A 1,153,433-nucleotide genomic window follows, 5' to 3' on the forward strand; every position below is an offset into this window, starting at 1 on the left:
CCGAGTCACCCTCCATCTGTTGTTGAGGCACATCCTGGGTTTCATGGTATTATCAAGAAAAGTTTTGGAGCACAAATTACCTTTAAATGATTGTAAGTACTGCTGCCTAAGCCATGGTGAAGCCCACCCACTGACGCAACAATGCAAAGCAACAGCAGAGGCCGTGATAGTGGAGAACACTGCTACTCGGCATCCCAGTTTTGGTGTTTATAGTTTGTTTGATTTCAGCTTTGAGGCTTGATAGTTAAGTCCACTTTTTTGTAGATTACTTGGAGTGGCTGACTTAGAAGTTTTCGATGTCTGTGGCAATGTAGGAGGCATTGGCATGAGTCAACACAGATCGGCTGTGCTGCAATGGTCCACCCGTGTCCGTTTTGGTGTCTGACTTAAAAGGCATCCACGTTTGCCATCTGCACCTGTGCCCGTCCCATATTCTGTCACTCGCTACTGCTAGACACAGCTTCCTACACCCCCCACCACTATGCTCGCCTGTCTTGGGGAGCCAGGGCAGAACATGCAACAGTCTGCAGGGAGAAGATTCAGTCCCTAACTGGCTCCTTTTTGGTAATGGAGTTTGGACACTGGAGCCGAGCAGTGGAGTCTGGGCAGGGCACTGCATCAATATGGAACCAGGGAATAGGAAGCAGTCCATTGGAAGACCATAAGATCATTAATACATGTCATTGTAGAAGGTGAAGGCCGACTGGGCAGCTCAACGCAGAAGTCCAACCTGGGGAGGAGGTGAGTGTCTGATTATTCATTGTCTGTGCGTCTTTATCTGAAACATTGTTTAAAACTGGGACACCGTTCACTCGTGATATGGAAGCAGATTGGCAGCATTGTCAAACCTGCCTGAGAAGTAGACTCAATTAGATTTAACCTGGGAACTGGATTTAAGTTGATTTAACTACATGTATCTGGGGTTACAAGAACTCAGGCGTTTGCTACACTGTACTTTTGTATTAGCCGGATTGACTTTGATAATCAACCACTACAGAACATCTTTGCTATCTTAAAAAAAAAAACGTTTGCGACCGGAACATAGTCAGCCTGCTACTAAAATACTCATCTAAGCTGACTAAGAACTCAGCCAATGAGACTGCAACCGCAGAAGCTCGAAAGAGAAAAGCCTTGAATTATGAATGCAACTATCTAGAGGCCCCACTGGCATTCAATCGATTCGCTAACTGAAATCCAGCCAGGCGTGCCAAGCACAGTGCCATGCAATGGAAGTAAAATACTAGCACTTCTTGCGTTTGCAAAATCAAAACTTTGTTAGGTCTGCAGGTAATCAACCATTCAGTTGAACAGAATTAGAATGACCAGCGTAAAGACCACCAAAGCCACAAAAAACAAATATATTTTTGAAGAAAGATGCTCAATTTTGGCAAGATACAAGACAGGGAGTATCATAATCACAAAAAGTGATCACCCTTATAATGCAGAGTCGTGTAAAATCAAGACGAAATAATGCTCCTTAGCATAACAGATTGGCAAGCTGTTTGTCAGCCTTCAAGCCATAAAGGAAAAACTATCCAACAACTAAATATAGTTTTGCTTCCGATCAGCCTTCTTTATTAGCCACAACAAAGGACAGTAGCCCCTTTAGTGAAACTCTGTACTCTAAATAGCTAGCATCAGGCAAATATCAAACAGAGCCATATGTAAAGGTGGTCAGGATAACACACGACAGCTCATTCATAGACTAGAACATCTTAACACAAGTACCACCGAGCAGTGTAACCCTTTTCATTGAAAACATTAGCCGGGAAAATTTGCTATTTCAAGAAATCACCCCATAGAAACTGATATATCAACCTATGGATTCCTATGACCGACAACAATGTTGACCAACTAGAAACTTCCCCCTCAAGCCAAGACCTTTTCATTTTCTGTGAGGAAATGAATTAAACGGCAGAAATGATTGTTGCTGCATTATCTCAGGATTTGCCCAAGACAGAATTCCAAGTCGATCTGCTGCAGGCAATGGCATCTGCAATTAGAGATTGACAAAAAAGTAAGATCTCTTGATTAGACGCTTGCATCCAATTTCACCCTTCAGAGGTAACCACTGGGTGCGAGTTAAATAAAAGCTGGTGATTGGCTGGTGATCCAGTTGCCATGTTTTCTGGCTCCAAAAAATGTGATGTAATGTAGTCAGTTTTACAATGTCACCACCTTTTAACATTTAAAAGCCTGCAACATTTCCTTGGCCTAAACATAAGGAATCTGCCTTGTGTGTAGGTTATTGTTCGATTCTTTGATATAACTGGCTGAAATTAGGATAAGTCCACTGATGGTGGTGAAGTTTGTGGGTTGACTTCCAAGTTGGTTGATTGACCAGATAATGACAAATTACTTGATGATAATGCCACACTTTCAATTTTGGCTTTTATCTGCTCCAACACTGCAGAGATTGTATCTATTTTCCATTCAAGGAAGACTGCACAGTTGTCACTTTCATTTTTTGTCCGAGGATTCACATTGTTTGAAAGCATCTGATTTAGAAGCCGTTTTAGCATCCTTTATTAGGGGCTCTGAATGCAATGTCAGTTCTGTGGTTATACAGTTACTGCCAATGATAGTAGGCTGTGGTAAACTTAGAGTGGCTGCAGAGAAGTAATGTTTCAAGTCTTATGTCACTGTTTGCAAAACGTTAAGAAGAATTCAAGTTTGTCCAGAACTGGAGACCATACAGCGGTTTAGCAATATATATTTATATATCATTATGTGGCAACAAAGCTAGACCTTCATATTAAATAATTTCCAATTGATAACGCCATTTGTACAAGCGGGCATGAAACTCTGATAGCCCACCTCGGTACGCAAGTGTTACCAAGAATAGCGCAACAGTTTTCAATTACACTTTCTTAATGGCAACAATTACTGCAATCATCCCCAGACAATAATCATACTAGTGTGTGGGCTGTGGTTACAATTTCAGCAATTAATTACAACTCTTTTAGGGACGCTGGAGGATTTTTGAAGACCACCCAAAGAAAGCTGCATAATATATGGTTTACCAAAAGACTTAGATCATAAACAAGCATTGGCAAAGCACATAGTTCTAGTCTACGCAAGATTTATTGCCTTTGCCAATGTGTTTTAGCCATTTAAACACCAGCATGGCAACTGTTCAACATGGCTTAAAGTTAGTGGTGAAGAGGAGCGTGGCATGGAGTGTCATTGAGTGGAATGGCGAAGAGTAGAGTGTTGTAGAGTAGAATGGCACAGTGTTGGGCACTGAAGTGGCACAGTGTGGAGTTGTGTAGAGTGGCGTACAGTGGAGTGGCATAGAATTCAGCAGCATACAATGCAGCAGCACAGAATGCAGTGGTGTCAATTAGTGTTGCATAGTAGAGTGCAGTGGTGCAGACTAGAGTGGCATAGAGTGCAGTGGTGTATAGTGGTGCTGAGTAGGATAGCGCAAAGTGGTGCCGAGTAAAATGGTGTTGAATAGTGTAGAATATAGTGCTATAGAGTGCAGTGGCATAGAGCGGAGTAATGCAGAGTATAGTGGCGTAGAGTGAAGTGGCTTAGAGGGAAGTAGCGTAGACTGCATTGGCATAGAATGCAATAATGCATGCAGTGGCACAGAGTTCAGGGCGCAGAGTGCACAGTTGCAGAGTACAGGGTCATAGAGTGCAGTGTTGTAGAGTGTCAATGCAGTGACAGAGTACATTGGTGCAGAGTAACGTGCAGTGATGTAGAGTGCAGTGTTGTAGAGTGGTGGTGTAGAGCAGAGTGCAGTGGCACAGAGTTGTTTACAGCTGACTGGAGTGGTTTAGAGTGGACTTGTGTAGGGTGCATTTGAGTACAGTGTTTCAGACTACAGTGGCGTGGAGTGCAGTGGCATAGAATTCAGCTGCGTACAATGCACGTTGCAGAATGCAGTGACAAATTAGAGTGGTGCACAGCAGAGTGGCGTACGGTGCAGTGGAATAGAGTGCAGTAGTGCAGTGTCGTAAAGTGGTGCAAAGTGTACTGCCGAGAAGTGACACAGAGTGCAGTGGTGCAGAGTTGAGTGCTGCAGACTGCAGTGCGTGGAGTGCAGAGTGGCATATAGTTAAGTGGTGGAGACTGCAGTGTTGCAGAGTAGTGCCAAGGAGTTCAGTGGAGTAGAGTGGCACAAAGTACATTGGCCTAGAGAGCAATGGCAAAGTGTAGATGTTTCAGGGCAGAGTGGAGTAGAGTGGTGTAGATTGTTTCAGAGTAGAGTGAAGTGGCATAGAGAGAAGTGCCATGGAGTGGAGTGGTGCAGGGTAGAGTGAAGTAGCATAGAGTGGAGTGGTACAGGGTAGAGTGCAGTGGCATGATGGTGGAGTGGTGAAAGTAGTATTCTATTGGAATTAGCACAGCATATTAAATTAGGATGCTAAATGGCAACATTTTAATTTTTTGCTGCTGATAAAGGAAGAAGGTAAATGCACTGTTGGCTCCTCGGCTATGTTAAAGGGGCGGGCATTGGGGGTGACGAGCATGGAGGGGAGTGCACTGTGCGCTCCCCTCAGTGCGTATGAATGTTTGGCCAGCCGTCTCGGCCAGGCCAAACAAACATGCGCACTGTGCTGTCTCCAGCCCGGCACTGTGTTGCTGAGCTGCAGAGAGCAGGCCCAGGCTCCCAGTCTGCCTGAGAGCGCCCTGGCTTGGCTCTCCCGGCCAATCCTAACACTGCGTTGAGCAGCGTCAGGATCGGCCGCAGGCCAGGCTGGGGGCCTGTGCCTGCCTGCTGCTGAGACGAAAAGGATCAACGGCAAGTTTTTTAAATTAATTTGTGTATTTATTTTATTAACCCCCCCCCCTTCCCCAGGCGCCACCCTCTGTAACCCCACTGCGAGCCGTGACTGGGTAAATGGAAGTGCTTTAGTCCAGGGCCACCGGAAATATATGGCAGGAAAAGACGAAATTATGAGTCAGGGTTGACCAATTTATGTGGCAAGAAAAGTCCAGTTATGAACTTACAATGCCAAAAGCTCTAACTCAAGCAAATGTGAGACCTACTGCATTACAAATGCTTGCTTTGATTGTGGTGTAAACTGATGTTTTCTTTTGGTATTGTGTTACTGCATATGCCTGGAGCTCTAGAAAGCTGAAAACCTTCAGTAGGCACAGCGCCACTGAAATGCTCAAACCAGACAAAGAGGAGCTTCCAACAGTATATGCATTACATTTATTTTCTAAGAAAGAACTGAATGCTAATGAAATAACGGGCAGCAAGAGGAGGTTGAGGGGGACAAAACAAACAGCCGGAGGAGGGGGGGAGGAGGTGAAACATGCAATGGACAGTAGAAGGAGGGCAGGGGTGAAACAAACAGCGGGAGGAGGGGGAGGGAGAAGCAACAACAGACTGTGGGAAGAGGGACGGGGAGGGATGTAGGCAGACCACACAGTGGCATGCCAAAAGTAAAAAACTAAAAACTAAAAAAAGTTATAAAAAATTTACCGGAAGCAGCCATTGGAAGAACACTGCCCGCAAACAGGAAGCTGTGCTAGACCCACACTGTGACGATTGCAGGACGACCGGGCAGCCGGCAGCAGGCATGACGAGTGAGAAGCGCGGAAATGAGTGTCGTGAAAGTTAACCGATGTTAAGTATTAGTGAGTGATTGGGGGATGCGGGCTCTAAACCCGGTTTTAAGCTTTTTTTCTTTTTTCAGTGCATGTGCGCTGCAGGCGAACCCTTAAAATGGCTCAAGGGATGGGCATTCAAAGTAGAGAATGATCACTCTCCCTGATACAGACGCAAAATGAAATGCCACCCTATTATTAAAAACAGGCCGATGATAACAACATCATACCATGGTACCAAACAGGCTTCAAATACAACAGAGCCACAGGGATCGATGACATCATGACCTTTCAATGTTAAGTCAACATGTTACATTGGGATCATTAGAATCGTTATGCCGGTTTCACTGAGTAGAGGACCGCTTTTGACAGCAGAAATAGATTTTGGTACAAGCTGAGCTACTAGGTGCAAGAACACACATTGTTAAAGGTCAAACAGGCATTATCCTTAAATACTTGGATATTGGTTAAGCCTAAAACTAAATAAGGCCTCAAAAACAGGTGTTTGTTTTAATCACAATGTATTAAATCTTTACATTTGTTTCGTTGCTAAAGCTTTCGCTAACCCCAGAGCCTGCGCATCTAAGGTTGAAGGTGTATTAATTTCAATGCTACTGCATGTAGATGATACAGTGAACCACGATAAAACAAGTGGTCAGCAGCATACTCGTAACTGCCTTAAAAATACTGCATCATAGCCATCTGATAGTAAATTATGGAAAATCAAATGTCCTCATTCTTACTAAACGAAAACACACAAAAAGACGTTGACAACTGTACAAGGGGTAGATTGTTACGGCCCCCTCCTACAAATACCAAAGGGTCTCGTTCCAAACAGGGATATTTTGCCCGGAACAGCAACTTCCTTAATGCTCAATTTGCTGAAACAACTCGAGTGGTGCACCAGTGAATCCCCTGTCTGATGTCATCAAGGCACAGTTCATGCTGTCATTAACCTCCACCTGCGAAGTGTTCCCAGAATCTGTGATCGATTGGCTGGACGCAATCCATGGAACCTTGTTTAGGCGGTTTTTCGGCCTTCCTACTCCGTGACTTGCCCAAATTCAACTAGACTTCAACACGATCAAACCGCATCATTTACAAACATAGCACAAATTACGTTTTTGGCAAAGATATAAAATTCCAAAGCAAGGTGTGTTAAAATCGTTTTTATGGACATAAATCAGGAAGGGTTTGATAAGCAACCGAAGGCAATATCAGTCGTTTCAGTTCTGCACAAAGCTTGGGCATCTTGCTTAAATCACCAGTTTAAGATGTGTTATCATGGTTTTAATGAAATGTTTCAACGTTCTTATGTGTATACGAATGAGCTTTTGTAATGTTTTTTTTGTTACCTGTGATAAAGAAGGTCCCCTCCAGACATGCTTCAATCGCAGAAATGTGCATGGTGACTATGTGGCCCGTCACACAAGTTCTGCAGACGCTCCTGCTTTGAGGGTGCCTTTGAGAGAGACGCAGTTTGGACAGGAAGTTCAATAAAACCTTCTTTATCTAAGATTGAAATTGTTTGATGGTGCCTTCTCCTCATTCCCATGTGTAATACTGCAGAATTTACCAACGGGAAAGCTCTTGGACGCAAGAGTAAGATAAAACTGCCTCTGTTACTCCTGGCCCATAGATTATATGTAAATATCAATGCCCTTCTCCCGACCTCTCATCTCTACTCTGAACTGGGAGGCTCAAGCTCCACCCTGTTCAGTCATAGCAGGTCTGGAGACTCACCTGTGCCGCCGACATCAGAGGGAGGATGCGAGATTCACCTGTGCTACGAGCAGCCAGAGGTAGGGGTGAGTGTCAACAGTGCCTTGTGCAGCTACAGGGGGCCTAGGTGACTCACTTGAGCTGTGGTCTTCAAGGAAGGCTCACTTGGCGCTGTGGGTAGTAAAAAAAACTTGAGACTCACACTTACCAATATGTGTTGTATGCCTACTTAGGAGTTGCCTTGGAAACTCACCCCTGCCTTGGGCAGTGAGAGGGGGCTTCAGTAACACACCTGGGTCATGCACAGGTAGAGTGGACCTGGGAGACACCGTTTTACCGAAGAGAAAGGATGATCGAAGACTCGCCGGTGCAATAGATAGTCAATTCACGTGAGTCATGGGCAGTCTAAAGAAGCCTGGAAATCTCACCTCTGTCATGGGTGGTCAGAGTGTTTTGTAGACTCACCTGCATCCTGGGCAATACTAATGTGCTGTTGGTGCCTGACTTTTTTCCCTGGGCTGTCCGAGAACCCCACTTAAGTCACCGAGCCACCCTGGAGCTACAGGAGGTTTTGAGGAATTCAAATGGGCATTGGGTGGTCAGTGGCGACTTGGCAATTCCAACTTTTGTGTAAGTGACTGGGGTCAGCTAACAAGGAATCTCCATGTCAGTACAATAAATGTTTTTAAAAGACATTGATTGTTTTAATATGCACAAACAAAAGCACACAAAACTGTAAAGCATACAAGTATTACTTTGTTATAGTCCTGAGACTCTGCTGCTGCCTTCTTTTATCACATGTGGCACCATACTTAATCAAGCAGTATCTGCTGAAACAAACATCTAGGGCTCCAGCCTTGGTATGTTAACCTGACTGAAGCACTGAAAAAAACCACCACTATTGCAGAGACACTCTATGGCTTCCCCAAATGCTCAAACTACTATTACCTTTCCTTACCCAGTCCTCTACCTCCATCAGTTCTCAAAATCACTTGGAGGGAGGAGGATGTCTCCACTACTAGCACAATTGTAGATGGTCTCAAGGTCCCTCCTCTTTGGTCTTGACCCCAATGTTATCCAACAGTAGTGCATGGCCTTAATCTCCAGTCAGATGATACGGTCCTGCAGTCTGGAAGCTCTCTCTGAATCTTTGTGCTCTCAGGAGAAGTGCAACCTTGCATCTGTTGTTACCATAGCGTCTCCTCCCACCTGACCTCCAACCAGCAGCGAAACTGCACCCTCCACCTTGCCTGTCGCTGCCAAGGCCACCACAGCCTGTTGGGTGGAGAAGCCCATCCGCTCAAGCTGCTGCAATCTAGGTTGGGAAAAGGGAGTATGAGAAAAAGCAGAAAAAATCTGTGTCAAAGAACATCCATCAAACACTGGTGAAGCCACTCTGTCAATAAAACATTTAACATATTTAAACATAGGTTATGGTGAAAAAGAATGGTTTTATTTGGCTAAAACAATGAAAAAACTAACCAGATTTAACTTGATGTTATGCTGCTCGGAAATCTGAGTGCAATAATTTTTCTTTACCAGGCACCAGCCAACAGTGGCAAATAAGAAAATTTAACTAGCATTTTATATGATAGGTCTCTTTTTTTGCTGCTTATCAATGCAATACTAATGTGTTTGTAACTGCGAGACATCATAGCACTAACAGCTTACTAATGCTCACCCTAGTACGGATGAACCTGCAGTGGGGCAAACTCCTTTGTCACTTCCTGGCATCCTTTACCTTGGAAAAAGGTTCTGAGGTTCAAGCACCTCCTTCTCATAGTATTAGATGCCTACTAGCACCCCCAGACCCGGGGTCCTTCCATCTGAGCCACAGCCTTCTGGCTCCTCTGTGATCCACCCTACTAGCAGCGTTGCATGGCTGCAACTACGCATACAACCACTCAGGTAAAAGCAAACCGCCTCTTCTAAAACTTCGCCATATCTGCATACAGTCCCACTCTCCCTTAGCCTCACTGGGACCACTTACAGGAAACGAGAGGATGTCTGTGCCCTGACCTGTAAGGAGTATTCCAGTGGCCACACACCTGGCAGCACGACATCAGGATCCTTTCTCTCTCTCCTCTACCGAGGATAGGCCCTTTCTTCTTTAGATTAGGAGAACAGTTCTTCTCCAAAGTTACTGCAATCCCACCGCTCAATCACAAACTTTGATTTCATTCCAAAAAAGAAAAGTCCCTGACAAATCAATCTCTCACCACCAAGGGGTAAAACCCTATCTAGGGTAAACAAAGCCATACAGTCAAAGGAATGGGGCAAATAGGAACGTTAGGAAAAAGAGGGGTCTGATAGACTCAAGTGGGTCCTTATTTTATCTTTGCATTACCTCGTTCACGCTCATTCCAGGAAGTGAGCTCCAAAGGCCTACACTGGGGAGTTTCTACATTATTACTTAGAACATTTGTTGAATCCCAATAAATGAGAGGACTGTCCATGGTCCCACTTAAATCTGCACTGTCCATGGTCCCACTTAAATCTGCAAGCAAATGTAAAAAGAATTAAAGCCCTCGACTCTGGGTACTTTCGATTTGAAACATGAACCATTATGGACCCTTCTTATGCACTCCCTGGGTGAAGAACCAAGAGTCTGCACAGGCCCTCTTTAGTGTTAAAGAGAAGCTGGTAAATGTGATTACTGCATTTCTTACCCATGTTTTTAAGAAGGATGAAGAGGAGTTATCCAAGGGCACTATGTCGAACCCCTTATTCAGAATACAAACACATTTTTCTGCATCACACATCCGTGGGAAAAATAAGAAGACTATCAACTACGTATCCGTCCATTCCTTGAAGACCTGCAGCAGTTATTAGGATGGACATGGAGTGCGCTTCAGGGGCCACGTGGTGCTATGTCCTCACTCTATCAATCCTTCAAATAAATCAATATAAGAACCTCCCTGAGAAGTCATTTCCATGTGGTATTGTTCCTGATGGATACTCTGTGTTCTAACAACCCTGCTAATACATTTTCTCTGTGGTTATTATATCTTTGCACTATTACTCATCTTCAGAAATATCCCCAGGCGTCAAAATGGATGTGTTATGTTCTTAAACTGCTGATAGCAAAACTACATGGGTAAATTAGTTTACTTAATTTGCTGGTTCGACAATTGCTTGCCTTGTGATCGGTCTAAGGTAGGTTTATCCCTTATGGTGAAAATTCATTTTTGTAATGAGTAAAGTAAAAAGTTTTATTAAATAGTCAGCAGCAATCATTCTAACCAGGTTGTATTAGACCGGGGGCTTACACAAATTGTTTGATCCTGTGTGCAGGTCACACTACCAGAACCTAAACTGTTACCACTAGAGTTAATTAAGTTCACAGAGAGCACATGCCTGGCCAACAATCATGCAGTATGCTCAGGTCAACTTGGGTGGAGAATGCTTGCCAAATGCACCACCTGCAGCTGCTAGCAGAGATTCACTGAATAATTATGGTTCTCTTGAAAGGGACTACAGCACTGAAACCTGAGGACTACTATAGGTGCAGAATCAATACTGGAACTAAACACTTTGGAATAAAACACTACTATATAGCAATCCCCAACCATTCAGATTTAGGAACCATACTGTGAATATAGTCTTTCTGGAATGAAGGAATGCCAACTCCACCCACACCCCCAACACGTCTTTGAGCCTTGCAAGGCCAATAAAATAATGTACCAGAATCATCTACCCATACAGGTAGAGATAGAGGATACTCTACGTCTTCTGAGAGAAAGAACAACTGCTCATTTAATTCATTCAAGAAATCTGGCCTTGTGGCCCTGGTGGGACTGCTACAGAAGTAAAAATGTAACTACCTGCCTATTGCATGAAGCTACCCCTACAGCCACGGTGTCTTCTCATTGCCTCAAGCTAGCCTCCCCCACTGTGTTGCACCAAATTCCATTCATCTGGAGGAAAGCTACATTTATTTTGAATTGTATGACGGTAGAAACCGTATTAAGGACTTATTGCGGCATACACTGGCTGCAGGCTCTGTCCCTTTCCTACTTGGGCAGTATAATCGCATGGCATATAGTTTACCACCTGCGACATAAACAGTGCCCTCTTGCCCTCCTCTGTATTTGGGAACACAAGCAAGGACCAGCCGAAAGATATAGGCTGTCTTGGTAATGACTGGGCAAGCCATGGAACACTAGGGGCTACATAGCCCTTACCCCTCTGCACTGATTTTGGGTTTTATGCAATTGAGGGTGCACCTCAGGAGTGCTCGGTGGCTGAAAGGGACACAGCCTAAGCAGATTTGAGGACACCATTGAAAATGTGCCCGCGTCGCTCCCCTTTCTCCCTTGAGAGAGATGGAGGTCAGGTTTGCTATATTGACCATGGTGGTCGCTGCTTGGCCATCCTGTCCACCAAAATAACCTCCTGGAGGCAGCTACATAGAATCTGGTTATCTCAACATCATCTAGATCACAACCCAGAGTCTACGTCATCAGCAATGTTAGAGGTATAAATGACCACTGCTCACGACTTTCACTATTATCGCTCTAATCTTGTTTTGGCAATACAATCAAACCAATTTAATTAACTATACATTCACATCTATATTTAGCGGGCATGGAATTTCAGAGATCTGCAAAATGGTTTGCTTTTTTCCCAGCTACATGTACTGATAATGGATGGTGGCTCCCCAGTGATGGGTATTCCTGTCTAGTAAAGGGTTAGGTGTACACCTGCTTCCAAGAGTTATTTTGGCCTGTTTGTGAGCTTGTATTTTAACTGCCTGCAAAGGAAAAGTTATTTTTGACTAAGTGTAACCTTCTGTCTTAAACCGGTCATTATAGTAATCTACTGCTTTTAAGTCAATCCCTTATGAATTGTAAAGGGTTTAATGTAAAGTGCTCTGAATGTCCACTTGTCTGCTCTTGTCATTCTTTTGACTGCTCTATTCGCTTCTATGTGTTGTTGCTTGTGCGTCTCCTAGATCCTCTGCAATTAAGATGTCTGGGAAATGTCTACACTGGAGTTGGGATTATCAAATTCAATATCAGTATTTGCACTGAACTGGGAATCAGAATTGTTGAAATCCCTATTTGTATATACACGTCATATTTTATTGTTACTGTTATTTTATCACATCGTAATGCTGTCGTCTTGATGTTGTGAGTTGTTTTTCTGAGCTTCAGCTTCATAAGAGGGTTCACTAAAAGGTGATCACTACCAACGTCTGCTGCCCTTCTTACTCTGACATCTTGCAGTGATCATCTCCAATTGCAGCCTATCATCAAGTAGGCAATTTGGTTTCTGTCTCTGCCACTGGATGAGCACAATATTAGTTTGTGAATATCAAGAGAGGCCCCTCTTATGACCAGCTCATATGTGACATAAACTTTCGACAGTCTTTCTCTATTGTTGCTCATTGTTCCACAACCTTCCTTTCCCATGGCTCAGTCATGGTTCCTGTTCCAATTTCCCACTTTAGCGTTTAAGTCTGCCATCACAGTTTTTAGATTGTGGTTCGACACAGCTTCAAGCTCAGCTTGCATCTATTGGTAGAATATGTCCTTGACTGTTTCCTCTGCATCATTTGTTGGGGCATAGCACTGGATAATGGTAGCGTTGATGTGTGTGCCTTTTAAATGGCTGTCATGCATCTGCTATTGTCTAGCTTCTCCTCAGCTAACCATTTCTCTGTTCCCTTGCTCAGGATGATGGTTACTCCTTTGTGATAATTGTCATTGTCCCTTTCCAAGTACAATGCTCTCTCCCCTGCGGTGGTTTTCATTCTGCCAAGTGCGTTCCATCTAGTTTAGATTACCCTCAGGATGCGTAGGTTGCAGCACCTCATCTCAGATGTTACTTGAGGAAGCTTTCCCGTGCCATACATATTCTGTATGTTTCAGGATCCAATTCTGGTCTTGCACCTGGCACTCAAAAATTTCGGCATCCTGCCAATAGTTTTCTTGTGGCTTTGGCAACATTCAATCAAACATGTCCCATGCAGAGACTCTGGGAGTCCCTTGTGCCCAGAAGATTTAGTGATTAATGCTGCCATTTCCAAAATAAATGTTTTTTATGGGATTATTAGTCTTGTGCTGAAGCCCAACCTGGAGGACCAGTGGTGTGCGCATCATTTGGTCTCTACCCTTAACCTGTCTGTCTTGGACAACCCTGCCAGCAGATTAAGCTCCTGCCAGCATAACTTTCCAGGTTACTGAGACATGTAAGCCCCTTGACCACTTCAAGCCAGCCAAGTAGAAGAGGCAGCCAGCAGAGGAGAACTGTGGAAGGTCTTCAAGATCACGAAGACAGTTACTAGTAAATCACATGCAACATACAACACCCCTATCAAGGAGAAGCAGCAGGGAAAGAGCAGGAATCACACTGGGTTGAGCACTTCAAAGAGGGCTTGAACTGTCCAGTATCAACACGTGAAGCTAACATCTAAAAAACTGAGACACACTTGACCCACCACAGAGAGAGTAGAAATTGTTACTGCCATCCAATGAATGGAAATGCTCCTGGCCTAGACAACCTGAATGAAGAAATGTTCAAGGCAGACCATGAAACACCAGCCAAGATCCCCCAACCACTGTATACATCGATTTAGGAGAGAAAGAAAGTACCATATGATTGCAACCAAGACATCATCATCAAGATTGCAAAGAGGGGAGCATTAACCAACTTTAACAACTGCTATGGAATTAGCCTTGTGTCAATCCAAAGTAAAATCCTGACATAAATCATTATTCAGTGCATTTCTGGTGCTGTGGGCAAAGATTTAAGAAAAGAACAGTCTAGATTCTGCAAGGACAGAGGGTGTGTTGATTAGATCTTTACGCAACATCAGACAGCAGTGCACGGAGTGGCAGAGACAACTATACATCAACTTCATTGGCTTTGAGAAAGCCGTTGACAGTATTCACAGTAACAACCTCTGGTGTGTACTTCGAACCTATGCATACCGCAGCAGATAGTTCTCATCATCAAAAGTTTCTATGATAATTTAACTAGCAAAGTGGGAAATAGTGAGTATAGTTTTAAAACAAGACCATGTGTAAGACAGCAATGGGTGATGTCAATGTTGCTCTTTAACCTAGTTACTGACTGGGTGACAATACACAACTGATGACCAAGCAAAAAGCATTAGCTGGACCATATTCTCTACACTTGCGGATCTTGAGTATGTGGATGACTTGGCCTTGGTCTCTTACACACAGAAGCATATGCAAGAAAAGATGTCTCAACTCTACCTCTATGACGAAAAGCTACATCGCCAAACTGTCATCCTACCACACTAGTAACCTGAGTAGAATCTTGTACATTTTTTTGCTGTGAACCATCTCTAACCAGTAACTGCTCACCAGATGCCAGCAAGAGAGCGTGGACAACATCATTATGGGAAAAAGCTGGAGATGTATAGGACACACCATCAGAAAAGAGCAGGCCTCTATCACAAAAAAGCTCTCCAAAGGACCTTAAAGGGCAAACAGAAGAAAGCCATGTAAGGAACACCTGGAGGCGAACTGTGGAAACAGAAATGAAGACCCTGAACCACAGCAGGGGCACCATAAAGAAACTTGCCCATGACAGAAAGAAGTAGAGGCTCTTCATAGCTGCCCTACATAGCAGTCTGCATTGTGGGCAGTAAGTAAATAGTAAGCAAAGCGTTCTGGCACCCATTGGGTCTTGCTCATGCCTTATATACTTATACATAAAACTCCCAAAATAAAATACATTTATACATTTTTTTCCAATGTAACTTGTCACGTTTTCCAACTATAATAGCATAACGTTAACACTTGGGAGTGCCATCTTTAACTTCATTGCTATTGTCTGAAACATTTCAAGTGGAGGAGAGGCACACAATTCTTTATGATTTGAGGTGATGAACTCTATCCAACGCATCCACATAAAATAGCAAAATAACACACATCTCTTTTGCACTTGAATATGTCCAAGAATAGTAAGAAGGAAGAATGATGGAGTTGCCAAGTGTTAACTTTCAGCTGTTAATCCTGGAAGACGTTAGATATTGATTTTGTGATTTCGCACAGTGGATCACTCAAAGCCTAAGAAAATGGATTGCTTGAACCTGCTCTTTACTCATACCCCTTTGAGGCCCCTTTCCATTCTCAGCTCCCATCTTCCCACACAACCAGATGAACTTACCTTAGTGCAGAGACTGAGGACTTGGGCAGCTTCAGTTCAGGGTCTTCTAATTCGCTCTGCTGCAGAGAAGCCGCAATTCCAGCCTGCAGCATCTCCTCTTCCATTAGCGAGCGTTCCAGCACAGTCAAAGGAACATCTGCGTGCCAGACAGGAGGAACCCATGGAGGGACTTGGTGCACCGGAGTATGTAACTGTTCCCCAACCTGCAAGGGAGGCTGCTGCATCCAGTTGTAAGCTGCATCAGGCCCACTGCTGAGAGGATCCTGCACCCCACTGCTGCTTTGGAGGAATGGGGAGGTCAGACCCTGAGATGGACAGTGTGATACCTCAGGCCCAAACAACCTGTGAGTTAGGAGAGACAAATCAAGGATGGTAAGTCCAGGATAAAAGAGAGGAGGAAAAAACGCTAGAGCAGAAACAGAATACTTGCAAGAGATAGAAGATAAGAGTCTCCCCTGTTCACCTTGCCATCCCTTTCAATCCCTCTCCTCAATCTGTTCCACACATTTTCATCTCACATATTTCAATAGCCTTGACTCCTTTCCACTTCCTTCTGTTCTGACTCCTTCAGTTTTTGCACTTTGCGTTTCTTTGCCCATCCACCTCTTTCTCCTATATTTTGCATCCTTCCCTTCTTTTTGTCTCCTTCTCCATGTCCTTCCTATTCATTTTATTTCCCTTTCTGCGCCCTACCTTCTCCATTTCTCTCAAATACTTTAGCTCTTGCTCGTCCCTATTTTAGTCATTGCCCCTGTATATGACCTAGCCTATTCCATTTCATTCCACCTTCTTCATTACATCTCATTCCTATATCTACTCCCTTTCCATTTGAACGTTTCTGTCTCCATCTCTCTTGTATAACTTTTTCTTGATCTATCTCTGGCTCTCTACCATAACACCCACTTCCCTTTCTTTCTGTCATTTCCCCTACACATCTTCCCTGTGTTTCTACCTATTTTCACGTCCTCTTCATCTCTCACCTATGCCCTGCTCTTTACCTCTGTATCCCTTCTTCTTTTTATATAGCTCCTGTTTCTGCCTTTCTTTCTGTTTCGCTCCTACAAACCCCAAACAATTTTCTTCCTAGCTTCTTTCTTTAAATCTCCCCCATATCTTTCCTCCTGCTGTACATTTCTAGCCAATTCTGCTCCCTTAATACCCTATACATTTTCACTGTTCCTTTTCCTCTACCTACATCCAACCATTGTTTCTCACAAACCTGACCCATGTCCATTTGTTTCTTCCTTCTTCCTCTCTTGCCTTTGGATTTCTTCCTCTTCTGCCTTGGCACATCCTTTTCCCCTCTAGCCACCCTCCCGACACCGATATTCTTTTATCCGAACATTTCTCTCTTTGTTTTCTTCATTTTGCCTCTCAAATTCCTTTGCACACTTCTCGCTCATTCCTTCTCACAATAAATTAAGGAAAGCCTGGAAGAGATGCTAACTCTAGTTGTAGGTTTGCACTCGGTGATTTCCTCTTTGGTGTTTCGTTTGGTTCTTTACGAGGTGCTCTGAAGCTAGTCATGACATTTGTTGTCCTTTATATTATAAACTAAATTGTTCTTCTCTATATCTTAAACTCACTGCCCATACTTTTCCCTCCCTTTCTGTTTTTGTTCTCCCAATTTCGTCTTTTTCCTTGTCCCATTCACTATTTACTGTCTCCTCCACCTTAATTCAGAAAAATATATTGTGTTGAAAGGGAAAGCTGCAAACGCTGAATTATTAACTAAAACAAATAAAATGGAACATAACAAACTCAATAACTGGCAGACCTGTTAATGTAAAGCCAAGAGACAGAAAGGAAGAGGAAACAGAGTGAACCAACAGTTGGAATACTGGAACATCTCTGTGTGCTGGTCTGGATAAGGCGTGACGGGAGGTAACGCACTGTACCTGACAGATAGTATAAAGATCTGATTAAAACATAAACCAATAGAGGCTGCCAGAGCTTCAGCCTCCCAACTACAGCAAAGACGAACTCCAAGGGTTTCTGGGAGCTGTATCCAAAGATATAAAAATGTGGCTTTTCTCTAGCTCCTCCATAGTGCAGCCTTAAAATTGGCTGACTTTAACCCATTGATTTACACAATGTGCATGTGAAGGAAAGTTATTGTGTGTGCACGATAACACCAAACAAGCTTTATACATAGTAAGCACGTCTCATGTACTTGCATTAGCAGCATTCAATCTGCGGCTGAGGCCTTTCGGACAAATAAGGTAACCATTAAAACAGCCCATTTCACATTTTTTGGACTAGAATTCCCTTAAAAAGGGGCCCGGGCGCTCACTCTAGATCTTACAGGTTTGAACAGCATTTGAATTCTTGGGCTTCTACGTGAGACGGACAGCGGGTAACGCCAGCATATCTCAGCGCTCAAATGGATCCTGTTAACAGATTTCAGATTATTTTCATGTTTTAAACGTTAAATACATTTATTCTGATAATTATATTAAATTCTAATAAGCCAGTATGGAGTTTGCATTTTCACGTTTTAGATCGGATATTGATACAAGTTCATGACATGTTACCAGTTTAAGGAAATTCTCTTTTGGGATGACATGGTACTTGGTTACTTAAGCTTTTCATATTGGGTTTCTTAAGAGAGGTGAGAGAACTCGAGTAGTGGTAATTGCCTCGTGCAGAAGTCAACCATTGCACAAGGCAAAGAACATTATGTGGAACTGCAGAACATCTGCACCTTTTCTTTCTCAGTACCCCATTTTCTAGGTCTCGGTTCCACACTTTCACCATACCTGTTCTATTAGCCACCATTCATTCCCTCAGGCTTTAGTTCGACACATTTGCAAATGCAAACAATTCAAGGACAATGGTTAAATTTAATGTTGAAAGAACAGATATTTTAGTAGTCTGTGCGAGTTCGGATCCCTGCAACTCCTCATAATGGCCTGCTATTAGCTCTTGTCCTAAACTTGCTAGTGTGCTCAAAACCCAGGGCGTTACAAATGGCTCTTAGACCAAAAAGACAATTCTCTGATGGTCTGTGCTGCACTCTAAAATTGAAAAGACTGCAAAAATATGCGGCACCTACGAATTGAAAACGTAACAGGATATATGCTGGGTCCCAGCAATATACTCTCTACTTAGGCATGGCTAACTCACTACTGAACTGCTCTGACATCCTCTAAAACGATTCAGCAAGAAATGGTGGTGAGTACTCTTGAATTTATTTAGGCCAAACAGGTTATCGTACTGCGCCAGGACCCCCTTTAAGTGTAATGCACAAATCTCTGCAGGAGAAATGCCAGAAGATCTTACAAAGCTGACTTATCTGGTACTGGTGACCTAGACCTCTAACTTAATTTTATGGTCAGGCACTCATTTCTAAGAATGCAAAACTTGGGGTAGACTTTTTCTGTCCTTGCACTCATACTCGAAAGGTAAGATTAATAAATGAAGTAAACTTGGATTTGCCTTTAATTCTGACCTTTGGGTTTTCATGATCTTTGCTTTGCTCCTTCTTAGCGGTGGATGACCCAGCATGTAGTAGAGCACTCTAGTAAAGGTCTTTAACATAAAAAACAGAACCCTCAAAAGACAGAGGCCCTCATTAAAACATTGGTGGTAAATCCCGCCTACCGCCACGGCGACGGCCTCCAAAAGACCGTCGCAGTGGCTACCTACCATCCACCATATTATGACCATGGCTGGAATTCCGGCTACGGTCATGGCGGCGGACAGCAGTAAGGTGGTGCTGCTGCCAGCAGCATCGCCACGCCAGGAGAACGCCGCCGGCCATACCATGACACATGATACGGCCTGGTGGTGTTCTGCTGGCGGGTGCTGCTGCTGGCATCAGCACCGCGTCCCATCTCCTGCCGGAGGGCCCCCCTGCAAGCAGGTAAGTCAGGTTCTCCAACAGAGCAGGAGGGTGAGGGGTGTTTTGTGTGTGTGATTGTTTTTGTATGCATGCATGCGGGTGTGAGGAGTGTGTAATGCATGGGTGTGAGTGTACGTGTATGTTGTGTGGATGTGTGTGTGTGCTTTTATGTATGTTAGTGTGTGTTGAGGTGTGTGTGTGTATGAATGTATGCATGCGTGGGTGGATGTGGGTGTACGAGTGTGTATGTCTGTGCGTGTAGGTGTGGGTATGTCGGGGAGGGAGGGAGAGGGTAGGTGAGAACTCTGGGGAGGGGGAGACCCCTATCAGTGCCAGGGAAGGAATTCCCTGTCACTGATAGTGCCTACCGCCATGGTTTTCGTGGCGGTAAGATTGCCGCGAAAACCATGGCGGTAGGCGGGGTCATAATCCAGAGGGTGGGATTGTGACAGCCGCCGGGCTGAAGACCGAAGTCTCCAGCCCGGAGGCTGTTACCACCCTGGCGGACGGAGTGGTACATTGGCGGTTTGGCTTGAGCCAAACCGTGAATGTCATATTTTGGGGAAAGGTACCACACCAGCCTGCTGGCAGTACCTTTCTCCAAAATAACACTGTCCGCCAGGGTCATAATGAGGCCCAGAGTCTTACTCCACTCGTTACCATCTAACATTTCTATTGAGAAGCATTCAACATCCTTGTCACACACTTCTGCTTTGTAATCCAAGCCTTGGCCACCTGCAGACGGATTATGGTGTGCTGGTGAGCCTTTCAAAAAATGTTTTTAACTCTGCATGTCATACAACGTGCAGCAACTCACTCACAGGTCACGCCACATTAGGAATCCTCTCGATACGGTGGTTCACAATGGAAGCTCATACACATTCAGGATGGTCTGCTTATTCTATAAAGATCTTCGGATGTAAACAGCTAAAATATAAGTCTGACAAATGTGGAACAACCTTTCTTCCTTAAGGTCTCTATTCACAAAAAGTAATAAGGCATGAGCTAATCCATCTCAGGAGCAGACCAAAGGCCGGGGACACTCTTCCCCCTGACCTTTCTAGACTCCCCTCACTCATCATGTTCTGGAAAGAGCTTGTATTTCTGCTTACATTATCTAAATCCTTTTACCGCAGGCTACCACCTCTGCCTCCCACCCTCTTTAATATAATTGTGACAAAAATCTAGCTTAGTTCAGCAGTAGGTAGATTTTATTTCTCATTTCCTATTGATATCCACCCTCGTGCACTCAGGCTCCCCAGATTACTTACAGCCTAAGGGCTGACACTGACCTGCCATCATTGGTTGGTCCTTACTTACAAAGTGACTTATTTCTTACACATATCCTAATGGATTCATTCTTCCTCGGTGCACCATTACACAAATGACTTACTTCATTTAATTATTATACATATTTTTTAAATTTGTAATACACATCCCATGAATAAACCGTGTATAGATGCAGGAAGATTAAGAGACTTGAGACAGTTCAGCTATTTTAACATCAGCCAACTTTTCTGGTCTTTCCGTAAGAGCAACAAGGAGTGATCCTTGCAAGGCTGAAATAAGAAGCTGTAACAGAGCTTGGGACTCAGCACTGATTTGGCTAAATTTAATTATATGAATAGGTGGTGGCACAATTGTTAGTGCAAAGTTTCCTGAAGCAAACAGCAAAGGCATCGACAGGTGCTTTTTCATGCAAGATATTATGGTTGGCAGCCCATGAAACTACTAGTGTACCACAAAAAGAATTTAAAATCGACACTGGCTTTTATGGTTAACCAATGGACGATCTTCCTCAGGCGCAAGACTAAACACATTTCTGTAAACCAAAAAAAAGAGAATAATGACTGCATTTAGAACTCACTTTGATGCACCACTTCAGAGTTTAGAAGGCCTCCAAATAAGGCGTTATTTTTATCCAATTTTGAATTGATGACCACACTCAGCACCAGCTTCCGGAAGTCAGTGGGATGAAAGCAAATCAGTTTGTCATGTTCATGCATTTTATACTAACAGTCCTTGACCACCCACATCAATGTGGGGAATGAGACATCTGCAACTCAAACAAATCCAAGATTTTTGCAGCTGATTGAAAGAACTTTGTGCGGACAAGGACAGAGAACAGGGAATGACGATATATATTGAAAACCCAGCACCATTCCTCCCGTCTTGCCTGTATTAAACCATTGCTCCCAACGACTGGATGGTCTTGGTCAGTCTAGAATTCTAGATATCAAAGTTGTCTGTCAGACCAGCTACCTGTAGATACTGCTTGGTGTTGTCCACAGAGAATGGGCTTTAAAATCTTCTGAGTGTTGGAAGTGAAGTAGATTTCTAATATCAATATCCAATAGCAATGCAGAGTAGGCTGATGTTTTGGGAAATCAGCAGTTATCTGCTACAGAGGTGGTTTGATGAGGTCCTGATGTAAGGAAGAATAAAGTAATGCAAGGTGACTTCTGAAACTCCCTAAACTTAAGCGATAGGATTGACAGCCAGCTATAAATCTAACATAATAAACAGGCACAGGTTTCACTGATCGGCGGCTAATCGTAGCTCATCCTTTTCATCACAGGGGAAATGCCAGTGCCATGTCTAGGCAAAAAGCATCATGATAAGGGGCTTATACCTCATGTTCCTCAAGGGCCGCTAGTAGTTGGATGTAGGGTGCTTTTCTAAAGCCTGTGACAACGGAAGCCATGTGATACCTCAAAAATGATTAAGAGAAGCAGGGGACACTAATATTTTCTTTAACTGTGTCAAAACTCCTGTCTTTTTTCTATGTACAACTGGTGCCATGTCAGTGGCCAGGGAACTGTTCACTATGTTAGCGGCATGTTCTTGCTTCCTTGTTCCAAGGGCCTCCCCATCACCCAGTAGACCCTTTTACACCATGCTATATGACCACTTCTTTCTGTACTGTTTCATCAATGGCTTGCACTCTTTCGCCATACCACTGAAAATACTTTTACTAGCCCAGTGAAGGCATATTTGTTTACAGCTTATCAGCAGAGTCCTCCAAGTACCACCAGACAGGGACATGCTGGTCCCTCACTGCTGAACATCCTTGATCTTTGAGAGCCCCTGGTGGTAGGCTCCTAAAACAATGCTATATTCAGAGCTTTCCCTTGGAATAATTGCACCTAGGAAGGTGAGCGTTTCTCAGTGGTACTCTGCATAGACACTGTTTCTACTCTACCCTTCACTATGGCGTTAGATCCCTTTAAAGAAGAGGGCAGGGAGCTTTGCCATGAGCTGCTCCATATGAATAATCGCTGTACATTTTCGTGCTTATTCTATATTAGTAAACGCAAAGCCAGGACCAGAGCTATAGACTCATTTAAGCAGAGGGCCCATCTAAAGCTGTCATCGGATAGACAGAGCTCCATGGAACACACTTGCTTCATTAAGACACAGAACACTGATCTTACTCATATCCCACCAAATAGACACATCTGAAGATAGCTGAACATCCTTTCGCACTGTTCAGAAATAGTTGAAGGAAATGTCTTACGACCTCTAACGGTGGCACATGTCCGTGGGATGGACAGTGCTCTGCACTAACTTCAGTTCTCACGGCCCCTAATGCAAGTGAGGTAAACCAACCCCATACATGGCTCATTGATATTCACAAAACATCCACAATAACGAAGACGTGGGGCCTGCAGACCTATGGCCATAGATGCCACTGAACCTGCTTCACTAACGATAGTGATGCACATAGCCCTGTACCTTTTCCCCCCTGTATCCCTGCATAATTCCCTGAAAGTCTCCATTTCCCAACTTTCAGGCTCTCTACATCTCTCCCCTTTGTCTCTCTGCTTCTCTCCTTTCTTTCAACTCTTGCTTCTTTCCACTCTGTTGCCTCCCTGATTTCTCCTATTTGCCCACACTCAGCCTCTGCCTTCTCTCGATCCCTCCCTTGTACCCTCCCATACTTCCTTAAGGATCTCCACCCTCCTCGTTTCTTTACTACCTGGACCTCTCAACCCTTTTATTTGCTCTCCCCTCTATCTGTCTATTCTGCCCTGCATCTGTGATCTGCTCTATCTTCATCTTCTTTATCTCTCCATTCTCCCCTCTATCTCTCCACCTCTTCATTCACCATTTACCTCTTCTTTCTTGCCTGTTATTCAATCATGCATTTCTCCGTTACCACCTGTATTCCTCCATCATTTTTTTCATCCATTGCTCTCTCCTCCTCTTCATTATATGCCCATCCCATCTCTCCATTCTCCCCGTTATTTCTTTATTCTTTTATCTGTCTCTCTTTTCTCACCTGTATCTTTTCATTAATTATTGTCTTACCCGAGGCCGTGCTCGACTCCCCCTCACTCATTCAGTGTAAACAATTCCAGGCCCCGAGGCAGACAGGCAGACACACAAACAACAGTCCAGCCGGCCTCCTAAGTAAACTGTACCTTGTACAGGGCAGACTGCCCCCGCACTCTTTGGGCCCCGGCGCCACTGCACCGCCTGGACCACTGTTGCATGTCTCGCACCAAGCTTTTAGCTTCATCTTGTAATCAACCTCTTCTGAAATATTTTGGGGTGCAGGCCTTCAATGATTTTTCTTACCTGGAGAACAATAATGAATCCCCTGCCTCGGGACAATACCCATTCATCTCATTGCACGATTTTGTAAATGATCTGCAGGACTTTAACAAAAGGTCAAACATCCTATGTGTTCTACCACCGCAATAGTGAAAGGGGAGCCGTGCTACAGATAAAACTACGGCTGTTTGCGCTTTCAGTGCTCGACAGCATCAGGTATTCAGCAGCTTTAGTTGCAAGTCTGGTCTTTTATTGTTGCTTTTCCCTGACGCGTATTTCCGGCCTGTTCGGGGGACGTGTGTGCTTACCACCATCGGTTAACCTTTCTTTTCTGTGTAGCACCGTTTTGTGATGGGAGAATCGTGGCAAAGGTGATGACGCCTCGAAAACGGGGGCTCGTTGGTTTGTGTTTTCGATGCTTGTGGGGGAGGGCTGCTGCAGCGAGTTTTATGCGTCCCAGGAGAAGTGGCATTTTGTTTCACACTCCCATAGGCAAGGGGGCATACGTCGTGCCCCTGTGGGGTACTTCTTGCCCCTGTGAAGCCCACCAGCCATGGCTGGAGGTTGCACTGAAGACATCTATAGGAATCTGATGAGGCATTTGGATTTTTTTATAGCGATTTACCATTTCCTGAGTCTGTTTACACAAGACAATAGGTACTTGTGAGAAAGGGATGTGCCCTACTTTTATCCACACCGAGGCTTTAGCTCAAAAGAGAAGTATTCACCAAACGTAGTTATTGATCACGATTGAATAGATCTAAACTGTGGCCACGCTGTATTAAGGAGCAGTAGACGGATTACTGCAGTTTTAGCGCATGAAACGGACCAGACTGGATAAAGTTAACTTGGAGAACTATCAGGGTAGAGGTGCTATAACCGGTCATCCTGGAGGAGTACCTTTTACACGGGTTAAAATACACTTAGAGAGTAATCAAGAGTCAGCAGACTAGTCCCCTAAGGTAAGAACCCGTTGCCGTAGCTTTGTGTATATCTAGCGAATATTTACTACAGCATTTTTTTAAAGTGCATATATGTCGCCTTCGGCCCGTTATGCAGCCAAGTGTTTCCACATTTGGTTCGGATCAGTCCCCAAATAAAGCAGGACTTTATTTTAATAGTCTGATGAGCCAGAAAGTACAGTCTTGGCCTCCGTTCCTCTGCCTTGGGGGCTATAAGTGCTTAAAAGTAGGTTTAACTGCCTATTTCAAGTTTTTTACAGACACAGGGCATTTTCACACTTTCAGAAGACAGACACAAGTAGTGCCAACCCATTCAAATCTACGTCTGGCTCCCACATTCCGCTGAAAGTTATGGTTGGGTCACAGTCTCATGGAGCATTGATTGTTCACAGGAAAGAACATCTCCAGCTCCCAGCCTAGCCGCTGAAGCCTAAGAATGCCCAGGCTCTGTAGAGGAGTTAGGATGCACCTACAGACACTCTGGAGTGGGGGGGCACATTATGGGTTCTGTAAATGCAAAGCCTGGGCCTGGATCTGCCTGACGGCTACAGTCCTATTGGGGATACTATGGAGATGGTCGCAGTGCCAGTGAATGATAGATCCCCTCCACACAGGCTACAGTTTCTATGGGGATTATTGGTGTAAGCAAGCCCTACCATCGAATGCATTGTAGTTGCCACCTTCGGATAAAAGATGACAGTAAGGGGTAATACCGAGATTACTTGAAAGTAGAGTTATTGGACTACACAGGCAAAGGGAGATACTGGTGGGAAACTGCTATCTCAAAACTGCATTTAGCAAATTCAAATTAAACAAAAATTAGGTGTCTCAATATGTGGCTGCTCTGAAGTCGGAAGCTGACTCCCACAAATGACATGGAAGTGCCATCCTAACTGTGCCCTATCTCACCCAATTTGGTTGATCACCTTCAAATGGTGACAGGTCATACGTCAAAAATAATCCATCATCTGCTGCACATTCTCTCTTTTAGAAGACTCTCTTGCAGTGGCACAACCAATCAATCACCCACACCAGACACGCCCATACACACCGCAGACACCTGCCAGTGAAGGAGGCAGCAATGCGGCTCCAGTCGCTGGACAGTCTATCAGCGGAACTACTTGGTGGGCGTGCAGGGACTCTACACCCTATGCACTAATGAGATCTGGTCTCCAGACACACTCACTGGCACTCTTTTGAAAAACATCAGCATAGACATTTGTAGCTAAAATTTGTTACTAAATGATGTACCATAAAATATAATTCATAAAGTAAATTGGGATAAAACAGTATTTCCCTCTTTCTCTACCACGTATTCTTGCACTCATTGTCTCACCTCTCTCTTGCCAGTGGATCGGTGTGGGGCAGGGTCCACTCTCTCCTTAGGGACGGTACAAAGTGAAAAAAGGGGTTTCCTGCAAGTGTGTGGCAGAGGGTTTGATACTCAAGCTGTTCCAGTGTCTGCTCAGTCATCTCGAGCCAGGACAGAGCCCCAGTAGAATCTGTGATTGCTTAGGTCAAGGCAAAAGTAGGAGTGGCTACAAGATCTGGTCTAATAATGGTTACCATCAGCACACTGGTTTTTACACATACTTTTATTCCTCCTACGCCTTCTGAAGAGTCCTCAATCCCACCCACTCATCTGCAACACAACTGGATCCAACTGACCCATCTTGAGAACGCACCTTTCTCCACCTAGTGTCAGGTTAAAGCACACACTCGTCCTTAATATTCATTGCCACACCCTAATGCTCCAAACCAGAGTGCATCATTCACTTTACACCTAAACCATCTACCCCATCTGGAACCTCATACTTCAAGTATAAGTAATTACCAATGACTCTAACTTACAGCCAACACACACCCCATTTTATCCATCAAGTTTCACTCACACTCATACTCAGTGGGTCACCCATACGCTCTTGAGATCAAAACCCCTCAACCAAGGTTGCATTCAATTCTACTCTTTATCCCCAACGTACACCAGTAATCATCGCATTTCAATCACACTTTACACAATTCTCATTCTGACTGACCCCTCCAACACTCCCACGATTTTAGACTTACTTCGCACAAAACTTATCCATAACTTCACCAAATGACAGATCTCACTACACACACACATCTTACATGTCTTAGTCTCACTGTCAGTCCAAATACACCTACAATCTGTGATGCCCCACCTCAACTACGCCTCATTTTCATAATTATATGTTGAATCCTAACATTTTAACCATATTTTATACACACTGCTACATCCTAACAACATCCCATAGGAATGCCTCTTCATGTAGACTACCCATGTCATCATCCCCATTTTAACTAAGTTTGTTGTTCCCTGTGGTAAACCTACCCATATTGTTGCGCTCCATTTAGGTACATTTTCACAAGGAAGCTCACACATCAATTATTAGATGCCACCCTTACAGTTTGGAGGATGTGTGTTATGCATGAGAAAAGTGTATGTTTTGGCTTCATTGAGAAATGCATGCTGTGCCAGAGAGCAGAGTCCGGTGTGCTGAATAGATGACAGTGAAAGCTCCACTTAACACTTCTGGTGGTATACAGCAGTGCTTAAATACGTCTCACAGGAACTACACATGCAATTCTCATTAGTAAAATGGGATAGAAAGGCGCTCAGCACCAGAGAGTTTGACTATGGCCAGAGACAGTAGGTGCTGCAAATGCTGATTCTGATAAAGACGTCTAGCTGCAGATTCCTCACTGTTTCAATATTCCCCAAGGTCAGACTTCATCCAGAAACTTTCTTCGAAGTACCTCTGTGCCCCTGAGGGTGGCGCTGTGTCTCACCACACAGACCCCAGTCTGCTCCGGAAGTGACATATGGGGCCTATAAAGGTGCCACTCTCGAAAGCTGGCCTCAGTTCCTTTCGTTCTGTGCCTCTACAGCAGTGTCTGGATCTTCTTGTCTCTCAAAGACTGCTTTTTAAAATATTTTTCCTCAAATTTTCAGCAGTGTGCACGTGATGTCACCCCTTTAAAAAAAGGTTTCAAGCCCTTTACGGACTGTAGCAAACAGATGTTTCGGAGAGATCCCCATCAGGTTTGCCCGTGGTGTCTAGGGTCATGCAACATCTCTGAGACCTGCGAAGACTGTGCATCAATGAACCCTAAAGCCATCAGGGAGTGCAAGTTGAAACTTTACATCACCAAGAACAAGACAACACAGCAACAGCCCCGTGCCAAGGTGAGCTTGTCGCTCAGTCCGCTAGAACCGTAAGCCCAACCTGCCAAGTTTCTTTTGTGTACTTTTACAGGGTCACAGCCACCTGATGGGAGGTAGAATCCACCAATTCTATCTCAGCTGGCAGGAGATCACATCGGACAAGTGGATGCTACAAACTGTCCGAAGAGTTTATGCTCTACCCTTTCTTTGTTCTCTGCCGCACTGCCCTACGTCACCCCAATATTGAATAGAGGACCACCCTTCCTTGTTTTTATCATGAAGAGCAAACACTTATAGTCAAAGGAGCTATTGAGGGTATGCCTGTGCCAGAAGAAGGGTGTGGTCGTTATTTTCACAACTTTCTGGTGCCCAAGAAGTAAGGAGATCTTCAACCTATTCTAGATGGGCATCCTCGCAATGCCTTTGTCTGGGAGAAGTTCAAAATACTCACCTGGCCCAGGTCTTATCTGCTCTCAACCCTGGAGACTGGATGGTGGCATCGACCAGCAAGACGACTATTTCCATATTGCCATCCTGCCAGCCCATCGTCACTACCTGCAGTTCCTAGTGGGGAGGAGCATTTTCAGTTTGCTGTGCTCTCCTTTGGTCTCACCAGTGCCCCTAGACTGTTCACAAAAGTGACGGCGGTGGTGGCAGCACAGCTTTGGAGGTCAGGGGTCGTAGTCTTCCCCTACCTGTTGAAAGCAATCTAGCCCCAGGTAGTTGTCAACCGACTCCAGACTACGGCAAACCTCCTGTCATCTTTGGGGTTCACTATCAACGTGTTTAAGTCACACTTGACTCCCTATCAAATGCTCCCCTTCATCTGAGCCATTGTAGACACAGTTTAGTTTCACATCTTTCCCCCGGGAAAGAGAGACCAGGTCATTCACGCTTTGATTCCAATCATTCAGCTTTGGTCCTGGATTTCAGGTAGGTGGACCGAGGCTGCTGGGGCTGATGACCTCCAGCATTCTGCTGGTCAAGCATGTTGGGTGGCATGTGCAGGCTCTGCAATGGGATCTGAAGTCTCAGTGGGCAAAACATCAAGGGAACTTCTCCAACCATTTTCAGATTTCAAAGGAGACTGCAAAAGATCTGCAGTGGTGGTTGTTTAACCGCGATTAGGTCAGACGCAGACCCCTCTTCCCTTCCCCATGCAGAGCTGACAGTGGTGACCGATACATCACTTCTGGGATGGGACAGCCATCTAGATGATGTAAGATCAAAGGCTTCAGGTCCCTGGAGGACTCAGGGCTCCACATCAACCTTCTGGATCGGGGGGCTATCTGCTTGGCGCTGAAAGCCTTTCTACCACTCAAAGGGAGGCTGGTATAGGTGCTAACAGACAACACCACAGCTATGTGGCACTACAATAAATGGTGAGGGGGTCACGGACCCGGTGCCAGGGGGTCTTACGCCTCTGGAAACGACTGGACCACCAAGGAACCCTACTAGTGATGAACCATCTGACAGGATCACTGAATGCAGGTCAGATAAGTGTAGCCTTCGACACCTAGCAGATCACAAGTGGCAATTACACCCAGAGGTGGTGCAAGGTTTCTCACACAAATGGCTTGATCTGTTTACCATTGCTGAGCATATGCAATGTCAGCATTTCTGTACATTGGAGTTTCCAAGGCATCTATCAATCTGAGAGGAGCATCACCTCGAGAGAAACTCAGACTCCTGTGTGCCTTCCCATCAACAGCACGCCTGCCTTGAGTTCTCAAGAAGATCAGAACAGACTCGGTCCAAGTCATCCTAGTGGCTCTGGACTGGACACACAAAGTTTGGTATCAACAACTCCTGGGCTGAAACATATATCCTCCAATCAGGCTCTTCCTCTGAGTGGACCTGCTCTCACTGTAACAGGGCAGGGTTCTGCAGCTGGGCCTGCACAACCTCCACCTTCAAACATAGAGATTGTGCGGTAGCAGCTGAACACTTCTAACAGTTCCCCGGAGGTGGTTGATGTCATCTTGGCAGTCAGGCGTTCCTTGACCAAAACTGCATACACCTGTTGTTGGGACAAATGTGTGGTTTGGTGCGGCCCTCACCTGGATGACTGCCTCCAGGCCAAACTGTCTGATATTTTATTACTTGTTCTTTCTCTCACACTGCAAGAAGTTGCTCTGGGCACAGTTAAAGGTTATCTTTCAGCTGTCTCGGCCTGTTTAAGGTTGCCTGATCAGACCTCTTTATGTATATCGCCTATTGTGTAGCAATTTTTGAAAAAGTTACAACATGTTTCTACCTTCTCCATTTGTGATGTCCCAATGGGATCTCAATCTTGTCCTCACTTATTTAATGTGACTCCACTTGAACCAGTCCACAGCTGTCCTTTGCAGCTTCTCTCCATTGAAACTGTGCTGCTGATTGTCATTACCTCTGCATGGCATGTGAGTGAGCTTCAGGCGTTGTGTCCATCCACCACCTTCTTCCTTGATAAATTAATTACATACTAAAACCTCCTTTCTACCAAAAGCTGTGACAGTTCCACGCTTGTCAGACCATCACCCTGCTGGCATTTTATGCACTGCCTCAACCCTCTAAGAAGGAGGATATTCTACATGCAGGAAGTTGGCTCTGTATGTGCTATTTCAAAGTAAGGAATAGCATGCACAGAGTCCAAGGGTTCCCCTTAGAGGTAAGATAGTGTAAAAAAGAGATAATACTAATGCTCTATTTTGTGGTAGTGTGGTCGAGCAGTAGGCTTATCAAAGGAGTAGTGTTAAGCATTTGTTGTACATACACACAGGCAATAAATGAGGAACACACACTCAGAGACAAATCCAGCCAATAGGTTTTGTTATAGAAAAATATATTTTCTTAGTTTATTTTAAGAACCACAGGTTCAAATTCTACATGTAATATCTCATTTGAAAGGTATTGCAGGTAAGTACTTTAGGAACTTTGAATCATTACATTAGCATGTATACTTTTTACATAAAACACAAATAGCCGTTTTAAAAGTGGACACAGTGCAATTTTCACAGTTCCTGGGGGGAGGTAAAGTAATGTTAGTTTTAACAGGTAAGTAAGTCACTTACAGGTTTCAGTTTTGGGTCCAAGGTAGCCCACCGTTGGGGGTTCAGAGCAACCCCAAAGTTATCACACCAGCAGCTCAGGGCCGGTCAGGTGCAAAGGTCAAAGAGGTGCCCAAACCACATAGGCTATAATGGAGAGAAGGGGGTGCCCCGGTTCCAGTCTGCCAGCAGGTAAGTACCCGCGTCTTCGTGGGGCAGACCAGGGGGGTTTTGTAGGGCACCGGGGGGGACACGAGTCAGCACAAAAAAGTACACCCTCAGCAGCGCGGGGGCGGCCGGGTGCAGTGTGCAAACATGCGTCGGGTTTCCAATAGTTTCCTATGGGAGACCAAGGGGTCTCTTCAGCGATGCAGGCAAGGGGGGGGCTCCTCGGGGTAGCCACCACCTGGGCAAGGGAGAGGGTCTCCTGGGGGTCACTCCTGCACAGGAGTTCCGTTCCTTCAGGTGCTGGGGGCTGTGGGTGCAGGGTCTTTTCCAGCCGTCGGGAAATGGAGTTCAGGCAGTCGCGGTCAGGGGGAGCCTCAGGATTCCCTCTGCAGGCGTCGCTGTGGGGGCTCAGGGGGGACAACTTTGGTTACTCACAGTCTTGGAGTCGCCGGCGGGTCCTCCCTGAGGTGTTGGTTCTCCACCAGTCGAGTCGGGGTCACCGGGTGCAGTGTTGCAAGTCTCACGCTTCTTGCGGGGAGTTGCAGGGGTCTTTAAATCTGCTCCTTGAAACAAAGTTGCAGTTCTTTTGGAGCAGTGCCGCTGTCCTCTGGAGTTTCTTGTCTTTCATGAAGCAGGGCAGTCCTCAGAGGATTCAGAGGTTGCTGGTCCCTTGGAAAGCGTCGCTGGAGCAGGTTTCTTTGGAAGGCAGGAGACAGGCCGGTGAGTCTGGGGCCAAAGCAGTTGGTGTCTTCTGTTCTTCCTCTGCAGGGGTTTTTCAGCTCAGCAGTCCTCTTCTTCTTGTAGTTTCAGGAATCTGTTTTCCTAGGTTCAGGGAAGCCCTTAAATACTAAATTTAAGGGCGTGTTTAGGTCTGGGGGGTTAGTAGCCAATGGCTACTAGCCCTGAGGGTGAGTACACCCTCTTTGTGCCTCCTCCCAAGGGGAGGGGGGCACATCCCTAATCCTATTGGGGGAATCCTCCATCTGCAAGATGGAGGATTTCTAAAAGTTAGAGTCACTTCAGCTCAGGACACCTTAGGGGCTGTCCTGACTGGCCAGTGACTCCTCCTTGTTTTTCTCATTATTTTCTCTGGCCTTGCCGCCAAAAGTGGGGGCCGTGGCCGGAGGGGGCGGGCAACTCCACTAGCTGGAGTGTCCTGCGGTGCTGGAACAAAGGGGTGAGCCTTTGAGGCTCACCGCCAGGTGTTACAGCTCCTGCCTGGAGGAGGTGTTAGCATCTCCACCCAGTGCAGGCTTTGTTACTGGCCTCAGAGTGACAAAGGCACTCTCCCCATGGGGCCAGCAACATGTCTCTAGTGTGGCAGGCTGCTGGAACCAGTCAGCCTACACAGATAGTTGGATACAGTTTCAGGGGGCACCTCTAAGGTGCCCTCTGGGGTGTGTTTCACAATAAAATGTACACTGGCATCAGTGTGCATTTATTGTGCTGAGAAGTTTGATACCAAACTTCCCAGTTTTCAGTGTAGCTATTATGGTGCTGTGGAGTTCGTGTTTGACAGACTCCCAGACCATATACTCTTATGGCTACCCTGCACTTACAATGTCTAAGGTTTGGCTTAGACACTGTAGGGGCACAGTGCTCATGCACTGGTGCCCTCACCTATGGTATAGTGCACCCTGCCTTAGGGCTGTAAGGCCTGCTAGAGGGGTGTCTTACCTATACTGCATAGGCAGTGAGAGGCTGGCATGGCACCCTGAGGGGAGTGCCATGTCGACTTACTCATTTTGTTCTCACCAGCACACACAAGCTGGTAAGCAGTGTGTCTGTGCTGAGTGAGGGGTCTCCAGGGTGGCATAAGACATGCTGCAGCCCTTAGAGACCTTCCCTGGCATCAGGACCCTTGGTACCAGAGGTACCAGTTACAAGGGACTTACCTGGATGCCAGGGTGTGCCAATTGTGGATACAAAAGTACAGGTTAGGGAAAGAACACTGGTGCTGGGGCCTGGTTAGCAGGCCTCAGCACACTTTCAATTCAAAACATAGCATCAGCAAAGGCAAAAAGTCAGGGGGTAACCATGCCAAGGAGGCATTGCCTTACACTACATCATTCAGTTTCTACATCAATCATTCCAAAGACCACAGGGTGTACGACTAGCTCTTTGTAGGGCTCGCCAGACCAAAAAGGCAGAGCTGTGCAGAAGCATAACATTTTAAGCTGGATCATGGTCTGCATTAAGATCTGCTTTGCACTGGTGAAAAAGTTGCCACCAGAAGGCTTGTGCTCCCACTCAACTAGGGCCAAAGCTGCGACCACAGGTTGAGATGTCTAGGACAGGGAATCTGCATACATCCAAGCAGCTACATGGCATCTCTCCATACATTTACAAAGCACTATTGTCTGGACAGTTCGCCAAGAGGGGCATTTTGGCTGCTTTCAGGACTTTCTGGTTTGAGTCCCCTCATAGAAACACTTCCAAATAGATGCTGACTGCTTTGGTATCATTTTCAAAAGGTGAGGAATCTGTGACTAGAAGTCTCGATCAGAAGAACAAGTTACTTAACTCCATAACACTCTTTCTAGTACAGACTTTATCTAGCCACAGATTCATCACCGGCCCTTCCTGTTCTGTGATTGGACTTTACTCCTTAATATGATCCTACGTCTAGGAATCTGCACACTGACATACTAATTTTGCTTTTCGTGCTCCACCTTTGGAGGCGCAGATAATCTCGAAAGCAACTGATGCCAGCGTTCAAGAGTGGTGTCTTTATAGACCCCTCACATCACTTCCGGAGCACGCCGCCACCTTTTGCCGCACAGAGGTACTACGAAGACAAAAACGTTTCCAGATCCACTCTGACCTGTGATGAAAATTCAAAAGGTGAGGAATCTGGGGCTAGATAGAGTATATTCCAGAAAGAGTATTGCTGAAGGTAAGTAACTGGCTCTTTGAAGAGTGTGTGCGATGGTGTCTGTGTGTAACCTGAAAGAGGTAGTTGTCTGGAGAACATATATTAATTAGATCTGACAGGCAGCATATGCTGCTAGACAACAATGTAGCCACCTAAGGACGAGTTGCTCAGGGGGGGGGGCTCCAAGGACTTCTCTGACCCAACAAGAGCAGGTCCTTCAAGAGACATGGTACACTCTAACCATTATAGCTCCCCCATCCCCCAGAAAGTAAGTCCTGGCCAATGTCCCTGAAGAGTAGACCTGAAAAAAGTGAATAAAAAATGATCTAGCATGAAGGAGCAAGACAGTTCCTGAGGAGAAGCTCAGTTATGTGCTTATTCCTCTTCTGTGCAATCGCAGGTGGTAACTGTGCACCTGTTAAAAATACCAATACCGTCCAGAGCAGCATTTAGTGGGTGTGCATTTACTGCACCATTCAGACACCAGAATGTGATAGAGCGTTCTAATGGCGCATGCTTTCCCCAGTTCCAAAGTACACAAAAGAGGTTTTCAGCAGTTTGCTTGCACAATATGTGTTAGGTTTTACCCAACATAAATTATGCTGCTAGACTCACACGGGATAATCTACTGGTGCCAGTTATAATTCGGAATCTGTTGCAAACCAGGATTTGTACAGGAAGTTAAGTGATTCTCTAAGTAGACAGCGTGAGCCAACAGTCTAGCAACACTGTGCAGGGCATCAGGATTGGTAGCTGGTCAAATTCTCCTAGGCAGTTACCAGGACCTCTGGGTTTGACACATAGCCCTATCAGGGCTTATGTCCCCATAAAGATGGCCCTAACTTGCCAATTTATGTTTTTAGAACCAGGAATTAGCAAGGGTATTCTTTTGGGCCAACATGACCCACATGAACCCAGAAAGTTATTCAACTATTTGTCTCAGAGGTTTAAGAAGAAAACACTTACCTTTCCGACACCAGGTTAAATGATCTGGGGTCACTAGGGATGGCTGTGAGGAGGGAACATTTAAGATGGAAGTGTAAAAGTAAATTGGATCATCGTTCTGAGACAAAGGAACTACTCGTAAGATGAATATTAGGCAACAACTGAATCCTTAGTGTAGGTGCCTAGCCCAGAAAAGCGTGACAGGGCCCAACCAGCCAAAACAATTTACAAAGTTATGTTAAAAAAAGGAACTAGTCCATTTCTGGATTAAAAAATGCCTGGAGCTTAATAACAGGAGTATTTTATTTAACTGCAAGTGTTGAGTTTCATTATTCATTTTCTAAAAAGTGCAGGTAAGAAAAACAGATGTTGCTGTTGTAGAGCAGCAGAGACATCATGGGCCTAGTGATCTCATATCAGGGGTTGTGGTTTACATTAAACAAACATCACATTTACCTACACAGTCACACGTTTCAAAAAAATGCTGGTACTCCCCTTCACAGACATACATTCTATCCTGTTGTCCATTGCAAGCTTGTGTCCTAATTAGGACCCACCGATGAAAGGATACAGAAGAGACCAGTAAGCAGCCCACACATGTACAAGAGTATGGGGGGTTCATGGAACAATAAAGAAGTGAACAAAATAATTCCCGAGGGCAGTGCCAAGGCTACAACACGCCCCAGCACCCCAATTCGCCGTGTAAATGGCCTTGCCGCCAACAAGCCAATGTGGATAGTGGTGTACCCACAGACACCAACAGGTGACTGGAAAAGGAGCAGTGCAAGGACGAGGTAGAGAGCTGCTGAAGTTGTCCCAACAAGGACAGTGCGCTGCAGGTAAGGCAGAGTTCCCAAAGCACGTTCCTCTTTCCACCCAATTACAACAAAGATGAGAAGGTCGAGGAACAGGAAGGATGTGCCTGGAGGGCACACAGGATAGGTGAACATGCGGTGCACTGTGGGAGCAAATAGAAGAAGAGAATATTTGTGAAAAGCACCAGAGACGACGTCTGTATAAAATAAGATTAAACATTGCTTTGTTTGTTTCACATTACTGAAATGCATCACAGCAAAGGTGTGAATTACATTTCACACATAATATGTGCATTCACTGTTTCACTAAAGATAAGAAATATCCATTCAGTCATAATTCAGTGACACCTACAAGGTGAAATGTACAATGTTATTACTGGTTTTGCATATGGCTAGTCTCTCTGCTATTCTGGCTACAAGATGAATATCTCAAACCCCAAGGACATTCCTGCTAAGTAATATGCAAAATCTCAAACAGGCCTCAGACCCTCATTTGATGACATTCCCACGTTCATAGACATGAACCAAAAAAGCATAAAGGAATTTATAAGAGTGGTGCAAAATATCCGGAGAACGGCGTTTAATAGGCTACACAACTTAGAACTGTGCATAGTAGGTATTTCTTGAAAATTTGCTCTTTCTGCAGATGTTTTGCCTTTTCTGAACCCTATTTTTCCTGCTAATAGAGATCTAACCCCTTACCAGTGGCAAATTGCTTGTGCTCCTCCATTTAACAAGATGAAATTGGCATACACCTGACTGCCATATTTAACATACCTATAAGAGAGTAGTATACGGTACTAAAGTGTACCCAGGGCCTGTACCATAAATGTTACAAGTGGACTGCCCCACCCATTATGCCATCCACTACAGTGACAATGTAAGCACTACTGCATGCCTCACTGCAGGCCACCAGGAACCTGGTTGTGCAGGTTTTAACTACAAGTTTGACCAGGCAAAATAACCCAAATTAACAGAGCTAAAGCTTCTTTTTAAGTATTTATAAGTCACTCCTAAGTAGTCTTTATTGCAGGCAGAGTGCATGTAAGAAAGTTTCATGTTATAAGTGGCCTTACCATGATTAGCGCCTCAAAGCTATTTTCACTATAGGAAAACTGCCTGTTCCACAGGAAAACACTGGACTGCAATGTTAAATATTAATACTGTATCTAGGGTAAAGGACTAGCTAGAAACATAAATAAACAACTATTTTTAATGGTTATTAAAAATCTAAGCTGGGCGAGCCACTCAAAGCTTGACCCAGGCTCAAGCTTGCTCAATTCTAGGCTCAGTTGGAACCCAAGCCCATAATGAGCCGAGATTTCATGTGCCTTCTGCCCACCACCTTTCCTCTACCCAGGATGTGGATTATGGCCAGGGCTGCCAACTTTGGAACTGGGAAACCAGGTTTGAATCTTGGCATCACTCATAATCCTGTGGCTCTGGACAAATCACTTAATCTCCCCGTGCCTATAACAAATGAATGTCACCTTGAGTAATGTAACTGGTGCTCATGTAAAGCACTTCAACACCATCGGTCGAGTTTGCCTATAGAAAAACTGCAGACAAATACACAAAGTGATAAAAATGGACTTGGTGAGCCACTGGGATTGTGGAAGGGCCTACTACTTTTTCCTCTCAGACAAGCAGGTCCTATTTGCTAAAACGTTGGGCATCTGGAGCATGACTGCAGCTGTATTTTCGAGCACACTCAAATCCTTTCCCTTGTACATCAGGGTAATTTACATCAAAAGGTGAGACAGAACTTGCAAGAAGTACTGTTATGGTCAGGGGAGAGGCAGACGTCTGCCCAAGGATACTAAGTGTTGCAGTCAGGACAAAATTGGAAGGGTGTGGGTTCCATCACCCTCTTTCTGTCTGCATTTTCCGAGTCGCAGTAGTTGCAGCTGGTATAAACACTGTGAACTAGAGTTAGATTGTATAGCAATTGTTATACGAGTCCTCAGTCTCAAAGGATGGAGCAGTTGGAGCGAGGAACATGTCAATCTTGGAGTCATTGCTGAGCACGGTCGAACCAGATGGCAGAAAAAAACAACTTAAGGTAAATCCTGTGACTCGAAGCTTCTTCTTAAAAAAAAAAGTTGTAATGTCCAACTCCAACACTAGATGGCAGGAGCATAAACATGTACACATGATACAAACACAAAGTTCTAAATACTGTTTAGCAAACTTACGCAGATTTGAACATCCACACAATAATGGTTAGTTAAAGTGTGTGGTGTAGACCACATAGCTTATTTGCATTTGTCTGCTGGTGATATGTTACCTATGCAAGTCACTGTAGCCCTTTTCCTTCTGGTGGAATGTGACCCTCGGCACTAAATACAAAGGTGGTTCTACCTTTGCACAACAAACTTGTATACATGTGACTATCCATCTTGCTAAACCAAGTTCTGAACTGGGGTTTCCCAAGTGAGGTTTAGCAAAAGTTGTTTTGTCCTACTAATAAAATAGGTTCTGTCACAGTAAAACATTAGTATCCTCTTAACGTCTAATGTGTAGTGCTCTCCCCGTCAATGACTCTGGGTGCGGAAAGATGCTTGCCTACTCTATGGTCTGGTTCACATGAAGGAGCGAAACCAGCCTGCAAAACAAATGGGGGATTACTCCTCAAGACAACTCTAATGCAGTATCATTTAATGAAAGATTGTTCCACAGCCGAAGCCTGCAACTCTCTGACTCTTCTTTGGAAAAGTGATTGTGTTCTGAAAAAGACACTTTTTAACAAATGTATTGCTTTGCACAAGAATGGAGGAGCTCAAAAGGTGGCCCCATGTGCTGCGTAAGTGCTACATAAAGGTTCCATGCAGGGACTAGTGGTGCTCTTGGAGGCATTACTCTTTAGACCTTCCGTGAATGCTTTGATGACTGTAATTTTGAAGAATCAAGTTGCCTGTTTTGCATGTAAGCAGAGATTGCCACTAGAAAGAACTGAATTGATGTGGTTACTAACCCTGCCTTCTGAAAGAATTACAGAAAACAAATTATGTACTGCACTGAAGACTTTAGAAGCTCTGTATTCTTGTTGAAGCATTAACAGACAAATCTATTCCTGTCTGCTGAACAACACACATGAGTATGCAAGCCTTTCGCAGGATTAGCACACCTTCCACAGATGGCAAACTCTGTGACCTCCAGCACCAAATCATAAAGTTCATTTTCTTGATGTTCAGCTGTCTCAGCTGGACCGAATGTTGTGTCAGAAGACCTGTCCTAATGGGGCTTGTCATGTGGCTCAACCAACAGTTTTAGAAGTGCTGAGAACCACGGCAGGCTTCAGAATGAACCATATGATCAGAATTAGTCGTGAACGTTTGTCTGCATTTCCTCACCAAATACGGCTCTCAAAGAAGTCATCACCCCCATGTGCCAATACTGTTCCTATCATTAAGGGTTAGGTTGTCTGTGACCAAGTTTAGCACTGCTCCAAGGAATGCCTGAACTGTGTTTCCAGGTGGGACTTTTTGGCATTTACTGTAAACCATTATCTGTGTTGTACCAAAACTGGGGCGTGCGTGTGTATAAGGCATTGTTGTTGGCCTCCTTTCTTCCCCATCCATGTACCATTCCTCATGATTCTCCAGAAGGAACAGCTTCTCTGGTGGATCAGCATTGTCCTGTTACTGCATTTTAAGGGCCCAGCAAGGCTTCCTCCTGAACATAATGGCTTTTTATTCTTGAACTCCTTACATGTGAAGCGCATGGATTTTTCCGGTCTTCGGGCAAAGAGAGGATACTCATTCGGTGATGGTACGACCAGTGGAATTTAGCATTACATTTAGGGCAGAACTGGAAGGGTATGTTCTTCATAACCTTTCCTCTCCACAGCCATTCGTATACAACCTGGTTCTCCGCTAATCCCTCTCATTCTGCTCGAATTAGAAGCATCAGCAATAAATAGTTTTTTAATGCCCTTTTCAGAAGATTCACATTTTTGGTATCAAATAGCTGCTGGATGACCCCAGAGGTCGAGAAGAAATGCCCGAACGCTATCATGGAAGAAAAACAATCTGAGGTGAAGTCTTATTCCTTGTGCATTGTGAGGTTTAGGGAAGAATCACAAGACATCTCCCGACTAAAAATGTGTTTGAGCAAAACAAACATCAGCGCCCAACAATACACGGAAGTAGTGTGCATTGCACGTGATCTACAACAGCACATGCTACACATATGGAATTAGCTTAAAGAAGTTATAACAGGTTTTATCACTAAACTCAACTGTACATCAACCTCGCAAAGATGAGAATCTGAGTTGGTTTCTCTAGGTTTCAAAGTTGTAAAATGCAGATCTAGCAAAACTTTACAGAATACTTTTTTTGCATCCAATATCATCATTTCCTCTGCTTCAGAAGAGCGATATTAAACTTCCTTTAGGCTTTACTGCATTCCACCATGTCAAAGCTATTGTGAGTTTACAATCTATCTTAGACAGTTTTCACTCAACTATTTTATCGCAATGGAGAAATTCAAGATGGGCACTTTAGAGAAAATCCCAGCATCAGTTCAGACAAGAGACACTCAGTCAATACAAGGGATGCTGACTGCAATCATCAGTTTGCCTTTCTAGAATGGCCACTGGCAATTTTTTTGGTTTGTAGCAGCATGGACTTTGCTGGTACCAATCCCTATTTTTACCATTTTGTCAGGCAGATGATGCTCCACAAGAATTTGGTGGTATTGGCATCCCATATTTACTGCAAGGAGATAAAGAAATATCAATACCTATTTTACAGGATGGTCTAGGCCTCGGTCTCTGTGTTCTGTTTAGAAGAAATACGGTTACCATGAACCCTCAAGATTCCCTGGCCACCAATGTCTTTCTTGCTGCCACATAATCTTCCCTTCACCTCCCATGACCCCACCCATGGTTACTATAAATTCTAATCTTAGAATGAAACCTGGAGAGCAGATATTCAGTTTGGCCATGCGTGATTCCCAAAGCCTAGACTAGATCTACTTGTCACCATCTTGCCAGCAATTCCTTCTTTGTAATCAGTTTAAATTTAGAATTGTAACTGATCTACAATTGCTACTCCTGAGTACTCGTAATTCAAAAAAGTCTCCTTGCTGCTACTGCCAAACTAATACTTTAGACATCTGTAATCAAAGTGAGGAGTGATATACAAGAAGACTTAGAGGGGGTAAGGCTAGTGGTATGCATGAGAATTATGCTTACTGGCCTAAGGTTTCATTAAACTACTAAGCCACCATGACGTGGACCACCACTAGGTGGTCTGGTGCATCCAAAAAGGTGGCACCAAAAAAATAAAAATAAAATTGTACTAGGGGAACCAGAGTTACAGAGAAGTAACAATCTCATACTCTTGTTGGCTTTTCCTCACAAACATGTTTCTTTAACACTTGTTTAAGTTAACTTGGATTTTCTCACTATTTTTATTTTTGCTTAGTGAAAATATTTTTATTTTCTACTGTGGTTTCCTGAGTTCCCCGATATACTCCCTTTCTTTGTTTTTTACTACCTTTAAAAAAATTACTGCATCAGAATTCTTTAATAGCTATGTTTAGATTATCAAGATCTGAGTTACAAAGCAATGCCTTTGCGGTTGTTCCCAATGGATTCCTATCTCTTATTCTGCATAATAACTGGCGATCACTTACCTCATGGTTGAACATTACACTGAAATCTGTCCATCTTCCTTTCATTTTGAGAAGAGGTTTAATGTTATGTCCTCTACAGCAGTAGTATTTACATTGCATCTTACAACAATTCTTCTATTTTAAAACTGAAATAACTGTCTTCAGCCCCATTAATTTATGTTGGTTCAACATTATTACAATATTTAATGTTTATATTTTGTTGCTGTTGATTGTTTGTCTAAGGATACTTTACCACCCTTACCATCCAGCTTATTCTTAGTATCTCCTGAATGATTTATAGCCATCTACGGGTTATTTACGTTAAATGTATCACTAAGATTGTTAGTGCAAGGTTGTCAGACTGCTGCCTTAAAATAACTTGCAGATCGTTTTGTTTTATCATGCTTCTAACATGTGTGGTGCAACACGTGATGTAATATTGATGCTTATTCTATATTTGTTTCCATCCACAATTGTGACTTTATATAAAACAATCTTTGCATTTGTAAACTTGCTGCTTTGTGTACAAGTTGTGACTCTTCCCGTCACAAATAAACTGAGACAGATGAATGAAGGGCAACACTGAAAACTTACCACGACTGATTTACTAAAAGTGTTCTCTCACCTTGGAAGTGCCAGACAACCAGGTTTGGTTCCAGCCTCAGCAGGTTACGCCAGTCCATCATATGCAGGCAGCATAGCAGCAGCATCAGTACAACAGAGGCCACCGGTGGGCCATCGGGCCCACAGGCCCTTCTCAGGCCCCTTCTAAGGTGATGCATTGAAGGTCTCATACACTATGACCGTATGTGAAGACTATCGGTCTGCCTGCCTCACTAACTTTGAAAGAGTTTGTTTGAGATCATGGATATCCATGCACTGCAGATAACGTACAGTTATATGTAGCTGAATGGGGATTGGGCTAACACGAAGCGGATTTTGAAGTATGCTGCAGAACAATATCATGGTCAAACCCTGGTGTATGATGGGAGCCGAGTGAGCAGAGGGATCCAGAAAGAGCTTATCAGCAAGGCCCGAGGATCAGACTTCTGATTAGGTCAGCAGGGTGTTCAAGATACCGCAGAGATTGGAGCACCAGGGGATCGTCCTGCTCAAGAAGTAACACAGGCCTAGAATCTAGACAACAGCTTCATCCACTACTCCAGTAATAGCATGAGACCAGGGCAGCAGCAAGCTCTTCTGGGACAGGATTATTAGTGCACTGCAGATACAACAAAGCATTGAGGCTCTTAAGACCAGCCTGTAGAATCCGTCAGCCAGCTCTATGATCGGCCCATGATCTGGTCCTGCACGGCAAGGAGGTTATCTGTCTGCCACGATTTAAAGTCCTGAAGGCTCTCCTGGTCCAGCCAGAGTTCTTTCCTTCTCTTTCCTGCAAGGTAAAAGTGCACATGGGTTTATAGGGGTTCACAGAGGATATCATCAGGCAGGTGGTAAGGGTTATATGTGAAAATATAAAATACAAACATATCGACCTTCAACAACAGACTGCAAGATACTGACTTGCAAACCATAGCCAAGGCAAGCCTCAGCAGGAGAGTGTAGATTTACTATGCTACTCCATAGTTTCTTACCTTGATGATATTATGCAAGGCAATATCTTGCAGTTGATATTGTTGCATGCATGCCGCCATTTAGAAGTCAATACTGTGGTACCACAACCGTGGAATTGGAAGCAGCGAGTTATTAATAAACCATATGCTATGTGTCACTTGCTGTACTGCCTGCTCCTCTGGTGCAGTAATGTTCACTCTAAGAGCTACTGCGGGTACTGTCTGGTGCAGAGTACCTGCAGTTAACTTGAAAGGGAGAGTACTGCCACTTCTCAGCACGGCTGCAGTACTTACAGCGAGACAGCCCCGGCCTTTCTCAGAAGTAAACAGGTACTCTGAGATCACGAGTGCCTGCACTTCCATATACGATTTCATTTCAAATACTTAAGGAGGCATTTGGGTCACTGACGGGCCCCATTGGGACCCTCGCTACTTCTCTTCCAGAGACGGATCTTTCGGTCCCAGAATGCAGCACGGAATGCCACGCGCCAAGGACGGTCCTAATGATGACACTCAGACTGGGGGAGGGAGCAGAAGGATCACACAGGAAGTGGAGAGTTAACACGAGATGAGCAGCAGCACGAGACTGTGAACTGTGTGTAAACACTGCCGTGTCTCTCGAGGGACAGGAAGACACGCCGCAGTGTTCAAAGTCCTTACCAAACCTACAGCGTCATAAGAGGGTGTAAACCTCATGCTATGCTCTGGTCACTTCCCAGGCAGACACGGGTTAGAAAGTTTATCTATAAACATAGGGCTGCCTTTGAGCTAAGTGCTACAGCCAAGTCACAGTAAATAGAGAGTCTTGTCGGGAGTGCGCAAGGCAATTATCTGAGGGTATGTGTTAAATATTTCGAAGAGCTTTCGTTTTCCAGGATTAATATAAATTGCTATATGACGAATGGATTAATGAATTTCATAAACAAATATGAGACAATATGTAATGAATGAATGGTTACATTTGGAGTATTAAATGTGATAAGTGAATTAATAAATGTGACGCATACAGGTCTGAGTGTAATAAATAGATCAAAAACCTATGTACAATGCACAAATGAACAGAACTGTTTTGCGACATCCGGTTAAGGGCCCATTTACTGAGTGCAGCTCTTTAGCAAAACACACCTACAGCTGCTCTGTCATTTGCATATAAACAAACAATTTTTTATTTTTGCTTGCTATTTTTACATCTAAGCAACATACATCTATACATCCAAACAAGCAAGCTCATTTGCACAGCGGCAGAATCCTTTTTGCATACAGATGCAACTGAAAGCGATTGCAAACCACACCTTTTTATTTAAAATCAGATCAGGATCAGCTGGAAAAAAAATGCATCCATATTTTGCACGTTATTTAACAAGCATTTGTGATGGCACTAATATGGCTCCTGTATAGTGAAAATGTTTTCTCGAGCTTACCCAACACACAGAATGGTTGCAGCAGATATCCCATTAGGTACAAAGCTGAAAGTAGGAAGGCAAGTTATATTCGCCCAAGAAACGGGTACCACATAGGCAACAGCAGTTTAATGTTATTTAGTTTACTGTACGTAAACGAAAGAATATTTATAAAATATAAAATAATATAATTCCATTGGTATTGAGGGTTAGGTTTAGAGTTAGCTTTAGGGCTAGTGCAAGAGCATCATAGTCAATAAAAATGAACATGCTTTAAATTAATTTAAATGAATAGAAGAAAGGATATGTAACATTGGAAGGGTTTGGGATAGTCTTGTTATGTTACATGTATGTGTAGAACGCTCTATCACTTGCAAGGATATGCTGGTGCAGAGCAGGTGTATGGGCCTTGTCTTGAAGGCGGGTATGTCAGGGTGCTACTCAAAGACCCAAGTCTTCAGCTTCTTGCAGAACTCAAGAGGAGAGGATGAGGTTCTGATGTGTAGTGAGGGGCCGTTCCACACTTTAGGAGCAACGCATAAGAAGGCTCTACTTCCGGCTCTGTTTCTGTCTATAAGTTAAACGTGTGTGACGAGGAGTCCGGCTGAGCAGAGTTAGTCCAAGCCAGTGTTGTGTAGTGCTTTGAACGTGTGGATGATGAGCCTGATCTGAGCCCGCTTGTGTATTGTGAGCCACTGGAACTCCCTTAGGTGTTGTGACGCGAGCCCTGCCTGGAAGGTAAAGATGAGCATAGGCTGGCTTTCGTGTTCTGGATGATTTGAAGTCTTCTCGTGAGGTGATTGCCAATTTCAGTGTACAGGGAAGTTGCTTAGTCTAGCTTGCTGCTGTCGAGGGGATGGGTAACGGTTTTTCTGGTGTTGCTCGGGAGCCATTTGAAGATCTTCCTCAGATCTTCAGGGCATGGAAGCAAACAACAATGATATGAGGACTTGTGCTGACATGTCCAGGTTGTTGTTAATGATGATCCAGAGGTTCCAGGCATGGAAGGTGGAGGTTGGTGTGGGTATGTGATCGGCTGGCCACCAAGTGGAGTCCCAGAGTGTGATGTTTTTTTCCTAAACATCACTACTTCTGAATTGTCGGTGTTGAGCTTGAGACAGTTGGACTTTATCCAGGTGGCAACCTCAGTCAATGAGGAGGTGAACTTGTTCCTTATGTTGGGAGTTTTGTCCAAGAGGGACAGTATGAGTTGTGTGTCATCGCTGTTGATGCTGTGGGAGCGGATGGTGTTGGCTAGTAAATTTATATATGCGTTGAAGAGGGTAAGACTGGGAGATGAACCTTGGGGCACCCTACAGATTAGTTTATGGGCTTCTGAGGTGTAGGGTGTTAGGCTGACCATTTGAGTTCTTTCCATCAAAAAGGAGCAGATCCAGGGGAGAGAAGGTCCTTGAAAGCCGATCTTGGGCAGGCGTCTAATGAAGATGGGGTGTGATACTGTGTCAAAGGCCACCAAAAGGTCCAGAACAATGAGGGCCACAGTCTCTCCAGGATCATGCACATGTTGTCTGTTGCTGCAATGACTGCTGTTTCCATGCTGTGGTTGGATCTGAATCTGGACTGTGTGGCATCCAGGTGCTGGTGGATGACAAGGTGGTCAATGAGGCATCTGTTCATGAGTTTCTCCAAAACCCTGGATGGGTCTGTAGTTTGTAAGGTTGGTTGGGTTTGCTGAGGGTTGCTTGAGTAGGGCGGTAACTGTGGTGTCTTTTTAATCTTCAGGGAAGGTAGCAGAGTTGATAGAGATGTTAAGAATCAGAGTGAGGGCTTTGCTGATGGACTGGAGTCCCTGACTTGAAGACGTGGTGGTGGCAGGGGTATGACAGGGCTCCAGAGTGGATGGATTTTACGGTAACAGCAGTTTCATCTATGCTGATGGTGGGACACTTGGTCAGCATTTGTTGTTCATCTGTTATGAGGGAGACTTGCCACGTACCTAGGGGCTTCCTCTTAGCTAGAGTGGGGGAGCCGAAAGGGGAAGTGAAGGGTGACAGGGCAGGACAGCCAAAATGGGAAAGGATTATGTGCCTGCTAGAACGAACTGCTGCGGCACACCATAATACCCCATTCCTACCTACTTTGCCCTCGTCCATTTTATAAAAAGCCCGCTTTCCACTCACCACCTGCCACTAGCTCCTGCCTGTGTTGATGGGGCTGCAATTCGCAAGTTCCTCTGTGGGATGTTTGTAGCCCACAAAACCTAAGCTAAGGGAAAATGGATCAGAGTTGGGGGTTGCTATAGGCAGGTTGCTCCCTGGGCTGTTTGTAGCCCAGAATTTAAAACCTAACCTAAGGGGAAAAGGAACTCAATTTTATGCAGCTAGTCAACAGGTCGTTTGGGAAGCTGGTGCAAAGAAAACGGGCCAGGGAAGGTGTGTGGTGTGTATCTGTTAGAAACTGACTAGCGCACAGACTGCATCTTTACTTAATCAGAACTTAATTGCCATTGGTACCTGAATCTTTAAAGCAGATCGAGGATATTAGGCATAGTGTGTGTATTATATTGTATTGCACTCTTGAATAACTATTGGTTCGGGGAGCTGAGAACATAGGTTGTGTGCCTGAGCCATTTGAATGCAGGGTGTGTGCATCAGATCCATAGACATTAAGTATCGCTGGGCCCCAGGAGCACAGTGTGCGTTCCCAGCTACAAAGGAGCAGGTTGTGTACCCAAACCCTGGGAATGCAAAAGGGTGTCTAGGGCTAAGTCCAGGATGTCGCCTGGGCCCAGTGAGGGCATAGTGTGTGCATGGACTCTGTGTAGGGTGCATATGAACCTCATGGGGGATGGATGTTCACCTGGGTGTATGTCTCACTTGGCTCTAAATACTGAACAGGTACAACCTTCCGAGCTCCAGAATCTTTAGAATCCATTTTAAATTATTTTGGAATCTATTGCCACTTTTATATTTTCACATTTCTTTGCTGTAATCATAATGCAGGAGCAAAGATATAACTTGAGATTAAATAGTGCATTTTGGTGTTTCATCTTAACAAAGGTAGTGGTGCACTAAGTGGTCATCTTGTCAACACTACCTAGTTAACCATGACACATTAAAACATGATGTGCCTAGTATCAAGGGGATACATCATTGTACTTAATGTCAAACACGGAGCCCACTGAAAGCCTTCACATAACAACAAATAAGAGCTCATAAGAGAGTACATTATCTGTGCAAAATCAAGCAATTTGGCCAAGCATGAAAAACCCAATGGGACGCAAGACTGCTGCCTGCACATTTCCAGCTAAATACCAGTGTGCCCTGTCACATTTTATTACCGACATTGTCAGAATCATTTCTTGGGCCACAAGGTAGACAGGAACTACTGGGCCCCAACCTTGGGGTTTGTGGTAGTTTGCCACTGGTGTTAAGACAGCCACAGGGGGTGGTCAGGGTGAGAGTGAGAAGCTTAGAAGTCAACCAACAGACACAATAAAGTATTGTTCAGCCCAGTGCCTGTCTTTTCAATAAATGAAAGTACTTTAATCACACATTACTTAATAATGCCCAGAGCATTAAGGGGGGATACGAAAGAAGGATCACATTCTCTTTGTTATTCTAGATGCTACACCCTTCTGGGTGCTAATGGAGTTCCCCTGTGCCCACAATCCCTGGTGTCTAAACAGAGACTCAGCGCTGGCTTGGGTAGGCAGTCATTCAATCGCACCCAACAGTTTATTTCTCTATTTCCTCCATGCAATACTCGCATGAAAAATGCTCAATTCTTGAGGCAGGATTCTGCCCACTTCCTAGTGTCACGTTCATATTAATTTCTTATGCCCAGGTGTCATATCCTTTTGAAAGTTGGAATGGTGTTGAGTGAGGGATAAACACATGCAGCAGCACCACTACAGTAGCAGCCCCAAAGCCATTGGCGGAGAAGGAGCTGCCTCACTGGGAACTTGAAATGTTCCTGAGATCGGGGTACAGCCACCTCCTCTAGCAGCCTCCCATCTTTGTCAGTTGTGGCCTCCATATGCCGGGTGCAGGAGAGATGAGGATTTGGCAGGTGTGACTTTCCAACCAATCCTATCCTCACAGACAAATTCAGCAGTTGCTGCTGTAAGGGGATCAGGGTGCAAACCTCAGCATGGCTGTAGCACAATGGTTCTGATGTCAGAGGCACCAGTCTTTCAACCATGGCGGGCTGCCAATCTTGGTTGATGCTTCCTTTCTGTAGATGATTTGATGCAATTCAAGCAAAGAACTGTTCAGGGAGGCTCATGACCCTCTTCCACACTCAGGTGGATCCTGGCTTTCCCCCCACGTGGCAGGATTTCGCTCTATCTGGCTATTTCTCATGCTGGGAACAATCTGAACTTCTTCACATCCATGGTCCCTCCTCCTACAAGGTCGGTCACACTTCTTAACTATCTAAATAGGGATTAAGGAAGCCCGATCTCCAGCCTTCTGACTTTAGTGTCTGGGTCTTTGTTAAGAATACGCTTATCACTTCAAAGGTTCTCCATAAACCTTTTTTAGGCTCGTAGCATGTTTATACAGTCTGTTCAGGCTGCGAACTGATCGTAACTGACCACATTCAAATCTCCCCCAGAAGCTTGACACTGCCTGGAATGCTGTGACCTCAAAGTGATTGTCACCAAATTACAGCCAAGTGATCTAATGCAAACCACAACACATCTCCCTCCCTTATTATCAGAATACAACAGTTAAAAATCAATATAAAAAAATAACAAGCTTCTAATTATACAAATTACATAATGGAAATCATATGTGTACAAAAAGATAATGAAACATATTATATACATATACATACCCTCACTTTATATATAACAGTAGAAGGTTTCCTTATTTAATAAAATTCTTATATTTCATGACTTAATTAAGTCTGTAGTTTGTAACTTTACCCATTATGTAGTCCTGGTGCCAAGTAGGTTTATATCTCTCTCTTCTCTACAAAAACTCTTTACCATCATTCAAATCCATGGCTCTCTTTTAGCATAGTTTCTGAACCAACCTCATTTAGTTTTGTTAATCTAGATATACTCCAAACATCCCCAAGTCTAAAATTGCGACATTCCTTTTAAAAGAAGTTATCACAAAAGGACCCATGAATTTTGAACACCCTTTTCTTATTATATTAGGTCTTTTCACTAAAACTCTGCACAATTCTTAGCATCACTGTGAGTTTTATATTTATTTTAATGTCCCCTACTACGCAGAACAAGCTCATCATTTGGAAAGTCCACATTTTGTTCCCCACTTATTTTTACCACACAGGATTGAGTTTGAAACGTGGTTTCCTACGTTTAAGTGAAACAAATGGAGATATAGGGCCTGATTACAACTTTGGCGGAGGGTGTTAACCTGTCCCAAATGTGACGGATATACCACCCCCGTATTACGAGTCCATTATATCCTATGGAACTCGTAATACGGCGGGTGGTATATCCGTCACATTTGGGACAGATTAACACCTTCCGCCAAGGTTGTAATCAGGCCCATAGATGTTACACTATTAGGAGTGACACAGTGTGTCCACAAGGTTTCTCTCAACATTTCTTTCAGGGATGTCTTATTCAAGAGCGCACAACGTGCACAACTTTTTATTATCTTATTCATACTCTCTGCTAAAACAATGGCTTGAGGTGAATAGAGGGCTGTCTTGAAATGAGTTATTGACATTTCTTTAAGAAAATATTTAATTACCTGGGATACAAACTGACCCCATTATCAGTTATAAGAGTTTTCGGAACACCCTCCCTAGAAAATTTTTCTTTTTAAAATGTGATTACTATTTTAGTGTCTACCGTAGCCACACACTTCGTGACCACCCACTTAGACGTATAGTCTACCAGCAGCATAATATATCGTTCATCATTGGCTAGAAGATCACATGGCCCTGCTATATCTAAATCCAGCTTAGTCCATGGCTCCACTTGAACCTCAACAGGTGACAGAGGAACTCTGTCAGTTTTCTTTGTTTTGTCATTATTCACACAATGCCAACAATCCTTTACCGCCACTTCAACCTCTTAATCCATTTCTGGCCACCAGTACCATTCACACAAACAAGCCTTGGTCAAAGTTCTCCCTATATGTCCTTCATGAGCGAAGTTAATACATTTCTGTCTCAAAACATCAGAAGGCACCACCTGCTCCCCCTTTAATGTTTTTCCATCTCTAATGTTAAGTTTGTCTTTTACACAAAGAAATTCTTCCACATTAGTTGGTATATCTTTCTTGTTTTTCCAACCATTTACAATGAGTTCCTTCAATGCAGATAATTCTAAGTCATTTGAAATAACATTATTCCACTCACTTTCCTGCAGGGTTGATTCACATACCCAATCTACATCTACTTCTTCACACACATCTACACTCTGATTGATCAGCACTCTAGAGAGATAATCTGCCACTGCATTCCCTACTCCAGGTATATACTCAACTGTAACATTATAACTGGTCAATCCATCTGAACACCTCCTGATCCTAGGGGATACATTATCCATCTTCTTACATAAAAACCTATGAGTGAGTGGTCGATGATCCAATCTGACCACAAACCGTATCCCCCATAAAAAAAACTTAAAGTGGATAATTGCCCATTATACAGCTAAGACCTCTCGTTCAATAACTGAATAAAGTTCTTTAGTACCTCTTAACGAGCGAGAAGCAATAGCTATCACCTTCATGTCACCATTCACCACGTGGGCTAAAACTGCACCCAAACCCTTCAGACTGGCATCAGTCAATAAAATAGTTTTTCTGTGAGCATCAAAATGTCCCAAAGTTGGTAGTCCTCCAATGCTGCATTTAATACTGTTGAAAGACTGATCACATTCTTCAGTCCAGTTGAACTGGGCACCCTTCTTTAGCAGCAACCTCAATGGTTGAGAAACACTAGCAACATTCTGGATACATTTTGAAGGAAATTCTGCCAAACCAAGAAATGATCATACTTGGTCTTTGTTTCTGGTTTGGGGGCTAACACAATATTGCCAAATAAATTTTTGGACTCATACCTTCACCTGAGATGGTGTGCCCCAGATAAGTTACAGTGGATACTCTGAACTTCTAGTTTTCCTTTTTTTATCACCAAGCCTGCTTTCTGTAAGCACTCAAACACCTTCCACAATATTTCATCATGTTCACATTGGTTTCGTCCAAAGACCAAAATATCATCCTGGACAAACAAAACTTTGTCCAACCCTTCTAACATTTTCTTCATAACCCTCTGAAAGCATGCCGCTGCAGAAGCCAGTCTAAAAGGCATCCAGATGAATCTAAATGCTCCAAAAGGGGTTACACATTTTGTTAATGGCTTAGAATCAAGATGGAGCATAACCCGGTGGTAAGCAGAGGACAAATCCATCAGACTAAATAACCTAGCATCTTTGATTAAAGCCAGAGTTTGGGAAATATTTGGTAATGGTTGATGATCAACCCAGATGTGTTTATTTAATCCTCTCAAGTCAACACACATATGAATCTCTTTACCCCCATTCTTTGGTGCTAGAACTATGGGGGCCAACCACTCTGACCGTTCAATTTCTTCAATTTCCTGTTTGCTTTAACTTTAAAAATTCTTGTTTGAATGGTGCTAACATCATATGAGGAACTTTCCTTACTTTAGACAGACCATTCTTGAGAACTGTTCTATGTTCAAAATTCTTTAGTAACCCTAAATCATCTCCAAATACTTTAGGAAACCTACAAACTATCTCATCTGAGAATCCATCATTCGCCATCATTAACACTTTCTGTTTGGAATTGGTCACCGTGTCAATAAATAATTAAATATTATTGGGGTGCAGACCACCGCTTGTTGTCCAGTGACCCACGTGAGAATGATTAATCAAAAATGGGCATAGGCATTTACAATTTTACAATTAAGTTTTCCCTTGTACGTAAGAAGAAACGTAGTTGCAACAAAACTGCTTGCTCTTCAGTACTCACGTTCCCCAGCTTTATCCAATCACGCTGGACGTAATGTCACATGCTCCCGACATCAATCATGCTGGATGGAATGTCATGTGCTCACAACGTCATCATTTTGCTTGCAGACAGCAATGAGAGCACACCTCTCTTCCGACTCAGAGCCTTCAACCAGTCACAAAACGCGCCAAAGTTACACCCACACCTTGGGACAGCAAAAACATATACAGTGGTTCCACTCTCTCTCTTGGCGGCTCCCCTCTCACCTTGGTGTCCACAATATCACTTCAAAAGATGCTTGATATGGGTCGCGTGGGTACCGATTCATCTAGGTTAGCAACAGTTTCTCCCTCGTTGCCAGTGTGAAGAATACGCTTATCACTTCAAAGGTTCTTCATAAACCTTTATTAGGTTTGTAGCATGTTTATTCAACTTCCTGAGGCAGCAAACCAATCGTAACAGACCACATTCAAATCTCCCCCAGAAGCTTGACACTGCCTGGAATGCTGTGACTTCAAAGTGATTGTCGCCGCAATTCAGCCAAGCGATCTAGAGCAAACCACAACAGTCCCACACACCAGCCAACGGAATGCAGAAAATAGACTTCCACTCTCTGGGGAAGCTGTCTTCATATTCCGTCTTATGTCATGCTAAAGCAGGGGCATCTGAAATAGACCCCACTGATCCCAGAACTGAGAGTCACCGACACAAAAACAAAGTCCTACTAACATACACGAGCTACACACACAACATACAAATGGAACATCAGTGCAATATTCTGGGTTTCACATAACAGCAGACCTTTAAACGAGTGGGGTCACAAGACCCCACGTGCAATGACGGAGACAAAGGTCTTGTGAGATTAAAAAATCACAACAAAACACTGTACACTGCCTCCAACCCTTAATGTGATGTACCTAAGTGCATGGACAGCCGTCTAGTGCTGTCTACTATAAAGGCAACCTTTGAGCGCCCCTCCATGTCACACATCAGACCCCGGACTCCGCATTATCAAGGACAAGCCTTGGCCCCGGAGCTCTTGCTAGGTTAGCATAAATAATAGTCCAGATTTCAGCGGCATGTGCAGGTGGGCACACACGGCAGGGTAGGCTTCCCTTTTACCATTCAGGGGACAGTTAACTGTAACACCTCTATATCTCGTGTCGGAGTTGTATGCCCAACCCAGTGAATGGCCCACCTTGATGGGGATATAATTAAGGTTTTTCTAGAGTACTCACATCCTGAACCGAGCCAGTGTCAAAGTATGCCTAGGTTTCCAGACAGGGGTCAAAACACAGACATTGACTCTGAAGTCTTTTTTTAGGAGTCCTATGGTAATAGGTAGATACTGAAAAGTAACAATAGACGGTACTGCCCTTTACCATTGGTGTCTCACAGCTTAAGATACTATTTCCTTCTTGGTGAATAACAATGATAGCCTCTCTGTACACTTGACTCTCCCTTTATAGTGACAGCAAGTAATCACAATTCTACTTATTTTTAAATTTGCTTTGTCATTTATTTTATTGCTTACGGCCTCGCAAAATGGTGCAGCATAATCAGTTAATATACATTGGTTGGTAATTGTTTGTCCCACAAAACTCTATTTGAGAATATAGAAAACATAGGATTCAATGTCAGATGTATTAGGCCGCATCTTTAATTCTGCCGGGCATGCATCTTGTAGACAGCTGTACGTCTTCTACGGCCATGCTCCCTTTCAGAGCATCCTGATCCCCTGCCTTTTTATCCCACTTACAGCACTACTGAAGAAGAGAGGTGCATCTGGAAAGAGTCTGTAAGTCAGCACATACGATAGTGGCAGCAGAGGAATGCCAAGAGAGTATCCTGTGCCTGAGCTGGGGTATATGTAATACATACCCAGCAGTATCTTACAATGTGTAAGCGGAATTAAAGTTACTCTGGTGCACGGTAATATTATGGCTTGTGGAGACATCAATGTTGTTTAGGAAGGCTTGGCTTGTTCCTTGTGTGCCATCATTTCTGGTATAAACAGAGTGAGCCTCACTTGTAATGAGCACTCAAGTGCAAGCTGTCTCTGAGTCAGCGGCCTGCACAACATTGGGCCAGACATAACAACATAACGGCGTGGCTGAGAACGTAGACGCCAATGTTACCCCATGCTGTTTCCAGCAGACATTATCCCTTGTATTGTGGTGCTGCCAGGAAAACATCCTTCGGAAGTGGCTCACTGCAACCCGACTGAAGCACACGGTCCTACACAGCTTGACCTTGGCTTATGCTTGTGCCGCCCCCTGCTACCGCGGATTCTAGTCAGGCGGTTTCCTACAAACTTGGCCCACAAATGATGCACATCCACATGATGCCTGGAGGAAAGAGCACTCTACTTCCTGGGGCCTAAAGGCAGATGCCACTCTTTTCTCCCCAGCATGCCCACTTCTCTGCCTCTGCTGTTTCATTCTCGAGTGGTGGACAAAGTTTACCCTCTGCAAGTGCCCTTCTCTGGGCCTCCAGGGTACGGGCTAATTAGTTGGAGACCAACATTTAGGTTAAACCCACTGACAGAAACAACCTTTTATATGATAGGAGCTTCCACCAATACTCGTTTCAAAGGCATTTAGCTTTTCCAAAACTTGCGTATAAAATATGAAATAGGACAAGAAATGATGGTCAACAAATTTCTACAAAGAGGGTATCCTAAGGAAGTCATCCAAAAAGCAGTAGATAGAGTAGCAAGCAAAGCTAGAGCCCAGTTATTAGTGAACAAGAAAAACAAGAGCAATTCCACAAAGATGGTTTTCATTTCTAAATGTTCGTCTAGGAGTGAAAAGGTGAGGAAGTCAGCCCTGAGGCAGGAGAGCGGTAAATCCTGAGACAGTGGTTTACGCTTCAAACCGAAAGTGACTTTCAGGGCATTTTCAAAGAGGTACCACTTTTTGCTAATGATAGATATAAAGATCTACTTGAAAACAGAACCAATAACAGCACCCAATTCAACAGCAGCTCCGTGCATAAGGGTACCCTGGCATGCCTCAATTGCAGCAACTGTAACAAACATCATTAAAGGGACAGAAATCACCCATTCATCTACAGGAACCAAAATCAAATAGAAAAAAACGGTCTTGTGTGATTCCAAGAATCTGATATACATGCTGAAATGCCCTTGTGGCTTGGCCTACATGGGAAAAACTGCACGCAAAATCAGGATTACTGAACACAAATGCAACATATGTATCAAAAATGAGAAATCATATGTGGCTGTCCACTTTGTCACTCATGGTTACAATATAAGTCAGCTATGGTTATTAGTGTTGGGAATTGTTCCAATAAGAGAAGAAATTGATAACAAGAAAACTCTACAAAGGGAATAAACTGGATAAAGAGACTGAATACTCTAACTCTTTATGGACTGAATGACTGCATGGAATTTAGGTGTTTCCTGTGAACTGCTTTTCCCTTACAGTGTACATAGGGGAAACATATGACTATGCACTTGGGCTCTTTTTGTGTTGTCCATCCACTGCATTATATAGGTGTTATCAAATGATTAGAGATTTAGGTTCTCCTAGTGGCATTCATCAGCAGATGTCTTACTTGTATGATTACATTTTGTTTCCATCATTCAATTACAGTATGCTGTATTGTAGAGATACATTAACAAACACCACGGAGATCGAGGGCACATGGTTATGTAGGTTGTGGAGAAGTTAGTCACATAGAGCGAAGATACATTGGTTACTGAGGGCATATTTAGCACTTTTGTCATATTTGATAGGAGGTTAGGAGATCCGTAATTTACCCCTACTACATTCATTAAAGTGTTCCAACAGAGTGGGTTTCAGATATTCCCTCAGTTTTACCATTTCTCCCCCCCCCCCTCCAAATTATTTTCTTTCAGGTTTTGTTTTCCTTGAAATTAGATCTGCATCAAGTTTTTTTACAGCGATTATCATCTCGTACTTGGGGCATTCCAATATGGCTGCCAAGTGGTACGGTTTATTTTGCACAGTACTTTTTTGGTTAAAGTTGAGGAATTCACCACACGATTTTTCAAGGGAGCCAGATAACCGGGGTTTTCTCCTTTAGTGATAACGTTTTTTTCATTTCACAGTGTACGGTGATTATTATTTCGTTTTGTATTTAAGAGGTGGATGTCCATTGGGATTGAATGTTAGATTTATATAGTGTAAGGAAATGCCTCCTTGGCATGGTTGCCCCCTGACTTTTTGCCTTTGCTGATGCTATGTTTACAATTGAAAGTGTGCTGAGGCCTGCTAACCAGGCCCCAGCACCAGTGTTCTTTCCCTAACCTGTACTTTTGTATCCACAATTGGCAGACCCTGGCATCCAGATAAGTCCCTTGTAACTGGTACTTCTAGTACCAAGGGCCCTGATGCCAAGGAAGGTCTCTAAGGGCTGCAGCATGTCTTATGCCACCCTGGAGACCTCTCACTCAGCACAGACACACTGCTTGCCAGCTTGTGTGTGCTAGTGAGGACAAAACGAGTAAGTCGACATGGAACTCCCCTCAGGGTGCCATGCCAGCCTCTCACTGCCTATGCAGTATAGGTAAGACACCCCTCTAGCAGGCCTTACAGCCCTAAGGCAGGGTGCACTATACCATAGGTGAGGGTACCAGTGCATGAGCATGGTACCCCTACAGTGTCTAAACAAAACCTTAGACATTGTAAGTGCAGGGTAGCCATAAGAGTATATGGTCTGGGAGTTTGTCAAACACGAACTCCACAGCACCATAATGGCTACACTGAAAACTGGGAAGTTTGGTATCAAACTTCTCAGCACAATAAATGCACACTGATGCCAGTGTACATTTTATTGTAAAATACACCCCAGAGGGCACCTTAGAGGTGCCCCCTGAAACTTAACCGACTATCTGTGTAGGCTGACTAGTTTTAGCAGCCTGCCACAAACCGAGACATGTTGCTGGCCCCATGGGGAGAGTGCCTTTGTCACTCTGAGGCCAGTAACAAAGCCTGCACTGGGTGGAGATGCTAACACCTCCCCCAGGCAGGAATTGTCACACCTGGCGGTGAGCCTCAAAGGCTCACCTCCTTTGTGCCAACCCAGCAGGACACTCCAGCTAGTGGAGTTGCCCGCCCCCTCCGGCCAGGCCCCACTTTTGGCGGCAAGGCCGGAGAAAATAATGAGAAAAACAAGGAGGAGTCACTGGCCAGTCAGGACAGCCCCTAAGGTGTCCTGAGCTGAAGTGACTCTAACTTTTAGAAATCCTCCATCTTGCAGATGGAGGATTCCCCCAATAGGGTTAGGATTGTGACCCCCTCCCCTTGGGAGGAGGCACAAAGAGGGTGTACCCACCCTCAGGGCTAGTAGCCATTGGCTACTAACCCCCCAGACCTAAACACGCCCTTAAATTTAGTATTTAAGGGCTACCCTGAACCCTAGAAAATTAGATTCCTGCAACTACAAGAAGAAGGACTGCCTAGCTGAAAACCCCTGCAGAGGAAGACCCGAAGACGACTACTGCCTTGGCTCCAGAAACTCACCGGCCTGTCTCCTGCCTTCCAAAGATCCTGCTCCAGCGACGCCTTCCAAAGGGACCAGCGACCTCGACATCCTCTGAGGACTGCCCCTGCTTCGAAAAGACAAGAAACTCCCGAGGACAGCGGACCTGCTCCAAGAAAGGCTGCAACTTTGTTTCCAGCAGCCTTGAAAGAACCCTGCAAGCTCCCCGCAAGAAGCGTGAGACTTGCAACACTGCACCCGGCGACCCCGACTCGGCTGGTGGAGATCCGACACCTCAGGAGGGACCCCAGGACTACTCTGATACTGTGAGTACCAAAACCTGTCCCCCCTGAGTCCCCACAGCGCCGCCTGCAGAGGGAATCCCGAGGCTTCCCCTGACCGCGACTCTTTGAATCCAAAGTCCCGACGCCTGGGAGAGACCCGGCACCCGCAGCCCCCAGGACCTGAAGGACCGGACTTTCACTGGAGAAGTGACCCCCAGGAGTCCCTCTCCCTTGCCCAAGTGGAGGTTTCCCCGAGGAACCCCCCCCTTGCCTGCCTGCAGCGCTGAAGAGATCCCGAGATCTCTCATAGACTAACATTGCGAACCCGACGCTTGTTTCTACACTGCACCCGGCCGCCCCCGCGCTGCTGAGGGTGAAATTTCTGTGTGGGCTTGTGTCCCCCCCGGTGCCCTACAAAACCCCCCTGGTCTGCCCTCCGAAGACGCGGGTACTTACCTGCAAGCAGACCGGAACCGGGGCACCCCCTTCTCTCCATTCTAGCCTATGTGTTTTGGGCACCACTTTGAACTCTGCACCTGACCGGCCCTGAGCTGCTGGTGTGGTGACTTTGGGGTTGCTCTGAACCCCCAACGGTGGGCTACCTTGGACCAAGAACTAAACCCTGTAAGTGTCTTACTTACCTGGTAAACCTAACAAAAACTTACCTCCCCTAGGAACTGTGAAAATTGCACTAAGTGTCCACTTTTAAAACAGCTATTTGTTAATAACTTGAAAAGTATACATGCAATTTTTATGATTTAAAGTTCCTAAAGTACGTACCTGCAATACCTTTCGAATGAGATATTACATGTAGAATTTGAACCTGTGGTTCTTAAAATAAACTAAGAAAAGATATTTTTCTATACAAAAACCTATTGGCTGGATTTGTCTCTGAGTGTGTGTACCTCATTTATTGTCTATGTGTATGTACCACAAATGCTTAACACTACTCCTTGGATAAGCCTACTGCTCGACCACACTACCACAAAATAGAGCATTAGTATTATCTATTTTTACCACTATTTTACCTCTAAGGGGAACCCTTGGACTCTGTGCATGCTATTCCTTACTTTGAAATAGCACATACAGAGCCAACTTCCTACATTGGTGGATCAGTGGTGGGGTACAAGACTTTGCATTTGCTGGACTACTCAGCCAATACCTGATCACACGACAAATTCCAAAATTGTCATTAGAAATTGATTTTTGCAATTTGAAAAGTTTTCTAAATTCTTAAAAGACCTGCTAGGGCCTTGTGTTAGATCCTGTTTAGCATTTCTTTTTAGAGTTTAAAAGTTTGTAAAAGTTTGAATTAGAACCTAGAACTAGTTGTAGATTCTTAAAAAGTATTCCAACTTTTAGAAGCAAAATGTCTAGCACAGATGTGACTGTGGTGGAACTCGACACCACACCTTACCTCCATCTTAAGATGAAGGAGCTAAGGTCACTCTGTAAAATAAAGAAAATAACAATGGGCCCCAAACCTACCAAAATACAGCTCCAGGAGCTTTTGGCAGAGTTTGAAAAGGCCAACCCCTCTGAGGGTGGCAACTCAGAGGAAGAGGATAGTGACTTGGAGGAAAATTCCCCCCTACCAGTCCTATCTAGGGAGAACAGGGTCCCTCAAACCCTGACTCCAAAAATAATAGTCAGAGATGCTGGTTCCCTCACAGGAGAGACCAACACCTCTGAAATCACTGAGGATAGCCCCAGTGAAGAGGACATCCAGTTAGCCAGGATGGCCAAAGGATTGGCTTTGGAAAGACAGATCCTAGCCATAGAGAGGGAAAGACAAGAGATGGGCCTAGGACCCATCAATGGTGGCAGCAACATAAATAGGGTCAGAGATTCTCCTGACATGTTGAAAATCCCTAAAGGGATTGTAACTAAATATGAAGATGGTGATGACATCACCAAATGGTTCACAGCTTTTGAGAGGGCTTGTGTAACCAGAAAAGTGAACAGATCTCACTGGGGTGCTCTCCTTTGGGAAATGTTCACAGGAAAGTGTAGGGATAGACTCCTCACACTCTCTGGACAAGATGCAGAATCTTATGACCTCATGAAGGGTACCCTGATTGAGGGCTTTGGATTCTCCACTGAGGAGTATAGGATTAGATTCAGGGGGGCTCAAAAATCCTCGAGCCAGACCTGGGTTGACTTTGTAGACTACTCAGTGAAAACACTAGATGGTTGGATTCAAGGCAGTGGTGTAAGTAATTATGATGGGCTGTACAATTTATTTGTGAAAGAACACCTGTTAAGTAATTGTTTCAATGATAAACTGCATCAGCATCTGGTAGACCTAGGACCAATTTCTCCCCAAGAATTGGGAAAGAAGGCGGACCATTGGGTCAAGACAAGGGTGTCCAAGACTTCAACAGGGGGTGACCAAAAGAAAGGGGTCACAAAGACTCCCCAGGGGAAGGGTGATGAGACAACCAAAACTAAAAATAGTAAAGAGTCTTCTACAGGCCCCCAAAAACCTGCACAGGAGGGTGGGCCCAGAGCCTCTTCACAAAACAATGGGTACAAGGGTAAAAACTTTGATCCCAAAAAGGCCTGGTGTCATAGCTGTAAACAGCATGGACACCAAACTGGAGACAAGGCCTGTCCCAAGAAAGGTTCCACTCCAAACTCCCATCCAGGTAACACTGGTATGGCTAGTCTCCAAGTGGGATCAACAGTGTGCCCCGAGCAAATCAGGGTCCACACTGAAGCTACTCTAGTTTCTGAGGGTGGGGTGGATTTAGCCACACTAGCTGTCTGGCCGCCTAACATGCAAAAATACAGACAGCAACTCTTAATTAATGGGACTAAAATAGAGGGCCTGAGGGATACAGGTGCCAGTGTCACCATGGTGACAGAGAAACTGGTTTCCCCTGGCCAATACCTGACTGGAAAAACTTACACAGTCACCAACGCTGACAATCAGAGAAAAGTACATCCCATGGCAATGGTTACTTTAGAATGGGGAGGGGTCAATGGCCTGAAACAGGTGGTGGTCTCCTCAAATATCCCAGTGGACTGTCTGCTTGGAAATGACCTGGAGTCCTCAGCATGGGCTGAGGTAGAACTAAAAACCCATGCAGCAATGCTGGGTATCCCTGAACTGGTGTGTGTGAAAACAAGAGCACAATGCAAGGCACAGGGTGAACAAGTAGAGCTGGAGTCTGGAAGAATGGCCCAGCCTACCAAGAGAACAGGAAAGTCAGTTGGGAAACCAACTGCAACACAGCAAAAGAAAGGGAACCTCTCTTCTCAGGAAGAAGTTCTGCCCTCTGAGGGAACTGAGCCTTTGGAGCTTGAACCTTACCAGGTTGAGCTCTTGGGCCCAGGGGGACCCTCAAGGGAGGAGGTGTGTAAGGGACAAGAAACCTGTCCCTCTCTTGAAGGCCTTAGGCAGCAAGCTGCTGAAGAGTCCAAAGGCAAGAAAAATGGAACACATAGGGTCTATTGGGAAGATGGACTCCTGTACACTGAGGCCAGAGACCCCAAACCTGGTGCCACTAGGAGAGTGGTAGTGCCTCAGCTGTTCAGGAAGTTCATCCTAACATTGGCCCATGACATTCCCCTTGCTGGACATTTGGGACAAACCAAGACGTGGGAGAGGTTAGTCAACCACTTCTACTGGCCCAATATGTCCAACATGGTTAAGGAGTTTTGCCTCTCCTGCCCCACCTGTCAAGCCAGTGGTAAGACAGGTGGGCATCCAAAGGCCCCCCTCATTCCACTTCCAGTGGTGGGGGTTCCCTTTGAAAGAGTGGGTGTGGACATAGTTGGTCCACTAGAACCTCCCACAGCCTCAGGAAATATGTATATCCTGGTAGTAGTGGATCATGCTACCAGGTATCCTGAAGCTATTCCCCTTAGGTCGACTACTGCCCCTGCAGTAGCCAAGGCCCTCATTGGTATCTTTACCAGAGTGGGTTTCCCTAAGGAGGTGGTGTCTGACAGAGGTACCAACTTCATGTCAGCATACCTAAAGCACATGTGGAATGAGTGTGGGGTGACTTATAAATTCACTACACCATACCATCCACAAACTAATGGCTTAGTTGAGAGATTCAACAAGACATTAAAGGGCATGATCATGGGGCTCCCAGAAAAACTCAAAAGGAGATGGGATGTCCTCTTGCCATGTCTGCTTTTCGCTTACAGAGAGGTGCCACAGAAGGGAGTAGGATTCTCACCCTTTGAACTTCTGTTTGGTCATCCGGTAAGAGGACCACTTGCTCTTGTTAAAGAAGGCTGGGAGAGACCTCTCCATGAGCCTAAACAAGACATAGTGGACTATGTACTTGGCCTTCGCTCTAGAATGGCAGAGTACATGGAAAAGGCAACCAAAAACCTTGAGGCCAGCCAACAGCTCCAGAAGTTTTGGTATGACCAAAAGGCTGCACTGGTTGAGTTCCAACCAGGGCAGAAAGTCTGGGTTCTGGAGCCTGTGGCTCCCAGGGCACTCCAGGACAAATGGAGTGGCCCTTACCCAGTACTAGAAAGGAAGAGTCAGGTCACCTACCTGGTGGACCTGGGCACAAGCAGGAGCCCCAAGAGGGTGATCCATGTGAACCGCCTTAAGCTCTTCCATGACAGGGCTGATGTCAATCTGTTGATGGTAACAGATGAGGATCAGGAGGCAGAGAGTGAACCTCTCCCTGATCTTCTGTCATCAGACCCAAAAGATGGCACAGTAGATGGAGTGATCTACTCAGACACCCTCTCTGGCCAACAGCAAGCTGATTGTAGGAGAGTCCTACAACAGTTTCCTGAACTCTTCTCCTTAACCCCTGGTCAGACACACCTGTGTACCCATGATGTGGACACAGGGGACAGCATGCCTGTCAAGAACAAAATCTTTAGACAATCTGACCATGTTAAGGAAAGCATCAAGGTGGAAGTCCACAAGATGCTGGAATTGGGAGTAATTGAGCGCTCTGACAGCCCCTGGGCTAGCCCAGTGGTCTTAGTCCCCAAACCTCACACCAAAGATGGAAAGAAAGAGATGAGGTTTTGTGTGGACTACAGAGGGCTCAATTCTGTCACCAAGACAGATGCTCATCCAATTCCAAGAGCTGATGAGCTCATAGACAAATTAGGTGCTGCCAAATTCTTAAGTACCTTTGACTTGACAGCAGGGTACTGGCAAATAAAAATGGCACCTGGAGCAAAAGAGAAAACAGCATTCTCCACACCTGATGGGCCTTATCAGTTTACTGTTATGCCCTTTGGTTTAAAGAATGCCCCTGCCACCTTCCAAAGGTTGGTGAATCAAGTCCTTGCTGGCTTGGAGTCCTTTAGCACAGCTTATCTTGATGATATTGCTGTCTTTAGCTCCACCTGGCAGGATCACCTGGTCCACCTGAAGAAGGTTTTGAAGGCTCTGCAATCTGCAGGCCTCTCTATCAAGGCATCCAAATGCCAGATAGGGCAGGGAACTGTGGTTTACTTGGGACACCTTGTAGGTGGAGGCCAAGTTCAGCCACTCCAACCCAAGATCCAGACTATTCTGGACTGGATAGCTCCAAAAACCCAGACTCAAGTCAGGGCATTCCTTGGCTTGACTGGGTATTACAGGAGGTTTGTGAAGGGATATGGATCCATTGTGACAGCCCTCACTGAACTCACCTCCAAGAAAATGCCCAAGAAAGTGAACTGGACTGTGGAATGCCAACAGGCCTTTGACACCCTGAAACAGGCAATGTGCTCAGCACCAGTTCTCAAAGCTCCAGATTATTCTAAGCAGTTCATTGTGCAGACTGATGCCTCTGAACATGGGATAGGGGCAGTTTTGTCCCAAACAAATGATGATGGCCTTGACCAGCCTGTTGCTTTCATTAGCAGGAGGTTACTCCCCAGGGAGATGCGTTGGAGTGCCATTGAGAGGGAGGCCTTTGCTGTGGTTTGGTCCCTGAAGAAGCTGAGACCATACCTCTTTGGGACTCACTTCCTAGTTCAAACTGACCACAGACCTCTCAAATGGCTGATGCAAATGAAAGGTGAAAATCCTAAACTGTTGAGGTGGTCCATCTCCCTACAGGGAATGGACTTTATAGTGGAACACAGACCTGGGACTGCCCATGCCAATGCAGATGGCCTTTCCAGGTTCTTCCACTTAGAAAATGAAGACTCTCTTGGGAAAGGTTAGTCTCATCCTCTTTCGTTTGGGGGGGGGTTGTGTAAGGAAATGCCTCCTTAGCATGGTTGCCCCCTGACTTTTTGCCTTTGCTGATGCTATGTTTACAATTGAAAGTGTGCGGAGGCCTGCTAACCAGGCCCCAGCACCAGTGTTCTTTCCCTAACCTGTACTTTTGTATCCACAATTGGCAGACCCTGGCATCCAGATAAGTCCCTTGTAACTGGTACTTCTAGTACCAAGGGCCCTGATGCCAAGGAAGGTCTCTAAGGGCTGCAGCATGTCTTATGCCACCCTGGAGACCTCTCACTCAGCACAGACACACTGCTTGCCAGCTTGTGTGTGCTAGTGAGGACAAAACGAGTAAGTCGACATGGCACTCCCCTCAGGGTGCCATGCCAGCCTCTCACTGCCTATGCAGTATAGGTAAGACACCCCTCTAGCAGGCCTTACAGCCCTAAGGCAGGGTGCACTATACCATAGGTGAGGGTTCCAGTGCATGAGCATGGTACCCCTACAGTGTCTAAACAAAACCTTAGACATTGTAAGTGCAGGGTAGCCATAAGAGTATATGGTCTGGGAGTTTGTCAAACACGAACTCCACAGCACCATAATGGCTACACTGAAAACTGGGAAGTTTGGTATCAAACTTCTCAGCACAATAAATGCACACTGATGCCAGTGTACATTTTATTGTAAAATACACCCCAGAGGGCACCTTAGAGGTGCCCCCTGAAACTTAACCGACTATCTGTGTAGGCTGACTAGTTTTAGCAGCCTGCCACAAACCGAGACATGTTGCTGGCCCCATGGGGAGAGTGCCTTTGTCACTCTGAGGCCAGTAACAAAGCCTGCACTGGGTGGAGATGCTAACACCTCCCCCAGGCAGGAATTGTCACACCTGGCGGTGAGCCTCAAAGGCTCACCTCCTTTGTGCCAACCCAGCAGGACACTCCAGCTAGTGGAGTTGCCCGCCCCCTCCGGCCAGGCCCCACTTTTGGCGGCAAGGCCGGAGAAAATAATGAGAAAAACAAGGAGGAGTCACTGGCCAGTCAGGACAGCCCCTAAGGTGTCCTGAGCTGAAGTGACTCTAACTTTTAGAAATCCTCCATCTTGCAGATGGAGGATTCCCCCAATAGGGTTAGGATTGTGACCCCCACCCCTTGGGAGGAGGCACAAAGAGGGTGTACCCACCCTCAGGGCTAGTAGCCATTGGTTACTAACCCCCCAGACCTAAACACGCCCTTAAATTTAGTATTTAAGGGCTACCCTGAACCCTAGAAAATTAGATTCCTGCAACTACAAGAAGAAGGACTGCCTAGCTGAAAACCCCTGCAGAGGAAGACCCGAAGACGACTACTGCCTTGGCTCCAGAAACTCACCGGCCTGTCTCCTGCCTTCCAAAGATCCTGCTCCAGCGACGCCTTCCAAAGGGACCAGCGACCTCGACATCCTCTGAGGACTGCCCCTGCTTCGAAAAGACAAGAAACTCCCGAGGACAGCGGACCTGCTCCAAGAAAGGCTGCAACTTTGTTTCCAGCAGCCTTGAAAGAACCCTGCAAGCTCCCCGCAAGAAGCGTGAGACTTGCAACACTGCACCCGGCGACCCCGACTCGGCTGGTGGAGATCCGACACCTCAGGAGGGACCCCAGGACTACTCTGATACTGTGAGTACCAAAACCTGTCCCCCCTGAGCCCCCACAGCGCCGCCTGCAGAGGGAATCCCGAGGCTTCCCCTGACCGCGACTCTTTGAATCCAAAGTCCCGACGCCTGGGAGAGACCCGGCACCCGCAGCCCCCAGGACCTGAAGGACCGGACTTTCACTGGAGAAGTGACCCCCAGGAGTCCCTCTCCCTTGCCCAAGTGGAGGTTTCCCCGAGGAACCCCCCCCTTGCCTGCCTGCAGCGCTGAAGAGATCCCGAGATCTCTCATAGACTAACATTGCGAACCCGACGCTTGTTTCTACACTGCACCCGGCCGCCCCCGCGCTGCTGAGGGTGAAATTTCTGTGTGGGCTTGTGTCCCCCCCGGTGCCCTACAAAACCCCCCTGGTCTGCCCTCCGAAGACGCGGGTACTTACCTGCAAGCAGACCGGAACCGGGGCACCCCCTTCTCTCCATTCTAGCCTATGTGTTTTGGGCACCACTTTGAACTCTGCACCTGACCGGCCCTGAGCTGCTGGTGTGGTGACTTTGGGGTTGCTCTGAACCCCCAACGGTGGGCTACCTTGGACCAAGAACTAAACCCTGTAAGTGTCTTACTTACCTGGTAAACCTAACAAAAACTTACCTCCCCTAGGAACTGTGAAAATTGCACTAAGTGTCCACTTTTAAAACAGCTATTTGTCAATAACTTGAAAAGTATACATGCAATTTTTATGATTTAAAGTTCCTAAAGTACTTACCTGCAATACCTTTCGAATGAGATATTACATGTAGAATTTGAACCTGTGGTTCTTAAAATAAACTAAGAAAATATATTTTTCTATACAAAAACCTATTGGCTGGATTTGTCTATGTGTATGTACAACAAATGCTTAACACTACTCCTTGGATAAGCCTACTGCTCGACCACACTACCACAAAATAGAGCATTAGTATTATCTATTTTTACCACTATTTTACCTCTAAGGGGAACCCTTGGACTCTGTGCATGCTATTCCTTACTTTGAAATAGCACATACAGAGCCAACTTCCTACATATAGGCAGCACCAGTGCGAACACGGGAGTCTCCTTTTCATGTTCACTGCACTGTGTTTTGGATTAGAATCGTAGTCTGTTTTCGTCTCAAACTTGCTATCACTAGCACAACATACGATGATCATGACACAGTTACATTATATTCAGATCATATTTTGTTTTTTGAAATCCAGAGGATTATGCAGTACTGGTTTGATGTTTTTGAGGTTCTATGTTCATTTAAACTAAGAATATTTAACAAGATCCAATAAAGGGCTTCTTGGAGACGCCACAGGAAACCACTCATGCTGTTCCAGTACGCAACACTATGTAAGTCTTCTCCTATAATACAAAGTTTTTTTGGTAGGGACCTGCCATTTTAGGGGAAGTGCTGGCATCGGAACACCTGGAATGATGATAATTATGTGGTCATGCTTTTGTGGGTGTACGCATTGAACGGTAATGAGTCACTTATTCTTCGTGTAGAGAGAGGGGGAAGGGGGATCTGTAGCATCGCTAAGTTTAATTTGGGCACTTGCGTTTGTTTTGAAGGGGGCTTTTAATACGGTATGGATACACTTCACTAGGTGTTTTAAATTACTGCCCACGTCACATCGAGTTTTGAGACACACTGGGAAAGTTTTGATACACAATACCAGTGGGTTCAAGATAATGACGGTTTGTGACCATACACTTGATTTTGTTACTTATTTATAATTTATGTTTGGGAGACCACATGATTCACAATATGCAGTACATGTTGTATACAGTTGGCAATGCATTCAGATTGTTCAAACAGAGTTGTAATTAAAGGAGTGGATGAAGGACATTTGATTGTCTTTGCCTCTGTAAGATGATTGATCTGGTAATTTATTTGATGGTAAAATATAGGCTATGATGTTTTTACAGAAACGTTATCCCCTGATGAAGGGCTAGACGGCCCAAAATGCAACGGGATTTAGCATGGATTGCTAGATTGCATGCGACAGAGACTGAAAAATACAAATAAATAAAAGAATCAATTTATCTTTTGGAAATATGCAAGTTTTATTCTTTTATCAAAAACAAGAATTGTGATTCGCTGTTTAGGTTAGATTAGGGCTGTGATACGTTGATATGAACAGATCCTCCTGCAGGAGATCTTTGGAGTGCAGAGGGGGGACGCTGTTCCCCATGTGGGACAGAGCTACTTACTCACCCCCGGATCTGCACCAGCTGTAGACAGGCAATCAGCTACAGCCATATCACCAAAACCTACTTGATAGGCTCAAGAGACAGTAGGGTTAGATGCACCTACACTTTGATCCTCTCGTAGAATTTTTTTTGTTCTAAAATTGCTTTTCATAATATTTTTTTAAATATAGCTATTCCATAATTTACTAACTGATTTCGTTTTTCGTGACTCTGTATTTGTATTCTCTCTGGTCAGTCTGGATGTTTTTTTGTTGTTTTTGCAGCCATTTTCGTTGTTACATTTGAGGGGAAATTTTGGGTGTGTGCGGTCAAGTCAGCTGGCACATGACAAGCCTTGCTCACTATAAAAATAATGCTGATGCACGGACGTACACTTGATAGGCGTAAGAGACAGATTTGCCAGCACTTTGATTATCTTGTTGAATGTTTTTTGTTTCTAAACTGCATTTTTTTTTAAACAAATACTTAAAAAAATATAATAACTTACTTAATGATTCCTTTTTGGTGACTGTGTTTGTCTTCTCCCTGGTCCGCGGTCAGTTGCAGCGTGAGGTTTTTGTTTCTGCAGCCATTTTTTATTATTGGAATCGAGGGGACATTGTTAGTGTGTGCAACCTAGTCGGCCAGCACAATAAGCCCCACTCGACATAAAAAAATGAACGTAGATGCAGACAAGCCAATATGTGCCTGTCTGCATCCGTACGGATTATGCAGTCCCTGTAGAGAAAGCATTCAGTACTCATCAGATCAGCTACAAGCACTTGGTAAAAAAACAGTCTGCATCCAAAATCTGTCTGCATTCTATCAACCTCCTGGAGTAGAGGTAAAAACTGAAAATGTACATTTAACAATGCTGAGGAGGAACAGGGGCAATACCCTGCAAAGGTTTTCCATGTCGTGTAAGAGCAAAAACATGATTTGCTTGTGGTAAAACTAATCATTTTGCAAAGGTGTGCTGTTCTTTACTGACAAGTAAGACAACATAACGAGGGCAGAAGAAACAACCCCACAGCGAGGCACAAGTCAACTAACACCAATGGAGGGCCCCCACCAGAGGACTCAGACGAGACAATTTTGTCTCATTCAGAACCCGTTCACCTTGAAATGCAGAGGCCAAAAGGCGAATATAACCTCATGCCCACTGCACACCCCAAGAGATGTCATAACCTGCCTCATAGACACTGGTGCCACAGTATACGAAATGTCAAAGTCAGGCTTTAAAAAACGACACCCTTTCCCAGACTTCAAGCTTACAGCCACTCGAATACATGCCTATGACAACTCAAACCCAATTGATATGGCAGGTGTTTTCACTACCGCAGTAAAGGGGAGAACTTAACAGCACATTTCTTTATTTTCAAGAGGCAAAGGTACAACACTGATCAGCTGCAGTATGGCAGAAGCACTAATGCCTGTTGCTTCTGAGATGCAACAATAATCCATTGAGCTCATGCTGGAGGAGTTTGTAGGTGTTTTCCAAGACACTGGCTGTCTAACAGGGAAATAAGTCAAGCTCCACATCAAGGAAGTCAAGCTCTACATGAGACTCAACAATCCAACCTGTAGCCCTCTACCATCGCCAGATCCCATTTTGCTTCAACACAAGTGAAACAAGAGCTTGAAAAACTGGAACAAAAGAGAAAGTCAATAGTCCTACCCTGTGAGTGTCTCCCATAGAAGTGACCTGGAAGATGAAGCAACCGGGAACTGTCTGCATTTGTGTTGACATGCAGATGCCAATTAATGCAATAAAAAAAATAACGCCACTTAACACCAAGGGTGGATGACATACTAACAGAGATTAACAAAACTAAATGGCTCTCGAAGGTTAACCTAAAATCTGGGAACTACCAGATCAAGTTCAGTAAAAAGATGTGATACATCACAACATTTCCTCCACACGTTACCGCTGACTGAACTTTGGCATTTCCGGTGCAGCCAAAGTATTCCAGAACTGTATCCAAGAAAATCTAAAGGGTTTACGCAGAGTATTGAATGTCAGTGACAATATCCATGTCTTCGACAACTCCATCAACCAACACCTGTGTCACCTGAAGGCTCTCTTTGAGAAAATAAGAAAGGGCGTTTGGACTCTTCACCGACAGAAGTGCTGGTTCTTCACGAACAATATAGAATTCTTTGGTTATCGGTCTTCTGATGAAGGAGTATCCCCAGTCCCTCGAAAGATAGAGGATATCTAAAATGCATGCCTTCCAACCAGTGTACTGGAAGTGAAAAGCTTCCTTAGTATGGTCATATACTGTGGTATGTTTATACCAGGCATCAAAACATTGACAAACTGATCAGTGACCTTCTAAAGACAGACTCCCGATGAGCAAGAGAAACTGACTAAGAGAGAGCTTTCAAGGACACAAAAGCATCCCGGTCGGTCGGTAGGGATTAGCATGAAATGTTATGATGTCGCTAAACCAACAGAACAAGTATTCAGCGCCAGCACCACTGCGTTAGGAGCCATCTTAATGCACAAATCAGACAATGATGCAAGTGCTCCTGTTGCCTATGCAAACAGAGTGCTAACAGACACAGAGCAAAGGCACTCCCAGATTGAGAGGGATCATCTTTCAATGTGCACTAGTTTAAAAAAATCTTAGTGGCCCTGTTTCATGGTTCTAAGACTAAACCACCATTGTGAATAGAGAAATGGATCTTGAAAATTCAAGAGTATTTGTTATAGGTCGTGTACTGACCCAGGCCAGACGTTCCTTCAGATTATCTATCCCTCTACTAAAGGGTTGCAACAGCAGAAGAACAAGAGACTTCTGTGGAGACAGAATAATATATATGCATGGTAATCGACTACTCTCAAACTAAACCTCTCACACTGACTAAAATAAGGCAAGCCACACTGGAAGACAAATACTTTCCACATGTATGCAGAACTATTGAAGACAACAACTGGTGGCTGGTTGTGAAGGAACAAGTGATTCTGCGACATGACACCTGCAGGCTTACACATGAAATGTACAACGTCCAGAGTGAACTGTCACTAGCAGAAGATGGTCTAATTCTCAGAAAAAACTACCTTATTATAACCCTTAGGCTTGTACCTCAACTCACGCAAACTGCTGATATTACCCACCAAAGGGCTGTGAAGACGAAAATGAGACTTAATCAAAAGGTTTGTGTCAGAACCCCTTTCTGAGGATCACAGGGCAGGCAGGGGCTACTGTGCCCCATCACCTGGGTTCGGGCATTTTACTCCTGGGGTCCCACGGCCCAACCTACTATGGATTCTGAGCAACTAGGTCAAGCACCCCTTCAACACTTGACTCTCAGGGTTAGCGTGTTCTAGCAGTCCAAGGCTCCCAAAGGGGGTGGGGGTGAGGGAGCGTGGATAAAGGCTAGTGTACACAGGCTCACAACCCAGCAGCAGAAGCAAAAAAGCATTGTCCAGCCAAATACTCAAAATTTTAAAAAAAGGCAAGTATTTCATTTCCACCACCTAACCAACTCAAAAGAAAAATATGGCATTCACAAGCAATCACACAATTACCACTGAAGTCAAGGTTCTAGTGTTTCTTTGGCGATTCCCTCTCCCACAACCTCCTATGGTTAGTATTTGTGGTAATTCCCTTTTCACTATTGGTAACATACACGGTATGCCCCACTAGCAGTCAGAGTCTCAATAGTTCACTTTAATTCTAATTTTAAATTCGACAGTGTTCCAGAGCTGCAGTTCTAAATAGCAGACGGTCCCCCTGGAACCAATAGGCCTGAAATCAGTCTTATCCACACCGGCAGTGAAGCGTCTCAAGATCCTGAGCATGACACATGCTCAGGCACTCGAAGAGGATACAGGTGAGTATACTACAATCCATCCAGGCAGCTCACTCAGCGGGTGCAAAGTTTCTCACTTTCAATTGCACTCCCAAGGAGACTGGAGGTTCTCTGAGACTCCCCCAGGGGGGAAGGGTCTGATTATTCCAGTGGGAGATAGCTGTGATGACCTGTTGCGGGCCCCTCTCTGAGTGATGGTGCGCAGTGCTTCCATGGCGTTCTCACTTCTCTAGCAGGGGGTTGCAGATCAGGTTGCAGTTCTTGAAGCTACCAATGACTCCCTCTGGCATTCTAAGTCACCGTATTTTAAAGTATTTGGCGCCCGCCTAATCAATATGGTGCAATGTTCGTCATCAGCTCCTCCTGGTATACAGGTTTGTGGCCAGCTACCGCACAAGGCTACGGCCCTTACTGCACTACAGCCTTTTTTCACCTTGGGCCATCCTAGCATACAAGGTTGCTGACTTGACACTACACACTATCGGAGCAGCGCAGCATATGGCACACTTCATGGCGGCCCTCCCCTGGCATACGGGAGAGGGCAGAGGTCTCCGACTCTATCGTACACACAGGCAATAACACAATTGGTACAGCAGCTGTTTCCTTACACCTGGTAGAGGGAATCCAGCTGACAGGGCTCCCAACTGGACCTCAGTCCCTCCAACGATCTCCTCTTTATCACATAGCATTCTGGTTTTGACAAGCAGGCAGGCGTTGGTGCTCCAGGCTTCAGTGTAGGTGGTCTTGGATTCCCTGGATGATGTCTCTGCACCCAGCAAGGAGACTAGCAGGCCTTGGCTCCCAGTCCTGGTCACAGGCAGAAGTCTTACAGAGCTGCCTCTCCTCATGCAGGCCATATGACAAGATGACAATTGTTTTTATTATTTAATTTAAAGTGTGAGTCTTTGAAGTTTATGTTGGGGTCTGCTTCTTTAAAAGTGCCCATTCTGCTGACCTTTTCTTCCTCTTGAAAGCAGTCTGTAACAGGAGTGACTCAAAAGCTGACACAACCCAGGCCGTGAACGTGACTAAAGCTCACACCTGGATGTCAGCAAGAGTGATATGTGTATCAAAAGGTTAGCCTACAGCCCCAGTGCCACTTCTTTATGATTCTCTTATCAGCCCCATCTCCTTCCTAATATGTGCACACGCCCCTTCCTTGTGACCCATCACTGAATCAAAGAGCACTCTTCGAAGTGTTCAAGGAAAGCCTGACTCTCCCCTCCTCAGTATGTGCCCCACCCAGCTTACAGGAATGCAGCAATCCACAAATTTCTCTGAGGGGATTTCTCTACCTCCTTTCTATGTTTCACCACGGAGGCCTGGGTCTGCCAAAATGGATCTCTGGGTCCGCCATGAGACTTAAAATGTCCCTATGGTCCGACTGCATCTTATGTAGGCCTTGAATCCATCTTGGCTAATGGAGGTAGCTATCTTCCCTCTCAAACGAAGTTGCCATCTTTCCCCAACTTGTGCGAAATCGTTGTCATGTCTGCTATTAGATGCAGATGTCGCCTCACCTTCTCTTTCTAAGAACTCTGAAAGTGTCAGTACATTCGACTGATGACACAGATACAACCATCAACACGACATTTGTCTGGGCTATATGTCTACTTTCCACCATGTCAACGCTCATCAAGAACACATACAGACATATAATAATAGTGTAGTCAGAATTTATGTCCTCTTATCTTATATACTCAGAAGGAAATGTCTGAGAGGCATGCCTTAATGCATTATCGATGTCAGATATTTTTGAACTTATGTCAGAAATTCAAATTTCTGATAAGATTTAGTATATAAGGACTACCATTTACCACTTTTCAGGAGAGGTCCTTCACCCAGAGCTTCACCCGAGATTCTGCCACAGACGGTTACACCTGCTGCCAGCACAGTTCCGAGATGCCATATCTAGTCTGAAGCAGATAACCCGGAGTCCGAGAGGAAGATTGACTGACATCTACTGCAGCTCATTTGCCCTTTGTGGGGGAACACTGTTGTAGGAAGTTGGCTCTGTATGTGCTATTTCAAAGTAAGGAATAGCATGCACAGAGTCCAAGGGTTCCCCTTAGAGGTAAAATAGTGGTAAAAATAGATAATACCAATGCTCTATTTTGTGGTAGTGTGGTCGAGCAGTAGGCTTATCCAAGGAGTAGTGTTAAGCATTTGTGGTACATACACATAGCCAATAAATGAGGTACACACACTCAGAGACAAATCCAGCCAATAGGTTTTTGTATAGAAAAATATCTTTTCTTAGTTTATTTTAAGAACCACAGGTTCAAATTTAACATGTAATATCTCATTCGAAAGGTATTGCAGGTAAGTACTTTAGGAACTTTAAATCATAAAAATTGCATGTATACTTTTCAAGTTATTGACAAATAGCTGTTTTAAAAGTGGACACTTAGTGCAATTTTCACAGTTCCTAGGGGAGGTAAGTTTTTGTTAGGTTTACCAGGTAAGTAAGACACTTACAGGGTTCAGTTCTTGGTCCAAGGTAGCCCACCGTTGGGGGTTCAGAGCAACCCCAAAGTTACCACACCAGCAGCTCAGGGCCGGTCAGGTGCAGAGTTCAAAGTGGTGCCCAAAACACATAGGCTAGAATGGAGAGAAGGGGGTGCCCCGGTTCCGGTCTGCTTGCAGGTAAGTACCCACGTCTTCGGAGGGCAGACCAGGGGGGTTTTGTAGGGCACCGGGGGGACACAAGCCCACACAGAAATTTCACCCTCAGCAGCGCGGGGGCGGCCGGGTGCAGTGTAGAAACAGGCGTCGGGTTCGCAATGTTAGTCTATGAGAGATCTCGGGATCTCTTCAGCGCTGCAGGCAGGCAAGGGGGGGATTCCTCGGGGAAACCTCCACTTGGGCAAGGGAGAGGGACTCCTGGGGGTCACTTCTCCAGTGAAAGTCCGGTCCTTCCGGTCCTGGGGGCTGCGGGTGCAGGGTCTCTCCCAGGCGTCGGGACTTAGGATTCAAAGAGTCGCGGTCAGGGGAAGCCTCGGGATTCCCTCTGCAGGCGGCGCTGTGGGGGCTCAGGGGGGACAGGTTTTGGTACTCACAGTATCAGAGTAGTCCTGGGGTCCCTCCTGAGGTGTTGGATCTCCACCAGCCGAGTCGGGGTCGCCGGGTGCAGTGTTGCAAGTCTCACGCTTCTTGCGGGGAGCTTGCAGGGTTCTTTCAAGGCTGCTGGAAACAAAGTTGCAGCCTTTCTTGGAGCAGGTCCGCTGTCCTCGGGAGTTTCTTGTCTTTTCGAAGCCGGGGCAGTCCTCAGAGGATGTCGAGGTCGCTGGTCCCTTTGGAAGGCGTCGCTGGAGCAGGATCTTTGGAAGGCAGGAGACAGGCCGGTGAGTTTCTGGAGCCAAGGCAGTTGTCGTCTTCTGGTCTTCCTCTGCAGGGGTTTTCAGCTAGGCAGTCCTTCTTCTTGTAGTTGCAGGAATCTAATTTTCTAGGGTTCAGGGTAGCCCTTAAATACTAAATTTAAGGGCATGTTTAGGTCTGGGGGGTTAGTAGCCAATGGCTACTAGCCCTGAGGGTGGGTACACCCTCTTTGTGCCTCCTCCCAAGGGGAGGGGGTCACAATCCTAACCCTATTGGGGGAAATCTCCATCTGCAAGATGGAGGATTTCTAAAAGTTAGAGTCACTTCAGCTCAGGACACCTTAGGGGCTGTCCTGACTGGCCAGTGACTCCTCCTTGTTGCTTTCTTTGTTCCCTCCAGCCTTGCCGCCAAAAGTGGGGGCCATGGCCGGAGGGGGCGGGCAACTCCACTAAGCTGGAGTGCCCTGCTGGGCTGTGACAAAGGGGTGAGCCTTTGAGGCTCACCGCCAGGTGTTACAGCTCCTGCCTGGGGGAGGTGTTAGCATCTCCACCCAGTGCAGGCTTTGTTACTGGCCTCAGAGTGACAAAGGCACTCTCCCCATGGGGCCAGCAACATGTCTCTAGTGTGGCAGGCTGCTGGAACTAGTCAGCCTACACAGACAGTCGGTTAAGTTTCAGGGGGCACCTCTAAGGTGCCCTCTGGGGTGTATTTTGCAATAAAATGTACACTGGCATCAGTGTGCATTTATTGTGCTGAGAAGTTTGATACCAAACTTCCCAGTTTTCAGTGTAGCCATTATGGTGCTGTGGAGTTCGTGTTTGACAGACTCCCAGACCATATACTCTTATGGCTACCCTGCACTTACAATGTCTAAGGTTTTGTTTAGACACTGTAGGGGTACCATGCTCATGCACTGGTACCCTCACCTATGGTATAGTGCACCCTGCCTTAGGGCTGTAAGGCCTGCTAGAGGGGTGTCTTACCTATACTGCATAGGCAGTGAGAGGCTGGCATGGCACCCTGAGGGGAGTGCCATGTCGACTTACTCGTTTTGTCCTCACTAGCACACACAAGCTGGCAAGCAGTGTGTCTGTGCTGAGTGAGAGGTCTCCAGGGTGGCATAAGACATGCTGAAGCCCTTAGAGACCTTCCTTGGCATCAGGGCCCTTGGTACTAGAAGTACCAGTCACAAGGGACTTATCTGGATGCCAGGGTCTGCCAATTGTGGATACAAAAGTACAGGTTAGGGAAAGAACACTGGTGCTGGGGCCTGGTTAGCAGGCCTCAGCACACTTTCAATTGTAAACAAAGCATCAGCAAAGGCAAAAAGTCAGGGGGCAACCATGCCAAGGAGGCATTTCCTTACACAACCCCCCCCCCAAACGAAAGAGGATGAGACTAACCTTTCCCAAGAGAGTCTTCATTTTCTAAGTGGAAGAACCTGGAAAGGCCATCTGCATTGGCATGGGCAGTCCCAGGTCTGTGTTCCACTATAAAGTCCATTCCCTGTAGGGAGATGGACCACCTCAACAGTTTAGGATTTTCACCTTTCATTTGCATCAGCCATTTGAGAGGTCTGTGGTCAGTTTGAACTAGGAAGTGAGTCCCAAAGAGGTATGGTCTCAGCTTCTTCAGGGACCAAACCACAGCAAAGGCCTCCCTCTCAATGGCACTCCAACGCTGCTCCCTGGGGAGTAACCTCCTGCTAATGAAAGCAACAGGCTGGTCAAGGCCATCATCATTTGTTTGGGACAAAACTGCCCCTATCCCATGTTCAGAGGCATCAGTCTGCACAATGAACTGCTTAGAATAATCTGGAGCTTTTAGAACTGGTGCTGAGCACATTGCTTGTTTCAGGGTGTCAAAGGCCTGTTGGCATTCCACAGTCCAGTTCACTTTCTTGGGCATTTTCTTGGAGGTGAGTTCAGTGAGGGCTGTCACAATGGATCCATATCCCTTCACAAACCTCCTGTAATACCCAGTCAAGCCAAGGAATGCCCTGACTTGAGTCTGGGTTTTTGGAGCTACCCAGTCCAGAATAGTCTGGATCTTGGGTTGGAGTGGCTGAACTTGGCCTCCACCTACAAGGTGGCACAAGTAAACCACAGTTCCCTGCCCTATCTGGCATTTGGATGCCTTGATAGAGAGGCCTGCAGATTGCAGAGCCTTCAAAACCTTCTTCAGGTGGACCAGGTGATCCTGCCAGGTGGAGCGAAAGACAGCAATATCATCAAGATAAGCTGTGCTAAAGGACTCCAAGCCAGCAAGGACTTGATTCACCAACCTTTGGAAGGTGGCAGGGGCATTCTTTAAACCAAAGGGCATAACAGTAAACTGATAATGCCCATCAGGTGTGGAGAATGCTGTTTTCTCTTTTGCTCCAGGTGCCATTTTTATTTGCCAGTACCCTGCTGTCAAGTCAAAGGTACTTAAGAATTTGGCAGCACCTAATTTGTCTATGAGCTCATCAGCTCTTGGAATGGGATGAGCATCTGTCTTGGTGACAGAATTGAGCCCTCTGTAATCCACACAAAACCTCATCTCTTTCTTTCCATCTTTGGTGTGAGGTTTGGGGACTAAGACCACTGGGCTAGCCCAGGGGCTGTCAGAGCACTCAATTACTCCCAATTCCAGCATCTTGTGGACTTCCACCTTGATGCTTTCCTTAACATGGTCAGACTGTCTAAAGATTTTATTTTTGACAGGCATGCTGTCTCCTGTGTCCACATCATGGGTACACAGGTGTGTCTGACCAGGGGTTAAGGAGAAGAGTTCAGGAAACTGTTGTAGGACTCTCCTACAATCAGCTTGCTGTTGGCCAGAGAGGGTGTCTGAGTAGATCACTCCATCTACTGTGCCATCTTTTGGGTCTGATGACAGAAGATCAGGGAGAGGTTCACTCTCTGCCTCCTGATCCTCATCTGTTACCATCAACAGATTCACATCAGCCCTGTCATGGAAGAGCTTAAGGCGGTTCACATGGATCACCCTCTTGGGGCTCCTGCTTGTGCCCAGGTCCACCAGGTAGGTGACCTGACTCTTCCTTTCTAGCACTGGGTAAGGGCCACTCCATTTGTCCTGGAGTGCCCTGGGAGCCACTGGCTCCAGAACCCAGACTTTCTGCCCTGGTTGGAACTCAACCAGTGCAGCCTTTTGGTCATACCAAAACTTCTGGAGCTGTTGGCTGGCCTCAAGGTTTTTGGTTGCCTTTTCCATGTACTCTGCCATTCTAGAGCGAAGGCCAAGTACATAGTCCACTATGTCTTGTTTAGGCTCATGAAGAGGTCTCTCCCAGCCTTCTTTAACAAGAGCAAGTGGTCCCCTTACAGGATGACCAAACAGAAGTTCAAAGGGTGAGAATCCTACTCCCTTCTGTGGCACCTCCCTGTAAGCGAAAAGCAGACATGGCAGGAGGACATCCCATCTCCTTTTGAGTTTTTCTGGGAGCCCCATGATCATGCCCTTTAATGTCTTGTTGAATCTCTCAACTAAGCCATTAGTTTGTGGATGGTAAGGTGTAGTGAATTTATAAGTCACTCCACACTCATTCCACATATGTTTCAGGTATGCTGACATGAAGTTGGTACCTCTGTCAGACACCACCTCCTTAGGGAAACCCACTCTGGTAAAGATACCAATGAGGGCCTTGGCTACTGCAGGGGCAGTAGTCGACCTAAGGGGAATAGCTTCAGGATACCTGGTAGCATGATCCACTACTACCAGGATATACATATTTCCTGAGGCTGTGGGAGGTTCTAGTGGACCAACTATGTCCACACCCACTCTTTCAAAGGGGACCCCCACCACTGGAAGTGGAATGAGGGGGGCCTTTGGATGCCCACCTGTCTTACCACTGGCTTGACAGGTGGGGCAGGAGAGGCAAAACTCCTTAACCATGTTGGACATATTGGGCCAGTAGAAGTGGTTGACTAACCTCTCCCACGTCTTGGTTTGTCCCAAATGTCCAGCAAGGGGAATGTCATGGGCCAATGTTAGGATGAACTCTCTGAACAGCTGAGGCACTACCACTCTCCTAGTGGCACCAGGTTTGGGGTCTCTGGCCTCAGTGTACAGGAGTCCATCTTCCCAATAGACCCTATGTGTTCCATTTTTCTTGCCCTTGGACTCTTCAGCAGCTTGCTGCCTAAGGCCTTCAAGAGAGGGACAGGTTTCTTGTCCCTTACACAGCTTCTCCCTTGAGGGCCCCCCTGGGCCTAAGAGCTCAACCTGATAAGGTTCAAGCTCCAAAGGCTCAGTTCCCTCAGAGGGCAGAACTTCTTCCTGAGAAGAGAGGTTCCCTTTCTTTTGCTGTGTTGCAGTTGGTTTCCCAACTGACTTCCCTTTCCTCTTGGTAGGCTGGGCCATTCTTCCAGACTCCAGCTCTACTTGTTCACCCTGTGCCTTGCATTGTGCTCTTGTTTTCACACACACCAGTTCAGGGATACCCAGCATTGCTGCATGGGTTTTTAGCTCTACCTCAGCCCATGCTGAGGACTCCAGGTCATTTCCAAGCAGACAGTCCACTGGGATATTTGAGGAGACCACCACCTGTTTCAGGCCATTGACCCCTCCCCATTCTAAAGTAACCATTGCCATGGGATGTACTTTTCTCTGATTGTCAGCGTTGGTGACTGTGTAAGTTTTTCCAGTCAGGTATTGGCCAGGGGAAACCAGTTTCTCTGTCACCATGGTGACACTGGCACCTGTATCCCTCAGGCCCTCTATTCTAGTCCCATTAATTAAGAGTTGCTGTCTGTATTTTTGCATGTTAGGCGGCCAGACAGCTAGTGTGGCTAAATCCACCCCACCCTCAGAAACTAGAGTAGCTTCAGTGTGGACCCTGATTTGCTCTGGGCACACTGTTGATCCCACTTGGAGACTAGCCATACCAGTGTTACCTGGATGGGAGTTTGGAGTGGAACCTTTCTTGGGACAGGCCTTGTCTCCCGTTTGGTGTCCATGCTGTTTACAGCTATGACACCAGGCCTTTTTGGGATCAAAGTTTTTACCCTTGTACCCATTGTTTTGTGAAGAGGCTCTGGGCCCACCCTCCTGTGCAGGATTTTGGGGGCCTGTAGAAGACTCTTTACTATTTTTAGTTTTGGTTGTCTCATCACCCTTCCCCTGGGAGTCTTTGTGACCCCTTTCTTTTGGTCACCCCCTGTTGAAGTCTTGGACACCCTTGTCTTGACCCAATGGTCCGCCTTCTTTCCCAATTCTTGGGGAGAAATTGGTCCTAGGTCTACCAGATGCTGATGCAGTTTATCATTGAAACAATTACTCAATAGGTGTTCTTTCACAAATAAATTGTACAGCCCATCATAATTACTTACACCACTGCCTTGAATCCAACCATCTAGTGTTTTCACTGAGTAGTCTACAAAGTCAACCCAGGTCTGGCTCGAGGATTTTTGAGCCCCCCGGAATCTAAGCCTTTTCAAACTCTGCCAAAAGCTCCTGGAGCTGTATTTTGGTAGGTTTGGGGCCCATTGTTATTTTCTTTATTTTACAGAGTGACCTTAGCTCCCTCATCTTAAGATGGAGGTAAGGTGTGGTGTCGAGTTCCACCACAGTCACATCTGTGCTAGACATTTTGCTTCTAAAAGTTGGAATACTTTTTAAGAATCTACAACTGGTTCTAGAATCTAATTCAAACTTTTAACAAACTTTTAAACTCTAAAAGAAATGCTAACAGGGACTAACACAAGGCCCTAGCAGGACTTTTAAGAATTTAGAAAACTTTTCAAATTGCAAAAATCAATTTCTAATGACAATTTTGGAATTTGTCGTGTGATCAGGTATTGGCTGAGTAGTCCAGCAAATGCAAAGTCTTGTACCCCACCGCTGATCCACCAATGTAGGAAGTTGGCTCTGTATGTGCTATTTCAAAGTAAGGAATAGCATGCACAGAGTCCAAGGGTTCCCCTTAGAGGTAAAATAGTGGTAAAAATAGATAATACCAATGCTCTATTTTGTGGTAGTGTGGTCGAGCAGTAGGCTTATCCAAGGAGTAGTGTTAAGCATTTGTGGTACATACACATAGCCAATAAATGAGGTACACACACTCAGAGACAAATCCAGCCAATAGGTTTTTGTATAGAAAAATATCTTTTCTTAGTTTATTTTAAGAACCACAGGTTCAAATTTAACATGTAATATCTCATTCGAAAGGTATTGCAGGTAAGTACTTTAGGAACTTTAAATCATAAAAATTGCATGTATACTTTTCAAGTTATTGACAAATAGCTGTTTTAAAAGTGGACACTTAGTGCAATTTTCACAGTTCCTAGGGGAGGTAAGTTTTTGTTAGGTTTACCAGGTAAGTAAGACACTTACAGGGTTCAGTTCTTGGTCCAAGGTAGCCCACCGTTGGGGGTTCAGAGCAACCCCAAAGTTACCACACCAGCAGCTCAGGGCCGGTCAGGTGCAGAGTTCAAAGTGGTGCCCAAAACACATAGGCTAGAATGGAGAGAAGGGGGTGCCCCGGTTCCGGTCTGCTTGCAGGTAAGTACCCACGTCTTCGGAGGGCAGACCAGGGGGGTTTTGTAGGGCACCGGGGGGACACAAGCCCACACAGAAATTTCACCCTCAGCAGCGCGGGGGCGGCCGGGTGCAGTGTAGAAACAGGCGTCGGGTTCGCAATGTTAGTCTATGAGAGATCTCGGGATCTCTTCAGCGCTGCAGGCAGGCAAGGGGGGGATTCCTCGGGGAAACCTCCACTTGGGCAAGGGAGAGGGACTCCTGGGGGTCACTTCTCCAGTGAAAGTCCGGTCCTTCCGGTCCTGGGGGCTGCGGGTGCAGGGTCTCTCCCAGGCGTCGGGACTTAGGATTCAAAGAGTCGCGGTCAGGGGAAGCCTCGGGATTCCCTCTGCAGGCGGCGCTGTGGGGGCTCAGGGGGGACAGGTTTTGGTACTCATAGTATCAGAGTAGTCCTGGGGTCCCTCCTGAGGTGTTGGATCTCCACCAGCCGAGTCGGGGTCGCCGGGTGCAGTGTTGCAAGTCTCACGCTTCTTGCGGGGAGCTTGCAGGGTTCTTTCAAGGCTGCTGGAAACAAAGTTGCAGCCTTTCTTGGAGCAGGTCCGCTGTCCTCGGGAGTTTCTTGTCTTTTCGAAGCCGGGGCAGTCCTCAGAGGATGTCGAGGTCGCTGGTCCCTTTGGAAGGCGTCGCTGGAGCAGGATCTTTGGAAGGCAGGAGACAGGCCGGTGAGTTTCTGGAGCCAAGGCAGTTGTCGTCTTCTGGTCTTCCTCTGCAGGGGTTTTCAGCTAGGCAGTCCTTCTTCTTGTAGTTGCAGGAATCTAATTTTCTAGGGTTCAGGGTAGCCCTTAAATACTAAATTTAAGGGCGTGTTTAGGTCTGGGGGGTTAGTAGCCAATGGCTACTAGCCCTGAGGGTGGGTACACCCTCTTTGTGCCTCCTCCCAAGGGGAGGGGGTCACAATCCTAACCCTATTGGGGGAATCCTCCATCTGCAAGATGGAGGATTTCTAAAAGTTAGAGTCACTTCAGCTCAGGACACCTTAGGGGCTGTCCTGACTGGCCAGTGACTCCTCCTTGTTGCTTTCTTTGTTCCCTCCAGCCTTGCCGCCAAAAGTGGGGGCCGTGGCCGGAGAGGGCGGGCAACTCCACTAAGCTGGAGTGCCTTGCTGGGCTGTGACAAAGGGGTGAGCCTTTGAGGCTCACCGCCAGGTGTTACAGCTCCTGCCTGGGGGAGGTGTTAGCATCTCCACCCAGTGCAGGCTTTGTTACTGGCCTCAGAGTGACAAAGGCACTCTCCCCATGGGGCCAGCAACATGTCTCTAGTGTGGCAGGCTGCTGGAACTAGTCAGCCTACACAGACAGTCGGTTAAGTTTCAGGGGGCACCTCTAAGGTGCCCTCTGGGGTGTATTTTGCAATAAAATGTACACTGGCATCAGTGTGCATTTATTGTGCTGAGAAGTTTGATACCAAACTTCCCAGTTTTCAGTGTAGCCATTATGGTGCTGTGGAGTTCGTGTTTGACAGACTCCCAGACCATATACTCTTATGGCTACCCTGCACTTACAATGTCTAAGGTTTTGTTTAGACACTGTAGGGGTACCATGCTCATGCACTGGTACCCTCACCTATGGTATAGTGCACCCTGCCTTAGGGCTGTAAGGCCTGCTAGAGGGGTGTCTTACCTATACTGCATAGGCAGTGAGAGGCTGGCATGGCACCCTGAGGGGAGTGCCATGTCGACTTACTCGTTTTGTCCTCACTAGCACACACAAGCTGGCAAGCAGTGTGTCTGTGCTGAGTGAGAGGTCTCCAGGGTGGCATAAGACATGCTGCAGCCCTTAGAGACCTTCCTTGGCATCAGGGCCCTTGGTACTAGAAGTACCAGTTACAAGGGACTTATCTGGATGCCAGGGTCTGCCAATTGTGGATACAAAAGTACAGGTTAGGGAAAGAACACTGGTGCTGGGGCCTGGTTAGCAGGCCTCAGCACACTTTCAATTGTAAACATAGCATCAGCAAAGGCAAAAAGTCAGGGGGCAACCATGCCAAGGAGGCATTTCCTTACAACTGTCTTTGCGCCTCCGCTTATAAAGACAGTCTTTGCTGTCATAAGGTATGCAATATGTCTCTTCTACCTAAGAAACTCTAGACCGCAGGATGCTCTGCCTTCCATGCTCTCTTAGTATAGCGCATAAATGTAGGCATTAGAGTGTAAGGTTCCAGATTATATTTTTAATGGCATTTTAACAATGCTAGAAATGTTAATTTTATTCTCAATATTTATAAGATGCCTTCTTGCTGTTTTTTATAATATTCTGCGTAGTTGTTGTAAATGTACTGAGAAACAGATTATTCCTGTAGTAGTACATACTATTAATTTTAAAGTGTTCATTCTTCTTAGTACAGTGCATATGATATGGTGAATAAGGAAATTGGGTTTGTTACTGTTCCCACCGTGCCCCTGACAACTTTACTGGGTTGTTAGCAACCCAAAAGCAATGTTTCTATGTCAATTATACACTGAATAAGGTTTTGTGGGGCTACAGTAATCTGTTGGTCATATTTATCTATGGTACATTGAACCAAGTACATCAGTGGGTGGCAAAGCACACCTTGTAAAGTTACACCAAAGTCATAACTCATGCAACCCATATATTGCACCATGCGCAGGCACACCTACACCCATTGCATGTATACAACCTACACACACTGCAGAGCACTATATCCTTCATGTACACTAAAACTCAGACACACATACATCCAGAACATGTACTGACCATCTATGCATTGCACAGCACTGTATCCTTCATGTATTATACCACTCATAGGCAAACATACACCCAGCACATTTAGTCACCACGCATGCACTGCTCAAGACTGCATAATCCCTGTATTGTACCCTTCCCAGGCACACATACACTCAGCGCAGTACACCACTTCTACTCTGCGCAGCACTTCACAACAAACCAGTGTAGGCCAAGGGTGAGTTAGGCACACAGCAAAGAAACTTTAAAAATGAGTGAGCCTATAGGCCTCTCTTCAGTGACAAAGGTTAACAAGCATTTGCACAGTCAATAGGTCTCGCCTATTCAAGAGCTTTTGGCTTTGCTACTTCGAGTTAGCCATGTTGTACACCAGCATGGCTGCTGTTCAGCATAGCTAAAAGTTAGTACTGTAGAGAAGAGTGGCGTGGAATGTTGCAGAGTGGAATGGCGAAGGGTGTTGTAGAGTGTAGTGTATTGGAGTGACATTGCCTGGAGTTGCGTAGATTGGCGTAGAGTGGAGTCACAGAGAGTACAGTGGACTGGCGTAAAGAGCACTGGCGCAGAGTGATGCAGAGTATAGTGGCGTAGAGCGTAGCAGCATAGAATTCAGCAGTGTTGTAGGAAAGTACCATCTTTCTGGCAAAGTTACCCCCACTTTATGCCTGATGTCAGTGTGCTTGAACTGTAGTTCACTGGGATTCGGCTAACCAGGACCCCAGTGACAGTGCTCTCTCGCCTAAATTGAGTTGTTTTGTTACTTTTCCCACACAATTGGTATACTGGTGTACCCATGTAAGTCCCTAGTATATAGTACCTAGGTACCCAGGGCATGCGTACACCAGGGTACCCTATGGGCTGCAGCATGTTTTATGCCACCCATAGGAGCCCGTGCAAACTGTAGGGTACATGTCTCTAAGTATGAGGGTACCCCTGCATGAGTAGGGTACGCCTACAAATCCCAGGCCAATTCCTGGTCTCTGTAAGTGCATGGAAGCCATCTTAAGGTATGTAGTGGACAATGGTCAACACGAGTGGTCGAACTACATAATGGCTACTCCGAGCCTAGGCATGTTTGGTACCAAACATGTTGGAATCATGCAACGACACCGATTCCAGTGTTAGTTGCATGATACTATGTACTCTGGGGACTCCCTAGGAGAGCCACCAGTTCTGCCTGTACAACCTTACGGAGTCCAGCTGGCAGCCTGTGCTGCAGCTGACCCCAGACACTGTTCTGCCCTCCTGCTGATGTGCCAGGTTTAGGCCAGATGAGCAGAACAAATGATTTCCTGCAAGGTAGAGGTGTGACCACCTCACCCTGTGTATTAGGTGTCTAGGCACTGGGTGGGGTGACCTCTGAGCGCCACCAAGCTGCTTTAAAGGGCACATTTAGTGCCCTCCTTGCATAATACAGTTTGCATCAGTTCAGGAACCTCTAGTTCCCTCTCTGGCGAAACTACACAAAGGACAGGGAAGTGAGCAGTGCCCCCCCCCTCCCCCCAAAAGGAGGTGCCCAGAGCGCTGCCAGGTGGCCATTTGATTCTACCATCTTGAAAATAAGATGCACAGAGGCCCCTGGGAGCATCTGGTTCGTTTGGCCAGGCAGGTGATGTCCATGACGCCCTCTTGTAGGTAGGCCACTGCAGAGAGTGACCAACCCCCTTATAGAGTTATTTAAGGGCTCCCTCATGGGTGGGTTCTCAGATTCGTCAAGGGAGACTCTACAAGGAACTCCCTGCAAGACATCTTCTGCCCCTGGCATCTGGAACTGCTGCTGGTCTTCGTGTGGAACCGAACAAGTCTGTTTCTGGTGGGAAGGCTCCCACTGCAACATTGTTTCTGCGGTCCCTGCAAGAATTCTGCAGCATCCAAGGTTGTGCATCCGCCAGGGTCAAAAGGAGTCTGTTTGCACCAGGAAGCAAGAAGGAATCTCCCTTGGAGTGAAGTAGTCACTCACGTGCAACCGCAGGCACCTCAAGGCATCGTCGACTGGTTGGTGAGGGTCTGCTGTCTCAGGACAACTGAAGAGCCTGCTTCACAGGTAGTGAGTCTTGAATACAGTGGTGCAGAGTAGAGTGCAGTGGCCTAGAGTAGAGTGCTACAGGGTGGACTGCAGTGCAGTGCGTGGAATGGCTTATGGCGTAGAGTACAGTGGACTTGTGTAGAGTCCATTGCGTAGAGTGTTGCAGAATATAGTGATGTAGAGTGCAATAGCATACAGTGCAGCAGCATATAATTCAGTGGTGTAATGCAGTGTCATAACATGCAGTGACGTACATTAGAGTGGTGCACAATAGAGTGCAGTGGTGTAAAGTGGAGTTATGCAGAGGAGAGTGACAGAGTGGAGTAATGCAGAGTGCAGTGATGCACAGTAGAGTGGAGTAGAATGCATTTGTGTAGAGTGCAGCAGTGTTCAGTGACACTGCAATGTTACAGAGTAGAGCATGGTAGAGTGGCATATAGTGCAGAGGCATAGAGTGGCGTGGAGCACAGTGGTGTAGAATGGAGTGCAGTGGTGTAGAGTGCAGTTGTGTAGCATGCATAGCATGCATTGGAGTAGAGTGCAGTGGTTTAAAGAAGAGTGGCGTAAAGTGCAGTGACGTAGAGTAGACTTTCAGAGTAGAGTGAAGTAGAGTGGTGCAGAGTAGAGTGCAGTGGCATAGAGTGTAGTGGCATAGAGTGCAGTGGTGCAAATTAGAGTAGCAGACAGTGGATTGGCATATGGTGCAGAGGCGTTGAGTGTGAGAGTAGAGTGCACTGGGGTAAAGGGTATTGGCATAGAGTGCAATGTTGCAGGGTGGCTTAGAGTAGAGTGGCGCAGAGTGGAGTTGGGCAGAGTAGATTGGAGTGGCCTAGACTGGAGTCATGTGGAGTGCAGTCGAGAAGACTGTAGCGTTTAGAGTGCACTGGTATACAGCAGAGTGGTACACAGCAGGGTAGAGAGGCAAACAATAGAGTGGAGTGGAGCAGTGTGCGGTGATGCATAATGCAGTGACGTGAAGGGATGTAAAATGAAAGTGGAGTAGAGTGCAGTGGCGTGTAGTGGTGTAGAGTAGAGTGGCATAGAGTGGAGTATGCATTGTGTGGTAGCACATTGCCACTACAGACAACACATTTTCAATTGAAATGACCATTACATTTGCATAGACATACACTTTTACTAATAAAATTATACAGCACACAAACTATAATGTATGGAAATGGCATCAACTAGTGTAATTGTTTGTTTTGATCATATCAAAGTATTCGTTTCCAACACTCATCAAAATTAACAAAATATGTTCATCCTTTGTACTCCTAATCCCGATATATTCGGAAATACTTGCATAGTTCATTTAAATGTTGTTGTGTGCTAGAAAAAAAAAAAACTTTTCCTACCCTCAGTATATAGCCAAATTACACATAAACCCTCCAACTTTGAAGTCTGAGAAGGAAAAGCAAACATCAAGCTCCCTCGGAAGACAGAGTGACATTTGACCTCGGTCTTTGAATGCACAGCAAATGTGACAAGATGAGAACAAAATTTACAGGCCTCTTTACAGGAAGGAGTGCAAGGGGAGTAGGTTTAAAAAGGCTTTGCTCTTTGGGAGGGACAAACCCACCCTGGATAGCATTACACAAATGAAGCCAGCAAACAGAAAGCCCGAAAACATGAATTACAAACTATAAAGCCAATGGTAAACAACAGGCAGACTACTTTCCCAGGGAAGCTTTCTGAATGTCTCCAAGATGTCTTTAGCAAACCAGACAGCTGTGTTGTCTGGTAGGCTTCGACTTAAAAAGGACCTGTTCACTCCTACTGATCACTACACACTATGCTGCCATCAATGCGCTTGTACTTCTTAACTACTGGTGAAGGCAGTAGTCTTGCGCCACTATGAAGTTAGCACTTTGGCCGGCCTTGACAGTTCAACAAGACTCAATCTGTGAGACAAGCATATGTTCAAGTGCACAGGCATGATTTTTGTTTGCCTATGATAACAAAAATCATCATTATGGATCCAGACATCAGTACAGTTGGGCACTCAGAGCAGGGGTGCACACCCTTTACCAAGCAGAGGATAATTCTGTTGCAATAGTTTGGTTTCCAGATCTAGAAGCCCATGTTAAAACACTGTACCCAGTTGTCTGTCATGTCAGGCAGTGGGGTAGCCAGATTCCCCAGTGTCCATAATATCAGAAGATGCTTCCACATCACTGTGGACACTCCTATAAGGACTCTCAACAAAATGATCAGAATTGCAAAACTAGATAACAACATTGCAGAATGGGCCATTTGCCGGTTCCTTCTATTCTAAGACTTAGCATGTTAACACCAAGACATCACCAGTCATAATGCTAAGATGGCGACTTTTAAGAGAACTGATCACTACTATATTACTACGGTCAAGGAAACTATGATAAACGCTAGTCAAGGTCGTGGTCAGATCACTTGGGACACTTCTTCCAATAAAAGGGTTTTTGAAAAGATAGCACAATAATGTTGTGCAACCGCTACGGCTGGACGTTGCTCACTGATTTCTCCAACTTCCCCTCAGTGGTACTCTAAAATCGCCTGGAACAGTCAGGCTAATGTTGGAAAATCCCTCACAGGAAGAAGAAGCCGCATTGCCACCCAACCAAGTGCTGAGTCAGGCTCCAATGGTGAGACAGAGGGAGATCAATCACCGAGCTGGCGACAACCATACTTGCTGAAACCCAACAATACTGAGACCTTGGGCAACGAAGGAGTAGGTCTTACCAGATGTTAAAGTGCCCATCGCATGACGTTTACTAAGGTGACCAGATTTTTAAAGTAAAAAACCAGGACATTTCGCAAGATAGGACTACAATTTTACTTCAGCCGAGTACACAGAATGACATCACTTATTAGCATACCGTTACAGAAGAGGCACTATGAACATAAATAAAATTACATTTTTAAAGCCAGCATCATGTCTGTTAGTTAAATTGCTTTGTGAAAAGAGCTGCCTAATATCCCTGCAGGGGAAAACATAAAAATGCACCACACACTGTTTTCAGCCAACCCCCTCTAAAAACCCTTACAAGACCTATATTTACCAAAATCTGCCGGGACAGTTGGTGAAAAACCAGGACGCCTGGTCACCTTACTATTTGCCTTCGGTTTCGCCATTGTTCCTACTTTTATCTTCTTTCTTTATTTGTACAAATGTGAAGTTGTATCTAAATGTTGCGTGGGATGGCTTTTATCTTAAAAAAAAAAATATGAGAATGCCGAAAAAAGACATCACGGAGACTGCTCAGGCGGGAGGGGAAATACTGACAGACATGTACCAACGTACCAGGCCCAGACTAGGCGGCAGCTCCACTGTGCCCTCAGATCAAACTTCTAGGCTGACCAGCTGACAGCATCTGAAGTCTCAGAAGTAGTGCTGCTCATAGATAAGAACAAGCATTTGCAATGCAATAGGTCTCACATTTGCTTGAGTTAGAGCTATTGGTGCTGTAAATGCATAACTGGACTTTTCTTGCCACATAAATTGGCCAACCCTGCTGCATAATTTGGTCTTCTCTGCCACATAATTCCACTGGCCCTGTATATAACTAAAGCACTTCAATTTACTGCAGAGATCTTGCCCTGATGACTTTGAACATTTCTTAGATTGTTTTAGTACTGTTTTCTTGTAATTTATTTTTAATGGTGGTGATGTGTGAAGGACTGTTAATGACATTTTCAGAGAAATGTGTTTGTTTTATACAGCATCCATAAAAAGGTTCTTTAACACCAAAACAGGACCTCACATGTGAGAAACAGGAGGGCGTCACTGAGGTTATTTGCAGTAGTATTAGTGAGCTGCTGCTGTGTTACAAGTATTGAAAACACACACCACTATCCCTGAATATTAGATGTAAACAGATTAAAAATGTGGCTTGGATAGTTCATGAGGATACTAGGAATGTCAGACCCATTTACAACAACCAACATAGGTGGGTGAGCCTGCAATCACACTATTTTCCTTGGAGAGTTCCTGTATTACAGATGGGACCCACCTCAATAGTAATGACAGGATCGAGAAAGAATAGACCTATGAGTAATAAAGTTGATTATTAAGCAGTCAGCGCATTAAGTAGGTCATTTCTACCATCCAAGTACTTTCTAACACCACCCTTTGCGCCCTGCACCAAATCACTTTACACAGACCCTCTCTTACAGTTCAATTCATTTAAAATCATACATCCTTAGAAGCTATTACTGAAGAAACACCGGGTCCTACAGCCAATGTACCCTATTTCATATCACAAATAAAGTGCAAATGATGAAAAAAATATTTACCTTCATTCTTTTAGTAATGGGTATTTGTGGAGCATGTGTATTTTGTTGATCATTACTGATTTACTAGCAAACACGTCATGTGTTTTCATAGTTGTTTCACAATGTGCTTTCTTTATTTTAGGTCTGGATCAAACCCATTTATTTATTGTGAGCTGGGGCAAAATGTGCTTGTTCCATTCCCTGTTACATAAGCATTTCCTATTATTTTGCACCAGTGCTTTTTTGCTATTTTGCTCCATCGACCCCACTCCTTCGCAAGACTTCTGCAACCCCCTCGCCACCTTTTTCGATTGCAAGATCACGGAAATCCACAACAGCTTCAACTCTTCACCCCCCATCACGGCCACCACCAACACGTGACGCTCCCAGCCACACCGACCTCTTGCTCTCCTGGACCCACATCAACGACGAGGACACCATCAAAACCATGAGCACCATCCACTCTGGCTCTCCCTCCGACCCCTGCCCAAACCATGTCTTCAACAAAGCGAACCCCATCATCGCCCCCCAACTCCGTATGATCATCAATAGCTCCCTCGAGACCGCCACCTTCCCAGAGAGCTGGAAGCATACCGAAGTCAACGCCCTTCTGAAGAAACCCAAAGCGGACCCCGAAGACCTCAAGAATTACCAACCCATCTCCCTCCTCCCCTTCCCGGCGAAGGTCATCGAGAAGATCGTGAATGCCCAACTGTAGGAAGTTGGCTCTGTATGCACTATTTCAAAGTAAGGAATAGTATGCACAGAGTCCAAGGGTTCCCCTTAGAGGTAAGATAGTGGCAAAAAGAGATAATACTAATGCTCTATTTTGTGGTAGTGTGGTCGAGCAGTAGGCTTATCCAAGGAGTAGTGTTAAGCATTTGTTGTACATACACATAGACAATAAATGAGGTACACACACTCAGAGACAAATCCAGCCAATAGGTTTTTGTATAGAAAAATATATTTTCTTAGTTTATTTTAAGAACCACAGGTTCAAATTCTACATGTAATATCTCATTCGAAAGGTATTGCAGGTAAGTACTTTAGGAACTTCAAATCATCAAAATTGCATGTATACTTTTCAAGTTATTCACAAATAGCTGTTTTAAAAGTGGACACTTAGTGCAATTTTCACAGTTCCTGGGGGAGGTAAGTTTTTGTTAGTTTTACCAGGTAAGTAAGACACTTACAGGGCTTAGTTCTTGGTCCAAGGTAGCCCACCGTTGGGGGTTCAGAGCAACCCCAAAGTCACCACACCAGCAGCTCAGGGCCGGTCAGGTGCAGAGTTCGAAGTGGTGCCCAAAACACATAGGCTAGAATGGAGAGAAGGGGGTGCCCCGGTTCCGGTCTGTTTGCAGGTAAGTACCCGCGTCTTCGGAGGGCAGACCAGGGGGGTTTTGTAGGGCACCGGGGGGGACACAAGTCCACACAGAAATTTCACCCACAGCGGCGCGGGGGCGGCCGGGTGCAGTGTAGAAACAAGCGTCGGGTTCGCAATGTTAGTCTATGAGAGATCTCGGGATCTCTTCAGCGCTGCCGGCAGGCAAGGGGGGGGTTCCTCGGGGAAACCTCCACTTGGGCAAGGGAGAGGGACTCCTGGGGGTCACTTCTCCAGTGAAAGTCCGGTCCTTCAGGTCCTGGGGGCTGCGGGTGCAGGGTCTCTCCCAGGCGTCGGGACTTCGGATTCAAAGAGTCGCGGTCAGGGGAAGCCTCGGGATTCCCTCTGCAGGCGGCGCTGTGGGGGCTCAGGGGGGACAGGTTTTGGTACTCACAGTATCAGAGTAGTCCTGGGGTCCCTCCTGAGGTGTTGGATCTCCACCAGCCGAGTCGGGGTCGCCGGGTGCAGTGTTGCAAGTCTCACGCTTCTTGCGGGGAGCTTGCAGGGTTCTTTCAAGGCTGCTGGAAACAAAGTTGCAGCCTTTCTTGGAGCAGGTCCGCTGTCCTCGGGAGTTTCTTGTCTTTTCGAAGCAGGGGCAGTCCTCAGAGGATGTCGAGGTCGCTGGTCCCTTTGGAAGGCGTCGCTGGAGCAGGATCTTTGGAAGGCAGGAGACAGGCCGGTGAGTTTCTGGAGCCAAGGCAGTTGTCGTCTTCTGGTCTTCCGCTGCAGGGGTTTTCAGCTAGGCAGTCCTTCTTCTTGTAGTTGCAGGAATCTAATTTTCTAGGGTTCAGGGTAGCCCTTAAATACTAAATTTAAGGGCGTGTTTAGGTCTGGGGGGTTAGTAGCCAATGGCTACTAGCCCTGAGGGTGGGTACACCCTCTTTGTGCCTCCTCCCAAGGGGAGGGGGTCACATCCCTAATCCTATTGGGGGAATCCTCCATCTGCAAGATGGAGGATTTCTAAAAGTTAGAGTCACCTCAGCTCAGGACACCTTAGGGGCTGTCCTGACTGGCCAGTGACTCCTCCTTGTTTTTCTCATTATTTTCTCCGGCCTTGCCGCCAAAAGTGGGGCCTGGCCGGAGGGGGCGGGCAACTCCACAAGCTGGAGTGTCCTGCTGGGTTGGCACAAAGGAGGTGAGCCTTTGAGGCTCACCGCCAGGTGTGACAATTCCTGCCTGGGAGAGGTGTTAGCATCTCCACCCAGTGCAGGCTTTGTTACTGGCCTCAGAGTGACAAAGGCACTCTCCCCATGGGGCCAGCAACATGTCTCGGTTTGTGGCAGGCTGCTAAAACTAGTCAGCCTACACAGATAGTCGGTTAAGTTTCAGGGGGCACCTCTAAGGTGCCCTCTGTGGTGTATTTTACAATAAAATGTACACTGGCATCAGTGTGCATTTATTGTGCTGAGAAGTTTGATACCAAACTTCCCAGTTTTCAGTGTAGCCATTATGGTGCTGTGGAGTTCGTGTTTGACAGACTCCCAGACCATATACTCTTATGGCTACCCTGCACTTACAATGTCTAAGGTTTTGTTTAGACACTGTAGGGGTACCATGCTCATGCACTGGTACCCTCACCTATGGTATAGTGCACCCTGCCTTAGGGCTGTAAGGCCTGCTAGAGGGGTGTCTTACCTATACTGCATAGGCAGTGAGAGGCTGGCATGGCACCCTGAGGGGAGTGCCATGTCGACTTACTCGTTTGGTCCTCACTAGCACACACAAGCTGGCAAGCAGTGTGTCTGTGCTGAGTGAGAGGTCTCCAGGGTGGCATAAGGCATGCTGCAGCCCTTAGAGACCTTCCTTGGCATCAGGGCCCTTGGTACTAGAAGTACCAGTTACAAGGGACTTATCTGGGTGCCAGGGTCTGCCAATTGTGGATACAAAAGTACAGGTTAGGGAAAGAACACTGGTGCTGGGGCCTGGTTAGCAGGCCTCAGCACACTTTCAATTGTAAACATAGCATCAGCAAAGGCAAAAAGTCAGGGGGCAACCATGCCAAGGAGGCATTTCCTTACACCAACTGACCCGCTTCCAGGAAGACAACAACACACTGGACATTTCCCAATCAGGATTCCGTAGGAACCACAGCACCGAGACCACCCTCATCGCCGCAACTGACAACATCAGGACCATGCTCGACAAGGGCGAAACCACCGCCCTCATCCTCTTGGACCTCTTGGCTGCTTTTGACACCATCTGCCACCACACCCTCTGCACTTGCCTCTACGACACAAGGATCCGCCACAAAGCTCTTGACTGAATCACGTCCTTCCTCTCCAGCCGAACGGAGAGAGTTCGCCTTCCTGTCGGGGGCCACCAAAACCATCTGCGGCGTTCCCCAAGGATCTTCTCTCAGCCCAACTCTTTTTAACATCTACATGGCACCGCTCGCCAACATCATCCGGTCCCACAACCTCAACATCATCCCCTACGCCAACGATACCCAGCTGATCCTCTCACTCACCAAGGACCCCGCCACCACCAAAACCAACCTCCACGGCGGTCTGCACGCCATCGCCACCTGGGTGTAGAAGAGCCGCCTCAAACTTTACTCGGACAAGACGGAGATCCTCATCCTCGGCTCCAACCGCTCCGCATGGGATGACTCCAGGTGGCCAGCCACCCTAGGAACCGCACCAACACTCATCTTCCACGCACGCAATCTAGGCCTCATCCTACACTCATTACTCACCATGACCCACCAAGTCAACAACGTCTCATCTTCCTGCTTTAACACCCTCTGCATGCTTCGCAAGATCTTTAGATGGATCCCCACCGAAACAAGATGGACGGTCACCCACGCTCTCGTCAGCAGCAGACTGAACTACGGAAACACGCTCTATGCAGGAACCACAGAAGAAACTACAACGTATACAGAACGCCTCCGCACGCCTCATCCCCAACATCCATCGCCGCGACCACATCTCAGCCCACCTCAGAGACCTGCACTGGCTCCCTGTCACCAAGAGGATCACCTTCAAACTCCTCATCCACACTCACAAAGCCCTTCACAATACAGGCCCGGCTTACCTCAACGAGCGACTCACCTTCCACACTCCCACCCGCCAAACTTGCCCTCGCCGCTATCCCTCCCATCCATCGAACTACAGCCGGTGGCAGATCCTTCTCCCACCTCGCCGCCAAGATCTGGAACACCCTCCCTGCCCACCTTCGACAGACCCACCCTCCTGACCTTCAGGAAACACCTCAAGACCTGATTATTCGAGCAGTAGCAGTCCTCCCCCCCCCCCAGCACCTTGAGACCCTAGCGGGTGAGTAGCGCGCTTTACAAATGTTTCATTGATTGATTGATTAAGTGAAACCTTTATGTAATACTGACCTCGGTGTTCTGTTTGCTGTGAAACTTAGGAGTGAAATTCTTTAAACAATTAAGGACCAGGTAGGGGAAAAGAAGGAACAAGAAATGCATCATGTTTCTTTAAAATATTGGGACAGGTTGAATGAAGGGGGGCCATTGAGATCTCCAAGTACAACTTTCAGCAAATAAAATCCACCAAATCGTTGTTTTCTAAAGAAGACAACATCCAGTCAGCTCAAACTTATTCACCAGGAACTACTCTTTGATAGCACTTTGATGCCTTATGCAAGATTCTGTGGGCACCATAGAAATCCTTAAACATCTTTTTTGCTTTTGAATGCCACCCCTTTGTTATTTCTTCCGAATAGTCTTCCCTGCAGTCCACAGAAAAGCATCCAGACTTTCATCAAAAGCCAGTCTTTGACAGGCAACATATCCGTTTCCCAGGGTCACAACATGTTCTGTAAAGATCTTAAATCGTCTGTGAATGTTACTTACAACTGAGCCGCACGTTCATTGTGAAAGGCTATGTAAATCTGTCTGACGTGAGCATTTGGGACATGTTTATCATTTCGGAGAAAGTTCTTTCAGACTCCAGATGCTGATGGTTTCCTGACAGAGTTACTTTCATGAGGTGTGCGGAGTTCCCTGATAGCACTTTGAATATCAAACGACAGAAGCTTGCGGCACTGGTGCCCCAGACAAAGCTGTCATTTTCAGCAAAATAAAATATACATCTATGATAAAGCATCATGCGAGAACCGCCACCTTCCTCTGCTTTAAGCTTCTGAAGTCGAAGCACAAAAATGCACGCTCAAAGGCTGATTTCGCACCAGGGGACACGTTTTAGTGGTGGCAGATTTAATAAACTACATAAACTGAAAATACTTGAAGAAACGAGGTTGTGCTGTAACTTCACGAAGTGATGTAAAGGCCTCTTTCGATCGAGTTCATGCTAAATGCGTAGTTATGTAAAGTGCTTAGACACCACAAAAAGTTGCATGCCCAAAACACATGGAGTAGGAAGAAACAACATACGGCCATGCAGCGCAAAGCGGGGAAGCAAAAGAAAAAAATAGTGCCCCACACTAAGCTATATGGCCGATCACGCAATCATCCATGTAACAGAGTGACAAACAAGAAGCATTTTCTTACACAGGACCGGCTTTAGGGGGGTGCAGCCGCACAGGGTGCTAACCTGAATTGGGGGAACGATGGCCTCAGGGGAGCGCCGTGTTTAGAAATAACTTAAATTAAATTTGCGATTTAACATCACCTGCTGAAAAGTTCCTTGTGCGGTCAACCTTCAGGAAGCAATTAAAATGTGAAGATACTTCTTGTGATTAATGTTCCTGTTAGGGAGAGAGATGGGAGTTTTGTCTAGCGGCAGCTTTGACTAGCCATAAAGTAGCGTAGAGGGTTAATATGCCTGTTGCAAAGAACAGAACTATATTTTATATATATGGATAACTGAGTGGATTAGTAGGGCAGCCTTTACAAGCGCTTCAAAACAAAATGAATGTATGTGAAGGGGAGGCTATGGAGAGATGAGGGGCACATTGCCCGGTAGTAGTGAGGGAATCCAAGGAGGTGGTCATGCGTTGGTGGTGCCAGAAGACACTGTTGCACAGGGCACCACTAGTGCTAAAGCCGGCCCTGTTCCTACGAAATCAAGGGCAGGCAAGGAACGAATGAAAGTGATGGGCGTGGTTAAAGCCCACAGATATACAGTACAAAATGTCGAATACAGCGCTTGCGCGCTGCCTAGCTCGACCTAGAACTGCCATTAAGACAGACACTGTCCTTGCTGCCGAGCACAGCCCTCTCTATTCGTTGCACACGTCTTCCAAGGCGCAGTTAAATCCAACACTCTCCCTCGGCTGAAAAATGAAAGAGGGCCAATTGGGTCAGAAAAGGGACACATTACAATAACTATTGAAATTGAGAGTGATATTTTGAAAGCTGATAAACTACCACCACCTCCTCTCATTTATGCCTGACGGACTCTGACCTGGCACCAGCCCCTCTAACATTAAAAGATCCACGGTCAGCAGCACCTGCTCCCTGAACAAGGGCACCGGGCTGTATCCGCACACTTCCTCTTCGGCTGCCTCTGCAGCCTACACGCAGCTCCCCACCACTTCCTGTTAGTCAAACAATGCAGCTTCCCAGGGACCGTGGCAAAACTCTCTCCCCGCCAAAAAAGAGTAGGGTGGCAGCGGAGGGGATGAGAGGCCCATGCTACAATGCACTTATAATTAAGAGCTCTAGGAATTTAGTAAGAATTCTTTTACGCAATATGCTAGAAAATCCCAAATTATCGTCTTCGTTAAAGATAGTGGACTCTTGAGAAGAAAGTTCAGTTGATAGCCTATAGTCCCAACAGTGACATTTTGGGAATAAAATGCGATTTACTGCCTGCATGCAGAACAGTGGAATTATGGAAATAAAGAGTGTGTCTTCAAATAGGACGTGCAGTGTAAGCGTACCGCCCAAAGCAGCAAGGCCAGACCAGCCACCTACAACTTGCTTTGGCGTTTGACTGTCTTGGCTGAGATGCAAAAAGCCTGAAAAGTAAATTATGTGGTTGTGCGTGCCAACCGTGGTAGCAATTCGTACACACACACCGCCACGTTGGTCTGAGTGCCATGGGCTTTCCAAAGCGGGCTCCAATTGGAGGGAGGTTCATTCATCTCGCGCTGTACTCCCCTGGGTTTGATAGCATCACCTAAGTCGAGTTTCGTTTTCCAAAGGAAAAGTTAATTGTTGTTGCATTTTGTGCTGAGCCAGGGAAAATATTTTTAGACGGGGAAATAATAAAACCCAAAACGGAACTTCTAATTTTAGCAAGTAAAGTTACCATCTCAGCCCTTCGTTATTCATAACAACTGCTTGTCTCAACACCAAAGCCTCACAGATATCTTATTTAAAACGTTACTGGTACCTGGAGGTAAACAAAACCCGCAATCGAAAAACAAAACAGCTTTCTTTTTCAAGAAGAAAACTACCTTATACAGTGCCCTCTTGGGCAATGTCCCAAAATCTGAAAGATTCTTGCAGTACATCCAGCACCTTCCCTTTCTGCTTTTACAGACCTTGAAAAACATGCTCACTGCAAAATCTTCACGTGACCTCATAATGCCCTTTCTGCTTTCTACAATAGCCTCTGCTATTTTATTTCTGCCATCCCTCTCTTACTTGACCTCACTGTTCACAGCTGATGCTCAGTTTCATGATATAACTAATGTACTCTCTTAGCGAATCCCCAGTTGCCATGTACACTCATTTTGTTTATCCCACTTGTACATTGGGCTGAGTTGTGCTGTCGGTTATCTGGATTGCATTGTTCATATATTGGAAAACAGTTATTTTTGTGTGCCTGGATTTATTTACTTATCTCATGGTTTGGTAGTAATCTAAGTTAAACTTTAAGTTTTCACACAATCCCCTTATTCAGCTTTCATATCCTGAGCTCTCTATACATAATCGTTGACATACTGTACATTACTTTAACAATGTATATTCCCTTTACACTAATGTTAACCGATTTTTCTCAGTTTAGTTCTTCTGCTTCTTTTATTTTTTAACGCTTTGTATAGTGTTATAAAATTCTTTAGCTAAATGCTTCTTTTACTCATATCATTGAAAACGATTTTGTAAAGCATTTGAAAATGTTTCCATTGTATTACTCCTATTATTGCTCTGAAACCTGGAGCGACTGAGTCCTTGAACTCACAAACAGTCTGCAGATAAAAATCATTATACTGTTTCACGGTTTTTGGCTTGAACCAAAAAGTAGAGGAGTTGCCCATCATGGAAGTGTAAATGAGACATTTACTTATTGTTTTGTATAACACATACTTCACATTGAATGAATGAATGATTTATAAAACGTGCATCTCCTTCATAAAGCATCCCAACGTTGGACCTGCAAGGATATACTCACATGCCGCTCTACCAATATTACAACAGGTGGGTTTTAAGATCTTTTCTAAATGTTGATTCCTGGGAAATGGCCTAAAGTGACAGGGTGGCGCCGGTTCCATTCCAAACATTATCAGTTCTGCAACCTCCGGGAGGGCGAATTTCGCGCTATGCTGTTGGTGAAAGCCCAAATGAGTACGAGGAAGAAGATTATTGTCCTCAGAATAAGTGAATAACTGCATGTTAACAACCTTCCTCAGCATTTTACCTATGGTAGGAAGCAGGAAATAGGAGTGAAAGTTAGATAACATTGATGGATCAGCAGACTGTTTTTAAAGAGGGGAATATCTTTAACTCTTTTCCAACAAGAAGGAACTACTGCTGACTCTAGCTAGCTGTTAAAAGTTGATTGAGGATGGGGACTATAGTCCCTGTGGAGGAGGCAAAAAACGCTGGAGGGCACGGAGACTAGGTGATCCAGATGTACAATCCAGAAGGGCCTTTTGTCTTTGAGCAATGAACATAGGGCCAGACATATTCAGGAAGCAGATCAATGTAGATGGTCAATATCAAGGTTTTAAAGTGCTGTACAAAGTTTTTAACCATTTGTGAAGAAGCATATAGAGAAAGAATTTCAGGTTCCCACACAAAGGGTTTGCAATACTAATATACAAGCCCCATGAAATGACTTACAGTGCTGCACTATACACACCCACACTCTCAGGCCTTCCACCGAGCACTAGTTTCTTTGCTGCTGTCTTTGTGGCAGTCCTTTTCTGTTTGAATTTCAGAGTTCATGTCTGTTCTCTTGCAGCTTCATTCTTTTACAGAAGAAAAAAATATATCGGTTTAAGCAAATTATTTTGTACAACATCCACCTGCGCTCTGTGACAACCAGATCTCACAGGTCCAGAGGCAAAAGCCAACCCTAGCTTTGGGTTTTGTCTGCTCCGCAGTGGCATGGACCAGCCATTCATGCGCACCAACCATATGTATGGGCAAAGTTTTGGAGAGGTTGGAATAGTTACATAGAGTACAAGGAGATCAAAAGTTGTAGATGGGTATAGTGGTGAAAACAACAGTAGGATTATACTATTTTTATAGTTTGCCTTGTTGTTAGTAGTTGCATTTGTAGAAGAATGGATACATAAATAGTCTAAACAGTCTGGTGTAATAGAGTAATGTACTGAGTATACGTGCAGTAAGAGGAGAGTTATCATAAGTCATACAATGATTGGGGAAAAAAAGTGAGAGTAAGAAGGATCCGAGTGAGGAGCACCTGGATATCATCAGCATATGAGAGGGTCACCAACCCATAAGATGAAATGAGTTTTGATAAAAGGACAACATATACATTAAATAATGCAGGCTTACTGTCCTGTGGCACCCCAAAAGTTAGCTGCTTGCTGGACGACGTATGGGGAGCAACCCAGATATCTTACTCTCTCACTATGAAGACAGATTTTGGCCAACGCCAAGCAGGAACTTCGACGCCTAAGTCCGTCATGCGCTGCAACGAGATGGAATGTGAAGACGGACAAGAGGGTGTGCTGAGGCCTGCAAGGCTCTGGAGACCAGTCGGGCCTACCATGGTGGATAGAGTTTCGGGGTGTACTCATTTGATTCAGAAGTAGGTGATTCTCTAGTTGTGCTTTGTAGGCTGGGAACAAAGGGTCCTGCCGTATTTCGATGAAATGTTATCTAAAATGTTATGAATCTTAGAAGCAAGGCATGACAAATATAGAGATCCTGTGTGTTAACTAGGCTGTCTCACCTTTCGGACACTATACAACTGGCAGTTAAAAATATCAATAAGTAGTAGGACATAAAATACAGTCTAATGAACCGAATGTTATACAAAAAACAACCTGAAACTACATTTAGGGGAACAAATGTCATCGTTTTATGTACTCGTGTTTAGTTTGGCAGCCCTGGTCTGCCTCCCTTGCCAATCAAGTATTTTGTACCAACCTGTTTGGCAGGGTTGAGGGTTGGTCTTCAGGTGTATTTAGATGCAAAGATACATTAGTTCCGGGAAAGGCTTATTTTCTTGCAGGGAAGAACTGGCACAGTGCGCTGTAAAAATATATCAACAGTGCTCAGAAACCTGGTTGACTTCTGCCAAGGTTTGCTCATCTCTTTGTTTTTTTCCTTAAATCGGTGAAATAAAAATGTTTGAAAGCACTGATCTATGTATTGATGTGTAGTGAAACATTCTCATCAAAGGCAGCCTGCACTACCAGGTAATGATGTTATGCAGGGATTCACAAGTGTCCTATAAATGCACGTTTTGGATGGGGAAATGGGATCATTTTTGCCAATTTTCTTACCAGATTTGCATAAAAATAACAACCGTGTCAACAAAATCCTGGCTAGGTGGCAGCTCTCGTCCCATCTAGAATATGAACCACTCATTGTTTTGAGGATTTTTAGGTCCCCGGGCAAGACATATTGTGGGGCCTCCAGTTAGTAGAGTTTTTTTTTATTTTATTACCCATTTTCTGCTAATTGAAGCCTGTAAGATGCGGAACAAACGTTCAGAAACGGGATTCACACAAAAATAATTGAAATATGTCTTTCCAGGGGCCCAAAAATCTTAAAAAGGACACGGCCAAAAGAGACAGAATCAGATGCAGAGGTAGTTGGAGACAGAGGAAAGAGGCTGAGATATTGAAGTAGGCAATGTTAAGCTAGAGAGAAAGTTTACTTTCCCAAGGGCAATTGATTGCCCTGGGCAATTGCCCACTTTGCACATGCTTTGACACGTTCCTGGAACTACTAAAAACTTGTTGGAACCTTGAAATCGCTCCACAAGACCAGAATACGATTCTTTAAGAGTGCAGGGCAGATTACAAAGAATACATGAACCTCATCGTATGCCAAGCACGCTTGTTGTGTGTTAAAGGTAAGACGGTATGGATGGATTAACCACCCGCTGCCATCCATGTTTCTGAGAGCAATACAATTAATTCCAGTTATAAGTGTAAGCTCCAATCGATCAGTGAATATAAGTTGCGTTTATTATTTTCAAATATTATGTATTTTTACTTTTGACTTATGCCTAACAAAATCAAACAGAAATTGCAGCATGCAAATATATTTCTGGAGCATAAGTCTACTGACCGAGATGGCGGATCTCACTCATCCTCCTTAAGTCGTCAGCAATCCATTTTTTAAATAATTTGTTTAAACCTTTAAGCATACAAAACAAAATGTCATAACATATACATTGGCAGAAGGCATCTTAACTGTGGCAAGAACAAATCTGAATCAATGGGCATAAGGAAATGCCTCCTTGGCATGGTTACCCCCTGACTTTTTGCCTTTGCTGATGCTAAGTTTTGATTTGAAAGTGTGCTGAGGCCTGCTGTAGGAAGTTGTCTCTGTATGTGCTATTTCAAAGTAAGGAATAGCATGCACAGAGTCCAAGGGTTCCCCTTAGAGGTAAAATAGTGGTAAAAAGAGATAATACTAATGCTCTATTTTGTGGTAGTGTGGTCGAGCAGTAGGCTTATCCAAGGAGTAGTGTTAAGCATTTGTTGTACATACACATAGACAATAAATGAGGTACACACACTCAGAGACAAATCCAGCCAATAGGTTTTTGTATAGAAAAATATCTTTTCTTAGTTTATTTTAAGAACCACAGGTTCAAATTTAACATGTAATATCTTGTTCGAAAGGTATTGCAGGTAAGTACTTTAGGAACTTCAAATCATAAAAATTGCATGTATACTTTTCAAGTTATTGACAAATAGCTGTTTTAAAAGTGGACACAGTGCAATTTTCACAGTTCCTGGGGGAGGTAAGTTTTTGTTAGTTTTACCAGGTAAGTAGGACACTTACAGGGTTCAGTTCTTGGTCCAAGGTAGCCCACCGTTGGGGGTTCAGAGCAACCCCAAAGTCACCACACCAGCAGCTCAGGGCCGGTCAGGTGCAGAGTTCAAAGTGGTGCCCAAAACACATAGGCTAGAATGGAGAGAAGGGGGTGCCCCGGTTCCGGTCTGCTTGCAGGTAAGTACCCGCGTCTTCGGAGGGCAGACCAGAGGGGTTTTGTAGGGCACCGGGGGGGACACAAGCCCACACAGAAATCTCACCCTCAGCAGCACGGGGGCGGCCGGGTGCAGTGTAGAAACAAGCGTCGGGTTCGCAATGTTAGTCTATGAGAGATCTCGGGATCTCTTCAGCGCTGCAGGCAGGCAAGGGGGGGATTCCTCGGGGAAACCTCCACTTGGGCAAGGGAGAGGGACTCCTGGGGGTCACTTCTCCAGTGAAAGTCCGGTCCTTCAGGTCCTGGGGGCTGCGGGTGCAGGGTCTCTCCCAGGCGTCGGGACTTTGGATTCAAAGAGTCGCGGTCAGGGGAAGCCTCGGGATTCCCTCTGCAGGCGGCGCTGTGGGGGCTCAGGGGGGACAGGTTTTGGTACTCACAGTATCAGAGTAGTCCTGGGGTCCCTCCTGAGGTGTTGGATCTCCACCAGCCGAGTCGGGGTCGCCGGGTGCAGTGTTGCAAGTCTCACGCTTCTTGCGGGGAGCTTGCAGGGTTCTTTCAAGGCTGCTGGAAACAAAGTTGCAGCCTTTCTTGGAGCAGGTCCGCTGTCCTCGGGAGTTTCTTGTCTTTTCGAAGCAGGGGCAGTCCTCAGAGGATGTCGAGGTCGCTGGTCCCTTTGGAAGGCGTCGCTGGAGCAGGATCTTTGGAAGGCAGGAGACAGGCCGGTGAGTTTCTGGAGCCAAGGCAGTTGTCGTCTTCTGGTCTTCCTCTGCAGGGGTTTTCAGCTAGGCAGTCCTTCTTCTTGTAGTTGCAGGAATCTAATTTTCTAGGGTTCAGGGTAGCCCTTAAATACTAAATTTAAGGGCGTGTTTAGGTCTGGGGGGTTAGTAGCCAATGGCTACTAGCCCTGAGGGTGGGTACACCCTCTTTGTGCCTCCTCCCAAGGGGAGGGGGTCACAATCCTAACCCTATTGGGGGAATCCTCCATCTGCAAGATGGAGGATTTCTAAAAGTTAGAGTCACTTCAGCTCAGGACACCTTAGGGGCTGTCCTGACTGGCCAGTGACTCCTCCTTGTTGCTTTCTTTGTTCCCTCCAGCCTTGCCGCCAAAAGTGGGGGCCGTGGCCGGAGGGGGCGGGCAACTCCACTAAGCTGGAGTGCCCTGCTGGGCTGTGACAAAGGGGTGAGCCTTTGAGGCTCACCGCCAGGTGTCACAGCTCCTGCCTGGGGGAGGTGTTAGCATCTCCACCCAGTGCAGGCTTTGTTACTGGCCTCAGAGTGACAAAGGCACTCTCCCCATGGGGCCAGCAACATGTCTCTGGTGTGGCAGGCTGCTGGAACTAGTCAGCCTACACAGACAGTCGGTTAAGTTTCAGGGGGCACCTCTAAGGTGCCCTCTGGGGTGTATTTTACAATAAAATGTACACTGGCATCAGTGTGCATTTATTGTGCTGAGAAGTTTGATACCAAACTTCCCTGTTTTCAGTGTAGCCATTATGGTGCTGTGGAGTTCGTGTTTGACAAACTCCCAGACCATATACTCTTATGGCTACCCTGCACTTACAATGTCTAAGGTTTTGTTTAGACACTGTAGGGGTACCATGCTCATGCACTGGTACCCTCACCTATGGTATAGTGCACCCTGCCTTAGGGCTGTAAGGCCTGCTAGAGGGGTGTCTTACCTATACTGCATAGGCAGTGAGAGGCTGGCATGGCACCCTGAGGGGAGTGCCATGTCGACTTACTCGTTTTGTCCTCACTAGCACACACAAGCTGGCAAGCAGTGTGTCTGTGCTGAGTGAGAGGTCTCCAGGGTGGCATAAGACATGCTGCAGCCCTTAGAGACCTTCCTTGGCATCAGGGCCCTTGGTACTAGAAGTACCAGTTACAAGGGACTTATCTGGCTGCCAGGGTCTGCCAATTGTGGATACAAAAGTACAGGTTAGGGAAAGAACACTGGTGCTGGGGCCTGGTTAGCAGGCCTCAGCACACTTTCAATTGTAAACATAGCATCAGCAAAGGCAAAAAGTCAGGGGGCAACCATGCCAAGGAGGCATTTCCTTACACCTGCTAACCAGGCCCCAGCACCAGTGTTCTTTCCCTAACCTGTACTTTTGTTTCCACAATTGGCACACCCTGGCATCCAGGTAAGTCCCTTGTAACTGGTACCCCTGGTACCAAGGGCCCTGATGCCAGGGAAGGTCTCTAAGGGCTGCAGCATATCTTATGCCACCCTGGGGACCCCTCACTCAGCACAGACACACTGCTTGTCAGCTTGTATGTGCTAGTGGGGATAAAAAGACTAAGTCAAGATAGCACTCCCCTCAGGGTGCCATGCCAACCTCACACTGCCTACAAGTCACCCCTCTAGCAGGCCTTACAGCCCTAAGGCAGGGTGCACTATACCACAGGTGAGGGCATAAGTGCATGAGCACTATGCCCCTACAGTGTCTAAGCAAAACCTTAGACATTGTAAGTGCAGGGTAGCCATAAGAGTATATGGTCTGGGAGTCTGTCATGCATGAACTCCACAGCACCATAATGGCTACACTGAAAACTGTGAAGTTTGGTATCAAACTTCTCAGCACAATAAATGCGCACTGATGCCAGTGTACATTTTATTGTAACATACACCCCAGAGTGCACCTTAGAGGTGCCCCCTGAAACCTTAACCGACTATCCGTGTAGGCTGACTAGTTTTAGCAGCCTGCCACACACCAGACATGTTGCTGGCCACATGGGGAGAGTGCCTTTGTCACTCTGTGGCTAGTAACAAAGCATGTACTGGGTGGAGATGCTTATCACCTCCCCCTGCAGGAACTGTAACACCTGGCGGTGAGCCTCAAAGGCTCACCCCCTTTGTTACAGCACCCCTGGGCATTCCAGCTAGTGGAGTTGCCCGCCCCCTCCGGCCATGGCCCCACTTTTGGCGGCAAGGCCGGAGGAGATAATGAGAAAAACAAGGAGGAGTCACTGGCCAGTCAGGACAGCCCCTAAGGCATCCTGAGCTGAGGTGACTCTGACTTTTAGAAATCCTCCATCTTGCAGATGGAGGATTCCCCCAATAGGGATAGGAATGTGCCCCCCTCCCCTCGGGAGGAGGCACAAAGAGGGTGTAGCCACCCTCAGGGCTAGTAGCCATTGGCTACTAAACCCCCAGACCTAAACACACCCCTAAATTTAGTATTTAGGGGCTCCCCAGAACCTAGGAACTCAGATTCCTGCAACCTAAGAAGAAGAGGGCTGCTGAACTGAAAAACACTGCAGAGAAGACGGAGACATCAACTGCTTTGGCCCCAACTCTACCGGCCTGTCTCCCCACTTCTAAAGACAGTGCTCCAGCGACGCTTTCCCCAGGGACCAGCGACCTCTGAAGCCTCAGAGGACTGCCCTGCATCTAGAAGGACCAAGAACTCCAGAGGACAGCGGCTCTGTTCACCAAAGACTGCAACTTTGCAACAAAGAAGCAACTTTGAAACAACACGCGTTTCCCGCCGGAAGCGTGAGACTTGGCACTCTGCACCCAACGACCCCGGCTCGACTTGTGGAGAACAATCACTTCAGGGAGGACTCCCCGGCGACTGCGAGACCGTGAGTAGCCAGAGTTGACCCCCCTGAGCCCCCACAGCTACGCCTGCAGAGGGAATCCCGAGGCTCCCCCTGACCGCGACTGCCTGCTTCAAAGACCCGACACCTGGTAAAGGCACTGCATCCGCAGCCCCCAGGACCTGAAGGATCCGACTCCAGTGCAGGAGCGACCCCCAGGAGGCCCTCTCCCTGGCCCAGGTGGTGCCTGCCTGCATCATTGAAGAGACCCCTTGGTCTCCCATTGCTTTCTATTGAAAACCCGACGATTGTTTGCACACTGCATCCGGCCGCCCCCGTGCCGCTGATGGTGTACTTTCTGTGTGGACTTGTGTCCCCCCCGGTGCCCTACAAAACCCCCATGGTCTGCCCTCCGAAGACGCGGGTACTTACCTGCTGGCAGACTGGAACCGGGGCACCCCCTTCTCCATTGAAGCCTAGGCGTTTTGGGCACCACTTTGACCTCTGCACCTGACTGGCCCTGAGCCGCTGGTGTGGTAACTTTGGGGTTGCGCTGAACCCCCAACGGTGGGCTACCTTCGACCCAAACTTGAACCCCATAGGTGGTTTACTTACCTGCAAAAACTAACAAACTCTTACTCCCCCCAGGAACTGTTGAAAATTGCAGTGTCTAGTTTTAAAATAGCTATATGTGATTTATGTGAAAACTGTATATGCTATTTTGCGAATTCAAAGTTCCTAAAGTACCTACCTGCAATACCTTTCATTTGAAGTATTACATGTAAATCTTGAACCTGTGGTTCTTAAAATAAACTAAGAAAATATATGTTTCTATACAAAAACCTATTGGCCTGGAATTGTTTCTGAGTGTGTGTTCCTCATTTATTGCCTGTGTGTGTAAAACAAATGCTTAACACTACTCCTTTGATAAGCCTACTGCTCGACCACACTACCACAAAATAGAGCATTAGAATTATCTCTTTTTGCCACTATCTTACCTCTAAGGGGAACCCTTGGACTCTGTGCATACTATTCCTTACTTTGAAGTAGTGCATACAGAGCCAACTTCCTACATTGGTGGATCAGCGGTGGGGTACAAGACTTTGCATTTGCTGGACTACTCAGCCAGTACCTGATCACACGACTAAATTCCAAAAATTGTCATTAGAAACTGATTTTTGAAATTTTAGCTATTTTTCTAAATTTTTAAAAAGTCCTGCTAGGGCCTTGTGTTTGTCCCTGTTAGCATTTCTTTTAGAGTTTAAAAGTTTTGTAAAAGTTTGAATTAAGTTCTAGAGATAGTTTTAGATTCTTAAAAAGTATTCCAACTTTTAGAAACATAATGTCTAATGCAGAAGAGAATGTGATGGAACTCGACATCACACCTTACCTCCATCTTAGGATGAGAGAGTTAAGGTCTCTCTGCAAATTAAAAAATATTAAAGCTGGTTTAAACCCTACCAAATTACAGCTCCAGGAGCTTTTGGCAGAGTTTGCCAAAGACAACCCCGCTGAGGATGACCTCCCAGAGGGGGAAACTAGTGATGAGGAGGTGAATTCCCCCACTCCACTCCTAGTTAGGGAGAACAGGGCCCCTCAAACCCTGACTCCAACTGTGATAGTCAGAGATACTGGTTCTCTCACAGGAGAGTCCAGTAACTCTGGAATCATTGAGGACAGCCTCAATGAAGAGCACCTCCTGCTAGCCAGGATGGCCAAAAGATTGGCTTTAGAGAGACAGCTCCTAGCCATAGAAAGGGAAAGACAAGAGATGGGTTTTGGTCCCATCAATGGTGGCAGCAACATAAATAGGGTCAGAGATTCTCCTGACATGTTGAAAATCCCTAAAGGGATTGTAACTAAATATGAAGATGGTGATGACATCACCAAATGTTTCACAGCTTTTGAGAGGGCTTGTGCTACCAGAAAAGTAAACAGATCTCACTGGGGTGCCCTCCTTTGGGAAATGTTCACTGGAAAGTGTAGGGATAGACTCCTCACACTCTCTGGAAAAGATGCAGAATCCTATGACCTCATGAAGGCTACCCTGATTGAGGGCTTTGGATTCTCCACTGAGGAGTATAGAATTAGGTTCAGGGGGGCTCAAAAATCCTCGAGCCAGACCTGGGTTGATTTTGTGGACTACTCAGTGAAAACACTGGATGGCTGGATTCAAGGCAGTGGTGTAAATGATTATGATGGGCTGTACAATTTATTTGTGAAAGAACACCTATTGAGTAATTGTTCAAATGATAAACTGCACCAGCATCTGGTAGACCTAGGACCAATTTCTCCCCAAGAATTGGGAAAGAAGGCGGACCATTGGGTCAAGACTAGGGTGACCAAGACTTCCACAGGGGGTGACCAAAAGAAAGGGGTCACAAAGCCTCCCCAGGGGAAGAGTGTTGAGACATCCAAAGGGAAAAATAGTAGAGTCTTCTACAGGCCCCCAAAAACCTGCTCAGGAGGGTGGGCCCAGAGCCTCTTCACAATCCAATTTTCGGTACAAGGGTAAAAACTTTGATCCCAAAAAGGCCTGGTGTCGTAGCTGTAATCAGCCTGGACACCAAACTGGAGACAAGGCCTGTCCCAAGAAAGGTTCCACTTCAAACTCTACTCCAGCTAACACTGGAATGGTCAGTCTCCAAGTGGGATCAACAGTGTGCCCAGAGCAAATCAGGTGTCACGCTGAAGCTACATTAGTCTCTGAGGGTGGGGTGGATTTAGCCACACTGGCTGCCTGGCCCCCTAACATGCAAAAATACAGGCAGCAGCTCTTAATTAATGGGACAAGTGTAGAAGGCCTGAGGGATACAGGTGCCAGTGTCACCATGGTGACAGAGAAACTGGTTTCCCCTGGTCAATACCTGGCTGGACAAACTTATCCAGTCACCAACGCTGACAATCAGACTAAAGTACATCCTATGGCTATGATAACTTTAGAGTGGGGAGGGGTCAATGGCCTGAAACAGGTGGTGGTCTCCTCAAATATCCCTTTAGACTGTTTGCTTGGAAATGACCTGGAGTCCCCAGCATGGGCTGAGGTAGAACTGAAAACCCATGCAGCCATGCTGGGTATCCCTGAACTGGTGTGTGTCAAGACAAGGGCACAGTGCAAGGCTCAGGGTGAAGAAGTGGTGTTGAAGCCTGGAAAAAGGGCCCAAACCACCAAGAGAAAAGGAAAGAAGACTGGGGAACCAGCTTCCACACAACAAGAAAAACAGAACCTCTCTTCTCAGGAAGAAGTTCTGGCCTCTGAGGGAACTGAGCCTCTGGAGTTAGAACCTTATCAGGTTGAGCTCCTAGGCCCAGGGGGACCCTCAAGGGAGCAGTTGTATAAGGGACAAAAAATTGTCCCTCTCTTGAAGGCCTTAGACAGCAAGCTGCTGAAGAGTCCAATGGAAAGATAACAGGAACACATAGGGTCTATTGGGAAGATGGACTCCTTTACACTGAGGCAAGAGATCCCAAACCTGGTGCCACTAGGAGAGTGGTAGTGCCTCAGGAGTTTAGGAAGTTCATTCTGACCTTAGCCCAGATATTCCTCTTGCTGGGCATTTGGGACAGACCAAGACGTGGGAGAGACTAGTCAACGACTTCTATTGGCCCAACATGTCCCAGAAGGTCAAGGAGTTTTGTGTCTCCTGTGCCACCTGTCAAGCCAGTGGTAAGACAGGTGGACACCCAAAGGCCCCCCTCATTCCATTTCCAGTGGTGGGGGTCCCCTTTGAAAGAGTGGGTGTGGACATAGTGGGTCCACTTGAACCTCCCACAACCTCAGGGAACCAATACATACTAGTAGTAGTGGATCATGCTACTAGATACCCTGAAGCAATTCCCCTTATGTCGACTACTGCCCCTGCAGTAGCCAAAACACTCATTGGTATTTTTACCAGAGTGGGTTTTCCTAAGGAGGTGGTGCCTGACAGAGGTACCAACTTTATGTCAGCATACCTAAAACACATGTGGAATCAGTGTGGGGTGACTTACAAATTCACCACACCATACCATCCAAAAACCAATGGTCTTGTTGAAAGGTTTAACAAGACATTGAAAGGCATGATCATGGGGCTCCCTGAAAAACTCAAAAGGAGATGGGCTGTCCTCTTGCCATGTCTGCTTTTCGCTTACAGAGAGGTGCCTCAGAAGGGAGTAGGGTTTTGCCCCTTTGAACTTCTGTTTGGCCATCCTGTAAGGGGACCACTAGCTATTGTGAAAGAAGGCTGTGAGAGACCTCTTCATGAGCCTAAGCAAGATATAGTGGACTATGTACTAGGCCTACGTTCCAGGATGGCAGAGTACATGGAAAAGGCAAGCAAAAACCTTGAGGCCAGCCAACAGCTCCAGAGGTTTTGGTATGACCAAAAGGCTGCTATGGTTGAATTTCAACCAGGGCAGAAAGTCTGGGTTTTGGAACCTGTGGCTCCTAGGGCATTTCAGGACAGATGGAGTGGCCCTTACCCAGTGCTAGCAAAGAAGAGTCAGGTCACCTACCTGGTGGACCTAGGCACTAACAGGACCCCCAAGAGGGTGATCCATGTGAACCGCCTCAAGCTCTTCTATGACAGGGCTGATGTGAATCTGTTAATGGTAACAGATGAGGACCAGGAATCTGAGAGTGAACCTCTCCCTGATCTCCTCTCCACAAACCCTAAAGATGGCTCAGTTGATGGAGTGATCTTCTCAGACACCCTCTCTGGCCAACAGCAATCTGACTGTAGGAAGGTCCTGCAACAGTTTGCTGAGCTCTTTTCCCTAACCCCAACCCCTGGTCAGACACACCTGTGTACCCATGATGTGGACACAGGAGACAGCATGCCTGTCAAAAACAAAATATTCAGACAGTCTGACCAAGTTAAGGAAAGCACCAAGGTGGAAGTCTACAAGATGCTGGAATTGGGAGTCATTGAGCACTCTGACAGCCCCTGGGCTAGCCTAGTGGTCTTAGTCCCCAAACCTCACACCAAAGATGGAAAGAGAGAGATGAGGTTTGTGTGGACTACAGAGGAATTAATTCTGTCACCAAGACAGATGCCCATCCCATTCCAAGGGCAGATGAACTCATTGACAAATTAGGTGCTGCCAAATTCCTACGTACCTTTGACTTGACAGCAGGGTACTGGCAAATCAAAATGGCACCAGGAGCAAAAGAAAAGACAGCATTCTCCACACCTGATGGGCATTATCAGTTTACTGTTATGCCCTTTGGTTTAAAGAATGTCCCTGCCACCTTCCAAAGGTTGGTGAATCAAGTCCTTTCTGGCTTGGAGTCCTTTAGTGCAGCTTATCTCGACGATATTGCTGTCTTTAGCTCCAGCTGGCAGGATCACCTGGTCCACCTGAAGAAGGTTTTGAAGGCTCTGCAATTAGCAGGCCTCTCTATCAAGGCATCCAAATGCCAGATAGGGCAGGGAACTGTGGTTTACTTGGGACACCTTGTAGGTGGAGGCCAAGTTCAGCCACTCCAGCCTAAGATCCAGACTATTCTGGACTGGACAGCTCCAAAAACCCAGACTCAAGTCAGGGCATTCCTTGGCTTGAATGGGTACTACAGGAGGTTTGTGAAGGGATATGGATCCATAGTGACAGCCCTCACAGAACTCACCTCCAAGAAAATGCCCAAGAAGGTAAACTGGACTGTAGAATGCCAACAGGCCTTTGACACCCTGAAACAAGCAATGTGCACAGCACCAGTTCTCAAAGCTCCAGATTACTCCAAGCAGTTCATTGTGCAGACAGATGCCTCTGAACATGGGATAGGGGCAGTTTTGTCCCAAACAAATGATGATGGCCTTGACCAGCCTGTTGCTTTAATTAGCAGGAGGTTACTCCCCAGGGAGCAGCGTTGGAGTGCCATTGAGAGGGAGGCCTTTGCAGTGGTTTGGTCCCTGAAGAAGCTGAGACCATACCTCTTTGGTACTCACTTTGTAGTTCAGACTGACCACAGACCTCTCAGATGGCTGATGCAAATGAAAGGTGAAAATCCAAAACTGTTGAGGTGGTCCTTCTCCCTACAGGGAATGGACTTTATAGTGGAACACAGACCTGGGACTGCCCATGCCAATGCAGATGGCCTTTCCAGGTTCTTCCACTTCAAAAATGAAGACTCTTTTGGGAAAGGTTAGTCTCATACTCTTTCGTTTGGGGGAGGGGGGTTGTGTAAGGAAATGCCTCCTTGGCATGGTTACCCCCTGACTTTTTGCCTTTGCTGATGCTAAGTTTTGATTTGAAAGTGTGCTGAGGCCTGCTAACCAGGCCCCAGCACCAGTGTTCTTTCCCTAACCTGTACTTTTGTTTCCACAATTGGAACACCCTGGCATCCAGGTAAGTCCCTTATAACTGGTACCCCTGGTACCAAGGGCCCTGATGCCAGGGAAGGTCTCTAAGGGCTGCAGCATATCTTATGCCACCCTGGGGACCCCTCACTCAGCACAGACACACTGCTTGTCAGCTTGTGTGTGCTAGTGGGGATAAAAAGACTAAGTCGACATGGCACTCCCCTCAGGGTGCCATGCCAACCTCACACTGCCTACAGGTATAGATAAGTCACCCCTCTAGCAGGCCTTACAGCCCTAACGCAGGGTGCACTATACCATAGGTGAGGGCATAAGTGCATGAGCACTATGCCCCTACAGTTTCTAAGCAAAACCTTAGACATTGTAAGTGCAGGGTAGCCATAAGAGTATATGGTCTGGGAGTCTGTCATGCACGAACTCCACAGCACCATAATGGCTACACTGAAAACTGTGAAGTTTGGTATCAAACTTCTCAGCACAATAAATGCACACTGATGCCAGTGTACATTTTATTGGAACATGCACCCCAGAGGGCACCTTAGAGGTGCCCCCTGAAACCTTAACCGACTATCCGTGTAGGCTGACTAGTTGTAGCAGCCTGCCACACAGCAGACATGTTGCTGGCCACATGGGGAGAGTGCCTTTGTCACTCTGTGGCTAGTAACAAAGCCTGTACTGGGTGGAGATGCTTATCACCTCCCCCTGCAGGAACTGTAACACCTGGCGGTGAGCCTCAAAGGCTCACCCCCTTTGTTACAGCCCCCCAGCGCATTGCAGCTAGTGGAGTTGCCCGCCCCTCCGGCCACCGCCCCACTTTTGGTGGCAAGGCCGGAGGAGATAATGAGAAAAACAAGGAGGAGTCACTGGCCAGTCAGGACAGCCCCTAAGGCATCCTGAGCTGAGGTGACTCTTTTAGAAATCCTCCATCTTGCAGATGGAGGATTCCCCCAATAGGGATAGGAATGTGCCCCCCTCCCCTCGGAAGGAGGCACAAAGAGGGTGTAGCCACCCTCAGGGCTAGTAGCCATTGGCTACTAACCCCCCAGACCTAAACACACCCCTAAATTTAGTATTTAGGGGCTCCCCAGAACCTAGGAACTCCGATTCCTGCAACCTAAGAAGAAGAAGACTGCTGAACTGAAAAACCCTGCAGAGAAGACGGAGACACCAACTGCTTTGGCCCCAGCTCTACCAGCCTGTCTCCTCACTTCTAAACACACTGCTCCAGCGACGCTTTCCCCAGGGACCAGCGACCTCTGAAGCCTCAGAGGACTGCCCTGCATCTAGAAGGACCAAGAACTCCCGAGGACAGCGGCTCTGTTCACCAAAGACTGCAACTTTGCAACAAAGAAGCAACTTTGAAATAACACGCGTTTCCCGCCGGAAGCGTGAGACTTGGTACTCTGCACCCGACGCCCCCGGCTCGACTTGTGGAGAACAATCACTTCAGGGAGGACTCCCCGGCGACTGCGAGACCGTGAGTAGCCAGAGTTGACCCCCCTGAACCCCAAAAGCGACGCCTGCAGAGGGAATCCCGAGGCTCCCCCTGACCGCGACTGCCTGCTTCAAAGACCCGACACCTGGTAAAGGCACTGCATCCGCAGCCCCCAGGACCTGAAGGATCCGACCTCCAGTGCAGGAGCGACCCCCAGGTGGCCCTCTCCCTTGCCCAGGTGGTGGCTACCCCGAGGAGCCCCCCCCTTACCTGCCTGCATCGTTGAAGAGACCCCTTGGTCTCCCATTGCTTTCTATTGAAAACCCGACGCTTGTTTGCACACTGCACCCGGCCGCTCCCGTGCGGCTGAGGGTGTACTTTCTGAGTGGACTTGTGTCCCCCCCGGTGCCCTACAAAACCCCCCTGGTCTGCCCTCCGAAGACGCGGGTACTTACCTGCTGGCAGACTGGAACCGGGGCACCCCCTTCTCCATTGAAGCCAATGCGTTTTGGGCACCACTTTGACCTCTGCACCTGACCGGCCCTGAGCTGCTGGTGTGGTAACTTTGGGGTTGCTCTGAACCCCCAACGGTGGGCTACCTTGGACCCAAACTTGAACCCCGTAGGTGGTTTACTTACCTGCAAAAACTAACAAACTCTTACTCCCCCAGGAACTGTTGAAAATTGCACTGTCTAGTTTTAAAATAGCTATATGTCATTTATGTGAAAACTGTATATGCTATTTTGCTAATTCAAAGTTCCTAAAGGACCTACCTGCAATACCTTTCATTTGAAGTATTACATGTAAATCTTGAGCCTGTGGTTCTTAAAATAAAGTAAGAAAATATATTTTTCTATACAAAAACCTATTGGCCTGGAATTGTCTCTGAGTGTGTGCTCCTCATTTATTGCCTGTGTGTGTTCAACAAATGCTTAACACTACTCCTTTGATAAGCCTACTGCTCGACCACACTACCACAAAATAGAGCATTAGAATTATCTCTTTTTGCCACTATCTTACCTCTAAGGGGAACCCTAGGACTCTGTGCATACTATTCCTTACTTTGAAAAAGTGCATACAGAGCCAACTTCCTACAATGGGCCAACCACAGGCATGATAATGACTCAGAGAACAGTGATCACTGCCCAGGGATCTATCTGCCATTTTTAATGCTGCATTGGCTAAAGGAAAAAAATCAAACAGGAGTGCCCCTGGGAAATGTCCCACCCCTTACAACCTTCAATCTTTAATGTCTCTGTCACAAACTCCTTTGTCCGATGCCATAATAGCCCATTTATCTGTGACCAGCAGCGGCTGCTGCAAATCTCAAGAGGAGGGGCAGGAAAAGGGACAGGGGAACAGTGGAGGGGGGAGATAAAAAAATAAAAATAATAATAATAAAATAAAGAAAAGAAAAGTACCTTTCCCCGTCGCCGCAGCCACCTTCTGCCCCGTTGCTCCTCTGGTCTTCTTGTAGTGTCCCAGCATTCACCAGCACAGGCTCCCCCAGCAATCCTGGCAGTGCTTTCATGCTAAACTTAGCATGAAAGCAGCACCAGAATTGGTATGAGTGGCTTGGACTGCCGCTCAGACACAACCCTGGGGTCTGTGCAGTTTCTCCAGCCCTGGCTGTGTGCATGTGTGTTTGGCCAGCCTCAGACTTAGTCACTCCACTCTTCCACCCTCCCACCACCCATGGCCCAGCCCCGCCCTACCATGAACACGTTGCAGATTGAGGCAGCAGATGAAAGATAAAATGATCATTGTTATCTTTCATCTCCTGCCTTAACCAGGGGCGCGACGCTCCTTCACCACTGCAAAGGAGCCGCCCCATTCTGTAACATTGTGCCATAGCTGGATGGGACACATCCCCCATTCATTGTACTGTCTCTTGGCAAGCATTAGGCCAGTTGAGCATAGAATCATGCTACATTTCAGGCAACCATGCTCATTTGTAATACCCAGAATTACATTCTGGGGTGTTAGTGAGATCTGGACTCAAAGAACGCTGGTGAATTCATTTACGAGCTTCTTCAAAAACATCTGAATACCACATTGGTATCAGCACTCTATATGCAACCAATAATATAAGCGCAAGCACACTGACCTTGCCTGAGCCCCCAAGGAGAAAAGAAGGGATTTAGTTCTAGGATCAACACCAGTACCGTGTGCAGCGCAATAAGGCTGACCTAAGTACCAGTACAATTAGACACAAAATTATTTAGGCAGTCAAGTGGTAGGAAGGAACTAATGGTAGTGAGTCCTGAGGAATTGCCGTTGATCCAGTAGGGCACGTGACAGGCAAGGAACATGTCAACTTATATACACGAAGGAACATTAACAACTCTCTTGTTTGTTTTTTTTTGTTTGTTTTTAAATAATTGTTGTAGGAAGACACCAATTAAGGTTATAAGTTTAGTCCACCACAGATAACTTTACCACACAGGTCCCACCTATTCTCATATGGTGGCCAATTGGACAGTTTGCACTCACCCAGCTAATACTTGGTAAAATATTAACCTCAAAGATTTCCCTCCCCTTCGAACACATGGAAACCCAGGGTTGGAAACAAAACGCTACGATGAAGCATGCCATATAAGTGTGTGAGGTTTGTGGGACCTTTAAAATGGAGAGGGTGTATTACATCTTTATCAGTCCCCACTAAGACAATTCCCCATGTCTAAGAGGCCAAGATGATTCTCCCTCACAAACACACTCCTAAGGACATTAAAGGCTCACCAAGGTAATAGATCAGTATTCTCGACATGCCAAATAGGATGTAGAAAGCTCCTGTCCTCCAAGCTTTATTTTTCCAAACAATATGCTACCAGTCCATACTGTAAAACTGAGTTATATTGTAATAAGTGGTATGACAGATCTTCAACTGGATCAGGCACTGACAGGCCTGTATGGCCATTTCCTGCAACTGTATTACTGTAGCCCCCAAATCTGACTTCTGTGACAGCTAGGTCCTCCCTCACTTTCATCTCAATTGTTGTGGGCAATCGGGTGTATTGTTAGGGAGCATCACTATCAAGGACATCACACACTTGACCAACTCAACCCACAAGAATGCTACTTTCTAGCTGGTTAAAGAGTTAGGGATGTCTCTCCTATCAATTGCATAACAGGTGACAGAACAGTGGATTTGGAAATATTGGTACAATTCGGACTGATTGTCTAGCCCACATTATCATCTTACCTGGGTGATTGACACTACTCCTTCTCAGATCTAAGAGGTTAATATCTAAATTACAATAGGCAGTTGCAGCAGGCGGCTCCGTTTACTGAAATGAGAGAACAAGGTACTAAATTCAGAATTAACTGCAGTGAAACAAGGGAAATATGAAATGTGTAAGTTAGAAAGGCCTCACACCGTCCTGACACTCACCTTGGGTAACAGGTTAGTGAAAAATAAAAGAGCAATAATAGGGACAATAGACATCCCTGCTTCAAACCGTTTTTTTGTTGGAAATTCCGCTGATGAACCTTGATCGCCACACATCAGAACTTTGCACCAGGTCGAGGAGTGCAGTGCTATAATCAAATGCAACAAATTGGCTGGAATGCCAAGCTTGGATAGCTTCTTCCACAAGGTAGGGCGGTCAACCTTATCAAAGGCTGTGGAAAAATCTATGAAAGCAGCATAAACCAATACACCCCTAATCGTTACATATTTTTCGTTTACTAGCTGCAATGCTGCAATATTATCCAGCGTACTATGGCCTTTTCTAAAACCTGTTTGTTCCAGCAGAATGATCATACTGCTCTCTACTCAGAACTTAAGGTGTTCTAACAGGCTTTTAGTGAAAACCTTACGAACTGCATCCAGCAGGGCCATTTGGCGATAATTAGCAGGAGGGTTTCTGTCACCCTTTTTATGCAAAGGAATAATGTCACTTGTGACCCACAAAGAGAGAACTGTACCTTTCAAGTAACAGAATTCGAATACAGGCTGCAGAGACTTTGCCCAGAGAGAGGTCTCTTGCTTAATCACTGAAATTGAAACCTCACTGAGGCCCAATGCACCTGAGGATTGCATTGCCCTAATTGATAACTCAGTCTCTGCTACTGGAGGGGACCATAACTGTCAACTTCCCTTATACAATCAGGCAGAACATCTTTGACAAGGCAAGTGTTTGGAGAGAAGGTAACCTCTCAAAACACCCTCCGCTAAAGGGGTGGATGGAAGGTTATTCTAGCACCGTAACAATCTGCGATGTTTTACCAATATTTGCAAGAATCTTTCAAGCAGGCTGCTTCTTTCAAGGCAAACCATCTGTGTTCAGCGTTCTGTTTTCTTAAGCCTACCTTCAGCCGCAACCACCTTCTCTTTAATAATGATATAAAATCTACCCTTTCCTTAGAAAATGAGATAAACTTCAACTGATTTAATCTATTAATTTCCTTATTCAGGGGGAGCACTAAGGGACACACTACTTAATGACGGTGCTTAGAGAGCACCCGGTAATTGTTCTTTACATAAAATCAGAGTAAGAGTTATGGATATCCCGGTTCCAAAGAGCTAAATTCGAAGTAGCCCTCGCTAAGCATCTTTTTAAATTGTCTATTTTGGGTGGTGGCCAGTGTGTTCTACCTATGCTCTTAACAAAATTGGTACAAGAACCATCACATTTCCAAGACCCTACATGAGAAAGGCTCAATTTTAAAGAGAGAACAAGTAATCTATGATCACTGAATGAGCAGCCCCAAACTATCTGGTCCATGACGTACTGCGCTACATGATAGGAGGCAATAGTGTAATCTGTGATGGAACATCCTAGGGGGCATTTATGAGTGAATTGCACTAGCGAATCTAAATTACATCTACCATTTAGAATTCTTTAACCATTGATTCTTCAATGGTTTACAAATATAGACCTTCTTTTATCCTTTCTTACAATTGGTGGAAACAGGAAAGGCAGGAATTTCCTTCTCAGTATCACAAAATAGATTAATAAAGTGATTAAACACTTTACAGTTAAAGTCTCCAGCTAATAATACATCACATTCCCCTTCATTCTTCTCAATCATTGATATATAATTAAAAAACAAATGAAGAAGTATATTGTTATAACATTTGTCTGGAGGGATATATACATTCAACGAAAGCAAAAGACATCTTTTGCCACCTTCAACAAAATACACAACCGTTAAAACCTGAAAGAGATTAGAGGGGTCTTTAAAAAATGTATATTCCCATTTTAACTTGTTGCTGAGTAAGATAGCGATTCCCCCCTTTGCATGCCCTTTCTTTGAGGGCAGGGAATTACAACTTTAGACAATGTAACCCTCGCATAAAAAGCCAGCAGTACACCAGGTTTGCTGGTTGCAGATTGAATCAGCTTTTAAACTACAAAAGAACTTCAGCTTCTCTGAAGAGTTTGTTATTCCAGCTGCATTCCAGGAGACCATGTTTAGATTTTTGCTAGTGTCCAAGTTTTGAAACATGACCCAGCGGCCAGGTACTATTTAATGCTCCAGCCAACCAACTTCACTTCATATGCTCATCCTCTGTAGGGGAAGTAAAAGAGACAGGATCTTTTGACCCACAATGTCTTACCAGTCTCCCTCCATTCAAATTAGAAACGTTCAGCTTTTCAAACTGCTAGTGGATAGACCACGTAACAATTGTTAAGCAGTGTCAGATTTGAGTCAACATAATGCCTAATGGCTTTTGGCCTTTCATCAAAAACCGGAAATACATCAATGCCTCAACATTGCAACAAATCTGAGTTTTGTAAAATTAGTTTAACAACAATTGTGGAGTAAAACTGGACCCAAGACTTTAACACTCTGGGGCATGAGCTTAATATACAAGAGCAATATCTTTGCTTTGTATCTTCTTTAAATTTTTAATGTCTGCAAAACAGGACAATAAGAAAGAGTGATTCACGGTTAGATCAGAATCAAGTAATGCAACAAAATGTAACCATACAGTGTCCACCAGGGTGTGTGTGGAAACAGTAACCGATTCTAGGAAGTTGGCTCTGTATGCACTATTTCAAAGTAAGGAATAGTATGCACAGAGTCCAAGGGTTCCCCTTAGAGGTAAGATAGTGGCAAAAAGAGATAATACTAATGCTCTATTTTGTGGTAGTGTGGTCGAGCAGTAGGCTTATCAAAGGAGTAGTGTTAAGCATTTGTTGTACATACACACAGGCAATAAATGAGGAACACACACTCAGAGACAAATCCAGGCCAATAGGTTTTGTTATAGAAAAATATATTTTCTTAGTTTATTTTAAGAACCACAGGTTCAAATTCTACATGTAATATCTCATTTGAAAGGTATTGCAGGTAAGTACTTTAGGAACTTTGAATAATCACAGTAGCATATATACTTTTTTCATAAAACACAATAAGCTGTTTTAAAAGTGGACACAGTGCAATTTTCACAGTTCCTGGGGGAGGTAAAGTAATGTTAGTTTTTGCAGGTAAGTAAACCACCTACGAGGTTAAGATTGGGGTCCAAGGTAGCCCACCGTTGGGGGTTCAGAGCAACCCCAAAGTCACCACACCAGCAGCTCAGGGCCGGTCAGGTGCAGAGTTCAAAGTGGTGCCCAAAACGCATAGGCTTCAATGGAGAGAAGGGGGTGCCCCGGTTCCAGTCTGCCAGCAGGTAAGTACCCGCGTCTTCGGAGGGCAGACGAGGGGGGTTTTGTAGGGCACCGGGGGGGACACAAGTCCACACAGAAAGTACACCCTCAGCAGCGCGGGGCGGCCGGGTGCAGTGTGCAAACAAGCGTCGGGTTCGCAATGTAAATCAATGGGAGACCAAGGGGTCTCTTCAGCGGTGCAGGCAGGCAAGGGGGGGGCTCCTCGGGGTAGCCACCACCTGGGCAAGGGAGAGGGCCTCCTGGGGGTCACTCCTGCACTGAAGTTCCGATCCTTCAGGTGCTGGGGGCTGCGGGTGCAGGGTCTTTTCCAGCCGTCGGGATTTTAGAGTCAGGCAGTCGCGGTCAGGGGGAGCCTCGGGATTCCCTCTGCAGGCGTCGCTGTGGGGGCTCAGGGGGGACAACTTTGGTTACTCACAGTCTCGGAGTCGCCGGAGGGTCCTCCCTGAGGTGTTGTTTCTCCACCAGTCGAGTCGGGGTCGCCGGGTGCAGTGTTGCAAGTCTCACGCTTCTTGCGGGGATTGCAGGGGTCTTTAAATCTGCTCCTCTGAAACAAAGTTGCAGTCTTTTTGGAGCAGATCCGCTGTCCTCAGGAGTTTCTTGTTCCTCTTGAAGCAGGGCAGTCCTCTGAGGATTCAGAGGTCGCTGGTCCTGGAGAAAGCGTCGCTGGAGCAGGTTTCTTTAGTAGGCAGGAGGCAGGCCGGTAGGACTTGGGCCAAAGCAGTTGGTGTCTTCTTTCTTCTTCTGCAAGGGTTTTCAGCTCAGCAGTCTTCTTCTTCGGTAAGTTGCAGGAATCTAAATTCTTAGGTTCAGGGGAGCCCTTAAATACTAAATTTAAGGGCGTGTTTAGGTCTGGGGGGTTAGTAGCCAATGGCTACTAGCCCTGAGGGTGAGTACACCCTCTTTGTGCCTCCTCCCAAGGGGAGGGGGTTACATTCCTATCCCTATTGGGGGAATCCTCCTTCTACAAGATGGAGGATTTCTAAAAGTCAGAGTCACCTCAGCTCAGGACACCTTAGGGGCTGTCCTGACTGGCCAGTGACTCCTCCCTGTTTTTCTCATTATTTCTCCTGGACTTGCCGCCAAAAGTGGGGCTGTGTCCAGGGGGCGGGCATCTCCACTAGCTGGAGTGCCCTGGGGCATTGTAACACGAAGCTTGAGCCTTTGAAGCTCACTGCTAGGTGTTACAGTTCCTGCAGGGGGGAGGTGTGAAGCACCTCCACCCAGAGCAGGCTTTGTTTCTGTCCTCAGAGGGCACAAAGGGTCTTACCGCATGAGGTCAGAAACTCGTCTCTCAGCAGCAGGCTGGCACAGACCAGTCAGTCCTGCACTGAACAATTGGGTAAAATACAGGGGGCATCTCTAAGATGCTCTCTGTGTGCATTTTTTAATAAATCCAATACTGGCATCAGTGTGGGTTTATTATTCTGAGAAGTTTGATACTAAACTTCCCAGTATTCAGTGTAGCCATTATGGAGCTGTGGAGTTCGTTTTTGACAGACTCCCAGACCATATACTCTTATGGCTACCCTGCACTTACAATGTCTAAGGTTTTGCTTAGACACTGTAGGGGCATAGTGCTCATGCACTGGTGCCCTCACCTATGGTATAGTGCACCCTGCCTTAGGGCTGTAAGGCCTACTAGAGGGGTGACTTATCTATACTGCATAGGCAGTGTGAGGTTGGCATGGCACCCTGAGGGGAGTGCCATGTCGACTTACTCGTTTTGTTCTCATCAGCACACACAAGCTGGCAAGCAGTGTGTCTGTGCTGAGTGAGGGGTCCCCAGGGTGGCATAAGATATGCTGCAGCCCTTAGAGACCTTCCCTGGCATCAGGGCCCTTGGTACCAGGGGTACCAGTTACAAGGGACTTACCTGGATGCCAGGGTGTGCCAATTGTGGATTCAAAAGTACATTTTAGGTGAAAGAACACTGGTGCTGGGGCCTGGTTAGCAGGGTCCCAGCACACTTCTCAGTCAAGTCAGCATCAGTATCAGGCAAAAAGTGGGGGGTAACTGCAACAGGGAGCCATTTCTTTACACTGATGGTAAAAAATTCCCCTCTTAGCTTAGTACGATTTTAGGGTTTTTTTGAAATTGAATATGACAAAACAAAAAATGGACCAGCTCTGGGAATTTTGAGGATGCTGGATCTAAGGAGGATTGCTCAACCAAAGGAGATTGAGGCTCGCTATTTTCTTGCGCAGGAGTCAGGTCGACGGACCCCTTTGTGGTTAAAGCCCCAGGGTCACCTACTTCCTGAAACCGAAGTTTCCTTGGATTTTTCTTTGATATTCTCCATTTGTTCTTCTTCAAAGTCCGCCTTTTCCCTTCCCCTTCCTCTTAGCAGATATTCGATCAATAGAAACTGAAGGTCTTGCTGAAGATCGGTCCGAGGATCTGAAGATGGGAAAAGGTTCCACCCTGGGACCTGAGGCTTTGACCAGGCAACCACAGTCAGTGGGGCTAGGAAAGTGTGAGGAAAAGAGCGTTTTCAAGGTGCACACAGGACTTTCTGGTTTCCACGAATTCCCAATATGGGCTGCTTCCAAGAACACTTGAGGCTTGCCCGCCTTAGTTCCCTGCTCAAAGATTAGATGACAATGAGGAGCTTTCTTATACAAGTTGTTATTGGAGACCTCGAGAGTTGGACCAGTGCCTGGGGAGGAAGGTGTAAAGAGACAAGGAATTTGGGAGGAAAAGACAAAAAGACTGGTAGTTTGGCAGAAATGCTGGAGAACCACTGTGATGCAATAGAAGCAGGCTCAGCTAAATATACTGAAGCAAAATAATAATCATTCAGTCGATGCAATAACCAAAAGGATGATAAAAATAAAGATACAATTATTAGAGTTTAGGAAACTTATTACAGGAAGTAGGGATACTATTTGATATTATGGCTTTTGAGATTACTATAATTATTTGCATCATTCTGATATAAGAGGTTTATGTGCTTATTGTACATATTAAATAATCTATTATTACAAAACACCAAGGGTTGCTTGTGTTTACTACTTTCAGGGATCAAAATGAGGGTCCTTGCTTCTACAAATAAATGCTGCAGATGACAGCTTCTCTGGCAGGTTTGTCTGACTCATAACATTCCAGATAAGCCTGACTCATCATACAGAAGAGTGAGAGACATTTTTGTTTTCATTGTCTCCAAGGATGGTGCGATTAGAAAGATTTCGTTGGTGCTTAGAAAATCTTTCTGGGTGTGCCTTTGGATTTGGGGTTCATAACAGTTCTATTGTCAGCAGGGGGTTTAGGGTGGCACACGAGTAGACCCTTCCTTTAGGGGTGCACTGCTCACTAGTACAAAAAATGTTACCCTTTACTTATTACAAGGTAAGGCCTACCACCGTTAACTTTTACCTCTGTAAAGACTTCCCTAAAGGATCAGGAGAATCCTCTTGGTATTGCCGTTGACCTGACACTGACAGGCAGTCCCCTCTCAAGTTTCTTTTTGGAGAGAGGCCATCACTCCCTATTCAATTCTTGAGCGGGAAATGCTGTCTGCAGCCTCCTGCACTGGAATTATTCACCACCGTCTGACGCAATCTGCAATTCACCTCTTCGTCTGGCCAGCTTGGGTTTCTGGTGTTTATGCGGCCTGCGCACCACCAAACCTGGCATTGCCATCACATCCTCCAACACTGTTCCAGTGTAGTCCAACTGCAGATCTTCTCCCTTGGTGCCCGCTCGTGTCTGTTGACTTGCCTTCATTGCTCTACTGCCACTGCCTACTAAAATCACCCCCAGCTGCCATTTTGTTTCATGCTCAACTGTCCCACTGTGCCAGCATTTTCTCCGCCACGTCAGCTTCAGAGCCATTAGAATAGGTACTGCACAGTTGTGGAGTTCCTGGAGTGGAGATTCACAGAGGAGGTTGTCAGACTGGGTCTTCCGACTGCAGGAGCCACAGTATAGTGTTGCCATCTTGCTATCTGACACTCTGGCCCCCTCTACATTAAGGCATTTAGGGCCTGATTTAGAGTTTGGTGGATGGGTTTACTCTGTCACAAATATTACGGGTATCTCATCCTCCATGTTGCGATTCCATAATACTCCTAGGGAAATTGTAATATGGAGGACTGGATATCCGTCACATTTGTGACAGAGTAGCACGTCCGCCAAACTCTAAATCAGGCCCTTAATCACGGTGTAGTTGACACTGGTTGGCCAGAAGCTAAAACTTGAGGTTTATCCTGTGACAGAACAGGAAGGATTCTTAAGTCAGAGATCTGTTGCTCATCCTGTGCATGTCATGTATGTCAATATGTTATAAGAGCGGGGAAAAAAGGAATTACAGTCAGTTGTTGCAAGTGATGAAGAAACTTGGTTATAACAGCTTCATCCTCTTCGACCTGGAACAATACCGACTCTTACAGTAATAAGCAAATACTCACAAGATGTTGTTATCATTTGAAATGTCAGCTTCTGAGGGAGAATCAGGGATCCTCTCTACCCATCTCTGCGCCTTGTCCCGCGTGCTCAAACATGCTAACGGATACCCAGTATTATTACTCACCTCATATTACGTCTTGTAGCTTCTAGAGATAGTATGCCTTACCCACCTCGGTCATCTCATGATTATACCTGACAAAGATGTGATTCAACAGGCTTGCAGCAAGAAGGCTAGGTGGGTCTGGTAGTACCCCCTCTTGCTGCAGGACAGCTTCACAAGATCTCTAACTCTAACTGTGTCAGTCTAAATTCTTATTGTGAACGTAACTCTGATCACTAAATGACCTCTTAAGGCTGTTTTACTTCATCCTTTAAGGCCACTTTCACACCAAGCTGACCCTCTTTTTCCACATAAAGAGATCAACCGTCTCTTTGTCCTTCAGCTTGCAGGCCCTCAGCCACTGTATTTCAATGGCCTCGGCTCTACACTTGGCGACTGTCAACATCAGAAGAGAGGGACTGGGGATACCCCTAGTTAGAATCTTCACTTTGCCAATTAGAAAATCTTGGATCCTTTTATAAAAACATAAAAAAGTAGCTCAGTCTAAAAAGAAGTCATGTGCCCCAGATAAAAACAAATAATGTGTCTCTCTTTCATGTTTGAAATATAATTGCTAAAGGCTTAGGTGAAATGCACAATGGGGGCTAATGGGCCCCCATCCCTCCTCCTACCACAGCAACTATTGGCTTCCACATTGGTGTTTCCATCACTCATTGCCTATAATAACAAGAATTTTCCACTTTAGCTTTGGTGGGGCATACAAAAAGATGACTATGAAGTTGTGTTATCTCCACTGTTATTAACCCAGACATAATACACATTCCGGTTCGTCCACACTTTCAACACACAAGGTAGATGTTCTGTAGAAGAACAAGCTCCACGTCAAGCTGTTGCAGACACTGGGACACTAACTCTTTCTTAATTTTGTTGCTCAAACTGTTGAAATTCTAGAACAGGATTGTTTTGGTACCCACATCTCCCACAGAGTATTAACCTGCAATCAACATACTGCTATACTTTAAACTTTGGTGCTGTAACTTGACTATCCTTGCTTTTCTAGGTGGGGAACACTCTAAAAGTTCCAAGATGCATTCATACCACTGCTGCCAACCACCACCAGACAAAACTGAAACCATGAAAGAACCCTCCCCTGAATCAAACCTCCTTCACTATTTCAACTTCCTCCCACCCTACACTACTGTACAGTGGGCTTCAAACTGCCCACCCCCAATAAGGGATCTGTTTCCTAAACCCCCTACATAACTACACAAAACTATGTATTGCCACTATGCTTTGAAGGACCTAATTGGAAAGGCAGTGAATCTCTGTGAAGGTGCCCCCAACTCTACTCTCCTTCATTCTCTAAATAAACAAGTATCAAATCCCATTAGTCCTGTTTGAAATAAATACCATGCCCTTCCATAGCCTTATTAGCGGAAGCAGGCAGGTTGTGAAAATGGCACTATATCTAATTTACTAATTGAGTCCAGTTGTCTAGATCGAAGAGTGAAAAACATCCTCTACAGTTCTGGAACTCAAGCTTCTCCTGAAGTCGTTGGTCTTTAGGGTACCCCAGCAAGGGCTTCCGCATAACCCAAGATCTCCTGCCAATCAACCCTGGATCCACCTTCAAAGTGTTTTCTGACCAGCCCTTCAGCCAATCCCATTTATAAGTGTTCAAAGTGCCATCCCTTATTGTCGCCAGGATTCTGTCCCAGAGTGCATTCTTTGCTGCATCAAAACACTTTCTTTGCTTATGCATCACCTGAGTAAAGTCCAGGTACAGGAATATTCTCACATTCTCCTACATGACAGTGAGGTGTATCTGGCATTTTAATAGATGGCATTCCTAGCTCTTAAACGGAATAAGCCCTGGAAGGCGGGAGGACTGTGGTTTGGTAGGTGCACACCACTAAGCAGAATCCTGAAAGCTCCTTTTCAATGCATGTTGTTTTCTCAATCTCCTCCCTGCGCCCCTCACCCTTCAGACTAATATATGTGTGTCTTCCCTAACAGCCTTCAAGATCGCACATTTCTTTGCATCATCAGTAACGGCTTTAACAGTCTCTCTTAAACACTTTTTTTTTAAAAACACATCAGCCCTGACCAGACTGACATCCACAATGAGAGTGCCAGCATTATTTTTTAGGGCAGTTCTTGAGTCCCTGACCACTGTTAAAACATTAGGTAGGATGGGCTTAGGTGTCATCCCTGCTTCAAAGGGGCTTGGGTTTATCTATCTAGCCTATTGGTCTGCTAGCGACCTCTGCCCACCACCCTACCTTTGTAGAAGAGTGGTAAACGGCAGCCAACGATGCCAAAGCATCTACCTCTCCTGCTCCAGCAGACTAGAGCCCATGGTGGAAGAAAAAAGTGGTCGCACAAGGAGTTATCAGGCCCAAATTTGTAGTGGACTCAACAGTCTCCGGTACCGCTGGTCAGCCAAGCAGCCGCCCTGCTGATAGATACCTTTTATCCCCTCCTCCAGGAAGCATGTTTCAGTTTCGATCTTAAAACAACTGATGATTGGAAGGACCCAGTAGCAACGGGCCCAGGATCATCAGGAGTGTCACCGTCTGGGACACTGGTGATTGCCCTTAGGCTCTGCACAGGCTGTTGGAACTTGCAGGAGTAAATCCAACAACCACTCAGCCCCAGTGACTTGTCAGTTCCTTAAATCACTTGGTCTGACAAATATGATTGCCCCTGTCAAACCCAGCCCACGTCAGCTTCACCGGTCTCATGGACAACATGGTCTGATTTTTAGGACCCCTCTATTCTAGGAGTCAGCAACATATACTGTTGCTAGCATTCTAGGTTCCTCATCCATTCTCCAGCGAACGTCACAGAGCCTCCTGCAAAGTTGTAATTTAAGTACTTAAGGTTCCCAGTTTCATGTGTGAGCAACTTGTTCAGTCCATGATTTTTGTTGCACTTTGGAAACTTGTGGTCCCCGTCTGGTGAAGTTGAGAAACTTGAGAGCTCTGTTTTCATGTAAAGATGCATTTACCTGGACACTTCATCTGAGCTGTGAGATTTCATCTTGTTGTCTCATTTTAAAGATGATCCATTTTCTGCACAAACAGTGATGCTACCACATCCTGCTATTTTCACAAACCAGCATAAATTACTAGATTTCAATATTTTCGTTAAAAAGAGCCAGCAAATGCCTTTCTGTGCAGTGTAGTCTATGAGAAAAAACCTTCAATTTAAGGTTCTGATAAAACATGTCTAGCTAGCCCTTTGTTTTCTGAAGCACACCAGGAAAACTCTCCGTTTAAATTTTATGATGCAAAAAACAAAAGTCAATTATCAAGCGCTGAGTCTCTGCATCTGAGCCATCAACTCGGACTGCTCTGCTAGGCACTACATTCTAGAAGGCCATCACGCTACGCTGAAACATGCGCAGGTGGCCGACATTTTTCTTCGGAGACCACTTCCACCATTTGTGTGCTCCCGTTCGACAGCTCCCAGTGCCCCCTGCTGTTGCGGCCTCTGGTGCTCTTGCTACACCACTGGAATATCAGTTGCTGGGTTGGAGGAGTATCCAGGGTTTGTTTGTGAAGACATACTCAGATTTTTAGATGAGTGATGATGTTTTTTTACATATCGTTAAAAAAAATAACCAAACGTAGGCAAATAAAAACTAGTAAATTAAACTTTGCCAAATCTAGTAAGCCTCGATCTCTACAAGAAGGCCCCTCTTATTCCTTTCCTCCGTTCTACCCAAAACCCCAGTGGTCACCCTCTGGAAGCTCCCGCTTCACATCCTTAAATCCCCTTGGACAGCAAGGTCTGCTCTTTCTGAAATCAACATCTTAGCCACTAGAACACATCTACGGCTTTCTCATGCAACTCCACTCACAATGAATTAAAAGTACTGCAATGTAAAAACTACCTAACGATAATTCCTGCAGAACAGTTTCATTTCCCTGATAACAACACAAGTGCATGTTCAAAGACGCCCCTCATCTGAAAAACAAGCATTTGAATGGAAAGGCCATCAGGCCAATGCAGTCTAGCCACCCCGACCTCCCTGGTCGCATCTCATGTTTTACAAATCCTCCGTGGACTCCAGTTTTGCCCTATCTTAAAACTGCTTTCATTCCACCTGCTGTAGTGTGCCACCCAGCATAACGTAATGTAGGTAAATGCACAGTGATGACTGTGTGACAGTCACTCCAGTAATAAAAGGGATCGGCGCGGGTGGAGCTCCAGAATCCGGTACCACCATGCATTGGGTCCATGTGCGTACTCATGTTCCTCCTTGCGCTGTCCCACATTATTGACAAAAAGGTGGCAACTGAACCCCCACTGCCCACTCTATTAATCACAGGCTTTGCATGCAGTTTTAAAAATTGGGACTGGGCGTGGCAGCCAGGAGCTTCCTGTGGATAAAAAACCTTTGCGGTCGTTTCATTCCAAACCTAGTCTTCATGTCACAACCCCTCCACAACCTCATCAAGTCAACGACAGTGTGATCCTGGCAACAGGAGCACATAAGTGTTCAGCAACATCAAAGAGCCCTCCTGAAGGGCACAATAATGCACTATTTTAACACCTTTGCGAAAACAGAGGTGGTTGTTGATGCCAATCCTGTTGGACTCTGAACTTTTCTCTTCCAAGAACACAAGAAAGAACGCTGGAGTCCTATCGCATTCACCAGCAGAGCACTCACAGTGACAGAGAAAAATGACTACCAGATTATACTTGAGGCACTGGCAATCTAGTGGTAGTTTAATTACTTTCACCTTTGTCTTCAGGAGAGACTTCACAGTCATAATGGACCATAAGTCACTAGTCCCACTACTCAAACATACTTTGCAACTTCCCTACCCCGAATCAATAAGTGAGCTCTGCGGCTCCAAAGTTACAACTTTGAGGTCAAACATAGGACAAAATCTTATAATCCTGCTGACTACCTTTCAAGCACCCTGCTGAGAGCACTGCTGAAGACCACCACATGGCCAAAGAAGATTTTGTTTGGCTCATTTCACAAGCTGCATGCTTCAGAGCTATCTCTGCTGAAGAAATAGACCATGCCGTAAATGTGGACCTGTGTAAGCGATTGACAGAAGTGTCACTATTAGAAAACAAATAGAAAACATTTCTTCAGGGACACGTTGCAAGAGTCTAAGACAAATGACAAGCACTAGCTGGGCTACGGAAGGTCACCAACAAACCACCAACGGAAACAAAATCGTCATCAGGTGGGCTTCTTGGCTTGGCGGCACTGGGATGGCACATGACAACTGTCTATTGTGTTTTAGGTCGAGCAGTGGCCAGCTGAGCTGTTTCACCACAAGCCTTCTTGGGGGTGCCATGTGGCACGCTGAGCCTAGTTAATGCTTGCAATGCTGTAGTTTAGTTCAACCTCTGTCTATTAAGACTCTAGACTCTTACTTCTTAGTCTAATTTGCTCAAGGTAAGAGATTTTCCTTTTTTTTTATATTATGCAGTTGGAGTTTCCTAGGAGAGGGATCGCACAAGCTGCTAACTCCTCTACCTACATGCCTCATCCTTAGCAAGACCTTTCCAGCATTAGGTTCCTTAATCATTGTGGGCCCTGGTGAATCCCCAGATTGGAAGGTAGGTCTTAAATCATTTGACTCCTATTGAGTAAGTAACCATCCTTTTCTAATAATTGTTCTTTCCACAAATTCCCTAACGGGGAGGTCAGATATTCTCTTGTGAAGTTTACTTACTTTATCTTCTGTTTTCTAGGGTGACGTTTCTAATCCATTATGGCAAGATACTATTTACTGTTCTGTCTCAGGCTCTCGCTCCAGGCCAATTCTGAGATTATAAAAGAGTAGTGGTGTAGGAAGTTGGCTCTGTATGTGCTATTTCAAAGTAAGGAATAGCATGCACAGAGTCCAAGGGTTCCCCTTAGAGGTAAAATAGTGGTAAAAATAGATAATACTAATGCTCTATTTTGTGGTAGTGTGGTCGAGCAGTAGGCTTATCCAAGGAGTAGTGTTAAGCATTTGTTGTACATACACATAGACAATAAATGAGGTACACACACTCAGAGACAAATCCAGCCAATAGGTTTTGTTATAGGAAAAATATCTTTTCTTAGTTTATTTTAAGAACCACAGGTTCAAATTTAACATGTAATATCTTGTTTGAAAGGTATTGCAGGTACGTACATTAGGAACTTTGAATCATTTCAATTGCATGTATACTTTTCAAGTTATTCACAAATAGCTACTTTAAAAGTGGACACAGTGCAATTTTCACAGTTCCTGGGGGAGGTAAGTTTTTGTTAGTTTTACCAGGTAAGTAAGACACTTACAGGGTTCAGTTCTTGGTCCAACGTAGCCCACCGTTGGGGGTTCAGAGCAACCCCAAAGTCACCACACCAGCAGCTCAGGGCCGGTCAGGTGCAGAGTTCAAAGTGGTGCCCAAAACGCATAGGCTAGAATGGAGAGAAGGGGGTGCCCCGGTTCCGGTCTGCTTGCAGGTAAGTACCCGCGTCTTCGGAGGGCAGACCAGGGGGGTTTTGTAGGGCACCGGGGGGGACACAAGCCCACACAGAAATTTCACCCTCAGCGGCGCGGGGGCGGCCGGGTGCAGTGTTAGAACAAGCGTCGGGTTCGCAATGTAAGTCAATGAGAGATCGAGGGATCTCTTCAGCGCTGCAGGCAGGCAAGGGGGGGCTTCCTCGGGGAAACCTCCACTTGGGCAAGGGAGAGGGACTCCTGGGGGTCACTTCTGCAGTGAAAGTCCGGTCCTTCAGGTCCTGGGGGCTGCGGGTGCAGGGTCTTTTCCAGGCGTCGGGACTTAGGTTTCAGAGAGTCGCGGTCAGGGGAAGCCTCGGGATTCCCTCTGCAGGCGGCGCTGTGGGGGCTCAGGGGGGACAGGTTTTGGTACTCACAGTCGTAGAGTAGTCCGGGGGTCCTCCCTGAGGTGTTGGTTCTCCACCAGCCGAGTCGGGGTCGCCGGGTGCAGTGTTGCAAGTCTCACGCTTCTTGCGGGGAGATTGCAGGGGTCTTTAAAGCTGCTCCTTTGGATAAAGTTGCAGTCTTTTTGGAGCAGGTCCGCTGTCCTCGGGAGTTTCTTGTCGTCGTCGAAGCAGGGCAGTCCTCAGAGGATTCAGAGGTCGCTGGTCCCTTTGGAAGGCGTCGCTGGAGCAGAGTTCTTTGGAAGGCAGGAGACAGGCCGGTGAGTTTCTGGAGCCAAGGCAGTTGTTGTCTTCTGGTCTTCCTCTGCAGGGGTTTTCAGCTGGGCAGTCCTTCTTCTTGTTGTTGCAGGAATCTAATTTTCTAGGGTTCAGGGTAGCCCTTAAATACTAAATTTAAGGGCGTGTTTAGGTCTGGGGGGTTAGTAGCCAATGGCTACTAGCCCCGAGGGTGGGTACACCCTCTTTGTGCCTCCTCCCAAGGGGAGGGGGTCACAATCCTAACCCTATTGGGGGAATCCTCCATCTGCAAGATGGAGGATTTCTAAAAGTTAGAGTCACCTCAGCTCAGGACACCTTAGGGGCTGTCCTGACTGGCCAGTGACTCCTCCTTGTTATTCTCATTATTTTCTCTGGCCTTGCCGCCAAAAGTGGGGGCCGGGGGCGGGCAACTCCACTAGCTGGAGTGTCCTGCGGTGCTGTGACAAAGGGGTGAGCCTTTGAGGCTCACCGCCAGGTGTTACAGCTCCTGCCTGGGGGAGGTGTTAGCATCTCCACCCAGTGCAGGCTTTGTTACTGGCCTCAGAGTGACAAAGGCACTCTCCCCATGGGGCCAGCAACATGTCTCTAGTGTGGCAGGCTGCTGGAACTAGTCAGCCTACACAGACAGTCGGTTAAGTTTCAGGGGGCACCTCTAAGGTGCCCTCTGGGGTGTATTTTGCAATAAAATGTACACTGGCATCAGTGTGCATTTATTGTGCTGAGAAGTTTGATACCAAACTTCCCAGTTTTCAGTGTAGCCATTATGGTGCTGTGGAGTTCGTGCAAAACAGACTCCCAGACCATATACTCTTATGGCTACCCTGCACTTACAATATCTAAGGTTTTGCTTAGACACTGTAGGGGCACAGTGCTCATGCACTGGTACCCTCACCTATGGTATAGTGCACCCTGCCTTAGGGCTGTAAGGCCTGCTAGAGGGGTGTCTTACCTATACTGCATAGGCAGTGAGAGGCTGGCATGGCACCCTGAGGGGAGTGCCATGTCAACTTACTCGTTTTGTTCTCACTAGCACACACAAGCTGGCAAGCAGTGTGTCTGTGCTGAGTGAGAGGTCTCCAGGGTGGCATAAGACATGCTGCAGCCCTTAGAGACCTTCCTTGGCATCAGGGCCCTTGGTACTAGAAGTACCAGTTACAAGGGACTTATCTGGATGCCAGGGTCTGCCAATTGTGGATACAAAAGTACAGGTTAGGGAAAGAACACTGGTGCTGGGGCCTGGTTAGCAGGCCTCAGCACACTTTCAATTGTAAACATAGCATCAGCAAAGGCAAAAAGTCAGGGGGCAACCATGCCAAGGAGGCATTTCCTCACAAGTGGTTAGTCTGCTTGGTGAGTCACAACCGCACTCTCAATTCATTGCTCACTCCAGAAGGCTTCCAGTTTTCTTCCCACTTCCCCTACAAGGATTCTGGCTGCTGCTTTAGATCTGCCTGTATTCTATGTTTTGCTAATTCTTTTTTAACCGAAAACAGGGATACTCAAAGTATTGCCCAGGGACACTTGCGGCCCGCCTGATCTCTACATTCGGTCCCTGGGCTGCTGTTTACTTGACTTAGCACTGACATTCAGAATGCTGTAAAACAGGCAAGTGCATACATGTTTATTACATTAAAAGGAAAAGCAAAGAAGGTGTCCTGCGCCACTTGTAGAAGCATCTTCATTGTGCAACAGTCATATACAAACTTTCCCACAACCCAACAGCGCAAATTCAACAAAATTTGTCTGACCTCCTGGAGTATTGGCATTCCCGTCAACTACTCTCTAGCCGGGAAAAAAATGCTCTCTATCTTCAGTTCCCTATCACTCCTACATTGTACCTTTTACCTAAAATACACAAACATGGTCATCCACCTAAGGGAAGACCCATAATATCAGGCATAAATTCGGTCTGCTCAAAACTGGGGACTCTAATTGACCAGGAGCTCCAGCCCTTTATGATTAACTTACCCTCCTTCATTCGTGACACTAAAGATATTTTACAAAAATTACAAAACATTGATTGGCAACCTCATTACTTCCTTGTGACAATTGATGTTGTCAGTCTCTACACCTCGATTAAACATCACGATGGCATTGCAGCTGTAAAAAAAATGTCTCTCTACAAAATCTGTGCAGCACATGGCACGTAACTCTATGATATTAGATATGCTGAAATTTTGTCTTGACAACAACTATTTTCTCTTTGACGGTCAATACTATTTGCAACTCCAAGGGACAGCGATGGGGGCAAAATTTGCACCACCTTATGCGTGCATCCTGATGGGAGTAGTCAAAAACTCTTGGCTTTGGAATGAAAGAACCGAGCATCTCACACAACATATCATTTTTTGGGGACGTTATATCGACAACATACTGTTAATCTGGCAAGGCCAAAAAGATCTCCTCACCCAATTCTTACAGTCATTAGTACCAAATAATTGGGGAATTGACATTACATATCAAATTTCTGTTCATCAGTAGAATATCTCGACCTTCTAATCTACGTCGAAGATAACAAACTACAGACTAGGTTTTTTCGCAAAAAGACAGCTGCCAACTCAATTCTTCATGCTACCAGTTGTCATCCTGCCAGCACTATTCGGAATATTCCTCAAGGTGAATGTAGAAGTGCCAAACTCAATTGTTTCAATACCTTGGACTATGAAACTATTTCTACCCAAATGACTGAGAGACTCGCAGCCAGGGGTTATAATCTTAAATTACTTCACACCACTAAGGACAAACTGAGCAATGTAGATTGTAACAAGCTGCTCAACCAATCTCATCAGGTCAATACGAACTCTGTCATCCGGTTCATTACTGAGTTTCATAATGGTCACCATCTTATTCGTAAACATCTTTGCAAACATTGGTACTTACTACAAAACAATCCTTCAATTAACAAACATATTTCCACTTTCCCACAAATAGGTTTCAGACGGTCTCCCAACCTCAGGGATAAATTGTGCTCATCTTTCTTTCATGCTACACCACCCACCACATTTCTCCCTCCGAAACCAAAAGGCTTTTACACATGCAGCAAATGTTCTATTTGCAAATTGGGACTCTCCAAATCTAGAACACTCGTCATCAACAAGCAAGTCTGTTACATCAATGACTTTATAAACTGTGAAAGCTCCAATGTGATCTATGCAATTTGGTGCCCTTGCCATCAAACCTATATAGGCAGTACCTCTCGCTCTCTTAAAATCAGGATTCAAGAACACTACCACAATATACAGAAACTGGATATGAAGGTACCATTGGTAGAACATTTTTCTGAATGTCATCCTCATGAACACACGTTTACTTTCAGTGGTCTTCGTCGATTCACAGCATCCCCAAGAGGAGGCAACTTACTGGTACGACTGCACCAGGAGGAGAGCAGAATGATTATACATTACGACACAGTATACAAGGGACTCAACAAAGACCATGAGTGGCACTATTGGCTGATGTAAAGTGCCACTCATGCATCATTTTATTGTTTTTCTTTCTGTGATTATCAATGTTAGTCTTAATTACTTACTGTGTATTCTTAAGAATAACCTGTTTGGTACCTTCAATTATTAGTCTAATGTTCTAGACCTTAACCCTAATTTTTACCTTTAATCTTCTTGACATATGATGTGTAAGGAATTTTCCTTTGAATTGTTTTTCAAAATCCTCCTGTTTTCTATGGACCCTCCCCTGGTCTGTACTAATCACTTATTTCAACCACTGTTTTAGCAATCCCCTCAGTACTTGTCACAGCACTTCACCTTTTTGCCGCTTATATTGGTAGGGTTTTTTTTTCGTCAAGTTTTTTCGCTAAGTTTCTTTCGATAGGTGTTTTTTCGATAGGTGTTTTACGATAGATTTTTTCTCTGCATACTCTGACTATGTGCTCATAAAAAGTTTAGTGCTCTCATTCCCTTAAACTTGTCCACGCAAGTACATTAGCCTCTGGGCGTAATCTGTAGGGTTTTCAAAAAATCTCTTCTAAAAATGTATACCCACTTAACCCTATTCGGGCAGTTTCACCACCTTCAATTATCTTTTTTCCATACAGGGAGTGCAGAATTATTAGGCAAGTTGTATTTTTGAGGATTAATTTTATTATTGAACAACAACCATGTTCTCAATGAACCCAAAAAACTCATTAATATCAAAGCTGAATATTTTTGGAAGTAGTTTTTAGTTTGTTTTTAGTTTTAGCTATGTTAGGGGGATATCTGTGTGTGCAGGTGACTATTACTGTGCATAATTATTAGGCAACTTAACAAAAAAAAATATATACCCATTTCAATTATTTATTATTACCAGTGAAACCAATATAACATCTCAACATTCACAAATATACATTTCTGACATTCAAAAACAAAACAAAAACAAATCAGTGACCAATATAGCCACCTTTCTTTGCAAGGACACTCAAAAGCCTGCCATCCATGGATTCTGTCAGTGTTTTGATCTGTTCACCATCAACATTGCGTGCAGCAGCAACCACAGCCTCCCAGACACTGTTCAGAGAGGTGTACTGTTTTCCCTCCTTGTAAATCTCACATTTGATGATGGACCACAGGTTCTCAATGGGGTTCAGATCAGGTGAACAAGGAGGCCATGTCATTAGATTTCCTTCTTTTATACCCTTTCTTGCCAGCCACGCTGTGGAGTACTGGGACGCGTGTGATGGAGCATTGTCCTGCATGAAAACCATGTTTTTCTTGAAGGATGCAGACTTCTTCCTGTACCACTGCTTGAAGAAGGTGTCTTCCAGGAACTGGCAGTAGGACTGGGAGTTGAGCTTGACTCCATCCTCAACCCGAAAAGGCCCCACAAGCTCATCTTTGATGATACCAGCCCAAACCAGTACTCCACCTCCACCTTGCTGGCGTCTGAGTCGGACTGGAGCTCTCTGCCCTTTACCAATCCAGCCACGGGCCCATCCATCTGGCCCATCAAGACTCACTCTCATTTCATCAGTCCATAAAACCTTAGAAAAATCAGTCTTGAGATATTTCTTGGCCCAGTCTTGACGTTTCAGCTTGTGTGTCTTGTTCAGTGGTGGTCGTCTTTCAGCCTTTCTTACCTTGGCCATGTCTCTGAGTATTGCACACCTTGTGCTTTTGGGCACTCCAGTGATGTTGCAGCTCTAAAATATGGCCAAACTGGTGGCAAGTGGCATCGTGGCAGCTGCACGCTTGACTTTTCTCAGTTCATGGGCAGTTATTTTGCGCCTTGGTTTTTCCACACGCTTCTTGCGACCCTGTTGACTATTTTGAATGAAACGCTTGATTGTTCGATGATCACGCTTCAGAAGCTTTGCAATTTTAAGAGTGCTGCATCCCTCTGCAAGATATCTCACTATTTTTGACTTTTCTGAGCCTGTCAAGTCCTTCTTTTGACCCATTTTGCCAAAGAAAAGGAAGTTGCCTAATAATTATGCACACCTGATATAGGGTGTTGATGTCATTAGACCACACCCCTTCTCATTACAGAGATGCACATCACCTAATATGCTTAATTGGTAGTAGGCTTTCGAGCCTATACAGCTTGGAGTAAGACAACATGCATAAAGAGGATGATGTGGTCAAAATACTCATTTGCCTAATAATTCTGCACTCCCTGTATGGGCGACACCACTCTAAGATGGCGCCGCCTTTGTTTTTTGCCTATCTTGTATTTCAAGATGGCGGAGTCCTTGTTTTAGATTTAGCAGCAGCCGATGCCGTGGAAGCTTAGTCCTTTTTCAGTGTCCACACTGCATCAACGACACAGAGGTAGGACACTGATACATTGATTTAAGACGCTGCCGGGCCAGCGCATTCGCCCCCTTCATGGAAATCGCGACGGACGCGTTTATTTAAAATACCTGACCGGCTCCGATTTTTCAAGGTAAGACTGGGGCCCACTTTATGAGTAGATTTATTATGGCTCAATACACCGTACATTAACGTCCTGGTTTGATTGCCCCCTCACTAATTTTTTTCTAACATTATTATTTTGTATTGCTCATTTACTCTTGTGAGTATCTTCAAAGCAACATCCGTTTTCTGACCGAGTTAAAGTTATTCTGTTTTGTTTTCTTTCATGCTCTATTGTTTTCACAACATTGATAGTTTCGCCAATTAGCTGACTATTTCTTTTGTAACGGGGTCACCCTTATCAGGGATATTTTGATACTTTTATATTTCCTGTAATCTTACCATTATCATATACAGTTTTTTCGTCTTTCTAATCTAGTTAACATCCTCGTCATAATGTATCGCGTTCTTTGAATAACTTATGGTACTTCCACCAGTATTTATATGCCAAATGTCGATTATATAAATACCTTTTTCCTTGTAGATTACCCAATATAAATAGTGTTTACATAACGAAAAAATGTATTGAGCAAAATGAATCTTGTCGACATAATGGTATGTTGCATTTATTTCATCCTGTTATAATCTTATTTCATGCTCTCTCTTCTTCTTCTTCATTTTTCTGTAAACATATTCATGAGTGCTAATCTGAGACCGTAGGCACCAGTACCACTTTTTATGGCTCTTCAGATCACTTATATGCTATATTTCTTTCACTTTTTAGTCACAATCTCAATAACCTTTTAGACGTTAGGCACTTTTTTGGCACCAGTATCTTTCTTTTGGTCTTTGGATCACTCATTTGATGTATTTTTTTCATTTTTTTTTCTTTTCTCTCAAGTCACAATTTTATCAACTTTCTCTAGGTGTTTACACAATTTTCTGCTCTATAATTTTTTTAATTTATTAAATTCCTTGTTTTTCGTATCACTCATCACCTGAATCAACTCCTTTGGAATGTATTCTCATGTCCTGCATGGGCCCAATTACTTTCACGGATCTTTGGGTTCCCACACTCCGGTTGGCCTTTTTCTTTTCAAATTTTTTACAAACGTAACATGATTCATTTCTTTAGTTGCTTGTTTTTGTTTTTCTTCTCTTTCAGCCTTGAGAAAGCCCCGGCGTATGAGCCTGTGGGGCGAAACACGTGTTGGCTGAGTTTCAACTTTTTTCTGGGACCTACTTAGCTATATTTCAACCAGGAGCTCACCTGTTTCCCAAATAAATGATTCGCTTCAGAGCATCCAAGACTTCTTTGCAGTTTCTTCTAGTAACTTTACTGACTGTATGATAACCAGAGATTATCTAATCTTTTCAGTGGGACCTTACCTTTTTGTTCAAAAGTGTATCTCTTTTTTCGGGGGACTTGGGTCCATGTCCCCTGGTTAAGCTCCCACAGTTACGAAATAGGCATTTTACACAGGAAATTTGTGGCTTGTACCCTTTCCTCTGTGGAGCATCTTCTGTGCATATACAAATATGATACTTTTCAAAATTCAAAAAAGTATATTTCATTATCATTCATTTCTTCCTCGCCCTGACAACAATGCTATTAGTTAATCAGGAGGCAAGTTAGTTGTGCACTTCTATGTGTCCTAGGTTTTTATTATGCATGGAACAGCGATAGTTCACTAAATCAAACACAAGAGGTTTTGCACAGGGTACATCTTGAACTCATGTATTTCAAGGTGGTCTCCTCATATACGATAATGGGCAACAGAAATAAATAGGATCACACAGTTTGGTCAAGTGGAAAAGACAGGATTCATATGATCTTTCTGGAGATTAGGGGCTTAATTTAGAGGGCAGTATTGAGTGAAACCTCTAAAATAACACCACTGTTTATGTGCACAACACGCACATGCTTCGCACTCCCTACGCCCACCTTCAATTACACCTCAAAACCCTGATGGCTTCAATGCAGCCCTTGGCCACAGACCATACTTTTTGGCCCCAGGAGAACATTTGTGAGTATCCATGACATTTTATTCAGTTACCATTATGGCCTCAAAAGTGGAAACAGGAGGCTTTATTTTTTAACTAAAAGGAGTAAAGGAAGACATGTGCTTTTCAGGAGAAGGCTCTGCATCCTTTTGGTGGCTGTTTGACCTGAGGCATGACCTGGGTGGAGGTGTTCACTTCTGCAGTTTCTTATGCAGACACCTGAAGCAAAGAATCTCAGCTTAAACAGAAAAAAATATAAACTTCTCAGTTTTTAAGAAAGGGCCCTTGTAATGATCATTTGACTGAGGTAATGTGATCACTCTGCCTAAATCACACAACCAAACAGATAATTTAATGTTGAACCTTTCACAAGCTGCACATCTGGCTGGAATTTATGCCAGTGTACGAAACAGTGAAGTAACAATTGCCATCACTAGACAAGCCCAGTTGGAAATGGACGGTAGCAATAGTATTTGTATCAACAAATTCACATAAGAAGCAACTACCAGCCACTGGGATAAACTAGCTATTGAAGGACATATTGATCTCAAAGTAGAACATCAACTCATTTTACCATTTCAGATACTGTAATATGTTTGCTGAACAGCCACAGCAGAGAAAGTCTGTTCATGTTGCCTGTTATTTCAGATCTGAAACAATTAAATTGTGTCTCCCAAGCATCATTTTGGGCCAGATGTAGGTAGATTCCAATTTGCGACTTGCAAATTGCGAGTCGCATATTGGAATGTAGGATGGTGTCCCTGACACCATATGCGATTCGCAAGGGGTCGCAAAGGCCCACCTCATTAATATTCATGAGGTGGGTCGCAATTTGCGATCCCCTTGCGAGTGGCGGCATTCACAGGGATGGTGGCCTACTGCGGACAGCAGACCACCATGTCTGTGACTGCTTTTTAATAAAGCAGTTTTTTTTTTTGTAATGCAGCCCGTTTTCCTTACAGGAAAACGAGATGCATTACAAAAACGAAAAATGAAACATGTTTGTTTCATTTTTTCAGAGCAGGCAGTGGTCCATAGGACCACTGTTTGCTCTGAAAAAATGTTTGCAGTGGGGACCCCTTCCCTTTTGCGAATGGGTTACCATCCATTTCAAATGGGTGCAAACTGCGATTGGTTTGCGACCGCGTTCGCGGTCACAAAGCAATCTGGCATTCCCCTTCCTAATTGCGACTCGCAAACCCGTTTTGCGATTGGGTAACCAGGTTACCGAATCGTTAAACGGGTTTTGTGCATTGCAAGTGCATTTTGCATGACGTGGAAAATGCTTCCTACATCTGGCCCCTAATGTTTTTAAAAACTTTTTATGCATTATGAGGAATGCAGATTCATTGAAAAATCCAACAATCAGTGTAGAACAGGAAAGCCACATTTGATCTTGAAAGATGTTGAACAGTGGCTCTAGGTAAATGTTGATAAGTGTAGAGGAGAGGGAGGTACCCTGTGGGACACCGCAGGAAGGAGAGACCTCAACCTCGTTTGAGGCAAAGGGCCCTAGCCTAACCCTCTGCAACCTGTTGGTAAGAAATGACTGACACCACAAAGTGTTTGTCCATCTGTTTTTGCTACCATGGCATAGGGTTCAGAAGTGAGCCTGGTCCATTGTGTCAAAGGCCAGCAAGCAATTCACCAATAGGGATGGCAAAGCTGTGTCTACAATCCTAGCTGCATCATTTCCAAATTCATATAGAGCACTTATGCCCCATCTTAAAGAGGAACCCTAACTAAAGAGGAGCAGCAACAGAACCTTTTGAGATGCTCCTGAAGCTGCTGACCGACCTCCTACTTTAAAATGTTCCCCAGGACACTAACATTCCAAATGAGACTGAAGCTGGACACTACAGCCAGGTCAATATTAGGTTTCTAAAATATGGGCAATACTATACTACGTCCAAACAGTAAAGATATGTGGCTCTTATCAGTGAACATGTTGACTAAATAGGAGGAAAAATGTTGACTTTTAAAGTATCGATGACAGTGCAAAACTGTTAGGGGATTTCTAGGTTTAAGAGTCTTTGAGATGTTTTCAATCTCCTCTGTGAAAACAGTTGTAAGGGTAAATATAGAAAAGTTTTCAGCGAGGCAATCTGCCATCATCGAAGAGAATAATGGGAAGGAAGACCTTTTAGCAGTTGTGGCCTCCAGCCCCGGTGGTCTCCTTTTTGTCAATAAAGTGACCATTTATTTAGCCAAGGAAATCCTGGATGGGCAGAAACTGGATACATCTTGTGTATGGATTAATACAGAGGAGACTGATTTGTAGAAATTACTGGAGGAATCACTTGCCTTGTCAAATATATGTGCCCAATATTTTATTTTCAACTGAGTGATACCCTTCAGGTATTTTGAGTGCTGAAGGGTGATCAAGCTTGATGAAAAGTTGCAAAAGCATCTTTAAGTTGTGACACATCATCATGCACATCTCAAAGGCACTTGCCATTTCATGAAGAGCTGCTGGTAACTCCCCGCAGCACATATTTGTATAAGCTATCAAGTCAGCTTTACTTCATGCAAGCCTATTTCCAAAACCCCACAGGTTCCTTTAAAGCTGTAGATACCATTAGCAAATCACAGGTTCTAGTAAGCTTGCAAACTCCTGTGTCCCTGCAAGTCCAATTGGGCATTGCATGGTTGCAAAGTCAAGAGAGAGTTATCGCGGCAGTTTCTTCCAAATTTCAAGGTGGTTCTGAAGAACGGTGGCCCTAGTAGAGGGTGCAAATTTCTATTATTTGTGAAAACTAGTAACCAATCACTACAACATCCTCATTCCTGCATATGCCATCTTTTACTTGAGAATAACTTATTTCCTGCCCTGTGGCTGAAAAACTCCCAAAGATTTTTGTACTCTAGAAGTTCAACTTTGGGGAGAAAGCTCCCTATCTTTTCAGGTCTGAAGCCTTCCTCTCAACTGCTTAACTCTGTCTACTGAACAATAAAGAAAATTCTAATGCTTACCTTCCAACACAACCAGCACCCATGCTCTGCAGTTAATACTACAAGGCTCATGTTTGGCCTCACCCTGAACTGGCAGGAAAAGAGCAGCAAGTGTTTATTGTATTTACATCACTGACTAAGTTGCTTCAACCTTTCCTTTATAAGCTGTTAATTTTAATGGGTCTTTCCTGAAAGAGGCTTAATGGCAGGTTTAAATCATCTTCATTTTGTAACTAAGATCCCTCATCTATATGGTGATTTGAAGTCACCCTAGACCACCTTGGAAAGAGTTATCACAAATCCGATAATAAACAAATACTTTCTCCACAGAGATGTGTTTCTCCGTGTCGGTCCTTTAGCAGGCTTAAGCACAAAATATCAATTATGTGCAATAACCACAAGTTACATGTTTAAGAAATATGGCTGTAGATTGTACTGCAGCCTTGTCCTACTGAAGCCTGATTATGTGACATTTTCGAGGAAACAACTTCTCCTGCTTTTCAATGCTGTACATGATTTGTTGGAAAGCAGACCACTTGCCTTTTTATGATTAATTTGAAATGTTAAACACGTACATTAGATTTTGCAAGCGTTTGGTGCCGGCCTCTCAGAACGCTGTAGCCTAGCCCCATGTTCCATGTTCTGCTCTGAAAGACAGAGGGTTGTAATTTTTGAACACGGAACATGTCCCTAAGGCTTCCTCTGTAAGCCTCAATGTTAAAACGCCACAAAATTCAGAATTCAGGTGTCCAATGGAAACGAAAACTCAAAGCAGATGAAATTCCTTTCAGGGTATCACTATGGAAGCTCCAGAAATTAGAGGGAGATTTGTTTCTCAAGGATTAGAGTACAGTCGACTCAGTGGAGGAAAGGAAGTGCCCAAAGCAGTGGCTCTAGTGTTGCTCTAGTGCTTACAATATGAGTGAGCACCTTGTAATACTGAATATTTGCTCACCAAGAGGATTTGGTAAAGATTTATGAAATATTCAGGACCTTATTAAGAGTTTGGCAGGCGTCAAACTCTTTGTGTTGGAAAACCGCCACTCCGGTTTTTCACCCGCTGGCCCTATTATGAGTTTCCTGCTGGGCCAGCGGGCGGAAACAGCATTTCGCCCACTGGCCCAGTGGGAAACATGCCACAGCATTGACGTGGCTCGTAATTGAGCCAACAGCAATATTGCGGTGAGTCGGGTGCGACAGCACCTGTCACGCTTTTCACTGCCTGTGATCCAGGCAGTGAAAAGCGCAATGGGGCTGTCCATGGGGGTCCCTGCACTGCCCATGCCAAGTGCATGGGCAGTGCAGTGGCCCCCATGGAGCCCCCAGCACCCCATCTCTGCTAGCCTTGCATGGCGTTTGACTCGTAATCCCCAGGGCAGCACTGCCTGCTGCGCTGCCCTGGCGGATTAAGACCGCCGGCACCGCTAGGTTGTCGACGGGCGGCAACCTGACAGTGCCGGTGGTCCGACCACCACGGCGAGTGCGGCTGTTTCAAGACCGCCACACTCGTAATAAGGGCCTCAGACTAGACGTAGGAGTTGAAGTGATTCTGGGATTGACATATGGCTAGTTTTAAAATGCTTTGTTACTGAGCAAAAGAAGAAGGACTCGCAAGTGGGTAAAGGTGATCCCGGTGAAAAACCAGTAGGAAGAATCACATTCTTATGAATGTATTCCGAAAAACAGTTTCTTTAACTTTTTCAAAATGAAGGGCATGTTACCAAATCCAAATTGATGACTGTCTTACTTTTCAGAAATTATTTCCACAACCTGATTTTTTATTATGATCACATAGATCATCTTCCCGCCTTCTTAATTTTCTTTTGTGGACCTGCTTAATTTCTTCCCATTTGGCGGGACCAAGTCTCAAAACCCCATTCTTCTCATCTTGTTCAAACTTTGTGCACTGTATAATAAGGTGAGATTCCCCAAAACCTCGCTTAGCTCCCTGCCTCAATAAAGGACCCTCCTCTAAAACCCTTCACTCCTCCCTTACCCTCTCACCAGCTCATGTTATCCAGCTATTTCCTTCTTTTTTTGATGCTATATTTCTGGCATTTCCTACCCGCCTTCTTTCTCTCTACGTATCTCACCACATTTCTTTCCTGTCTCCTTCTCTGCTGCATCCCAAAAGGTTAAAATATTTTGTCTTTGCTCTCATTTTGTGCATCCCTTTTATGAGATTTTTTAACACAGACACAGTCTACCCTTTCTTCATCACCTTCCATTCTGCATTCTCTTTAGGATTACAACAAAAATAGAAACAAGCATTTGCAATGCAATGGGTCTAGCGTTTGCTCGACTTGGAGCTATTATCGTTTTAAATTCCTTACTGGACTTTTCTTGCCACATAATTTGAAAATGAAAAGTAAAACAGTTGACATAAGCGAGCAAATTCAAAGCGCCACGGCCGCCATGAACATGAACGTGAAGGAGACACACAAAAAGAAATAGAAGTTCGCTCACAGTCAAACGTATCGGCAAACAAGAAATTATTCATGTAACGGGGTCGGTGTCTAAGGCGGTACAAAACTGCCCGATGGAGGGACAAGCGTAAAACATTTACCAATGATAACAAAGGATTGTTGAAATGCAAGCCCACGAACGAGTGATAATGATGGGTGTGCAGTGGCCGTGTTTAAAAGCCCACAGATAGATTACAACAGGTCAAAGTGTTTGCGTTCTCTACCAAAAAAATGAGCTTAGATCTGAGAGCAAACGTGCACTTCGGGGAGACCACTGGATAATCCAATGTGTTCAAAATGCTGCTAAGCCACTGCCTCGGACAGGGAGGTAGGGGGAGGACAACAAGATGTTGCCCTCAATAACCTTATCATTAGGTAGCAAAACTGCTAGGACCCAAAGCCTGTAAACTGTGGTTGTCCGGGGAGGCTGCTGTTCAAAAGGTAGAGAGCCCAGTGGAATGGGCATATGCTGTTAATCTGCACTGGCACAAACTGTTATTGGCACCAGGGAGAATTTTGATATAATAGTAATGATGGCACACTCAGTCTCTGCCTGTTTCCGTTGTTGTTTTCAAACCTAAATGTTTTTGCGCCATAAGTGATTTACAATTTTAACTTCACAACTGTGCAAGTCTGAAGTTGTATAGCACAGCAACAGCACTCTGTGTGCTGTCTGTGAAGTGCAACTGTCATGGTGGTGCAGCCTGCGGGTGGGACTCTCACTACCCACCTTGGAGTTGGATAAGAGTGTTTTTTTTTTTTTATCTCTTCAGCAACTAAAACTTATTATTAAATACATTGTGAAGCCCATAGCTCCGGGGTCTGGTAATGGGGTAAGCCCACACTGCAGGACTACAATGGCCGTATGCCTGGCTCAGGGAGAGTAATGATACTCAGTCTCTGCCTGTTTCCCTTGTTGTTTTTAAGCCTGAAATGTGTTAGCACCATGAATGATTTACGCTTTTAACTTCACAACTGTGCTATAGTACTATGGCATATATGTTCTCTTTGCAGGAAGACATTTCACTCTTTATAAAGTCACGTGTCACCGAGAGGCGCAGTTGCTGCCTGTGGAGATTTGTGCAATGTGGATGTTTTGAGGGACAATTGCTGCCCATTTGTTGAAGAGAGAGCACACCTCTTGCAGGACCAACCCAAAAGCAGATAATTGGGTCAGATTACTCCCATGTCCAGATTTATGGTTTCCACACTTTCAGTGCATGCATTTGCTAGCAGGCAGATCATCGTTGATTGTGGTTAGCCGAAACTGGTTGGCTGTCTGCAGTGCTGGATATCATGCTATAAGGGCAAGGATGGAAATAATGTGGGAATAAGATGTGAAATATAGAAAAGGACAGAGAGAATATAGATGAGAGCCACTGACCAATTTGAGAGAATGTTGTGGTAAAGTATAGTTGAGTCATAAATGTAGTTTACCTCTAGTTTAGTTTACAAATATTTATTTTAAATTAAAAGAAAATTAAAAATGTTTATGTACATATGTTTTTCAACATTATCACTTCACCAGCTTTCTCTATGCCTCACTGGTATATTCTGATAAGGTGCTTAGCCTCTCATTCTTCTGTTCAGAGCTCCATTTCTGCTGTATTAGTACCACTACACACAAACATACCTGTATTTAAAATTAAAATTAAAATGATTTGTTCATATTTTAAATTAGGATTAATACTGGTGAGGTTTAGAGTAAGGGATGGGGTGGGGATTAGGGTAAGGGCTAGGATAAGGGATGGCATTAAGGCTAGGCATAATATTAAGGTTAGGGCTAAGGTTAGAACTAGTTGTTAGAGTAAGGGTAAGGAATAGGATTCATAGGTTAGGGTTAAGAATTAAGGTTAAATGTTAGAGTAAATGTTGAGGGTTAGAGTAAGGGATGGAGTGAGGTTTAGTATAAGGCATGGGACTAGGGTATGTCATGATATTAGGGTTAGGGTGAAAGTTGAAAGTAGGTTTAGGGATAGGGTTACTTAATGGACGGTGAAAGAGTTAAAGCTAGAGTTACAGTAATGGTAAGGAATTGGGGTAGTAGGTTAAGATTAAGGATTGAGGTTAAAAAGTATAGGAATAGTGAAGGTTACAGTAAGGGATAGAAAGGTAAGAATAGGGAATTGGACCTGGGTTAGGCATATTATGGTTGGGAAGGGATAGTTTAGGGATAGGGTCAAAGTTTAATTTAAAGGACAGAGAAGGAGTCAGAGCTCTGGAGAGAGTAAAGATAACAAATCGGTTTAGTAGGTTAGGGTGAAGATTAAGGATCAGGGTTAAAAATTAGACTGAGGGTTCCAGTAAGGATGGAGTTAGTGTGTTTCAGTGACTATGGCTGTGTGTGCTAGAGGGAGCAACTCAGTGGTCCATGCTCAAGCTGCTGAGTTTGCATTCAGAAATACAAGAACGTCCTCTGTTGTACTACATTGAGCAATTCAGTTTCCTTTCAAGGACACTGCTCAAGTCAATGGTGATCAGCGATCTAGTTAGAGGAATCTGGTCAGGATGCAGATTAATTGTTTTTCAAAATAGTTATAATCTCAAATGATTTTTAAGTTCTCCCAGGTGGGCAGGTGTAATAGTTCATCAGCACACATTTTTATGTTCCCCATGGGTGACTTCTCTCTAGGTGTCTGCATTTCAAAACTAAAGTCACAGTCAAATTTTTTTACATGATAGGGCTTCCACAGATCTGGGACACCTGGACTTTTAGGGACTAATGACAACGAAAGACAGTGACATCTCCAGAACTGTAAGGCAAGTGAAATGTGTCAACATCTATGTAATCAAGATGTCCAGGTTCAATCAACAGGTCCAGAAACCCACTCCAGGGGTGTGAAACACAAACTGCAGGAGCCTGTGGGACTGCAGTAAGCAGATATGAGTGCTACCAGTAAATGTGGTGGGTCAGAGACTCTGGAGACCCAGAAACTAAGATCAAGAAAAGTGACTCTGTAGACCCACAATCCAGGTGGATTCAGGTCTACGATCTTCTTTCTTCCACACCAACTGAACTAAAACGATCTTGTATCTCTTGTGTGGTCTCTGTGCCTTGAATAATTCTCCACCATATCAATTTGGCCTTGTGGCAATCTTCCAGTGGTCAACAACAGCTTCATTTGTCAGGCAGTCCAGCTGTTTATATCAGCAATGATCACAGCAGCATGATGTTCCAGGAATAAAGACTTGTTTCTGTTCTGAAGGAGGGCCACAGCCAATAATGGTTCAGACACTCACAATATGATTGCCCAACACTGGTATGAGAAAGGCCGCTTGTGTGTCCAGAAGATGTACAACTTACTGGGCCCAGTGATGCAGTACTGATTCCACTTTTGGGGCACTGGTGGAAAACCAGAGCCTGCCACAATGCAATCATTCTAGCACTTTTTCCTTCAGTCTTTTGTCACCCTGGACAGAGCAGAATCCAAGGCAAAACAAGAGGGGCACATGCATAACATCTTCAGGAACAAATCAGAGATGTTTTGGCGGATGATTTAATTACTTTATGGGAGCGAAAGGGTTGACAATTTAAGAAACACCTAGGTAGCAAATTAAACTACATTACTTTATTTCTATTAGCATGTTAACTAAAATTGAAAACTCTGGAGACACAGGGAGTGGCATGTTGGGTGTCAAGTCATTTAGGGCCAAATGTATCAAGAATGCATTTTGTGAATCGGAAATATCGATTTTTAAGAAATCACTATTTCTGATTCGCAAAATGCAATGTATCACATTTGCGATTTGGTAATAGAGATTTATTAAAAATCGCAAATGCTATTACCGAATCGCAAATTGCGATACAGCCCCCATTCGCATCTATGGGCCTGTCGGCCCATATTTGCGAATATTTTGCATGTCCCAAATTGCAAATTCCTAACTGGAATTCGCAATTTTGGGAAATGCAAAGTCCAGGGTGCTGGGGGCCTAAGGCCCCCTCTGCTGCACCCCAAAACATTTATTTACAACATATAAGGTCATGTGTGCTTTACATGTAAATTTTAAAAATGAATTTTAAATGCATTTTTAAAATTTGCACATGGTTACCACCAAGTTCAGCTTGGTGATAATAGTGATTCCTTAATGCCCAATTCGCATTAAGGAATTGCTTCTTACATGTGCTTTAGAAATCGCAAATAAGGATTCCTTATTTGCGATTTCTTATTTAGAGAGTCGCAATTTGCGACTTTCTAAACAGGGTCGCAATTTTAAGGAATCGCTATTTTAGCGATTCCTTAAAATTGCATTCAGAATGCCTTTGATAGATTCTGAAATAGCTTTTTGCATTCGCAAACGGGCATTCACACAGTTTGCAAATGCAAAAAGCTTTGATACATCTGGCCCTTAGTAACAAATTTGGAATTTGACATAGTTTAGAGTCAAAACAGCAGAATTTGCTGACTTTATTGGGACAGACATCGTTTTTTTTAGATTAAAAGAGTGAAAAATGAGAATCTGTGAGGGCAGGGTAGCCAGGCCTGCCCAAAGGATCTGTGCCAGCAAAAATACTTGACCTTCATTCTTGCAGTGTCAACAGAAACCTTTGTGCAATAGTAGCTTACGATACACAGCTAGCCAGATAATATATCTACACCTGCTGCAGGTCACACAACACTTGAGCCACCGATAGCAGTGCAGCCTCACTCCACGACCACATGGCAATATGATGTATCTCATTTTAAAATTCTTTCAGGAAAAAATGTGGTCTAGTAGAAACTTTGGATACCCAGAGACCTGTGTAATAATTCAGGCTACTACACTTCATCAAAATATTGTATTATACTTGGCATGTCTTTCCTTTCTCTCATGCTTCATGCTGTAAATCTCAGTGATATAAATATATGTAATATAAATATGATGAGTATAGTGTCTAGTAATGTCCCACCTACAAGCTTTTACCAAGTCAACACCTCCCCTACCATCAGATCCTGGTTTCTGTGACAGAATTACAAGGCACACGGCATTGCTCTTTTAACAGTAAGGTACATTTCATTCATCCCTTTATGCTACACTTTATTAAAAAACATATGCTTTAGTAAATGTAAGTGTAAAATATCAGAATTGTGTTTTTTCTGTTTATTCTAATAGAATTAACAAACACAATATCAACTGTACAAGGCACAGATCACCTAAATTATGTTTAAATGTATTGTTGCTGTAGTACAGGGAAATTCTCCAGAAAGTTTATAAAACCGTAACAAGATGCAATCTTGCAATCTCACCGGCACTCACCTCACCCTGCCTCTCTCATATAGAGTGCCATGAGGTGCATCATGAATCAACCCTACTGTTCTCTTTCAAGTTGATTCTACTCTCTCTCTGATATCTCCATCCTCTGATCCTGTCTCACGCTAACTTCTTCCCATCATCATAAACCTGATACATTATTCTTAACCCTTTGGCTCTCTTCCATGCACACTGCCTTCTTTTCTATACCCTTTTCTATAGTGCACAGCCACCCTTCTTTTGTTCCACGACTGTTCATTCCTCAACACCATGTATCAAGCGTGCACACCTTTCACCTCAAGTGGTTCTGAAATCTTATTTACCTGTCTTCTCTATCCTAACATAACATTAGCCAATACACCAGCTTGCATGTACCTACCTCCTAGACTAACTTGTACTTCTCCCACGGTCAGCTTGCACTAATCCATCCAGTGTGGCAGCAACTTCAACTTTGCTACCCTACCTCTCATCCCCTAAAACAGGGTTGCCTCTGTCACATCGTCTCTGTCGTACGGTAAGCCCATGCCATTTCATCCACTGCATCCATCAGGTAGATTCTACTGATGATAGTCATCAGGACTGTGCCTTTGACCAAGCAATTAGCGCATTCTACAAAACCAGCTTTATGTCATATGCTTTCAAGTAATTCTGCATCACATTAGAGTAAAGTTGTGTGCCATTATCCATTACTAAATAAGCTGAGTACCTATCTCTCCTTAAGTATCTTCTGCTGTACCTGGATGGTGTTTCTTTATGGACATTTCTCACAGATTCTACTTTCAACCATCGCGAAAATACATCCATTATGATCAGACAAACTGTTCTGACTCCCCCAAAAAATACATTAGTCTAATAAAGTCTACACAAAAATTCAGGCAAGCCACCTCTGAAGCAATGAATTTGCCCATGGGTCCACAACACTGCTTCAATCTCTTCTCGCAGTCCATGCACAAGCTACATTTTCCCACCCAATACTGTACATTTACACCTGTCCACCAGAGGTTCTCCTTCAATCATCACTTCATTAATGTCTGCATTGGTGCAATGTTTGCCAACAACTTCCTCTTAACTCCCTCCTATGGTAGCTAGATCTCCCTCTCTATTCCACCCAGACCTTATGTGCTTCACCACTTCATGCTATTCTCTGTCTGCATGTGAGGCCGTTTACCACTATTCACACAATAGCACCCCTCCTTCTGTCTCCAGGGCAGTCTATGGATTATGGATTCTATGGATCTGAATATCAGTCTTTACCACACAGACAATTACAATGCTATGCTGTTACAATGCAAAACTGCTGGTAAGTACGCACATATTCATACATATAGACATATATATGTTTTCTACCTGTTTAGATTGGGCAGCCCTGAACCCCCATTTAATATAATGTATTTTTATTTGTTTTAAAATGGAGGTGAAACCCTCCCCATGCCTCCCTGTATATAGTACACAGTGGTGGTCACCACTGCAAAGTTATATTTAGCTCAGTTTCCCTAGGAAAGTCATCTTTACAAGTAAAAGGGTCATCCCCATCATGGAATGTTTTGTGCTGATCAGTCAATCGTGCGGCAAGAAAAAGGCGGGTATATATGTTAGATTTCCCAGGTAAATTATCATAGGAAGCTTTCCTGTTATAAAAAAAGCAACATATTGGAACTACACCACATTTGGGGAAGAGTGAAAGCTTCACTTGGAAAGAGTGCTTTATGTGATTCAGTGTAATCAATTCAGACAACTTGGCATTTGAAGAGGGACTTGCTTTGGGTTAGAAGGGGTAAACTCTCATAAATGTTAGAAATAGCTAGTCCAATGTTTATTAACCTGTGGTCTGTGGACCCCTGAAGGTCCGCAAAGCCTATTCAGGGGTCTGCAAATGTTTACAAAATTAAAATCTAAAAGAGTAATAAAGTAAATATACATAAAAAGAGTAAAATGTAAAATTAAAAAGATTAAAACACTATGTCACTCTGACAAGTTTGAATTTTGAGACCAAAAATGAAGTTGGTATCCTTGGTTTCATTGGTGGTAGGAGTGCAAGTACAGTAAACAGAATCTAGCATGGACAATTGTTAGTCACAACTGAAGCACGGGTATGAGTGGAGAAAAAGAGAGCTTGCATTAAGCGCAAAAAGAATCAAAGTGATGTGCTGGAGTCTAGCATATTACTTCATCTTTTAGAAAGACAACTTCATTTTGAACATCTCTAACCTTCTCATTAAATGAAAATTTCAATTTTTGTATAGTTTTTGTCAATTAAATAAATGGTGTCATACTCTGTGTAGTTGCTAGAACTGTATTTGTTTCTATGCTTTTATGCATTGTTTTGAGGATCAAATCATAGAAATTGCTTAGACTGGAATCCCAAGCTTCCAGTAGTGATTCTCTGGTGGTCCTGAGAAGTCAAAAGGTTAAAAGCATCTGATCTAGAGGACGCAGGATGAGCACACATTGACCCGCAGACCCATGTGAGGAAGCAAGGGAGAGGGTGTAGCCCATGTGTGTGTGTGCTTGTGTATATATATATATATATATTACTAAAGACAGCGCGAATGAGTCAGCACCAAACGCGGCAGGCTGTAACAGGGTCGCGAACCCTAAATATTCAATAACAAATCACTTCTTAAAAAAGAAGAAGAAGAAGTTACAGCCACTCGTGCCACTTAAAGAAAAGAAAATTTAATGTGGCAGAATTGGGAATCTTAAGAAAGTGAGGTAGCCGAATATTATCTTCCCAAAGCATTTGTTTAAGCTAGAAATTATTGGGTAGTTTGGAATGAGTTGCGGCCTGCATCATCCAATCTATAAATGCCGCCTGGTTGTATTTCTTGAAGTCAGACAACACTAATCCCCCATCTTCCATATTCAACTGCAATGACTGGAGCTTGGTCCATGCTTTTTTTCCAGGCCACGCAAACTGGCGCAACATCTGGTCTATTTCATTAAGGTATTTTTGAGGAACTTTAATCATGACATTGGAGAAAATGAACCGAAACAGCAGGAGAATAATCATTGTCATCAGAGCTATGCATCTGATAGTTGTTAAGAGCAGGCTCTGCCATTGCTGTAGTAACCTCCAAGCTGTTAAGAGTTGCTCATAGGTAAGTTGGTATACATCTGAGAAATTGTGGTACACAAATACACCCAAATATCTAATTGACAGGGAAGTTGAAAAATGTGGCCGCATATCAAAAGGTAGCACTAGCTCAGAGCTATTAAAAAGAAGAGCTTATTTTTTGTATGATTCACTCTATACCCCCCTAAGTTGGTGAATACTTTAATTTTATCAGATGCTCTGCCGATGTTCTTCTCTTCTGCCTTCAAACACAAAATCATGTTGGCAGCAAATAACTTTGGTACACCCTGTAGATGGGTCTTAAGCTGGGGGTTCTTGATGCAGAACAGCTGCTAAGGGTTTGATGAATAAAGCAAAAAGGACTGGAGGCATAGGACAACCCTGGCATGTGCCCCAACTGACAGCGTTCCAGCCGTATTCATATTGACTATCACTTTGGCTTCAGCTTTATGATATAGGTTTTCAAACAGAGGCACCAGCTTCAAAGGAAAGTTAAGCGATGTAGAATAGCAAAAGGGACCTCCCATTGGACCAGGTCAAAGGCTTTTTCCACGTCAAGCATAATTATAGCAGCCTTAATTGTATTATTTGAAAAGTAATCTATAGCCTGCAAGAAGGAATATGCATTTGTTGAGATAGTTCTTCCTGGTACAAATCTGCATTGATCTCGATGGACCACAGCTTGTGCTAGTGGAGTTAGCCTAGATGCAATGATTTTCCCCAAAAGTTTGTAATCGCTTTTCAAGAGACTAATGGGGCAATATGAACATGGTCTATCACTTGGTTTATCGCTTTTTAAAAAGCTGATAATTACCGCCTCCGTAAAGGAGCTTGAGACCTCGCATCCATCAAGTATTTCTTCGAACAGTGTAAATAAAAACTGAGCGATTTGGGCTAAAAAAGATTTTATAAACTTCAACGGGTAGCCCATCGTTACTGCATGCTTTGCCATTGGGGGATGCTTTAATAGCAACTTTTACTTAATCTAAAGTAATGGGCACTACTGCTGAAGCTTGAAGCTCGTTCGTAACTGATGGCAGCTCGACAGCCTAAGGTACTCATTTATCTGTTCTTGGGTAGTTTGGGATGTAGAGGCTTACAAATTGGTGTCATGTTCTAGAAATATTCTCTCAATATCTTCTGGTTGATTGACTATCTTATGGTTTACTTCATAGTAGATGGACTTAATGAGTGCATTATTGTGTTTTTTTTTATTTACGGACCAAGCCAGAAGCTTCCCAGTGTATTCGCTTTCCTTGTAATATTGTTGAAAGCACGTGTCCTAATGTATAATTTCTTGGGATATATAGTGCTCCCTTAACTCTTGTTTTGCTTGCAGCAGACTAGCCCCTGAGATTTGGGAGCAGAGTGCCACATGGGCTAAGGTTGCTTGGTCTAGCTCCTGCTGTAGGGCTGCAAATTTTTCCTTTCTCTTCTTACTAATATGGGCTTTATGGGAATTGCTTTCCCTCTAATAAATGCTTTTCATGCTCACCAAACCGCAAATGTTGGGGGTGGAACCTATGTTTCTGGTGAGAAAGTCCTCAAGTGCGAGAGGCATGATTGTCAGCCAACTGGGATCTACTAAAAATGATTTATCAAGTGACCACCATGGCCGATCTGTCTGATTGGTCATTATAATTCGGTCAAGTAGGGAAACTGAGCGATCCGAAAAAGAATTGGCCATTACGTGTGAACTCCCTCCCCCCCATAAGGGAAGATATTAGGAAAAATTCGATCCTTGAGGCTGAGTTAAACCATTTAGACATACAGGTAAATTCTTGCACCTGCAGATGATCTTGACATCATGAGTCAACAAATGTTTGATCACTTATTACTTTTGCTAAAAAAACGAGCAGCTCTAAGTTTATTTTGTAATTTAGTCCTACGCGATGAGTCCCATTAAACTTCTTGTATAACGTTGAAATCCCCCAATCATAATAGAGCCTGAGAGTGCGAAGAAGAGGTTATATATTTCATATTCATCTTCGACTGGTCTGTAAAAACTGACCAAATGAAGCAATTGGTTCTCAATTTTCAGGCTGACTAAGAACCATCTAGCTTTAGAATCCCTGACAACTTGCTGAATTTCACCCCCTAAATTACGTGAAATCAAAATTGCCACACCCAGAACAGCTGCATTGGCAGAGGAAAAAAAAGTGTGGGAGATAAAGGTAGGCATTTTAGGTGCTTAGACTTGCACCCTGAGGTGGGTTTCTTGAAGCAGGGTCTCTACTGCAGAACCCTTAACCCAATGGAGTATGAATTGAAGTTTGACTTTGTTGCTCCATTAATATTACACAAAGCTTCTCTAATAAATTAGTCCTCACTCATCCACAAGCGATTTTACCCTACCTTGCTGTGTCTCCCTACTTGCCTGCTTATTACTGCTATTGTCTCTCATAACATGGGAGTATTCCGAACCTAGCTTTAACATGTGGTTCAGGTGCCATTAATGTATTCCAAGCCTGCCATTTGCATGAGACCCTACAAATCCCCATCCTTTGTACATGTATTCCACCCCCACTAACCCATTACCCAGACTGACCCATGCCTCTCTCTCCCCTTTGTTCCCCGCTGATTCTCCTTGTCCTTGGAGTCCTCCCCATTCCGTGAAGGGTGAACCCCCTTTCCTCTGTGAAACCCCTCTTTCCCTTGAAAGCCAACTTCCCCCTTCCCCCTTTCCCACCCGCAGCTGCCCTACCTATAAGGTAGTGCCTTGACATAGCACCTAGATGCTACCTGAGGCATCTGATAGCGACGTGGTTAGATTTATAGCTTCGCCAAAGATGGAGACTGAAAGTAAGAAAAAGAGTAAAAAAGCGAAGAAAATAATATGACTTATAACGTACATTTGCAATATGAAAAGACACAGATCCCGCTCTCCCAAACCTCCACTATCCCGGCTGATGAAGGTAATGTGGAAAATCACTTTCTTGTTCTACAGACTGAAAAATATGTGATCGGCCCGTATGAATAACTTCCACTTTGCACTGCTGGAGGATGCCTGTGGGGGGGGGGAGGCTAGTTTCTGGAAGGTGTTGATCATATTTTTAAATTCCTTGCAATGCCAAGCAGATGCTACCGACAAATCAGTAAAAATCTTGAGTGAATCATTTTCCGAAGTGCTATAGGTGTTATTTATGATGGCGTTAGCAAGCATGCATTACTTGATGGAAAAGTCTCCAAGGTTGACTCAAATTGTTTGTGGAGATTTGCATTTGAAGGTTGACTGGCGGGAATTCGATGCACTCGCATTAACGTCTAGTCATGTTCTGGGTCACGGCCTCTGTGTATACACACGACGAGCCTTGGATTGTGGTATTCTGGGGCCTCTGGAGCCAATTCCCTCAGTTAACATATGAATTTACAAATCTCTTGCTGAGGTGGGCTCGCTGCTGTGGGGTACAGAGGGAAGCCCTTCTAACTCCTGGCGCCCTAAGTGGTGAGGTGATTGATCGGATGAGGCGTTAGGTCCACTGCCTTTCATCCAAGAGTTATGGCCACAGTGTTTTGTGTTACACAGAGGTTTGCCCACTGTCCGACTCTTCAATAGAGAAACTCTTGACAGCCGCTTCATTGGTTGCCAAGGAGTCGCAAACCACACTCGTAGCTACACGAACCGCTTCCGCAACAACCCTAGTAAATTGCTTTGTCCATAGGGAGTGCCAAATACTTGCCTCTGGGCTGTGCTTCCTCCCCCATTTATCGGGGTTACCAGAGTTGAGTATTACTGCTGTAGGACTGAACTTATTTCTATAGGTACTGGCCTGAAGGTCTTCTGGGTGCTTGCAGCTCACCCACTTCAGGGCATGTGCCATCTATATAAATGTTCTTGCCTCCCCTCTCTCCAAGTGTGTAAAACGTCTGGGGTACTTATTTGTGGCTATGAGCCATTGCTTAGAGATAATAAAATTCCCCAAAAATTGCACAGATTCTCCCCCACACACCAGTATCTAAGTAGTAAATGCAGTTTTAGTGGAGTAAATCAAAGAATCTTGTGCCCATACAGTTCTCTAAACTACCTGCCGAAATCCAAGGGATTCACCACTAAGGAGGGCTTCATGGGCAGGTCAAGGCTGCTGGTTCGTGTTGCCAGGGGTGTGATCAATATGAATAGGAACAGTTGTGCCGAATGCTGCATGGCCAATGGGGTCTTTGTTAGACTCCTGCGCACGACCTCTGCTTTTCAGATACAGGGAAAGTATTACTTGCTTGCGAGTGCGCTTGTAAAAACAGGGATTGCCAATTCTAATACTCAGGCAGGCAGTTTGATCAGCGCCGCTGAACACCACTAATTCACTCCGCTCTTTCGCAGCCCAGCATGGCCAGTCCCAAGCATGCCTGACCTCACTATTCCAGCACTGGGGTGGAAGTCTTGATGGAAAGCACTCGCAGTGTGTCCCAATTAAAGGTTCAGCTCCAGCCTAGGAGCTCAGCGGAGCCGCCGAACGATGTATCCTCCATCTTAGACGCTGTGGCTGCTTGTCAGATGCCGGGAGTGCCTCATCCACAGAGCATGATGTGTGCTCTATGTGGCTCTCCCCCTCGTATGATAGGTGTGCCGTAAAATCCAATATGGTAGTCCATAATGTTTTGTATGACCCATGTGTCCAATGTGCAGCATTTCCAAATGTCTGCAAACTGAGCCGAGAGTCCACCCACTCTTAGATGGGAAGAAGGGAAAACACTTACCGGAGCCATTGGAGTGGAAGTTTACACGTGAACCTTCTCTTCCCTCCTAAGGCGAGGTCTTCTAGATGAGTCAAAATTGCTGTATTTGGATTGGTCTTGCCGCGGACTACGCTGAGAGCCTTAACCTCTAGAGGGGTGGGTAGAGGCCATGTGGCTGGCCAAGCACCATCTACCTTGACCGGCCCCAGAGAAAACCAGATGGTGAAAATTTCATTTTATCGAAACTTGACCCTTCTCAAGAGCCATAAAGGTTGTGACAAACTTGCCCATTTCTTTCACAAAGGTGTCTCCGAAGGGTCGCCCTTGTGCTACAGGGCCCGCTTCAGAAGAGGCAAGATTGTCCAGCTTGGGATCTTCTTTTAATAGTAGGGATCTCTGGAGCTCAGTGGACAGGGCGCAATTAGTGTTGCCCAGGAATATTATTGCACGCTGTGCCCATTCAGAGAGACAGTCAGGAAAAATAAGGGACTCAGACTGTTTTGCTTCCACCGGCATACCGAGGATCTTAGTAACAGGCCACCACATCCAGTAATTTGTACTGGCATGAACACTAGGAGTGATCTGTATCCTTAGGGTCGCTGATATACTTGCCTAAGAAGGTAGCCATCCTCACATCTATTTCAGGAGTTAAGGCTACTTTGTCCTCCAGGGAAGAGTGGGGGCATCACGCCTTGAGGCACGAGCACATCTCTTTTTGTAGCAGGTTTTTAAGCTATCCTGGAACACTGGATAACATTTTGGTCGCTGGGGCCCACTCAGAGGAAAGAGGGTGCATCAACTCATTGGGGTCCAGCATATCGGAGGTGTCCATTAGGTGGGATGGGATGCACCAGTTTTTGGGGATGGACATCACAGCCAAGAGGGGCCTGGGTCTCTGTCGAATTCCCATGAGTATCCTCTGCCTGGGATTCATCCCCGTCAACTGGAGGTGAGAATGCAATCACAGACTGGAGTGAGGCAACCCTGGTGGAACCCAGGGAGGGGTCATGGCATGTGACTCTGGGGAGTTGGAGAGCAGTGGTTGGGATAGGAACACCGTCTTGAGGTGATCAAACACATCCAAGTCCACCCCTGGGACGTGGTTGCGTTTCAACCCTACCTTTTGGGAGGGTATAAGAGGAATACCTGCAAGTGGTCTGTTAGGCTAGAAGTGGCCGACTGGCATAATGCGAATATCATTAGCTTGTGCACTATAGGCGCTATGGCTGAGGCCACCGACTAGTGGATGAACGCATCATCAACATCACAAAACTCCTACTTGATGGAGAAATAGGGAGGGTTTCCCTCTTCATCCCCACAGTTCCCAGATCAGTGCATTATTATGGTCAGGGAGGCTCAGTATATTTTATAAGACATCCAGAGGCTATGCAGTATTTTGGGTGCTGTACACAGCCACTGGAGGTCAAATACTTTCCAGAGAGGTAATCCCTGAGACAACACACCCTTGGTTAATAAAAGAAGAGCGCCGGGGTGTCCCCACAGAGCGTAAGCAGGTGATGAACCTGCCAGTAACAGTGGAGACCCCTTAGGGCATCAATTGCAATACCGCTTGGGTGTAGGAGTAGTACAGACCCCTGTTGGGACATCCATGCAATAACAGAGGCAGACTTGCCTATACAGACTCCCATGGGGCGTAATCCTTAGGGGTGCTGCTGGTTGAAGCGATTTGCAGAGGGCTTACAAGGCTCATATGGTGGCCAGACCAGAAGAAAATCTGAGTTTCGAGTCACAAATAAGGCTTTTACTGGGGTCTATATAGTCCATTGCACCAAAACACCGCCCTTTAGTGTGTGGAGGACCTCTTACAACACACAGAGGTGCTGAGGAGGCACTTGATTCTGGCTGCGGAGTAGCAAAGAGGGGGGTGTGAACACAGAGAAAAGTCTGAAATAACATGGACCCACATTTTGAAGATGCTGTAAAAGTCACCCCTGGTCTCCCCTACAGCTCCAAGTCATCTAGGGAAAGCCCATATGAAGCAGATCTCTCTCCACTTAGGGCTCCAACAGGCTATAGTGCAGTATATTCTCAACTGTCCTGGCAGACAGGATGGAGCCTTGTTTAGCCTCCGAGTCCTTGAAAAAGCATAGAAAGCCAGCCAGTTCACACATGAAGAGGCTTAAAACTACCTGGGTTCAAATCGAAAGACGAACACACCTCTGTCTTCTTTGCAAGCAGTATGCTTCTTTCTATTAATTTTTCTCATGGTCTAGAAGTGTTTGGAATCAACTTTTTGGGTGCTAACATTTTTAATCTGTGCACTAGGCAGTAATCGTTAACATCTCCTCGCCTATTAAGTGCAGAATTCACTAATGCTGTCATCACATATTCGCAGCAGGTCCTGTTTTGTCTCCCAGCAAACGATGTCAGATGTCTTTATTTATTTAAGATAACACAAGTCTCCCTCCACTGTTCAGAGCTCCTAACCATCTTTCATGTCCTGTCCGATGGAAACGAGGAACCACCACTCTGTCTGATCTGCGAACAGATATCTCTCCTCCTGGGAGCAGATGGGAATATCTGAGAGGTGTCCCCTTGTCAGATCCCCTTTCTGGAGGGCCACTGAGCATGCAAGGTTTACCGGAACCAACATGGGGGGTTGGAGCCTTTTACTCCTGATGTCCCAGGGACGAACCACTATGGATTCTGAGCAACAGGGCCAAGTACCCCTTCTGCACTTGACTCTCAGTGGTAGACCTGAACGAGCAGTCTAAAGCTCTGTTTGGGGGGGTGGAAGTGGGGAGGTGTGGGTACACATTAGTGAACACCTGGAACACGGCTCATAACTCAAATATTGCAGCAATAAATCAATGCCCAGGAATACAGTACTTTTATAACCAAAAGATGTATTTTATTTCTAACGATACTTTTTCAAAGGAAGGTTATGGCATTCACAAACAACAAATCTCCCTGTTAAGGTCGGGGCTCTAGTGTTTCATTGGAAAACCCCTGTCCAACCATTTCCTAACAATGTGATTAGGGTTATTCCTTATTCACTGTTGGCAGCATCAAGAGAATGCTTACTTGCAGGCCTCATCTCTTCCTGTACAGTACGTTTTGATGCTCCCAAAAGGGGGTGGGGTGATTCTGAGGCTCCTGATCTCGATCACGCTGAAGTGACGATGCTTTGCGCCATCCTCACTCGGTCCAGGAGGTTTGGTCAGTTACAGTTCTTGTTGCTCCTGGTGACACACAGGCCACTACTGCTCACAGTTCATGGGCTCCAGCCTGATTCACGTAGCACGATTATTCCCATAAGCCCCTTTTGGCATACCACATCATTGCCATGCAAGGCTTCGGCCCTTATCGCACGACAGTCCTTACCATGGCGACCCCTCCTTGTATACAGGGTTGCCGCAGCAGTGGTACACAAGCTTTGGCCCTACTGCACAGGCGTCCTTTTAGACAGCTAGGGCACACTGGGGGTGGTGGGGGGAGGGGGGATGGAAGGCAGGCAGCAACTCAGTCTTGCACACGGGCAATGATCTGATCGGTGCAGCAGCCATCTACTCACATCTCGCACTGGCAGTCCACTCGACAGGACTTCTCACTGGACCTCGCTCCCTCCAATGCTCTTCTTTTCCTCACAGGGCACACTAGTCTTGAGAAACAAACAGGCAGTTGTGCTACAGGCTCTGGGTTTTCCCTGCTGAGTGAGATGTTCCCTCAGTCAGCAGGGAGACTAACAGGCCTTGGCCCCCAATCTTAGTCACGGGTAGAAGTCTTGCAGAGTTTCCCCTCCTCACACAGCCCATCTGGTTGCTTGGCAGATGATAAATTTCAAACTCCTCTTCTAATAGTCCATTTCCAGACACCAAATGTGATTTAGGGTCTGCGTCTTTGAAGTTTTATGTTGGTGTTTTGATTCTTTAAAACTACCTACTTCTCCTCTCTATCTTCCTCCTGAAAGGCCATCTGCCACAGCAGGAGAGACTCTGCAGTCCCACAACACAGGCCATGGGAGTGGCTACAGATCACACCTAGATATCAGCCATAGCGATATGTGTATTAAAAGATTAATCTCAGGCTCCCAGTCCCACTCTTTATGATTCCCCTATCAGTCCTATCTCCTTCCTGAAATCTGTCCAGGCCCCTTTCTTGTGATTTCATACTGAACCAAGGAACACCCTCTGAAGTGTTCAGGGGGATCCCTGGTCTCCCTCCTCCAGTGTGTCCAACCCAGCTCACAGTAATGCAGCAATACACAAATCTGTCTGCGGATTCCTCTACCTCCTCATGTCTTCACCATGCAGGCCTGGACCCCCCCAAAATGGAAACTATGGTACTTCATATAATGCTACAGGCACACTTGCACTCAGTGTATGTACATAACACGTCACACTGACCAGCACTGTTACATCCATCTACTGTGCCACCTCAGGCACACATACACCCAGCATTCACATTCACTCTGCACGCACAGCTCAGTGCTTTACCGCTTCTGCACTGTGCCACATGCAGGCACATCTACAACCAGCGCAAACAATTCACCATGTTTGCTCAGCCAAACACTACACTCTTCATGTATTGTACTCCTTGCAGGTACACATACACCGAGTACATGCACTCACAGTGCACGCACTCCACAGCACTACATCTTTCATGTACTGCTCTCTTCTTGGTTGCACATACACCCAAATACATGCACTCATCAGGCAAGCACTGCATAGCACTGCCCTTCCCCCGCACACATACAACCAGTGAAAAGTAATAACTCCTGCACTTCACGTCTAACTGACCTAGGCCAAGGGTGAGTTAAGCACACAGCAGTAGAACATTAAAAAGTGAGTGAGCGTGTAGACCTCTCTCAAGTGACACAGGTTAAAAAGAACCTGCTCATTCCTACTGAGCACTACACAGTATGCTTCCACCACTGTGCTTGTCATGCTTAACAAGGCAGTAACCTTCGCCCACTATGAGGGTAGTGCTCTGGCCGCCCCTCCCAGCTCAACAGGACCATAATCCATGAGACAGGCCAATGTCATGGCGTACATGCATGATCTGTGTTTACCTATAATCTGGCTCTTTATATAGTATGCTAAAATGATATATTCTGCGCAACGTGTCGAAGTATTCTCTTATAAGTGGACAGGGGCTTGCTCCAGCAATCACAAGGTGCTCTTTTAGGGGGTAGTGTGGTAGAGCAGCCTTGGATTTATCAGAGAGGAACGTTAGACATTTGCTGCATGCACACAGTCAATAAATGATACACACAACTCAATAAGGAGAGCCACAGAAATTCATAACAATAACACTTATCTCTATATAATTTTAGGCACCAAGATCATCACGATCAGGTAAGTATGTTTTGAGTTATGAATTTTTACAGGTTTGAAAAATCAACAGTGCAGTTTCTGAAGTGGTAATGTTATCCTGTGGATGAAAGGCATATCCCGAATATGGGTACTTTAGAGTAACTAACAGGCCCAGTCCTCTGGAGTTAATGTAAGTACAAGGCGAGTTCCAAGACAGCACCAACAGGTCACTTCAGGAGGCACTGGGGCATCTGGATGCAGAAGTGCTTTTCAGTGTTTTGTGCCCTAATCTTATCCTTGTGGAAAAGGAACATATACTGTGTTTGGTGCTTAGCAAAGACTTATAGGGCTTTTCTTCTGGAGTTAAGGAAAGTATAGGGCAAGATTCAAGGCAGCACCAATAGGTCACTTTGGGAGGCACTGGGCCGTCCGGGTGCAGAAGTGCTTTTTAGCATTGGGTGCCCTTATGTTATCCTATGGAAAAAGGAACTAATAGTGCATTCGGTCACTTAGCAACGACTCACAGGACTGTTCTTCTGGAGTTAAGGTAAGTATAAGGTAAGGTCCAAGGCAACACCAACAAGTCACTTCGGGATGCACTGGGGCATCCGGGTGCAGAGGGGCTTTTCAGTGTAGGATGCCATATTGTTATCCTATGGCTAACAGTCCAGTTTGAAAGATGCTATAAGCAGGGACTGGGGAACCAGTCTGGCTGAACCAACAAGGGGACTCAGGTCTCACGATGCTTGGGGACGTAGGGACACCTTTGGTCCTCTCCTCCTCAGGCCGGGGGCAGAAGTGTCCTGAGGTGTTGGATTTTTGTCACAGGGTCACTGGCAATATGGGTGGGTGGTGGGAGGGCTACACAAAGAGGCTGCAAGCGGCGTTGGGAGGTCCACGGTTGGCAAACCGAAGTTGGGCTTTGTTTCTGGAGAGTCAGGGGACCACACTGGCACAGTTGACCCACTTCAACTCGGATATGGGGCACAGGTGCAGTGGTGCTTTCCGGTGTCTGGTTTTTGGCAGCCCGGAGTCCAGTTATTCTGGGATTCCATGCAGGATGCAGGAGAGCAGCTCTGCTACTCCACAGGAGTTCCTGGGTTTTGGTTGAAGACTGGCAGTCTTACCAGGCTTTAGGATTAACAGGAACTTGCAGGACAAGTGGTCTTTGGGGCAACTGTTGAGGACAGAAGGCAGGCAGGTATATGGCCAAGTCGGCTTCTGGTCCTTTGTTATTGCTTTTGCAACCCATTATGGTCCGTCTTCTTCTTTCAGGTCGGCAGGATCTGATTTTATGGTGCCAGAGGCTCCCTTAAATACTGAATTTAGAGGTTTTAGGGGAATGTAGGGTAGTAGCCATTGGGCTACTGACTCTTGGGGTCAATATGCCACCTCTATGACCACTTCCTGTGGGAGGTGGACATAACCCTGTCCTAGAGTTCTTAGTTCTGACATCACCAAAATGGCAGACATTTAAATTCCGCGTCCACATCAGGCAGCTCACCTTAGGGGTGGAACTGACCTGAAGGGTGGACACGCCTTTCTGACTTCTAATTTTCCTGCCTGTCCAGGTGCCAAACGAGCCCTGGGTCAGAGGGGACCGATCTCCTCTGAGAGAAGCCAGATTGGCATACAAATGGCGATGGGCTCTTTGAAGCTGCCTGTTTTGGAATGCAGATTTACAGGACACCCTTTTGGGAGGGGTGTGTAATACCCCTGCCAGAGCAAGCTTTGTTCCCGACCACCCAAGAGCAGAGGCTCTTACCCTTGGGGCTAAGAAACATGTCTGTGGGTTCAGGCTGGCTGAAACTAGTCGACCAGTACACCAACAGTTTGTAGTCTTTTCCGGGGGCACCTCTAAGGTGCCCTCTGGGTTCATATATTAATTAATCCATCAGTGGAATAAGTGAGGGTTTATTAATAGAAGATGTTTGATACCAAACATCCCTAGTTTCAGCGAAGCCATCATGTAGCTGGAAAACTCATATTGACCAGTTCTTAAAATGGCTTCCCTGATAAGTGTCTAAGAATCGACAGACATAGCAGGGGCATATCTGCTCTTGCAGATATGTACACATGTAATATAATGCACCCTGCCTTAGGGCTGGAAGGCTTGCTGTAAGGGGGTGACTCACATATATTGCATGTAGTATTAGTAGGTATGGCACACAGGCTGTGTGCCATGTCGTGTTTTCATTTTTAGCTGCACCAAGACATGCAACCTACAATGGCAGTCTGCATGTTCTACGTGAGGGGTCCCTGTGGGTGGCACAATACATGCTGCAGCCCTTGGGGACCCATGCCCTAGGAATCTGGGGTACCACTTACTAGGGACTTACAGGTATGCCAAAAGTATTACCAATTAGGGAACAATTGTACAGTTTTAGGGAAAGAGATCTGGCACAGGGGACCTGTTTAGCAGGAATCCAGTGCACTATCTGTCACAACTGCATCGTATAACAGGCAAAAAGTGGGGGTGACCATGTCAAAAAGATGCAATTTCCTACACCTATGACAACAAAATTCAGCATTGGAGATCCAGACAACAGTACAGTTGGGCACTCAGAGCAGGAGTACATGTCCATTACCATGCAGAGCCCTCTTCCGTCTCAACAACCCTGATTTGAGGCTTCTTCAATGTCTGATCCTACTTTGCATATCCATGTTAAAATCTAGGCTCAACTCTGGCCCTTCATTTAACGATCTGTTCTTGTCCACACCCAACTGTCACATTCTCATAACTAGTGATTACCCCTCCCCAGCATTACTGCTTTCAGTCTCATCAGGGCTTAATCACGGTCAGGGGAAATGTTCAGCATTTCGGAATGAATTACTACTGATACCTTCAGACAGAGCAAAGATTGATTTTTTAATGTTTCTTTTAAAATATAGTCATCAAAACCCCACCTTCACCAGTGAACCGCCTTTGATAAATGTTAAAAATGAACCTTGTATGATATTTTTAGTATTTGCCTGACACAATTGCGAAAAAATACTTTTAATCACAAGTAGCCCTCTTCATAGAAACATGTCATTATAACTATAAAATGAAAACAGTATTTTGTAGTTAGTGACTTTGGCGAATATATATTTTTTTAAATACTTAACATGTCACACTTTGCATACATTAAGCATCCAATCCTGTTGACTACAAGACACACTCAGGGGGTTAGAGAAGGGAGAATAACCTTGTTGTTTAGTTAATAAAAATACTGCAAATGCCTTACTTATAATAAATAAAGAATGAGACAAGACACATGATAAAAACGAATATCATACTTGATAAAAAGTCAACATCACCTATATGTTTAAATTTACAGACAAACCATTGTTTTTCAACATTAGTAGTCGCAACACTTTTAAGATATATTTTTTTAGATTATCCCTGTTTATAAAACTGAAACATTAATAAGACATATAAACATCTTCAAAAAAGGTATTCATTTTTATCTGAATCAGCAATCAGTTAGTTTATAAATGCCACGTCTAAATACTAAATAATAAACTTCTTAAACATGCCTTAAATAGAGCCTTATTAATACATTCCTACATCAACTAAGTAGTAATGTGGTCGAGAATACTGGAATATATAGCTTATCAACTGGCACATTATTATTTACAGACACAGCATTTGTTATTCAATGAATGGAAAGGTAATTCTCTTATCCATTTCTACTTTTATTTTATTTTTTTAAGCCACAAGCCAGTTACATGTCTGTGCTGCTGGTGCTTTAACGTAAAGCTTCAGCTCACTTTCTAACTGCCAGGGACAAAAGAATTTGTTGTAAAAGGATGTTTCATTCTTTTCAAAAGCTTATACAGAAGCAAGGTATGTGAGGCTAGGCGTATTAGTCATGTTATTAAAACATCTTACTTAACCCTCTCATACCTTTTAGCTTCTTAAATATATTGGCCAAAATGCTCCATAATTATTGCATACAGCTATATTATCATATTTCATTGTGCAATTTAACATGGGTAACATCTGACAAGTGCTAAACCTCTTCATAATAGGCATAAACCCAGTTTTTCTATCAGAGTAAAAAGTTGTGCAAAGAAAAATAAGGTGCTCTAAAGATAAGTCTTCCTTTTTACAAAATTGTCTGGTCACAAATGTCTCATTTTCATTACCCATAAGATCCCATCAGATATCTGTCCCATTCTCATTTTTAACATCCAGCTCCTCACTTCCTTTGACTGTATTTTTTTTTACATAACTATGGGGTAAACTATTTCCCTCTGGGTAAGTTATATGGGCATATCTGACAAAATAGAATCTTGGTGCTAACAAATATGTAAATAGGGGTTGCTGGACATAGAGTATGCAAAAATAAGCAAAATAGAATGAAACAATGTATTTAGCTGTGTGCGTAGCACCATCATCTTGGACCATATGAAATAAAACACTTAAAGTGATTTTAAATTATAAGCATTTACTTGACTTCATGCTCACCCTACCCTTGCAGAGTCCAGTGTATAAAGGAATTATTTTATTGGACAAAACAAACCAGCAGCATCTGATACCACATTGCTTATTATCCTTCCATTAGGGTCCTTTCAGGAAAAGAAAAGAAATTCTAATTCCATTACAGTATACACCTTCCAGAAGAAGGAAGTTACATTTATAACTTACACTGATATTTTGCATTTGCATTATGTTGCCAAACAAGGAACTTCTTTACCAGCCTTTTTTCAAGAATTGAAGAGGTTCCCAGATGTTGCTTGCTGAATGCTGAAAAACCTGAGTTTTTACCTTTAAGGAAATTAAGTGTTTCAGACAACCTTTGGGTGGGTTTAATCTGGTTTGTAATGATGCCAAATTAAAATATTTAGGCTTTCAGTTTTCAAATTTTATCAAGCGTCATTAAAATATAATATTCATGAAATCAAAACCAACATTTCAAGTGTCACATAAAAATGGTGTACTCTAACCTTGTAATAGTCAGGTTTTTTAGATACCATCAAGATGATGTTTCTTCCAATAAAGAACTTATCAAAAAGGTAAGGGTTTCTTTGTTGAAACATTAAAAAATAACAAAATCAAACACAGAAATAAATTATCTTAATCTCTTTAAGTATATTTATGCTTTTAGCCCCAAAGATTTGTGATACAGCCTTTGACAGACCTAAAAGAGTTTGCCAACATATCGAGACAGCTTATTTTGACCCCTTTTCATACAGGGACTTTTTTTTCTTTTGACGCGGCCTCCCAGATTTCTGTTACTGCCTATGATTCCATTTCCTTGTTCTTTAATAGAAAAGTGCTCTCTCTATAGACCCCATATAACAGCTAGATTGGTTCCTCTCAAATACTTTGGAGCATACCTATGAATCTGGGATTTGGAGGCTTTTCAGATTTTTAAAGATGAGGAAGTCATTTTTTTTTCCAAATTTGACACGTTTATGGCCTTCTAAGAAACTGTAAAAAGCAATATGTTGGACTGCTATGTAAGAAGAGTTCTCTCCCCTGATTGGTAACAGTAACACTTCTGGTGCAAAAACAGGCAACTGTGTCAAGGGCTGTAAGGCATCAAATAGAGGGGTGTGGAATTCCTATAGCTCGACACCCAGGACATATTGTTTGGGGTCAAGGACAACAGGTTTTCATGTTTATTTTGTCCTTAGGACAAGTAGGCCCAACCCCCTGCAGCACAAACCCTTTGGCCGTGTATAGGGAAGGGAGCTTTCTGCAGTTGAGTTAATATATGTGTCCATAAGTTAAGGCTGTTCGAACTTGTAGCTATGGTTCATTAATGGAAAGCCTTTATTATTAGGGTGAGCACTCTAAATAAAAGTTGTACGGTCACATTACACTACTGACAGTGGCTCCAGTAAAAGAAAAAGTGTACACATGTTTAAAAAGTTTAACAATATAAGGTTACATATATTGCTCCCAGAATACTCTCCGATTAGATGCAAATGTTTGCAGAAGCTTGTAAGCAAGATTGACAAGATTGATGATTCTTTGCTTTCAAAATAAAATGTTCAGAAAATAAAATGCAAGTAGGAAAAAAAAAAAATTCTAAATTACTGTGAAGTTTTAGGTCCTATTTCTTTGAAGCATCATTTAGTACAATGTGTTGATGCATGCTAGTATTTCCAAAAATATACATAATGGAAAATCAGTATAACCATTTGCAACAAGATTATGATAAACATGAAAATAACCAATCACACTGGCAAAACCAACCGATCCGCCATTGGTTTTTCAGTCTTTTGGTTTTATCAATGTGTGTCTTCTTTTGACATGGCGTTTGTAACACATTATTGTTGTGGGAGCTGCCAGGCCCTCACCATTGTAACAAACATTGGCAAAAGCAAAAAAATATATTTTTGGTCTCAAAAAGCACACATTGCCACAGTAGTTCCTGGCAATCAACAAAACTACAATATGATCCTTGTGGAAGAGCAGAATGCTATCACTCACAGTAAAGCCAGCAGATAGACAGAGAGTGAAATAGAATTTTAGTAAAGCAAAATGTCTTGGTTTATGCCAGACTTAACTAGGGGAACAGTTCTTGAAGAAAGTGACAAAAGTGCACCCATGATGTATGTCTTTGAATTAGTGGCTTTCAAGAATTCACAAGAATTTACGGAAGTAGATCAGGAAATCGTACTCATAGAACATATCTGTGAACTGTATTTTAGCACAAGCGAATAAAAATGCATTTCTAGATAGGCTCATGAGAAAATCTATTGATCGTTTACAAGTCCACTTTTCCTCCAACCACTTTCTTCCCAACCCTGGAAGAACTTCTACTTCTGCCCGTGTCGGGAGTCAATTTCCAACTTTCCTCAATATGGGAAAAGATTAGAGAAGAGCTGGTGAAAATCTTTAATACATGCAAGTTAGTATGTTTTCACAGACTCAACGGCATTCCAGCCCTGGAAATATTGCTTACTGCTTCCTCCAGCCCCAGCATGTAGATATGGAGAAAGGTGGCAAAAAAAGGAACTTGCTATAGTAGGGCTTGAAATTGCTAGTATTCAAGCCCTACTAAAGTATTAGTCCTGGCATAATCAGTAATGCTATTATCAGAGATCTTACATAATGAGATGGCTGCCATAATTTGTTGCTGCATTACATGGCAACAAAGGGACAAGCAGATATTTTATTACAGGACAAGTATATTTAAGAAGCCACCTATCCCATGGACAAGTAGATATTTTATTAAATCCCACACCCCTGAAATATATACAAATATTTAATTTCCTCTGAAAATAGATGGGGGAAATCAGATACTAAGCATATGTGGGAATATGACTTTAGATATGTGTGGTCAAGGGTCACCTGGGATATACTGTGATCTACAGATTTCCTCTACTTCCCGCTTGGAAAGTATCGCCTAAATATACCTCTTATTTTACAATAGATTGTTCTACACCCCTACATATTACATAAGATTCTTCATCAAGACTGATTCTGGTCTTGTGGGTTGCATAAGGGTACAGTCTTGCACACGTTATTTACCTGTTTGAAAGTTCAACAGTTTTGGATTAGAATGTGCAAATATTTACAGAGATGTGCAGTCTATCATCCCTCTCCTTATTGGACATTATTTTTCTAGAGGACATTCATGAGTTGTTACCAGATAATAAATTGATTGCTTCTCTGTTAGTAATTGCACTACAAACTATAACATCAAATTGGAAAAATACTCTCATAAATCATGGTGGAGTCTAGTGAGCTATAACTATGGACAGGACAGACACAAAATAAATGCTGCTATTAGCTTTGAAACGTGATAATATCTGGTTATCCTTGAGTAACCTTCTGAATAATTGCACATTGCATTTTTCTAACATGATCAAAATCTGTGCTGCCTCTTCTCTCTCGCTCTGCTCCTTCCACTCTCCCCTCTCTTCCTTTGGGCCTCTTTGTGCCCATTTTCCACTCTCCATTCTCTCTCTTTATGCTAATTTTCCTCTTTCCACTCCCTCTCTCTCTTTGTGCTTCTTTGTGCTTGTTTTTCCACTCTCTCTCTCTAAGCAAATTTTAAATTCTTCCCTCTCTTTGTGCCTGTTTTTCCACTCTCCACTCCCTCTCTTTGTGCCTCTTTTTGCCCGATTTTCCGGTGCCCGCTTTTCTCTTGCATTTGTTACTTTTGCGCTTTCCCGCCTCCCTCACTTCGTATCTGCATCTCCGTCACGTGCCTTCTCCCTCCTCCTGCACTCCGCCCTTCCCTAAATCCACCCTCAAACCCTTCCACGTTCCCACCCTCCATGACCTACTTAATGACAGCAGCTGTGCAACCCCACTGAGCAGGTGCCCAGGCACAAGGTCAAGCTTACCTGGACTGGTCCTCTGACCTGTCTAAGGCCCTTTTATGACCCAGCCTCGCCTCGTTCTTGAGCTTCTTCTTCTCTCTCTGCTCCTTCCTCTCGACATTCTCTACATCTCTTTGTGCCTATTTTCCACACTTCCCTCTCCCTCCATTTGCACCTCTTTGTGCCCCATTTTCCACTCTCCACTCTTCCTTTGTGCCTATTTCCATTCTCCCTTTGTGCCTCTTTGCACCCATTTTCCAATCTCCACCCTCCCTCGTTGTGCCTGATTTTTCACTCTCCATTCTCTCTCCCTACTCTGTGGCAGATTTCCACTCCCCACTCGCTTTCTTTGTGTCTGTTATTCCAGTCTCTCCTTTGCCTCTTTTTGCCTGTTCTTCTTGTGACCACTTTTTGTTTGTGTCCATTACTCGTATGCTTTCTTGCCTACCCGTGCTTTCCTGCCTCCTGCAGCTCCTTACCTGCATCTCCTTTGAGTGCATTCTACTGCGTCTTGTGCCCTTCCCTAGCCCTGTCCTCTGCCCCTGTGTTTCTCCCCCGATGACCTGCTTAAGGGCACTCTCTGTGCAGTGTGCCAAAGGCCAACTGCAACACCTGCATGTCAAAGTAACAAAGTGGATGAAACAGAACTCCCTAAAGCTCAACACAGATAAAACTGACACTCTGATCTTCAGGAACAAGAGCTCTTCATGGGACTTCTCCTTGTGGCCAACAGACCTGGAACACATGCCCACCGGCCCTGCCAAAAAAACTCAGCACCATGGTGGACGACAGACTCATGATGGCCAAACAAGTGAATAACCTCACCTCTGCCTGCTTCTTCACCCTATGTATGCGTCACAAAATATTCCAATGGCCCCCACTGACACCGGATGCGTGGTCACCAACGCCCTTGATACCAGAAGACTAGACTACTAGGCATCACAATTAAACTCATACAAAGACTACAGACCATCCAAAACGCCACCGCCAGACTCATCCTCAACATCGTATACAATGAACATATCAAGCCTCGCCTCAAAGAGCTACACTGGCTACCAATCTAGAAGTGCTGCCAATTCAAACTGCTCACCCATGCATACAAAGCCCTCCACAACATCATACCCGCCTACCTCAACCACCCCCTCAACATCCACCAACCCACTGGGCAACTGTGCTTAGCCTCATTCCACCTCGCACAAATACCCTGCATCTGCAGGAGCAAGTCAGGAGGACGCTCCTTTTCCTACATTGCCATCAAATCCTGGAATGACCTTCCACACCACATCAGGATCTCCCCATCCCTTCTCAAATTCCACAAGAAACTGAAGACCTGGTTATTTAACTAGGACCCCGATCAGCCTACTCATCTATGCCAGTGCCTGGATACCCCTCGGGTGAAAAGCGTGCTCTACAAATCCTCTTAACATCTGCAAACCTCCCTAATTTAGTGATATATGATTATATTTTAGGCCAATGTAACACCTTTCTGTCTTCCTTATATGTATTTAGGTTAGGCTTTCCCCTTCCTTTTCTTTCTTTCAATCTGTTGATCATTTATCGTTTCTAACCTCTCTTCCTTTTCACTTTTTTGTTTTATAAATTCAATTTTATTTATTTTTCAAGTTCAACTATTTTATTTCAGATTTAGTCAAGAAAATTGTAAATGTTATTGTTTATGTTAACTTCAACTCCCTGAAATGTTCACATATATATTTGTGTTATGGATTGGTTTGAAATAAGTGGCACATGTTGTAGCAAGGTGGCATTATTATGTGGTATGAATGGAGGTCTTACCCTCTAATACTAGCAAGTTACCCAGAAGTGGACCTCGGATTCACACTAGGAAACCTCAGCTCAGTCCTGGTACAGTGGCACATAGCAGTCAGGCAACTTAGAGGAACATGTGTTAAACAATACACAACACCAACATGGACTATAAGTAACTGACAACTCAAAAGAAATACGACACCAATTTATAAAAATAAAGCAGATTTTTATATTAATTTAGACACCAAAATCAAGTCAATACATTGCTGTTAACTGGAGTTATCAATTTTAAAGTATTAAATAGATCAGTACTTTGCAGAGCTGTCAAAATCTATCATTGCGGACAATGGGAGAAAACACAGTATGAAAATGGTCACTTGTGGGGTGAGTTCCGTGGAACCCACCTGAGGTTAGGGTGGTGCGGTCCCTAAACCAAGTCTCTACAGACAGTGTTTCATTACCTTGCCCAGGGAGTCTGAGTGCAGAGGTGGTCTGGCTGTCTTTGGTGCTGACGGGGTCCTCGGGCGATGTCTAAATTGCAGCACTTGACAAAAACAAAATTGGAGGTGGATTTACACTCTACCCTCGGAGAGTGGAGGCCTTTGGGGTCACAGGACCTGGATTCCACAGCTGGAACTTCGCTACCACATCGGGCGGCTCCAGGTGCAGAGGTAGCCTCTGAGCTGCCAACCACAGGAGAGTCGCACCAAAGATACTTTGCACCTTGGTCGAAGTCACCTTCTTCAGAATGCAGGATCATCGCAGTGGAGTTGTTATCGATGTCAGTCACTATTGCCAGGAGTTGCTCTGGAGTTGGTGATGTCAGGGAAAGAGTTGATTACCAGGCTGGCGACCAACAAGCCTTGGCAGTGGCAAAGTAATCCGCAGGTACTTCATTGTTTGGAGGGCAACAGGAGTGGTGTAGCGGCTCAAAACTTGGTGTGAGCCTCACTACAACTGCCAGGGTGCAGGTCACCGATTTTCTTTGGGCTCACTCAACAGACCTCCTAGCCCATCCTAAAGGTGTGGCTAGCCTCGTTAGGATGTACACCTCCTGAATACCTAATTTTTCCACCTGTCGGCTTGGACATGGCGGAAGGGGCTTTGTCCTTGCGTGGGGGGGCAAGAGATCGTGTATCAAGGGTAGTGAAAAGCCTTTGAGGCTCACCGCTTTGATTACTGTAAACACTAGCCATTCTAGAAGGGAGAAGGTGTAGGAAGTTGGCTCTGTATGTGCTATTTCAAAGTAAGGAATAGCATGCACAGAGTCCAAGGGTTCCCCTTAGAGGTAAAATAGTGGTAAAAATAGATAATACTAATGCTCTATTTTGTGGTAGTGTGGTCGAGCAGTAGGCTTATCCAAGGAGTAGTGTTAAGCATTTGTTGTACATACACATAGACAATAAATGAGGTACACACACTCAGAGACAAATCCAGCCAATAGGTTTTGTATAGAAAAATATCTTTTCTTAGTTTATTTTAAGAACCACAGGTTCAATTTCTACATGTAATATCTCATTCGAAAGGTATTGCAGGTAAGTACTTTAGGAACTTTAAATCATAAAAATTGCATGTATACTTTTCAAGTTATTGACAAATAGCTGTTTTAAAAGTGGACACTTAGTGCAATTTTCACAGTTCCTGGGGGAGGTAAGTTTTTGTTAGTTTTACCAGGTAAGTAAGACACTTACAGGGTTCAGTTCTTGGTCCAAGGTAGCCCACCGTTGGGGGTTCAGAGCAACCCCAAAGTCACCACACCAGCAGCTCAGGGCCGGTCAGGTGCAGAGTTCAAAGTGGTGCCCAAAACACATAGGCTAGAATGGAGAGAAGGGGGTGCCCCGGTTCCGGTCTGCTTGCAGGTAAGTACCCGCGTCTTCGGAGGGCAGACCAGGGGGGTTTTGTAGGGCACCGGGGGGGACACAAGCCCACACAGAAATTTCACCCTCAGCAGCGCGGGGGCGGCCGGGTGCAGTGTAGAAACAGGCGTCGGGTTCGCAATGTTAGTCTATGAGAGATCTCGGGATCTCTTCAGCGCTGCAGGCAGGCAAGGGGGGGATTCCTCGGGGAAACCTCCACTTGGGCAAGGGAGAGGGACTCCTGGGGGTCACTTCTCCAGTGAAAGTCCGGTCCTTCAGGTCCTGGGGGCTGCGGGTGCAGGGTCTCTCCCAGGCGTCGGGACTTTGGATTCAAAGAGTCGCGGTCAGGGGAAGCCTCGGGATTCCCTCTGCAGGCGGCGCTGTGGGGGCTCAGGGGGGACAGGTTTTGGTACTCACAGTATCAGAGTAGTCCTGGGGTCCCTCCTGAGGTGTTGGATCTCCACCAGCCGAGTCGGGGTCGCCGGGTGCAGTGTTGCAAGTCTCACGCTTCTTGCGGGGAGCTTGCAGGGTTCTTTCAAGGCTGCTGGAAACAAAGTTGCAGCCTTTCTTGGAGCAGGTCCGCTGTCCTCGGGAGTTTCTTGTCTTTTCGAAGCAGGGGCAGTCCTCAGAGGATGTCGAGGTCGCTGGTCCCTTTGGAAGGCGTCGCTGGAGCAGGATCTTTGGAAGGCAGGAGACAGGCCGGTGAGTTTCTGGAGCCAAGGCAGTTGTCGTCTTCTGGTCTTCCTCTGCAGGGGTTTTCAGCTAGGCAGTCCTTCTTCTTGTAGTTTGCAGGAATCTAATTTTCTAGGGTTCAGGGTAGCCCTTAAATACTAAATTTAAGGGCGTGTTTAGGTCTGGGGGGTTAGTAGCCAATGGCTAGTAGCCCTGAGGGTGGGTACACCCTCTTTGTGCCTCCTCCCAAGGGGAGGGGGTCACAATCCTAACCCTATTGGGGGAATCCTCCATCTGCAAGATGGAGGATTTCTAAAAGTTAGAGTCACTTCAGCTCAGGACACCTTAGGGGCTGTCCTGACTGGCCAGTGACTCCTCCTTGTTGCTTTCTTTGTTCCCTCCAGCCTTGCCGCCAAAAGTGGGGGCCGTGGCCGGAGGTGGCGGGCAACTCCACTAAGCTGGAGTGCCCTGCTGGGCTGTGACAAAGGGGTGAGCCTTTGAGGCTCACCGCCAGGTGTCACAGCTCCTGCCTGGGGGAGGTGTTAGCATCTCCACCCAGTGCAGGCTTTGTTACTGGCCTCAGAGTGACAAAGGCACTCTCCCCATGGGGCCAGCAACATGTCCCTGGTGTGGCAGGCTGCTGGAACTAGTCAGCCTACACAGACAGTCGGTTAAGTTTCAGGGGGCACCTCTAAGGTGCCCTCTGGGGTGTATTTTACAATAAAATGTACACTGGCATCAGTGTGCATTTATTGTGCTGAGAAGTTTGATACCAAACTTCCCAGTTTTCAGTGTAGCCATCATGGTGCTGTGGAGTTCATGTTTGACAGACTCCCAGACCATATACTCTTATGGCTACCCTGCACTTACAATGTCTAAGGTTTTGTTTAGACACTGTAGGGGTACCATGCTCATGCACTGGTACCCTCACCTATGGTATAGTGCACCCTGCCTTAGGGCTGTAAGGCCTGCTAGAGGGGTGTCTTACCTATACTGCATAGGCAGTGAGAGGCTGGCATGGCACCCTGAGGGGAGTGCCATGTCGACTTACTCATTTTGTTCTCACTAGCACACACAGGCTTGTAAGCAGTGTGTCTGTGCTGAGTGAGGGGTCTCTAGGGTGGCATAAGACATGCTGCAGCCCTTAGAGGCCTTCCTTGGCATCAGGGCCCTTGGTACTAGAAGTACCAGTTACAAGGGACCTATCTGAATGCCAGGGTGTGCCAATTGTGGATACAATGGTACATTTTAGGTGAAGGAACACTGGTGCTGGGGCCTGGTTAGCAGGGTCCCAGCACTCTTCTCAGTCAAGTCAGCATCAGTATCAGGCAAAAAGTGGGGGGTAACTGCAACAGGGAGCCATTTCTTTACACAAGCCCCCCCCAGCCCACAGGCCAGGAGACTCAGCCCAAGCTGGGAGAGTCTTCCTAGTCTGTCAGGCGAGGAAGAGTAGGAGAAATAGGCTGGTTAGTTGCAGGGCCTACTCTGCCTTACATCCTTCTGTTCAGGTCATTCCCTTTGGGGAACTGACCTACTTCCACAGTGATAGGACCTAGTCTGAATTGCCTCTTGTCTGCCTCTTCAATGTCTCCACCCATTCTTTCTATTTTGGTCTTAGAGGTATCCACCTCTGCTAACCTTATCTTGGCCAGGGTTACCCCTAGCTTACCCAGAGAGGTTACCCAGAGCTGGAGTAACCCCACCATGACCAATAGGGTCTTGGGGCCTAACTTGCTATTTGGCATGGGGTCAGACCACCATGCTAAGGATAGTGCAGCCATAAAGGCTAACACCCAGCAGAGGCCACTGACAGCTGTCAGTGCCCAGAACCACACCTTTAGCTCTTCACCTAAAAGGGAAGGGGCTAAGTTACAGGCTTCTTTGGGTTCAGGTTGCCTGTCTGCTGTATTGGAGTGGGGGGTTACCACATCTTGTAGTAAACACCCTTCTTCCACTCTTTCTTCTGTTAGCTGAGGAGCCACCCACTCAGGTTTAACAGTTGCCTGACTAGCCAGGACTTCTTGTGGGTCAGGTTGGACTTTATCAGGGCCATTTTTGGAGTTCTCCCCTACTGGAGCAGAATCTCCTTGGCTTGCTGTAACCTTGGCTAAAGGTTGTCCACCCTTCCTACTCTGTTTTCTTTTCTTCTTCTTCTGGGGCCTGCTTGCATTTACTGCAGAGGCAGGACTTCCAGAATCCTTGGGAGAGGACTGGCACTGGACCAGTTCCTCTCTTGAGCTCTGACTAACCTCTGGGTAGTCATTTCCAAGGAGACAATCAAGGGGGAGGTCGGTACTGACTACTACCCTTCTCCAGCTAAGAGTGCCACCCACTTCTATGGGCACTAAAGCCACAGGCCTCTTAGTGACCCTGTCTAGGCTAACTCTTACCCTGGCAGTCTCACCTGGGATGTACTGGTTTGAGAGCACCAGCCTGTCATGCACAATAGTGTGACTGGCACAAGTGTCTCTCAGGGCAGTGGTTGGGATTCCATTCACCAGTAGGTGGTGGAAGTGTCTACTTCCCTCTGGAATCTCCAACTCACCTGTTGGGCCCTGTTTCCAGTTGAAGGCTAGGAAGACCTCCTCATCTGAGGAGTCATCTCCCATGGCTACACTGGTTACCCCAGGAATTTTGTTCTGGGGTTTGTTTTTGGGACAAGAAGTGTCCTTGGTGTGGTGCCCAGACTGTTTACAGTTGTGGCACCATGCCTTAGTGGCATCCCAGTTCTTACCCTGGTACCCACCTTTGTTTTGGGTTGTGTCCTGGGGCCCACCCACCTGTTCTGGTTTTTGGGGGCCTACAGAGGACTCTTTTTCTTTGTTTCTAGTGTTACCCACTTTCTCCTGGGGAGTTTTTGTAACCCCTTTCTTTTGGTCACCCCCAGTGGAAGTTTTGGTTACCCTAGTCTTGACCCAGTGGTCTGCCTTCTTTCCCAATTCTTGGGGAGAAATTGGACCTAGGTCTACCAGATACTGATGCAACTTTTCATTGAAGCAGTTACTTAAAATGTGTTCTTTCATAAACAAATTATAAAGCCCAACATAGTCACACACTTCATTTCCAGTTAACCAACCATCTAGTGTTTTTACTGAGTAGTCTACAAAATCAACCCAGGTCTGGCTCGAGGATTTTTGAGCCCCCCTGAATCTAATTCTATACTCCTCAGTGGAGAACCCAAAGCCCTCAATCAGGGTACCCTTCATGAGGTCATAAGATTCTGCATCTTTTCCAGAGAGTGTGAGGAGTCTATCCCTACACTTTCCAGTGAACATTTCCCAAAGGAGAGCACCCCAGTGAGATCTGTTCACTTTTCTGGTTACACAAGCCCTCTCAAAAGCTGTGAACCATTTGGTGATGTCATCACCATCTTCATATTTTGTTACAATCCCTTTGGGGATTTTTAGGATGTCAGGAGAATCTCTGACCCTATTTAAGTTGCTGCCACCATTGATGGGACCTAGGCCCATCTCTTTTCTTTCCCTTTCTATGGCTAGGAGCTGCTTTTCCAAAGCCAATCTTTTGACCATCCTGGCTAACAGGGGGTCATCCTCACTGAGAGCATCCTCAGTGATTTCAGAAATGCTGGACCCTCCTGTGAGGGAAGCAACATTTCTGACTATCATTTTTGGGGACAGGGCTTGAGAGGCCCTGGTCTCCCTATTTAGGACTGGAAGGGGGGAATTGCCCTCCAAGTCACTGATTTCTTCCTCTGTGAAGTCATCCTCAGAGGGGTTGGCTTTTTCAAACTCTGCCAACAGCTCCTGGAGCTGAATTTTGGTAGGTCTGGAGCCAATGGTTATTTTCTTTATATTACAGAGAGACCTTAGCTCCCTCATCTTAAGATGGAGGTAAGGTGTGGTGTCGAGTTCCACCACATTCATCTCTGTATCAGACATTATTTTGCTAAAAGTTGGAAGACTTTTTAAAGAATCTAAAACTGTTTCTAGAATCTAATTTCAAACCTTTAACAAACTTTTAAACTCTAAAAGACAATGCTAAACAGGGACTTAACACACAAGGCCCTAGCAGGACTTTTAAGAATTTAGAAAAATTTCAAATTGCAAAAATGAATTTCTAATGACAATTTTGGAATTTGTCGTGTGATCAGGTACTGGCTGAGTAGTCCAGCAAATGCAAAGTCTTGTACCCCACCGCTGATCCACCAATGTAGGAAGTTGGCTCTGTATGTGCTATTTCAAAGTAAGGAATAGCATGCACAGAGTCCAAGGGTTCCCCTTAGAGGTAAAATAGTGGTAAAAATAGATAATACTAATGCTCTATTTTGTGGTAGTGTGGTCGAGCAGTAGGCTTATCCAAGGAGTAGTGTTAAGCATTTGTTGTACATACACATAGACAATAAATGAGGTACACACACTCAGAGACAAATCCAGCCAATAGGTTTTGTATAGAAAAATATCTTTTCTTAGTTTATTTTAAGAACCACAGGTTCAATTTCTACATGTAATATCTCATTCGAAAGGTATTGCAGGTAAGTACTTTAGGAACTTTAAATCATAAAAATTGCATGTATACTTTTCAAGTTATTGACAAATAGCTGTTTTAAAAGTGGACACAGTGCAATTTTCACAGTTCCTGGGGGAGGTAAGTTTTTGTTAGTTTTACCAGGTAAGTAAGACACTTACAGGGTTCAGTTCTTGGTCCAAGGTAGCCCACCGTTGGGGGTTCAGAGCAACCCCAAAGTCACCACACCAGCAGCTCAGGGCCGGTCAGGTGCAGAGTTCAAAGTGGTGCCCAAAACACATAGGCTAGAATGGAGAGAAGGGGGTGCCCCGGTTCCGGTCTGCTTGCAGGTAAGTACCCGCGTCTTCGGAGGGCAGACCAGGGGGGTTTTGTAGGGCACCGGGGGGGACACAAGCCCACACAGAAATTTCACCCTCAGCAGCGCGGGGGCGGCCGGGTGCAGTGTAGAAACAGGCGTCGGGTTCGCAATGTTAGTCTATGAGAGATCTCGGGATCTCTTCAGCGCTGCAGGCAGGCAAGGGGGGGATTCCTCGGGGAAACCTCCACTTGGGCAAGGGAGAGGGACTCCTGGGGGTCACTTCTCCAGTGAAAGTCCGGTCCTTCAGGTCCTGGGGGCTGCGGGTGCAGGGTCTCTCCCAGGCGTCGGGACTTTGGATTCAAAGAGTCGCGGTCAGGGGAAGCCTCGGGATTCCCTCTGCAGGCGGCGCTGTGGGGGCTCAGGGGGGACAGGTTTTGGTACTCACAGTATCAGAGTAGTCCTGGGGTCCCTCCTGAGGTGTTGGATCTCCACCAGCCGAGTCGGGGTCGCCGGGTGCAGTGTTGCAAGTCTCACGCTTCTTGCGGGGAGCTTGCAGGGTTCTTTCAAGGCTGCTGGAAACAAAGTTGCAGCCTTTCTTGGAGCAGGTCCGCTGTCCTCGGGAGTTTCTTGTCTTTTCGAAGCAGGGGCAGTCCTCAGAGGATGTCGAGGTCGCTGGTCCCTTTGGAAGGCGTCGCTGGAGCAGGATCTTTGGAAGGCAGGAGACAGGCCGGTGAGTTTCTGGAGCCAAGGCAGTTGTCGTCTTCTGGTCTTCCTCTGCAGGGGTTTTCAGCTAGGCAGTCCTTCTTCTTGTAGTTTGCAGGAATCTAATTTTCTAGGGTTCAGGGTAGCCCTTAAATACTAAATTTAAGGGCGTGTTTAGGTCTGGGGGGTTAGTAGCCAATGGCTAGTAGCCCTGAGGGTGGGTACACCCTCTTTGTGCCTCCTCCCAAGGGGAGGGGGTCACAATCCTAACCCTATTGGGGGAATCCTCCATCTGCAAGATGGAGGATTTCTAAAAGTTAGAGTCACTTCAGCTCAGGACACCTTAGGGGCTGTCCTGACTGGCCAGTGACTCCTCCTTGTTGCTTTCTTTGTTCCCTCCAGCCTTGCCGCCAAAAGTGGGGGCCGTGGCCGGAGGGGGCGGGCAACTCCACTAAGCTGGAGTGCCCTGCTGGGCTGTGACAAAGGGGTGAGCCTTTGAGGCTCACCGCCAGGTGTCACAGCTCCTGCCTGGGGGAGGTGTTAGCATCTCCACCCAGTGCAGGCTTTGTTACTGGCCTCAGAGTGACAAAGGCACTCTCCCCATGGGGCCAGCAACATGTCTCTGGTGTGGCAGGCTGCTGGAACTAGTCAGCCTACACAGACAGTCGGTTAAGTTTCAGGGGGCACCTCTAAGGTGCCCTCTGGGGTGTATTTTACAATAAAATGTACACTGGCATCAGTGTGCATTTATTGTGCTGAGAAGTTTGATACCAAACTTCCCAGTTTTCAGTGTAGCCATCATGGTGCTGTGGAGTTCGTGTTTGACAGACTCCCAGACCATATACTCTTATGGCTACCCTGCACTTACAATGTCTAAGGTTTTGTTTAGACACTGTAGGGGTACCATGCTCATGCACTGGTACCCTCACCTATGGTATAGTGCACCCTGCCTTAGGGCTGTAAGGCCTGCTAGAGGGGTGTCTTACCTATACTGCATAGGCAGTGAGAGGCTGGCATGGCACCCTGAGGGGAGTGCCATGTCGACTTACTCATTTTGTTCTCACTAGCACACACAGGCTTGTAAGCAGTGTGTCTGTGCTGAGTGAGGGGTCTCTAGGGTGGCATAAGACATGCTGCAGCCCTTAGAGGCCTTCCTTGGCATCAGGGCCCTTGGTACTAGAAGTACCAGTTACAAGGGACCTATCTGAATGCCAGGGTGTGCCAATTGTGGATACAATGGTACATTTTAGGTGAAGGAACACTGGTGCTGGGGCCTGGTTAGCAGGGTCCCAGCACTCTTCTCAGTCAAGTCAGCATCAGTATCAGGCAAAAAGTGGGGGGTAACTGCAACAGGGAGCCATTTCTTTACAGAAGGTGTGACCACGTTCCTGCCCAGGTCCTTTGTCTCCATCCTGGGGAAGTGCTAGCACAACCAGCAGGAGAGCAGACTCTTGTCTTTGCGGCAAACACTTATGGAAGCCCGCCAAGGCAGGACAAAGCTGGAAAACTCAGTGGACACCCTCTGAGAACGACACCTGGGTACATACTTGGTAAACCTGGGCACGAGAATAGTATTCAGGGTTAAAAAGCATTGTGATTGACACCAAACATGGGAGAATTTGGTGTGGCCATCTGGGGTTTTCCCTGGTGCCATGCCAGCCCATGTTATTCTATGGACCGCAGGTCACTTGCAGTAGCATTAAGTTCTAAATCCTTTCACAGGGCCATATATGCTTGGGCATACATGCCCACACTCATTACACAGTGCACCCTGCCTCCTGGGCTATGGGAGGCCTGCCTTAGGTGTGACTGGCCTGTGCTATGGGCAGTGAAGGGACTCTGCCTGTACCTGGTGTAGGCAGAGTCGAACTCGAGCAGGCAAGCTGCTTCTACAGGCTGACACTGCAGCTCTGCAGGCTTTGCTTTTACTCAGGTCAAGCAGGGTGGCACAATCAGTGCTGCAGCCCTGGTGACCCATTTACCATCCCTGCCCTGGGTACCACTGGTACCATTTACTAGGGCTTTACAATAGTGATAAAGTCCTTGCCAATTGGGTTTACCATCTCACAGTAATATCTAAGGGAGAGAGCACTGGCATTGGGGTCTGATTAACAGGCCTAATGGCACCTTCAGATCAAAAATGACAGAATCAGTAGTCTAAATGGGGGCAAAGAGTGGGGGGCATCTGTAAAGAGCCCAGTTTCCAACACAAGTAATACTTTAAAGGTGCATTTAAGAGGCGTTTATTTTCTTTGCTCCAATAAGGTGTATTAATTACAATGGTAAGTCAACAGTATAAACCATGGATGCTGTCAAGTCACCAATTACATCAGCAGGGAACAATCATCAAAATTCATAACTGTGTTATGTAAAAACATCTTGAATGTTTAGAAGCAAACTCAATTCAGTTAGCGAGTGCTCTAAAATATTGATTGTACAACCAAGTATTATGCAATTAGGATGTAGGGGTACTGAAGTGAGGTACATATAATGTGTTAATGTTCCTTTATTACTTAAACTCCAAATTCCAGCATTCTCCAAAACCTGCTGTCAACTAACACACCAGGGACCCTCATGCATATTGCAATTCAGAGCCTTGGAAAGGTTCACCATACTTCATACAGAAAATGATCACTTAGTGGGCTGAGACATAATATCTCTACACCTGGCTTTACCAAAGTATATTGGTAATAAAACGTGTTCAGAGCCTCAAACCAGAAATGCAGGGCCCAGCGCCCACCCCTCAGGACCTCTGTTTCGAGGTCCATTGTTTCAACTGTAGTAGCATTTTTTACAATGTGCAATGATGTAATGTTACATTAAAATTATTTTTGAAATTTGTATGTTTTAATTGATGAAATAATAGTGTTGCATTTGAAATGAGTTAATTCATTCACTTTTAAATGTAATTACTACTGCAAAGTAGGAATGAATGAATGTTTATTTTATTAGTTAATTAAAACCATAAAAAATATTCCTTCTACATGAAATTTAAAAGAACAATATTGGTGCAATAAGACATTTATATTACAATAAAAGTTATGAGGTAAAAATAGTATAATACATTCTACAGATTTGTTTTGCCCCTACTTAATTCCGAATGTTGGTATACGACTTTATTCCTGGGCTGGCTGTATACCCAGCAATGTTACCTAAGAACCTTCCATTCTTCGATGTATCTCATACGGGGTAGATGGATTTTGTTTCCATTGGCACCCTCCCTATCACTGGCTTGTTTCGGCAGATGAAATTTTGGAGGAAAAAATTTCCAAAAATTGAACCAGCCTAATATTCAATATGGTGTTTCGTGGACTGAATGCTTCAGTTAGTGCTTGTCTACAGGATCTGATCCCTAAGCCATTTAGATCTTTTTTCAGTAAAAACATCTTCTTTCAACAGCCAAACCTGCGCAAATGCAAACCACATGCACCAAGTTTTCTTCTGCCAGATGACATAGGCGGCACTCATGGGTGCCTATTCGCGGCCCCTTCTTCCATTTTGGCATGAGGTCTAGCGTTGGATCTTCACCCAGCCCGAGCCTTAGAAAGTGTTGCTTGATTTTCCGTGAGTCGGGCAGCCATAAGTGGTGATTCTTTAAAAGTTTTGTGAGTTAAGAATCAGCCAACCATGTGACCTTTTAGCCAGAACCTCCCTGTCTTCTAGGCAGCTATGTAATTTACTTGATTTATTCACTGCTTTGTTAAAAGCCGAGGTGGGAAGCGACTGGTCCCATACCTCACCTAAGTTCAAAAGACTTTTACTCTTTTCCAGATACCTTTTGTAATTGCTATTCCCTCTTTCTAAAATAATTTCCTGCCAGACTAGATTAGCTAATGACCCTTTTGGAGCACAAAGTGGTTATGCAACAGTTTTCATATGAGATGCCATTTATTTAATAAGGGTGCAGTTCGGAGTATTCTGTTTGACTCATTCCAGCTCATCTCCCCCCCGCCACCCCAAAATCTCCGTCCTGCTGCAAACCATCAGTCCTCTCATTCTCGCAAAGCATCAATTGAATCATGTCAAAGATTCAAAAATAACTATTTACTGTGTTAGGAAGTATGTATTGTTAATAAAGCTTCTATCATGTACATAAAGTATCATATTCAAGGACATCCGCTAGAAGTTATGTTGAAGGCTTGTTAATTTTATGAACCATTGCTTGAGAAATGTTTCATTTTGTACTAATCATTTCCGGAGTGCAGCTACTGAAAGAGTAGGTGGAAGATTTCTCTTACCTTAAGAAATGATTTAGTGTTAAGGATTTCAAACATTAATTTGTTCTTATTTGCCAGTGATACCCTAAACATGATCATAACATGCTGAATTTGCAGACTCTATTAATAGAATGTATGATCTGTATATAAAAACTCTTTGGCTTGAGTGGGGCCCATTTCTCATTTTTAATTTTCTATGCAAGGGTTATTTTAACAGCTGCTGCTGGGTGACTTGTTTTTCCTCCTGTGACTTATTCCATTTTGCCTTAGATTTTCTTATGGGGATGTTGTCCGTACTCCTAGGGGTTTGCTAAACTTGTTTAATTAGGGCTAAGTTTTATGATTTTGTATTTCTCTAATTGTGCCTTCTTGGCAGTTCCAGGCATTCTTCTCCATACCACATTTACTAACAATCGTGTAGTAAATCCAAGTATGCCTTATTTTTGTTCTAAGTCTCAGTTATTAATGCCTCGCTTATTTTGTTTTACTCTAATAAAATATATTTATTTCGATGAGTATGTAAGTCTCACCCCTTTATATTCATTGAAGATTCTGGAACCTAATTAATTGGATAGGAATTGGGGTGTTCAAAATATTGGGGGCCAGATTATTGTCGGGGGTCAGCTCCCACACCACTGCAAAGCTCAGTCGAGATTCACTTAAATTATTATACCACACGCCTTCATTTACAGCTATTTTTTTTTTTTTTTGATTTTCAAAACAGAAACAATAACTCCAGGAAAGCTTTGAACCAAATATACATTGAAGCAGGTCGACGCTCGAAAGAACCAATCTCACCTTGCAATGCATGCCGTCTCGTCTGGCCGACGTCATAGAGGACCCGCCTATTCAGATTCTACGTTTTACGCCGTTGCGTGTTATGAAAGTCGATCCCTAAGTTTTCCGGGCCGACCACTCTCTGCACCCCAAACGTATCCACATGTGCAGACCTCCTGACCCCCAGAAGTGCGCATCGAGTAGCAGGGACAGAGGAGCTTGCGACTCTGTTTGTTTGCCATTACCGCATCTCCCTCCGCCCTGCACGCAGTGGACTCGCCGGGTTTTGTAAAGTGTGCGCTTGCGCGGGCCGTGCGCAGTCACAGAGTGGACGTTGGCAGGACGAGCATCTGGAGAGAGGAAGATGGCGTCTACCGGTAAGTAACGGCAGGGCTCCCTTGACCTGTTTTCATGCGAACTTGCCACTGTGCTCCATTAACAGACCTCCCTATCAGGCTCCAATCCGCAGTGAGGCGCTCCAAAACCAAACATCTTTGTTCTGTTATTAAAGCTTGTGTACCTAGAGGGTGCTCTAATACCGGTTTGCTTTTTAGGCCCTAGCGGCGCATTTCTGGCATTGAGTACAGACCTATTTCCGCTGTACGAGGCATGAGGGTGAAATCCCCTTGCTGGTCGATGTTGATCCCTGGCCCAACACGTGGAAACGCAAAATGGCGGCTGGGGTGGCAGCCGTTCTGCAGGCATTTAGGGAGCACTAGTAGTTAGAAGAGTGTTGATGGGGAAGTAGTACAGAGGACCAGGGTAACAGACGGCTTTCTTCAAGCCCCTGGTAAAAGGAAAGGTTGGGGAGGTTGTAGGGGGCGCTTTTGCAACGAAACTCTCCATGCGGAATTGAACTTGTTTGGGTTCTGGGAACTAGGGAGCGCACGGGCAAGTGTGCCCCATGGGAAAGAGACATAAGAATGTCCGCCCCCCCTGTTAAAACGACCCACCAATTTGTGTTTAGTTGGCCTTATTTTCCTAACCTTAAATAACCAGTTATGCAACGTTCATCACCCTTCTTTCAATACGTGTACTATTTTGGATATTTAGTAGTTCAACAAGTCATGATTGCTATCGTGAACAGTTGTCGCTCCGCGTGAACTTTCTTGACAATATTGCAAACAAAACGGCTTATGTTGGTGCACTGACTAGATCTTTAGTAAAGCACGATTTAGAACTGTGAGCTTACCTTTGTATTATAATGTAAGCTCCGCGTAGATCGAGCAGAACCTTTAGACATTTCGTCTAACATCAGCATGTTTTTTGTTGACGACATTAAATCACCATAGTTCTGCATATTTTATTATTATTGTTAGTCACTGGCCTTTTGTGCCAGGTACAACGAGGATTTGGACTCTATCTCGGGACAGTATTTACAATACCAGGAGTGTCTAAACTGGCGCGGAACCTAATCCTGCAGTTCGTTCTGTGTATGTTTTACTTTACTTTTGGGGAAATATATTTGACGAAGTGATCGTACGGTGTTAAGATTACGAATTTGATTTTAATAACACGAGCTCTCTGCCTTACAACAGATTGCAATCCTTTTTGCACAGGTGTTCAGTTCTTGTTCGTTTCTCTTGGGACAGACTCCCCGGCAAATGCTGGAAGCTGTTGCCCTAGAGATTTTATAGTGGCGGCAACTGTTACCAGGTTAGTCGCACTGACTAACATCTCTTCATACCTCTGCATTAATTGTTTAGGAAGACCAACAATAAGATTAAATCTCGCGAGTTCCTAACTGGTTTTGTACTACTCGTCGTATGTCTTAGATCATACTTATAGCTCAAGTTTCTCTGTCCGTGACTACATGCAAACATTTCTAATTTCTTTTTTTTTTTCGTGTGGGTAATCCAGCGTTGACTTTCACAGAAAGCAAACGCAAATTCTAAACTGCTATACTGCAGACAGTTTGCGATTCGCGGAGAGAAACCATGTACTTTTTATTAACATATTTGTTGCAGTCGGTCTTAGAGCATTCTGCTTAGCGCACAAGTTCTTAAAAAGAAGTGGGGGGACTAACCAAGTTAGGCAGTATGCAAGTTAGATCATTGTGCGTGACATCGCATCACAGCCCATGGTTTCACAGGAAGTGACATCACAAGAAAATGAGATCCGAGCTTAAGACCTCACACGTTTGTTTTACAGGCCTACATTTACGCGCATTACAATATTTAACAAATTAAATTTTGCATGAGGTGTGCGTGTGAGGTTATAAGCTGTGCCTGTTTCAGCTCCATTCTATTTGAGTGTGAGACACTATATTTGTATATGTTTTATTATTTGCATGGCTGATCCATGCAGCGCTTCCCAGCACTTACAATCCTGAAGTGCATTGCTAGAAAAGTTATCTAAAGAATGATTCAAACAAACCAGGTTTCAATGAGTTTTCTAAAGGGTGCATTAGGAAGACTTTTTAAAAGGTGCATAGGTAAGTATTTAAAAATTTAGGAGGCAGGTATCTGAAAGTGACCTCCCTGTCTTGCTTTTGGATTTTAGGAACTGGCGCTCAAGTAGAGTTGGAGGACTTGAGTGACCTGGAAGGAATGTAAGACAGAATCGGATGTCGGAGCTAACAGATGCTTTAGTTAAAATGGGCTTGATACGTAGCACCTTAAATTTAATCCGACTGTTGATGGGGAAACTAATGCAGATCTTTGAAGTGGGTTGGGTTGGAGTGACGTCTAGGGATTTTTTTTTTAAAGAAGACAAGAAGTATCTGATAAGTACCCCAATACAGAATACTAGCGTAGTCCAGAAAAAAGTTGATAATAGCCTGGACCATGGTTTTCTGTGCAGAAAATGGAGGGAGCTGTTAGGGTCTTAACTTTGTGGTCCATGTTGGGGTTGTGCTCTAACCAGACACCCAGATTTTTCACTCTGGGTTAAGGCGATGGATGGGCGCCCAGAGAATCTGACATCCATGAGGTGGATCATAGTTTCAGATGGTTCCATACAACCTTCCCTTTGGCCTTTCAAACTGATATGTTTAGGAGAGTGAGACCCATCCAATCTGCAACAGCTATGAAAGTTTCTCAATTAAGAAGAATGGTGTCCCTCCTCTTGTAAGAGTGAGGTAAGCAGAGTGTCATATGTAAAATAAAACCAAATGGTCCAATAATGTCTGCTAGTGGACGTATGTAAATGTTAACCAGCGTGGGGCTCAAGGAGTAAGCCCGAAGGACCACCTGAGCCAGAGATGTGTTGAATGAGAAGTTTCATAGATCATGGTTGAAGCGATTATGAAGAAAGGTAGCAAGCCACATTAAAGCCTCATTACAAACTCCACAGTCAAATAATCTGGGTAGTAGGTATTTTGGAACAGTGTATCAAAAGCTGTGCTCGGATCAAACAGTGTGATCCCAATTGAGCCCCCTTCATCGTGGGTCAGTTGTAGGTCATCAATAACTAAGAAAAGGGCAGCTTCTTTGCTGTGATGGCAAAAGCCCAGTTGTGGTTAATGGAGTAACCAGTGTATTTTGGAATAACTGGAGAGTTGTCTAAGGTTTTGCCACAGTTTTAGCTGGCAGAGGAAGCGGTGAGCTGGGACAATTTTCTGCCCTAGAGCAGCGTTAAGGTGGATTTTTAACTACTACATACTTCCATGATTGTGTAACTATGACTGAGGAATTGAGAGAGATTCAAAAGGTAAAATGAGATGGGATATGTAATGGAGAGAATTTGCTGATTTGTGGCAGCAGACTCCAACGGAGAGCTAGATTCGATTGAATTATGATTTTTAAAGCCTTCGAGTCAAATAAGACTAAGGAGCAGCATGAGTGCAAGACGTTTAGTGGCTTAAAATTACTGAGGTCCATAGCATTCTAGGTCTTTGCATAAAAAGTAGCATAGATGTAATTAATTTTTTGGGGAAAGGGACTGCAAGTTCTTGACATGTATTAACAAGCATTTGCAATGCAACGGGTCTCGCGTTTGCTCATGTTAGAGCTGATCGCGTTGTAAACTCCTAACCCGACTTTTCATCTATCGGCAAAAGTGCTTTTATGTACGTAACCCGAAAAAGTGAAATTAACTGTGTAAAGCGCTCGACTTGTGCCAAGCGAAATCGCGCTAGGAAAATAGAGAAAAAGTAGTCCACGATCCGACAGAAAACAGCGAGCCTCACGTGTTTTCTGTACTTGGTCGCTGCCCTCGAGGAGGGCTAACCACTGGAAAAGGCATGACGTGTGCATGCCTTCCACTAATGAAATCAAGTGGATTTTACTAGGCAAGCCCACGAACCAATGAAACACCGTGACGTCGACAGGGCTCCGAGCCCTTTTCTACTAACTAAAGCGTCTCGCTGTGATGCGCATGCAACGCAGGCTCGACCCTAATAAAGTGGAGAACAGAAAGGGCCTTCTTGGAAGGGTCCATAAGGGATTTAACAATGGAATCAACTACGCACTCAATTCTCAACGAGTAAGTCTGGTTGGCTTATGATAAGCCTTACTGGCTAAATTTTTTTTTTTTTTTTTTACAGCTTTTCTTCTGAGCTAGGAGATGGGTTTTAAACCATGATGCTGAAGGTTTGAGTCTGGTATTAGGTGAAGACGCTAGTTTGATGATTTTATCCAGTGTAAACATGGTCATGTAATGACAGCAACATCATCCTTGGTTACGGTCAGAGGGAGCCTAAGCTTAACTGCAGCTAGAGATTCATATGACACGCAGATGAGTTAGTACCAGTATCTGGTCACAGTAGGCAGCCCAAGTCCCAGCAAAATAAAGTGGTTTAGTGTTGTGATCAGACCACAGCAGTGACATTGGCAACTCTATCACAAAAGTAGAATCTTCTACGAACACAGGGTCAAGGATATGGTAAGTTATGCGAGTAGGTGAATTTGCAAATTTAAGTACACGAAGTGCAGTAGTCCCTAGAAAAGCGTTTGCAAATTGAAGAAAAAAGAAACAAATTAAATGTTCGAGGGTGTAAGTGCAAAGGCTAGCAGATTCACTTTCCGGGACCTTCAACTCAGAAATTGAGCATGTACGGGGTGTCTTGATAACGATTGACAGACCTCGGCCCCCTTTTGTCAGTGCAGTCTTCCCTGTTAATGGGAGAGCTTTAACTATGTTGGGCATCACAGCTTTGCCAAGCCACATTTCCATGAGATACCACTTCGGGGGATCTAGGATAAGATATCAGGTTTATGTGTAGCTATAGGCCTCAAAATAATGCTAAGCAGACAAGCATTGTATGTACCTGGAGACGTGTGACCAATTTCTGAAGGAAGCTCCAGCTTCAAGAAGAAATTGCAGTGCTTACAAATGCTGTCCTGTTAAGCAGCAATGGGGAATTCCTATTGCCAGATGCCCAGCACGTATTGTTTGGGGTCAAGGGCAACAAGTTTTCATCTTTATTTTGTCCTTGGGACAAGTAAGTCCAACCCCCTGCAGCACAACCTGTCTCTGCCAGTTTACAGAGAAGGGAACGGTCTGCAGTTGAGGTAATGAGTCTCCACTTGTTAATGCTATTCAAACTTGTATTTATGGTCCATTAATGAAAAGCCTTTATTATTAACGCGTGCGCTGTAAATAAACGTTTTACGGTCACACTGCACTACTGACAGTGGTCCCAGTAAAAATTTTTAAAAAGTGCACACCGAGAGTAGAATGTTTCTGTTTGTAAGCTTCACTAGCTTCTACTATGAATGTGGCATCCCCTCGTCTGTTAAGCCATGTGCTACTAGGTGTCGTGTTAATGCTTGTCTAGCATTCTCGGGGATCTCTATGGCGTTAGCCATATTGTAAATGGGTAAGAGATGGAACACCAAATGGGGAGCCAAGTCGTTTTTTATGAGTTGGACCTCAAACAACCTACAGCCTAATTAGGTCCTCTCTGTTCATCTGAGGAGGATCTTCCCAAGACCACGGACGTCTCCGTATAATGGTACTTAAGGTACCTGTATTATGTGAGAGACTCATAGGCTATCCGTAAATTAGTGCCTAAAAACCATCGTCAGTGGCGCTGTGTTGTAGTTTGACTCTTGCTCTAAGCAAGACTACTGGTTTAAGGATGACAGTACTTATGTTTGTAGGCGACTATTTCACTCCTACAGCAAGTCACAACTGTCGTCCCAAACTTCCAGACTCACAAGCAGCACCTCACCAAGAACCCAAACAGTAAAAGGTGATTTGTGGCAGCCTACGCGCATGGACTCAAGTGTGACATCTCAGGGAGTGTTGCAGTTAAACGGAGATTACCCCTTTCTCACATGAACATGTCTCAATCAAACACAGGCAATTAAGAAGATGCACTTAGGTTTTATTTAACAAAAGTGCAATCTACGATAAGTTGCATGGGCTGCAATGTTTAGGATAATGTAAGAAACGGAATGGTAAAGACGAGTCATTAATACAAAGACCCCCACCATCTTGCAGTGACATGAGTTGTAAAATATGCCCTAATACCCTAATGTCATGTACCTGATCTCTAACCTTAAAGAGAGCTAGGTGTGTTAAACCTAATTTGCCAATGCCATGTCCATGAGAAGAGTACTCCCCCCCCCCCCTCCCCCTCCAACCCTCATTACCTTGGAATGAGGTCTCTAGCTCAGACTCCGTAGGGATACGAAGACTGGGTCAGCGTCAAGGCGACGTGTGGCATCGATAGTAGCGATGGCATCTGGTCAGAATCCCTCTGTCTGTCTAAGTGAGATGTGTTTATACAGAACTGCCCGGACCCCTGACATAGGTCTGTTCACAACGAGACATGCTTGGTACGGTAACTTATATAAACAATTCCCTTGAAGGTGTGAAGAGGGAAAGTACATAATGTGAACACCTACACTTTGGTTATCTTTGTTGCTTGATATTGACGCCTTAGCGTGGTGGCACTGATAACATGAAACTAAAACATAGGCCTAACTAAAAACAAGGCAGATATCTTAAAAGATATAATGAAATAAATGTGCTAAAACAGAGGAAGCTAAGTAGGGTAAAAGTCACTAGGTGATGGGGGCACAGGTCTGCAAGCCAAAGGCTAAGCTAACTCCTGTTTCCCATTAAAACAAACTAGGATTCACTAAATATGCGTCCAATCTGGAGTGGAGTCTGTGCCCAATTTAGGATATGGGTGAGTAAATTCATGCAGGGTAGAAGAATTGGTAGAGGTAAGGGCCATATACCCACGGTCTAAGTCATGAAGGAATGTGTTGTGCTGAGAGGTGCTGATAATGTTGAAGACCAGAATGAGGTTGAGTGGCTTGTGCCTGTGCAGCCTGCACCACTATTAAGAAATGTGTATCCAGTGATGGATGCAATAACAAAGTGTTTTTATTTGGGAAAGTGGTCGGTGATTAAAATACTTAATTGAAGACCAAGCTGGTATTCCAGAGATGGTGTGAAATTATTTTAGTGTTATACATGTATGGATTGTGTTTTTGTAGTGGAAGGTTAGTTAAATGATCATGAGATGACATTATGGGAAGGAACTTGGTTTGAGGCTTTTGTGAGGAATATACAGTGGTGGTTCACAGATGAGATGTGCTTTGGATGAGAAGGTCTACTGGAAAGATTTTGAATGTCAGACCCTTGATGAGAGGTGAAGAAGGTGCTGTCATGTTGATAGAGGGTTAGGGCAGTAACATAACGGACGTGCGTATTCTTATGAGCTACTCTAGCCGACCACGGGCCAAATCCTTTTATTGGCTCGAGCATGAGGGGAAGGAAGTCAGCTGTGTAAGAACTGGCACAATTTATCACTTGGGATAATTTTCTGCGCTGAGAGGGTGCCACTTGATATCCATGATTTTATTGTAGTGTTGTCCTCTGATTTTAAATTGTAAGGGGTACTCATCTGATGGCATGTCTCCGTACCTGCCATCATTTGTGTGTGTGTTTTTTTTTTTTTTTTTTCCTTCTTTTTAGGGGGAGCTCAACTCTTGACATTTCTCCTTTGCCCTGTTAGTGATTTGATTCTTTCTCTTCTAATTTTTGAGTACTGCGCTTACGCTCTAAGCTAACTGCTACAGGACTGCGTTCCAAAGTAATCCACTGGTTCAGGAACACTTGAATCATCTGCTTATAAAAACGTGGAATTGCATTTAATTATAGGACTATTTAACTCTACCTACTTTAACAGCTAATGTGTAACATAATCATCTTCACTTTTTTTCTTACATTTAGACTACAGTACCTACAGTCAAGCTGGAGCCCCGCAGGGGTGAGTCTTTTTTTATATGAAATATTTTGATTAAATACTTAATAACTTATGAAGTGTATGCCACAGCATGCAAAACCTATTTAAAATCCATGTTGACTGCATTTTCTCTTAACAAATGTGAGCTAATTGTGCATTTATTTGGAGCTATTACTCTACAGTATGTTCACTATGTCCATATTCAAAACCTGAACAGAGATATTTCAGACAGATCTAGTAAAACAATAGGATGTGTACTGTAAATGAGCAATTAAATTGTGAATGCTGTTGTGTGGTGGTTTTTTTTTTTTTTTTAATACAAGTGTCTGGATGCATAAACATGACTCTGAAATGCCCTCCACCCCAGACTGCAGGCCTGGTTACTTAAATACTCTACTTGACCTAACTCTAATATTCTTGACCCATAAACTGTTCATTATCACATATGATGGCAGCTTTAAATATGTTAGTGCAGAATGTCACCTGCACAAAACTGTTGTTTAATAGACTAAATGTTTGTTCCATATATAATACAAATCTAACCGCCTATAGCAGGCCCACAAAAATCATATAAATGTTACTAGACCTGCAGGTCGAGTTACTTGAACAGTCTACTTGATCTAACTATAATGTATTTGCCCCGGAAACGGGTCTCAAACTGTGTGATTCTAGGTAAATATTGTAATTTACAGAGTCCTTTTTCTTCATTCTCACATACGAGTTCACCTTTAACTATGTGAGTTCAGCATTTCTGCTGTGAGGGGGGCAAAAAAATATTTTGTTTGATTGAATACACTAAACGTTTGCTCCATGTATAATAAATCTAGCCCACATATAGAGTACACATGATCCATGACTTGCCTCTTAGTTTAATAATAGTTTTATCATCAGGGCAGGAGTGTTTCTCGGTTTGTTTAAACACTCCTTTTTAATAAATGTATGACTAAAGCATGATGTGGTAGCGCACTGTCATTTACAAATAGTAGATTTCCAAGAAATGTTTAAAAAAATTCTCACTAATTTGCAGCTTTACTGATAAAACTATATAGTGTATTAACCATAATCTGTGAAAATTGAGTTTCAGAAAACCCATTTGTACATCACCAAGTAAAGTTCTTTTTTTTTTTTTTTTATTTTTTTATAGTTTTTTTTTCATTCTTGTAAAAAAAAAAAAATGTTCATCACACAGAAATACATAATGGTCTTTCACAGCCACTGAAATATATTTTGAAATGTTTGTAAGGTTAACCTGGTTATCTAAGTGCCGTCTTGTCTATTGTTTGGGAACATACCTGTGTCAGGGGCCCTACAAGATAGTTATAAATACATCTCGCGCAGACAGGGTTATCAGTGGGATTCCTACCGGATGCTATCTATGCTACAGGTCGCTGTGATGTAGACCCAGCCTTCTGTGTCCCCCACAGAGACTGATCTAGAGACCTCATTCCAAGGTAACAAGGGTTCAGGGCTCTTCTCATGGACAAGGTACTGGCAGATTAGGTTTAACACACCTAGCTCTCTTTAGGCTAGAAATTAGGTTAATGATACTAGGGTATTATTGTCTATTTCACATCTTATGTAATTGCAAGATGGTTGGGTGTCTTCATATTCATGACTCTCATTTTTACATTTCTGCTAATCATTGCAGCCCATGCAATTTACACTAGATTGCAGTCTTTTTAATAAAACCTATTGAAAACTTTACTGCATTTCCTTCATTGCCTGTATGTGACTGAGACTTTTGCTCATGTGAGAAAAAGGTAATCTCCGTTCAACCACGACTCACCTGAGATGTCGCATTCTTGAGTCAATGCGTAAAGACTGCCAGAAATCACCTTTTACTATTTGGGTTTTTGGTGAGGTGTTGCTTGTGAGCCGGGAGGGTTGGGCCGACAGTTGTGACGTGTTGTAAGATTGGCCTACATACAAAAGTGCTGCCTTGCCTAGAGCAAGAGTCCAATGACAACAAGTTCACCTTAAAAAAAAAAATAAAAAAAAAAAAAAAAATCCTGAAACTCTGCAGTCACAAGAAAAGTAATTGCATTGCAAGAAGACAAACTGACTTTTGACCTCTGTCTCCGAACACAGAGCAAATTGAAAAAAATAAGATTTAAAGGCATCTTAATTGGTAATTCAGTTTGACTGCCCAGAACACCTATTCTTTGTCACGTTGCTAGAAGGGGTGATAAGGTTCTAAAAATAGCTCAACCTGCTAAAATATGACTAGCCATAGCGTGTGGCCGAGTAGGTTTTTCGAGCACTGTTAGTTTTGCATAGTTACCTTAGCCGTTTTTATGGGCATGTTATTTTAGCCATAGGTCTGCAGTCTGCACCCTTTAGTTTAGTTGCAATCCATTTTAATTTTCTGAGCAGAAGCTTTCTTTTGCGGCTATGTTTTATTTTCCTTTATCTTGTATACTTTTAGGCCAGAAACTGATTTTAATCTTTGTACTGACATTCTCATTCTGTGATCTGCTCCGCCAATATGTTGCTGTCCAATCTCTGCTGCATGATTCCAGTGGCCCTGCTCTTAGTTCATTAACAGCATTGCTATTGGGGCAGGGGAAGAATGTTTCTCTAATCATGGTTCAGTACTAGCACTTTTAATGAATATGTAACGAAAGCATGAAGTGTTAGTATACTGTCATTTCCGATCAGCACATTTTACATTGAAATAGCCAAAAACTTTCCAAGTGACATGCAGTTTTACTGATGGAACTACATAGTGTACAAACAGTAATGTTTAGAAATAGCTTCTGCAAATATTTGTCATTTGGTCAGGACCAAGTGTTCTAATTCGTTTTGCTCCTTTTTAAATCTTTGCGTAACACTTCTGAATTACAAAAGTGCGTTTGTAATTCCTGATATTTTGAAATATTTGTGCTATTTATTTAGAAGCTGTAGGAAGTTGGCTCTGTATGTGCTATTTCAAAGTAAGGAATAGCATGCACAGAGTCCAAGGGTTCCCCTTAGAGGTAAAATAGTGGTAAAAATAGAGAATACCAATGCTCTATTTTGTGGTAGTGTGGTCGAGCAGTAGGCTTATCCAAGGAGTAGTGTTAAGCATTTGTTGTACATACACATAGACAATAAATGAGGTACACACACTCAGAGACAAATCCAGCCAATAGGTTTTTGTATAGAAAAATATCTTTTCTTAGTTTATTTTAAGAACCACAGGTTCAAATTCTACATGTAATATCTCATTCGAAAGGTATTGCAGGTAAGTACTTTAGGAACTTCAAATCATCAAAATTGCATGTATACTTTTCAAGTTATTCACAAATAGCTGTTTTAAAAGTGGACACTTAGTGCAATTTTCACAGTTCCTAGGGGAGGTAAGTATTTGTTAGGTTAACCAGGTAAGTAAGACACTTACAGGGCTTAGTTCTTGGTCCAAGGTAGCCCACCGTTGGGGGTTCAGAGCAACCCCAAAGTCACCACACCAGCAGCTCAGGGCCGGTCAGGTGCAGAGTTCAAAGTGGTGCCCAAAACACATAGGCTAGAATGGAGAGAAGGGGGTGCCCCGGTTCCGGTCTGCTTGCAGGTAAGTACCCGCGTCTTCGGAGGGCAGACCAGGGGGGTTTTGTAGGGCACCGGGGGGGACACAAGTCCACACAGAAATTTCACCCTCAGCAGCGCGGGGGCGGCCGGGTGCAGTGTAGGAACAGGCGTCGGGTTCGCAATGTTAGTCTATGAGAGATCTCGGGATCTCTTCAGCGCTGCAGGCAGGCAAGGGGGGGATTCCTCGGGGAAACCTCTACTTGGGTAAGGGAGAGGGACTCCTGGGGGTCACTTCTCCAGTGAAAGTCCGGTCCTTCAGGTCCTGGGGGCTGCGGGTGCAGGGTCTCTCCCAGGCGTCGGGACTTTAGGTTCAAAGAGTCGCGGTCAGGGGAAGCCTCGGGATTCCCTCTGCAGGCGGTGCTGTGGGGGCTCAGGGGGGACAGGTTTTTGTACTCACAGTCTTAGAGTAGTCCTGGGGTCCCTCCTGAGGTGTTGGATCGCCACCAGCCGAGTCGGGGTCGCCGGGTGCAGTGTTGCAAGTCTCACGCTTCTTGCGGGGAGCTTGCAGGGTTCTTTAAAGCTGCTGGAAACAAAGTTGCAGCTTTTCTTGGAGCAGGTCCGCTGTCCTCGGGAGTTTCTGGTCTTTTCGAAGCAGGGGCAGTCCTCAGAGGATGTCGAGGTCGCTGGTCCCTTTGGAAGGCGTCGCTGGAGCAGGATCTTTGGAAGGCAGGAGACAGGCCGGTGAGTTTCTGGAGCCAAGGCAGTTGTCGTCTTCTGGTCTTCCTCTGCAGGGGTTTTCAGCTAGGCAGTCCTTCTTCTTGTAGTTGCAGGAATCTAATTTTCTAGGGTTCAGGGTAGCCCTTAAATACTAAATTTAAGGGCGTGTTTAGGTCTGGGGGGTTAGTAGCCAATGGCTACTAGCCCTGAGGGTGGGTACACCCTCTTTGTGCCTCCTCCCAAGGGGAGGGGGTCACAATCCTAACCCTATTGGGGGAATCCTCCATCTGCAAGATGGAGGATTTCTAAAAGTCAGAGTCACCTCAGCTCAGGACACCTTAGGGGCTGTCCTGACTGGCCAGTGACTCCTCCTTGTAGCTTTCTTTGTTCCCTCCAGCCTTGCCGCCAAAAGTGGGGGCCGTGGCCGGAGGGGGCGGGCAACTCCACTAAGCTGGAGTGCCCTGCTGGGCTGTGACAAAGGGGTGAGCCTTTGAGGCTCACCGCCAGGTGTCACAGCTCCTGCCTGGGGGAGGTGTTAGCATCTCCACCCAGTGCAGGCTTTGTTACTGGCCTCAGAGTGACAAAGGCACTCTCCCCATGGGGCCAGCAACATGTCTCTGGTGTGGCAGGCTGCTGGAACTAGTCAGCCTACACAGACAGTCGGTTAAGTTTCAGGGGGCACCTCTAAGGTGCCCTCTGGGGTGTGTTTTGCAATAAAATGTACACTGGCATCAGTGTGCATTTATTGTGCTGAGAAGTTTGATACCAAACTTCCCAGTTTTCAGTGTAGCCATTATGGTGCTGTGGAGTTCGTGTTTGACAGACTCCCAGACCATATACTCTTATGGCTACCCTGCACTTACAATGTCTAAGGTTTTGTTTAGACACTGTAGGGGTACCATGCTCATGCACTGGTACCCTCACCTATGGTATAGTGCACCCTGCCTTAGGGCTGTAAGGCCTGCTAGAGGGGTGTCTTACCTATACTGCATAGGCAGTGAGAGGCTGGCATGGCACCCTGAGGGGAGTGCCATGTCGACTTACTCATTTTGTTCTCACTAGCACACACAGGCTTGTAAGCAGTGTGTCTGTGCTGAGTGAGGGGTCTCTAGGGTGGCATAAGACATGCTGCAGCCCTTAGAGACCTTCCTTGGCATCAGGGCCCTTGGTACTAGAAGTACCAGTTACAAGGGACTTATCTGAATGCCAGGGTGTGCCAATTGTGGATACAATGGTACATTTTAGGTGAAGGAACACTGGTGCTGGGGCCTGGTTAGCAGGGTCCCAGCACTCTTCTTAGTCAAGTCAGTATCAGGCAAAAAGTGGGGGGTAACTGCAACAGGGAGCCATTTCTTTACAGAAGCTATTTAAATGTTATGAAAAAAACTGACATCCTACAGCCCTTCGTTTCACAAGACAGCTCAGTTTGCAAAATCCTCTAACTGGTCAGAGACAAAAGTATACAGTTATTCAGAATAAGATAAGCAGCACTTAGTAGAAAGACAACTGTCATTTGACCTCTGTCCTTGAACAAACAGCAAATGTGTCAAGATAAAACTAGATTTAAAGGCATAGTTATTGCTCATTCATTTTCTGAATGAACAGAACACATGTTCCTTTCCAGCTCAAGTACACTCGCAGAAGAGACCAGTAGGTCTAAAAATATCTCAACCTGATAAAATGTCATTTGAGTTAGCAAGTGGGCAATGACTATGGAAAAGGTAAATTATTGTGGTTATTCTGTGTCTGCTGCACAAGTTACTTGCTGCTTGACTAATCGAAGGCCATGTCAACTCAATTTACTGTGAATGTAGCAGTAAAGTTGCATTGCCTCATTTTCTTTTCTGTAAGATACCAGGATTACCACTGTTGTCCTATGGTACGGCAACAGTGGGTGCCTTTGATGTCATTGCTTGCCACCGCTTGTCCCAATGACACCAGCAAAACTTCCTCAAATCCTTAGACTGTCAGAACACCTTTAATTTTATCAAAGACGTCTTAGAGAATCATTGGGATTGTTCTTTAAGCATATGACCTCTACTACGTAGGTGCAAAGATCACTCATGGCTTTCCTCATAATACTTTACTTAATTCCTTTGTTAATGTGTTCATGTGGATTAGAAATGGGGTGTGTGTAGATTAAGCGTCTCTAGAAAAATTGATGTGACCCATTCTTGATTTGGAGTTCTCAGCCCTCCAGCCTCTGATCCAGATGTCCTCTAGCTGGCTGCCTCTCACACTGCGAGTAAAGCCAGGAGCTACCTCCACTGCACTCGCCACACTGACAACGCTACAGAGGCCTGCTTCTGAGCCCTAGGCACCCGCACCTCCAGGTATTTCTACTGCGAGTGGGGCCCTCTCCTTTAGCATCCCAGGGTTCCCTGCCACTGACTCTGTGGGGCCCCCACTGGCCCAGCTCTGTCTCTGAATCTCACTGCTGCAGCCCAGATGTCCCAGGCTATTGTGAGACTGTGCTACCGGCTGCAAACTTGGAGCTGTGGCCACCAACCTCACTGGTTGCTCCTTGGCCCGTGCAGCCATTCCTTGAGCGAGCCTATGGATGTCCTGGTCTCCACTACCAGCTTCTGGGCCCCTCTGGCCTCAAGCTCCTGCAGAAGAAGTCTCTCCGCAGAGCGACCGTACATAGCTCTGGTTTACACGACCAGCTCCTCCAATATTTTTGATCTTGGCCCTTGTGTGTGTGTGTGTGTGTGTATATATTTTATGTTGCTGAGTCCAGCAGCTCCCACAACAAAGTTTATAGGACCAAACAAACATTGACAAACCTAAGAAGCTGGCAGCCAATACAGGAATTGTTGGCTTTGCCAGTGCTTGTTTGGCTTTGTTTGCTGAACCATAACTAACTTAACTATGTATATGTAGACCCAGTTAAAACTGGGTTGTAGCTTAAAGAGTGCAAAAGCTGAAATTCACCAGTAGTTACGTTACCAACCCAGGGAGCACAGTCCATAGCTTGCAGTGTCTGCTTTGTTCTTTTGACACTTGCGTGGCTTTAAAAAAAAAAAAAAAATTAAATACACTATTCTTAATTTGGTGATTTGAATACAAGTACGTTGGTACTATTAACTGGTGATTTTCTGTGGTTTGCATGTTTGAGCCTGAACCGTAACTCTGTGTTTAACTGGCTTTTTCACTGAATTTCATTTTTGCATAGCCGCACTTAGCTTTGGCCTGGCTGAAGTCTGGGGCTTGACGCCGAACCCAACCCAGACAGTAAATACCTGTCTCGGTTGTGTGCAGCTGGTGTTGGCTGCAATTTTCCACAATCCTGCAGTTGATGGGATTGGCTCCTAGAGCTTGGTCTGATCATTCAGGGGTACTGCAAACCCAAGGACCGACTGTCTGTCCTGTGTCACCTTTTGAGAGCTTTGCAGTCCCGGAGCTGTAAATCTATGATAGTAGATAATAGGTTGTGAAGCTTGCCCTCAATTCCCACTATCTATTTGGGAATATCAGATCCCGGCTCCTAAAATAGCCGCTGGGGTCCATGGAATGTATCTCAATACTATAGCCCTTGACTGCCATTTTAGGTGTCTAAGATCTTTAGATTTTTCTTTTCAATTTATTTTGTGTGGGGAGGGTGTCCTTTGAGACATACACTCCCCTTTCTCCGGCATAAGAAGATGTACCATTTCACCCTGAAATGACTGCCCCAAGAGAAATTTGGAGAGAATCATTACCCATCCAATCATATTACTTTGTTTTTTGAGTTTCTGGATTTCCAGAGGATCTGCAAATCCCGAACTGAATAGATCGACCAAATGACCCTTTAAATTATGCTGTCCAACTTTTGCTATGCTCCCATATCTCGGGATACTGAACATATTTAAAACAAAAGCATGGTTTGTGTATGCAGTTTGACTTTCTGGACACGTTTGGTCTAAATCTTTTCAGTGATTTGGGCTGTACGCATCAGTGCATACCTATGGGAGCTAGAATAGGCAATATATATACATACACAAAATCATAAAAATAACACTGATGTTCTAGTTGGGGAAAAGAATTTAAACAAAAAAAAACCATAGAAATTCCTAAAACACAAAGGTAACAGTGATGTTAGTCTGGTTCAGATTTTTCATGTACAAAACCTTATCAATTCAGCTTTTATAGTCCTTTCAAGTCATGATAACCCACGCCCTTTCATGCACATTTTTTTTTCATCCATACTTTTACTGCAAATGTTACTGATCTTCTCATATAAGATGTCATGAGTGATGTAATATCTGGGATAATCAGCGGAAGGGCCCTAACCTGGCATTGTGCTGGCCCCACCCAAGCTTGCTGTTCCTGCCCCGCCCCACTTGCCATCCATTGACTAAGTCCATGCCCCTGCTCCCTTATTACAGCCTTATGTGGCTGTTGTTCTGCCATTGCTCTTCCTGCCTTCTCTGAACAGTTAGCTTGATGCCCTATCCACCTCTTCGCTACCCTCTGTCTGAGTCCATGCATGTAGGAAGTTGGCTCTGTATGCACTATTTCAAAGTAAGGAATAGTATGCACAGAGTCCAAGGGTTCCCCTTAGAGGTAAGATAGTGGCAAAAAGAGATAATTCTAATGCTCCATTTTGTGGTAGTGTGGTCGAGCAGTAGTCTTATCAGAGGAGTAGTGTTAAGCATTTGTTGTACATACACAGGCAATAAATGAGGAATACACACTCAGACACTTCCAGGCCAATAGGTTTTTGTATAGAAAATTATCTTTTCTTAGTTTATTTTAAGAACCACAGGTTCAAGATTTACAAGTAATACTTCAAATGAAAGGTATTTCGCGTAGGAACTTTGAATTAGCAAAATAGCATATACAGATTTCACACAAATGGCAAATAGCTATTTTAAAACTAGACACTGCAATTCTCAACAGTTCCTGGGGGAGGTAAGTGTTTGTTAGATTTGCAGGTAAGTAAACCACCTACAGGGTTCAAGTTTGGGTCCAAGATAGCCCACCGTTGGGGGTTCAGAGCAACCCCAAAGTTACCACACCAGCAGCTCGGGGCCGGTCAGGTGCAGAGGTCAAAGTGGTGCCCAAAACACATAGGCTTCAATGGAGAAGGGGGTGCCCGGTTTCAGTCTGCCAGCAGGTAAGTACCCGTGTCTTCGGAGGGCAGACCAGGGGGGTTTTGTAGGGCACCGGGGGGGGGACACAAGTTAGCACAGAAAGTACACCCTCAGCAGCACAGGGGCGGCCGGGTGCAGTGTGAAAACAAGCGTCTGGTTTGCAATAGAAATCAATGGGAGACCAAGGGGTCTCTTCAGCGATGCGCGGGGGCTCCTCGGGGTAGCCACCACCTGGGCAAGGGAGAGGGCCACCTGGGGGTTGCTCCTGCACTGGAGGTCGGATCCTTCAGGTCCTGGGGGCTGCGGGTGCAGAGTCTTAACCAGGCGTTGTGTCTTGGAAGCAGGCAGTCGCGGTCAGGGGGAGCCTCGGGATTCCCTCTGCAGGCGTAGCTGTGGGGGCTCAGGGAGGTCAACTCTGGCTACTCACGGTCTCGTAGTCGCCGGGGAGTCCTCCCTGTGGTGTTTGCACTCTGCACCCGATGCCCCCGGCACGACTTGTGGAGAACAAAGTCTCACGCTTCCGGCGGGAAACATGTGTTGTTTCAAAGTTGCTCCTTTGTTGCAAAGTTGCAGTCTTTGGTGAACAGAGCCGCTGTCCTCAGGAGTTCTTGGTCCTTCTAGATGCAGGGTAGTCCTCTGAGGTTGCTGGACCCTGGGAACGCGTCGCTGGAGCAGTGTCTTTAGAAGGGGGGAGACAGGCCGGTAGAGCTGAGGCCAAAGCAGTTGGTGTCTCCGTCTTCTCTGCAGGTTTTTCAGTTCAGCAGTCCTCTTCTTCTTAGGTTGCAGGAATCTGAGTTCCTAGGTTCTGGGGAGCCCCTAAATACTCGATTTAGGGGTGTTTTTAGGTCTGGGGGGTTAGTAGCCAATGGCTACTAGCCCTGAGGGTGGCTACTCCCTCTTTGTGCCTCCTCCCTGAGGGGAGGGGGGCACATCCCTATCCCTATTGGGGGAATCCTCCATCTCCAAGATGGAGGATTTCTAAAAGTCAGTCACCTCGGCCCAGGACACCTTAGGGGCTGTCCTGACTGGCCAGTGACTCCTCCTTGTTTTTCTCATTATCTCCTCCGGCCTTGCCGCCAAAAGTGGGGCTGTGCCCGGAGGGGGTGGGCAACTCCACTAGCTGGAGTGCCCTGGGGTGCTGTAACAAAGGGAGTGAGCCTTTGAGGCTCACCGCCAGGTGTTATAGTTCCTGCAGGGGGGGGTGAGAGGCACCTCCACCCAGTACAGGCTTTGTTACTAGCCACATAGTGACAAAGGCACTCTCCCCATGTGGCCAGTAACATGTCTGGTGTGTGGCAGGCTGCTAAAACTAGTCAGCCCACACTGGTAGTCGGGTATGGTTTCAGGGGGCATCTCTAAGATGCCCTCTGGGGTGTATTTTACAATAAAATGTACACTGGCATCAGTGTACTGTGCTCATGCCCTCACCTATGGTATAGTGCACCCTTCCTTAGGGCTGTAAGGCCTGCTAGAGGGGTGACTTATCTATACTGCATAGGCAGTGTGAGGTTGGCATGGCACCCTGAGGGGAGTGCCATGTCGACTTACTCGTTTTATCCCCACTAGCACACACAAGCTGGCAAGCAGTGTGTCTGTGCTGAGTGAGGGGTTCCCAGGGTGGCATAAGTCATGCTGCAGCCCTTAGACCTTCCCTGGCATCAGGGCCCTTGGTACCAGTTACAAGAGACTTATCTGGATGCCAGGGTGTGCCAATTGTGGAAACGAAAGTACAGGTTAGGGAAAGAACTCTGGTGCTGGGGCCTGATTAGTAGGCCTCAGCACACTTTCAAAACATGCTTTTGCATCAGCAAAGGCAAAAAGTCAGGGGGTAACCATGCCAAGGAGGCATTTCCTTACAATGCACCAGCCCCCTCTCTCCTGCCCTGCATGGTCCGATGTGCTGCCACTGCCCTCCTTTTAGCATGATGCCCCTGCCCACTCATCCTGCCCTCTGTTGCCCTATTCTGTGCCCTACCATTGCCCCCACCCCCTGCTTGGCCTCTGAGATTAGCTTGCTGTCCTGACCCTCTTTCTCACTGCCCTCGGATGTCTGTGTGCATTCCCTTGCTCTCTCCTTTTAGCCCACCATGTTCCATGGACCTTCCACTCCCCCTCCTATCTACTCTTGAGTGGTCTGAGCGGCCACTACCCCTCCTGCTAGCCTAGAATGGTCAGATGGCTGCCGCCTGTCCCTGCTACCTCCACTCTGCTTGTCTTTAGAGTTCCACCCACCCCCCCCCCCCCCCCCCCCCAGCCCCTCGCTCCTGTCTTACATGCTCCATTTTGTTGCCACTTCATTCTGCCCTTCTCGCTCTGTTCTGCAACTGCTGGCTATTGCTGTTTACTTTGAGAATTTCTAGGTCTTTTGGAAATGAAGGTAAAAAGCAGTGTAAGGTAGAATCAGAAAGGCATGCTGTCCCCCTAGATCTTCAAAAAAAAAAGTGTGTAGATATATATTAGTGTGTTTTTATATAACTGTATATTGTTTTTAACTAATTGTGATGCTCTCGTGAGACTCACACAGGATCTTGAATAGTGAAGGGGTAGATGCGTTCTGTGTACACCATTAGTAGGAATGCATATTGTGAATTTTTTTTATTATATTTTTGAGTAAGCATGTAAGAGATAAGTACTGTTGAGTAGATGGATTATTTTTATTTTAATAGAAATTACGATCTTGCGAGACTTGCGGGATCATGAGGAGTGGATGTTCTTTGAATGCACTGTAGTATGCACTTTTGCTACTGTAGGAAGGAGTATTACTAGAGATGGTGTTAGAGTGTACTATTTACACCTATCAGCTTTGTAATGGTTGAAAGTAGATTACACTACTATGCACACCCCTTTATTAGGGAGGACAGTGTATGGAAGAGCATATTATGCACACCTGCCATCCAAGAGAGGTCTCAGTGGAGAGGCCGGTCTTCACACACCCTACTGCGCACAACAGTCACCTGGAACAGAGGTATGACTGAATAGGTCAGTCTATGTACTTAGCCTAATACGCACTCCTGTCATCTGAGATTTATTTTAAGAACAAAAAATGGAAACTATACAAAACAATATATAGATGAAACAAGAGGGTTGTGCTGAAAAGGCCTGATCTAGTTATCCGTTTAGAGGCTCTTGTGTGAGAAATAATAAATATTAAAAAAGATTAGAGAATTGGAAAAAAACACTGCCAAACCACACAATGAAAACATTATCTTAGATGTGATTGTTTCATTGTATTATAACAAATATATATTAGAGAATGGCTTCATACATTACACTAATACATATAAACAAACAGTATAAAGTGTAACAAACAAGGCAATGGCTCCAGACAAATCCAAAATAGACCATATACAAATCAATATTTGTACTCAGTCGTCCAGAGAGGCGTCTATTACGTTTGGAGCACACACAAATGTTTGTGCTGATTGGTAATTTTGGATGGATGTTGTTGTCTTTGGGGGCAGACTAATTGACAAAGACGGAGATTCCTTTTACGCCATTCTGGAAACACTTATGATTGGCCACCCTTTGGTTGCCAGGTCCTTTTGATCCAGCATACCCCAGAAATAACTTGTGAATGCAAGCACCAATGTTCTAAATGGTGTGTTGGTGTTTATGGTGGACTTGGACAAGATTTGTTCCTTGATGAAGCAGACTTTGTATCAGGTGACTAGCAATAATAATTTTGTGTGTGCTCCAATATTGACATGTACTGATGACCCAGCATATAAGTTGGAACGCTTTTGGGGTATTTCTCGTGAGTTTTCCTGATTGCAAACAGTGTGGTCTAGAATTACCTCTGTCCGTAGAGTAAACACTGTTAACAGCACGCAGTTCTATACTGATATCAATTTCATTTCTAATGTAGGTTTGATCTGTGTCAAGGGTTTGATGGGTAAAGGCTGTCTGTAATAGGACATTCGTATTGGAATTTGCATTCACTATTTTGCCTTTCTAAAGTTTTGTATACAGATTGAATATAATGCTCAGTGAGTTAATCCGTGGTTGATTCACATTATGAACTATCCTATGTGGAAAGCCATAGTAATGCATATTGCAGTATGCAGGAAAACAAAGCTTGAATGGTCTGATCACTCTGATAACTTTTTTTTTTTTTTGTGTGTGTGTGTGTTCAAAACGTTAACGTCATTAAGAAATTTCTTTTAACCTTTGTTGTGGTGTGTGTGTGTGTGTGTGTATGTGTGTGTGTAGGAAGTTGGCTCTGTATGTGCTATTTCAAAGTAAGGAATAGCATGCACAGAGTCCAAGGGTTCCCCTTAGAGGTAAAATAGTGGTAAAAATAGATAATACTAATGCTCTATTTTGTGGTAGTGTGGTCGAGCAGTAGGCTTATCCAAGGAGTAGTGTTAAGCATTTGTTGTACATACACATAGACAATAAATGAGGTACACACACTCAGAGACAAATCCAGCCAATAGGTTTTTGTATAGAAAAATATCTTTTCTTAGTTTATTTTAAGAACCACAGGTTCAAATTCTACATGTAATATCTCATTTGAAAGGTATTGCAGGTAAGTACTTTAGGAACTTTAAATCATAAAAATTGCATGTATACTTTTCAAGTTATTGACAAATAGCTATTTTAAAAGTGGACACTTAGTGCAATTTTCACAGTTCCTAGGGGAGGTAAGTTTTGGTTAGTTTTACCAGGTAAGTAAGACACTTACAGGGTTCAGTTCTTGGTCCAAGGTAGCCCACCGTTGGGGGTTCAGAGCAACCCCAAAGTCACCACACCAGCAGCTCAGGGCCGGTCAGGTGCAGAGTTCAAAGTGGTGCCCAAAACACATAGGCTAGAATGGAGAGAAGGGGGTGCCCCGGTTCCGGTCTGCTTGCAGGTAAGTACCCGCGTCTTCGGAGGGCAGACCAGGGGGGTTTTGTAGGGCACCGGGGGGGACACAAGTCCACACAGAAATTTCACCCTCAGCAGCGCGGGGGCGGCCGGGTGCAGTGTAGGAACAGGCGTCGGGTTCGCAATGTTAGTCTATGAGAGATCTCGGGATCTCTTCAGCGCTGCAGGCAGGCAAGGGGGGGATTCCTCGGGGAAACCTCTACTTGGGTAAGGGAGAGGGACTCCTGGGGGTCACTTCTCCAGTGAAAGTCCGGTCCTTCAGGTCCTGGGGGCTGCGGGTGCAGGGTCTCTCCCAGGCGTCGGGACTTTAGGTTCAAAGAGTCGCGGTCAGGGGAAGCCTCGGGATTCCCTCTGCAGGCGGTGCTGTGGGGGCTCAGGGGGGACAGGTTTTTGTACTCACAGTCTTAGAGTAGTCCTGGGGTCCCTCCTGAGGTGTTGGATCGCCACCAGCCGAGTCGGGGTCGCCGGGTGCAGTGTTGCAAGTCTCACGCTTCTTGCGGGGAGCTTGCAGGGTTCTTTAAAGCTGCTGGAAACAAAGTTGCAGCTTTTCTTGGAGCAGGTCCGCTGTCCTCGGGAGTTTCTTGTCTTTTCGAAGCAGGGGCAGTCCTCAGAGGATGTCGAGGTCGCTGGTCCCTTTGGAAGGCGTCGCTGGAGCAGGATCTTTGGAAGGCAGGAGACAGGCCGGTGAGTTTCTGGAGCCAAGGCAGTTGTCGTCTTCTGGTCTTCCTCTGCAGGGGTTTTCAGCTAGGCAGTCCTTCTTCTTGTAGTTGCAGGAATCTAATTTTCTAGGGTTCAGGGTAGCCCTTAAATACTAAATTTAAGGGCGTGTTTAGGTCTGGGGGGTTAGTAGCCAATGGCTACTAGCCCTGAGGGTGGGTACACCCTCTTTGTGCCTCCTCCCAAGGGGAGGGGGTCACAATCCTAACCCTATTGGGGGAATCCTCCATCTGCAAGATGGAGGATTTCTAAAAGTCAGAGTCACCTCAGCTCAGGACACCTTAGGGGCTGTCCTGACTGGCCAGTGACTCCTCCTTGTAGCTTTCTTTGTTCCCTCCAGCCTTGCCGCCAAAAGTGGGGGCCGTGGCCGGAGGGGGCGGGCAACTCCACTAAGCTGGAGTGCCCTGCTGGGCTGTGACAAAGGGGTGAGCCTTTGAGGCTCACCGCCAGGTGTCACAGCTCCTGCCTGGGGGAGGTGTTAGCATCTCCACCCAGTGCAGGCTTTGTTACTGGCCTCAGAGTGACAAAGGCACTCTCCCCATGGGGCCAGCAACATGTCTCTGGTGTGGCAGGCTGCTGGAACTAGTCAGCCTACACAGACAGTCGGTTAAGTTTCAGGGGGCACCTCTAAGGTGCCCTCTGGGGTGTGTTTTGCAATAAAATGTACACTGGCATCAGTGTGCATTTATTGTGCTGAGAAGTTTGATACCAAACTTCCCAGTTTTCAGTGTAGCCATTATGGTGCTGTGGAGTTCGTGTTTGACAGACTCCCAGACCATATACTCTTATGGCTACCCTGCACTTACAATGTCTAAGGTTTTGTTTAGACACTGTAGGGGTACCATGCTCATGCACTGGTACCCTCACCTATGGTATAGTGCACCCTGCCTTAGGGCTGTAAGGCCTGCTAGAGGGGTGTCTTACCTATACTGCATAGGCAGTGAGAGGCTGGCATGGCACCCTGAGGGGAGTGCCATGTCGACTTACTCATTTTGTTCTCACTAGCACACACAGGCTTGTAAGCAGTGTGTCTGTGCTGAGTGAGGGGTCTCTAGGGTGGCATAAGACATGCTGCAGCCCTTAGAGACCTTCCTTGGCATCAGGGCCCTTGGTACTAGAAGTACCAGTTACAAGGGACTTATCTGAATGCCAGGGTGTGCCAATTGTGGATACAATGGTACATTTTAGGTGAAGGAACACTGGTGCTGGGGCCTGGTTAGCAGGGTCCCAGCACTCTTCTTAGTCAAGTCAGCATCAGTATCAGGCAAAAAGTGGGGGGTAACTGCAACAGGGAGCCATTTCTTTACAGAAGCTATTTAAATGTTATGAAAAAAACTGACATCCTACAGCCCTTCGTTTCACAAGACAGCTCAGTTTGCAAAATCCTCTAACTGGTCAGAGACAAAAGTATACAGTTATTCAGAATAAGATAAGCAGCACTTAGTAGAAAGACAACTGTCATTTGACCTCTGTCCTTGAACAAACAGCAAATGTGTCAAGATAAAACTAGATTTAAAGGCATAGTTATTGCTCATTCATTTTCTGAATGAACAGAACACATGTTCCTTTCCAGCTCAAGTACACTCGCAGAAGAGACCAGTAGGTCTAAAAATATCTCAACCTGATAAAATGTCATTTGAGTTAGCAAGTGGGCAATGACTATGGAAAAGGTAAATTATTGTGGTTATTCTGTGTCTGCTGCACAAGTTACTTGCTGCTTGACTAATCGAAGGCCATGTCAACTCAATTTACTGTGAATGTAGCAGTAAAGTTGCATTGCCTCATTTTCTTTTCTGTAAGATACCAGGATTACCACTGTTGTCCTATGGTACGGCAACAGTGGGTGCCTTTGATGTCATTGCTTGCCACCGCTTGTCCCAATGACACCAGCAAAACTTCCTCAAATCCTTAGACTGTCAGAACACCTTTAATTTTATCAAAGACGTCTTAGAGAATCATTGGGATTGTTCTTTAAGCATATGACCTCTACTACGTAGGTGCAAAGATCACTCATGGCTTTCCTCATAATACTTTACTTAATTCCTTTGTTAATGTGTTCATGTGGATTAGAAATGGGGTGTGTGTAGATTAAGCGTCTCTAGAAAAATTGATGTGACCCATTCTTGATTTGGAGTTCTCAGCCCTCCAGCCTCTGATCCAGATGTCCTCTAGCTGGCTGCCTCTCACACTGCGAGTAAAGCCAGGAGCTACCTCCACTGCACTCGCCACACTGACAACGCTACAGAGGCCTGCTTCTGAGCCCTAGGCACCCGCACCTCCAGGTATTTCTACTGCGAGTGGGGCCCTCTCCTTTAGCATCCCAGGGTTCCCTGCCACTGACTCTGTGGGGCCCCCACTGGCCCAGCTCTGTCTCTGAATCTCACTGCTGCAGCCCAGATGTCCCAGGCTATTGTGAGACTGTGCTACCGGCTGCAAACTTGGAGCTGTGGCCACCAACCTCACTGGTTGCTCCTTGGCCCGTGCAGCCATTCCTTGAGCGAGCCTATGGATGTCCTGGTCTCCACTACCAGCTTCTGGGCCCCTCTGGCCTCAAGCTCCTGCAGAAGAAGTCTCTCCGCAGAGCGACCGTACATAGCTCTGGTTTACACGACCAGCTCCTCCAATATTTTTGATCTTGGCCCTTGTGTGTGTGTGTGTGTGTGTATATATTTTATGTTGCTGAGTCCAGCAGCTCCCACAACAAAGTTTATAGGACCAAACAAACATTGACAAACCTAAGAAGCTGGCAGCCAATACAGGAATTGTTGGCTTTGCCAGTGCTTGTTTGGCTTTGTTTGCTGAACCATAACTAACTTAACTATGTATATGTAGACCCAGTTAAAACTGGGTTGTAGCTTAAAGAGTGCAAAAGCTGAAATTCACCAGTAGTTACGTTACCAACCCAGGGAGCACAGTCCATAGCTTGCAGTGTCTGCTTTGTTCTTTTGACACTTGCGTGGCTTTAAAAAAAAAAAAAAAATTAAATACACTATTCTTAATTTGGTGATTTGAATACAAGTACGTTGGTACTATTAACTGGTGATTTTCTGTGGTTTGCATGTTTGAGCCTGAACCGTAACTCTGTGTTTTAACTGGCTTTTTCACTGAATTTCATTTTTGCATAGCCGCACTTAGCTTTGGCCTGGCTGAAGTCTGGGGCTTGACGCCGAACCCAACCCAGACAGTAAATACCTGTCTCGGTTGTGTGCAGCTGGTGTTGGCTGCAATTTTCCACAATCCTGCAGTTGATGGGATTGGCTCCTAGAGCTTGGTCTGATCATTCAGGGGTACTGCAAACCCAAGGACCGACTGTCTGTCCTGTGTCACCTTTTGAGAGCTTTGCAGTCCCGGAGCTGTAAATCTATGATAGTAGATAATAGGTTGTGAAGCTTGCCCTCAATTCCCACTATCTATTTGGGAATATCAGATCCCGGCTCCTAAAATAGCCGCTGGGGTCCATGGAATGTATCTCAATACTATAGCCCTTGACTGCCATTTTAGGTGTCTAAGATCTTTAGATTTTTCTTTTCAATTTATTTTGTGTGGGGAGGGTGTCCTTTGAGACATACACTCCCCTTTCTCCGGCATAAGAAGATGTACCATTTCACCCTGAAATGACTGCCCCAAGAGAAATTTGGAGAGAATCATTACCCATCCAATCATATTACTTTGTTTTTTGAGTTTCTGGATTTCCAGAGGATCTGCAAATCCCGAACTGAATAGATCGACCAAATGACCCTTTAAATTATGCTGTCCAACTTTTGCTATGCTCCCATATCTCGGGATACTGAACATATTTAAAACAAAAGCATGGTTTGTGTATGCAGTTTGACTTTCTGGACACGTTTGGTCTAAATCTTTTCAGTGATTTGGGCTGTACGCATCAGTGCATACCTATGGGAGCTAGAATAGGCAATATATATACATACACAAAATCATAAAAATAACACTGATGTTCTAGTTGGGGAAAAGAATTTAAACAAAAAAAAACCATAGAAATTCCTAAAACACAAAGGTAACAGTGATGTTAGTCTGGTTCAGATTTTTCATGTACAAAACCTTATCAATTCAGCTTTTATAGTCCTTTCAAGTCATGATAACCCACGCCCTTTCATGCACATTTTTTTTTCATCCATACTTTTACTGCAAATGTTACTGATCTTCTCATATAAGATGTCATGAGTGATGTAATATCTGGGATAATCAGCGGAAGGGCCCTAACCTGGCATTGTGCTGGCCCCACCCAAGCTTGCTGTTCCTGCCCCGCCCCACTTGCCATCCATTGACTAAGTCCATGCCCCTGCTCCCTTATTACAGCCTTATGTGGCTGTTGTTCTGCCATTGCTCTTCCTGCCTTCTCTGAACAGTTAGCTTGATGCCCTATCCACCTCTTCGCTACCCTCTGTCTGAGTCCATGCATGTAGGAAGTTGGCTCTGTATGCACTATTTCAAAGTAAGGAATAGTATGCACAGAGTCCAAGGGTTCCCCTTAGAGGTAAGATAGTGGCAAAAAGAGATAATTCTAATGCTCCATTTTGTGGTAGTGTGGTCGAGCAGTAGTCTTATCAGAGGAGTAGTGTTAAGCATTTGTTGTACATACACAGGCAATAAATGAGGAATACACACTCAGACACTTCCAGGCCAATAGGTTTTTGTATAGAAAATTATCTTTTCTTAGTTTATTTTAAGAACCACAGGTTCAAGATTTACAAGTAATACTTCAAATGAAAGGTATTTCGCGTAGGAACTTTGAATTAGCAAAATAGCATATACAGATTTCACACAAATGGCAAATAGCTATTTTAAAACTAGACACTGCAATTCTCAACAGTTCCTGGGGGAGGTAAGTGTTTGTTAGATTTGCAGGTAAGTAAACCACCTACAGGGTTCAAGTTTGGGTCCAAGATAGCCCACCGTTGGGGGTTCAGAGCAACCCCAAAGTTACCACACCAGCAGCTCGGGGCCGGTCAGGTGCAGAGGTCAAAGTGGTGCCCAAAACACATAGGCTTCAATGGAGAAGGGGGTGCCCGGTTTCAGTCTGCCAGCAGGTAAGTACCCGTGTCTTCGGAGGGCAGACCAGGGGGGTTTTGTAGGGCACCGGGGGGGGGACACAAGTTAGCACAGAAAGTACACCCTCAGCAGCACAGGGGCGGCCGGGTGCAGTGTGAAAACAAGCGTCTGGTTTGCAATAGAAATCAATGGGAGACCAAGGGGTCTCTTCAGCGATGCGCGGGGGCTCCTCGGGGTAGCCACCACCTGGGCAAGGGAGAGGGCCACCTGGGGGTTGCTCCTGCACTGGAGGTCGGATCCTTCAGGTCCTGGGGGCTGCGGGTGCAGAGTCTTAACCAGGCGTTGTGTCTTGGAAGCAGGCAGTCGCGGTCAGGGGGAGCCTCGGGATTCCCTCTGCAGGCGTAGCTGTGGGGGCTCAGGGAGGTCAACTCTGGCTACTCACGGTCTCGTAGTCGCCGGGGAGTCCTCCCTGTGGTGTTTGCACTCTGCACCCGATGCCCCCGGCTCGACTTGTGGAGAACAAAGTCTCACGCTTCCGGCGGGAAACATGTGTTGTTTCAAAGTTGCTCCTTTGTTGCAAAGTTGCAGTCTTTGGTGAACAGAGCCGCTGTCCTCAGGAGTTCTTGGTCCTTCTAGATGCAGGGTAGTCCTCTGAGGTTGCTGGACCCTGGGAACGCGTCGCTGGAGCAGTGTCTTTAGAAGGGGGGAGACAGGCCGGTAGAGCTGAGGCCAAAGCAGTTGGTGTCTCCGTCTTCTCTGCAGGTTTTTCAGTTCAGCAGTCCTCTTCTTCTTAGGTTGCAGGAATCTGAGTTCCTAGGTTCTGGGGAGCCCCTAAATACTCGATTTAGGGGTGTTTTTAGGTCTGGGGGGTTAGTAGCCAATGGCTACTAGCCCTGAGGGTGGCTACTCCCTCTTTGTGCCTCCTCCCTGAGGGGAGGGGGGCACATCCCTATCCCTATTGGGGGAATCCTCCATCTCCAAGATGGAGGATTTCTAAAAGTCAGTCACCTCGGCCCAGGACACCTTAGGGGCTGTCCTGACTGGCCAGTGACTCCTCCTTGTTTTTCTCATTATCTCCTCCGGCCTTGCCGCCAAAAGTGGGGCTGTGCCCGGAGGGGGTGGGCAACTCCACTAGCTGGAGTGCCCTGGGGTGCTGTAACAAAGGGAGTGAGCCTTTGAGGCTCACCGCCAGGTGTTATAGTTCCTGCAGGGGGGGGGTGAGAGGCACCTCCACCCAGTACAGGCTTTGTTACTAGCCACATAGTGACAAAGGCACTCTCCCCATGTGGCCAGTAACATGTCTGGTGTGTGGCAGGCTGCTAAAACTAGTCAGCCCACACTGGTAGTCGGGTATGGTTTCAGGGGGCATCTCTAAGATGCCCTCTGGGGTGTATTTTACAATAAAATGTACACTGGCATCAGTGTACTGTGCTCATGCCCTCACCTATGGTATAGTGCACCCTTCCTTAGGGCTGTAAGGCCTGCTAGAGGGGTGACTTATCTATACTGCATAGGCAGTGTGAGGTTGGCATGGCACCCTGAGGGGAGTGCCATGTCGACTTACTCGTTTTATCCCCACTAGCACACACAAGCTGGCAAGCAGTGTGTCTGTGCTGAGTGAGGGGTTCCCAGGGTGGCATAAGTCATGCTGCAGCCCTTAGACCTTCCCTGGCATCAGGGCCCTTGGTACCAGTTACAAGAGACTTATCTGGATGCCAGGGTGTGCCAATTGTGGAAACGAAAGTACAGGTTAGGGAAAGAACTCTGGTGCTGGGGCCTGATTAGTAGGCCTCAGCACACTTTCAAAACATGCCTTTGCATCAGCAAAGGCAAAAAGTCAGGGGGTAACCATGCCAAGGAGGCATTTCCTTACAATGCACCAGCCCCCTCTCTCCTGCCCTGCATGGTCCGATGTGCTGCCACTGCCCTCCTTTTAGCATGATGCCCCTGCCCACTCATCCTGCCCTCTGTTGCCCTATTCTGTGCCCTACCATTGCCCCCACCCCCTGCTTGGCCTCTGAGATTAGCTTGCTGTCCTGACCCTCTTTCTCACTGCCCTCGGATGTCTGTGTGCATTCCCTTGCTCTCTCCTTTTAGCCCACCATGTTCCATGGACCTTCCACTCCCCCTCCTATCTACTCTTGAGTGGTCTGAGCGGCCACTACCCCTCCTGCTAGCCTAGAATGGTCAGATGGCTGCCGCCTGTCCCTGCTACCTCCACTCTGCTTGTCTTTAGAGTTCCACCCACCCCCCCCCCCCCCCCCCAGCCCCTCGCTCCTGTCTTACATGCTCCATTTTGTTGCCACTTCATTCTGCCCTTCTCGCTCTGTTCTGCAACTGCTGGCTATTGCTGTTTACTTTGAGAATTTCTAGGTCTTTTGGAAATGAAGGTAAAAAGCAGTGTAAGGTAGAATCAGAAAGGCATGCTGTCCCCCTAGATCTTCAAAAAAAAAAGTGTGTAGATATATATTAGTGTGTTTTTATATAACTGTATATTGTTTTTAACTAATTGTGATGCTCTCGTGAGACTCACACAGGATCTTGAATAGTGAAGGGGTAGATGCGTTCTGTGTACACCATTAGTAGGAATGCATATTGTGAATTTTTTTTATTATATTTTTGAGTAAGCATGTAAGAGATAAGTACTGTTGAGTAGATGGATTATTTTTATTTTAATAGAAATTACGATCTTGCGAGACTTGCGGGATCATGAGGAGTGGATGTTCTTTGAATGCACTGTAGTATGCACTTTTGCTACTGTAGGAAGGAGTATTACTAGAGATGGTGTTAGAGTGTACTATTTACACCTATCAGCTTTGTAATGGTTGAAAGTAGATTACACTACTATGCACACCCCTTTATTAGGGAGGACAGTGTATGGAAGAGCATATTATGCACACCTGCCATCCAAGAGAGGTCTCAGTGGAGAGGCCGGTCTTCACACACCCTACTGCGCACAACAGTCACCTGGAACAGAGGTATGACTGAATAGGTCAGTCTATGTACTTAGCCTAATACGCACTCCTGTCATCTGAGATTTATTTTAAGAACAAAAAATGGAAACTATACAAAACAATATATAGATGAAACAAGAGGGTTGTGCTGAAAAGGCCTGATCTAGTTATCCGTTTAGAGGCTCTTGTGTGAGAAATAATAAATATTAAAAAAGATTAGAGAATTGGAAAAAAACACTGCCAAACCACACAATGAAAACATTATCTTAGATGTGATTGTTTCATTGTATTATAACAAATATATATTAGAGAATGGCTTCATACATTACACTAATACATATAAACAAACAGTATAAAGTGTAACAAACAAGGCAATGGCTCCAGACAAATCCAAAATAGACCATATACAAATCAATATTTGTACTCAGTCGTCCAGAGAGGCGTCTATTACGTTTGGAGCACACACAAATGTTTGTGCTGATTGGTAATTTTGGATGGATGTTGTTGTCTTTGGGGGCAGACTAATTGACAAAGACGGAGATTCCTTTTACGCCATTCTGGAAACACTTATGATTGGCCACCCTTTGGTTGCCAGGTCCTTTTGATCCAGCATACCCCAGAAATAACTTGTGAATGCAAGCACCAATGTTCTAAATGGTGTGTTGGTGTTTATGGTGGACTTGGACAAGATTTGTTCCTTGATGAAGCAGACTTTGTATCAGGTGACTAGCAATAATAATTTTGTGTGTGCTCCAATATTGACATGTACTGATGACCCAGCATATAAGTTGGAACGCTTTTGGGGTATTTCTCGTGAGTTTTCCTGATTGCAAACAGTGTGGTCTAGAATTACCTCTGTCCGTAGAGTAAACACTGTTAACAGCACGCAGTTCTATACTGATATCAATTTCATTTCTAATGTAGGTTTGATCTGTGTCAAGGGTTTGATGGGTAAAGGCTGTCTGTAATAGGACATTCGTATTGGAATTTGCATTCACTATTTTGCCTTTCTAAAGTTTTGTATACAGATTGAATATAATGCTCAGTGAGTTAATCCGTGGTTGATTCACATTATGAACTATCCTATGTGGAAAGCCATAGTAATGCATATTGCAGTATGCAGGAAAACAAAGCTTGAATGGTCTGATCACTCTGATAACTTTTTTTTTTTTTTGTGTGTGTGTGTGTTCAAAACGTTAACGTCATTAAGAAATTTCTTTTAACCTTTGTTGTGGTGTGTGTGTGTGTGTGTGTATGTGTGTGTGTAGGAAGTTGGCTCTGTATGTGCTATTTCAAAGTAAGGAATAGCATGCACAGAGTCCAAGGGTTCCCCTTAGAGGTAAAATAGTGGTAAAAATAGATAATACTAATGCTCTATTTTGTGGTAGTGTGGTCGAGCAGTAGGCTTATCCAAGGAGTAGTGTTAAGCATTTGTTGTACATACACATAGACAATAAATGAGGTACACACACTCAGAGACAAATCCAGCCAATAGGTTTTTGTATAGAAAAATATCTTTTCTTAGTTTATTTTAAGAACCACAGGTTCAAATTCTACATGTAATATCTCATTTGAAAGGTATTGCAGGTAAGTACTTTAGGAACTTTAAATCATAAAAATTGCATGTATACTTTTCAAGTTATTGACAAATAGCTATTTTAAAAGTGGACACTTAGTGCAATTTTCACAGTTCCTAGGGGAGGTAAGTTTTGGTTAGTTTTACCAGGTAAGTAAGACACTTACAGGGTTCAGTTCTTGGTCCAAGGTAGCCCACCGTTGGGGGTTCAGAGCAACCCCAAAGTCACCACACCAGCAGCTCAGGGCCGGTCAGGTGCAGAGTTCAAAGTGGTGCCCAAAACACATAGGCTAGAATGGAGAGAAGGGGGTGCCCCGGTTCCGGTCTGCTTGCAGGTAAGTACCCGCGTCTTCGGAGGGCAGACCAGGGGGGTTTTGTAGGGCACCGGGGGGGACACAAGTCCACACAGAAATTTCACCCTCAGCAGCGCGGGGGCGGCCGGGTGCAGTGTAGAAACAGGCGTCGGGTTCGCAATGGAAGTCAATGGGAGATCTAGGGATCTCTTCAGCGCTGCAGGCAGGCAAGGGGGGGGTTCCTCGGGGAAACCTCCACTTGGTCAAGGGAGAGGGACTCCTGGGGGTCACTCCTCCAGTGAAAGTCCGGTCCTTCAGGTCCTGGGGGCTGCGAGTGCAGGGTCTCTCCCAGGTGTCGGGACTTAGGATTCAAAGAGTCGCGGTCAGGGGAAGCCTCGGGATTCCCTCTGCAGGCGGTGCTGTGGGGGCTCAGGGGGGACAGGTTTTTGTACTCGGTCTTAGAGTAGTCCTGGGGTCCCTCCTGAGGTGTTGGATCGCCACCAGCCGAGTCGGGGTCGCCGGGTGCAGTGTTGCAAGTCTCACGCTTCTTGCGGGGAGCTTGCAGGGTTCTTTAAAGCTGCTGGAAACAAAGTTGCAGCTTTTCTTGGAGCAGGTCCGCTGTCCTCGGGAGTTTCTTGTCTTTTCGAAGCAGGGGCAGTCCTCCGAGGATGTCGAGGTCGCTGGTCCCTTTGGAAGGCGTCGCTGGAGCAGGATCTTTGGAAGGCAGGAGACAGGCCGGTGAGTTTCTGGAGCCAAGGCAGTTGTCGTCTTCTGGTCTTACTCTGCAGGGGTTTTTCAGCTAGGCAGTCCTTCTTCTTGTAGTTGCAGGAATCTAATTTTCTAGGGTTCAGGGTAGCCCTTAAATACTAAATTTAAGGGCGTGTTTAGGTCTGGGGGGTTAGTAGCCAATGGCTACTAGCCCTGAGGGTGGGTACACCCTCTTTGTGCCTCCTCCCAAGGGGAGGGGGTCACAATCCTAACCCTATTGGGGGAATCCTCCATCTGCAAGATGGAGGATTTCTAAAAGTCAGTCACCTCAGCTCAGGACACCTTAGGGGCTGTCCTGACTGGCCAGTGACTCCTCCTTGTAGCTTTCTTTGTTCCCTCCAGCCTTGCCGCCAAAAGTGGGGGCCGTGGCCGGAGGGGGCGGGCAACTCCACTAAGCTGGAGTGCCCTGCTGGGCTGTGACAAAGGGGTGAGCCTTTGAGGCTCACCGCCAGGTGTCACAGCTCCTGCCTGGGGGAGGTGTTAGCATCTCCACCCAGTGCAGGCTTTGTTACTGGCCTCAGAGTGACAAAGGCACTCTCCCCATGGGGCCAGCAACATGTCTCTGGTGTGGCAGGCTGCTGGAACTAGTCAGCCTACACAGACAGTCGGTTAAGTTTCAGGGGGCACCTCTAAGGTGCCCTCTGGGGTGTGTTTTGCAATAAAATGTACACTGGCATCAGTGTGCATTTATTGTGCTGAGAAGTTTGATACCAAACTTCCCAGTTTTCAGTGTAGCCATTATGGTGCTGTGGAGTTCGTGTTTGACAGACTCCCAGACCATATACTCTTATGGCTACCCTGCACTTACAATGTCTAAGGTTTTGTTTAGACACTGTAGGGGTACCATGCTCATGCACTGGTACCCTCACCTATGGTATAGTGCACCCTGCCTTAGGGCTGTAAGGCCTGCTAGAGGGGTGTCTTACCTATACTGCATAGGCAGTGAGAGGCTGGCATGGCACCCTGAGGGGAGTGCCATGTCGACTTACTCATTTTGTTCTCACTAGCACACACAGGCTTGTAAGCAGTGTGTCTGTGCTGAGTGAGGGGTCTCTAGGGTGGCATAAGACATGCTGCAGCCCTTAGAGACCTTCCTTGGCATCAGGGCCCTTGGTACTAGAAGTACCAGTTACAAGGGACTTATCTGAATGCCAGGGTGTGCCAATTGTGGATACAATGGTACATTTTAGGTGAAGGAACACTGGTGCTGGGGCCTGGTTAGCAGGGTCCCAGCACTCTTCTTAGTCAAGTCAGCATCAGTATCAGGCAAAAAGTGGGGGGTAACTGCAACAGGGAGCCATTTCTTTACAGAAGCTATTTAAATGTTATGAAAAAAACTGACATCCTACAGCCCTTCGTTTCACAAGACAGCTCAGTTTGCAAAATCCTCTAACTGGTCAGAGACAAAAGTATACAGTTATTCAGAATAAGATAAGCAGCACTTAGTAGAAAGACAACTGTCATTTGACCTCTGTCCTTGAACAAACAGCAAATGTGTCAAGATAAAACTAGATTTAAAGGCATAGTTATTGCTCATTCATTTTCTGAATGAACAGAACACATGTTCCTTTCCAGCTCAAGTACACTCGCAGAAGAGACCAGTAGGTCTAAAAATATCTCAACCTGATAAAATGTCATTTGAGTTAGCAAGTGGGCAATGACTATGGAAAAGGTAAATTATTGTGGTTATTCTGTGTCTGCTGCACAAGTTACTTGCTGCTTGACTAATCGAAGGCCATGTCAACTCAATTTACTGTGAATGTAGCAGTAAAGTTGCATTGCCTCATTTTCTTTTCTGTAAGATACCAGGATTACCACTGTTGTCCTATGGTACGGCAACAGTGGGTGCCTTTGATGTCATTGCTTGCCACCGCTTGTCCCAATGACACCAGCAAAACTTCCTCAAATCCTTAGACTGTCAGAACACCTTTAATTTTATCAAAGACGTCTTAGAGAATCATTGGGATTGTTCTTTAAGCATATGACCTCTACTACGTAGGTGCAAAGATCACTCATGGCTTTCCTCATAATACTTTACTTAATTCCTTTGTTAATGTGTTCATGTGGATTAGAAATGGGGTGTGTGTAGATTAAGCGTCTCTAGAAAAATTGATGTGACCCATTCTTGATTTGGAGTTCTCAGCCCTCCAGCCTCTGATCCAGATGTCCTCTAGCTGGCTGCCTCTCACACTGCGAGTAAAGCCAGGAGCTACCTCCACTGCACTCGCCACACTGACAACGCTACAGAGGCCTGCTTCTGAGCCCTAGGCACCCGCACCTCCAGGTATTTCTACTGCGAGTGGGGCCCTCTCCTTTAGCATCCCAGGGTTCCCTGCCACTGACTCTGTGGGGCCCCCACTGGCCCAGCTCTGTCTCTGAATCTCACTGCTGCAGCCCAGATGTCCCAGGCTATTGTGAGACTGTGCTACCGGCTGCAAACTTGGAGCTGTGGCCACCAACCTCACTGGTTGCTCCTTGGCCCGTGCAGCCATTCCTTGAGCGAGCCTATGGATGTCCTGGTCTCCACTACCAGCTTCTGGGCCCCTCTGGCCTCAAGCTCCTGCAGAAGAAGTCTCTCCGCAGAGCGACCGTACATAGCTCTGGTTTACACGACCAGCTCCTCCAATATTTTTGATCTTGGCCCTTGTGTGTGTGTGTGTGTGTGTATATATTTTATGTTGCTGAGTCCAGCAGCTCCCACAACAAAGTTTATAGGACCAAACAAACATTGACAAACCTAAGAAGCTGGCAGCCAATACAGGAATTGTTGGCTTTGCCAGTGCTTGTTTGGCTTTGTTTGCTGAACCATAACTAACTTAACTATGTATATGTAGACCCAGTTAAAACTGGGTTGTAGCTTAAAGAGTGCAAAAGCTGAAATTCACCAGTAGTTACGTTACCAACCCAGGGAGCACAGTCCATAGCTTGCAGTGTCTGCTTTGTTCTTTTGACACTTGCGTGGCTTTAAAAAAAAAAAAAAAATTAAATACACTATTCTTAATTTGGTGATTTGAATACAAGTACGTTGGTACTATTAACTGGTGATTTTCTGTGGTTTGCATGTTTGAGCCTGAACCGTAACTCTGTGTTTTAACTGGCTTTTTCACTGAATTTCATTTTTGCATAGCCGCACTTAGCTTTGGCCTGGCTGAAGTCTGGGGCTTGACGCCGAACCCAACCCAGACAGTAAATACCTGTCTCGGTTGTGTGCAGCTGGTGTTGGCTGCAATTTTCCACAATCCTGCAGTTGATGGGATTGGCTCCTAGAGCTTGGTCTGATCATTCAGGGGTACTGCAAACCCAAGGACCGACTGTCTGTCCTGTGTCACCTTTTGAGAGCTTTGCAGTCCCGGAGCTGTAAATCTATGATAGTAGATAATAGGTTGTGAAGCTTGCCCTCAATTCCCACTATCTATTTGGGAATATCAGATCCCGGCTCCTAAAATAGCCGCTGGGGTCCATGGAATGTATCTCAATACTATAGCCCTTGACTGCCATTTTAGGTGTCTAAGATCTTTAGATTTTTCTTTTCAATTTATTTTGTGTGGGGAGGGTGTCCTTTGAGACATACACTCCCCTTTCTCCGGCATAAGAAGATGTACCATTTCACCCTGAAATGACTGCCCCAAGAGAAATTTGGAGAGAATCATTACCCATCCAATCATATTACTTTGTTTTTTGAGTTTCTGGATTTCCAGAGGATCTGCAAATCCCGAACTGAATAGATCGACCAAATGACCCTTTAAATTATGCTGTCCAACTTTTGCTATGCTCCCATATCTCGGGATACTGAACATATTTAAAACAAAAGCATGGTTTGTGTATGCAGTTTGACTTTCTGGACACGTTTGGTCTAAATCTTTTCAGTGATTTGGGCTGTACGCATCAGTGCATACCTATGGGAGCTAGAATAGGCAATATATATACATACACAAAATCATAAAAATAACACTGATGTTCTAGTTGGGGAAAAGAATTTAAACAAAAAAAAACCATAGAAATTCCTAAAACACAAAGGTAACAGTGATGTTAGTCTGGTTCAGATTTTTCATGTACAAAACCTTATCAATTCAGCTTTTATAGTCCTTTCAAGTCATGATAACCCACGCCCTTTCATGCACATTTTTTTTTCATCCATACTTTTACTGCAAATGTTACTGATCTTCTCATATAAGATGTCATGAGTGATGTAATATCTGGGATAATCAGCGGAAGGGCCCTAACCTGGCATTGTGCTGGCCCCACCCAAGCTTGCTGTTCCTGCCCCGCCCCACTTGCCATCCATTGACTAAGTCCATGCCCCTGCTCCCTTATTACAGCCTTATGTGGCTGTTGTTCTGCCATTGCTCTTCCTGCCTTCTCTGAACAGTTAGCTTGATGCCCTATCCACCTCTTCGCTACCCTCTGTCTGAGTCCATGCATGTAGGAAGTTGGCTCTGTATGCACTATTTCAAAGTAAGGAATAGTATGCACAGAGTCCAAGGGTTCCCCTTAGAGGTAAGATAGTGGCAAAAAGAGATAATTCTAATGCTCCATTTTGTGGTAGTGTGGTCGAGCAGTAGTCTTATCAGAGGAGTAGTGTTAAGCATTTGTTGTACATACACAGGCAATAAATGAGGAATACACACTCAGACACTTCCAGGCCAATAGGTTTTTGTATAGAAAATTATCTTTTCTTAGTTTATTTTAAGAACCACAGGTTCAAGATTTACAAGTAATACTTCAAATGAAAGGTATTTCGCGTAGGAACTTTGAATTAGCAAAATAGCATATACAGATTTCACACAAATGGCAAATAGCTATTTTAAAACTAGACACTGCAATTCTCAACAGTTCCTGGGGGAGGTAAGTGTTTGTTAGATTTGCAGGTAAGTAAACCACCTACAGGGTTCAAGTTTGGGTCCAAGATAGCCCACCGTTGGGGGTTCAGAGCAACCCCAAAGTTACCACACCAGCAGCTCGGGGCCGGTCAGGTGCAGAGGTCAAAGTGGTGCCCAAAACACATAGGCTTCAATGGAGAAGGGGGTGCCCGGTTTCAGTCTGCCAGCAGGTAAGTACCCGTGTCTTCGGAGGGCAGACCAGGGGGGTTTTGTAGGGCACCGGGGGGGGGACACAAGTTAGCACAGAAAGTACACCCTCAGCAGCACAGGGGCGGCCGGGTGCAGTGTGAAAACAAGCGTCTGGTTTGCAATAGAAATCAATGGGAGACCAAGGGGTCTCTTCAGCGATGCGCGGGGGCTCCTCGGGGTAGCCACCACCTGGGCAAGGGAGAGGGCCACCTGGGGGTTGCTCCTGCACTGGAGGTCGGATCCTTCAGGTCCTGGGGGCTGCGGGTGCAGAGTCTTAACCAGGCGTTGTGTCTTGGAAGCAGGCAGTCGCGGTCAGGGGGAGCCTCGGGATTCCCTCTGCAGGCGTAGCTGTGGGGGCTCAGGGAGGTCAACTCTGGCTACTCACGGTCTCGTAGTCGCCGGGGAGTCCTCCCTGTGGTGTTTGCACTCTGCACCCGATGCCCCCGGCTCGACTTGTGGAGAACAAAGTCTCACGCTTCCGGCGGGAAACATGTGTTGTTTCAAAGTTGCTCCTTTGTTGCAAAGTTGCAGTCTTTGGTGAACAGAGCCGCTGTCCTCAGGAGTTCTTGGTCCTTCTAGATGCAGGGTAGTCCTCTGAGGTTGCTGGACCCTGGGAACGCGTCGCTGGAGCAGTGTCTTTAGAAGGGGGGAGACAGGCCGGTAGAGCTGAGGCCAAAGCAGTTGGTGTCTCCGTCTTCTCTGCAGGTTTTTCAGTTCAGCAGTCCTCTTCTTCTTAGGTTGCAGGAATCTGAGTTCCTAGGTTCTGGGGAGCCCCTAAATACTCGATTTAGGGGTGTTTTTAGGTCTGGGGGGTTAGTAGCCAATGGCTACTAGCCCTGAGGGTGGCTACTCCCTCTTTGTGCCTCCTCCCTGAGGGGAGGGGGGCACATCCCTATCCCTATTGGGGGAATCCTCCATCTCCAAGATGGAGGATTTCTAAAAGTCAGTCACCTCGGCCCAGGACACCTTAGGGGCTGTCCTGACTGGCCAGTGACTCCTCCTTGTTTTTCTCATTATCTCCTCCGGCCTTGCCGCCAAAAGTGGGGCTGTGCCCGGAGGGGGTGGGCAACTCCACTAGCTGGAGTGCCCTGGGGTGCTGTAACAAAGGGAGTGAGCCTTTGAGGCTCACCGCCAGGTGTTATAGTTCCTGCAGGGGGGGGTGAGAGGCACCTCCACCCAGTACAGGCTTTGTTACTAGCCACATAGTGACAAAGGCACTCTCCCCATGTGGCCAGTAACATGTCTGGTGTGTGGCAGGCTGCTAAAACTAGTCAGCCCACACTGGTAGTCGGGTATGGTTTCAGGGGGCATCTCTAAGATGCCCTCTGGGGTGTATTTTACAATAAAATGTACACTGGCATCAGTGTACTGTGCTCATGCCCTCACCTATGGTATAGTGCACCCTTCCTTAGGGCTGTAAGGCCTGCTAGAGGGGTGACTTATCTATACTGCATAGGCAGTGTGAGGTTGGCATGGCACCCTGAGGGGAGTGCCATGTCGACTTACTCGTTTTATCCCCACTAGCACACACAAGCTGGCAAGCAGTGTGTCTGTGCTGAGTGAGGGGTTCCCAGGGTGGCATAAGTCATGCTGCAGCCCTTAGACCTTCCCTGGCATCAGGGCCCTTGGTACCAGTTACAAGAGACTTATCTGGATGCCAGGGTGTGCCAATTGTGGAAACGAAAGTACAGGTTAGGGAAAGAACTCTGGTGCTGGGGCCTGATTAGTAGGCCTCAGCACACTTTCAAAACATGCCTTTGCATCAGCAAAGGCAAAAAGTCAGGGGGTAACCATGCCAAGGAGGCATTTCCTTACAATGCACCAGCCCCCTCTCTCCTGCCCTGCATGGTCCGATGTGCTGCCACTGCCCTCCTTTTAGCATGATGCCCCTGCCCACTCATCCTGCCCTCTGTTGCCCTATTCTGTGCCCTACCATTGCCCCCACCCCCTGCTTGGCCTCTGAGATTAGCTTGCTGTCCTGACCCTCTTTCTCACTGCCCTCGGATGTCTGTGTGCATTCCCTTGCTCTCTCCTTTTAGCCCACCATGTTCCATGGACCTTCCACTCCCCCTCCTATCTACTCTTGAGTGGTCTGAGCGGCCACTACCCCTCCTGCTAGCCTAGAATGGTCAGATGGCTGCCGCCTGTCCCTGCTACCTCCACTCTGCTTGTCTTTAGAGTTCCACCCACCCCCCCCCCCCCCCCCCCAGCCCCTCGCTCCTGTCTTACATGCTCCATTTTGTTGCCACTTCATTCTGCCCTTCTCGCTCTGTTCTGCAACTGCTGGCTATTGCTGTTTACTTTGAGAATTTCTAGGTCTTTTGGAAATGAAGGTAAAAAGCAGTGTAAGGTAGAATCAGAAAGGCATGCTGTCCCCCTAGATCTTCAAAAAAAAAGTGTGTAGATATATATTAGTGTGTTTTTATATAACTGTATATTGTTTTTAACTAATTGTGATGCTCTCGTGAGACTCACACAGGATCTTGAATAGTGAAGGGGTAGATGCGTTCTGTGTACACCATTAGTAGGAATGCATATTGTGAATTTTTTTTATTATATTTTTGAGTAAGCATGTAAGAGATAAGTACTGTTGAGTAGATGGATTATTTTTATTTTAATAGAAATTACGATCTTGCGAGACTTGCGGGATCATGAGGAGTGGATGTTCTTTGAATGCACTGTAGTATGCACTTTTGCTACTGTAGGAAGGAGTATTACTAGAGATGGTGTTAGAGTGTACTATTTACACCTATCAGCTTTGTAATGGTTGAAAGTAGATTACACTACTATGCACACCCCTTTATTAGGGAGGACAGTGTATGGAAGAGCATATTATGCACACCTGCCATCCAAGAGAGGTCTCAGTGGAGAGGCCGGTCTTCACACACCCTACTGCGCACAACAGTCACCTGGAACAGAGGTATGACTGAATAGGTCAGTCTATGTACTTAGCCTAATACGCACTCCTGTCATCTGAGATTTATTTTAAGAACAAAAAATGGAAACTATACAAAACAATATATAGATGAAACAAGAGGGTTGTGCTGAAAAGGCCTGATCTAGTTATCCGTTTAGAGGCTCTTGTGTGAGAAATAATAAATATTAAAAAAGATTAGAGAATTGGAAAAAAACACTGCCAAACCACACAATGAAAACATTATCTTAGATGTGATTGTTTCATTGTATTATAACAAATATATATTAGAGAATGGCTTCATACATTACACTAATACATATAAACAAACAGTATAAAGTGTAACAAACAAGGCAATGGCTCCAGACAAATCCAAAATAGACCATATACAAATCAATATTTGTACTCAGTCGTCCAGAGAGGCGTCTATTACGTTTGGAGCACACACAAATGTTTGTGCTGATTGGTAATTTTGGATGGATGTTGTTGTCTTTGGGGGCAGACTAATTGACAAAGACGGAGATTCCTTTTACGCCATTCTGGAAACACTTATGATTGGCCACCCTTTGGTTGCCAGGTCCTTTTGATCCAGCATACCCCAGAAATAACTTGTGAATGCAAGCACCAATGTTCTAAATGGTGTGTTGGTGTTTATGGTGGACTTGGACAAGATTTGTTCCTTGATGAAGCAGACTTTGTATCAGGTGACTAGCAATAATAATTTTGTGTGTGCTCCAATATTGACATGTACTGATGACCCAGCATATAAGTTGGAACGCTTTTGGGGTATTTCTCGTGAGTTTTCCTGATTGCAAACAGTGTGGTCTAGAATTACCTCTGTCCGTAGAGTAAACACTGTTAACAGCACGCAGTTCTATACTGATATCAATTTCATTTCTAATGTAGGTTTGATCTGTGTCAAGGGTTTGATGGGTAAAGGCTGTCTGTAATAGGACATTCGTATTGGAATTTGCATTCACTATTTTGCCTTTCTAAAGTTTTGTATACAGATTGAATATAATGCTCAGTGAGTTAATCCGTGGTTGATTCACATTATGAACTATCCTATGTGGAAAGCCATAGTAATGCATATTGCAGTATGCAGGAAAACAAAGCTTGAATGGTCTGATCACTCTGATAACTTTTTTTTTTTTTTGTGTGTGTGTGTGTTCAAAACGTTAACGTCATTAAGAAATTTCTTTTAACCTTTGTTGTGGTGTGTGTGTGTGTGTGTGTATGTGTGTGTGTAGGAAGTTGGCTCTGTATGTGCTATTTCAAAGTAAGGAATAGCATGCACAGAGTCCAAGGGTTCCCCTTAGAGGTAAAATAGTGGTAAAAATAGATAATACTAATGCTCTATTTTGTGGTAGTGTGGTCGAGCAGTAGGCTTATCCAAGGAGTAGTGTTAAGCATTTGTTGTACATACACATAGACAATAAATGAGGTACACACACTCAGAGACAAATCCAGCCAATAGGTTTTTGTATAGAAAAATATCTTTTCTTAGTTTATTTTAAGAACCACAGGTTCAAATTCTACATGTAATATCTCATTTGAAAGGTATTGCAGGTAAGTACTTTAGGAACTTTAAATCATAAAAATTGCATGTATACTTTTCAAGTTATTGACAAATAGCTATTTTAAAAGTGGACACTTAGTGCAATTTTCACAGTTCCTAGGGGAGGTAAGTTTTGGTTAGTTTTACCAGGTAAGTAAGACACTTACAGGGTTCAGTTCTTGGTCCAAGGTAGCCCACCGTTGGGGGTTCAGAGCAACCCCAAAGTCACCACACCAGCAGCTCAGGGCCGGTCAGGTGCAGAGTTCAAAGTGGTGCCCAAAACACATAGGCTAGAATGGAGAGAAGGGGGTGCCCCGGTTCCGGTCTGCTTGCAGGTAAGTACCCGCGTCTTCGGAGGGCAGACCAGGGGGGTTTTGTAGGGCACCGGGGGGGACACAAGTCCACACAGAAATTTCACCCTCAGCAGCGCGGGGGCGGCCGGGTGCAGTGTAGAAACAGGCGTCGGGTTCGCAATGGAAGTCAATGGGAGATCTAGGGATCTCTTCAGCGCTGCAGGCAGGCAAGGGGGGGGTTCCTCGGGGAAACCTCCACTTGGTCAAGGGAGAGGGACTCCTGGGGGTCACTCCTCCAGTGAAAGTCCGGTCCTTCAGGTCCTGGGGGCTGCGAGTGCAGGGTCTCTCCCAGGTGTCGGGACTTAGGATTCAAAGAGTCGCGGTCAGGGGAAGCCTCGGGATTCCCTCTGCAGGCGGCGCTGTGGGGGCTCAGGGGGGACAGGTTTTTGTACTCGGTCTTAGAGTAGTCCTGGGGTCCCTCCTGAGGTGTTGGATCGCCACCAGCCGAGTCGGGGTCGCCGGGTGCAGTGTTGCAAGTCTCACGCTTCTTGCGGGGAGCTTGCAGGGTTCTTTAAAGCTGCTGGAAACAAAGTTGCAGCTTTTCTTGGAGCAGGTCCGCTGTCCTCGGGAGTTTCTTGTCTTTTCGAAGCAGGGGCAGTCCTCCGAGGATGTCGAGGTCGCTGGTCCCTTTGGAAGGCGTCGCTGGAGCAGGATCTTTGGAAGGCAGGAGACAGGCCGGTGAGTTTCTGGAGCCAAGGCAGTTGTCGTCTTCTGGTCTTACTCTGCAGGGGTTTTTCAGCTAGGCAGTCCTTCTTCTTGTAGTTGCAGGAATCTAATTTTCTAGGGTTCAGGGTAGCCCTTAAATACTAAATTTAAGGGCGTGTTTAGGTCTGGGGGGTTAGTAGCCAATGGCTACTAGCCCTGAGGGTGGGTACACCCTCTTTGTGCCTCCTCCCAAGGGGAGGGGGTCACAATCCTAACCCTATTGGGGGAATCCTCCATCTGCAAGATGGAGGATTTCTAAAAGTCAGTCACCTCGGCTTAGGACACCATAGGGGCTGTCCTGACTGGCCAGTGACTCCTCCTTGTTGCTTTCTTTGTTCCCTCCAGCCTTGCCGCCAAAAGTGGGGGCCGTGGCCGGAGGGGGCGGGCAACTCCACTAAGCTGGAGTGCCCTGCTGGGCTGTGACAAAGGGGTGAGCCTTTGAGGCTCACCGCCAGGTGTCACAGCTCCTGTCTGGGGGAGGTGTTAGCATCTCCACCCAGTGCAGGCTTTGTTACTGGCCTCAGAGTGACAAAGGCACTCTCCCCATGGGGCCAGCAACATGTCTCTGGTGTGGCAGGCTGCTGGAACTAGTCAGCCTACACAGACAGTCGGTTAAGTTTCAGGGGGCACCTCTAAGGTGCCCTCTGTGGTGTATTTTACAATAAAATGTACACTGGCATCAGTGTGCATTTATTGTGCTGAGAAGTTTGATACCAAACTTCCCAGTTTTCAGTGTAGCCATTATGGTGCTGTGGAGTTCGTGTTTGACAGACTCCCAGACCATATACTCTTATGGCTACCCTGCACTTACAATGTCTAAGGTTTTGTTTAGACACTGTAGGGGTACCATGCTCATGCACTGGTACCCTCACCTATGGTATAGTGCACCCTGCCTTAGGGCTGTAAGGCCTGCTAGAGGGGTGTCTTACCTATACTGCATAGGCAGTGAGAGGCTGGCATGGCACCCTGAGGGGAGTGCCATGTCGACTTACTCATTTTGTTCTCACTAGCACACACAGGCTTGTAAGCAGTGTGTCTGTGCTGAGTGAGAGGTCTCCAGGGTGGCATAAGACATGCTGCAGCCCTTAGAGACCTTCCTTGGCATCAGGGCCCTTGGTACTAGAAGTACCAGTTACAAGGGACTTATCTGGATGCCAGGGTCTGCCAATTGTGGATACAAAAGTACAGGTTAGGGAAAGAACACTGGTGCTGGGGCCTGGTTAGCAGGCCTCAGCACACTTTCAATTGTAAACATAGCATCAGCAAAGGCAAAAAGTCAGGGGGCAACCATGCCAAGGAGGCATTTCCTTACAGTGTGTGTATATGTATATATATATATATATATGTATATGTTCGGTGGCATGTGTAGCTGCAGATGCACATGCTGTGCACATCCCGCCATCTGGTGTTGGGCTCAGAGTGTTGCAAGTTGTTTTTCTTCGAAGAAGTCTTTTCGAGTCACGAGATCGAGGGACTCCTCCCATTTCGGCTCCATTGCGCATGGGCGTGGACTCCATCTTAGATTTTTTTTTTCCTGCCATCGGGTTCGGGCGTGTTCCTTTTCGCTCCGTGTTTCGGGTCGGAAAGTTAGTTAGAATCTCGGAAAAATCGTCGGTATTGTTTGCGTTCGGTATTGGGTTAGTTATAACAGATCGACACCGACTTTTGAAGAGCTCCGGTGGCCCTTCGGGGTTTTTTCGATTTCCCCCCCCCCCCCCCCCCATCGGGGCCTGGTCGGCCCGGCCACGTGTCTCTTCAAGGCTGATGGAACGGACCCCATTCCGCTTCTGCCCAAAATGCCATAACCAGTATCCATATACAGATCAGCATCTGGTCTGTAACTTGTGTCTGTCACCAGAGCACAAGGAGGATACCTGTGAAGCCTGTCGAGCGTTTCGGTCGAGGAAGACATTAAGAGACCGAAGAGCAAGAAGACTGCAGATGGCGTCGGCGCCGACAGGACAAGGGCGTTTCCAGGAGGAAGAAGAAAGCTTTTCCATCCATGACTCGGACGAGCTCGATCCCTAAAACGCCAAAAACCGTGAGTAAGACGTCGAAACATAAAACTCACGAGAAGACAACAAAAGCCCAGGGGACACCACCGCCAACAGGCCATGGCTTAACCCGAAAAACAGGTGACCGATAATCGGCACCGAAAAAGGGCACGCTGGTGGCGAAGTCATCCGACTCGGGTCGAGATACCGCCACACAGCAATCTCGGGCTCGAGATAGTGGCTCCGAGCAGGTTCGGCACCGAGACAGCGGCACCGAAATGAGTCGGCACCGAGAGACCACGACGCCGAAAACAAAAAAGGTTTCGTCGGAACCAAAAAAAGTAGCCGAAAAGGTTTCGATACAGAAACATCCGGCTTCGGAACCGAAATCAAGTTCCTACACAGAGGAACAAGGACGGTCCTCACAAATGAAAAAACATACATTTGGACAGGAATTAAAGGCAATGGAGCCGGACTACACCCAAAGGCTGCTCCACATCCAAAAAGAAACGGGAAAGATCAGCACTCTCCCTCCTAGTAGGATGAAACGCAAACTTGCCTTCCAGGAGAAAGACAAGCAGCCACAGGCAAAGGTGGCTAAACAAGTAACCCCGCCACCATCTCCACAATGCTCTCCGCAACCATCACCAGTAGCCACTCCACCTATGATGCAATCCCCGACCCACACAGGGATGAGTCAAGATGACCCTGACGCATGGGACCTTTATGATGCACCAGTGTCAGATAATAGTCCTGACTGTTATCCAGCTAGACCGTCGCCACCAGAAGATAGTACAGCCTACGCACAAGTGGTGTCGAGGGCAGCGGCATTTCATAATGTCAGCCTACATGCAGAGCCAATTGAAGACGACTTCCTATTTAATACACTGTCGTCCACACACAGCCAGTACCAGAGTCTTCCCATGCTACCTGGGATGCTCAAACACTCCAAACAAGTGTTTCAGGAGCCTGTAAAAGGAAGGACCATTACTCCAAGAGTGGAGAAAAAATATAAACCGCCACCAACAGACCCCGTGTACATCACACAGCAGCTAACACCGGACTCAGTTGTGGTAGGGGCAGCTCGCAAAAGAGCAAACTCACATACTTCAGGAGATGCACCACCTCCAGATAAGGAAAGTCGCAAATTCGACGCAGCAGGCAAAAGGGTGGCGGCACAGGCAGCAAACCAGTGGCGTATTGCAAATTCACAGGCTTTGTTGGCCAGATATGATAGGGCTCATTGGGACGAAATGCAACATTTAATAGAACATTTGCCCAATGAGTTCCACAAAAGAGCACAGCACCACAAAAGAGCACAGCAAGTATCTCCAACAATCGGATACGGTCAGCTATGGATGCTGCAGACACAGCTGCTAGAACTGTCAACACAGCAGTGACAATAAGGAGACATGCATGGCTGCGTACATCAGGATTTAAACCAGAAATATAGCAAGCTGTGCTCAATATGCCATTTAACGGACAGTAGTTGTTTGGGCCGGAGGTGGACACTGCTATCGAAAAACTTAAGAAGGACACTGACACGGCCAAAGCCATGGACGCACTCTACTCCCCACAGAGCAGAGGCACATTTCGAAAAACACAGTTTCGAGGGGAGTTTCGAGGTCAAAGCACAGAACCCACAACCTCACAAACAAGGCCCACTTATCAGAGCCAATATCTGCGTGGAAGTTTTTGGGGACAATCTAGAGGGGGACAGTTCCAAAAAAAATAGAGGAAAGTTCCAAAGTCCCAAAACTCCTCAAAATAAGCAGTGACTTACAAGTCACACATCCCCAACACATAACACCTGTGGGGGGGAGACTAAGCAAGTTTTACAAACATTGGGAGGAAATAACAACAGATACTTTGGTCCTGGCAATTATCCAGCATGGTTATTGCATAGAATTTCTCAAATTCCCTCCAAATGTCCCACCGAACACACACAATATGTCAAAACATAGATCTCCTAGGACTAGAAGTTCAAGCGTTGCTACAAAAAGAAGCAATAGAATTAGTACCAAACCAACAGATAGGAACAGGAGTTTACTCTCCGTACTTTCTCATACCCAAAAAAGACAAGAGTCTGAGACCTATATTAGATCTCAGAACATTAAATACCTACATCAAATAAGATCACTTTCACATGGTGACATTACAAGACGTAATCCCACTGCTCAAACAACAAGACTACATGACAACACTAGACCTAAAGGATGCATATTTCCATATACCGATACATCCTTCACACAGAAATTACTTAAGGTTTGTATTCCAGGGGGTACACTACCAATTCAAGGTGTTGCCGTTCGGAATAACAACTGCGCCAAGAGTTTTTACAAAATGCCTAGCAGTCGTATCTGCACATATCAGAAGGCAGCAAATACATGTGTTCCCGTACCTAGACGATTGGTTAATCAAAACAAACATGCTAGAACGGTGTTCACAACACACAAAGTATGTCAAAGAAACCCTCCACAAACTAGGTTTCTCAATCAACTACACAGTCACACCTTCTGCTGTGTCAAACACAGCAATACTTAGGGGCGACAATCAACACAGCAAAAGGGATTGCCACGCCAAGCCCACAAACGGTTCAGGCATTTCACAATGTAATACAGGCCATGTATCCAAATCAAAAAATACAAGTCAAAAAAGTAATGAAACTCCTAGGCATGATGTCTTCATGCATAGCCATTGTCCCAAACGCAAGGTTGCACATGCGGCCCTTACAACAGTGCCTAGCATCACAGTGGTCACAGGCACAGGGTCAAATTCAAGATCTGGTGTTGGTAGACCGCCAAACATACACCTCGCTTCAATGGTGGAACAGTATAAATTTAAACCAGGGGCGGCCTTTCCAAGACCCAGTGCCACAATACGTAATAACAGATGCCCCCATGATAGGGTGGGGAGCACACCTCAATCAGTACAGCATCCAAGGACAATGGGAAACTCACGAAAAACACTTTCACATAAATCACTTAGAACTATTGGCAGTATTTCTAGCACAGAAAATATGGCATTGGGCGATTCACAACCACATTTGCCTAATAGCACAATTTATTCCAGGAATTCAGAACCAGCTAGCGGACAATCTTTCCCGGGATCCCCAACAGATCCACGAATGGGAGATTCACCCCCAAATACTGAATACTTACTTCCAAAGTTGGGGAACGCCACAAATGGATCTATTTGCAACAAAGGAAAACGCAAAATGCCAAAACTTTGCATCCAGGTACCCACAAGATCAGTCTCAGGGCAATGCGTTATGATTGAGTTGGTCAGGGATATTTGCTTACGCTTTTCCCCCCTCTCCCACTCCTTCCATATCTAGTAAACAAGCTGAGTCAAAACAAACTCAAACTCGTAGCACCAACATGGGCAAGGCAACCTTGGTACACAACACTACTAGACCTCAGTAGTGCCTCATGTCAAGCTACCAAACATACCAGATCTGTTAACGCAACACAAACAACAGATCAGGCACCCAAATCCAGCATCGCTCAATCTGGCTCCTGAAGTCCTAGAGTTCGGACATTTAGACCTTACACAGGAATGTATGGAGGTCATAAAACAAGCTAGGAAACCTACCACTAGACATTGCTATGCAAATAAGTGGAAAAGATTTGTATATTACTGCCACAACAATCAAATTCAACCCTTACACGCATCTGCCAAAGACATCGTAGGATACTTACTGTAAGGAAATGCCTCCTTGGCATGGTTGCCCCCTGACTTTTTGCCTTTGCTGATGCTATGTTTACAATTGAAAGTGTGCTGAGGCCTGCTAACCAGGCCCCAGCACCAGTGTTCTTTCCCTAACCTGTACTTTTGTATCCACAATTGGCAGACCCTGGCATCCAGATAAGTCCCTTGTAACTGGTACTTCTAGTACCAAGGGCCCTGATGCCAAGGAAGGTCTCTAAGGGCTGCAGCATGTCTTATGCCACCCTGGAGACCTCTCACTCTGCACAGACACACTGCTTGCCAGCTTGTGTGTGCTAGTGAGGACAAAACGAGTAAGTCGACATGGCACTCCCCTCAGGGTGCCATGCCAGCCTCTCACTGCCTATGCAGTATAGGTAAGACACCCCTCTAGCAGGCCTTACAGCCCTAAGGCAGGGTGCACTATACCATAGGTGAGGGTACCAGTGCATGAGCATGGTACCCCTACAGTGTCTAAACAAAACCTTAGACATTGTAAGTGCAGGGTAGCCATAAGAGTATATGGTCTGGGAGTATGTCAAACACGAACTCCACAGCACCATAATGGCTACACTGAAAACTGGGAAGTTTGGTATCAAACTTCTCAGCACAATAAATGCACACTGATGCCAGTGTACATTTTATTGTAAAATACACCACAGAGGGCACCTTAGAGGTGCCCCCTGAAACTTAACCGACTATCTGTGTAGGCTGACTAGTTTTAGCAGCCTGCCACAAACCGAGACATGTTGCTGGCCCCATGGGGAGAGTGCCTTTGTCACTCTGAGGCCAGTAACAAAGCCTGCACTGGGTGGAGATGCTAACACCTCTCCCAGGCAGGAATTGTCACACCTGGCGGTGAGCCTCAAAGGCTCACCTCCTTTGTGCCAACCCAGCAGGACACTCCAGCTAGTGGAGTTGCCCGCCCCCTCCGGCCAGGCCCCACTTTTGGCGGCAAGGCCGGAGAAAATAATGAGAATAACAAGGAGGAGTCACTGGCCAGTCAGGACAGCCCCTAAGGTGTCCTGAGCTGAGGTGACTCTAACTTTTAGAAATCCTCCATCTTGCAGATGGAGGATTCCCCCAATAGGGTTAGGATTGTGACCCCCTCCCCTTGGGAGGAGGCACAAAGAGGGTGTACCCACCCTCAGGGCTAGTAGCCATTGGCTACTAACCCCCCAGACCTAAACACGCCCTTAAATTTAGTATTTAAGGGCTACCCTGAACCCTAGAAAATTAGATTCCTGCAACTACAAGAAGAAGGACTGCCTAGCTGAAAACCCCTGCAGCGGAAGACCAGAAGACGACAACTGCCTTGGCTCCAGAAACTCACCGGCCTGTCTCCTGCCTTCCAAAGATCCTGCTCCAGCGACGCCTTCCAAAGGGACCAGCGACCTCGACATCCTCCGAGGACTGCCCCTGCTTCGAAAAGACAAGAAACTCCCGAGGACAGCGGACCTGCTCCAAAGAAAAGCTGCAACTTTGTTTCCAGCAGCTTTAAAGAACCCTGCAAGCTCCCCGCAAGAAGCGTGAGACTTGCCACACTGCACCCGGCGACCCCGACTCGGCTGGTGGCGATCCAACACCTCAGGAGGGACCCCAGGACTACTCTGATACTGTGAGTACCAAAACCTGTCCCCCCTGAGCCCCCACAGCGCCGCCTGCAGAGGGAATCCCGAGGCTTCCCCTGACCGCGACTCTTTGAACCTAAAGTCCCGACGCCTGGGAGAGACCCTGCACCCGCAGCCCCCAGGACCTGAAGGACCGGACTTTCACTGGAGGAGTGACCCCCAGGAGTCCCTCTCCCTCGCCCAAGTGGAGGTTTCCCCGAGGAATCCCCCCCTTGCCTGCCTGCAGCGCTGAAGAGATCCCTAGATCTCCCATTGACTTCCATTACAAACCCGACGCTTGTTTCTACACTGCACCCGGCCGCCCCCGCGCTGCTGAGGGTGAAATTTCTGTGTCAACTTGTGTCCCCCCCGGTGCCCTACAAAACCCCTCTGGTCTGCCCTCCGAAGACGCGGGTACTTACCTGCAAGCAGATCGGAACCGGGGCACCCCCTTCTCTCCATTCTAGCCTATGTGTTTTGGGCACCACTTTGAACTCTGCACCTGACCGGCCCTGAGCTGCTGGTGTGGTGACTTTGGGGTTGCTCTGAACCCCCAACGGTGGGCTACCTTGGACCAAGAACTGAACCCTGTAAGTGTCCTACTTACCTGGTAAAACTAACAAAAACTTACCTCCCCCAGGAACTGTGAAAATTGCACTAAGTGTCCACTTTTGAAACAGCTATTTGACAATAACTTGAAAAGTATACATGCAATTTTGATGATTTGAAGTTCCTAAAGTACTTACCTGCAATACCTTTCGAACAAGATATTACATGTTAAATTTGAACCTGTGGTTCTTAAAATAAACTAAGAAAAGATATTTTTCTATACAAAAACCTATTGGCTGGATTTGTCTCTGAGTGTGTGTACCTCATTTATTGTCTATGTGTATGTACAACAAATGCTTAACACTACTCCTTGGATAAGCCTACTGCTCGACCACACTACCACAAAATAGAGCATTAGTATTATCTATTTTTACCACTATTTTACCTCTAAGGGGAACCCTTGGACTCTGTGCATGCTATTCCTTACTTTGAAATAGCACATACAGAGCCAACTTCCTACACTTACTACATTTGCAAAAATCAAAGCTAGCTTTCTCTTCCATTAAAATACATCTTACAGCAATTTCAGCTTACCTGCAAATTACGCACTCAACTTCTCTATTTAGAATACCAGTCATAAAAGCATTTATGGAAGGTCTAAAGAGAATTATACCACCAAGAACACCACCAGTTCCTTCATGGAACCTTAACATTGTCTTAACACGACTCATGGGTCCACCTTTTGAGCCCATGCACTCTTGTGAAATGCAATACTTAACATGGAAAGTTGCATTTTTAATTGCCATCACATCTTTAAGAAGAGTAAGTGAGATTCAAGCATTTACCATACAAGAACCATTTTTTCAGATACACAAGCATAAAGTAGTTCTACGTACAAATCCTAAATTTTTACCAAAAGTCATATCACCGTTCCACTTAAATCAAACTGTAGAATTACCAGTGTTCTTCCCACAGCCAGACTCTGTAGCGGAAAGAGCACTACATACATTGGACATCAAAAGAGCGTTCATGTACTACATTGACAGAACAAAACTAATTTGCAAAACAATTATTTATTGCTTTCCAAAGACCTCATACAGGAAATCCAATTTCTAAGCAAGGCATTGCTAGATGGATAGTTAAGTGCATTCAAACCTGTTATCTTAAAGCTAAAAGAGAACTGCCTATTACACCAAGGGCACACTCAACTAGAAAGAAAGGTGCTACCATGGCCTTTCTAGGAAATATTCCAATGACCGAAATATGTAAGGCAGCTAAATGGTCTACGCCGCATACTTTTACCAAACACTACTGTGTAGACGTGCTAACACAGCAAGCCACAGTAGGCCAAGCAGTACTACGAACATTGTTTCAGACAACTTCAACTCCTACAGGCTGAACCACCGCTTTTGGGGAGATAACTGCTTACTAGTCTATGCACAGCATGTGTATCTGCAGCTACACATGCCACCGAACGGAAAATGTCACTTACCCAGTGTACATCTGTTCGTGGCATTAGTCGCTGCAGATTCACATGCGCCCACCCGCCTCCCCGGGAGCCTGTAGCCGTTGAGAAGTTGATCTTGAACATCTGTATATTTGTAAATATATGTTTGATGGCATGTGTAGCTGCAGATACACATGCTGTGCACAGTCCGCCGTCTGGTGTTGGGCTCGGAGTGTTACAAGTTTTTTCTTTGAAGAAGTCTTTTCGAGTCACGAGACCGAGGGACTCCTCCCCTTTCGGTTCCATTGCGCATGGGCGTCGACTCCATCTTAGATAGTTTTTTTTTCCGCCATCGGGTTCGGACGTGTTCCTTTTCGCTCTGTGTTTCGGGTCGGAAAGTTAGTTAGAATCTCTGAAAAAATCGTCGGTATTGTTTCGTTCGGTATCGGGTTAGTTAGCACAAATCGACACCGAATCTTGAAGAGCTCCGGTGGCCCTTCGGGGTAATTTCGATCCCCCGTCGGGGCCTGGTCGGCCCGACCGCGTGCGACTTCAAGACTGATGGAAGGGACCCCGTTCCGCTTCTGTCCTAAATGCCATAGCAAATATCCGTATACGGATCAGCATCTGGTCTGTAACTTGTGCCTGTCCCCGGAGCACAAGGAGGATACGTGTGAAGCCTGTCGAGCGTTTCGGTCGAGGAAGACGCTCAGAGACCGAAGAGCCAGAAGATTGTAAATGGCGTCCACGCCGACAGGACAACATCGGTTCGAGGACGAAGAGGAAGCGTTCTCCATCCCCGGGTCGGATTCGGGGGAATCCGACGCCGAAGACATAACAACCGTGAGTAAAACGTCGAAAATTAGGACTCACGAAAAAGTCCACCAAAGCCCAGGGGACGCCACTGCCAACAGGCCATGGCTTAACCCAAAAACTAGGTGACCGAGCCAAGGCACCGAAAAAGGGCATGCTGGTGGCGAAGTCATCCGACTCCGGTCGTGATACCGCCACACAGCAACCTCGGAGTCGAGACACCGGCTCCGAGACAATTCGGCGCAGAGACAGCGGCACCGAAGATGTTCGGCACTGAGATACCTCGCCGAAATCAAAGAAATCTTCTTCGGAGCCTAAAAAGCCTACCGAAACGGTTTCGGTACCGAAAAAAGCCTCTGAACCGAAAATTAGTTCCTATACAGAGGAACAAGGACTAAACACCCAATTGCATAGATTTGGTGAAGAGCTTCAAACTGTAGAAACTGACTACACTCAAAGGAGGCTTCACATCCAGGAAGACACAGGGAAGATAACCACTCTTCCCCCAATCAAGATGGAAAGGAAACTTGTTTTCCAACAAGGGGACAAGCAACCACAAGCAAAGGTGGTAAAGAAAGTAATACCACCACCTTCTCCACCACAATCAACACATGCATCACCGGCGCAAACTCCACCACTAACGCACTCACCAGCTCATACCACAATGAGCCAGGATGATCCCGATGCATGGGACCTCTACGACGCCCCAGTGTCTGACAATAGTCCAGACTCATATCCAACTAAACCGTCACCACCTGAGGACAGTACATCATATGCACAGGTGGTCGCAAGGGCAGCCGAATTCCACAATGTCTCACTACACTCGGAACCTATTGAGGATGACTTTCTCTTTAACACCCTGTCCTCCACCCATAGCCAGTATCAAAGCCTTCCCATGCTCCCAGGAATGCTAAGGCACTCAAAACAAATATTTCAGGAGCCAGTTAAAGGCAGAGCCATAACTCCAAGGGTGGAGAAAAAATATAAGGCACCTCCCACAGACCCAGTATTTATTACAACACAACTAACACCGGACTCAGTAGTTGTGGGGGCAGCTCGTAAAAGAGCCAACTCTCATACATCAGGCGACTCACCACCTCCAGACAAGGAGAGCCGCAAATTTGATGCAGCGGGAAAAAGAGTTGCAGCACAAGCAGCAAATCAGTGGCGTATCGCCAACTCGCAAGCACTCTTGGCAAGATACGACAGGGCTCATTGGGATGAAATGCAACATCTCATCGAACACCTTCCCAAGGAGTTCCAAACGAGCGCAAAAAGTGGTGGAAGAGGGACAAAGTATCTTGAACAATCAGATACGGTCTTCCATGGATGCAGCCGATACAGCTGCAAGGACAATAAACACTGCAGTCACAATACGGAGGCACGCTTGGCTGCGCACTTCTGGGTTCAAACCTGAAATCCAACCGGCTGTGCTCAATATGCCGTTTAATGAACAGCAATTGTTTGGGCCGGAGGTAGACACTGCCATTGAAAAACTAAAAAAGGACACCGATACAGCCAAAGCCATGGGCGCACTATACTCCCCGCAGAGCAGAGGCACATTTCGGAAGACACCTTTTAGGGGAGGGTTTCGGGGTCAACCCACAGAAACCAACACTTCACAGACAAGACCACCTACCTACCAGGGTCAATATCAAAGGAGAGGTTTTCGGGGACAATATAGAGGAGGCCAATTCCCAAGAAGTCGGGGAAAATTTCAAGGTCCCAAAACCCCTCAAAATAAACAGTGACTCACAAGTCACACAACCCCATCACACAACACCAGTGGGGGGAAGACTAAGCCAATTCTACGAATCTTGGGAAGAAATAACAACAAGAATTAGCAATTATCCAACATGGCTATTGCATAGAATTTCACAAATTCCCTCCAAACGTCCCACCGAAAACACACTATGTCAAAACAGCATATAGATCTTCTAGGACTAGAAGTTCAAGCATTACTACAAAAGGACGCAATATAATTAGTACCAAGCCCACAGAAAAACACAGGAGTTTACTCACTGTATTTTCTAATACCAAAGAAGGACAAAACTCTGAGACCAATACTAGATCTCAGAACACTATTGACCTACATCAAATCAGACCACTTTCACATGGTCACATTACAAGACGTAATCCCACTGCTCAAACAGCAAGACTACATGACAACATTAGACCTAAAGGATGCGTATTTCCAATTCAAAGTGTTGCCATTCGGAATAACAACTGCGCCAAGAGTCTTTACAAAATGCCTGGCAGTAGTAGCTGCACATATCAGAAGGCAGCAGATACACGTGTTCCCTTACTTAGACGACTGATTAATCAAGACCAACACGCTACAAGGTGTTCACGTCAGACAAAGTATGTCATACAGACCCTTCACAAGCTGGGTTTCTCCATCAACTATGCAAAGGCACACCTTTTGCCGTGTCAAACACAGCAATACTTAGGAGCGACGATCAACACAACAGAAGGGATAGCCACTCCAAGTCCACAAAGAGTTCAAACATTTCACAAGGTGATACAGGCCATGTATCCAACACAAAAGATACAAGCAAAAATGGTATTAAAACTCCTAGGCATGATGTCTTCATGCATAGCCATTGTCCCAAACGTAAGATTGCACATGCAGCCCTTACAACAATGCCTAGCATCACAATGGTCACAGGCACAGGGTCAACTTCTAGATCTGGTGTTGATAGACCGCCAAACATACATCTCGCTTCTATGGTGGAACAGTACAAATTTAAACAAAGGGTGGCCTTTCCAAGACCCAGTGCCACAATACGTCATAACAACTGATGCTTCCATGACAGGGTGGGGAGCACACCTCAATCAACACAGCATCCAAGGACAATGGGACATACATCAAAGGAAGTTTCACATAAATCACTTAGAACTGTTAGCAGTATTTCTAGCGTTGAAAGCATTTCAACCCATGATAACCCACAAATACATTGTTGTCATGTTGTCTGTTTTGACAAGAATGTATTATTTAAACAAACGGGGGGACACACTCGACACAGTTGTGTCTCCTAACACAAAAAATATGGCATTGGGCAATCCACAACCACATTCGCCTAATAGCACAATTTATTCCAGGGATCCAGAACCAGCTAGCAGACAATCTCTCTCTCGGGATCACCAACAAGTCCACGAATGGGAAATTCACCCCCAAATACTGAACACTTACTTTCAAATTTGGGGAACACCTCAAATAGATCTATTTGCAACAAAAGAAAACGCAAAATGGCAAAACTTCGCGTCCAGGTTCCCACACCATCAATCCCAAGGCAATGCTCTATGGATGAATTGGTCAGGGATATTTGCGTACGCTTTTCCCCCTCTCCCTCTCCTTCCATATCTAGTAAACAGATTGAGTCAAAACAAACTCAAACTCATACTAATAGCACCAACATGGGCAAGACAACCTTGGTATACAACACTACTAGACCTGTCAGTAGTACCTCATGTCAAGCTACCTGTAGAAAGTTGGCTCTATGTGCTATTTCAAAGTAAGGAATAGCATGCACAGAGTCCAAGGGTTCCCCTTAGAGGTAAAATAGTGGTAAAAAGAGAATACTAATGCTCTATTTTGTGGTAGTGTGGTCGAGCAGTAGGCTTATCCAAGGAGTAGTGTTAAGCATTTGTTGTACATACACATAGACAATAAATGAGGTACACACACTCGGAGACAAATGCAGCCAATAGGTTTTGTTATAGAAAAATATCTTTTCTTAGTTTATTTTAAGAACCACAGGTTCAAATTTAACATGTAATATCTTGTTTGAAAGGTATTGCAGGTAAGTACTTTAGGAACTTTAAATCATAAAAATTGCATGTATACTTTTCAAGTTATTGACAAATAGCTGTTTTAAAAGTGGACACTTAGTGCACTGGGGGAGGTAAGTTTTTGTTAGTTTTACCAGGTAAGTAAGACACTTACAGGGTTCAGTTCTTGGTCCAAGGTAGCCCACCGTTGGGGGTTCAGAGCAACCCCAAAGTCACCACACCAGCAGCTCAGGGCCGGTCAGGTGCAGAGTTCAAAGTGGTGCCCAAAACGCATAGGCTAGAATGGAGAGAAGGGGGTGCCCCGGTTCCGGTCTGCTTGCAGGTAGGTACCCGCGTCTTCGGAGGGCAGACCAGGGGGGTTTTGTAGGGCACCGGGGGGGACACAAGCCCACACAGAAATTTCACCCTCAGCAGCGCGGGGGCGGCCGGGTGCAGTGTAGAAACAAGCGTCGGGTTTGCAATGTTAGTCTATGAGAGATCAACGGATCTCTTCAGCGCTGCAGGCAGGCAAGGGGGGGCTTCCTCGGGGAAACCTCCACTTGGGCAAGGGAGAGGGACTCCTGGGGGTCACTTCTCCAGTGAAAGTCCGGTCCTGGGGGCTGCGGGTGCAGGGTCTTTTCCAGGCGTCGGGACTTAGGTTTCAGAGAGTCGCGGTCAGGGGAAGCCTCGGGATTCCCTCTGCAGGCGGCGCTGTGGGGGCTCAGGGGGGACAGGTTTTGGTACTCCCAGTCGGAGAGTAGTCCGGGGGTCCTCCCTGAGGTGTTGGTTCTCCACCAGCCGAGTCGGGGTCGCCGGGTGCAGTGTTGCAAGTCTCACGCTTCTTGCGGGGAGTTGCAGGGTTCTTTAAAGCTGCTTCTTGAAACAAAGTTGCAGTCTTTTTGGAGCAGGTCCGCTGTCCTCGGGAGTTTCTTGTCGTCGTCGAAGCAGGGCAGTCCTCAGAGGATTCAGAGGTCGCTGGTCCCTTTGGAAGGCGTCGCTGGAGCAGAGTTCTTTGGAAGGCAGGAGACAGGCCGGTGAGTTTCTGGAGCCAAGGCAGTTGTTGTCTTCTGGTCTTCCTCTGCAGGGGTTTTCAGCTAGGCAGTCCTTCTTCTTGTAGTTGCAGGAATCTAATTTTCTAGGGTTCAGGGTAGCCCTTAAATACTAAATTTAAGGGCGTGTTTAGGTCTGGGGGGTTAGTAGCCAATGGCTACTAGCCCTGAGGGTGGGTACACCCTCTTTGTGCCTCCTCCCAAGGGGAGGGGGTCACAATCCTAACCCTATTGGGGGAATCCTCCATCTGCAAGATGGAGGATTTCTAAAAGTTAGTCACTTCAGCTCAGGACACCTTAGGGGCTGTCCTGACTGGCCAGTGACTCCTCCTTGTTGCTTTCTTTGTTCCCTCCAGCCTTGCTGCCAAAAGTGGGGGCCGTGGCCGGAGGGGGCGGGCAACTCCACTAAGCTGGAGTGCCCTGCTGGGCTGTGACAAAGGGGTGAGCCTTTGAGGCTCACCGCCAGGTGTTACAGCTCCTGCCTGGGGGAGGTGTTAGCATCTCCACCCAGTGCAGGCTTTGTTACTGGCCTCAGAGTGACAAAGGCACTCTCCCCATGGGGCCAGCAACATGTCTCTAGTGTGGCAGGCTGCTGGAACTAGTCAGCCTACACAGACAGTCGGTTAAGTTTCAGGGGGCACCTCTAAGGTGCCCTCTGGGGTGTATTGTGCAATAAAATGTACACTGGCATCAGTGTGCATTTATTGTGCTGAGAAGTTTGATACCAAACTTCCCAGTTTTCAGTGTAGCCATTATGGTGCTGTGGAGTTCGTGTTTGACAAACTCCCAGACCATATACTCTTATGGCTACCCTGCACTTACAATGTCTAAGGTTTTGTTTAGACACTGTAGGGGTACCATGCTCATGCACTGGTACCCTCACCTATGGTATAGTGCACCCTGCCTTAGGGCTGTAAGGCCTGCTAGAGGGGTGACTGACCTATACTTGCATAGGCAGTGAGAGGCTGGCATGGCACCCTGAGGGGAGTGCCATGTCGACTTACTCGTTTTGTTCTCACTAGCACACACAAGCTGGCAAGCAGTGTGTCTGTGCTGAGTGAGAGGTCTCCAGGGTGGCATAAGACATGCTGCAGCCCTTAGAGACCTTCCTTGGCATCAGGGCCCTTGGTACTAGAAGTACCAGTTACAAGGGACTTATCTGGATGCCAGGGTCTGCCAATTGTGGATACAAAAGTACAGGTTAGGGAAAGAACACTGGTGCTGGGGCCTGGTTAGCAGGCCTCCGCACACTTTCAATTCTAAACATAGCATCAGCAAAGGCAAAAAGTCAGGGGGCAACCATGCCAAGGAGGCATTTCCTTACACTACCCAACAGACCAGATCTGTTAACACAACACAAACAACAGATCAGGCATCCAAACCCAGCGTCGCTGAATCTAGCAATTTGGCTCCTGAAATCCTGGAATTTGGACACTTAGACCTCACACAAGAGTGTATGGAGGTCATAAAACAAGCTAGAAAACCTTCCACTAGACACTGCTATGCAAATAAATGGAAAAGATTTGTTTGTTACTGCCATAATAATCAAATTCAACCATTGCACACATCTCCAAAAGATGTAGTAGGATATTTACTACATTTGCAAAAATCAAATCTAGCTTTCTCTTCCATAAAGATACATCTCAGCGCAATATCTGCTTACCTGCAGACTACTCATTCAACTTCCCTATTTAGAATACCTGTCATTATGGAACCTCAACATTGTCTTAACAAGGCTCATGGGTCCACCTTTCGAACCCATGCATTCTTGTGAAATGCAATACTTAACGTGGAATGTTGCATTTCTCATTGCCATCACATCTCTAAGAAGAGTGAGTGAGATTCAGGCATTTACCATACAAGAACCATTTATTCAAATACACAAGAATAAGGTAGTTCTAAGAACAAATCCAAAATTCTTACCAAAGGTTATCTCACCGTTCCACTTAAATCAAACAGTAGAATTACCAGTGTTCTTCCCACAGCCAGATTCGGTAGCTGAAAGAGCACTACATACATTAGACATCAAGAGAGCACTAATGTACTACATTGACAGAAGAAAACAAATTAGGAAGACAAAACAACTATTTATTGCCTTTCAAAAACCTCATACAGGAAATCCAATTTCAAAACAAGGCATTGCTAGGTGGATAGTTAAGTGTATTCAAACCTGCTATCTTAAAGCAAAAAGAGAGCTGCCTATTACACCAAAGGCACACTCAACCAGAAAGAAAGGAGCTACCATGGCCTTTCTAGGGAATATTCCAATGAACGAAATATGTAAGGCAGCAACCTGGTCTACGCCTCATACATTTACCAAGCACTACTGTGTAGATGTGTTAACTGCCCAACAAGCCACAGTAGGTCAGGCTGTACTAAGAACATTATTTCAAACTACTTCAACTCCTACAGGCTGAACCATTGCTTTTGGGGAGATAACTGCTTACTAGTCTATGCACAGCATGTGTATCTGCAGCTACACATGCCATCGAACGGAAAATGTCACTTACCCAGTGTACATCTGTTCGTGGCATGAGTCGCTGCAGATTCACATGCGCCCACCCGCCTCCCCGGGAGCCTGTAGCCGTTTAGAAGTAGATCTTAAACAATTGTACATTTGTAAATATGTTACTTTAACCTTTATTATGTACATACGTATTCATTCCATTGCATGGGCGCACTATTACTAATATACACAACTCCTACCTCACCCTCTGCGGGGAAAACAATCTAAGATGGAGTCGACGCCCATGCGCAATGGAACCGAAATGGGAGGAGTCCCTCGGTCTCGTGACTCAAAGACTTCTTCGAAGAAAAACAACTTGTAACACTCCGAGCCCAACACTAGATGGCGGGATATGCATAGCATGTGAATCTGCAGCGTCTCATGCCACGAACAGATGTACACTGGGTAAGTGACATTTTCCATATATATATATATATATATATATATATATATATATATATATATATATATACACACACATACACAAGCAGTAGATGGTCACTCACTTAGCTGATCTTAATGCAGACTGAAAGAAAAAAAAAACGCCTTGCCTCTATCTAATCCGCATGGTGAGCGATATTTGTCTGCTACAGGGTACCACTAGCAAAACACAGTTCCACATAAATATGGATGTCCTGAACTTGAAACAGAAGCAACAACCTGTTGCTTACGAGATTCCACGATAAATAGTCTCTAGTTCAGATTAGTCAGTTAAAGTGGCCGCACAACTATTTGAAGGTTGTGCCTGATAACTTTTGCAAGATGTGGTTTTTCACCTTTTGCTTGCTATAATCTCCAATATTATAAACTCACCCTTTTGATGTACAGTTAAGAACTGGAACCTAAAAACAAATATGCTTGTGTGTAACTTAAACCGAGTAGACCGCATGATTAAGCTTTCATGTGAATATTTTGATGGTTATGGTTACTGTGTCACTTGGACTCTAATGCCAAGTAGGCTGCATCTTTTTAGGGTCTGAGATTTTTACTCCTTAAGTACCTGTTTAACGCTCATACTTGATAATGACATATTCTGTGCTATTATGCAGCATATTTTAGGTCGAGCGCGCAAGCACTTTGACTTTTAGGTATTGTGGGCTTTTAACCACACCCTTCACTTTCATTCGTTCCTGGGCTTGCCTGTCAAAAATCACTTATTGTCACGCTTTGTAGACAGCCCCTGTTGCATGATTGCCGATCTACTTCAGTGTAGGGAGCGTGTGGTTTTTTTTTTTTTTTTTTTTTTCCCTTTTCTTTTCCCTTCGTGCTGCATGGCGCTCACAGCGCGAACCTGATGGTGGTATTGAACGCTGGTCACATTGTTCATAGTTACCTAATCGTAGTCCTCTCTTGCAGCTACTTAAAATACTTGAGATTGGTAAATGTTTTTCGTAAAACAAATCTTCAAAGCGAAAGCGGCTGTCCCAGCACAGCGGGAGAGCCGATACTGCAATATTCACTGCACTCAGGAAACGTGCCCCATAATGCTTTGTGAGGCATTATTTTAACAAAACATTTTTGCTCATAACTCAGCCTGCGGTGGTCCTAAGACAATTGGACCACCACTAGTAAGTTCACCACAACACACTTTCTGTCTACGTCCTCTGTGGGTCCCCACACTAGGTTGTTAGAGACCCCAAAAGAACCCCTCTCACCATTCAGTGTCTTAAGCTTTCTCATGGCTAGAACTTTTGTTTTACAGATGGGAATAGCTTGCGTTTTAATTGCCTTGTTTGTAATATCATTGCTATAGGCCTCCTACCCCTGAAAATGCATAATGCACTACGCCCTCTAGGGGGCTGAATGTATGGTTACTGCATTATTTATTGCAATTTTCTTTGTTATGCCCTATAGTGGCTAACTATATAGTTAAATGACCATGTTTCTTACAAATGATATTTTTATTGCCATATCCTCTATAGCAGTCCTAGGACCACAATGTGCTCTTTCTGTCTAAATCGTTGCTGGGTCCCCACACTGTAATGGGGACTCCAAATAATAACCCCTACCACCATTCATTCCTTTTAAGCCCTTATATGGCTCCAGTTTTACAACTGGGAGAAGTTATGTTTTATCGGCCTGGTATGTAATATTATTGTAATAGGCCTGCTAGCCTTGAGAATGTGCAATGTACTACCCTCTGTAGAGGGTACACATATAGTTACATTGCATTACTTTCTCCCACTCTTCAATGTGGTTATGCTCTCTAAGGGCTGACTGTATGGTCATATGTTTCTTCCGTATGCTATTTTTATTGTGGTAGCCTCTCTGAGCTGTTCTGAGCATTGCAGTCAACATAATATAAGACTCACATCACGAAAACATGCTCCATAATGCTTTGCAGGGCATTGCTATTACAAAACTTTTTTGCTTATAACCCAGCTTGTGGTGCTTCTAGGACAATGGGACCACCACCAAAATTCACTTGTGGTCTACATCATCTCAGTCTCCACACTAGGTTAGCGGGGACCCCAAAATAATAACCCCACCCACCATTCAGTGTCTTTTAAGCTTTCTCATGGCTAGAAATTTTGTTTTACAGTCAGAAGTTTTTGTATTAAAGGCCTTGTTTGTAATATTTCAGAAGGCCCGCTAGCCCTAAAACGCTCTGTAGGGCCTAAGTATATGGTTACATTGCATTACTTTCTCCTGTATGTTTTCATGGGGTTATCCCCGCTTGGGGCTAACCACATGGTTACATGACCATGTTTCTTACACACATTTTTTGTTATGGTGCCCTCTAGGGGCTGTTTTGAGCACTACAGTCTAATGACAAAAGTTTATTTCTGATAAAGGTTTGCATAATTGTATATTAATAATCTCTCCTTATTACAATTATGACCTTGACTCGGGCCAATTTAACATCCTTATTACACTGACTATTCAAATACTCTTTATGTTTGGGTGATCCTTCAGTTTTTCTCCTCTGTAGCTATCTTGTGTCTTTTTCTGGGTAATTGTGTTAGCCAGCAACTCTGATGGCCGGGCGTTGAAAGTGGTTTCCTATTGGAATTAGTATGGCAAATTTAAATTAGGATGCTAAATAGCAACATGGTTGACCAGTTTATGTGGCAACAAAAGTCCAGTTCCGAATTTTAAAATGCCAATAGCACTAACTAAAAATTAGAGTCCTGTTCCATTGCACATGCTTGTCTCAGTATGCAGCAGTGCTCACAGAGCTGTCTATCTCAAAGAACACTGGGTAAACCAGACATGGATAGTCCTATTTAGAATATTCTGGAATTTGTTTGTCCCCTTAAGGTGTTCAGTACTTATCTGTATCTTGGACCCATCTATTCATAAGGAAGGGGTTCATGATTGACTCAGGATACCATATGGTATCCATCCACTCCAATTTGCACAAAAGTCTTAATGATCTGTCAGTTGCTGTTAGCTTCCATTTGTGCATACTTCCCTACGAGAATGTCTATTGATCCATATGTGTGGAATAAGTTTGTGGTGGTGTCAGGTTTTCGCATTTAGTTTTTCAGATGATGCCTCTATTAAGAAGCTGTAGACGTTAATCTTTAAATGCTGTGGAAGCTTATTGTGATTTATTCTATGCCGAGCCTCTTCTGTTCATTTTCAAGTGCTTCAGATGTGTTATGCTAGGCTTTTTTACATAATTGTCAGTATGACTGAACTTCTGTAATGCTCTCTTTCAGTTACAGTGCGTATGCTGTTCCGCCAACCCAACCCTATGCACAGGCCACCCAGGTGAGTGAGTGGCATCTTCTTAAGTGCCTTTGCTAAGCACACTTTCAAATTGTCCTCTATCTGTGTTTACATTTCCTCGGTCACCTTCTTCAGTTTGCAACAAACAGTAACTGAGCATTATGTGGGATTTTAGGGCTAGATAGATCAAGCGATGTAATAAGGTGAGTTTAACAACCGATAAATGTATCTGGATTTGTCTCCTAAATTTGCACACTAATGAAATTTGTGGCCCTGCCTTTATTTTTGTTTATTAATTCTCGCCTTCACCTGTAGAAGTATATTGCCTTTAGGTTTATTTGTTAATATTTGGAATACTGAGTGACCAGAATTGTATCTATAAATGCTTTTAATAGCTAGAAGTAATGCTTGCCTCGGGTCCCACTTACAACCCCAGCCAGTACATAAATTCCTTGATATTGTTCTGCTTAAAGTTAATTTGTGATATACTTGCTTAAAAGTAGCAGTTGTTGAGCCAACCCTTTTGGCACTTTTAAAAATCATAATATGACTTTCCAACGTGTGCTCTTTTGCACAACGACAATACCCTACTTTATCTGTGTGGGGAAAGTGGCCCTTTTTGACATGGTCTCCCCCAAGTTTTGCATGGTATTCAATACATTTTTGATAAAGTGCACTGGGTTTCTGCTATCCAGGTCCCCAGTGCCAGATCTCTTTCCCTAATCTGTACGATTGTTCCCCAATTGGCAATACCTTTGGCACACCTGTAAGTCCATAGTAAGTGGAAATCCAGGTTCCTAGGGCATAGGTATCAAAGATGGCCCCCAAGGGATGTGGCATGTATTGACCCGCCCTCAGGGACCCCTCACCTAGTTTATGCAGACTGCCGTTGCAGGCTACATGTCTTGGTGCAGCTAAAAGTGAATACACAACATGGTGCACAGCATGTGTACCATGTCCTCTAACACTGCATGCAATACAAGTAACCCCTACAGCAGGTCTTCCAGCCCTACGCATGGTGCATTGTATTGCATATCATTAAAGGTGTGCCCTTCAAAACCTACCAACTACTGGTGTGCTGGGCAACTGATCTTTACCAGCCTGCTACCAACAGATATGTTTCTGACCCCCAAGGGAGACAGCCTTGGTGGTTAGGAACTAAGCCTGCTCTGGCAGAGGTGTTACCCCTACCAACAGGACAGCCTGCAAATCTGCATTCCAAGGAAGGGGGGCTTAAAAATCTCTTCCTGCTGGCCCCCTCTACCTCGGCTGCTTCTGGTGACAGAAACCTGATGCCTCAGGACACCTCTGCACCCAGCTGCCCTGGCCCCAGGAGAAGAGGACCAAAGGTGTCCCCACATCACAAGATTTTGAACCCCCTTTGTTGGTTCATCTGGACTGGTCCCTGTTTCTTCCTGTAGCACCTTTCTAACTGGATCGATTTCTGTTGACTTCAGCGGGTCACCCGATGCTGAACTACACCACTGCAACCAGCAGCCCCTGTGCCGCCCCAGGTGGCCTGTTGGTGTGGTCTAGGATCCTGCCCTATATTCACCTTAAGTTTGGAAGATTGGCCCTCTAAGTCGCTGTTGATTACCTGTTTGCCATATGTTTTTCCTCTATGTTGACATGGCAACTTCAGAAAATTGCAGACTTTTCAAAAGTGTAATTTTTATTAAACGTATTTACCTGATCGTATTGATTCTGGTGTCTAAACTTTATATAAAGATACCTGTTATTTTTGAGTCATGCATCATTTGACTGTTTGCCTACTGCTAATGTCGTAAACACGTCTCTGAAAAAAGCCTGCGGTTGCTCGACCACACTACCCTTCCTAGAAGAGCACCTTGGGATTGCTAAAGCAAGCACCTGCCTACTCATAAGGGATCCCTTGGACTCTTTGCATTGTATACCACATTTTGGTATATATAATATAAAAGATCCAGCTTCCTGGTCTCTTTACGTACAAGTTGCTGATTCGAAGTGAGGAAACTGTAATGTGATTGCTTTATGGTGGTCAAAACAGTCTTCAGGATAACACAATCCCCTGCCACGTTGTATGAACAACCTAAGTGAATGCTTATAACTGCTTCCCTCTCCCAGCAGCTATTGGACAGGATGTTTGTGAATGATGCCCAGTGTATTTCTTTTCAAATCTGTACACAGACCTAAACTGACCCATTTTGCTTATTTTGAATACCTTATGTGCCTTTCAGACATGCAGTTTGGTTGTAACTGATGTTTTCTCAAAACTTTACCAGAGCACAAGTCGGCTTCAGTTCCCTGTCCAGAAAACATGTTTTCATTGAAATAGAATTGTTGGCAGCTGTTTAAGTTTGGAATGCATGCATTTAACTATGTTTAGTTTTAAATGTTCAATATGTTCTTGTATCGCCCTTAGCAACAAGCTTATGGACAGCCAGCCTATGGAGCATATGGGCAGCCCACTGATGGAGGTTATGCACAGGCTCAGAATGCTACTGCCAGCTATGGACAGACTGCTGCTTATGCGGCTGCTTATAGCCAACCTCCAACTGGTAAGGAAAAGTGTGTGAGCTAAGATGCTTGTGAAGGACCAGAATATGGTATTTATTAAGATGTGACTGTTTACACAGTGCAGCTCTCAGTAGTCTAGTTTCTCCTGAGGGGGGATCTCCATTGATAGCCATAAACACTGAATAGTCCAGCTGACATGCAAGGACCCCGGAGCTGGGTTTATCTGTCTAATCTCTGATGGAAGGTCTGCTCTAGATGATTGTGCTAATACTTGCTGTTCTCATGAATTTGCATGTTATCCTGCCCATATGCAGATGCACTTTAGCTTTCCAGTAGCCTGCTTAAAAAAAAATGTGTTCCACATTATGGCGCTTAATAAAAGGCTGGCTGTCGGTATTATGAGTGCATGTGATATCTGGTCCAGCCTTTGGCCTTCTGAACTTGCATGTGTTTGTGCTCTTAGTTTTCTCAAGTAAGCCAGGGAGCATCATAAGTTTGTCAGTTTTTGCACTTGCGTGGAACCTCAAAGAGAGTAATGTTATCACAAAAAAGATTAACAAGTGTGCCGCCAGGTTTAGCAGTCTACGGTTACTGTCTGACTCTGCACAATACATTCAAGGTTACATCTAACTGGTTGAAGACGTTTTTTTTTTTTTTTTTTTTTTTTTTTAAAGCCATTTTCTTAGCAGTTTTGTAAGATTCAACATGCTGACGTTTTACATCCAGATTACAAGAGCTGGGGTCTCTCAGAATTCATCTTTATCTGGTTTAAAGCCTTCCTCTGTGCCTTTTCTCCATCACCTCCATCTATTTCTAAAAGCAGATCACCACTCCAAAAAGTTTGATTTTGAGAGTTTCCCCTAGATGTTGATTAACAACTTGTGTTTTCCCGATATGACCCGAAAGCGCTTGTACCTGTATTGCAGTGAGGCTGATATTTAAGTTTGGTCAATGTTTTTTGACATTTCTATCCTTCTGCCAACGATATGAACATTCTTGGAAGCAACATTGGTCAGATTGACGTGGATCTGTTTAAGTTTTGTATTTACCATGATACTGTCACACTTTTTTTTCCCCTTTTGGTAAAATTTTACCTGTTTTCAGATTCTCAGCTAGGTACAATTATATGCAATACATGTAATCAAAGATTTTTTGGAAGAAATTAAAGTTTATCCTCAGTGAGGCACCCATCTACATCTTGGGAGCTAATTGTTGTTCACTAGATCAGTGCTTCAGTTTGAACTTGTGTATAAATCCACTCTCGAACGAAAAATACTACTAATCTAAATCTCCACCAGTCTGTTTTTAAAAGTCTTCAATTACAGTAATTGTTTTAGTTTAACAACTTGTTTCCAGATGGTTAGTGTCCTGCATATTGTTGAAGTGTCCAAGCAAAAGTCATTGCTAACTAAACCTAAAGTCCAGTGAGCCAAAGGAATGGTATCAGTTGTAAGTCAGATAAATGGCTTAAAGATGTACTGGAATTCAACTGCCAAGAGCTAAACTTAAGGCTGCTAGGCTGATCTAGCGAACTATTCGTTTTAATAGTTTATGCCGATAGTCATTTCTCCTTTGCTTTAGTGGATTAAGAAAAAAAAATAATTGCATTTAGAATCACCTCTAAGGATTTGCAGTACTTGTACAGATTTGTAATGTAAAAAAAGTCAAAAACGGCTGGAAAACTAGATGGGCATAGCTTCCATTTGAAAGTTTTACTAAACAGAGTTGCACTTTTTGCGTAACTGCTGCATTGAAGCACATTGAATGATCGGCTGTAATACTGGTAATTGATAATACTTAAGAGAGCCACAAATCCATTTCTCCATCGAGAGCGCTTATTTTATAAAGAGCAGTGAATCCCCCCCCCATCATTTGTGAAATTGCAGATATCAATATTTTGAGAAGGACTATTTAAAGAATTAAAATATTAATGTTGCCTATCTAAATATATTTCCTTTTTTTGGTATTAAACAGTCCAAGCTAAAAGCTTACAGTTTAATACCAAGGGAGGAAGTCTTCCAATGTGTTCCTATTGTAAAGAGAAAATTAAGACATTAGGAGATGAGGCATATATGGGCTGTAGGTGCTTTAAATGATAGGCTGCTGGGTATCCTAGAATGTAGTTACTTGACTGGTTCTCCACCCCCCCCCCGTGTCTAGAGCGAGGATCACAAATCCCCCTCACCCCCCCCCCCTTCCTGTGTTCAGAATTGTTGAGTAAAGCAAAATTCATTGTCTGTTTTATCGCCATATTGCTGTTTCATGTGGAAGCAAGGCTAAGATTTTTTTTTTTTTTTTTTTGCGAGAAAACATCTAAAAAATCCCCCAAAAATAAAAAATGCAAATCCACACAATTTGGAGGTTTTCTTCCTTTGGATTGGTGAATGAAACTGGTGTGGAGGATACCCCCTTTACATATCGCTTAAGTACCTGGAGTTCTTGAACAATGAGGAAAACTGAGGAAACTTAGCTGATGCATGTGGGAGGCTCTTCAAAATGGAGAGAGCGAAAAGACATCAAATAGGTTGTTGACTGACTCCAAGAAGCCCTTGTGTAAAACCCCAGAAGTATAGTGGTATGGAGCGAAGACTCTTTCCAAAGAACCTCACATGTAGAAGGCTAAAGACTGATAATTATAAACTGTCAGAACCAGCCTTGTCTCCGAAAGATAATCAAGACCATCGGGTGGCGATGCCTTCTCAGGGAAAGGAGGATTTGACGTTAAGGAAGGCTTCAGTGCTGATCAGAAAGCCCCTAGCGTTGAAAGGTAGAAGCATCTGAAGGCTGGCATGGAGGTTCTTATGAGACAAAAGCACTTTGAGGACCCCTTGAACTCTCAAATTACTCTTAACCTCAGATGGAGAAGGCACCTGAATAGGGCAAACCAAACTTAATCCATTGTTACTACACTGTCAGGGAGAAGGAGTAAGAGGGATTCCAGTATGAGAAGTGTAGGAAGTTGGCTCTGTATGTGCTATTTCAAAGTAAGGAATAGCATGCACAGAGTCCAAGGGTTCCCCTTAGAGGTAAAATAGTGGTCAAAATAGATAATACTAATGCTCTATCTTGTGGTAGTGTGGTCGAGCAGTAGGCTTATCCAAGGAGTAGTGTTAAGCATTTGTTGTACATACACATAGACAATAAATGAGGTACACACACTCAGAGACAAATCCAGCCAATAGGTTTTGTTATAGAAAAATATCTTTTCTTAGTTTATTTTAAGAACCACAGGTTCAAATTCTACATGTAATATCTCATTCGAAAGGTATTGCAGGTAAGTACTTTAGGAACTTTAAATCATAAAAATTGCATGTATACTTTTCAAGTTATTGACAAATGGCTGTTTTAAAAGTGGACACTTAGTGCAATTTTCACAGTTCCTGGGGGAGGTAAGTTTTTGTTAGTTTTACCAGGTAAGTAAGACACTTACAGGGTTCAGTTCTTGGTCCAAGGTAGCCCACCGTTGGGGGTTCAGAGCAACCCCAAAGTCACCACACCAGCAGCTCAGGGCCGGTCAGGTGCAGAGTTCAAAGTGGTGCCCAAAACACATAGGCTAGAATGGAGAGAAGGGGGTGCCCCGGTTCCGGTCTGCTTGCAGGTAAGTACCCGCGTCTTCGGAGGGCAGACCAGGGGGGTTTTGTAGGGCACCGGGGGGGACACAAGCCCACACAGAAATTTCACCCTCAGCAGCGCGGGGGCGGCCGGGTGCAGTGTAGAAACAAGCGTCGGGTTCGCAATGTTAGTCTATGAGAGATCTCGGGATCTCTTCAGCGCTGCAGGCAGGCAAGGGGGGGGTTCCTCGGGGAAACCTCCACTTGGGCAAGGGAGAGGGACTCCTGGGGGTCACTCCTCCAGTGAAAGTCCGGTCCTTCAGGTCCTGGGGGCTGCGGGTGCAGGGTCTCTCCCAGGCGTCGGGACTTAGGATTCAAAGAGTCGCGGTCAGGGGAAGCCTCGGGATTCCCTCTGCAGGCGGCGCTGTGGGGGCTCAGGGGGGACAGGTTTTGGTACTCACAGTATCAGAGTAGTCCTGGGGTCCCTCCTGAGGTGTTGGATCTCCACCAGCCGAGTCGGGGTCGCCGGGTGCAGTGTTGCAAGTCTCACGCTTCTTGCGGGGAGCTTGCAGGGTTCTTTCAAGGCTGCTAGAAACAAAGTTGCAGCCTTTCTTGGAGCAGGTCCGCTGTCCTCGGGAGTTTCTTGTCTTTTCGAAGCAGGCGCAGTCCTCAGAGGATGTCGAGGTCGCTGGTCCCTTTGGAAGGCGTCGCTGGAGCAGGATCTTTGGAAGGCAGGAGACAGGCCGGTGAGGTTCTGGAGCCAAGGCAGTTGTCGTCTTCTGGTCTTCCTCTGCAGGGGTTTTTCAGCTAGGCAGTCCTTCTTCTTGTAGTTGCAGGAATCTAGTTTTCTAGGGTTCAGGGTAGCCCTTAAATACTAAATTTAAGGGCGTGTTTAGGTCTGGGGGGTTAGTAGCCAATGGCTACTAGCCCTGAGGGTGGGTACACCCTCTTTGTGCCTCCTCCCAAGGGGAGGGGGTCACAATCCTAACCCTATTGGGGGAATCCTCCATCTGCAAGATGGAGGATTTCTAACAGTAAGAGTCACTTCAGCTCAGGACACCTTAGGGGCTGTCCTGACTGGCCAGTGACTCCTCCTTGTTGCTTTCTTTGTTCCCTCCAGCCTTGCCGCCAAAAGTGGGGGCCGTGGCCGGAGGGGGCGGGCAACTCCACTAAGCTGGAGTTCCCTGCTGGGCTGTGACAAAGGGGTGAGCCTTTGAGGCTCACCGCCAGGTGTTACAGCTCCTGCCTGGGGGAGGTGTTAGCATCTCCACCCAGTGCAGGCTTTGTTACTGGCCTCAGAGTGACAAAGGCACTCTCCCCATGGGGCCAGCAACATGTCTCTAGTGTGGCAGGCTGCTGGAACCAGTCAGCCTACACAGATAGTTGGTTAAGTTTCAGGGGGCACCTCTAAGGTGCCCTCTGTGGTGTATTTTACAATAAAATGTACACTGGCATCAGTGTGCATTTATTGTGCTGAGAAGTTTGATACCAAACTTCCCAGTTTTCAGTGTAGCCATTATGGTGCTGTGGAGTTCGTGTAAAACTGACTCCCAGACCATATACTCTTATGGCTACCCTGCACTTACAATGTCTAAGGTTTTGCTTAGACACTGTAGGGGCACAGTGCTCATGCACTGGTACCCTCACCTATGGTATAGTGCACCTTGCCTTAGGGCTGTAAGGCCTGCTAGAGGGGTGTCTTATCTATACTGCATAGGCAGTGAGAGGCTGGCATGGCACCCTGAGGGGAGTGCCATGTCGACTTACTCATTTTGTTCTCACTAGCACACACAGGCTTGTAAGCAGTGTGGCTGTGCTGAGTGAGGGGTCTCTAGGGTGGCATAATGCATGCTGCAGCCCTTAGAGACCTTCCCTGGCATCAGGGCCCTTGGTACCAGAGGTACCAGTTACAAGGGACTTATCTGGATGCCAGGGTGTGCCAATTGTGGGATCAATGGTACATTTTAGGTGAAAGAACACTGGTGCTGGGGCCTGGTTAGCAGGGTCCCAGCACACTTCTCAGTCAAGTCAGCATCAGTATCAGGCAAAAAGTGGGGGGTAACTGCAACAGGGAGCCATTTCTTTACAAGAAGGAATAGGATATGTTGGAGCAGGAGCCTTTCCATTATGTTCGGGCAGTGGCAAGACCTTGACTAAGATTCCCCAAGAAAGGGGCCGACAAATACTTGTCTAATCCATGGCCCTCTAAGTGTCGCATTATACAGCGCCCTGGTGAAAAGGATAGTGGATACTTATGGGGCCCACTTATAGGAGCAGCAGACTACTCCCCCAAGAGAAAAGTATGTTTTTCCATATATTGCCCAGTATACTGACCAGTGATGAGACTCCTTCAGAAAACCAGCCGCTGCCGCCAAAGCGGCCACTCCCAGGGAGGGGAAAAAAGGTGCAGACATCCTGACCAGGCCTACATCAAGGGCGTTGTCATTACTGACTTACTCCCAGACACCATGTTGCTGAAGGGGACTAACTCCCTGCCCGCAAGACCGAGAGTAATAAAAAAATGGTGGGGAATTAAGATAGAGGTCAGCAGACATTCAGTGGTGCATCACCAACCCGAACGTGCTGCTCAATGGGTGGGAACACCAACAGTGGAAGTAGATGGAGGATTTCATGTAGGACCTCTTGGAGGAATGTATTTAAAAAAAGACAGTTGTCAACAAGGGCAAAACTATTGCTAACGTATGCCTCGGTCAGCACTGGATGCAGCTGACATGTCCAACAGACACCTGTGGTCAGATATCACTTCAAGAAGACCAGCTTGACTAAGGGTTTCTGCCTTAAAGGAAAGCATCCAGGCTGCAGTAATCACCATATTCACAGGGGAGCCTGTGGACGATTCTTTGCAGAGAATGAAAAAGGACAGTGACAAAGTAAACTCTCTGAGGCACCCTGCAGTTCATCGTTTAGTTCAGACGCATAATTATGCTGCAGGAAAAATGAACCCAGGAGGTGGAAGCTCGCACCATACCATATCCCTTGGGGTCACCTTCACTCCAGAGGCCATTAGAGTCCATCACCACAGAGGCAGTACCCCAGTGGAATCAGCACCAGGAAACAGGTGACTTTCTAATGGAGACCCCCAGTACAAAAACACCAGTGTAGGTATGTGGGCAGGTAATTGACAGTGCTACACTCCTGAAGGAATCCTTCACTTTCGACAAGTGGATCATAAACATAATCCAGCTTGGGTGTTGAACTCCACTGTTTCGGACCAATTTCTTCTTTACCCCAATGATCAACCTCAGACAGTGGGGAAACTGAGGGGCATAATGTAATCTTGTATACCCTTAATACCCAATGCTAGACTGCTACAGATGAAATAATCTGGTATTTCGGAGGATCTAGTGGTCAGAGATAGGGTACATAAGAAAATACAAAAGTGTAACTCCAATATCATCAGCGTTGGGCAGCTCCCTTATATGCATCCATCTTCTTGTCACCTTTACAAAGGACACTTGAGAAATGTATTAATTTTTTTGGAACTCAAGGCAGTCTGCCAAGACCTGAAACCCTTCCAAACACATGTCCTACAGAGGATAGAATTGACAACTGTATCTAACAATAACTGCATGTTTTCCTTAATAATTAGGAAAAAAAAAAAAACAGGAGACATGATTACACATACTGGCACAGGACATATGGAAATGGGGCCATTCAGAGAAACCAGAATCTACAAGTATACCATTTGCAGCCAGGCCCACACTGATCAGCAGCATGGCTTCTGAAGAGAGATTTTGCTCACCAAAGTCTGCCTTAAAGGGCTATTGAGTTTCTCAGAGGCGAAAACACAACAAAGAAGTGCTATACCACCAAACAAAACAGGTACTCTGTACTGATGTCCCAGCAAATAACCTGGGAAGAGCTGGAATCGGGACATTACCATTGTGCAGTACCTCACTTGCCTCCTGGATATGGGACTCTCCCACACGTCACAGTACACCCGCCAGCTACAATGGCATACACCAGTGTCATCAGGGATAGATATTTTCTTCCAGAGGGAGCTGAGAGGATAGCGCCACCAAGGCCAACCCCCACACCAATGTGGAACTGGCTCCTTATCTGATTTCAACCAGGCACTATAGAAGCCTTTGTTGAAAAGTGCCTGCTCTGGTGACCAGGCTGCTACTCCAATACAATACTTTTCAACTGTCACATTAACGTTGATGTTTGAGTGCCTTTTTGATAATTTGTGGGCCTTGAGCACAGAACATGATTTGCAGTTGTTGGGCTCTGTGTTTTCCATGCTTCCTCCGGGGTTCTAGAACATTCTGAGAAAAGTACCTTTAGCATAATGATTATATTTCATGGTTTTCTGAAACTCCTACCATTATGTGTTTAACGTTTTCCTATAGGTTTACCTACCTTGTTGGAAAGTGACTTGACAAACTTTTGATGTCTCAAATGAACTTAAAGCATGTTCCCAGATTTTAAGGGGCAAGCTTTCTTTAGATTTCTCTAAGCCATGCTTTGAGAATAAGGCAGCCCTCTGGATTTACGTTCGGAGACTCTCACTCAAGTGGTAAATATCTATCTAGTCTTCAAACTTTGTAATGCGCACACCACCCTCATGGAACATCTGAACCTCCCAAAATGACTTTTTGTCCTTTAGCGACAGCTCTCTATTCAAACATATACATAAACATTTGTATCACTTTTGAAAATGCAAATACATGATTGTGTATGTGCTATGGAGCATCCCGGTCTCAACAAGGTGTAAATGTAACGCAGAGTGGTATTTTATCAGAAATTGGAGGAAGGACTTTAGGGCGTATCTTAAGCCCTACGGCATACACTTGACACCTCCCAACCGTGAGAGGTGACAAAAGATTTGACTAATGACTCATTAAAGCTATTTGTTCCTCAAAAAAACACAGCACTCTTTCAGTGTGATGCTGCTTTTCTCGGTTCATGGTGCCCCCCGAGATTAGTTCAACCCACCCACCCCCCAAGTTTGAAGGCCTCTGGTTTAGTTGCTCTCTAATTAGGGCAGTCGTGAAGAGAAGACTCGTTTGTCTACATGTAGCGCTGGATTTAAATAGGGCACGTTCTGACTGTCTTCAAGTTCCGGTTGCTTTCTTGACAAACTTATTGCAAATGTTTCGTGTATAAAAAATTCGTTTGTGGGGGCTAAACTTTTGTGTAAATTGTTTATTTACCAGTTTTGAAGAGCAGCTTTGCAGGGCAAACCCTCTGCTTCAAAAACTCTTAACGAATTGGCCATATTGGGTCTTCCCTTGATTCGATACTTGGAGGCAATAAGGTTTGTTTAACTTTATTTGGTGTGGTTTTTTTTTCTTCTTTTTTTTCTTTTCTTCTACCCTGCAGCATTAGTAGTCTTTGCATAGAAGGACTATCCAGTCGTTAGCTTATTAGATTTTTCAGCCTGGCAAAAAGGGCGCAACTCTCCTTTTTCTTATGTTATTAATTAACTGTTTATACATGGCACCCAAAGAACTGTTGCATGGACATCTTGTTTCAAGTTGGCTGCCGTTGTCTTTTAAATGTGCATGCCTTTTTGACTTAAACACATTTTTCTGCTTCCAACTCTGAAATGAATGCTGTTTTACCTTTATGCAGCTATACATACTTTTGGTATTCTCCTGGCTTTGTACAACCTCCGTTTTTCTGTCATCATGGTTACAATGCCTGTAGGAAGTTGGCTCTGTATGTGCTATTTCAAAGTAAGGAATAGCATGCACAGAGTCCAAGGGTTCCCCTTAGAGGTAAAATAGTGGTAAAAATAGATAATACTAATGCTCTATTTTGTGGTAGTGTGGTCGAGCAGTAGGCTTATCCAAGGAGTAGTGTTAAGCATTTGTTGTACATACACATAGACAATAAATGAGGTACACACACTCAGAGACAAATCCAGCCAATAGGTTTTTATATAGAAAAATATCTTTTCTTAGTTTATTTTAAGAACCACAGGTTCAAAGTCTACATGTAATAGCTCATTCGAAAGGTATTGCAGGTAAGTACTTTAGGAACTTCAAATCATCAAAATTGCATGTATACTTTTCAAGTTATTGACAAATAGCTGTTTCAAAAGTGGACACTTAGTGCAATTTTCACAGTTCCTGGGGGAGGTAAGTTTTTGTTAGTTTTACCAGGTAAGTAGGACACTTACAGGGTTCAGTTCTTGGTCCAAGGTAGCCCACCGTTGGGGGTTCAGAGCAACCCCAAAGTCACCACACCAGCAGCTCAGGGCCGGTCAGGTGCAGAGTTCAAAGTGGTGCCCAAAACACATAGGCTAGAATGGAGAGAAGGGGGTGCCCCGGTTCCGGTCTGCTTGCAGGTAAGTACCCGCGTCTTCGGAGGGCAGACCAGAGGGGTTTTGTAGGGCACCGGGGGGGACACAAGTCCACACAGAAATTTCACCCTCAGCAGCGCGGGGGCGGCCGGGGGCAGTGTAGAAACAAGCGTCGGGTTTTCAATGTTAGTCTATGAGAGATCTCGGGATCTCTTCAGCGCTGCAGGCAGGCAAGGGGGGGATTCCTCGGGGAAACCTCCACTTGGGCAAGGGAGAGGGACTCCTGGGGGTCACTTCTCCAGTGAAAGTCCGGTCCTTCAGGTCCTGGGGGCTGCGGGTGCAGGGTCTCTCCCAGGCGTCGGGACTTTAGGTTCAAAGAGTCGCGGTCAGGGGAAGCCTCGGGATTCCCTCTGCAGGCGGCGCTGTGGGGGCTCAGGGGGGACAGGTTTTGGTACTCACAGTATCAGAGTAGTCCTGGGGTCCCTCCTGAGGTGTTGGATCGCCACCAGCCGAGTCGGGGTCGCCGGGTGCAGTGTTGCAAGTCTCACGCTTCTTGCGGGGAGCTTGCAGGGTTCTTTAAAGCTGCTGGAAACAAAGTTGCAGCTTTTCTTGGAGCAGGTCCGCTGTCCTCGGGAGTTTCTTGTCTTTTCGAAGCAGGGGCAGTCCTCAGAGGATGTCGAGGTCGCTGGTCCCTTTGGAAGGCGTCGCTGGAGCAGGATCTTTGGAAGGCAGGAGACAGGCCGGTGAGTTTCTGGAGCCAAGGCAGTTGTCGTCTTCTGGTCTTCCTCTGCAGGGGTTTTCAGCTAGGCAGTCCTTCTTCTTGTAGTTGCAGGAATCTGATTTTCTAGGGTTCAGGGTAGCCCTTAAATACGAAATTTAAGGGCGTGTTTAGGTCTGGGGGGTTAGTAGCCAATGGCTACTAGCCCTGAGGGTGGGTACACCCTCTTTGTGCCTCCTCCCAAGGGGAGGGGGTCACAATCCTAACCCTATTGGGGGAATCCTCCATCTGCAAGATGGAGGATTTCTAAAAGTCAGAGTCACCTCAGCTCAGGACACCTTAGGGGCTGTCCTGACTGACCAGTGACTCCTCCTTGTTGCTTTCTTTGTTCCCTCCAGCCTTGCCGCCAAAAGTGGGGGCCGTGGCCGGAGGGGGCGGGCAACTCCACTAAGCTGGAGTGTCCTGCTGGGCTGTGACAAAGGGGTGAGCCTTTGAGGCTCACCGCCAGGTGTTACAGCTCCTGCCTGGGGGAGGTGTTAGCATCTCCACCCAGTGCAGGCTTTGTTACTGGCCTCAGAGTGACAAAGGCACTCTCCCCATGGGGCCAGCAACATGTCTCTGGTGTGGCAGGCTGCTGGAACTAGTCAGCCTACACAGACAGTCGGTTAAGTTTCAGGGGGCACCTCTAAGGTGCCCTCTGTGGTGTATTTTACAATAAAATGTACACTGGCATCAGTGTGCATTTATTGTGCTGAGAAGTTTGACACCAAACTTCCCAGTTTTCAGTGTAGCCATTATGGTGCTGTGGAGTTCGTGTTTGACAAACTCCCAGACCATATACTCTTATGGCTACCCTGCACTTACAATGTCTAAGGTTTTGTTTAGACACTGTAGGGGTACCATGCTCATGCACTGGTACCCTCACCTATGGTATAGTGCACCCTGCCTTAGGGCTGTAAGGCCTGCTAGAGGGGTGTCTTATCTATACTGCATAGGCAGTGAGAGGCTGGCATGGCACCCTGAGGGGAGTGCCATGTCGACTTACTCATTTTGTTCTCACTAGCACACACAGGCTTGTAAGCAGTGTGGCTGTGCTGAGTGAGGGGTCTCTAGGGTGGCATAATGCATGCTGCAGCCCTTAGAGACCTTCCCTGGCATCAGGGCCCTTGGTACCAGAGGTACCAGTTACAAGGGACTTATCTGGATGCCAGGGTGTGCCAATTGTGGGATCAATGGTACATTTTAGGTGAAAGAACACTGGTGCTGGGGCCTGGTTAGCAGGGTCCCAGCACACTTCTCAGTCAAGTCAGCATCAGTATCAGGCAAAAAGTGGGGGGTAACTGCAACAGGGAGCCATTTCTTTACACAAGCCCCCCCCAGCCCACAGGCCAGGAGACTCAGCCAACGCTGGAAGAGTCTTCCTAGTCTGTCAGGCGAGGAAGAGTAGAGGAAATGGCTGGTTTGTTGCAGGGCCTACTCTGCCTTACATCCTCCTGTTCAGGTCATTCCCTCTGGGGAACTGACCCACTTCCACAGTGATAGGACCTAGTCTGAACTGCCTCTTGTCTGTGCTTTGTATGTCTTTACCCATTCTCTTTATTTTGAGGTCAGAGGTATCCACCTCTGCTAATCTTATCTTAGCCAGGGTCACCCCTAGCTTACCCAAAGAGGTTACCCAGAGCTGGAGTAACCCCACCATGACCAACAGGGTCAGGGGGCCTAACTTGTTATTTGGCATGGGGTCAGACCACCATGCCAAGGATAGTGCAGCCATAAAGGCTAACACCCAGCAGAGGCCACTGACAGCTGTCAGTGCCCAGAACCACACCTTTAGCTCTTCACCTACAAGGGAAGGGGCTAAGTTACAGGCTTCTTTGGGTTCAGGGTGCCTGTCTGCTGTATTAGAGTGGGGGGTTACCACATCTTGTAGTAAACACCCTTCTTCCACTCTTTCTTCTGTTAGCTGAGGGGCCACCCACTCAGGCTTAACAGTTGCCTGACTAGCCAGGACTTCTTGTGGGTCAGGTTGGACTTTATCAGAGCCATTTTTGGAGTTCCCCCCTACTGGAGCAGAATCTCCTTGGCTTGCTGGAACCTTGGCTAAAGGTTGTCCACCTTTCCTACTCTGTTTCCTTTTCTTTTTCTTCTGGGGCCTACTTGCATTTACTGCAGAGGCAGGCACTCCAGAATCCTTGGGAGAGGACTGGCCCTGGACCAGTTCTTCTCTTAGGCTCTGACTAACCTCTGGGTAGTCATTTCCAAGGAGACAATCAAGGGGGAGGTCTGTACTGACTACCACCCTTCTCCAGCTAAAAGTTCCACCCACTTCTATGGGCACAAGAGCCACAGGCCTATTAGTGACCCTGTCTGGGCTAACTCTTACTCTGGCCATCTCACCTGGGATGTACTGGTTTGAGAGCACCAGCCTGTCATGCACAATAGTGTGACTGGCACAAGTGTCTCTCAGGGCAGTGGTTGGGATTCCATTCACCAGTAGGTGGTGGAAGTGTCTACTTCCCTCTGGAATCTCCAACTCACCTGTTGGGCCCTGTTTCCAGTTGAAGGCTATGAAGACCTCCTCATCTGAGGAGTCATCTCCCATGGCTACACTGGTTACCCCTGGAATTTTGTTCTGGGGTTTGTTTTTGGGACAAGAAGTGTCCTTGGTGTGGTGCCCAGACTGTTTACAGTTGTGGCACCATGCCTTAGTGGCATCCCAGTTCTTACCCTGGTACCCACCTTTGTTTTGGGTTGTGTCTTGGGGCCCACCCACCTGTTCTGGTTTTTGGGGGCCTACAGAGGACTCTTTTTCTTTGTTTCTAGTGTCACCCACTTTTTCCTGGGGAGTTTGTGTAACCCCTTTCTTTTGGTCACCCCCAGTGGAAGTTTTGGTTACCCTAGTCTTGACCCAGTGGTCTGCCTTCTTTCCCAATTCTTGGGGAGAAATTGGACCTAGGTCTACCAGATACTGATGCAACTTTTCATTGAAGCAGTTACTTAAAATGTGTTCTTTCATAAACAAATTATAAAGCCCAACATAGTCACACACTTCATTTCCAGTTAACCAACCATCTAGTGTTTTTACTGAGTAGTCTACAAAATCAACCCAGGTCTGGCTCGAGGATTTTTGAGCCCCCCTGAATCTAATTCTATACTCCTCAGTGGAGAATCCAAAGCCCTCAATCAGGGTACCCTTCATGAGGTCATAAGATTCTGCATCTTTTCCAGAGAGTGTGAGGAGTCTATCCCTACACTTTCCAGTGAACATTTCCCAAAGGAGAGCACCCCAGTGAGATCTGTTTACTTTTCTGGTTACACAAGCCCTCTCAAAAGCTGTGAACCATTTGGTGATGTCATCACCATCTTCATATTTTGTTACAATCCCTTTGGGGATTTTTAGGATGTCAGGAGAATCTCTGACCCTATTTAAGTTGCTGCCACCATCGATGGGACCTAGGCCCATCTCTTGTCTTTCCCTCTCTATGGCTAGGATCTGTCTTTCCAAAGCCAATCTTTTGGCCATCCTGGCTAACTGGATGTCCTCTTCACTGGGGCTATCCTCAGTGATTTCAGAGGTGTTGGTCTCTCCTGTGAGGGAACCAGCATCTCTGACTATTATTTTTGGAGTCAGGGTTTGAGGGACCCTGTTCTCCTTAGATAGGACTGGTAGGGGGGAATTGTCCTCCAAGTCACTATCCTCTTCCTCTGAGTTGCCACCCTCAGAGGGGTTGGCCTTTTCAAACTCTGCCAAAAGCTCCTGGAGCTGTATTTTGGTAGGTTTGGGGCCCATTGTTATTTTCTTTATTTTACAGAGTGACCTTAGCTCCCTCATCTTAAGATGGAGGTAAGGTGTGGTGTCGAGTTCCACCACAGTCACATCTGTGCTAGACATTTTGCTTCTAAAAGTTGGAATACTTTTTAAGAATCTACAACTGGTTCTAGAATCTAATTCAAACTTTTACAAACTTTTAAACTCTAAAAGAAATGCTAAACAGGGACTTAACACACAAGGCCCTAGCAGGACTTTTAAGAATTTAGAAAACTTTTCAAATTGCAAAAATCAATTTCTAATGACAATTTTGGAATTTGTCGTGTGATCAGGTATTGGCTGAGTAGTCCAGCAAATGCAAAGTCTTGTACCCCACCGCTGATCCACCAATGTAGGAAGTTGGCTCTGTATGTGCTATTTCAAAGTAAGGAATAGCATGCACAGAGTCCAAGGGTTCCCCTTAGAGGTAAAATAGTGGTAAAAATAGATAATACTAATGCTCTATTTTGTGGTAGTGTGGTCGAGCAGTAGGCTTATCCAAGGAGTAGTGTTAAGCATTTGTTGTACATACACATAGACAATAAATGAGGTACACACACTCAGAGACAAATCCAGCCAATAGGTTTTTATATAGAAAAATATATTTTCTTAGTTTATTTTAAGAACCACAGGTTCAAAGTCTACATGTAATAGCTCATTCGAAAGGTATTGCAGGTAAGTACTTTAGGAACTTCAAATCATCAAAATTGCATGTATACTTTTCAAGTTATTGACAAATAGCTGTTTCAAAAGTGGACACTTAGTGCAATTTTCACAGTTCCTGGGGGAGGTAAGTTTTTGTTAGTTTTACCAGGTAAGTAGGACACTTACAGGGTTCAGTTCTTGGTCCAAGGTAGCCCACCGTTGGGGGTTCAGAGCAACCCCAAAGTCACCACACCAGCAGCTCAGGGCCGGTCAGGTGCAGAGTTCAAAGTGGTGCCCAAAACACATAGGCTAGAATGGAGAGAAGGGGGTGCCCCGGTTCCGGTCTGCTTGCAGGTAAGTACCCGCGTCTTCGGAGGGCAGACCAGAGGGGTTTTGTAGGGCACCGGGGGGGACACAAGTCCACACAGAAATTTCACCCTCAGCAGCGCGGGGGCGGCCGGGGGCAGTGTAGAAACAAGCGTCGGGTTTTCAATGTTAGTCTATGAGAGATCTCGGGATCTCTTCAGCGCTGCAGGCAGGCAAGGGGGGGATTCCTCGGGGAAACCTCCACTTGGGCAAGGGAGAGGGACTCCTGGGGGTCACTTCTCCAGTGAAAGTCCGGTCCTTCAGGTCCTGGGGGCTGCGGGTGCAGGGTCTCTCCCAGGCGTCGGGACTTTAGGTTCAAAGAGTCGCGGTCAGGGGAAGCCTCGGGATTCCCTCTGCAGGCGGCGCTGTGGGGGCTCAGGGGGGACAGGTTTTGGTACTCACAGTATCAGAGTAGTCCTGGGGTCCCTCCTGAGGTGTTGGATCGCCACCAGCCGAGTCGGGGTCGCCGGGTGCAGTGTTGCAAGTCTCACGCTTCTTGCGGGGAGCTTGCAGGGTTCTTTAAAGCTGCTGGAAACAAAGTTGCAGCTTTTCTTGGAGCAGGTCCGCTGTCCTCGGGAGTTTCTTGTCTTTTCGAAGCAGGGGCAGTCCTCAGAGGATGTCGAGGTCGCTGGTCCCTTTGGAAGGCGTCGCTGGAGCAGGATCTTTGGAAGGCAGGAGACAGGCCGGTGAGTTTCTGGAGCCAAGGCAGTTGTCGTCTTCTGGTCTTCCTCTGCAGGGGTTTTCAGCTAGGCAGTCCTTCTTCTTGTAGTTGCAGGAATCTGATTTTCTAGGGTTCAGGGTAGCCCTTAAATACGAAATTTAAGGGCGTGTTTAGGTCTGGGGGGTTAGTAGCCAATGGCTACTAGCCCTGAGGGTGGGTACACCCTCTTTGTGCCTCCTCCCAAGGGGAGGGGGTCACAATCCTAACCCTATTGGGGGAATCCTCCATCTGCAAGATGGAGGATTTCTAAAAGTCAGAGTCACCTCAGCTCAGGACACCTTAGGGGCTGTCCTGACTGACCAGTGACTCCTCCTTGTTGCTTTCTTTGTTCCCTCCAGCCTTGCCGCCAAAAGTGGGGGCCGTGGCCGGAGGGGGCGGGCAACTCCACTAAGCTGGAGTGTCCTGCTGGGCTGTGACAAAGGGGTGAGCCTTTGAGGCTCACCGCCAGGTGTTACAGCTCCTGCCTGGGGGAGGTGTTAGCATCTCCACCCAGTGCAGGCTTTGTTACTGGCCTCAGAGTGACAAAGGCACTCTCCCCATGGGGCCAGCAACATGTCTCTGGTGTGGCAGGCTGCTGGAACTAGTCAGCCTACACAGACAGTCGGTTAAGTTTCAGGGGGCACCTCTAAGGTGCCCTCTGTGGTGTATTTTACAATAAAATGTACACTGGCATCAGTGTGCATTTATTGTGCTGAGAAGTTTGACACCAAACTTCCCAGTTTTCAGTGTAGCCATTATGGTGCTGTGGAGTTCGTGTTTGACAAACTCCCAGACCATATACTCTTATGGCTACCCTGCACTTACAATGTCTAAGGTTTTGTTTAGACACTGTAGGGGTACCATGCTCATGCACTGGTACCCTCACCTATGGTATAGTGCACCCTGCCTTAGGGCTGTAAGGCCTGCTAGAGGGGTGTCTTATCTATACTGCATAGGCAGTGAGAGGCTGGCATGGCACCCTGAGGGGAGTGCCATGTCGACTTACTCATTTTGTTCTCACTAGCACACACAGGCTTGTAAGCAGTGTGGCTGTGCTGAGTGAGGGGTCTCTAGGGTGGCATAATGCATGCTGCAGCCCTTAGAGACCTTCCCTGGCATCAGGGCCCTTGGTACCAGAGGTACCAGTTACAAGGGACTTATCTGGATGCCAGGGTGTGCCAATTGTGGGATCAATGGTACATTTTAGGTGAAAGAACACTGGTGCTGGGGCCTGGTTAGCAGGGTCCCAGCACACTTCTCAGTCAAGTCAGCATCAGTATCAGGCAAAAAGTGGGGGGTAACTGCAACAGGGAGCCATTTCTTTACAATGCCATTCTAAGATTTGCCTTTCAACTAACATCCCATTTGAGTATCTGTAGGTGAGGCCCATGCATTTTCGTTGGTGAGAGCTGCACGTCTTGAATCCTTATTGTTAATGCTCATTTAGGTGATACTGCAGTCAAATGGTAGCCATGCTGCAGAATAAAATGTTAAGCCAGTATCTCCCTTTAGTGCTACTTAATTGTTTCACAGAACAAGTTCTCTCAACAATAATATTTCTGTTGCTTTTGGTTTTCCAGCCTTCACACCACAGGCATAATACTGTGGTATTAAAAGAAGGGCTGATGGATGTGCTTACCTTGACATAATTAGCATTCACTTCAGTTTAGGTAGAAGGCTTCTTAGGTGTGGTGGAACCTCTGCTACTCACATCTATAAAGACCAGTTTGAATTTAAATCTCGTTACAACAATGACCAGCATGTGTACCTTTGCTACTGGGAAACTTTCACGGCGAATGGTAGAGCCCAGGGCGCAGGTCCCTAGTGACTAAGCTTGTTTGTGAATATTTAGTATTTACTGGCCCACAACTGCAGTTCAGTTGGGTCCTAAAATGGTTTTAGAACACTTGTGAACTTGAGCAGGCTCTTAACTGGACACTGACACGGAGCCACACATTGAGTTTGCTTCTCCATCTTCGGGGAGCAACATTTACCTACTGTGGTCTGACAGTACTTAAGCTGTCTCCCTAGTTCCTACTTCACTCTATTTAGCTGCTTACACCCTTCACCTTCTTGCAGGAAAGTAGGTCTCCAAAACACAAGTGATTGAAGCTCTCCTGAATACCCCCAGGGTTAAACAAGCCAAGCCCCATAGACTAACATGAGGAATCTACTTCTTGATATCTAATTGCTATAGCAACATATGTGGTTGTATACATAGCCACAGAAAGTGCTAACAGATTTTAGTTTCATTGGTTTATTTTATCGTGGTATGTTTACCAGCATGTTGAGTCAGTGCCTTTTCTTCCTTTAAAATAATGCACTAACAATATTAATGTTATATTATTTAATGGGTTGCTGTCTGAGTTTATAAAATACAGCGCCTATAGTTTTTTATTTCTTGCTGTGAAGTGCTCAATAGAATGACCCTGGTTATCTAATTGGAGTGCATCAGTATCATGCTTCTCTGACACCAGTGGTAACCCGTAGGTGATATTGTTCAATAACTACAGATTGCCCCAAAATTAACAGCTTCCCACACCTCCAGGTTAGATGGCCGATGTATTCTTCTTTCAGCTCTGCTTGATTAACGCATTCAGAAAGGTCATTAGCACGGATGTTTGACTGCCTTGGCCAAGCAGAATGATTAACCCCTTCTGTGCCCAGGACGTAATGGTTACGTCCTGAGGCACAGTGCTGCTGTGCCCAGGACGTAACCATTACGTCCTGTGCACAGAGCCCAGAGGGAGCGCTCTCCCCCCCCCCCCCCCCCTCCCCCCCCCCCCCCCCCCTCTGTTAGTCACAGGGTCTCCCCCATCGCGCTGGAAGCAGAGCTTCCAGCGCGATTGAAAAATAAATGCTTTTGCATTTCTTTTTCAATCCCATGGGGGAGGCCCCGAGAGGCTTCAAAGGGAAGGAAATGTATTTCCTTCCCTTTGAAGTCTCTCACAGGTTTCAAAAGCCGGATTGCTTGCAATCCGGCTTTTGAAACCCCACTAGACACCAGGGATTTGTTTTTCTTTTCTTGAAATTGGCAAAAGGGAGCGACCCCTTGGGCAAGGGTCGCTCCCAGGGGGGCATTTTTTTTAGGAAGGCCTTTTCTGCCCCCCCTGGGGGCAGATTGGCCTATTAGGCCGATCTGCCCCCAGGGGGGGCAGAAACCTCTAGGCACCAGGGACCTTTATTTTTTTTTTTTTTGTGATGAATTCTTTTTTTTTTAGGTGGGGAGCGATCCCTTAGGCAAGGGTCGCTCCCCTACGGGGCAATATATATTTAGGCCATTTCTGCCCCCCTTGGGGGCAGATTGGCCTATTTTGATAAGGCCAATCTGCCCCCAAGGGGGGCAGAAACCATTAGACACCAGGGAGTTTGTTTTTGCGCGCGAATGTCACGCAACAAAGCGACCCCTTTGGCAAGGGTCGCTCCCAGGGGGGGCAATTTTTTGGGAAGGCCTTTTCTGCCCCCCCTGGGGGCAGATCGGCCTATTAGGCCGATCTGCTCCCAGGGGGGGGAAGAAACCTCTAGGCGCCAGGGCAATTTTTTTTTTTTTTTTTTTTTTTTTTTTGTTCGTTTTTCTTTTTTTAGAGATGGGGAGCGACCCATCAGGCAAGGGTCGCTCCCCTGGGGGGCAAATTGTATTTAGACCATTTCTGGCCCCCTGGGGGCAGATTGGCCGATTTTAGGTCAATCTGCCCCCAAGGGGGCAGAAACCACTAGGCACCGGGGATTTGTTTTTTGGCGCCAATGTCACGCAGGGGGAGCGACCCCGTAGGCAAGGGTCGCTCCCGGTGGGGGTTGGGGGGGGGGGGGGTTGGGGGGGGCAAATTTATTTTAGGCCATTTCTGCCCCCCCCGGGGGACAGATCGGCCTATTATTAGGCCGAACTGCCCCCGGGGGGGTGGCAGAACACTCTAGGCGCCAGGGCAATTTTTTTTTTTTGTGTTTTTTTTTTTTGTTTCTTTTTTTTTAGAGATGGGGAGCGACCCATCAGGCAAGGGTCGCTCCCCTGGGGGGGGCAAATTGTATTTAGACCATTTCTGCCCCCCTGGGGGCAGATTGGCCAATTTTAGGTCAATCTGCCCCCAAGGGGGCAGAAACCACTAGGCACCGGGGATTTGTTTTTTGGCGCCAATGTCACGCAGGGGGAGCGACCCCGTAGGCAAGGGTCGCTCCCGGGGGGGGTGGGTGTTGGGGGGGCAAATTTATTTTAGGCCATTTCTGCCCCCCCGGGGGGCAGATCGGCCTATTAGGCCGATCTGCCCCCGGGGGGGTGGGGCAGAAACCTCTAGGCGCCAGGGGAATTTTTCTTTTTTTTCTTTGTTTTTTTTATTTTTTTAGAGATGGGGAGCGACCCATCAGGCAAAAGTCGCTCCCCTGGGGGACAAATTGTATTTAGGCCATTTCTGCCCCCCTTGGGGGCAGATTGGCTGAGTTTAGGTCAACCTGCCCCTAAGGGGGCAGAAACCACTAGGCACTGGGGATTTGTTTTTTGGTGCCAATGTCACGCAGGGGGAGCGACCCCGTAGGCAAGGGTCGCTCCCGGCGGGGGAGGGTGGGGGTTGGGGGGGGGGGGGGCAAATTTATTTTAGGGCATTTCTGCCCCCCCCCCCCCTGGGGCCGGCTGAGCTACAGGCCAAACACCACAGGTAGGCACCTTGCAAAAAACACCTCTGTTTTCTGTGAAAAAATATATGTTGTGTCCACGTTGTGTTTTGGGCCATTTCCTTTTGTGGGCGCTAGGCCTACCCACAGAAGTGATGTACCATTTTTATCGAGAGACTTAGGGGAACGCTGGGTGGAAGGAAATTTGTGGCTCCTCTCAGATTCCAGAACTTTCTGTCACCGAAATGAGAGGAAAAAGTGTTTTTTGGGCCAAATTTTGATGTTTGCAAAGGATTCTGGGTAACACAACCTGGTCAGAGCACCGCAAGTCACCCCATCTTGGATTCCCCTGGGTTTCTAGTTTTCAAAAATGCACTGGTTTGCTAGGTTTCCTCAGGTGTCGGCTGAGCTACAGGCCAAAATCCACAGGTAGGCACTGCTTTTTATAAAAAAATGTGATGTGTCCACGTTGTGTTTTGGGCCCTTTCCTTTCGTGGGCGCTAGTCCTACCCACACAAGTGAGGTATCATTTTTATCGGGAGACTTGGGGGAACGCTGGGTAGAAGGAAATTTGTGGCTCCTCTCAGATTCCAGAACTTTCTGCCACAGAAATGTGAGTAACATGTGTATTTTTAGCCAAATTTTGAGGTTTGCAAAGGATTCTGGGTAACAGAACCTGGTCCGAGCCCCGCAAGTCACCCCTCCTTGGATTCCCCTAGGTCTCTAGTTTTCAGAAATGCACAGGTTTGGTAGGTTTTCCTAGGTGCCGGCTGAGCTAGAGGCCAAAATCTACAGGTAGGCACTTCGCAAAAAACACCTCTGTTTTTTTCCAAAATTTAGGATGTGTCCACGTTGCGCTTTGGGGTGTTTCCTGTCGCCGGCGCTAGGCCTACCCACGCAAGTGAGGTATCATTTTTATCGGGAGACTTGGGGGAATGCTGGGTAGAAGGAAATTTGTGGCTCCTCTCAGATTCCAGAACTTTCTGCCACAGAAATGTGAGTAACGTGTATTTTTAGCCAAATTTTGAGGTTTGCAAAGGATTCTGGGTAACAGAACCTGGTCCGAGCCCCGCAAGTCACCCCTCCTTGGATTCCCCTAGGTCTCTAGTTTTCAGAAATGCACAGGTTTGGTAGGTTTCCCTAGGTGGCGGCTGAGCTAGAGGCCAAAATCTACAGGTAGTCACTTTGCTAAAAACAGCTCTGTTTTCTGTGATATGTCCACGTTGTGTTTTGGGGCATATCCTGTCGCGGGTGCTAGGCCTACCCACACAAGTGAGGTATCATTTTTATCGGGAGACGTGGGGGAACGCTGGGTGGAAGGAAATTTGTGGCTCCTCTCAGATTCCAGAACTTTCTGCCACAGAAATGTGAGGAACATGTGTTTTTTTTAGCCAAATTTTGAGGTTTGCAAAGGATTCTGGGTAACAGAACCTGGTCCGAGCCACACAAGTCACCCCTCCTTGGATTCCCCTAGGTCTCTAGTTTTCAGAAATGCACAGGTTTGGTAGGTTTCCCTAGGTGGCGGCTGAGCTAGAGGCCAAAATCTACAGGTAGTCACTTTGCTAAAAACAGCTCTGTTTTCTGTGATGTGTCCACGTTGTGTTTTGGGGCATATCCTGTCGCGGGTGCTAGGCCTACCCACACAAGTGAGGTACCATTTTTATCGGGAGACTTGGGGGAACATAGATTAGCAAAACAAGTACTATTGCCCCTTGTCTTTCTCTACATTTTTTCCTTCCAAATATAGGAGTGTGTGTAAAAAAGACATCTATTTGAGAAATTCCCTGTAATTCACGTGCTACTATGGTCACCCCGGAATTCAGAGATGTGCAAATAACCACTGCTCCTCAACACCTTATCTTGTGCCCTTTTTGGAAATGCAAAGGTTTTCTTGATAGCAATTTTTTACTCCTTATATTTCAGCAAATGAATTGCTGTATACCCGGTATAGAATGAAAACGCACTGCAGGGTGCAGCTCATTTATTGGCTCTGGGTTCCTCGGGTTCTTGATGAACCTACCTCTAGAATCCCTAGGATGTTGGAAAAAAAGGACGCAAATTTGGCTTGGTTAGCTTATGTGGACAAAAAGTTATGAGGGCCTAAGCGCGAACTGCCCCAAATAGGCAAAAAAAGGCCCGGCACAGGAGGGGGAAAAGGCCTGGCAGCGAAGGGGTTAAGAATACAGGCTAAATCTGTGTTTAAATTGACATATGTTGACTTGACATTTTCTGTTTTTACAGATAAATGTAGACTTAAAAACATCTGTCCTTGCTCAAGATATTTTTTTTATTATTCTCGGGGGGTGGGGTGGAAAGGGACTTGAAAGGGAGAGTTTTCAAATGAAGCTTCAACTGCAAGAATAAATGTGAGGGCTTTCATGTTTGAGTCAATGTTTCATACATGTAGCATCAAAATCCATCAAGCGTTAGAGTATGGATGTACTTGTATAGGTTCAATATATGCAGAAATTAACTGCTTACTGCGTCCCTTTTTTTCATCACTTCTCAAAATGCAGATGAAAACAAAAATGTGCCAAAAATAAATAAGGATAAAGATGGATATGTTAACAAATAACAAAACTAGGAGGCCTACGAGTAACTAGTATCTGCGAGTGTGCCTTTTTCTTTTTTCTTTTAATTTTTTAAAATTTAAATTAACAAAAAAGTGGCATAGCTTGTCAAGTATTTTCTTTTTTTATAACAGGTTACACAGCTCCAGTGGCTCCTCAGGCATACAGCCAGCCTGTCCAGGGATACAGTGCTACTGCCTATGATCCCAGTACAGCAGCCACCACCACAGCACCAGCCACCTATGCAGCCCAGACTGCCTATGCTACCCAGCCTGCTTATCCTCCCTATGGACAGCCGCCTGCCACCACTGCACCAATCAGGTAATTCCTGGTCTCCGTATGAGCCCTGCTTTCCTGCACTGCAATCCAAATTCTCCTTGGTTACCTTATGGTGCGTAGTACTTGTGATTCATCTTCCTGCTCTAACAAGTATGAAGTTCTCTGGAGACTGTTTGAGACCTTTTGATATTATGCAATTCAGCTTTATTTCTTGCACTTAAAACATAATCCATCTGCTACAAATGTTTCAGATTTCTAGCTCCGATCGATCAACCTGAAAAGCACCATGTGGTGCCTTGCAGCAGTAGACTAATCGCTGATTTCTGTATGAGGTGTTAAAATGGTACCAAAGTGATACGTTTGTCCATGCTTAATATGACAATAGGGAAATATAATTGCCACAATTTTACTTTTCTTGTTGTATAATTTAGTCAACAATACTACATTATTACAGCAGCCCTGCTTTTATCACTGTTGTGCATTTAAAATTAACAAAACAGCCCACACGGGAAAGTAACCTTTTTATGGCGTGTACAGCTGTAGAAACCCATATGGTGCATATTACTGCCATCTAGTGTTGGCCTCGGACGTGTGCAACTTGTTTTCTGCAAACACGTCTGTGAGGTATGGTGACGGCTCCACCTGTTGCTCGTAATGGGCTTGGGCATCGGCTCTAATGTTAGATTTTTTTTTTTTAATTATTATTTTTTTCCCCCCCGCCGTCAGGTTTGGACATGCATCCTTTTGAGCTCCGGGTTGCTGCCCTTCGCTGTTCAGCACTGGTACTTTACGGTTATTCCACCCAAATCTGTTATGAATCAATGCTTTGCAGCATTGTCTTATCACTCTACTTGGCAATTCAAGTTCCTACTTCCCCTGCCTTTTGTGGTAGCCACTGCTCTCCGGGTATGTACAAAATGTTAGCGATGGTCGCTGTCCATCTTTGAAGGATCTCCTCTCATGTCATCCCTTTGGATGACTGGCTCATCAAGAGCGCAACCCAACAAATGTCTCCCTCAGTGACCCATCAACCTGCTGCATGATCTGGGTTTCTCAATCAACACATGCATAATCTCACCTCCAGACCTTCCAAATCCATCCCTTTTTGGGAGCAGTTTTCGACTCGCTGAAAGAGCACCCAAGTCTTTCTTCATTCATGTGCAGCACAAGATGGTCCTTATTTGCACAGGCATGCCTGCCTTGTGCTATGTACAGAAACACTGCAGAAGTCATTCACCATAGTTCTCTGCGTTGTCTCTGAGCATTTGGCTTTCCGTGATCCATCACAAAGTCCATTGTCTAGCAGAATACCTGCCAGGAGTGGACAACAACTTTGCAGATGTGCTCAGCACTCGAAGTCCATTAGTGGGAACGCCACCTACAAGCTCTCGTCCTATACGTCTGGCGGTGGGTTTCCCTGATGTAGAAATCTTTGCCACTGCCAGAAATTGAAAATACCCAGGCCTCACCTCCAGGTATCCACAGTCCCATAGTCAAAGTACTATGAATGATTTTAGTCAGTGATATTTGCATGTATTTTTCTGCCTCTTCCACTTCTGTTCATGGGTCAGAGGCTTCAGAAAACATCCTCATTTCAGTGTCACCCATTTGGACCAGACAGTCCTAGGTCACCACACTTATCAACCAGACCCTGGTGCCTCACAAGAAGCTGCCCAACAGGCAGACCTTGCGCAGAGCCAGGGCGCACACGGCACCCAAACCAGAAGTTTAATCTTGTGATCTTGCTTCTGAGATCTTGGAATCTGGCTACTTCAGCTTACCTCAAATGTATGATAATCCTCAAGGAGGCATATGCAGGCCTACAAGAAGATCCTTCAACGCAGCTAAATGGAAGTAGTTTGTGCACTATTTCACTCCCAGACACATCATCCAGCTCACGGCAGTGGTCCAAGGTATATTGTCTTACTGATTCACCTGCAAAAAGCAGGCCAAGCTTCTACCTCAAACTCTTAATTTGGCTGCTGCCTACCTTCAGAACGGGGAACACACCGAATGCTTTAGCGCTACAGTGATTAAGGCATTCATGGAGGGACTAAAGAGTAATTCCACCCAGAGTGTCACTCGCCCCCACGTAGAACCTCATTGTTTTTGCCAGCCTTATGGGCCCTCCTTTTGAACCACTTTACTCATGCCTTTTGATAGCATCTCCTGGAAGGAAGCTTTTCTAGTGACCACCACCTCCCTCTGGCATGTAAGCGAACTTAAGGCTCTGGCTCTTCAAGAACCGTTCTACCAAATTCATGCAGCTAAATTAGTCCTTAGGACAAACCAAGAATGTCTCCCCAAGTTAGTCTCTTATTTCCACCTCTGCCAAACCATAGAACCCCCAGTGTTTTTTCCACATCCTGAGTTGATGGCACAGAGGAATCCCACACACTAGATGTGAAGAGCCTTCATGTATTACATTGACAGAGCAAAACGTTTGAGCAAGAAACAACCACTGCTTTCTCCAAGCCAAAAAGCATACTGTGCTCTTCCCAAAGGAGGCACCACACAGCTGGTAAAATTTATCCAGATATGTTATGCTAAAGCCAAACTATCTCATCTTTCCCTATGCTCCCAGATCTCACTCCATAAGACAGAAGCCTCTATGGCAAAGGTCTTCAAACTGGGGGAGGTGTGATTTCCCCCCCCCCCCCCCCCCCCAACCTTTCAATTGATACATATTTTTTTTGGGGGGGGGGCAGGCTCTGTCCTAAAGAAGCATTAAACTGTTGGGGGGGGGGGGGGAGAACAGCGGTAAAAAGAGGGGGATGTATGTTGGGAGCTGGCTTAAAGAAAAAAGTTTGAAGACCCCTGCTCTATAGGTTTCTATGGTAACATCCTGATGTCTGGTCTCTGCAAAGCAGCTACCTCATCCACGCCACGTTCCTGAAGTACTGCTGTGTGGATATCTTAGCACACCAACAAGCTAGCTTTGTCCAAGTCGTAGTCCCAACTTTTACAGTCCTCTTCAACGCCCTTTGCCTAGCCACCGATTAGAGGAGGACCGCTTTACAATCTACAGCTATGCATTCCACTGACAGAATAGGTTACTTACCCTGTAAGCATGTGTTAGGGCATTTTGTAGGAAAGAGCCACTTGGCATGGTCCCCCCCCCCCCCCCCCCCCCTCAACACATACACATTTTGCCTAGTGTTGATGTAAACTTTGAAAGTGTGCTGGGACCCTGCTAACCATGCCCCAGCACCGGTGTTCTTTCCCTAAAACTGTACCTTTGTTCCCACAATTGGCACAGTGAAGTCCCTGTGGCCATGGAAGGTCTCTAAGGCCTGCAGCATGTATTATGCCACCCTGGGGGACCCCTCACTCAGCACATGCACACTGCCTTGCAGCTTGTGTGTGCTGGTAGGGAGAAAAAGGCAAAGGTAAGTCACCCCTCTAGCAGGCCTTACAGCCCTAAGGCAGGGTGCACTGTACCACAGGTGAGGGCATAGCTGCATGAGTAATATGCCCCTACAGTGTCCAATTCCATTATTGGACATTGTAAGTGCAATGTAGTCCTTTTGAGTATATGGTCTGGGGGGGGTGTAGGAAGTTGGCTCTGTATGCACTATTTCAAAGTAAGGAATAGTATGCACAGAGTCCACGGGTTCCCCTTAGAGGTAAGATAGTGGCAAAAAGAGATAATACTAATGCTCTATTTTGTGGTAGCGTGGTCGAGCAGTAGGCTTATCAAAGGAGTAGTGTTAAGCATTTGTTGTACATACACACAGGCAATAAATGAGGAACACACACTCCGAGACAAATCCAGCCAATAGGTTTTGTTATAGAAAAATATATTTTCTTAGTTTATTTTAAGAACCACAGGTTCAAATTCTACATGTAATATCTCATTTGAAAGGTATTGCAGGTAAGTACTTTAGGAACTTTGAATCATTACATTAGCATGTATACTTTTTACATAAAACACAATAAGCTGTTTTAAAAGTGGACACAGTGCAATTTTCACAGTTCCTGGGGGAGGTAAAGTATTGTTAGGTTTCACAGGTAAGTAAGTCACTTACAGGTTTCAGTTTTTGGTCCAAGGTAGCCCACCGTTGGGGGTTCAGAGCAACCCCAAAGTCACCACACCAGCAGCTCAGGGCCGGTCAGGTGCAGAGGTCAAAGAGGTTCCCAAAACACATAGGCTTCAATGGAGAGAAGGGGGTGCCCCAGTTCCAGTCTGCCAGCAGGTAAGTACCCGCGTCTTCGGAGGGCAGACCAGGGGGGTTTTGTAGGGCACCGGGGGGGACACCAGTCAGCACAAAAAGTACACCCTCAGCAGCGCGGGGGCGGCCGGGTGCAGTGTGCAAACACGCGTCGGGTTTTCAATGGTTTCCAATGAGAGACCAAGGGATCTCTTCAGCAGTGCAGGCAGGCAAGGGGGGGGCTCCTCGGGATAGCCACCACCTGGGCAAGGGAGAGGGCCTCCTGGGGGTCACTCCTGCACAGGAGTTCCGTTCCTTTAGGTACTGCGGTTGCAGGGTCTTTTCCAGCCGTCGGGAAATGGAGTTCAGGCAGTCGCGGTCAGGGGGAGCCTCTGGATTCCCTCTGCAGGCGTCGCTGTGGGGGTTCAGGGGGGACAACTTTGGTTACTCACGGACTCTGAGTCGCCGGAGGGTCCTCCCTGAGGTGTTGGTTCTCCACCAGTCGAGTCGGGGTCGCCGGGTGAAGTGCTGCAAGTCTCACGCTTCTTGCGGGGAGTTGCAGGGGTCTTTAAATCTGCTCCTTTGAAACAAAGTTGCAGGCTTTTGGAGCAGGGCCGCTGTCCTCGGGAGTTTCTTGTCTTTCTTGAAGCAGGGCAGTTCTCTGAGGATTCAGAGGTCGCTGGTCCTTGGGAAAGCGTAGCTGGAGCAGGTTTCTTTGGAACGCAGGAGACAGGCCGGTAGGTATGGGGCCAAAGCAGTTGGTGTCTTCTTTTCTTCCTCTGCAGGGGTCTTTCAGCTCAGCAGTCCTCTTCTTGTAAGTTGCAGGAATCTAAATTCTTAGGTTCAGGGGAGCCCTTGAGTACTAAATTTAAGGGCGTGTTTAGGTCTGGGGGGGTTAGTAGCCAATGGCTACTAGCCCTGAGGGTGGGTACACCCTCTTTGTGCCTCCTCCGAAGGGGAGGGGGTCACATCCCTAATCCTATTGGGGGAATCCTCCATCTGCAAGATGGAGGATTGCTAAAAGTTGGAGTCACTTCAGCTCAGGACACCTTAGGGGCTGTCCTGACTGGCCAGTGACTCCTCCTTGTTGTTCTCATTATTTTCTCCGGCCTTGCCGCCAAAAGTGGGGGCCGTGGCCGGAGGGGGCGGGCAACTCCACTAGCTGCAGTGTCCTGCGGTGCTGGCACAAAGGGGTGAGCCTTTGAGGCTCACCGCCAGGTGTGACAGCTCCTGCCTGGGGGAGGTGTTAGCATCTCCACCCAGTGCAGGCTTTGTTACTGGCCTCAGAGTGACAAAGGCACTCTCCCCATGGGGCCAGCAACATGTCTCGGTTGTGGCAGGCTGCTGGAACCAGTCAGCCTACACAGATAGTCGGTTAAGGTTTCAGGGGGCACCTCTAAGGTGCCCTCGGGGGTGTATTTTACAATAAAATGTACACTGGCATCAGTGTGCATTTATTGTGCTGAGAAGTTTGATACCAAACTTCCCAGTTTTCAGTGTAGCCATTATGGTGCTGTGGAGTTCGTGCATGACAGACTCCCAGACCATATACTCTTATGGCTACCCTGCACTTACAATGTCTAAGGTATTGCTTAGACACTGTAGGGGCACAGTGCTCATGCACTGGTGCCCTCACCTATGGTATAGTGCACCCTGCCTCAGGGCTGTAAGGCCTGCTAGAGGGGTGACTTATCTATACCTGCATAGGCAGTGAGAGGCTGGCATGGCACCCTGAGGGGAGTGCCATGTCGACTTACTCGTTTGGTTCTCACCAGCACACACAAGCTGGCAAGCAGTGTGTCTGTGCTGAGTGAGGGGTCTCCAGGGTGGCATAAGACATGCTGCAGCCCTTAGAGACCTTCCTTGGCATCAGGGCCCTTGGTACCAGGGGTACCATTTACAAGGGACTTATCTGGATGCCAGGGTGTGCCAATTGTGGATACAAAAGTACAGGTTAGGGAAAGAACACTGGTGCTGGGGCCTGGTTAGCAGGCCTCCGCACACTTTCAATTCAAAACATAGCATCAGCAAAGGCAAAAAGTCAGGGTGTAACCATGCCAAGGAGGCATTTCCTTACAGGGGGAGTTTGTCATTAAACTCCACAGCACCAGAATGGCTTCACTGAATACTGGGAAGTTTGATATTAAACGCCTCAGCACAATAAACCCACACTGATACCAGTGTGGGATTTATTTATAAAATGCACACAGAGGGCATTTTAGAGATGCCCCATGTATGTTAGTCCAACTTCTAGTGTAGGACTGACCGGTTTGTGCCAGCCTGCCTCTTTCAGATGAGTATCTGACCACATGGGGCGAGTGCCTTTGTGCACTCTGAACTGAAACAAAGCCTGTCCTGGGTGCTTCACACTCCCCAACCTCCACTGCAGGAACTGTAACACCTGGCGGTGAGCCTCAAAGGCTCAAGCCTCTGATTACAGTGCCCCCCGGGGCACTCCAGCTAGGAGAGATACCCCCCCCCCAACCAAACCCCTACTTTTTGGCGGCAAGTGTGGCGGGAAAACAGGGAGGCGGGACCACTGGCCCTCATTAAAGGAGAAGACACACTAGACTGCTGGAAGTGAAGGGTAACTCTCCTACAGGACCCGTGTCGTCCCTGTGACTGGCTCCACCGTGTTGTGGCCCATACAACTTAAGAGCAGTATCCGCACTAGCCACTTGAACTGCTCAGCTGATTATGATTTATTGCATCTTTTCAAAAATGTACTTACCTTTTGAAAAATCTTGTTTTACCTCAATTGGATTTGGTGTCTATTTTTAGATCAAAATACACTGTTCTATACAAAATAGTGAAGTATTTTATAATGTTCCTTACTTAACTATTTTGGTGTTTCTCAGTGATTTACACTTCCTTTACTAAGCCTGACTGCTGCATGCCACAGCTACCCAGAACTGAGAAATGTTTTAAGTAACCAACTGGACCTGATGAAGATTTGCAACATTACATGATGAGGGTTCACTGACAATACCACCTAACAATACACTTTTCTTCAAACCGTCATAATCAGAAACCATTAGGGAATTGCAAGATTTGCAAGTAATTGAATAAAACATGTTTTGACGTATACACCTTGTTCTAAGGAATTTTGTGAGCTTCAGTAACCAACCTCTGGCCCACATGAATTTAATAATTCTGCTTTCTTGGGACCTTAAACACTGACTAATTTCCAGCCAGTGATATGTTTCTACATATTTTGGTGACTTGACCTGTGCTTTGCTCTAGCAAGTTGTCTGAATTGTCAAAGCCTATATGTAACTTTCATTGTGCTGTCAATCTCGCTGTCTGGTTTTGGGTGCTAAAATAAAATTAAGTGTGGGCAAAGTGTGTCTAGAACAGGTATCTTCACCCTTTTCTGTAATAAGAGCTACTTGCATTCAGTGAGAATTATCGCAAGTTATCATACATTCGTGGCTGCCATATGTAGGAGGCTGGCCCAGTGTGTGGTGGACAGCAATGGTGTTTCACCTTATACTGGGTCCATGCAACCCTTATTATTTAGTGTTAGTGTCTAGATATCCAGGGCTCCCTAATGGTAGCTGTGATGAGCAGCCAAGACTTACCCAGGAAGAGTGTGAAGCGCTTGCAATACCACAATAGTTACACAGTAACTTATCACACAGGAACTGCGTAGTGTTGCAAAAATAAAGGTACTTTATTACAGGAACACCAAACTGCATTACTATAGTTAAACCCGCTTCTGGAAGTAAGTACACACAGTATACACAGGTAAGTACTGGAAAATTGCATAAAATAGCAAGTGTCCTATAGGGGCCAAACCATATACTAAAAAAGTGGAATGCAAGAATGGGTCCCTCACCAGAGGGTATGGAGTAGTTAACCAAGGGCTGGGAGATAAAGGAGCCCCAAGCGTTTTATATATCTAGAAGACCACCAGTGACCAGGAGAAGTAAGTTACCTGGCCATCCCATAGGCTAACAAGGGGACTCATAAATGGAATATTGCAAAAGCAGGACCAGGCTGGTGTAACCCAACGGTGGATTTCGGATGAAGACCTGCCAAAGTTGGGGACAAAGTCCAGTCCACGCAAAATTGTCCAGGTAAAGCATGAGGCAATGCTCACCCTTCCGTGGGTGAAGATCCAGGTTGACATTGATAAATGAAGTCCAGCTGTGGGGCTCAGGAGCTGCAGAGGAGTCCCTGAAGTCACCTAGGAGCCGTTGGTCGCTGGATTGCAGACGGGTCATGGTCAGGAGGAATGCCGACAAGCACAAGCAAATGCAACCAGAGCTGTTGGAGATTTGCAGTGCTGAAGAGGACCAGAATGGTCCTGGGGACTCGACCCTTGGAGGGGAGTCTGGGTGGACTCTTGGAAGACAAGAGACCAGCGGAAGCAGTCAGAACCCCACAAGCAACCGACTGTGGGCAGTGAGGCCCAGTCAGCACACCTGAAGACGAGTCCCACGTCACTGGAGCAGCAAAGAGGAGACTGTCTTTGCCGAGGTACTGGTGGGACCTGGGGATACTTGGAGCCTGAAGAAACCTCAGAGCAGGAGTGTAGGAAGTTGGCTCTGTATGTGCTATTTCAAAGTAAGGAATAGCATGCACAGAGTCCAAGGGTTCCCCTTAGAGGTAAAATAGTGGTAAAAATAGATAATACTAATGCTCTATTTTGTGGTAGAGTGGTCGAGCAGTAGGCTTATCCAAGGAGTAGTGTTAAGCATTTGTTGTACATACACATAGACAATAAATGAGGTACACACACTCGGAGACAAATCCAGCCAATAGGTTTTGTTATAGAAAAATATCTTTTCTTAGTTTATTTTAAGAACCACAGGTTCAAATTTAACATGTAATATCTTGTTTGAAAGGTATTGCAGGTAAGTACATTAGGAACTTTGAATCATTTCAATTGCATGTATACTTTTCAAGTTATTGACAAATAGCTACTTTAAAAGTGGACACTTAGTGCAATTTTCACAGTTCCTGGGGGAGGTAAGTTTTTGTTAGTTTTACCAGGTAAGTAAGACACTTACAGGGTTCAGTTCTTGGTCCAAGGTAGCCCACCGTTGGGGGTTCAGAGCAACCCCAAAGTTACCACACCAGCAGCTCAGGGCCGGTCAGGTGCAGAGTTCAAAGTGGTGCCCAAAACGCATAGGCTAGAATGGAGAGAAGGGGGTGCCCCGGTTCCGGTCTGCTTGCAGGTAAGTGCCCGCGTCTTCGGAGGGCAGACCAGGGGGGTTTTGTAGGGCACCGGGGGGGACACAAGCCCACACAGAAATTTCACCCTCAGCAGCGCGGGGGCGGCCGGGTGCAGTGTAGAAACAAGCGTCGGGTTTGCAATGTTAGCCTATGAGAGATCAAGGGATCTCTTCAGCGCTGCAGGCAGGCAAGGGAGGGCTTCCTCGGGGAAACCTCCACTTGGGCAAGGGAGAGGGACTCCTGGGGGTCACTTCTGCAGTGAAAGTCCGGTCCTTCAGGTCCTGGGGACTGCGGGTGCAGGGTCTTTTCCAGGCGTCGGGACTTAGGTTTCAGAGAGTCGCGGTCAGGGGAAGCCTCGGGATTCCCTCTGCAGGCGGCGCTGTGGGGGCTCAGGGGGGACAGGTTTTGGTACTCAGTCGTAGAGTAGTCCGGGGGTCCTCCCTGAGGTGTTGGTTCTCCACCAGCCGAGTCGGGGTCGCCGGGTGCAGTGTTGCAAGTCTCACGCTTCTTGCGGGGAGCTTGCAGGGTTCTTTAAAGCTGCTCCTTTGGATAAAGTTGCAGTCTTTTTGGAGCAGGTCCGCTGTCCTCGGGAGTTTCTTGTCGTCGTCGAAGCAGGGCAGTCCTCAGAGGATGCAGAGGTCGCTGGTCCCTTTGGAAGGCGTCGCTGGAGCAGAGTTCTTTGGAAGGCAGGAGACAGGCCGGTGAGTTTCTGGAGCCAAGGCAGTTGTTGTCTTCTGGTCTTCCTCTGCAGGGGTTTTCAGCTAGGCAGTCCTTCTTCTTGTTGTTGCAGGAATCTAATTTTCTAGGGTTCAGGGTAGCCCTTAAATACTAAATTTAAGGGCGTGTTTAGGTCTGGGGGGTTAGTAGCCAATGGCTACTAGCCCTGAGGGTGGGTACACCCTCTTTGTGCCTCCTCCCAAGGGGAGGGGGTCACAATCCTAACCCTATTGGGGGAATCCTCCATCTGCAAGATGGAGGATTTCTAAAAGTTAGTCACCTCAGCTCAGGACACCTTAGGGGCTGTCCTGACTGGCCAGTGACTCCTCCTTGTTGCTTTCTTTGTTCCCTCCGGCCTTGCCGCCAAAAGTGGGGGCCGTGGCCGGAGGGGGCGGGCAACTCCACTAAGCTGGAGTGCCCTGCTGGGCTGTGACAAAGGGGTGAGCCTTTGAGGCTCACCGCCAGGTGTGTCAGCTCCTGCCTGGGGGAGGTGTTAGCATCTCCACCCAGTGCAGGCTTTGTTACTGGCCTCAGAGTGACAAAGGCACTCTCCCCATGGGGCCAGCAACATGTCTCTAGTGTGGCAGGCTGCTGGAACTAGTCAGCCTACACAGACAGTCGGTTAAGTTTCAGGGGGCACCTCTAAGGTGCCCTCTGGGGTGTATTTTGCAATAAAATGTACACTGGCATCAGTGTGCATTTATTGTGCTGAGAAGTTTGATACCAAACTTCCCAGTTTTCAGTGTAGCCATTATGGTGCTGTGGAGTTCGTGTTTGACAAACTCCCAGACCATATACTCTTATGGCTACCCTGCACTTACAATGTCTAAGGTTTTGTTTAGACACTGTAGGGGTACCATGCTCATGCACTGGTACTCTCACCTATGGTATAGTGCACCCTGCCTTAGGGCTGTAAGGCCTGCTAGAGGGGTGTCTTACCTATTCTGCATAGGCAGTGAGAGGCTGGCATGGCACCCTGAGGGGAGTGCCATGTCGACTTACTCGTTTTGTCCTCACTAGCACACACAAGCTGGCAAGCAGTGTGTCTGTGCTGAGTGAGAGGTCTCCAGGGTGGCACAAGACATGCTGCAGCCCTTAGAGACCTTCCTTGGCATCAGGGCCCTTGGTACTAGAAGTACCAGTTACAAGGGACTTATCTGGATGCCAGGGTCTGCCAATTGTGGATACAAAAGTACAGGTTAGGGAAAGAACACTGGTGCTGGGGCCTGGTTAGCAGGCCTCAGCACACTTTCAATTGTAAACATAGCATCAGCAAAGGCAAAAAGTCAGGGGGCAACCATGCCAAGGAGGCATTTCCTTACAAGGAGTCAACGAGCCTTGGTTGCTGCAACAGTCACTATGCACAGAGGTTCTGTCTTGGAGGAAGAAGCAAGGACTCACTGTCTCCCAAGTTGGTCAGAAGGCAGAGAGGACCCCTTAGAAACACCACCTGTATTGGAGAATCTTCGCAGGTCCAGAAGACAGTAGATCCCAGCAGCCGCACGTCGTTGCCTTAGGTGCCTGCAGATGCAGGGGAGTAACTCCTTAACTCTAAGGGAAATTCCTTCTTGCTTCCTTGGTGCAGCCGAAGTCTTGAAGACCCCAGTGGATGCACAACTGTGGAAATGTTGGAATTTGCTGACAGGAGTTGCAGAAAAAATTGATGCATGGAGAAGTTGTCTTGGGTGTTGCAGGCTTGTTTGGTTCTGGTGGAGTCTTGCACGATGAATTTGGGGACCCACCCGCAAGGGAGTTACTATAGAGCCCAAAAAGGGTCTTGGTCACACTCTGAGGTGAACACCTATCAGAGGGGGACATGGATGTCCGCTCCCTAACCTGACCAGTCAGATGCTCCCAGGGGCCTCTGCACATCTTGTTTTCAAGATAGTAGAATCAAATAGCAACCTGGAGGAAGTCTGGGCACCACCCCTGGGGTGGTGATGGACAGGAAAGTGGGCACTTCCTTTTCCTTTGTGCAGTTTCATGCCAGAGTGGGACCTGGGGAAGAGGGGTCCCTGGACTGGTGAAAACAAGATCATTCCAGGAGGGCACCAAATGTGCCCTTCAAAGCAGTCTGGTGGCGTGGAGAGGCTAGCCCTCCCCAGTCCAGTAATGCCTATTTCCAAGGGAGAGTAGGTTGCACCCCCTTTCCCACAGCAAATCCTTTGTTCTGCCTTCCCCTGTTAGAGCTGGTCAAGCAGCAGAGAGGCAGAATCCCGTCTGAGGGGCTGCAGCATGGGCTGCACAATCACTAGGGTCCTGGTTAGCAGGATCCTAGTGAAAACAAACTAAGCACACTGACGTCTGGCACAAAAAGTAGGAGTAACCATGCCAGAAAGGGGACTTCCCTACACCATATACAAGAATACTAGCAGTGATCATCTACGTTCATTAGGCATAGTTGCCAGCCGAAATGTAAAAAATGTGATGTCTATGTGGAATGCTTTGTACCAACCTAATAATAAAGTCTTTCCAGTGTGGCATGATTTTTTTAAAAACATTTTTAGCTGTAGATATATTTTGGAAATTCATCAATTTTTCTTCAAACATCATCTTACGAGTTAAGAAAATCCACACTTGCGTCACAAATATAATTTTTTAAATGTTGGTATACATATATTATTACAGCCAAGCAAAACTTGTAATTTAATAGGCTGGCTGCCCCTAAATCTACTTATGGGCAGCTAGGAGCTACCAGTATCTCTCAAGCTTTGTCTAGAATCTTGGCCTGTGATTTTTCTATTGTGCGACTTTTGAAAAGGTAATGAACTTATGTGTTTTTGTAATGTTTTTTATTTTTACTCTTCTCTCCATTACAATCATCATGGTAGAGTAAGGGGAAAAGATTGAAGGGGAGTGAAGTTGGTTATGAAGCACAGGGTGCCGAGTAAGAAATCTGACTGTAAGATTGACATCTTGTATTCTGTTTTCCACATTTAATTGGCTTCTTTTCTGAAGGACCTGACCACTCGCCCTTCACCACGCAGACCCTGACCAGAACCCCATGAGTCGCAACATCTTAAGACCCCATAAAAATACCAAGTTCACTGTCGAACAGGCCTCACCGCACTTGCAGGCATCACAGTGTGGTCAAAGACTGCACTAGAAGGCTCATCATAGAGCAGTAATAACAAGGGCAAGGCTATTTTGTTTGAGATGGCCTTCTAACATTGTTGTAAGGAAATGCCTCCTTGGCATGGTTACCCCCTGACTTTTTGCCTTTGCTGATGCTAAGTTTTGATTTGAAAGTGTGCTGAGGCCTGCTAACCAGGCCCCGGCACCAGTGTTCTTTCCCTAACCTGTACTTTTTCCACAATTGGCACACCCTGGCATCCAGGTAAGTCCCTTGTAACTGGTACCCCTGGTACCAAGGGCCCTGATGCCAGGGAAGGTCTCTAAGGGATGCAGCATGTCTTATGCCACCCTGGGGACCCCTCACTCAGCACAGACACACTGCTTGGCAGCTTGTGTGTGCGCTAGTGAGGACAAAACGACTAAGTCGACATGGCACTCCCCTCAGGGTGCCATGCCAACCTCCCACTGCCTACGCAGTATAGATAAGTCACCCCTCTAGCAGGCCTTACAGCCCTAAGGCAGGGTGCACTATACCATAGGTGAGGGCATATGTGCATAAGCATTATGCCCCTACAGTGTCTAAGCAAAACCTTAGACATTGTAAGTGCAGGGTAGCCATAAGAGAATATGGTCTGGGAGTCTGTCATGCACAAACTCCACAGCACCATAATGGCTACACTGAAAACTGGGAAGTTTGGTATCAAACTTCACAGCACAATAAATGCACACTGATGCCAGTGTACATTTTATTGTAACATACACCCCAGAGGGCACCTTAGAGGTGCCCCCTGAAACCTTAACCGACTATCCGTGTAGGGTGACTAGTTCTAGCAGCCTGCCACACACCAGACATGTTGCTGGCCACATGGGGAGAGTGCCTTTGTCACTCTGTGGCTAGTAACAAAGCCTGCACTGGGTGGAGGTGCTTCACACCTCCCCCTGCAGGAACTGTAACACCTGGCGGTGAGCCTCAAAGGCTCACCCCCTTTGTTACAGCATCCCAGGGCACTCCAGCTAGTGGAGTTGCCCACCCCCTCCGGCCACGGCCCCACTTTTGGCGGCAAGGCCGGAGGAGATAATGAGAATAACAAGGAGGAGTCACTGGCCAGTCATGACAGCCCCTAAGGCAGTGGTCTCCAAACTTCTTAATGCCGCGCCCCTCCAGTTGAAAAATAAAAATTTATGGGCCCCCCTCAGAATTTTTCACAAATATTTTATAAGGATGGCAATGTTTAAATATGTCCAGACCCATTTAAACATTGCAGTTAGGTGCTGTTATCTTATTAAAAATGCAATAACATGCTTTTGTTTAAAACAAAGGCCTGTTATCAGTAGAATGCTTCTTTTGGCCAGAGTTTGGCGCCCCCCCTGGGAGCACTTGAGGCCCCCCTAGGGGGGCCCGCCCCACAGTTTGAAGACCTCTGCCCTAAGGTGTCCTGAGCTGAGGTGACTCTACCTTTTAGAAATCCTCCATCTTGCAGATGGAGGATTCCCCCAATAGGATTAGGGACGTGCCCCCCCCTCCCCTCAGGGAGGAGGCACAAAGAGGGTGTAGCCACCCTCAGGGCTAGTAGCCATTGGCTACTAACCCCCCAGACCTAAACACACCCCTAAGTTGAGTATTTAGGGGCTCCCAGAACACAGCAAGATAGCTTCCTGCAAACTAAGAAGAAAAGGACTGCTAAGCTGAAAAACCCTGCATAGACGACGGAGACACCAACTGCTTTGGCCCCAGCTCTACCGGCCTGTCTCCCCCGTTCTAAAGACACTGCTCCAGCGACGCTCTCCCCAGGGACCAGCGACCTCTGAATCCTCAGAGGACTGCCCTGCTCTAGAAGGACCAAGAACTCACGAGGACAGCGGCCCTGTTCACCAAAGACTGCAACTTTGAAACCACTTGCGTTTCCCGCCGGAAGCGTGAGACTTGCTACTCTGCACCCGACGCCCCCGGCTCGACTTGTGGAGAACAAACACTTCAGGGAGGACTCCCCGGCGACTGCGAGACCGTGAGTAGCCAGAGTAGCTCCCCCCCTCCTCCCTGCGACGCCTGCAAAGGGAATCCCGAGGCTCCCCCTGACCGCGACTGCCTGCTCCTCAGATCCCAACGCCTGGTAAAGACTCTGCACCCGCAGCCCCCAGGACCTGAAGGATCCGAACTCCAGTGCAGGAGTGACCCCCAGGTGGTGGCTACCCCGAGGAGCCCCCCCCCCCTTGCCTGCCTGCATCGCTGAAGAGACCCCTTGGTCTCCCATTGCTTTCTATTACAAACCTGACGCTTGTTTGCACACTGCACCCGGCCGCCCCCGTGCCGCTGAGGGTGTACTTTCTGTGTGGACTTGTGTCCCCCCCTGGTGCCCTACAAAACCCCCCTGGTCTGCCCTCCGAAGACGGGGGTACTTACCTGCTGGCAGACTGGAACCGGGGCACCCCCTTCTCCATTGAAGCCTATGCGTTTTGGGCACCACTTTGACCTCTGCACCTGACCGGCCCTGAGCTGCTGGTGTGGTAACTTTGGGGTTGCTCTGAACTCCCAACGGTGGGCTACCTTGGACCCAAACTTGAACCCCGTAGGTGGTTTACTTACCTGCAAAAACTAACAAAATTACTCCCCCCAGGAACTGTTGAAAATCGCACGGTCTAGTTTTAAAATAGCTATATGTGATTTATGTGAAAACTGTATATGCTATTTTGCTAATTCAAAGTTCCTAAAGTACCTACCTGCAATACCTTTCATTTAAAGTATTACATGTAAAATTTGAACCTGTGTTTCTTAAAATAAACTTAAGAAAATATATTTTTCTATACAAAAACCTATTGGCCTGGAATGGTCTCTGAGTGTGTGTTCCTCATTTATTGCCTGTGTGTATTTACAACAAATGCTTAACACTACTCCTTTGATAAGCCTACTGCTCGACCACACTACCACAAAATAGAGCATTAGTATTATCTCTTTTTGCCACTATCTTACCTCTAAGGGGAACCCTTGGACTCTGTGCATACTATTCCTTACTTTGAAATAGTGCACACAGAACCAACTTCCTACAATTGTTCTTCCAGTCTGACTTATTTCACTGCATCATTAATAGATAAATGCAAACGCTGCCTCTGGGAATTGGAGTCCGCACAGGTATATGAAAGCACATTGACTGAGATACGAGACGTGCAGAACTGAATGAAAATTTGTGTCCTGGTCTAGCATACCACACAGCTAAAGCTAATGGTTTCAACATAATACTGATATACCAGTTGGAGTCTGAGCTTCAGAACTGCGCAAGGGCACACCACCTTCCCACCACACAAAGATGGCAGGAACTGTAGCCGACTTTGGTTATGCGGAACCATTGTAAGACCAGAACAACCACCACAACAACCACCTAGCTATGCATTTCAAGACCAGTGAGACCACCCATGCATGTATGAGCTGGATGGTTTTGAACAGATCACCCCAATTATATGTCGAGGCAAACCATACGCCTCACTCCTTGTAGGAACTTTTTTCCAGGCACTTTTCGGGCCCCTTTCCCTCAGACACTCTTCCCAACTAAACACACAAGCTACATAGAGACAGGCCTTATGGCAAACTCTTCTGTACACAAGCTCTGAACCAAATTGCTGATGAACGTACGGTATAAAATGAACGTCTAATGATGTTCACGTTGGTGTTGGAACACCTTGGAATTGCTTTGACAAAGTTTAGTATAGAAGACGGCTTTTTGCCATTCATAATGTTGATTGTAGGAAGTTGGCTCTGTATGTGCTATTTCAAAGTAAGGAATAGCATGCACAGAGTCCAAGGGTTCCCCTTAGAGGTAAAATAGTGGTAAAAATAGATAATACTAATGCTCTATCTTGTGGTAGTGTGGTCGAGCAGTAGGCTTATCCAAGGAGTAGTGTTAAGCATTTGTTGTACATACACATAGACAATAAATGAGGTACACACACTCAGAGACAAATCCAGCCAATAGGTTTTGTTATAGAAAAATATCTTTTCTTAGTTTATTTTAAGAACCACAGGTTCAAATTCTACATGTAATATCTCATTCGAAAGGTATTGCAGGTAAGTACTTTAGGAACTTTAAATCATGAAAAGTATACATGCAATTTTTAAGTTATTGACAAATAGCTGTTTTAAAAGTGGACACTTAGTGCAATTTTCACAGTTCCTGGGGGAGGTAAGTTTTTGTTAGTTTTACCAGGTAAGTAAGACACTTACAGGGTTCAGTTCTTGGTCCAAGGTAGCCCACCGTTGGGGGTTCAGAGCAACCCCAAAGTCACCACACCAGCAGCTCAGGGCCGGTCAGGTGCAGAGTTCAAAGTGGTGCCCAAAACACATAGGCTAGAATGGAGAGAAGGGGGTGCCCCGGTTCCGGTCTGCTTGCAGGTAAGTACCCGCGTCTTCGGAGGGCAGACCAGGGGGGTTTTGTAGGGCACCGGGGGGGACACAAGCCCACACAGAAATTTCACCCTCAGCAGCGCGGGGGCGGCCGGGTGCAGTGTAGAAACAAGCGTCGGGTTCGCAATGTTAGTCTATGAGAGATCTCGGGATCTCTTCAGCGCTGCAGGCAGGCAAGGGGGGGGTTCCTCGGGGAAACCTCCACTTGGGCAAGGGAGAGGGACTCCTGGGGGTCACTCCTCCAGTGAAAGTCCGGTCCTTCAGGTCCTGGGGGCTGCGGGTGCAGGGTCTCTCCCAGGCGTCGGGACTTAGGATTCAAAGAGTCGCGGTCAGGGGAAGCCTCGGGATTCCCTCTGCAGGCGGCGCTGTGGGGGCTCAGGGGGGACAGGTTTTGGTACTCACAGTATCAGAGTAGTCCTGGGGTCCCTCCTGAGGTGTTGGATCTCCACCAGCCGAGTCGGGGTCGCCGGGTGCAGTGTTGCAAGTCTCACGCTTCTTGCGGGGAGCTTGCAGGGTTCTTTCAAGGCTGCTAGAAACAAAGTTGCAGCCTTTCTTGGAGCAGGTCCGCTGTCCTCGGGAGTTTCTTGTCTTTTCGAAGCAGGGGCAGTCCTCAGAGGATGTCGAGGTCGCTGGTCCCTTTGGAAGGCGTCGCTGGAGCAGGATCTTTGGAAGGCAGGAGACAGGCCGGTGAGTTTCTGGAGCCAAGGCAGTTGTCGTCTTCTGGTCTTCCTCTGCAGGGGTTTTTCAGCTAGGCAGTCCTTGTAGTTGCAGGAATCTAGTTTTCTAGGGTTCAGGGTAGCCCTTAAATACTAAATTTAAGGGCGTGTTTAGGTCTGGGGGGTTAGTAGCCAATGGCTACTAGCCCTGAGGGTGGGTACACCCTCTTTGTGCCTCCTCCCAAGGGGAGGGGGTCACAATCCTAACCCTATTGGGGGAATCCTCCATCTGCAAGATGGAGGATTTCTAAAAGTAAGAGTCACTTCAGCTCAGGACACCTTAGGGGCTGTCCTGACTGGCCAGTGACTCCTCCTTGTTGCTTTCTTTGTTCCCTCCAGCCTTGCCGCCAAAAGTGGGGGCCGTGGCCGGAGGGGGCGGGCAACTCCACTAAGCTGGAGTGCCCTGCTGGGCTGTGACAAAGGGGTGAGCCTTTGAGGCTCACCGCCAGGTGTTACAGCTCCTGCCTGGGGGAGGTGTTAGCATCTCCACCCAGTGCAGGCTTTGTTACTGGCCTCAGAGTGACAAAGGCACTCTCCCCATGGGGCCAGCAACATGTCTCTAGTGTGGCAGGCTGCTGGAACCAGTCAGCCTACACAGATAGTTGGTTAAGTTTCAGGGGGCTCCTCTAAGGTGCCCTCTGTGGTGTATTTTACAATAAAATGTACACTGGCATCAGTGTGCATTTATTGTGCTGAGAAGTTTGATACCAAACTTCCCAGTTTTCAGTGTAGCCATTATGGTGCTGTGGAGTTCGTTTTTGACAGACTCCCAGACCATATACTCTTATGGCTACCCTGCACTTACAACGTCTAAGGTTTTGCTTAGACACTGTAGGGGCACAGTGCTCATGCACTGGTACCCTCACCTATGGTATAGTGCACCCTGCCTTAGGGCTGTAAGGCCTGCTAGAGGGGTGTCTTATCTATACTGCATAGGCAGTGAGAGGCTGGCATGGCACCCTGAGGGGAGTGCCATGTCGACTTACTCATTTTGTTCTCACTAGCACACACAGGCTTGTAAGCAGTGTGGCTGTGCTGAGTGAGGGGTCTCTAGGGTGGCATAATGCATGCTGCAGCCCTTAGAGACCTTCCCTGGCATCAGGGCCCTTGGTACCAGAGGTACCAGTTACAAGGGACTTATCTGGATGCCAGGGTGTGCCAATTGTGGGATCAATGGTACATTTTAGGTGAAAGAACACTGGTGCTGGGGCCTGGTTAGCAGGGTCCCAGCACACTTCTCAGTCAAGTCAGCATCAGTATCAGGCAAAAAGTGGGGGGTAACTGCAACAGGGAGCCATTTCTTTACATTGATATATTGGCTTCCTATCAAGATTTTCTAAGTGGCATGTTCCTGCTTATTTGCTTCAAATGGGTTGTCCTTGGGTCTTAAAATAATGCTCAGTAGGCAATAAAGCCTTATGCAGCTTGTAAAAGGAGTGTCTTTGAGTATAAAAGCGACTCATGGTCTGTAAAACATGTTTTGTTTTGCTCTCTCTAGAAATAGTTTTTAAAATTTGTATTTTTCTTTCAGGCCTCCTGATGTAAGCAAACCAATAGAGACAAATCCGCCCCAGTTGAGTACCACTGGCTACAACCAATCTAATATGGGATATGGTCAGAGCGGCTATAGTTATCCACAAATGCCTAGCAGTTATCCAACACAGCCAACAGCTGCTCCGCCTTCGTATCCACCAACCAGGTATTAATTATGTGGTGTGCAGGAAACAAGGGGTGGGTGTAAATGTTTGTCCAGTTCCGTATTGGAAGCCATGATGCTGTTTGAGTTCTTATTCTAAATTCAGGCTTAACCAAGTGTAGACTTAAAAGAACCAAGTCTTAATGTAAGTAAGACCATTTCAAATTGCAAAATATTTGTATGTTTTCCAATGGTTGTCAGTCCATAGGATTACCAGTGTTTGTCCTCTCCCCAACCATCTAGGTCCATGCTGTGCTCATTGGGTGGCACATGCATGTGTAAGGTTAGGAAACCTTATATTTTCCCTACCCCTTATTACGTTTTCCATCTCGGGGAATTTTGGTGCCCCCCCTGTTTATTTTAATCTTTCTAAAAGTAACCAGTCATTTGTGAGCAATTTACAGGGCTTGCCTTTTAAGTAAAATCCTTGTGCTGACCTTTTTACTGTTGAAATGTGTGTTTGTTCAGATAAACTAAGTGCAGAACCATGGCTGTTGCTCGTATATCAGTAACTACACTTTGCTTGAAGCATATGCATGCTTCAGTCTTCTAAATTACGCGTGCAAGTCTAAGCATAAATCGGTCCTGAGATTGTAAAAAATAGTTCAGGCAAGTGTGACTCAATTTGTCTTTCCAAGATTCCCTCGTGCACACCCCGTCCTTCACCCTGGCCCTCTAGGCAAAGAGAAGGCCAAGGGTAGCGAGAAAAGGGGTAGAGCCATACCGCATGGCAGGCTGAAAGAGGACCATGAGAGAGTACAGCATGGCAGTAAGTTCTCAGGGTCGCAGGAACAAAAACGGCTGCCTCTTGCGGTGCCTATAGGCCCTACCCCATTTCATGCCACTGCACTCCAGTAAGTTGCCCATCCCTTGCACCCTTCACTACTCTCCAGTGCTTTTTTTTTTTTTTCAGGTGTCCCCCGCTGAGCCCATTGCGAAACGGTCGGCCCCAAAGCTTCAAAACCACTATGCAAAAGAAGAAAACCATGCAACTGCACTTGACCACGCTAGGTCAAGAACAAGGTCATGGCCAGCTGCCAAAAGGGTGTCGCGACGCTGTTCTCTGGAGTTTCTTGGTCTTTTGGAAGCAGGGCAGTCCTCTGAGGATTCAGAGGTTGCTGGTCCCGGGGAAAGCGTCGCTGGAGCAGTTTTCTTCTGAAGGAGGGAGACAGGCCGGTAGGGCTGGGGCCAAAGCAGTTGGTGTCTTCTTCTCTGCAGGGTTTTTCAGCTCAGCAGTCCTCTTCTTCTTTAAATTGCAGGAATCTAAATTCTTAGGTTCAGGGGAGCCCTTAAATACTAAATTTAAGGGCGTGTTTAGGTCTGGGGGTTTAGTAGCCAATGGCTACCAGCCCTGAGGGTGGATACACCCTCTTTGTGCCTCCTCCCAAGGGGAGGGGGGGGTCACATTCCTATCCCTATTGGGGGAATCCTCCATCTGCTTAGGGGCTGTCCTGACTGGCCAGTGACTCCTTCTTGTTTTTCTCATTAATTCCTCCGGCCTTGCCGCCAAAAGTGGCTACCCTGCACTTACAATGTCTAAGGTTTTGCTTAGACACTGTAGGGGCACAGTGCTCATGCACTGGTGCCCTCACCTATGGTATAGTGCACCCTGCCTTAGGGCTGTAAGGCCTGCTAGAGGGGTGACTTATCTATACTGCATAGGCAGTGGGAGGTTGGCATGGCACCCTGAGGGGAGTGCCATGTCGACTTAGTCGTTTTGTCCTCACCAGCACACACTCAGCACAGACACACTGCTTGCCAGCTTGTGAGGGGTCCCCAGGGTGGCATAAGATATGCTGCAGCCCTTAGAGACCTTCCCTGGCATCAGGGCCCTTGGTACCAGTTACAAGGGACTTACCTGGATGACATGGTGTGCCAATTGTGTAAAACAAAAGTACAGGTTAGGGAAAGAACACTGGTGCTGGGGCCTGGTTAGCAGGCCTCCGCACACTTTCAAATCAAAACATAGCATCAGCAAATTCAAAAAGTCAGGGGGTAACCATGCCAAGGAGGCATTTCCTTACACCCCCCCCCCCCCCCCCCCCCCCCCCCCAAACGAAAGAGGATGAGTGTAGGAAGTTGGCTCTGTATGTGCTATTTCAAAGTAAGGAATAGCATGCACAGAGTCCAAGGGTTCCCCTTAGAGGTAAAATAGTGGTAAAAAGAGATAATACTAATGCTCTATTTTGTGGTAGTGTGGTCGAGCAGTAGGCTTATCCAAGGAGTAGTGTTAAGCATTTGTTGCACATACACAAGACAATAAATGAGGTACACACACTCAGAGACAAATCCAGCCAATAGGTTTTTGTATAGAAAAATATCTTTTCTTAGTTTATTTTAAGAACCACAGGTTCAAATTTTACATGTAATATCTCATTTGAAAGGTATTGCAGGTAAGTACTTTAGGAACTTCAAATCATCAAAATTGCATGTATACTTTTCAAGTTATTCACAAATAGCTGTTTTAAAAGTGGACACTTAGTGCAATTTTCAGTTCCTAGGGGAGGTAAGTATTTGTTAGGTTAACCAGGTAAGTAAGACACTTACAGGGCTTAGTTCTTGGTCCAAGGTAGCCCACCGTTGGGGGTTCAGAGCAACCCCAAAGTCACCACACCAGTAGCTCAGGGCCGGTCAGGTGCAGAGTTCAAAGTGGTGCCCAAAACGCATAGGCTAGAATGGAGAGAAGGGGGTGCCCCGGTTCCGGTCTGCTTGCAGGTAAGTACCCGCGTCTTCGGAGGGCAGACCAGGGGAGTTTTGTAGGGCACCGGGGGGGACACAAGTCCACACAGAAATTTCACCCTCAGCAGCGCGGGGGCGGCCGGGTGCAGTGTAGAAACAGGCGTCGGGGTCGCAATGTTAGTCTATGAGAGATCTCGGGATCTCTTCAGCGCTGCAGGCAGGCAAGGGGGGGATTCCTCGGGGAAACCTCCACTTGGGCAAGGGAGAGGGACTCCTGGGGGTCACTTCTCCAGGGAAAGTCCGGTCCTTCAGGTCCTGGGGGCTGCGGGTGCAGGGTCTCTCCCAGGCGTCGGGACTTTGGATTCAAAGAGTCGCGGTCAGGGGAAGCCTCGGGATTCCCTCTGCAGGCGGCGCTGTGGGGGCTCAGGGGGGACAGGTTTTGGTACTCAGTCGTAGAGTAGTCCGGGGGTCCTCCCTGAGGTGTTGGTTCTCCACCAGCCGAGTCGGGGTCGCCGGGTGCAGTGTTGCAAGTCTCACGCTTCTTGCGGGGAGCTTGCAGGGTTCTTTAAAGCTGCTGGAAACAAAGTTGCAGCTTTTCTTGGAGCAGGTCCGCTGTCCTCGGGAGTTTCTTGTCTTTTCGAAGCAGGAGCAGTCCTCAGAGGGTGTCGAGGTCGCTGGTCCCTTTGGAAGGCGTCGCTGGAGCAGGATCTTTGGAAGGCAGGAGACAGGCCGGTGAGTTTCTGGAGCCAAGGCAGTTGTCGTCTTCTGGTCTTCCGCTGCAGGGGTTTTCAGCTGGGCAGTCCTTCTTCTTGTAGTTGCAGGAATCTAATTTTCTAGGGTTCAGGGTAGCCCTTAAATACTAAATTTAAGGGCGTGTTTAGGTCTGGGGGGTTAGTAGCCAATGGCTACTAGCCCTGAGGGTGGGTACACCCTCTTTGTGCCTCCTCCCAAGGGGAGGGGGTCACAATCCTACCCCTATTGGGGGAATCCTCCATCTGCAAGATGGAGGATTTCTAAAAGTTAGAGTCACTTCAGCTCAGGACACCTTAGGGGCTGTCCTGACTGGCCAGTGACTCCTCCTTGTTTTTCTCATTATTTTCTCCGGCCTTGCCGCCAAAAGTGGGGCCTGGCCGGAGGGGGCGGGCAACTCCACTAGCTGGAGTGTCCTGCTGGGTTGGCACAAAGGAGGTGAGCCTTTGAGGCTCACCGCCAGGTGTGACAATTCCTGCCTGGGGGAGGTGTTAGCATCTCCACCCAGTGCAGGCTTTGTTACTGGCCTCAGAGTGACAAAGGCACTCTCCCCATGGGGCCAGCAACATGTCTCGGTTTGTGGCAGGCTGCTAAAACTAGTCAGCCTACACAGATAGTCGGTTAAGTTTCAGGGGGCACCTCTAAGGTGCCCTCTGTGGTGTATTTTACAATAAAATGTACACTGGCATCAGTGTGCATTTATTGTGCTGAGAAGTTTGATACCTGTAGGAAGTTGGCTCTGTATGTGCTATTTCAAAGTAAGGAATAGCATGCACAGAGTCCAAGGGTTCCCCTTAGAGGTAAAATAGTGGTAAAAATAGATAATACTAATGCTCTATTTTGTGGTAGTGTGGTCGAGCAGTAGGCTTATCCAAGGAGTAGTGTTAAGCATTTGTTGTACATACACATAGACAATAAATGAGGTACACACACTCAGAGACAAATCCAGCCAATAGGTTTTTATATAGAAAAATATCTTTTCTTAGTTTATTTTAAGAACCACAGGTTCAAATTTAACATGTAATATCTTGTTCGAAAGGTATTGCAGGTAAGTACTTTAGGAACTTCAAATCATCAAAATTGCATGTATACTTTTCAAGTTATTGTCAAATAGCTGTTTCAAAAGTGGACACTTAGTGCAATTTTCACAGTTCCTGGGGGAGGTAAGTTTTTGTTAGTTTTACCAGGTAAGTAGGACACTTACAGGGTTCAGTTCTTGGTCCAAGGTAGCCCACCGTTGGGGGTTCAGAGCAACCCCAAAGTCACCACACCAGCAGCTCAGGGCCGGTCAGGTGCAGAGTTCAAAGTGGTGCCCAAAACACATAGGCTAGAATGGAGAGAAGGGGGTGCCCCGGTTCCGATCTGCTTGCAGGTAAGTACCCGCGTCTTCGGAGGGCAGACCAGAGGGGTTTTGTAGGGCACCGGGGGGGACACAAGTTGACACAGAAATTTCACCCTCAGCAGCGCGGGGGCGGCCGGGTGCAGTGTAGAAACAAGCGTCGGGTTTGTAATGGAAGTCAATGGGAGATCTAGGGATCTCTTCAGCGCTGCAGGCAGGCAAGGGGGGGATTCCTCGGGGAAACCTCCACTTGGGCGAGGGAGAGGGACTCCTGGGGGTCACTCCTCCAGTGAAAGTCCGGTCCTTCAGGTCCTGGGGGCTGCGGGTGCAGGGTCTCTCCCAGGCGTCGGGACTTTAGGTTCAAAGAGTCGCGGTCAGGGGAAGCCTCGGGATTCCCTCTGCAGGCGGCGCTGTGGGGGCTCAGGGGGGACAGGTTTTGGTACTCACAGTATCAGAGTAGTCCTGGGGTCCCTCCTGAGGTGTTGGATCGCCACCAGCCGAGTCGGGGTCGCCGGGTGCAGTGTGGCAAGTCTCACGCTTCTTGCGGGGAGCTTGCAGGGTTCTTTAAAGCTGCTGGAAACAAAGTTGCAGCTTTTCTTTGGAGCAGGTCCGCTGTCCTCGGGAGTTTCTTGTCTTTTCGAAGCAGGGGCAGTCCTCAGAGGATGTCGAGGTCGCTGGTCCCTTTGGAAGGCGTCGCTGGAGCAGGATCTTTGGAAGGCAGGAGACAGGCCGGTGAGTTTCTGGAGCCAAGGCAGTTGTCGTCTTCTGGTCTTCCGCTGCAGGGGTTTTCAGCTAGGCAGTCCTTCTTCTTGTAGTTGCAGGAATCTAATTTTCTAGGGTTCAGGGTAGCCCTTAAATACTAAATTTAAGGGCGTGTTTAGGTCTGGGGGGGTTAGTAGCCAATGGCTACTAGCCCTGAGGGTGGGTACACCCTCTTTGTGCCTCCTCCCAAGGGGAGGGGGTCACAATCCTAACCCTATTGGGGGAATCCTCCATCTGCAAGATGGAGGATTTCTAAAAGTTAGTCACCTCAGCTCAGGACACCTTAGGGGCTGTCCTGACTGGCCAGTGACTCCTCCTTGTTATTCTCATTATTTTCTCCGGCCTTGCCGCCAAAAGTGGGGCCTGGCCGGAGGGGGCGGGCAACTCCACTAGCTGGAGTGTCCTGCTGGGTTGGCACAAAGGAGGTGAGCCTTTGAGGCTCACCGCCAGGTGTGACAATTCCTGCCTGGGAGAGGTGTTAGCATCTCCACCCAGTGCAGGCTTTGTTACTGGCCTCAGAGCGACAAAGGCACTCTCCCCATGGGGCCAGCAACATGTCTCGGTTTGTGGCAGGCTGCTAAAACTAGTCAGCCTACACAGATAGTCGGTTAAGTTTCAGGGGGCACCTCTAAGGTGCCCTCTGTGGTGTATTTTACAATAAAATGTACACTGGCATCAGTGTGCATTTATTGTGCTGAGAAGTTTGATACCAAACTTCCCAGTTTTCAGTGTAGCCATTATGGTGCTGTGGAGTTCGTGTTTGACATACTCCCAGACCATATACTCTTATGGCTACCCTGCACTTACAATGTCTAAGGTTTTATTTAGACACTGTAGGGGTACCATGCTCATGCACTGGTACCCTCACTTATGGTATAGTGCACCCTGCCTTAGGGCTGTAAGGCCTGCTAGAGGGGTGTCTTACCTATACTGCATAGGCAGTGAGAGGCTGGCATGGCACCCTGAGGGGAGTGCCATGTCGACTTACTCGTTTTGTCCTCACTAGCACACACAAGCTGGCAAGCAGTGTGTCTGTGCAGAGTGAGAGGTCTCCAGGGTGGCATAAGACATGCTGCAGCCCTTGGAGACCTTCCTTGGCATCAGGGCCCTTGGTACTAGAAGTACCAGTTACAAGGGACTTATCTGGATGCCAGGGTCTGCCAATTGTGGATACAAAAGTACAGGTTAGGGAAAGAACACTGGTGCTGGGGCCTGGTTAGCAGGCCTCAGCACACTTTCAATTGTAAACATAGCATCAGCAAAGGCAAAAAGTCAGGGGGCAACCATGCCAAGGAGGCATTTCCTTACACAACCCCCCCCCAAACGAAAGAGGATGAGACTAACCTTTCCCAAGAGAGTCTTCATTTTCTAAGTGGAAGAACCTGGAAAGGCCATCTGCATTGGCATGGGCAGTCCCAGGTCTGTGTTCCACTATAAAGTCCATTCCCTGTAGGGAGATGGACCACCTCAACAGTTTAGGATTTTCACCTTTCATTTGCATCAGCCATTTGAGAGGTCTGTGGTCAGTTTGAACTAGGAAGTGAGTCCCAAAGAGGTATGGTCTCAGCTTCTTCAGGGACCAAACCACAGCAAAGGCCTCCCTCTCAATGGCACTCCAACGCTGCTCCCTGGGGAGTAACCTCCTGCTAATGAAAGCAACAGGTTGGTCAAGGCCATCATCATTGGTTTGGGACAAAACTGCCCCTATCCCATGTTCAGAGGCATCAGTCTGCACAATGAACTGCTTAGAATAATCTGGAGCTTTGAGAACTGGTGCTGAGCACATTGCCTGTTTCAGGGTGTCAAAGGCCTGTTGGCATTCCACAGTCCAGTTTACTTTCTTGGGCATTTTCTTGGAGGTGAGTTCAGTGAGGGCTGTCACAATGGATCCATATCCCTTCACAAACCTCCTGTAATACCCAGTCAAGCCAAGGAATGCCCTGACTTGAGTCTGGGTTTTTGGAGCTACCCAGTCCAGAATAGTCTGGATCTTGGGTTGGAGTGGCTGAACTTGGCCTCCACCTACAAGGTGTCCCAAGTAAACCACAGTTCCCTGCCCTATCTGGCATTTGGATGCCTTGATAGAGAGGCCTGCAGATTGCAGAGCCTTCAAAACCTTCCTCAGGTGGACCAGGTGATCCTGCCAGGTGGAGCTAAAGACAGCAATATCATCAAGATAAGCTGTGCTAAAGGACTCCAAGCCAGCAAGGACTTGATTCACCAACCTTTGGAAGGTGGCAGGGGCATTCTTTAAACCAAAGGGCATAACAGTAAACTGATAATGCCCATCAGGTGTGGAGAATGCTGTCTTTTCTTTTGCTCCAGGTGCCATTTTTATTTGCCAGTACCCTGCTGTCAAGTCAAAGGTACTTAGAAATTTGGCAGCACCTAATTTATCAATGAGCTCATCAGCTCTTGGAATTGGATGAGCATCTGTCTTGGTGACAGAATTGAGCCCTCTGTAGTCCACACAAAACCTCATCTCTTTCTTTCCATCTGTGGTGTGAGGTTTGGGGACTAAGACCACTGGGCTAGCCCAGGGGCTGTCAGAGCGCTCAATGACTCCCAATTCCAGCATCTTGTGGACTTCCACCTTGATGCTTTCCTTAACATGGTCAGACTGTCTAAAGATTTTGTTCTTGACAGGCATGCTGTCTCCTGTGTCCACCTCATGGGTACACAGGTGTGTCTGACCAGGGGTTAAGGAGAAGAGTTCAGGAAACTGTTGTAGGACTCTCCTACAATCAGCTTGCTGTTGGCCAGAGAGGGTGTCTGAGTAGATCACTCCATCTACTGTACCATCTTTTGGGTCTGATGACAGAAGATCAGGGAGAGGTTCACTCTCTGCCTCCTGATCCTCATCTGTTACCATCAACAGATTGACATCAGCCCTGTCGTGGAAGAGCTTAAGGCGGTTTACATGGATCACCCTCTTGGGGCTCCTGCTTGTGCCCAGGTCCACCAAGTAGGTGACCTGACTCTTCCTCTCTAGTACTGGGTAAGGGCCACTCCATTTGTCCTGGAGTGCCCTGGGAGCCACAGGCTCCAGAACCCAGACTTTCTGCCCTGGTTGGAACTCAACCAGTGCAGCCTTTTGGTCATACCAAAACTTCTGGAGCTGTTGGCTGGCCTCAAGGTTTTTGGTTGCCTTTTCCATGTACTCTGCCATTCTAGAGCGAAGGCCAAGTACATAGTCCACTATGTCCTGTTTAGGCTCATGGAGAGGTCTCTCCCAGCCTTCTTTAACAAGGGCAAGTGGTCCCCTTACAGGATGACCAAACAGAAGTTCAAAGGGTGAGAACCCTACTCCCTTCTGTGGTACCTCCCTGTAAGCGAAAAGCAGACATGGCAGGAGGACATCCCATCTCCTTTTGAGTTTTTCTGGGAGCCCCATGATCATGCCTTTTAATGTCTTGTTGAATCTCTCAACCAAGCCATTAGTTTGTGGATGGTATGGTGTAGTGAATTTATAAGTCACTCCACACTCATTCCACATGTGCTTTAGGTATGCTGACATGAAGTTGGTACCTCTGTCAGACACCACCTCCTTAGGGAAACCCACTCTGGTAAAGATACCAATGAGGGCCTTGGCTACTGCAGGGGCAGTAGTCGACCTAAGGGGAATAGCTTCAGGATACCTGGTAGCATGATCCACTACCACCAGGATATACATATTTCCTGAGGCTGTGGGAGGTTCCAGTGGACCAACTATGTCCACACCCACTCTTTCAAAGGGCACCCCCACCACTGGAAGTGGAATGAGGGGGGCCTTTGGATGCCCACCTGTCTTACCACTGGCTTGACAGGTGGGGCAGGAGAGGCAAAACTCCTTAACCATGTTGGACATATTGGGCCAGTAGAAGTGGTTGACTAACCTCTCCCACGTCTTGGTTTGTCCCAAATGTCCAGCAAGGGGAATGTCATGGGCCAATGTTAGGATGAACTCTCTGAACAGCTGAGGCACTACCACTCTCCTAGTGGCACCAGGTTTGGGGTCTCTGGCCTCAGTGTACAGGAGCCCATCTTCCCAATAGACCCTATGTGTTCCATTTTTCTTGCCTTTGGACTCTTCAGCAGCTTGCTGCCTAAGGCCTTCAAGAGAGGGACAGGTTTCTTGTCCCTTACACAGCTCTTCCCTTGAGGGTCCCCCTGGGCCTAAGAGCTCAACCTGGTAAGGTTCAAGCTCCAAAGGCTCAGTTCCCTCAGAGGGCAGAACATCTTCCTGAGAAGAGAGGTTCCCTTTCTTTTGCTGTGTTGCAGTTGGTTTCCCAACTGACTTTCCTTTCCTCTTGGTAGGCTGGGTCATTCTTCCAGACTCCAGCTCTACTTGTTCACCCTGTGCCTTGCATTGTGCTCTTGTTTTCACACACACCAGTTCAGGGATACCCAGCATTGCTGCATGGGTTTTTAGTTCTACCTCAGCCCATGCTGAGGACTCCAGGTCATTTCCAAGCAGACAGTCCACTGGGATATTTGAGGAGACCACCACCTGTTTCAGGCCATTGACCCCTCCCCATTCTAAAGTAACCATTGCCATGGGATGTACTTTTCTCTGATTGTCAGCGTTGGTGACTGTGTAAGTTTTTCCAGTCAGGTATTGGCCAGGGGAAACCAGTTTCTCTGTCACCATGGTGACACTGGCACCTGTATCCCTCAGGCCCTCTATTCTAGTCCCATTAATTAAGAGTTGCTGTCTGTATTTTTGCATGTTAGGCGGCCAGACAGCTAGTGTGGCTAAATCCACCCCACCCTCAGAAACTAGAGTAGCTTCAGTGTGGACCCTGATTTGCTCTGGGCACACTGTTGATCCCACTTGGAGACTAGCCATACCAGTGTTACCTGGATGGGAGTTTGGAGTGGAACCTTTCTTGGGACAGGCCTTGTCTCCAGTTTGGTGTCCATGCTGTTTACAGCTATGACACCAGGCCTTTTTGGGATCAAAGTTTTTACCCTTGTACCCATTGTTTTGTGAAGAGGCTCTGGGCCCACCCTCCTGTGCAGGTTTTTGGGGGCCTGTAGAAGACTCTTTACTATTTTTAGTTTTGGTTGTCTCATCACCCTTCTGCTGGGGAGTCTTTGTGACCCCTTTCTTTTGGTCACCCCCTGTTGAAGTCTTGGACACCCTTGTCTTGACCCAATGGTCCGCCTTCTTTCCCAATTCTTGGGGAGAAATTGGTCCTAGGTCTACCAGATGCTGATGCAGTTTATCATTGAAACAATTACTTAACAGGTGTTCTTTCACAAATAAATTGTACAGCCCATCATAATTACTTACACCACTGCCTTGAATCCAACCATCTAGTGTTTTCACTGAGTAGTCAACAAAGTCAACCCAGGTCTGGCTCGAGGATTTTTGAGCCCCCCTGAACCTAATCCTGTACTCCTCAGTGGAGAATCCAAAGCCCTCAATCAGGGTACCCTTCATGAGGTCATAAGATTCTGCATCTTGTCCAGAGAGTGTGAGGAGTCTATCCCTACACTTTCCTGTGAACATTTCCCAAAGGAGAGCACCCCAGTGAGATCTGTTCACTTTTCTGGTTACACAAGCCCTCTCAAAAGCTGTGAACCATTTGGTGATGTCATCACCATCTTCATATTTAGTTACAATCCCTTTGGGGATTTTCAACATGTCAGGAGAATCTCTGACCCTATTTATGTTGCTGCCACCATTGATGGGTCCTAGGCCCATCTCTTGTCTTTCCCTCTCTATGGCTAGGATCTGTCTTTCCAAAGCCAATCTTTTGGCCATCCTGGCTAACTGGATGTCCTCTTCACTGGGGCTATCCTCAGTGATTTCAGAGGTGTTGGTCTCTCCTGTGAGGGAACCAGCATCTCTGACTATTATTTTAGGAGTCAGGGTTTGAGGGACCCTGTTCTCCCTAGATAGGACTGGTAGGGGGGAATTGTCCTCCAAGTCACTATCCTCTTCCTCTGAGTTGCCACCCTCAGAGGGGTTGGCCTTTTCAAACTCTGCCAAAAGCTCCTGGAGCTGTATTTTGGTAGGTTTGGGGCCCATTGTTATTTTCTTTAGTTTACAGAGTGACCTTAGCTCTCTCATCTGTAGATGGAGGTAAGGTGTGGTGTCGAGTTCCACCACATTCACATCTGTGCTAGACATTTTGCTTCTAAAAGTTGGGATACTTTTTAAGAATCTACAACTAGTTCTAGGTTCTAATTCAAACTTTTACAAACTTTTAAACTCTAAAAGAAATGCTAAACAGGATCTAACACAAGGCCCTAGCAGGTCTTTTAAGAATTTAGAAAACTTTTCAAATTGCAAAAATCAATTTCTAATGACAATTTTGGAATTTGTCGTGTGATCAGGTATTGGCTGAGTAGTCCAGCAAATGCAAAGTCTTGTACCCCACCGCTGATCCACCAATGTAGGAAGTTGGCTCTGTATGTGCTATTTCAAAGTAAGGAATAGCATGCACAGAGTCCAAGGGTTCCCCTTAGAGGTAAAATAGTGGTAAAAATAGATAATACTAATGCTCTATTTTGTGGTAGTGTGGTCGAGCAGTAGGCTTATCCAAGGAGTAGTGTTAAGCATTTGTTGTACATACACATAGACAATAAATGAGGTACACACACTCAGAGACAAATCCAGCCAATAGGTTTTTATATAGAAAAATATCTTTTCTTAGTTTATTTTAAGAACCACAGGTTCAAATTTAACATGTAATATCTTGTTCGAAAGGTATTGCAGGTAAGTACTTTAGGAACTTCAAATCATCAAAATTGCATGTATACTTTTCAAGTTATTGTCAAATAGCTGTTTCAAAAGTGGACACTTAGTGCAATTTTCACAGTTCCTGGGGGAGGTAAGTTTTTGTTAGTTTTACCAGGTAAGTAGGACACTTACAGGGTTCAGTTCTTGGTCCAAGGTAGCCCACCGTTGGGGGTTCAGAGCAACCCCAAAGTCACCACACCAGCAGCTCAGGGCCGGTCAGGTGCAGAGTTCAAAGTGGTGCCCAAAACACATAGGCTAGAATGGAGAGAAGGGGGTGCCCCGGTTCCGATCTGCTTGCAGGTAAGTACCCGCGTCTTCGGAGGGCAGACCAGAGGGGTTTTGTAGGGCACCGGGGGGGACACAAGTTGACACAGAAATTTCACCCTCAGCAGCGCGGGGGCGGCCGGGTGCAGTGTAGAAACAAGCGTCTGGTTTGTAATGGAAGTCAATGGGAGATCTAGGGATCTCTTCAGCGCTGCAGGCAGGCAAGGGGGGGATTCCTCGGGGAAACCTCCACTTGGGAGAGGGACTCCTGGGGGTCACTCCTCCAGTGAAAGTCCGGTCCTTCAGGTCCTGGGGGCTGCGGGTGCAGGGTCTCTCCCAGGCGTCGGGACTTTAGGTTCAAAGAGTCGCGGTCAGGGGAAGCCTCGGGATTCCCTCTGCAGGCGGCGCTGTGGGGGCTCAGGGGGGACAGGTTTTGGTACTCACAGTATCAGAGTAGTCCTGGGGTCCCTCCTGAGGTGTTGGATCGCCACCAGCCGAGTCGGGGTCGCCGGGTGCAGTGTGGCAAGTCTCACGCTTCTTGCGGGGAGCTTGCAGGGTTCTTTAAAGCTGCTGGAAACAAAGTTGCAGCTTTTCTTTGGAGCAGGTCCGCTGTCCTCGGGAGTTTCTTGTCTTTTCGAAGCAGGGGCAGTCCTCAGAGGATGTCGAGGTCGCTGGTCCCTTTGGAAGGCGTCGCTGGAGCAGGATCTTTGGAAGGCAGGAGACAGGCCGGTGAGTTTCTGGAGCCAAGGCAGTTGTCGTCTTCTGGTCTTCCGCTGCAGGGGTTTTCAGCTAGGCAGTCCTTCTTCTTGTAGTTGCAGGAATCTAATTTTCTAGGGTTCAGGGTAGCCCTTAAATACTAAATTTAAGGGCGTGTTTAGGTCTGGGGGGTTAGTAGCCAATGGCTACTAGCCCTGAGGGTGGGTACACCCTCTTTGTGCCTCCTCCCAAGGGGAGGGGGTCACAATCCTAACCCTATTGGGGGAATCCTCCATCTGCAAGATGGAGGATTTCTAAAAGTTAGAGTCACCTCAGCTCAGGACACCTTAGGGGCTGTCCTGACTGGCCAGTGACTCCTCCTTGTTATTCTCATTATTTTCTCCGGCCTTGCCGCCAAAAGTGGGGCCTGGCCGGAGGGGGCGGGCAACTCCACTAGCTGGAGTGTCCTGCTGGGTTGGCACAAAGGAGGTGAGCCTTTGAGGCTCACCGCCAGGTGTGACAATTCCTGCCTGGGAGAGGTGTTAGCATCTCCACCCAGTGCAGGCTTTGTTACTGGCCTCAGAGCGACAAAGGCACTCTCCCCATGGGGCCAGCAACATGTCTCGGTTTGTGGCAGGCTGCTAAAACTAGTCAGCCTACACAGATAGTCGGTTAAGTTTCAGGGGGCACCTCTAAGGTGCCCTCTGTGGTGTATTTTACAATAAAATGTACACTGGCATCAGTGTGCATTTATTGTGCTGAGAAGTTTGATACCAAACTTCCCAGTTTTCAGTGTAGCCATTATGGTGCTGTGGAGTTCGTGTTTGACATACTCCCAGACCATATACTCTTATGGCTACCCTGCACTTACAATGTCTAAGGTTTTATTTAGACACTGTAGGGGTACCATGCTCATGCACTGGTACCCTCACTTATGGTATAGTGCACCCTGCCTTAGGGCTGTAAGGCCTGCTAGAGGGGTGTCTTACCTATACTGCATAGGCAGTGAGAGGCTGGCATGGCACCCTGAGGGGAGTGCCATGTCGACTTACTCGTTTTGTCCTCACTAGCACACACAAGCTGGCAAGCAGTGTGTCTGTGCAGAGTGAGAGGTCTCCAGGGTGGCATAAGACATGCTGCAGCCCTTAGAGACCTTCCTTGGCATCAGGGCCCTTGGTACTAGAAGTACCAGTTACAAGGGACTTATCTGGATGCCAGGGTCTGCCAATTGTGGATACAAAAGTACAGGTTAGGGAAAGAACACTGGTGCTGGGGCCTGGTTAGCAGGCCTCAGCACACTTTCAATTGTAAACATAGCATCAGCAAAGGCAAAAAGTCAGGGGGCAACCATGCCAAGGAGGCATTTCCTTACAATACCAAACTTCCCAGTTTTCAGTGTAGCCATTATGGTGCTGTGGAGTTCGTGTTTGACAGACTCCCAGACCATATACTCTTATGGCTACCCTGCACTTACAATGTCTAAGGTTTTGCTTAGACACTGTAGGGGCACAGTGCTCATGCACTGGTATCCTCACCTATGGTATAGTGCACCCTGCCTTAGGGCTGTAAGGCCTGCTAGAGGGGTGTCTTACCTATACTGCATAGGCAGTGAGAGGCTGGCATGGCACCCTGAGGGGAGTGCCATGTCGACTTACTCATTTTGTTCTCACCAGCACACACAGGCTTGTAAGCAGTGTGTCTGTGCTGAGTGAGGGGTCTCTATGGTGGCATAATACATGCTACAGCCCTTAGAGACCTTCCCTGGCATCAGGGCCCTTGGTACCAGAGGTACCAGTTACAAGGGACTTATCTGGATGCCAGGGTGTGCCAATTGTGGAAACAATGGTACATTTTAGGTGAAAGAACACTGGTGCTGGGGCCTGGTTAGCAGGGTCCCAGCACACTTCTCAGTCAAGTCAGCATCAGTATCAGGCAAAAAGTGGGGGGTAACTGCAACAGGGAGCCATTTCTTTACAATGAGACTAACCTTGCCCAAGAGAGTCTTCATTTTCTAAGTGGAAGAACCTGGAAAGGCCATCTGCATTGGCATGGACAGTCCCAGGTCTGTGTTCCACTATAAAGTCCATTCCCTGTAGGGAGAAGGACCACCTCAACAGTTTTGGATTTTCACCTTTCATTTGCATCAGCCATCTGAGAGGTCTGTGGTCAGTCTGAACTACAAAGTGAGTACCAAAGAGGTATGGTCTCAGCTTCTTCAGGGACCAAACCACAGCAAAGGCCTCCCTCTCAATGGCACTCCAACACTGCTCCCTGGGGAGTAACCTCCTGCTAATGAAAGCAACAGGCTGGTCAAGGCCATCATCATTTGTTTGGGACAAAACTGCCCCTATCCCATGTTCAGAGGCATCTGTCTGCACAATGAACTGCTTGGAGTAATTTGGAGCTTTTAGAACTGGTGCTGTGCACATTGCTTGTTTCAGGGTGTCAAAGGCCTGTTGGCATTCTACAGTCCAGTTTATCTTCTTGGGCATTTTCTTGGAGGTGAGTTCTGTGAGGGCTGTCACTATGGATCCATATCCCTTCACAAACCTCCTATAGTACCCAGTCAAGCCAAGGAATGCCCTGACTTGAGTCTGGGTTTTTGGAGCTGCCCAGTCCAGAATAGTCTGGATCTTAGGCTGGAGTGGCTGAACTTGGCCTCCACCTACAAGGTGTCCCAAGTAAACCACAGTTCCCTGCCCGATCTGGCATTTGGATGCCTTGATAGAGAGGCCTGCTGATTGCAGAGCCTTCAAAACCTTCTTCAGGTAGACCAGGTGATCCTGCCAGCTGGAGCTAAAGACAGTAATATCATCAAGATAAGCTGCACTAAAGGACTCCAAACCAGCAAGGACTTGATTCACCAACCTTTGGAAGGTGGCAGGGGCATTCTTTAAACCAAAGGGCATAACAGTAAACTGATAATGCCCATCAGGTGTGGAGAATGCTGTCTTTTCTTTTGCTCCAGGTGCCATTTTGATTTGCCAGTACCCTGCTGTCAAGTCAAAGGTACTTAAGAATTTGGCAGCACCTAATTTGTCTATCAGTTCATCAGCTCTAGGAATGGGATGGGCATCTGTCTTGGTGACAGAATTAAGTCCTCTGTAGTCCACACAAAACCTCATCTCTCTCTTTCCATCTTTGGTGTGAGGTTTGGGGACTAAGACCACTGGGCTAGCCCAGGGTCTGACAGAGTGCTCAATTACTCCCAATTCCAGCATCTTGTGGACTTCCACCTTGATGCTTTTCTTAACTTGGTCAGACTGTCTGAATTTTGTTTTTGACAGGCATGCTGTCTCCTGTGTCCACATCATGGGTACACGGGTGTGTCTGACCAGGGGTTAGGGAAAAGAGCTCAGCAAACTGTTGCAGGACCTTCCTACAATCAGATTGCTGTTGGTCAGAGAGGGTGTCTGAATAGATCACTCCATCAACTGAGCCATCCTTAGGGTTTGATGAGAGAAGATCAGGGAGAGGTTCACTCTCAGCTTCCTGATCCTCATCTGTTACCATCAACAGATTCACATCAGCCCTTTAATGGAAGAGCTTAAGGCGGTTCACATGGATCACCCTCTTGGGGCTCCTGCTAGTGCCCAGGTCCACCAGGTAGGTGACCTGACTCTTCTTCTCTAGCACTGGGTAAGGGCCACTCCATCTGTCCTGGAGTGCCCTGGGAGCCACAGGCTAGAGAACCCAGACTTTCTGCCCTGGTTGAAATTCAACCAGTGCAGCCTTTTGGTCATACCAAAACTTCTGGAGCTGTTGGCTGGCCTCAAGGTTTTTACTTGCCTTTTCCATGTACTCTGCCATCCTTGAGCGAAGACCAAGTACATAGTCCACTATGTCTTGTTTAGGCTCATGAAGAGGTCTCTCCCAGCCTTCTTTCACAAGAGCTAGTGGTCCCCTTACAGGGTGCCTAACAGAAGTTCAAAGGGTGAGAACCCTACTCCCTTCTGAGGCACCTCTCTGTAAGCGAAAAGCAGACATGTCAAGAGGACATCCCATCTCCTTTTGAGTTTTTCTGGGAGCCCCATGATCATGCTCTTTAATGTCTTGTTGAATCTCTCAACAAGGCCGTTAGTTTGTGGATGATAGGGTGTGGTGAATTTATAAGTCACTCCACACTCATTCCACATGTGTTTCAGGTATGCTGACATGAAGTTGGTACCTCTGTCAGACACCACCTCCTTAGGGAAGCCCACTCTGGTAAAGATACCAATGAGGGCCTTGGCTACTGCAGGGGCAGTAGTCGACCTAAGGGGAATAGCTTCAGGATACCTAGTAGCATGATCCACTACTACTAGTATGTACATATTTCCTGAGGCTGTGGGAGGTTCAAGTGGACCCACTATGTCCACACCCACTCTTTCAAAGGGGACCCCCACCACTGGAAGTGGAATGAGGGGGGCCTTTGGATGTCCACCTGTCTTACCACTGGCTTGACAGGTGGTACAGGAGACATAAAACTCCTTAACTTTCTGGGACATATTGGGCCAGTAGAAGTGGTTGACTAGTCTCTCCCACGTCTTGGTTTGTCCCAAATGCCCAGCAAGGGGAATATCATGGGCTAAGGTCAGTATGAACTCTCTGAACGCCTGAGGCACTACCACTCTCCTAGTGGCACCAGGTTTGGGGTCTCTTGCCTCAGTGTACAGGAGCCCATCTTCCCAATAGACCCTATGTGTTCCTGTTTTCTTTCCATTGGACTCTTCAGCAGCTTGCTGCCTAAGGCCTTCGAGAGGGACAGGTTTCTTGCCCCTTCCACAACTGCTCCCTTGAGGGTCCCCCTGGGCCTAAGAGCTCAACCTGATAAGGTTGTATCTCCATAGGCTCAGTTCCCTCAGAGGGCAGAACTTCTTCCTGAGAAGAGAGGTTCTCTTTTTGTTGTTGTGTTGCAGCTGGTTTCTCAGCTGGCTTTCCTTTTCTCTTGGTAGGCTGGGCCCTTTTTCCAGACTCCAGCTCTACTTTTTCACCCTGAGCCTTGCACTGCGCCCTTGTCTTGACACACACCAGTTCAGGGATACCCAGAATGGCTGCATGGGTTTTCAGTTCTACCTCAGCCCATGCTGAGGACTCCAGGTCATTTCCAAGCAAACAGTCTACTGGGATATTTGAGGAGACCACCACCTGTTTCAGGCCGTTGACCCCTCCCCACTCTAAAGTTACCATAGCCATGGGATGTACTTTAGTCTGATTGTCAGCGTTGGTGACTGGATAAGTTTGTCCAGCCAGGGTATTGACCAGGGGAAACCAGTTTCTCTGTCACCATGGTGACACTGGCACCTGTATCCCTCAGGCCTTCTACACTTGTCCCATTAATTAAGAGCTGCTGCCTGTATTTTTGCATATTAGGAGGCCAGGCAGCCAGTGTGGCTAAATCCACCCCACCCTCAGAGACTAATGTAGCTTCAGTGTGACAACTGATTTGCTCTGGGCACACTGTTGATCCAACTTGGAGACTAGCTGTAGGAAGTTGGCTCTGTATGTGCTATTTCAAAGTGAGGAATAGCATGCACAGAGTCCAAGGGTTCCCCTTAGAGGTAAAATAGTGGTAAAAAGAGATAATACTAATGCTCTATTTTGTGGTAGTGTGGTCGAGCAGTAGGCTTATCCAAGGAGTAGTGTTAAGCATTTGTTGTACATACACATAGACAATAAATGAGGTACACACACTCTGAGACAAATCCAGCCAATAGGTTTTGTTATAGAAAAATATCTTTTCTTAGTTTATTTTAAGAACCACAGGTTGAAATTTAACATGTAATATCTTGTTTGAAAGGTATTGCAGGTAAGTACATTAGGAACTTTGAATCATTTCAATTGCATGTATACTTTTCAAGTTATTGACAAATAGCTACTTTAAAAGTGGACACTTAGTGCAATTTTCACAGTTCCTGGGGGAGGTAAGTTTTTGTTAGTTTTACCAGGTAAGTAAGACACTTACAGGGTTCAGTTCTTGGTCCAAGGTAGCCCACCGTTGGGGGTTCAGAGCAACCCCAAAGTCACCACACCAGCAGCTCAGGGCCGGTCAGGTGCAGAGTTCAAAGTGGTGCCCAAAACGCATAGGCTAGAATGGAGAGAAGGGGGTGCCCCGGTTCCGGTCTGCTTGCAGGTAAGTACCCGCGTCTTCGGAGGGCAGACCAGGGGGGTTTTGTAGGGCACCGGGGGGGACACAAGCCCACACAGAAATTTCACCCTCAGCAGCGCGGGGGCGGCCGGGTGCAGTGTAGAAACAAGCGTCGGGTTTGCAATGTTAGTCTATGAGAGATCAACGGATCTCTTCAGCGCTGCAGGCAGGCAAGGGGGGGCTTCCTCGGGGAAACCTCCACTTGGGCAAGGGAGAAGGACTCCTGGGGGTCACTTCTCCAGTGAAAGTCCGGTCCTTCAGGTCCTGGGGGCTGCGGGTGCAGGGTCTTTTCCAGGCGTCGGGACTTAGGTTTCAGAGAGTCGCGGTCAGGGGAAGCCTCGGGATTCCCTCTGCAGGCGGCGCTGTGGGGGCTCAGGGGGGACAGGTTTTGGTACTCACAGTTGGAGAGTAGTCCGGGGGTCCTCCCTGAGGTGTTGGTTCTCCACCAGCCGAGTCGGGGTCGCCGGGTGCAGTGTTGCAAGTCTCACGCTTCTTGCGGGGAGTTGCAGGGTTCTTTAAAGCTGTTTCTTGAAACAAAGTTGCAGTCTTTTTGGAGCAGGTCCGCTGTCCTCGGGAGTTTCTTGTCTTTTTCGAAGCAGGGCAGTCCTCAGAGGATTCAGAGGTCGCTGGTCCCTTGGAAGGCGTCGCTGGAGCAGAGTTCTTTGGAAGGCAGGAGACAGGCCGGTGAGTTTCTGGAGCCAAGGCAGTTGTCGTCTTCTGGTCTTCCTCTGCAGGGGTTTTCAGCTAGGCAGTCCTTCTTCTTGTAGTTTGCAGGAATCTAATTTTCTAGGGTTCAGGGTAGCCCTTAAATACTAAATTTAAGGGCGTGTTTAGGTCTGGGGGGTTAGTAGCCAATGGCTACTAGCCCTGAGGGTGGGTACACCCTCTTTGTGCCTCCTCCCAAGGGGAGGGGGTCACAATCCTAACCCTATTGGGGGAATCCTCCATCTGCAAGATGGAGGATTTCTAAAAGTTAGTCACCTCAGCTCAGGACACCTTAGGGGCTGTCCTGACTGGCCAGTGACTCTTCCTTGTTGCTTTCTTTGTTCCCTCCAGCCTTGCCGCCAAAAGTGGGGGCCGTGGCCGGAGGGGGCGGGCAACTCCACTAAGCTGGAGTGCCCTGCTGGGCTGTGACAAAGGGGTGAGCCTTTGAGGCTCACCGCCAGGTGTTACAGCTCCTGCCTGGGGGAGGTGTTAGCATCTCCACCCAGTGCAGGCTTTGTTACTGGCCTCAGAGTGACAAAGGCACTCTCCCCATGGGGCCAGCAACATGTCTCTAGTGTGGCAGGCTGCTGGAACTAGTCAGCCTACACAGACAGTCGGTTAAGTTTCAGGGGGCACCTCTAAGGTGCCCTCTGTGGTGTATTTTACAATAAAATGTACTCTGGCATCAGTGTGCATTTATTGTGCTGAGAAGTTTGATACCAAACTTCCCAGTTTTCAGTGTAGCCATTATGGTGCTGTGGAGTTCGTGTTTGACAAACTCCCAGACCATATACTCTTATGGCTACCCTGCACTTACAATGTCTAAGGTTTTGTTTAAACACTGTAGGGGTACCATGCTCATGCACTGGTACCCTCACCTATGGTATAGTGCACCCTGCCTTAGGGCTGTAAGGCCTGCTAGAGGGGTGTCTTACCTATACTGCATAGGCAGTGAGAGGCTGGCATGGCACCCTGAGGGGAGTGCCATGTCGACTTACTCGTTTTGTCCTCACTAGCACACACAAGCTGGCAAGCAGTGTGTCTGTGCTGAGTGAGAGGTCTCCAGGGTGGCATAAGACATGCTGCAGCCCTTAGAGACCTTCCTTGGCATCAGGGCCCTTGGTACTAGAAGTACCAGTTACAAGGGACTTATCTGGATGCCAGGGTCTGCCAATTGTGGATACAAAAGTACAGGTTAGGGAAAGAACACTGGTGCTGGGGCCTGGTTAGCAGGCCTCAGCACACTTTCAATTGTAAACATAGCATCAGCAAAGGCAAAAAGTCAGGGGGCAACCATGCCAAGGAGGCATTTCCTTACACTAGCCATTCCAGTGTTAGCTGGAGTGGAGTTAGAAGTGGTAGTTTTCTTGGGACAGGCCTTGTCTCCAGTTTGGTGTCCAGGCTGATTACAGCTACGGCACCAGGCCTTTTTGGGATCAAAGTTTTTACCCTTGTACCCAAAATTGGTTTGTGAAGAGGCTCTGGGCCCACCCTCCTGTGCAGGTTTTTGGGGGCCTGAAGAAGACTCTTTAATATTTTTGTTTTTGGATGTCTCAACACTCTTCCCCTGGGGAGGCTTTGTGACCCCTTTCTTTTGGTCACCGCCTGTGGAAGTCTTGGTCACCCTAGTCTTGACCCAATGGTCCGCCTTCTTTCCCAATTCTTGGGGAGAAATTGGTCCTAGGTCTACCAGATGCTGATGCAGTTTATCATTTGAACAATTACTTAATAGGTGTTCTTTCACAAATAAATTGTACAGCCCATCATAATCATTTACACCACTGCCTTGAATCCAACCATCCAGTGTTTTCACTGAGTAGTCTACAAAATCAACCCAGGTCTGGCTCGAGCATTTTTGAGCCCCCCTGAATCTAATCCTATACTCCTCAGTGGAGAATCCAAAGCCCTCAATCAGGGTACCCTTCATGAGGTCATAAGATTCTACATCTTTTCCAGAGAGTGTGAGGAGTCTATCCCTACACTTTCCAGTGAACATTTCCGAAAGGAGAGCACCCCAGTGAGATTTGTTCACTTTTCTGGTTACACAAGCCCTCTCAAAAGCTGTGAACCATTTGGTGATGTCATCACCATCTTCATATTTAGTTACAATCCCTTTAGGGATTTTCAACATGTCAGGAGAATCTCTGACCCTAGTTATGTTGCTGCCACCATTGATGGGTCCTAGGCCCATCTCTTGTCTTTCCCTCTCTATGGCTAGGATCTGTCTTTCCAAAGCCAATCTTTTGGCCATCCTGGCTAGCTGGATGTCCTCTTCACTGGAGTTATCCTCAGTGATTTCAGAGAGGTTGGTCCCTCCTGTGAGGGAAGCATCATCTCTGGCTACTATATTTGGAGACAGGGCTGGAGTAGCCCTGTTCTCCCTAGTTAGTGACTTGGAGGAAAATTCCCACCTACCAGTCCTATCTTCATCCTCTGTGTTGCCATCCTCAGAGGGGTTGGCCTTTTGAAACTCTGCCAAAAGCTCCTGGAGCTGTAGTTTGGAAGGTCTGGGGCCCATTGTTGTTTTCTTTATTTTGCAGAGTGACCTTAGCTCCCTCATCTTAAGATGGAGGTAAGGTGTGAGGTCGAGTCCCTCCACATTCATCTCTGCACTAGACATTATTTTTCTAAAAGTTGGAATACTTTTTAAGAATCTAAAACTAGTTCTAGGTTCTAATTCAAATTTTCACAAAACTGTTAAACTCTAAAAGGAATGCTAAACGGGGACTAACACAAGGCCCTAGCAGGACTTTTAAGAATTTAGAGAAATAGTTCAAATTGCAAAAATCAATTTTTAATGACAATTTTTGGAATTTGTTGTGTGATCAGGTATTGGCTGAGTAGTCCAGCAAATGCAAAGTCTTGTACCCCACCGCTGATCCACCAATGTAGGAAGTTGGCTCTGTATGCACTATTTCAAAGTAAGGAATAGTATGCACAGAGTCCAAGGGTTCCCCTTAGAGGTAAGATAGTGGCAAAAAGAGATAATACTAATGCTCTATTTTGTGGTAGTGTGGTCGAGCAGTAGGCTTATCAAAGGAGTAGTGTTATGCATTTGTTGTACATACACACAGGCAATAGATGAGGAACACACACATACAGAGCCAACTTCCTACAGGTAGCATACCCAAGCCACTTGTTTGCTTTGAAGGGCACATTGGTGCTCTCCTTGCATAAACTGGTTAGCACCAGTCCAGGGTCCCTGCACTGGGGCAAAACTGCACTAAGGAAAGGGGTGGGACCACTCCCCTGTCCATCACCACCCAGTGGAGTGGTGCCCAAAGCTGCTCCAGTTGGGCACTCTATTCTGCCATCTTGAAACTAAGGTGTGTAGAGGCCCCTGGGAGCATCTGAGTGGCCAGGTCAGGCAGGTAACCTCTGAGACCACTCCTGATAGGTGGTCACTGTGCAAGGTGACCAAACCCTTTTTAGGGGCGTTTTTGGACACCCTTCCTGTTGTGTCCCCAGATTCGATTTGCAAGACTCCACCAGGACTCCTATGCTTTGTTTACTCCTGCAGCTGGGCAGTTCAGGAACCAACAGGACTGCAACCCCTGAGATGACCTCATCTTAGCAACTTGTCTTGCTGGTTATCTTCAGCCTTACAACTCTTATTTTTGCTTCTTCTTGCATTTGCCAAGGCTTGTTGGTGGTTCTCCTAAACTACTGACCATTTCTAACCCGATGACTGACGTGTGACACCAGTGGCACCGCTCCCAGGACACTTCTTCAGCTCCTGGGGTCCACAGCTGGTGGTCTTCCCCTGTCGACCTGGATCTTCATCCACTGAAGGGTGGTTAGTGGCTCTTGTTCCGACTGGGCAGTGCATCTGGACTGAATTCCGTCCCCTTTTTTTGCAGGTCCTCTTCTTCCAGAATCCACCTTTTGGTTTCCTCTGGTCTTTTTCTCGCACAATCCATTTTCGAAGTCCTCTTTTTCGTCCTTTGAGACTAGGTACTTACCTCTGCTCTCCTGGTGGCTGGGGATCACTTACCTACTCACCTCTTGGGGTCCCTAGTTCTCCTAGCTTCTCTCTGGCTGCTTCATATCGGAGGTTGGGGGACTTCACTTCTCATTCCACTATTTCCGTGTATGGTTTGGTCCTCTCCTAGGGCCCTAGTTATTTTTCACTAATTCTTACCAGTGCTTGTTGTTTCTTGTGACAATTCCTACTTTGTGTGTGTGTATATATAGATGTGTATGTAATATAGTGTGCACTTACCTGCATTTGGGGGACTGCCTGCAAGTAATCTACAGGGAGTGCAGAATTATTAGGCAAGTTGTATTTTTGAGGAATAATTTTATTATTGAACAACAACCATGTTCTCAATGAACCCAAAAAACTCATTAATATCAAAGCTGAATATTTTTGGAAGTAGTTTTTAGTTTGTTTTTAGTTTTAGCTATGTTAGGGGGATATCTGTGTGTGCAGGTGACTATCACTGTGCATAATTATTAGGCAACTTAACAAAAAAAAATATATACCCATTTCAATTATTTATTATTACCAGTGAAACCAATATAACATCTCAACATTCACAAATATATATTTCTGACATTCAAAAACAAAATGTAAGGAAATAAAAACAAATCGGTGACCAATATAGCCACCTTTCTTTGCAAGGACACTCAAAAGCCTGCCATCCATGGATTCTGTCAGTGTTTTGATCTGTTCACCATCGACATTGCGTGCAGCAGCAACCACAGCCTCCCAGACACTGTTCAGAGAGGTGTACTGTTTTCCCTCCTTGTAAATCTCACATTTGATGATGGACCACAGGTTCTCAATGGGGTTCAGATCAGGTGAACAAGGAGGCCATGTCATTAGATTTCCTTCTTTTATACCCTTTCTTGCCAGCCACGCTGTGGAGTACTTGGACGCGTGTGATGGAGCATTGTCCTGCATGAAAATCATGTTTTTCTTGAAGGATGCAGACTTCTTCCTGTACCACTGCTTGAAGAAGGTGTCTTCCAGGAACTGGCAGTAGGACTGGGAGTTGAGCTTGACTCCATCCTCAACCCGAAAAGGCCCCACAAGCTCATCTTTGATGATACCAGCCCAAACCAGTACTCCACCTCCACCTTGCTGGCGTCTGAGTCGGACTGGAGCTCTCTGCCCTTTACCAATCCAGCCACGGGCCCATCCATCTGGCCCATCAAGACTCACTCTCATTTCATCAGTCCATAAAACCTTAGAAAAATCAGTCTTGAGATATTTCTTGGCCCAGTCTTGACGTTTCAGCTTGTGTGTCTTGTTCAGTGGTGGTCGTCTTTCAGCCTTTCTTACCTTGGCCATGTCTCTGAGTATTGCACACCTTGTGCTTTTGGGCACTCCAGTGATGTTGCAGCTCTGAAATATGGCCAAACTGGTGGCAAGTGGCATCGTGGCAGCTGCACGCTTGACTTTTCTCAGTTCATGGGCAGTTATTTTGCGCCTTGGTTTTTCCACACGCTTCTTGCGACCCTGTTGACTATTTTGAATGAAACGCTTGATTGTTCGATGATCACGCTTCAGAAGCTTTGCAATTTTAAGAGTGCTGCATCCCTCTGCAAGATATCTCACTATTTTTTACTTTTCTGAGCCTGTCAAGTCCTTCTTTTGACCCATTTTGCCAAAGGAAAGGAAGTTGCCTAATAATTATGCACACCTGATATAGGGTGTTGATGTCATTAGACCACACCCCTTCTCATTACAGAGATGCACATCACCTAATATGCTTAATTGGTAGTAGGCTTTCGAGCCTATACAGCTTGGAGTAAGACAACATGCATAAAAAGGATGATGTGGTCAAAATACTCATTTGCCTAATAATTCTGCACTCCCTGTAGTATGGTGTTAATATAGTAAAGTACCTTTGTAACACTGCGGTTAGCAGGATCCCAGCACAGTTTCAATCATAACTAGCACCAACAAAAGGCAAAAAGTTAGGGGGTAACCATGCCAAGGGAGGCCTTTCCCTACATCCACCAACAAAACCGATCCTATTTTTGAGAAAAGAAACCACATATATGGGATCATCCCAGGCTGCCAGCGTAACAGGCGACAGCCTTGCACAAAGTCTACCCTCTCCCTCCAATATTGAAATGGCTATATGGCAGAGGGTCCAGGTGACTGCCCCCCTAAACATGGCCTACCCGCACTTTAATGGGTTCCGCCAACAAACTAATGCCTCATTGACTCCAGAAAACAGTAACTCTCTCCATTAAAGAGGAAAAAACAATGTTCTCTCTAATAACATTAAAGAAAGTCAAAACTGCCTGAGAAGGTGACGCCTTTGTAATAAACAAAGAGCCTGATGCTGTAATTCCTCAGTCTAAATTGAGGAACCCTAACACTGCAGGAGAGCCCTTTGCACAACAAGGAGACCACCAGATTCAGAGTTGTAAATGACCTCTGTAAGCACCTTGGCCCAGCAAGATCTGTATCTACAGTTGGGGAGCCTGGACTTTGCTGTTAAGTGTTTTTTTTTTTTTTTTTTTTTGTCTTATTTTTTTTAAAGATAAGAAAAATCTTTCACCTAATGAATTGTATATAATTTGTTGGTATCTCCTGTACTTTTATGGTTGAAAAAATACCAAATAAAGTAGATGATAAAAGATCAAGTAAGTATCCTAGCCCTAAGACCCTTAAGTACCCAGAATACACTTCAGGAGGTCCAAAGACATTTTAAACAGGGGAAACATTTTGAAACTATTAGAAAGCCATACACTTCTGGCTCATCTCGCAAGTACAGATAGTGCCAGTAGCGTTCTTTCCACTGAGAGGGAATCAATCAAATGAACCATCCCCAATATTGTCCATGTCAGAGCGAGCTACTCATAAATGGCTCATATATGGATCAAAAAGGATCATTTAAAAAAACTTTTTTCAGCAACATCTAAAATGAATGAAAAAAAGCAGACCTAAAGGTGGGCCTGACCATTTATATTGTCTCGTAGTTGGATGTTGTCACAGAAGAAACTTAACTTTCACAAACCATGGATCTTGGTTGTTTTTGTTTACGATTAGGTGAATGATCAAAAGGTGCCCTTAATTCTAATAAACTTTTAATATATTCTCCTTCACACGCACTTCAAATAGGACATCCTACCCAAGCTGGATTCAATAATGATACCAAAACTAAGCCAAACGCACGGTGAGGCTCTTGTAATCTTAATCGGTGATTGTTCAACCTAAATTTACTGGTACACTGCCAGGGAGACAAGACCATACTGTTGCAGGATGAGCTCTGGTGCATCCCACCATCAAGTAATACCCCCACCGCCAAGAGACGGACTGCTTCGGGGAAAAGAATCTGAACTTATGGCATCAAGCCGGCCTCAGATTGCTGAATGGAAGAACACGAGAAAGCCAGCTGCCGGCACAGACACTCTGCCCCAGATTCATGCTCGATCATAGACTACACCTTTATCAGCCCTCTGCTTGGGGGGGTGGGAGGGTGGTGTGGGGGGTGTGGAGGGGGCGGGGGAGAGGGTTCGATATGGAGAGGATACATCCTTTGTTGGATCGGGGAAAAACACAGGGCTGGACCATTTGGCGAGGCCCATGAGCCATTTCTGTGACTGGTGAGGAACTAGTTAGAACAGCATCTTACATATTTTATGCTTTTCCGGGGGCTCAAACAACGCTTCAGTGAATCATGCGATCATGAGAACTCTGAAAAATCAGTTCTTCAGTGACTTTATGCTTTCCCAGGCACCGAACGAACCCTTTAGAGAATTCCTGTGGCTCCCCGGGCCATTTGCATACCCGCTGTCCATATAACGGATACAAGGTTAGACTTGCGAGGAGACTGTTAAAATAGCACTTTACACAACCACCTTATGCACCCAACTGGTCCAGCTACGTTTTTAGCAAGGTGTAGGTCAGCACATGTACGCCTGACCTGCAGCCCTTGACATTAAAATTAAAATACACATGTTTTAACATGCATGCTTTTTTTACGCTCGCATTTGTAATTGGAGGATATTCTAAGGGTTTCAATTAATCATTCAAATACAGATGTAATGCATAGTCCTTACCTTTTTAAATTAAATACATTTGCAATGCACATTAGCTTGAGAGCTATCTTCATTTCACACAGGACATCTGATCTATCATTATAATTGATAGAAATGCTTAAACACCATGAACAGTCTAGATGTTTTAATTTCTGATATGAGTCATCTGGTTAACCCGTAGGCTTTGCCCTTGGTTTGAAACGAAGTCCGTAAATTTTTTCTATACAGCGCAATATATTTTTATCTGCAGTTTACCAAGGATTCCCTTGGTTGTTCCTCAAGAGTCTGCTGTAAAAATCTATTTGTAGCATAAATCTGGTGCCCGCTTCACTATCTGGTGAGAGGGTCAAGAATTCTTAAAGACCTTTTAAAAAAATAAATGTTTTATTGTTCTGGGGCAGCAACCTAGGATTGTGTGCAATTTTTAGACCTGAGATGACTTCTTAATAGCTGCAAGACCTTTTTGCTTTCATTATTCATAGTGGGCATTGTCAGCCCCCTTCAGTCATTGGTGTATCAAATCAGTTCGGGTTTTGCTTGCTGGATTGTTACTCCTTTGGCTTGATCTCAGAAAGGATTATTTCTTGCTCATTCATTCTATTTGCGGCCTTTGCTGTACACAATGATATCTTCTATTGGAATCCATGAGTAGCTGTTGCATGTGAAGTATTCAACCTCTACACTGTTATTCAGTTCTTTCTTGTACATGAGTTACACTGCAATACCACCTACTGCACCAGATACCTTTTTGATTTTATCCTCGGCACCCACACACTATCCCCCCTGCCCCCCCCCCCCCAACACACACACACACACACACACACACACACACACACACACACACACACGTGACCTATGTCCAGTACACACAAAATGACATTCCCACACTCGCTAGGTCCAGTAAAATGAGGCTGGAGTTCGTGGGGCACCTGTGCTAGTGCAGGTGTGCCCTCACTCACAGGTAGCTGCACCCAGCCCTCTGGGCTGAGGACCTAACTATAGGGGTGACTTAGTTACCTGGTGGTGTGACTTGTAGTGAAAACGGGTGTGTGCACCCAACTCACGCAGGCTGCAATGGCAGGCCTGCAGAACCCTTTGCTTGGGCTCCCTATGGGTGCCAGAATAACTTCTACAGCCCATAGGGATCCCCTGGAACCCTAATGCCCTGGGTACCTAGGTAACCATAGGATCCCTGTGAACACAGTCAAACACACTGACAAACAGGCCAAAAGTGGGGGGGTAACCAAGCTAGAAACTGGCTACTTGACTACATATACAAAAAAAATAAGAAACTTTAGTGCCTCCACTAATATTGCAGTGTTACCTCCATCATCCCAGTGTTACCGCCATCATCCCAAGCAGGCATGTGCAAGGCTATTAGACCTGGCTTTTATGTCTCATCCAGTGGAAACATATGGTCTTGCTCAGCTGCAAGTCTGTTAGCCTCAGAACAGTATAAGATGTCCCTCGAAGGAGTTTGTCTTGAAGTTCCCATTTTCATTCATGGACATGTGCCATATGGCTTCCTAGTTGCACGCAGCATAGAAAAGGACCCCGGTACAGCCATCTTGAAATACTCCACAGGCTGCCTAAATACAAAATTGATGCTGATGGAAAATTTGTTGTTTTGGGGGTAGATACATAGGGTGAATTGCAAATTCCAGGACCCTTCACTCTCAATATGATCTGCATCAGTGAGAGGAAATTGGACAATTTTACTGTAACGTTTCCCAGGGCTGTACAAAAAAAGAAAGCAAAGGACCAAATTAAGAGGAAGTTAAACCGGACACAAACCTTGGGTGTCTTACATGTTTCAGCTTCAACCTACAGGTAAGTTAACGCTAGCATTTTACTACAGTGCCATACTGAGTTTTGAATTTCTAGGCTCCCACTTGAAGTGAAACTCATTTGTTTGATGTTTGACATCTCTGTAGTGCAGGAAGGTGAAATGTTTATGGGGGCAGAATAGCAGTCAGTCAGTCAGTTAGTTATGGTTGTCCTCTAGCAACAGCAAGAAGTGTTTGGGTTCTGTAGGCAGCATATAATTCCAGCTCTACAGTTGGGTCCTATACTGCAAACCAATACTCCCAGCAGCCCTTTGAGGGGCTATTAGTCTGGGGCAATAGTCCACAGGATTTCTAAGGCAGGGGTACTAAAGAGGATACCCCAAGAGCTGCAGCACAGCTTGTGGCACTCTTAAGGGATCCAGCACCAAGCTCATACAGGTTAACACTGCAGGTTGCATGACCAGGTGCTCCAAAAAGTCAAAACACAACATGACATACGTGTGCCACGTCCCCCAACATTGCCTGTGGTACTTGCACAACAGGACTTACAGCACTTAGGCAGGGTGCATTCCATTACAGATGAGGGCATCTGCAACAGCAGGCAAGGCCGTACTATATCTTTGTCTATTCTTAGACATAGTAAGTGAACAGAGAAGCCACTTTAAATACATGTGCTGAACACTGTCAGTACGTTTTCTCCAGCTACATGATTGCTTCACTGAAAATAGGGATGTTTGGTATCCAACATCTTGTAATAATAAACTTTTATTGATTCCAGTGATGGATTTATTAATACATGTACCCAGAGGGCACCTTAGAGGTATGCCTAGGTGCCCGAGGATCTCAAGGGTTGAGCCCCTGTGGGTTCCCCCAGACTGGCCACCCAGTCCCTTCTTGCAGCCTTTTTGACCAGACTAATCTACATTGAAGTGAATGGGACACCTAACTCAGTAGCACATCTCTGCACCTGGACACGCCAGAGCCCTAATCACCCCATACCTATGTTCCTCACCCCCCCCCTCACTCCACCCCCCCTCTCCTTGGAGGTGAATTGTTGATGTGATCTTTGACCTTGACCCGTACTCTCCTCAAGACCAGAAGAACAGTTCTGTAGGTCGTTGCTAACTGCCCGACTACAGTATGTTTCTTTTCCCATAGGATAACATTGTCACCTGATTCTGAAAAGCATCTTTGCACCTGGATGCCCCCAGTGCCTCCCAAAGTGACCTGTTGGTGCTGCCTTAGACCTTGCCCCATACTTAGCTTAACTCCAGAAGATGGTTCCTGTAAGTCACTGCTGAATACCCGTATGTAGTAGTTTTTTCCCCCCATAGGATAACATTACTGCTTTGAAAATTGAACTGTGAACGTTTGAAAACTGTAAAAATCCGTAACTCAAAGTACTCCACAGATTCTGAAGATCTTGTTGTCAAAATTTATATAAAAGTATGTTATTTTTATAAACTGGTGTTGGATTTTTTTAGTGTCTCGGTTGTTGCCTTTGTGTGTGCAGTACATGCTTACCACTACCCGCTGAAATGCCTAACTGCTCGCCCACACTACCACAAAAGAGAGCATTTGGGGTGTCATTTGTGCCTCTGTAATTCCTGTGAGATGTGCTTGGACTCTTCAGTACACCTCGATTTGGTCCACTATATAAAGAGCCGGCTTCCTACAGAGCAGCTCCCCATCCAACCCCCCAAATAGAGTGCATGATGAGCGAGCCTGACTACTACACCCCCCCCGTCCCCCCCCCCCCCCCCCCATTCTACAACACATTTTTAGGTTGAGCTTAGCAGCGACGTGTTGGTATGTATCTGGGCTTTTAACACCCACCTCACGCCCATCACTATCACTTGTTCATGGGCTTGCCCTTCAAAAATCCTTTTAATGACATTGGTAAAGGGTTTACCTTTGTCCCTCCTTGGGCAGTTTAGTTACCCCCTTGGCTATACCCTTGTACCATGTTGCATGGCTAATTGCACTTTTGCCGATAAGTTTGACTGAGAACAAACTTCTTTTTTCTTTTGTGTCTTTAGTTATCGCTGATGCTCATGGCAGCTGTGGCGCTGTGAATCGGCTCGCTTATGTGAAACTTCTTTACTTTTGATTTTCAAGTTTATGTGGCAAGAAAAGTCCGGTTAGGAGTTTATAACACTAGTTGCTTTAACTCTCGCAAACTGAGACCGATTGCATTGCAAATGCTTGCTCATTGTATTTTCAATTGTATTAGTTTTTAAAGCATAGTAAATGATGGCCTTAAATTGCACCAGGATATGGCAATATTTTTTGGAGCTCTTAAAGGATTCCTTTACCGTCACCCTCTGACAGTGCCTGTTGTCTCTCCATAGCCCCCTCTCTCATGTATTTTTTGTTTTATAACGCCTCTTACCAGGGCAAGGTGTTGGAGCACTTCACAACATCCCCCCACCCCCCCCCCCACCCCCCCCCCCCCGACACACACACACACAATGGTTTCAGCAGCATGTGGAAACCTGCAGTGCGTTTAAAACTGCTGCATTGCTACAAAACCTCATCACGGTACAGTTAGCTCAGTGATACTGATTTGGAGGGATGACATTCTGATCAAAGGCAAGGGTGCCCTCTCCCCAACTGTCCAAGATTTTCCAATTTGATTTGGCTGTTGGAGTTACAGCCTCAAATACAGTTGGTGGTAGAACATCTCCCAGACGTGGAAAATCATAATGGCGACATCTGCAGAATGCATCAGGAAACTTGAAAATAGTAGTCCTTCTCCCATTCATGAAGTGGTACTTCTAATTTTTTTGCATCCTCCAATAGAGGACCTGTTCACCGACTCATAAGAACACAATGCCAACGTGCCTACCCCAAAAGCCCCAGCAACTAGTGAGATGGCAACCTTAAGCAGTGGGTGTGGAAAAGCACAGAAGGACATCCTGGAGTGCAGGGGAAAAGGGTACCTCTGCAGGAGGAGCAACACACACACACACACATGCACACTCATTCATCAACACCCTGAAAGTTTGCATGGGCTCACCTACCACATCTCTATAGTGGTTTAAAGTCTACCTCACAAACTGACAGCAACTTGTTTAGAGAAGAACTATTGGATCTTTGACTCTCGCCTTCACCTGTAGAGTTTCCCGATGGACTCCATGTCACCCATAATGTTCAGCATTTTATACAGAACACTTGAACCATCCTTGCAAATGGCAACATCTAGATCCATTTGTATGCAGGCAACACCCGACAATAACAGACTCCAAGCCTGCCTCAATTTTCAAACCTAGATATCAACAAACTTATTGATGCTAGCCCCACGAAGGCTGAATTCTTCCTCAGTAATGGCTCTCCAGCTTAAATTTAATGGACATCATACTCTAACTTTTAAAACAAGCCAAATCCCTCACTTTCCAATCCATCCCCTCACTCGAGCATATTGCCAAGAAAACCAAAACATCCTGATTTAAACTCTTGCTTCTGAAAAAAATAGAATTTTTTTTCTTGCTTGCTGTAGGAAGTTGTCTCTGTGCACACTATTTCTTACTTTGAAATCGTATATACAGAGTCCAAGGGTTCCCCTTAGAGGTAAGTGTAAAGAAATGGCTCCCTGTTGCAGTTACCCCCCACTTTTTGCCTGATACTGATGCTGACTTGACTGAGAAGTGTGCTGGGACCCTGCTAACCAGGCCCCAGCACCAGTGTTCTTTCACCTAAAATGTAGGTTCGATGGCATCTGTCGCTGTAGATACACATGGTATGCATGAGCTCGCCATCTGGTGTTGGGTCGGAGTGTTACAAGTTGTTTTTCTTCGAAGAAGTGTTTTCGAGTCACGGGACCGAGTGACTCCACCTTCTGTGCTCATTGCGCATGGGCGTCGACTCCATCTTCGATTGTTTTCTTTCCGCCATCGGGTTCGGACGTGTTCATGTCGCTCCGAGTTTCGGAACGGAAAGATAGCTGAAGACGGAAGATTTTCGACGGTATCGTTGCGATCCGGTTAGAGATAGACACATACGACGACGCGTTGAACATCGAAGCGCTTCGGTGCCCTTCGGGGTAGATTTCGGCACCCCGTCGGGGCCTAGTCGGCCCGACCGCGTGGAGGACAACGCCGATGGATCGGACCCCGTTTCGATTCTGCCCCGAATGCCACAACAAATATCCTTATACGGACCTGCACTCGGTCTGTAATCTGTGCCTGTCACCCGAGCACAGTGAAGAATCCTGCGAGGCCTGTCGGGCGTTCCGGTCCCGAAAAACTCTGCGCGACCGTCGAGCGAGAAGACTGCAGATGGCGTCCACGCCAAAAGAGCGTCGACAGTTCGAGACAGAAGAAGAACAGGAGGAATCCTTTTCCATCCAGGATTCAGACTCCGACGAGCTACACTCTACAAGAACTGTGAGTAAGACGTCGAGATCAAACCTTAAAAAAGGAAAGAAGGCCCAGGGGACGCCACTGCCAACCGGCCATGGCTCCACCCAAATTCTCGGTGACCAACAATCGGCACCGAAAAAGGCCCATTCAGTGTCGAGATCGTCCGACTTCGGTCGAGACACCGGCACGCAGCCTCCTCGGGACCGAGAGAGTGCTAAACAGAAGCATCGACACCGAGAGTTCGGTGTCGACACCGATCGACGCCGAGACAGTGGCGCCGAAGACCATAGAGGCCAAGAATTTTCGGCACAGAAAAAGAGGAAGGTTACCTCGGAGCCGAAAAAACAATCGACAGGGCTTTCGGAGCCGAAAAAAGCGACACCAGACCCTGTTTCCGGCTCCTATACCGAAGAGCATTCTATGTCTTCTCAAATGAAGAAACATAGATTTGAACAAGAACTGCAATCCACTGACGTGGATCACACGCAAAAGCGTATCTTTATTCAGCAGGGGACTGGGAAGATCAGTACCCTTCCACCTGTCAAACGAAAGAGAACGCTTCAGTTTACTCCTCAGCAACAAACAACACAAAAGGTAACACCTCCTCCCTCGCCTCCACCTGTAACTCCGGCTTCGCCAACTTACACCCCATCACATTCGCCAGCTCACACCGCCATGAGCCACGACGACCAAGATCAGGATGCGTGGGACTTGTACGACGCACCAGTGTCTGATAACAGCCCAGACACATACCCAACTAGGCCATCACCACCGGAAGACAGCACAGCCTACTCACAAGTGGTGGCTAGAGCAGCTCTATTCCATAATGTGGAACTACACTCGGAACAAGTAGAGGATGATTTTTTATTTAACACCCTCTCCTCAACCCACAGCTCCTACCAAAGCCTGCCGATGCTCCCAGGCATGCTACGCCATGCAAAGGACATTTTCAAGGAGCCAGTTAAAAGTAGGGCAGTGACGCCTAGGGTGGACAAAAAGTATAAGGCGCCTCCTACGGACCCTGTCTTCATCACCTCTCAGCTGCCACCAGACTCTGTGGTGGTAGGGGCTGCCAGAAAACGGGCAAACTCACACACTTCTGGGGATGCACCTCCCCCAGATAAAGAAAGTAGGAAGTTCGATGCAGCCGGGAAGAGGGTTGCTGTCCAAGCAGCAAACCAGTGGCGCATCGCAAATTCACAAGCGCTGCTAGCGCGATACGACAGAGCCCACTGGGATGAGATGCAGCATCTCATTGAACATCTCCCAAAAGATCTGCAAAAAAGAGCAAAACAGGTTGTTGAGGAGGGTCAAAACATTTCCAACAATCAAATACGCTCCTCCATGGATGCAGCAGACACGGCCGCAAGAACCATTAATACGTCGGTTACCATCCGTAGGCACGCATGGCTCAGAACGTCTGGATTCAAGCCAGAAATTCAGCAGGCAGTGCTTAACATGCCAGTAAACGAGAAACTTCTGTTCGGTCCGGAGGTCGACACAGCTATAGAAAAGCTCAAAAAGGACACTGACACTGCCAAGGCCATGGGCGCACTCTACTCCCCGCAGAGCAGAGGATCTTATAACACCTTCCGCAAAACACCTTTTAGAGGAGGGTTTCGGGGTCAGGCCACACAAGCTAGCACCTCACAGTCCGCACCGCCCACCTACCAGGGACAATACAGGGGAGGTTTTCGGGGCCAGTATAGAGGGGGGCAATTTCCTAGGAATAGAGGAAGATTTCAAAGCCCCAAAACCACTACCAACAAGCAGTGACTCACACGTCACTCACCCCTCCCACACAACACCAGTGGGGGGGAGGATACATCAATATTACGAAGCATGGGACAAAATAACTACAGATACATGGGTCCTAGCAATTATCCAACATGGTTATTGCATAGAATTCATGCAATTCCCTCCAGACATACCACCAAAATCACAAAATTTATCAAAATACCATTCACAACTTCTAGAGATAGAAGTTCAAGCACTACTGCAAAAAAATGCAATAGAATTAGTACCAAGCACACAAATAAACACAGGAGTTTATTCACTGTACTTCTTGATACCAAAAAAGGACGAAACACTGAGACCAATTCTAGACCTCAGGGTAGTAAACACATTCATCAAATCAGACCACTTTCACATGGTCACACTACAAGAAGTGTTACCATTGCTCAGAAAACACGACTACATGACAACCCTAGACCTCAAGGACGCATATTTCCATATACCAATCCATCAATCACACAGGAAATATCTAAGGTTTGTATTCAAAGGAATACATTACCAATTCAAAGTATTGCCTTTTGGTTTAACAACCGCTCCAAGAGTATTCACAAAGTGCCTAGCAGTAGTCGCTGCACACATCAGAAGGCAGCAAATACATGTGTTCCCGTATCTAGACGACTGGCTAATCAAAACCAGTTCGCTCACACAATGCTCAAACCACACAAATCAAGTCATACAAACCCTCTACAATTTAGGGTTCACCGTCAACTTTGCAAAATCAAACATTCTGCCAAGCAAAGTACAGCAATATCTAGGAGCCATAATAGACACGACAAAAGGAGTAGCAACGCCAACTCCACAAAGGATCCACAATTTCAACAGGGTCATTCAACACATGTCTCCAAACCAAACAATACAAGCAAGAACAATACTACAGCTCCTAGGCATGATGTCCTCATGCATAGCCATTGTCCCAAACGCAAGACTGCACATGAGGCCCTTACAACAGTGCCTAGCCTCACAGTGGTCTCAAGCACAGGGTCACCTTCTAGATCTGGTGTTGCTAGACCGCCAAACTTACCTATTGCTTCTATGGTGGAACAGTATAAATTTAAACATAGGGCGGCCTTTCCAAGACCCAGTGCCACAGTACGTAATAACAACAGATGCTTCCATGACAGGGTGGGGAGCACATCTCAATCAACACAACATAAGAGGACAATGGAACATACATCAAACAAAACTGCATATAAATCATCTAGAATTATTAGCAGTTTTTCAAGCACTAAAAGCTTTCCAACCAATCATAACCCACAAATACATCCTTGTCAAAACAGACAACATGACAACGATGTATTATCTAAACAAACAAGGAGGAACACATTCAACGCAGTTAAGCTTGTTAGCTCAAAAAATATGGAAGTGGGCAATCCACCATCAAATTGGTCTAATAGCACAGTTTATTCCGGGGATCCAGAATCAGCTGGCAGACAATCTCTCTCGAGATCACCAGCAAGTCCACGAATGGGAAATCCACCCACAAATTCTGAACACCTACTTCACACTCTGGGGAACACCACAAATAGACTTATTTGCAACAAAAGAGAACGCAAAATGCCAAAACTTCGCGTCCAGATACCCACACAAGCAATCCCAAGGCAATGCCCTATGGATGAACTGGTCAGGAATATTTGCTTACGCTTTTCCTCCTCTCCCTCTCCTTCCTTACCTAGTAAACAAATTGAGTCAAAACAAACTCAAACTCATTTTAATAGCACCAACGTGGGCAAGACAACCCTGGTACACAACACTGCTAGATCTGTCTGTAGTACCACACATCAAACTGCCCAACAAACCAGATCTGTTAACGCAACACAACCAACAGATCAGACACCCGGACCCAGCATCGCTGAATCTAGCAATCTGGCTCCTGAAATCCTAGAATTCGGACACTTACAACTTAGCCAAGAGTGTATGGAAGTCATAAAGCAGGCCAGAAGGCCATCCACTAGACACTGCTACGCAAGTAAGTGGAAAAGATTTGTTTGGTACTGCCATCATAATCAGATACAACCACTAGAGGCAACTCCAAAACATATAGTAAATTACTTGCTCCATTTACAAAAAGCAAAGCTAGCCTTCTCTTCTATTAAAATACACCTTGCAGCAATATCTGCATACCTGCAAACTACATATTCAACTTCCTTGTATAGGATACCAGTTATCAAAGCATTCATAGAAGGGCTTAAAAGAATTATACCACCAAGAACACCACCTGTTCCTTCATGGAACCTAAACGTGGTTCTAACAAGACTCATGGGCCCACCCTTCGAACCCATGCACTCTTGCGGAATACAATTCCTCACCTGGAAAGTTGCCTTTCTCATCGCCATTACATCTCTAAGAAGAGTAAGTGAAATTCAAGCGTTCACAACACAAGAGCCTTTTATACAAATACATAAAAATAAGGTCGTCCTACGACCTAATCCAAAATTTTTACCAAAAGTTATTTCTCCATTCCATCTAAATCAAACGGTAGAATTACCAGTATTCTTCCCACAGCCAGATTCTGTGGCTGAAAGAGCACTACATACATTAGATGTCAAAAGAGCATTAATGTACTACATTGACAGAACGAAGAACATCAGAAAAACTAAACAGCTATTTATTGCATTCCAAAAACCTCATGCAGGTAACCCAATATCAAAACAAGGTATAGCCAGATGGATAGTTAAATGCATCCAAATCTGCTACCTTAAAGCAAAAAGACAACTGCCCATTACTCCCAGGGCACATTCAACAAGGAAAAAAGGTGCTTCAATGGCCTTTTTAGGAAACATCCCAATGCAAGAAATATGTAAGGCAGCCACTTGGTCTACGCCTCACACATTCACCAAACACTACTGTATAGATGTGCTATCCGCACAACAAGCTACAGTAGGTCAAGCTGTATTAAGAACTCTATTTCAGACAACTTCTACTCCTACAGGCTAAACCACCGCTTATGGGGAACTAACTGCTTACTAGTCTATGCATACCATGTGTATCTACAGCGACAGATGCCATCGAACTGAAAATGTCACTTACCCAGTGTACATCTGTTCGTGGCATCAGTCGCTGAGATTCACATGGACCCACCCACCTCCCCGGAAGCCTGTAGCAGTTCAGAAGTTACCTTCAATTTTGTACATTTGTATATATATTACTTAATCCTTTAATAGGTACATACTTACATTTTTCATTGCGCGGGCACTATTACTATAGTACAACTCCTACCTCACCCTCTGCGGGGAAAACAATCGAAGATGGAGTCGACGCCCATGCGCAATGAGCACAGAAGGTGGAGTCACTCGGTCCCGTGACTCGAAAACACTTCTTCGAAGAAAAACAACTTGTAACACTCCGACCCAACACCAGATGGCGAGCTCATGCATACCATGTGAATCTCAGCGACTGATGCCACGAACAGATGTACACTGGGTAAGTGACATTTTCATTTTGATTCCACAATTGGCACACCCTGGCATCCAGGTAAGTTTCTTGTAACTGGTACCCCTGGTACCAAGGGCCCTGATGCCAGGGAAGGTCTCTAAGGGCTGCAGCATATCTTATGCCACCCTGGGGACCCCTCACTCAGCACAGACACACTGCTTGCCAGCTTGTGTGTGCTGATGAGAACAAAACGAGTAAGTCGACATGGCACTCTCCTCAGGGTGCCATGCCAACCTCACACTGCCTATGCAGTATAGATAAGTCACCCCTGTAGTAGGCCTTACAGCCCTAAGGCAGGGTGCACTATACCACAGGTGAGCTCATATGTGCATGAGCACTATGCCCCTACAGTGTCTAAGCAAAACCTTAGACATTGTAAGTGCAGGGTAGCCATAAGAGTATATGGGCTGGGAGTCTGTCAAAAACGAACTCCACAGCTCCATAATGGCTACACTGAATACTGGGAAGTTTGGTATCAAACTTCTCAGAATAATAAACCCACACTGATGCCAGTGTTGGATTTATTAAAAAATGCACACAGAGGGCATCTTAGAGATACCCCCTGTATTTTACCCAATTGTTCAGTGCAGGACTGACTGGTCTGTGCCAGCCTGCTGCTGAGAGACGAGTGTCTGACCTCATGCGGTGAGAGCCTTTGTGCTCTCTGAGGACAGAAACAAAGCCTGCTCTGGGTGGAGGTGCTTCACACCTCCCCCCTGCAGGAACTGTAACACCTAGCAGTGAGCTTCAAAGGCTCAAGCTTCGTGTTACAATGCCCCAGGGCACTCCAGCTAGTGGAGATGCCCGCCCCCTGGACACAGCCCCCACTGGCCAGTCAGGACAGCCCCTAAGGTGTCCTGAGCTGAGGTGACTCTGACTTTTAGAAATCCTCCATCTTGTAGAAGGAGAATTCCCCCAATAGGGATAGGAATGTGATCCCCTCCCCTTGGGAGGAGGCACAAAGAGGGTGTACCCACCCACAGGGCTAGTAGCCATTGGCTACTAACCCCCCAGACCTAAACACGCCCTTAAATTTAGTATTTAAGGGCTCCCCTGAACCTAAGAATTTTGATTCCTGCAACTTACCTGAAGAAGACTGCTGAGCTGAAAAACCCCTGCAGAGGAAGAACAGAAGACACCAACTGCTTTGGCCCCAGTCCTACCGGCCTGTCTCCTGCCTTCCAAAAGAAACCTGCTCCAGCGACGCTTTCCAAGGGACCAGCGACCTCTGAATCCTCTGAGGACTGCCCTGCTTCAAGAAAGACCAGAAACTCCCGAGGACTGCGGCACTGCTCCACAAGAACTGCAACTTTGTTTCAAGGAGCAGACTTAAAGACCCCTGCAACTCCCCGCAAGAAGCGTGAGACTTGCAACACTGCACCCAGCGACCCCGATCGACTGGTGGAGAAACAACGCTTCAGGGAGGACCCTCCGGCGACTCTACGACTGTGAGTAACCAAAGTTGTCCCCCCTGAGCCCCCACAGCGACGCCTGCAGAGGGAATCCCGAGGCTCCCCCTGACCGCGACTGCCTGAACTCCATTCCCCGACGGCTGGAAAAGACTCTGCACCCACAGCCCCCAGCACCGAAAGAAACGGAACTCCTGTGCAGGAGTGACCCCCAGGAGGCCCTCTCCCTTGCCCAGGTGGTGGCTACCCCGAGGAGCCCCCCCCCCCTTGCCTGCCTACAACGCTGAAGAGATCCCTTGATCTCTCATTGAAAACCATTACAAACCCGACGCGTGTTTGCACTCTGCACCCGGCCGCCCCCGCGCTGCTGAGGGTGTACTTTTTGGGCTGACCTGTGTCCCCCGGGGCCCTACAAAACCCCCCTGGTCTGCCCTCCGAAGATGCGGGTACTTACCTGCTGGCAGACTGGAACCGGGGCACCCCCTTCTCTCCATTGAAGCCTGTGTGTTTTGGGCACCTCTTTGACCTTCGCTCCTGACCGGCCCTGAGCTGCTGGTGTGATAACTTTGGGGTTGCTCTGAACCCCCAACGGTGGGCTACCTTGGACCCAAACCTGAGACTTGTAAGTGATTTACTTACCTGATAAAACTAACAAAAACGTACCTCCCCCAGGAACTGTGAAAATTGCACTAAGTGTCCACTTTTAAAACAGCTTATTGTGTTTTATGTCAAAAGTATACATGCTAATGAAATGATTCAAAGTTCCTAAAGTACTTACCTGCAATACCTTTCAAATGAGATATTACATGTAGAATTTGAACCTGTGGTTCTTAAAATAAACTAAGAAAATATATTTTTCTATAACAAAACCTATTGGCTGGATTTGTCTCTGAGTGTGTGTTCCTCATTTATTGCCTGTGTGTATGTACAACAAATGCTTAACACTACTCCTTGGATAAGCCTACTGCTCGACCACACTACCACAAATTAGAGCATTAGTATTCTCTTTTGCCACTATCTTACCTCTAAGGGGAACCCTTGGACTCTGTGCATGCTATTCCTTACTCTGAAATAGCACATACAGAGCCAACTTCCTACAGTAAGATAGTGGCAAATGTAGATAATTCTAATGCTCTATTTTGTGGTACTGTGATCGACACAAGTAGGTACACAAAATACACCCTCAGCGGCACAGGAGCGGCCGGGTGCAGTGTGCAAAGCAGGCGTCTGGTATCAGGTAGGAAACAATGGAGGGACCTGGGGGTCACTCTAACGGTGCAGGCAGGCACAGTGGGGGGTGGGCTTCTTGGGACAGCCACCACCTGGGCTAGGCGGAGGGTCGCCTGGGGGTCACTCCTGCGTTGAAGTTCGGTTCCTTCAGGTTCTGGGGGCTGCGGGTGCAGTGTTTGTTCCAGATGTAGGGTCCTTTGTTACAGGCAGTCGCGGTCAGGGGGAGCCTCTGGATTCTCTCTGCAGGCACGGCTGGAAACGTGAAGTCCTTGGAAGTTGCATCTTTGTTGCAAAGAAGTAGCTGGTTTTGAACAGGGCCTCTGTTCACAGGAGTTTCTTGGTCCTGTAGTCCAGGGCAGTCCTCTGAGGCTTCAGAGGTCGCTGGTCCCTGTCGGATGCATCGCTGGAGCAGGTTTTCGAAGTTGGAGACAGGCCGGTAGGGCTGGGGGGCCAAAGCAGTTGTCGTCTTCCTCCTTCTCTGCAGGCTTGTAGGTCAGCAGTCCTCCTTGTTTCTTCAGGTTGCAGGAATCTGATTTCCTGGGATCTGGGGAGCCCCTAAATGCAGAATTTAGGGGTGTGTTTAGGTCTGGGAGGGCAGTAGCCAATGGCTACTGTCCTTGAGGGTGGCTACACCCTCTTTGTGCCTCCTCCCTGTGGGGAGGGGGGGGGCACATCCCTAATCCTATTGGGGGAATCCTCCAAACTCAAGATGGAGGATTTCTCAAGGCAGGGGTCACCTCAGCTCAGGACACCTTAGGGGCTGTCCTGACTGGTGGGTGGTGACTCCTTGTTTTTCTCATTCTCTCCTCCAGCCTTGCTGCCAAAAGTGGGGGCAGTGGCCGGAGGGCGGGCATCTCCACTAGCTGGGATGCCCTGGGGTGCTGTACCACAAGGGGTGAGCCTTTGAGGCTCACCGCCAGGTGTTACAGTTCCTGCAGGGGGAGGTGAGAAGCAGCTCCACCCATTTCAGGCTTTGTTCCTGACCACAGTGTGACAAAGGTACTCTCCCCGTGTGGCCAGCAACATGTCTGGTGTGTGGCAGGCTGGCAGAAACTAGTCCGCCTACACTGAAAGTTGGGTATGTTTTCAGGGGGCATCTCTAAGATGCACTCTGGGTGTATTTTACAATAAATTGCACACAACATCAGTGTGCATTTACTGTGCTGAGAAGTTTGATACCAAACTTCCCAGTTTTCAGTGGAGCCGTTATGGAACTGTGGAGTTCGTGTTTGACAAACTCCCAGACCATATACTCTTATGGCTACCCTGCACTTACAATGTCTAAGGTTTTGCTTAGACACTGTAGGGGCATAGTGCTCATGCACATATGCCCTCACCTGTGGTATAGGGCACCCTGCCTTAGGGCTGTAAGGCCTGCTAGAGGGGTGACTTACCTATGCCACAAGCAGTGTGAGGTTGGCATGGCACCCTGAGGGGGAGTGCCATGTCGACTTAGTCATTTTCTCCCCACCAGCACACACAAGCTGTGAAGCAGTGTCTGTGCTGAGTGAGGGGTCCCTAGGGTGGCATAAGACATGCTGCAGCCCTTAGAGACCTTCCCTGGCATCAGATCCCTTGGTACAAGGGACTTACCTGAGTGCCAGAGTTGTGCCAATTGTGGAGACAAAGGTACGGTTTAGGGAAAGAACACTGATGCTGGGGCCTGGTTAGCAGGGCCCCAGTACACTGGTGTTGCATTTTTTGAGTGTCAAATCATAACTTAGCATCAGCAAAGGCAAAAAAAGTTAGGGGGTAACCATGCCAAGGAGGCATTTCCGTACACTTGCTTTAAAATGCAGTTCAAGCCAGAGTCCTCTCCCACCTAGAATGAGGCAATACACTGCCCAACTGCATCCTCAAGACCACACTTGCCCCCCAAAAAATACATGATTTATGTAGCTGCACAGCTCATGCAAGGGCTGAAGAAATAAAGCTGCATAACCCTGGAAGCACCCCCTAGTTTTTCAATTGATCCTGCTGGTTTTTCAGCGGAGTGCCCAGTGGCCTGCTAACCAGATCTCCGTGCCAGTGTCCTGACCCTAAAGTGCATCTTGAATTGACTGTTCCCAACTGGAAATGGCTACCTTACCTGTAAGGCCTTAGTAAATGGTACCCAGGGCGTTTTAGCTACCCCATGGCTTCTAGCTCTGATTGTGCCACCCTGGAGGTATCCCAAGTAAAACAAGCCCTGCTGTTATCCACTGCAGACTGGTACAGCAGTCATGCACTGCTAGTCTGACTTTGTCATTGAAAGTGATAGCAAAGCCACCACTTCAATGGCCATGTGTGCAAGTCACTCCTATGGCAGTCTTGCCAAGCCCTAAAGGCAGGATGTAACATATAACACAGGTAGGACATGTACTTCTCATGTCCTGACAGTAAAACACGCAAATTGCCGTTTTTACTGTGGAAAGATTTGGGCGCCCAGTTGGTGAATGCAAACCTCGGAAGTATACTAACTCCTGAATGGTGCGACCAAAGTAGGCAAACCAAACAACCTGTTAAATTAAGCGCGACTTGTAACTCAAGTGGAAATTAATGTAACTTGTTACAGTGTTCAGCTTCATTAATGCTGCAACTTTGCCATCATAACACCTGTGCCTTCCCAGGCAGACATGGAGCCAGCTTCTTGAGACAGTTTTCTGATCTCTTGGAGAGACGTGTCGGCAACTCTTGAAGGAGAACAATGAGGTATTGCGTGCCTTGGAGGTGTCTCCTCCGTCCTGCAAAAAAGCCAATTGGGTTCTGGTACCATTGCGCCGTGCAGCTCAGAGGACCAGGTCCGGATGCACAGTTGCACCAGAGTTCACTAAATCTAAGGAGTGCTGTCCGAGAGTGGCTAGGACCCTCCGAAGAAGAGTTAGTGACCTAGGAAGGAGTGGTCTGTGAGTGATAGCGGGCCCTTGGTATTCCAGTGGTGACCTCAAACTTGCAACCAGGACCCCCTCATCTTCGTGGACTGAATTCCTCTAGGAAGACCCCTGTCTACCGCATCACATCCTTAGGCTATCTTCACCATTGTTCATCCCTAGCATCAGGACCACTCCACAGGAATCCATTGCATTGCGGATGAAGTACCTTGGGCTGCTGCTCCTGTGAAAGTAACTGTTCTGGAGGACCTTGTTGGTCACCCTGACTAGCTTCCTGCTGGAGGTTGTTGCCCCCAAGTATTTTAACCGACTGCATTGACAATTTTCAAAGCTTTTTTTGAAAATGTTTGGGTGCACTTCATTGTCTTCGCCAAGACTTGTTCGCTGTTGAGTGAAGTTGCTTTGATTTATTTTTGCATCTAAGATCTTTAATTCTGGAATCTTCGGGGGTATCTTTTTCGTTCTAGTTCTAAAAGCCTAGAAAAATACAATATCTTCTGATGAATTAGTGTCTGATCTTGTCTTGTTGATTTCTTGGTGCTGTTTAAATGCTTAACACTTGTTCCTCTGTGTAAGCCTTGCTACCCAGGGTTGATCTGAGGGTTTTACCGACAAAACCTAAAAGGGTTGGTAAGTGTATTACACGGTGAGTTTGCACAGCCACACAAAATATTGCACCCCATTTTCTTACCCTAACGCCAATATACCATGGCTCCCCCTGCACACACAAACCATTTACAAGTTCAGCTGTCTTCTCTGGTCCTTCTGTCTTGCTTCCTGGCTTCTCCTGGAGGTAGATGACTTCAAGATTCCCTGTAAGCCAGATACCATCCATGTGTTTAAGAGTTGCCCTGGGTTAACTTGCTACACAATTTCCCCTCAGTAAAATTAGATTAAAGTAGTAAAACCGCAGAGTGCCGATCATGTGCTTCATTTTTCCTTTACAAATTGTGAATAATTCCTTCTGAAGCAGACTAAGTTCAACTTGAAAGATATAAAATCTTCCCAAATGATGTTAATATTTTTATTTCACATTTTGATTGCATGCCTATGGCTGCTAAGGCAGCAGTGAGGTTTGGTGTTTGTTTGGTTTTTTTTGTTGTTGTTTTTTTTTTTGGGCATATTCTTGCAATTGAAAATTAAAACAGCAAATGCACCCGCTTCTAGGGCCAGACCTGATTGGTTTGTCAATTATTGTTGGTTTGATTATCCTTTATTCATGTGATTTCATTTATGTGTTTAGGAGAATGTTGGGCATTGACTGCCTCTTTTCAGCAGTCAGCACTGTGCTTCTTTCAAAGCACTTGACTTAAAGCTCTCATTATGGTTCTCTTAATGGTTACAAACAATTGTTTTCACTGTTGTATGTCACACTTTTCATTTGGTCTCTATTTTGTTCTTCACATAGTTACCCCACAAGTCAACCTCCAAGCTATGATCAGAGTGGATACTCTCAGCAGAACACTTACGGACAGCAACCACCAAGCACCTATGGGCAGCAGCAGCAGCAACCACCACCAAGCTATGGCCAGCAGAGTGGATATTCACAACCTCCGCCCAGCAGTTATCCTCCACAGACTGGATCATACAGTCAGCCTCCAAACCAGCATAGTCAATACAGTCAACATAGTCAGCATAGCCAATATAGTCAGCATAATCAACATAGCCAGCAAAGCCAACATGGCCCACATGGGCAGCACAGTCAGCATGTTCACCATGGTCAACATAGCCAGCACAGCCAACAAAGCAGTGGTTATGGACAGCAGAATGACTATGGACCACCAAGTCAAATGAGAGGTATTTTATTTTAACAGATTTGTTGGTTTCCTGTTGTCAGCGGTATTGTTGTTGTTCAATTTTCTTGTCAGCATTCGCATTTCATTACCAGAATTTCCTTCCTATTAAAACAAGCCAAATGTTAAATTGGTTGTAGCTCAAAATGTTTGAATGTTAACAGTGTTTTCATAATTTTGCAGTGTAAAATGTTCGAATCCACCGAACGTGTGATCACTCATCATTGTTCACCTTAATCAGAGCTCCCGGTTACTTATAGCTCTCTTAAAGTGGAACAAGCCAGCAAGGTGAACTTAACTCTGAATCATGATTCATGTTGGACTATGGCTCCTTTTTAGGTCTAGCATAAGCATTCGACCTTGTTTATTCTTTTAGTATACTTCTTATGGCTTAAAGCGACTTCATTTTTTTTGGTTGCAGTATCCTTTAAAAATTCTTGTTCACTAGTGGTCAGTCCTGCCTTTTTTCTGATTCAGAGCAGTTACAAACTACTCGATTATTCCACTTTGGTTTCTTTATCTGTTGCTGTGACGGACAATTTTTGTTATTTCTTTAGTGCTCTCCTTTCACTGTTGGTATTTTAGGCTGGTAACTGCCTGCGTTTTATTGCAGTATTCCATTCCTCCCCTCACCTTCCCCATGTCTGCGGACATTTGTTTTGGCTTCATTCCAGTACTGTTCTTATTTACCTTTGGCTCCTAAAGTAAGTTTCTTTTAATAAAGAAATACCCGGTCCTTTAGCTCACTGTTCATGAAAGCCACAATCTGCCCTTTCTGGTAGAATGTAGCTAAACCTAGAAGCAATGATGTGAAACTTGCTCAGCATCGCATCTTGAGTCTCTCTCAAGGGCCCCTCCCTGCCAGCACTCACGACATTGCTTATCTCCTTTTTATGGGGCATAAATCTTCTCAGGCCGCTGTATGTGTTGAAATGTGAGGCAAGAATGCTTGCAAGACTTTTCATTCTATTAAAATAAAAAGAAAATACTTGTTTGACGTGTGTAGCTGTAGATACACATGCTGTGCATAAGCTCGCCATCTAGTGTTGGGTTCGGAGTAGTACAACCTGTTTAGCAGTCTAAATCTGGATATTTTTTTCCTGTCTTTCTATCGTCAGTATTGTTTCCGAATGTGTATTCCTTAATATTCAACTTTCGGTTCCGTTTTCTACACACTGAATCACATTTTTTAGACCTTATGGGCCCTCCTTTGGACTACCGCTTCCATGTGGTATTGAACAGTGCAGCCCTGATGGGACATAATCCATTTTGGTTGTGCTGTCGATGCCATTCTAAGTTTCCATACACCGATCAACACCAGGTGTGTGATTTGTTTTTCATCAGACCACAACTTTCGACGTGCGAAGCGTGCCGTTCTTTTTGGTCGAAGAAGACACTTTGAGACCAAATGTCTCGTGGCTGTAAATGGCATCTCAACACAGATGATACACTGGATATCTTCCGAGACAAGCTCACACAAGAAAATGTGGAACAAGAGGGGGTCTTCTCTGTTCAAGATTCGGACTCTAATGTGCAGTCGGACATTGAGTCAACCAGCACAAACTAAGTAAAAAGCACCCTTTCCCATCGGATAAGACAAGAGGTCCCCGGTCAGCCACTAAATTCCAGCCATGGTCGGAGCCAAGAAACTTATTTGGATGCCCATCATACCAGTTCGGCTCCAAAAAAAGCCAAAGACAAATCTTCGGCATCAACCTCCTGTAGCTCCATTTCAGCACCGACAAAACAAAAATTGTACATTGTTTTGGTACAGACTGCTTTGACACTGAAAAAGAAACGCCAAACAACTACAATTTAGGCACCAAAAATATTCCATCCAAAAGAATCTTCGAAACCCCAAAAAACAACTCAGTGACTCTGGACTGTCTAACATCCACCTACACCACAGGTGTGGAACCAATTTTGGAAGTTATGGACGCTAGACAGCGCCAACTTCATAAAAGAACAGGGCAGATTATAACTACCTCTAAAGAGGGAAATTAACTTTTGAATAAAGTCTTGATTCCTCTACACCTCCAAAGAAGACTGCCAAAATATTTCTTCTCATACTTCTACATCTCTACCTTTACCTACTTCTCCACAACGTACTCTTTCAACATCTCCCACTCGCGTAGGGTTCACACTACCTAGTGGGTCGCAGGATATAGGGGATGCATTAGAAGAGCAAGACCCATGGAATGAGTACGATCAGGATTGCATTACACCAAATGATTTGGATCTTTACCCTGCTAAACGCTCACCTACTGAGGATTCTACATCATACCAACAAGTGATAGCAAGGGCAGCAGCATATCACAATGTAAATATGTACACTGACCCGATAGAGGAGGATTTCTTATTCGCCACCCTTGGTGCAACACATAAAGCCAATTTCATCTACTGCTACCAGGAATTATCAAACACCTAGAAGAAAATAAATATTTAAAGAGCCAGTTAGAGCAAGAATTATCACTCTGAGTTGATTAAAAAGTACAAAGCTGATGCTCTATATATAAAAGCACAAATTCCTCCAGACTCAATTGTGGCATCTACTGCAAGAAAAAGAGCTAATAGCCAGTCAACAGAAGACACAACTCCTGACCAAGAAAGTAAAAAATTAGATGCTGCAGGGAAAAGAGTAACTGCTCAAGCAGCCAATCATTTGCAAATCTCTAATGCTCAAGCTTTGCAGTGAGGAGAGCTAGCAGAAGTAGAGGGTCAGCCTGGAATCCCCTCCAAAGGTCGAGCCCTCTGGACCTTGTTGGTCCTGTAGAACTCTGCACATCCTCTTCTGCCTGGATTTGCACTTGCCAAGGCTTGTTGGTGCCCCCATGCCCCCCGATACCCCCCCCCGACCACTGATCCATCTGTGACCTGGCTACCGATGTGGGACAGCTTCTGCTCGACTTCAGGGACTCCTCTGCAGCTCCTGGCCTCCACAGCTGACCTTCATTTTCCACCATTGACTCTGGTCTTCTCCCACAGAAGGGTGGGCAGTGGCTCCTGCCCCACCTGGACTCTCCTGCGTGGGCTGGAGTCTCTCCTTCTCTTGCAGGTTTTCTTTATCTGGAATTCAGTTTGGTTCCATTGGACTGGTCCTGTTCCTGCAAATGTCCTTTTCCAAGTCTCCTTGTTAGTCAGTGGGAAGACCAGGTAACTTATCTCTGCTCCCCTGGTCACTGGGAGTCATGTAGATACTCGCCTTTTGGGGGTTCCAAGCTCTTCCAGCTCCCTACTAACCACTGCACATCCTTGAGTGGGGTACCTAACTTTGCGTTCCACTATTTTAGTACTTGGTTTGACCTCACAATAGGGCCCTAACTATTTTCTGTTATTTCTTACCAATGCTTGTTATTTTTCTATGCTAATTCCTAGTACTTACCGGGTGGATATGTAGTGTATTTAGTTCTAGTTGTTGGTCTGCCTATAAGTAATCTAGTTCAGTGTTACTGTAATAAAGTACCTTTTAGTTTTTTTGCAACACTGTATGGTTGCTTTCATGGGAGATAAGTTGCTGTTTCACTACTGTGGTATTGCAAGTGCTTTACACTCCTCAATAGGTCTTGGCTGCTCACCACACCTATCACTGGAGAGCCCTGGCTTCCTAGACACCGGTCACTATCTAAAAAGGATTGCCTGGGTCTGGTATAAGGTGCAAACACCATAGGTGTCCACCATATACCAGGCAAAGCCTTCTTACAAAACGTATGCACCGAAAGACCACCTTAAGGTCTGTTGCTTCTGTCTCATAAAGAACCATCGTTTGGTGGGCTGTGCAGAATTCCAACCAGAGACTGAGGGTAAGACTGACGGAGGTGGGAGCACTGCACCATAACATCCCAGGTTAGATGAGAATTCTTATAGCTCTAGGTTTTTTGAGAGAGGAAGAAGACCAATGTGAGGGCACAGAAGTGGCCCAGGGAGAAGACTCCGACCTCTCAGTCAAGCGACACCTATCAAAGAAACATTGTTGATTTTGAGATGAAGTGCAGGATTAACACAAGTGGGCTCTGCAGCCAAGCCAAAAATGGCACTCTGGGCATACCAAATGGGCAACAATAGCTTCAGTGCCAAAAGGGTACTACTGGAAGCTAACCTGCAGAACCACCCTTGATCTCAAAGGAAGATGGAGTGTGAGTGGGGCAAAACTCCCTCAGAAGGATGAGTTGAGGCTAAAAGGAGTGCAACGGCAGGCATCGGATAGAAAGCTTTCAACGACTGAGTAAAAAGCACCAGGGGTGAGGTTCGAAATAGGAGGCCTTGTATGCAAAAGGAGTTTGACTCTGACCGGATTAAAGATTCCTTTGAAACTTTAACTCGACAACCAACAACTAGAGAACGTTGTTGCAGAACTGGAACATCCACTTACAGCATCACCACAGGAGGAACTCAAAGGGTAGCTCTACCATTTTGAGGAAAAGAAGAAGTTTGTCAAACATGACCCATCACAAGCAGGAGATTTGATGGAAGATGGGCAAGTCGTATGCTGACTCAGTAGAAGAGGGGGATAGACTTTTATCTATAGAAATCTAACTTCCTTGGTGACCTTACTGCATACAGTGTAGTTATAAAGGAGGATGAACAACTACTTTCTCCCAGAGACATTACTGCCTGGCCAGAAGAGGAACCAATGTTATCCAGCGACCTTGACAAGAGGTACGGAGGACTTTAGAGATCCTGTGACTGCATAGACTATTTCACCAAGGGTGAAAAACAAATGTAGGGTTCCCTCAGCGACCCAGATTACATTAGACTCGATATCCCACCTATAGCAACAGCTTGGAAGAGCCTACACCTCAACAGGTCCACCACCGAACAAAAAGCAGCATTGCGTGCAGGAAAATGGAGAGATAGGTTGCAGCACAGTGGCTCATAGCCAAATCTAATATGTGGGTGTAGGAAACTGGCTATTTGTATAGTGGACCAAAATGAGGAACATTGTTCAAATAACCCAGGCAAACCACAGATATATCACAGGCACAAATGGCATCCCAAATGCTCTTTTGTGGTAGTATGGTCGAACAGTTAGGCATATCAAAGGGTAGTGCTAAGCATATCAGCAACGTGCTAATACAGCAAGTGAGACACACTAAAAGAAATCCAACCCCGATTTATAAAAATGAACACATACTTGTATATCATTTTAGATGACAAGATCGCCGGAGTCAGGTTAGTACTTTTCAAATTATGTATTTTTAGAATTTGCAACAGTTTCCACTGCATTTTTCAGATGTTATCTTAGAGAAAGAACCAGCACTGTATACAGGTATAGTACAGTGACTTATTGAACTAATCTCCTGGGCATGGGATAGTTAGGGGGCAAAGTCCAAGGCCACACCAGCAGGTCACTTCGGGTGGCATTGGGTCGGGCAGGTGCAGTTCAGCATCTGGTGCTATGGTAAGTCTGTGGAGATCGGTCTGGTCACAAAGTTGCCGCAGGGGTGCACTGAGAGTCCTGTCTGGGTAAACAACCAAGGGGATTCAAGTCTTGCGATGCTTGGGTACATAGGGACACCAGTGGCCCAGTGCAGGGGTGATTTGTACCACCTGGTTTACCATCACTGGTGGCCAACACAGGGGGGGGGGGGGGTGGGGGCGTGGCTCATAGAAACACGCTACAGGCGTGGACTGGGGGGCCCAATCAGGCCGAACCAACCAGTGGTGTTCGGGTCTCATGAGCCTGGGGTTTGGGGGGTGTAGGGACAACAGTGGTCCTGAACTCCCTGTTCCAAGGTGTCTGGCTGCAGAGATGGTTTGGGTTGTTGGAATTACTGTCACCGGTGGAGGAGAGCTCACAGAAACGGGCTCCAGTGTGGATTAGGGGGCGAGTCTGGTCGAACGAACAGGTGGGCTCGGGTCTCAAAAGCCTGGGGAATGTAGGGACCCCAGTGGTCCTCTTCTCCTCGGTCCGGGTGCAGAGGTGAAGTGGACAGTCTGATCTCAGTCACCAAAGGCAGTTGAGGTAAAGTGGGGGTGTAGGAAGTTGGCTCTGTATGTGCTATTTCAAAGTAAGGAATAGCATGCACAGAGTCCAAGGGTTCCCCTTAGAGGTAAAATAGTGGTAAAAATAGATAATACTAATGCTCTATTTTGTGGTAGAGTGGTCGAGCAGTAGGCTTATCCAAGGAGTAGTGTTAAGCATTTGTTGTACATACACATAGACAATAAATGAGGTACACACACTCGGAGACAAATCCAGCCAATAGGTTTTGTTATAGAAAAATATATTTTCTTAGTTTATTTTAAGAACCACAGGTTCAAATTTAACATGTAATATCTTGTTTGAAAGGTATTGCAGGTAAGTACATTAGGAACTTTGAATCATTTCAATTGCATGTATACTTTTCAAGTTATTCACAAATAGCTATTTCAAAAGTGGACACTTAGTGCAATTTTCACAGTTCCTGGGGGAGGTAAGTTTTTGTTAGTTTTACCAGGTAAGTAAGGCACTTACAGGGTTCAGTTCTGGGTCCAAGGTAGCCCACCGTTGGGGGTTCAGAGCAACCCCAAAGTCACCACACCAGCAGCTCAGGGCCGGTCAGGTGCAGAGTTCAAAGTGGTGCCCAAAACGCATAGGCTAGAATGGAGAGAAGGGGGTGCCCCGGTTCCGGTCTGCTTGCAGGTAAGTACCCGCGTCTTCGGAGGGCAGACCAGGGGGGTTTTGTAGGGCACCGGGGGGGACACAAGCCCACACAGAAATTTCACCCTCAGCAGCGCGGGGGCGGCCGGGTGCAGTGTAGAAACAAGCGTCGGGTTTGCAATGTTAGTCTATGAGAGATCAACGGATCTCTTCAGCGCTGCAGGCAGGCAAGGGGGGGCTTCCTCGGGGAAACCTCCACTTGGGCAAGGGAGAGGGACTCCTGGGGGTCACTTCTCCAGTGAAAGTCCGGTCCTTCAGGTCCTGGGGGCTGCGGGTGCAGGGTCTTTTCCAGGCGCCGGGACTTAGGTTTCAGAGAGTCACGGTCAGGGGAAGCCTCGGGATTCCCTCTGCAGGCGGCGCTGTGGGGGCTCAGGGGGGGCAGGTTTTGGTACTCACAGTCGTAGAGTAGTCCGGGGGTCCTCCCTGAGGTGTTGGTTCTCCACCAGCCGAGTCGGGGTCGCCGGGTGCAGTGTTGCAAGTCTCACGCTTCTTGCGGGGAGATTGCAGGGTCTTTAAAGCTGCTCCTTGAAACAAAGTTGCAGTCTTTTTGGAGCAGGTCCGCTGTCCTCAGGAGTTTCTTGTCTGTTTCGAAGCAGGGCAGTCCTCAGAGGATTCAGAGGTCGCTGGTCCCTTGGAAGGCGTCGCTGGAGCAGAGTTCTTTGGAAGGCAGGAGACAGGCCGGTGAGTTTCTGGAGCCAAGGCAGTTGTCGTCTTCTGGTCTTCCTCTGCAGGGGTTTTCAGCTAGGCAGTCCTTCTTCTTGTAGTTTGCAGGAATCTAATTTTCTAGGGTTCAGGGTAGCCCTTAAATACTAAATTTAAGGGCGTGTTTAGGTCTGGAGGGTTAGTAGCCAATGGCTACTAGCCATGAGGGTGGGTACACCCTCTTTGTGCCTCCTCCCAAGGGGAGGGGGTCACAATCCTAACCCTATTGGGGGAATCCTCCATCTGCAAGATGGAGGATTTCTAAAAGTTAGTCACCTCAGCTCAGGACACCTTAGGGGCTGTCCTGACTGGCCAGTGACTCCTCCTTGTTGCTTTCTTTGTTCCCTCCAGCCTTGCCGCCAAAAGTGGGGGCCGTGGCCGGAGGGGGCGGGCAACTCCACTAAGCTGGAGTGCCCTGCTGGGCTGTGACAAAGGGGTGAGCCTTTGAGGCTCACCGCCAGGTGTCACAGTTCCTGCCTGGGGGAGGTGTTAGCATCTCCACCCAGTGCAGGCTTTGTTACTGGCCTCAGAGTGACAAAGGCACTCTCCCCATGGGGCCAGCAACATGTCTCTAGTGTGGCAGGCTGCTGGAACTAGTCAGCCTACACAGACAGTTGGTTAAGTTTCAGGGGGCACCTCTAAGGTGCCCTCTGGGGTGTATTTTGCAATAAAATGTACACTGGCATCAGTGTGCATTTATTGTGCTGAGAAGTTTGATACCAAACTTCCCAGTTTTCAGTGTAGCCATTATGGTGCTGTGGAGTTCGTGTTTGACAAACTCCCAGACCATATACTCTTATGGCTACCCTGCACTTACAATGTCTAAGGTTTTGTTTAGACACTGTAGGGGTACCATGCTCATGCACTGGTACCCTCACCTATGGTATAGTGCACCCTGCCTTAGGGCTGTAAGGCCTGCTAGAGGGGTGTCTTACCTATACTGCATAGGCAGTGAGAGGCTGGCATGGCACCCTGAGGGGAGTGCCATGTCGACTTACTCGTTTTGTCCTCACTAGCACACACAAGCTGGCAAGCAGTGTGTCTGTGCTGAGTGAGAGGTCTCCAGGGTGGCATAAGACATGCTGCAGCCCTTAGAGACCTTCCTTGGCATCAGGGCCCTTGGTACTAGAAGTACCAGTTACAAGGGACTTATCTGGATGCCAGGGTCTGCCAATTGTGGATACAAAAGTACAGGTTAGGGAAAGAACACTGGTGCTGGGGCCTGGTTAGCAGGCCTCAGCACACTTTCAATTGCAAACATAGCATCAGCAAAGGCAAAAAGTCCGGGGGCAACCATGCCAAGGAGGCATTTCCTTACACCAGGTAAGTAAGACACTTACAGGGTTCAGTTCTTGGTCCAAGGGAGCCCACCGTTGGGGGTTCAGAGCAACCCCAAAGTTACCACACCAGCAGCTCAGGGCCGGTCAGGTGCAGAGTTCAAAGTGGTGCCCAAAACGCATAGGCTAGAATGGAGAGAAGGGGGTGCCCCGGTTCCGGTCTGCTTGCAGGTAAGTACCCGCGTCTTCGGAGGGCAGACCAGGGGGGTTTTGTCGGGCACCGGGGGGGACACAAGCCCACACAGAAATTTCACCCTCAGCAGCGCGGGGGCGGCCGGGTGCAGTGTAGAAACAAGCGTCGGGTTTGCAATGTTAGTCTATGAGAGATCAACGGATCTCTTCAGCGCTGCAGGCAGGCAAGGGGGGGCTTCCTCGGGGAAACCTCCACTTGGGCAAGGGAGAGGGACTCCTGGGGGTCACTTCTCCAGTGAAAGTCCGGTCCTTCAGGTCCTGGGGGCTGCGGGTGCAGGGTCTTTTCCAGGCGTCGGGACTTAGGTTTCAGAGAGTCGCGGTCAGGGGAAGCCTCGGGATTCCCTCTGCAGGCGGCGCTGTGGGGGCTCAGGGGGGACAGGTTTTGGTACTCACAGTCGTAGAGTAGTCCGGGGGTCCTCCCTGAGGTGTTGGTTCTCCACCAGCCGAGTCGGGGTCGCCGGGTGCAGTGTTGCAAGTCTCACGCTTCTTGCGGGGAGTTGCAGGGTTCTTTAAAGCTGCTTCTTGAAACAAAGTTGCAGTCTTTTTGGAGCAGGTCCGCTGTCCTCGGGAGTTTCTTGTCGAAGCAGGGCAGTCCTCAGAGGATTCAGAGGTCGCTGGTCCCTTTGGAAGGCGTCGCTGGAGCAGAGTTCTTTGGAAGGCAGGAGACAGGCCGGTGAGTTTCTGGAGCCAAAGGCAGTTGTTGTCTTCTGGTCTTCCTCTGCAGGGGTTTTCAGCTGGGCAGTCCTTCTTGTTGTTGTTGCAGGAATCTAATTTTCTAGGGTTCAGGGTAGCCCTTAAATACTAAATTTAAGGGCGTGTTTAGGTCTGGGGGGTTAGTAGCCAATGGCTACTAGCCCTGAGGGTGGGTACACCCTCTTTGTGCCTCCTCCCAAGGGGAGGGGGTCACAATCCTAACCCTATTGGGGGAATCCTCCATCTGCAAGATGGAGGATTTCTAGAAGTTAGTCACCTCAGCTCAGGACACCTTAGGGGCTGTCCTGACTGGCCAGTGACTCCTCCTTGTTATTCTCATTATTTTCTCCGGCCTTGCCGCCAAAAGTGGGGGCCGGGGCCGGAGGGGGCGGGCAACTCCACTAGCTGGAGTGTCCTGCGGTGCTGTGACAAAGGGGTGAGCCTTTGAGGCTCACCGCCAGGTGTTACAGCTCCTGCCTGGGGGAGGTGTTAGCATCTCCACCCAGTGCAGGCTTTGTTACTGGCCTCAGAGTGACAAAGGCACTCTCCCCATGGGGCCAGCAACATGTCTCGGTTTGTGGCAGGCTGCTAAAACTAGTCAGCCTACACAGATAGTCGGTTAAGTTTCAGGGGGCGCCTCTAAGGTGCCCTCTGGGGTGTATTTTACAATAAAATGTACACTGGCATCAGTGTGCATTTATTGTGCTGAGAAGTTTGATACCAAACTTCCCAGTTTTCAGTGTAGCCATTATGGTGCTGTGGAGTTCGTGTTTGACAGACTCCCAGACCATATACTCTTATGGCTACCCTGCACTTACAATGTCTAAGGTTTTGTTTAGACACTGTAGGGGTACCAGGCTCATGCACTGGTACCCTCACCTATGGTATAGTGCACCCTGCCTTAGGGCTGTAAGGCCTGCTAGAGGGGTGTCTTACCTATACTGCATAGGCAGTGAGAGGCTGGCATGGCACCCTGAGGGGAGTGCCATGTCGACTTACTCGTCTTGTCCTCACTAGCACACACAAGCTGGCAAGCAGTGTGTCTGTGCTGAGTGAGAGGTCTCCAGGGTGGCATAAGACATGCTGCAGCCCTTAGAGACCTTCCTTGGCATCAGGGCCCTTGGTACTAGAGGTACCAGTTACAAGGGACTTATCTGGATGCCAGGGTCTGCCAATTGTGGATACAAAAGTACCGGTTAGGGAAAGAACACTGGTGCTGGGGTCTGGTTAGCAGGCCTCAGCACACTTTCAATTGTAAACATAGCATCAGCAAAGGCAAAAAGTCAGGGGGCAACCATGCCAAGGAGGCATTTCCTTACACAACCCCCCCCCCAAACGAAAGAGGATGAGACTAACCTTTCCCAAGAGAGTCTTCATTTTCTAAGTGGAAGAACCTGGAAAGGCCATCTGCATTGGCATGGGCAGTCCCAGGTCTGTGTTCCACTATAAAGTCCATTCCCTGTAGGGAGATGGACCACCTCAACAGTTTAGGATTTTCACCTTTCATTTGCATCAGCCATTTGAGAGGTCTGTGGTCAGTTTGAACTAGGAAGTGAGTCCCAAAGAGGTATGGTCTCAGCTTCTTCAGGGACCAAACCACAGCAAAGGCCTCCCTCTCAATGGCACTCCAACGCTGCTCCCTGGGGAGTAAACTCCTGCTAATGAAAGCAACAGGCTGGTCAAGGCCATCATCATTTGTTTGGGACAAAACTGCCCCTATCCCATGTTCAGAGGCATCAGTCTGCACAATGAACTGCTTAGAATAATCTGGAGCTTTTAGAACTGGTGCTGAGCACATTGCTTGTTTCAGGGTGTCAAAGGCCTGTTGGCATTCCACAGTCCAGTTCACTTTCTTGGGCATTTTCTTGGAGGTGAGTTCAGTGAGGGCTGTCACAATGGATCCATATCCCTTCACAAACCTCCTGTAATACCCAGTCAAGCCAAGGAATGCCCTGACTTGAGTCTGGGTTTTTGGAGCTACCCAGTCCAGAATAGTCTGGATCTTGGGTTGGAGTGGCTGAACTTGGCCTCCACCTACAAGGTGGCCCAAGTAAACCACAGTTCCCTGCCCTATCTGGCATTTGGATGCCTTGATAGAGAGGCCTGCAGATTGCAGAGCCTTCAAAACCTTCTTCAGGTGGACCAGGTGATCCTGCCAGGTGGAGCTAAAGACAGCAATATCATCAAGATAAGCTGTGCTAAAGGACTCCAAGCCAGCAAGGACTTGATTCACCAACCTTTGGAAGGTGGCAGGGGCATTCTTTAAACCAAAGGGCATAACAGTAAACTGATAATGCCCATCAGGTGTGGAGAATGCTGTTTTCTCTTTTGCTCCAGGTGCCATTTTTATTTGCCAGTACCCTGCTGTCAAGTCAAAGGTACTTAAGAATTTGGCAGCACCTAATTTATCTATGAGCTCATCAGCTCTTGGAATTGGATGAGCATCTGTCTTGGTGACAGAATTGAGCCCTCTGTAGTCCACACAAAACCTCATCTCTTTCTTTCCATCTTTGGTGTGAGGTTTGGGGACTAAGACCACTGGGCTAGCCCAGGGGCTGTCAGAGCGCTCAATTACTCCCAATTCCAGCATCTTGTGGACTTCCACCTTGATGCTTTCCTTAACATGGTCAGACTGTCTAAAGATTTTGTTCTTGACAGGCATGCTGTCTCCTGTGTCCACATCATGGGTACACAGGTGTGTCTGACCAGGGTTTAAGGAGAAGAGTTCAGGAAACTGTTGTAGGACTCTCCTACAATCAGCTTGCTGTTGGCCAGAGAGGGTGTCTGAGTAGATCACTCCATCTACTGTGCCATCTTTTGGGTCTGATGACAGAAGATCAGGGAGAGGTTCACTCTCTGCCTCCTGATCCTCATCTGTTACCATCAACAGATTGACATCAGCCCTGTCATGGAAGAGCTTAAGGCGGTTCACATGGATCACCCTCTTGGGGCTCCTGCTTGTGCCCAGGTCCACCAAGTAGGTGACCTGACTCTTCCTTTCTAGTACTGGGTAAGGGCCACTCCATTTGTCCTGGAGTGCCCTGGGAGCCACAGGCTCCAGAACCCAGACTTTCTGCCCTGGTTGGAACTCAACCAGTGCAGCCTTTTGGTCATACCAAAACTTCTGGAGCTGTTGGCTGGCCTCAAGGTTTTTGGTTGCCTTTTCCATGTACTCTGCCATTCTAGAGCGAAGGCCAAGTACATAGTCCACTATGTCCTGTTTAGGCTCATGGAGAGGTCTCTCCCAGCCCTCTTTCACAAGAGCAAGTGGTCCTCTTACAGGATGACCAAACAGAAGTTCAAAGGGTGAGAATCCTACTCCCTTCTGTGGCACCTCTCTGTAAGCGAAAAGCAGACATGGCAAGAGGACATCCCATCTCCTTTTGAGTTTTTCTGGGAGCCCCATGATCATGCCCTTTAATGTCTTGTTGAATCTCTCAACTAAGCCATTAGTTTGTGGTTGGTATGGTGTAGTGAATTTATAAGTCACCCCACACTCATTCCACATGTGCTTTAGGTATGCTGACATGAAGTTGGTACCTCTGTCAGACACCACCTCCTTAGGGAAACCCACTCTGGTAAAGATACCAATGAGGGCCTTGGCTACTGCAGGGGCAGTAGTCGACCTAAGGGGAATAGCTTCAGGATACCTGGTAGCATGATCCACTACTACCAGGATATACATATTTCCTGAGGCTGTGGGAGGTTCCAGTGGACCAACTATGTCCACACCCACTCTTTCAAAGGGAACCCCCACCACTGGAAGTGGAATGAGGGGGGCCTTTGGATGCCCACCTGTCTTACCACTGGCTTGACAGGTGGGGCAGGAGAGGCAAAACTCCTTAACCATGTTGGACATATTGGGCCAGTAGAAGTGGTTGACTAACCTCTCCCACGTCTTGGTTTGTCCCAAATGTCCAGCAAGGGGAATGTCATGGGCCAATGTTAGGATGAACTTCCTGAACAGCTGAGGCACTACCACTCTCCTAGTGGCACCAGGTTTGGGGTCTCTGGCCTCAGTGTACAGGAGTCCATCTTCCCAATAGACCCTATGCGTTCCATTTTTCTTGCCTTTGGACTCTTCAGCAGCTTGCTGCCTAAGGCCTTCAAGAGAGGGACAGGTTTCTTGTCCCTTACACAGCTCCTCCCTTGAGGGTCCCCCTGGGCCTAAGAGCTCAACCTGATAAGGTTCAAGCTCCAAAGGCTCAGTTCCCTCAGAGGGCAGAACTTCTTCCTGAGAAGAGAGGTTCCCTTTCTTTTGCTGTGTTGCAGTTGGTTTCCCAACTGACTTTCCTGTTCTCTTGGTAGGCTGGGCCATTCTTCCAGACTCCAGCTCTACTTGTTCACCCTGTGCCTTGCACTGTGCTCTTGTTTTCACACACACCAGTTCAGGGATACCCAGCATTGCTGCATGGGTTTTTAGTTCTACCTCAGCCCATGCTGAGGACTCCAGGTCATTTCCAAGCAGACAGTCCACTGGGATATTTGAGGAGACCACCACCTGTTTCAGGCCATTGACCCCTCCCCATTCTAAAGTAACCATTGCCATGGGATGTACTTTTCTCTGATTGTCAGCGTTGGTGACTGTGTAAGTTTTTCCAGTCAGGTATTGGCCAGGGGAAACCAGTTTCTCTGTCACCATGGTGACACTGGCACCTGTATCCCTCAGGCCCTCTATTCTAGTCCCATTAATTAAGAGTTGCTGTCTGTATTTTTGCATGTTAGGCGGCCAGACAGCTAGTGTGGCTAAATCCACCCCACCCTCAGAAACTAGAGTAGCTTCAGTGTGGACCCTGATTTGCTCTGGGCACACTGTTGATCCCACTTGGAGACTAGCCATACCAGTGTTACCTGGATGGGAGTTTGGAGTGGAACCTTTCTTGGGACAGGCCTTGTCTCCAGTTTGGTGTCCATGCTGTTTACAGCTATGACACCAGGCCTTTTTGGGATCAAAGTTTTTACCCTTGTACCCATTGTTTTGTGAAGAGGCTCTGGGCCCACCCTCCTGTGCAGGTTTTTGGGGGCCTGTAGAAGACTCTTTACTATTTTTAGTTTTGGTTGTCTCATCACCCTTCCCCTGGGGAGTCTTTGTGACCCCTTTCTTTTGGTCACCCCCTGTTGAAGTCTTGGACACCCTTGTCTTGACCCAATGGTCCGCCTTCTTTCCCAATTCTTGGGGAGAAATTGGTCCTAGGTCTACCAGATGCTGATGCAGTTTATCATTGAAACAATTACTTAACAGGTGTTCTTTCACAAATAAATTGTACAGCCCATCATAATTACTTACACCACTGCCTTGAATCCAACCATCTAGTGTTTTCACTGAGTAGTCAACAAAGTCAACCCAGGTCTGGCTCGAGGATTTTTGAGCCCCCCTGAACCTAATCCTGTACTCCTCAGTGGAGAATCCAAAGCCCTCAATCAGGGTACCCTTCATGAGGTCATAAGATTCTGCATCTTGTCCAGAGAGTGTGAGGAGTCTATCCCTACACTTTCCAGTGAACATTTCCCAAAGGAGAGCACCCCAGTGAGATCTGTTCACTTTTCTGGTTACACAAGCCCTCTCAAAAGCTGTGAACCACTTGGTGATGTCATCACCATCTTCAAATTTTGTCACAATCCCTTTGGGGATTTTTAACATGTCAGGAGAATCTCTGACCCTATTTATATTGCTGCCACCATTGATGGGTCCTAGGCCCATCTCTTGTCTTTCCCTTTCTATGGCTAGGAGCTGTCTCTCTAAAGCCAATCTTTTGGCCATCCTGGCTAACAGGAGGTCATCTTCACTGAGAGCATCCTCAGTGATTTCAGAAATGTGGGACCCTCCTGTGAGGGACTCACTATTTCTGACTAACACAGTTGGAGACAGGACTTGAGGGGTCCTGTTCTCCCTATTTAGGACTGGAGGAGGGACATTGGCCTCCAAGTCACTAATTTCTTCCTCTGTGAGGTCATCATCAGAGGGGTTGGCTTTTTCAAACTCTGCCAACAGCTCCTGGAGCTGAATTTTGGTAGGTCTGGAGCCAATGGTTATTTTTTTGATATTACAGAGAGACCTTAGCTCCCTCATCTTAAGATGGAGGTAAGGTGTGGTGTCGAGTTCCACCACATTCATCTCTGTATCAGACATTATTTTGCTAAAAGTTGGAAGACTTTTTAGAGAATCTAAAACTGTTTCTAGAATCTAATTTCAAACTTTTAACAAACTTTTAAACTCTAAAAGACAATGCTAAACAGGGACTTAACACACAAGGCCCTAGCAGGACTTTTAAGAATTTAGAAAAATTTCAAATTGCAAAAATGAATTTCTAATGACAATTTTGGAATTTGTCGTGTGATCAGGTATTGGCTGAGTAGTCCAGCAAATGCAAAGTCTTGTACCCCACCGCTGATCCACCAATGTAGGAAGTTGGCTCTGTATGTGCTATTTCAAAGTAAGGAATAGCATGCACAGAATCCAAGGGTTCCCCTTAGAGGTAAAATAGTGGTAAAAATAGATAATACTAATGCTCTAGTTCGATGGCATCTGTCGCTGTAGATACACATGGTATGCATGAGCTCGCCATCTGGTGTTGGGTCGGAGTGTTACAAGTTGTTTTTCTTCGAAGAAGTGTTTTCGAGTCACGGGACCGAGTGACTCCACCTTCTGTGCTCATTGCGCATGGGCGTCGACTCCATCTTCGATTGTTTTCTTTCCGCCATCGGGTTCGGACGTGTTCCTGTCGCTCCGAGTTTCGGAACGGAAAGTTAGCTGAAGACGGAAGATTTTCGACGGTATCGTTGCGATCCGGTTAGAGATAGACACATACGACGACGCGTTCAACATCGAAGCGCCTCGGTGCCCTTCGGGGTAGATTTCGGCACCCCGTCGGGGCCTAGTCGGCCCGACCGCGTGGAGGACAACGCCGATGGATCGGACCCCGTTTCGATTCTGCCCCGAATGCCACAACAAATATCCTTATACGGACCTACACTCGGTCTGTAATCTGTGCCTGTCACCCGAGCACAGCGAAGAATCCTGTGAGGCCTGTCGGGCGTTCCGGTCCCGAAAAACTCTGCGCGACCGTCGAGCGAGAAGACTCCAGATGGCGTCCACGCCAAAAGAGCGTCCACAGTTCGAGACAGAAGAGGAACAGGACGAATCCTTTTCCATCCAGGATTCAGACTCCGACGAGCTACACTCTACAAGAACTGTGAGTAAGACGTCGAGATCAAACCTTAAAAAAGGAAAGAAGGCCCAGGGGACGCCACTGCCAACCGGCCATGGCTCCACCCAAATTCTCGGTGACCAACAATCGGCACCGAAAAAGGCCCATTCAGTGTCGAGATCGTCCGACTTCGGTCGAGACACCGGCACGCAGCCTCCTCGGGACCGAGAGAGTGCTAAACAGAAGCACCGACACCGAGAATTCAGTGTCGACACCGATCGACGCCGAGACAGTGGCGCCGAAGACCATAGAGGCCAAGAATTTTCGGCACAGAAAAAGAGGAAGGTTACCTCGGAGCCGAAAAAACAATCAACAGGGCTTTCGGAGCCGAAAAAAGCGACATCAGACCCTGTTTCTGGCTCCTATACCGAAGAGCATTCTATGTCTTCTCAAATGAAGAAACATAGATTTGAACAAGAACTGCAATCCACTGACGTGGATCACACGCAAAAGCGTATCTTTATTCAGCAGGGGACTGGGAAGATCAGTACCCTCCCACCTGTCAAACGAAAGAGAACGCTTCAGTTTACTCCTCAGCAACAAACAACACAAAAGGTAACACCTCCTCCCTCGCCTCCACCTGTAACTCCGGCTTCGCCAACTTACACCCCGTCACATTCGCCAGCTCACACCGCCATGAGCCACGACGACCAAGATCAGGATGCGTGGGACTTGTATGACGCACCAGTGTCTGATAACAGCCCAGACACATACCCAACTAGGCCATCACCACCGGAAGACAGCACAGCCTACTCGCAGGTGGTGGCTAGAGCAGCTCTATTCCATAATGTGGAACTACACTCGGAACAAGTAGAGGATGATTTTTTATTTAACACCCTCTCCTCAACCCACAGCTCCTACCAAAGCCTGCCGATGCTCCCAGGCATGCTACGCCATGCAAAGGACATTTTCAAGGAGCCAGTTAAAAGTAGGGCAGTGACGCCTAGGGTGGACAAAAAGTATAAGGCGCCTCCTACGGACCCTGTCTTCATCACCTCTCAGCTGCCACCAGACTCTGTGGTGGTAGGGGCTGCCAGAAAACGGGCAAACTCACACACTTCTGGGGATGCACCTCCCCCAGATAAAGAAAGTAGGAAGTTCGATGCAGCCGGGAAGAGGGTTGCTGTCCAAGCAGCAAACCAGTGGCGCATCGCAAATTCACAAGCGCTGCTAGCGCGATACGACAGAGCCCACTGGGATGAGATGCAGCATCTCATTGAACATCTCCCAAAAGATCTGCAAAAAAGAGCAAAACAGGTTGTTGAGGAGGGTCAAAACATTTCCAACAATCAAATACGCTCCTCCATGGATGCAGCAGACACGGCCGCAAGAACCATTAATACGTCGGTTACCATCCGTAGGCACGCATGGCTCAGAACGTCTGGATTCAAGCCAGAAATCCAGCAAGCAGTGCTTAACATGCCAGTAAACGAGAAACTTCTGTTCGGTCCGGAGGTCGACACAGCTATAGAAAAGCTCAAGAAGGACACTGACACTGCCAAGGCCATGGGCGCACTCTACTCCCCGCAGAGCAGAGGATCTTATAACACCTTCCGCAAAACACCTTTTAGAGGAGGGTTTCGGGGTCAGGCCACACAAGCTAGCACCTCACAGGCCGCACCGCCCACCTACCAGGGACAGTACAGGGGAGGTTTTCGGGGCCAGTATAGAGGGGGACAATTCCCTAGGAATAGGGGAAGATTTCAAAGCCCCAAAACCACTACCAACAAGCAGTGACTCACATGTCACACACCCCTCCCACACAACACCAGTGGGGGGGAGGATACGTCAATATTACGAAGCATGGGACAAAATAACTACAGACACATGGGTCCTCGCAATTATCCAGCATGGTTATTGCATAGAATTCCTGCAATTCCCTCCAGACATACCACCAAAATCACAAAATTTAACAAAATACCATTCACAGCTTCTAGAGATAGAAGTTCAAGCACTACTGCAAAAAAATGCAATAGAATTAGTACCAAGCACACAAATAAACACAGGAGTTTATTCACTGTACTTCTTGATACCAAAAAAGGACGAAACACTGAGACCAATTCTAGACCTCAGAGTAGTAAACACATTCATCAAATCAGACCACTTTCACATGGTCACACTACAAGAAGTGTTACCATTGCTCAAAAAACACGACTACATGACAACCCTAGACCTCAAGGACGCATATTTCCATATACCAATACATCAATCACACAGGAAATATCTAAGGTTTGTATTCAAAGGAATACATTACCAATTCAAAGTATTGCCTTTTGGTTTAACAACCGCTCCAAGAGTATTCACAAAATGCCTAGCAGTAGTCGCTGCACACATCAGAAGGCAGCAAATACATGTGTTCCCGTATCTAGACGACTGGCTAATCAAAACCAGTTCGCTCACACAATGCTCAAACCACACAAATCAAGTCATACAAACCCTCTACAAACTAGGGTTCACCGTCAACTTTGCAAAATCAAACATTCTGCCAAGCAAAGTACAGCAATATCTAGGAGCCATAATAGACACGACAAAAGGAGTAGCAACGCCAACTCCACAAAGGATCCACAATTTCAACAGGGTCATTCAACACATGTCTCCAAACCAAACAATACAAGCAAGAACAATACTACAGCTCCTAGGCATGATGTCCTCATGCATAGCCATTGTCCCAAACGCAAGACTGCACATGAGGCCCTTACAACAGTGCCTAGCCTCACAGTGGTCTCAAGCACAGGGTCACCTTCTAGATCTGGTGTTGCTAGACCGCCAAACTTACCTCTCGCTTCTATGGTGGAACAGTATAAATTTAAACATAGGGCGGCCTTTCCAAGACCCAGTGCCAGAGTACGTAATAACAACAGATGCTTCCATGACAGGGTGGGGAGCACATCTCAATCAACACAACATAAGAGGACAATGGAACATACATCAAACAAAACTGCATATAAATCATCTAGAATTATTAGCAGTTTTTCAAGCACTAAAAGCTTTCCAACCAATCATAACCCACAAATACATCCTTGTCAAAACAGACAACATGACAACGATGTATTATCTAAACAAACAAGGAGGAACACATTCAACGCAGTTAAGCTTGTTAGCTCAAAAAATATGGAAGTGGGCAATCCACCATCAAATTGGTCTAATAGCACAGTTTATTCCGGGGATCCAGAATCAGCTGGCAGACAATCTCTCTCGAGATCACCAGCAGGTCCACGAATGGGAAATCCACCCACAAATTCTGAACACCTACTTCACACTCTGGGGAACACCACAAATAGACTTATTTGCAACAAAAGAGAACGCAAAATGCCAAAACTTCGCGTCCAGATACCCACACAAGCAATCCCAAGGCAATGCCCTATGGATGAACTGGTCAGGAATATTTGCTTACGCTTTTCCTCCTCTCCCTCTCCTTCCTTACCTAGTAAACAAATTGAGTCAAAACAAACTCAAACTCATTTTAATAGCACCAACGTGGGCAAGACAACCCTGGTACACAACACTGCTAGATCTGTCTGTAGTACCACACATCAAACTGCCCAACAAACCAGATCTGTTAACGCAACACAACCAACAGATCAGACACCCGGACCCAGCATCGCTGAATCTAGCAATCTGGCTCCTGAAATCCTAGAATTCGGACACTTACAACTTAGCCAAGAGTGTATGGAAGTCATAAAGCAGGCCAGAAGGCCATCCACTAGACACTGCTACGCAAGTAAGTGGAAAAGATTTGTTTGGTACTGCCATCATAATCAGATACAACCACTAGAGGCAACTCCAAAACATAGTAAATTACTTGCTCCATTTACAAAAAGCAAAGCTAGCCTTCTCTTCTATTAAAATACACCTTGCAGCAATATCTGCATACCTGCAAACTACATATTCAACTTCCTTGTATAGGATACCAGTTATCAAAGCATTCATAGAAGGGCTTAAAAGAATTATACCACCAAGAACACCACCTGTTCCTTCATGGAACCTAAACGTGGTTCTAACAAGACTCATGGGCCCACCTTTCGAACCCATGCACTCTTGCGGAATACAATTCCTCACCTGGAAAGTTGCCTTTCTCATCGCCATTACATCTCTAAGAAGAGTAAGTGAAATTCAAGCGTTCACAACACAAGAACCTTTTATACAAATACATAAAAATAAGGTCGTCCTACGACCTAATCCAAAATTTTTACCAAAAGTTATTTCTCCATTCCATCTAAATCAAACGGTAGAACTACCAGTATTCTTCCCACAGCCAGATTCTGTGGCTGAAAGAGCACTACATACATTAGATGTCAAAAGAGCATTAATGTACTACATTGACAGAACGAAGAACATCAGAAAAACTAAACAGCTATTTATTGCATTCCAAAAACCTCATGCAGGTAACCCAATATCAAAACAAGGTATAGCCAGATGGATAGTTAAATGCATCCAAATCTGCTACCTTAAAGCAAAAAGACAACTGCCCATTACTCCCAGGGCACATTCAACAAGGAAAAAAGGTGCTTCAATGGCCTTTTTAGGAAACATCCCAATGCAAGAAATTTGTAAGGCAGCCACTTGGTCTACGCCTCACACATTCACCAAACACTACTGTATAGATGTGCTATCCGCACAACAAGCTACAGTAGGTCAAGCTGTATTAAGAACTCTATTTCAGACAACTTCTACTCCTACAGGCTAAACCACCGCTTATGGGGAACTAACTGCTTACTAGTCTATGCATACCATGTGTATCTACAGCGACAGATGCCATCGAACTGAAAATGTCACTTACCCAGTGTACATCTGTTCGTGGCATCAGTCGCTGAGATTCACATGGACCCACCCACCTCCCCGGAAGCCTGTAGCAGTTCAGAAGTTACCTTCAATTTTGTACATTTGTATATATATTACTTAATCCTTTAATAGGTACATACTTACATTTTTCATTGCGCGGGCACTATTACTATAGTACAACTCCTACCTCACCCTCTGCGGGGAAAACAATCGAAGATGGAGTCGACGCCCATGCGCAATGAGCACAGAAGGTGGAGTCACTCGGTCCCGTGACTCGAAAACACTTCTTCGAAGAAAAACAACTTGTAACACTCCGACCCAACACCAGATGGCGAGCTCATGCATACCATGTGAATCTCAGCGACTGATGCCACGAACAGATGTACACTGGGTAAGTGACATTTTCATTTTGTGGTAGTGTGGTCGAGCAGTAGGCTTATCCAAGGAGTAGTGTTAAGCATTTGTTGTACATACACATAGACAATAAATGAGGTACACACACTCTGAGACAAATCCAGCCAATAGGTTTTTGTATAGAAAAATATCTTTTCTTAGTTTATTTTAAGAACCACAGGTTCAAATTCTACATGTAATATCTCATTCGAAAGGTATTGCAGGTAAGTACTTTAGGAACTTCAAATCATCAAAATTGCATGTATACTTTTCAAGTTATTCACAAATAGCTGTTTTAAAAGTGGACACAGTGCAATTTTCACAGTTCCTAGGGGAGGTAAGTATTTGTTAGGTTAACCAGGTAAGTAAGACACTTACAGGGCTTAGTTCTTGGTCCAAGGTAGCCCACTGTTGGGGGTTCAGAGCAACCCCAAAGTCACCACACCAGCAGCTCAGGGCCGGTCAGGTGCAGAGTTCAAAGTGGTGCCCAAAACGCATAGGCTAGAATGGAGAGAAGGGGGTGCCCCGGTTCCGGTCTGCTTGCAGGTAAGTACCCGCGTCTTCGGAGGGCAGACCAGGGGGGTTTTTTTAGGGCACCGGGGGGGACACAAGCCCACACAGAAATTTCACCCTCAGCGGCGCGGGGGCGGCCGGGTGCAGTGTAGAACCAAGCGTCGGGTTCGCAATGTTAGTCTATGAGAGATCTCGGGATCTCTTCAGCGCTGCAGGCAGGCAAGGGGGGGGTTCCTCGGGGAAACCTCCACTTGGGCAAGGGAGAGGGACTCCTGGGGGTCACTTCTCCAGTGAAAGTCCGGTCCTTCAGGTCCTGGGGGCTGCGGGTGCAGGGTCTCTCCCAGGCGTCGGGACTTAGGATTCAAAGAGTCGCGGTCAGGGGAAGCCTCGGGATTCCCTCTGCAGGCGGCGCTGTGGGGGCTCAGGGGGGACAGGTTTTTGTACTCACAGTCTTAGAGTAGTCCTGGGGTCCCTCCTGAGGTGTTGGATCGCCACCAGCCGAGTCGGGGTCGCCGGGTGCAGTGTTGCAAGTCTCACGCTTCTTGCGGGGAGCTTGCAGGGTTCTTTAAAGCTGCTGGAAACAAAGTTGCAGCTTTTCTTGGAGCAGGTCCGCTGTCCTCGGGAGTTTCTTGTCTTTTCGAAGCAGGGGCAGTCCTCCGTGGATGTCGAGGTCGCTGGTCCCTTTGGAAGGCGTCGCTGGAGCAGGATCTTTGGAAGGCAGGAGACAGGCCGGTGAGTTATTCTGGAGCCAAGGCAGTTGTCGTCTTCTGGTCTTCCGCTGCAGGGGTTTTCAGCTGGGCAGTCCTTCTTCTTGTAGTTGCAGGAATCTAATTTTTCTAGGGTTCACGGTAGCCCTTAAATACTAAATTTAAGGGCGTGTTTAGGTCTGGGGGGTTAGTAGCCAATGGCTACTAGCCCTGAGGGTGGGTACACCCTCTTTGTGCCTCCTCCCAAGGGGAGGGGGTCACAATCCTAACCCTATTGGGGGAATCCTCCATCTGCAAGATGGAAAATTTCTAAAAGTTAGAGTCACTTCAGCTCAGGACACCTTAGGGGCTGTCCTGACTGGCCAGTGACTCCTCCTTGTTTTTCTCATTATTTTCTCCGGCCTTGCCGCCAAAAGTGGGGCCTGGCCGGAGGGGGCGGGCAACTCCACTAGCTGGAGTGTCCTGCTGGGTTGGCACAAAGGAGGTGAGCCTTTGAGGCTCACCGCCAGGTGTGACAATTCCTGCCTGGGGGAGGTGTTAGCATCTCCACCCAGTGCAGGCTTTGTTACTGGCCTCAGAGTGACAAAGGCACTCTCCCCATGGGGCCAGCAACATGTCTCGGTTTGTGGCAGGCTGCTAAAACTAATCAGCCTACACAGATAGTCGGTTAAGTTTCAGGGGGCGCCTCTAAGGTGCCCTCTGGGGTGTATTTTACAATAAAATGTACACTGGCATCAGTGTGCATTTATTGTGCTGAGAAGTTTGATACCAAACTTCCCAGTTTTCAGTGTAGCCATTATGGTGCTGTGGAGTTCGTGTTTGACAGACTCCCAGACCATATACTCTTATGGCTACCCTGCACTTACAAGGTCTAAGGTTTTGTTTAGACACTGTAGGGGTACCAGGCTCATGCACTGGTACCCTCACCTATGGTATAGTGCACCCTGCCTTAGGGCTGTAAGGCCTGCTAGAGGGGTGTCTTACCTATACTGCATAGGCAGTGAGAGGCTGGCATGGCACCCTGAGGGGAGTGCCATGTCGACTTACTCGTCTTGTCCTCACTAGCACACACAAGCTGGCAAGCAGTGTGTCTGTGCTGAGTGAGAGGTCTCCAGGGTGGCATAAGACATGCTGCAGCCCTTAGAGACCTTCCTTGGCATCAGGGCCCTTGGTACTAGAGGTACCAGTTACAAGGGACTTATCTGGATGCCAGGGTCTGCCAATTGTGGATACAAAAGTACAGGTTAGGGAAAGAACACTGGTGCTGGGGCCTGGTTAGCAGGCCTCAGCACACTTTCAATTGTAAACATAGCATCAGCAAAGGCAAAAAGTCAGGGGGCAACCATGCCAAGGAGGCATTTCCTTACAAAAAGTATACATGCAATTGAAATGATTCAAAGTTCCTAATGTACTTACCTGCAATACCTTTCAAACAAGATATTACATGTTAAATTTGAACCTGTGGTTCTTAAAATAAACTAAGAAAAGATATTTTTCTATACAAAACCTATTGCCTGGATTTGTCTCTGAGTGTGTGTACCTCATTTATTGTCTGTGTATGTACAACAAATGCTTAACACTACTCCTTGGATAAGCCTACTGCTCGACCACACTACCACAAAATAGAGCATTAGTATTATCTATTTTTACCACTATTTTACCTCTAAGGGGAACCCTTGGACTCTGTGCATGCTATTCCTTACTTTGAAATAGCACATACAGAGCCAACTTCCTACACCTGGTTAGCAGGCCTCAGCACACTTTCAATTGTAAACATAGCATCAGCAAAGGCAAAAAGTCAGGGGGCAACCATGCCAAGGAGGCATTTCCTTACACATATAAATGTAAAAACACTAAATTCTGAGGCCATGTCGTTTTAAAGCCATTTTGGGCCTCTATATTTCATTTCCAGCCGCTCTAGGCCCCTTCAGCTCACTGTTAGAGCTATTTTCCCATTTGTGATTTCCCTCCCTTCCCCCCCCCTGTTTGGAGTGAATCTAATGTAAAAATTTCAATAACTCTGGTGATTCTGGAGAGATAGAACGTAGTTTTTTCTACTGGAAGCTTGGACTTGTTATAAGATAGCACAGAGTTAATGTGCCTGCTGCAAGATTCATCACAGAGTGCATATAATGTGAAAATGTCAAAATAACTCTGGCAATTAATATTCTTTGTGGAGAGAGAAGGTACTTTTGTGTAGTGGAAGCTTGGGCTCATCATAAGGTAGCTCGCAGGGTTAATATGCCTGCTGCAAAGAATGTGTACCAAGGAGGTCAGAGTGCATACAATATAAAAATATCAAAATAACCGGCGATTAATGTTTTTGGAGAGAGAATGTAGTTTTATCTAGTGGAAGGTTGGACTCATTATAAGGTAGCACCGAGGGTATAATATTCCTGCTGCACAAATTTCAAAAGTATTTAAGGAGTTCAGTAAAGCTGTAATATTGCGCTAAAAAAAAAAAACTCCTGGCAGCCCAAAAAACAAACTTCTTCAAAGCAGAAAATGGTTATAAAGCTCAATGCAGTAAAACGTCTGCTTCATATAAATGTTAAAGCACCAAATACTGAGGCAGCATAATTGTAAAGCCACCTTGGGCCTCTGTAGTCCATGTCCAGTCACTCCTGGCCCCTTCAGCTCACTGTTACAGCTATGTTTTTTTTCCATTTGTGACACTTTTTCGTTTTTCTTTTCTCAAAGTGAATCCCTAATGGAAAGAAGTTTGCTTTTGCACAAAGAAAAACATCAAATGGCTTTCCCAAGCGCATTTAACTTTTATTTAGTTAGTGCTTTCATGTTTGTTTAAACAAGAATGTAGCTGTTATCCTTAGTTCTGTTTTACTAATCTGTGAAAAAAATATTATAATAAAGTGAACAGACGAAATAGGAGCACAGCCTACTGTATATAATGTAAAATCTAAAATAAAAATGTGATTACTAACACAATCTAAAGCATATTACTGTTCTAAAAGCAACTAAAAAGTCAAAAGCGCTCGGGGAAAATTAAAATATACCTTTTTTAAAAGGTTAAAACAGTAAACAATCAGAGCAATCAAACAGCCTATAATATAAAATGCCTTCCACCAGATTACTCATATAAACCAAGCGATAATAATGACGTTCTAGTCGGAGTACGGTATATATTAAGCCGCACAATATCCATCAAAAACCAAGCAAAAAAGTCAGTCGCTCCCAAAAAAAATAATCCCGTTTTTGATTTAAATAAAGATCGCGTTCGGAGAAATGCCTCATTCCTCAAGCCAAAAATAAAGAAAACACAGCTTAAAAACAGAAGCAACAAATAAAAAAAAAAGATCAACAAAGTGTTGTTCTTGTAGTTAGATCAGAACCCAAATAAAATTTTAAAAAAACACCTTTCACCACATTCTTTTCAAAGAGAACTACATCTGTTATCTCAAAATAGAGGGCAAAGGCAGTTCAAAAGAAGACTATCACTATCGTAGCTCAAAACCAACCACAAAAAAAGAAAGGCTGACCAAGTGAAATAAATAATGTGAAGAGTAAGGACACATGTAACAGGCAGTCGTCATGGGAGGGCACAAAAATGCAAAAGGAGGCAGTAGGAAGCATTTGCACCAATGTCATCCAAGCATTTAGCAAAGACAGTCTAACAAGCCTGTAGGATGTTGGCTCTGTATGTGCTATTTCAAAGTAAGGAATAGCATGCACAGAGTCCAAGGGTTCCCCTTAGAGGTAAAATAGTGGTAAAAAGAGATAATACTAATGCTCTATTTTGTGGTAGTGTGGTCGAGCAGTAGGCTTATCCAAGGAGTAGTGTTAAGCATTTGTTGTACATACACATAGACAATAAATGAGGTACACACACTCAGACAAATCCAGCCAATAGGTTTTGTTATAGAAAAATATATTTTCTTAGTTTATTTTTAGAACCACAGGTTCAAATTTAACATGTAATATCTTGTTTGAAAGGTATTGCAGGTAAGTACATTAGGAACTTTGAATCATTTCAATTGCATGTATACTTTTCAAGTTATTCACAAATAGCTACTTTAAAAGTGGACACAGTGCAATTTTCACAGTTCCTGGGGGAGGTAAGTTTTAGTTAGTTTTACCAGGTAAGTAAGACACTTACAGGGTTCAGTTCTTGGTCCAAGGTAGCCCACCGTTGGGGGTTCAGAGCAACCCCAAAGTTACCACACCAGCAGCTCAGGGCCGGTCAGGTGCAGAGTTCAAAGTGGTGCCCAAAACGCATAGGCTTCAATGGAGAGAAGGGGGTGCCCCGGTTCCGGTCTGTTTGCAGGTAAGTACCCGCGACTTCGGAGGGCAGACCAGGGGGGTTTTGTAGGGCACCGGGGGGGACACAAGCCCACACAGAAATTTCACCCTCAGCGGCGCGTGGGCGGCCGGGTGCAGTGTTAGAACAAGTGTCGGGTTCGCAATGGAAGTCAATGAGAGATCAAGGGCTCTCTTCAGCGCTGCAGGCAGGCAAGGGGGGGGCTTCCTCGGGGAAACCTCCACTTGGGCAAGGGAGAGGGACTCCTGGGGGTCACTTCTGCAGTGAAAGTCCGGTCCTTCAGGTCCTGGGGGCTGCGGGTGCAGGGTCTTTTCCAGGCGTCGGGACTTAGGTTTCAGAGAGTCGCGGTCAGGGGAAGCCTCGGGATTCCCTCTGCAGGCGGCGCTGTGGGGGCTCAGGGGGGACAGGTTTTGGTACTCACAGTCGTAGAGTAGTCCGGGGGTCCTCCCTGAGGTGTTGGCTCTCCACCAGCCGAGTCGGGGTCACCGGGTGCAGTGTTGCAAGTCTCACGCTTCTTGCGGGGAGATTGCAGGGTTCTTTAAAGCTGCTCCTTTGGATAAAGTTGCAGTCTTTTTGGAGCAGGTCCGCTGTCCTCGGGAGTTTCTTGTCGTCGTCGAAGCAGGGCAGTCCTCAGAGGATTCAGAGGTCGCTGGTCCCTTTGGAAGGCGTCGCTGGAGCAGAGTTCTTTGGAAGGCAGGAGAGAGGCCGGTGAGTTTCTGGAGCCAAGGCAGTTGTTGTCTTCTGGTCTTCCTCTGCAGGGGTTTTCAGCTAGGCAGTCCTTCTTGTTGTTGCAGGAATCTAATTTTCTAGGGTTCAGGGTAGCCCTTAAATACTAAATTTAAGGGCGTGTTTAGGTCTGGGGGGTTAGTAGCCAATGGCTACTAGCCCTGAGGGTGGGTACACCCTCTTTGTGCCTCCTCCCAAGGGGAGGGGGTCACAATCCTAACCCTATTGGGGGAATCCTCCATCTACAAGATGGAGGATTTCTAAAAGTTAGTCACCTCAGCTCAGGACACCTTAGGGGCTGTCCTGACTGGCCAGTGACTCCTCCTTGTTATTCTCATTATTTTCTCCGGCCTTGCCGCCAAAAGTGGGGGCCGGGGCCGGAGGGGGCGGGCAACTCCACTAGCTGGAGTGTCCTGCGGTGCTGTGACAAAGGGGTGAGCCTTTGAGGCTCACCGCCAGGTGTTACAGCTCCTGCCTGGGGGAGGTGTTAGCATCTCCACCCAGTGCAGGCTTTGTTACTGGCCTCAGAGTGACAAAGGCACTCTCCCCATGGGGCCAGCAACATGTCTCTAGTGTGGCAGGCTGCTGGAACTAGTCAGCCTACACATACAGTCGGTTAAGTTTCAGGGGGCACCTCTAAGGTGCCCTCTGGGGTGTATTTTGCAATAAAATGTACACTGGCATCAGGGTGCATTTATTGTGCTGAGAAGTTTGATACCAAACTTCCCAGTTTTCAGTGTAGCCATTATGGTGCTGTGGAGTTCGTGCAAAACAGACTCCCAGACCATATACTCTTATGGCTACCCTGCACTTACAATGTCTAAGGTTTTGCTTAGACACTGTAGGGGCACAGTGCTCATGCACTGGTACCCTCACCTATGGTATAGTGCACCCTGCCTTAGGGCTGTAAGGCCTGCTAGAGGGGTGTCTTACCTATACTGCATAGGCAGTGAGAGGCTGGCATGGCACCCTGAGGGGAGTGCCATGTCGACTTACTCATTTTGTTCTCACCAGCACACACAAGCTGGTAAGCAGTGTGTCTGTGCTGGGTGAGGGGTCTCTAGGGTGGCATAATACATGCTGCAGCCCTTAGAGACCTTCCCTGGCATCAGGGCCCTTGGTACTAGAAGTACCAGTTACAAGGGACTTATCTGGATGCCAGGGTCTGCCAATTGTGGATACAAAAGTACAGGTTAGGGAAAGAACACTGGTGCTGGGGCCTGGTTAGCAGGCCTCAGCACACTTTCAATTGTAAACATAGCATCAGCAAAGGCAAAAAGTCAGGGGGTAACCATGCCAAGGAGGCATTTCCTTACAAAGCCTATTACAAATATGGCTGGTACTTAAAGCCCATATTCTAAAAACAATACTTCTCAAAGAGACAGTGCGGCTGCTGCCTAGACGAGACCTAAAAAGAGGAGACTACAGAAACCGCTCCAGACCCAACCACTAGATTGTGAAATAATGCCCATCATGTGACTCAAGAACATTCTCCAAGCTGCAAAACTGCTCAACGAGAACTTTGTTTGGCCAACATTCCTCCATACACCCAGCCCTTCTCCCATACATGCTTGTCAGCTTCCAGATTGTTATTCCTGTTCTAGAGCGCATTCTCCTATTTCCGATGATCTATATAGGGGTAGTCCAAAAACAGTCTTCTAGCTTTCCAAGTCAAAAAGTCAAAACTAAAAACATCACTGAGATGAATTTCCCCACCCCCTTTAAGAAGATGCATGGTCTTCCATCGTGGAAACTTTTGTCTACAAGCAGAATGTAGGAAGTTGGCTCTGTATGTGCTATTTCACAGTAAGGAATAGCATGCACAGAGTCCAAGGGTTCCCCTTAGAGGTAAGATAGTGGCAAAAAGAGATAATACTAATGCTCTATTTTGTGGTAGTGTGGTCGAGCAGTAGGCTTATCCAAGGAGTAGTGTTAAGCATTTGTTGTACATACACATAGACAATAAATGAGGTACACACACTCAGAGACAAATCCAGCCAATAGGTTTTGTTATAGAAAAATATCTTTTCTTAGTTTATTTTAAGAACCACAGGTTCAAATTCTACATGTAATATCTCATTCGAAAGGTATTGCAGGTAAGTACTTTAGGAACTTCAAATCATCAAAATTGCATGTATACTTTTCAAGTTATTCACAAATAGCTGTTTTAAAAGTGGACACTTAGTGCAATTTTCACAGTTCCTAGGGGAGGTAAGTATTTGTTAGGTTAACCAGGTAAGTAAGACACTTACAGGGCTCAGTTCTTGGTCCAAGGTAGCCCACCGTTGGGGGTTCAGAGCAACCCCAAAGTCACCACACCAGCAGCTCAGGGCCGGTCAGGTGCAGAGTTCAAAGTGGTGCCCAAAACACATAGGCTAGAATGGAGAGAAGGGGGTGCCCCGGTTCCGGTCTGCTTGCAGGTAAGTACCCGCGTCTTCGGAGGGCAGACCAGGGGGGTTTTGTAGGGCACCGGGGGGGACACAAGCCCACACAGAAATTTCACCCTCAGCGGCGCGGGGGCGGCCGGGTGCAGTGTAGAAACAAGCGTCGGGTTCGCAATGTTAGTCTATGAGAGATCTCGGGATCTCTTCAGCGCTGCAGGCAGGCAAGGGGGGGATTCCTCGGGGAAACCTCCACTTGGGCAAGGGAGAGGGACTCCTGGGGGTCACTTCTCCAGTGAAAGTCCGGTCCTTCAGGTCCTGGGGGCTGCGGGTGCAGGGTCTCTCCCAGGCGTCGGGACTTTAGGTTCAAAGAGTCGCGGTCAGGGGAAGCCTCGGGATTCCCTCTGCAGGCGGCGCTGTGGGGGCTCAGGGGGGACAGGTTTTGGTACTCGCAGTATCAGAGTAGTCCTGGGGTCCCTCCTGAGGTGTTGGATCGCCACCAGCCGAGTCGGGGTCGCCGGGTGCAGTGTTGCAAGTCTCACGCTTCTTGCGGGGAGCTTGCAGGGTTCTTTAAAGCTGCTGGAAACAAAGTTGCAGCTTTTCTTGGAGCAGGTCCGCTGTCCTTGGGAGTTTCTTGTCTTTTCGAAGCAGGGGCAGTCCTCAGAGGATGTCGAGGTCGCTGGTCCCTTTGGAAGGCGTCGCTGGAGCAGGATCTTTGGAAGGCAGGAGACAGGCCGGTGAGTTTCTGGAGCCAAGGCAGTTGTCGTCTTCTGGTCTTCCGCTGCAGGGGTTTTCAGCTGGGCAGTCCTTCTTCTTGTAGTTGCAGGAATCTAATTTTCTAGGGTTCAGGGTAGCCCTTAAATACTAAATTTAAGGGCGTGTTTAGGTCTGGGGGGTTAGTAGCCAATGGCTACTAGCCCTGAGGGTGGGTACACCCTCTTTGTGCCTCCTCCCAAGGGGAGGGGGTCACAATCCTAACCCTATTGGGGGAATCCTCCATCTGCAAGATGGAGGATTTCTAAAAGTTAGTCACCTCAGCTCAGGACACCTTAGGGGCTGTCCTGACTGGCCAGTGACTCCTCCTTGTTGCTTTCTTTGTTCCCTCCAGCCTTGCCGCCAAAAGTGGGGGCCGTGGCCGGAGGGGGCGGGCAACTCCACTAAGCTGGAGTGCCCTGCTGGGCTGTGACAAAGGGGTGAGCCTTTGAGGCTCACTGCCAGGTGTTACAGCTCCTGCCTGGGGGAGGTGTTAGCATCTCCACCCAGTGCAGGCTTTGTTACTGGCCTCAGAGTGACAAAGGCACTCTCCCCATGGGGCCAGCAACATGTCTCTGGTGTGGCAGGCTGCTGGAACTAGTCAGCCTACACAGACAGTCGGTTAAGTTTCAGGGGGCACCTCTAAGGTGCCCTCTGTGGTGTATTTTACAATAAAATGTACACTGGCATCAGTGTGCATTTATTGTGCTGAGAAGTTTGATACCAAACTTCCCAGTTTTCAGTGTAGCCATTATGGTGCTGTGGAGTTCGTGTTTGACAGACTCCCAGACCATATACTCTTATGGCTACCCTGCACTTACAATGTCTAAGGTTTTGTTTAGACACTGTAGGGGTACCATGCTCATGCACTGGTACCCTCACCTATGGTATAGTGCACCCTGCCTTAGGGCTGTAAGGCCTGCTAGAGGGGTGGCTTACCTATACTGCATAGGCAGTGAGAGGCTGGCATGGCACCCTGAGGGGAGTGCCATGTCGACTTACTCGTTTTGTCCTCACTAGCACACACAAGCTGGCAAGCAGTGTGTCTGTGCTGAGTGAGAGGTCTCCAGGGTGGCATAAGACATGCTGCAGCCCTTAGAGACCTTCCTTGGCATCAGGGCCCTTGGTACTAGAAGTACCAGTTACAAGGGACTTATCTGGATGCCAGGGTCTGCTAATTGTGGATACAAAAGTACAGGTTAGGGAAAGAACACTGGTGCTGGGGCCTGGTTAGCAGGCCTCAGCACACTTTCAATTGTAAACATAGCATCAGCAAAGGCAAAAAAGTCAGGGGGCAACCATGCCAAGGAGGCATTTCCTTACACAGAATTTCTGTATGATGTGCTCTGTAGTGGAGCAAAAAGCTACACAACTAGGTGTTAACGCCATTGGAGAGGATATACTACCCTGAAATGTTCATATTTATCTTGAGGTGTAGACCCACATACAAGTGTAGGCAGAGAAGGCAACCTATTAGGACTATGATTTGGTGGATTTCTATTCTCCTTGTATACTGGGCCCAGATCTGAGAAGCCTGTGGCGCTCCTAAACCTGACCCTTGTGCAACCAGGGCAATATCTGTGTTGCACACCTACTGTCGCTCCTGCACACATGAGGGTGCGTTAGCACCAATTCTTCTCTTCTGTATTATCTACCCCTCTATCATTGGCTCTAGTGGGCCCAGGGTTTGGTGTGGAGATCACTGGATGCAAAAGGCTGCTATGTTTCCAGAACCATTTAACATGTCCTCGTAGCCTGTACAGTTTCTGAAATTGTACTGGTTGAAGTTACTATCTGTATCTGACATTAAAGGGGCAAGTCCCATGTAGGACAGGTGCCCCTGGTCTTGTGGGTTCTCTGCCGCCTGACATATCTGTGCTCAGTAGATTCAGAACAGTAGGTCCACTGTTTTCTCTCATTAACTTTCAAACAGTACTTAAAGAACAAGTTACTTCTAACCCTTACAGGGTTAGAATTGTGCAGTCTCTAGGACCAGTTCACAACAGCCAGTTCAGTTTTACCTGGCCCGTGGCATCCAGATGCGGAGTTGTCCTGGCTGCCCATGATGCTGAATGGGATTTGTGCCTTTGCTAATTTTACCGCTTACACAACAGTGCTGGGAAAGGGATTCAAAAACTCAGCTGGGGCTGGATTGCAGATGTCAGCAGGCTGCACAGTGTCCCTAGCAGTTGCAGCATCTAGTGTGGGGGCATTGGTTACCAGACTGGCACCTAACAAGCCTTGACAGTGGTAAAGGTGCAGAAAAGATTCAGGCAGCTAGCTTCTGCAGCTAATCAGCCCCTCAGGTGATAACATCCGGTGGGGTAGATCACATGTTGCTACCCAGAACTTGCACAGACTGGGCTGCTCACTCTAGAGGTGTGGTCACCCTGCTTTGGGGTGTGCACTGTCTGCATACCCAATTTCCTACCTGACCACAAGCAAATGTGCCCAGGGACAGGGCTGTATACTTCACTGGGTAACTTCACAGATGGTTATCAGGTGCGGGGAAGCTTCTGAGGCTCCCTACCTTGAAGTGTCCATTCACTAACCCAGCTGGGGCGAGAGGTGTGACCTCCTTCCTGCCTCAGCCTTGTTCCTGACTCCTGCTAGTGTTCGCACTACCTGGTAGGAGGTCAGAATCCTGTCTTGGCAGCAGCAGGCATGGGGGAAAAAGGGCGGGCTGACTGGCAAGAGCACAAAGAGTTGGGCCAACAGGTGAGCAACCTCGTTGGAGCCACCTGGGTGCATGCCAGCTGTCTCTCGACACAATGTGCTTACTCTTCCCTCAGCACTTTAGACACCAAACTAAACATATCTAGGCGTTACCATCAAGGAGCTAGCAACCTGCCTACTGGGCTGAAGTCCCATGTTATCCTATAGAACGACCTATACTTGTATTGTACTTTAATGGAAAATACACTATAGAGACATATAAGCTTGTGCCTACATGCTGCACCTTAAATATGATGCACCCAGCCTCTTGGGCTGCAGAGGCCTTCCTTTAGGGTGTCTGACCTATGTAGGGCAGTGCATGGGACTGTGCTACTCATGGCATGGGCAGTCGAAGTTGAGCAGTTTGCACAGCTCTGGCAGTCTGCAATGGCAGACAGGCCATCAGCAATTTGTGTGGATCGCCTAGGGTGGCACAAACTTGTTCTGTAGGCCCCTTTACCACCTATGCCCTGGGTGCCATTTACTAGGGGCTTACAAGGGGGTAAAGTTCTTGCCAATCTGGGAATTACCAAGTCGACAAATCCTTTTTGGGAGAGAGCACTGGGGCCTGGTTAGCAGGCTTCCAGTGCACTAACTGGGACATACACATCGGCATTTTGTAAAAAGTGGGGGGTGACGGTACATAAATTCGGACTTTCCTACAAATGTGTAGTCAAACTTTTACACATTGGCATTGCTGTGAAAACCTTCAATAGGAGGACCGTCCCGACTCAAGTAGACCTTATCTCCTGCCTAGAGTTCTGAAGATCAGGAGCAACTGGGCCCTAGCCATCCTAGGCCTCTGGATTGGACCAGGAGAATGTGGTATCCAGAACCCTTGGGCTTGAGCATCTGTCCCCCTAGTCAGATCATGACATTGGGAGGATCATCTGTTGCAGCAGCATGGCAAGGTTCTGAATCTGTGCAAATTACACTTCATGTGTGGAAAAATAAACAGCTGCAGTTGACCACAGAAAGAGACCAGCAAGAAAATGGCCTCCATGTCCAGAGGTGGTGCTTATATTCGGCGCTGCGGATTCACTTCTTGGGCATTACAAAGCCAGTGCTGAGCCAAATAGCATCACCTACCAGTGCTCAGGACTGCTGTTATGAAAAGTTTCCGGATCCAGTGTGATGTTGTTGGACTATTCTAAAAGTGAGGCATTAGCCTTTACATAAAGCCTTCACCAGAAGGAACATGACTAAAGGTAAGTAATTCTTCAAGGTGGTAAAGGAGTTTCTGGGAAGGGGTATATTTGGGCAGGCATGTTCAGCATAGGTAAAACCAGCTTTCCTGGAGCAGAAAAGCACCATCTTGTTCCCTGAGGAATGCTAAGATTAAACATGAATGCTTCATATATTGAAGTACATATCACACTCCACATGACAGCAGAAGCAAGGGGAATGAATTAATTTTTCAAAGAAAAGGAGAGCAGTAGTAAGGCAATTTAAGCAAAAGTGCTGACTACAAGACCCTTGTTCATGGATTATGATTTTGCTGCTTCACTGCCAGTCACAACTTATCCTAAATTTAGAGAATACATGTAGGGCTACACTTTGGAGGTCCTCCACTTATCTGAACAGTTTGACTAAAGTAAAAGTAAAAAGGTGATGCACTTTCACGCAACCATTTTGATGGTCTTACTCATTGAGGGGAAAACAAATCTCATAAGTCATTTAGGTAAGTGTATTCTGGCAAGTCACTCTTTGGCAGAATGTGAAGAGGATAAGCAGACCATAGACAGCATGTGGGTTCAGAATGCCTTCTTCCTCCTGCTCATGAGACATTTTGTAAAAAGTAAAGACATTCTATGGAAAAATCCCTTCAGTGTTGGAAAACAAAGGGCAGGTTTCAAATGAATAAAACTAATTCTGAGGAGGAAACGAACAATTGAAGTGTTCTTTGATTTCACTGCCAGTATAGGGTAAAAAGGCATGTTGAGAGATGCACTGCTCACTTAAGAGAAGTGCATGGTTTTAGTCTTGTTCACTTTTGACCAACATTCCTCTCTTCCTTCATGTTCTTCTCAATGTAGGGTTTTCAGTGTCTGTTTCCTTGTTTACAGCACATCTTATCCTTGATGCTACAGTGCTACACTATGTAATGCCTAAATCTGGTTAGTAAAAAACAAAACAACAAAAAACAGAAATCTGACACTTTTTGTTGTTTGAAACTACATCCATTTTGAAAAATGGCAACTACTGTAAGGAAATGCCTCCTTGGCATGGTTGCCCCCTGACTTTTTGCCTTTGCTGATGCTATGTTTACAATTGAAAGTGTGCTGAGGCCTGCTAACCAGGCCCCAGCACCAGTGTTCTTTCCCTAACCTGTACTTTTGTATCCACAATTGGCAGACCCTGGCATCCAGATAAGTCCCTTGTAACTGGTACTTCTGGTACCAAGGGCCCTGATGCCAAGGAAGGTCTCTAAGGGCTGCAGCATGTCTTATGCCACCCTGGAGACCTCTCACTTAGCACAGACACACTGCTTGCCAGCTTGTGTGTGCTAGTGAGGACAAAACGAGTAAGTCGACATGGCACTCCCCTCAGGGTGCCATGCCAGCCTCTCACTGCCTATGCAGTATAGGTAAGACACCCCTCTAGCAGGCCTTACAGCCCTAAGGCAGGGTGCACTATACCATAGGTGAGGGTACCAGTGCATGAGCATGGTACCCCTACAGTGTCTAAACAAAACCTTAGACATTGTAAGTGCAGGGTAGCCATAAGAGTATATGGTCTGGGAGTGTGTCAAACACGAACTCCACAGCACCATAATGGCTACACTGAAAACTGGGAAGTTTGGTATCAAACTTCTCAGCACAATAAATGCACACTGATGCCAGTGTACATTTTATTGCAAAATACACCCCAGAGGGCACCTTAGAGGTGCCCCCTGAAACTTAACCGACTGTCTGTGTAGGCTGACTAGTTCCAGCAGCCTGCCACACCAGAGACATGTTGCTGGCCCCATGAGGAGAGTGCCTTTGTCACTCTGAGGCCAGTAACAAAGCCTGCACTGGGTGGAGATGCTAACACCTCCCCCAGGCAGGAGCTGTAACACCTGGCGGTGAGCCTCAAAGGCTCACCCCTTTGTCACAGCCCAGCAGGGCACTCCAGCTTAGTGGAGTTGCCCGCCCCCTCCGGCCACGGCCCCCACTTTTGGCGGCAAGGCTGGAGGGAACAAAGAAAGCAACAAGGAGGAGTCACTGGCCAGTCAGGACAGCCCCTAAGGTGTCCTGAGCTGAGGTGACTCTGACTTTTAGAAATCCTCCATCTTGCAGATGGAGGATTCCCCCAATAGGGTTAGGATTGTGACCCCCTCCCCTTGGGAGGAGGCACAAAGAGGGTGTACCCACCCTCAGGGCTAGTAGCCATTGGCTACTAACCCCCCAGACCTAAACACGCCCTTAAATTTAGTATTTAAGGGCTACCCTGAACCCTAGAAAATTAGATTCCTGCAACTACAAGAAGGACTGCCTAGCTGAAAACCCCTGCAGAGGAAGACCAGAAGACGACAACTGCCTTGGCTCCAGAAACTCACCGGCCTGTCTCCTGCCTTCCAAAGATCCTGCTCCAGCGACGCCTTCCAAAGGGACCAGCGACCTCGACATCCTCTGAGGACTGCCCCTGCTTCGAAAAGACAAGAAACTCCCGAGGACAGCGGACCTGCTCCAAGAAAGGCTGCAACTTTGTTTCCAGCAGCCTTGAAAGAACCCTGCAAGCTCCCCGCAAGAAGCGTGAGACTTGCAACACTGCACCCGGCGACCCCGACTCGGCTGGTGGAGATCCAACACCTCAGGAGGGACCCCAGGACTACTCTGATACTGTGAGTACCAAAACCTGTCCCCCCTGAGCCCCCACAGCGCCGCCTGCAGAGGGAATCCCGAGGCTTCCCCTGACCGCGACTCTTTGAATCCTAAGTCCCGACGCCTGGGAGAGACCCTGCACCCGCAGCCCCCAGGACCTGAAGGACCGGACTTTCACTGGAGAAGTGACCCCCAGGAGTCCCTCTCCCTTGCCCAAGTGGAGGTTTCCCCGAGGAACCCCCCCCTTGCCTGCCTGCAGCGCTGAAGAGATCCCGAGATCTCTCATAGACTAACATTGCGAACCCGACGCTTGTTTCTACACTGCACCCGGCCGCCCCCGCGCTGCTGAGGGTGAAATTTCTGTGTGGGCTTGTGTCCCCCCCCGGTGCCCTACAAAACCCCCCTGGTCTGCCCTCCGAAGACGCGGGTACTTACCTGCTGGCAGACTGGAACCGGGGCACCCCCTTCTCCATTGAAGCCTATGCGTTTTGGGCACCACTTTGAACTCTGCACCTGACCGGCCCTGAGCTGCTGGTGTGGTGACTTTGGGGTTGCTCTGAACCCCCAACAGTGGGCTACCTTGGACCAAGAACTGAACCCTGTAAGTGTCTGTCTTACCTGGTTAACCTAACAAATACTTACCTCTCCTAGGAACTGTGAAAATTGCACTAAGTGTCCACTTTTAAAACAGCTATTTGTCAATAACTTGAAAAGTATACATGCAATTTTTATGATTTAAAGTTCCTAAAGTACTTACCTGCAATACCTTTCGAATGAGATATTACATGTAGAATTTGAACCTGTGGTCCTTAAAATAAACTAAGAAAATATATTTTTCTATAACAAAACCTATTGGCTGGATTTGTCTCTGAGTGTGTGTACCTCATTTATTGTCTATGTGTATGTACAACAAATGCTTAACACTACTCCTTGGATAAGCCTACTGCTCGACCACACTTCCACAAAATAGAGCATTAGTATTATCTCTTTTTACCACTATTTTACCTCTAAGGGGAACCCTTGGACTCTGTGCATGCTATTCCTTACTTTGAAATAGCACATACAGAGCCAACTTCCTACAACTACTACCTTCAATTTAAGACATTTTTTTTAAAGATTTTATTTTGTAAAGTGCTCTGGGTCTTATCACAAGTGCATTTATTTCTTCAATGAACATGCCTACGATGCAGAACTAGCATTAAGAGACATTTCTTCTGTGCTTGAAACGTAGCATGTTTGATATGCCTTGAATTAACTCTTATGTGTGTTTTAACCGAACTCTGTTTTACTCTAGGTGGGTATCGACAAGACCATTCCAGCAACATGAGTTCTTATGGGCAGGACCATGATCGCTATTCGGGACCTGGAGAGAGCAGAGGTATGGGGATGTCTGAAAATCGAAGCCGTGGTCGCAGCCTATTTGATCGTGGAGGCATGGGCCGAGGTGGCAGAGGCCGTGGTGGACGAGATGGACGAGATGGTGGCCGAGATGGTAGAGATGGCGGCAGAGACCGAGATGGTAGAGACGGTGGCAGAGATGGAGGAAGGAGAGATGAAGGAAGGAGAGATGAAGGAAGAAGAGATGAAGGCAGGGATGGTGGTGGTGGCAGGGATGGTGGTAGCAGAGGCGGTCGTGATGGAGGCAGAGAAAGTGGTATCAGGGGCGGCATGCGGTAAGAAGCCTTTTTTTCAGATACACGATTCATAATTAACAGAAAAGATTTTTTAAATGGGAGGAAGCGATCTGCAAAATTGCGTATGTTACAAATATTCTTGGCGTTTCACATTGGCCTTTGATTGGAAAAAGATGGGCTTAGCATCCTATGGAGTATTTATTCAAATCCGTTTTGCAGGTCGCTTCCGATTTCAGGCGAGTGTCTCTGGTTTGTGATGTTGGATGGAGCATGCACACTAAGTTAACGACTCACCCTCTTCCCCCCTGCTTATTTCACATGTTCATGTCTTGATTCCTATGTGCATAATTTTCCCCTTTGAGAAATGGATTTCTTGTCTCCTGTGATTAAAAAGAAGGTTCCTTTGGTGGCGCAGAATTCCAAAAAGCCACACCTGCAATGAACATTTTTGTGTAAAAGCTGTTGCTGTAGCCCTAATAATGACTGTAGATGGTGAGTGCAGAATAGACCACAGCTTGCTAAGGTGGACTCTTGTCTAACATTTCTTGTTTTTTCAGGTACTGCTCTGTGTTCAGATGTATTTTTAGTATTTTTGGTTTTGCCATCCATACATATGGCCAGTGTTCATTTACGAAATCTATTTTAAAGAGCTGACCTCTGACCGCACATCTATCACTTTCAGGTATAATCACTGTAGAAATGGTTCTAAAAGTATATTCTTGTGTGGGGTGCATGTTCCATCCTATATGTTATGCTATGCAGAGTAATGCCTCTGTTTGTCTCCAAATTGTCATGCTGTACTTGTTCAGTGAGTGGGTGTCCTTAGGGGTTGATGAATCTGGCAAAATTAAAGCTGCAGTGGGAATACTCTGCGTAGCATCTGTCCAAAGTACCTTGCCGTGAAACATGCAGTTTTCAAGCTGCATTCTTATTCAAACAAGCTAGTAAACACTGTTTCAATAATCTTGCAATCTGCAGAGTCACACCTCTGATTACTTAGACTTGATATTGAAGTTTGAGACTCTGAAGCCATCACCACAGACCTAAAAATGTGTGCTTTTGCACTTTTTTTTTTTTTTTTAATCCCCCATGTCCCACATATATTGAGTCATAAGCCCCTCTTGTCAGTTGGCCGAATTATGAGCTAAAATTACTAAGTTTCTCAATCTACTGTGGTGATGATTTTCAGTGTCTGCAGGTGGTAAGTAGCACAGTTCATGAAAAAAATGTGCCCATTGTTCATTAATGGTTTCTGATATTTTTTTATTGGTTTTCTTCAATGTGGCAATCCTTTTTTAACATGCTTTGTCGCATTTATATGCTACAGGTTACAAAGTGAGAGCGTTGTATACACCTCAGTACATAAAAAGTGGTCATACTCAGTACTCAGCCGGCAGCATAATGAAAAGTGGGAGTAGACACGGTGTCCATATGGAGAGGAAAATATACATAGTGTCACTTACTAAAACTAAAGAAAAGAACAAAATGGCGTTCCTTTATGTAAACATTTTGTAACATTGGTGAACTTGTTTTGGTGACTTAAGTCATACAGAAAAGGTGCATTTGAGAATTGTGTACTATTAAAGGTGTAAATATTTTGTAATTGACTGCCTATGATAAATGTAAAAAACATTGGTGGGTGGGATAGCTGCATTTCACAGCTTGGTAACTGTAGCCTGCCCATGTCTCAATCCTCCAGGTGTTAATGGTGCAATACTTCGGGAGAAGGGGGATGCCTTTTCTTTTTCCTGTCCCCACTGCCCGCTGTTTTTTTCTTCTTTTTTTTTTTTTCCCCTCTTGATATTGATATATTTACTGACTTGGCTTTTGCTACCTTCTCTGCTTAAAATTGTCGTTCCTCATATCTAGTAAATGTTTGATTAGTTGCATGACCAACTGCTTTCAAGTATGTAAATGTGGTTTTCTTAACTTATTAATCGCCTTTCAACTACATACCATCAAGATAACATGCTCTTTAGCTTTTGCCTATAGAAAATGCACAATAGTGCTTCCAAATCTGTCTTCTAGCTGTTCTTCGTGGCCATTAAAGCCATTGGTCTCTTAAGGGTGCAGCAAAGTTGGCTCAGTTAATGGTTTTTTTTCACCTTATTATATCGCTGTTATGCAGCGAGTGGGCTCTAGCTTTCTAATTGTGGGATAAATTGGGTTGTCTTTGAAAGATTTTGTTACAGGAATCTCATTATGCCTAGATATAGACTGTAGGACCCGCAAGTATTGCACTTTTAATGCCACTGTATGGGTAAATCTAGAATGTCTTAAATGACCATATCAGAAAGTTGTGTGTACATGTGTGTAAAGAAGAACTTTTGGCAAGCCGCCGCCCCAGAAGACTCATAATGACGAGCTGAAAGAGATGCAATGTTTGGAGATGTATAAAGCCACTGCCGTGTCCCATGAGCCCCCCAAAGGCTCAGAGCGGCCTCTGGCTCTGTAAAGGGAAAGGCCTTCATTTCTTCACGTTTATCCCCCCAGCAGCGCTGGAGAGCGAGTTGGCTTCAATAAGCCTGGTGGTAAGTTTTTGAGTATTACCATGGTTAGTTTAAAGTCACTGAAAACAACTTGTTTTTATTCTCAAATGTTTTGAATGCCAGGTACACGAGTACACATTGTAGTGGGTCATGCCGGCATTGCATATGGGTATGAGGTTTAAACTCTGGTTTATACAGATAAGAAAGGGAAACAATGGATGGATTACTACTGTAATTTGTGGGGTCAGTCTATGGATTTGGTTACAACTTAAACAACCCAGTGTAACTTCCTGGAATGAGTTTAAAGACGGCCACCTCTTTATGTGCAACTCCCTGTGTAACTTCCAAAGAGTATAATTATGGGAATTGGTACCTATTGAATCCCCAGTGTAACCTCTTGAAGAGTTTTAAGATGGGCAACAGTACATGTTCTTTCTGAAATATTTCTGAAGAAATAATGTTGGTATTGGTTCCCAAACTTGTAATCCCTCACCCAGAGTCAATAAAATTAATTTTAAAGGTAGATCCCACACCCCACTGCTGCTGTTTTCACAGCTCAGATCTGTCTGTAGCCCAAAAAACACCAGCTACTGGCTGTTATTCATGAAAAAAAATGTGTGGGGATTGGGAACTTGTGGCTTTTATTCACTTTGGTTCTCTAATTTTCCCGGCTAACAGGATTAATGGATGAAGGGGCAGACCTTGATCTTGGTAAGATTTTTTCCCTTTTTTAAAATTTTTTATTTCTCATACTGGTACTTGTTTTGTGTAATGTTAAGCAGTCGGTACATATCTGGCGTGCACTGGTTCCTCTATCCACAAACCTTGCTTCTGTTTCTTTGGTTACTAAAGCACTTTTTTTGCATTGACATCTATACAAGCTGGTAGGGTGTATTGTAATGTTGATGAGGTACTTTATTGCACCAGCCTTGCCCCTCATGCATACTCCTAAGAAAGTTATTACTGTTGCAAATTGGAGAAATTGGGTCCTTTTTAAGTACGTTCTCAGCCTTGAATTGAGTAAGTCGAAACTCCTGCTGTTTCTCCTCCCCAACCACCCAAGGATTTTTTTCAGTTTATTTTTTTCTTTAACAATATAGACTGACTTAAGGTGTTTTGCTCTCCCACCCACGACTTCAGTATTTCTGTAACACTTAAAAGCAAAAACCTTGACTTTGCAAGTTTGTGATGGAGATGGGGTGTAAAGAAATGGCTCCCTGTTGCAGTTACCCCCCACTTTTTGCCTGATACTGATGCTGACTTGACTGAGAAGTGTGCTGGGACCCTGCTAACCAGGCCCCAGCACCAGTGTTCCTTCACCTAAAATGTACCATTGTATCCACAATTGGCACACCCTGGCATTCAGATAAGTCCCTTGTAACTGGTACTTCTAGTACCAAGGGCCCTGATGCCAAGGAAGGTCTCTAAGGGCTGCAGCATGTCTTGTGCCACCCTGGAGACCTCTCACTCAGCACAGACACACTGCTTGCCAGCTTGTGTGTGCTAGTGAGGACAAAACGAGTAAGTCGACATGGCACTCCCCTCAGGGTGCCATGCCAGCCTCTCACTGCCTATGCAGTATAGGTAAGACACCCCTCTAGCAGGCCTTACAGCCCTAAGGCAGGGTGCACTATACCATAGGTGAGGGTACCAGTGCATGAGCATGGTACCCCTACAGTGTCTAAATAAAACCTTAGACATTGTAAGTGCAGGGTAGCCATAAGAGTATATGGTCTGGGAGTCTGTCAAACACGAACTCCACAGCACCATAAAGGCTACACTGAAAACTGGGAAGTTTGGTATCAAACTTCTCAGCACAATAAATGCACACTGATGCCAGTGTACATTTTATTGTAAAATACCCCACAGAGGGCACCTTAGAGGTGCCCCCTGAAACGTAACCGACTATCTGTGTAGGCTGACTAGTTTTAGCAGCCTGCCACACCAGAGACATGTTGCTGGCCCCATGGGGAGAGTGCCTTTGTCACTCTGAGGCCAGTAACAAAGCCTGCACTGGGTGGAGATGCTAACACCTCCCCCAGGCAGGAGCTGTAACACCTGGCGGTGAGCCTCAAAGGCTCACCCCTTTGTCACAGCACCGCAGGACACTCCAGCTAGTGGAGTTGCCCGCCCCCTCCGGCCAGGCCCCACTTTTGGCGGCAAGGCCGGAGAAAATAATGAGAAAAACAAGGAGGAGTCCCTGACCAGTCAGGACAGCCCCTAAGGTGTCCTGAGCTGAAGTGACTCTAACTTTTAGAAATCCTCCATCTTGCAGATGGAGGATTCCCCCAATAGGGTTAGGATTGTGACCCCCTCCCCTTGGGAGGAGGCACAAAGAGGGTGTACCCACCCTCAGGGCTAGTAGCCATTGGCTACTAACCCCCCAGACCTAAACACGCCCTTAAATTTAGTATTTAAGGGCTACCCTGAACCCTAGAAAATTAGATTCCTGCAACTACAAGAAGAAGGACTGCCTAGCTGAAACCCCTGCAGCGGAAGACCAGAAGACGACAACTGCCTTGGCTCCAGAAACTCACCGGCCTGTCTCCTGCCTTCCAAAGATCCTGCTCCAGCGACGCCTTCCAAAGGGACCAGCGACCTCGACATCCTCTGAGGACTGCCCCTGCTTCGAAAAGACAAGAAACTCCCGAGGACAGCGGACCTGCTCCAAGAAAAGCTGCAACTTTGTTTCCAGCAGCTCCAAAGAACCCTGCAAGCTCCCCGCAAGAAGCGTGAGACTTGCAACACTGCACCCGGCGACCCCGACTCGGCTGGTGGCGATCCAACACCTCAGGAGGGACCCCAGGACTACTCTGATACTGTGAGTACCAAAACCTGTCCCCCCTGAGCCCCCACAGCGCCGCCTGCAGAGGGAATCCCGAGGCTTCCCCTGACCGCGACTCTTTGAACCTAAAGTCCCGACGCCTGGGAGAGACCCTGCACCCGCAGCCCCCAGGACCTGAAGGACCGGACTTTCACTGGAGAAGTGACCCCCAGGAGTCCCTCTCCCTTGCCCAAGTGGAGGTTTCCCCGAGGAATCCCCCCCTTGCCTGCCTGCAGCGCTGAAGAGATCCCGAGATCTCTCATAGACTAACATTGAAAACCCGACGCCTGTTTCCACACTGCACCCGGCCGCCCCCGCGCTGCTGAGGGTGAAATTTCTGTGTGGGCTTGTGTCCCCCCCGGTGCCCTACAAAACCCCCCTGGTCTGCCCTCCGAAGACGCGGGTACTTACCTGCAAGCAGACCGGAACCGGGGCACCCCCTTCTCTCCATTCTAGCCTATGTGTTTTGGGCACCACTTTGAACTCTGCACCTGACCGGCCCTGAGCTGCTGGTGTGGTGACTTTGGGGTTGCTCTGAACCCCCAACGGTGGGCTACCTTGGACCAAGAACTGAACCCTGTAAGTGTCTTACTTACCTGGTAAAACTAACAAATACTTACCTCCCCTAGGAACTGTGAAAATTGCACTAAGTGTCCACTTTTAAAACAGCTATTTGTGAATAACTGGAAAAGTATACATGCAATTTTGATGATTTGAAGTTCCTAAAGTACTTACCTGCAATACCTTTCGAATGAGCTATTACATGTAGAATTTGAACCTGTGGTTCTTAAAATAAACTAAGAAAAGATATTTTTCTATATAAAAACCTATTGGCTGGATTTGTCTCTGAGTGTGTGTACCTCATTTATTGTCTATGTGTATGTACAACAAATGCTTAACACTACTCCTTGGATAAGCCTACTGCTCGACCACACTACCACAAAATAGAGCATTAGTATTATCTCTTTTTACCACTATTTTACCTCTAAGGGGAACCCTTGGACTCTGTGCATGCTATTCCTTACTTTGAAATAGCACATACAGAGCCAACTTCCTACATTGGTGGATCAGCGGTGGGGTACAAGACTTTGCATTTGCTGGACTACTCAGCCAATACCTGATCACACGACAAATTCCAAAATTGTCATTAGAAATTGATTTTTGCAATTTGAAAAGTTTTCTAAATTCTTAAAAGTCCTGCTAGGGCCTTGTGTGTTAAGTCCCTGTTTAGCATTTCTTTTAGAGTTTAAAAGTTTGTAAAAGTTTGAATTAGATTCTAGAACCAGTTGTAGATTCTTAAAAAGTATTCCAACTTTTAGAAGCAAAATGTCTAGCACAGATGTGACTGTGGTGGAACTCGACACCACACCTTACCTCCATCTTAAGATGAGGGAGCTAAGGTCACTCTGTAAAATAAAGAAAATAACAATGGGCCCCAAACCTACCAAAATACAGCTCCAGGAGCTTTTGGCAGAGTTTGAAAAGGCCAACCCCTCTGAGGATGGCAACTCAGAGGATGAAGATAGTGACTTGGAGGGAAATTCCCCCCCTCCAGTCCTACTTAGGGAGAGCAGGGCTTCTCAAGCCCTGACTCCACAAATAATAGTCAGAGATGCTGGTTCCCTCACAGGAGGGACCAACAACTCTGAAATCACTGAGGATAACTCCAGTGAAGAGGACATCCAGTTAGCCAGGATGGCCAAAAGATTGGCTTTGGAAAGACAGATCCTAGCCATAGAGAGGGAAAGACAAGAGATGGGCCTAGGACCCATCAATGGTGGCAGCAACTTAAATAGGGTCAGAGATTCTCCTGACATCCTAAAAATCCCCAAAGGGATTGTAACAAAATATGAAGATGGTGATGACATCACCAAATGGTTCACAGCTTTTGAGAGGGCTTGTGTAACCAGAAAAGTAAACAGATCTCACTGGGGTGCTCTCCTTTGGGAAATGTTCACTGGAAAGTGTAGGGATAGACTCCTCACACTCTCTGGAAAAGATGCAGAATCTTATGACCTCATGAAGGGTACCCTGATTGAGGGCTTTGGATTCTCCACTGAGGAGTATAGAATTAGATTCAGGGGGGCTCAAAAATCCTCGAGCCAGACCTGGGTTGATTTTGTAGACTACTCAGTCAAAACACTGGATGGTTGGTTAACTGGAAATGAAGTGTGTAACTATGTTGGGCTTTATAATTTGTTTATGAAAGAACACATTTTAAGTAACTGCTTCAATGAAAAGTTGCATCAGTATCTGGTAGACCTAGGTCCAATTTCTCCCCAAGAATTGGGAAAGAAGGCAGACCACTGGGTCAAGACTAGGGTAACCAAAACTTCCACTGGGGGTGACCAAAAGAAAGGGGTTACAAAAACTCCCCAGGAGAAAGTGGGTGACACTAGAAACAAAGAAAAAGAGTCCTCTGTAGGCCCCCAAAAACCAGAACAGGTGGGTGGGCCCCAAGACACAACCCAAAACAAAGGTGGGTACCAGGGTAAGAACTGGGATGCCACTAAGGCATGGTGCCACAACTGTAAACAGTCTGGGCACCACACCAAGGACGCTTCTTGTCCCAAAAACAAACCCCAGAACAAGATTCCAGGGGTAACCAGTGTAGCCATGGGAGATGACTCCTCAGATGAGGAGGTCTTCATAGCCTTCAACTGGAAACAGGGCCCAACAGGTGAGTTGGAGATTCCAGAGGGAAGTAGACACTTCCACCACCTACTGGTGAATGGAATCCCAACCACTGCCCTGAGAGACACTTGTGCCAGTCACACTATTGTGCATGACAGGCTGGTGCTCTCAAACCAGTACATCCCAGGTGAGACTGCCAGGGTAAGAGTTAGCCTAGACAGGGTCACTAAGAGACCTGTGGCTTTAGTGCCCATAGAAGTGGGTGGCACTCTTAGCTGGAGAAGGGTAGTAGTCAGTACAGACCTCCCCCTTGATTGTCTCCTTGGAAATGACTACCCAGAGGTTAGTCAGAGCCCAAGAGAGGAACTGGTCCAGTGCCAGTCCTCTCCCAAGGATTCTGGAAGTCCTGCCTCTGCAGTAAATGCAAGCAGACCCCAGAAGAAGAAGAAAAGAAAACAGAGTAGGAAGGGTGGACAACCTTTAGCCAAGGTTACAGCAAGCCAAGGAGATTCTGCTCCAGTAGGGGAGAACTCCAAAAATGGCCCTGATAAAGTCCAACCTGACCCACAAGAAGTCCTGGCTAGTCAGGCAACTGTTAAACCTGAGTGGGTGGCTCCTCAGCTAACAGAAGAAAGAGTGGAAGAAGGGTGTTTACTACAAGATGTGGTAACCCCCCACTCTAATACAGCAGACAGGCAACCTGAACCCAAAGAAGCCTGTAACTTAGCCCCTTCCCTTTTAGGTGAAGAGCTAAAGGTGTGGTTCTGGGCACTGACAGCTGTCAGTGGCCTCTGCTGGGTGTTAGCCTTTATGGCTGCACTATCCTTGGCATGGTGGTCTGACCCCATGCCAAATAACAAGTTAGGCCCCCTGACCCTGTTGGTCATGGTGGGGTTACTCCAGCTCTGGGTAACCTCTTTGGGTAAGCTAGGGGTGACCCTGGCTAAGATAAGATTAGCAGAGGTGGATACCTCTGACCTCAAAATAGAGAGAATGGGTGAAGACATAAAAAGCACAGACAAGAGGCAGTTCAGACTAGGTCCTATCACTGTGGAAGTGGGTCAGTTCCCCAGAGGGAATGACCTGAACAGGAGGATGTAAGGCAGAGTAGGCCCTGCAACAAACCAGCCGTTTCCTCTACTCTTCCTCGCCTGACAGACTAGGAAGACTCTTCCAGCGTTGGCTGAGTCTCCTGGCCTGTGGGCTGGGGGGGGCTTGTGTAAAGAAATGGCTCCCTGTTGCAGTTACCCCCCACTTTTTGCCTGATACTGATGCTGACTTGACTGAGAAGTGTGCTGGGACCCTGCTAACCAGGCCCCAGCACCAGTGTTCCTTCACCTAAAATGTACCATTGTATCCACAATTGGCACACCCTGGCATTCAGATAAGTCCCTTGTAACTGGTACTTCTAGTACCAAGGGCCCTGATGCCAAGGAAGGTCTCTAAGGGCTGCAGCATGTCTTGTGCCACCCTGGAGACCTCTCACTCAGCACAGACACACTGCTTGCCAGCTTGTGTGTGCTAGTGAGGACAAAACGAGTAAGTCGACATGGCACTCCCCTCAGGGTGCCATGCCAGCCTCTCACTGCCTATGCAGTATAGGTAAGACACCCCTCTAGCAGGCCTTACAGCCCTAAGGCAGGGTGCACTATACCATAGGTGAGGGTACCAGTGCATGAGCATGGTACCCCTACAGTGTCTAAATAAAACCTTAGACATTGTAAGTGCAGGGTAGCCATAAGAGTATATGGTCTGGGAGTCTGTCAAACACGAACTCCACAGCACCATAAAGGCTACACTGAAAACTGGGAAGTTTGGTATCAAACTTCTCAGCACAATAAATGCACACTGATGCCAGTGTACATTTTATTGTAAAATACCCCACAGAGGGCACCTTAGAGGTGCCCCCTGAAACGTAACCGACTATCTGTGTAGGCTGACTAGTTTTAGCAGCCTGCCACACCAGAGACATGTTGCTGGCCCCATGGGGAGAGTGCCTTTGTCACTCTGAGGCCAGTAACAAAGCCTGCACTGGGTGGAGATGCTAACACCTCCCCCAGGCAGGAGCTGTAACACCTGGCGGTGAGCCTCAAAGGCTCACCCCTTTGTCACAGCACCGCAGGACACTCCAGCTAGTGGAGTTGCCCGCCCCCTCCGGCCAGGCCCCACTTTTGGCGGCAAGGCCGGAGAAAATAATGAGAAAAACAAGGAGGAGTCCCTGACCAGTCAGGACAGCCCCTAAGGTGTCCTGAGCTGAAGTGACTCTAACTTTTAGAAATCCTCCATCTTGCAGATGGAGGATTCCCCCAATAGGGTTAGGATTGTGACCCCCTCCCCTTGGGAGGAGGCACAAAGAGGGTGTACCCACCCTCAGGGCTAGTAGCCATTGGCTACTAACCCCCCAGACCTAAACACGCCCTTAAATTTAGTATTTAAGGGCTACCCTGAACCCTAGAAAATTAGATTCCTGCAACTACAAGAAGAAGGACTGCCTAGCTGAAACCCCTGCAGCGGAAGACCAGAAGACGACAACTGCCTTGGCTCCAGAAACTCACCGGCCTGTCTCCTGCCTTCCAAAGATCCTGCTCCAGCGACGCCTTCCAAAGGGACCAGCGACCTCGACATCCTCTGAGGACTGCCCCTGCTTCGAAAAGACAAGAAACTCCCGAGGACAGCGGACCTGCTCCAAGAAAAGCTGCAACTTTGTTTCCAGCAGCTCCAAAGAACCCTGCAAGCTCCCCGCAAGAAGCGTGAGACTTGCAACACTGCACCCGGCGACCCCGACTCGGCTGGTGGCGATCCAACACCTCAGGAGGGACCCCAGGACTACTCTGATACTGTGAGTACCAAAACCTGTCCCCCCTGAGCCCCCACAGCGCCGCCTGCAGAGGGAATCCCGAGGCTTCCCCTGACCGCGACTCTTTGAACCTAAAGTCCCGACGCCTGGGAGAGACCCTGCACCCGCAGCCCCCAGGACCTGAAGGACCGGACTTTCACTGGAGAAGTGACCCCCAGGAGTCCCTCTCCCTTGCCCAAGTGGAGGTTTCCCCGAGGAATCCCCCCCTTGCCTGCCTGCAGCGCTGAAGAGATCCCGAGATCTCTCATAGACTAACATTGAAAACCCGACGCCTGTTTCCACACTGCACCCGGCCGCCCCCGCGCTGCTGAGGGTGAAATTTCTGTGTGGGCTTGTGTCCCCCCCGGTGCCCTACAAAACCCCCCTGGTCTGCCCTCCGAAGACGCGGGTACTTACCTGCAAGCAGACCGGAACCGGGGCACCCCCTTCTCTCCATTCTAGCCTATGTGTTTTGGGCACCACTTTGAACTCTGCACCTGACCGGCCCTGAGCTGCTGGTGTGGTGACTTTGGGGTTGCTCTGAACCCCCAACGGTGGGCTACCTTGGACCAAGAACTGAACCCTGTAAGTGTCTTACTTACCTGGTAAAACTAACAAATACTTACCTCCCCTAGGAACTGTGAAAATTGCACTAAGTGTCCACTTTTAAAACAGCTATTTGTGAATAACTGGAAAAGTATACATGCAATTTTGATGATTTGAAGTTCCTAAAGTACTTACCTGCAATACCTTTCGAATGAGCTATTACATGTAGAATTTGAACCTGTGGTTCTTAAAATAAACTAAGAAAAGATATTTTTCTATATAAAAACCTATTGGCTGGATTTGTCTCTGAGTGTGTGTACCTCATTTATTGTCTATGTGTATGTACAACAAATGCTTAACACTACTCCTTGGATAAGCCTACTGCTCGACCACACTACCACAAAATAGAGCATTAGTATTATCTCTTTTTACCACTATTTTACCTCTAAGGGGAACCCTTGGACTCTGTGCATGCTATTCCTTACTTTGAAATAGCACATACAGAGCCAACTTCCTACATGGGGGCTCTAACCTGATCTTCCTTCATTAAGGAGAGGTTGACTTTTTCCCCTTTAAGGACGAGTGTTTAATGCCATCTGACAAAGTTTCTTGATGTTAACACTGCCTAACTGAATTTACTTTTTTTTTTACTAAGGTGTTTATGAGCATGGTTCTTTTAAAAAAAAGAAAATTGAGTCTTGGGAGCTTCATTTAATCAGGAGTGACTTTCAGAACTTGCGGTAGAAACAGTTTTTATGCTGAGAACTCACTGGCATAAAACATTGGTGCAGGACATTCTAACTCCAGTTCACAAATGGAGCGCTATGATATTGCACAACATGACTGCAAAGGCTATCTATGCTTTAAAGTAGCATTTAAGTGATTGACCATTTAAGTAAGCACTAGGACAGCCATACATGTTGTTTTTTTAAAAGGAGGGAGTACCCTTTATGCCTCAATTTCAACATTGTATTGGTCTGTTTGAGTCCCCTTTGAGAAATGTCCTTTTCCACCTCTGCCAGTTAGGTGGTCTGATCTTGTGAACACTGTGATATTACATAGAGAAAGATGCACTTCTCCAGATTTATTTAGCCTGTTCAAACTGTAAAAGACCCGGTGATCAGAAAATCTCCATAGAGGTTTCTGCCCGTTCAGCACTAGGTCTAGACAGCCCAACTGGCCTAGAGAAGACAAAGCACCAGCTGCATTGCAGAGCTGCAAAGATCTCCTTTCCTTAAAGTGAACCAGTGGACTTACACGATCCCAGCCCTCCTTGTACCATTAAGATTTGCGTTGCGAAATAGTCGTTTGAGTGATACTAGATTCTTCATTGAAGTCATAAAGAATAATTCTGTGCTGCCTGTGGCGCGGACCTCACAGCACCTTCAAAATATCTTAACATAGATTTTGTAAAATGTCTTTAAAGTGTTCATCACTGGACTCATTTTTTTCATAGTCGCAGTGTAGACCATCAGTGATGTATTTTCCTTGAAATGCTGTAGTAGTGTAGTACAAATAGTGGAAAAAAGGGCCTTTTTAAATATCTACAATACCATCGAAAGTCTGTTCTTGACAGAACGCATGAGAGGGAAAAATAGCCTGATAGGCTAACATCTCCCCCCCCCCCCCCCTCTGCCCCCCCCATTACCATATCTGAGATTTTATCTGCGCTTTTGCAAGCATTTTTACTTGACATTTATCTGTTTTGTCAAGTAAAACCATTGTAGCTTGTTTTTCCTCTTTGCTGGAGAGAATTATTATTTTTTTTTTTTTTTTTTAGATAAAATGCTAGCTCTAGTCACAAAGTGCTCTTTATGTGGCAGGAAAAGTCTTCAGATACCCATTAAGTGTGTGTGGTACGTTTATCCCCTCAAAACACCACTAAGGGCTGTGATATTTGTGGGAAAAAGTTGAAAAGAATGCTCTGAGACAGAGAAGGCATCATGCTGCTGGGCTGGATGGACGACATGAGGGCAGAACAGGAGAGAAAGAAATGGGAAATGGAGAGATCTTTGTCATATCGGTCTCCTCAGAAGAAGGAAAAGACCGTTTCAAACTCCCACAAAAGGAGATCGGATTCCAAAAGGTCCCCCGCTCGACACACTCACCGTTTAAAGGCTTGTGTAAAGAAATGGCTCCCTGTTGCAGTTACCCCCCACTTTTTGCCTGATACTGATGCTGTCTTGACTGAGAAGTGTGCTGGGACCCTGCTAACCAGGCCCCAGCACCAGTGTTCTTTCACCTAAAATGTACCATTGATTCCACAATTGGCACACCCTGGCACCCAGATAAGTCCCTTGTAACTGGTACCTCTGGTACCAAGGGCCCTGATGCCAGGGAAGGTCTCTAAGGGCTGCAGCATGTATTATGCCACCCTAGAGACCCCTCACCCAGCACAGACACACTGCTTACCAGCTTGTGTGTGCTAGTGAGAACAAAATGAGTAAGTCGACATGGCACACCCCTCAGGGTGCCATGCCAGCCTCTCACTGCCTATGCAGTATAGGTAAGACACCCCTCTAGCAGGCCTTACAGCCCTAAGGCAGGGTGCACTATACCATAGGTGAGGGTACCAGTGCATGAGCACTGTGCCCCTACAGTGTCTAAGCAAAACCTTAGACATTGTAAGTGCAGGGTAGCCATAAGAGTATATGGTCTGGGAGTCTGTTTTGCACGAACTCCACAGCACCATAATGGCTACACTGAAAACTGGGAAGTTTGGTATCAAACTTCTCAGCACAATAAATGCACACTGATGCCAGTGTACATTTTATTGTAAAATACACCACAGAGGGCACCTTAGAGGTGCCCCCTGAAACTTAACCGACTATCTGTGTAGGCTGACTGGTTCCAGCAGCCTGCCACACTAGAGACATGTTGCTGGCCCCATGGGGAGAGTGCCTTTGTCACTCTGAGGCCAGTAACAAAGCCTGCACTGGGTGGAGATGCTAACACCTCCCCCAGGCAGGAGCTGTAACACCTGGCGGTGAGCCTCAAAGGCTCACCCCTTTGTCACAGCCCAGCAGGGCACTCCAGCTTAATGGAGTTGCCCGCCCCCTCCGGCCACGGCCCCCACTTTTGGCGGCAAGGCTGGAGGGAACAAAGAAAGTAACAAGGAGGAGTCACTGGCCAGTCAGGACAGCCCCTAAGGTGTCCTGAGCTGAGGTGACTAACTTTTAGAAATCCTCCATCTTGCAGATGGAGGATTCCCCCAATAGGGTTAGGATTGTGACCCCCTCCCCTTGGGAGGAGGCACAAAGAGGGTGTACCCACCCTCAGGGCTAGTAGCCATTGGCTACTAACCCCCCAGACCTAAACACGCCCTTAAATTTAGTATTTAAGGGCTACCCTGAACCCTAGAAAATTAGATTCCTGCAACAACAAGAAGGACTGCCTAGCTGAAAACCCCTGCAGAGGAAGACCAGAAGACAACAACTGCCTTGGCTCCAGAAACTCACCGGCCTGTCTCCTGCCTTCCAAAGAACTCTGCTCCAGCGACGCCTTCCAAAGGGACCAGCGACCTCTGAATCCTCTGAGGACTGCCCTGGTTCGACGACAAGAAACTCCAGAGGACAGCGGACCTGCTCCAAAAAGACTGCAACTTTATCCAAAGGAGCAGCTTTAAAGAACCCTGCAATCTCCCCGCAAGAAGCGTGAGACTTGCACCACTGCACCCGGCGACCCCGACTCGGTTGGTGGAGAACCAACACCTCAGGGAGGACCCCCGAACTACTCTACGACTGAGTACCAAAACCTGTCCCCCCTGAGCCCCCACAGCGCCGCCTGCAGAGGGAATCCCGAGGCTTCCCCTGACCGCAACTCTCTGAAACCTAAGTCCCGACGCCTGGAAAAGACCCTGCAGGACCTGAAGGACCGGACTTTCACTGCAGAAGTGACCCCCAGGAGTCCCTCTCCCTTGCCCAAGTGGAGGTTTCCCCGAGGAAGCCCCCCCTTGCCTGCCTGCAGCGCTGAAGAGATCCCTTGATCTCTCATTGACTTCCATTGCGAACCCGACGCTTGTTCTAACACTGCACCCGGCCGCCCCTGTGCCGCTGAGGGTGAAATTTCTGTGTGGGCTTGTGTCCCCCCCGGTGCCCTACAAAACCCCCCTGGTCTGCCCTCCGAAGACGCGGGTACTTACCTGCTGGCAGACTGGAACCGGGGCACCCCCTTCTCTCCATTGAAGCCTATGCGTTTTGGGCACCACTTTGAACTCTGCAACTGACCGGCCCTGAGCTGCTGGTGTGGTAACTTTGGGGTTGCTCTGAACCCCCAACGGTGGGCTACCTTGGACCAAGAACTGAACCCTGTAAGTGTCTTACTTACCTGGTAAAACTAACAAAAACTTACCTCTCCCAGGAACTGTGAAAATTGCACTAAGTGTCCACTTTTAAAATAGCTATTTGTGAATAACTTGAAAAGTATACATGCAATTGAAATGATTCAAAGTTCCTAATGTACTTACCTGCAATACCTTTCAAACAAGATATTACATGTTAAATTTGAACCTGTGGTTCTTAAAATAAACTAAGAAAAGATATTTTTCTATAACAAAACCTATTGGCTGGATTTGTCTCGGAGTGTGTGTACCTCATTTATTGTCTATGTGTATGTACAACAAATGCTTAACACTACTCCTTGGATAAGCCTACTGCTCGACCACACTACCACAAAATAGAGCATTAGTATTATCTATTTTTACCACTATTTTACCTCTAAGGGGAACCCTTGGACTCTGTGCATGCTATTCCTTACTTTGAAATAGCACATACAGAGCCAACTTCCTACAGCTTGGCACAATCCTGTTTGCCTTCCAGACACAGCTAAGAGTTGACGGGACAGCAACAGTCACCGTTTGACGCCACGCAATGCCAAGAACCTCCATGCCGCCACTGTCACACCCTCGATGGCACTACAGTAGGTGTTCTAAATCTCACCATTAAACGTCAGTCAGAACACTCCACATCTATGCCTGATACCTGTTTGATGTCGAAGACGTATGCCACCTATTTTCATCTAAAAGACATCGTATGACTTCTATGACACCTTTATCGATGTCAAGAGATTTTCATATGGAAATTTCTTCCTCAACTCACTGGTCAGGCTCGTCGAAACTTTAAGACCTTCCATCACCTGAACAAGACTTAAGCCTACCACCAGTACGTCCCTTAATACCACCTGATAACCCTCTGCAGGTTTATTTACAACCACTAAATCTGTCCACAGTGAGGCCATGTACCAGAGCAACCTCTCTGTCCCCAATTGAAAAATGGAAGGCTCCATCACCAGTAAACATGGCATCTCCAAAATCGGTATCACCTAGGACAAGGACGTCATCCTCAAGGTTCAGGTCACCGGATTCTACTACCACCTCATATACCCCTACTTCTCTAGCACAGTCTCCATCTAGAGTTTCACCCGTGGATGACATTTTAACATTCCAAGATGCTCTAACCTCTGAATTAAATATGCAGATGAACACCTCTCCAGCCATCTGTGTCGGTCATATTGGAGACGCTACAATCCAGGGCTTCTACTAGACTTCTACTAATGCTGGCAACTCCAAGGCTACTTAAAAAAAAAAAAAAAATAGACCTTTGCAACAGGATACAGACTTCTCAAATCGGATCGAAAATCGGGTTCAGCTATTGTGACCGCAGTAAGGAGGAGGCATGCATCTGCTCAGAAACAGCCCCACCGGACCAACGAGCAAAAGGATGGATGCAATTGGGAAGAAAGTGTGTGGCACAGCTGCCACTCACCTACGCAGTGCTAATTCTGCAGCCTTATTAGGCAGAAACCATTGAGAAACTTGGGAAGGTATGAAATCATTCATGGACGATCTACCCACCAACAGTCAACAAGATCATCTAGAGATGATTAAAGAGGGCTCTCTAATATCCAATCCATCCATTAGCGCTGCGGTCGCTTCAGTAGAATTATCCGTCACAGCGCACTCATGGAATTTTGCTTAGACGCACATCTTGGCTAAGACTATCATCATTGAAACCTGATGGACAATTAAAAATTGCTAACTTACTGTTCTCTGGATCCTCCATATTTAATAAACACAGAGGAGGAAATGCTCTGCTTGAAGACTGAGGGAGAAGGCTGTTGGTGTAGAGGAACAAAAAGATTTATAAGAAACTTAAATCAGATACAAGTGTGCCTACTATCAAAGTTTCAAACCCCTAGATGGCCTTTCCAATACCAGCAACAAGGGCAAACTCCAAGATCATTCCAAAACGGGTACTAGACCGCCTCCACTGTTACCCACTCCTGTGGTGTGGGGAGTTGTGCAATTTTGCCCAGAAAAGTAGAGAAAGGTAACAGACAAATGGGTACTAAGCATCGTGCAGCATGTCTATGCTCTTTGCTTTATAAATACCCCACCAGTCCCTTCACAGCAAGTCACTACAACCCAATTGGACATACTCAAACATGACGCACCTCTTTTATTGCAGAAGGCAATAGAGTTCCTCAACATTCAATGAATTTAGAGGTATACTCAAGATATTTTCTAGTTCAAAAGACCCAATCAATTTCAGCCTATACTAGATGTCAAATTGCTCAACAAATTTATAACAAAGGAAAATTTCAGAATGGTCTCTCCATAAAATATTCCCTTATAAACGGAATAACGCTTAACTTTGTGCAGTAGACTTTCAAGACTCATTTTCACATTCCAATACTCCCATATCTCTGACAATTCCTATGGTTTGTAGTAGGTTCTCATTCTAAGCACACAATACTTCCTTTTGGCCTAAAGTCTGCTCCTCAAACCTTTTCCAAATGCAAGGCAGTAGTAGCTGCACAACTAAGTGTTTTTGTACATAATCCATACCTGGACAACTGGCTGATAAGGGCAGACTGTACACAAAGCAAGCATACGCCACAACACAATCTCTCCCGGCATCACTCAGTCTGCAAGTCAATACAGAGAAGTCCGAATCAACCCCAGTGTCTTACTATTCTGGGAGCAACGTTAGACCCTCAGTAAGAAAGTGTTTCTTTCGGAAGAGAGTGGGTTATCTATACAAACAGTGTGCACATCTAATTCAGACCAAACCATTTGTAAGACAATTAACGTGTCTGCTGGGGTCAATCGCATCATGCACTTCCATAGTCCCAAACTCAGGCCTGCATATGAGACCCCTCCAAACGTGCCTGGAAAATCAGTGGTCGCCAGAACCAGGTCTCGGGGAAGGTCGGATTATTCCGATTACCAATGCTCATCAGTCTCAAATAGTGGACCAACTTGTGCAATCTCCTAGCAGGCATTCCCGTCCAGAAACCAATACCAAGTCAAGTGGTTGTCACAGATGCCTCCTTGAGGGGCTGGGGCGCTCATATGAAACTTCTGACGATTCAAGGGCTCTGGTCTATAAAAGAGTATTGTATCAATTTGTTGTAACTAAAAGCTGTTCATCAGCTCTCAAAGCCATCCTTCGAACTTTCGAATCAAGGTTTTCTGATCCAGACAGCACCACTACAGTGTTTATATAAACAAACAAGCTGGAACAAGGTCAAGACAACTTTCCCTTCAAGCTCCAAGAATGTGACGCTGGGCTGTGGCAAGAGGACTTTCCATCACAGCCTTTTACATATCAGGAGTATAAAAGTTAGAAGCAGATTTTCTCAGCCATCACCACGATGGAAATTACATACGAGTCCTCAACAAGGAGGTGGTAGAAAACATCTTAAAAGACTGGGATTCACCAACAGACTTGCTTGCCACTGCTCAAAACAAAAAATATCGATACTAAGCATCCAGGGCTATGCAACCAAAGTCTGAGCAGTGCAGTGTTGATAAACTGGTCATCTCCAGTTGTGTATGCTTTTCCACCAATTCATCTGAGTCCGAAAGTAATCCAAAACTAATCACATCTTAAATAACAATTATTCTGATAGCTCCTCATTAGCTGAGACAGTGGTGGCACACAGATCTTCAGTTATCCATAGCTAATGTCTATCACTCAGACCAGATCTCCTCACATAACACCAGGGTAAGATTCTATATCCAATGATCCAATCATTGATTTTGGCAGCATGGCTCCTGAGATCACCCAGTACGGACATCTGAATCTCCCTTCAGATTGCATAAACATTTTAAAAGAAGCCAAACGCTCATCCACAAGAGCATGCTATAGGTTTAAATGGCCACGCTTCTGCTTTTGTGTCGAGATAGAAACTATAAGTTCGGTGGCATGTGTAGCTGCAGATACACATGCTGTGCATAGTCCGCCGTCTGGTGTTGGGTCGGAGTGTTACAAGTTGTTTTTCTTCGAAGAAGTCTTTTCGAGTCCCGAGACCGAGGGACTCCTCCTACTTTGGTTCCATTGCGCATGGGCGTCGACTCCATGTTAGATTGTTTTTTTTTTTCCGCCATCAGGTTCGGACATGTTCCTTTTCGCTCCGTGTTTCGGGTCGGAAAGTTAGTCAGAATCAACGGAAAATTCGTCGGTATTGTTTCGTTCGGTATCGGGTTAGATTGGAATCAACACCGAATCTTGAAGAGCTCCGGTAGCCCTTCGGGGTAATTTCGATCCCCCGTCGGGGCCTGGTCGGCCCGACCGCGTGCAACATAGAGACTGATGGAACGGACCCCGTTCCGATTCTGTCCTAAATGCCACAGTAAATATCCCTATACAGACCAACATTTGGTCTGTAACTTGTGCCTGTCACCCGAGCACAAAGAAGAAACGTGTGAGGCCTGTCGAGCGTTTCGGTCGAGAAAAACGCTCCGAGACCGAAGAGCCAGAAGGTTGCAGATGGCGTCCACGCCGACAGGACAACAACGGTTCGAGGAAGAGGGAGAAGAAGAAACATTCTCCATCCACGAATCCGATTCCGAAGAATTCGACGTCGAAGAAACCGTGAGTAAGACGTCGAAACAAGCATCACACAGAAAAACAGACAAAGCCCAGGGGACGCCACTGCCGACAGGACATCGCTCAACCCATAAAGTAGGTGACCCCCCATCGGCACCGAAAAAGGGCGAGCTGGTGCCGAGATCGTCCAACTCAGGTCGAGACACAGGCACGCAGCAATCTCGGGACCGAGATACTGCCGCAGAAAAGGGTCGGCACCGAAGTTGCTCGGCACAGGGATAGCGGCACCGAAGATGGTCGACGCCAAGAAGGTACGACACAGAAAAAGAGGAAAATCTCTTCGGAGCCGAAAACAACAAAAGACACAGTTTCGGTGCCAAAACGCACAGCAACCGAACCGAAAGCCAGTTCCTACTCAGAGGAACAATCACTGTCCTCCCAACTTCAAAAACACAGGTTTGAGGAGGAATTACAAACCGCTGTAAATCACACGCAAAAGCGGATCTTTATACAAAGTGGTACAGGGAAGATCAGCACCCTTCCCCCCCTATGTCAGAAGAAAAAGGAAACTAGATGTTCGATGGCATCTGTCGCTGTAGATACGCATGTTTTGCATAGCTCGCCATCTGGTGTTGGGCCGGAGTGTTACAAGTTGTTTTTCTTCGAAGAAGTCTTTCGAGTCACGGGACCGAGTGACTCCTCCTTTTGTCTCCATTGCGCATGGGCGTCGACTCCATCTTCGATTGTTTTTTTTCCGCCATCGGGTTCGGACGTGTTCCTGTCGCTCCGAGTTTCGGAACGGAAAGATAGCTAATTTCGGAAGATTTTCGTCGGTATTGTTGCGTTCGGGATCGGCGTAGTTAGATTCAACACCGCGTCGAAAGATCGAAGAGCTCCGGTGCCCTTCGGGGTAGTTTGTCGATCCCCCGTCAGGGCCTGGTCGGCCCGACCGCGTGCAGAAGAACGCCGATGGAACGGACCCCGTTCCGCTTCTGTCCCAAATGCCACAATAAATACCCCTATACAGACCAACACTTGGTCTGTAACCTGTGCCTGTCACCTGAGCACAGTGAAGACACCTGCGAGGCCTGTCGTGCGTTCCGGTCCCGAAAAACACTCCGAGACCGTCGAGCCAGAAGACTTCAGATGGCGTCCGCGCCGACAGCCCACCGAGAGTTCGAGGAACAAGAAGAGGAAGGAACCTTTTCGATCCACGAATCGGACTCCGAAGGATTCGACGATACACAAACCGTGAGTAAGACGTCGAAAACCACTCGGAAGAAGATTTACAAGGCCCAGGGGACGCCACTGCCACCAGGCCATGGCTCGACCCATAAATTCGGTGACCGACCGTCGGCACCGAAAAAGGCCCAAACAGTGCCGAGATTGTCCGACTCCGGTCGAGACACCGGCACGCAGCCTTCTCGGGACCGAGAAAGTGCTGGAGACAAGCATCGACACCGAGATACCGGTGTAGACACGGCTCGACGCCGAGACAGCGGCACCGACGAAGATCGACGCCGAGAGGTTTCGACCCCGAAAAAGAAAAAAGTCACCTCTGAGCCGAAAAAAGATGCAGACAGGGTTTCGGTGCCAAAACAAACTGCAACCGACCCAGTTTCAGGCTCTTATACAGAAGAGCAATCGCTAACCTCCCAAATGCGAAAGCATAGGTTTGAGGAACAGCTACAATCAACTGATGTAGACCATACGCAAAAGCGTATTTTCATACAGGAGGGGACAGGAAAAATAAGCACCCTTCCCCCTATTAGAAGAAAGAGAAGATTGGAGTTCCAAACTGAACAAACAACACAAACAAAGGTGGCGAAAAAGGTTACTCCACCACCCTCTCCTCCACCTGTAACTAACGTCTCGCCAGCACAAACTCCATCACATTCCCCAGCTCACACCACCATGAGCCAGGGTGACCAAGATCAGGACGCATGGGACTTATACGACGCCCCAGTGTCAGATAACAGCCCAGAGGCATACCCTACGAAGCCATCTCCACCAGAGGACAGCACTGCGTATTCTCAAGTGGTGGCTAGAGCAGCACAATTTCACAATGTAAGCCTCCACTCAGAACAGGTCGAGGATGACTTTTTATTCAACACCCTCTCCTCCACCCACAGCTCCTACCAAAGCCTGCCTATGCTCCCTGGTATGCTCCGGCACGCAAAAGAAATCTTTAAGGAGCCGGTCAAAAGTAGGGCAATCACACCAAGAGTGGAAAAAAAGTATAAGGCGCCTCCTACAGACCCGGTTTTCATCACTACACAGCTGCCACCAGACTCTGTCGTTGTAGGAGCAGCTAGGAAAACGGCCAACTCCCACACATCTGGAGATGCACCACCCCCAGATAAAGAAAGCCGCAAGTTCGATGCAGCTGGTAAGAGTCGCAGCACAAGCTGCAAACCAGTGGCGCATCGCTAACTCTCAGGCACTACTTGCGCGCTATGACAGAGCCCATTGGGATGAGATGCAACATCTCATTGAACATCTGCCCAAGGACCTACAAAAGAGGGCAAAACAAGTGGTTGAGGAGGGACAGAACATTTCAAACAACCAAATAAGCTCCTCCATGGACGCTGCAGATACGTCTGCACGGACAATTAATACATCTGTAACTATCAGAAGGCATGCATGGCTACGAACGTCTGGATTTAAACCAGAGATTCAGCAAGCAGTTCTCAATATGCCTTTTAACGAAAAAGAACTGTTCGGTCCAGAAGTGGACACAGCGATTGAGAAACTCAAAAAGGACACGGACACTGCTAAAGCCATGGGCGCACTCTACTCCCCGCAGAGCAGAGGGAATTACAGCACATTCTGTAAAACACCCTTTAGAGGGGGGTTTCGGGGTCAGGGCACACAAGCCAGCACCTCACAGGCAACACCGTCCAGTTACCAGGGACAGTACAGAGGAGGTTTTCGGGGACAATATAGAGGAGGGCAATTCCCTAGGAATAGGGGAAAATTTCAAAGCCCCAAAACCCCTACTACTAAGCAGTGACTCACATGTCACTCACCCCCTCCACACAACACCAGTGGGGGGAAGAATAGGTCATTATTACAAAGCATGGGAGGAAATCACTACAGACACTTGGGTTCTAGCAATTATCCAACATGGTTATTGCATAGAATTTCTACAATTCCCTCCAAACATACCACCAAAAGCACAAAATTTGACAAAACATCATTCCAATCTCCTGGAGATAGAAGTGCAGGCACTATTGCAGAAGAATGCAATCGAATTAGTACCAAACACACAAATAAACACAGGAGTTTACTCACTGTACTTTCTGATACCAAAGAAGGACAAAACGCTGAGACCAATCCTAGACCTCAGAATAGTAAACACATTCATCAAATCAGACCACTTTCACATGGTCACACTAAAAGAAGTGTTACCATTGCTAAAACTACACGACTACATGACAACTTTAGACCTCAAAGACGCGTATTTCCATATACCAATACACCCATCGCACAGGAAATACCTAAGGTTTGTATTCAAAGGAATACATTACCAATTCAAGGTATTGCCTTTCGGATTAACAACTGCACCAAGAGTCTTTACCAAATGTCTAGCAGTAGTCGCTGCACACATCAGAAGGCAGCAAATACATGTGTTCCCATATCTAGACGACTGGCTAATCAAGGCCCATTCGTTAATAGAGTGCTCAAACCACACAAATCAGATCATACAAACCCTCTTCAAACTAGGGTTCACCGTCAACTTCACGAAATCCAACATTCTGCCGTGCAAGGTACAACAATACCTAGGAGCCATAATAGACTCAACAAAAGGAGTAGCCACTCAAAGTCCCCAAAGAATTCAAAATTTCAACATCATACAACGCATGTATCCAACACAAAAGATACAAGCAAAGATGATATTACAACTCCTAGGCATGATGTCTTCATGCATAGCCATTGTCCCAAACGCAAGACTGCACATGAGGCCCTTACAACAGTGCCTAGCATCACAGTGGTCACAAGCACAGGGTCATCTTCTAGATCTGGTGTTAATAGACCGCCAAACTTACCTCTCGCTTCTATGGTGGAACAACATAAATTTAAACAAAGGGCGGCCTTTCCAAGACCCAGTGCCACAATACGTAATAACAGATGCTTCCATGACAGGGTGGGGAGCACACCTCGATCAACACAGCATACAAGGACAATGGAACGTACATCAAACAAAACTGCATATAAATCACCTAGAACTGCTAGCAGTTTTTCAAGCACTAAAAGCTTTCCAACCAATAATAGTTCACAAATACATTCTCGTCAAAACAGACAACATGACAACAATGTATTATCTAAACAAACAAGAGGGGACACACTCCACGCAGTTAAGCCTGCTAGCACAAAAAAATTGGCGTTGGGCAATTCACAACCAAATTCGCCTAATAGCACAATTTATATCAGGGATTCAGAATCAACTCGCAGACAATCTCTCTCGATCACCAACAGGTCCACGAATGGGAAATTCACCCCCAAATTCTGAACACCTATTTCAAACTCTGGGGAACACCTCAAATAGACTTGTTTGCGACGAAGGAGAACGCAAAATGCCAAAACTTCGCATCCAGATACCCACACAAGCAGTCCCAAGGCAATGCCCTATGGATGAACTGGTCAGGGATATTTGCTTACGCTTTTCCTCCTCTCCCTCTCCTTCCTTATCTGGTAAACAAACTCAGTCAAAACAAACTCAAACTCATATTAATAGCACCAACTTGGGCAAGGCAACCCTGGTACACAACGCTGCTAGACCTATCAGTAGTACCCCACATCAAATTGCCCAACAGGCCAGATCTATTGACACAGCACAACCAAAAGATCAGACACCCAGATCCAGCATCGCTGAATCTAGCAATTTGGCTCCTGAAATCCTAGAATTCGGGCACTTACAACTTACCCAAGAATGTATGGAAGTCATAAAGCAAGCCAGAAGGCCATCCACCAGGCACTGCTATGCAAGTAAATGGAAGAGGTTTGTTTGCTACTGCCATATTGATCAAATCCAACCATTACACACGACTCCAAAACATGTAGTGGGTTACTTGCTTCACTTACAAAAATCTAACCTGGCTTTCTCTTCCATTAAAATACACCTTGCAGCAATATCTGCATACCTGCAGACTACCTATTCAACTTCCCTATATAGGATACCAGTCATTAAAGCCTTCATGGAGGGCCTTAAGAGAATTATACCACCAAGAACACCACCTGTTCCTTCATGGAACCCAAATGTTGTCCTAACTAGACTTATGGGTACACCTTTTGAACCCATGCACTCCTGCGAAATACAGTTCCTAACCTGGAAGGTTGCATTTCTCATCGCCATTACTTCCCTAAGAAGAGTAAGCGAGATTCAGGCGTTTACAATACAAGAACCTTTTATACAACTACACAAGAATAAGGTAGTCCTAAGGACTAATCCTAAATTTTTACCAAAGGTTATTTCACCGTTCCATCTAAATCAAACAGTGGAACTTCCAGTGTTCTTTCCACAGCCAGATACCGTAGCGGAGAGGGCACTACATACATTAGATGTCAAAAGAGCATTAATGTATTACATTGACAGAACAAAGAACATCAGAAAGACTAAACAACTATTTATTGCATTTCAAAAACCTCATGCAGGAAACCCAATATCAAAACAAGGTATAGCCAGATGGATAGTTAAATGCATCCAAATCTGCTACCTTAAAGCTAAACGACAGCTGCCCATTACACCAAGGGCACACTCAACCAGAAAGAAAGGTGCTACCATGGCCTTTCTAGGAAACATCCCAATGCAAGAAATATGTAAGGCAGCCACATGGTCTACGCCTCACACATTCACCAAGCACTACTGTGTAGACATGTTATCCGCACAACAAGCCACAGTAGGTCAAGCCGTATTAAGAACATTGTTTCAGACTACTTCCACTCCTACAGGCTGAGCCACCGCTTTTGGGGAGATAACTGCTTACTAGTCTATGCAAAACATGCGTATCTACAGCGACAGATGCCATCAAACTGAAAATGTCACTTACCCAGTGTACATCTGTTCGTGGCATCAGTCGCTGTAGATTCGCATGTGCCCACCCGCCTCCCCGGGAGCCTGTAGCAGTTCGGAAGTTACCTTCAACTATTTGTATATATATCATTTCAACCTTAAATAAGTACATACTTAGTCACTCCATTGCATGGGCACTATTACTACAATTCAACTCCTACCTCACCCTCTGCGGGGGAAAAACAATCGAAGATGGAGTCGATGCGCAATGGAGACAAAAGGAGAAGTCACTCGGTCCCGTGACTCGAAAGACTTCTTCGAAGAAAAACAACTTGTAACACTCCGGCCCAACACCAGATGGCGAGCTATGCAAAACATGCGAATCTACAGCGACTGATGCCACGAACAGATGTACACTGGGTAAGTGACATTTTCATTCCACCAACAAGAAAAAACACCACAAGCAAAAGTGGTGAAGAAGGTAACTCCACCGGCAACTCCTATATCACTGGCACAGACTCCGTCACAATCACCAGCTCATACCACCATGAGCCAAGATGACCAGGACGCATGGGATCTCTGACGCCCCAGTATCGGACAATAGCCCTGAGTCGTACCCCACTAAGCCCTCACCACCTGAGGACAGTACAGCGTATGCTCAGGTGGTAGCTAGGGCAGCAGAGTTTCATAACGTTTCGCTACGTTCAGAGCCTATCGAGGATGACTTCCTTTTTAACACCCTGTCCTCCACCCATAGCAATTATCAAAGCCTTCCTATGCTCCCTGGAATGCTAAGGCACGCTAAACAAATCTTTAAGGAGCCAGTTAAAAGCAGAGCAATAACCCCAAGGGTGGAGAAGAAATACAAGGCACCACCCACAGACCCTGCTTTTATTACATCACAACTGACACCAGATTCAGTTGTCGTAGGAGCAGCTCGTAAAAGAGCCAACTCGCACACATCAGGCGACGCACCACCTCCAGACAAGGAGAGCCGAAAGTTTGATGCAGCCGGGAAAAGGGTTGCAGTACAAGCTGCAAATCAGTGGCGCATCGCCAACTCGCAGGCACTCCTAGCGCGATATGACAGAGCCCATTGGGACGAGATGCAGCATCTCATCGAGCACCTCCCCAAAGAATTCCAAAAACGGGCAAAACAAGTGGTTGAAGAGGGACAAAACATATCCTACAACCAAATCCGTTCTTCTATGGATGCAGCAGATACAGCTGCAAGAACTATAAATACTGCTGTAACGATAAGGAGACACGCATCACTGCGCACATCCGGCTTCAAACCTGAGATACAACAGGCAGTGCTCAATATGCCGTTCAATTAACAATTTTTTGGACCAGAAGTGGACACTGCAATTGAAAAATTAAAGAAAGACACTGACACAGCTAAAGCCATGGGCGCACTCTATTCCCAGCAGGGCAGAGGCACATTTGGCACATTTCGCAAAACTACTTTCAGAGGAGGGTTTCGAGGTCAAGCCACACAAGCCAGCACCTCACAAACAACACCGTCTACCTACCAGGGACAGTATCAAAGGGGAGGCTTTCGGGGCCAATACAGAGGGGGCCAATTCCCAAGAAACCGGGGAAAATTTCAAGGGCCCAAAACCCCTCAAAACAAGCAGTGACTCACAAGTCACTCAACCCCTTCACACAACACCAGTGGGGGGAAGACTAAGACCGTTCTACAAATCTTGGGAGGAGATAACAACAGACACTTGGGTCTTAGCAATTATCCAACATGGTTATTGTATAGAATTTCTCCAACTCCCTCCAAACGTCCCACCGAAAAAACACAAGATGTCCAAACAGCATATAGACCTTCTAGGACTAGAAGTTCAAGCATTACTGCAAAAAGACGCAATAGAATTAGTACCAAAAACACAAAAGAACACAGGAGTTTACTCACTGTACTTTCTAATACCGAAAAAGGACAAAAGTCTGAGACCAATATTGGATCTCAGAACACTAAACACCTACAACAAATCAGACCACTTTCACATGGTCACGTTACAAGACGTAATACCACTACTGAAACAGCAAGACTACATGACCACGTTAGATCTAAAAGACGCGTATTTCCATATAACGATACATCCCTCGCACAGGAAATACCTAAGGTTTGTATTCGAAGGAATACATTACCAATTCAAAGTGTTGCTGTTCGGAATAACGACAGCACCAAGAGTCTTTACAAAATGTCTAGCAGTAGTAGCTGCACATATCGGGAGGCAGCAAATACACGTGTTCCCGTACCTAGACGATTGGTTAATCAAAACCAACTCGCTAACAAAGTGTTTACACCACACAGATTATGTTATACAAACCCTTTTCAAACTGGGTTTCTCCATCAACTATGCAAAGTCACACCTTTTGCCGTGTCAAACACAGCAATACTTAGGAGCGACAATCAACACAACAAAAGGGATAGCCACTCCAAGTCCACAAAGGGTTCAAAATTTTCACAAGGTGATACAAGCTATGTATCCAACACAAAAGATACACGCAAAGATGGTCTTAAAACTCCTAGGCATGATGTCCTCATGCATAGCCATTGTCCCAAACGCAAGATTGCACATGCGGCCCTTACAACAGTGCCTAGCATCACAATGGTCACATGCACAGGGTCACCTTCTAGATCTGGTGTTGATAGACCGCCAAACATACATCTCGCTTCTATGGTGGAACAGTACAAATTTAAACAAAGGGCGGCCTTTCCAAGACCCAGTGCCACAATACGTGATAACAACAGATGCTTCCATGACAGGGTGGGGAGCACACCTCAATCAACACAGCATCCAAGGCCAATGGGACGTACATCAAAGAAAGTTTCATATAAATCACCTAGAATTGTTAGCAGTATTTCTAGCGTTGAAAGCATTCCAACCAATGATAACCCACAAATACATTGTCGTCATGTTGTCTGTTTTGACAAGAATGTATTATTTAAACAAACAGGGGGGAACCTCGACACAGTTGTCTCCTCACACAAAAAATATGGCATTGGGCAATTCACAACCACATTCGCCTAATAGCACAGTTTATTCCAGGGATCCAGAACCAGCTAGCAGACAATCTCTCTCGGGATCACCGACAGGTCCACGAATGGGAAATTCACCCCCAAATCCTGAACACTTACTTCCAAATTTGGGGAACACCTCAAATAGATCTATTTGCAACAAAAGAAAACGCAAAATGCCAAATCTTCGCATCCAGGTACCCACACCGGCAATCTCAAGGCAATGCTCTATGGATGAATTGGTCAGGGATATTTGCGTACGCTTTTCCCCCTCCCCCTCCCCCTCTCCCTCTCCTTCCATATCTAGTAAACAGATTGAGTCAAAACAAACTCAAACTCATACTAATAGCACCAACATGGGCAAGACAACCTTGGTATACCACACTACTAGACCTGTCAGTAGTACCTCATGTCAAACTACCCAACAAGCCAGATCTGTTAACACAACACAAACAACAGATCAGGCATCCAAACCCAGCATCGCTGAATCTAGCAATTTGGCTCCTGAAATCCTAGAATTTGGACACTTTAACCTCACACAAGAATGTATGGAGGTCATAAAACAAGCTAGAAGGCCATCCACTAGACACTGCTATGCAAGTAAATGGAAAAGATGTGTTTGTTACTGCCATAATAATCAAGTCCAACCATTGCATGCATCTCCAAAAGATGTAGTAGGATATTTACTACATCTACAAAAATCAAATCTAGCTTTCAATTCCATAAAAATACATCTTGCAGCAATATCTGCTTACCTGCAGATTACTCATTCAACTTCCCTATTTAGAATACCGGTCATTAAAGCGTTTATGGAGGGCCTAAAGAGAATAATACCACCAAGGACACCACCTGTTCCTTCATGGAACCTCAACATTGTCTTGACAAGGCTCATGGGTCCACCTTTCGAACCCATGCATTCTTGTGAAATGCAATACTTAACGTGGAAAGTTGCATTTCTCATTGCCATTACATCTCTAAGAAGAGTAAGTGAAATTCAGGCATTTACTATACAAGAACCATTTATTCAAATACACAAAAATAAGGTAGTTCTAAGAACCAACCCAAAATTCTTACCAAAGGTCATCTCACCGTTCCACTTAAATCAAACAGTAGAATTGCCAGTGTTCTTTCCACAGCCAGACTCAATAGCTGAAAGAGCACTACATACATTAGACATCAAAAGAGCACTAATGTACTATATTGACAGAACAAAACTAATTAGGAAAACAAAACAACTATGTATTGCATTTCAAAAACCTCATACAGGAAATCCAATATCAAAACAAGGTATAGCTAGATGGATAGTTAGGTGCGTCCAAACCTGCTATCTTAAAGCAAAGAGACAGCTGCCTATTACACCAAAGGCACACTCAACCAGAAAGAAAGGTGCTACCATGGCCTTTCTAGGAAATATTCCAATGAACGAAATATGTAAGGCAGCAACATGGTCTACGCCTCACACATTTACTAAGCACTACTGTGTAGAAGTGTTATCTGCACAACAAGCCACAGTAGGTCAAGCTGTACTAAGAACTTTATTTCAAACTACTTCCACTCCTACAGGCTGAACCACCGCTTTTGGGGAGATAACTGCTTACTGATCTATGCACAGCATGTGTATCTGCAGCTACACATGCCACTGAAAGGAAAATGTCACTTACCCAGTGTACATCTGTTCGTGGCATTAGTCGCTGCAGATTCACATGCGCCCACCCGCCTCCCCGGGAGCCTGTAGCAGTTTCGAAGTAATCTTCAACACTTGTACATTTGTAAATATATTACTTTAACCTTCATTTTGTACATACTTAGTCATTCCATTGCATGGGCACTATTACTAACATACACAACTCCTACCTCACCCTCTGCGGGGAAAACAATCTAATATGGAGTCGACGCCCATGCGCAATGGAACCAAAGTAGGAGGAGTCACTCGGTCTCGTGACTCAAAAACTTATTCGAACAAAAACAACTTGTAACACTCCGACCCAACACCAGACGGCGAACTATGCACAGCATGTGAATCTGCAGCGACTAATGCCACAAACAGATGTACACTGGGTAAGTGACATTTTCCTTCCATTACAGTGCAGGAGAATATTATCTTACCATATCTATTGCATCTAGCCAAATCAGGCCTTCGATTCTCCTCAATTAAAGTTCATCTAGCAGCTCTCATTGCCTATAGAAAGTCCAACACCACAAGCTTTAATCAAGATTCTGGAGTCAAAGATTTCCTAGAAGGACTCTCAAATAGTCTGTTTTATCCTCTTAGACATGAGTTTGTTTTTGAAGTATTAGGTCCCAAGTCATTCACTTGCAGACTCATAGTATATGATTACTGACAGCCGCTTCAGGAGGTTCTCTATTGGTTTGCCATTCTATTCTAAGTTTGTCAGTGAAGTTCCTACGATGCAGAAGGAAAAGTTACATACCTGTAACTCAGGAGCCAGTGGCATAAGCTTTGGATTCGGCCCAATCGCCTCAGGATGAACAGAGGTTTCCTGCCTTCCCGACCCAGAGCAGATCCAGCAGCGTTCCTTAATGCTATGTTTAACATTTCCAATAGAGCTGTGGCCCCTGCTGGTGCACCGGCTGGTCCCACGGGTCCACTAGCTTTCTCTGTGTTCGGTGCTGTACAAACAGGCCCCGTTTGTACCCTTCAATCCAGATGAAGGCGTCTCCCCAAATGTTGCCAATAGCACCGATGGAGTTGATACTGGTGCGAGATGGATCCCGATCGGGACACAGTGTATCTCCACCATCTCCTCCGCCAGAGCGTCCATCAGCTAATTCTGTCAATGCCACGGTTGGAGGCCAGACTGAGGTCAAGGAGGAGGGCCTTGAGGCTCTTGGAGGAGCAGGAGTATTGGCAACAGCTGTTGGAGGAACGAGTGATTCCGGAGCCTATGGTTGAATTTCAGGGTCTGAGCTCTGCAAGTGGCCTAGATACATCCCTTGAGTGGGATATTTTACCCCTGGTGAATTCAGAGGAGGCAGCATCTTATCACAGTGTTATAAGAAAGGCTGCTGAATTCTTGGAACTTACTTTACCAGCATCGGAGGTGAAGACTAACTTCTTGACTGAGTTGTTGCATCCTTCCTCTACGTCTGCGGATCCCCTACTCCCTTTTAATGATGCCCTTACTGAGCCCATTTTAGACATTTGGAGGAAACCTGTCAACTCCAGCGGTTTCAGGACTGTGACTAGGTACAGAGTTGCCCCTGGGGATCCAGTTTTTGTCTCAGCATCCAACACCTGAGAGCTTGGTAGTGCAAGCAACTTGTTCTGCCCGATCTGCACCTGGTTCGTTCCCTGCTACTCCATCTGATACAGAGTCTACGCGGATGGAGCAAACAGGAAAGAAGGGTTTCTCCTCGTGCAGTATGGCCTTGAAGTCAGTAAATGCTACCTGTGTGTTGGGGAGGTATATTCATGCCCTGATGGACACTGCAAGAGCTGTGGTGCCAAGCGTGCCTCCAGATGTGCAGGGGCAGTTTGGATAACCTGCTTGGCTGCCGCTTGAGTATCCAGCTCATCAGTCGGGTTTGGATACGGCTGATTCAGTTGCCAGGGCAATGGGCACTTCTGTGGCGACCAGGAGGCATGCGTGGCTTCGTTCTTCTGGCTTTTCCACGGATGTCCAGACAACTTTGTTGGACCATCGTTTGATGGCGAAGTTGTTTGGATCCAAAGCCGACTCTGCTTTGGAGCATTTTAAAGACAGCAGGGCTACTGCAAGGTCCTTGGGTTTCTAGGCTTAAGCGTCCACACCATTTAGGTCTTTTCGGAGGTTTAGGGGGTGTGGCAGTGGGTCCTCTTCTCAGTGGAAGGCCACAGTCCAGCATGCAGCAGACTGCCAACCCTCTCTATAGCTGTTATAGAGGGCGGGGGAGGTTTAGAACACAAGAAGCCACTCAGCAGCCTCCCGTCTCATCATCTTCCTTTGGGGCAGCCCAACAAGGAAAGCAGCTCTAGTTTTCTCTCCATCTTGAATCGTACTTTTCCCATAGGGGGAAGGCTATTTCATTTTCTCCACGAGTGGAAGTAAGTCACATCAGACTCTTGGGTGTTGAACATTGTGGGGAAAGGTTATGCCCTTCCTTTTCTGGAGTTTCTCCTCCCATCCCTCCTTGTCATTCGTTTTCCATGGAAGATCATCTCCTGTTGCTTCAGCAGGAGGTGCAAGTCCTTTTGTTAAAGGATGCAGTGGAGTTTGTTCCAGAGTAGGAAAGGGGTCAGGGATGCTATTCGAGATATTTCCTGATTCCCAAGAAGGATGGTCGATTGAGGCCTGTCCCGGACCTGAGGATTTTAAATTGGTTCCTCAAACAGGAGAAAGTCAAAATGCTGACTCTAGCACCGGTACCTCTGGCATTGAACAAGGAAGACTGGATGGTGTCTGTTGACTTGCTGGATGCTTATGTTTCATATCCCCAATCTGAAGTTGGGGAGTAGGGTCTTATTTTCTCTGCAGAGAGGCTCTGCGGCTCTGGTCCTGGGTGCAGGACCATCGGATTTGTATAATTGCAAACCATCTGGCTGGGGTACTCAACGTATGTGCGGACAGACTGTCGGCATTTCTCGGCCGATCACGAGTGGCGGTTCCATCCAGACCTGGTTCTTCACATCTTCCGGATGTGTGGCTTTCCACAGATAGACCTGTTTGCCACTCAGAAGATCGCACACCCCGTCGTTCTGCAGCTCCAGTATCCAGTGCAGGGAGAGTTGTGGGACGCGTTTCAGATGTCTTGCTGTGACCAGTTGCTTTACTCGTCCTCATCCTCACCCCCTCCCCTCCCGCACAATACCCTTGATTCCTCTGGTTTTATTTTTATTATATATTTTTATTTTATTAGCCCCGGTATGGCCAAGAAGGGTGTGGCACACAGACCTTCTCCAACTCACTGTGCCCTCTGCTCCGTCCCTCACAGGGCAGACCTTCAGTCACAGGTTCTACACCCCCTTATCCCCTATAGTTATTGGATTCCTGAAAGGTTTGATTAACAAGCTTCTTCCCAAGTGCCTCCGTGGGATTTGATTTTGATTCTGACTTTGACGGGTTCACCGTTTGAGCCTATGCATTCTTGCCCGTTGAGGCTTTTAGTTTTAAAGACCGTTTTCTTAACGGCTATCACGTCAGCTAGGTGTGTGAGTGAGCTTCAGGCTCTTAGTTTGTGTTTTACAACCTTTTATGCTGACACGGTGGTGCTGAGAACCAGGGCGGCTTTCTTTCTTTAAGTGGTCACTCCCTTTCATATGGGTCAGTCTATAACACACTGCATTCTGACCCAACTGAGGAAGATTTTATCTTTGATACACTGACCACCACCCATAAAGAAAGTCAATTTCTGCCCGTGCTACAAGGTATGCTCAGACATGCCACAGACATTTTCAAAGTGCCTGTTGGGTCCAGAATTGTTACTCCAAGGGTTGACGAGAAATAAAGGCGCCCCTACAAAACCCTATATGTATTCGGTCACAAATCCCCTGATTCTATTGTCAGCACTGTACTGGCTTTCTAGATATCTATACAAGCAGCTGAATTGATCCCCTTTGCATTGGTACAAGAAGGTTAACCTGGAAATACATTTTGGTTGTACCATACTGTAATGTAATTCATATGGTTGACCACACAGTTGCCTATCTAGCACGGTTTCCAGGGTTATGGGAAATCATAAGGTGGTGTAGCCTTCTTGTAGGAAGTTGGCTCTGTATGCACGATTTCAAAGTAAGGAATAGTATGCACAGAGTCCAAGGGTTCCCCTTAGAGGTAAGATAGTGGCAAAAAGAGATAATACTAATGCTCTATTTTGTGGTAGTGTGGTCGAGCAGTAGGCTTATCAAAGGAGTAGTGTTAAGCATTTGTTGTACATACACACAGGCAATAAATGAGGAACACACACTCAGACAAATCCATGCCAATAGGTTTTTGTATAGAAAAATCTTTTCTTAGTTTATTTTAAGAACCACAGGTTCAAGATTTACATGTAATACTTCAAATGAAAGGTATTGCAGGTAGGTACTTTAGGCACTTTGAATTAGCAAAATAGCATATACAGTTTTCACATAAATCACATATAGCTATTTTAAAACTAGACAGTGCAATTTTCAACAGTTCCTAGGGGGAGTAAGAGTTTGTTAGTTTTTGCAGGTAAGTAAACCACCTACGGGGTTAAAGTTTGGGTCCAAGGTAGCCCACCGTTGGGGGTTCAGAGCAACCCCAAAGTTACCACACCAGCAGCTCAGGGCCGGTCAGGTGCAGAGGTTAAAGTGGTGCCCAAAACGCATAGGCTTCAATGGAGAAGGGGGTGCCCTGGTTCCAGTCTGCCAGCAGGTAAGTACCCGCGTCTTCGGAGGGCAGACCAGGGGGGTTTTGTAGGGCACCGGGGGGGGGGGGGACAAGTCCACACAGAGTACACCCTCAGCAGCACGGGGGCGGCCGGGTGCAGTGTGCAAACACGCGTCTGGTTTGTAATTGAAATCAATGGGAGACCAAGGGGTCTCTTCAGCGATGCAGGCAAGGTGGGGGGGGGGGGGCTCCTCATGGTAGCCACCACCTGGGCAAGGGAGAGGGCCTCCTGGAGGTCACTCCTGCACTGGAGTTTGGATCTTTCAGGTCCTGGGGGCTGCAGGTGCAAAGTCTTTACCAGGCGTCGGGATCTGAGGAGCAGGCAGTCGCGGTCAGGGGGAGCCTCGGGATTCCCTCTGCAGGCGTCGCTGTGGGGGCTCGGGGGGGGGGGGCAACTCTGGCTACTCACGGTCTCGCAGTCGCCGGGGAGTCCTCCCTGAAGTGTTTGTTCTCCACAAGTCGAGTCGGGTGCAGAGTAGCAAGTCTCACGCTTCCGGCGGGAAACGCAGGTTGTTTTAAAGTTGCTCCTTTGTTTCAAAGTTGCAGTCTTTGGTGAACAGGGCCGCTGTCCTCGGGAGTTCTTGGTCCTTCTAGAGCAGGGCAGTCCTCTGAGGATTCAGAGGTCGCACGTCCCTGGGGAAAGCGTCGCTGGAGCAGTGTCTTTAGAAGCGGGGGAGACAGGCCGGTAGAGCTGGGGCCAAAGCAGTTGGTGTCGCCGTCTTCTCTGCAGGGTTTTTCAGCTTAGCAGTCCTCTTCTTATTAGGTTGCAGGAATCTGAGTTCCTAGGTTCTGGGGAGCCCCTAAATACTCGATTTAGGGGTGTGTTTAGATCTCTGGGGTTAGTAGCCAATGGCTACTAGCCCTGAGGGTGGCTACACCCTCTTTGTGCCTCCTCCCTGAGGGGAGGGGGGCACATCCCTAATCCTATTGGGGGAATCCTCCATCTGCAAGATGGAGGATTTCTAAAAGTCAGTGTTACCTCAGCTCAGGACACCTTAGGAGCTGTCCTGACTGGCCAGTGACTCCTCCTTGTTTTTCTCATTATCTCTCCTGGACTTGCCGCCAAAAGTGGGGGCTGTGTCCAGGGGGCGGGCATCTCCACTAGCTGGAGTGCCCTGGGGCATTATAACACGAAGCCTGAACCTTTGAGGCTCACTGCTAGGTGTTACAGTTCCTGCAGGGGGGAGGTGTGAAGCACCTCCACCCAGAGCTGGCTTTTGTTTCTGTCCTCCGAGAGCACAAAGGCCCTCACCACTTGGGGTCAGAAACTCGTCTCAGCAGCAGGCTGGCACAGACCAGTCAGTCCTGCACTGAACAATTGGGTAAAATACAGGGGGCATCTCTAAGATGCCCTCTGTGTGCATTTTGTAATAAATCCAACACTGGCATCAGTGTGGGTTTATTATTCTGAGAAGTTTGATACTAAACTTCCCAGTATTCAGTGTAGCCATTATGGAGCTGTGAAGTTCGTGTTTGACAGACTCCCAGACCATATACTCTTATGGCTACCCTGCACTTACAATGTCTAAGGTTTTGTTTAGACACTGTAGGGGCATAGTGCTCTTGCACCTATGCCCTCACCTGTGGTATAGTGTACCCTGCCTTAGGGCTGTAAGGCCTGCTAGAGGGGTGACTTACCTATGCCACAGGCAGTGTGAGGTTGACATGGCACCCTGAGGGGAGTGCCATTTCGACTTACTCGTTTTGTCCTTACTAGCACACACAAGCTGGCAAGCAGTGTCTGTGCTGAGTGAGGGGTCCCCAGGGTGGCATAAGATATGCTGCAGCCCTTAGAGACCTTCCCTGGCATCAGGGCCCTTGGTACCAGGGGTACCAGTTACAAGGGACTTACCTGGGTGCCAGGGTTGTGCCAATTGTGGAGACAATGGTACATTTTAGGTGAAAGAACACTGGTGCTGGTGCCTGGTTAGCAGGGTCCCAGCACACTTCTCAGTCAAGTCAGCATCAGTATCAGGCAAAAAGTGGGGGGTAACTGTAACAGGGAGCCATTTCTTTACACTTCTCCATTCATCAAAGCTATACGCTTCCCCTTGTTTGCCAGTTTTTATACTTCGTGGCGGCGAGGCCGGTGGAGGTGTAAGGAATTATTGCTTTAAAGGCCAGTTGTATCATGGAGATTGTGAACTGTTGTAAAAATGTGGCATCTTTTTGACTCTGGAAAGTGGTAGCTGTAAAAATAAAATAAAAAATGGAAATAATCAAAAGCCCATAATTGTCTTTGTAAATGATTATTCTGCACAAAATTTACATTTTATCTTAGGACCCCCTGCAGAGGCTGATGAATCACAGAACATTACCATCTATGTGCAGGGGTTGCCTGACAATGTGACTGTAGAGGAAATGGCAGAGTTCTTCAAACATTCGGGACCAGTCAAGGTAAGGGCATGATTGTAGCCTCAGATTCAGTCTTTCTTGGTGGTGCATGCTAAGAATCACTGATATTCACTTTCTATGTCCTATTTACGTTTGTTTTTTAGAGCTTTTCTTCCACAATGTTAATTTCCCCTACTTTTGCTATTTCTCTGTTTCTTTAAGTTTATCAAGTCTTATCCAATATTTCCGCTGGGGTCAGACTGGGACAGAAATAGGCCCGGGCACCAAAATGAGTGTAGCCCCCCCCCCCCCCCCCCCCCACCATTAGTGAATCCGATATCTTTAAAAAAAAAAAAAAAAAAGTGCCTCATGTTTCCAAATTGAGGGAGTTTAAAGAAAAGATAAGCTGTATAAATGATTTGCAAGGTATGAAAGAGTGCATGGATTTGAGCTTGCTGGTGACCTTGTTTGCTTTAATAGCCAGGGACCTGGCAGTAAAAACCTCCCCAGCAGACTGTAAAACAGGCCTCATTTCTGACCAGTCGCACTGGCCCTTCAGGCACTGTCTGATTGCCCTTTAAGCCAGTCTGACCCTAATTCTCACTACTAATAGTCGTTGGGTTTCTGCAGAGAGGTCAGTTGTGCATGCCATATGCTTGTGTTGCCTACAGCATGATCTTAAGATTCCTTTGTGTTGACACAACTAATTCTTTATAAAGTTTTTTTAAATATTCGACTTTCTTTACGTTTTGGATCCTTGTGTATTTTAGGGGTTTTATGCTGCATCCCCTGCAGTTTTCCTATTTGTATTTCTTTTTTTGAGATGATCCAAATTCTCATGATGTGCGCAAACCTTGCTTCATCATCTCTCTAGGGAATTGAGTTTGTTTTTTCGATCACTGCCATTTGGGTGTATGCTGCATAAAGAAACAGTATGTTCGGTGGCATGTGTAGCTGCAGATTCACATGCTGTGCATAGTCCGCCGTCTGGTGTTGGGTCGGAGTGTTACAAGTTGTTTTTCTTCGAAGAAGTCTTTTCGAGTCACGAGACCGAGGGACTCCTCCTACTTTGGTTCCATTGCGCATGGGCGTCGACTCCATGTTAGATTGTTTTTTTTCCGCCATCGGGTTCGGACGTGTTCCTTTTCGCTCCGTGTTTCGGGTTGGAAAGTTAGAATCAACGGAAAATTCGTCGGTATTGTTTCGTTCGGTATCGGGTTAGATTGGAATCGACACCGAATCTTGAAGAGCTCCGGTAGCCCTTCGGGGTAATTTCGATCCCCCGTCGGGGCATGGTCGGCCCGACCGCGTGCAACATCGAGACTGATGGAACGGACCCTGTAGGAAGTTGGCTCTGTATGTGCTATTTCAAAGTAAGGAATAGCATGCACAGAGTCCAAGGGTTCCCCTTAGAGGTAAAATAGTGGTAAAAATAGATAATACTAATGCTCTATTTTGTGGTAGTGTGGTCGAGCAGTAGGCTTATCCAAGGAGTAGTGTTAAGCATTTGTTGTACATACACATAGACAATAAATGAGGTACACACACTCAGAGACAAATCCAGCCAATAGGTTTTGTTATAGAAAAATATCTTTTCTTAGTTTATTTTAAGAACCACAGGTTCAATTTTAACATGTAATATCTTGTTTGAACGGTATTGCAGGTAAGTACATTAGAAACTTTGAATCATTTCAATTGCATGTATACTTTTCAAGTTATTCACAAATAGCTACTTTAAAAGTGGACACTTAGTGCAATTTTCACAGTTCCTGGGGGAGGTAAGTTTTTGTTAGTTTTACCAGGTAAGTAAGACACTTACAGGATTCAGTTCTTGGTCCACGGTAGCCCACCGTTGGGGGTTCAGAGCAACCCCAAAATTACCACACCAGCAGCTCAGGGCCGGTCAGGTGCAGAGTTCGAAGTGGTGCCCAAAACGCATAGGCTAGAATGGAGAGAAGGGGGTGCCCCGGTTCCGGTCTGCTTGCAGGTAAGTACCCGCGTCTTCGGAGGGCAGACCAGGGGGGTTTTGTAGGGCACCGGGGGGGACACGAGTCCACACAGAAATTTCACCCTCAGCGGCCGGGTGCAGTGTTAGAACAAGCGTCGGGTTCGCAATGGAAGTCAATGAGAGATCAAGGGATCTCTTCAGCGCTGCAGGCAGGCAAGGGGGGGCTTCCTCGGGGAAACCTCCACTTGGGCAAGGGAGAGGGACTCCTGGGGGTCACTTCTGCAGTGAAAGTCCGGTCCTTCAGGTCCTGGGGGCTGCGGGTGCAGGGTCTTTTCCAGGCGTCGGGACTTAGGTTTCAGAGAGTCGCGGTCAGGGGAAGCCTCGGGATTCCCTCTGCAGGCGGCGCTGTGGGGGCTCAGGGGGGACAGGTTTTGGTACTCACAGTCGTAGAGTAGTCCGGGGGTCCTCCCTGAGGTGTTGGTTCTCCACCAGCCGAGTCGGGGGTCGCCGGGTGCAGTGTTGCAAGTCTCACGCTTCTTGCGGGGAGATTGCAGGGTTCTTTAAAGCTGCTCCTTTGGATAAAGTTGCAGTCTTTTTGGAGCAGGTCCGCTGTCCTCGGGAGTTTCTTGTCGTCGTCGAAGCAGGGCAGTCCTCAGAGGATTCAGAGGTTGCTGGTCCCTTTGGAAGGCGTCGCTGGAGCAGAGTTCTTTGGAAGGCAGGAGACAGGCCGGTGAGTTTCTGGAGCCAAGGCAGTTGTTGTCTTCTGGTCTTCCTCTGCAGGGGTTTTCAGCTAGGCAGTCCTTCTTGTTGCAGGAATCTAATTTTCTAGGGTTCAGGGTAGCCCTTAAATACTAAATTTAAGGGCGTGTTTAGGTCTGGGGGGTTAGTAGCCAATGGCTACTAGCCCTGAGGGTGGGTACACCCTCTTTGTGCCTCCTCCCAAGGGGAGGGGGTCACAATCCTAACCCTATTGGGGGGAATCCTCCATCTGCAAGATGGAGGATTTCTAAAAGTCAGAGTCACCTCAGCTCAGGACACCTTAGGGGCTGTCCTGACTGGCCAGTGACTCCTCCTTGTTGCTTTCTTTGTTCCCTCCAGCCTTGCCGCCAAAAGTGGGGGCCGTGGCCGGAGGGGGCGGGCAACTCCACTAAGCTGGAGTGCCCTGCTGGGCTGTGACAAAGGGGTGAGCCTTTGAGGCTCACCGCCAGGTGTTACAGCTCCTGCCTGGGGGAGGTGTTAGCATCTCCACCCAGTGCAGGCTTTGTTACTGGCCTCAGAGTGACAAAGGCACTCTCCCCATGGGGCCAGCAACATGTCTCTAGTGTGGCAGGCTGCTGGAACTAGTCAGCCTACACAGACAGTCGGTTAAGTTTCAGGGGGCACCTCTAAGGTGCCCTCTGGGGTGTATTTTGCAATAAAATGTACACTGGCATCAGTGTGCATTTATTGTGCTGAGAAGTTTGATACCAAACTTCCCAGTTTTCAGTGTAGCCATTATGGTGCTGTGGAGTTCGTGTTTGACACACTCCCAGACCATATACTCTTATGGCTACCCTGCACTTACAATGTCTAAGGTTTTGTTTAGACACTGTAGGGGTACAGTGCTCATGCACTGGTACCCTCACCTATGGTATAGTGCACCCTGCCTTGGGGCTGTAAGGCCTGCTAGAGGGGTGTCTTACCTATACTGCATAGGCAGTGAGAGGCTGGCATGGCACCCTGAGGGGAGTGCCATGTCGACTTACTCATTTTGTTCTCACTAGCACACACAGGCTTGTAAGCAGTGTGTCTGTGCTGAGTGAGGGGTCCCTAGGGTGGCATAATACATGCTGCAGCCCTTAGAGACTTTCCCTGGCATCGGGGCCCTTGGTACCAGGGGTACCAGTTACAAGGGACTTATCTGGATGCCAGGGTGTGCCAATTGTGGGATCAATGGTACATTTTAGGTGAAAGAACACTGGTGCTGGGGCCTGGTTAGCAGGGTCCCAGCACACTTCTCAGTCAAGTCAGCATCAGTATCAGGCAAAAAGTGGGGGGTAACTGCAACAGGGAGCCATTTCTTTACAGACCCTGTTCCGATTCTGTCCTAAATGCCACAGTAAATATCCCTATACAGACCAACATTTGGTCTGTAACTTGTGCCTGTCACCCGAGCACAAAGAAGAAACGTGAGAGGCCTGTCGAGCGTTTCGGTCGAGAAAAACGCTCCCGAGACCGAAGAGCCAGAAGGTTGCAGATGGCGTCCACGCCGACAGGACAACAACGGTTCAAGGAAGAGGGAGAAGAAGAAACATTCTCCATCCACGAATCCGATTCCGAAGAATTCCGTGAGTAAGACGTCGAAACAAGCATCACACAGAAAAACAGACAAAGCCCAGGGGACGCCAAAGCCGACAGGCCATGGCTCAACCCATAAAGTAGGTGACGCCCATCGGCACCGAAAAAGGGCGAGCTGGTGCCGAGATCGTCCGACTCGGGTCGAGACACAGGCACGCAGCAATCTCGGGACCGAGATACTGCCGCAGAAAAGGGTCGACACCGAGACAGCGGCACCGAAGTTGCTCGGCACAGGGATAGCGGCACCGAAGATGGTCGACCCCAAGAAGGTACGACACCGAAAAAGAGGAAAATCTCTTCGGAGCCGAAAACAACAAAAGACAGTTTCAGTGCCAAAACGCCCAGCAACCGAACCGAAAGCCAGTTCCTACTCAGAGGAACAATCACTGTCCTCCCAACTTCAAAAACACAGGTTTGAGGAGGAATTACAAACAACAGCTGTAGATCACACGCAAAAGCGGATCTTTATACAAAGTGGTACAGGGAAGATCAGCACCCTTCCCCCAATCAGAAGAAAAAGGAAACTAGATTTCCACCAACAAGAAAAAACACCACAAGCAAAAGTGGTGAAGAAGGTAACTCCACCACCCTCTCCACCACCGGCAACTCCTATATCACCGACACAGACTCCGTCACAATCACCAGCTCATACCACCATGAGCCAAGATGACCAGGACGCATGGGATCTCTGACGCCCCAGTATCGGACAATAGCCCTGAGTCGTACCCCACTAAGCCCTCACCACCTGAGGACAGTACAGCGCATGCTCAGGTGGTAGCTATGGCAGCAGAGTTTCATAACGTATCGCTACATTCAGAGCCTATCGAGGATGACTTCCTTTTTAACACCCTGTCCTCCACCCATCGCAATTATCAAAGCCTTCCTTTGCTCCCTGGAATGCTAAGGCACGCTAAACAAATCTTTAAGGAGCCAGTTAAAAGCAGAGCAATAACCCCAAGGGTGGAGAAGAAATACAAGGCACCACCCACAGACCCTGCTTTTATTACATCACAACTGACACCATATTCAGTTGTCGTAGGAGCAGCTCGTAAAAGAGCCAACTCGCACACATCAGGTGACGCACCACCTCCAGACAAGGAGAGCCGAAAGTTTGATGCAGCCGGGAAAAGGGTTGCAGTACAAGCTGCAAATCAGTGGCGCATCGCCAACTCGCAGGCACTCCTAGCGCGATATGACAGAGCCCATTGGGACGAGATGCAGCATCTCATCGAGCACCTCCCCAAAGAATTCCAAAAACGGGCAAAACAAGTGGTTGAAGAGGGACAAAACATATCCTACAACCAAATCCGTTCTTCTATGGATGCAGCAGATACAGCTGCAAGAACTATAAATACTGCTGTAACGATAAGGAGGCACGCATGGCTGCGCACATCCGGCTTCAAACCTGAGATACAACAGGCAGTGCTCAATATGCCGTTCAATGAACAACAATTGTTTGGACCAGAAGTGGACACTGCAATTGAAAAATTAAAGAAAGACACTGACACAGCTAAAGCCATGGCCGCACTCTATTCCCCGCAGGGCAGAGGCACATTTGGCACATTTCGCAAAACTACTTTCAGAGGAGGGTTTCGAGGTCAAGCCACACAAGCCAGCACCTCACAAACAACACCGTCTACCTACCAGGGACAGTATCAAAGGGGAGGCTTTCGGGGCCAATACAGAGGGGGCCAATTCCCAAGAAACCGGGGAAAATTTCAAGGGCCCAAAACCCCTCAAAACAAGCAGTGACTCACAAGTCACTCAACCCCTTCACACAACACCAGTGGGGGGAAGACTAAGCCAGTTCTACAAATCTTGGGAGGAGATAACAACAGACACTTGGGTCTTAGCAATTATCCAACATGGTTATTGCATAGAATTTCTCCAACTCCCTCCAAACGTCCCACCGAAAAAACACAAGATGTCCAAACAGCATATAGACCTTCTAGGACTAGAAGTTCAAGCATTACTGCAAAAAGACGCAATAGAATTAGTACCAAAAACACAAAAGAACACAGGAGTTTACTCACTGTACTTTCTAATACCGAAAAAGGACAAAAGTCTGAGACCAATATTGGATCTCAGAACACTAAACACCTACATCAAATCAGACCACTTTCACATGGTCACGTTACAAGACGTAATACCACTACTGAAACAGCAAGACTACATGACAACGTTAGATCTAAAAGACGCGTATTTCCATATAACGATTGTAGGAAGTTGGCTCTGTATGTGCTATTTCAAAGTAAGGAATAGCATGTACAGAGTCCAAGGGTTCCCCTTAGAGGTAAAATAGTGGTAAAAATAGATAATACTAATGCTCTATTTTGTGGTAGTGTGGTCGAGCAGTAGGCTTATCCAAGGAGTAGTGTTAAGCATTTGTTGTACATACACATAGACAATAAATGAGGTACACACACTCAGAGACAAATCCAGCCAATAGGTTTTTATATAGAAAAATATCTTTTCTTAGTTTATTTTAAGAACCACAGGTTCAAATTTAACATGTAATATCTTGTTCGAAAGGTATTGCAGGTAAGTACTTTAGGAACTTCAAATCATCAAAATTGCATGTATACTTTTCAAGTTATTGACAAATAGCTGTTTTAAAAGTGGACACTTAGTGCAATTTTCACAGTTCCTAGGGGAGGTAAGTATTTGTTAGGTTAACCAGGTAAGTAAGACACTTACAGGGCTTAGTTCTTGGTCCAAGGTAGCCCACCGTTGGGGGTTCAGAGCAACCCCAAAGTCACCACACCAGCAGCTCAGGGCCGGTCAGGTGCAGAGTTCAAATTGGTGCCCAAAACACATAGGCTAGAATGGAGAGAAGGGGGTGCCCCGGTTCCGGTCCGCTTGCAGGTAAGTACCCGCGTCTTCGGAGGGCAGACCAGGGGGGTTTTGTAGGGCACCGGGGGGGGACACAAGTCCACACAGAAATTTCACCCTCAGCAGCGCGGGGGCGGCCGGGTGCAGTGTAGAAACAAGCGTCGGGTTTTCAATGTTAGTCTATGAGAGATCTCGGGATCTCTTCAGCGCTGCAGGCAGGCAAGGGGGGGATTCCTCGGGGAAACCTCCACTTGGGCAAGGGAGAGGGACTCCTGGGGGTCACTTCTCCAGTGAAAGTCCGGTCCTTCAGGTCCTGGGGGCTGCGGGTGCAGGGTCTCTCCCAGGCGTCGGGACTTTAGGTTCAAAGAGTCGCGGTCAGGGGAAGCCTCGGGATTCCCTCTGCAGGCGGCGCTGTGGGGGCTCAGGGGGGACAGGTTTTGGTACTCACAGTATCAGAGTAGTCCTGGGGTCCCTCCTGAGGTGTTGGATCGCCACCAGCCGAGTCGGGGTCGCCGGGTGCAGTGTTGCAAGTCTCACGCTTCTTGCGGGGAGCTTGCAGGGTTCTTTAAAGCTGCTGGAAACAAAGTTGCAGCTTTTCTTGGAGCAGGTCCGCTGTCCTCGGGAGTTTCTTGTCTTTTCGAAGCAGGGGCAGTCCTCAGAGGATGTCGAGGTCGCTGGTCCCTTTGGAAGGCGTCGCTGGAGCAGGATCTTTGGAAGGCAGGAGACAGGCCGGTGAATTTCTGGAGCCAAGGCAGTTGTCGTCTTCTGGTCTTCCTCTGCAGGGGTTTTCAGCTAGGCAGTCCTTCTTCTTGTAGTTGCAGGAATCTAATTTTCTAGGGTTCAGGGTAGCCCTTAAATACTAAATTTAAGGGTGTGTTTAGGTCTGGGGGGTTAGTAGCCAATGGCTACTAGCCCTGAGGGTGGGTACACCCTCTTTGTGCCTCCTCCCAAGGGGAGGGGGTCACAATCCTAACCCTATTGGGGGAATCCTCCATCTGCAAGATGGAGGATTTCTAAAAGTTAGAGTCACCTCAGCTCAGGACACCTTAGGGGCTGTCCTGACTGGCCAGTGACTCCTCCTTGTTATTCTCATTATTTTCTCCGGCCTTGCCGCCAAAAGTGGGGCCTGGCCGGAGGGGGCGGGCAACTCCACTAGCTGGAGTGTCCTGCTGGGTTGGCACAAAGGAGGTGAGCCTTTGAGGCTCACCGCCAGGTGTGACAATTCCTGCCTGGGGGAGGTGTTAGCATCTCCACCCAGTGCAGGCTTTGTTACTGGCCTCAGAGTGACAAAGGCACTCTCCCCATGGGGCCAGCAACATGTCTCGGTTTGTGGCAGGCTGCTAAAACTAGTCAGCCTACACAGATAGTCGGTTAAGTTTCAGGGGGCACCTCTAAGGTGCCCTCTGTGGTGTATTTTACAATAAAATGTACACTGGCATCAGTGTGCATTTATTGTGCTGAGAAGTTTGATACCAAACTTCCCAGTTTTCAGTGTAGCCATTATGGTGCTGTGGAGTTCGTGTTTGACAAACTCCCAGACAATATACTCTTATGGCTACCCTGCACTTACAATGTCTAAGGTTTTGTTTAGACACTGTAGGGGTACCATGCTCATGCACTGGTACCCTCACCCATGGTATAGTGCACCCTGCCTTAGGGCTGTAAGGCCTGCTAGAGGGGTGTCTTACCTATACTGCATAGGCAGTGAGAGGCTGGCATGGCACCCTGAGGGGAGTGCCATGTCGACTTACTCGTTTTGTTCTCACTAGCACACACAAGCTGGCAAGCAGTGTGTCTGTGCTGAGTGAGAGGTCTCCAGGGTGGCATAAGACATGCTGCAGCCCTTAGAGACCTTCCTTGGCATCAGGGCCCTTGGTACTAGAAGTACCAGTTACAAGGGACTTATCTGGATGCCAGGGTCTGCCAATTGTGGATACAAAAGTACAGGTTAGGGAAAGAACACTGGTGCTGGGGCCTGGTTAGCAGGCCTCAGCACACTTTCAATTGTAAACATAGCATCAGCAAAGGCAAAAAGTCAGGGGGCAACCATGCCAAGGAGGCATTTCCTTACAACGATACATCCCTCGCACAGGAAATACCTAAGGTTCGTATTCGAAGGAATACATTACCAATTCAAAGTGTTGCCGTTCAGAATAACGACCGCACCAAGAGTCTTTACAAAATGTCTAGCAGTAGTAGCTGCACATATCAGGAGGCAGCAAATACACGTGTTCCCGTACCTAAACGATTGGTTAATCAAAACCAACTCGCTAACAAAGTGTTTACACCACACAGATTATGTTATACAAACCCTTTTCAAACTGGGTTTCTCCATCAACTATGCAAAGTCACACCTTTTGCCGTGTCAAACACAGCAATACTTAGGAGCGACAATCAACACAACAAAAGGGATAGCCACTCCAAGTCCACAAAGGGTTCAAAATTTTCACAAGGTGATACAAGCTATGTATCCAACACAAAAGATACACGCAAAGATGGTCTTAAAACTCCTAGGCATGATGTCCTCATGCATAGCCATTGTCCCAAACGCAAGATTGCACATGCGGCCCTTACAACAGTGCCTAGCATCACAATGGTCACATGCACAGGGTCACCTTCTAGGTCTGGTGTTGATTGACCGCCAAACATACATCTCGCTTCTATGGTGGAACAGTACAAATTTAAACAAAGGGCGGACTTTCCAAAACCCAGTGCCACAATACGTGATAACAGATGCTTCCATGACAGGGTGGGGAGCACACCACAATCAACACAGCATCCAAGGCCAATGGGACGTACATCAAAGAAAGTTTCATATAAATCACCTAGAATTGTTAGCAGTATTTCTAGCGTTGAAAGCATTCCAACCAATGATAACCCACAAATACATTCTTGTCAAAACAGACAACATGACGACAATGTATTATTTAAACAAACGGGGGAACACACTCGACACAGTTGTCTCCTCACACAAAAAATATGGCATTGGGCAATTCACAACCACATTCGCCTAATAGCACAGTTTATTCCAGGGATCCAGAACCAGCTAGCAGACAATCTCTCTTAGGATCACCAACAGGGCCACGAATGGGAAATTCACCCCCAAATCCTGAACACTTACTTCCAAATTTGGGGAACACCTCAAATAGATCTATTTGCAACAAAAGAAAACGCAAAATGCCAAAACTTCGCATCCAGGTACCCACACCGGCAATCTCAAGGCAATGCTCTATGGATGAATTGGTCAGGGATATTTGCGTACGCTTTTCCCCCTCTCCTTCCATATCTAGTAAACAGATTGAGTCAAAACAAACTCAAACTCATACTAATAGCACCAACATGGGCAAGACAACCTTGGTATACCACACTACTAGACCTGTCAGTAGTACCTCATGTCAAACTACCCAACAGGCCAGATCTGTTAACACAACACAAACAACAGATCAGGCATCCAAACCCAGCATCGCTGAATCTAGCAATTTGGCTCCTGAAATCCTAGAATTTGGACACTTGAACCTCACACAAGAATGTATGGAGGTCATAAAACAAGCTAGAAGGCCATCCACTAGACACTGCTATGCAAGTAAATGGAAAAGATTTGTTTGTTCTCAATCCGTCACAGTCAAATTAGTCATACCCCAAGACACTCAATCTTGCGGTATGGCTCCTAAGGTCATAGAACTGAGTTATTTTAATCTCCCCTTAGAATGTATGGAAATTCTTAAGGTGGCACGTAAACCTTCAACTAGACCTTTTTATGCTGCAAAATGGAAGCGTTGTGTTTACTATTGTCAACCTAAACACATTGAGCCACTACAAGCCTCAGTTCAAGACATGATTTGTTACCTGCTACATTTACAAAAGGCAAATTTAGCATACTCCTCCATTAGACCTCATTCGGCAGTTATAGCTGCTTACTTTCAGAACAGACAGACATAGCTCTTTATTCAGGATTCCAGTTATTAAATCCTTCATGGAAGGTCCCAAGAGTCATTCCACCAAGGGTTTCTGCAGTCCCATCATGGAACGTAAATGTTGCTCTCAATAGACTCATGGGTCCACTTCTTGAGCCTATGCATTCTTGTTCTTTGCAGTTTCTTTTGTGGAAGGTAGCCTCCTTGGTAGCCCTCTAATCTTTTAAGATGTGTAAGTGAAATACAGGCTCTAACTTTAGAACATCCATTCTTCCAATTACATAAAGATAAAGTAGTTCTTAGGACAAATCCTAAATTTCTTCCAAAGTAGTTTCACCATTTCATATTAATCAGTCAAATGAGTTTACCTGCTTTTGTCCCACAACCAGACTCAGTTGCAGAGAGCTCTTCACACACTGGACGTTACAAAGAGCTCTTATGTATTCTATTGACAGAACTAAACAGTTTAGGAAACCCAAACAGCTTTTTGTAGCATTCTCCATGCCTCATAAAGGCAATCCCATTTCAAACAAGCATTTGCAGTGCAACGGGTCTCACATTTCTCTTGAGTTACTGCTATTAGCAGTTGTAAACTCCCAACTGGACTTTTCTTGCCACATTAAATGGAAAAAAAATAGCGTGATCGCGCTGCTACAGTTCACTTGTAGTGAAACCTATCAGCAAAAGTGCAGTTAACTATGTAACAGGATCGATGTCATGCAAAGTGCTCGACTTCTGCCAAGGGAGATCGCGCTGCGAAAAAAGATAAAAAGTAGTCCACAAACCGGACGGAAAACAGCGAGCCTCGTAGGTTTTCAATATTTGCTCGCTGCGCTCCAGAAGGGCTAACCACCGGAAAAGGCATGACTTATGCATGACTTCCACTAATGAAAGCAAGCAGATTTTAAAAGGCAAGCCCACGAACCAATGGAAGACACTGACGTGACATGGACTGGGCTCCGAGCCCTTTTCTAACTAATAAAGTGTCTGTGCTAGCATGCGCATCGTAAAAAAAGGTGCTTCTATAACTTTTTAGGTAACATCCCAATAGCTGATATTTGTAAAGCTGCAACTTGGTCTACACCACATACATTTACTAAACACTATTGTGTGGATGCTTTAGCACAGCAACAAGCTAATGGTCAAGCTGTGCTTAGGACACTTTTTCAAGCCATGCCAAGTCCTACAGGATAGCCACCGCTTACTTGAAGGGGGCTGTTTTACAGTCTGTGCACGGTGTGTGTATCTACAGCCACACATGCCATCGAATGGAAAATGGTACTTACCCAGTAGACATCTTTTCGTGGCATGTAGTGCTGTAGATTCGCATGCGCTCTCCCTCCTCCCCGAAAGCATCTAGTCGTTCTAGTGGCATTCTTATATAAATTTTGCATATATGTAAATACACTGCATAGTCGGCTTTCTTAACAAAACAGTATGTGTGTGTATGTATATATGTTCGATGGCATGTGTAGCTGCAGATACACATGCTGTGCATTATCCTGCCATCTAGTGTTGGGCTCTGAGTGTTACAAGTTGTTGTTCTTCGAAGAAGTCTTTTCGAGTCACAAGACCTAGGGACTCCCCCCTTTCGACTCCATTGCGCATGGGCATTGACTCCATCTTAGATTGTTTTCTTTCCGCCATCGGGTTCGGACGTGTTCCTCTTCGCTCCGTATTTCGAATCGGGAAAGTTAGCTAATTATCTAAAATTCAACGGTATTGTTCGCGCTCGGTACCGGTTTAGTGTTAGAATATCGACACCGATAGAAGAAGCGCTCCGGCGGCCCTTCAGGGCTTCCGCTCTTCATCAGGGCCTGGTCGGCCCGACCGCGTCCATCGACGAAACTAATGGACCGGACCGCCTTCCGCTTCTGCCCGAATTGCCACGCGAAGTATCCTTGTACAGAGCAACACTTGGTCTGTAACCTGTGTCTATCACCGGAACACAGGGCGGATACCTTCGAGGCCTGGCGGGCATTTCGATAGAAAAAGACCCTACGCGATTGAAGAGGCAGAAGACTGCAAATGGCGTCGACACCGACAGAACAGATCAACGTCGAGGAGGAGGAAAGAATCTCCATACAAGGGACTGACTCGGAAGACTCCGAAAGTGAGCTACCGACGACAACTCAGAAAACTGTAAAACTGCCCCGTCCAAGACTCACTCCAAGATCGTAAAGGCCAAGGGGATGCCACCGCCAACAGGCCGTGGCTTTACCCATCGAAAACACGGTGACCAACCATTGGCACCGAAAAAGGCCACACAACAGCCAAAGACATCCGACTCCGGTCGAGATACCGGCTCCGAACCATCTCGGCACCGAGAGTTCGACACACCCAAGGTGAAAAAGGCTACCTCGGAGCCGAAAAAGACTGCTCCGAAACCTTCGGTATCGAAAAAGGCAGCCTCGGAGCCGAAAATAGGCTCCTACACAGAAGAGCACGGACTTTCCAGCCAAATGAAAGAGCATAGATATGAGAAGGAATTAAGTATGGGAGAACCAGACCATACTCAAAGGAGGCTGCACATCCAGAAAGACTGGTAAAATACAAACTCTTCCTCCAATTAAAATAAAAAGAAAGCTAGCATTTCAGGAGTCGGAAATGCAGGCAAAGGTGGCAAGAGACAAAACACCACCACCAAGGTTTTCGCCACAGCCTTCTCCACTGCATTCACCACAGCTGTCCCCGGTAACAACACCCCCAATGCAGTCACCAGCACACACGGGGATCACACAGGATGACCCGGATGCATGGGACTTATATGATGCACCGGTGTAAGGAAATGCCTCCTTGTCATGGTTACCCCCTGACTTTTTTGCCTTTGCTGATGCTATGTTTACAATTGAAAGTGTGCTGAGGCCTGCTAACCAGGCCCCAGCACCAGTGTGCTTTCCCTAACCTGTACTTTTGTATCCACAATTGGCAGACCCTGGCATCCAGATAAGTCCCTTGTAACTGGTACTTCTAGTACCAAGGGCCCTGATGCCAAGGAAGGTCTCTAAGGGCTGCAGCATGTCTTATGCCACCCTGGAGACCTCTCACTCCGCACAGCCACACTGCTTGCCAGCTTGTGTGTGCTAGTGAGGACAAAACGAGTAAGTCGACATGGCACTCCCCTCAGGGTGCCATGCCAGCCTCTCACTGCCTATGCAGTATAGGTAAGACACCCCTCTAGCAGGCCTTACAGCCCTAAGGCAGGGTGCACTATACCATAGGTGAGGGTACCAGTGCATGAGCATGGTACCCCTACAGTGTCTAAACAAAACCTTAGACATTGTAAGTGCAGGGTAGCCATAAGAGTATATGGTCTGGGAGTCTGTCAAACACGAACTCCACAGCACCATAATGGCTACACTGAAAACTGGGAAGTTTGGTATCAAACTTCTCAGCACAATAAATGCACACTGATGCCAGTGTACATTTTATTGTAAAATACACCCCAGAGGGCACCTTAGAGGTGCCCCCTGAAACTTAACCGACTGTCTGTGTAGGCTGACTAGTTCCAGCAGCCTGCCACACCAGAGACATGTTGCTGGCCCCATGGGGAGAGTGCCTTTGTCACTCTGACGCCAGTAACAAAGCCTGCACTGGGTGGAGATGCTAACACCTCCCCCAGGCAGGAGCTGTGACACCTGGCGGTGAGCCTCAAAGGCTCACCCCTTTGTCACAGCCCAGCAGGGCACTCCAGCTTAGTGGAGTTGCCCGCCCCCTCCGGCCACGGCCCCCACTTTTGGCGGCAAGGCTGGAGGGAACAAAGAAAGCAACAAGGAGGAGTCACTGGCCAGTCAGGACAGCCCCTAAGGTGTCCTGAGCTGAGGTGACTCTAACTTTTAGAAATCCTCCATCTTGCAGATGGAGGATTCCCCCAATAGGGTTAGGATTGTGACCCCCTCCCCTTGGGAGGAGGCACAAAGAGGGTGTACCCACCCTCAGGGCTAGTAGCCATTGGCTACTAACCCCCCAGACCTAAACACGCCCTTAAATTTAGTATTTAAGGGCTACCCTGAACCCTAGAAAATTAGATTCCTGCAACTACAAGAAGGACTGCCTAGCTGAAAAACCCCTGCAGAGGAAGACCAGAAGACGACAACTGCCTTGGCTCCAGAAACTCACCGGCCTGTCTCCTGCCTTCCAAAGATCCTGCTCCAGCGACGCCTTCCAAAGGGACCAGCGACCTCGACATCCTCTGAGGACTGCCCCTGCTTCGAAAAGACAAGAAACTCCCGAGGACAGCGGACCTGCTCCAAGAAAAGCTGCAACTTTGTTTCCAGCAGCTTTAAAGAACCCTGCAAGCTCCCCGCAAGAAGCGTGAGACTTGCAACACTGCACCCGGCGACCCCGACTCGGCTGGTGGCGATCCAACACCTCAGGAGGGACCCCAGGACTACTCTAAGACTGTGAGTACAAAAACCTGTCCCCCCTGAGCCCCCACAGCGCCGCCTGCAGAGGGAATCCCGAGGCTTCCCCTGACCGCGACTCTTTGAATCCTAAGTCCCGACACCTGGGAGAGACCCTGCACCCGCAGCCCCCAGGACCTGAAGGACCGGACTTTCACTGGAGGAGTGACCCCCAGGAGTCCCTCTCCCTTGACCAAGTGGAGGTTTCCCCGAGGAACCCCCCCCTTGCCTGCCTGCAGCGCTGAAGAGATCCCTAGATCTCCCATTGACTTCCATTACAAACCCGACGCTGGTTTCTACACTGCACCCGGCCGCCCCCGCGCTGCTGAGGGTGAAATTTCTGTGTGGGCTTGTGTCCCCCCCGGTGCCCTACAAAACCCCCCTGGTCTGCCCTCCGAAGACCCGGGTACTTACCTGCAAGCAGACCGGAACCGGGGCACCCCCTTCTCTCCATTCTAGCCTATGTGTTTTGGGCACCACTTTGAACTCTGCACCTGACCGGCCCTGAGCTGCTGGTGTGGTGACTTTGGGGTTGCTCTGAACCCCCAACGGTGGGCTACCTTGGACCAAGAACTAAGCCCTGTAAGTGTCTTACTTACCTGGTTAATCTAACAAATACTTACCTCCCCTAGGAACTGTGAAAATTGCACTAAGTGTCCACTTTTAAAACAGCTATTTGTGAATAACTTGAAAAGTATACATGCAATTTTGATGATTTGAAGTTCCTAAAGTACTTACCTGCAATACCTTTCGAATGAGATATTACATGTAGAATTTGAACCTGTGGTTCTTAAAATAAACTAAGAAAATATATTTTTCTATAACAAAACCTATTGGCTGGATTTGTCTCTGAGTGTGTGTACCTCATTTATTGTCTATGTGTATGTACAACAAATGCTTAACACTACTCCTTGGATAAGCCTACTGCTCGACCACACTACCACAAAATAGAGCATTAGTATTATCTATTTTTACCACTATCTTACCTCTAAGGGGAACCCTTGGACTCTGTGCATGCTATTCCTTACTTTGAAATAGCACATACAGAGCCAACTTCCTACATTGGTGGCAGCGGTGGGATACAAGACTTTGCATTTGCTGGACTACTCAGCCAATACCTGATCACACGACAAATTCCAAAATTGTCATTAGAAATTCATTTTTGCAATTTGAAATTTTTCTAAATTCTTAAAAGTCCTGCTAGGGCCTTGTGTGTTAAGTCCCTGTTTAGCATTGTCTTTTAGAGTTTAAAAGTTTGTTAAAAGTTTGAAATTAGATTCTAGAAACAGTTTTAGATTCTTTAAAAAGTCTTCCAACTTTTAGCAAAATAATGTCTGATACAGAGATGAATGTGGTGGAACTCGACACCACACCTTACCTCCATCTTAAGATGAGGGAGCTAAGGTCTCTCTGTAATATCAAAAAAATAACCATTGGCTCCAGACCTACCAAAATTCAGCTCCAGGAGCTGTTGGCAGAGTTTGAAAAAGCCAACCCCTCTGATGATGACCTCACAGAGGAAGAAATTAGTGACTTGGAGGCCAATGTCCCTCCTCCAGTCCTAAATAGGGAGAACAGGACCCCTCAAGTCCTGTCTCCAACTGTGTTAGTCAGAAATAGTGAGTCCCTCACAGGAGGGTCCCACATTTCTGAAATCACTGAGGATGCTCTCAGTGAAGATGACCTCCTGTTAGCCAGGATGGCCAAAAGATTGGCTTTAGAGAGACAGCTCCTAGCCATAGAAAGGGAAAGACAAGAGATGGGCCTAGGACCCATCAATGGTGGCAGCAATATAAATAGGGTCAGAGATTCTCCTGACATGTTAAAAATCCCCAAAGGGATTGTGACAAAATTTGAAGATGGTGATGACATCACCAAGTGGTTCACAGCTTTTGAGAGGGCTCTTGTAACCAGAAAAGTGAACAGATCTCACTGGGGTGCTCTCCTTTGGGAAATGTTCACTGGAAAGTGTAGGGATAGACTCCTCACACTCTCTGGAAAAGATGCAGAATCTTATGACCTCATGAAGGGTACCCTGATTGAGGGCTTTGGATTCTCCACTGAGGAGTACAGGATTAGGTTCAGGGGGGCTCAAAAATCCTCGAGCCAGACCTGGGTTGACTTTGTTGACTAATCAGTGAAAACACTAGATGGTTGGATTCAAGGCAGTGGTGTAAGTAATTATGATGGGCTGTACAATTTATTTGTAAAAGAACACCTATTGAGTAATTGTTTCAATGATAAACTGCATCAGCATCTGGTAGACCTAGGACCAATTTCTCCCCAAGAATTGGGAAAGAAGGCGGACCATTGGGTCAAGACAAGGGTGTCCAAGACTTCAACAGGGGGTGACCAAAAGAAAGGGGTCACAAAGACTCCCCAGGGGAAGGGTGATGAGACAACCAAAACTAAAAATAGTAAAGAGTCTTCTACAGGCCCCCAAAAACCTGCACAGGAGGGTGGGCCCAGAGCCTCTTAGAGGTGCCCCCTGAAACTTAACCGACTGTCTGTGTAGGCTGACTAGTTCCAGCAGCCTGCCACACTAGAGACATGTTGCTGGCCCCATGGGGAGAGTGCCTTTGTCACTCTGAGGCCAGTAACAAAGCCTGCACTGGGTGGAGATGCTAACACCTCCCCCAGGCAGGAGCTGTGACACCTGGCGGTGAGCCTCAAAGGCTCACCCCTTTGTCACAGCCCAGCAGGCACTCCAGCTTAGTGGAGTTGCCCGCCCCCTCCGGCCACGGCCCCCACTTTTGGCGGCAAGGCTAGAGGGAACAAAGAAAGCAACAAGGAGGAGTCACTGGCCAGTCAGGACAGCCCCTAAGGTGTCCTGAGCTGAGGTGACTCTAACTTTTAGAAATCCTCCATCTTGCAGATGGAGGATTCCCCCAATAGGGTTAGGATTGTGACCCCCTCCCCTTGGGAGGAGGCACAAAGAGGGTGTACCCACCCTCAGGGCTAGTAGCCATTGGCTACTAACCCCCCAGACCTAAACACGCCCTTAAATTTAGTATTTAAGGGCTACCCTGAACCCTAGAAAATCAGATTCCTGCAAACTACAAGAAGGACTGCCTAGCTGAAAACCCCTGCAGAGGAAGACCAGAAGACGACAACTGCCTTGGCTCCAGAAACTCACCGGCCTGTCTCCTGCCTTCCAAAGAACTCTGCTCCAGCGACGCCTTCCAAGGGACCAGCGACCTCTGAATCCTCTGAGGACTGCCCTGCTTCGAAAAGACAAGAAACTCCCGAGGACAGCGGACCTGCTCCAAAAAGACTGCAACTTTGTTTCAAGAAGCAGCTTTAAAGAACCCTGCAACTCCCCGCAAGAAGCGTGAGACTTGCAACACTGCACCCGGCGACCCCGACTCGGCTGGTGGAGAACCAACACCTCAGGGAGGACCCCCGGACTACTCTACGACTGTGAGTACCAAAACCTGTCCCCCCCCCCCTGAGCCCCCACAGCGCCGCCTGCAGAGGGAATCCCGAGGCTTCCCCTGACCGCGACTCTCTGAAACCTAAGTCCCGACGCCTGGAAAAGACCCTGCACCCGCAGCCCCCAGGACCTGAAGGACCGGACTTTCACTGGAGGAGTGACCCCCAGGAGTCCCTCTCCCTTGCCCAAGTGGAGGTTTCCCCGAGGAATCCCGCCCTTGCCTGCCTGCAGCGCTGAAGAGATCCGTTGATCTCTCATAGACTAACATTGCAAACCCGACGCTTGTTTCTACACTGCACCCGGCCGCCCCCGCGCTGCTGAGGGTGAAATTTCTGTGTGGGCTTGTCCCCCCCGGTGCCCTACAAAACCCCCCTGGTCTGCCCTCCAAAGACGCGGGTACTTACCTGCAAGCAGACCGGAACCGGGGCACCCCCTTCTCTCCATTCTAGCCTATGCGTTTTGGGCACCACTTTGAACTCTGCACCTGACCGGCCCTGAGCTGCTGGTGTGGTGACTTTGGGGTTGCTCTGAACCCCCAACGGTGGGCTACCTTGGACCAAGAACTGAACCCTGTAAGTGTCTTACTTACCTGGTAAAACTAACAAAAACTTACCTCCCCCAGGAACTGTGAAAATTGCACTAAGTGTCCACTTTTGAAATAGCTATTTGTGAATAACTTGAAAAGTATACATGCAATTGAAATGATTCAAAGTTCCTAATGTACTTACCTGCAATACCTTTCAAACAAGATATTACATGTTAAATTTGAACCTGTGGTTCTTAAAATAAACTAAGAAAATATATTTTTCTATAACAAAACCTATTGGCTGGATTTGTCTCCGAGTGTGTGTACCTCATTTATTGTCTGTGTATGTACAACAAATGCTTAACACTACTCCTTGGATAAGCCTACTGCTCGACCACACTACCACAAAATAGAGCATTAGTATTATCTCTTTTTACCACTATTTTACCTCTAAGGGGAACCCTTGGACTCTGTGCATGCTATTCCTCACTTTGAAATAGCACATACAGAGCCAACTTCCTACAGGTACCAGTTACAAGGGACTTACCTGGGTGCCAGGGTTGTGCCAATTGTGGAGACAATGGTACATTTTAGGTGAAAGAACACTGGTGCTGGGGCCTGGTTAGCAGGGTCCCGGCACACTTCTCAGTCAAGTCAGCATCAGTATCAGGCAAAAAGTGGGGGGTTAATTGCAACAGGGAGCCATTTCCTTACACACGGCAATTGAGAAACTAAAGAAGGACACAGACACGGCCAAAGCCATGGGCGCGCTCTACTCCCCACAAAGCAGAGGCACTTTTTAGAAGGCCACAGTTTAGAGGGGGGTTTCGTACCCAAACCCCAGAGCCTTCCACCTCACAAGCGAGACCCACCTATCAGGGGCAGTACCAAAGAGGAGGGTTTCGGGGCTCATACAGGGGTAGTCAATTCCCAAGAGCAAGGGGAAAATTCCAAAGCCCTAAAACAACTCCAACCAAACAGTGACTTCAATGTCACAAACCCCCAACACTTAACACCAGTGGGGGGGGAGACTTACTGCATTCTACAAAAACTGGACGAACATAACTACGGACGCATGGGTCCTAGCCATCATCCAACATGGTTATTGCATAAAATTCATAAATTTTCCACCAGATGTGCCCCCAAGAGCACACAATATGTCCAAACAACACTTAGACCTGTTACAGCTAGAAGTCCAAGCATTGTTACAAAAACAAGCAATAGAGCTAGTACCCAACCATCAAAAAGGAACAGGTGTCTACTCCCTATATTTCCTAATTCCAAAGAAAGACAAAACATTGAGACCCATATTAGACCTCAGAACGCTGAATCTGTACATCAAATCAGATCACTTCCACATGGTAACACTTCAAGACGTGATTCCCTTGCTCAAAAAACAGGACTACATGTCAACGTTAGATCTCAAGGATGCATATTTCCACATACCCATACATCCTTCTCACAGGAAATACTTAAGGTTTGTAATCCAGAGCGTGCATTACCAATTCAAGGGGTTAGCGTTGGGGATAACAACAGCCCCAAGGGTATTCACAAAATGCCTTGCAGTAGTAGCCGCTCATATAAGAAGACAGCACATGCATGTATTCCCATACTTAGACGATTGGTTAATAAAAACCAGCACTCAACAGTGTCTTCTTCACACGCAATACGTTATAGAAACTCTACACAAACTAGGGTTTTCTATAAATTACCAAAAATCACATCTACAACAATACTTGGGAGCAACACTCAACACACAAGGCGATTGCCACTCCAAGTCCGCAAAGGGGGTACAAGCTTTTCAAAATATAGCATTAAATATGCAGCCAAACCAACACTACCAGGTTAAGTTTGTAATGAAACTTCTAGGCATGATGTCTTCATGCATAGCCATTGTCCCAAACTCAAGACTACACATGCGGCCCTTACAACAGTGCCTAGCAAAACAATGGACACAAGCACAGGGTCAACTCCAAGATCTAGTCTTAGACCGCCAGACACACTTCTCACTTCAATGGTGGAACCCTATAAATTTAAACCAAGGGCGGCCATTCCAAGACCCAGTGCCTCAATACGTGATCACAACAGATGCTTCCATGGTGGGGTGGGGAGCACACCTCAACCAGCACAGTATACAGGGACAATGGGACATTCAACAAAAACAACTGCACATAAATCAGTTAGAACTGTTGGCAGTGTTTCTAGCATTGAAAGCATTTCAACCACTCATAGCCCACAAACACATTCTTGTCAAAACAGACAACATGACAACAATGTATTACCTCAACAAACAAGGAGGGACACACTCGTCACAACTGTCTCGTAGCACAAAAAATTTGGCATTGGGCGATTCACATTTGCCTAATAGCGCAATACATCCCAGGTGTTCAAAACCAATTAGCCGACAATCTCAGTCGAGATCACCAACAAACACACGAATTGGAAATTCATCCCCAGATCCTACAAAATTACTTTCTACGCTGGGGAACACCAAAAATAGACCTAGTCGCAACAAAAAAGAACACAAAATGGCAAAACTTCGCGTCCAGGTACCCACACCATCAGTCCAAAGGCAATGCATTATGGATCAGTTGGTCAGGGATATTTGCTTACGCTTTTCCCCCTCTCCCACTCATTCCTTATCTGGTGAACAAACTAAGTCAAAACAGACTCAAACTAATACTCATTGCACCAACATGGGCTCGCCAACCGTGGTACACAACACTGCTGGACCTATCAGTAGTACCTCACGTCAAATTACCAAACAGGCCAGATCTGTTAACTCAACAAACAACAGATCAGACACCCGAATCCAGGATCACTCAATCAAGCAATATGGCTCCTGAAGTCTTAGAATTTGGGCATTTAGACCTTACACAAGAATGTATGGAGGTCATTAAACAAGCTAGGAAACCTACTACAAGACGTTGTTATGCAAACAAATGGAAAAGATTTGTTTACTACTGCCACAATAATCAAATTCAACCACTACATGCTTCCGCAAAGGACATTGTAAGTTACTTATTACACTTACAAAAGTCTAAACTAGCATTCTCTTCTATTAAAATACATCTCACAGCAATATCTGCCTATCTGCAGATTACACATTCAACATCGCTTTTTAGAATCCCAGTCATCAAAGCATTTATGGAGGGATTAAAAAGAATCATACCCCCGAAAACACCACCAGTACCTTCATGGAACCTTAATATTGTATTAACACGACTCATGGGACCACCATTTGAACCCATGCACTCTTGTGAAATGCAATACTTAACTTGGAAAGTAGCCTTCCTAATAGCTATCACGTCTTAGAAGAGTAAGTGAAATACAGCATTTACTATACAAGAACCCTTTATACAAATACATAAACATAGTGTTTCTCCGTACAAATCCCAAATTCTTACCAAAAGTTATATCACCATTCCACCTAAACCGTGGAACTCCCAGTTTTTTTTTTTCCACAACCAGACTCAGTAGCCGAAAGAGCCTTACATACGTTAGACATAAAAAAAGCACTAATGTATTACATTGACAGAACAAAACAGTTTCACAAAACAATTGTTTGTAGCCTTCCAAAAACCTCATGCAGGGAATCCTATATCCAAGCAAGGCATTGCTCGATGGATAGTAAAATGTATTCAAACCTGCTATATCAAAGCAAAAAGAGATCTACCTATTACACCAAAGGTGCATTCCACTAGGAAAAAAGGCGCCACAATGGCTTTTCTAGGGAATATACCTATGACAGAAATTTGTAAGGCAGCCACATGGTCTACGCCTCATACATTCACAAAACATTACTGTGTAGATGTGTTAGCAACACAACAAGCCACAGTAGGACAGGCTGTATTACGAACATTATTTCAGACAACTTCAACTCCTACAGGCTAAGCCACCGCTTTTTGGGGAGATTACTGATTACTAGTCTATGCACAGCATGTGTATCTGCAGCTACACATGCCATTGAACGGAAAATGTCACTTACCCAGTGTACATCTGTTCATGGCATGAGACGCTGCAGATTCACATGCGCCCTCCCACCTCCCCGGGAGCCTGTAGCCGTTATAAGTTGAATGAAAATTGTAAATTTGTAAATAAATACTATTTTAATACACATTATGTACATACATACTCCATTGCATGGGCACATTTACTATATTCACAACTCCTACCTCACCCTCTGCGGGGAAAACAATCTAAGATGGAGTCGACACCCATGCGCAATGGAGCCAAAAGGGAGGAGTCCCTCGCTCTCGTGACTCAGGCTTCCTCGAAGAAAAACAACTTGTAACACTCCGAGCCCAACAGTAGATGGCAGGATAATGCACAGCATGTGAATCTGCAGCGTCTCATGCCACGAACAGATGTACACTGGGTAAGTGACATTTTCCATATATGTATGTATGTGTGTGTGTGTATATATATATATATATTTTTTTTCCGATGGCATGTGTAGCTGCAGATACACATGCTGTGCATACTTCTGCCATCTAGTGTTGGGCTCGGAGTGTTACAAGTTGTTTTTCTTCGAAGAAGTGTTTTCGAATCACGGGATCGAGTGACAACTCCTCTTCGGCTCCATTGCGCATGGGCATCGACTCCATGTTAGATTGGTTTCTTTCTGCCATTGGGTTCGGACGTGTTTCCTTTCGCTCAGATAGTTTGATTCGGAAAACCTTAAACACTTAATTTCTCATCTGTATTGTTTCGATCACGTTACACCTTCTATTGACACTCAGTACTGTCGGAGCAAACATCTCTACTTGCCCTTCACGGAGCGCACCCCCAACTGTGGCCTGGTCAGGCCGACTGCGTGGAAGCCTCCTGCATCGGACTCCATTCCGATTCTGTCCTCTGTGCCGCGCTAAATTCCCTTATACAAACCAACACCTCGTCTGTAATCGTTGCCTTTCCCCGGACCATCGGGAAGAAAATTGTGAGGCCTGCAGATTGTTTCCGGTTAAAAAGACACTTCAGGACAGAAGAGCACGAAGGCTCGAGATGGCGTCAAAGTTCCAAACATCTCGACTTCTAAGAGGAAGAAATCATGCAGACCGCACTCTCTGTTCGAGGATCCGACTCCGACCAGGATTCCGAGGAGGACAGACCGGTCACGGCAGGACAGCACGTGAGTGCGCCTGCCCCTGTACCATCTAAGCCGAAACATAAGGCCTTGGGGACGCCACTGCCGGAAGGCCATGGCTTGCCCTGAAAGAAGACACCCTGTGACCAAACCACCAGTTCGGCACCGAAAAAGGCCACTCCTCCAAAGCCATCTGAGTTGAGCCAAAGCTCTGTCTCCAACTCGAGCAAACCGTGCTCTTCAGAGTCCAAATTTTGAAAATCTTTTTTCGGAGCCAAGACCATCCACAACGCCATCTTTTTCGATACTGAAAAAGCCAGCTTCGGAGCCGAAAAGAGCTGTTTATACTAAGCATGGACTTTCAAAAACACTTATAGAAAGCCATAAAACTACTTAGGAGGACTTCCAAATACAGCCAATAATGGAAGTAATGGATGAAAGGCAAGCCAGGATTCATATCCATAAAGAAACTGGCAGAATTTTAACAGCACCTCCTCTAAACCCTAAGAGGAAATTAGCCTTTCAGGAGGAATTGGACACTACACAGCCTCCGGCTAACGTGCCAAAAACAAAGGAAAGACCTCCACCTCCTAATTTTTCTCCTCCTCACTCTCCACACTTGCATATCTCTCCTCCTACCAGTCGTACACCAGTGCAGTCACCATCACATTCATTTGACTCGCAGCAAGACAATGTGGACCCATGGGATCTTTATGACCCAGACCCTATTCCCAACAATAACCCTGATTGCTATCCCTCTAAGCCTTCCCCACCCGAGGATAGTACAGGCTACAATCAAGTGTTAGCTAGGGCGGCAGCATACCATAGTGACACCATGCACACTGAACCATTGGAGAACGATTTCTTGTTTTAATACACTCTCCTCCACGCATGCAACATACCAGTCGCTCCCTATGCTCCCCGGCATGCTAAAGCATGCTGATCAAATATTTAGCGAGCCTGTAAAAGCAAGAATAAGTACTCCTAGAGTAGAAAAGAAATACAAGCCACCTCCTTCTGATCCTGTCTATATTACTCCGCAACTCCCTCCAGACTCAGTAGTGGTAAGCGCTGCCAGGAATAGGGCAAACTCAGTCGTCAGGTGATGCACCTCCACCAGACAAAGAGAGTAGGAAGTTCGATGCTGCAGGGAAGAGGGTGGCATCTCAGGCAGCCAACCAATGTAGAATAGCCAACTCGCAGGCATTGTTGGCTAGATATGACAGGGCCCATTGGAACGAGATGAAAGGTATAATTCAGCATCTCCCCAAGGAACAGCAAAAGAGGGCACAGCAGATGGTGGAGAAAGGGCAAGCCATCACTAACCATCAGATTAGGTCTACGCTAGACTCAGCAGATACAGCGGCCAGAAGCATCAACACTGCTGTAACAATCAGGTGGCATGCATGGCTTAGGTCCTCAGAATTCAAACCCGAAATCCAACAGGCAGTGTTGAATATGCCATTCAACAAAAAACAGCTTTTCGGCCCAGAGGTCGACACTGCAATAGAAAAGATGCGTAAGGATTCAGACACCGCAAAAGCAATGGGTGCACTATACACCACACAATACAGGGGATCTTTTCGCAAACCCCAGTTTAGAGGTGGATTTAGGGCTCAAACTGCGGAGGCATCCACATCACAGCCAAAGCTGGGCTACCAACCTCAATACCAACAAGGTGGTTTTAAGAGCACATATAGAGGCCAGTACCCCAGAGGGAAATATCAAACACCTAAACAAGCCTCACAACAAAGTAAACAGTGACTTGTTCCATTCCCTTCCAATCCTCCCCTGTGGGAGGAAGATTGCAAAAGTTCCACATCAATTGGCTAAACATTACCACAGACAACTGGGTATTATCAATTATCCGCAATGGCTATTGCCTAGAATTGATACAAACTCCACCAAACATTCCACAAAACCACACAAACTATCCGCAGAGCATATCACTCTGTTACAGGAAGAAGTCAAATCTCTATTACTCAAACAAGCAATAGAACCCATGCCACAAATCAAGTAGGGACAGGAGTTTACTCACTGTATTTCCTCATTTCCAAAAACGATGGCACCTTAAGGCCAATATTTAGATCTCAGGACCCTCAATCTTTACATCCTGTCAGAACACATTCACATGGTAACTCTCCAGGATGTTATCCCACTACTTCAAAAACACGATTTCATGGCAACATTAGACCTCAAAGATGCGTATTTTCATATACCCATCCATCCGGAGCACAGAAAATATCTCAGGTTTGTTATTCAAGGAAAGCACTGTCAGTTCAAGGTGTTACCCTTTTGGAATAACAGCTCCAGGGGTATTCACAAAATGCCTAGCTGTAGTCGCAGCCTACCTAAGAAGACACCATACACACATCTTTCCAAATCTAGACAATTGGCTGATAAAATCAAAAAGTCATACGCAGTGTCAAAACGATGCACATTACGTAATACAAACCCTGCACACGCTAGGGTTCTCAATAAATTACCAAAAGTCTCAACTACAGCCTGCGCAAATACAACCGTATTTAGGGGCAATACTAAATACTCAAAGCGCTTGCATGTCCAAATATGCAGAGAATACAAGCATTCCAAAATATAATAGCACAGATACAGACAGGTCAACAGTACACTGTCAAATTTGTCATGAAAATGTTAGGAATGATGGCATCCTGTATTGCGATTGTTCCACATGCAAGACTAAACATGCGGCCCTTGCAACAGTGCCTTGCACAACAATGGTCACAAGCACAGGGTCAACTTCAAGATCTAGTATTGATAGACCGCCAAACATACATGTCCCTTCAATGGTGGAATTCCACAAATCTAAACAAAGGGCGTCCATTTTAAGACCCTGTGCCTCAGACCATAATTACAACAGATTCATCAAGGATTGGCCAGGGAGCTCACCTCAACAATCACAACATCCAAGGACAGTGGTATGCCCAACGCAAACAGCTACACATAAATCACTTGGAGTTGTTGGCTGTCTTTCTAGCACTCAAAGCTTTTCAGCCTCCTCTCATTCACAAGAATGTCCTGATCAAAACAGACAACATGACCACCATGTATTACCTAAACAAACAGGGAGGGACACATTCGTCTCAACTCTCCCTCCTAACTCAAAAAATTTGGAAATGGGCAATACACAACCAAATTCACCTGGTAGCACAATACATTCCAGGGATACACAACCAATCGGCAGATGTTCACAGCAGAAATCATCAACAAACACACGAGTGGGAGATTCACCCTCAAGTACTTCAAAAATACTTTCAGCAATGGGAACACCAGACATAGATCTGTTCGCCACCAGCGAAAATGCAAAATGCCAAAACTTTGCATCCAGATACCCACATGCCTTATCCCAGGGCAATGCTCTATGGATCAATTGGTCAGGGATATTTGCTTACACTTCCCCCCCCTCTCCCACTCATTCCATTTCTAGTCAACAACGTCAAAACACACTCGATATGATACTCATAGCACCAACGTGGACACGTCCACCGTGGTACACAACACTTTTAGACCTGTCAGTCTAGACGTTAGATGGCGGATTTATTCAAAGCATGTGATTCTACAGCACTACATGCCACAAACGGATGTCTACTTGATAAGTAATATTTTCCTTGTCTCACACATTATGGGATTTTTCTCCTCGTCTAGGGACTGAAAGCTTGCTGACGTATCACAAGGATTAAATGTCACCCTAGACCTTGGACTCTCAGTCTGTGGCAATTTGGTTTCTTAAATCTCGGAGGTTGGGCACTTGCAGTTACTTCAAGAATGCATCAATATTTTAAAACGCTTGCTCTAAAATGTAAAAGGTTTGCTTCTTGCTGTGCTTTATTCACCATCAACCAGTGGCGGTCTCCCGAAGTGACCTTGTGAAATACTTAATATACAGTCAAATGGTTTAGCTTACATTTCCAGTACAGCACATTTTGTATTTGTAAACTGTACAGCTATCCATGTTCAAAATCCCGGTGATTAAGGTTTTTGTAGAATGTTAAAAGGAGGATCCCACCAAGGACCATCCTACCTTTTTCTTGCTACTTTAATATTGTCTCAGCAAGATTAATGGGCCATCCTTCAGAGCCTTAACATAAAAAAATATGAAGGGAAATATAAACAGTCTGTTTACCACGTGTGCTCTCTTTAAGAGCCATACATTCAGTTTCTTAGAGATGGTTGGTTCTGACAGCATTCAAAGTGTGTTTACACAAGGTGATTTTACCTTTTCGGTTCTGTGGTAGAGGTACGTACTCTTTCCTAAACCTCTGGATCATTAGGTGTAAATAGGATTGTAGTACATTATATTAATATACCCAGATCGTTCAGAAGCCTCTGACTATTTATGAGCATGTTTAGGAAACATTTTTAAGTCTGGGTTGTAAGTGACTTGGAAATATGTTATGCATGTGCCAACTGCACATTGAGTGGTAAGCAAACTCGTACCAGACTTAAAAAGAGTGCTGCTATGACTTTCCTGGGAAACATAACACTACCCAACACGAACAGTCATCTCTGTTGTATCCAGGACGTGCTCTTCACACAAAGGCCACAACCAGCCAGGCAGCTGGAAATGATTGGCCAGGTGGTCTTTAGAACCTTATTTCATACATTGCATCATGCACACGCTAGCCACTGCTGGTATCTGTGTACTGCTTTACAGTCTGTGCAGAACATGACAAGTATCTACAGCAGCACATGCTCTGAATGGAAAACATTATCCTGTAAGCAAGTGGTTGTAGCGTGTAGTTCTGTAGATTCACATGCATCCCCACCCACAGCTCTGTAACCATGTGGCTCTGATCATAGTTCTTTTCCTTTAATAACTAGTTTTGTTTAGAAATACCCATGTGCACCGTACTGCCTCCAGTCGACTCTCCATATTGTCACTTGTCTAACATGGAGTTGGTGCCCAGGTAACATTGCCAACTAAGGAGAAGTCAAAATATACCTTATGACTCGAAACACTTATTCGAAGAAAAACAACCTGCAAATGTCTGAGCCCAACACTAGATGGCAGAGTATGCAGAATACGTGATTCTACAGTACTACACACTATGAACAGATGGTTACAGGGCAAACATTTTCCTTTCAGTTCAAGGAAAGATGTGCAAAACATATAAATGAAGTCTGTAAATGCTACAGATCAGGCCTTGGGTAACATGAATGATTTGCAAAGCCACTAAAAGTGTGTTCAGCCATTAATTGGACCACATAGACATGCTTGGTCTCCCGTAGCTGGTGATCATTAATATTAAAGCACAGGTTGGTTTAGAGTAGGCCACGGACCACTTCCGATATGTGGACATTCAGATCACAAGCAATGGACACCAGGCACAGGAAATAAATGAAACATCTCTGCTCACATGCTAAACGTGACGTGGAGCAAATTTGGTGGTAGAGGGACATTAGTTAAAATGATTATCCTCCCACCTCTGGTGTATGTGCCAGGATTTTCCCCCAAAGTTTCAGCTGTTCCCTTTCACTTCCACAATCTGCAATAGCGCGATTCCTATACGATGGACTATATCAGATTGCCTTTAAAAAATGTGTGATCACCATACAACTGTGATTTTTAGCATTGATTGAATATTTCCTGACCACTAGGTCCCATGTGTCAGTGCTGAATTCAGTGTATAGAACGATATGGCCTCTATTTTACTCTATCTGCTCTGAAGGGTTGATCTAGCCCCGCCACCTTAACATTGTTGAGCTGGCTTTCAGTGCTTAATTGGATTAAATGTGGTAATATACTGACTGCAGAAATGCTGTTGTCGAAACTGGCATAAGTATTCTAAAGGAGTTTGGGGCTTTTGCTCCTGGGATCATAGGTATCCTAAACTTGGGGATGTCTGTACATGTGAGCACATTAGAGCATTTCTACATATATCGTAGAAGCCTATAACCTGTATAGCTCATAGTTCTATCGCTATGTACAATCACATCATGGCCTTGACACATACTGGAAGGACCTAACTGCCTTACTGGAATATAACCCAATTGAGGTACAAATTACAATGTTAGCCCTGGAGGGGAAAGACATCTTGAAAATATAACTTGCTGTAGTAATACACCAGTCCCGTGGAACGCTGTGAGATGGATGGGCACAAGGTTTAGGCCCATTCAGTGACTGGGTGGAGGGTGACGATGGGCCCTCGAGTGCTGGCTGTTTCCATGCAGCTGAGGCTTATTAACTGAAATATCACCATTGTGTTTTACAGCCCGACTACACAAAGCAAAGTGAAAGGATTAGAACTCCATTATCTTAGTTTGGTGGTGGTGGGTGGGTGGTATTGAGGATGTTAGGGGTGGAGGTGGATTTGGGGGCTATCGATGTCCTTCCAGAACTTTGGTGGCACTGGGGCTAATTAGCGAAATGAACATTCCACAACATTGGCGATCTGACAAAGCTCCTACACTACAAAAATGGACTCACTCATGATACAATGTTCCACAACTTCTTAGTATCTATACAGGGTTGCCCCCAGAAATGCCAAAAAATAGGGTTATATGGTGGAATTAGTCCAAAGAATGGACTGGTGTGAAGGCTTTGCTGGTAACTGGCATTGAAAACTTGCCTATGGAATTGTGGCTTAATACTGGGTTGTGTATTAATGCTGTCTGCTGGTTTCAAATGTGAAAACTAATACGTGATTAAAAAAAAAAAAGTGGATTTGAACCTGACGTGCACATCAGTTAAGTCATCTGTAGGTCTTTTTTTTTTTTTTTTTTTTTGTACAAGATCCTAATTTCTCCTTTTATTAGCACATGCTTAAACAGCAGTGCTAGTTAAAAGCAGATGATGGCACTTCCAGGGCATTCGAATCCTTTGCTCATGACAAAATGGCTGTTTTTTTTTTTTTATGTCTAGAATTTTGCAAAGTGGATGTTTTCCAAAGGTCCATGATTGGCTTTTGTGATCTTTCTACGTACAGAAGGTAAAGCAGATTCTTACTTACGTATGGTGTTTCTTTGGAAACTTTTTTGCTTAAACCACCGGATATAGTTTTGCGGGTTTGGCATTACAGTTGTTTTGATTCTGTTTATGAATGTTGGTAGGAACGTTCCATGCCAGAAAAGAAAGCTGCTTCTCTTCAACAGTGGATCACCAGCAATTAATACTATCTTTTTTAGAGTTTTTTTTTTTTCCCTAGAATTTTAATAGTTTAATAGAATTTTCAGTTTTTTGATAAAGTGGAAGGTAGGCTTTACGTTATAGGTATATACCTTTTCCCTGCCTTCTAGGTATTTTTTGCCACCAGGGACCCCCTACTCCAGTGCATAAATGTCATTAAAAGGGCAAATGCTATCGATCAATTGTTTTCCAAGCTGTAGGTCACTGCCTTCTGGTGGGTCGTGAGTCGATTTTTGATGGATCGCAAAAAGTCTAAGCAATAAATAAAAATGCCTTTAAAATCTGTATTTATCTTGTTTCGTTTTGATGCATTTCAAAGACAAGTTTAATTTCAGGCTGTGTCTTCTGACAAATTGCCGATTTGTTTTTACTATGGGAATTGATGTATACACACTCTTCACCTAAGTCAGAGAATGAAAATTAAATTATGGGACAATCTTGCTGAGTGAAAGGAAATGCTGTAGGATGTTTTTGCAACACAGCAAAATGTAAATAAATTTGCACGTTCAGCAGTTAGGAAAGCAAAACTGAAGCACGCTTTTTGTTGACATTTTGAAGTGTGATGGGAACAAGGATTTTAATAGAATCAAGACACTTGTTGGTTGTACTAAAGATTGCGGGGGGTCATTACGACCCTGGCGGTCGGTGTAATAGTGGCAGTAGTACGCCAGCAGGCTAGCTGTACATACAGACACTATTAGGACATTGGCAGTTTGGCCAAACCGCCAATTTAACACACTGACCGCGGCTTCTGTACTGCCACGAAAACCATGGCGGTAGGCACTATCAGTGCCAGGGAATTCCTTCCCTGGCACTGATAGGGGGTCTCAATCAGTCACACACACAACACCCCCCACCCTCCTCCCCTGTTGGAGAACCCGACTTACCTGCTTGCAGGGGGTCCTCCGGCAGGAGACGGGACACAGCGCTGCTGCCAGTAGCAGCATCCGCCAGCAGAACACCGCCAGGCCGTATCATGAGACATGATACGGTCGGCGGCGTTCTAGTGGCGTGGTGCTGCTGCTGGCAACCGCGCCCCCTGTCCGCCGCCATAACAGCTGGAATTCTGCCAGCCTTCTGGCAGAATATCGGCTACGGTCCTATTTTGGTGAACGGTTGATAGCCATGGCGACGGTATGTTGGCAGCCGTCACCGTGGCGCTAGGCGGCATTTGCTGTCAATGTTATGAGGGCCTCGGTGTGCAATGTAGTTTTATCATAAAAATGCATGCAAATTTGGTGTCCATTTTAAATGCAAAATGTTTGGTTTGTAAATTAGTGCATTACCACACAGTGCTTTAGTTACATTAAGAAGTGGCCCGCCTCATGTCCAGTTAAGCTAGATGAGTTGCGAAAGTTTGTCATTATTAAAAATAAAATAAAAAAAATAATTATATATATATATATATATGTATGTATTAATGTTCGATGGCGTGTAGCTGCAGATACACATGCTGTGCATTAGTCCACCATCTAGTGTTGGGCTCTGAGTGTTACAAGTTGTTTTTCTTCGAAGAAGTCTTTTTGAGTCACAGGATCGAGTGACTCCTCTTTGGTTCCATTGCGCATGGGCATCGACTCCATTGTTTTTCTTTCCGCTGTCTGGTTTGGCCGTGTTTCCTTTCGCTTCGAGATTTCGATTCGGAAAACTTTAGAAAACTCACTTTTCGTCTGTATTGTATCGATTGAGTTCATAATCTGCTATTGACACAGCACTACCGTCAAACAACTTTTTTCTCCTTCGTGGCGTGCGCGCCCAACTCTGGCCTATTCGGGCCGACCGCGTGGAAGCCTCATGGACTGGACTCCATTCAGATTCTGTCCTCTGTGCCACGCGAAGTACCCGTATACAGACCAGTATCTGGTTTGCAATCTCTGCCTTTCCCCAGACCATCGGGAAGAATACTGTGAGGCCTGTTGATCCTTCTGATCGAAAAAGACTCTTAGAGACAGAAGGGCAAGAAGGCTCGAAATGGCGGGGAACATCTCGACGTTGAAGAGGGAGAGTTGATGCAGACTGCAGTCTCTGTTCCAGATTCAGAGTCCGAGCAGGAATCCGACAAAGACAGACCAGTCACAGCAGGACAACATGTGATTAAGTCTGCCCCTGCACCCTCACAAAAGAAAAAACACAAGGCCTTGGGTACATCACTGCCGGAAGGCCATGGCTCGGCCCGAAAAAAGACTGTCGGTGACCAATTTTCCAGTTCGGCACCGAAAAAGGCCACTCCTCCGAAAACATCGGAGACAACAAAGAGCTCAATTTCAGACTCTACTAAACACCACTTTTCGGAGTCGAAAATTAGAAAGCCAGTTTCGGAGCCGAAACCTTCGTCCTCCATCTTTTTCGATTCCGAAAAAGCATGCTTCGGAGCCGAAAAGGCCAACTTACAGAGGAGCGTGGACTTTTCAAAGAGACTTAAAGAAAGCCACAAAACCTCTAAAGAGGAGTTAGAGGTACAGCCAATTCTAGAAGTTATGGCTGAAAGGCAATCCAGGATCCACAGCCATAAGGAAACAGGGAGAATTCTGACAGCACTGCCTTTAAAAACAGAGGAAGCTAGCTTTTCAGGAGGAATTGGACACTATGCAGACTCCAGCTAAAGTGCCAAAGCAGAAGAAGAAACCACCACCTCCTCAATCTTCTCCTCCTCATTATCCACCTCATTCTCCCCACCTACCTACCTCTCCTCCTACCAGCCCTACATCAGTGCAGTCACCCACTCATTCTTATGATTCACAACAGGACAATGTGGATCTATGGGATCTTTATGACCCAGATCCCATTCCAAGTAACGATCCAGACAGCTGTCCCTCTAAACCATCACCACCTGAGGATAGTACTGTCTATAACCAAGTCATAGCTAGAGTTGCAGCGTATCATGGTGTTACCATGCATACAGAGCCCCTAGAAGAGGATTTCTTATTTAACACTCTATCTTCAACACATTCTAGGAATCAATGCCTCCTGATGCTCCCAGGCATGGTAAAACATGCGGATCAGATCTTTAGTGAACCTGTTAAAGCATGCATCATAACACCTAGGATAGAGAAGAAATATAAACCTGCACCCTCTCACCCTGATTATATCACCCATCAGGTACCTCCTGATTCTGTGGTAGTTAGCACTGCCAGGAAGAGAGCAAATAGTCATTCATCAGGAAATGCACCCCCTCCTGATAGAGAGCAGGGAATTCGATGCTGCAGGGAAAAGAGTTGCGTCCCAGGCTGCAAATCAGTGGAGAATAGCCAACTCGCAAGCACTATTACCTCGCTATGACAGAGCCCATTGGGCCGAGATGCAAGACATAATACAGCATCTCCCCAAAGAACACCAGAAAAGGGCACAACAAGTAGTGGAGGAAGGGCAAGCCGTTACAAGCAATCAAATAAGATCGGCCCTAGATGCAGCAGATACAGCTGCTAGGCGTGTCAACCCTGCAGTCACTATACACAGGCATGCATGGCTCAGATCTTCTGGATTCCAGCCAGAAATACAGCAGGCTGTGTTGAACATGCTGTTCGACAAAAAACATATTTTAGTAGACACAGCCATAGAGAAATTGCGAAAGGACTGTGACACAACAAAGGAAATGGGTGCACTCTCTTCTGCACCATATAGGTGGTCCTTTCGTAAACCTAAGTTTCGTGGTGGTTTCAGAACACAGCCCTCCGAGGCATCCACCTCACAAAGCCAACCTACCAACTGCAATACCAATGTGGTAGTTTTAGGGGCACATATAGAGGACAATACCCCAGAAATAGAGGGAAATTTCAGGCCTCTAAGCAGCCTTCACAGCATGCAAAGCAGTGACTTTCCTCATTCCCTTCCACTCCACACCTCTCCTGTAGGGGGAAGACTCCAACCGTTCCACACAAATTGGCTAAATATTACCATAGACAACTGGGTGCTGTCAATTATCCGCAATGGCTATTGCCTAGAATTGATACACTCCTCCAAGTATTCCACCAAGGTCTCACAAACTATCCACAGAACACACAATTCTGTTACAAAAAGAGGTCCAATCTCTACTACTCAAACAAGCAATAGAAATGGTTCCACAGTCTCAAATAGGAACGGGAGTTTATTCGCTATCTTTTCTAATTCCCAAGAAAGATGGTACAGTCCGGCCAATATTAGACCTCAGGCCTCTCAATCTTTACATCCTGTCAGAACATTTCCACATGGTAACTTTACAGGATGTAATCCCACTACTACAAAAACAAGATTTCATGACAGCCTTAGACCTCAAATATGCGTATTTTCACATACCCATCCATCCTGCACACAGAAAATATCTCAGGTTTGTCATTCAGGGGAAACACTACCAATTCAAAGTGTTGTCCTTTGGAATAACAGCACCAATGGTATTCACAAAGTGCTCGTCAGTAGTAGCAGCCTACCTAAGAAGACAACATATACATGTCTTTCCATATCTAGACGATTGGCTAATAAAATCAAGCAGTCATCCACAATGCCAAAATCATACGCATTATGTAATACAAACCTTACACACACTAGGCTTCTCAGTAAACTACCAAAAATCACACCTTCAACCAGCACAAATACAACCGTATTTGGGTGCAATACTAAACACTCTGCAAGCTCTTGCGTATCCTAATTCACAAAGAATACAAGCTTTCCAAAATATAATCACACAAATACAAACAAATAAACAATACACAGTCAGATTGGTCATGAAAATGTTTGGAATGATGGCATCATGTATTGCAATTGTACCACACACAAGACTAAACATGCGACCCTTACAACAGTGCCTTGCACAACAATGGTCAGAGGCACACGGTCAACTTCAAGATCTAGTGTTGCTAGACCGACAAACATACATTTGCCTTAAGTGGTGGAATTCCACAAATCTAAGCAAAGGGCGGCCATTTCAAGACCCTGTGCCTCAGACCATAATTACAACAGATGCATCAATGATTGGTTGGGGAGCTCACCTAAACAATCACAACATTCAAGGGCAATGGGATGCCCAACACAAACAGCTCCTCATAAACCACTTGGAGTTATTAGCTGTCTTTCGAGCACTCCAAGCTTTTCATCCTCTTCTCACACAGAAGAATGTTCTTACCGAAACAGACATGACAACCATGTATTATCTCAAACAGGGAGGGACACATTCATCCCAACTGTCCCTTCTAGCCCAGAACATTTGGAAATGGGCAATCCACAATCAAATTAATCTATTGGCTCAATACATTCCACCAGCAAACATTTTAAAGGGAAGGCAAAACCACTACCTTTGTAAAATTCTCCACCACATTCGCCACAACTTTTTTCTCACCACCACCACCTGTTAGCCCACCACCATTGTCTTCACCAACACACTCCCACACTTATTCGCGTGGTCATGCAATTGATCCCTGGGATTTGTATGATCCAGATCCCATACCACTGATTAAATGACCCAGACCTTTATCCTTCCAAACGTTTGCCACCAGAGGATACAAGAGCGCATACACAGGTCATTTCAAGGGCAGCTGCGTACCATGGGGTACTTATGCATAGTGAGCCCTCAGAAGAGGATTTCCTTTTCAATACACTATCCTCCACGCATTCACGCTACCAGTGCCTGCCAATGTTACCTGACATGCTCAGGCATGCAGGCTAAATATTTAAAGAACCTGTTAAGGCTAGGATTTTAACACTAAGTATAGATATAAAATACAAGCCTGCACCTACAGATCCAGCTTACATCACACATCGGGTACCACCAGACTCTTGTCGTCAATGCTGCCAGAAAAGGTGCCAATAGCCCATCTTCAGGGGATACCCCTACCCCTGACAAAGCAGGAAGTTTGATGCTGCTGGTAAAAGGGTTGCCACACAGGCAGCAAACCAATGGCGCATTGCCAATTCACAAGCCTTGCTAGCAAGATATGATGGGGCACACTGAGTCGCAATGCAGGAATTGTTACAACACCTGCCAAAAGAACATCCAAAAAGGGGTCAACAAATTGTTGAAGGTCAGGCAATAAGCAACAACCAGATAAGGTCTGCTTTTGATGCTGCAGATACAGCAGCTAGGAACGTAAATACTGCTATAACCATACATAGACATGCATGGTTAAGATCTTCTGGTTTCAAACCAGAAATACAAGAAGCAGTACTGAATATGCCATTTGACAAACACCTATTTGGTCCTGAGGTTGACACAACAATCGAAAAACTCAGGAAAGATTCAGACACTGCAAAAGCAATGGGAGCCCTATACACAACACCTTATAGAGGCTCCTTTCGTAAACAGCAGTTTAGGAGGCTTCAAGCCCCAATCTACAGATGCTGCCACCTCCCATCCTAAACAAGGCCAATGGCAATACCAAAGAGGGGCATTTAGAGCCTCTTATAGAGGGCAACACTTCAGAGCCCTAGGAAAATTCCAGGCCTCAAAAAGTGTCATTACTCCATCAAAACAGTGACTTCCTAAGCATACCACAACCCCACACATCTCCTGTAGGGGACAGACTGCAGCAATTCCACTCCCAATGGCAAAATATCACCACAGACCAATGGGTGCTTTCAATTATCCGCAATGGTTATTGCCTAGAATCGATTTCTACCCCTCCAAACATTCCTCCTCGTTAGCACAGGCTGGCCCCAGAACACAACGTTCTGTTACAGCAAGAAGTACACTCTCTACTACTAAAAGAGGCAATAGAATTAGTTCCAAAATCTCAACATGGAACAGGGGTATACTCACTATACTTCCTCATTCCAAAAAGGATGGCACTCAGACCCATTCTAGAGCTCAGACCACTAAATCTATAAATCCTGTCAGAACACTTTCACATGGTGACTCTGCAGGACGTCATTCCGCTACTACAAAAACAAGATTACATTACTGCATTAGATCTCAAAGATGTGTATTTTCATATCCCCATACATCCAGCTCACCGAAAATACCTAAGGTTTGTGATGGCGGGAAACTACTATCAATTCAAAGCTCTACCATTCGGCATAAAAGCTCCAAGAGTATTCACAAAATGTCTAGCAGTAGTAGCCGCTTACCTAAGAAGACAACACATGCATATCTTTCCTTATCTAGACAATTGTATAATATTGCTTGATTTTATTTGCTAATGTCAACACTCAATACACAATAGAAACCCTACACATTAGGGTTCACGATCAATTACCAAAAATCTAATTTTCAACCAGCACAGGTTCAACCTTACCTAGGTGCTATTCTCAATACACAAAAAGCCTTAGCCTATCCAAATACAGAAAGAAGATAAGCTTTTCAAAATCTCATACCACAAATGCAGCCAAATAAACATTACACAGTAAGGTTTATCATGAGACTATTAGGAATGATGGCATGCATTGTAATAGTACAGAATGCAAGGTTAAATATGGGAACACTACAACAGCGCCTCTCAACAATGGTCTCAAGCACAGGGTCAATTGCAAGATCTAGAGTTAGACTGCCAGACGCACATGTCCCTTCAATAGTGGAATCACAGCAATTTAATGAAGGGGCGGTCATTTCAGGACCCTGTGCCTCAGACCACAATAGCAACAGATGCATCAATGATAGGTTGGGGAGCTCATCTCAACAACCTTACCATACAAGGGGAATATAATTAAAAACAGTTAACTTATCACATAAACCATTTAGAATTGTTAGCTGTGTTCCTTGCCTTCAAAGCGTTTCAACCCCTTCTCAAACACAAAACTGTCTTGATAAAAACAGAAAATATGACAACCATGTATTATCTGAGGAAACAAGGGGGGGACACATTAATCTCAACTGTCACTTCTAGCCCAATTTGGAAATGGGCGATTCACATTTACTTACTGGCAGAATACATCCCAGGAATACACAATCACCTAGCAGACCTGCTAAGCAGGACACCCCAACAGATACACAATTGGGGGATTCATTCTCCGGTACTTCCAAAGGTGGGGGACCCCAGAAATAGACCTCTTCGCAACAAGCGAAAAAACAAAATGCCAAAACTTCGCATCCAGGCACCCACACCCTCTGTCCAAGGCCAATGCTCTATGGATCAACTGGCCGGGGATATTTGCTTATGCATTTCCCCCTCCCGCTAATTTCATTTCTGGTCAACAAACTGTGTCAAACTTCTCTCACTACGATTCTCATAGCCCTCATGTGGGCACGACTACATTGGTACACAACACTCCTAGATCTGTCAGTAGTACGTCACTGCAAACTTCCAAACAGACTGGATTTGTTAACACAAAACAAAGGTCAACTCATACACCCCAATCCCGGTGCTCTCACGTTAGCGATTTGGCTCCTGAAGTCATAGAATTTGGATACTTGCAACTTCCATTAGAATGTATGGAAGTTCTCAAACAAGCATGCAAACCCACAACTAGACAACGCTATGCTAACAAGTGGAAATGTTTTGTTTATTACTGTCAAACTAAAAATATTGACCCACCTACAGCATCAATACATGATATTGTATGCTACCAACTTCATTTACAAAAGGCAAATTTAGCTTGCTCATCTATTAAAATTTAGCTTACTGCCATATCTGCATACTCACAAACTATACAACATAACTCTCGTTGGAGTTCCAGTTATTAAAGCCTTCATGGAAGGACTAAAATGTATTATTCCACCAAGAACCCCACCAGTTCCTGCTTTGAATCTAAATATTGTACTCAAATCTGATGGGACCACCATTTGAACCCATGCATTCGTGTCAGATTCAATTTCTAACTTGGAAAGTTGCTTTCTTAGTAGCAATTACTTCATTAAGAAGTTAGTGAAATACAGGCATTCACTCTGGAGGAACCCTTTTTCCAATTACACAAGCATAAAGTTGTACTTGGAACTAGTCCAAAATTCTTGCCAAAGGTGGTTTTTCACATAAACCAAACAATGGAATTGCCAGTTTTCATCCAACAGCCAGATTCAACTGTTGAAAGAGCCCTTCACACTCTTGACCTTAAAAGAGCTCTAATGTATTATGTGGATAGTGCAAAAGAGTTTAGAAAAACTAAACAGCTTTTCGTTGCCTTTCAACAACCACATAAAGGTAATCCTATCTCTAAAAAGAGATTAGCTAGATGGATTGTTAAATGTATTCAAACATGTTACATTAAGGCAAAACAACAACTTTTGATAATGGCTAAAGCTCATTCCACTAGGGAAAAAAAAGGTGCTTCTATGGCATTTTTAGGACACATACCAATGGCAGACCTATGCAAAGCAGCCACTTGGTCTACACCGTATACATTTACAAAGCATTACTGTGTGGATGTATTTTCAAAGCAACAGGCCAAAGTTGGTCAAGCTGTACTAAAAACATTATTTCAACCAACTTCAACTCCTACAGGCTAGCCACTGCTTCTTTTGGGGAGAGCAACTGCTTTTTACTCTATGCATAGCATGTGTGTAAGGAAATGCCTCCTTGGCATGGTTGCCCCCTGACTTTTTGCCTTTGCTGATGCTATGTTTCAATTGAAAGTGTGCTGAGGCCTGCTAACCAGGCCCCAGCACCAGTGTTCTTTCCCTAACCTGTACTTTTGTATCCACAATTGGCAGACCCTGGCATCCAGATAAGTCCCTTGTAACTGGTACTTCTAGTACCAAGGGCCCTGATGCCAAGGAAGGTCTCTAAGGGCTGCAGCATGTCTTATGCCACCCTGGAGACCTCTCACTCAGCACAGACACACTGCTTGCCAGCTTGTGTGTGCTAGTGAGGACAAAACGAGTAAGTCAACATGGCACTCCCCTCAGGGTGCCATGCCAGCCTCTCACTGCCTATGCAGTATAGGTAAGACACCCCTCTAGCAGGCCTTACAGCCCTAAGGCAGGGTGCACTATACCATAGGTGAGGGTACCAGTGCATGAGCACTGTACCCCTACAGTGTCTAAACAAAACCTTAGACATTGTAAGTGCAGGGTAGCCATAAGAGTATGTGGTCTGGGAGTCTGTCAAACACGAACTCCACAGCACCATAATGGCTACACTGAAAACTGGGAAGTTTGGTATCAAACTTCTCAGCACAATAAATGCACACTGATGCCAGTGTACATTTTATTGTAAAATACACCACAGAGGGCACCTTAGAGGTGCCCCCTGAAACTTAACCGACTGTCTGTGTAGGCTGACTAGTTCCAGCAGCCTGCCACACCAGAGACATGTTGCTGGCCCCATGGGGAGAGTGCCTTTGTCACTCTGAGGCCAGTAACAAAGCCTGCACTGGGTGGAGATGCTAACACCTCCCCCAGGCAGGAGCTGTGACACCTGGCGGTGAGCCTCAAAGGCTCACCCCTTTGTCACAGCCCAGCAGGGCACTCCAGCTTAGTGGAGTTGCCCGCCCCCTCCGGCCACGGCCCCCACTTTTGGCGGCAAGGCTGGAGGGAACAAAGAAAGCAACAAGGAGTCGTCACTGGCCAGTCAGGACAGCCCCTAAGGTGTCCTGAGCTGAAGTGACTCTAACTTTTAGAAATCCTCCATCTTGCAGATGGAGGATTCCCCCAATAGGGTTAGGATTGTGACCCCCTCCCCTTGGGAGGAGGCACAAAGAGGGTGTACCCACCCTCAGGGCTAGTAGCCATTGGCTACTAACCCCCCAGACCTAAACACGCCCTTAAATTTAGTATTTAAGGGCTACCCTGAACCCTAGAAACTTAGATTCCTGCAACTACAAGAAGGACTGCCTAGCTGAAAACCCCTGCAGAGGAAGACCAGAAGACAACTGCCTTGGCTCCAGAAACTCACCGGCCTGTCTCCTGCCTTCCAAAGATCCTGCTCCAGCGACGCCTTCCAAAGGGACCAGCGACCTCGACATCCTCTGAGGACTGCCCCTGCTTCGAAAAGACAAGAAACTCCCGAGGACAGCGGACCTGCTCCAAGAAAAGCTGCAACTTTGTTTCCAGCAGCTTTAAAGAACCCTGCAAGCTCCCCGCAAGAAGCGTGAGACTTACAACACTGCACCCGGCGACCCCGACTCGGCTGGTGGCGATCCAACACCTCAGGAGGGACCCCAGGACTACTCTAAGACTGTGAGTACAAAAACCTGTCCCCCCTGAGCCCCCACAGCGCCGCCTGCAGAGGGAATCCCGAGGCTTCCCCTGACCGCGACTCTTTGAATCCTAAGTCCCGACACCTGGGAGAGACCCTGCACCCGCAGCCCCCAGGACCTGAAGGACCGGACTTTCACTGGAGGAGTGACCCCCAGGAGTCCCTCTCCCTTGACCAAGTGGAGGTTTCCCCGAGGAACCCCCCCCTTGCCTGCCTGCAGCGCTGAAGAGATCCCTAGATCTCCCATTGACTTCCATTACAAACCCGACGCTTGTTTCTACACTGCACCCGGCCGCCCCCGCGCTGCTGAGGGTGAAATTTCTGTGTGGGCTTGTGTCCCCCCCGGTGCCCTACAAAACCCCCCCTGGTCTGCCCTCCGAAGACGCGGGTACTTACCTGCAAGCAGACCGGAACCGGGGCACCCCCTTCTCTCCATTCTAGCCTATGTGTTTTGGGCACCACTTTGAACTCTGCACCTGACCGGCCCTGAGCTGCTGGTGTGGTGACTTTGGGGTTGCTCTGAACCCCCAACGGTGGGCTACCTTGGACCAAGAACTAAGCCCTGTAAGTGTCTTACTTACCTGGTTAACCTAACAAATACTTACCTCCCCTAGGAACTGTGAAAATTGCACTAAGTGTCCACTTTTAAAACAGCTATTTGTGAATAACTTGAAAAGTATACATGCAATTTTGATGAATTGAAGTTCCTAAAGTACTTACCTGCAATACCTTTCGAATGAGATATTACATGTAGAATTTGAACCTGTGGTTCTTAAAATAAACTAAGAAAATATATTTTTCTATATAAAAACCTATTGGCTGGATTTGTCTCTGAGTGTGTGTACCTCATTTATTGTCTGTGTATGTACAACAAATGCTTAACACTACTCCTTGGATAAGCCTATTGCTCGACCACACTACCACAAAATAGAGCATTAGTATTATCTATTTTTACCACTATTTTACCTCTAAGGGGAACCCTTGGACTCTGTGCATGCTATTCCTTACTTTGAAATAGCACATACAGAGCCAACATCCTACAATGTGTATCTGCAGCTTCACATGCTATCTAACGGAAAATGTCACTTACCCAGTGTACATCTGTTCGTGGCATGTAGTGCTGCAGATTCACATGCACCCTCCCTCCTCCCCGGAAGCCTGTAGTCATTGTAGTTTCTTATTTGTACATATTTATATACAGTTACATGTGCATGGACATCTTATTTACTTATTACTTTTATAGCACATTTACATTCTTTCACTCTATCACTCCTTCCTACACCCTTTTGCGGGAAAACAATCTCACAAAGGAGTCGATACCCATGCGCACTATGACCGAGAGGAGGAGTCACTCGATCCGTGACTCGAAAAAAGACTTATTTGAATATAAACAACTTGTAACACTCCGAGCCCAACACCAGATGGCGGAAGCTATGCATAGTATGTGAATGTGCAGCACTACATGCCTCGAACAGATGTACACTGGGTAAGTGACATTTTCCATATAGTTAGAAAAAGTTTGAGAAGCACTGCTATCAATGTTTGTTTTCTCTCTATTGAGGTGTTGAATAGTGTATGCTCAGTCAGAACAGAGGTGGCTCCCAAGGTTTGGGTCATTTTCCTGATTATTGGAGTGTGAAAACGTAAAGTTAATGTAGAAATAGCTGTATTGCAAGGTCATTTTTGGGTTTTTTATTAAGGATTACCGACATTGGAAATATTCAAATTGCATATGCCATGTTGAATTAATCCTTGAAAATAACGTAAATAGTGAGTTATTTTTGTCTTAGAATATGATGTAAAACTAGACACCTTTCGTGTAGTCAGGAAACAGCGACCATTTCAAAATTCTGAATCTGTTATAGGTTATGAAAGAATTTGATCTTGTCGGATTACAAATTTATGAGTAAAATGAATAGATGTGTTATCTCAGAAGCTAACTGGTTACAGTATTATCTATAGCAATGTACAGCAGGGTTTTCTTGGACTAATTCACCATTTAGAAATGGTCAGGCTTCTAATGCTATCTTTTTGGGCAGATAAACAAGAGAACCAGTCAGCCCATGGTGAACATCTTCATGGATAAAGAGAGTGGCAAACCCAAGGGCGATGGTACTGTATCATTTGAAGATTCAACTACTGCAAAGGCTGCTGTTGAGTGGTATGATGGTAAGTATGTTACATTACCCTTTTTGATTCCGCTTGACAGCGCAGATGTCCGCAGACAATTATGTGAGCGTCTCTAGTTGGTTCCACCTACATGTTGGGTGCCAGGAGTACGTGTTTTTATTTTTTAAGCCCACAACTTCTGCCCATCGAGAGTGCCCCATCAAGAGTGCCTGTCCACGCAGCTTTGGTTATTTTGTTCATATAGCAAGCTGGCTGAGCTTGAACTTTAAGGGAAAGAGACATGACATTGTAATGCTTCAAAAGGTGTCTTGGACAACCAGATCATATGTGGTGTTTGCCTTTTTCTGGCAGCAGCACAGATGGGAGGAGATCAGTCATTAATCTGTATTGATTTTTAAGTCTGGCTAAACAGTGCAACTGATACCTAAACTTTTAGCATACACCAGTATTGGTCTACTTTTCTTTGCTTCTGCACAAATTATATTCATTTCCATGTTTTTTACTTGAAATGCTTCATATTACTATATAACATTCCTGTTAAGCCAAACCTATTGCCGATGTTTTGAACCTGTTGAGCCCACATTAGAACTACATTGATACCAGTTGCATGATTCTATGGGGGTGCCTGTGCAGCCTTACGGGGTCTGGCTGCCAGCCCACGTTGCTGCTGACCCTAGACACTGGTCTGCTCTCCTGCTGGTGGGCCTGGCTCAGGCAGAGGAAGGCAGAACAAAGGGTTTTCTGTTAAGGAGAGGTGTGACTACCTCCCCCTCTGTATTGGGTGTCAAAGGGCTGGGGTGGCCTCTGAGTGCCGCTAGACTGCTTTGAAGGGCACATTTGGTGCCCTCCATGCATAATCCGGTTTGCACCAGTTCAGGAACCCTCTGTTCCCGCTCTAGTGTGAAACTTCACATGGGGATTGGGGGGGGGGGGGGGGGGTGTTCCCCTGTCCAGCTTCTCCCCTAGGGAGGTGCCCAGATCCTCTGCCAGGTGGCCACTTGATTCTGCCATCTGGAAAATAAGATGTGCAGAGGCCCCTGGGAGCATCTGACTGGTTAGGCCAGGAAGATAAAGTCCTTGACCCCCTCTGACACGTGGGTCACCCAAGAGAGAGCAACCCCCTTTTAAGGGTTATTTAAGGGCTCCCCCGCGGGGGGTCCTCAGATTCATCAAGCAAGACGCTAAAAGGAACTCTCTGGTAGACATCTTCTGCTCTTGGCCTCTGGAACCACTGGTAGTCTGCTATGGAACTGAAACATGTCTGCTTCTGGTGGGAAGGCTTGCATCGCAACATTGATGTTGCAAATTCCTCCAGAATCCGAAAAAACAAAGGCTGTGCATCCTCCAGGGTCATAAGGACTCTGTTTGCACCTGGAAGCATGAAGGAATCTCCCTTGGAGTGAAGGAGTCACTCCCCTGCATCCACAGGCACCCGAATAAAACATCGACCGGCTGGTGGGATCTGCTGTCCCACGGACATCGAAAGGCTCTGCGTAACTGATGGTGGGTCTGTGGCCTCCTCTGATTGCTGCTCGTCTTCTGACCAACTTGAGAGACTGTGGGCCCTTGCTCATGCCACTGAACTGGAATCCCTGTGCACCTCGACTGTTGCTCTTGCCAAGCCTTGCTAACTCTTCCTCCAGGAGATCTTCAGTCACCAAGTGTAAGGAAATCCCTCCTTGGCATGATTACCCCCTAATTTTTTGCCTTTGCTGATGCTAAGTTATGATTTGAAAGTGTACTGGGACCCTGCTAACCAGACCCCAGCACCAGTGTTCTTTCCCTAAACTGTATCTTTGTCTCCACAATTGGCACAACCCTGGCACTCAGGTAAGTCCCTTGTAACTGGTAGCCCTGGTACCAAGGGCCCTGATGCCAGGGAAGGTCTCTAAGGGCTGCAGCATGTCTTATGCCACCCTGGGGACCCCTCACTCAGCACATGCACACTGCCTCACAGCTTGTGTGTGCTGATGGGGAGAAAATGACTAAGTCGACATGGCACTCCCCTCAGGGTGCCATGCCAACCTCACACTGCCATGCCAACCTCACACTGCCTGTGGCATAGGTAAGTCACCCCTCTAGCAGGCCTTCCAGCCCTAAGGCAGGGTGCACTATACCACAGGTGAGGGCATATGCGCATGAGCACTATGCCCCTACAGTGTCTAAGCAAAACCTTAGACATTGTAAGTGCAGGGTAGCCATAAGAGTATATGGTCTGGGAGTTCTTCTTGTAATTGTCCAAAATTGCAATCTAACGATAACGTTCTAAGAGCAGCAAGATAATCATCAATAGTCTCATCAATTTCTTGTTTCCTGTGGAAAAATTTGTATCTTAGAATACCAATACATACTTTAGGTGAAAAATAATGTTCAAAAACACTGATAGCACTATCAAATGCATTTTGATCCCCTTCTCCGCCCCCAGCTTTAGTTGCTTGGTTGTATGCCTTTAAACCTTTCGGGCCAACACAATGCAAGAAAATCCTTTTCTTTTGTTGGAGAGGCATGTCACCTTGGATATCAATAGTATCAATGTAATTGAGAAAGAATGCTTTCCATTCTGGCCACTTCATGCAAGGAGCGCCACCTGCAGGCCAGAACGATTGTGGAGGAGGAAGAGAAAAACTCTGGGCACACGTATTGCTAATGCGTGCTTCGAAGGTTGATCAGATAAGTTAAGTAGCAATGACTACAATGGCACAGCGCGTGCAAGCAGCAGAGTCAAGGTGTTCCTCCGTAGTTAACCGTCCTGCTGTCACTGGTTGAACTGATTTAGAACGAAAGTAAATGGACGTAATAAATGTGGCGTAAAACGCCAGATGATAGAGAAAAAAATAAATAAATTGTCATACACGAACTCCACAGCACCATAATGGCTACACTGAAAACTGGGAAGTTTGGTATCAAACTTCTCAGCACAATAAATGCACACTGATGCCAGTGTGCACTTTATTGTAAAATACACCCAGAGGGCATCTTAGAGATGCCCCCTGAAAACATACCCGACTTCCAGTGTGACTAGTTTTTGCCAGCCTGCCACACACCAGACATGTTGCTGGCCAGATGGGGAGAGTGCCTTTGTCACTCTGTGGCCAGGAACAAAGCCTGTACTGGGTGGAGGTGCTTCTCACCTCCCCCTGCAGGAACTGTAACACCTGGCGGTGAGCCTCAAAGGCTCACACTCTTTGTTACAGCGCCACAGGGCATCCCAGCTAGTGGAGATGCACGCCCCTCTGGCCACTGCCCCCACTTTTGGCGGCAAGGCTGGAGGAGATAATGAGGAAAACAAGGAGGGAGGCACTCCCCAGTCAGGACAACCCCTAAGGTGCCCAGAGCTGAGGTGACTCTTACTTTTAGAAATCCTCCATCTTGTAGAAGGAGGATTCCCCCAATAGGATTAGGGATGTGCCCCCCCCTGCCCACAGGGAGGAGGCACAAAGAGGTGTAGCCACCGTCAGAGCCAGTAGCCATTGGCTACTGCCCTCCCAGACCTAAACACATCCCTAAATTCAGTATTTAGGGGCTCCCAGAACCAAAGAAGACCGATTCCTGCAACCTAAAGAAGGACTGCTGACCTGAAGCCCTGCAGTGAAGACTGAGACGACAACTGATTTGGCCAAAGCCCCACCTGCCTGTCTCCCTACTTCAAAGAAAACTGCAACAGCGACACATCCAACAGGGACCAGTGACCTCTGAAGCCTCAGAGGACTGCCCTTCATCTAAAGGACCAAGAAGCTCCCGAGAACAGCGGCCCTTTTCAACAAACTAAAAGTTGTTTCTTTGTTGCAGAAAGTTGCAAAGACCCCACGTTTCCTGCCGGAAGCGTGAGACTTTCCACACTGCACCAGACGCCTCCGGCTCGACCTGCAGAAAAACCAACACCTCGGGGAGGAGTCCCCGGCGACTGCGGGCCCGTGAGTTGACCTCCCTGAGCCCCCACAGCGACGCCTGCAGAGGAAATCCAGAGGCTCCCCCTGACCGCGACTGCCTGTAACAAGGGACCCGACGGCTGGAACCAACACTGCACCCACAACCCCCAGGACCTGAAGGAACCGAACTCCAGTGCAGGAGCGACCCTCTGCCTAGCCCAGGTGGTGGCTACCCCGAGGTCAACCCCCCCCCCCCCCGTGCCTGCCTGCATCGTTGAAGAGACCCCCGGGTCTCCCCATTGCTTTCTACAGAAAACCCGACGCCTGTTTGCACTCTGCACCTGGCTGCCCCTGTGCCGCTGAGGGTGTACTTTCACGCTTGTCTCATTTCCCCCCCCCCCCCATCGGTCTGCCCTCCGAGGACACGGGTACTTGCCTGGCACCCCTGTTTCCATTGAAGCCTATGTTTTGGGCACCTCTTTGACCTCTGCACCTGACCGGCCCTGAGCTGCTGGTGTGGTAACTTTGTGGTTCCCTTGAACCCCCAACGGTGGGCTACCTTGGACCCAACTTTTAACCCTGTAAGTGTTTTACTTACCTGTGCACTGAACAATTACTTACCTCCCCCAGGAACTGTTGGTTTTTGCACTGTCCATTTTTAAAATAGCTTATTGCCATTTTTGTCAAACCTGTACATGCTATTGTGATTATTCAAAGTTCATGGAATACCTGAGTGAAATACCTTTCATTTGAAGTATTACTTGTAAATCTTGAACCTGTGGTTCTTAAAATAAACTAAGAAAATAATTTTTCTATATAAAAACCTATTGGCCTGGAGTAAGTCTGAGTGTGTGTGTACAACAAATGCTTAAATGCTCTGATAAGCCTACTGCTCGACCACACTACCACAAAATAGAGCATTAGAATGATCTACTTTTGCCACTAGCTTACCTCTGAGGGGAACCCTTGGACTCTGTGCACACTATTTTTTACTTTGAAACAGTATATACAGAGCCTACTTCCTACACCAAGAATCCCTGGCCTCCAGCACTCTGCAGCTCGAAGATCAACCCATGTCCTGCAACATGATATTTCTGTTTTGTTGTGCTGCTGAGGCCTCCTTGTGATTCCCTGTGTCCATTGCCTGTGAGTCACTTGTGTGGGCTCCAACGACTTTTGCTGGCCTTCCTGCATGCTGAGTGCCAGCTCGGTCACCCTGCAAGGGTAGAGTCTCCTGGACCTTGCTTGTCTCCAAAACTCTGCAAATACATCTTCAGCTCCAGCTTGCATTAGCCAGTGCTTGTTGATCAGGCTAGTAATTGACCTTCCTGCAGTCCGATGACCTTCAGGGGACAACTAATAGGAGACTCTTGGGATCTTAAACAGCTTCTGGACACCACAGCTAGTCTTCTACCTCAGGCTTGTTGGAACTTCCTCTAGGAGTGTGGGCATTGCCACCAGCACCACTTTGGCACCTCCGTGGGTGCTGGACCCTGTCCCCTTCCTTTTCAGGTCCTCCATGTCCAGAATCCATCCCTGGGTTCCACCGACCTGATCCACGGATTGAGACAGCAGCTGGACAATCAAAGGCTTTCACTGACTTCAGTGAGTCCTTTCTCCCCTCTTCATCTGGGTCCCCTGGTGTAGGTACTTACGTCTTTAGGGAATCCTTGGGTAGGGGCACTCTCCAGTCTTCCTCTTAGTTAGTTTCCTCGGGTTCCACTGGGAAGGGTCCTGAAACCAACCACTACTTCCCTGTATTAGTCTGTAAGACCAGAGCGGCCTGGCACCGGCATGTAGGTACTCCCCTCGGTATTCCCTTTGGAGTGAGTGTGACTACAAGGGAACCCCCCCCCCCCCCCCCCCCCCCCGGCACTAGCCAGACCAGAGGCCATCCGCCCCGACTCGGCTATTATAGACCTACCACACCATAAACTACCTGTTCAGGTAGGCCATTCTTTATTCACTTTGAGCACTTCACCTATTGCTAGTGCTCCGACCCTGACGAATGTCCCTGACCTACCAGCACTTTGTGAGGGCAGAAACATGTTGGTCATGCGTATTTCTTTTTAGACTCTAAGAAACATTATCCTCGAATGAGCCTCCTCCCCTGTTCTTAACCTTACCAACATGCACCCCCATTAAAACTAATTAGTAGCAACCGGTGACATGTATTGTAGGAAGTTGGCTCTGTATGTGCTATCTCAAAGTAAGGGATAGCATGCACAGAGTCCAAGGGTTCCCCTTAAAGGTAAAATAGTGGTAAAAAGAGATAATACTAATGCTCTATTTTGTGGTAGTGTGGTCGAGCAGTAGGCTTATCCAAGGAGTAGTGTTAAGCATTTGTTGTACATACACACAGGCAATAAATGAGGAACACACACTCTGAGACAAATCCAGCCAATAGGTTTTGTTATAGAAAAATATCTTTTCTTAGTTTATTTTAAGAACCACAGGTTCGAATTTTACATGTAATATCTCATTTGAAAGGTATTGCAGGTAAGTACTCTAGGAACTTTGAATCATTACTTTAGCATGTATACTTTTTACATAAAACACAATAAGCTGTTTTAAAAGTGGACACTTAATGCAATTTTCACAGTTCCTGGGGGAGGTAAGTTATTGTTAGTTTTAACAGGTAAGTAAGTCACTTACAGGTTTCAGTTTTTGGTCCTAGGTAGCCCACCGTTGGGGGTTCAGAGCAACCCCAAAGTTATCACACCAGCAGCTCAGGGCCGGTCAGGTGCAAAGGTCAAAGAGGTGCCCAAAACACATAGGCTATAATGGAGAGAAGGGGGTGCCCCGGTTCCAGTCTGCCAGCAGGTAAGTACCCGCGTCTTCGGAGGGCAGACCAGGGGGGTTTTGTAGGGCACCGGGGGGGGACACACAGTAGCACAGAAAGTACACCCTCAGCAGCGTGGGGGCGGCCGGGTGCAGTGTGCAAACATGCGTCGGGTTTCCTTCAGTTTTCAATGGGAGACCAAGGGGTCTCTTCAGCGATGCAGGCAGGCAAGGGGGGGGCTCCTCGGGGTAGCCACCACCTGGGCAAGGGAGAGGGCCTCCTGGGGGTCACTCCTGCACAGAAGTTCCGTTTCTTTAGGGGCTGGGGGCTGCGGGTGCAGGGTCTTTCCCAGCCGTCGGGAAATGGAGTTCAGACAGTCGCGGTCAGGGGGAGCCTGGGGATTCCCTCTGCAGGCGTCGCTGTGGGGGCTCAGGGGGGACAACTTTGGTTACTCAGTCGTAGAGTCGCCGGAGGGTCCTCCCTGAGTTGGTGGTTCTCCACCAGTCGAGTCGGGGTCGCCGGGTGCAGTGTTGCAAGTCTCACGCTTCTTGCGGGGAGTTGCAGGGGTCTTTAAATCTGCTCCTTGTAACAAAGTTGCAGTTCTTTTTGGAGCAGTCCCGCTGTCCTCGGGAGTTTCTTGGTCTCTTGGAAGCAGGGCAGTCCTCTGAGGATTCAGAGGTCGCTGGTCCTGGAGAAAGCGTCGCTGGAGCAGGGTTCTTTAGAAGGCAGGAGACAGGCCGGTAGGACTGGGGCCAAAGCAGTTGGTGTCTTCTTTCTTCTTCTGCAGGGGTTTTCAGCTCAGCAGTCTTCTTCTTCTGTAAGTTGCAGGAATCTAAATCTTTAGGTTCAGGGAAGCCCTTAAATACTAAATTTAAGGGCGTGTTTAGGTCTGGGGGGTTAGTAGCCAATGGCTACTAGCCCTGAGGGTGGGTACACCCTCTTTGTGCCTCCTCCCAAGGGGAGGGGGTCACATCCCTAATCCTATTGGGGGAATTTCTAAAAGTTAGTCACCTCAGCTCAGGACACCTTAGGGGCTGTCCTGACTGGCCAGTGACTCCTCCTTGCTGTTTTCTTTGTTTCCTCCAGCCTTGCCGCCAAAAGTGGGGGCCGTGGCCGGAGGGGGCGGGCAACTCCACTAAGCTGGAGTGTCATGCGGTGCTGTGACAAAGGGGTGAGCCTTTGAGGCTCACCGCCAGGTGTTACAGCTCCTGCCTGGGGGAGGTGTTAGCATCTCCACCCAGTGCAGGCTTTGTTACTGGCCTCAGAGTGACAAAGGCACTCTCCCCATGGGGCCAGCATCATGGTTCTAGTGTGGCAGGCTGCTGGAACCAGTCAGCCTACACAGATAGTCGGTTAGGTTTCAGGGGGCACCTCTAAGGTGCCCTCTGTGGTGTATTTTACAATAAAATGTACACTGGCATCAGTGTGCATTTATTGTGCTGAGAAGTTTGATACCAAACTTCCCAGTTTTCAGTGTAGCCATTATGGTGCTGTGGAGTTCGTGCTTGACAGACTCCCAGACCATATACTCTTATGGCTACCCTGCACTTACAATGTCTAAGGTTTTGCTTAGACACTGTAGGGGCACAGTGCTCATGCACTGGTACCCTCACCTATGGTATAGTGCACCCTGCCTTAGGGCTGTAAGGCCTGCTAGAGGGGTGTCTTACCTATACTGCATAGGCAGTGAGAGGCTGGCATGGCACCCTGAGGGGAGTGAAATGTCGACTTACTCATTTTGTTCTCACTAGCACACACAAGCTGGTAAGCAGTGTGTCTGTGCTGAGTGAGGGGTCTCTAGGGTGGCATAATACATGCTGCAGCCCTTAGAGACCTTCCCTGGCATCAGGACCCTTGGTACCAGAGGTACCAGTTACAAGGGACTTATCTGGATGCCAGGGTGTGCCAATTGTGGAATCAAAAGTACAGGTTAGGGAAAGAACACTGGTGCTGGGGCCTGGTTAGCAGGCCTCAGCACACTTTCAATTCAAAACATAGCATCAGCAAAGGCAAAAAGTCAGGGGGTAACCATGCCAAGGAGGCATTTCCTTACACAAACCCCCCCCCCCCCCCCCCCCCCCCCCCAAACGAAAGAGGATGAGACTAACCTTTCCCAATAGAGTCTTCATTTTCTAAGCGGAAGAACCTGGAAAGGCCATCTGCATTGGCATGGGCAGTCCCAGGTCTGTGTTCCACTATAAAGTCCATTCCCTGTAGGGAGATGGACCACCTCAACAGTTTTGGATTTTCACCTTTCATTTGCATCAGCCATCTGAGAGGTCTGTGGTCAGTCTGAACTAGGAAGTGAGTACCAAAGAGGTATGGTCTCAACTTCTTCAGGGACCAAACCACAGCAAAGGCCTCCCTCTCAATGGCACTCCAACGCTGCTCCCTGGGGAGTAACCTCCTGCTAATGAAAGCAACAGGCTGGTCAAGGCCATCATTTGTTTGGGACAGAACTGCCCCTATCCCATGTTCAGAGGCATCTGTCTGCACAATGAACTGTTTAGAATAATCTGGAGCTTTTAGAACTGGTGCTGAGCACATTGCTTGTTTCAGGGTGTCAAAGGCCTGTTGGCATTCCACAGTCCAGTTCACTTTCTTGGGCATTTTCTTGGAGGTGAGTTCAGTGAGGGCTGTCACAATGGATCCATATCCCTTCACAAACCTCCTGTAATACACAGTCAAGCCAAGGAATGCCCTGACTTGAGTCTGGGTTTTTGGAGCTACCCAGTCCAGAATAGTCTGGATCTTGGGTTGGAGTGGCTGAACTTGGCCTCCACCTACAAGGTGGCCCAAGTAAACCACAGTTCCCTGCCCTATCTGGCATTTGGATGCCTTGATAGAGAGGCCTGCAGATTGCAGAGCCTTCAAAACCTTCTTCAGGTGGACCAGGTGATCCTGCCAGGTGGAGCTAAAGACAGCAATATCATCAAGATAAGCTGTGCTAAAGGACTCCAAGCCAGCAAGGACTTGATTCACCAACCTTTGGAAGGTGGCAGGGGCATTCTTTAAACCAAAGGGCATAACAGTAAACTGATAATGCCCATCAGGTGTGGAGAATGCTGTTTTCTCTTTTGCTCCAGGTGCCATTTTTATTTGCCAGTACCCTGCTGTCAAGTCAAAGGTACTTAAGAATTTGGCAGCACCTAATTTGTCTATGAGCTCATCAGCTCTAGGAATTGGATGGGCGTCTGTCTTGGTGACAGAATTGAGCCCTCTGTAGTCCACACAAAACCTCATCTCTCTCTTTCCATCTTTGGTGTAAGGTTTGGGGACTAAGACCACTGGGCTAGCCCAGGGGCTGTCAGAGCGCTCAGTTACTCCCAATTCCAGCATCTTGTGGACTTCCACCTTGATGCTTTCCTTAACATGGTCAGACTGTCTAAAGATTTTGTTTTTGACAGGCATGCTGTCTCCTGTGTCCACATCATGGGTACACAGGTGTGTCTGACCAGGGGTTAGGGAGAAGAGTTCAGGAAACTGTTGTAGGACTCTCCTACAATCAGCTTGCTGTTGGCCAGAGAGGGTGTCTGAGTAGATCACTCCATCTACTGAGCCATCTTTTGGGTCTGATGACAGAAGATCAGGGAGAGGTTCACTCTCTGCCTCCTGATCCTCATCTGTTACCATCAACAGATTTACATCAGCTCTGTCATGGAAGAGCTTAAGGCGGTTCACATGGATCACCCTCTTGGGGCTCCTGCTTGTGCCCAGGTCCACCAGGTAGGTGACCTGACTCTTCCTTTCTAGCACTGGGTAAGGGCCACTCCATTTGTCCTGAAGTGCCCTGGGAGCCACAGGCTCCAGAACCCAGACTTTCTGCCCTGGTTGGAACTCAACCATTGCAGCCTTTTGGTCATACCAAAACTTCTGGAGCTGTTGGCTGGCCTCAAGGTTTTTGCTTGCCTTTTCCATGTACTCTGCCATTCTAGAGCGAAGGCCAAGTACATAGTCCACTATGTCCTGTTTAGGCTCATGAAGAGGTCTCTCCCAGCCTTCTTTAACAAGAGCAAGTGGTCCCCTTACAGGGTGACCAAACAGAAGTTCAAAGGGTGAGAACCCTACTCCCTTCTGTGGCACCTCTCTGTAAGCGAAAAGCAGACATGGCAAGAGGACATCCCATCTCCTTTTGAGCTTTTCTGGGAGCCCCATGATCATGCCTTTTAATGTCTTGTTGAATCTCTCAACTAAGCCATTAGTTTGTGGATGGTATGGTGTAGTGAATTTGTAAGTCACCCCACACTCATTCCACATGTGTTTTAGGTATGCTGACATGAAGTTGGTACCTCTGTCAGACACCACCTCCTTAGGGAAACCCACTCTGGTAAAGATACCAATGAGGGCCTTGGCTACTGCAGGGGCAGTAGTCGACCTAAGGGGAATAGCTTCAGGATACCTAGTAGCATGATCCACTACTACTAGGATATACATATTTCCTGAGGCTGTGGGAGGTTCTAGTGGACCAACTATGTCCACACCCACTCTTTCAAAGGGGACCCCCACCACGAAGTGGAATGAGGGGGGCCTTTGGATGCCCACCTGTCTTAGCACTGGCTTGACAGGTGGGGCAGGAGAGGCAAAACTCCTTAACCTTCTGGGACATATTGGGCCAGTAGAAGTGGTTGACTAACCTCTCCCACGTCTTGGTTTGTCCCAAATGCCCAGCAAGGGGAATATCATGGGCTAAGGTCAGAATAAACTCTCTGAACGACTGAGGCACTACCACTCTCCTAGTGGCACCAGGTTTGGGGTCTCTGGCCTCAGTGTACAGGAGTCCATCTTCCCAATAGACCCTATGTGTTCCATTTTTCTTGCCCTTGGACTCTTCAGCAGCTTGCTGCCTAAGGCCTTCAAGAGAGGGACAGGTTTCTTGTCCCTTACACAGCTCCTCCCTTGAGGGTCCCCCTGGGCCTAAGAGCTCAACCTGATAAGGTTCAAGCTCCAAAGGCTCAGTTTCCTCAGAGGACAGAACTTCTTCCTGAGAAGAGAGGTTCTCTTTTTCTGACTGTGTTGCAGTTGGTTTCCCAACTGACTTTCCTTTTCTCTTGGTAGGCTGGGCCTTTCTTCCAGACTCCAGCTCTACTTTTTCACCCTGTGCCTTGCATTGTGCTCTTGTTTTTACACACACCAGTTCAGGGATACCCAGCATGGCTGCATGGGTTTTTAGTTCTACCTCAGCCCATGCTGAGGACTCCAGGTCATTTCCAAGCAGACAGTCTACTGGGATGTTTGAGGAGACCACCACCTGTTTCAGGCCATTGACCCCTCCCCATTCTAAAGTTACCATTGCCATGGGATGTGCTTTAGTCTGATTGTCAGCGTTGGTGACTGTATAGGTTTTTCCAGTCAGGTATTGGCCAGGGGAAACCAGTTTCTCTGTCACCATGGTGACACTGGCACCTGTATCCCTCAGGCCTTCTACACTTGTCCCATTAATAAAGAGCTGCTGCCTGTATTTTTGCATGTTAGGCGGCCAGGCAGCTAGTGTGGCTAAATCCACCCCACCCTCAGAAACTAGAGTAGCTTCAGTGTGGACCCTGATTTGCTCTGGGCACACTGTTGATCCCACTTGGAGACTAGCCATTCCAGTGTTACCTGGATTGGAGTTTGGAGTGGAACCTTTCTTGGGACAGGCCTTGTCTCCAGTTTGGTGTCCATGCTGTTTACAGCTACGACACCAGGCCTTTTTGGGATCAAAGTTTTTACCCTTGTACCCAGGATTGTTTTGTGAAGAGGCTCTGGGCCCACCCTCCTGTGCAGGTTTTTGGGGGCCTGTAGAAGACTCTTGACTATTTTTATTTTTGGCTGTCTCACCACCTTTCCCCTGGGGAGGTTTTGTGACCCCTTTCTTTTGGTCACCCCCTGTGGAAGTTTTGGACACCCTAGTCTTGACCCAATGGTCCGCCTTCTTTCCCAATTCTTGGGGAGAAATTGGTCCTAGGTCCACCAGATGCTGATGCAGTTTGTCATTGAAACAATTACTTAACAGGTGTTCTTTCACAAATAAATTGTACAGCCCATCATAATTACTTACACCACTGCCTTGAATCCAACCATCTAGTGTTTTTACTGAGTAGTCTACAAAGTCAACCCAGGTCTGGCTCGAGGATTTTTGAGCCCCCCTGAATCTAATCCTATACTCCTCAGTGGAGAATCCAAAGCCCTCAATCAGGGTACCCTTCATGAGGTCATAAGATTCTGCATCTTTTCCAGAGAGTGTGAGGAGTCTATCCCTACACTTTCCTGTGAACATTTCCCAAAGGAGAGCACCCCAGTGAGATCTGTTCACTTTTCTGGTTACACAAGCCCTCTCAAAAGCTGTGAACCATTTGGTGATGTCATCACCATCTTCATATTTAGTTACAATCCCTTTAGGGATTTTCAACATGTCAGGAGAATCTCTGACCCTATTTATGTTGCTGCCACCATTGATGGGTCCTAGGCCCATCTCTTGCCTTTCCCTTGCTATGGCTAGGATCTGTCTTTCCAAAGCCAATCTTTTGGCCATCCTGGCTAACTGGATGTCCTCTTCACTGGAGTTATCCTCAGTGATTTCAGAGAGGTTGGTCCCTCCTGTGAGGGAACCAGCATCTCTGACTATTATTTGTGGAGTCAGGGCTTGAGAAGCCCTGTTCTCCCTAAGTAGGACTGGTAGGGGGGAATTTTCCTCCAAGTCACTATCTTCATCCTCTGTGTTGCCATCCTCAGTGGGGTTGGCCTTTTCAAACTCTGCCAACAGCTCCTGGAGCTGTAGTTTGGAAGGTCTGGGGCCCATTACTATTTTCTTTATTTTACAGAGTGACCTTAGCTCCCTCATCTTAAGATGGAGGTAAGGTGTGGTGTCGAGTTCCACCACATTCACATCTGTGCTAGACATTATGCTTCTAAAAGTTGGAATACTTTTTAAGAAACTAAAACTGGTTCTAGAATCTAATTCAAACTTTTAACAAACTTTTAAAGAAATGCTAAACAGGATCTAACACAAGGCCCTAGCAGGTCTTTTAAGAATTTATAAAACTTTTCAAATTGCAAAAATCAATTTCTAATGACAATTTTGGAATTTGTCGTGTGATCAGGTATTGGCTGAGTAGTCCAGCAAATGCAAAGTCTTGTACCCCACCGCTGATCCACCAATGTAGGAAGTTGGCTCTGTATGTGCTATTTCAAAGTAAGGAATAGCATGCACAGAGTCCAAGGGTTCCCCTTAGAGGTAAAATAGTGGTAAAAATAGATAATACTAATGCTCTATTTTGTGGTAGTGTGGTCGAGCAGTAGGCTTATCCAAGGAGTAGTGTTAAGCATTTGTTGTACATACACATAGACAATAAATGAGGTACACACACTCAGAGACAAATCCAGCCAATAGGTTTTGTTATAGAAAAATATATTTTCTTAGTTTATTTTAAGAACCACAGGTTCAAATTTAACATGTAATATCTTGTTTGAAAGGTATTGCAGGTAAGTACATTAGGAACTTTGAATCATTTCAATTGCATGTATACTTTTCAAGTTATTCACAAATAGCTACTTTAAAAGTGGACACTTAGTGCAATTTTCACAGTTCCTGGGGGAGGTAAGTTTTTGTTAGTTTTACCAGGTAAGTAAGACACTTACAGGGTTCAGTTCTTGGTCCAAGGTAGCCCACCGTTGGGGGTTCAGAGCAACCCCAAAGTTACCACACCAGCAGCTCAGGGCCGGTCAGGTGCAGAGTTCAAAGTGGTGCCCAAAACACATAGGCTTCAATGGAGAGAAGGGGGTGCCCCGGTTCCAGTCTGCCAGCAGGTAAGTACCCGCGTCTTCGGAGGGCAGACCAGGGGGGTTTTGTAGGGCACCGGGGGGGACACAAGCCCACACAAATTTCACCCTCAGCGGCGCGGGGGCGGCCGGGTGCAGTGTTAGAACAAGCGTCGGGTTCGCAATGGAAGTCAATGAGAGATCAAGGGATCTCTTCAGCGCTGCAGGCAGGCAAGGGGGGGCTTCCTTGGGGAAACCTCCACTTGGGCAAGGGAGAGGGACTCCTGGGGGTCACTTCTGCAGTGAAAGTCCGGTCTTTAGGTCCTGGGGGCTGCGGGTGCAGGGTCTTTTCCAGGCGTCGGGACTTAGGTTTCAGAGAGTCGCGGTCAGGGGAAGCCTCGGGATTCCCTCTGCAGGCGGCGCTGTGGGGGTTCAGGGGGGACAGGTTTTGGTACTCAGTCGTAGAGTAGTCCGGGGGTCCTCCCTGAGGTGTTGGTTCTCCACCAGCCGAGTCGGGGTCGTCGGGTGCAGTGTTGCAAGTCTCACGCTTCTTGCGGGGAGATTGCAGGGTTCTTTAAAGCTGCTCCTTTGGATAAAGTTGCAGTCTTTTTGGAGCAGGTCCGCTGTCCTCGGGAGTTTCTTGTCGTCGTCGAAGCAGGGCAGTCCTCAGGATTCAGAGGTCGCTGGAGCAGAGTTCTTTGGAAGGCAGGAGACAGGCCGGTGAGTTTCTGGAGCCAAGGCAGTTGTTGTCTTCTGGTCTTCCTCTGCAGGGGTTTTCAGCTAGGCAGTCCTTCTTGTTGTTGTTGCAGGAATCTAATTTTCTAGGGTTCAGGGTAGCCCTTAAATACTAAATTTAAGGGCGTGTTTAGGTCTGGGGGGTTAGTAGCCAATGGCTACTAGCCCTGAGGGTGGGTACACCCTCTTTGTGCCTCCTCCCAAGGGGAGGGGGTCACAATCCTAACCCTATTGGGGGAATCCTCCATCTGCAAGATGGAGGATTTCTAAAAGTTAGTCACCTCAGCTCAGGACACCTTAGGGGCTGTCCTGACTGGCCAGTGACTCCTCCTTGTTGTTCTCATTATTTTCTCCGGCCTTGCCGCCAAAAGTGGGGGCCGGGGCCGGAGGGGGCGGGCAACTCCACTAGCTGGAGTGTCCTGCGGTGCTGGGACAAAGGGGTGAGCCTTTGAGGCTCACCGCCAGGTGTCACAGCTCCTGCCTGGGGGATGTGTTAGCATCTCCACCCAGTGCAGGCTTTGTTACTGGCCTCAGAGTGACAAAGGCACTCTCCCCATGGGGCCAGCAACATGTCTCTAGTGTGGCAGGCTGCTGGAACTAGTCAGCCTACACAGATAGTCGGTTAAGTTTCAGGGGGCACCTCTAAGGTGCCCTCTGGGGTGTATTTTGCAATAAAATGTACACTGGCATCAGTGTGCATTTATTGTGCTGAGAAGTTTGATACCAAACTTCCCAGTTTTCAGTGTAGCCATTATGGTGCTGTGGAGTTCGTGTTTGACAAACTCCCAGACCATATACTCTTATGGCTACCCTGCACTTACAATGTCTAAGGTTTGGTTTAGACACTGTAGGGGTACCATGCTCATGCACTGGTACCCTCACCTATGGTATAGTGCACCCTGCCTTAGGGCTGTAAGGCCTGCTAGAGGGGTGACTGACCTATACTTGCATAGGCAGTGAGAGCCTGGCATGGCACCCTGAGGGGAGTGCCATGTCGACTTACTCGTTTTGTTCTCACTGGCACACACAAGCTGGCAAGCAGTGTGTCTGTGCTGAGTGAGAGGTCTCCAGGGTGGCATAAGACATGCTGCAACCCTTAGAGACCTTCCTTGGCATCAGGGCCCTTGGTACTAGAAGTACCAGTTACAAGGGACTTATCTGGATGCCAGGGTGTGCCAATTGTGGATACAAAAGTACAGGTTAGGGAAAGAACACTGGTGCTGGGGCCTGGTTAGCAGGCCTCAGCACACTTTCAATTGTAAACATAGCATCAGCAAAGGCAAAAAGTCAGGGGGCAACCATGCCAAGGAGGCATTTCCTTACAGTGGGCTAATGTTGTTTCCATCTTTATAAGGTGTCCCACAAAAATCCCTAATCATGAAAATGCAAAAACCAACATTGAACTCCGTGGTGCAGTTTGAAGCTTTGGTCTTCAAGTTCTACGTGTTGAGTTGGTCTGATATTCCATGCATCTGTTAGGCCAGTCCTCCGCTTTTGAGTTCAAAACGTATTTGATTTTTAGTGGAAGGAAATGTCCAAAACCATCCACTAATATCAAGCTGCAATTCTATGCTATAGAAAAAGCTATTTTTCCTGCAGTAGGCTAGCGCCTTGTAGGAAGTTGGCTCTGTATGTGCTATTTCAAAGTAAGGAATAGCCTGCACAGAGTCCAAGGGTTCCCCTTAGAGGTAAAATAGTGGTAAAAATAGATAATACTAATGCTCTATTTTGTGGTAGTGTGGTCGAGCAGTAGGCTTATCCAAGGAGTAGTGTTAAGCATTTGTTGTACATACACATAGACAATAAATGAGGTACACACACTCAGAGACAAATCCAGCCAATAGGTTTTTATATAGAAAAATATCTTTTCTTAGTTTATTTTAAGAACCACAGGTTCAAATTCTACATGTAATATCTCATTCGAAAGGTATTGCAGGTAAGTACTTTAGGAACTTCAAATCATCAAAATTGCATGTATACTTTTCAAGTTATTCACAAATAGCTGTTTTAAAAGTGGACACTTAGTGCAATTTTCACAGTTCCTAGGGGAGGTAAGTATTTGTTAGGTTAACCAGGTAAGTAAGACACTTACAGGGCTTAGTTCTTGGTCCAAGGTAGCCCACCGTTGGGGGTTCAGAGCAACCCCAAAGTCACCACACCAGCAGCTCAGGGCCGGTCAGGTGCAGAGTTCAAAGTGGTGCCCAAAACACATAGGCTAGAATGGAGAGAAGGGGGTGCCCCGGTTCCGGTCTGCTTGCAGGTAAGTACCCGCGTCTTCGGAGGGCAGACCAGGGGGGTTTTGTAGGGCACCGGGGGGGACACAAGTCCACACAGAAATTTCACCCTCAGCAGCGCGGGGGCGGCCGGGTGCAGTGTGGAAACAGGCGTCGGGTTTTCAATGTTAGTCTATGAGAGATCTCGGGATCTCTTCAGCGCTGCAGGCAGGCAAGGGGGGGATTCCTCGGGGAAACCTCCACTTGGGCAAGGGAGAGGGACTCCTGGGGGTCACTTCTCCAGTGAAAGTCCGGTCCTTCAGGTCCTGGGGGCTGCGGGTGCAGGGTCTCTCCCAGGCGTCGGGACTTTAGGTTCAAAGAGTCGCGGTCAGGGGAAGCCTCGGGATTCCCTCTGCAGGCGGCGCTGTGGGGGCTCAGGGGGGACAGGTTTTTGTACTCACAGTCTTAGAGTAGTCCTGGGGTCCCTCCTGAGGTGTTGGATCGCCACCAGCCGAGTCGGGGTCGCCGGGTGCAGTGTTGCAAGTCTCACGCTTCTTGCGGGGAGCTTGCAGGGATCTTTAAAGTTGCTGGAAACAAAGTTGCAGCTTTTCTTGGAGCAGGTCCGCTGTCCTCGGGAGTTTCTTGTCTTTTCGAAGCAGGGGCAGTCCTCAGAGGATGTCGAGGTCGCTGGTCCCTTCGGAAGGCGTCGCTGGAGCAGGATCTTTGGAAGGCAGGAGACAGGCCGGTGAGTTTCTGGAGCCAAGGCAGTTGTCGTCTTCTGGTCTTCCGCTGCAGGGGTTTTCAGCTGGGCAGTCCTTCTTCTTGTTGCAGGAATCTAATTTTCTAGGGTTCAGGGTAGCCCTTAAATACTAAATTTAAGGGCGTGTTTAGGTCTGGGGGGTTAGTAGCCAATGGCTACTAGCCCTGAGGGTGGGTACACCCTCTTTGTGCCTCCTCCCAAGGGGAGGGGGTCACAATCCTAACCCTATTGGGGGAATCCTCCATCTGCAAGATGGAGGATTTCTAAAAGTTAGAGTCACCTCAGCTCAGGACACCTTAGGGGCTGTCCTGACTGGCCAGTGACTCCTCCTTGTTATTCTCATTATTTTCTCCGGCCTTGCCGCCAAAAGTGGGGGCCGGGCCGGAGGGGGCGGGCAACTCCACTAGCTGGAGTGTCCTGCTGGGTTGGCACAAAGGCGGTGAGCCTTTGAGGCTCACCGCCAGGTGTGACAATTCCTGCCTGGGAGAGGTGTTAGCATCTCCACCCAGTGCAGGCTTTGTTACTGGCCTCAGAGTGACAAAGGCACTCTCCCCATGGGGCCAGCAACATGTCTCGGTTTGTGGCAGGCTGCTAAAACTAGTCAGCCTACACAGATAGTCGGTTAAGTTTCAGGGGGCACCTCTAAGGTGCCCTCTGTGGTGTATTTTACAATAAAATGTACACTGGCATCAGTGTGCATTTATTGTGCTGAGAAGTTTGATACCAAACTTCCCAGTTTTCAGTGTAGCCATTATGGTGCTGTGGAGTTCGTGTTTGACAGACTCCCAGACCATATACTCTTATGGCTACCCTGCACTTACAATGTCTAAGGTTTTGTTTAGACACTGTAGGGGTACCATGCTCATGCACTGGTACCCTCACCTATGGTATAGTGCACCCTGCCTTAGGGCTGTAAGGCCTGCTAGAGGGGTGTCTTACCTATACTGCATAGGCAGTGAGAGGCTGGCATGGCACCCTGAGGGGAGTGCCATGTCGACTTACTCGTTTTGTCCTCACTAGCACACACAAGCTGGTAAGCAGTGTGTCTGTGCTGAGTGAGAGGTCTCCAGGGTGGCATAAGACATGCTGCAGCCCTTAGAGACCTTCCTTGGCATCAGGGCCCTTGGTAATAGAAGTACCAGTTACAAGGGACTTATCTGGATGCCAGGGTCTGCCAATTGTGGATACAAAAGTACAGGTTAGGGAAAGAACACTGGTGCTGGGGCCTGGTTAGCAGGCCTCAGCACACTTTCAATTGTAAACATAGCATCAGCAAAGGCAAAAAGTCAGGGGGCAACCATGCCAAGGAGGCATTTCCTTACACAACCCCCCCCCAAACGAAAGAGGATGAGACTAACCTTTCCCAAGAGAGTCTTCATTTTCTAAGTGGAAGAACCTGGAAAGGCCATCTGCATTGGCATGGGCAGTCCCAGGTCTGTGTTCCACTATAAAGTCCATTCCCTGTAGGGAGATGGACCACCTCAACAGTTTAGGATTTTCACCTTTCATTTGCATCAGCCATTTGAGAGGTCTGTGGTCAGTTTGAACTAGGAAGTGAGTCCCAAAGAGGTATGGTCTCAGCTTCTTCAGGGACCAAACCACAGCAAAGGCCTCCCTCTCAATGGCACTCCAACGCTGCTCCCTGGGGAGTAACCTCCTGCTAATGAAAGCAACAGGCTGGTCAAGGCCATCATCATTTGTTTGGGACAAAACTGCCCCTATCCCATGTTCAGAGGCATCAGTCTGCACAATGAACTGCTTAGAATAATCTGGAGCTTTGAGAACTGGTGCTGAGCACATTGCCTGTTTCAGGGTGTCAAAGGCCTGTTGGCAGTCCACAGTCCAGTTTACTTTCTTGGGCATTTTCTTGGAGGTGAGTTCAGTGAGGGCTGTCACAATGGATCCATATCCCTTCACAAACCTCCTGTAATACCCAGTCAAGCCAAGGAATGCCCTGACTTGAGTCTGGGTTTTTGGAGCTACCCAGTCCAGAATAGTCTGGATCTTGGGTTGGAGTGGCTGAACTTGGCCTCCACCTACAAGGTGTCCCAAGTAAACCACAGTTCCCTGCCCTATCTGGCATTTGGATGCCTTGATAGAGAGGCCTGCAGATTGCAGAGCCTTCAAAACCTTCCTCAGGTGGACCAGGTGATCCTGCCAGGTGGAGCTAAAGACAGCAATATCATCAAGATAAGCTGTGCTAAAGGCCTCCAAGCCAGCAAGGACTTGATTCACCAACCTTTGGAAGGTGGCAGGGGCATTCTTTAAACCAAAGGGCATAACAGTAAACTGATAATGCCCATCAGGTGTGGAGAATGCTGTCTTTTCTTTTGCTCCAGGTGCCATTTTTATTTGCCAGTACCCTGCTGTCAAGTCAAAGGTACTTAGAAATTTAGCAGCACCTAATTTATCAATGAGCTCATCAGCTCTTGGAATTGGATGAGCATCTGTCTTGGTGACAGAATTGAGCCCTCTGTAGTCCACACAAAACCTCATCTCTTTCTTTCCATCTGTGGTGTGAGGTTTGGGGACTAAGACCACTGGGCTAGCCCAGGGGCTGTCAGAGCGCTCAATGACTCCCAATTCCAGCATCTTGTGGACTTCCACCTTGATGCTTTCCTTAACATGGTCAGACTGTCTAAAGATTTTGTTCTTGACAGGCATGCTGTCTCCTGTGTCCACATCATGGGTACACAGGTGTGTCTGACCAGGGGTTAAGGAGAAGAGTTCAGGAAACTGTTGTAGGACTCTCCTACAATCAGCTTGCTGTTGGCCAGAGAGGGTGTCTGAGTAGATCACTCCATCTACTGTACCATCTTTTGGGTCTGATGACAGAAGATCAGGGAGAGGTTCACTCTCTGCCTCCTGATCCTCATCTGTTACCATCAACAGATTGACATCAGCCCTGTCGTGGAAGAGCTTAAGGCGGTTTACATGGATCACCCTTTTGGGGCTCCTGCTTGTGCCCAGGTCCACCAAGTAGGTGACCTGACTCTTCCTCTCTAGTACTGGGTAAGGGCCACTCCATTTGTCCTGGAGTGCCCTGGGAGCCACAGGCTCCAGAACCCAGACCTTCTGCCCTGGTTGGAACTCAACCAGTGCAGCCTTTTGGTCATACCAAAACTTCTGGAGCTGTTGGCTGGCCTCAAGGTTTTTGGTTGCCTTTTCCATGTACTCTGCCATTCTAGAGCGAAGGCCAAGTACATAGTCCACTATGTCCTGTTTAGGCTCATGGAGAGGTCTCTCCCAGCCTTCTTTAACAAGGGCAAGTGGTCCCCTTACAGGATGACCAAACAGAAGTTCAAAGGGTGAGAACCCTACTCCCTTCTGTGGTACCTCCCTGTAAGCGAAAAGCAGACATGGCAGGAGGACATCCCATCTCCTTTTGAGTTTTTCTGGGAGCCCCATGATCATGCCCTTTAATGTCTTGTTGAATCTCTCAACCAAGCCATTAGTTTGTGGATGGTATGGTGTAGTGAATTTATAAGTCACTCCACACTCATTCCACATGTGCTTTAGGTATGCTGACATGAAGTTGGTACCTCGGTCAGACACCACCTCCTTAGGGAAACCCACTCTGGTAAAGATACCAATGAGGGCCTTGGCTACTGCAGGGGCAGTAGTTGACCTAAGGGGAATAGCTTCAGGATACCTGGTAGCATGATCCACTACTACCAGGATATACATATTTCCTGAGGCTGTGGGAGGTTCCAGTGGACCAACTATGTCCACACCCACTCTTTCAAAGGGCACCCCCACCACTGGAAGTGGAATGAGGGGGGCCTTTGGATGCCCACCTGTCTTACCACTGGCTTGACAGGTGGGGCAGGAGAGGCAAAACTCCTTAACCATGCTGGACATATTGGGCCAGTAGAAGTGGTTGACTAACCTCTCCCACGTCTTGGTTTGTCCCAAATGTCCAGCAAGGGGAATGTCATGGGCCAATGTTAGGATGAACTCTCTGAACAGCTGAGGCACTACCACTCTCCTAGTGGCACCAGGTTTGGGGTCTCTGGCCTCAGTGTACAGGAGCCCATCTTCCCAATAGACCCTATGTGTTCCATTTTTCTTGCCTTTGGACTCTTCAGCAGCTTGCTGCCTAAGGCCTTCAAGAGAGGGACAGGTTTCTTGTCCCTTACACAGCTCTTCCCTTGAGGGTCCCCCTGGGCCTAAGAGCTCAACCTGATAAGGTTCAAGTTCCAAAGGCTCAGTTCCCTCAGAGGGCAGAACTTCTTCCTGAGAAGAGAGGTTCCCTTTCTTTTGCTGTGTTGCAGTTGGTTTCCCAACTGACTTTCCTGTTCTCTTGGTAGGCTGGGCCATTTTTCCAGACTCCAGCTCTACTTTTTCACCCTGTGCCTTGCATTGTGCTCTTGTTTTCACACACACCAGTTCAGGGATACCCAGCATTGCTGCATGGGTTTTTAGCTCTACCTCAGCCCATGCTGAGGACTCCAGGTCATTTCCAAGCAGACAGTCCACTGGGATATTTGAGGAGACCACCACCTGTTTCAGGCCATTGACCCCTCCCCATTCTAAAGTAACCATTGCCATGGGATGTACTTTTCTCTGATTGTCAGCGTTGGTGACTGTGTAAGTTTTTCCAGTCAGGTATTGGCCAGGGGAAACCAGTTTCTCTGTCACCATGGTGACACTGGCACCTGTATCCCTCAGGCCCTCTATTCTAGTCCCATTAATTAAGAGTTGCTGTCTGTATTTTTGCATGTTAGGCGGCCAGACAGCTAGTGTGGCTAAATCCACCCCACCCTCAGAAACTAGAGTAGCTTCAGTGTGGACCCTGATTTGCTCTGGGCACACTGTTGATCCCACTTGGAGACTAGCCATACCAGTGTTACCTGGATGGGAGTTTGGAGTGGAACCTTTCTTGGGACAGGCCTTGTCTCCAGTTTGGTGTCCATGCTGTTTACAGCTATGACACCAGGCCTTTTTGGGATCAAAGTTTTTACCCTTGTACCCATTGTTTTGTGAAGAGGCTCTGGGCCCACCCTCCTGTGCAGGTTTTTGGGGGCCTGTAGAAGACTCTTTACTATTTTTAGTTTTGGTTGTCTCATCACCCTTCTGCTGGGGAGTCTTTGTGACCCCTTTCTTTTGGTCACCCCCTGTTGAAGTCTTGGACACCCTTGTCTTGACCCAATGGTCCGCCTTCTTTCCCAATTCTTGGGGAGAAATTGGTCCTAGGTCTACCAGATGCTGATGCAGTTTATCATTGAAACAATTACTTAACAGGTGTTCTTTCACAAATAAATTGTACAGCCCATCATAATTACTTACACCACTGCCTTGAATCCAACCATCTAGTGTTTTCACTGAGTAGTCAACAAAGTCAACCCAGGTCTGGCTCGAGGATTTTTGAGCCCCCCTGAACCTAATCCTGTACTCCTCAGTGGAGAATCCAAAGCCCTCAATCAGGGTACCCTTCATGAGGTCATAAGATTCTGCATCTTGTCCAGAGAGTGTGAGGAGTCTATCCCTACACTTTCCTGTGAACATTTCCCAAAGGAGAGCACCCCAGTGAGATCTGTTCACTTTTCTGGTTACACAAGCCCTCTCAAAAGCTGTGAACCATTTGGTGATGTCATCACCATCTTCATATTTAGTTACAATCCCTTTGGGGATTTTCAACATGTCAGGAGAATCTCTGACCCTATTTATGTTGCTGCCACCATTGATGGGTCCTAGGCCCATCTCTTTTCTTTCCCTCTCTATGGCTAGGATCTGTCTTTCCAAAGCCAATCTTTTGGCCATCCTGGCTAACTGGATGTCCTCTTCACTGGAGTTATCCTCAGTGATTTCAGAGTTGTTGGTCCCTCCTGTGAGGGAACCAGCATCTCTGACTATTATTTGTGGAGTCAGGGCTTGAGAAGCCCTGCTCTCCCTAAGTAGGACTGGAGGGGGGGAATTTCCCTCCAAGTCACTATCTTCATCCTCTGAGTTGCCATCCTCAGAGGGGTTGGCCTTTTCAAACTCTGCCAAAAGCTCCTGGAGCTGTACTTTGGTAGGTTTGGGGCCCATTGCTATTTTCTTTAGTTTACAGAGTGACCTTAGCTCTCTCATCTGTAGATGGAGGTAAGGTGTGGTGTCGAGTTCCACCACATTCACATCTGTGCTAGACATTATGCTTCTAAAAGTTGGAATACTTTTTAAGAAACTAAAACTGGTTCTAGAATCTAATTCAAACTTTTACCAAACTTTTAAACTTTAAAAGAAATGCTAAACAGGATCTAACACAAGGCCCTAGCAGGTCTTTTAAGAATTTAGAAAACTTTTCAAATTGCAAAAATCAATTTCTAATGACAATTTTGGAATTTGTCGTGTGATCAGGTATTGGCTGAGTAGTCCAGCAAATGCAAAGTCTTGTACCCCACCGCTGATCCACCAATGTAGGAAGTTGGCTCTGTATGTGCTATTTCAAAGTAAGGAATAGCCTGCACAGAGTCCAAGGGTTCCCCTTAGAGGTAAAATAGTGGTAAAAATAGATAATACTAATGCTCTATTTTGTGGTAGTGTGGTCGAGCAGTAGGCTTATCCAAGGAGTAGTGTTAAGCATTTGTTGTACATACACATAGACAATAAATGAGGTACACACACTCAGAGACAAATCCAGCCAATAGGTTTTTATATAGAAAAATATATTTTCTTAGTTTATTTTAAGAACCACAGGTTCAAATTCTACATGTAATATCTCATTCGAAAGGTATTGCAGGTAAGTACTTTAGGAACTTCAAATCATCAAAATTGCATGTATACTTTTCAAGTTATTCACAAATAGCTGTTTTAAAAGTGGACACTTAGTGCAATTTTCACAGTTCCTAGGGGAGGTAAGTATTTGTTAGGTTAACCAGGTAAGTAAGACACTTACAGGGCTTAGTTCTTGGTCCAAGGTAGCCCACCGTTGGGGGTTCAGAGCAACCCCAAAGTCACCACACCAGCAGCTCAGGGCCGGTCAGGTGCAGAGTTCAAAGTGGTGCCCAAAACACATAGGCTAGAATGGAGAGAAGGGGGTGCCCCGGTTCCGGTCTGCTTGCAGGTAAGTACCCGCGTCTTCGGAGGGCAGACCAGGGGGGTTTTGTAGGGCACCGGGGGGGACACAAGTCCACACAGAAATTTCACCCTCAGCAGCGCGGGGGCGGCCGGGTGCAGTGTGGAAACAGGCGTCGGGTTTTCAATGTTAGTCTATGAGAGATCTCGGGATCTCTTCAGCGCTGCAGGCAGGCAAGGGGGGGATTCCTCGGGGAAACCTCCACTTGGGCAAGGGAGAGGGACTCCTGGGGGTCACTTCTCCAGTGAAAGTCCGGTCCTTCAGGTCCTGGGGGCTGCGGGTGCAGGGTCTCTCCCAGGCGTCGGGACTTTAGGTTCAAAGAGTCGCGGTCAGGGGAAGCCTCGGGATTCCCTCTGCAGGCGGCGCTGTGGGGGCTCAGGGGGGACAGGTTTTTGTACTCAGTCTTAGAGTAGTCCTGGGGTCCCTCCTGAGGTGTTGGATCGCCACCAGCCGAGTCGGGGTCGCCGGGTGCAGTGTTGCAAGTCTCACGCTTCTTGCGGGGAGCTTGCAGGGATCTTTAAAGTTGCTGGAAACAAAGTTGCAGCTTTTCTTGGAGCAGGTCCGCTGTCCTCGGGAGTTTCTTGTCTTTTCGAAGCAGGGGCAGTCCTCAGAGGATGTCGAGGTCGCTGGTCCCTTCGGAAGGCGTCGCTGGAGCAGGATCTTTGGAAGGCAGGAGACAGGCCGGTGAGTTTCTGGAGCCAAGGCAGTTGTCGTCTTCTGGTCTTCCGCTGCAGGGGTTTTCAGCTGGGCAGTCCTTCTTCTTGTTGCAGGAATCTAATTTTCTAGGGTTCAGGGTAGCCCTTAAATACTAAATTTAAGGGCGTGTTTAGGTCTGGGGGGTTAGTAGCCAATGGCTACTAGCCCTGAGGGTGGGTACACCCTCTTTGTGCCTCCTCCCAAGGGGAGGGGGTCACAATCCTAACCCTATTGGGGGAATCCTCCATCTGCAAGATGGAGGATTTCTAAAAGTTAGAGTCACCTCAGCTCAGGACACCTTAGGGGCTGTCCTGACTGGCCAGTGACTCCTCCTTGTTATTCTCATTATTTTCTCCGGCCTTGCCGCCAAAAGTGGGGGCCGGGCCGGAGGGGGCGGGCAACTCCACTAGCTGGAGTGTCCTGCTGGGTTGGCACAAAGGCGGTGAGCCTTTGAGGCTCACCGCCAGGTGTGACAATTCCTGCCTGGGAGAGGTGTTAGCATCTCCACCCAGTGCAGGCTTTGTTACTGGCCTCAGAGTGACAAAGGCACTCTCCCCATGGGGCCAGCAACATGTCTCGGTTTGTGGCAGGCTGCTAAAACTAGTCAGCCTACACAGATAGTCGGTTAAGTTTCAGGGGGCACCTCTAAGGTGCCCTCTGTGGTGTATTTTACAATAAAATGTACACTGGCATCAGTGTGCATTTATTGTGCTGAGAAGTTTGATACCAAACTTCCCAGTTTTCAGTGTAGCCATTATGGTGCTGTGGAGTTCGTGTTTGACAGACTCCCAGACCATATACTCTTATGGCTACCCTGCACTTACAATGTCTAAGGTTTTGTTTAGACACTGTAGGGGTACCATGCTCATGCACTGGTACCCTCACCTATGGTATAGTGCACCCTGCCTTAGGGCTGTAAGGCCTGCTAGAGGGGTGTCTTACCTATACTGCATAGGCAGTGAGAGGCTGGCATGGCACCCTGAGGGGAGTGCCATGTCGACTTACTCGTTTTGTCCTCACTAGCACACACAAGCTGGTAAGCAGTGTGTCTGTGCTGAGTGAGAGGTCTCCAGGGTGGCATAAGACATGCTGCAGCCCTTAGAGACCTTCCTTGGCATCAGGGCCCTTGGTAATAGAAGTACCAGTTACAAGGGACTTATCTGGATGCCAGGGTCTGCCAATTGTGGATACAAAAGTACAGGTTAGGGAAAGAACACTGGTGCTGGGGCCTGGTTAGCAGGCCTCAGCACACTTTCAATTGTAAACATAGCATCAGCAAAGGCAAAAAGTCAGGGGGCAACCATGCCAAGGAGGCATTTCCTTACACGCCTGTTATGATGTCCGTGATTCCTTCTACAGCATTAAGAGCCCGTCTCCTAATCGTTTTGTGACTGAGTTCTGTTGGCAGTTTCTAATCTTTGTCACCAGTTACCCTGGGAGCTGGAATTGTGGCATCAACCATAAGTATACAATTCACCGTCTCTGAACCATTGGTATGACGTCAGGCCAACTGAATTGGCTGCTTTGCCTGGGGTGTGAAGGCATATTGGGTCTTTCCATGGCTTATTATCCTAGCCTTTTCTCCAGAACCCATCTTAGGTCTTGGACTCTCCATGTTCATCTACTTGGGGAAGACAGGCTATGTTGCAGTTCTGCGACCCAGGGTATGCTGTACTTTGATCTTCCTTCTACTGGCCAGATAGGCTGCCATTTTCTTTTCTCCAGGACGAACCTTGCATCAGTAAGATGTCCTACATGAACATTTTTTTTCTATAAAAACTCCTTCTATTCAAGTTTTCATGACAGTACATGTAATTTATAACTATTGACTAGGAGTGTTTTATATAATAGTGAGTTAGCATGCTGGTGCTACGGGGTCCCCAGTACGCAATATACTAGGGTACTTTCATCTGGTACATCTTCTGCTGTTTCAATATATTGCCGCATAACAGGTGCAAGTGTTGGGCCCATGTGAGCTTATTGTTCCTGCAGATCTGCACACGCTATTATGCCTGACTCTATCCATATAGCCTCTCTTTCAAGATCCCCCCAACAGGTCCACTTTCTGCAATCCCTCTACTGTATGCAGCGGGGCCAGGGCACCTGCATCCCACAGGGGTGTTTCTAGTGTGACTTGTTTTATTTGTTGTTTTTTTTGTTTTTTTGCCTCCCAGGCCAAGCTTATTGGTGACTTCTCTCCATGTTTTGATTAGCATCGCCATTGAAGACCGCATGGAGTCCAGTTCCCCTTTCCGTACAACTGTCGGACGTACCCCTATGGGTCCATGGCCTGTCAGTCCTGTGTGTGTGTGTGTGTGTCCCCGCAAACTACCAGTTACTACCAATTGGGTCGCCCATTTGCAGGGATGGTGATGCAGTGCCTCTGTCTAAGCTTGTCCGTGCAAGTGTTGACATGGCTATCTGTGGAGTGCCTCAATTTCAGCGGAGGAACCTAGTGAGGTCACCGGCCAGGGCAAAAAAAAAAAAAAAAATGCTCTGATACTTGGAAGAGCAAGTCTTGGCGTGCGTATAAGAATTTCAGGAGATGGATCATTTTGTAAAGTGCAGCACGGCCCAGTACGGATATGGGTTAGTGTAGGAAAATGGCCCCCTGTTGCAGTTACCCCCCACTTTTTGCCTGATGCTGACTTGACTGAGAAGTGTGCTGGGACCCTGCTAACCAGACCCCAGCACCAGTGTTCTTTCACCTAAAATGTACCATTGTTTCCACAATTGGCACACCCCTGGCACACAGATAAGTCCCTTATAAGAGGTACCAGTGGTACCAAGGGCCCTGTGACCAGGGAAGGTCTCTAAGGGCTGCAGCATGTGTTGTGCCACCCTAAGGGACCCCTCACCTAACACATGCACACTACCATTGCAGATTGTGTGTTGGTGGGGAGAAAAAGGCAAAGTCGTCATGGCATCCCCCCTCAGGATGCCATGCACACACAATACTGCCTGTGGCATAGGTAAGTCACCCCTCTAGCAGGACTTATAGCCCTAAGGCAGGGTGCTTTATACCAGAGGTGAGGGCATAACTGCATGAGCAATATGCCCCTACAGTGTCTAAGTCTATTCTTAAACATTGTAAGTACAGTGTGGCCATATTAAGTGTATGGTCTGGGAGTTTGTCAAAACGAACTCCACGGCTCCATAATGGCTACACTGAATACTGGGAAGTTTGGTATCAAACTTCTCAGAATAATAAACCCACATTGATGCCAGTGTTGGATTTATTAAAAAATGCAAACAGAGGGCATCTTAGAGATGCCCGCTGTATTTTACCCAATCCTTCATTGCAGGACTGACTGGTCTGTGCCAGCCTGCTGCTGAGAGACGAGTTTCTGATTCCATGTGGTGAGGGCCTTTGTGCTCTCTGAGGACAGAAACAAAGCCTGCACTGGGGTGAGGTGCTTAACCCCCCAAAGTAAGAAATAGTGTGCACTGAGTCCAAGGGTTCCCCTTAGAGGTAAGATAGTGGCAAAAGTAGCTAATTCTAATGCTCTATTTTGTGGTAGTGTGGTCGAGCAGTAGGCTTATCAGAGGGTAGTGTTAAGCATTTGTTGTACACACACAGGCAAAAAATGAGGAACACACACTCAAAGACTTACTTCAGGCCAATAGGTTTTTATATTGAAAAATATTTTTTCTTAGTTTATTTTAAGAACCACAGGTTCAAGATTTACAGTTAATACTTTAAATGTAAGGTACTTCACTTAGGTACTTTAGGAACTTTGAATGAAAGCAATATCACATACAGTCTTTGTAAAAATGGCTATAAGCTATTTTCAAAGTGGACACTTAGCTCAGTTCTACAACATTACCCTGGCTGTGCATACTCTGAGGGCAATGAGTCTTCAGCCTGCACAAGAAGCAAGGAGGAATCTCCTTTGGAGAGAAGTAGTCACTCCTTTGCATCCTAAGGCACCAACTGCAACAATGACTTGCTGCGTGGATCCTCTTACATGGAACTGCGTGGATCCTGCAATCGCAGGTGGTGGTCTGAAGTGGTCCCCTTGGTCCTTTCTACCAGTTGTCCAACTTGGGAGACTGAACATTGCCTCTCTCTGCAGGACAAAACCCCTGTGCAAATACCAAGGCTTGTTGTCTCCTGCTCCAAGGGATCTTCAGGCTCCAAGTAGCCCCGTCTCCCAGCACTTCTTTCTGCCAACCAGTCTCCTCTGCTGCTCCAGCGACGTTGGACTCTTCAGGTGTGCCGACTGGGCCTCACTGCGATTTACTGTGCCTGCTGCCAGTGGGTTGCCTGTGGGGGGCTGCCACTCCTTCTGTTGGCTCTCCCAACTTCTGGACGTTACCCTGGACTCCCCTCCAAGGGTCAAGTCCCCTGGGCCTTGCTGGTCCTATTTACCCTTGCAACTCTTCTTTGGCTCCTCTTGCATTTGCCAAGGCATGTTTGTTCTCATACACCACTGACCATCTGCAACCTGACAACCGATGTGGGACACCATCTGCACCATTCTAAGGACTACTCATCAGCTCCTGGGCTCCACAGCTGGTCGTCATCTTTCCTCATTGACCTGGTTCTTCATCCACAGAAGGGTCGGTAGTAGCTCCTGCCCCCACTGGACACTCCATCGTGGACTGGACCCCTTCTTTTGCAGGTCCTCTTGTTTCAGAATCCACTGTTGGTTTCTTCTAGACTGTCCTGTTCATGAACAATCCTTTTTCTAAGTCCTCCTGTTAGTCCTTGGGAAGACCATGTACTTAACTCTGCTTTACTGGTGCTTGGGGGTACCTCAGGTACTCACCTCTTTGGGTTCCTAGTACTACCAGCTCCCCTCTAACAACTCCACATCCTTAGGTGGAGGCTGCATCTTGAATTCCACTTTCAGTATATCGTTTGGTTCTCCCCTAGGGCCCTTGCTATTTTCACTAACAATTGCTAATGCTTGTTGTTTCTATGCTAATTTCTGATTACTAATGTGCATATAATTAGTGTGTACTTACCTCCAGGTGAGGGGAGGGGGGGCAATTACCTATAAGTAATTTAGTTTTACCATAATCTACTTGTGTGACTATAGTGGTATTGCATAAGCTTTGCATGTCTCCTAGATAAGTCTTGGCTGCTCATCCACAGGTACCTCTAGAGAGCCCTGGCTTCCTAGACACTGCCTACATATCAAGAATAGCGGTTACCTGGACCTGGTACAAGGTGCCAACACCATAGGAGTCCACCACACATCAGGCCAGCTTCATACACTAACCTCCTTGACTTTTCAGTGACTCTTGATGCAGAATTGCCTTCATAGCTTATCTCTTGCCTTACAGGGAAAAGCAACAAACATACTCCTACCTCTGTAACCACTCCTCAGTTTTCTAGTGCTCACTTTCCAGCCTCCTTGTTAGTTGTCCCTCAAAGCTGTCTTTTGACCTATACCCCTTCTCTTTGACTGTTCTTGGATATATTTTTCTTTTTCAATTATATGCCATTGACTCACAAGTATTCTACTTCCCCTTTTTGTTTTTATGTCTAGCGTGCCAGTGCTTTGACCTGTTGTAAGTATTGTGGGCTTTTAACCACAACCCTATCACGCTCATCACTTTCATTCATTCCTGGGATTGCCTTTTAAAAAAATCACTTGAAGTCATTGGTAAATGCTTTACGTTTGTCCCACCTTGAGGCTATTTGTCACGCCTTGCAGACTGCTCCTGTTAAATGGATTATTGCATGATTGCAAATATACTTCAGCGTGAGCGAACTGTTTTTCTTTTGTCTCTCCCCTTCGTGCTTCATGCTCCATAGTGCTCACAGCATGAACAGGCACAGCAGCGTGAACTCAATCAGCGGTATTGGAGCGCTCGTCACATTGTTCAATTACCTAATCTGTAATTTCTTGTGGTTTTCACTGTAAAAAAAGAAAAACTTGAAATTGCTAAATTCTTTATGTAAAACAGAAATCCTCAAGGTGATAGCGGCTCTCCTGGCACAGTGGAAGAGCCAATACTACAATATTCACTGCACTCTAGAAACTCGCCCCATAATGCTTTGCAGGGCTTTACTTTTACAAAACATTTTTGCTCATAACTCAGCCTGTGGTGGTCCTAGGACAACGGGGCCACCTGCAAAACATTCACCACAACATGCTTGTTCTGTCTGTCATATCTGGGTCCCCACACTAAATAGTTGGGACCCCAAAATAAACCCTCCCACCATTCACTCGAATGGCTGGAACGTTTGTTTTACAGCTGGGAATAGCCTGTGTTTCAAGGAGCTTATTCGTAATGTCATTGCTATAGGCCTGCTACCTTTGAAAATGTGAAATCAACCATGCCCTCACAAAGCATTGTTGCTCATAACTCAGCCCGTGGTGGTCCTAGGACCACCTTCAGAAAACTGACCGCAATGTGCTTTCTGTTTACATTATCTCTGGGTCCCCACACTTGGTAGGAACTCCAAAATAATAACCCCTACCACCATTCGTTATCTTCTTAATCTCCTTTATGGTTGGAACTTTTGTTTTTCAACTGAGAGAAGTTATGCTGTATGAGCCTTGTTTGTAATATCATTGCAGTAGACCGGCTAGCCTTGAAAATATGTAATGCACTACGCCCTCTAGGGGCTAAATATATGGTTACATTGCATTACTTTCTCCCATTCTTTTTTCATGTGGTTATTCTTTCTAAGGTCTGACTGTATGGTTACATGACCGTGTTTATTCCAAATGCTGTCAACATACTATAATATTTGTGACACTAAACCTTGCCCCAAAATGCTTTGTAGGGCATTACTTTTTCAAAAATGTTTTGCTCCTAACTCAGGCTGTGGTGGTCCTAGGACAATGGGGCTAACTTCAAAATTATTTCTGTATAGGTCGTCTCTGGGTCCCCATATTAGGTTAGTGGGGACCCCAAAATAACACCCTCCCACCATTGTCTTTTAAGCTTTCTTATGGCTAGAATGTGTGTTACAGCTGGGAAGTTTTGTTTTAAAGGCCTTGTTTGTAATACGTTTGCAGTAGGCTGGCTAGCCGTAAAAACACCCTCTAAGGGGCTAAGTAGATGGTTACACTGCTTTTTTTTTGGGGGGGGGGGGGGTTTATGCCCTCTCAGGGGCTAACAAAATGGTTACATTACCATGTTTCTCACAAGTGATATTTTTTGTTATGGTGCCCTCTAGCAGCTGTTTTTGGCAGACTAATGCTCAAGGTTTTTCTGATAAAGGTTTATATGATAATTGTATGTTTCTCCTTATTAAAATTATCACCATAATTCAGGACAACTTAACATCCTTTCTGCACTATGCCTGAACTCTTGATATGTTTGGGTGACCCTTCTAGTTTTTCTCCTCTGTGGCTGTCTTGTGTCTTTTTTCAGGGAATTGTTAGCCAGCATCTCTGATGGTGAGCTGGGGAAAGTGGTATTCTATTGGAATTAGCATGGCAGATTTAAATTAGGATGCTAAATGGCAACATTTTCATTTTATGCTACAGATAGAGGAAGAAGGTGAATGGAAGTGCTTTAGTTATATGCAGGGCCACTAGAATTATATGGCAAGAATAGATGAAATTATGAGGCAGGGTTGAATTTACAAAGCCAATAGCCCTAACTCAAACAAATTTGAGACCTATTGCAAATGCTTGTTTCTCATACACTTAAATCTACACTGGTTGGGCCTCTGTCACTGAGGCTTAACCTCAATAAAGGTATCTCTACCTCTGTACGTGAGCTGTCCCAACCACTGTCTTCTCCCATCTCCTCTTTTAGCAGAAAACCTACCTCTCCCATTCTGTTATTTGAAATTGCTGATTTTCCCAAATGCTGGGAAATTTTAATGCTTCAGTATATGCTCCTGTTTCCTCTTCTCCATTGCACTGTCAATGTCCCTAATCAATTCCCCTCCAGTGAGGAAAGACAGGTGACGTTGGTTTTCTTCCTCGTCTCCCCAACACCATCTTTCACCCTAGAGCTTAATGCTTAATCTTGCCTTAAATTCTATTTGACCTAAACAGTCAGTCACACATAACCTTGCATTGTGCTATCTCTTTGCCAATTATTCAGTCCTCTTGTGTTCTACGCTGTGGGAGATTTGACATCCAGTTACCTATCCACACAATTAGAAAGGCACTTAGCTCTCCCAGCCTCAATTTACTTGGCATGCCTGTAAGGAAATGCCTCCTTGGCATGGTTACCCCCTGACTTTTTGCCTTTGCTGATGCTAAGTTTTGATTTGAAAGTGTGCTGAGGCCTGCTAACCAGGCCCCAGCACCAGTGTTCTTTCCGTAACCTGTACTTTTGTTTCCACAATTGGCACACCCTGGCATCCAGGTAAGTCCCTTGTAACTGGTACCCCTGGTACCAAGGGCCCTGATGCCAGGGAAGGTCTCGAAGGGCTGCAGCATATCTTATGCCACCCTGGGGACCCCTCACTCAGCACAGACACACTGCTTTCCAGCTTGTGTGTGCTAGTGGGGATAAAAAGACTAAGTCGACATGGCACTCCCCTCAGGGTGCCATGCCAACCTCACACTGCCTATGAAGTATGGATAAGTCACCCCTCTAGCAGGCCTTACAGCCCTAAGGCAGGGTGCACTATACCATAGGTGAGGGCATAACTGCATGAGCACTATGCCCCTACTGTGTCTAAGCAAAACCTTAGACATTGTAAGTGCAGGGTAGCCATAAGAGTAAATGGTCTGGGAGTCTGTCAAAAACGAACTCCACAGCACCATGATGGCTACACTGAAAACTGGGAAGTTTGGCTCACCCCCTTTGTTACAGCACCCCAGGGCACTCCAGCTAGTGGAGTTGCCCGCCCCCTCCGGCCACGGCCCCACTTTTGGCGGCAAGGCCGGAGGAAATAATGAGAACAACAAGGAGAAGTCACTGGCCAGTCAGGACAGCCCCTAAGGTGTCCTGAGCTGAGGGGACTCTACCTTTTAGAAATCCTCCATCTTGCAGATGGAGGATTCCCCCAATAGGATTAGGGATGTGCCCCCCTCCCCTCAGGGAGGAGGCACAAAGAGGGTGTAGCCACCCTCAGGGCTAGTAGCCATTGGCTGCTAACCCCCCAGACCTAAACACACCCCTAAATTCAGTATTTAGGGGCTCCCCAGAACCTAGGAACTCAGATTCCTGCAACCTAAGAAGAAGAGGACTGCTAAGCTGAAAATCCCTGCAGAGAAGACGGAGACACCAACTGCTTTGGCTCAGCTCTACCGGCCAGTCTCCCCCCCCCCCCCCTCTAAAGACACTGCTCCAGTGACGCTTTCCACAGGGACCAGCGACCTCTGAAGCCTCAGAGGACTGCCCTGCATCTAGAAGGACCAAGAACTCCAGAGGAGAGCGGCTCTGTTCACCCAAGACTGCGACCTTGCAACAAAGAAGCAACTTTGAAACCACTTGCGTTTCCCACCGGAAGCGTGAGACTTGGCACTCTGCACCAGACGCCCCCGGCTCGACTTGTGGAGAACAATCACTTCAGGGAGGACTCCCCGGCGACTGCGAGACTGTGAGTAGCCAGAGTTGCCCCCCCCCAGCGACGCCTGCAGAGGGAATCCCGAGGCACCCCCTGACCGTGACTGCCTGCTTCTAAGATCCGACGCCTGGTAAAGACTCTGCACCTGCAGCCCCCAGGGCCTGAAGGATCCGACCTCTAGTGCAGGAGCGACCCCCAGGTGGCCCTCTCCCTTGCCCAGGTGGTGGCTACCCCGAGGAGCTTCCCCCCCCCCCCCCCCCCCCCTTGCCTGCCTGCATCGCTGAAGAGACCCCTTGGTCTCCCATTGAAACCTATTGAAAACCCGACGCGTGTTTGCACACTGCACCCGGCCGCCCCCATGCTGCTGAGGGTGTACTTTCTGTGTGGACTTGTCCCCCCCCCCCCCCCCCTCTCCCCGGTGCCCTACAAAACCCCCCTGGTCTGCCCTCCGAAGACGTGGGTACTTACCAGCTGGAAGACTGGAACCGGGGCACCCCCTTCTCCATTGAAGCCTATGCGTTTTGGGCACCACTTTGACCTCTTCACCTGACCGGCCCTGAGCTGCTGGTGTGGTAACTTTGGGGTTGCTCTGAACCCTCAACGGTGGGCTACCTTGGACCCAAACTTGAACCCCCTAGGTGGTTTACTTACCTACAAAAACTAACAAACTCTTACTCCCCCCCAGGAACTGTTGAAAATTGCACTAAGTGTCTAGTTTTAAAATAGCTATATGTCATTTATGTGAAAACTATATGCTATTTTGCTAATTCAAAGTTCCTAACGTACCTACCTGAAATACCTTTCATTTGAAGTATTACTTGTAAATCTAGAACCTGTGGTTCTTAAAATAAACTAAGAAAAGATTTTTCTAATCAAAAACCTATTGGCCTGGAATTGTCTGAGTGTGTGTTCCTCATTTATTGCTTGTGTATGTACAACAAATGCTTAACACTACTCCTTTGATAAGCCTACTGCTCGACCATACTACCACAAAATAGAGCATTAGAATTCTCTTTTTGCCACTATCTTACCTCTAAGGGGAACCCTTGGACTCTGTGCATACTATTCCTTACTTTGAAATAGTGCATACAGAGCCAACTTCCTACAATGCCTGAACTATCTTATGTGATAACAAGTTTCACATCCTTTCATCTTTTGGAACTGTTCAGAGAATGCCTTCAACATACATATAAGGGCTTACTTGTCATTAAAATCACGTTGACACCAAATGTTCTCCACTTATAACTTGCAGATTATCTTACCTTACCTCCCAGCAGAGAACCCTGCTGCCGTCACTATGGTTTTGCAGCATGAACCTTTTCTCGATTTCCATGCTGTGCGTTACTATGCCATCTAGTGGTTGGGTTCAAAATTGTAGTCCCTCTCTGTTTTTTGCGAGTCGACCACCATTTGGAGGTATGTCCATCTCCTTTGTGACGTCACAGTGCCCCAAAACTTCCTGAGAAATTTCCAGATCCAACCACTAGATGGCAAAATAACACACAGCATGTGAATCCACAAAACTCTTTATGGCGCAAAACTACTCCTGGTAAGTAACTATTTCTTTTTGACCCCTTATGCATTTGTAAGTGAATGCCATGGACAGTATTTGTACTATGCAGAGAACACCCCAAAAAATACCCAGTGTCCATAGATTGTTGCTACTTGATTGTTACACAAATTTCCGGACCCACTGCCTGATACTACCGGTGGATCTCTTTTGTTGACAGTAAATTATTTTCTTAATCGTTACATTTTCTTGTTTCAGGTAAAGAATTTAAGGGGAACAAGTTGAAGGTAGCTATGTCTCGAAAGAAGCCTCTCCTGAACAGCATACGTGGTGGAATGCCCCCACGTGAAGGGCGTGGGCTACTTCCTCTCAGGGGAGGTAAGTTGATAGTTTTTGTGAAATTATGGGGACTTCAAATTATGTGGTTGTTACTTCAGTATTTACACTGGTTGAAAAAACATTTTCCTACAGGTCTTTTAGGACGTGGAGGTCATGGTGGTGAACGAGGAGGTGGCGGTTTCCTCCCAAGAGGAGGACCCCGTGGTGGTGGTAGAGGGAGCCCTCTAACGGGAAATGCACCGGCCAGAGCAGGAGATTGGCAGTGCCCAAATCAGTATGTATTTGTAATCCGATCTGTCTAGCTGCATCATCCTGGCTAATATGGTTAATGTGCATAGTCATTGGAATAACTTTGCATTTGTGTGATGCTGAAACACAGAGGTCTTTCCAGCTGTGTTAAGGCATTCTTTGAATGTTACTTTTTCTTTTTAAGTATGGTACTTTAAAAACCATTGCAATCCAAATGATGTAAAGAGCGGTACTTGCTGGTCCTATGTTTCATTTTGGTAAATTAAACCCCCCCACCCCACCCCCCAAAAGATTGTCATGTTGCTTTAAGGCAGCCATAAAAAGTTCTGCCTTCTGAGGGAGTTGATTATCCATCCTAGTTTCTGCTCAGTGGTTACAGTCCTGGACCACTGGTTCCTGCCTTTTCAGACTTATTCCTGTTTGAAATGATAATGTGAAGCAATATTTCTTTAGTATTAGATCTTTCATAGATTCACATGCTTGAATCGTTCCCTGTCGTTGAAGTCGGAATCCCTCTATATCCTAGTAAGCAGTAGCATTAGTACAATAGGCTGTAAAGGGAATGCAAAGTTCAACTTATTAGCCTATCTATGTCCTTTTTAAATTTAAAAAAAAAAAAAAAAAAGCTGGCCAATGACCAATCAGCCGACAGTACCCTTCAGAACCCTCACCACAGTGTGGCTCCAGTTCCTCAGATTTTCCACTGCTCATCGTGTGATGGGAGTCTCCCTGAGCTCTGCTTAGTTTTTCTTCAGAACAGTTGTTTTCAAGAGGATTTTGTCAGGTCAGATTTGAATTTAATCTTCTTTCAACCTACACCTCTGATCATGTCAGAATACCCAAAAAGGGTCTATTTAAGCCATCTAAGACCTGTGGCAAAAGGAGATTACACTCAGAGGACCCTCATATCTGTATTTACTGCCTGTATCTAGAGCATAAAGTTTACGACTGTAAGGTCTGTCGTACTTTCTCCGAGAAACCCCTAAAGGACAAGTAGGGAAGGCTACTCTTGTGATTGCAGAGACTTAAATCAAAGGAACACCCACTTTCTGAGGAGAGTGATGACTCTTAACAAACCGTAAGGTCCCACAAGAGAGACAGATCCGAGGAGAGTGAGCCTTCAGAACACACCGGAAAGGCTCCTAAAAGTCTCACCAGATAGATACTTTAAAAAAGTGACAATTTTTCATAGAGATTCCTCACAGGCCTCTTTAGAGCCCCCCCACCACCAGCAGTGAAGGAAGTTTCTCTTAAGAAAACATCAAGATCACTTCCTTTATCTAAAGAACTTGTTTCTGTGTGTAAAAAAAAAAAAAAGCAAAAATGTCCTCACTGTCGACATCACCACCATGACGTTGATGTTCACCACTGGAGCATCACCAGTGATAATCTCTTCATCTCCACTAGCATTAACCATAGTCTTCTATACAATAACAGTCTGGAGAAACAGCAGTTTTCTTTGTAATGTCAAACTCGGCGACAACCACCACTGTCAACTGACTTGTAAAAAAAGCAAACTATCAACAATAGCTTTACCATCACAATTGACTAGAACCTTGTCGACGACGGCCCCATCTGACATCCGTCGACCACACCGATGACTATTTCCTCAATAAAAATTGCCACTACTACTTACAAATTTAAGAAAACATTGTAAACGACATCCATCTATATCACTGTTGACAAGCACTAAAGACGCCTCTTATACACTTAATGCCTACATCAAGCATGTCATTCACTAAAGTACCTCCAGAGGAGGTTTTACTTCCAGAGCACACATCACTGAGCAAAATTACTCCATTCCCACTGGCTCATCTCCTAGATGAGAACTCAGAGGATGAAGGGCCTTTTGGAGTGGCTCACAGCCCTTCAGAATTGCAAGTTAAACAGACTGCAAGGAGGAGGATGGCAACTGTTTTTATCAGGGAGATTTGTATTTAGGTGAACACACACAAGACCACTATTGGGTCTATTCTCCACAAGGTCACCATGAGCAAACAATCCATATGCCACAAGGCCGGATATCAATCTTTAAGCGTTGCTCCAGGAATTTTACAAACCCTTTCCTGAACCTGCTCCATCTGCACACCCGTCACACCTTCAAACACCCATAAGGTCACCACATCAAATGGCAGTTCTTCGTCCAACAATACTGCCTCTATCAGTGACTCCTTTGTCAGCACTACCATTGGCAGACCCACCAGCAAATAACCATTGACACCTCAGAAGCCGATCCCACCTCTACAACCTCCAGTAGACTCGCCACCAAACGATATAGGTGGTTTTCATAATATAATGCACCGTGCTGCAAAGAGATTCCAATTACCCTTAACCACCAAATGGACAGCTTTTTATAATTTCAAGGAGCCAGTGAGAACGTTGGTGAAGGAAATACTCATAATAGATTTTATCTGGCAAGAGGTTATCAGCACTATGAAAAAACAGCCACTATACCAGCAGTCATGCCCAGACTGTATATAAGCCAGCCAGACTGCCGGGGAGTCCTCCCTGAAGTGTTGGTTTTCCGCAGGTCGAGCCGGGGGCGTCTGGTGCAGAGTGGAAAGTCTCACGCTTCCGGTGGGAAACATGAAGTCTTTAAAGTTGTTTCTTTGTTGCAAGAAAGTTGCAGGTTGTTGAACAGGGCCGCTGTTCACAGGAGTTTCTTGGTCCTTGGGTGCAGGGCAGTCCTCTGAGGCTTCAGAGGTCGCTGGTCCCTGTTGGATGCGTTGCTGTTGCAGTTTTCTTCGAAGTTGGGAGAAAGGCCGGTAGGGCTGGGGCCAAAGCAGTTGTCTGTCTTCTCTGCAGGGCTTCTGGTCAACAGTCCTTCGTCTTGTTACGGTTGCAGGAATCTAGTTTCCTAGGTTCTCGGGAGCTCCTAAATACTGAATTTAGGGGTGTGTTTAGGTCTGAGAGGGCAGTAGGCAATGGCTACTGTCCTGGAGGGTGGCTACACCTTCTTTGTGCCTCCTCCCTGGGGGGAGGGGGGCACATCCCTAATCCTATTGGGGGAATCCCCCACACACAAGATGGAGGATTTCTAAAAGTAAGGGTCACCTCAGCTCAGGACACCCTAGGGGCTGTCCTGACTGGTGGGTGGCTCCTCCTTGTTTTTCTAATTATCTCCTCCAGCCTTGCCGCCAAAAGTGGGGGCAGTGGCCGAAGGGGCGGGCATCTCCACTAGCTGGGATGCCCTGTGGCGCTGTAACAAAGGGGGTGAGCCTTTGAGGCTCACCGCCAGGTGTTAGTTCCTGCAGGGGGAGTAGAGAAGCACCTCCACCCAGTACAAGCTTTGTTCCTGGCCACAGAGTGACAAAGGCACTCTCCCCATGTGGCCAGCAACATGTCTGGTGTGTGGCAGGCTGGCAGAAACTAGGCAGCCTACACTGAAAGTTGGGTAAGTTTTCAGGGGGCATCTCTAAGATGCCCTCTGGGTGTATTTTACAATAAATTGCACACTGGCATCAGTGTGCATTTATTGTGCTGAGAATTTTGATACCAAACTTCCCCGTTTTCAGTGTAGCCATTATGGAACTGTGGAGTTCGTGTTTGATAAACTCCCAGACCATATACTCTTATGGCTACCCTGCACTTAGTGTCTAAGGTTTTGCTTAGACACTGTAGGGGCATAGTGTTCATGCACATATGCCCTCACCTGTGGTATAGTGCACCCTGCCTTAGGGCTGTAAGGCCTACAAGAGGGGTGACTTACCTATGCCACAGGCAGTGTGAAGTTGGCATGGCACTCTGAGGGGACTGCCATGTCGACTTAGTCATTTCCTCGCCATCAGCACACACAAGCTGTGAGGCAGTGTGCATGTGCTGAGTGAGGGGTCCCCAGGGTGGCATAAGACATGCTGCAGCCCTTAGAGACCTTCCCTTGCATCAGGGCCCTTGGTACCAGGGGTACCACTTACAAGGGACTTATCTGAGTGCCAGGGTTATGCCAATTGTGGCGACAAAGGTACAATTTAGGGAAAGAACACTGGTGCTGGGGCCTGGTTAGCAGGGTCCCATACACTTTCATGTCATAACTTAGCATCAGCAAAGGCAAAAATTCAGGGGGTAACCATGCCAAGGAGGCATTCCCTTACAAAAGGGTTCTAAAATCTCAGGAATGGGATTCTATTCCTTTCTCATCAGGAGAAAGTCAGGATTCTGGCACCTGATCTTGAATGTGGAAATTAAATAAGTATTTTAAAAAAAGCAATCATTTGGCATGATCACCTTACAAGATATCTTACTCCTTTTAAACCATGGGGACCACATGAAAGCTCTCCACCTCCAGGACACACATTTCCATATCCCCTTTCATCCCAAACATCGAAAGTACTTATGATTCCAGGTATCCAGCACCCACTTCAAGTTCGAGGTATTTCCCTTCGGGGTAGTCAGCTCCATGAATATTCACCAAATGCTTTGCACTGGTGAAAGCCCACCTAAGACCAAGAGGAGCCCAAGCATTCCCCTACTTGGATGATTGGTTAATTAAAGCCCCAACATCTCAAAAGGACAAAGCACATACAAAACTGTCTCATGCTGTTCAAAAAATTAGGTCTCACAACGAACATTGTAAAGTCCTCTCTCACTCCGAAGACAAAGCTATCTTTCCTGTCTGCAGTTTTAGACACCAACACAAAGTTTCCACCTCCCTGGAAAGACAGAAGAAGAGCCAGCAATTGGTCCAAAAACTCACCAAAAGTAAGTCTGTTTCAGTTCGGATGTACAAATCGCTCTTGGAAATGCTATCCTCTTACATTCTTCCAATTCCATATTGCAAGCTTCACATGTGTCCATTGCGAGAGAAAATAGACCAGCAGTGGACACAAGCATAGGGACCTTTCGATGATACAATTCAAATCACCCCAATAATGGTTTCTTGCATGTAATGGTGGGCTCAGAATAGAATATCTCAAAAGGTCTAACATTTCTACCACCAGTGGCAGACTTAACAGCAGGCGCGTCCCTACTGCAATGGGGTGTTCATCTCCAAGACCTCTCAATTAGCAGAAGATGGCCACCCTCCCAAAGGAGAATGCACATATGTTTTCTAGGACTGAAGGCCATAGCTCTTGCACGATCCCTTCTGGTGTTACTATCTTGCGTAGTACTGGCATTTGCAGTTGTTCATGGTCGCAAATAGGTCAAGTCGTGGAGAGCCTCATCGACTGAAGATGGTTTGTAGAAGTTGATGGTCTAACTCCCACTTGTGGCAAGTTGAAGTCAACCCTCCCAGGATACCTTTAATTCCTCAGATAATGAGGAAAATGATGATAGAACCATGCATAAATATCCTAATTGCTTCCAGATAGCCCAGTCAATTCTGGTACACAGTTACCCCTGCATTCAGAACAACCCCACATACAACTGCCACCCAGTTCGACATTATTAACAATGAAGAAGGGCCAGATCCTACATCCCAGTAAGAGTTCTGCATTTATCGGCCTAGCTCCTGAATTCCATGTCTTTGAGAACCAAAACATTTTCACTGCCTAGAGAAATTCTGGTTAAGGCAAGAACAGGCTCCACCAACAAGTCATAAACTGAAGTGGAAACACTTCTGTATTTGGTGCCAACAACAGTTTTTATACCCATTCTGTTCAGCTCCTGAACAGAATTTACCATATCTGCTGCAGCTAGCAAAATCAGGCCTTGCGCATTCATCCATTAAGGTACATCTAGCAGCAGTGTCTCGTTTTAGGAGGACTGACAACTCACCCTCTCATTGGTCATCAATGATCATCAAACAGTTCATAAAAGGGCTTTTCAGGGTTTTCCCTCCTGTGAAGGAACCACCTCCTACTTTGCATCTCAATGTTGTATTGAGCCAATTGATGGGCGCCTGTTCGAACCAACTGTTTTATGCCAATAAGGTGAGCCAAATTTCTCATTCCTTCCATTTCTCTCAACCCCCTTCCCTTTCCAGTTCATATCACTGTTATTTACATATATAAACTGACTGTTCTGATTCAAGGTTGTGAATCTATTAAAAATCCCATACTGGAGAAGAAAATAAGCGTTCGATGGCATATGTTGCTGCAGATACACATGTTTAGCACAGTCCGCTGCCTGGTGTTGGGCTCGGAGTATTACAAGTTGTTTTTCTTCGAAGAAGTCTTTTTTGGTCACGGGACCGAAGGACTCCTCCCTCTTCGGCTCCATTGCGCATGGGCGTCGACTCCATCTTAGATTGTTTTTTTCCGCTGTCGGGTTCGGACGTATTCCTTTTCGCTCCGTGTTTCGGTTCGGAAAGTTAGTCAGAATCTCGGAAGAAAGCGTCCGTATGGTTCCGTTCGGTATCGGGATAGTTAGGTACATCGACACCGATCATCGGAAGACTTTGGGGTAGCTTCGATTCCCCCATCGGGGCCTGGTCGGCCCGACCGTGTGTGACATCGAAGCCGATGGAACGGACCCCGTTTCGTTTCTGCCCAAAATGTCACAGTAAGTATCCTTATGCAGATCAGCACTTGGTCTGTAACTTGTGCTTGTCCCCCGAGCACAAGGAGGATACCTGTGAGGCCTGTCGAGCCTTCCGGTCCAGAAAAACACTCAGGGACCGAAGAGCCAAGCGTCTACAAATGGCGTCCACGCCAACAAAACAACGTTTCGACGACGAAGAGGAAACATTCTCGGTTCCGGAATCAGAATCCGTAGACTCCGACGTCGAACAACAGCAACAAACAGTGAGTAAGACGTCGAAAATTAAAACCATCGAGAAGACAAAAGCCCAGGGGACGCCACTGCCAACAGGCCATGGCTCGACCCATAAAACCGGCGACCCGTCGAAGGCGCCGAAAAAGGGCACGCCCATAGCGAAGACACCCGACTCCGGTCGAGGGACCGCCATGGAGCAACCTCGGAGCCGAGATAGCGGCTCCGAGAGGCAAAAACAAAATGCCGGCACCGAAAAACATCGGCACCGAGACACACTGCCGAAAGCCACAAAAATTCTGTCGGTGCCGAAGCCGAAAAAAGATTCTCTCTCGGCGCCGAAAAGTTCCACACCTTCATCCTACACAGAGGAACAAGGAATAAGTGGCCAGATGCACAGATTTGGACAAGAGCTCCAAAGTGTAGAATCAGACTACACACAAAAGAGACTGTACATCCAGCAAGACACAGGGAAGATATCAACCCTTCCCCCAATAATGAGGAAAAGAAGGATCGGACTTCTCAAGGATGACGCACAACCACAAGCCAAAGTGGTTAAAGTCACGCCTCCGCCCTCTCCACCACAACAGGCATCGCCGGCACAAACACCGCCACAAATGCACTCACCAGCGCAAACTACCATAAGTCAAGATAATCAGGATCAAGACGCTTGGGACCTATATGACACCCCAGTGCCGGACAATGATCCCGATTCATACCCCACAAAGCCGTCACCGCCAGAGGACAGTACCTCATACTCGCAACTGGTGGCTAGGGCTGCAGAATTCCACAATGTCCAACTGCATTCCGATCCTATAGAGGATGATTTTTTATTTAACACCCTCTCGGCTACACATAGCCAATATCAATGTCTCCCAATGCTACCAGGGATGTTACGGCACGCAAAACAAATTTTTGATGAGCCCGTAAAATCAAGAGCCATCACCCCAAGGGTGGATAAGAAATACAAACCACCACCCACAGACCCAGTGTTTATTACTTCGCAGTTACCACCTGACTCCGTAACAGTAGGGGCAGCTCGCAAGAGAGCAAATTCCCATACATCTGGCGACGCCCCACCTCCGGACAAAGAAAGCAGAAAATTTGATGCGGCAGGAAAAAGAGTAGCATCACAGGCAGCCAACCAGTGGCGCATCGCAAATTCTCAAGCGCTGCTGGCCAGATATGACCGCGCACACTGGGATGAGATGCAACTTCTCGTAGACCATCTTCCCCAGGAATACCAAAAAAGGGCGCAGCAAATAGTTGAAGAGGGACAAACGATCTCAAACAATCAAATCCGCTCTTCACTGGACGCAGCCGATACTGCAGCGAGAACAGTCAACACTGCTGTCACCATAAGGAGACACGCTTGGCTCCGCACTTCAGGCTTCAAACCTGAAATCCAGCAGGCTGTCCTTAATATGCCCTTCAACGAGAAACAACTTTTTGGCCCTGAAGTGGACACAGCCATTGAAAAACTTAAAAAGGACACAGACACGGCCAAAGCCATGGGTGCACTCTACTCCCCGCAGAGCAGAGGCTCTTTTAGAAAAACTTCATTTAGAGGGGGGTTTCGTGGCCAACCCACAGACACCACCAGCCAACAAACAAGAACCACACCATATCAGGGTTCATTCCAAAGGGGAGGTTTCAGGGGATATAGAGGAGGTCAATTCCCAAGGAGTAGGGGAAGATTCCAGACTCCAAAAACACCTCCACCTAAACAGTGACTTTCAAGTCACACAACCCCTTCACTCAACACCAGTGGGGGGAAGACTAAGCCAATTCTACCAATCTTGGCAGCAGATTACAACAGACAATTGGGTATTAGCAATAATCCAACATGGCTATTGCATAGAATTCCACAAATTCCCACCAAACATCCCTCCAAAAACACGCAAAATGTCACCAACATTTAGAACTTTTAGGACTAGAAGTTCAAGCACTACTGCAAAAGGATGCAATAGAATTAGTACCAGTACAACAAAAAAACACAGGAGTTTACTCCCTGTACTTTCTAATTCCAAAAAAAGACAAAACATTAAGACCAATATTAGATCTCAGGACACTAAATACCTACATCATATCGGACCACTTTCACATGGTCACACTACAAGACATCATTCCACTGCTCAAACAGCAAGATTACATGACCACATTAGACCTAAAAGATGCGTACTTTCATATACCGATACATCCTTCTCACAGAAAGTACCTAAGGTTCGTATTCAAAGGAATACATTACCAGTTCAAGGTGTTGCCATTCGGAATAACAACTGCACCAAGAGTATTCACAAAATGTCTAGCAGTAGTAGCAGCACATATCAGGAGACAACAAATACATGTGTTTCCTTACCTAGACGATTGGCTAATCAAGACCAACACAGTAAGTGCACAAACACCACATATGTCATACAAACCCTTCACAAACTGGGTTTCTCCATCAACTATACAAAGTCACACCTCGCACCGTGTCAGACACAACAATATCTAGGGGCAACCATCAACACATCAAAAGGAATTGCCACTCCAAGTCCACAAAGAGTTCAAGCATTCCACAAGGTAATAAGTGCTATGTTTCCAAACCAAAAGATACAAGCAAAATTTGTGCTAAAACTTCTAGGCATGATGTCATCATGCATAGCCATTGTCCCAAACGCAAGACTACACATGCGACCCTTACAACAGTGCCTAGCATCACAATGGTCATAAGCACAGGGTCAACTTCTAGATCTGGTGTTGGTAGACCGCCAAACATACCTCTCGCTTCTATGGTGGAACAGCAACAATTTAAACAAAGGGCGGACATTTCAGGACCCAGTGCCTCAATACGTTATAACAGATGCTTCCATGACAGGGTGGGGAGCACACCTCAATCACCACAGCATTCAAGGACAATGGGACGTACACCAAACAAAATTTCATATAAATTACCTAGAACTGTTAGCAGTATTTCTAGCGTTAAAAGCCTTTCAACCCATAATAACACACAAATACATTCTGGTCAAAACAGACAACATGACAACAATGTATTATTTAAACAAACAAGGAGGAACACACTCAACACAATTGTGTCTCCTAACACAAAAAATATGGCAGTGGGCGATTCACAACCACATTCGCCTAATAGCACAATTTATTCCAGGGATCCAAAACCAACTAGCAGACAACCTTTCGCGAGATCACCAACAAGTCCACGAATGGGAAATTCACCCCCAAGTTCTAAACAATTACTTTCAAATTTGGGGAACACCCCAGATAGATTTGTTCCCAACAAAAGTGTAAGGAAATGCCTCCTTGGCATGGTTGCCCCCTGACTTTTTGCCTTTGCTGATGCTATGTTTACAATTGAAAGTGTGCTGAGGCCTGCTAACCAGGCCCCAGCACCAGTGTTCTTTCCCTAACCTGTACTTTTTTATCCACAATTGGCAGACCCTGGCATCCAGATAAGTCCCTTGTAACTGGTACTTCTAGTACCAAGGGCTCTGATGCCAAGGAAGGTCTCTAAGGGCTACAGCATGTCTTATGCCACCCTGGAGACCTCTCACTCAGCACAGACACACTGCTTGCCAGCTTGTGTGTGCTAGTGAGAACAAAATGAGTAAGTCGACATGGCACTCCCCTCAGGGTGCCATGCCAGCCTCTCACTGCCTATGCAGTATAGGTAAGACACCCCTCTAGCAGGCCTTACAGCCCTAAGGCAGGGTGCACTATACCATAGGTGAGGGTACCAGTGCATGAGCATGGTACCCCTACAGTGTCTAAACAAAACCTTAGACATTGTAAGTGCAGGGTAGCCATAAGAGTATATGGTCTGGGAGTCTGTCAAATACGAACTCCACAGCACCATAATGGCTACACTGAAAACTGGGAAGTTTGGTATCAAACTTCTCAGCACAATAAATGCACACTGATGCCAGTGTACGTTTTATTGCAAAATACACCCCAGAGGGGTGCCCCCTGAAACTTAACCGACTGTCTGTGTAGGCTGACTAGTTCCAGCAGCCTGCCACACTAGAGACATGTTGCTGGCCCCATGGGGAGAGTGCCTTTGTCACTCTGAGGCCAGTAACAAAGCCTGCACTGGGTGAAGATGCTAACACCTCCCCCAGGCAGGAGCTGTAACACCTGGCGGTGAGCCTCAAAGGCTCACCCCTTTGTCACAGCACAGCAGGGCACTCCAGCTAGTGGAGTTGCCCGCCCCCTCCGGCCCCGGCCCCCACTTTTGGCGGCAAGGCCGGAGAAAATAATGAGAATAACAAGGAGGAGTCACTGGCCAGTCAGGACAGCCCCTAAGGTGTCCTGAGCTGAGGTGACTCTAACTTTTAGAAATCCTCCATCTTGCAGATGGAGGATTCCCCCAATAGGATTAGGGATGTGCCCCCTCCCCTTGGGAGGAGGCACAAAGAGGGTGTACCCACCCTCCGGGCTAGTAGCCATTGGCTACTAACCCCCCAGACCTAAACACGCCCTTAAATTTAGTATTTAAGGGCTACCCTGAACCCTAGAAAATTAGATTCCTGCGACAACAAGAAGGACTGCCTAGCTGAAAACCCCTGCAGAGGAAGACCAGAAGACAACAACTGCCTTGGCTCCAGAAACTCACCGGCCTGTCTCCTGCCTTCCAAAGAACTCTGCTCCAGCGACGCCTTCCAAAGGGACCAGCGACCTCTGAATCCTCTGAGGACTGCCCTGCTTCGACGACGACAAGAAACTCCCGAGGACAGCGGACCTGCTCCAAAAAGACTGCAACTTTATCCAAAGAAGCAGCTTTAAAGAACCCTGCAATCTCCCCGCAAGAAGCGTGAGACTTGCAACACTGCACCCGGCGACCCCGACTCGGCTGGTGGAGAACCAACACCCCAGGGAGGACCCCCGGACTACTCTACGACTGTGAGTACCAAAACCTGTCCCCCCTGAGCCCCCACAGCGCCGCCTGCAGAGGGAATCCCGAGGCTTCCCCTGACCGCGACTCTCTGAAACCTAAGTCCCGACGCCTGGAAAAGACCCTGCACCCGCAGCCCCCAGGACCTGAAGGACCGGACTTTCACTGCAGAAGTGACCCCCAGGAGTCCCTCTCCCTTGCCCAAGTGGAGGTTTCCCTGAGGAAGCCCCCCTTGCCTGCCTGCAGCGCTGAAGAGATCCCTTGATCTCTCATTGACTTCCATTGCGAACCCGACGCTTGTTCTAACACTGCACCCGGCCGCCCCCGCGCCACTGAGGGTGAAATTTCTGTGTGGGCTTGTGTCCCCCCCGGTGCCCTACAAAACCCCCCTGGTCTGCCCTCCGAAGACGCGGGTAATTACCTGCTGGCAGACTGGAACCGGGGCACCCCCTTCTCTCCATTGAAGCCTATGCGTTTTGGGCACCACTTTGAACTCTGCACCCGACCGGCCCTGAGCTGCTGGTGTGGTAACTTTGGGGTTGCTCTGAACCCCCCAACGGTGGGCTACCTTGGACCAAGAACTGAACCCTGTAAGTGTCTTTCTTACCTGGTAAAACTAACAAAAACTTACCTCCCCCAGGAACTGTGAAAATTGCACTAAGTGTCCACTTTTAAAATAGCTATTTGTGAATAACTTGAAAAGTATACATGCAATTGAAATGATTCAAAGTTCCTAATGTACTTACCTGCAATACCTTTCAAACAAGATATTACATGTTAAATTTGAACCTGTGGTTCTTAAAATAAACTAAGAAAAGATATTTTTCTATAACAAAACCTATTGGCTGGATTTGTCTCGGAGTGTGTCTACCTCATTTATTGTCTATGTGTATGTACAACAAATGCTTAACACTACTCCGTGGATAAGCCTACTGCTCGACCACACTACCACAAAATAGAGCATTAGTATTATCTATTTTTACCACTATTTTACCTCTAAGGGGAACCCTTGGACTCTGTGCATGCTATTCCTTACTTTGAAATAGCACATACAGAGCCAACTTCCTACAGGCACCGTCTATGGACATGGTTGGAACACCAGGGCATTTCCCTGGTCATTCAAAACCTGGCAGGCTCTTTGCACATAAGAACCGACAAACTCAGTTGTCAATGCCAAGCAGATCACTAATGCCATCTTCATCTGGGGGTGGTACAGTCCCTCTTCCAAGAGTAGGGAGATCCTTATTTAGATTTATTCTCCACGCCAAGATCACTTAATGTCAGCAGTACTGCGCACTGGAGTTTCCAAGGCTGCTCGTTTGGAGATGCTTCTAGTCTCAAGTGGTGCTCCGGCCTCTTGTACACCTTTCTGCCAAGACTTCTCAAGAAGATCAGGAATAACCAGGCCCAAGTTGTTCTTGTGGTGCAGGATTGGGCACCAGAGAATCTGGTATCCTGAGATGTTGAGCATGAGTATTGACCCCTCTGGTCAAGCTGTCTCTTCAGGAGGCTCTTCTGTCAGAGCAACAGGAAAGGTTTTTGCACCCGAGCCTGCACACCACCTTCATGTGTGAAGGCTGAACATTTGACAGTTGATGGCTTTCGACCTTCCTTCCAAAGTCTGTGATGTTCTGGTAGCCAGGCGTCCCTCCACCAAATTGGTATATGCCTGCCGCTGGGTTAAATTCATGGCATGGTTTGCATCAAAAAGCATGGATTTCGCCCATTTGCTCTTTTCTCAGGTACTACTTGTTCTTTCTTTAGCCCAACCGGGCACAGTTAAGAGCTATCTGTAAGGAAATGCCTCCTTGGCATGGTTACCCCCTGACATTTTGCCTTTGCTGATGCTATGTTTTGAATTGAAAGTGTGCTGAGGCCTGCTAACCAGGCCCCAGCACCAGTGTTCTTTCCATAACCTGTACTTTGGTATCCCCAATTGGCACACCCTGGCATCCAGGTAAGTCCCTTGTAACTGGTACCTCAGAGACCTTCCCTGGCATCAGGGCCCTTGGTACCAAAGGGCTGCAGCATGACTTATGCCACCCTGGAGACCCCTCACTCAGCACAGACACACTGCTTGCCAGCTTGTGTGTGCTGTTGAGAACAAAATGAGTAAGTCGACATTGCACTCCCCTCAGGGTGCCATGCCAGCCTCTCACTGCTATGCAAGTATAGATAAGTCACCCCTCTAGCAGGCCTTACAGCCCTAAGGCAGGGTGCACTATACCATAGGTGAGGGCACCAGTGCATGAGCACTGTGCCCCTACAGTGTCTAAGCCAAACCTTAGACATTGTAAGTGCAGGGTAGCCATAAGAGTATATGGTCTGGGAGTTTGTCAAACACGAACTCCACAGCACCATAATGGCTACACTGAAAACTGTGAAGTTTGGTATAAACTTCTCAGCACAATAAAAGCACACTGATGCCAGTGTACATTTTATTGTAAAATACACCCCAGAGGGCACCTTAGAGGTGACCCCTGAAACCTTAACCAACTATCTGTGTAGGCTGACTGGTTCCAGCAGCCTGCCACGCTAGAGACATGTTGCTGGCCCCATGGGGAGAGTGCCTTTGTCACTCTGAGGCCAGTAACAAAGCCTGCACTGGGTGGAGATGCTAACACCTCCCCCAGGCAGGAGCTGTCACACCTGGCGGTGAGCCTCAAAGGCTCACCCCTTTGTGCCAGCACAGCAGGATACTCCAGCTAGTGGAGTTGCCCGCCCCCACTTTTGGCGGCAAGGCCGGAGAAAATAATGAGAAAAACAAGGAGTCACCACTGACCTTTCAGGACAGCCCCTAAGGTGTCCTGAGCTGAAGTGACTCTAACTTTTAGAAATCCTCCATCTTGCAGATGGAGGATTCCCCAATAGGATTAGGGATGTGACCCCCTCCCCTTGGGAGGAGGCACAAAGAGGGTGTACCCACCCTCAGGGCTAGTAGCCATTGGCTACTAACCCCCCAGACCTAAACACGCCCTTAAATTTAGTATTTAAGGGCTACCCTGAACCTAAGAATTTAGATTCCTGCAACTTACCGAAGAAGAAGACTGCTGAGCTGAAACCCCCTGCAGAAGAAGGAAGAAGACACCAACTGCTTTGGCCCCAGTCCTACCGGCCTGTCTCCTGCCTTCTAAAGAACCCTGCTCCAGCGACGCTTTCTCCAGGACCAGCGACCTCTGAATCCTCAGAGGACTGCCCTGCTTCCAATGTAGGAAGTTGGCTCTGTATGTGCTATTTCAAAGTAAGGAATAGCATGCACAGAGTCCAAGGGTTCCCCTTAGAGGTAAAATAGTGGTAAAAATAGATAATACTAATGCTCTATTTTGTGGTAGTGTGGTCGAGCAGTAGGCTTATCCAAGGAGTAGTGTTAAGCATTTGTTGTACCTACACATAGACAATAAATGAGGTACACACACTCAGAGACAAATCCAGCCAATAGGTTTTTATATAGAAAAATATCTTTTCTTAGTTTATTTTAAGAACCACAGGTTCAAATTCTACATGTAATATCTCATTCGAAAGGTATTGCAGGTAAGTACTTTAGGAACTTCAAATCATCAAAATTGCATGTATACTTTTCAAGTTATTGACAAATAGCTGTTTTAAAAGTGGACACTTAGTGCAATTTTCACAGTTCCTAGGGGAGGTAAGTATTTGTTAGGTTAACCAGGTAAGTAAGACACTTACAGGGCTTAGTTCTTGGTCCAAGGTAGCCCACCGTTGGGGGTTCAGAGCAACCCCAAAGTCACCACACCAGCAGCTCAGGGCCGGTCAGGTGCAGAGTTCAAAGTGGTGCCCAAAACACATAGGCTAGAATGGAGAGAAGGGGGTGCCCCGGTTCCGGTCTGCTTGCAGGTAAGTACCCGCGTCTTCGGAGGGCAGACCAGGGGGGTTTTGTAGGGCACCGGGGGGGACACAAGTCCACACAGAGATTTCACCCTCAGCAGCGCGGGGGCGGCCGGGTGCAGTGTAGAAACAAGCGTCGGGTTTGCAATGTTAGTCTATGAGAGATCTCGGGATCTCTTCAGCGCTGCAGGCAGGCAAGGGGGGGATTCCTCGGGGAAACCTCCACTTGGGAGAGGGACTCCTGGGGGTCACTCCTCCAGTGAAAGTCCGGTCCTTCAGGTCCTGGGGGCTGCGGGTGCAGGGTCTCTCCCAGGCGTCGGGACTTTAGGTTCAAAGAGTCGCGGTCAGGGGAAACCTCGGGATTCCCTCTGCAGGCGGCGCTGTGGGGGCTCAGGGGGGACAGGTTTTGGTACTCACAGTATCAGAGTAGTCCTGGGGTCCCTCCTGAGGTGTTGGATCGCCACCAGCCGAGTCGGGGTCGCCGGGTGCAGTGTGGCAAGTCTCACGCTTCTTGCGGGGAGCTTGCAGGGTTCTTTAAAGCTGCTGGAAACAAAGTTGCAGCTTTTCTTGGAGCAGGTCCGCTGTCCTCGGGAGTTTCTTGTCTTTTCGAAGCAGGGGCAGTCCTCAGAGGATGTCGAGGTCGCTGGTCCCTTTGGAAGGCGTCGCTGGAGCAGGATCTTTGGAAGGCAGGAGACAGGCCGGTGAGTTTCTGGAGCCAAGGCAGTTGTCGTCTTCTGGTCTTCCGCTGCAGGGGTTTTCAGCTGGGCAGTCCTTCTTCTTGTAGTTGCAGGAATCTAATTTTCTAGGGTTCAGGGTAGCCCTTAAATACTAGATTTAAGGGCGTGTTTAGGTCTGGGGGGTTAGTAGCCAATGGCTACTAGCCCTGAGGGTGGGTACACCCTCTTTGTGCCTCCTCCCAAGGGGAGGGGGTCACAATCCTAACCCTATTGGGGGAATCCTCCATCTGCAAGATGGAGGATTTCTAAAAGTCAGAGTCACCTCAGCTCAGGACACCTTAGGGGCTGTCCTGACTGGTCAGTGACTCCTCCTTGTTGCTTTCTTTGTTCCCTCCAGCCTTGCCGCCAAAAGTGGGGGCCGTGGCCGGAGGGGGCGGGCAACTCCACTAAGCTGGAGTGCCCTGCTGGGCTGTGACAAAGGGGTGAGCCTTTGAGGCTCACCGCCAGGTGTTACAGCTCCTGCCTGGGGGAGGTGTTAGCATCTCCACCCAGTGCAGGCTTTGTTACTGGCCTCAGAGTGACAAAGGCACTCTCCCCATGGGGCCAGCAACATGTCTCTAGTGTGGCAGGCTGCTGGAACTAGTCAGCCTACACAGACAGTCGGTTAAGTTTCAGGGGGCACCTCTAAGGTGCCCTCTGGGGTGTATTTTGCAATAAAATGTACACTGGCATCAGTGTGCATTTATTGTGCTGAGAAGTTTGATACCAAACTTCCCAGTTTTCAGTGTAGCCATTATGGTGCTGTGGAGTTCGTGTTTGACAGACTCCCAGACCATATACTCTTATGGATACCCTGCACTTACAATGTCTAATGTTTTGTTTAGACACTGTAGGGGTACCATGCTCATGCACTGGTACCCTCACCTATGGTATAGTGCACCCTGCCTTAGGGCTGTAAGGCCTGCTAGAGGGGTGTCTTACCTATACTGCATAGGCAGTGAGAGGCTGGCATGGCACCCTGAGGGGAGTGCCATGTCGACTTACTCGTTTTGTCCTCACCAGCACACACAAGCTGGCAAGCAGTGTGTCTGTGCTGAGTGAGAGGTCTCCAGGGTGGCATAAGACATGCTGCAGCCCTTAGAGACCTTCCTTGGCATCAGGGCCCTTGGTACTAGAAGTACCAGTTACAAGGGACTTATCTGGATGCCAGGATCTGCCAATTGTGGATACAAAAGTACAGGTTAGGGAAAGAACACTGGTGCTGGGGCCTGGTTAGCAGGCCTCAGCACACTTTCAATTGTAAACATAGCATCAGCAAAGGCAAAAAGTCAGGGGGCAACCATGCCAAGGAGGCATTTCCTTACACAACCCCCCCCCAAACGAAAGAGGATGAGACTAACCTTTCCCAAGAGAGTCTTCATTTTCTAAGTGGAAGAACCTGGAAAGGCCATCTGCATTGGCATGGGCAGTCCCAGGTCTGTGTTCCACTATAAAGTCCATTCCCTGTAGGGAGATGGACCACCTCAACAGTTTAGGATTTTCACCTTTCATTTGCATCAGCCATTTGAGAGGTCTGTGGTCAGTTTGAACTAGGAAGTGAGTCCCAAAGAGGTATGGTCTCAGCTTCTTCAGGGACCAAACCACAGCAAAGGCCTCCCTCTCAATGGCACTCCAACGCTGCTCCCTGGGGAGTAACCTCCTGCTAATGAAAGCAACAGGCTGGTCAAGGCCATCATCATTTGTTTGGGACAAAACTGCCCCTATCCCATGTTCAGAGGCATCAGTCTGCACAATGAACTGCTTAGAATAATCTGGAGCTTTTAGAACTGGTGCTGAGCACATTGCTTGTTTCAGGGTGTCAAAGGCCTGTTGGCATTCCACAGTCCAGTTCACTTTCTTGGGCATTTTCTTGGAGGTGAGTTCAGTGAGGGCTGTCACAATGGATCCATATCCCTTCACAAACCTCCTGTAATACCCAGTTAAGCCAAGGAATGCCCTGACTTGAGTCTGGGTTTTTGGAGCTACCCAGTCCAGAATAGTCTGGATCTTGGGTTGGAGTGGCTGAACTTGGCCTCCACCTACAAGGTGGCCCAAGTAAACCACAGTTCCCTGCCCTATCTGGCATTTGGATGCCTTGATAGAGAGGCCTGCAGATTGCAGAGCCTTCAAAACCTTCTTCAGGTGGACCAGGTGATCCTGCCAGGTGGAGCTAAAGACAGCAATATCATCAAGATAAGCTGTGCTAAAGGACTCCAAGCCAGCAAGGACTTGATTCACCAACCTTTGGAAGGTGGCAGGGGCATTCTTTAAACCAAAGGGCATAACAGTAAACTGATAATGCCCATCAGGTGTGGAGAATGCTGTTTTCTCTTTTGCTCCAGGTGCCATTTTTATTTGCCAGTACCCTGCTGTCAAGTCAAAGGTACTTAAGAATTTGGCAGCACCTAATTTATCTATGAGCTCATCAGCTCTTGGAATTGGATGAGCATCTGTCTTGGTGACAGAATTGAGCCCTCTGTAGTCCACACAAAACCTCATCTCTTTCTTTCCATCTTTGGTGTGAGGTTTGGGGACTAAGACCACTGGGCTAGCCCAGGGGCTGTCAGAGCGCTCAATTACTCCCAACTCCAGCATCTTGTGGACTTCCACCTTGATGCTTTCCTTAACATGGTCAGACTGTCTAAAGATTTTGTTTTTGACAGGCATGCTGTCTCCTGTGTCCACATCATGGGTACACAGGTGTGTCTGACCAGGGGTTAAGGAGAAGAGTTCAGGAAACTGTTGTAGGACTCTCCTACAATCAGCTTGCTGTTGGCCAGAGAGGGTGTCTGAGTAGATCACTCCATCTACTGTGCCATCTTTTGGGTCTGATGACAGAAGATCAGGGAGAGGTTCACTCTCTGCCTCCTGATCCTCATCTGTTACCATCAACAGATTCACATCAGCCCTGTCATGGAAGAGCTTAAGGCGGTTCACATGGATCACCCTCTTGGGGCTCCTGCTTGTGCCCAGGTCCACCAGGTAGGTGACCTGACTCTTCCTTTCTAGCACTGGGTAAGGGCCACTCCATTTGTCCTGGAGTGCCCTGGGAGCCACAGGCTCCAGAACCCAGACTTTCTGCCCTGGTTGGAACTCAACCAGTGCAGCCTTTTGGTCATACCAAAACTTCTGGAGCTGTTGGCTGGCCTCAAGGTTTTTGGTTGCCTTTTCCATGTACTCTGCCATTCTAGAGCGAAGGCCAAGTACATAGTCCACTATGTCCTGTTTAGGCTCATGGAGAGGTCTCTCCCAGCCTTCTTTAACAAGGGCAAGTGGTCCCCTTACAGGATGACCAAACAGAAGTTCAAAGGGTGAGAATCCTACTCCCTTCTGTGGCACCTCTCTGTAAGCGAAAAGCAGACATGGCAAGAGGACATCCCATCTCCTTTTGAGTTTTTCTGGGAGCCCCATGATCATGCCTTTTAATGTCTTGTTGAATCTCTCAACCAAGCCATTAGTTTGTGGATGGTATGGTGTAGTGAATTTATAAGTCACTCCACACTCATTCCACATGTGTTTTAGGTATGCTGACATGAAGTTGGTACCTCTGTCAGACACCACCTCCTTAGGGAAACCCACTCTGGTAAAGATACCAATGAGGGCCTTGGCTACTGCAGGGGCAGTAGTCGACCTAAGGGGAATAGCTTCAGGATACCTGGTAGCATGATCCACTACTACCAGGATATACATATTTCCTGAGGCTGTGGGAGGTTCTAGTGGACCAACTATGTCCACACCCACTCTTTCAAAGGGAACCCCCACCACTGGAAGTGGAATGAGGGGGGCCTTTGGATGCCCACCTGTCTTACCACTGGCTTGACAGGTGGGGCAGGAGAGGCAAAACTCCTTAACCATGTTGGACATATTGGGCCAGTAGAAGTGGTTGACTAACCTCTCCCACGTCTTGGTTTGTCCCAAATGTCCAGCAAGGGGAATGTCATGGGCCAATGTTAGGATGAACTTCCTGAACAGCTGAGGCACTACCACTCTCCTAGTGGCACCAGGTTTGGGGTCTCTGGCCTCAGTGTACAGGAGTCCATCTTCCCAATAGACCCTATGCGTTCCATTTTTCTTGCCTTTGGACTCTTCAGCAGCTTGCTGCCTAAGGCCTTCAAGAGAGGGACAGGTTTCTTGTCCCTTACACAGCTCCTCCCTTGAGGGTCCCCCTGGGCCTAAGAGCTCAACCTGATAAGGTTCAAGCTCCAAAGGCTCAGTTCCCTCAGAGGGCAGAACTTCTTCCTGAGAAGAGAGGTTCCCTTTCTTTTGCTGTGTTGTAGTTGGTTTCCCAACTGACTTTCCTGTTCTCTTGGTAGGCTGGGCCCTTCTTCCAGACTCCAGCTCTACTTGTTCACCCTGTGCCTTGCACTGTGCTCTTGTTTTCACACACACCAGTTCAGGGATACCCAGCATTGCTGCATGGGTTTTTAGTTCTACCTCAGCCCATGCTGAGGACTCCAGGTCATTTCCAAGCAGACAGTCCACTGGGATATTTGAGGAGACCACCACCTGTTTCAGGCCATTGACCCCTCCCCATTCTAAAGTAACCATTGCCATGGGATGTACTTTTCTCTGATTGTCAGCGTTGGTGACTGTGTAAGTTTTTCCAGTCAGGTATTGGCCAGGGGAAACCAGTTTCTCTGTCACCATGGTGACACTGGCACCTGTATCCCTCAGGCCCTCTATTCTAGTCCCATTAATTAAGAGTTGCTGTCTGTATTTTTGCATGTTAGGCGGCCAGACAGCTAGTGTGGCTAAATCCACCCCACCCTCAGAAACTAGAGTAGCTTCAGTGTGGACCCTGATTTGCTCTGGGCACACTGTTGATCCCACTTGGAGACTAGCCATACCAGTGTTACCTGGATGGGAGTTTGGAGTGGAACCTTTCTTGGGACAGGCCTTGTCTCCAGTTTGGTGTCCATGCTGTTTACAGCTATGACACCAGGCCTTTTTGGGATCAAAGTTTTTACCCTTGTACCCATTGTTTTGTGAAGAGGCTCTGGGCCCACCCTCCTGTGCAGGTTTTTGGTGGCCTGTAGAAGACTCTTTACTATTTTTAGTTTTGGTTGTCTCATCATCCTTCCCCTGGGGAGTCTTTGTGACCCCTTTCTTTTGGTCACCCCCTGTTGAAGTCTTGGACACCCTTGTCTTGACCCAATGGTCCGCCTTCTTTCCCAATTCTTGGGGAGAAATTGGTCCTAGGTCTACCAGATGCTGATGCAGTTTATCATTGAAACAATTACTTAACAGGTGTTCTTTCACAAATAAATTGTACAGCCCATCATAATTACTTACACCACTGCCTTGAATCCAACCATCTAGTGTTTTCACTGAGTAGTCAACAAAGTCAACCCAGGTCTGGCTCGAGGATTTTTGAGCCCCCCTGAACCTAATCCTGTACTCCTCAGTGGAGAATCCAAAGCCCTCAATCAGGGTACCCTTCATGAGGTCATAAGATTCTGCATCTTGTCCAGAGAGTGTGAGGAGTCTATCCCTACACTTTCCTGTGAACATTTCCCAAAGGAGAGCACCCCAGTAAGATCTGTTCACTTTTCTGGTTACACAAGCCCTCTCAAAAGCTGTGAACCATTTGGTGATGTCATCACCATCTTCATATTTAGTTACAATCCCTTTGGGGATTTTCAACATGTCAGGAGAATCTCTGACCCTATTTATGTTGCTGCCACCATTGATGGGTCCTAGGCCCATCTCTTGTCTTTCCCTCTCTATGGCTAGGATCTGTCTTTCCAAAGCCAATCTTTTGGCCATCCTGGCTAACTGGATGTCCTCTTCACTGGGGCTATCCTCAGTGATTTCAGAGGTGTTGGTCTCTCCTGTGAGGGAACCAGCATCTCTGACTATTATTTTTGGAGTCAGGGTTTGAGGGACCCTGTTCTCCCTAGATAGGACTGGTAGGGGGGAATTTTCCTCCAAGTCACTATCCTCTTCCTCTGAGTTGCCACCCTCAGAGGGGTTGGCCTTTTCAAACTCTGCCAAAAGCTCCTGGAGCTGTATTTTGGTAGGTTTGGGGCCCATTGTTATTTTCTTTATTTTACAGAGTGACCTTAGCTCCCTCATCTTAAGATGGAGGTAAGGTGTGGTGTCGAGTTCCACCACAGTCACATCTGTGCTAGACATTTTGCTTCTAAAAGTTGGAATACTTTTTAAGAATCTACAACTGGTTCTAGAATCTAATTCAAACTTTTACAAACTTTTAAACTCTAAAAGAAATGCTAAACAGGATCTAACACAAGGCCCTAGCAGGTCTTTTAAGAATTTAGAAAACTTTTCAAATTGCAAAAATCAATTTCTAATGACAATTTTGGAATTTGTCGTGTGATCAGGTATTGGCTGAGTAGTCCAGCAAATGCAAAGTCTTGTACCCCACCGCTGATCCACCAATGTAGGAAGTTGGCTCTGTATGTGCTATTTCAAAGTAAGGAATAGCATGCACAGAGTCCAAGGGTTCCCCTTAGAGGTAAAATAGTGGTAAAAATAGATAATACTAATGCTCTATTTTGTGGTAGTGTGGTCGAGCAGTAGGCTTATCCAAGGAGTAGTGTTAAGCATTTGTTGTACCTACACATAGACAATAAATGAGGTACACACACTCAGAGACAAATCCAGCCAATAGGTTTTTATATAGAAAAATATCTTTTCTTAGTTTATTTTAAGAACCACAGGTTCAAATTCTACATGTAATATCTCATTCGAAAGGTATTGCAGGTAAGTACTTTAGGAACTTCAAATCATCAAAATTGCATGTATACTTTTCAAGTTATTGACAAATAGCTGTTTTAAAAGTGGACACTTAGTGCAATTTTCACAGTTCCTAGGGGAGGTAAGTATTTGTTAGGTTAACCAGGTAAGTAAGACACTTACAGGGCTTAGTTCTTGGTCCAAGGTAGCCCACCGTTGGGGGTTCAGAGCAACCCCAAAGTCACCACACCAGCAGCTCAGGGCCGGTCAGGTGCAGAGTTCAAAGTGGTGCCCAAAACACATAGGCTAGAATGGAGAGAAGGGGGTGCCCCGGTTCCGGTCTGCTTGCAGGTAAGTACCCGCGTCTTCGGAGGGCAGACCAGGGGGGTTTTGTAGGGCACCGGGGGGGACACAAGTCCACACAGAGATTTCACCCTCAGCAGCGCGGGGGCGGCCGGGTGCAGTGTAGAAACAAGCGTCGGGTTTGCAATGTTAGTCTATGAGAGATCTCGGGATCTCTTCAGCGCTGCAGGCAGGCAAGGGGGGGATTCCTCGGGGAAACCTCCACTTGGGAGAGGGACTCCTGGGGGTCACTCCTCCAGTGAAAGTCCGGTCCTTCAGGTCCTGGGGGCTGCGGGTGCAGGGTCTCTCCCAGGCGTCGGGACTTTAGGTTCAAAGAGTCGCGGTCAGGGGAAACCTCGGGATTCCCTCTGCAGGCGGCGCTGTGGGGGCTCAGGGGGGACAGGTTTTGGTACTCACAGTATCAGAGTAGTCCTGGGGTCCCTCCTGAGGTGTTGGATCGCCACCAGCCGAGTCGGGGTCGCCGGGTGCAGTGTGGCAAGTCTCACGCTTCTTGCGGGGAGCTTGCAGGGTTCTTTAAAGCTGCTGGAAACAAAGTTGCAGCTTTTCTTGGAGCAGGTCCGCTGTCCTCGGGAGTTTCTTGTCTTTTCGAAGCAGGGGCAGTCCTCAGAGGATGTCGAGGTCGCTGGTCCCTTTGGAAGGCGTCGCTGGAGCAGGATCTTTGGAAGGCAGGAGACAGGCCGGTGAGTTTCTGGAGCCAAGGCAGTTGTCGTCTTCTGGTCTTCCGCTGCAGGGGTTTTCAGCTGGGCAGTCCTTCTTCTTGTAGTTGCAGGAATCTAATTTTCTAGGGTTCAGGGTAGCCCTTAAATACTAGATTTAAGGGCGTGTTTAGGTCTGGGGGGTTAGTAGCCAATGGCTACTAGCCCTGAGGGTGGGTACACCCTCTTTGTGCCTCCTCCCAAGGGGAGGGGGTCACAATCCTAACCCTATTGGGGGAATCCTCCATCTGCAAGATGGAGGATTTCTAAAAGTCAGAGTCACCTCAGCTCAGGACACCTTAGGGGCTGTCCTGACTGGTCAGTGACTCCTCCTTGTTGCTTTCTTTGTTCCCTCCAGCCTTGCCGCCAAAAGTGGGGGCCGTGGCCGGAGGGGGCGGGCAACTCCACTAAGCTGGAGTGCCCTGCTGGGCTGTGACAAAGGGGTGAGCCTTTGAGGCTCACCGCCAGGTGTTACAGCTCCTGCCTGGGGGAGGTGTTAGCATCTCCACCCAGTGCAGGCTTTGTTACTGGCCTCAGAGTGACAAAGGCACTCTCCCCATGGGGCCAGCAACATGTCTCTAGTGTGGCAGGCTGCTGGAACTAGTCAGCCTACACAGACAGTCGGTTAAGTTTCAGGGGGCACCTCTAAGGTGCCCTCTGGGGTGTATTTTGCAATAAAATGTACACTGGCATCAGTGTGCATTTATTGTGCTGAGAAGTTTGATACCAAACTTCCCAGTTTTCAGTGTAGCCATTATGGTGCTGTGGAGTTCGTGTTTGACAGACTCCCAGACCATATACTCTTATGGATACCCTGCACTTACAATGTCTAATGTTTTGTTTAGACACTGTAGGGGTACCATGCTCATGCACTGGTACCCTCACCTATGGTATAGTGCACCCTGCCTTAGGGCTGTAAGGCCTGCTAGAGGGGTGTCTTACCTATACTGCATAGGCAGTGAGAGGCTGGCATGGCACCCTGAGGGGAGTGCCATGTCGACTTACTCGTTTTGTCCTCACCAGCACACACAAGCTGGCAAGCAGTGTGTCTGTGCTGAGTGAGAGGTCTCCAGGGTGGCATAAGACATGCTGCAGCCCTTAGAGACCTTCCTTGGCATCAGGGCCCTTGGTACTAGAAGTACCAGTTACAAGGGACTTATCTGGATGCCAGGATCTGCCAATTGTGGATACAAAAGTACAGGTTAGGGAAAGAACACTGGTGCTGGGGCCTGGTTAGCAGGCCTCAGCACACTTTCAATTGTAAACATAGCATCAGCAAAGGCAAAAAGTCAGGGGGCAACCATGCCAAGGAGGCATTTCCTTACACCCCTGCAGAAGAAGGAAGAAGACACCAACTGCTTTGGCCCCAGTCCTACCGGCCTGTCTCCTGCCTTCTAAAGAACCCTGCTCCAGCGACGCTTTCTCCAGGACCAGCGACCTCTGAATCCTCAGAGGACTGCCCTGCTTCCAAGAGACCAAGAAACTCCTGAGGACAGCGGCACTGCTCCAAAAGAACTGCAACTTTATTTCAAGGAGCAGATTTAAAGACCCCTGCAACTCCCCGCAAGAAGCGTGAGACTTGCAACACTGCACCCGGCGACCCTGACTCGACTGGTGGAGAGCCAACACCTCAGGGAGGACCCTCCGGCGACTCAGAGTCCGTGAGTAACCAAAGTTGTCCCCCCTGAGCCCCCACAGCGACTCCTGCAGAGGGAAGCCCGAGGCTCCCCCTGACCGCGACTGCCTGAACTCCATTTCCCGACAGCTGGAAAAGACCCTACACCCGCAGCCCCCAGCACCTAAAGGAACGGAACTCCTGTGCAGGAGTGACCCCCAGGAAGCCCTCTCCCTTGCCCAGGTGGTGGCTACCCCGAGGTGCCCCCCCTTGCCTGCCTGCAACGCTGAAGAGATCCCTTGGTCTCTCATTGATTTACATTGAAAACCCGACGCTTGTTTCTACACTGCACCCTGCCGCCCCAGTGCCGCTGAGGGTGTACTTTTTGTGTGAACTTGTGTTCTTCCCCCCCCCCCCCCCCCCCCCCCAAGTGCCCTACAAAACCCCCCCTGATCTGCCCTCCGAAGACGCAGGTACTTACCTGCTGGCAGACCGGACCGGGGCACCCCCCTTCTCTCCATTGAAGCCTATGTGTTTTGGGCACCTCTTTGACCTCTGCCCCTGACCGGCCCTGAGCTGCTGGTGTGGTAACTTTGGGGTTGCTCTGAACCCCCAACGGTGGGCTACCTTGGACCCAAACCTGAGACTTGTAAGTGATTTACTTACCTGACAAAACTAACAAAAACTTAGATTAAGGGGAGTGCCATGTCGACTTACTCGTTTTGTCCTCACCAGCACACACAAGCTGGCAAGCAGTGTGTCTGTGCTGAGTGAGGGGTCCCTAGGGTGGCATAAGACATGCTGCAGCCCTTAGAGACCTTCCCTGGCATCAGGACCCTTGGTACCAGGGGTACCAGTTACAAGGGACTTACCTGGGTGCCAGGGTTGTGCCAATTGTGGAGACAATGGTACATTTTAGGTGAAAGAACACTGGTGCTGGGGCCTGGTTAGCAGGGTCCCAGCACACTTCTCAGTCAAATCAGTATCAGGCAAAAAGTGCCCACCCCCCCACCCCCCCGTTGTCATGCTTCATCGTGGCACCACGCTCCTGGCATAGAAAATCACAAAAAACAAACTGACATCAGTGCCAATGCCGGGGTGGCACCAGTATTGGAACTGTGTACATCCCTAACTGCACGGATGACGCCATGGAGCCGAACGATGCCACCTACCGGCGTTCAGAGGTACTGCTCAAATATTTCCGGATGATTCTGATCTAATTCTATTGTAATTGGTCATTTATTAAGCCCAACTGTCACTCCCAAGGGAGCATCCTCGTGCTAGTGCAGATCGAGAATGTGTGACAAGATCTGCCGGGGGTGCTAGAGGGAGTGAATACATAAAGGCAAGTTAATTGCTCACAAGATGAGGGGTTAACCTTGTGCTGGATCTCGAAGATCCATATTTTGAGTTGCTTTCGGAAATTAGCTTCTGTATTTATGAACCTTAGATATCTGGGCAGGGAGTTCCATGCTTTGGTGTCTAAAGTGGCAAAAGATTTATCCCCACTGGTTTTCAATCTAAAAGATGCTCGGTTGAGCAGATTGGCCTGTGAGGGCCTCAAGGTTCTGCTAGTCTTGTAATGATGAACCTTGCTGTGAGGAATTTAAGTCTAGTCTCTTTAAATGTGCTGTAATTCTAAAGTAATCCGTGGCTAGATAGCCTCCGCCGGATAACGTATTACCAAAGGTAACTTGTTTGACAGTCCTCTAGACTTATTATGGACCCTTTGGCCACTGTTCTGCCTTCTGCTGGGATGATTAGTATATCTAGAAGTTGATATGGATGCAAGAGTTTCCATTTCAGTTGGCTGGACAAGTAAGTCTGATTTAGTAACCAACTAACTAAACATATGGACAGTCTTGAGCATGATGTCCAGCTAAGTCTTGATCGCCTTACGCATTTGTGCAGAACACCTTTAAATACCTTTCATTGTTGGGTCTTACTCTGGTTATATATCTTCACTCTTTCAGAGTTGATCCGCATAGACACACTACCTTTGCCAATGTGACACCTAGATATTGTGACATAGCTCATGTGCACCCTTGGGCGCAGTGGCTGACGTGCGTTCTCCTAGAGTTTAATGATCAGTTGAAGTGTTATAACTTTGATCATACTATGTCTAATGGAAAGACTTCATATTTTTTTTTATCACATTTGTACAGTGATATCAGTGCAAGTCTGTTCCTAAAGCTGGTTTTGGTAGGAGTTGTCAGATTTGCTCTACAGGTGCAGATCTATCACTTAGACACATCACCTATTTAATTCATAAGAACGGAGTTCCGGTGGTGCTTCTGGGAAACCCTGCATTAGTTAACTTTTGTAGAGAAGCAGTGTAGACTGTAAAAATTAGAAAAGCACCAGGTCGAACACTAAAGTTCCTTTCTTATGTTTTCTGCCAGCCACTGCATTAGAAGCAGCGAATTCTGCTTTTCAGTCTTTTAGAGCATGTGCCCCCACAACACACTTGATGTAAACAGGAATGTTTGTTTTTAGGTTTTTGTGTTGTCCTGCTCCTCAAAGGCATAATAGCTCAATGCAGACCAGTATCTACATTCAAAAAACTATCCTAATGCTAAACAGCAAGAGTTAACATGTGAATCTAACACCACAAGCCTCAAACTCATTGTGGTATATTTATAAGAGCACAGCGTTCTTTATTTTTTCTGGTTCCTTGTAAAGGGGAGTGGTTTCAAGATGGGCCTTAAGGGTAGGACAAAAGGGCCTTCTAGATGGGCAATCCCACTTTCAGTTTTTTGGAAATGCAGTAATACCTATTTTTGTTTTTTATTTAACTTTTCTTCATTTCAAGAAATTAAATTCATTCATTACCACTTACCTAACTAATATTTGGCATTTTTGACAAGTGATTGTATTATTTCTCATTTGATTGCAGGGGCTGTGGAAACCAGAATTTCTCCTGGAGAATTGAGTGCAATCAGTGCAAGGCTCCCAGACCTGAAGGTTTTATGCCTCCACCTTTCCCACCTCCAGGTATAAAATGTCTGCTTTTTCACCACCCACCTTCCCAGTAAGAGTGGTTGCTCTGTTACTAACTGCAGAGTTACCCATTTGCATTAATTTTCAGAGTCGGTTTTGCTGCCTTATTTCTGTAACATTTGCTGTTTTGTAGTTATGCTTTCGAAATCCTTCCAAGATGGTCACAGTAAGTAGAATCAAACACATCGTGCTCATCTAGGTGGTTAGACTGCACATTGCATACGAAAGGGAGATAATAGGATGAAGAGGCAACTAATTTGATTTCCATTTATTTTACCAAAGCTCTGGATCCTGAGAGTAAGCTTGTTTATTCCCCTCCATTCACTCCCGATGAAATTGACAGAAAAAAAATAAAACATCCTTGCATGGTGGAAGTTGGGAGGCAAATGAATAATGTATAATTTAACCATTACCCATCAATGTCTGTTCCTCCCTTTATCTCCCATTCGAGTTCCCTGCTAGTGCTTGTCTCCACATTGTGAAATTAAATGGGTGAGAGCAGGGATAGTCTATGGAGCGCAGGTGAAAGCAGTCTAAAGGGGAAATTACCACTTCCAAATATCTGTATTAACTTTATTTCCACCAAATTTGAAACTACTGCATGGCAACATTACTGTAACTGTATTCTTTTAATAAGCTTTTTATTTTTGTCTAAGCTAACAAGTAATGCACTCAGGTTTTGACCCTTCTAAAACTATTGTAGCAGGATCTTAAAAAATGACATTACCTGCCCTGCTTAGTGTACAAAGGTAGCAAGCAGAAATAATCTCCCTCACAAGAATATTTTGTAAGGAACAAAATGTCTTTGATGGATACACCATCAAGCACACCTTGGAAGGACTCTTGGCCCACTTTCTGCAATTTGCCCCTCGGAGTTAACATGAGAGAGTTTGAGGAGTAGTCAGGCAATTTTATTATAAATAAGAGGCCAGAGGAAGATGAGTGTTGCGCATGCTGGAGGGAAATACTGGAGAGGAATGTGGAAGAGAGCGGAGGGGAAAATTCTGATGGTAAGTGAAGAGTGTGGAAGATAGATGAGGACAAGGATGAAGCAAAGTGAAAAGATAATTTTGTAGGAGATGCTCGAATGAGTGTAGGAGGATGAGTGGACACTGGGTTAGGGGAGAAGTGTGGTGGAAAGGTGATAACAGCACAAGACATATGACGCAAGTGGACATCACAAGACCATGCTGCTTCACCAATAGCCTTAGTGCACATGCCTGAGCAAGAGACACTTATAGGGTATTATATATATATTTTTTTTAAACGGAAACATTGAGATTAGAGGTCAAATTACACAGCTCCTGCCAATCTCATTCACAAACTTTTTTTTTTTTTTTTTTTTACTCAAACGAAAATGGTGAAGGAAGGGGCCAATGTAAACTTCTAGGCTGCAGCTTCTAAGCATGAAGAGACCTTTAAGGGCTCACAGCCCACAAATATCCCACCATGCCCAGTAGGTGGCAGTTCCTCAGTTAATTTATCTTGCTCCTGGTGACAGGAAATTTATTTTTCTCATCAAAAAGCCATCTTAATTTGTCAAATGCTCTGTGGCAGAAAGGCGGCCTTATCAGTCCCTCGGCACGTGTAGTATTTACCTTCCTGATAGCCACATCCCTGACAGATGTCAGCACTGCAAAACTTTTTCCAGTCTTACCATAAGGGACAGAAGATTTGCAATCATGGAGCTGAACAGGTGTGCTGTCACAAGAACGAATATAAGATCAGTCCTCTACCAGGACTCTTCCACCTTCCTTGGAGGACTCCAGGAGATGGAGTTCCAATAAAAGAAGAAATCCTCAAACTACCTTGCTCCAAGTCTTTCGTACATAGAGGTCGAGATGAGGTACGGTGTCTACTTGCTCACTGACAAGTGCTGGGTTGATGTCACGGAGGAGATGAAATTCAACATCGAGGCATGAAGGTTGATGTCTAAGGATTCCATTGTCAAGTCTGTCGACATTAAGAAGCCTCTTGATGTTGAATTATTCCTGAGCTGCAGAAATCGTCAGGAGATCGAGGCCAAGAAGAAAGGCATCAACGCCTGACTCTAAATGTTCCATGGCCTCCTGCCATTGCTGCCATTTGTATTCTGGACTCTGCGGACTACATTGCCAGCTCCTTCAGCCCCTATACCACGTATTCCGCCTCCACTTCTTCCTCGGACACCTTTAGGAGCTCCAGCTTCCAATCCGAGATCAAGGTCCCTTCAGTCCAGATCTCACCATTGATCGCAAACGAAAGCGACTTCCTAACATTGTCATTATTATCTGCACTCAAGACACTACTGTAGGTGCACTCGTAGAATTAGGTCACGATCCAGACAAGGCAACTTTATTCCACCTCTTCCTCCAGTACTGGAAAATACCGACACTGGTGCATTCTCCCCAGCCAAGGGGTTCACAAGTTGATGACATCAACACGAGCTACAAAACGGAACATTTTCATTACCTGCTCCATCAGCAACTACATTGGTGATTTTTGAGACTCTTCACCAAAGTGAAACATCGACTCCTACCTCTAGTTCCAGGTTTATTAGAACATTCTATGGAACTTTTATTTATGCCAGGTGCAGCCAAAGCTGCTCCATCTAGGCTTCAGAAAAAATATATGCCTCCTGAGCAGGACCAGTTATTCCTGAGGTCAGTCCTTAGTTATTCATTTGTTATCTTAGCTGCAAAGTAAATCCATTCTACTCCTTGATCCATAGTTCCACCAGACAAAGCAGGTAACTAGATTCAATGGGGACACAAGCTATGTGGCACAGCAACCACAACCATAAAAGCGGCACGTGCATCTGCTCTTAAGGCAGGTGTAACAGATTCTTATGGGACTCCCTCCCAAGAGACCATAGAGAAGACTTCATCAAAATCATGAATGAGAGCATGATGTTCATGAACCGAATGATTAGCGCTGCTGCGGAGTCATCTTTCCTGGCAGCTCATGGTTATGGTCACAGATTGGCCCTCAGGTGACATTATTGGCTTTGTCTCACACCTCTCTGCACTCTGGCATCTGGGAAGACAAATCACACTTTCCCACAGTGAGGTAGTGCCTCAAATAGTGGGGCAAGCCAACGACTCTCCTTCAAGAAATGCCTTTCCATTAGGATTCTCCCTCTCAGGTGGTAGTGACCAATGCTTCTATCTTAGGTTGGGGAGCGCATGGATCATCTTCAAATTCAGGGAACATGGTCCACAAAGAAAATTACCTATCATATCAACATCCTGGAACTACGAGCTGTTCATTTTTGTGTTGAAGTAGTACTTCCTACCATCCCTCAAGACGAAATCCCTTCTTGTTTAGGCAGACAACACAAAAGCAATGTACTATCTGAACAAGAAAGGAGGTACAGGCTCCAGATCCTTGTCATTGAAAGCTTAAACAATATGGGATTGGTTGCTAGTCGGGACCTGTAAAGCACTACAACCCATTTTCCAGGTTTTACAGAATGTTCAAGTAGACTAAGTAGGATTCTTCAAGAAAATCACAAGTGGCTTCTTCACGATGACATAGTTCAAAATCTTCTGCATATCTGGTTTTCCTTGCATAGCTTCATTCTCAACCTCAGAAACAAAAAATTTCCAAACTTCGCCTTGAGGGACTAGCAATCGGCGACATAGGGAATTCCCTATTGAGCGACTGGTCCAGGAAACTTCTCTGAGCTTTTCCTCCAATTCCCCTAATTCCATCAATAATCATCAAGCTGTCTTAATCAAATGCCAGAATGATTTTGATACCAGAGTGGCCCCGACAGTGGTGGTTCGCTGACCTTTTCCACATGTCAGAACTTCCACACATGAAGCTGCCACACAGATTGGACCTGCTCATAAAATTCAGAGGTCAGATGATTCATCCCATCTCTCCTCGAAGTTTGGCAGCAAGGCTCTAGAGCTCGTACAAAATGAACATTTAAATTTACAACAGGAATGCATGACATTCTCAGATAGGCTAAAGTCTTACTCTTTTAAATGGAAAAGATTCTGTATCTGGTGTTCCTACAAGAGCTTTAATCTAACAACTTGCCACGATGAAGCTATGCTTCCATTTCCATACTTGATTTATCTGGCCAAAGCCATCTTACAATTCTCTTCTGAAGTCTGGGGGGGTAACCATGCCAAGGAGGCATTTCCTTACAGCACCCTAAAAAATATCTTTGCTTGGCTTTCTGTATTGATCGTCTTTTTTTCTCTTCAAAGTCCTTGTAAGGAAATGCCTCCTTGGCATGGTTACCCCCTGACTTTTTGCCTTTCCTGATGCTAAGTTATGATTTGAAAGTGTGCTGGGACCCTCCTAACCAGGCCCCAGCACCAGTGTTCTTTCCCTAAACTGTACCTTTGTCTCCACAATTGGCACAACCCTGGCACTCAGGTAAGTCCCTTGTAACTGGTACCTCTGGTACCAAGGGCCCTGATGCCAGGGTAGGTCTCTAAGGGCTGCAGCATGTCTTATGCCACCCTGGGGACCCCCTCACTCAGCACATGCACACTGCCTCCCAGCATGTATGTGCTGGTGGGGAGAAAATGACTAAGTCAACATGGCACTCCCCTCAGAGTGCCATGCCAACCTCACACTGCCTGTGGCATAGGTAAGTCACCCCTTTAGCAGGTCTTACAGCCCTAAGGCGCAGGGTGCACTATACCACAGGTGAGGGCATATGTGCATGAGCACTATGCCCCTACAGTGTCTAAGCAAAACCTTAGACATTGTAAGTGCAGGGTAGCCATAATAGTATATGGTCTGGGAGTTTGTCAAACACGAACTCCACAGTTCCATAATGGCTACACTGAAAACTGCGAAGTTTGGTATCAAACTTCTCAGCACAATAAATGCACACTGATGCCAGTGTACTATTTATTGTACCATACACCCAGAGAGCACCTTAGGGGTGTCCCCTGAATACCAACCCGACTTCCAGTGTAGACTGACTAGTTTCTGCCAGCCTGCCACACACCAAACATGTTGCTGGCCACTTGGGGAGAACTGTAACACCCTTTTGTTACAGCACCACAGGGCATCCCAGCTAGTGGAGATGCCTCCCCCCCCCCCCCCCCCCCCCCCCGGCCACTGCCCCCACTTTTGGCAGCAAGGCTGAAGGAGATAATTAGAAAAACGAGGTGCCACCCACCAGTCAGGACAGCCCCTAAGGTGTCCTGAGGTGACAGAAACTTTTAAAAATCCTCCAGCTTGAGAGGTGAGGATTCCCCAATAGCATAAGGGATGTGCCACCCTCCCCACAGGGAGGAGGCACAGAGGGTGTAGCCACCCTCCAGGACAGTAGCCATTGGCTACTGCCCTCCCAGACCTAAACACACCCCTAAATTTAGTTTTCTAGGTTCTGGGGAGCCTCTAAATACTGGATTCCTGCAACCTTAACAAGGAGGACTGCTGACCTGAAGCCCTGCAGAGAAGACTGAGACGACAACTGCTTTGGCCCCAGCCCTACCGGCCTGTCTCCCCACTTCGAAGAAAACTACAACAGTGACGCATCCAACAGGGGCCAGCGACCTCTGAAGCCTCAGAGGACTGCCCTGCACCCAAGGACCGAGAAACTCCAGTGAACAGCGGCCCTGCAACTTCCTTGCAACAAAGAAACAACTTTAAAGACTTCACGTTTCCCGCTGGAACCGTGAGACTTTCCACTCTGCACCCGAGGCCCCCGGCTCGACCTGCAGAAAACCAACACCTAAGGGAGGACTCCCCGGCGACTGCGGGCCCATGAGTAACCAGAGACGACCCCCCCCCCTGAGCCCCCACAGTGACGCCTGCAGAGAGAATCCAGATGCTCCCCCTGACCGCGACTGCCTGTAACAAGGGACCCGACGCCTGGAACCAACACTGCGCCCGCAGCCCCCAGGACCTGAAGGAACCAAACTCCAGTGCAAGAGCGACCCCCAGGCGATCCTCTGCCTAGCCCAGGTGGTGGCTACCCCGAGGAGCCCCCCCCTTGTGCCTGCCTGCATCATTGTAGTAACCCCCGGGTCCCTCCATTACTTCCTATACAAAACCCGACGCCTGTTTGCACACTGCACCCGGCCGCCCCTGTGCCGTTGAGGGTGTACTTTCTGTGCCTTCTTGTGTCTTCCTCGCCCCCCCCCCCTCCCCAAATTGCCCTACAAAACTCCCCTGGTCTGCCCCCCGAGGACGTGGGTACTTACCTGCTGGCAGACTGGAACCGGGGCACCCCTGTTCTCCATAGAAGCCTGTGTGTTTAGGGCACCTCTTTGACCTCTGCACCTGACCGGCCCTGAGCTGCTGGTGTGGTAACTTTGGTGCTGCCTTGAACCCCCAACAGTGGGCTATCTATGCCCCAACTTTGAGACTTGTAAGTGTTTTACTTCCCTTCAAAACTAACCTTTACTTACCTCCCCAGGAACTGTTGATGTTCGATGGCATGTGTAGCTGCAGATACACATGCTGTGCACTGTTCCTGCCATCTAGTGTTGGGCTCGGAGTGTTAAAAGTTGTTTTTCTTCGAAGAAGTCTTTTCGAGTCACGGTACCGAGTGACTCCTCCCTTTTGGCTCCATTGCGCATGGGCGTTGACTCCATCTTAGATTGTTTTCTTTCTGCCATCTGGTTCGGACGTGTTCCTCTTCGCTCCGTAATTCGAATCGGGAAAATCATCGAAATCCGTCGGTATTGTTTGCGTTCGGGACTGGTTTAATATCAACACATCGGCACCGACAACAAGACCACTTCGGCGGGGCTTCCGCACTTAGCCAAGGCCTGGTCGGCCGGACCGGACCCCCTTCAGTTTCTCTCCGACGTGTCACGCTAAGTATCCTTATACAGACCAGCATCGGGTCTGTAACCTGTGTTTATCGCCCGAACACAGAGAGGATACTTGTGAGGCCTGCAAAGCTTTTCGATCCAAGAAGACCCTTAGAGATCGACACGCAAGACATTTACAGATGGTGTCTAAGCCGACACAACACCTCGACGTCGAGGAAGAAGAAACCAGAATATCTGTAAAGAAATGGCTCCCTGTTGCAGTTACCCCCCATTTTTTGCCTGATACTGATGCTGACTTAACTGAGAAGTGTGCTGGGACCCTGCTAACCAGGCCCCAGCACCAGTGTTCTTTCACCTAAAATGTACCATTGTTTCCACAATTGGCACAACCCTGGCACCTAGGTAAGTCCCTTGTAACTGGTACCCCTGGTACCAAGGGCCCTGATGCCAGGGAAGGTCTCTAAGGGCTGCAGCATGTCTTATGCCACCCTAGGGACCCCTCACTCAGCACAGACACACTGCTTGCCAGCTTGTGTGTGCTGATGGGGAGAAAATGACTAAGTCGACATGGCACTCCCCTCAGGGTGCCATGCCAACCTCCCACTGCCTGTGGCATAGGTAAGTCACCCCTCTAGTAGGCCTTACAGCCCTAAGGCAGGGTGCACTATACCACAGGTGAGGGCATATGTGCATGAGCACTATGCCCCTACAGTGTCTAAGCAAAACCTTAGACATTGTAAGTGCAGGGTAGCCATAAGAGTATATGGGCTGGGAGTCTGTCAAAAACGAACTCCACAGCTCCATAATGGCTACACTGAATACTGGGAAGTTTAGTATCAAACTTCTCAGAATAATAAACCCACACTGATGCCAGTGTTGGATTTATTAAAAAATGCACACAGAGGGCATCTTAGAGATACCCCCTGTATTTTACCCAATTGTTCAGTGCAGGACTGACTGGTCTGTGCCAGCCTGCTGCTGAGAGACGAGTGTCTGACCTCATGCGGTGAGAGCCTTTGTGCTCTCTGAGGACAGAAACCAAGCCTGCTCTGGATGGAGGTGCTTCACACCTCCCCCCTGCAGGAACTGTAACACCTAGCAGTGAGCTTCAAAGGCTCAAGCTTCGTGTTACAATGCCCCAGGGCACTCCAGCTAGTGGAGATGCCCGCCTCCTGGACCCAGCCCCCACTTTTGGCGGCAAGTCCAGGAGAGATAATGAGAAAAACAAGGAGTCACTGGCCAGTCAGGACAGCCCCTAAGGTGTCCTTAGCTGAGGTGCCTCTGACTTTTAGAAATCCTCCATCTTGCAGATGGAGGATTCCCCCAATAGGATTAGGGATGTGACCCCCTCCCCTTGGGAGGAGGCACAAAGAGGGTGTACCCACCCTCAGAGCTAGTAGCCATTGGCTACTAACCCCCCAGACCTAAACACGCCCTTAAATTTAGTATTTAAGGGCTCTCCCTGAACCTAGAAACTAGATTCCTGCAACAAGGACTGCCTAGCTGAAAACCCCTGCAGAGGAAGACCAGAAGACAACAACTGCCTTGGCTCCAGAAACTCACCGGCCTGTCTCCTGCCTTCCAAAGAACTCTGCTCCAGCGACGCCTTCCAAAGGGACCAGCGACCTCTGCATCCTCTGAGGACTGCCCTGCTTCGACGACGACAAGAAACTCCCGAGGACAGCGGACCTGCTCCAAAAAGACTGCAACTTTATCCAAAGGAGCAGCTTTAAAGAACCCTGCAATCTCCCCGCAAGAAGCGTGAGACTTGCAACACTGCACCCGGCGACCCCGACTCGGCTGGTGGAGAACCCACACCTCAGGGAGGACCCCCGGACTACTCTACGACTGTGAGTACCAAAACCTGTCCCCCCTGAGCCCCCACAGCGCCGCCTGCAGAGGGAATCCCGAGGCTTCCCCTGACCGCGACTCTCTGAAACCTAAGTCCCGGCGCCTGGAAAAGACCCTGCACCCGCAGCCCCCAGGACCTGAAGGACCGGACTTTCACTGCAGAAGTGACCCCCAGGAGTCCCTCTCCCTTGCCCAAGTGGAGGTTTCCCCGAGGAAGCCCCCCCTTGCCTGCCTGCAGCGCTGAAGAGATCCCTTGATCTCTCATTGACTTCCATTGCGAACCCGACGCTTGTTCTAACACTGCACCCGGCCGCCCCCGCGCCGCTGAGGGTGACATTTCTGTGTGGGCTTGTGTCCCCCCCCGGTGCCCTACAAAACCCCCCTGGTCTGCCCTCCGAAGACGCGGGTAATTACCTGCTGGCAGACTGGAACCGGGGCACCCCCTTCTCTCCATTGAAGCCTATGCGTTTTGGGCACCACTTTGAACTCTGCACCTGACCGGCCCTGAGCTGCTGGTGTGGTAACTTTGGGGTTGCTCTGAACCCCCAACGGTGGGCTACCTTGGACCAAGAACTGAACCCTGTAAGTGTCTTACTTACCTGGTAAAACTAACAAAAACTTACCTCCCCCAGGAACTGTGAAAATTGCACTAAGTGTCCACTTTTGAAATAGCTATTTGTGAATAACTTGAAAAGTATACATGCAATTGAAATGATTCAAAGTTCCTAATGTACTTACCTGCAATACCTTTCAAACAAGATATTACATGTTAAATTTGAACCTGTGGTTCTTAAAATAAACTAAGAAAAGATATTTTTCTATAACAAAACCTATTGGCTGGATTTGTCTCCGAGTGTGTGTACCTCATTTATTGTCTGTGTGTATGTACAACAAATGCTTAACACTACTCCTTGGATAAGCCTACTGCTCGACCACACTACCACAAAATAGAGCATTAGTATTATCTCTTTTTACCACTATTTTACCTCTAAGGGGAACCCTTGGACTCTGTGCATGCTATTCCTTACTTTGAAATAGCACATACAGAGCCAACTTCCTACAATATCCATTCAGGGTTAGGACTCTATGACTCCGGGGATCAGCCATCGGCGGCGCAAAAAGTGAGTACACCTGCCCCATCCCACACCCAGGGTCAGCTCAGAAAACAAAAGGCCTTGGGGACGCCACTGCCGGAAGGCCAAGGCTCAACCCACAGAAAAGGCGGAGACCAAATAACATCGGCACCGAAAAAGGCCAAAATATTGCCGAAGACTTCCGACTCGGGTCGAGAAACCGGCACCGAAAAGAGTCGACATTGAGTGGTCGAGTCGAGCAAACCTCGAAAAACCCTCTCGGAACCGAGACCAACCGTTTCTATCGGGGTTTCAGTACCGAAAAACCCGACTTCGGAGCCAAAAGACTTCCTACACGGAAGAACAGGGCCTCTCACAACAGCTCAAGGAAAGGCACAGATTCGAGCAGGAACTGGATGTGGAAGAGCTTGACCAAACTCAACCAAGGCTACAAATCCAAAAAGACACAGGGAAAATACAAACCATCCCTCCGCTCAAGTTCAATAGAAAACTGGCTTTTCATGATACTGAAATGCAACCAAAAGCCACGGTGGTTAGAGAAGTCACCACCCCCACATTTCTCACCACAAAAGTCCCCACTTCAATCACTGCAACTGTCACCAATGGGTAAACCAATGGCACAGTCACCCACACATACTGGGATGACGCAGGACGATGCGGACCCCTAGGACCTATACAACCCACCAGTTTCGGACAACAGTCCGGAGTGTTATCCTACAAAACCTTCACCTCCAGAGGATAGCACGTCCTACACGCAGGTACTGGCCAGAGCAGCAACATTTCACAATGTCACAATGCATTCAGAACCAGTGGAGGATGACTCTGTTTAAAACTCTGGCATCCACCCATGCTTCGTACCAAAGCCTGCCAATCTTACCGGGCATGCTTAAACATGCACAACAGGTTTTCCAAAAACCAGTAAAAGGGAGAGCCATCACGCCAAGGGTCGAGAAAAAAATATAAAGCGCCACCGCCAGACCCTGTGTTTATTACACAACAACTCCCTCCGGACTCAGTTGTTGTGGGGGCTGCAAGAAAGCAGGCAAATTCAGTCATCGGGGGATGCACCACCTCCTGATAAGGAAAGCCGTAAGTTTGGCGGGGAAAAGGGTGGCATCGCAAGCAGCCAATCAGTGGCGTATTGCCAACTCACAAACCCTCCTTGCCCGCTACGACAGAGCACATTGGGACGAGATGCAGGATATTATCCAACATCTACCAAAAGAGCATCAAAAACGTGCCCAGCAAGTGGTGGATGTGGGACAGGCCATCTCAAACAACCAGATCCGCTCTGCACTAGACTCTGCTGATGCAGCGGCACGGACTGTCAATACAGCAGTCACTATTAGAAGGCATGCATGGCTGCGAAGTTCTGGTTTTTCAGAGATACAGCAGGCGGTATTGAATATGCCGTTCAATCAACACCAGCTATTCGGGCCGGAGGTGGACACCGCAATAGAACAAAAGTAAAAAGGACGCGGCCATAGCCATGGGTGCGCTCTACTCCTCTCAATACAGGGGAACATTTAGGAAACTACAGTTTAGGGGAGGGTTTAGACATCAAACCTCAGAACCATCCACCTCCCAAACAAAACCCACTTACCAATCTCAGTACCAGAGAGGGGGGGGGGGGGGTTTCATGGTTCCTACAAAGTTCCGAAGAGGGAAATTTCAGCCTGCCAAGCAAACCCCTAGTAGCAAGCAGTGACTTCAATGTCACACTTCCACACTTCCCCAACACACATCACCGGGGGGGGGGGGGGGGGGGGGAGATTAACAAAATACCACAATAATTGGGCACACATTACCACGGACACATGGGTGCTATCAATTATCCAACATGGTTACTGCATAGAGTTCACAAAATTCCCTCCAGATGTTCCACCAAGAACGCACAAGATGTCAATACAACACTTAGACCTATTACAAATAGATGTCCAAGCCCTACTAGCAAAACAAGCCATAGAACTGGTACCTTACCAGAAAGGAACAGGGGATTACTCCCTATACTTCCTTATTCCAAAGAAAGACCAAACGTTAAGGCCTATTCTAGATCTCAGAAGGTTAAATCTCTCCATCAAATCAGATCATTTCCACATGGTAACACTACAGGACATAGTTCCCTTACTAAAACAAGGGGAATACATGGCAACACTGGATCTAAAAGATGCGTATTTTCACATATCCATTCATCCATCTCACAGGAAATACACGTGTTGGCTGTTTCTGTAACTCCCATGTGGCTGTTCTAACATGTGGACTTGAACAATCTTTGAGTACTTATTCGATTTCCCACTACAAAGGATTAAAATAGTTCCTGCAACTTTACACATCTTGGACTGATCATTTTGGAGTGCCCTGGTTGCTCTTTTGTCTTGCATACATACCTACTCCATTGCAAGGCCTTCTTTAGTATCCTTATTTTACCAACTCCTACCTCACCCTATGCGGGGAAAACAATCTAAGATGGAGTCGACGCCCATGCGCAATGGAGCCGAAAGGGAGGAGTCACTTGGTCCCGTGACTCAGACTTCTTCGAAGAAAAACAACTTGTAACACTCCGAGCCCAACACTAGATGGCAGGAACAGTGCACAGCATGTGAATCTGCAGCGCAACATGCCACGAACAGATGTACACTGGGTAAGTGACATTTTTCTTTTGCACAGTGTCCACTTTTGAAATAGCTTATTGCCATTTTTACAAAGACTGTACATGATATTGTGTTCATTTAAAGTTCCTAAGGTATCTAAGTGAAGTACCTTACATTTAAAGTATTGTAGATCTTGAACCTGTGGTTCTTAAAATAAACTAAGAAAAGATATTTTTCAATATAAAAACCTACTGGCCTGGAGTAAGTCTTTGAGTGTGTTCCTCATTTATTGCCTGTGTGTAAAACAAATGCTTAACACTACCCTCTGATAAGCCTACTGCTCGGCCACACTACCACAAATAGATCATTATTATTATCTATTTTTGCCACCATCTTACCTCTAAGGGGAACCCTTGGACTCTTAACGCTATTTCTTACTTTGAAATAGTATATACAGAGCCAACTTCCTACAGCGGCTCATTCAAGGTAGCCACAAAAACTCTGTAAAACAGACATTGGTATATTTTCTGTACAGTAACCTACTGTACCATAAGCATTACAGGTAATCATCGAACAACTCGTGATCACAGGCACAAGGACCGGGATGGCTTGTTCGCACCCCCATAGGTACATGGGTCACAGATGTGTATATACACACACATAGTTACTACAAATCATATGTACACCCAGGAATAAATCTGAGTAATATCAGGAGTGGTTGTCCGCTTCCAACGGGGCAAAATGTCACCATTAAGCTAAATTATTTAAAAAAAACTATGCCTATATAAAAGTAAAGCAATTGTTACCACTTCCACAGTGGAATATGCCTAGTAGGCAAGCACAGTTCACATTACTTTCAGAAGTTCACCCAGGGGGACATCTGGGTAATAACAGGAGGGTTGTCTATTCCCAGCACAACAAAAGGTCACTATTAAGGTAAACTATAGGGAAAATTAATGTTCCTTAAATTGGGACGCCGAAGAAGGCAATAAAAATTCTTATATAAACCTGAATACATCTTCAGCAAGTACACACTGCATTATACCCAAGTTCATTGCTGTAGGTAATCGGTGTTCGATGGCATCTGTTGCTGCAGATACACATGTTGTGCACAGTCCGCCATCTGGTGTTGGGTCGGAGTGTTACAAGTTGTTTTTCTTCGAAGAAGTCTTTCGAGTCACGAGACCGAGGGACTCCTCCTCTTTGCTTCCATTGCGCATGGGCGTCGGCTCCATCTTAGATTGGTTTTTTTTCCGCCCTCTGGTTTGGACGTGTTCCTTTTCGCTCCGGGTTTCGGGACGGAAAGATAGTCAACACTTCGAAAAATTACGTCGGTATTGTTTCGCTCGGGGTAGTTAGAATCGACACCGAATCGTGAAGAGCTCCGGTAGCCCTTCGGGGTAATTTCGATCCCCCGTCGGGGCCTGGTCGGCCCGACCGCGTGTAACATCGACACCGATGGAACGGACCCCGTTCCGATTCTGTCTCTAAATGCCACAATAAATATCCATATACGGACCAACATTTGGTCTGTAACTTGTGCCTGTCACCCGAGCACAAGGAAGAAACTTGTGAGGCCTGTCGTGCGTTCCGGTCCCGAAAAACACTCCGTGACCGTCGAGCCAGAAGACTACAGATGGCGTCCACGCCTACAGAACACCGAGAGTTCGAGGAACAAGGAGAAGAGGAGGAAGCCTTCTCCATCCATGAAACGGACTCAGATGAATTCGTCGACGAAACTGTGAGTAAGACGTCGAAAAGCACACAGCACAAGAAAATAGACAAGGCCCAGGGGACGCCACTGCCAACTGGCCATGGCTCAACCCATAAAGGTGACCGTCTATCGGCACCGAAAAAGGCCGAACCGGTGCCCAGATCGTCCGACTCGGGTCGAGACACAGGCACGCAGATTCTCGGGACCGAGAAAGTGTTGCCGAAAAAGATTGACGCCGAGAAGGCAGAGCCGACGCTGCTCGACACAGAGACAGCGGCACCGAGGATGATCGACGCCGAGAAGGCTCGACTCCGAAAAAGAAGAGATTTGCCTCGGAGCCGAAAACAAAAAAGGACACAGTTTCTGTGCCAAAACAATCAGCAACCGAAACCACTACCGGCTCATATTCATTGTCCTCTCAAATGCGTAAACACAGGTTTGAAGAGGAGCTACAGACTACTGATGTAGACCATACACAAAAGAGGATCTTCATCCAGAGTGGAACGGGGAAGATTAGCACTCTTCCACCAATCAAGAGAAAAAGGAGACTAGAGTTCCAAACTGAACAACTAACACCACAAGCAAAGGTGGCAAAGAAAGCAACTCCGCCACCCTCTCCTCCACCTGTAACTCAAATATCACCGGCACAAACTCCGTCACATTCACCGGCTCACACCACCATGAGCCAAGATGCTTGGGACCTATACGACGCACCAGTGTCAGACAATAGCCCAGAGTCATACCCTACCAAGCCATCACCACCCGAGGACAGCACAGCGTATGCGCAGGTGGTAGCTAGGGCAGCAGAATTCCACAACGTGTCGTTACACACAGAACCTGTCGAGGATGACTTCCTTTTTAACACCCTCTCCTCCACCCACAGCAACTACCAAAGCCTGCCTATGCTTCCGGGAATGCTAAGGCACGCGAAGCAAATCTTCAAAGACCCCGTCACGAGTAGAGCAATCACTCCAAGGGTAGAGAAGAAATATAAAGCACCTCCCACAGACCCTGCTTTTATCACCTCTCAACTGCCACCAGACTCAGTCGTGGTAGGAGCAGCTCGCAAACGACCCAATTCACACACATCGGGCGATGCACCACCCCCGGATAAGGAAAGCCGAAAATTCGACGCAGCTGGGAAAAGAGTCGCTGTACAAGCTGCCAGCCAGTGGCGCATCGCCAACTCTCAGGCGCTCCTAGCGCGCTATGACGGAGCCCATTGGGATGAGATGCAGCATCTCATCGAGCATCTACCCAAGGAATTTCAGAAGCGGGCAAAACAAGTGGTTGAGGAGGGACAAAACATCTCCAATAACCAAATACGCTCCTCTATGGATGCAGCGGACACAGCTGCAAGAACAATAAACACTGCAGTTACCATCAGAAGGCACGCATGGTTGCGCACATCTGGCTTTAAACCAGAAATACAGCAAGCAGTACTCAATATGCCGTTCAACGAACAACAATTGTTCGGACCAGAGGTTGACACGGCGATTGAGAAGCTGAAAAAGGACACTCGCACAGCCAAGGCCATGGGCGCGCTCTACTCACCGCAGAGCAGAGGCACTTTCGGCACCTTCCGTAAAACAACATTCAGAGGAGGGTTTCGGGGTCAGGCCACACAAGCCAGCACCTCACAATCAACACCGTCTACCAGGGACAGTACCAAAGGGGAGGTTTTCGGGGCCAGTACAGAGGAGGACAATTCCCGAGAAACCGGGGGAAATTTCAAAACCCCAACAACCAAACAGTGACTTACAGGTCACTCAACCCCTCCACATAACACCAGTGGGGGGAAGACTAAGTCAGTTTTATCAATCATGGGTGAATATAACAACAGACACTTGGGTCTTAGCAATTATCCAACATGGTTATTGCATAGAATGTCTACAGATCCCTCCAAATATCCCACCCAAAACACAACAAATTTCAAAACAGCATTTAGACCTCCTAGAAATAGAAGTTCAAGCACTACTGCAAAAAGAAGCAATAGAACTGGTACCATGTACAGAAATAAACACAGGAGTCTATTCACTGTATTTTCTAATACCCAAAAAGGACAAAACACTGAGGCCAATCTTAGATCTCAGAATACTAAACACCTACATCAAATCAGACCACTTTCACATGGTCACGCTACAAGAAGTGTTACCACTGCTAAAGCAACAAGATTACATGACAACCTTAGATCTCAAAGACGCGTATTTCCACATACCGATACATCCTTCGCACAGTAAATACCTAAGGTTTGTATTCAAGGGGATACACTATCAATTCAAAGTCTTACCGTTCGGTATAACAACCGCACCAAGGGTGTTTACCAAATGCCTAGCAGTAGTAGCCGCACACATCAGAAGGCAGCAAATACACGTATTCCCGTATCTAGACGATTGGCTAATCAAGACCAACTCGCTAACAAGAGTATGTCATACAAACCCTCTACAAACTCGGGTTCTCCCTCAACTACACAAAATCAAACATTGTGCCGTGCAAAATACAGCACTACTTAGGAGCGGTAATCAACACAACAAAAGGATTAGCCACTCAGAGTCCACAAAGGGTTTAAAATTTTCACAAGGTCATACAGGCCATGTATCCAACACTAAAAATACAGGCAAAAGTGGTTTTAAAACTCCTAGGCATGATGTCCTCATGCATAGCCATTGTCCCAAACGCAAGACTGCACATGAGGCCCTTACAACAGTGCCTAGCATCACAATGGTCACATGCACAGGGTCACCTTCTAGATCTGGTGTTGATAGACCGCCAAACCTACATCTCGCTTCTATGGTGGAACAGTACAAATTTAAACAAAGGGCGGCCGTTCCAAGACCCAGTGCCACAATACGTAATAACAGATGCTTCCATGACAGGGTGGGGAGCACACCTCGATCACCACAGCATCCAAGGACAATGGGACGTACATCAAACAAAACTGCATATAAATCACCTCGAATTACTAGCAGTATTCCTGGCGCTAAAAGCATTTCAACCCATCATAACACACAAATACGTTCTTGTCAAAACAGACAACATGACAACAATGTATTACCTAAACAAGCAAGGGGGAACACACTCGACACAGCTATGTCTCCTAGCACAAAAGATATGGCAATGGGCAATTCACAACCACATTCGCCTAATAGCACAGTTTATTCCAGGGATCCAAAATCAACTAGCAGACAATCTCTTTTGAGATCACCAATAGGTCCACGAATGGGAGATTCACCCCCAAATCCTAAACACTTACTTCAAAATTTGGGGTACACCGCAAATAGACCTATTTGCCACAAAGGAGAACGCAAAATGCCGAGACTTCGCATCCAGGTACCCACACACAGTCTCAAGGCAATGCCCTATGGATGAACTGGTCAGGGATATTTGCATACGCTTTTCCCCCTCTCCCTCTCCTTCCATATCTAGTAAACAAATTGAGTCAAAACAAACTCAAACTCATATTAATAGCACCAACATGGGCAAGACAACCTTGGTACACAACACTACTAGACCTGTCAGTAGTACCACACGTCAAGTTACCCAACAGGCCAGATCTGTTAACACAACGCAAACAGCAGATCAGGCATCCAAACCCAGCATCGCTCAATCTAGCAATCTGGCTCCTGAAATCCTAGAATTCGGACATTTAAACCTCACTCAAGAATGTATGGAAGTCATAAAACAAGCTAGAAGGCCATCCACTAGACACTGCTATGCAAGCAAATGGAAAAGGTTTGTTTGCTACTGCCATAATAATCAAGTTCATCCATTACACGCATCCCCAAAATATGTAGTGTGATACTTACTACACTTACAAAAGTCAAATCTAGCCTTCTCTTCCATAAAAATACACCTGGCAGCAATATCTGCATATCTGCAGATTACTCATTCAACTTCACTGTTTAGGATACCCATCATTAAAGCATTTATGGAGGGCCTAAGAAGAATAATACCACCAAGAACACCACCAGTTCCTTCGTGGAACCTTAATCGTCTTGACAAGACTCATGGGACCACCTTTTGAACCCATGCATTCTTGTGAAATACAATTCTTAACCTGGAAAGTTGCATTTCTCATTGCCATCACATCTCTAAGAAGAGTAAGTGAAATTCAGGCATTTACAATACAAGAACCTTTTATCCAAATACACAAAAATAAGGTTGTACTAAGAACCAATCCTAAATTCCTACCAAAGGTTATTTCACCGTTCCACTTAAATCAAACGGTAGAGTTACCAGTGTTCTTCCCACAGCCAGACTCAGTAGCTGAAAGGGCACTACATACATTAGATGTCAAAAGAGCACTAATGTACTACATCGACAGAACAAAGGAGGTTAGGAAAACAAAGCAACTGTTTATTGCATTTCAAAAACCTCATACAGGTAACCCAATATCAAAACAAGGTATAGCCAGATGGATAGTTAAATGCATCCAAACCTGCTATCTTAAAGCAAAGAGACAACTGCCCATTACACCAAGGGCACACTCAACCAGGAAAAAAGGCGCTACCATGGCATTCCTAGGAAATATTCCAATGCACGAAATATGTAAGGCAGCCACATGGTCCACGCCTCACACATTTACTAAACACTACTGTGTAGACGTGCTATCCGCACAACAGGCCACAGTGGGTCAAGCCGTACTGAGAACTTTGTTTCAGACTACTTCCACTCCTACAGGCTGAGCCACCGCTTTTGGGGAGATAACTGCTTACTAGTCTATGCACAACATGTGTATCTGCAGCAACAGATGCCATCGAACTGAAAATGTCACTTACCCAGTGTACATCTGTTCGTGGCATTGGTCGCTGCAGATTCACATGTGCCCACCCGCCTCCCCGGGAGCCTGTAGCCGTCGGAAGTTATCTTCAACATCTGTACATTTGTATATATATATATTACTTAACCTTAATTTGTACATACTTATTCATTCCATTGCATGGGCACTATTACTAACACACACAACTACTACCTCACTCTCTGCGGGGAAAACAATCTAAGATGGAGCTGACGCCCATGCGCAATGGAAGCAAAGAGGAGGAGTCCCTCGGTCTCGTGACTCGAAAGACTTCTTCGAAGAAAAACAACTTGTAACACTCCTACCCAACACCAGATGGCGGACTGTGCACAACATGTGAATCTGCAGCGACCAATGCCACGAACAGATGTACACTGGGTAAGTGACATTTTCATTCCAAGGCAGACATGAGTTTTTCACATATGCAATTGCAAAGGAGGACATAAAATAACTTCCTGCCTCTACGCATATATATGAACCGCAGTCAACGCATTATTGCTTCTCCTCCAGTTCCAATTACAATGATACTTACTTTGCAGGAACATTTGGACACAGCTCCTTCACCAAAGGAGTTCTCCAAATACAAAGATAAGGCTCTAGTACAACCTAGGCCTTCTACTCCACACTCCTGTATTTCCTCTTACTCCTCCTCCACAATCTCTTCCACCTATTGTGGAACCACATTTTACTTCAAGGTTCACCAACGCCTCAGGGAGATGACATGGAAGACATTCCACAAGACATAGACCCTTGGGACTCCTATGATCTAGATCTCCTACTCCCAAATTACCCTGATTTATATCATGCGCGGCCTCAGACATTTTTAAAGAGCGTGTCAGATCTTGAGTAATTACTCCAAGAGTTGACAAAAAATAAAAGGCAGCTCCAGCGGACCCTATATATATATATATTAGGAACAAATGCCCCAAGATTCCATTGTGGTTAGTGCGGCACATAAGCATGTCAACAGGAAATGCACCTCCTCCTGACAAAGTAAGAATCGCCAATTCCCAGGCTCTTCTAGCAAAATATGATAGGGCCCACTAGGGTGGGATGGAAGACCACCTCCAATATCTCCCAAAAGAACACCGTAAAAGGGAACAGAAGATGGTTTCTGAGGTCCAAACTATATTCAGTAATGCCATTAGGTGCGCTGCTGGTGACACAGCTGCATGGGGCATTAATGCTGGCGTTCTTATTAGAAGACATGCTTGGTCTACACCACACACATTCACTAAGCACTAATCTGTAGATCTTTTAGCTCGCCAACAAGCAAATGTTGACCAGGCAGTGCTCAGGATACTTTTTCAAGCTACTCAAATGCCTACAGGCTAGCCGCCACTTACTTGGAGGGTACTGCTTTACAGTCTATGCAAAGCATGTGTATTTACAGCCACACATGCCATTTAACGGAAAATGTTACTTTCTCCAGTATTGGAACTTTCATAGATTCACATGCTTGAATCCTTCCCAGTCGTCGAGATGGGAGCCCCAGCTACATCAAAACAGCAATATAGAAGCTTCTGCAATGAAAAAAGGCTTTCACTTTAGTAGCCTTTCTTTGTCTGAGTAAAAAGGACCACAGCAAGTCCCAGCCAATCAGGCTTCCCCTCCCTCTAAAACCTTCCTGTGAGAAGCTCCATTCCCTCAGATATTCTGCCACACGTTGTGCTAGGGAGCCTCCATTGAGCTCTGCTCAGTCAAATCTCCAGAGAAGTCTATCTTTACTGTTTTTTTTCTTCAAAGAAAGTGGATATCTTCAGCAAGTAAGGTGTCATCTGCTTACTTAGCCTAAAGGAATTGTATTTTGCCAAAATTCGACATGTCAGATAAGGAAAAGTAAAGTATTTTTAAAGCCTGCAAAACCTGTGGGAAGAAAATACTTCACTTTGAAGACCCACACAAAGACTGTATTTATTGCCTCTATTCTGACTATGCAGCCAAAGACTGCAAGGTATGCAAACCTTTTCTAACAAAACCCTCTAGGACCGAGAGGGTAGGCTACTGATTTGGCTCCATAAGTTGAAATCCAGATCAAACCCAGTGTCTGGTTCTGACAGTGAGGAGTCCTCATCAAGAAACTTACAAAAAAGGGGCAGATCTCCTCAAGCTCACCATTCTGAGGATCCACCTAGAAAAGCTCATAAAAAGACCAAACAGGTGTCTTCTAAAGCTGGCAGTCCTTTCCAGTTCTCCACACAGGAGTTCTGTTTCATCCAAAAGAAGGTTCTGTCTCCTCAGAACGCAGCAAAAGAGCCTTTTCCGAGCCTCCAACGCCACCTCCTGTGGTAAAACATGTCTTTAAAAAGCCATATGGAAAATCTACGACGACAGCATTGTCGACGGCAGCGTCGAAAGGTGTTTACAGCCTCGTCGTTGACTAAGACATCTACTGTCTCTACGGCTGCTTCCTCTTCAATTATGTTCATTTCGACGTCCTCGTCAACTGCATTTGTGGTCACTTCGATAAGTATACCCATCGCTTCTTCGACGATGGTGCTAACGCAGTCTGCCTCCTCGTCGACGAGACTTTCTCTGTCATCAGTGCTGTCTCAGTCAGCGATGCCGTCAACGATAGTTAAGACATAATAAGTCTGATTTACTCTCGCCATTGGTCACATCTCCAAGTAGGGTATCAGCGTTGGTACCTACACGTCTTGTGTAACAGGAAGTTTCAGAGGACGAGGGCCCGTTTGGGATTGCCCATAGCCCCTCAGAATTACATGTGAAGTGCCAGGATCTAGAAGAGGACATACAGCATGATCCGTACTCATTTTATTCCCAACTACAGCAGTAGCCCTATCAGGAGCAGATAGTTTCTTTGCCGGGATCATCATAGCTGATTTACAACTGATGTTGGATGACTATAGAAGGTGGTTTCCGCCAGCTGGCTCGGATGTACAGCATCCTTCTATGCCACCCTCTGTGCCTCTTCCTTCTTCTCCGGTTCATCCAGGGGTCCAGCCATTGCATGTACCACCGCAGACACCAGTTTCAATCCCAACACAAGATCTGTCTTCATCTGACGATGACTGAGAGGAGGGGGAATTGCCGGATGCCATAACAGTGGGATGATTATCAGATTCCTACCCTGTCCTCACACTCCCCAGTTCCAGTGGATTCCCCTCCTGGTGACATCAGGGGTTTTCACAACTTGTTGGAAAGAGCAGCAAAGAGGTTTGAGCTGCCCATGCCCACGAAGCAGATGGACTGTTTCCTGTATGATTTTAAAGAGCCATTTAAAAAAAGTGTAAAGTCTGAAAATTGTGGACTATATTTAGGATGAGGGCATCAAGGTAATGAAGAACCTGGTGACAGTCACCCTGGTTTTGCCTCGCCTTGACAAGAAATATAAGGCCCTGGAAGACTCTCCGACCTGCCTCACGGGCCATCCCAAACCTGACTCATTGCCCAAGCGGCGCAACGTAGATCCAGAAACCCTTCGGCACCAATATCTACTCCACCGGACAAGGAGGGTAGAAGGCTTTTTCTTTGATGGCTTCGCTTATGATAAGAGCTTCTAATTCTTTGGCTATCATAGGCAGATATGATAGACAGCTATGGGCGGACATTGCTCCCTACCTAGATCAGCTGCCAGAGGACTCCAAGTTGGAAGCCAAGAAAGTCTTGCCAGAGGGTGAGAGGTCTTCTGCTGAAGTTATAGACTGCGATGGATATCGCCACCACAGCTTTCCGGCAGATGGCAGGAGCTGAGGTTCTAAGAAAGCAGGGTTGGCTCTGTGCTATTTCGTTTAGGCATGAAGTTCAAAACAAAATTCTGGACCTTCCTTTTGATGGTGAAGCCTTATTAGGAAAGCACATTGATGGTGCGCTTCAATCGATAGACTGATACTGATACAGCCAGGTCTCTTGGCACGCTGCAGTTTAAAAGACGGCCCTTTCGGGGAGCTAGAGGTCGGGGTATTCATCATATAGAGGAGGCTTCCAACAATATAGGTATAGCTGTCTCTGCGGCTTCTCAGTCCTTTCGTTCACAGTTCTTACAGAGACTGCCTCCATAAGCGGCTTATTCAAGACCTTTGCAGAGAGGAAAAGCTGGAAGGCAAGCGAAGGATACAGGACGCAGACAATGACTTTCTGGTTTCTCTGGCTGCGAACCTTCCCTAGGATACAAACTAGGGGGAAGGATTTCTCTTTACTTTCACAATTGGCAAAAGATAACATCAGACCAATGAGTCTTAAATCTCATTCAATTCGGCCATACTTTGGAATTCTTACAGTAACCTCCTACAAGACCTCCCCTCCTTCGAAGGGTAAAGCACTTGCACTTACTCAAGCAGGAAGTCAAGTCAATGCTCCTTAAGGGAGCTATAGAGAGAGTTCCACATCAGGACAAAAAAAGGGATTCTACTCGGTTCTTCCCGGTTCAAAAGAAGTGGAAGAGTTGGGCCCCCAATCCTAGACCTCCAGTATCTCAATACTTACCTCAAGAAACAATCATTCCTTATGATCACCCTAACAGACATCCTGTCCCTTCTGAACCCGGGAGATTACATGCCCACCCTCGATTTGCAGGACGCATATTTCCATATCTCTATACACCCTTCCCACAGGAAATACCTCAGATTTTTAGTAGCCGGAGACCATTTCCAGTTCAAAGTGTTACCTTTCGGTCTGAAATTGGCCCCCAGGATCTTTACCAAATGCTTGGCTCCAGTAGCACATTTCCTCAGAAGGCAGAACCATCAAGTCTTCCCGTATCTGGACGATTGGCTGGTCAAGGCCAAGTCCAGGTCTCAGGCACTGAAGTCCACATGCGCCTGCATCGAGCTGTTCATGAGCCTAGGCTTAAGTCAACCGCGACAAGTCAGCCTTCCAGCATTTAAGAAGGAGAACATTTCTAGGGGTGATATTGGACACTTCCACCAACGATGCAACTCCTCCAGAGGAGAGACTTAGAAAGCTCATATCCCTCACGAGGCGCCTACGAAAAAGAAAGTATGTTTCAGTTCGCCTCTTCAAGTTCCTGTTGGGGATGATGTCCTCCTGCATTCTTCTCAGTGCAAAAGGGAGGATTTTGGTGAGATAGTCAATGACGGTGCAGTGGTCTCCAGTCAGCTGATAAGTGCAGCAGTATATTCTTCCCTTCTAGCTGCACATGAATACTGTCAGAGTGGCCTTAAGGAGACGCGCGACTCCGCTCAACATCCCTCAAGCCGGAGTCTCAGCAACAGATCAGAACCTTCCATTCTCATGTTGCACTTGCTTGGGAAGTCACACTGATGGCACAAATTAAGTTAAATGGAAATCTTTTAAGCTGTGGGGCTAGAGAGACCAAAACAAAAACCCCTCAGTGGTACTCCAGTGGATCTTAGCAGCAACAGCATAGATAGCACCAACAGCAGCAAAAGCAGACAAGAGGACGTTCTACCCAGTAGCCTGCTCAAGGAGGTACACAGGCAACGACATCCAAGCCCTTGTGTCATTTCTTCCCCCCTCTTCCATTACCCACTGTGGTAGTGGGAAGCATTTCTCATTGTCTGGCAGAGTGGCAAAATAGCACTAAAGGTGCGTGGGCTCTAAATTTAGTGCAAAATGAGTATTGTATCAGGTTCACCAGCTCACCACCGTCTATACCTCTCAAACCATCCAGTGTCTGTTGCTACAGACGAATGTCAACATCCTCCTACACAAGGAGGAGGTGGAAACATTTCTTCACAAACAGCGGGGATACATCCTGGTTTAAAAAAAAAAAAAAAAAGAACGAATTCAAACCCTATCTCGACCTCAAAATAGCCAGCAAGTGGTTTCAGTGAGAAGCATTCTGGATGCTGGCATTACATCAAACCTATCGCCAACTACACCAGGGGGAGATAGGCTGTGCTCCATCAACCTTCAAAATGCATACTTTCATATTCCAATTGCCAGAAAGCATAAAGTTCCTGGGGTTTGTGGTGTGGCAGGACCATTAGACCAAATGGGAGTTCTGTGTACTGATAAAGTCAGAATCCAGAACATTCTCAAAGTGCATTGCAATAGTGGAGGCCCATCTCGGGAAACACTGAATCTTGGTCTACCCTTATCTAGACAATTGGCTCATAAAGGCATCAACTTCTCAAGAAGCCCAATGTCATTTCAATGGGACCTGCAACCTCCTTCAACGATTGGGTCTTCATGTCAACCACAAGAAGTCCACAGTTACTCAGATTCAGACTTTACATTACTTGGGAGCCTCCATCGCTGTTCATGCAAGTGTGTTTTTTGGAGGAGAGACTTGTATCGATCCTTCAGAAGTGTCACTCCTGCATGAAGGTATCTTATCCAACAGTGAAGGCAGTGTCCTTGCTTCTCGGTTTGATAGCCTCCTGCATCTTCCTCACTCCAAATGCTTGCTTCCACATGCGACCTCTCAAAGAATGTCTCGGACCAGTGAGACCAACTATCTAGCATCTGGGAGGACAAGATGAAGCTGTCCCTTCATGCAAAACAGTCCCTGAAATGGTGCTCTCCTGCCAGTCTCCTCCAAGGGATGCCTTTTCACCAGCAGATCCCCTCTCGAACCATAGTCTGTGAATGGCTGTCTGATACAGCTCATTAAAGGTAGTATTGTTGTAGAGGGTGTTTTAAACTTCTACAGCACAAGATTGTCTTAATTCTCGCAGACTGCATGAACAGTCCGGGATGGCAGAAGAAATTTAGCATGTTGTGCACATCTGTTGCTTTAATCTAATGGTTGAGCATCTGCCAGGCTGCACAGCAATTCTGAGCTTTACAATATATGCGCAGCATGGGAATATGCAACAGATGCTGCCTGCGGCAAAAGATACATGTACAGCAATCTGTATTGCTTGCGTTGGTTTACAAGCAACATCATCCACTTCCCAATGGTCAGTAAAATTACAAAACTAAATTGATTCATTTATTATGCACACAAATGGCTACTTCATTTGGAGGAAGGGGGCAAGAAGTACTTAAATCTGTTGTGTAGTCTCTATCCCTGTGGGTTTGATGGCATTTAATCATGTCATTTGATACATGCCGGAATCTACAGTTGTCGACTTCTAAAGTAAAGCTGCCAAATTCGGCACCCGGCAGTAATGTGTCTCTGCATTCTATTCCACCAAATATATCAAAGTCTGTGTCCATATGTTAGACAATTAACGTTTACCATATAGGCTGTAGGTTTAAACTGAAAACCGCAAAGCCTAACTTTGAAGGAGGCTGAAATACTACATACTAGAATTGTGCCTTTATCAAAGGTACAGTGGTTTACATGTATGCTGATAATCTCAATTGCAATAATGGTTAAGTATAGATGTGCTTACTCCATACTCCCCTCTTAGTTATGAACAGTTCAGCATTCCCTGCCTATGGCTATTTCACAGAATCTTACCACCATTTTGTATGTGTAAAAGACTGGTATTCCAGTCCTTTTAATTGACTATCAAAGCCTTCTGTAAGCTACACAAAGTGCTTATGTAATACCTAATTAATGAACATTGGAGTGGTGAAAGGTTATCAATGAAGAGCACTTGTTCTTTATCATTTATCCAGTCTTATTCAAATCATATTTGTTGTGTTCGCTATTGTAGGAAGTTGGCTCTGTATATACTATTTCAAAGTAAGAAATAGTGTGCACAGAGTCCAAGCGTTCCCCTTAGAGGTAAGATAGTGGCAAAAAGAGATAATTTAAATGCTCTATTTTGTGGTAGTGTGGTCGAGCAGTAGGCTTATCAGCGGGTAGTGTACACACACTGAGGCAATAAATGAGGAACACACACTCAGACTTACTCCAGGCCAATAGGTCTTTATCTAGAAAAATCTTTTCTTAGTTTATTTTAAGAACCAAAGGTTCAAGATTTACAAGTAATACTTCAAATGAAATGTATTTCACTCAGGTATTCTAGGAACTTTGAATAATCACAATAGCATGTACAGTTTTGACACAAATAGCAACAAGCTATTTTAAAAGTGGACACAGTGCAAAAATCAACAGTTCCTGGGGGAGGTAAGTAATTAAGTTCACAGGTAAGTAAAACACTTACAGGGTTCAAAGTTGGGTCCAAGGTAGCCCACCTTTGGGGGTTCACGGCAACCCCAAAGTTACCACACCAGCAGCTCATGGCGGGTCAGGTGCAAAGGTCAAAGAGGTGCCCAAAACACATAGGCGTCAATGGAAACAGGGGTGCCCCGGTTCCAGTCTGCCAGCAGGTAAGTACCCGTGTCCTCGGAGGGCAGACCGGGGGGGGGGGGGGCGACAAGCAGGCACAAAAAGTACACCCTCAGCGGCACAGGGGTGGCCGGTTGCAGAGTGCAAACAGGTGTCGGGTTTTGAATTGGAATCAATGGGGAGACCCGGGGTCTCTTCAGCGATGCAGGCACAGAGGGGGGCTCCTCAGGGTAGCCACCACCTGGGCTAGGCAGAGGCTCGCCTGGGGTCGCTCCTGCACTGGAGTTCGGTTCCTTCAGTTCCTGGGGGCTGCGGGTGCAGTGTTGGTTCCAGGCGTCAGGTCCCTTGTTACAGGCAGTCGCGGTCAGGGGGAGCCTCTGGATTTCCTCTACAGGCGTTGCTGTGGGGGCTCAGGGGGGTCAACTCTGGCTACTCATGGGCTCACAGTCGCCGGGGAGTCCTCCCTGAGGTGTTGGTTTTCTGCAGGTCGAGCCGGGGGCGTCGGGTGCAGAGTGGAAAGTCTCACGCTTCCGGCGGGAAACGTGAAGTCCTTAAAGTAGTTTCTTTGTTGCAAAAAAGTTGCAGATTGTTGAGCAGTGCCGCTGTTCACGGGAGTTTCTTGGTCCTTGGTCCTTGGTTGCAGGGCAGTCCTCTGAGGCTTCAGAGGTCGCTGGTCCCTGTTGGATGCGTCGCTGTTGCAGTTTTCTTCGAAGTTGGGAGACAGGCCGGTAGGGCTGGGGCCAAAGCAGTTGTTGTCTCAGTCTTCACTGCAGGGCTTCAGGTCAGCAGTCCTTCTGGTTAAGGTTGCAGGAATCTGATTTCCTGGGATCTGGGGAGCCCCTAAATACTGAATTTAGGGGTGTGTTTGGGTCTGGGAGGGCAGTAGCCAATGGCTACGGTCCTTGAGGGTGGCTACACCCTCCTTGTGCCTCCTCCCTGAGGGGAGGGGGGCACATCCCTATCCCTATTGGGGGAATCCTCCAAAACCAAGATGGAGGATTTCTAAAGGCAGGGGTCACCTCAGCTCAGGACACCTTAGGGGCTGTCCTGACTGGTGGGTGACTCCTTGTTTTTCCTCATTATCTCCCCTGGACTTGCTGCCAAAAGTGGGGGCTGTGTCGAGGAGGCGGACATCTCCACTAGCTGGAGTGCCCTGGGGCATTGTAACACTAAGCTTGAGCCTTTGAGGCTCACTGCTAGTTGTTAGTTCCTGTAGGGGGGAGGTGTTCAGCATCTCCACCCAGTGCAGGCTTTGTTTCTGGCCTCAGAGCACAAAGGCTCTCACCCCAGGGGGTCAGTAACTCGTCTCTCAGCAGCAGGCTGGCACAGACCAGTCAGTCCTGCACTGAACAATTGGGTAAAATACAGGGTGCATCTCTAAGATGCCCTCTGTGTGCATTTTTTAATAAACCCAACACTGGCATCAGTGTGGGTTTATTATTCAGAGAAGTTTGATTCCAAACTTCCCAGTATTCAGTGTAGCCATTAGTGAGCTGTGAAGTTCGTTTTTGACAAACTTCCAGACCATATACTTAATATGGCCACAACTGTACTTACAATGTCTAAGAATATACTTAGACACTGTAGGGGCATATTGCTCATGCAGCTATGACCTCACCTGTGGCATAGTGCACCCTCCCTTAGGGCTGTAAGGCCTGCTAGAGGGGTGACTTACCTATGCCACAGGCAGCATTTTATGGGCATGGCACCCTGAGGGGGAGGCCATGTCTACTTTGCCTTTTTTCTCCCCACCAACACACACAATCTACAATGGCAGTGTGCATGTGTTAGGTGAGGGGTCCCTTAGGGTGGCACAACATATGCTGCAGCCCTTAGGGACCTTCCCTGGTCACAGGGCCCTTGGTACCACTGGTACCTTTTACAAGGGACTTATCTGTGTGCCAGGGGTGTGCCAATTGTGGAACCAATGGTACATTTTAAGTGAAAGAACACTGGTGCTGGGGCCTGGTTAGCATGGTCCCGGCACACTTCTCAGTCAAGTCTGCATCAGTATCAGGCAAAAAGTGGGGGGGGTAACTGCAACAGGGAGCCATTTCCTTACAGCTATCCACAAGTGCTTTTTTAAATATTTTTTAGGGGTAACTGCAACAGGGAGCCATTTCCTTACAGCTATCCACAAGTGCTTTTTTAAATATTTTTTAGGGGCACATGTTTACTCAGAGGAGGGAGGAGGGAGACTTGAAGCTGATCCTGGGTTTATTTAGAACTGGCTGGTGGTTTTTATCTGATTTTAAGGTTTTTCAACACATTTTGACTTGTTTTACTACTATTCAGCTTGTTTCTCCCTTCTTTCACCTGCTTATCGAAGAAGTTTGAATATAATACACTGCTGGTACAGATCTTGTATAAATCAGTATCCATTGTCATTGGTACCTAAATGGTGACCTTGTAATGTTGACTGTAATCTTGTTCTTTGCTAACACTGCTGTTTTTCCTCTGTAGGAGGCGATCGAGGCAGAGGTGGCCCGGGAGGTCCTGGAATGAGAGGTGGGATGAGAGGTGGTCTTTTAGAACGTGGTGGCCCTGGAATGTTCAGAGGTGGACGTGGAGGAGACAGAGGCAGCTTCAGAGGTGGACGTGGCATGGACAGGGGTGGATTTGGTGGTGGAAGACGTGGCGGTCCAGGTGGACCTGGAGGTCCCCCTGGACCACTTTTGGAGTTGGGAATCCGAGGTGGACCCAGTGGAAGGCGGGGAGGTCCTGGAGGACCCGGAAAAATAGACAAGTATGTATGAGTCATTTGATGTTTTCACTCAGCATGTATGTTTTTTTTCTGATGAGAAACTGAGGGCTAAAACAATTACTCCATGCATAAAGAGCTGCCTCGTGTTATGTTCTTTTCAAATGGACTTTGTTCCCGATATATTCATTATATACTTTGATCTCTTTCACGATTGGTCCTCTTATAAAATATGCAGACTCTTCTAATTCCCTGATACCATTTTAATGTCTTTTACAGGGGTGAGATTCGCCAGGAGCGCAGAGACCGCCCCTACTAGTTGAAGCTTCCCCTCTGATTCCAATGCAAAGCTGTTTACTACAAGATTTATTTTTTAAACCGGAAAATGTTTTAAATTTATAATTGTGTATTTATAATGTTGGGGGGTACCTCTGGCGTTATTACTATTCCATGTCTGTACTGTAGGATCTATCACCATTTCTGGAGAGAAATTAAAAAAATGGAATTTGTATGATAGTCACAATGTCGTCTTTTTTGTTTCACTTTTTCCCTGTACTCTTAAAGCTGGTTGTTAAAACAGTAGGACTAAACCAATTAAGTTTTTGTGAGCATGCTCTTTCGTGCTGAACCATCACCCCCTCCACCAGCACGTGGTTGACTGTAACAATGTTAACGATTGTAACTTTTTAAATAAAAATTCTACTTGTTTATAACACTATTTTTTTTTTAATTGCATAGTGCTCTACGTATTATTGGACTGCTGAGTTGAGCTTTAAACTGTTGCTTTAGGAGCATGAATCTTCTTTTGAATTCCCATGCTGTGCATTATTCTGCTAGCTAGTGTCAGAGTGCGGAAGTATTCAACCCGCCCACTTTTGGCTGCCTATCCCAAGACATCAACCAGTTAGTGGGTAATTACATCCCTTCTGACAAACGTACGCTCACAATGTCGGAACGGGGTCTCCATCTTGAATACAGATCGAGGAGGATCTGGGCAGAGCGGAAAAAGATGAAAGCACCATACTACTGAAAAATATCAGCAATAACTGTAAACATCAAGGAAGACAAGACCGAACAAGCATTCGCAAAGACAATAGGTCTCTGCTACCAGAGTTGTTGCTTGGCAATGAGTTTTTGCCTTGTTGCACACCAGTATGGCTGGCTCAGTTAGTGGTGTGGAGTGGATTTGTTGGAGTACAGTGTTGGAGTGGAGCTATTTCTTGACAATGTGTTTTTGCCACTTTGTATACCAGTATGGCTGGCTAAATGTTAGTGGCATGGAGTGTCAGAATGGGGGAGTAGTGTTGTAGGGTGGATTTGTTGGAATACAGTGTCTGGTGATCAACATGGCAAAAATACATTTCCAAACAATAACTCACTCCACTCTGTGTGGCTAGCTGAAGGTTAATGGTGTGGAGTGGAGGGAGTAGTGTTGTAAAATTGAGAAGCATTCAGTTGCAGAGAGTGGTAGAGTGCAGTAATGTAGGGTGGAATAGGGTGGGTTGGAGTGTTTGAGTGGATTGAGGTAGTCTGGTAAATTGGAGTGGGGTAAATTGGGGTGGATTGGAGTGCGTGGACCGAGTGGAGTGGGGTGATTGAAATGGGCTGAAGTGTGGTGGATTGGAAGTGGGATAGATTAGATTGGGTGGCTGATAGAATTTGGGTGGGGTGGTTTAGATTGTTGCAGGGTGGTTTGGTGAGGGGTGGATTTGATTGGACTGGAATGGATTAAATTGCTGTGGGGGTGGACTGGACTATACTGGATTGGAGTGGGTGGATTGGATTTGGATTGGGGTGGATTGGACTGCAGTGGTGTGGATTGGAATTGTTTGGGGTGGGCTGGATTGATTGGATTGAGATGAGCTGAACTGGGTAGGGTGGATTAGATTAACGTACAGGAGTGGGATGGGGTAGATTAAAGTGGGATGGATTGGAGTAGGGTGGAATGAATTGGAGTTGGGTTGCAATGGACTGGAGTGGGATGGGGGTAGATTGAAGTGGGATGGATTGGAGTAGGGTGGAATGAATTGGAGTTGGGTTGCAATGGACTGGAGTGGGATGGATTGAAGTCAGTTCAATTATGGTGGGGTGGAGTCCATTGGGGTAGGGTAAACTGGGTGGGATGGATTCGATTGGGGTGGACTGGGTTGGGGTGGATTAGACTGTAGAATGGTAGACTAAGGTGAAGTGGATTGGGTTGCGAAGGATTGGAGTGGGGTGGGTTCGACTGGATAAGGGTTGGTTGGATTGTGAGAGAAAGTGCCCCTTTATGACCAGGTCACCCCCCTTTTTTTTTTCTCTGCCCCGCCCAGCAATTGATGCAATTTTGACAAAATGCACTGGGTTCCTGTTATACAGGTCCCCCAGTGCCAGATCGCTTTCCCTAAACTGTACAATTGTACCCAATGGCCAATACCTTTGGCACAGCAAGTGGTACCCCAGGTTCCTAGGGCATGGGTACCAAAAAGGGTCCCCAAGAGCTGCAGCATGTACTGTGCCACCTTCAGGGACCCCTCACTTAGCTTATTCAGGCTGCTATTGCAGATCGTGTGTCTTGGTTCAGCTAAAAGTGAAAACAGATGGCGCACAGCCTGTGCACCATGTCCACTAACGCTGCATGCATTACATGTAAATTACCCCTACAGCAAGCCTTCTAGCCCCAAAGCAGGGTGCATTGTATTACATGTGTGGACAAAACTGCAGGAGCAGATATGTCCCCGTTATGTTTTTTTTTTTTTTTTTTACTCTTAGACACATTAGTGATCAGGAAAGCCATTTCAAGTACATATACTGGACACTGGTTGGTACGAGTCACCCAGCTATGTGATGGCTCCACTAAAACTAGGGATGATTGGTATCAAACCTCTCATTAATAAACCTCAGTGATTCCAGTGATGGATTAGAGATGCCCCTGAAAAACCCACTGGTGTGCTGACTGACTAGTCTTAACCAGCCTGCCACCAAGAGACATGTTTGTGACCCCCAAGGATGAGAGCCTCTGCTCTCGGGTGGTGAAGAACAAAGCCTGCTCTGGGCCAACAGGATGACCTGCGTTCCAATGCTTGGGGCTTCAAAGAGCCCACTGCCCCTGGTTTGCAGATCTGGCTTCCCTCAGAGGTGAGGCGATGCCAAACCCGCCCATACCCACACCCATTTGGCACCTGGACAGATGGGAAAATTAGTAGTCACAGAGATGTGTTCACCTTTAGGCCAGAAAGTGGTCATATGAGGGCGTAGTGACCCCAAGGGTAAGTAGCCAATTGGCTACTACCCTACTTTCCCTAGTGCCCCTATATTCAGCATTCAGGAGAGCCCTGGCACCAGGAAATCAGATTGTGCTGCCCTGAAAGGACACTGCAAAAGCAAGAACTGAAGACCAGTGACTGACTCGGCACCAGCCTGCCTGCTGATTTTGACAGTTGTGACAGACGCCTCGTCCTGCAGCTGCTTGTGCCTCCAGAAAGCTCGAGAGGACTGCCAGTCTTCACCCTGGAACAAGGAACTCCTGTGGAGTAGCAGAGCTGATCCCCTGCATCTTGCAGGCACCACAAGAAGAATTGAGAGGACTCCAGACCGCTGAAACCCGACAACAGACATCATCAATGCACCTGTGCCTCCTAGCCAGAGTGAGTGGGCCAACATTGCCAGTGTGGTCCCCAGACCATCCAGTAACAAAGTCACCCCCCCCCCCGTGACCTTCCAGGTGATGCCTACAGCCTGTTTGTGCAGGGCCCCCCCCCCCCCCCCCCCCCCTCTACAGCGAGTGACCCGGAGACCGACCAAACGCACCAGGGTACCAGGCGGCCACGGACTGGGGAGAAGAGGACCAAAGGTGTTGCCACATCCCCAGCCCCATGAGACCTGAGCCCACGTGTTGGTTCATTCGGATTGGACCCCCATTCCACTCCTGCAGGCTCTTTATGCAGGCCCCCTTCACTACGACTGCCTCCAGTGACTAACTGTATGCCTGAAAACCTCTGCACCTGGCAGCCCTGACCCCAGGAGTAGAGGACCAAAGGTGGTCCCCACTTCCCTGAGCATTGCGAGATTTAAACCTCCCTTGTTGGTTCACCCAGACAGGCCCCCCAGTCCCTACCTGCAGCAGCTTTCTATCTGGACAAATCCCCATTGACTTCAACGGGGCACCCGATGCTGAACTAAATCACCACCTGGCTGCCCCAGTGTTGAGGTGACCCGTTGGTTCCTGCTCTATACTCACTTTAAGTGTGGAATATCGGTCCTGTACGTCACTGTAAGTATCTGATTCCTGAATGTTTTTCCTCCATAGGTTAACATTGCAGCTTGAGAAAATTACACTGTCTACTTTTAAAACGAATAAATTCTTTTGCAAAACATACTTACTTGATCATATTTATTCTGGTCCCTAAACACACACAAAGATTCCTGTTTTTATAAATTGGTGTGTATCTCATTGAGTTGTGTGCATCATTTATTAACTGTGTGCCTACTGCAAGTGTGGGCAAGCGTGTCCACTTTCCGGGCCCCCCTGGACTCTTTGCATCAAAGACCTTATTTTTATGTACCATATAAAGAGCTTGGTTCCTACAGATTGGTGTGAGGTGGATTGAATTGGGCTGCATTTGATTGGTGTGGGGTAAATTAGAGTGGGGTGAAATTGGATGAGGTCGAGTGGGGTACTGATTGTTGGGGAGTGGGGTACTGATTGTTGGGGAGTGGGGTACTGATTGTTGGGGCACTGGGGCACTGATTGTTGGGGGACTGATTGTTGGGGCACTGGGGCACTGATTGTTGGGGCACTGGGGCACTGATTGTTGGGGAGTGGCAAAACATTTTTAGGGGGCAGTGGTAGAACTGAATGTTTTTGCAGGTGGCGGAATGTTTTTTTTTTGCAGTGGGGCATGGCGTATTGGAGTAGAGCGCAGCAAGGTGGATTGAAGTGGTCATGGCAGATTGGAGTGGTACGTGGTGCACTGTAGTAGGGGTACTGTGCATTGGGGTGTGGCGTCATCTATTGGCACGTGGTGTCGATTGGCGTGGCCTATAGGAGTGGGGCAGACTGGGCGTGGTGGATTGTATTGGAGGGGAGCGTGGGGGGATTGGATTGGAGCAGAGAGGAGCGTGGGGAGATTGGACTGGAGCAGAGAGGAGCGTGGGGGGATTGGACTGGAGCAGAGAGGAGCGTGGGGGGATTGGACTGGAGCAGAGAGGAGCGTGGGGGGATTGAATTGGAAACCAGATCCCATGCACTTCTGCAATAAGTATAGCCATACACCAGATAAGTCAACAAAACATAGCAGTCAGATTATGCAGCCAAGCATTCTCGTATTTGATCTAGATCAGAAAGTGTTATAGAAAGTTTTCAAATAATGGGGAATACCACAGACCTGTTCGTAACATACAAGCTCAAAATGTCAAAGCTTCATATCGCAGTATCTATACCAAGTACCCAAGTCAATGCCCGATCTACTGCTTACTAGTTTCTACAATCTTCACTTGGAGGTTGGCTCAATAATTGTACACTCATGAACTGAGTTTTTAATGCGTCGATCTTCTATTTTAACTTTGCACACTTTTTACCGCAAATGTTAGCTGTTTGTAATGGTTTTAATTATCTAAACAATAAAAATTCCTGTCAATAGATTAGTCAGTGAAATGTCCCTATTCTTTAACCCACACTGCCAATATTCTTAGCGACAAACAAGAATAGAAAAAGAGGGCGATCCTAGAGCCTCGCAATAGGCGAGGCATACGTTGTTCTCAAATCTGGTCAGAATTGCAATCCAGTGCAACAAAATAGGGGGCAGATATGCCACCCAGAACCAGCCCCAAGACACGTGCAGCGTATACCAAGGGCACTTCTGGGAGGAATCCGTTTGCTTGCGTCTGTGAACAAATAATTGTTAGAAGGGGCAAAGAGCATTGCACCGCCAAGGTCTTTGCACGCAACTGGTGGAACATGTAATGAAGGCCCCATTCAAACCTATACAAAGACCAATACTGAAGTATCTGACAATGCAAATTGCATGCCTGGTGGCCACAGTACTGTACTTACTTAACTGACACACCCGCAACACATTAGTCCTGAGAATTAACCCCAGTTTATTCCCATAGGTGGAATATCCCAGCCAAAAAACTGATAAAAGTACAGCCCTTTTTCCAGCACCCAAAAACACAGAAAAGAGCACTGCACAGATAATGTTAGAGGTATGGCAATGTATTGCCTATAGGAAAGAAAATATTGTTGGGGGTCTACTAGTCAAAAGTGGACAATTGTAAGATTAGTGCAAAACCTACTTCAGTGTAGGAGATAAAGGCCAAGATTCAGCTTTCCAACTGTAAAAGGGGGCCACATTTATCTTTCAAAGCAAATGTCTCAATAAAAAACATAGGCATGGGTCCCACGTGGTCATCAATTACACAAGTTCATTTTATTCATGTTTCGAAACCCCAAGCAGATCCACGTAAAAGAAAATCAGACAAGTACACCATCCACTAATTCTATAAAGTCCTTAACCCCTGGGGTGCCAGGCCGTTTTTTTTGGCTATTTGGGGCAGTTAGCACTTAGGCCCTCAACTTTTTGTCCACATAAGCTACCCACGCCAAATGTGTCTTTTTTTTTTTTTTTTTTTTTTTTTTCCCCAACATACTAGGGATTCTATAGGTACCCAGAGTTTGTGGGTTCCCCTGGAGGAGACTAAGAAATTAGCCAAAATACAGCAAAAAATGAGTTTTTTGTAAAACCAATTTGGGGGGGGGGGGGGGGGGGGGGGCTGCAGAAGAAAGCTTGTGTTTTTTTTTCCCCTGAAAATGGTATCAACAAAGGGATTTGCGGTGCTAAACTCGCCATCTTCCCAGCTTTCATGAACAAGCAGACTTGAATCAAACAGTTTTCAACACAATTTTGGCTTTTTACTGGAACAATACCCCATTTTTACTGTTTTTTGTGCTTTCAGCCTCCTTCCAGTTATTGCCAGAAATGGGTGTGAAACCAATGCTGAATCCCGGACAGCTAAACATTTCTGAAAAGTAGACCAAATTCTGAATTCAGCAAAGGGTCATGTGTAGTTTCTACAAGGTTTTCCTACAGAAAATAACAGCAGAAATAAAAAAAAATATATTGAAATTCAGGTGAACAGAAACAGCCGTTTACTAATTTATTTTTTTTAAAGCAATAAACCGTTGCGTATGCTGGACTCTTCTGGTTGCGGAGATATATATATATCTTACCTCTACCTCTAAGGGGAACCTTTGGACTCTGTGCATACTATTTCTTACTTTGAAATAGTGCATACAGAGCCAACTTCCTACAATGACCAAATGTTCTAGTTTACCCTTTAGGACAGTAATCATTCTGGGCCCCCCCTGTTCTTCCTGACTTTTTTTTTTTTAATCAAATTTTGAGGAACTAACAGATGTTGTTTACCCCAGAGCAAAAGCCAGCAGACGATCGCTATAAATGGAGTCCGTTATTTTTAGATCGCCCAACAGATAGATTTAAGAGGATCCAACAACCAAGTAATGTAATGTAGCCTACCCCATCAGTGATTTATGTGTTCTGTTTGGGGGGTATCTGATGGCAATCTCCCATTTGCGGTTAACCCTTAATTACTGCTCAGTTGGTCGAGAAGGAGCTTCCCTCACATTGGTTCTAGATTTGGGAGGGGAAAACAGAATCACCTCATCACACATCTTCCATTAATTCCTATGTCAACTTTCATCCCCTTTGGACCCACCGAAAATTCCCCATTAAGGGAGTAAGACCGCCCAGTCCCCCATTTCTTTGCTATAGATCCAGCCCCTCGTCCTGCCAATCTACTTCTTCAAAAACGGGGAACACATCGAATGTAAACATTCACTTTTCAGCATTATATTCACAACAGTCCTAGAATAGAAAATGACCCTTAATTTAGTCCCTGACCTGTTATGCACCACGGTAACTAATGAAATGTCACTGTTTGGATTAAATTCAAGATCTTAATATCTGCAAAACATGCAAGTAGGTATGCATGTGTTCGATGGCATCTGTCGCTGTAGATACACATGGTATGCATGAGCTCGCCATCTGGTGTTGGGTCGGAGTGTTACAAGTTGTTTTTCTTCGAAGAAGTGTTTTCGAGTCACGGGACCGAGTGACTCCACCTTCTGTGCTCATTGCGCATGGGCGTCGACTCCATCTTCGATTGTTTTCTTTCCGCCATCGGGTTCGGACGTGTTCATGTCGCTCCGAGTTTCGGAACGGAAAGATAGCTGAAGACGGAAGATTTTCGACGGTATCGTTGCGATCCGGTTAGAGATAGATACATACGACGACGCGTTGAACATCGAAGCGCTTCGGTGCCCTTCGGGGTAGATTTCGGCACCCCGTCGGGGCCTAGTCGGCCCGACCGCGTGGAGGACAACGCCGATGGATCGGACCCCGTTTCGATTCTGCCCCGAATGCCACAACAAATATCCTTATACGGACCTGCACTCGGTCTGTAATCTGTGCCTGTCACCCGAGCACAGTGAAGAATCCTGCGAGGCCTGTCGGGCGTTCCGGTCCCGAAAAACTCTGCGCGACCGTCGAGCGAGAAGACTGCAGATGGCGTCCACGCCAAAAGAGCGTCGACAGTTCGAGACAGAAGAAGAACAGGAGGAATCCTTTTCCATCCAGGATTCAGACTCCGACGAGCTACACTCTACAAGAACTGTGAGTAAGACGTCGAGATCAAACCTTAAAAAAGGAAAGAAGGCCCAGGGGACGCCACTGCCAACCGGCCATGGCTCCACCCAAATTCTCGGTGACCAACAATCGGCACCGAAAAAGGCCCATTCAGTGTCGAGATCGTCCGACTTCGGTCGAGACACCGGCACGCAGCCTCCTCGGGACCGAGAGAGTGCTAAACAGAAGCATCGACACCGAGAGTTCGGTGTCGACACCGATCGACGCCGAGACAGTGGCGCCGAAGACCATAGAGGCCAAGAATTTTCGGCACAGAAAAAGAGGAAGGTTACCTCGGAGCCGAAAAAACAATCGACAGGGCTTTCGGAGCCGAAAAAAGCGACATCAGACCCTGTTTCTGGCTCCTATACCGAAGAGCATTCTATGTCTTCTCAAATGAAGAAACATAGATTTGAACAAGAACTGCAATCCACTGACGTGGATCACACGCAAAAGCGTATCTTTATTCAGCAGGGGACTGGGAAGATCAGTACCCTTCCACCTGTCAAACGAAAGAGAACGCTTCAGTTTACTCCTCAGCAACAAACAACACAAAAGGTAACACCTCCTCCCTCGCCTCCACCTGTAACTCCGGCTTCGCCAACTTACACCCCGTCACATTCGCCAGCTCACACCGCCATGAGCCACGACGACCAAGATCAGGATGCGTGGGACTTGTACGACGCACCAGTGTCTGATAACAGCCCAGACACATACCCAACTAGGCCATCACCACCGGAAGACAGCACAGCCTACTCACAAGTGGTGGCTAGAGCAGCTCTATTCCATAATGTGGAACTACACTCGGAACAAGTAGAGGATGATTTTTTATTTAACACCCTCTCCTCAACCCACAGCTCCTACCAAAGCCTGCCGATGCTCCCAGGCATGCTACGCCATGCAAAGGACATTTTCAAGGAGCCAGTTAAAAGTAGGGCAGTGACGCCTAGGGTGGACAAAAAGTATAAGGCGCCTCCTACGGACCCTGTCTTCATCACCTCTCAGCTGCCACCAGACTCTGTGGTGGTAGGGGCTGCCAGAAAACGGGCAAACTCACACACTTCTGGGGATGCACCTCCCCCAGATAAAGAAAGTAGGAAGTTCGATGCAGCCGGGAAGAGGGTTGCTGTCCAAGCAGCAAACCAGTGGCGCATCGCAAATTCACAAGCGCTGCTAGCGCGATACGACAGAGCCCACTGGGATGAGATGCAGCATCTCATTGAACATCTCCCAAAAGATCTGCAAAAAAGAGCAAAACAGGTTGTTGAGGAGGGTCAAAACATTTCCAACAATCAAATACGCTCCTCCATGGATGCAGCAGACACGGCCGCAAGAACCATTAATACGTCGGTTACCATCCGTAGGCACGCATGGCTCAGAACGTCTGGATTCAAGCCAGAAATTCAGCAGGCAGTGCTTAACATGCCAGTAAACGAGAAACTTCTGTTCGGTCCGGAGGTCGACACAGCTATAGAAAAGCTCAAGAAGGACACTGACACTGCCAAGGCCATGGGCGCACTCTACTCCCCGCAGAGCAGAGGATCTTATAACACCTTCCGCAAAACACCTTTTAGAGGAGGGTTTCGGGGTCAGGCCACACAAGCTAGCACCTCACAGTCCGCACCGCCCACCTACCAGGGACAGTACAGGGGAGGTTTTCGGGGCCAGTATAGAGGGGGGCAATTTCCTAGGAATAGAGGAAGATTTCAAAGCCCCAAAACCACTACCAACAAGCAGTGACTCACACGTCACTCACCCCTCCCACACAACACCAGTGGGGGGGAGGATACATCAATATTACGAAGCATGGGACAAAATAACTACAGATACATGGGTCCTAGCAATTATCCAACATGGTTATTGCATAGAATTCATGCAATTCCCTCCAGACATACCACCAAAATCACAACATTTATCAAAATACCATTCACAACTTCTAGAGATAGAAGTTCAAGCACTACTGCAAAAAAATGCAATAGAATTAGTACCAAGCACACAAATAAACACAGGAGTTTATTCACTGTACTTCTTGATACCAAAAAAGGACGAAACACTGAGACCAATTCTAGACCTCAGGGTAGTAAACACATTCATCAAATCAGACCACTTTCACATGGTCACACTACAAGAAGTGTTACCATTGCTCAGAAAACACGACTACATGACAACCCTAGACCTCAAGGACGCATATTTCCATATACCAATCCATCAATCACACAGGAAATATCTAAGGTTTGTATTCAAAGGAATACATTACCAATTCAAAGTATTGCCTTTTGGTTTAACAACCGCTCCAAGAGTATTCACAAAGTGCCTAGCAGTAGTCGCTGCACACATCAGAAGGCAGCAAATACATGTGTTCCCGTATCTAGACGACTGGCTAATCAAAACCAGTTCGCTCACACAATGCTCAAACCACACAAATCAAGTCATACAAACCCTCTACAATTTAGGGTTCACCGTCAACTTTGCAAAATCAAACATTCTGCCAAGCAAAGTACAGCAATATCTAGGAGCCATAATAGACACGACAAAAGGAGTAGCAACGCCAACTCCACAAAGGATCCACAATTTCAACAGGGTCATTCAACACATGTCTCCAAACCAAACAATACAAGCAAGAACAATACTACAGCTCCTAGGCATGATGTCCTCATGCATAGCCATTGTCCCAAACGCAAGACTGCACATGAGGCCCTTACAACAGTGCCTAGCCTCACAGTGGTCTCAAGCACAGGGTCACCTTCTAGATCTGGTGTTGCTAGACCGCCAAACTTACCTATCGCTTCTATGGTGGAACAGTATAAATTTAAACATAGGGCGGCCTTTCCAAGACCCAGTGCCACAGTACGTAATAACAACAGATGCTTCCATGACAGGGTGGGGAGCACATCTCAATCAACACAACATAAGAGGACAATGGAACATACATCAAACAAAACTGCATATAAATCATCTAGAATTATTAGCAGTTTTTCAAGCACTAAAAGCTTTCCAACCAATCATAACCCACAAATACATCCTTGTCAAAACAGACAACATGACAACGATGTATTATCTAAACAAACAAGGAGGAACACATTCAACGCAGTTAAGCTTGTTAGCTCAAAAAATATGGAAGTGGGCAATCCACCATCAAATTGGTCTAATAGCACAGTTTATTCCGGGGATCCAGAATCAGCTGGCAGACAATCTCTCTCGAGATCACCAGCAAGTCCACGAATGGGAAATCCACCCACAAATTCTGAACACCTACTTCACACTCTGGGGAACACCACAAATAGACTTATTTGCAACAAAAGAGAACGCAAAATGCCAAAACTTCGCGTCCAGATACCCACACAAGCAATCCCAAGGCAATGCCCTATGGATGAACTGGTCAGGAATATTTGCTTACGCTTTTCCTCCTCTCCCTCTCCTTCCTTACCTAGTAAACAAATTGAGTCAAAACAAACTGAAACTCATTTTAATAGCACCAACGTGGGCAAGACAACCCTGGTACACAACACTGCTAGATCTGTCTGTAGTACCACACATCAAACTGCCCAACAAACCAGATCTGTTAACGCAACACAACCAACAGATCAGACACCCGGACCCAGCATCGCTGAATCTAGCAATCTGGCTCCTGAAATCCTAGAATTCGGACACTTACAACTTAGCCAAGAGTGTATGGAAGTCATAAAGCAGGCCAGAAGGCCATCCACTAGACACTGCTACGCAAGTAAGTGGAAAAGATTTGTTTGGTACTGCCATCATAATCAGATACAACCACTAGAGGCAACTCCAAAACATATAGTAAATTACTTGCTCCATTTACAAAAAGCAAAGCTAGCCTTCTCTTCTATTAAAATACACCTTGCAGCAATATCTGCATACCTGCAAACTACATATTCAACTTCCTTGTATAGGATACCAGTTATCAAAGCATTCATAGAAGGACTTAAAAGAATTATACCACCAAGAACACCACCTGTTCCTTCATGGAACCTAAACGTGGTTCTAACAAGACTCATGGGCCCACCCTTCGAACCCATGCACTCTTGCGGAATACAATTCCTCACCTGGAAAGTTGCCTTTCTCATCGCCATTACATCTCTAAGAAGAGTAAGTGAAATTCAAGCGTTCACAACACAAGAGCCTTTTATACAAATACATAAAAATAAGGTCGTCCTACGACCTAATCCAAAATTTTTACCAAAAGTTATTTCTCCATTCCATCTAAATCAAACGGTAGAATTACCAGTATTCTTCCCACAGCCAGATTCTGTGGCTGAAAGAGCACTACATACATTAGATGTCAAAAGAGCATTAATGTACTACATTGACAGAACGAAGAACATCAGAAAAACTAAACAGCTATTTATTGCATTCCAAAAACCTCATGCAGGTAACCCAATATCAAAACAAGGTATAGCCAGATGGATAGTTAAATGCATCCAAATCTGCTACCTTAAAGCAAAAAGACAACTGCCCATTACTCCCAGGGCACATTCAACAAGGAAAAAAGGTGCTTCAATGGCCTTTTTAGGAAACATCCCAATGCAAGAAATATGTAAGGCAGCCACTTGGTCTACGCCTCACACATTCACCAAACACTACTGTATAGATGTGCTATCCGCACAACAAGCTACAGTAGGTCAAGCTGTATTAAGAACTCTATTTCAGACAACTTCTACTCCTACAGGCTAAACCACCGCTTATGGGGAACTAACTGCTTACTAGTCTATGCATACCATGTGTATCTACAGCGACAGATGCCATCGAACTGAAAATGTCACTTACCCAGTGTACATCTGTTCGTGGCATCAGTCGCTGAGATTCACATGGACCCACCCACCTCCCCGGAAGCCTGTAGCAGTTCAGAAGTTACCTTCAATTTTGTACATTTGTATATATATTACTTAATCCTTTAATAGGTACATACTTACATTTTTCATTGCGCGGGCACTATTACTATAGTACAACTCCTACCTCACCCTCTGCGGGGAAAACAATCGAAGATGGAGTCGACGCCCATGCGCAATGAGCACAGAAGGTGGAGTCACTCGGTCCCGTGACTCGAAAACACTTCTTCGAAGAAAAACAACTTGTAACACTCCGACCCAACACCAGATGGCGAGCTCATGCATACCATGTGAATCTCAGCGACTGATGCCACGAACAGATGTACACTGGGTAAGTGACATTTTCATTCCGGATTAAATCAAAGTAAAAAATGACACAAAGCCTAGCATAAGAGTTCGCATCACTCAAAAGCGAAGGATTTTCCTCCTCATCAAATAATGGCAAAGGTCAATTTGCTTTAAATGGGTCCACAAACGAAAAAATTGTCGGATTAAGGAACGATGGGCATATAATTGGTAAACAGAATGGGGGCGCTGTTACTGTCTTTCGAGCCACTCGAACTTCCAGATAGTGGGCCTGAAACCAAATGTTAGGAATCTTGGCTGGATCCCCTCCTTCTGTTGAATGGTATTCGCCCAATCGCTGAAACTGTTTTTTTTAGGACACTTTGTTGTTAGTTTTGTGGGCATTGTGCCCCTCACTTTCACTCGTTCGTGGGCTTGATTGCCAAAAATGCTTTATCAAAATGCTTTGCATTAGGCCCTCCTTGAGGCGGGTTTGTTACCGCTTTGCAGAATGCCTCTGTTACATAGATAATTGCACGATTCTCTACGTTTGACTGCAAGCTAACTTCTTTTTCCTTTTGTGTCTCTCCTTCGTGCTCATGCTCAAGGCAACCGTGGCGCTTTGAATCGGCTCACTTATGTCAACTGTTTTACTTTTCATTTCCAATGCAAGTGGCAAGAAAAGTCCAATTAGGAATTTACAGAGCTAATAGCTCTAACTCGTGAAAATGTGAGACCCAATGCACTGCAAATGCCAGTGCCTATGTGTAGGAAGTTGGCTCTGTATGCACTATTTCAAAGTAAGGAATAGTATGCACCGAGTCCAAGTGTTCCCCTTAGAGGTAAGATAGTGGCACAAAGAGATAATACTAATGCTCTATTTTGTGGTAGTGTGATCGAGCAGTAGGCTTATCAAAGGAGTAGTGTTAAGCATTTGTTGTACATACACACAGGCAATAAATGAGGAACACACACTCAGAGACAAATCCAGCCAATAGGTTTTGTTATAGAAAAATATCTTTTCGAAGTTTATTTTAAGAACCACAGGTTCAAATTCTACATGTAATATCTCATTTGAAAGGTATTGCAGGTAAGTACTTTAGGAACTTTGAATAATCACAGTAGCATATATACTTTTTTCATAAAACACAATAAGCTGTTTTAAAAGTGGACACTTAGTGCAATTTTCACAGTTCCTGGGGGAGGTAAAGTATTGTTAGTTCTTGCAGGTAAGTAAACCACCTACGGGGTTAAGATTGGGGTCCAAGGTAGCCCACCGTTGGGGGTTCAGAGCAACCCCAGAGTTACCACACCAGCAGCTCAGGGCCGGTCAGGTGCAGAGTTCAAAGTGGTGCCCAAAACGCATAGGCTTCAATGGAGAGAAGGGGGTGCCCTGGTTCCAGTCTGCCAGCAGGTAAGTACCCACGTCTTCGGAGGGCAGACCAGGGGGGTTTTGTAGGGCACCGGGGGGGACACAAGTCCACACAAAAAGTACACCCTCAGCAGCGCGGGGGCGGCCGGGTGCAGTGTGCAAACAAGCGTCGGGTTTCCACTGGGAGTCAATGGGAGACCAAGGGGTCTCTTCAGCGATGCAGGCAAGGGGGGGGGGCTCCTCGGGGTAGCCACCACCTGGGCAAGGGAGAGGGCCTCCTGGGGGTCACTCCTGCACTGGAGTTCCGATCCTTCAGGTGCTGGGGGCTGTGGGTGCAGGGTCTTTTCCAGCCGTCAGGATTTTAGAGTCAGGCAGTCGCGGTCAGGGGGAGCCTGGGGATTCCCTCTGCAGGCGTCGCTGTGGGGGCTCAGGGGGGACAACTTTGGTTACTGACAGTCTCGGAGTCGCCGGAGGGTCCTCCCTGAGGTGTTAGTTCTCCACCAGTCGAGTCGGGGTCGCCGGGTGCAGTGTTGCAAATCTCACGCTTCTTGCGGGGATTGCAGGGGTCTTTAAATCTGCTCCTCTGAAACAAAGTTGCAGTCTTTTTGGAGCAGGTCCGCTGTCCTCTGGAGTTTCTTGTTCCTCTTGAAGCAGGGCAGTCCTCTGAGGATTCAGAGGTCGCTGGTCCTTGAGAAAGCGTCGCTGGAGCAGGTTTCTTTAGAAGGCAGGAGACAGGCCGGTAGGACTGGGGCCAAAGCAGTTGGTGTCTTCTTTCTTCTTCTGCAGGGGTTTTCAGCTCAGTAGTCTTCTTCTTCGGTAAGTTGCAGGAATCTAAATTCTTAGGTTCAGGGGAGCCCTTAAATACTAAATTTAAGGGCGTGTTTAGGTCTGGGGGGTTAGTAGCCAATGGCTACTAGCCCTGAGGGTGGGTACACCCTCTTTGTGCCTACTCCCAAGGGGAGGGGGTCACATTCCTATCCCTATTGGGGGAATCCTCCATCTGCAAGATGGAGGATTTCTAAAAGTTAGTCACTTCAGCTCAGGACACTTAAGGGGCTGTCCTGACTGGCCAGTGACTCCTCCTTGTTATTCTCATTATTTCCTCCGGCCTTGCCGCCAAAAGTGGGGCCGTGGCCGGAGGGGGCGGGCAACTCCACTAGCTGGAGTGCCCCGCGGGGCTGGAACAAAGGGGGTGAGCCTCTGAGGCTCACCGCCAGGTGTTACAGCTCCTGCTTGGGGGAGGTGTTAGCATCTCCACCCAGTGCAGGCTTTGTTACTGGCCTCAGAGTGACAAAGGCACTCTCCCCATGGGGCCAGCAACATGTCTCGGTTGTGACAGGCTACTGGAACCAGTCAGCCTACACAGACAGTAGGTTAAGGTTTCAGGGGGCACCTCTAAGGTGCCCTCTGGGGTGTATTTCACAATAAAATGTACACTGGCATCAGTGTGCATTTGTTGTGCTGAGAAGTTTGATACCAAACTTCCCAGTTTTCAGTGTAGCCATTATGGTGCTGTGGAGTTCGTGTTTGACAAACTCCCAGACCATATACTCTTATGGCTACCCTGCACTTACAATGTCTAAGGTTTGGCTTAGACACTGTAGGGGCACAGTGCTCATGCACTGGTGCCCTCACCTATGGTATAGTGCACCCTGCCTTAGGGCTGTAAGGCCTGCTAGAGGGGTGACTTATCTATACTTGCATAGGCAGGGAGAGGCTGGCATGGCACCCTGAGGGGAGTGCCATGTCGACTTACTCATTTTGTTCTCACCAGCACACACAAGCTGGCAAGCAGTGTGTCTGTGCTGAGTGAGAGGTCTCCAGGGTGGCACAAGACATGCTGCAGCCCTTAGAGACCTTCCCTGGCATTGGGGCCCTTGGTACCAGAGGTACCAGTTACAAGGGACTTACCTGGATGCCAGGGTGTGCCAATTGTGGATACAAAAGTACAGGTTAGGGAAAGAACACTGGTGCTGGGGCCTGGTTAGCAGGCCTCAGCACTCTTTCAATTCAAAACATAGCATCAGCAAAGGCAAAAAGTCAGGGGGTAACCATGCCAAGGAGGCATTTCCTTACACTATGCTCCTAACTTAAATGAGTAGGAAGAGTTGGTCACGCTAATGAATCATTCTGGGCTGAGCTTAAATATTGGAACGCACTCCTTACAGTGGGTAAAGCGATGACCACAATGTTCTCCAAGTGGTGTATTTTCAAGCACTTTGTTGCTTAATTGATGCGGCGGAAAGGGAATCAGTGGCCAGGGGTGTATGGGGCCGCAGGCTACACCGAGCGCTAGTTGGGGTGCTTCTGCTGACCTCCCTCCCCCCGCTTAACCCACTGGCAAGGCCCGCTACCGGAGGGCGAGTGGCTTACTCCAAAGTTTCCTTGGCTTCTCTCCTAATTTCTGCCACCTGTTACCACCACGTAGTCACACCACCATGGCTTGGGAGGAATTCTTCTCTCTAGTCCAAAGGCCCCTGGGACAGTCGTCCAATAAATCGGTGGCAAACTAAATGGGTTCCTAACAGTCGCACTCTCTGTAGGCTTATTTTAGGCTTAGCTGGCAGAAAGCAAGATATGTCACTGTTCCAGCCTCCCTGTGCGCTCTGAGCTATGAGGTGGCTAAGGCTGAGTCCCATTGACTTACCTGGGAACGCGGGGAGCAGAGCACAAACACTGGCTCCGCAGAGCCCACGCAGCGCTGCCACAAGCTTACCGTGCTTGCCAGCTCTGCGAGAACGTTCGTACAGCCCGCGCCTCTCCGTTCCTCCTTCCGGCCTCAGAGGCGGCAGGCAGGTAGCTCCGCTTCGGCCCTGTAATGCATCGATTCTCGGCTCGCGTGCCTCGTTGTTTCGCCTTGCCTCACGTCTCTTTGCCACGCCCTCAACTCTTCACAGTGCAGAGCTTCTGATTCCACCAGGACAATCAGCTTACACTTTCATTAAACGCTACTACGGAGGTATGGGCATCCTTACGAATAAGAGGCTTGTTTTGGACGCAAGGTACTCACTCTTGTTTACAACCCCACATGCTTCAACACAGTTTTCCAAGCGATACCGATACGTAATATTTACATTATGTGAACTCAGAAATGATTCATGCTGCAAAAGAAAAAGGCTGCTTGCTTGTAACACGTTTTGAAGCTTGGAGACTTCTGAATTCAACTTACAGCCCTCCCACCTCCATGATCACCAGGTGTGGCCTAAGACGGAACAGTTCACCAGAAACTGGAAACGTTGGAGACCTTACAGTGGTGCATGTTCTCGCAAATGGTAGTAACCACTTTCTGGTTGATGCCCAGTAGAATCATTTACATATTTATTTCCAGAGAATATAGCGGATCCTGAAAACATTCAAATTCTTGTGGATCATTGAAAGCTTGTAGAGCCCTGGGTGTTTATGATCAACAGAAAATCATATTGCTTTTTAGGGTCGAGCCTGCTAGTGCATGTGCTAGCACGTTTCTCGTTTTGAAGACTGTGTACAGTTAAGACTTGGAGCTGCCTGTCACTTACCATTTGCTGGCTTGCGTGGCACTCTTCTTTACAGCCTCGTAATTTGTCACTGTAGTCCAAGCATCATTTCCGTTCCTCTCTGTGGAGCAGGGACCAATCACTGATTAATTCAACTTAATCACTGCCTGTCCGCTGCTCCTGACGTGATTGAGGTATTTTGTTCTTCTTAACTTCTAGCACTCTGCAAACAGAAGGCTTGTGATTGACAAAAACGTGCCCAGCAGGATAAATAAAATTGCACATTTTTTTTTGGGAATAGATAACTTTATTTTGCCAAGTCATCTTTTCTCACTTTGCACTCATGTTCTTTGTGTTTTTCCTTGTGGCGAAAATGAAATGATTTAATTCATACTTGTGCAATACACTCCAATCCACCCCACTCAAATGCGCCCTACTACAATCCACCTCAATTCACTCCAACCAGCCCACTCCAACCATCCCAATCTAACATGCCTCACTCCAGTTCGCCCTACTCCAAATCAAAACAATCCCCACCACCCCACTCAATCTGCTCCATTCCAATCTGCTCCACTTCAATCCAAAACAATCTGTCCTACCCCAATCCAAAACAATCTACCCCACTCCAATCTATAACAATTTAACCTACTTCAATCCATAACAATCTGCTCCACTCCCATCCAAACCAATCTGCAACACTGCAATTTGCTGCACCCCAATCAAAAACAATCTACCCCACTTCAATCAAAACAATCTGCCCCACTGCAATCTGCTTCACTTTAGTCCAAAACAATCTGCCCCACTGCAATCTGCTTCACCTTAGTCCAAAACAATCTGCCTCACTTTAATCCAAAACAGTCTGCCCCACTCCATGCTGCCCCACTCAATCCAAAACACTGTCCCACTCCAATCCACCTCACCACAGTCCACACACCCCAATCCAATCCACCCCACTCATCCTAATTACCTCACTCCCACCCCTCTCCCATCCAATCCACCCCACTCAAATCCACTCTAATACAATCTGCCCCTCTCCAATCCATAACCAATCTGCCCCTCTCCAATCCATAACCAATCTGCCCCACTCCAATCCATAACCAATCTGCCCCACTCCAGTCCAGAACAATCTGCCCCACTTCACCCCAATCCACCCCAGAGCAATTCACCCCACCCCAGACCCCCGCCATCCACTCCACTACAATCCAATCCACCCACACCAAACCAGTCCAGTCTACCCCACCCCAATGCACCACATCCCAATCCACCTCACCCCAATCCTCTCCAGCCCAACCTACTCCAGTCTGAGCCACCCAACTCCAATCCATCCTACCCAACTCCACCCCACCACCATCCACCCTACCTGCTCCAATCCACCCCGCTCCAGTCCATCCCACTCCCATAAACTTCACTGCTATCCAATCCACCCACACCACTCCAATCCATCCTAGTCCAATAAAATCCACTTTAATCCACCCTGCTTCAATCCAATAAACTCCATTTATTTAGCCACCCCAACTCGTGTTCAATCCACCCCACTCCAAACCACCTTAATCTACCCCACTCCAATCCAGTCCACCCCCTCCAATCAATCCACCCCCAATCCATCCACTTCAATCCATTCTACCCCACTCCAGTGTAAACCATCCCAGTCTAATCCATTCCACTCAGTCTAATCCTCCACAGTCCACCCACACACCACTCAGTCCACTCAATACAATCCACCCCACTCCATTTAAGTCCACCCCACTGCAACCACCCACTTTACTCCAATCCACCTCATCCCAGTTCAGTCCACCGCAGTCCAGTCCACCCAGCCGACCCCACTCCACCGCAATCCACATCACGCCAGTCCAACCCAAACCACTACAATCCACCCCACCACAATCCCCCGCTTCAATCCATACCACTGCAGCCCACAACACCCCAAGCCACCACACTATATCCCAATTCAATCCACCCCACCCCTTTTCAGTCCACCCCACTTCCATCCACTCTAATCCACCCCACTCTAATCCACCCCACTCTAATCCACCCCACTCTAATCCACCCCACTCTAATCCACCCCACTCTAATCCACCCCACTCTAATCCACCCCACTCTAATCCACCCCACTCTAATCCACCCCACTCTAATCCACCCCACTCTAATCCACCCCACTCCAATCCACCCCACTCCAATCCACCCCACTCCAATCCACCCCACTCCAATCCACCCCACTCCAATCCATTTCACTGCTACCCAACCCACCTCACTCCAATCCACCCACAACACCACAATCCATCCTTGTCAAATAAAATACACTTTAATCCACCCCACTCCAATGTAATCCACTCCACATTCAGCCACCCTACTCCAGTCTAATCCACCCCACTCCAAACCACGTTAATCTACCCTACTCCAATCCAGTCCACCCCTCTCCAATCAATCCACCTCACCAATCCTCCCCACTCCAGTGCAATCCACCCCAATCCAATCCATCCCACTCAGCCCAATTCACCACACTCCACCCCACTCAGTACAATCTCCTCCAACCACTCCACTCAATTACACCCCTTCCAGTCCACCCCACAACAATCGACCCCACTCCATCAACTTTACTCCAATTCACCTCACTCCACTCTAATCCACCCCATCCCAGTTCAGTCCACCGCAGTCCAGTCCACTCAGCCTACCCCACTCCAATCTACCCCAATCCAACCCACATCACGCCAATCCACCCCACCACAGTCCACCCTGCTTCAATCCACCCCGCCCCAATTTAATCCATCCCACTGCAGCCCACCACACCATATCCCAATTAAATCCACTCCATCCCAGTTCAGTCCACCCCACTTCAATCCAGTCAACCCACCCTAATCCACCCCACTCAATTCAATGCACCCCACTCCAATTCAGTTCATCCCCAATCCACCCCATGTCTTCCAGTGAAATCAATCCACCCTTCTCCAACCCACCTCACTCAAATCCACTCCACAACAATCTACACCCCTTCACTTAGTCCACCCCATTCTACCACAATCCACTCTACTCCAAACCACCCTATTACTTCAATCCACTCTACTCAAATCCACCCCAATTGACCCTATTGCACCCCACTCTGCCATTGAACCACTGAAGTCTACTCCTCTTCACAACACACTACTCCCCCCTACTCCACTGTACGACACACCAACAAATCCACTCTACAACACTCTGCTCCACAACACTACTCCCCACTCCATGCTGACACTCCATGCCACTGACTTTTAGCCTCACTGAATAGCAGCCACGCTGGTGTACAACATGGCAAAACACGTTGCCAAAGCCAATAGCTCTTGTATAGGTGAGACCTATTGGCTTTGCCAACGCTTGTTATTTAGGCAGCCTTCTACCAGCCCTTCATCAACTGTTTTCTGTCATGACTTGTATTCCTTTGATTTCTGATGACTGCTTCCTGTAATGTTCAGTGGTTAACATCTGCCTTATAATGAAACATATCTTCAATAACTAGAATACCCCCTTGTCAGCCTGGTTTATAATGTTCAAACAAAGTTAATTATTTACGATTTGGAACTTCTAAGAAGTCCACACTAAGACAAGACAACATATCAAAAACATTAGGCCAATAACCATTAAAATTAGAACTTATATAGTTATAAGAACTCTCATAGGCTATAGAAATGGTCAATATAAATTTAAGAACGTTTAAAAAAATGTGAAAACAAAACATTTATTGGGAGTGTTATACAATAATTTAAGAGCCCCTGATGGTCGGACTATAAATTTCATGAAAAGGGGCTTCAACCATTTTCTTTGCAGTGGCAGCAAAGAAGGGCCAATAAAACATGTTTTAGATCTTGGACATCAGTTTGACTTAAATCACAGACATTTGAAGTGTCATACTACTTATAAAGTTAGGCCCGTTAAAGCATGGGTACTTGCAAACATTTTCCCAGAGGCCAAAAATTATGGTCTTTGATTTAATCGAGGGTCGCATTGATGTAAGCGGGGTGTTGGTCAGGCAGTGTGGGGATTGGTGTTTAAGGTGGATGTAGGGAAAGCGAAGCAATACAACTAGTGACTGAATTGCACAATATGTCCTTAGAAAACGAGATATTATTCCTGCCTTCTCCACTTTTCCAAATAGTATGATTCTAGGCAATTGTGTTATTTTACTTTGACTCCTTGTAGGAAGTTGGCTCTGTGTATACTATCTCAAAGTAAGAGATAGTGTGCACAGAGTCCAAGGGTTCCCCTTAGAGGTAAGATAGTGGCAAAATTAGATAATTCTAATGCTCTATTTTGTGGTAGTGTGGTCAAGCAGTAGGCTTATCAGAGGGCAGTCTTAAGCATTTGTTGTACACACAGGCAATAAATGAGGAACACACACTCAGACTTACTCCAGGCCAATAGGTTTTCATATAGAAAAATATATTTTCTTAGTTTATTTTAAGAACCACAAGTTCAAGATTTGAAGTAAATACATAAAATGCAAGGTACTCCACCAAGGTAAGTTAGGAACTTTGAATTAGAGCAATAACATATGCAGTTTTTGTTAAAATGGCAATAAGCTATTTTAAAAAGTGGCCACAGTGCAAAAATCAACAGTTCCTGAGGAGGTAAGTAATGGTTAGATTGTGAGTTAAGTAAGACACTTACAAGTCTCAGTTCCTGGGCATAGGCAGCCCACTGTTGGGGGTGCAGGGCAACCCCAAAGTTACCACACCAGCAGCTCAGGGCCAGTCGGTACAGAGGTCAAAAGAGGTGCCCAAAACGCCTATGAAGAACAGGGGTACTCCGGTTCCAGTCTGCCAGCAGGTAAGTACCCGCATCCTCGTGGGGGCAGACCAGGGGGTGTTTGTAGAGCACGGGGGGGACACAAGTAGGCACACAAAACACACCCTCAGGGGCAGCCGGGTGCAGCATGCAAAGCCGGCGTCAGGTTTTAGATAGGTATCAATGGAGGAACCCTGAGGTCACTCTAGCGGTGCAGGCATGCACAGGGGGCTTCTCGGGACAGCCACCACCTGGGCTAGGCGGAGGGTCCCCTGAGGGTCACTCCTGCACTGAGGTTCGGTTCCTTCAGGTCCTGGGGGCTGCGGGTGCAGTGTTTGGTCCAGGTGTCGGGTCCCTTGTTACAGGAAGTTGCGGTCAGGGGGTGCCTCTGGATTCTCTCTGCAGGCATCGCTGTGGAGGTCCAGGAGGGTCGTCTCGGGCTACTCACGGGGTCAGTCGCTGGGGAGTCCTCACTGTGGTGTTGGTTCTCTGGATCTCGAGCCGGGGGCATCGGGTGCAGAGTGTGAAGTCTCACGCTTCCATCAGGAAGAGTGAGTTCTTTGAAAGTTGCTTCTTTGTTGCAAAGATGTTGCTGTCTTTGAGCAGAACCTCTGCTCACGGGAGTTTCTTGGTCCTGGGGTTCAGGGCAGTCCTCTGAGTCTTCAGAGGTCGCTGGTCCCTGTTGGATGCGTTGCTGGTTGCAGGTTTTTGACTCAGGAGACAGGCCGGTAGGGCTGGGGCCAAAGCAGTTGTCATCCATCGTCTCTGCAGGCTTGTAGGTCAGCAGTCCTTCTTTGTAGTTAAGGTTGCCGGAATTTGATTTACTATGTTCTGGGGTGCCCCTAAATACTAGATTTAGGGGTGTGTTTAGGTCTGGGAGGGCAGTAGCCAATGGCTACTGTCCAGGAGGGTGGCTACACCCTCTTTGTGCCTCCTCCCTGTGGGGAGGGGGGCTCATCCCTAATCCTACTGGGGGAATCCTCCAAAACTAAGATGGAGTATTTCTAAAGGCAGGGGTCATCTCAGCTCAGGGCACCTTAGGGGCTGTCCTGACTGCTGGGTGACTCCTCCTTGTTTTTCTAATTATCTCCTCCAGCCTTGCCGTCAAAAGTGGGGGAAGTGGCCGGAGGGGCGGGCATCTCCACTAGCTGGGATACTCTGTGGTGCTGTAATAAAAGGGATGAGTCTTTGAGGCTCACCGCCAGGTGTTAGTTACTGCAGGGGGAGGTGAGAAGCACCTCCACCCAGTACAGGCTTTGTTTCTGGCCACAGAGTGACAAAGGCACTCTCCCCATGTGGCCAGCAACTTGTCTGGTTTGTGGCAGGCTGGCAGGAACTGGTCAGCCTACACTAGTAGTCGGATTGGTATTCCGGGGGCATCTCTAAGATGCCCTCTGGGTGCATGTTACAATAAATTGCACACTGGCACCAGTGTGCATTTATTGTGCTGAGAAGTTTGATACCAAACTTCCCAGATTTCAGTGTAGTCATTATGGAACTGTGGAGTTTGTGTTTGACAAACTCCCAGACCATATACTCTTATGGCTACCCTGCACTTACAATGTCTAAGGTTTTGCTTAGACACTGTAGGGGCATAATGCTTATGCACATATGCCCTCACCTGTGGTATAGTGCACCCTGCCTTAGGGCTGTAAGGCCTGCTAGAGGGGTGACTTACCTATGCCCATGGCACTCTAAGGGGAGTGCCATGTCGACTTAGTCATTTTCTCCCCACCAGCACACACAAGTTGTGAGGCAGTGTGCATGTGCTGAGTGAGGGGTCCCCAGGGTGGCATAAGACATGCTGCAGCCCTTAGAGACCTTCCCTGGCATCAGGGCCCTTGGTACCAGGGGTACCAGTTACAAGGGACTTATCTGAGTGCCAGGGCTATGCCAATTGTGGAAGCAAAGGTACAGTTTAGGGAAAGAACACTGGTGCTGGGGGCTGGTTAGCAGGGTCCCAGCACACTTTCAATCAAAACTTAGCCTCAGCAAAGGCAAAAAGTCAGGGGGTAACCATGCCAAGGAGGCATTTCCTTACACAACCTGCCCCTCCCACCCCCAACGAAAGAGGATGAGACTAACATTTCCCAAGAGAGTCTTCAGTTTCTAAGTGGAAGACCTGGGAAAGGCTATCAGCATTGGCATGGGCAGTCTCAGGTCTGTGTTCCACTGCAAAGTCCATTCCCTGTAGGGATATGGACCACCTCTACAGTTTAGGGTTTTCGCCTTTCATTTGCATTAGCCATCTGAGAGGTCTGTGGTCAGTTTGAATTATGAAGTGAGTACCAAAAAGGTATGGTCTCAACTTCTTCAGAGACCAGACCACAGCAAAGGCCTCCCTCTCAATGGGTCTCCAACGCTGCTCCCTGGGGAGTAACCTCCTGCTAATAAAAGCAACAGGCTGGTCAAGGCCATCATCATTTGTTTGGGACAGGACTGCTCCTATCCCATGTTCAGAGGCATCTGTCTGCACAATGAACTGCTTAGAGTAATCTGGAGCTTTCAAAACTGGTGTTGTACAAATTGCTTGCTTCAGGGTGTCAAAGGCCTTTTGACAGTCCACGGTCCAGTTCACTTTCTTGGGCATTTTCTTGGAGGTAAGTTCTGTGAGGGGTGTCACTATTGATCCATAACCCTTCACACACCTCCTATAGTATCCAGTCAAGCCAAGGAATGCCCTGACTTGATTCTGGGTTTTTGGAGCTACCCAGTCCACAATAGTCTGGATCTTGGGTTGGGGTGGCTGAACTTGGCTTCCACCTACAAGGTGACCTAAGTAAACCACAGTTCCCTGCCCTATCTGACATTTAGATGCCTTAATAGAGAGGCCTGCTGCTTGCAGGGCCTGCAAAACCTTCCTCAGGTGGACCAGGTGATCATGCCAGCTGGAGCTAAAGACTGCAATATCATCCAGATAAGCTGCACTAAAGGACTCCAAGCCAGCAAGGACTTGATCCGCCAACCTTTGGAAGGTGGCAGGTGCATTCTTTAAGCCAAAGGGTATCACAGTAAACTGGTAGTGCCCATCAGGTGTAGAGAATGCTGTTTTCTCTTTAGCTCCTGGTGCCATTCTTATTTGCCAATACCCTGCTGTTAAGTCAAATGTACTTAAGTATTTGGCAGCACCCAATTTGTCTATTAGCTCATCTGCCCTTGGAATGGGGTGAGCATCTGTCTTCGTGACAGAGTTAAGCCCTCTGTAGTCCACACAAAACCTCATCTCTCTCTTGGCATCTTTTGTGTGAGGTTTGGGGACCAAGACCACTGGGCTAGCCCAGGGACTGTCCGAGTGCTCAATCACTCCCGACTCCAGCATCTTATGGTCTTCCACTTTGATGCTTTCCTTAACTTGGTCAGACTGTCTAAATATTTTGTTTTTGACAGGCATGCTGTCTGTGTCCACATCATGGGTACACAGTTGTGACTGACCAGGGGTTAGGGAAAAGAGCTCAGCAAACTGCTGGAGGACTTGCCTGCAGTCAGAGTGCTGTTGGCTGGAGAGGGTGTCTGAATAGATCACTCCATCTACTGTGCCATCCTTAGGGTCAGTGGAGAGGAGATCAGGGAGAGGTTCACTCTGCTTCCTGGTCCTCATCTGTAACCATTAACATGTTTACATCTGCCCTATCATGGAAGAGTTTGAGCTGATTAACATGGATCATCCTCTTGGTGGTCCTGCTAGTGCCTAGGTCCACCAGGTAGGTGACCGGACTATTCTTCTCTAGCACTGGGTAAGGGCCACTCCATTTGTCCTCAAGTGCCCTGGGAGTCACAGGCTCCAGAACCCAGACTTTCTGCCCTGGCTGAAACTCAACCATAGCAGCCTTTTGGTCGTACCACATCTTCTGGAGCTGTTGGCTGGCCTCAAGGTTTTTGCCTGCCTTTTCCATGTACTCTGCCATCCTTGAACGTAGGCCTAGTACATAGTCCACCACATCTTGTTTAGGCTCATGGAGAGGTCTCTCCCAGCCTTCTTTTACAAGAGATAATGGTCCCCTAACAGGATGGCAAAACAGAAGTTCAAAGGGGGAAAACCCTACTCCCTTCTGAGGCACACCTCTAGGCGAAAAGCAGGCATGGCAAGAGAACATCCCATCTCCTTTTGAGCTTTTCAGGGAGCCCAGGACCATGCCCTTCAATGTCTTGTTAAATCTCTCAACAAGACCATTGGTTTGTGGATGGTGTGGTGAATATGTAAGTCACCCCACACTCATTCCACATATGTTTTAGGTAAGCTGACATGAAGTTGGTACCTCTGTCAGAAACCACCTCTTTAGGAAATCCCACTCTGGTAAAAATACCAAAGAGTGCTTTGGCTACTGCAGGGGCAGTAGTGGACCTAAGGGAAATTGCCTCAGGGTATCTAGTAGCATGATCCACTACTACTAGGCTGTATTGGTTCCCTGATGCTGTGGGAGGTTCAAGTGGACCCACTATATCCACTCCCACTCTTTCAAAGGGGACCCCCACCACTGGAAGTGGAATGAGGGGGGCCTTTGGATGGCCACCTGTCTTACCACTGGCTTGACAGGTGGCACAGGAGGCACAAAACTCCTTTACCTTCTGGAACATATTAGGCCAATAGAGATGGTTGACTAACCTCTCCCATGTCTTGGTTTGTCCCAAATGCCCAGCAATGGGAATGTCATGGGCTAAGGTCAGAATGAACTCCCTAAACTCCTGAGGCACTACCACTCTCCTAGTGGCACCGGGTTTGGGATCTCTTGCCTCAGTGAAAAGGAGTCCATCTTCCCAATAGACCCTGTGGGTTCCACTGACAATACATTTTTCTTGTTCAGCTGCTTGCTGTCTTAGGCCTTCAAGAGAGGGACAAGTTTCTTGCCCCTTACACAGCTGTTCCCTTGAGGGCCCCCCTGGGCCCAAGAGCTCAACCTGATAAGGTTCCAGCTCCATGGACTCCGTTCCCTCAGAGGATAGAACTTCTTCCTGGGAAGAGAGGTTCTGTTTCTTGTGCTGTGTTGAAGCGGGTTCCCCAGTCTTCTTTCCTTTTCTCTTGGAAGGTTGGGCCATTATTCCAGACTCCAACATTTCTTTTTCACCCTGAGCCCTTGTCTTGACACACACCAGTTCAGGGATACACAGCATGGCTGCATGGGTTTTGAGTTCTAACACAGCCCATGCTGAGGACTCCAGATCATTTCCAAGCAGACATTCTACTGGTATAGCAGAAGAGACTACCACCTGTTTCAGGCCAGTGACCCCTCTCCATTCTAAAGTTACCATTGCCATGGGATGGACTTTAGTCTGATTGTCAGCACTGGTGACTGGATATGTTTGTCCAACCAGGTACTGTCCTGGGGGATACCAGTTTGTCTGTCACCATAATGACACTGGCACCTGTATCCCTCAGGGCTTCTAATCTGGTCCCATTGATTAAGAGCTGCTGTCTTTATTTTTGCATGTTAGGTGGCCAGGCAGCAAGTGTGGCTATGTCCACCCCACCCTCTGAAACTAATGTGGCTTCAGTGTGAACCCCGATTTGCTCTGGGCACACTGTTGATCCCACCTGGAGACTGGCTATTCCAGTGTTAACTGAGTAGTATTTGTTGTGGAACCTTTCTTGGGGCAGGCCTTGTCTCCAGTTTGGCGTCCATGCTGAGTACAGATGCAACACCAGGCCTTTTTGGGATCAAAGTTTTCACCCTTATACCCAAATGAGGATTGTGAAGAGGCTTTGGACCCACCCTCCTGAGCAGGTTTATGGGGCTCTGTAGAAGACTCTTTAATTTTTCCTTTGGATGTCTCAACACTCTTCCCCTGGGGAGGCTTTGTGACCCCTTTCTTTTGGTCACCCTTGTCTTGCCCAGTGGTCTGCCTTCTTTCCCAATTCTTGGGGAGAAATTGGACCTAGGTCTACCAGATGCTGATGCAGTTTAACATTGAAACAGTTACTTAAAAGATGTTCTTTCATAAACAAGCTATACAGCCCATCATAATCATTCACACCACTGCCATTAATCCAACCATCTAGTGTTATGACTGAGAAGTCAACAAAATCAACCCAGGTCTGGATCGAGGATTTTTGAGCCCCCCTGAACCTAAATCTGTACTCCTCAGTTGAGAATTCAAAGCCCTCAATCAGGGTAGCCCTTCATGAGGGCATAGGATTCTGCATCATTACCAGAGAGTGTGAGGAGTCTATCCCTACACTTTCCAGTGAACATTTCCCAAAGGAGAGCACCCCAGTGAGATTTGTTTACTTTTCTGGTTGCACAAGCCCTCTCAAAAGCTGTGAACCACTTGGTTATATCATCACCATCTGCATATTTTGTTACAATCCCTTTGGGGATTTTTAGTATGTCAGTATTCTCTCTGACCCTATTTATGTTGCTGCTAGCATTGATGGGAGCTAAGCCCATCTCTTGTCCTTCCCTCCCTATGGCTAGGAGCTGTCTTCCCAAAGCCAGTCTTTAGGCCATCCTGGCTAACAGGAGGTCATCTTCATTGAGGCTGCCCTCAATGCTTCCAGAGTTACTGGTCTCCCCTGTGGAAGAACCAGTATCTCTGACTATCACCTGTGGAGTCAGGGTTTGAGGGACCCTGTTCTCCCTAACTAGGACAGGAGGGAGGAAATCACCCTCCTGGTCACTAGCTTCCCCCTCTGTGGGATTATCCTCAGAGGGGTGGTCCTTTGCAAACTCTGCCAAAAGCTCCTGGAGCTTTACTTTGGTAGGGTTGGACCCACTCTTAGCTTACAGAGAGTCCTTAACTCTGACATCCCTAGATGCAGGTAAGGGGTGAGGTTGAGTTCCACCACCATCTCCTCTGAGCTAGACATTATTTCTCTAAAAGTTGAGATAACTTTTTAAGAATCTAAAAACTACTTCTAGAACTTAAATCCAAACTTTTACAAAACATTTAAACTCTAAAAGAAATGCTAACATGGACGAACACAAGGCCCTAGCAAGACTTTTAAAAATTTAGAAAAATAGCTAAAATTTCAAAAATCAGTTTCTAATGACAATTTTTGGAATTTAGTCCTGTGATCAGGTATTGGCTGAGTAGTCCAGCAAATGCAAAATCTTAGATCCCACCGCTGATCCACCAATGTAGGAAGTTGGCTCTGTATATACTATTTCAAAGTAAGAAATAGTGTGCACAGGGTCCAAGGGTTCCCCTTAGAGGTAAGATAGTAGCAAAAAGAGATAATTCTAATGCTCTATTTTGTGCTAGTGTGGTCGAGCAGTAGGCTTATCAGAGGGTAGTGTTAAGCATTTGTTGTACACACACAGGCAATAAATGAAGAACACACACTCAGACTTACTCCAGGCCAATAGGTTTTTATATAGAAAAATATATTTTCTTAGTTTATTTTAAGAACCACAGGTTCAAGATTTACAAGTAATACTTTAAATGAAAGGTATTTCACTTAGGTACTTTAGGAACTTTGAATAATCACAATAGCATGTACAGTCTTTGTAAAAATGGCAATAAGCAATTTTAAAAGTGGACACAGTGCAAACATCAACAGTTCCTGGGGGAGGTAAGTAGAGGCTACGTTCACAGGTAAGTAAAACACTTACAGGGTTCAAAGTTGGGTCCGAGGTAGCCCTCCGTTGGAGGTTCAAAGCAACCCCAAAGTTACCACACCAGCAGCTCACGACCGGTCAGGTGCAGAGGTCAAAGAGGTGCCCAAAACATAGGCTTCAAAGGAGAACAGGGGTGCCCCGGTTCCAGTCTGCCAGCAGGTGTGTACCTGCGTCCTCGGGGGGCAGACCAGGGGGGTTTTGTAGGGCACCGGGGGGGACACAAGCAGGCACAGAAAGTACACCCTCAGCGGCACAGGGGCGGCCGGGTGCAGAGTACAAACAGGTGTCTGCTTTTGTATAGAAAGCAATGGGGAGACCCGGGGGTCTCTTCAACGATGCAGGCAGGCACAGGGGGGGCTCCTCGGGGTTGCCGCCACCTGGGCTAGGCAGAGGGTTGCCTGGGGGCCGCTCCTGCACTGGAGTTCGGTTCCTTCAGGTCCTGGGGGCTGCGGGTGCAGTGTTGGTTCCAGGTGTCGGGTCCCTTGTTACAGGCAGTCTCGGTTAGGGGGAGCCTCTGGATTTCCTCTGCTGGCGTCGCTGTTGGGGCTCAGGGGGGTCATCTCTGGCTACTCACGGGCTCGCAGTCACCGGGGAGTCCTCCCTGTAGTGTTGGTTTTCCGCAGGTCAAACCAGGGGCGTCTGGTGCAGAGTGGAAAGTCTCACGCTTCCGGCGGGAAACGTGAAGTCTTCAAAGTCATTTCTTTGTTGCAAGAAAGTTGCAGATTGTTGAACAGGACCACTGTTCACAGGAGTTTCTTGGTCCTTGGTTGCAGGGCAGTCCTCTGAGGCTGGTCCCTGTTGGATGCGTCGCTGTTGCAGTTTTCTTCGAAGTTGGGAGACAGGCCGGTAGGGCTGGGGCCAAAGCAGTTGTTGTCTCCGTCTTCACTGCAGGGCTTCAGGTCAGCAGTCCTTCTTCTGGTTAAGGTTGCAGGAATCTGATTTCCTAGGTTCTGGGGTGCCCCTAAATACAGAATTTAAGGATGTGTTTAGGTCTGGGAGGGCAGTAGCCAATGGCTACTGTCCTTGAGGGTGGCTACACCCTCTTTGTGCCTCCTCCCTGTGGGAAGGGGGGCACATCCCTAATCCTACTGGGGGAATCCTCCATCCACAAGATGGAGGATTTCTAAAAGTAAGTCACCTCAGCTCAGGACACCTTAGGGGCTGTCCTGACTTGTGGGTGACTCCTCCTTGTTTTCCTAATTATCTCCTCCAGCCTTGCCGCCAAAAGTGGGGGCAGTGGCCGGAGGGACGGGCATCTCCACTAGCTGGGATGCTCTGTGGCGCTGTAACAAAAGGAGGTGAGCCTTTGAGGCTCACCGCCAGGTGTTACAGTTCCTGCAGGGGGAGGTGAGAAGCACCTCCACCCAGTACAGGCTTTGTTCCTGGCCACAGAGTGACAAAGGCACTCTCCCCATGTGGCCAGCAAAATGTCTGGTGTGTGGCAGGCTGGCAGAAACTAGTCAGCCTCTCTAAGATGCCCTCTGGGTGTATGTTACAATAAATTGCACACTGGCATCAGTGTGCATTTATTGTGCTGGGAAGTTTGATACCAAACTTCCCAGTTTTCAGTGTAGCCGTTATGGTGCTGTGGAGTTCGTGTTTGACAGACTCCCAGAAGTTATACTCTTATGGCTACCCTGCACTTACAATGCCTAAGGTTTTGCTTAGGCACCATAGGGGCATAGTGCTCATGCACCTATGCCCTCACCTGTGGTATAGTGCACCCTGCCTTAGGGCTGTAAGGCCTGCTAGAGGGGTGACATACCTATGCCACAGGCAGTGTGAGGTTGGCATGGCACTCTGAGGGGAGTGCCATGTCGACTTAGTCATTTTCTCCCCACCAGCACACACAAGCTGTGAGGCAGTGTGCATGTGCTGAGTGAGGGGTCCCAAGGGTGGCATAAGACATGCTGCAGCCGTTAGAGACCTTCCCTGGCATCAGGGCCCTTGGTACCAGGGGTACCAGTTACAAGGGACTTAACTGAGTGCCAGGGTTGTGCCAATTGTGGAAACAAAGGTACAGTTTAGGGAAAGAACACTGGTGCTGGGGCCTGGTTAGCAGGGTCCCAGCACACTTTCAAATCATAACTTAGCATCAGCAAAGGCAAAAAGTCAGGGGGTAACCATGCCAAGGAGGCATTTCCTTACAGTAGATTTGCACTATCAAGTTCCTCTCTCTCTTGCCTATGGTCCGATTTCTGTCATTCCTTTTTTTGTGTAGCATGGCATTGTGCACGTTTTATCTTTCGTAACTGAAAGTTATGTTCAGGTCAGAAGCATAATCCTTTTCCAGTATTTTGAAACTGACTGTTAAGTTTCTGCCTGATAATTTGATGTAGTAGCACATGTGTATTAGGGATACTTAGTGAGAATTAATAAGTGTGTGTGAAATTGAGTGTCAGTAAATAAACATGGGTGAGGGAAAATGAATAATTAAGAATGAGTGTGAGTGAGAACGACAGATGACTGAGAGAATAACTGTTAGACTGAGAGACCGTGAATGTAAGTATGAGTGAGTGCAAGAATGCAAGTGAGAATGAATGTATGAGTGAGTAAATGTAAGCAAGCACAAGTACAAATGTGATGTTATGCAAGCAACTCTGACATTGGTCTATCATACTGAAAGTTGTTCTTGGGTGACCTGTGTACACGCTCATTAGGCTTCGGGGCTTAGTTACCATCAAGTGTGCCTGACTTCACCTGGTACAGTTTGTGACTGCGCTATGACCTTACAGTAGTCAGGGTTGTGCAGGATATGCTGCAGGCAAAATAACTAACCACACCTAGAACTAACAAACCACTGTCTCAGGAGTATTGTCATTCTTAGATTTGACCACCAGGGGACTCTTGGAGTCTGCCAGTGAGGATTGGGGTGGGGGGGGGGGGAGAGGCAGACGTGACCCTCCGGGAACCCATCAGTCCTTTCCACAGCACGTATAGCTACCAAGCAGGCCGAGGCACTTCCTCTGACCACTTACCCAGTGACCACACATCCAATCAACTTCCCCACCTAGATCAACACTGAGGTGCCCAGTCGTTCAGTCGGGTCTAGGCTGTCATGCTCATGTCGTCCCGTAGGTCACCATTTTGATCCCTGGTGTCCAAGGGCTGCTCCCACTTGTCCGCCACCACTGACCATAAGTCCACTATCGGACTCCTATGCACTCTGTGGGCCTTCTCCCTCTGCCGAACTCTTTCCTCCAAGTGTGCCCACATAGTCACGTCTCTGATCCAGTTCTCTTCTTTAATCCACGCAGTAGACTTCCATGCCATTTTTGTGCAACCCTTTGCAAGTATTAATGCTAGGTCAATTAACCTGTTCATGACCTTCTTAGGTTGGGATCTAAGGAAGGCCCCCAAGGGGCACACCTCAAAGGTATTCTCAAAGGTTCAGTTCAGGGTCATGTTTAGTTTTGATTGGACCGTCTCCCAAAATACCTGAAGCCTGGTGCATCCCCACGTCCTGTGTCTCAAGTCTGCATCTAGGGTCGCGCAGCAGGGACATTTTCTAGGTTCACCCCTTTAAATGGCCTTGATCTTGTCTGGGGTCAAGTACGTCCTGTGCATGTAGTTGAATTGAATGTACTTGAGGCGAGTGTTGTGGGACATCTTCTTAAGGTATGATAGTATTCTCCCCCATTCAGTGTCAGATATTTATGCTCCAGCTCTGCAGAGCAATGTACCCTAAGGGCATCTGGGGGTTTCCTAGCCATGGTGTGTAGTACTTTGTAGAACCATCTAATCAGATGTCTACCTGAGCCCATCATCCACAGTAATGGAAGAACTATGAGAGTCTTAGGCTCTTTGTTGCCCATACCTTGCAAAATGTGCTTGTAAGCACCTCATAGGGAAGAAAATGGCCTGCAACTGGTCATTCTGCACCAAGTCATGCAGTGGTATGAGGGTACCCATATGATAAGACACTCACCGTCACTATCCCTATTTCTGTCCAATTGCTCATCTGCTCTGCCATAAAAAAGGCAACTGGGTCTCCATGGGGTAGCCCTACTCGCAGAGGATAAAGCGCTGTGCCACCCAGTCACTTCACCCACCACTGCCAGCTGTGCAAAGCCATGGATAAGAGGAGAACTTGCCGTTGGATCTTCAGAGCAGTTTAGAGAGGTTTGGCCAACAGGGACCCCTGGTTTGGCTCAGAGCCTATCAGGCCCAGTTCTGCTAACCCAGCCCCATCCAGCCCCTTGCTGATTCACTGGAGTTGTGCCGCCGCACAATAGAACTCGAACTCCATGACCCCCCAGTCCGCACTCAAGTGGAGGGGCAGGGAAGAGGGTCAAATACGACCCTGTGGCAGGCTCTGTCCCAGATTAAGTCCCACAGAAGAGACTAGCTGCATGAACCAGGGTGCCGGAACCCTCACCAAGAAGGTTTGTGAAGTAGTAAAGCAGCCTTGGTAGCATGACCATTTTGGAGAGGGCTATACCTATTATTAGGGGCAGTCTAAGCAATCTCCAAAAGGGGGTGCACTTCTTAAGGGAAAGCATTGCCCTTCCCAGGTTCCCCTCTCGCACGTCGTCGGCCTCTTGGAAAGTCTGATTGCACAAGTATCTAACTGTGCGTGGTGCCCAGAGGAGCAGTCAGTGGACGGGTGTTATCACTGACCACTGGGAAGACACGTCTTGGTTCGGTTAACCCATAGATCCAAATAGATCTAAACTCCTCAAAGAGCTGTAAGGTGTAAGCAATGTCCTCTTCACTGTTCTGCAGGTAAATTAGCAGATCGTCAGCATAGATGGAGATAGCATATGCTCTCCCATCTACTGTGAGTTCCTTACCCCTGCATGCTGTTCCAAACCACTCTGCCAACGGCTGAATTCTGATGGCAAAAGGACGGGGTGACCAGGGCCACCCCTGCCTCGTGCCCAGAAATATGTTACAGTGGTTCGAGATTGTGTCCCATTTTGACACTTGCTATGGGGGTCTGAGTACAGCAGCTACACCCACCCCTCCCATCATTCTCCCTGCCCAATATGGATCATGGCAACCTCCAGGAAGTCCCACCTTATGGTGTCAAAGGCTTTCTCCAGGTCAACCAACATGGCCTGGGGGCTGACTGTCACTTCTCTAGTATAGATGATGTTGTACAGCCAGCAGAGATTGAGCTTGAAACTATGTGCAGGGATGAACCCATTCTGGTCCACATGAATTAGCTTCTGCATATATGGCAGCAACCTGGTGGACAGCACCTTGCTAAGAATCTTAGAGTCTGTATTGAGCATGGAGAAAGGTTGGTAGTCCAAGATTGCAGCCATCACTGAGTTGAATTTGGGCAATGGAATAACCAATGCCTCGCTGGTTGTGACTGAGAGCCACCCCATTGCAAGTGCTTTGGTATACAGTGCCTTCAGTCTTGAAGCCAGTATAACTGCAAAAGCTCCATAAAATTCCAGTGGGAGCCCGACCGGCCTCAGGGACTTACCAGTATCCATAGCCTCTTATTTCCTGAGTTGTAATCTAATCCCCCAGGTCCTTACTATGAAATTACTAATATTGTTTTGGGAAATCTTTTTATTAATCAACATACAACAATTGTTGCTCAGAATAGACAATTGGCAGCAATTGATACAATACCCCTCGGTCATGCAGAAAAAGCTTCCAACAGCAGGTTCATTGACATGTTAAACATGAAGCATCACTTTAGCTAGCAATAGCAGTGGAAGGTCATAGAAATGCTGTATTTCTATGTTTCTTTCACCCCCCTCCCCAGGCAAGCGCTATGTTGCGCTTGGACACTATTGGTGCTGTTGCGAGCCATAGCCTTTGGTACTTTGGCCAGACCTCTTCACTAGTTGTATTAAGGAGAAGTAATTTATGGTCTAAGGGGACTTCCTGTCAGAGCACCCTAGTCATAACCCCCAGCACTCCCTCCCAACAGAGCTGTATTCTGGGGCATGTCCACAATACATGGAAGAAGGTTCCCAGCTGCCCGCATTGCCTCAGACAAAGCAGGGAGTCCTCCTGACCCATCCTGTGTAGGAGCACCCTGGAATAGTAGGCCTTTTGCAGTATTTGCAATTGGAGCAATCTGAAACAAGCCTGTATTGCCACTTCCCTTGGGCTCTGTATTGCCTCCACCCAATCATCTTCTAATACACCCACAGCTCCCTCCCAGGTCCTACGCAGGTTGGGGGAATTATTCATCAATTTCCTATAGATCATGGAGATTGCCTTATTCTCAAGTGGGGCTTATAGGAGGCGGTCCTCTAGTAGGGCTGACTCCAGTAGCTGGTCACCCTCCACTATATAATGACGCAAGGCATAGCCCTGTTGCACATACCTATAATGTTCAGTCTCCGCCATATCATATTCTTGACAGAGATCATCGACCATCACAAATGCCTGCTCCCTCCGATCATCCCCCAGATAGTCAATACTCAGAAGTGCCCATTTCTTATATCCACTTGGAGGTCCAAACTCGCGCAGGAGATCACTATTCTACAGAGGGGAATGGGCAGTCAGGGTAGTTCCCCATCCCAGGTATTGTGTTGCCTCCTTCCACACCTGCACAACAGTCTTGGTCCAGTGTGCAGCCGTAAGGCCCAATCGCCGACTGCTTTCATACTGCGGTTTCACTATCTACTCAGAACGCCGGCTCTGCCTGGTCTGCAAATGCCCAATCATTGATAGTCACCAGTTGTACCTAATGCTGTGTAAGAACTACATTCTTTTCACAGTAACAGCCTGACTTCCTGCTCGATTCGCTGAAGCACTTACGGGGTGGACCCTATAGGGAGTTTTCTGAAGAACATATAATAGCCGTTGGAGTGTCATCATTTTAAAGAGGGCAGACCTCCCCATCAGCAATAACGGAAAGGCTTGCCATTGGTCTACATTCCTATGCAGTCTTCTCAATTGTGGGAGAAGGTTCACCTTCAGGAAGCGCTCAGGGTCTTGGGTGATTTAGACACCCAGTTACATAAATCCGTCTCAGGCGATTAGCGGAGCATTCCAGAGGCAGCACAGGGGGACCCTCTGCCAAGGAAAGACCAGAGATTTGCCCCACGTTATTTGATATCCTGATTGTTCCTTAAGGGTGCGAAAGATCTGTAAGATTCTGTCAACTGACCAAAGTGAATTGGTGACATGGAGCAATATGTTATTGGCATAGAGAGCAGTAAGCTTCTCCCATGCCCCACTGGTCCTGATGATGCCCTATATCGGGGGGTGTAATGTAACTGGTGCTCATGTAAAAGCACTTGGGTCACATTCCAGCCATATAAAACAGCAAAAAGACATAGGGAGTGCATGAAAGCAATGTGCAGGGCTTTGGTGTGGGCAGGAGGGAAAGAGCAGCAGGGGGCAGTAGAGACACTCACTAGGGAGGCGGCAATAGTGGGGAAAGGAAGAAGCACAGAAGAGTTAAAAAAACTGGACTTCTGCAACTACATTAAACAAGAAGAATAACTGGCCCCTGGTTTTGAGAGGCAGACATTCTTCTAGATGTTCAAGGCGCTAACCGCAACCTGTTTGTTCGTGCGACATGAAGTCATTGCATGTGAAGTCTGTTTAACTGCTTGGAAATGTTCCTGCCATTTGGTTTTGTTCTAGCTGCACCATGGGCATAAATAAAAGATGCAGAGACTAGGGCATGGAGAGAGGCACTGGAAGAGAGAGAAAGGGGGCAAAGCAGAAAGAAAGATAAAGCCAGAGATGGACACTGTGAAAAAGACAGGACAGACACTGCATGCACACTGAGTGAAACAGAAAAAGAGACAGAAAAGAAAATGTAAAGAAAGAACAGACAAATGAGAAACAGACTGACACATGAATAAGTACACCAATGACAAACGATGGGCAGGGGGTGAGAGGATGGGTATCAACAACACAGATGATGATGATGTAGGAGGAAAAAAACAGGGCTAAGAAGCATGCATAGTAAGTTAAACAGAAGCTGAGGCAGAAAAGACCAGAAAAAATGTGCAAGCGCTCTGAAGGGAGCAGCAGGCATGGGGAGTGGAAGGGGAAGGAAATAGTACCTCACTTCAGGAGCTGCGGATAGGCATGGATTAACTTGGATCGATCTGTGCTTGGTCCCTGCTCCACAGCAATGCTAGGAAGTTATGCTTGGCAAATTAAGGAGGCTTTTAAAAAAATGTGACATGAAGTCAACAAATGTTAAGCACTCTGCGGTCTTCAAGCCCTTTTTAGTATACAATAGTGTCACACAAGAGAGACGTGCTTGTGCATGCACTTGCAGGCCCAATCCTAGAAAGAGGAAATGGTCAAGAAGACGTGGTGAACAGGCAAATGCTGCAAGCATGAGACAAACGTTAAATGGCAACCAAAATGTAATCTGTGGCGTAAACTAGGATTTCACCAAATGGAAGGATCACTTAAGTTTAGGATTTCACCAAGTGGAAGGATCACTTAAGTAATACATGCCGAGGGTTATGATTGGCAAGCACAACCATTAATACTATAAAAACAAGAAAAAACAGTCCAGTGCGTTCAGATAATGAAACAGACAACGGGGCTAAACTAAACCACCTTTCAATAATATCAAAGGAGATTAAATGTAGACTGCAGTCTAATCCACGTGGGAGGAGCATCGTAAAGTAATTTGCTGGTACTTAAAAGTATGAGTTGTGAAATAACTCTGTACCATCCAAACAAGGGGTTGCTTAAAGGAAAGGTCACAGATTATGGTCCAGTGGCATGGTGTGGTTTGATAGGTTTTTGCCATACTAGTAAGCAAATGAAGAGATCACTGATAGGAGATAATCTTACTAAGAACTGCATTTGAACAAGTTACAAAAAATTGGCGAATCTTCAAATAACTATTATTTAAAGGTTGGTGACATGGGGTTTGTTATAATCATAGATGAGACAGAGCTTATGCTTCACTTATTTCTTAAGCTATTAGAAAAAAATCTATGTGGCTACTTATTAGTATTTTTCTTAATAATGCATCAAGTTCATGTGTTACATTGACAATTATTTGAAGAAGTCTCAAAGCTACCTTGACATGTTTTTTTTTTTTTTAAATATTCCTTTTGTATTTTCTTATCTTTTACTGTATATGTTCATTATTGTAATACCTTAACCATTTATATATTATTGAGTTGCTTATTGCACATTCTTCTAATTTACAATTTCACTGTTTCAAACACAGTTTTATATTATGTACTTCTCTTCTCTTTTTCTTTTGTTATTTCTTTTCTTCTACTTTAAAGATATATACATTGATATTGACAGTTTCTATGAACTTACAATGTTTACACAAACATGTGGAATGCATTGAAAGGTTATACCGTTTTCATAATTGTTTGGTATCAGTTATCTTTCCGAAATAGGCCTTTTTTTAAACTTAAAAAAAGATAGGTGTAACAAGAGCTCAAAAAATAGTGGGACATCTCCACTATGACCAAGTAGTCTGGGGGACTAAAAATATTCATAATGCCAATCCATCAGGACACCAGTACAAACATAATATAAAGAAAAGAAAGATGCCTACATGAACTGCTAAAAACAATAAATTGAAGTTATAATAAAATCTGCCACAATAGCTTTAAAGAAGATTGAGCGAAAAATGTAAAGCATTGGAGGACAATTAAAAAATAATATTCTGATCATACATCGATCACAACATTTATAACAGAAATGGAGAAAAGATTACAGAAAGTTGACCACAGAAAACAACAGAAGTTTTTAAGGGACACATGGGATTTTGAACTGGGTATAATCTATACCTTTGTAAAGAGAATTAAGAGCACAGTAAAAAGACAATGTAGATAAAAGTAAAATTGAGATAGAGATTATAACATGAGTTCTGATCCAGATATGAGTGAAAGTGAAGCATATATTTCCAGTACAAGCACATCTCACTACAAGCTCAGTTTTAGAGGAAGTGTGCCACATTCACAAGTCAGAATCCAAAAAGAAACCAAGGAAGACCCAGTCTACCCTAAAAGGCAAACATGCAGAGGACACAGAGGGAAAAAGGTAACCAGCTACTCACAACAAAGAAACTAATGTCATCTAAGAGGAAGAGAAACTGAAAAGCATCAAACGAAGAGGAAACAAAGAAGTACTTGAAAAAGCTTTTCACTTCTACTCAGAAGGTATCTTTGTCTTTAAAGACACCAGAATCGACTTTTAAAAGTACAAACAAAAGTTAAAATTGGCAACATACCAGGCTACCGTAAAAAAGGAACACCAGTAATTTGATTATAGGGAGGAGAGGGTAGAAACACAAATTGCAGAACTACCTTTTCTGGTGAGGGAAAGGGTTGGGGTAGAGTATTGTGAGGTGGGAGATCTGCAAAAATTCTGATTCCTTCCTTGTGGTGCTAGATGTGGATTGACACAGAAGTCATCTTTGTTGCTACACATAAATAAGAGAACAGTTAGACAAAATTGCATTTCTTCCTAAAAAGCAACAAAGAACCTACCACAAGACTTTTCCAATAAAGACTTGTAGAATCTCAGATAATTGACTGTGTTTAAAATCGCCCCCTTCGTCAATGAGTTATAAAGTTTCTAGTCACTGTGAAATATTTATTTGCCAAAAACCTTAAACTCTTCACTAGCCTTAGGCGGGCTAGAACTGGCAAACAACCTTCTCCCTTTGTTCTCGCAAAAGGTCTTTCAACAATGTTCATTTTCCTATCTTTGTAATTTGTGCAGTTCTTAAAGGTTCAACTGCATGTTCACTGTAGATTGCAAATTATTCAGTTTGTCTTGCAGTCGAACACTCAACTTGAAAAGCTTCTCTTTTGCGAGAGAGTCTAAGCATTATGCAACCTCGCTTGCTATTACACCCCTAATGTGACTTTAGTAAAAATAATTGTATCCATTATAACTATTCTTTATATAGTTTACTTTTTAAACAAAACACAATGAAAGTTCAAAGTCCTACAGCAAACAAAAGAGCAAGTATAATTTAGGTCTGTAATGCCCCTACTGCCAAAGTTACACAGCTTCAGGAGTCTTCAAACAGTTTTACATTGGAGTCACTAAACATCTGTGTTGCACTACAAGACTGGTTACTCTGAATAGAGAGCAACTGTTGTTGGGTAGGTCTGCTTTTATAGCCGAGATCTGCTCCCAATGGCTGCCATTTGAAAATCATGGGACTTGCTGTCTCTAACAACTTTGTAATTGCAGCAGTGTTAAATGAAGCAATGCACCCCCTCATTCATGTGTAGTTATAAGGGTAGTATGGCTGGGTTCTTGTGCAATGATGAAGATAGCAAGCCCACCACTATCTTTGGGTCCCAAAATGCACATTTCCAGAAGACAAAGGCACACACTTCCTTTTCTGCTTGTGACCTTTGGAACCATAGAATTGTTTGCCTAGATGAATGGTTGGAGGCATGAACTCACGCACCTCTGACAGTATTCTCCCCCAAATGTCAACCACAGCTGGGTTTCAGTGGATTTAGAGCATGGAAGAATGAAACTAGACTTTAGGGCATGGATGGAGGTGGCCGACTCCCATATATTTTTCTTAAGGTAACAGCCTGGTAAGTTGTTACCTTGCCATGTAGACTCTAGAGTTTATTGTGCTTCAAACTCGTATTCTCCCTTTACCATAATGGGTGGGGGTCATGCTCTTGCAAGGAAGTTGGACAGTTTCAACAGTGAAGTCTGAAAGACTGGGTGAATCAGCAGAGTCCTGGCTAGAATCCATTATTACACAATGGGATTTAACATACGTGTAGCCTTGTACGTATTAATAATTTTAAGGATGAATGGGGATCTATTCTTGAAATCCAAGTTTTGAGTTGAGAGCCAGAACCATTCAGAGGATTTTCAAAAGAGGCAATCTTGAGGATGTTTGTCAGCTGCCCTTTTATAGTTCTGTTTAGCTCTTTCCAGGTGTAGATAAGTTTGTTAGGCCTTCCTAAATATAACAATCCCTTTTTTGACTTCAGGCATGCAATAACCCTGGAAGCCATAGGTACCATAAATAGGATCAAAACCAAAAGATGTATGGCAAGGATTGTTGTATGCTAATTCAGCTAATTAAACTTAAATCTGAAGTGGAATCTGTGTACCACCTCAGGTATTGCTTTGGAGTCAGGTTGAGCTGGTTGGTCTCCACATCCATTTAAGGGTAGAAACTAGTTGACAAAACTGACAAAAACTCTAGGGATGACAACCATGATTGTCAGAAGTGTGAGTTAAACTGGGCTCTGCAATCAGATACAGATGTCTTTGGCAAGCCACTGAGGCATATTGTGTTAGTTTAGAGGTGTTGAGCCAATTGACCAAATGTAGGAATGAAGGCTATGAAGTATTCAGGTTTGGTAATGCTTTCCATGGCTACCAGAATTATGGATAATCCTTGATTCTTAGGTAATCTTGTGATAAACTGTAGGGAAATGTGTTCCCAGGAGAAAAAGGTTGGTAGAGGATGTAGCAATCCTCTGATTCAGGAGCGATCTGCTTTGATTCAAGTACAGACTACGCCGCTTTTTTTGTTCCACCCATTTCCACATTGAGTACAAGAGTTGGCCACTAGTCTTAACATCCTTTTAGGAGTTTCTTTAAGTTCCATGGTGTCCACCACTTGGTATGTCATATTGCTAGTGAAAAACACTTTTTTGTAATTCCTTTGTTGTAACATACAAAATCTTGTCTTTTTTGGAAGTCCTTGACTAATTTCGCTCTAGATTCTTTAAATTCAAATTTTTTTCCATTTCGGTGTCTTAAAAATAGTTTAAATTATTTCTATAAAATTCATCAGTTTGAATGGCACAAACCAGTCAGTGTGGGTTAATATTTAACTGAGGACTTATCCCCTGAGGCATCACAGGTGAATCTTGTCTTTTAAGAGCTCCAGCCTTTTGATTTTCAGCTCTAGGGTGAAAGGTGACCACAAAATTGAACCTAAACAAACAATCATCCAACAGAGATGGCAAGGAGTAGGTTACAGTGGTAAGTGCATAAACTATAGATTACAGTGGTTTGCACATACAGCAATAGTGTGCTTAGCTCCCAAAAGGTAATGTATCCACTACCTGAAAGCATATCAAATTGTCAACAGTTTTTTTCCAGCTATAGTGTGATGTTGCTTGGCTTCCTTTAGTTTTTGAGACATGTATGCTATGAGGTGTAGATGACCAGTCTTCTCATGCTTTCAGAGCCAGTTCTGAAGAACTTGCTTTACCAAGACAGGGGCTTTTTTGTATCTGGGTGTGCAAAGATTGGAGCAGACTAAAGGCCTTTTTCAATTGGTTTAAAACCTGATTTACCTCAAGGGTCCCAAAAAATGTTTTTAGCTAAGTGCGAGTCAATAAACCTGTGCTACAAATTCGAGAAACACAAAAAGAATTTGACATATTGGACATATCAGACATTTTAGGCAATTGGCTGTTCACTGCTTGCTCAGATCTCCTTTTCTGGCATTTGAAAACCATATGGGTGATAACATAACCCCCAAAACCTCCACCTCAGAAACAAGAAAATCACATTTGCTTACTTTGCAAAAGAGTAGGTTCTGCCATAACATGCTCAGGACAATGGATACATGCTTAACGGGGGTAGCTTTGGTTTTAGAATAGATCACTATATTGTCTATGTAGATTATAACAAAGCAATCAAGGTAATTCTGTAACTCATTTAAAAGAAAACTGAGACTGCTGGGGGATTGCATAACCCAAACAGCATTACAGTGTATTTAAACAGCCTGCATCAATGACTGAAAGCTGTTTTCCATTGATTCTATTCCTGCACCTGACTAGGAGATACGCTCCTTTTAAATTGAACTTTGTATAGATGGTAGCTTGTTTCACCTGGTCCAATAGATTTGGAAAGAGTAGCAAAGTGTACCTGTTTTTGATTGTAACTTTGTTCAGAGCTTGATAATCAATGCAGAACCTTAATTTCCCATTGCCTTGGGTGCGAAGAACAATGGGGAGGCTGCAGAGGATTGAGAAGGCTAGATAAAACCATTCTTGAGGTATTTTTCAAGGTATTGTCTCAGATACGCCTTTCCTTTCCACATAGTGCATAGATCATACCACAAGAATTACTGCCATAGAATGAGATCTATGCTGTAATCAGCATCTGTGTGAGGGATTTCTTCAGCTTGATTTTTAAATAACTGCATTAGAAAAATGATCATACTGTGCTGGTAGTGTCGCCTATTTTTAGCAGCTGTGGCTATTGATTGAACTAATGCTAAAGACTTGCTTAGTCCTTTTGTCTTGGAAACAAATTCTTGTTGACAAAATGGACATGAAAATGACCTAGATCTTAGAACCCAATGTATTACCAGGTTTTGTTTCACCAGCCAGGTTATTCCTAGAATACACACATACTGAGGTGCACTGATTATATTAAATTGTACAATCACAGAGTTTCCCCTGTTTATATTCATGAACTAGTTGATGTTTATGAATGTGGAATACAATGAATCCTGAAGAGAGAATGTGCCCATCGACTGCCAGTACTGTTTTAGGAAATTTACTTTCCTCTATAGGTAATCTCATTTTTTGAGCTAATTTGGTGTAAAAAAAAATCCCAATGGCCCAGAGTTGATCATGACCAAAGTAGGAAAGAGTATGTCTTACTCAAACAGTTTCATACTCAAGGTAAAATGTGAAAATACCTTTTGAGAGTTTAAACTGAATGAAGGGATTTTCCTGTCACTCAGGACATTTCCTTTGTCAAATCCTAAGCAAACTAGTTTTCTGTAGTGGGTTCAAGAACAACAGCTTTTTAGGATGGATTGGGGGCAAATTTGCTTTTGGGCTAAGTAGTACAGTCCTTAACAAAGTGCCCTTTTTGCCTCATTATTAGCATGACCCACTTTCATTCCCAGATTTTTTCTTCCAAAGGAAGTAGTATAAAACTAACCTAATCTCCATGGGTTTATTAAAAGTAGGACATATGATTTTACTTCTTTCAAAATGAGAAAAAGGTCTTGTGGAGTTTTTACTACCCTCCTTAACTTATTTTGGTGGTCTACCAGCAAAATGAGGTTGATAAAATCATTGGAAGTAGTAGGTTGGGGGTCATTTTAACCAGCCCATCCTTTAAGTAATCTCACAAACTTGAATAGAGAAGGTTGCTTGTTTCTCTTCTTCCCACGAAGTTATAGAAACTAACAGACTGAAGTTAGTTAAATAGGAAATTGTCATTATTGTACTTCTGTACCTAATTTATGATCTGCAGATAAGATTGTAGATTGATGATCAAACACTCTTTGTAGTTCTTTTCAAAAGGTATCCCAGTTGTCCCACTGTATAACAACGAGAATTCACATCAAACGGGGCTATGTGGTAGCCGTTCTACTGTGTCTTCATTCTGGTACACCTCTTACCACCACCAATTCTGGTTGCTGCAGAAGCACAGAATTTGAAGTGGCCTAGGAGAGAGAAAAAGTTAGGGGAATTGCAAGGAATGAAGATCTGCATGAATAGGTTGTGAGTTTTTTATCTTAGGATGAAACTCACTACGCTTTAAATCGTACAGCTGCATTTACTTGTTTACCTGTAAAATGGTAAGACGTGATGAAAAGTACATTTCTAAAACCAAATTCTATATTCTTCTTAAAAAAGCAACAAAGAACCTAGCACAAGATGTGTCCAATGATGCCATCTACAATCCAGGCTGATTGGCAGTGTTTAAAATTGCACCCTTACTCGATAAGTCCTGTGGTTTCTAGTTACTGTGGAAGCTTGATTTCTTCACCAGACATTTTTTCTTTTCCTTAGAAAGGCCAGAACATCCACACAATGTTCTCCATTTGATCTTGTGAAAGGTCTATCACCAATGACAAGTTTTCTATCTTTGTAGAATTTTGTATAAAGTGCATTGCAATATACTGCTAACTGTTTGTTCACAGTATATTACAAATTATTTACAGTTTGTCTTGCAAACAAAAGAAAGACCACTGGAGGTGAATTATATTATTGGAATTAGTACTAAGAAATCTTTTGACTTGAACAACAAAGAAGAGCTACGTGTACACTTAAAGAGAAATGAAACAAAGTAAGGAGCTTTGCTGAAGTAATGAACTTTGCTCTGTCCTTTTCTTAGGCAACTGCTTGTGCGATTGTGCAAAGTTAGCCAGGGAAGGCTGATCACTAGTTAATGATTGGCCTGGATGTTGTTTGAAGTTTATAAGTCGAGGGACAGGAGAAGTTGGAGTCCTCTGTGGAAAATGGTGGGAGTTGCTGAAATGTACCAGAGTTTCTTTCCTTAATATTATCTGCACAATGTGTGATTTACAGTGTAAACTGTTCAGTTAAAACATTCTTGTCAACTACATGTAGCCAGCGAAAAGTGCATAAATATCAGTTGAACAAAGTGCGCAGTGTGACTTGCTCCTGAACGTCTGCTGAGAGTGTTACATTGCATTGTAAATTATGATTATACTTCTGATGTTGACAAACTGATATTTGTGCTTGGTGTTTTGGAGGTGCCTCATCCAAAGCAAAAGGGCTTTTATTGTTTATGGTATACTGAAGCTTTGCAACGATTTGATGAATCTGCAATTGGTAGTCTGCAAACCTCTAATAAGAAACTTAAAGAGCAACCAGATGACGTCAAACAAGAGGCCAATGGAAGTTCTCTAAGCCTCTGTCTGTAGGAAAAACAGTAGGCCAACTCTGTATCAGTAGGACATACTTGACTCATATCCTGGGGTGGAGCTGGCACTCCATAACAGCCACCTTGAAGGACAGAGGATTCTTTTTACAAGGTTGACAGCAGAGAGGATACCTCTAGCTTGCACACCATCCAGTGTACCTTGAGATCAGAGACAAAAAGGAAGGGTGGAAAAGGGAAAAAAGGCAGGCAAAAGGTCACTTCTCTGAGACATATCCACAATCAGCTGACTGGTGGGGGCACATCACACTATTCCATGCCCTATGGACCACTTCCAACCTCCTTCACTGGCAATTTAGCTTCCCCAAATTTAGGGATGTTTCTCGTTTGCTATTCCAAGTAAATCAGTGGTCCCAAACCCTGCTACCATTGTTAATACTATTACCACAACTCCTGCAGAAGATACACATTCTGACACCCTTTTTCTACTCACTGAATTGGCAAAGCAAAGCCACAAAGTATCGCTTTCAAGAGTTCAGTTTTGGCTCACCAAAACAGACATGTCATTTCATATGCCTCATGAGCCTTGACCTACGATCATGTACAAGTGGTGCTTGCTCTTCCCAAGACTATCACCAAACAACAAGTATGTAATTTTTTGGTTGCTGTTGGATTTTTATAGTTTTATATTCCCAATTTCACTCTCATAGCTAAACCACCCTTTCAACTAATCAATGGTAGTGCTCAAGACCAAGTCCAGTGGGCACCTACGGGGAGGAGATCTTGGACAGCCTTAAGCAAGCATCAACCTTTGCTGGTGCCTTAGAGTACCCTGATTATCACACCATTCAGCCTGTACTATCATGAGAGCCAAGGTGCGTGACTTCTGGTGTTCCAACAAGTCTTTCACAGACAAAGGCCAGTGGGCTACTACTCTGCCCTTCTAGACCCCGTGTCCTGGTGCATGCCACCCTGTCTTCGTGCGGTTGTCTCTGTGGCCCCACTTAAGTGAGTTGCAGAAAGTTTCCTAGGACACTCACTTTCACAGTCCGACATTCAGCATAGCAATGGCAAAAAATTGTTGTTCCACTTTTTGGAGTATCAGAATCCATAGACCAGAATACACAGAGAACGGCCCTCAATTTGAAGCCCAAGTTTTTAAATATTTACTCAAATGTTTGGGGATTTCTCACAATCTGCACGCTCCTTATGAAAGTCAATTCTCTGGAAGGGTGAAAAGAATTATTGGATAGATAATGATTAAACTGGCAAAAAAATCTGTCAGGAAACAGAACTCAATGTACAAATGTTCTCCCTGTGGTTTTGATGATTATTAGTCTGTAGGAGGCTGGCTCGGTGTGTGGTGGACACCTAAGGTGTTGGCACCTTATACCAGCTCCAGGCAACCCTTATTAGTAAGTGTTACAGTGTCTGGAAGGTCAGGGTTCTCTAGTGGTAGCTGTGATGAGCAGCCAAGATGTATCTAGGAGGAATGTGAAGCACTTGCAATACCACAGTAGTCACACAGTATCTTATCACACATGAAAGGAACCACACCTTGTTGCAAAAATAAACGTACTTTATCATACTAACATTGAACTAGAATACAATTGGCAATCCCCCCCTTTCTGGAGGTAAGTAAACAAAAAATATGCACAGGTAAGTACTAAGGATTAGCACAAAACCATTAGAAATAGCAAGGGCCCCATGGGGGGGGGGCAAACCATATACTAACTAAAATAGGGGAATTGAAGAATGGGTCCCCCATCAGTGGATGTGGAGTTGTTAGTCAATGGCTGGGAGAGTATGAAACCCCAAGAGGTGAGCATCTAGAAGACCCCCATGGACCAGGAGATCAGAGGTAAGTTACCTGGTCATCCCATAGGCTAACATGGGGACTTAGGATTGGAACAATGCAAGAACAGGACCAGCCTGGTGGAACCCAATGGTGGATTATGGATGAAGAGGACCTGTCAAGGAAGGGAAAAGAGTCCAGTCCTCACAGGAGTGTCCAGGCAGGGCAGGAAGCAATGCCCACCCTTCTGTTGGTGAAAATGAGGGACAACAGGGATGGGTGAAGGCCAGCTGCGGTGTCCAGGAGCTGCAGAAGAGTCCCTGAAGTCACCTACGAGCTGTCCCTTGCCGTTTGCCAGATTGCTGATGGGTCAGTGGTCAGGAGGACCACCAACAAGCACCAGAAAATTCAAGGTGGATCTGGAGAAGATTTGCAGAACAGGAAACGACCAGCAAGGTCCTGGGAACTTGACCCTTGGAGGGAAATGTGGCTGAACCTAAGAAGGCAGGAGAGCCAGAAGAAGCAGTCCAAGCCCCCATGAGGAACTCACTAGCAGCAGGCACAGTAAGTCATAGTGAGACCCAAACAGCACATCTGAAGAGGAGTCTCATGGCACTGGATCAGCAGAGAGGAGACTGTTCTTGCAGAGGCGCTGGAGGTCAGGGATACTTGGAGCCTGAAGATCTCTTGGAGTAGGGGTCAACAAGCCTTGGTGCTGCAACAGTCGCAGTGCACAGGAATTCCGTCCTGGAGGAAAAGGCAAGGGCTCACTGTCTCCGAAGAAGGCAAAAGAGGACCCAAAGGACTCCTCAGAACCACCACCTGTGTTGGAAAATCTTAGCAGGTCCAGAGGACAGCAGATCTCGGCAGCCCAAGGTTGTTGCCTTAGGTACCTGTGGATGCAGGGGAGTGACTGTTACACTCCAAGGGAGATTCCTTCTTGCCTCGTTAGGCCAGCTGAAGTCTTGACAACCCCAGAGAATGCACAGCCATGGATAGGTTGCAAAGTGCTAATAGGAGCTGCGGAAACAATGTTGCAGTGCGAGGTCGTCTCTGTTGCAATCTTGTTCAGTGCCAATGAAGTCCAGCAGTGGTTCCAATGGCCAGGAGCAGAAGAGGTCATTGCAGAGTAGTCCTGGTGGAGTCTTGCATGCTGAATCTGGGAACCCATCTGCAAGGGAGTCCCTAAATAGCCTAAAACCTATCAGAGTTGGTCACTGACATCATCTGCCTAACCTGGTCACTCAGGTGCTTCCAGGGGCTTCTGCCCATCTTGGTTTCAAGATGGCAGAACCAAGGGGCCACCTAAAGGAGTTCTGGGCACCGCTGCTTTCCTCTGTGTAGTTTCACGCCAGAGCAGGAATCAGGGGTCCCTGGACAGGTGCAAACTGGATTATGCAAGGAGGGCACCAAATGTGCCCTTCAAAGCAAGCTGGTGGCATGAGGAGGCTACCCCTCCCTAGCCTTGTCCAAATTCCAAGGGAGAGGAGGTTGCATCTTCTCCCACAATTCTTTATTGTACCTTCCCCTGCTTGAGCTGGTCAAGCAGAAGGAGGGCAGAACCCTGACTGGGAGGCTGCAGCAGTGTGGGCTACTCAACGACCCTGGAAGACTGGCAGGAGCAATACTGGGGGGGGGGGGTCCGCTGAGGAGCCCCCAGTGTGCATGGCATCATGACACCAATAATGGCATTAGTGTTGGGGCATGCTTCGGACATGTTTGATAACAAACATGCCTAGGTTCTGAGTTACCATTATGTAGATGGACCAGACCATAAGTAATGACCTATGGTCAGTATATAGCTAAAATGGCTTCCCTGCACTTACGACGTCCAGGGAATTGGAGTTGGAGCTCGTAGGGACACAGGGACCTGCACCCTGCCCTTAGGGCTGGAAGGGCCTACCATAGGGGTGACTTACAGTGACCTGATATAGTGACCAGTAGTGAAAGGGTGCATGCACCTTTTCACGCAGGCTGCAAATGGCAGGCCTGCAGACATAGTTTGTATAGGCTCCCATGGGTGGCATAATACATGCTGCAGCCCAAGGAAGACCCTGTCAAGCACTGACCTGTTTGTCCTACAAAGACAATGCTGATCCAAATGCTTGTTTCCAACTCTACCTAGACGTTGCATGTCTCTGACTTACTTGTACGTGATCAGCATGGGAACATTCGGGGAAAGGGGAAAGGGGAAAGGAAAGAGAGAGAGAGGAAAAAACAAACAAAGTGTAAGTGTATCAGGATGGCTAGTGGTGGTCTACAAAGAGCAAATATCTCCTATGATGAATTAAACATTTAGTCAAATAACACTTTTCCTGTAACTGATATACTTAAACTACTCTTCGCCAATCCCCTCAAACTAGGTGTTCCTGCCAGGATTCCCTTTCCCGCTTTTGATGGCTCTCCCCTCTCTCTAGGGATCTTCAAGAAACTGTATGGAGCCTGCAAACAGATATAATATTTAGCCTTTTATACTATCTACATGTATCCGCACCTTGATCTCAAATCAACGTGGCCCCACTGGAAGACCTACCTAAAGTGTTCTAGCAATTCAGTGTACGTCTTGCTCGTTGGGTCTTGAGAAGACTTTCTAAAACACAGTCACACTCGCTATCATAGACGTATAACAAGCGGTAAAGAATGACAATCAATTCTTGTAAAGAAATGGCTCGCTGTTGCAGTTACCCCCCACTTTTTGCCTGATACTGATGCTGACTTGACTGAGAAGTGTGCTGGGCCCCAGCACCAGTGTTCTTTCACCTAAAATGTACCATTGTTTCCACAATTGGCACAACCCTGGCACCTAGGTAAGTCCCTTGTAACTGGTACCCCTGGTACCAAGGGCCCTGATGCCAGGGAAGGTCTCTAAGGGCTGCAGCATGTCTTATGCCACCCTAGGGACCCCTCACTCAGCACAGCCACACTGCTTGCCAGCTTGTGTGTGCTGATGGGGAGAAAATGACTAAGTCGACATGGCACTCCCCTCAGGGTGCCATGCCAACCTCCCACTGCCTGTGGCATAGGTAAGTCACCCCTCTAGTAGGCCTTACAGCCCTAAGGCAGGGTGCACTATACCACAGGTGAGGGCATATGTGCATGAGCACTATGCCCCTACAGTGTCTAAGCAAAACCTTAGACATTGTAAGTGCAGGGTAGCCATAAGAGTATATGGGCTGGGAGTCTGTCAAAAACGAACTCCACAGCTCCATAATGGCTACACTGAATACTGGGAAGTTTAGTATCAAACTTCTCAGAATAATAAACCCACACTGATGCCAGTGTTGGATTTATTAAAAAATGCACACAGAGGGCATCTTAGAGATACCCCCTGTATTTTACCCAATTGTTCAGTGCAGGACTGACTGGTCTGTGCCAGCCTGCTGCTGAGAGACGAGTGTCTGACCTCATGCGGTGAGAGCCTTTGTGCTCTCTGAGGACAGAAACAAAGCCTGCTCTGGGTGGAGGTGCTTCACACCTCCCCCCTGTAGGAACTGTAACACCTAGCAGTGAGCTTCAAAGGCTCAAGCTTCGTGTTACAATGCCCCAGGGCACTCCAGCTAGTGGAGATGCCCGCCCCCCTGGACACAGCCCCCACTTTTGGCGGCAAGTCCAGGAGAGATAATGAGAAAAACAAGGAGGAGTCACTGGCCAGTCAGGACAGCCCCTAAGGTGACTCTGACTTTTAGAAATCCTCCATCTTGTAGAAGGAGGATTCCCCCAATAGGGATAGGAATGTGACCCCCTCCCCTTGGGAGGAGGCACAAAGAGGGTGTACCCACCCTCAGGGCTAGCAGCCATTGGCTACTAACCCCCCAGACCTAAACACGCCCTTAAATTTAGTATTTAAGGGCTCCCCTGAACCTAAGAATTTAGATTCCTGAAACTACAAGAAGAAGACGACTGCTGAGCTGAAAAACCCCTGCAGAGGAAGAACAGAAGACACCAACTGCTTTGGCCCCAGTCCTACCGGCCTGTCTCCTGCCTTCCAAAGAACCCTGCTCCAGCGACGCTTTCCAAGGGACCAGCGACCTCTGAATCCTCTGAGGACTGCCCTGCTTCAAGAAAGACAAGAAATTCCCGAGGACAGCGGCACTGCTCCAAAAGACCTGCAACTTTGTTTCAAGGAGCAGACTTAAAGACCCCTGCAACTCCCCGCAAGAAGCGTGAGACTTGCAACACTGCACCCGGCGACCCCGACTCGACTGGTGGAGAACCAACACCTCAGGGAGGACCCTCCGGCGACTCCAAAACCGTGAGTAACCAAAGTAGTCCCCCCTGAGCCCCCACAGCGACACCTGCAGAGGGAATCCCGAGGCTCCCCCTGACCGCGACTGCCTGAACCTAAAGTCCCGACGGCTGGAAAAGACCCTGCACCCGCAGCCCCCAGCACCTGAAGGTACGGAACTTCTGTGCAGGAGTGACCCCCAGGAGGCCCTCTCCCTTGCCCAGGTGGTAGCTACCCCGAGGAGCCCCCCCTTGCCTGCCTGCACCGCTGAAGAGATCCCTTGGTCTCCCATTTAAATCTACAGAGAACCCGACGCTTGTTTGCACACTGCACCCGGCCACGCCCGCGATGCTGAGGGTGTACTTTCTGTGTGGACTTGTGTCCCCCCCGGTGCCCTACAAAACCCCCCTGGTCTGCCCTCCGAAGACGCGGGTACTTACCTGCTGGCAGACCGGAACCGGGGCACCCCCTTCTCTCCATTGAAGCCTATGCGTTTTGGGCACCTCTTTGACCTCTGCACCTGACCGGCCCTGAGCTGCTGGTGTGGTAACTTTGGGGTTGCTCTGAACCCCCAACGGTGGGCTACCTTGGACCCAAACCTGAGACTTGTAAGTGATTTACTTACCTGACAAAACTAACAAAAACTTACCTCCCCCAGGAACTGTGAAAATTGCACTGTCCACTTTTAAAACAGCTTATTGTGTTTTATGTAAAAAGTATACATGCTAATGTAATGATTCAAAGTTCCTAAAGTACTTACCTGCAATACCTTTCAAATGAGATATTACATGTAGAATTTGAACCTGTGGTTCTTAAAATAAACTAAGAAAATATATTTTTCTATAACAAAACCTATTGGCTGGATTTGTCTCTGAGTGTGTGTTCCTCATTTATTGCCTGTGTGTATGTACAACAAATGCTTAACACTACTCCTTTGATAAGCCTACTGCTCGACCACACTACCACAAAATAGAGCATTAGTATTATCTCTTTTTGCCACTATCTTACCTCTAAGGGGAACCCTTGGACTCTGTGCATGCTATTCCTTACTTTGAAATAGCACATACAGAGCCAACTTCCTACATTGGTGGCAGCGGTGGGATACAAGACTTTGCATTTGCTGGATGTAGGAAGTTGGCTCTGTATGTGCTATTTCAAAGTAAGGAATAGCATGCACAGAGTCCAAGGGTTCCCCTTAGAGGTAAAATAGTGGTAAAAATAGATAATACTAATGCTCTATTTTGTGGTAGTGTGGTCGAGCAGTAGGCTTATCCAAGGAGTAGTGTTAAGCATTTGTTGTACATACACATAGACAATAAATGAGGTACACACACTCAGAGACAAATCCAGCCAATAGGTTTTGTTATAGAAAAATATCTTTTCTTAGTTTATTTTAAGAACCACAGGTTCAAATTTAACATGTAATATCTTGTTTGAAAGGTATTGCAGGTAAGTACATTAGGAACTTTGAATCATTTCAATTGCATGTATACTTTTCAAGTTATTCACAAATAGCTGTTTTAAAAGTGGACACTTAGTGCAATTTTCACAGTTCCTGGGGGAGGTAAGTTTTTGTTAGTTTTACCAGGTAAGTAAGACACTTACAGGGTTCAGTTCTTGGTCCAAGGTAGCCCACCGTTGGGGGTTCAGAGCAACCCCAAAGTCACCACACCAGCAGCTCAGGGCCGGTCAGGTGCAGAGTTCAAAGTGGTGCCCAAAACGCATAGGCTAGAATGGAGAGAAGGGGGTGCCCCGGTTCCGGTCTGCTTGCAGGTAAGTACCCGCGTCTTCGGAGGGCAGACCAGGGGGGTTTTGTAGGGCACCGGGGGGGACACAAGCCCACACAGAAATTTCACCCTCAGCAGCGCGGGGGCGGCCGGGTGCAGTGTAGAAACAAGCGTCGGGTTCGCAATGTTAGTCAATGAGAGATCAACGGATCTCTTCAGCGCTGCAGGCAGACAAGGGGGGGCTTCCTCTGGGAAACCTCCACTTGGGCAAGGGAGAGGGACTCCTGGGGGTCACTTCTCCAGTGAAAGTCCGGTCCTTCAGGTCCTGGGGGCTGCGGGTGCAGGGTCTTTTCCAGGCGTCGGGACTTAGGTTTCAGAGAGTCGCGGTCAGGGGAAGCCTCGGGATTCCCTCTGCAGGCGGCGCTGTGGGGGCTCAGGGGGGACAGGTTTTGGTACTCACAGTCGGAGAGTAGTCCGGGGGTCCTCCCTGAGGTGTTGGTTCTCCACCAGCCGAGTCGGGGTCGCCGGGTGCAGTGTTGCAAGTCTCACGCTTCTTGCGGGGAGATTGCAGGGTCTTTAAAGCTGCTCCTCGAAACAAAGTTGCAGTCTTTTTGGAGCAGGTCCGCTGTCCTCGGGAGTTTCTTGTCTTTTTCGAAGCAGGGCAGTCCTCAGAGGATTCAGAGGTCGCTGGTCCCTTGGAAGGCGTCGCTGGAGCAGAGTTCTTTGGAAGGCAGGAGACAGGCCGGTGAGTTTCTGGAGCCAAGGCAGTTGTTGTCTTCTGGTCTTCCTCTGCAGGGGTTTTCAGCTAGGCAGTCCTTCTTCTTGTAGTTGCAGGAATCTAACTCTTTAGGTTCAGGGAAGCCCTTAAATACTAAATTTAAGGGCGTGTTTAGGTCTGGGGGGTTAGTAGCCAATGGCTACTAGACCTGAGGGTGAGTACACCCTCTTTGTGCCTCCTCCCAAGGGGAGGGGGTCACATCCCTAATCCTATTGGGGGAATCCTCCATCTGCAAGATGGAGGATTTCTAAAAGTCAGAGTCACCTCAGCTCAGGACACCTTAGGGGCTGTCCTGACTGGCCAGTGACTCCTCCTTGTTTCTTTCTTTGTTCCCTCCAGCCTTGCCGCCAAAAGTGGGGGCCGTGGACGGAGGGGGCGGGCAACTCCACTAAGCTGGAGTGCCCTGCTGGGCTGTGACAAAGGGGTGAGCCTTTGAGGCTCACCGCCAGGTGTTACAGCTCCTGCCTGGGGGAGGTGTTAGCATCTCCACCCAGTGCAGGCTTTGTTACTGGCCTCAGAGTGACAAAGGCACTCTCCCCATGGGGCCAGCAACATGTCTCTAGTATGGCAGGCTGCTGGAACCAGTCAGCCTACACAGATAGTTGGTTAAGTTTCAGGGGGCACCTCTAAGGTGCCCTCTGTGGTGTATTTTACAATAAAATGTACACTGGCATCAGTGTGCATTTATTGTGCTGAGAAGTTTGATACCAAACTTCCCAGTTTTCAGTGTAGCCATTATGGTGCTGTGGAGTTCGTGTAAGACAGACTCCCAGACCATATACTCTTATGGCTACCCTGCACTTACAATGTCTAAGGTTTTGCTTAGACACTGTAGGGGCACAGTGCTCATGCACTGGTACCCTCACCTATGGTATAGTGCACCCTGCCTTAGGGCTGTAAGGCCTGCTAGAGGGGTGTCTTACCTATACTGCATAGGCAGTGAGAGGCTGGCATGGCACCCTGAGGGGAGTGCCATGTCGACTTACTCATTTTGTTCTCACTAGCACACACAGGCTTGTAAGCAGTGTGTCTGTGCTGAGTGAGGGGTCTCTAGGGTGGCATAATACATGCTGCAGCCCTTAGAGACCTTCCCTGGCATCAGGGCCCTTGGTCCCAGAGGTACCAGTTACAAGGGACTTATCTGGATGCCAGGGTGTGCCAATTGTGGAAACAATGGTACATTTTAGGTGAAAGAACACTGGTGCTGGGGCCTGGTTAGCAGGGTCCCAGCACACTTCTCAGTCAAGTCAGCATCAGTATCAGGCAAAAAGTGGGGGGTAACTGCAACAGGGAGCCATTTCTTTACACAAGCCCCCCCCAGCCCACAGGCCAGGAGACTCAGCCAAAGCTGGGAGAGTCTTCCTAGTCTGTCAGGCGAGGGAGAGTAGAGGAAATAGGCTGGTTTGTTGCAGGGCCTACTCTGCCTTACATCCTCCTGTTCAGGTCATTCCCTCTGGGGAACTGACCTACTTCCACAGTGATAGGACCTAGTCTGAACTGCCTCTTGTCTGTGCTTTTTATGTCTTCACCCATTCTCTCTATTTTGGGTTTAGAGGTATCCACCTCTGCTAATCTTATTTTAGCCAGGGTCACCCCTAGCTTACCCAAAGAGGTTACCCAGAGCTGGAGTAACCCCACCATGACCAACAGGGTCAGGGGGCCTAACTTGCTATTTGGCATGGGGTCTGACCACCATGCCAAGGATAGTGCAGCCATAAAGGCTAACACCCAGCAGAGGCCACTGACAGCTGTCAGTGCCCAGAACCACACCTTTAGCTCTTCACCTACAAGGGAAGGGGCTAAGTTACAGGCTTCTTTGGGTTCAGGGTGCCTGTCTGCTGTATTAGAGTGGGGGGTTACCACATCTTGTAGTAAACACCCTTCTTCCACTCTTTCTTCTGTTAGCTGAGGAGCCACCCACTCAGACTTAACAGTTGCCGGACTAGCCAGGACTTCTTGTGGGTCAGGTTGGACTTTATCAGAGCCACTTTTGGAGTTCTCCTCTACTGGAGCAGAATCTCCTTGGCTTGCTGGAACCTTGGCTAAAGGTTGTCCACCTTTCCTACTCTGTTTCCTTTTCTTTTTCTTCTGGGGCCTACTGGCATTTACTGCAGAGGCAGGCACTCCAGAATCCTTGGGAGAGGACTGGCCCTGGACCAGTTCTTCTCTTAGGCTCTGACTAACCTCTGGGTAGTCATTTCCAAGGAGACAATCAAGGGGGAGGTCTGTACTGACTACCACCCTTCTCCAGCTAAAAGTTCCACCCACTTCTATGGGCACAAGAGCCACAGGCCTATTAGTGACCCTGTCTGGGCTAACTCTTACTCTGGCCATCTCACCTGGGATGTACTGGTTTGAGAGCACCAGCCTGTCATGCACAATAGTGTGACTGGCACAAGTGTCTCTCAGGGCAGTGGCTGGGATTCCATTCACCTGTAGGTGGTGGAAGTGTCTACTTCCCTCTGGAATCTCCAACTCACCTGTTGGACCCTTTTTCCAGTTGAAGGCTATGAAGACCTCCTCATCTGAGGAGTCATCCCCAATGGCTACACTGGTCACCCCTGGGATTTTGCTAGGGGGTTTGTTTTTGGGACAAGAAGTGTCCTTGGTGTGGTGCCCTGTCTGTTTACAGTTATGGCACCATGCCTTAGTGGCATCCCAGCTCTTACCCTGGTACCCACCTTGGTTTTGGGTTGTGTCTCTGGGCCCACCCACCTGGTCTGGTTTTTGGGGGCCTACAGGGGACTCTTTTTCTTTGTTTCTAGTGTCACCCACTTTCTCCTGGGAAGGCTTTGTAACCCCTTTCGTTTGGTCACCCCCAGTGGAAGTTTTGGTTACCCTAGTCTTGACCCAGTGGTCTGCCTTCTTTCCCAATTCTTGGGGAGAAATTGGACCTAGGTCTACCAGATACTGATGCAACTTTTCATTGAAGCAGTTACTTAAAATGTGTTCTTTCTTAAACAAATTATAAAGCCCAACATAGTCATACACTTCATTTCCAGTTACCCAACCATCCAGTGTTTTTACTGAGTAGTCAACATAATCAACCCAGGTCTGGCTCGAGGATTTTTGAGCCCCCCTGAATCTAATCCTATACTCCTCAGTGGAGAATCCAAAGCCCTCAATCAGGGTACCCTTCATGAGGTCATAAGATTCTGCATCTTTTTTAGAGAGTGTGAGGAGTCTATCCCTACACTTTCCTGTGAACATTTCCCAAAGGAGAGCACCCCAGTGAGATTTGTTCACTTTTCTGGTTACACAAGCCCTCTCAAAAGCTGTGAACCATTTGGTGATGTCATCACCATTTTCATATTTTGTTACAATCCCTTTGGGGATTTTCAACATGTCAGGAGAATCTCTGACCCTATTTATGTTGCTGCCACCATTGATGGGTCCTAGGCCCATCTCTTGTCTTTCCCTTTCTATGGCTAGGATCTGTCTTTCCAAAGCCAATCTTTTGGCCATCCTGGCTAACTGGATGTCCTCTTCACTGGAGTTATCCTCAGTGATTTCAGAGATGTTGGTCCCTCCTGTGAGGGGAACAGCATCTCTGACTATTAGGTTTGGAGACAGGGCTTGAGAGGCCCTGCTCTCCCTAAATAGGACTGGTAGGGGGGAATTTTCCTCCAAGTCACTATCTTCATCCTCTGTGTTGCCAACCTCAGAGGGGTTGGCCTTAGCAAACTCTGCCAACAGCTCCTGGAGCTGTAGTTTGGAAGGTCTGGGGCCCATTGTTATTTTCTTTATTTTACAGAGTGACCTTAGCTCCCTCATCTTAAGATGGAGGTAAGGTGTGGTGTCGAGTTCCACCACATTCACATCTGTACTAGGCATTATGCTTCTAAAAGTTGGAATACTTTTTAAGAAACTAAAAACTGGTTCTAGAATCTAATTCAAACTTTTAACAAACTTTTAAACTCTAAAAGAAATGCTAACAGGGACTAACACAAGGCCCTAGCAGGACTTTAAAGAATTTAGAAAACTTTTCAAATTGCAAAAATCAATTTCTAATGACAATTTTGGAATTTGTCGTGTGATCAGGTATTGGCTGAGTAGTCCAGCAAATGCAAAGTCTTGTACCCCACCGCTGATCCACCAATGTAGGAAGTTGGCTCTGTATGTGCTATTTCAAAGTAAGGAATAGCATGCACAGAGTCCAAGGGTTCCCCTTAGAGGTAAAATAGTGGTAAAAATAGATAATACTAATGCTCTATTTTGTGGTAGTGTGGTCGAGCAGTAGGCTTATCCAAGGAGTAGTGTTAAGCATTTGTTGTACATACACATAGACAATAAATGAGGTACACACACTCAGAGACAAATCCAGCCAATAGGTTTTGTTATAGAAAAATAACTTTTCTTAGTTTATTTTAAGAACCACAGGTTCAAATTTAACATGTAATATCTTGTTTGAAAGGTATTGCAGGTAAGTACATTAGGAACTTTGAATCATTTCAATTGCATGTATACTTTTCAAGTTATTCACAAATAGCTACTTTAAAAGTGGACACTTAGTGCAATTTTCACAGTTCCTGGGGGAGGTAAGTTTTTGTTAGTTTTACCAGGTAAGTAAGACACTTACAGGGTTCAGTTCTTGGTCCAAGGTAGCCCACCGTTGGGGGTTCAGAGCAACCCCAAAGTTACCACACCAGCAGCTCAGGGCCGGTCAGGTGCAGAGTTCAAAGTGGTGCCCAAAACACATAGGCTTCAATGGAGAGAAGGGGGTGCCCCGGTTCCGGTCTGCTTGCAGGTAAGTACCCGCGTCTTCGGAGGGCAGACCAGGGGGGTTTTGTAGGGCACCGGGGGGGACACAAGCCCACACAGAAATTTCACCCTCAGCAGCGCGGGGGCGGCCGGGTGCAGTGTAGAAACAAGCGTCGGGTTCGCAATGTTAGTCAATGAGAGATCAACGGATCTCTTCAGCGCTGCAGGCAGGCAAGGGGGGGCTTCCTCGGGGAAACCTCCACTTGGGCAAGGGAGAGGGACTCCTGGGGGTCACTTCTCCAGTGAAAGTCCGGTCCTTCAGGTCCTGGGGGCTGCGGGTGCAGGGTCTTTTCCAGGCGTCGGGACTTAGGTTTCAGAGAGTCGCGGTCAGGGGAAGCCTCGGGATTCCCTCTGCAGGCAGCGCTGTGGGGGCTCAGGGGGGACAGGTTTTGGTACTCACAGTCGGAGAGTAGTCCGGGGGTCCTCCCTGAGGTGTTGGTTCTCCACCAGCCGAGTCGGGGTCGCCGGGTGCAGTGTTGCAAGTCTCACGCTTCTTGCGGGGAGATTGCAGGGTCTTTAAAGCTGCTCCTCGAAACAAAGTTGCAGTCTTTTTGGAGCAGGTCCGCTGTCCTCGGGAGTTTCTTGTCTTTTTCGAAGCAGGGCAGTCCTCAGAGGATTCAGAGGTCGCTGGTCCCTTGGAAGGCGTCGCTGGAGCAGAGTTCTTTGGAAGGCAGGAGACAGGCCGGTGAGTTTCTGGATCCAAGGCAGTTGTTGTCTTCTGGTCTTCCTCTGCAGGGGTTTTCAGCTAGGCAGTCCTTCTTCTTGTAGTTGCAGGAATCTAACTCTTTAGGTTCAGGGAAGCCCTTAAATACTAAATTTAAGGGCGTGTTTAGGTCTGGGGGGTTAGTAGCCAATGGCTACTAGACCTGAGGGTGAGTACACCCTCTTTGTGCCTCCTCCCAAGGGGAGGGGGTCACATCCCTAATCCTATTGGGGGAATCCTCCATCTGCAAGATGGAGGATTTCTAAAAGTCAGTCACCTCAGCTCAGGACACCTTAGGGGCTGTCCTGACTGGCCAGTGACTCCTCCTTGTTTCTTTCTTTGTTCCCTCCAGCCTTGCCGCCAAAAGTGGGGGCCGTGGCCGGAGGGGGCGGGCAACTCCACTAAGCTGGAGTGCCCTGCTGGGCTGTGACAAAGGGGTGAGCCTTTGAGGCTCACCGCCAGGTGTTACAGCTCCTGCCTGGGGGAGGTGTTAGCATCTCCACCCAGTGCAGGCTTTGTTACTGGCCTCAGAGTGACAAAGGCACTCTCCCCATGGGGCCAGCAACATGTCTCTAGTATGGCAGGCTGCTGGAACCAGTCAGCCTACACAGATAGTTGGTTAAGTTTCAGGGGGCACCTCTAAGGTGCCCTCTGTGGTGTATTTTACAATAAAATGTACACTGGCATCAGTGTGCATTTATTGTGCTGAGAAGTTTGATACCAAACTTCCCAGTTTTCAGTGTAGCCATTATGGTGCTGTGGAGTTCGTGTAAGACAGACTCCCAGACCATATACTCTTATGGCTACCCTGCACTTACAATGTCTAAGGTTTTGCTTAGACACTGTAGGGGCACAGTGCTCATGCACTGGTACCCTCACCTATGGTATAGTGCACCCTGCCTTAGGGCTGTAAGGCCTGCTAGAGGGGTGTCTTACCTATACTGCATAGGCAGTGAGAGGCTGGCATGGCACCCTGAGGGGAGTGCCATGTCGACTTACTCATTTTGTTCTCACTAGCACACACAGGCTTGTAAGCAGTGTGTCTGTGCTGAGTGAGGGGTCTCTAGGGTGGCATAATACATGCTGCAGCCCTTAGAGACCTTCCCTGGCATCAGGGCCCTTGGTCCCAGAGGTACCAGTTACAAGGGACTTATCTGGATGCCAGGGTGTGCCAATTGTGGAAACAATGGTACATTTTAGGTGAAAGAACACTGGTGCTGGGGCCTGGTTAGCAGGGTCCCAGCACACTTCTCAGTCAAGTCAGCATCAGTATCAGGCAAAAAGTGGGGGGTAACTGCAACAGGGAGCCATTTCTTTACACTGGACTACTCAGCCAATACCTGATCACACGACAAATTCCAAAAATTGTCATTAGAAATTGTTTTTGCAATTTGAAATTTTTCTAAATTCTTAAAAGTCCTGCTAGGGCCTTGGGTTAGTCCCTGTTAGCATTTCCTTTTAGAGTTTAAAAGTTTGGTAAAAGTTTGAATTAGAACCTAGAACAAGTTTTAGATTCTTAAAAAGTATTCCAACTTTTAGAAGCATAATGTCTAGTGCAGAGATGAATGTGGTGGAACTCGACACCACACCTTACCTCCATCTTAAGATGAGGGAGCTAAGGTCACTCTGTACTTAAAGAAAATAGTAATGGGCCCCATACCTTCCAAACTACAGCTCCAGGAGCTTTTGGCAGAGTTTGAAAGAGCCAACCCCTCTGAGGATGGCAACACAGAGGATGATAGTGACTTGGAGGGTGATTCCCCCCTACCAGTCCTATCTAGGGAAGACAGGGCCTCTCAAGCCCTGACTCCACAAATCATAGAGATGCTGGTTCCCTCACAGGAGGGACCAACCTCTCTGAAATCACTTAGGATAACTCCAGTGAAGAGGACATCCAGTTAGCCAGGATGGCCAAAAGATTGGCTTTGGAAAGACAGATCCTAGCCATAGAAAGGGAAAGACAAGAGATGGGCCTAGGACCCATCAATGGTGGCAGCAACATAAATAGGGTCAGAGATTCTCCTGACATGTTGAAAATCCCTAAAGGGATTGTAACTAAATATGAAGATGGTGATGACATAACCTAATGGTTCACAGCTTTTGAGAGGGCTTGTGTAACCAGAAAAGTAAGCAAATCTCACTGGGGTGCTCTCCTTTGGGAAATGTTCACTGGAAAGTGTAGGGATAGACTCCTCACACTCTCTGGAAAAGATGCAGAATCTTATGACCTCATGAAGGGTACCCTGATTGAGGGCTTTGGATTCTCCACTGAGGAGTATAGAATTAGATTCAGGGGGGCTCAAAAATCCTCGAGCCAGACCTGGGTTGATTTTGTTGACTACTCAGTAAAAACACTGGATGGTTGGGTAACTGGAAATGAAGTGCATGACTATGTTGGGCTTTATAATTTGTTTATGAAAGAACACATTTTAAGTAACTGCTTCAATGAAAAGTTGCATCAGTATCTGGTAGACCTAGGACCAATTTCTCCCCAAGAATTGGGAAAGAAGGCGGACCATTGGGTCAAGACTAGGGTAACCAAAACTTCCACTGGGGGTGACCAAAAGAAAGGGGTTACAAAGCCTCCCCAGGAGAAAGTGGGTGACACTAGAAACAAAGAAAAAGAGTCCTCTGTAGGCCCCCAAAAACCAGACCAGGTGGGTTGGCCCCGAGACACAACCCAAAACAAAGGTGGGTACCAGGGTAAGAACTGGGATGCCACTAAGGCATGGTGCCATAACTGTAGACAGACAGGGCACCACACCAAGGACACTTCTTGTCCCAAAAACAACCCCCCAAGCAAAATCCCTGGGGTGACCAGTGTAGCCATTGGGGATGACTCCGCAGATGAGGAGGTCTTCATAGCCTTCAACTGGAAAAAGGGCCCAACAGGTGAGTTGGAGATTCCAGAGGGAAGTAGACACTTCCACCACCTACTGGTGAATGGAATCCCAGCCACTGCCCTGAGAGACACTTGTGCCAGTCACACTATTGTGCATGACAGGCTGGTGTTCTCAAACCAGTACATCCCAGGTGAGATGGCCAGAGTAAGAGTTAGCCCAGACAGGGTCACTGATAGGCCTGTGGCTTTTGTGCCCATAGAAGTGGGTGGGACTTTTAGCTGGAGAAGGGTGGTAGTCAGTACAGACCTCCCCCTTGATTGTCTCCTTGGAAATGACTACCCAGAGGTTAGTCAGAGCCCAAGAGAGGCACTGGTCCAGTGCCCGTCCTCTCCCAAGGATTCTGGAGTTCCTGCCTCTGTAGTAAATGCAAGTAGGCCCCAGAAGAAAAAGAAAAGAAAACAGTGTAGGAAGGGTGGACAACCTTTAGCCAAGGTTCCAGCAAGCCAAGGAGATTCTGCTCCAGTAGGGGAGAACTCCAAAAGTGGCACTGGTAAAGTCCAACCTGACCCACAAGAAGTCCTGGCTAGTCAGGCAACTGTTCAGCCTGAGTGGGTGGCTCCTCAGCTAACAGAAGAAAGAGTGGAAGAAGGGTGTTTACTACAAGATGTGGTAACCCCCCACTCTAATACAGCAGACAGGCACCCTGAACCCAAAGAAGCCTGTAACTTAGCCCCTTCCCTTGTAGGTGAAGAGCTAAAGGTGTGGTTCTGGGCACTGACAGCTGTCAGTGGCCTCTGCTGGGTGTTAGCCTTTATGGCTGCACTATCCTTGGCATGGTGGTCTGACCCCATGCCAAATAGCAAGTTGGGCCCCCTGACCCTGTTGGTCATGGTGGGGTTACTCCAGCTCTGGGTAACCTCTTTGGGTAAGCTAGGGGTGACCCTGGCTAAGATAAGATTAGCAGAGGTGGATACCTCTAACCCCAAAATAGAGAGAATGGGTGAAGACATAAAAAGCACAGACAAGAGGCAGTTCAGACTAGGTCCTATCACTGTGGAAGTGGGTCAGTTCCCCAGAGGGAATGACCTGAACAGGAGGATGTAAGGCAGAGTAGGCCCTGCAACAAACCAGCCTATTTCCTCTACTCTTCCTCGCCTGACAGACTAGGAAGACTCTCCCAGCTTTGGCTGAGTCTCCTGGCCTGTGGGCTGGGTGGGGCTTGTGTAAAGAAATGGCTCGCTGTTGCAGTTACCCCCCACTTTTTGCCTGATACTGATGCTGACTTGACTGAGAAGTGTGCTGGGACCCTGCTAACCAGGCCCCAGCACCAGTGTTCTTTCACCTAAAATGTACCATTGTTTCCACAATTGGCACAACCCTGGCACCTAGGTAAGTCCCTTGTAACTGGTACCCCTGGTACCAAGGGCCCTGATGCCAGGGAAGGTCTCTAAGGGCTGCAGCATGTCTTATGCCACCCTAGGGACCCCTCACTCAGCACAGACACACTGCTTGCCAGCTTGTGTGTGCTGATGGGGAGAAAATGACTAAGTCGACATGGCACTCCCCTCAGGGTGCCATGCCAACCTCCCACTGCCTGTGGCATAGGTAAGTCACCCCTCTAGTAGGCCTTACAGCCCTAAGGCAGGGTGCACTATACCACAGGTGAGGGCATATGTGCATGAGCACTATGCCCCTACAGTGTCTAAGCAAAACCTTAGACATTGTAAGTGCAGGGTAGCCATAAGAGTATATGGGCTGGGAGTCTGTCAAAAACGAACTCCACAGCTCCATAATGGCTACACTGAATACTGGGAAGTTTAGTATCAAACTTCTCAGAATAATAAACCCACACTGATGCCAGTGTTGGATTTATTAAAAAATGCACACAGAGGGCATCTTAGAGATACCCCCTGTATTTTACCCAATTGTTCAGTGCAGGACTGACTGGTCTGTGCCAGCCTGCTGCTGAGAGACGAGTGTCTGACCTCATGCGGTGAGAGCCTTTGTGCTCTCTGAGGACAGAAACAAAGCCTGCTCTGGGTGGAGGTGTTTCACACCTCCCCCCTGTAGGAACTGTAACACCTAGCAGTGAGCTTCAAAGGCTCAAGCTTCGTGTTACAATGCCCCAGGGCACTCCAGCTAGTGGAGATGCCCGCCCCCCTGGACACAGCCCCCACTTTTGGCGGCAAGTCCAGGAGAGATAATGAGAAAAACAAGGAGGAGTCACTGGCCAGTCAGGACAGCCCCTAAGGTGTCCTGAGCTGAGGTGAGACTGACTTTTAGAAATCCTCCATCTTGTAGAAGGAGGATTCACCCAATAGGGATAGGAATGTGACCCCCTCCCCTTGGGAGGAGGCACAAAGAGGGTGTACCCACCCTCAGGGCTAGCAGCCATTGGCTACTAACCCCCCAGACCTAAACACGCCCTTAAATTTAGTATTTAAGGGCTCCCCTGAACCTAAGAATTTAGATTCCTGAAACTACAAGAAGAAGACGACTGCTGAGCTGAAAAACCCCTGCAGAGGAAGAACAGAAGACACCAACTGCTTTGGCCCCAGTCCTACCGGCCTGTCTCCTGCCTTCCAAAGAACCCTGCTCCAGCGACGCTTTCCAAGGGACCAGCGACCTCTGAATCCTCTGAGGACTGCCCTGCTTCAAGAAAGACAAGAAATTCCCGAGGACAGCGGCACTGCTCCAAAAGACCTGCAACTTTGTTTCAAGGAGCAGACTTAAAGACCCCTGCAACTCCCCGCAAGAAGCGTGAGACTTGCAACACTGCACCCGGCGACCCCGACTCGACTGGTGGAGAACCAACACCTCAGGGAGGACCCTCCGGCGACTCCAAAACCGTGAGTAACCAAAGTAGTCCCCCCTGAGCCCCCACAGCGACACCTGCAGAGGGAATCCCGAGGCTCCCCCTGACCGCGACTGCCTGAACCTAAAGTCCCGACGGCTGGAAAAGACCCTGCACCCGCAGCCCCCAGCACCTGAAGGTACGGAACTTCTGTGCAGGAGTGACCCCCAGGAGGCCCTCTCCCTTGCCCAGGTGGTAGCTACCCCGAGGAGCCCCCCCTTGCCTGCCTGCACCGCTGAAGAGATCCCTTGGTCTCCCATTTAAATCTACAGAGAACCCGACGCTTGTTTGCACACTGCACCCGGCCACGCCCGCGCTGCTGAGGGTGTACTTTCTGTGTGGACTTGTGTCCCCCCCCGGTGCCCTACAAAACCCCCCTGGTCTGCCCTCCGAAGACGCGGGTACTTACCTGCTGGCAGACCGGAACCGGGGCACCCCCTTCTCTCCATTGAAGCCTATGCGTTTTGGGCACCTCTTTGACCTCTGCACCTGACCGGCCCTGAGCTGCTGGTGTGGTAACTTTGGGGTTGCTCTGAACCCCCAACGGTGGGCTACCTTGGACCCAAACCTGAGACTTGTAAGTGATTTACTTACCTGACAAAACTAACAAAAACTTACCTCCCCCAGGAACTGTGAAAATTGCACTGTGTCCACTTTTAAAACAGCTTATTGTGTTTTATGTAAAAAGTATACATGCTAATGTAATGATTCAAAGTTCCTAAAGTACTTACCTGCAATACCTTTCAAATGAGATATTACATGTAGAATTTGAACCTGTGGTTCTTAAAATAAACTAAGAAAATATATTTTTCTATAACAAAACCTATTGGCTGGATTTGTCTCTGAGTGTGTGTTCCTCATTTATTGCCTGTGTGTATGTACAACAAATGCTTAACACTACTCCTTTGATAAGCCTACTGCTCGACCACACTACCACAAAATAGAGCATTAGTATTATCTCTTTTTGCCACTATCTTACCTCTAAGGGGAACCCTTGGACTCTGTGCATGCTATTCCTTACTTTGAAATAGCACATACAGAGCCAACTTCCTACATTGGTGGCAGCGGTGGGATACAAGACTTTGCATTTGCTGGATGTAGGAAGTTGGCTCTGTATGTGCTATTTCAAAGTAAGGAATAGCATGCACAGAGTCCAAGGGTTCCCCTTAGAGGTAAAATAGTGGTAAAAATAGATAATACTAATGCTCTATTTTGTGGTAGTGTGGTCGAGCAGTAGGCTTATCCAAGGAGTAGTGTTAAGCATTTGTTGTACATACACATAGACAATAAATGAGGTACACACACTCCGAGACAAATCCAGCCAATAGGTTTTGTTATAGAAAAATATCTTTTCTTAGTTTATTTTAAGAACCACAGGTTCAAATTTAACATGTAATATCTTGTTTGAAAGGTATTGCAGGTAAGTACATTAGGAACTTTGAATCATTTCAATTGCATGTATACTTTTCAAGTTATTCACAAATAGCTGTTTTAAAAGTGGACACTTAGTGCAATTTTCACAGTTCCTGGGGGAGGTAAGTTTTTGTTAGTTTTACCAGGTAAGTAAGACACTTACAGGGTTCAGTTCTTGGTCCAAGGTAGCCCACCGTTGGGGGTTCAGAGCAACCCCAAAGTCACCACACCAGCAGCTCAGGGCCGGTCAGGTGCAGAGTTCAAAGTGGTGCCCAAAACGCATAGGCTAGAATGGAGAGAAGGGGGTGCCCCGGTTCCGGTCTGCTTGCAGGTAAGTACCCGCGTCTTCGGAGGGCAGACCAGGGGGGTTTTGTAGGGCACCGGGGGGGACACAAGCCCACACAGAAATTTCACCCTCAGCAGCGCGGGGGCGGCCGGGTGCAGTGTAGAAACAAGCGTTGGGTTCGCAATGTTAGTCAATGAGAGATCAACGGATCTCTTCAGCGCTGCAGGCAGACAAGGGGGGGCTTCCTCTGGGAAACCTCCACTTGGGCAAGGGAGAGGGACTCCTGGGGGTCACTTCTCCAGTGAAAGTCCGGTCCTTCAGGTCCTGGGGGCTGCGGGTGCAGGGTCTTTTCCAGGCGTCGGGACTTAGGTTTCAGAGAGTCGCGGTCAGGGGAAGCCTCGGGATTCCCTCTGCAGGCGGCGCTGTGGGGGCTCAGGGGGGACAGGTTTTGGTACTCACAGTCGGAGAGTAGTCCGGGGGTCCTCCCTGAGGTGTTGGTTCTCCACCAGCCGAGTCGGGGTCGCCGGGTGCAGTGTTGCAAGTCTCACGCTTCTTGCGGGGAGATTGCAGGGTCTTTAAAGCTGCTCCTCGAAACAAAGTTGCAGTCTTTTTGGAGCAGGTCCGCTGTCCTCGGGAGTTTCTTGTCTTTTTCGAAGCAGGGCAGTCCTCAGAGGATTCAGAGGTCGCTGGTCCCTTGGAAGGCGTCGCTGGAGCAGAGTTCTTTGGAAGGCAGGAGACAGGCCGGTGAGTTTCTGGAGCCAAGGCAGTTGTTGTCTTCTGGTCTTCCTCTGCAGGGGTTTTCAGCTAGGCAGTCCTTCTTCTTGTAGTTGCAGGAATCTAACTCTTTAGGTTCAGGGAAGCCCTTAAATACTAAATTTAAGGGCGTGTTTAGGTCTGGGGGGTTAGTAGCCAATGGCTACTAGACCTGAGGGTGAGTACACCCTCTTTGTGCCTCCTCCCAAGGGGAGGGGGTCACATCCCTAATCCTATTGGGGGAATCCTCCATCTGCAAGATGGAGGATTTCTAAAAGTCAGAGTCACCTCAGCTCAGGACACCTTAGGGGCTGTCCTGACTGGCCAGTGACTCCTCCTTGTTTCTTTCTTTGTTCCCTCCAGCCTTGCCGCCAAAAGTGGGGGCCGTGGCCGGAGGGGGCGGGCAACTCCACTAAGCTGGAGTGCCCTGCTGGGCTGTGACAAAGGGGTGAGCCTTTGAGGCTCACCGCCAGGTGTTACAGCTCCTGCCTGGGGGAGGTGTTAGCATCTCCACCCAGTGCAGGCTTTGTTACTGGCCTCAGAGTGACAAAGGCACTCTCCCCATGGGGCCAGCAACATGTCTCTAGTATGGCAGGCTGCTGGAACCAGTCAGCCTACACAGATAGTTGGTTAAGTTTCAGGGGGCACCTCTAAGGTGCCCTCTGTGGTGTATTTTACAATAAAATGTACACTGGCATCAGTGTGCATTTATTGTGCTGAGAAGTTTGATACCAAACTTCCCAGTTTTCAGTGTAGCCATTATGGTGCTGTGGAGTTCGTGTAAGACAGACTCCCAGACCATATACTCTTATGGCTACCCTGCACTTACAATGTCTAAGGTTTTGCTTAGACACTGTAGGGGCACAGTGCTCATGCACTGGTACCCTCACCTATGGTATAGTGCACCCTGCCTTAGGGCTGTAAGGCCTGCTAGAGGGGTGTCTTACCTATACTGCATAGGCAGTGAGAGGCTGGCATGGCACCCTGAGGGGAGTGCCATGTCGACTTACTCATTTTGTTCTCACTAGCACACACAGGCTTGTAAGCAGTGTGTCTGTGCTGAGTGAGGGGTCTCTAGGGTGGCATAATACATGCTGCAGCCCTTAGAGACCTTCCCTGGCATCAGGGCCCTTGGTCCCAGAGGTACCAGTTACAAGGGACTTATCTGGATGCCAGGGTGTGCCAATTGTGGAAACAATGGTACATTTTAGGTGAAAGAACACTGGTGCTGGGGCCTGGTTAGCAGGGTCCCAGCACACTTCTCAGTCAAGTCAGCATCAGTATCAGGCAAAAAGTGGGGGGTAACTGCAACAGGGAGCCATTTCTTTACACAAGCCCCCCCCCAGCCCACAGGCCAGGAGACTCAGCCAAAGCTGGGAGAGTCTTCCTAGTCTGTCAGGCGAGGGAGAGTAGAGGAAATAGGCTGGTTTGTTGCAGGGCCTACTCTGCCTTACATCCTCCTGTTCAGGTCATTCCCTCTGGGGAACTGACCCACTTCCACAGTGATAGGACCTAGTCTGAACTGCCTCTTGTCTGTGCTTTTTATGTCTTCACCCATTCTCTCTATTTTGGGTTTAGAGGTATCCACCTCTGCTAATCTTATTTTAGCCAGGGTCACCCCTAGCTTACCCAAAGAGGTTACCCAGAGCTGGAGTAACCCCACCATGACCAACAGGGTCAGGGGGCCTAACTTGCTATTTGGCATGGGGTCTGACCACCATGCCAAGGATAGTGCAGCCATAAAGGCTAACACCCAGCAGAGGCCACTGACAGCTGTCAGTGCCCAGAACCACACCTTTAGCTCTTCACCTACAAGGGAAGGGGCTAAGTTACAGGCTTCTTTGGGTTCAGGGTGCCTGTCTGCTGTATTAGAGTGGGGGGTTACCACATCTTGTAGTAAACACCCTTCTTCCACTCTTTCTTCTGTTAGCTGAGGAGCCACCCACTCAGACTTAACAGTTGCCGGACTAGCCAGGACTTCTTGTGGGTCAGGTTGGACTTTATCAGAGCCACTTTTGGAGTTCTCCTCTACTGGAGCAGAATCTCCTTGGCTTGCTGGAACCTTGGCTAAAGGTTGTCCACCTTTCCTACTCTGTTTCCTTTTCTTTTTCTTCTGGGGCCTACTGGCATTTACTGCAGAGGCAGGCACTCCAGAATCCTTGGGAGAGGACTGGCCCTGGACCAGTTCTTCTCTTAGGCTCTGACTAACCTCTGGGTAGTCATTTCCAAGGAGACAATCAAGGGGGAGGTCTGTACTGACTACCACCCTTCTCCAGCTAAAAGTTCCACCCACTTCTATGGGCACAAGAGCCACAGGCCTATTAGTGACCCTGTCTGGGCTAACTCTTACTCTGGCCATCTCACCTGGGATGTACTGGTTTGAGAGCACCAGCCTGTCATGCACAATAGTGTGACTGGCACAAGTGTCTCTCAGGGCAGTGGCTGGGATTCCATTCACCTGTAGGTGGTGGAAGTGTCTACTTCCCTCTGGAATCTCCAACTCACCTGTTGGACCCTTTTTCCAGTTGAAGGCTATGAAGACCTCCTCATCTGAGGAGTCATCCCCAATGGCTACACTGGTCACCCCTGGGATTTTGCTAGGGGGTTTGTTTTTGGGACAAGAAGTGTCCTTGGTGTGGTGCCCTGTCTGTTTACAGTTATGGCACCATGCCTTAGTGGCATCCCAGCTCTTACCCTGGTACCCACCTTTGTTTTGGGTTGTGTCTCTGGGCCCACCCACCTGGTCTGGTTTTTGGGGGCCTACAGGGGACTCTTTTTCTTTGTTTCTAGTGTCACCCACTTTCTCCTGGGAAGGCTTTGTAACCCCTCTCGTTTGGTCACCCCCAGTGGAAGTTTTGGTTACCCTAGTCTTGACCCAGTGGTCTGCCTTCTTTCCCAATTCTTGGGGAGAAATTGGACCTAGGTCTACCAGATACTGATGCAACTTTTCATTGAAGCAGTTACTTAAAATGTGTTCTTTCATAAACAAATTATAAAGCCCAACATAGTCATACACTTCATTTCCAGTTACCCAACCATCCAGTGTTTTTACTGAGTAGTCAACATAATCAACCCAGGTCTGGCTCGAGGATTTTTGAGCCCCCCTGAATCTAATCCTATACTCCTCAGTGGAGAATCCAAAGCCCTCAATCAGGGTACCCTTCATGAGGTCATAAGATTCTGCATCTTTTTTAGAGAGTGTGAGGAGTCTATCCCTACACTTTCCTGTGAACATTTCCCAAAGGAGAGCACCCCAGTGAGATTTGTTCACTTTTCTGGTTACACAAGCCCTCTCAAAAGCTGTGAACCATTTGGTGATGTCATCACCATTTTCATATTTTGTTACAATCCCTTTGGGGATTTTCAACATGTCAGGAGAATCTCTGACCCTATTTATGTTGGTGCCACCATTGATGGGTCCTAGGCCCATCTCTTGTCTTTCCCTTTCTATGGCTAGGATCTGTCTTTCCAAAGCCAATCTTTTGGCCATCCTGGCTAACTGGATGTCCTCTTCACTGGAGTTATCCTCAGTGATTTCAGAGATGTTGGTCCCTCCTGTGAGGGGAACAGCATCTCTGACTATTAGGTTTGGAGACAGGGCTTGAGAGGCCCTGCTCTCCCTAAATAGGACTGGTAGGGGGGAATTTTCCTCCAAGTCACTATCTTCATCCTCTGTGTTGCCATCCTCAGAGGGGTTGGCCTTAGCAAACTCTGCCAACAGCTCCTGGAGCTGTAGTTTGGAAGGTCTGGGGCCCATTGTTATTTTCTTTATTTTACAGAGTGACCTTAGCTCCCTCATCTTAAGATGGAGGTAAGGTGTGGTGTCGAGTTCCACCACATTCACATCTGTACTAGGCATTATGCTTCTAAAAGTTGGAATACTTTTTAAGAAACTAAAAACTGGTTCTAGAATCTAATTCAAACTTTTAACAAACTTTTAAACTCTAAAAGAAATGCTAACAGGGACTAACACAAGGCCCTAGCAGGACTTTAAAGAATTTAGAAAACTTTTCAAATTGCAAAAATCAATTTCTAATGACAATTTTGGAATTTGTCGTGTGATCAGGTATTGGCTGAGTAGTCCAGCAAATGCAAAGTCTTGTACCCCACCGCTGATCCACCAATGTAGGAAGTTGGCTCTGTATGTGCTATTTCAAAGTAAGGAATAGCATGCACAGAGTCCAAGGGTTCCCCTTAGAGGTAAAATAGTGGTAAAAATAGATAATACTAATGCTCTATTTTGTGGTAGTGTGGTCGAGCAGTAGGCTTATCCAAGGAGTAGTGTTAAGCATTTGTTGTACATACACATAGACAATAAATGAGGTACACACACTCAGAGACAAATCCAGCCAATAGGTTTTGTTATAGAAAAATATCTTTTCTTAGTTTATTTTAAGAACCACAGGTTCAAATTTAACATGTAATATCTTGTTTGAAAGGTATTGCAGGTAAGTACATTAGGAACTTTGAATCATTTCAATTGCATGTATACTTTTCAAGTTATTCACAAATAGCTACTTTAAAAGTGGACACAGTGCAATTTTCACAGTTCCTGGGGGAGGTAAGTTTTTGTTAGTTTTACCAGGTAAGTAAGACACTTACAGGGTTCAGTTCTTGGTCCAAGGTAGCCCACCGTTGGGGGTTCAGAGCAACCCCAAAGTTACCACACCAGCAGCTCAGGGCCGGTCAGGTGCAGAGTTCAAAGTGGTGCCCAAAACACATAGGCTTCAATGGAGAGAAGGGGGTGCCCCGGTTCCGGTCTGCTTGCAGGTAAGTACCCGCGTCTTCGGAGGGCAGACCAGGGGGGTTTTGTAGGGCACCGGGGGGGACACAAGCCCACACAGAAATTTCACCCTCAGCAGCGCGGGGGCGGCCGGGTGCAGTGTAGAAACAAGCGTCGGGTTCGCAATGTTAGTCAATGAGAGATCAACGGATCTCTTCAGCGCTGCAGGCAGGCAAGGGGGGGCTTCCTCGGGGAAACCTCCACTTGGGCAAGGGAGAGGGACTCCTGGGGGTCACTTCTCCAGTGAAAGTCCGGTCCTTCAGGTCCTGGGGGCTGCGGGTGCAGGGTCTTTTCCAGGCGTCGGGACTTAGGTTTCAGAGAGTCGCGGTCAGGGGAAGCCTCGGGATTCCCTCTGCAGGCGGCGCTGTGGGGGCTCAGGGGGACAGGTTTTGGTACTCACAGTCGGAGAGTAGTCCGGGGGTCCTCCCTGAGGTGTTGGTTCTCCACCAGCCGAGTCGGGGTCGCCGGGTGCAGTGTTGCAAGTCTCACGCTTCTTGCGGGGAGATTGCAGGGTCTTTAAAGCTGCTCCTCGAAACAAAGTTGCAGTCTTTTTGGAGCAGGTCCGCTGTCCTCGGGAGTTTCTTGTCTTTTTCGAAGCAGGGCAGTCCTCAGAGGATTCAGAGGTCGCTGGTCCCTTGGAAGGCGTCGCTGGAGCAGAGTTCTTTGGAAGGCAGGAGACAGGCCGGTGAGTTTCTGGAGCCAAGGCAGTTGTTGTCTTCTGGTCTTCCTCTGCAGGGGTTTTCAGCTAGGCAGTCCTTCTTCTTGTAGTTGCAGGAATCTAACTCTTTAGGTTCAGGGAAGCCCTTAAATACTAAATTTAAGGGCGTGTTTAGGTCTGGGGGGTTAGTAGCCAATGGCTACTAGACCTGAGGGTGAGTACACCCTCTTTGTGCCTCCTCCCAAGGGGAGGGGGGTCACATCCCTAATCCTATTGGGGGAATCCTCCATCTGCAAGATGGAGGATTTCTAAAAGTCAGAGTCACCTCAGCTCAGGACACCTTAGGGGCTGTCCTGACTGGCCAGTGACTCCTCCTTGTTTCTTTCTTTGTTCCCTCCAGCCTTGCCGCCAAAAGTGGGGGCCGTGGCCGGAGGGGGCGGGCAACTCCACTAAGCTGGAGTGCCCTGCTGGGCTGTGACAAAGGGGTGAGCCTTTGAGGCTCACCGCCAGGTGTTACAGCTCCTGCCTGGGGGAGGTGTTAGCATCTCCACCCAGTGCAGGCTTTGTTACTGGCCTCAGAGTGACAAAGGCACTCTCCCCATGGGGCCAGCAACATGTCTCTAGTATGGCAGGCTGCTGGAACCAGTCAGCCTACACAGATAGTTGGTTAAGTTTCAGGGGGCACCTCTAAGGTGCCCTCTGTGGTGTATTTTACAATAAAATGTACACTGGCATCAGTGTGCATTTATTGTGCTGAGAAGTTTGATACCAAACTTCCCAGTTTTCAGTGTAGCCATTATGGTGCTGTGGAGTTCGTGTAAGACAGACTCCCAGACCATATACTCTTATGGCTACCCTGCACTTACAATGTCTAAGGTTTTGCTTAGACACTGTAGGGGCACAGTGCTCATGCACTGGTACCCTCACCTATGGTATAGTGCACCCTGCCTTAGGGCTGTAAGGCCTGCTAGAGGGGTGTCTTACCTATACTGCATAGGCAGTGAGAGGCTGGCATGGCACCCTGAGGGGAGTGCCATGTCGACTTACTCATTTTGTTCTCACTAGCACACACAGGCTTGTAAGCAGTGTGTCTGTGCTGAGTGAGGGGTCTCTAGGGTGGCATAATACATGCTGCAGCCCTTAGAGACCTTCCCTGGCATCAGGGCCCTTGGTCCCAGAGGTACCAGTTACAAGGGACTTATCTGGATGCCAGGGTGTGCCAATTGTGGAAACAATGGTACATTTTAGGTGAAAGAACACTGGTGCTGGGGCCTGGTTAGCAGGGTCCCAGCACACTTCTCAGTCAAGTCAGCATCAGTATCAGGCAAAAAGTGGGGGGTAACTGCAACAGGGAGACATTTCTTTACACTGGACTACTCAGCCAATACCTGATCACACGACAAATTCCAAAAATTGTCATTAGAAATTGTTTTTGCAATTTTAAATTTTTCTAAATTCTTAAAAGTCCTGCTAGGGCCTTGGGTTAGTCCCTGTTAGCATTTCCTTTTAGAGTTTAAAAGTTTGGTAAAAGTTTGAATTAGAACCTAGAACAAGTTTTAGATTCTTAACCCCTTCCCCGCCACGGACGTAATGGTTACGTCCATGGCAGCGCCCGTGTGGCGCCATGGACGTAACCATTACGTCCAGGGACTGGCAGTCGGGGGAAGTGCTAGCGCTTCCCCCGAGGGCCGCCCCCCAACACCCCCAGGCCAGGGCTGAAAGGGGAATCCCTTCCCCTTTCACGCCCACCCCCCCCCCCGCCCCCCCCATGACGTCAGCGCGCGATCGCGCGCTGATTTCATGGAAACGGGGAATGACGCGCTGGAAGCCATTTGCTTCCAGCGCGTCAAGGGAGAAGGTGAGTATTTCACCTTCGTGCGGGGTGGGGGTGCTCTCAGAGAGGCATCGAGGGAAAGGAAAGGGTTTTCCTTTCCCTCGATGTCTCTTTGAGCATTCCTGCTGCCCGATCGCGATGCGATCGGGCAGCAGGAATGCCCACTAGACACCAGGGATTTCTGTATGTGTGTGTGTGTGAGTGAATATTAGTGTAGGGGAGCGACCCCTTGGGCAAGGGTCGCTCCCCTTTGGGGGCACATGCTTTTTACGTCGTTTCTGCCCCCCCTGGGGGCAGATTGGCCCTATTTTTAGGCCGATCTGCCCCCAAGGGGGGCAGAAAGCCACTAGACACCAGGGATTTTATTGTTGCTGTGTATTTTTTGTGTTGGGGGGCGGCCCCTTGGGCAAGGGTCGCTCCCCTTTGGGGGCACATGTATTTTACGTCGTTTCTGCCCCCCCTGGGGGCAGATTGGCCCTATTTTTAGGCCGATCTGCCCCCAAGGGGGGCAGAAAGCCACTAGACACCAGGGATTTTATTGTTGATTTGTATTTTTTGTGTTGGGGGGCGGCCCCTTGGGCAAGGGTCGCTCCCCTTTGGGGGCACATGTATTTTACGTCGTTTCTGCCCCCCCTGGGGGCAGATTGGCCCTATTTTTAGGCCGATCTGCCCCCAAGGGGGGCAGAAAGCCACTAGACACCAGGGATTTTATTGTTGATTTGTATTTTTTGTGTTGGGGGGCGGCCCCTTGGGCAAGGGTCGCTCCCCTTTCGGGGCAAATGTATTTTACGTCGTTTCTGCCCCCCCTGGGGGCAGATTGGCCCTATTTTTAGGCCGATCTGCCCCCAAGGGGGGCAGAAAGCCACTAGACACCAGGGATTTTATTGTTGATGTGTATTTTTTGTGTTGGGGGGCGGCCCCTTGGGCAAGGGTCGCCCCCAGGGGCCCTCATGTATTTTTGGGCAGTTCTGCCCCCCTTGGGGGCAGAGAGGCCTATTTTTTTTAGGCCTTTCTGCCCCCAAGGGGGGCAGAATCCCAATAGCGCCAGAAATAGTATGTATGTATGTGTGCTTTGTGTTGGGGGGTGGCCCCTTGGGCAAGGGTCGCTCCCCCCAGGGGCGCAATGTATTTATTGTCGTTTCTGCCCCCCTTGGGGGCAGATTGGCCCTATTTTTAGGCCGATCTGCCCCCAAGGGGGGCAGAAAGCCACTAGACACCAGGGATTTTATTGTTGATGTGTATTTTTTGTGTTGGGGGGCGGCCCCTTGGGCAAGGGTCGCCCCCAGGGGCCCTCATGTATTTTTGGGCAGTTCTGCCCCCCTTGGGGGCAGAGAGGCCTATTTTTTTTAGGCCTTTCTGCCCCCAAGGGGGGCAGAATCCCAATAGCGCCAGAAATAGTATGTATGTATGTGTGCTTTGTGTTGGGGGGTGGCCCCTTGGGCAAGGGTCGCTCCCCCCAGGGGCGCAATGTATTTATTGTCGTTTCTGCCCCCCTTGGGGGCAGATTGGCCCTATTTTTAGGCCGATCTGCCCCCAAGGGGGGCAGAAAGCCACTAGACACCAGGGATTTTATTGTTGATTTTTATTTTTTGTGTTGGGGGGTGGCCCCTTGGGCAAGGGTCGCCCCCAGGGGCCCACATGTATTTTTGGGCAGTTCTGCCCCCCTAGGGGGCAGATATGCCTATTTTTTAGGCCTTTCTGTCCCCAAGGGGGGCAGAATCCCCATAGCGCCAGGGATACTATGTATGTGTGTGTGTGCTTTGTGTGGGGGTGTGGCACCTTGGGCAAGGGTCGCCCCCCCCCCAAAGGGTGCAATGTAATCTGGGTGATTTCTGCCCCCTCCCCTTGGGGGTAGATTGGCCTATTTTTTTTTTAGGCCCATCTTCCCCCAAGCAGAGAAGACTAGACACGGGAAAATGAAAAAATGGCTAGTGGCGGAGTGTTTGTCAACTGGCGAAGTATTTACTTTTATGATAATAACAGTTTTTCTCCTTTTTGTTTTAGTTCAAAGCTTTTGCTGACTTTGCTGTGGCTTGTTGCAGTTTTGGCAGTAGTTGTCCTGCGGTTTGCGTAGTTGCATGTTTTAGGTAAGTAAATAAATTTACTCCAAGTGAGTATTGTTGCAATGCATGAATGACATGTTTGTAGGTGGTGTACTGAATGCAGGATTGTGTGTGAAATTGTCCTTAGAGTTATGCACAATGATTGTGTTGTCTTATGTCTAATTTGCTTTTTTTTTTCTCTTTTTAGTGGGATATCGTTGGTGATTGCTGTGGCTGTGCAGAGTAGTTGCTGGTGAGTCAAGCTTTTTCAGGCAAGTGAGCAGTATAGTTTTTGAGTTTATAATTCTTAGTGATAAACCTATACTTTGTTACTTATCTTACACAGTGCTGGTTGTTGGTGGTGTATTTGTCCAGTTAATTTTAGTAGGAAGGATCATGGCCAGCCGTAGGATGACCGCTCAGCAGGTTGTTAGTGTGCTTTTTGAGTCATCTTCTGACCATGAATATGAGACTGACTCTGCATCTGAGGCAGAGGAGGAAGTGCAGGATTCTGGAAGTGAATTTTCTGTCAGAGATGAATCATCTGATGATGAAGCCACTCTCAGTGCTGATGAAGGGCCTGTTTTAGAGGAGGACAGTGATGTGCCAATGGTGCAGGAGCCAGCGGCTGAAAGGCTTCCCATTGGAAGACCTGACGCATGGGTTGCACCAAACATGGAGCAGCCACAGTTGCCTGCGTTTACTGGTTTTCCAGGGTGTCGAGTTAATACGGAAAACTTTTTGCCCGTCAACTTTTTTGAGTTGTTTATGGACGATATATTTTTGGAAGAGATTGTTGAGCAGACTAATTTGTATGCAGAGCAGTTTTTGAGGGACAACGCTGCCAGACTTAGGCCACACTCTAGAGCTAGCCGGTGGATTCCCACAAATCTGGAAGAGTTGAAAAAGTTCTTGGGTTTAACTTTTTTGATGGGGCTGATAAGGAAGCCGTCGCTGTCTTCATATTGGTCTACTAGTCCCTTGATGGCAACTGCTATATTTCCTGCCATCATGAGTCGTAACCGGTATGAGCTTCTTCTTCGGATGTTGCATTTTGTAGATAATGCTTTAGCCTTGCCACGAGATCATCCTGATTCTGACCGTCTTTTTAAGATTAGACCTGTCCTTGATCATTTGGTAGATCGGTTTTCAGAGATCTATGTTCCAGGGAAAGAAATATCTGTAGATGAGTCTTTGGTCCTGTTCAAGGGTCATTTGGTTTTTAGGCAGTACATTCCTAGCAAGAGGGCACGGTATGGAATTAAATTGTATATGCTGTCAGAAAGTAGTACAGGATATGTTTATAATTTCCGGGTCTACACTGGTAGGGATTCCAATATTGACCCCCCTGGTTGTCCTCCCACTTTTGGAGTTAGTGAGAAAATTGTGTGGGAACTTGGTAGACGACTGTTTAACAAAGGTCACCATTTATATGTAGATAACTTCTACACTGGAGTTCGGTTGTTCAAGGAGTTGTTCAGAGTGGACACTGTTGCTTGTGGCACAATCCGCTCTAATCGGAAAGGCTATCCAAAAGAGCTTGTCTGTAAAAAACTTGAGAAGGGACAGTGCAGTGCCTTGCGGAATGATGAGCTGCTAGCTCTGAAATTTGTAGACAAGAGGGATGTATACATGCTAAGCACCATCCATGATGAGAGTACTTCACCTGTGGCTGTTTGGGGTCAGGTTGCCGAAGTGCGCAAACCTGTGTGCATCTTAGACTATAATAAGCACATGGGTGGTGTTGATAGAGTAGATCAGAGGTTAGAACCTTACACTGCTGCTCGTAAGTCTTATGTGTGGTATAAGAAATTAGCGCTTCACTTGTTCCACTTGGCAACTTTTAATGCTTTTGTTGTGTTTAAGGATAGTTCTCCAGAGTCAAGGATGACATTTGTGAAATTTCAGGAGTCTATCATAGCTAGCCTTGTTGTGCTGGAACAGGCAAGAGTTCCTAGAGAAGCAGTGGTGGAGGATGTGGCTAGATTGAAAGATCGTCACTTTGCTGAGCACATTCCTCCCACGGCCAAAAAAAACTTTCCTGCTAAGAGATGTAGAGTCTGTGCTCGAAGAGGTATCAGGAAGGAGACTAGGATGTACTGCCCTGATTGTCCTTCAAAGCCTGGGCTGTGTGTGGGTGGCTGTTTCAGGAGCTACCACACACAGAAGAATTATTGGGAAATTCCGTGAGCGTAAACTGGTGTTTTATATTTTTATATGTTCGGTTTCACGTTGGCATTAGTCATGTATTCAGTTAGAGCTTTTGTGTTTGTAGTTTTGTACTAATTTATGATTAGTGGTTTCTTTGTTGTTTAAAAACAAAAAAAAGGGGATGGCATGTGTAGAGTGGCGCTTGGCTGGCGGTGTGGGTGTGGTGGCGCTTGGCTGGCGGTGTGTGTGGGGTGGCGCTTGGCTGGCGGTGTGTGTGGGGTGGCGCTTGGCTGGCGGTGTGTGTGGGGTGGCGCTGGGCTGGCGGTGTGTGTGGGGTGGCGCTGGGCTGGCGGTGTGTGTGGGGTGGAGCTTGGCTGGTGGTGTGGGTGGGGTGGCGCTTGGCTGGCAGTGCCGGCCAAACGCCAGTCCACACACTCATCAGCTGGTGTGATTGCTGTATCAGGCATGTGGGCGTATGAAAGTGATGGGCCCTTGACTGGCGCTGTCTGTGGATGCGAGTCTTGTAATGTGCTGGGCCCGTGGCTGGCGGCGTGAATGGTCTAGTGCATGTCATGTATGAAAGGTGTGTGAATGGACTGTAAAGCGGTTGGTGCCTTGTCGTGGCTTTACAGCTCACGAGCTGTGAGTCATTGGTTCAGTTTTTTGGCCTTTCAGTTATTACCAGTGCATTTCACTTTTGTGAAATCTCTTGTTAATAAAATTTGATCTACTGAACCATCACTCACCCTCGTGCCAAATCCAACCAGTATGTGTGGTACAAATGACAAAACCTGCTCCGCTGTAATCAGGCGTCGCAGCACACTTGAGACACGCTAGGTGCCTCAGGTGGGACCCCGATGATGAAGCATGCCACCAACTTGGTTGGTGGGTGAGGGGTCTTCTTCACATAACCTAAGTGTGTTTCTTTTCACAATTTTAGTGTTTGGCACATCACGGACGTATGTGCACACATCAAAGTGATATATTCCAAAAATACCTGTGTTTGGGGGGGAGGGCCCACCTATGTTTTTGGTCCTGGGTGCGGCCGTCATGTAGGGAAACCTACAAAACCCAGAAACTTTTTAAAACTAGGCACCCCAAGGAGTCTAGGGAGGTGTGGCTTGTGTGGCTCCCCCAACATTTTCTTACCCAGACTCCTCTGTAAACCTCACAATTTGCATAAAAAAGCATATTTTCCTGATTTTTCTTGGTAGGATCACCGCTCCATCACAAAATTCCTACTCCCCAGTTTTCCCCTCAGTCTCCCAAGTAAAATGACACCTCACTTATGTGGGTCCCCAAAGCAGAGTCCGTCTAAAGATGTATAAAAGAATATGCCCTTATAAACTTGCTGTGCTATCCCTTCTATCCCTTCAGGTTTTGGGCCTTATTATGTTGCAGGCACCTGGGCCACCCACACAAGTGAGGTATCATTTTTATCGGGAGACTTGGGGGAACGCTGGGTGGAAGGAAATTTGTGGCTCCTATCAGATTCCAGAACTTTCTGCCACAGAAATGTGAGGAACATGTGTTTTTTTAGCCAAATTTTGAAGTTTGCAAAGGATTCTGGGTAACAGAACCTGGTCCGAGCCCCGCAAGTCACCCCTCCTTGGATTCCCCTAGGTCTCTAGTTTTCAGAAATGCACTGGTTTGGTAGGTTTCCCTAGGCGCCGGGTGAGCTACAGGCCAAAATCCGCAGGTAGGCACTGTTTTCTCCCAAAATTGTGGATGTGTCCACGTTGCGCTTTGGGGTGTTTCCTGTCGCAGGCGCTAGGCCTACCCACGCAAGTGAGGTATCATTTTTATCGGGAGACTTGGGGGAACGCTGGGTGGAAGGAAATTTGTAGCTCCTCTCAGATTCCAGAACTTTCTGCCACAGAAATGTGAGGAACATGTGTTTTTTTAGCCAAATTTTGAGGTTTGCAAAGGATTCTGGCTAACAGAACCTGGTCCGAGCCCCGCAAGTCACCCCTCCTTGGATCCCCCTAGGTCTCTAGTTTTCAGAAATGCACAGGTTTGGTAGGTTTCCCTAGGTGGCGGCTGAGCTAGAGGCCAAAATCTACAGGTAGTCACTTTGCTAAAAACAGCTCTGTTTTCTGTGATATGTCCACGTTGTGTTTTGGGGCATATCCTGTCGCGGGCGCTAGGCCTACCCACACAAGTGAGGTATCATTTTTATCGGGAGACGTGGGGGAACGCTGGGTGGAAGGAAATTTGTGGCTCCTCTCAGATTCCAGAACTTTCTGCCACAGAAATGTGAGGAACATGTGTTATTTTAGCCAAATTTTGAGGTTTGCAAAGGATTCTGGGTAACAGAACCTGGTCCGAGCCCCGCAAGTCACCCCTCCTTGGATTCCGCTAGGTCTCTAGTTTTCAGAAATGCACAGGTTTGGTAGGTTTCCCTAGGTGGCGGCTGAGCTAGAGGCCAAAATCTACAGGTAGTCACTTTGCTAAAAACAGCTCTGTTTTCTGTGATATGTCCACGTTGTGTTTTGGGGCATATCCTGTCGCGGGCGCTAGGCCTACCCACACAAGTGAGGTATCATTTTTATCGGGAGACGTGGGGGAACGCTGGGTGGAAGGAAATTTGTAGCTCCTCTCAGATTCCAGAACTTTCTGCCACAGAAATGTGAGGAACATGTGTTATTTTAGCCAAATTTTGAGGTTTGCAAAGGATTCTGGGTAACAGAACCTGGTCCGAGCCCCGCAAGTCACCCCTCCTTGGATTCCCCTAGGTCTCTAGTTTTCAGAAATGCACAGGTTTGGTAGGTTTCCCTAGGTGGCGGCTGAGCTAGAGGCCAAAATCTACAGGTAGGCACTTCGCAAAAAACACCTCTGTTTTTTTCCAAAATTTTGGATGTGTCCACGTTGCGCTTTGGGGTGTTTCCTGTCGCCGGCGCTAGGCCTACCCACGCAAGTGAGGTATCATTTTTATCGGGAGACTTGGGGGAACGCTGGGTGGAAGGAAATTTGTAGCTCCTCTCAGATTCCAGAACTTTCTGCCACAGAAATGTGAGGGACATGTGTTTTTTTAGCCAAATTTTGAGGTTTGCAAAGGATTCTGGGTAACAGAACCTGGTCCGAGCCCCGCAAGTCACCCCTCCTTGGATCCCCCTAGGTCTCTAGTTTTCAGAAATGCACAGGTTTGGTAGGTTTCCCTAGGTGGCGGCTGAGCTAGAGGCCAAAATCTACAGGTAGTCACTTTGCTAAAAACAGCTCTGTTTTCTGTGATATGTCCACATTGTGTTTTGGGGCATATCCTGTCGCGGGCGCTAGGCCTACCCACACAAGTGAGGTATCATTTTTATCGGGAGACGTGGGGGAACGCTGGGTGGAAGGAAATTTGTAGCTCCTCTCAGATTCCAGAACTTTCTGCCACAGAAATGTGAGGAACATGTGTTTTTTTAGCCAAATTTTGAGGTTTGCAAAGGATTCTGGGTAACAGAACCTGGTCCGAGCCCCGCAAGTCACCCCTCCTTGGATCCCCCTAGGTCTCTAGTTTTCAGAAATGCACAGGTTTGGTAGGTTTCCCTAGGTGGCGGCTGAGCTAGAGGCCAAAATCTACAGGTAGTCACTTTGCTAAAAACAGCTCTGTTTTCTGTGATATGTCCACGTTGTGTTTTGGGGCATATCCTGTCGCGGGCGCTAGGCCTACCCACACAAGTGAGGTATCATTTTTATCGGGAGACGTGGGGGAACGCTGGGTGGAAGGAAATTTGTAGCTCCTCTCAGATTCCAGAACTTTCTGCCACAGAAATGTGAGGAACATGTGTTTTTTTAGCCAAATTTTGAGGTTTGCAAAGGATTCTGGGTAACAGAACCTGGTCCGAGCCCCGCAAGTCACCCCTCCTTGGATTCCCCTAGGTCTCTAGTTTTCAGAAATGCACAGGTTTGGTAGGTTTCCCTAGGTGCCGGCTGAGCTACAGGCCAAAATCTACAGGTAGGCACTTCGCAAAAAACACCTCTGTTTTTTTCCAAAATTTAGGATGTGTCCACGTTGCGCTTTGGGGTGTTTCCTGTCGCCGGCGCTAGGCCTACCCACGCAAGTGAGGTATCATTTTTATCGGGAGACTTGGGGGAACACTGGGTGGAAGGAAATTTGTAGCTCCTCTCAGATTCCAGAACTTTCTGCCACAGAAATGTGAGGAACATGTGTTTTTTTTAGCCAAATTTTGAGGTTTGCAAAGGATTCTGGGTAACAGAACCTCGTCCGAGCCACACAAGTCACCCCTCCTTGGATTCCCCTAGGTCTCTAGTTTTCAGAAATGCATAGGTTTGGTAGGTTTCCCTAGGTGCGGCTGAGCTAGAGGCCAAAATCTACAGGTAGTCACTTTGCTAAAAACAGCTCTGTTTTCTGTGATATGTCCACGTTGTGTTTTGGGGCATATCCTGTCGCGGGCGCTAGGCCTACCCACACAAGTGAGGTATCATTTTTATCGGGAGACGTGGGGGAACGCTGGGTGGAAGGAAATTTGTGGCTCCTCTCAGATTCCAGAACTTTCTGCCACTGAAATGTGAGGAACATGTGTTTTTTTAGCCAAATTTTGAGGTTTGCAAAGGATTCTGGGTAACAGAACCTGGTCCGAGCCCCGCAAGTCACCCCTCCTTGGATCCCCCTAGGTCTCTAGTTTTCAGAAATGCACATGTTTGGTAGGTTTCCCTAGGTGGCGGCTGAGCTAGAGGCCAAAATCTACAGGTAGTCACTTTGCTAAAAACAGCTCTGTTTTCTGTGATATGTCCACGTTGTGTTTTGGGGCATATCCTGTCGCGGGCGCTAGGCCTACCCACACAAGTGAGGTATCATTTTTATCGGGAGACGTGGGGGAACGCTGGGTGGAAGGAAATTTGTAGCTCCTCTCAGATTCCAGAACTTTCTGCCACAGAAATGTGAGGAACATGTGTTATTTTAGCCAAATTTTGAGGTTTGCAAAGGATTCTGGGTAACAGAACCTGGTCCGAGCCCCGCAAGTCACCCCTCCTTGGATTCCCCTAGGTCTCTAGTTTTCAGAAATGCACAGGTTTGGTAGGTTTCCCTAGGTGGCGGCTGAGCTAGAGGCCAAAATCTACAGGTAGGCACTTCGCAAAAAACACCTCTGTTTTTTTCCAAAATTTTGGATGTGTCCACGTTGCGCTTTGGGGTGTTTCCTGTCGCCGGCGCTAGGCCTACCCACGCAAGTGAGGTATCATTTTTATCGGGAGACTTGGGGGAACGCTGGGTGGAAGGAAATTTGTAGCTCCTCTCAGATTCCAGAACTTTCTGCCACAGAAATGTGAGGGACATGTGTTTTTTTAGCCAAATTTTGAGGTTTGCAAAGGATTCTGGGTAACAGAACCTGGTCCGAGCCCCGCAAGTCACCCCTCCTTGGATCCCCCTAGGTCTCTAGTTTTCAGAAATGCACAGGTTTGGTAGGTTTCCCTAGGTGGCGGCTGAGCTAGAGGCCAAAATCTACAGGTAGTCACTTTGCTAAAAACAGCTCTGTTTTCTGTGATATGTCCACATTGTGTTTTGGGGCATATCCTGTCGCGGGCGCTAGGCCTACCCACACAAGTGAGGTATCATTTTTATCGGGAGACGTGGGGGAACGCTGGGTGGAAGGAAATTTGTAGCTCCTCTCAGATTCCAGAACTTTCTGCCACAGAAATGTGAGGAACATGTGTTTTTTTAGCCAAATTTTGAGGTTTGCAAAGGATTCTGGGTAACAGAACCTGGTCCGAGCCCCGCAAGTCACCCCTCCTTGGATCCCCCTAGGTCTCTAGTTTTCAGAAATGCACAGGTTTGGTAGGTTTCCCTAGGTGGCGGCTGAGCTAGAGGCCAAAATCTACAGGTAGTCACTTTGCTAAAAACAGCTCTGTTTTCTGTGATATGTCCACGTTGTGTTTTGGGGCATATCCTGTCGCGGGCGCTAGGCCTACCCACACAAGTGAGGTATCATTTTTATCGGGAGACGTGGGGGAACGCTGGGTGGAAGGAAATTTGTAGCTCCTCTCAGATTCCAGAACTTTCTGCCACAGAAATGTGAGGAACATGTGTTTTTTTAGCCAAATTTTGAGGTTTGCAAAGGATTCTGGGTAACAGAACCTGGTCCGAGCCCCGCAAGTCACCCCTCCTTGGATTCCCCTAGGTCTCTAGTTTTCAGAAATGCACAGGTTTGGTAGGTTTCCCTAGGTGCCGGCTGAGCTACAGGCCAAAATCTACAGGTAGGCACTTCGCAAAAAACACCTCTGTTTTTTTCCAAAATTTAGGATGTGTCCACGTTGCGCTTTGGGGTGTTTCCTGTCGCCGGCGCTAGGCCTACCCACGCAAGTGAGGTATCATTTTTATCGGGAGACTTGGGGGAACACTGGGTGGAAGGAAATTTGTAGCTCCTCTCAGATTCCAGAACTTTCTGCCACAGAAATGTGAGGAACATGTGTTTTTTTTAGCCAAATTTTGAGGTTTGCAAAGGATTCTGGGTAACAGAACCTCGTCCGAGCCACACAAGTCACCCCTCCTTGGATTCCCCTAGGTCTCTAGTTTTCAGAAATGCATAGGTTTGGTAGGTTTCCCTAGGTGCGGCTGAGCTAGAGGCCAAAATCTACAGGTAGTCACTTTGCTAAAAACAGCTCTGTTTTCTGTGATATGTCCACGTTGTGTTTTGGGGCATATCCTGTCGCGGGCGCTAGGCCTACCCACACAAGTGAGGTATCATTTTTATCGGGAGACGTGGGGGAACGCTGGGTGGAAGGAAATTTGTGGCTCCTCTCAGATTCCAGAACTTTCTGCCACTGAAATGTGAGGAACATGTGTTTTTTTAGCCAAATTTTGAGGTTTGCAAAGGATTCTGGGTAACAGAACCTGGTCCGAGCCCCGCAAGTCACCCCTCCTTGGATCCCCCTAGGTCTCTAGTTTTCAGAAATGCACATGTTTGGTAGGTTTCCCTAGGTGGCGGCTGAGCTAGAGGCCAAAATCTACAGGTAGTCACTTTGCTAAAAACAGCTCTGTTTTCTGTGATATGTCCACGTTGTGTTTTGGGGCATATCCTGTCGCGGGCGCTAGGCCTACCCACACAAGTGAGGTATCATTTTTATCGGGATACGTGGGGGAACGCTAGGTGGATGGAAATTTGTGGCTCCTCTCAGATTCCAGAACTTTCTGCCACAGAAATGTGAGGAACATGTGTTTTTTTAGCCAAATTTTGAGGTTTGCAAAGGATTCTGGGTAACCGAACCTGGTCCGAGCCACACAAGTCACCCCTCCTTGGATTCCCCTAGGTCTCTAGTTTTCAGAAATGCACAGGTTTGGTAGGTTTCCCTAGGTGGCGGCTGAGCTAGAGGCCAAAATCTACAGGTAGTCACTATGCTAAAAACAGCTCTGTTTTCTGTGATGTGTCCAGGTTGTGTTTTGGGGCATATCCTGTCGCGGGCGCTAGGCCTACCCACACAAGTGAGGTATCATTTTTATCGGGAGACGTGGGGGAATGCTGGGTGGAAGGAAATTTGTCGCTCCTCTCAGATTCCAGAACTTTCTGCCACAGAAATGTGAGGAACATGTGTTTTTTTAGCCAAATTTTGAGGTTTGCAAAGGATTCTGGGTAACAGAACCTGGTCCGAGCCACACAAGTCACCCCTCCTTGGATTCCCCTAGGTCTCTAGTTTTCAGAAATGCACAGGTTTGGTAGGTTTCCCTAGGTGCCGGCTGAGCTAGAGGCCAAAATCTACAGGTAGTCACTTTGCTAAAAACAGCTCTGTTTTCTGTGATGTGTCCACGTTGTGTTTTGGGGCATATCCTGTCGCGGGCGCTAGGCCTACCCAAACAAGTGAGGTATCATTTTTATCGGGAGACTTGGGGGAACATAGAATAGCAAAACAAGTGTTATTGCCCCTTGTCTTTCTCTACATTTATTCCTTCCAAATATAGGGGTGTGTGTAAAAAAGACATCTATATGAGAAATTCCATGTAATTCACGTGCTACTATGGTCACCCCGGAATTCAGAGATGTGCAAATAACCACTGCTCCTCAACACCTTATCTTGTGCCCTTTTTGGAAATGCAAAGGTTTTCTTGATAGCTATTTTTTACTCCTTATATTTCAGCAAATGAATTACTGTATACCCGGTATAGAATGAAAACGCACTGCAGGGTGCAGCTCATTTATTGGCTCTGGGTTCCTCGGGTTCTTGATGAACCTACAAACCCTATATATCCCCGCAACCAGAGGAGTCCAGCAGACGTAACGGTATATTGCTTTCGATAATCTGACATTGCAGGGAAAAGTTACAGAGTAAAAAGTAGAGAAAAATTGATGTTTTTTTCACCTCAATTTCAATATTTTTCTTTTTCAGCTGTTATTTTCTGTAGGAAACCCTTGTAGGATCTACACAAATGACCCCTTGCTGAATTCAGAATTTTGTCTACTTTTCAGAAATGTTTAGGTTTCTGGGATCCAGCATTGGTTTCATGACCATTCCGGTCACTGACTGGAAGGAGGCTGAAAGCACAAAAAATTGCACAAATGGGGTATGCCCCAGTAAAATGCCAAAATTGTGTTGAAAAATTGGGTTTTCGGATTCAAGTCTGCCTGTTCCTGAAAGCTGGGAAGCTGCTGAGTTTAGCACCGCAAACCCTTTGTTGATGCCATTTTCAGGGGAAAAACCACAAGCCTTCTTCTGCAGCCCCTTTTTCCAATTTTTTTGAAAAAAACGAAATTTTCACTGTATTTTGGCCAATTTCTTGGCCTCCTTCAGGGGAACCCACAAAGTCTGGGTACCTTTAGAATCGCTAGGATGTTGGAAAAAAAGGACGCAAATTTGGCTTGGTTAGCTTATGTGGACAAAAAGTTATGAGGGCCTAAGCGCGAACTGCCCCAAATAGGCAAAAAAAGGCCTGGCACAGGAGGGGGAAAAGGCCTGGCAGCGAAGTGGTTAAAAAGTATTCCAACTTTTAGAAGCATAATGTCTAGTGCAGAGATGAATGTGGTGGAACTCGACACCACACCTTACCTCCATCTTAAGATGAGGGAGCTAAGGTCACTCTGTACTTAAAGAAAATAGTAATGGGCCCCATACCTTCCAAACTACAGCTCCAGGAGCTTTTGGCAGAGTTTGAAAGAGCCAACCCCTCTGAGGATGGCAACACAGAGGATGATGATAGTGACTTGGAGGGTGATTCCCCCCTACCAGTCCTATCTAGGGAAGACAGGGCCTCTCAAGCCCTGACTCCACAAATCATAGAGATGCTGGTTCCCTCACAGGAGGGACCAACCTCTCTGAAATCACTTAGGATAACTCCAGTGAAGAGGACATCCAGTTAGCCAGGATGGCCAAAAGATTGGCTTTGGACAGACAGATCCTAGCCATAGAAAGGGAAAGACAAGAGATGGGCCTAGGACCCATCAATGGTGGCAGCAACATAAATAGGGTCAGAGATTCTCCTGACATGTTGAAAATCCCTAAAGGGATTGTAAGTAAATATGAAGATGGTGATGACATAACCTAATGGTTCACAGCTTTTGAGAGGGCTTGTGTAACCAGAAAAGTAAGCAAATCTCACTGGGGTGCTCTCCTTTGGGAAATGTTCACTGGAAAGTGTAGGGATAGACTCCTCACACTCTCTGGAAAAGATGCAGAATCTTATGACCTCATGAAGGGTACCCTGATTGAGGGCTTTGGATTCTCCACTGAGGAGTATAGAATTAGATTCAGGGGGGCTCAAAAATCCTCGAGCCAGACCTGGGTTGATTTTGTTGACTACTCAGTAAAAACACTGGATGGTTGGGTAACTGGAAATGAAGTGCATGACTATGTTGGGCTTTATAATTTGTTTATGAAAGAACACATTTTAAGTAACTGCTTCAATGAAAAGTTGCATCAGTATCTGGTAGACCTAGGACCAATTTCTCCCCAAGAATTGGGAAAGAAGGCGGACCATTGGGTCAAGACTAGGGTAACCAAAACTTCCACTGGGGGTGACCAAAAGAAAGGGGTTACAAAGCCTCCCCAGGAGAAAGTGGGTGACACTAGAAACAAAGAAAAAGAGTCCTCTGTAGGCCCCCAAAAACCAGACCAGGTGGGTTGGCCCCGAGACACAACCCAAAACAAAGGTGGGTACCAGGGTAAGAACTGGGATGCCACTAAGGCATGGTGCCATAACTGTAGACAGACAGGGCACCACACCAAGGACACTTCTTGTCCCAAAAACAACCCCCCAAGCAAAATCCCTGGGGTGACCAGTGTAGCCATTGGGGATGACTCCGCAGATGAGGAGGTCTTCATAGCCTTCAACTGGAAAAAGGGCCCAACAGGTGAGTTGGAGATTCCAGAGGGAAGTAGACACTTCCACCACCTACTGGTGAATGGAATCCCAGCCACTGCCCTGAGAGACACTTGTGCCAGTCACACTATTGTGCATGACAGGCTGGTGTTCTCAAACCAGTACATCCCAGGTGAGATAGCCAGAGTAAGAGTTAGCCCAGACAGGGTCACTGATAGGCCTGTGGCTTTTGTGCCCATAGAAGTGGGTGGGACTTTTAGCTGGAGAAGGGTGGTAGTCAGTACAGACCTCCCCCTTGATTGTCTCCTTGGAAATGACTACCCAGAGGTTAGTCAGAGCCCAAGAGAGGCACTGGTCCAGTGCCCGTCCTCTCCCAAGGATTCTGGAGTTCCTGCCTCTGCAGTAAATGCAAGTAGGCCCCAGAAGAAAAAGAAAAGAAAACAGTGTAGGAAGGGTGGACAACCTTTAGCCAAGGTTCCAGCAAGCCAAGGAGATTCTGCTCCAGTAGGGGAGAACTCCAAAAGTGGCACTGGTAAAGTCCAACCTGACCCACAAGAAGTCCTGGCTAGTCAGGCAACTGTTCAGCCTGAGTGGGTGGCTCCTCAGCTAACAGAAGAAAGAGTGGAAGAAGGGTGTTTACTACAAGATGTGGTAACCCCCCACTCTAATACAGCAGACAGGCACCCTGAACCCAAAGAAGCCTGTAACTTAGCCCCTTCCCTTGTAGGTGAAGAGCTAAAGGTGTGGTTCTGGGCACTGACAGCTGTCAGTGGCCTCTGCTGGGTGTTAGCCTTTATGGCTGCACTATCCTTGGCATGGTGGTCTGACCCCATGCCAAATAGCAAGTTGGGCCCCCTGACCCTGTTGGTCATGGTGGGGTTACTCCAGCTCTGGGTAACCTCTTTGGGTAAGCTAGGGGTGACCCTGGCTAAGATAAGATTAGCAGAGGTGGATACCTCTAACCCCAAAATAGAGAGAATGGGTGAAGACATAAAAAGCACAGACAAGAGGCAGTTCAGACTAGGTCCTATCACTGTGGAAGTGGGTCAGTTCCCCAGAGGGAATGACCTGAACAGGAGGATGTAAGGCAGAGTAGGCCCTGCAACAAACCAGCCTATTTCCTCTACTCTTCCTCGCCTGACAGACTAGGAAGACTCTCCCAGCTTTGGCTGAGTCTCCTGGCCTGTGGGCTGGGTGGGGCTTGTGTAAAGAAATGGCTCGCTGTTGCAGTTACCCCCCACTTTTTGCCTGATACTGATGCTGACTTGACTGAGAAGTGTGCTGGGACCCTGCTAACCAGGCCCCAGCACCAGTGTTCTTTCACCTAAAATGTACCATTGTTTCCACAATTGGCACAACCCTGGCACCTAGGTAAGTCCCTTGTAACTGGTACCCCTGGTACCAAGGGCCCTGATGCCAGGGAAGGTCTCTAAGGGCTGCAGCATGTCTTATGCCACCCTAGGGACCCCTCACTCAGCACAGACACACTGCTTGCCAGCTTGTGTGTGCTGATGGGGAGAAAATGACTAAGTCGACATGGCACTCCCCTCAGGGTGCCATGCCAACCTCCCACTGCCTGTGGCATAGGTAAGTCACCCCTCTAGTAGGCCTTACATCCCTAAGGCAGGGTGCACTATACCACAGGTGAGGGCATATGTGCATGAGCACTATGCCCCTACAGTGTCTAAGCAAAACCTTAGACATTGTAAGTGCAGGGTAGCCATAAGAGTATATGGGCTGGGAGTCTGTCAAAAACGAACTCCACAGCTCCATAATGGCTACACTGAATACTGGGAAGTTTAGTATCAAACTTCTCAGAATAATAAACCCACACTGATGCCAGTGTTGGATTTATTAAAAAATGCACACAGAGGGCATCTTAGAGATACCCCCTGTATTTTACCCAATTGTTCAGTGCAGGACTGACTGGTCTGTGCCAGCCTGCTGCTGAGAGACGAGTGTCTGACCTCAGGCGGTGAGAGCCTTTGTGCTCTCTGAGGACAGAAACAAAGCCTGCTCTGGGTGGAGGTGCTTCACACCTCCCCCCTGCAGGAACTGTAACACCTAGCAGTGAGCTTCAAAGGCTCAAGCTTCGTGTTACAATGCCCCAGGGCACTCCAGCTAGTGGAGATGCCCGCCCCCCTGGACACAGCCCCCACTTTTGGCGGCAAGTCCAGGAGAGATAATGAGAAAAACAAGGAGGAGTCACTGGCCAGTCAGGACAGCCCCTAAGGTGTCCTGAGCTGAGGTGAGACTGACTTTTAGAAATCCTCCATCTTGTAGAAGGAGGATTCACCCAATAGGGATAGGAATGTGACCCCCTCCCCTTGGGAGGAGGCACAAAGAGGGTGTACCCACCCTCAGGGCTAGTAGCCATTGGCTACTAACCCCCCAGACCTAAACACGCCCTTAAATTTAGTATTTAAGGGCTCCCCTGAACCTAAGAATTTAGATTCCTGAAACTACAAGAAGAAGACGACTGCTGAGCTGAAAAACCCCTGCAGAGGAAGAACAGAAGACACCAACTGCTTTGGCCCCAGTCCTACCGGCCTGTCTCCTGCCTTCCAAAGAACCCTGCTCCAGCGACGCTTTCCAAGGGACCAGCGACCTCTGAATCCTCTGAGGACTGCCCTGCTTCAAGAAAGACAAGAAACTCCCGAGGACAGCGGCACTGCTCCAAAAGACCTGCAACTTTGTTTCAAGGAGCAGACTTAAAGACCCCTGCAACTCCCCGCAAGAAGCGTGAGACTTGCAACACTGCACCCGGCGACCCCGACTCGACTGGTGGAGAACCAACACCTCAGGGAGGACCCTCCGGCGACTCCAAGACCGTGAGTAACCAAAGTAGTCCCCCCTGAGCCCCCACAGCGACGCCTGCAGAGGGAATCCCGAGGCTCCCCCTGACCGCGACTGCCTGAACCTAAAGTCCCGACGGCTGGAAAAGACCCTGCACCCGCAGCCCCCAGCACCTGAAGGTACGGAACTTCTGTGCAGGAGTGACCCCCAGGAGGCCCTCTCCCTTGCCCAGGTGGTGGCTACCCCGAGGAGCCCCCCCCTTGCCTGCCTGCACCGCTGAAGAGATCCCTTGGTCTCCCATTGAAATCTACAGAGAACCCGACGCTTGTTTGCACACTGCACCCGGCCACCCCCGCGCTGCTGAGGGTGTACTTTCTGTGTGGACTTGTGTCCCCCCCGGTGCCCTACAAAACCCCCCTGGTCTGCCCTCCGAAGACGCGGGTACTTACCCGCTGGCAGACCGGATCCGGGGCACCCCCTTCTCTCCATTGAAGCCTATGCGTTTTGGGCACCTCTTTGACCTCTGCACCTGACCGGCCCTGAGCTGCTGGTGTGGTAACTTTGGGGTTGCTCTGACCCCCAACGGTGGGCTACCTTGGACCCAAACCTGAGACTTGTAAGTGATTTACTTACCTGACAAAACTAACAAAAACTTACCTCCCCAGGAACTGTGAAAATTGCACTGTGTCCACTTTTAAAACAGCTTATTGTGTTATATGTAAAAAGTATACATGCTAATGTAATGATTCAAAGTTCCTAAAGTACTTACCTGCAATACCTTTCAAATGAGATATTACATGTAGAATTTGAACCTGTGGTTCTTAAAATAAACTAAGAAAATATATTTTTCTATAACAAAACCTATTGGCTGGATTTGTCTCTGAGTGTGTGTTCCTCATTTATTGCCTGTGTGTATGTACAACAAATGCTTAACACTACTCCTTTGATAAGCCTACTGCTCGACCACACTACCACAAAATAGAGCATTAGTATTCTCTTTTTGCCACTATCTTACCTCTAAGGGGAACCCTTGGACTCTGTGCATGCTATTCCTTACTTTGAAATAGCACATACAGAGCCAACTTCCTACAATTCTTAAGTATTTAGATTTCTCAAATATTCAGGGATTAATCAGCGCAGTGTTTTAGTATCGGACAGAACACAGTTCAGTGTTTTAACCCCACTGAGAGCATAGGGTTAACGTAGAAAAGCTCTGTTTGGTATGTAATTGGTGTTATCACTGTTACATCACAGTGACAATTGAACATGGAAATAACAGACTTTAGATTCATGTTTTAAAACTAGCGTGTGCCAAGCACTGAGTGTTCTGTATCACAGGCAATGGTTGGTATCTCAGAAATGCTACATAAAACTCAACTATAACAAACATGTTCATAGTACATTGTTAAATTAACGATTGTCCAACGTGCGCTCAAATCTGTACTGTCATTGCAAGCTAGCAACAATGAGTGTTATTGTTCATCAGACAGCAAGTATTCAAGTAACCAAGGACACTGATAACATGCCCTTCTAGTGCGCACTGTCCATCTGAACATCCAGCAATCAATTAACAAAGATAACCAGTAAGAAGACTTTCAAGCGCATGCAGCGCGTTACCGCCTTTTATGTTGCTAATCTTCTTGATCTCTTCTTTTCTAGGATCGACATCTGCGATGCTGGCTGTGGAATATACAATCCAGGAACAAGGGCGGAGAGAATAGAATCCCACTCTGCATCTGAAGGCCTCTGTCAGCAAGCAATCACTGGTGTGGCTTTAAATACCTGCTGCGCCTGGCCACACCCACTCTAAGTCACCTGGCCACACCCGGTCTGAGTCACAAGGCTACTGTATATGGACACATCCAATCTAAGTCATGAGGATGCCACAATCTCAGGCAACAAGTTGACACGTGCCACAGATTCCTACACAAGTTCTAAAGTAAGCATTGGCTCAGGTAAACATTTCTCATCGGGAACAACAAACATTGGCCCATGGAAGGGCAGGTGATTTGCTTAGGGGCACACTTACTAAACGCCAGATGTGGGTTCTGGAGCATATTCGGGTTGGCAGGCCCAACAGACCCCTGGTGTACCAATGCCCTGGGTACCCAAGTACCAAAGACTAGGGACTTACAGGGGTACACCAGTATGCCAATTGTGGGGTGTAAATGGTACCCAGGCAACCAGATTTAGAGGATAGAGCACAATCACTGGGGTCCTGGTTAGCAGATTCCCAGTGGAAACAGTTTAAGCACACTGACAACAGGCAAAACGTTGGGTCATCATAAATCACCAAAATAGCCATATGAAATGAGTTAATGATTAACACCTAATAAAATATAAGCTATTAACAGATCAACCATAAAGAAAAAATATTGACCCCATTTGTAGGACAAAGTAATATAGGTGGTCATTATGACATTGGTGGTCTTTTCCGAAGACCGTCGTGGTGACGTCCACCAACAGACCGTTGCGGAGGCAGAAATCGGCCAGCCAGATTATGACACACAAACCCAAAACCGACAGAAACCAGCTACAACAACAAATCCACCACACCCAACAGAGGCAAAAAACTGTCAGACTCACCACCCTCCCCGCTGCGGTAGCAATACACCGCCCTCCAAATTATGGACCATGAATCACCACAGCGGACACCCAACGGCGGTCAGCCATTGTGGGTGCACACCACCGCGGCAGAATTTCGCACCCAACACCAACAGAGGTCAACATTGACCAGATTGAAAAACCCACACCTGACACATATACACACACCGTACACACCCACCAAAAGCACTATAAAACACCCCCCCACACGACCCCCTTTGTAAAATTAAAAAACTTACTACACCTTGCCAGCAAAAGATTATACAAGAACTGCACACACAAACCACAGCCAACTATTCACCTTTCATGCATCATACACCACACACCATACCCCAACACCTATCACACTCTGCACAACACACACACTACATCTACCACACAATAGGCATGTCCCCACATAAGAATCCCCGTTTCACAGAGGAGGAGTTGTGGCTGATGGTAGAGGAAATCGTCAGGGTAGAGCCACAAGTCCAGCAGATATCCAATGTCAGGAAGATGGAGCTATGGCGGAGAATCGTGGACAGGGTGAACTCTGTGGGAACATATCCATGCACAAGCGAGGACATTCGCAAGAGGTGGAACGACCTACGGGGTAACGTGCGTGCAGTGGCCTCCAGGCACCAACTTGCCATCATGAAGACTGGCGGTGGACCCGCACCTCCTCCCCCACAGTTGACAATGGGAGGAGAAAGTCTTGGAAATCCTGCATGCTGAGGGCCTCCCTGGAGTCACTGGAGGGCTGGACACTGATAAGTCACCATTACTACACTACCACCACCGATACCTGCATGGCATGTCACCCCCCTCAGCCTGACTCCATTCACCCCACTCCATCCCATACAGCAGTTGTTCCCAAACATTTTCAACCCGCGGCTCCCTTGACCTATTGGCAGTTGGCCGTGGCTCGCCGTTACGTTATTTTTTTGGGCAGGTGGGAGGATGTAAGCCCGGCATCGGGGGTACTTCCATTTTCCTCCTTGAAATTAATTGCTGTGAAGGTATTATAATCAAAGTTGTGATCTACTTTGTCACTGAACTGATGCTGTAATAAAGCACTTTATCAGCAACAAATACTCACTTTACCACCTCTCCTTTTTACTCCAGGCATTGAAGCCTTAAACCACGCGTTCCTGCCATGAAAGCATCTTCTTCAGTGGCAGCAGCTTGCATCATATTCTGCATGTCACAGAACTAAATAGAATACATATCTCGGACAATCCTTAGCAATAAATATGACACAACCACTAAGCAGCCAATTTAAACATTTATTTTCTTGGGAATTCTGGCATTAACATCAGCAATCTGAAAAGGGCAGTGTTGGCTACATTTGCAGAAGGACCTTCAATAGAAAAGTCTGTTGCAGATGGCATCCGAATGCCATATATAGCTGAGCTATAACTGAAATGCAATGGGAGTAACTTCCTATTCAAACTATCTCAGTGCCAGTACACTAAGAAGGTGATATACCCTCAGACATGAACCTGATGCTGAGGAAGCCAACCTTCCTCCAGCAGCAGGCAGGTCACTGGTTTCCTTAAAGGAAAAGAAGGGCAGCGCGAACCTCTGAGCACCCTTTAAGATGGCTATCCAAACCCTGCGCTCATCATTGCATTTCTCACACATGCAAAACTGTAGCAGTTGAGGCACCCATCTCTCTCTTTGCTGAAATGCAGGTTAGAGCAGGAACCGCTGCTGCAGGTGGGAGGGACTCAGTAGGAGTAAGAATAGGAGTATTCATAGTAAGGAGGAAGTAGAGTTAAGAGTAGGAATATTTATCAGAGTAACAGACAGCGAATAGCTTCAAGAGTAAGAAGGAATATTATTTGGTGTAAGCAGAAGCTTTGTTGCTAGTAAAGTGATGAAAGTAAGAATGACAGAATGAGAGAAAGATGAGAGAACAAATCCTTTCATTTACTTCTAACAAATAATCTGTGCTAGTAAAGCTGGATGTGCTTTCCGTTTCATGCACAGATCACATTGAAGTAAGGGTCTTTAACTAAGCACTATTGCAGCTTGCTTCAGTTGGTTAAATATCACATGCACGCAGCTGAAATAGGTAATATTTACACGTTTTAAGGTGATCAGACACTGCTGATATGCACTACCTGGCATTTATAGGCACGTTATTGCTGTTTCACTGGCTCACTAAGGTACAATGTCTATCTGTACAGTAGTTTACAGCTATACCTGTCTCTGTAACATACCTTGTATGGAAGAAGAGTGCAGTGGAAGGTGGGCTGTGGTGCATTAGCAGGCATCCAGCCAAGGTCTGACTGCAGTCGCTAGGCTGAGTATGATCTTCGTCTTATAGACATATGTTAGCTGTGTAATAAACTGCCTATCTGTAGGGCCCTGCTGACAAGAAAATCAAAGTGCACAAGACAATAAAGGTACCTACATACAGACAATGCATCTGTACTGCACACATTTTTCAAAAGTGTTTGTCTTAGGGTGGTTTATACCGAGTAAAGTGTCTGTGACCTGTCCTTGAAGGGACAGAGTTAGTTGTCTGTGACAGCAGGTCTTCCATGAAGGCCTGAGTATGCATTATTTTCTGAGCAGAAGAATTGCCCTTTACAGTGCTTTACTGCATATTTTATTTTTGGAGCTTGTGTATTAAATTAATGTTATTCACATTCACCCTTAATGATCTTTATAAGCAGTCTTCCTTGTCTCCTTACCTAGGTCGAGGTTATAAGAATTAGCATGTATATTTTAATTATACTGCACAAAAGGTTTTGTTAAATTGCATGAAGGGATTTCTAAAATTCACTCCAGCAACACTTCTGAACTGTTTAGCTCAGGGTCAGGACCTGTTAAATAACTCTGAGTTGAGAGATGGTTTTATGTTTCAGTGTCATCCATTAACACTGCAGTTAGCAGGAGGCCAGGGCAAGTAGTGACAGCAGATATTTATAGCTATTCCTCGTTTCATTCCCAAACTGTGTGCTTGGTGCATGGCGCCCCTGGCTAGTTTAGATGGCGCACCTGCGTGCCACGGCGCACAGATTGGGAACCACTGCCATACAGTGAACCACCCCCATAACCACTCTCAATTATGTACCCCTGCATGCCCTACCCACTGCAAGCACACAGTTCCCAACTATGCATGCACACACAACAGTAATGCATGGGCAACATGTAGTACTATCAATCAGACAATCCATCACCACATGTAATAATATGTAACTAACAATGAATGTAACAAATCTTTTTCATGTCCACAGGTCCCCCTGCCAATGTCACCAGTGACCATGTGTCACGGCAACCCAGTCCCCACCAGAAGATGCCCTCAGTGATGACAGCAACTCTGGGTGTCCCGATCTGGATGAGCTCCCTGGCCCATCTGGCACCACTAGTCAGTCGGCTTCCACATCCCACACCCAGTCCATCACAGGGCCCCCCCAACTGACTCCAACACCACAGCAGCCACCCAACGTCCCCAAACCTCTCTCCCCAGGACACATCGATTACTTGTGTGCCCACCTGTACAGAGACCCGAATCGACGACACACAGGCAAGATGATGAAGGTCCTGATATAAGTGGGAGTGGGCGCACCGTTCAAGAGACACAGGCACAGGGGGCCAGGCCCAGTGGGAGGTTTGTTGTGCATCAGGGGGAGGCCCAACCCAGGGAACTGACTGCCAGGAGGCACTCACACATGTCCTGGGGCATACCAAAACTCCCAGGACTGCAGGCGTGCTGGGTGACATGGCCAACACAATGCGTGAGTACACAGCACACCAGCGGGCCCCTTCCACTAGCCAGCCTACTCACCCTCCAACATCTGCTGCAGCTAGTGGACAGGAGGACCTGCCACATCACTCACAGGCCACCAGCATCCCTCCCCCTGCAGAAGGTAAACCACCCCGCAAACGTTCCTTGTGACTCAGACAGAGACTGTTGCAAAGACCCAAACCACTGCCAGGAATGAGCCCCTCCTGAAAGTCTCCCTTGTGTGCCACTGAGACACCTTGTTCTCTTTGGACTGCCATTGCTCCTTTTCCTATGGCCCCATGGAGATTGGACCTATGCAACAAACCAACTGGGCCACTACACTGAAGTTTACGTCCACCATCACCCCACTCTATTGCACTATCCCACCCTTTTTGTCACTTCAATAAACACCCTTGAACACAACTGAAGTGTCTGTGGTTTATCATACAACAATGTGCAATGTCTTAAACAGCATTATCCTGTGCAAATGTCCTGTAATGTCTAAATCCATCCAACAAATGTGTGTAAGCAGTCTGTAGTCATCACATCAGTACACAGTTGTGACCACACCAACATCTGCAAAAAGGGAAAGCATAAGTGACAGTCAATTGAGAAATAAAGGATAGTGCTTGCGCGACACAGCAGCCACACAGCACTTAACTGTAATGGAGGTATGAACAGAAGCAGAGTCTTACCTGAGTGTCAGTGAAAGTACTGCTGTATCAGATGAGTCCTGTTGTCCACATTCTCCTCCTCACCATCCTCATCAATATCTTCAGTGTCCTCCGCTGCCACAGGTGCATAGTCTCCACCCTCCTCCTGCAGGTAGGGCACATGGCGTCTGAGTGCCAAATCGTGCAGCATGCAGCAAGCCACCACTATCTGGCAGACCTTCTTAGGGGCGTAGAATAGGGATCCACCAGTGACATGGAGGCACTGGAACCTAGCTTTCAGTAGCCCGAAGGTACATTCAATAACCATCCTGGTACGCCCATGTGCTTCATTGTAACGATTTTCTGCCCCTGTACTGGGATACCTCACTGGTGTCAACAGCCAGGACAGGTTTGGCTTGCCAGAGTCACCTGGAAGTAGTGAGGGACACATATTACTCATATACGATGGCACAGAGTACAACTTCAGGTAGCACACAGTGACATACATTGGGTGAAGACTCAAGCTCACCTATGAGCCACACTCTCTGCCTCTGTATTCATGCCATCACCTGTGGGATGCTGCTATTCCTCAACACATAGACATCATGCACAGATCCAGGAAACCTGGCAGTGACATGGGAGATGTGTTGATCAGCTAGGAACACCATCTGGACATTTATGGAGGAGTAACTCTTCCTATTTCTGTAGACCTGCTCATTTGTCCTGGGACGGACCAAAGGAACATGAGTCCGGTCAATGGCCCCAATCACATGTGGTATGTGTCCCATTGCATAGAATCCGGCCTTCACAGTAGGCAAATCTTCACTCTTGGGGAATGAGATGTAGCTGCTCATGTGTTTTAGCAAGGCAGCCAAAACTCTTCCAAGCACATTTGAAAACATTGGCTGTGACATTTCTGCAGCCAAGCCCACAGTCACCTGAAAGGAACCACTTGCCAGGAAGTGGAGCACTGGCAGTACCTGTACTGCAGGGGGTATTGCTGTAGTGCTACAGATAGCAGGAATCAGATCTGGCTCTATTTGTTGACACAGCTCAGTAATTGTGGCCCTGTCCAGCCGATAGGTCAGAATGATGTGGCGTTCCTCCAGTGTAGCCAAGTCCACTAGAGGTTTGTACACTGGTGCTTGCCTCCTCCTCCGCAATGGTAGGTATCCAAGTAAACAAAACATGAGATGTGTGTGACTACAGGAAGGATGGACACACACTATCACAGTACACAGAGCATCTATGTATATAGCAGACTGGAATTGTCTTGGTATGTACCATCGGTACCTATGATGCATATTAAGTTGTCCGCCATGAGGACCAGCATTAGGAATTGACAACCGCCTGTCCTGTATGGAGGGACAGGTGGAAGTGACCTCACTCTGCTGGCGTTTGGCGTCATGACGAAAGGCAGTCTGCACCGCCGTGCAACTCCTCATTTGTTAACATGGAGGTCTATAGAGCACAGGAACCAATGATGATCAACGCCAGTGGTGACAGTGTTCACCGCAGCAGACATGACCGCCATTTTCTCTGTCTCACTTCCATTGATTCCTGACTCTATACAGGTCAACACCGCCGTTGCGTGTGCTGCTTTGTCCTGTGTCTGGAACTCGTGATGGCCCATGCCACAGGGGAAAGGGCACCAACCTTCACATCGGAGGAGTTGGAGACCTACCCTTGCATGGGTAGTTGTATGGGCCTCCAGACCAACAGGTGCTTATGCGTACATTGGATGCAACATGGCTATATGTAGATGTATGTGTGTGCTGGCAGTGTGTCATTTGGAGGGTGTATTTTTGCTGCATGCAATGTGTATGCAGAGGTACGGGTCATGTGTGGGCTTGATGTGGGATCTATGCAGTATGTAAGCCATTTCTGTTACAGAATGGAGTGTTGAGTTGATGGGGTCCATTCGTCTGTGTTCTCTATACAGGTCAGCACCCATCAGAAGACAGGGTGGTAGTGTGCCATCGCCAAGGAAGTGCAGACCCTGGGGGTCCATAGCCGATGGAGCACCCACTGCAGGAAAAGGTGGGAGAACCTGAGAAGCTGGGCCCAGCTGGGGACAGCCTCCCAACGAGGGAGGGGTGCCCGTCGGACCCTGACCCCCCTCATGGCCCACATACTGGTGGTGGCCAATCCTGAGTTGGATGGGCGGTTGAGAGCAGCACAGCAGCCACAAGGGGGTGAGTACACACTGTGTGGTATTCTTTTGCCATGGTGTTTGAGTGCAAGGTTCTAGTCAGTGGATGCCTCAATATGCCGGTTTAGCTGATCCTGTGGAGTCCTGCTTAGCAATGAAGGGTGATATGTATATTTGGTAATGGCAAGTAGCTGGCATGCCCTGGCAGACATGACTTAGTGAGTCCCATTAGGTGTGCAGATGGTAGTGTTTGGGTTAATTTCTGCTGTTGTTCCCAGGTACTGGTTTGGCATTGTGGTTCATACTGCACAGTGTTAGCCCCAGTGAGTGATTGTGATGTGTATGCCATATGTGCTGTTGTTGCTGTAACTGACCCAGTGCTCCCTTTCTTTCTCCCCCACCCTCTCTCCTCTTCTCATCCTATCCTTGTGTGCATTAGTATCATCTGGCGAAGGAGCAGAGGCACCGGCAAGTGGGGGAGCTGCAGCCCACAGGACCCAGGAGGCAGAGTCCACCGACGTCAAGGAGACCAGTGGGTTGGAGGGCGAGGGGAGTAAAACGAGGGAGACAGGAGCTGATCCTACTGACTCTGATTCCTCCTCCAATGGAAGCTCCCTGGTGGTGGCTGACCCCTCTGGGACCACCCCAGCCACAACATCTTCCACCATTCCCCGTACCAGCACTGCCCTCCCAGTAGTCCCCCGGCCAGTTGTCCGTGACCGCTCACCCAGGAGGGTGGGTGTCTCTTTCGCCCCAGACACCTCAGGCCCTGCCCCAGTCAGCCCTGCTGCCCTCACTGAGGAGGCTATTGACCTGCTGAGATTCTTCTCTGTAGGGCAGTCAACCATAGTGAATGCCATCCAGGAGCTGGCATCCCAGATGCGGCAATGCACTGCCTACCTGGAGGGCATTCACTGTGGCTTGGCTGCCCTACAGAGATCGTTTCAGGCTCTAGCCTCCTCTTTGATGACAGCCAGTGTCCCTGGTTCTTCCGTCCACCCTCCAACTACCTGTTCCAAGTCCCAAAACCCTCTTCCCCCACCCATCGCAAGCACACAATCAGACCAGCATACACCCAAGACAACAGACAGGACTCGCACAGACAAACAAAGGCACCACAGATCACACCACAAGCATACACACAGAAGCAAACACAGCAACAGCCACTGCCTCCACTGTCTCCCCCTCCTCCCTTACAGTCACATCAACACTCACACCTGCAAGCACTGCATCATCAGTCCCAGATCCTGCCACCTGTACAGCCTTGTCCACAGTCACCACAACAGCAGACACGCAGACTAACACCCCATAAACCACATACGCAGTCACCACTACCACCATCACAACCTCATGCAGCACACCCACCTCACTTGCAGACACCACCACAACATACATACACACATCCTGTTTGTCCTCTCCCACCCTGTCTGACCCTCTCCAAAGACACATAAACGCTCCCACTCAGACACTCAACAGCCATCCACCTCACAAACGCACACTGTTCATGCACCTGCAACCCAGTCCAGCACACCTACTCCTCCTACAACCACTCCTTTACCTCCACTCCCAAACCTCCTCCCACAACCCAGGCCATTGGACCTAAGAAACCTTTCCTTTCCCGCCTTGACCTTTTCCCTGCTCCTCCTCCCCCCTGTCCAGCCCGAAAAAGGAAGATCCTCTCCCCCAGCCCAGTACCTCCAGCTCCCAGTCCACTCATGTCCCTCCCCCTGCAGGTACACCTGCCACTAAGGGGCACAAGAGTGGCACTCCGGTCCCTCGCTCAAGGCCACCACCTCTGCCCCCTAAGTAATGGAGCAAGAACCCACCCCCTCGCAAACCCAAGTCCAAGGACCCCATACCAAGAAACCCTCCACTCCCTGAGGTGCCTGTCTACCATCAGCATGATGCCCCTGCCAGTGGAGTGACGTGGGCTGTCAGGAGTCAAGTTGGGCCTTGGACATTACCCTGTGGGTGTTGACAAACATTGAACTGGCCAATGGCCCTTTCTGTATATATTTAATTCATTTTATTGTGGTTGCTGTTCCCTCAGAATTACAGTGGTTGGCCCAAAGGTATGTGTCCTGGCTTTCTTTGCTCCTGGCTTATGTTATTGTTTAATTTCTCTGCAGCTAGTTCTTTGTAGGAAGTTGGCTCTGTATGCACTATTTCAAAGTAAGGAATAGTATGCACAGAGTCCAAGGGTTCCCCTTACAGGTAAGATAGTGGCAAAAAGAGATAATACTAATGCTCTATTTTGTGGTAGTGTGGTCGAGCAGTAGGCTTATCAAAGGAGTAGTGTTAAGCATTTGTTGTACACACACAGGCAATAAATGAGGAACACACACTCAAAGACAATTCCAGGCCAATAGGTTTTGTTATAGAAAAATATATTTTCTTAGTTTATTTTAAGAACCACAGGTTAAAATTCTACATGTAATATCTCATTTGAAAGGTATTGCAGGTAAATACTTTAGGAACTTTGAATAATCACAATAGCAAATATACTTTTTACATAAAACACATTTAGCTGTTTTAAAAGTGGACACAGTGCAATTTTCACAGTTCCTAGGGGAGGTAAAGTAATGTTAGTTCTTGCAGGTAAGTAAACCACCTACGGGGTTCAAATTGGGGTCCAAGGTAGCCCACTGTTGGGGGTTCAGAGCAACCCCAAAGTTACCACACCAGCAGCTCAGGGCCGGTCAGGTGCAGAGTTCAAAGTGGTGCCCAAAACGCATAGGCTTCAATGGAGAGAAGGGGGTGCCCCGGTTCCAGTCTGCCAGCAGGTAAGTACCCGCGTCTTCGGAGGGCAGACCAGGGGGGTTTTGTAGGGCACCGGGGGGGACACAAGTCCACACAAAAAGTACACCCTCAGCAGCGCGGGGGCGGCCGGGTGCAGTGTGCAAACAAGCGTCGGGTTTCCAATGGGAGTCAATTGGAGACCAAGGGGTCTCTTCAGCGATGCAGGCAAGGGGGGGGGGGGCTCCTCGGGGTAGCCACCACCTGGAAAAGGGAGAGGGCCTCCTGGGGGTCACTCCTGCACTGGAGTTCCGATCCTTCAGGTGCTGGGGGCTGCGGGTGCAGGGTCTTTTCCAGCCGTCGGGATTTTAGAATCAGGCAGTCGCGGTCAGGGGGAGCCTGGGGATTCCCTCTGCAGGCGTCGCTGTGGGGGCTCAGGGGGGACAACTTTGGTTACTCAGTCTCGGAGTCGCCGGAGGGTCCTCCCTGAGGTGTTAGTTCTCCACCAGTCGAGTCGGGGTCGCCGGGTGCAGTGTTGCAAGTCTCACGCTTCTTGCGGGGATTGCAGGGGTCTTTAAATCTGCTCCTCTGAAACAAAGTTGCAGTCTTTTTGGAACAGGGCCGCTGTCCTCAGGAGTTTCTTGTTTCTCTTGAAGCAGGGCAGTCCTCTGAGGATTCAGAGGTCGCTGGTCCTGGGGAAAGCGTAGCTGGAGCAGGGTTCTTTAGAAGGCAGGAGACAGGCCGGTAGGACTGGGGCCAAAGCAGTTGGTGTCTTCTTTTCTTCTTCTGCAGGGGTCTTTCAGCTTAGCAGTCCTCTTCTTCTTATAGTTGCAGGAATCTAAATTCTTAGGTTCAGGGGAGCCCTTAAATACTAAATTTAAGGGTGTGTTTAGGTCTGGGGGGTTAGTAGCCAATGGCTACTAGCCCTGAGGGTGGGTACACCCTCTTTGTACCTCCTCCCAAGGGGAGGGGGGTCACAATCCTATCCCTATTGAGGGGAATCCTCCATCTGCAAGATGGAGGATTTCTAAAAGTTAGAGTTACTTCAGCTCAGGACACCTTAGGGGCTGTCCTGACTGGTCAGTGACTCCTCCTTGTTATTCTCATTATTTCCTCCGGCCTTGCCGCCAAAAGTGGGGCCGTGGCCGGAGGGGGCGGGCAACTCCACTAGCTGGAGTGCCCTGCGGTGCTGGAACAAAGGGGGTGAGCCTTTGAGGCTCACCGCCAGGTGTTACAGCTCCTGCCTGGGGGAGGTGTTAGCATCTCCACCCAGTGCAGGCTTTGTTACTGGCCTCAGAGTGACAAAGGCACTCTCCCCATGGGGCCAGCAACATGTCTCGAGTGTGGCAGGCTGCTAGAACCAGTCAGCCTACACAGGTAGTTGGTTAAGGTTTCAGGGGGCACCTCTAAGGTGCCCTCTGGGGTGTATTTTACAATAAAATGTACACTGGCATCAGTGTGCATTTATTGTGCTGAGAAGTTTGATACCAAACTTCCCAGTTTTCAGTGTAGCCATTATGGTGCTGTGGAGTTCGTGTCTGACAGACTCCCAGACCATATACTCTTATGGCTACCCTGCACTTACAATGTCTAAGGTTTGGCTTAGACGCTGTAGGGGCACAGTGCTCATGCACTGGTGCCCTCACCTATGGTATAGTGCACCCTGTCTTAGGGCTGTAAGGCCTACTAGAGGGGTGACTTATCTATACTGCATAGGCAGTGTGAGGTTGGCATGGCACCCTGAGGGGAGTGCCATGTCGACTTACTCGTTTTGTCCTCACCAGCACACACAAGCTGGCAAGCAGTGTGTCTGCTGAGTGAGGGGTCCCCAGGGTGGCATAAGATATGCTGCAGCCCTTAGAGACCTTCCCTGGCATCAGGGCCCTTGGTACTAGGGGTACCAGTTACAAGGGACTTACCTGGATGCCAGGGTGTGCCAATTGTGGAATCAAAAGTACAGGTTAGGGAAAGAACACTGGTGCTGGGGCCTGGTTAGCAGGCCTCAGCACACTTTCAATTCAAAACATAGCATCAGCAAAGGCAAAAAGTCAGGGGGTAACTATGCCAAGGAGGCATTTCCTTACACAACCACCCCCCCCCCCAAACGAAAGAGGATGAGACTAACCTTTCCCAAGAGAGTCTTCATTTTCTAAGTGGAAGAACCTGGAAAGGCCATCTGCATTGGCATGGGAAGTCCCAGGTCTGTGTTCCACTATAAAGTCCATTCCCTGTAGGGAGATGGACCACCTCAACAGTTTTGGATTTTCACCTTTCATTTGCATCAGCCATCTGAGAGGTCTGTGGTCAGTTTGAACTAGGAAGTGAGTACCAAAGAGGTATGGTCTCAGCTTCTTCAGGGACCAAACCACAGCAAAGGCCTCCCTCTCAATGGCACTCCAACGCTGCTCCCTGGGGAGTAACCTCCTGCTAATGAAAGCAACAGGCTGGTCAAGGCCATCATCATTTGTTTGGGACAAAACTGCCCCTATCCCATGTTCAGAGGCATCTGTCTGCACAATGAACTGCTTGGAGTAATCTGGAGCTTTCAGAACTGGTGCTGTGCACATTGCTTGTTTCAGGGTGTCAAAGGCCTGTTGGCATTCTACAGTCCAGTTTACCTTCTTGGGCATTTTCTTGGAGGTGAGTTCTGTGAGGGCTGTCACAATGGATCCATATCACTTCACAAACCTCCTATAGTACCCAGTCAAGCCAAGGAATGCCCTGACTTGAGTCTGGGTTTTTGGAGCTGCCCAGTCCAGAATAGTCTGGATCTTAGGCTGGAGTGGCTGAACTTGGCCTCCACCTACAAGGTGTCCCAAGTAAACCACAGTTCCCTGCCTTATCTGGCATTTGGATGCCTTGATAGAGAGACCTGCAGATTGCTGAGCCTTCAAAACCTTCTTCAGGTGGACCAGGTGATCCTGCCAGTTGGAGCTAAAGACAGCAATATCGTCAAGATAAGCTGCACTAAAGGACTGCAAGCCAGCAAGGACTTGATTCACCAACCTTTGGAAGGTGGCAGGGGCATTCTTTAAACCAAAGTGCATAACAGTGAACTGATAATGCCCATCAGGTGTGGAGAATGCTGTCTTTTCTTTTGCTCCAGGTGCCATTTTGATTTGCCAGTACCCTGCTGTTAAGTCAAAGGTACTTAAGAATTTGGCAGCACCTAATTTGTCTATCAGTTCATCACCTCTAGGAATGGGATGGGCATCTGTCTTGGTGACAGAATTAAGTCCTCTGTAGTCCACACAAAACCTCATCTCTCTCTTTCCATCTTTGGTGTGAGGTTTGAGGACTAAGACCACTGGGCTAGCCCAGGGGCTGTCAGAGTGCTCAATTACTCCCAATTCCAGCATCTTGTGGACTTCCACCTTGATGCTTTCCTTAACTTGATCAGACTGTCTGAATATTTTGTTTTTGACAGGCATGCTGTCTCCTGTGTCCACATCATGGTTACACAGGTGTGTCTGACCAGGGGTTAGGGAAAATAGCTCCTCAAACTGTTGCAGGACCTTCCTACAGTCAGCTTGCTGTTGGCCAGAGAGGGTGTCTGAATAGATCACTCCATCTACTGAGCCATCATTAGGGTCTGATGACAGAAGATCAGGGAGAGGCTTACTCTCAGCTTCCTGAGCCTCATCTGTTACCATTAACAGATTCACATCAGCCCTGTCATGGAAGAGCTTAAGGCGGTTCACATGGATCACCCTCTTGGGGCTCCTGCTTGTGCCCAGGTCCACCAGGTAGGTGACCTGACTCTTCCTCTCTAGCACTGGGTAAGGGCCACTCCATTTGTCCTGAAGTGCACTGGGAGCCACAGGCTCCAGAACCCAGACTTTCTGCCCTGGTTGAAATTCAACCAGTGCAGCCTTTTGGTCATACCAAAACTTCTGGAGCTGTTGGCTGGCCTCAAGGTTTTTACTTGCCTTTTCCATGTACTCTGCCATCCTTGAGCGAAGGCCAAGTATATAGTCCACTATGTCTTGTTTAGGCTCATGAAGAGGTCTCTCCCAGCCTTCTTTCACAAGAGCTAGTGGTCCCCTTACAGGGTGGCCAAACAGAAGTTCAAAGGGTGAGAATCCTACTCCCTTCTGAGGCACCTCTCTGTAAGCGAAGAGCAGACATGGCAGGAGGACATCCCATCTCCTTTTGAGTTTTTCTGGGAGCCCCATGATCATGCCCTTTAATGTCTTGTTGAATCTCTCAACAAGGCCATTAGTTTGTGGATGATAGGGTGTAGTGAATTTATAAGTCACTCCACACTCATTCCACATGTGTTTCAGGTATGCTGACATGAAGTTGGTACCTCTGTCAGACACCACCTCCTCAGGGAAGCCCACTCTGGTAAAGATACCAATGAGGGCCTTGGCTACTGCAGGGGCAGTAGTCGAACTAAGGGGAATAGCTTCAGGATACCTAGTAGCATGATCCACTACTACTAAGATGTACATATTTCCTGAGGCTGTGGGAGGTTCAAGTGGACCCACTATGTTCACACCCACTCTTTCAAAGGGGACCACCACCACTGGAAGTGGAATGAGGGGGGCCTTTGGATGTCCACCTGTCTTACCACTGGCTTGACAGGTGGTACAGGAGACACAAAACTCCTTAACTTTCTGGGACATATTGGGCCAGTAGAAGTGGTTGACTAGTCTCTCCCACGTCTTGGTTTGTCCCAAATGCCCAGCAAGGGGAATATCATGGGCTAAGGTCAGTATGAACTCTCTGAACTCCTGAGGCACTACCACTCTCCTAGTGGCACCAGGTTTGGGATCTCTTGCCTCAATGTACAGGAGCCCATCTTCCCAATAGACCCTATGTGTTCCAGTTTTCTTGCCATTGGACTCTTCAGCAGCTTGCTGCCTAAGGCCTTCAAGAGAGGGACAGGTTTCTTGCCCCTTACACAACTGTTCCCTTGAGGGTCCCCCTGGGCCTAAGAGCTCAACCTGATAAGGTTCTAACTCCATAGGCTCAGTTCCCTCAGAGGGCAGAACTTCTTCCTGAGAAGAGAGGTTCTCTTTTTGTTGTTGTGTTGCAGTTGGTTTCCCAGCTGACTTTCCTTTTCTCTTGGTAGGCTGGGCCCTTTTTCCAGACTCCAGCTCTACTTTTTCACCCTGTGCCTTGCACTGTGCCCTTGTCTTGACACACACCAGTTCAGGGATACCCAGCATGGCTGCATGGGTTTTCAGTTCTACCTCAGCCCATGCTGAGGACTCCAGGTCATTTCCAAGCAAACAGTCTACTGGGATATTTGAGGAGACCACCACCTGTTTCAGGCCATTGACCCCTCCCCACTCTAAAGATACCATGGCCATGGGATGTACTTTAGTCTGATTGTCAGCGTTGGTGACTGGATAAGTTTGTCCAGCCAGGTATTGACCAGGGGAAACCAATTTCTCTGTCACCATGGTGACACTGGCACCTGTATCCCTCAGGCCTTCTACACTTGTCCCATTAATTAAGAGCTGCTGCCTGTATTTTTGCATGTTAGGAGGCCAGGCAGCCAGTGTGGCTAAATCCACCACACCCTCAGAGACTAATGTAGCTTCAGTGTGACACCTGATTTGCTCTGGGCACACTGTTGATCCCACTTGGAGACTGGCCATTCCAGTTTTAGCTGGAGTGGAGTTAGAAGTGGTACTGTTCTTGGGACAGGCCTTGTCTCCAGTTTGGTTTCCAGGCTGATTACAGCTACGACACCAGGCCTTTTTGGGATCAAAGTTTTTACCCTTGTACCCAAAATTGGTTTGTGAAGAGGCTCTGGGTCCACCCTCCTGTGCAGGTTTTTGGGGGCCTGTAGAAGACTCTTTACTATTTTTGTTTTTGGATGTCTCAACACTCTTCCCCTGGGGAGGCTTTGTGACCCCTTTCTTTTGGTCACCCCCTGTGGAAGTCTTGGTCACCCTAGTCTTGACCCAATGGTCCGCCTTCTTTCCCAATTCTTGGGGAGAAATTGGTCCTAGGTCTACCAGATGCTGATGCAGTTTATCATTGAAACAATTACTTAACAGATGTCCTTTCACAAATAAATTGTACAGCCCATCATAATTATTTACACCACTGCCTTGAATCCAACCATCCAGTGTTTTCACTGAGTAGTCTACAAAATCAACCCAGGTCTGGCTCGAGGATTTTTGAGCCCCCCTGAATCTAATCCTATACTCCTCAGTGGAGAATCCAAAGCCCTCAATCAGGGTTCCCTTCATGAGGTCATAAGATTCTGCATCTTTTCCAGAGAGTGTGAGGAGTCTATCCCTACACTTTCCAGTGAACATTTCCCAAAGGAGAGCACCCCAGTGAGATTTGTTCACTTTTCTGGTTACACAAGCCCTCTCAAAAGCTATGAACCATTTGGTGATCTCATCACCATCTTCATAATTAGTTACAATCCCTTTAGGGATTTTCAACATGTCAGGAGAATCTCTGACCCTAGTTATGTTGCTGCCACCATTGATGGGTCCTAGGCCCATCTCTTGTCTTTCCCTTTCTATGGCTAGGATCTGTCTTTCCAAAGCCAATCTTTTGGCCATCCTGGCTAGCTGGATGTCCTCTTCACTGCAGTTATCCTCAGTGATTTCAGAGAGGTTGGTCCCTCCTGTGAGGGAACCAGCATCTCTGACTATTATGTTTGGAGACAGGGCTTGAGAGGCCCTGTTCTCCCTAGTTAGGACTGGTAGGGGGGAATTTTCCTCCAAGTCACTATCTTCATCCCCTGTGTTGCCATCCTCAGAGGGGTTGGCCTTTTGAAACTCTGCCAAAAGCTCCTGGAGCTGTAGTTTGGAAGGTCTGGGGCCCATTGTTATTTTCTTTATTTTACAGAGTGACCTTAGCTCCCTCATCTTAAAATGGAGGTAAGGGGTGGTGTCGAGTTCCACCACATTCATCTCTGTACTAGACATTATGCTTCTAAAAGTTGGAATACTTTTTAAGAATCTAAAACTAGTTCTAGGTTCTAATTCAAACTTTCACAAAACTTTAAACTCTAAAAGGGAATGCTAAACAGGGACTAACACAAGGCCTTAGCAGGTCTTTTAAGAATTTAGAAAAATACCTCAAATTGCAAAAATCAATTTCTAATGACAATTTTTGGAATTTGTCGTGTGATTAGGTATTGGCTGAGTAGTCCAGCAAATGCAAAGTCTTGTATCCCACCGCTGCCACCAATGTAGGAAGTTGGCTCTGTATGCACTATTTCAAAGTAAGGAATAGTATGCACAGAGTCCAAGGGTTCCCCTGAGAGGTAAGATAGTGGCAAAAAGAGATAATACTAATGCTCTATTTTGTGGTAGTGTGGTCGAGCAGTAGGCTTATCAAAGGAGTAGTGTTAAGCATTTGTTGTACATACACACAGGCAATAAATGAGGAACACACACTCAGAGACAATTCCAGGCCAATAGGTTTTGTTATAGAAAAATATATTTTCTTAGTTTATTTTAAGAACCACAGGTTCAAATTCTACATGTAATATCTCATTTGAAAGGTATAGCAGGTAAGTACTTTAGGAACTTTGAATAATTACAATAGCATATATACTTTTTACATAAAACACATTTAGCTGTTTTAAAAGTGGACACAGTGCAATTTTCACAGTTCCTGGGGGAGGTAAAGTAAAGTAATGTTAGTTTTTGCAGGTAAGTAAACCACCTACGGGGTTCAGATTGGGGTCCAAGGTAGCCCACCTTTGGGGGTTCAGAGCAACCCCAAAGTCACCACACCAGCAGCTCAGGGCCAGTCAGGTGCAGAGTTCAAAGTGGTGCCCAAAACGCATAGCCACCACCTGGACAAGGGAGAGGGCCTCCTGGGGGTCACTCCTGCACTGGAGTTCCGATCCTTCAGGTGCTGGGGGCTGCGGGTGCAGGGTCTATTCCAGCCGTCGGGATTTTAGAGTCAGGCAGTCGCGGTCAGGGAGAGCCTGGGGATTCCCTCTGCAGGCGTCGCTGTGGGGGCTTAGGGGGGACAACTTTGGTTACTCACAGTCTCGGAGTCGCCGGAGGGTCCTCCCTGAGGTGTTAGTTCTCCACCAGTCGAGTCGGGGTCGCCGGGTGCAGTGTTGCAAGTCTCCCGCTTCTTGCGGGGATTGCAGGGGTCTTTAAATCTGCTCCTCTGAAACAAAGTTGCAGTCTTTTTGGAACAGGGCCGCTGTCCTCTGGAGTTTCTTGTTTCTCTTGAAGCAGGGCAATCCTCTGAGGATTCAGAGGTCGCTGGTCCTGGGGAAAGCGTCGCTGGAGCAGGGTTCTTTAGAAGGCAGGAGACAGGCCGGTAGGACTGGGGCCAAAGCAGTTGGTGTCTTCTTTTCTTCTTCTGCAGGGGTCTTTCAGCTCAGCAGTCCTCTTCTTCTTGTAGTTGCAGGAATCTAAATTCTTAGGTTCAGGGGAGCCCTTAAATACTAAATTTAAGGGCGTGTTTAGGTCTGGGGGATTAGTAGCCAATGGCTACTAGCCCTGAGGGTGGGTACACCCTCTTTGTGCCTCCTCCCACGGGGAGGGGGTCACAATCCTATCCCTATTGGGGGAATCCTCCATCTGCAAGATGGAGGATTTCTAAAAGTTAGTCACTTCAGCTCAGGACACCTTAGGGGCTGTCCTGACTGGTCAGTGACTCCTCCTTGTTATTCTCATTATTTCCTCCGGCCTTGCCGCCAAAAGTGGGGCTGTGGCCGGAGGGGGCAGGCAACTCCACTAGCTGGAGTGCCCTGCGGTGCTTGAACAAAAGGGGTGAGCCTTTGAGGCTCACCGCCAGGTGTTACAGCTCCTGCCTGGGGGAGGTGTTAGCATCTCCACCCAGTGCAGGCTTTGTTACTGGCCTCAGAGTGACAAAGGCACTCTCTCCATGGGGCCAGCAACATGTCTCGAGTGTGGCAGGCTGCTAGAACCAGTCAGCCTACACAGGTAGTTGGTTAAGGTTTCAGGGGGCACCTCTAAGGTGCCCTCTGGGGTGTATTTTACAATAAAATGTACACTGGCATCAGTGTGCATTTATTGTGCTGAGACGTTTGATACCAAACTTCCCAGTTTTCAGTGTAGCCATTATGGTGCAGTGGAGTTCGTGTTTGACAGACTCCCAGACCATATACTCTTATGGCTACCCTGCACTTACAATGTCTAAGGTTTGGCTTAGACGCTGTAGGGGCACAGTGCTCATGCACTGGTGCCCTCACCTATGGTATAGTGCACCCTGCCTTAGGGCTGTAAGGCCTACTAGAGGGGTGACTTATCTATACTGCATAGGCAGTGTGAGGTTGGCATGGCACCCTGAGGGGAGTGCCATGTCGACTTACTCGTTTTGTCCTCACCAGCACACACAAGCTGGCAAGCAGTGTGTCTGTGCTGAGTGAGGGGGGTCCCCAGGGTGGCATAAGATATGATGCAGCCCTTAGAGACCTTCCCTGGCATCAGGGCCCTTGGTACCAGGGGTACCAGTTACAAGGGACTTACCTGGATGCCAGGGTGTGCCAATTGTGGAATCAAAAGTACAGGTTAGGGAAAGAACACTGGTGCTGGGGCCTGGTTAGCAGGCCTCAGCACACTTTCAATTCAAAACATAGCATCAGCAAAGGCAAAAAGTCAGGGGATAACCATGCCAAGGAGGCATTTCCTTACATTCTTGGTGTGTGGTATGTGTGTATGGTGTGTGTTGTGCATGTGGGTGTGTCACTCTACCGTCTTTCCCTAGTGTGCAAGGCGACTGTATTCACCGCCGTCATCGGCGTTGCTACTCCTGGACTGCCATCATGTGGTACAGCATCGGCAGGACTTCCAGTTCGGGTTCCATGGTGGCCGCTGACTTCTCTATGTCCCTGGAGGTGTGTGTCTCCTTTTTATGATTCATTTCTGCCAGGCTTTTGGTGGCAGTGGTCCTGCCTCGGAAATCATGGCGGTCTGCTATGTCATAATATGGTGGGCAGGGTGTGGTGTTCCGCCAGCCTGAAGATGTGTTCCTCCATGGTCAGCGGTCGGACCACACTGGCAGTTCGGGTGGTACTTTGGCTGTCTATGGGATGGTTCACAACCATGGTCATAATTTGGCTGTATTCACCGCCAGCCTGGCGACGGACCTACCGCCATGGCTGGCGTGGCGGTCAGCTGACCTCCAATGTCATAATGACCCATAATGTATTGACAAGAACGACATAGGAAGGATTCAATGACAAAAAAACAAAAAATTGGATGATCGTGGGAAATTATCATACCCAGTGAGGGGCATGAATTTAGAACACAAATGAATAAAAAAGGATATTATCTGATCCTATCACCAGCACTCGTACAAACATAGACCACACAGATATGAAGAAGTCACTAAGAAGCAATAGAAAAAAGTGTTACTCGAGGGATGTGTCATAAGGGGTTATAATAAGGACGGAGTAACTCCTTATGACATTGGCAATAGGGGTGTCACATATAAACTTTGTAACAATTTAAAAAAAGATCCCTCTCTCTTTTATGTTCCTCTCTCTTTTTATGTATCTTTCTCACAAGAACTGCTATGACCACAATGCGCAGAGTGCTGTTACTAGTACCCTGAAGTGGACTATGAATTTGGACTACAAGTAGAAAAAGAAAAAGGACTCATCTATACACAATACCTTCTAGGTTGCAATGGGTTTAGAGAGCTTTTGTGTCATTTTTCTGTGTTTTAACTCCTTCGCTGCCAGGCCTTTTCCTCCTCAGGTGCCAGGCCTTTTTTGGCTATTTGAGGCAGTTTGCCCTTAGGTCCTCATAACTTTTTGTCCACATAAGCTATCCATGCCAAATTTGTGTCCTTTTTTCCAACATCCTAGGGATTCTAGAGGTACTGAGAGTTTGTAGGTTCCTGTGGAGGAGACAACGAAATTAGCCTAAATACAGCAACAATTTTGTTTTTTACCAAAAAAAACAGGAAAAAAGGGCTGCAGAAGAAAGCATGTGTTTCTTTCCCCCCGAAAATGGCATCAACAAAGAGTTTGCTGTGCTACAATTACCATCCTCCCAGCTTTCAGGAACAGGCAAACGTGAATCAGAAAACCACATTTTTTAACACAATTTTGGCATTTGACTGGGACATACCCCGTTTTTAGTAATTTTTGTGCTTTTATCCTCCTTCCAGTTAGTGACCGAAACGGGTGTGAAACCAATTCTGGATTCTGGACAGCTAAACATTTCTGAAAAGTAGACAACATTCTGAATTCAGCAAGGGGTCCTTTGTGTAGATCCTACAAGGTTTTCCTACAGAAAATAACAGCTGAAATTAAAAAAATATTGAAATTGAGGTGCAAAAACAGCCATTTCTCTCCACGTTTTACTCTATAACTTTTTCCTGCGATATCATGTATATAGGGCTTGTAGGTTCATCAAGAACCCTAGGCACCCAGAGCCAATAAATGAGCTGCACCTTGAAATGGGTTTTCATTGTATACTGGGTATACAGCAATTTATTTGGTAAAATATGAAGAGTCAAAAATAAGTATCAAGGAAACCTTTGTATTTCCAAAATGGGCACAAGATAAGTTGTTGAGAAGCAGTGGTTATTTGCACATCTCTGAATTCCGGGGTCCCCATACTAGCATGTGAATTACAGGGCATTTCTCAAACAGACTTCTTTTTACACACTCTCTTACATTTGGAAGGAAAAAATGTAGAGAAAGACAAGGGGCAATAGCACTTGCTCTTCTATTCTGTGTTCCCCCAAGTCTCCCGATAAAAATGGTACTTCACTTGTGGGTGTAGGCCTAATGCCCGCGCAACATGGACACATGACATTTTTACATTGAAATCTGACGTGTTTTTTGGAAGGTGCCTAGCTGTGGATTTTGGCCTGTAGCTCAGCCGGCACATAGGGAAACCTACCACACCTGTGCATTTTAAAAAAGTAGACACTTAGGGGAATCCAGGATGGGGTGACTTGTGGATTATCGTTTTACTTGGGAGACTGAGGGGAATGCTGGGTGGTAGGATATTTGTGCAGGCACTGTGATCCTACAAAGAAAAGTGAAGAAAATGTTATTTTAAGCAAATGTAGAGGTTTGCAGGGAGTATAGGTATGAAAATTATGGGGGGTCCACGCAAGCCACACATACCTGGACTCCTCCGGGTGTCTAGTTTGAAAAAATGTCTGGGTTTGGTATGTTTTCCTAGATGACCGCCACACCCGAGACCTAAAACGCAGGTAATCCCCCCCCCTCCTTGGAAAAACAGGTAGTTTTGTAATAGATCATTTTGATGTGACTACGTCCTTCTGTGATGTTCCAAACACTAAAATTGTGAAAAGAAACACACTTAGGTTATGTTAAAAAGACCCCTGACCCACCAACCAAGTTGGTGGCATGCTTCATCATCGGAGTCCCACCTGAGACATCTAGCATGTCATGGGTGTGCTTCGACGCCTGATTACAGCAGAGCAGGTTTTTTCAGTTTTACCACTGGACTGGTTGGATTTGGCACGAGGGTGAGTGATAGTTCAGTAGATCAAATTTTATTAACACAACATTTCACAAGAATGAAATGCACTGTTAACCCCTTCGCTGCCAGGCCTTTTCCCCCCCTGTGCCGAGCCTTTTTTTGGCTATTTGGGTCAGTTCTCGCTTAGGCCCTCATAAGCTACCCAAGCCAAATTTGCGTCCTTTTTTTTTCCAACATCCTAGGGATTCTAGAGGTACCCAGACTTTGTGGGTTCCCCTGCAGGAGACCAAGAAATTAGCCAAAATACAGCGAAAATTTTGTTTTTTCCAAACAAATTTGAAAAAAGGACTGCAGAAGGTGGCTCACTTGTGTGGGTAGGCCTAGCGCCCGCGAAAGGAAATGGCCCAAAACACAACGTGGACACATCACATTTTTCCACAGGAAACAGAGGTGTTTTTTTTTACAAAGTGCCTACCTGTGGATTTTGGCATCTAGCTCAGCCGGCACCTGGGGAAACCTAGCAAAAAACTAGACACCTAGGGGAATCCAAGATGGGGTGACTTGTGGGGCTCTGACCAGGTTCTATTACCCAGAATCCTTTGCAAACCTCAAAATTTGGCCAAAAAAAACACTTTTTCCTCTCATTTCGGTGACAGAAAGTTCTGGAATCTGAGAGGAGGCACAAGTTTCCTTCTACCCAGCGTTCCCCCAAGTCACCCAATACAAATGGTACCTCACTTGTGTGGGTAGGCCTAGCGCCCGCGAAAGGAAATGGCCCAAAACACAAAGTGGACACATCACATTTTTCCAGAGAAAACAGAGGTGTTTTTTTACAAAGTTGCCTGCCTCTGGATTTTGGCCTCTAGCTCAGCCGGCACCTGGGGATTATCAAAAACAAAACTACCTGTTTTTGTGGGGAGCACCTGCATTTTTGGTCCTGGGCTCAGCAGCCATCTAGGGAAACCTACCAAACCCAGACATTTCTAAAAACTAGACACCCGAGGGAGTCCAGGGAGGTATGACTTGCATAGATCCCCCAATGTTTTCTTACCCAGAATCCCCAGCAAACCTCAAATTTAGCTAAAAAATAAATCACATTTTTCCAACATTTCTGTGTGGGATTACCGCACTGGGACAAATTTCATACCACTCAAAGTTCCCCTCAGTCTCCCGGTAAAAGTGATACCTCATTTGTGTAGGTGGGCCAAGTGCTTGTGAAAGGGAAGAGCCAAAAACATGTCGATATTGAGGGGGAACCAAAGGGGGTCCAAAAGGGCAGTTTGCAAAAAAACATTTTTCGGCTGACAAGTGCACCAGCATTTTTATCGGTATAGATGAGACAATGCTGGGTGGTAGGAATTTTGTGGATTCCTGCAGGAAGGTTCCATCACAAAAACGTGGGGAAAAATATGTGATTTCCAGCCAAGTTGGAGGTTTGCAGGGCATTGTGGGTATGAAAATGGTGCGGGGTGCATGTGAAACACGCCACCCTGGAATCACCCAGATGTTTCGTTTTCAGATGTGTCTAGGTCTTGTGGATTTTTCTACATGGGAGCATCCCAAAGTCCATAAAGTGCAGCCCTCGCGATTCCAAGTGGGACGATTTTGAGAGTTAGCCAAGCTCTCCTGTGCCAAATGTAAAACCAAAACCCAAAATAATCAAACATCTTCTTGCTTGCTGTGGGATAAGATGTTTTAGAGTGCGGGGGAGAGCTGAAAGACTGTTACCAGGCCCATACTGGTTGGTAGCCACCACCCCAATATATATATATATTTTTTTAATTCCCTGCCATCTAGTAGACTTTCTGCCCGCCCCCGGGGTGTGGATCAGGGGTAATTGCCCCATCTGCCCACTGGTGGGCAGAACAACTTTGGCCCCATTTATTTGGGGTGGGGGTATGGCCATACACCCACCCTCTTAATTTTGAAAAAAAAACTTCCCTGGCCTCCGGTGGGCTTTCTGCCCCCCCCTTGGGGGCAGATGGGCCTTCCAAGAATAGTCCCATCTGCCCCCAAGTGGGGCAGATATGGGCAACAGTAATGTGCCCCCATGGGGAGCGACCATTACCCAGGGGGCTGCCCCCCTCAAGAAAATACACACATACACACACAGCAATCCCTGGTGCCTAAGTGGGTTCTGCCCCCCTTGGGGGCAGATTGGCCTAAAAAAAATCAGCCAATCTGCCCTCAAGGGGGGCAGAAATGGTCTAAATACAAAATTTGCTCCCCACAGGAGAGCGACCCTTGCCTAAGGGGTCGCTCCCCACCGCTAAAAAACAAAAACAAAAAAACCCTAAAAAACATTTCCCTGGCTCCTAGATGTTTCTGCCCCCCCACACCCCGGGGCAGATTGGCCTAAAAACAATGTGCCGATCTGCCCCCAGGGGGGGCAGAAATGGCCTAAAATAAATTTGCCCCCCTTTTCCCCCGGGGAGCGACCCTTACCTAAGGAATCGCTCCCCTTGCGTGACATTGGCGCAAACAAAAAAGATCCCCGGTGCCTAGTGGTTTCTGCCCCCCAGATTGACCTAAAATCCGCCAATCTGCCCCCAAGGGGGGCAGAAATGGTCTAAATACCATTTGCCCCCCAGGGGAGCGACCCTTGCCTAAGGGGTCGCTCCCCATCTCTTAAAAAAAAAAAATATATATATATATATATATTTTCCCTGGCGCCTAGAGGTTTCTGCCCCCCCTGGGGGCAGATCAGCCTAATAACAATAGGCCGATCTGCCCCCAGGAGGGGCAGAAATAGCCTAAAATAAATTCCACCCCCCCACTCCCCCCCAAGGGGAGCGACACTTGCCTAAGGGGTCGCTCCCCTTCCGTGAATTTAGCGTAAAAAAAAAAACCTCTGGTGTCTAGTGGTTTCTGCCCCCCTTGGGGGCAGACTGGCCTCATAAAAATAGGCCAATCTGCCCCCAAGGGGGGCAGAAATGGCCTAAATATAATTTGCCCCCTAGGGAGCGACCTTTGCCTAAGGGGTCGCTCCCCAACTAAAAAACAAAACAAAAAAAACAAACAAAAAAAATGATCCCTTGCGCCTAGTGGATTCTGCCCTCCCTGGGGGAAGATCAGCCTAACAATAGGCCGATCTGCCCCCGGGGGGGCAGAAAAGGCCTTGAAAAATATTGCCCCCCTGGGGAGCGACCCTTGCACAAGGGGTCGCTCCCCTCATGCTAGTTCCATACATAAATAAATCCCTGGTGTCTAGTGGGCATTTCAAAAGCCGGATTGCTTTACAATCCGACTTTTGAAATGCTCTGAGACTTCAAAGGGAAGGACATTTCTTTCCTTCCCTTTGAAGCCTCTCAGGCCCCCATCACATGATCGGAAGAGAAATGTTTTGCATTTCTCTTCCGATCGCGCTGGAAGCTGAGCTTCCAGCGTGATGGGGAAGTGGCCTCTGATGAGGTCAGCGCACAAATGTGTGCTGACGTCATCAGACATCACTGGGGGGGTGTCGGGGTGGAAGGGCTTCCCCTTCCCTCCCTGCCTTGGGGGTGGTGGGAGGGAAGCCCACAGAGGGAGCGCTAGCGCTCCCTCTGAGCTCTGTGCCCAGGACGTAATGGTTACGTCCTTGGCATACGAGCACTGTGCCGCAGGACATAACCATTACGTCTGCGGCACAGAAGGAGTTAAAAAGTGAAAAGCCAAAAAACTGAACCAATGACTCACAGCTCGTGAGCTGTAAAGCCGCGTTAAGGCACCAGCTGCTTTACAATGAATTCACACACCTTTCTTACATGACATGCACAAGACCATTCACGCCACCAGCCGCGGCCCAGCACATTACAACACTTGCATCAACTGACAGCGCGATTCAAGGGCCCATCACTTTCATGCGCCATATGCTTGACACTACAATCACACCAGCTGATGGGAGTCTGTGGACTGGCGTTTGGCTAGCAGTGTGTTGCAGTGGCCAACAGCAAGTCACTATTTAGACTGCCAGCCAAGCGCCACTCCACTCCACGCACACTGTCATCACTTTTTTTTTTTTAAAACAACAAAGAAACGACTAACTAATTATAAATATGTGAAAAACTACAAACACAAAAGCTCTAACTAAATACATGACAGTAATGCCAAGAGTGAAACTGAACATATGAAAAAATAAAACAGTCAGTTTACGCTCACGGTATTTCCCAAAACTTATTTTTGGTGTGGTATTGCCTGAGACAGCCGGCCACACACAGCCCAGGCTTTGAAGGACAATCGGGGCAGTACATCCGAGTCTCCCTCCAGATACCACTTTGGCACAGACTCTACATTTCTTAGCGGGAAAGTCTTTTTTGGGAGTGGGAGGAATCTGATCAGGAAAGTGGCGATCTTTCAATCTAGCTACATCCTCCACCACTGCTACTCTAAGAACTCTTGCATGTTCTACCACAACAAGGCTCTCTATCACCGACTCCTGAAATGTAACAAATTTCATCCTTGACTCAGGGGAATAATCCTGGAACACAATAAAAGCATTAAAAGTTGCTAAATTAAACAAATGGATCGCCAACTTTTTATATAAGACTTACGAACAGCAGTATAAGGTTCCAACCTCTTTTCTACTCTATCAACACCACCCATGTGCTTATCGTTGCCTAAAATGCACACAGGTTTGCGCACTTCAGCAACTTGACCCCAAACAGCCACAGGTGAAATACTTTCATCATGGGTGGTAGTTAGCATGTAGACATCCCTCCTGTCTGCAAATTTCAGAGCTAGCAGCTCATCATTCCGCAAGGCACTGCACTGTCCCTTCTCAAGTTTTTTACAGACAAGCTCCCTTGGATAGCCTTTCTGGGTAGAGCGGATTGTGCCACAAGCAACAGTGTCCACTCTGAACAATTCCTTGAACAACTGCACTCCAGTGTAGAAGTTATCTACATGCAAATGGTGACCTTTGTTAAACAGTTGTCTACGAAGTTCCCACACAATTTTCTCTCTAACTCCAAAAGTAGGCAGACAACCAGGGGGGTCAATACTGGAATCCCTACCAGTGTAGACCCGGAAATTATAAACATATCCTGTACTACTTTCAGACAGCATATACAATTCAATTTCATACCGAGCCCTCGTGATAGGAATGTGCTGCCTAAAAACTAAAGGACCCTTGAACAGGACCAAAGACTCGTCCACACTTATTTCTTTGCCTGGAACATAGACCTCTGAAAAACGATCTACAAGGTGATCAAGGACAAGCCTAATCTTAAAAAGACAGTCATAATCAGGGTGATCTTGTGGCAAGGCTAAAGCATTATCAACAAGATGCAGCATCCGAAGAAGAAGCAAATACCGATTACGAGTCATGGTTGCATGAAATATAGCCGTTGCCATCAAGGGACTAGTAGACCAATAAGAAGCCGGTAACGGCTTCCTTATCAACCCCATCAAAAGAGTCAAACCGAAGAACTTTTTCATTTCTTCCAGATTTGTGGGAATCCACTGGGTATCTCTCGACTGTGGCCTAAGTCAGGCAGCTTTGCCCCTCAAAAACTGACCGCATACAAATTAGTCTGCTCAACAATCTCTTCCAAAAATTCATCATCCATAAACAACTCAAGGAAATTGACAAGCAAAATGTTTTCCGTATATACTCTACACTCTGGGAGACCAGTAAAGCCAGGCAACTGTGGCTGCTCCATGTTTGGGGCAACCCAGAGTTCAGGTGTTCCAATGGGAAACCTTTCAGCCCCGGGCTGCTGCACTATTGGCACATCAGTGTCCTCCTCTAAAACAGACCCTTCATCTGCACTGAGAGTGCCTTCCTCATCAGAAGATTCCTCTCGGACAGAAAATTTACTGCCAGAATCTCTCTCTTGCTCCTCTGCCTCAGATGCAGAGTCAGTCTCTTAATCATGATCAGAAGACGACTCGAAAAGCATACCAACAACCTGCTGAGTGGTCACCCTGTGGCTAGCCATGATCCTTTCTTAACAACAAATGGATTTCCAACAACAACCAGCACTTCCACATATAAGTAATAAACAAAGTGTGGCTTTATCACAAAGAGTAATGTGCTCAAAAACTATACCATTCACTTGCCTGAAAAAGCTAGACTCACCAGCAACTACTCTGCACAGACACAGCAATCACCAATGATATCCAATGAGATATAAGACAAAACAAATATCATTGTGCACAAATCAAAGGACAATTTCACACACAATCCTGCATTTCGTACACCACTTACAAAAATGTCATTCACGCATGGCAACAATACTTCTTTGAGGTCAATTGTTTTTTCTTACCTAAACTACGCAACATGCAACTATGGAAACTGCAGGTCAACCACTGCCAAAACTGCAAGGAGTCACAGCAAAGGAAGCAAAAGCTTTGAACTATAATAAAAAGGAGAAATAAACTGTTATAATCACAAATGCAAATACTTCGCCAGTTGATAAACAGCCCGCCACCAAACATTTAGAAATTTTCCCTGGTGTCTATTGATCTTTGCCCCTCTCGGGGGCAGATGGGCCTAAAAAAACTAGGCGATCTGCCCCCAACGGGGGCAGAAATGGCCATCAGTACTGTGTCTCCTTTGGGGGGTGACTCTTGCCCAAGGGGCCGTCTCCCACACAAAACACACACAAGATCTCTGGCACTAAGTGTTTTCTGCTCCCCTTGGGGGCAAATAGGCCTAGACAAAAATAGGCTGGTCTGCCTCAAATGGGGGCAGAAATTGTCAACAGTTGTGTGCCCCCTTTGGGGGACGACCCTTGCTCGAGGGGCCACCCCCCACACAAAACACACACACACACACACACACACACACACACACACACACTCTCTCTCTCTCTCTCCCTAGCACTAGATGGTTTCGGCCCACCTTAGGGGCAGATGGACCTAAACAAAATAGGCCGATCTGCCCCCAAGGGTGGAAGAACGGCCCAACAATGCTTTGCCCCCTTTGGGGAGTGACCCTTGGCCAAGGGGCCACCCCCCACACATAACAATACACACAAAAACAATCCATGGTTTCAAATGGCTTCTGCCCCGCTTGGGGGCATATCGGCCTAAAAATAATAGGCAGAAACGGCGATAATCATTATGCCCCCTCAAGGAAGCGACCCTTGCTTAAGGGGCCACTCCCCGCAACATGAAATTGTCCAAAAAGGAAATCCCTGGTGTCTAGTGGGTATGCCTGCTGCCCGATCGCATAGCGATTGGGCAGCAGGAATGCTGAGAGAGTCATTGAGGGAAAGGAAAGGCCTTTCCTTTCCCCCCGATGTCTCTTTCCCTAACAATCCCCCCGGCCGCAGGAGGAACTTACCTGTCAAAAATAGGCTGATTTGCCTCAAAGGGGGGCAGAAATGGTCAACAGTTGTGTGCCCCCTTTGGGGGACGACGCTTGCCCGAGGGGCCACCCCCCCACACAAAACATACACACACACACACAAGATCCCTGGCGCTAGGCAATAGCGCGCGGAAGTCATTAGATGGGGGCGGGGTGGAAGGGAAAGTGCTTACCCTTCTATCCCTGCCCATGGGAGGGGGATGGGAGGACCTCGGGGGAGCGCTCTCATGGAAGAGAGTATATACCTGACCCGAGGTTGTTCTGTCTAGTCACCACTCATATCAAGAGTAGAGTAAATTCATTGTTTGGGAGTGCGTTTGCCATTGTCATCATATGTGTTCCTGTTTGTGCTGACAACCCCTGGCCATGTATACATTACGCTCTGTGAGTGCACAGTGATACTTCCTCAAACAGCTAGCCATTGAGAGTGATCATATGGGCCACCTAGAAGAACAGCAGCATATTGGTTGCCTCCAGGTTACCATGGAATATGTGTAGTGTGCGCTTGGAAAAGGACAGCGTTGGTTGTTTACCTGCAGAAAGAAAGGATCTATAGGAGGCTTGTAATCCCTTAAAGGTTGATGGGAGTATCTCCGGAGGGAAGTTTTGGAGAACATAAATGTACCAAGGGAGTGCAGTCATTTTGTATAGTGCTAACTGACCTAGAATGTAAAGGGACACCCATTTCTGTGAATTGCAATCAGTTCAATCGAGCTTTGGGTTATGTTATTATACCCACCATGCGTGAGAGACTAGGGAGATGTGTATTCCCAGGAGTCTAACCTATGATTTCAAATTTGCATTTGTGACAGCCCACCCCAGGAGTAAGTCTCTTCCCCGGCTGAAATCACTCGGTACTTAAACCATTTTATGACAAGTGCTGATGCCATGGAGAAATGTTCTAGGATCTCTAGCACTCAGTCTAAGTTGATGCAGAACTCTGTAAGAAAAGCAGGATATCATCCACATATAAGGAAATACTGTATTCCAAGCCATGACCCCAATCATAGCCTCACACCAGAGCATCCCGGAAAAAAGAATCCACTAGTGGCTCAATTGGCAGGGCGAACAATAGGGGATAGAAGGGACAATGCCCCGCCCAATGGGAAAAGGGTCAGACAGCACACCATTTATTTTTTATCCAAGCCCTTGAGGCCAAATACAGAATATGCACTAATCCCACAAATTGCGGTCAAAGTTCATTTTATGCAAGATCTGTAAGAGAAAATTCCAACTAACCATATCAAAGGCTTTCTCAAAGTCCATGAGGACAGGAACAAAGGGCCCCTGATCTCATTGCCCCTTGCCAACACTATTGTTGTTTAGGCCCATGCTCAGTGCCAGGATGCTCAACTGCGAGTGACAGTTGCGCTTTACAAGTAACCTATTTATTCATACTTTCACTATACTTAGACACCTTAAGTAATTCTGATCCTCATGTACTAATGTCCTGGTAACCTTTACCAATCTGCTAGCCAGGGCCTTGGTGAGTATCTTGGTTTCAATGTTCAGGAGTGATAGAGGTCATAGGAGGAGCAAGAACTCCATGGGTTGTCATGTTCAGGTATCACCACTGTGGTGGCTTTTCCCAAATCCCTGTGTGCCCTTTCAGAATGTAGCCCCCCCAATGGCAACCAAGCTACCTACTCTGTAATTAGTTGGTCCAACTCTTGCCGATCTTAGTAGCGTAGTTATCTCACAGGCAGATCTGTGCTCAATGGGTGTGCCTGTTCCCTCAACTGAGATGTGGTGAAGCATGTAAACACTCCTTTACCAATCCGTTTTTGTATAGCACAACTACTCACCCGTGAAGGTGTCAAGGTGCTGGGGGGAGGGGGGGGGGGGGGCAGTCGGACACAGCCTCATTCGAAGAGCCAGGTCTTAAAGTTGTTCCGGAAGATGGTGAGCGATGGTCTTTGTCTGATTCGAGGGGTAGGTTGTTCCAACTCTTTGCTGTGAGGTAGGTGAAGGACCTTCCTCCGGCAGTGGTTTTCTGTATGCCTGGCATGGTGGCCAGTGCTTGCTGAGCGCAGGTATCTGGCGGTGGAGTGGAAGGAGACACAGTGGTTCAGGTAGGCTGGTCCAATGTTGTGTATAGCTTTGGACATATGGGTGGGTAACTTGAAGGTGATTCGTTTTTCTATCGGGAGCCAATGGAGGGCCCTAAGGTGCTGGGAGATTTGTTCTTTGTTGGAAAGTAGAGGACAAGTCTGGCAGCGGCGTTCTGGATGAGTTGCAACATTTTGATGTTTCTCATCGTGGTGCTGGTGTAGAGAGCGTTACCATAGTCAAGCTTGCTTGTGACTAAGGTGTGGGTGTCTGTCCTGCGGCAGTCTGCTGGGATCCATTTGAAACTTTTCCGGAGATTGTGGAGGGTGTGCCAGCAGGAGAAGGTGACTGACTTTACCTGGTGGATCATAGATAGGGAGGAGTCGAGGATGATGCCTAGGTTGCAGGCGTGCTCAGTCAGTGAGGGCGGGGTGCTGAGAGATGTCGGCCATCAGGAGTCGTCCCATGCAGTGGTGGCGTTTCCGAAGATGATGAGCTGTCTTTTCAGAGTTGAGCTTGAGGCAGCTTTCTCTCATCCAGGTGGCGACGGCTTCCAAAAACCAAACCAAACACCTCTGACTGCCCTTGGCCTCCTTAACCTAAGTTACTTCTGAGTCCTGTATAGCCAGTATGATACTGATGGCCTGTTCTCTAGATGCAAGCTAATAGAGTTATTTGCCCCCTTTGTCACTAGATCTGTATACCCTACTCTGCAAAGCAATGTTTTCCAGCAACAGGACAGTGAGTGCATACACAGTAATTGTTTTGGCATCCTGTTTCCCTTCCCTTCAATAATGCCCCCAGTGTTGCATGAAAAAAACATTAGGAAGAAGTCTGGTGGAACAAAGCAGGCCCTTCAGCAATCACACAGTGCTTACACAAGAATTGCTTTGGCATCCTGTTTCCTTTCATTCCAAGTGTACCCCAAGTGTTATGTGTAAAACCTAGCAGACCTGTCATGCAGGATTTGGCATTAAACCAAGATTTGACACTGTAATGTCGAAAAGGATGCTCACAGCCACATCCTGTGTATTCTGCCACGTTTATAGGAGTCATCTCTAACTATTCAGGTCAACCTATTGCTTTCTCCTGGAGGCAATTCAGTCTTTTTTCAGACCTATTCAAACGCTAATTACTAATTGGCATACGTGAGAAAGAAAATACAAATTTATCCTCCAGGAACTTCAGGCAGGGAAAAGGTAACTAATTAAATATTACTTTTCCTAGATTATTTATTAAAAATTAACTCTACCGTTGATCTGGCACTTTAATAACTACTAAAATAGTTGGTTGAATAATTTTTAGCTAGTCACATTCCCTAGATACAGTGCCAAGATTTTTAATTTGTACTCTGGTTTGCTTTTCTTGTTCATTTGGGTAGTTTAAAACATACACATTTGTTGTCTGGGTATGCAACGGGTCTAAACTGGGTAGGGTGTGCATTCTACATTAAATAGCAAGCAGCTACGGGTAGTATATAAGCTGGAAGACAGGCAGTAGTGCCAGGACCCTAGCACTAATCCTTTGAGAATGAATGTGTGAGTCAAATGGGCTCACTGATCTAGCCGCCTGATTCCTCTACTAACCTCATTGTATTATCAGAAGATATCCTAAAAGTAAAGGGGGTCAGTGTGCATCAATAAGAGATACTTTCTTATTTCCCTCCACCAGATCAGTTAGAAGAAATTAATGAAGGTTCCCTCCCTTTCCATTTCCCTTTCTGTTGTCACAGGATGAGCTACAACACAAGGCTGACGGGCACTTTTGTGTTTTCCTGTGTGCGTGTGAGATAGAAATATGGGCTTTGAAAGCTAAGCAAGAAGAGAACTTCTGCCCACTCTATTTACCGTCGGTATGGAAAACCACATGTGCCAATTTCTATTACAGTGGGTAACTCACTCACTAGTAGTGACAAAAAGAAGTCCTTTCCTGAGGATGGTTGATGTAGAACTCCTAAGCAATGTAAGAAAAAGACTGAAAGACCCTGAAAATAAAAGTGGAATAATGCAGACTCCAATACCAAATAGATCAGTTGAGGGACATGGTTAGGACTTTTCTCCCCACTGTTCATCCTCCTGTTTACTCATTTCCCCAATTCACTTCACCATTTCAGAAAGGTGAAGGAAACAAGGAGAAGTACATTTTGTATGTTCTAAGCAGAACTAGCAGAAGATGCCAGGGGTGCTCCTGGAGGGGCTTGGGTACCTATAAACAGGAGTAATAGGGTGCGAACAAGGGAATCATTCAATACGATGTTATGAGGTCCTACTTGTAATAAAATGAATTTAAGCATTAATTAGAACCCTGATGGGCAATTTACATGACAAATAACAAGGAAATTAAAGAAATACTTTTTAGAACAGGTATACAAAATACTGATTTAAACAATAAATAGTCTGTTTTAATTGTAATCCTAGGATAATGGTGGGGCTCCCTCTATCCGATTAAATTTGGGAGTTTGGTATAAGTTACAATTAAAAACATTCATAGAGGCTACCCAATATTGATTAGCTGGTTAAACATTGTAGACTTACATCAAGTTACCAATTAATGGGGTATAACCAATGAAATTCTAGGCATTGTCCTGGGGATCGTCTCACATATTAAGTATAAAAGAGTACGAAACGTCGACAACACATTTCTTCTTCTTGCTTCTCCAATAACAAGTTAGTATTTGTCATCAATTGTGTGGCACTGGCCAACGGATTCATCACAGGACTGTTTCTCTGCAAGAGTGGATCAGCACTGCTATGACTCCTATCATAGACTGTTGCTCTGAAATAACCTGGGTTACATCAGTGTTGTATACTAGAATACACAAAACCCACATTCAATGTTTTTGAACTTCTGGAAGACTACAGATTTTAGTTTTTCATCCATTGGAGAGGTAAAACACATTTTTTTATTATTGACATGGGATTAAGTAATGTGCCCAGAATCACAGGATGTCAAGCTGTAGCGGAGATTTGAACCTTGTGCCCCACTTCCAAAGTTACCAGCTCTAGCTGCTAGAAAAGATTAGATTGGTGGCAATTGAGGATAAAACGTGAGGAGATTGTGAACTTGTTTTTGCCATTGTATGATGATTTAATTACACATTTCCAAGCTGCCACGATGAAGTGCAAGGCAACCATTTTGGGCGCCCAAATTATACTAATGTGCTTGAGTTCTCTGGCTCTGATGTAACATGGCCTCGTCTTCAGACCTGGCACTTCAAAGCGAAAATCCTCAATTAGGCTAACTCCGTTGTCTGAGAGCTCCACTGCTGCATCTTTCCATAATGTCCTTATCAATCAGCCCTAGTGAGGAAGGTGCTCTGCACGCCTTGGGTATGTAATCTGATAAGGGTCCCTGCTAGCATGAGACAGGATAAGAGGATTGATAAAATCAGAGGTGTAGGCACTAAGGCCCTCATTACAACCCTAGCGGTCGGTGTTAAAGCGGCGTTAATACCACCAACGGGTGGGCGGTGAAAAAAAATGGGATTTTGTCCCTGGCGGTAACCGCCATCAAAGACCGCCACTTTAACACACCGACTGCCAGGGTGGTAATGGCTGCTGGGCCAGAGACTTCGATCTCCAGCCCGGCGGTCGTCACAATCCCACCCTCGGGATTATGACCCGGCCTACCGCCATGGTTTTCGTGCCAACCTTACCGCCACAAAAACCATGGCGGTAGGCACTATCAGTGCCAGGGAAGCCCTTCCCTGGCACTGATAGGGGTCTCCCTCGCCCCTATCCCCTCCCCAGAGTTCTCCCCCACCCTCCCCCTCCCTCTCCTGCCCCCACACCTATACACACTCACACACGTACCCATTTACACACATGCACACACGCATACCCACCACCACCCACGCATGCACACATACATACCCACACACAGCAAAACACACCAACATACTTTGTTACACACATGCATTCACAACGCTCACTATCACTCATTCACGCATGCATTCAATGTGACTCACACCCGCATGCACGCATTCCAAAACATACACACAACCCCACATACACACACTACCCCTCACACCCCTCTCCTGTCCAAGAACCTGACTTACCCGCTTGCAGGGGGTCCTCCGGCTGGAGAAGGTCCGCGGTGCTGCTGTCAGCAGCAGCGTCCGCCAGCCAAACACCGCCAGGCCGTATCATTGGTCATTATACGGTCGGCGGTGTTTTGCTAGCGTGGCGGTGCTGCTGTCAGCAGCACCGCCTTACCGCTGTCTGCCGCCATGACAGTCGGCGGTGTTCCGCCAGCATTCTGGCAGTATACCATCGGCGGTCATGATACGCGTAGACGGCTGGAAGCCAAGGCAGCGGTATGTTGGCAGCCGTCGCCATGGCGGTAGGCGGTAGTTACTGCCAATGTTGTGATGAGGGCCTATGTCTTGCAGGTGACTTGGCACTGAGAATGCTGGGAAAATATGGTTAAGTGGACCAGGATTGGCTGTCTTATTAGGGCCACAATTATGCATGCATCCTTAACCGTGTGTGCACCCTTCAAGGAGGGGAAACAGGAATAGTGTGAGGATAAACAAGAGGAAATCTGTGAGTCAGAGGTCATCAGCAGGAAGAAATGCCAGGAACAGTACGGAGGAAGGTCTGTGAACCAAATACCTGCTCCCTCTAGTCCCATACTTTTCCTGTTTTCCCTAGCTAGTGGGTGTGCCCGCATGGATACGCAAGGACTGGAAGGTGGGTGTCTTTGGTGCTTAATAATAATAATAATAACTTTTAACATAGTGCTTCAAACCGAACTACTGCCATTTCTACCAGCCGTAAATAACAGATGTTACCGTGAGAGTATGACTTGGCTGTGCCATTATGCGTTTCAGGTGGGGAAATGAAATGTACTCAATGATATATAGAACGTGTTCTTAAATGTATTCATGCAAATGAAGTGAGCTGAAAGTCGTGAGTAGAAGTATACTGATAAGTAGAAATGTGGAGTGAGCATATGCTAATCACACCTATGTAGTATAAGTCAGTATATGAATATTATGATAATCTAGTAAAATGATATTTTGATAGTTATTCCCCATTAATAGTACTTATGTGAAACGCACGTACATCCGTGCTTTTGAATGTGCAGTGAGGTCTATGTTAAGTTGGCTTGAGTTAAGGCCTGAAACGTTTTTCTGTGTTTGACCTTCAATGTGGAAGTTTTGCTTTTGCTGTATATTTCTTTTTGCAGGTGCGTCTGCGAAAGTCTTCACTTAATGAAAAGCTTATTCTTAGATGTCGAAAAGGGGGTATTGAAAGACAGTTTGCCAAGTACGGGGAGTGTTAGCGAGGAGTTGTAAAGAACTCCCCTCCGGATTCCGGACTCCGGAAGGCAAGAATGATCCAAGGACGTCCTGATGCTTGGACCGATAGATGAAAGCCTAATGAGAAGTTATCATTCATGTTCATGTACAGATTTTGGAAAGTTACTGGCAGTGACGTCAACTATCTGAGTTTCAGTGGGATAAGTGTGTTTCACCCAGTTAGAGATTTAGATTCCATTTATCCTTTCACTAGAGTGGACTCTTAGAGACATAGGGAGGTATAGACCTCTGATTTCCCCTTGTTTGGCTGATGTGGGTTTGTGCTATGCACAGCTCTTTTACAGGAACGTCTACCGAGGTTTCTGTAGTGCTGACATTTTTATTTATTCCCTATTTCCTTAAATTGGAGAACTCTTGGGGTTCCTACAGCCAATTAGAGAAGTTAGACTTCTATAGGTTCATTGGTTAGTTAAGAGAATCAAAGCTTGGATTCTGACCACCAAAATATTGTTTCTTATATTCTGTATTGCTGCTACTGAGGTTTTGATATGTTTCAGGTTAGTGTGCTTTAACCTGATTCAATGCTTTAACCCACTTTTGGTAATTCTGTATGGTATTGTATGTTTCTGAGACTCATTCACATAGGTTTAGCTTTTACTAATAAACCTATTGAACTTTGATTTTGCTTCCAAGATTTAATGGGTGACCAAATGGGTTGCACTGTAAATTGATTTGAATGGTTTAATGTGTCTCTCCTTACCCCTCGGAACTTTCAAAAAGATTCATAGGATCCAGAAAACTAGTAAGAGTGTCATACATGGGATCAGATGGTAGTAGACAAGGATGGTTGATAATTCGAAGTGAGGAGAATTAGAACCCTATTCTAGATTAGTTAGGCCCCAAAGTACAGTCCCTAGTGCCCATGTCCAGATCTTGGAGGATTTGCGGAGTTGTGGAGCTTCGGATGAGGGTCCTATTGGCCACAGTCATGTGAGTATCAATAAAGTTGTACATTTCAGCAGTTCATGTTTAGTTTGCGGTGGTTGTGAGATTGGGTGGTGTCTTGCAGAGATTTTTTGAATGTTGTGTGAGTGTGCTGATTTGTAAAGAAGTTGAACAGGTTATCAGGTCCGAAGTGGCCTAAGATCCCGGGATAGTATTAAAAGGTGCAGAAGACACCATAATATAATTGTCTGCTAAGTGGTTGTGTTGTTCGTGAGAGGTAGTCAACAGCACAGTTGAGATCGGGACCAATCTTTCTGTGAATGTTAGACGATTAGTATAGTGGATCTTAATGCTCTGAGTGAACCTACACTAATTTGGATGATACCTTGCAGGTCAAGGTTTCATTTGAAGTGTTTGGAACACTTCTTGTGTGACTGAAAACTGCTGATTCTTTAGTGGAGCAGGCAAAGGTTATTTCATTGTATTTGTTATGTGTGTGACGCTGAGAAGAGTGTGTGCTTGCAGATTGTAAAGGAGGGTGAACAGCTGCGAGGAGCAAGATTGAAGTCAGTGTGGGGATGTTCATATACCTTGCAGAGAGGGAGAAGAGGCGCCTCCCGAGGATACCCCAGGTCACTATATAGCGATTAACGTAGGGCTTCACACGTGTTTTTGGCTTAGTCAATGGCCAACATCACAGAAAAGGAAGGTACATTGAGGTTTCCACGATATGCACATTTAATTTCAGGATTATTGAACATTTGAGAAAGGTGTTGTATGAGATGAAACTGACTCCTAGACCCGTACAAAATGAAGCACTCAGTGCTTGGAAATGTGTTGCTCGTGCAAGAGAGAGAAAAGTATCAGGCTAGAGCACGAAAAGTTGTGTATACCTATGCGGATGCCAAATGGGATGCCCAGCAGAAAAGGTGCAGAACTCACATGATATCGGGGATTAGGTTGTACCCAGCCCTAACAACTGAAACAGCTAAGGGAGAAAAAGAAAAGAAAAATGCTAGGAAACAGAAAGCGGAAATACAAAAAGAACCAGATGACATGAGTGAAATTACTGACAGCGATTCTGAAGATACTCTTTTGGATGTATTGCTGTCTAAATGTCCACCTCCACATAATGAAGCTAGGGAAGAAGGTGGAAATGGCGGTATTATTGGTAATGGAAAGATCATTTTTGCCACTGCCCTGCAAATGTGACTTCAGCTAACGTGCCTTACGAACCAAGAAGTGAGGGTTCGAGACTGTGTGCCTCCGTGGACTCTGCTGTGAGTACTATTAATGCCCTTACTGTCCCAGTTACTATTGGCCCGGTAGCCCCTATGTATATACTTGGCGGCCCAGGAAATACCACTTATAATTTGACTGTACCAGATGGTGTTGGTGGACAGAATGGAATCCCAACCAGGACTGATACTAGATAATTTGTTCCTTTGGTTCTGACACATACATGAACTTCATGTGTGGCGAATGCAGATTCAACTTTGAATATGTCCAGATGCACGTCTGTAGGTACTCACCAGAAAATGCCAACTACTGGAACCCTTATATGGGAAACGCTTTGAAATTGTAGCAATGGTGCACAGGGAAATGAGACTGCCCAAGGGTCCAGTAGTGACTCAAACCATCAGTGCTAAGAAATTAGATGGCTGGGTGATGATTTTTAATGAGAGTACCCCTTGCAGAGAAAGTGTGAGTACGAAGTTGAGTCAGGGAATGATTCAATCACCCCGAGGTTGAATTTTCGGATGTGGCGAAACTTAAACTAGAACTGGATGAAATGATCAGTGGGAACCTTGGATTGGAGCGATTTATCACAAGGATGAACTTGTATTTATGTGCAGGGGCATCACTGAGCAAGCAGGACAAGTTCATGATAATTTAGCAGAATTGTCCCAAAAGTACGAGGTGGATTTGAAATAAACCAAAGCTTTACAGAGGATTTATCAGGTATGTTTTAATGAAAGGGAGATTAATGACATGAGAATTCCAGGCATGAAAACCCAGATTAAAGAATGAATTCAAAATATTTGGAAATAGAATGAATTGGATAAGTGGGGAACTAAATGGGCGAAAAAGTAAGCCATAAAGAAAGCCCCAGGAGAACCACATCTGGTAGCAGCAAAGGGGGGGGGGAGTGGTGTAACAACTTTGAGAGAAGTACCTGGTGGAGGTTATGTACATGTGCCATATGAAGAAGACGTGATTTTGCATCATTTACTAACAGTTTCCCAAAATTGAGAGAGAAAGCAGTGGAATGGTACAAGCAAGTTGAGCGATTTGTGAAGATATCGCAGGTTTGTGAAGATATCGATTTGAACACCTTGTCTGAGATTGTTGTTCTGAGTGATTTGTGGACCGAGTGTTAGGAAGTTGTTCAGTGGCCTGTGACAGAGCCAACTAGAAGTGCAGTGATGAAAGGTCCCTTCCCATTGGTGATGAAAAAGTATCAACAGGTTATGGCATTTTTGAAGGCAATGGTACCACCCAAAAATATACTGTAGGTTGGGTTAAGAATGACAGGACGACACAGGAAATGAAGGAGTCAATTCATGGTTATTATGAGAGATTGTTGAGAGTGATCAAGCAGTATAGTGGAATGGAGACGCTTGAAGCCAAAGATATAGGACATTTTGTGACAAGGTTTGTGACAGGATTGAGACCCGAGATTAGCGTGATGATTCAGCAACGTTTGATTTGTTGGCAGAAAAAGCCAGTTGAATGCACTTTGAGGTATGCCCAATACTGCAGCAATGAGCTTGAGATGAAACAGAAAAAGTTAAAGGAGAAGTTGAATGTTGCTCAGATGATGGTAGCACACAGAACTAATCAGATTCCGCTTTTTGTAGGGAATGCTGTTACAGTTCAAGGTGTGTATCAGCAAGGACCTAATCCAATGCAGGTTAGAGGTCGAGGAGCCCCTATTGATCCTAATCCGGGAATGGATGTAATAAGCTGAGACACTGGAAGCTAGAATGTAGTTTAAAATCAGCTAATCAGTTCCAAAATTCAGGATTTGTGCTTTTTCAGAATAATAACTCCCCACAAATGCAGACTATGCAGAGACCTAGGAGTCAAAAATGTAATGTGCCCCAGGCTCTCACAAGTCCCACAACCTCCGATGCCACAGCTGAATGCTGTAGGGCCTAGACAAAATCTAAACCAGGGTTCAAGAATGAATACAATTGTGGTTCATAATAATAATCCTTTAAAGCAATTTCTTCTGTTTGAAACTCACGACAACTATGGCTCTGATCAGTCAGCCTGACAGTGCCTGCGAGGGGAGGAAAACTGCGTGCTTGGCACAGCCTTGGAGGTAGACCAGAGCGGACCATTGATAGATAGTGAAGTGGATGGATGCCTTGTGTCATTTTTGGTTGACACAGGTGCTATCCGCTCTACTTTAAGAATAGTAGAAGTCTCAAGCCTTCCCCTGTCTGGAAAAGTAGCCCAAGTTGTATGTGTAGGGAACAAACAAAAGACTACTCAGGAAACTGCCCCAACTTCAGTACAAATAGGGTCCTTTGAGGATAAACATGAGTTTGTGATTCCATCCCATTGAACCTCTTGGGAAGGGGTCTGCTTTGCAAATTAAACTGCAACATCTTTTGTTGCCCCATGGTGCTGAATCCAGCTGTGATATTGTTTCAGATTCCAAGTGAGGCCAAGTGGTTCACTGTCATCGACTTATGACAAGCCTTTTATCATTGCTGCTGCATGAGGATAGCCAATTCCCCTTCACATTTTGATTTCAAAATCATGATTTGGCATGGTGCTGAGTCCACAAGGGTATTCATTCTGACAGTCCTTTTAATTTTAACCAGGTTCTTAAGGAAAATCTGGGGTCCCTGGTCATACCTTGTAATTCAGTTCTAATACAATATATCAACGACCTATTGGTGGTGTTGAATACTCAGGAAACTTGCAGACAGGACACTATTCCTCTGTTGAACCACCTGGCTGACAATGGACATAAAGTATCCTCAGGAAAGTTGCAATATTGTCAGTAAGAGGGTAAATACCTTGGACAACACTTTGAGAAAGGAGCGAGAAAAGTGTCACAAAAGAGAATTTAAGTCATTTTGAGAATGAGACTTCCAACTACACAGAGAAAAGTCAGGATGTTTCTGGGAATGGTGGTCTACTGATGGCCAATTTTCCCTAGTGACCAGACCTTTACAGAAGCTAACACACAAGGATGTGTCTGATCTGGTACCACGCGATAACTATTGTCTCATTGCCTTCCTAGAGCTGAGAGGAACTCTCTGTCATGCCCCAGCACTGGGAATGCCTGATTATAACAAGTCATTTGCACTTTTCTGCAGTGAGAGGGAGGGCTGCACTCTCTCGGTGCTTGCTTAAACCCATGGAAACGCCAAGAGACGTGTGGCCTATTTCTCAGCTATGTTAGATCCTGTAGCTTCTGTGTTGCCTGGTCGCCTTAAAGTGGTAGCAGTGGTCAGCACAGGTATCAAGAGATGTGAAAATATAGTTATGGGTCACCCATTAACTGTGTTTGTTCCATACTCTGTACAATTGTTGTAGACGAGCACCAGGACTGACAAGTAGCCGTCTTACCAAATTTGAACGGGTCATACTGGCTGTTGAAAATGTGGCTGTCAAATACTGTGGTGTTCTACATCCTTCTACCTTACTACCTGTACCTGGTCATGAAAGAGATGATGAAGTGGACCATGACTTTCTCAATGTTACTGAACTATGCACCGAGCCGAGACCAGACATATGAGATGAACCATTACCTGAATCTGACTTTGTCCTGTATGTTGATGGTTCATGTTTATGAGACAGTGGAGGAAGCCAGAGTGTGGCTTATGCTGGCTGTACCCTTTCAGGAGTTGTTGAAACCTATTGGATCCAAGGAACATTCTCTGCACAGGTAGCTGAATTGCTGCTCTTACTATGGCATGGTGTGTTTCTGATCAATTGAAGGCGACAATTTTTACTAATAGTCAATACAGATTTGGTGTTCATGACTTCGAACAATTATGGTCCTAGAGGGGGTTTCTGACGTCCTCTGGATCTCTGGTCCAGAATGGCGAACACGTGAGAAGCCTCCTTGATGCATTGCAGTTGCCTGAACAAGTTGAAGTGTTCAAGTGCCGTGCACATCATTCTGGAAATGATCATGTGACCTTAGGCAACAATTAATCACACAAAGTTGCCAAGTCCTATGCTCACAATGTCTGTACCTTTAATGGGGTACATAATAATGAAGGAATGGATGGGACTAGCTACAACCTTTTGTTGACTGAGCTGATATTTGGTAGGAGGTGAATAGGCTTCAAGAGGAAGTATTAGAGGAGAAACAGCAGAGTTTGGTCGAAGCAGGGTGTGTTAAAAGAGATGACATTTGAGTTTCAATGGATGGAAGACTAGTATTTCCAAGTAGTTTGTTACCTCCCATGGTAAGACATTACCACAGTCTGGCCCATGGTGAGATTGTTCAGGCAGACCTGGTTTAATCCTAACTTCACAGTGATGTCAGAAGTGCTGTCATAGATGCATTGTGAGTCAACAAAACAGTGTTTGGAAGAGAACTGCAGTTACACTTAATCACATAGGGAGATCAGAAGTGCCTTTTAACAGGATGTAGTTGGATTTCATTGAGATGCCCGTATGTAATGGGTTGAGGTATGTCTTGGTCACTGTGTGTATCTTCTTGCATTGGGTCGAAGCATACCAAACCAGACAGAATGATCGTCACACTATAGCAAAATTGTTGTTGAGGGAACTCGTACCCAGATTTGGCTTTCCGACTTTTCTAGAATCAGATTATGGGACTCATTTCAATAATGAAGTCCTGATACTGTTGTGTGCAGCACTGCAAATGAAGCAGAGATTACACTGCAGCAATAGACCTGAGGATTCAGGTCTTCTCGAGCAGGTGAATGGAGCACTGAAATCGAGACCAGTGAAAGTGTGTGCTTCGACATCTTTGAAATGACCTGATGCTTTGCCTCTTGTGCTGATGAGTCTTCGGAGTGTACCTGATCAAAAGACTGGATTGTCTCCCCCATTAAATTGTTTCTTGAATGAGTTGTCACCTTAAAAAACAAGAAACAAGAGGTGACTGGCAAAACAGGAAACGGTTTGTTTAATTAAACATTATGGCCGGGACAGCAGTTAAGGCACTGTGATCTGAGGACTGTCTCTCGTAGAACATCGAACTGACCCATGATTTATACATCTCTTTGAGGGCAATAAACACATAAATATTATTCTCCTGGTGAAATATGAGAACTATTGACGAGGAGTCACAGATAGTATTTCCAGATAAAGAATGCAGGTGGGTCTTGATCTGGCATGGACACCATATGGACCAGCAAGTACGTGTCCAGATGCCCAGCCTGAGGGGGGCGTGGTCACTGTGTGCTGTGTCCTGATTGGCTGAGTGTATCTAGCTATGTGTGGCATCTGGCTTTATGGTGTTTTGGGAATGCATGTGTCCCCTCTCGCCATCTGTGCTTTATTGGGGCCAATCTCCAGGGACCATTGTAGTGTTGCTGCCTATCTGTGGGATCTGATCTGGATTTGTGTGTTTGACTGTCGGCTAAGTGTTACCTGTGATCTATCAGTCATTAACCTTCAGGCCTGGGCCACAGAGCCTGTTTGCCCACACACATATGTGCTGGGGCTCACAGAGAGTTCATGACTGGGAAATCCAACAGGGGTGATGTGACTTTGTTTGTATCTGAAAATGTATCATTTTGGTATAAAGGTGTTTTGTTGTGTGTATTGATAGATTCAATGTCAACACTGATGTTATCAGAATCATCATAAGGAGGCTGATGAGACTGCCAGCAATTCCTGTGAATGCACTTGTGGGAATTACAGATGATATGGTCCTCGATAACTGCAAGGAAGTAGCTGACGTTGTCATGTTCCTACCTGTTCGCAAGGGTGAATTGGACATGATGATAATTCCCTTTCTCCCAAATAGCAAAACCTGCTCCAAGAATTAAGGAGTTGGCCTGGCTCCCCGGTATGAAGGGATGCATTCTGGTGAACCTAGGCTGCCACTGGCTTCTTCAGAATTGTCTGGCTCCTTGTCAGCATCTATAAAATAAAAACTTGCATCAGTATCGTCTATGTATTCATAGTAGAAATTATACAGGCAAACATATATCACTGATTTACCTAATACCCTTCTCCCTTCTTTTCATCTGTAGAAAGAACATGCAGGCTCTGATCCCTGAATCTAGAAGAGAAACTCATAAGGTAAATGCAACAGCTGACCAACACGTCAGTAATTTATGTATGTAAGGAGAGGTATTACACACACACCTAATATATTCAGCTGGAAGGCACCAACCAAACTGCAGTAACTTAAGAAACACTTCTACTAAATTCCTAAATAACAGTTCATACAGTTCTGGCATATATTTTGAACATTGTTAAATACATACTTGATTATTGGGGTAAATCAATGATATATCTGTGCCTGTATAATTTCTAAAATGACAATACTGATGTCAGTATTTATTTTATAGATGGTGAAAAGAGGCAGGCAATTCCGAAGTAGCCAGTGACAGCCTGGGTTCACCAGAATTCACCCTTTCATCCTGGGGGGCCAGGCAGACTCCTTAATTCTGAATATGATTCTTAATATGATTAACATTGCCTATCAGCATATACTTAATCAGGAGTAATAGTTCACACATATAGTTGAAACCATCAGATTCCTTAGATGTCCTTAAATGTTCCTTTATAAGTCCACAACATAGAAAACAATTGATAGAACCACTAAAGATGTACATCAGAGTCTAATTGCTGAAATGGTGTATTTTGTCTAAGTCAATATTGTGAAAGAATTCCTAAGAGTCAACAGAATTCTCTACTATCCATTTCAGATAAGTGTATTGTAATCAAGTTCACATATAGTGCCGCAGTGCATTACCCACTGGAAGAAATGCAGTCAATTACTCTGTTTCTTCTCCTCTTTTCTTTGCAGGTCGAAATTAAAATCCCAAGAGAACATCCGTCGCGACCTGGACGAGCCCGACGCCGTGGAACTGAAGGCAGGAGTGACAAAGATTTGTGAGAGCAACAAAGAGGCAGGGCAGGGCGGGGAATGCAGACAACGATCGGTCATATGTGATGCAGTGTGCAGCCTTAAAGGCTACATGCTCCACTACCTTAAAGGGGCCAGACAGATGTGATGCGTTCCATGTCTCATCTATTGGAGCAGTTACGGCCTCTCTGTATCAGGAACAGTGCCATGATCTCATTCCTGGTAATTGGGTCTTGGTGAAGACACACGTAGGGAAGACATGTCTAGAACCCCGGTGGCGTGGGCTGTGCCAGGTCATTCTGATCACAGTAACTGCTGTGAAGTGTGGAAGTCTCCCTAACTGGATTCACGCTTTCAATACACTCAGAGTGAATGTCCCCTTGATATGAAAGCATCTGTTCCAGAGGTATCAGTGGTTAGAGGAAGGTGACAAGAGTCAGTTAGTCAAGATTTTGGGGACCAAACCGAGCCTGGAACAGCACTCGATCAGTTTGAGGGGGGCGTCGAGCAAGCCACAGATGAAGCTAAAGCAGGTGCAACTGGATCTTGTCCTCTGGTGGTAAATGAGTCGAGCTCAGAGTCAGACCCTGATAAAGGACCTGGTGCTGGAAGAAATTAGTGAAAGCTGGAAACCGATGCCCCAGAAGGCAAGAAACAGAGAAACTGAGTGCCTAAAGAGCGTGTGCCACAGACGACTCCAGAGGATACTAAGAACTCTGATTTAAGTGAAAGTGAGGACGAGGGTGTAGCCCTAAGAAGGTCCAAGAGAAGGAGAATGCCTATCGGAGGTACTCTTCACCTGAATGGACATACTTTGCTTCAAATGGCAGAGATACAGAGTTTTGAGAGTATTGGAGTACAGTACAAATTTGATTGAACCTCCATGAACTGAGCATCTTGTTTGACATATATCTCGATTTCTTGTTGCCTTCAATGTATTTGAACTTTACAGTTATTAGATACATTCACTTTGACTTTGATAGGGAATTAGGAAGAATACCTAGGCCTGAGCAGAAGAAGAAAAGAGGGTTATCTTTTTAGAAGAACATGAGTAGGTCTAAGGAAGTCACACAAAGTTTGTACATACCTGTTATTTATTGCTTGAATTTTGCTATTTTGCACAGCTGAAATTTACGGAGAAGAATTCTGTTGCTGCTACATTTCACCCTAAGTAGATCTGGTTTTAGAGAAGTCATGGAAGCAAATCAGAAAAGTAGACGCAAATACATAATAAGCACAGTATTGCTTCACAGTATCATCTATCCCCGGAGTAGAGGAGACATTACCTTCTAGTGTTCCCTGCGCACAGTAAGCCCTAGAATTAGCAAACCCTACAAGTTAGATGAAATGGCTTTACATGTAGATGATTCAAGGGGTGATTATTCTGCAAATGTATATTTTAGGTTACTTTACTAATATGTTGATACTATGGATGTGGGGGATTGCTGTGTGTGTTTGCAATTGCTTGCATCGGCTACAGAGGGGGTCCATACCATCATATTCCTTTGACTTATGGGATTCTGTAGGAAGTTGGCTCTGTATGTGCTATTTCAAAGTAAGGAATAGCATGCACAGAGTCCAAGGGTTCCCCTTAGAGGTAAAATAGTGGTAAAAAGAGATAATACTAATGCTCTATTTTGTGGTAGTGTGGTCGAGCAGTAGGCTTATCCAAGGAGTAGTGTTAAGCATTTGTTGTACATACACATAGACAATAAATGAGGTACACACACTCAGAGACAAATCCAGCCAATAGGTTTTGTTATAGAAAAATATATTTTCTTAGTTTATTTTAAGAACCACAGGTTCAAATTTAACATGTAATATCTTGTTTGAAAGGTATTGCAGGTAAGTACATTGGGAACTTTGAATCATTTCAATTGCATGTATACTTTTCAAGTTATTCACAAATAGCTACTTTAAAAGTGGACACAGTGCAATTTTCACAGTTCCTGGGGGAGGTAAGTTTTTGTTAGTTTTACCAGGTAAGTAAGACACTTACAGGGTTCAGTTCTTGGTCCAAGGTAGCCCACCGTTGGGGGTTCAGAGCAACCCCAAAGTTACCACACCAGCAGCTCAGGGCCGGTCAGGTGCAGAGTTCAAAGTGGTGCCCACAACGCATAGGCTTCATTGGAGAGAAGGGGGTGCCCCGGTTCCAGTCTGCCAGCAGGTAAGTACCCGCGTCTTCGGAGGGCAGACCAGGGGGGTTTTGTAGGGCACCGGGGGGGACACAAGTCCACACAGAAATTTCACCCTCAGCGGCGCGGGGGCGGCTGGGTGCAGTGTCAGAACAAGCGTCGGGTTCGCAATGTTAGTCAATGAGAGATCAAGGGATCTCTTCAGCGCTGCAGGCAGGCAAGGGGGGACTTCCTCGGGGAAACCTCCACTTGGGCAAGGGAGAGGGACTCCTGGGGGTCACTTCTGCAGGGAAAGTCCGGTCCTTCAGGTCCTGGGGGCTGCGGGTGCAGGGTCTTTTCCAGGCGTCGGGACTTAGGTTTCAGAGAGTCGCGGTCAGGGGAAGCCTCGGGATTCCCTCTGCAGGCGGCGCTGTGGGGGCTCAGGGGGGACAGGTTTTGGTACTCACAGTCGTAGAGTAGTCCGGGGGTCCTCCCTGAGGTGTTGGTTCTCCACCAGCCGAGTCGGGGTCGCCGGGTGCAGTGTTGCAAGTCTCACGCTTCTTGCAGGGAGTTGCAGGGTTCTTTAAAGCTGCTTCTTGAAACAAAGTTGCAGTCTTTTTGGAGCAGGTCCGCTGTCCTCGGGAGTTTCTTGTCGTCGTCGAAGCAGGGCAGTCCTCAGAGGATTCAGAGGTCGCTGGTCCCTTTGGAAGGCGTCGCTGGAGCAGAGTTCTTTGGAAGGCAGGAGACAGGCCGGTGAGTTTCTGGAGCCAAGGCAGTTGTTGTCTTCTGGTCTTCCTCTGCAGGGGTTTTCAGCTAGGCAGTCCTTCTTCTTGTTGTTGCAGGAATCTAAATCTTTAGGTTCAGGGAAGCCCTTAAATACTAAATTTAAGGGCGTGTTTAGGTCTGGGGGGTTAGTAGCCAATGGCTACTAGCCCTGAGGGTGGGTACACCCTCTTTGTGCCTCCTCCCAAGGGGAGGGGGTCACATCCCTAATCCTATTGGGGGAATCCTCCTTCTACAAGATGGAGGATTTCTAAAAGTCAGAGTCACCTCAGCTCAGGACACCTTAGGGGCTGTCCTGACTGGCCAGTGACTCCTCCTTGTTTTTCTCATTATCTCTCCTGGACTTGCCGCCAAAAGTGGGGGCTGGGTCCAGGAGGCGGGCATCTCCACTAGCTGGAGTGCCCTGGGGCATTGTAACACGAAGCTTGAGCCTTTGAAGCTCACTGCTAGGTGTTACAGTTCCTGCAGGGGGGAGGTGTGAAGCACCTCCACCCAGAGCAGGCTTTGTTTCTGTCCTCAGAGAGCACAAAGGCTCTCACCGCATGAGGTCAGACACTCGTCTCTCAGCAGCAGGCTGGCACAGACCAGTCAGTCCTGCACTGAACAATTGGGTAAAATACAGGGGGTATCTCTAAGATGCCCTCTGTGTGCATTTTTTAATAAATCCAACACTGGCATCAGTGTGGGTTTATTATTCTGAGAAGTTTGATACTAAACTTCCCAGTATTCAGTGTAGCCATTATGGAGCTGTGGAGTTCGTTTTTGACAGACTCCCAGCCCATATACTCTTATGGCTACACTGCACTTACAATGTCTAAGGTTTTGCTTAGACACTGTAGGGGCATAGTGCCCATGCACATATGCCCTCACCTGTGGTATAGTGCACCCTGCCTTAGGGCTGTAAGGCCTACTAGAGGGGTGACTTACCTATGCCACAGGCAGTGGGAGGTTGGCATGGCACCCTGAGGGGAGTGCCATGTCGACTTAGTCATTTTCTCCCCATCAGCACACACAAGCTGGCAAGAAGTGTGTCTGTGCTGAGTGAGGGGTCCCTAGGGTGGCATAAGACATGCTGCAGCCCTTAGAGACCTTCCCTGGCATCAGGGCCCTTGGTACCAGGGGTACCAGTTACAAGGGACTTACCTAGGTGCCAGGGTTGTGCCAATTGTGGAAACAATGGTACATTTTAGGTGAAAGAACACTGGTGCTGGGGCCTGGTTAGCAGGGTCCCAGCACACTTCTCAGTCAAGTCAGCATCAGTATCAGGCAAAAAGTGGGGGGTAACTGCAACAGGAAGCCATTTCTTTACACAAGCCCCCCCCAGCCCACAGGCCAGGAGACTCAGCCAAAGCTGGGAGAGTCTTCCTAGTCTGTCAGGCGAGGAAGAGTAGAGGAAATAGGCTGGTTTGTTGCAGGGCCTACTCTGCCTTACATCCTCCTGTTCAGGTCATTCCCTCTGGGGAACTGACCCACTTCCACAGTAATAGGACCTAGTCTGAATTGCCTCTTGTCTGGGCTTTTTATGTCTCCACCCATCTTCTCTATTTTGGGGTTAGAGGTATCCACCTCTGCTAATCTTATTTTAGCCAGGGTCACTCCTAGCTTACCCAAAGAGGTTACCCAGAGCTGGAGTAACCCCACCATGACCAAGAGGGTCAGGGGGCCTAACTTGCTATTTGGCATGGGGTCTGACCACCATGTCAAGGATAGTGCAGCCATAAAGGCTAACACCCAGCAGAGGCCACTGACAGCTGTCAGTGCCCAGAACCACACCTTTAGCTCTTCACCTACAAGGGAAGGGGCTAAGTTACAGGCTTCTTTGGGTTCAGGGTGCCTGTCTGCTGTATTAGAGTGGGGGGTTACCACATCTTGTAGTAAACACCCTTCTTCCACTCTTTCTTCTGTTAGCTGAGGAGCCACCCACTCAGGTTTAACAGTTGCCTGACTAGCCAGGACTTCTTGTGGGTCAGGTTGGACTTTAACAGGGCCATTTTTGGAGTTCTCCCCTACTGGAGCAGAATCTCCCTGGCTTGCTGGAACCTTGGCTAAAGGTTGTCCACCCTTCCTACTCTGTTTTCTTTTCTTTTTCTTCTGGGGCTTACTTGCATTTACTGCAGGGGTAGCACCTTCAGAATCCTTGGGAGAGGACTGGCCCTGGACCAGTTCTTCTCTTAGGCTCTGACTAACCTCTGGGTAGTCATTTCCAAGGAGACAATCAAGGGGGAGGTCTGTACTGACTACCACCCTTCTCCAGCTAAAAGTTCCACCCACTTCTATGGGCACAAAAGCCACAGGCCTATTAGTGACCCTGTCTGGGCTAACTCTTACTCTGGCCATCTCACCTGGGATGTACTGGTTTGAGAACACCAGCCTGTCATGCACAATAGTGTGACTGGCACAAGTGTCTCTCAGGGCAGTGGCTGGGATTCCATTCACCTGTAGGTGGTGGAAGTGTCTACTTCCCTCTGGAATCTCCAACTCACCTGTTGGGCCCTTTTTCCAGTTGAAGGCTATGAAGACCTCCTCATCTGAGGAGTCATCCCCAATGGCTACACTGGTCACCCCTGGGATTTTGCTAGGGGGTTTGTTTTTGGGACAAGAAGTGTCCTTGGTGTGGTGCCCTGTCTGTTTACAGTTATGGCACCATGCCTTAGTGGCATCCCAGGTCTTACCCTGGTACCCACCTTTGTTTTGGGTTGTGTCTCGGGACCCACCCACCTGTTCTTGTTTTTGGGGGCCTACAGAGGACTCTTTTTCTTTGTTTCTCGTGTCACCCACTTTCTCCTGGGGAGGCTTTGTAACCCCTTTCTTTTGGTCACCCCCAGTGGAAGTTTTGGTTACCCTAGTCTTGACCCAGTGGTCTGCCTTCTTTCCCAATTCTTGGGGAGAAATTGGACCTAGGTCTACCAGATACTGATGCAACTTTTCATTGAAGCAGTTACTTAAAATGTGTTCTTTCATAAACAAATTATAAAGTCCAACATAGTCATGCACTTCATTTCCAGTTACCCAACCATCCAGTGTTTTCACTGAGTAGTCAACATAATCAACCCAGGTCTGGCTCGAGGATTTTTGAGCCCCCCTGAATCTAATCCTATACTCCTCAGTGGAGAATCCAAAGCCCTCAATCAGGGTACCCTTCATGAGGTCATAAGATTCTGCATCTTTTTTAGAGAGTGTGAGGAGTCTATCCCTACACTTTCCTGTGAACATTTCCCAAAGGAGAGCACCCCAGTGAGATTTGTTCACTTTTCTGGTTTCACAAGCCCTCTCAAAAGCTGTGAACCATTTGGTGATGTCATCACCATCTTCATATTTTGTTACAATCCCTTTGGGGATTTTCAACATGTCAGGAGAATCTCTGACCCTATTTATGTTGCTGCCACCATTGATGGGTCCTAGGCCCATCTCTTGTCTTTCCCTTTCTATGGCTAGGATCTGTTTTTCCAAAGCCAATCTTTTGGCCATCCTGGCTAACTGGATGTCCTCTTCACTGGAGTTATCCTCAGTGATTTCAGAGAGGCTGGACCCTCCTGTGAGGGAGCCAGCATCTCTGACTATTATTTTTGGAGTCAGGGCTTGAGAGGCCCTGTTCTCCCTAGATAGGACTGGTGGTGGGGAATCAACCTCCAAGTCACTATCATCATCATCTGTGTTGCCACTTACAGATGGGTTGGCTCTATCATACTCTGCCAACAGCTCCTGGAGCTGTGCTTTGGTAGGTCTGGAGCCCATTGTTATTTTTCTTATGTTACAGAGTGACCTTAGCTCTCTCATCTGGAGATGGAGGTAAGGTGTGGTGTCGAGTTCCACCACATTCACATCTGTGCTAGACATTATGTTTCTAAAAGTTGGAATACTTTTTAAGAAACTAAAACTGGTTCTAGAATCTAAATCAAACTTTTAACAAACTTTTAAACTCTAAAAGAAATGCTAACAGGGACTAACACAAGGCCCTAGCAGGACTTTAAAGAATTTAGAAAACTTTTCAAATTGCAAAAATCTATTTCTAATGACAATTTTTGGAATTTGTCGTGTGATCAGGTATTGGCTGAGTAGTCCAGCAAATGCAAAGTCTTGTACCCCACCGCTGATCCACCAATGTAGGAAGTTGGCTCTGTATGTGCTATTTCAAAGTAAGGAATAGCATGCACAGAGTCCAAGGGTTCCCCTGAGAGGTAAAATAGTGGTAAAAAGAGATAATACTAATGCTCTATTTTGTGGTAGTGTGGTCGAGCAGTAGGCTTATCCAAGGAGTAGTGTTAAGCATTTGTTGTACATACACATAGACAATAAATGAGGTACACACACTCAGAGACAAATCCAGCCAATAGGTTTTGTTATAGAAAAATATCTTTTCTTAGTTTATTTTAAGAACCACAGGTTCAAATTTAACATGTAATATCTTGTTTGAAAGGTATTGCAGGTAAGTACATTAGGAACTTTGAATCATTTCAATTGCATGTATACTTTTCAAGTTATTCACAAATAGCTACTTTAAAAGTGGACACAGTGCAATTTTCACAGTTCCTGGGGGAGGTAAGTTTTTGTTAGTTTTACCAGGTAAGTAAGACACTTACAGGGTTCAGTTCTTGGTCCAAGGTAGCCCACCGTTGGGGGTTCAGAGCAACCCCAAAGTTACCACACCAGCAGCTCAGGGCCGGTCAGGTGCAGAGTTCAAAGTGGTGCCCACAACGCATAGGCTTCAATGGAGAGAAGGGGGTGCCCCGGTTCCAGTCTGCCAGCAGGTAAGTACCCGCGTCTTCGGAGGGCAGACCAGGGGGGTTTTGTAGGGCACCGGGGGGGACACAAGTCCACACAGAAATTTCACCCTCAGCGGCGCGGGGGCGGCCGGGTGCAGTGTCAGAACAAGCGTTGGGTTCGCAATGTTAGTCAATGAGAGATCAAGGGATCTCTTCAGCGCTGCAGGCAGGCAAGGGGGGACTTCCTCGGGGAAACCTCCACTTGGGCAAGGGAGAGGGACTCCTGGGGGTCACTTCTGCAGGGAAAGTCTGGTCCTTCAGGTCCTGGGGGCTGCGGGTGCAGGGTCTTTTCCAGGCGTCGGGACTTAGGTTTCAGAGAGTCGCGGTCAGGGGAAGCCTCGGGATTCCCTCTGCAGGCGGCGCTGTGGGGGCTCAGGGGGGACAGGTTTTGGTACTCACAGTCGTAGAGTAGTCCGGGGGTCCTCCCTGAGGTGTTGGTTCTCCACCAGCCGAGTCGGGGTCGCCGGGTGCAGTGTTGCAAGTCTCACGCTTCTTGCGGGGAGTTGCAGGGTTCTTTAAAGCTGCTTCTTGAAACAAAGTTGCAGTCTTTTTGGAGCAGGTCCGCTGTCCTCGGGAGTTTCTTGTCGTCGTCGAAGCAGGGCAGTCCTCAGAGGATTCAGAGGTCGCTGGTCCCTTTGGAAGGCGTCGCTGGAGCAGAGTTCTTTGGAAGGCAGGAGACAGGCCGGTGAGTTTCTGGAGCCAAGGCAGTTGTTGTCTTCTGGTCTTCCTCTGCAGGGGTTTTCAGCTAGGCAGACCTTCTTCTTGTTGTTGCAGGAATCTAAATCTTTAGGTTCAGGGAAGCCCTTAAATACTAAATTTAAGGGTGTGTTTAGGTCTGGGGGGTTAGTAGCCAATGGCTACTAGCCCTGAGGGTGGGTACACCCTCTTTGTGCCTCCTCCCAAGGGGAGGGGGTCACATCCCTAATCCTATTGGGGGAATCCTCCTTCTACAAGATGGAGGATTTCTAAAAGTCAGAGTCACCTCAGCTCAGGACACCTTAGGGGCTGTCCTGACTGGCCGGTGACCCCTCCTTGTTTTTCTCATTATCTCTCCTGGACTTGCCGCCAAAAGTGGGGGCTGGGTCCAGGAGGCGGGCATCTCCACTAGCTGGAGTGCCCTGGGGCATTGTAACACGAAGCTTGAGCCTTTGAAGCTCACTGCTAGGTGTTACAGTTCCTGCAGGGGGGAGGTGTGAAGCACCTCCACCCAGAGCAGGCTTTGTTTCTGTCCTCAGAGAGCACAAAGGCTCTCACCGCATGAGGTCAGACACTCGTCTCTCAGCAGCAGGCTGGCACAGACCAGTCAGTCCTGCACTGAACAATTGGGTAAAATACAGGGGGTATCTCTAAGATGCCCTCTGTGTGCATTTTTTAATAAATCCAACACTGGCATCAGTGTGGGTTTATTATTCTGAGAAGTTTGATACTAAACTTCCCAGTATTCAGTGTAGCCATTATGGAGCTGTGGAGTTCGTTTTTGACAGACTCCCAGCCCATATACTCTTATGGCTACACTGCACTTACAATGTCTAAGGTTTTGCTTAGACACTGTAGGGGCATAGTGCTCATGCACATATGCCCTCACCTGTGGTATAGTGCACCCTGCCTTAGGGCTGTAAGGCCTACTAGAGGGGTGACTTACCTATGCCACAGGCAGTGGGAGGTTGGCATGGCACCCTGAGGGGAGTGCCATGTCGACTTAGTCATTTTCTCCCCATCAGCACACACAAGCTGGCAAGAAGTGTGTCTGTGCTGAGTGAGGGGTCCCTAGGGTGGCATAAGACATGCTGCAGCCCTTAGAGACCTTCCCTGGCATCAGGGCCCTTGGTACCAGGGGTACCAGTTACAAGGGACTTACCTAGGTGCCAGGGTTGTGCCAATTGTGGAAACAATGGTACATTTTAGGTGAAAGAACACTGGTGCTGGGGCCTGGTTAGCAGGGTCCCAGCACACTTCTCAGTCAAGTCAGCATCAGTATCAGGCAAAAAGTGGGGGGTAACTGCAACAGGAAGCCATTTCTTTACAGATTCCCTGTAGTCTTTTGTTGAGTTTTTTTTATGCGACAGGACATTATCAATATTATTTCTCAAATTTTGATTTAGTTATTTCAGCGATTCCTATAATTGAACACTTAAGTTGTCACCCTGCCCCTCTGGAGTTAAACATAATTACAAGATTCTTTAAACCTGTCAAAACACAGACATAATTTGATGAGTATTTTGACAGCATTTGAGAAGAAATTTCTATATTTAGTTTAAGACAGGAGAAGAGAACTAGAAGCTAGTTCAAAGTTATACAAAAGTTTTAGGAGCCAACACAAGTGGACTAAAGAGGGATTGTGTGTTTGGATGGAGAGATCTGAAGTGGACAATATATTTGTCGGAAAGAGTGAAGGTGACTATACATTTGAGGTGCGAGGGAATTATAAGTTGTACTTGGATGGGAAGGATTCTGTTACTCCCAGAGTTGATTTTATCTGTGGAGAACGTGCTTATTTTAAGCTTTTTAAAGGATGGTATGGTGCAAGTTATTTAGGTGTAGTTTTCCCCAAGATTTATCATATAGAATATCTTGATGACCCTGTTTGGACAAAAGATTATAGACATAAGCGAGGTGTTAGTGCTGGGGAAGTAGTATGGGATATATTTGGTGCATTGATTCCATTTGTGGGAGTAATTTTAAATGATTTAAAGATTAGAAGGCTGTCTACCATAGTGGATAAATTGGCTACTAGTACAGCTGGAGCCTTATTAGTTGTGGACTCTGAGAAGGTAGCTATAAAAATATATAGTTTTGCAGAATCTCCTTGCGTTACACATCTTACTCTCAAATGAGGGTGGAGTCTACAGGATGTTGAAGGTTCAGCAAAGCTCTACCTACATCCCAGACAAGAGGAAGGATTTGGATAAATATATTCAGAATATTTCTGGGTTGATGAAAGATTTGAAGAACTTAGAAGCGACTCGTGCATGGGATTTGCTGCTATAGGCAGATAGTTTGGAAAGCTAGGAAGTGGAGTTCTGAGGTTTGTTCTAAAGACTTTGTTGGTTATTGCCACATGTGCAATAGTCCTGCTAGTGGGATTTAGAATTTTCCAGAGAATTAAGATTGAGAAGTTGAGGAAGAGGGCAGATCTTGAGCTTGGAGGGTAAATATTTTGATATTGAACATTGGGAAGGGTCTAGAGGAAAGCTGATGAACGCAACAAGGTTCTAGAGAGTCTCATTCAAGAAGGAAGTGAGTTTGTGATTACTTAATACGTCATCAGAGAGGGGGTTTGGGAGAGCATAACTGTGTTCCAGAAAAGGAAATGAAATGTACTCAATGATATATATTATGTGTGCTTAAATGTATTCATACAAAACTAATGAGCTGAAAGTCGTGAACTGAAGTATACTTCTAAGTAGAAATGTAAAATGAGCATATGCAAATCACGTGTATGTAGTGTTATTCAATATATGAATTTTATGATAATCTAGTTAAATTATATTTTCATAGTTATTCCCCATTAATAGTATTTATGTGGAATGCACGTATATCTGTGTATTTGAATGTGCATTAAGGACTATGTTAAGTTGACTGGAGTTAAGGCCTGAAATGTGGAAGTTTTGCTCTTGCTGTATATTTTTATTTGCAGGTACGTCTGCAAAAGTCTTCTCTTAATCAAAAGGTTATTGTTAGTTGTAGATAAGGGGGTATGGGAAGACAGGTTGCCAAGTACGGGGAGTGTTAACGAAGAGTTGTGAAGAAGGACTCCCCTCTGGATTCCTGAAGGCAAGAACAACCAAAGGTTGTCCTGATGCTTGGACTGAGAGATGAAAGACTAATGAGAAGTTACCATTCACGTTCATGCACAGACTATGGAAAGCTACTGGCAGTGACATCAACGATCTGAGTTTCAATGGAATAAGAGTGTTTTAGTCAGTTAGAGATTCAGTTTATTTTTGCCCTTTCACTAGAGCGGACTCTTAGAGACTTAGGGAGGTATACACCTCTGTTTTCCCCTTGCTTTGGCTGACGTGGCTTTATGGTCCGTACATCTCCCTTACAGGAACGTCTACAGAGGTTTCTGTAGTGCTGGCACTTTTAATTAATTTCCTACTGCCTTAATTAGAGAATTATTGGGTTTCCTGTAGCCACTTAGAGTAGTTAGACTTCTATAGGTTCAATGGTTAGGCAGGAGAATCAAAGCTTGGAGTCTGATCACCAAATATTGTTTCTTATCTTCTGTATTGCTGCTACTGAGGTTTTGGTATGTCTCGTGTTAGTGTGCTTTAACCTGATTCAACGCTTTAACTCACTTTTGGTAAGTCTGTATTTGTATAGTATGTTTTGCGACTCATTCACCTACGCTTAGCTTTGAACGTGTAATAAACCTTTTTAAATTTGATTTTGCCTCCGAGATTTAATGTGTGACCAAATGGGTTGCACTGTAAATAAATTTGAATGGTTTCATGTTTTTCCCCTCACCCCTCAGAACTTTCAAAAAGATTCATCGGATACAGAAAATTAGTTAGAGTGCCAGACGTTGGATTATTACCCAATTTGTGACATGAGAGCAGGTATGATCCGTGTCCACTTTCTGCATGGCAGTGTGGGTTTAGTGTACCTGGTATGGTGGAACACTCCATGCAATGGTCAAACTGCAGCTGACACCCACTCCTTGTAACTTTTCCCCACTCAGGCTGTGTTTTTCTCACGAAGTGTTCGTAATGCTTTTAGGGGAGCAGTGCAATGTCCGAGATGAAGGTACTGTGAAGCCATTATGGATGTGTGAAAGGTATTGTACATGGTGACTGCTGCATGCATACACTCACTTTTAGAACCCACAGTCCAGTCAAAGGTATGCTACTGTGGGTCCCATTATAGTGGGATCAGGGAATGTGACGTTCGATACAGTGAACCCCGAGGTCCTGATGCTAGTTAAAAAAAAGTATAAGGAGAAGACTGTATCCAGGACAAGGTAGCACCTCAAGAGGATAAATAGTCCAATGAGGAAGGCCAGTACTCTGGATAATAAAGATAACAAGTTGGTAATTCATTATATACATACACTATATGGAACACACAAATAAAGTAACTTGCAGGGACTACTGTTGGGCACCACTAAGAATAATTATTCGCCCTTAGCTTGTGTGCAAAACACATTTTGAGGACAGAAGAGATTTATTTTAGTTTTCTTTGCCATCCTTTAATTTATGTTGAAATAATCAGTAATGGGTGATTTCACAACAGTGGTTAGCGGCTTCAATTCTAGAATTTAAAAAGTTTTTATTGGTGTACAATGTGTTAGGTAGAGTTCTATAAAACTTGGAAGTGTTGTTTTGAAGTGGAGTTGTTTCTGTGACAAAGTGCTGAATGCTACTAAGTTGTAGAGAGCCACTCGGGCTCTCTTATACAATGTATCTGCTTATGGACACATGGGGGTATGATGTGACCGGGGTTTAAATAAAGGTATGCGCCGCGCATGGTGCAGTTTACCAGCAGTACAATCTTCACTAGTGTGTTGTGTCATCTCTAGTGCATGTCTCGTTATCCGCTTGGCCCCCATGACCGAGGGCCACGCCACATTGGCGACGAGGAGCAACCAACCCACGGTAGTGCAGCGAACCGTGGCGCACAGCGTGTGCCCCCCGGGGGTTATTTCCAGACGATGACGGTGCCACGCGGCAGGTGGGCTCACCGTCCGACTGGGGTGCTGGTGGAGCTGAGCTCCGGGCCGCTAGCGGTTGCGGTCTTACTTGAGGGCTGACAGACGAGAACTGGAGGAGCGGACGGCTCACTCAGGAAGGTGTGGGAACCCACCCACTGCAGACCCTCCCTCGAAAAGGAGATTGTGGTGCATCGTTGGAGCTGCGGAAGGCAGTGTTGGGGAGAAAGCCCCTGTGTAGCATATGGTATCTTGTTTTACATTTTGTATTTGCCTGTGCTTTATTGTTTCTTGCTTTATTCCTATCTATACGCTTGTTGTTTATATTCAAGTTAGTTCCATACCGTTAGGATGACAGAATCTATCTTTGAGGTTCTGGATTCTTTCGGACTCGGATACTGACCTTCAGCCTGTTAAGTCAGGTGTATGTATGTCTGTCGTGGACTCCTAAAATAAACTCTCGTCTTGGATAACCAACTTCTCGTCGGTTTTTTGAAGAAGCGCTTTGAGTCGTCTGAATGTACCCTACATATTTTGGTACCAGGAGTGGGGTGAAGAGGTTCGTGTAAGGAGGAAGACTACGGAGGAGATTAAAGCTTATACGACATTGACGAGTCCACCGACCGGCATATGAACAGCTTTTAACTCATCGTAATTTACAGCCCTGGTAACGTGTGTGCGTCACACACCTTCTCATTTTAATTTCTGGCGTTTGCCTTACTTGTGACGGGCGAGGCTTGTTTTCTTTTGTATCATCGGGTACTGCTAGTCTCGAGCTCCAACGCGTGCTGCTTGCCACAAGCTCCAACTGTCTTTCTCCTCTCGTGCAGCACCAGACGTCGCACAGCGTCATTGTTTGTCTCCGTTAGGCGGCGTCACACGCTTTATCAACGTGGTCGTCTAGGAGACGAAGACGCCTACAATTCGAGTCTAAGTGGTGAAATTGACGCGCACACAGAAACGCACGCAGCATTTCGGAAAAAAAAAAAAGACGCTTGTTTTGCTTGTTTTATCACCTTTAATAGAAAGAAGTGTTTCAAAAGGAAGGGAGAAAAAAAAATAAAAAAATTCTTATTCAAAACAACTACTTCAACGAATTCATTGTTCTGTCTACCGGAACTTTAGCGGAGTAGGTGTGCTTCGCTCAGTGACTTTTATTGCTAACTGTTTTCATTTCATTAATTTGACTTAGGGATTCAGGCACTGTTTCTTACAAGGATATTGATGCCCCGTTCTTAAGCTCCTTTTGTTATTGTTATATTATGGCATCTAGTAATCTAGTAGTACAGCCTCCACTTTTTTTTTTATCTAGGAGTGGAAAACCAGACATCAAGTGGAGAGAATGGATAAGGATTTTTGAAAATTACTTAGTTGCTATTGATGCTAATGACTTTTCTCCCACCAGGAAATTGGCCCTGCTATTTAATCATCTAGGTGTGGCTGGGCAGCGTGTTTTTGACAATTTACCTGTGATTGCTCCACCCAATGAAAGTGGGGGTGACACTGCAATATGGAATGTTTACATTGAGGCGAAAGAAAGAATTGGGAAGCAGTTCTCGGATGAATACAATGTGTTATTAGAAAGATTCAATTTCGCAATGTGCAAACAGTCTATGGACGAGACAGTGGATGAGTTTGTGGCTAATTTACGTGTGCTGGCTGCGAGATGTGATTTTGGTACTCATGTATATATGCATATTAGAGACCAATTTGTATTCCATTGTTGTTCAAAACAAATTCAAGAACGGTTGTTAGCATGTCGCAATCCTTCCTTAGAAGAAACACTAGATATAGCTAAGGCTGTGGAGAGATCCATTGTTACTTCTAAAGTAGTGTCCGGGTATACAGAAAATATGGGAGTCAATCAATTAATGGGAGACTCTGAGGTTAATTACATTAAGGGGAGAGCTATGAAATTTAATAAGAATGTACAAATGTGTTTCCGCTGTGGGTCACGCAATCATTTGAGCAATAATCAGTTGTGTCCAGCATTGGGCAAGAAATGCTTAAAATGTCAGAAAAGTGGTCATTTTCAAGTTGTTTGCAGACAGTCTAACCGTACTTACAAACCTAGTGGCAATAGCATGAGAGTGAAAGTTAGTAATGTGTACTCTAGAGGTGAACAGACAGTTGATGGAGCAGACGATTGTGCGGCTAATTTATCCAATGTTGTGCTAACAGTGGATACTGCCACAGTTAGAAGTATCAAGGGTCCTATGTGTAAGGCAGTTATTGATTCAATTGAAATTTCTGCCATGGCTGATTCTGGTTCACCTGTCACCATTATTGCAGAGGTTACTTACCGCAGATGCTGGCCTATTATGAAAGTATTAAATGATGCTGACATTAGTCCCAAAGCTTTTGGGGATCATGACATTGAACTCTTAGGGTATTTTTTGTCCACTTTGACTATTCTAGGCAGGAGCACGGTGACAAAGATATACGTGGCAGTGGATGGCAGGGATATCATAGGGTGGAAAGATTTAGCGAAGCTGGGCATTGTATTACGTCCTGGGTTCGACAATCCCATTGTCTTAGGAGAAATGCCGTTAGAAGTGTCAGAAATTACTTTACCTATTTCTAATATCTCAGAGTCTTTCACAAGGAAATACCCTGAGGTATTTGCTGACATTATTGGAGTGGTTAAGGGTTTTGAACATTGTATCAGGCTCAAGGATGGGGCTGTTCCTGTTTCACATAAGGTAAGACCCATTCCTATTTCTGTGAAAGGGCAACTCAAAGATCTTTTGGAGAAGCTAGTCAATGATGGCATCATAACTCCCACAGACTCTTCTGAGTGGGTTTCGTCCATTGTTCTCACTAAAAAAAGAAATGGGGAATTGAGGTTATGTGTGGATTTGAGATCATTGAACAAAAACATAATTATTGACTGTCATCCTCTTCCTCATATACAAGAAATGATTGCTAGTTTGGGCACTTCAAAAATGTTCTCAACTATTGACTTAGATTCTGCGTATCATCAAATTGCTCTTAGTTTAGACTCTCAGGAACTCACTACTTTTGTGACTTCTTTTGTGGCTTATAAATATCTTAGACTTCCTTTTGGACTAGCCTCACCGGCGAGCGTTTTTCAAAAATTAATGGATTCCTTATTTGGTGATTTTGAGAATGTATGTGCCTTTTAGGACGACATTTTGATTCATACTAGTAACATGAAAGAACATACCATAATTTTAGACAAAGTATTTTCTATACTCAGAGATTGTGGTATCACGATTAAGAAGGAGAAATGCAAATTTTTAGTTCAGAGTGTGGAATACTTGGGTCACTCTATTTCTGTAGATGGCATTAAGCCTAAACAGGGAAACCTGGATGCTATATCAAATGCACCTTGCCCATCGAACAAAGATGAGCTATGCTCATTTTTAGGCCTATGTGAATATTATTCAAGGTTCGTCGATGGTTATGCGATGACAATACAACCCCTTAGAAATCTATTAAAGAAAGGCAGTAAGTTTGAATGGGGTGAGCAAGTGATGGGAGCGTTTAATGCCATTAAAAAATGTGTATTATCTGCTCCGGCTTTGAAGCCGTTCATACCCTCAGCTAAATCCTTTGTAGCGGTGGATGCTAGTATGAAAGGTTTGGGGGCAGTATTTGGCCAATGGGTGGATGGACAAGAACGCACTATCGCTTTTGCTTCAAGATCTCTCTCAGATTCTGAAATCAACTATAGTACCATTGAGAGAGAGGCCCTAGCTTGTGTCTGGGCAGTGTGTAAGTTTAAGGCCTTTATTTGGGGTATGGCCTGTACACTTTACACGGATCATAAGCCACTTGTATTCCTAATGGATGGAAATGGCTTAGTTAAAGCCTCCTCAAGACTAGTAAGACTGTTGTCCAAGTTGCAAGAGTTCAATTTAGATGTGAAATATCTTCCTGGAGGGAAGAATGTTAGGGTGGATTGCCTTTCCAGGTTGCCTTTACCCATGTCTGATACTGAGCATGAAGACACGGAGTGTGTGGTTGGTGCGGTAGATGTAGCCTCAGCTTCAGATGGTTTATTTTCGGAGCAGGATTGGATTTCTGCGATGTCAAGAGATTCTGTCTTGTCAAAAGTGATGTTTCATATTACTCATGGTTGGCCCAAAAATCAGAAATTCTGTGGGGAACTTAACACCTATCGTCAATTAGCTGCCGAGTTATCGTGTGAGAATGGTGTGTGTATGAGAGGTCCTTTTTGCATTCCTCCTTGCGATTTGAGATCTCTGCTTATAAAGGCTGCTCATGAAGGGCATTTAGGTATTTCAGCCACCTGTAGAAGGTTAAAGGAAAGGTACTGGTGGCCATGTCTTGATAAACAAGTGTCGAATTTTGTGGACCAGTGCACTTCTTGTGTGGTGTCTGATAAGCATTGGAAGTGCCATAATAAACCATTGAACAATATCCCGTTCCCCAATGGCGCTTGGGAAAGTATTGCTGTAGATTTCTCAGGCCCTTTTAATCTTCTGCCTAGGAATATGAGGTACATGATTGTTGCCATTAATTATTTCTCCAAATGGATTTACTACGCTTTTGTGGAACATGCTGACACAGAATCTGCTATTTCATTTTTATCATCTCTATTTTATTTAGAAGGTCCACCGTCCTACATTGTTACTGATAATGGTATACAATTCATATCCAGTAAAATAGAAAACTTCTTGCTCAAATTTAACACGAAGCATTCATGTGTGGCTTTGTACAGTCCAACTTCTAATGGACTGGTGGAGAGAGCTAATCGTATTCTCAAAGAAGGTATTCAAACGGCCATTGCTACCAACTGCAATGTGAGAGAATTTTTAAATGAGAAATTATGGGCTTATTTGAATACACCACATTCCACCACAGGTTTTTCACCCTTTGTGTTACTCAGAGGGAGGGAATCTAGATCTAAATTAACACCTCCATGGATGGCCTCATTTCACAAGGGTGTGAAAGTGGATGTTAAAGAGTTGAAACAGAAAGTTTCTGAGAAACAGTTTGTTCAGAAACGTGATAATGATGCTCGGAAAAATGTGTCTGAGGTTTTAGTTAGTGTGAATGACTGGGTACTGATTAAGAAACCTTTCAGGGTACCCAAAGGAGCATAAAAATATTTGTTACCTGTCAAAGTGTTAAGAGTTTCTAAATCTTCAGTCTTACTGGAGGGCAAGGGGTGGTGGAATAAAAACTCTATTGTTCCAATTTCTTCTTCGCAAGCTGACATTTTCAAACAGGTTTATGCTGGACGTGAACAGGATACCAGTTCTAGTGCTGCATTTATCGACAGTCCCACTAGTTCTGAAGACAGGATGTTCAATCACACACAAAGTGGTTCCGGTTGCCAAGCATTCAATTTTTGTCATACTCTGGAGAGAGAGGATGTTCCTGGTTCTGGTTCTTATTCATCGATTGGTCCGGATGCAGATCCACTGTATACACGCAGCAATAGACTGGTTAAATTTCCTTCAAAGTATAATGATTACATCCTAAATTGATATTGGTTGTATGTGTATGTTATCTTGTTTATGAGATGATATCTTGTTTTACATTTTGTATTTGCCTGTGCTTTATTGTTTCCTTTTGTTTTGTGGAGGGGGAAGATGATGTAGCATATGGTATCTTGTTTTACATTTTGTATTTGCCTGTGCTTTATTGTTTCTTGCTTTATTCCTATCTATACGCTTGTTGTTTATATTCAAGTTAGTTCCATACCGTTAGGATGACAGAATCTATCTTTGAGGTTCTGGATTCTTTCGGACTCAGATACTGACCTTCAGCCTGTTGAGTCAGGTGTATGTATGTCTGTCGTGGACTCCTAAAATAAACTCTCGTCTTGGATAACCAACTTCTTGTCGGTTTTTTTAAGAAACGCTTTGAGTCGTCTGAATGTACCCTACACCCTGCCCCGCCCAGTGGCTGGCTAGGGCGTGCCTGGCACCCGCGTGCAGTCTGCAAGCACACGCGGAGTGCTCAGACGGACCAGGCCTGCATGGCGCTCAGCGCGCGTTGGCCCAGGGACACCAGGAGGCTGCAATTCAAAGAATCCCAGTGTTTTGTGCTCTCTCAAGGTGAGTGGCCACAAAGTGAACACTAACCCAAAAGGGGCCACACCTTAACCACACAAGAAACTGCATATGAGGAATGGTAGTGCTTGTAAGAGAGTAGGTGTGGTGGCCAGCTGTGAAAAAAAAAGAAAAGTGAGACAATAAATTAAAGAAGTGGTAACATCAGCATCTACACTCACCAGGGGAATCAGTGGGAGAGTGCAGGGGTGCAGTGCAGACCAACTGAACATTAACGACACAATGAGTGCCTCCCAGCAGCACCGTGATCAACAGCCACCACCACCTGTCAGGGGGGCCCATTCGTCAGTGATGGCACTACCACCCTTTAGTCAACTGGCAGACCCTGCCATGGCAGCGCCAAGTTGGTGCCATTGGTTTGACAGGCTGGACAACTATTTTTGCGCCACAAGCGAAACTGATGGTGCTGTGCGATGGTCGCTCATGTTGCACATGGGAGGGGATGAGCTGTATGAGCTTTTTGGAACACAGGAGCGGCTGATGATTTCAATGCGGAGGTCGTTGCCCTGAACTTGTATTTTGACCCCTTGCTGAATCCTGATTACAAGAGGTTCAAACTTCATCAGGCGCATCAAACTGATACCAAATCAGTGGACAGGCTCTACGCCAGGTTGCGGAAACTGGCACCACCTGCGTAGCCCTCAACCAGCACAAAGAGATCAGAGCTCAGGTCATCCAAGAGTGCCATTCCAACATGCTGCGAAAACTCATACTTCGACAGCCTGGCATCACGCTAGACTAGATGTTGATCCTGGCTTGCTCCCATGAGCTCTTGGCCAGTGGGGCTGACAACATGGCCGCGCCACGAGAATATTCTGTGGCTGCATCTGGAGCTCCCCGCCTGGCGACCATAAAACAGGAGCAAGTAGACGCCTTGCAAACACGTCCGGAGCCCCAGCATCTGCCACGACCCCGAGGCCCAGCAGAAGGGACTGTGGGCTGGGACGCAGGACACCTGGTGTGTGCTCCACGAAGGGAAAAAGCTGCAACAAGTATGAGAAAGCAAATCACCTCGCAAAACTGTGTTGGGGAGGCCGATTCAAACAGACGCCGGCACCAGAGAAGACAGCAGCGCTAAGACAGCTGATGCCAGAGGAGTGGCCGACTGCGGATGGCAGCACAGGGGAAGGATGAAACACGTGGTATGATAAGGAGGAGGACATCATCTCATTTACAGGTGAAAAACAACAAAAGCGGCGTCCACCCCTGATGTGTACGGTGGACATCCAGGGCACCACTGCTGCGGTACTTATCTGTACTGGTGCATCAGTCAACGTGATGGACAATACTTTGTATGACCAGCTGTCACCGCGACCATTGCTGATGCCCTGCACCACAAAGATATATACCTACGATGGGCGTGACCACCTACCCTTGAGGTGATCATTGAAGTGACTGTCACCATCCAGGGCCGCTCGAACAAAACCAATTTCCATGTTGCTGAAGGGGACCGTGGGACCTTCCTGGGGTGCTATACGGTGGAAGACCTTGAGCTAGTCTTCTTTGCACAACAGGTCCATGAGGTCCATGCAGACACCATGCTGAACGATTTTCCTCAAATGTTTCAGGGGCTCGGAAAGCTCAAGGTGAAACAGTTTAAGCTACATATTGATCCGGCAGTGACACTCAAAGCGCTGCGACACCAAAGGGTTCCATTCCACCTCCGGCCAGTGGTAGAGCAGGAGTTGCAGGCACTAGAGGACCAGGGGGTGATAGAGAAGATCACGGGCCCCACTCCATGGGTGTCGCCATTGGTAATAGGTCCTAAGCCCAAGAAGCCTGGCGCTATCTGTCTCTGTGTCAACATGAGGCTGCCCAATCGGGCCATAAAGAGGGAAAGGCATATTACACCCACCATGGACGACATTGTGGCGGAGTTGAATGGAGCCCAGTGGTTTTTGAAATTGGATCTAAACCCGGGCTATCATCAGCTGGTGCTAGATCTGGAGAGCCGGAACATTACCACATTCTCAACGCATGTGGGGCTAAGACGGTTTAAAAGACTGAGCTTTGGTGTGTCCTCCGCCACTGAGGTATATCAAAATGCCATAAGGGAGATGCTCTCCGGCCTCAGCGGAGTACTTAACCTCAGTGATGATATTCTCATCTTCTCCAAGACCCTGGAGGATCACCATTTCAGAGTGCTTGCAACGCTCCAACAACTCTCAGGCGCAGGTCTCAGGCTTCATAAGAAAAAGTGTGAGTTCTACCGAAACTCAATTGACTTTTTCGGATATAACTTTTCCCGTGAAGGGTTACAGGCGGACCCCAAGAAGGCAGACGCCATCTACCTTGCACCCGTGCCACGGAGGTACACAGCTTTCTTGGCATGGCCACGTACTGTGGCAGGTTCATCCCTCCACTGTGACTATGGCGAAACCATTGAGACAACTTACCCGGTCCAAGGATCAGTGGAACTGGAGTTGTGAGGCGGATGAGGCCTTCAGAGCCATTTAAAGGGGCATTACTGGATAAGGCCACAATGGCCTATTTCCACCCTGTGAAGAGGACTGTGGTGGTGGGGGACCCCAGTCCCACTGGATTGGGAGCGGTGTTACTCCAGGAGCAGCGGGATCAGGAGTGGGTGCCCATGACATACGCGAGCTGGGCCCTGTCAGCTGTTGAGGCTCGATGTGCACAGGTCGAGTGAGAGGCGTTGGCCATTCGCTGGGCATGCCAGCATTTTCACCTTTATGAATATGGACAGGAATTCCAAATTGTTATTGACCACAAGCCCTTAGTCTCGATGCTTACGGGAACAACGAGATTGGCTCCCCCAACAATTGAAAGGTGGGTCGTCCTATTGCAGCCCTATCAGTTCAAGGTTATCTACCGCCCGAGGGTGAACAACCCTGCGGATTACCTTTCACAGCACCCTGTCATACCCCTGTTGGAGGGAGCACTAGGAGATGAAGGGGAAGGAATGGATGGTTTCATGAGGATGGTGGTGCAAGCCACCTGCCCGGTGGCTCTCACCCTGTCGGAGATAGCTGAAGCCTCCCACAAAGACTTGGTCATAAGCCGTTCTAAAGAAGCGCTGGATCTATGGCAGTGGAAGCGGTTCCTGGAGGGTGTAAGGTCTCTGGACCCGGATGCACGTGCAGCCATGCAGGTTGTGTGGAAGGTGCAGGACGAACTGTCCGTAGGGACTGAGGGTCTGCTTTTATGTGCCAGAAGCTGGTAATTACCCTCTGCCTGTAGGACTGAGTGATTGAGCTGGCCCATCAGGGTCACCAAGGGGCTGCCAAGATGAAGGCTTGCCTTCGAAGTAAGGTGTGGTTCCCTGGCATGGACTCCCTGGTGTATGAGCGAATGGGTAGATGTCACCCATGTGCTATCACTGCTATTGAACTGCCTACCGCTCCGGTGATCACCGAAGCACCCAGCACCTGTCCATGGTCCAAGGTCAGCATGGATTTTGGCAGATTCCCAGATGGCCAGCTGACGCTAGTTCTAATAGACTCTCACTCGAAGCTCCCGATAGTAGAGCTGGTTCCGTCAACAGCATTCTGTGTTGGAAAAGACATTTGCAATGTTCGGTCTTCCCAGGAGATAAGGACTGATAATGTCCCGCCCTTTTATGGGCAAGACTTCAAAGACTATTTGGACCATTTAGCTGCATGTCATCGCCACATCACCCCACACTGGACGCATTCTAATGGCGATGTGGAAAGATTTATGCGAACCTTGAACAGAGCCTTGAGGATCGGGGTACAGCAAGGGGAAAACCTGGAGGGGTGCATGCAACAGTTTCTGAGAGCTTACCAGCAGACACCCCATAGCACTACAGGGTGCGCCCCTGCGGTGTTAATGTTTTAGCAACCCCCCCGGGGACTGCATTCCTTCTGACTCCCGGTGGAGGCCCGACGAGTTTGATCCGGGAAGTGCTCAGGAAAGGAGAAGGAGGACCAATCAGAAAGCCAGTGCTGGGCAACGAACCAGGTGCCCGGACATGCACGTGGGGGACACTGTTGTGGTCAAGGACAGATATCTGGGATGAAAATTCAGCACTCTCTATGAAACCAGTCTGTCGAAAGTGGTTGACATGCGAGGGACCATGGTGACCGCCCAGAGGGGAGATCAGCGGGTCACCCGAAATGTGTCATGGTTTCAAGCATGTGGTAGGGTCAGACGAAGGCACTCCTGCCGATGCTGAGAAAGTGGACAACGGGGTAGGCAACGAGATGGTGGAAAATGAGACACCGAGGAGTGGCCCAGGCCCAAACCTAGTCTCTGAGCCGGTCCAGGATGCTAGACGACTGGCTGACTGAGGAGGCCGTAGTGAGAGGTATCACCTATGACCTAATCCTGTCCCCAGCCAAAGACTCTGAGATTTTGCATGCTGAGGTGATTGCCGAATATTCAGATTTGATGGACTTGATGCCTCCGTATCCATGATGCTGTGTACTCTCTCTCTCTCTTTTTCTCTCTCTTTTGCTCCAGTTCTTCTTTTCCCTGCTGACTCTTCCTCTGAGTTGGTTGTTTATTTACAGTTGGCTCCCATTGGGCCGTTTCCAGTTGGGGTTTGTTTGTCCGAGTAAAGCCTTGGAGGGATGTAGAGAGCCACTCGGGCTCTCCTATACAATGTATCTGCTGATAGACAAGTGGGGGTATGATGTGGCCGAGGGTTTAAATAAAGGCATGGCGCAGTTTTTCGGCGGGTCAATCTTCACTGGCGTGTTGTGTCGTCTCTGGTGCGAGTCCCGTTATGCGCGTGGCCCCCACGGCCGAGGGCCACGCCAAGCCACATAAGTCTCCACTGATTGCATGGCATCACCCGAATTCTGTACGAGAAAATGGATTAAAAGAAGCACGTTTGTATGTCATTTGTGAAAACGACTGTAAACAGAAGAGAGACAACATTTGGTGGTGTATAAAAAATATGTAGATCACTATAATTCGCTTGCCTTCTACTTGACATTCATGCAAGGGCCAGCAGAGGGCAGCATTTTGCAAGACTTTGGTGATTCTGCCATGAGTGTGTCTGGAGACACTTTACCACAGTTTATTATAGGATATCAACGTAATTACACGGTGTGCATCATGTGGGTGTTTACTGAGTTAGGTGTTTGTCATTATGACCACATCTGGAGGCAACAAGGGTATGCGGCTGCCTTAGGAGTTCAATCCGCGTGAGTTTCCTCAACCCAGTCCTCTACAATAACAATCATATACATTTTAACTGCATTTTATATGGGAATGTGAGTTCATGCAGTAGGTTGTTGACCTTAAGGAGATCAGGTATTGTTAGGTTGCAGAGGTATGACTTTCAAGAAAGAGAGATTGTGATCTTTAATATGAGCTGTGGGCAATTTTCAGCAAAATAATCATAGAGATTAAGGCAAACATGCATATGAATTTGAGAAGTTGTGTGCAGAGAGAGGAGGCTTGCAGAAGATGAAAGGGAGGAGAGGGACATTTTTTTAAAAAAAAGGAGAGGCAACAATCATAAGTTTTAAGTAAAGTCAGTTTTTCATGTTGGATTTGGAAATATAGATGTTGTTTTTTGAGATACTATGCAATCTGAGGATGCAATACTATAGAAAACAACTGCACAACTTGTATGCAAATATAGTGATATATTAGGTGTTTTTTGAGAGGCACTAGAATCAATTGGACAGTCTGTTGATTGCTAAACTACCACTAGACCACCACTCCAGCAAAGTTAGTTTATAAGATCAGAGGTTCAAAGCCTAAAGTAATGGCTGAACACCTACATGGAAAGATATGGAGAGAACTGCATAGGAGTTTCGCATGAACACAAAAGCATTGATTTCTCGTGTGCTGGTTTTCATTTCATGTAAATTTCTTAATCTGTTACTGAGATAATGTGACAATTAGGTTCCGATTTTACTTACACAAAACCATAGCAATTCAGCAGTTCTCGTTATACTTATGTCAATAAACTATAGCTTGTGCCCTAAGGTAACTCTAACTCGCATCCTCATCATGCACTGCTAGTTACCCCACATACTACATCAGGCATGACATCTTCCATGACATCACTGTCTATGGTTTTGTGTGTGTAAGATCTGAACCTAACTATAACGTCCCTGTAACTTTTGATATTTAGTGAATTTCTAAGGTTTTTTAAATTCTGTTTCCTAACTATGGCCTACTGTGACCTTCGGTTTTTTCAGTGAATAAATATGGGCTTTAATTTCAGAACATAATGAATTGTGGTAGGTTTAGTCTTGGTTCCCATAGATGACCACAACTGGACAATACCATCAGATAATAAGTGTTTGTAAAAGGATACCTCGGGATCTTTGTGTCTTTTGTGACATTGGGTCCCCAGGCAATCTCTTGCAATGGTCTGAGGACAACCTTCCTTTGAAGAGGGACATCATACTGCACAAAGTTAACATGTAAATGGACCTACCGTACAGTAGAAATGTGGTGTTAACGCACCAAAAGTAGTACCCTGGAATGTTTTCCTTACAAATGCGCATGCCCCAGGGTGACCACATGGCTCTGTGTCACAGGGTCATCACTTTTCCATTTCTGGACTTTGCTTTTATATATGATTGTCATTGCGTGTATTGGATGGAGCGACAATTAAAAGTAACAATGACTACAACTCCCAGAATGCACTGACATGTAAAAGCTAAGTCCAGGAATGGCAAACTGGTGCCCTGGTGACATGGAGTTATCTGGTCACACTACCTGCATAGCACTGCGGGGTTTCTTTCTAGGACGTCTCTTTCATAGATTCTGTCTCAGAGATCACCACAGGCTTATGCACATAAACACGCTTTGTGCTGATGGGTTGGAAGTATCTGGTGGTTAATGTTATCAGGATGGGCTGCTCCACATTAGAGCTCGGCACACTCCGCAGCTGTCGAGACGGTTAAATATTTAAACTTGCCTGTGAGGTCATCACGTCTGCACTATACACAGGGCTGACACTGTGCTGCCTGCCCAGCAGGGTGGAGGCACCGCCTCTTAAAGACACAGTGTCTCCTCGCTGGGACTCGCCCAGGACCAGCCGCAGTGACACCCGGCAAGACTCGATGGAGACAAAAACATCCCCTAGGGAGACAGCCATCACCACTTGACAGCCAAGACGGGGAAAGTGTTCCTTAGGATACTTCTGGCGGAAACGGCTCCCGACGAGAGAGGGCGTACATCTAAAATAACCTTATTTGAATCCCAAAAAATTGTGAACAAGTGGCCTATGGTATAGGTGAAGTAATGTGCAAGCAACTAATGCAGTCGAGGTAAGTCAGGGGACAGGTATTTATTACTAAGCCCTATAATTATAAACGCCGAGGTTAAAACGCAGTAAGCATGAAACGCTGCCACCTGTGATGCAAATGCATCTTGGGAAACTCGTTTGTTAATTGATATTCTAAAGCAAAGTCATTAGCATTTATTTGGCAGCCGAGTGCTTTCTGGGAGTTGTAGTCATCGGTTGCTTCGTTTGAACTACATTTTGAGATAACACTGTTTTGCAGACGCTGAGACTGGACTGGAACAAGGTTGCCTCCGGTGGAAGGGAGCCATCTGATAACCTCGCCTGCTGTTGGGCACCATAAACAGGGCCGCTGGAATTATGCGGCAGGGGCACACCAAATTATGCCGCAGGGTTGACTAAATTATGCAGCAAGGAAAGGCAAATTATGAGGCATAATGCAGCACATTTTGCATACTCCATGTATTATTTTTATAATTTTTACACATGGTAATATTGTCTGGGTAAAGTTTAACAACCAAATTCAGAAAAAAACAATCGAAAGATGAGCAGCTAACCTTTGCAAAGGGCCCTCCTCTGCTTGTGAACCTCCATCACCACGTTTTAAATAACTGTTAACCCATATGAGCTGGAACCATTTTTTGGGTTGAAATATGCAGCAGATGATGGATTATGTGGCAAATGCAGCAAATTCATAATAATGTGAAAAAAGCAGCAGCCCTGAAATCGCATGATTCCAGTGGCTCTGACCATGAGTCAGTGCGTGAGATGGAAATATAGAAGTGGAGGTACCCCTTGTCTCATAATATCCGTTTGCTGCTGAGAATTTCAGGTACTCTCTCATTAGTATTGAAGCAGTGGTGAAAAGTGCCAGTACTACCCCTTCCAAATTATAGAAGTGCAGAAACTGCGGCCCATATTTATACTTTTTGACGCTAAACTGCGCTAACGCAGTTTAGCGTCAAAAAGTTTTGCGCCGGCTAACGCCATTCTGAAGCGCCATGCGGGCGCCGTATTTATTGAATGGCGTTAGCCGGCGCAAGCAGACCGGCGCTGCCTGGTGTGCGCGAGAAAAACCACGTACACCAGGCAGCGCCGGCGTAGGGGGAAAATGGCGCATGGGCGTCTTAAAATGGGGCAAGTCAGGTTACGTCGAAAAAATCATCGTAACCCGACTTGCGCCATTTATTTTCGACGCCCATCCCCCATCAACATGACTCCTATCATTGTAAAGATAGGAGTCATGCCCCCTTGCCCAATGGCCATGCCCAGGGGACTTCTGTCCCCTGGGCATGGTCATTGGGCTTAGTGGCATGTAGGGGGGCACAAATCAGGCCCCCCTATGCCACAAAAAAAAAAAAAAAAAAAACTTACCTGAACTTACCTTAATGTCCATGGGATGGGTCCCTCCGTCCTTGGGTGTCCTCCTGGGGTGGCCAAGGGTGGCAGGGGGGGTCCCTGGGGGCAGGGGAGGGCACTCTGGGCTCATTTTGAGCCCACTTGTCCCTTAACGCCATCCCTGACCCAGGCGTTAAAAAGCGGCGCAAATGCGCCGTTTTTGGCCACGCCCACTCCCGGGCGTCTCTTTTGCCCGGGAGTATAAATACCACGTAAAGGCCTGGGAGTCATTTTTTAAGACGGGAACGCCTCCCTTGCATATCATTAACGCAAGGAAGGGGTTCACGCTAAAAAATGACGCACACTCCGGGCACTTTGGCGCCCGAAGCGTCTAACGCCATAGTATAAATATGGCGTTAGTTGGCGTTAGTTTAGCGTCGAATTTGCGTCGAAAAAAACGACGCAAATTCGGCGCAACCAGAGTATAAATACGGCCCTGAGTACCTGATAGTACCTGCCCATTTAAAACACTGCCGTCAGGTTTACTGATCAGTGAATGTGGGAATCTCACCTGTTATTGGGTACCAAAAACCTCATCCATTACAGGCCAACAAGCTTTCCCAGGTCCAAAGCATGACTAGCTGCTCAAGGCACAGTTTTTTCTTAGCATTCTGGAACTTGTACGTTTGTTTATCCAATTAGTGAACGAGTCAAAGAAAAACAGGAATAACCTTGACTGGAGCAGTTGGTTGTTCATAGAACTTGGACACTTGTCAGCTATAATTGGTGTTAATAGATATTAATTTGAAGCTTTCGTCTCATCGAGTGGTTGAACGCTCACCTCTTAATACTTTTAGATGTCCTTGCCTGTTATTAGCTCTTGGGAAGCCTGCTTATAATTACACACAGGGAATTTCACACTTTATTCTGTATTCAAAAGCCTCCTTTCATTGGCTCTTTCGATATTCCCCTTTGCTATTCGCTTTCAGACAGGTATGTCAAATAGTAAAGATTTTTTAATTTGGCGTTAGATTCTTTAGATTTTATATATATATATATATATATATATATATATATATATATATATATATATTTATATTATATATATACGCACACACACACACACACATGAACTTTAAGATGCACTTAAATATTGGGTTTCTGAAAATTCATCTGCCATTTTGGATCAGTACTCACACACAGGTTTGTGAATCTGGTTACCCGCACTCTATTGATTTTCAGTTGGTTACACTATTACTTCATACTGGACAAGTGTAAGGAAAAAAGTTGGAGCTGTAAGTCTCAGGTGTTCAACCCCGCATTTTTTCCAATTTTCTGTGAAAACTGTTTTTGTTCTTTTTTTCATCCGTTTGTCTCAGGTGTAACCAGACTATCTCCTATTTTGAACTCAACGGAGTAATCAACGTTGCCCGCTCGGGAGAAAACAGTGGGATTGGTGCAGTCACACGTAGTTTTGGGGTATAATCTTTGTTGTCCCCTTTGGAGTGATGTCTGATTTCCTATATTTTTAACTTAAATTCAGCAGTGTCCCCTCTGTTTTGGAATTGGACTCCGATTCAGAGGGACCAGCGATTCCTAAAGTGGCTGATGGTTGTGTCGGATGACAACCATAAGTTTCTGTGCTGGACTAGCAGGGGAGTAGCTTCAGGGGGGGTTTATGGGGTGTTAAACCCCTCTAATAAATGTATTCTCTGATGAATAGTTGGGCACAGGTGCTTCCAGTTGGGTATGGTAATGTGTCTGTCAGATTTCATCTGGGATGTTTGCATGCATAAACTGACAAAACACGAACACTCTCTCATCTTTGTTTTGAAAGTCCTCAAAATGTTGAATATTTTACAAAATTGTGTGTTTCCTTCACTTAGTACCCCCAACAATCCGCATTTCTCTCTCTTTTTCACTGCCCCTTAAGCCCCTCCTGTGTGCCCTGCTTATCGTATAATTTATTTTCACATTATATGTGAGCGCGATTGTTGGGAAATCTGAAGTTCAACCCCCCCCTTGTCCAAATATTGTGGTAGCTACCCACTCTGAACAGGCTGTGCGGTGAAGGGGGGTGTGACGGATTATAGTTTGGGTTAGAGGCCTTTTTCAGGGCCACTGGAATTGCATGGCAGTGAAGGACAAATTGTGTCATGAAAAGACAAATTATTAGGTATAGTATTGCACATTTTGTGATAGTATTACTTCATTATTTTGTCATGTTTACACATAGTAAACTACTCTGGGTAATGATTTCACCTCATTAGTACCAGTTTAACAACCAAATACAGCAATAAGCAACTGAAAGATGACCTGTCTACCTTATGAAGGGTCTTCTGATGTGTAGGAACACACGTTGTCACGATTTAAGTAACTTTTGGTCCTTTTGAGACAGAAACGATTTTTTGTTAAAATCTGCAGATTATATAGCAGTGGATGGATTGTGTAGCAAATGTAAACCCATAATTATGTGGAAAATGCCACTGCCGCGCAAGTACCTAATTCCAGTTGCCTGCCTTTTTGCCTGCACCTCCAGTGGAATTGTATGTACACCATATGTGTTCAACCTGAGCCGTTGCACGCTTGGTGTGTGTCTATACCAATAACAAGGGTCTCTCCCTTTAAGGAATGTGCCTGCGCTCCAGTAGTGTTCGCCCTGCCACTGCGTGTATTGCTGTAAAGCATAACGGGGTTCCTTGCCTTTACTCATGTGGGGATATATGTGCCTTGTTGTGTCCGAAGTCAATATTCCACCACAACTGTACCCTTCACTGGGGTCGTGTATGTGTGCGTGCATGTCTTGGACCTCTAAAGTTTGAAACCCCTTGAAGGCAGCTTAGCTGGTACTGACCAATTACTCCCACTAAAAATTCTAGGTGACTGTTGCATGGTCTCGTCCTAAACCATGACCTGTATGGGCACAGACTTTCAGGTCACCACTAGCCATTTGTACTTGACACCATGATTGTGAAATTACCTTGGCAGACTTAAACCCACATCTTCTCTGGTTTAGGCCCTTGCTTTGTTTCCCGAGTGTGTGTTTTTGGGAAAAGAGAATATTTTTGGATTGTTTTGGCTGGAAACCAAATAATTCAGTTGCCTGTCTGACTGGGCATGAAGTGTATTGTCTGGTAGTTACTGTGATATGCTGTGACGTAGCGTGTTCCCCTCACAGCACCTCCTGGAGTTAGCCTTGACTGGAAGACATTGCAACTTCCGGAGAGTTAAATGCACCTAACGTGGTAATCCAGTTGCAGCTTAAATGCACCTAACTTGGTTATCCAGAACTCCTGACTCAAACAACACTGCAGGAAACTAGAGACACAATGGAGCTCCAACAAGACCTCTTCCAACTTCGACTCCCTCAAGGCTGCCCTCAAGACATACCACCTCCAACTCAGGGAAACCAAGAAAGACTCACTCGCCTCCCACATGGAAGCTAGCACGAACCACGCCAGAGAAATTATCAACATCGTCCGTGAAATCTCCTGCCCCTCCACCACGACAAACACAATCCACCCCTCCCAAGTCCTCTGCAACAAGCTATCAGTCTACTTCCACCACAAAATCTCCGGCATCTACAGAAGTTTCGAGACCCAGCCCACCGACCCACCTCGACACCCCCCAACACCCGAAAAGGTACCACCCTCCCCCAGATCTCCGAATGGAAGCAGCTCTTGACAGAGGACACCATCATGACCTCCATCCACTCTGGATCTCCCCTGGACCCTGCCTGCACCACTTATACAATGTAGGAAAAGAAGAAATTGGTGCAGCCCTCACAGAAATCCTCAACACCTCCATCACCAAAGCCACCATTCCCAATGCCTGGAAGCACGCTGAGGTCAAGTCACTTCTGAAGGAACCATCAGCTGACCCAAACGAGCTAAAAAATTACCGCCCGATCTTGCTCCTCCCGATTCCTGGCAAAGTCTTCGAAAAAGCCATCAACCACCAGCTCACGGACTACCGCGAATACAACAACTTACTCGACCCATCCCAACGGGCTTCCGTCCTAATCACCGCACCAAGACCGCCCTGATTGCAGCAACTGACGACATCAGGCACCTCCTCGACCTCTGGGAACAGCGGCCCTCATCCTCCTCGACTTATCCGCAGCCTTCAACACCTTCTCCCACCACACCCTGGTCACCAGACTCCACACCATCAGCATCTGAGACGGTGCACTCAACTTGACCTCCTCCTTCCTCACTGGCTGAACACAAAGGATCCTCCTCCCACCTTTTGTCTCTGCCCCCAAAGACATCATTAGCTGCGTCCCCCAGGGTGCCTCCTTCACCACAACCCTCTTCAATGCCTACATGACACCGCTAGGCAACATTGCCTGTACCTGCGTTCTCATCATCATCTCATACGCCAACGACACCCAGCTCGTCCTCTCCCTCGCAGACGACGTCACCCCCCACACAAACCAACTTCCATGACAGACATCACTGCCTGGATGAGTCTGAACTCCCACAAGCTCAACTCGGACAAAACAGAGATCCTCATCTTCGGAAACAAGCCTTCACCCTGGGACAACACATGGTGGCCCACCACCCTCGGTCCTCTTCCGTCACCCACTAGCCACACACGCAACCTCTGGATCATCCTGGGCACCCATCTGACCATGAAGCAACAGATCCTCGCTATCTCCTTGGCCTGCTTCAACATCCTTTGCATGCTTCGCAAGATCTTCTGTTGGATACCCATTTCCACCAGGAAGACAGTCACAAAGGCCCTCATCTCTAGCCGCCCCGACTACTGCAATGCACTCTATGATGAAACCACCAAACAGCTCCCAAACCACCTTCAGATCATCCAGAACGCAGCAGCGAGACTTGTCTTCGACCTCCCCAGAAGGATCAGCATCACTCCCCACCTCAGGGCCCTCCATTGGTTCCCCGCACAGCAAAGATGCCTCTTCAAACTCCTCGTGCACGCATACAAGGCCCTCCACGACTCTGGACCCACCTACAACAACATCCGCCTCACATTCCACCGACGAAGAACTGCGCCTGGCCACCCTTGCCCTGGCTCACATCCCCTGCGAATGCCTTGTAGGACGCTCATTCTCCAACCTCCCCGCCTAGTCCTGGAATGACCTCCCCCCTCCACCTGCACACATTCCCCTCCCTGAAGGACTTCAGAAAACCGCTCCAGACCTGGCTCTTCAACCAACACCACTGCGATCCGGGCGAGTCCCACAGCACCAAACCAGCGCCAGGAGACCCCTCGGGGTGACAAGCTCTACAAGAACCACCTGATCGACTGATATTGATAACGCGTCCAGCCCTTATAAATTACCTGTACCTGGACACGTTGGAGGTCGGTGAATCTTTTAACTGAGTCGGGCTCTCCTCATCCTCAATAGTCGAGTCACTCAGATCAATAATCAATAACTGTTGTAATCGGTAATCAATACTCAATTAATAGATCAATATAACACATCAGAAATCAATAACAGTTGGTATTTCGGCGCACCATGACCTTTCAGTCATGAATAACCACACCAGTTTATTAAAAGTTAGTGAATTTATTTCCCTATATTAACAAAGCTAGCACGATATATATATGTCTCAAGACCAATTGATATATGTATATGAACATTACTAGCTGTCCATAACGGCGGAAGAAACGCAATCTACGTAAAATCTGAATGATGATACACTCTGTTATAGCAATGCAAATCACCAATGTGACTAATTGTATTTGACTAATTGCATACATTCGGTCAGCATAACAAGATTTCAATTCTTCATGATACATTGAATGAAAACCTCGACTAACCTCTAATTAGCATTGGCATGTGGGACTTCATGCAAAACGAATTTAGTCAACACAAATTTGGAAAACTTCTAGCTAGGATCCTATCAAAGTAGCAGTTGGTACCTAAAAGGAGAAAAAAAAACACAATGCATAATACATTTATCCTTTCATATTTACCAAATACAATCAGCATTCAAGAAAAGTCTTCGTCCTTCAGGTACCGGTTGATCAGCATGGGGCAAATTTCAAAAGGGGCAAAGTTAAGGGCAGGCTTCCTTGCAGCGGCAAGGAGAATAGGGCAAAGTTACTGCATGGGCAAGACGGGGGCAAATTAAAGTTAAAGTCTCTAGGGTGAGAATTCTTAAAGTCTCTTTCTCTCAGATAGAGAAAAGGGCATCAGGGTGTCATCCAAAATGGAGTCTGGCATCAGGCTTCAAACTGGCATCGAGGAAAATGGCTGACTTCTCTTTGTCCGGTGGGTTTAAGTAAGAAACATTCCAAATTCTGTAGGGTCTTCCATTGGAGGGTTCATAGGTTGGCTTCAAATTGTCCAATCAAAAATTATCTTTTACTAGCGCCCATTTATGCATACACTGTCCTTGGAGCCTTGGAACACAAATTGTATCATGGTTTGCCAATTATTTTACTATCTGTACCTCCATTGTCCGCACCTGCAGAGGCTGACCTTGTATCAAAGGGGATGTAACAGGCCTAGCACGAAACCTTGGAGATAAGTGTACCAGCCAGTTTCTACTAGAAAAATACAACTTCAAGCAAGAATATATTTAATTAATTCAAGGAAAAAGAATCACGCAGTTAGAATTTGAAACCAAGCAACTAGGCCAAAGCCTGTACTAAATTTAAGCTAAGCAAAACAGTATTCAAACAAGAAATCATGGCATACATTTGCGATTATGACGGATTAGTACAATTTTAATACTTCATGATTAATAAAGCTCGTTTATAATGATGGCGAACTACCCCGAGGGCACAATTTCCCTCGTACATTATTTCTTTTACTAAAATCACACTTCATTATGTGTTTTCGATTACACAGTATACATGAATATATGTCGGACCTTCTATTTCTGCGTCATCAATCCCTCCTCTGATGACTAATTATGTCATTACATCAAATCTACCCACAAATTTTATTCCATTAAAATTCTGTATAGTAATTTGGCACTTCAGTCAATTCCCTTTTTCTTTTAGTCCCTTTTGACTTCTCCCTATATATTTCCACCATTTTTTTCTCTATTTTCTCTTCTCTTTTTCTTTTGTTCCTTGCTTTTAACATTTTGAAAGCTTTCCATGTTCCCCAAGAGCCTAATAAACAAATTAATATTATCAATATTCCCTTTACTATTTTTAGTAACAATCCGTTCCAAACGTTGCTGAGCCAATTTCCCACGGAAGCAAATCCTTTTCCAACTTTCTCCCAAACTCCGGGTTCTTTCAATTCCTTTAAATCTACACTTTCTTTAGTTAAGTTTGTAAGCATTGTTCTAATTTTTCCACTGTTGTCGGGTATATATGTACAACAGTGACGCGTGCCAAGCATTTTGCAAACGCCGCCATCCTTTGCTAAAAGAATGTCTAAGGCAAGCCGATTTTGAAGAGTCATAGCTCTTTCTGCAGCGAGTTCAGCATCCATCAGGATTATAGCTCCTGAAAACTTTGTCAGCATGTTATCCACAATAGTAGACAACTTTCGTATTTTGATTGAATTCAATATGACTCCTACTGAAGGAATCAGAGCTCCAAATATATCTCCTACCACACCAGCAGCTGTCTCCCTTTTCTGAACACGGTGTGATTCAGACAGCCTTGGAAACTTCTTTAAGTCGTCTAGTTGGTAAACCTTTGGGAACACTATTCCCAAATAACACCTCCCATACCATCCTTTAGGAAGACGATAATAGGCGTTGAGTCCACAAATATAATACACTCCAGGAATAACTGGGTCTTGTCCATTCAGCATGAACGTCCACTTAGATTGAAATGCATATGTATGTTTACATTCACTCGTTCCCACAAAAACTGTGTCATAATATGATGGAAATCTATGTATACAAAATCTTCCCACATGCAATGTATCTAAAGCTATTTTCCCTTGTGTCTTTATTGCGGCAAAAGCATAATTATCTACAGACGTCCTTTCGTGCAATTCCTTCTCTAATTTCTCCTTCATTTCGTTCTTTCTGTTGTCAGTGCGGTCTAAAAATTCTATTTCTACTGGTGAAAGCAAGCATGTAAGGTTCTCCCTATGTGCGTGAGCTGTGTGGAAAGGGGACATTGGTTCGAAAAATTCCCTCATTAATTTGGCAGACCAATCTCTAGCTATCTTACTTAGGTGCCCTATTATGGGGACATATGCAAAAGTAACATCGTAATTAGTATAGAAATAATGAATGTCTTTTTGAGCATAAAATCTGGAAGCTACTATACTACATGTAATTCCATATGTAAGAGGCATGCTGTGATATGTTACCCCTTCCACTACTGAGGTAGGTATTTGTGTACACACATAACAATCTTTCGCATCCATGGTCTCAACATACTCACTCAGTAAGCGATAGAAAACGTTAGATGAAAGTTCCTTCTTATCATGCAAGTGTCTCTCGTCCTGCTTTAGTCTCTTCAGAGCCGTTAGTTCAGTAACGATAATAGGTTTAGAAGTAGAAGCATCATTCGTCTCACTCTCACTTTTACCATGCATTCCAAGAACTATTGCTACAATTATTAGTACGCATGCGGTCAGTAAGCCTATACACATGTATTTACAATACTTCATTTTACGCCCCTGTGTAGTGAAGCTAGTCATGATCTGTATAGAATCAGAAAGCTGAAGACACTTTATCAAAGCGTGTTTGCAGGTATTTACAAAGCTGAACGAGTTCAATGTTCACACAGTTTTCTTTAGCAGCTTAGTCTCTTATCGGTTAGCAGCGTTGTCTCAAAATCGGTTTCAAAGTCAATCAAGTTAGCAATGTCTTAGCCGGTTGAAAAGTCAATCAAGTTATCAATGGTTTCAATCAACAGAGTCCATAAAGTTTTTATTTCCAAAATGAAGTTCTGCCTCTTCGTTCTCAAGACTGAGGGATACGAATTCGTCTGACCAATCGTTATTGGCTACGTACGCCCACTCCGGACCGGAATACCTCCTGCTTGGTATCCTTTTTCTTTTCAACTTTGCATCTCTCTTTGATTCTTTCTCACTGATACCTTCCTCTTTGGCCAAGTCCTTTTCTTCACTTGGTGTTAGTACTACAACAGACACTTCCTTTCTTTTCTCTTTCACTCTTGGCCCTTCACTGTCGTTCAACGTTTCTCTAGTTCTTAGTTTTACTGGCGATATGCTTGGTCTTCTTTTTGCACTGTGTCCACTTGATGGACCTGCGATCTCTTCTGAAGAAGTTTGAGCAGTTTCGTTCTGTTCTGCCTTGTCCCCTCCTTCTGGGGAGTCAATCAGGTTTTCCTTTTCTTTTTCTGTATCGTCTGCTTCTGGGAAAGCCCTCCTCTGATCAGGCTCTCCTGCTTCTTCACCTGTTTCGAGCCCTTTGTCACCGTTACTTTCTTCAGGCTCTTTGTCACTTTCAGCTGCTTCAGGCTCTTTGTTACCTTCAGCTGCTTCGTCGCTGTCTGAGGCTCCTCCTTGGCCTTCCCCAAGTGAATCAGTGGCTTCGTCCTCAGAAAATATTTCTCCCTCCTCTATTTCTGCTTGTTCGCTTCTAGTTCTGTTTCGCTCTGCCTCAGCGCTTAGTACTTTGTTATCAGGTACTGGTAACTTCAGCGCTTCAACTTCCTCATCTGTGGGACACAACACCCTCTTTGTGTGACTGGCGTGAATCCAGTTGGGAACTCCCGCACACTTCACAGCGGTGGTAGTCGTCAAAATCACTTAGAAAGGTCCTTTCCAACGGGGTTCCAAACACGACTTCCTCACGTGCTTCTTTATCACGACCCATTCACCTGCTTTCAGGGCGTGTCCTGGACCTTGGATCGGTGGCAAGGTGGTTGCCTCCACCTGGTGAGAGAAAGATCGAACCACATCAGCTAGACCTTTGCAGTAGTCTAACACCGTATCATCTGTAATATTCAAAAGCGCATTTGCAGGAACTGCTGGAAGTCTCATAGCTCTGCCCATGAGAATCTCGTGTGGGGACAGTCCAGTCTTTCTGTCAGGGGTGTTTCTCATTGACATTAGTACCAAAGGCAATGCGTCAGGCCATTTCAAGTTTGTTGATGCACATATTTTCGCCATTCTTGATTTCAATGTGCCATTCATTTGCTCCACTAGACCTGATGCTTCAGGGCGGTAGCTACAATGCAGCTTTTGCTCAATGTTCAGTGCTGCACAAAGCAATTTTATTACTTCATTATTGAAGTGACTTCCCCTATCTGATTCTAAAGACATCGGGAATCCGAAACGTGGTATTAACTCTCTCAAGAGTAATTTTGCAACTGTGAGACTGTCATTTCTGCGTGTAGGGTATGCTTCAATCCAGTGACTAAAAATGCACACAACCACCAACACATACTTCAAGCCTCCATGCACAGGCATCTCAATGAAGTCCATTTGCATCCTGCTGAATGGACCCCCTGCTCTTCCAATGTGGCTCAAATTTACTACGGTTCCCTTCCCTGCGTTCATCTGTTGGCAAATGACGGAACGGTGGCAAACTGCTTCAGCAACTTGACGGAATTTGGGGTTAAACCAATCAGTTTTGAACAACCTAATCATGGCATCCCTCCCAAGATGAGCTTGTCCATGGTAAAACCTGGCTATCTGTGTCAAAAGGCTATTTGGAAGAACGAATTTCCCTTCACTTGAAACCCATAATTCATCTAGTCTCTTTACACATTGTGATTTGGTCCACGAGAGTTTCTCATCCTCACTGACATCATTCTGTAAGGATTTCAATTCGTCCATCGTATCTATCACCTTTAGAGAAAATATTTCGCTTGGTTCGAGTTCTGGTTCACTTATCGAATTCCATTCATCCCTAAGCAATATACAGTTCAATGCGCAAAACCTTGCGACTTGATCCGCATATCCATTTCCCAGAGAAACATAATCCTGTCCCTTCGAATGTGCACTGCATTTTACCACTGCTACTTCTCCTGGTAGTTGGATGGCATGTAACAATTCTTTTATTCTTTCGCCATTTTTCACTGGCGATCCTGAAGAGGTCATGAAGCCTCTCTGTGACCACAATTGTCCGAAATCATGCACTATTCCAAACCCGTACTGGCTGTCAGTGTAAATGGTAACTTTCATCAATGCAGAGAGTTGGCAAGCTCTAGTAAGGGCTACCAATTCTGCTACCTGTGCAGAGTAAACTCCTTGAAGCCAAGATGCTTCCAAAACACCTGTTACTGTGCATACAGCGTACCCTGCTTTCAATACACCCAGTGCATCTCTTAAACATGAACCATCAACAAAAATAATTTGATCATTTTCTTCCAATCGGGTATCTTTGATATCAGGTCTTGGTTTGGTGCAAAATTCAGTCACCTGAAGACAGTCGTGCTCGATGTCTTCAGCATTCTCAATTTCAGCATTTTCACTGGGAAACAAGGTTGCTGGATTCAACGTAGTGCACCTTTTCAGCTGCACATTAGGTGATCCCAGAATTATTGTTTCGTACCTTGTGAGTCTAGCACCAGTCATGTGCTGTGTTCGGGAACGTGTCAAAAGTATCTCGACTGAGTGAGGGACCATTACTGTTAAAGGGTGTCCCATCACTATTCCTTCACTCTGTGTGAGGCTGATACCAACTGCGGCTACGGCGCTCAAGCACCCTGGCAGTGCTGCTGCGACCGGATCCAAAGTAGCTGAAAAATACGCTACTGGTCTGTTTATGCCACCATGGGCTTGGGTCAAGACAGACAAGGAACATGCATCACGTTCATGACAAAACAATGTGAAAGGCTTTGTGTAGTCAGGCATACCTAAAGCTGGAGCCCTGCACATGCATTCTTTCAATTCAATAAAAGCATCCATCTCATCTCCTTTCAGCTCAATTTCATCCAATGCATCCTTCTGGGTCAGTTTCAGTAAAGGTTTTGCGAGGGTGGAGAAGTTGGGAATCCATTGGCGACAGTAACTCACCATTCCCAAAAACTTCCTCACCTCCCTCCTCGTCTTTGGGGGACTCATTTGAAGTACACTTGTTATTCTTTCCTTCATTATTCTCGGTGACCCTTTCTCTATTTGGTGACCCAAATATTTTACTTTCTTCTGACAGAACTGTAATTTTGAAGGAGACACCTTGTGTCCATTCCTTCCCAAATGGTTCAATAGGGCAATGGTGTCGGCTGTGCAGTCACTTTCTGTCTTGGATGCAATCAGTAAGTCATCAATGTACTGTACTAGGGTTGACTCGAATGGCAATTCTAACGCTTCCAAGTCTTTCTTTAGAATCTGATTGAAAATTGACGGTGACTCCGAAAACCCTTGAGGAATTCGACACCAACTGTAAACTCTGTCTAAGAATTTGAAACAAAAGAGAAATTGGCTGTCCTCATGAAGAGGCACCGAAAAGAATGCTTGTGACAAGTCGATGACTGAGAACCACTCGGCATCGCAAGGGACTTGAAACATTATCACAGCTGGATTTGGTACTACAGGGCAGCATTTAATTATTATGTCATTTATTTTCCTCAAGTCCTGCACAATTCGTACCTTTCCACTTGGCTTTATTAGTCCCATAATTGGTGAATTACATGGACTGCTTAACACTTCTTTCAGTACTCCCTGCTTTACAAACTCCTCAATGAGTTGGGCGACTTTCATGAGGGTGTCTTGTGCCATATTGTACTGTGGGGTCTGGGGAAAGGTTACATTGGGTTTTACAGTCACTTTCACTGGTTCCACTCCTTTCACCAATCCCACCTCTTTTCCTGTCATGTCCCACACTTCTTTTCCAACTGTTTCCTGTAACTCAGCTGGAATATCTGCTTCAGTGATCATCGGAAAAAGGGTAATCAGGGGATACTCTTCATCGACAGTCTCCATCTCATCCCCTTCTACACTGTCCTCTTCTTCCCCCATCACTGCTCGTCTGAATTCTAATTCCATTGTTCGAACACATAATCGAACATCCCAATTTGCACAATAGGTCTCTCCCTAACAGTGATATCGGGCTTGAGTCACATACCACAAAATTATGTGACCCTTGATAGTTACCAATTCTGACTTGTACTGGGTCTGTGATTGGGTTCGTCAGGTACCTGTTTGCTACTCCCACTACTTGAACTGTTCTCCCTGAAAGTGGCAGATTTGGTACTTCAATGCTCCTGACAGTGGAACGTGTAGCTCCTGTGTCAACCAAGAATGAAACGCGATGACCCATAACTCTTCCCTCTACATACGGACCCTTTTGATCAACTTCCAAAGATGCTGCAAGCACACAATTTCCCTCCTCATCTGAACTTTCATTCTCCCATGCATCGTTTATTCCATTCTCGCTGTGTAGTGGGAATTGGTGTACTGTGTCATTTTGACTCATTCCCTGACCCGTGACCTGTTGAGGAAGCATTGCTTGCTGCTGATTCATTGGTGCTAAGGGTATTTGCATTTGCTGATTAGGTACAATAGGAAACTGCTGTTGCATTGGCTGCAATTGTGTCATTTGCACACGAGGCATTTGCACCTGTTGCGGTTGCATGGGTTGTAGACCCTGCATCTGGTTTATATTGTTTTGAAAATTTGGGTTCGGACCTCTCAGTTTCGGTCCTCTCATAGTCTGAAATGCATTGACATCATTGTTTTGCTGACCTACACCTTCCTGCACCATCATTGGGCACTCCCGTTTCCAATGCCCGACGATTCCGCACGTGTGACATGGCATCACCTTCTTCATTGCCTGTATACCATTTGGAATCATAACGGTATTCAAATCAGGACCATTATTCACAAAACCTCCTCGACCTCTGCCTCTCATCTGCGGCTGAAACATAGCATTTCCCTGTTGCTGCTGCTGCGGCATCTGTTGTTGAAAACCTTGCAAACCTTGTAAACCTGACTGAGCTGCTCTGAGCTGCATCACCATCACCTTTTCCTTCAATCTTTTCTGCTTTGTCTCAATCTCATCACTGCAGTATTTTGCATAATTCAACACTTCATCGATCGACTTTGACTGCCAACAAATCAAATGCGATTTAATCATCTGGCTAATTTCGGGTCTCAGCCCTTCCACAAACCTGAACACAAAATGGAGCATGTCCTTTGGCTCAATCGTTTCCGTGCCACTGTAATTTTTAAACGCTTTCAACAACCTCTCATAATACGCATGTATAGATTCTTTAATCTCTTGAGCGGTCCTGTCAATCCTTTGCCAATCCACATTTTTCGACGCAACCTTTGTTTTCAAGTGCTCGATCACCTTGTGGTACAAACTCATTACCATAGGTGATGGCGCACCTGTGTCCCTATCTCTCTCTGGTTCACTCGTCGGCCAACCTACAGCCCTTTTACAATCTTCCCACAAATCTGCCGGAACCACAATTTCAAATAAGGTATTCAGGTCTTCCCAGAGACACTTCACGAGTTTCACAAATCTATCCGTTTGTTGATACCACTCAATCGGCTTCTCTCTTAATTTGGGAAAGTCATCCGTAAAGGATTGAATATCGCACCTGTGCCATGGTACATGCACAAGTTTTCCCCCTGCTGTCTCTCTCATTGGTAACATGGTTATCAGATCGTCATTCTGTTGTTTTTTCTCACTTCGTTCTGAAGTATTTTCCTTCTTTTTATCCTTTTTCTTGACCCACCTGCTTTCCCACTTGTCTAAACATCTCCAAACCTGTGCACTCTGCAGTATCTCTTTAAGGTGTGTTTTCATCCCTGCGCATCTCATGTGTTCAAAATCTTTTGTCTCGAAGTCTAACCTGTAACTTCTGCTTAGATGTTTGGTCTTACCTATATCGATCTCGTTTCTGTCTGCAATTTCTTGTAATTTCTTATGTATGTTGCTCACTTCTCTTGTAATCCTAGGGCACATGTATCTTAGTTCTTCTTCTGTGTATGATTCTAATCTGTTCAAACCCATTGTTCCCTCTACCAGTTCATCTGCCTCCATGCCCAACCTTATTTTATTCAGGTATTCTTCTCCCTTCCCGCTTGATGTACTCTGTGGGGAGTTCAGGCTGTTGAACCATTGTGTCAACTGTTGCGCGTTCAGTCCCATCAATGTAGCAGTTACATCAACTGCCATCGACGGTTTCTGTAATGTTTCAGTCTGTGAGGTTAACGGTACTAATAGTGGTGGATGTGACCTTACCACGGTTGACGGAGCACAAATTGGAATTGGACTAAATTCCGACAAGGACCCAGATCCATTTGGCAGTGCTGCTATCGGAGTTGTCTCTGGAGTGGTTTCTATGCATCTTCTCCCTGTCCCATTCTGTATCATTAACCCTTGGTCGCTGGTGCTTGAATTTGCCTGTATGTACAGTGGTACTGGTGGACCTACAGTGATAGGTAGAGATATTGCATCTGGATTCTGTCTGTTCCCCGAATTCTGTGGCATGTTAATCCCCACATTGTGGTTCATCATTGCTGGCATACCTAACTGGCTTTCTACTACTCGCGCTTCTTGCGTTTGCTTTTGGGGCATCGAGAACTGTGTTGATTCAGCTTGAATCAATGTCGGTCTCTGATAGTTTTGTCCTCCCTGCGCCATTGAATCGGAAGTCATTCCCACATTATGCTCATCGCAACAGTGCCTTTGAACCTGTGGCTGATAGTTATCAGCAGGTTTCAATATTGGCACGTCTGGGTACATTCTCTGAATCCGTGGTATTCGTGGTGAGAAAGGCATGTCAGAGCTGCTCGGCCTTTGAGATATTCTCAAATTTGGTGTTACATTACCCTGTATTGGTTCTGGAGGGGCAGTACTAATACTTGAGCCTTTTTCGCTTTCCACGTATGGTGGTGGGCGATCATTCAGCAATTGTATAATGAACTCCTCATCATCTGACTCGTCTCCCCTTTTCGAATTTCTATTTCCCCCTCCCTCTCTGGACTGACTCCTGTTTGTCTTACAGGTAGCTTTCCTTCCTTCCGTCTCCGCTTCCTCGGCAATCGCTGGAAACAATTTAATTCCCTGCAATACGTCTGATCTCCAAACCTTTTGTGTGCTGTCCCATCTAGCATCCGCTAGTGTCTTTTCTACTTTTCTTATTCTTGTCTCAAATTTCTTTTGTTGTTGGTTTCTAGCTATTAGCTCCCAAATTGCTAATGCCTCAAACTGTGCTGGCCTTGGAGGTACTTTCATTTCGTATAGCGCAAATCTCAGATTTTCTAAAACCCTTAGGTTAAACGACCCGTGGATAGGGAACGCTACACTTCCATGTTTCTCTGTTAATTTACACCATTGTTTTAACCATAGACATGGCGATACACCCTTTTCTTCAATGACGATGTAAGCTGGTGTACCCTCAGGCGGTGTTTCTTCTCCTACATTGGCTTTAATATAAACATCTCCCCTCATGGCACTCTTGAATGCTTTGAAAAATTTCATCTCTCCGTCTTTTGTTTTTCTAAAATATGTAATCAATAAGTGACTTTAATTCCCGGAATACTCTTCGCTTGCCTTTCCCCTTCCAATTGCGCTTCACGGACTGCGTCCAATCCGTGCGCGACCCTACTCACCAACCGACCTATCCCAGCGCGGCTCCTAGTGACGTCACACTCACACACTGCGGCTGACAAAGTCCTGCGGCTTGTCCTCTTTTCATTCGGCTTCACTCATAAACTAATTTCTGCAATATAACGCAAGCACTTGACCAAAAGAATAAAACAGATCTGTCGGTTTACTACAGGAAAGGTACTACAGTTGCTTCAGAAACCTTAGGGATTTTTCACTAGCCTCGGCAGTTATTCCATCTTTCTCGGTTTCCCACTTTCGCAAGCAAAATTTGACCCGCAGACTTTACTCTCAACTGATCAATGAACTATTCTAGTGCACTTTAGAATTCGTCAAATCTCAAAGTCGAAGTTTTCTTTCACTCTGCAACATTCATACCGACTTGTTGACCACGCCCGATCAACCTATTAAACCTGACCAGATCACAACATCAAACAAGTGTCACATACACTTTTCAACATACTCCGGAGTCTCTTGACCTCGCAGGGCCCGTCTCAACATCAACAACCACGTGGACAATTTTTCTGCTCAAAGCGCCACACACACGTGAAGTTCGACGACTTCCCTACTCTCACACCTTTGGAGTAACACTCCTCTAATATCTTTTAACCCCCCTTAAAATCCTCACAAACTTCTCAATTAATCTGCGGCGATAAGCTGTGCAAGCGCGAAACCCTAACTTCACTCATACCGTCACTAGAAACGCTGAGACCGTTCTCATACCTGCATGTTCCTCATTCGCAAGCTCCGAGATCCCGGGAAAGTCATCGGGGACTTAGGGCATCATCATCTCTCCAACTTGTTTTATCAAAGAAAATTCTAACCTGACTCTGTCTATTGTTCGGATGGGGTCCCAAAGGGCTAAACCATCAATCTCTGCTACCATCTACTGATAACGCGTCCAGCCCTTATAAATTACCTGTACCTGGACACGTTGGAGGTCGGTGAATCTTTTAACCGAGTCGGGCTCTCCTCATCCTCAATAGTCGAGTCACTCAGATCAATAATCAATAACTGTTGTAATCGGTAATCAATACTCAATTAATAGATCAATATAACACATCAGAAATCAATAACAGTTGGTATTTCGGCGCACCATGACCTTTCAGTCATGAATAACCACACCAGTTTATTAAAAGTTAGCGAATTTATTTCCCTATATTAACAAAGCTAGCACGATATATATATGTCTCAAGACCAATTGATATATGTATATGAACATTACTAGCTGTCCATAACGGCGGAAGAAACGCAATCTACGTAAAATCTGAATGATGATACACTCTGTTATAGCAATGCAAATCACCAATGTGACTAACTGTATTTGACTAATTGCATACATTCGGTCAGCATAACAAGATTTCAATTCTTCATGATACATTGAATGAAAACCTCGACTAACCTCTAATTAGCATTGGCATGTGGGACTTCATGCAAAACGAATTTAGTCAACACAAATTTGGAAAACTTCTAGCTAGGATCCTATCAAAGTAGCAGTTGGTACCTAAAAGGAGAAAAAAAAACACAATGCATAATACATTTATCCTTTCATATTTACCAAATACAATCAGCATTCAAGAAAAGTCTTCGTCCTTCAGGTACCGGTTGATCAGCATGGGGCAAATTTCAAAAGGGGCAAAGTTAAGGGCAGGCTTCCTTGCAGCGGCAAGGAGAATAGGGCAAAGTTACTGCATGGGCAAGACGGGGGCAAATTAAAGTTAAAGTCTCTAGGGTGAGAATTCTTAAAGTCTCTTTCTCTCAGATAGAGAAAAGGGCATCATGGTGTCGTCCAAAATGAAGTCTGGCATCAGGCTTCAAACTGGCATCGAGGAAAATGGCTGACTTCTCTTTGTCCGGTGGGTTTAAGTAAGAAACATTCCAAATTCTGTAGGGTCTTCCATTGGAGGGTTCATAGGTTGGCTTCAAATTGTCCAATCAAAAATTGTCTTTTACTAGCGCCCATTTATGCATACACTGTCCTTGGAGCCTTGGAACACAAATTGTATCATGGTTTGCCAATTATTTTACTATCTGTACCTCCATTGTCCGCACCTGCAGAGGCTGACCTTGTATCAAAGGGGATGTAACCGGCCTAGCACGAAACCTTGGAGATAAGTGTACCAGACAGTTTCTACTGGAAAAATACAACTTCAAGCAAGAATATATTTCATTAATTCAAGGAAAAAGAATCACGCAGTTAGAATTTGAAACCAAGCAACTAGGCCAAAGCCTGTACTAAATTTAAGCTAAGCAAAACAGTATTCAAACAAGAAATCATGGCATACATTTGCGATTATGACGGATTAGTACAATTTTAATACTTCATGATTAATAAAGCTCGTTTATAATGATGGCGAACTACCCCGAGGGCACAATTTCCCTCGTACATTATTTCTTTTACTAAAATCACACTTCATTATGTGTTTTCGATTACACGGTATACATGAATATATGTCGGACCTTCTATTTCTGCGTCATCAATATCCATTTGCAGCGCAATGTTAACCCTGCAGGGTGCCGCCTAGTAACGAGGACACCCAGAAAAGGTCTCACATCTACTGCCTCACTTTCCATGGGTATTAGGGAGTGTCCGATGCGTCCTCCGTCAGCTCCCAGTTCGGCGGCGTTTCTCTCCGCCCTCTCTCTCTCCTAGTAATGTTACTCCGTCTCCAAACTGCCCCCATCCCCCCCCCCACACACACACACCCGGTTGCCCCTCTTAATGCCTATCGCACCCCTGACTCCCCGGGTGCATCAGGACTACCCCCCATGTTTTCCTTTGATTCCTGTCCCTCCCTCCCTCCCTGTCCGTCTGCACCCCCTCCAGGCGCTAGCTCTGATGTCTTACTCACGCCAGTGTGCCTGGCCCGCCCTCCCTCCACTTCAAAAAAGGATCCTTGTGCCTTTAACACTGCAGCAGTCCATTCTCAGCCAGTCCTGGACCGCTTCCAAACTCCGCTTTTAAAAACCAAAGAAAGAAAAAGACAAGGCGAGTTTCCCCCTCTTCTGTCTAATGGAGGCCAGGCGAGAGGAAGAGCAGGGTGGGATGGGTTTCCATGGCGATCCCGGACCACAGTGGCAGTGAGGGCCGTCAGAGGACTGGCCCAGAGGCCCGCAAAAAGGCCGGATTGTTTGGGGGTTAGAGGGGCCGTGTTTTATACAGTTATTTATCGGGTATGCTTAGTCAAGGTCGTGCAATTGTGCATTTCTGCGGATGCTGTGTTTTCCGCATAATTATAGCTTTACATCACCTGACCCTTGATCCAAAATCTGATGCATGATGTGTAGATAACACCCAAAAACCCTAGTTAAAAATAGAGCACCATCAAATGGTGCAACTCAGTGGCAGGCCCTTTTCAATGGTCAACAGTGCACCTTTCAGTTGCTGATTGCTTTATTCAGATTATAAACTAGTACCTGCCAGATTAAATTTTGCTCCATTAGCATTAATGTGCGTTAAATTGACAAACAGCAAAATAACCGTCACAGAATGTGCTTCATAATTTGGCTTTACTTGCCACATAATGTAATCATCACTACTGCATAGCTCGGTGCTTCATTGCCGCATAATTTAAGTGCTAGTGGACACGAGTCTGGTTTGCACTGGGCTATGAGGATAGAAGGTGTGTATGCCCACAGTGAAATCACTTTCTGTACTCCACACTGCACTGTGTGTGATGATGACGCTGTCAATGGCCCTCTGCATTCTACAATTTGTGGGTACTGGAGTGTGCCCAACGAGGCTTGCAGAGCAGCCTGTCTGCACAAAGATGTCACTGACGAAACGTTACACAGGTAGGCCCCCTGGGCCGGATAGGGGTGAGGTATTCACAAATGCCCCCAATCACGTGTTTTCATTTGGAAGTGAAGTGTAGTAACAAGTGGAATTGCTAAAGAACTATAAGGGCCATATGTACGAACACATTTTCCCATTGACACAGAATGGGAAAACCCCTTTGCTACATCTGGCCCTAAATTCTCACGTTTTGCTTTTTATCCCGATACATTTCGGCAGGTTTGACCTATCTAAATCTCTCACAGGAAAACAGTGGGATGTGATAATCACACAGCTCAGAATTCCTGCTCAGACTCCTGTTTGCACAGAGTTCAGAATGTAACCCTTACCTTTTAATGAAGGCCTGAGGGCCCTAATTCGTGCAAGACAGCATCACTAGCTGAGCTGGACTCGGTGGTCTGTGACTGTCTGCCCAGAAATCTCTACGTGCAGTTAACGCTGCAGTCTGAACACAGTCGCCTGTATGCACTGAGATTTCACCAGCTGAGCTCTGTGCTGCGGCCTGTTTGCATGCAGTAGGGTGGGACTGCCTGGGCTTTGCACTGCAGCCTTAGTGCACCCTACTGTGGTTTCTAGTTGGTTGATTTACACTGTAACCTGGTGCACTGTGGTGCCTCTTGACAGGACTGTAGATTGTGAATCCGTGCACACTGAGTGTCCCTGACTGGGTTGCACACTGGGAGTCTGTGCTGTGTGCACTGGCTTCAGGAGTCTGTGGTCATGGCCTCACAGTCGGGGTTGTAAGTAGATTACAAATCTGTGTGCATTTGGTGTAATTGACTGCTATACACGAGGAGTGCATGCGAATGTCACTGACTGTTTTCACTGGGTGGGATGGCTGTGGTGTGCCTTGGGACCCATAGATACGGTGAGGCCATTACTGAATTGTGCACTTGGAGTATGTGTGCACTGCGGTGTTACTGGCTAGTCTAAACATTAAGAGTTGGAGCACTTTAGAGCAGTTATTCTGGGCTGTTTATGGGGGATATGCGCGCTTTGGTATTAAAGGCTGTATTTTATACTGAGAGTTTAAGTGCATTAAGGTGTCCCTGTCTGTTGCAAAAGTACGTGATCACTGGGTGTGTGTGTATTACAGGTGACCGGCTAGATTGCATGAGCGCTGGTAGTCTTTATGCAGTGGGTGTCACCGGCTAGATTGCATGAGCGCTGGTAGTCTTTATGCAGTGGGTGTCACTGGCTTGAATGCAAGAGCGCTGGTAGCCTTTATGCAGTGGGTGTCACTGGCTTGATTGCAAGAGCGCTGGTAGTCTCTATGCAGTGGGTGTCACTGGCTGGATTGCAAGAGCGCTGGTAGCCTTTATGCAGTGGGTGTCACTGGCTTGATTGGAAGAGCGCTGGTAGCCTTTGTGCAGTGGGTGTCACTGGCTGGAGAGCTCAAACACTGAGAGTCTGGTGCATCACAGGCTCGGCTTTACACCGGGAATCTGTGCACTGGGTGTCGCTGACTGGAGTGCATGAACACAGTCTATGTGCACAGAAGTGTCTCTGGAGTTCATTAACACAGAGTCTTGTACTGGGTGTCACTGGATGGAGCGTAAACACTGGGAGCCTGAGGCTCTGGGGTGTCACAGGCGAGGCTTTATACCGGGAGTCTGTGCACTGGGTGTCGCTGGCTGGAGTGCATGAACACTGGAAGTCTTCATGCACAGAACTGTGTCTGGAGTTCATGAACACAGGGTCTGTGCACTGGGTGTCACTGGCTGGAGAGCGTAAACACTGGGAGCCTGAGTGTACTGGGGTGACACATGCTGGACTGTACACTGTGAGTCAGTGCACTGGGTGTCACAGGCCCTGAGTGGAGTGCATGCACACTGGCAGTCTTTATGCACAGAGGTGTCTCTGGAGTTCATTAACACAGTCTTTTACTGGATGTTACTGCATGCAGCGTAAACACTGGGAGACTGGGTGCACTGGGGTGACACATACTGGACTGTACACTGTGAGTCTGTGCACTGGGTGTCACAGACCCTGAGTGGAGTGCATGAACACTGGCAGTCTTTATGCACAGAAGTGTTTCTGGAGTTCATGAACACAGGGTCTGTGCACTGGGTGTCCCTTGCTGGAGAGCATAAACACTGGGAGACTGAGTGCACTGGGGTGACACATGCTGGACTGTACACTGTGAGTCTGTGCACTGGGTGTCACAGACCCTGAGTGGAGTGCATGAACACTGGCAGTCTTTATGCACAGAAGTGTTTCTGGAGTTCATGAACACAGGGTCTGTGCACTGGGTGTCACTGGCTGGAGAGCATAAACACTGGGAGACTGAGTGCACTGGGGTGACACATGCTGGACTGTACACTGTGAGTCTGTGCACTGGGTGTCACAGACCCGGAGTGGAGTCCATGAACACTGGCAGTCTTTATGCACAGAAATGTCTCTGGAGTTCATGAACACAGGGTCTGTGCACTGGGTGTCGCTGGCTGGAGTGCATGAACACTGGAAGTCTTTATGCACAGAACTGTGTCTGGAGTTCATGAACACAGGGTCTGTGCACTGGGTGTCACTGGCTGGAGAGCGTAAACACTGGGAGACTGGGTGCACTGGGGTGACACATGCTGGACTGTACATTGTGAGTCTGTGCACTGAGTGTCACAGACCCTGAGTGGAGTGCACGAACACTGGCAGTCTTTATGCACAGAAGTGTTTCTGGAGTTCATGAACACAGTCTGTGTACTGGGCGACACTGGCTGGAGTGCGCAAAAACTGGCAAGCCTATTTACAAAGGCATTCTGGAGTACATAAAGTAGTACTCTACGTACTCTTACATAGTTTTTGAATTGGCTCCAAAACATCTAAAATGGGGATATTCATACATAATTAGTACAAATTTAAAATTAAAAACTGTGGCTTCTGTGCACGTTTACTAATAGGAAGACATTTCTAGGCTGGTTAAGGCACTAAGGGTATGTGAAAGAGTACTCCTGTAGTCCTACTTCCCGTACTTATAAATGCTTTTGTGACTCGTTGCTGGGAGGATGTGTGCACGGGGTGTGCTATGCTTGGGCATACAGGGGGAATGGGGCACTGTCCAGGTTGGTATAGCCCTGAACATGAGTGGGATCCCCTTATGGCCTTAACTTGTTTTAAGGACAAAGTTTGCATGGAGATATATGAAGTAAGTCCTAATAATGGCATCCCTTGCTGCAGTGGAAAATGAGGCATGAGGGTAGGTAAATGTCGGATCAGTATAATTGGACGAATTTCACCCAAAAGATATATCTTATTTTGGAACTAAGCCCCTTCATGCGAATTTGTGTCTTCAAAAGGCGCTATCATTAATACATATACTTTGTTACAAGGGAAAATTGAAGTTCCCTGAGAATTCAAGTAAGATATGGCGGTTATGTCATTTAGGTGCATTTGGTACATGTAATTAAGACTTGTTGCAGGAATCTGTGGTTGGAGAGTATGAACACTGGAAGCCAGGGTGCTCTCCGTATCACTGGCTATAATCTGCAGTGGAAGTCTTGGTGCACTGGGTTTCACTGGCTGGTCTGTGCACAGGAAGACTGTGTCACTGACTGTACATGGTTGGCTGGAGCGTATGCGCATTGGAATCTGTATTCACTGACGTGTCTCTGGGTGGAATGCAATGTGTGAATCATCTGGGTCTGTGTGCACAGGGTGTCACTGGCTGCAGTGCACGAACACTAGTAGTCACTGTGCACTGGGGTGTCTCTGGCTGGAGTGCGTGATCACTGGTAGTCTCTATGCACTGGGTGTCCTCGGCTGGCATTTCATAAATACCAGTCAGACTGGCCTACAAGATAATCTGGCAGTGCCAGAAGGGATAGTCTGACAGACTATTGTCTGGACTGTGTTTTAGCTTGTTGGTCTGTTTTATGATCTGGGTCGGTAGTTACAGCTAATTTCTCTGCTATTACCACAAGCATTTCCTGCCGCAAGACTAATATTGTGCAAACCATCTATAAAGCATATCTTCACAAGAAGAAATGTGGGTCACGTTTATGGCCTGGCTCTACAGTACAGCTGGTGTCAGACAATTATGTGAGTATCCTCAAAGAGGGGCTTTGGCTCCGCCCACATGTTGGGAGCTTAAATGTTTTGACTGGGCAGAAGTTGTGAGTTTCAACACAAAAAATAATTTATCTGGCTACTTGATCTTTAACTTTTAGGGGCAAACTGGACTGCAATGCTATTAAAGTGTCTTAAATAACGATATAATGGATGGTGTTCTCCTCTGGCTGCGGCACAGATTGGAGTAAGCCAGTTATTAACCTACATGGATGGTTAAGTCTGGCTTGAAAGTGCAACTGTCATCAGACCTTTAACTTTAACCAGTATTATTGTACGTTATTTGCTTCCACACAAATTCCATTTCCATGCTTTTTGCTTGTAATGCTTCACATTATCAGATAACTTTCTTTTAAAGCCAGACGTATTGGTATTGCCAGTGCTTGTTTAGCTATCTGCTTCACTATTGGGAGGGACTTTTCTTTTGCTGCCCTGGCCAGGGGCATAGCTTTCATTGGTGCAGCAGGTGCAGTGGCACCAGGGCCCAGTGTCCTGATGGGCCCACTGAACCCTGGTTGTCAATTCAAGTGTAGGTGTTGCAGTGCTTACTTTGCACGAGGGCCTATGACACACTGCTACCCACTAGCCCGGCCTATTTTCTGTCCAGTCCACCCTGGTGACTCTAGGAATCTGTGTGCAGTGGGCTGTCACTACCACAGGCGGTACTTGCACTGCTTTGTGTAGTCGGTGTCACTCGAGGACAGGGGAGGAGGGGGCAGGGACAGACATCCGCATTCATTGCCTGCTCAGGAGGATGGCTGTGCAAGGATGGGCCCGCCCGCTTGATTAACCGTGCGCTGAATGAAAGGCATGCCTGCTCCCTGCCTGCCCTCCCCCTCCCTCAGAGCACAGGCCGAGACTTACAAGAGAGCAGTCGAGAGCCACTGGAAGCGGATCTGACGGGAAGGGCTGGCCTGGCATGGGCCCAGCAGCTCCGGGAGCCTCTCCCAGGACTGGGAGAAGAGAGAACCGACCCTGGGAGAGCTCGTTCCGGGCAGCGAGGAAAGCCATAATTGGACCCAGGACAAGCCTATTGAAGTACGGAGTCGGGGAGCTGTGCTGATCCAAGGGATGGTTCCCTGACACCCGGGCTGGAGGGGATGTCCGGCCGCTAGACTCCAGGGCCCCCAGAAATGACTGGACACTTCTGCGGGAGGGGACTGCGGACTCTCCTCCCCCTCTGACCGGGGAGGGTGCATGTGATGTCCGGGCCCTGGGATGACACAGCCCAGGACCCCCTGTATCGCCCGGCAGCGTGCGTGCAGATAGGAAACACCTACTGTCCCCCCGCCCTGTAAAGTACCCGACATTACTGGAAGTGCGCTATGATTGAAGTCAGCGGCTGTCACAAGTGGGGGTGCAGAGAAAGACTTATGCGACCCCCCAGCAGGCGTCCTCGCTAATGGTGCGTTCCAGTTGCCTCCTTCAAGGAGAAGCCCTCAGGCGACACCCACGGGATCAGTGGGGATTACCTGGTGGTAGACGAGAACAGCCTGATCCAGGTGAGTCACTTACCATGCACCACCTCATCCTCAGCCCCCCCTTACTTAATCCTTATCCACATCTCTTTTCTCAGCTGTACTCCCTCCTCCTTCCTTCTTTGCCCCTCCTGCTTGTCCCTGCCTCCTCCCCTGCACCCTGCATCCTTGATCTCACGTTTGGAAGTTGAATAAAGCAGAGCAGATGTGTTTTCTTCTGTAAGTAAAGCGGGTGTGTGTGTCGGGGGGAGTGGGGTGCTATAACGTCGATTTTACTTAGACTCCAGTTGGGTTGCTCCTGGGGTCCAGATGCGACGTCCCCGTAGCACGCCTAGGTCAGTCAGTCAGTGCAGCGCTCACCCCCGTGTGTGAGGTGAGTGTGTGGGCTCATCTCAGCGCAGTATTAGGGCACAGAACTGGCGCGTGCAACCCTGCAGCAAAGCACTGAACGGGTCCCACATGGTTACCCACAGAAGATCAGGGAAAGTTAAATAACGTCCTGGGTTCATGGGCAGGGTTATCAGTTCCAGCAAGATACGACCGGGGGCGTGGTCTGCTCTGAGGGAAGGCAACTTCCTGGGGGAGTGGGCGGTGATCGTGATGTTTTACACAGTATCTTGAGGGGATACTCCATGGAGTCTGACGCTGTTCATGTCAGTGTGCTGCATGGGAGTAAAGGAAGTGTGCACTGTTTTGTGCCCCTCCGTGGCATTAGGTTGCTCCACTGCTGTCTACGTGTGCGTGGCACTGTGTACACTCCTGTGCTTATGAGGAGTGAAGCTTAACTGTGCCCGACGGAAGCTTAAATCTCTGCAGCCTTTGCCCTGCCGGTTCTGATTTTGAATGAAGTTGGCTAGTCTACCTGCATTGCCGACGCCTATACTGTGTGTGCGTATGAAAGAAGCTTGCACTGCTGTCCTCTGCGTTATACTTGTGACATGTTGCTTGGCATTGAGTGCAGTTTCCATGTGCAGCGAGGGGCGGAAGCTTGCAGTAGGTGGCACCGCTGTGTAATAGAAGCTCGCGCTGTTGCTCCCTGCGCAGTAGTTGTGTGCCGCGCGCGCAGGCGCTTGCTGTGCTGCCGCGTGTGATATGCTCGTGCGCGTGCGAGGCTTGCACTGCTTGCGCTGACGCTGAACTTGTTTGTGCGCGCAGGAGTTCCTCTGCTGTCAGCGTCGAGTTTGTATTTTTGGAGCGAGACAAAGAGAGAGCAGCAGGTGCTGTCTGCAAATTCGGTATGGGTGTGGTTGGTGGGAGGTGGGGGCGCGAGGGCGGAGGGCAGTCAGATCGTCGCGGCTCTCCATCCATATACCGCATGGCTGCTCGCCCTACCAAGCTCCATTGTAAGTGTTCACTTTCTTTCACCTCCAAGGATTGCCAATCTCTTTCTTGAGTGTTTTCAGATGTTGTCAAGCTGCATGTGTCTTTCACCTCTAGTGTCCCTCACCGTTAGCCTGGATCCACCCGTCACGTCCACCCCACAACTTCTTTGCCATCCTTTGAATCAGGCAAGCATGATATGTTTATGTTGGAAGCTTGCCCTCCCTTGACCTTGGCTGTGCTTTGCATCTATATGAAGGGATCATGCACTACTGGGCCTAAATACAACGCACCTTTTCCCAGTGCTGTATGATGCTGCGCCATACCTTTTCTGTGCTGCAGATGTTAGCAAACGTGTGGCATGCAAAATTCTTGAGCGAATTTCGCGTTTGCAACTGCTTGCAAGAGATATAAGCTATCAGCTCAAGGTATTGTTCGTACAGTTTCTAAATTTACGGGATGAACATGACTGGCTACCGCATCTAGTTTCACAGTTAACAGAAATTACATGAAATACGGTAGCTCAGTATTTGGAGTTTACACAGAATATTATCTAATTTAGAAAGAAAGTTGCACAGGCCTAGTGTTTCTTTCGACAGCTGTTGGAGTTCTGTTTTTTGGAACGTACACATGCCATCAACATTTTAGTGTGAATATTTCTTTGTGTTCAGATTAAGTGCTCTGTCGCTCCTTTCTGAACTGCCTAGGTTTATTTCCATACTGCCCCAGCACTTTGTACAGGGCTGCCATATGTTGCTAGTTCAAGAAACCTTGGCAAAGCTAATAATTGTGACTTCAGTTTGCCCACTCAAATAGTCATTCACAAATGCTTTTGACACGTGTGGCATGGGCTAATGCTGTTTATCACATTAAAGCCTGCGCTGTAGGCGTGGCCTAAAGTAGCAAAACAGGGTGCTTTCTGTATAGAATGCCTCTAGGCAATAAATAATTGAACTTGGCATATAGCCTGATGATTGAATGTACTTTTCTGATTTAAAATAGTACTATATATATTGTGATGGAAGCACTTCCTGTAAGGTGGAATAATCCACTAATACAGCAAGAGAGTAAAAATCCTCTGGATAGAACTAAAGCCTACTTTATATTTACTTTAAATAACTGATCACGATGCATTGTAGTTTATTGTTAAATTTACATAGTACCAGTACTCATTTTGAGCCTGTGGTTGCAGGTGGGGCCCACCAGCACTTAATTTTGGAGACCAGCACTTACTTTTCCTCATCAAATTTTGATCCACGACAGGAGGCAGAAAAAACACAAAAGGGGTAAAGAAAGAGGAATGGTAAGATGTAAAAAGGGTGACAAAGGGAGAAACCAGGGTTGAAAAATAACCCGCAAGAGTGAGCTAAAGGGGCAGGGAGTGTCTGGTAGTGGATTAAAGAGGCATGAGGTTGATGCTGTTAAATCAAGAATATGCAGGGTAGTTTTCAGTCACCTTGACCTTCGGCAGCGCAGGCCGGGGCTTCTGAACAAAACCTTGGGCCAGCGACTTATTTTTTCTCATGTTAAACACTGCATAGCGCTTACTGCCCATTTATGGGGTGCTACAGCACTTGACCACACATCTGCACAGTCAAGCTAGACCTAAAAACTGCATGTTTTTGTGAGTTTTATTAGATTAACCAACTACTGTATACTGTACAAAAACTGTATGCTAAACTTTCAGCTGTGTGTGTGTGTGTATATATACATATATATATATACATATATACACACACACATATATATATATATATATATATATATATATATATATGTATATATATATATATATATATATGTATATAGTTCTTAGTTGCATGGCTTTAAAAAAACGATCTGAGGTAAAGCAGTTCGACTGGAAAGAATAGTTTTCCATACACAGGCAGGAAACCTATATTTCATTCAATAGAAGTGGAAATCAGGGCAGCACTAGAACTCATCACATGAAACCAAAGTTTCAAAAAACCACTGTTGGAGCTTTGCATAACCTGCAACCCTTTTAGGAGGACAGCGAGAACATCTCTTTAGGCTAGGGGAATGTTTCAGTTGTGGCTCCATGTTTTACAACATGTTCTAAAATGGTTGTGTGAGGATACCAAGTCGCAGTCAAGATTTCACAAGGTGAAACTAAATTGCCATGAAATGTATCCCTCGTTGCTACTATGTTTCTCTGAGGAAGTGCCCCAGACGTGGGTCCCATTCTCACTGTGCCACTGGATTCAATCTAGCCTGGCTGATGAAGGGTGATACTCTGAAACCGGTCCCAGGATGCTTGTTTACGGTCCTGGGAGGACCTGGCCTGGCAGTTTGGGCTGGACTGGTCCATGAGGAACAGGGTCAAAACTGATTTGCATATGGCTGGGTCCAAACTGGGGTGGCATGATGAGCAAAATAACAATGGATTAAATGGATTAAACCCAGATCTGTGACTGGGGGTGAGTGTTTGCCATGTTCAACACTCCGTCCATCATCCTTTTGTGTTGCTCGCAGTTATGAGTACAGCACCAGAAAAGTAAACTGGTCTATATCTCTTTTCTGCCTTCAGGTTTTTCTGGTGCTCATTGTGCCCAGTCAGTCTGGACCAACACATGGATTTTCACAGGCGCTAGACACCAAACATAACCTCAAGCTAAAAGCATAAAATACCATTCCTGTTACAGTTTTATAACTTCATTCAGGAGCCCTGGAACGAGTCCGCGCAGGATTGGGGCTAGGTGACATTGTGTCTGTATCTCGAATGTCATCACTTCCGGTCAGGTTTTTCCTGTGCCCAATGTTCCCTTCATTGGCTGCTCTTTGGCCTCACAACTACATTAGGGGTGCAGGAGAAGGAGACCTTGATGTTCACAAAGACGGGCACCTGCTGTTCGAGAATAATGGATCTGATACAATGCTTATGGACTGACGCAGCTCAAACCCACTTGGAAGTGGTCAGATGGCATTTGGTGGGCCCTAATATCTCTCAATACTCAATAATGGCACTTGGATGGTTGGGGCCCACAGATGCTAGTTCAAGCTCCAACTTCATGTAGAAATGAGCTGTGTGCAGAGGAGGAGGTCTAATGATGTAAGTCAGGGTCACTGGCCAGGCTACTCACTCGCACTCTCTTGTCATCGTCATGTTTGCTACTATGTCACAGCTGGTCTTAGTGTGATCGACAGGTCTACAATCTCAGGAGAGCTGACTCGTTGGTTGTAGGGTGTTCTTTCCTCTTGAGAATGCTTCCAGGGCCAAGACTAGCACTGCAGGCACTTCAGGAGAGCGGTAGAAACTTTCCTCCCACCTCGTCTGAGAGGAATATGCAGTGCACAGCTCCACATCTAGAAAGAGCTGCTCAAGTCCACACAGACCATCATGTTGTTTCTCTCCTAGGACTGGCTGACCACCCATTCTGCTCCAAATGAATGTGTAGCTTTGAAATCCAAGTGCCCAATGTCTCAGAAGTATCATATTTTTGGGTGCTTTCCCGAGCCAACTGGGCAATGTTGGCTTAGTGGCAAAACTGTGTATTCCAGCCCAATGCCAGACTTCTGAAAAACGGCAGCTGTAGGACATTGACATCAGGCTATCCTTTGAGTGGGGACCCACAATACTGGAGGGGTGCATTCCTCAACTGGAGATCATAGCCACACATTATTGGATTATTTCCACACACTATGGGACAAAGGAAAGGTCCACGTAAGAGACTCTGAATGTTTGTTGTTCATGGGGGGTGATGGTGGTCATTAGCCCTCACGTCAATGCTAAAATTATAAAAGGCTGCACCCAGTACTCTACAGAGAGCACTTAACGAGGGAGTCACCCTATTACTAGTCTAGAACAATTATTCATTTGAAGACAAAGCAGGGAGACACATTTGGTGCCCAGCTGTCAGCAGCAGTCTAGGGCTCCATTGGGAACTCAATAGTTGGTTCCTTGATGGTCTCTGGGACTCCAAGACGATTGAAAAACAGGGTGAACAGCGGATGTGTCAGGAGTAAAGTGAAAATACTAGAGTGGGGGTGTAAGGAAATGCCTCCTTGGCATGGTTGCCCCCTGACTTTTTGCCTTTGCTGATGCTATGTTTACAATTGAAAGTGTGCTGAGGCCTGCTAACCAGGCCCCAGCACCAGTGTTCTTTCCCTAACCTGTACTTTTGTATCCACAATTGACAGACCCTGGCATCCAGATAAGTCCCTTGTAACTGGTACTTCTAGTACCAAGGGCCCTGATGCCAAGGAAGGTCTCTAAGGGCTGCAGCATGTCTTATGCCACCCTGGAGACCTCTCACTCAGCACAGACACACTGCTTGCCAGCTTGTGTGTGCTAGTGAGGACAAAACGAGTAAGTCGACATGGCACTCCCCTCAGGGTGCCATGCCAGCCTCTCACTGCCTATGCAGTATAGGTAAGCCACCCCTCTAGCAGGCCTTACAGCCCTAAGGCAGGGTGCACTATACCATAGGTGAGGGTACCAGTGCATGAGCATGGTACCCCTACAGTGTCTAAACAAAACCTTAGACATTGTAAGTGCAGGGTAGCCATAAGAGTATATGGTCTGGGAGTTTGTCAAACACGAACTCCACAGCACCATAATGGCTACACTGAAAACTGGGAAGTTTGGTATCAAACTTCTCAGCACAATAAATGCACACTGATGCCAGTGTACATTTTATTGTAAAATACACCACAGAGGGCACCTTAGAGGTGCCCCCTGAAACTTAACCGACTATCTGTGTAGGCTGACTAGTTTTAGCAGCCTGCCACAAACCGAGACATGTTGCTGGCCCCATGGGGAGAGTGCCTTTGTCACTCTGAGGCCAGTAACAAAGCCTGCACTGGGTGGAGATGCTAACACCTCTCCCAGGCAGGAATTGTCACACCTGGCGGTGAGCCTCAAAGGCTCACCTCCTTTGTGCCAACCCAGCAGGACACTCCAGCTAGTGGAGTTGCCCGCCCCCTCCGGCCAGGCCCCACTTTTGGCGGCAGGGCCGGAGAAAATAATGAGAAAAACAAGGAGGAGTCACTGGCCAGTCAGGACAGCCCCTAAGGTGTCCTGAGCTGAAGTGACTCTAACTTTTAGAAATCCTCCATCTTGCAGATGGAGGATTCCCCCAATAGGGTTAGGATTGTGACCCCCTCCCCTTGGGAGGAGGCACAAAAAGGGTGTACCCACCCGCAGGGCTAGTAGCCATTGGCTACTAACCCCCCAGACCTAAACACGCCCTTAAATTTAGTATTTAAGGGCTACCCTGAACCCTAGAAAATTAGATTCCTGCAACTACAAGAAGAAGGACTGCCTAGCTGAAAACCCCTGCAGAGGAAGACCAGAAGACGACAACTGCCTTGGCTCCAGAAACTCACCGGCCTGTCTCCTGCCTCCCAAAGATCCTGCTCCAGCGACGCCTTCCAAAGGGACCTGCGACCTCGACATCCTCTGAGGACTGCCCCTACTTCGAAAAGACAAGAAACTCCCGAGGACAGCGGACCTGCTCCAAGAAAAGCTGCAACTTTGTTTCCAGCAGCTTTAAAGAACCCTGCAAGCTCCCCGCAAGAAGCGTGAGACTTGCAACACTGCACCCGGCGACCCCGACTCGGCTGGTGGAGATCCGACACCTCAGGAGGGACCCCAGGACTACTCTGATACTGTGAGTACCAAAACCTGTCCCCCCTGAGCCCCCACAGCGCCGCCTGCAGAGGGAATCCCGAGGCTTCCCCTGACCGCGACTCTTTGAACCTAAAGTCCCGACGCCTGGGAGAGACCCTGCACCCGCAGCCCCCAGGACCTGAAGGACCGGACTTTCACTGGAGAAGTGACCCCCAGGAGTCCCTCTCCCTTGCCCAAGTGGAGGTTTCCCCGAGGAATCCCCCCCTTGCCTGCCTGCAGCGCTGAAGAGATCCCGAGATCTCTCATTGACTAACATTACGAACCCGACGCTTGTTTCTACACTGCACCCGGCCGCCCCCGCGCTGCTGAGGGTGAAATTTCTGTGTGGGCTGGTGTCCCCCCCCGGTGCCCTACAAAACCCCCCTGGTCTGCCCTCCGAAGACGCGGGTACTTACCTGCAAGCAGACCGGAACCGGGGCACCCCCTTCTCTCCATTCTAGCCTATGTGTTTTGGGCACCACTTTGAACTCTGCACCTGACCGGCCCTGAGCTGCTGGTGTGGTGACTTTGGGGTTGCTCTGAACCCCCAACGGTGGGCTACCTTGGACCAAGAACAGAACCCTGTAAGTGTCTTACTTACCTGGTAAAACTAACAAATACTTACCTCCCCTAGGAACTGTGAAAATTGCACTGTGTCCACTTTTAAAACAGCTATTTGTGAATAACTTGAAAAGTATACATGCAATTTTGATGAGTTGAAGTTCCTAAAGTACTTTCCTGCAATACCTTTCGAATGAGATATTACATGTAGAATTTGAACCTGTAGTTCTTAAAATAAACTAAGAAAAGATATTTTTCTATATAAAAACCTATTGGCTGGATTTGTCTCTGAGTGTGTGTACCTCATTTATTGTCTATGTGTATGTACAACAAATGCTTAACACTACTCCTTGGATAAGCCTATTGCTCGACCACACTACCACAAAATAGAGCATTAGTATTATCTATTTTTACCACTATTTTACCTCTAAGGGGAACCCTTGGACTCTGTGCATGCTATTCCTTACTTTGAAATAGCACATACAGAGCCAACTTCCTACATTGGTGGATCAGCGGTGGGGTACAAGACTTTGCATTTGCTGGACTACTCAGCCAATACCTGATCACACGACAAATTCCAAAATTGTCATTAGAAATTGATTTGTGCAATTTGAAAAGTTTTCTAAATTCTTAAAAGACCTGCTAGGGCCTTGTGTTAGATCCTGTTTAGCATTTCTTTTAGAGTTTAAAAGTTTGTAAAAGTTTGAATTAGATTCTAGAACCAGTTGTAGATTCTTAAAAAGTATTCCAACTTTTAGAAGCAAAATGTCTAGCACAGATGTGACTGTGGTGGAACTCGACACCACACCTTACCTCCATCTTAAGATGAGGGAGCTAAGGTCACTCTGTAAAATAAAGAAAATAACAATGGGCCCCAAACCTACCAAAATACAGCTCCAGGAGCTTTTGGCAGAGTTTGAAAAGGCCAACCCCTCTGAGGGTGGCAACTCAGAGGAAGAGGATAGTGACTTGGAGGAAAATTCCCCCCTACCAGTCCTATCTAGGGAGAACAGGGTCCCTCAAACCCTGACTCCAAAAATAATAGTCAGAGATGCTGGTTCCCTCACAGGAGAGACCAACACCTCTGAAATCACTGAGGATAGCCCCAGTGAAGAGGACATCCAGTTAGCCAGGATGGCCAAAAGATTGGCTTTGGAAAGACAGATCCTAGCCATAGAGAGGGAAAGACAAGAGATGGGCCTAGGACCCATCAATGGTGGCAGCAACATAAATAGGGTCAGAGATTCTCCTGACATGTTGAAAATCCCCAAAGGGATTGTAACTAAATATGAAGATGGTGATGACATCACCAAATGGTTCACAGCTTTTGAGAGGGCTTGTGTAACCAGAAAAGTGAACAGATCTTACTGGGGTGCTCTCCTTTGGGAAATGTTCACAGGAAAGTGTAGGGATAGACTCCTCACACTCTCTGGACAAGATGCAGAATCTTATGACCTCATGAAGGGTACCCTGATTGAGGGCTTTGGATTCTCCACTGAGGAGTACAGGATTAGGTTCAGGGGGGCTCAAAAATCCTCGAGCCAGACCTGGGTTGACTTTGTTGACTACTCAGTGAAAACACTAGATGGTTGGATTCAAGGCAGTGGTGTAAGTAATTATGATGGGCTGTACAATTTATTTGTGAAAGAACACCTGTTAAGTAATTGTTTCAATGATAAACTGCATCAGCATCTGGTAGACCTAGGACCAATTTCTCCCCAAGAATTGGGAAAGAAGGCGGACCATTGGGTCAAGACAAGGGTGTCCAAGACTTCAACAGGGGGTGACCAAAAGAAAGGGGTCACAAAGACTCCCCAGGGGAAGGGTGATGAGACAACCAAAACTAAAAATAGTAAAGAGTCTTCTACAGGCCCCCAAAAACCTGCACAGGAGGGTGGGCCCAGAGCCTCTTCACAAAACAATGGGTACAAGGGTAAAAACTTTGATCCCAAAAAGGCCTGGTGTCATAGCTGTAAACAGCATGGACACCAAACTGGAGACAAGGCCTGTCCCAAGAAAGGTTCCACTCCAAACTCCCATCCAGGTAACACTGGTATGGCTAGTCTCCAAGTGGGATCAACAGTGTGCCCAGAGCAAATCAGGGTCCACACTGAAGCTACTCTAGTTTCTGAGGGTGGGGTGGATTTAGCCACACTAGCTGTCTGGCCGCCTAACATGCAAAAATACAGACAGCAACTCTTAATTAATGGGACTAGAATAGAGGGCCTGAGGGATACAGGTGCCAGTGTCACCATGGTGACAGAGAAACTGGTTTCCCCTGGCCAATACCTGACTGGAAAAACTTACACAGTCACCAACGCTGACAATCAGAGAAAAGTACATCCCATGGCAATGGTTACTTTAGAATGGGGAGGGGTCAATGGCCTGAAACAGGTGGTGGTCTCCTCAAATATCCCAGTGGACTGTCTGCTTGGAAATGACCTGGAGTCCTCAGCATGGGCTGAGGTAGAACTAAAAACCCATGCAGCCATGCTGGGTATCCCTGAACTGGTGTGTGTGAAAACAAGAGCACAATGCAAGGCACGGGGTGAACAAGTAGAGCTGGAGTCTGGAAGAATGGCCCAGCCTACCAAGAGGAAAGGAAAGTCAGTTGGGAAACCAACTGCAACACAGCAAAAGAAAGGGAACCTCTCTTCTCAGGAAGAAGTTCTGCCCTCTGAGGGAACTGAGCCTTTGGAGCTTGAACCTTATCAGGTTGAGCTCTTAGGCCCAGGGGGACCCTCAAGGGAGGAGCTGTGTAAGGGACAAGAAACCTGTCCCTCTCTTGAAGGCCTTAGGCAGCAAGCTGCTGAAGAGTCCAAAGGCAAGAAAAATGGAACGCATAGGGTCTATTGGGAAGATGGACTCCTGTACACTGAGGCCAGAGACCCCAAACCTGGTGCCACTAGGAGAGTGGTAGTGCCTCAGCTGTTCAGGAAGTTCATCCTAACATTGGCCCATGACATTCCCCTTGCTGGACATTTGGGACAAACCAAGACGTGGGAGAGGTTAGTCAACCACTTCTACTGGCCCAATATGTCCAACATGGTTAAGGAGTTTTGCCTCTCCTGCCCCACCTGTCAAGCCAGTGGTAAGACAGGTGGGCACCCAAAGGCCCCCCTCATTCCACTTCCAGTGGTGGGGGTTCCCTTTGAAAGAGTGGGTGTGGACATAGTTGGTCCACTAGAACCTCCCACAGCCTCAGGAAATATGTATATCCTGGTAGTCGTGGATCATGCTACCAGGTATCCTGAAGCTATTCCCCTTAGGTCGACTACTGCCCCTGCAGTAGCCAAGGCCCTCATTGGTATCTTTACCAGAGTGGGTTTCCCTAAGGAGGTGGTGTCTGACAGAGGTACCAACTTCATGTCAGCATACCTAAAGCACATGTGGAATGAGTGTGGGGTGACTTATAAATTCACTACACCATACCATCCACAAACTAATGGCTTAGTTGAGAGATTCAACAAGACATTAAAGGGCATGATCATGGGGCTCCCAGAAAAACTCAAAAGGAGATGGGATGTCCTCTTGCCATGTCTGCTTTTCGCTTACAGAGAGGTGCCACAGAAGGGAGTAGGATTCTCACCCTTTGAACTTCTGTTTGGTCATCCTGTAAGGGGACCACTTGCTCTTGTTAAAGAAGGCTGGGAGAGACCTCTCCATGAGCCTAAACAAGACATAGTGGACTATGTACTTGGCCTTCGCTCTAGAATGGCAGAGTACATGGAAAAGGCAACCAAAAACCTTGAGGCCAGCCAACAGCTCCAGAAGTTTTGGTATGACCAAAAGGCTGCACTGGTTGAGTTCCAACCAGTGCAGAAAGTCTGGGTTCTGGAGCCTGTGGCTCCCAGGGCACTCCAGGACAAATGGAGTGGCCCTTACCCAGTGCTAGAAAGGAAGAGTCAGGTCACCTACCTGGTGGACCTGGGCACAAGCAGGAGCCCCAAGAGGGTGATCCATGTGAACCGCCTTAAGCTCTTCCATGACAGGGCTGATGTGAATCTGTTGATGGTAACAGATGAGGATCAGGAGGCAGAGAGTGAACCTCTCCCTGATCTTCTGTCATCAGACCCACAAGATGGCACAGTAGATGGAGTGATCTACTCAGACACCCTCTCTGGCCAACAGCAAGCTGATTGTAGGAGAGTCCTACAACAGTTTCCTGAACTCTTCTCCTTAACCCCTGGTCAGACACACCTGTGTACCCATGATGTGGACACAGGAGACAGCATGCCTGTCAAAAACAAAATCTTTAGACAGTCTGACCATGTTAAGGAAAGCATCAAGGTGGAAGTCCACAAGATGCTGGAATTGGGAGTAATTGAGCGCTCTGACAGCCCCTGGGCTAGCCCAGTGGTCTTAGTCCCCAAACCTCACACCAAAGATGGAAAGAAAGAGATGAGGTTTTGTGTGGACTACAGAGGGCTCAATTCTGTCACCAAGACAGATGCTCATCCAATTCCAAGAGCTGATGAGCTCATAGACAAATTAGGTGCTGCCAAATTCCTAAGTACCTTTGACTTGACAGCAGGGTACTGGCAAATAAAAATGGCACCTGGAGCAAAAGAGAAAACAGCATTCTCCACACCTGATGGGCATTATCAGTTTACTGTTATGCCCTTTGGTTTAAAGAATGCCCCTGCCACCTTCCAAAGGTTGGTGAATCAAGTCCTTGCTGGCTTGGAGTCCTTTAGCACAGCTTATCTTGATGATATTGCTGTCTTTAGCTCCACCTGGCAGGATCACCTGGTCCACCTGAGGAAGGTTTTGAAGGCTCTGCAATCTGCAGGCCTCTCTATCAAGGCATCCAAATGCCAGATAGGGCAGGGAACTGTGGTTTACTTGGGACACCTTGTAGGTGGAGGCCAAGTTCAGCCACTCCAACCCAAGATCCAGACTATTCTGGACTGGGTAGCTCCAAAAACCCAGACTCAAGTCAGGGCATTCCTTGGCTTGACTGGGTATTACAGGAGGTTTGTGAAGGGATATGGATCCATTGTGACAGCCCTCACTGAACTCACCTCCAAGAAAATGCCCAAGAAAGTGAACTGGACTGTGGAATGCCAACAGGCCTTTGACACCCTGAAACAAGCAATGTGCTCAGCACCAGTTCTAAAAGCTCCAGATTATTCTAAGCAGTTCATTGTGCAGACTGATGCCTCTGAACATGGGATAGGGGCAGTTTTGTCCCAAACAAATGATGATGGCCTTGACCAGCCTGTTGCTTTCATTAGCAGGAGGTTACTCCCCAGGGAGCAGCGTTGGAGTGCCATTGAGAGGGAGGCCTTTGCTGTGGTTTGGTCCCTGAAGAAGCTGAGACCATACCTCTTTGGGACTCACTTCCTAGTTCAAACTGACCACAGACCTCTCAAATGGCTGATGCAAATGAAAGGTGAAAATCCTAAACTGTTGAGGTGGTCCATCTCCCTACAGGGAATGGACTTTATAGTGGAACACAGACCTGGGACTGCCCATGCCAATGCAGATGGCCTTTCCAGGTTCTTCCACTTAGAAAATGAAGACTCTCTTGGGAAAGGTTAGTCTCATCCTCTTTCGTTTGGGGGGGGGTTGTGTAAGGAAATGCCTCCTTGGCATGGTTGCCCCCTGACTTTTTGCCTTTGCTGATGCTATGTTTACAATTGAAAGTGTGCTGAGGCCTGCTAACCAGGCCCCAGCACCAGTGTTCTTTCCCTAACCTGTACTTTTGTATCCACAATTGACAGACCCTGGCATCCAGATAAGTCCCTTGTAACTGGTACTTCTAGTACCAAGGGCCCTGATGCCAAGGAAGGTCTCTAAGGGCTGCAGCATGTCTTATGCCACCCTGGAGACCTCTCACTCAGCACAGACACACTGCTTGCCAGCTTGTGTGTGCTAGTGAGGACAAAACGAGTAAGTCGACATGGCACTCCCCTCAGGGTGCCATGCCAGCCTCTCACTGCCTATGCAGTATAGGTAAGCCACCCCTCTAGCAGGCCTTACAGCCCTAAGGCAGGGTGCACTATACCATAGGTGAGGGTACCAGTGCATGAGCATGGTACCCCTACAGTGTCTAAACAAAACCTTAGACATTGTAAGTGCAGGGTAGCCATAAGAGTATATGGTCTGGGAGTTTGTCAAACACGAACTCCACAGCACCATAATGGCTACACTGAAAACTGGGAAGTTTGGTATCAAACTTCTCAGCACAATAAATGCACACTGATGCCAGTGTACATTTTATTGTAAAATACACCACAGAGGGCACCTTAGAGTTGCCCCCTGAAACTTAACCGACTATCTGTGTAGGCTGACTAGTTTTAGCAGCCTGCCACAAACCGAGACATGTTGCTGGCCCCATGGGGAGAGTGCCTTTGTCACTCTGAGGCCAGTAACAAAGCCTGCACTGGGTGGAGATGCTAACACCTCTCCCAGGCAGGAATTGTCACACCTGGCGGTGAGCCTCAAAGGCTCACCTCCTTTGTGCCAACCCAGCAGGACACTCCAGCTAGTGGAGTTGCCCGCCCCCTCCGGCCAGGCCCCACTTTTGGCGGCAGGGCCGGAGAAAATAATGAGAAAAACAAGGAGGAGTCACTGGCCAGTCAGGACAGCCCCTAAGGTGTCCTGAGCTGAAGTGACTCTAACTTTTAGAAATCCTCCATCTTGCAGATGGAGGATTCCCCCAATAGGGTTAGGATTGTGACCCCTCCCCTTGGGAGGAGGCACAAAAAGGGTGTACCCACCCTCAGGGCTAGTAACCATTGGCTACTAACCCCCCAGACCTAAACACGCCCTTAAATTTAGTATTTAAGGGCTACCCTGAACCCTAGAAAATTAGATTCCTGCAACTACAAGAAGAAGGACTGCCTAGCTGAAAACCCCTGCAGAGGAAGACCAGAAGACGACAACTGCCTTGGCTCCAGAAACTCACCGGCCTGTCTCCTGCCTCCCAAAGATCCTGCTCCAGCGACGCCTTCCAAAGGGACCTGCGACCTCGACATCCTCTGAGGACTGCCCCTACTTCGAAAAGACAAGAAACTCCCGAGGACAGCGGACCTGCTCCAAGAAAAGCTGCAACTTTGTTTCCAGCAGCTTTAAAGAACCCTGCAAGCTCCCCGCAAGAAGCGTGAGACTTGCAACACTGCACCCGGCGACCCCGACTCGGCTGGTGGAGATCCGACACCTCAGGAGGGACCCCAGGACTACTCTGATACTGTGAGTACCAAAACCTGTCCCCCCTGAGCCCCCACAGCGCCGCCTGCAGAGGGAATCCCGAGGCTTCCCCTGACCGCGACTCTTTGAACCTAAAGTCCCGACGCCTGGGAGAGACCCTGCACCCGCAGCCCCCAGGACCTGAAGGACCGGACTTTCACTGGAGAAGTGACCCCCAGGAGTCCCTCTCCCTTGCCCAAGTGGAGGTTTCCCCGAGGAATCCCCCCCTTGCCTGCCTGCAGCGCTGAAGAGATCCCGAGATCTCTCATTGACTAACATTACGAACCCGACGCTTGTTTCTACACTGCACCCGGCCGCCCCCGCGCTGCTGAGGGTGAAATTTCTGTGTGGGCTGGTGTCCCCCCCCGGTGCCCTACAAAACCCCCCTGGTCTGCCCTCCGAAGACGCGGGTACTTACCTGCAAGCAGACCGGAACCGGGGCACCCCCTTCTCTCCATTCTAGCCTATGTGTTTTGGGCACCACTTTGAACTCTGCACCTGACCGGCCCTGAGCTGCTGGTGTGGTGACTTTGGGGTTGCTCTGAACCCCCAACGGTGGGCTACCTTGGACCAAGAACTGAACCCTGTAAGTGTCTTACTTACCTGGTAAAACTAACAAATACTTACCTCCCCTAGGAACTGTGAAAATTGCACTAAGTGTCCACTTTTAAAACAGCTATTTGTGAATAACTTGAAAAGTATACATGCAATTTTGATGAGTTGAAGTTCCTAAAGTACTTTCCTGCAATACCTTTCGAATGAGATATTACATGTAGAATTTGAACCTGTAGTTCTTAAAATAAACTAAGAAAAGATATTTTTCTATATAAAAACCTATTGGCTGGATTTGTCTCTGAGTGTGTGTACCTCATTTATTGTCTATGTGTATGTACAACAAATGCTTAACACTACTCCTTGGATAAGCCTATTGCTCGACCACACTACCACAAAATAGAGCATTAGTATTATCTATTTTTACCACTATTTTACCTCTAAGGGGAACCCTTGGACTCTGTGCATGCTATTCCTTACTTTGAAATAGCACATACAGAGCCAACTTCCTACAGGGGGCAAGTGCTTGTGCTCCGCCTGACTTTTCTCCTTGCATCTTTCAGGACAGCCACAGATTTTGAATGTCAGAGGCGGCGCCCTCCTTCAGCGAACAGGCTCTGTGAAACAGTGAGTACTGAACTGCACCATTTTTACATTAAAATAGTAAAAAAACACCTCAACATTATTGCTCCCACTGTAGTCAAGCTGTGCTAAAAAGATCCAATGCTGTGAAAAATGAGATGATGATGATGAAGGAACCAAAGTCAAATAAGATGAGAGAGCGCAGGGGTGACATTAAAGGAAGAAATCAAATTAGGAGAGCATATGAGGGAGGGATTACATGAAGATTCTAGTGGGGAACAGTGTAAAGAGATAGGGTCAGGTTAGACATCACTGGAGGGACCAGTATAAAGAAACAAGGTTAGGATACTTTGTGGAGGCAATATAGTAAACAGACAGGGACCGGACGGAAATTGCAGTGAGGGAATAGCATAAAGGAATGAGGGTAAGAAAGAGACTGCTGTGAGGTTACCGTGTAAAAAGAGAGGGGCAGGTTGAAAATTGTAATGAAGGAATAGAAGGAAGAGATGGATTGGAAACAGAGTTTCCACGAAAGTCAAGTTTTAAGAGATCAGGTCAAGATGGAGATTGCACCGACAGAGTGTAAGAGACAGAGGGAGGATGGGGTCTGAAATGAGGGAACAATGTGAAGCAACAGGATGAGAATAGATATTACAGTGATGAAGTAGTGTAAAGACACGGGGGACAGAGATATTGCAATGAGGGAATAGTTTGATGAGGCACTGCGTGGATGAAGATTTAAAGATTTAATGAAGCAGACAGCGTGAAGGTTCCGGTCAGAGGTTGATGCAAAAGAATAGTTTTACAGCAGAGTGAGGGTGGTGAGTGCATTGAGGAGACAGTATAAAGAGACGGGGTCAGGGGAGAGAATGCAACGAGGGAATCATGTAAGGAGAGGGGGTCATGGTAGAACTGCAGTGAGGGAATAGGATAAAGAGTCTGACAATGGTAGGATGAGGTTACATTGATGGAGCTTTATTAATACACAGGCGGAGGATGGAGATCGCAGTGAGGGCGCTGTACAAAGAGACAGGTGGAGGATGGAGATCGCAGTGAGAGAGCTGTTTTAAGAGGCTGGTGGAGGATAGAGCTTGCAGTGAGGGAGCTGTATAAAGACACAGGCGTGGGATGTATATTGCTGTGATAGAGCTGTATAAAGAGACAGGCGGATGATGAAGATTGCAGCTGTGGAGCTGTATAAAAAGACAGGTGGAGGATGGAAAGCGCTGTGATGGAGCTGTATGAAGAGACAGGCCTAGGATGGAGATTGCAGTGAATGAGCACGACAACTGGTGGAGGGTGAAGATTGCAGCTGAGGAGCTGTATAAAGAGTCAGGCGTATGAATGGCGATGGCAGTGACGGATTTGTACACAGACAGGCCGAGGATGGTGCTTGAAGTGGGGTAACTAGTTTAAAGAGATATGGTAGGATGGAGATAGCGAGGGAATAGTGCACTAAGGCCGGTTAATGATTGACATTAACGTGAGGGATTGAACAATGAGACAGTGAAAGGAGATTATAATGAAGGGACAAGGTGATACAAGGAAACTGAACAAGGAGAGTATTAATACCAAAGTACGAAATAAGACTGAGTGAATATGAATATTCAAGTGATGAAATGGAAAAGACAACGAGGAACTGGAGAGCCAAAAAGTCAGTAAGGCAAACACGCTGAGAGAGATGAAAAGACAGTGGGGCATTCAAGGATGCACCAAACTAAAAAGACAGGTGAGCGAAAACATACTAGGAAAATTAAAGACGGCTGTAAGAGGAACATCGAAAATAATGGACTTGGGTGAAGACAAGGAAAGGAAGACATGGAAACACAAAACCATGAGCAAGTACTGTGAAACTTGGAAGTGAAAGTTGCATAAAAGATAGAAACACATGGAAAGTTTGGGAAAGTCCAGGTACCCAAAGAAAGACGGATGGAACAAGATGAAGGGAAAGGGAAAAAAGATCAACACAAAGACAGAGAACGACCAATAAGCGTGGGTTCATGCAATCTCGCACCACCATTAATACACTATGGGCCAGATGTAGCAAAGGGTTTTACCCATTCTGTGTCTATGGGTAAATGTGTTCGTACATATGGCCCCAAACTCCTGAAATATAGAGACGGGGAGAGATTAGGAGGCAAGCACGTGCAAATCAAGTAGGGAAAAGGTACTAAATCCATTATTCTGCAGTAAAAGCTACCGCAACAAGAAACTAAATTTGTCCCAGTTTTCCATTCACACAAAACGGACAAAAAACTGTTTCCCTGTCCGTATGATTTTTTTAAATGATAACAGTACTGAAACTGGGTCTTATTTTTGTTGCCTACCCATGCTGTGAATCATGCTTGCCAGGCCACTAACTGTTTAAATTGACAGAATAAAGACTAACAATTTTGATTGGCTTTCTTAATGAAAATGAACTGCAAATGTACTGGTACTACAATACTAATGATTTCAAAGCCTCAAGTGTACATTTATCATTCGAATAAATCTGGTAATGTACTATTAGTAATTTCACTTTTTCACCAACCAAAATCTAAATAGATAAATTTCAGTAAGCTGAGAAAAAAGAAATAATGATAACCATAGATAGAAATGTTTACAATACCACAAATCCTGAAGGTCATAACCACCCAATCTTCTCTTTAGTTGGATGTTCACACAATAATTCAGTTGGCCAGGATTGGAAGATTTAATGCTAATTCAGGGATTGTGTCTGCAAAAGACTTACTCAACCTTAAATATGATGCAAGACTAAGGAGAAATCCGGAGGATGCGTTTCGATTTAGCCATTTTATAATTTAGTCTGCCGGTTTGCCATTTACACAATGCAGATGTCTGTATTATTTTTAAAAATAAAAAAAAATGAAATTGGGTAAGTAAGCTGAGAATAAAGAAATAATAACCGTAGACAGAAACTACCACAAAACCTGAAGGCTGAAAGTTCCCAATCTTCTCTTTATATTCATGTTTACACATAAATCCAGCTGTAAAACAATATGTTTCTCTGAGTATGTTATAAAAAGAGATTTACAGAAAGTAGATGTTTTGATTGTCTCTCCATGTGAATCATGACTGCCAATAGCTGCACGAAGTGACAGGATAGGGAGATAAAAAGAGGTGATATTCCCTAATGATGCTTAAATAGTTGCTGATGTACATATGCGCTAAAACTAGGATGCTGACTTGTTCAGGTGGGTGTATTGTTTGTTGGGTATGGCTACATAACTCCCTAAAGCCCTCTAAACATTGAAGTGTGTGTACACATTTATGAGTTCAATTATGTAAGTTATATTATCAAATTCAGTCTTCCACTGCCCTCCAAAAATGGACATACACCAACAAGCTAGCAAAAATATATGTGCATAAATACAAAAAGAAATATCAAAAATATATAAAAATCATAAAACCCTAATTATAATCCTGATCGGTACAGTTCCTCTGCAGATAAACTGCTTTAAGGCCTATAGAAATACCCCTGTTTTCTGAGTAGATACAGAGCTTCATTGTAAGTCTTTGCTTTCTCGTGTAGTCAAGTAAGATGAAAACATTTTGCCAGACGAATTTTAAGATCTTCGAGTACAACACTAGCCAGGAGCATTTTTAAATAATATAACACCTCCTTTGAAGTAAGCCTTCTCCTCCAGATTACCACCCTCGCCTTCTGAGTGAGGATCCTCACAAAAAAAAAACAGTTAAAAAGGAATGAAAACAGACATTAAACAATGAATACAGTTTTTTTTTTCTCCCAAACTAAATGGGAAAGATGATTTTGCCCCAGGGGTACACACAGGGATAGGAGAGGTGGGTGGAAAGCAAGAGAGAGAGACACGTTGAGACTGTGGCAGTGGAAAGAGACAGAGGAAGAAAAGTAGGGGCCCATACATTAGGACATAGTGATATTTTCATTCAGACATGTGTGAAGGTGTAAGGAGAAAAGAACAAGGAAACTAGAGAGACAATGGAAAATAATAAGGCACATAAAGGAGGGGCACGTGGGTAGGGAGGAACACAGAGGGGTTGGTGTTGCTTGTAAACACAAATATATACCATATCAATGTAAATAAATGTGGCCCAATAAACATGTTATTTTGAGCAAATATAATAATAAAAACAGACAGGTTTTACTACAGCGCAAAGGGTAACCTCAAATTATAACCATAATAGTGGTCCATTTGTTGGATCTTCTGGATTCTCATGGATCTTCACCATTCTCTATAGGCCTATGCAATGAGATTGTGCTGTGATTCTGCCTAAATACCTGTTTTCATACCTAATGTACTTGAGAAAACAGCATAAACCATATTGGCAGATGGGGAGAGATTAACACGCTACTCGTTAGCATTGTTCAGGGAGGGGACAGGCAGCATGACCCAGTCGAGGTTTTACCTCTTGTGAGTCATGGCTCTTCCCCACGCTCAACAATGGTTACACAGAGCATAGTGCCCAATGCACATTTGTGTGTATGCAGTGTGTGTGTGTATATGTGTGTGTGTGTGTGTGTGTGTGTGTGTGTGTGTGTGTGTATATATATATATATATATATACTTACACAATAAGTCTGCATTTCCATAGGCAATGCCTTTCTTGGTTTGTTAATAACCTTGATGAATCTTCACAAAACTTTTTTAAAAAGTGCTCTTTTTTGCCTAGTTTCTTCATGGAATGTTTTGTGGTAATCCATCAAGCGAGGGCCGAGAAAAAGAAGGGGGTGTCTTAAAATGCAAAATACCCATGCATTTTCCTAGACTTTTTTGAAAAATGTTACAGCGAAAACTGATGAATGGAATTACACCAGATTTGACAGGAAGCTAGATCTTGGTCCAGATAGTGTGCTTGTTGTGCTTTGATGTAAATCTGTTCATTTGTTTTAGAAAAAATACGGTTTAATTATATTTGTATGTCTGGATGGTTAGGTTCAAAGGACTCTTGCCAGAGTCCTGCAAGTTCAACTTAAAAAAACATAGAGCGTTTTGATTGCCAGAGGGGGCTTTTTTCCACCTTGGGCAAACTCGCTCCGATAGGAATGCGGCTCCTGCTGAAGCAAGCACACTGATTAGTTGGCCGCAACATTTTTGGGGGGACACCCATCACAATACTTACTCCCCTGTCCTGAGATTGTAGGTATACTCTGCTCCCATTGCCCTTTTTGAAGGGACCAAAAGGGACCCTCCCGCTAGGGCAAAAATGAAAAAATATATATTTTTTTGCGATCCTGTGGTACTCCGGCAGGATTGGGGTGGAGGAGAACAAAATGGCAGCCACCATTAAAAAAAAAATGTAAATGACCCCCGGGTGGGCCAGGGCCCAACATTCAATTAATTATTTAGGGAGGTGGTGTGCATGGGGCTCTCCTGCCCTAGCCACTAAATTGCGCGGGGATCCTAGCAGGAGCAGCACATTTATTCATTGCTTCTAGTAAGGAGCGCTCATTTTAATATACAATATTTTTATGATTGTGGTGCCCCTAAAAGAGGCTGGGGCACGACCAAGCATTTAGTTACTGTTGTGGAGAGCTGCAGGGATTGAAGCAGCCCCCCCAGCAACATTAAAAAAAATCTCCTGGGTCATTAAACACATGACCCTAGGATAATGTGCCATATTTTAATAAATGCTCCTAGCTGGGGCTCTATGCTCTTCAGCTGGAGAGGAATGTGTGTGGTTGTTTTTATAATTGCAAGTTGTGGGCTAAAAAATGTTAAAAGAAAGACTCCGAAGGATGTTGGTTTTATTTATTAAAAGAAAAAATGTGTCTGAATCTTTCTTGTAACAATTTTCAGCCCTCAAAATGCAATCATAAAAACAATGTTAAAAGAAAGACTTATAGACATGTTGATTTATTTTGATTAAATCTTCATTATACATTTTTGTTGTAATCACTATTGTTAAACATTGTATTGTGTGAGTTACTGAAATAAACATTTGATTAATAATATTGGTGATTTTTTTTAGAAAGATGATAGATCTTCTTTATGCATAGCAATATGCTTATCCCTTGATAAAGCCAATAGGCCTACTTTTTATATTTAGGTGTTGTGACTCAGACAAAGTCAGTAGGTCTGCCTGAGTGCAGCCAACCACATGCTGCGGAAAGCCACGAGCAGCATAGGGTTGGCTACCTGTTGGGTGTTGGATGCAGGGCCTTTGGTCATGCACTGCGTGGGGTTGGCTTTACATGTGGTAATAAATTCTTATTTTACATTAAAGAAACCCTAGAAAATTCCTTACAGTGATGTTATACTCAGGAACTGTAACTATATATCACTTTACATTTTAAAAAAGCTTAGATATTCACTAAAAAAAACAATGGTTAAAGTAACATTATAATTTGATGAGCAAGAGTGTGAGTTATAGTTAATTTAAAGTGCGCATTACAGTTACTAGAGATAACTGTAACTGGTGAATTTCAGTGTTTTTTGAGTTTAAAATGTTATGTTGTCACAGAAATGTTCACCTAGCTAGAACTTTACTTTAACCTTTGTTTTTTCAGTCAATCTATCTCTCTCTCGCTATATATATATATATATCAAACAGGAGTCATTGCGGCTAGTGAGAAGCTTGTGTATATGGATAGAGGGGAGGGAGCATAAGAAACAAGAGAGAAGCAGAGTCAGAGTAGGATGGTTAGACAGACGTATGGACTGAAGGGTGGACGGGTTGATAAAGGTAAATGGATAGATGGGTAGGTGGACGGATGACAGGACAGACAGTCTGATGAACACGTGGATCGATTGGTGGCTGGAAGGACAACAGGTGAATGATCAGTGGCTAGACAAGCCAATGTACAAAAAGAAAGATGAACAAACAAAAGGAAAGGAAGACATAAGATAGACACAGATATTGGAGAAGACAGACACACATAGTATAGGTATACAGGTTGAGAGGAACTAATCATAAGTAGGGGTGGAATTGAGACAAAGAGTATTGCAGAGAAAGAAAAACATACAGTGGTAATCACAACGCAGTGGCACGCTCGGACAGAGGCAGATAGTGGGAGAACCCCTTGTAGGTCAAGGCAAGGAAAGGCAAAAAAAGAAAAACGGAAAGTGGGAAATGCAGAGTGAGAAGCAGACTTGGAGAGGGAATTTATGTGGCCACGTCGCACGCAACAGCATCCTAGTGTTGCTCCCATGCTAGGACTGAAGCTGAGCACATAGGGCCACCGTGGGTGGAGAGGGTTGATCACCCCTCTTTTATTGCCCTGGGTGTCGGGGGGAGAGGAGGAGTAAGGCCAAGAGGTCTCATAAGGGGTCATCTCCCAGGGCTGGGCCTCTTTAGAGACTGGCTGGGGTCTCGCTCTCACCCGTCAGGAACATGATACAAAAGTAGAGAGTAGGGTGGCAAACTCACTATAAATGAACAAGCTGCAAAGAATCTAGGTGTGTTGGTGCTGAAAACACCAACGGGACAGCTCCAGCTTTTTCAGGATGGGTGTTGGCTATTCAAGGAACTCACCATGAACACCTGGATGGCCTGTAAACTAACCCAATCTGTGTAATCAATACATTTACAACACATTTTATCCACAGAAAGTGTCACTATGGTATTATGTTGCATGCATTGTGTGGTTGTAATTTCAAGGTCCTCACATCCCCAAAGGGCTAGGGGTTGCAATGCTATGCGAAAGAACAAGATAAAGAAACTGAGTGGGAGAGGATTGGGATAAGATGCAAGAGAGAGAACGACAGGGAGGCGGTCACTGAGGCCAGGGGCGAGCCAGGGCAAGGCGCAGGTTGCTGGCAGCAGGAATGTTAGCTGGGCGTGCACTGGTGTTTATGGCTAACTTGTGCTGAAGGTCGTTGCACACTGTTGTTTTTAAAGGAAAAACAAGAAAATAAACGCACAAACAAGGGCGTGATCCGAGCCTTTGAAAGCGTGGGTGGAGGGCGTGAGGCTGTCAGGAGAAGGGAAGGACACATATAATACTTTTCACCTCACCACACACCACCAAGGTCCTATTAACGTGCGAAGGTAGCCACTTACTTCCACCGCCTCTGTCAGACATGAGATGCCCTCCCAGCAAGATAACTCAAGTAAGGGGGCGTGGTTGCCCCTTCCCCACTAATGGTAATGCACTCCCTCGAGCAGGACCATTCAGCACAGAAGCCACCCCCTCTCCCCCCACACCCCAAACAGGGTCTCTTTATCCCCTGCCCTCTCGCTCATCCTCAACAATTCAATCCATGGGGTCCCCGTTCACTCCCACTGCCACGATATATCAATGGATGGGGCGTGAGCGATGCACTGCCCAGAAATAAATTCAGGGGATAAGGTCTCAGATCCACACCCCTTGCCACCCCGACTAATGTGGGTGTCAATCTCAGCAAATACGAGCAGATTCGCCCAAGGCTTGCTCCACACACAAACACAAGGAGGCATCTGTGGCGTAACGAAAGCGGACCCCCCACCCCCTCTCGCAAAGAGCATGGAGGGACGTACCCCCTCCGGACTTATCAACACCAGGCGCTGTGCTTAAGGAGACCCTTGGAGCTCGCCCAACCGCCCCTCATCCCGGGAGCCTTTGTTACGCCCCTTGGAGACATATACTCACAATCCTACACAAACAACCCCCTCCCCCGCGTGCATGCAGACACATACAAAGCTCCCACGCAGAGGCACACTCACCAAATCAAACATAAACACGGACAAGCACACCCACAGCGACAAACCCACCCCTCTTCATCTCTTCCTCCGCCTCTCTTACCCGCATATATAAAGTCCTTAAATATGTAGTAAAATAGATGGAAAAAAATTAGCAACGAAAAATACAACATCTCGACTTCTATCACTTCTATAATGATATACAGAATGGAGTTTCCCGGGGAACCTCTTTTCTCACATTTGTCAACTTGATCTGAATTAATGAAATTAAGGAAAGATTAGCTGTTTAATTTCAGCTTTTCTCTTTCCCTGTTTTTTTTTTTTTTACCTTCACCCTTACCCTCCTCGTGACTGATTGCTCTCCTTTTGTATCTCTTATTTTCTGCCAACCCCGATTGCTGTCTTTCTTCCTCACCCCCTCTCTCCTCCTTTTTTTTTCTCTTGCTCCGTTTTTCTTTTCTCTCTCACTCTAGCACCGCCCTCTTCCTTTCTATTTCTCGGCCTCTTCTGACGCTGTCCCACTCACCCCTCTTTCTATTCCTTGATCTTTCTTTTTCTTCCACGTTTGCCTCTCACACATTCTTTCGATCCCTCTATTTTCTTCCCCTTCTGCTGCTCTATCTCTCTAGCTCTCACTCTTTCTCCATATTTGCTTTTCCTCTTTTCTCTTTTAATCACTATATTTTTGCCCCTCTTTCTCTCTCTCTGTGTTTTTCTTTCCTGCTCTCTCCTCTTACTCTCATTTCCTCATGTTGGTTCCCTCTCTCTTTCTCTCCCCCTCCCTCGCCGAGTCCTGTCTCGCTCTCTCTTGCACACTCCTCTGTATCAAGAAGCCCGCATGTGCCCAGCCTGGTGTTACAGGGCCTGTGAAAAGGAAAGTGGAAAGTTTGAAGGCGCGCAGGCTGCATCCTCCCCTCCCTCGCCTGCTTCCTAGTGTTCCCTTCACTTCCTGTTGTGCGCTGGTGCCTGGCGGACCCACCCACCCTGGGGCTGTCAGGAGCATTGATTGAGAGGTTAGATTGGCTAAGGCAAATCAGCGACCTCTGGCAGCAGGGACGGAGCATTTTGGATGCAACGTGGGCTGGTAAATGGAGATAAAACTTAAATGTGCAACAGGGGAAATATATTGTTTGGTTGACTCTTGAAAAGGGCAGGGAGCCGCTGCGTGGTCTGTGCACTGGTCTCAGCAGACTGCTGCTCACGTCGCAGTTCACTTTGTCACCTAGTAATCTTTTTACAGGCCTCCCACAGTCCTTGGAGAATGACCATTAATAGCGAGACCATGGATTATCCGAAATGTGGTCCCACCCAACAAATGAAGGGGCCTGGAAATAAACTCCCTTGTGCCTCTGAGTTCTGCCATTTACTTGGCTTACAGTGTTTACTGCTGCTGTCTGTAGTACTGTGTTGGTAAGCAGTCTTGTATCAGTTATCAGTGGTATATTTGATTCACAACTAAGTTATTGCTTGCTTTCTAGTGATTGAGAGGTGAACCATTGATTCAAGATGGCTGACCAAAGCAACATCCAGTCCGCCGCATCCAAAAGCATCCGGCCCTTCCGCTCCAGTGAAGAGTACCTGGAAGCTATGAAGGAGGACCTGGCAGAATGGCTGAACACCCTCTACGACCTGGACATCCAAGTGGAGAACTTTCTCGAGGCACTGGAGTCTGGCTGTGCCCTCTGCCAGCACGCTAACAATGTCAACCGGATTGCCCTGGAATTCCAACAGCGCTGCCCTGGGGCGGCAGGCCGCATGAGGCTGCCAAGCACCGATGTCATCTTCCAGTTCCGGAATGTAGTGCCGGGTTCCTTTGTAGCCAGAGATAATGTGTCCAACTTCATCCAATGGTGCCGGCAGGATCTTGGTATCCAGGATGTTCTGATGTTCGAGACCAATGACCTGGTTCTCAAGAAGAATGAGAAGAATTTTGTGCTGTGCCTGCTGGAGGTGGCACGCAGGGGTGCGAGGTTTGGCATGCTTGCCCCAATGCTCATCCAGATGGAAGAGGAGATCGAGGAGGAGCTGAGGGACCAGCTTATGGACCAGATGAGTGATGGTCATCTTGATAACACCAGTAATTTGGTGGGGTATGACCAAGGCAACCAACCTCCAGTTTACCCTGTCCGTCGACAAAGGATCACCATATGCGACCTACGAAACCTAGACGAGCTGGTAAGAAGGTCATAATAATTTTTCCGGTACCTTATTTGTTATTGTGTTTCCCTCTAACCTTTATCTATCCAGGGTGGCAATTTAAAAAGGGCGTGAGTGCCTCCAGTTTCAGTGTGTGTTTGAAGAGTTAACCTGACATGGAAGCAAGAGAGACAAAGAATATATATATATATATATATATAAGAGAGATGACTAATACTGGAGGTTGTACTCGGAGCGGGTGGTGACTTCAGCATGTTCATGCATCAATAATCCACCCAGGCTCAGTTTGAGAGTTCAAATGGCTTTTGAGTGAAAAGCTGGCTGACAGACCATGCAACTTTCGGGAAAGTGTAGATGGGGGATACGATTGGCCTGGAAGTTGCTGTTTGATGACATGTTCTGCTGTGGTTTCAGAGCCTAGATTGCCTTAGCCCTGCAGAATCAGGCAACATGAACAGGGAATGCTACTGAGTTGTTTTCTGCCTGCAGGATACAACTCCTCTTCATGTACGTGCTGGCTGTACAAGGCCACGAGGGATAATTAAATTACGTTTTCCTGCTATAATTCATTAATGTCTTTCTCGATCACATATGACATTTTTCAAGAATTAATTGATCATTACTGTTTAATTATCAAACATTTTATTGGCTTTATCTGAGTGTGATTGAACTAGTTATCTTTTCCTCTTTTGCCAATGAGCTTTTTTCCTCTGGACAATTGGACAAAATAAGTATTTTTTTCTGGTGACCATTGATTTTTTTCAGAGTCAGTCTACCAAGTTTCACTACAGTGTACAAGCTCTATCTGAAACAATTGTGAAAACCTTTAAGGTCAATAAACGAGTTTTTCTCTAGGATAATTTATTTAGTTATCTGCCAACAGGGGCATTTAACTTTTCAAAGAAGGGTTAATTTGTTTCCCCCCTATGAACATTGTTTGAGATTTATCAAACATTAAAGCTTTCTTCATCAGCCAATGTCATTGTTTTTCCTGGAAACTATTTCTTTGCTTTGTGTTTCAGTAAAGCGTTAAACGTTTGTGAGGACGGTTTAAATAAGTTTTTTTTCTGGACCAAGAAGTTCTATTTTAATTATTCTTCTGTATTGCGTTAGTGGCCTTTTAAGGGGGAGTATTTGTTTCTTCTACGGTACCCTTGAGCTTTGTCCCATTTGCAACTTCATGATCTATTCTTACTCAAAGTGATGTGCTTTGACATGGGCTTTTATTAAACCGTTGAAAGTGGTAATAAATAATAAACTAATAACGTATGGTTTGTTTATAGTTGATGCTGCCGGACATCTGGGATAGAAATGCGATCAGAATACAAGTGAACTTCTGAGAATATGCTTACTGTGTATTTACTTGACACGTTTGCTAGTCATACAAAAAACTGGCTCTAATTACAGAAAATCTTTAGTAGAAGAACGTATTGAACCCCGAGCCTGGACATTGTCTCGTGTAGCTATCCTATATGGACCAATCTAAGCGGACAAAGATGTGTTGAAGTTGTATTGCTAGGCAAAAATGTAATTCGACTTTTTTTCCGGCTCCTCTTTTGGTTGTTGATCGATTGAAACGTCCATCAGCTGACACCTCCCCGCCATTCAGCAGAATAAATAGCGAACGGTGGTCTGTGCTTGAGGAGACAGCATGTCAGTGCTGCCAGGGCAGAATCTGTGATGAAGAAGCAGAGGCCATCAGCACTTCTGAAACCATCTATTGACCAGGACTCTGCAGGGGAGGCTCAATGAGGGATACTCTCTACAGAGAGCACAATCGGGGGGAGGTGGCAGCATCCCCTAACTCTGGTGAGATAGCTGAGTGGGTTGATGCATCTGCCAGAGAGTTGTGTAGGCAACTATCAGGCCACCAGTGGTAATCTTGACGGGGTGACAAGGCCATCGGTTGAAGACATTTGAGGGAGTATCTCTAAGGCCAGAACAACAACTACACTGCGGTATTCGTATGGTTAATTTGTGGTGTGGTCATACCAGTGTTCCTTGTTGTTCTAAACATGACGAGTAAGGTAAGCGAAAGGTGGACGTTTTGGTCACATAGCTCTTTGAAGAGATGCCAGGGGGAGATATGGTCACAGTCTGTGTCAAGACTGATTTGCATATGGCTGGGTCCAAACTGGAATGGCATGGTGAGCAAAAAAACTGATGGATTAAACCCAGATCTGTGACTGGGGGTGAATGTTTGATTTGTTCTACATTCCGTCCATCTCATAACATCTGTGTGAGCGGTTTAGAGTGCAGGCCCATTAGATTGAGTATATCTTGGCATGCACACCTCACATTCGTACTACTGTCTATGATGGGCCGTGTTCTGCAGTGCAAAAATGTAACTACATCACCAATTTATCTGTTCATGGTTGTTTAAATAACATCTCTAGAGCCATTATTTCTCATTTATTTGTTTATTGTGTTCGATTCCTTTTCCTCCTACTCTCAAAGGTTGTATGACTTGTAGGCATTTTCTCCCTTCGGATGCTCTGCTCCCCAACCTAAACTGGATCTGTTTGCGGTGCTTGTATCAGGTCATTCATTCACATTCTGCCGTGGGACTGCTGGACCTTTTCTGCAGCATCACCTCAATTACTTTATTTTTAGTTGGTTATTTGTATATTTTTATTTGGTTATTTATAAAGCATTTACCTAGCAGTGTACAAGTCCCAAAATTAACAGAGACAGTGGGCTATGCTCAACCACCATAGACATGCTTTTCTGACAAAATGGAATTGGGATGTTCCAAAACTGTCAGTGTCTGGAAGTACTATGAAGACTGACACATCCTGTATTAGCTCTTTTCCCAGTAGGTGCTACCCATGAACTACATCTGTCAAAAGGCACATCTCTAAACAGTGCATTACTTGTCTAGATCATGTTCTGAGGTCTGCGCTACCTGGGAACTGTAGCTAAGAAGTGCCATGCATCATGGTGAAGCCCCAGCCAGAACAAGCACCAGAAGAGCCGCTTTTCCAAAGTCTTTGCTTTCATATGATTTAATGAGGAGGTACAAGGGACCCAGATTGTGTCCTGGTTAATTGTCATAAGAGAAACCCAGGAGGTTTTATGGCATGGACTCAGAGTGTGCCTAAGTTTCAGGCCCTGACCTCTGAGGATCTACCACTGTTCTTTAGCCTCTTAAACAAACCATGTTGTTCATCCCAGCATAGCTTTATTGTAAGTTGCTGACTGGAGAGTAGTGGCATGCCAGTTTTTAAAGCGAACCAGGACATTTGCGGCAATGTGCTTAGTGTACAGTATGTTGTGTTTTGAACCTGATCCTGAATTCAGCTGTATCCAAGAAGACTTTTTGTTATGGTGCAAATGCCCAAGCATGACAGACCTCGGTCGCTATTAACACTCATTGAATGATTGTTAGCATCCCTTAAAGTTATCTGAAGGTTACAGATTTCATAGGATGCCCATAGCTTGGTGCCTCCACATCCCTTCTGCTAACAATACTATCATTCAGTTCCAGAACGGATGCTCAATTTGACTATAGCATTGAGTTATAGTCCCGGAATAGGAAGTGATGACACCAGATGTTGCTGTATGTCATTCTTCGAGCTTCTATTTTCAGAATCACTTTATTCTCACATCCGGTTGTTTAACAGTTCCGAAGACCTCAGATCTCCGTATCTGAACTTGAAATTGAGTTGAACTGTCTCATCAGCCAGAAAGTGTCTCAAAGATGGTATTGCTGTTTACGCTTTTTTTATGAGATCGTGAAGTCTGCGAAATACCACTTCTTACAATCCCAGTGCTAAAACATGAGGCTGGAACGCGTGGCGCTGAATTCAGCAGCAGTCTTGCAATGTTATCACACTCATAGGGGCAGACAGGGGATCGTAGAGCCTTAATGCGTTAAAGGTAAATGACCTATAGTTGGGTGCAGAATGCCCCTCATAAAAGGTGCCGTTGCACCTGCTGCACTGTTGATAGCTATGGTGATTCTGTTTGCAGAGTGTGAAACCAGTGACAGCTTGGTAGGGCTGGTTCTTGCCGAGCTTATATAGGGAAATATCCCACTCTACTTTGATGCAATGTCCTTCCCATTTATATGACATCATCAAGAAGAACGGCATTTGTAATTAGACGAATGACGTCATTGGTATGTAGAGTCATCGAACGGGGCAAGTAACTGCAAAAGGTGAACGGTTCTCCTGTATAACTAAACGTGAGAGTTACAGTCACCCTTTGGCCCTTTAAAATACAACTATGAGGAATAAAAAAATATTTGAAATCTTTAGCGAGGTACATAAGTAACAGACAGACCCACCCATGAATCTGAAGCAGGCTTGTGAAGCTGCCGTGCGGCTGTCTGCCATGTCTCCGCTGTGCCCTAGTGCTGAGGCCTGGCAGCTGGCTTGGCATCGTGTGGGCAGCGTTAAGTGCAGGTTAGTGGAGGGCAGTGCACTCCGTCGGCTGCGTGGCATCTCGGAAAATCTCTGCTTCGTGTTTTCAGAAGGAAATGTCATTTTTTCCATTGTTGAGAGGCGTCTTTTTTGTAACCTCTGACTTAAGCTGAGGTGCGGATCCTGTGGTGAGAGACAGAGTCTGACCCCGCCCTGGGCGGAGGGCGCTGGCCGCACCTGCCGGAGCAGGACATTCTCTCGCCCCGAAGGGAACCGACGTCTTCTAATGCGATAACCGGTGGAGGAATCGAAAAATGTAGCGCTTTGATTGTGCGCCGCTCAGAGCTCTGCCAGTGGACCCCCCCCCCCAATTCCTTTTCAGACCTCCAGCACAGAAACATACAAACACACCTTCCTCTGCACCTCAATTCTGGGCTAAATGACGTCAGCCGTTTTAATACTATACTATCTTGATTTTATATAGCGCCTAAACCCCAGTTTTGCAGCTATAAAATACCGTGTCTAATGGTTCTCTGTTTACCGACACCGGAATGATCAGATTGGGTTAGCTTTGTGCATACCTTATTACGAGCCCTACAGATCACATCAGATGTTAGCGTGCCAGTCACCTGTCACTGCTGTGACACCCACATTCAGCTCTGCCCTTGCATCCCAGTTGGCCTCCAGCGTTGCAGGCAGATCTAATGTTTGGGACCGATATTAGCTCTCCATCCTAACAATCTGGTTCTGACACGGGCATTGTTGCCTTAGCTTTCCTCACAGAGCAAGAACCACAGACAGGTCATTGCGTGAATGGGTAAAAAGAGGCCACCAGGGAACCTCCCCTTTCCGCCATATCTGTAAAATAACCTCAATCAAGGCCTGTTGGGATCCGGTCTGGAGCATCGGACGTCTGACAGCCCCCGCTGCGCCCTCCGCCCCCGCTCGTGTTGGGAGAGGCAAGCTGCTATTGTGTTGAGGGCCGAAAGGAGACCGCTTTTCAGCTGGGGCGGGGCCCGCTCAAGATAGTGGCCTCCTGGGCCCCTTTAAAAGCCTTTCTAATCAAAATCTTTGTAAAGGCAGTCACGATTACAGGAAGAGACGAGCTGGGGTTGTGGTAAGAGATGACATGACTGAGCTCCCGTGTGACCTCGATGTGAGGAGTTATTTTGGGATTTGTCTGCAGCTGTCACCCCCTCAATAGCGCTCTGCGTCCCCCCGAGAGAGAGAGTGGTCGAAAGAGCCGGGGTGTGTCAGAAAGAGAGCACAAGAGCATTACCCCGGCCCGTCGGGAAAGATAGTGAGAACACGGGACTGTCCACCTCATAAACGGGAAGCGTGCTTACCCTAATACAGGGATTGACAGACTTTTTCCACTTCTTGCCCTCGGCAATACAGTTCTGGCAATTTTCCTAAAACCTGAGCCGTGGCCCCCTCCCTGTGTCATCTGCCGCTCTATTTCGGAATCGAGATCTCTCGCATCCCCGCGCTTCTTGTTAGTCTGTCACTGGGCATGCTCTGCTCCCCCAGGGCTCCTCCATCCACTCCGCCTCCCACGTGCCAGTACCAGAGCCAGCACCCGAATTCCCAACCTGTGAGCACCCGCGGCCTGCCTATACATATACTGTTTACTTTGCAGTTTTTTATAGCTCAAACTCGACCCGCCGGTATTGGAGCGCTTTACATCAGTACCAGTTACATTACACAAGGTCACATGATGCTTTAGGCACGAAGATTGAGTGATTTGCCCACACTCGAAGGATGTTGATCCGACACTGAGACTCGAACCCAGTTCCCCAATTCCAAAGTCGGCAGCTTAGGTCGTGATGCCACATTCTCTCACTACCTTCTATCTACCGCCATCTGGCCCTGTGTAATTTTTTCCCCCCTCTCTCTTCTTTCCCACCACCCCCCCACCCAAAACAACCCAGCTGTTCCGACCATCCTCTCTCTGGAGGACAGCTATTGAGGGGGTGACAGCTGCAGATCAGACCCAAAATAACTCCTGACATCGAGGTCACACAGGAGCTCATTCATGTCATCTCTTACAACAACCCCAGCTCGACCTAGCCTTTAACTGTGGCTGCCTTTACAATTATGTTTAATTAATAAGGCTTTTAAATAGCCCCAGCAGGCCACTGTCTTGAGACGAGCCCCACCCCAGCTGAAAAGTGACCTCCTTTGGGCCATCAACACAATGGCAGTTTGCCTCTCCCAACAGAAGCAACGGGGTTGATGATGGAGAGGGGTCTCTCAGATGTCCAACTTCCCCCTGTCCTCTGAAGTCTGTGTGCATGGCCCAGCTCCCTCTTTCTTGCCCACCGTGTTGCATGGACCTGCCACTGCCCATCCTATCTACTCTGAGTGTTCTGTTGAACTGCCACTGCCTCTCCCACCTGCCTAGGATGGTCAGATGGCTGCCGCCTGTCCCTGCCACTTCCACTCTGCCCGTCCGGGTTGCATGCCTCTAGCCCCTCCCTCCTGTCCTCCATGGTCCTTTTTGCTGCCACTCCCTTCTGCCCTCCATGCTCTGTTGTGCTGCAGTTGCTCCTCCTGCCTGCCCTACGTGGTCTGTTGTGAAGCCCCTTGCCCTGCCCTTTCTTGTCTGTGTCCAGCCCCTCCTCCTCCCTTCTCTCCTCCGTTGTCCTTTGTGCATGACCCTGACCCCACCATGGCAGTTGTGCTGCCACTAACCCTCTGCTTGCCATGCATGGTCTTCTGTGCTGCCACATCCCCTCCCACCTGCCCAGTGTGGTCAGCTTTCTGCCCCAGTCCCCTCCCACCTTCCCCATTGTCTCTTATAATCTCACTTTTGCCCTCCATGGTGTGTTGTGCTTCTAGTGCCCATCCTGCGTGCTCTTCATGGTGAGCTTGCTGCTCCTGCCCCCTCTCCTGCAGTTTCCTTGTGCAGGCCCCTATCCCCTCCATCCTGCCTTGATATAATAAAAATATGTTTATAAGAAAAAAATATATAATAATAATATGATATAATAAAAAGGCATTATTTAGACATCATGGTAGCACATAGCACGGAAAGCGTTATGCATAGCCAGTGCAGCGCGCTTGTACCCTGCAAACAAACCTTCCGGCACAACATGTATAATCGTCCAGTGTCTCCACATTATGAACCCACGGCAATGACAACGTGCAGTAAGGTGTTGTTCATATCTGTAACTGGGGTGCGTGAGTGCCTTAGAAGCGTGTTCCTATGTGGAATCTCATAAAGAGAGTGCAATATGCATGCTCATGGATCGCGGTGTAAGGCATAATGTGAACAAAAACACTTGTACAAATCATGATGCAACATTTTTGTGAGTGTCATGACCTCTGGCATACTTATCTTGCATTGATCTTTAGCAACATGGATCCTCTGTGCGGAGAGCGGGGCCTGTAGTCAAAATTTGGGGAATATTGGTAGTTGGCAAAAAATGACCCAGTTATTTTGCTAAAGTATTGCTGGAATCTAAATCATTATTTGGAATTATGCTCCTGTAATCTTGGTCAAGTCGTTGTTGATAGGCTCTCTCCCCTGACTTACTTCATCAAGATGTCTTGCCCATCTCAGTACCTTTACCATCCTCTGGAAATCCAGGTGTTACTCACCCATGATGCATGAGCACTATCTTTGTGAGATTCCAAGTAGGAACACGCTTCTTGGGGAGGCACTAATGCTCCCTGGCTAGAGATATGAACAACACCTTACTACACGATTGTTATTGTGGTGGGTTTGTAGAGTTGGGTCACAAGATGATAACATATGTTGTGCCGAGAGGCTGGTTCAAGCATGATTTGACATTTGCATGGCACAAGCGTGCTGCGCTGGCTATGCATAACACTTTCTGCCCTATGTGCTACCATGATGTCTAAATAATGCCCTTTTATTATATCCAACCTAGACTATCGATCATATTGGTGAAAATCGTAAGTTACGAATAAAGAACACTAATATTGCATCCTTAGCACACATGTCGCCACTGGCTAGGTTTTTCTTAGCAACATGGTCCTTAAAAAAGCAATTGTGACTTTGTGGGCACAGATAATTGGCTGAAACATGTCGACCTAGGATGTGGGTGATCATTATAACCTCATATCAGATCCACCATCACTGGTTTTAACTCTGTCAAAAGTGTCCACAATTTATATAACCTTAAGGGACAGTCCACCTTGAGGTAGTTTTGGCTCTGTCACAACTCATAAAAACCTGCTCCACTGTCATTCAAGCATTGCAGCACACCCGGATGCACCAGGCATCTCGGGTGGGAACTGTATGATGAAGCATGCCACAAGTTAGGTTAGTGGGTGAGGGTTCTTTAAAAACCTAATGAGGGCTTTTCTCTTGAGACATGAGTATAGGGCATTTTTGATGCTTTGTATTTTGATATAGATTTTTAAGCAAAACGTAAATCACAGCTTTTCATTCAAAATGCAAAAGAGCATTAGCAACTACCACAGAAACATTGTAAAACTTTTAAAGGGTTGTGTTTGGATACCCCAGCCCACTTCGGGTGACATACTCCGGCAGGGATCAGGTCATGAGGGGCAGTAAGGAGTTGTAGGACAGTTACTTTGACACCAAAGCAGTCTCCAGCCCAGTTACAGGCTCTATGGCTGAACTGTCATAGAGTTCAATGGAGTGGTTCTGATACAAGGGATACAGGATGCTGTAGGGTGCTGAGAAGGATGTGCAGTCAATGGGTGGCTTCCTCGGGCTACTCCTTGGTCCACTGTCATGGTGGGGTGATCGATGCCCCTCAAAGTCTGGTTGGTCCAGCAAAAGTCCAGTTACTACTGGACTACTGGTCTCCGTTCACAACAAAATTAATGGTTCCCTTTTTCAAGGGGCATTGTGTCCTCCTTGGGTGACCAAACCACACTCTAATGACTCTCTCAGTTTGGCCAGACTCGGGTGCAACATTTGACTTTCAGAACTTGGTCTCCCAGCTACACGACTGCGTTCAGTGGCGATCAAGTGATTGTGGCTAGTGATTTCCCATGGTGGGCTTCTTCGGCTTTTGTGTCCCTGGTGCTGTAACAGGAAGTCAGCCAACTGACTGTTGGAGTTCAACTCTTATGTCTGGGGCTGGGCCAGGTACCACAGACACAATCCTCTCTTTGCTACCCCAAAGATCAGCAGGTTTAGTCCAGCAGATGGTGCATCATGTCTTGCCAGGTCCAGGAAACAATTGGGAAATCCTTCTTCAGTCTGCTCTCCAATCCACTCATGATCAGAGGCCTGGGGTTAGGGGTGCCATATTTATGTTCAGAAAGTGCCCTCAGAGATGCTGTGGTCCCTAGACAATGATTTACAAGCACAATTCCTGTCTGATGACAACGTACTGCAATCTGTGGACTCTAGCTATCTCAGAGTACATTATTCGGCTTATTCCCAAGATGACTCTCCCCTTCTCTCTGTGTGTGGAGCTTGGTAGCCCAACCTAAAGGTGAGGCTACCTGAGGGCTACAAACCCACTAGTTTCGCAGCTGGTCTTCCCCTTTTGTCCCCAATGCCAACCCATCTACCTGAACCAAAGAGCAGCCCCTTTTGTGTGTGTCCACCAATAGCCCTTCAAAGGTGGCTTCTTCTTTGAAGCTCGCCTATTCCTATGTGGCTTCCTTCCAGGGGGAGGTAACACCTCTTCCAGTGGCAGGCCTCTATTGTTCCAGCTCCTGGGAGCCATTTGCACTTCTCCCCAGGAGGGCAGAAGGCTGTCTTGTGGCCAGCATCTGTAAATGGCCACTGGAAAATGTGGGCAACAGAATGGCAACTTTCTAAAAGTTGCATTTGTTTAAAAGTTGCAATAAGCTCAACTTTGGCAAAAAGTCGGGCTTAATGTAATGATTATTTTTTAATACCTTGAAGTACCAACTTCAGTAGTCCTATTCAGCAGTTAGCACAGTTGAGTTCTCAGCGGGTAACCCTGTACTAGCCAATGGTGCTACAAGTCCTTCTGCAGTAAAAATGTTTTAGTTTTTTTCTTTTTTTTTACTGTCAGTACATTTAAAATATGTCCTGCTTTTTAATAAACAGCGCCTTGCCTTAGGGCTCGATAGGCCTGGTGTAGGGGAGACATTTATATTGAAAAGGGATGTTTGGGCTTTGCTCTTGGTTTAAATGACAAAGTTGAGTTAGCAGTTTAAAACTGATATACCAGTCTGCAGTGGAAAGCTGGGAGACATGTTTCCACATTGCCACATCCAGGGTGGCACAATAAGTCCTGCTGCCCTGTGCCCTGGTGGGACTCTTTAAATTACAGCCTCTGGGTACCCATCATACCATATGCTAGGGACTTATAAGGAAGTAAAATTATATCAATTCGGCACAAGCCAATCAAACATATACTTTTAAGGGTCATAGCACTGGCACTGAGGTCTGGTTAGCAGACCTGGGTGCCCTTTTAGATTCGAAAAATACAGCAGCATCAGCCCAAACCCTTGGGGGTGAATGTGCAAAAAAGAGACATTTCCTTACAGGCACCCTTTATACAGTTTAGCAGCGAAAAAAAGCAATCACAGTTTGAGGTTAGAGGGACCCTCAGATCTCTGGGCCCCGGTGCCACTGCATCTCCTGCTCTGTTGTATCGGTAGCTACGCCCCTGAGGAGGGGTCTGTGTCTGAATGTAGAGAGCATGAATGGTAGCGCAAGAAGAGATCGTATAAATAGGGAAGGAAGCCTAGAATATGAAGTAGCGAGATGAGCAAGGGGCGTAAATGTGTGTGAGTGGGAATAAGAATCTACAGAGGGGTGCACATGTGACAATGGCGCATACGAGAGGTGAGAGGGAGTTTAAATAAGAGTGTGGATGGAAAATAGGTGGTGTAAATGGGAAAGTGAGTGTGAGGGAGTAAGGAGTGTAAATAGTAAAGTGAATGGGAGAGAGGAGAGTGTGTAAATAGAAGGGGAAAGTCAAATATGAGGTTATGATTGTAAGAAGCTAGAAGGGGTGTAAACAGGAGGGTGAATGGGGCAGAGCAGAGTGTGTAAATAGAGTGAATAGTAGAAAGGAGAAAGAGTGTAAATATGAGAGTGAGTGGGAATGAGTGTATATAAAAGTGAATGGGAGAGGTGAAAGTGAATAATAATTTGAGACTGGTTGTGGCAGAGGGGTTGATGTAAGGAAAGGACACGGGAGGAGGAGAGCGTGTACATTGGAGAGTGAATATCGATATGGCTGTAATTGCATAATGAGCGGCGGGTGAAGTGTAAATAGGGAGGTAATGATTAAGAGAGTACAAATAAACGAGTCAATTGCACAGATGTGTAGGAATGTAAATGAAAAATGGTTGTGGGGGTGCAAATGGGGGAGTGTGTAAATAGGAAAGCGAATGGGAGAGGAGAAAGAAATATGTTTGGGGACGAGAAAGAGGAAAGAAGGTGAAAAGTAAAGCAGTGAGCATGGTAGAAGGCGGGATGGCTACATCGGAGAGAGGAGAGTGAGAGAAAATGCCAAAGTGCGAATGAATGTAAGAGATGAGAAGGAGCTTAAATATTATAGTGAAAGTCAAGGGGGAGGAGTGCTCTTAGTACAAGGGCGTGAATGGGTGAAGGGGATACACATGAAAGGGCGTGAACAGGAGAATACAAACACAAGAGGGCCCGGGTGGCGAAAGGGAGAGTGCGAATAGAGACAGATGGGAGGGAGAGTAAGTATGGGTAACTGGATTACAAGTGGGTCTGGTTGTGCCAGGGACACAGTGTGCATGGGGAGATCTAGGACACAGTGGGAATGGAACAGAGGAGAGGGGGTCAGTGGGAAAATCTCGACGGGGGAAAGACGAAGGGTTGCAATTAAACGACTGTGAACAGAAGAGAAGATGGCGAGTCACTAGCAGGAGACCTCGAAGGAGTGGGGCGGAGATGTGAGCGGACATGGGCGGCCGCGCAGGGCCAGCGAAGGCTGCAGGCATCAGTGGCCGGGCGGATTGAGGGGGCGCAGTGGCCCAGCTGATAGAAGAGTCCCCAGTGAGCCCTTTTATCGTTTGATGGTTTCGGAGCCTCTGGGGGCTCGGGTGAGAATGAGCTCCGGGCCTCTGACTCAGCATATGCAGTCATTCTGTGCTTAGGGAGGGGGAAGAGAGCATGGGCCCGGGAGAGTGTGCGGATATCCGCGTGCCGCGGAGAGAGAGAGAGAGCAGGCCCTGACCAGAAATCACTTCCCAATGTACAACCTCCGGCGTTCCCGAGGAAAACCACGCGTGCTCACATTGCGCCTGTTCGACACTTGGCGTGTGAGGACACGTTTCTCTAAGTGGGCCTATGTGTGTCTGTAGCCAGAGGTAAAAGTAGGCGAGATCTGAGGTGCACGACCTGTCCGTATTTTTTAATTTTTTTTTTTTGAGGACAGGATGGTTAATTCCAAAAGTTAAGACACCTCAGATGAACGAAATGGATGTTAGGGAGTCAATCTCCACTGCTGCGAAGTCTAGGGAGGGACAGAGAGTGAAAGAAGAAACAAGCCGTGCCAGGGTTCTGCCGCCTGGAAGAAATGCAAGTGTGCGCAGTTGGTTAATCTGCAGATGTAAAAGCTGCTTGGATGTTGGCATTCTTGAAGCTTCGTGAGGACAACGATTAATTCTTTTTTAGGGATATTCCAAAGGTGTTAAAAACTGACCCATGGAGTGTCTGCTTTTAATAGACCGTTATAAAAACTGTTTACACTCTCAGTCTAGCACTAAAATCTATATTTTGGAAGCACATTTTTTTCAGTCATATCTATATCTTTTTTGCTCATTTTCTGACAGCGCTGGCAAGCTTAAAATAATGAAATATGCACAGTGCTTTCTATCACAGGCTGGGGCCTCAACACTGAAAACACCCGCCACTGTTCCTCACTGCACCAACAAACATGAACAGGGACCACATTAACCAATAGAGGTTTCATAACCTAAAATAGCGCACCTCTCTCGGATTAGTTTAACTTGCCTTTATTTTTCATTTAAGGTGTGTGTTATTTGAAATGCAGTTACCTGATGGTGCAGGACCAACAGCACAGAATGCTTTGTTCTTTTGAACGACACCTTAGATCCCACCCATTGCTCTCAAGATTACAGTTCACATACATTTTTTATTGCACTTCGAACACTGTCTGTACAGGGGCATGCACGTGTGAGCACACATTTCTTCTATACATGGACCTTCATATCTCTAGCATTGCCATGTACATGTGTGAGCACACATTTTTATAGGTGGGCCTACATGTGTCTGTACAGGGGCATGCGCACTTGTGAGCACACATTTCAGTACATGGGCGTACTTGTGTCTGTAGCAGGGGCATGCACACGTGGTTCACAGATTTCTATACATGGACCTACTAGTGTGTTTAGGAGGGTCATGCTCATGGGTGAGCACATATTTCTCTACACGGGCATACCTGTGTGTCTAGCAAGTACATGCATATGTGAGCACACATTTCTATAGATGGACCTACATATGTTTCTAGCATGGGCATGCACAGATGTGTATACATTGGCTCACATATAAGTACAGGTAGTGTCTCCACGTTGGGTGCATATTGCCTGCATTTAATGTTAGAAATGAACATGAAGCATTAGACCGCTTATGAATAATTTTCTGCACCCGAGTCATAGAAGGCCGTTCCTTTCAATCTGCACCTGCCAGGTCAAGTATTTCCTGCAGGTAGGGCATGGACACATTTTTATACACTTATTGAGAAGAAAGTAAGAAAACAACTTAATTTGGGACTTGCCCAAGATTCCTTTAAGAACTAAAAGCAATTTTGGCTGGACCAATACACTTCATTTTTTGAAGAAGCAATCAAACCTGGTTCAGTGCCTAATGAAATCCGGAAGGCAGGCACAAAGTCAAAGACTGGTACATTAAGTACTTAAAGATCTAGCATTAAGGAATTCTGAAATGCAACTTTAAGAACCATAATTTAGAACATAAGGACAGCGAGATCTTGTTAGTATGAATGAGCAATGGACACAGGTGTAAAGCGCCATAGGAAATCAATTAGCTCTGTTAATTGTATGGAAATCAAGTACTTTTCTAATACATGAACTACTGTCTAGTAAGGTCAATTTTTTAACTGTTACATCTAAGATGAGAGGTGAGCAAGGCCTGCTCTAATGACTGTGCCTGGTTTATGCTAATGTTTGACCTTCTGCTGGACTGGTGACACTGTGTCTTATTGGTTTCGTGCATGAAACAGATGCCAAGACAATTGCACGGAATTTGTGGCTCTCAGATTTAATTTTACTTCCCTAAAACAGATCTGTCCCTACTTCTGGCTTCTGTGCCAGCTGCCACTGCCGCTGCATGGTAATACATGCTTAGCTCGAATTAAATAGCGAGAAACACGATTAGTGTGAACCACTCAGTTTTAAAAACAATTTATCTGAGTGGAAGGGGTTTAAAAATACAAATATTGCCTTTTAATTTAACAACCAATTCACTTAGTTGTAAGAGGGGGTTGGGAGTGAAAGACAAAGGGATACGTTTGTGATGGAGAAAAGTCAGGGTTTTGGGTTTGGGGAGGGCATGCAATGGTCAGGTGGAATCTTTGTGCATTGTGTGTTTGCTGTAATGTTAACATAATCTTGATTTCCTCTTAAGTCTAACATCGTGTTACCGGAAAAGAAGTCGACTTAGGTGAAAATGTTCAATAAAATCAAGCAAGTTTCTGAAATCCCCAGCGCACTCCTCTCTGGAAGCCACAGAGTATGGAAACCAGCCAACGGCTGTTGAGGTTTGGTCGCCATAGCGACGCCGGGATGCTTTGTCCTCCAAGGCTGCAGCTGGAGTGTGGTTGGGATGGGAGGGGTCGTAAATGGTCCAGATGTGCTGCTGCAGTGCAGATAAAAACAAACATCAAAAGTAATGACCAACAGACACATGGTATGGAGGCTGCTGGCAGCGTCTGGCCTACTTTCAGCACATGCAGTTATCGCAGGAAGCTGGCCTGGTGTGTTTAGGGTACCTGCGGTACTTACACCTTATACCAGTTCCAGGAATCCCCTCTCAGTGAAGTGTAGGCAGTGTCTAGAAGCCAGGCTCTCTAGAGGTAGCTGTGGATGAGCAGCAAAGACATTTCTAGGAGACATGCAAAGCTCATGCGATACCACTACAGTCACACAGTACTTACACACAAGAAAGAAAACACTTGTTTATACTAAAAATAAAGGTACTTTATTTTTGGAACACAGTATCAGAAAATACAAGAGAGGCAACCCTCCATAGGAGGTAAGTAAATACAATAAATATATATATACACTAATAAACAGAGGCATAAAAAGGTTAGAAAACAGTGTAAAATAGCAATAAACAATAGTAGCCCTAGGGTGAGCCCAAACCATATACTAAGAAAGTGGAATGCAAACATAGGGCCCCCACCTAGGTAAGTAAATCTGGTAGAGGGGAGCTAGGAGTACGAGGATACAACACAGGTAAGTAATGTAATACCCCCCAGCGACCAGGAGTGCAGGAGTAAAACACTGGATTTCATCAAAACCACCCCAAAGGACAGAAAGAAGAAAAATAAGACACCCGGAACACTCTGCAAGGAACCAGCAGTGGATTACCAAAGATGGAGACTGTGGGGAGGGGGGACCAAGTCCAGAAGTGTCTGTGGAGTCCAGGGGGAGTACAAGATACTACCCACCGGGAGGAACCTTTTGGAGTTGGGCGATGAAGAAGGAAGACAGGGCAGCACTGCAGCACAGAAGCCGGAGAAGAGTTTCTGATGCATGCAAAAGGTGTCCTACGCAGGAAGCTGGATTGCAGATGGGTGTCAGGGAAGGATTTCCACCAACAAGCCTTGGCAAAGGCAAATTCGTGGTTGTAGGAAAAGAGGTGCTGCCGGGGACCAGCAAGGTCCAGGAGGACTCTACCCAGGAGGGGAAGTCCCAGGGGGCCCTCCGCTTCACAGAAGGCCCACAGGAGCAGAGGCAGCACCCACAGGTGTCCCACAGGACAGGGACACAGAAGTCACAGAAGCAGCCCACGCAGCATCACAGAAGTTGCTTGCACGTCGCAGAGGACCACGCAGAGGCCAAGGAGTTGCAGGAGGGAGTACCAGGAGTTGGAGCTACACGTTGCCTGAAGTTCCCCTTTGAGGTGAAGCAAACGAACCTTGGCAGCTGCAAAGGACACAGTGCACCCGGTACTGTCTTGCTTGGAGTGGAAAGGGAGCGGGTCCGGCTGACGTACCACCACCAAAGTGTGACAGCTGTTAAAGAGGACCAAGGGAGACTCTCTGGACCACCACCCGTGATGCAGGACCCATGCCGCTCAGGATTAGGGGAGATCCACACAGCTGGACATTGTTGCAGCCAGGTACCTGTAGATAGTGATGCATTCACCACAAGGGAGATTCCTCCTTCTTCTTGTGCAGGCTGAAGAGTTGCAGTCTTCTGAGGATACACGGCCAGGGAAATGTTGCAAAGCTGGCAGGGATTCTGGATACAATGTTGCAGAAGAGTCTTCCTCGTGGATCTGCTGCTTGTAGGTTCCTGGAGGGTCTAGTCGCGGTTCTAGAAGGCAGAAGTCCAAGCAGAGGTTGCAGATGAGTCCTGCTGGAATCTTTCAAGCCGAATCTGAGGAAGACCCTATATAGCCCAAAGAGTGGGATTGGTCACCTAACCAGGTAACTACCTATCAAAGGGTGTCTCTGACGTTACCTTCCTGGCTTGGCCACTCAGATGCTCCCAGAGTTCCCTGCTAACCTTGGAAACAAGATGGACAAACCCAGGGACCCTCTGGAGGAGCTCTGAGCTTCACCCTGGGGTGGTGATGGACAGGGTAGTGGTCACTCCTCGTCCCATTGATCAGTTTCGCACCAAAGCAGGGACGGGGGTTCCCTGAACTGGTGTGGACTAGTTTATGCATGGAGGGCACTAATTGTGCCCTTCAAAGCAAAACCAGTGACCTATGTCCGGGGCACATATAAGATGGCATCCCCGCACTCACAAGGTCCAATAAAATGAGGCTGGAGTTCGTGGGGGCACGTCTGCTAGTGCAGGGGTTCCCTCACACACAGGTACCTGTACCCTGCCCTCTGGTCTAAGAGAGCCTACTATAGGGGTGACTTACAGTGACCTGGTGCCGTGACCTGTAGTGAAACCGGGTGCATGCACCCGGTTCACACAGACTGCAATGGCAGGCCTGCAGAACCATTTGCACGGACGCACTATGGTGGCAGAATAACTGCTGCAGCCCATAGGGATCACCTGGAACCATAATGCCCTGGGTACCTAGGTGCTAAATACTAGGGACTTACATGGGGGCACCAATATGCCAATTGTGGGGACAAAAGGTTACTAGCAACCAAATTTAGAGGAGAGAGCATAATCACGGGCCTTGGTTAGCAGGCTACCAGTGAACACAGTCAAACACACTGACAACAGGCAGAACATGGGGGTAACCATGCCAAGAGAGAGGCTACTTTCCCACAGTTATCCAGTCCTTAACTTGTGAAAATTATTTGCAGGGACTCAAAGCTTTTCTTAGTACATTGCTTCATACTGGGTGTTGATTTCACCCCAGGCTCCTTTGTGCACTTCATCTTTCATTATCTCAATTTTGCAAGTCGTTTTTCACTCCTGCTTTCTCCTTTTGTCACACTTTCCCTGTCTTTTACCTTTTTCTCTTTCCTAACTTTCCCTCGCTTGATATGGGTCAAAGTCTGATGATGAAAAATGAGTCATGACTGCCGGTGCCCAGAATCTGCAGCCACCAGTAAACACTGGAGTTACCCCACCCTTGGAACACTCTGGCCGTCAATGACTCAGCACCTGACTAGCCTCTTTGTTTCCCACAAACCAGGTACACCTATTCACAGGTGCAAAAGTATATGTGACAGGAAAGTGTAAGTATGTTGCACTCATCGAAGTCCTGCCAGCTCAGCCAAGACTCCACCATACCAGAAACTGACTGTGTCTTTCTTTTGAACCTGCTGAGCCATTTACACAGACCTTCACTTACCACCCAGCCACATGATTGGGCAGGAAGCCATATGGACAACCGAAAGTCACAACTGTACCTGATCAGCACCCACTCGCACGGGGTTGGCATTAGTGCTGGTGGTACCCAGTGTGGCAGTCTTTTTTGGTGCCCCCCAATGACAACCTTCTCCACGGAGTCCCTCACTACTACCCTCCAATAGTGGCCCATCTCTCTATAGCCCCTATCTCACATGTTTTTCATTTGTTTTATAGTGCTGCTCAGGACAGTGCATTCCAAAGCTGGTGCTTGGCCTACTCCAAAGGAGAATATATAGAATTTTGCAAGGCTTAAGCTTGAGCAACGAAGAATCTGAACAGGCTGAACTTCTCCAGTAACACACTCTTTATAGCTATGCTGAAGACATTTCCTCCTCAAAACCTAGTATGAACTACCATTCCTCAATGTTTATACCCCTCTTTTAACTTTCTTTCATTTTATACTTGATAAATGACTTGTGTGAATTGTATTGTATTGAAGCATTTATAAAGTGCTTACTAGCCCTTATGTGGGGCGCTAAAACTCTTGCTTTAGCATGCTACACCACATAGCACATGTGGTTATAAGGATGTTGTTTTTGTTTTCATCCTATGTGGGAGGTATTTTTATGCCATGTGTGATGACCACATAGGTGCGGCTATTGCGGTATGGAATGCAGCATGTAGCAGTTGAATGGTGAAGTGTAGGAGACAGATGCACAGTTTTATGGTTTTCAGTATGCTGGTAGCTTTGAACTGCTCTTCAGGTCCCTTTATGGTATTACATATGATAGTCTGCTTAGCTGGTTCCTCCACTGGGTTGTCCTTTCTGAGATTTTGTGTATAGTTGTGGTCTTGAGCTGGCATGGTTGGAGGGAGAGCGAAGTGGTGAGATCTGTAGGGACAGGCATTTTTATAATCATCCCATATCCGAGAGTCTATGTGAGATGTAAATAAGCGGTCGGATTGTATAGATATTTGAGACCTACAGTGCATGGACTATATAGAAGTCCTCCAAAATTGTCCAGTAATGCATGACAGATCTCTTCAGTTATGCCATGCCTGTTCATTTTGTGGTGTTTAGTTTTTTGGCGGTACATGCTGGTGATGGCCAACCCTCATAGAAGATGTGTATTATGTGAACCTAATAGGTATAAGTTACAATGTTTTGCTGTCTGCTGCGTATTGTGGTTTTAGTATTATTGTGGGCCATAAAAGCTATAAATGGAAGTACTTAACTATTCAATGCCGTGTCGAACCAAAGGTCAGTCCATCTTATTTGCATAATGAAATCAGTTTGCAGGTTGAGTTGTGTGCAGTTTGTGGGTTGTAATCTGAAGATTGCGCTTAAGAGTGTGACTGTTTTCTGGGCTCTGTTGCCAGGATGCAGATGGTTCAGTTATCTAGGAATTAAACCAGTTTTCAACTGTCTTCGGAAGTGTATATGCTCCTGGGTGCTTTTCTCATGGTGTAAAAGCAGCCTCTTGATGCTACTCTGGAGGGTTCACTTTGAGTCTGAATTTCTGGTCTGGCATAATAAGTGACTTTTTGGAAACCTCCCAATGAAGGGAATTCTGAGATCTGATCTTCAATTCCCTTTCCAATAAGTATTCTGCATACACTAAGGCCCTCATTACAACATTGGTGGTATTGACTGCCACGGCCGCCAACATACCGCCGCCGTGGCTACCAGCCGGCAACGCGTATCCTGACCGCCGGCAGTATTCCGCCACAAACCTGTCGAAACACCACAGCCGCCATGGCGGCGGAAGGCGGTAAGGCAGCTCTGCTGACAGCAGCACCACTACGTCAGCAAAACACTGCTGACTGTATCATGAGCAATGATACGGCCTGGTGTTGTGCTGGCGGACGCTGCTGCTGACCGCAGCGCTGTGGACCGACTCCAGCCGGAGGACCCTCTGCAAGCAGGTAAGTCGGATTCTCCGACCGGAGAGGGGGTGGGGGATGTTGTGTGTATGGGGGGTGTGTATGTTTTGGGATGCGTGCATGCGGTTGTGAGTCACTTTGGGTGCATGAGTGATTTGTGAGTTGTGTGTTGTGGATGCATGTGTGTGACAAGGTATGTTGGTGTGTATTCTGGTGTGTGGGTATGTATGTGCATGCGTGTGTGGAGGTGGGTATGCGTGTGTGCATGTGTGTATATGGGTGCGCGTGTGGGTGTGTGTAGGAAGTTGGCTCTGTATGTGCTATTTCAAAGTAAGGAATAGCATGCACAGAGTCCAAGGGTTCCCCTTAGAGGTAAGATAGTGGCAAAAAGAGATAATACTAATGCTCTATTTTGTGGTAGTGTGGTCGAGCAGTAGGCTTATCCAAGGAGTAGTGTTAAGCATTTGTTGTACATACACATAGACAATAAATGAGGTACACACACTCAGAGACAAATCCAGCCAATAGGTTTTGTTATAGAAAAATATCTTTTCTTAGTTTATTTTAAGAACCACAGGTTCAAATTCTACATGTAATATCTCATTCGAAAGGTATTGCAGGTAAGTACTTTAGGAACTTCAAATCATCAAAATTGCATGTATACTTTTCAAGTTATTCACAAATAGCTGTTTTAAAAGTGGACACAGTGCAATTTTCACAGTTCCTAGGGGAGGTAAGTATTTGTTAGGTTAACCAGGTAAGTAAGACACTTACAGGGCTCAGTTCTTGGTCCAAGGTAGCCCACCGTTGGGGGTTCAGAGCAACCCCAAAGTCACCACACCAGCAGCTCAGGGCCGGTCAGGTGCAGAGTTCAAAGTGGTGCCCAAAACACATAGGCTAGAATGGAGAGAAGGGGGTGCCCCGGTTCCGGTCTGCTTGCAGGTAAGTACCCGCGTCTTCGGAGGGCAGACCAGGGGGGTTTTGTAGGGCACCGGGGGGGACACAAGCCCACACAGAAATTTCACCCTCAGCGGCGCGGGGGCGGCCGGGTGCAGTGTAGAAACAAGCGCCGGGTTCGCAATGTTAGTCTATGAGAGATCTCGGGATCTCTTCAGCGCTGCAGGCAGGCAAGGGCGGGATTCCTCGGGGAAACCTCCACTTGGGCAAGGGAGAGGGACTCCTGGGGGTCACTTCTCCAGTGAAAGTCCGGTCCTTCAGGTCCTGGGGGCTGCGGGTGCAGGGTCTCTCCCAGGCGTCGGGACTTTAGGTTCAAAGAGTCGCGGTCAGGGGAAGCCTCGGGATTCCCTCTGCAGGCGGCGCTGTGGGGGCTCAGGGGGGACAGGTTTTGGTACTCACAGTATCAGAGTAGTCCTGGGGTCCCTCCTGAGGTGTTGGATCGCCACCAGCCGAGTCGGGGTCGCCGGGTGCAGTGTTGCAAGTCTCACGCTTCTTGCGGGGAGCTTGCAGGGTTCTTTAAAGTTGCTGGAAACAAAGTTGCAGCTTTTCTTGGAGCAGGTCCGCTGTCCTCGGGAGTTTCTTGTCTTTTCGAAGCAGGGGCAGTCCTCAGAGGATGTCGAGGTCGCTGGTCCCTTTGGAAGGCGTCGCTGGAGCAGGATCTTTGGAAGGCAGGAGACAGGCCGGTGAGTTTCTGGAGCCAAGGCAGTTGTCGTCTTCTGGTCTTCCGCTGCAGGGGTTTTCAGCTGGGCAGTCCTTCTTCTTGTAGTTGCAGGAATCTGATTTTCTAGGGTTCAGGGTAGCCCTTAAATACTAAATTTAAGGGCGTGTTTAGGTCTGGGGGGTTAGTAGCCAATGGCTACTAGCCCTGAGGGTGGGTACACCCTCTTTGTGCCTCCTCCCAAGGGGAGGGGGTCACAATCCTAACCCTATTGGGGGAATCCTCCATCTGCAAGATGGAGGATTTCTAAAAGTCAGAGTCACCTCAGCTCAGGACACCTTAGGGGCTGTCCTGACTGGCCAGTGACTCCTCCTTGTTGCTTTCTTTGTTCCCTCCAGCCTTGCCGCCAAAAGTGGGGGCCGTGGCCGGAGGGGGCGGGCAACTCCACTAAGCTGGAGTGCCCTGCTGGGCTGTGACAAAGGGGTGAGCCTTTGAGGCTCACCGCCAGGTGTTACAGCTCCTGCCTGGGGGAGGTGTTAGCATCTCCACCCAGTGCAGGCTTTGTTACTGGCCTCAGAGTGACAAAGGCACTCTCCCCATGGGGCCAGCAACATGTCTCTGGTGTGGCAGGCTGCTGGAACTAGTCAGCCTACACAGACAGTCGGTTAAGTTTCAGGGGGCACCTCTAAGGTGCCCTCTGTGGTGTATTTTACAATAAAATGTACACTGGCATCAGTGTGCATTTATTGTGCTGAGAAGTTTGATACCAAACTTCCCAGTTTTCAGTGTAGCCATTATGGTGCTGTGGAGTTCGTGTTTGACAGACTCCCAGACCATATACTCTTATGGCTACCCTGCACTTACAATGTCTAAGGTTTTGTTTAGACACGGTAGGGGTACCATGCTCATGCACTGGTACCCTCACCTATGGTATAGTGCACCCTGCCTTAGGGCTGTAAGGCCTGCTAGAGGGGTGGCTTACCTATACTGCATAGGCAGTGAGAGGCTGGCATGGCACCCTGAGGGGAGTGCCATGTCGACTTACTCGTTTTGTCCTCACTAGCACACACAAGCTGGCAAGCAGTGTGTCTGTGCTGAGTGAGAGGTCTCCAGGGTGGCATAAGACATGCTGCAGCCCTTAGAGACCTTCCTTGGCATCAGGGCCCTTGGTACTAGAAGTACCAGTTACAAGGGACTTATCTGGATGCCAGGGTCTGCCAATTGTGGATACAAAAGAACAGGTTAGGGAAAGAACACTGGTGCTGGGGCCTGGTTAGCAGGCCACAGCACACTTTCAATTGTAAACATAGCATCAGCACAGGCAAAAAGTCAGGGGGCAACCATGCCAAGGAGGCATTTCCTTACACAACCCCCCCCCAAACGAAAGAGGATGAGACTAACCTTTCCCAAGAGAGTCTTCATTTTCTAAGTGGAAGAACCTGGAAAGGCCATCTGCATTGGCATGGGCAGTCCCAGGTCTGTGTTCCACTATAAAGTCCATTCCCTGTAGGGAGATGGACCACCTCAACAGTTTAGGATTTTCACCTTTCATTTGCATCAGCCATTTGAGAGGTCTGTGGTCAGTTTGAACTAGGAAGTGAGCCCCAAAGAGATATGGTCTCAGCTTCTTCAGGGACCAAACCACAGCAAAGGCCTCCCTCTCAATGGCACTCCAACGCTGCTCCCTGGGGAGTAACCTCCTGCTAATGAAAGCAACAGGCTGGTCAAGGCCATCATCATTTGTTTGGGACAAAACTGCCCCTATCCCGTGTTCAGAGGCATCAGTCTGCACAATGAACTGCTTAGAATAATCTGGAGCTTTTAGAACTGGTGCTGAGCACATTGCTTGTTTCAGGGTGTCAAAGGCCTGTTGGCATTCCACAGTCCAGTTCACTTTCTTGGGCATTTTCTTGGAGGTGAGTTCAGTGAGGGCTGTCACAATGGATCCATATCCCTTCACAAACCTCCTGTAATACCCAGTCAAGCCAAGGAATGCCCTGACTTGAGTCTGGGTTTTTGGAGCTACCCAGTCCAGAATAGTCTGGATCTTGGGTTGGAGTGGCTGAACTTGGCCTCCACCTACAAGGTGGCCCAAGTAAACCACAGTTCCCTGCCCTATCTGGCATTTGGATGCCTTGATAGAGAGGCCTGCAGATTGCAGGGCCTTCAAAACCTTCTTCAGGTGGACCAGGTGATCCTGCCAGGTGGAGCTAAAGACAGCAATATCATCAAGATAAGCTGTGCTAAAGGACTCCAAGCCAGCAAGGACTTGATTCACCAACCTTTGGAAGGTGGCAGGGGCATTCTTTAAACCAAAGGGCATAACAGTAAACTGGTAATGCCCATCAGGTGTGGAGAATGCTGTTTTCTCTTTTGCTCCAGGTGCCATTTTTATTTGCCAGTACCCTGCTGTCAAGTCAAAGGTACTTAAGAATTTGGCAGCACCTAATTTGTCTATGAGCTCATCAGCTCTTGGAATTGGATGAGCATCTGTCTTGGTGACAGAATTGAGCCCTCTGTAGTCCACACAAAACCTCATCTCTTTCTTTCCATCTTTGGTGTGAGGTTTGGGGACTAAGACCACTGGGCTAGCCCAGGGGCTGTCAGAGCGCTCAATTACTCCCAATTCCAGCATCTTGTGGACTTCCACCTTGATGCTTTCCTTAACATGGTCAGACTGTCTAAAGATTTTGTTTTTGACAGGCATGCTGTCTCTCTAAAGCCAATCTTTTGGCCATCCTGGCTAACAGGAGGTCATCTTCACTGAGAGCATCCTCAGTGATTTCAGAAATGTGGGACCCTCCTGTGAGGGACTCACTATTTCTGACTAACACAGTTGGAGACAGGACTTGAGGGGTCCTGTTCTCCCTATTTAGGACTGGAGGAGGGACATTGGCCTCCAAGTCACTAATTTCTTCCTCTGTGAGGTCATCATCAGAGGGGTTGGCTTTTTCAAACTCTGCCAACAGCTCCTGGAGCTGAATTTTGGTAGGTCTGGAGCCAATGGTTATTTTTTTGATATTACAGAGAGACCTTAGCTCCCTCATCTTAAGATGGAGGTAAGGTGTGGTGTCGAGTTCCACCACCTGCATCTCTGTATCAGACATTATTCTGCTAAGAGTTGGAATACTTTTTAAAGAATCTAAAACTGTTTCTAGAATCTAATTTCAAACTTTTAACAAACTTTTAAACTCTAAAAGACAATGCTAAACAGGGACTTAACACACAAGGCCCTAGCAGGACTTTTAAGAATTTAGAAAAATTTCAAATTGCAAAAATGAATTTCTAATGACAATTTTGGAATTTGTCGTGTGATCAGGTATTGGCTGAGTAGTTCAGCAAATGCAAAGTCTTGTACCCCACCGCTGATCCACCAATGTAGGAAGTTGGCTCTGTATGTGCTATTTCAAAGTAAGGAATAGCATGCACAGAGTCCAAGGGTTCCCCTTAGAGGTAAGATAGTGGCAAAAAGAGATAATACTAATGCTCTATTTTGTGGTAGTGTGGTCGAGCAGTAGGCTTATCCAAGGAGTAGTGTTAAGCATTTGTTGTACATACACATAGACAATAAATGAGGTACACACACTCAGAGACAAATCCAGCCAATAGGTTTTGTTATAGAAAAATATCTTTTCTTAGTTTATTTTAAGAACCACAGGTTCAAATTCTACATGTAATATCTCATTCGAAAGGTATTGCAGGTAAGTACTTTAGGAACTTCAAATCATCAAAATTGCATGTATACTTTTCAAGTTATTCACAAATAGCTGTTTTAAAAGTGGACACAGTGCAATTTTCACAGTTCCTAGGGGAGGTAAGTATTTGTTAGGTTAACCAGGTAAGTAAGACACTTACAGGGCTCAGTTCTTGGTCCAAGGTAGCCCACCGTTGGGGGTTCAGAGCAACCCCAAAGTCACCACACCAGCAGCTCAGGGCCGGTCAGGTGCAGAGTTCAAAGTGGTGCCCAAAACACATAGGCTAGAATGGAGAGAAGGGGGTGCCCCGGTTCCGGTCTGCTTGCAGGTAAGTACCCGCGTCTTCGGAGGGCAGACCAGGGGGGTTTTGTAGGGCACCGGGGGGGACACAAGCCCACACAGAAATTTCACCCTCAGCGGCGCGGGGGCGGCCGGGTGCAGTGTAGAAACAAGCGTCGGGTTCGCAATGTTAGTCTATGAGAGATCTCGGGATCTCTTCAGCGCTGCAGGCAGGCAAGGGGGGGATTCCTCGGGGAAACCTCCACTTGGGCAAGGGAGAGGGACTCCTGGGGGTCACTTCTCCAGTGAAAGTCCGGTCCTTCAGGTCCTGGGGGCTGCGGGTGCAGGGTCTCTCCCAGGCGTCGGGACTTTAGGTTCAAAGAGTCGCGGTCAGGGGAAGCCTCGGGATTCCCTCTGCAGGCGGCGCTGTGGGGGCTCAGGGGGGACAGGTTTTGGTACTCACAGTATCAGAGTAGTCCTGGGGTCCCTCCTGAGGTGTTGGATCGCCACCAGCCGAGTCGGGGTCGCCGGGTGCAGTGTTGCAAGTCTCACGCTTCTTGCGGGGAGCTTGCAGGGTTCTTTAAAGTTGCTGGAAACAAAGTTGCAGCTTTTCTTGGAGCAGGTCCGCTGTCCTCGGGAGTTTCTTGTCTTTTCGAAGCAGGGGCAGTCCTCAGAGGATGTCGAGGTCGCTGGTCCCTTTGGAAGGCGTCGCTGGAGCAGGATCTTTGGAAGGCAGGAGACAGGCCGGTGAGTTTCTGGAGCCAAGGCAGTTGTCGTCTTCTGGTCTTCCGCTGCAGGGGTTTTCAGCTGGGCAGTCCTTCTTCTTGTAGTTGCAGGAATCTGATTTTCTAGGGTTCAGGGTAGCCCTTAAATACTAAATTTAAGGGCGTGTTTAGGTCTGGGGGGTTAGTAGCCAATGGCTACTAGCCCTGAGGGTGGGTACACCCTCTTTGTGCCTCCTCCCAAGGGGAGGGGGTCACAATCCTAACCCTATTGGGGGAATCCTCCATCTGCAAGATGGAGGATTTCTAAAAGTCAGAGTCACCTCAGCTCAGGACACCTTAGGGGCTGTCCTGACTGGCCAGTGACTCCTCCTTGTTGCTTTCTTTGTTCCCTCCAGCCTTGCCGCCAAAAGTGGGGGCCGTGGCCGGAGGGGGCGGGCAACTCCACTAAGCTGGAGTGCCCTGCTGGGCTGTGACAAAGGGGTGAGCCTTTGAGGCTCACCGCCAGGTGTTACAGCTCCTGCCTGGGGGAGGTGTTAGCATCTCCACCCAGTGCAGGCTTTGTTACTGGCCTCAGAGTGACAAAGGCACTCTCCCCATGGGGCCAGCAACATGTCTCTGGTGTGGCAGGCTGCTGGAACTAGTCAGCCTACACAGACAGTCGGTTAAGTTTCAGGGGGCACCTCTAAGGTGCCCTCTGTGGTGTATTTTACAATAAAATGTACACTGGCATCAGTGTGCATTTATTGTGCTGAGAAGTTTGATACCAAACTTCCCAGTTTTCAGTGTAGCCATTATGGTGCTGTGGAGTTCGTGTTTGACAGACTCCCAGACCATATATTCTTATGGCTACCCTGCACTTACAATGTCTAAGGTTTTGTTTAGACACGGTAGGGGTACCATGCTCATGCACTGGTACCCTCACCTATGGTATAGTGCACCCTGCCTTAGGGCTGTAAGGCCTGCTAGAGGGGTGGCTTACCTATACTGCATAGGCAGTGAGAGGCTGGCATGGCACCCTGAGGGGAGTGCCATGTCGACTTACTCGTTTTGTCCTCACTAGCACACACAAGCTGGCAAGCAGTGTGTCTGTGCTGAGTGAGAGGTCTCCAGGGTGGCATAAGACATGCTGCAGCCCTTAGAGACCTTCCTTGGCATCAGGGCCCTTGGTACTAGAAGTACCAGTTACAAGGGACTTATCTGGATGCCAGGGTCTGCCAATTGTGGATACAAAAGTACAGGTTAGGGAAAGAACACTGGTGCTGGGGCCTGGTTAGCAGGCCACAGCACACTTTCAATTGTAAACATAGCATCAGCACAGGCAAAAAGTCAGGGGGCAACCATGCCAAGGAGGCATTTCCTTACAGTGTGTATATGTGAGGGGGGCAGGAGCGGGCTGGGGAGGGTAGGAGAGGACTCTGGGGTGGGGGTCAGGGGCAGCGGAGACCCCTATCAGTGCAGGGAAGGAATTCCCTGGCACTGATAGTGCCTACCACCATGGTTTTCGTGGCGGTACAAAAACCACGAAAACCAAAGCGGTAGGCCGGGTCGTAATCCCGAGGGTGGGAATGTGACGGCCGCCGGGCTGGAGACCGAAGTCTCCAGCCCAGCGGCCGTTACCACCCTGGCGGTCAGTGTGTTAAAGTGGCGGTGTTGGATGGCGGTAACTGCCAGGGTCCTAATCCCATTTTTTTTTACCGCCGGCCTGTTGGCAGTATTACCGCTGCTTTAACACCGACCGCCAGGGTTGTAATGAGGGCCTAAATGTTTGTTAAAGACCCCTTCTTGGCTGCATGGAAAGACTGCACCACGTACAGTCTGGATCTCTGGTGCTTTGGCAATCATGATGAATGCCTCCACCACTTTATAAGCAGCCATAATCTCACAAAGCAATCCGACAAGATGGAAATCATTTCTTTGTTTCCCGAAGGATAGATGTCTTGCTGAAACAAAATCTTCTGGAAAGCCTAGCTGGAATTGGATGTATGCCCAGAGCGATATTGGAGATGGCCGGAGACAAAGAGAACGTGCATTGATTACAAAGGCTGACTTTCATTTAGTCCAACATTCAATGCCATATTGTCATTGGCAGCCATTGTAAAGACAGAAAGGATGGTTCATCTGTAGTCTCATAATTGAGGTTATTCACCCATCTCACAAACAAGGCCCCCAGGTTAGGGGTAAGGAGGAATGAGATGGAGAGGGCAATAGTGGATCGTGCCCTCCCTATCACTATGCTTATGCAACTAAAACAATCCTGACCCACTGATGAGTGTTCACAAGGAAATTATCCATTGTATATGGGCCACCTCATCTGTCTAATGTATGTGTTCCACAGGGTGTGAACATATTTTAAACAAATCTTAGACAACCCCTCACATGCCAACCTAGGTGTTATCCTTCATAGGGCTTATGAAAAGACAAAAACGGAGCAAGTAGGGCTTATGACGCCTTTGTATAATGTCTGTGTAGCTCATTGGTGCACATTATAAAATCTTGGGGCTTCAAGACCTTTTCCTACGCGATGACACCCAGCTTATCATTACCATCGACCAGAATCAGCAACAGTCTTTCGGATGTGGCAAGCTGGATGGGTTCACATTGTTTGAATTTGAACACAAAAAGAACACTAAGTCGTGTTGGTTGGAGGGCGGACAAGGCTCCCTTGAGCCACTGGGCTGACGAGCTCTGGAGCAGGCACCGGCATGCCAGTGAAGAGGTATTGAAACCGGATGATTAATGGCAGCATTTCCAGCACCCCGCAAATTTGTTCTCTGCTGAAGAAGGGATTAACCCAGAAACACATGTGTCCAGAGATGCACAGCAAAGGCTGCACCTATTTAGAGGTGAAATATTTAAAAGTAACTGAGTTCGTTTTTTGAGGAAACTACATTTATCATGATGCAATGGGGCAGATTATTTGCTGGGATGTTAGGCAGGTGTGCTCCTAACTGTTTGTGTTTTTTCAGGAACACCTTTTGTCCGCGAAAATGCCACAGCCCCAATAGCTGACACCTAATTTGAGGATCAGATCAAGCCCAGACGCAAAGATGGTGGGTCATTTAATGCCTCCACGTTCTTAAATCACCAAATAAATTCTTCACTGGCTTATGGTTTCAATATGATGATCATTATTATTATTAATATTAAATTATTTAAAATCACACAATTGCCTTACTACGCATCCTAAGAGACGGCCAATATGATTGCCCGACTATCAGTGGTAGAGTTCATGAAGGTGCACTGTGCCATCTTCAGGGTGGCAATAGTGCAAATCATATGGCACATATCTATCCGGAACAGAGCATTTTAGAGTTTCAGATGGATATGCTGCCTCTCCACTGAAAGGGATGCATTTGTGTTGTACATTACAGAGGTGGCAATTTCTACTCTGAAGTTAAGGTTGGTAGAATAGTGTAGAAAAAGCTGTTCTTGTACGCCTCCTTCCCAGTCTGCACCAAACTTTGCAAAAGTAAAATATTGTGGGGATTGCTATGATCAATCAATCAGTCATTTGTAGAGCGTACTACTCACCCGCTAGGGTCTCGAGATGCTGAGGGGGTGGAGGGGCAGGGGAAGAGCTACTGCTCAAAGAGCCAGGTCTTGAGGCATTTCCTGAAGGTCAGCAGGTCCTGGGTCTGTTGCAGGTGGACATGGACGGAGTTCCAGGTCTTGGCAGCAAGGTGGGAGAACGATCTGCTGCCGGTTGTAGTTCAGTGGATGTAAGGAACGGTGGCGAGGGAGAGGTTGGCAGAGCGGAGTTGACGGTTGGGAGTGTAGAAGGTGAGTCTCTAGTTGAGGTAAGCAGGGCATTGTGGAGTGCTTTGTGAGCGTGGGTGAGGAGCTTGAAGGTGATCCTCTTGTTGACGGGGAGCCAGTGTAGATCTCTCAGGTGGGCTGAGCTGTGGTTGCGGCGTGGGATGTCGAGGATGAGGCGAGCGGAGGCGTTCTGTATACGTTGCAGTTTTTTCTTGAGCTTGGCCATGGTTCCCGCATAGAGAGTGTTGCCGTAGTCCTGTCTGCTGCTGACGAGGGCCTGGGTGACCGTCCTTCTGGTTTCAGTGAGGATCCACCTGAAGATCTTGTGGAGCATGCGGAGGGTGTTGAAGCAGGAAGAAGAGACGGCGTTGACTTGCTGGGTCATTGTGAGCAATGAGCCCAGGATGATTCCTAGGCTGCAAGCGTGGTTGGTGGGCATCGGTGCGGTTCCTAGGGTGGCCGGCCACCAGGAGTTGTCTCATGCGGAGAGGTTGGAGCCGAGAATGATGATCTCTGTTTTGTCTGAGTTCAGTTTCAGCCGGCTGCTCTCCATCCAGTTGGGGATGGCCTCGATTCCAATCGTGGAGGTTGGTTTTGGCGGTGGCGGGGTCCTTGGTGAGTGAGAGGATCAGCTGGTTGTCATCGGCGTAGGAGATGATGCTGAAGTTGTGGGATCGGACGATGTTGGCGAGCGGTGCCATTTAGATGTTGAAAAGGGTCGGGCTGAGTGAGGATCCTTGGGGAACGCCGAAGATGGCCTCAGTGGCTTCAGAAAGGAAGGGACGGAGTAGGACTCTTTGAGTTCTGCCAGAGAGGAAGGATGTGATCCAGTCCAAGGCTTTGTGGTGGATCCCTGCATTGTGGAGGCCTGTTCGAAGGGTGTTGTGGCAGACGGTGTCGAAGGCAGCCGAAAGGTCTAGGAAGATAAGGGCCGCAGTTTCGCCTTTGTCAAGCATGGTCCTGAGGTCGTTGGTCGCTGTGGTTGCTAAGGAAACCGGATTGAGAAGTGTCCAGCGTGTTGATGTCTTCAAGGAAGCGGGTCAGTTGGCCATTGACGATCTTCTCTATGACCTTCGCCGGGAAGAGGAGGAGGAAGATGGGCTGGTAGTTCTTGAGATCTCTTGGGTCTGCTTTGGGTTTCTTTAGCAGGGCGTGCTTCCAGCTTTCCGGGAAGGTGGCGGTCTCGAAGGAGCTGTTGATGATCATACGGAGTTGGGGGGCTGTGATGGAGCTTGCTTTGTTGAAGACTTGGTGGGGGCAGGGGTCGGAGGGTGAGCCGGAGTGGATGGTGCTCATGGTTTTGATGGTATCCTCATCGTTGATGTGGGTCCAGGAAAGCAGGAGGTTGGTGTGGCTGGGGTCTGGTGAGTCGGGGTGATGATAGCTGTCGTGGGGGTTGAGGTGTTGAAGCTGTCGTGGATGTCAGTGATCTTGCAGTGAAAGAAGGTGGAGAGGGAGTTGCAGAGGTCTTGCGAAGGTGGGTTGTCGTTGGAGCAGGACCTGGGGTTGGAGAGTTCCTTCACGATGTTGAAGAGCTCTTTGCTGTCGTGAGCACTGTTGTCGGTGCATTCCTTGTAGAAGGATCTCTTGGTGGTCCGGATGAGCTGGTGGTGCTTGCGGATGGCGTTCTTGAGGGCGGTGTGGTTGCTCTCTGTTTGTTCGTGGTGCCACTTCTTCTTGAGCTTTCGGCACTTCCGCTTGGAGGCCTGAAGGTCGGCGGTGAACCAGATGGCCTTAGTGCTGGTGCAGCTGTTGGAGGGCTTCTTGATCAGGGTGAGTGTGTTGGCGCAGTCGTCTATCCATTGTCTGAGGTTGAGGGTGGCTGTGCTGGGGTCAGAGGTGATGGGAGGCGGGGCTTGGGCGATGTTGGAGATCAGTTGGTCTTCAGGGATCTTGTTCCAGCTGCAGCAGGGATCTGTTATGGGTGGTGGTGCGTGGTGGGTTTCTTGAAGGTGAAGTGGACGCAATGGTGGTCAGTCCAGTGGAGTTCGGTGGTGTGGCTGAAGGTGACGTGGCTGCTGGCGGAGAAGACGGGGTTGAGCGTGTGGCCGGCGGAGTGGGTGGGTGTTGTGACGAGTTGTTTGAGACCGAGGTTGTCGAGCAGGGCAGTGGAGTTGCTGTCATTGGCGTTCTCGAGGTGAAAGTTCAGGTCGCCGAGGAGGATGTAGTCTGTAGAAGCAAGGGCGTGAGCGCTGATTACGTTGGCGATGGAGTCACTGAACTGCGGCCGGAGGCCGGGGGGGTCTGTAGACGAGAGTTCCTCTGAGGGTGGTGTTGGAGTTGATGTGAATCTAGAAGTGTAAGTGTTTGGTGGCGTCGAGGGCGTCTTCAGTGTTGGCCGAGATTCTGATGGTGTTCTTGTGGACTATGGCAATCCCTCCTCCCAGTCTGTTGGTGCGGTCTCTGCGGGTGATCTTATAGCTGTCTGGGATGGCTATGGCGATGTAGGGTTCCGAGAAGGGGTTCATCCAGGTTTCGGTAAGGAAGGCGACGTCTGGGGATGATGAGGTGAGTAGGTCCCAAAGTTCGACGGCGTGCTTGTGGACGGAGCAGATGTTGAGGAGGATGCAACTGAGGTGGTTGTGTTTGGATCTGGTGGGATGCTCGGCAGCTTGGGGGCACGTGAAGGTGCAGTTCTGGCAGGAGAAGGGGCCGTGGGTGAGCTATTGGGTGGCTTGGAAGCAGGTGGCTGAGCAGCCGGTGTTAAGGGCATGGAGGTTGTTGGCACTGTGGCAGCGTCAGGCGGCGTGAAGATCGCGGGGGCCAGGGGGTCTGGCGCTGGGCGCAGTCCAGGAGCGGACGGGTGCAGACGGGCTTGCCTGCGGCGCACCCGCACAGCGGCCGCCATTAAGAAGGGGGGGGTGGGAGGGAGGAGGAGATGGGAGCAGTGGCGAATGGGGGCGTGAAGGGGGAGGGACGCAGGGGACGCAGCGGAAGGATTAGGAAAGGGGGGGACAGAGAGCGAAGGCTGGGGAAAGCAAAAAATGGCAAAAGGAGGCGAAAAACAGCTAAAAAGGCTAAAAGGCTTTAGCAAAAAAGGAGAGAAAGGCAGAAAAGGAGACAAAAAGCGATGAAAAAATACACGATAAATAGACAGTCACAAGACAGACACACAATACTTACGGCAACCACGAGACAGCAGGGATGAGGCGCAGGCGGGAGCCTGCGGGTGGTGGAGGGCCTCGAACTCGCAGTGAGGGCGGGTTAGAGGGCACGGTCGCAGTCAGGTGGAGCTGCGAGGCGTGGAGAGTGAATCCCGACCTTAAAACAGGTCAGGGTCACTGATGGTGTTATTATTTGTTGCAGATTGATCGAGGCAGGGTTAAGAAAGGGTGGGATCCCAGAAATGTTTTTTGGTTACAGTGGGAATAACTTTTTCAGCAAAGAACTGAAAAAAAACGCTATATAAGCATCTAAAAATTGGAAAGACCCAGAGGGCTTAGCGCATTCAGTGCCTTTTTCTACTTTAGTGAATTTTAGTCTAGCCATTTATGAGCAAAACAATGAGCTTCCCAAGGCTTGTGCGCCTGCCTTGTAGATATGAGGACAATAAAAAAGTGATGGGTGAAATGCTTGGATTATTCTTAACTACCGGTAATTACCAGGACCACTGGAATTACGTGGCGCAAGGAGGCCAAATTATGCAGTAGGGTTGAGATAATTACACGGCAAGAAAAGGCAAATTATGTGGCGTAATGAGGGGCGTTTTATGATAGTGTTACACCATTATTTTGTCATTTTTACACTTGTTAATACTATCTGGACATTGGTTGCACCTTATTAGTACCAGTTTAACAGCCAAATATAGCAACAAGTAACTAAAGGTGACCAGTATTGACTTGCAAAAGGCTTTCCACTGTGAAGCAACACTCATCGCTGCATTTTTTAGTAACTTTTGAACTGTTTGAGCTAGAAACAATTTTTTTTGTTAAAATATGCAGATTATGCAGCAAATGATGGATTATGTGGCAAATGCCACAAATCTATGGTTGTGCGAAAAATGCTGCGGCCATTCAATCACATAATTCCAGTGCCCCAGGTAATTCCTCAGGGCTGTAATGCAATCCATTGTTTAATTTCTTTTCCCCCCTGTGACATCTTAGCTATCAGTATATGAAATTCAGCCTTGCGTCTAGTTCAACAGGAACTGTCTAGCCCAAACTGCCAGGCAGGGCCCCCTGTTAATGGAAACACAAGCAGCCCCAGATCGGTTTTCATATATTTGTGCCTCATCAGTGAAGTGCAGCTTGAGTCCAATGGCACAGTGAGCATGGGATTCACATCTGGGCAGAGCCAAGGCACATAGGGCGTTTTACTGAGGAATACAAAGAAAGTGATGCATTGACTGTGTGAATTAATCCCAGGAACTGGCAATTACACTGGGGAACAATCCAAATCTCTGTTTTACAGTCAGTCTGCTGGAGTACATTGGGGAAATTCAATAAATTAAAAGATGCCTTCTGACTGACTAAAATTTCCTAATATTTTTAATAGAGTGACTCACCTTGGCTGAAGTCCCCCTGGAAAACAATTTAGAGAACAACCTTCTTTCTTGTTTAGTTTACAAGCTGAAGCAAGCTACAAAAATTGCTATAAAGGTGGAACCTTCATAGGGGAACTATGTTTGCCATGTGATTATCACCAAAGAAGCATTAGCCACTAAAAACGGATTCATCCTTTGTAGATAACTTTCTGTGAGTTCCCAAATGGTTTGCAACTGGTACAGTCAATGGTGAAGGCTGAGTCAGCATAGTGGCTATGTGTAATAGGAACATTGTAGGAAAGAGGAACATTTTAATGGCTAAATTGCAAACCTCAGAACTGAAAGTCCTGGGTTGAATTTCAGCCCATGAACATGTGTGCTCCTGGTTTAAGCATTTATTGTCCTTAAGCCTTAGTGTGCTTTCCAGTATGCACCTTGTGAAAGTTCATTATGTTTCAGAGTGAAAGAAAGGCATGGAGGGGTAGGGAGAGAGAAAGATAGAGCAGCAGGAGAGATAAAGGAAAACAATGAGACTGGAGTAACAGGAGAGGGAGGTGGGGGAAGGATGGCACCAGAAGGAGAGAACAGAGAAATGGCAAGATAATACAATGCGAAAGAAACGAGGTGGTAGAGCAAAAGAGAGCATAGTGACTTGCGGAGCAAGAATGATAATGTTTGATAGAGGAGAGAGGGCAAAATGAGATATTGAATATGAATAAGGATCAGCTTTAAACATGGAGAGTGGAAGAAATGAGTGAGGAAAATATGAAGAGCAAGAGTGAAGAAATGTCAGACACCAGAATGGTACATCAGTAGGGTAAAAGAGAAGAGAGGGGCAAGAAGTAACTGAGAGAAGAGAGAGGAACAGTGCATATCACATGAGCCTCCCCAATAATCACTGTTGCCCTGGCCTCACCTACTCCTACCCACCCGAGACTTGTCAGAAGGCTAAGTAGGCTTGACTTTGGCATCACAAGCTTTTGAAATCCGTCACCATGTCCACATGTATGGAGTGAGTGGTTATGCCCCTTAAGCTTCCATTACTTCCCCTGAGGACCATAGAGAGATGCAACAGGCCAGGTATCCTCACACACACATAATTTCCACAGCCATGTCCAAGGTCTGGGTAGTGTGTCGGCCTCACCCACCCAGCTACAATCCTTGACCTTGCCTAAGGAGGTTGATGGGGTATTTTGCTACCACATCAGTCCTTGTCTTGTCCAAGGACATCGGATGGTGTACTGCAACTAATAACAAAGGGTCATATGATAGCCTTGGTGTAAAGATCACAATTGCGAACATGACTCTCGAATAGTTCTACCTCTCCAAAATTCTTTTTTTTTTAAATGCCATAAAGTAGGACGAGGACAAATGACAACATCCTGATGTAGTGTTTGCCGTTGTTCTCATGACTTTGGAATAGGCAGCTCAGTCCACCCCCTAGCAAAACCAGTGTGGAGTAAGAGAGCCAGGATAGGGAATGCAGTGTCCTCCTTGCAACTGTCAGCTGCTCCGTCAGCCCAGTCTTGAGTCTTTTTCACAACAAGGCGAACGAGTCCTGTTTGCTATAGTGATTTCTTGTTCGGAATAGGATGCAGGACACCAGACAAACTTTCCACTGCCCCAGTGTTTCTTGTCCTGTATCATTTTGAGGCAAAAGCTACCATGGTCTACGTTGCATCTGGTTAGTAAGGGCACAGAGGCAATACAACCCCGGCTTTAAGCAAGACTTAGAAGATGGCTGAAAATTAATTTAAGGGGGGATTGACAACCCTTGTAGACTTTTTAAAAAATGACTAACCCTTGGCTCTTCGAATATTAAAAGTTTGAAAGGAAAAATAAACGGATTTCCCTTTTTTGTGATCTCTATGCGTTCATGAACACCAAGAGAGAGTGGCAAAAATTAAACCCTGTTAAGAGTTCCGAACTGCAGCACTCTGGCAATTGTCATTTGGAAACTACAAGTCTTGTTCTCTACCGCCTCTAATTTGGAATTGTTTTACCGTATTACTTCTTTCTCTACATCTTGGTGATTATAAATTCCAATAAATATTTAAAAAGATAACACGTGTTTAGCAATGTCTCTTTCTTCTAATGCCTCTGACCATAGATGCTCAGTACTGCGTGCGGAAATTGAAGTTCATTACTGGCTGGGGTTATTGATGATCATTAAATACTGGGTCCAGTTTGACTTACTGCCTGGGCTCACTAATGCACATTAGTACTTACAGTCCCAGAGGTTCATTACTGCATTACTACCTTGAGCCATTGGGATACATTACTGCCCGAGGCCATCATGGTCATTACTGTCCTGGGCATTTGAGACTTATTAATACCTGTCCCTTTGAGGCCCAGGCACTCGAGTCATTCAGACTGTAGATGTAATTTCAACCCACATCCTGACACTAAAACAGTGATCAACAGTGGTTACAGCTCAAAATTGAAAATGATAATTCATGCACCAGTTAGGATAGTAATTTATTAAGTGTTACCTGTAGACTATTACACAACATTGGATTAGATTTGAGCCACATACAAAAACACGTGGCTCATGTTCACAGCACTGTATGCTTTTGGTAAACAACAACACTTGGGCACATAAAGAAATGATTGTGTAATTACTGACTCACTTCATCCCATGATCCTTGAATTTAGTCACTCCGTCGTTAACCTGCCACATTCTGATCAACACGCTGATTCACTCTTATTCACATATGCCTTCAACCTTCCACACTTCATGGCGGGCAAATGGCAAATTTCATGTTAATACCATTGTGCAGTATAGGTAGGGCATAAATGCTTACTGCCCTGCAGATTCTTTGTACCAATCAGCTCAGTTAAAGGTTAATAAAAAAAGTTTAGTAAAACAACAATTTAAATGCATATGCAAATATAAGAACAAAGGGCCTCATTTAGAACTCGGCGGATGGGTTACTCTGCCACAACAGCCGAAATCTAAATCCCATAGAATATAATGGGATATCCGTCGCAGTTGTGACTAGTAAAAGTCCGTCGAGATCTAAATCAGGCCCAAAGTTGCATCTACATTTAGCTCATCTGCAAACTGCCCAGCGAACAAATGAAGTGATGTTAGGAACAGATGTATATTTTGACTAATGTAAAGGTTAAAGTTGCAGACATATAAAACTGATCAAATACATTGCTGCTGAAAAAAACATAACCTGGTCATTTAGGGACCACCAGTCTGAAAACAGGTCGAGAAACTGCATACATTTGAGGATATGTATAGCAATTGTGATTCGAGTATTCTAACCGGATGCATAACGTTTGAATTGGGACTCGTGCTCTTGTATTAGATTCCTGTATACTATCTGCATATATTCACATGTTTGAAGATGTCTGTATACAAAATAAAAAGCTTTACTAATCTCTGAGCTAACCTCACTGATTTCCTACTCCGGCATTAAGTCCCACGTCTTCCCTTCGATTGCGAATATCAACCTTATTATGACCAGGCTTGAGCCCTGCTTTACTGTCAGTGCTAATAGCAGTGCAGAAGCTGAAGACATGACGGAGGGCTTCAGCTCTGCACCACATAGCCGACAAGTCATGTTCACAGTTGAGGCCTGTTCACAACTACTCATGAATGCGGCGACTTGAAACTACACAATGCTCAGGAGCACAAACTGCCCTTTCGTCACACAAATGAAATAGCTTCTTCCAAATAGTCCAACCTGGTGCCCACTATCTTATCAAACTGATTGTCATAAAAAATACTCATTGATAGATTTCCTTTTGTGGCAAAGTGTTGCTAGTGACTGATAGTTAGATCATTCTCATTACACTCAGTGAAGGTGACAATAAGTTGACCATAGGTTAGGCTTGCACTTCACAAAACCTCCCCCACCAAACAATATTTCTACTCATTACAGGAGTACAAGAGGCTGTAAAACATATTTTATGTAAAGTGGTCCCTTTTTGAGATTGACTCATAACTTGAAATTCCGATCACATCTGAGCCTGCAACTGTTGACTGAGAAGACTAAGCAGGGACCTGCCTGCACGGGGCAAGGTAGTGTCACTTTTCTAGCTTGACAGGGAAAACTTACAGACCATAAACCAAAACCAAGATTAACTTTACACGTCACAGGCCGATCTTCACGTTTTCTTGGTCCCAAGCTCTGAAACAATCTTCCATCAGCTACTCGAAACCTGCAGAATCATTTTACCTTTATGAAAAAACGTAGAATTCTTTAGTTTGGTCACAATGGTCGCTGTATAGTTCTTCCACTGCCAAGATGCTCCAGTGCATGTGCGCTATATAGGTAATGATAATAATAAAGCATATATCTGAGTACTTATAGAACGTTGTTTATTCAGTTCTGCCATTGGTCAGAACCTAATAACTTCCTGTGCAACGAGGGCTGCCAACGATTAACACTTCATTTTTGTGAGGTTTTCCAGCAGCTTGTGCTTTTTTTGTCATAAACAACTTGACATAAACCATAGATGTAGATCCATTGAGTGTTATTTGAGAGTAATGTGGTATTTTTGTTAGAGGGGCATCGGAACCAACTCAAAGCTCTGCCCTGCATGAATCCTGACGCCTATACACATTCAACAATGACAATACATAGTATTTCAGTTAGCGCATCCACCTATATGTGTGCACTTGGGGCTTTATGTCTGTGTGTGTATAATGACTCCACTAGTCCAGTGCCATGCAATACACCTGTGAGGTATGGTTGAGTATGTAGAACCACATATCTGAAATATAGAAAATACATTTCTTTTGTTTGGGCAATACTTTTTGCTCTATTTCTTATTAAACATGCGTTCCCTATTCAACATCATCGTCCTCAATACTTCATAAAGGGTTCTTAGCAGTTCATAGAGCATTTTTGACAAGGCCTGTGCTACATGGCTTGGGGCTTCATCTAAGTCCTCTTTTGAAGTGCTGCAGTGACATGTAAAAACTAAGTGAAATTAATTAAAAAATATATAATTGTGGAAACATGAGGAATAACCTATTCAAAAAGTTGTGATAAATTCTCTTGTGGTTGGATTTGGAAAACGTAACTCATTCCTTAACTGTGAACTAGTGGTGAAGCAGCTGCCCTCCAACTGCGGATGTTGCATTGCCTGATGTATGTTCTCGATTTCTTCTGCCCATTTTTATGGCACGATGCAAGCCCCATTAAAAAGAATAGTATGACCTTGGTCGCTCAAGGTTACACAGGTAGAAAATACAGGTTACAGTGGTTTGTCAGTAAGCACGACATCTGAATGTGTATTATGCTTCGCCTATTCTCATTTTTAGTTGTAGTTCACAAAGCATTTACACAAATTATCAATTTGAAATGCCTCTACAAGGGTAACTCATAACAGCCATGGCTGTAATCTGAGTAGCATCCCAAAGTAATAATATGAATAATAAATCTCTCCAACTGCACATGATTTAACACTCAAATAATAGTTTAAATACATTTTGAGCATTCAGCAATTTTTCTCCAAGCATTAGTTTATGAGTTCTGAAAATACACACATTTTCATCTCAAATATGCGCTTTTTAATTTTATTATACAGATATAATTCAATGTAGCAAATGCTTCTATATTAGTAGACTGGACTGACCACAGGAAAGCAGCTACTAACATGAACTGCTCGTTGGAGACACCTGCACCACTCCAACACACACCATGTATGGGAAAAATTTTCAAATATTCAGCACTGCAACATCCAATGACTGTGGAAGTAGTTTTCAGAAAATAAAACACATACACCGGCGACATTACACATATCATGAAGTACTGCGACACTGGGCTTAGCACCCAAGCACAACAAATTCAGACAATGTCACAATACCCCGTCAAAAGGAAATACAAAATGAACCACCCCTTACAGCGTGCTATTGAGAGCATCACATCTGAAGACCCCACCAACAAAAGATACACACTCTACTTTTGAAATCCATACATTCTCAAAGGTGACACAGCTGCATGACAACACAAAACATTTTATATTTTAATGTGTACAAAGATGAAAAATGCAGCAGTCTGTGTGAAACAAATCAAGGCAGTCCAATGAGGATATTACATGCAGGGCTGCCACAGTTAATGTCAAAATAAATATTAAGTACCACCGCTCATTCCTTTTGTGGCTGTGCTCCCAGACCACATATTTGATTAATGGGTAGTGAAGACAGTCCAAGGGAGCACTAGACATGCTTGAGATTGGGCCCGGGGAGGCCCAAAAAGATATGATAAAAAGCTACGGAGGGGTGGGCAAAAGATTGGGCGAGCTTGGAGGGAGGCGAGGGAACAACGCAGATCACAATTGAGGGCAGGTGTTGGAAGGATGGAAGCAACACACGTGTGACAGAGCTAGAAAACACATGCACTCTCATGTAGTGCTGAAAGAAAAACATAGTTCTCTTTTTTTTTTAAATATATTTTTATTTTGTATAACACAGCAAATGAACATAGAGAAGATATACAGGTGAACGTAGTACAATGCAATTGTAGACTCATTTTTCTCATCCCCTGACAGTCAAGTCGAGTGTTACCGAACAGCAGTGCCCGCAGGTGGCCCCGAGTGCCCGTGCAGGCATGGGTATGCGCACGGTCGGTGGGGCAGAGTCAGGGGGGCGCGTTAGTCTGGAGAGCTTTAAAGATTTAAAATTCTACAGTTAGGGGGGAGTGTAGGAGGGCCTCGATGGAGGGGGCCGGGAGGGCCCAGCGAGCGTAGGCCACGGGCGGTGGGGGAGAAAAACGCACAGAGGAGTGCAGAGATAGTAGAACCCGGGTCTGCACCCTCTCCCCTACCGGCGATCCGGGGGGTGGGGTCTACCGCGTTGTGTGGATCGCCGGCCATGTGAAATCAGGGATCCCTACGTGGGAGCGAGCCCCCAGATGTCAAGGAGGCGGGGGGGACGACACTCGGTGATGCATATGCAGTTGTGGGGCTAGGTCTCTTTGGGAGGCAGTTGCGCCCAGCTGTTACCCTGCCAACTCTCTCTCTCATCCCGTCCTCCTAGAGCTTCTTGTTTTTTATTTTTATTTTTTATTTTTTATTCTTTGGTGATGTTGTGCTAGGCTGTGCCGAGGTTTCGCCTGAACCATCACATGTGATTATGTGGTCTGGTGCATGTTGTGGTGTGTCATTATGGTGTGTACGTAAGTATTTGATAATGTTAACGGGTATGTCTGTTCTAGATCCCGGGGGTTATCTTTTAGTGAGATATTCATGGTGGGCGTTCGTCGTCTTTGTTTTCGATTTTTGTAACTAAGGAATTCCATGTGTTTAAGCCCTTGATCGGGATCCCCTTGGCCAACAGGAGCTGCAACGTCCATGCCTCGGCTCTGGCCCAGCGCAGCAGTTCTGCACGCCACATATCAATCCCAGGGGCGGCCGGAGCTTTCCAATGCATGGCTATAAGGCGCCTGTACGTCGCCAGCGCCAAGGCTATGCATCTTAATGAGTGCTTCTGGTTTTTATGGCAGGGGCCTATACCCAGCAGGCACAGTTCCGGTGTAAGAGGGAGCATGATGGCCGTCCATACTGTCAACTGAGTTATAATATCATTCCATGTTGTACGGACTGGGAGGCAGTCCCAGGTCATGTTAAAAAAATTGACATCAGGAGTAGCGCATCTGGGGCAAGCCTGGGGCGATTGGGGAAACATGCGTGTGATGCGGTGGGGTGAGAGGTAAGTTTGGTGTATGTAGTTAAACTGGGGATATCGAAAACGTGGGTTGCGTGATACTTCTTTTACCATATTCATAGCCTGGTCCAGGCGCGCTGTGTCAGGGGTTCAGATAGTACGCTGTCCCATCTGTTTTTTGCTTGTTCTTGACTGTGTTCTAGGTGGGAGGCGAGGATCGTGTGAGTTCTGGATACATTTAGTGGGGCGGTTATGCTGCTTAGTATGTCGTGGAGCGTAGGAGAGATGTTAGGTTCTAAGTTGCCGGAATTCCAGCAGGAGCGTAACACTTGTCGCACTGCTCCGAATGTTATGAAGCCACCTTGCCCCAAGTTATATTTGACGGAGAGAGCATTGAATGTTAGGAGGTGGCCTTCACTGTATAGATCCCCGATTGTGCTTATGCCTTTATCGACCCATCCACCCAGACCCACCTTGGGAGCTATATTAGCGAGTTTTGAGTTTGCTAGTAGTAGTATCTTGGGGGAGTACGATGGAGTTTGATCATCCATTAGAATGTAGCGGCCCCATATCGAGTGCGCGGTTTTCAGTAATATATTGCGTGGGTGTTTGGGGTGCTCGCGATTCATAAGGTACTGAAGTACACCCGTGTTACCCAGAGTGGAGAGGATCAATTGTGATTCCGCATTGTCGGGGCATCCAAGCCAGGTAGATGTCCATTGTATTTGGGCGGCTGCATAATATAGTTCAAATCTGGGAGCTCCCAGTCCACCCAGGGTTAGTGGCTGATGTATTTTAGTTAATGCTACGCGTCGCCTACCATTGCCCCAGATTAAGGCTGTTAAGAGGCTATTCAAAGGTTTAAAGAAGGAGGCTGGTAGTATCAACGGTAGAGCCATAAAAAATAGAGGAGTCGGGGAAGGATTAGAGAGAGCGGGAGTGAGCACCAGAAGGGCAAGGAGCCTCTAATGGATCTGATTGCCTGCCCAAGATTACCGTCCCTAAGATCGTGTATGTCGTGATATATGTTTATGCCCAGGTATTTGAAAGTGGTGAAGCACCACTTCAGATCGCCCGGGTTGGGGAGTGCCCTGTGTGCCTCGGGGACCGGGCGCATGGGAAATATACACGATTTTGTCCAGTTCACATTTAACCCGGCAAGTGAGCCGAATTCGTGCAATAGTTTCAATAAGTCAGGCAGGGAATCATTATAGTTGCGGAGAAAGAATACGGCATCGTCTGCGTATAAAGATACTATGCGGTGTGTATAGTCGTCGCGGATGCCCCATAAAGGGGCGACTAACCATAGGCGGGCTGCTAGGGGTTCGATGGCGAGAGAGAACAGAAGAGGGGACAGTGGGCAACCTTGTCTAGTACCCCTTTCAATATTGAATGATTGGGAGATCATGTCGCCTGTCTTGACCCGCGCGGTTGGGTTAGTATAAAGCACCCTCACCCATGCAATGTATGCCCGTCCAAAGCCCATGCGATGGAATGTTTCCATCACGAAGGGCCATCCAAGCGAGTTGAATGCTTTTTCTATGTCTAAAGACACCGCTACTCAGTGATAGTCGCCCTCTGGGGAGTTCGCCATTAGGCGCAGTAAATTCTGGATATTGCCAAAGGTGCTACGACCCCGGATGAAGCCGGACTGGTCTTGGTGGACTAAGTCTGCCATGTATGGGAGCAGTCGATTGGCCAAGAGTTTACCGAGTAATTTACAGTCTGTGTTCAGTAGCGAAAGTGGTCTGTATGAACGTACGTCTAGTGGGTCGCGGCCCGGTTTGGGGAGTACCACTATTAGTGCTTCCCGGCAAGTATCAGGCAATTGACCACGTTTCTTGGCTTCGGATAGCATCGCAAGGTACGGGGTTAAGATTTGTGACGAGAACGTGGTGTACTATTCCGGGGGTAGACCGTTGCTTGCCGGGTGCCTTGCCTTGCGATAATTGTTGCAAAGCCCGTTGTATTTCTTTTATATCTATAGGCCTGTCCAAGTCTGCTGTTTGTGCGGTAGTCAGGTAGTTTATGGTGATATCATTGAAAAACTTGCTCATTGAAGTTGTGGAGGGTGGTGGGTGAGCTTTGTAAAGTGTACTATAGTAGTCTCTAAAGGCACTGTTGATATCTGCTTGGGTGTTCACTATTAGTCCTGTGTTAAGGCGGATGGCGCCTATAGGAGAGTTCTGTGGCTCAGATCTTGTGAGCCATGATAGAAGTTTCCCTGATCTATCCCCCTCCGAGTGTGTACGGGCCATATGGTGTTGATAGTCAAATAGCCTTAGTCGTTTGTCTGTTTCGTACCACTGTGTTCGCGTTTCGGTGAGCTCAGCCTGGCTGATTGTGCCGCAAGCGAATTTATTTTCGGAGGAGTGGACTTCTTCTTCTAGGTCGCGGAGCTCGCGTGCTAATGTTTGCCGTACTCCTACTGTCTTTGATATGCAAGCTCCCCTTATAACTGCCTTGTGGGCATCCCATTCGTTTGCTCTAGAGTTCGATGTTCCATCGTTTTGAATAAAGTAGGAAAAGAGGTGTGTGGCTAAATCAGTTCTGAATGGCGGGTCCTGTAGTAACTGGGTTTGCAGGCGCCAAGTTGGGATACAGGCGCGTGGCCTACCCCATCTAATATGGGCAATGAGTGGGGAGTGATCTGAGATTACCCTGGCAGTATATTCGGCACTCGTGATTTTATGTATCAGATCCGGAGTAGTGAGAATAAGGTCTATGCGGGTATGGAGAAGATGCACCTGGGAATAATAGGAATATTCCATAAGTGCCTCCAAGTGTCTATCAGGCGGCGATCTGACATCCACTTCCGTATCAACTGCGAGTTTTTGGTAGCTGCGGTAGCAGCTATGGGGGGGGTGTGATCTATCTATGTCTACTTGCGGTACGCAGTTCATGTCCCCCCCCCAGATGCATGTTGAAAGTGAGTCATTTGAAATATGGGAAATCGTTTTGTGTAGGAAGTCGCCTTGTCCGACATTCGGGGTGTATAGTCCATTAATCACCAACATCTCTCCGTCTAAATGGCCCGTTAGATGTATATACCTGCCATCCCTGTCAGTAACGCTGCGTTGTACTATGTAGGGAACCCCAGGGGCTATCCACACCAGGACCCCCCTCGCGAAGGATGAATTACCCGAACCGTATGCCTGTCCCGCCCAACACTTTACTAGCCGTGGGATCTCTTCTGAGGGGATGTGTGTTTCTTGGAGGATGGCAATATGGATACGATGTCTTTTTAGGTGAGCATGTATTCTGTTGCGTTTTTTCGTTCCCGCCATGCCCTTTACGTTTCAAGTCATTATGTTGTATATTGGTGCCTTATTCATTATGTTGGGGTGAGGTTTAGCGCGCTGGTGTTATGGTCCCGGGATCCCATCCCCAGTGTCAAACTTAAGTCGCCATCCGCCCGGCGCGTATGTATCTCGTGCATGCCCATCGACCTCCCCGCCCCCACCCGCTGACCCCCCCGGGCCCGAAAAGGGGAAAGTAGTGCTGAGTTAGAGTAGGAAAAAGAGAAAGAAAGAGGAACCACAATAAACCACAATAAAGGATATTTGGGGGGAGATCCGAATTGAAACAATTTGGCACAACCGGTGCCTAAACAGCAGTCCAAAAGGTTAAGTTCATACGGGTGTTTTTCGGTTGAAGGGGAGCGTGGGTTGGTTGAGGCTGGACACCTCGTGGTCCTCCTCCAGGATGGTTCTTTCCCTTTGTGCCTTGAGTTGTGGTCGCGCCCTCCGGCCCCGTTTCGATGAACAGTCGGCATGGCTGCAGCGGCCCCAGCTCCTGCGTAGAGCGCACGCGTGACTCTGTCCGTGTCTACCTGGGGAGTGGGGGGTCACGCCTCCCCAGCCCGGCGCCCGGAGAGAGCGCGGCAGCGGCGCGTCTGATAACACTAAAGTTCATCCGCAGAGCGCAGAGTGAGGTCGGGACCGGACAGGAGAGGGGAGAGGGAAGAGCCGGATTCCCCTCCGGGAGAGCTACTGTCGGTGACGCACTCCTCGCTTCTGGTGTCAGTTTGGGATCCAGAAAATGTGCTGGTTTCCCTTAAGCTTTGCGCCTGATCGGCCTCCATTTGCGACCTCGTTGGGCGAGATATTGTTTTAGTTTTCTTTTTCCTATTGTGGTTGGGTGTGATCCATTCTTCAGCTGCTTCTTTTCCTTTGGGAGAGCCGGCCAGTCCCTTTGTGTGAATCCATGTCCAAGCATCCTCCGGGGTAGAGAACATGAGTGTTTTCTCGTCGATGACTACTCGGAGGCGGGCAGGGAACACAAGAGAGTAAGTGATGCTGTGTTCCCGCAGAAGTTGTTTTATTTTGATATATGTTGCACGTTTATGTTGCACTTCCATCGTGTAATCCGGGTAAGCAGATACGGTGCTGTTTTCCAAGCTAATGGGATTGGATTTCCGGGAGTGCTGGAGGACTGAGTGTCTCTCTCTCTGTGGTTCAGGAACCGGGCTATCAGTGGGCGTGGTGGTGCACCGGGTCGTGGGGGTCTGCCCGGGATTCTGTGAGCTCTTTCTATTACTGGAGCTTTTGTGGTGTCTTGTATGTTCATTATTTCTTTCAGCCATTTCTCTATGAAATCTTCAGCTGTAGGTAGTTCCAAGCGCTCTGGGATGCTGATAAATCTGATGTTATTACGCCTCTACTGCCCTTCCGCTTCCTCAGCCCTATGTTGCAGTTGTGCTAGTTCCGTTTCCAATTGTTGAATTTTATTTTTCATATCTGTTACCTCTGGTTGGATTGTTTCAAGTGATAGTTCTGTATTTTGCACTCTGTCCTTTAGCTTACGGTGGTCCGCGCGGAGCAGTGAGACTTCCAGTGCCGCAGCGTCTATTTTCCCTTCCAGCGATGTCTTCGTCTCCATTATCGCTTGCATGATTTTTTCGAATTGGTGGGAGTGTGTTTGTAGTGTTTCGCTCAACTGGAGCAGCATAGCAGCTTGTGTGTCGGTGCGGCCAGTAGAGAGGGGGGGGGCCCCCTCCGTGGGGGCCCCCGGTTTGGGGTGTTTTGGTTTAACCATAAAGCATTCTTTGCCGTTGAGGTGGGGGGGTAGGATAACTTCCTTGAGGGATCCAGGAAAAGTAGGCTAGGAGACTCACCTGCACAGGCGGCTGTTGTTGTGCGAGCTACACTGAGTGGCAGCGCGTGGTTTAGTTTTGAGGCGGAGCCACAGGCTGTTTGAGTCTGTTTTTTCCCCCCCCTTTTTAAATTTTTTTTTTATGAGGGTCCGGATTTACCCCGGTATCAGCACTGTCCTTGTTGCCTCCGCTCGCGTAGTCCCTAGAGCCACGGTCTTTGGTCCCTGAGAGAGAGATGCACCAGTGCTGTAACCCATTTCTTGGGGAGTTACTCTATTTTTCCCTTTCCTCTTTTTATTTTTTCCTTCTTTCCTTCTATTTTTTTAAAAATATTATTTGCTTTTCCCCCCTCGCTCTTTACGCAGTCTCCTCACCCTTCATGTAATTGCTCCTCTGTGTCTCATGCATTCGATACTTCGCTAGGCCGTGATCAGGCCCGCAAGTTTTTCTGATGTGGGAGGGCGGGCAGGCACCAACTGCAGGTCACAATCCTTGCTCTGGGCCCCGACGCATGCTAATCTTCGCACCGCCGCGGCCCGGGGACAGAGTTCAGGCCTCTCCAAGCCCCACGGAGGCGCTAGCAGAATACGAGCGGCACCTAGGCCAGGTGTCTGCTCGCAGCGGCCCAGGAACACTCGCGCCGCTCCTCTTCCGGGTCCATCGATGCAGTGGACCGCGGTCCGCTGATCAGAGTGCAGCTCCGCTCGCCGCGTGCGCCCCGGTCACCCGGGCAGAACGCGGTCGGGCCGAGGGGCGGAGGGCGCTTGAGCCGTGCTCGGCAAAGCGGCTCACAGCTCCCCAGGAAATCGACGGGTGCTGGAGCCAAAATGCCGTCTGGTAGGGAGCCGCTGGTTACGGTCGGCACTCACCTCTCGAAGGGCTGTCGCTCCACGGAGCTGGGGCCTCGGCCACGCCCCGCTCCATGCTCCAATCCTGGGCCGCTGCAGGACCGACGCGACCGGCTGTGGAGTATGCTGGGCTTCCCCTGGGTGCTAGGGGTGAGCCCCCTTGACTAACATAGTTCTCTTAATGCGTGCAGTGGAAGGATATGTCATCCAATCAAAATTATGGTAAAGAGGCGTTGCCACAGGTGAGAAACAAATAGAGGAAGAGGAGGGAAAACATAAGATAGACAAGGAAATCCTTGTCCAGAAAATAAGAGTGACTACAAAGGCAACCAGTGGTAAGGAGTGGGTTGGGCCAAAGTCCACTGTATGTTTTTTTTCTGTAGTCCCCAAAAGGCGTTCAATTGCCAGACATATTGTTCAGTTTATATTATCCCTGCTTATATCTTCCCAATGTCACTGTTAACCTTAATTTATGAAGATATATATAATTGATTTAATTAATTACATTAATTGAATCATGGATTGACGCTTTTTAATTATCTGATTTTATCTAAAATTCTTTTGTTCACTCTGTGTAACATCACAGAAATAACAAGATGCTGTAAGGTTGGGGCTATTCTTTGCAATATAAGCGTAAAATGAATCATGGGATGATTCACAAAATATTTTTGAAGTACAGAAAATAGTAACACTATACAAGTACTCTGTTACACACGCACTGTTTGTCATTCTGCCCCGAAACGTTCAACTTCTTATGAATGAAAGTGCAAAGAGGGCACAGGGCTTACTATTTGTACATTTTGTATATGAATAGTATCATTTTATTCACATGTTAGATATTTTGGGGTCAACTGACAATGAATGACATTCAATGGTATGAAGAAGAGTACTGCAGGAGTACTCGTTTACATATTCAAACATGCTTTTGTGAAAAGACGCCTTTATCACTCCAGTCAACTTGAGTGCGGAAGAGTGAATCAGATACATACAAGGGAAGACAATTGGAGGAAACAGTCACTCAAGCGATAACATAGAATTATTGATAAATATAGGCAGGAAAAGACAGAGTACATGAGCAGAATTGTACTGAAAGGCACAGAGAGCAGGAGCACAGAAATATCCGAGTAGTGATTCAGAAGGAAACAAGATCACTGCAGATACAAGTGGCCTCTAAATGCACCAGCACAATAGGGCCTTTCTTAAAGTGACAACACGAGATGACTCACATGGCTGAGAGGGGAGACAGAGTCAAACATTCTGACTGGCAAATGTCATGGCAACTTTGCAGAAAAAGCCTGTTCGTTGTAAAGGGAAAGGAAATCCAACATGAAATCACACTTCACACTCAGACAAAAAGGGCTATGTAACATTTGCAACATGTTAGCATGAACTGTGTCTGACTTGTCCCTGAGTGATTAGAGATGTAACAGGAAGTGAAACGGATTAAGTATATATAGTTTTTCCTGAAAGGAAGAGATAAGCATTCTAAATACGTTGAAATCTTAATGAGAACTTCTTTAGGTCTTTACCCATGGAGACAAATCGCCAAGCATTTTTAAAGGAAGGACCTATTGGTGTCTAAAGAGAAATGAAGACATGGCATGTTGTCATCGTCATACATCCCGTTTCCTTTTGTCCCCATGACACAGCATGCTACACGCGCTGACCATGTCTCAGATGTGAAAAGTTATGAAAAACGATCCCACTGAAATCAAGACAATAGTGCTGAATGGTATGCACTGAGGCAACGAAGGAGCATCGTCACAGATAAAGAAGCGTTCAAAACATGGCGGAAGTGGTGTTTCCTACAACTTAAAAAAAAAAAGAATATATATCTAAATATTTTTCAGACAAATTGAAAAATGTCAGAACTGATATTAAACCAGATTTTCTTTCTTTTTCTGACAATTTACTTTGGATGGGGACATCAATTTGTTTTTACACCTACCCTATCGGACTTTAAATTACTCTACAACATATAAGAAGACACGTGGATGGTCCAAACATTTTGCAGTCAAGTAGCCAAGCCAGTGGAACACTTTTCCTCTGTCAGTACGTCAAGAGCGAAAATCAAATCAGAGCTTGAAATAATATAATGTTTTTTTAAGTTTGTGACTGGTAATGCTGCGGGAGATTTTCTGAGCCAGTAGTCCAGGCCCAGAGTGGATGAACTGATGCCCATTCAGATGCAAGGGCGTACACTACAACGCACACAAACACATTTATAGTCTTTGCTAATGTTTGTTTAAAATTGTTTTTACTTCCTATTTGTCAGTAGTCATTAAAGACGTCACCACTGACATTTAATACTGCCAAAAGTAAAATCACCTGTGGCGTTATCTGTGTTGTCCTATATGTTCTCATCAGGAAAGCATTTGTGGAGTTAAGTTTAATCGTTCTCACATTTGTGGGTTTAGCAAATAATTTAGGCGTTTCCCTTTTGATCACAGCTTTTAGTGTTTGCAATTAGTCCTTAAATTCGTTTATGACTTGTGTTGTATTTAATTGTGAAAATCCGTGAAATGCCACTTTTAAGGTGCCAAAGTTTTGGTCTAAAGTGAATGCACATCTCCAAAATAAAGAACAACTTTAACCTGTCTTTAGTCACCAACACACCAAAGCCCAAGGACTGACGTGTCACAATACATTATTCAACTTTAGTTAGGATTGTATTTCTGTCTTTATATATTTCTGTATTTCAAATAGCACCTTCTGGTCACTTCTAAGCACTAATTAGGCTCCCCAATTACCGCACTTTATTACATTTGAAACCCTATAGAACTTTAAAAAGTATCTTGATTCATCACTCATTTCATCACTATCTGTGCCGTACCAAGCACCCATTGTATCTTTATTTCCCTTCCTTTGTTTCAGTTGATATATGTATATATGCATTATATTGCGTGCTCTATTGTCATATACATTATAGATTTTCTTCCAAAAGGAAGTGCAGGTTACACAAAGTACTTAAGCATAAGGTGTTATGGTCGCCATTTAACATCACAAGCTCTGGGTGGTATTTACAAACCCTTAGGCTGCAGACTCATGGTGCATTGTGTAACCAGACCATCAGAGTAATATTATAAGCCATAATACACGCTTATCAGTTGTGTAAGCCTGGTGATGTGTGTCTGAACAAAAGAAAGCTGATACTTTAAGTAGGCTAATTAAATAATTTATTGCAAATCTTTTGCAACCACAAAGGTTGCTTCCTCGGGCTGAATGAAGCAATTTGAAACCAATGTTCCGCTGGGACTTGTCTTATCTCTTTTCGGAAGAGAAGGGATTCTATTTGTATTTTTGCCTGGTATGGAGTAATGTCTCATTGAGTAGCCTTTCGATCTGTTCTTATATTTGTGTTAAAGAGAGTGGGAAAGTATTTCTGCTAAATACGCCTATCAACTTTGTATTCTATGTTAAAGTTCTTGGTCTTTGATAATTGGTAAGAGAGCGCTGTACCAAATCATATTTAGCATCATCTCAGAAACTTTGGACAAACTCACAAATGTATATCATTGTCAGTATTCAAAAACTTTTTCTCAACCTACCCTACAAGTCACATTTGATAAGCGGTCTTCACGAGCACTCCTGGAAACCTCTGTGAGTTCCTAAAGTTGGGAAATATTCACCTCTGTGAGGTGGTGAATCTGAGATTTCTGAATGGGACTTTACCCTTTTATCCCTTTGTCTCCATCTCCCCATGCAGTCTGGAAGAGCTTATCGGCCTCTTTCCATGTTCCCTGAGTCCGCCCAATATCCGGATAACTTGCCTCTACGGTCTATCTGAACATGCCAAAATGGTTCGCGATTACATGTACGAACACCTCACTGATCTACATGGAGAGGACCCCCTATTGCCATATCTGATGCATATGTCATTGTGTATAAAAGCAGCACTCTAGTAGATAACAATTTATATATTTGATATGTGAAAATGGTTGTATGATAAAATGTAGCTGGCAAAAATACTGGCACACAATATGAAAGGCACAATAACAACTTTGCACACTTTGGGCCTCATTATGAACCTGGTGTTCACTAGACCACTAGGGTCACGGTCGCTAGGGGCAGTCAAAGTGGCAGTCCTACTGCAACATTATGACAGGGGCAGAGCCTGCAAAGTCCAACTGCCGACACCGCAAGGCTGCCGCCAGCCTGCACCCTGGCGGTCCCGGCAGTTGTAATCCACCATCCTGTCCAGGGCAGTTTACACTGTCCATGGCGGTTTACTCTGCCATGGAAAGGCACTGCCCATGCATTTGGTATGGGCAGTGCAAGGACCCCCATGCACAGCCCGTCGGGCATACCACTGCCTGAATTACGCGCAGTGGAATGCGTGACGTGGGCTGATGCACCAGTCGCTTCGCCACATTGCAGCCGGATCCATTAGGTACCGGCTGCAATGTTAAGGCATTGTTTACCGCAGGGCCGGTAGGCAGAAACTCTGTTTCCGCCCGCCGGTCCTGCGGTAAACTCCTAATAGGGCCGGCGGGGAGAGTTTGGCCGTTAATGTGGCCCTTTGTTTGTAGAGTCAAAAATATTGACTACAAAAATATAGAAGACCTCAATATCATCCCAAACTGTATAAATATATTGAATTTCAAATATTATACATTATATTACCTCCCAAATATATATTACTTAAAAAATATATTTTTGTAAAAATATACTTGTAGTATCCAAAATATATAAATACTGCCCAACTTAAAAATAAAATAAAAATATCTGCTTTAAAATAATTGTAATAAAACAAGCATAATAGTTGAAAAATAAATTAGTATGTATACACATGTAAAGACACTACACCAAAGTAAGTGTAAAAATACCAATTAAAATACAAAATAGTAGAAATAATATTACTGCAAAAAATATACAATAAAACATAATTTACATTGAACTAGCTTTTAAAATGAAAAATAAAATATTACATTTGAACAAAATCAAATTAAAAGAATAGTTTTTCAGGTTTCAGATATTCTATTCCCACTCAACCTGAGCAAAAGTATAGAAACAGACAGACTTTGGATGGGTCAGATTTACTTTTCCCCCTCTAAAGTAAGCAGCAATAGAGAAAATGCTGGACTTTGGAATAATCAGATTAACTTTTCCCAACCCTAAAATAAAAATAAAATACATATATGTAAAGCACAGAAACATTAAATATATTTCCACAACTATATTAAAAAAATATATTATATACCCCCATAAAATTATACACAAAATCATATCTCAAAAGGTATCAATTAAACCATTAAGAAACGTAGATTTAACTCACTTCCTACCATATCACCCTAAACTTACAAAAACAAATTACATTTATGTAAAAAAAAGTACATATTTAAAAATACCACTATAAAGTTAACATTTAAATTATAGCAATGTATAGCATAAAAACTAATAAAACTGAATACAATTATTACAAATGTTACGTACAACTATATATAAACAATATAAAAGACTTCAAAAAGATATTCTTACCTTTAATATTCTGTTCTGTTATATTTTGACATCACACTTTTTATTTGACTCTATATTTGTGTCAATCCATATTTTTGAAATTATATTTTGGTGGAATACAGTGAAAACGGTGGCCACTAACTGGACCCTTTGGTATGCAGCATCATCACTTTGTATACTATGTTGGTGAGTTGTGAGTGTTGCAGCCCTTTCACGGCTTTTGAAAGGAGAAGTATTACCCTGAGCTGAGTTCCAATATGCAGAGGGCCAGTTCTGGACACTTGCTCAAGGCTGTGTGAGAATGCCACATTAAAACTAACTGCCTCTGTGCTGGTCTCACAGTAATAAAAGTGGTGGCAGAACACAACTTTACCAGTACCAGATGAGAGCAAAGGTTTACTTTTAAAATTCTTTCTTTGAGATATTCGATGCAGGTAGACAAGTGCTGGTCACCCATTCCTCTTTGAGCATGTACCCTACTAAGCCCATGCAGGAGGCACTTGCTACATACCTCCTTTTTGCTCAGGGAGTAACAGTTTCACATGTTCTGATCTGGGGCGGAGATGAATGTGACACCTTTCTTTCTGGCAATTGAAATACCTTAAGAATTGGGACACACAGTGACCGCATTTATCACTTTTGTGGTATTTTGATTGTCAGCCACAATATCCCTATATTGTCCTGTTAGTGGTTTTAGCTGTACAGTTATTGCTTCTGATTGCTCACTCATTTGACTGTTTTGGTTGGTTACTGAGTGCAGCTCCTCTGCCTGGTTTAGTTCATCTTTCCCGAACCAATAGGAGAAGCATACTATTTTATAGTATATTTCTGCCCTCCATCAACTGTCCTCTATTGTGTGTTGGAATGCTAGTCAGTGCGTTTTGGGTTTTAGTGCTCTAGCTTACCCGCAGTCCTCTATGTACCGCCACCACATGACAGTGATAAGTGCAGGCGTTGCACATCAAACGCAAACCAGTCTGTGCCCATTCACAACACGATGCCCTCAGCTATGCTGTCTCAGTGACATTTTTTTAGATGCTTAGAATGATAACTCTGAGGTAAAATATACAACAGCAGAGCAGAGTAATTTTTATGGCCGCCTCTCCCCTGGCAAGCTTTCTTCTTTAATGAAGTAAAATGTTCTTCTAGAGAGCCACTTATAACAGTACTTAAAGGTCTCAAACCATCCTCAAAGGCTTACCATCCCTTAGATCATAACTGCATAAATGTCATGCTTTGCATGTGAGAATAAACATAGGTCTGCAATAGCGCAAATATACAGTTCCCATAAATTCAATGTGTGCTGCATAGCCAAGGCATGATTAGATGAGATATCCAACTGGGTTCTCGATCAGCTCCTCCCATCATAAGTTGCTATATTACGTAGCAATTGTGTTTTGGCAAAAAGAAGGCGGAGTTGCTATCTTACATAAATCCTTAATAATAAATTGTATCCCTGCTCTTTTCAAGGTTGCTTGTTGATGAATGTTTTACTTTCTCAGCAAGATTTACAATGCGCACTCGGAGTATCTTCGTCATCTACCAGACACAACGCAGATAATTCTGAAGCCTTCATAAACAATATTGCTAATTTCATGTTAAGTAATGACTGAAATCACCTAATAAAATATTGCAATGTTTAGCTGAATACTCGGCAACTGGCATCTGCAGAGTTTCTTGGTGATAAATCTTCTATTAAGTTGTCCATTCTTATTCACGGGCCCACTAATACTTCATGTCACCGGTTGGATGCATTCTTTGTATTGTCTCACTTTCCATGCAGCCACCAAAAACACTTAATTTTGCATTGGTCAAACCATTATGCTACTCTATGAATATTCAAAGGTTGTTACCCCCAAAGCAGCCAAACAGTGACTATCCGCAATTAGATAAAAAATCCTTTTAATTGTATATTGTTAGGTCCTTTTTTGACCAGAAGTTAGATCGAGATAAAGATGTGGACCTTCACTTAGCCGCATTGGAAAACAACCTTGCTACTTGCCTCGATTCCATATTTCAATGAAACAGTGAAGCATGCATCAAACGATAAATGCCAGTACAGTTTTGGTTTACCAAAGATGTTGCCATTCCAAAACTTAAGGTGCGATGATCTGAAAGGAAATGGAGGTCTTCCTGTACCCTAGAGGCAAAGCAGTTCCATCAGTTGATATAAGCTGAGTATAAGAATTATTCGTCTGAAAACAAAAAAGTAGTTACTTTACTGATAGTGCTTTCAATTCTCCTAACCCGCCAAGAGAAGTTTTCAGTGCTACCAACAGGCTGTCTGCTCCCATTTCAGCTAAAGTCATGAAACAGCTAGCACACTACATGCTCCCTGACTTGACTTTTTTTGTTTAATCACTCTTTCAGTTAGAGCAGAGCGCTTGAGTCATTTTAGAAAAGCTGGCTTTTTCATAACTTCAGGTTGTACAGGCTGAACATCTGCTTTACCCTCTTCAAGCTGGTTTCAGGAGCGGCGCGAGTACAGAATCAGTAATAACTGCAGTTTTGGATGACGTGCACAATGGCTGATCATGGAGCGAGACCGGGGATCCTATTCTGCTCGATCTCTCCGCAGCCTTTGACACCACAGACCACTCCATTTTAGTAGAAAGAGCTGTAGTTGGTGATCTGCAGGCTTCCACAATTAAATGGCTGGAATCATTCTTGTAAAGGCAAAGACTAATAGGTTTCTTTCAGACATCTTCCGCTTGCCTGTAGAATATTGGGGACTCCCTACTCTTTAACTTTAGCTTTTGAGGGAGAGGTGTTTGGTGTGTTAGACCCCCACTAATAAATGTATTCTCTAGTACAGTAATACTCAAAGTACAGCAAGGAGCTGTATGCAACCCTCCTGAACTTTGCATGCGACCCCTGGAACCCTCCTTAACAGCAACACTGGGATGCTGTTTACTTCACTCAGCAGTAACACTAAAAATATGTTAAATAATCACACAACCGTTTCTTTAAAGGTTAATTGAAGTTAACTAAAGGAAGTAACTAGGTTGTCCTGACTGCTTAACTTTAGAAAGACTTTCATTTTTAAAGACATCTTCCAGCCAAAGTGTAAAAGTATGAAAAAGTCCATTCAAAATTCAAAAAGTGTATTTCATTAACATGCATAGCCATTTCACCTTAGTACATCAGATTATATCAGTCCATTGAGAAGTATTTTTTTTAAAGTGACAGTTTTCAAACATTAATTTAGAAACATTCATTCTTCACCCCACCCTGATAGCAATGCCAATAGTGAACTAAATGGCAAGTCAGTTGTTATGTGCCACTCTTTGGGTGGCCCGGGTTCCAATTATTCATGAACAACATTACATTTTATTAAATCAAATAAAGGAGAAGGTTTTGTTCAGCACACAGTCGTAAGTCATGTATTTCCAGGCCATGACGTTATAATGGAGAAAAAGGTTAGAAAGTTAAATAAAACAATTGCCTGTGATCACACAATTTGGTTAAGTGAAAAAGCCGGAATTACTCCCCAAGTTCTCATTTCACATTGTGTAGTTCCCTTATGTTATGTTTGCTTCCCTTACGCCCACCTTACGGACAACCACTGTCTGCCACCCTGCTGGCATCAAGGCGGCCCTTGTCACATCAAAGACCAAACTTTGTGGTCCCTTTACAAATGTTTGCGAGTACCCATGCTCTAGTAAATAACTGTACTTTCAGTCAGGTATGGTGAGAAGTCTTTCAGATTTCACCTGGGATGTTTATATGCACAAACTGACAAAAACAAACACTCTCTTTTTTTTCTCGGTTTTGAAAGTCTTAAAATGTTACTTATTTTACAAAATATTATGTTTTAGGTACACCTAACAATTCACACTGCTCTCCTTTTCTACTGCTCCTTAATCCCTCCTCATTTCCTCTTTCTCCTAAAATGTATTTTAACATGCCATGCCAGTGTGATTGCTGGAAAATCTGAAGCTCACCACCCCCGACCCCCAGTCTTACTGACCAAGATACGCCCCTGTTTAACTTTAACCCCTACGTTGCTCCTCTAGTTCCAGAATTAACAAACACCAGCGTTCATTTTCTATGTACACCGATAATAATCAGTTGTTATTCAAACTTTATTCAACCTTGTGTGAATAAGACTACTTGGCAAGCTTCATCTATCATTGGATGGATCAGAATCTCCTCAAGGTAAATCCTGACAAAACAAATGATTTGATTAAAAAAAAATGCACAGAGAAATTGAATTCATCCCTGTGGCCCACTCTTGGAATTTTGCAAGACACGAACTGCACTGTAACATCCCAGATTAATATAGAGTAACTGGCACCTGTTTCTGGTAACTAAGGTTATTCGGAAAAATCTTACCTTTTATTCTCACTGCTTGTCATAAACAGGTGGTCACTACTCTAGTGTTATTATCTTAACACTTGTTACTTGACCCTGCCTAATACATATTAGGAAGATGCAATTGATTCAAAATGCAGCTACCCAAACTATTATAAAACTATGAAAAGAGAACACATTTCCTCAATTCCGAAACAACTGTATTGGTTACCAGTGACAAAGGATTCTATTTAAATCTATTATTTTAGTCCACAAGAGTGTGAATCATGATTCTCCTTCTGTCTTACCTAAAAAAGTTCTGTCTGCATTCCTCTGTTTTTCATCTTTGTTCTTTAGATAATACTTATCAGTTTCCATGATTAGGACTGTCATATTTGGTGGCCGTCCCTTTTTTCATGCTGTGGCAAAAGAATTCAAAGTTTAAAAACGCTTTGTACTTATTCAAGATGGGGTGCAATGTTTAATTTTGGTATTTTTGATTTCCTAAAGCCGAGAAGCTTTGGCAAATACTGTGCTTTGTAAATAATTGAACTTAAATAATTTATATTGGGGCTTTTGTTGCCGTTTACCACTTGTATCCCACAACGGCAAAACTATTACACTAAATTGGATAACCAAGTTACACACTGGGGACAAATTCACAAGAAAAAGGAAGTCTAGCGGGAGCTGCGCAACTCAGTGGGTTGGAGTCCCCAGCAAAAACAGTCCGAAAGATCAGTAAGCTCAAAAAGCCTCAACCTAAAATCAGTCAATCAATCATTGTTTGTGAAGCGCAGCTACTCACCCGTTAGTGTCTCAAGGCGCTAGGGGAGGGGGAAGTGTAGTGTGTACTGGTGAGGTGGATTAAAAAAGCCATGTCTTCAGTTCCTTCGTGAAGCTGGGGAGGGAGGTGGTTTGTCTGAAGTGGATAGGTAGGGTGTTCCAGGTGGTGGCTGCTCGGTAGGAGAAGGAGCGTCCTCCTGTTCTGGTTTTCCTGATGCGGGGTACTTCTGCGAGAGAGAGCTGGGCTGAGTGTAGGGTCCTGTGGGGTACGTGGAAGTTGAGTCACTGGTTCAGGTAGGCTGGTCCGGTGTTGTGGAGGGCTTTATGTGCGTGGATGAGGATCTTGAAAGTGATTCTTTTCTCTATGGGGAGCCAGTGCAGTGTGTGTAGGTGTTGCGAGATATGGCAGTGTCGGGGTAGGTTGAGTATCAGTCTGGAAGCGGCGTTCTGGATGTTTTGCAATTTGCAGTGAGTTTTTTGTTGTTGATTCCAGCGTAGAGTGCATTGCCGTAGTCCAGTCTGCTGGTGATGAGGGTGTGTGTGACGGTCTTTCTATGTTCGAGGGGGATCCATTTGAAGGTCTTGCGTAGGAGGCGGAGGGTGCGGAAGGAGGTGGAGGTGGCGGTGGCTGAGTTGATTTGATTGTTCATGCTGAGGTCGGGGTCCAGGCTGATTCTGAGGTTGAGGGCTTGGCGGGAGGGGGTGGGTGGGCAGGTTTCCGAGGGTGGGTGGCCACCAGTAGTCGGTCCGTGCGTTGGGTTGAGGGCCCATGATGAGTACTTCTGTCTTGTTTGTGTTGAGTTGAAGGCAGCTGTCTCTCATCCAGTTGGCGACTGCTTTCATGCCTTCGTGGAAGTTGTGGCTGGCCTTGTCAGGTTCGTTGGAGAGGGAGAGGATGAATTGGGTGTTGTCGGCGTAGGAGATTATGTTTATTCCGTAGCTTCTGACGAGGGTGGCTAGTGGGCCATGTAGACATTAAACAGCATGTGGCTGAGGGAGGATCCCGGGGAACTCTGCTGGTGGTAGGTGTGGGAGCTGCAAGGAAGGGGCGAGTCTTACTTGTTGCGTTCTGCAGGAGAGGAAGGATTGGATCCAGTCGAGGGCATTGTCTCTGATGCCGGCTTTGTGGAGTCATCTTATCAGGGTGGGATGGGAGACTGTGTTGAAAGCTGCAGAGAGGCCAAGTAGGATGAGTTCCTCTGTCTCTCCCTTGTCCAGTAGGGAGTGGATATTGTCTGTTGTGGCCAGGAGGGCTGTTTCGGTGCTGTGGTTTGACCTTAATCCGGTTTGGGAGATGTTGAGGATGTTGTGGTCTTCTAAAAACGTGGTGAGTTGGCTGTAATGGAGGAAGTTGGCTCTGTATATACTATCTCAAAGTGAGAGATAGTGTGCACAGAGTCCAAGGGTTCCCCTTAGGGGTTGATAGTGGTAAAATTAGATAATGCTAATGCTCTATTTTGTGGTAGTGTTGTCGAGCAGTAGGCTTATCAGAGGGTAGTGTTAAGCATTTGTTGTACACACACACAAAGGCAATAAATGAGGAACACACACTCAAAGACTTCACTCTAGGCCAATAGTTTTTATGTAGAAAAATATATTTTCTTAATTTATTTTAGAACCACAAGATTCAAGATTTGATGTAAATACATAAAATGCAAGGTACTTCACACAGGTAAGTATAGAACTTTGATTCAAAGCAGCAGTACACACAGTTTTAGTTAAAATGGCAAAAGGCTATTTTAAAAGTCGACACAGTGCAAAAATCAACAGTTCCTGGGGGAGGTAAGTTTGGTTAGGTTTCTCAGGTAAGCAAAGCACTTACACAGTCAGTCTCCTGGGCAAAGACAGCCCACCATAGGGGGTTCAAGGCAACCCCAAAGTCACTGCACTATCAACACAGGGCCGGTCAGGTGCAGAGGTGAAAGGAGGGCCCAAAACAAATAGGCGCCTATGGAGAACAGGGGTCCTCCGGTTCCAGTCTCCTAGCAGGTAAGTACCTGCATCCTCGGGGAGCAGACCAGGGGGGTTCTGTAGAGCACTGGGGGGGGCACAAACAGGCACACAAAACATACCCTCAGCGGCGCAGGGGGGGGCCGGGTGCAGTGTGCAAAGTAGGCATCGGGTTAGGCGATGCAGGCAGGGCACAGGGGGGCTTCTCGGGCCAGCCACGACTGGGCTAGGAAGAGGGCCACCTGCTGGTCACTCCTGCACTGGAAGGTGGTTCCTCTCGGTCCTGGGGGCTGCGGGTGCAGTGCTTGGTCCAGGCATCGGGTTCCTTGTTACCAGGCAGTCGCGATCAGGGGGAGCCTCTGGAGTCGCTGTGGGAGTGCAGGGGGGCCAACTCAGGTTACCTACACCTTCGTAGTCGCCTGGGAGTTCTCTCTGCGGTGTTTGTTTCTCCAAACTCGAGCCGGGGGCGCCGGGTGCAGAGTGAGAAGTCTCACGCTTCGGGCGGGAAGAAAGAGTTATTTAAAAGTTGTTTAAATTTGCAAAGTTGTTGCAGTTTTTGAACAGTGCTGCTGTTCTCGGGGGTTTCTTGGTTTTCGGGTTCCGGGCAGTCCTCTGAGTCCTCAGAGGTCGCTGGTCCCTGACGGATGCATCACTGTGCAGGTTCTTTGAGTCTGGAGACAGGCCGGTAGGCCTGGGGCCTAGTCAGTTGTCGTCTCTGTGGGGCTTTCAGGTCAGCAGTCCTTCTTCTGGTTGTAGGTTGCAGGAATCTGATTTCCTGGGTTCAGGGTCGCCCCTAAATACTCAATTTAGGGGGGTGTTTAGGTCTGGGGGGCAGTAGCCAATGGCTACTGTCCTGGAGGGTGACTACACCCTCTTTGTGCCTCCTTCCTTCTGGGGGGTGGGGTGCACATTCCTATTCCTATTTGGGCAATCCTCCAAGCTCAAGATGGCGGATTTCTAAAGGCAGGGGTTACCTCAGCTCAGGGCACCTTAGGGGCTGTCCTGACTGGTGGGTGACTCCTCCTTGTTTTCCTCATTATCTCCTCCAGCCTTGCCGCCAAAAGTGGGGGCAGTGGCATCTCCACTAGCTGGGATGCCCTGGGGTGCTGTAACAAAAGGCATGAACCTTTGAGGCTCACCACCAGGTGTTACAGTTCCTGCAGGGGGAGGTGAAAAGCACCTCCACCCAGTACAGGCTTTGTTCCTTGCCACAGAGTGACAAAGGCACTCACCCTATGTGGCCAGAAACTCGTCTGTTTTGTGGCAGGCTGGCAGAAACTGGTCAGCCTAGCACTAGGAGTAGGACTGGTATTCGGGGGCATCTCTAAGATGTCCTCTGGGTGTATTTTAAAATAAATCCCACATTGGCATCAGTGTGCATTTATTGTGCTGAGAAGTTTGATACCAAACTTCCCAGATTTCAGTGTAGCCATAATGGAACTGTGGTGTTCGTGTTTGACAAACTCCCAGACCATATACTCTTTAAGGCTACCCTACACTTACAATGTCTTAGGTTTTGCTTAGACACTGTAGGGGCATAGTGCTCATGCACTTATGCCCTCACCTGTGGTATAGTGCACCCTGCTTTAGGGCTGTAAGTCCTGCTAGAGGGGTGACTTACCTATGCCACAGGGAGTGAGAGGTGGGCATGGCACTCTGAGGGGAGTGCCATGTCAACTTAGTAATTTTCTCCCCACCAGCACACACAAGCTGTGAGGCAGTGTGCATGTGCTGAGTGAGGGGTCCCCGGGGTGGCATAAGACATGCTGCAGCCCTTAGAGACCTTCCCTGGCAACAGGGCCCTTGGTACCAGGGGTACCATTTACAAGGGACTCATCTGTGTGCCAGGGCTGTGCCAATTGTGGGAACAAAGGTACAGTTTAGGGAAAGAACACTGGTGCTGGGGCCTGGTTAGCAGGGTCCCAGCACACTTTCAATCATAACTGGCATCAACAAAAGGCAAAAAGTCAGGGGATAACCATGCCAAGGAAGGCATTTCCTTACAGCTGTTGACTGCTTTTTCAACGACTTTCGCAGGAAATGGAAGTAGGGAGATGGGCCTGAAGTTTTTGAGGTCGGTGGGGTCTGCTGAGGGTTTCTTGAGGAGGGGGTTGATCTCCGTGTGTTTCCAGTCATCGGGGAGGGTTCTGCGCATGGGTTGTCCTTGTTGAAACTGTTGTAGATGGTCTTGATCTTGTGGTGGAAGTGGGTGTTGAGTTTGTCACATAGGTTCTGTGAGGGTGGGATGTCCGTTGTTTCACTGTTGGGTTGGGCGAACTCCTTGATGATGCTGAAGAGTTCCTTGCTGTTGTGTGCTTGTGAGGAGATCCTGTCTTGGATAGCCTTCTTTCTGGTGTTTCTGATGAGTTGGTGGTGGCAGCTCTGAAGTTGCTGTGGGCTTCTGAGGATTTGGTGTTTTTCCATATTTTCTTGAGGCGGCGACAAGTGCGTCTTGATTCCCGGAGTTCGGGGATGGACCAGCTCGCTCTCTTTGCGTGGATGTTGTTGTTCTTTTTGAGGGGGGCTATGGTGTTGGAGCAGTCGGTGATCCATTTGTGGAAGGTGCGTTCTGCGGTGTTTGGATTGGTGGAGGCAGGGATGGTGAGGGCGGCGGTGCGTTGATCGTTGGTTATTCGTGTCCAGTTTCTATGCAATGGCTGGAGTTGGGGTCTGGTGAAGGTGGGTATGTTGAAGGTGAAGATGATGCATCAGTGATCTGTCCATGGGAGTTCCGTGGTGTGGCTGAACGTAGCGGAGGTTCCTGTAGTGAAGATGGGATCGAGGGTGTGTCCTGCTGAGTGTGTTGGCTCTGTCACGATCTGTTGGAGTCCTATGTTGTAGAGGTTGTCTAGGAGGGATGCGGTGAGAACACAAAGGCCAGGGCACACCCAAAGTAAAACTCCGTGTAGTGGATTGGATCCAAGTGGTAATTCAAGAGTTGAGTCGAAGTCCGGAAAACAGGATATAATTACAGGTGAGAACAAGTGGTCAGAGTTCCAGTCAAATGACCACATAGAACACAAGTCCAAACAGAAAAACAGCCGACACATGTCTTCTAGACTTTGTCAAGGCTGTGAAATAGATGAACAATATATACAAATAGATGAGATGGGATATGAACAATAAGATATCCAACATCAATGTCAATTATAGGAAAAAGAGGGAAAGGCCAAACCAACTGAAACCAGTGTGACTAAAATGATAACACGAAAGAGATTATGAGTGTCTGAGAGGTTGGTAAGTCCTACCATAATTAGGGGGATGCACACCACAGGTGAAAAGTCATGCACAGAGAAAAGTGCATAGTATGAGAGTGATAAACAAACGAATAAGTGTAAAAGAGTAGGAAAGAGCACAGCACCATGAAGTGCTAGTGCACCGATGAATACATAGAAGGCAGCCTACCAAGTGAGTGAACCGTGCCATTTAGAAAAAAGTGATTATATAGGCCAAAACGGTGCATCAAAAAAAAAAACATTTAATTGATCAAGCAAAATAGAAGGCGCATTAGTAAACAAGTGCAAGAGATTAAGTCAGAGGTCAAATACCTTCAGCTATGCGTACATATGTAAGTGAAGAAAAGTACAAAGGAGTTCCCAAAAAATATTTTTGATTGATGTTGATCTCCCGGTGAATCAATCATATGGAGTACAGGTAGCAAAGAGGGCTATGATAAGCCTAATGTGAAAGAAAACAGAAAAGAACTATCAAAATCCAACTGGCACTTAAAGAAAACGGTAAGTGTCAAGTAGCAGGTTTAAGAGAAAGAGGTAACCATATAAAATATGGCTTAAAACTTGATCCCAACGCCCAAGGTTATGGTATTTGGAGGCCAACTAGGCGGTCTGAATAAACTGCAGCAGGCAGTGTGAAGGTGCAAAAACAAAAAACATAGTTAAGAAAAACAACCAATATAAATGTATACTTCCGTAGTAGAGACTACCGACCAGTACAACTGTACTCAATGGGCACAATGAAGTACCAATAAACTAGAGGCAGTGAGAAAGAAAACCCAATTTGAGTAATGTTCGGGAAAACAAAATTTTTAAAGCGAACACTACAAACAACAGTATGGGGCAGTGTGAAGATTACGGCACTGAGTGGTGCGGGTGTGAAGGTAAAAAACAATGAGTAACCGAGCGAGGATCGCGCTCATAAAAGCCACAGGTTACTTTCCTTAACAAGCGTTAAATAGTACTATGCCGGTCGTGTCGGGATCCGGCCAGTATGCCATCCGAGTGTGTCCAGCTGGGATATATAACCCGGCACAAAGGAAATAAACGAGCGATCGTGCTCGTGCAAGCCATAAATTCTTACCTAATTAGGTGTGGAATAATACCGTGCCGGTCGCGTCGATATCAGGCAAGTGTGCCGTCCCTGCGTGTATGGTTGGGATTTAAAGCTGGGCATGGAGGGAATAGGTATGGAAACTGAAAAGGGACAAAGAGCAAAAAAAGGAAGATCAAGTAATCCGAAATGGGGGCCATTTTGAAGTGGAGTGAACGAATAAACGAGGTGCAAAGTGAATAGGTGGTATACAAACCAAAAAGTGCAAAAGAAATGTGTATGTTGTGTAAATGAGTCACTAGGAGTATAAGTTTTTTGTGGAAACAGTGGAGTGACGTGACTAATAACATAGGAGGGATGCAGTGTTGGGGTCTTGTAGATTCTCGAGGTGGAAGTTGAGGTCTCCCAGTAGGGTGTAGTTGGTGGCTTTGATGGCTTGTGCGGAGATGCAGTCCTTGATGTAGTCGACAAAAGGTTTGCGAGGTCCGGGGGGGGGTGGTAGATAATGGTTCCCCTGATGGTGGTTGTCGGGCTGGTGTGTAGATTGAAGTGGAGGTGTTCCATCAGGTTTGTGGCTTCTTCTGAGTCTTTGGAGTGTGTGTTCAGGTGGAGGTTGGACCTGTGGACGATGGTGATTCCCCCCCAGGGCGGCTGAGGCGGTCTTTCTGGCCGATCTTGTATCCCTGGGGGATGGCGATGTCTGGGCCTGAGATGTTGTTGGTCCAGGCCTCGGTGAGGAATGCGACGTCCGGGGTAGTGCTGTCGAGGAGGTCCCAGATTTCAGGGGCATGTTTATGGAAAGAGCGGACTTTGAGGAGGATGCACTTCAGGGATTTCTAGTTCGGAGAGTTGTTGCAGGTGGGTTGTGCTAGGTCCAGGGTCTTGGTGGTGGTGCAGGTTTGATGGCAGTTGAGGCAGATGAAGGGACCGTGTGTGTTGCCTGGAGATGCTTGCTTGCAGTTGTTGTTGCGTCCTGGGTTGAGTGCGGTTAGTTTTTCTGCTGTGTAGAGGCGGCAGGTTGCAGGACCAGGGGTCCTGGCGCTGGTCGCATTCGGGTTGGGGATGGGCGCAGACGGGCTGCCATTAAATAGGGAGGGGGGAGGAGAGATCAGCTGGGAGGAGGGAGTAGGAAACGGTGCGAAAAAAGAGAGTGGGCTGCGGGGGCACCAGCAGCGGGGATAGATTGTGAGAGAGGGGGGGGCGGGACTGCAGGGGCAGCAGCTGCAGGGGAGTGAGAAAGGGGGTGAGCTAGAGTGAAGAGAGAGCGGAGTGAGGGGAGAAAAACAAGGAAGACAGAATAAACACAGAAAGTGAAAGACACAAAAGGAACAGCACACAAAGAGTAAAAAGAGACAAAAGAGATAAAAAGAGGCAGAGGGCGGCAGCCTAGCAGAAGAGCAGAGCTCTCCCACTAGACACCAGGGATGAGGCGCAGGCAGAAGCCTGTGGGTAAAGGAGGGCCTCCATGAAACCCCGGGTGAGGTGGCCTACACAAGTCAATTACTGTTCTGAGTGCCAAATGTATATTCAAGCCAGCTTTCCTGAGTCTCGTTTCCCTGGTTGTCAGACGGCACAAAGCACTAAAGGGGTAAGGATGGGGTTCAAACTAGTCTAGCATATCACCGATGGCAATTCTTCCCCTGGCTGCCAGAAAGCTGCAGCTTTGACGTAGGAACCAGCATACAAATGACACACCTCAAGACAAGAAGACTACTACCAAAGAAACCCCATTTTTAATAGGTACACCTGTAGTGTCCTCAGTGGACACTTGCCTGATCACATCCTCAAGAGATGAAGACTACCTACCGAAGAAAACCCATTTTGTATAGGTGCACCTGCAGTGTCCTCGTGGACAGCAGCCTTCCTGCAGGCCGCCTGCGAATCTTTTCATGTCAAACACACGTAATGAATGCTTTACAGATCACACACGGTGTACGGAAGAACCCTAGTTATGAGGACTGGTTGGATTTTACACAGGAGAGACCAATTGACCCTCTTCCCTCCAAGGGTGTACATAAAAAGGCATTTGCCCTGGATTCTGTAATCTGCTGCTACCAGCCGCCAATCACCTTATAGGCTGGAATGGGCGGGCAATAGCTACTTTTGAATATTGATCAGGAGACATTTTGTCCAGCACCTCGGAGTCACGAAATGGGCAACCAGTGGTCGTTCCAGCAAGTAATCTTTATTGCTGGTGGACGTGGCAATCAGTCCTTTGTTTCTGCTTAATAAGGTGCCAGACATGTTGAGGGAACTTTTTTTGTTGTTACAAAGATGAAGAGTAAGTCGAATTACTGATTTGATAAGGGACAGCACTAATGATGTCACTATGATGGTTTATTGGTTGTCATTAGTAATGCCATCATTTATTTGGTGATGTCAGACCGCTTGTGTAGATCAGAATAAAAGGCCCATGCGCTCTTATAGACTTGATGTATTCCCAGTACAGGCCTACATCCTAAAATAATCTTGTGAGCCTGTGTGTGCACACTGAATGAGCTTGCTTAGCTCCGGCGAATGCATCTGGTGGCATCAACTGCACTGTTAGGCACAGATACTGTTCCAGCATCATCGTGTCTTCTCGTGCTCCCGTAAATGAGCATTGTTTCCCAGCACTCACCAACACTAATAATATTTTGCCTCTTCTTGCAGGTGCGTGAGATTCTGGGCCGCTGCTCCTGCCCTTCCCAGTTTCCAATGATCAAGGTCTCAGAGGGGAAGTACAAAGTCGGGGACACCAACACCCTCATATTCGTCCGGGTAAGAGCTGGTTCTTTCATCCTTATCCCCGCCATCCCCTTCCTCATACTCTTACATTGAGAACAGTTATTTTCTGATAGAAGGTTCCAGTCAAGGCCTTCACCATGGAGAGAATATGTCAGCTCAATGTGTTGTGTCCTATTTGTGAATTCATGGTAAATGGAAGTGAACAGTTACATAGTGAATCTCACTTCGGCATCAATGTCTGTTATAGCTAATGGTGCAAGATAGTGTCTGAAGTGTACTGGGTTTGCTAGTGTCTTCTGCAAAGTGAACAGTCTGCAGGCGCTTGCATGTAATAGAGCCCTCAAACACAGTTGTGGACGTCGGCATGCGGGTCTACCACCTCCCTCAATTAAAGAGATGAATAACTAATTGGTCACAAAATAGCGATTATTTGAACAGGTTTGCTGAATTAACCCCGGCTTGAGGGCCTCTTGCCCAATCCAGTCTGTAGAACAACGTTGAAACCACCTTACGGAGACCCTGGCAGTTTTGGAGCACATTCATAAGGCCCATCATGTTGCCTATACCTTAAGGATTCTATTTGAGTTTGAAATTAGGCTTTAGATGGAATCCACTTCCACTGAGGTGTACGGTTGGATCCATTGATAGCAGAAGGCAGCCCTCCTCATTCCATGTGTACAATGAAGAGCTTATCGAGTGTCAAGCAAGGGTGGTCTGTGTGAACTGAAACGTGGAATGGAGGGGATAAATGCATTGTCTTGGCAGGTGATCGGATCCTCAGCAGATCCTTGCGCAGCAGTATTGTTTGCTCTCTGTGTTGAGGTGCATTTGTGTTAATTATTGTCTGCATTCTGTGTCTTAATAAAACTGATCTACCAAATATTGAGAGAATTAAAATACCTCACAAAAAGTGATAAGATGTTTAAACTGGAAAACAGTAAAACCGCAACAGTATGGGAAAAGTTAATAGTTGAGTGAGAGGTGCACTCCTTGCTTTCCCACTTCACCAGTTTGTGTGATCTTAGGCAAATATTTTATTTCACAGAATCTACTTTTGTTTCACTATCGCATATCAGAGCACCTTCAAATACATGAGTTCAAGATGTGTGCTGTACACAAATCTCCTTTAAAAAAAAAAAAGGCTATAATGTTGCTCCATTTATAATAATAATAATCTTGGCCATGTAAATGCAAACGCTGACTTGCCTCTTAGTTCTCTAATGGCATTGTTGTCAGGATGAGGGTGGGGACAATGAATGATTCTAAGTTAAAGTATAAAATGTATCACTTTTAATCAATTCCTATAAATGCAGTGATATAATCTGACATACTAGCGTGAAACGCTTCCGTATATTAAAGATTCAATTTTCTGTATTTTGAAGAGACTTTATCTTACTTTACATGATGTTTTTTGCATTATTTACCTACCAGGTATTGTCATGGCTCGGCTCGTGGGGGCGGCCTCAGGGCTAAGCTAGAATCTTGTTAATTTCTTAGTTCACTCACCTTTACTTGAGATGAGGAGACCGCCTGTCTAAGGTCATCTTGAGGTGAGGCTTCTTGAGACACTTATATTGAGACAAGCCCATTACCAGTGGGGCCCCATCAGGCGTGACCTTCGTGAGTGAGCTCCCTTGAGGCAGGCATCTCAAAGCAAGGCGTCTTTAGATGAAGACCTTTGATGAGAGACCTCCTGAGGTTAGGTACCTTTCTGCATGGCTTTTTGATGCAAGAGCGGTCACAGTGGGCTTCGTTAAGACAAGACCCTTTGTAGCGTCGCCCGTTGAGGTGATGCCCTCCATCAAAAGAAGGCACTGTTGGGTTAAGTGAATGCCCTTCTCTGATTGTTTCATGTAGTCGCCCAGCTGTGACTCCAGCCTTCTTTTTTGGATGGGCCCTATGGTCCTGAGACTTTTCGGTGTTTTTGCTCCACTTATTGCTGTGTTTTGGGTAGCACCAGGACAGCAATCAAAGAGTCCTCTAGGGTGCCTGCGGTGCCCGCATTATTTAATGTAATCACATTTAGCAAACCCACCAAAATTCCTGTCACTTCAGGTAAACATGACAAGTAAGAGCCCGCTCTCCATTGAGCTCTGTGTTCAACGCAGCAAAAGACATTCCTTTTGCGCCTCTAAAGTCAGTAATGCTTTTATGCCAGGAATTGTCTAAAGTATGCAGGTTTTCCGATTGGCGGGCACCGGGGCTCATGGGGCTCCATCCGTCCAGAGCTATATCCATTGCCGGGGTCAGGTGGTCATTTATTATGGATGCGGCCTGGCTGTTTCTGTCAGTGTGGGGAAACTGAGACGCCCCATAGGAAGCGTCCATCGCTTCTGAAAGTCTCTGTGAGACAAAGCGGCGCCGAGAGCCCCGCCCTGCCCGGATGCCAGGCTGCACCGTCACCTGTTCGACCACCTCGCCTTCCATGCTGCGCCTGCTAGCGCTGCCTGAGCTCGCAGAATTCCTAAGCAAAAATGTAAACACACGCGTGAAATATGGCCGTTCCCGCCGGAAACTCAGTCGATGGGGAGCGACGGGACAAGAGTTAGGATGGGAGTGGCAGACAGATTTATTTTAGTTATATAAGTATGTGTGTATACGTATATATGCCTGTGCAAGAGGCCACGGCTCAAAAAGTTTTCATGTGTGTAGGTAGGGGCGGCCTTTGGTCTAAAAGCGCCCAGTGTAAAACAGACTGACCTTTAGGTCTAATGTGCCAGGGGTAAAAACGGAAATTAGGACCCTCCAAGAACACAAGCCTTGCACCGCCATGCTCCACCCCTACTCTAATTCAAAGACCCTTGTTCATGTGTTTCACGAAAAGCTCTTTATGCTACCCAAAGGCAGCTACAGTCAGCTGATGGGGCAATGATCTATTCGATTTACTCACAATGTACTTATGATCACCCTGCTTTCTCCAGCAGGCACGATTTTCTATTTTTTTTCAAACATGCAGATGAAGTGATTTGGTGTGATGGACCATCCCCCAAGGAACATGGACCATATCAGCGCGTCTGTGGGTTGTGTATCTAAAGAGGGTGTTTACTTGTAGGTAGAGGGAGAGAGGATGACATATCTTGACCAAAAGATCTGAACTCCATGCTAACCACCTACCCTCCTGATCAAGTATAGTTCACACTGGAAGGAAGAATAAGTTGCCTCCCTAACTCAGTAGGGTTGCTAACTTGTAAATGTGTAGGATATACTAGTTAGTACACTGCTTAATAAAGCTGACATACCTTAAAAGGGACAGAATCATTGTGCCTATGCGAACCTGGCATCCTCTGGGTGCTTTCAGTGTGTAACAGCTCTTGCCCATATTTCAGGACACACTCTCGACCTGGTGATTGCCCTTCATTCCTATAACTAACCCTGCATAAACCCAGGAGATTTATTTTATTTAGTAGGTGGGCAGAGTAAAGCTACAAACACAATATTGGATGTTAACGTGAGTCAATGTCTCAGACATTCATCATTATTAACAGTTGCCAACATGTTTCAGCCGCAAAAAAGGTAACCCCCCTAAAAAAAGAGGAGGGTCCAGGCCTTTATTAGGGCAAAAAACGGTACACCTACAGCCCCTCCTGCATGGAATTCCATGCACATAGGTAAGAATATGTCTTACCTGTACTCGTTCTGTAAACTGTTATTTTCTGTAATGATAAAACCCAGTTTACCCTTAATTTTGTCTGGAAACTTTGAAAGTACCTATGGTGAATCTCAGTGCCATTATTAAATATGTTTGATGATGTAATAGCATATGTCACACACATTAAAAAAAAATACTCTTCTCACATATATGGCGTGTGCCAACACACAAAAGCAAGCATGCACATCCTTAACCTATTAAGTTTGGGGTCCAAACCAACAGGTCACACCAGTGAGGGACCACTCCTGTAGTCACACATTGATTGTATTTTTTAAAAAAATTAGAAAAAACAAGTTAAAAATGGGGATTGGGTTCAATCCATTTGAACGTCATGAAGATGGACAGCTCTCTTGTCCGAAGGTCACAAAACTGACAGGAATACCAAAAAGTATGGAGGCTTTATATTTCATAGTCGATATACAACAGACCTCAAAAAAGTATATAAGGGCTATTGTAGTCTTACTCTGTCTCTTGCCGGTTATTAATGTCATGATGTTCCAAGAGGCAATAGCGCCCTCTGACCTCAACTGCTCAGAGATAAGGTATATGTGCTACTTTTCAAGGGTTATGTCACTCGTATCCTTATTGTATTTGAAACCTGACATGCCTCAGTATTTGTCATATCTCAGAACATAATCACTTGTGCTCTGTACAGACATCCAAATTCAGTATATTACCAATCGTAAACACCATGATGGTAGGCACCTCTTCATTACTGGTGGCAACTGGTTATTTTCAGTAACTGCTTTGCCTAAGGTTTTGCTGGTGCTGATCCATAATGAGAGCATATAAACACATATTTGATTCATACATACATTGTGGACTCTAAATATGGGCCCCACTCATTCTCCAACCCTACAACAGATGCATATAGTCATATCGTGAAATAATCAATCATCAGCATCATGGTTCAAAACAAGGATCTAATGTGGACTAGGGATATAGCGATCATCATATTCCCTTATGTTATAGCGTGTATGCAATGTTTTGTGCCAATATTCTGTCATCCTGAAATTCATGTAAATCTGGGCGCAGCTCCACCCGAGCTTAAGGCTTCTCCCGCCACACTTCTCCTTATTTCATCAAGGCACAGGTCCCGTGGTGCCACCCATTAAGCTGCTGGTGCGCTCCTCTGCATTGGCCAATTGCCCCTGCGGCTGACATCTTTTCTATCTTTCACAACTTAAGTCCCGCCAACTAGTGTCATGTCAACGCTGGCAGAGTGTGTCAAGGAGTGATGAGAAATGCAGTCATACCACATCCTGGTCATCATTACAGCTTTAAAAAAAAAACACCAATCAGCAGCACACATAGTTGAAATAACTGGAATGTGAGTGAGAGTATTTTACCTGAAGCCTGTGTGCTTCTGAATCCGCTTACCCTGAACCCCACATCCACCTATGTAATTAGAAAAGAGGGTGGGAATGTTTTGTGTTCTAGTTCAGAAGGTGAAATAATTTGATGGTGCTGGTTACTTCAGACAAGCACATCTGAAAGCCATAATTCATTTAATATTAAACCACCGGAGACTGACCAATTTCTATTATTAGGACCGAAGCCCAATATAAGCGGTCAATATTGCTTTTTGCTTTCAAGGCACAGTTCAAGCTCTGGTATACTAGACCAATTCAACTTGCCTCATGGTTACTTGTGCTCCTACCAGCACCTGATGCAATTAGTCAAAACCCAGCTGAGGCTAAGGTATGTTTTCGTTCAAACCTCTAGTGTCTGAATGTAGTCATGTAGTCGTAGTTCGAATCCCAGAAAGGCATTAGTCATATAATTGTTCTCCAGACTATGGTCTTTTTAATATATACCGAGTAAAATCATCCTCTTGTTGACCTTTCACAAGGAAAAAATGATGCATCATCTTTGTTGTCATCTTTTTACATCTGAAAGTTCTCCTGTACTTGTTGATCTATATCCTCACCTTCCTGGTTATCATACCCACATACTTTAACCCGCAATTGCAGATTATAATATATAAACTGCATTTTTAGTATTGCGATTGCTATGGTGCTAAAGATCCACAGTGTTTTTAAGCCCAGGTCAATATTGGGTGTTTTCTTCATGAGATGACAAACATTACAGTCTCCGCAATGAAATTGTCAGACCACAGGGTTTTTTGTCCCTGGGTTAGTGATTGATTCCTAGGTTTAGTATGTACAATAAGATCTTTTGTACTCATAGGTCTCTTAGATGAAAACATAGGGTTTTCCAAACTTAATGGACCTGAGTTAAGGAACTTCCAATGCTTATTAATCAGTTTCCTAACACTGTTTGAAAAAGGACTATATGTAGTCACACAAATTCGTTTATTACGTGGTTCCTTCGTTTTGGTCTAGAGAAGTTGTTCACAGTTGCTATTCTGTGCTCTCCTTTTGGCCCCTTGTGATAACCAACATTGGGTATCCTATAACTCAGAATTTTTCTTTTAATCCTTTTGCATGTTTCGTATAATCACTTGTCTCAGTACAGTTGTGCCTTGGTCATAGAAACTGGCTGAATGGAAGGTTCATTCGAAGACTTCTTGGATGAAATCTACTGAACCGTAATAGATTGTTTCTGTCAGTAGGTTTGTTATAAACTTCTATTTTCAGGCCTTCATCTGTCGCAAAAATCCTGAGATCCAAAGAATTAATTCAGTTCTTCCCTTTTCATAGTACATCTGAATCTAAGGAACCGATCCATATTATTCAACCATATTGCAAAATTCCTTTCTTCCTTCTTGGTGCCCTGCCAGATGATAAAAACATCATCATTATAGCGTTTCCATAAATTAATTTTGTCTTGATACGGAAGATCATCACAAAATACTGTCTGTCTCAAAATGATGGATGTCCCATAGAAGTCCCATGGGTTTGTGGCAAGAAAGCAGCTTCAAATTCGAAATAATTCCTAGCAAGGGTAAGATCAGCGCTATCCATTATGAATTCTCTAAGTGTTATGGATGCCCATTGGAGTTCTGATAATATTGAATCCACTAACATCAGGGTCTCTTCTTCTGGATACTTGTATAAAGCGCTTCCACATCTATGCCAATCAATATTTCTTCATCCGAGTTATACCTCACATCAGAAAGAATATCAAGTAGTTCCTTAGTGTCCTTCAAGTATGTTTATGTCCTTTCCACTATAGGTCTGAGGAACCAGTCGCAGACCTTAGAGAGGGGTTCAAGTACCGAACCAATGCCTGAGACAGTTGGTCTGCCCAGAGGAGGAAGAATCCCCTTATGTTTTTTAGGAAGGATGTAAAAATATGGAACACGAGGCATTGAGGTATACAAGAACTCTGCCTCCTTCTTAGTGATCCATCTGTTTTTCACTCCTATACCAACTGGAAAATTGACTTCCTCCATTACCTCCCTTGGAGGATCTTTTCTTAGTTTCTTGTTACACTAAACAGTTTAAGCAGTGGACTTTTCTGTGTAGTGGGATTACAAACAAATTTTGCTGTCATATATTTTTGTGGTTCTATGCCTGTAGACTAGACAAGCTGAGAGCAAATGGAGGAATGAACTACTTGCAGGAAGCTCACTCCTTTTCTTGCATGCCACTAAAATTCAATTTCTCTCTATCCTTCTCCCCATGTCTAAGAACCTGCATTGTGAATTATTTGTGTAAGTCTGCTCTTTTTGTACTGATTTCTGTGCACCTTGAATCAAACCTACACAATCATCTTGAGATAACTTGGCCGCCTCCTACTTCAACAAGATCAGGGGTATTTACAAGAAAGTTGGTTCATTTAAAACCACAATCTGGTGGTGTCCTCCTTTTAAGCAGAATATTTTGCAGAAAGATGAGGGAACATTACCTAATGTTTGATGTGGAAGTTGGCTGTGCTCCACCTAGGCTCAATGATGATCTCCTAAAGATCCCTGTCTGTTTCAATCTTCGATGCCTGCCCTTACGTAATTGTTGTATTATTCATCTGTGCCTCACTCAGAGGGCTCACTTCTAGATTTCTTTAACAAAATCATCACAGCATCACTCCTCTTCTGAAGAAGTTGGACCTAAACCCAAGCAAACTGAACAAATATAGGGCAATTACTTTGCATCCAGCCCTTTGCTAAAATCATGGAGCCACAATTGGCCAAGTTGCTCTCTAGCTCTTCCACAGGAAAACCCGTTGTTATTGGTCACAACCTATCATCGTTTTTGGGATAAAATCTAAAATTTTGGTCTACAATTCTGAGATGCTGTTTGCTGTAATTGTTAGTAAAATGATCTCGATTCTGGGTGTCCAAGGGGAATTTGTGGCCTTTCTTCTATGGAGTAGAATCCACCACGACAGTGAGAAATCCTGCTCCTTCAATAGGTGTGTTTACGTCTCTCTGCAGCTATCAGTTTCTCTTTCTCATAACCAGACTTGACTCGAGTGGCTACATATCCAGTTGACAACTCGGCCACAGATAAAAGGATGTGGAATGACGATCTGCCAGGCGCCTTCTCCATAATGAAGGAAATATTGTGAACATGCCCACCTTCACTCTTTATGGATTGGGCAGTTTCACTGTTCCAGTGGGATGATTTTGATCAAAAGGTTGCAGGTAATCCATACCAGGAGAAAGTGTTTTCCTCAAAAATGTATTATAGAAGTTACAAAGTGCACATTGACCATAGCTACTGAGAGTTCATAGCTATATGTATCTCTCTTAGCAACTGCTGGAAAAGAATAAGTCCTCCTTGAGCCAAGCAGAGATTCACTACTGTACCCATCTGTAAACATCAACAGTAGCCAGTGTGGTACAATGTCTTTCGTAAACCTTGCCGGGCTATGCTATCATTAGGTGAACTTCAGAGTTAAAATGAAAAGTGGCTACTGTGCCCGGTTTCTCTTCGCTCAACTTGGTAGCCTGCACATTCTACTGCCATAGGTCTAGAAATTCAGTTTTCAGGTAGTCATTGATATGTGCAAGACTTCTCAATACGTTTTCTGGGTCTATGGAAGCCGCTTCTGGCTCAAGATCAATAAACCTCCGTTGCTGCAGCTTTTAAGCAGGAAGGCTGTTGTGTCTGATGAGCTGTAATTAAGGGCTTGTGTATCCTGGGCCTTTGCTTGTGAGTCAGTGCAGTACCTTTTTACATTCTTTGTTAAGAGACATGGGGACAGAAACAATTAGTTTACACTTTACTGCTGGTTTCTGTATTTAGATATAGGGCACAACAACTGAACAAATGCACACGTCAGGTGTTTTACTTAAGGCTGTTTCTGATTCCTTCTTCAGGGCTACCATCTCTTTTTCAGCAACATCACCCGACCTTGTGCCAGAGTATCTTGCTCACCACAAGGACAGCCTGCTATGGAAATATTGGTGTATTTCTTAAGGCTGGTACTGTAGCCCAGTCTGTACATACAAATCAATAGTCCTTGGCTGAAAATAAGCAAGGCTTCGTTTAGCTTCTACTGTTACAGGCACACAACATCATTAATCAGTGTTGAGTTATTCTCGCTGTTTCAGCTTAGGCAACTCTTATTGAATATACACCACTTTATGACCTTCACAGTGCTGATTTAGAGTGAATACAGGGCAATGGAGTTTGATTACACTATATATTCTGCAGCTCATGCATCAGTCAATTCGAAGGCCAAAGGAAGCTCATCATACATCCAGTTTACAATTTCACTCACAATGTGGCTGGAAAGTAAACCCGGGTGGTGAGTGAGGGCTTATCACAAAAATAACTTTAGGTGGGAATTTTCTTTTATTTAAACTTCAGAAAAATATGTGTAATTTAATATATTTAAAATAACTCAAAAAAGACGTAGCAACTCAAATGTTATTACTTTTGAGTTCTGGCGTCATAATGCCTGCTGTCAGAACCAGCAACCAAGAATTTAAGTGGTATGTGGGAAGCGTGACGGGGTGACCATGTATTATAAGGAAATGAATACTTGACACAGCGTCTTCAAGTGATTCAGAATACCGCAGTACGGCTTCTGGTTCACCAGTGTTAAATTTTCGAAAGCAGTTGCAGTGGCTTCCTGTTAGCAAAAGAATCCCCTTGAAAGCTTTGACTATTGCTCACCGCACTTTACACAGTATAGGTCCTAAGTATCTTAACACCAGGATTCAAGAGCACTGCCCTTTGAGATCTTTGCGCTCAAGGAACACGCAACTCCTGGTTGTGTCACACTTTAGGAAAGAGGTATGGTGGTTCTTCCTTCTCTTTCGAGTAGCCTCGATCTGGAATCACCTCACTTTTCCAACTAAAAAATACTTTGGATGAAGCTGCCTTTAGGAAACTATTCAGCGACTAGTAGTACTGTCAACCTGTTATGCTGTGTTAGCGCCTGGTCACTCTTGAGTAGCCGTACGCTATATAAGTGCAGTCATTCATTCATAAATTGCCACCTATCAAACATTATAATGATATTGCAAGTCACCTTGGAGTTCCATGACCTTGTGAAGGAATTCGGTCGTTGGCCTTATTCCTCCATATGGTAACAGAACTCCTCTGTGACTTGCACTATCTTTGTAATGTACAGCAGGGCGGCGTACGTTAGCCCATATATGAATCTCCAACTGGGCACTAGAAGACTATTTCGGTGCTAGGAATAGGGAAATCCAGAATAGGAGGGTAAGTTAGAGGCAGTGGACCAAGGAACTGATATGCTGTGTCCCAGTAGCGTTCCCTTTTGAAATATGGTAGTTTCAGAAAATTTAAGGCATCAGATTTCGTTTGGTGAACAGATTTATGAGGCATTATCATATCTGAAAAAATATTGGGCCTGATTTCAAGTAGGCTTACTGGAACTAACAGACCACATCAAACCGATCGCACCGCGCAGCTGGCAACCAGCGAAGTGCATGCCGAGCTGCTGGCAAATGGTGAAGCTTCTGAAGCCCACTTGACATACAGATTTTCATCTTTTGAGACAATTACAGCCTCCACGCCAATGTCATAATCGAGATGTAAGGAAATGTTTGCCGCAATAAAAGAAGCCTGCCTTTCCTCCGATATGAACACTCTCTGCATAAAAAACAGGAGGACCAGACTTTCTGAACTTGGATTTACAAATCTAGGTTTGGGTCAGAAATAACGCTCAGGTTTTTGGCCTTTGGGTTAGGAGATACTCTCGATATCGGGCTAACCTCGGGCAGGGCCAGGCAATAGCGTCACCTCCTCAAATCAGGACCTCTGTTTTGTTGCCATCAGTTTCAAGTAGGTGGATGCCATCCTTGGCTAGATGGCTGTGAGAAGTTCGTGTGAGAAGCCACACACCACCTGAAAACTACTGATCGAATTTCAGAAAGTCTGGGCTGTCGTCATGCATTGAAGAGTGCCTTGAAGCCAAACGGCTGAACAGAGAAACTCAGTTGTAAGGAAATGCCTCCTTGGCATGGTTGCCCCCTGACTTTTTGCCTTTGCTGATGCTATGTTTACAATTGAAAGTGTGCTGAGGCCTGCTAACCAGACCCCAGCACCAGTGTTCTTTCCCTAACCTGTACTTTTGTATCCACAATTGGCAGACCCTGGCATCCAGATAAGTCCCTTGTAACTGGTACTTCTAGTACCAAGGGCCCTGATGCCAAGGAAGGTCTCTAAGGGCTGCAGCATGTCTTATGCCACCCTGGAGACCTCTCACTCAGCACAGACACACTGCTTGCCAGCTTGTGTGTGCTAGGGAGGACAAAACAAGTAAGTCGACATGGTACTCCCCTCAGGGTGCCATGCCAGCCTCTCACTGCCTATGCAGTATAGGTAAGACACCCCTCTAGCAGGCCTTACAGCCCTAAGGCAGGGTGCACTATACCATAGGTGAGGGTACCAGTGCATGAGCATGGTACCCCTACAGTGTCTAAACAAAACCTTAGACATTGTAAGTGCAGGGTAGCCATAAGAGTATATGGTCTGGGAGTCTGTCAAACACGAACTCCACAGCACCATAATGGCTACACTGAAAACTGGGAAGTTTGGTATCAAACTTCTCAGCACAATAAATGCACACTGATGCCAGTGTACATTTTATTGTAAAATACACCACAGAGGGCACCTTAGAGGTGCCCCCTGAAACTTAACCGACTGTCTGTGTAGGCTGACTAGTTCCAGCAGCCTGCCACACCAGAGACATGTTGCTGGCCCCATGGGGAGAGTGCCTTTGTCACTCTGAGGCCAGTAACAAAGCCTGCACTGGGTGGAGATGCTAACACCTCCCCCAGGCAGGAGCTGTGACACCTGGCGGTGAGCCTCAAAGGCTCACCCCTTTGTCACAGCCCAGCAGGGCACTCCAGCTTAGTGGAGTTGCCCGCCCCCTCCGGCCACGGCCCCCACTTTTGGCGGCAAGGCTGGAGGGAACAAAGAAAGCAACAAGGAGGAGTCACTGGCCAGTCAGGACAGCCCCTAAGGTGTCCTGAGCTGAAGTGACTCTAACTTTTAGAAATCCTCCATCTTGCAGATGGAGGATTCCCCCAATAGGGTTAGGAATGTGACCCCCTCCCCTTGGGAGGAGGCACAAAGAGGGTGTACCCACCCTCAGGGCTAGTAGCCATTGGCTACTAACCCCCCAGACCTAAACACGCCCTTAAATTTAGTATTTAAGGGCTACCCTGAACCCTAGAAAATTAGATTCCTGCAACTACAAGAAGAAGGACTGCCTAGCTGAAAACCCCTGCAGCGGAAGACCAGAAGACGACAACTGCCTTGGCTCCAGAAACTCACCGGCCTGTCTCCTGCCTTCCAAAGATCCTGCTCCAGCGACGCCTTCCAAAGGGACCAGCGACCTCGACATCCTCTGAGGACTGCCCCTGATTCGAAAAGACAAGAAACTCCTGAGGACAGCGGACCTGCTCCAAGAAAAAGCTGCAACTTTGTTTCCAGCAGCTTTAAAGAACCCTGCAAGCTCCCCGCAAGAAGCGTGAGACTTGCAACACTGCACCCGGCGACCCCGACTCGGCTGGTGGCGATCCAACACCTCAGGAGGGACCCCAGGACTACCCTGTTACTGTGAGTACCAAAACCTGTCCCCCCTGAGCCCCCACAGCGCCGCCTGCAGAGGGAATCCCGAGGCTTCCCCTGACCGCGACTCTTTGAACCTAAAGTCCCGACGCCTGGGAGAGACCCTGCACCCGCAGCCCCCAGGACCTGAAGGACCGGACTTTCACTGGAGAAGTGACCCCCAGGAGTCCCTCTCCCTTCCCCAAGTGGAGGTTTCCCCGAGGAACCCCCCCCTTGCCTGCCTGCAGCGCTGAAGAGATCCCGAGATCTCTCATAGACTAACATTGAAAACCCGACGCTTGTTTCTACACTGCACCCGGCCGCCCCCGCGCTGCTGAGGGTGAAATTTCTGTGTGGACTTGTGTCCCCCCCGGTGCCCTACAAAACCCCCCTGGTCTGCCCTCCGAAGACGCGGGTACTTACCTGCAAGCAGACCGGAACCGGGGCACCCCCTTCTCTCCATTCTAGCCTATGTGTTTTGGGCACCACTTTGAACTCTGCACCTGACCGGCCCTGAGCTGCTGGTGTGGTGACTTTGGGGTTGCTCTGAACCCCCAACGGTGGGCTACCTTGGACCAAGAACTAAGCCCTGTAAGTGTCTTACTTACCTGGTTAACCTAACAAATACTTACCTCCCCTAGGAACTGTGAAAATTGCACTAAGTGTCCACTTTTAAAACAGCTATTTGTGAATAACTTGAAAAGTATACATGCAATTTTGATGATTTGAAGTTCCTAAAGTACTTACCTGCAATACCTTTCGAATGAGATATTACATGTAGAGTTTGAACCTGTGGTTCTTAAAATAAACTAAGAAACGATATTTTTCTATATAAAAACCTATTGGCTGGATTTGTCTCTGAGTGTGTGTACCTCATTTATTGTCTATGTGTATGTACAACAAATGCTTAACACTACTCCTTGGATAAGCCTACTGCTCGACCACACTACCACAAAATAGAGCATTAGTATTATCTATTTTTACCACTATTTTACCTCTAAGGGGATCCCTTGGATTCTGTGCATGCTATTCCTTACTTTGAAATAGCACATACAGAGCCAACTTCCTACATTGGTGGATCAGCGGTGGGGTACAAGACTTTGCATTTGCTGGACTACTCAGCCAATACCTGATCACACGACAAATTCCAAAATTGTCATTAGAAATTGATTTTTGCAATTTGAAAAGTTTTCTAAATTCTTAAAAGACCTGCTAGGGCCTTGTGTTAGATCCTGTTTAGCATTTCTTTTAGAGTTTAAAAGTTTGTAAAAGTTTGAATTAGATTCTAGAACCAGTTGTAGATTCTTAAAAAGTATTCCAACTTTTAGAAGCAAAATGTCTAGCACAGATGTGACTGTGGTGGAACTCGACACCACACCTTACCTCCATCTTAAGATGAGGGAGCTAAGGTCACTCTGTAAAATAAAGAAAATAACAATGGGCCCCAAACCTACCAAAATACAGCTCCAGGAGCTTTTGGCAGAGTTTGAAAAGGCCAACCCCTCTGAGGGTGGCAACTCAGAGGAAGAGGATAGTGACTTGGAGGACAATTCCCCCCTACCAGTCCTATCTAGGGAGAACAGGGTCCCTCAAACCCTGACTCCAAAAATAATAGTCAGAGATGCTGGTTCCCTCACAGGAGAGACCAACACCTCTGAAATCACTGAGGATAGCCCCAGTGAAGAGGACATCCAGTTAGCCAGGATGGCCAAAAGATTGGCTTTGGAAAGACAGATCCTAGCCATAGAGAGGGAAAGACAAGAGATGGGCCTAGGACCCATCAATGGTGGCAGCAACATAAATAGGGTCAGAGATTCTCCTGACATGTTGAAAATCCCTAAAGGGATTGTAACTAAATATGAAGATGGTGATGACATCACCAAATGGTTCACAGCTTTTGAGAGGGCTTGTGTAACCAGAAAAGTGAACAGATCTCACTGGGGTGCTCTCCTTTGGGAAATGTTCACAGGAAAGTGTAAGGATAGACTCCTCACACTCTCTGGACAAGATGCAGAATCTTATGACCTCATGAAGGGTACCCTGATTGAGGGCTTTGGATTCTCCACTGAGGAGTACAGGATTAGGTTCAGGGGGGCTCAAAAATCCTCGAGCCAGACCTGGGTTGACTTTGTTGACTACTCAGTGAAAACACTAGATGGTTGGATTCAAGGCAGTGGTGTAAGTAATTATGATGGGCTGTACAATTTATTTGTGAAAGAACACCTGTTAAGTAATTGTTTCAATGATAAACTGCATCAGCATCTGGTAGACCTAGGACCAATTTCTCCCCAAGAATTGGGAAAGAAGGCGGACCATTGGGTCAAGACAAGGGTGTCCAAGACTTCAACAGGGGGTGACCAAAAGAAAGGGGTCACAAAGACTCCCCAGGGGAAGGGTGATGAGACAACCAAAACTAAAAATAGTAAAGAGTCTTCTACAGGCCCCCAAAAACCTGCACAGGAGGGTGGGCCCAGAGCCTCTTCACAAAACAATGGGTACAAGGGTAAAAACTTTGATCCCAAAAAGGCCTGGTGTCATAGCTGTAAACAGCATGGACACCAAACTGGAGACAAGGCCTGTCCCAAGAAAGGTTCCACTCCAAACTCCCATCCAGGTAACACTGGTATGGCTAGTCTCCAAGTGGGATCAACAGTGTGCCCAGAGCAAATCAGGGTCCACACTGAAGCTACTCTAGTTTCTGAGGGTGGGGTGGATTTAGCCACACTAGCTGTCTGGCCGCCTAACATGCAAAAATACAGACAACAACTCTTAATTAATGGGACTAGAATAGAGGGCCTGAGGGATACAGGTGCCAGTGTCACCATGGTGACAGAGAAACTGGTTTCCCCTGGCCAATACCTGACTGGAAAAACTTACACAGTCACCAACGCTGACAATCAGAGAAAAGTACATCCCATGGCAATGGTTACTTTAGAATGGGGAGGGGTCAATGGCCTGAAACAGGTGGTGGTCTCCTCAAATATCCCAGTGGACTGTCTGCTTGGAAATGACCTGGAGTCCTCAGCCTGGGCTGAGGTAGAACTAAAAACCCATGCAGCAATGCTGGGTATCCCTGAACTGGTGTGTGTGAAAACAAGAGCACAGTGCAAGGCACAGGGTGAACAAGTAGAGCTGGAGTCTGGAAGAATGGCCCAGCCTACCAAGAGGAAAGGAAAGTCAGTTGGGAAACCAACTGCAACACAGCAAAAGAAAGGGAACCTCTCTTCTCAGGAAGAAGTTCTGCCCTCTGAGGGAACTGAGCCTTTGGAGCTTGAACCTTATCAGGTTGAGCTCTTAGGCCCAGGGGGACCCTCAAGGGAGGAGCTGTGTAAGGGACAAGAAACCTGTCCCTCTCTTGAAGGCCTTAGGCAGCAAGCTGCTGAAGAGTCCAAAGGCAAGAAAAATGGAACGCATAGGGTCTATTGGGAAGATGGACTCCTGTACACTGAGGCCAGAGACCCCAAACCTGGTGCCACTAGGAGAGTGGTAGTGCCTCAGCTGTTCAGGAAGTTCATCCTAACATTGGCCCATGACATTCCCCTTGATGGACATTTGGGACAAACCAAGACGTGGGAGAGGTTAGTCAACCACTTCTACTGGCCCAATATGTCCAACATGGTTAAGGAGTTTTGCCTCTCCTGCCCCACCTGTCAAGCCAGTGGTAAGACAGGTGGGCATCCAAAGGCCCCCCTCATTCCACTTCCAGTGGTGGGGGTGCCCTTTGAAAGAGTGGGTGTGGACATAGTTGGTCCACTAGAACCTCCCACAGCCTCAGGAAATATGTATATCCTGGTAGTAGTGGATCATGCTACCAGGTATCCTGAAGCTATTCCCCTTAGGTCGACTACTGCCCCTGCAGTAGCCAAGGCCCTCATTGGTATCTTTACCAGAGTGGGTTTCCCTAAGGAGGTGGTGTCTGACAGAGGTACCAACTTCATGTCAGCATACCTAAAGCACATGTGGAATGAGTGTGGAGTGACTTATAAATTCACTACACCATACCATCCCCAAACTAATGGCTTGGTTGAGAGATTCAACAAGACATTAAAAGGCATGATCATGGGGCTCCCAGAAAAGCTCAAAAGGAGATGGGATGTCCTCTTGCCATGTCTGCTTTTCGCTTACAGAGAGGTGCCACAGAAGGGAGTAGGATTCTCACCCTTTGAACTTCTGTTTGGTCATCCTGTAAGGGGACCACTTGCCCTTGTTAAAGAAGGCTGGGAGAGACCTCTCCATGAGCCTAAACAGGACATAGTGGACTATGTACTTGGCCTTCGCTCTAGAATGGCAGAGTACATGGAAAAGGCAACCAAAAACCTTGAGGCCAGCCAACAGCTCCAGAAGTTTTGGTATGACCAAAAGGCTGCACTGGTTGAGTTCCAACCAGGGCAGAAAGTCTGGGTTCTGGAGCCTGTGGCTCCCAGGGCACTCCAGGACAAATGGAGTGGCCCTTACCCAGTACTAGAAAGGAAGAGTCAGGTCACCTACCTGGTGGACCTGGGCACAAGCAGGAGCCCCAAGAGGGTGATCCATGTAAACCGCCTTAAGCTCTTCCACGACAGAGCTGATGTCAATCTGTTGATGGTAACAGATGAGGATCAGGAGGCAGAGAGTGAACCTCTCCCTGATCTTCTGTCATCAGACCCAAAAGATGGCACAGTAGATGGAGTGATCTACTCAGACACCCTCTCTGGCCAACAGCAAGCTGATTGTAGAAGAGTCCTACAACAGTTTCCTGAACTCTTCTCCTTAACCCCTGGTCAGACACACCTGTGTACCCATGATGTGGACACAGGAGACAGCATGCCTGTCAAGAACAAAATCTTTAGACAATCTGACCATGTTAAGGAAAGCATCAAGGTGGAAGTCCACAAGATGCTGGAATTGGGAGTAATTGAGCGCTCTGACAGCCCCTGGGCTAGCCCAGTGGTCTTAGTCCCCAAACCTCACACCAAAGATGGAAAGAAAGAGATGAGGTTTTGTGTTGACTACAGAGGACTCAATTCTGTCACCAAGACAGATGCTCATCCAATTCCAAGAGCTGATGAGCTCATAGACAAATTAGGTGCTGCCAAATTCTTAAGTACCTTTGACTTGACAGCAGGGTACTGGCAAATAAAAATGGCACCTGGAGCAAAAGAGAAAACAGCATTCTCCACACCTGATGGGCATTATCAGTTTACTGTTATGCCCTTTGGTTTAAAGAATGCCCCTGCCACCTTCCAAAGGTTGGTGAATCAAGTCCTTGCTGGCTTGGAGTCCTTTAGCACAGCTTATCTTGATGATATTGCTGTCTTTAGCTCCACCTGGCAGGATCACCTGGTCCACCTGAAGAAGGTTTTGAAGGCTCTGCAATCTGCAGGCCTCTCTATCAAGGCATCCAAATGCCAGATAGGGCAGGGAACTGTGGTTTACTTGGGCCACCTTGTAGGTGGAGGCCAAGTTCAGCCACTCCAACCCAAGATCCAGACTATTCTGGACTGGGTAGCTCCAAAAACCCAGACTCAAGTCAGGGCATTCCTTGGCTTGACTGGGTATTACAGGAGGTTTGTGAAGGGATATGGATCCATTGTGACAGCCCTCACTGAACTCACCTCCAAGAAAATGCCCAAGAAAGTGAACTGGACTGTGGAATGCCAACAGGCCTTTGACACCCTGAAACAAGCAATGTGCTCAGCACCAGTTCTAAAAGCTCCAGATTATTCTAAGCAGTTCATTGTGCAGACTGATGCCTCTGAACATGGGATAGGGGCAGTTTTGTCCCAAACAAATGATGATGGCCTTGACCAGCCTGTTGCTTTCATTAGCAGGAGGTTACTCCCCAGGGAGCAGCGTTGGAGTGCCATTGAGAGGGAGGCCTTTGCTGTGGTTTGGTCCCTGAAGAAGCTGAGACCATACCTCTTTGGGACTCACTTCCTAGTTCAAACTGACCACAGACCTCTCAAATGGCTGATGCAAATGAAAGGTGAAAATCCTAAACTGTTGAGGTGGTCCATCTCCCTACAGGGAATGGACTTTATAGTGGAACACAGACCTGGGACTGCCCATGCCAATGCAGATGGCCTTTCCAGGTTCTTCCACTTAGAAAATGAAGACTCTCTTGGGAAAGGTTAGTCTCATCCTCTTTCGTTTGGGGGGGGGGTTGTGTAAGGAAATGCCTCCTTGGCATGGTTGCCCCCTGACTTTTTGCCTTTGCTGATGCTATGTTTACAATTGAAAGTGTGCTGAGGCCTGCTAACCAGGCCCCAGCACCAGTGTTCTTTCCCTAACCTGTACTTTTGTATCCACAATTGGCAGACCCTGGCATCCAGATAAGTCCCTTGTAACTGGTACTTCTAGTACCAAGGGCCCTGATGCCAAGGAAGGTCTCTAAGGGCTGCAGCATGTCTTATGCCACCCTGGAGACCTCTCACTCAGCACAGACACACTGCTTGCCAGCTTGTGTGTGCTAGGGAGGACAAAACAAGTAAGTCGACATGGTACTCCCCTCAGGGTGCCATGCCAGCCTCTCACTGCCTATGCAGTATAGGTAAGACACCCCTCTAGCAGGCCTTACAGCCCTAAGGCAGGGTGCACTATACCATAGGTGAGGGTACCAGTGCATGAGCATGGTACCCCTACAGTGTCTAAACAAAACCTTAGACATTGTAAGTGCAGGGTAGCCATAAGAGTATATGGTCTGGGAGTCTGTCAAACACGAACTCCACAGCACCATAATGGCTACACTGAAAACTGGGAAGTTTGGTATCAAACTTCTCAGCACAATAAATGCACACTGATGCCAGTGTACATTTTATTGTAAAATACACCACAGAGGGCACCTTAGAGGTGCCCCCTGAAACTTAACCGACTGTCTGTGTAGGCTGACTAGTTCCAGCAGCCTGCCACACCAGAGACATGTTGCTGGCCCCATGGGGAGAGTGCCTTTGTCACTCTGAGGCCAGTAACAAAGCCTGCACTGGGTGGAGATGCTAACACCTCCCCCAGGCAGGAGCTGTGACACCTGGCGGTGAGCCTCAAAGGCTCACCCCTTTGTCACAGCCCAGCAGGGCACTCCAGCTTAGTGGAGTTGCCCGCCCCCTCCGGCCACGGCCCCCACTTTTGGCGGCAAGGCTGGAGGGAACAAAGAAAGCAACAAGGAGGAGTCACTGGCCAGTCAGGACAGCCCCTAAGGTGTCCTGAGCTGAAGTGACTCTAACTTTTAGAAATCCTCCATCTTGCAGATGGAGGATTCCCCCAATAGGGTTAGGAATGTGACCCCCTCCCCTTGGGAGGAGGCACAAAGAGGGTGTACCCACCCTCAGGGCTAGTAGCCATTGGCTACTAACCCCCCAGACCTAAACACGCCCTTAAATTTAGTATTTAAGGGCTACCCTGAACCCTAGAAAATTAGATTCCTGCAACTACAAGAAGAAGGACTGCCTAGCTGAAAACCCCTGCAGCGGAAGACCAGAAGACGACAACTGCCTTGGCTCCAGAAACTCACCGGCCTGTCTCCTGCCTTCCAAAGATCCTGCTCCAGCGACGCCTTCCAAAGGGACCAGCGACCTCGACATCCTCTGAGGACTGCCCCTGCTTCGAAAAGACAAGAAACTCCCGAGGACAGCGGACCTGCTCCAAGAAAAAGCTGCAACTTTGTTTCCAGCAGCTTTAAAGAACCCTGCAAGCTCCCCGCAAGAAGCGTGAGACTTGCAACACTGCACCCGGCGACCCCGACTCGGCTGGTGGCGATCCAACACCTCAGGAGGGACCCCAGGACTACCCTGTTACTGTGAGTACCAAAACCTGTCCCCCCTGAGCCCCCACAGCGCCGCCTGCAGAGGGAATCCCGAGGCTTCCCCTGACCGCGACTCTTTGAACCTAAAGTCCCGACGCCTGGGAGAGACCCTGCACCCGCAGCCCCCAGGACCTGAAGGACCGGACTTTCACTGGAGAAGTGACCCCCAGGAGTCCCTCTCCCTTGCCCAAGTGGAGGTTTCCCCGAGGAACCCCCCCCTTGCCTGCCTGCAGCGCTGAAGAGATCCCGAGATCTCTCATAGACTAACATTGAAAACCCGACGCTTGTTTCTACACTGCACCCGGCCGCCCCCGCGCTGCTGAGGGTGAAATTTCTGTGTGGACTTGTGTCCCCCCCGGTGCCCTACAAAACCCCCCTGGTCTGCCCTCCGAAGACGCGGGTACTTACCTGCAAGCAGACCGGAACCGGGGCACCCCCTTCTCTCCATTCTAGCCTATGTGTTTTGGGCACCACTTTGAACTCTGCACCTGACCGGCCCTGAGCTGCTGGTGTGGTGACTTTGGGGTTGCTCTGAACCCCCAACGGTGGGCTACCTTGGACCAAGAACTAAGCCCTGTAAGTGTCTTACTTACCTGGTTAACCTAACAAATACTTACCTCCCCTAGGAACTGTGAAAATTGCACTAAGTGTCCACTTTTAAAACAGCTATTTGTGAATAACTTGAAAAGTATACATGCAATTTTGATGATTTGAAGTTCCTAAAGTACTTACCTGCAATACCTTTCGAATGAGATATTACATGTAGAGTTTGAACCTGTGGTTCTTAAAATAAACTAAGAAACGATATTTTTCTATATAAAAACCTATTGGCTGGATTTGTCTCTGAGTGTGTGTACCTCATTTATTGTCTATGTGTATGTACAACAAATGCTTAACACTACTCCTTGGATAAGCCTACTGCTCGACCACACTACCACAAAATAGAGCATTAGTATTATCTATTTTTACCACTATTTTACCTCTAAGGGGAACCCTTGGATTCTGTGCATGCTATTCCTTACTTTGAAATAGCACATACAGAGCCAACTTCCTACATCAGTAATATGTAGAATGTGCTGAGCCTTGAGGTACATTGCATGTGATGGAATATTGAGCATAGCAAAATGATGGAAGAAGCACAGCCTTGGTGCAATTGCTGAGAAAAGATTATAATATTCCCGGCACTGGACTTGTTAAGTTAAAGTGCTGTCAAATAAAGAGGGAGGGCTGGCTGCAGGTGTAACACTTAACATAGTATTTGCTAGCAGCGTATTGTCCTGTAAGACCAAAGTAACATGGTGGCCATTGCACTTACCACCATGCCAAATGTGGAAGCCTTTTGCTCATCAGTAGTGTTTTCACTGTATATTTTAGAGTGCATACCAGCCGATGACACGGTCTTCACCCAATGTTTAAGAAATTGGAGGATCAAAAAGCATCTGCAGTTTTCTAAGTGAAGAGAACAATCTACTTGTTGCAAGGCTTATGGAGTTTATGGATGTTGCCCAACCACACCTAAAAGAGCATCGGATTAAGAAAAGATTATGTAAAGCGCTAGTGAGTCAACTACGTTTGAGATGGGATAATTATTTCTTTAGGAGAGCTTGTAAATGCTCTGATATTGCCCATTTAATGTTTTGAGTTGTTTAGTGGTAACATGTTTTAGAGATTGTGTTCCGACTGATGGATTTTAATGTATTAGATGTTTGATTTCTGGTGTGAAAAAAATGGGTGATTTCTGATTGTACTGATTTTAGTTAACCTTACACAATACATAAACTTGAGTGATCTGAGAGCCGTACTACTACGTTAGACTATAGGTGTATGTATCATGAGAAGAAATATTGAATGGTTTATTAAGTATAGTTCCGAAGAAAACTACACATTTTAAACAGTTATCATGATAACTTTAAAAATAATTTTCAAATCTATAGAGTCTGTATAAATCAGAGTTACGTTTCCCATTAATAGCTTCTGAAATTGTCGAAATATTACGCTTTAAAAACCTGGCCCTTAAATATACTCTCCTGGCGTAGTCTAATGCAGGAAAGATAATTGCATCATCAGTTAAGGTCTGTTGAGTGCACATACACGTGCAGACTAAAACTCTTGTTTGAGTCATGTCCCGAGATGTCCCAAGCTTTCTCTAATTGGGATGCCTCTCATTGTAAGAGCAATTTAAAAATGTCAAACTTCAGGTTTCAATGTTGCCCTTGAATACAATTGCATTCTTCCTGGTGTAGCATAACATAACTACACAGTGGGGCGAATCTGCTGCATACATTTGGTAGAATATGTGATTGAGCGCGAGACCCTGGAGAATGAACACAGACGATCTTCCATCCTTGTCTTGTTGTTTAACAGCGGCTAAGGCAGCATTCGGGAAACGAGAATCCCCGGAGAGTCAAGTAACCTTTGAGGAATCTGTGCATCATCAAAGTAGGAGCCCTGCAAACCCACACTGAATCACGCCAACTTAGGTATAGCGGAGACAAGCGCGCGAGTATAAACACAGACGAGCAAGAGATAGAAATCACTCTCCCCACAGGAAAACCAGAATTCAGCCACACTGTTGTAGAGGTGACATGCCTCTGCACGATAAAAATCCTGCCACTGCGAGGCAACACGTTTTGAAACTTTTTTTTAATAAATTGTGATCTGTTAAAGCTGAGCTACAAACAAAATGTGTTTTTGGTAAAACCTGCAATTTGGCAGAAGACAGTAAATTGTGTGGCAAGTGCAGGAAATCAATAATTTTGTGGAAAACGCAACTGCAGATTGCATTAGTCTAGTGGTCCTGCTTATAGCAGAGCTGCAAAAGATGTCAAAAGGCTTTTTTCGGGACTTTTATCTTACAAGGAATCTGACTAGACCTATAGTTTAAGATATATAAGTCTAGTGTATTCCCAGATTGCTTCTCATGTGCATCCTGGTGGTTGGGTGTTGTTGCTTCAGATTGACTTTATGTATTGCATGAGAGTGGTATGTTGTAACTTTAGATGGCACTTTGAAGAAGATAAAGGCGAGCTTGGAAAGATGAGCAAAATAATGTATTTAATAGGAAGCTTGCCAGCCAACGGCTCCCACTCAGGACATCTAAAGTAAAAACTGTCTTATAATTACAATGCTCTCTCATTCTTCATAGCAAAGAGAGAAGGATGCTAACCTATTTCCACTCTTAAATAACAAAAAAAATAATGTAGTAAACATCATAATGAATCATGCTTACATGGCACAATTAGCCACAGTTGGCAAACAACAAAATATTTATTTACAAAATAATGAGATTACATCAAAGCTATATACACATATCATACTGTAATTTTCATACCTTGAATGCCTAATATATTTCATAGTCCTCAAACCATGTGGACACTTTGCATGCTCTACCAAAGACACATGACTCAGTCCCACAATCCTCTGTGCGCTCCTTCTTCATACCGTGAGCCAAACACTCAGTCAAGTAACTTCATCACCTTCTTGCGATTCTGTACATTTCCACCACTCAACAACATTGAATAAGGGTTGACACACCTTACCTGAAGGGGCTGTGGAACTTGGATAAACCTTTGCAGGTTCAGCACCCCTTTGTCACTCAAACTTAGTCCCACTTGCACTACTCTATATAAAGCATATCTGGCCAATTCCTCCTCACTTTTCCCCCATCACTCTCTTCTTCTCTACACCCTTAAACAACAGTGCCCTAGGCTTTCTGCTTCTCATGATTTTGAAAGGTCTCTTTCCTGGGAAACTGCTGGGTGTTGTCCAAAATGACCACACCAAATTGTTCACTGCATTCTTCCACTGAGTTCTGCTGCATAAAGCTAACTGCAAACCATCTTTAAAAGTCCTATTCCATAACTCAACCAACCTATTTCCTTGGGCATCCCAGAAAAACGATTGAAAATGTTCAATCCCCCTTACCACCAAGAAATATGTCATGGTATGCGAGTAAAACAGAATTCCATTTTTTACTGCCATAATCGCAGGCATTCCCTCCCTTTCCCAAAATTATTGAAGAAGACTGATAAGCCTTCTTTATAGTAGCCTGACTGATAAATGTTGCTTTTGGTCATTGTCAGTGATAGTCTATAACCACCAAAGCACACTTGATGATTCTGCCCAATACACTGTATAGACCTGAGATATCTAGGCCAATTTTCTTCCATGAGCCATCTATCTTGTCAGACGCAGAAGGTAGCTACTGTACAGTTTTCTGTGACTTATCACTCCATGCACATGGTACACAATCTCTTAGGCTTGACTCTGCCCATAGGGCAGCATCTGGCCACCTGTGCCCTGCCTTGATTTAACACTTGGTGGCACTCATACCTACACGACCTTCATAAGCAAGTCTCAGATCCTGTCTGTCACCACCTTCGACACTACTAGTAAATTCTTTCTCATTATAACATCTACTCAACATGAGAATCCCATACTCCCATTAAAAAATGACTTCTGCATGATCTGCTCTTTCTTAGGTCATCCCAATGACATATACTTCCTGACTTTCCCCAACACCAGATCCTCCTTTATGGCAGCTACCTATTCTTCATGTGAAATATGTCCTTCAGTGATTTCATGCCCACAAGCAACCTGAAACTCCTCCTCCCTTAACTCACTAGCTTGATCACTTTTCACAGGCAAGCATGACTGACAACGTGCTAAAAAACGTCTTGAAACATATTTTGCTCTGTAACCGCACTCCATCAATCTCAGAAGCCACCTTGAAACTCTCACAAAGATCCTGCCCTCCCCTCTAGTAGTAACACCATCCACAAAACAACTGTGATCTGTGCCTATAACTAAATTTGTTCTCCACACAAACTTTTAAAAGTAATTTACCCTAAATCAGCAAACTAACACTTCCTTCTCAATTGTGGTGTTCTTCTCTGCTTCTCTTAATGCCCTTGATGGATATGCAATCCTTTACCAATCCTGACTTGTTACCAATATTGGTGCTAACAATGGTTTTCTCCCTGGTATCAAACAATTTTAATGCTGAAGCTATGGGGATGTTTTTTTTTTTTATCGCACAACATTTACTCTCACATTCATCACATCAATTAAATCTCTCATTCTTTAATGTAACTTTATGCTTGAAAATATGGGGTTAATTCAACAATATTATTCTGCAAGCCTAAGGGATGATCATGTGTGTTCCTTGCACTGAGGAAGGCACTTCCTCAATAACCACAACTAGTTCCCTCATAAGTGCCAAGTCTCTTCGATCCTGGTTGCCGGCCTCCCTTGGAGCTGTGTACAAATAAGGCAGAATGATTAACATCCAAATGAGCGCTCTCTTGCCAGCAGGTGCTTGTCGCTCATCACCAGTGAAAAAGATGAGAACGATGATGTTTAGATAGGTAGAGGAATTTATTTAAGATCAACCATATTAGGAGGGAGCTTGGAAGCCAACCACTCCCACTCTGAACAACAACAGTAAAAAATATTCTTAGCACTAGAATGCTCTCTCAACATTCTTCACAGTGAAGAGAGCTGATGTCCCGCACCTTATATGAATCATGATGTTTGGTGAGTGTAGCGTCACATGAAGTCTTGGGTTCATCATAATAGGGTTGTAAAGTTAGGGAGTTGTTTCTTTGATGGAGTATGTTGTACATAATTAAGGTTAGGAGTTTAGTTTGAGATGACGTCCCTTGTGCCTCGTAAGGGTGAGTGGTGTAGCTTGAATTGATGACTCGCACACATCCTGAGCTGGGTGTTGTTGCATTAGATGGAACATACTATTCACCATGACAGTGAGATGCTGTAACCTCAGATCCCATGTGCATCATGATTGGTGACTCCTATAGTGTGTGACCGAGGCTGTTCCACTAATGTGCAGAGTTTTATGGATTTGAAAGTGTGCTTGTAAAGTTAGGTTTCAAGCATTTTCTTAAGGTCAGAAGATGTTTAACAGATTGGATGAATAGCAAGGGCAGGTTGCAGCGATGATAATATTGTCCAATCTTTTTTATGGGGAATGGAGATGGAGCATAGTTAGGGTCTTTTTAATAATTTAAAAAAGCACGGAATAAGGCGTTACAAATGTAGAGTGGCGTGGTTTGGCTGACTTTCCTCAGACTCCCGGGCAGAGGCCTGTTCATCCTCATCGGCTCAGTGATTGCTGCACATATCAGCCTCTTCTGACCAGTGCTGTGAATAGGGGAAACGGAACCCCAGCTCAGCTGTGCTTGGTGGCCCCCGGAGGGCACAGGAGCCGACAATCCCTGCCTGTGCGCGCTGGGCCACGGGTCAAAGTAAAGGCCTTGAACGCAGCCCACGTTTGCAGCCTGTCTCTCCCTGTCACAAGGCTGGCAACAAAAGAAACGGTTCCGGGCGGGCCAGCGGACATCCTGCCCCCGAGGTGAGCAGAGTGGGGGGACTGTTTGAACTGCAGGGGGACTCTCACCCGCACTGAACGGTGCTGCGGGCGTGGAATGATCGGCATACACCCCCTTTCCTCACCTCTAAAATTAGATCTGAACTGTTCCTTCCCCACTGGTGGGATTGCGGCGGGGACAGCGGTGAGAAGCGCGGTGGGAAGGCATAGATGGGCATTGGAGCCACGCCCTAGGACTCGGTGTCAGTAAACAGGGACTCCCAGTCCAACCCATAACCACTTGGCAGAGTGAAGGGGGGAGAGAGGAGGTAACAAACCCACCACACGAGAAAGGGTTGCTGGGCATACCAGCCTCCGCTCCTCCCTCTCCTCATGCTGGACGGACAGTGATCTGCCCTCCCGGGCTAGCACCCATTGCGGGTACGAAAAAGATAAGCAAGGGTGTGTTGCGGCAGTGCATATAGGCGCTAGAGCTGTGCCTTAGAGTCCCTACCACCTTAGAGGGTGGGGGCGGCCGTGTCAGGCTAAAGATTCCTAGGTGGCAGCGACTGCAAATGGATGAGCTGCGGGAGGGGACAATCCCCAGCCACGACAACTGAACCGGACACTGCCTCCTGCCTGGCACACTTCCCCCATTTGCTCTTCTCACCCCATGCCTCAGTGCCTTTGGCCTTGTTACCAGACAGGCCCGTGAAATAGGGGATCATGGACCGGCACCAGGATCAATACTTGTGCGACTGGGAGAGTCTAGGCTCTCCTCCAACACCCCTCCCTGTCCTTTCAACAATTCAGCTTTGAGGACACTGGCCTCTGACCCCCATCTACCCATCACCTGCATTGAGACTGCGTGTCCACCGCCTCTCATGACAACGAAGGGGCTGCTTGCTTCTAACTTGTCTTGATCAGCATTATCATATGGGCTGCAGCGATGGTGGGTCTCACCATCAGGCACCTGGGAACCTCACTGCCACCCTTCAGAGCTCTTTACCATCTACACCAACCTGTGGGCTGTTGGTCCCCACCCCAATGGGGCGCCTCCTATCTGCTGCACCACCTCAACCCCTGTGCACTGGAAATGGCACGACAATGGAGAAAGACATTGATCCTCTTAGCGGGGAACAGTCTGCGCACCTGCCTACATGAGACAAGCTGGACATATTGTGGGGGCAATTAAAAGCTCATGTGTCTCTATGTAAAACAAGATTAGCTACCTAGGGGTGGAATTTAGCATTCTCCACGACAACCACAAAAAACAAACAGACAAAGTGGCTGGCAGTAATCAAAATCTGGCCGACCTCCAACCTGCAGCAGAGGCCACCCACAAGAACTTATAAATGGTCAGGAGCGAGTTAAGCACCTAGGACCCAGGAGGACGATATGGAGGGCTGCTTGTGGAGAAGCAACCTGTTCATTGTTGGCTTTCCCAAGGCCATGGAGGGGAAAGATGCAGTGTCATATATGGAAGACTGGCCAAGACACCTTGTCACCTTTCTTCTCCATCGAAAGGGCGCACGGAGTTCCGTGGTCCTCAAACTTCAGCACTTCAGAGACAGAGATGCAATTTTCCTAGCAGCCAGGGCAGTGGGACAGCTGATGGTAGAAAGCCACAGCATGATGATATTTCTGGTCTACATACTGCAGTGTCAAAGAGCCACATTCCAACACGCTAAGCACAAACTGCAAGAACTTTGTCTACAGTATTCTCTGCTTTTCCCTACCCATTTGCAGGTGAGCTTAGATGGGAACTTCTTCTACACTGAGCCAGAGGCGGCATGGGACTGGGCAGAGAAGCATGCTGGTGAAGTTGCAACCTCCCCACAGCCAACTTCGGACTTGGCAGCTGTGCCTCATAAGCGTCAGTGAATGTGCCCTCATCGCGAGGCTTCACACCAATGGCCGTCGCCACCGCCCCCGATGTCTTTCGGGTGAGGAAACAAGTTTTAAAGCCTGCAGCTTTTTAGTTACACTGCTGATGGAGACACGGACTCTGATGTCCACCCCCGCTCCTCCAGAAGAGACAGCAACTCGTCTAGACCCTGTTCCCACCTGCAGGGCTTGCTCATGCCGCCAAAAGTGATACCACAGATAGCACCCTTTAATCATGTTGTATACTTCTCCCCTCTTTTTTGTGTCTACCACTCCTTGTTTTCTTCTCCATGCATCTCCTCCTTCCTCTCCTTCTTTTTTATCTGCACCCTCACATTCTCTCCTTGCTGGCATTGGGCGAGCGGCTCTAGCTCTGTCCTCCTTAGTGGGCCCTCCTGTCTGCACAGTCTCTATACTTCGTGCTCCCACGCCCCTGCACTTCTACCTCTACGTTCTTAGTGCCCTGCATGCAGAGTCCAGAGGCCCTTTTTCTCTCTCTCCTCTGCCCCTTCCCTGACATTGAACCCCATGCAGCGCTAGGAGGGAGGGACCCAGCGCATGCTGAGACTCCCCTCCTCTTCTAAACAGCATGGTTATATCTAGAAGGTTATCCCACTGGCTTTCTTCAACTACTCACTTGCACCAGGCGCTCTGCCTGGGGCCCCCTCCTGCCACGTTCCTAGCCGCGCATCTCTCATACAGCACTGTTCACTTGGTGTGCAGTTCCTTCCAGTTTGGATGGTGTGCCGTTTGCACCCTACCCATAGTATTCTTTCCCTTTATTGTTCCTTATCTTGTTGCTACATGCAGCATGCAAACCCTTGCGTATTTCCATCAGCCCACATTTTTCCCTGACTCTAAGGACCACAGGGCAGCTGGCCCTGACCTGCCATCTCGGCCCTATGCCCCTCGCACCTCATCTCATTGTAATTACTTGGAACATTTGGGGAATGCGAAATCCCTCCCATCAAGATTCAAGCTTCTATTTATGCAGCAGAGGCACCAAAATAGCACTATTACAGGAGACACACATCACACAGGTGCTTCCTCCTTGCTGAAGGGGTCAGGCATACTGTTGTAAAGACTGCTACACAGGATTCAAAGTGTACGTCTTTATTCAGGAACCATCAACCGAAGCAGGCAGATCACCCAAGAGCTCACATCAACTGCCCCAGAACCTTCAGTCACCCAAAGTTCCCCATTACACAGTAAAAGAACTAGGAGACTGGCAGAATTCTCTGTGACATGCTGAAGATTCTACCAGTCTGTCAAACAGTAAAACATAACACCTACTCAACAAACTTCTCTTCTTAGGGGGTGTTGATCTGGGACCCCCTTCATGGCCACCGACTCTGTCATAGATCTGAGCAGTCGCTATCTATTTGTGGAAGCCACACTTGAGGGGCTACACCTGTTATTAGGCACGATATATGCCCCCAGCACGGACTTAACAACCTTCCTGGGTCTGCTTTCGGGAGTCCTGACACTCTGGAAGGGGCATTCCCTGGCTGATGGGTGAGGACTTCAACAGTGTATTGGACAAAACACTGGATAGTTACTATCCCTCATTTCCTCAATCCCCCCACACACTCCAATAACAAGCGTCTGCATGCCTGTTTATCTCAATGGGCATTGGTAGACATGTGGCGTCAACACCACACGTGGGATAGGGTGTACTCTTTCTTTTCCCACGCACAAGTACAACTCAACTGTATTGTCTATTGTTCGGAGTCAGCTACACACATGATACAAACTGATTATCTGGGAGAACGCAGTCAGAACACAACACCCAATATGTGCAAGTTAGTTGGGATGTGGCACCCTCCTCCATACTGACCTAGCCCCTGTGCCCGGAGGCACTCAAGGACATGGCACTCCACGCCACTCTGAGCATTTCCTGCATGTAATACTTTGCGGCAAATGCAAGCATTGTTTTTCTTTCCTCTTTTTCTTGTGGAAACAGAAACTTTGTTGTCAATGCCCACTTTGAAAACTTCATCCTGACCATGAGTCATTTTCATAACAACTGAACTGGGGGCACTACAAATTTAGTGGTCGTTCATTTCTTTAATCCAGCTATTAGTGCTTTCCATTCCTTCTACTATAGCTATAGCCTCCCTCAAATCAGGATTCTTTGTTAATAATTTCTCTTGGACCCGCCGGCTATTAGTACAGCGTACAAGCTGGTCTCGGATGAGGGACTCAGTGGTGTCACCAAAGTCACAAGTACGCACCAAGGTACGTAATGCGGCAACAAAATTCCCAACACTTTCTGTCTTTCCTTGAATTCTTGCAAAAAAGTTGTGTCTTTCTAAGACTACATTGAGCTTAGACTCAAAATGTCTAGCTAACATTGTTACAGACATTTCGTAAATATCTCTTGGTTCGCCATCTGTTCCTCCAATTGGCAATGTTTCAAAGCTGTCATATATGTTCCTGCTTTCCACTCCTAAATTATGTAACAGAACACCTTGTTTCCTTGCTGGAGAAAACTTTTCACCCCCAATTGCTATCAGATACGAGTCAAACAAATTTTTCCAACGCTTCCATGGTAAGATGGGTTCACCTTTATCAGATGGGAAGGCAGGTGGTTGTGGCATTGAAGTTGTTGCCATTGTGAGGATAGATATAAAGGATAAGAAGAAAATAAATAAATTACAAAGTTGCAAAAATCACTATAGAATAACTTCCAGGAAATAAACTTTGGCAACAAATGCGGTCTAGTTGTTCAATAATGACTTGGTAACATACATCCAAGATGGCGTGATTGATGCAGTCTAGTTGTTCAAAATGACTTGGCAGGAAACAGGAAAAGACACGTGTCTACTTCGACACGGTCTAGTTGACGTTTGAAAATTGTATGCCTCAGGCGCATGCGCGCCTATCGCAGGAAAAGGCACGCGTCTCCAGCGATATGATCTAGCTGCGCTCTTGACAACTGTGCACGTCAGGTGCACGCGCGTTCATCAGTCGCTGCTGGCGCCCGTGTAATGCCGTCAGACCTCACACCAGCACCGTGGTCAGGCTCACGCGCGTTTGCTGTGTAAACACCTGTGCACTCACACATGCGTTTTCCAGTCGCCACCAAGTGCTCGCTCTCCAATCGCCGACGGTGCCCGTGCAATGCCGTCGGGCACTGTGGAAAGGATACACTCGTCCTTCAAAAACGGCAGCAAACATCCAATGCTGGAGACGTCCGCAAGGGATCATGCACTCCAAGACCAGGGCAGCATTTCACTGAGACTTCAAAGACCTGGTCTCGCAGCATGCCGTGTCGAAATCACAGGAAAACGAGGTAAGACACAGATTCTTCTTGTTTCATGGGTTCAAGGAGAGGTTGATGGTGAGGCCTGTCTCCTCTCAGGCCCTCGTCGCCAGTGCTGTAAAGACTGCTACACAGGATTCAAAGTGTACGTCTTTATTCAGGAACCATTAACCGAAGCAGGCAGATCACCCAAGAGCTCACATCAACTGCCCCAGAACCTTCAGTCACCCAAAGTTCCCCATTACACAGTAAAAGAACTAGGAGACTGGCAGAATTCTCTGTGACATGCTGAAGATTCTACCAGTCTGTCAAACAGTAAAACATAACACATACTCAACAAACTTCTCTTCTTAGGGGGTGTTGATCTGGGACCCCCTTCATGGCCACCGACTCTGTCATAGATCTGAGCAGTCGCTATCTATTTGTGGAAGCCTCACTTGAGGGGCTACACCTGTTATTAGGCACGATATATGCCCCCAGCACGGACTTAACAACCTTCCTGGGTCTGCTTTCGGGAGTCCTGACACTCTGGAAGGGGCATTCCCTGGCTGATGGGTGAGGACTTCAACAGTGTATTGGACAAAACACTGGATAGTTACTATCCCTCATTTCCTCAATCCCCCCACACACTCCAATAACAAGCGTCTGCATGCCTGTTTATCTCAATGGGCATTGGTAGACATGTGGCGTCAACACCACACGTGGGATAGGGTGTACTCTTTCTTTTCCCACGCACAAGTACAACTCAACTGCATTGTCTATTGTTCGGAGTCAGCTACACACATGATACAAACTGATTATCTGGGAGAACGCAGTCAGAACACAACCCCCAATATGTGCAAGTTAGTTGGGATGTGGCACCCTCCTCCATACTGACCTAGCCCCTGTGCCCGGAGGCACTCAAGGACATGGCACTCCACGCCACTCTGAGCACTTCCTGCATGTAATACTTTGCGGCAAATGCAAGCATTGTGTCGTCCCAGTTAGTGGAATGGGACATGTTCAAGGTCACTATCATGGGCCATTGCATCGGTGTAGTCGCTGGCATGCGAAAGCAACTGGACTGGGACATTACAAGAGTGGAACGTGACCTTCTTTGTCTCAAGAAGCTGTCCATCTTCTAGAACAGGGGCAGATTCCGGCTCAGCATGGCACGTCGTGAGCGCACGACTCTGTTAAAGCACCTGTGCTTTCTCAACGAGGCTGTGCACTCTGCGTGGACTTATGCTAGCACCAACAAGTCAGGCGATCTACTAGCCTGGTTAATTATGCAGGAACACCCACAATGCCCTATTCTGTCCATTACTGTACCTCCAGCCACAGAGTTACATACACAACACAAGATACACGTGACTTTCACTAACCATTACAAGCGCCTCAATGCATCAGCAAGGGGGACCACTGACTCTGCAGTTGAGGCTTTTGTATCTGACATAAATCTACCATGGGTCCTAACTGGCACAGCACTGGAACTCTATGTGGACACTATCTCCTTTGAGATTCACAAGGCCATATGATTGCTAGCCTCAGGATAAACTCTGGGCTCTTTTGGGCTCCCTCAAGAGTTCTACAAAACATACACCTCTCTGCTGATTCCCCATTTAGCCACTTACAGACATTGTATGACGAAGCACTATCGTGCTCCTGCCTCCCTCAATCCATTTGGGAGGTACTGATGTCTCCATACCTAAGCCAGGATGTGACCCCACCAACCGTGGCTTCTAATGACCCCTCGCGATGTTAAATGCAGCAGTAAAATCCTTTGCTAAATTTTAGCAGACTGGCTCACTCAGGTTACCCTGCAGCTGGTCAATAAAGATCAGAATGGCTTTGACTCGGGCACAGCACAGACCAGAAGCTCTGCCAGTTCTTCAGGGTGCAGGAGCAGGTGATAGGCCCTTGGTCCTGGGCTGACTGCCTAGTGCTGGATCCGGAAAATGCCTTTGATGCCTTGGAGTGGAGCTACCCATTAGCCGTCCTATCTAGATTTGATCTGGGGCCTGCATGCTTGGTGTTATCTAACTCTTATACACTGCTCCTTTGGCCTGTGTTATGACGGGCAGATATACATCTTATCCCATCTGTATAGGCTGTGGCACTCACCAGGGTTGCCACCTTTCCCCCCTTCTCGCTGGCTATGGTACCACTGGTCCATAAATTGGGAGTACTGGAACAGGACTGGGGATTCCGCTGGGAGATGGGGTGCACGCAACTCATTGTACGCCGATGACCTGCCCCTGTATCTTCACAATATTTCTGTGACCCTGCTGGAAACTTAGTGTTTACTTGCCAACTTCACCCGTGTACCTGGCCTGTGGGTCAACTGGGGCATATCCTCTCTCTTCCCTCTGTGGGTCTGGGCAGTAGACCCTGGCATGTCCTGTCTCTTCCCTCTGTGGGTCTGGGCAGTAGACCCTGTTTGTCGGCTGGGCGAAGAGTTAATACAGTGACAACCAGACACGATTTGCTACCTCTGTATCCTGATCTATTGAGACACGGAAGTGCTGGCAGATGGCAATGTGCGCTGGGTGGTGTCCTCCCTGCACGGGCAACTCTCCTTCTGGACATCACTCATGCTGTCAGTGGCATCACATTGTCCAAGATGGTGATGCTACCGCACTTACTGTATTCCTTTGTCAACCTCCCAATATACCTATACAAGACCTTCTTCGTCACGCTGAAGCGACTGCTTGGTGACCCCATTTGGCATGGCACTCGGTGATGTGTGGCTCTACTGAAATTGTGCTTACCATCGGACTGGTGTGGGGTGTGGGCACCCTACTTCGAGCATTATTACCTCGCTACACAATTGCAGTGGGTGGCACACTGGCTCACTGAGCAGGGCATAGAGGACACAGTGACTTTAACTTCTAGGCACAGTACGCCATTTGATAACATGGTTCACAAAGGCACTACGCAAGCACACTGTAGGAAGCTGGCCTGGTGTGTGGTGAGCACCTACGTTGTTATCACCTTATACCAGGTCCAGGTATCCCTTATTAGTGAGGTGTAGACGGTGTCTAGGAAGCCAGGGCTCTCTAGAGGTAGCTGTGGATGAGCCGCCAAGACTTATCTAGGAGACATGCAAAGCTTATTCAATACCACTTCAGTCACAGAGCACTTACACACCTTAAAGAACCACACAGTGTTACAAAAATAAAGGTACTTTATTATAGTACACAAATACTAAAATACTGTATAGACAATACTCCACTAGGAGGTGAGTGAACACACTTTTATGTACCCATTAGAAGTCAGTGATTAGCTTACAAAGCATTAGCCAATAGTAAAAACAATAGCAAATAACGAAGGCCCAAGGGGGAGACCAAACCATATACTAAGTAAGTGGAATGTGAAAGGCAGTCTCCCACCCAAGGAAGTGGAATCGGCAGAGGGGAGCTGGAGGAACCACGAATCCCAGGAGGTAAGTACCAGGGTGCCTCCCAGCGACCAGGAGAGAAGAGGTAAGTACCGGTTTTTCCCCAAATGCACAGGTGAATTTTGGGAAAGGGCTGTGCAAGACCCAGACAAGACTGGAAGAAACCGAAGGTAGATCCTGACAGAGGAGGACCTGCAAAAGAAGGGGCCCAAGTCCAGTTCATGATGGAGTGTCGGACTGTGACAGGAGCCACTACCCACCCTTGTGTGGATGCTGAACCAGGTCGACGGGGCAGCACAGGAGCAGAAGAGGAGTTCCAGAAGTGATGCAAGTGATATCCTACGTCGGCGGTCGTGATGCAGTCGGTCAGTGGTGCTGGAAAACCACCAACAATCCTGAGCAAATGCTAGAGTCAGAGAAGAAGGGTATGCAAGCCTGAAGAGGACCAGCAAGGCCCAGGGGACTCGACCTAAAGGAGGGAATCCAAGTTGACCTTCAGCAGCTGGGAGGGTCACAAGAAGAGAAGGCAGCTCCCACAGGTGACTCACAGGCTGCAGGCACCGGAGTCACAGTGAGGCCCACTCAGCACACCTGAAGAGGAGTCCTGCATCGCTGGAGCAGCAGGCAGGAAACTGTGCTTTGCAGGGAAGAGTGCTGGAGGCCGGGGCTACATAGAGCCTGAAGATCCCTTGGATGAGGAACAAACATGCCTTGGTAGCTGCAAGAGTCACGCTGGACATGGGTACTGTCCTGCAAGGAGAGGCAAGAGCTTACCATCTCCCAAGTTGGACAGCTGGTAGAGAGGACCAAAGGGACCACTTCAGACCACCACCTGTGATGCAGGATCCACGCAGTTCCAGAGGACAGGGGATCCATGCAGCTGGTCATCATTGCAGTTAGTGCCTGCGGATGCAGGAGAGTGACTCCTTCACTCCAAGGGAGATTCCTTCTTACTTCTTCTGCAGGCTGAAGACTCCTCACCTACAGAGGATGCGTAGCCTGGGAAATGTTGCAGCTGCTGGAAGGAGCTGGAGAAACAATGTTGCAGAGCAGAGTCATCACTGATTGTTGGTTCCTGGAGGGTCTAGTTGCAGTCCTGTTGGCTAAAAGATGAAGTAATCGACGCAGAGGAGTCCTGCTGGAATCTTGCACGTTGAATCTGAGGACCCACCCGAGAGGGAAACTCTAAATATCCCAGGAAGGGTGATTGGTCACCTAGCAGGGTGACCACTTATCAGGGGGGCTGTGCTTCACCTGCCTGACCTGACCAATCAGATGCTCCTAGGGGCCACTGCCTACATTGGATCAAAGATGGCAGATTCACATGACCACCTGGAGGAGCTCTGGGCACAATCCCTGGTGTGGTGAAGGACAGGGGAGTGGTAACACCCCTTTCCATTGTCCAGTTCTGCACTAGAGCAGGGACTGGGGGTTCCTGGGCTGGTGCAAACTGGTTTATGCAAGCAGGGCACCAAATGTGTCTTTCAAAGTATACCGGCAGCTTGGGGAGGCTACCCCTCCCAAGCCATGTAACACCTATTTCCAAGGGGAGAGGGTGTTGCCTCCCTCTCCTAAAGGAAATCCTTTGTTGTGCCTGTCCCTGCTTGAACTAGTCAAACAGCAGGAGGGAAGAAACCTGTCAGAGGGGTGGCAGCAGCACGTGCTGCCCGGAAAACCCCAGAAGACTGGTAGGAGTCCCCAGAGTGCATGGAATCATACAACCAACTGGCAACAGTATTGGGGTATGATTCCAGCATTTTTCATACCAAACATGCCCAGGTTCAGAGTTACCATTATGTAGCTGGACACAGGTAGTGTCCAATACACTGGTAAAATGGCTTCCCCGCACTTACAAAGTCCAGGGAAATGGAGCTGGAGTTCATAGTGCCACCTCTGCTCATGCAGGGGTGCCTTCACACACAGATACCTGCACCCTGCCCTCTGGGGGTAGGAGGGCCTGCCATAGGGGTGACTTACAGTGACCTGGTGCAGTGACCTGTGGTGATAGTGTGCATTTACCTTTTCACGCAGGCTACAATGGCAGGCCTGCAGACACATTTTGCATGGGCTCCCATGGGTGCCACAATACATGCTGCAGCCCATGGGGAACCCCTGGTGCCCCAATACCCTGGGGACCTAAGTACCATATACTTGGGACTTATGTGGGGGCACCAGTATGCCAATTGTTGGGTGTGCCAAGTCCTAAGCAACCAAATTTAGACACTGACAACAGGCAAAAAGTGGGTATAACCATGCCAACAAGAGGGTACTTTCCTACAAACAGCTTCCCCCCCTCTCCTGCCATTACGAGACTGGTGGAGTGAGGACCTAGACCGAGTCCTTAGGTACCTAGAATGGGCTGTGATTCTGGCCTACTCTGCTGTTGTTTCTCGGAATGTGCGTTTTAAATTGATACAGTTCTATATTCTACATAGGGCGTACCTCACCCCTCCACAGATCAACAGTTTTTTCCATCATACTGGTGTATCCTGTGCCCGATGCTTACATGAGGATGCAGACTTTGTGCACATCCTGTGGTCCTGCCCTATGCTAACTACCTACTGATCGTTCTTCACTGCTCATTTCTCCCGCGTCACTCGGGGTTACCACACTACACACTTGGGGTGCGTATGCACTAGGCCTTCTTCCGCACCCTGAAAAAAAAGAGGGCAGTACCATATTCATAGACCTAGCGCTCCTTCTCGCTAAACCGTGATTATGCGTTCCTTGAAGTAGTGGACCCCACCTCGGTCACTTGCCTTGACCCAGTGGATTCAGATGTAGGCAAAGACTTGCGGGGCCTCTGAAAGTTCCTGATATCGCATCAGTGGGATGCCCTGCTGGAGCGCTTCAGATGCAACGCGCCCAACTCTGGCCTCCCTATGTAGCCCAGCTGTTGACCCACTCGGATATGGAGCCTGAGCTCCTCCCCAGGGACCCAGATTCACCTCCTGTTATGGATATTTTGCAAGACACACACCCCCTGATCACCTGATAATGCAAGCATACTCACCTCCCCTCTCCCACCATATCCCACCCCTGGTTTCCCCATCCTCCTGACTCTAATCTTCACCTGCGCTACTGTCACCCTTCTGGTGCAACCCCCTACTCACCCATGTGACAGACACGTGTACACGCACACTGAGAGGCTGAGTGCCCTCCGAGCATCGCATGTGTTGCAGCAGAATAGCCTTAGTTTGATTCCCTACCTTTCCTACCTATGCCACAGTGTACCTGCACTCAACTGCATTATTATTACACCTTCTCTAGTGTGAGAGCCTGTGTCATCTTGTGCACTGAAGAATCACACCTTTCATTGACCCCTAAGCATTTTATGCATTTCTGATTTCATGACTAAGGGCCTGCTTGAGATTTCAGCGGATGGGTTACTCCATCACAACGGTGATGGATATCCTGTCCACCGAAATATAAATCCCATAGGAAATAATGGGATTTATTTTTCAGCGGACAGGATATCCGTCAACAGTTATGGAGTAACCTGTCCGCCGAAATATAAATCAGGCCCTTAGTTTAGGAAATTACAATAAAAAATATATTTTTTAAATAAGGTGTTGCAAACGTGGATGATCACTATAAAACTTTCTGGAAAGTTCAATGCAAATGATATGCCAACCAGTCGCACCTATTTCCTTCAACACCTGCCACAATGGCGCTTGCACTGTCTGGAAACAGTCCTGTAAATTTACTTCTTTCTATTGCTGATCTCTTTTTTGATAACTGGGATGTTCAGCACTAGGCCTTCATATTTCTTTTTCTATGAAACGTTATCCAGCCCAAAATGTGTGTCTTTTGTTCCCGCATATATTGTGGATTCTAAAGGTCCCCAGCATGTGGTGAAAAAAGACACAACTACTTTATTGTCGATTACCATACTGAGAACCAGTGAAATAGTTAAAACGTAGGAAAATATAGTTTTTAAGTGTTTCAAAAATGAGATCAATAAAAAGTTTGCTGTGCTAACATCACCCTTTTCCAGGTTCCAGGAACAGGCGAAGTTGTAAAAAAAACATTTTTTTTCAACACATGTTTTGTGTAATCAATATTTCCAATGTTTGTGGTTTGTGGGGAGAAGACAGGTGTAAAACCTATAGGTTGTCCCAGAAAGGTAGACAAAACTCTGAATTCACCAAGATGTCATTTGTGTAGATCACACAGTCAATTAATCATTGAAATAAAAAACCAATGAACTTAAGTAGGGAAAGATTGGTGACAGTGCTACAACACCTGTACATCAAATAATGACCTCATAATTCAGGGTGGAAAAGTCCTCGATAGTCCTATGTCTATAAAACACAGGTGCTGTTACAGTACATCCATCCTGCCACCGTGGGTGAAAGACAACCTGGCCTGGAAGCAGGACATGAAGCTAATAGCAAAAAAGGAACCCAAAGCACGCCACAATAGTATTTAATAAGCCCCAAGTCAGACAAATGTTTTCTTTGCTTTAAATTGTTGATTTATTCACAGGCGTCACAATATATTGACAATTCTTCACAAAGTGGCAGCCGACACGTGTTTCGTTCCATGGACTTTCTCAAGGCTTGAAGTACCTTAAGTAAAGGTACGAAATAACACAAAATAGAAGTCAATAGATGGCCTTGGTACTCCTGGAATGTGGGATAATGGGAAATCCCCTTCTGTATACAAATGAGCAAGACAGTAAAGTATCAAACCATGTAAACTTAAACTTTGGTAGATAGAGGCCTCGGTTCGGACCATGGTAAGCCATGGTAATCCAGTGGATTACCGTTGCCCGGCGGAGGCTTCCCAGAGGAAATCCATGCACCAGAATCTGCAGGGTACAGTAAATACCATACACGTTCCCCCTTTTAAATTCCGGCAGGGTTGACCTGCAGAAATTAAACGAAGGGTGAGATATTCCATGCACCCGGTAATTACAGGATGGGGCAGATACCACCCAATTTGGAATTCAGATTCCGGCACAAATAGGTGTTTATGCAGTGGTCAGAAAATTCTGAACAACTTGTAATGATGGACTAAGCGGTAAACTTACATGTGTGAGGTTCTACCTATAGGAAAGATTGGAGAGGTAGATATTTACACTCATAGATTTGTGACTAGCAATTTGTAGAACTTTAGTAATACTATTGAAGTTTTATTAAAGTACTACAAAATGTAATTTGTAAATAGGCCCCAGAATGTATAGTTGCCCAAAAAGTGTTACCTAGAACCATCAACCAAATCGCAGCTTTAGATTATTTTTCACTGCGTGTGAATGAAAAATGGGTATCAAAGAAAGATATGCATTTTTTAAATAGGACCATAAATCTGAGTTTATGAATAGTGTTTACTCTGTACTCTGAATGTGGGGTTATCCATAATATGCAATTCAAAACGTGGTTTACAAAATGTAGTTTCTTCCACACTGACTTATATTTGGAAGCCAAACCTGTATTGAAATTCAATAGATAACAAATATTCTACTATTCTGTGTTTCTGCATTTCTCCGATTAAAAATCGTACTTCTCTTTCGTGGCTGGGTCAGTCTCCTATAGCAGTAAAAATAAAAACAAATGCAGTGCGGAAACATCAAGGTTTTACCTTAGTAATCCATTCTTTCTTGCAATGTGGGCAGCTGCAAGTTTTGAGCACAGAGTCAGATGGCACCCTACTAAATCCATACATTTCTGAAAACTGGACAGACATGAGAGTCCAGGGTTTTGCGACTTGTGTGGATCCTTCAGCTTTGCCTTACCCAGAAGTTCCTGCAAATGTCAGACTAACAGCTCAAATCATACATTTTCCTTAAATTTCTGAATGAGAACTTTCCTGAATCTGCAGAAATGTGGGGCTCTACGAATAGAGGTATAATACCAAGACAGTGCAGCCTCTGCTCCACTCTTTTATTTTTAATGTAACCCTAGAGCCTCGTGTACTTTCTGCCTCTTCCATGAGGAGAACAGATTGAAGCTTACCAGAAGGACTGTACAGAAAAGAAAATGAATCATCATCAGATCGTTAAAGATCGGCATGGCCACGTAAAGCCCCAACCTGCATTCTTCAGTTGTGATCCAGAGAAAGAAATAGATTTGGCAAATTATTTCTGGAAGAGATCTGTTTTACGGCATTGACTGAATCTGAGCTAATTAGGGTTAGGTTTAACATGGGGCTCCAGGTTGTTCAATTTGGGGCCCTGTACTCTAAAGGATCGCACACCATGTTTTTACCAACTGTATGGGCATTATGGGATCAGGTGCAGTAAAGCTGATCAAAGTATCCTAGCAGGAACTTAGAGAGGAGCCAGTTTTTGCATACGTGCTGGACCTTTGTTCCAGGAGGCCTTGTATAATGTAGAGTATTTTGTGTTTAATTCTAACATCCATTGAGAGCCTGTGGAGTGCTTTCAGAGGTGTTTCCTAGGTTCAAGCACATCTGTGCAGCTTAGGTTTGGAGTCACTGAAGACTGTTAGTCACATTCTCAGGAAGGCCTATACAGAATACATTACAATTGTCTAGTGTTCCCATGACAAAACATCTTATAAGCTCGCTCCATTGGGAGGTTTACAGAAGAAAGATAATTTTTTGTATCATGGAAAATTGCATGTTGACACCTCTAACTTGATTTGGTCTGAGTCAAAGATGTCTCGCACATGCCCCCTTGGGACTAGAGGCCAGGAAGACAGCCATCATTACCGCCAGATCATTATAGGATTTTGAGGCCTCCAGGGGCCTCCCTGGGCTAGCGTAGCAGCCCACGGCCATTTTCTCCACACTGAAGGCCTGGGACCCACCTTCCTCTACTCGGACTGGGCTCTGGATCCATTCGACACAGCACCACCGTAGATCAGCTTGCTGTACCCCAACCACCACCAAGATAACAGAGAAACAAAATGCACCCTCCCCTCGCCAGCACCCAGTACTCCCCTGAAGTAGCACAAAGCCCATGACTCTCGGAGAGGGCGCAGCCTGATAAGGCCTGTTGCCTTTGAACCACTGTACCAACTCTTCTCAGCCTCCAGAGAACCCCAAATAAGCTCATGGGGGAGCTGCAACAGAAGTCTGGTTTTGATGCTTGGCTGCCTACAAACATCGTGGCTTTAGGTGATCCAACTAAGTGGACATAGCCTCCCTCCTCTCCCGAACTCCCCTCCACACTGTAGACCTGGGAGCCCACCTTCTTCACCATGCATTAAATACCACCATCCTAACCTGGATGGCACAAGAAGAAAGACTATCTCCCCTCAGCCACCCCCCCCCGGCATAACAGGAAGGCTATCCGTCGGAGACCAAGTCTCCAGGCCACGATGCCCACTTCTAGAGTGAACTCAAGCAGGGGCAGTGATCCTCCTGGCGCATTCTTCATTTGACACCACTAAGATATAATCCAGCGCAGCCCAAAGTCCTGCAGTAACAAGAATCTGATAAGATGTCTGGCACCTGGGGGAGGGGGAGGCAACCCCTGCCTAGTGGGGCCTGGCTGGCTGTGGTGTGCCTCCCAACCCTTGCCCACACCAGAACACTAGTCATTTGTAGGTGAAAGCCAAGGGGGGCAATCCTCCCCTTCACCAGTGAATTAGGGGCCGCAACCATGCTCCCATCCCTGGAAGCCCACAAATCCACAGCGATGGAGGAGGCAATGTAGGATCACACTGGGAAGTTCCGCGAAATACCTGCAGCCAAACTAGACATCAGTTCTATCCCAGATCCCAAACTGGACGAACTGTACGCTCTCACAATCAAGATGGACCTCATACATGCTGACCATAAAAGACTGAAGGAGGATGTGTATGAGAATGAATCCAGTATGGCTGCCCTCTGTCCCACAGTAAAAGATGCACAATCCCTCATCAAGGCCCTCCAAGAGGAGGTACACCAACTGAGAATGAGTAAAAGATGCACAATCCCACATCAAGGCCCTCCAAGATGAGGTACACCGAATGAGAATAGACTATGCTGAGGGCTATTCACGCCTAAATAACATCCATGTAGTCTGGGGCCTTAGGCCTGGTCTACCTGACCAGGCCTAAGGCCCCAGCATTTAGCTATTTTTGGAACACTGGTTGGTTCGAGATTTCCTTAGAGGAAAGCAATCCAATTTCTTCTCAGTTGAACAGGCATACAGGGTTCTGCCCGTCCTCCTCTCCCAAGAGCACCGCCTAAACCAGTTGTGGCTTTCTTGTTCAATTACCAGAGACCATATCTTACATGTGACTGGAGCAAAGGGGACGTGACGAGTGGAAAACCAAAGGTCCCTATTTACCCAGATTATATGTCAGAGTCCTCAGGAGGAGGGAGTCCATCTATCGAGTGAAGCAATGTCTCAGGAAATGGAACATTAGTTATGCACTGCTGCTCCCCACTAAACTGAAAATTATACACCAGGACATCACAAAGTTCTTCACCTTCCAGACTATGCATGGTTCTGGCTCGACAGCCGTGGGGAGGCTGTGCTGAAGGAAGATAAGATTTACCTTCACATGTGCTGGAGGACAGAGAGGTGCCTGTGATGACTGTGTGAGCCGGACACAGCCGAAGGAGGCAACTGAAAAATGCCCTATCTAGGGAACAGATGCCCAGGGAACTGGCGATGGCAGTGTCACATGTAAACCAGAGAACTGGCATACCCCTTTGGTCCTCAGGCGGCTAGCTGCAGGGGCTTCGCCAGAAAACCACTCTGATTATGGGGACGCAGATCAGCCCTTGGCAGAATTGGTTCTCCATGGAGGACCAGATTTGACCCTAATGATGTTGAATGGGGTACTTTTGACTGCGTGATACCTGCTCTTTCTCCCACAAGATGGAGAGAGGAGAGTGAACCACTGCGTCCGTGGCTATACACTTAACGGTGAACTGTGCTGCACAGGTATCTGGGTGGTGGGAGGGTGATTGTCTATCCAGCTAAAGTGGACCCTACAAGACCATGACCCCTCTGTTTTCCTCATATTTGGAGGAGCCATGGCCTGAAGAGGCACGGTGCAAATGGGCAAGCACCTGTTGGTGTGTCCACCTAGGGACAGGAGTTATGTTGGGGTTCGTTTATTTGTTGCAAAAGTTTTTATTATATGCATACAATGTTGATGTTGGTTTACACACACACTTAAGATACTAAGGGAGAGGAAGCCTACCTAGAGAAGGGAGCACACTGATATATCCACACTCAACACATGGGAGACTCTACACCTCTAGTAAGACCCTGTTATAATATCCTAGCACACCTAGCACAGGATGTCAGGGAAATAACCAATTTTGTCAAACAGTACAAGGTTCACTCATACCTGAAACTCCTCCAAATACACTTTCCCTGCCTGCAAGAAACCTACCTCCCAGGAAGGTAGCTGCAAAACTCAGCAAACGGTGGAGAGGCATAGTGGTGAGCACTACTGTACATACAGATACGTCAGGGGAACACTCAAGTGGATTGCCCCAGGAGTCCCCTATTCAATTAACACCACTGTTATCAACACAGATGTGAAGTAAGTTGTCCTGGAGGGACTACTTGATGGGCACTTTCTATTATTGATCGCGATTTCTGCACCTAACTCGAACCAAGCCACATTTATAGATTCCTTCCAACTCTCCCTTCTCATGAGTGCCTATACCCCATATATCTATAAAGGGAATTTGAACAGAGTTCCTGACCCAGACCTAGACAGGTCCAATCTCCCATATTAGGTGCCTCCTCTGTATTGATGACAAAAGTATTGCAGCAATGGGCGTCACAATGCAGATGGTGGATGTTTGGCGCTTATTACACCCGGAGGCACAGGAATACTCACATTAGTCAGTGGTATTCACATTAGTCAATGGCACATCGACCTCTGCTGTTGCCTGGATCTGGTCAGTAGGGTTGAGACTGCCAAATACTTAGGGCGCATGCTGACCAATCACAACCCTCTTAAGATGTTCCCTCCTTTGGGGAGGCGCCCGTTCACTGCATCCTGGTATGACGCCTTAGTACAGACACACTCTGGGACCCTGCTTTCAGAGTTACTATTGGGGAAGCAGTGGAACATTATATCTTGGATAACGCAGGTACAGTATTGAACTTCCTAACAGAATGAGATACTTTCAAGCTTGTTTTGAAAGGACTCTTTATTAAATAAATCTATGGCAATAGCTTGGTGCTCCACTGAGAGCTAGTGGCTCTAGAAACAGATATACGTACACTTGAAACTACAGTGGTGCATGACCCAGAGGCTTTTCCCTAACTAGTACTCACACAACAGGATCATGCCCCCTGACTCGACTAGGCAAATTAGACTAAAGGGAATATGTGCCTACCAACATTTGGAGGGCTGCAAAGTGGGTTGACTGCTTGCACCTGGCTCCTATGATCCAAGACTCCCATGACTCCCAATAGCAGCATCAAGGTCACACCAGGGGAGGATAGTAGACACCGTGGTAGAGATTAATGAGACATTTATAGAGTATTATACTGTGCTTTACAACTCTTCACTGGAGGCAGGCGACTCTGACATCGAGGGATACTTGGGTGCGCTGCACCTACCAAGAGTGTCCCCCTTACATCAGGTGGAGTTAGATGCCCTCTTGGCAGTGAAGGAGGTGCACACAGCTGTTAAATGACAAGAGGAAAGACTCCAGGTACGGACGGGTTACCATTGGAGTTCTATGCCACTTATGCCGAACAGTTAGCCTCTAACCTACTGCAAGTGTATGAAACGTCACAAAGCAGTGGGCAGCTCCCGACCTCCATAATGGAAGCAATACTCACAGTTTCCCCAAAACCTGACCTGGACCCACTGCTAGGAGGCTCCTACTACCCATTATCACTCCTGAGTCCAGATTACAAGATTCTGGGGAAAATCTTGGCAAACCGACTGGTGCCTGTGGCCCAGACATTGGTGGAATCGATCCTGAATAGTTTTATCCTGGGTAAAAATAGATTCCTAAATATCTGCTGCTTGTTTCTGATCAGGAAGTGGGCATGCTCCTCAGGGGTTAGCCATGGGTGGACTCTCTTGATATCAAGAAAGCATTTGACACTTTGGGGTGGCCATACCTGATGGCGGTGCTTCAAAAGTAGCGCCTGGGCAGTGGGTTACTCTCCTGGGTTAGGCTGCTTTGCACTGCCCCAACAGCACGAGTGAAAGCTGGAAAAGTGATCTCTGACCCCATATAGATGGGAAGAGGCCCTGCCAAAGCAGCCCGCTGTCCTTGCCATATTTACCTTAGCCATGGAGCCCCTTGCAAGGACACTGCAGTCAAGGGGACCCACCTGAGAGATCCATATGGACAGGAGAAGGCACATAATATCCCTATATGCCAACGATGCCTTGATTTACCTCCAAGACAATGTGGACTATGTAACTAACATGGTTGCCCTTGTATAGGAATGTGGCAGGGGTTTGGGTCTCATGACCAATCTCTCTATCACTCAGACAGCGATGTGGTAACCGGCAACTTAAGGCAGGCGCTGATCCCATAACGGCTTTGTTTCCCTTCTTTTGTGAGTTACCCTGATTCTCCATGGGACATATTGCAATCCTGAAAATGCTGGTACTTCCTCAACTTCTCTATTTCTTCTCCGTAATCCTGGAGCTACTCGGAAGGTCATTTTTAAGGAACTCCAATACTTGTTGATCACCCTGATATGGGTTAACATGCCAACTGTCTATCCTGTGGAATAAAATGCACAGCGTCCCAGAGTCATAGCAAGTTTGCCAAATTAAACTGGTACACATATAGGGCACGGAAAGGGGTGACATGCCTATAAAGAGCAGTGCAGGGCACAGAGAAGCCTGAACTTAGCCACACTAAAAGAAAAATGTTAGGAGGACACAGAACAAAGGCTATCAGACTCCCAGTGGGAATGCTGCCTATCAGTGGTCAAAGGTATCTCAAGCAATGTGCATCTTAAATTTACCCAGTTTAATTATCTACTCCGAGCTTACTTGACCCCTGGCTGAACATGATTAAGAACATAGATACAGATCAGAGCTTTTATATTTTTATTTACATGAATCCTCACTTATTCCAAGAACAGTGTATCATGTTAAACTGATTTGTTGTTAAAATTGATCTTGTGTTGGTTGATGTAATTCTTTTTACCTAACTACAAACAGTCTCTTTTGAATTAATGTGTATGTATATTTAACTGAGAGTAAAATGTGTACATTCTATATGCTCCTGACCCTTGGTTATCAATATATGTTTAACTAGAGTGCTTCGCTACTTTGTTTGAGTTATTAGTCCTAGCAGAAATTATTCTGGTTAGATTATTACATCAGGGCAACAGGTGTGTTGTAGCATATGAGCACCTTAATTTTGAGACTTTTGTAAGACAATGGGATGTGCATTATCTAGACCATTGTTGCCTTTTGTAAAATAGTAAGCTAATGGCTCAACTGTTCCAGGTATCTCACCCTAAATATTATCTGTTTTATTGCATGCAAAGGCAATTTGTCAACACAGTGCCTAGAGATGAATGTTTTATAGCATGTGCTATATTAGCTTACATACATTAGTTTAGGACCATCCGTTTGACAAAATCACAAAAGGGCTGCATGACCGTTTCTAGAGCGAGTTACAAAAAAATGGCTTCAGGTTTCTTCACAATAAGTTTTAGCCCATGTTGTTGCAAAGGGATGGGTCCCTAGAAATGTTTGACTCTCTCTGCAGAATGTCCTTCAATACAAGAATACAGTTGTGATGAAGGCAGGGTAGGTGTTTAGTTCCACTTCAGTGCCATGATGTTTAACTTTGAGAGCTACTCATTGGGTGGTAGTAGAGAGTCCATACCATTACTGGTAATGGAGTGGTCTCCCCCATGAGTGGTAATGGTAAGATCTTCACCATTGGCAGAGCTGTGACATGAAGGGTAATCTGAGAATCTGTGCAATTAATGATAATGGTGTTAGCTGTGCCATGAGGAGTCAACTCATGTCTGTGCCATGGGATGAGTCACATGAACTGTGGTGCCCCAGTATGTAGTCACATGATGTGATACCCGCTTGAATGTTGTAATAGCCCTTACCACTGTCCTTATTGCCCAGTGATAGGTTGCCTTTACTTTAATGCAAGGATGTCCCAGTGATGGCTTTATGTTACCTTTCTAGGTGCTGCGAAGCCATGTCATGGTGCGAGTAGGTGGAGGCTGGGATACCCTGGAGCACTATCTCGACAAGCACGATCCCTGCAGATGTTCCTCCTTCTGTAAGTAACAGGCAAAGTTTGGCAGAGGCAGTGTCTGGTCCAGTGCGCTTTAAGCAGGACAGGGTATGCTGCCCCACCCCAAGAGCTCCTCTGTGCCTCAAAATGGGTCTGGGAATATAAGCTTCACTCTGAAGGAGCAGTCTCTGTGCCTTTCGGCCAGATGTACTTAATTGTGGTTGCAAAATACTGGTTGGAATTTGGGGACCAGTATTTGTGCAACCACTATATTATTTTTTAGTATTGGCCTATGTAATAATAAGGTTTAGAGTTGGTCGCAATCTGACCAACCTCACAGCCATTTATGAGGTAGGTGGCCACTGGCAACTCCTATTGGTGTCCATCACAGGGCGAGTGATCTGCTGGGGTTTGCAAGACCACTTTGTGATATAAATGTATATATTTCAAAATAGTGTGTTTCCCATGTTAATTTTGGACACGTCTACAGCCTAAGCCACGGGACGGAATTACACCAACTGTGGCAGAAAGGTAGCTTTTGGTATGCAGATTATGCTTTTTGTTAGTTGGTGTAAATCCGTTCAGTAGTTGTTGAGAAATTACAGAAAATATAAATTTGTATACCTGAAGTTGTCATGACCTCGCGAATAATGGCAAGCTCATGCAGAGATCTGCAGAGCTCTGAATGGCTGCCAACACTTCGACCAGGTAGTGTTGGGTCCGACCAAAAATGTGAAAAAAAAGGAAAGGGGGGCAGGGTAGGGACACCCGGACCTCTTAGCTCTGGTGATGGGATTCCAGAGGGACCCCACCAGGGCAAAAAAGCACTTTAAAAAAAAAAATTGCAGCAAATTTGTGCCAAGTTCGCAGCAATTAAAAAAAAAAAAAATACTGTAGGCTTTCGTGCTTGTTTTGGAAAAAGCCCCCGGGTGGGTCTAGGTCCGGTGGTCATGTTGAAATAAAGTAGGGGAAGCGCACGGGCCCCCCTCCTGGGGCATTTTTTTGGGCCTGGGATCGCCACCCATGCGGGGCTTAAATGACATTGAATTTAGCACCCCCGCATCCCTGGGGACCTCCACCTCACCGGAGCTTAAACTGTAATGAATGTAGGGGGACCTCACAGTACCCCTGCAACCTTGAGGTCTGCCACCTCCCTGGGGGCTTTAATCATGTAGGATTCGGGGGTCCACAAGCCCCCCGCATTCCCAGGAACCACCACCTCCCCAGGGGTTTAATTAAATAGAATATGGGTGGTCACAAAGCCCCGCAGCCCGCCCAAGGTAACGCCATCACCCCGGGGCTACAATAAAAAAATTTAGGGAGTCCATTGTGGACCCCTGATCCCTGGGGACCACAACCTCCCTGAGTCAAATAGAACATTGGAGTGGACCCTCCTCGAGGAGCGATAGATGGCCCTGGGGACCGCCACCCCAAGGACTGGCTCCTGCTATGTCCAAGGGTGCCCACACCTGGGACACAGCTGTTTGCTTTCACTTGGCGGGAGCTTTGACCACTCACGCCACGTCAGAGCGAACACTCTGCTTTCTGCAAGTGGGAGCTGTTTAACAGCTCCCACTTGCAGAAAGCGTAGTTTTCATCTGTTTTCCTGCACGCAAATATGGGTGCAAGTAAACAGATGAACATATTGCTCCTGCAAGCAGGGAGCTGCTATTTAAAGCAGCTCACTGCTTGTGGGAGCAATGCTGGCTCTCGCAGGACGCAGGTGCCTTGAGGTTGCTCCGGTGGTCTGTCACTCTCTCTCTTCCACCCCTTATGGGATGGAAGAGAGAGAGAGATATTGTTATTGCAATGGTCAGTCCACACAGTGACTTCACAGCGTCAAACTAGTAAGATGTTTGGTGCACATGTTATACTTACCTTTTAATGGACAGCAGACAATGGTCATTTTTAGCCTAATGGTAAAGATCTTGGACTGTCAGTAGGTTCAAGGTTCAAATCCTAGTATCTCATGACAGTGTGTCTTTTTTTTTAATAGTGTTTTGACTGTTAAACATTCCTAGTAACGGAACATTGAAGTAATTTTCCCCTCAAAATCTGTGGGTTGAATATCATAGCTAAGTCTGGACACTGCACAGTAAGGAGTCACCTCTGGCCTAGTGGTTAAGGTCTCAGACATGCACACTGAAGGTTAAGGGTTCCGGTCTGGATGAGTCTGTGGTCATTTCCTGCTTTAGTTTCTTTTCAACTATAAATATTAAAGTTATATACTAATAGGTGATCTCACTCTTTTTAATTCACAAACAAAATTATTTTTAATTCGTCCAGAAATATCTCATTCTAAGTATATCATTCATCAAAGCCTAGAAAAACTCTACCTCTCTGTCTCTCCCTCTCTCAATTTCTGTCTGTGAAATCTTTCTCTAAATCTCTCTCTCTCAATCTCTAACTTTCTCTCAGGGTTGGGTGGTTGGGGGGTTAGCTGCAGGGAATGGCCACAGGCCGGTCCCTGTAGCCAACCTCACAGCGCACAGCCAAAGGCCGTGCACTGCGCAAAGTTGGGTGGTTATAGGGTGTTGCCCGCAGACCTGTTTGGATTAACGTATAGTAATGAAAATTACTTTACGTTAAAACAACCATCAAAATTCACTGAAATAAAACAAAGGTTAAAGGGATGTTATAGTTAGGAAATAGAATTAAAAAATGATAGAAATTCACTTAAAACAAAGCTTACAGGATGTTATAGCTAGGCTCACATTTTTAATATACAAAAACCTTAGATATTCACTTGCTATAGTTCAAGTTATCTCAAGTAACTATCACTCGTGCCATAAGGTAACTATAACTCGCAGCCTTGCCATGCACTGTTAATTACCCTACATATTAAGGCACTCATGACATCACTGATAATATAAATAAATGTAATATTTGCAGAAAAAACTGTGCATGGAGGGGGCGTGAGTTATAGTTACCTTAGGGCACGAGTTATAATTACTTGAGATAACTATAACAGGTGGCTTTCTGTGGTTTTTTTACGTTTAAAAATGTGAGCCTAAATAGAATGTCTCTGTAACCTTCGTTTTTTTTTAAGTGAATATATGTGTGTATATATATATATATATATATATTATGGAACATGTTTTGTTGTGCTGCATTTAAAATATATATTGATTTTAAAAAGAAAAAAGTCTGTTTAAAAGTTGGCAGTGTTTCCCTAGACCACTGCCCACTCCCAAATTGTTTTTTTTATTTACAATGGGTAAGGAGTCCAAATGGGGCCCTTCTGTTTTGTGAGTGGGATACCACATTCTATTAGGCGTCTGATACCTATAAATCGGTTGCAGCCGAAATTGCGGTCGCAAATCATTGATATATAGCATTCCGAATCCCATTGGCAATTTGGGAGAGACCCTTAACACATCCCTTCCAAATTGCACTGCGGTATTCATTTCTAAGCAGTGCTTAATTTGAGCCAGTGGTTGTCGGGGGTGGCAGCACCAGCAATCATTTTTTGGGGAACCAGTGCTGTTTTTTTTTCCCTATCAGACATTTCTAGAGCGCAAGAGAGAGAAAACACACAAACGGGAAAAAAGAAGGAAGGTGAAGACACAAAACTGCTACAAAGGGAGAAAGCAGGGACCTGCAGCAGTGAGATCAGGGAGTTTCTTGCAATGCATTAAAGCAGACTGAAGTAGATTCAGGACTACTCAGCCTTAGTATTTGGGGGGCTGTCATTTAATAGCACTAGCCACGGGCTTCTGAGGAGTGCTTTAGGAATCTGCACTCATTTTCTTAAATCAAGCACTGTTTATAACACATTATGGGATTCCGTAATTACTTACTGAATCGCGAAGTGGCTTTAATACAGTAAAAAAAAATGTAGAAGTTGCAAATCCTGCAATTTAGCAAATTGCAGGGTTTACGACGGCTAAATGGCTTTATACCTCTGGCCCTTCTTTGCTTTAAAGAAATAGGCGAATTCAAGCCTCATACCATAGCCTGCATCGGTGCCTCATCACTTCGAAGGACGTGGATGAAGTTGCATCTCACTCCAGGGTCTGTGTATTTGCCCCTTTACCTCAAAGGATGTAGGTAAATTCTGATCTCACACCAGGACGCGTCTGTGCCTCATATAAGATAAGTTAATTCAAGTCACTCCTCTGTAAATGTATTCAGGGCATATTGCAGCCCTCTGCAGCCGCTGTGGCGTCACCACCCCCTCAACCTCCCAAACCCCTCGCGGGGCCTTCAATTCAGTCTAAACCACTGCTTAATTTGTAAATAAAGAGGCGCCAGTGCCCAAAGACCGCCTCTTAAACACGTGGCTGCTGCAATTAAATGTGCGAACACGGAACACTGAGGAGGCGTAATCCTGAAGCCATCTCGGCCGTCTTAAATCCATATAAAGCCCTCCCTGCCCCTTCAGCTCACTCTCGCAGCTTTCTGCTTTCTCCCCTTTGTGACGCTTTTTCGTTTTCCCCTTCCTCCGTCTTTCCCATATGTGTCTTTCTCTTGCAGCAAATGCTTCAGGCAGAAGAGCAAGCCCCGGCCCTCAAAATCAACTGCCGGTGCCCAGCACCGGAAACAACAAGCACAAATTAAGCACTGGTCTAAACCCTATGGATATCTGCAAGACAAGAGTGTTTCAGGGGCCCCTAACCACGTTCTGCATGGAGGCATCATCCTTTTGCTTTAGCTGCTGCCTGTATGCATACAAAGAGTTCACGTCTCGCCCCAAAAGTGGTGTCTGTCCCATACACGAGGTAGGCAAATTCAAGTCTCATTTAAGTACCGAGGCTGAGTCTGCCTTGAAAGAGACGGTTGAACTCAAGCCCCGCCGCAGGTGCTGTGTTTGGGTCGCCATGCTGTACCCTCGGAAGCTGTGTCTGTACTACTCTGCTGTGCTGGTAGATTAGTGGGAGGGTCCAGGCCTTACCCGAGGGCCCCTGTGCTGCTGCGCCTTAAAAGGGACAGACAAAGGCATCCATATGCTGCAATGCTGTGGCTGCTGCCCTGCATTGAAAAATTATAGGATGACCGCGGCCTTCTCCCCTTCCCTGAGCCGTGCTTTAAAACTCATTTAAATTGACGTCACAGTATTAAAGAACAAAGTAGATTGTCTCTCCACACTTTAAATGCCAAGTATTTTACCCAAACCCGGTGCTGCTAATTCAATTGTATTTTAGGACGAAACACTAAATAAACACTGCGTGGTTTTTATTTACCCTGCAATCTGCAGATTTCAGCTCATATCGCAGCAGCGGGTCCTCGAACGACTGAACTACCTTAGTGATCTAAGAGGGATAGGCACCACCCTGACAGGCTGTAGGCCCCGTGTCTCTGCAGGTGATGCCAGCTGAGGGAAAGCAGATCACTCCTTTATAACGGAGCCGAGCCCGGGAACCTGTGAGCTGTATGTGTGCATATCTCTCCTGTTACTGGACAGGGATGCCTGTCGTCCACAACCCTCGCCTTCTGTGACCTACATCTGTGTATGTCTGCCCGTGAAGGGAAACAGAGCCTCAAGCGCGAGGCCAACACTTGGGGGCTGCGCCGGTGCCAGGCCTCCCCGGAAGAGAGATGGTTGACGTCACTGCAGACAAGACAAGCCTGCAGAGATTTGTGTATGCAGCTCGTGCCAAGCAAGAGAACGGAGAGTTCTTGTTCAGCATAAACTCCATCTACGAGCTGTGCTAGTACCGCTCCTCCCTGAAGAGGAATGAGGAGCATCCTGGGGCACACCCCTTAACCCCGAGGATCGGCAAAGCTCAACATGCCTGGCTGAAGAACCAGGCACAACATGACGCCATGGGCAGAGCTCCGCCCAGTCGCATCTCCGCCAAACAAGCCCCTCCCTCGTGCAGCCTGGCAACACCTGCTGGAGGAGATGTTACATTTCACCTTAATTAGTATACCCATTTGCACAAACATATTTGACTGTAAATGAGCTTGCCGTAGGAAATGTAATTTCTAGTGGCCAAAAGTTTGAAGCCAAAAGCAGAAGGACGTGGCTCGCTCAGAGAGGCCTCAAGGGTTAATTGTCAGCGTGCTGTATGCAAACAAGTTAAGTTCATGTCTGGTTCCCGGACTGCTCCTTGAATAATGTGGCATTTCTACTCATGAGTTTCCCAACCTGCTGGACAAATAGATGTCAGTTTTGGCCCTCGGATCCGAGGCTACTTGCACCCAAGTGATGAAAAGCTGTAACTCCCTCTGTCCTTACCAGAACCCACAGTATCTATGGCACGGTAAAAGCCACAGACAATCTGCCATGGCGTGCTAAGGTGTACTTATGTAGGCTGTGCTATATTCTGTTGGATACCTACTATGCAAGGGTGGCATTGATTTGACTTTTTCATGGGAAGGATCAGTTCTTTTAATATTCCTGTCATACAATTGGCACCTGCCGGTCAGTGGAAGGCTTAGCATATGTATGCAGTCCCTAATCGTCATGGGCACCTTCATCCAGTAAATCAGTATCTAATAAAAATTTCTGTGCATCCTTTAAAAACACTTAGCAATATGTAAGACAAGCCAAGGAAAGCAGGGATCACAATCGTCCTGATAAGTCTGTGACCCTTTATGGGCAAGCCTCTGAGGTGAAACATGTCAACACACTTATTGGCTTCCTGATTTTTTTTTATTCTACCCTGTGTACCATCAGCTAAAGGAATTCTCTTTGGGATTAGGCAGAGGTAGTTTTATCCAGCTACTCTTATTTTGAAATCCCCCCACATTTAGGCCGAGGCTACTCTGATAGAATTATCTCATAGGGTGGGATGAGGTTGCCTATGATGCAGCATGCCACAAAAGTGTGGTGAGGCTTCCTCGTCCAATATAACGAATATTGCTTCTCTTAGGCCCACTGCCTTGCAATATACCTTTCGAGATTATCCTATTCTTTTATGGTTTATTATTAGATGCAAGGAGGCTATGCAATAATAGTGAACCTTTTTTTTCTCCGTTTGTAGTGCATTTATTTCTGATTATTTGCTGGACGCAGAGAAGTCGAGTTCTTATAGGCTGATTCAATTGAAGTCCTTACATGCATTGCTGTCTCCTAGTGTTTTCCACCACAAATTATGAGCATTACCATGGCTTGTTTCTATGTCAAAATACACCACCCTGCTTCACTGCACATGCGTTGCACATCAAACGAATGGAGGATAGTCCAGTTAATGAATTTTAGTAAGGCATCTCCCATCCCTTAAATGCTCCAAGCATCATATAGTGCTGCAAAAGAATTTTGATTCAGTCTTTGAACTCCTGAACCTGTGTATGGCGTGCCCCTCCCACCTTTTTGAGACTAGAGTAAATCGCCATACATGCCCCCAAATAGCAGCGTAAGTGTATATAAATAGTTTAAATTGTTATTACTATATCAAAAATCAAGTTTGGTTAAGTTGCTTAAGACTATCCAAAAATGTCGCAACTCCGTTTTTTTTTTAGACTACTCGAGTCTGCCTCAAAATATACATTTCGTAAATGTATGTAGTAGCTACCGTTTGCTTCAAAACAACAGTCAAAAGTTATTTTTTTGATTGCTAGGAAATATACTAGAATTTCTGCGTCACGTTCTGCACTTATCATTATTTTATGACAACACATCATCAAACGTTTCTGAAAATAAACGAAAGTTGGCAGTTAAGCCACATTCCTGTAAATAGCTTGAATTTGTTTCTGCATTGCAGCACACCGTTTTTTCTAGTAGCTTGAATTCACTACAACATATTCCCATGGTTTTAGTGTGCGTTCACCTCATTATATCCTCCACAGCTTTCTGTAAAAGCTTGAATTTGACTCACCCTATTAACGTTTATTTGTTAATGAATTACATTTCCCCCATGATACCAGCCTAGACAATAGAAATGTGCAATGTGTAATTTAATTTTTTTCATATTAAAATTAAGTCAGAATATTAGAAAATTGAAATAACTACCAGGACGTGCTAAAATTCTTTGACCCTAATTCATTAAGCGGTATGTAGACAGGATTCATATACTTGCATGGTTACATTTTGCTTCAGACACCAATCTCTTAATCGGATAGCCCCCCAAAAAACTGCAATACATGTTGTTATAATCATTTGATAAATAATTACATGTGTCCCCACATAGCAACATTTTATCTTCAATTGATTCTTTTAGTATTACAGTATGCAGAAGTGCTAAACGTTAAAGAATGATAGGACAAGATGACTGGCCTGGTAAGTTTTGGACTTGTGCAGGGAAAACACGTGCACGTGCTACTTTGGAGCGGGAGATGTGCTGTTTCCGTGATCAAGACTATCTCCTAGCATGGGATAACCATCTTCATTTACTCTAGTATGCATGGATTCTGATAAGTGCAAGGATGAAATGCCAACAGCTCATTTGGCTCACACAGCGTCCTTCATCACAACAGATTACTTGCCAACTGGGCTCAGTATGTAAAAATATGCCACGTTGTGCTTCAGGACAGTCACTGACGAACAGTACTTTTGTCAAAGTCTTGGCTATGAGTGGATGGCTGGGGTGAGGTCTTAGCTTGTGCTGAGAACACTTTCTTCAGTCCTCGGGTCTGTTTTGGTCCTAGAGGAGATTTGTTGTAGGAGGTGACAGTGAGTACCCAGATGACGGAGATGGGTTAAGGTTGGGCTAAGCCACCTTCTAGTTGGTTTCATGATCACTGAAGCTGCACAGGTGCTACAGCTTCAGGGATCCAGCTGTTATGGAGGCCTTCCTGGTCTGAGGGCCTCAATAATTCATAAACCAGGAGACATTCCTATTGATGTTATGATTTCCCCGTGAAGTCAGAATGTGTCCTTTTCTACAGGTAATCAAGAGAGATTGGGTATTGTAAAAGACCTTGAAATTTCCCTCTCGTGCTTGAATGCAATGCCCATTCAGATGCTGAATGTGAATGCACTTCTCTTTTCGATTGCCTTTCAGATGGCGTGTCATCAGTATTGGTCAATCATCCTTGACACCACTGTGGGGGAAATCCAGGAATGGATTTTGAGGATGAAGGGATAGGAGTTTATTCAATCAGCAGAATAAGGGACATTACGCAGGGCCTCCATCCCACTGGCAGCTGCAGCAAAGCATGCAGGACAGAAGGTTTTAACCCATGAGGAACCTTCTATTGTACCTTGTATCGGAGGAGCTAGGAAAAATAGGGCAAGGCATGAGGTAACAGCATAGTATGCGATAGGTAATTCACCATTACATCTGTCAGAACCAGCATCCCGTGGCAATTGCCAGAAAGATTGTAGAAGTACATGCCTTTTATCGATCATCCTAGTCGGCTAGTAGCTCCTCTTATAAGAGCTGACATTGGGCCAGTTCTAGATCAGTGCTTTATTCATAAGCCATGAAGAGGATTTTTTTAAAGCTCTTACGGAGCACTCCACTTTTCCACTGGCTTTTGGCCATTGAGATGTGATGCATTTAAAGAGAATTTCAGCCCTCTGCAAGTGGTCTTAGAACTTGCCCCTCTAAGGGCAATTTTGTTAGAGGCTTCTTACAGCTGAATACTTCCACAGGAGTCGGAGTGGGTCTGGAAACTTTTGATCAGTACCTCTTGGTTCTAGTAGGCGTGCCACGCGACTCTGCACTGAGGCTGTTCCACTCTAGAAATTACATGCAGATCCAATATAAGCACCACTCCCACCCACTGGTCAACTCCTTTCTTTGTGCATGACCTGAAGTGGATCCAAAGCTACCTCTTAACCATTTATTTAAAAGAATATTCTCTAAACCAGTGTGTAAGGGAAAATGTCACCTCCCAAGACTATAGGGACTGTCACAAGCAAATGTCTGTGATACATCCCCACAAGGTTTTCCTGTGATAAATGGCTTTGAATCAAACCCCTAAGGCATGCAGTGATTGTGCATCATGTGTGCTGAGAGCAAAGGCAGAGGATCGCTTGTAATTGCTTATAACCTAGACACCCAGCTCCACCAGGGCTCCGAAATCCTTAGAGACAGTGCCCACTTCTACTCCATACTGGGATCCCACTCGCAGGTCCATCAGTGCACCTCAGTTCACACACTCCAAGCCCTCAGCCATGCCAGGCCAGGAACCACACACACGCTGTCTGCCAGAGCAACTCAGTTCTTGCAGTCAGTACACTCTACTGCTCCACTCCTGGGACCTCGGGCGCAGCTCTATCAGTGCACCTCAGTTTGCACACTCTAAGTCCTCAGACGTGCCAGTAACCCCACACATGGTGTCTGCCACAACACCTCAGTTCTTGCAGTCAGTACACTCTGCTGCTCAAGTACTGGGGCATCAGGGACAGCTCCATCAGTGCACCTCAGTTCACACACTCCAAGCCGTCAGCCACACCTGTGCCAGGAACCCCACACACGCTGTCTGCAGAGCACCTCATTTTTTTGCAGTCAGTTCACTCTGCTTCTCCAGTACTGGGACCTCGGGCGCAGCTCCAGCAGTGCATCTCAGTTCGCACACTCCAAGCCCTCAGCCGTGCCCCTGTCAGAACCCCACACACGCTGTCTGCCAGAGCACCTCAGTTCCTACAGTCAGTACATTCTGCTGCTCCAGTATTAGGACATCTGGTGCAGCTCCATCAATGAACCTCAGTTCTACCCCGCAAGGTTACTTCCTTTCCTATACTGGGACCCCGCTCACATGCAGTTCCATTACAGCAGCTCAATTCTAATATTCAGTCACACTGCCAAGCCAATACTGGACCCAAAAGAGCAAAAAACAGCTCAGCCAGTGCATCTCAAGTCTAACATCCAACACCACTGTCGATGGGAACCACCACAGCTCTGCTAGAATCCATCAATTGTAACATTCAGTGCACATTTCTTCTCAGTACTGAGGCTCACACAGGCTGTCCTTGAGAACTCCTGCTTCTGTGGTTCAGAGAGAAAGCCACTCCCATGCTGGGCCCCAATTGCAGCTTCACCAGGGCACCCCCAGGCTAACACTCTGCAACATTGGCACGCCAATTCTAGGTTCTACACATAGCTCCATTAATATACCTCACTTCTGACCTGGTGTGCCCGTTACTATTGCAGTACTGCAGCCCACATACAACTCTGTCAGTGCACCTCAACCCTAACCTGCAGCACCCCATTGTTCCAATACCAGGAATTACACAGCGTTCTGTTTCTCATTCCTCACCCGCTGCCTTTCTGTTATTCCAGCACTTGACCGGGACACAGCTCTGTCTATACCCCCAATCCTGATCTGAAGTGCCCCAATATTGCTGTATTGGGTTCCACATACAACTCTTCTAATGCACCTCCTGCTGTTCTGCAGTGCCCCCTGCTATTACACACTCTGACTTCTGTTTGAGGACATGGGGCAACCAATTAAATTTATTCTTAGCTGCCATCTTTATTTCGGAGGGTCAGTTTCACCTCTCTCACTCTGTTCTTTCCTTTACTCTGTTCACTCTCAATGTTTCTTTCTCCCTCCCACTTTTCTCTTTCCAGCTCTTAAAATCCACACATTAAGAGTTCTGCTCTTTCTTTCAACTGTTTATTTCTACTCATGTCCCTTTTTTTCTTTCCCTTTTCCTCTTGCTACCTCTTCTTTCAAACTCACAAAAACGTGTTTTTTTCTTTCCTTATTTCGTTCCTCTTTTTTTTTCATCAGGCATTCATTCTTTCACTATTTTTTCTCTTCCCTTCATGCTTTCTTTGTTTTTTTGTTTGCTCTTTCCTTTGACTCATTATGTGTCCTTTCACTCTTTTCTGTTAGAACTTTCTTCCTTCCATCATTTCTCTGGTGTTTTTCTTATCTTTATCTGTCAGTTTACGTTTTACTATAAATCCCTCTTTTTCCTATCTGTATATGGACGCCACAAGTGACTTGTCGGGACCTGAAGTATCAAAGTGGTTTTCCTATTCTGTGGGAAATGTGTCAGTACATACATGCCGTGGTTCTTTCACTGTTTGTTTCTCTCCCCAGCTCTCTTTTTTCTCTAATGTTCATTTTTCTCTTTCTTTTCACATTTGTCATTATTTTTCCTCTTTATCTTTTGTTCACTGGCTTCTTTCCCTTTTTTCTTTTGCCTCACACGTTTGCTGTATTTCTTCTCCTTGTTGTGTTTTCATTTTCTCTTTCCTTCGCTCCCTTCTTTTTATTTCTTTACGACCTCTTCACTTTCTTTCTTTTGTCTGTTGTAGTCCTTTTACTTATTTTTTTCTGCCCCATCCGCTTTCTCTCCTGAGACCTGGTTATCAATGGAACAACAGGTGCAGTGGCACAGGGACCCAGAGACCTATGGACCTCACTCAACACTAATTACTGCTGTATTTTCCTACCAGAATTTCTGTAAACCATTTTCCTTTCTTACTCCAGGTCCCATAACACCGTTACTACACCACTTGTCCTCTCCATTTTCACTCTCGACTCCCTCTTTCCTTTTACCCTCCAATCCGTCCCAAAATATATTTTTGTTATGGCGTTTTGAGCATTACACTCTAATGCCAAAAGTTTATTTCTGATAAATGTTTTATACGATAATTGTATATGTTTTAAGATAGAGGAAGAAGGTAAATGTAAGTGCTTTAGTTAAATGCTGGGCCACTGGAATTATATGGCAGGACAAGATGAAATTATGAGGCACGGTTGACCAGTTTATGTGGCAAGAAAAGTTGAGTTACGAATTTACAATGCCAATAGCTCTAAATCAAGAAAATGCAAGACTTATTGCATTGCAAATGCTTGTTTCTCAAGGGGTTATCCTTTCTAGGGGCTTTCAGTATGGTTACATGACCATGTTTCTTACAGATGATATTTTTGTTATGGTGCCCACTAGGGGCTGTTTTGAGCATTATGGTCTAAAGCCAAAAGTGTATTTCTGATAAAGGTTTATATGATGATTGTGTATGTTTTAATAATTTCTCCTTATTACAATTATGACCATAATTTAGGCCAACTTAATGTCCTTATTTCACTACGACTGTTTAAACACTCTTGATATGTTTGAGTGCCCCTTCTAGTTTATTTTGCATCTGTGGCTGTCTTGTGTCTTTTTGGGGGGAATTGTGTTAGCCAGCCAGCAACTGTGATGGTGGGGTGGTGAAAGTGGTATTGTATTGGAATTAGTGTAGCAGATTTAAATTAGGATGCTCAATGGCAACATTTTCGTTTTTTACTGCAGACAGAGGAAGAAGGTAAATGGAAGTGCTCTAGTAATATGCAGGGCCACCACTGGAATTCTATGGCAGGAAAAGACGAAATTATGAGGCAGGGTTGACCACTTTATGTGGCAAGTCCAGTTATGAATTTACAGTGCCAATAGCTCTAACACAAGCAAATGCACGACCTATTTCATTGCAAATGTTTGTTTCACTTGGGGACCCTATAGCCATCTGGCTTCTATTTGCGCTTGGCCTTCATGAATCCACAGAGGACTTACCCACAAGCACCAGTCATTGCACCTACCATGTAGAAATGTCAACTGTTCCAAAACATGGGCACTGCAATGATGTTTGGGACTTTAGGTGAAGCCCATTGGTGTGTACCCCTTATGTGCTACACCTCTTCCATGTCCCACCCCTCATGAACTACACCCCTTTTATGCCCCCACCACATTTACCAACCAGTGGCGGCGGCCGCAAATCACGAGGGGAGGGGTGGTGGGGGTTACCTTCATGGACGCCGCAGCCTCGTTCGTCGCTTCTCTTCCGTCAGTGTGGTGTCCCAGCATTCACTGGGACACCAGCATAGGCTCCCCAGCAATCCTGGTGCTGATTTCATGCTAAAGATAGCATGAAAGCAGCACCAGATCTGGTATTAGCGGATCGGACTGCTGCTCAGACACAGCCCTGGGGTCTGTGTAGATCTGTGCAGGCCAAACATACGAGTACATAGGTGAGCTTTCTCCCCCTCCCTTCTCTACCCTCCCATTGCCCAGCCCCGCCCCTCTCTACGCACACTGACTGAGCAAGCAGCAGAAAAGTAAAACGATAGTCAACTATTGTTTTACTTTTCTGCTGCTGGCTCAGCCAAGGGGGTGATGCTCCTTCACCATTGCGAAGGAGCCGCCCCTGTTATCAACACAACTTTTGTACTGGGTGGACAAACAATTCTGCAGATGGCTGCACATAATTTGTAGTGGAAATTAAACTGTCACTGACAACATATCTAGCTTGCTTAGAGCTTTTCTTAATTCTGCTTATTTCAGGATTCTAACATTATAAACCGTCTGGTACAATTGCAAATAATTAAAAAAAAAAGATTTAATTAGTATTTTTCTTTATCACTTAAAATGTGTTATTGATTGCAAACCAGATGTCATAGAAAAGGCAAAGGCCGACTGAACACACAAAACAAAATCCGGGACGAGCTAAGAAATACATACAATAACATTTAAACAGCTAAAGTTAAAAAGAAGCATCAAATGAAAACATAGTTGCCCACTTGAACTATCCAGTTTCTGTTGTGTCACAGGCATTAAGAATCGTTTGCCATGGGATCGCCTCTATCAAAAGTGACCACTCACACATAGGAGGCAGGGCATTCAAGAGCCACGCCATATATTTTAGCATAAATAAAAACAAGCACATTAAATGCGGCCCTTATAAACTAAGACGTCCCTCTTGAGAACAGCTCTTCAACTTGTGTCCATTTCATGATTTGCCACTACACTGAAAGGCCACGCCAGCAGACCAGGAGTAGGGAGTGTGCCAATTCAGACAACGGTGTCTCTTGTGGTGTTTCACGTCTCAAGAGGTTCAGTGGAGTCCAGGCGGACAGGCCCGGGTTGCATTCAGGTCTTACCCGTTCTCCCTTCTGTTATGTTGCGCAGAGATAGCAAGGCATTTCTATCTATTCAGTGCTTGCCCTCCCTGCTATAGAAATGCAATGTATGTTTTTTATACACAAATGTGCCTGTACCATGTTGTGACATTTGAAATGCTATGTTACAACTTTTCCACACACTGTTAGCAGCAACACCGCACACTTTTATGTGCACATCACCTGGTCAGTGTCGCCCTCTGAACACGGTGACATCTCCTCTCTCACTTATATTGACCAATCCGTTTTGAGTACATTGATCTTGCGATCCCAGGGTGCATCATATTCTCAGTTATCCCACAGTGACCTCCAGTCTGATCAGTCACACCACAACACCACCCAGTCTGATAACCATAGTGCTGTTGGCCATATTTACCATACCCTTCATGACCACATTGGTTTCATAACCCACTCCTCTCTAGTTTTTCACTGTGTCCGACTACAGTGATATCTTAATCCTGCAAAGGCCCTCAAGAGTAACCTAAGCTCCCTCTCCCTTCGAGGGACACCACAAACCTCTCTCGTCACTGCAGACGTCAGTCACCTGCCCCCCTCATCTTTCTGGCTAGCAGTCATCCTGTAAATGTTTAGCTGCAGTTTGAGCAGAGGTTTTCCAGACCACTGTCAGGAGCTGGAAAACCAAGATTTTGCCACGAAAGCCATAGGGTGAGTCATGCAATAGTGCTGGTGTAGGCGCTGTCATATGTGATGCTGCCGGACTCCGCTGGCTTATAAGAGCAATTAAAATTATACTTTCGGGTAGACAGTATGCAAAAAAACAAATGATGAGTAAAGTTTTTTGGTCAACCTTGTAGATGATGATGACTCATTAAACTCATTAAAATTCAAAATGATAATTTAGAATTTCTGCAAGCCAACACGTGTATCTCTCCCTCGTTGGTGCGCAGGCCTGGGGCTTTTTCAAGACTATGGAAAGTAAAACATTGAATAATCATCAAAACAAAACTGAATTCCCAAATTTAAACCGAAATTGAACATAGACATAAATCACAGTTGCAAATGGGAGGACAAATAGCAGACCATTTAAACAAAAGTAACAAACATTGAAGAGGCACAGTATTACAGAGAGAATAAAACAAAGGAAAAAGAATACAAACAATATTTGTTAAATAGTGCCGAGTCAAAACTTTTATTTATTGTAGTTAGCTTAATTTGGTTTAAATAAATCATAATCCTAAATTTGGAATTATGATGAGAGTTCAATACACGTTACATCCATTCAAATTATATTTGAGAGAAAGTCAAGATACCCTTGTAACGTGGAAGGGAAAAAATATCACAAAGTGTGTATAGGAAAAATCATGCTTGTGCCTAATGCAAAGTCAAAGTATTTAGTACAAGGGGTACCGAAAAGTAATAACATACCAAAGATAAAAGTATATAACCTGGCTTTTAGAATGTCAGAAGGGTATCTGAATAAGGCAAAACGAAGTGAGTGATTAACAGGGCAATGTGGATCAATAAAATAAAAGTAAAAAAGCTTGATTTATATTGGTCTCACCGGATATATAAGGGACGTTATTATCTGGAAGGAAAAAAGAAGCAGCATGGGGGAAGGTTAATATATAGTCAAAGAGTGGATATCTCAGTACCTGTATGAAAGTTACAGAGATAACGTTGATCGCGGGATGGGGCAGCTCTGAAACCCTCCCTCTAGACTCACTCAGACCAGGGGCTGTACTCCGGGCCCCCACCCCCGAACCACAGGGGTGGTAGGGCCTTTGTTACGCCACTGAATCCGATAAAGGAACGCAACAGCCATCTTGATGTGTCCAAGACATGGTGGTGAATATTACTATGAGTAGATTGGTGAGCAAGTCATAGTATGGTACTAAAGTGAGAGGATAGAGGGATCTGATATAGGTTGCATAATGACCCCTATGTAGCTGGAGAATGCTATTTGTGTAAGCCATAAAATAATGATATGCAGTAAGGCCAAGGTTTCCAAGTATTCTTAGCTGGAGGGGGTAAGCAACCATGAGAAGGGAGAAATTTTCCACCCATAGTTTCCCTTGTATCTGTAGTATTCTCCATTGAAGTTAAAGATGATGTTCGATAGACAAAATAATAACATCTCAATGGTCGTGTTGTTATATTCAAAATGTTCAGCCGGTTTGTGCTCAAGGTCTTTTGTACCTCTGTAATTCCATCACTATGTTTGATTAATGCATAGAAGCTCACATCATCTATGGTTACCAAAACCTATTCGGATTGCCATGTTATATTAGTTTGCCCAAGATATCTTTAGTGTCTTGTATATATGAGGGAAGATCCTTTATTAATGGTTGCAACTGATAGTCAATTAATTATCCTACACAAGAGCATATTGAATTGATTCCTGATATGATCGGACATCCTCGCGGTGGAAAACCATTTTTGTGGATTTTAGGTAATAGGTATAGGAAAGCCATGACTGAATAATCAACTTATAGATAACTTTTTTCATTCCGAATCCGTATGTCCTCTGTATGCAATTTCTATAGTTTGGATTTCAGATTAGGTTGTATTTCCTTAGTTGGATTACTAGGACGTTTCTCAAAGCAATTCATGTCAGAGAGTTATCGAAGTGCTTCATGTTAATAATCTGCTGTGTGTGGAAGGACTAAGGGCCTGATTCTAACTTTGGAGGACGGTGTTAAACCGTCCCAAAAGTGGCGGATATACCACCTACCGTATTACGAGTTCCATAGGATATAATGGACTCGTAATACGGTAGGTGGTATATCCGCCACTTTTGGGACGGTTTAACACCGTCCTCCAAAGTTAGAATCAGGCCCTATATTTCCTCCTTTGTCTGCTTCCGTGATGACAACTTCTTTGTTCTCTTGCAGTGATCGGAGAGCTATCCTTTCTTTGTAATTGAGGTTTCTGGGTAGAAATGTGCTTTTCTTGCTGTATTTGATAAACTCAACATTTAGAACATCAGCAACAGCAGATTAGAATAGATCTATGGAATTGCCAGGTGCCAGCTGAGGAGTAAAAGTTGATGTCTTAAGTATAGTACTGGCCATGGCAACTAATGTGTCTGTCCCCAATTCGTGTTCTAGTTCAGTCAGTGTCAATGTCAAATCTTTTGAGAGTAAGGTAAGTAAGTGTATATCTTCCACATCTTGTATTGTAGTGGTACCAAGATTCAAATGATGTTCCTTCATGATTCGATGGTGGTTTCTAATTGAAAAAAGAAGTATGTTTAAGTTTACGAGGAAATTTGAAAAGGTCAATCTTGGTTTTAATAGGATGCCAAAAAGCTGTAGGGCAGAATGATAATCTTCAGTCAAGTACTTTCGTTTGTTGTTGAGTCAGCGTGGTGTTAGATAAGTTGATTGTTAATTGGTGGAGGTATTTTATTATTCCTTTCTCCTTCTGGCTCTTGTTTTTACCCCAGTGGATGCTTGTTGATTTGTTTTTGCTTGTAAAGTATCTGGGTGCGTTTTGGTATCTGCAATATTTGTGGAATGCTCAGTTCGTAGCATTTGACCTTTTTGAAAAATCTACATGTGTTTTGGAGATAGCTGAAAGTCTGGGTCCAAGAGGAGTATGGTCTGGTTCTTTTGGGGTCCCAGTTGTAATGTTATCGTAACACTTTGGAAAATGTATACACTCTTCCCTTTTGGTAATCTAATCAATTCTGGCAAAATTTTTAATTTTTTCATTTAATAGTATCTTCCTTATAACCATCTATGATTTGATTAAGGATTTCGTAATCTTCAGGTGTGATTTTTCCACATTTTGCTTTCTCTATTATTTTAGATAATGAATCTACTTTCGCTTTGTAATGTTCATATTCTTCTTCTGCGATGTCAATGAGTTGCCTAATCATGTTGTTCGATACGTCCTTGAGATTGGCCTCCAATTTTTTTATTTTTTTCAGAATTGGTAGTTTCTGCAGATAGAAAAATTAAGATTCTAAGACCTTCGAGGTATACGGGCTACTTCTAAATATATTTTGAGGGATGCTGCTTCCTACTATTTAGCTGTCGAGAGTCAAGACTGGTACAAGGCCAACTCTTTCCCAGCCAATCCAGCCTTTAAATAGTGAACTGGTCACATCACTGTTTATCCAGCTTTAAGAGGCAAATCTATCATGGGACTGACACACACCCAGCAATTCTGGACTTTCCTATGTTTTGTGATATTTAAGTGTCTGTTCTTCGGTCTAGCTGGGCCCTTTATGGGCAGGCCTGAAATTACAGACACTTCTCTAGCTGTGCCAGCTTTTCAGAGGTGATCTCAACATGACTGTGTCTACAATATCCCTTGCAGTCTCTCAGATACTACTGTGACATAGAACAGCAGTGCTTGCCTCTTGTCATACCTGTTAACATCATGGAGTCAGCCTTTTTTACCTGCATCAGTTTGGCCTCTGGGGCTTGTGGCATCTCTTTGTCCACTATTTGCCTGAGCTCCCAAGTCATAAAATGCTAAATGTTAAAAGCGAGGCTGAGAGTCACACCGGGGATGTGGCTCTGTAGCAAGGTTTGTCACTGACTGTTCCACAGTTCCATTGCCCTTCTAGTGTAAGGTAGGCTGATGCATTTCAAGATAGCTCTCTTTGGCATACCTAAGTTAGGACAGTACTAGTGCTTGTAATTTTTAAGGGAGGCCGGAGTACGGGACAGTCTCAGAAGACATCTCATCATGTGGAAGATTTATCTTTATTTGGTGGCTTGATTTACTTGTATTATCTGCAAGAGACTGGAGTCTACTATAAGTCTTCAGCTCCTAACTTCGGCTAAGTCGAACGGTGTTACCCCTTTTCTTTCAAATGAGCATGCCTAAAAAGGGCCATTATATATCATCCACTAGTGAAAATAGTGGTGCAGCAGAGGCCATGTCTTTGACTAGGTGTTACACAAGAAGTCTTGAATTTGCTTGGGAATGTTCTCGTCGCTGGAAATTGATGGTGTCTTTGTCTGGGATGGCAGGAGAACATCTGAGGATGAAGCCTCTAATTACCTAAACTGAACATGAGTCACTGGTAAACCAGATGGGCCACATGCTTTCCTGCTGTTGGTGAAGTCTTGAGGTAAAAAAAGGTAGCTTCTGGCTAAGCTTCATTGTGTGGGTTACTGGCGGTAGAAAACCTGTTCTCTTTCTTCTCACGGTAAGTGATCAGCCAGAGATTTGCATACGTCCTGGGAGTAGACAAAGTATGAGTGGATTCAGAGACATATTGGTAATTCACTCTATGTTGGAGAGCAGGTTCTTTTTGTATGCTAGGAACCAGGCTTGTCAAAACATATATTGAAGTCATATAATGGGTCTGCACTGCTAGGATCTTTTAAGATAATTTCTACAACAAAGTGGAAGTGGAGTTCTAGAAAGGGCTCAGTGAATGCTGGATTGTATGGTGGGAGTCTGTAGCTGATGAGAAATACACATGCGTTGGTCCGTAGTGGGGATTCTCATTCAGGTTTATAATGCCTTAACCATTTGGTCAACGGGTGGTTTATCAAGGATAATGAGTGGGGAGTGAAGGAAGAAAGGAATGGACATATCGGGTAAATATATAGACATCAACTAATAATTGAAGGTAAGCCATTCAAACACTGTGACAGGTGAGGATTTTGACACTGTAAACAGTTACCCATGATAAAAGTTCCTCATTCACCAATAAACCCAGGCTTTAACTGGGCATCTTAGAAAGGAGGCAGTATTGTTGTTAAAAACGTTTTGTAGTAGCTCCTTCTCGCCAGACCAAGAATCATTTACCATTTGTCGTTACTGGCATTTGTAAGAAATCACCACCACTATTTCATTAATTGAAATACTGTTTATTTTATAAACATAGAACATATAGGCAATTTTAGTTGGATTCAAATTAGAAGAAATGTTTAGAATGTTGAATTTGGCGAATTAAAGATAAAAGTGTTCATGTTTACAACATGCTGTTGCCAGAGCAGGGATTTTTGTGTCCAAAACATCTAGTATAATCAATCAAATAACCCCTGTCATTGGTCATATGGATCTTTGTTAGTCGACAAGGAGAGATGATAAGGAGCTATCATTTACATCAATTACCATTTACAGTGAAGTCCAACTGGGGCTTCACGGGAATCGACAAAGAGATTTAGTGCATGTTTAAAGGGTTTAATAACAAATCAATTAAAATCAATCATTAGTTCAGAAAGTATTTAGAATTATGATGACTAAAACTTGAGGGTTAAATAATCCAAAAATCTATATTTTGAAAGAAGATAGAATACCACATTAGTAAGCATTACAAAAAGACTGCTGAATATCGAGCAAGTGTTTTCCATAAAGGAAGAATCCCTAGTCTAAATTAATGATATTTTGGTGTAAATGCAATTTAATTTCACCAAGCAAGGTAACGTGCTAGTTTTAGAAACCCAAATGAAGGACTCTAATGAGAGAATAAAAATACACAGGCATGAAGCCTTAGCACTTAGCAGTGGAGATTAACAGAGGCTGGGTGGGTATTTTCAGCTCAAAGTCAGCAGACATCTCTAAGATCTGCTTCCTAAGTTCTGCAGCAAGCTCTCCGAAAGTCAATGTAAGAGAAAGAAGCTCCCTAGTCTAAGGAACACACATTAATATAATTCAGTCAAAGTATTAATAGCAACAATCTTCCATTCCCCTCTGGAACCGGTAAAGTCCCCAGTTTCTCACATCTTCACAATAGGCTACACAGCCAAGTCCTTAGTTTGTTGATTTGAACAAATCTTGTGGTTCAGACAGTTCTTCCCATGAGTCGCGCTTCCTGTAATTTCCTCCCCTCCCGGTGAGAACCTCACTAACAGTTGTCTAATACATAACAAGTGCCTATTCACTAGCTAACAGAAGGCTTCTGGAAAAGTACAGCATTAGCAGCAGGAAGAAAGCGAAAAACATCTCATGCAAAACGAAAATTCAAAAGGGAAAACAGGCCTCTTAACCTTAACATGTAAAGTTGACATTTAAAGTGACACCAGTAAATAGGGTAACTTAATTCATTAAAATAGGTTAATTCGAGCTGTTGCATACAATGTTTAAATATGATTACCTGCTTCAAAGTTTGCATTAAAAATATGTATGTTTTCCGAAATTGAAGTAAGCACTTTTCAGTTAAATGCCCTTAGTTTGCAAAAAAGAGGAAATTCGCTCTATTACGGTCTTCTAAGTCGTTTGTGTTTTCAAAATGATCTGCACTGATCCTAATCCTTCTGACCTTGTGAAGATACTTCAATATCAAATTTGTGTGAGTCCCTCCTCTGTCGTTGAAGTGATTTATTAATTTTTAGGTCTAGCGTAAACCAAGACCTTTTTGAAAGAAAATCATAATATAAAAAATACATATGGTGGGCTTTGGTTCATCTTCCTTCAACCTTTGGCTTGAGACACTGTCATTCACCTTATGGATCAGCCAACAGGTCAGTCATTCGGTGACTGGAGTGTCTTGCTGTTTGAGTGGCTGCATTTTTATTATTCACAGCATTATACATCTGGATCTGTGTGAGCGCACGTAGGGACTCATTTAAAGATCTCCTGCCTCCAATTTACTTAAGTAAAATCCCCGGAGCTTGTTTTGTAATATCCCCTTCAGTAGCACCAACTTAATTGGCGCTGTAATAGAACTTAAATTCGATCCGTTATGCAGCAAGTTTGCTGCTCAGAGCGGACGGCTCCTGGGTGCACAGGGCAGCCTTTGCAAAACCAAAAAGATCTGCAACGCCATATATAGCGAAGCTGGCGACTGCAGTATAGAGAGTAGTTTCGATAACTTACGTTATAAATCTAACTGGAATATGTATATATTTTTGAATCAGTTTGTATTCCTTTTCTGAGTAATACTCGGCTACTAAAAGGCTTAAAATGCTCTATTCAAAGTGCAAACTATTACCGCACAGTTCAAAATTATTTCATGCTTTTATGGAAATAAAATCACAGCCCCATGTGAGGATTGGCCTTGAATGCTTAGCAAAATGAATACTGCCAGCTGTGATGATTTAATCATGCATATCCAGGGTTTTGAAAAATATAACCTCCTCAGAAGTGGCCCAGCAAGGATGCTAAAATAGATTTACATTTTGTTCACTATGTTGACAGTTTCCCGCAGCTAGTTTTTTCATTTGTAGGAGTGGTTGCAGGCTGGTTGGCTGACTGTGAGTAGAGCATGCAATGGATGCCTCATTAATAAAATCAACCAAATGCAAACCTATTTTCGAAACACTGTGGAGAGAAACATAATGGCGCCTTGTTTTTGTTCCTCCATATTATTGGGCAGTGAACTCTTTGGTTACAACCATATCCGAAGAAGAAGAGGGCATGCATGGTCACAAAGCCCATTTATGATTCCAAATGTGCACTGTGAGACTACAAAATGCCAAATTATTATTTTTAGTACTGATGCAGTAAAAAGCACAATTTCTGACTAAGTCGGGTATTTTTTATTGAAGAGTTTATTCTGAGGTGGAGGGAGTGGAAAGGGCAGGTTGTTTTGCTGGCAACCTAATGCCCACTAGCCATGATGTTTAAGACCCACCCATGCTGCCAGCTCTCCAGCGTTTTCCATGTATTATAATGGGGCATGGTATTGTGTGAGAGCCATGCAGCTCATACCACTAAATTATGGCACAGGGTAGGTCTTTCCAGAAAGAAATTGAGCCACACAGGCTCTCGTAAATGGGCATGCATGTTTATTTAACAACCTCTCAATCAAAAAAGTGCTGCACAGATCTTACCAGCAACAGTACACAAGAATGTAGCGCTGGAGGGGATGGTACACCAGCGTGCATCCCTGCATTTACTCAACAATTCAACCATTGAAAAATTCTTACATTCAACTCATACACAACCACACACAAACTTTCCAATCAAAGATTGAGCACTTTCACTTATAAAATAACCAAGCATAGTGGCTTTGCCAAAGAGTTTATCTCGTGCAAAGGAGTTTTAAAGCTTTCCCACTTCTTTCTTTAAAAAACAGGGGTCAATCTCCCCTACCCTAAACTGAATATTTTCATTTTATGATGCCCTCATTCAAGCCCTTAATATGTGTGTCCTGCAGAGAAATCGTAGATAAACGTGTAATATGTATTCTACACCCACCTCCTCGACCCACCCAAGCTGGCTCTGATCTTTTTGACTCTCTTTGCCTTTAAAGTTAGTTCACTAATTTTGACTAGCATGTAATTGTTGAGAATCCTGGCTGTTGGGTGATTGAAAGCAAATGAACTAAAGAAAACTACACACATCTAAGCTCACTTCCCTGCTCCCAGTTGTTGACCATATGCCTGTATCACAAAGTCACATGAGCACTTATGTTGTGCTTGTTTTTGCAAACACCTTATATTACAATAGTAAATTCATGATATGTGAGCTACACTCTCAAACGGATTCGCTCACAATAATTCACCAGTATGATGTAGTATTATCTCTGAGCAGATCTACTCACTTAGGAGAGATGGCATACAAACCAGGGGTTACCCTGAGGAAGTAAAGTGATGGGTGGAATGCTTGGATTGATCGCAGCCTCTGGTAATTGGTTGAGACACATCCCAGCCCATTGTTTTGTTGCCCACCATGCCACCCCAAACACGAACCAGCCATATGCAGTCAGCCTTGGTCCTGCTCCTGTAGGAAGAGTTCAGCCTGAATTGCTGAAGTCCCCTCTGAACAGGAACACAGGTAACCCCATACCTGTCTCTACCTCATTAGACCTCTTCAGCGATTAACGAAGTGATGGGTGGAATGCTTGATTTAATCTGAGCCACTAGCAACTACTTGTGCCATATTCCAGTTCTTTAGTTTTTTTTGCTCACCATGCCACCTCAAACAAGAACCAACCATATATAATCAGCCTTGGCCCTGCTCCTGTAGGAATAGTTCAGCCTAAATTGCCAGTCTAGGTCCTATTCAAACAGGAACACAAGCAAACCCACATCTATCTCTTCTTCATTGGACCTCTTCAGCAAGGTAAAGTGTGATCACTGTGACCCAGTGAGCAAGGTACCAATGCCTGGGCATTCCAAGGACGACAAAAAAGTGAGAAATGGGATAATTGAATTAATCTCAGCTGCTGGTAATTACTCAGGGGGACATACCAGTCCATTTTCTTTGGGTTGTGCTCATTACTTTCAACTACGGTTGTTGAGACTAATTGTTGTCTTTTTTCCCCACATGTGTAGCTCACAGAATGCAACAAACGAGAGGCATGGGTGTCCCTGTACAGAGGGTGTCTATGGGGGCATTTAATACTACTTCCCGAGAGTCCAGCCCTGGCCGCCCACGCTGGTCAGAGGGAGCCAATCCACAGCGGGTATCAGAACCTGTCCGGGGCACAGAGAAGAGGATGACCAATGACTCTGCTCCAGGCAAGATGGACACTTTGGGTGCACCAACTAGAGGAAGCACGGAGCCAAGCCCTAAAATTGACTTTCCTAGACAGGTCTCAGCCCCGTTGCTTAGTTCGAGACAGGACAGGATGGGAAGCACGCCTCCCCGCTCAGCCACGGTTCCTGTCCCGCTACACAGTGCAGGCAGCCCAAGGAAAACCGTATCACGGATAGTCCAACGAGATGGCTCTGAGCCACGGTCTGCAGCTATGCTCAGGTAAGATGTGCACTACTGAAAGACTGCCTCACTTGTCTTGTAATTCTATAGGAGTCTAGCATTATAAAGTTAAACCTAAAGAATGTTCTGTAAGTCCTACATGCCTCTAGTATTTTGAGTTTCTCCACAGCAGTGCGTATCAATGCTAGATGAATCTAGCTTGGTGAGATTTCTGCATCAGAGCCTGGTCGGTGCTTTCATACTACAGCAGAGTAGGGGTGTCCCTAATAATACTGTGCCACTGCCATAGGAGACCTGCCATGCTAGAGGCAGTAGGGCAGTGCACATTTCTCCAATAGCGGCTGTCTGCACTGCAGCACTCTATGAGAGTGAGATCGCCCCACAAAGTGCCTTGTTAGTGGTAGAGAGAAGCAAAGTAGTAGGAGCTTTCTCACAGTAATTCCCTTTCTGTCCTACAGAACCCCAGCAGTTGAATGTCCTCCAGGATAGGACATCAGCAGCTGCACCTCTGCAGTATCCAGTCCCTACTACATGACTGACAGTGTGAGCTTCCTCTGACCGAGCCTTGTCAGTACAGACGTCCAGCAGAGCTTCATTCAGCGGTACCCCATCACTGCTATGATCCCAACAGCAAATGCGTCCTCCCAGCAGGGACCATCACTGGCATAGGACTCCAACAGCGCAAGCTACATCCTAGTAGTGCCTCTTCAGTGTTACATGGCTCGAGTATTACAAGCTTCCTCCCAGCAGTGCCCGACAGTACTATCAGACTGCAGCAGTGTTTGCTTCCTCTTATCAGTGGCATGACAGCACTGTGATACAGAAAGTGTTTGCTTCCTCCTAACAGTGATAGGACAGCGCTATGATACTCCCACCGTGTTTGCTTCCTCTCATCAGTGACGTGACAGCGCTATGATATGGCAAGTGTTTGCTTCCTCCCAGCAGTGATGACAGCGCCATGATATTGTGTCCTTGCTTGCTTCCTCCCAGCATTGACATGATAGCACTGTGATACGGCAGCAGTGATTGGTTCCTCCCAGCAGTGACATGGCAGTGCAATATTACTGCAACAGTATTTGCTCCCTTCCAGCAGTGATGTCACAGTGCTGTGATACTGCAACAATGTTTACACCTCTTTCACCCCCAGCAATTCCTGTTACACCTATCAGACCCGAGCAATGCAAGCTTTACCTCCCACAAACACCACAATGGATGACAATGCAGTATCTTGTTGTACCTGGGTCCTCTTGAGTGAGGTGTAGATCACGGGCAGGATGTTGTACCCCACCCAGCCTCCAGCACCCCACCAGGGAAAGTATTAAATCAACAACAGAATGTTTCCTACTATAAGAATGTCAGCAACACACAGTGTACTCATCTACAGTGTCCCCAAAAACAATCCCATACCCACGTGGGCACCACCTGGTTTTGTGAGTGCATAAACACTCTTTCCATCCCGAAGCGGGAAACACATTTCAAAGTCTTACAAACTCCTCTATTGGAAGATTACATCTAGTAGGGACACGTTGTGCTCCTGCAAACATGCAGCACTTTCAAGAGGATGAGATGCACCTAGGCTTCTGGGACCTCATCTGTGGTCATAAGACATGCACACTTTGTGGATCACACTCATAGCAGGCCTACTGCCTTGTCTCCTATACATGGGAAATTAATGAGGGGTTTTAGGGCCACACTTGGATTCACTCTTTCATTGCTCGTATTGGGCTCCCCAGGCAGTGCTTAATTTGTAAATAAAAATGTGCCGGTGCCCAAAGCCCCCCTCTTAAACATGCGGCTGCTGCATTTAAATGTGCGAGCAGAGAATACTGAAGCAGCGTAATCCTGAAACCATCTCGGGCCTCTTCAATCCATTTAAAGACCCTTCCTGTACCTTTAGCTCACTCTGGCAGCTTTCTCCTTTCTCCTATTGTGACGCTTTTTCGTTTTTCTCTTCCTCAGCCTGTCTCTTATGTGTCTTTTGCTCTCAGCAAATGCTTTAGGTAGAAGAATAAGCCCCGGCCCTCAAAAATAAGTGCCGGTGCTCAGCACCGGAAACAATAAGCACAAATTAAGCACTGTCCCCAGGGCACACCCGCTCCGTGTCCCCGCAGCTTTGCAGCTGTTCCAAGGTTAAAGAACCTCTGAAGATTCAGGGAACGTGAAGGGCTCAATCTTGCTTTGAACTGTGCAGTTCCTCTGGGTCTGTAAATAGAGGGTGAACTGCTTATCCCCCAACTCCACCCACCCCCCGACCACCACCGAGAATCTATAGGGTATCATCTATCAACGAATTCAAAGTCTTTCTGTGTGTGCCTAGCCATTCTGGCTTCCAGGGCTAAGGCCAACAATCATCAAGGACATAAGTAGGGTGACTCATGCCCAGATACAAATACACGTCATTACCTTATATGGGCACCCAACAAATGTAATTATGGGGCACCCTAGTATCTCTGGGAACCCGGGTATTCACACATCAAGCAACAGTGGTTCCCTTGAAAGAGGCGTACTCTGCCTGAGTTTCTATTGCAAAAAACACTGATGCATTTCAATATATTCAAAAAGATTTTTAATTACTGCATGAACATCTCTAAGATGCAGTAAACGATATAGCAGGTGATCCAGAAAAGGGCGCAGTGCGAGGGATCAGTGACAAAAGTACAAAAGAACTCTAGTGTTTCTGAGTCCGTTGTAAGAGTCATTGCATTACTTTGTCAACAAGGTCACTAGAATGCTGTTCCTTTTCAGAAACACTAGCACACTTTTGCGCGTTAGTTATTTATCAGTCTCACTGATCCCTTTTGTGAAGTATTTACTATACTGTTTATTGCATCTTACAGAGATTCATGCATTACTTAGATATTCATGCATTAATTAGAAATCTGTTTGAATATTTTGCAATGTATCAGGATTTAAACTTAGGTGAAGGACGCTGATTTGGTCACTCGGCATACCTTCCGCCTTACTAACATTCTCCACGAATTCAAGGCACTGTATCACCAACAGGTGCATGCTCACTCAGTTCATTAGGGCAGTTCAAGGAGGCCATTCTTCAGAGAGGAAGCCCCGTCACTGAACCCAGCAGCCTATGCTAGGGCTGGGCCCAGTGTACATAAGTCTGGCCAGTTAAGTCCTTTAGGTTCCTCTCTGCCCAGTGCCTAGTTTGTAAAAGAATAAGTGCCCTTAGATCTGCTTGGAGCTAGCAGTCGGAGTTACTGAAAGTCAGAGGTGACAAATAGCAAGGAATTGTAGTCTTGATTTCACCCCACGCCTCTTTTATCCACCAGTCAGAAAACTCCCTGCTCTTTCAGGCCCTTGCTTTCTTTGTTTGTTACTGGTTTTCTCTCTTTCTCTTCATTTCCCCCTTTTGTGTTTTTCTTTCTCTTGATCTGGGTCAAAGTCTGCTGAGAAAAAACATAAGTGCCGGTCACCAAAAATGAGAACAGGTGGGCCCCACCAGCAACTACCGGCTAAAATTAAGCACGGTCTCTGGATAAGGTGCTTGCAAAGCAAGATATTTCCACAGTGCACACCCAAGAGGTGCAAAGCACCAATCTCCTCATGTTCTTCATCAGTCTTTCTACCAGGTTCCAGAGCCTTCAGGCCAGACAGACTTCACACATTCCATCTATCCTGCATATGCATACTTGTTCTTGGTGCAGATAAGCCACCTGGCCTTGTCCATTAATGTACTGTGCTCTTGCTCAGGGGAACGTGCAGTTATCCTATCCCTACTCAGCTCTTGTTAGCATTACCACCTAGGAAAAACAAATGGGAATATGCACCTGCAGCCCATTCACCCTCATGTGACCATTCTATCCTGTGACCGGTTTGCAACACTGAAGTGTCCATGCACTATGTAGGTGTGGCCCATACGTTAGGAATGCTCTGTTATGCTATTGGACACGTCAATGTGAGCTTACTCCCAGAAGTGCTTTATAAATGCTACAGGTCTGTTACAGTGCGAGCTTCCTGCCAGCAGTGTCCTGTAAGTGTTTCTGTAAGTACCCTGAAAGTGCTACAAATCTCTCATAGCGTGATCTTCAACCCTCTCATACTCCCCCAACCCCGCCAACACGGCCCTGTAAGTGCTACAAGCCTCTCATAGTGAGAGCTTCTTCCCAACAGTGTCATGGCAATACCACAGTCTGTCATGGTGTGAGCTTCCTTCAAGCAGTGCCCTGGAATGCAACAGGCCCATCAGGTCTTTCATAATGTGAGCTTCCTCCATCAGTGCTAAGGGGGTCTCATAGTGCGAGCTTCCCCATCAGTGTCTGGTAAATGCTGGGGTTCCTCACAGCATGCCATGTCATTGGCTGACATTAAGTCGAACACCCCACCCGTCATTTTTAGGGTCGAGCCTGCTTTGCATGCGCTCGCGCATGCGTATCGCAGCGAGACTCTTTAGTATTTAGAAAAGGGCTCGGAGCCCTGTCAACTTCACGTCAGTGTTTTTTTTTGGTTCGTGGGCTTGCCTAATAAAATCTGCTTGCTTTCATTAGTCAAAGGCACGCATAATCAATCAATCAATCAATCAATCATAGCATTTATAAAGCGCGCTATGTACCCGTCAGGGTTTCGAGGCGCTGAGGGGGGGGGGGGGGGAGCGCTGCTGATTTAGCGGTCGAAGAGCCAGGTCTTGAGGAGCCTTCTGAATGCGAGGAGGTCCTGGGTCTGGCGAAGAGATGTGGGGAGAGAGTTCCAGGTCTTGGCGGCGAGGAAGGAGAAGGATCTGCCGCCGGATGTCTTGCGCTGGATTCGGGGTACGATGGCGAGGGCGAGGTTGGCGGATCGGAGTTGACGTGTTGGAGTGTAGAAGTTAACTCTGGTGTTGAGGTAGGAGGGTCCGGTGTTGTGAAGTGCCTTGTGAGCGTGGGTCAGGAGTTTAAAGGTGATCCTCTTGTCTACCGGGAGCCAGTGGAGTTCCTTTAGGTGAGGGGAGATGTGACTTCGGCGGGGTATGTCGAGGATCAGTCGGGCGGAGGCATTTTGGATACGTTGGAGTCGTTTGATGTCTTTGGTTGGGATGCCTGTGTAGAGTGCGTTGCCGTAGTCAAGTCTGCTGCTGACGAGGGCTTGGGTCACCGTCTTTCTGGTTTCTGTTGGAATCCACTTGAAGATTCTGCAGAGCATTCGAAGGGTGTTGAAACAGGAGGAGGAGACGGCGCTGACCTGTTTGGACATGGTGAGGTCGGAGTCCAGGATGAAGCCGAGGTTTCTTGCGTGGCTGGCAGGGGTGGGCGGGGGTCCGAGGACGGAGGGCCACCATGAGTCGTTCCAGGCCGAGGGAGTGCGCCCGAGGATGAGGACTTCCGTCTTGTCGGAGTTGAGTTTCAGGCGACTGTTGTTCATCCAATCGGCGATGGATTTTAGTCCCTCGTGGAGGTTTGTTTTGGCGGTGAGCGGGTCTTTGGTCAGGGAGAGGACGAGCTGGGTGTCGTCGGCGTAGGAGATGATGCTGAGATGATGTTGGCGGGCCAGTTGAGCGAGGGGGGCCATGTAGACGTTGAACAACGTAGGGCTGAGGGAGGATCCTTAGCATACATCAAAAAGCTAGCCCTCCCGAGCGCAGCGACCAAGTACAGAAAACATGCGAGGCTCGCTGTTTTCCATCGGGCTCGTGGACTTCTTTTTCTCTAATTTACGAGCGCGATCTCGCTTGGCAGAAGTCAAGCGCTTTACATAGTTAATTTCACTTTTTCGGGTTATGTACATAAATGCACTTTTGCCCGATAGGTGAAAAGTCGGGTTAGGAGTTTACAACGCGATCAGCTCTAACATGAGCAAACGCGAGACCCGTTGCATTGTAAATGCTTATTTAGTTTACTTCAGTGCTTTAGGACTCCAGATGTGTGAGCTTCTTCCAGCAGTGCTTTATCAATGCTGCAGGTCACTCGGTGTGAGCTTCCTCCCAGCGGTGCCCTGTCAATGCTCGCAGACTTCAGCAGCGTGAGCCTCCTTCCCAGCAGTGGTGTCCGTGCCACTGAACTCCAAGCAGTGAGGATCTCATCTCGGCAGTGCTCTCAGTGCCACCGGTGTCCAGCCTTGAAGCTTCCCTCGCCAGTTCTGTGTTGACCTCTACGAGCTCCAGCAATGTGACCTTAATGGACTCCAACAGTAGTGGGGTCTCTAGAGAGGGGCCAGATCAGTCTTGTGCCCCAGCTTCGTTTCTTCTGGCCCCCTTTTTGTGCCCCACCACCAGAGCTGCTGATTGTACGACACAGAAACAACAACCATACACTGCACTTTGTCAAATACATGAATCTGTCCTAATGCCCTTCATTGGAAAGCTGTGTTCTTGCTTAAAATGTTTTAGTCTGACTTTGTGTGTGTGTGTGTGTGCATTTATCTATTTCCAAATATAAATATATAGATCTATATATCCACATGTACATAATAAGATGTATCTAAACATTATAAGCAATTATAAATATGTGGGTGTGTTTATAAATATATTTATAGGTGGCTCCACTAGTATTATTTGTGGACCGATGGCCTCCCCTCTCTAACATTTACTTCTAGAGACGCCGCTGTCCAGAAGTGAAGCTTCCTCCCAGGAGGGCGCTCTAAGGGTTGTGATGCAGCGTCTACATTTCTGCTTGTTCCCTTCCAGTCAACGTTCCGGCTGCCATGAGCGCAGAGGGGAAGGATTTGCTGGCTGACTCATAGCTTGTGGACGGCAGGAGAGACTGTATCATCTGATCCGGCTGCCATGGCAACCACATCCTAAATATTATAACTCAACTTCTTGTGCAGAAAACTTTACAGGATGCTGGCAGAGATCTGCAACCTCACTTCCCTCACCCAGTCTTTCTCTTTTCCCTCCCCCTCCCACAAGATGCGATAGCAACCCTACAAAGGTCCATAAATCAACCAGCTCATGACATCACACTGAGCTGTCGCCAGTGTTAGTCTCATGAGATCTACACTCACCTACATTAACTGGAGTTCGCCCCTGTTGTACAACCTAATGGGGCATGTAGCACACAACACCAAAAGAGCTCCTTTGTACAACAGGCTGCTTGATCTCAGTCAGTGGCGGAACACAAAATGATGGTGCCCGCTGCGGAATATGATGATAAGACCTAAGTCTCAAATATCTCACTAATATTCATAGGCTTTGGGTTGAATGGTGGCCTCTTGAGTAGTAGGGGGGCCCTGAATGGTTGAGGGCTCCCTGTGCTGAAGGGCCCTGTGTTTCACCCCTGGTCACTGTCACTGACAGAAATGCTGGGACGACAGCCTTATTTGTTCTGCAGTCAGTGCCTGCAACACGAGCCCTCCTGGTGCTACAGCCTCAGTCTTACAGTCACTGACAGCGAGACAAGCTCTCCTGGTACCATCTTCTTGGTCCCACATACATTTGCACTACCTGAGTACTGAGTGATGCAGCCTCATAGGTTTCACACTCAGTAACCCTAAGCTGTGCTTTTTAGGGTACTAACATCTATTGGGCCTCTTACTTACCAATGCCAAGCTTAGTGGTCCGGAGACTAAACTTCATGGGACGCACCCCTAACCAGCACCAAGCACAGGTGACCCTGGACCTACAATCTAATTAATCCAATACTGAAAATTTAGAAGCAAGCACCCCCCGTGCTGCAACACCTCGGGATCCACACTCACTGACAGGAAGCTGAATTCCCACAGTATTGCACCCCAGGAGTCACATACCTATACCAAGCCGGACGCTACCCTGTAAATACAGCCGAACAAGACCCAAAATCAAGGATCCAGTCTGTGTGGTCTTATTACTGCAACTTTATGGAACATGGACTAATACCACACGGAGTGTGTCTCTAATCTTGAGCATAATAGGTTTATATAGGAGGCTGCACACCCTTCAACCACCAAGATGCAGCTTGAAACACACCACAGTGTACACTGCAGTGTAAACTATACATACGTAGCCCTCGGTGATCCAGCCACTTAAGACGAACCCTTTGCTTTTTAACTCCAGTGTGTTCTCTGTGGTCTGAGGTCTACTTGCTGACACCCGATTGCATGCTGCCTACTCCCACGACTTCATGGGTGCCACTTACACTGGCACTAAGGTGACTGCCACTCCTTTCTAGGGCATCATGGGTCCCACATCACTCTGACATGGCACTGAGCTCTCCTCAGTTGTCCCATTTCAGGCGTCCCAAACATCTTTACTCTGAGCTGATGTTCTGTCTCAAGTTTTAGGTCATTCAAGGTGGCTAGGCAGGTGTACACTATGGTAGCTCAGCAGGTGTACCTTACAAGTTGCAAATTCAATCCTGACATGTCAGGTAAGGCTCGCACAATTTTAGTATTCATGATAGGAGCACCACTGGGATGCACTGCAGGGAGGCTGGCATCCACTTTGACATCTCGTTCAAAGAGGAAGCACAATATGGCTGAAGTCTGATGGAAATGAGCCTTTCGCCTCCATCACCCAGCCTTGTTCCAGGGCTCTTTGACTCTCCTTCTATGGTCGAGGAAGTGTAAATGACACTACGGATTTCCCCAAACACTTGTAATCCATCCTAAACTGCGGTAAACCCTACTGATATTTTTAGATTGTGGGCGGCTTCCTGTTGGTAACTTTTAATTCTGAAATCACCCAGTGACATCACTGCAGCTCCAACGCTAAGATGTGCTCCTGCAAGCACAGACACGAGTCTGGAGACATCAACACTCTTTTTATTATTGCTCCAGACACCATATAAACAGTGTATAGTCCGGCCTGAAAATGTACATAGTGCTTTGCTTAAGTGGTACGTTCATCTGTTTGTTTATTCATGGTGCAACTTTCATTTAACGTTAAGGCGCAATGGCAATTATTTTTGAGGAAGGCATGGGTGTTTATGCAAGTTGCAGAAAGCAGTTGGGTGGTCAGAAAGGAAAGAGTGGGTGCAGAGCCACTCGGTAATGAGAATGGCTGATGCTCAGTAGAGTTGTACGTCGGCTTCACTTCCAAGTCTGTAGTACCATCCAAGTCAAATGAGAGTGGCGTGCATGTAAAAAGAAGGCAAGGGAAGGCTAGTTTATGTGATGACGATCTGGGTGGGCAACGTAAGTGCGGATAAATGAAGTCTCGCCATTTACCTCAAGATTACCAATGTTTCCCATCAAAAAGGCTGCAACTTGTATGCAGTGGAGCAAGTATCCACTCCTTATTGGAGTGACTGACTAGCATTGGAGCTGAGGACAATGAGGGTGTAGATGGATGATCCCCAGTATTCAGCAGTTTTAGCATAACTCTACAGCCTAAACCCAAATGGTACGGGATTGTTGACAGAGAAGATGTATAAGGTTCACAATCTCTTTTAATAGTCAAGTGGGGCCGGTCCCTCCTGTACACCCATGGGGCCAAAGACCTTCTAGGAGAAGGCGTGTGGCCATAGTGATGGTTCATGCAACACAGGAGCTAAATACTGGCACCATGCACAGCACTGTAGTTCGACATGATGTTGCAAACAATGGAGACCACCTTAAAGTGAAGTGGTACACCCAGGTTAGCGAGAGGGACGCTGCCTAACCATAAAGAGTCCCGGAAAGACCCATTCACAGAGAAAGACTGTGGCTACATTAGGTGAGCAGAGCAACATCAAGGTTGGTGGTCTTTCATAGCTGACGGAAAAGTGCAAACCAGCATCACAGATGATCGCACTCTTAAAGAAGGGAAAATCAATGTTTGGATCTCCAAGACATTCCCACATTCGCAAGAATTCTCACATTCGGTAGACTTAAAAATGTGCAAAATGGAGGATTCAAACAAAGGAGTTGGGTGCAAGGAGAAGAATCTGCTACCCAAAATGGTTGTGAGCCTTGAGTTACCGGTTTTAGGAACAATTCCTGCCCAGTCACCAGGGTCCTTCTATTCCAGTTCTGGGCTTATTCTTCTCGAATTCCCCGAATGCATAGGGTTGCTGCACCCAGGAAGGTGGTCTGTGTGAAGCGCCTCCGGAATCGGGAGTGAACGGAGTATTGCGTTTTTTTCCTGGAGAGTGCACGTTGTAGTAGGTGCTGTGTTTGTGCTTCCCGAGTTACTGGACAGCTAGGGAGAAGGTCTAATTGTCTCCTTCCTCCAGTCCATCTCCCTCCAACTGCTGTTCAGGGTTTGGAATAAAGTATTTGGTAATCTGAAGGAGTGGAGTTGGTTTAAAATTAAATGTATAGATGGTGGGTTTTGACCCTGGAGAGGCGTTCGATGCTGCTCAAGGAAGTGGTTTTTGTGGGACACATTAGCATGTCTGAAGTACACCTTCCTGTTCTACTTTAATAATAATGAAAGTTCTGCAAACAGAAGAAAAGGAAAGGGAGGTGTCCTGTAACTGGGGCACCAGAAAGAGTGGCAAAGTCTAGCATTTGTGAACAAAGAGAGCAAAAGTCAGTGGAAGAACTAGAGCAGTAAATAACCAACAGAGAAAGTGGAAGGGCATGGAAGAGAGCAATTCAAGTAATTTGTGAGTGAGCGGATTGGTGGGCAGGTGATTCCAGTGATAAGTGTGCACTTTATTGTGGGAACCAAATGGAAATTTGGTGGGTGGTTTGTACCGGTCTGTATGTAGACTGTTTTTTGTCATATGGATGATTAGTTAAGTGAGTGGTTTAATGGAAAACTGAGCTGTGACCTACTTCTTGCACTATTCCAAGCACTAGCACAGGAGGTCCATTGACCAATTTCTACACTGTACCAAAAATGCAGAGACACTCTGATTTTGCAAAAAATATTTTTGCTCACACCAAAATCACAGGTATTGAAACCAGTTCATGTGATATAAGCATTGCACAGTTATAAACCAGGGCATTAGACCGTGTATAAAAGATACGTTTATTTACAAGGGTATTAAAGAGGATGACATAAGGGAATACAGTCAGCTGTAACAGAATGAAGTTTTGTGCTACGTTCTTGAAGAAGTAAGGAATCTAGATCGCTCTTCCACTTTTGGAAAAAGTCCAATATCTGTTTAAGTACATATGGAAAGGGTCAGCACACTTCCTGTATGTTCTGGGGAGTTGCTGAAACCTTGTTGGGTCAGATGATAATGGATTGTAGTAAAATAAACTCAGAGCTGGACTTAGGTTGCAAGCTGATCATGGTAGATTTTTTTTAAGCCATAGTCAGTAGAAATCTGGAAAAATCACGGTAAATATTATGTTAAAGCCAGTAAGAATACTGGAAAAGTCAGCAAAAGACATTTTTCGGGAAAATAAACAGAACAGCAAATACAAAAGGCAACACTTCAAAAGTATAGACTATTACTAAATAATTATTAAAGCAATTGCGCTGTTAAAAATATGACAGATGATTGTAAACAAAACCTTATTCAAGTACCAGCTCCGTATCGTCCCAGAACCACAGAATATGAAGTAATGGCAGGTGTTTTCTTTGAGACGGGTGGCATCCCTGAACAGGATACATACTGTCTGGCCTTCTGACATGCATAGAGGTGGATTCTCAGAGCCAAACATTGAGTGGGAGCTAATTACAAGGGACAGGTACATACTTTTTAGATGAGTGAAGCCCTGGCAATGCGGGACTGGATTAAGGGCTAAAACCTGAAACAGACTAGGAAAATGTGGGAACACTAATTCCACACTGACCTGATCAAGTGAGAGATTCTGATCTTCACGAGGTCTACTTTGGCGGGAAAATGGGCTTTCACTGATCATTAAGAACAGTTTTGTAAAACTACTGGCTTATTTACAGGCAGTTCAGAAAAGAAATTCCTGAAATATTCCAGTGCCACCCCATTTGGCTCAGAACCCTGGAGCACCACTTCTCCATAGTAGTTAATAATGTATATGTTTATAAAGAAATTGTGTGCTGGTCCCTCTGGACTGCTTTCGTTGCTGTAGGTGTTGGCGGATGTTCTGTGGCACGCAGGCCACACTTTTCCAGACTTGGGCGTTTGTTTCTTACACTTTTGCATCTGTGGCAATGCAAGCATTCCATCCACCTTAAAGTAAACAACGTCAATCGGCGACCCGGCCCCTTGTTTAGGAAGCAATATACTGCCATAATTAGTTTTCAGAAGACCCTCACGCCCTTGGGTCCCAGTGCCGCTGCACCGGATGCACTAGTGATAGTAAATGCTTGCACTGCGTTCTAGAAGTTCTTGTCTTAGCTCACTTCTACTGAACCTATCAGAACACAGCAGTGGATTACATTGGTTTGTAAATTGAAAGCGTGGGTATAGTACTTCTGGTCCGATTTAGGGTTTGGCGAAAGCAAGGTATGCACCATAGGGCAGATGGGCCATTCGCTAACCATACTCCAGATCCACCCCTGTGTGTTCCTGGTGACATCAAGTCATCTGGTAACTCTATGGATCCTTGCGCGCATCCCGCCTTCGCCACAGCGCCCCAAGTCTCCTGCCTGCCGGCACCTTTTTACTTTATCAGGTACGACTAGTTATGTCACGTGGCTAAGCATTGGCAGTGCTCAAGGGTTTTCAACACTCATTTAGCATCACAGTCCCCGTTTTATCGCAACCACAACCTGGAAGTGGGACACATCTTGTGGAAGTGCAAGCTACACCATGAAGTGGGAGGCATTTTGTGGTAATCAAGCTACTATGTATTACCTGATTAGCCCATGTCACTGAGACACAGCCTTTCCAGGGATTCAGATCTTTGCTTTAAACCATGTTACTAAATTTAGAACCATTGAAATGAGCCAAGATTACCCCCCGGGAATGCGCCGTTTAAATTAATGACAACCCGAGAGTAGGAAGATGTTGACAGGGAGTCTTCTAGTAACCCTGAATGTACACCTGTCGATGTTTGAGGTTATTTCTGTCAGCTTCTGAAAATTAGTGTAATTATTCACACTTCCTCGCGGACATCAGCTGGCCCTCCCGCCCTCTTCCTCTGGCAGCTCTAATCTCAGCCGTATAATTTGTCCTCGGTCGGTCTGCGCTCCCACTGCTGGGAAGAAGGGAGATACGAACCACACGCTAAACACATCTGGTTTTGACGAAATCTGCTGCCACGTGGAGCGGTGTCTCTGCATCCTCAAGAAAACTGATGTTTTCTTTTCAGCTATCCTTTTTGAAAACAGGCTCTCGATTTTCATTTCTCTGGGGGCCAGATGTATCAAAAAAGCGCTTTGCAATTTCCTAATAGCAAAACTTTGCTATTCGCTATTAGGAAATCACAAACTGGCCTGAATTACAGTGTGTTTAACACTGTTAGCTATTCGCAGATGGCCACAAATGGACCTCCCTCATCAATATACATGAGGCAGGTCGCAATTTGCGACCCATTTTGAATGGCTGCAATCACAGGGATTGTTGCCTGCTGGGGTCCTTAAAGGAAAACCGGATGCATTACAAAAAGAAAACTGAAAAGTTTTCTTTTCATTTTTTAACAGTAAGCAGTGGTACCTGGGACCACTGCCTGCTCTTAAAAAATGTTTGCAACTGCATTGCTATTAGGAAGGGACACCCTTGGCACACCCCTTCCTAAAACCTAGCCTCAATCCCTATGGATGGTACATGGCAAAAAGCCTTTTACCGGTCGCCAACAGCCCGATGGACCATTTGTGACCGGTAAAGAGTTTCATACATCAGGCCCTGGGTTCCTTGATGGCCCCGGGAAGTGAATTCAAAGACAGGCTACACCGTGCAAGACTAGGCCCTCTGAGGACCAAATCAGGCCTAGCAAAAATGTGCAAAGCACCACCACAGTGCAGTAGGCGTTGAATAGAACTCGGTGATGGCAGCCAAACCCTGCTCTGAAAGCAGTCCCCCCCCCTATTCTGCAGGGCATGAGGGTTATGTCAGAGGGGTCGAATGATCAAACCGCCCGAGTACCACGACTCTGAGCAGGAATCACAGGTGCTGCAGCAGACCATTGTACTTAGGCTGAAATGACTGGTCCTTATTTCTCATACTGGATGGGCAGTTTCAGTAGGTTGTTCATGTAGTCTAGACCCACTGGCCCGACCAACGGCATTCACAGAATGAAAAACTCCCTTTGTTTCGTCTCTCTGTGTACACTGTGCTTTGAAAGCGAACTACAACTCTTAGCAGCAGCATACAAAGATGCTGTTGATTAAAAAGTAAAGTCCAATGGTTAAGTATGCTTCTGATCACGGCTGGCAATTCTGCACACTTGAGATGGGGCAGCTTAAGCTGTCTGTATTCTGTGGCTTAAAATTGACTGAACCTTAAGGACCTTCCCCACAGCGCCTTGAGACTCAATGGGCGAGTAGCGCGCTTTAAAAATGTTGATTGAAATGGCTGCCAAGAAAGTCTTTGTCTTCAGTACTGGGATTTATAAACAGCAACACACTCAGTAATGGAAATGGAAAAATTACTCTGGGAACCCAAAATTGGGAGTAGGAAGTGACAGCAAAAGAAGTAATGAGAAAGGCAGTGCCATTGGAGACAGAGTTTATTACAACCTAAGCAATAATATTTTTGCAAACTCTGTCCCCTGTCAAATTGGAAAAAAGAAGAATGGACAAAAGGCACGCCCCCTTTTTTCGCGCCGGTCTTGCCCCCGCTCCTGCATCCCAGCTGTCCTTTCCTTCTTCCCCTCACTTAATGGCAGCATCTGCGCGGTAATTCAAGCAGTACTACTGACCTGGTCAGTGAACTGCTCTGCCTCTCGTAGCTCCACCTGTAAGTAGAGCCCTCGTTCCTCTGAACTCCTGACCTCTGCTGTCAGGGGTTCGAGGCCCTCCTTCACCCGCAGGCATCTGCCTGCGCCTCATCCCTGGTGTCTAGTGGGAGAGCTCTGCTTTCCTACTAGGCTGCCCTCTGCCTCTCTCCTCCTTTTCTCTGCTTCACTCTGTGTGCGCTCTCTCTTCTGTGTCTGCCCCCTTTGTGCTCCTTTTGCTGTTCGCTCTCCACAGTGGTCCTTTTGCCTTTTGCTTTACACTCTTTCTTTGCTTTTCCCTCCCCTCACTCTGCTCTCTCTCTCTCTCACTCTCCCCCTGCCGCTGCTGCCCCTGCGGCCCTGCCCCCTATTTTGTGCAGTTTTCACCCCTGCTTCCACCTCCCAGCTGTCCTCTCCTCCCCCCCACTTAATGGCGGCTGGTATGCGGCTGAAGACGCGCCTAAGGCAAGCCCGTCTGTGCCCGTCCACTTCTGGACCGTGCCCACTACCGGATCCCCTGGTGCTCGCCCCCCCCCCACCACCGCAACACCCGACCCAGCTATGACGCCACCACCCTCCACGCACTCAACACAGGCTGCTCATCCACCTACCATCAAGCCACCCCGCACCTCACCCGCGGACCCTTCTCCTGCTGGAACTACTGCTTCACCAACCTCCATGCCAACAACCTACCCACCAAGGCAGGACGCAACCATCTCAGATGCATCCTACGCAACACCTGCTCCGTCCACAAACACACCGGCCAACTTTGGAATCTACTCAACTCAGCCTCCCAGATGTTGCCTTCCTGAACCAGACCTGGACGAATCCCTCCTCAGCACCCAACATCGCCATAGCCATCCCGGGCGGCTACAAGATCACCCGCAGGGACCGCACCAACAGACCAGGAGGAGGTATCGCCATTGTCCACAAGAATACCCTCGGAATCATGACCAGCACCGAAGACACCCTCAGCACCGCTGAGCACCAGATCTTCACTGACCCAAACACCACCCTCAGAGGGACCCTCGTTTACAGACCTCTCCGGCCCCCGTCAGTAGTTCAGCAACTCCGTCACCGACATCATCAGCACGCATGCTGTTGCATCCACTGACTACATACTCCTCGGGGACTTGAACTTCCACCTCAATAATACCAACGACAATAACTCTACCACCCTGCTCGCCAACCTCGGCCTCAAGCAGCTTGTCACGACACCCACCCCCTCCACAGGACACACGCTCGACCCCATTTTTTCTGCCAACAAACACGTCTCCTCCAGCCACACCACCGAACTCCACTGGAACGACCACCGCTGCATCACCCGCAACGGATTTCCCACCGCAGATGGAACAAGGTCACGAAGACTAACTGATCACTACCCTCTCCCGGAACCCACCTGTCGACACCACCGACACTGACACAGCAGCCTCTGACCTCAGGCAATGGATCGACAACTGTGCCAACACTCTTGCGCTGATCAAGAAACCTTCTAACAGAAGCACCAACAGAAAGGCCTTCTGGTTCACCGCCGACCTCCCAGAATCAAAGCAAACATTCCGAAGACTCGAGAAGAAGTGGCGCCAAGATCAGACACGGACAACCACACAGCCTTCAAGAATGCCATCCGCAGACAGCACCAACTCATCCGAACTGCTAAGAGAACCACCTTCAAAAAACGCATAGACAACAACTCATACAGCTACAAGGAGCTCTCCAACATCATGAAGGTGCTCTCCACCCCCGGCTCCAACATCAACGACATCCCGCCATCACGAGACCTCTGCGACTCCCTAGCCACCTTCTTCTACCGCAAGATCACAGACATCCATGACAGCTTCAATACTCAGGCCCCCATTAATCACCGACACCACAGACTCACCACCCACCAGCCTACTGCTATCCTGGACCCATGTCAATGACACCATCAAAATCATGAACACCATCCACTCCGGGTCACCGTCCGACCCCTGCCCTCACCACATCTTCAACAAAGCAAGCTCCATCATCGCACCCCAACTCCGGAAGATCATCAATAGCTCCTTCGAGATCGCCACCTTCCCGGAGAACTAGAAACACGCTGAGATCAACGCCATCCTCAAGAAACCCAAGGCGGGCCAAAAGGAGCTCAAGAACTTCCTGGCCATCTCCCTGCTCCCCTTCCCACCAAAAGTCATAGAGAAAATTGTCAACAAACAACTGACCCGTTTCCTCGAGAACAACACTCTGGACCCATCCCAATCTGGATTCCGCAGCAACCACAGCACCGAAACCGCCCTCATCACCGCCACCGACGACATCAGGGCCATACTTGACAATGGCGAAACCGCGGCCCTCATCCTCCTGAACCTCTCAGCCGCGTTCAACACCGTCTGCCACCACACCCTATGCACACGCCTCAATGAAGCAGGGATCCGCAACAGAGCCCTGGACTGGATCACCTCTTTCCTCACTTGCAGAACTGAAAGAGTCTGCATCCCTCTATTCTGCTCTGAAGCCACCAAAATCAACTGCGGCGTACCCCAGGGATCATCCCTTAGCCCTACCCTCTTTAACGTCTACATGGCTCTGCTCCCAAACATTACCCAATCTTACAACTTCAACATCGTTTCATACGCCGATGACACCCAGCTGGACCCAGCCATCGCCAAAACCAACCTCCACGAAGGAATGAAGGCCTTCGCCGAATGGATGAATAACAGCTGCCTGAAGCTCAATCCCGACAAAACTGAGGTCCTCATCCTCGGCTCCAACCCCTCTGCATGGTACGTCTCCTGGTGGCCTGCCACACTGGGAACCACACCAACTCCCACCGACCACGCACGCAACCTGGGATTCATCCTGGAATCATCATTATCACTGACCCAGCCTTCGGAAGATCTACAAATGGATCCCCACTGAAACCAGAAGGACAGTCACCCAAGCCCTCGTAAGCAGCAAACTGGACTACTGCAATGCCCTCTACGCAGGAACCACGGCCAAGCTCCAGAAAAGACTTCAACGCATACAGAACGCCTCTGCACACCTCATGCTGGACATCCACTGCCACATCACAGCCCACTTGAGAGACCTACACTGGCTCCCTGTCAACAAGAGAATCACGTTCAACTCCTCATCCACGCTTATAAGGCACTGCACAACACCGGACTCGACAGCGTAACTCCGCCGACCTCGCCCTCGCCACCGTCCCATGCATCCACAGAACGACCGACGGTGGCAGATCGTTCTCCCACCTCGCCGCCAAGACGTGGAACACTCTTCCCACCCATCTGCAACAGACACAGGACCTACTTACCTTCAAGAGAAACCTCAAGTCATGGCTGTTCGAGCAGGAGCAGCCTCCTCCCTCTCCCACTCCCCCCATCACCTCAGCGCCTTGAGACCCTCACGGGTGAGTAGTGCACTTTACAAATACTTTGATTGATAAATTGATTAAATAGTAAAGGGATTCCGGCATACTAAATTGATGACAGACTTTGAAACTTGCTGAGTGGGTTAAGGAACCTGCTGCAAAATCTATTTTTATCCAGCAAGGTTCAATGTATAACTGTAGTAAGGTAACTTTAGAGGTTAATGTATTTGATTAAGAGATCTGTGTGCATGTGCTGTCTGGTCACATGTGTGAATCATTATAATGTAGTTGAGTTTTTTTTTTCCTGCTGCTGAATATGACTGTAGGTTGCAGATCTCTATTTTATATACAATAGCCCAGTGGGTTAATCTTTTCTTGTTGCAGATATCTTTGTGTTCTGTGTTCTGAGTTAAAAGCTCAATTTAAATTACAAGGCAAGCATTTGTAACCTTGCACTTTAACTCAGATATTTCAGTTGTATTCTAAAAGCTGGTTCAAACTAGTTCCATTGGGCATTGATACACATTTATTAGTGAACACCAAAAAAATTAGTTTTACACATGTAGGTCCTCATTACAATTCGCACCCATAATTACAGGTACCATGTGATAATTCCTCACCAGCACCTTGCAATTACGAGTTGAACCCCATGGAATGGGAATAACCGCTGACTCAGTTTTACTTGGCATAAATCCACACAGAATTAATTATTCTGTGATAGTTAACTCACATCTGCCACCTTCTTTGTGTAAGTGATAAATGTGAGCTCCCTCTTCCTACTGGAAACAAGCATTTGCAATGCAATGGGTCTTGCGTTTGCTCGAGTTAGAGCTATTAGCGTTTTAAAGTCCTAAACAGACTTTTCTTGCTACACTTACTTAAAACAAAGGAGCCGATATAAAGTGCCACGCCATGAGCGTGAAGGTGATTAATTAGAACAAAAAGGCCGGTCCAGTTTTGCCTTCACATAGTAATAAAAAAACAAAAAAACTGTGCTGTGCATAACCTTGAATTCGCGAAGGAGCACTAGGATAAACAATAAAATTAAACTGGTAGTCATGAAAAGCGCTCGATTAGTGCCCAGTGAGATCACACCGCCTACGAAATAAAGAGAAAAGCCTTGTATGTTTTCAGTAGTTGGCCGGTGTTCTCGAGAAGGGCTAAACACCGGAAAGGCATGACGTATGCATGCCTTTCACTAATGAAATCAAGAACATTTTTAGAGGCAAGCCCTCGAACCAACGAAAGCGATGAGCATGACATGTGCGGCGTGGTTAACAGCCCACAGAGAGATTACAACAGGGACAGAGAGCTTGCGTGCTCTATCCTAAAAGATGGCAGGGGATTAATTACTGATGCAGCCAAAGCCTCAAGAGATTTTATCTTCTTTTTTTTCTTCATATCAGATCCGGTATTCCTGCACCAGGGAAAACGGGGTGCGAGAACACTGGTTCAATTGTGATCAGGCAGAGCGGAAATCCACGCAGTAATTCCTCTTCATCTGACTTGTGTACGAGGGCCATGCACAGGACCTGGCTTGTCACCCTACAGAAAGAAAGGGAAAAAGAACCCTTTTAAAAATCCGAGTTTATTTCTTAACAGGTTGTAAAACGACACTCCCAAGTTTCCTCTTGGTTCCCCCTGATGGGCCGCTAGATGTGGCACTTATAATGTAGGTATGTGTTAAAATATCCCTGTTTGCCAGCATGCCAAGTTGCTTTGACTACACAGCCACCACTGGCATTGTGCTTCTGAACTTAAGGCATGCTTGAGTTCTTGAGGAGTGCGGTCAGATGGCGCTCTCTGCTGGCCGGGAAAGGTAAAGCGATCGAATATTATGGGAATGCAAGACAGTTCCTAGTAAGGATGTGTGAAGTAACAAAGCGCGTGGGTATTGGTTTTCTTAAATGAGCCATTATTTTGTGATGGTCGCAAAAGAACCCCCTCAGTGTAGAATGCATGTGCACCATGGTCCCATAGTACAAGCACATTTAGAAATACTTCCATTGGTTGTTCCTGAGATAGTCTAATCGTTTGATGTCAAGGGAGTCCAGCGAAAGATTTGTAGAACGAAAAAAATCCATCACCCAGGCGTAGAAGGGCACGAGGAGAGGGCTGCACAAATCAGAGCCCAGTCAGGTAGGATGGGTGCCCCTGCCTGATATTCTCCAGTCTAGCACCCCCATCTGTTCGGATTGGTATTGTAAAGCAAGACTCAATAATTAATTTTTCATGAGTCTCCAAAATTGTAAGTGGCAACATCAGATCTCAAGGAAAGGTTGAGAGCATTCCACAGACTGGGTCTTTGGTTATAAGCCAGAAGACATGGATCTGGCTCCATGTTTCATTCTCTTAAAAGCTCATTGATGGGTCAGGCGGGGGGATGATCAGCTGACAACCCGGCTGTGGCGTAGATGGGGGCTACAATCTTGAGGTGCTTTGGGCATTTACCCAGTAGGCTCTGTCGACAGGCCAAAGATCCAAGCATCTGATCTTTGCTTAACAAATGGAGAATGTTCATGCAGGTGTGATGTGGTTGCCCTAACAGAGGGATAGGCACATTCTGGCTGTAGCCTGGCAAGTCTCTTCGGGAGTTCAGCGTATGTAATGGGTCATTAGTCTAGGTGAGAGGTGAATGCTGCTGAATGAAAGAAGGCTCAGAATGAAACCCTACCCCCTAGATTTTAGGATTAGTAAGTAGGATATTTGGGGTACACAAGGAGATGGTTTGAGAAACTATGTATGGTTTTTAATACCAGGCTGAAAAATGTCTTTGGATCTCAATTGAGTGCAACAAACCAACATGCTGGGGAACAAAAAGAGTGGTTGAGTGTGGTGCCAACAGGTATGTTCAGCAGAATTCTGCGTTAATATAGAATGTGCTGATGAAATTGTTTAGACGCTGCAGAATGAGAAATTTGGCCAGTTCTTATGGCTAATGAGAAGATGGAAGTGAGCAGAGTACATTGGCCATCTCATTCAGTGTTATTAAATTGTATCCAGACCTGGGTTTTATTGTTTCAACCACATGCATTCTGTGTGTTGCAGTCTTGGTTTGCTTCCAGTGAACTAGTTAGACTAATACACATTATATCAGTAAAGTTTGAGATGGGCGTTCAAGACTGGAGACTGTGCCCGTGATGACATGGAGTGCGGTGGCCACCGTAGACAAAAAAGTTTTCAATTGAAGTGCTGAAGTCAATTAGCCATGTATGTGTGTCAAAGTGGACTTGAGGTTCTTCCACAAGGTAAGAAAAGTACAGAACGAAGAACGTAGAGGATGGTATCTTTGTCAAAGCATGTGGTGAAAGGCAATCCATACTTTCTATTTTTGTTGCACTTAAGCAGATCTTTTTCCAGTCAATGAGAATTGCAGAATCATGCTGGTTTCTCCAGATTCCAAAAGCACTACAGGACAATACGAACTGTAGAAACGTGCTACACAATGCTAGTAACAACGCAGAATACAACATAACGTAAAATAAGCCAGCATAGCACAGAGTTCAGTTTACTATTGATTAAAGAATATGAAAACTTAATGAGGAAGTGTTGGCCTTTGGACACCCCAGTGACTATACCCCAGGAGTTTGCTGGAAGCATATTGATGAACAAATAGGCCTAAGTGTCTGGGGAAATACATAACTCCTCCATGTCTAGGGAACAGATAGCAGACATGTTTAAACTTCTCTGTATATGGTCATTCTTAAATTGTTTAGACCCAGTGGATCAATCTAACTATAGATCCATTTACTTACTGAATTAACTGTAAAAACGTTTGGAAAAGGTTTTCAATTTTCAGCTGCAAAGTTTGTTGTGACAAACAATCTCCTACATACTATGCATGCAGGCTTTAGGCGAGGAAGCAAAACAGGACTCCAGTCATATCTATGATGGAAGACCTTCAGATGATGGTAGACGACGGTGGGGAGAAAATCCTAATTCCCTTGGACCTCTCTGCCACCTTCAACACTATCGACTGTTCCATTCTACTACTGCACCTCAGAGACCTTACCATGAGTGGTAATATCTTAAAGTGATATCTTAATTCATATCTGAGAATTTTGTCACCTCTTTCAAACCCCTATGACGGGGAGGACTGCAGGACTTGGTGCTCTCTGCAATTCTTTTTAACCTTAACCTATGCCCCTTCGCTCAGTTACTTCAAATCTTGCAAATTACAACCTATTAATATACAGATTGTACTCAATCCATATTCAAGCTCCCTGCCAAAATACATCCTGGCACCACTCTCAATTTAATTATTGTATCCACTCAAAACTGGATGGCAAAAACCTTCTTAAACACATCATAAATGGAAATGCTTCCAGTCCTTAAAAATAATGAAATGGGACAATAGCTCATGCACCATCAGTGGGCAGCTGCTCAGAACTAGTAATAACAGTACGTTATCTAGGGACTGCCCGGGACTCCCAATTGTCCATGAACCTCAGATTGCCTCAGTTACAAAATCCTGTTTCTACCACCTCAGATTTCTGAGCAGAATGTTTCCATCATCTGCTTAACATTTTCCCAAAAAATGCAGTTGTCAACACATACATTCAATCGAGTCTCGACTTTGACAATGTCATGTATTTCAGCCTCCCTCAAAAAAGTATTAGGCAACTTCTACACTCCAACATGCTATTATCAGGATTTAATCTTAAACAGTTTGGCCATATTTGTAATCAAAGAAAACAACTGCATTGGCTTCCAGTAGCCAAAAAACCATGAAGAGAAATCTGCATTGCTGCTTCCCAAAATATGCAATGGCAATCCTACTGAATTTCTTTGCCAAACATTCCAGAACCACCTTCAGATCCGCCGACAAAATAAAATTTGCAAATAGCAAAACACAAAGTCAAAAAATGGAGTTCTTGAACTCTTTACCGCTTTTGAAGAGGGCAGAAATTAACCTTCTAAATTTCAGAATGCTATTCAAGGCATTGTTTTTCACTGAATAGGTGTTCAGGGTCAGAAAATTTAGGGATCCTTGACCTCACGTCCAAAGACTCTGGATTAAGAGTGATAGTGCATGTTACAAGAAAATCTAAATAAATAATTGCCATCTTCCACCAGTTCCATCTTTTTAGGCACGGACGCTTTGCAACTTGGAGCCCATACTTACAAAACAAAGGAAAAATAGAACTACAGCCACTGTTGTTCCATGCACAGCGGAAAGCGGATTCCCCTAAGGCCGTGCTTTCCTCCTACATGATGCTTCTCTAGAAGACTCCGAAAAACTGTTAGCTTATCTCCCTACCACGGTCCTAATTATGAGTATAGGTGCTATTTATCACACCTGGTAAATAATGACATCACAGGGTATGTTATTTATCAGGTGTGATAAATAGCACCAATAATGAGTTTCTGGGGAATAACGTGGATTTGGTATTTAACGCACTAAAATCTGCATGGTAGGGTAAGCACTATTTGCCTTTCCCTTGTGCTGCCAGAATCTAACAAAGGTTGAGTTATTTATCTGATATTTATTGGAAGTGTTAAATACAACCAAACTCGTAAATCCGATCCTTGTACAAATCGTGGGTTACTCAGGGGTTGGGAAACAACGACCCATTCGTTATCAGGCCGTCCATGTCTTAACCCGGCAACGCCGGTTATTTTTTGATTTAGTATTCTTGTATTCAGCGGGGTCATTAGAAACATGTGGTGCATTTGTTTTGTTTCCTTATTTATCATTCTATTTCTATATTGTTGTTTTTGCATTCTGCCCTTTCAACCACTTGGGTAAGTTGTTGTATTCAATAAATATTTAAAATTATTTAAATGCAACACGCTGTTAGTTAAAAAGCCGGGACAGGCTGAAGGAGTCAAACGTGACACGTGGTCACTCTCAAGCTATGTGTCACAGTGAATTGTTATTTTTCTCTTCTTTTTTGGTATGAAACCAAATAAAAGCCCTTCACTACCACATTCATAAACAAGCGGGGCCCGTGTCCTAACATCAAATGACTTTCAGCTGTTCCACACGCACCCTAACACCCATTCTGCATGCCATTCCATTCCATTCTGCCTGCCATTCCCTACATTTCTCCCACACTCATTTCCATTTTTTTCTTCCATCACCCAGCATCGCTAACCCTCTCAAGTAAGAACAGGTAACTCATATTACTGCAAACTAAACCCTTGGATAACAATGGAGACGCTGTATAGCAAACATTACGTACAATTTAATCAACTGTGTTGTGGGAGTTGACTTTTTGAGATTGTTTTTACTGTAGAATTAGTTTTGTAACGTTTACACTCAAGCCTGTGTGCTTTTTAGGTTGGAAATGACACCAGACAAAAGAAACTTAGGCCTGGAGTAAATTATGTACTTGGTAACAAAATAACTGTTTGCAGATAGTTGTAATAGGTGAAACATATATTTTTTAAAAATCGGTCCAAAGTCATGTCTCACAGCCTTTTCCTCTAATACTTGTCTTTGTCCAGGTCTATCTCTTTCATCAGTCTTGCTCGCTAGTTTGTGTCCTTGAGCTAATTCTTGTTTTTTCTCACCTATCTTTATCATGTGTTTCCTTCTTTTCCACCCACACAGGCCTCCACGGCCCAGACGCTATTCTGGTGACAGTGACTCTTCAGCCTCCTCCGTGCAGAGTGGTCCCCCTGGCAGGAAGTTCAGTGATGGGGCCCTTCTCACTGGGATTGGGAAGGATGGAAGACATGCCAGGGAGAGAGCCAGTACACCAAGGAAGAAGCCGATAAGCCGGAGTCAGTCTCAAGACCGCAACCCAACTACCAAAGTAACACCATCTAAGCCAACGCCACAGCCTAACTCTGTCATACAGGAGCGTGGCCGATCTCGGGGTCCTCATGGTCCTACCAAGCCTGGTTCTCAGAGCCCAAATAATCAGAGAGCACGGAGCCAGGGTCGAACTGAGGACAGTGATGCCATTTTGATTATTAGCCGAGGGAAAGATGGGCAGCACTCATGGGCACTCTCTGGCCAGCACAATGCCAATGGCTTTAGCAAGCCTCCAGTCAGGACCATCAGCCCTGTACCTAGCCGCATTCCACATTCAGGGCCCAAGACCCCCATTTCTTCTGCAAAATCAAGGTCATCGCCACTGTCCAAAATGACTGACGCCCAATCAAGGACACCTCCTCGTCCTCCGGTTTTAGAAAAGTCTCAAGGCTACCCTAGTCCAAGGCTCGGAAGGTTGTCCCGCCAGTCTTTATGTCATGCTGCTCCCTCAGAGTCCTTGCCTACAAAAGAACCATGTGAGAACTACATTGAAGACCTAGAGAACTTAAGCCAGGCATTTCTAGCCCCCCTGCGACTAGACCCTAGCCAAGAGCAGATGCTGTATAAAAGTCTGGAGGAGGAGTTCTTAGCCAACTCACAGCTCATTGATATGGACTCCGAGGACCCTGCACCTTTAGAGCATTGTCATGTAAGGCATAGATACCAGCAGGCCACCCCAGACCAGGCTGTTGTGGACTCAGCTTATTGCTCGTCTAGCTCATCATCGTCGTCACTCAACTTTTACTGTAAGGGTGGCATACCAGCGGACTTCATCGAACGGCAGCGAGAGGATGCCAGGGGTACACATGTGTTGGCTAATCTTCAGCGCTCATCTCCTCCAGGAGCCATTCAAGAGCTTCCCAATGGCTCCCCTGGGCATGAGCCTTTGACTGGGTCATGGATCACACCAGTCACACCTGAGTCAGTCACACACTGGCGTAAGGCGAGATTGTCTAGTTCCTCAGATGACAGCAACTATCATACGGCGCCAAATGATTCACAGGAAGGCCCTGAGCTCCCCAATGGAAATGCGGACCTCTCTTGTAATGTTTCAGGGGTCTTGGGCTCAGAAGGGGACCTAGAGTCCACTGCTAAAGAAAATGAGGTGGTAGAAGAAGTGTCAGAGGAGGATGATGGCTCTCTGGTGGTGACTTCGGATGAGTCAGTTCCCAGCTATCCACAAGATGTCCAAGACGGTTCTGTCGTCCAAGAGGTGGTCATGAGACCGAAGAAGTCACAGAAGAGGGCAGACCGAGTACCTTCCATCTACAAACTCAAACTGCGACCCAAGATACGGCCCAGGATGGACAATCAGCCAGACAAGAAACCATCTAAAATCCCTACTCCTCAGAGCTACAAGACTGCAGCTCGGTCTCCTCAGGGCGGTACCCCGCCCAAGGCAGGCCCCAACAAACACAAGTCCTGGCGGGCTTTGAACTCTATATTTGCTTCCTTCTCTGAACCCATTGTAACCCAGGGACAGCTGGAGTCAGAGGGTCCAGAAGAGAACTCTTGGGGTTGAGGAGGTCTGCTGATGTAGGGTAGTTTATTGAGATAGGCCAACAAGGCCTGCCTACTGCTGTTTCCAGATACCCGTTCCCACGCCCTTGCTGGCTCGCTGCTGTACTTGATGCATGTCCTCTACTCCTCTGTGTAACTCTTTGTTGTAAACTAGTCTCTCAAGGGTGGGAGTCCCATGTGACGGTGGGCTCCTCGGATCTAATTTAATGTCCCCAGATGTTTGCTTTGTTGCACCCGGCATGTGACAGAAAAGCCTGCGCCAGATAACAGCACTTTTCGAACTCCTGTGTGCCATTTTCAGACTTAGAAAGCCTTCAGTGCTTTTCAAAAGTGAGCAAGTGTCCCTTGCTTTGGATAAAATTATTGAAAGGAAGTTGCCCACACAGATCTTGGAAACGGGTATAGTCCGAACATAAACGTGGCAATAAAGAGCTGCCCAATCTCTTCTTACCTTCTGTCATCACATGACTCTTTCCTAGCTCATACCTCATTTCTTGTTCTTTTTCATTCCTGTCTTCTCACCAACGTTTTGCCAGTCACCCAATATTCTATCTCTCCGATTATTTTTTATTTTTGCATCTTGAATCTACTGCAGATTCACATATTGTGATATACTGTAATGTCACCATGTAGAATGGGGATCAGAAATGGCATCTCGTTTTTTAAAGTGTAGATACAAACAGAAGGCCTCCATCTGAATGCCATGGTTAAATGACTCAATTTAGTCAGAATTACTGATACCCGGGGTTCAAGCATTTGTAGGTTAAGTGTTAAAACATCAATATGAGTTTTCAGCTCGGAATGAGGCACAAAACGCAGAATCACTGATTTTCACACATTTTGCCTCTTTTTCAGCTGTTTTCGAAGTTCATATTTCAAAGGGTTTTTACTGTGGAAATGTAAAATGGGAGAATTTCCCGTTGTGTGAGTTTTCTGCACACAACTGCAAACCTCGATTGAGGGGGAAACTCCAGTTTTGGCCAAATTAGGATTACAGTGAGACACAGATTGAGTCTGAGAGTGCGTATGATAATCCCTGTTTTCCGTGAAACCTCAATAACACCATGTATTTGAATTTTGCATGTTGCTACTGAAAACCACGAAAATGCAAAACAAGAAGAATTGGTCAGCGTACAAAATGGAGCCGGGACACTGGTCACCTAATTATTGTTCTGTGAAAGTGGCATAAGCTGAGATCTCAAACTTTTATGTGCCCAAGTATTAACTGTAAATATGACCTTGAAGCCAAATATCTTCCCTCAATAAACATCCTCAGTGGCACAGCCTCATCCATTTTAAAAAATACTCGAAAACAAAAAGTGAAGGGACCTTATTATCCTTATCAACCACTTGGAATAGACAGAAATTGATACACTTGGCATCCGAGCGACAAGTCAGAAAAGGAACACCAAAAAGAAGCCTCAAAATTTCAGGAAAGTAAAAAACATGCTAACCTTCGAGGAGTCACATGTGTCTTTGCCTTTGATGTTTTTATATAAAAACACAATAGAGGCAGGTGGAGGGGAGACCATCGTTCAAGCCTATGACAGGATAAAATATGCAAGATACTATTATACCCAAACCCATGTTATTTAATTTTAGTGTTAACCACATATTAATCCTTTCGTAAAAATACAGCACGCTCCAGATGAAGAGGATTTCTATAGGTTGGAAGACTTTCATAGAGGAAGGTTGGGTCAAATATTTCGATGCAAGTCCAGGATGATGGAATCCATGATAGATTTTTGAGATAACCATTGTTAATGAGTTTCATTTGAATTCATTGACAGTAACTTTATCTATGAAGTTAGTGCTGAAAATCTGGTATTGATTCCCTCCTCCTCAACCTACGTTTAGCATCCCAGGTATAGGCTTTTATTTTGCCAAAGATCCTCTTCCGGGGTTTGTCTCGGTATCATACAGCGTGATGGAGAATATTGAGGCCTGACTGGAAGACAGCACAACGAGTTTCTTGGTGGAGACACCCAAGCTTTTAGTGCTAGCAAATGCTTAGTAAAATGTTAGAATTGTTAAGAGAGATTTTGGAGCACTTTGTTATACTCATATCAGTAATACCCAGGACATAAAGGAAGGAAAATACTTCATACATAGGAGGGCAGTCAGAACCCGACCCAGTCATAATGATGACTTTAAGGAAAACGTTCCTCAGTCCAGAAGCCGCTACAGGCCTTGGCAGGGAAAACATAGGAGGCTGGAATCAGCAAGGAAAGTAGAGACGGGTCACCTTGAGCTGGAGGATAGACCCACCACCACTTTGTTGTACAGACGTGATCACCAACAATGCTAAGGTATGGGAGAACTCTAGAGCATTTACCAAAATTATATTCAGGATGAGGTAGTTTCCAAAGCATGCATTAAGGCTTTCTTGGATGTGGCAGATGCATGAAGTCCTGACTTGGTCTTCAGAAGGTTTCTTTGGCAGACGGTGTTTAGATTCAGGTATGACTTTCAAGCCTGTGTGGAGAACCTGCCTTAGGATAGTAGAATCTTTTTTCTGGAAAGGAATCAGGTGACCCCCTCTGAGAGAACTAAAAAAGAGACAAGAATAATAATTCAGGTCCAATGGACCCCCACGCCCTTGGACCCCAAAGGCACTGCACCTGCTGCACTATTAATAGCTAGGCCCTTGACCACTGGCTTGCTGTTGGCAATATGACATGTGACTACTGGGGTGGAGTGATCACAAGACAAAATGAGAGACTCTGCACTTAAACATATTAACGATCCAAAGTAGCAGGAATACTGTATTACCCTCAGTAACGGATCTTGTTGTGGGCAGATTAGGTTTTTTCCATATACATAGTAAAACAAATCCACTGAGATAAATGGATTCAATAGACAAAAATCTATGGTTGGACAAGGACACTATCCGCAACTGTGGTTTAGCGATGTGTACGAGAGTAACTATGAAAACAGTTTATTCTTCAGTGGAATAATTAGTACATCCTTTGAGTGCAACCATAATAAACAGCCTATTGCTGCCGGGTGTATAAAAGACCATTCAAGTTAGCCAAACTAAATTTGTTTACAGGCTCTGGTTGTGCTCCATAAACGTTCGAAGACAGATTAAAGTTACAGCTCATCCTTCAGTTTTATTTCATTACCTTCTGTACACGTTCATAATTCTGTGGCTGACATGTTTCATGCACATTTGTGCCTTCTGAAAGCTGCCAAAACATATAAACCAGGTGTCTCCAACTAGTTAATCTGGACCTGCCAGTAGTTCCCAGACACCTTCAGAGTAGCTCGCAGCCTTAAGTTTATATTTATCTTAGTAAAGGGTCACGTTTTCCTGTTGAAGTTAATGGAAGGCTGCGCTTTGTTTAGATTATTATCATCAGGTTACAGAGATCAGGGCCTTATAATGAGCAGGGCTCAGTCAGATTCATGATCCAGGCTTGGGCTGGAGCACAGAGGTGAAGAATTGAAGTGCTGAGGTATTTAACTGCTAAATAAAAGTCCTTATCAACTCAAATATATAATCATGAGAACAAAATGATATTTCTGAATGCTGTTAAACGGGAGAAAATTCAAATGAAGAGTTACCTTAAAGATTAAGTTAACTCTTCATTTAAATTTTCTCCCATTTCAAAGTTTCATATTTACAAACAGTAGACCTCTTGCTCCCAGTGACCAGTAGACACTGTGCCATGTTCAACTGAAACATATTTTTGTTTTAAATGAGAGAAATTTAAATTGCAGAAAAACGTTGCATGTTTTGAATATTTTTGCAGTATATTTTCCCACACTTTACATTCCTCCCATTAAAAAATAAAATACAAAATTATTGTATGTTTACATTATACATAAAGCAGTGCCACGTCTGGGGAAAGGTATGTCCTGTGCCACAAGTACGTCAACACAGGCTTTCTGTCACCCATACACATATGTCCCATTCATACGCACACATGTTCATACAAGACAAGTAAAGTCACATGTCCCAGGGTACAAGTTCTCTATAAAATAAATTCCAAAGAATTGCTAGTATTTATTGCGGTTGTTTGCACCTACATAGGAAAGAGAACCGAAAATTACAGCAAACAGACCAATTACCATCGCATGAACAACATAAAATGAAAATCAAAGAATGATCATACCTGTCTGTAATTTTAATTTCTTTATGTACTTTAAGTGTGTGCAGGTGGTACACATAAAGAAACTCTATGCTTACTTTTCAGAATTTGAAGCACAACTAAGAAATTATTTACCAAGAGGCAAGATAATAAAGAACACCTTCAGCTGGAAGAGATGGGAGGCATTATTTGCTAGAGTGCAATTGAAGGGAGGAGAGGGACCATGCTCTACCTAAATCTTGATATTGAAACAGAAGTGTCACTACAAAAAAGTTCAAAATGAAAATGTTACTGACTTTATTTCGTTATTGCCAGAAGCGGTCTTCATGACTATCTTTGATTAGACAAATGGTTCTTTTTGTGTTCTCAGACACAAGTTTCTATGTGTTTTTAGTGGCATGCAGTCCGCACCTAGGGTGGTGTTTCGTGGTAGCCAGAACTTGTGTGACCCCCGCTGTAGTCAACTGAGTGGCACAAATACGTTTCTTTAGAAATTCTGAAAATTACAAAAACAGTAATTAAATTGTTGTTTCACCTAAGGTTTATTCCGCACGTTACGGAGCTGAGTCTCATGCCGTGCCAACAAAATAATTTTGTATTAGCCAAAATAGCATCTTTGAAGGCCTTGGCTTGTCATATGGAGGGAGGGCAGTAGGATTTCAGAGCACATTTCCTCTTTATCAGACCTCCTCTCAACCAAGTGGTGAAATGCCAACATTGAAGACGATGAGTCCTGTGGATCATACAGAAGGGAGTCAACCATGGCTCTCCAATCTCTGTTAGAGATGTAAGTGGCCCCATATTGGAAACTCATAACCGAATAGAAATGACTGAATCAGAAGAGACATTCCTCCCCCAGATCCCAGGCTATTCAACCTGTGGCCTGGCTCGTAAGATTTGGGAGTTTGGAAATTTAAACTTACCCCACAGATCTATGAACGTTTTTAGAGAAGCTAGGCCAGCCAACACAGGGCCATGTTATACAGGAAAAAGCGAAAATGGTTATTATCTGGTGGTAGCAGAAAAATGCAGCTCTTCAGTGGCGACTATTCAAGACATGTTTGTCACATCTAAAAGATTCTGATCCAGTATGTACTTCTGTCAAGTTTCCAAGAAGAAATAGTGATAGCACTTCTGTCTCTATGATTTCTGTCACCAAGATGTTTTTGCAGGGACTTGAGAGAATTATCCTGCCAACAACGCTACCAATAGTGGCACTGGAACACAGTTTGGTCTATGATAGATTGATGGAACCACCTTTTCAGTCAATGCATAATTGTAAAACCCTCGGTTTGTCTCCGACAGCACTATTCTTTGCCTCCATTACATCATGAGGGTGGGTGAATCAACTACCGGTATTAACCCTTTATGAACCTCTTATCCAAATATGTAAGGAAAGGGTATTTGTTAGGACACATAAACACTTTTCTCATAAGGGGATTTTAACAATTTGTGTCAATCCAGGAACTGATTTGCATACCCTCGTTACAGAATACTAACCACCAGTTAAAAGGCCTTTGCAATTTGTTAGATATCGGGACACCAGTCAAGTATTACACGGCTAGGACTAAAGATGAGGAAGACTAAACTTTGTGTAGCATTTGGTCACAATCACAAAGGTAACCCAATCACAAAACCTTTGATTTCCAGTTGAACATGATGATGATATCTTGTGTATATATATATATATATATATATATATATATATATATATATATATATATATATATATATATTGCCTCGTACCCCACTTCTGCCATTTATAAGCATTGTAATCGACAGGTGCCACAAGTAACCAATTTATAGTACTCGATTTACCCACACCTTGGAAGGATGAAAGGTTGAGTCTGCCTTGGTAGGAATCACATTTTTCATTTGCACATCACATTATTTAAGAGGCCTACTGTGCCATTCTCCTGCCGTCCAGTTGTGCTAAGCATAAGCCAAACGACAGCTCACGGTTAGGCTCACAGCATGTTAAATATGAGGAAATGCAGCTAAATTAACTTTTTTCAGGAAATATTTCGAACGTGCAAAACTTTTATATGTACATTCACCTGTGACTAATGTGTCGAAGTTTTACATATAACAAAAGCTGTCAGAGCAAAGTGTAGTTACAGATCTGCTACTTCTATAACTAATGCTCCGCTCCATTTAGATGGAAGATTATTGCTTCAGTCTCGACACCAAGCAGGTTAATACCGAAAAAAAAGAGGTTTATTTGTGACTGATTTACATGTGACTTACACTACTTTCATGTTTTTGGTGAGCAGATAAGATATCTAACAGTCATGCTGGTCAGGCACACAGAGGATGAGAAAAGTACAGTCTGAAGGTGGCGTAGAACTGTAGAGCTCTATGACCTTTGACGCAATTTCATGATGAGTCATTTTGAGTATGTCCATGGTTGACTCCCACTTTTTCCTTATTCAAACGGAAAATGCTGTTTCTGAACCCAACAATTAGAAAGTGAGATTATGTAAAGCATGTACATTTATAATAGACATGACAGTGCAAAACTACTATTATCTCTAAATCTCTCATTTTCTCATGACACCTCTTTATCCCCCAACTTCTGTTTTGCCTCCCAGAAACTACTTCTCTTCATATTTTTTCCCCTCTTCATCTCTTCTCCTCTTGCCCCAGGTCCTATCGTCTCTCCTTGTCCCTGCTTCCTTACAGTTGTAGTTTTTCACAGCTCTTTCTTTTATATCTCTCGCTTTCACTCCATGCCTTTATGTATTCACTTTTCCCCCTCTCTACTCATATTCCAGTAGTTTCTAAGTTCACTCCAATGTAGACCTACCTTTTTCAAATATCCTGCCCCCCAATATCTTACTTCCTCTTTCTATCTCTTTTAATCCCCCATCTACCTTGTTATCTTTCCAAAACTGTGTTTTTCCTCTCCACATCAAACCTTCTTTCCTCTTTTTATTTCCTCTAGTCTCACCCAAACCCACTTGTTCCTTTTCTTTTTCACCATCCCTTCCTAAGCCGTTCTTCACATTTGCCCCCACTTCAGTCTTTTCCACTTGCATTTTATGCTTCTAAGGTCTACCAGACCTTAGTTATAAAGTTATTCTACTTGAAGGCTGGCAAAGATATTTATACAGCTTCCCTGACAGGCATTTTGCAGCACATAAAGGAATTGAAACATGATGTACCTGGAATGATAAAAAAGCATTATTAAAACAACTCTCCAAGGGATGGTCTAGAGTACTGTACGCTCAGGGCTGGCACCATCATTGAGCCCTCCTAGGTAGGCCTCATTCCATGCAGCACTCGAGTATCTCCAGAAAGCACCCTTAGATGGGCCTTATTCTATTCACCACTTATGAGTTGGCCTCAACAGAGAGCAATCATTAGTGATCAAAGGAGTACTTAGTGGTTGTCCTTTCCAGGAAGAAAGTCTCTGGGAACATCGCAATAAGGAGCACGTCTAGATGGCCCTTATTCCTTGGAGCCCTCATGAGTTGGCCTCTAAACATTTTGGTCCACCTCACACAAGAGACCATTTATTGATTTGATTCTACAGAATGCACTTTTAGGCAGGCTTTACTCCAATAGGGCTCATGGGCCACATCGCCTACCAAAAACACTCCCAACAGTGAAGGGTTGCTATCTGCAAGCAGTAAGAAGAGGTGACGCTTAGTCTACTTGTAAATGAATATCTCAGTTTAGGAACATCGGGTAGGTATGTCCATTCAGAGCACCACTGGGTGGGCATCTTTACTCAGAGAATGTCTGTGTGGACATCACCTATTCACAGCACCATTGAATGACCATGTCTAATTGGGTCAGATCCGATGATATTTGTTTAAAAGGACAGTTGTGAGTGGGCATTTCTATCAAGGGCACCCCTGGGTGGACATTTCTTCGGGATGTACGTATTTTTGGCAGTCATTCCATAACACAATCAGGTAGTTAATAAATGTATCTTGTCTTCCATAGTAGGAGCGCCATAGATCTATTCCCTTCTAGCAGAAATATCTATGAGTTAGCAATGTCCACAGATGGAATCTCTGCATTTAGGCATCGATTTTGTGGGATTACTCCATATCACGCCCACAGAAGGACCTCTATAAGAGACAGCAGATGGCAAGGGATTTTCTGGAGGTACCTTGATCAATCCTATCTCTATTGAGCACCGTTGGATGAGTTTCTTTTTCGTGACAAATCATGTTGGTCCTCTTCTCTTCATAGATGTCATCAAATCCTAGTATGATGGTTGTAATCCTATTTTACATTATCTTACATCAAAAACTACAAATGTTTCTATTGGTGCAGCTACTGATTGCCTTAGTACAGTCCATACCAATGGATTTCAGCATTGATGGTTCATTAGACATCCATGCATTAATCTTCTCCACTTTAGTGCCTACGTATGTATTAAGGTGAGCCTTCCTTTCCATAGCACCTTTTGTTTCTAGGGGCCACCTATGTTGGGGATCAACCCTAAAATGACTGAGTTGTGACTGAGAAAGCAGAGAGGGATGGAGAATAACCAGGAAAGATCACATCAGGACTCCACAACAACTGACATGAAACAAAGACCTGAAACCCTTTGGTTTTAATGATTGTTCTAAAAGGAGATTATTTAATGTCATTGTAATTGCGTTTTTGCACAGCTGTAGATTGTCTTGTATTGCGAGAGCTCTCCTTTTCTACTTATTGAAAAACTCAGATAGTGTGCTTTAATGATCTTCGCCATGATGATTCTAATACAATGCAGTGCACTTGCGACAGCCTTTCTATTAATGGATCAGCTGGGGCTTTGTGCTTGTGACAGCCTCCCTCTTGACGAACCACCTGCAATATTGTGCTTCTGACAGCCCCTTTCCTGACATATCAGCTGGGACCATGGCTTGTGATGCTTCTCTCTTGATGAATCGGCTGGGACACTCTGCTTGCGACAGGTCTTCTTCTGATGAATCAGCTTAATCCCTATGCTTAGACAGCCTCTCTGCTGGGTGAATCCGTTTGGACCATGTGCTTGGACCATGTGCTAGTGACTCTCTTGAGGAATCATATAACACCCTGCTCTTGTGACACTTTCTCTTCTGAAGGATCCCCTGAGATGCAGTGCTTCTCACAGACTTTTTTTCTTATGCAGCATATGGTACCAGCTATTTCTGATATCCTCCTGCTTGACTATTTTTGGGACCATGAGTTTGAGGCCTTGTGATGACCTTTTCCCCGAAGAACTAACTAGAATGAACTGTGTGACAAATCCTGCCAAAATTAGGTGTTATTCTGTGCTTTCAATTCCTGAAACGTCCTCTCAGACCATGGTGGTGGGGCACGCCTTTCTAAGAAGTCAGCTGGGACCATATGCTTTTGACTGTCCCTGTTCTGAGGGGGTCATCTGAGATCTTGTGCCTACGACCTCACTTTTTAGTGTAATACATAGGAACATGTGTTTGTGAAAGCTGTTGCACCTCTAATGGCTCACCTGGTATCCCATGTCCATGTATGTTCCTTTGTCCCCTGTCCCCGCACCCGCCAAGGATGGATGCGTTAGCATCAGACGTTTGTGATGGCTTCTTCCTCCTTATAATCCAGACGGATCAGTTGTAGGGGTTCGGGGGCAGTGCCTGCAGAGCTCTTACACCGCCACCTCCTGCTGGAACATCAGGGGGCACCATGCTTGTGACCCACCACATCATTGATAACCTGGTAGGTTGTAGTAATGACTACCACTGTTTCTCAATCATCATTTGGTATGCCTTGCTGGTACTATCTCTTTCATCCCTTCTCTATGGAATTTCTTTAGGCTAATGACTATTAGGCATTCTTCAATTAGCTGGGATCATGTGCTCTGACTGCTTTTTGCTCCCTGCGTAGATTAGCAGGAGTCTGCTGCTTGTGATAGCGTCGCCATCCCAAGATGGGACCCTGTGCTTGTGATGCCTCTTCAACATCCCATGATGCACTAGGAGTGTGTGCTACCGTCAGATGAATTGCACATTAATATATTTTGGTTGCGTGTGTGCGTTTATATATTCTTGTATAATATTGTGCCTAGATTTGAGAACCCTACAAGCTGCTGCAGAAATCCTGTATATTGAACTTGATAGCAGAATAAAGGCTGAGATCGAGTTACACCACTCATTTGGGAGATTGTATTTTTGATTATGGCTTTCTGCTGGCGGCCTCTCTGCAGCTCATTTACTAGTGCCAGTGTTATGTGGGCTATGTTGTATGTGCGCTCTGTTGCCGTGGTTTAACATTCATACTGCATGTGTGCTAGTGCTGTGTGACTCTGTAGTTGCTCTTTGATGTTCGGGTGTGTGTATGTGCCATACCACCGACCCCCTCCCGCCCCTTGACTGCGCTTGCGTTTCCTGTGCGCCTGAAAGATGTATAAAAATAGAACCTCTGTTCATCTATTTCACAGGTAGCAACCATCGAGTTATGCGCTTACCTCAGAGTTAACCCCATTTTGGTCTTAGAAGGTATCAGCAATCTGTTCCTTCATATGTGGTTGCTGGAGCCTCATTAACACAACATTATCACTAAGCAGTTAAAAACTCGCTCGATGTATATATCCATAAAGAATTGTACACTTTTATGCAGGAGGGTGGCAGGCAGCACTCCGACGTAAAATGTGAATGAAAACAAAGAAATGAAGGAAAATGTTAAAGCCTATGGCCCTCAGTGGAGTGTACAAGTTATGAGGTTTTAAGATTCATTGTCCTCCTTGGCCATCACTCATTGCAAAAGCTCCTGTGTCTGTCCTGCAACAGTCGAACTTTGTGTTGTCAAAGTTATGATACTTGGGCCTAACTAATGGAACTCTCCTAGTGCTATCTAAGAGGCAGGATCTCACCAGGATCGAAATATTACACAGGGGTTAGCTAGCCAGCACCCACCTTCTGGTATATTCAAGCTAGGAAAAGGGATAGTAACATGTTCTTGATTAGTCAGGGCATTTGGAGTTAGTCTGTCCATGAAGAGAAAAAGGGGAGCTACAACTGCACTGAATTCAAGGAACTAGGAGAGACCTTCAAGTGATGGTCTGTCTCCATTCCAAATTATAGGTCGACACTGGTAGTATCAGCACAGTCCTAAAATATCTATCCCAAGTAGCCAGCTTGATACAGAGGTGTGGGAAACAGTCATATGATAATAACTAGTCAGTGAGAAAAGTAGTCATTATACAGAGATTCATCTACATCTAACCAGACAACACTGGAATGCAGATACCACAAACAAAGCTGAAAGAAATATACATATTTCAGCAGATATAGTCCAGGATCTGTGCACACAGAAGAGCACTCACTCTCAAAAGATCAGCTCTTAGAGCTCACAGACTGAAATTGTGACATGCATGATGGATGCTGCAGTTAGCTGGGTTCTGGTTGCAGGACCCTCCACCCTACTTTTTGTCTGCTTTTTGTTGCAAATTTGACTGACGTACACTGGGTTCCTGGTAACCAGGTCCCCAGTGCCAGAATTCCTTCTCCAAAATAAAACATCTGGTCACTTGATCCCCAAGTGGTGAGACCCTTTAGCACCTCTAAGTCCCTAGCAAATGGTACCCCTGGTACCTAGGGCATTTTTACTGAAGAGGGCCCCTAAGAGCTGCAGCACAGCTTGTGCCACTCTGAGACCCAGCACCAACCTCATGCAGACTACCATTGCAGGCTGCGTGACAAGGTGTCCCCAAAAGTGAGAACACAACATGGCACACAGCCTGTGTGCCATGTCCCCTAAACACTGCATGTAATATTTGTAAGTCACCCCCAAAGCAGGCTTTACAGCCCTCAGACAGGGTGCATTATATTACATGTGTGGATGCTGGTCAATACAAGTTCCCCAGCTACTTAATGGCTCCACTGAAAATAGGGATGTTTGGTACCAAACATCTTGTATTAATAAACCCTCACAGATTCCAGTGATGGAGTTATCTTAGAGGTGCCTCCTGAAAAACTGTTGGTGGGCTCAATGACTAGTTTTAGACAGCCTGCCACCAACAGATGAGATTCTGACCCTCAAGGGTGAGAGCCTTTGCTCTCTGGAGTTCATAAACAAATCCTGGTTTGGCAGGGGTGTTACACTCCCCTCCCAAAAGGATGACATGCACATCTGCATTCAATGGCAGGAGGTTTCAAAGAGGCCCGTCACCTTTGGTACGCAGATATGGCCTTCCTCAGAGGAAGATGTCGACCCCACCCCAGGGTCCATCTGGCACCTGGACAGGTGGGAAAATTAGCTATGCAGCAGGTGTGTTGCATTTGCAGAATGGACCTCCCTGAAATTAATACAGCCTCAGGAATTCTGCCATATTATGTGTGGTGGAGTTAGGAATTCTCAGACAGGGTGATTCCCACTCCCCAAAGGAAGTGGTCATCTAGGGGGCGCAGTGACCCCAAGGATAAGAGGCCCATTGGCTACTATCCTTCACTCTGCTTAACATCCCCTAAATTTAGTGTTTAGAGGACCCCCTGATACCAGGATCTCAGATATTATCTAGAATCAAAGGAAGGAGTGGACAAAGAGGACTGCTGGCCTGAGAACCACAAAGCAGGACTGTCTTGGCGCCATCCCCCCTAGCCTATCTGCTGCACCCAACCCTTAAGGAGCAACTGACCTGTCCTGCCGCTACAGCCTACAAGAAACCGGGAGAGCTGCCAGTGCTTTGCAGATCACCAACAACAACTCCTGTTGAGCATAGGAGCGGCTTCCCTGCATCTGCAGGCAACCAAAGAAAGAACTGTGAGGACCGGGACTGTACAAAAAACCAATGCAAGACATCACCACTGCACCGAGCCGCCTAGCCCAAGCTGAAGTGGGCCAATGGTGTCAGTGTGGTTCCCAGGCCCCCCAGAGATGAAGCCCACTATGGACTTCTCAACGTTATCTGCAGCCTGTTTCTGCAGACCCCCTGCAACTGCAAGTAACCTGAAGCCAAAGACCTGACACCTCAGGACACCTCTGCACCCGTCCACCCCAGACCGAGGAGAAGAGGACCAAAGGTGTCCCCACGTCTCCCAGGCTCGTGAGACCTGAGCCAACTTGTTGGCTTGGTCGGACTGGACCCCCAGTGTACATCTGCAGCCTGGCTCTGTGGGCCCACCTCCAACCGCGAGTAACTCCAGCACTGGACCCAATGCCAAAAGACACACCTGCACCCGAGCCCTACAGCCCTAGGAGAAGTGGACCTACTCTGTCACTACATGATAGAGGACCTTGTGGGTCGAGCCCCGCTGTGGGTTCCCCTGGACTGGCCTTCCAGTCCCAACTTACAGAAACTTCCCAAATGGACCATATCCCATAGATGTGAATGACACACCCAACACCGTAACACACCTCTGCTCCCGAACGCCGCAGAGCCTTCCGAGGAGACATGTTGGTGTGGTCCTTGACCCTGCCCCCTACTCACCCTAAGTCTCGGAGGACAGCCATAAGTCTCTGTGAAGTGTCCAAACGTAGTACATGTTTCCCCCCCATAAGATAACAGTACCACACCCAAAAATTGCACTGTCAACTTATAAAAACTGTAAAATTTCCTATCTTGAAAACTACTCACCTGATTCCAGTGATCTTGGTATCTAAATTTATATAAAAGTATGTGTTGTTTTTATTAATTGGTGTCGGATTTCTTTAGAGTGCGTGTCTCACTGTTTGAGTGTGTGCTTTACATGCTTATCACTAGCCTCTGATATGTCTAACTGCTCGATCACACTACCCCCAAAAGAGGGCATTTAGGATGTCACTTGTGCCTCTGTGATACCTCTAGGGTTTGCCTGCACTGTTTCCACAGTGTACCTCATTTTGGTCCACCTAATAAAGAGCCAGTTTCCCACAGATGCTGAGAGATTGCGTCTCATAAAAAAGGTGAGGGAGAAGCTTGGGGTTACATTGGATTTTTCATGTAATAGGGAAAGGCTTCAATCTGTGTTCCAGTGCTCAAGTCTTCAGAAGTGATGTTCAAGGCTACCGGGGCAGCATGCTTTAGCCTCTTTTATTCATATTAACCCTCACAGTTGTCAGATCTGTATAGTGAAGTGAAACCTGAAATATCAAAACATCTCATAAGCCCAAACAATTGAAAACCATGATCTCTAAGTTACAACAGAATGACCTTCTGTCTTCCCATAAGGGTCTTACCATAAAGGTAACTTCTCTCTGTTTCTGCATTCTGCCCAAAAGGGAGAGCATTCCCATTTGTCAATGTCTGGAACATCTGTCTTTACAGTAAACTTCTTCCTGCAATACCACGGCCTTATGATGGCACTTTTTGAGTGTTCAAAAGCATTTTACATTAGCTACTTATTTCTCTGAATTTTGTAGTTTCTTGAATGTCGGGCCTTTGAAGGTGATGGAGGCTAGTAGTCCCTTGAAAATGCTGCGCTGTCTCCTTTGTACTGGGAACTATCGTCTACAGATTCTCTCTGCCTTGGTTTTTTACCTTCTGCGACCCCTAAATCATGTTAAAGTTAGGTAACATTTCCATTTGCCAAAAGGCGCATGCTATTTGCGCTGGTCGCATTTACATTTTGAAGTGTTTGAAGTGAGGTATATATTTAATAGCTGGGCAAACCTGTCACCTACCGACTAGTTTTTATGGTCTGGCAATTTTGTGAGAATCACTAGGAGAGGGGCTTTGGCCCTGCCCATATAGTAGGAGCCAGGATCACAGGTTTTGATTAAACAGAAGTGGTGCACTTCTACAAAAAAGTGCTTGCCCTCTACACAGCTATGATCATTTTGTTTACTTATCCACTTGCATGAGTTTGAACCTTCAGGGGCACACACATGACACTGTAATGCTATTAAAGTGCCTTAGATAACTAGAATTATTGATGGTGTTCTCTTGCAGCAGCACAGAGGGGAGAAGGGCAGTCATTTTAACCTACATTGATTTTTAGTCTGGTATCACAGTGCGCCTACCACCTCACCTTTTAACCTATGCCAATATTATTCTACAGTTCTTTGCTTCCAAACAGCTATCTACTTTTAATGCTTCACATTACCATACAACAGTCCTTTAAAGTCAGACTTATTAGTATCTCCAATGCTTGTTTGCAAAATAATTCTAATATAGGCACCTCACGCACTCATGCTTGTGGGCAGGCGACAATTCGAACAAAAATAAATTGTTGTTAAGATGCACACAACAGGCTGGAGTAGGATGTATGGGGGTTCGATTGTGGATGTCTAGAAACCCAAGGGCCTCTGGGTCCGGGTGGGCTGAAGTTGGAAGCTAGGGGGAGAAATTTGGGGCAATGGTCTTTGGGGATGAAGTGCCTCTTTTCTCCGGGCCGCAAGGCTGGGGCTGATTCTTTTACTTCAGTTTTACCAAAGGTGTCAGGCAACTATATTGTAGCCTGGGTGGAAGCAGGAGTGCGGGGGCCAAATATGTAGCAGCTGAGATGAGTGGGGCTGGCAGGCTAATGCTGTAGTCTTGGTGAGGCAGAGGTATGGGGCAGGTGGCCAGTGTCTGAGGTAGACATAGAGGTGTGGTAGCAGCTGGGTACTGACTGTGGTGGCAACAGGGATATGGTGGTCAGATATGAAGTGACTGGTGGCATAGGGATGTATGTTGGCACAGATGGGTAGTGACTGAGGTGTGAGGGCAGGTGGATTGTAGCTGAGGTGAGGCATAGGTCTGTCAGGCAGGATAGTAGGGCTGAAAGGGAAAGGGGTGTGGAAGCAGGTGGATTGTGACTCATGTATGTGCATTGTGGTAGATGGAGATGGCGAGTAGTAAGGTGGCGAGGAGTGGAGCAGATGGAAAGTATCTGGGGTGTGTTGTGGTCAGATAGGTCTTGATTTATGGAACAGGGATATTTCTAGGGTAGGTAGGCAGTGAAACAGATGGAAGCAGCAGGTGGGTATTGACTGCAGGGATAGGAGATAAGTGGCAGTCTTGAGGCCTGGGCATGAAAGCAGTCTGGGTGTAGGTATGAGTGTGGGGTGCTGACAAGTAGTAATGAGTGCTGTAGAGTGCCAGTAGTGACAAAAGTGGGGGAAGATGAGAAGTGGCTAAGGTGGAGGAAGGAGTGTATGAGGTTGATGGGTAGTGAATGAGGTGGTGCAGAGGTATGGGTGAGTGGATAAGTGATGTTGGGGGCATTTGGGTAGCTCCTGAGGTTTGGCCATGTCATAAAGGGTATGTGAGTAGTGAATGAGGTTGTGGAGAGGTGTGTGACCGCTGCCTATTGACAGAGGTGGGCATATTTGATATTGGTTGGGTCCCAGTTGTCTGTTCATTGACTATTTGTCATCAGCGTGCACGATCAGGTGTCTAGGCCCCATCTAAGACAGCAAATGTTGCAAGATATATTGCTAGCTTACAGTAAACTCACAGTTGGCCCACTGCCTATACTGGTTGGCTTTGTCACTCTTGTTTGCTTGCTTCTTTTTCATCAGCTTCCGTGGACTTTCCTTGCTCTTCTGGTATATATTCTACCCTTACTTGTGTTCTTCCATCACTTCCTTTTCAGGCACTACATTTTTCCTTTAGTTTAACCACTCTATAAGAGTCTGCATGTTTTCCATATATCTACCTCATGTACTCTGTGTTCCTCTTTCTCGCCATTGTTTCTCTCCCCTGGTCCTCCATCCATCAGTTGCTGTTCATGCTCCCTCCATGACTACCCACCTTCTGCTGCTGTTCTCGGTCCTCCACCAATTTCTGTTGTTTGTATGCGTCCCCATTTGCCCAACGTCTATTGTCTATTTCTTTCCCATCCCTCCCACCCTCTGTTTTCTGTGTAATTCTTCATGCGCTTCTCCATCCCTGACTATACACCCACCCACCCGCTTTTGTCCTTGTGCATTCCCATCCAGCCCACCGTGCATTGTCCGTGTGCTTTTCCATCCCAGCCTACCCTCCGTTTTCCATGTGCTCCCCTATCTTTGTCCGTCCACACTCCACTGTTATCCCTGTCCACCTCTGTTGTCTCTGAGCTTCCCTGCCAGCCACTGTTGTCTGTGTGATTCCCATTACTCTGCCCATCCATTGTCCTTATGCTTCCCCATTGTTGTTTTTCGTTCATCATTCTCTCCCCCACCTGCATCCTTCTTTCCGCCGTCCCTCCCTGTGTGTTGCCTCGTCCCCAGCCTACTCAGTTGCTTTTGTTTTTTTTTAAAGGGCATTCATGCTATATCGAAGAAGTGCATTTCACACAACTTTTTATTTACTAATCCATCTCAGATTGGTAGGCAAAAAGAAAAAATCATTACCTCATTTTGTTGGCGCTTGCATCCATGTTGGTGTGTCACAGAACTTTTTTTAATATTATTTTCAGACACGCTGCTGTACAGCATGGCTAGAAATATTTTTCAAAGCCAATAGGTTGCATAGCTGAGACCAGTGCTTATTATTTTCAGAAGTAACATGGCAATCAGCGAAAGTGGGATTCTGGCATGGGATAGCCATGTGTCTTCCACCCCAAATCTCTTTCACAAAAAATCAGCAAAAATTGCTGCGATCCCGCAGGATTGTAAAAAAATGAATAAATGGTGACAAGGGGCTACTTTGTTTCATTAATTGGAGGGCTGCACATGGCCCCCTTCCCTAGCCTTTATAGGCCCGGGGGAGCCCATTCCCAGGCCCAAAATTATTGAATATGGGGAGGTGGAATGTGTGGCTCCCCTCCCCAAACCATCACAATCTCTTTGGATCCCACTTCCGCAGCCAAAATTATTGAATATGAGGAGGGGGTGTACACGGCCCTGCTCCCGAGCCATCACAGGCACCAGGGAGCACACCCCTGAGGCTGAAATTTCTCAAAATGGGGAGGGGGAGCGTACCCTACCTTCAAAAAGATGATAAAGGCCTTGGGGTCCCCATTGACTAGTAAAGCTCAGGAAAGAGGCCACTTGGCCCCTCCCCTTGAAAATACATAGGGCCCTCCCTTTAAAAAAAAGCATAAGGCTCTGGAGTCCCCAGGGCCTACTTGGCTTAATGAGGCTCAGAGAGGAGGCCACTTACCCCCGTCCCCTAGTTTAAAAACATAAGCCCTGTGGGGAGTTTGCAGCAGGCCCTGGCCATGTATAGCTTTACATATGGTAATAAAATATTACTTTGCATTAAAAAAAACAAAGGTTAAAGTAATATTATAGTTAGTGGTGATAAAAAGATCTGTTTTTGTTTTTAAAAAAAATACACCTAAAAAAACAAAGTTTAAAATGACTTTATAGTTAGGTTAATATGTCAGTGACAACCTTAACGTTTTGAACTAAAAAAGACACAGAAATTCCCCAGTTATAGTTAGCAGAGGTAACTATAACTTGTGCCCCACCATGCACTGCTTGTGACCTCACACATTACATCACTCATGACATACTCTGCCACATCATTGATGGGATTTACTATTTCCACTCCATTGTAAGCAAAAGCTTGGCCTTTGAAGAAGTAATATTTAAAATTCCTCCTCCACCATAAGCAAAAGTAGAGAAAGTGTTAGACTTTCGAGGGATTAGTTTTACTATTCACACTCCAATCTAAGCAACAGTAGGAAAATTGTTAGGTTTGGAGGGGTAAAATGTACTATTCCTTCTACAACGTAGTTTGTACTTGGGCAAGGTTACATAAAGCATATCCCGATCCTAATAATTTTTAAACAAACATTTAGACAACACAGAGTTATTAAAAACCTTTAAAAATAAAAAACGAAATGTAAATAATTAAATGTAAGAAAAAAATTCAACAGTAAAGTAAGGAATACAATTTATTATAAATGCACTTTCCTCCCTTCTACCCAAAAAATCATACATCACCCACCGCAAAAAAAAGAAAGGAAAACAAACACAATAGCATTACACAAGAGTCATCACAGGTAATATGGCAGCAAATATAAGCAGCGAAACATGACAACACAGTGAAAAGGAATTGTTCAGGAGGTTATGAACCAGCAGATGTGTAGAGTGAGGGGGCAAGACTAATCCGAGGGACCATGTTCAAGGGTACAGAGATAGTCTTGAAAGCGCTGCCAAAGGTCTATGGGTCAAGACATGGGGGGCTGCAGGGGTGCATAAACATCGGGAGACTTTGTCACAATATGTGATACTCTTGAGCCACTCCAAGGAGGCAGGGACCCTGCAACTGCCCCACTGTAGTGCAATCTCACGCTCGACAAACAGGAGGGCCATGGAGGCCAGGTGCCGTATTGAACGCGGATACCTCTGGTGTATCCCAAGAGAGCAAGGAGAGAATCATGGGGTAAGCCAATATCCAGCATCGCAGAAAACCGAGGCCCAATCGTGGGAGATGTCTGGGCAGTACCAGGCTAGGTGGGCAAAATCCGCCCCTGGAGAGTGGTATTTATGGCAATGGTCAGTTCTGTTGGGGTCGAATTTAATATTGGCCAGGCAAAAGAAAACAGTGGTGAAGAAATTTCAAATGTAATAGTTTGTGCTGATAATTCACCTAGATGCGCCGAGTTGGGTACAGCAGTAAATCCACACCTGGTCAGTAAGAGGAATGCCCAACTCTTCCACCCACACCCTCTGAACTCAAATTGTCATGTCCGATTTCATGGCAAGGCATAAGTGATATAGCCTAGAAATCAAGGGATCACCTCCCGCATCCATCACCACGTGTGTTAACGGAGGGAAGTCAACCGGAGCTAATGGGTATGGTGGCAGAAGAGATCTGAGATTACTGTGCAAGTGTCGAAAGGCAAAGAGGTTCATGTGGAGGACAGTCTGTTGGTGCTGACCAGTTGTGAGCTGCAGAACATGGCCATCAGGAAACAAATCCACCATTGTGTGCAAATTATGATGGTGGAGTGTGTGTCTCACTAGTGCTTCACAGGTGAGGGGAAGCCACGGATTGTTATGCAGCAGAGTGGCAGCGAAGTAGAGGGGTCCACCGTCCAATGTCTGAGAGAATCTGTGCCATGCCAACAGGTCATGGACATGGTTTGGATGTCATGGTGTTCTAATGGGATACCTTTTGGTAAAAGTTGGGAATGGAGGAGTAAACCCAGTTGGTCCCACTCTGGCCTCAGGTACTGGGCGCGGTGTCCGGATGATACCATCGATGTGAATATTGACAGTGAGCAGTGAGATAATAGAGATAAAAGTCAAGGATGCTGAAACCACCACGCTCAACATGGAGGGTTAGAATATCCCAGCAGACCAGGGGGTAATCACCCACCCAGATCAAGTGTAAAATATGACTATGTAGGGTACGAATAAAACACCAATGTCAGTGGTATAGGGATATTCAGAAAGAGGTCAAAAGTGGGGGAGGAACACCATTTTGATAATGGACATCCTCCCTGTCCTAGACAGTAGGAGTTTAGCCCACCCAGTCACCTAGGCATCGAAGGCTGTAGTTAAGTTGCAGTGTCCATGTGGAGTCAGGTGCCATAAAGGCTAATTTCCTGCATGAGGGGGCTAGGTTGTCTCCGGGATGTCGAACAAAAATCAGAATATCGTCTGCATAAAGAGAAAGTAATAGGGGGCCATGGAAAAATTGAAGACCTCTATATGCATGGTGATCTTGCAAGTAGCGGACCAGTGGGTCCATGGTAATGATGAAAAAAAGGAGACAGGGGACACCCCTGCCGGGTGCCTCACATGATATGGAATGCATCAACAAGCGAACCATTTACCTGGATGCGGGCTACTGGGTCAGTATACAACAGCATGATGGGGGACATAAAAGAAGGGGATACCGAGCCTACCCAGGACAGCTCTCTGAAAGGCCACACTAAGGAGTCAAAAGCCTTCTCGGTGTTCAAAAAGGCCACAACTGCAGAAATGGTTGGGGCTAACCTATGCAAAGATGGTGCAGAGATTGAGAGAAGTCAACCGATGATGGACGAAGCCAGATTGAACAGGCATTAGAGCTGTTTCATCAGGAGGGACAACCTGGTTGAAAGAATTTTGGCCAGTTTTTTATTGAGGTTTAAAAGAGAAAGTGGATGATAAGATGCGCAAAAGAGAGGGACTTTGCTAGGTTTAAGTAATTAGGTGATGAGAGCCTCACAGAGCATGGGTGGGTGCGTCCTGGTGAACAAGGACTCAGTATACAGTGCTAAGAGGTCAGGCGCCTATTGAGTTCCAAAGGCTTTATAAAATACCCCAGTCAGGCCATTTAAGTCCGGTGCCGTGAAACCATGACCGCCTACATGGCCTGGATCACCTTGTCAAGTGTGATTGGTTCACTGAGGAACTGATGTTGGCCTCCTTAGGCCATATCAGCGCAATCCCGACCAGATAAGATGAAATCGCAGATGGGTCATCTGGTGCAGGAGATGTATAAAGTTGTGCATAATAATGCTGGAATTCAGCTAGAACACCAGATTCACCCACAACGCATCTACCGTCCTCCCTCAGCTTGGGAACATATTTGTGGAGTCAGTTTGTGCGCAGCAGTCATGCGAAGGTACAACCCGGACATTGCCCCTCCCCATACCTGTGGGCTCTAGCATTCTTCCCCAAATATGCTAGCTCCCTGTCAACAAGGTTACGAAATTCCATCAATAATAAGGAGCGCTGGTGCAACCAGGGGTCCCTGCCGACAATGGAAGCATTATTGAGATCCCGAAGTTTATCCTCGACACGTTGCAACTGCACGCGGATGTCGCAGAGGATGGCAGTACATTTGGAGATGCACACCCCATGTATATAGACTGTAAAGGCCTCCCACAGCATGGCCTTTGTGGCCACTATGCCGGAGTTCAAAATAAAGTATGCCTCTATAGAGTTGAGGACCTCACCCCGAAACACTGGGTCACGAAGGGCCTCACCAAAGAACCTCCAGGGTCACACCAGGCCACACTCATAGGGTATTTGTAACATAAGCAGGACGGGGCTATGGTCAGAAAGTAACCTTCCAACACACCTCCTGCACCATGGGGGTGAAGTCTGGCTAGAGTGATATAATGGCTCTCCAATAGCGTAGTGGCTCCTTTCCCAGGCAAGACGGAGGGTGTTGCCTCTGTCTTTATAGTTCAGTAGACCTACAATAATATAGAAGGGTGGAGCTCTGTGGAGGGTGTGGGGGGGCGCAGAGGGCCCTGGAAGCAATGGGCACATTCCACGGCCAACGAGGAGGAGAATGTGGAATGTTTAAAGAGGTCTGTGAGGAATTTCTCCACAAAAGCATCAGGCCGGCCCATGTTGGTGGTCTCCACGATGCCCGCAATGCAAATGTTATTTCTTCAGGACTGGGCCTCCAAATCTTTGCATTTGATCACAGCATGCTTGAGGAGATGTTCCATTTTGTCAACACGTTTCAGCAAGGTAGTGGCGCCATCCTCAAGATTTGAAATCCTCCCCTCTGCACCATCAATTCTCACCCCCTGTTGGTCCTGGCCAGTTTATCAATTCGGCCAGTGAGAGTGTCAAAGCAGGAGTCCATGGTGAGGATCCCGCCTTCAGCTTAGCCATAATGGCAGACATGTCAGTGGAGAAGGCCCTCTACATCAATTTCATCCATGTCAAGGTGTGTGTGTACAGAGCCCTGGGAGTCTTGGCCCCATCAAATGTTCATCTGCGCTGTTTGGGATCAGTTCTGACTGACACAGCAAGTGACAACGGATGCGATGAGTGTATGGTCCCCCCTTAGTAGTACAAAGGGACCAAGGGTTGGGTCACCAGGAGCTGGGGTGGGAGCGAATCTGTCCTGGAGGAGCAGGTCCACCCCAAGACTAATATTGAGCAGTAGTGTTCGTGGTTCGATCAGCCAGACCCTTGAATGAGCCAGAGGGTTGCTGTTAGAAATGGGGTTCCTGGTTGGCTAGGGTAGGTAACTCAGCCAGGCAGGGGCCACCACTCTAGTCAGGGCACGGGTGCTACACACCCAAGATAACCCCTGATCATCCCCTTTGGTAATTTGGCCAGAGCAGTCAGGCTTATCCCAGAGGCAATGTGTAAACCTTTTGTGCAACACATTCCCACCACTGACACAATAAATGCACCACAAGAAGGGCCTCTACAACAAGTTATATAAATATATACTGCATTGCATAAAAACATTAATAGACCAAACACAACATGTATCAGCAATACCCTGCTACACAAGCAGTGTCAGAACATCACACATGTTACTAGTACTCTGCGAAAGCAAGCAGTAGTCAGGTAAACACATAGCAGTAGTCAGGTCATCACTATCACCCAAACTGCAGATGTCAGAATAAACACACTATCAGGATGGTAAAGATATCATCATGCATGCACATAAAATCAAACATTCCCCTCTGGCACATGTTAGGAGAAAAACATCATGGAAGAAATAATACTGTGTATGTCACAGGGTCCTTTGAAACGATATTTGCACAGACAGCAACTCCAGGGCTCACTTCAAAGTGATCTGCTGCTCTCCGGAAGCTGTCTACACCCTGGAGGGATGGCCGCTATCCCTGTCAAGGACACCAGAGGCTCCAGGAGGTCGAAGCGAAGGCAGCAGCCGGGAGCCGCTGCAGATTCCTTGGTCTGCCTGTCATACCTTCTATTTTCCTCCCTTGGAACTCTCCTGCTGCAGAACAGCGCTGGTACTTGGGTGGGGGGCAGTTTCAGGGTCACAGGCACATCGGTGGCCTCCTCCACTTGCCCTTATAAGCCAGGGAGTCGGCTCACGCTCCCGGTACCACTCTGGCCACGGTGGTGAAGACACCCAAGCAGGTGCCTGCTCTTGCCCCGGGGGTACCAAAGGAGGCAGGCTTCGTGTCCGCACGCTGGAAAAAAAGGCCGTTTTTGCCTCTGCTGCCATCCGTCTCCACAGTCCACCAGAAAAAGAGGGAAGGAGACAGCCCAGGCAAGGGCTCACAGCTAAAGAAACAACAGGGGTGCTCTCCTCACGCCCCCACTGGTTAAGGGCAGCGCTCTCCACGTGCTGTGTTTGCAGGACATGAAAGTATAGTGCCCCTAGGTGCTAAGTTTGCAGAACCAGGGACAGCAAATATCCACCAGTAGTCAAGCACCGGCCACTGGGAGAACACTTGTAGGGGGGAGCCCAAAGCAGCAGTGGTGACTAGGCAGACCAGCAACACAGAACCAACAGCCCTAGTGGCGATCTCTCCTTGCAGCTCCCCAGTGCTCTGCTCGCACAAAGTCAGGGAGCAGCTGGGCAACACACAGAAAAGCAATCCAGTTGAGTCCTTTGTGCCACCCAGCTAATACCAGGTAGCAGGGCAACAAAAGAAGAGCAGTCCAGATGAGTCCTTTGTGTAGTCCAGCAGTCCTTCTGACAGAGGTTCAGTCTCAATTTATGAAAGTGCTCTAAAATCAGGGGGAAAGTCCCTTCGACTTATACTCAAAAATGCCTTTGTTCAGGGGGGTAACTTCAAAGGAGTCCTTTTAAGTCAAGCACAATACCCATCCCAGCCCTGTCTCTAGACATCATTGGGGGTGATCAGTCCATTATGTAAAGCAAGGACAGAGCCTATTCACATGTAAGGTGTGAATGACCCCTGGCTCCGCAACCCAGGAAGACTATCAGTATGCAGATGCCTCTTCTGTCACACCCAGCCTCTCCAGTGTGATGGATGTCTGCAAAGTATGCACCAAGTGGAGCTGTTACTCTGCTCCAGACGTGGAGTGGAGTCAGGCTGCAAAAGCACTAGAGTTATAAGCACAGAGAAATGCCCACTTTCTAAAAGTGGCATTTCTACAATCGTATTAAAAAAAATCTGCACCAATAAGCAGGATTTCTCACTACCATTCCAAACATATTAAACATGCCCAATGCTATTGCTCATAGATCAGAAGATACCACTTAGAAATATGTCAGGGCATTTCCAATGCAGTCCTATGAGGCGAGCAGCACTCACACTAGTGAGAAACTAAATAGGATGTTTGTCACTGCTAGGACATGTAGTACATAAAGACATATGTCCTACCTTTTACATACACAGCACCCTGCCAATAAGGCTAGCTAGGGCCTACCTTAGGGGTGATGCTGGTGTAGCAAAAAGGGAGTTTAGGCCTTGGCAAGTAGTTTGACTTGCCAAGGCAATGTGGCAGTAAACTGCACATACAGGCCCTGCAATGGCAGGCGTGAGATATGTTTGAAAGGCTACTTCTGTGGGTGGCGCAATCTGCGCTGCAGGCCCACTAGTAGCATTTAATTTACAGGCCCTGGGTATGTGGTACACCACTTTACAAGGGAAAATTAAATAAGCTAAAGGTAAATTAAATAAGCCAAACAGGTGTAAACTGTAGGAAGTTGGCTCTGTATGCACTATTTCAAAGTAAGGAATAGTATGCACAGAGGCCAAGGGTTCCCCTTAGAGGTAAGATAGTGGCAAAAAGAGATAATACTAATGCTCTATTTTGTGGTAGTGCGGTTGAGCAGTAGGCTTATCAAAGGAGTAGTGTTAAGCATTTGTTGTACACACACAGGCAATAAATGAGGAACACACACTCAAAGACAATTCCAGGGCAATAGGTTTTTGTATAGAAAAATATATTTTCTTAGTTTATTTTAAGAACCACAGGTTCAAGATTTACATGTAATACTTCAAATGAAAGGTATTGCAGGTAGGTACTCTAGGAACTTTGAATTAGCAAAATAGCATATACATTTTTCACATAAATCACATATAGCTATTTTAAAACTAGACAGTGCAATTTTCAACAGTTCCTAGGGGAGTAAGAGTTTGTTAGTTTTTGCAGGTAAGTAAACCACCTACGGGGTTCAAGTTTGGGTCCAAGGTAGCCCACCGTTGGGGGTTCAGAGCAACCCCAAAGTTACCACACCAGCAGCTCAGTGCCGGTCAGGTGCAGAGGTCAAAGTGGTGCCCAAAACGCATAGGCTTCAATGGAGAAGGGGGTGCCCCGGTTCCAGTCTGCCAGCAGGTAAGTACCCGCGTCTTCGGAGGGCAGACCAGGGGGGTTTAGTAGGGCACGGGGGCGGCCGGGTGCAGTGTGAAAACAAGCGTCAGGTTTGTAATTGAAATCAATGGGAGACCAAGGGGTCTCTTCAGAGATGCAGGCAGGCAAAGGGGGGGCTCCTCGGGGTAGCCACCACCTGGACAAGGGAAAGGGCCTCCTGGGGGTCACTCCTGCACTGGAGTTCGGATCCTTCAGGTCCTGGGGGCTGCGGGTGCAGAGTCTTTACCAGGCGTCGGGATCTGAGGAACAGGCAGTCGCGGTCAGGTGGAGCCTCGGGATTCCCTCTGCAGGCGTCGCTGTGGGGCTCAGGGGGGGCAACTCTGGCTACTCACGGTCTCGCAGTCGCCGGGGAGTCCTCTCTGAAGTGATTGTTCTCCACAAGTCTAGCCGGGGGCGTCGGGTGCAGAGTAACAAGTCTCACACTTCCGGCGGAAAATGCAAGTTGTTTTAAAGTTGCTCCTTTGTTACAAAGTTGCAGTCTTGGGTGAACAGAGCCGCTGTCCTTGGGAGTTCTTGGTCCTTCTAGAGCAGGGCAGTCCTCTGAGGATTCAGAGGTCGCTGGTCCCTGGGGAAAGCGTCGCTGGAGCAGTGTCTTTAGAAGTGGGGAGACAGGCCGGTAGAGCTGGGGCCAAAGCAGTTGGTGTCTCCGTCTTCTCTGCAGGGTCTTTCAGCTTAGCAGTCCTCTTCTTCATAGGTTGCAGGAATCTGAGTTCCTAGGTTCTGGGGAGCCCTTAAATACTAAATTTAAGGGCGTGTTTAGGTCTGGGGGATTAGTAGCCAATGGCTACTAGCCCTGAGGGTGGGTACACCCTCTTTGTGCCACCTCCCAAGAGGAGGGGGTCACATTCCTATCCCTATTGGGGGAATCCTCCATCTGCAAGATGGAGGATTTCTAAAAGTCAGAGTCACCTCAGCGCAGGACACCTTAGGGGCTGTCCTGACTGGCCAGTGACTCCTCCTTGTTTTTCTCATTATCTCCTCCGGCCTTGCCGCCAAAAGTGGAGCCATGGCTGGAGGGGGCGGGCAACTCCACTAGCTGGAGTGCCCTGGGGTGCTGTAACAAAGGGGGAGAGCCTTTGAGGCTCACCGCCAGGTGTTACAGTTCCTGCAGGGGGAGGTGATAAGCATCTCCACCCAGTACAGGCTTTGCTACTAGCCACAGAGTGACAAAGGCACTCTCCCCATGTGGCCAACAACATGTCTGGTGTGTGGCAGGCTGCTAAAACCAGTCAGCCTACACGGGTAGTCGGTTAAGGTTTCAGGGGGGCACCTCTAAGGTGCCCTCTGGGGTGTATGTTACAATAAAATGTACACTGGCATCAGTGTGCATTTATTGTGCTGAGAAGTTTGATACCAAACTTCCCAGTTTTCAGTGTAGCCATTATGGTGCTGTGGAGTTCATGCATGACAGACTCCCAGACCATATACTCTTATGGCTACCCTGCACTTACAATGTCTAAGGTTTTGCTTAGACACTGTAGGAGCACAGTGCTCATGAGCTGGTGCCCTCACCTATGGTATAGTGCACCCTGCCTTAGGGCTGTAAGGCCTGCTAGAGGGGTGACTTATCTATACTGCATAGGCAGTGTGAGGTTGGCATGGCACCCTGAGGGGAGTGCCATGTCGACTTACTCGTTTTGTCCTCACCAGCACACACAAGCTGGCAAGCAGTGTGTCTGTGCTGAGTGAGGGGTCCCCAGGGTGGCATAAGATATGCTGCAGCCCTTAGAGACCTTCTCTGGCATCAGGGCCCTTGGTACCAGGGGTACCAGTTACAAGGTACTTACCTGGATGCCAGGGTGTGCCAATTGTGGAAACAAAAGTACAGGTTAGGGAAAGAACAGTGGTGCTGGGGCCCGGTTAGCAGGCCTCAGCACACTTTCAAATCAAAACTTAGCATCAGCAAAGGCAAAAAGTCAGGGGGTAACCATGCCAAGGAGGCATTTCCTTAAATAAACCAATTATACCAAGTTGTACAGAAGAGAGCACATGCACGTTAGCACTGATTAGCATAGGTAAAGTGTCCAGAGTCCTAAAGCCAACAAAAAGGGGGTCAGAAAAATAGGAGGAGAAAGGCAAAACATTTGGGGATAACTCTGCAGAAAGCTCCATTTCCAACAGTAGCGTTCAGAAAATCAGGTAGAACAGCCGATGGCCGTGCAGGAGGAGACATGAACACCACCACCCATGCGCTCCAAGCGGCGGGTGGTCCCCAAAGCCCCCTGCAGGTCATGCTACAGCATTGTCTGGTGTGCTATAACTGGGAGGCCACCATCAACATGACAGCAGGGCAGGATGTGATCCTCCAAACAACAATATCACCCCACGAGTGGCACGTAGCATTCCTCAGGCAGTCCAATATGTTGAGAGTAGAGGGCCCCAAGTAGACCCCCCCACCCACGTTCATGTAAAGGAGTGGAAACTATCAAGGGCCCTGTATAATGAGGAGGAGCCTACCGCTGTGCCCATTGACTCCGATGGGGCCGCTCAGACCTGCAGCCAGTGGCCTCAGCTCTCCACTCCATCAGGGCCGGGCTCCAGCTACGCAGGTTGTAGATTTAGGCAGCAGGTGGAGTGGTCAAGCAGCCCCCATCTCTACACGGCCCGACCAGTCAGGAATGCAGATTTCAGCACGAAGACCCGGCAGAGACCACCCAGGCGGCCGCCGGTCCCCACGGGCCATGTGCTGCTCACAGTAGCAGGCAGGCCTTAGAGCTCCCCCTGCCGCTGCACACGCAGCAGAAGAAAGCCAAGTGAGTCCAGGGGCAACAGCGGTCCCAGGCAGCCACTCTCCTGATGCTGCCGAGGGAGGGGAAGGAACAGCATAAAGCACTGGCGAGGTCAGGCGACCTCAGGCTCGCCCACGGCACCTGTCGAAGCGGAGCCTGCGAGGAAGTGCTGGGCCAAGCCACCACTCAAAGGGGCGATCAGCCAGCGGTATGCTACCCAAGGAGGGGCCCCCATCCCCAGTAACACTGGCAGGTCAGCTGCAGCAGGCAGGAGGCGATGATGGCAGCATTTTGAGCAGTATTTAGGCCGCCGGTGCTGCACAAGATAGTGGCCATCTTGGTAGCGGTCGTGGCCACACCCCCATTACCAATTAAGTATTTAACTAACAAAAAAATAAAGAATAATGTGTAATTTAAAACTCTTCCCGTCATATTACCATACAAACCCAGCAACACTCTGCTATATTATAAATGGCTAATTAAATGTAAAAAAAACAATTACACATTCAAAATTGCAAACCATACTAACAAAATTGAAACAAATACATATATTATATTAACACCTAAAATTAATACACCATGTAATATATATTGAAATCTTTAAGAATACTATAATAAAATAAACTATATTATATACAAATATAGTTTTAAAATCAATATTTTGTACTTTAAAAAACAATATTCTTACCCTCTATATTTTGTAACTCTGTATTTTCTCGTGACAATATTTTTTCAATTGGTATTTTTGTAATTCACCTAGGATTCTCTTGCCAGCAGGGATTTATACATCATATAAATTGGTGCTGAGCCTATGACAATTATATGTTCTTAAACGTTTGTTAGTTACTGTTCAACAAAAAAGCACTCAGAATGAGGCCCTTTTACCACAGCAGATCTACAATAGGCTCTCCTGTAATACCTACTGTCTCAGGAGTTAGACTGCCGCATTATCCATTTGCAAACCATACACACAAATAACCTTCCAAATATTTTTACTAATACTTTATTGTACCGTAAGAACAACTGTACTGTAATCTCACATTTCTTGGAATGATGTAGTTAATCACTGCTGGACCCTGTTATATATGCCTAAATTCTTACTTTATGTAACACCGTATACACTATGTAGTCTCCATCTACATATTTCCTCAGACTTCTTTGTTACTGATCTTTTTGCAATCTGATTTTGTCCCACCCTACCGACTGGTTGTCGATTTCAGAATTATAATTGCATCAGTTGCAGACAAAATAGCCAGCAAAACAGAGGTAACAACTGAAGAAGTGGCTGAATCCAATTGCATTAGAGATGCCTCTGACACAAATATTTAAAACGGATCACATTCATAGAGCAGTGATGAATTTCAATAGATAGTCAACGGCTACTGTTAACAGAGAATATTTGAGGCTTAGGCGCCTGATTGCGATTAACAGAAAACAAGAACACATTGAGGTGCACTAAGTAGATTCTGATGCCTCCATCACTCACATCAAACATCATTGTATGGTAAGGAAGGAAGGAAGAAATCCTTGAGTAGGGACATACTTTCATAAACCACGCTCAAATGCATACATCTGCTGACATCTCCCACACACACTGTATGAAACAGGAGAATGATGGGGACCAGATGTACTGGCACACAAACTCAAGATGGCACATTCACCATAAATTCATCAAAGACTTTATTAGGCACAGCAACGGAGAAACTAGTGCAATGAGAAAAGATTTCAAGAAGCGCCTACAAGGGATATTAATGATGTAGTTGAGAGGGTATAGTACCAGAAGGAACCAATAGACAAAATAATCAAATTGTAGTCCTGTAAAAGAAACAAGATAGGTAGAAAACAGGTCCAGGAATAATAACATATACATACATGGGGCATCCAGGGAAATAGAGGGAAGATATTCTTAACCTACTTCGAAGGCCAATTCAGGACTGACCTAGACCAAGTGTTGAAGGCTCCCAATCCTTCTGGACATTACACACAGAGTAATGCTCCTGGGCCATCTTCAGCTTACTCTCCCTGACTTTCTGACATGAAGACCATCAAATATCAAAACACAAGGAATTGATATATAAAGGATACTAGATACAATTTTCTAGACTTGTGTGCTGTGACCCTGCTAAAGAGTAAAACCTGAAGACCATTAACAGACCATCTGTTCAACAACAATATTCAATTACTTTGGAGCATCTCTCCCTATCAGTGTACACTTAGCAGGAAAAAGATACTGGGAAGTCATTGCAAGAAGTGAAAAAGATACTTTGTGTATCTTGTGTAGAAGGAAAAACTTTGTGACAAATACGACAACAAATTGAAGTGGCTACTCACACAAGAACAAAGAAAGTATAGCAGCTAACAACGTACAGCAGAAAAAAGGAAAAAGGTTCAACAACATCTCTGACGAGTTAGCCAGAGAAGACACTGTTCTTGAACTTTGATAGTGACAGGACTTCATAGAGCTTTTATAAGTTGGTCATTAGTGTAGTGGCATGAGGGGACAGTGGAGACCTCTTTATGATCAACTAAGAAATAGAGGCTTGGATGGAGCCGCAAATAATTTGTAAAGGATATGAATCTGATGTCACACAATACACGACAGGGAACTATGCCTCAGTAGATTACCTTCCTTAGAACAGAGAGTGGTGATCAAAGAGAGAGGCACCAAGAAAAAGCACAGTGCAGTAGAATGGAAGAGTGGTTTTAGGGTGGATCCAGATTGTTTGGGTCACAAAGGACTTTATTATTTCAAGAGGTGTTTGTTCCCTTTTATTGTAATTGAATTAAGACTTCAGATAGGTCAGTAAGGAGAGGGGGAGGGAAACAACTCTACAGTAGTTATCTGCAATTCTCCTTTAAAGAGCATACAAGTCAGACTCAGTTGTGAAGTGGGTCACGTAGAAAAACATGCCTTAAATTGCACAACACAAAAGATTGATGTGTGCACAACCTTTTATGTGTGAGCTTTTCACACTCATCTAACTCAGACTGAAAGCCTAATTTAGAAGTGGTTTGTAAAAGAATATATGCCAAAAACTGCCTACTTTTATGGACATTTTGCGGGCTCTGTTATTGAGAAAACCTTTTCAGAAGGGCAAATTCTGGGAAGCATTGCATCAAAGGCCCTCCATATTTAGGGGATTCTTTCAGGTACCATGACTGCCCGCTTTTTTTGCTGCCCTGGATCCCTTCTGCATACTATGGCGGGCTCAGACAGCAGCTATGTGAAAGTGGTCCTTTGGCAATGAGAGAGAACTTCCAGGGTGCTAGGGACATTTATTTTTCATTTCCTAAGAACAGACCCACATTTTGAGGATCTATCTTTGGAATAACCAGCAATTGCCAATTGGTCATGTGCCACCATACCATCATCATGCTCCGATTCCGAAAAGACTTTGCATATGGCAGGCCAGCAGTAGCATTTGTGGCTAGACAAACATCTGCTAATACCCCAGAACCCACTGCCAAGACTTGGACTCCGCAGAGGGTGCTGCATGATTTAAGGATGGTGGGTGTTTGGAGAGGGTGGTGAGAAAATGTATTCCTTTTACTTGTCTTACATGGGGTTTACGTGAAACTGAACAATTTGTGTGCCATATATGGATAGACAGCACTAGAGTACCATGGAAGGGTACGCTCAGAACCCCTGACTATGTTCTTTACTTGATGATTGGAGTCAAGCGAAGGACTTGGAGGCTGCTCTCCGTTATGTTTCTTGAAATTCCATTGGGGAGGAGTAACATGCAGAGATCATCCAGCTATAAGTAACTAATGATGGTGTGGCTTCTCTAGAGGGGCGGAATGGGAGGCTAAGAAGGTGGTGGCTAAGGAATTGAATTGGTTGGTAGGATAGGCATTAGAAAGAACCTTGACAGATATATCTTGCAGATAAAAGTGATTAGCACCTCTTAAGAAGGGTTTGTTACACAAAAAAATACATGCATAGCTACAGAGAAATAAAAGCTTTTACTTCTGTGGTGAGGTTGAATAAGATCCTGCTGACATCCCATTGACTATTGGTACACAGTGGAGGGGATAAAGCCGGGAGAAAAGTGAAGATCCACAAGCACACATAACAGCTACTAAAGATGGCCAGGAAGGTCTAGTGCACACATAGGAGACCATTAATCAGGTCTTTTGAGACTGTCTGAAGGCCTTATTTTCCCATTGTCCAAACATACAACTAGCGACATTAAGATGTTAGATGCTTGCTCACTGTCCAGACTGATGGCTGAACACAAGCATGAGCTCGATGTGCTACAGATCAAGGTACAGAATAGTGCCACTCTTTGAACTAGTAGCCCCCTGCCGACTCATAGCCTGCAGCAGGAGATCTAGTACTCTGTACACCAAGACCAGAGTGGCTTTATGCCACACAGAAACAGAAGACAGAATTTGCAGAGGCTAACCCGTGTCATGTAGGAGGTAAGGGACAGAGACAAAGAATTAGCGCTGACTTTTATAGATGATGAAGGAGCATCTGATAAAGGTTGATGTAAAAACTATTTACAGAATGTTGTGGTATAGAAAATGTATCTTGGAGCAAAATTCATAGGATTGCTACATTTGTTGTATACTAAACCTCTTGCTATGGTCAGAACAAATTAAATGAAATCAGTGCACTGGTGCTTGTGCCACAGTACGAAACAACGATGTCCACTATTGCCACCTTTCTTTGCCTTGGATTGCCTCTTGAGAAATAAAATGAAAGGTTTGGGGTAAATGGGTAGGAGATCGGGAGCTTGTAATCTCACTTTACAAGAATGATATGCTTGCTTGTTTCACGGATATGGGGCTGGAACTGATGGAGGGGCTGAACTTGGGTAAGTCAGTAGTATCCCCACTGGGCTCCTTAGAGCATACAAACTGTTATGCAGGCCCAGTCCTTCCTAGCAAATGGTGTCTGGAATGCTTTTGTTATTTGGGACTTACAATTGTGAATGCAGAGTTACACACGCGTTGGGTGACTCTACACAGAGTCATATCAAATCTAAGGAAATCAGTGAATTTTTCTGTAATATTACCCTTGTCCCTCATGGGAAATATTGCAATGGGAATAAATGGTCCCACTGCTACAATGCCTATATGAATTTCAGGTTGCAGGTGTTTTTATCTTAGGAAAGCCTCTAGAGAACTGGATAACTGGCCTGTGAGGGAAGAGCAGTAGATTCTAGCTTCACACTATCAAATGAAATAGCGATAAGGGTAGGCTGCAGCTGTCTGATATGGAGAGTTATTATTTAGAGGCACAACTACAACAAGTTGTCTGATGGTTCATGTCAGCCTGGTGTTCTGACAAGGGCATTTCTAAAAAATCTTGGCTTTTTTGCAAATGCGACAACTAGTCAGCTCATACACAAATGCCCATTATACACTGGACACCCCCTTGAAAGGCAACCCTAACTTAATAGAAGACTTATTTACAGATTTGTATCATTTCAAGAGGCACAATATGCATTCCAGATAGTGAACACTTAATATGTACATTATCCTTTCGTACTGAAAGCAACCAGAGAGGCATACGCCACAATTCTGAGTTGGGCACTCTAAATTACCACATGGAATTATGCTGCACTTGATTCAGAGTGGGTAGGTTATTCCAAAGCCGTTTTTTCCAAGTGTGGAAGAACCATTCCCGTATTTCTCAGCTGGTAGTTCCTGCAGCCAAGTCTCATTACCCATTTTTAGCTCCCCACTAGAAAAAACCTTCACCATCCCTCCACTGCTCACCCTACTCTACAGGGCGGTCCTTGCATACATGGAGCATTCAACTGCATGGAACTGGGAATTCCGTGTGGTTTTACGACCAGACAAATTGGTCATACATAGTAATTCGGTACAGCTTTAGGATGATACTCAGTCTGATGTTGTATGACAAACTCAACACCCCATATACATCAAATGAATAATGTTTTATATGTCTCCAATTGTGGTTTGAACTGAAGTGCATTATTCCGTTCTGGCATGAGTACTGAGTTGTGATTTCCTTTTTGTCTCTTTGTATTCGTTATTTACTAAACAATACAAATTGTTCTGAAAAATGTCCCATGGGCAAGCAAGGCCAGGGCTTATAGGAGCTCTCTTATTTCTTTTAAGCCCCCAAACATACTGCTCCAGAGCAGCACCCAACTACTCAGCTGGCACCTTGCATAGTCGAACGACACGCTTAATGACAGTAGATAGTCTATTATTTTTGCAAAGTGGAGTATTCTGCAGCAAGGCTGGTCAGGCTTCACTATGCAGTACTATCACAATGCCCCAAACTGGATCCTTTGGATGCACAATAATAAATCCCTAGCTCAGTTCTGGTAGTGTGGCACAGAACAGTCAGGCTTTACTAGAGGAACATGTATTTAGCATTTCAGATTACCAGCGTGGGCTATAAATAAATTACATGACTGGAAAGTAATCCAACACCAATTTATAAAAATACAGCAGATTTTTATTAAAATGTAGACACCTAAATGAACACAATTAGATACGTATAACTGGAAGTATTGATTTAGGAAGGAAAAATAAATCTGTGCAGTTCAATACTGTCAAACTTTATCATTTCAATCAATAGAGAAATCGGTCACTTGCAGGTTGAGTCCGGTGGAAACCATTGGGGGTTAAACTGATGCAGGTCACAGTAGCAGGGTTCCGCACTTATTTATTGAATGTATTTATAAAGCACACACATCATCCCCAAGGGGACATCCCGGCACTAAAACCGAACAAGGAAGCTCTGCAGATAAAAGAGAATACAGCCAAGTTTTCAAATGTTTACAAAACACAAAGAGATCGTCCATGAGGCGTATATCTGAAGGAAGGGAATTCCAATGAAGTGCGGCTAAATAGTTGAAAGTGCGGCCACCCATCCTGGCTTTCCTAAATCAAGGATAACGAATCAGGGCTTGCTGGGAAGGACACAATGCTCTGCTAGGCATGTAGAAGCTCACCTTGTCTCGTAAAATAGCAGGCCCTGCCTAATGGAGTGCCTTGTGCACACAGCAAAGTATTTTAAACCTGGCTCTCTTCAGTAGTGGGAGCCACTGCAACTGATTGAGGCAGGCTGATGCTGAACTCCTTCTGGGGCTGTTGCAGACTAGTGTAGCAGCTTCATTCGGAATATGGTCTGACATCCCTAGATATAAGGTGTTGCCATAATCCATTCTGCTCAGAATGAGTGCCCGAGTGACTGTCCTAAGCCAGGCTAGAAGGATCCATCTGAATATCTTCCTCAATATGTGTAAGAGACCAAAACACCTTCCGCACGCAAAGTTTACCTGGTCCTGCATAGAAAGAGAGTTGCAATGGAGCTACCCTGGGGGAAGTAGGCCACCAGTTGTCATTCCAGACTTTGTTCGCTCCTCCAAACAACAGGACTTCATTTTTTCTCTGTTAAACTTCAAAAAATGTGAATACATCCAGCTAGCCTGACCCGAAAGACAGCCAAGAGATCCTCACAAATTTGAGGCTGATTCTCATCAATGGTAATAATAAGCTGGGTGTCATCCGGGTAGGAAAATGTTTTGAAACCCTAAAATCTTACACTGTTCGCCAAGGGAGCGACATAGACATCAAACAAAGACAGACTTAGAGATAACCCTTGTAGGACACCACAGTCAGTCTGCAATTGTGTAGGATTAAGTATAGCTAAATAGAGTAAGATCTGTTATAGAAATGCTCCAAACCATTGGAGAGTGGTGGAGTACAAGCCTGCTTCATGCAGTTCACAAACTAGGTGGAAGTGCGAGACCGTATCGAAGGCAGCATACAGATCTAATAAGATCAGGGCAACAGCTTTACTCTGATCCTCCTCCAAACTAATTCTGTCAACAACTGCCAGTAGGGTGGACTCCGTGCAGTTATTGGCTCAAAACCCCATTTGGTAAGTGTCCAGATAGTTATTAGCTTCCAGAAATCACATTAGCTGAGCATTAATTATCCTTTCCTACACCTTCACCACATAAGGCAGAGGGAGATAGGACGATAGTTGAGTCTCAAAAGCAGAGTAGATCTTATCAGTCTTCTCATGGAATAATTCTGCCAGATCTTCACATTGCTGAACAGGTCGCTGTTCAACTGTAAAGTCCACACTCTGTAGGGAAATGGACCACCTCAATAATTTGGGGTTCTTTCCTCTCATCTGCTTTAGCCACCTGAGAGGCGTTTGGTCGGTGTGAACCTTGAAGTGAGTCCCGAACAGATAGGGTCTCCGCTTCTTCAGGGACCAAACCACAGCAAAGGCTTCCCACGCAATAGCACTCCAACGCTTCTTTCCAGGGAGGAGTCGCCTGCTGATATAGGCAACCAGTCGACCCTGACCCTCATCATTTATTTGTGACAACACTGCCCCAATCCCATGTTCAGAAGCATCTATTTGAACAATGAACTCTTTCCCATAGTCTGGTGCTTTGAGAACAGGTGATGAGCACATAGCCTCTTTCAAGGTATCAAAGGCCTTTTGGTATGCTGTATTCCAGATTACCTTATTTGGCTGCTTTTTTTGAGGTGGGTTCAGAGAGAGGGGCCACAACAGTCCCATACCCCTTCACAAATCTCCTGAAATACCCAGACAAGCCAAGGAAAGCCCTACTTGGTTCTGGTTCTTGGAAGCCTCCCATTCCAGGATGGTCTGTATAATGGGTTGGAGAGGTCTAACTCGGCCTCCACCCACAAGATGGTTCAATTAATCTACTGAGCTCTGCCCCATCTGGCACTTGCTGGTCTTGATAGTTAGGCCTGCCTGCTGCAGGGCCTGTAATAGTTCTCTCAGGTGGACCAGGTGATTCTCCCAGGTGGAACTAAATAAAGCAATATCGCTCCGATATGCTGCATTAAAGTTTCCAGACATGAAATAACTCAATTCACCAACCTTTGAAAAGTGGCATGTGCATTTTTCAAACCAAAAGCCTCACTTTAAATTGAAAGTGTCTTTCCTGGGTCGAAAAAGCAGATCTCTCCTTTGCATCTTGGGTGAGTCCAATCCGCCAGTACCCCAATATTAAATAAAAGGTACATAAGAACTTTGCCTGCACCCAACGTATCAGTTCATCTTCTCCTAGTAGAGGGTGTGCATCAGTTTGGTGCCTGCATTTAAACCCCTGTAATCCACGCAGAACATCATCTCTGGTTTGTCCCTTTTTGAGTGAGGTTTGTGGACCAGTACGATCGGGCTAGCCCAGGAGCTGTCAGAGGGTTCAATCACCCCCATATTCTAGTATCTAGCTTACTTCAGCTTTGGTGCAGGGGGACCAACAATGTCAATTCCTACCCTCTGAAAGTGGGGTCTCCACCACTGGAAGTGGATTTAAGGGAGCCTTTAGCTGTCCCCCTGTCTTGCCCCTGGCCTAACAGTTGACACAGGAGCTACAAAACCCCTTCACTTTTACAGACATCTGGGGCCAATGAAAATGAGCATCCAGCCTGTCCCAGATTTTGGTTTGTCCCAGATGTCCAGCTAAGGGGGTGCCATGGGCTAAGGTCAGAATGAACTCTCTCTACTTTTGGAGGACCACCACACTTCTGTTTGCCCCTGGTTTGGGGTCCCTGGCCTTAGTGTATAGCAACCCATCTTCCTAGTAGACCCTCTGGGTACCACTGCAATCTCCCTCTTCTTGTCTTACAGCCTGCTACCTAATGCCTTCAAGAGTAGGGCATAACATTTGCCCTCTTTGGAGGGTCCCCCTCCACCCAGGAGTTCTGCCAGGTCGGGCCAGACTCCTTCAGCTGGCGTTCCCTCCTCAGGCACCAGGGCATCTCCCTCAGGAGAACTCGCCCCTTGGTCCTGTAACGTCTTTGAAGCTGACTTATCAAACTTCTTGCCGTTTCTCTTGTGCTGAGACTCTTGGGCCATTATTTCAGGATCCAACTTCCCATGACTTCCCTGTTATGCTGCATGTGCTTTTGTTGTCGCACACACCCACTCAAGGAGACCCAGCTTTTCTGCATGAGTCTTCCTTTCCATTTTTGCCCAAGCAGACGTTTCCAGATTTTTTTCTAGCAGACATTGCAGTGGGTTAGCAGGGGAGACAACCACCTTCTTTGGGCCACTAACCCCTCTTCAATCTCAGTTAACCAAGGCCATTGGATGGAACTTAATCTTATTATGAGCATTGGTTACTTGGTGACTGACCCTAGGTATCATTTGGTCTGGGGAAACCAGATTAGCTTCCACAATGGTGACACTGGCATTTTTATCCATCAGAGCCTCTAATTCAATCCCATTGATTTTGGGCCTTTGTCTATAATTTTCCGTGCTTAGAGGTAAGACTACTTCACTGTAAGAATCAAAATCCATCAGCACTGGGGCAAAAGAGTGGGGGTGACCATACAAAAAGGGCACTACCTACAGTTATGCATGAAGCACTAAAGACATTGCTTAAGGACTATGGCCCATATTTAAACTTTTTTAGCGCCGCATTTGCACCGTTTTTGGCGCAAACATAAAAAATACAATTGTATTTTGCAAGTTTGCTCCATTTTTGCGTCAAATAATGACGCAAATGCGGCGCTAAAAAAGTATAAATATGGGCCTATGTTTTGCATAGCTGAGGAGGATGCTCTTCAGAATTCCAAAACTGAACCCACACAATTATGCCTTAAATGTAAAGAACGACAATGCCTGCAGAAGTTCATGAAAGACAGTCTTGTGCTGGTGATCAAGGCTGCTTTGTCTTCGTAGTTAAAAGTAAGTGCATTGTAGAAATTCAGCTACAGTTAGCTGATCATTGTTTATGAAGTTTTTTTTTTTTTATAAGGGACTGAATCAAGGTTGGGTCTGTAAGGAGACACTTCAATTTGTACCTTTTTTACACATTTGCTTGTTACCAAAGATTCGAAAGGTTTTGACAGAGGCGTCACAGCAGCTAATTGTGGCAGGTTTTGATAGTATTCTTCAATATTTCTGAACTGATGATCATATTTTGTCTGGAGTTGGCTCTACAATTACTTGATCATGTCAAGGGTATGAGGGACTTTATTGGGAAATTAAGAGCACATCACAGTATGTTAAAAAATGTGACTATAGTCTCCTTAGATAGGCAAAGCGAACACAGCCCATGCTAACTGCCTTCAGGGTAAGAAAGTCTCTTTCGCTTATGGAGATGTCTAATAAATCGCTGCTGTTTTTGTTAATTGATACAATAATACACTTAACTATTTTAACTTCCTGGACACCTCTCGAATTCAAAGGTGTAGAAGAGAAATGGATAATACTGTTGCTCTTAAATAGGCCAAATGTTTCATGCATGCTTGCAGAAACCTCATATTTTGACACACCGTGAACGGCACAATCAGACTAATGTATTGTAGCCTTTTATTGGTATGTTCTTCATCTGGCTAGCAGGCTTAAACCGTTTTGCAGAGTGGCTGAACATCATACATATTTCTACTAATAATGAGAGTGTATAAAATGGCTATTCAAATTTAAGCCATCCAACTCAGCTTTTTTTTAATGCAACTTTCTTTTGTTGTTTTCATAAAACCTACAGAAATGTATAGCTTTCTTTTCTTAATGCTTCTACTTACAAATTATAAGATACAGTATATGGCAAATCATTTTTGTTTTGAATGTGACGCAGGTAAGAGCATTCAACCCAGAAAAGGAGTTCACAAAATAATTTCAGAACTCTTCCTGAGAAAGCAATGATCAACTCCCAGAAAGCACTAACCTTGTAGTCCATCTCCACCAGAAGCAATGCATGTTTCCACACCTCTCCAAATCCACTGCCAGACATGTACAGAATACCATGTTGGTTAGAAAGAGGCTCAAGAAAAGGGAAATGGATTAAGAGGGGAAAAAAGAGAAAGTGGATATCGCCACTCTGATTTGTCATTCAGCTGGGCACCGTGTTCAACTGGAAGTGTGTGGATATCTAAAGATAAGAAGGGGCCTTTCGTTTCTTAGGAATTTTGCTACAGCATCTGGTTTGTAATATGGCATATGAACTTTTAAACATCTGTTACTTCAACTCTCTATGTTTAGAGAAACTCGGGGGGCAGATTTAAGGAAAGTGGTGCTGCACCCAGTGCAGCTCCACTTTCTTTGCGCCCCCCCTACCGCCACCATGTGTGCACCGTATCCAAGATACGGCTCACCATGGCGCAGGGTAGGGAGCAATACATTTTCAATGCTATTGATGTAATATTCAGGGTTAGCGCCAAACGTTTGGTGCTAACCCTGAACAGTACATAGGGGCTGATTGTAAACAATGGTGTGCCCCATGTAAACACCTGCTCTAAGCATTAAAAAAAAAAAAAAATGACGCAAAGAAATCCCTCAGATTTCCTTGCGCCATTTTTTGGGCCCACTTAATAGGGGAACGTCCTCTTTGCATACATAATGCCTGGCACAGGCATAATGTGGCGCAAAGAGTTACAAATTGGCGTGATGCATGCATTGCGCCACTTTGTACATTTGGTCTGGGGATTTTGTAACCTCGTTGGGCCACATTAGCATAAAAAAAGGTCCTAATGTGGCACAAGGAGGCGCTAGGGGCTCTTAAATCAGCCCCTCAGTCTTCCTAGACCTGAAATAGAATTATCCTCTATGCAATGAATGTCAAATGTTTTCAGAGTTATTATGCTTTTCTCATTACAGATAACTACATTTTGAATTATAAAACCACACTCTGTGAATGTGAATTCAGTTCAAAGTGACAGTTTCAGAAACTGCTATATAACAAACACATGAGGTTTATAGGCTTCGCCACAAAACAGCCAATCACTGACCCAGCCTATACAATACTTTAATATGAGTGACAAAAATAAATGTTATCCCAAATCTTTTCCTTACATGGAAAACAAGGTTTGCAAAATACTAGTTCTAGTTCATAATCCTTAAAGAATAGCTCCAGAAACATTACCTAAGAATTTAGTCTTAATCCTCAAACACAAATGATTTCCTAGAATGCTTCTTTGTATCCATTTCAGTATGTTGTTGAATCCATAAGTCTTGCAAATAGCCTTTAGGTTTCTCTTAACTCGAGAAATAAGGTCCTGGCTGCAGCAACTATGTTTCTCTATTGTCTAGCAAAGATACTCTGGACCCCAAAGAGCTCATACATTGTGACTTCAAATTAGTTGCAAACCTTGTAAGAGGCATGTGGCTTCAAGGGACATGTAGTTTGCTTAACTGCACCCCTACGGCTTGCAAAGCACATCGAGAGAAGATGCACACTCTTATTTTCAGATTATCGTGCTTCTGCACTTGTCAGGCAAGAAAAGGTAGGTGTGAACCACAGAGCATGACATTGTCACAGCTTCCCAGCAGTACATTTGACAACCCTTGTGAGTTTCAAAACATTTGGAAAGTTACTTCAAGAAGATGAGAAAACCTAACGGAGCAATATTTAACTATTTTCTGAAAATCAAGCCCACTGTTTTGAACATTGGATGTTATTCTAACATGACCTACTTTTTAGAAAAAAAATATTTGTTGTTACAAGAGACGTATGACCAAATGAAATGTTTAGGGGAAAGCTGGCTTAGCTATTGTGACTCATAGATGATCTGTTAAAAGAGATGTGTTCGCCTTTACCGGATTAAAAGTGAATATGTGTGGCATGTGATCAAATATATCTCAGACATCATACTACGTTTGATGTAAAACTGTGTAAAGTGTTTGAAATGGCTCAGTGGACTTTTTCATGTGTGAAAATTGCATGACAGATTCATATAAGAATGAACACAAATAGTTATTATACGTATTTCATCAGGAAAGAAGTTGTGACCAGGCTTCGGAAAAACTGCAATTTAACGTGTTGGATGTAATGAATATGACCAACTACTGTGCAATTGATCAGTGCTGAAGAAAACATTAAATAAAGATATTTTGGATAAAAACACTTGTGATTTTGTTCCTAGAGGGTTCAATGAACAGTTGATTTTTCTACTTTTGTGTGAAGTTGGACTTCAACGTTTGCGCTAAGCTGAATCCCATAAGGGCTGGACAGTTTGTGACATGAATACGCACACGATGGACATAACCATGGATTATCATAAAACAGTGATATTGATTATGGCTGCTTGATGGTAATAGCTACACAAGATGTTTTCAAAGATCGATAAAGTAAAATCACTACACATTTGAAACCACGTGGCTTTTAATTGCATATTGTTGTGATGTTTTATTGATGGACTTAATGGCGAAGAAGGAAATACATTCAGTGTTCTTATCTTGTTTATCTTTTATTTTCATGCTTGCATAGGGGCAGGGTAATGGAAAAACACAAGACATAAGGAGCACAACAGGCAGATACCAATGATGCACTGGAAGATGGGCTGGATCCTGAAACATCTTGTGCTTTCCCTGGAGTTGCACTTTGTTCTGCAGATGTTTGATGATGCAGGAAGTAAATAATCCCTTCCATGTACTGACATAATATATGAAATCTTTTGACTAGAAATGCTGAGTGGTGGGCTTGCCGAATGTGAAGGCGTGTGGAAGTGGGCATGAAAGCATAACATGTTATTGGATGGTGAGGGTTCGAACTGCATACTTTGCATGTTCGTTTGTAAAATCTTTTTCTCACACGAGCAATTGAAGTTACATCGATGAAACCTGAAAAGAAGAGCACCTTTATCCCTGTTGTTCGTGGCTAAACAGAATCCTTTACAAAACCAGACCTAAACCATGTAGGTACTGATACTGGGTACTCAAATCCCATTTTAGCTTCTTTTCTCTATGTAGAACGACTGGTTAATTCTCCACTTATAACTAAAGATTTACACCAGTGGTTCCCAAACTTTTGACTTCTGTGGACCCCCAATTTATCATTACTGGATCCTGGGGACCCCCACTGAATCTTTATTGGAATCAGGGGACCCCCTACTGAGTCATTGCTGAAAGCTGGGAACCTAATCTGCTAATATTATTTAATTTTCTAAACAGTTGGGGACCCCCTGCGGAGGCTTCGTGGACCCCCAGGGGTCCCCGGACCACAGGTTGGGAACCACTGATTTACACCACTTGTGTGTCATCTTTTTTTAACTTTTTTTCAAATTTCCTTGGTATTGTTTGTCATAAATGGTTCTATAAATGGAAGAAGATATTCTTTACATAACAGTATTGGCTCTTGTACAGTGGTAACCGTTTTCTCATAGGATTGGTTTCTGTGTCACTTCATGAAAGACACTGTTTTATTGGGAATTACTGAAAGAAAATACCAACGAAGGACATCAAGATAACAAAATAAGAACCATGAAATAGAGCTTACTGATTATAGGTGACCGAGAGTTACAGCATAGCAAAAGCAGTAAATATAAAACAGTTACATAATAGGACATAATGACCAGCAAGAAGGGAACATAAGAAATTAAACACAATTGCAAAGTATTTATTCTAGAAGTTGTAAAATAGATGATTCTTCACCTCTCATAGACTGTCTTTCTCTTTCCAGTGACACCTGGGCAGGCTAATCATTAGTCCATTCCCAACATTTTAACTCATGGCGATTTTTCCAGTTCATTGGAATGATATGTTTTGCAATTATTACAGTTTTGACTGTGAACAGGTAATTCAGGAAGAAAGGACATTGTGTAAGGGAAAACTGCACACCTTCAGCCAAACAAATCTGTCTAACAGTAGATGAACAACTTGTGTATTTCTATACACTATCTCAGAGTATCTTTTAAGGACTTAAAATGCCAAATATTACGCGTTTGTACTTAGGGCAGGTATTTTACTATGCAAAGTGTACCAAGTGTTACATTAAGCTATCTCTATTAAGCTTTTGACACTAGCCCTATGATTTTCCAAGAAGGACCAGGCCTATTTTTGTTTATCAATATTTGTGTTCAAGCCCAGCATATGATCCTACCTGTCAGCTACAATGGATATCATGCTCCCTACATTCACCTATTAGTCATTTATGATTGTTTTATATTCCACTAGACCCAACACAGAACCATATGCAATACAATCCAACACTTCACAGCACAGATAAGCTGCACCATTATTTACTACCACATGAATCCTGCCTTTTAAATATGTGTATTGACGTGATACTTAAAATGTGTGCAGTACTGTGCTGGCAATGGCAAGTTGATATCTTCTGATTTTCAGAATTGTTGAATTATTATTGTCTCAAAAACACTCATGCCCTCATTACAAGATGGGCGAAATAGGGAGGGATATTTACCACACCGGGGAAAGGCCCCAGGGAGCAGTATTTTCCATGTGTAGCAAATACCTTCTATTCCAAGATTTTAACTTCAAGATGAGGCATAACATGCAGAATCTGTATTTAACACACTGATTCTGCAACTTTTGTCTTTTCTCCCAATAAATTTCAGCAACCCACCAAGATTCAGAAGAAAACTGTGAGAGTGCGTTAATCATCACACAACTTGTAATTCTGATCTCTGTGCAACTTTCTGTTTGAACAAGGATTGGAATTTAGCCCTTGTAATGAATACCTCAATAGGTCAGTTTGACAAGACCTGAATTCATGCTGTTGGCGTGTCCTTTAAGATGTTCAATAATAATCTTTAATAATGGGCAGCAGGTAATTTCCATACACGCATTTCAGTCTTACCCATTTCTAAGGTCACCTTGTCCCCACTTTATATATTGACATGTTTTCCTTATTAGGTCTGGTGTTTGACACTGCTGCTATCTAGCAGATGTACTGCTTACAACATAGGCTCTCGTCAAAGGGGCACGGCTACCATTGGTGCACCAGATGCAGTGGCATTGGGCCCCAGAGCCCTAGGGGGCCCATTGAACCCTAATAATTGCTGTATTCTCTTACCCCAACAGCAGTTAAAGGAGACATTTCCCTTGCCTGCTTTTGATATCCTTCCTATGCTACTGGTCGTTATGAGTTGGCCGCTATCAGATGTGATAGTTATCACAGCTGACAAAAACGACATGAGGTGTTCAGTATCTATCAGGTTGATAATGATCTACTATCAAGAGGTTTTGTAATATAACATGCACCTTTAGGTGCTTACCGCACCGAAAGGCCATGTTCCGATAAATACTGGCCATTTCCCCTTTAGAAAAATTGCCAGGTTTCACCTGCCCATAATTATAACAACTACTCCTAATTCTGGTTTATGCGATAAAGGTTAACAAATATATTAGACTTTATTGTCCCACTCATAATGAGGCCCATAGGGTGGGTTTTGGATCCACACCATTCAACCTTTCGCTTTCTTTAACTAGCCCCTTTCAGACACTCTCTTGAGAGTTCATCAATCGCGTCTTGGCTCAGCCCAGTGGATTATTCATCTCTCACCTGATGCTATTGGCTGTTTGGGTGTATGCTCCTACCTCCTCTTACGTGCTTGCCTTGAATTTGCTGAGGTGCAACTTTACAACTAGGAAGTCTTCAATACAGTCTTCCTTTCGTCTCTTGTCTGTCTTTAATTTGCTTACTGTGCTGGCATTGGCACACTAAACCTAAATTTACTGGTTTTGCCAATGCTGGATTTTGTAAGTCTACATGTTTTTCCATATCTTCCATATCTTTCTTTAGCTTCAAGAAATTCATTTGTTTTAGCTTTGAAAACTAATTGTGTATGGTCTACAATTATTTGCAATTTGTTATATTTCTTGTATACTTCTGTTTTGTCATTTGTATGCATCTTGATACGGCACTCTGATGAGCATTGTTTGGACTTAATAAAAATTAACTAAACTATATTTCGAAACTTCAGCTTTGTCCGTTATCAGTAAGATTTTGCCTTTGGTTGTTCAAAAATCATAGATTTACCTTTTAGCTATTTATATACTTTCAGTCCTTTGTCATTAGTTTCACACTCTATGCTGTTCTGCATTTTCACTATAACAGGCTTGCAAAGCCCAGTACTCCGGTCATATTGTAGTAATGTCTTGCACTTTCTGTGAAGCTATTTAGCAGTTTACTTTATTAACTTCAGGTTAAAAATAAAAGTTTTACATTATCTTACATTTGTATTTTCCCTATAAATATATATTTTTTAAATTAATACATTTAATAAATTTTCCTTTCAAATGAGGATATCCTTTCAAATCATTTTAAACCTTTTCATCCAGCTATTGGAAGTCATACAGGAAATGTAAACAAATTACTGGCTATTTTGCTTAGATAATTCAGACGAGAAGGTGATATGTAGACATAGACTGTGATTGTGCCAATAACTGGGAGAAATAGCATCACAAGATACTGAAAGGTGTATCCTTTCCCAGATTTTGAAATATGATTGCAAAAACTTCTTCAGATTACCTGTAATGAAATAATTGAGAAAGATTTTGTGATGACATCTTAAGAATCCTCAAAATGTTGGAATAATTTTGCAGTGGTTATGTGTCTCCAGCTGCACCATTTTTAATAAACAATAAAACAGTTTGCTTCCCTTGTAAATCATGGTAAACAAACCATTATTTGAATTATATGCTAATTATTATTTTTAATACAGTTATTTCACGTTTTGGAAATTTCTGTCAGAATATACATTCCGTATATGAATCTTGGAGTGAGGGATGCCTACAAGAACAGATTAGGAAGACGGCGCAATGCACAGATAATCATGGTATGCCTACTGTTGTCTAAATATGTCTTAAACTCGCGCCTAGATTTACAAATATTATGTGCTCGGTTTATATCACAAAAGTGATGCAAACCTGTGCAATTTCTTTTCTGGGTTTACTTTGTTGAGAAATACTTGTTTTGCGCTGGAAAGTAGCCTCAAAATAACGCAAAGCATGCTTTGCATTATTCTGCGTCAAGTGGGATGTTCCATGGATGGTAAATAAGTAGTCCTATGCAGGCACCCAGAGCTTTTGACATAAAATGCCATCTATTAATAATAGTAGACAGGGTTTTGCACCCAAAAATATTGCCACTTTGAAGCAGGCGTAAAAAGGAGAAACACTTTTATTTCTCCTAACTTTTCCCACTTTGCATGTGTGCTGTACTGTACTGTACGGCACACAGCTGAAGTGAAAAAAGTTTTGAAGTTAGTCTAAGTATAGTATTTTGTAGTGAAGGATACCCTTTCAGTACAAATGCTATTCTAGACATGACACATGGTGCTAGGCATGCTTATTGTGCGCCAGCACTAGGGAGAGAGCATGATAGTGCCATATCATAGTAGATATGACACTTTCCTACTCTCTCACACAATGCAGTGCAGCAACATTTGTTGCTGTGCTGCGCTGTATAACACCTTTACAAATCTGGGCCTCCAAGTCACCTATTAACAGTACTCTCTAAAAGCCATGTTTACTTTTTTGACTCCCACACATTATCTCTTCTCCATCCCCTCGCAAGCGCACAGGATGGTGTAAAAATGCTAATGTGAGAAAAGTGAATAGGCCAGCCAACCCATTTTTCCCTCCTCTAGCACTTAGGTCATTCTATGAATGCTGCAGAGGGATTAGGGGAGGGACAAAAGTTGGAAACTCACACATCCCTCACCCTCAGTTCGTCAGGCATCAGCTGTAGAGAGAAGCATGTGAAAAAGAGAGTCCCCCCTGAACGTGGTAAACAGGAGATACTCTTTCTGATAAATTAGCACTCAAATTTGTAGAATATCATCTCCCAGCCTTCTTGACTCCAGCTCCACCAGATGAAATCATCACATTCTTTTTTAAACTCCCATTACGCGTATGACATAACATTCGAACTTTACGAAGAAATCAATTACCACACACTATCTCCTTTCACTAAAATGTACACGAAAATGACATCAATAAGAACTTAAAGAGAGAAAAACTTAACTGAAAGCAAGTAAGTTCTACACATTACACACACACAACTCTTGTTACAAAGGCAGAGAATATAGGGAAACATCTACCCCCTATGGTACACCTCCAGGTATTTTGGCATTTTCCAATCCTTGAACGTCTCATCAACAACATTTTACATTTTAATCCACCACACCTCACACTAACAATTACTTCATCTGTCTCCTCAAGTCTCTTGGTGTTCCCATTCCGCCTCCTCATTTCACCACCATCACTCTATTGTGAATCCAAATGAGTGAGTCTGATGTCTCTATTGTTCTTCAGCAACTTTTTCACTCTAATGGGAATTGAGAACTGATTCCCTTGAACATTTCCAGGTTTTCTAATTTTCACCTAATCACTAACAACCACATTCATAACTTTCACTGCTTTTCTCACATCAAACCTATCCTTCCTCTCATTGGCCTTCTTCTACTCTCTCTCTCTCCAATCCTCTTCTCCCCTCACATCATCACATCAACGTTTAGCCTCCACCCATGCCGGGAAAACAAAACTATTAGGCTTTCTTCTTCTGAACAATTCAAATGGTACTTTACCAGTACTAGTAAGTGGTGTCAAACGATAAACCTCTACTCACTTCCTACTTCCATTACATAGCACAGCTGTTAGCAATTGGTATGGTCTTTTTTAGAACTTCATTAAACATTTCTACCATCCAATTGGTTTCTGTGTGATACAAAGCACACCCCTTATGCCTTATACAAATCTCCTGAAGAAATCCTTCCATCTCCTTTGAGACAACTGAACACCATTGTCTGTACGTAAAACATTTGTATGACTTCCCTCCTTATAAGTTCTCTCAAAACCCTACCAAATACTTGGTCTCTATGCCACTGGAGAAAGCTTCCTCACGTTGTCTAGAAAACATATCCACAAGAACAATCAGGCAGGTTGCAGCCCCTGTACGAAAATACTGAAAACAGGACCTAAAATGTCCAAAGCTACTTCCTCCCAAGGATGCATAGGTAAGTTCCTCACTGTCATCGTTTGGGTACGCAGCTTCAAACTTTCCTCGCTCATTATACACCAAACCCAATCCCTTACATATCTCATTTATCTTCAGATAACTAATCCTTCACTCCCCAGTACTTCAACACCTCTCATCTTCTTTATTCTTATTTCTCCACCCACATTTAAGAAATTTAAAAAACCTGGGATAGCCTCATCTTTTGCAATTTCAGGTTTCCACCCCTCCTCTGAGATCACACCGTGTTCAGCTTCACACATCCCCAAATCCTCTTCTTCCTCCTGATCCTCAGTACTTTTATTTTATTCCCTTAGGCACTAACATTGGCAGCGATTCCGCAATTACATTTTTAGCTCCTGGAATGTACTCCACATCAAATCTGTATTCCTGCAGTTTTATTATCCACTTTGTGATCCTACTGGAAACAGCATCAACACCTTTAATACTGAACATTACCCCACAGGGTTGGGATCTGTTTTAATTTTAAACCTACAACCCTACATACAGCTTTTCATCTTCCTCACCGCCGGATAATCTGACTAACTGAATAGCGTGTTTCCGGCCCTTTCAAACTACATAAAGCAAACATTATGGTCTTTTCAGACTTCCCTTCACCTTGCATCAACACTGCACTCAAACCTCTGAGACTGGCATTAGTGATTAACTTGCATTCCTAGCATGGATGAAAACTTTGGTGCTGCTTCCAATTCAGGCCTTATTAAATTAAACTCCCTCTCAGAGTCTTCACTCCACTCAAATTACCTACCCTTTTTTAGCAGGCCTCTTATCTGTCAAGTTTTCATTACATTTACTATAATACTCAGTATTACCCAATGTAACAATTCCTCCTTGCTAGTAGGTGAAGACAAATTTTTAATACTATCCACCAGTCACGACTTAGGTTTAATCCCTTTCTCAGAGATCTTATGTCTTAGATATTCAATTAAACCTTTCCTAAATTTTCACTTCTAACTCTTAAAAGTTAGATTCACTCTCTTAAGCCTCCCAAGTACTTTGTGTACCCCCTCATCATGTTGCTCAATATCTTTTTCAAAAAGAAAAAAATCATCTTGACAATTTTTTAACCCATCCAATCCTTTCAGTACTCTTTCCATCGCTCCTTGAAAATTGAAACTGCCAATATGAAACCAAATTACATTCTCTTATATCTGAAGGTAGCAATTGGTATAATAAAAGCAGTCAAGTCTTATGATCATTCATCGAGTTCTATCTGGTGATACGCTGAGGAAAGCTCAATTGAAGAAAACACTTTAGCATCATGTAATGACGTCAGCATATCCACAACAATAGGAATGTGATATTTATCTACAAGTACATTCATATTTAGCTCACTTAAATCCCTGCACAACCTAAGGTCAACATTAGTTTTTTTTTAGCAGCCACTACAGAAGCTAATCGTTTTGTCCCTTCAACCTTTTCTATGAAACCTTTACATTCCAATCTGTTCAACCTTGCCAAAATACTCTCTCATACTGACACTGGAACACCACAGACCTTACTACACTACAGTTGCACATCCTTCCTTAATTTAAGTCTATGGACATAACCCGTCAAACATCTCAACTTTTTCTAAAAACTGAATGAAATTCCTTAAATATACTTTGACTGAATTCTTTACCTGATTTCTCTGATACTCTCAACTGTATGAATCATAGTAATTGTTTTTTTCAAAATTATTGAAAGATCACTGTTGGGATCCAACATAAAATCAAGATCTTTTTGACGGAGCCAACTCAATATACTATCTCCCCTTGAAGAGGCATACATTTTCCCAGAAACAAATTTGCATTTATACTCAATAAGAGCCACAAAATATCCTTCATGTTTTATCAGTTCATCTCCATACGCATACAGTTTTATGTCCGGTTTGAGGAGTTTCACCCTTTCTTCAGGCTTATTAAATAAACAACTTGGAAATTAATGTTACCTTTAGCCCTGAATCAAACAAAACTTCTGTTGCTTCACCACATTTCATAAATAAGACACTTTCTCATCATATCATCTACTTGAAAAACAATTTAAACACATTCTATTGCATCTGTACTCTCACCATGTTGTACATCAGTTTCTTTAACCTTCTCCCCCATTGTCTCGCTTTTACACTCAGTCTGGAAATGACCATTTTCCCCACATTTTGGACACAGAGCTTTAAAAGCAGGACGCTTCTTGTGATAGGTCAAAAGACCCTTACATCCAAAATGAAAACTGTTTTTCTGAAAATGGTGTCTTCTCTCCTGTATCTTACTTTTTTCTGTTTGATTACATTGACTTTCTCTTCTCTCACAGAGTCTTTCTTAATAACCTCCACACATCAGATGCAATGTTCTGTTTTCTTGGCAATAATTAAAACATGCCCGAATGATGGATCATTTGTTTGCCATAGTTAATCTCAAACTTTATCACTTTCAACCCAACATGAATTAGTCTCTAATCCTTTCCTCAACAGTTCCTGAGAATTTACACGAAGAAGCAAGTTTCCTTAAATCAGTGATATAGTATTCAACTGATTCTTCTTCACTCTGTACCTCTTTTTACAAAGAGGTACTTCTCAAAAATATTCCTAACTTTGGGTAAACAATGTTTGTCTAATTTTCTTATACATAACTCATATTCATATTGATCTACTACATCAAATACTTTGGGAATATAAGCAACGACTTTTTGGCCTTCAACAATGTAATTAAAGTGGTGTTTTCCTTTCATCACTTAGTGAAGAGCCCCAAACTCTGGAATACCTTTCAAAGGCTTTCTTCCATTTGCCCCATTTAATATTAGGTTCTCCAGGGCAAACCTCAAAAAGACGAGGTAGCAGAAACATTCTGCATTTTTACTACAATAATACATTTCTTCAGCATAGAAAAAAACCAAAACATAAAAATGAAGTAAATGACAAAACACCTGCCCGGTACGTAATGCTGTACCCATGTTTACAGACAACACATATATCGTAGTATACCCTTGAAGTTCAAAGATCAAAATGAATAAAAAAGGTAAAACACTGAAGTGAATTCAGAAATCAGCATAGATTTCAAAGGGTGCACCAATCACTGGAAAAAACTATTCAGCAACATAGTTTCTAATAAATATATTGAAATCTGGGATTGGGGTAGACTTCTGTGTATGAGCTTCACATAAAAATCAAGAAATCCCCCCAAAAATGTGTATTTCCATGTAACATCAAGTAGGATCCACATATCTTGTATATTGTGAAGTCAGTAAGGCCCTGATTTATACTTTTTTTGTGCAAAAATGCACTAACGCAGTTTTGCACAAAAACGTTTTGCACCGGCTTGCACCATTTCTGTGCACCAGCCGGGCACCATATTTATGGAATGGTGCAAGCCAGTGAAAGGGTAGGCTAGCGTAAAAAAAAAAATGAGGTTAGTCGGGTGGGGCTGGCGGTATGGAAGAAGGGGGTTTTGCACCAAATAATGACATTAGGCAGGTTAGAGTAAAAATAAAATGACTCTAACATGCCTAGAGTAATTTTCTGACGCAAAACCATCCATACCACATGACTCCTGTCTTAGAAAAGACAGAAGTCATGTCCACCATCCGAATGGCCAGCACTGGGGACCAGGGTCCCTTGGGCATGGCCATTGCACCCAGTGCCATATGGGGGGCCCATTTCAGGGCCCCCAATGGCAATTAAAAAAACAAATACTTACCTGTACTTACCTATACTTACCTGGGATGGGGTCCCCCATCCTCCGCTGTCCCTTTGGTGTGGGTGTTGGTGTCCCTGGGGCTGGGGAGGGCACTTCTGGGCTTATTACATGGTGTACCACCATGGAAATAGGCCCACAGATCCCATAACGCCTGGCCTGACTCAGGCGGTAAAAAATGGTGCACCATTTTTTGCCCCCTCCTTCCTCTTGTGCATCATTTTAGCACAGGGGATAAATATGGCGCTAAGGCCACAGTCATTTTTTGCACGGGAACGCCTACTTTGCATCTCATTGATGCAAAGTAGGTTTCCATGTCCAAAAAATGACTTTAACTCCATAAATTTGGTGCTAGACGGGTCTAGCGCCAAAGTATAAATATGGAGTTAGTTTTGCACTGAATTTTCGTTAAAAAACAATGACGCAAATTCAGCGCAAAACAAGTATAAGTACGCCCCTAAGTCTTTCCTAGTAACTTAGAGTAACCATCAAAAATGGTGTGGAGCTTCTTCTTTCTAAAGTAAATTGAGCTTGCTTCTGGTACGTTGCCATATGGAGCGTCAACTAAGCTGACCAAAGCTCACCAAGCCAGAAGCTGAAGATTCAGAAAGAAATGGTCTGATGACCAGATACTAGCGAGCGTGAGTCACCCTGTTCGAGACCGGCATCAATGACTCGACTGCACCTAACCAACAGGTCCCACACGTTACCATCACTAAGAAATGCACAGGCACTAATGAAGCCAAATAATGCCAGCCTGGCGAGATCCAAAAACAGTAAAACACAATACTGTGAACCACAGCGCTGAGGGCTGGTTCACAGAAAGTTCAGAGGAATGGCTCAACGTGCTGTTGGGGCAGTTGCTCTCCTAATACTCCTGTTTTTCTCCCAATAATTCCCGTCACCAGTGTGAAAAAGAGAATCGTCATGAATGTGGTAAACTGGAGTTACTCCTCCTGATAAATTACCACCCGAAATTGTAGAATCTTTTCAAGAAGTTTATTAGCTAAAGAGAGTAAAGCCCAGTATTCCTGACTCTAGCTCCTCCAGTTTAAATCATCTCATTCTTGTTGGAACTCACATTATTCATATTACATAACATTTTACATTAGCAAGATGCCAATTATCACAGAGCCCTATTGTTTAGCACTCCTGTCCTCTGGCACTGGGATGGCTCTGATTTATCATCTCTGACACTAGAGTCTGAGGTGAGTGAGAATGGGTGATGATAGAGTACTCTAAAAGAAAAGTGTCACAGGTTTCCCTACAATGAAATGTCCACACACTTCGAAGTACAAGTTACTACTATTTATTAGCTACGTGTATTTGACAACTAGTATACACACACACACACACATATATATATATATCACAGCCACTACCACTACCACCTACACTCGAACATCAAGGCATTCCTTGGTTGTGCAATTAGGGGCAGATTAGATGTTACATGCTTCTGCTGAAGCAACAATTCTGCAGTCATAAATACCAGCACTCCCTTAGTACTGTGCAATTATGAGTTTTTCCTGGTGGAACAGGGAATAACCATGTAAGTATGACAAAATTCCTAATTCCATGAGAATTAACGCTTTAATTTACTACCTGCCCTAAGAAGGTGGTAAATGAGAACACGAGGATGAAGCTGGAACTGGGACATGTACTGCAGAGGGGAAAGGTAGAGGCGAGGGCGGAGAGGGTCTCAGGACACTGGGAAGGTTGGTAGCTGGGAAGGTCCATGCTGCTTTGTGCCCTAGAAGGGGATCGGCCAGAGAGCTATGATGCGCTTGTGCGCCCCGATTCTTATACAATATTAACAGCTGGTAAAAGTCACCTAGTTCTCCCAAACCCAGACAAGTATTTGCAGTGCAAATGGTCTTGCATTTGCTTGAGTGAGAGCTAATGGCGTTGTACATGCATAACTGGACTTTTCTTTCCACATAAATTGGTCAGCCCGGCTGCATACTTTGGTCCTCTCTGCCGCTTAATTGCAGTGGCCCTGCATATAAATGAAACACTTCCATTTAACTTCTTTCTATCTCTGCAGCAAAAATGAAAATATTGCCATTATTCATAATATTTTTTTATATTATTATTTTGGGGTCCCCTCCATCCTAGTGTGGGGACTTAGAGATGACCTAGACAGAAAGAGCAGGTCGTACGGTGAATTATGGGTAAAAATGTTTTGAAAAAGGAATGCCCTGCAAATCGAGTGCAGCAAATATTGTAGTATCTTGACTGCAATGCTCAGAACAGCCCCTAAAGGGCACCACTATAAAAATAACATTTGTAAGAAACATGGTCATGGAACCATACAGTCAGCCCCTAAAGGACATAACAACATGAAAACAGAATGGCAGAAAATAATGCAGTGTAACAATATATATATAGCCCGTAGAGAGCACAGTGCCTTACACATTTTCAGGCCTACTGCAATACTATTACAATCAAGGCCCTTAAAACACAAACTACTCTCAGCTGTAAGCCCTAAGAGAGTTTAAAATGACACTGAATGGTGGGAGAGGTTACTATTTTGGGGTCCCTCCAACCAAGGGTAGGGACCCAGGGATGACCCAGACAGAAAGAGCGCATTGCTCTGAACACTTTGATGGTGGTCCCATTGTCCTACAACCAACACATGGTGAGTTGTGGGCAAATATGTTTCATAAAAGGAATGCCCGCAAAGTATTATAGGGCGATTTTCAGAATGCAGCGAATATTGTAGAATTTTGATTGTAATGCTCAAAATAGCCCCTGGAGAACACGATAAGAAAAATAGCATTTGTAAGAAACAGTCATGTAACCATATAGTAAGCTGCTAGAAAGTTATGCAGTGTAACCAGTATGTAGCTCCAAAAGAGTATAGGCCTTCTGCAATACTATTACAAACAAGGCCCTTAAAACACAAACCACTCCCAGTTGTAAAACAAACGTTTAGGCTATGAGAGAGCTTAAAAAGACACTGAATAGTGGGAGAGGTTAATATTTTGGGATTCCCCCCACCTAGGGTGGGGACCCAGTGATGACCTAGCTAGAAAAAGTGTGTCATGCTGAATGGTTTGGTGGTGGTCCCATTGTCATAGGACCACCACAGGCTGAGTTATGGGCAAAAATGTTTTGAAAAAGAAATGCCCCGCAAAGCATGATGGGGCGAGTTTCCCCAGTGCAGTGAATATTGTAGTATTGGCTCTCCCGCTGTGCCGGGACAGCCAATTTGAGGATTTCTGTGGTTTTTTGTTGTAAATGCTCCAGTTTGAATATTTTTCAACTGCTAAACTTGTAAAGTGGTCCTCATGTAAAGCGCTCCTCTGATGGAGGTCACACGGTGTGAAACTTCATGCAGTTATGTAAAGCGCTCCTCTGATAGAGTTTGCCTTATAGGAAACTTAACAATCCTCATGTAAAGCGCTTCTCCGATCGAGTTTGCGCTATATGAACCTTTTTTTAAAAATGATTAAATAAATTAAAAAGAACTCCCCTCCAGCTTGCAGCCCTTGTGCACATACACAACAAAGAAACAGAGACATGCCCAAAATAAGGAAGAAACAACATAGGGCCATGCAGCACGAAGCAGCGATGCGAAAGAAAGAAATAGTGCACCACACTAAGGTATCTGGCCGATGATGCAATAATCCATGTAACGGGGTCAAGCTTCAAGGCTTTAACAAAGCAGCCTCAAGGAGGGACAAACGTAAAGCATTAACCTACAAAATCGAGGGAATTTTGAAAGGCAGGCCCAGGAACTAATGAAAGTATTGGGTGTGGTTAAAGCCCACAGAGTAGATTACAACAGGTCGAAGAGCAGCACTTGTGTCCTGCCAAGCTCGATCTAAAAAAAACAGGTGCCAGAATACTGGCTAGTCCTGATTGGATAGAGCGGTATACAACCCTGCGGTACTGCTTCACTCAACACATACTCAGGGCTTTAGTATGGCTCTAAAAGACATTAGGTTATTGTCTAAAGGGGCTGAATGATGTGGCATAATGGAATTCCATGCTGTTGAACGTTCGGCACGCTACTGTGATTCCACTCTGAGATGCAGTGAGACTTTCTGCAGAAGGGTAGGACGGTTCTGTAAGGTGTGTTCTTCAGGTGCAGAATAAATATTAATTTACTATTTATCTTTGGGGAAAATCTGTACTTCCACAACAAAGTGGTGACGATTACCACTATAAGAGTGACGTACGCATGAGGGAAAAGAAGACTGGCTACATTAAGAAGACAGTTCGAATTTCAAAAGAATGGTACAATTATTTTTTGGTTACCTTCTGCTGCGTGCTTCTGTGATTCATTGACTCTGGGAATCCGATGGGCACTGGAGTGTGCAAATCCATTGAGAACAAGCACATGCCATTGTACAAGCATTTGAGTCATGCAAACTAGAATATGACCTCTACACGCACAGTTCTGAGGGTGTGGTATTGTGTGCCTCTGACTCCTTCATTCCGTAAGGTCACGCTACATGACCTTGTGTGTCACCTATTTACAGGAAGCAGAACACTTAATGGCATTTACATTGCAGATGCCAATATTAGAAAAAACATTGAGAATCAGGGTCAATGGTCAATTGTCATTCATTAGAATACCAAGACCTGCACAAATGGTAATTTGTCAGCACTAGGTAGAGAGCATGATAGTGCCATATCTTACTAGATTCAGGCCCAGATTTATGGTGGCCTTGTGCCATTTCAGTGCCACATTTGCGCCAATTTGTTACACTAATGTGGCATTGGAAGGGAAAAAATGCAGCACCATATTTGCAAAGTGGCGCAATGCTGGCATTGAGCCACTTTGTAACACCTTGCGCCACATTATTCCTGCACCAGGCATAATGTATGCAATGGGGGCTTTCCGGAGCAAGGGGCACCGTAAAAATGGTGCGAAAGAATCTATCAGATTCCTTCATGCCATTTTTATCGGTATTTTTTAACGTCTGCTAAGTGCAAGCATTAAAAAGAGGCTCCCATTGGTTACAATGGGTCTATGGGTGCTTTGCAGGAGTAGCTTTATAATTTTTATGCTAATCCTGCAAAGGACCAGACTAGTGTTGAAAATGATGACGCTAGACCCGCTGACTACCACCATGGATCACACACAGTGGTGTTAGGGGGCGCTAAGGGGCATAAGAAAAGTGGCGCTGCACTAGGTGCTGCACCACTTTTGATGAATCTGCTCCATACTGTTTTCCTGCTCTCGCCCTCTTATGAAACGCAGTGCAGAAAATTTGGCTGCTGCACTGCATTGTATGACACGTTTGTAAATCTAAGTCTCCACGTCGCTGATTAACTGTGCTCCCTAAAAGTCATGTTTAGTTTTCTGACTCCCACATATTATCTCTTCCCTGCCCACTCATAAGCACCCAGGAGGTTGTTAAAGTGCTAATGTCAGAAAAGGGAATTGGCCATCCAGCCCTTTTTCCCTTCTTTAGCACTTTATATCTGAATAACAACCTGCTCAAATGGGCATTGCAGTACAGCAGCTTGACTTTTAGAGGTCAGAATTCCTCTGTTCTGCAGTGCAGTAAATTACACCTTAGCCATCAACGGTAGCAGCTACCGTATGCATAAAGGTGGTACGTGACCACACAGCCTTTAACAAAGTCCTCTGGCTAATGATGAGGCTAATGATTATAAGTGCAGACTCATAATTCTGACAGATTGGGCTGGAGAACAAACTCAGTTGATGTTTTCAAAGGTGAAGCATATTGGTGAAGAGCAGACACTGTAGTTAATGGAATGGCCCAAACATGAACAAGCAAAACCTTACTATTACTCCATCTCAGGCTTTCTAGCCATCAGGTTCCGAAACTTCTCTAAGATGGGAGAACAAAGATTTTGTTTTTGAGTTATCTAGCGGTAATTGGTGAACTGAACAATACCTTGTCTGAACAAAAGAAAATAATTTTATTGCACTCCAAAGGACCTCGAGGGTGGACAATGTACAGCCAAATGACTAAAACATTTGTAGGTGGTGATGTTTTTAATTTAATTCAGCCATTTTCCATTTTAGATCTTGACAGTTATTTTTCACCAAAAATACACAAAGGGATCATGACGTACAAATCCTCTCAAGGAAAACAGGGTGCACATCAATCTGTCGCTGGACATGTGGCTATTTTTTTTAAAAAGATGGCTTTGCATTGCGAGATAGGCATTCTGCATGATAATTTAAATAGAGATGAAGTAATCATGAACGCTCGTAATCCTGCCATTCAAGAAGGCGTCCGGGTGAATGGGAATTTTGCTTTTGATGATGTATTAGTTATTGTACCCAAGGCAGAGATTTCAGAAAGATGTGGTGTTACTTTAGAACATGAAGTGAAGGAGTGTGAGACAGTAAAACTAAAACTAAAGGCAATGAGACCAAAACACAAGGAGCAAAGTAGATATTATCGATGTGAGAGCAAAGAACTTTTGGTGTATAGAAATAAATGTACTGCTTTGAAACAAAGGAAGTAATTGCAGTATTGCTGAACATTTTGCTGAGGTTTTTAGGAGAAAAAAAGCACATATCAAATGTGTTGGGGAAGTGGATAATGTGAAGAATCATTCAGGGTGCGAAGAGACTGAAGCCAGTAATGTTATGAGTTTGTTGGCAACTTGGTTCTGAATGTGAATAAAAATTCTTGTAAGAACAAACCAGTATGTTGGATGACAATTGAGGGCATACATTTAAAGATCTTTACAGACTCCGGTTCTCCACATACTATTATTATCAAGGAGATTTAGAAGTATACATTTTTTGAGAAAGTGTGTTGGAGGGGGTGTTATTTGAATCCGATGTATATCAGGAACAATACAGTGGTGAAAGGATCAATAATTTGGGAATTAAATGGTTCACATTTAAGTTTACGAATAGGAACATTGAAGGAAAACTTTGTGTTGTGCAGAAGGATTCCCCCGTGATAGGTTAGTTTGATGAAAAGAAAATATACATATGGCCTGATTTAAGAAAAGTGGCGCTGCACTTAGTGCAGCGGCACTTTTCTTGCACCCATTAGAGCCCCCTAACGCCACCATGTGTGCGCCATATTTAAGATATGGCACACCATGGCGGTAGCGAGGAAACTAGTGTCAACATTTTTGATGCTAGTTCCGAGCTTTGTAGGACTAGTATCAAAAATGTTGCAAAGCCCATTGAAAACAATGGTGTGCCTCCTTTTAACACCTGCTCTGGGCAGGCATTAAAAGTGTCGAAAAAAATTATACAAAGAAATCTGTTAGATTTATTTGTGCCCCTCCCCCTAATGGAGGAACGCCCCCTTTGCATACATTATGCCTGGCACAGGCAAAATGTAGCGCAAAGGGTTACAAAGTGGCGCAATGCAGGTATTGCGTCACTTTGTAAATTTGGCGCACTGATTTTGGCCTCAGCCCACATTCATGTAAAGAAAAAGGAGGCCCAGAAAAATGGTACAGTGGAATCCATGAGATTCCCCTGCACCATTTCTAGTGTCATTTTAAATTCCTGCCTAAGGCAGGTGTTAAAATGAGGCTCCAATTGTTTTCAATGGGCCTCCTTTCACTTTGCGGGATTAGCATCAATATTTTTGGTGCAAAGTGCCAAACTAGTGTCAACATTTTTGATACTCAAATCAATTCTGGGTTTATAAAGCGCAACTACTCATCCGTAAGAGTCTCAAGGCGCTAAGGGGGTTTGTCCTCTGAGCTTCAGTTGAAGAGCCAGGTGTTAAGGTCCTTCCTGAATCGAGGTAGCCATGGCGACTGCCTGAGCTGCAGGGGCAGGGTGTTCCAGCTCTTTGCCGCAAAGCAGGCGAAGGATCTTCCACCAGCCAAGGTCTTTCATGTGTGGGGTACAGTGGCTAGTGCTTGTTGGGGGAGAGGAGAGGTCTGGTGTGGGAGTAGAAGGTGAGGCGGTGGTTGAGGAAGCCGGGGCCAAGGTCAAGGAGCTTGAAGGTAATTATTTTTTCGACAGGAAGTCAATGGAGGTCTCTAAGGTGATTGGACATGTGTTCATGGCGGGGGATGTCCAGGATGAGTTTGGCAGAGGCGCTGTGGACATGCTGTAGTTTCTTCAGGTTCTTCTGAGTGGTACTGGCATAGAGGACGTTGCCATATTCAAGTCTGCTGGTAACCAGGGGATAGGTTACAGTTTTGCAGCAGTCCTTTGGAATCCCTTTGTAAATCTTTGGGATCCATTTGTAGATGCTAGTCCCTAACATGTTAGTTCCCTAACATGCGCCATGGTGCGCCATTTCATAAATACGGCACACACAGCCACATCTCCGCCCACCTGGGACACCTGCACTGGCTTCCCATCAACAAAAGGATCACCTTCCGACTCCTCACCCACGCACACAAAGCCCTCCACAACAAGGGACCCGAATACCTCAACCGCCGCCTCAGCTTCTACACTCCCACCCGTCCTCTTCGCTCCGCCAACTTCGCTCTCGCCGCCGTCCCTTGCATCCGCCGCACCATGGCGGGTGGGAGGTCCTTCTCCTACCTGGCGGCCAAGACATGGAACTCCCTCCCCACCATCCTCAGGACCACCCAGGACCACTCCGCTTTCCAGAGACTACTCAAGACCTGGCTCTTCGAGCAGCAGTAACCCCTTCCGCCTAGCGCCTTGAGACCCGCACGGGTGAGTAGCGCGCTTTATAAATATTTATGATTTCATTTGACACATGGTGGCATTAGGAGCAAGACAAATGGCGCATCATGACATGATGCACCACTTTTCATAAATTTGTCTCTTAATAATTGGGGACGTATCTCCCTCCTCCCTACACATTCAAAGACATAATTGGAAAGGAAATTTTAACGATCGTCACTAGTCATATGCCAGACTGTTCTGGGGTAGTGTCATTGTTGTGGATATTTGGGGGATAACTTCAAATTAGATCTGAGTGGTCTCTCATTAGTGACCCTTCATTCTCCCACAAGAACTCCCATTCAGTAATTTACTTGCAGATACAGACCATCGAAATCAAATGGAGATGGTGTTTGTACGTGTTCTGTTCACCGTTAGTGAGCTTCTCTCTTGTGACAGTACAGAGCGCATGCCACGGTCCTACAAACACCAAATCTCTCTATATACATGAAAAGCAATACATGTTAGTGCTGCTGCATTTTCATAATCACTTGTTCAAGAAATCCACTCCAATATTATATTGCAGAATTAACATACCCTGCCAGCCAACTTATTAGGGAGCTCATTTACAAGGGCATTGCACCACTGGAACGTCAATTTTACTGATGTTCCGGTGCCGCAATGCCCTGCCCCATATTTACAAAGCGGCTTTAAGACACGTTTTGTGGCTTAACGTCACTTTGTAAATATGGCCCCTTTACATGCATCACTTTGCGTGAAAGGGGCGTGCAATGAGTGTTACTGTGGGCATTCCACTGCAACACCCATTGCATTTTGATGCAGCCCCGATTTACGAGGATTCGTAGACCTGAGGCAGCTCCAAAAACGAATGCTACCCCAGGGGTGGTGTTAGCATGGCGCTACGAGGAGAAATACTTTTATTTCTCCTCGTTTTTGCTTTTCCTATGTGTGCAGCGTTCTGCAGAACACATAGGACTAGCAATCACTATTACTGATTGTTTATGTGCAGCAGCAAGGGACACCTTCCTGCACATAAACACTCATTCCCAATGGGTCAAGGGTGCATCATTGGCTCCAGGCAGCTAATTTTATCACCAACACAGGGGTGCGCCGTATTGTATTACATATGGGGTATCCCTGCTTTTCGGAAGTGACGCAGTGCGACGCTGACAAATTTGGCCCAGCACTGCACCACTTCTTAATAAATGAGGCCCAAGATATTTAGGAGCTACCTAATACACAGGGCCTCAACTGCATTGCTCATCAGCTTTCCATGAGTTCCAATGCAATCGCACATTGCAGAAAGAATGTGTACATAATGGATATCACAGGAATCAACTCACAAAGTACCTGTTAGATAAATGTTTCTAAACATGTATTTCATGGTTTCAGTATAAATAACCTCTTTAAACCCTTGAACGGGAGCTCAGAATACAGATTTTATAATTTTTATATAACTTTTGTGCTCACTGAGTCTGAAGGTACATTTTTTTTTCCTAAATCCATATTTATTACTTCTGCACGTGCTGCTGGAACATGGAGACGTGGTGTCTCTGAAGAAGGGGGTTCCCTACGGCACTGCCATAGATCCGACAAGGAGGTGCTGGCAGAGGTGATGTTTCACAGGGGTGATAGGTCTAAATACAGTAAAGCTGGTGTGGAGATTGCCCTGGGTGCATGGTGCAGCGCTGCAATGGACCTCTGAACTCAGGAAGAAGTGAGATACATATAACCTCTGCTTCTCAGGGTCAGCGAACTGGAGCATCACCTACGCAGAGGCCTGGCCAGCCAGAGGACACGCCTCTGAGTCAGGCAGGAGCTACGATTGTTGCGTCGTGGGCCCTGGGCCCACCTACTATATAAATGATGGACTCTGACACATAGTAAGGGAACTGGTCCACTGGCCTCCGGCAAGTGCGCCCAGGCTCTTTTATTGGCTGGGTCACCTGACTGGTAACACCTGTGATGGATGGGTGTGGGAGTGAGTGTAGAAGCCATAGCTCACAGAGTGGCTGGTGGAAACACTAGACCGTGTCCAGCAGGACACTACATCCCAACTTTTTTGAAAAGAAACAAATTAGTCCAACCTGTGGAAAAGAAATAACCAATGTAATAAAACAACACTGAGTCTCTACATCTCATCAAGCAGTTGCCAGGCCAGTACAGGATCCCTGAAGAGGTACATCTGAAAGCATCCGGTCATCACGGCACACATCCGTAATTTAACCAGGTGACTGGGCACAAACAAGGTGTGGAGGGAGTCCAGATCCTTTGACAGCAAGTCAGCTGCGTTATAGTTCACACATGCCCAGCTGGTCAGTCCTGCCTGCTCTCATGGTGTTGGGAGTTTATGTCAACTGTTCAAGCAGGGTTGATTCGGGAGCTTGTGAGGAATCCGCTGGAGAGGTTTCTTTGGAAGTGCCCTGGCTCCGTAGATGGCAAAACCCACAGAGACTAGGATGACAGTACCATATTTGGACGTCTTCCTCTGAGGACTCATGCCTCCCATTACCTGTTGGTGGAGCAGCTTCAGACTCATCTCTCATGCCAGGATTCCCTCACGCAGGAACTTCCCTGAGGCCCTATTTTTTGCTAGGTTGCCCCAGGATCACGTGAGCTGTGCAGGGTCTCTCATGGGGCACTCAAGGTGGTCGCTATGGAACCGTCAACATGGCCTTGGCCAAGTCACTTGTGCAACCACAAAGGGTAGATGTCTCAATGTTTGTGTGCTCTTGCCAGCAGAATTCAGGTCCATGTGGGGCCTAACAGATGGTCTCTGGGTGATTGGTCTCCCCAGGTGCCAGGAAGTTCTCGTAGGTCTCCTGGTGTTAATGTTTCCCAGGTGTAAGGCTCCACCCTGGTGGTGTGATGCTCCTTAGGTGGTTCTGGTGATGCATGTGGTAACAATGATTTTCTTACCAGTTTGATTACTTGGGCTGTAGGTGGCGAAGTCTCGCTTAAAGTGAAGATGACTGGAGGGACTTCGTAGCCACATACGGCTCTTCTCCTCTGGCATGTGCTGTCACTAGCACGCGTGCCATTTGCCTTAGGAAGCCGGTGACAGGTGGCTGTACCATCATACTGTGAAGCATGGGGCAGGTACGTGGTATGCATATGCAGGCTGCTTACGTGTGGTACTCCTGCTGGGCTGTCTCCAGTGATGTCACTGCACCCTGGTGGCTGGCTTGTGTAAATGGATGCATTCTCAGATGGTAGTACAATTCCTCGATCTTGAACACATTTCCTCACTCCTCTTTTGAACCTGTGGTTCTCAGGATCTTCCAGAGAACTGCAGGCCTGTCACAAACTAACTAATAAAAGGAAACAAAGCAGAGACTTGCTTTTGTTCTACATTTGAAGTCGGTGACGTGAACAAGAGTTAAGAAGCAATTAACTTGTTGTGATTGCTGCTGTAGATGGTTTACTTTCATGGAACAAACTGCACAGCCTGAAGTCCCGGCTGCAGTTAGCAGAGATAGCATTTTGTTTAAAAAGATAGATTAGGTCACAAGAACACTCACTGGTGTCAGCCCAGCCGCTGGAATGAAAAGGAGCTCTACCCAGGCCTCAGCAACAGAATGCATAAACTACTTGCCAACTAAAAAGTTACAGTATAGTCAAAAGTAAAAGCTGATGGACTCTGCCCCTCAGGACTCATCATTCAACGAAAGCAAAACAAGCATTGGAGGAGGTGGAGCTTGCATTTCCACCGTAGACAACCACAGTTACATACATGTCCCCCTGAGACACGTGGCCCATTACTGTACATGAATGGAGTTCGGTTGACCCCACTGCCAGTCCTGGTCAAAGTAGTAAATGCCCCAAACCAAAACATATATATCATCAATAAAATTGCCCACCCCTACCACAGTGATGTCACTGCCCTGTTTTGCACCTTCGGGCACCCTTGTGCACAACCAGGTGCATCCCCACCCTCAGACCACCCAAAAAAATCAAGACCCCTTCTTCACTGATCACAGTTGAGTTGATCATTGGTTCTTCTCCTCCTCTCCCATGAGACCTCTAACCTCTGCAACCTTTTCTGTCCCTCACACCCTTTAATAGCAACCATCCCCGTTCAGCAGACAATATAGATTTTGGAGGCTCCAAAGGGTGTTTGATGACTTAACTGCAGGAGACAGTTTCAGTCTCATTTTGCAAGTTGTTGAAAATGGCGATGTCAGAAACCCCAATGTTGATTTTTTCGTTGACTTTGAGAAAGGTCTTTATGTCGGTGGCACCACTGAGGACTATTTCAGCGACATCAAATGGATAAACCCTATCTACAGCAAGCAGTATCTTATAGGTTGTCTGGATGGTGGTGATTTACCAATCCATAAAGGCAGCCCTGTCCAATAAGAAACAGGGCCATTGCAACATTTATCAAAACAACAGGTCTTAGTAGTGATATTTGTATATTCAATGAAGAAATAGCACACTTGCATTAATGGCTCAACTGTAGATTTACAGGTGGAGGAGACACCTCGAAGTATAGGACAATGAATGAGAACAACAATGATTGATGTTTCAGTTAATATATTGTAACAATAAACGTACAAAAAGGATCAGTGTCCCAAATGCAGTGGAACCCATAGTCAGAAAAAACTGTGAACAGTGAAAAACATTTTAAAAAACTCATTAGAACAAAATAGGTTTCCAAAATACAGCAAACGACCTAGAACATTAATACTTCAGATTTTTTGACCCAATTACAATTCAAAGGGTCAAGCCACTTGGGCCCATATTTAAGAAAAAGTGGTGCATCAGAGCTGATGCCCCACTTTTCTGCGCCCTACCCCTTACCGGCACCTAACGACACCATGGTTACACCATATTTATGATACGGCGCACCATGGCGGTAGTTAGCACAATACCATCAACATTTTTTATGCGATTGTGGCGCTTTGCTACACTAGCGTCAACATTTTTTAAGCTAGTGTAGCAAAGTGCAAGGAGGCCCATAGGTTTCCACGGGAGTGTCAGTTTAACCCCTGCTCTGAGAAGGTGTTAAAAATGGTGCAGTGAAATCTGTTAAATTTCACTGCACCAGTTTTGCAGGCCTCCTAGTGCCGGAACACCCCCTTGCATATATTATGCCTGCCACAGGCATAATGTGGCGCAAGGGTTTACAACTTTGCGCAATGCAAAATGGCACATGGAAAAAGCCACTTTAGCGCCCCCTTAGCATAAAATAAATGACACTATGGTGGCGCTGGGGGCTCTTAAATATGCCCCTAGGTTCGTTTTAGCTATAAGAGCCGTTGTTGTTTTGATAAATGTTGGATGGTGGTGATGTCATGTATCTCAACAAATTAACGGAGGGGTAATGATAATACCATTATGGTGCTGATGTTGAACTCATCCCAATGGAAATCAAGTCGGTCCTCAATGCCATGGTCTTTGAAGGGAAATGGACCCATTAGCAATGAAAACGATGGCGATGATGTTTTCTCTAACCTCTGCAACCTTTTCTGTCCCTCAATTACCGTGTGCGGGCCCTTAGGAGATTTTATGGCTTTGCTAGAGGCACTAAAGTGTTCCTTTGAGGTTGTTTCTGGTCTTTTCTTCTATGGAGCCATCGGGTATTCCAGCTTGCTTCTCAACTTTTCCTCTTCTCTGTCCTTAAGTATCCTTATGGAATTGTTTTGACAAAATTCACTCTCCTTTAAGAAGAGAGCAGGCACAACACCCACCTGGCTTGGGTCTGAAAGCATCTTTCTTCCTCCTACACGAGGGGTAATTAACCAATTCACAGATGGATGGAATTTGATAGAAACAGTACTTAAGGAGCGCAGGGAAAAGGCTGTATACTCTAGATTTTCGATGAAGACACTAAGGGATATCAAAAAAATAAAGGGCTATATTTACAAGGCCCATGGCACAGGACGGCACAGCAAGTGCCTTGCTGCGCTGCCCTGCGACATCGGGAAAGGCCAGAAATGCGCTGTATCCACAAGATATTGAACTGCTGCCATGTGCCAACGCAGGCACTCTTGCACCATGGTGCAACAATGTCTGAGTTGTGGGGGGGATTGTTTATGTGCATAAAGGGACACCTTCCACACAAAAACAATCAATGGAGGCGATTTCCTCCTTCTATGTGCGCTGCAGAATGCAGCACACATAGAAAGAGAAACAAACAGGGAGAAATAAAGACATTTCTCCCTGTTGCGTCACTCTTATGCCACCCCTGGGGTGGCTTAGGCTTTTGACGCATTCCCATATTTACAAAACCTTGTAAATCTAATGCAAAGTAAGGCAATCTGGCGACCTGTGCTGCGTTGCCTTACTCCAGATTTACAAGGCCATGTAAAGCTGCCACGCAAAGTAGCTTTACGTGGCCTTGTAGATATGGGTCAGCCGCCTGCGTCGCCAGTGCGACACAAAATGTGACACATCGGCTGCGCAGGCAACTTGTAAATATGGCATAAACTTTCTAAGGGAAAATTCTCTGAGAAAACAGTATGATCATAGGATCTGTGTCACATGAGCTGGAAAAAAGAACGGACTCAGTAAATTGCATCATGGGTAGTGGAAGCTCTTGGAACCTTAAAGATACATAGCACTATTTCAATTCTTTCAATGGAAGTCTATCAGGCTGCACATTATCTCATTGCTTAACATAACATAGCAGGTTTTCACAACAGGTGCTCAATATAGTGTGAGGAAAGCTTTGTTTTCACTTATTTTTAAAAGTCTGTAATTCGGAAAAAATCCTTGCCTAGAATGGGCTTCCAGAAAGTATTCAGCAACATATGGACATGCTGAAGTCTGTTTAAAACTATTCTAGACCCACGTTATCGTCTTTTGAATATCTGGGATCATTCTTTGATCTGGAGATTCCCTCCGGTGGTAGGTACAAATTTCTCGAATGCCCCTTCTCTGGGATTTGGCCATTCTGGACTCCAGACCTTCCCTTCACCTTGGTCTTTCTCTATGTTTTATTTTCATTTTTTCACCAGTTTTTCTTTAGCTGCCCTTTCTATTGTGGTTATAATACGCAGAGGTTATTACGCATCTGGGTTTGTAGGAAAGGTTTGCTTGAGAAGGGCAACAAAGCACACTGGTATGTTTTAATAATGTTTTTATTGGTGGTCGAAATACCAGCGTTATCAGTAGACCTCTTCCAAATTTGAGCTTTATTGTCTAAGACTGATGTAATATTTTGGTTTGGAACACCTCTGTTACCATCTGTTATTTTATTTGTTTTTTTGGAACTTGCCAGCGCCCTGAAGAACTTGTCTCCCTCACTTCTGTGTGTCACTGAAACATGTGTCGGCACCTTCAAGATCTCTACTTAAACCAGATTAACAACCAACATTGTCAGGATCAATAAATGTAATTTCGTCACTTGTGTGTAATATTCATGTGCAAATGAAATATTGAACGTTATTGATATCATCTAGAGTCTTTCTCAATTGATTTGTGAATTATTTGGAGTTATCTTTGGAGTCCTTCTTGTTTCACAAGTTCCTGGTAGTTAGATTTTAATGTGAATTTGGGGTTTGTAGATGCGTATAAATGTGGAGCGGTTGATATATGCCTGAGTATGAATGGTGGGGTTTTTGGGAGGTCCTAGTAAAATTTTGGTTGTAGACAATTCCCTTTTGTTATATCTGATGTATTTGTTATGTAAGAGTAATGAGAAGAATACACTTTATATCAAATAAAGATAAAAATGTGAAATAGCTTTAAGATGTAGCATGTATGTGTGTAGGCTCAGTGGACTTTGAATTATTATATTGGGCATATTAAATCTTTATTTTTGAGTGGGAAGTTATTAATGTCTTGTTACATGTTGAAGTCTTCACCTTTTCTGATAAATTATGACCAAATATAAGATACATATTGCTGAAGAAGTGTTCTTGAGGTTTGGATATCAGCAAGGTATGATTCTAACATGTATGACTATCATTGAAGATCCCAAGAAGTCAAACTGTATCTTATTATCTCTTGTGCACAATCACACCTGGTGAAGTTGACGTATTGTTCAATTAGATAACATAAACCTTCCATATTGGTTTCTCACATTGTGGTGATTCTCCATCTTAGTGAACAACAAACTGGAGAATTAAGGCTGATACATGCCCAATGCAAATTCCTTCTTGTCCCCTCACATCACCCACAACATCACTCACCACTCCTGGTTCTGTCTGGGTTGCAGTTTCCAGAATGAAAGGCAAAGTATGTGGCTGCTAGAAATCCAAACCACTCGCTGCCTAAAACCGATCACATGGGGTTCTTTTGATAACATTCAGCCATCCGTGCACACCATTCCGTACTCAACCAGTCCTCTGAATAACATTCATCAGAAGTGTATTGATGTTTATTCAAAGTGAGTCCTTGTAATATGGACCACTGATGAAGACCCGCTTGGCTGACAAGTGCAAAAATGTGAAACTTTCCTTTATGAAAAAAATGGCATTCAACTTCACAGGTCCCTGCCCAGATAATATTGTTCTTGAACGGCCAATCAATCTCACATAGCCTCTATTACATACCAGTGATGAACAAGTCATTTACTTTCAGTAACACCTTATCTGGTAGAGAATCTGCCTAGCCGCAGATTCCTTACCTTAGAATATTACCCAAGCGTCAGACTGGAAATGGCAATTTTTTAGCAGTACCCCATGCGCCAATAGGTGAAGTTGTTTGGCTCCACACCAGTGTCGTCCGTATGGTCCATGCCGGAAGTGACTTGTGCGGTGCCTATATAGGCACCACCCCTGCGCGTTAGCATGGAGCTACGAAGAATCCTGACATACTATTGTGGATTGCTAAGGCCCTGAGAAGGGTGACCTTAATCAGTTCTCAGCACAGCAAAAATGAGAGGGTTGTTAAGGAATCAGTGGCTAGACAGAGTCTCTACAAGATAAGGTGTTACCAAAGGTAAGTAACTTGTTCATCTGATAGAGAATTCTAGCCATATATTCCTTAACGTAGAATAGATACCCAAGCAATACCACCCCAAAGGTGGGTCTGCAAAACAAATCTAACCAAAAAGTCCTGAAGGACCAAACGGGCAAAATGTCTGTCATGACGGACCTGACCATCTAGACCAGTGGTCTTCAAACTTTTTAATGCTGCGCCTCCAAAGGGGAAAAAAAATCATCAGGCCCCACTCCGAATATTTTACAATTACCCTGTTAAATGGAGGATGTTTAAATATGTGTACAATTATTTAAACATTGCAGTTATGTTCTGTTACTGTTTTAAAAATGCAATCAAATAAATGATTGTGAGAAAGTAGCCTCTTTCTAGCCTTGTTACCCCCACTTTTGGCCTGTTTGTGAGTATATGTCAGGGTGTTTTCACTGTCTCACTGGGATCCTGCTAGCCAGGGCCTAGTGCTCATAGTGAAAACCCTATGTTTTCAGTATGTTTATGTGTCACTGGGACCCTGCTAGCCAGGACCCCAGTGCTCATAAGTTTGTGGCCTATATATATGTGTTCCCTGTGTGATGCGTAACTGTCTCACTGAGGCTCTGCTAACCAGAACCTCAGTGGTTATGCTCTCTCTGCTTTCCAAATTGTCACTAACAGGCTAGTGACCAATTTCACCAATTCATATTGGCATACTGGAACACCCTTATAATTCCCTAGTATATGGTACTGAGGTACTCAGGGTATTGGGGTTCCAGGAGATCCCTATGGGCTGCAGCATTTCTTTTGCCACCCATAGGGAGCTCTGACAATTCTTACACAGGCCTGCCACTGCAGCCTGAGTGAAATAACGTCCACGTTATTTCACAGCCATTTACCACTGCACTTAAGTAACTTATAAGTCACCTATATGTCTAACCTTTACCTGGTAAAGGTTGGGTGCTAAGTTACTTAGTGTGTGGGCACCCTGGCACTAGCCAAGGTGCCCCCACATTGTTCAGGGCAAATTCCCCGGACTTTGTGAGTGCGGGGACACCATTACACGCGTGCACTATACATAGGTCACTACCTATGTATAGTGTCACAATGGTAACTCCGAACATGGCCATGTAACGTGTCTAAGATCATGGAATTGTCACCCCAATGCCATTCTGGCATTGGGGAGACAATTCCATGATCCCCCGGGTCTCTAGCACAGACCCGGGTACTGCCAAACTGCCTTTCCCGGGGTTTCACTGCAGCTGCTGCTGCTGCCAACCCCTCAGACAGGTTTCTGCCCTCCTGGGGTCCAGCCAGGCTTGTCCCAGGATGGCAGAACAAAGGACTTCCTCAGAGAGAGGGTGTTACACCCTCTCCCTTTGGAAAAAAGTGTCAGTGCTGGGGAGGAGTAGCTTCCCCCAGCCTCTGGAAATGCTTTGATGGGCACAGATGGTGCCCATCTCTGCATAAGCCAGTCTACACCGGTTCAGGGATCCCCCAGCCTTGCTCTGGCGCGAAACTGAACAAAGGAAAGAGGAGTGACCACTCCCCTGACCTGCACCTCCCAGGGGAGGTGCCCAGAGCTCCTCCAGTGTGCTCCAGACCTCTGCCATCTTGGAAACAGATGTGCTGCTGGCACACTGGACTGCTCTGAGTGGCCAGTGCCAGCAGGTGACGTCAGAGACTCCTCCTGATAGGCTCTTACCTGAGTTGCTAGCCTATCCTCCTTCCTAGGTAGCCAAACCTCCTTTTCTGGCTATTTAGGGTCTCTGCTTTGGGGAATTCTTTAGATAGCGAATGCACATCATAGTTCCTCTGCATCTCTCTCTTCACCTTCTGCCAAGGAATTGACCGCTGACTGCTCAGGACTCCTGCAAAACCGCAACAAAGTAGCAAAGACGACTACTGCAACCTTGTATCGCTGATCCTGCCGCCTTCTCAACTGTTTTCCTGGTGGTGCATGCTGTGAGGGTAGTCTGCCTCCTCTCTGCACTAGAAGCTCAGAAGAAATCTCCCGTGGGTTGACGGAATCTTCCCCCTGCAACCGCAGGCAACAAAAGACTGCATCACCGGTCCTCTGGGTCCCCTCTCAGCACGACGAGCGTGGTCCCTGGAACTCAGCAACTCTGTCCAAGTGACTCCCATAGTCCAGTGACTCTTCAGTCCAAGTTTGGTGGTGGTAAGTCCTTGCCTCCCCACGCTAGACTGCATTGCTGGGTACCGCGTGATTTGCAGCTGCTCTGGCTCCTGTGCACTCTTCCAGGATTTCCTTTGTGCACAGCCAAGCCTGGGTCCCCGACACTCTAACCTGCAGTGCACAACCTCCTGAGTTGTCCTCTGGCGTCGTGGGATCTCCTTTTGTGACTTCGGGTGAGCTCCGGTTCACTCTTCTTCGTAGTGCCTGTTCTGGCACTTCTGTGGGTGCTGCCTGCTTCTGGGAGGGCTCCCTGTCTTGCTGGGCGCCCCCTCTGTCTCCTCACGCAATTGGCGACATCCTGGTCCCTCCTGGGCCACAGCAGCATCCAAAAACCCTAACCGCGACCCTTGCAGCTAGCAAGGCTTGTTTGTGGTCTTTCTGCATGGGAACACCTCTGCAAGCTTCTACACGACGTGGGACATCCATCCTCCAAAGGGGAAGTTTGTAGCCCTCTTCGTTCTTGCAGAATCCACAGCTTCTACCATCTGGTGGCAGCTTCTTTGCACCCTCAGCTGGCATTTCCTGGGCATCTGCCCAATCTCGACTTTGTAGCGACTCTTGGACTTGGTCCCCTTGTTCCACAGGTACTCTCGTCCGGAAATCCACTTTGGTTGCATTGCTGGTGTTGTTCTTTCTTGCAGAATTCCCCTATCACGACTTCTGTGCTCTCTGGGGAATATAGGTGCACTTTACACCTACCTTTCAGGGTCTTGGGGTGGGCTATTTTTCTAACCCTCACTGTTTTCTTACAATCCCAGCGACCCTCTACAAGCTCACATAGGTTCGGGGTCCATACGTTATTCGCATTCCACTTTTGGAGTATATGGTTTGTGTTGCCCCTGTACCTATGTGCTCCTATTGCAATACATTGTAATATTACACTGCTTGCATTACTTCCTTTTGCTATTACTGCATATTTGTGGTATTGTGTACATATATCTTGTGTATATTTGGCAACCTCATACTGAGGGTACTTACTGAGATACTTTTGGCATATTGTCATAAAAATAAAGTACCTTTATTTTTAGTATATCTGTGTATTGTGTTTTCTTATGATATTGTGCATATGACACCAGTGGTATAGTAGGAGCTTTGCATGTCTCCTAGTTCAGCCTAAGCTGCTCTGCTAAGCTACCTTTTCTATCAGCCTAAGCTGCTAGACACCTCTTCTACACTAATAAGGGATAACTGGACCTGGTACAAAGTGTAAGTACCCCTTGGTACCCGCTACAAGCCAGGCCAGCCTCCTACAATGATGCCAAACATACTATTCTTGTTTAGGCAGACCTTACTAACCTATAAAAGTATCCAAAGTGTGACTATTAGAAGGGGGTAGGGTGGGGGTTTCAAAGAGTATTTGGAGTCCCTTCTCTTTTGACACACACTCACAGTTTGGATATAAATGACAAAACATGTTAGTGACGGCCCATTACAGAGCGGTTTAACGTTGCTAATTTTGTTTAGCGTAAAACAAAGCCCTGTTATTAGCATAATGAAGCCCGGGGATCAACTGAGCCCCCTAGTAGGCCCGCCCCCCGTTTGGAGATCCCTGATCTAGGCAGTAATGGTTAGTGAATGTATGTAACAATGCCCATGTTGCTGCCTGACAGATGTCAAGGACAGGGACTCCGTGACGTAACAAAGTGGTTACAGCGTTGGCTATGGTAGAATAAGCACTCAAGTACTTGAGGTTGCTTTTTGGCCAGTACGTAACAGATCTTTATGCAGAGAACTATCCATCGAGAGATGGTATATGTCTGTAATGTCTTCCCTTTCTTGGCACCAAAATACCCTACAAAGAGTTGATGGCCCACTAGAACTTACTTATGCGATTAAGGTAGAACGACAACTCTCTTTTTGGTTCTAGATGGTGCAGTCTCTCCTCTTCTTTAGAGGGGTGACGCAGAGCGAAAAAGGTGACCAAGTTGATGTTCTGCCATATATGAAAGGGTATCTGTAGGAAGTTGGCTCTGTATGTGCTATTTCAAAGTAAGGAATAGCATGCACAGAGTCCAAGGGTTCCCCTTAGAGGTAAAATAGTGGTAAAAAATAGATAATACTAATGCTCTATTTTGTGGTAGTGTGGTCGAGCAGTAGGCTTATCCAAGGAGTAGTGTTAAGCATTTGTTGTACATACACATAGACAATAAATGAGGTACACACACTCAGAGACAAATCCAGCCAATAGGTTTTTATATAGAAAAATATCTTTTCTTAGTTTATTTTAAGAACCACAGGTTCAAATTCTACATGTAATAGCTCCTTCGAAAGGTATTGCAGGTAAGTACTTTAGGAACTTCAAATCATAAAAATTGCATGTATACTTTTCAAGTTATTGACAAATAGCTGTTTTAAAAGTGGACACTTAGTGCAATTTTCACAGTTCCTAGGGGAGGTAAGTATTTGTTAGGTTAACCAGGTAAGTAAGACACTTACAGGGCTTAGTTCTCGGTCCAAGGTAGCCCACCGTTGGGGGTTCAGAGCAACCCCAAAGTCACCACACCAGCAGCTCAGGGCCGGTCAGGTGCAGAGTTCAAAGTGGTGCCCAAAACGCATAGGCTAGAATGGATAGAAGGGGGTGCCCCGGTTCCGGTCTGCTGGCAGGTAAGTACCCGCGTCTTCGGAGGGCAGACCAGGGGGGTTTTGTAGGGCACCGGGGGGGACACAAGTCCACACAGAAATTTCACCCTCAGCGGCGCGGGGGCGGCCGGGTGCAGTGTAGAAACAAGCGTCGGGTTCGCAATGTTAGTCTATGAGAGATCTCGGGATCTCTTCAGCGCTGCAGGCAGGCAAGGGGGGGATTCCTCGGGGAAACCTCCACTTGGGCAAGGGAGAGGGACTCCTGGGGGTCACTTCTCCAGTGAAAGTCCGGTCCTTCAGGTCCTGGGGGCTGCGGGTGCAGGGTCTCTCCCAGGCGTCGGGACTTTAGGTTCAAAGAGTCGCGGTCAGGGGAAGCCTCGGGATTCCCTCTGCAGGCGGCGCTGTGGGGGCTCAGGGGGGACAGGTTTTGGTACTCACAGTATCAGAGTAGTCCTGGGGTCCCTCCTGAGGTGTCGGATCTCCACCAGCCGAGTCGGGGTCGCCGGGTGCAGTGTTGCAAGTCTCACGCTTCTTGCGGGGAGCTTGCAGGGTTCTTTGAAGCTGCTGGAAACAAAGTTGCAGCTTTTCTTGGAGCAGGTCCGCTGTCCTCGGGAGTTTCTTGTCTTTTCGAAGCAGGGGCAGTCCCCAGAGGATGTCGAGGTCGCTGGTCCCTTCGGAAGGCGTCGCTGGAGCAGGATCTTTGGAAGGCAGGAGACAGGCCGGTGAGTTTCTGGAGCCAAGGCAGTTGTCGTCTTCTGGTCTTCCGCTGCAGGGGTTTTCAGCTGGGCAGTCCTTCTTCTTGTTGCAGGAATCTAATTTTCTAGGGTTCAGGGTAGCCCTTAAATACTAAATTTAAGGGCGTGTTTAGGTCTGGGGGGTTAGTAGCCGATGGCTACTAGCCCTGAGGGTGGGTACACCCTCTTTGTGCCTCCTCCCAAGGGGAGGGGGTCACAATCCTAACCCTATTGGGGGAATCCTCCATCTGCAAGATGGAGGATTTCTAAAAGTTAGAGTCACCTCAGCTCAGGACACCTTAGGGGCTGTCCTGACTGGCCAGTGACTCCTCCTTGTTGCTTTCTTTGTTCCCTCCAGCCTTGCCGCCAAAAGTGGGGGCCGTGGCCGGAGGGGGCGGGCAACTCCACTAAGCTGGAGTGCCCTGCTGGGCTGTGACAAAGGGGGGAGCCTTTGAGGCTCACCGCCAGGTGTCACAGTTCCTGCCTGGGGGAGGTGTTAGCATCTCCACCCAGTGCAGGCTTTGTTACTGGCCTCAGAGTGACAAAGGCACTCTCCCCATGGGGCCAGCAACATGTCTCTAGTGTGGCAGGCTGCTGGAACCAGTCAGCCTACACAGATAGTTGGTTAAGTTTCAGGGGGCACCTCTAAGGTGCCCTCTGTGGTGTATTTTACAATAAAATGTACACTGGCATCAGTGTGCATTTATTGTGCTGAGAAGTTTGATACCAAACTTCCCAGTTTTCAGTGTAGCCATTATGGTGCTGTGGAGTTCGTGTTTGACAGACTCCCAGACCATATACTCTTATGGCTACCCTGCACTTACAATGTCTAAGGTTTTGTTTAGACACTGTAGGGGCACAGTGCTCATGCACTGGTACCCTCACCTATGGTATAGTGCACCCTGCCTTAGGGCTGTAAGGCCTGCTAGAGGGGTGTCTTACCTATACTGCATAGGCAGTGAGAGGCTGGCATGGCACCCTGAGGGGAGTGCCATGTCGACTTACTCATTTTGTTCTCACTAGCACACACAGGCTTGTAAGCAGTGTGTCTGTGCTGAGTGAGGGGTCTCTAGGGTGGCATAAGACATGCTGCAGCCCTTAGAGACCTTCCTTGGCATCAGGGCCCTTGGTACTAGAAGTACCAGTTACAAGGGACTTATCTGAATGCCAGGGTGTGCCAATTGTGGATACAATGGTACATTTTAGGTGAAGGAACACTGGTGCTGGGGCCTGGTTAGCAGGGTCCCAGCACATTTCTCAGTCAAGTCAGCATCAGTATCAGGCAAAAAGTGGGGGGTAACTGCAACAGGGAGCCATTTCTTTACACAAGCCCCCCCCAGCCCACAGGCCAGGAGACTCAGCCCAAGCTGGGAGAGTCTTCCTAGTCTGTCAGGCGAGGAAGAGTAGGAGAAATAGGCTGGTTAGTTGCAGGGCCTACTCTGCCTTACATCCTTCTGTTCAGGTCATTCCCTTTGGGGAACTGACCTACTTCCACAGTGATAGGACCTAGTCTGAATTGCCTCTTGTCTGCCTCTTCAATGTCTCCACCCATTCTTTCTATTTTGGTCTTAGAGGTATCCACCTCTGCTAACCTTATCTTGGCCAGGGTTACCCCTAGCTTACCCAGAGAGGTTACCCAGAGCTGGAGTAACCCCACCATGACCAATAGGGTCAGGGGGCCTAACTTGCTATTTGGCATGGGGTCAGACCACCATGCTAAGGATAGTGCAGCCATAAAGGCTAACACCCAGCAGAGGCCACTGACAGCTGTCAGTGCCCAGAACCACACCTTTAGCTCTTCACCTAAAAGGGAAGGGGCTAAGTTACAGGCCTCTTTGGGTTCAGGTTGCCTGTCTGCTGTATTAGAGTGGGGGGTTACCACATCTTGTAGTAAACACCCTTCTTCCACTCTTTCTTCTGTTAGCTGAGGAGCCACCCACTCAGGTTTAACAGTTGCCTGACTAGCCAGGACTTCTTGTGGGTCAGGTTGGACTTTATCAGGGCCATTTTTGGAGTTCTCCCCTACTGGAGCAGAATCTCCTTGGCTTGCTGTAACCTTGGCTAAAGGTTGTCCACCCTTCCTACTCTGTTTTCTTTTCTTCTTCTTCTGGGGCCTGCTTGCATTTACTGCAGAGGCAGGACTTCCAGAATCCTTGGGAGAGGACTGGCACTGGACCAGTTCCTCTCTTGGGCTCTGACTAACCTCTGGGTAGTCATTTCCAAGGAGACAATCAAGGGGGAGGTCTGTACTGACTACTACCCTTCTCCAGCTAAGAGTGCCACCCACTTCTATGGGTACTAAAGCCACAGGCCTCTTAGTGACCCTGTCTAGGCTAACTCTTACCCTGGCAGTCTCACCTGGGATGTACTGGTTTGAGAGCACCAGCCTGTCATGCACAATAGTGTGACTGGCACAAGTGTCTCTCAGGGCAGTGGTTGGGATTCCATTCACCAGTAGGTGGTGGAAGTGTCTACTTCCCTCTGGAATCTCCAACTCACCTGTTGGGCCCTGTTTCCAGTTGAAGGCTATGAAGACCTCCTCATCTGAGGAGTCATCTCCCATGGCTACACTGGTTACCCCTGGAATTTTGTTCTGGGGTTTGTTTTTGGGACAAGAAGTGTCCTTGGTGTGGTGCCCAGACTGTTTACAGTTGTGGCACCATGCCTTAGTGGCATCCCAGTTCTTACCCTGGTACCCACCTTTGTTTTGGGTTGTGTCTTGGGGCCCACCCACCTGTTCTGGTTTTTGGGGGCCTACAGAGGACTCTTTTTCTTTGTTTCTAGTGTCACCCACTTTCTCCTGGGGAGTTTTTGTAACCCCTTTCTTTTGGTCACCCCCAGTGGAAGTTTTGGTTACCCTAGTCTTGACCCAGTGGTCTGCCTTCTTTCCCAATTCTTGGGGAGAAATTGGACCTAGGTCTACCAGATACTGATGCAACTTTTCATTGAAGCAGTTACTTAAAATGTGTTCTTTCATAAACAAATTATAAAGCCCAACATAGTCACACACTTCATTTCCAGTTAACCAACCATCTAGTGTTTTTACTGAGTAGTCTACAAAATCAACCCAGGTCTGGCTCGAGGATTTTTGAGCCCCCCTGAACCTAATTCTATACTCCTCAGTGGAGAATCCAAAGCCCTCAATCAGGGTACCCTTCATGAGGTCATAAGATTCTGCATCTTTTCCAGAGAGTGTGAGGAGTCTATCCCTACACTTTCCAGTGAACATTTCCCAAAGGAGAGCACCCCAGTGAGATCTGTTCACTTTTCTGGTTACACAAGCCCTCTCAAAAGCTGTGAACCATTTGGTGATGTCATCACCATCTTCATATTTTGTTACAATCCCTTTGGGGATTTTTAGGATGTCAGGAGAATCTCTGACCCTATTTAAGTTGCTGCCACCATTGATGGGACCTAGGCCCATCTCTTTTCTTTCCCTTTCTATGGCTAGGAGCTGCTTTTCCAAAGCCAATCTTTTGGCCATCCTGGCTAACTGGATGTCCTCTTCACTGGGGTTATCCTCAGTGATTTCAGAGGTGTTGGTCTCTCCTGTGAGGGAACCAGCATCTCTGACTATTATTTTTGGAGTCAGGGTTTGAGGGACCCTGTTCTCCCTAGATAGGACTGGTAGGGGGGAATTGTCCTCCAAGTCACTATCCTCTTCCTCTGAGTTGCCACCCTCAGAGGGGTTGGCCTTTTCAAACTCTGCCAAAAGCTCCTGGAGCTGTATTTTGGTAGGTTTGGGGCCCATTGTTATTTTCTTTATTTTACAGAGTGACCTTAGCTCCCTCATCTTAAGATGGAGGTAAGGTGTGGTGTCGAGTTCCACCACAGTCACATCTGTGCTAGACATTTTGCTTCTAAAAGTTGGAATACTTTTTAAGAATCTAAAACTGGTTCTAGAATCTAATTCAAACTTTTACAAACTTTTAAACTCTAAAAGAAATGCTAAACAGGATCTAACACAAGGCCCTAGCAGGACTTTTAAGAATTTAGAAAACTTTTCAAATTGCAAAAATCAATTTCTAATGACAATTTTGGAATTTGTCGTGTGATCAGGTATTGGCTGAGTAGTCCAGCAAATGCAAAGTCTTGTACCCCACCGCTGATCCACCAATGTAGGAAGTTGGCTCTGTATGTGCTATTTCAAAGTAAGGAATAGCATGCACAGAGTCCAAGGGTTCCCCTTAGAGGTAAAATAGTGGTAAAAAATAGATAATACTAATGCTCTATTTTGTGGTAGTGTGGTCGAGCAGTAGGCTTATCCAAGGAGTAGTGTTAAGCATTTGTTGTACATACACATAGACAATAAATGAGGTACACACACTCAGAGACAAATCCAGCCAATAGGTTTTTATATAGAAAAATATCTTTTCTTAGTTTATTTTAAGAACCACAGGTTCAAATTCTACATGTAATAGCTCCTTCGAAAGGTATTGCAGGTAAGTACTTTAGGAACTTCAAATCATAAAAATTGCATGTATACTTTTCAAGTTATTGACAAATAGCTGTTTTAAAAGTGGACACTTAGTGCAATTTTCACAGTTCCTAGGGGAGGTAAGTATTTGTTAGGTTAACCAGGTAAGTAAGACACTTACAGGGCTTAGTTCTCGGTCCAAGGTAGCCCACCGTTGGGGGTTCAGAGCAACCCCAAAGTCACCACACCAGCAGCTCAGGGCCGGTCAGGTGCAGAGTTCAAAGTGGTGCCCAAAACGCATAGGCTAGAATGGATAGAAGGGGGTGCCCCGGTTCCGGTCTGCTGGCAGGTAAGTACCCGCGTCTTCGGAGGGCAGACCAGGGGGGTTTTGTAGGGCACCGGGGGGGACACAAGTCCACACAGAAATTTCACCCTCAGCGGCGCGGGGGCGGCCGGGTGCAGTGTAGAAACAAGCGTCGGGTTCGCAATGTTAGTCTATGAGAGATCTCGGGATCTCTTCAGCGCTGCAGGCAGGCAAGGGGGGGATTCCTCGGGGAAACCTCCACTTGGGCAAGGGAGAGGGACTCCTGGGGGTCACTTCTCCAGTGAAAGTCCGGTCCTTCAGGTCCTGGGGGCTGCGGGTGCAGGGTCTCTCCCAGGCGTCGGGACTTTAGGTTCAAAGAGTCGCGGTCAGGGGAAGCCTCGGGATTCCCTCTGCAGGCGGCGCTGTGGGGGCTCAGGGGGGACAGGTTTTGGTACTCACAGTATCAGAGTAGTCCTGGGGTCCCTCCTGAGGTGTCGGATCTCCACCAGCCGAGTCGGGGTCGCCGGGTGCAGTGTTGCAAGTCTCACGCTTCTTGCGGGGAGCTTGCAGGGTTCTTTGAAGCTGCTGGAAACAAAGTTGCAGCTTTTCTTGGAGCAGGTCCGCTGTCCTCGGGAGTTTCTTGTCTTTTCGAAGCAGGGGCAGTCCCCAGAGGATGTCGAGGTCGCTGGTCCCTTCGGAAGGCGTCGCTGGAGCAGGATCTTTGGAAGGCAGGAGACAGGCCGGTGAGTTTCTGGAGCCAAGGCAGTTGTCGTCTTCTGGTCTTCCGCTGCAGGGGTTTTCAGCTGGGCAGTCCTTCTTCTTGTTGCAGGAATCTAATTTTCTAGGGTTCAGGGTAGCCCTTAAATACTAAATTTAAGGGCGTGTTTAGGTCTGGGGGGTTAGTAGCCGATGGCTACTAGCCCTGAGGGTGGGTACACCCTCTTTGTGCCTCCTCCCAAGGGGAGGGGGTCACAATCCTAACCCTATTGGGGGAATCCTCCATCTGCAAGATGGAGGATTTCTAAAAGTTAGAGTCACCTCAGCTCAGGACACCTTAGGGGCTGTCCTGACTGGCCAGTGACTCCTCCTTGTTGCTTTCTTTGTTCCCTCCAGCCTTGCCGCCAAAAGTGGGGGCCGTGGCCGGAGGGGGCGGGCAACTCCACTAAGCTGGAGTGCCCTGCTGGGCTGTGACAAAGGGGGGAGCCTTTGAGGCTCACCGCCAGGTGTCACAGTTCCTGCCTGGGGGAGGTGTTAGCATCTCCACCCAGTGCAGGCTTTGTTACTGGCCTCAGAGTGACAAAGGCACTCTCCCCATGGGGCCAGCAACATGTCTCTAGTGTGGCAGGCTGCTGGAACCAGTCAGCCTACACAGATAGTTGGTTAAGTTTCAGGGGGCACCTCTAAGGTGCCCTCTGTGGTGTATTTTACAATAAAATGTACACTGGCATCAGTGTGCATTTATTGTGCTGAGAAGTTTGATACCAAACTTCCCAGTTTTCAGTGTAGCCATTATGGTGCTGTGGAGTTCGTGTTTGACAGACTCCCAGACCATATACTCTTATGGCTACCCTGCACTTACAATGTCTAAGGTTTTGTTTAGACACTGTAGGGGCACAGTGCTCATGCACTGGTACCCTCACCTATGGTATAGTGCACCCTGCCTTAGGGCTGTAAGGCCTGCTAGAGGGGTGTCTTACCTATACTGCATAGGCAGTGAGAGGCTGGCATGGCACCCTGAGGGGAGTGCCATGTCGACTTACTCATTTTGTTCTCACTAGCACACACAGGCTTGTAAGCAGTGTGTCTGTGCTGAGTGAGGGGTCTCTAGGGTGGCATAAGACATGCTGCAGCCCTTAGAGACCTTCCTTGGCATCAGGGCCCTTGGTACTAGAAGTACCAGTTACAAGGGACTTATCTGAATGCCAGGGTGTGCCAATTGTGGATACAATGGTACATTTTAGGTGAAGGAACACTGGTGCTGGGGCCTGGTTAGCAGGGTCCCAGCACATTTCTCAGTCAAGTCAGCATCAGTATCAGGCAAAAAGTGGGGGGTAACTGCAACAGGGAGCCATTTCTTTACAGTATCACAATCTTCTGGAGGAAGGATGCACGGGTCCTTACAACCAGCTTGTCTGGGTAAAAGGTGGCATAAGGAGGCTATATAGAGAGGGCCTGCAATTCGCTGACACTCCTGGCCGATGTAATGGCCACTAGAAAAGCTGTTTTAATAGCACATGAAGTGGGCAGTTGTGTAGCAGGTCATGGGGCATGCATATGAGGAAGGTAAGGACCAGGTTACGATCCCACTGAGGCAGGATGAATGGCCTTGGGAGAAGTGTGTTGTAATCTTTTTGGGAACCTAGTCACAATGGGTGACCTGAACAGAAACAGTTGGTCCAACAACTGCAAGAATGCCAAAACAGCGTTTAATCGTGTCCAAAGCAGAGCCCTGCTCAGCCAGAGAAAGAACAAATAGGAAAATTTGAGACAAAGGCACAGAAAGGGGGTCAATGTTTCTGGATGCACACCATACCACAAATTTGTCCCAGTGGCAATCGTATACGGTCTTGGAAGAGGTACCCCTATCTGATAGAATAACATCACAGACTTTGTGGGGAAGGTGGAAAGCTGCCAACTGTTGCTACTCAATCTCCACACATTATGGCAAAGGGTGTGCAGGTTCAGGTGCGGAGCCCTCTCCTGTTGCTGCAAAAGAAGATCCTCCCGAAAGGGCAGCCTCATTGAGCACCAATGATCGTGCTCAGATGCTTGGGATACAAAGCCCTTTTGCCCAATCTGAAGCCATAAGAATGACTTGGGCCTCGTTGTTCCTGATCTTCTTGAGAAATCTGAGCAGGAGTGGCATTGGTAGAAAGGTGCACAGGAGGCCGGAGGTCCACTCAAGATGAAAAGTGCCTCAGACCGAGAACCATCCTGGAAACTCCAGTGTGCAAAACTGCTGAACTTGCACATTTTTGGCAGTGGCAAATAGATCTAACCAAGCTTCTCCCAGCTCGAGAAAGATACCTTGTACCACCTCCCGATGGAGATGCCATTCATGATCTGCTAGGCATGAGCGGATGAGTTTGTCTGCCCTGGCGTTCAGACAGCCTATCAGGTGTTGAAACACCAAGGAAATGACCTGATGTTCCAACCATTTCCAGAGGCTTAAGGCCTCTGGACAAATGGTCCACGAGCCCACCCCGCCCTATTTGCTGTAGAACCACATGGCAGTGGTGTTGTCCATGAAAAACTGTACTAGCCTTCCTTTGATTGAAGGAAGAAAGGTGTTCAATACCCAACTGTATAGCTCAAAGTTTTAGCAGATTGATGTGAAGCACAGACTCCTACCAGCAACCACTGTCCTCTGTCCCAGATGGCTGCTGCAGCCCAGGAATGACGCATCTGTCACTAGAGTCAACTCTGGTTGGGGAAGGGGTCTGCCGCTGACCCAAACACAGTTCATTAGCCACCACTACAGGTCTTTTGCAGTTTTCTCTGAGATCTTGACCAGGGTGGTGGACTGACCCGACCTCCGTCGGGTGGTCCTACGTGATATGTGGTAGCCGTGTCCAGGGCCACGAAGGGGCTTGGAACTCTGTTAACCTTGATAGCTGGTTGGGAAAGGACATGGTTGGTAGCCCCTACTGTAGCCACCAAAAAGGCGAAAGGCAGACTGTTGTTGGTGAGGGGCCACGAATAGGCCAAAGGACCTGGCTGTAGCTCTACTATCCTTAAAGCGCTGCAGCACTGAGTCTGCCTTCTCACCAAAGAGGTGAGAGCCATCAAAGGGCATTTACATGAGTGAAACTTGGACATGCCCCGGGAAACCAGTGGTTCTCAGCGAAGCAAAGCCTCTCCGGCTCAGTGTTGGAGTTGGGTATACCGATGGGGCGTGGGGCTTCTGTGACACTGAGAGCGATGGCACTAGAGCAGGTGCTGAGGAGGGCTGAGGCTTGTGTGTGGCACTGCCTGGATTTAACACTGGATGCAAGGGGCTTGACTGGCACCAAGGACAAACCCACTGGCAGAGAACTAGCCATGGTCCCGCTCGTACCCGTGGGGCCTAAACGTGCTTCAGGGGGATCAGCCCCCAAATATGAGGTGCATCACCGCATAAAACCCCTTGAATTTTGTGGGGGTCACTCAGGCTCTGGGAAACTCTGAGAAGAGCAGCAGAGCTGGCACAGACTCTGCCACAGAGCAAGGCCTAGAGTGCCGACCCTCCCATGCAAAGTCTGATGACCTCGAGTGGCATGGAGAAGTTAAAGAATGCCTTGACTTCTTTGATTTCTTTTGTTGTAGAACTTACCAGTAAACTCGATTGAGACGATCATCAGGAGCAGCTCCATGAGCAGTCCTGGGACCTTCTGTGCAACTGGGATCAAGGGCTCTAAGGGTTCTCCGACGTAGGGCAACAAGTAGCTTGACGGACTATTCCCTCAGTGCCTTAGGATTCATGGGGCAGCAGTCCTCGCAAATCTTGGGGCTGGGGTCCCGTTCCAAGCATCAGAGGCAAACCAAACGAGGGTCTGTTACAGACATCTGCCTGTGACAGGCACCACATGGTTTAAAACCTTAGGGGACATCCCTAATACACCAAGAGATATAAATCTCAAAAACAGCCTGGACGAATGCTGAGAAAAGTCAGACAATTGACTGGTGGTAGCTCTCTACGGATCTGCGCTGGCTGGCGAGGAAATAAAAGAAGTGAAGTCAGCATGCTGGTATGGTGTCTATATAGACACCGTGCATGCCACTGTCTTGGTGCCAAACTACGCCATCTATCAGTACACATGGGTACCGCTCTAAAAATATTTTATCCAGTCTGATTCCTGAGGAATGGCAAGGAATCTGCAGCTAGAAGTGTCTATTAGGTATTATATTTCTGCCTTGTGAGGCTCATATTTGTGCGCCTAGTAATGGACAAGTGCTGGAATGATGAGGGAGAGTGTTGTCTAAAATAAGGAGTTGTCTAAACTCTTGGCCAGCATCCTGCTTACAGGCTAGTATTTGCACCAAAAGCGACCAAAGGAGTGGCATGGCTAGCAAACTCACACCTGAAAAAGTATTGCCTGCATGGTTCCTGAAAGGTTCCAATGAAAATGAAACATGCAGAGAGATGTTGCGAGAGATTAGTGAGCAGTATTTAGACTGTAACAATAGAAAAACGAGAAGGATTGCACAAATAATGTGTGGCATAGAGCATACCTTCCCTTGCGTGAACAGTATTTAACTGTGCAATAGTCGTAAAATGAATACAGAAACCAGAAAACCTAAAAAGACTCAAGGTGTGCCAATGAAAGAATAAGTGCTGGAGTGCTGTGGGAGTGTACTGCCATAAAATGCTATGAAGAACAAATGACCTGTGAAACAGTCTACAGTGCAAGCACAGCATTTTATCTGCGGTCCTGGCTGAAAAAGTACTAGGAGGCCTGGATGTAGTGCCAGGCCTACTCTATCTCTCACAGAAGCAAAAATAAAAGTACCGCAGATTAGATAACGAAGTACAGACTTTGCTCTACCTCTGTGGCAGCAATCTGAGTCGCTGGTATTTGGGCTATTCATATGCAGAAATTAGGAGGCTTTGTAAGTGCAAGCAGCCTCAGCTTAGCTGACTATGATACCTAATGCAATACAGGACTTTAAACATAGGGGAGAAGGTAAAGGGGCGCAAAAGGCTTGGGAAGGGAGGATCACGTGCTGGCAGTTATACTTACATTCAAACTAGGCTAATATAATTTGGGATCTTGATTTCTGATATGAAAATTGTGCACCTACCTGGAAATGTAAAATTCTGGCTTGATAGTGGTGCTGTTCATATTTGGGCCATGTGGGCTCTGGCATGATTGCCAATGGTGCTGTATAAACCGGATAAAAGGGATGCGTGCACTGCAATAGTTACAATAGTTCTACTTAGACAATATGGCAATAGCGCTTTACATACTGGGTCAATGTGCTTCTGGACACAGCTGTGGTGTTTTATGTATCCTGGCAAGATAAAAAATTGGCATGGCGCTATGTCCTTTTAGTAATGGGACAAACTGGAAACTGCCGCCTTGGCATTGCATGTAACCTTACAGACGGCTCCTTGACATTAGCGTTAACTGCCCCAGTCCGACCAACCCTAACTCCAAGCTTGGCTTTCTGAGCAACCTCTTGACGCAATAAGCTGTCTCCTTTCACAGTGAGCAAAACTGGCCTTTTTGAGTATTGGGAATCACTTCTGAGAAACTGCTATTTTTAGCAGCACTCTGGTATACTTGAGTGGCACCTATGCAAGATGGCACATTTAGCATTAAATTAATAGAACCACAAAGTGTTTGAAAGACTATTGACTGGCACGCAACAGTGATGGACATTAATGTCCTGACACATTTGAACCGTGTGCTATTGCATGTGTGATTGATGACACCTACTTGACATTTGATTAGTTCGGCCCCAGGACCATTTGACTTTCTGCCACCTTCTTTACTGACCACTGCCCTTTAGTTGTGAGTGAGACAAAAATCCTTTTGACGGAAGGGTGGGGGGGAGGGTCTGTAGGGTCTGCACTCACAAGACTGCTGCAAATTTAGGAAGCCTCACTCAGCTGTCATGTTTAGAGATTTCAGAGGTGCTAGATGGGTAGCCAACCCCAACATGGGTTTCTATTCTATGCTTTGTTTACTTGACAAGCTTCTAAGGGAAATTCCATCAAGTGAGCGACCATAGCAAGCAAGCCTGCCCCTCTCCAAAGGAATGTGGGTTGAATGTTGTCTCCAAACTAAATGTGAGAAAATTTGAGGCCTAAGGGAAGTGGCGGAAAATCTCACACCTGTGAGTAACTTTAGCGCATTTGCCAACATTGATCCTTTTGATGGGTTAGGGATCCCCCGATCTATTTATTATATGTGTGCAGTGTTTAATGTGGAAAACAAATAAGTGCATAAGGCCAAAGATTTTCATAAAAGGTTTTGCCACTCGTGCCACTTACTGCTGGCACTGCCCACTAAAACCACTGGTGCTGCAACTGCAACTATTTTTGCCTTTATGTTTGGCATTTTCCCATTTCCACGTTAGCCCTTTTGCTGTATACAGCGCTGCACCGTTCCCCAGCAAGATTTGCACAGCACTCTTTAAACATCACTACATATATTACAATTTGTCATTTGTTTCAAATAAGCAATGTCCCTTATTTACTTAAACCTGGTGTGCTGGAAGTATAGCAGTCAACAGGTGAGCCAGCATCTTTCCATGCTTGGGTTGTGGTAGGCATGGGAGTGGCTTTCACAATTATTAATGCTCCTCAACAGCAGCCACATGTTCATTCACAATTTACAACTATCTGCCCACAGCACAGTCAGTGAACTCATGAATACAAGGACGATACATCTAGATACTCTTAAATGAGTTCTGAGCTGTGCTGAGCAAACATCTGCTCAAATTAAGCACTGCATCTGTGACAATTCTATGGTTAAAGAAGCAGCTTGTAAATTTAGGGTATAACCTTAGCTCTGGTTTGGGGGTGCCTGAAGTAAAGAAGAGGCAGAGACAAGAACCGTGGCTTGCACATCTGTAGAAAAATGCATAGAAAGTAGACCTTTAATCAAAAGTGCTGCATCAACACAGGCAGAAAAGTGAACTATTCTCCTCCGTGAGACTAAAACCTATCCCAGGGAATCTTAAAGCTTTAAAAAATGTTAAGGAAGACATCCATAGTTATACATGCCATGCACTAGTTGAGGTTATGAAAAATCCACATGTGCTGCTGAAAATCAGCCACAAATAAATGGATCCCTCATCTATCCTTGCCATGCACACCACATACTGAGGGAAACCTTCTCCCTTACATGCAATAAATCTGACCACTAGAGGCATCACGGTGTGCCATGCATAAGCATAGACTGGGGAGACTTCCCTGTCTCCTACGATTCACCAGACCGCCCTCAAAGAAACTGTCTCACTGCCTGCTGCGCATCACAAAGGAAAACAACGCTATGAAGCAAACCTGGCAAATGGAGATATCTAGATTTGTTATGCATAGAAAGACTTAAGAAGATCTCCAGCTATGCTCTATAACAAACTGAGGGGGGTATTCTCTTTCATTTAATTTCACGTTCAAGAACAGACTGAAAAAGGCTTTTGTTTCTCCTGCCATGTTCTGGCAATGATATTAGGAGATTCCATCTCTTCAACCATGCTCTGGCACAGACTGAGGGACATATCCATCTCTCCTTCAATGCTCAGGCACAAATTGTATGGAGTTCTCCTCCTCTCTGCCATACTCTGGCACAGACGTAGGCTGCCCTCTCTCCTGCCATGCCCTGGCACAGACTGGGTGGGGCCTCCCTCTTTCCTACCAGCACAGACTGAAAACCCACATTCCCAACTATCTGTTGTACATGCTGAAGGAAACACCATACTGCTATGCTCTGACACAGACTTAAGGGAACCCTCTACCAACCAGGCATTACTGACGAAGGGTGCTTGTTTTTCCCATACGTGCAACAAACAGTAAAGGAACTATTTCACTAATGCGCGACAGCAGATACTGAAGGGAGTACTCAAAGCTGTATATCAGCACAGACTGAAGCACTCTTCCCATCCCTGGCAAGCAGTAGACCTAAAGAGCCCTTATTTATCTCTTCCATGCACTAACACACAATGAGGGGCGTCATGCTCTTTCACTGGTTGAGGGCATCACTCTTTGTTGCATGCATTAATAGAGACTGGGGAAGCCTCCATATACCTGAAAGAAACACATATTGAGACATCCTTTGTCTGCCTAGACATAGTACAGACTAGGACACTAAGGGCCATATGTACGAACAAATTTTCCCATAGACACAGAATGGGTAAAACCCTTTGATACATCTGGCCCTAAGTCCCTTAGTGGCCAGCACTAGCTCAGATTGAGGAGTCCCACTTTTTTCCAAGTGCAGTAAAGGCACAAACTGAGGGTTCCGACTTCCCCCGAGAATGGCATTAGCACAGACTGAGAAGAGTCAAACTTTCTCCCACCCTGGTATAAGCACAGATTGAAGTGGACCCAACGTATTCCCTTTCGGATATCCCAATTGAAGCATATTGCTTATTAGAGTTACTGTGATACCAGTGACTCAGTTGTGGGGCTTGAAATGACTCCCTTATTGCTCTTCACATGATGTTGCAACTGTTTCTCTGCAGCGCCCCCTGCAGGCGTGTGCTGGAATGGTTGTGTTTGTAGCCAGTGGCTGCAGCACTCAACAGGAGTTCCTTGAACAGGAGCACAATGTGCCAATTGTACTTGGCCGAGCATTCGATGTAGCCACATTTCCAGCTCTTCTTCACCAGCAGGGAGACTGTATGGCGGGAGGTGAATCTGTGTTTCTGCAAGTCCCGCTTGTTTCCCACCACAATGATCGGCATCTCATTGGGAAGGCCTGCCCTAGGAAGGTGAGAGAAATGGATGTTAAATACAGTGTCAATGGGAAAGTTGATATCATGGGTTGAAGCATCCATTTTCCACATATAAGCTAACATTTGAAAAAAGAACCTTCTATCTATTGTCATTGCCTTTCTACACTCTCCATGTATTATTTATCCTCATAGGCCACCCTACACCTGGTGTTCCCCAGAATGAATATCCTCATCTTTCACTTCCCTCACTCCGCTTCCCTAATGTATCCTTCTTTCTCTACTTTTTATACTTTCCTCAACATATATGTCTTTTCTTTTGCTCCTGTTTTTCTCAAATCGTACACCACTCCCATACATTCTACCTACTTCATTCAAATAATCAACCCTCCATCCTTATCCTTTGCTCGCTCATTCCTCTCCCTTTGCTATCATCCCATATGCTTTTCTTCTGGTGTTCACTCCAAATATTATACTCTCATCTCCTTTCCTTCACCTACATTGCGCACATATCAGCCATCACCAGGACATCAGCTACGACTGTCTACCTTCTCCAGAGGGACACAAACATCGCTCATCCTGATAGCATGGCTTGAATTGCTATTTATTCTCTGTGGCATGAAAAAATACAGAATTTCATAGTACACTAGAGTTTTGTAAAGTAAATCTTCCACCATTTAAGTATCTATGGATGCTATGTATTAGGACACTGGAATTATGCGGCAATGGAGGTACAAATTACAAAGGAAGGTTGACTAAATTATGAGGCAAGAAATGGCACACTACTCAAAATTATGCGACACATAACAGGACCGTATTATTTTGCTAATTTGTCATTTCATCACTCATTATTACTGTCAAATGTTGATCCTTATTAGTACCAGTTTCACACCTGAATACAACAATCAGACGCTGAAAAGTCATCAGTTGACCTTTGCAACAGATCTATGCACTATGCCGCATCATGTGTGGGGCTGTTTTTGAATAACTTTTCATTTGTTTGAGCTAGAAATAACATTCTTTTTGTTGAAACATACACATTATGTAAAAGAGTATGTGGGAAGTGTGTTAAACCCATAATTATGTGGAAAATGCAGCAGTAGCACAATTGCATAATTACAGTGATCCTGATCAGGTTCCAATCATTATGACATTAAATGTAGTGGCCATGGACTTCCATGCCCCTGTCTGCAATATGAACACTAATCTGAAACTGGTGCTGCATTCCTTTCTTCATTTACGATGACGATAATGTTTCAAAAAGGGCCCATGTGGCATTACTTTCCAGGCTTTGCTTCAAATCAAGAGGTACATTCTGGTAGATGTTTGCCCTCCCTGAAGCTGAAAGCTGGAAGCGAAATCTTTAAGCCTTACATTAGAACTTACTGCATGCCCGGGAATGCTTTTTAATGCTTTTTCTGGCTTCCACCCCAAGCAAGAAGCTGACTCATTCTTTTAGACTACTGTAGACAAACTGGAGGCCATGAGAGACAATGCTGGTCAAGCAGGGCTTGTACTACTCCAGAGCTTTGCTGGCTATGACACTGTCGATCAATCAGCTAGCGTGGAAGGCCCCTTTCTGGAGTGATTTTGGCCCTTAAGTGCACTCAGGTGGTTTCTTTGTCTTCTTTTCACTCAGCTAAGCAGATTGCCACGTGTGTGGGTCCTCAAGGAACTGTAGTTTCTTTCATACTTTTTAAATTCTAAGTGCAAGTCCTTAGTTAGTCAGATCACCTGGTTTCAAGATACTCTCCTGTGTTGACAAGAGTCAACTTCTGCTGAGATTTGACCATCTTTCCTCCAACTATCTCAGTAATTTTGAAGGGTGCCTGGTTGCCTTCCACAACAGGATGACTGTAAAATTCCTAAAGTGAATGCTGACGAAAGCAAGGTTCCCCTCATCTGAGGTAGGTTATCTGGTTGTAGGCTCTAGCCTGAACTCTTGATCTTGTGTCTATGGTTCGTACTGCAAAATACCTGAGCATCTTCTATGAGCCTGATCTCTGTGCTGATGCCCAGGTTAGATGTTCCTTCTTGCTGCATAACCTCCAAAGGGGACCAACGAAGACACTACCAATGCAATAACACAGTAATATATGAGTGTCCTCTCTGTCTGGGCATTTCAAAACAGCAATGCTACCACTGAACATGATTGGTTGGACGTCTGTCAAATGTAAACTGATTTACATAATAACAAGAACTATCAACTCATTAGCAACAATTATGCAATTTGTTATAAACTGACATCCATTGCTGTACTTGAGGTTATTGTAAGGCCCACTCGTTAGCCTGCTCTTTTTTCTAGGCTTTGGAGATATCTTTAACAACGTCTGTGTAGTTAGCTTTCTAATGTCGTACTATAAATGTATACTTAGGCCCATATTTATACCTTTTAGCACCGCATTTGCGGCGCTTTCTGATGCAAAAACAGTGCTAACTTACAGAATACGATTGTATTTTGTAAGTTTGTGCCACTTTTGCGCAAAAAAATGACGCAAATGCGGCTCTAAAAAAGTATAAATATGGGCCTCAGTGCGTTATTCCATTTATATTTTGGTATTTATAAAATGAAGAGTCAGGGCGAATGAATATTTGGTGTTGAAATATTGATCACGTTTGATGTAGCAGAACCTATCACGTCCCCAGCTGTGTTCACATCGTCTATCACATGTCTGGCCTCACTGCAAATACTTACAAAAATATAGGTCTGCTTCAATAATGTGTTACATTTCCACCCTCTACTGTGTTTCAAGTATATATCTAGGCATGCTCTGGGAATCTATTACAGCTCCAGTTTCCCTCGGGTAACCATCACTCCAAAAGCCCTGCTGCAACTATACTTTAAGCTCAACTCTAAGTTTTTATCACTTATTAAACTACGCCTAAAAATCAATCACCCCTCCAGATACAGAATCCAGTTGACTCTTGACAGTTTCCCCAACAACCATTGAAACGTCATCTGAGCACCAAAACCCGTCATAAACTAAACTTTTCATCCAGTACCAATTCCATTGCTAACAGTGCACGCAATATTCATTAAACGTCTAACTGTATGTGCAGCACTGATGACATTTTAATCTCTATATAAGCACCCGTTGCATTTCCAACCGAGAGCCCACCAACAATCAAAGGTCCAACTCTACACATAGAATCTATAAAAACTCGAACTGTGGACTTGGAATCAACATATGTACGTCTCTATGAGCATCGTCTATAAAATAACTGTGAACCACCACCAAGAACACACTAAATACACCTACACCAAGCTTACACAGCAAACTCGGTGCCAAACCCTTGGCACCTATTCGCTGTTCAACAGCTCACAAGCAACATAAAAAAACACCAACATCGACGCACTACCATTCAAAAATTACAAAACAAATACACCACCACATTCTTGTGTAAACAACAGAGCACCAGGGGTCAAACAGATGGCATCTGTTTGCCAGTCATCATGTGCATCAGAAGTACTATGCAGGTAGTGGTGTCCTTTCTATGTCAGTTTCCCCACAAAGGGATACAGACAAACCTTTGGCAGCATGGTGCTCAAAATACAACACTCATTTTACTCTCGTTATGCTTACTCTCCTGCACAATATGTCCTCCACAGCCACCCCATCACAAGTCCAACTTTACACCCTGGGGAATATTTATGGGGATTTAGTGTGGGGCAGCGCAGCAAGTCGTCTGCCTCCGTTACATGCAGGATTGTTTTTGTGCAGGAAGAGGCGCCTTCCTGCACAGAAACAATCCATCGAGGCAGTGGCGGATGGCAGCAACATAAATTGGAGGGGAGCGGCGGTCTGCGCAGCGTAGCCCTACTTTATTTATGAGGCCACTTAAAGCCATGCAATGTGGCTTTGCATGGCTTCATAAATCTGACTTAGAGTCTCATGCCATGTATGTACCACTTTGTGTGGTGCAAACATGAAGCAAGGCTCTCATAAATATGCCATCCAGTACCTAAAGCACTTCAAAATTAGTGCACAAAATCAATTAAGTTGTATCATGTTCTCGCCTATAGTCAATATTTGTAAATCCAATAAATTTAAGTGCAACATCAATTGTACGCCTTCCAAGGAAAACAACCACTATACCTCCAAGTTTAGGCAATACAAACAAAACAGGACACAGCACTTGCACAAAGATCATCATACCACCTCACCATAAGAAACTCATAGAAGGCACTGCTTTCTCAGTCCAAACCGCCAAGCTCTGGAATCACTACCAGCCATGATTCAAAGCATTCATGAGCATATACACTGTAGAAAACATCATCCCATAAACCTGGCAAAGAACCCGGAAATATGATGTCACCTTTCAATATAATTTATAGCCCACAGATGTGGAATAGCCCATCCATCACACCTCTTTCTATATCACAGTAAGCTTAGGAGATCTGACCTAGCCTGGGTATTATAAGGTAATATCAATTCATACATTACATCTTTTGCCCACAATAACACTAATGCCATAACAGTCAGTGGTCGGGAACCATCTGTTGCTTAATTCACTTTCACTCACGTAAGACATATCTGCTATGGGTCTTGCTCTGGGTTTTGTCTATCACCCAATAATGTAAAAGCCTGTAAACCAGTCATCACCAATAAACATGCATGGAATGAGCGAAGTAGTGCTGGCCAACTGGAAGAGTAATCTAGTCCAAGACTTCAGATAACAAGTAGCTACATACGACGGCAGCTTATTTATATCCCACAGAGACATTCAGAAATGGAATGATAGTCACAAAGTCCACCCCAGGAGATCTTCCCATCACTTCTCTCTCCACCCATGCCTGCACAGGACCATACACTTAAAAAAAAATATCAAGTTAGACAGTCCAGTGCAACAACCAGCTAAGCAGATAATGATCATAAGAAATAACATAAAGGGACCTATAGAGCTGCTCAAACCTTCCAGCTTAATGAAAACCATACAATGCTATTCTGTCTCTCATACCTCTTTAACCATCACACTGCTAAGTGTTGGGTTGCATATAACAATAACCTCACCTCACTGGTCATCATGCAGGGCCTGGAAAAACTTCCCATATAGAATATGAAAATAAAAATAAAACCCTTCCTGCCACACACTACATAGCGTAGCCTGCTGCCCATGTTAACAAGTGCTTCAGTGTCCGATATAGGTGTAGTCACCTCAAGGCATGGCTGTTTAAGCAGTAGTAGCCCCCCCTCCCATTAGTGCCTTGAGACCCTCACGGTTGAGTAGTGCGCTTTACAAATGCTCTGACTGATTGATTGATATAAATGCTGCAATGCAATACATATCCAATTATAGAACCCCATGTCTTTTTTAGTTTTTTTTTAATTGCTTTATTTCAAAACTTACAGGTTAACACCCCATATGCCACACTATTACATCATTGTGCAACTATTTATACACACATTAATAGGCGATTATCCAAATTGACAATGCACGCCCTCCACGCTACTGCAACTGTTTGCACCTGGGACCGTAACAACAAATACCTGTATGCTGTTGATAGTACCTTCCCCACTCCCCTACTGGGTCTTGGCTTGTTCCTTTTCCCTCTTTCTTATCAGTAGGACCCACTCCCACAGACTCACAACCGTGGAGGTGTATTTAAACATCCTTCTCTGGCTCTGCAGTTGGTCCCAGATTTGACCCGTTAAGAAGATGTAGGTGGTGTGCCCACCAGATTCTGGAGCAGATGTGTTTAGTGGCCCCCAGATATTTATAGGGTATGAGCTGGGAGGCAACAACTAGGCTTAAGTCTTCAGCTGATTTTTACAGGATATCAAGTCAAATATCCAATCTTTGAATTTAGGTGCCCGCCCTCTTCCCCACCTACATGTCACCCTCCTTTTTGCCAACAGTAGACATAGGTCAGTGTATCTACGACAAGTAACCTCAATTTCTTCAGGGTAACCCAACAGAGCTGTCTGCGGTGTAAGCGTTAGTCGTGTAGATATCATGAGGGACAGAGCGCCTTCAACTTTTTTCTAGAATCGCAGCGCCTGGGGGCAAACCCAAACCAGATGCAGAAATCCTGTGCACTCCGCCCGCACCTTGCGCAACTGTCATCGGGCCGCATACCAAATTTATGGAGCCTCATAGGTGTGTAGTATAGCCTGTGAAGGAATATACAGTGTATAATTTTCAGTCTGGTGCTTGCTGTGATCCTGTCAGTCTGTTGGCAGCAATATGCCCATTCCTTATCCAACAGTGGTGTAAGGAAATGCCTCCTTGGCATGGTTACCCCCTGACTTTTTGCCTTTGCTGATGCTAAGTTTTGATTTGAAAGTGTGCTGAGGCCTGCTAACCAGGCCCCAGCACCAGTGTTCTTTCCCTAACCTGTACTTTTGTTTCCACAGTTGGCACACCCTGGCATCCAGGTAAGTCCCTTGTAACTGGTACCAAGGGCCCTGATGCCAGGGAAGGTCTCCAAGGACTGCAGCATATCTTATGCCACCCTGGGGACCCCTCACTCAGCACAGACACGACTAAGTCGACATGGCACTCCCCTCAGGGTGCCATGCCAACCTCACACTGCCTATGCAGTATAGATAAGTCACCCCTCTAGCAGGCCTTACAGCCCTAAGGCAGGGTGCACTATACCATAGGTCAGGGCACAAGTGCATGAGCACTGTGCCCTACAGTGTATAAGCAAAACCTTAGACATTGTAAGTGCAGGGTAGCCATAAGAGTATATGGTCTGGGAGTCTGTCATGCACGAACTCCACAGCACCATAATAGCTACACTGAAAACTGTGAAGTTTGGTATCAAACTTCTCAGCACAATAAATGCCCCCTGAAACCTTAACCGACTATCCGTGTAGGCTGACTAGTTTTAGCAGCCTGCCACGCACCAGACATGTTGCTGGCCACATGGGGAGAGTGCCTTTGTCACTCTGTGGCTAGTAACAAAGCCTGTACTGGGTGGAGGTGCTTCTCACCTCCCCCTGCAGAAACTGTAACACCTAGCGGTGAGCCTCAAAGGCTCACCCCTTTGTTACAGCACCCCAGGGCACTCCAGCTAGTGGAGCTGCCCGCCCCCTCCGGCCACGGCCCCACTTTTGGCGGCAAGGCCGGAGGAGATAATGAGAAAAACAAGGAGGAGTCACTGGCCAGTCAGGACAGCCCCTAAGGCATCCTGAGCTGAGGTGACTCTGACTTTTAGAAATCCTCCATCTTGCAGATGGAGGATTCCCCCAATAGGGATAGGAATGTGCCCCCCTCCCCTCGGGAGGAGGCACAAAGAGGGTGTACCCACCCTCAGGGCTAGTAGCCATTGGCTACTAACCCCCCAGACCTAAACACGCCCTTACATTTAGTATTTAAGGGCTCCCCAGAACCTAGGAACTCAGATTCCTGCAACCTAAGAAGAAGAGGACTGCTAAGCTGAAAAACCCTGCGGAGAAGACGGAGACACCAACTGCTTTGGCCCCAGCTCTACCGGCCTGTCTCCCCCCCCTTCTAAAGACACTGCTCCAGCGACGCTCTCCCCAGTGACCAGCAACCTCTGAATCCTCAGAGGACTGCCCTGCATCTAGAAGGACCAAGAACTCCCGAGGACAGCGGCCCTGTTCACCAAAGACTGCAACTTTGAAACAAAGAAGCAACTTTGAAACAACTTGCGTTTCCCGCCGGAAGCGTGAGACTTGACACTCTGCACCCGACGCCCCGGCTCGACTTGTGGAGAACAATCACTTCAGGGAGGACTCCCCGGCGACTGCAAGACCGTGAGTAGCCAGAGTTCCCCCCCCCCCCGAACCCCCATAGCAACACCTGCAGAGGGAATCCCGAGGCTCCCCCTGACCGCGACTGCCTGCTCCTAAGATCCGCCGCCTGGTAAAGACTCTGCACCCGCAGCCCCCAGGACCTGAAGGATCCGAACGCCAGTGCAGGAGTGACCCCCAGGAGGCCCTGGGTGGTGGCTACCCCGAGGAGCCCCCCCCTTGCCTGCCTGCATCGCTGAAGAGACCCCTTGGTCTCCCATTGAAACCTATTGAAAACCCGACACATGTTTGCACACTGCACCCGGCCGCCCCCGTGCCACTGAGGGTGTACTTTCTGTGTGGACTTGTGTCCCCCTCCGGTGCCCTACAAAACCCCCCTGGTCTGCCCTCCGAAGACACGGGTACTTACCTGCTGGCAGACTGGAACCGGGGCACCCCCTTCTCCATTGAAGCCTATGCGTTTTGGGCACCACTTTGACCTCTGCACCTGACCGGCCCTGAGCTGCTGGTGTGGTAACTTTGGGGTTGTTCTGAACCCCCAACGGTGGGCTACCTTGGACCCAAACTTGAACCCCGTAGGTGGTTTACTTACCTGCAAAAACTAACAAACTCTTACTCCCCCCAGGAACTGTTGAAAATTGCAGTGTCTAGTTTTAAAATAGCTATATGTCATTTATGTGAAAACTGTATATGCTATTTTGCTAATTCAAAGTTTCTAAAGTACCTACCTGCAATACCTTTCATTTGAAGTATTACATGTAAATCTTGAACCTGTGGTTCTTAAAATAAACTAAGAAAATATATTTTTCTATACAAAAACCTATTGGCCTGGAATTGTCTTTGAGTGTGTGTTCCTCATTTATTGCTTGTGTATGTACAATAAATGCTTAACACTACTCCTTTGATAAGCCTACTGCTCGACCACACTACCACAAAATAGAGCATTAGTATTATCTCTTTTTTGCCACTATCTTACCTCTAAGGGGAACCCTTGGACTCTGTGCATACTATTCCTTACTTTGAAATAGTGCATACAGAGCCAACTTCCTACAAGTGGTGTCTGCAATTACCTAGTCCATCTCTCCCTTGCTCCGCCATAAGTTATTGGCTGCTCTTGCTGCACAGATTGGTAAAGTATTGAAACAAAATGTCAAGGGCTGTCTGCTTGTAGCAATATGTGAAAGGTGTTCACCCTGGGTGGTTCTGATGGGAAGTGCAGCGTAATGTCTCTAGTGCTCCGCTTAAGGCAGGACATGGTTCCGGAATTGGCCTTCTTGATATAAGTCACCACATGTGTGGATGCCATGTTTTGTCAGCAATTTTGTACCTGCAGTTTCGCATATAACTGGGATTGCCCCTTGATTCAAAAGTGGCATATCCTGTGAGTATAATAATCTCCTTCCTGTCCAGTTGACTAATTTTAGCCAGGCCTTTTGTGTACAGGCCACCGTAGAGTCTCGGGGGAGGTAATTCCTTGTTGGGCTTCAAATATGTGGAGTAGGGGGTCAGTCCATGTTACCCTGCTCTACTGCCAGATGTGGCATGTTCAGGGTTGGCTGGTACCAGTATTATGCGAGGGGTGCCTGCGCGCAATTGAAGTAGAGTTCCAGGTCAGGGTTTTCGAAGCCCCCTCCGGCAAACGGTTGAGTGAGGATTTCCCATTTCAAACGTGGCGACTTACCAGACTATGCCAGCCTGATCAATTGTGTGTTTGGCAATTTGAAAAAGTGTACCATACGGGGGTACGGAATCTTTAGGTGTGAGTAATTTGGGAAGTATGATCATTTTCATTAGAGAGATACGACCAGCCATCGATATGGGTAGGGTGATCCACTGCGTAATATTGGACTGTATATTTTTCAGCACTACCCCATAATTTAAACGCATTAGCTATTCTCTGTCTTGGGTTAGCTCTATGCCCAGGTATCGAAGATTCGTGTCAGTCCATTGTAAGGGAAAATCTGGACTGAATCTGGGAGTGTTTGCGGTCAGTGCGTAAATATGCGATTTCCCCCAATTTATTTGGATAACGGACATATGACCAAACTTTATAACCTCCCATAGCACTGGGTTTAAGCTCTCAGCAGGTTTTCCGAGTTATAATGTTACATTGTCTGCATATAATGAGATTAGTATATGTCTACTAGGTGTAAGGATCACAAATGTATTGTAGTGCTGGAGAGGTTTGGCCACAAGCGCAAAGAGCAGAGTTGACAGGGGACAACCCTGCCTGGTCCCCCAGGCTATGTGGAAGGGAACTGAACGCTCACCATTTATCTGCATGCATGCTAATGGATTAGAATAGAGCAATGCAAGCCAGGCTCAGAAAACGCGTGGGAAACCAATACGTCTCAGTATGACCATTAAATAGTCCCATTCAAAGGAATCAAAGGCCTTTGTGGGATCTAAGAAGACCGCTGCTGCAGGGATCCCAGGGTATATGCTTTGCTGTATTGCGAAGAATGTGCGTAGATTATGCGAAGAGGATCTGCCTGGGATAAATCCCGATTGATTCGGTCAGGAATGCCATTAATAGGCTTAGTCGATTAGCTAGTACTTTTGCCAGTATCTTTATATCACAGTTGATGAGTGGTAGTGGTCTGTAGGACTCACAGCTAGAGGCTGTTTTATTTGGTTTTAGTAGTGTAATTAACAGGGCTTCCCCCATAGAGGGTGGGAGCAGCCCCATCTGCCTGGCCTCAGTATAGTAGACCTCTTTTAACCATAGGACAAGTAGACCCGCAAAAGTTTTATAGAAGTCAGCTGGTAGGACATCGGGGCCCTGGGCCTTACTAACTGCCATTATGGCTTCTCCTATCTCTTCATGTTCGAGTTCAGCTGCAAGAAATTCACACTGCGAGTTGCTGAGCTAGCCCAGCGCAACATCTTCTAAATAGTGGTTTGTGTATGGTGGTGTTGCCCTAGCCGAGGAGTATAACTGCTCATAATATGTAACAAATGCTTTAACTATATAAGGAGTGCCTCTGAGTATGTGGCCAGGAGGGTCACATATTTCGAATGTGGTGCTGTCCAAGCGTGTCGCAAAAATACCACTGGCTAGTGCACGGCCCGGTCTCTCCCATTCTCCATAAGAACGCACCTGTGCATATTTGCCCCTGAAGAGGACCTCTAACTCCGCCGTTTCCTGATAGTCCGTCAGTGCCAACCAAAGTCGCTGAGCTATGTCGGCAGTTTGTGTTGTAGCCAATGCATACTCTAGTTCTTTAATTTTTGTTTCTATACGACCTAAGGTGGACCGGATGTCACGTACGATTGCCAACAAAGTCCTCGAGCTGAGACCTTGAAGGCCTCCCAATTGTGTCACCTTTGGATACTGCGCCCCTGTTCCTGTCCAAAAACCCCATTGTCTCCCTCCTAAGTTCATTACGAAAGGGGTCATCCAATAGAAGAGTGGGGATAGCCGGCATTTAGTAAGTGAGGAAGTAGTGGCAGGTAATTCAAGTTGAGAGTGACCGGAGAGTGGTCTGAATAAGTGCAGGCCAAAAGTGTGACTTCCCTAATCCAGGGTGCCAGTGGTTGGGAAATGAACCAGCAATCCAACCTGGGCCAACTAGAGTGTACAGTAGAATAAAAAGTGCCTTCCCTGTTGTGTCTGTGCAACCAACGGCAACAGTCTATCATGCTATGTGCAGCTATTTCAACGCGCAGGCCATCCGCAGCTCTAGTGCGGGAGGAAGCCGCATTAGTCCGTCTGTCCATGACAGGGTCAAGGGCCAGGTGGAAGTCTCCACCCCAGAGTAGATATGTTGAATCTATATCCACCATGTGACACCAGATGGCATCAAAGAATGAAGGCTTAACCACGCTTGGCCCGTAGCAGTTAACTATGGTGACAGACCATTGCGCTAGTCTGCCCCAGAGGATTGTGTATCTACCCGGCAGGTCACTTCTAACACCCTGAGGTACGTATGGAGTGCCTATGCGAATTAAAATTGCGGATCCTTGGGAATCGGATTAATAGGTGGCAAACTGTCGATACAAAGTCCAGTGTGTTGCAAATGAGGCCTGCGCTCCAGCTGCAAAGTAAGTCTCCTGTAGTAGTGCCAGGTGAGTGTTGTGTCTCTCTAAATATGTTAGGATGTGCCTTTTCTTGTGTGGATCACCCAGCCCGCTTACGTTCCCTATAAGACAGTTTAGGGTATGGCCAGGTTAGATGGCTGACTCTCCGTACCGTCTATCGGCATCAAGTGATGTGTGCGGTCTGGTTGATGGCAGGGGGTTGGGGGGAGGGGATTTGCAGTGCGTATGCAGTAAACAGTATTGCATGTGTGTAGATGAGGTGTGTGGATATTTAGCCTTGGATAACTTTTAAACTATCTTTTACGAGCTTTCTGATCCACCAGCATGAAGTCCAGATAGTGTGATAGCTTGTGACCTCCAAATTTCAGGGGGTGCTGTCCACAAGCCTTTCTTAGCGCTGCATCCCTATCCCTGCAGATCAGGAGGAGTGCAATTATCGGACGAGGAGGTTTACCCGGCAGCAGCCTCACCATAAGGGCTCTGTGCGCTCTCTCCACCACTAAGATCATGGAAAATGCTTCCGCTCCAAACTGCGTGGTGAGCATGCGTTCCACGTACTGTTCCATGTGCCCGGTATCAGTGGACTCCAGGATACCCACTATTCGCAAGTTATTCTTCCTAGACCTTGCTTCAAGGACTTCATTTTTGGCTGCAATAATTTTTTTAACTTTGTCCATTTGCAACAGCTGTTAACTTCTAGCTTGCACTGTGTCTTCAACACTTGAGATGCATTGCTCAGCCTCAGACAAGTGCCCAGGGTGACTCTCCAGTTTGATGGTAAATTAGGCCAATCTGGCACACAAATTATCCATTTTACTGTCTATTGAGGAGAGGCTGGATTGCATTGTTAGCAGAAGTGTTTTCATATCGCCCATTTCTAAAGATTCCCCCAGTGCTTGCTGATTGTGTGTGTTGTTGTCCATATAGTCTGGTTGACTTTTTGGCCCCAAACTGTAGTTTCGTTTGTTTGGCATCCATCCCCAGTGACACTGAGGATGGGTCCTCAGTCGGTGACTCTTCACCAATCCGGGACGAACCCTGGCCCCCATGATTCGACCACCGGGCTGACCAGGCCCCAGTTCGCCTCTCTGCCCAGGAGTCTCTCCCCTCTAGCTCGAGGCCCCTCCCATCAGTGTCATGCACTACAGTAGGTAGAATTTAGGCCAGAGCACCGGCTTCGTACGGGAGAGAAGGGGGGATGACCCTCCACGTGCAGGGTTGAGTCCTGCACCCCACAGTCTTACAGGGCCAGAGTCCAATCTGTGTGTCTAATCCGCAACAGCGAGACCCTACAGCCCAGGCAGCACATGGCAACCAGGGCCGCAGCACCCACAGCCGACCTTGTTCCAACCTGCAGCCCTGATTGCACCACCAGGCCGCAAGCACCACAGTCCACCGCCACTTACGCCGTTAGCAAGTGGAGGCCCACGTGCAGCTTCTGTGCCACTCATGCAAGGCCAGATCAGTCTCTCACTTTAGAGCCCATGCGTCCGGTTGGGCAGGCAGGGTCTTCACCTCTCTATGCAGACCACACCTGTGGCCCGCTAAATTGCGTCTCCGGCCTGCGCCTCCACCTAGTGCAGGCCCATCAACTCTCTCCAGGACGGGGACACTCACTTGGTGGCCTCAGACACAGAGCCTTCTCCTCCCATGCCGGGGTCCCAGTTGCGCAGGACTCTCCGAGGCCTCACTTCTCCACGGTCTTCTGGGTCTCTGTCACTGCCCTCCGCACACGACTCTGGGGCTCTGTGGGTCACCTCTCTGCTGATCGCAGGTGTAGTCGTCCTGCTCTCCGGCCTCTCAGCAGTCCCCGCAGCGCAGTGCTCCGGTTGGGCCAGTGCCACTCACTTCACCGCTCCGTGCAGGCCTGTCTGCCCCCAAGCGAGCCTCTTCAACAGCAGACATCCGTATTGGCCATTGTGTAGATTTGTAGCTCGCTGCGAGCCTCTGCAGGTACGGGCAATACTGAGGTACAAGTTGGGTAGTATTTTTACTTCCCCTGGGGAGGATTATGGTGGATAGTGTGTCCAGGGTGCGAGAGCCTCACTGAAGGTCAGCTATCTCTCGTTGGCTGTCTACTACCCCCCTAGAACCTCTATGAATAACACATACCCTGTTTCAATAACATAGTTGTCAGTCCAACATCAATAACTTCTCCTATTACAGAACATATCTACTTTAATCTGTTGACACTATCTATCTGTGCACTTTGCACTCATCACAGCTGTAAAATATCACAATCTCTAAAAGTAATGCATAAACATAGTTGCACCACGCACTGTAGATCCCTCGTCAATCACATTCAACTACAGGCACACATAGAACCTATTGATCTATTGCACAATTAAATACTATAGAATTCATCTTTATTTCATTTGACTGCTCTACTCATCAAACCTTCATCTGTGTGCCCAGCTGTCAAAATGTTCAACTCAGTGAACCAAATTTCATCCCACCTCATCAAAGCATGCAGAAACTGTCCACTCCCAAATGTGCAAGCAGCACCACTCATACTACAAGCACAAATGGCACACTCAGTTTTCTTCATACCTATTTTCCATTATTTGTAGTCGAAGGGTCTTCACGTATTCAAAGCTCTCCAGATTGCAGATGTCATAGACTAGGATGTACGCACAGGTGTCCCGAAGACCACGGCACTTCATATCTGACCACTCCTAGAAAGAGAAACCAAGCAAGGTGTGTGAAGGAAGATCTACATTGGAGGCTTCAGCACTTCATCTCTGACCACTCCTAACAAGAAAGAACAACCATGGGATGTGAAGGAAGAGCTAACTTGTATATTTGTGAATGGCAACAGAGTAAATACAAGCTTACTCTTCGGTGTGTTTCTGCATGAACAATCTTTCTTTCATGCTCATCCATTCTTCATAGCAAATATTATGTGTTATTAAGAGATGTGGCCATCTTTACTGGTGTGTGGTACTAGGCCAATAACAAGTTTTGGTTGCCAGAGAGGTGTTGAGATTTTAGGGTAGTCACCACTTTTGTGGGTCACAGTTTTTCATTATGTGTATGTCATACTGCTAAACGATTTCACCATTCTGGGGATTCGTAGAAATTAATGGGTTTCTGGGCTGCCGAGTAGACGTGTTATCATGTCGAAGTGCCAGGAATATATCTTAGCTCCATATTAAAACTATGCCTGGACACAGATAAGCAGGACCTGGGCATCAAAAGTTCCCCTAACCAACCTATGCATAAATTAGGTTTACCCTGGCACAGGGAAGCCCCCTAGCCTAAGTCAGCCTCACCCTGCACTAAACTGCATCTCAGACATTGCACGCAATGGCAAAGCCAACAGGTTTCTCCTTTATAATGTGATTGTCGAACTGATGGCTTTACCAATGTTTCTCTGCAAAGCGTTCTTTTAATTTAAAAGAAAAAAATATGTTTAAAAAAAACTGAAGGAAAAGCAAACACAAATCTTATGGTATATCCAAAACAGTACAGTGAATTCATTGTTTTCATTTTTTTTAATAAATAGCATGGTTTATTTTTCAAATACTTTTCACTTAGGAAAATTGGAACATAAATTAAAAATAATAAGGAAGCATCAGAATCAAAAGGGAAATGCATCCTAAGGCCTAATATACTTCCCACAGGATTCAACCATTTGCTCCTCTGCACTTGCCCAGGGAGCAGGTTTATGGGGCTCTAGTTGAAGTATCATGCTAAGTAAAGCTTCTGCTTCACACGCCAGCAGAGTGAGTGCTGGGGCCCATTCCCCAGCGCCATGAAAGCATGAAGGCCTTTGAGTACCAAACCTTGGGCTCTGTGGAATATAGGACATAAAATACACAAACCTTTAAAGTATTTCTTTCAGCCATACCCCAGCAAAAATAGCCTGGTTGCTTGCCTTTATAGACATGCTGGGTAAGGGGAGTGCAACAAGGTGCGGGCGGAGGTTTAATGGGATGAAGCAGCACAAGCAGGAGAAAACTTGCAAACACATGCACTGACATGAAGTGCTGAATAAAACGTAATACTGTAAACGTAAGAAGTGGAAGGATACAAGTCAGGCAATCAATAGGATCATAAAGAGGCTATGTCCCATGGGAGGGAAAAACACAAGAGCAAGGCAAGCCATTGAATAAGAAGCAAGCAAATAACAGGGACAAAGCCAACCAATGGTAGGCAATGGGTGGTATGTAAGCCCACTTTAAGCTCACCATACCTATTTTGCAACCAGACATCGTTTGCAGTCTGGTAGGTTTGACCTGCTAAACATTAACAACGTGCAGGTAGCCTTCTTTCCTATGTCAATTACCAGTAGCTCTGACAATGCAGTGGGAAGTCCCCATCACAGCAAAATATGAACTCTAGGCAGAACAACTGGTCATATGTGAGTCTCACTTCAGGGGTACAAATGAACAGAACCTTAACACCAATTTGGCCCACGCAATACTAGACAGCACACAACATGACATAAATAAACAGTAGTCTGGTGCTGGCCATGCACCATCCCCCTCCACCACTCAAAAATAAATGGCACACAAGCATAGAGCGGGGAGTTATTTACAAAAGTTAGAATAAATCTGGCACTTGACTAGTTCCCAGCAGCACCACTGATGATGAGTGGCACCCAGCCTTTCATTTGCAGAGTATAAGCACAGCTCTCCAAAATGCCCCCAATTCCTCAAATAATTATGCAGCACCCTTGCACTATGTAGATCCTTCACATACATAGTTTATAAGCAAACCCTGGTGCAGAGCAGAAAGGATCTGGAGTAACTGAGCAGTACTTGGCGATGTGAAAGCTCCTTCCCTTTTGGCATAACTTTGGCCTTACTTGGTATCACTCTTCTACTGGGCAGTTCCTTGGGGTACCGGAGCAGTGTCACTGGCACCAAGGTGCCTCTCAAAATAAGGGAACAGCAGTGAACAGCCCTGTACAGTGCACTACGAATGAGATGCCCCATGTTATAACTGAGTGGCACTATAGACCTGATTATCCCTGGAATTATTGATCAGCTCTGTATTCTTAACCATTCAGAGCAACAGGCATCATTAGGAGGCATCCCTGGCATAACTATGAAGCACCACTGGCATTACTGAACATCATTTCTGGCATAATACTGAAGCAAGATTTATATCTGGGCAGTCCCTTGGATAGGTAAGAAGCGCCACTGTCATAATAGAGCAGTGCCAGCATCTATATTGAGGAGCACAGTTAAAATTACTGAACAGCACATTGGCATGATTGAGATCCACCACTGGTACTGTGGAGCAGCACTGTTGTCATACCTGTTGAGCAAAAGTGGCACATATAAGCACGCCCGGGACTTCCGGGCAGACTCTGGTTATAAAAGAGCACCATGGGTATATGTGTCCAGCCTTTGGCCGAAATTAGCATCGACACTAGTATAGCAAAGCAGCATCAGACATTAACCCCCCCCCAATAGAATATTTCCACCTACTGAATGTGAGTAGCCCATTTTAAAAAATTTGTCAAAGTTTTGCTTACATGGAAGCTGATGGCACTTCCGACAAGCCAAGCAGGCGCTGCCACCAGCAAACAAGTGTGGCTGGCAGAAGCTGCTTTGGAGTGTTGGGCCTCAGATCCTCTTGGGGTCACTTCCTGCAAAGATACAAAACATACAATTACTAAGATGGTCTGAAGAACTAAACATATAACAATAAATGTGCTCTATGATGAGAGAAATGTAAATGTGACATCTCAGGAGGCTGCCAAAGGCCTACAGTGCTTTGATTGAAAGATCCACCTGACTGACTGCCACCCGTCAATTAAGCATTTGCGATATGTTTGACAATTCTTTGTTGAGTTCAAGTTCTTCCATCCTCATCAGCAGGCATGCACAGCCAAAAACTTCCATACAGGATAAGGACAACTACCCTAATATGCAAACTCAAACCATACCTGGCTGATTAAAACTTCAATACAACTTCAGTACAAGCCCTAGTCCACTCTCACCTGGTGACGGCAATTCCATGGCATGAAAAAGAAAGACATGAAAAGATATACCACAACACCTTTATCAGCAAATTAACTTTCCTGGCTCTCCCATCCAGGATGTATCACGTTCAAGACAAGTTGCATCCTCAACAAGGCAATACCCTTCAACAGGTCACCCCACTTAGAAGAAAAGATCTCATGAGGAAGATTTGACCAAGAGATGTATAAAGGGGAAAATACAAGAGAACTCTTGCTGTGCACCACGGATCTGGATTAATGTTCTCCCTCAGATCCTAGTTACCTCGTTCAGTAACAATTGTTCTCCTCGAACCCTAGTGTTAGACAGCACTTGATAAGAAACATTTTCTCAGGTCTTGCTGTTATCATAAATTCTGTTCCCACATTCATGTGCAGAACTTTGCTGCTCACTAACTAAATTTGAGTTCTGTAATATGCACAGGAAGACAACAAGGAATAAAGTCGACAGGTATTTTTATAAACAAAATACAAGCACTTAGAAAAATTATGCCTGCACACCACAAAGCAAAGAATATGCCATCAATTTTTTACAAAGATCCAACATGAGGAATGTCACAGGTTTAGACTCTCTTCTTAGCCTGTATGGAGGGAGCACTTGATGGCCCTTGTTTGTGTTCCATCAAGGGACATAACCACTGCAATTGGAACATCCCCAATGCCACAATTTGTGGCTTAACACTCAGGATCAAAATGCACCACACAGTGCACCAGTGATATCTCTACTCCTTTGCGTCTACACTTGTCCTTCCCTGTAACCATGCCACTAAGCACAGCCTTACATGGGCTGACCAGCGCACGCACTCCACGTCATTAAGGACACATTTTCTAGCCTTGGCTTTGAGAGCTTGTCTAATGTATTCTGAGTGTTGTAGTCTACGCTTGCTGCTATTGTACTAATTAGACTAACCTACCTCATAGCAATGTTCTGTAGGTGAAAGTTCAAGAGTGGAATAAGTGTATGAGATAACACTGAGTGAAGGAGACACTCTGGCTGTGCTCTGACCTCTAGCTAGCACTGCTAAGAAAGGTCTCACAGCAAGCTCTGATCATCTTCCACAAAGGTTGGCACCTCCTTAAGTAGAGGCACAGTCTCCATCCTCTACACACCAACCAGACACTGATTGCAAGTTCCTTTTAGAGATGCTATCTTCATAGGGAAGTGCATTCAAGCATGAGCCTCTGGGTAGTAAAAACCTTTATTTTCCAGTAGTCTTAAGTGCTGGTCTTTCTTAGTCCTGTTCCTGATCTCAAATATTTTTTATTATTATTATCAATTTACCAATATCATAACTGTGCACCAATGCAAAAATAAGTCAGTAGGATTACTTAGCATAGTTGTGCAGCTGACTGGCATAACTGAAAATTTCACTGGCAGGACCACTTGACACCCAGGCATAAATGAGAAGCAACCTGGTAATACTGGCAGCATCCTGGAATATTTGAGCAGCAGCAGCATGATAAATACTGGGTACAGCCTGGAAAAAGGAAACTAATTTGTTATGTATTTTTATTTTCTGGCCAAATAATTATGTTTGGGCATTCACAGGGATGGTGATGGGCTTTATAAATCTTGCTACAGTATTTAAAACTTTATGTTCCCTGGCACAATATGAATGGGGCTTATGTGGGGGGTACAGCCCATTGCGTGCTGCTGGAGCTGGGACCTTAATTATGTCAAAATCAACCACCAGTTGTTAGGTCGAGCATAAGCGTATGTCCTCAAGTATACTTTAGTATACATCTCTGTGGGCTTAAAGACATCCCCCTCCTTGTCATGTGTTTGTTTCAGTGTCCTTTAAAAACCCTTGCTTGCCAGTGGACTTTTGTTCCTATTTGTCTCTCCTTTTTGTGAGTTGTTCATTCCCTGGATGTTTTCAGTGGCTCCAAGCTCCCACTTCTGTAAATAGAGCTGTAATTCTTATGTCATCATATTTGCTGTGCATTCAGAATAGTTTTTCTCTCCCCCCATGGCGCCTATTTACTTTTATTTCTGTAACTTCAAAGTGAGAGAACCGTAATTAGCAGATCAATATTGGCTGCGCTCTCGCCTCTGGTTGCTAGTACTGCCCGATTCCGTCTGTTCCACCCTTTACCTCCCACCTCCACGGCTGTGATTCATGCACTCAGTCCCGTCTTCCCCCTGTTCCTAGCCACTTCCCCCGCTGCTGCAGGCAATTCCGCCTCTCTCCCCCTTCCCCTTCCTCTCACCTTACACTCGCCACAGCCTTGGATTAACACGTTGTGATGTTTTAAGGAAACCTCTCTCATCTGCCTGATTCTGGTGGCCAGGCGCTCGTTGGCTGGCTCGTTGGCGCTCGTTGGCTGGCTGGAGCCTGCAGCATTCATGTGACATAGCACCACCTATCTGCAACATTTAATTTGGACTAGCGGGCGAGTGGGCGGCAGTTGTGTTTTGAAGTTTACTTTTACAACCCGCTGCTGCTAGCACCTATGTCGCTGTTAGCAGTGCCTTACCACTTTCCCACTCTGTGAGAGGCCTTGTGAGCCACGTGTATGAGGTAATTATTTATTTATTTAGCGGGCTGCAGACAGGACGGAATGCCCGTGAAGCATTTATTAGACAACATGATGGTAAAGGCGCAGCCTTCGAGGAGCCTTAATGGGTACTAAAATAAGAGCAAAGGGCTATGTCCATTTGGCCACAAATTACTACCCCATCCATTGGTGGTACCTAACATGATTTTCATTCGCTAAGTGACATACTACAATTCTCGATATGCTGTGCTGCCATCAGAAAGCATTGTGCACTTTGCTGACACGCCAGGACTAGGACCAGGCAGCCACTGTTTCTGCTTGAGTTGTGATTCCCTAGCACTTATGGCAGACCTGCCAGTGAACAAAGTGAGATACCTCCGTACTCCCCTTAGGTGTTTTGTCCGGATGCTTTTTACCGAGGATTCAGCGAGTAGGCGGTGAGCACAACTTGTAAATGAATCCTGCAGCACTAATCTCCCAGGCTTAGCGATGTGTGACAGAGCCCGCATTCATGCGAGTGCCTTCAGTGCTGCTCCTCCTAATCTGAGCGCAGGGTGCCCGCGGTTTGAGGTGGTTGCACCAGTGTGCATTTTTTTTTTTTACAGTCCATGCATGTTTTCCTGTTCTAACTATAGACTGTACCTCCTCTACACCCTTCCCAATGATGATGGTCCGTGCAGAAAACATCAGTTCGAGAGAATGTGCTGAACACCGCAACAGTTTGAGCAAAGGCCGCCCCCAAAAGGGGCATAAAGGGCCGGCGCCGTAATGGCCGCCTTGGACCCGGAAGGGACCGGTTAAACCGGTTTTGTGGTAGGCGCGCCAACTTTGCGGCGGCACCCCCTCCCAAGTCGGCCAATAGGGGGAGTCAGAATCATTCAAACCCCCCCAATGGCTTTGCAAGAAGGCGCAAGCGAGGGGACATTTAAGGAGCGCGCGGTCCTCAAGGGGGTCAGTTCAATGACCAGGACAGCGCACTAGCAAGACTAAGGAGAAAAACACGACCTCGTAGAAGACCTTGATGACTCCCAGCAGCTAGTTCGTGCCAGCTTCTTACTTCGGTCCTAAGTGGGGTACCGCCCAACCGGGTGACGCGACCCAGCTGTTCCCGCTGGGTCTGCCACGACTGCTCAACGGACCGCCGGACGGTGAGTGCTGCTCTCTCAGGTAGGGCCCCCCTGCCTCTCACCGAAGCAGCTTCTTGCCGCCGGGCGTCCGGACCCATCTCTCACCCAGCTTCGCTACTTTACGAGCAGTGCGTCCTAACACGCAGCCTTCCGCGCTGAGGCTAATCACCCAGGAAGGACTAACCTGCTCGGGGGACCACCCGGCCAGGCGACACAACCCCACAGGTGCACGCTCATCCTGCCCCAAACGCTGAGATCCACCCTCGAGGCAGCCGCAACTACGAGCAAAGATTACCTTTCCAGCATACTGGAGCAAGCACGCCCGTGACCTTTGCATGTGGGACCGCCTCCTGGCGACGCAACCACGTTCAGGGAAGTTTGCCTATAAACACCGATCGGCGAACCCAGGGCTCCGGCCCTCAGGACTGAGGGCTCCATTTTGCACACAAGCACCTGCAGGGGCACAGCCAGGGACGGTCTTTTTTCAATCTCTGGGAGTCCTCCCGCCCCAACTGACTTTATTGAACACAGAGATCATGGGAGCGCCTACGCAGGTGACGCGACCACGATACATGGTAAAGTGGTAGCCAAGCTCCCCCCCACTCCTCCGACGGGCGCAGCAAACTCACCTAGGGGCAGGGATTACGGACATTGTTAGTTTAAAGGGCGCACTCTTCAAGCTAATAGAAACCAACAGCTGCCTGTGCACAACGTGCGAGTTCACGGCGCAGCAAGAGAGTACGTAAACTGCGGGCTTCAACATGGAAGAAGATCAGGTAGTGGAACATCAAGATGACCTGGAGAGGATGCTTGTGCAAATGAGGGCAGAAGCACTGAAGCGTGGCAAAGACTGGCTGCGCGCAAAAATGGAGGAGAAAGGCGAGGATAGGCAAACTCCGGACTTATCAGCTCCATTCTGCTTGCCCTTGGCAGATGATACAAATGCGGCAGGGGCTATCACGCCTCCCCACAGAAGTCAAGAAAGCGTCAGAGAACAGAGGGAAAGCCAGCAAAGAAAACAGCCAAGAAACCGAGGGGTATGGACCGGTCCACCGGGGTGACATCAACTCAGGAACCGCCGGAGTCCAGCATTTCACGTATACCAGCAGAGGGTGAGCATATAAGCGCCATAATTAAAGAATGTTCGAAATGGTTTGCCCCATTGATATTGAAGGGGAGCGGCGCAGGGCCAGAATGCACAGGGAAGGGGGAGCTCCAAGGGAAGGCTAGCAAAGGCGAACAGTCAGGCACGCATGCAGGTAGCAAAGAGCGACTAACCCCAGGGGACCCCTCGACAGCCTGGGGTGTAGCGGGAAAGGTAATAGATCCGCCTTGGGGCCATACTAAGCAGGGAGCTGTGCGCAGGCAAATGGCCAGACAGGTGGTACAATCTGGGTATCACCAAGAACATCACATTTTTATAACTATTCCCCATAGTGGTAGACATGACAGTCTGGAAAAACCAGTTGCAGAACATGAAGATAACATTGTGGTCCGACAACCTAGGTGTGGTCATAGCAATAAACAAGGGGTCCGCATCCTGCCCCAACACGATGAGGCTGTTGAGGCGTTTGGTGAGCATTCAGCTCAAAGGCAACCTGGACTTCAGAGCAAGACATGTCCAGGACATAAAAAACTCACAAGCGGACGCTCTCTCTCTCGTTCCCAGATGGACAAATTCAGGAAGCTAGCCCCGGAAGCGAGCAGTGTGATGACATCTTTTCCAGCGGATCTATGGGAGCTGGCGGAGGAGACTTTTCTATATTAGTGCAGAACGCATTCAAACCAGAGACACACAAAAGGTACGCCAAATAAGCCAAAGTCCTCATGGAAATAGGGGGCATCGAATCGCTTAGAGACCCAGTGGCAACCAGAGCAGAAACACAGCATTTCATCAAGTGGACTTACCAACAGGGAAAAACAAAGTCCTGGGCCCAGGCGCACTTAGCAGTGGCTCACTACTCAAAACTACAAACAGGCGCAGACCCCACCGGCACACATTACATCAAAACAGCGATGAAAGGCTGGAAACGACTTGAGGGTCATAAAAAAGACAACAGACACCCCATAGACTTCAGCAAACTGACCCGGCTAATAGACGCACTAGAAGCGGTAGCAGAAAATCTATATGAGCTGGTAGTTTTCAGAAGAGCTTTCGCCACAGCTTTCTTCCGGGCCTTTTGCGTAGGCGAATTGGTGGCCTCAACAAAAAGATCGGGAGGCAACATTTGCCTTCAAGCAGAGGACTGCCAGCTAGAGTCAGACAGGGTATACTTACTACTGAGATGGTCAAAAACGGACCAGAAAGGCAGGGGTACCCGGATCGAGCTTAAATGCATAAACCAAACAAAATATTGCCCGGTCTGTAGCTTAATAGACTATTTAGCTACACGCCCCGGGGGGCCTGGCCCACTGTTCTGGCACATAAACGGGGAATACGTGAGCAGATTCCAGTTCACCACCATCATGCGGAAAGCATTAGAGAAAGCAGACCTGGCCCCAGCAGATTGTGGTCACTCCTTTCACATAGGAGCAGCCACAACGGCAGCAAAGTTAGGCTTAGAAGCAAACGCCATCAAAGCGGTCGTCAAATGCCGTTCAAAGATTACAAAAGTTATGTACACCCACATGTGTTGTAATGTAATTGTTTCATTGCATTGACAGGTGCATCTCCCAAGTCTGTATGGGTGGTCGGGCACTCGTTCGTATCCAGATTACAAGCATGGTGGAAGCAGAACATCAATATCGGTAGGAGAGACAGATTATCAAAAGTGATCAGATGGTGGGGTTTCCCGGGCATGAAATGGGCACAGCCCCTGCAGACACTGCATATTCTGCTAGAAGCAGCACAAAGACACCCCGAGGCGATAATCATACACCTTGGGGGTAACAACCTGACTACAGTGGGGAGAAGGGCCCTCCTGAGCGAGATCAGACAGACATTATTGACAATCACAAGGCTGTGCGGGAACACCTCCATCATCTGGTCAGAGATAATCCCCAGAATCATATGGCGAGGGGCTGTATCAAGCAAAGCAGTAGATAACTCCAGAAAAAAGCTGAACATCGTGGTCGCCAAGTACTGCAAACTAAACGGGCTGGAGAGCATCCACCATGGCTTGATCCACCCCAGATGACCAGAACTCTATGCACCAGATGGCGTACACCTTTCAGTGGAAGGGATGGCCATCTTCTGGTCCAACTTGGCGGCAGGAATGGAATGACCAAGAAAAAAAAAAAATAATTAGGTTGCAACGGGGGGAGCTCCCCGGAAACGTAAGCCTCTCAGGCAGCTTGGCGGTAATTAAAGGAGGTTTTACCAAAAATTGATCGGAAACACACCTAGTAAGGGGGGTGTGCGAACAAAGGCCACACACCAGGGGATGCCTTACGGCAGGGTGTAAGGTGGCCAACTAAGGGGAGTAAGGGGAGCCCAGCACTCGCAGCCCAAACCCACCAGATCGGATGGCAGGGCATAGGCACACGCCAGGTAGCGAGTTGGGCCTAATCCACAGAACTAAAAGCTACCCCCTGCAAGAACGTGGTAAAAGGAACTCTATGGTGTGAGCCGCCTCCAAAAACGAAATGTGGGATTGCCTAGAGACCTAAGGGCAAAAAGGAGACATGACAAACGGAGGCCAGGACTCGTAGGCCAACCAGTCACTGCTAATCGTGCAATTTTGATTACTGAATTTATTGTAAATGTATTAATCATGATATATGACTAAGCGTAATGTTTGAATTGACATAAGTGTGATCTTAATTGGCAGTGATTTTCATGCTCGCTGTAACGAAGGAATGTAATACCTCACGGGCAGTCGCACATTCATTTGTCCACATTAATATAAGCGGCCAATTTATCCACGGTTAAAACACTGTTCGTCGTCTTGGTTCATGGCAACACATCATAGTGGTTTAGTAGTTATGTATTTTTCTTGTAATGCAAATTTCTGGAGTGAGACAAGTGCGGGTGTTAGTCCCCATACCACGTTTGCAGTCCTCTTGATCGCACTCGCAAGTGCAGGACGAGCTGTTTATGTGGGACGAAAGCTGTCCTTCCTGTCCCTTCCATTCTCTCTAAACACTAGGTCATTCTATCAATAGACCCCTAAAACAGTGCTGAGTCACCAACATGGCCCAAGCATCTGCAGGTCACCTCGGTGTGGTGTCTGTGAAGTATGCACACCTATGATGATTTGTAGATTGGCACTCTCTGCAGCTGCTTCGTAAAGCAGTTATGAAGTTTACAACCTACTGATATGTAATACAGCACTTCTTGCATTTGCTTTACAATCATTCGCGAGTTAGCAGTGCCAGGTGTGTGCACACTCCATAGTAGTCTAAATGTCTGCGGTGGTGAGGTGCTATAATGATTAATTTGTCATCTGTGATCTTTGGTCGGGGTGCTTTTAGTTTGTACAGGAATGTTTGCAAAATTTACATTAAATTGGCTTTTATGGTTAAGCCCCAGCATGGCCCCAGAGTTTCTCTACCTCTCAGATGAGGGTTCCATAGGTCTCTATACTGTACATACTTATTGCCAATCTATAACTTAGCCCTGGATGCAGAGCTCCTGTGTCCTAAAGGCAGACTCCCAAATACGGCAGCGCCTATTTTGTAAGTTAGTCCTCGGGCATATTGCCTTTAGCTATGATATGTTCTGCTAACTACCATCATTTTGTAAAGGTGCATCCATTTGTTATTTCAGAATTAAACAAACGTATTGCAGTACTGGAATGCAGACACATCCAGCGTGTATTTAGATGAAGCATCTTGCACATTGAAGGTGTCAGTCCTAATCAAATTCCAGCTACATGAGCATGTTTCAGTAGCCCTCCTGCCTCTTTAGAATTTATATGTGGTGCTGGCTAACTGTCCAGTCCAGCCATATTGTGGGGGACCAGTTCTCTGATCTGCCTTTGGTCTCTGTATACAGTCTCAAGCATTCAGCATGCACATCTGATGGGGACACAATTTATTTGAGTGCAATTAATTTACGGGAATTGTAAACATATTTTGCATCACTTATTCACACTGCATCTGCTGCATATCCGTGATGTACAAATAAATAGGGTACACTGTTCCCCAGAGAAACCACAGGCCAAGTACAAGTAGAAGCGAGGGCTTCATCATAGGGCCTGCTCCTCGCTGGGCTGGTGCTGCAAAATCCGACAGGCCCCTCAAGGGGGCTCTTTACCAGAGATCTTTTTAAATGTGTGCCGTGGTTTGGCGTAGATTCAGACCCACGAGGAGAAGTGAAAAGCTGGAGAATGTGAATTAAAATTGGCTCTAGACCCTACCAACGGTATGCTTATACTACACGAAGGATTTAGGTTAAGGTTAAAAACGAGGGGAGTGATAAAGTAAATAATGTTCCTCCACTCTACCAAAAAGAGACTAGGAGAAAGGATGATGAATACTTTAACCCTAAATAATGGTTGACATGTTTCACGCCTTTATTGTCCATGCGAATCAGATGGCGTTTCTTCAGGACCAAAGAACAAAAACTCCTAAGCTACACTAAAGAAGTCAAGTGAGAGTGAGGAATGTGAAAAGAATATAAATTACATAAAGAGCTACACAAAAACCTAAATAGATATTGACCCTCCTATATTAGGGAAAGGGCCCTTGTGAAAACGTGATCCGATGGACTACTGTGGCCGTGTGCCCGATGTAGCCCCTGCACCAAGACCTACCCGGCGGCCACAAACCCAGACTACCGGGAGGATGTACACTGGTCCATTTTTAAATCTCCCTGTCCCTCTAGTATTCTTACAATATCCGTGATGCACACATATTAATACTAACTAATGTGATACACACATACGTAATTCTATGTCGAGAAACACTCCATCAAAGGCTAGTAAACTGCAGCTTTTAATCCAAAGTGTATGCTTCCAATTATATAACAATCAAGTTATCGTTCTTCACCCTTACTTTATTCAGTCCTAATCTGTTCCACTTGATTCATGTACACCTCTGACAGAAGGGACTCCTGTGGTGTCCCAAACAATTGGATAATATAACCTCTGAGAAATGTCCTGCATGACAGATCGAGAATCTTTCAAGTAGATACTGGATCAGTCTTAATTCCATCTATTCTTCACTGCTCTTTCAGTCATGCCACTTCATATTTTCAGTAGGGACACCTTATTATATATTGTTTTGTTGCCAACGTAAGGATTTATAATTGTTTTTCCATCCTGAATACGCATACAGTTTATAGAGTGTATAAAGGGGAATGTGCCTTTTTTGTTTTCAAAGATCACTCTTTCAAATTCCCTCTGTTACATTTCTTCCTCCCCTTTTCCAAGGACGACTCAGATGGGAGATCCAAGAAAAGACCTTGACAGGAAAACAAGAAGGTGCACCTAGTCAACACATATATCGAATTTGAAGCAGGTCTTTTCACCTTTCTGCAGAGTGTGTCTGCAAGACAAAACACGCATTTGCAAATCAATAGATCTCACATTTGTGGGAGTTAGAGCTATTGGTGTTGTAAATGACAAAGGGGGTCATTCTGACCCCGGGGACCACGGAACCACCGCCAACAGGCTGGCGGTGCTTCCAGGGCCATTCTGACCGCAGTGGTAAATCCGCGGTCAGAAAAGGGGAACCAGCGGTTTCCCACCGGTTTTTCCCTGGTCCAGGGAATCCTCAGTGCCGCCATGGGGATTCCGACCCCCATCCTGCCAGCCTGTTTCTGGGGGTATTCACCGCCAGAAACAGGATGGCGGGAACGGGTGTCGTGGGGGCCCCTGCACTGCCCATGCCAGTGGCATGGGCAGTGCAGGGGCCCCCTAACAGTGCCCCATAAAGATTTTCACTGTCTGCATTGCAGACAGTGAAAATCGCGACGGGTGCCACTGCACCCGTCGCACCCCTGCAACTGAGCCGGCTTCCTTGTTGCAGGGTCTTTCACGCTGGGCGCCCTTTTGGCGGTCGCCCGCCGGCCCAGCGGGAAAGTCGAAATGACCCCCGCGGTCTTTCGACGGGGGAACTTTGGCGGGCGGCCTCCGCCAAAGTTGGAATGACCCCCAATGTCTTTTACCTATGTGTTTTGGTTTGGAGTGAAGTGGATGTATGCCATGTGCCACAGCAACCCTCCCAGGCCTGTCGCTGCAGGAGAGAGGACATAATAAGGCTGCCATCTTGAGAGCATTTTTGCCTCATTCCTACAGACTGGCTGTGATATTAAAAACACCTAAGCAGACACCTGTGAAGAGCAACAAATTTAATGGTGGTGTCTGTCTGGTGTAGTTAAAAAGGGGGGTTGGGACACCTCTGTGAGGACAAGGACTCACAGGGTCACCTAACTAATTACTAGCGGTCCAAGGAGAGGACGAAGTAGGCGCACGGCGAGCGTCCCCTTTGATGTATGTGTGACTATAAGGGGACACTCCCCCTCCTGGATACCAGAGGCTAGCTGCCTCTAAGAAAAGGGCCGCCTCAAGGTAATTCCTTGGGTAATGTAGATCATTCTTTTTTCATTTTCTCACTCTTTGATTTCCCCATAGAGTATTTTCCTCCAACGTGAGACGTAGGGATCCTAGGCCCTGACGAATGCCCCGAGACCTTCATTGGCTCACTTTTAAGGGCAGAAACATGTTGGCTAGTAATTAGTTAGGTGACCCTGTGAGTCCTTGTCCTCACAGAGGTGTCCCAACCCCCCTTTTTAACTACACCAGACAGACACCACCATTAAATTTGTTGCTCTTCACAGGTGTCTGCTTAGGTGTTTTTAGTTTTTCAGTAGATTAGCTGGATCCCGATCTTTCCAGAAACAAGTTTATTTACGCACTCCCTCCTGTTCCTTTAACAGTGAGGTTGAGTCCGCCCAGGTGGCACTGTCCTACCTGGGTGGGTCTAGGTGGTCAAATGATGAAGCATGACACTATATAGTGTGTGAGACCACCTAGTCCGTAAAAGGAAATTCCCTTCTTCCCACCCCTCGCTGTTCCACTCGGTAATTTCCAACTGACATTCCACTGACTTTACCCTTCCAAATAGGAATACATACAACCTAGGACTACGCTAATATCCGCGACGTCCGCTTCTAGAGAACCCGTACTTTCGTGTGTACTTTGAATTATAGGGAGCTAAGTACGGAGTGTTCCTCCATAGTTATCCCCCCTCCTCCCTCTTCCTCTCTCCATGTGTAATGATGGCTGTGATATTATACACAGGAGTTCAGAGGGTGATGGGAAAGTGCTCTGTGCCTGTCCCAGCAACTGTGTGGGGGAAATCAAGGAGGGCCTATTCAAACAGGAAGCAGTGCTATTCGAGCGCTGTTTTAGACAGCACTTCCGGAAGTGGCATCTGCAAGGTCACGTAGCTGTGAGGGACTGTCAAATCTATGACACCAGTGAATTCTGAGGAGGAAGTGATGGAGTTTGCTCCACTTTTGTGCCCTATGATACGCGTCTCTCTGTTGCATCCTTGTGTTAGCTTCTTTGCGCTACAGTGTTAGGAAAATAGATGCCTCTACTAACTGAACTCTATTTGAAGTGGCCCAATTTACATCCAAAGGCTAGATGTTTTTTGTTATCAAGCGTGAGGCCTCGGGTCTGGAATCACAACTCCTTTTCCACCATTTTAGAGACAGCTCCTTTCGCCATCTTCTTGCCTTGAACTAACCTATGTGCTTGCTTGGTGACTCTCCGGAGGTTATCAACAGCACGTGCAGTCGCCTAGTGTTAAGCTCTACTCAAATCAGTTGGTTAATGCACCCACTGGAGGGATTTTCACAGAACAACATTTTTTCACAGATTACAATCCTGACATAGCTTTTTATCTCATCTCTGCAAGGTCAATGCGAATTAATTATTGCGATTTTAAGAATGGCACCTGCTTTGCAGCACTATGAAATGGCAGAACCTGTATTACCAAGCACTATGTAAATCTAAAAAAGTACTGCATATGGCAGATTCAGATTGTTCAGGAGCGTACTTGCCATTGAACAAGTTTCACATGGAGTAACACTGTCTACGGCTGCTGCTCCTAGTACATCCTGCCCAGGGTGTCAGGAGTCTCCAGGTCTGATGCCTAATGTCTGCTTCTCTTGTGGTTCTGGTAGCTTAGGATCTTGGGAGCTAGTCTACATCCATCTGAAGGCGTTGCACCAGAGGATATGAGAGGCTTTCGGGAGGTAGGACTGATTCACTTGAATAGGTTAGGGTTAGTTCTCTTTAAGCAAACATGGTTCATTAAGTAATTTTAGGGCTTTACGACATGTTGGATTGAAACATGCGAGTTGAAAACAAATTGGACCATGATACTGTGGGGGGCGAATCTTCTCTCTTCCAAAAAAGAGCAATCAATTGATTGGCCACCCCTTTCACGTGTTGTGTTAAGGCCAACTCCTGTGTTTTTCATGCCATTTAAATTGTCTGGTTTTCTCCCAAGCAACACATGGCACAGGTCTCTCCGGTCTGGGTATCCTAGTGTGTTTTTTACATTCTCAAGATTTCCTTCCAGCAGGTTTGTATAATTTAAATGACGCCTAATGTGAAGATTGGTCGGTCCCTTTCTCCTCCCCACATCTCCAGCAAGGCTGGTACCATTGATACATTTATTTATCTGCCGATCCCTTTCAGCTGCACTTCTGAAGATCTTGGGAATGCTGTGCCATAGCGTTTCCCATGGTTTATTGAAATTACCCTTTCCAAGTCTGCTTCCCATCTTTGTTGGAATGCATGTTTGCATGATTGCTTAATATTGAGCGTGTATGATTTTGTGTGAGTCAGATATTTGTCACTTCACACCACTGAAGCTTTGCACAAGCTACTCAAATGGAATAAACCACTTTTGTAACACCAGATTTATTTAAGAGGTACAGCATGGAGTGATGAAGATGGCAGTATTACGCTGGATTGGATTTGAGAATTTCATGGTCTTGTTTACACTGTTGGAAAGATTTGGTGTAAGAGGTTGAGCAGGTTCCTGCACTTTCTGAGTCCAGCTGTTGAAGAGCTTCCCTCTGATAGCTGCAGTGAAGACTAAGCTATTGGGGTGCTTGAGTATCGTAATGTTGAGAGGCTTCTTTGACTGCTAAATGGCCCCATACTTCCGAAACAGTCTTTGTAGGAGTGGCTTAGTGCACATTCCTGGGCCAGTGAGCTTTATTCAAGCCCAAGAACATCCCATAATGATCTGCTTGCTACCACCCTGTCCATGAATGTCCATTTCTTTTCGCTTTCCCTCATTGCCCATTGTGACATGCATTGCAGGTGAGCTGCTCTGTAACATGCGACCAGGTCCAGACAAGCCAGCCTTTCCTCTCCTATGGCATCACTACCAGCTCTGGGGCGACTTTTAGTATTTTTCCCTCACCAAATAAAATCTATCAGCCTTCTTTGAAGTATACCTACTTTTATTTAGAGGTGTAGTAAGGGACCAATTGAATGCTGTACAAAACCCTATTATGGCCTGGCAAAGCTGTGGCCTGTTAGCTTTCTTCCATATCTCTACGTGGCTGGTTATCTTGAGCCCAATGTATTTTCTTGATTGCTCAACTCACAGAAAGGGGGTTATCTTCTGTAGTATTTTGGCTTCTGCGACTGGAATCAACATGCTTAGAATAACTGATTTTTGGTTGTTAACTTTGAAACCAGAGGTCTAATAGTTTCATCGTGGCCATGAGTGAGCTGGTGGAGTCGGACAACCTGCGGACAAAGTCTTCTGCAAAAAGACACGCTTTATGTTCCACTCCTGAAGAAAAAGCCTTTTTTTCCTAACACCTTCATAAGTTAATGGCTAAGGAATGTGTTACCAGGGCAAGTAGTAAAAGGGACAAGGAGCAGCCTTGCTTCATGCCTCTGTATAACGAAAACAGAAGCAGAACAAAGGCCACTGACCCACACAGACACATCTGGAACATTATACCATGCTAGGATCCAGTTTTCTTGGGGCGAGGGCAAAGCGCTTCGTCCCGTGTTGTAATCTTTCTTTGGGCTTCAAACCACGCCCATTTCACGTCAGTTTCTTTCATTGGTTCGTGAGCTTGCCTTTTAAAATCTGCTTGCTTTCATTAGTGAAAGGCATGCATAAGTCATGCCTTTTCTGGTGTTTAGCCCTTCTCGAGCGCAGCAACCAAGTACTGAAAACATACGAGGCTCCGGTTTTCCATCCGGTTTCTGGACTACTTTTTTCTCTTTTTTCACAGCGCAATCTCGCTGGGCAGAAGTCTAGCGCTTTGCATGACATTGACCCTGTTACATAGTTAATTGCACTTTTGCCGGTTACGTAGATAATTGCACTTTTACCGGTTACATGGATAATTGCACTTTTGACAAAACGTTTCACTACAAGTGAACTTTTATTTCCCTTTGTGTGTCTGCTTTGCACTGATGGCGGCCGTCAACTCGCTTTTGTGAAACTTTAACTTTTCAGTTTATATGGCAAGAAAAGTCCAGTTAGTTACGTGAACCTGTTTTATTTTGATTTTCAATTTATGTGGCAAGAAAAGTCTGGTCAGGAGTTTACAGTTCTAATTTCTCTAGCTCAAGCAAACGCGAGACCCATTGCATTGCAAAGGCTTGTTTTTATTCTGTACCTAAACCAATCTTGTGCAGGGCTGCCTCTAAGAAGGACCAGCTAACTCAGTAAAATGCTTTCTCTGCACCAAGAAAAAGTAAAATCACTGGGAGCCCTTTCCTTTGTGCTTTTTCATTTAGGTGGCATTGATGTCTAATATTTTTACTGTTGTGCCCATTTTAATGAAAGACACCTGGTCTGAAACAATTAGTTGAGGCTTTGGGAACTTGTTGCAATTTTCTTGGACCTTTGTGAATATTTTTAAATCAGTATTTAAGAAAGTGATTGGCCTGTGTGATCCAAATATGTTACGGTCCTTACCCAGTTTTGGAATTAGCATGGTTTCTGCTCCGCTCATGACAGGAGTAAGGATTGCCAGTTTGATGAATGTATTAAGGAGGGCTGTTGGTTGTTCGCTTAAATATGAAAAGTGTTCTATAAAAGGTTATAAAAAGGTTATGGGTAACCAATCACGTCTCTGGTTTTCTCGGTCAGCACAGCTTTAATCGCCTCACACATGTGATCTAATTCAATTACATTTAAGAGGGTCTTCCTCGTATGGGGATGTCCACATGCACGATTTCAGACAAATTGTTATCTTGGTCTATTTTCTGTATCCCTTAGAGAAGAGGTTCTGGAAGTAATTTTTAAAGGTGGCTTGTTTATCCTTTTTTTAATCACCCGTAAACTATCCTGCCTTTGTACCCTCATTTTTTTGCAAGAATCTTTTTATTTCATTTTCATAGAGAAAAATACAAATACATATCGTATAAGTCAGTTACTGTATGGGAGTTAGAGTTACAACATCTAGGGAATTTCATTTCTGTTTTCCTTTGCCCCCAGTCATTTTGGTTGGTAGTAAATCCAGCAATTATTGGCAGTTAGGATATACAATCAGAGATAAAGTGGTGGTGTATTAGGATTACGATATATCACATGCCACTAATTTACGGGATGGTCATCAGCATGAGAGAGATAATATATTAGTATATCTTTTCAGTAGGTGGCAGTCACACAGCAAAGGAGTTTAGGTTCAGGATAACTTTTATATACAACAATACAGCAATACAACAGGAACCTTTGCTAGAGCCCAACCCCCAGCCGACCAGCCCCCCTACCTCCTTACACCACTGCATATTCACCCAGTCACTCAAACGAAGCACACCGGTGCAAAACCACAGGACCCCATTCAGCCTGCTACGTCGAGCCCCACCCCGAGGGAGGGGGAGGGCTGAGCATGTCACCCAGTGGGGGCACTGCTGATCCACCACTCCTAACCAACCCAACTCCCTGCCGCCAGTTCCCGGAGTTCCTGCAAAATCTCATCCCAGCTACAGGTCAAGGAAAATGTACGGAGCCCCAAGCTGTCTTCCTTCTGCAGTGCCACCCCCTCCGCCCATACCGCAAATGACCTCCTCCATGCTTCTATCAAAGGGGGCTCTGCAGATTTCCATCTCCTGCTGATGAGTCGCTTAGCCGCCAGAGGCCCAGATCTAGAAATCTCATGGACACCTTATACTTTTTAGCTCTGGGGAAAAGGCCCAAGATACATGCCTCCCACATGATTAGCTGCGGGTGTGCCTGGTAAATCGATAGTTGAGCCGACACTACATGCCAATAAGTACCTAATGAGGAACAGGACCACAGATTGTGCAACAAGTCAGCCGCTACTAACGTGCAGTGAGGGCAGGCTGCATCCGTGCTCTGAAAGTATTGGTTAATCTTCGCTGACGTAAGGTAAGCTCTATGAAGGATATAGAACTGGATCAGACGAAATCGTGCATTGCGCGGAATATTAATGTGTCTTTTCAAGGCAGCTTCCCATTCCTTATCCAATCCAGTTCACCTTCCCAACCGGCCCACAGCGAGGCACAGGTGTGTACTGTGGGTGTTCAGAGTGCATCTGTGAGCCATCCTACTAAATGGCCACCACGCCCCACAACAAGCAGGTATTGTATCAAGAGGTGCATTGGCGGTTCAGTGGAAATGTCCCCCCAGTGCTGAGACAGCAACAATATCAGGGAGTTATACAATAAGAACTGTCCCGACGAGAGGCCTGCCTTCTCTGCTAGTCTATCAAATGGGGTATAGGTTTCCCAGCGTATGCAATTCTGCAGCATGCCAAGGCTCCAGCTCCATTGAAGGAGTACGTCACGTTCCGCGTGTCGTGCCCAGTAGGGCCAGAGCCGGTACATAAGGAGTGACTGCGTGTGTGAGGTGCAGGCTCCTACGGTAACAATGGTGCACCACATCCACCAGGAACAAGTTTGGTGCTTTAGCTCGTGCAGCCGGTGGAACAGATGTAATGCTTCCAAGAGCGACCAGGGCTGTGTCACCACTGCTGTGTCTGGCAGCTGGAGTCCGGAAAGCCACCTGCCCACCCACTGCAGCTGGGAGGCCAGATAGTATTGCTCCATGTTAGATACCTCCAGTCTGCCTTTTTCCAGAGGGGAGTATAACATAGTTAGAGCCACCCGAAGCAGCTTTTGTTCCAAATAAATTCCCTAATTCTGGAGCCGAGTTCTCTGAAAAATGTAGCCGGAACATACAGTGGTAGGTTGGAGAAATAATAAAGAATACGGAGGAGGACCACCATTTTCAGAAGCGCTATTCGCCCCATCACAGAGAGCGGCAGTGTTTGCCAAAAGGTCATTTGGGCACAAATAAACAACACCACTTGCTTGAGGTTTCCATCCCGCAGGTCATCTGTCATGTGCAAAAAACATTAATGCCCAAGTATCGAAATGTCCTGGGCTGCCAGGGGATGAGTACACCCGATAAAGCGAGACCAGGATCTATCCGATCGATGCTGAAAGGGAAAAGGCACGACTTCGCCCAGCTGACATGCAACCCTGACATCGTGGCAAAGCGCTGCAGTATATCTGCAACTTCCTCAGGAATATTGGAATGACCCTGAAATACAGGAGGTGATTGTCTGCATACAGGGACACAGTATTGCTACCATCCCCAAACGGGATACTCCTGGCTTCTCCTAGTCGGTGGAGTTCTGCCACCAGGGGCTCTATCGCCAGCGAGAACAGCAGTGGAGAAAGGGGGCAATCGGCTCCGAGATAGTTGAGCCAGTTCAGAACTGTGAATGCATATACAGCAGCCTCGCTCATCTTAAAAAGCCTGAGCCAAAACCCTTCTGGCACAGCATCGCAAACAAGAAGGGCCATTCCAGGGAGTCGAAGGCCTTCTCCAAGTCCAGCACTAGGCCAGTCCTGCACAGAGTACTTTATGACCCCGAACAGGCGTCTGATTTCAGGGAAGTGCTACGTGCCGGCACAAAGCCATTCTGGTCAGTGTGGATCAGGTGAGGTACCAGAGGGTACAGCCGCATCTCTAACAGTTTAGCCAGAATTGTATAGTCTGTGTTAAGCATCGCCAAGGGACTGTATGATACCAGCTCCCCTGGGTTTGTGCCCGGTTTAGGAAGGGAAATCAACAGCGCTTCCCGTGGGGATGCTGTCAGGAACGCAGCTGACAGGGCTTCTTCAAATAGCCACAGCAGGCGAGGTGCAATCACAGAGGTGTATGTCTTATAAAACTCTGACAGGAGGTCGTCAGGACCTGGGGTTTTGCCAGTAGCCAATGCACGTATACAGTTCTGTATCTCTGATAAGGTTAAGTAAGGTTAAGGTCATCGAATTCCTCTTGCTGCTATTCTATGAGGCATGGCAGCAGAAGCAGGGAAAAGAACTCCTCAAAGTTTGTAGGCTCTACTCGATTGGTACAGGGTTGTGTAGTAACTTGACAGCTCATCGTGTATCTCGGCCTGGGTGTGTAGCGTATCGCCCATCACCGAATGTGCCTCTAGAATAGGGGTGTACTCTTGCTCTTGGAGAACCAACCAGGCCAATAACCGGTCCGATTTATCAGCTGCAGTGTGCATGCGTGCCAAATGAGCTACATAATTGAGACAGCGCATCTTCTCTACCACAGATAAGTGTTCTGCCCTCCTATCTGCTAGTACACGTGTCCACAGAGTCCTGGATGGCATATTTTTGGTATTGTAACAGTGTTTTCTCCACTCGGGTTGTTGCACTCAATGGACTTACACATGTTCCATTGTGTGCCCAGGCTTTGTCCTCGTATGTAAACCTTGAACGCATCCCATTCAATGAGTCCAGACGAGGCAGTGCCAGCATTATGATCAAAATACTCAGCAATGGCTGCGCCAAGCGACGCCCTAAAGAGCGCATCCTCTAGCATCTTCGGCCGCAGCCGCCAGGTGGGAACAGCAGGGACGGATGTGTCCCACCCCATTTGTAGGATTTGGAGATTTTGGTCGGAGAGTGTGCGGCCAAGGTATGTCTGTAGCATCGCGGAGCTCAGGTTGTCTGAACAAAGTATTCTATCAAGTCGCACCTGTAGCTGGTGCGGGCTGAGAAAAAATTATAGACTCTCGCCTGGGCATTGCAGTGTCGCCATAAGTCCACCAGCCTCCAGTGCTGAAGCCATTCTTGCAGTGAAGGTACAGCAGCCACTGTGGGCGCGGTAGGCAATGGTGGGAAGGACCTGTCAAGATCAGGGTCCAAGACACCATTAAAACCTCTTCCTATGAACGACAGGAGGCCGCTCCAGAGGGAGAGGACTCTAAACAGTCTGTGGAGAAAAGAGGCCTGGTCCCTATTTGGTGCATAAACAGACCCCAGCAACAGTGCATGCCCTTCTAAGCATCCACGCACAAACACAAACCGACCCTCAGTGTCTGCCTCTCACTCCTCCACCGCAAACAGGGTGTCCGGCCTAATCTAAACAAGAGCCCCTTTGGCATATGCGGAGAAACGAGTTGCAAACCATTGTCCCCGCCAGTGCTACTGCAGCCTGGTGCCCTCCGACAGCGTGAGGTGAGTCTCCTGCAGTAGCACTATGAGGATCCCATGCCTCTTAAGGTATGAATAAATGGGATACCTGTGCACCGGTGTGTGTACACCTCTCACGTTTCATGTGAGAACGTTAGTGGTAGACACAGTTGGGTCATCAGAAGAGAGTCTTTGAGCCCACTACTTCTTAAAGCAGCGAGCACTGCAGGATAACCCAGCAAGCCATCGGGAGGAAGAGCACAGCAAGGATCCGGACCCCAGCCAACAACCGATAAACGCACCATAGAACCAACAACAGCTGCAACATTAACACAATGAAATACCATTCAAGTAGAGGGACAACAGGTATCTGCCCAAACTATCTAACTCGCTTATTCAGCGTAACTAGTGTGGGAAAAAAAGGTACCCGCAAGCAAAAAGGTAAGGGGGGGAGTTCACTTCATCCAGTATGTTCAGCGGCAAACGCCCCTGGCATGTCTTATATGCGGACCTGTAGCACTTTGCAATCCGCAGATGCCCCACAGGCCGTCCCCCCATCCCTGCCAAAGGAGGGGGGGAGGACCCTGCAGGGGAGCAAGTTAAATGGAGGGGCGAGTCCAACCCAGAGACAAAGCGCAGCCGCAAGCACGCAGCACAGCCCAAGTCATCAACCCTTTATGGCAAGGACAGTAAGCATCATAGAAATTAGCGCACAGCACCATTACAGGTCTAAATCATGTCATCTGCCATCTGAGGTGTCACAGAAGGAAGGGCCATGCACCCAGTGTCTGAGAGGTTTCCACCAAAAGAATCACTGTCTGCATCAGAGTCATTGAGTTTTTTTTCAATCTCTGAAATAGTCATCGGCTCCCTGATACCCGCAGCGTCTACAGTGCGCAACGCTGTTCCTGGATGATCTGCTCTAAGTCCAGAGCATGGCCTTGCCGCGCAGGGGATATTTTGCATTGTCAGTGGCTTCTACGCCTACAAGGTTTTGGTTTCCATTGCTCCTTACGCTCTGCCGTTAATTCTTGTTGGTTGACCAATCTCGCCAACTCCAGCTATTACCATGCTGCGTCAGGGGTGTCAGTGAAGCATGTCTTCCCCTGCGTTACAACGCGCAGTCTGGCAGGGAAGAGGAGGCAGTATGTCAGGCCGAGTGCCCTTAGCTTACGTTTCACAGGTAAAAAGGATCCCCCTCCGCCTTTGTACAGCAATGGTGTAGTCGGGAAACATCATCACTTCATCACTGTCTACTTAAAGGGCCGGCAGCGAGCACACCACTCACAGTGTGGTGTCTCAGTCAACAAATGTAACAATCAAAACAGGAATGGTCTTGGTACTGCACCTGGTGGTCGGGGTCTCATCAGAACACGATGAGCACGTTCGACTGAGAAGAACTGCGTAAGTGTCTCCGCCGAGACTAGTTTATGGATCAAGTTCTCTACATAAGAAACAGCATCAGCACCTTCTGCTCCTTCCAGGAGGCCCACCATGTGAATGTTATTCCTCCTTCTGCGTAACTCCACGTCCTCCGTCCGGTGCTCCAGTGCAATGACCCTATCGGCGAATTCCCACAGTTAGGTATCCATCTGATTAGTCTTGGGAGCGAGATCACTCAAGGTACCCTACAGCAGACAAGTCTTGTCTACCAGCTTACGATAATCTGCGTGTAATGGATTGAGTTCACTTGTTAACTTATTGATTTTATTCTCCAGCAACGTTCGTGTCTGATCAAGGGCTGCACCAATGTGTTCCACAGCTGCCAGCACCGCATCTAGCTTATGACTATTGGAGGTTCAGGCCTCGGCGTCTGCGAGCTGCTCCCCGTCCCAGAACGAAGATGACCCAGTGTGGGCGGCAGCAGGGATCTGGTTATCTCAGTCCGTAGTACAGGGTGAGCAGAAATGCAGCAAAGCAGTTTTAGTTCATTAGGCGCACAGCTTATACACTCCCGGCTTGTCCTTCAACAGCTTCCAAACGGCGGCGGGTGGTTCGCAGGTACCTTCTCGCTGCAGGTGCACGCCAACAAGGAGGGGGGCCTCACAGCATGGGAAGTCCACAGTGCGGGGAGCCTGCTTGTCTCCACCGCACGATCGTCAGCAAGAGCAACAACACGAGGAGCCCCCCTCTCCTATGGCCACAACCTCAGATCAGTCTCTGCATTCTCCATGTTGCTCTCTCCAGGCGAAGGAGTCTTAAGGCAAAGGCCCTCCTCTGCCTCAGTAACAACTGCCGGCTAGAGTCCTCTTTTCCAAGAGTCACTCTCACCAGATCAGGGGATTCCCAGTGGTCGCGGCCTTTTCAGTGACCCCCTTGCAACTCAGCTACCCCCAAGATTGTGCGACCAGGGGTTAATTTAGCAGGGAGCAGGGGGACAATGAGAAGAGAAGGTCCCGTCGCTGTTGCTGCGACTGGTAACGCCACAGCAGGCCGCTCAGTCCCTGGGGTCCTCCTGGCTGTCTGTTCACGGAGAAAAGGAGGGGGGGAAGGAGCGGAGGAACAGGGCCCGCGTGCGGGATCCAGGGGCGCTCCATGGTCCGACAAGCCCCAGCACGCAAGCCCCCCTCCATGCCCACACCCGTCACACACCACGACTACCCCCCAGAGGCCCACTCACTGCCTCCTGTACATCCACAGGTCACCCGCCCCTCTGTGGCAGTTCCCAATCAGGGTCACAGCCGGACCGCGTCCAGCACTCTCCGCTCGCAGCAGCCCAGCGCGGCCTTCAGCGCTGTCCTCGCCGGCCGCATATGTTCAGTTCAGGCCCTTCCTCACATCCAGTGGCTGTATCCGGCTCCCCCTGTCTGCAGCCGGTAATGATCCGGTCCCCGGGGCACCACCGCACCCGTTGTCAGTCCCACAGCACGCTGCTACCCATCTACCTGCAGATAAATGATGGATTAGTGGGGCTTTACCGCAGACCCACTCCAACCCTGCCTTTACCCTCAGGATATGGAACTTAACACTCTGTAAACGTATTTTCCTGGCTAATAACAATCCCACCTTATCATAAAAGAATTGGTTCTTTTTTTTAATAGGGTGGTCTCTGGTAGGTTATTTCCGTGTTCTCTCAGCTGACCTCTTAGAATCGCAGGTTGACAGTGATTTTTCTTGGTTGGGATGTTGTTTTGTCCTGTTGTTCTGGGGTATTTATGTCCTTAATTAATTTATCTTCCACTACTCTTCTCTCTCTAGCCCCTTCCACCGGTATACATATGGCCATTCCTCTTATAGTTGCCTTGAAGGCATCTCGACTAGCTCTGTGGACAACTCAGAGTTTTTTCAATGAGTTTTATAACTCTTGGATTACTTTTATCAGTGTTGGCCATTTTACTGGATCAATTAGCAGGTGTGCCTTTAAGTGCCAGGGTGAAATCCTACATGGCCGGATATCTATTTCTTCTTCTATTTTAACATGTACATGGTCTGAGACCAAGATATCAGACATGGAGATTTCTGTTAAGTCTCTCAGGAGTGATTGTGTTATGAGAATATAAACTATTTGAGAATATGTGGGGTGGACGTGAGAGTAAAATGAGTAGTCTGTTCAGTTGGAGTTGTAGGTGTCTCCATTTTTCTAGTAACCCCTACATTATGGATCTCTTTTTTTAAGCACGGCTGGTATAACTCCAGCTCAAGAGTATGTGTTTTTCTCCTAATTAGCTCTGGGTTCCAGGCTGAATTAAAGTCGCCACAATCAATACATCACCTCTTACCTCACCCTGTTGATGTCTTAAGACCTGACTGAGGAACGATTTCTTCACAGTGTTAGACAAATATATATTCAGGAGGACAAGTGGAGCACCATGATGGGTTATTTGCATCTTAATATATATCTCCCATCTTTGTCCTCTAAACTCTAGTCTCTGCCTTTAATAGATTAGACTTGCACAGTATAGATATGCCTGCAGATTGTGTAAGTGCCAAGGCCCAAAACCAGTAAGTTATGTCTAATGCTTCATACGAAACTGGTCCTTTTCAAGAAGGTGGGTTTTCTGAAGGAAGACCAATGTCTGCATCCAGCTTGATAATACTGCTTCATATTTGGTGGGCTTATTGAGGATATTTTTGCACTAAGGGGTATTAATTCGAAATATTATCTAAGTTCTGTGCAGCTCTGAATGGAAGACCCTTTTCAACATGGTTCCACTCTTGGTCATGTGAATGTGACCCTCCTCCCTTGTAATGCACATCAAAAACATCTTAACCAACAGTCTCACACGGGCAACTGGGCCCAACTGGTAATCTTTATCAAATCCCTTCTGGTCGCTGTATAATTTGGTCTACAGACAATCATGGAGGAGAGAGGGTAAACCAAGGAGATCTCCCCAAAGACACATAACATATCCTGTGGGGACAAAAAGGCTCAAACTAACAATGGACTAATGGGAACTGATAGCATGTAGCATGTGTCTTCTACTAAGGAAGAAAACCTTCATCTCAGATTTTGCTTTACACTGTACAAAGGCTTCTGGTAAATGTTTGCCAAAAATACAATCCCCGCGATATGAAATACAAAATTGCGTAAGAAAGGTGGGTTTGTTCTGCAAATTAAATGTTGGTGGTGACTACCCCCCCCCCCAATAATGTGATGTTTTATTTTTCAAACTCAAACAATGTTCTTTAGAAACCCCTTGGAACTTGGAGAAGGAAATAGGAGCTCAACCCCAAGAAGTGGCTCTTGGACTTGTTCCATAAGATATTCTTCCACTTACAAATGCTTCAACTGTAAAGTCTAGTCCACTGGTTTTAGGTCTGACTTGACAGCACAGCTTTTGCTAGATGTAATGTGATCACCCTAAAAAAGAGCTTTCAGGTGTACCACGGTAAGGGTCTTTGGCTCAACCTGCATGTTGGTTGCCAAGTGTACATGTTTTGATTAGGCAGAAATTGTGTGCTTCCACAGAAGAAAGTGCTGCCCCTCCACACAGCTGTGATTACATGTTGTTGAGTTTGTGTGTATTTTATTGTGCTTGTGTCAGAGGGTGAATACAAGAATGAATCGGTGAATGGGTGCATGTGTGCAAAGATGAGTGACAAAGTGCATGTAAAATGACATTGATTGTCTAAACCAATCAATAACACAATAAGACAGACCTATTGGTATTGCCAATTCTTGTTTGCTTGGGGTTACAATGGAGGTTCTTTTTAACCAGTATTTAGCAAATGCATGTAGTATGTTCTGAGCCAGCACACTCGTGTACTGTGGCCTCAAATGAGCAGTACTACAGCACCTGTTGTGAGACGTAGAGACAAATATCTTCTTGTGTTACTATGTACTAGTGTTATTATAATGTTGTTAATGCCATGCCCAATACCACCACTGCTTACATTAAGTCCTTGACTGCTCAAATTCACTATGCCTGAGAGTGATGTGCACGAAGGGCATAACATGGTTATCCAAACGGAAGTCACCAATACTGTTGGTCTTGGGTCACTAGTGGCAACAGCCCCGATACACAATAGCCATTTTCCCCCAATCAGTCAGAGTTGGAAGGGGTGCACCACACCATCAGACTCTGCGAGACAGGAGAAAAAACCATAAACAAACTGCCCCCGTCTTGTCTTGCAAGGAATACTCAACCGGGTTGTCATTCACAGTGTGTATTACAAATCAAAATATAATGACTGGAAATAAAAAAAGCTTATCTTTGCCGTTCGGGAAATGTAATACCTGATATTCACTGGACACGCATACAGGGGTCACTATTGGGTACGTTACATACAATACAAATTCGAAATTGTTTTGTCCATGATGTACTATGATATGAGGCTGCTGGAACTATAAACTTACTGAAACAGAACAATATCATTATTTCATCGTCTAAGTACATAGTACGATATGAAAGCCCTGAAGAAGTCCATTTCATGAACAAAACACGTAGACTAGAGGCTATATTTATGAAAATGAAATAAAGAAAGAAAAATAAAGATGATTCTTAAAAATTTGACACTTTGGACTGTTCATCTTTGGGTGCACCTTCCCATATTGTTTTGTTTATTCACAGTTTGTGCACCTACAGCCCTGATAGTCAGTGCTAGGCCGAAAGGAGTGGGCTTTCAAGCAGGACTCACGTCTATCTCATGGAGCACTTCCTGTCAGCACTTTTTCTAATGGCAGGGCACAGAGGCTCACAAATGCTGGAATATTTTATGAGCACGACTTTACCCCATTTTTCCTAATTTCTTGGGAATATATCAGCTAAACCACACATTTAGAAAGTCGAACTCGCTGGTTTCTCTTGACCAAATTCAGGTCAGATGTTATGCCACAGTACTTTATGAAAATCACCAGTTACCACTTGTTGCACATTCCCACCTTATGCATTTTAGTTCAAGGGCTTTTCAGGCCCATGTATTCAAGCGTGCTACATGGCCAGGTAGCCAGAAGCAGTAAAGCTTTGTATGCTCCTACTGCTTAATTATTTATGGAGGCATTAGTGTCTGTGAAGTGTGAGCACAAATGCATGTGTACATACACACACACACACATATACACACATACACATACACATAGGGACTCGCATTCCAATGGCCACACAATGTACTTCTGACCATTATTAATCGGACCTATTAATTAATAGCGACCACAAAAACCAAGAGCTAGTTCCATGGCTTTGTGTAACATTTTCTGATTTTAAATAATATTCTCTCAACATTTATGACTTTACTGCATTATGTTTCTGGTTTTACACTAAATAATATGTTTCATCTTAGGCTGTATTTTTTTATTTAATGTTTAACGTTTCCGATTCTAAACTATATTCTATTTTCATGTGTGATGTTTGAGTTTTTACATAATATTCTTTGTACAGGTTTAAAGTTTCTTAATTTACACTGAATTATTTTTTAACATTTCTGATTATGCAGCATATTATCCTTTAATCTTTAACATTTTTAATTGTACACAGTATTCTAATTCATTATTTCTGCTGTTACCTGCAGCTCTGTTTTAATATTTCTGATTTTACAGTATATTTCTGAATGTTTCTGTTTTTGTTCCATTTAATGTTCCTGAACACAGTGTATTTTTAGTGTTTAATGATCATAAAAATGATTAAGCATTAAAACAGAATTCTGTAGACTATTAAAAAGCCATAAAAGAAATACAATGTGAAAGCAAATGCAGCATAAACAAACACAGTGATTCCAGAGTAAAAACCCAATTTTACACTGCATTATATGGTTGTGTTAAATGAACAATTATGTATGGAAATCCCAGTACTGAGTCCTTGATACCTTACTGCATAAAACTGTAAATTTGCAAACACATTTCCTTTTCTTTCAAAACTCCCTTCTTTGTGGGAAAGAGGATGAAGCTCACATAGCATGCCTTTTGAACGGAAAATCTAATATATATCTTCTAACAAGCAGCAACTGAAATGCTTGTTTGTTAATTGGAGAGTCATATGTATCCACCTACATAATTAGTATACTTACAACCTAATCTTCCCTTTGCACTAGGCCCAAAATGAGGAAATCCAAAGAACAAATATAAGTGGAGCAGCAAAGGTGCACCTTCACCAACCTTCCCACATCCAGGAAGTCTAGCCAAAACTCATTATCTAAAGCAGTAGCCGAACAAAGCTAAGGTGAAAGATGTCCTAGAAAAGATGGAAGTTTGAAACGGCATTTGGAAAGAAAGCTATAGTTGGGGTAAGTGTACACACAGGCTATTGCAATGCCTACACAAACAAGTTTGAGGGGATCGTGTTTCCCCAGGCAAACAAATTGTGCGCCTACTATGGTTAGTAACCTCCATCTCATAATTAGGATACAATATATGTTGGGAATAAAAAAGAAAATATCTGGCTCCGCCTAGTGAGTTAGATGTGTTAGTTCTATTGAAAAAGCAGAGGCTAGGGGTTGCTTTTTATGGCTGTGCCTATGAGAGCATTAGCAAGGACATGAGCCTCACTTGTTAGGTTCGAGCCTGCAATAGTATGTGCTACCTAGCATTAAATAAAAAGGGCTTTGAGCCTGCCTCTCACTTATCATTTGTTGGCTTGCGTGGTGCTCTTCTTTACAACCTCGTAAATCGTTGATGCAAGCCAATCATCATTTCTGTTCATGTCTGTGGAGCAGGGGCCAAGCACTGATTAATTCAACCTAATCAGTGCCTGTCCGCTGCTTCTGACACGATGGAGGTACTTCTTTTATTTTAACTTCTAGGGCCCTGCAAACAGAAGGCGTGTTACTGGCAAAAACATACCCAGCAGGACAACCAAAAATTACAAAGTTTTATTTTCTATAGTTCACTTTTTTCTTTTATTTTGCCTACCTTCTTTTCTCACTTTGCATTCATGTTTTGGTTTGTTTTTGCTTGTCGGCGCTGTTTTCAAAAGATGATGATTATCTTGTTCTAAATATTGTAAAGCGATATAGTTTCTTTCTTTTGTGTAACTTCTGATAGGATGCTTCAACACATAGCTATGCAGTATACCCCAATCCACCCCATTTCAAGCTAATAAACCCCATTCCAATCCACGGCAATCCACCCCACTCAATCCAGTCCACCCCACTCAATCCAGTTGACCCCTGACCAGTCCAACCCACCCCACTCCAAACAGCTCACCCCAATCCTCTCCAATCCTCCCAACCCACCCCACTCCAATCTGTCCCATCAGCTCCACTACAATCTGCCCCACTACAATCCAAAACAATCTGCCCCACCTCAATAAAAAACAATCTGCCCCAATCAAATCCTAAAAACCTGCCCTAATCCAATCCTAAACAATCTGCCCCACTCCAAACCAATACAATCTGCCCCACTCCAATCCACAACAATCAGCCCCACGCCAATCCACAACAATCTGCCCCATTCCAATCTAAAATAATCTGTCCCATGTTAATCCAAAACAATCTTCACCACTCCAATCTGCCCCACTCCAACCCCAAACCATCTGCCCTACTCCAATTTGCCCCTCTTCAACATGTCCCACTCCAAACAAAAACAACCTGCCCCACTCCAATCTGCCCAACTTCAATCCAAAACAATCTGCCCGCGCTAGTCTATCCCACTCCAATCCCAAACAATCTGCACCACTCCAATCTGTCCCACTCCAATACAAAACCATTTGCACCACTCCAATTTGCACCTCTTCAATATGTCCCACTTCAATCAAAAATAGTCTGCCCCACTCCCAGTTGCTCCACTTCAATCCAAACCAATCTGCCCCACTCTAGTCTGCCCCACTCCAATCCCAAACAATCTACACCACTCCAATTTTTCCCATCCACAACAATCTGCCACAACCCAATCTAAAACGATCTACCCACTCTAATCTGCCACACTTCAATCTAAAACAATCTGCCTCATTCCAATCGAAAATAATCTTTTATACTACAATTTAAAACAATCTGTCCCACTCCAATCTGCCCTACTCCAATCCAAAAAACAATCTGCTCCACTCCAATCTGCCTCAAATCAAAACATTCCATCCCACTCTAATCCAAACAATCTGCCACACTCCAATCCGCCCACTCCAATTCAAAGCAATCTGCCCCAATCCAATCCAAAACAATCTGCCCTACTCCAATCCAAAACAATCTGCTCAACTCCAATCTGCCTCAATCCAAAACAATCTGCCCCACTCTAATCCAAACAATCTGCCACACTCCAATCCACCCCACTCCAATCCAAAACGATCTGTCCCACTCCATTCCAAAACAATCTGCCCCACTCCAATCTGCCTCATGCCACTCCAAAATCCAAATAAATCTGCCCTACTCCAGTCTGTCCCACTCTAACCTGCACCACTCCAATCCAAAGCAATCTGCCCAACTCCAATCTGCTCCACTCCAATCTGACCAACTCAAACCCAAAACTATCTGCCACACTCCAATCCGCCCAACTCCAATCCAAAACAATCTGCCCTACTCCATTCCAAAACAATCTTCCCCACTCCAATCTGCCTCATGCCAATCCAAACACAATCTGCCCTACTCCAGTCTGTCCCACTCTAACCTGCCCCAATTCATTCCAAAACAATCTGCCCCACTCCAAAACAATCCATCCTACTCTAATCTGCCCCACCCCAATACAAAATAATCTGCACCATTCCATTCTGCCCCACTCCAAACCAAAACAAACTGCCCTACTCCAATCCGAAATAAACTGCCTCACTCCAATCTGCACCACTCCAATCCAAAACAATCTACCCACTCCAACCTGCTCCACTGCAATCCAAAATAATCTTCCCCACTCCAATCCGAAACAATCTGCCCTGCTCCAATCTTCCCCACTCCAATCCATCCCACTCCACCTCACCCCAATTCAATCTAATCCACCCCATTTCACCTCACTCCAATCCACCACAATCCAGGCCAAATACCAATCAAATACAGCCCAATCCAATCTACCTCACTCCAATCCAACTCGCCTCACACCAATCCAATCCACACTGCCCCAATCCAACCCACTCCAATCCAGTCCAACCCGCCCACCTTCAATCTAATCCAATCCACTCCACCCCAGTCCACCTCACTCCAGCCCACCCCACTCCAGTCCACCCCACTCAATCCAATTCACCCCATTGTAATCCAATCCACCCCACCTCAATGCAATCCACTCCACCCTATTCTATTCCACCCCACTCCAATTTACCGCACCCCAATCCAAAACAACCAGCCCCACTCCAATTTGCCCCACGACAATCGAAAACAATTTACCCCACTCCAATCCAAAACAATCTTCCCAACTCCAATCTGCCCCACTCCAATCCAAAACAATCTCCCCCACTCTAATCTGCCCCATGCCCATCCAAAACAATCTGCCACACCCCAACCTAAAACAATCTGCCCAGCTCCAACCTAAAACAACTGGCCCCACTTCAATCCAAAACAATCTGTCCCACTCCAAACCAAAACAAACTGTCCCACTCCAGCCTGCTCCACTCCAATCCCAAAACATCTGCCTTATTCCAATCCAAAACAATCTGCACCTTTCCAATCTGCCCCACTCCAATCCAAAACAATCTGCCCCACTTCAATTCAAAACAAATTGCTCCACCCCAATAAGCCCCACTCCCATCTTCCCCACTCCAATCTGCCCCATTCCAATCAAAGACAACCTACCCCTCTCCAACCTGCACCACTGCAATCTAAAACAATCTGCCCCACTCCAATCCAATCCACCCCACTCTATCCCATTTCACCCCACTCCAATCCAGACTATTCCAATGCACACCACACACCAATCCAATACAGCCAAATCCAATCTACTCACTCCAGTCCACCACAATATACCCCATTCTAATCCAACCCAGTCCACCCACTCAAATACATTCTACCTTATTCCAGTCCAATAAACCACCACTGCAATCCAATCTACACGCCCCACTCAAATCCAATCCACTGCATTCCAACTAACCTCACTCCAGTCCACCCCACCCCACTCCATCTAATCCACCATACTCAAACCAATCCACCCCACATCAATGCAATCCATCCCACTCCAATCCAATCCAGCCCACCCGACCCCAATCCAAGTCACGCCACTACATTTCAAATCACCACACTCCAATCCACTCCATCCACTCCACTCCAATCCAATCCTGTCACCTGCAATCGCCCACTCAACCCCAATCCAATCCAACACAGTTCAGTCAACCACCCCTCCATTCCATCAAGCCCACCCCACTGCAATCCAATCCACACCAATCTAATCCACCTCACTCTAGTCCAATCCATCCCACTCTACTCCAGTCCCCCGACTCCAATAAAATAAATCCTATCTACCCCACTCCAGTCCATCCCGCTCCAATCCACCCCTCTCCAGTCCAGTCCAGTCCAGTCCAGTCCAATCCATCCCACTCCAGTTCAATCTAATCCACCCCACTCTAAATCACCCCATTCCAATCAAGTCCACCCCAACAAAAATCAATCCCCCAACCCAATCCAATCCACCCCAATTCAGTCCATCCACCCTAATCCAATCTAACTCATCCACCCTCACCCCATTCCAATCCAAACCACCTCACCCATTTCAATTCACCCCACTCAATCCATCCCATCCAGCCTACTCCCTCCAGTCCACCACTCTACCCCAGTCCAAACCACCAGACTACAGCAATCCTCTCAAACCCACTCACCCTATTCAACACCACTCTGCTCCACTTCACAACACTACACTCTACGACACTCTCTGCCACTGAACTCTACTCCCCTCCGCTCAACTCTGACACTCTACTCTCCCTACTCCACTCTACTCCTACAAGTCCACTCTACAACAACACTCACCCACTCCACGACACTCAATCCCACTAATTTTTAGCCATGCTGAACAGCAGCCACACTGGTATACAACTTGGCAAAAATACATTGCCAAGCCAAAAGCTCTATTATAGGCGAGACCTACTGGTTTTGCCAATGCTTGTTTTTTATTTTAATACACTTAATACAATAGAAGTGCAGGACTCCAAGACGTGTGCACCCTGGAGCAAAAAGCCCTGCTTGTCCTTGACTTGTTACGTTCCTGTGTACAAACAGGTATCGCCCTGGCAGGTAAAAAAAAAAAAAAAACATAGTAGGCCTGCCAAATACACCGCACAACGTATTCATGTAGAACTCCACTGAACTTTTGAGGAGAAGCAAACATCCAAAGTTTCCAAAGATTCTGGGAGCTGCAGTCAAAAACAAGCATTGGCTAAGCCGACAGGCCTCCCCTATGCAAGAGCTATTGGTTTTTGTCAATGTCATTTAACCCATGTTGTACTTCATCGCAGCAGCTATGAAGCATAGCTCATAGTTAAACAGTATGACACATCATAGCGTTTTGTTTTCCTGGTGGGACGAGAGGGAGCAAGCAACAATGTGTGTGGGGGTTGGGAGCTAAGGGACAAACAACAATAATGGAGGGTGACTGGAGGGATGGGGCAAGCAACAACAATCTGTGAGGGGGTGAAAGGGACAGGGCAAGCAACAACTCAGGAGGCACTGGGAGGGCAGCAACAATGCAGGAGGGGCAGGAAGGACATGCCAAGCAACAACAACTTGGGAGCGGCCAGGAAGGACAGGGCAAGCAACAACAAAGTGGGGTGGGGTGGGAAGGATGTGCCAAGCATCAACATCACGGGTGGGGGCAGGAGGCAAAGCCTAAGCAATCAACAATGCAGGAGCAGTACAGAAGGGAAAGAAATAAGGAAGCAACAACCAGGGAGGGACGGGGTAAGGAACCAATGAGAATTGGGTAGGAGTATCAGGGCAAGAAAGCAACAACACAGGAGCAACAAGGCAAGCAACAATGTAGGAGACAGCCAGAAGGACAGGGCAAGTAAGCAACAACGGGTAACAATGCAAGCAAGCAACTATGGGAAAGTATTAAGCAAAAGAACGGGAGGAGGCAATCAAAAGGCTATGAAGGTGCTAGCAACAATGATATGGTATGTAGATTTGTATGGCACAGCTTATCAACCATGAATATATCCAGGCACTGGAACAGGAGCATAGGTCAAGCGGTGCTCCTATTTAAACAGCCACGTCTTGCTGAAGTTAAGGTGTGGAGTGGCAATCCTAATGTGTGGAGGAAGTTCATTCCAGCTTTTGGTGGGGACGAAGGAGAAAGTGTGTCCTTCTGCCTTGCTTCTGTGAATGCAGGAAATTTGTGCGAGAGAGAGAGAGTGAGAGAGTGAGAGAGAGAAAGAGAGAGAGAGAGAGAGAGAGATGGAGTCTAGCTGTCTGGAGGGTTGGTAGAGCTGGAATCGGTTGATGATGTAGGCTGGTCCTGTGTTGTGGACGGCTTTGTAGGTGTGGATGAGAAGCTTGAATTTGCAGTGGTTCTGGATGGGTAGCAAGTGCAGTTCTGCGAGGAAGGGAGTGATGTGCGAGCTCCTGGGGGCATCTAGGATGAGTCTGGTGGTGGTGGTCAGGATGGTTTGGAGTCTTTGCATGAGTTAGTTGAGTGCTTGCCATAGTCGAGTCTGCTGGTGATGAGGGCATGGATGACTGCGCATTTGAAGATTTTGCGAAGCATTCTGAGAATGGTGCGGCAAGATGCAATCAGGGCGTTGACCTGTTTATTCATTGAGAGCTTGTCATCAAGGATGATGCTAAGGTTTCTGGTGTGAGCTGTGGGGATGCGAGTGGGACCCAGGTCAGGTGGCCAGTAGAAGTCCCAAGGGGAGTTCTTATTTATGAAGATCAGGCTCTCTGTTTTGTCTGTGTTGAGTTTGAGGCAGTTCACTTGCATCCAGTTGGCCGCGTTTGACATGCAGGTGGTGGAAGTTGTTCCTGGTGGTGTTGTTCGTGTCAGTGAGAGAGAGAATGAGCTGAGTGTCTTTGGAGTAGGAGACAATGTAAATGTGGTGGGTACTTATTAAGGGTAAATGTTGAACAGGGTTGGACTAGGAAATGTGCTCACACAGACTCGGCACGCGAACTTCTTGTGCTTGGAGGTGAAAATGGAGAGTCACTCGTTGTGTCATGTTGGCGAGGAAAGGAGGAGATCCACCCTAGGGTAAGCCCTTGAATTCCTGATTCCTGACAACTGGAAATGAGGGGGCTATAAGAGACAGTCTTGAATGTTGCCAAGAAGTCGATCAGGATTAGTTCAGCGATTTCTCCTCTGTCCATGATTGATCGGATGTTGTTTGTGGCTGCCAGGAGAGCGTTTTTAGTGCTGTGGTTGCTGCAGAACCCTGTCTGGATAGAGTCCAGGATGTGATGATGTTCAAGATGGGCAGAGAAATGCTTGTTTATCTCTTTCTCCAGGAATTTGGCCAGGAAGGGTAGGAGCAAGATGGGCTTGTAGTTGCTGAGATATTTTGGGTTTGCTGAGGATTTTTCTCAGTAGAATGGTGATCGCCCCGTGTTTCCAGCTGTCAGGGAAGATTCTGCAGAGGATGAAGGAGTTGATGATGATGGTGAGGTTGGCACTGATCGGTGTGCTTCCCAGGTTGTACATGTGGTGAGGGCAGGAGTCTGTAAGGGACCCCAAGTGGATGGTCTGTATGATTCTGGTGGTGTCATCTGTGGTGAAGTTCATTAGGAAGTGGGTGCTCCTGATGGTGGTGAGGGGTTGCGTGATGATGTTCCCTTTGGTGGGTTGGTGTGCGAAGACACACACAGGCGGTGAAGAGGGACCTCTTGCAGGACTTTAAGGTAGTGCGACGGGAGCTGGAGGAGGTAGGCGAAAGAGTGGCATCTCTGGAAGAGCATGAAAACGCCAGAGGTGAGGAGATCGAGCAGCTACAACAGGAAATTCTTCGGCTCCAGGCGCACCAGTGGAGAACCAGTCGAGGAGGAATAGCATCCGCATCTTAGGGGCACCAACCGGGGCCGAAGAGGAGGAAATACTATTATATGTGCAGGCCCTATTCCATTAAATCCTGGGGGAACCCACTGAGAGGAAAGTGCGCATAGATAGGGTCCACATGGGTGGGCCGTCCAAGGCCGTCTCACATTCCGCCGGCCGATATTCTTGCCTGTATCCACACCTTCCTTCTGAAGAAACGCATAATCCAAGCGGCAAGGGAACAACATCCCCTGAAATTTTGGGGCCACACTCTGCTCCTTTACCAAGATTTGGCCGGCATCACCCTCCAGAAGCGGAGAGACTTTCGACCGATAACCTTCCATCTACGAGACAAAAAAGTTCCCTACTCTTGGGGGCATCCCTTTCGGCTAATATTTAGATGGGAGGGTAAGCTGCACCAATTGTACTCACTGAAGGAGGCCTACTATGTCATTCAGATGGAAGGCCCCCTGGGCGGGAGCCAGGGCTCGCCCACAACGGAACGCAGTAGTATGAGACAAGCACGTTGGCAGACTGTATCACATGGCGGATCTAGGCTGGACAAGGAGGCCATGGTGTCCAAAAGGAGAGCAGTCCTGGAGTCCCTCAGCGGGGACAGGAAGACGGCTGCTAAGGACAAGGGGTGAAGACTGTGGGCCTAAAAGCCTGGGTAATAGTATCAGGTGGGGGAGGGGGCGCCCAACAAACAACGGATTGACTAGGGCGCAGGCTCCTTGGACTGAAGCTCGACCTCCCGACTATGCCGGTCTTGAACAGGTCTGCATGACTAAACTGATGCCGGCGGAGGCGGCCCCTCTCGAGGCTCGCATCAGGCTGGAGGAGGCCTTCTCGGCAATAGCCCAACTGGAGGCCTCGAAGTCCCCGGGCAGGATGGCTTTCCTGGATCCTTCTACAAAACATTCTGCTCTAGCTTGGCACCAATCCTGGCCCGACTCTTCAACAACATCAAGGGTCCGGGGGACATGCCACCATCTATGATGAACGCGGCCATAGTGGTCATTCCGAAACCCGGGAAAGATCCAGAGGATTGTGGCTCCTACAGACCTATATAATTGCTAAACGTTGATTTCAAGCTGCTTATGGGTGTCCTTGCGTCCCGTCTGAACCCGCTGATGCCTGGTCTGGTAGACCCCGACCAGGTGGGCTTCATCCCAGGCCGACAGTGTGGAGACAAGACAAAGCGCCTACTGCACACAGTGGACAAGGCACAGCGTGTAGGGCGGAACTCAATGCTGCTTAGCATAGATGCTGAGAAGGCATTCAACCGTGTCCAGTGGACACACCTCTACGCAATGCTTGGACACTTTGGCCTGAGGCCCCGGTTTCGGGCCTGGATAGCGGGTGCCTACAGCCAGCCGAGGGCCTCGGTCAGGGTCAAAGGGGAGACATCTGCCCCCTTCTCGGTGGGTCGCGGGACTCGACATGGGTGCCCGCTGCCCCCCTTCTCTTCGATCTATATATGGAACTGTAGGAAGTTGGCTCTGTATGTGCTATTTCAAAGTAAGGAATAGCATGCACAGAGTCCAAGGGTTCCCCTTAGAGGTAAAATAGTGGTAAAAATAGATAATACTAATGCTCTATTTTGTGGTAGTGTGGTCGAGCAGTAGGCTTATCCAAGGAGTAGTGTTAAGCATTTGTTGTACATACACATAGACAATAAATGAGGTACACACACTCAGAGACAAATCCAGCCAATAGGTTTTTGTATAGAAAAATATCTTTTCTTAGTTTATTTTAAGAACCACAGGTTCAAATTCTACATGTAATATCTCATTCGAAAGGTATTGCAGGTAAGTACTTTAGGAACTTTAAATCATAAAAATTGCATGTATACTTTTCAAGTTATTGACAAATAGCTGTTTTAAAAGTGGACACAGTGCAATTTTCACAGTTCCTAGGGGAGGTAAGTTTATGTTAGTTTTACCAGGTAAGTAAGACACTTACAGGGTTCAGTTCTTGGTCCAAGGTAGCCCACCGTTGGGGGTTCAGAGCAACCCCAAAGTCACCACACCAGCAGCTCAGGGCCGGTCAGGTGCAGAGTTCAAAGTGGTGCCCAAAAACACATAGGCTAGAATGGAGAGAAGGGGGTGCCCCGGTTCCGGTCTGCTTGCAGGTAAGTACCCGCGTCTTCGGAGGGCAGACCAGGGGGGTTTTGTAGGGCACCGGGGGGGACACAAGCCCACACAGAAATTTCACCCTCAGCAGCGCGGGGGCGGCCGGGTGCAGTGTAGGAACAGGCGTCGGGTTCGCAATGTTAGTCTATGAGAGATCTCGGGATCTCTTCAGCGCTGCAGGCAGGCAAGGGGGGGATTCCTCGGGGAAACCTCCACTTGGGCAAGGGAGAGGGACTCCTGGGGGTCACTTCTCCAGTGAAAGTCCGGTCCTTCAGGTCCTGGGGGCTGCGGGTGCAGGGTCTCTCCCAGGCGTCGGGTTTTGGATTCAAGGAGTCGCGGTCAGGGGAAGCCTCGGGATTCCCTCTGCAGGCGGCGCTGTGGGGGCTCAGGGGGGACAGGTTTTTGTACTCACAGTATCAGAGTAGTCCTGGGGTCCCTCCTGAGGTGTTGGATCTCCACCAGCCGAGTCGGGGTCGCCGGGTGCAGTGTTGCAAGTCTCACGCTTCTTGCGGGGAGCTTGCAGGGTTCTTTCAAGGCTGCTGGAAACAAAGTTGCAGCCTTTCTTGGAGCAGGTCCGCTGTCCTCCGGAGTTTCTTGTCTTTTCGAAGCAGGGGCAGTCCTCAGAGGATGTCGAGGTCGCTGGTCCCTTTGGAAGGCGTCGCTGGAGCAGGATCTTTGGAAGGCAGGAGACAGGCCGGTGAGTTTCTGGAGCCAAGGCAGTAGTCGTCTTCTGGTCTTCCTCTGCAGGGGTTTTCAGCTAGGCAGTCCTTCTTCTTGTAGTTGCAGGAATCTAATTTTCTAGGGTTCAGGGTAGCCCTTAAATACTAAATTTAAGGGCGTGTTTAGGTCTGGGGGGTTAGTAGCCAATGGCTACTAGCCCTGAGGGTGGGTACACCCTCTTTGTGCCCCCTCCCAAGGGGAGGGGGTCACAATCCTAACCCTATTGGGGGAATCCTCCATCTGCAAGATGGAGGATTTCTAAAAGTTAGAGTCACTTCAGCTCAGGACACCTTAGGGGCTGTCCTGACTGGCCAGTGACTCCTCCTTGTTGCTTTCTTTGTTCCCTCCAGCCTTGCCGCCAAAAGTGGGGGCCGTGGCCGGAGGGGGCGGGCAACTCCACTAAGCTGGAGTGCCCTGCTGGGCTGTGACAAAGGGGTGAGCCTTTGAGGCTCACCGCCAGGTGTTACAGCTCCTGCCTGGGGGAGGTGTTAGCATCTCCACCCAGTGCAGGCTTTGTTACTGGCCTCAGAGTGACAAAGGCACTCTCCCCATGGGGCCAGCAACATGTCTCTAGTGTGGCAGGCTGCTGGAACTAGTCAGCCTACACAGACAGTCGGTTAAGTTTCAGGGGGCACCTCTAAGGTGCCCTCTGTGGTGTATTTTACAATAAAATGTACACTGGCATCAGTGTGCATTTATTGTGCTGAGAAGTTTGATACCAAACTTCCCAGTTTTCAGTGTAGCCATTATGGTGCTGTGGAGTTCGTGTTTGACAGACTCCCAGACCATATACTCTTATGGCTACCCTGCACTTACAATGTCTAAGATTTTGTTTAGACACTGTAGGGGTACCATGCTCATGCACTGGTACCCTCACCTATGGTATAGTGCACCCTGCCTTAGGGCTGTAAGGCCTGCTAGAGGGGTGTCTTACCTATACTGCATAGGCAGTGAGAGGCTGGCATGGCACCCTGAGGGGAGTGCCATGTCGACTTACTTGTTTTGTCCTCACTAGCACACACAAGCTGGCAAGCAGTGTGTCTGTGCTGAGTGAGAGGTCTCCAGGGTGGCATAAGACATGCTGCAGCCCTTAGAGACCTTCCTTGGCATCAGGGCCCTTGGTACTAGAAGTACCAGTTATAAGGGACTTATCTGGATGCCAGGGTCTGCCAATTGTGGATACAAAAGTACAGGTTAGGGAAAGAACACTGGTGCTGGGGCCTGGTTAGCAGGCCTCAGCACACTTTCAATTGTAAACATAGCATCAGCAAAGGCAAAAAGTCAGGGGGCAACCATGCCAAGGAGGCATTTCCTTACACAACCCCCCCCCAAACGAAAGAGGATGAGACTAACCTTTCCCAAGAGAGTCTTCATTTTCTAAGTGGAAGAACCTGGAAAGGCCATCTGCATTGGCATGGGCAGTCCCAGGTCTGTGTTCCACTATAAAGTCCATTCCCTGTAGGGAGATGGACCACCTCAACAGTTTAGGATTTTCACCTTTCATTTGCATCAGCCATTTGAGAGGTCTGTGGTCAGTTTGAACTAGGAAGTGAGTCCCAAAGAGGTATGGTCTCAGCTTCTTCAGGGACCAATCCACAGCAAAGGCCTCCCTCTCAATGGCACTCCAACGCTGCTCCCTGGGGAGTAACCTCCTGCTAATGAAAGCAACAGGCTGGTCAAGGCCATCATCATTTGTTTGGGACAAAACTGCCCCTATCCCATGTTCAGAGGCATCAGTCTGCACAATGAACTGCTTAGAATAATCTGGAGCTTTTAGAACTGGTGCTGAGCACATTGCTTGTTTCAGGGTGTCAAAGGCCTGTTGGCATTCCACAGTCCAGTTCACTTTCTTGGGCATTTTCTTGGAGGTGAGTTCAGTGAGGGCTGTCACAATGGATCCATATCCCTTCACAAACCTCCTGTAATACCCAGTCAAGCCAAGGAATGCCCTGACTTGAGTCTGGGTTTTTGGAGCTACCCAGTCCAGAATAGTCTGGATCTTGGGTTGGAGTGGCTGAACTTGGCCTCCACCTACAAGGTGGCCCAAGTAAACCACAGTTCCCTGCCCTATCTGGCATTTGGATGCCTTGATAGAGAGGCCTGCAGATTGCAGAGCCTTCAAAACCTTCTTCAGGTGGACCAGGTGATCCTGCCAGGTGGAGCTAAAGACAGCAATATCATCAAGATAAGCTGTGCTAAAGGACTCCAAGCCAGCAAGGACTTGATTCACCAACCTTTGGAAGGTGGCAGGGGCATTCTTTAAACCAAAGGGCATAACAGTAAACTGATAATGCCCATCAGGTGTGGAGAATGCTGTTTTCTCTTTTGCTCCAGGTGCCATTTTTATTTGCCAGTACCCTGCTGTCAAGTCAAAGGTACTTAAGAATTTGGCAGCACCTAATTTATCTATGAGCTCATCAGCTCTTGGAATTGGATGAGCATCTGTCTTGGTGACAGAATTGAGCCCTCTGTAGTCCACACAAAACCTCATCTCTTTCTTTCCATCTTTGGTGTGAGGTTTGGGGACTAAGACCACTGGGCTAGCCCAGGGGCTGTCAGAGCGCTCAATTACTCCCAATTCCAGCATCTTGTGGACTTCCACCTTGATGCTTTCCTTAACATGGTCAGACTGTCTAAAGATTTTGTTTTTGACAGGCATGCTGTCTCCTGTGTCCACATCATGGGTACACAGGTGTGTCTGACCAGGGGTTAAGGAGAAGAGTTCAGGAAACTGTTGTAGGACTCTCCTACAATCAGCTTGCTGTTGGCCAGAGAGGGTGTCTGAGTAGATCACTCCATCTACTGTGCCATCTTTTGGGTCTGATGACAGAAGATCAGGGAGAGGTTCACTCTCTGCCTCCTGATCCTCATCTGTTACCATCAACAGATTCACATCAGCCCTGTCATGGAAGAGCTTAAGGCGGTTCACATGGATCACCCTCTTGGGGCTCCTGCTTGTGCCCAGGTCCACCAGGTAGGTGACCTGACTCTTCCTTTCTAGCACTGGGTAAGGGCCACTCCATTTGTCCTGGAGTGCCCTGGGAGCCACAGGCTCCAGAACCCAGACTTTCTGCCCTGGTTGGAACTCAACCAGTGCAGCCTTTTGGTCATACCAAAACTTCTGGAGCTGTTGGCTGGCCTCAAGGTTTTTGGTTGCCTTTTCCATGTACTCTGCCATTCTAGAGCGAAGGCCAAGTACATAGTCCACTATGTCTTGTTTAGGCTCATGAAGAGGTCTCTCCCAGCCTTCTTTAACAAGAGCAAGTGGTCCCCTTACAGGATGACCAAACAGAAGTTCAAAGGGTGAGAATCCTACTCCCTTCTGTGGCACCTCTCTGTAAGCGAAAAGCAGACATGGCAAGAGGACATCCCATCTCCTTTTGAGTTTTTCTGGGAGCCCCATGATCATGCCTTTTAATGTCTTGTTGAATCTCTCAACCAAGCCATTAGTTTGTGGATGGTATGGTGTAGTGAATTTATAAGTCACTCCACACTCATTCCACATGTGTTTTAGGTATGCTGACATGAAGTTGGTACCTCTGTCAGACACCACCTCCTTAGGGAAACCCACTCTGGTAAAGATACCAATGAGGGCCTTGGCTACTGCAGGGGCAGTAGTCGACCTAAGGGGGATAGCTTCAGGATACCTGGTAGCATGATCCACTACTACCAGGATATACATATTTCCTGAGGCTGTGGGAGGTTCTAGTGGACCAACTATGTCCACACCCACTCTTTCAAAGGGAACCCCCACCACTGGAAGTGGAATGAGGGGGGCCTTTGGATGCCCACCTGTCTTACCACTGGCTTGACAGGTGGGGCAGGAGAGGCAAAACTCCTTAACCATGTTGGACATATTGGGCCAGTAGAAGTGGTTGACTAGCCTCTCCCACGTCTTGGTTTGTCCCAAATGTCCAGCAAGGGGAATGTCATGGGCCAATGTTAGGATGAACTCTCTGAACAGCTGAGGCACTACCACTCTCCTAGTGGCACCAGGTTTGGGGTCTCTGGCCTCAGTGTACAGGAGTCCATCTTCCCAATAGACCCTATGTGTTCCATTTTTCTTGCCCTTGGACTCTTCAGCAGCTTGCTGCCTAAGGCCTTCAAGAGAGGGACAGGTTTCTTGTCCCTTACACAGCTCCTCCCTTGAGGGTCCCCCTGGGCCTAAGAGCTCAACCTGATAAGGTTCAAGCTCCAAAGGCTCAGTTCCCTCAGAGGGCAGAACTTCTTCCTGAGAAGAGAGGTTCCCTTTCTTTTGCTGTGTTGCAGTTGGTTTCCCCACTGACTTTCCTGTTCTCTTGGTAGGCTGGGCCATTCTTCCAGACTCCAGCTCTACTTGTTCACCCTGTGCCTTGCATTGTGCTCTTGTTTTCACCCACACCAGTTCAGGGATACCCAGCATTGCTGCATGGGTTTTTAGTTCTACCTCAGCCCATGCTGAGGACTCCAGGTCATTTCCAAGCAGACAGTCCACTGGGATATTTGAGGAGACCACCACCTGTTTCAGGCCATTGACCCCTCCCCATTCTAAAGTAACCATTGCCATGGGATGTACTTTTCTCTGATTGTCAGCGTTGGTGACTGTGTAAGTTTTTCCAGTCAGGTATTGGCCAGGGGAAACCAGTTTCTCTGTCACCATGGTGACACTGGCACCTGTATCCCTCAGGCCCTCTATTCTAGTCCCATTAATTAAGAGTTGCTGTCTGTATTTTTGCATGTTAGGCGGCCAGACAGCTAGTGTGGCTAAATCCACCCCACCCTCAGAAACTAGAGTAGCTTCAGTGTGGACCCTGATTTGCTCTGGGCACACTGTTGATCCCACTTGGAGACTAGCCATACCAGTGTTACCTGGATGGGAGTTTGGAGTGGAACCTTTCTTGGGACAGGCCTTGTCTCCAGTTTGGTGTCCATGCTGTTTACAGCTATGACACCAGGCCTTTTTGGGATCAAAGTTTTTACCCTTGTACCCATTGTTTTGTGAAGAGGCTCTGGGCCCACCCTCCTGTGCAGGTTTTTGAGGGCCTGTAGAAGACTCTTTACTATTTTTAGTTTTGGTTGTCTCATCACCCTTCCCCTGGGGAGTCTTTGTGACCCCTTTCTTTTGGTCACCCCCTGTTGAAGTCTTGGACACCCTTGTCTTGACCCAATGGTCCGCCTTCTTTCCCAATTCTTGGGGAGAAATTGGTCCTAGGTCTACCAGATGCTGATGCAGTTTATCATTGAAACAGTTACTTAATAGGTGTTCTTTCACAAATAAATTGTACAGCCCATCATAATTACTTACACCACTGCCTTGAATCCAACCATCTAGTGTTTTCACTGAGTAGTCTACAAAGTCAACCCAGGTCTGGCTCAAGGATTTTTGAGCCCCCCTGAATCTAATCCTATACTCCTCAGTGGAGAATCCAAAGCCCTCAATCAGGGTACCCTTCATGAGGTCATAAGATTCTGCATCTTGTCCAGAGAGTGTGAGGAGTCTATCCCTACACTTTCCTGTGAACATTTCCCAAAGGAGAGCACCCCAGTGAGATCTGTTCACTTTTCTGGTTACACAAGCCCTCTCAAAAGCTGTGAACCATTTGGTGATGTCATCACCATCTTCATATTTAGTTACAATCCCTTTGGGGATTTTCAACATGTCAGGAGAATCTCTGACCCTATTTATGTTGCTGCCACCATTGATGGGTCCTAGGCCCATCTCTTGTCTTTCCCTCTCTATGGCTAGGATCTGTCTTTCCAAAGCCAATCTTTTGGCCATCCTGGCTAACTGGATGTCCTCTTCACTGGGGCTATCCTCAGTGATTTCAGAGGTGTTGGTCTCTCCTGTGAGGGAACCAGCATCTCTGACTATTATTTTTGGAGTCAGGGTTTGAGGGACCCTGTTCTCCCTAGATAGGATTGGTAGGGGGGAATTTTCCTCCAAGTCACTATCCTCTTCCTCTGAGTTGCCACCCTCAGAGGGGTTGGCCTTTTCAAACTCTGCCAAAAGCTCCTGGAGCTGTATTTTGGTAGGTTTGGGGCCCATTGTTATTTTCTTTATTTTACAGAGTGACCTTAGCTCCCTCATCTTAAGATGGAGGTAAGGTGTGGTGTCGAGTTCCACCACAGTCACATCTGTGCTAGACATTTTGCTTCTAAAAGTTTGAATACTTTTTAAGAATCTACAACTGGTTCTAGAATCTAATTCAAACTTTTACAAACTTTTAAACTCTAAAAGAAATGCTAAACAGGATCTAACACAAGGCCCTAGCAGGTCTTTTAAGAATTTAGAAAACTTTTCAAATTGCAAAAATCAATTTCTAATGACAATTTTGGAATTTGTCGTGTGATCAGGTATTGGCTGAGTAGTCCAGCAAATGCAAAGTCTTGTACCCCACCGCTGATCCACCAATGTAGGAAGTTGGCTCTGTATGTGCTATTTCAAAGTAAGGAATAGCATGCACAGAGTCCAAGGGTTCCCCTTAGAGGTAAAATAGTGGTAAAAATAGATAATACTAATGCTCTATTTTGTGGTAGTGTGGTCGAGCAGTAGGCTTATCCAAGGAGTAGTGTTAAGCATTTGTTGTACATACACATAGACAATAAATGAGGTACACACACTCAGAGACAAATCCAGCCAATAGGTTTTTGTATAGAAAAATATCTTTTCTTAGTTTATTTTAAGAACCACAGGTTCAAATTCTACATGTAATATCTCATTCGAAAGGTATTGCAGGTAAGTACTTTAGGAACTTTACATCATAAAAATTGCATGTATACTTTTCAAGTTATTGACAAATAGCTGTTTTAAAAGTGGACACTTAGTGCAATTTTCACAGTTCCTAGGGGAGGTAAGTTTTTGTTAGTTTTACCAGGTAAGTAAGACACTTACAGGGTTCAGTTCTTGGTCCAAGGTAGCCCACCGTTGGGGGTTCAGAGCAACCCCAAAGTCACCACACCAGCAGCTCAGGGCCGGTCAGGTGCAGAGTTCAAAGTGGTGCCCAAAAACACATAGGCTAGAATGGAGAGAAGGGGGTGCCCCGGTTCCGGTCTGCTTGCAGGTAAGTACCCGCGTCTTCGGAGGGCAGACCAGGGGGGTTTTGTAGGGCACCGGGGGGGACACAAGCCCACACAGAAATTTCACCCTCAGCAGCGCGGGGGCGGCCGGGTGCAGTGTAGGAACAGGCGTCGGGTTCGCAATGTTAGTCTATGAGAGATCTCGGGATCTCTTCAGCGCTGCAGGCAGGCAAGGGGGGGATTCCTCGGGGAAACCTCCACTTGGGCAAGGGAGAGGGACTCCTGGGGGTCACTTCTCCAGTGAAAGTCCGGTCCTTCAGGTCCTGGGGGCTGCGGGTGCAGGGTCTCTCCCAGGCGTCGGGTTTTGGATTCAAGGAGTCGCGGTCAGGGGAAGCCTCGGGATTCCCTCTGCAGGCGGCGCTGTGGGGGCTCAGGGGGGACAGGTTTTTGTACTCACAGTATCAGAGTAGTCCTGGGGTCCCTCCTGAGGTGTTGGATCTCCACCAGCCGAGTCGGGGTCGCCGGGTGCAGTGTTGCAAGTCTCACGCTTCTTGCGGGGAGCTTGCAGGGTTCTTTCAAGGCTGCTGGAAACAAAGTTGCAGCCTTTCTTGGAGCAGGTCCGCTGTCCTCAGGAGTTTCTTGTCTTTTCGAAGCAGGGGCAGTCCTCAGAGGATGTCGAGGTCGCTGGTCCCTTTGGAAGGCGTCGCTGGAGCAGGATCTTTGGAAGGCAGGAGACAGGCCGGTGAGTTTCTGGAGCCAAGGCAGTAGTCGTCTTCTGGTCTTCCTCTGCAGGGGTTTTCAGCTAGGCAGTCCTTTTTCTTGTAGTTGCAGGAATCTAATTTTCTAGGGTTCAGGGTAGCCCTTAAATACTAAATTTAAGGGCGTGTTTAGGTCTGGGGGGTTAGTAGCCAATGGCTACTAGCCCTGAGGGTGGGTACACCCTCTTTGTGCCCCCTCCCAAGGGGAGGGGGTCACAATCCTAACCCTATTGGGGAAATCCTCCATCTGCAAGATGGAGGATTTCTAAAAGTTAGAGTCACTTCAGCTCAGGACACCTTAGGGGCTGTCCTGACTGGCCAGTGACTCCTCCTTGTTGCTTTCTTTGTTCCCTCCAGCCTTGCCGCCAAAAGTGGGGGCCGTGGCCGGAGGGGGCGGGCAACTCCACTAAGCTGGAGTGCCCTGCTGGGCTGTGACAAAGGGGTGAGCCTTTGAGGCTCACCGCCAGGTGTTACAGCTCCTGCCTGGGGGAGGTGTTAGCATCTCCACCCAGTGCAGGCTTTGTTACTGGCCTCAGAGTGACAAAGGCACTCTCCCCATGGGGCCAGCAACATGTCTCTAGTGTGGCAGGCTGCTGGAACTAGTCAGCCTACACAGACAGTCGGTTAAGTTGTGGTGTATTTTACAATAAAATGTACACTGGCATCAGTGTGCATTTATTGTGCTGAGAAGTTTGATACCAAACTTCCCAGTTTTCAGTGTAGCCATTATGGTGCTGTGGAGTTCGTGTTTGACAGACTCCCAGACCATATACTCTTATGGCTACCCTGCACTTACAATGTCTAAGATTTTGTTTAGACACTGTAGGGGTACCATGCTCATGCACTGGTACCCTCACCTATGGTATAGTGCACCCTGCCTTAGGGCTGTAAGGCCTGCTAGAGGGGTGTCTTACCTATACTGCATAGGCAGTGAGAGGCTGGCATGGCACCCTGAGGGGAGTGCCATGTCGACTTACTCGTTTTGTCCTCACTAGCACACACAAGCTGGCAAGCAGTGTGTCTGTGCTGAGTGAGAGGTCTCCAGGGTGGCATAAGACATGCTGCAGCCCTTAGAGACCTTCCTTGGCATCAGGGCCCTTGGTACTAGAAGTACCAGTTATAAGGGACTTATCTGGATGCCAGGGTCTGCCAATTGTGGATACAAAAGTACAGGTTAGGGAAAGAACACTGGTGCTGGGGCCTGGTTAGCAGGCCTCAGCACACTTTCAATTGTAAACATAGCATCAGCAAAGGCAAAAAGTCAGGGGGCAACCATGCCAAGGAGGCATTTCCTTACAGGAACCTTTCGCGCAGAGAGTGAGGGATAGACCGGAGATTACATGGGTCAGATTTGGAGGGGAAGAGTACACTATTACACTTTATGCCGACGACGTTGTGGTGACACTCGAAGATCCGTTGAGAGCCCTTCCGGTCTTCCTGGAGGAGGTGGAGGCTTTTGGTGCGGTGTTGGGTTTCTGGGTAAATCTATAGAAGTCCCAGGCGCGCAGCAATCAAAATGTCGGTCCTCCCCAGGGCAACTCTTTCTTTTTCAAACGCTACCAGCAGAGCCACTGTCCGGCACCCTACGGGCGCTGCAGAGCAAAATCACCCACCTTACTTAGGGGGGTAAGAGGCCTAAAATGGCCGGCCTCCTGCCGTGTCAGGCGCTGGGCAGGGGAGAACTGGGAATCCCGGACGTTCGGCAGTACTACAGGGCCACGCAGCGAAGGTACCTGGTAGAGTGGCCCAGACCGGAATCAGACAATCGCTGGCTGTTCATGGACCGTGCTGTGGCGGGCGCTTCTTTGTGGGGGATTCCATTCCTTCCGTGCTACCATAGCCATGGGGTTTGTACTCGTCCCCTGTTACCAGAGCCATAATGAGGGTATGGGACCAGACGGCACAATCGGGCAGTCTGACCTTTTTTCCGTCCCCCATGACACCTATAGTGGGGAACAAGGATTTCTCCCCGGGCCTGAACTGCAATGCCTACCTGGGCAGGATGGCCTCCGGCCTTCGCTCCATCGGACATTTGTTCGAAAAGAGGGGCATAGTTTCCTTCGAAGCCCTTAGAAGGTCCCAGTCTCTTCCGGAGACGGAGAGAATACGTTACCTCCTGATACGGCCCAGGGTGTCGCACCTTTTGAATAGGGAGAATGCCAGTCGCCCCCTCACACAATACGAAAAATGGTTGCTGACCAGGAAATCAGATAAACGCATCATATTGGAGTTATATGACTTACTCCAGCAGGCAGTCCTGATCCCCAAAATACCGAGTCGGGCTCGCTAGAAGGCAGAACTGGGGAGATCTCTGACGCCGGAGGATTGGGAGGCGATCCACTACAGGGCACACCGCACAGCGTGTTGTGCCGGAATCATGGAGACTGCGATAAAGATAGCCACTTATTGGATTCTCACCCCAGCCAGACTCCATCAGATGGACCGCACACGATCCCCGCTTTGCTGGAGGGGATGCAACAGTATAGGCACTTTGACCCACATTCTATGGGATTCCCCTAAGCTCTCTGGGTACTGGGAGGGAATCCTACATGATATTGACACTCACAGGAACACCCAACTCCCACGCTTCCCGGCTTATATCCTACTGGGCCTTTCAAACCCCCTAACATTTCTGCTCAAATCCATGAGGGGCCGACAGATCGGTCTAGCACTGGGGGCAGCTCTCCAAAATATACTGACCCACTGGGGAACGTCTCAGATTCCTACACAGCTGGGATGGTTAAATAGAATTTGGTTGATCCTGGGGATGGAAAAGATCACCTTATCCCTTATATCACAAGGGCACTCCTATAGGGAGTTATGGCACCCCTTCTTGACTTTGCTTTCCCGGAAGTTTATGGAATTGACATGTCCTAGATATTTGTGACTTCTCAGTTTATAAGACTAGGAGACTCCCTGACGTGTGAACAGGGGCGCAGAAGCCTTCGAAATCCCACAGCCGTGAATAAAAGCTAGCGCTCCCGGTGGAGGGGGAGACTTAAGGGTGGGGGGGGGGGGGAACAGGACTGTTGCCTGTTTCTCCTCGGGGACTGTTGGGTGCTGCGACACCCTGCTGTGACTTTGTCCCTTTTTCCCTTTCCCTCAAGTTTAAAATCCTTAATAAAGAAATCTGAACAATAAAGCCTGAAACATTGTTTTTTATTGGCACATATAGAGTTCTCAGAAGGCAAAATTCTATTGTACCTAAAGAACAGACTATCCTTGCACCAGGGCTCGAGTCGAGGGAAGACTCCATCTACCCTGCTGCAAAGCAGGCCATGCACTTTTAGAGGAGTGCCACGTTCCTTTCCTACTCCTCCCAGACATAAACCTGCATTGAAGGAAAAGGTAACTTCAAAGTAACGACCCTGGCACCTTAAGGAACCCTGACGCCCAGTCTCAAGAAAAATTCCCAAATCGTTGCAGTCACGCCATGTGTCTACACAGCAATCAGCTAGCCGCGATTTCTTGCTGCCTACTAGACTCCGAAGGAAGGCCCAGAGGGTACCCTCGGAGACGGTGTGTCGGGCCTGTTGGTGGGAGATATGGGAGTAGTTACCACCTGGCCAGGACCTTCTAAACTGAGTGTAACAATGCCATATTTTTACTGTTTTTCAAAGCACCAGTTTTCATTATGATAGCAGGAGCTTCTCAAACACAATTTGATGCATATTTACCGTAATATTTGTCATTTTCAGCACTTGGAGGTAGACCAGGTGTTCCCTGAATCATAGGATTATTTTGCTAGCATTTAAGAACCCATTCAAATGAGAGGGGTTAGTTTGTAGTGGGGTGGTTTGAAGTGGGATGGACTGGAGTAGGGTGTATTGGATTGGGGTGTATTGGACTGGATTTGAGTGGATTGGACTTGAGTGGGATGGCTTGTGGTGGATTGGACTGGAGTGGGGTGGATTGGAGTGGGGTGAATTGGAGTGGGGTGAATTGGATTGGTGTGGGATGGATTAGAATGAAGTGGAGCGGATTGGAGTGGGGTGGACTTTTTGGAGTGGATAGATTGGAGGGGGTGGACTATAGTACGGTGAAATGGACTGGTGACGGGAGGATTGGAGTGGTGTGGGCTGGACTGGATTGGGGTGAAATAGGGTGGTATGGAGTGGGGTGGGTTGCACTGGAGCGGGGTTGATTAAGGTGGACTGGATTGGACTGGGGTGGGGTGGATTAATGAGGATTGGAGTGGGATGGATTGGAGTGGGGTGGGGTGGACTGGGTTGCGGTGGATGGGACTAGAGTAGGGTGGATTGGAATCAGGTGGAATGGATTTGAGTGTGTGGACTGGAACAGAGTGGGTTGGATTAGCATGGGGTGGATTGAATTGGAGTGGGATGGGATGGAGTGGAGTGGGGTGAACTGGAGAATAGTGGGGTGGATTGGATGGGAGTGGAGTGGAGTTGATTGTGGTGGGCTGGACTGCAGCGGGATGGAGAAGGGTGAGGTGGAGAAGGGTGGGGTGGATTGGACAAGTGTAAAGTTGATTGGATTTGAGTTGGGTAGATTGGATTGGGCTATACTGAACTGGTATGGAGTCCACTGGAGTGGGATGAATTGTGGTGGATTGGAGAGGGTGAAATGGAATGGAAATGGGATGGAGTGGGCTGGATTAGATTGGAGTGGGGCGGACTGGATTGGCGTGGGGAGGACTGGAGTGGAGCCGACTGCAGTGGGAAAGATTGTTTTGGACTGGAGTGAGACATTTTGGCATGGGGCAAATTGTTTTGGATTGGACCGGGCAGACTATTTTAGATTGGAGTGGGGAAAATTGTGTTGCATTGGAGTGGGGCAGATTGAGTTGGATTGGAGTGGGGCAGATTGTGTTGGATTGGAGTGAGGCAGGTTGTTTTGGAGTGGGGCAGGTTGGAGTGGTGCAAATTGTTTTGGATTGGAGCAGTGCAGATAGTTTTGGTTTGGAGCATGGCAGATTGTTTGGGATTGGAGTGGGGAAGATTGTTTTGGATTGGAGTGGGGCAGATTGGAGTGGGCAGATAGTTTTGGACTGGAGTGGGACTGTGGGGTGGTTTGTTTTTTATTGGAGTGAGGCAGATTTTGATGATGTCACTTCCTGTGATCTCATATGCAGTGATGCCACATCATTCTGCCTAACTTGGTGAGCCCTCCCCCCTGTTATTTTTAAGACTTGAACCCTGCCTTGCTCTGTTCCTGTGACAGAGGCAGGAAGCTGGTGCTGTATTGAGTGGTAAAGCATTATTTCTATTGTGTTTTCCCACCCTTTTAAGAGATACCGAAGCACCCTTCCAGTTGGTCGCACAAGTAGCTACTAAGTCAGGAGAATGTGGGTGGAGAAGGGTGTTGATAGAAATGTCAAAAATGGATGCTATATTTTGGTATAGTGTCTGGGCCCATATAATGTGCCCTACATTTGGCACCAGTGCTTTAAATGGGCAGGTACTGTCCGGTACTGAGTACCTGCACTTGTTTAATTTAAAATGGACAGTACTTATCTCAGCACTGCTGCTATCAATTTAATGCGAGAATACCAGCACTTCTCAGGAGCAAAGAGGTACTCTAAATAGTGAGTACCCTCACTTCTATATTTCCATTTACAATACTGCTTAGCACAGCAGTGAGCAGAAGCTTCAAACGCAATGAGCGGCAAACAAGATGAATGTGAAGGACAGTTTCAAATGTCGCATATATAAACCAGCCTGACTTATAGCCCGAGAGCCCCCAATCATGGTTCTGGGAAGAGCCAGGTCTTTAATTGGTTTTTGCTTTCTCTGCAGTGCTAGTGAAGGAACATGGTTGAGGTTGTCAAGGTTTCTTTAGAATACTCTCCAGTTGTGCCTCCTCTTGAGTGCGAACGGCCATTGGACATCCTAGCTGGAGCTTTGGAACAAAAAGTCATGAAAAGACCATAAGTGTGCCTTCACTGGTGCTAAACAGCTGAACCATCCATAGTGGCTAAGAATCGCACTCCTCACACAACCATATTTTGCAGGACCACAGAGAACATTAGCTAAACTATGCAACACCAGTCGAAGCAGACAACATGACCCCCAAGATATTTGACTGGAAAATAATACAGTATCAACAATATGGACACTTCAGGCAACAGAACCATTTGCACATCTGGAACAAAATAAACAGCAAAGGAGGTGGTGCAAATACCTGAAACACGATTTAGACCACAAATATCCACGGCAGGATCGGAAAAGCCCTATCCATCCCACTAAGCATTTCTAGACAATACACAGATCAAGCGCATTGAACAGGTCTAAATAATGGTTGTTTGTTGGATGGTACTGAACTGTTCCATTAGTTTTTATGTTATATGTTGTTTAGTTTTGTTTTGGATGATCCATGATTTTTATTTATTGCCCCTTGTACGTTATAAATAAAAACAATGCCTCCAGACCACCATGACTCTGGTAAATGTGAATTCCCAGAACAATATAAGAAAGGACAACCAGTCTCCAAAAGCACTGCAGTACCATACAGATAGCAGGTGTTCACATCACACATCACATGCATAAACTACTCCAACATAGCATTGAATTTGCTCTGACAAGTGCCCCTTGGGAACTGCAAACGCAGAAGAGCTAGTCTTAGCACTATTCTTGGTCCATTGTCTTCGCACAGCTGCTCTCTACAGCATCTCTATTTTAGAAGCTGACACCTCACGACCACAGTCAACAAATGCTACAAAGTAAACACACTGTAGAAGCATGGAAGGGTCAGTGTCTTACCTGAGAGCTATTCACTGGAAAGGAAGACAGTTTTGGGACATCCATGATCTTCACGTCAAACATGGCTCCATTGATTATAACCGAGGGCCTGTAGACATCCTGAGAAATGGTGGGGTTGTAGGCTTCGTTGAAGTCGTGGTGCACGAACTGTCGGATTATGGCAGTCTTGCCCACCCCTGGGGCACCCAGCACTGCCACCTTCAGTGTCTCCACCATGTCCATTGATGGTGCATTTAAGAACTCCTCGCCCCGCCCACGGGGAGCCAGGAGAACCTCCAGTCAGAGGAGTGTGGGCACCATGTTTAGTTAATTGTCTCCGGAAGGACAAGCCTTTCCCTTCCAACAAGCAAATAGAGACTTCTGGAGACCACCTTGATTTGACTGGTCCCATTGGATGCACAAGCAGTACTGTATCCTGAGATAGTTAGATCCTCTTCGCCCAACAATTACTTTAAAAATCACTTTAAGATGCACAAAAACATTATGCAGAACAAAAATCCATGAACCACAAATCAAAAAGATTCATTTAACAGAAAACGGTTCAATGCTCATTCAGCAAACCCTGGGTTTGAAACAAACATGAAGTAGAGAATGGCAAGTTTTAGGTCAGCAGCCATGCTTTTCATCTTGTTAAATGTCAAGCTCCACACCAAATGGCAAGTCTCATGTCAAATACCAAGTTCCCCATCAAATGTTGCGTCAACTGCCAAGGTTCAAGACAAATGTCAAGCTTCTCCTCTACATATTAAATGCCACGCTTTGCATCTTCTTAGCAAATTCCATGCTTCAACTCTTCCTATCAAATGCTAAGATTCACATCTTTGTATCAAATTTCAACTTTCAAATTCCAGTCTCCACGTCCGGCTTCAGACAAAATGTCAAGTCTCAAATTTTCATATCAAATGAACGCTTTTAGGTCTTCATATGAATTTCCAAACTTCATATCAAAAGCCAAGCTTCATGTCAACCACTTCAGGGATTCTTATACTTCTAAATGCCCAGCATGTAATCCAAGGAAGCACATGGAATTTGCTTTATATTTGAGATTCAGGGGCAGCTTCTCAACTACTATTCATTGTTTGGCAAAGTAATATCCCCATGGCTTCAATCCTCGCTCCAGGTCAGCTCACAAGACTGTGGTGACCTTGGGTATATTGCAGATTAGGTGTCTCAGGAAGGCATATCGTTGGGTCTTTGTCTCAGCGTAAGACTTTGAAAGTGTGAAGCATTCTGGACTTCTTAATCAGGCTGGCAGGAGTCTGCATCCCAAACACCAGCATGCCTCACAAGCCCCAAGGAGGTAGTCATTCGTAATTGGTTTGCATATGCAACTGCCTACTAAACAGTTGCTTCATGCAGGGCATGGCTTTCGGCTCCTATCAGACCACCAGGAACTTTTGGTTCTTTCTAAAACTGCAAAGAGTCTATCAGCGGGTCCCGAAGGGCCGGCGGTGGAAGCTGGCATCCAGCTCTGTGCCGCCTCAACGCAGCAAGCAAATGCACAAAATAAAAACAAATACCAGGAGAGATCAAAATAAAAGCTTCTTATTATGAGCATTCAGCTAAAAGCGCCCAAGTCCCACGGGGTGCCAGTCAGTAGGTGGTGCCCACGACCTGCAGCGTGTGGGCACAGAACGAACTCTGCAGTGTGAAGACTCCGGTGCAGATGCAGGCTCTTCCGCCCCCTCAGATTACACTAACCCATCAGTAACCGTGTCCGTGGAGAGGAGGGGCCCAGCTGTGGATCTCGTGGGTTTGATAACCAAACAGCTTCAAGGAGTCGGGGGCCTCCAGCACCTTGGCATGTACGCCCCCCTCGCCCTGGGCTCCCAGTCCTGCTGCAGCTCCGTCAGCTCTTATTCCACGCACTCTGCCCTCTACTCTCCCTTTCTTCATCTCCCCTCACCTCCTTTACGTACCTTCGCGTCTTCCTCCTGCTGTCACTTACTCCTCCTTCTGTCGCTGCTTCGCCTTCTCTCGCCTCCTTTTTTGCCTTACCCCTCGCCCCCTTTCCTCTCTTCACCCCTTACTTCATTTCTATTATGTCCCTTCACCCCCTCTTCTTTACTACAGCTCCTTCCTCTTCTTTCAACTCCCTTCCCATCCTTCGCCTCCTGCGTCTTCTCCTTTCCTCCTCTGGTCCTCTTCCTGTCGGTTTCCCTAGGCTCCGCCCTCCGCCTCAGCTCGTTCCCTCAGCTCGGACCGTCCCTGGTGCGGACCTTCCTCGCAAGGCTCCGAGCTCCCGGAGGTGGAATGTGTGAGCATCGCCGTGCCCGGAATACCAATGAGACGCTGCGTTCTCGGCGCAGAGGTCAGCATCCCGAGGAAAGTCCCGGCTGTTCCTCGTGCAGGCGCCGCCCCGGGGACGCACGAGACGCCGATCGCCGCAAGAGCTTGATTTTCCTGAGAATATCACTATAATCCCGCTTGCTTTATTGAGCCTTGGGTGACTCTGCAGTCTAAATTACAAGGGAGATCCAGAACTGCTGACAGACAATATAAGGGGGTGGGGGGAATAGAGCTTCAATCAAGTACAGTACGGCGCGTGGGAAAAAACAAACGCATGTTTTCAGTAATTCTATTTTTTCAAACATGCATTGCCGTTATAAAGTCATAAAATTATTTATGTTTATAATTTATTAACAATAATTTCATTATATCCGGCTACTTCCGAGGCAGCAAGGAGCACCCTTCTTGCATTACAGACTACTTTTGATGGTACGCTGCAGCAAAAGTCTATTTTTTCTGCACGACGTGTGTCTGCGATGTGTTCTGGTTTCAGCACGAGGCACTTTTATTACAGGCTAGTCCACAGTGGCAATTCCCGTTTTTAGAGATCGTTTTTGCATTATTTCCCGCTAACGATAGTACAACGCAAACGGACAAAATCGTTCTTCGCGCACGTAAAGATTTTTTGAGGTGAAAAGTTGAAACGACACAGTCCCAAGTGGCTTTCCACCATGACAAGGGCAAACCCCTGATAATCGGTGCAAAGGGCGGGCGCAATGAGGCAGGAACCGCTCAAACACCCTTAAAATTCCAAGCAAAGCAGGGTCAGGTAAAGTAACGAGATTGGCTTGCTTGAAATCCCGGTACCCAATAAAACCTGACAAAAACAACGGGCAACTGGAATATCATATGACATTTCTACACTTAAGTGTAATTTTGGGAAAATAAACACATTCTAGTCAGTTTACCCTTGGATTGTCCGTATGTAGAAATATGATCTGGTGGATTCGGCCTGAGTGTAGATTTTACGCAAAAAAACAAAACTGCTTACCCACATTTATGCCATCACGATGTCCACAGTGATGTGCACATTGAATCAAAATGTCACCCTGGCCCAGTGGCGTAGCGTGGGGGGTGCAGGGGTGCCGGCCGCACCGGGCGCAACATCTTGGAAGAGACTAAATCCACGGGTTGGGGGCGCAAATTACTTGCCTTGCCCTGGGTTAGGGGGCGCAAATTACTTGCCTTGCCCTGGGTGCTGACAACCCACGCTACGCCACTGCCCTGGCCAATCGGGTTGTTATTGGCCTCTTGTTTCTCTATCAGTTCAGACTACAAGGTGCAATGTTGGGAAGCTGCCGTTTCTTTTGTGTAGGTGTGTAGTTATGCCAAACCCTTGGCCACAGTCCTTTTTTCAGGTGTTGCACATAGGGGCATTTTAAGGATTTTCGGGACCCTGGGCCAAAATTATTTTGGGGGTCACTGTTTGGAACAGCTTTGCATTTATGATCCAATTTCAGCTCATTCATTGCTTCCTTGGCCGGATCAATGACAGTGCACAGACACACTCGTCCAAATTCTAAATGTTTACATCTCATATTCAGGGATAATAAAGATGTGTGTTTTCAATACTGTAACACAACAGCCGCTCACTAATATTACTGCAAATAATCTCTGGGACACCCTCCCATTTCTCATATGCGAGGTCCTGTTTTGATCTAAATGAAACTTTTCATGGATGTTGCATGAAACATAAACACAACATTTCTCTTCAAAATGCCTGTAATAGACTCTCACAAACCACCCACATCAAACAAGGAAAACACAATTTAAAACAATCCGTTTAAGAATTATTGAAGGTCATCCTGTCAAGACTCTCTGCAGAACAGAACTGGCTCTACGCACCCCTAAAAAAGCTGGGCCCTGGGCCAGAGCCCACTTTGCACATGCCTTAAATGTCTCTCGTTGCACCTCTCATTGTTTGGCATTTCCTAACTGCTAGAAATGGTTTAGTCCAGGGTAGTAAACACACAATATTCTTCCTTTTCTACTGAAAGTAAGCAATTTGAAATCAGACACTTACACTTGGTTTTAAAACAATTTCTGCAGACGGGGAAGAAAGGGCACCATGTATCCATGCACGACTCACTCACACTCAGTTGGTGCATATGCAGACACACTTGTTACATTAGGAGCAATCCAAAGCGTCAGTCATGATACTGCACAGATTTACATAGGAAGAGCAAGTAGGCAGTGTCCGTACTGTGGGAAAAGTAGGCATATATGTGAGTATCACTGGGAGTGTACGTCTAGTATCAACAGTTTTATATTCTGTTGATGAGTGACATCTAAAAACTTGTACTGACATGAGTCTCCTGCACAGTAGAATACATCTTAGTCAAAATGGGAAAACGAGGAACAGAATGACTTTGCACCAGTTACTGTTGACCCTACTGCTAGCATCAAGAACCGCTCTTTGCATTGCATGCTACATGTGATGTGATACTGTGTGCACTAATAGCTGCTGGTTTGCATTACAGTATTCTTGTGGTTTCACAAGCCCAAATAATTAGGATGACTGTTATAGAGATCATCCTTCATTATTACATGCATAGGATTCACACACACAACACTTCATTGGTTAGGCACTAATTTAGAGCATCACCCAAAGATATTGCTCTTCAATCAGACTGGCAATTCAGACTCTCTTACACCTTAATTAACACTTAGGAGGCTTGTCCACCTTTTCTGTAAATCCTGATGCGCATCACTAGTTGTCTACCGATATTCAATTATGATGTGAATTTAACAGAAGCAAGTTTAACACATCTGTTAAAGCTACTTCAAAAATAGTTACACCAGCACTTTATATAGAAACATTCACCTACACTAGTACATACTCATGGTAGGAGTATCTAGAATTCCCTCTAGCCTTTGTGCATTGCGTCATGCATTGAGATGCAAACTCAGAGTGCTGAAGTTCTGAAAATATTATGAGTCAAATGAAGCATCTATAGAACCTAGACAACTGGCAATCTGCATGGAACCAGGTGAGGCTTGAATGCTGTGTCATAATGCCAAATGCATAGTGCTGCAATGCTAGGTAAAAATCTACAGTTGGCGCACCAGTCCTAGATGAGTCTTCAGGTGTGCGAGAAGCACCCAACCTATATCTCTTACTAACTATTCTTACTTGAATCTTGATCCTCCAGCAGGTATCACAGAAAGAATTGTGATCTGGTGCTGTAACTGGATTGGCTTACGAGTCCTATACTACACTGATGAGTCCCTGACAATGGAGCGCATGATGAGACGCAAGAGCAAAGCGCTGGGATCAGCTAGTCAGGAGACTAAATAGCTGGAGCCTCTTCGGGAGTCTGAAAGGTGAGCAAAGAGGTCCGGAATGAAGGCGGCCTTTATACCAAAACACACCCAGGAGCTGAAGCCAGAGGTTCCCTCACAAGCAGAGCAGTGATTTATAGCTCTGGTGTGACTTTTAAACTGATCCACATCTGAAGTCCACATGGACTGGGCATGACTCTTTCATTGCTTAGTCCCCTAGATCTGTCCAATGCATTTTCTACAGTGAGTATTGGACTGCTCCCTAGTGAACTGCGAACCGTGGCTCAAGAGTCTGGCTCAGCCCTTTACTAATTTCACTCAGTGTGATAAGATTGGAGCATTCCAATCCTCTTAAGGTATGATCAGGGCCCAGGGCCATCACTGTTACGGCTTTTATTTAACATCACATTGAAATGGCCTCTGCATTTTCTTGAATATCACAGTTTGACTTTCAATTTCTAGGCTGATGACAAGTAGCAGATACAACATTCTTACCTGTAATCTTCAATTAAATACCTATGGCCTGTTGGTAGTCCACACACACTTCAGGTGGAAAGGGAGGAAGAAAGTTTGCAGTTCTAAGTACCAGTCTATGCAACTTCCTTTTTCAAAGGTTACAGAGACTCCCAGACTTCGGAAAAGGATGAGACGTGCTTATTCCGAATGCAACTATGGGTAGGCCAAATTGTAGTATTTATTCACAGCCAATGGCACCTACAGATAATTTTAAATAGTATCTAGTGAGCAACATAGGAATAAAGACGGAGCCATAATTTCTCCTGTAGCTTTTGACCCACATATGGAAGCACTTCAAGCATGAATCGACTCATCAATATGCAAACAGCACCCAATGTTAATCTGAAAGTCTGCACAATCAAGGGTACTATATGAGATGCTGAATTGGATAAAGGCCTTTCTGAGCATCGAGTTCCAGAGGCTGTTCTGTTACCTGTTAGAGCAGCACACAATATTTCGATAGTTGCATTCATGATTTGCTGCTGCAGAGAAGTAGCGGACCAGCCTATGGAATATTGAAAGGGGATCGCTTTAGAACTGCATGGAAAACCTATGACTTTTACAGTCTTGGTTACAGATAATTCTACACCAGTCCGTTTCACATATGGGCATTAAAAAGTACATGTCTCCTTCTAAATGGGCAATCCAGATTCTGTGAAGAAATCAACATTCTCAGTGGAAAATCCGACCTACATAGCAGACTTTTCGACTTAACTAAGTTTAGGAAAGGTGCAAGAAAGAGGGATAAAATAAGAGGGACACAGAGAAGGAGAAGCAGGCCCTCCACGTTGAAGCTAAGTAGAACTTACAAAACATCTGCAGGTAAATTGCCAAACTCTAAACGTTCTTAATTGTGCATCACTCTAAATGGCGCTCTGGGTGTTTTTCCGGGGTGGTAGATAGGATCATCTCCAGCTTTTATTGAGGGGTGCTTATTCCACAAAGAAAGCTGTTACTGTCGAGACCACTCTTACATAGGAGAGACTAGCTACAGTGAGAGATTTCAACTAAAAAACATTGAATTGGCTTTATTCTAGCATAGCCAGCATGACTCGTGAAGTCCCTCGGGGCTATCTGCTTTCACCTATACTTTACAGTGCTATAGATCCCCACTGTTTTTAATTCGGGACTTCCTCTTCTGATCTGCCACTTCTACATCCACAATGGACATCTGTGTGACGGGGCGACCATTTGCACCCCTTTAAATATATGTGACACTTCTTAAACTCCACACATATTTACACAAATCTCAGTTGTCTACTACTGAGTTGAACCAAGAGACAGAGATCATCCGTTTCAATTAAACAAGTATTTGCAATGCAATGGGTCTCCCATTTGCTCGAGTTAGAGCTATTAGCGTTGTAAACTCCTAACTGGACTTATCTTGCCACATAAATTGAAAATGAAAAGTAATACAGTTTCACATAAGAGAGCCGATTTAAAGCGCCACGGTATCAGCGTGAAGCAGCACACAAAGGAAAAATAAGTTTGCTCGCAGTCAAACGTATCAGCAAAAGTGCAATTGGCCATGTAACAGGGGTGATGTCCAAGGCGGTAACTAAACCGCGCTAAGGGGGGCAAATGTAAAGCATTTACCAACGAACATAAAGTATTTTTGAAGGGCAAGCCCCTGAACGAGTGATGGTGATGGGTGTGCAGTGAGTGTGGTTAAAAGCCCTGATGCATACCATCACATCGGAAAAGCAGCGCTTGCGTGCTGCTATGGTCAAACTACGAAGGCAGAAATTTACTCAAGGCGGTTTGCTGAATCTAGTTGTAATAAAACAGCGTTGTTACCAAAGTAGTTTTGTTTGTATATGAGTTCACAATGAAAGTGACCAGTTATCTAAGCAATTGATCCCTCATAGTTCAGATCTCCCACCATTATAGAAAACAGTGACCTGGAGCATTTCACTTAGCCACAATTCACTTCCCATGCTCTTCCCTCCGCGTGCTTATGTAAATAAACCTTTGCTTTAACCTCGATATTAGATTATGGCATCTCTACCTGGCACTGCTTTGTCAAGAGCTCCTTTTATCCTGTATGCAGACAAAAGGAAGTGGTGTCTCCTCTTTCACCAACATCCAAAACCTCATCAAAGATGTCACACTTAAAGCTTGGATATTGATGTTCCAGCCAAGGTCTGTATACAGCTACAAGCAGCACAAAAAGCCACTGTCCAGATCTCCGGTGGACTCAGTAGAGGAGACCACTAAGTGTCTGGAGGTCTCCTTAAACTAGTTTGGCTAGCTTTCAAATGCTTACCATCGTTTGCCATAGAGTACCTCAGTTCTAAGGGACAACCTTCTCTCCTGTGCAGTTATTAGATTCCGAAAACTATAAGTAACTCTCCCCTTTTTTTCTCCTCCCTGCCTCCAAGTGTAGCAGATTCTACTACACTTGGAGGCAGGGAGGAGGACTCCCTCGCCCTTTTATCTTCATTGTCCATATCTCTGCATGATGCCTACTGAGAAATCATCTATTTGTATCTCCTTTTCTCCAGTGCATTATTCTATATGCTTTAACAACGCCTAGGAGTACAGTGCACATTACATTATTGTTATGAGCTTCATGTCTTACCAGGAGTTCAACTGTGCTTGCGGGTGTGTGACGGAGCTTCCTCTGATGGGCACCCTTCTGTAATGTTCCATACCAGAACACAACCCGCTCCAGTACAAAATCCTATGCCAGACTAACTCCTTCAATATGGTTTCATCTTTATTATGCTTAACAAATATCAACATATGGATATGACAGTGTGCAAACATATGCATATTTAAAAACATCCTTCTTCTTACAGGATAAAGTAGCTCAACACATAAAAAAATCAACAGGATCAGGTCGGAAAGTTTAGGAGAAATAAACAAAAAAGTCTCCTTTGTAACACCTTTTTTGGGAAGGAATTCTTTTTTAGCACTAAGCTCGGTCTATCAATATTAGAAGCTAGAGCTTTAGTCCAAAACCCATGGATGGTTGCATGAGAACACCCATGTACCATCCATGGAATGCCCCCTTGACGCGAAGTAAAGCAAAGAAGTACAAAGCCAGGGTATACTTTGCGTTACTTTTCGATACCTTTCAATTTTTGAACTGATAAGTATGCAGTTTATTAAGACTTAGTGCCAGTTTGCATCTCATTTTGTGACTTTGCACCTGCACAGCGCCTTGCTATATCTGCCCTGAATAGGCATAGCTAGTCTCGGCGCTATATCTCTATGTTTGTGTGGTGAATGTTTGCAGCGCTGCTTCTTGTGATGTTCGTTTTCTATGTGTGAGGAAATCTTGCTCCTCTCACGTTGCAGTTGTTTTGTGTGTGTGTGTGTAACGCTTGCAGTGTTGCTACCTGTGCAGTAACTATTGTGCATATTAAGTGAAGCATGTGCTGCTGCTGCCCGTGCCTACCTGTCACCCGTGAAGGAAATAATCTCTGTTGTTACCTTCGCACCTTGTTGTGAGTGTTGATGTGACCACAATAGGCAATCTCCGTCTCTGAGCTCCACACAAGCACAGCAATTGAAGTAAGCTGGGTAAGAAAATGATCTGACGTGACAGGGTGGAGGGCTAAAGGGGAGAACAGAACTCAACATTTTGACAGAGGACAGATAGTGAGATAAGGTAGGGTGTGTGGTTAGAAAGTGGGAGGAAACTAGAACCAGGGATTGGGGGGGTGGAGGTAATGAAAGGTAAATGTATGCTGCATAGACATAGTAGCCCATCCCTCTCTTTTGAATCATTTGATAGAAGGGCTGTCCTGGCAGGTTACTGTCAATCCCCCCCTCACCTTTCAAATTGGTTTCAAAGGTGGCCCAAGAGAATTCACCAGGGCTCGATATTCCTCCCCCCTTGTTATTTAATCTTTACCCTGTTCTACTTTCATTTTTTCTTCTCTAGGTACTGAAAACGGGCATGTATTTTGATGACACCCAAAATCATTTGCGGATGTCCAGCACCAAAAAGTAGCCCATAATTCCCCTGCATCCCTTCCAGTGGTGCTTCTCGTTAAGATGCTGGATAACAAAGACGTTTAAAAGCGAAACCTGACCAAACCTATAATAATTTATAGTGCAGTTTGTTATGGAACATTTGAATACTAGGAGACTTCAATATCATTTTGCAAATGAATATATTAAAGCGGTTTGAAAGTAGCAATGATGGAATATAAACAAGCCAATGCTATTTCCAAATGAAGTAAAGAGATCCAGTGCACCGCTCACTGTACACTAATCATTTGGGGCTGAAGCTGATGCTCAGGAGGATGTATTTTAACATTCAAAGGAGGGACTGCACTTTGGGATGTGCACTGAGCCCCCAAGAAGCCTTACGCAGAATATAATAATATTGTTTCTTAAATTATCTTTCCTATATGACAGTTAGGTTTCCAAAGTGAACACGGTCTGATTAAAACTGAACTTTAATTACGCCCTTCATAGGATTTTTATGTTATGAAGTCCGTGATTTGCAGATACATTCTGGAGAGAAATATGTTGCCGAAATCTTGTCATACAGTGGTTGAGCCTGGATATTTAATGTTACAATTGCATATGACTGTGATCGGCATATCATGACTGTACCACGATAGGTGATGAGTGAGACCCTGGTGTACCATGGCAGGATCTTAGTTAAGCTATCATACAACTGTATTTGCAACCTTCTGAGGCGCGGCGCCATACCTCAAAGCCTATACTTCAATGAGATGTGCTGCTGTATAAATCTCGTACATACTACAGCGTTCTTAACACCAGTGAGATCAATTTGTGTGATGATAAAAGGGTCAAAGGTCAAATGATGTCACTTCTTCTGATGCCACTTCACTGCCCCCTAGCATTTTAGTGAATATACGTCCATGTGTACTTTCAAATGTTATTTGCGGTTGCTTTGTTTCTGGTTGTTTTCAGGTGTCCACAGACATGAGCATTGTAAACAGTAAAGGTTTACAACTTCATTGCAAAGTATCTCAGTTTTGTCAGGAGGTCTGTATTCCTCCATCTTATGGTTTTTTGATCGCGATCAGTATATGGTTTCAAACATTTCTGAACCATTCCAAAGTTCTCATAACTAATTTATGGTATTGTGTTATTGTGTTTTTGCATTCTGGGGTGTACTGTTTGCAATTATTTATTGATCGTGAACAACGTATAGGTTCATAGCCAGGGCCGTGTTTTATCACAGAATTATTTGGCATTACTACTTTACATGTGCATTGTGTTTTCTGCACTTTCCAAGTGTTGCTTTTCCATTTGTTCTGTAAATATATTTTAAGACATTATTATTAAAGAGTTGTGTTCTTACATCTCTAGCTGGACATTCATACTTCATCATATATAGATCTGACCTACCCCACCTCCTTTGAGCTAGCGCTTAACTGCTAGCACACATCTACCTAAGAGTGAAGACATTTTAGTAAGTCAGTTTTCCATCACAGACTCAGTATCTGGTGCCATGGATAGTAGGGACTTCCAGCATGCTAAGTTATAGAAGTGCTTTTAATTGCAATGATACTTGAGCAGAGAGGTTGCATTACAGGTCTGATAACTATTGAGAATATTTCATCAATTAATTTCTCAGAGATAAAACAATATATATTTTCCATACCTTGCATTAAGTACTAATAATTAATCAGTTTATTAATAACTAAAGTTGAGTTTAGAAAGCTGCACAAACATTAGCGTAAGCATCAATCACCTATGACTAAAGAACATCTTATGCTTAGCTGCAACCTGTATAAACAAGAAATATTATTTTTGTATTGGCATCTAAGGCAGAAAAACAGTAAAGCTGCTTCAACGACATGGGGAGGAGAAGTGTGGATAATTGGGGATGGGGAATGGGCTGGGGTAGGGAGGGGAGAGGGAGGAAGAACGGAAGCACTGTATCACAGTGGTACAAGGTGTAATGACAATAACAGGAAATACCCCAACCACACATAGCCCAGGTCAGGCAATTCCGGCAGAGTTTACCTATTCCCAGTATGACAACTAGGCAAGCCGTAGAAATAAATAGACTGATGACATCAGAGTTCCAGGTCTGTATACAACAAAACCAGGGCACAGCATAGAGTTATCTCTCTTTGACCAGAAAAAGCAGTATTCAAGATCTAGAGGGCGAGAGATTATCCCCCAGATTGGCCCCTTCCAGTGGGGGTGGGGTGGAGTCCGTTTGGCGTACGATAGACAGGAAAGGCTCCCATATGTTCGTGGGGCGGGGAGGAAGTGTAGTGACAGCAGTTACCAAAAGTGAGACAGTTGTTCTTGATAGTATGTTGCATCTCGCAAACAAGCTGCTACAGTGGGGGTAGGCCGCCGGCCTCAGTGTATGGCCACTCTGGGTTTAGCCAGAAGAAGGAGCATTGGAATAAGTTGGCGGTGGCAAGCTGGTGTGTCCTTAACATAGCACAAGGGGCCCACTAGGGGAATGTGCAGTGGAAGGTGTCTAGTGATAGTGTGTATGGTGGAGAACACCCCCCACCCCCAAAACTGTGCCACCCTCGGACATTCCTATGCAAGATGTATGAAGGTGACCTGTGGCGAAGAGCACCCCAGGCAGCGTGTATCTGCAGTGGGCTCCATTTCAAAAAGCTGTGTTGGGGTGCGGTATAGTTGGTCCAGAAACTTAAAGTGTATCAATCGTAATCTGTAATTGGGTGAGAGGGTTTTTGTCTGACTGCAGTAGTAGGACCACTGGGTGTCTGTGATAGCGGATCTGTATCTGTTTCCCATGCTGTGCATGCTGCTGGTGCCGCGATTGGCGTGGCTGACTGCATGATGGAATACAGGCAGCTAACATGTTTGCATGGTGATGGATTTGTAAGCATGTGCTCCAGAGCTCGAGTTTTAGGTGGGGGGGGGGGAGGTGTTATGCAGTGCAAGACAGGTGGCCCCAAGTTGATGGTCTAGGAGTATCTCTAGTGCAGTGGGGCGTGAAGTTGCGGAGGCCTCAAATGGTGGTATGAAATGGTCCTCTGGGGACAGGTGAGAGAAGTTTGTGCAGTCTCGCCTGCGGCATGCTTTTTAGCGTCCACAATTAGCAGGGTTGGCAGCTGAGGGTTATGTGCGAGAGGTTTACAGGGAGTGTAGAAGCAAGGAAGTCCAGCAAGTCTCCTCATGCCATCCCACGCCCAACGCATACACTCCACCTTGTCTATCTCTGTCCTTGGTGCCTTGTAGGGCAAATAAAGCACTATAGTTAAGTGCCATGGAGTCACATGGTCAGCTTCAATGGCCACATGTGGCTGAAAAGGCATCGGGTAGAGCCAAAAGTGCAAGTATTGCGCCTGAGCACACAGCGTATATAATGACATGTCAGGCGCGCCCAAACCTCCCTGGGCAAGTGGTAGGGTCAGGTGTTCCCCATGAAATTCAGGTCAGTGCTACAAGGTTAGAATGCCTACAACACAGTAAGTGAGCTGTGAGGGGAAGGGGCACATTGAGAAAGAGATATAAGAATTTCAGTTAGATGATCATTATTGCAATCGCTATTTGTCCAGAGATGGACAGCAGTAGGAGAGACCGTACCGGTATTCTGTCTTCCAGCCATGACATGGCGCAGCCGTAGTTAGCCTTCCAACACTCATCCAGATTCCGACTGAGCCAGATGCCCAGGTAGCATGCCGGTTCAGATGCCCATTTTAACAGGTATTCTGTAGGGAAGGGCAGGGTGCCATCTGTAAGAGGAAATAATATAGACTTGGAGCAGTTGACCTGTATGCCTGAAAAACCTTTGAATTATATGACCTCACAAGTTACTGGGGCAAGGTTCGCATCGGGCTTGTGAATGTTTAGGGTTATGTCATCCTCATACATTGAGACAACCAACCTCCTGGCCTAAGTTGTGCCACCAAAGGTTCCACTGTCACAGCAAAAAGAATATGTGACAGTAGACAACCCTGGTGTGTTCCAAGAGTTACCGGGGATGTGTCCGATATCATACAGTTGAGCCTTACGCAGATGGTGGGTAAGGTGTAAAGGAGTTGTATCTAGCGAAGAAATCGAGAACTTAGACCTAGGTGATAAGAAATGGGAAGAAGTGGGACCACTAGAGAGAGTCTAATGCCCTTGTGGCATCAAGTAAGACAGCCACTGCCGGAATCTGGGGGTCTAAGTGGTGCAGGACAGTGAAGATATTGCGGAGGTTATGTGATGTTGAGCGGGCCAGAATGAATTCAGATAAGTCAGACCTCACAATCTTGGGCAGCAGGGGAAGAAGGCAGTTTGCTAAAAGTTTTGCGAAGCTCTTATTATCTATGTTGATCATGGACATTTGTCAGTAAGAATCAAAATGGCAGGCTGGTTTATCTGACTTAAGAAGTGTCACAATGATCACCTTTCTGAGAGATGGAGGTAGAGAACGTCTATCAAGAGATTCCGCAAACATTGCCAATATATGAGGCAGAAAAGTGGGCACATATTATTTATAAAAGGCAGTGGTTAAGCCATCAAGGCCAGGCACTTTAACACCCAGAAGACTTTGGATAGCCTGTGAGATTTCTTCTGCCATGATGGGTGAATCCAAGTAGGCTCGATCGTCCCTGTTTAGCCATATGAGTTGGATAGTGTCCAGATATGCATGCAACTTTTCCTCGCTATGAACCAGAGTGGCATTATACAGTTTGGTGTAAAAGGAGGTCATTGTTTCCAAAAGCCCCTTGGGGATGAATTGCAGTTCCTGATTGTCATCTCTCAATCCTACCACATAAGTGGAAGCCCACCGTTTTTGGAGCTTTCCTTCAAGGGTCCTACCTGGGCGATCACCCTCCCCATACCAGCGAGCCTGTGCATCGTGGTCTATGTAATTTGTCTCTTGAATAGCTTCTTCAGAAAACACAGTTAGTTTATCATAAATAGCACCCACTGTGGCTGTGCTTTTAGAGCAGAAGTATTCCAGTTTGAGGGTGTGAATATTGCGCTCCAATTGTGTAAACCTCCCCTGTAAGGTCTTCAGGATACCCAACTGTTTTGCAATGCATGTACCGTGGATAACCATTTTAAAGGCTTCTCACAGCTTGGACGGAAAACATACTGAACCCTTGTTATGTGTGAAGTACTCTGCAGTCTGTTTGTGGACCTCTTTGCGGAATGCTGCATCATGTAACGCCCCTGGTGGCAGACACCAGGTGTAAGTGCGTGGAGCTGTCTGTGGGATTAGCAACTCCAGTAGGACAAGGGTGTGGTCTGAGAGGGAGCGGGTAGATGTGTTACTTTTGTGACCCAAGTCTGGACTTCTCGGGAAATCAGCCAGTAATCAATCTTGGACCATGCATTGTGAGAGGCCGTGACACAGATGTGCTCTGCATGCGTAGTATGTGTGTGTCACCAAATGTCTTGTAAGTAGTTGTCTTGGATGATAGTGTTAACACATTGCTGTGTTTGGATGTGAGTGTCTAGATACCCCCAATCGGTCCAGCAGATCGTCCAGTATCACGCTGAAGTCGCCTCCCACAAGATTGACCCAGGGCCAAGGCTAGTTATCAGCCTCCTTAGCTCTGAAAAGAACACTGAATCATCAGTGTTGGGGCCATAGAGATTAGCCAATATAACAGGTTGCTTGTGGAGTGTACCATACGCCAGCGAGTAAAACATAGTGACCACTCTTATTGCTGAGGACACGTTTCAATTGCCACTGTAGGCCTTTACGTAGTACTACAGCTAGAATATAGGGAGGTCAAAGACTCTCTGCACCATCGTGCGCGCAGCCTCAATGCAAAGGGTTGTGTTAGGTATAGCTCTTGAAGAAACAGACATCTACATGGTGTCTGGTGAGATATGAATACACTAGCCAAGCTTTCCTGCGGACATTGAGCCAGAGGATGTTCAAGGTGAGGCATTTGGTTGATGTCACTGGCAATTAGATGAGAAAGCATGGAAGGTGCACAGGAATACCATGGAGTGAACCATGCATGGGGGGAGTAGAATTAGATGAACTGACCTTGTCGGGAAACTGGAGAGGGGCGAAATCAACAACAGCTACAGCCAACAACCCCATCCCACCGTCCACCCACTCGAACCCAAAAATGTAGGTGAGTAAGACATCCCGTCCCCTCAACCCAACACCCCACAATAAATGCAATAATAAGTCTGGGAACCATCCCTGGAGGCGGCGAAGAGCCAGGCGAACGACCCAGCCAAAGTCTCACAGGGTGGCTGAATGGGCGTGCAACACCCAAGGGTCTGTCAGTGGACTCTCTATAGCCTTGTGGTTGCGGTAGCCTCCCGGAGGGACCACGCTGTCCAACCACAATTAATGGCCAAGAGTGTTTAGGGACCATCCTCATCAGTCTGGTCACATCTGAGCTATGGAGGTAGACCCTCGGCGAATACTAGGCAGTCAGTTCATTAATCATTTTCACTAATTCATGGTTGTGCAGTAAACCTATTCATGGTTGTGCAGTAAACTTCTGGGTGACAACTTTTTTGCTGTGATATGTTTGGCAAATTTAATGGCCACTTTTGCATTAGTGAAAAAGTCAGGTTTCCCTTCAAAATGGATGCGCAGTTTGGTCGGGTACAAAAAGGCATAGGGAATATCCGCTTTTTGAAGGAGTTTCTTGACTGGCAGGAATTCTTGGCATGCAGCTTGCACTTTCAGAGTAAAGTATGGGTAGAATAAAAGTTAATTCCCCTGATAGTTGATCACCCAGCGCTCACAGGCAAGTCGTAGAACAGCGTCTCACTCCCTATAGTTTAAAAGTCTTGCGACAATAGGACGAGCCAGAGCACCCGGAGGAGGACGTAGCCGAAGCGAGCATTGCACCCGCTCCACTATGAAAACAGGGACATGGCCTCTCCAAAGAGCTCATGGAGCAGGGACTGCACAAAATCCTCCATTTTATTGGTGGTGGTGGATTTGGGGATTCCAGTGATCCTAAGATTATGTCGACGCAATCTAGCTTCCAAATCTCCATTGTTAGCTTTAATGAGGTTGAGGATTTTATCCATTTGCAAAAGGTGGTCCTTAGAGTCAGCCTGGGCGTCATCCGTATGAGATACCTGGCTTTTTAAGTGGTCCAGTCTACTTTCATGCTTGTCTACTTGTTCTTTCATGTGGTCCAGGCAAATAGTGAGGATGTCCAACTTTGCGTCAATGGTTTTTAGACTGGTCTTTACCTGAACTAGAAGTCCCTTGATGTCGGTATCTAGCTGGGCGTCCCACTTGAGCAGTTGGAGGAGTCTTCTGGCAATGTCTTTTGCTCATCATGGAGTATATGGTGCTTACCTTCGAAGGTGAGTTTCTGTTGTCTCGCATCATGCTTGCCCATTGTGGCAGTAGGGAAGGGTCAGGTCCTTAAGCAGTATTATAGGTGAAAAGCCTGTGAAGAGGATCTATGTGCAATGTATCAGGGATTTGATGGCACCAGTATGGCAAGGGTGGCGAAAATGAGCAATCTTCATGTGGTGGGGCGAAGATTGTCCGTTACTCCCCCGCCACCCTGCCACTCCCGGGATGGCTGTCCATCCCAGGGGGCACGAGCAGGCTCAGGGTCCCAGGGCTACAGCTCAAGGCAAGGGGCGCAACCAAGTTAGCAATGCTACCACTGATAACCCCTGGATAGCATTGTCACTCAAGTGTAGCTCCCCCACTCCAGGGGGATCCTCAAGTAATGCTGGGAGTGGAGAGCTAAGGGAACTTAATAAGGCAACAAGGGTAGTAGTGTCTGCCACCCCCTACACTTGGAGGCAATCACTGTGACTAGCAAGGATCAGAGCGTGCCCTTCAGCCATCAAGGAACGGGCCAGATGGAGGAAAAACGTATTAAGCACTCACCTGGGCATGGGCCGTCAGGGCCGAGGCCTTCAGTGTCTATTAGGGTTTGTGCAGGTGAGGCCACAATGTCTGCCCATGTCAGAATAGAGCAGTCCCGCAAGCAGCTCAATGGCATATGGACAGGGACCAGCCATGCAGCAAGCTATCTGTAGTTGCTGCCCTGCGTCTCCACAGCAGGGGAAAGGCCCACACACGATGGCAACTTCATCCAGTGATGTTCTGGCACTGGGACACCAGCTACAGGCCGATGAAAACACAGCAGGGGCTATTATCTCCCTCAAGCTCCATGCCCCAAAGAGGGAATGCTCAACAGCTCGAGTCTCCGCCCGCCCATCAGAGGCCATGCCCTGGCACTAGTAGGCTACAATCTTGACCTCTGTGTCCCCGGCTCCAGAGGTGGTCCCGGGATCGTAGACTTTGTCCGCAGCAGCTCCACCCGCCCAGGAAGGCCACAACAGGTGAGAGCTGCGATGAGACAGCTGATGAACTGATCCGTGTAGGATTTTTATTTCGGTTGGCAGAGCCCTCTAGCGAGCGACCATCTTGTGGCCCTGCGAGAAAAACAAGAAAAAATAAGAGCCAATAACTGTTTGATTTTTTTTTTGTATCCTCATGAATAGTTAATTCAAGGAGATGTTCAGAGGCGCAAGACCTGCCTCACTGTTTTGGTACTTAGACCTAAACACCAGCCATGCACCAATATATAGCACTAGCTTGACATCCAGCAAAATTTACCTATTTCGTGAAAGTCATTTTTCATATGGATGTATAAAATGACCAAATGTAACAAAAACCTCAATAAAAAGAGTTTCCAAAAAAAGAAGATGTTCAGAGACATTGAGCACCTGTTCCTCAAGTATTCTTTTGTACATTTTTCCAGAAGCTAGTATACTAACACATTTTCACAAAATTACTAAGAAAAGGCGTAGCTTCATAACAAATCCCTATTCAGATGCATCCACTGGAACTCAGTTGGGTGATTCTAGTCAACAGAATGTGTTTTTTTCTAACTCTTAGAAACATTTAAGTCGGTTTCTTGTTTTTACCCCTTTTTTGGCAAATTATATCAGTCTGATAGCATCAATTAATTTCATCAATTGCTTTTGTAATACATGTCATACCTCTCTCATCAAATGCTATGATAATCTGGCTATAATTTCAAATGCATCCTTAAGTAGGCAAAGGTGTCTCATCCAATTGAGAATCCTTAATTGGTACCTTAAAACAGTCTGACTACGACTTCTGGTGGTGCACGTTTCGATATGGCAGCAAGATACGTGAGTTTGTGCTCACCCGAACTCTGATGTGTATTTGACAATTAGGATTGATGAGTTCTTTTTTGTGTGGAGGTGTCTAAACAAAGAGTTTGTTATCTGGTAGTGTCTGCTTGTCCCTTGAGCTTGAAATAGAGATTTAGTAAAGAGATTTTGTCAGGCTGTATGTTTGAAGCAAATCAAAATGGCACCATGGCCTCATTTTTCCTCAGACAGTGGGCATGCATACTTTAAAGAAAGTCATAACTTATGCACCACTGGCATGCAAGTATTTAATTGCTGCAACAATTTGAAACATTTCAATATTGTGACTGTTTATATCAACAAATGTTCTGTATTTTGTTCACAAGCAACATTTTGAGGATAGCAGAGAGCATTTCAGATTATCATTACATGTTTGCTATTTAGCGAGAGGATGTGGCATAATGGCCTGAGCTGCAGATTTGAGAGCTGGCGGAACTATGTGTGCATCTTGGCGTCGGCGTCTAGCTCAACATCTTGTGATTCTGGAAAATCGCTTAATCTCCCTGTGCCTACAAAGGCAAGTTTGTTCCAGGTTTGGAGGTTTCTTCCCTTCCAGAGAATTCCAAAAGCATAGAGGCAACAGACAATTTCGGCGGAGGATCTTACAGAGCAGCTTTCTCAGATTAGACTTACCCCTTCTTCCCAGTTAAAAGTGCGAGGCAGGTTGGCAGACTATGTACACAATTGGCAGTTCATTACAGCAGATGCATGGGTTCTTAAAACAATTCAGGGATTTCGATTAGAATGCTTGAGAACTCCAGTTCAATCTTTTCAACCTCATCCCCAGTCTTTTTCGCAACAGGATGCTGCTCTGATCCAGGAAGAGGTTTCTGCCCTTCTCACGAAAGGAGCAATATCTCCCACTTTAATCCACCTCAAAGGTTTTTTAAACAATATTCTCCTAGTGGGAAAGAAATGGAGACAGTTATAAACCTGAGACAATCCAACAAATGGCTGATATACTGCCATCTCAAAATAGAGGGTATTCACCTTTTTCAAGACCTCTTAAAGCAGGGCGATTGGATGGTTCCTCAATTTGAAGGACACTTACCTTACCATTTCAATTTTCCCTCCTCACCGCAGGTTTTAACAGTTCATTTGAAAGTCACTATCTTACAAGTTCATAACTCTTCCTTTCGGTCTTTTCTCTGTGCCAAGGTGGTTCATTCAGCAATATCTTCAGGCTCACGGTATTCGTGTTATTGTTTACTTGGATGATATTCTCATTCTAGACCAGAGTCCTCTGAGGCTGATGACTCATCTTCAGGTGGTGGTGTCCCTCCTAGAAATGTTAGTATTTGACATAAACGATAAAAAATACAGTTTAATTCCTTGCTGAGCCATTACAGTCCTTGGTTTTGCAATAGGTTCTGTGCAGGCTACTCTCAGCTTACCTTCCAGAACACTGAAGAAGATATGGCAGGAGTTAAGCAAGTTGCTAGCTGGGAAAGGAACTCCCATAAGACAAATAGCGAGATTGGTAGGCCTATTATCCATGCAGGCTATTTTTCCCAGTCCCCTTCATTACTCTGCTCTTCAACCCCTCAAGGCAGAACATCTCAGGAAAGGTCTCACTCTCAGAAGATCTCTTTCCCCAGAGGCAGGGGAGGAGATGAATTGGTGGTTGTCAAACATGAAAGCATGAAATGGAAGAGTGATTTTAGAGCACATCCAGTTATCATTATAGGGTCGGATTGCGGTGGAGATGGCTTGGGGGCTTGATGTGGAAATGTTTCCTCAGGCAGAAGATGGTCTTCTTCTGAAAAGCATCTGCATATCAATGTTTGGAACTACTTGCTGGCTCTTTCACAGTCCAGTGCTGGGCCAAGGAGAAAGTTTGTCCTAAGGTCCTGTTGAAGACGGACAATGTAGCTGCAGAACGCTATATCAATCATTGGGGGTGGGGGGCAATTCAAAATTTTAGCTGACCTTGCCGGGACCTTTTGGGAATTTTGTTTACAGAGAAATTCCAGTAACAGTGGAATACCTGCCGGGGAAATCAAATATAGTAGCAGACTGGCAGTCTCCTCATTTTCAAGATTCTAGAGTGTAGAAGCTCCATCCCATCCTTGTCAAACAAATATCAAAACTTTGGGGCCCGTTAAAAGTAGATTTATTTGCTTCCAGCCTGGATCAAGTTCCCAGGTATTTCAGTTGGAAACTGGATCCTTAAGCAGCAGCTACAGATACTTTCCTTCAGGATTGGTCAATGAACAGGGTTATGCCTCCCCCTTTTCAATGATAACCCACCTTTTGGCACAGGCGGGGAGACAAATAGCAGATCTGGTGATAGTGACGCTGACTTGGAAATCTCAGGTTTGGTAACAGTTGTGATGGACTTTCCTGGGATTCTCCAATCCCTTTACCCCATCGCTCAGATCTTCTTCTCGAACCCCTAGGGAATCTCAATCGCCTAGGGTCAGATGGCACATTATTTCTCATGGTCTGGAAGATTACAGGAAACTATGGGAAATGCCTGGCCTTTCAAGACAAAACCAATTACTCCTTTATAAGGCTTGAGCAGATGAAACAATTAAAATATATAAATCGGCTTAGTCGCGACGGGAGCGTTGGTGCATGCAAAGGGGTGTTGATCTTGTGGAGGCCAGATGTTGTTGACATCTTGAATTTTCTTGTGGCCTTGATTGATCAGGGATTAACTTACAGGTCAGTAAATACCTTTAGATTGGCTGTTTCAGCAGGACATGATTTGAATGATGGGAATCAGATAGGAAAGCATCCTTTGGTTAAGAAATTACTCAGAAGTGTTCGCCCTTCTCTTCCCCCGAACGTAGATATTCTTCCCTTTGGATGTTAATCTGGTTCTAAATATTTTCCTTTCCTGGTAAAGCAAGAAATATTATTCACAGGAAGATTTATCTGCTAAATTAGCGATGCTTCTTTGTTAAATCTCCTGTAGGAGAGTTTTGGATGTCAGTTCTAGACATAGCAGGTAGCGTATTCACCCCAGAGGTGGTCACCTTCAACAGTGTTGGTCCTGACGTAGAATGAACAATGTCCTAGCTATTGTATGAAAGGTTTCAATTCTATTAAGGGCACCAAGGCAAGGACTATTTCTCCTCATTTTCAAAGGTTTTTATCTTCCCACCCTTTCGTGTCATGAGTCAGCGATATTCACATGTCCTTTTTTTGGATTTTGTTTACATTATCTTAATAACTTACCCTATTTTACATTTTAGGGATTGATTCAAATCAGCAAGAATGATGTTGACATTTGGAACAGCATGAAAACTAACAATGGACCATATGGGCTGTGTTTCATTATCACTTGGTTGAATGTTTTCTTCTTTCCCATTGTCTTTTATTGGCTGCTGGAGAGCTAAATTAAGAATGTAAAGCATAATCCTCGCTCTGTGTCCTTAATAGAATTGAAACAATAGCTATGACATTTTTCATTCTACACCATTTATGCCTGCTAAAGCTAAACTAAGTGGAAACTCTAATAAAAACTATATTAGCAGAAATGAAGGTGATCAAAGAGAATACAGAGCAAATTAAAAATTACATGGCTGCTTTCAGGAAGGATACAATTTAAATTACTATGCAAGTGTCTCACTTTAAAGAACATGTTACTTACATTTGGTAATGCACTCTTGGGTAGAGACTCTATCTAACTGCGGATTCTTCACCTTTTGAATATTCCCCAGGCATCAGACTGGATCCCAAACATTTTCAGCAGTACTCCTGCGGACAGGTGGTGCTGGTGACTCATTGATGATGCTGTTCAACACCAGACGTGAAGTGCGTGGCCCTCAGTTGCTTTCTTGCTCGTCTGCGCCCGCAGATACAGAGTCAAAATAAAAGCAATCATGACCAGTGTGCAGATCTCGAAGATGGAACCTTATAATATGAAAGAGCCCTGTTCACAGTATGGGGAGGAGGAAGATTCAGTTTGGAATATGTGATTAGACAGAGTCTCTACCAGAAACAGCATTACGGAAGTAAGTAACCTGTTACTCTGATAGAGAGTTCTAATCGCAGTGTACTCACCTTTTGAATAGACATAAGAGCAGTACATTCTAGGCGGTAGGTCTGTGAACTGGCTCAAACCGAAATGTCCTGAAGGACCAAAATGCCCTTCCTGGCTCACCTGGCTGTGTAGACAATAATGCCTCGTGAATGTGTAAAATGATGACTACATAGCAGTTTGAAAAATGTCCAGACCAGGCACCTTGTGCATCAAAGCAGTGGTAGCAGCCTTGGTTCTTTTTGAATGAGCGAGCAAACCATCAGGGAGCTGCTTTCGGGGGCATGCATAGCAGATCCTAATGCAGAGTATGATCCAGTGTAACATTGGCCTTCTGTGGACAGCCTTGCCTTTCTTCGTTCCAACGAATCTGACAAAGAGCTGATCGTCTATCCAGTGTTGTTTGGTACAATCATTGCAGAAATGGAGAGCCTTTTTCAGATTAAGTCAGTGATGTTTCTCCTCTTCCTTAGAGGGGTGAGGCAGAACAAACAATGCCATAAAAGTGAGTCTTTAACCCAGATGAAAGGGCAGTCACTACCTTCAGAAGGAAGGAGGCTCAGGTCCACATAACCAGATTCTCTAGGCAGAAGGTGGTTTAGGGCGGGTCTGTACCTTTCTCACTTGTCATGCCGGTGGCGACAAGAAATACTGTCTTGAGGGTAAGGAGCCAGAGAGAACAACTTAGGAGAGGCTCAAAAGGCACACACATGTGTAATGCGAGGACCAAACAGAGAGGGCATTAACATATGTTGTAAATCTTTGAGGAAACTCTTGTCAACTGGTAATTTGAATAATGAGGGCTGGTCCAACAACAGTAAAAAGGCTGAAAGAGCCAACAGGTACCCTTTAATATTGTAAGAGGCAAAGTTAGAAAGTTTGGGATGTGGATCAATCTTTTGAGAAGCACACTAGACCACAAACCTGTCCCCACCGCAGGCGTATCCAGATTTGGGTGAGGGATGCCTGGCTGTCAAGAGGACATCAAGGACTTCAGGAGGAAGTGTGAAGGCACTCAACTGTTGCCACTCAATCGCCAAGTATGGAGGTGTAGGAAATGCAGGTTCAGATGCAGGACCATGCCCTGCTGCTATAAGAGATCCCTCAAAGGGGCAGCCTGATTAGAGGACAGACACACATGCTGTGGAGTTCAGGATATCAAACTCTCTGAGCCCAATCCAGGACCATTGGGATGGGCCCAGTGAATCCTGGTTTTCCTCAGAACCTGAGACAGGAAAGTTATTAGCAAGTAGGCATAAAGAAGTCCCAAGTTCCACTCAACATGGAACGCGTCTCTGAGCTACAGTACTGACATCCAATCAATGACAATCAAAAGTACTGACATTGTGCAATCTCAGAAGTGGCGAAGAGATCAAGCCAAGGTTCTTCCCATTTGTGAAAAAGACCCTGCACCACATGTGTATGTAGCTGTCATTCATTATCTGCAATGCATCAACGGTTGAGCTTGTCCGCTCTGGCTTTCAAGGAACCCGCTAGGTTGTGAGTCATCAGAAAAAGTTCCGGTGGTCTAGCTACAGCCAGAAACATAGAGCCCCCCGGCACAGTGTCCATGAGCTTACCCTGCCCAGCGTGTTGCAGTACCACATAGCGGTAGTGATGTCCCAGCACCATTGTACCAGCTTGCATTTGATGGAGGGCAGAAACGATTTCAAAAGCCAAGCGGATGGCCATCTGCTCCAGACGGTCCATATAGAACCAGGCCTCCGCCTGAGAATAGATGGCTCTGATCTCCACCTTCTCCCAGATGGCCACGGCAACCCAGAATGGATGCATCAGTCATCACTGTGAGAAAAGAAGAGGCGTTTGACATTGACCCAATTGTGGTCCTACAACTTCCACTGCATATCTTTTGCAGTCTCCTTCAAATTTTAGATCAGATCCAAAAGATCCTCCTGGCACTGTGCCCACTGAGACTTCAGATCCCACTGTAGAGCCCACAAAGCCATCTGGCATGCTGGCACAGCAAGATGGAGGAGACCATCAGTCCCAGTAGCCTCAGAGCAGTCCTCACTGGGATCCAGGACAGAGGCTGAAACATCAGGATCATAGTCCGATGTCCTGGACTCGCCGCCTTGGGCTATAGGCACAAAACTGCAGTGTCCAAAATGGCTCTGATGAAGGGAAGTTTCTGCAAAGGAGTCAGGTGTGACTTCGGTTGATAGTGAACCCCAAGGATGTCAGGTGGTTCGCCACAGTCTGGAGGTGGGTGACGACTACCTGGGGCAAACCCACTTTCAACAGCCAGTTGTCGAGAAAGAGGAAGACTAGGATCCCTGGCCACCAAAGATGTGCTGCAGCCACCATCATCACTTTTGTGCACACCTGAGGGGCACTGGTAAAGCCAAAAACGAGCACAGTAAACTGAAAATGCTCCTGGCCTACGGTGACCCACTGGAAACCCCTGTGAGCCTGCAGGACAGGAATGTGGCAGTAAGTATCCTGCAGGTGCAGCGCTACCATCCAGTCTCCAAGGTTGTGGGTAGGTAAGACCTGAGTCAGTATGAGCATAGTGAACCTGTCTTTACGCAGAAAGGCATTGAGAGGGAAAAGGTATAATATAGGACTTGGGCACCAAAAAGTAGTGGGCCATGTTTGACTTCTAGTTCCCTCTCTATAGCTTCTTTGGCCAAAAGAGAATACGCTTCCTGCTGTAAGAGAGGCAGATGGTCCTCTGTCTGCCGTTCTGTCGATGGTGGAAAGTGCCGCGGGTTTCGAGAAAGGGTAAAGCATAACCCCCATTGAGCAATTTGCAAATTATTGGCTACCACCCCTGGCAGACAATGTCAGATCATGCCTTTGGTAAAGTGGTCACGTGACATCAAGGGTATACTAAAGAGGCTTGGCGTCTTTGGCAGCTGGAGGGGTGGAAGACTAAGCTGTGCATGGTCTCTGTTGCCCTCTCCTGTGGACACATGGCTGCAGTAATGAACGAGCTGGGGCGATTGGTGCACTGGTTGAGAACTGGCCGAGAACTCCTGAAAGCCCCTACTGTAGCCTTGGAGGAAATGAAAGGATTGATGATGGCTGGAGGAAGAAAAAGTGTTGATGCTGGCTGGAGGAAGCAGAGAGGCTGAAGGGAGCAGAGAGACCTAGAGAGCGCGCTGTGGCCCTACTGCCTTTGAAGCGCTTTAGGGCCAAGCCCCCGAAAACACTGAACCCAACAAATGGCATGTCCAGGCGGCTAGCCTGGATGTATCCTGAAAACCCAGTGGACTGCATCCAGGCATACCAGTGAAGGGCCAAAGTAGTGCCAATAGCTCTTCTCAGAGAATCAGTGGTATAATTCCCAAAACGAGTTGTAAATTTAGCCTCATCATGACCAACGTGCATGTCCTAATAAAGGATGCCATGGGCTTCTTCTGTGGCCAGGGGCAATACCTGATCTACTAAGTCCCACAAGGCATGAAAGTAGCAGCCTAGGAGGCAGCTGGCATTTACAAACCAAAGAACCAAGCTTGTTGAAAAGAACGTTCTTTTACCAAAGGTTTCTATCCTTTTCGATTCTGTCATTGGGAGTAATGAGAAACTAGTTCGGATTTACCTTGCTGGCTGAAGCCTGACCCACAAGGCTCTTGGGCATAGGATGCTGAGTAAGAAAATCTGGGTCACCCAAAGCAGGAAGGTGGCACCAGCCGATCTATCGATTAAGAGGTGGCATTAGCAGTGTTTGACCTAGGTCCCCAAAACTGTGTGGGTAGACCCTCAAAGTGGAAGAAGAGTCTCATAACTTGTTTGGCCAGGCTGAAGCACCTCAGTTGAGACGTGGGTCTTAACTTCCTGAACAGAAAGCTAAAGGTAGCGGACTACTGCTGCCTTTCACACAACAAAGGCACTGTCCTCAGTAGCAGGACCAGGGGGAAAAACTAGCCCAGTATCTGGGGAGGTATTCAGAAGACTGTATTCAGAAGAAGTAGGTCTTCATACCAATTATCCTCTTGGTATAGCTGGGCAACCTCCTCTTAGTCCCCATTATTAGAGTCAGTGCCAAATAATTAATGGAGGAGACATCAGAAGAGCAACTAAATAGTTCAGATTAAACACCGCATGGCCTCGGTCGAGGTAGTGCAGATCAAATTTTAAGTTATGTCCTTCATCTACAAATACATTGGTGGTGACTAGATTAAACAAAAAAACAGAGTAGGAGGATGTAGCTTCTCTGTACTGGCACCCAAGGAGTGGAATGCCCTCTCAAAAAGAATTTGCTTGATTACTGATTTGGTACCTTTCAGTAAAGTACAAAAGACTTGTCTTTTGATAAGCAGTTATAGCTTTCCCTCTAGACTGCTACTTCTCAATCTGTCAGCGCCATGATACCTTCAGGAGAGCAATGCACTCTAGAAATAGCACCTTACATATTATATAATTTCCACATTAATGATGAGTTTGCAGGCATACACACTAATAATGCTAATATTAAATTATTATCTTATGCTGATAATATCTTATTTTTCTCAAATCCTTTATCTTCTGTTCCCACTAATTTAAATATAATTTGTAATTACTCTAAAGTATTTGGATACCTATTAAATAGAAAAAGTCCGAATTTTTTACTGTAAATAATCTCTGTCATTCAAACATGGTTAATATTTTGAGTATTTTGTTGGTACGTTTGGCCATTAAATATTTAGGCAAATTATTTATCAAAATATCATAAGTACAATTTACCTAACTTGTGAGAAAATAATAAATATTATTGACAGTGATGTGTTCAAATGGTCTCCACTGTATTTGTCTTGATGGGGTAGACTTGATGCATTTAAAATGATGATTTCACCTCAAATTATATATTTGCTTTTATTTTACCCGTTTTATTCCCAGCCCAATTTTATTTAAAAAACTGAAGTCTAACTTTAAACCTGAAGCCTAGGTTTAGACCTGAAGTCTAAGTTTACAGGCCTCGAAACATCATTAAAAACGTTACTAGACCTACAGGTCTAGTGACCTAAATAATCTACTCAACCTAATTATAATGCTCTGGACCCATAAACTGATTTCAAATTATGTGATTCTGGGCAATTTTTTAATTCACTGAACCGCCATTTTCTTCTTTATCACATATGAAAGCACCTTCATACCCGTGAGTTCAGCATGCCTTTTGTCAAAAAAAACTTTTGTTTGATTTAATAGAATACAAATCTAGCCACATTTTGGATACACATGACCGCTGACTTGCGTCTTAGTTAATTCACAGCATTGCCATCTGGATATGGGTGGGAATGTTTCTCAAATCATGTTAAAAAATGATCGCTTTTAATAAACACATACCTAAAGCTTGAAGTAGTAGCACACTCATTTACAATCACAAAATTTCCCACTGACATGCAATTTTACTGATAAAACTATATAGTGTACAAACAAGGTTCAGAAATCGAGTTTCTAGAAATACTTGTCATTTGCACATCACTAAGTAAAGTGTTTCGATTTGTTTTGCTCCTATTTAAATATTTATTTGCACCACACTTCTGAATTACAAAAAATGCGCTTTCGTAATTCCTGATATATTTTTAATTATTTGTACTCTTTATTTACAAGCTGTTTAAATGTTGTGTTAGAAAAAAAAAACACCTTACAGCCTTTTGTTTCACAATAACTGTCGGCTAGATACTTGATAAAAACCTCTAACTGCAATGAGAGAAAACAAAGTAAACACCATTTTCCAGGATAAGTTAAGCAGCCATTAGTAAAAAGACAAACTGACATTTGACCTCTGTCTTTGAAAAGATGGCAAATGTGTCAAGATAAAAACAAGATTTAAAGGTGTCTTTGTTGCTCATTCACTTTCTGAATGAAAAGAACAGCTGTTCCTTTCCAGTTTAAGTTCACTCGCCAGAACAGACGAGTATGTCCTATAAACAGCTCGACCTGATAAAATCTGACTCTCCATAGAGAGAGGGTGAGTAGATTTTGAGAGGCCTGGTTTAGACCTAAAGTCTAACTTAGACCAAAGGTCTAACTTTAACTAGTAGCTACTTATCTTTGTGAATACTGAAAAGTAGTAAAGTTTGACTTTTGGTCTAAATGAGACTTTAGATCTAAATTTAGGCTTCAGGTCAAAACTTAGGCCTCAGGTGTAAAGTTAGACTTTAGTTTTGATCTTAGACTTAAGGTTTAAAGTTAGACTTTTGGTCCAACTTTACCTTTGTGAACCGGGCCCTATGAGTCTAAGCCCAACCTGGTGACACATGGAGTCCTACAAGGAACTTGTCTGTTTCTTGTTTTATTTAATGTGCATGTCAAGTCATGTGACCAAATGAGTACTACCTGGGCATGCACTTTCGTGCTTACACAGGTGACAGTGAGTTGACAAATCAGCTATCTTCCCCTGTTTAAAACACTTGGGGCCTCTTTTAGAGTCGCATAGTCAAAAGGATACCTATCATGAACTAATTTTCAGTCTGTCCAACTCTCGATTCCCGTCTGATTTAGAGGAAAGGGAATCGATGTGCTTCAAAAAGAAGACCATTGCCTCGCTTCACTGCCCAATGAAGCTTCTGACACCATGTCCCCATGTTTTTTTGTTCCTGGGGCTACCGCGCAGAAAAAGCTTGAATGTCCCCTGCACTTTTGGGACACTGTTTTTTTTGTTCTATAAAAACGACTTCATTTTGGAGTTTCAGAAAACATGGAACTGGATATCTTTGAGCAGTTTCAATGAAAGTGCTTCTGCTGTATTGACGGAAGCACTTTCAATAAAAATTCTCTAATAAACAGCTGAAGAACTCTGAAGAGCAGACCAACTGCAAATCAGCAGCTAAAGAAAATGCCCCTATTGTCCCAGGCACATGGCGGTCATCCACTAAGCCCTAAATAATAGGCCATAAGTTTGACTCAGGGTATCCAGGGCAGAGTGCAGGAAAGGATGCATCAAAACTGAATAAAAATGAATGACTCAAAAACAGAGGTTCGGTCACTCTTCATGTCAATTAATAAAAATAGTTCAGGAGCACGACCCAAATTTACTCATCAGTCTTGCTATTCCAAAATTACGGATATCATTTAGACCTAGGCGCAAATCGCAAAGGTAATTGCAAATGAAAACTCCCAGCTCAAATGATATTTGCACTTGGTGACCACCAAGCTTTTGTACGTGATTCAACGTTTGAATTCTACAGTTGCAGAAAACAGGTGCAAATAATTGTATGCCCATTTTGCACCTGCTTTTACTAGTTTTTCAGCACTGAGTACCAGTTTTACCACTACGTCACGGCTGGTGTTCAAATCAAGCGCTAAACATGACCAGGTATAAATAGAACCCAACTCACAATGTAAGAAGAGACAAAAAATGACTGCAAAAACTGTCTGAATCCATTTTAGTGCTATGCAGAGCTCTAAACGAGCCTGTAAGAGAGAATAACGTGTAAGGTGTGATTTGTACTCCACCTGTACAAACCCTTGCTTTATTTCTAAAGGGTTTTATAGAATGCAAGCATGTCATCTCATACCAAGCTGAGAGCTTTAAGAAGCCATCTAGTTAGGGCAGCGTGTGGGAAGATTACATTACATTAAACAAATTGAGAGGTCTCTAATGACAGTTCATACTTGCTGTTCTCACCAGCTTGTAAAAATCAGAATTTCATTACAGATTTTCCCAGGGTCTGACATGCCAAGTTGTTAGGAAGTTCATCCTGTTGGTTAGCCAGACTATGATGAGGTGCCCCTCAAAGTGCTGGAAAACTCTGTAGGGCGAGACAGTAGCTCTGTGATTGTAATCTGCCTGCACAGTGTGATTTCATATCGACAGGCTTTTTGTTAAAGTTGATCAATCACTTGCAAATGGTTCAAAATGTTGCAATAAATGTTCGCATAAACGTTTCTAGATGGTAGCATAATATACCTCTTTGTTATCTCTTCACTGGTAAAAAAGAGTTTGAAATATAAGTTACTGACAATTATATGATAATGTGCATGAACACGTATTGATCAGAATAAGAAAAGTTAAGCTAGCCTACCCTGCCATGTTGTTTTTAGGAACATTAAGTGTGTCCTCAACTCGCAGTGTATAGTCACTGAATCCCTCCTTACTGATCTATCCAAATACAGTCAGGATGTGTCTTGGGGTCAATTATGTTTCCCAAAAGGTGTTGGGGGGGAGGTTGTGGCCTAGCAGAGCAGGCTGTAATGCTCCTGTCGGGTGTGCCAACATTTAATTGCACATGGCTGACTTAAATATAGGCTTGTTTGAGACAGAGAAATTTGAAGCTCAATCTAATAAAAACAGGATTTTTCCTCCCCTCAGACGTAATGGCAACATTTCTTCAAACTGGTTAGAGAAACTAAAGTTTCTGGGTACAGACCTTAGAAATTGTACTACTGCTAAAACTCTTGGGTCTCACATTTGACGCCATGTTCCTCCTCGAGGAACTTGTCAAAGCTTATGGCCTGATTGAGACCTTGGCGGATGAGTTACTCTGTCACAATGGTGACAATATCCCACCCACCGAAATGTAAATCCCACAGGATATATTGGGATTTATATTTCGGCAGACGGGATATCCGTCACCATTGTGACAAAGTACCTCATCTGCCAAGATCTCAATGAGGCCCTAGGTGTAAGAGCGCCTGGTAACGACTTAAATTGATATGAAATATAAGACAGTTCCTCTCCAAAACTGACATAAAAACCAGTTATGCAAGTAAATGTGATCTCTAGTATTAAGTATGGAAATGCTCTCCGTACTGGATCCCCTACAGCTTGACTCATCTCTCCTTAAAGTTATCCTTCACTCTCCTGTCGGTCTATTTTCTGGCACTAAAAAGTATGATCACTCCAGTTCTTGCATCTCTCAAGTAGCCATCCTTTAAATCAAGAATCACTTTCAGAACACATTACCTATAAAGGTCTCCACATGAACAATTCCAAATATCGAACGCAAAAACTAAAGTCCTTGAGTGGTTCCAGGGAACTCTCAGAGGGTCTTACTCTGGCAATACACTTGAAATATGAAACTACCTCCTGACACACATTAACTTGTTCTTTCTCTCAATTTGTTTTTAAATCTTACAAATCACTTCCTGAGTACACCTAATCTCTCTTAACTACAGTAAGTATGATAAATTGAGTTTTGCCTAGATAAGAGAATCCTTCATTTAAGTTGCGGGGCAGCTAAAAAAATGTTTCATTTTGTGTGTGACCAAAGACATGAGAGTAACTTACCTGAACATACAGTGCTCTAGCGCTGGCATCTGTCACACATTTCCAAGTTGAAATATTCCCTGTCGAGGCTGGGAATCCTTGGTGGAATTAATAATAATAAATCATGGTGTACCAGCTACACTCAATAACCCTGAAAATAGCCAGTGACTATATATAGTCTTTCCACTTTATTATATAGCTCGTTTTCTGGTTAATTCATTAGTTATGGTTAGGAATGTGCACCGCACATGCCATAACGTGCGCCACCAGCCATTTTTCATTTTGATTCCTTTTTTGACTTTCTGTTCAATTGCCAAATGGATGCTTTCAGCATGGTGAGTGGTGCAAGTTATGGCTCACGTTGTGCGAGTTGGTTTAAGTGGTTTTAAGGGTTTGAGCTTTTTTCACTATTATATATATATGAGAGAAATATCAATGATGTTATCAAAGATGTAATTGATGGGGTAATTAGAAGTGCATGGCGAGGGTGCAAGTTATAGTTACCTTAGAGCATGAGCTATAGATACTTTAGGTAACTATAACAGGTGAATTCCTATGGCTCAATTGCCAAATGGATGCTTTCAGCATGGTGAGTGGCGCAAGTTATGGCTCACATTGTGCGAGTTGGTTTAAGTGGTTTTAAGGGTTTGAGCTTGGAGAAACACCATACTCCAAGATGATTAACTTCTCAGCACTTTATTTAAAAAACACCACCACTCCTCACCAACGTGTTTTGACTCCACTGAGTCTTGATCACAGCATGTATTCCATCATCTATCTCAGCACAATTAAAGCACAAATTATTAGGTGCACGATGAAAGAAAATGATATCTTCACGGTAATAGATAATGTATTTACACACACACTGAAAAAAACACAGGTTACAGAGACATTATAGTTAGGCTTGTACAAAACCATAGAAATTCAACTCATATAGGGCCAGATGTAGCAAGCAGTTTTGCCCATTCTGTGTCTATGGGAAAATGTGTTCGTACATATGGCCCATAGTTGTCTACAGTAACTATAACTCATGCCTAAGGTAACTAGAACTCACGCCCCTGCCATGCACAGTTTTTTCATCAAAAATCTTACTGCAAATATTACATTGATAATATCAATTATATTATCAAAGATGTCATTGGTTGGGTAACTAGAAGTGCATGGCGAGGGTGCAAGTTATAGTTACCTTCGAGCATGAGCTATATTTACTTTAGGTAACTATACCAGGTGAATTTCTATGGTTTTTTATGTTTAAAATGTGAGCCTAAATATAGCGTCCCTGTAACCTTTGTTTTTTTCAGTGAATTTCTATGTTTTTTTAAATTTTATTTCTTAACTATAATGTCCCAGTAACTTTTGTTTTTTTTTCAGTGAATTTCAATGTGTTTTTTGTGGGTCTTTCAGTGAGTGCATGTTTATGAATATGCATTTTGTATTTTCACCAGAGGCGGTGGGCTGCACAGGAGGACACAATAAAGTTGCGACTCCACGATCGTGGGAAAAAAAAAACGTTTTGATCTATTTCAAACTCATAAGGGGTCCCTTAGACACTCAATGGTGAACCTCACTGTGTCAGAGTACCTCTACCCTGATCCCTTTTATTATTTACAGCCCCTATTTCAAACCTCCAGGTCCGTGCACTGGTTGATAAGATGGCGGCCTGTACTTTCTCCACAGGTTGCAACCAACCAATCACATTGCTTCCTTCTGTCACTTGGAACAGTGATGCTTCATGTTGGATTTGCAACGAATCTGCATCCCTATAAATACAAATTTGGATTTCCTTTAATTTCTCAAAAACGACTTAACGAATTTACACCAAATAACAAAAAGGGCTCTTTCTGGCCCAAGAGCTACCTTTCTGCCAAATTTGGTGTAACTCCATCCAGTAGTTTCGGTGCTACCACTGTTCAAAATCCCAATGGGAAAATGAATGGGAAAACGAGTTCTGGGATCTCACCTTCTTCTTGGCCCCCTGGACAGATCACACCAAAGTTTTCCAAAAAGCAGCTGATGTGAGTGTGAAAGTTTTTTGAAAAATGTTGTGAAGATTTGTCAAGCAACACCAAAGTTAATAGCAACACAAAAACGCTTTTTCTATAGAAACTAGGTCTAACTATAACTATGTGGTGGCGACCACCACTAGGTAGTTTTGGTTAAGTCTCCTGTTTCATAGGAAAATCGTTTTTGTGTCGCTAATAACTTTCACACCATTTGACGAATCTCCACAAAACATTCGTAAAAACTGGCAGACATTACAGGACTCAGGGACTTAGTCCCCTGTCATGAGGTTACAAAAAAAAAGAAAAAGAAAAATAATACCCTGACCCCCAAGGCCTCCGAGGGGCCCAAAAAAAAAAAATATATATATATGCATTCCTGTAAATCTTTTGCAGAATCAACAAAAAACAAAATGCAGCCTGGCTGCATTTATAAATTATAAACCCTGGGAAATCTACCATGGGGGCTGTATTAATAATGGAGAGGGAGGCGTAGTGGCCACCCCCCAAAGCCTCCAGAGACACTGGGGAGCCCACCCCCAGGGTCGAACACAGTTTTTATGTGGAGGGAGATGCATGGCCTCCCTCCCCAAGGCATTGGAAGCTCTGGGAAGCCCACCCCTGGGGCTGAAAATAATAAGTATGGGGGAGTGCTCGGCCCCCCTCCGCAAGCCATCAGGGGCCCCGGGGAGCCCACCCCTGGGGTCGAAATGATAAAAGAAGCAGGGGGCCTCGGGATGAACACCCCCCTCGGCCACATTTTTGTAAAATGGGGATGGGGGCCATGCAGCCTCCCTCTCCGAGCCTCTAAAGGCACCGGGGAGCCCACCTCCCACCCTCCCCCCCGGGCAGATTACTTGAAGGGAGGGGGCCACACCGCCTCCCTCTACCTGAATCATTAATTGCCACTAGAAACCTATTCCCCTGGGCTGGCTAACAGTCTATGTCCCGGGGAATACACCCATGGGAGATAGTGGTTTGCCTGTCTGGAGTGGTGCAGGCAGAGAAACCTTTGCTAGCTCAGGCTTGGCGGGAGCATTTTCAAATTACCCCTCACCCCCTCCCCCCCACCCCCCCCCCCCCCCAAGCAGGAGCAAGCACCAGATCAACTCCCAGTGGGCGGGGGCTTAAAAAAATGCTCCTGCCCGCTGGGAGCAGACTTTAGATACATTTCCCTGCCCATAGAGCTGCACCTTATGGGCAGGAGCAATGCTGGCTGTATGCGAGGAGCCGGCTGGGGCCTAGAGGCTCCCCCTGCATCATCCGACACATGGTGGGTGCCCAGGGAGGGCACTAGGGCACCCACCTTCACATTACAGAGACCCTGGGAATGGGGTCCCCTAGGCCAAAATCAGCCAGGGGAGGAGCGGCCATGTGCCTCCTCCCTCGGCAAAATGTATCCAGCCCCCGGGGGATAGGGTCACCAAGGCCAATAGCCTGGGAAGGGGGACCACATGCCCCCCTTCCACTAATAAATGAAGCTGGGCCGTAGGGGATGGGGTCCCTGGGGCCGAAATAGTCCCAGGGTGGGGGGCTGTGTGCCTCCATCCCCTAATAAATGATGCCAGGCTCCTGGGGGTCGTTTCCTTGGGTCAAAATCAGCCCATGAAGGGAGCTGCATGTCCCCGCCCCCATATAAATCTAGCCACGCCCTGGAGAATAGAGTCCCTGGGGCCGAAATCAGCCAAGAGAGGAAAGCTACATGTCCCACTCTCCTAATAAATGATGTTGGGCCCTGGGGATGTGGTCCCCGCGGCTGAAAATGGCACAGAGCCCCTCCCCCATAATAATGAGTCCAGGCCCCTGGGGTCGGGTCCCTGGGGCTGAAATCAGACCAGGGAGGGGGGTCTCTCGGGATGGGTTCCCCAGGGCTAAAATTGGCCTGGGGAGGGGGTAGCACAGGCCCTCTTTTCTTTAAAAAAAATATATAAGGTCAGGCCCAATAACTCATGTAACTTGAAGCAACTATACCAATAAATATACATTCACACATTTATTAGCATAGCACAAAAGCCATACTTAAGTTTGTTATCACATGTAAGCAAAATGGACATGAAAAAACACACTTTACTGTCTCACAGGTGGCATGCAACAATTACTTTACACAGGGGAAAAAGTTTTCCCAATAGTCATGATCTCTCTTCAGTGTGATTTTATCATGCAGCACAAATTAAACCTCTTGCATCCTAGTTTTGATTTAGTACCTTTTGTTAAAACGAATACACATTGAAAGGTGCATGGCAGTGTCATAAACAATATAACAAACATAGCAATGACATAAACAACATAAAGAATATAGGCATACATGCAGAGTAATCTATTACCATTGTTGTTATAGTGGTGGGGCATCATGACTTGCTCCAATCTTCACCTCCTATGATTCATGGCCCCTCCCCAAACTCAACAACGATAATAAGTGGCATATTATGCTTTGTATATTTACAATATTCACTGAAAAAAACAAAGGTTACAGGGACATTATAGTTAGGAAATAGAATTTAAAAAAAATGAAATTCACTTAAAAAAAACAAAGGTTACAGGGAGGTTATAGTTAGGCTCACATTTTAAACATACAAAACCACAGAAATTCACCTGTTATAGTTAGAGTTATCTCAAGTAACTATAACTCGTGTCCTAAGGAAACTATAACTCACGCCCAAGCCATGCACAGTTTTTTTTTCAAAAATTCTACTGCAAATAATGCATTGATATTATCAATGATGTTATCAAAGATGTCATGAGTGCCGTAATTTGTGGGTTAATTAGCAGTGCATGGCGAGGGTGTGAAATATAGTTACCTTAGGGCACGAATTAGAGTTACTTTAAATACCTCTAACAGGTGAATTTCTGTGGTTTTGCACATTTAAAATATGAGCCTAATTATAACGTCGCTGTAAACTTTGTTTTTTTAAGTTAATTTCTATGTTTTTTTTTTCTATGTCCCAACTATAACGTCCCTGTAACCTTTGTTTTTTTTAACATAAAGTAATTTTCATTACTATACGTTAATCCAACCACTGCCACACATGGCCTTTGGCAGTGTGTAGTGGCGGTTGCCCGTAGGGCTTGGCCACGCTGCCCAACTCCCTATTACCACCCAACCTTGCGCCGCCCATGGCCAAAGGCTGTGCATAGTGGGGTTCGGCTGCAGGGCTGGCCTGCGGCCTACCTTTCTAACTACCCAACCCTGTGAGTGAGAGAGAGAGAGAGAGAGAAAGTGAGAGATTGAGTGGGTCTGTGAGTGGGCACGTGAGGGCTCAATGGGTCTGTGACTGGGTACATAAGTGTCTAAACACATCTGAAACTGGGCGCATGAGTCTAACAGTGCATTCATGAGTCTATGAGTGGGTCTGTGAGTTTGTGCATGAGTGCCTCAGTGGGTCTGTGAGTGGGTGCATGAGTACCTCAGTGGATCTGTGAGTGTATGAGTGGGTCTGTGTTTCGGTGCGTGTCTGAGTGGGTTTTAAAGTGGGCGTATGACTCTCTGAGTGGGTCTGTGAGTGAGTGCATGAGTGTATGACTGCTAGTATGAGAGAATGAAATCGTTTATGAATAAGTCTCTGGATGGTTTTTTGTTGTCACTGATTACATTGGGGAGCGTGCTGAGCGTCTTGATGTATTTGCGAATATCACACGGCGTAGAAAAAATTGTTTTTAAGGGCATATTTTGACCCTCAAACACCCAACATTATAGCACTAGGGTCAGGGTAACTCCACCCTGACCCCTTATAACATTTATTCAGTGTATTTGGAGCGCCGGGGACCGTGCCGTGTAACATAAAATGGGGGCCACAACTCTCTGGTCAGGTTTACGCCAGCCAATCACAGAATTCCTGGTGGCGCATGCATTCGCAAATTAGCTGCAAGCGCAGCGAAAACACTGCAATGGATCCACGGCCCTATATATACAAATTGAATTTCTCTATAATATCTCAAAAACTACTACACGTATTTAAACCAAATAACCACAAGCACAATCTGTGGAACAAAATCTAGCTTTCTGACAAATTTTATGTAATTCTGTCCAGTTGTTTGGGCTGTAGTCAAGTTCAAAACTCCTAGGGGAATTAGCATAGGAAGTGCATGTTTTTTGATTTCCCCCTTTTTCTCAGCACCCATCATGGCACACTTTTTTGGAAAATTTCAAGAAGATTCGTCAAACGGTGCCAAAGATATAGGCAAGTCAAAAACATGTTTTCCATGGAAACATGGTCCTAACTATAACTACCTACTGCCGACCGCCAGTAGGTAATAACACCCTGAGCTCACAATGAGCAGCACTCCACACTAGAACAGGTAATATGCATTTAGTTAAAAAAAACTATACAAAAATGAAAAAAAATGAATATCTACATGATCACCTTTTTTCTTCTGTGTTTTGTCCCACCAGACTTAATCATGGATGATTTGTCTTATCTCTGTTTGCATTTGAATAGTCTCTAGAATACACCTTTACTCCATACCACGCCTAAGTGAATTGTAGGACATGTAGGCTCTCAAATAATCTTATACATTCTAAGCAGCTGCCAATGGCTGAACTTTTCAGTTCAGCAGTTCTATATATTTTCATACCATAAAACATCATTCTTCCCAAACACATCATTCTTTTTAAATGAATTCCACGGGGTGCAGTTTTAAAGGCATCTAGACATCTGTCAAGACTTCTTCTGGCACTGCCTCGATGTGTTGATGATCTACAAGGGCTGACTTTACTGCCATAGCAGCAGCAGTCCCACCGCCCCTAAATGCTGCAATTTCAAAGAGGAGTGACCAATGCAAAGGTCTGCTGTGCTGTTTGTTCCTAGCAGCAAGATACAAGAGACAGGGCCACTAACCCCTATCCTGAGCTTCCTCATGGGGATGCTGACGGTGCAACCATGAAGAGGGCGTTACAAATCTTGACAATAGGGTGCATCCAAGAGAACAGGTAACACAGGGCATGAATTCAAAGACTTAAAGACTATCCTGAACTCAAAAAGATAAGCCTGCACTTTAGGAAGGTCAGCGATTGCCCGTCTGAACACGTGCTCAAGATGCGAAAAAACTGACCTATGGCTTACCAAATAGGGTAGCAGATAGAAAACTCGCAATTGTGTTTGATTCTTGCCTATAACCTTTTATCGCAACTACAATGCTGTTGATATTGTGGGACACTGAGGCCCGTATTTCTACTTTTTTTGTGCTGTGTTTGCGTCATTTTTTGATGCAAAAGCGGCGCAAACTTGCAAAATACAACTGTATTTTGAAAGTTTGCGCCGCTTTTGCATCAAAAAGCAGCGCTAAAAAAGTGTAAATACTGGCCTAAGAGCTGTGCTTGACTACTGCAGATGGTGTGAGAATTATAGTACTTGACTAGAGACCTTTATATGTGTTTATAAAACGTGTAGCTGATGCCCCATTACTGTACATAGTATTTCACCTTGCTATGATATTAAAGTATTTCTATTTTTAATTAGGCAAACAATGAATTACATTACATTAAATTGGTGTGACTGTTTAATTTCTGAGCATCTGAGAAGCCTTTGACTGGTCGCCCTCTTTAACCAGAAAGTCAAGAGTGGAAAGGGTGTACTTGGACCAGTTTAAATTAGTAGGGCAGACCCTAGGTCACCAGAACCAAATTACCCTATCCCACGCGGTTGTAGTCCATCTGCCCTGTGGCCGCCACAAACTTTATTATCTGCACGATGCAGAAAGAAATCTCTCTTACGTATTGTGTTTATTTTTAACAAAGCAAAGTATGTTTTTCCCCAAATATTACATTCTGAACTCTATAATTGTTTTTCACTTACAACTGTCGAAGTAAGCCTCAGCAAGGCCTACTAGTACAAGGGGTTCACCCTTCTCTGCACAAAGTCCTCAGACCATATAGGAAGAAGTTGGCTCAGAAACTGAAATAAAAGACAAAGTTTATTAAACCTCATGAGGTGCCACCACAGTTCAAACAGCACCCTTCGGTAATGTTTGAAGTAGCACACTGAACTAAGAGAGCATGGTCCTTTTATACCCATGCAGGGGCTAAAA

General features: G+C 46.3%; 4 protein-coding genes across 11 annotated transcripts; 2 read left to right on the forward strand and 2 right to left on the reverse strand.

Annotated features, from left to right (window-relative positions):
- Nucleotides 1-7,970: 7,970 nt before the first annotated feature.
- Nucleotides 7,971-187,520, reverse strand: RHBDD3 (rhomboid domain containing 3). 4 transcript variants are annotated; one of them, XM_069214567.1, is made up of 6 exons: nucleotides 187,386-187,520; nucleotides 42,059-42,826; nucleotides 35,571-35,957; nucleotides 26,132-26,297; nucleotides 15,433-15,774; nucleotides 7,971-8,605 (listed from the first exon to the last, which is right to left on the reverse strand). In XM_069214567.1, exons 2-6 carry the CDS (start codon nucleotides 42,225-42,227, stop codon nucleotides 8,449-8,451), a joined length of 1,221 nt encoding a protein of 406 aa, XP_069070668.1. In that variant the 5' UTR covers nucleotides 42,228-42,826; nucleotides 187,386-187,520; the 3' UTR covers nucleotides 7,971-8,448. The 4 variants fall into 4 exon arrangements, with proteins under 4 accessions (XP_069070668.1, XP_069070672.1, XP_069070669.1 ...); XM_069214571.1 differs by lacking the exon at nucleotides 187,386-187,520 and adding an exon at nucleotides 97,482-97,555; XM_069214568.1 differs by lacking the exon at nucleotides 187,386-187,520 and adding an exon at nucleotides 97,436-97,541.
- On the forward strand, nucleotides 187,448-563,690 carry EWSR1 (EWS RNA binding protein 1). 2 transcript variants are annotated; one of them, XM_069214565.1, is made up of 17 exons: nucleotides 187,448-187,741; nucleotides 195,498-195,534; nucleotides 252,702-252,753; nucleotides 255,113-255,248; nucleotides 278,573-278,759; nucleotides 298,482-298,649; nucleotides 344,991-345,379; nucleotides 384,494-384,872; nucleotides 387,327-387,364; nucleotides 388,001-388,033; nucleotides 422,669-422,784; nucleotides 467,417-467,546; nucleotides 504,564-504,683; nucleotides 504,777-504,918; nucleotides 533,260-533,357; nucleotides 562,740-563,022; nucleotides 563,257-563,690. In XM_069214565.1, the coding sequence occupies exons 1-17, from the start codon at nucleotides 187,729-187,731 to the stop codon at nucleotides 563,294-563,296; spliced, it is 2,361 nt and encodes a 786-aa protein (XP_069070666.1). In that variant the 5' UTR covers nucleotides 187,448-187,728; the 3' UTR covers nucleotides 563,297-563,690. The 2 variants fall into 2 exon arrangements, with proteins under 2 accessions (XP_069070666.1, XP_069070667.1); XM_069214566.1 differs by having other exon boundaries at nucleotides 387,330-387,364.
- Nucleotides 563,691-731,273: 167,583 nt separating this feature from the next.
- GAS2L1 (growth arrest specific 2 like 1) lies at nucleotides 731,274-955,366 on the forward strand. Of its 3 annotated transcripts, none has more exons than XM_069214573.1 (7): nucleotides 731,274-731,545; nucleotides 774,441-774,504; nucleotides 784,539-785,235; nucleotides 852,946-853,053; nucleotides 901,300-901,396; nucleotides 926,221-926,644; nucleotides 951,088-955,360. In XM_069214573.1, exons 3-7 carry the CDS (start codon nucleotides 784,567-784,569, stop codon nucleotides 952,814-952,816), a joined length of 3,027 nt encoding a protein of 1,008 aa, XP_069070674.1. In that variant the 5' UTR covers nucleotides 731,274-731,545; nucleotides 774,441-774,504; nucleotides 784,539-784,566; the 3' UTR covers nucleotides 952,817-955,360. The 3 variants fall into 3 exon arrangements, with proteins under 3 accessions (XP_069070674.1, XP_069070673.1, XP_069070676.1); XM_069214572.1 differs by lacking the exon at nucleotides 731,274-731,545 and adding an exon at nucleotides 757,824-758,645 and having other exon boundaries at nucleotides 951,088-955,366; XM_069214575.1 differs by lacking the exon at nucleotides 731,274-731,545 and adding an exon at nucleotides 758,794-758,840.
- An 85,653-nt stretch (nucleotides 955,367-1,041,019) lies between these two features.
- Nucleotides 1,041,020-1,115,410, reverse strand: RASL10A (RAS like family 10 member A). Of its 2 annotated transcripts, XM_069214576.1 has the most exons (4): nucleotides 1,113,125-1,115,410; nucleotides 1,060,104-1,060,217; nucleotides 1,057,169-1,057,293; nucleotides 1,041,021-1,042,887 (listed from the first exon to the last, which is right to left on the reverse strand). In XM_069214576.1, exons 1-4 carry the CDS (start codon nucleotides 1,113,344-1,113,346, stop codon nucleotides 1,042,617-1,042,619), a joined length of 732 nt encoding a protein of 243 aa, XP_069070677.1. In that variant the 5' UTR covers nucleotides 1,113,347-1,115,410; the 3' UTR covers nucleotides 1,041,021-1,042,616. The 2 variants fall into 2 exon arrangements, with proteins under 2 accessions (XP_069070678.1, XP_069070677.1); XM_069214577.1 differs by lacking the exon at nucleotides 1,060,104-1,060,217 and having other exon boundaries at nucleotides 1,041,020-1,042,887.
- Between the last annotated feature and the right edge of the window lie 38,023 nt (nucleotides 1,115,411-1,153,433).

Source organism: Pleurodeles waltl, chromosome 11 (assembly GCF_031143425.1).
Source record: "Pleurodeles waltl isolate 20211129_DDA chromosome 11, aPleWal1.hap1.20221129, whole genome shotgun sequence".
Lineage (NCBI taxonomy): Eukaryota > Metazoa > Chordata > Amphibia > Caudata > Salamandridae > Pleurodeles > Pleurodeles waltl.

Bases quoted from the DNA above. Each gene is read 5' to 3' on its own strand.
- RHBDD3 (XM_069214567.1), bottom strand. From the start codon at position 42,227: ATGAGACCTTCAATGCATCACCTTAGAAGGGGCCTGAGAAGGGCCTGT. The intron at 26,298-35,570 runs GTATCCTTTCAT...AAGCAATCACAG, and splicing joins GCTGCTTACTGGTCTCTTCT to ATTCTACTGGGGCTCTGTCC. The intron at 8,606-15,432 runs GTAAGTTCATCT...TTCCCAACCTAG, and splicing joins TCCTCAGTCTCTGCACTAAG to ATTGCAGCAGCTTGAGCGGA.
- EWSR1 (XM_069214565.1), top strand. The intron at 252,754-255,112 runs GTGAGTGAGTGG...TATCGCCCTTAG, and splicing joins CCTATGCACAGGCCACCCAG to CAACAAGCTTATGGACAGCC. The intron at 422,785-467,416 runs GTAAGGGCATGA...CTTTTTGGGCAG, and splicing joins AACATTCGGGACCAGTCAAG to ATAAACAAGAGAACCAGTCA.
- GAS2L1 (XM_069214573.1), top strand. From the start codon at position 784,567: ATGGCTGACCAAAGCAACATCCAGTCCGCCGCATCCAAAAGCATCCGG. The intron at 785,236-852,945 runs GTAAGAAGGTCA...CTCTTCTTGCAG, and splicing joins TACGAAACCTAGACGAGCTG to GTGCGTGAGATTCTGGGCCG. The intron at 853,054-901,299 runs GTAAGAGCTGGT...TTACCTTTCTAG, and splicing joins ACACCCTCATATTCGTCCGG to GTGCTGCGAAGCCATGTCAT.
- RASL10A (XM_069214576.1), bottom strand. From the start codon at position 1,113,346: ATGGACATGGTGGAGACACTGAAGGTGGCAGTGCTGGGTGCCCCAGGG. The intron at 1,057,294-1,060,103 runs GTAAGCAAAACT...TTCTCTTTCTAG, and splicing joins GAAGTGCCATCAGCTTCCAT to GAGTGGTCAGATATGAAGTG. The intron at 1,042,888-1,057,168 runs GTATGAAGAAAA...TCACCTTCCTAG, and splicing joins CTACAAATAATGGAAAATAG to GGCAGGCCTTCCCAATGAGA.